General features: G+C 30.9%; 8 protein-coding genes across 17 annotated transcripts; 4 read left to right on the forward strand and 4 right to left on the reverse strand.

The window, feature by feature from the left end:
- The first annotated feature begins 2620 nt into the window (after positions 1 to 2620).
- Positions 2621 to 33596, forward strand: LOC142324826 (tubulin polyglutamylase TTLL5-like). The gene is made up of 6 exons (XM_075365840.1): positions 2621 to 2774; positions 6912 to 6999; positions 11650 to 11824; positions 17981 to 18150; positions 19065 to 19215; positions 33195 to 33596. The coding sequence occupies exons 1-6, from the start codon at positions 2621 to 2623 to the stop codon at positions 33306 to 33308; spliced, it is 852 nt and encodes a 283-aa protein (XP_075221955.1). The 3' UTR covers positions 33309 to 33596.
- A 50886-nt stretch (positions 33597 to 84482) lies between these two features.
- Cbs (Cystathionine beta-synthase) lies at positions 84483 to 124390 on the forward strand. Of its 5 annotated transcripts, none has more exons than XM_075365914.1 (8): positions 84483 to 84615; positions 96163 to 96346; positions 101865 to 101971; positions 105954 to 106088; positions 106188 to 106402; positions 107366 to 107645; positions 119513 to 119605; positions 124168 to 124390. In XM_075365914.1, exons 2-8 carry the CDS (start codon positions 96195 to 96197, stop codon positions 124323 to 124325), a joined length of 1140 nt encoding a protein of 379 aa, XP_075222029.1. In that variant the 5' UTR covers positions 84483 to 84615; positions 96163 to 96194; the 3' UTR covers positions 124326 to 124390. The 5 variants fall into 5 exon arrangements, with proteins under 5 accessions (XP_075222029.1, XP_075222032.1, XP_075222028.1 ...); XM_075365917.1 differs by lacking the exon at positions 84483 to 84615 and adding an exon at positions 84737 to 84833; XM_075365913.1 differs by lacking the exon at positions 84483 to 84615 and adding an exon at positions 89183 to 89439.
- Positions 124391 to 130920: 6530 nt separating this feature from the next.
- Positions 130921 to 131661, reverse strand: LOC142324831 (uncharacterized). Its single transcript, XM_075365848.1, has one exon. It carries the CDS (start codon positions 131659 to 131661, stop codon positions 130921 to 130923), a length of 741 nt encoding a protein of 246 aa, XP_075221963.1.
- Positions 131575 to 155895, reverse strand: LOC142324858 (retinol dehydrogenase 12-like). 5 transcript variants are annotated; one of them, XM_075365918.1, is made up of 8 exons: positions 155332 to 155889; positions 152667 to 152727; positions 141104 to 141222; positions 139857 to 140015; positions 139566 to 139670; positions 136347 to 136562; positions 133085 to 133286; positions 131575 to 131858 (listed from the first exon to the last, which is right to left on the reverse strand). In XM_075365918.1, the coding sequence occupies exons 2-8, from the start codon at positions 152720 to 152722 to the stop codon at positions 131723 to 131725; spliced, it is 993 nt and encodes a 330-aa protein (XP_075222033.1). In that variant the 5' UTR covers positions 152723 to 152727; positions 155332 to 155889; the 3' UTR covers positions 131575 to 131722. The 5 variants fall into 5 exon arrangements, with proteins under 5 accessions (XP_075222033.1, XP_075222034.1, XP_075222035.1 ...); XM_075365919.1 differs by lacking the exon at positions 155332 to 155889 and adding an exon at positions 154982 to 155072; XM_075365920.1 differs by lacking the exon at positions 155332 to 155889 and adding an exon at positions 154357 to 154872.
- A 7176-nt stretch (positions 155896 to 163071) lies between these two features.
- Positions 163072 to 203137, forward strand: Zpr1 (zinc finger protein Zpr1). The gene is made up of 7 exons (XM_075365923.1): positions 163072 to 163283; positions 165372 to 165624; positions 178115 to 178272; positions 186860 to 187151; positions 195165 to 195325; positions 201314 to 201577; positions 202918 to 203137. Exons 1-7 carry the CDS (start codon positions 163173 to 163175, stop codon positions 203038 to 203040), a joined length of 1362 nt encoding a protein of 453 aa, XP_075222038.1. The 5' UTR covers positions 163072 to 163172; the 3' UTR covers positions 203041 to 203137.
- Positions 203138 to 206382: 3245 nt separating this feature from the next.
- spn-E (tudor domain containing 9 protein spindle E) lies at positions 206383 to 325642 on the reverse strand. Of its 2 annotated transcripts, XM_075365925.1 has the most exons (26): positions 325494 to 325642; positions 309697 to 309898; positions 306111 to 306296; positions 302401 to 302622; positions 299676 to 299879; positions 297312 to 297467; positions 293132 to 293325; positions 288488 to 288639; positions 280065 to 280231; positions 278102 to 278269; positions 275690 to 275852; positions 272462 to 272589; positions 269167 to 269385; positions 268488 to 268723; positions 264415 to 264582; positions 260685 to 260808; positions 251642 to 251857; positions 242943 to 243188; positions 233944 to 234114; positions 230140 to 230271; positions 229756 to 229898; positions 227594 to 227728; positions 221583 to 221721; positions 218169 to 218290; positions 210380 to 210607; positions 206383 to 208415 (listed from the first exon to the last, which is right to left on the reverse strand). In XM_075365925.1, the coding sequence occupies exons 2-26, from the start codon at positions 309895 to 309897 to the stop codon at positions 208283 to 208285; spliced, it is 4353 nt and encodes a 1450-aa protein (XP_075222040.1). In that variant the 5' UTR covers position 309898; positions 325494 to 325642; the 3' UTR covers positions 206383 to 208282. The 2 variants fall into 2 exon arrangements, with proteins under 2 accessions (XP_075222040.1, XP_075222041.1); XM_075365926.1 differs by lacking the exon at positions 251642 to 251857.
- Positions 325643 to 354236: 28594 nt separating this feature from the next.
- Positions 354237 to 889664, reverse strand: pnt (ETS transcription factor pointed). The gene is made up of 10 exons (XM_075365927.1): positions 889427 to 889664; positions 796951 to 797065; positions 525943 to 526059; positions 478806 to 479006; positions 452946 to 453125; positions 370189 to 370326; positions 366944 to 367240; positions 359938 to 360219; positions 357749 to 358046; positions 354237 to 354736 (listed from the first exon to the last, which is right to left on the reverse strand). The coding sequence occupies exons 1-10, from the start codon at positions 889559 to 889561 to the stop codon at positions 354673 to 354675; spliced, it is 1827 nt and encodes a 608-aa protein (XP_075222042.1). The 5' UTR covers positions 889562 to 889664; the 3' UTR covers positions 354237 to 354672.
- A 119103-nt stretch (positions 889665 to 1008767) lies between these two features.
- On the forward strand, positions 1008768 to 1014186 carry LOC142324864 (ATP synthase-coupling factor 6, mitochondrial-like). The gene is made up of 4 exons (XM_075365928.1): positions 1008768 to 1008979; positions 1011451 to 1011606; positions 1012853 to 1012986; positions 1014010 to 1014186. Exons 2-4 carry the CDS (start codon positions 1011452 to 1011454, stop codon positions 1014045 to 1014047), a joined length of 327 nt encoding a protein of 108 aa, XP_075222043.1. The 5' UTR covers positions 1008768 to 1008979; position 1011451; the 3' UTR covers positions 1014048 to 1014186.
- The last annotated feature ends 32837 nt before the right edge of the window (positions 1014187 to 1047023 follow it).

The following is a 1047023-nucleotide window of genomic DNA, read 5'->3' on the forward strand; positions in this document are numbered from 1 at the left end:
AAAGCAGTCAATGCCTGTTATCTTAAAAAGAAAGAATAAGTAAAAAAAAAATGTTTATAACTAAACTAGAATAACTTTTTACTCTATTAAATGTTGGTCAATTTAGTTTTTCTTTTGCAAAAATGTTTACAGTTTTATTATTATGTCGATTCTCTGAAAATGCCATCCTATGTCTGGAAAGATTGATCCCATAGCTCTATATTCATTTTATACATTGATATCATTTATATTACGCACCATAAAAGAAGAGCACTTGCTTTATAAACCAATTGATAAAGAAAAATTTATTTTTTATTATGTTAAATGTTGTTTTTTTCTTAGCTGTAAGTTACAATTTATTTTAAGAAATCCTGTATCATGTGATGTGCAACTTCATCATTCAATAACTTTGTTAACAGTTCACATCTGGTTGTCGATTTAGAAAATTTTCCCCAGCTTGAAGCTGTTCTTAAAAGAAAAATGGTTCAGTTTGATGATCGTAGATTAAACAGCACCATACATTAACTTTTGGACTGTACTTGTTCTTTGAAAATATATACATGGAGACTCCCATATATGCACATTTTGCTTCATGATCTTACCATGTGCATAATAGGTTGTCCTGCCTGAATAAAACACTTTTTTTAAAGACTTAATATAAAGACTTGAATTCCTTGCTCAAAGAAGTGTTTCAATAAATTACTATCTGTTACTGTATTTTATGTAACCTCAATTAAAGTTTTGTACATAACCAGCTACCCGTCGCAGCTTTGCCTGTGCTATGTAGTTACTTGGCATTTCCTGTAGCGGTCAGTTTTTTATTTTATTTTTTTTTAGTCAAATAACCAGAGACAGGTGCTCCCAGTCACACATACAATAATAATGCAGTTCGTTGAACCACAGCACTGTATACCTTCACACCCCTTAACAAAATTGAAATTAAAAAAACCTGAAAATGGTTTTTAAGTATTTATCTGAAGAGTATTTGCAAGCACAAATTTACTGATAACTATAGTCAGGATTGGGAAAATTTATGATCATTGTTAAATTTTTTTTTTACTTTTCATCATCCCTTTTAAGGTTGAATTTCAAAAATCTAGAAATTGGTTTATTGACATACAAATTACACTAACCAAACATCAGGTTGATTTCTTAATTTATTACTGAGAAATTGAAAAAACAACAGGTTTAAAAAAAAACTTAAAAACCCATTTTAATCTTTGAAACTTATAATTTCAAAAAATCTAGAAATTGGTTTTTAGATATTCATAATCATTCAGTTCAAACCCAGCTCAAACAGTGATAGACACCCACTGTTCAAAATTCATTAAAGTCTGTGCTTCAACTGGGAAATCTCCATAAATACAAATATATATATTTTTAAAGATTTGTTGAAATGAGATATAGATAGATTAATTTATTTAATATAAATTTAATTCTATTATTATGTAATATTATTCATTCAATTGTTTTTTAATCATTCAGTTCAAATCCTGTATACAGTTCATTAATTCAGTTATTTAAAGTATTTGCTTCAACCGACAAACCTCCATTACTATGTGTATGTGTATTTATTTTTTTTGAGATTAAATATATCCAAAAACCTTCTCAGTTATGCCAAGAAACATGGGTAAAAATTTATTAGCGTTAGATCCACTAGGTTTTATGTTTATCCCGAACAAAAAACCCTCTTCGCGACTATGTAGAAAAATAGTTTATGATCGTCCCTTTCAAATGTATATAATAAAATTTATTTTTTTTAATTGGTTGGGTTTTATTTCAAAACATAAGTTACTTTCTGGACAGAAAGTAACCTCATAGTATAGATAGGTTACTTTATTTAAAGTAAATTTAATTCTATTATAATGTAATATTATTCATTCGATTGTTTCGAATCATTTAAACCTTGTTTACAGTTCATTAATTCAATTATTTAAAGTTTTTGCTTCAACTGGCAAAACTCCACTACTACATATGAAATATATATATATATATATATTTTTCCCCCTACATGAAATATATCAAACCTTCTCAGTTATGCCAAGAAACTTGGGTAAAAATTTAGTAGTGATAGATCGGGTAGTTTTTTTGTTATCCCCAAAAAAAACCCTCTTCCTCTTTAGCCCTCTTAGTATAGATAGGTTACTTTATTTAATGTAAATTTAATTCTATTATTATGTAACATTCTTCATTCATTTGTTTCGAATCATTCAGTTCAAACCCTGTTCACAGTTCATTAATTCATTTATTTGAAGTTTTTGTTTCAACCAGTCAGCCTCCACTGCTACATATTATACCAGGTGTATAAATATGAAATCGGAATTTGCCCATAGATGGCCCTAGCTGTCAATGTACTTACCATCAAACCGCATCATTGGCACCATTATCTTTCTTTGACAACTGACAGAGATTTTCAACTCAACAATACAAGTTTCATACAACAGCATAGTTTTAATTATCATTGAACATGAGTTTTGTATCTACAAACTACGATTTGCAGACAGCATTGATTTTCTGTTACCATTTAAAGAAAACTGCTTCAGAATTGCATTGAATGCTTGTTGAAGCTTATGGTGAGCATGCTCTTGGTAAATCACAGTACTTTGAGTGGTTTAAAAAATTCAAAAGTGGCGATTTTGACATGAGAAACAAAGAACATAGAAGACCACGGAAAAAGTTTGAAGACGGCGAATTGCAAGCATTGTTGGATGAGGATGATACTGAAACTCAACAACAATTTGTAGATCAATTAAGTGTAACATTAGAAGCTGTCTCCATACATTTGAAAGCGATGGGTAAGGTCCAGAAGATGGGAAAATGGGTTTCACATGAACTAAATGAAAGATAGCAAGAAAACCGAAAAACCACTTGTGAAACGCTGCTTGCCAGGTACAAAAGAAAGTCATTTCTCCATCCAATTGTGACAGGTGATAAAATGTGGATATATTTCAAGAATCCTACGCATAAAAGATAATCGGTAACTCCAGGTGAACCATTGACATCAATTTCAAGGCCAAATCACTATGGAAAGAAGATTACGCTCTGTGTTTGGTGGGATCAGAAGGGTGTGATCTATTATAAGCTGCTAAAACGTGTCGAAACCATTAATACTGAACGCTACCGACAACAAATGATTGATTTGAATCAAGCATTGCGTGAAAAACAACCAGAATATCAAAAAGGCAACACAAAGTGATTTTACTTCATAATAATACACCCTCTCACACACAGCAAAACTGGTCAAAGAAACAATTGAGGCATTCAGTTGGGAAATACTTTTGTATGCAGCTTGGCTCCATCTGACTACTATATATTTGTATTGATGGGACATGCATTTGCTGAGCAGCACTTCACTTCTTATGAAAATGTACAAAAGTGGCTAGGTGACTGGTTTGCCTCAAAAGAGCAGCAGTTTTTTTGGCATGGCATTCATAAATTGTCAGAGATATGTGGCAATGAACAGTAATTTGAATAAAATATTTTTTTATCATTTTCATACAATAAACATGTATTTGCTATACAAAAATTTCAGTTTCATATTTACTCAAGTGTATATATATATATATATATATATATATATATATATATATATATTAACATTTTTTCAACGTGATATATATTCAAAACCTTCTCAGTTATGCCAAGAAACCTGGCCAAATATTAAATAACAATAGATCAAGTAGTTTTTTTATTTATCCTGAACAAAACAAACCTTCTTCCACTTTATATAATAGTATAGATTTATAGATACCCTAATATTTAATAAATGTTTTTACTGTGTCCTTTTATGTAGAGTTTTTTATAAGTGACTAAAGTACTTGAGACTGCACTTTTTTACTACAGCCTTCTGTGGTTTTAATTATTGCTAGTTCTTTACTATGTGTTATAGATAACCTCTCAGGTCAGTGATTTAATATCTTAGCTTTGTTTACATTTATTATTTAGTTTTCTTATTCCTCATCCATCATATTTAACATTTTTGTTATTACCTGAAGTGCAGGTTACAATACTATGTTTCCTTCAGCTAGTTTTAATTAATTTATAACTTTTATTTAAAGTTAGTTTATAGTTTTTAAGTGATTGGAAGAGTATATTACAGTCAGTCATTATTTATATGATTCATATGAAATATTTTTATTTACCAATCACTTTGGTGGATATTATTACTGTAGGAATTACATTAGAAGTTGTTTGTTTACTTTTTTAATTTATATATAACACAGTTGTTAAACTCCCCTTTGCCGTTGGGTGCTGCTATCTAGCGAGGGCTCAAGTCCTAGCTTGGTCAGGCGATCTGATCACGCCATATCCTACGTCATAATGCCGCAGGGAGTGGTCATTATGATGTAGCGACCTGCATGCATTCAGCGCTCGAATCTGATCCAAGGCGGTCACATTATACTCTTAGCCCTGATGGACACCATTCTTTGTTCAGATGAACATTAACTTAATATTGTATTTAATTTTATATTTTTTTAATTTTTATATATCAAGTTAAATGTTATGTTTCAATTCATTTCATTAACTGTTAAGACAACAATTCATTAAACCATTATTTAACAAGCAACAAGGCGTTGTCTTCATTCATCACCTATGAACATACAGTTCAACCTCGCTCTAAAATCTACCACAACGTGTTAACAGTCTTCAGGCAAGATTGTTGATAACCTAATTTTATTTTACATCACAATAAACAAAAATCAAACTTGTCTCTTAATTTTAAAATACTGTTGTACTGTATCTAAATACTGTATTAACTACTTTTCTATTTTAATATATATGTCTATAAAACAGGTGACACATGGGAGACGAATGGTTTTGAACTGCATAGTACCGAGAGCACAGTGTTGGGGATAGTTCTTCTCCTCACAAGACGCCATTTCAGTAACAATGGAGCCCAACATTGAATGTTTGCATATGACAGTTTTGTTAAAAGTGATGAGTCTATTACAGTTACACAGCGACTCCTTCGTATTAAATTCAATCTCAGTCGGCATGGAGCTGTTCCGAGTCATAACACAATTCTCTAGGAGGAACATTTAAGATCAGCTGGAAATATTATGAATAAGAAGCATAAAGACCCAAGACACAGTGTTATGACATTGGAAAACATACTAAGGGGTAAGGGAAGCACTAGTCAGAAGCCCAGGATTGTCAGCTAGATGACAGTTTAGCAAAGCCCAAGATGGTTTTGCCAGTGAGTTAGCAATCAATCATGAATCTGTCAGACAAATTTTACATAAAGAATTCAGTTTCCTTTCCTACAAAATTATTTTTGTGCTACAGTTAAATTGCACACACAGTTATTGTGCTTACAGTTGTGCGAGGACTTTCCTTACAGAATGTAAGTGATTTTGGGATTAATTGAAAATTTATGATGAATGATGAAGCTTATTTTCATCTGAACAGGACTGTAAATAAGCAAAACCTGTGTTACTGGTCTCCTGAACATTCACACACCATTCATAAACATCTCTGCACTCTTGAGTGACAGTCTGGTGTGCTGTTGGCTCTTTTGGCATTATCGGATCATATTTTTGTGAGCAAAATGGTGTTAATTTGACTTTATATGCTCGCATGCTTCAAATATTCTTCAGGCCAGAATTGCGAAGACGAAGAATCGCTTTAAAAGATGTTTGGTTCCAGCAGGATGTTGCTACAGCACACACCACAAATGATGCAGTGGCATTTATTTGATGCATATTTCTTAGACACATCATCTCACATTTTGGCAATGTTCTGTGGCCTCCAAGATCTCCCGACTTATCAGTCTATGACTATTTTCTATGGGTGGTACCTCAAAATCTCTGCCTACAACCACAAACCCTGCAATTTGGACAAATTAAAGAATGCCATAATTCAAGAAATTGTTACCATTTCTCCAGAGATGTTGGCCCATGTGAAGGATATCAAGAAGAGACCTGAGAACTGCATTTAAATTAATGGACATCAGCTTGAGGATATTATTTTTCATAAATAAGGTGAACATTGCTTTCAAATGGCATGTATTGAGCTTTAATTATGTCAGTAAATATAATTTAATTAAAAAATTAACAGAGTATTGCTTATTTAGAAACCATCATCTCCTGTGTTTCACCAGTGTATGTATTTTTAATGATTTGTATTTATTATTCATTAAACTTATTTTGTTAAAATAAATTAATTTCAACAAACAATTTTTTTTTGGGGAGAGTTGTGTAAATAAACAGATCCTGATTATATGTTGGATAATAAGGGGTTAATAACAGAAACATACTGGTAGCTGCACTGTAAGATTTTGGGTGTTAATTTCTGAGAGTTAATACTTTATTAATTTAAAAATTATAGTATAATGCTATGAAGCTACTTTATTTGTAATATGTACTAGTATCTGATTTAAGAGACAAAAATATTTTAAATTATTAAAAGTGTCATTAATCTTTTAATTAACTGCCAGGTTACTTGCTGTCTTGATTATTTAAACCCCAACTGATTTTTGCCTCCCCACCACCATCTTCTTCCAAACACTCTTACATCCACTTTTATTCCCAATTTGTTTGTATTTTTTCAAAGCTGATTTGTTCATCTAGTAGAAGTAAGTACTGATCCCAACATCAGGTTTATTTTTCAAGGCCTCTTTCAAACTAGTAATATTCTCTTCATAAAGGTATTCCCTACTTACTTTTGTTTTCCCCTCTATATATAATAAATTTCAAATTCTTTAAACTTTATTCTCCCTGATTTTCCATATTTTATTGTTGTGAACAATACAAAACATTATTTGTGAACAAACACATTATTTTCAAATGCATTCGATCATCTCTCACTCTTCCTATTTGTTTCCTAGGTTTCTTCACCATAAATATGTTGAAACATTACTATATAAAATTAAGAGGTGTATTCCAGATTTTACTGTATAATTTTTAATTCATATATTTTGTTTATCTATGCAGAATCATGTGAAGATTTATCCACAAATGTTGATGCCAAAGTATTAAAACAGGAAGTTATCAAGTGCCTTGAGGATGGATTTAAACTAAGGTCAGTATACATTAATCTTCAGACAGTCAAAATTATGTATGAACTAACTTATATTACTTTTCCAGCTACATGTCTATTCTGTTCAGCTATACAATATAATAATAATGAATGGTATACTATTAAAAAGAAAGTATGCTAATCAAGTCAAACATTGCATGTCAGGGTTTTTGCAGATGTTTTATGACCCCTTCTAACTAAAAAACAATTTTAGCATCGAATAATAGAAGGATATTATGTATATAAATGTTTGTGTATGACGTTTTTTTTTGTATGGTCTCAATACTGGAAAGATAGATTTGGATGAAATTTGTCATAATGATTTCTCTGTATGTAGAATTGATGCCAGTGACAGTTTGTCAATGGGGTGAGGAAGATATAGACTTCATCAAAATTTTATTCAAAGGGTTATTAGATTTTTCTCATAAATAATGTATAGCTTAGGTAGTTAAGTTATTTTCTGATGATGTTTGGTCCTATTCAAACTCCCATAAAGATATGGGGCAAAAAACACTTTTCTATTTTTTTCAGAATGTATTAAATAATTTTTACATATATTATAAAATTTTCCTTATATATTGGCTTTGGTGTGTCATATGTTTAAAAAATATATGACTTTATTTTGAAGTCAACCGATTAGTGATAGTGGGAGTGCATAGTAGTCTATATTTAGAACTGTTACTGATAAATATTTTGGTAAAAGTTTTTCATGCAATTTGCACAGTGAATTAGGTGTCAAAAATATGACTTTATAAGTTTGTTAAACAGATGGGATAATTTATGTACACAGGACTAATTAATTGTATATCTCAGTAATGGATTATCATACAAATTTTAAATTATATAGTTAATGAGATGTGTTAAGTTGTAACAGTTGTAAACTTGTTGAGTTAAACAACAAAGAGGATTGGGTAATTTATTTACATAACTAGTTGTTTAGCTTAATGGTTTATCATTAAAATTTTAAAATTTGTGTAGTTAATTCTATTTTTCTCAGAAAATCCTTGCAGTTGTATTTCAGCACTCTTGAACAGTATTAATCTGAACTATGTTATAATTCCAATAGAATCGTAGATTGTAGTGCAGTGTGCTTTTGCAGTGAAATGCAACTTATCTTTTTTTTTTTATAAAAAAAAGTTTGTGATTTTTCAGTGCAGATTATGAAGATAGTTTGGAAAGATTTTGGTTCAAATTTTGAAGCTACTGGGCTATGCAGTAATATAGAGAGTTAGCAGTGTTAACAGAACATAGAGTGCCCATTAAAAAGAGTTCATACTGAACCATCATTTGGGCTGATTGTAGCCAGTATTTGATAGATTTTACATAAAATCTATACCACTTCCTTCTCTACAGAATTCATGGTACTTCGGTAACATTCAAGGTTTTACATGATCAAAATTACAAAAACCTTGCAAATTTTTTTATAGTTAATCAGTGAAAACCAAGAACTGACTGGTTTACTTGGCATTTCTCCCGCCACCATTTCGGTCGCCCTAAAGCATAAGACCGAATTTCTGTGCCACAAACATCAACTGAACCTCAAACAGTTTAGCAACCAGTATCCTAACATAACTCCTAGAGCTTATTAACAGCGGGAGCGGACTAAGAATGGTGCCATACACCAGCTTACGTGTCCCAATCACTCACTTGTCATATATTTGCTAAAATGGGTAGGCACACCCATCAGCTACTAAAAATATATATGACATCCATAATAAAATTTATTTCGTCTAGGCACCAATTCACTGCCACGCTTAGGTTGCTCAATGCCAGCAAATACCTGTCCACCATTTTATAGTACTTGGAGCCATAATAATTGGCTGGTGGTCATCCATACTGAGGGTTAGCTTCCCACAGCAATGTGGTAACAGTCTTTCCCGTAAGCAAACTACAGATGCCGGTTGAACAAAGCAACCACATCTAGGAACTCCCACACAGTCCAGTAATGCAGACTCGCCGCTTGTGAGTGGCCAATTTTCCCCTTGACCTCTAAGTTCCAGGGTGGCCTAGTCTCTGCCCCCCCCCCCCAGAGCAAGGCAGTCAAACATCAGGAGTTCATTTGACGGGACCTCCCCGCAGACGCACAGCTCATCAACTGCCAGACAGAACTGAAACAGATATGGTTCAAGTTAGTATGGTTGGTGAGGATCCAGGCATCATTGCCCTTAAAAATGAACTTGAGGCATCCCCCCCCAAATCCTGTGTAAACTTATACAAGGATCTTCTCTTAGTCCTGATGTCCCATTCTAGCTGCCATGCTCCACCTGCACTCGGGTCTTCTAGCTGTGATCGTGAATTACTACGAACTAAAAGGAGACAGTCATTGGCAAAAGCCTGGACCGTGACCCCTTCTAGAAATGTCAGTCCCTGAAATCCGTCGAATACCAGGTTCCACAGCAGGGGACCGAGAATGAAACCCTGCAGGCTTCCCCTGGTAACAGATTTTTCCGCAATTAGTTGCGCATCCTTAAAGAGACCCATACAGTTAGACAAATAGTCATGTACCACGGCCTGCAGGGCTACAGGAACATTGCGGCGTTCCAACTCATAGAGGACAGAACTCCAACACAAGGAAGGAAATGCTGCCTCTATGTCTATAAAAATTACCAAAACACATTTACAGTCAGTACTTTCCATTTCGGCAAGAACATTTAAGATGCAATCCTCGGTGCCAACCCCTTTCACGAAGCCATACTGGCCTTGATTTAGAAAACAGTTCACCTCAAAGCTTTCTCAGAGCTGTTCTACAACTAGCCTTTCAAGCAACTTGCTGATTACTGGCAATCGATAACTGCTGACCTCACTAGGATCGTTTCCTGGTTTTAAGAGCACCCTTACCAAAACCACTTTCCAACAAGTTGGGAAGCAGCCCCAGCTTTGGCACCTTGAGAACAGCGTGTGCTTGGCACGCTCTCTTATGACAGGCAGGAGGTGGAATATAATATATATATATATATCCGGGTTAAGTTGGTCAATCCCTGGTGCCTCTTTCAGTGCCATTCGAGAAACCACTCAATCTATATCAACAGGATTCACAACCTGTTCATCAGGAAAGGGCATAGCCCCCGCTCTAATGCTAACCTCTGCTTCACCCTCCAGAGCATCTGGAAACAGAGTATCCAGGAACGCCTGGTAAGTTGCCACAGATGTTAAAGTGTGGTCACACGTTGAACACTGGACAGCACATGCAATGGCTTTGGCCGGTAACATGATTTTATGAGCTGCCAGGTGTTGCGCTGCAACTTGTGCGTGGAGTCTTGCCATAACTTGAGTTTGGTTTCCTTGATGGCATGAACATACTCATTACGGGCGCGCCAGTAGATCTGCAGACCCTCAGCACACACGTCATCAATGATAATCCCTATTAGGAAGCGATGCTGGTATCTTTTTCTAGCCGACCTAACTCTTGCGTGCAGCATGCTGAGGTCAGAGAACCACCACTTTTTCCCAGGTTTCTGCCTGCATTAACAGATGGCTCCCTGGAACCAGCAGTCATGATGGTGCCAGGCACTAGCCGATCAGCGGACTGCCCACTACCTAAGGGTTAGTCCATTGGTCGAGGCCACCATAGGACCCTATTACAGCCAGTCTTGGTGGCTCAGCCGAATTGCTCAGCCATCAATTCCACCTCCTCTCTGTGCTTTATGTGCCATTCCAACTCCTAAAAGGCAGTTGCGCACTCACGCCGCAGCTTATCCTGATCCAGGCCCCCATAGGTTATAGCGACCTGAATCTGAAGCTCTTAGACCACCTCCATGTAAATCTCATAGGTTATAAACCTATGTTCGCTCCCACTGGCCTTGGGCCAAACAGTCCAACTACTTACTCCAACCAAGAACTGATAAACAACATTGTGAGTGATGAGGCTCATTTTCATTTATCAAGTGTGTTAAAAAGCAAAACTTCTGCTAATAATCTCCCAGAAAAGCCAAAGCATTTCATGAGAAACTACTTACTTTACAGTTCTGAAGTTATATGGTGTACAATCTCTTCCTTAGTTATTGAACTTATATGGTAAAGAGAGGTATTGTACAAAAATTAAAGATTGTATTATGTTCTCATGTTAGATACCCTTTTTAGTTACTGAACTCGTCATTCAGCAAATAAGGAATCATTTTTTTTTTTTCAATAAGATGGAAGTATGAGCTACATCCCACAAATTTATGGGTGAATTTTTTCCAAAAGAGATTTTGAAAACCTATTTTGTCATGTTATTTCTGATATGGGAACATCATGTAACCAGCCTGGTCACCTGATTTTTTTAGGTTTTTTTGCAGGGGATATTTGGAAAATCAAGTATTCAGTGCACCAGCACCTCACACAGTTTAGATTTAAATTGATTATTATGAAAAATGTGCATTGCACTTATCTACACATTTCATATGTAAACACTTAACATTATTTTCACTCAAAATATTTGAAAACAGAACTTTCCATTCTAACTCTGAACTATTGTACACCAGCTTTCCATAAATGCAGCTGGCAGGAATGATTAAACAATTGTTCTACTGAACATGTGTAACATAACTGGAGTTGTGCAAATGGTAATATTTTCAGCCCTGCTTAATTTTTAAGGTGTTACTTGTGCAGTGATTGATTAAAGATAAAAGCACGTTTTCCTTAAATGCAATGTTATGTTTTATTATGCTGCAGTCAAATCCAAGCAAGACAAGCATTTGGACAATACTTGCAGCGAGTTTTGATGCGTATGAGTGGACATGGATCACGTGCTGCTGGTAAGCAACGTATTGATGATGGTCATAGTGAACTTGTTCTGCGTTTCCTTCAAAGGGCAGGTCACAATCTTCGATCACCATTCCATCTTAAGGTATCATCAAATATTTTAAAATAGATTTTTCTTTAATGTTCAAATTTATTTTATGTTTTTATAAGAAGTTGGAATTTTCTTGTTTATAATTGAAGAATATATAATTAAATTTACATATTGCACCTCGCAAATTTTTTTTTTATAAATTTATGTTTTAGTCAAATACTACAAACATAAACTGAGAAGAGCCTTCATTTTAAGACCCAAAAATCTCTTAATGTTTACAGTAATTTTTCTGGTTAAAAGATGGCCAGACTATCAGAAAAAAATTTCCCAAGAACAGTTTATTGAGAGATGGTCATAAAGAAATAGATATTCCTCAGTCCATTACAACGTCAAAAGAAATTTATTCTCATTCCTAGTTATTGCAAAATAGAGGCCATGACTGAGAACTTTAGTTGCACTCGGTTAAATTATAAAGAAAACTTGTCAAAAATATTTATTCATAAGCATGGTGCTTACGATCTGGGTTAAGAAGATACTTTAATGAGTGGTGAATGACATTTTATAATTATAAAATATATTATCTATTTTTTAATCCTTTATGGGATATTGCAAATATGTGTGCCCTAGGAAGTCTAGCTTTATCTGATGGACCTCCTTTACCTTAACCACTGGTGTACAGCTCTCAGGTAGTCCCATATTATGCAGGGTCACCACTCCACAGTAGTAATCACATTACAGTGGATTACAAAGTTTAATGAAAGTATTTTCTAGCCAGTCTCATTACGTTATTGTCTGACCTTGTATATATTTTTAAAATTACAGTTAAAATTTTTTTTTACAAACATTTATTTTAGAATTATTTTGTAAAATGAAAGCAAAACAAATTTATTGTGTATGCTACATAATAAGATGTATACTATACATCTATTATGAATCTATAGCTAGTAATAATATTGTAATACAATTGTTTCTCGTAAACTGAGCACACATTTAACAAATAAATCTTATTTACTTGTATGTAAGGTTGTTCAACAGAAGTCATCGAGTAATACAGTTTCGTTCTTACGCAATTAACTAAACTGAACAGAAAACACTTAAAAAGGAAAGAAAATTCTTGCAAATGTGTATATAGAAAAAACAAAAAGAAAAAGTGGGAAATACGGTACTCCTGAAGTTTGCCTGTGTGGGAGTTATCAGCCCTTACAATTATAAAAAAAACCAAATAGAATTAATTAACTATTCATCTCTCTGTGCTTATATATGCTAAGATAGTGTTTTCCGTTTTCCCTAAATTGTAAACTATCAGGCTGTTAAACAGTTGCTGTTTGAGGCTTGACATGAGGTTTCTAAATGAGATGAAAATTAGATTACATTATTAATATTTAGTCTGTGATCGAGATCTTGTTTTTTCTTTCGAAATATTAGACACAACTAGAAGTAAAAATTCTGCATTTTTTTTTTAGTAGTCATTGCATTAATTCTTTTCTAAATTTACGGACCTTGCTAACAAAAATTTGATCTCAGCAGGTAGTACTCTGAGTATACAGAAAGCAACATAAAGGTAAAATCTACAATATACTTCTTTATGGGGTCTTGGGAGAAGTATTACACCCAATGAAAGCAAACTGTTCTTCCTATAGATGTTGGTGATCACTTTAATAAAAAAAATATTTCTAAAGTTTTGTAAAATATAGATACCTTAGTGGAAGAAAATTCCTTTCTCTGAACAAAGCAAATGAAGGTGAGTACAAGGTTTATGGGCCACTGTTTGAATTACAAATTTCTGTCCCTTTTATCAATGGTTTAATTTCTGTGAAATATCCTCAATTCCATAATCATAAATTATTAATAGTTCTCAGGTTATTAGTATTTTCAATTCTATATTATAGTCTACCAACACATGATATAGCATATTCATTACATAGGTTACATTGGGCACAAGTTACGCACAAAATATAATTTCATCATATTAACAGTTACCTTCTTAAATTTGCTATATGCTGATACCAACTCAAACATAGATCTCGTGTTTTGCCAAGGTACTAGGCATGGTTGGTTTCTTGAATCTCTCCACAACTACATGACACACTTCAGCAACCCACAATGTACATTTTTACAGTTAGTGGCTGATCAGTGTTGGTTCTTAACTTGTAACAAATTAATTTTGTTTTCCCTATATTTACACTGTGAACACATTCACTTGAAACCATAACCTAAGTATTTGGAGATCACTACATACTAGACTGAAAAGTAGAACTCTATTGTCAGCAGCATAACTTAGCACCGAATCATCAGCAAAAAATAAAAATCAGTGGTAAATTTCCTGTTTAATGCTTCCCTCACACAGATCATTAATAAATATTAAGAAAAGCTCTGTGGATAACCCTAAACCTTGGGGAACCCCACATTTTACTAATCTAGCCATACTTAAGTTGTCTGATATTCTTACTTATGTCTTGTTTGACAGGAAACTGGCAAACCAACAGTTTTACACTCCTTGTACACACCCACATTCATAAGATTATTTAACAAGATCTTACTTTGTTAAATACCTTCTTAATATCAAGGAAGAGGCTTGCAACTTTTCTGTTAGTGTTTATTTCCTCACGTATCATTTCTAAAAGATTTAAAATAGCACCTATTATCTTCAGCTCCTTCCTGAATCCAAACTGATTTTTACTTCAAAAATTAATTTTAAGTAGGTAGTTTGATACCTTAACTAATTAATTTTTCTAGAATATTGACAAAAACAGATAAAAGAGCAATAGGCCTATAATTGTTGGGACAGTCTTTGTTTTCTCCTTTACAAATCAGAACAATAACACCTTTTTTCAATTGCTGAGAGTAAACACCAGTGATCATGCTAAGATTGTAAATAAATGCTAAAACTTCCAAAATATTCTTGACTATAATTTTTATCAATTCAATTTTAGACCATCAACACACCAGGGTTTCATCTTTAAAGATCCAATTAGATATTCTTTTTCAGAATTTGAAAATAGGGAAAAAGAGCATTGAAGAAGAATAATTATTGCATTGCTGAAATAAAATATTATAATGAATGGATTGATTATTATCTAGATTTATACTGCTACATTGAGATTCATTAGATATATTTACAAAGGAATATTAAATTTATTGGCTATTTCTAGGTTATCAGTTATAATGTCACCATTTTCTGTAAAATTTTTATTTCTTTGACAACTTTCTTTTTTGCCAATAAGATTATCAGTCAACTTTCACCCTTCCCGATAATTCCTTTTTACATTGCTAAATGTTTCTTGGCAATGATTGGTTTTGACACACATATGTCCTGTTTTAGCTTATCGGGAAATTTATTTAATAATCATAAAATTTTTCATTATATGGGTGTTTTAAAACTTTTTTTCCTGAACACTTTAGCAAATTGTTGTTCACCAAGACATTGATTCTTGCCTGATATTTTCTTGCTTTTAACACTATATTTTGGTCGCTGTTACAACAGAATCTTTAAAGATATTTAAGATAGTATCATATACTATATCAACGTCTTTACAGGCGTATACTGTCCCAGCTTGTCTCAGATAGTACATTTGTAAGAACAGCATTATCAAACTTTATAATGCAATGATACTTTATTTACAGAAGTGAAGGAGAGTGTACATACAGCATGATCGCTGAACAATCCTTATGCTATAAAGTTCAACAGCGGATCTATGATAAATGTTTTCTGTTAATTTATTGTAACGAATATACAGATGATCAATGCATGAAACATTGGATCAACGGTCTCAGGTGGGTTCGTGCTAATAAGCGATTCCAAACTGAAGCTGGACTAGGAAAATTTATACTCTTCAATCAAAACATTGGTTTTCAATAAGTTAATGTTTATAACACCTGTGTATATAAGAATCTTGTCTTTTATAGAAGAGAGATAATCATAGAGTTCACTGATAAACACATTGGCTCGTAGATTATGGAGTCTGTGTTGAAAGTGTTGAGATAGAACTACAATTTCTGACTTCAAAGATAATTTTTATGCCATCTGCAGAAATTAGTATAATTTTATGAGACTGTGCACCGATTCCTGATTGTAGATAAATCATAATGCCCTCAACTCTACAATTATCATTACAGTCAGTATAACAGTAATAATTATCAATGTGATAATGATATATTTCAGCACTGTATATCCACATCGTAGTAAGTGTGATAAAAGTCAATAAATTATTTAATCTACCCAAGTTACAATAAATCAAAATTTTCTGTTTTCCCTTATACCGTGAATATTCCAAATTAAACATAGATTTGTATTCATTATCTGTTAAGACACAAATAATTTATATATAGAAGAGTAGAGGAAAAATCTACTTAAATGTAAACTAAAGCAAATCAATATCAAACCAAGAATGTGAAAGTAATATTTTGTACTTAATCCCAGCTTTTTTCACTTTGTATAGTAAATCAATTAGAGATAAGAATAAAACAAAAGAATTACTTACATAGAAAGTAAAGCAAATGAATATTGGACAAAAAAAAAGTTAAATTATATATATATCAAAAAATTTTACTTAGATCCTGAACTGTTTCCAAAATGGTCACCGGTTGACCATCAGTTTTCCTCATCAGAGTTTTTTTGTTCATATCCGCAAGTATTTACAGCCCTTATTCAATTTAACTTGCCTCATCATAGCCAGAACCCTTCTTCTCTCCAGCTAAAGTCTTATTCAGGTAGACGTCAGATGTGAGACCTAAATGTTAGGTCAAAAAATCTCACTTGACTCTTCATTTCCATAACTATTCCTCTGTTGCGGATTGGAAGGCGATGACAGTTGTCAATTTGCTCCTCTGAAATCAGATAACCCAAAGCATTGCCAATGGATTTCACTAAGCTTAGTAGATTTTCTTTTTTATCCTAGAGATAATTGTGGAGTTCTAAGCAACTGGCCTTACAATATCACTGTTAGTCAAAGGCTGTACGATGTAGAGTTTCATTTTCTTTTTTAAAGCAGTTATCTCCAAAGATTGATCTTCAATCTTTTTGAGGTACAGCTCTAGTTACTGTTCTTAAACCCTTAACATATTTAAAAATATATTCAAGGTAGCATCGTTCAATTGATTTCCCAAATCTTCTTTCATCTTTTCTCATTTCATTTAAAATCCTTCCCACCTCTACCAAGGTGATTTTCTCTTGATCCACAGACATTTCCATTGCCAGATTCTTTCTTTTTTCCTTCGTACATGAGTCACATCTCCATTTCTTCCCACTTTCAATGAGAAATTTAATTTCTTCTGTTTTTAGATTCACACAACTACCATGAAAGTGTAATGACAGTCAACACAGTTTAAGATTTCAAGTTTTCTAGCAGACCTGAGCAACTTATTATGTACATTGCAAGACATAATTAATACAGAAAACAAAGTGTTACATAACATAATTATTTCCAACAAGCACATTAGTTTGAATTTGAATACCGATTTCAGTATTACTCATTTACAGACTTCAATTAATTGTAGTACAGTTACCCTGTAATCAGAGAATTTTGAACTCTATAAGGCATAGTCAGTAGATGTTCGTTTGATTCAGCTGCTAGCATGATATTTCCATTAATTAAGTTTAATTAACAATAGTCTTGTTAACCCTTAGCACTTGAATGTCAAGTAAGCCCTCCAAAGACTGTTTTCTCTTCCATTTGAATTTTGGGATTCATCCACCATCATATTTAAGATATCATAATTTTAGCTACATGAGAATTCCAACATTCGTTATATTGATTTATGCTGCGGTAACCTTTTAGTAACAGTTAGAATTAACAATCAAAACTGAAAGAATCTGCATTTTGTAAAATTGTACTGTACCAGGCACATCTTTTAGATTATGTTTATCTTGCAACATCTTGTTTATAAGTTCCTATGCTTTCTAATTCTTGTAATTAACAGTAAAGTTCCCAATAGGAGAATAATGTGAAAACTGTCAAATCTCTAAAACTTCAAACAATTTGTTTTGAATTTTTAACAATTTGTTGAAATAAAAAAGGAAAATATGCTGAAGGTTACTAATATTAGAAGAATTTTTTTATTTTTAGAAAATAGGGAAATATTTTTTTTCATCATAAAGTGACTTAGTGGTTGTTTTAATGTTTGTGTACGTTTATATGTGATATTTCAGAAGTTATCAGAAAGAAAATTGATATTCATGAGGATTTATAAAATAATTTATTTTTTGTCTAGACTCCAAGCCGAAATCTTCAGGGTAAAGATAGAATAGCTGTTATTGCAAAACAATTAAGCGATTTTCTTTACCTCTATAACAGAGAGACAGATAGTCTACCTACTTGTAGTAATGAAAATCGACAATTCATCCCTAACAGATTGTTTACATTGTTCCTTCCAGTAGCCAAGTAAGTAGAAGTTTTTAATTTTTTAATTATTATAAAAAATTTAAAAACATACTTTAAAATTTAAAACATACAAATTTAAAAAAAAAAAGATTTTTTTTTTTTTAGAAAATATTTTACTGTAACATAAAATGTCTTATTTCACTTTGATGATTTAAAAGACTTTATTAACATAATGAATATTGAAAAGTCAGATTCTTTTACTTATTTGTTTAATAACCTTAAAATTATAAATCTAAGATAAATAACAGGATACAAATAAGCAGTATTTCATTGCTAGAACAGGGAAAATTTTTATTATTTTTATTAGTCTTGATATATCTTGTTACATTTATACTTCTTGTATAAACAAAAAGACTAAAAATATTATTTAAGAGGATTAAAGTAAATACATATGTAAATTAAATCATGCTAATACTATTGTTAAAACTAAACCACCATTCATTTATTTAGATTATGATTTAACAATTTGAAAATGTTAAGTACGTTAATCATAATATTTTATGAATTATACCATGTGAGTAACTTAAAACCAAATCACTTACAGACTAAAAACAGTTGTGATGTGATGTAACATTTTACGTATCAGAATAAAAAAGGAAAACGTAAATTAAATTTGTATTTACAGCAGTAAAATTTTATGGATTTACCATATTTTTAAGAAAGATGTTCAACTCTAGTTCAAAATGACTCACTCAACTAGGATGCAGGGATATCCCCCCTCCATCCACACTGCAGGTCTGTTTATTCTCTAGGTCTATAAATATTTTTAAAAGCAAAAATAAGTTTTTAAATTACGTTGCAAATACTTCGTGGCTATATACTAAGATATATATATATATATGTTATTGTTCTTCTGTTAAATTATTTTTATTTGTTCTTTGTATATATATTTATTTATTTATTTATTTTTTCAGGGAGAGTGATTTAGAAGAGGTCTTAACATTGAATACAAAGTTATATAAATGTGCACAAGTCTTCCTAGGTCGCTGTGGCCCTTCTCCTCATAAATTAAATTCTTTGGGATTGCTTCAGTCAATTGGTAAAGGTCACGGGCCTCAGGATAAGGTAGTTTGATAGCATGGGATTTTGTAATATAGCTTCATGAATAATAACCCTCATACCTCATTTCCTTTACCTACCTGCTTGTTTCATTAATCTGGTGGCAGATTAAGATCTAAAATCCATACACAAAGTCTTCAGATTATAGTTTACATTTTAAAAACGCCTGCCTAGGGGCATCCTTAGAACCACCTATGAAGCAATAACATGAGAGAGTAATAGAAATGTGTTAGATAGATGCAACAGAGTAGTATTTCAACCCCCACAACACAGAATTTTTTATCTGCTGGTTGAACAACACAATTGACCTCTCTTTGATTCCAGTACTGCAGGTTGAAAAGATTAGCCAAAAATAATGAAATGGGAATATAGCTGTATCTGGCAACAAATCAGGCTTGTTATTGCAGGTTTTATTTAACTAGGATCATACTCTTAAGCTACAGATTGTGCTTATATCTCAGGTTAACAAGTAGCACAAGACCAATAAAATTGCTTTGGGATAAATACAGGTCACTTAGAAGCCAGAAAACAAACATTATTGACTTTTGAAGTGTGATGTAGGAGATTGTTGAAAATGAGGTGTCCTGGGTTTATAAGGTATGAAATGAAGAGGTTTTAAGACAAATTAGAAAACCAAATTTGTGGCAAAATGGAGGATGATAACCATATTCAAAGGTTCCCAGGATTAATACATTTCTTTCTAGCAAGAAATGTAAAAGGTAAAACAAAGATTAAACAAAGTAATTAAGGATGTTGAATGTAAAAGATGTGCAAATTCAAAGAGATTATGTAGAATAGAAAGAAATGAAAAATCCACCTAACCAGTCAAATGAAAAAAGCCTAAAGAGGATCAAAATTAATTAAATTTTATCCGTCTTTGAAACACTCATATATGTTTAAGTTGGCTTAAAACCATATTTCCAACTACTATTTTTAAAATTACCAATTTCCTGGTAGAGGGTTATCCCAGTTTATTTAAAACTTTTGTACAGATTTATTTCTGATTTAATTCACTTATTTCAGCAAATTCTTCAAAAATATGCCCACAAATTTATTACAGATATACTATAACTTAGCAGAATATTGTGTCAGTTCTAACTAGGCTGCTTCCCAGTGTTATTATACATTTTAATGGAAATGGATGCCATTAGAACAGCATATCAATTCAATACTGGTTACTATATGTATCAGAAAAACCTTATACAGAACCATGAAATATGATATGAGATTTTCAAAGCAAAGCATTTTTGTGACAAAGATGGTAATAATAAAACAAATGGGGAAAATATTTAAATTAAATTACTAAGAAAACATTTAAAAAATTTTTTTAAGTCTGTAGTTTCGAGGCACTTTCAGAAATTGGTTAAATGAAGTGGCCAAATTAAACTGGATTGACTTCAAAGAAGTATAACTGCTTTGATTTTAATTTTGAAATTTGTTCTTTCACATATTACACACACGCTCGCGTACGCATAGTACAAAATGTTACCTACTGTAAGATCAGATGCAGTTTTTTTCTGTAAATTTCCGATGAGTAGATGTTATGTTTGCTGAATATGATAAAAGGGTGAACAAATGATTCTATGATATAAACACTTACACTTTGATTAAAAAAATAAACCAAACAATTAATGGTGTATATGCAGTTAGCATTAAATCTAAGATTGCAGGAAGTGAAAAATAAAAATGAAGATTTCATAAATGATGTTAAGTTACATGTATCAGAAGCAGTCAGAAAACATGATATTAATAAGAAAAAAGCAAAGTCGATTTGGGAGAAAATGAATGAGGAGAACGAGATTAGAAAGAAAACGAACGAGGAGAATTTAGAAGATTTCAGATACAAAAACTGAAGGTCTTGAGGCATTGTTGGTGATAATTTCTAAATATGGTTAACGAACAGCAGTTCACAACTAGGAAAAAGGTCATGAAATCGTGTCATTGTTAGGCAATGTTGTCGGCACTGTAGCAAATAGAGCTGCAGATTATCTACCGATAGAAGCTCACTTACCCAGTTATCAGTACTGTGGTCCTGGCACTAAGCTGAAAACTTATACTGGTGATCCCAGTATAAATAAGTTGGATCAGGCATGCAAATACCACAACATCGTCTATGCTAAATACAAAGAAAATGCATCCAGATGAAGAGTTGGCCGAAAGGGCTTGGCAGCAGTTGACGATGCCTGAACCAGCTTAACAGAAAAAGCAGCCGCTTCGGGATAATGAATGTGATGAAATTGAATTCGAAATCAAAGCTCCTTTGTTGGGTTTTTACCTAATGTTGTACACACATCTGAAAATCTTGTAAACAGCGCTTATAAATGTTATCCAAGTAAAGTGTAACATCATTAAAGGCAGTTACATCAACTGCAAACATGATGGCGTGTTGCAGAGTTCCCTCTGGTAGTAGACCCCAGATATGATAGAAGTCACAGTGGAATCAGATATATCTACCGGTTGATCAAAAAACAATAGATAAAATAATCTTACAACTGACTGATCAGGATGATAAATTGCTGAATCTTCACAGTGAAAGCGTCAGCCTTCATTTGGAATTAAGACTAAGGGCAGATGTCTCTTAATACGGTATTTGATCTTTTATATACATCTACATACATATAGCAAGATGTTGATTTTTGAGAGTAACAACGGGAAGAGAAAAGGGATTGTTAATGCTAAGTGGTGGCGATCGAGAACATCAAGTTCTAAAAATTGTTTGATGGTAGAGTGAAAAAGCTGGAGGGGGTAAAAAAGCAATAACCATAGCCAGTAGACTATTGCAGTATAGGTTTCTTTTATGTAGTTGGAATGATGGACCCACTTTCAGTTGATGATAAACTAATGCGAAACAAATCATTAGCGTATAAGTACTATCATACACATTTGCCATATGCTTCTGCTAATTTCAATCTTGGAGATGAGATCAGAATCCCTGTGAATCAACTTGTTGTATGCACATTGCCTTGTGAAAGTTTTCTGCATGTTGAAGTGGTGTTGAGGAATGTTGCGGACAACAGGAAAGTCACTAAAGCTAAGTTGGCAAGCAAACACGGTCGCTTTCCTCTTCAGTAAGATCCAATATGAATTGAACGGAATAGAGATCATGAGGGTTAAGAATTTAGGCGTGATCAGCACCGTAAAGAATAAGCTGTCAGTGAGGGACGGTCACAGAAAAGTGGTCAAAAATGCTAGCTAGTTGCTCAGTAATGACAGCATTTATCTACATGAAAACAGAAAGTTCATTCTCTATGTACCACTGCAGATGTTCATGGGTTTCAAACTAGAGTGAAACAGGAGTTGGTACTGATAAGAGTCAATAATGATGCAAATGCGGTATTTTTTTTTAAGTGAACCTTGGAGCCGAATTATCGATTACAAACGTCTCATGGGAAATTCCTTACTTGAGACCAGGACTAAGAGAGACCGCTGCCTTGGATAAACTGCTTGAGTCGAAGAAGCTGATGATTGGTTTCCACACTTGGGATACACATGAGTGGTCAGGTGTTATATAAAGCTATACCCAATACTTGGGTAGTGCAGACTATGCACAAGAGAAGAAACCAAGATATGTAATACTGTCTTTCTAAACGGATAGCAAAAATGAAATGACCATGTCAAAATTCAACTCTTGTAAGGTAAAGAACCTGAAAGTGGATCTCAGTTCAAATTACTAACTGCACGATAACTTGAAAGGCTACACCAGTAAGATTTACAGGATGTTCATAGATTTCCAGAGATCATATTACAGTCATATTACTTCATATTATTTCCAGAGGTCATATTACATAGATCATATTACCTAGAATTCAGAAAGGATGTACCTTTGTACGTGGTCGATTGCTTTCACCAGAACAAATCACTGAAATCAGTTGCTATCGATTTAAAGATCACCTTTGAAACTGATGGCACTGTACCTACAAATACTACAGGTTACTGTGTTTTGATCTATGATCTATGACTGGTGAGGTGCAGCCTATGAAATTGGGTCAGACCAGTATGACCTTAATGCTACACCTCGATATAACGTAATTTGTTTATTATATATGTATAAATAATACTTGTTGCATATTATGGACTATCGTAAGATGGATGTAATCACTGATCTAAAAGTGATAGATTTCTCTGGTGAGCTTACATAAATAAGACAAATATATTTTAGTTATAAACATTTATTATACACATACATACAATACAATGCAAACAAGTCATTTACTCTTACAATTCAATATCATGTCTTCCATTCTTCTTTCCTTTATATACTAGTTTTAGTTTTAAATCTGGTATCTTTTCCACCTGAGAATGAGTAAATCGAGCCATATATTGATTCGGTAAGAAGCAGTTGAATTCCTTTTCATCATCTGATAAGGTCGCTACGATAGTTGGGCCGAATATATTGTCAACGTTTCACATGTTGACTAGGCTGTATTTCTTATTAATTTACATTTCTTCTACCTTTAATGTCTGTCTAAGACTGGTGTTAACTAGCCGACAGATATATTTTGCACTTGCCATTATTATTAAGTCCAACTACTATCATCTTACATTTGCTTGTTAATGATGCCACTGTGTAAATCGTATTGCTTTTTTTTTACGGTAGGGTATCCCTTGCCAGCCAGCACCAAGCTGATACCACTACTGAGCTGCTACCCCTTGACAGGCAGCACCAAGCCAATGTTGCACAACTCGACCAGCTAAATTAACCAATGCCATCACTGCAGGAAGTGAAGCAGCAGGTTACCTCTCACAAGAGCAGTACCGCATACCGCTTCTTATTTGGTAATGTTTTAATGTAGTGGGTGACATGTATTGTTTATCATTTCACTGCCTGACAACTGATGCTGAACCGATACCCCTCTGATGTCCAGTACCTTGCTAGTGTTGCACAACTCAACCAGCGATGATGACAGACACCTGCTCTCAAAAGGCCTCCCTCACACATGCTCTGATACCCTGTTTCGAGCAATGCCCATCTTGTGGCTCAGTGGTGCCATTTGGCTGATCATCATTGACCTTTGTAGGTGTTCCATATGACAGGTTATCTGTAGAAATAGATGTGCGCTGGGTTATCGATACACTCAACGGGGTAGCTGTATTGATCATGTGGGAGTTAACTGGTAATGCACTTGAACAATACAAACATTTTTTGTATAACTTTATATAAGGTGAATGTATGTATATATGGATGGTCTGGTAGTGAATAATGGTCCTTGTTGGATGTTTCAGTAAGCCTAGATGCTATATCTACCTATTCCTTGACCAATGGGTCCTTTTCTATCCAGCACCAAATACCTGGACAATATCATGTATTAATTCACCAAACAACAGGATTGATCTTATCTCTGCTTCTGTGAAGGCTACTATGATGTTGGAATGATTGGTGATTAAATTTCTATGTTTTTATACACTATGACCAATTCGAAGCCATACCGTTTACAAAATGTATTTATCTGCTCCTTTGTAATTGGTCCGGCATTACTCTCCACTACTATATTGTCCAATTGGTCGCTGGATATATTTTTATTTATGCATGCATCCAGGGAAAGAATCCCATCCTCTTCCTGATCCCATTGTTATTCATTTTCATTTATAACTCCGTCAACGACTTCATGGTAGAGTTAGATTCTGTAATACCTAAAATTTTAACTCTCTGTCTATCAATCTATATTTTAACCAACATTTTAGTTTACAGACTATATACAGAGTTATCATAAAAGAATGGTGCAGTTTCAGTAATTCATAGGAAGATTGTAGGGAAATTTCTAGATGTTATATTGGTATCCCTGAAAGCCTCCAACCCAAAGTTTGTTTATCAGTAGTTGTAACCACAACATCAGATCTTGTATTGTTGTTGCGGTGAGTTTAGTGAGTTACTATGTTCTCGGATAAAGACAAAGCAAAGAGTGTTTTATTGATGGCTGAATTAAATTCCGTAATTTTAGTTGAACGTGCGTTTCGACGTGAATTCAGAAGAAATCCACCACACAAAAATAACATAACACGTTGGTTCAAACAATTCGAAGAAACTGGATCAGTTAAGATACAGAAATCAACCGGCAGACCAAGTGTACCAGACGAAACGGTTGAACTATTTAGACAGTCGGCAATTAGAAGTCCTGGGAAGTCCATCCCCCGTCGAAGTGTCAAATTAGGTATTCCAAAATCAACAGTTCACAAAGTTTTACATAAAAAACTGAAATTACACGCTTATAAAATCCAGATACTGCAGGAATTAAAACCCGATGATGGTGTAAAACGTTACAATTTCGCTGTTTAAATGTTGGACAGAATAAGTGAAAACGAATCATTTTTTGATGATATAATTTTTACAGACGAAGCTACATTCCATGTGAATGGATGTGTTAACAGACACAATTCACGAACATGGGGCTCTGAAAACCCACATGCAATTATTGAGAAACAACGCGATTCGCCTAAAGTTAATGTTTGGTGTGGTGTGGTGAAAAATCGTGTAATAGGGCCTTTCTTCTTTGCTGAAAAAACAATTAATGGAGTTGTGTATCTTGGCACGTTAACCAATTATTGCTTTCCTCAGCTGGATGAACTCGAAAACATTCATCAACTTCATTTCCAACAAGATGGTACTTCAATGCATCAATCACGGACACTTTGAATGAAAAATTTGGTGATCGATGGATAGGCCGGCAAGGACCCATACTTTGGCCTCCAAGGAGTCCAGACCTGATACCTTGCGATTTTTTCTTGTGGGGGTACATCAAAAGCGTTGTTTATACACAAAAAATTCGCGACCTAAACCACTTAAAAAACAGGATTAATGAAGCATTGACAACCATTAACAAAGAAATGTTAACTAATGTTTGGAGAGAAGTTGAGTATCGTTTGAACATTTGTCGAGCAACTAAGGGCGCACATATTGAAATTTATTAATTATGTAAAAAAATGTTTGAGACGACAAATTTGAAAAACAAAAAACATAAACTGTAAGTAATTCTGTTTTAATTTAAACCGTGTTCAAAACCGCACCATTCTTTTATGATAACCCTGTATAATTTAGGCCTGCATTTTCTTTGTATATAAGTTTATATGTACTAGATACCCCGTATGAAGCCGCAGCTGCAGGTATCAACTGCCCTGACATCATTTATTTACTAAATCATATTTTGTGCTATTACTATTTCAATTATTTTTTTCACAGTGCTGCCAATCTTTAAATTATTATTTAACTCTAACGACATTAGTTCCACTCTAACACGCCGGAGTGCTAGTATCTTCATCTAGTTTATATCTCACCTGCCAGCGCTAGTGTCACGAGCCCAAGCTGCAGGTGACAACTGCTCTGATGTCACATGCTCAAGGCCTCCTCCTGTGACATCACATGGTGGGTGTCAGTAACATCACATGGCGCCTGGGCCCCATGTATTCACGGGACCTTGAGCTGCTCTTCAACTGCCATATGTATCCTACTTTTTCATATAATCCAACCCTACATTGGGTTTCAAGAAAGAGCCTTGCTATGCTTTCATTACCATTTTTAATAAATTCCAAACCATTTGAAAAATCTTCCCACCACTTTAATTAAAATACAATAAAAAGAGTTTGTTTTAAGGAAACAATATTATTCTGTAGATGAATTTTTAAGAAATATTAATTTTAAAAAAACATCTCCAATTCAGTATACATAAATCTGTGCTGAAAATAATTTTCAGTAGTGGCCTCTAAATTGTGAATTAATTTTAATCATTTTTTTTTTCTGTATTTAAAGTATTTGTAACCTTAACATTGTTTCGCATCTTTTTCTTTAAATAATTAGTATGGATTTATATGTATATGGTCATTTAACCATCCTCAGGAAAAGTTATTCTTCAATTTCAGATCATTAAAATTAAATTATGTAAAATGTAAATTTATAAATGTTAAAATCACAACTGGTTGTCAGAGTATAAAGTTGGTCATGTCTGTTATGTAAGGTCAGAGTTGTTATGAATATTAGTGGTTGGAGAGAGACATTTCAGAGATCCTGATAATTATTTGTTTAATTCATTAATTATAATATAATTTGATTCATTAATTATTTGTTTAAATAAAATATTGTCCTCGAATCAGACTGTTTATTGATTAATTTATTGTTATAATAGTATATACTGAATTTTTCGAGGATACTGGTTTTATAAAAGTCGTTCGAAATATCTAATATTTTAATGAAATTATTAGGATTATAGTTGTGTTTATTTTGTAATTTGTGTCTCGCATAATTTGATTTATCAAAATATCCTTCCTTTATATATTGTTAATATGCTCTTTGGCTCTAATAGAAAAAGAACGGTTGGTCATACCTATATATTCTAAATGGCAGTCTTCACATTTCAGATTACAGACTCCTTGTTTGTCTAAGATATTTTGCTATTTTAGTATGATCGTTATTGTTAATAAAATTTATTATTTTATTGTTGGTGGTGTAAGTTGTTTTTCAATTATAGGTTTTACATATTTTATCAAAATATTTATAAAATGGATTAAGTTCTATTTTTATTTAAGATTTATCTAAGTCCTTATGTGATAATTTTACGTTGTCTTTTATTTTATTTTTAATTTTAGAGTATAATTTATTGATCAGTTGTTCATTGTAACCATTTAATACTGCTATATTCTTTATGTTTATTTCGGAATTTAGTTTTAAATTGTTGTGCCTGCGGTATTTAATAGCTCTATAGATTAGAGAATTAAAAGCTGCCATTCTTTGACTCATCTTTTCTTTGGATGAGATGAATCAGCTTGTATTATAGTGTTATGTTATGTTGGTTTTATATATATATATATATATATTGATTTCTAAAGTATTATTATTAAAAAATTTTTCAATGATCATATCTATATAATTAATACTATTATTTATTGTTAATTTCATGATTTATTGTGAAATTGATATTGTGATTTATTGCATTAATTTTACTAAAAATTATATTTATATCCTTATCTGTATTTTGATTATAAATAATTAAAATATCATCAACATATCTTTTATATAAAAGGATTTGGTGATCTTTAAAAATGTTAGGTAAAAATGTATTTTCAAACTCATCCATGTATCTGCCATGATGGCTGAGAGGGGTGATCCCATAATAAGTTCTTTTTCTTGCTGGTAGTATTTATTGTTGAATTTAATGTAGTTACAGTTAGAGCATAGTTTAAGTAAATCAGTTATTTCATTTATCCATTCAGTATGTAAATTTGATTTAGATAATCTGTTATATATAATGTTTATAATTTCTTTTGTATTAATATTAGTGTGCATATCTTTTATGTCCAGGGTTCTGAGTCTAGTTGATCTGTTTATTTTAATTTTATTGATGATATTTATTAAGTCATAATTTGTTAAGTTGTATTTATTATTTAAATTAATGTTTTCCTTCAGTTTTTTAGCTAGAAATTTGCTCAGTTGACATGTAGGCTAATTGATGAAATTTATGAGTAGACATATTGGGAAGCCTTCTTTATGTATTTTGGGTAAGGCTTTGAATATGGGAGCGTAAGCATTGGTTAGGTTAAATTTTGGTTTATCATCCAGTGGTCCCAGGTTCAAATCCCAGGCAGGCATGGCATTTTCACAGACGCTACAAATCATTCATCTCATCCTCTGAAACAATATCTAATAGCGGTCCAAAAGGTTAAACAAAACAAAAAAAAAAAATATTATGGGTATCCCTAAAACTGTTGCATTGTTAATTTTATATGATATGTTTTTTTTAATTTTTGGGGTAGGTTCGTTTATTTCTTTAAATTATTATCATTTTTGAACTGATTTACTTTTTCAATATATACCTCAACGTTAATTATGGTAGGGGTATTTGTTTTAACAGATTTTTTTTATGAAGGAATTGTTATTTTTTAGTTTAGTTTTTATATTTTTATTAATATTAAAATGATTATAATTATCGTGCTTATACTTACATCACAAATGTTTGTTATTTTTAATGTTATCTATGATTTGGATGAATTGATTCCTAATTTTATTTTTATCAGCTTTATTAATGATTTTTTTTTTTTTTGTTTGTGGGCAAAAAACGCATGGGCGTTATCATCGCCCGGTAGTTATTAGTAAAAGGGGAAAATAACTCCAAAATAATAAACTATACAAGGTGTAAACGTAATATTAATCGTATAATAAAAGTTTACTAAAACAAGCCAAGAAGGCAAAATAAAACTCAAAACTAATACCACAAACAAAGTTGATAAAATATAAAAGTTAAAATAATAGATTAAAGAATGTATATAAAACTTAACTAACTCCGATGGGTTGTGCAAAAATTCCCTTCTCAGATAGTAAAATTAAATACATAGAACCAAAAAATCAAATTGAAAATAAAGGTTAAAATTATTAAAAAAAGCTCCCCTTACAGAAAAACATATATGAGCATATTAAATCCTTTGCAGTAACCCGGTACTATGCAAAAAGAGAAACACCTGTTCCAAAATCCCGCTATCGTTGCACAAGATATCACAGATGTTTCTGGGTATATTAAACTGATGACGCAACGCAGCATAACATATGCAGTCCACGAGAATGTGGTGCACAGTCATGCAGCAGTTGCATCGTGTGCACAGGGGTGGGTCTTCTCCTGACATTAGGTATTCATGTGTGACCCCCGTATGTCCCAACCGTAACCGGCGGAGGACCACTTCCTCTCGACGAGAGTTTCTGCAAGAGGAGCCCCACGGCAACACTGAATCTTTAATCCGTCGGAGTTTATTATCGACGGTAGACGTCCAGTCACTTTCCCACCTTGCTCGCAGTGATTGTTTTATATGATTGATAAAATCAAAGGTAGTAACTCAGGTGGTGAAAAGAGTCTGAATACACGCTTCCTTGGCAGCAGAATCTGCTTTTTCGTTACCTAGAATTCCAACGTGGCTAGGGATCCAGCAAAAACCTTCCTCTGTTGCGTCTATCTAACTCAGCGATTTTATCATAAATGTCAATGACGACAGGATGTCTGGAATAAAGGTTTTCCAACGCCTGGAGAGCACTGTACGAGTCACTGCAAATAAGAATGCTCCTATATTTAGTGCCAACGATACTTAGAGCCCTATCCACAGCGAGTAGTTCCGCAGTAAACACACTTGTAACACCGGATAGGCCAAACATATAAGTCTGTTCATTGATAACAAAAGCACAACCAACGTTACCGTCATGCTTCGACCCATCAGTGTATATCACCACGCCTGGGTTCGACTTGGCAAGGAGAAACTGAAACATCTGCCGGAAAACAATAGGTGGCGTGGAACGTTTATCATACGTTGTAAGATCAAACGTAAAATTTACATGGTTTATTCTCCACGGGGGGTTCGAGCATGGACTTGATGGAAAGAACGAAGGAGTATCAACACTCATACTCCGCAGCAGACGTCGTGTACGGACACCCACAGCCGCAGTACAACGTGGACGGTCCTCATACTTCCTCAAATTAGGATTCTTAAGAACTGGGTCAAAAGCTGGGTGATTCGGCTGTTCGCTGAGACGGGCAAAATAAGACAACAAAAGCTGGTCTCGTCTATCCCAAAGTGATGGCTTGCCACTGTCTATAAGTAAGCTTGCGATAGGGCTCGATCTAAATGCACCTGTGGCAAGCCGAAGAAAAGCATGATGCACACCGTCCAGCATTTTAAGTATGGTTTGACGAGCTGAAGAATAGGCGACACAACCATAATCCAAACGGGAACGAACAAGGGAGTAGTAAAAACATAACATACATGACCGATCGGCCCCTCAGTTGGTGTTACTAAGGACCCGCATCATATCTAAAAGTTTGAAACATTTTGTCCTCAATTCCTTTATATGTTTGATCCAGGTAAGACGGCTATCAAAAAGCAAACCTAGAAACTTAACGTAAGGAGAGACAGCAATAAGCTCTCTGCCCAGAAAAACCCGCGGATTAGAAGGGTTCTGTAGCCGAGAAAAGACTACACATTTCGTCTTGTCGGGTGAAAATGTGAAACCAGTAGTTCTTGACCAAGCCTCAAGGTGAAATATAGTGTTCTGTATCAGTCTCTCCGCAGTGACGAAATGTAGTGTTCTGTATCAGTCTCTCCGCAGTGACGAAATATAGTGTTCTGTATCAGTCTCTTTTCGCATCAACAAAAAGAGAACAAGAGACAGGAGCCTTTACACAATTGGTAATGCTGTTTATGGCCGCAGAAAACAAGGTGGTACTTAATACACTACCTTGAGGTACACCATTTTCTGAGACGACACTATCTGAAAGTGAATCGTCCATACGAACAGTGATTTAAGAACCCCTGGATAAAAGCAAGCATATTGCCATTGATTCCCCACCTCCTAAGGGTGTCAAGAATGCCATGTCGCCAGGCCGTGTCGTACGCCTTTTTTATATCGAAGAAGACGAGGTGATGGCGGTTCAGGAAGGCGTTTTGTATGGCTGTCTCCATTGACACCAAATGGTCAATGGAAGATCTCCCTTGTCGGAAACCACACTGTTCCAAAGAAAGAAAGCCATGCTTCTATAAGTACCATGCAAGCCTGCGGTTCACCATTCTCTTCATTACTTTACACAACATGCTTGTTAAAGAAATAGGGCAGTAGCTTGAGGGATCGGTTTTGTCTTTACCAGGCTTTAGTACTGGTATAACAAACACTTCTGACCAGCCGGGCGGAAAGACTTGTTCGGAGAATAAACCATTGTAAATACTCAAAAGATGTTGTAGTGCTGAGTTAGGAAGGTGTGAAAGCATACAAAGGCGAACGTTGTCTGGTCCAGGGGAAGTGTCACATGAGTTCTTAAGTGCGTGCAACAATTCTTTAAGTAAGAACGGAGTGTTCAATTCACCAACCGAAACACCAATATTTAACGCCAACATTTCCATCTGTGCTTTGTATCTCTGAAAGTCGTTACTATATGATGAAGTGAGAGACACCGATCGGAAAGATTTTGCTAAAGTATTTGCTACACCCGAAGATGATGTAAGGAGCTCTCCTTCATCGATGAGACTGATTTTATTGATTTTGAAAATATTATTTTCAATGTCTATTATGGTTTGTTTGATGATTTTATCTTTATTTATAGTAGGCAGATTAAATTTATATGCATTTTTTATAACATTTAGTTCTTCATTGAAATTAATCTTTATTGTATTAATAACATTATCTCCAAAAGTATGCATTTGATTAGATGTAATGTGTATTTGTTTATTGTTAGTTTTAATCTGTTTGTCTGTCAAGTTACAAAGTTTCCTGTTCATTTTTGTATACTTACTGTTCATTATGTTATTAATGTTGAAATCAGTAATTCTAACAAAAAGTTACATAACACAATTCATGTACTGCCGCGCTTGCAAAATATACAATTTAGTATTAAAATTTTGTTTTTTATTATATAATATTTTAATTTCATTTTTTAACCAAAGTAGTTGGCTTTTATTTTTTGTAATTTGAGCTGCTTGGGTTTGAGATGTAATATTAACATTTGGGTATTATGTTGTATTTTAAACAGTTTTTATTATATTTTATGTTAACAATAGTTTTATGCAAATTTTAATTTCAAATTGAAGAACACAGACGAACTGTTGGTAAGGTTGAATTTCATTTATTTATATATAAATAATATTATATACCAACTGTCCATGTTTAGAAAACTTAAATTAATATGGACTTTAAACACATCTATCTTTTATATTATAATTTGTTTTTATTTTTATGATTTATGTTATATTGGTATGATATAATTTTATGTTTTATCAAAATAAAGATTTATTTCATTTTAAAAGTAATTATTGTTCTTTTCAAGAGTGTTATCCACTTCAACCATTTTGATTGATGTATGTAAAAAGTAACTTGCTTTATGAGACTGGTTCATGCCTGGTGTACTTAAATATTTGCTAAGTGACATTCTAGTATTATTTGCAATTAAAGATTAAAATAGATTAGTATTTACTATAATTAAATTAATATAATTAAAACAAAGCATGTGTATAAGATAATTTATATTTTTCAGGTCAGTGGCTGTGAATGTTCCGCTGTGAAAAAGTCATTACCACAGATACTCGGAAGTACAAGTCAAAAGGAATCTCATGCACCACAAAGAATGAAAGTTGCAAGGGCACTCTGAGAAAAAGAATCCAATTCCTAGGTCATATTGTATTCAGGATCATAAACATCTTATGAGGAAATTGATATGCAACTAATTAATTGAATGCAATGAACAAACTGTGATAAGTAATGAGTCTCAGCCATTTTATTATTAAATATAATTATTTTAATAATCAAATAATATTATTAAATAATGGTATGATTATTGTTATTATTATTATTATTATTTATAGAAATTCTGTAATATTAAGCGTAATTAATACTATACCAAAAATAAATCCAGTTACCTTCTATTATGATAAATGAATTAAAATTTATACTTCATAACATACCGTAATATAAATTGTATATTAGTTTTAATTATCTGATAAGTACTTAATTTTTTCCAATTTAAATAAAGAGAGCTATATAAATTTTTAATATTTTTAAATAATAAAGGCAGCAATATTTAAAATTCACAAATTGAATTTCAAGATTTACAAACAGGTTATCATTTGTGTGTTTCCTATCAAAAATAGCACTGTAATATTTAACTTATTTCATTTTCTCTCCATCGTTTTTTTTTTTTTCATTATTTAAATGACTCTTGTTATAAGACTTTAATTTTAGAATTTTATACAAAAGTTGACTTTTACAAAAACAAATGTAAGATGGACTTGTTTTTGTTTATATGGAAATGTGGTTCAAATTACATTTTTTTCAGAATGTCATTGATATAGCTCCTTTTTTTTATTTACAAAAGTATTAAACAGCAACTGAATCAAAATTTCATTATTCTTTGAAACAGGAGACGTGTGGCATGTTATTATTAGTTACAGCAAATTTTACACTTAGCACATATAATCTACCAGTACAACATACTTTAACATTATTGATTAAAACAGTGTATAAATACACTTATCAGTGTATGAGCTGACCACATGATTTATGGTATCCCATATATTTCAACATGGGTCCCAAAAACCACATAATGCATCTGCTTTGCTACCATGAATGAAAAAGAGGTGAATAATAGCTCAAAGAGATCTTTTAGATACACATTTTCATTTACTTAAAAATGGGTCAATTTCTTTATGTAAATAAGTATTATTTAAGGCTGGATTAGAAAATTAGTTTTTGTATTGTTGTCTTCTTTCTCTCATACTAGATTTTTTAAAACCAATGATCAGTTTTTTAATGCAAAGATCAGTTATTGTTTCTGATTTGAAGTTATTGATTTTTACTTTTCATTTATACTAAAAATATCACTACAGAAATAAATATTGTTTAACATGTTTAATGTAATGTGATTTAAGTTAAAAATCTGGTTATGTACCAAGAATAATATGAAATAGAACTATTCCAAGATTATTTTTAAATAATTAAATACCTATAAAGTAAAGTATAACAAATTTCCCCTGAATCTAAGAGGTATTAGCAATCTGTATCGATTTAAAAATGATCTGAAAATGTGGTTATATTATCTTGCAATTACATTAATTTACTTTTGACTATAATAACGAAGTTATAGAACAAAAGCTTTACTTTGATGGTCACAGATCATACGGATCCAATTATTTATTAATTATTTTCAGTTGTTAATTAGATGGAGGCAGAGTTACAATAAATACAGATGTTTACACATAATGAAAATACATTTTGAAAATTTATTATGTGAAATGCTCTTGCATGTTGATTCAAAAATTTGTTACGGAAAACCATAAACTGGGCCGCCTTTTGGTTACCTAAATTTTGTCACCAAATTTTTATTATTTTTATTTTGTTTATTTACTTACTTATTGTTACTTTTGTAAGTTATTAAAATTGTATAATTTTATTTTTATTTATATATTGTAGGTAAAACTTTTCTGTTATTTTTTCTTTGTAGTATAATAATTAATAATTTAATTAAAAATATAATCAATATTAATAAATATGATATAAATTAAACATATCGCTTTTTTTCAAATAGGTGGTGGACCATTGAAGTAATGCAGTTGAGGCGATAATGAGAAACTAGTTTCTCATTGTCGCCTCAACTGCATATATTAATAATAACATTAATAACGTTAATATTATTAACAATATTATTAATATTTTCACAACAATGAAGTTCTAATGAGAATGTGACATAAAATAATGCCATTATCGCCAGTTGAAACTGGAAAGTAGCTCTCATTTCACACCATAACCATGAGTGTGGCGTATCTGTATCAGGATCATCGATTCTGAGAAAATCTTTCCTGATACTATTTTTTTTTTTCTTCCTCCTTGAGGAAGACGACAGTGTATGCTGACCAGATGGAGGAGGCAACATTTGCCTCGGCACAAACAGCTGTTCAGTAATTCAGCAAGACATTTTTCATGTTCACTTAATTCTTGTTCTGATCCCAAATCTGATACCACTGACTGTCAGTAAACCAGACACTTTTTTTGTACTGACAATTTGCGTTGTTAATATAACTTTCTATTTATAATAGAAAGTTATACAACTTTTGTTTATAACTTTCTTTTTGTTTATATAATTTTCTATTTTTCTAAGACCACTATTTTTCTAGCGACATCCCTAACTGAAGCAGCAACATCAGGTGATACCGAGCCTCTTTGCAGCACAGATCTAACATTCTAAGTGTTTCGTGTTTACCTCTTAATGTGACTTATAATTCAGATTAATGCAATTCAAATTAATAGTATCCAGATAGTAATAGTATTCAGATAATAGTATATGGAACGATTTTCTTGGAATCTGTGATCCTGATGATCCTGATCCAGATAAGCTGCATTCATGGTTATGGCATGTAACGAGAGCCGCTTTACTGTTTCAAATGGTGATAATGGCATATTTTGTGTCGCTTTCTTGTTAGAACTTCATTGTTGTGAAAATATTAATAATTTCAGTTTCTCATTATTTCCTCAACTGCATTGCTTCAATAGAACACCACCCACCTAAAAAAAAAGTGATTATTTATTAAATTTATATTCCATTTATTATTATTAATATTGATTATATTTTTAATTGTTTATGTTATAAAGAAAAAATAACAGAAAAGTGTTTATTACAATATATAAATAAAAATAAAATTTTACAATTTTAATCCTTAAAGCATCAGGTGTTTTCAGCTAGTATCAGTCAGAAACCTCAACCCATTTTTCAGAAAAACGTAAACCTTTACTAAAATTGATGAAAAAATAGTAAGCATTTAAAAATAATGAAAAATTTCTCTCTTACTCAAAAAATCATGATGAGAATGGTAAACAGGCTTCCAATATACTATATTGGTCCAATAGAATACTAAAAAGGTCTGTTCACTAAAATTAGTTTACAAAATCTAAAATTTATAAATTTTCTCTTAAAATTAAAATGTAACTGATAAATTTATGCTTTTGCACTTATTTTTTCTTAAAAATATGATATTTTATGAATGAAATAAAAAAAAATTACTGATTTACATACAGTATTTACAAAGTTGCATGATTTTTACTAATTTTTGACACTTTCAACACTTATGCTTTGGAAAGCATTCACCATGTATTCCTTTATTGCAGCAGTTGCATATAGTTCTTGATGTTCTTTTCCTTCTGTCTTTGGTACAAACACAACACTTTGATTTCTTTCTTTCTGGCAGTTTTCTCAATCCAGGGGAATCATGAGGATTTTGTGGAACACCTTTCATTTGTAATCATTCGTTTCCCAATGTTTCAATGACACTTATTGTGAAAGCAAGCCGTGATTTAATCTTTATTCCAGCATTATGTTCTTTATACAAAATGTATGAGTTGAAAAGCATTCTACCCATAACATTAAATGTAACCTTTATCCAGTAACACATAGACTTTCTTTCAATCAAATATGTTATGCAACATCGTGTTGGATGTATCAATTCCATCCATGTATTATATATTGTTTTATAATTTCTGGTTTTGAAACAACTTCATGGCTTCATTGAACAGTTACATCTACATCTCTTGCTAGCATTTGTTAAATAAAAGTAGAACAGGGGCTGTTTGAGATGTTTTCTCTCTGTAAGCACAAGTAAACCACGGCCCAGAATTAAAATACTGTTTTTCACCAATAGCAAATTTTCTTTTGAACTGTTCTGATAAAAATTTTCTGTTTCTTCCAACAGTGCCTGTGATATAGGTATCAGACTCATATAGATATTGCAATAAAGTTACTGACATGAAAAAATTGTCAACAAATATATGGTAGCCTTTTTTTATATAATTGCAGATTGTTAGCAGTTTTTTTACTACAAAATAACCAAGACCAAGTTTACTAATTTCAGTTGTATCTTCATCCTTTATTGAACCTTTATAGGTGAAAAATCCTAAACAGTAATTACTAACAGAGTCACACAACATCCAAAGTTTAATCCCCCAATAAATAAAATTAAATAAAATAAAACACATAATCTTCATAGAAACAACTAGCACTCAGCATCCAAGCATCACGATTTGATATGTAACTGTAAAAGTATCAATATTTTTTCAGACAAAATATTGATAGATATACATACAAAACCTTTGCATTCACGGAGATGTAAGCTTTGCATGTACCTACAATCATCCCATCTAGCAGTTAAAAAATGGGCTATGTTGACCTCTAAAGAGAGTCCTGGTATGTCGGGATCTTGAGCTTTCTGACTTCATTACAGGGTTCTGATAGATCAGAACCTTGAGGCTTTAAGGGTTAATAACTTACAAATGTAACAGTAAGAAAATAAGTAAAATAAAAATAATAAAAATTTGGTGACAAAATTTAGGTACCAAAGGTAGACCAGTTTAGGGTTTACCATTCTGAATTTTTGAATCAATGCACAAGAGCATTTCACAAAATATATTTTCATGTACTAACAGTTGTATTTATTGTATTTGTGCCTCCAACTAATTAGCAACTGAAAATAATTTACAAATAATTGGATACATGTGAACTGCGACCATCAAAATAAAAATTTTGTTCCATAACTGTGTTGTTATAGTGAAAAATAAATTTTCAAGATGATAACCACATTTTTAACTCATTTTTAAATCAATATAGATTGCTAATACCATTTATGGTTTTAGGGGTAATTTGTTATAAATCAAGCTAAAAAAATAAGTAAATTCAGGGAATATTATCACTACAACAAACTGCTGCAATGATAATTTTAGAATACCTATAATGTGTTATACTAATTTATGTAGGGTTGTGCATGTGATATCTTTAATGATTTTTTTCTTATATTGTCTGAAAAGACAGAATGAAGTGTATATGTTCTTGAATAATTTGTAAGTGGATACTTTTATCAAGCTGCAGTAATTTAAAAAAATCTTTTACCATTATTTGATTTGTACTTTATTTCAATTTTATGTGCATTTTTTATATGTTACGTAATTATTTTATTAAAATTATTTATTTTAATTTTACTTCAGACATATGAATCAAAATAAGGGTTTTTCTAGTATAATGTGTAACAAAAGCAATTCTAATTATTTAATAGAAACACAATCATTTAGTAAGACAAAAAGTTAAAGAAATTTTTAGGGAAGATATCCTCTTTTGTTTTTTAGCATATCTTTATATTGTGCCATTACAGTTTCTTCAACCAATAAGTCTGTACTCTCTTTTAACCACAGGACAATAAATTTTCAAGTTTTATATATATATATATATATGTATATATATACATAATTGCTTTTGTTGATGTTTCTATCAAATTTTTTTGTTTTACTTTTTTTACTGTTTTCTCTTTTACTTTTTTAGGTATCTATTTATAGTATAATTATAATATTATTTTAGCCATTAAGTAAATTAATAAATTAAATTGTAATTGTTTGGCTAAAATTATTTCACTATTATCTTGCTATTTAAATATAATGGTCGTTAAGCCATGTAGACTTAACCCCTACGACATAGCCATTAGACTTTTATTTATATTTCACTTTTGAATTTTGTTATGTGAAAGTTCCACTTGCACAGGGACAAGTTATAACTATGTTGTCATAACTGGTAATTGTAATTAAAAAGTATTTTACAAATTTACATAACACAATTATGAAGCATTCACTTAATGTGGATTGAATTTTTTTATCTCTGTGTATTATTTATTATGTATTATTATTTTTTTATTCACTATGTGTTATGTATTGCATCTTATTGAGATTTCTCAACATTACCAGATGTTGAGAAATGTAGTACGAGATTTGTAATTTTATGTTGTAGAATTTTGTTATTTTAAAAATTATTTTAACATTTGTTTCTTAATTTGAATTAATATTATTATGTTATTAGAAATGCATGAAATTAACTTTTTAAAAGTCTCAGACCAATTTTTTGGTAGCTATTTATCTTATATATTGAAATTAATGAGAGAAGACATATTACATTTACGGTTCCTGTTTTTCAGCATTATTTTAAGTGAAATTTTATATTATTTTAGATTTTAAAAAAGTAACTTAATTTTTTTATTAGAACAAGATAAACTGGGATTCTTTGTTACTATTTTACTAGTCATTTTAATTTTTATTGGTATGAGTTATTTGTGGGAAAATATTTATTTAGTTTATTAAATGTTGATTAATTTTTTAACCGTATTTAATATAAGTAAGAAATAACCCTTTGATTTTTCTTTAGTTAGTTTAATTCTCCTTTATTTATGTTATCAGTGTAGCTCATGATTAGATTTTAATGATAATTTATAGTCATTGTTTATATGCAAGTAATTAATATCAGACTCATTTATAATTATTTTTAAATGATTAATCTTCTTTTTATGTATATTAAATTCTACTGTATTAAATAATATTTTTTGTTTATATATTTTATGCTTTTAAATTCTGACATTATACCTGTTTCATAGTTTCATATAATATTTTTATGTATTAAAAAAAAAAAGGAATATGAGCACTTTTAATGGTCTATTGTCCAGAAACTGGATGTTTACCATGTTTCACATGACATCATATGTTGCCTCATTCCTGCCCTCTTTCATTTTGGTTTGAATTTGACATTAGAGCATTGTAATCCAATATACATAAGCTTAGAAAGTTTTGAAAATTACCATTTTGCTGAGATAATAGTTATACTTTGAAGGAGTACAACAAAAAAAAGATAAATCATATTGTGCCTGTTTGAGAGAATCATATTATTTAGTCTCTTTAAGAGCAGTTCAAATGGTGTATGCATAAATTACTTGTTGGCCAGCATTCAGACTATACATTTTGCATATTCTAAATAAATTTCTTTATTGTATAATTTAATTTTTTTCATGGCAATGTATGTATCAAATTATATATATTTTTTTGCAGCTTCACTATAGACATGAATAAATTAGTGTAACTAAATTAAAACGTATTAAGTTTATGTACAATTGATGATGTCAAACAAGAAATACATATATATATATATATATATACATAGCTGAATTTTACTTTATGTTACTTTTCTAAAAAAATATTCATTTTTAGAATTTATAGTTTTATTTGTAGCACATATTAAAGGAAAAAATTTAGAATATCATTATATTTACATCATAGTAATAGTGTAATCTTCAATCAGATACATGTTTACTTTCATTTTATGTAAATATATGTAAAATAACTATAACAAAAGTGAATGTACTCGTATTTGCATATATATATATATATATATTTTTTTTTCTTTTCAAACATATATGCACTGTATTGAATAATATAAAATAATTAAATATCATATCAAAACCACCAAATATAGTCAAAAAATGGTAAGAACACTTACTAACTGGAGCTCTTTCGAAGTTAAATTACTTCATCTTCAGCAGTTAAAATTACAAGATTATACATAAAATATCAACATATGCTTTGCCATTAAAATAAAATTAATTCTCCTTCATAACTGATGATATAATAGTGAGTCACTTATACACTGTTACATATAATAACAGTGGCAGTGGTTGTGTTGGTTGAACCACAACGCTGTAGGTACACCATCACACAATTTAAAAAATTGAAATGAAAAAAAAATCCTGAAAATTGTTTTTATGTATTTGTCTGAAAAGTATTCGCAAGCCCAGACCTTCTGAATATCTCATTTAGTATATTCAGAAACGAGGAAATTTTGCAGTCATTGTCCAAAATGTTTTTTTACCTCTTTTCACCACTTTCAGAAAATCTAGAAATTCGTTTTTAGATATTCATATGAAGGTTACACACACCAAAAATCAAGCTGATATCTACATTTGTTACCAAGAAATTAAGAAAATTGTAAATTTTATTGTTACTCCATTTTAACCCTTTAAAATCAGAATTTCAAAAAAAATTTCTTGGTGTGCACTTGCATCATAAGGAGAATGTGTAAACAAATTTTCATCAATTTATTTTTAGTAGTTTTTGTTGTGCATTGATTAATGTGTGTTTGACACACGACATGTTATTTTATATATATAAAATAAGGTAAATACTTTATTAGTAAATTGTTAAATACAAAAAGTTTTTTTTAACTAATTAGTATTCTAAGACTGTAGTTCAGGGGTAATTAGAATTATTTTGATTTTAGTTTCTGTTCTTTTAAGTTAAAATGTTAGAATTTTTATTTTATTTTTCTTCTTGTTGAAAAGATATTAATCATTTCCTTGTTTTCAGATATATTGTGTAGTTATCTTATTTTCAGTATTAATAATAGTATTGTACATTTTGGTTTCTTATAAGTATTTAGCAAAATTTTAGAAGTTCTATTTATGTATAAAATTATTATTTTTCCTCTCAATACACTTCTAGATATTGAGAGATTTTGTGCACTAGTACCCTGATAATTCAAGAAAAACAGAACTAAGCCAAACTTAGACAAATGAAAAGTTGTGTAATTTATAATATTCATTTATTTCAGTTTGCAGACCATTCAGTAATCAAAGTGAAACTAATTTTCTTTAAAAAAATTGATGAAGATATATTCTGTAAATATTGAACAATATGTAAGTGGTTGCAAAATAACAGACAATATATTTATCTATATTGGTAAAAAAAAGAAGAAAAAAGCATTTCATACAGAGTAAGTGTATTTGTATGTAGAATACATAAATTTACAAAATTTATCGATAGGATAATTTAAAAAAAAAATGATGTAACAATATTAAAAGTTCATAAAAATTAGGTAGAAATTGTACTTCCAGAAATCTTTTTAGAATTGATAATGCAGCACTCTTACAAAGTGGCATTGTTTTAACATCTCTGATGATGATAACAACAAATTTTTTAGTTCTGATAAAGACAGTCCCTCTATAATTACAGTGTATTAAAAAAACTTTTTTCAATTTATATTTTCATGTTAAATTTTCATAACAGAAAAAAATTATCTCCAAAGATCTTGATATCAGTCTGCAATATCACCTGCTTAAAATTGTATCAACTTTAAATAAATAATGATTCAGTATTGTAAGGTTTGAAATAATAGGATACTTTTGCACTTTAATTTTTTATTTTAATGAGGTTTATTTATTATTTAAATACTTTTTATATTTCTACTTGTTTTTAATATTACTGTTTTCAAAGAATTTGATTATCGTATTATTTAATTTAAGAATTTGATTATCGTATTATTTAATTTATATTGTATATTTAAGCTTATGATATTTACCAATTTTTATCACCCGTTTATAGAAGATTGAAAACATTCCATTAGAAAATTAATCTCATCCTATTTAAAATAATGTACTTGTACATATAGCAGCAGCAGGTCTGTTCACATTGGACTGTTTATATGAGAGCAATTTCCTATAACATTTTCTTCTAATCATAGAGAAATTAATAAAATGCAGAGCTTGTATTTTGATGTTATAATTTAATGAATTTGATGCACAATAATAAAATTATGTAAATCCCGTAAAATGTTACAGTAATTGCTGAAACATTTTGTAAATTCCTAAATATTACCAGTCTTTAGAAAAAACAGAACTCAAGATGACAGTATGTTTTCATTGTAATGTTTTCATGCTGAGAAGATCCCCTGACACTAACATGTCCATGTTATATTCCTTAGCATTTATTCAGAAGTGTTTGATAATTACAACTCAATTTAGATCATTGATCATTGTTGTTCTGTCCTTCATCATCATCTCAAAATTGCTGACATAAATAGACATCCAAGTTTCTTCTGTGTTATGCTTAGTACTATTCGACTTGGTTATATTCTTTAATTTCTTAATTCTGTTTCCAAAGTTCCTGATTGTTTCTTTCCAAAATCTTGATTTTTCTCCCTGTATTCCATTACCCTTTAAAAACATTTACTGTACATTAACCTTTAAAAACATTTACTGTACTTCTCATTTCATCTACTAATATCTGTGTATCAGTATGTTACAGTTTGTTTTTCTATTGCCATAAGAATGTAAAAATTTAGTTAATTGATCTGTAATATTATGGCATGTGATGTTATATGTAGTGGATAAATATTAAACAGGAATATTGACAAATTAGATACAATGAATATTTATTTGTCAAAATAGTATTTTGCCTATGTGTTTTATGGTACATTTCCTTGTTTTGTTAAAAGATTTGTATGGTTTAATATTAATTATTAAATTTTCATTGTACATATATATATATATATATTTATCTTTAATCAATTAGTACAAACATTATCATATAAAAGTATGTAAACTGTATTTCTGAAAGTGTTGTCCACTTATTGAACTTGAAAAGTAATAAGCCGACTAAAGTACTAACTGAGTTATCCATTGATTACTTAGTGAATTTACAGTAAATGATAATGAATCAGAAAATTTATGTACTAATATAATGATTTTATAGATATATTCAGTTTATTGATAAAAATCCAGGCTAATTATTTTTATCATCTTTAACTATAATTTATTTTTCTCTTTAATTCTTGTTATTCTTAAAACAAAAACATTCCATGTATAAATATTTCTCTGTAGACTATCAGTCTACATCATAGTTCTTAAGAATCTTTAGTAATGTAATGAATAGTAATGATTAGTAATGTTTTGTTTGTTTTCTTTAAAAAAAATATCATTATTTATGGATAATTAATTTGTTGTATTAATTGTATGTATATGTATTAATATTTTAGATAAACCTGTGGAACCATAATACTTTGTCAATTTCCCTTTTTTCTGTTGTCAATTAATGCTCTATCAATTGTGCTTAAAAGTTATTTTCAGTAATGTCATTATTTTTACTATTTATCCTTGTTGTTTATCTATAATTCTATGTAGATTATTAAACTTTATCTGATTGTATTTAATTAATTTTAACATGAAGAAACTTGTTATGATATTCTAATATATGTTTTCTAGCTGTTTTTAATTATATTGAATATTAGATCATTATGTAAGTTCCTATAGATTTTAGTGAAATAGTAGCACTGTGGTGGTTCTTTAAGCAATTTACAATTTTTAAACAATGTATGATGCGTGCTGATAGTAATATATGAATGTTATAAGATTTAATTAAAAACCATAATTTATTTACAAATTTAAAAATTGTTTATCAAGAATTAAAAAATTCATTTATATGTTCACTTTTCCATGTTTTTAATTTTATTTTCAAATTTTATGTAGATATATTATACTACTCATACAACATATACCGTAACTCACACAACATATACCGTAGTGGTATATGTTACATCATAGAGAGCATTATGTAGAACCCATACCTCACTATTATGCATTTGAAAAGTTTGTTCATAGTGTTTCACACAAATATTTCCTGCAACTTTTCACATAAAAAAAAATTATCTCTGTCATACTGTAAATCTTTGAACGACATGAATAAAACAGTGTTAATAAAATACTATTTATGCAGCATAATTTAAAATAAACCTAACTGGATTGTGGAATAAAATTTTGTTCTCTATAAATGTATTATTAATTGTACATCTTATGCAGTCTAAAAAATGTATATGTTTACCAGTAAGTAGTAAACTTAATGTCAGTGACTTTAACTAGTAATTATTTGCTTTTTTATATGATAATAATTATAAATTTATAATATTAACATGGATTTTAGGTATTTATTTGGTAATATTTATTGTGAAAATAATTTAAAAAAATTAATAAAACATATATAAAAATACAAAACTCAATAAACATGTTGAGTTAACTTACAAACAATAGATTTAAGTGAAAGTCGAAAAAATAAATCATCTTCAATTGGGGCACACAGACAAATATTAAGATAGTTTTATTTTTTTCATTATATATTTCAATTGTATGGAACGTAAAATTTTAAATTGAAAAAATGGTAACCTATAAATTTTTTAAAATGTATTTTTAGTGCCAAAAGTTTATTTGTAATATCTACAGTTCAAACAGTAAATAAAATAATATTTAAGAACTAATTAATTAAAATAGGTTGAATACTTGTTTTATATATACATATATATATTTAAAAACTATACATATATCTATTTATAAATTATACATATATACATTTAAAAACTATTTAAAAATTTTATCATTAATAATGCATTAAATTGGAATACTTTAAAATTCAGTCACATGTAGTATTTTAAATATAACTGTTAAACTGATCTTGATTTGGTAAAATTGTCACTATTTTTTATAAGCTAGTTCATTGTTCTGTTGTATTTACTTAACAATAAATAATCATGGCTAGTAATGCGAATAATTAACAAACTACTTATACTAACAAGGAACGCAGCTACACCTACAAGTCCAAAAATCATAAAATTTGTAATAGATGCTGCCTGCAAACTTCCACAATATCAAACAGATCAATATATTAGTTATCTTAACTTTATTAAATTAAATTAGTCATGCATGAGATTCATGGCTGAAATATATGATTAATAATTATAATGTAATACTTAGCAATACTAATTTATATATGTATCAAGGCAGTACTTACAGTAGTGCCTTGCGTTCACCATTCTTATGTTTGGTTCTATTTAATGCATTCTGGCTCTGTGGAATTCTGGATATAACAGGTTACAATGTACTTTCTACACGAACAAGATAGGCAGATCTGTACCGGTCCCAATTCAGCAATACTACATGGTATTACCAGAATGATACATCTTCTTTATGCATGATGTTTTCTTTGTGAATTATCAGGAAGTCAGTGCAGTAGTCTATGTTAAGGCTTCTCACATTTTCATATTACACACAAAAATGTTACTCGTAGGAAACTATGTGGTAACATAAGAGGAGCCAAAGGTACTGTATAACAAGTTTCTTCATGTTACTCCTTTGAGTTTTAATATTTTATTTATGAAGTATTAAGCAGCTGTTAATAAAATATCTATAATTCTGTTTCTTTCAGTAATGTTTCCCTTCAATTAATTGATTTATATTAAATAGACTGATTTATGTGTTTTCATAAATAGAAAAATATACAGTTGTAATTAAAAATAATTTTTTATTGAGAATAGTTTGACATAATTAAAGTGGCTTTAAACTAAATTGTATAAATTAATATATTATTGCATTATTGAATACATAGTTAATGTGGCAGTAGTATTTAGTATTTGAAGAATAGTGTGTAATGGTTCCCTTAGTGATTAAAAAAATGTGCAATTTAATTACATTTTGAATTATGCTACTTAATAAAAATTATAAACATATTATTTATAATCTTTTTCTTATTACTATTATATCATGTAATATTAGGTGACTTATGTGCTAACAACAAATCTTTTTGAAAAATTTAAGTAATTATTAAAAATAATGTATAAGTGATAATTCCTTAATGATATTATTTAATAAAATTATGATTAAAGTAGTTATACGAGTGATATAGTTATTATAAATCTATTATTAAATTAAGATATAAATGCAGATTGGTATCTGATGATAACCTTCCTATAATGTTGCATTTAACACCATTAGTATTATTAAATTTTTATTTAAGCATATTTATTTATTTATTTGTTAAAAATATTACCAAGCAGATGATTTTGTTTTTTATTCTTTTTTGTAGTATACTTTTTTTATAATAAAGGTTGTTAGGCATATTATTATAATCAGAAATTGATCTAACCTGATCTCAAGCTCAGCAATTCTGAAGGGTCATTCTGTTAATTTAGCCCAATAATGTTGTGAATAATTTTATAGGAATATTTTTGGCTTTTCTTTTAAATATGTATGTTTATAATTATTTAATAAAGAGAATTGCTTACTTTTTTTTATGTTAGAATAAAAAACATTTCCTGATGATAATAATAATATTTCAGTATTGGAAATCAAATTCTACTATAAGCCTCGTTATTATGTATATGTGCCATATGGTATAGTACTTCTCAAGAATCCATGTATGCAATGCCATTAACAAAGTAGGGAGTTTGCTGCATTGCCGTGCTCTTTCAAAAGCTCGGTTTCTTCTCACATTTCCTTGTTTGTGAAAAAATTTGACCTGGATTCAAATCCAAGAACCCTTCAGTAAATATATTGTCTTTTTAAGTACTCAGGCTTAAATTTTGAAATACTGATGTACTGCAGGTTGAATAAGAGCCTTAGCCTTGTTAACATACCAAAATCAAGTTATATCAGATATGATAAATTAATAATTTGATTTCCATTTATATTATCATTCAGAACAATAATCCATACACTCATGTCAAATTTTCTAGATTTCTTTGTAAGCTACTTTTGATTAACATTAATTTTTACTTTTTATTTTTGTTGTTGTTTTTTTAACTTTCTGTCAAACAATGCTATTGAATAAATGTTTTAAAAATTAATTGCAATAAAAAACATTTTGTCTCAAAATAATTAATTATAATAGTTTTAAATTGCTTCCAGACCTTTGTTTATTTTTATCAGTTTCTTTTTCCTAGATTTGACCATTAGGTTTTTTAACTAATATTTTATTTTGTTCTTTTTTCACCTTAATTGGCTGACTAAGGTTTAATCCATATTATAGTTACCTATTTCAGATTTTTTGTAATTTGTTACCATCATCAGCTAATTTTTTCGTTTTTCTAATGAAAGATTATAAGTTATTTTTACTCATTAACCCACAAGAAATAAATGAATATATAAACAGCTTTTTTAGTATTGCTACAGCAATACTAAAAAATTATGTTTTGTATACCAATGTATATAAAACATTAATGATTATAATATTTTATCTGTTTGGTAATTATTGTAATATTTTGATTATATACACATTATTATTAAATAAACTTGTCCAATATTAATATAGATGATTTTTACTTATCTAATTAAATTTTGGTAATTTCATTACGCACAGATAAGTAATTATATTACGTAATCAATTTTTTTTAATTTAAGCACACTTAATGAATGTATTTTGAATTAGTTATATAAGTAAAATTATGTAAATAGAAAATGATGTACATTAAATTCTGTGCAATTGTTGTGTGATATGAGCTTTTATATTAAGCACATTATTGGCTGTCTTGCGTATTATTAATTCTTATTTTTTTAGCACAGGTTTTACTTTTATATTTTCTTTGTATTGTTATTTGATTGTATTAAGTTATTATTTATTTATTTATATTTTATGATATTTGTATATTATAATTTATTATATTCTGCAGCCTAACATTTTTAGTTAAGTGGTTATTTTATGTAATAACAATATGCAATTGTTTGAATAAAATATCTTCTTGTAATAGTAGTTACTGATTATATAAATTTAAGTTCAGCTCTCAAATTTTTCATTTCCTAGTTACATGGATGTGTATAATTATTGTCTTACATTTTTTTATCACCTTTTAGTGTAGAATTCTATCTGGACTTTTATTTGGGGTAGGTTTGTTTTGTGTGTGTGTGTGTGTGTGTATGTTTGTATTAATCGTTCCAATACTGGACAACAGAATTTGCATATTCATCCATAATAAATTTCAAAATTTATAAAACAATCACAATGTTAACAAATTCAAAATTATAAAAACAATTTATTTTAATGTAATTATAGAATTATATACCAACTAATTAGAATTAAATACCAAGTTGCAGGATCCTGTAAAAATCAGATCAATTCTTGGTATTAATATGGTAAGTTTAGCTAACTTATCCATTTATTGTGTTTTGGTGGTTTAAATTTTGTTAATTTTATATATATATACATATATTGTGTGTGTGTGTGTGTGTGTGTGTGTATATACACACAAGGCATATTTATAAAGTAAGAGCTGTTTGGTCATTAGAAAAACTCATGAGAAAAGGTTTTTACTTACAGTTTTAGTTTACTACATATCTACTTCACTTTTCCACATAATCGCCATTCAGTTCTAAGCACTTTTCATAACAATGCACCAGTTTTTTAACCCCTCTGCATAGAAGTTCGCTGTCTGGGAATTGAACCATTTGACAACAGCAGTCTTGAGTTCATCATTGTTCACCAAGCCACTTTTTCAAATGCAAGAAGAGGAAGTAGTCTCTTGGTACAAGGTCAAGACTACATAGAAAGTGGTCAGAAATTCCCAATGAAATTCTTGAATCTTCTTGGTTAAGGCAATGGTGTGAGGATGTGTGTTGTCATGAAGGAGGTTTTCACCGGACAACAGTTTCCCACGTCATTGATTTTTGGATAGCACGTCTTAGTTTTCATGAGTGTTTTGCAGTACACATCAGCTGTAATTGTTGATCCATGTTCCATGAAATCAAAACAAAATGATGCACTTTTCGTCCCAAAAAACAGTAGCCAACATTTTTAAAGTCTCGACACCGTGGTTTAACCTGTCCTTCACTCATTACTGTAGGTCCACACACTAAGCTCAACTCCCAATGAATTTCAGCAGTTGAAAATCCTTTTTCACACAAAAATCAAATCACAGCGCATTCTGGCAGGAGAACCAATTGTCTTGGACATTGGGATCTGCATTCACCAGCAGGCAAACAACTACTGTATCAGAAAAACTGCAGCGGCTTACTAAATAGCTGACAGATGGCTCTCCATGGATTAAATTGTTCAGACCCGCTAATATTTAAATATAAGCCTACGGCCCGTACTTTATGATGTGCCTCTTATATTCACATCACACACATAATTTTTTTGAGATAAGTATGAACTAATTTATCTATTTTGCTCTACAGGAGAATAATTAAATAATTTTCTCATCATAAACAGCACATCAAGCAAAAACAAATTGTATGTGAAGTAAAGATTAAATATCAGTGGTTGATTCTGTATTAAATAATTGAAAATTATTCATTACAGTTGCCAACTGGACCTATGCTATCAGCATGTTTTGGTTAATGAAAAAATAGATTAATTATGATACTATTAATATCCATGACCAACTGGTTTTTAAAAATGTATTCTAGAACTAATATACAATTCTCCAAAATTCAAAACATAGCATTATTAAAACAACATTTTTAAATGTAAGTAAAATTGTTTTATTTCTGCAATGACAAAGATGCCAAAAATATTAATGAATACACTAACACAAAGAGAAAATTTTGTATCGGCACATTCTACATCAAATTGTTTAAAATAATAATTTATGTGTTCATAAATGTGTTCATTTATGTGTTGCCTGTTTTTTCGGTCCTGTTTTATTTACTTTACAAATGGAGCATATTGTTAACTGCCTTACAAATGTCTGGTGGAGTGGTTAGCACCTTTGTCATTCATCTGGAAGAGTTTTGGTTTGAATTCTGGGCAAATAAAGGCATTTTCAGGTACTAAAAAATGTAATCATAAAAGAAAGCATAACTATTTGGCCATAATTCTGAAGTTGTTAAGTAAATAATAAATTTTCTGTGATTTCTCATTTGATCATAATATTATGAATTTGAATCATAATGAGTGAATTTTTTAATAATATTTTCTGTATACATTATAGCTTTTTCTTGAAGAAACATTCTTTAGAAAGTTTCAGAATATCAATTTTAATTGTCAGGAAGTCCAGATTAATAGGATTCTACTCTGTTAAAATGTGAAGAGGTTAGTTTTGTTAAAATAAATTACATTAGGCTTTGTGTTACTTTATTCTTGTGAATGATGACTGCTATTTTCTTCAGTATGGATGTATACAGAGTCATCTTGTGAAAAATAAATCTGTAAATATCAAGAGCCAAATAACCTGGTGAACTAAATTAGCTTTAAGCTAATGTGTTTCTCCCTGTCATTTGTAAAACAATTTATACATTTAATAGAAATGTTTAGTTACTTTTGTTCGTAATAATGGTTAATAAACATGAATATAAATAAATAGATTTTTATCTTTATATACGTATTATTATGTTTTTCAAATGCCATTTCACCTTCACTGCAAATATTTATTAGCGATTAGAAAAAAAAGTTAGATTAGTAATGAACATAAATACATGCATGAACATCAAATAATGTTTATACAGCTACCCGAACCCAGGGTTACTAGTTGAATTTCAGATGTGGTCATGTTAGATCTTAAGAATGGTAATGACAGATTTTTTAATTTCTTAAAAAATCATTAATACTTAGTAGTACAGATTGTTTCTAGATATTCTTTTCATGCACTGTCAGAACTGTAAAATAGTTAACTTTATTTTTGTGCAAGATGTTCAAATCAGTTGTAAGTGTATTTAGTCAGCAATAAATATGTTAAAATACTGTTCCTGTATTGTTACAGAAAACATATAAACAAAAAATATATTTAGATAAGATAACTCTGATTATATCCAAAATATTTATACAAGAAATAATCTTTTTTTTCTGTATTACTGTATTGTGTGTTTCAAACTGAATATCAGGGTTTTAAAGTTATGTAATATTTATTAGGTTTTACTTACATTGATAAATTATACATGTGATGAAAGAGCAATCAAACAGTTTTTTCTATAAGTGTTCAACATGAGCACCATTTGCCACACGGCACACATCCAGCTAGTAAAAGAGTTCATCCCTTACTTTAATCAGCAACTCTGGAGTAATTGATGTGACAGCTGCTTCAATCCTGTGTCTGAAGTTGGATAGGTCAGCTGGTAATAGTGGTACATACACTTGATCCTTTATAAATCCCCTAAGAAAAAAAATCGCACAGGGTCAGATCGGGCGAGCATGGAGGCCATGACAGAAAAGCCCTGTCATCTGGTCCCCGGTGACCAATCCAGCAGTCAGGGAGAATTTCATTTAACTAGTTACGTATAGTATTATGTCAGTGAGGAGATGCACCATTTTGTTGCCAAATAAAGTTCCACGGTTCGTATTGCAGTTGAGGAAAGAGCCATAGTTGTAGCATATCAAGATAGTTCATTCCAGACACACTTGATTCCACAAAAAAGATATGGCACAAAAAACATTCAGTTTTGTGGAGTCTCGTACACTGCAATATTTCTTGAGGATTTTCTGATTCCCAGATACATGCATTATGACTGTTGACTTTTCCATTAACATGAAATGTTGATTTGTCACTGAATACAACATTATAAAGAAAGTCTTCATCATCACACAGTGCATCATTTCATTTGCGAAGTTAGCATGCAAACCATAATTTGTAGGCTTTAGACCTGCAATAGCTGTAAACAATATGGACGTGGTTGTAAACATTTTCTTAAAACACTTACAATCCTAATAGATTTCCTAGGAGTACACACAAAAGACTCGTACATGTTTAACATTGTATTCAGATACACTTAGTCATCCTGTCCTCTTCCCTTTACAAATACAGCCAGTGGTTTCAAATTGTTATACCATCTACGAAGGTTATTGTCACTTGGGGATTATAACAAAATGCTTGTTGAAGAGTAATTACAGATTCTTACTTTCGAAACTGTAAAACGTACTTCCTGTTGGAGAGGTCGCTATATTAACTACTAGCACTTTCAAGTGAAAGGTACAAGAAACAGTTTATGAGCTTGCAAACAATTAAAATTGTTGTGAGTTGCTCTTTCATTCATGTATAATTAATCAATGTACATGAAACTTGAGAAATAACTTTAAAACCCTGATATTTATTTTGAAATGTGCTGTTTTGTTGGGAGCTAAAATACCATTTTTTTTTTAATTTTTATAAAAAAAAGAAGTATACAAATCTTGCAGTCTCCCTCAGAAAAATTAAATGATCTATCATACTTTACCAATTAAAGTATATTTTTTAAATAACCCACCTCTTTCTAGTCTGTTTGTTATATTAGAAACAAGAACAAAGTTACCCACTGCCTTATGTATTCGATTGTATTGATGGATTTATTTATAAGCAGTTTAAAAATAGTTGTAAATTAAATTTTGTAGGAAAGATTATTTATTAATTACATTTAATTTTTATTTCTTCACAGAATAATGTATTAACAAAATAACTTTATTTTTTCATGTAACATAATTTTCTAATCTGTATTTGCTAACATTTATTTGTATTTTTTTAAATTCATTTCTTAATATTGTGTGCAAATCACTGCGTAAAGAAGCAGTTATCAAATAACCTATATTAATATAATATAGTATTATATTAATATAATAATATATATTAATATCATTTAAATAACTGCTATTTCAAACTTTTGCTGTTATACAATGACTAGTTTTTTATCAAAGATAAGCATATTTTATTTAAATTAATTATTTAAGTTTAAAAATGTGTGTTTTTCATAAATTTTATTATTTTTGCTTTATTTGTGAATTTGTACCATTTTCTGGAAAAAATACCTATTGAATTTACTAAGCCTCTACAGAAAGTTTTTTTATGTGTAAGAATTGTCATATGAAAAATTTCAAAACATTATTTGAACTTTACGTAAGTGTTATGTATTGGTAAGTCATAATAACATAAATATCTCTGCCAACAACTGTTCTTCACAGAAATTAATTTATTGATTATTCTTAATCAAGTATAGATCTCAAAGGAGAATGGATCATCATGAAGTGGACAGTATTTCAGAGATGTAATTTTTAAGAGTAATTATTTTTCATTAGCAAGTAACATAATTGCATAATAATTGAATGAAAGTCCAGATGATATGTATTTTATTTCAAAGCAAATTAGATAGCACTTGTTGCATCTAAATGGATTGTTTTTAACACTGGAGGGCTAGGAGGATCTCTTGATTTGATCATGAGTGAACTTATTGAACACGTAAAAGGTGCTGTGAAGACTTATGATCAAAGAATGAGGTAATAGTTGGATAATTTTGTAGCTCATCTCAAGAGTATATCTAACAATTTTGAATTTGACATCTATGTAAACCAGTCAGTTTTAGGATCTTGCCTGAAAAAAAATCTGCGAGAGACTTAGACAGACAGGCCCCCCTGGACCATCGATGTGTTCATATCCTCATGTTTGTGAGAATATTAAAGTATTTTACAGATGTTCATTAAATAAAAAAATAGTACTTTTACTTAATTATATTTCTGTTGCCATGGTGACAAAATAAAAATGTGAGCACATATGTCAAAAAACCAATGCCTCATGCCTTTTTATTGGAGAGAGATACTTAGTTTTTCAAGTAAAATTATGAAAGAGATAGATAAATCTCTTTTTTTATCTTTCTGACTTGCACCACTTCTTTTTTAAACTAAATAATCCTTTCATAGTTAAAATTTGAGTTCTTTTGTACACTTATGAGTAATTAAATGAAATCTGTATTTATGTAGTTTAAAATGAAATATATATACAAATAATATTAATCTCTAAATTTTTTTATTGGGAATCGACTCAAACAAATAAAAACATTGCTTTGTAAACAAAGTTTTATTTTCATTAATCCTAGATTCTATTTACAATTTTTATGCAAATTCTCACCTGTAAACAAAGAAACGACATTTAAAGTTTATTCTTTGTTGTGTCAATTCCTTTATAACAATCTTTTTAAATTAATTTATTTTCACTTCATATCAGACATGATTACATTCAATCCACACGTGACGTTTTGCAACCTTAGTCCCTCTATCATGTAGCCTGTACTATAGCTGTCCAACATATTTTTCTCTCATTTTCATTTATTTTGCATATTATTTTGATAATGTTTGATTTAACCTTTCATTTAGTCCGTTTGAAAAAGGTGCATTCAATAAATACTATAATAATACTATTATATAAATAATAAATACTATTATATAAGCAGTAAATACTATTGCTGTCCTTCCAAAAAGTCTTTGAATTCTCATGAATTTATTTTCAAATGCTGGTCTATGAGAAGCATACCAATTTTAACCATTTCCAGTTTGTTGTTGACTATCTTAATGAAGTCACTAGCATTTTGATTTTTTGAGGTTAAAATAAATGCGTACCGTGTAAAGTGATCCACCAATAGATGCAAATACTTTTTCGTCGATCTTGAACCTCCAATTTTATCTATAGAAATTATTTCAAAAGGTGTGGCTGGGCCTTTAATTTGTTTTTTATACAAACATCCAAGATCCTACAGATTTTATTAAATTTTTGGTTGATCAGCGAACTGATCTTTTTCTGCATTTGTTTAATCCCTATGTGGCATAGGTTTTTATGAACACTTTTCATGAATTTGATACTAAATTCCTCTGATAAAACCATTTTCTCTCTTTTTCTGACCCTTTTGAAATAAATATTGTGTTGTAAGTTGTTTTTTCCCATCTGTACTTGTTCATTATTGAGTTGATCAGCTTGGATATCTTCTAGTCTAATCCAGTCTACAATCTTTAGTTGTTCCTCCCAATCCTCATCTGATTCTAATACTGGGTTTCTGCTAAAACAGTCTGCTTCTAAATTCATTCTCCCTGGAGCATATTTTATTTGTAAGTAATATTGTAATAGGTAGTATATTAAGTCACCCAGCTCTTCATCAGTTCTAGATTTTATATTTAAATTTTCTAGTGGTTTGTGGTCTGAATTTAAACTGTAAATGATTTACCTATTAACCAGTATTGCCAGTATCTTATTGCTTCTTTAATTGCTAAACATTCAAAGTATACTCCTTTCTTCTTTCTCTGGACTTCATTTAATTTTTTTGAGAAATATGCCAATGGTTTTTCTGTGTTGTCTGGTTGTGTCTGTTTTAGAATTGCTCCAATACCTTCCAAAGATGCATCTGTATAAATATTGATTGCCAAGTTTGGGTCAAAGAATTGGTTTTGAGCACAGTAGGCTTTTTATCATATCAAATGCCCTTTGACATTCTGCAGACCAAACAAATTTTTGATTTTTTCTTAGTAGATTATGCAGCGGATCCAGGATCATAGCACTCTTTGGTATGCATTCATGGTAGAAGTTGATTTTTCCTAAAAATTGCCTGATATTTTTCCAAGTCTTTGGAATAAGGAATTCCTTAACAGAAACTAGATTGTCTTTTAACAATCTCACTGTGATTTCTTGTATTATATGACCCAGATATTTCACTGAATCTGTTGCAAATGTGCATTTTGTAAATTTCACTCAGAAACCATCCTTTTTTTATTACTTCAAGCAATTGTGTTAGATGGTTAACATGTTCAGTGAAGGTTTTAGAAAAAAACAAGAATATCATCTGTATAGTTAACAGAAAAATTATTTAATTTGTACTTCCTCAATATGTTGCTTAGTATTCTTTGAAAAATTGCTGCTGCAGTTTTAAGTCCAAAAGGTAAACAAGTCCATAAGAAGTGTCCTTCTTGTGCTTTGAACGCTGTCTTCTGTCCATCCTCAATCTGCAAAAGGAGTGACTGAAAAGCAGAATTTATATTTAGTGATGAGAAAAATTTGCAGTTTCTTGTCTTTATAACTAAGTCCTCAATTAGTGGAAATGGTTGAGCCTGAGGTACTACAATTTTATTTAGCTCCCTAAAATCCACACATAATCTGGTCTTTCCTCCTTTTTTGGGTCTTTGGTCTTTCCTCCTTTATCCTCCTTTTTGAATGCCAAATTCACTGATGCAGAAAATGGGCTAAAGACTCTTCTATCAGTCCATTTTTTAATAATTTTGATATTTGTTTATTTCCCTTTTATCCTGTATGGCTGTTTAGCGCAATACTTTTTTACTGTTAAGTCGATTCGCACTTTAATTATATTTGTATTATTAGTTTTATCAATTTATTTGTATTTGTCAATTAGTTTATCGCAGATTTTCGATACTTCTCTAAATGAATTACATTTATTTTGAAGTTTTGCTCTCCTACATGTTCATTAAAATTTACTGTGTATGCTCTTATACTATTTTCTCCATTTGCCAAATTAGGAATCACGTTTTGTGTGTAGAATCCTCCTCTACTTTATTCCAATTCAATTTTTGACTTTCTGAGTTATTTTTAGATTCTAATCTTGGCTAAGTCTAAACTTTTTTATCATGCCAAGTCCGATCAAGAAGTCATACTTGAAGGTACTTTCATCTATTATGTATACATCAACATTTGCTTCTATTTCAAAAATTGTTATCCTTAGGTTTACTAAACCATTGGTTTTTTTAACACCTTAATTGTTGTTACTAGGTCTGCTTTATTAGAAGTGTTTCTATTTCTGTTTAGATTTAATAATCTAGACTTTATTAAAGAAACATTTAATCCCAAATCATACACTCCAACTATGTCCAATTCATCTTCCACAAGCAGTTTGACATAGATTAATGGTGTTGTTACTCTTGTTCATTCTCATTTAACTCGGTCTGAACAGTTGATATGTTTTATAAAATTTTTCTTAACCTTATCCTATATTGTTCTAAACCAGCAAGTAGCTTCAGGATGATAGCAAGTACCTTTATTCAACCCTTCACAAATCTTACATGGGTTTTTCTTTTCATTTCTCCTATCAGTCTTCAGATTTACTTTCTTTTTCTTGTCTATAAATTTCCTATTATTTACCATGTGTTCATATCTGCCAACTTCATTAAATAAATCCACCATATCTCTTATTATTTATCTATCTTAAGTATAAACTGTGGTAAACCAGCCGCAGCTATGTCTACCAAGGTACTCTTGTCAATTGATCACCTCATATCTTATAAAAGTTTTTCTTTGTTATTGCATAATCTAACAATGAACCCTCCTTGTGTCTATATGATAGTGCATAAGTAACTGGGTTTGAACCCTTGTATCTATATTATAGTGCATAAGTAACTGGGTTTGAACCCTTGTTTGTAAATGTCTCACGAACTTTCTTTTCCATATCAACCATTCTGCGTTCATCATCAGTTTTATAATCATTGAGCTGTACCAGTCTTCACAAGACATCCATGAATAATCTAAATAATTCAATTTTCCTTTCGTCTGATGTTATATCAAAGCATGTATATTCCTTTTCGAATATATCCATCCATTGGTGTGCATTAAATTTTTTTCTGGTGAATTTTTCAATCACAAATTTTTCTGCCGCATGCCTTAAACTGTGCTGACTATTTTCTTGCATATTTTCTACTAACTTTTGCAGAATTCTCTCCCACGTACTTTTGTCCTTTAATGCAGCAAAAGGAGTCTGTTGAATTTGATCTATTTCTTCCAAAAATTGATTTCCAAACTGTAAATTTCCATCATCATCAATGTATGTATTTACAAACTCCTGTGTCATCTGTACCCAAGTTCTTCTAACCTGGTACCTTTTCTTTAAACTATTTTTTACCTTACTATATGTTGCTGATTTTCATTAGTTCCTTGTGATGGCCAGCTGCTTGTAGCTCTTCTGGTATTGTATAAATTTTATTATCTCTTGTAGTAATTGAGTTTATGGAATAAACATTTTCCCTTCACTTCCTGACAATAATGTGAATTCAAAATAGAGTTTCCCCATTATGTAGACTGGATTTTTATGACTAAAAATGTGCTTTTATAAGATTAATCTCTAAATTTTTTTGTCAGGAATCAACTTAAACAAATAAACTCATTGCTTTGTAAACAAGTTTTATTTTCACTTTATATCACACATGATTACATTCAATCCACATGTGGTTTTTTCCAACCTTAGCCCCCTCTACCATGTAAACTGGTCACTACTCTCTCTATCCACATCACTGCAAATTCAATATTAAAGAAAGTTAGTTTCTTTACATATATAAGTGTGTGTGTGTGTTTATAAACTTAATGAGTAAACAAAACTGCCATAAAAATTATTTAAAATATTTTCTTTCCGTTTATTATTTATCTTCATTATTTCATCCTGTGAATGTTGAAAATAAAAGTACTTTTATAAATATTAATTAGTGGGAAAAATATTCTTTTGTAAAATGTGTTTTCCTTATTTAAACGATTGCATAATTTTTAAAAATTTCAGTGGTAGTATGATATTATTTTTTTACTGTCATTAATATTTTTGAGCTCAAATACATTTTTGTATTAATCCTTGTTAAAAAGTAGTTATTTTTGATTAATAAAAAAACTTGTTGTGTAATCATTTTTTATTAATAAATATTTTAAAACATAATTGACAAAAAATTATTTTTTCAAATTATTTTAGGATTGTTTTTGTTCTCAGTTATATAAATTAAGAAGAGAATGAGAATGTGTTGAAATTAATTGATCTTTTTACTTCATTAAAATTCACAATTTTGTTTTTAGCAAAAATAATTACTTAGGCAAAAAAAAAAGATTATCATGTTATTTTGGATAATACAGGAATAGCTGTAAGTATTCAGAAGCATTGTAGAATCCATTCCATTTTTAAGATCAACACATGAAAAATTTGGTAGACAATCATTCTACAGATATAAAATTTGTCCTCAGTGGAACCGATATGCTTATTTTTTAATTTCGATTTTAACTAGATTTTATTTTTCATGATATTTCTGTTGCAAAATAATTGTTTAAAACATTTATTATGTGTTTATTATTTTAATTTATTATATCATATTTGAAGAACATAATTTTGTTTATTATCTTTATAAAGCATACCAACTGTCATTAATATTAAAGCATACCATTATAAAGTGATTGTTTAATCATATTGCTATGTTGGTAGCAGATTTTCTCTTGGTCATAGATTTTCATGTAAAAATCAATATTAAGATTGGTCTACTAATGACCTATAAATAAAGCAGATTTATATTGAAAAGAAAATTAGTAGCTGTTATTACGGTTTGATTTAAATGATTTCCATTGCATTCTGTATGCTAATGTTGAGAGTAAATTTCAGAAACTTAACAATACTTCCTGTAGTAATTCAGACTGTGGATTTGATCTACATACCAAATAAACCATTTAAATTAATTCCACAGGAAAAGGTTTTATGATAAATGTCAAAAAACTGGATAGTCAAATCACATCTCCAGATCAAATGACATCTTCAAATAAGTTTTGATGTGCATTAGATACATGATTGTTTTTTTGGAATAGAAAACTTGTTTAATATGTATGTATAGCAATCAGTATTCATTGATACTGTATTCTCATCATGATCTTCAAACAGTTAAAGCCCAACTTTTCAGAATTATGACAAAACATATTTAAATTTGAACTATGTAAAGGCTGTTGACTAAACTCATGAAAATTTTCAGCTGATAAGTGACAGCAATTCTGCTTTTTAACTACATCATAAAGAAGAAATCCTTCATCAGGACTAACAAACTGTTCAGTATTTCAGGGCTATACTTGGAATTCTTTGTTTTGCAGTAGATTTGTACAGACTTTGTTTTTTTATGTACAGACTAAATTTTTTTGTATTAGATTTAGTAGGGCTGTATTCTTTCATCATCTTTTGTTATTTATTTGTTTAAGACTGATATTTAAATTTTGTATGACTAGTGATGTAGCAATTTAAGTATATTCCAAATACTTGACTAGTTCAGAGCCATAACATTTTTTGCAATGGTTCTCCTTGGTACTGCTTTTAAATCTGTAGTATTATATTCATATGTATAAATAAATCTAGTTTAATCTAGTGGTTTTATCTTGTAGTACCAGATGAGGTGCAGTCAGTGTGTAGTTTCAAAATTGTTCATTTTTTCTGAACCCCCATATAATTCACAAAATTATAATTAAAATTTTGATACATGCTTATGGTTATCATATTAAATTGCATAGGTGATTTTTTGAACAAAGGTTTGTTCTAAAGTTGGATATTATGATTTATTTTATGTATATTTTCATATTTTTTTTAAATTAAGATTTGCAGAAAAACATGAAAAATGAAGTAAAGGTAACATTTACGATGTTAAAATCCCATTTTAAGTATAATCTTGTGCTGTTATTTTAACATATCCTTCTGTCATAACTGAAATTTGGTCATTTTAATTTTGGTAATACTCAGAAATTGTCTAGTTGTTTATGTTGCTCATAATTCATCATACCTCCAGCTGATAACTGTAATAAAAGAGGCTGAAAAATTTTATGTTACTAATTTTTTTTAGTACCAAAAATGAGTATTGTACCATATCCAGAGGTATAAGATGGTAATAATCCTCCTCCAAGATAAAAAAAGGGTTTATTAAGTAAAATTATAATTAGCAGTAAAGTAATTACTTGTTACTTGTGGCCATTATATATTTGTAATTTTATTGAGCTGTTAAATTATTCGGAGAAGCTACAAAAAAAAAAAAAATATTAAGAATGACAATGTTTAATGTAGACCAAATATTTAAACGCTTTTGTATTTAGTGAGGCAGTTTTTTGATAAAATTCCATTTAGTTAATTCATGAAACGAAGCATAAAAAATTAAAATAGGTAGTTAATATGACAGAAAAAATGTATTAATAAATCTTTAAAAAAAGAGAAAAGATTAAGAAATAATCAAAATGTATGACTTTTTTCAGATTATGAACAATAGAAAATTAGATTACCATTCTTTTTAATTTATGTGCAGAGATTTCCCTTTTTTCTTTTTTTTAAATATTATCAAAAATAACCTAAATAATGTATGTTTTAACAAAAGTTTTCAAATGTTAATTGTGCCTTATTAAAAGTGAAATGAAATTTTATTTTTGGAGTTTACGAAGTATTTAGTAAATAGATAAACAAATATTTTATTTACATCGGAAGTAGTGTTACAAAATTTGAACACATTTTATGACTAATTATAGAATTTCTGCATTTTGCAAAAAGCCGTATTAAAGGAATCGCTTGTTAGTAAAATAAACTCATGAAACACATTTATATTGTGCTGCCCTTTATTTAATATATATTATAAAAACTTTAAAAAAAGTGCATCTCCTTATTTTCATGAATGCTTTTAAAATTTTGCTTTTCATGGTAAATTACTCAAATATGTTAATCCTGAAATGGCAAGGAATAAACTAATTATTTATTCATGAGTTATAAATTCACTTATTGACAACAAAAAATCAGCTCCCTCTTCTGAAAACTTTCTGTAGAGCTTAATCTAAATTTGTGTGTTGTTTTGTATAAATATTTAACGTTAGTTTATAAGTGGGATCAGCAGAATTTAATTCTTTATAAATATATATATATTTTTTTTTTTTTTAATCTTTCATGTATCACATTATGTGTGGTTATATATATATTTTTTACTTTTATGATTTCTTTTTTTCTCTTGTAAACAGATTTATTTTTCTTGTACTATATGAATTTCTTTACAAAAGGATTTTTTTTTTTAATTATTTCTGCCATGAGGAATTTATTTTTTATTTCATAGAAAAGTCTCATATTTCAAGTAATATTTAATTCATATATTAAAATTACATTTTTGCGTAGATATTTATTAAATTTAAAAATCTTTTTTAAGCTTTATAGATCATATAATTATGTGATTAGTACACGATTACATGTACATTAATATGCCAGCCATATTAATTAAATTTAGAACATACTTAATTCATTCTGTAATAAGTTATAAAATAATATAATTCTGTATTTATATAATAACTGCTGGACCTAATTCATTGTCATAATTATGGTTAGATGAAAATTTATATACAATAGGTTCATATAAATGCCAGGCAAACTGGGAATAATTATTATTTGAGAGAAAGCTTGCTATTAGTGTAACTTGCTTCTACTTTATCACTATTATTTAATCATATCCAAAAGTATCAGATGTCTTCAAATTTAGATTACAGTTATATTTAATATTTGCAATTATAATTCTTCAACTGATAGGTAGTATGTAACATCAATAGGAAATGGCCGTCCACATATAAAATAAGAGTAAGTTATGATGTTTGCATGTTATTTTTTTTTAATTTCCAAGTTGGGCTGTAGTTCTTTGTATTACCATTTCAGTCAATTTCTACTCATTCTAATGAGTTGCAGATTAGAATTAATTTAGATTCTACATAGTAAAGCTGAAGTTCAATATTTTATCATTAATATTCCACTATTGCTGTGGGAATTTTCATCTAAAAACTTAAAATTATAATGCCATTTTAGAATCAAACACAAAATCTAATATCTATCAACAGAATCCAATAGAAAATTTTGTGATATTCTTCAGAGATAAACAGTTTTACCTTTTAATTAACATGAATTATTTACAACACTTAACTGCTGATTAAATTTAGAATTTTTGTCAATATTTTCTATTTATCTAACTATAATCTTTGATGTTATCAAAATTAATTGAAATACTCATCTGTTGAAATTACTGATGATAACATTATAATTTTCTTCTCTTTTCCAATCCTTCCTACATTGCTTAAATTTTGAGAATTATGCATGTAATTTCTTATATGATCTACTATTTGGCCTTTCTAGTATATGACCTCTCCTTTATATTAAATATTAGAATGTTAAAACATGAAGAACAGTGTAACAATTTCTTTAAGTTTCTAGTATTTGAAATATATTTTATAAACTATTTCTCATAAAATAAAAGCTGTGCTAAAAGGGTTATTAAAATCAATTAGAAACCACATAAACGATGAACAATTTTTGAGAATTTTGTGTTTCTAATTTACTATTTAAATGATTTAAAATAGTCTAAATTTTAAAAATTAAATTCCTTAGTAGAACAGCATACAAAAAAAGAACATGTTTTATAATCAGGTTTAATTAAATATCTTTTGCTTTTGAATATGCTGAATTAATTAATGGACTTCTACTTTTATACATATATTTTTTTTTTAATTTTTCACCTGTAAGCATTTTTAGGTGTGCTCAGAGTGACTTGTTATTTAATGATTTTATTTTTATTAATGGACTTCTATTTTAAATTTTTTTGCTAAAATTTGTTTAAATGTTGTCATCACAAAAATGCTCATTAAATACTAAGTCGCCTTTAGCACTATAAATGCTTATAGGTAAAAAAAAAAAATTTTTTAATATAATTTATATTCACACAATATGGAAATAGTTTATGTGGCATTCAGGTGACATTTCAAATTCCTCACTGTTTTTATCAAAAAGATATGCTAAGTACAGTTTAATACAAATACCTGCACTTAAAAATGAAACTGTAGCTGTTCAATATCTAGCATCACATATGTTTGAGAGACTTATCTTGTGATAGAGATATTGTTGCTCTGTTATTCATTCTTTTTTTCCTTGTAATGACATGAATGTTACATTTTTTATCTAGAAATATCTTTATATATAATGTCAACATAACTAATTAACAACCTACCTTGAGATAAGTTTTCATCTTACCAATATACTCAATGTTTTCTTAGAAATCCATAAAAATATTGTAAATTGTAATTAAAAATGTATCAGCTATGTACTTCATTTATTAATCTATTGTAATATTGATAAGAAAAATGTTAAAAAATAATGGCATTAAAATTCAAACTTATTTATAATAGTACACAAAATTTAGATAAAGTATTGATTTACAATAGTTAAATTATTACTAATTTAAAAAATATGTATGTACATGGTAATAACAGTAAAGGTTAAAATTTAATGAGATGTAGTGAATAAATAGTTTACCAGCAGTTTAATTTTTCAAGCAATATTAACTCTAATATAATTTTAAACATATATTTAATGATATTCATTCCGAATATATAGAAGGCTGTGATGTATCCATTTACACAACGAATCTTGCTTGCTTTTTTCCTTTCTTTGATTTTCCTTCTATTTAATATATATATATATATATATTATATTATTTATGTATTGTTGTGTAATAGTATAATATAGTACCATAAGTTTTATTTAAGCCTTTATAATGCAATAAATGAAGATATATTAAAATTGATGTAGTTCATTTTCAATTTCTTTTGCCCGTTTTCCTTTATTAGCTTATGTTGTCGTTATGTGTACGTTATGTCATCATTATATTAACGTTATGTTAAAGTTATGTTAACGAGTAATATCATCATCATTATGTAGATGTAACAGACATTACGGTTTTCTTCATTTAACGTTACGTTAGGTTACGTAATGATAAACTCGTATTGGCGATGTTAACCTCTGCTTTTTCTGAAGGTAACGATGCTGTGATGTTGCTAACAGTGTCAGCAGACTTGTTTTTTTTGTTTTTTTAATGACGATACGGTAGTGTTGTAAAAAATGGGCACCGCATCCACCGTTGATGAATTACACCATGCGAATAGTCTCCCATTAATAGTTCGATGTTAAATACCTCCCGCATTACATAACCTTTTTCACTATTCCCGTAAGCGGAGTGTATGTGACGATGGTATCATTTATAATGAGACAGTAGGCGGTTGTGTGCCCTGGTATATTGTTTTTGGTCTCGAAATCGATACGTACATCTACGGTTCCTGTTTTAAGCGAATCGTTCTGACGGGAACAGTCGATTACTATTAACGGTACACTGGTCTTGAAATCTGCCAAACTGTAAGCGGGACACTCGTCCTCCGGTTTGTTGTAATAACCGGACCGAAAGCTGGAGAACATTTCATACATCATATTCACATCACCTGTAGATTGTCGTACGGATAGTATTGCGAATTCAAATGCAGACGAACGTTTACCAATCCGCACATATCGAAGAGTGTCAGTGATTTTGTAGCTTTATCTTTTCTGTCCGTCTGTAAACCGAATATCACGTATCTCGGTTTCTCCGTTTGCGCACATGTCTTTACCGTCCATGAATGTATGTTTGTTTGTGGTAGAGACGGATATTCGTGGATTTGCCATGAACGAAAAGCTATCGCTAACGGTCTATGTTGTTCTACTACCTTCAACAATTGCAATCGCATCGTATCGGCAACGTGAACATACGGAATTTTCCACGCTACCTTAGTCACTTTCAACTTCGAATCGGGTGCCTCTTTGGAAGACACTAGTGCGTTCACGTCGTTGGAAGATCTAAGCAAAACCAATTCTTGTTTGACGTTCAATATTACGAGTTTGTAGTCTTTGGCAAAACCCATCAGCATACGCAGCGTACGTAGAAACAAAATCTTCCCGTGGTTTCATCCAAATCGAATTTATTCGTCACATCGAACTTCCACCCGAAATTTTCCAAAATATTTTTTTCGCTTTTACGCAACGATAGGATATTCTTTATCGTTGTCGTTATTCCCAACTTCTGTATACGACACATCTCCGTTCCGTTTATCTCGTATTGTATCTCCTCGAAGAGAAATGGTATCCCGTTGTTTGTTAAACACGATTCTGCTGCCATTTTATCCCCTTCCTTAGTAGTTAGCAGCCCTTCGACCATCAAAAAGCTTTTATGCTGTAACGTGTACACATCCTGTTGGTGTATCGGTATCCGAATTTCATCGTTGTTGTTGAAAGTCGACAAAGCGTACGGTAGATGAGTATGATATTCGCACTGAGTGATGGTGTTGTCGAAAGAAACACTTTCACCAACGTCCAACATATTCGCCCCTATTGCTACCATTACGGTTCACCACAACTGTAAAACCAAGTTTTTGAAGAAACAACACGTTACGCGATGTTAACGCTTTGGTATTTGTACGTCGACTGACCAATCTGCGTATCGTTTCACTACTACTACTGCCATCGTTATTGTATATTATCCCCATCGGTCGGTCGGTTTTCCCTTTCTTTGCAAATGCAATCTCACCGTTACGGTTTCACCACGGAAATTGATCGGTTAACTTTATAGCGATCTCGACTAAGCTCTTTGTATTTACCGGTAGATATATTATATTTTTCGGCGATTCGATTATTTTCAAACAAGGTGGTACGCTTATCGTAAATTCATGCAACACATGTCCTTCTGATCCGTTCGTATAGGAGCCTCGTACAAGGTTGCATTCGACCGGCACGGTGTTCACGTTGTTAATGGCAACCGGCTTCGATGACTCGTGCCATATATTCGCCGCTAGATTAGTTTTATCAAACCCCAACAGCGGTGCCAAACTATATCTTGATGATAGATCGATCTCAGCACTGCATTTAAGTTCACATTTTAATTTATTGTTATTCGGTTGCATAAGTAAATCTATTTGGTGTTTGTCTTTCATTCATCGCTCAACCGTTTAGCGATATCATCCACTTCGTACGATCCGGTCGGTAGTGTCAGCTTAATCGTTTTTGGAAATTTATTTGAAACGACAATAATTGTGTTGTTGATTCCCTCTTCGACATTCGGAATCAAGTTATATGATGTTAGGTTTATCAACGCCAATTCCCATTCGCCATCAGACAAATCCAATGGTGGAAAGAATTTAGCGTGTAATAACGACCTATTTCCACTTATGCAGAACATGATGATGATGTTTACTTGTAGACTGACGAACCACGACTGAGAAATTCAAGACATAAATGTCCGCAGATAACCGTGTTTATATTCTGTCTGGCTTTGTAGTTGAAATTTATAATTGAATCGAATGGAAAATAACGCATCAATTAATAAGGTGGACGCAAATTATCAAAACTATCAAAATAGTCCACCATTCGTCCACGTTTTCTATAACATACCCAGTGTGTTCCACGACCGGTACTGTGATCTAGATTAACTATCGCAGACTCATTAGTCTTCGGTTTTTTGGGTAATGCGTCCAACATGGAGACTCCTCGAAAATCGGCTATATTTAGTTTTCTCCCGTACCACATCAGTTCTGTATTCGATAGCGGATGCACTGGTATTCCCTTTATTGGGGACGACGACGTTGTTTTTTTTTTTACCACCCATCCCCGATCCGGTCAAAGGGTAGGGCTTAAGATATAATCCCCGCCCTGCAGTGCCGGATTTTCTTTTCATCATTTCAACAAGACGTTTTATATTATTCCTTTTTGATTGTCTTCTGCTTCTTACTCTTCCACCGCCGATCTTTGCTTTCAACTTCATCGCGTTTGTAACCGCCAATGCAGTAAACTTTTCTGCGATACTCGAATCCTTAGCTTTAACTCTTTCCCAAGCGCTTTCGCTAATTTACGATCTGCAACCGCTCTGTTTTCGTTATCGTTGTACGTAGCGTATGCGATATTGTGTTCTTTACAAGCTGCATCCAACTTATTTATACCGGGATCGTTTCTCTTTAATCGTTTTTCTAAATTCGTTCCCGGTCCGCAGTACTGATATCCAGAAATATGTTACTCTACCGGCAGTAAATCGATTCCTTTGTTTACAATTTTACCCACCACCTTTTTGACACCTTTTAATGCTTTATCACCAATATAAGATCCTAACACCCCTGCAACTCTTGCTGTTAGACTTGTTAACATTCCACCGCCTCGTTTAAGACTGACATTTCGTTTACATCTTCTTACCTTACCCTTTCGAATAGGAGAACGGTTTGACCTCCTCACTCTTGCCATGTTGGATAGACAATGAACCTTTTTACAATCTTCCACCAACTTACATTAGGGGTCGTATCATATTTTCCTCCTTCGTTTTAGACGTAATTCTGTCATTGTTTAATAATTCCATTAGCTTGTTTTGATCAAAGTGTTTGTTACTTTTGACGTCAAAGTTTATTAGAAATCTGTAAAATTTAAATAGATGCTCATCGACATATCCCTTAGTAGCGAGATCGGTTGATTTTATAGGTGTTTTGGTGTTCATAATACTACTGATTAAGGTTCGTTGTTGCAATTCCATATCGTCTACGTAGGACTTTGAAGTGAGATCGGAGCTATTCTTAGGTATACTAGCGTTAGTGATAACGCATCCTCTAGCGTTAATTATCTTCTTTTCATCGAAAAGGTTTGTCCGTAAATAGTTGACAGTAACGACGTCTGTTTTTTTCAATTAGTTCACCGACATCGCATAATCGCTTCTTTGAAAAAAAGAGTGCGTTGTTGTCCATCGGTGAAACTGACGGTAAGTATCTATTATTCCAATCGCTTTGCTTTACATACATTTTGTTAACATAACCAATTGTTGTACCATCATCATCATCAACAGGCGTTCCAACTTTGCACAAACGCCGTTTTTTGATATCGAAATTCCCGTCATCGGTTTTGTCGAATGTTTTAACAATTCGGGTTGGTGGTTGGATGGTGACGTGTGCACCTCCGACGCGAGAACGTCCGAACTTGTCGATACTCATCTTCAGACTGTTCAAAATAAAACGTTTCCTCTACCACCCCCCTCCTTTATGTATCCATTTTCTTGCAGTTCTTCTATGATCGAAATTATTTCGTTATGACCAGTATGACCAGCGCGCCTTGAAACCACCAATAGACGCAGTCTATCGCAAAGTTCGTTCGGATCGTCCCAGTACACGTAATCTGTTAACAGTAGTACACTTTGTACTGACCGTATATCGTGTGTGTGTGTGTGTGTGTGTGTGTGTGTGTGTGTGTGTGTGAATAGGATAATTGTATTGTACTCATTGTGTTTGGATAGTAAGAAGAAGAAAAAAAGAATCTTTTTTTTTGTTGTCTACCCCCCTCACCATTCTTATATCCCGGTCATAGCACCGGCGTATAGATAAATCATTAACATATCTATAGATTTACATCATGATGTGTGCCATATGTAGAGGAGAGGCGACGGACTACCACCGCATTCGACGATGATGTATCAGTCATGTGAATAATTACAGATTTACGTTAGAGGTTTTTTAAAAAAGTAATACGGAAATTTAGTGTAAGTACAAGTGATTTTACTTTAAGAAGTTATTTATTAATTTTATTTTTTTAAACGAAATACTACACAACATTTTTTTTAACAATAAATACATTAATTTATTTTGTATTACATACGTAATTTTCTTTTCACTTAAAAAAAGTAATACGGAAAATTTAATGAAAATAAATTATTTTATATTACATACATAATTTATTGTAAGTACAAGTGATTTTACTTTAAGAAATTATTTATTAATTTTTTTTAACGAAATATTATACAATCTTTTTTTTCACTTAAAAAAAGTAATACAGAAATTTAATGAAAATAATATATTTTGTATTGTTACATACATAAATTTTTTTTAAATAATTTTTTCATTTAAAATAAAAGAAAGGCAATATATATCCGCATGATAAAAAAAAATTAACAATAGTTATGGTCGTGGGCTATTGGGATTTCGTTTACGGGCTTGGACTACAATAGTCATGGCCGTGGATTATGAGCACTTCTTGGTTCTTGGTCTCTTTTGGGGAGTGTTATCGTCATTCATGGGTGGGAGTTTACGTTTCTTTTTGTTTATACTGTAATGCCCGTATGGAACTGTGTTGATTTTATTTTCTAATATGTAACGTTTATCGTCGTAAGGTGAAAGTGATTTCTTTGACTTATTAATATAAAATATATTGTGTAAAGTGCTTATGATTCCATACGCACTTGTAAACGTAACGGAATCATAAAAAAGACTTTTTTTGTACAGATCGTGTCTAAGATCCTTTGCAATGGATACTCTAGGAATACCCTTTGCAACATTCTTCTCCTTCTTGTCGAAATCGAGAATGCTATACATCTTAGCACGAAGTCCGACAAATTCACGAATAGCTTTACCATTCATCTCGTCTTTGAATTTACCAAGTCGTTTCTTATTGGTATTACTAAAACATACGTGATCGCGGGGGTAATCTGAAGTATCGAACCGAGCGATATCGTAAGGAATATCGTTGTAAACGTTATCGGTCACGATATGATACATCAGACTGTCCGTACGGTCATTAGAAGATTTATATTATGACCGTACTTTTCCACCATGAAGTCAGTGAAATTAGTACATGATCATTTTGCTAATGTCCAATACGGGAAATCCAATGTAGATAGGACGATTGAGAAATATTTCCGTTTTCTTCAGACTTACCCCGACCACCACCGGGTTATGGATATACCAAGTCTTAACTCTCGGTTTTGCAATCACTTTGTCCAGTTTACGTTCGTTAGTGACTAGTTGGAAGTCTATTCTGTTTCGTACGTTTTCCAAGGACTTACCGTACACCGCGTTGTTCATCAACTTAAAAAAGTCCTTTTCAAAACTGTTTCGTGCTTGTGCACGTTTTTCAGTATTGAAGTTTATGTACGGTTTAAGCCAAGGCGATTGGAAGAATTCCAAAGCTCTGTGAACGTTTTTCACTTTCAGTCCGAGTAATGAACAACGTATCGTTCTTTGTGGTACAATGTTGCCAGTAATTTCTTTACGGGACATCTCTTTACACCCTTCAAATAGCGGGACAACATTTCATCGGTTGGTACTAATCGTACTGGTGCGAGAGGGTAACCCTTGTGACGATCGTGTAATTCTTGTGGATACTCAAGATCCACTTCCAAGATATAACCCTTTTCACCACGATCGTCAATACTGTTAATATCGAGATTCTTAATCTCTTCAGTACTCAACCACCTAAAATTAGAATGTGGTAAGGGCTCAACCATGGCTGTTCCGTAAAGGTTCTTGTAATCATAATATTGAACCCAGGATGTGGGTAAGGATGGGTTATACTGATCTGGAATGTTTGGATTGTTTGCCTTGCGTACCTGTTTGAAATCATGGCAACACCGCCACGTGTACCTTTTTCAACAAACAGATGCATATCTGTGTCGGACAACAGTTCCGACTGTTAACGGGTAAATTTCAACATGGCATTCCACGTGAAATGGGGGGTGGAGTAAAAGTGGCAGGAATCCAAACCGTAATATTGCATAGACGTATTACGAAAATTTTCAAAGACGTCTGCCAACAATAATACGTCGCTAAGAAGGTAAAGATCGTGGTAATCGCCTAACGTATTGCAGTCAAACGTTTCCCACACGTTTTGAGCATGGACGTAATCATCGTCCGTTATGTTCTCTCTTCTTAGCGTACTGTAGAATGCCGTCTTTGGTGGAAGTTGGGTTTCGAAAAACTTGTTTACATGTGTTATGTATTCGTACGGATAGACGTCTTTATGGATTAAACAATCCCTTTTCTCGGGTAGCGTGTAACAATTTGTGAGACGTTTAAATACGGCGTCTTTGTCCTGACAATCTTTTACTAGATTTTCAACAAGTTTTTCGAGAAATGACGAAAGAAATTGTAAAGAGTCCAAGAACCTCAATGGACCGATGGACAGTGACTGTAATCGCTCAGACGTGTTGGCGATACAGTTTCTTTTTACATCGTCCTTGTATTTTTTCAAAGCTTGAACTGTATGATGGCTATCGTAGCCCCGGAGGTTATGAAAAAATACCGGAATATGCTCGGTGCGCTTACAATTTAATTTGCACACATTATGACATGCACCAAGAAACTGACCTGTGGTATGTGAGTGATAACGTACACGATCGTCGTTCAACTCGCAATGACAAAGAAAACACTCGGTAGCCCTTTGAAATGTTTTCGTGTCTTCGGGCGTCATCACCATCGGTTTTTCGGTAATCATAATTTTGTGCAATCTATCGGCGTGATCAAGCAATTCATCCAGCATCTTTTCAACGATTTTCTCATCTCTAGTTCTCGCTCGGTAGACTACAGGACCTTCACAAACTTGCCCTTCCTCGTCGACGATCACGTATGCGTAACCGGACAGAAGATGATGGGCTACCTTATCGATAAAACTAGTGTTGGGTTTAGGGGTGGCAGTGTCCATCGGATGTATAAATGATTCAAAGTCTGCATACACCGAATACGGAACGCGTAGTGTGGACGAGTAGTCCCTGAACTTCATCACGCATTCCGTTTCTTTAGTGGGATCGGGTAACCTTATCCTTTGTGTACCGTGACGCTTACACTCGATCAAATGTTGGTTTAGGGTTTGTGTAGCGACAAGTGGGTTTGATGAACTGAAAAGGTGCAAACAGTAAGGGAAATATTGGCTGCTACAGCGATGTTTTGTAAGACCCGAAAGGAGACGAGATAGCCCATTTTTACCTGGTTTGGTATTTATAAGGCAATAGTGGAATTTATCTCTCGTCTCCCCTGTAAGCAGCAATAGGTGTATGCAGTGGGTACGATCGCGGTTTTTGGTAACACGTACCGGGTACACACGATCGTTATCTTCCTCATAGCCGTAGACATTGACGCTTATTGTGGGATTCAACACCTCGAAGTGATCAATGTCTTTTACTTCTACTGGATATGATATATATTCATTTTTTTTTATTTATAGCTAAAAAAGAGATTGTTAATAACAAATATCATCTTCGTATACATAATGAATAGTAAATTAAATATAGTTACCATTTTATGTTGCCGTTAAAACGTCTGCCTTCTTCCTTTAAACGGTTCAGGATGTTCGTTTGATACCGTAGAAGGGTTGAATGAACGTATAATTCATCAAAGTCAGACAGGTCCCATCGAAGACGGATCACATTGTTATTTATCGCACAGATAACCGCCAGTGATGCCATTTCTAATTATATCAGAAACAAATTAAAATATATTGTAAGGTTGCTTTTTTAACACAGAAAGATGTTTATTATTTTGTGTTTTGTGTGTTTCAGTTGGTAAAGAAAAATTGTAAACTTTTTAACAATTTTTTGTTTATTTTATACAATAATATTTTTTGTTTGAAAGTTATTTAAACTTACCTTGTTAATTAAGATGTAATCACACGTTATAATTTGCGAACAGAGATAATGATCTCACAGCAGACGATGTGATTCCATTAAATGACAGATTGCGAATGATGAAATCGCGCAAGGTTATTCCGCTTACTTATACCACCTGCTGAAAGAATGCGTAGTCGTTTCTTAGAATTACAATTTGTGTAACATGATATGCCATTTCCGGTTACATACGCTATTAAAAGTGCTGAGTATGCATGGTTGTTTCTTAGAATTAAACGATTAACACTGTTCAAGGTTACTCGTAAAATGACACGTGGCTTCATTTAACGTCGGTTTGGGTGTGACACTTTAGACGGTTGTGTTCCTATTGATTGTGACGTGTGTGTGTGTGTGTGTGTGTGTGTGTGTGTGTGTTTTGCGTGATGTCAAGGTTTTTTTCCTTCTTAGAATTATACGATAGTAGTCTTTTCTTAGTTTGTGTAACATGATATGCCGTTTCCGGTTACTTACGCTATTAAAAGTGCTGATTATGCATAATCGTTTCTTAGACTTTCACAATTTCACGATTAACACTGTTCAAGGTTACTCGTAAAATAACGCGTGGCTTCAACGTCGAAGGCCATGTATCTGTACTGCGCATGCACAACTGCTTTGAATCCTACGCTGTGATTGGTCGGAAGGGTGTAGCACTGTAACGGCTGTTAAAAATAGGATGTTCAACCTTAGGTCATGTTCGTCAGCTATTTTTCAGTCGCGCGCCACACTTCGAACTGTCAACAACTCGGTGTCACTATATCAACGCAGGTGGGTGGTGGGGGTGTTGGTGGGTGGTGGTGGTGCGGTGGGGGTGTAGATTAGGGAGGGGATGATGTGGGGGTATGTAGGTGGGGGGATGGGGGTGTAGCTGGGTGGTGGAGGTGGTGTAGGTGTATAGGTAGGTAGGTAGGTAAGTGTGTGTTGGTAGGTGGTATGTGTGTGTGTGTGTGTGTGTGTGTGTGTGTGTGTGTGTGTGTATGTATATGTGTGTGTGTGTGTGTTAGTGTACAGACTGATATGACGTTAAGATTCATAGCTTATGTAGAAAACTTTTCACTCTTTACATCAGGGAGTCACTGCAGCCGATTGGTTTAAGGCGTTAGTCAGTCGCGTCCCGTTATAACCGGGTTCGAGTCCTAGCCGACCAAGTTTTTTCTCACTTCGAATATTATTTATTTAATTCAAACCGACCGGTACACAACAGCTGATCAACAGCGGTACCAACCTTTGAATTAATTATTATAAATAATATTCAAAGCGAATATATTACTCAAGTTGGTATCCCTGCAGAATTTCAAATATATATATATATATATATAGATAATGTTTGGTGGGCAGTATGTTGAGATACGGCTCCGTACCATTCACACAGCTCCTGGTGGTTAACTCGGCTCCGTAAAATTCATCACAAAGGTCAGTATATTGAACAATGAAGAAAGAAACAGCGACTCAGCGAAAAACGTGGTTAGAGAAATATCTGGACAAAAAGAAGATAGATGAGAATAATGAAGCAAAGCGTACAAGACTAGATTCACATATCCAATACGAAGAGCTGCCGAAAAACCAAAACAGCGTGCAACCGAGTGGCACTAAAAAAACAACGCCAATCACATCCCGTGATTTTAAATAAATTCATTAGTAATTTACGATTAAAGAAATGTATTTAAAATTTCTTTGATCGTAAATTACTAATGAAATAAATATTGAAATCATACCGTTCTACTATAAATTTTCAAAATCCTACCCGTCTACAGCTTGGCAGTTTGCTAACCTCAAGTAATATCCGTTTCCGTTTATAACTTGTATCATGTTTGGTGGTACTCGAGCAGATTCGTCAATGTCTGCAGGTTATGTTTTGTAAACATTATGTTTCAGGTACCCCGAAAAGAAGTAATCCAGGCCATTCTATGGCTTCTCTACGACCTATTTAGCGATTTGGAAATAAATTTGCCGTGCCCTTAAATAATAATGAGGTAGTGCTCCATCTTGCAGAAACCATACTTATTATTTAATTCTTCCAACATTTTCCCGGATAATTGGTAAAATCCTAACGACTAATAAGTTGCAGTAAGCATCTTCTGTAAGATTGTCATCTAAAATAAAAGGCCCTACAATACTATTACCGACGATATTAACGTTCATGACCGCCCAAACGTTCACTTTCTGAGGGTGCTGTGTATGAGCTTCCAACATCATCTGGGATTATTATCGCTCCAATATCGACAGTTTTGCTTATTCACATGGCCATTTAACATAAAAGTCGCTTCAGCAGTAAATATTGAATTAGAAAAATTTGCGTCTACGTCTAATTTTTGCATTACAATATGACAATATTCAACTCGGCGGTCAAATTCATATTCCGAAAGTTCTTGCACTAGGTGAAGCTTATAAGCGTGAAATCTATTTGTTTTAAGAACTTTTTTAAACTGAAAAATAACTGATGTCATGCTGGACAACAGCTTTCGGAATCGATGAATTAGGGTCTTCAACAAAGGTTTGCAATACATTTACTGACTTTGCATCAGTTGTGACAGTTCTTGGCATACCGGTACATCAACAGAGTTATTCTTTTCGTTTCACTTAAAGAAGGCATTGTTATTTGAAGATTTAATACTTAATAAAACTAAATAAGTGAACGAGGAAACTAATAATAAAACTTTTACAAAAAGCAAATTGAACCGCTAGGCCTACAATTTAATTTTTACTAGCACTATCAAAATTTACAATTAAAGGTATGAAGTGAATCAGTTGAAATTAGGAGTTAATAGCACCATTGTTTCAACGTAATACAAATTGTATTATTGTAAACTGACAGCTGATTTACTCAACTAAATTTGTAATATGTTTCCAGCTTATTAGTTTCATTTACAATAAGTAAAAAATATCAGCTGAATTAATACTGGAAGTTAATTTTTTATTTAGTAAATAGTGTCAGTTGATACAGCCGTTTAATTTGTTAATTAATAGTTTTCTTTATTATTATCATCAATATTATAACACTGTTTAAAGTTCGTTATTGTATACATTATGAATGTAAAATGCAATAAAATAGTTCATGCAGCGCGTTTTACCTTGTTTTATTGTTAATACAACTTTTCCGTCATTGCAACGTTTAATGCTTATAACTCGATAACGAAGGCATTAACAACAAAACGGGTTTGACCATTGCTTTTCTTGCAAATTTTTAAATCTGTATCATGTGTAATATTGTACTTTCCTGTTTAAAAAACAAATTAAGTTTAATTCAATATGACGGAAAAAATAAAAAACCCACCATAACGAAAATTTTTTTTAACTATGTAGAACCCCATTTTTTTCTCCTCCAAATAACTCCCAGATATGCGGTATAAAGCTGTTTCCATAATTAAATATCACCCGGTATATCTATGATCTATTTCTGTGTATAGGTGATATATCTATCACTGATTAAGCTAGAGTATCGTATTTAATCTACAGAAATAAAAACTATTAAATAAAATTAAAAATTGAATTTGGAAATCTTAAATAAGCAAAAGGAAAATTGTATTTGCTTAGAATGGGCAGTACAAACTAAAATCACTAAAAGAGGGCGTATGTAAAACTTTAAATCTCCTTATCTTAATTGAAATCTAATCTGATAAACTGACCTATGAAATCCAACTACATTAACTCTTTTAGGACAAATAATTTTGGTTTAATCATCTGACTGATACTGTCAGAAGATTGCACCATTCAGTTAATTTTGTTTTTAATATGTTAAGACTACACTAAAATGCATGAAATTTCCAAAACTGCATGTGCTTATTTTTAATACACATAAAAAAATTGGTTTGTGCGGAACTACGTTTCACACGAGATTTGAGCGTGACAACGTCTTGCAACGACCGACAATGTCGCGGGCGCGAAGCGCCCGCGATATTCGTCGACCTTTGATTGTAATGTCGCAAAAAAAAAACTTGTTATCCTTATGAAGTAAACACATGTTTTTTGAGAAACTGGCGTTGGGCTAGATGAAAATACTAATTAATTAAATTCATCCATGATTTGGATGCTTTAAAAAATTATTTGTTTAAACAAACAAATTGAATCGAAGTGATTGTTTAATTAGCTAATGAAACACGTTAATATTCCATTTTTCATTTCATTTAATAATAATAATAATAATAATTAATATTAATAATTTTTGCAAGTTTAAATTGAATGATTTGTTCAAAAATAATTATGAACTATTTGTTATAGAAATAAACTTTAATCAAATCAATGTTGATAAAGTGTAAATTTTAAACGATGAAATTGAAATCTTAATCAAATTCTTGAAATTGCTGTTTTTGAAAAACCTGCTTTACACAAGATAGTATATTCCATTACACGACGGTTAGGCGGTTCAACTTGTCATTAAAACTTCTAAATATTTTTAAAACTCGTGTTAAGTAAATCGAAATTCTGGTTAAAAAACATTAATATTCAATTTTTAGATGTTATTTATAGTTTTTGCAAAATTAACTTAAATAATTTGCTTAAATATAATCATGAATAATTAATTATAGAAATAAACTGAAATCAAATCAATGACAATAAATCGAGAGGAAGAGAGATTGATGCGGCACAAACCAAACGCTTAGGCCGATCGTGCCTCTCTCTTGCTCGTGTCGCGTTCTCGCTCGTATGCTTGGCTCAGGCGGAACGGGACAATGAGTCGTGCTTTTTCGTGCGTGCTGCCGGCGTTCATCGATTTATAAGACGTTGTCACGTCAAAAGGAAGAAATTTTCAGTATGACATGTATGTTTTTATTTTAAATACTTCAAAATTTATTTTTTACCAATTGTGTTTAATTCAGCAATTTTTATTTTATAAGGAAATTCTTTCACTTGAAAGTAATTCTTTCCAGGTAAAAGATTTTTTTGAACAAAAATTTGGAAGATTTTTTTCATGCTTTTTTTAAAATTACAATTTTTCAACCGTGTCCTTAAATCTTGCAACCTTAATTAAAATCATTTCCTGATGTCATACAATGGTAAAATTTTACAGTGCAGCATAAGTCTGGTGACAATACAATATTCCATATTTAATTTTGTATATTTTTGTTTTTATCTATGGAACATTTATATATGAATTGTCAGAGATACAAAAATAATTTGAGGAAGGGAGCTGAATCGTTAAGATATAGCTACTGACCGATTGATTTTGACTACCATTTCAGTATGGATAGATCAGGTGGCTGTTGATGGAAGTGATCATTTTCCGATGCAAATTACAACTGATGCTAAAAGAAAATAAATATATCCCATCTCCAAAATACAGTTTTTGATAATGCAAATTGACTCAACATCAAGATATATTCCCAAAATACCCAGGAAACTCAAGAAGCTTTCCTGATGGAATGATGAAATAAGTGAAACTATAAAAAGAAAGAAAAAAGCATACAACCCTTTCAAGAAACATTCAGCACTAGAAAATCTGATTGCCTTTAAAAAAACAGGCATATTCAAAAATACTTATAACAGATTCTAAAAAAAAATCCTAGCAACAGTACATGTCATCCATTAATAAAAACACGATTTCATCAGACGTTTGGAAAAAAGTGAAGGCTATTTTTGTGGGCGTAACAACTTTACGCCTTTAATTACGTATAACTTGCCTTTAATATGAAGATGAACTTATAGATACTCCTAACAAAATTGCTGAATTACTAACCAATCAATTTGAAGAAGCCACTAAAATGGCTAATTTTGATGAATATTTTGGAAGTCAAAAAACAGAACTCAAGAGTCAACTAAATTTCAAAACTAAAATTAATTTTTCATATAATGTACCATTCAAAATAGAAGAACTTGTGAAAATGTTGGAGAAAACCGGCATACAGCTTCTGATCCAGATGAAATATATTACATCATGAGTAGACAGCTACGCACAAGCTCTGCAAATTATCAATTTAGAGAATATTATATACGATTATAACAGCTACATCAAATGGAAACACTGTGTCAGTCTTCTTTGACCTGCAGAAGGCTTTCAATATGACCAGGTGTCATGAAATAATGCTTCAACTACATGAACGGGGCATTCACAGTAATCTACGAGTATTACTTGGCAACTACACGAACAACCATACTTTTCAAGTACGCATTTACAATGAGTACTCATCATAAAAAAGATTGGAAAACGGCATACCACAAGGCTTGCTTTGAGCATCACCTTGTTCATGTTTACCATCAATAAACTGATATTAGCCATTCCAACAGAAACCAGCAAAAGTGTTTATGTTGACGATCTGGTAGTTGTACACACCAGCAACACTACAGTTATGGTAAAGTATAAATTGTAACGAATGCTAAACACTCTTAACAAAGTTACGAGAAACTTTCACCAGAGTTGATGTGTTGTGTACACTTCTATAGGAAGAGAACTCCTCCTCACCGTAGTTCTGTTTTGACCATCGATGATTACCCAATCCAATACAAGGACAATGTATGATTTTTATGTCTACTGTTATATAATTCTGTTACATGGGGAATACATATACAAGACTTGAGTGTTAGTTGCAAGAAAGCCCTAAATATTATTAAATGTTTATCAAACACCAATTGGGGCTCATATAAAGAAATAGTACTGAGCCTGTATAAAGCATTGGTTCAATTGAAGCTTGACTACAGGTGTAGTATATTTTTATCTGCTAGAAAGTCGTATCTACAAAAGTTAGACATAATACATAACAGCAGAATTAGATATGCTACAGGTGCTTTCCGAATAAGTCTGATGATGAGTTTAATGTCGGAAGCCAGAATAATGCCACTACATTATAGAAGAGATCCTATTGTTAAGACATGGGGCAAATATATGGGCCTTTCCTACTCTTATAACAATAAAATCTCTAACAACCATCCTTTGGCTGCATTATATGAACATCATGCTACCTATTCCAGACCAGCCGAAATATGATATGAATTAACAAGGAAATATGGAATATCTTTACCAAACACATCAACAATTTCTACAAAAGAAATCCTGGTATGGCCTTTACCAGTGGTAATCTCAAGACTGGATCTCTCTTATGGAAAAATAAAAGATCACTGGCAGTGATCATCCAACTAGAAGTTTTGTCAACCATCAATAGCTATGAAGTATTTTTTTTTTGTCTTCAGTCATTTGACTGGTTTGATGCAGCTCTCCAAGATTCCCTATCTAGTGCCAGTCGTTTCATTTCGGTATACTCCCTACATCCTACATTCCTAACAATTTGTTTTACTTACTCCAAATGATGCCTGCCTGTACAATTCTTTCCTTCTACCTGTCCCTCCAATATTAAAGCGACTATTCCAGGATGCCTTAATATGTGACCTGTAAGTCTGTCTCTTCTATTACCTATATTTTTCCAAATGCTTCTTTCTTCATCTATTTGTCGCAATACCTCTTCATTTGTCCACCCATCTGATTTTTAACATTCTCCTATAGCACCACATTTCAAAAGCTTCTAATCTTTTCTTCTCAGGTACTCCGACCGTCCAAGTTTCACTTCCATATAAAGCTACGCTCCAAACATATACTTTCAAAAATCTTTTCCTGACATTTAAATTAATTTTAGATGTAAACAAATTATATTTCTGACTGAAGGCTCGTTTCGTCTGTGCTATTCGGCATTTTATATCGTTCCTGCTTCATCCATCTTTAGTAATTCTTCTTCCTAAATAACTAAATTCTTCTACATCCGTAATCTTTTCTCTTCCTATTTTAGTCCATCTTCGTGGTCCATCTTCGTTATTTCTATTACATTTCATTACTTTCGTTTTGTTCTTGTTTATTTTTATGCAGTAGTTCTTGCATAGGACTTCATATCCATTCCGTTCATTGTTCCTTCTAAATCCTTTTTACTCTCAGCTAGAATTACTATATCATCAGCAAATCGTAGCATCTTTATCTTTTCATTTGTACTGTTACTCCGGATCTAAATTCTTCTTTAACATCATTAACTGCTTGTTCTATGTAAAAATTAAAAAGTAACGGGGATAGGGAACATCCTTGTTGGACTCACTTTCTTATTACGGCTTCTTTCTTATGTTCTTCAGTTATTACTGTTACTGTTTGGTTCCTGTAAATGTTAGCAATTGTTCTTTTATCTCTGTATTTAAATCCTAATTTTTTTTTAAATGCTGAACATTTTGTTCCAGTCTACGTTATCGAATGCCTTTTTTAGGTCTACAAATGCCAAGTGTGTTGATTTGTTTTTCTTTAATTTTCCTTCTACCATTAATCTGAGTGCTAAAATTGCTTCACTTGTCCTATACTTTTCCTGAAACCAAATTGGTCTTCTCCTAACACTTCTTCCACTCTCCTCTCAATTCTTCTGTACAGAATTCTAGTTAAAATTTTTGATGCATGGCTAGTTAAGCTAATTGTTCTGTATTCTCTATGAAGTATATAAAAAAAAATCTATACTGATGGTTCTAAAACTTAACATTGTGTAATACTCTATATATATTAATAGAGAAGCTCATTCATGAAGCCCATTACAAGTTACCACGCACCAAGCCAACAACATGTGACCATGTCTCCTGCAGGCCAGGTGTAGAAGAATAAGCCTGCAGTGTCCTGCTAACTGTAGTATGAGCCAACTAAAGCTGACGAATAAAACTATGATACCTTTTAAAAATGTGATTGAGCTAATCATAGCCATATCCAAATGTAGAAAAAACCCAGATGTGTATCAGATTGTGGTTAATGATTTACATGGTTTAATGGTTGTAATTTTTATTCTTACACTCTATGGATCTTTACACAGATTGAATAATTTTTGGAAAGGAATGCTGTTTAGAAGCAAGATCGATTATTTATTCTTCCAGATTATCTTACATTCTGACTGACTAAAAATTCAGACGGCAATCAGTGAAAGTGACATGACAGATACAGCAAGTTTCTGTAAGTTCTTTGTACTTTATTAGGTTTGTACCAAAACCCAAATAACTGTGTCTTACCATTTCTTGAGCAGTTCAATAAAATGTGGCTAGATGTGACAGAACTTTGGTGATGAGACATGGATTAAGTTTATGATTGTAGAGATCATGAAACAGTCAAAACTGTGAGCTGTTCAGTGAGTCAGTTTTAACCTTTCCCCTACAGCTCAGACTTGGCAAAGAAGTGACAACCATTTCTTCACTAGAATAAAGGTATGGCTAACCAGCATTTATTTTATTTAATTATTTATTTACTTATTATTTCTCCTCTCCTCTTTTTTACATAATTTCATTGCTACATTATATTTTCATACAAAAGAAATTCTTACATCAACTTAATTGTTAATTGCATTTAAAAACTAGTAACATTATTAAGGTTTCTAATATATCTAGTTCTGACACAATTTTGTTGTTACATTTTCCTATAAAGGTGAAAAGAAAGTAGGTACTCCTGAGAAAAAACCTGTATGGGAGTTACCATCACATATTTTAACTGCATTAAATGAATAAAAAAATGTTGTTATACTTAGCACAGTTGCTGAGTATAACAAAAGTAAATGAAATAATACTCAAACTTATTATTTACAATGAGAATTAACATCCAACCTATGCCAATAAAACTTGTTACCATCAGACTTTCATAATGATAGAAGAAGTTTCAAGTACTTTAATACTCCAAAATACCAAGATAAATTTCATTTATTTTATTTGTTCAGATGTTTGTAGATAAAAAAGAAGAATATATGTATAAAGACACGTCATGTCAGCCTAAAGAAATAAACATTCGACATTATCTTTTTCTAAAAGCCATTGTTTAATACTAGATTTAAATTTTGTGTAACTACAAATAACGTGAGAGTCATTACTCAAAGAATTTGCGTCTCTAACTTGCTGGGTCCTAACTGATAGAAAGCTACCAACCCAATATTCACAGATTCCTCTAACACTGGCATTGCTTAGTTTTTTTAGAAGGAATCTGTAATCGACAGAATCGAAAGCCTTTCTTATATCTAGAAACAATGTAGCAACATATTTTGAACACTTTGAGGTGCTTATTAACTGCAGGTTGGATTTCTTTCAAAAAGGTCTGCAAAAGTCAATGTCGCAGTATAATAAATGCTTGAGTGTGAGAATTAAATATGTAGGGTTTAGGGTTTTTGTAAACTTTTCAGAAGTCAGTTTTAGAATAACCCTCATTTGTTTATTTTCTCAAACAGAAAATAAATCCTTTATGTACACTTTCATTACATGATTCTATGTAGAAATGATATTGAATGAATATCCTCATCTTTATTTTTTTGAAATTTACAATTGACTTTTCCCATCTTTTTTTTAAAATACTTTCTGTTTTAAGTAATTTTCCTGAAATCAGTCTCTACCAATAGTTTTTTAATGTTTTAATTTTTGTATGTAATACATAAAATTATAGTTATAGATATAGTAAAACTTTAGTGAGTTGCATTTTTTTTTTTATTGCAAGATGACAGTATAAAGTGACTTTAAAAAGTGAATGATAGCATTTTTTATTAACTTCACTTTTAATTTTATTGAGATTTTGTTTATTTTTTTTTAAAGAGTATAAAATCAATGAGTTAAGTCATATAATTTTATATTAATGCTTTTTTAATCATTTTTGGGAAATTAACTAGTATTAAATTAACTACAAGCATTTAATTATAGAATTTATTTATTAATTATAGCATTTTTATTAATATTACAATAGTAATTTGTATGATGTAAAACAGTAGTCTGATCAGTGTTATCAGAAGGTCTTTTCTTATCTTAAATATACTATTAAAAATTTAATTACAATAATTACTCGTTTTTGTACTCCAAAATACTGACAGTTACAGTATAATTTAATTTCTACTCAGTTTTAATTCAATAAGACGAGGCTGGTATGTATAATTAATTAATGGTATTAATCATAATTTTGATTTTCCTCCAACAATTTTTTTTAATATAACACTTAAATTAATTCATTTTTGTGTTATGATTTTATCTTTATCAGAACAATTACAATAGTGGCAATGATTGTGATATGAATTGTGGCATGATTAATTATTTATTACAAATAATCTTTTTTTTTAAATTTGGTCTACCTGAAGAACTTGTTGTAAGTTGCTGAATATTTTTCATTTTAACAGAATTGTTTATTCACTAATTCTTAATCTTTAACATAATTAATTATTGTGAAAATTTTTTACATGTCTATTTTTTCTGTTTACATAATACTTTTTGTAGGATGTAAATGTTAACATAGAAATTGCATCATTTATACTTAATGTACCGTTATAATAATTTTAGTGTTTTATTTGAGTGTCAATACCTAACTCACTAAATATTCACCCTAGGCACTTGTTTTAATTTTTGTTAATTTTATATTATACCTTTTATCATATTTGATGAATAGATGTAAAATATTTAAAAATTTGATATTTTCAGAAATAACTAAAGTCCACTTAATGGAAATTAATTTGTTTCTCACATTTTTAAATTATCAGACATTTAATTCAGATATATATTTGGTTCAAAAAGAGTTAATCAACATTTGAGGTTATGAGGATAATAGTATTGTCTTCTGAATTTTTAAATACAACTTTTAATGATGTTTCAAATTTCTAACTTTTTTGTTGGGTTGGTATAGAGATTAAATCCTTGTATTTCCTTCTGAAATACGAGCACCTATTAACTCTGTTTAATAGTATTTCACTGGTATTCTGTTTATTCATTTAATATTTTGTTTTTTCAAATTAGTGTTTCTATAAATAATTTCATACAGTTCAAATGTAGTTTGCTCATGGTTTCTATCTGCTATCTGTAAAATTTGCATGTAATGGATTTATATATTATATTAATGTTTATCTGTATCTGAAACATCATGATCTCTCTTCTGTGGTTACAGGATGATGGTATTACGTATGAATGATTGTTGGCTTTTTTGAAAAAAAAAATTAAGTTGCACATGAGATGAAATACAACTTTTTTAAACCCCTATATTATTCACCTCCTACCAAACATATTGTACCTTAGGTTATCTTAATGTACACAATTTCTACCGTAATCATAGATATTCAGTAGGAGCTCAGTTGGATACAGTGGAGTGCACTTTGTTCCACTATTTTGCCCATGAATTACCTAATTAATTAATCTTCCAAACCCTTAAGTTTTATTCATGCATGAATTTCATAGACAAATTCTCCATTCTCTTCAAACATTTGTTTCAATATAAATGTAATAAAAATACATTTTACTCCCTTGTATATGTTTGGAGTGTCGCTTTATATGGAAGTGAAGCTTGGACAATCGGAGTATCTGAGAAGAAAAGATTAGAAGCTTTTGAAATGTGGTGCTATAGGAGAATGTTAAAAATCAGATGGGTGGATAAAGTGACAAATGAAGAGGTATTGCGGCAAATATATGAAGAAAGAAGCATTTGGAAAAATATAGTTAAAAGAAGAGACAGACTTATAGGCTACATACTAAGGCATCCTGGAATAGTCGCTTTAATATTGGAAGGACAGGTAGAAGGAAAAAATTGTGTAGGTAGGCCACGTTTGGAATATGTAAAACAAATTGTTAGGGATGTAGGATGTAGGGGGTATACTGAAATGAAATGACTAGCACTAGATAGGGAATCTTGGAGAGCTGCATCAAACCAGTCAAATGACTGAAGACAAAAAAAAAAAAAAAAAATTTACAGTCACCAGATCTCCCAGTGAATGGACCCTATGTACTTAAAAGAAACTTTTCTGGAAACTTTACACATCCATGAATAATTTCTCTCATATTTTACGAATTAATCAATTGCTGACTATAATTCTCTCTAACGCTTAAGATATGGGTTTACTTCAAAATGAGTTCATAATTTTCAATTCATTAAAGATGAGAGTTTATAGATAATAACAAGAAAGAAAGATAATATTAGAAACTTAAGAAATCAGCTTAGAGGAGAATGCAAAGCCCACCAGTTTTTGCATTTGAAAGGGAAAGAAAAATACTACCAACTGATAACTTTGCTTTTTAATTCTATTTACTTCTTGAAGGGCTATATAAAACTCTTCTTCCATCTTCTGGACAAAAACTGGTTACAGAGGTGTGAAAGCCTTACCAGTTTTAAGCCTAATGGTTAGAATCCTCTCACTGTGTCTTACATATGAAATAATTTTATTTTACTATTTCTGATTCACTAATAAGACTATCCCAGTTGCAGCCTGCTTTTCCTGGGTAATCCACTATAAATCAGGACTTGGCTCTAAATACAAAATTCAAAAACGTTTTTTAACTTAAGTCCCCCATTGTTTAATTATGGGAATTTTGTTGGATTTCTCAGTTATCTATTATTTATATTCTTTAGTAAGTAATATGTACTGAAATATAAATACTAAACTACATAGAAGATTAAGTGTATGTTGCTTATATTTGTTACATGTTATTTGGCAGGCTGGGGTTTCATATTAACAATAATAAAACGCTATCTGCATGCTGCCTCCACCATAGGTATTAAAATAAATATAAATCTAGTAATTGATGGAATGTTCCAATCTTTACTTGTTGTTTTCCTTTTGCGGATCCCCACATCGGCCCCACAGTTTGTGTTTGAGTACCGGTCATTGTATGTACTGGTCATTGGGAAGATAAACTGGATAATCTGTTAGGTGGATGAAATGAATATTTGGAATACTTTTATATGGCATCTGCAAATCAGAAATTATGGCTGTACCTGGCTCGAATGAATGAAGTTTCTGTCTATGATACATCACTATGTGCACGAAGCAGTCATACCTTTGCAACATATGACGCCAAATAACCAGTTTGATTGATGTAAGTGTCTACTGTTATTTTTTCCATCTGGAAAACTGCAACTCATCAATTTCCACAGTTTTCTATGGTCCTTCAATTTTCTGTTGGTTTTCCATCAGGTGGTGGCTTAAATAGGTTTTTTAATTAGTAATTGATGCTCATTTTAGTTGTACACAAAATTCCATTGTCATAAACTGCTTGCTTCAGCAGTATAACAACTAAATATAACTGTGGTTTCAAAAGGTAATCAATTGCCCTCAAATCAAGTGTCCTTCCTTTCTCACGCTTACAGGACCTAACGAGCATCTCCAACTGTCTGAACAGACAGTCAGAGATTGGATGGCCATTCTCACAATGTATTTGATGAAAAATTTTTTTTTCCTGTAGAAATTCATTGACTTTTTTGTTCGACTCAATATTCTAACTTAGTTCGAACTACGACATTTCCGCTATGAAATCCACAATCAACAGACATGGTATCGCGACTAGAGTGAACGTTGTTACTTTGGTTAAGTAATCTTCATTCAGTAAGGAAGTAATAAAATATCAGCTATCCTGATACGGCATTAGATACACAATACAGGGACAGTGATATCATTATAATGGTTAATTATCTTTTGTTTAATAAGTACTTTACAAGACCTCACAAGCATTAAGAGCGGCATTATTTACGGCATCAGTAATTGTATTACTATTTCATGACAACATAAATAGTAGATACCATATAACAGTAGTTTTTTTTTTAGCCTGTAGTAAGTAGTTGGAAAAATCAGGTGAATTAATATTTCAGTAAGACTACTTTGGAAGAAATAAGAAAAAATTTTACTAGCTTAGAGAAAGTACTAAATGAATGTAAGATTATAATCTTCCAATGATCAGTCATTGTTTAAGGGGTGGTAAAGTGCTCGTCTTAGGTACAGAGTGTGAAAAAAGGATGCAAAAAATAGGGTACGTTAGGGTGGCGTAGGCATATGAGAAAGTGTACAAGACTACACTTCATTTACACTCATACATATCATCCTCATTCATCCTCTGAAGAATTATCTAAACAGTAGTTACCGGAGGCTAAACAGGAAAAAGAGAGAGGCATATGAGAAAAGACCTCAAGTATAAAAACAAATATTATGTTTTATTATTTTATGGGTTATTCAGTGTTTATTGTCTAAACACTGAAAATACTTCTGGGTTTCTGTTAAAATACGTAGTTGTATCATGGAGTAATATTTCCTGAACGAATTTTTGTTCTTTTAAAGCCAGGCCTTGGCCACTCAGAACTGTTTAGAATTTTTCCATAAGGCATACTTTTGTGTTGAAAATTCCGGTACTTTACAATTCCGCTGAATGTGCGACAAACAATTTGCAAGTTTTGGTGATGGTTCACATCTCATTTTCTCCAAGCATGCAGATTGTTGTTTAACGTTGACTGTAGGCTATTCCACTATTAGGGAATTTGTACTTAGGAATTTCTTGATTGTTTCTGTCGTTACTTAGTCTTCAAGTTGGTGAAATAGGACATGAGTGCTAGATAACGTAGACAAATCTAACAGAACGACCCGACCCGTTTTCTGAATACTAATGATGAGGAAATAAAGCGCTCGGCAAATCCGTGAAGTAGCTTTCTCTTTGGTATTGGAAAGAAGTAAATGTAAGCTATTTTCAACATAGTTGAAAAAACTAATTAGAAATGGTGAAATTGTACATTAAGTTATGTTAAATATTTATCAGTTTGAGAAATGTACGTAAGTTATCTGCTGCGTAGGGGTTATGAAATTGAATTTTACGCTAATTTCATTTCAACATGGTGAACATTACTTAACCTCAAATTGAGTAGGGTCATGTGCGTTCCGGGTAGTCAGTTACCACTGTTGTAGGTGTTGTTAGTTGAATATTATTGCTATTAAATATCCAGCCCAGTTTGTGTAAGTTAGTAATTTCATAATTTACTGATAGTATTTTTGTTGATTAGTTTAATTTTTTCAGTTGTTTTTATGAATTTCTTTTCATTAACATAAGTTTCATGCTCTTAGGGTTAATAGTATGAATAAAACGATGAATTAAAATTTACCAAAAATTTATGGGGATCATAAAAGCATAAGCGGTATCATTCTATGAGTTCTCGAAAGTGAATGTTTGTATTAAATATAATTTCACTTATACGTTTCTTAAGTATATTGCTTAAAACTCAATTAAGTATAATTATACTTTAATTCTGTGTAATTATTGTTACTTGTTTGTTGGTTATCTGTTAAACAGTAAACTATAAAAATTAAGAACTTTAATTGTAAAATCTAATTTCTTCTTATGCGTACTGTTGTGCTTTATTCTAAACAAGTATAACTTTGTTTTTAAGTGTGCAGCCTGTTGGAAGTTTGAATACAGAAGGATTATTAACCTCCTGCTCAATCAGTTCATTATTTCTTAAGCTGTAACTACTAAATATTTACAAATTTTAGTGAAATGTTACAAAGTATATAGATCAGTATTTTATGGGTATAGATAGAAACTTAATTTTCCATTATGTCAGCTTATATCCAACCCAAAACAGGGTTATCATGGAATAATTTGTTAAGAACCCTACAGTGCCTACCATACTATATTATGTAGTGTTTAAACTTTAAAGTGTGATAAAAGATAATAGAGGTACTTTATATTCCTCCCACCATAAGTGTCTGTATAAAAGCAAGCTGCATCCTATTCAAAATAGCCATCTAATAATACACTGAAAATTCATTATCGATTATTTCTCAGTCAAGTTGTGATGTTTAGAAAGTACATACAAATTGTTAATGTGTAATTTTTGCTGTATTAGTTTGCTGTACAATATTGTCAGCTAACAAAACACAAACTAAAAATAAAATACAGAGAACACAGTCAGAATAAAACAACACACTCAGGTATTCACTAAGTAGAAACAATTAACGTTTACAGATTACCTTATAGAAACAGGACTTATACAAAGACATTAACCATTACTTATTAATTTTACTTAGTGCATGAACATAAATATCAAGATCTCAACACATTTTAGAATATGAAACTAACTTTACTAAAAGAAATTATTTAACGACACAATTTAGATTAAATATGTTTATTATTTGACTGCATTTAAGGTTGGTGTTAGTAAATCAGTGCGGCTTCTTTGAAGTAGATGCATAAGTAGCTTAAAAAACATCTTTCAGAAAAACATTGTAATTTAATTTGAAGTGAGCTTCAAAATTTTAAAAATGTAACTATGTATTATTTGTGAAATGTATTTCATCATTTAACAGATACATTACCCTATTATTTTATTGATGTAACTATGTTTCCCCTACTCTTACGCCATATTTGCTCAATAAATTTTTACTGGACTGATTAAATATGTTCAAAATAATTGTTTTGGTAATTCAACATATTGTAAAATAGTATAACAGTGTACTTTATTAGAATATCATTCAAATAAATAATTTTTTTTTTTATGATATGAAGGTAGGAAGTGTCTGTATAACCACCAGCTCAAGGCAAATACCTATAAATTTTTGTTTTAAAATTTGTTTACTTTAAAGATGAATTTTTTTTAACTGAAATGTTCAAAGAAGAAACTGGCAGAAACCCATCTTTGACTAAGCAATGATTGATGTATCCAGCATATTTTGCAGACAATAGAATAATTTAATTATATTATATAATATAATTTAATATAATATAATATATATAATTTAATTTAATTATATTAATTAAATTTTATTTATAGTGTTATATATATATATATATATATATATATATATATATACATATAGTTTTATAAAATTATATAAAACTTCTAAGTTCTGCATTGCCAAACTATATAACACTGGAAAAAATGCTGGATATATCAATCATTGCTAAGTCAAAGATGGGTTTCTGGCAATTTCTTCTTTGAACATTTCAGTTAAAAAAAATTCAACTTTAACGTAAAAAATGGGTACTTACGTATTAACGCCACCGCAGCTACAGCTTTATTTAAAAACAAAATCAATCGGATTTCAGTGGAAAATGAGCCGATATAGAGTTTAACATAGATTCAAAACAGTCTCTTTATTAATTTTAATAAATGATTTATATTTATTTATTTTATAAATGATTTATATTTATTTATTTTATAAATATAATTTAACCAAACTTAACCTACGCTCGCTAACCTTGACTAATTAACAGGAGTGTTTTGATTATTTAAATAATAAATAATTGCAATAATTACTGTATTTATTAAATAAATACTCAACAAATTACGGTGTTAATTAGTCGAGGTTATTGAGTGAAGCGAGCGTAGGTTAAGTTTGGTTAAATTATATTTATAAAATAAATAAATATAAATAACCATTTATTAAAATTAATAAAAAGACTGTTCATTTTCCACTGAAATCTGATTGACTACTTTGTTTTTAAATAAAGCTGTAGCTGCGGTGGCGTTAATACGTAAGTACCAAAAAATGTTTATATATATATATAAACATTATATAAACATATATATGTATAATGTTGTTTAATAATGTATATGATTGTTCAATAATGAAAGAGCCATTTGGCTGTTTAGTAGAAAAATTATTATGTCTTTAATGACAATGAAACTAATGCTACTTTTCAACTCTATTGCCAACTACATTTAGACATTTGCTCCTCCCATCTTTCTGTGAGCTTTCCTATTCCAATAGTAAAGAATTGTTCACCTCTTGTGTCTGAGCCATTCTTGACCATTGTTGCCAAACTCATTGCTACATAAAAACTTCGGAACATACAAAAAGTAGTGAATGAAACCTACTAAAGTAGACGGGGAAATACCTCCTAGTGTTGGTTTTGAATTTCTTCTCTAGTTTTAAAATGGTACAGTTTTGGGTATCATGGAGAATAATTATGCCTTTTGGGAGAGAACCAGGATGTTTCCGCCTTATTTTATGTTAACTTTATTTTCTAGCACACCACAGTAGTAATGGCTGTTGATTGTACTTTGTGAATAACTTGTCCTTTGTGATGCAAACTCATTTCTTTGAATTCATGGTAATCAATTCAAAGCTCCAGGGATAAAGGATAAAGAAAGAGGATGATTATCTGACGGAGTGAATACCTTAGAGATTAGGATTTTTTTTGTCTTGTCCAGGCTCAAAATCATTATTAGTAAATTGTGATATTGTTGAAGGACAAAATCATTTAAATTGTACCATATAACAGATAATTTGGTCGTGTGTTTATGAATGCCTTGTAAAATCTTCTACATATCCTTTTTCTTATCAAATTTTTTATAAATTCTAGTTACCATCTTTATAAATTATGAAATTTAATGACTTTACCAATACTTTAGTCTGAATTAAATTTAATTCCTCTATTGGTTGTATTAGCCATTTTTCAATCTAAATGTTGATAAAACAACTTTATATTTATCTAAGTATGCTCGTGGATGTATGCATTCACCTGTATATTTAATCCATTGCTTGTTATCAGTTCATTATACATGTTGATTTGCTTTTGCTGTATTAACTATTATTAAATTATTTACTTGCTACTTAAATACTGTTGTTTCTGTTAGCTAAAACCAAACAAGAATTAATAAATAACTCCATCTGTGATGAATGACTAAGTAAATACAATTCGGTGCAAAGTTATTTGGGTGTTTAACCGTAATACCCAAAGTCTGGGAAGATATTGTATGTGTAACAAAAGTTCCTATAAACATTAATCAGAAAACACTTAGTTTTATATTAGTCAGAGTCTGTTTTCTCTCTATTTCACAATTTTTGTGAAAATTCATTTCTCAGAAACACATTGGAGATACTATAGTACATAGTTCAAATAAAAACATCAAATTTGTATTTTAAGTTTTCAAAATGGCAACTACTCTACATTTCTAAATCAGTTTATCTGTAAATATTAATTTATCAATTATTGTTTTATTTGATAAAATCTTATTGAATATATTTGTTCAAATCAATCAACTTCAGTTTATCAAGTTAGTAAGCAAAAAAATACATTTTTTTTTCTTTCATTTAGGAAAAAAAAAAATTTTTTTACTCATTTGTATTTGGAATATTAAAAATACCTCAAAAAGATTGACTGAAAAAACAGTCGTTTATTTGTTGGAGCTTCATTCTTTTGTTGTATGAAGAATTAGTTTCCTAAACAAGTTTGGCTATTTTGAAACTGTATTTGTTCCAAGTTCCAAGAAAACGTACATCTTGAATTATTTTTATTAATAAAAAAAGTAATAAATGTTAAAAAACTGCTGCTGTGTGCTGTAGATCATTCTACAACAATGCACAATAATTATTCTGTGCTTAAGATAATATCATGAAGAATATTTTTTTCTGATTAGTAGACACCATATAAGATTTGTGTTAATCCTTACAGCAGCACTTTTATCATTTATTCTTAAGAATTGTAGCCAGACTGGCTGTCCCAGAAATCCAAAATTTGGTATGCAGTTATGCTGTTACAATTGGTGCATATTTAGTAAATATGTTCAATTTCAGAACTTCTCATGCTGAATTGTATGTAGGCTTAATTTAAACATTTGTTTTATTTTTAAAGTTAATTGTAATTTTACAATTTTTGGGTATTTTCTGTTTCTCCTCCACATTAATTTATTTAAGAATAACTATTTAAAATCATTAAGAAAATAATAACTTTTAATTTTTATTAACTTACCCACATATTCAAATATAATCTTTCCAAACTTATCCTACACTTGCTTCATTCGCTAGTCAAGGTTAATGAGTGTAGGTTAAGTTTGGGTAGATTTTGTTTATAATTATAAGTGTTAATTCTTATACTGGACCTCTCTCAGGTACATTTGGAAGACTGATGTTTGAATAAAATCAACAAGTAGAAATAAAAAAAATATGGAGAGCTTATTCGAAACTGATTGATTGTTTATGTGGAAAATTGGTCCTTTTTCAGTAAATATGTTGTTTGGTTAATATGAGCAATTAATAATATGTAAAACCATTGTGGGAGAAAAACAGAAAAGGCACAATTTTTATTTGTAGAATGTAAAAAATTAATTCTGCATATTACAAATTTGCTACAATTATGAATTTTCAGATTACTAAAATCAAAATGCCCATAAAAATGTTCCTTTTATTTTTGCATTATCATCCTAAGAGATATGAAAAAGTTCATATTATTTACTGTTACTTATTACAGCTATAGTACAGCAGGAATATTTAATCAGATTAGACTGAAGATAGACATTGTTATTTAGGTAAATGGCTGTTATGTTAGCTTCTGGATTGTTGTCTTACTATTATAGCTGTTAATGTTAGACTGAAACATCAGGATCCATTTACCTGAGAATTTGTAAAAACAGATATTCAAAGAGTTCATGAAACAAAATTAATATTGTACTTACATAAATATTCTGTTTTAAGTGAATAATGGGGTGAACTTGTACCTAATACTTTTTAAAGTAAGCCGACTGTTATTTAGTGGTTGATAATTTAATATAAAACCTACCATAGTAAAAGCAAAACTAAAAAGTAAAATTGCACGTAAAAGTTTTTTTTTTTAAATCGTTCTAACAAACTTACAACACATGTCTAGTATGTATTTTGCAAATGAAGGGTCATGTAATATTAGCCTTCATGAATGAAGGCATCTTGAAATTCAGATTATTTTGTAACATATGATTAGATTCTTTGTTATATAACCTTTGTTCCAGTGAAAGGCATTATGTGAATTTATATTATTAGTTTGCTATTGTGTTTGTCTGACAAAAGAGGCAACCATATTTATTATTTAGGAATACCATACTTATTATACATATTGCCTCTTATTATATATGTTGTTTTTTTTTTGTGATTATAATTACTGATTTCTATCTTTATGAAATGTCTAGAAATAGGTTTTTTTTTGTTATGAAAACATTACTCATCTTTATAAAAACATGTTTATAGTAGATTTGTTATGATGTATTTTTCTTGTATATTATTATTTGTGTTTATTCTTTTTTGTTTAGTTTCTTTTAATATTGTGTAGTTAATATGTCAATTATTTCTTCCTGTACCACAACAAAACTATGAAGTTTGTAAACAGACATGACTAAATTCTTTCTTTTAGAACATGGTGAAAAAATGAACAAATGAATTAAGAAAATACATATTTAATCATAATGATTTAATTTTATCTGCAGCCAATCATTATTTATACAATCTAGATTGTACAAGACGTAATTGTTCTTTGATGACAAATAAATTTTTGCTTGTAAATTTATAAATTTTTTCCTCGTTGCAATTTATTTTTTTACATATATATATTATCGAAGATGATAATTAATTACTGTTAATTATTAATTACTGAGTACTCCCTTAAAATTGTGGATTAAGATATTAAATTTATTTTTATTTTATTTATTGTTTGGTTGATGAAATTACACAGAAACTTTGAAGCTTGAACATGGAATATGAAAATGAAATTTTGTAGCATTTGAAAAATGCCTTATCTGAAGGATTCAAACCTGAGATCTCCAGATGAAAGGCCAAGATGCTATCACTCCATCATGGAGTTCACTGTCGAATCTCATGAGGCTCATACAATTGATTCTAATTTATTCTGTGTATGCAACTCTTGATGATTCAGCTAGTTAAGTATGAGTAAGTAATCTCGCATATAGTAGTTCATTTATTTTGTTTCAGCATTTTTGAATTTTATTTGAAAAAAAAAGAAAATGGCATTAAATGGAAATGAAGCTGTAGTTGATAATGAAGTTTGCCCATTTGTTTTTGAAAGAGACTTTATTTCTCCAGATCTTCCTCCTCGTTGCACCTGGGTACCTGGTCAAAAAGAAAATGTTAATAACCCTCACAAACATATTCCACTGTAAGTATTGTTATATACGTTTTTAAATATTAGATTTAATTAGCTAAATGAAAAAAATATTGATCGTATTGACTGATCATTCTTTATAATAAGTAATTATTTATAATAATCAAATTTATTGATTGACCATAGTATAATATAGATTAGAAAAAATTCCTTTCGACAACTGGAAGCCGGAGATAGATTTCACAGGTGCTAAGTAGGGGATAAAAAAAAATTTCCACCTTAAAGTTAAGAAAAATGTCAAATTTACTCAATATGACAATTGTTGCAAGTGAAAAAAAGTTTCACATGTTTAGCATACGACAAGCCTCATCTTCTTACAATTCCAGCAAAATTTTGGTCATACCTTGCCGTAAGGGTTGTTCATATCAAAAATTGTTTCAGTTAAAAGTTTTAGGTTATGTTTAGAGGACTAACGACCACTTTAAACCAGTTCGATCCTGTGCCTATTAAGGGAGGTATGATTTTTCTTCAAAACCCTATTTTTTCCACCTCCTATGCCAATGGTTGGTGACATCAAAAAGCTTTACTTAGGTAAGTTTTAGGCCCTTATTCAAAAAATGGTAGGAACTTATTTTACCTAATAAGAAAGTTATAGCAATATTTTGTTTTTTCTAAAAAGCCCCCCAATTTCCACTCCCATGGTTCGATTTTGCCGATCAATGAACTCGATTGAGATTTAATGACTGAGAGGGTCATTATATTTTATGTATCAATTTGAAAGTGATTGGCACAAAATTATGGCAGTTATTGTCTCCACAAGAAAATTAAATATATATATATATATATAAACTTTTGAACTGATGTGGTTTTTGGGGTCTGGGGTATGTGAAACATACTAACTGGTGGAGGAGGATGTTAACACCTCTAACATTTGTACATCAAATATTTATTTTTTATGTTTCCATGTATACTAGTATAATATTTTTACAAAAATGTTACATTTGTTACCACATATATGCCTAATTTAATATCGGCAGGCGAACACTGTAGCAATGATGTGAGCTGACATACAGTATACAGATGTGCTGATACAAGCATCACTACTGCCGTACAGATGACTGCACAGTTCTCCCACCATAGTGGCACTGCAGTCCCACCAGTCTTAGGCTCAAATAAAAGAGCGAGCATGAGAGTGGATTTGCAATTCATCGTCGACCACCACCTAGAGAAGACCAAGAAGAATGAGAAGAAGAAGACAGAAGAAATCCAACATCCCCACCGGAGCAGCAGGCCTGGCCGGCCGGCCGAGGGAGCCACTGGACGTGGTCACTACCTTCGGCATCAATCGCCCTGGCTGGCGGACTTGCCAGCAGTAGCCGGCCTCATGGGATTGCTCGGGAAGAATTGCCTTGGCTGCACCAGCGAAGGATGACCGACTCCAACCTGACACGGTGGGGCTTTGGGGGCCACGCTTAGTGGAGACCCAGCTGCTGCTGAGGGAAAGCCTGGTTGGACTTCAATGGACGAGCCGCAATTCCCGAACTTCACCAGAGACCAGCTTCTGGACCCAACAGCTCTTCTCAGAGCTAACGCTCTGAAAAACGGTCCTTTTCAGGGCCACCACAAGGTTGTGAATTACATGCCATCAAAGTTATTTGGTGACACATTATGTGCTTCTTTTAAAAAATTAACTTTTCTTGCTTTGGCATCTACAAATGTTTTAATAATGTTCTTATAATTTTATTAGCAGCTACTTCATGCTTAATGGATAATTTTGCTAAATAATTTAGTTGACTTTCACTCATAGCTCTCAAAAGTACATCTTAATTAGATCTAATTTTGAAAAACTCCTTTCACTACTTATGACTGTTACTGGAATGGTTAAAAGAATTCAGCTTAACAGAATTCCTGAGTTGTTAGCAGTTTGAAAATCGTTAGCTACTATTCTATAGATTTTGAAAAAACTATATTAAAATATGATTTTCTGCAAAAAGAAAGAAAGCATTTATTTGCTACTATAACTTCAAAATAAATAAAATAAATACTATTTAACATTTTAGTAAAAATGCTTCAAATTTGTTAGATTTTTGAATCACACTTGAAAAAAGAAAATCTTATATTAAAATGGAAATTTTTAACTAATTTGAAAAATTGCTTGCAAACAAAATGAAAATATTTTAGATTTTATTCTAAAGAAAGGAGTTTTTAAAGCCACGAGAATAAGTAATTTTTAGTTATAAACATCAAAAAAATAAATGGTAACATTTATGAATAATTGTAAATATAAATATAACTTTTTCACAAAAAGAAACATAATATTTACTAACTTTGCAATTACTTACATAAGATTTAATGCCGTAATTTATTTGATATCTAATGAACTTGTAGAATACTCATTAAGAACAATACCATTAAAACAAGAATCAATAATACTTTTAAGTTACAAAAGCATCGCACTCATCCAGGTCTGCTAATAAACTGACAAATGCAATAAATATACCTAGTGTTGTCACGCTCGCACTTGTTTACAAGTCCAAACATCCAACTCTGGCCAGAAAAATTGCAAATAGTAAATAGTCCATCTACGGTTTAAGAAACCAATAGTTTATGGGTGTGATGTCCCATCTGTCTACCTGTAGTGAAAAGAGCTTAGAGTATTTGGGTTTAGGTGCTGGATTGCTACATAAAGAACCCAGGTAATGTAAATTACCTGGGTTCTTTAGTAGCCCGTTAACAGTGAGTAAAAATAAAAAAGAGTCTTGGGGGTGCCTCGGTGACCCTCTTTAAAGCCAGCCCTGAGTGTGCTATTTACTTGAGTACTAGATCTCAGAGTACATATTCTTGATCTCAGACCATATTACATGTAATATGTAACCAGCAATATCAGAAATATATCTGATTTGACCATACCATTTTGAAGAAAGTATTATCAGCATTTCATTCCTTAACATGTTAGAAAAGTATTTTATTTTTCCCTTTCAATTGATCGGTATAGACTTAGCACAGCAAAATGAAACTTCAGCTCATTCTCTCTGTCAGTAAGGGACTTTTTAAATGATCATTTTGAAGAGCAGTAGATTAGTAGATCAGCTCTGCAATTCAGTGACTGCCTAGAAGTCGAGACTATCAACACCTGATAACTCTTTTTCAGGTATAATAAAAAAAATCTCCCATATGTGGCAACCCAAAATCTCTTGTCAGACTGTTTTTGACTTTGATCATTCAACATGGAAGGAAATATCTAAATGCACTTGGCTAATAATGAAACTGTGGATAATGTAGGAGCATGTACAAATGCAATCTAAAGTAAATTTTATATATGAAAATATTAAATGAGCTAATGACAGAACGATTTATCATTATTTCTTCAAATGAAAAGGGACTTTGTGGCCATTCTGTAAGTAAAGTATCATTACACCCTTAAATTGCATAGGATGAATCACAAAGTTTTCCTGGGGCTTTCACAACCTGTTCTACTCATGAAAATAATGGAAAAGTTCACATAAACATATATCCTAAAATGATTTGTGAGTTAACGGCTAATAAAAAATATTTTTCTCAGGTTTCAGCTACCCCGGTGAAATGAGATCGTACTAAAATTTTTAGGATGTTAATTAAGGGGCAGAATTAGTGATTTCTTATGATTTTTCAGAAAAAATAGGTCCCACAACTGTATCTTCAGTAGTTTTTGAGAATTACGTGATGAAAACCAATAGATTGGGGGTAAAAACCAAAGTTTTTTTTGTTTGATGTACAATAACTTTGTTAAATGGGCAATAAACAATAATCTGTCCAAAACTATTGGACTGATTTTGACCAAACTTGGTCAGATTACTTCTATATGTAATGGCATTTTAATGGCATTGATGCCATTAAAGTTTCATCTTTCAAGGTTAAGGGGGTGAGGCTTTAGAGCAAGGTCACCCTCAGTATCTCAAGATTTCACCTAATTAAGGTCATATTTTTCTTTGGCACTTTTGTTAACCATTAAACAATAACAATATTTATAAAAAAAATTTTTTGCAAAATCGCACCCCCACCCCAAAAAAAATTCTATTGTAATTGTCTGCTATGTTGTGACATCACAGATGAGTGATAGAATTAAATAAATGAATAATATTTAAAGTATAAAAAAGTAACTCAGTCAGACTGGGTCTCAAACTCACATACCTACATACCTGGTATGTTAAGCCTCATGGCTACACCAGTCTGCCGACCATACAAGCGAAATTTGTTCTGTGTAAGTTGTGAAATTTAGTTAGTGCCGACCTCGCTGCTAGTTCCACCACACTCGCATGAATTAAATACACTATGCGTACACAGTTTAGTTAGAATAATTGAATTAAATAAACAAAAAAATATTACAGCTGCATGACAGGTAAAGTCCTACAGCTGTGTTGTCACCTTTTTTCCATTATTTTTATGAGTAGAATAGGTTATGAAAGTCCCAGTAGAACTTCATGATATACACCATTTATATAATTAAGATTTGTTTGTATTTATTTTTTGAGTTCTATAGAATTTATATTTTTTGTTATTCATTTAGAAATAAATGCATTTTTGGCATAAATCTAGTCACTGCATATCTAAATATTAAACTTTTTAATAAACTGATGTAGAACTTTATTTTCTTAAAAATCTCACTAAAACAAAATTATTTTATCTAACATTTTTCCTAGCTCCAAACATTTCAAATTAGTTTCTTATTTTTAATATAAATTAAAAATAAGAAATTAATAATATTAGTTGGCTGATAAATAGAATTGTTAACATGCCAGCTTGTAAATCAACAGATTTGATTGTAATTTCAAGTATAAGTACCTGGAATTTTTATCATATAAAACATATAAAAACTCATTCTCATATAATTAATTACTCATCCATAAGCTCATCATCCTTGAGAAAAAAATTAAAGAAAATTAAGCATTCTTTTTCCACTCTTTCCATTCTTTTTCCATTCTTTTTTGTTTATTATAGATATGACTAATCTTTCTATACTTAGTTTATTAATTACCTTCATTACTAATATTATAGATATTATAGATATATATAATATTATAGATATAGATATTATAGATATGACAAATCTTTCTATACTTAGTTTATTAATTACCTTCATTACTAATAAAGTCTATTAATTTCATATTAATAACTATAATTTTAATTTATATATAAAAATTATTCCTAGAGTTAAATCATATCTATCAAAGTTTAAGTAATTTATTTTGTGGATTTTATTTATTTTAATAAAAATACTGTAGTTTTTAAATATATATCTGTATTTAAATTATACAACATACACACTCATACACATGTATTTTTTTTTTGTTCTGTATGAAATGTGCCAGAATTTTTAAAAATAAAAATTAATAGTGTATAAAAGATTCTTGTTATTTTTATGCTGTTATTAGTTTATAATTTCCTATTACTTTTTTAAACATAGGTATTTTATGAATACTTTAAAAAAAAAGTAAAACTTCTTAGTATTGTTTTGAAAAGAGTATAAAGTTCTTTGTTATTCTAGAATGTCAAAATTTGTTGTTGATTAAAAATTTTTATTAATTCTGTTCAGGAAAGAAAAACCTAAGATTTTGAACAACATAACTGAGGCAATTGGATTTACACCGCTCGTGAGATTAAATAATATTCCAAAAGCAGAAGGAATTCAATGTGAAATGTGTATGTGGCTAATTTAAAGTTTTGTTATTTTTATTTATCTATTAATTTCTTTTTTCTTACTAATAGAAGATTCTCATTAGACTTATTACAGGTTTGCTTGTTAACGAATTCCGTATGTATTTCAATTAAGTTTTATTGAGTATAAATAATTTTTATGTATATTTTTGTTTTATTTGTTTATTGGTTTTTTATTTTCAGATTGTTTATTTTTTTCATCGCATAATACTAAATATTTTGTTATATAGTTAAACCTACAGCAATGTAATGAATAAAATTAATGTAATTAAGTTATAAGTGATGAATTCTATTCAAATGGTCAGATTTGACATTAAACACTTTGACTTTGCTATTTCGATGAGATTATCAAGGCTTTGCATTGCCATTTCCTTTCTGAAATTTTTGTTTATAATTGTAAAGAATGTCATACAATCTTTAACATTTTTATTTATGATTCTAATCAAGGATTATTTTTACTGAGGAAGTATGATGCAAGATATTGGCTGGAATGGGCCACGTCTTTTTTTTTTGCTTTCTTCCTTTCCTATCCCCTTTGGTATCACACCATCAGAAAACCAGTCACTACCCTTTTTGGTATCACCATCCAACTTCTTACTTCCAGTCTAGACTATCCCCTTCCCCAACCAGATTTGAATTAATTCTGCTATCCCGCCCTTAGTTTTTCTCCTTTTTCTTGCTTACACCAACCACCTCATTTACTATCCTACTTTCATTTATTTTGACTGTATTTTCTCCATTTTCTGTTTTCTCATCTCATAATGTTTGTGTTTTTCTTGATCAACAAGTTACATAGTTTTTTCTCGCCAACTAGAGAAGCAAACCTCAGTATGTCATTGATGAATGCAGTTTAGTTGATCTTGTAGCTGTAGTTGTTCAGTTGTGATTGACTTCTAGTTTAGTTAGATTAGATAATGTCCATTTCCAGCAAGGTTCTGTCATTTTTCTACCTATCATTTCATCTTATTTCATTAAGTTACATGTAAATCATATCAGAGATAATAATACCAAAACTATGAAGTAAAAAAGATAAATCTGTGAAGGTTGGTTTTTTTTGGGCACACCAGTTAGCTTGTACTATTAATTAACAAAGTAGCAAACAAATTATAATTATTCCAAAATAATACTTTTATTATATTCATCATTGTATGACAAAATATATATTTTTTAAATAGTTAATATAATGGGTCTTAGTCACCAGCAATTACTTTGACATAACGACTGGGATAATTAGGATTCTGCTTAGAACACTAGGATTGACCTGACGTAACTCAGTCATTCTTTACTTATATAAGCTTAGTTTAATTGACTAATAGTAAAAAAGATGATAATTTAGAAAGTTAAACAAGCATAAATATAGTATAAAAGTGATTAAAAAGATCAAGTTGGTTCTTTTTCTATTTTAATAATGAAAAATTTTTATTATGATTATTCCATTCATGTATATTATGGAATCACCGAAAGAGTATTTGCATATTACAATATTGCTTTAAAAGGTGTACTAAAGTTATATTTCAAGGTATAAAAAGAGGAAAGGAGGGCAGAAAAAAATTGATTCATAGGAGGCGCGTTAGATTGGAAAAACCCCAGTTAAAAATTAAAATTGCTTAAATTATTCATAAAAGATGTTTGAATATTTTAAAGGTATTTACTGGTAATTTTATGAACTGTGCAGACCTTGGTTATTTTATATTCAATTTATCAAATTGCTTTACAACAAAATTGAATGAATGAGGTGAAGATTAAAATGAAGTAAAAACAGTATTGTTTAACATTATTCAATGTAGAAAGTTTAACAAATCTTGAAAACAATCTTATTATGTCATACAGCAATATTGTGAACAGTGTTTCCAGTAGTCATTAACTGATGATTTTCAAGGAGTACCTCTACCGTATCTCCATATTTTTAAAAATATTCTGTTTATTCTTTTCAATAATTTTTTTATGTCTGAGGAGAAAACAAAAATATGTTTATTGAAAATTAGTGTAAAGTTAAATTTTTATAATATATTGAGAAAGGCATGAAACCTTAACAGTGGTAGAAAATAATCTTAGAAACAAATGTTATGCTTAAAGGAGTAATACACTAAGAGTGAAGTATATCTAATGTGTAGCTGCTGAGAAATATTAGAATTGGTAGATGGTTTCAGTAGTAGAGGGAAAACTATGTGTTGGTGGAATGGCAAAGGAATTTTCCCCATTATTGCACCTTACCCCTTCTGTGTATGAAAAAAGGGTCACCATTTTGAAGTTGATAATTCTACAGAAAGTTGTGCTAGTCAATTCTTTTTAATAATAATAGCAAGGAACTTTATTGCTAAGTGTTGTAAAAACTTGTAAACATTTGTTGCTGTAATTATCAAAGACAAAAGGCCAGTATAAAGCAGGGGACCTTGCTTTACTCAGTCAATGTGTTCATTAATATGGTAAGGTTCACTGTGATAAATTGCTTCCAGCCTAGAACTACTTCTTGGTAAACTTTCTGAAATAAAAAAGTTCATTCCATACTTTCTCATGTTTTCACCAATGTTGATATTACCTCTTAGTTACTTATATAATTCTTGTTAAAGTATGGAAAAATATTAAATAGTTCTTTCAAACTTTATATTTATTTGAAGCTTTTTTCTTTCTGTATTTTTATAAGCTTTTTTTTTGTATTTAACCAGTTCTTCAACAATGATCCCTGAATAAAGTTTTCCATTAATATAGAAAGACAAATTTCGTGTTATTGTGTAACATAAGTATTGTCTATTATTTTTATTAACATTATATAATTTTAGAAATTTAATGTCTCACACGCTTGTAGATCATTGGGAGAAAAGCAGCAGTTAGTAGAAATGGCAAATTTTTTATTACAAAAAAAAAATAACCATTAATGCTTAAAATATATTTAAAGAATAAATAGATAATCAGAATAATTTTGATGAAGTATTTATTTTTAAAAAAGGGACCATTTAACAGTCTGTTTCATCAATGATATTTTTATATTTTACTTTTCATAATTTACTCCGACATAAAATTATTTAGTTTGCTAAACAACACTAATTATTCTTGGCAAGCAGTTTTGATATCTTAGAAAAAGAACATTGAAATATGTTTTAAAATAAAAAAGTGAAATAATATGAAAATAAAAGCGTACTTAAGGAATTTCTTGATTGCTTGATAAAATTTCCATTGTTTTTCTTTCATGATTAATTTTTTCATCATAATCACTTAATTGGTGTAATGTATTTTTCCAGTTCTGTACTGCCCTAACTGCAGGTTCTATGTAGGTCAAAAAGGGCTTAGATTTTTACATGATGCAAGCAATGTATAAAAGCAGTTCACTGTTACTACAGATTCCATTTTCATATACCACACTTCATTAACAAGCCACTTATGCACAGTATCAGCAACAACATTAAAATATGCGACATATTTTAGCAATTAGAATTATAACATAAAAACAACATTCTGAATGAAACAAAATATTTCAGATTACATAGTCAGGCACACACATAAATTTAAAACACTTTATGAACAACGAAGATCTTAAAAATTTGATTTAAACTTCAACAATATAATAACATTCAGCGACAGCCTGAAGCAGATTTTAAAGTAAAAGCTAGCTTAGATTCAGGTAAAGCGTTTATAACTTTCACCTTAAGTTTTATAGCACCCCTTAAAATAGGGTATACTAGAGTCAAATTAATACTTATTCTCTATTCTTTTGTTTTCTCCTACAGCTTATTCTATAGCTGTTTGTTAATTCATAATACTGTAACTATTTTTTTTCCAACCAGCATCTTGTAATATTTTATAGTCTGCTTTAAAAAAAGAAGAATTCTTAAGGTTTTGCAGGACAAAATGAAATAACATCAAGATTTGTTTTGAGTTATTTAAATTTATATATTTTGTTTTCTAGTTAAGTAAAATGATTTCTGTTAAATCTGATTAATTTCTATATCTTTGTGAAACTCTGTTTTAGTGGCCAAATGTGAGTTTTTGAATCCTGGTGGTAGTGTCAAAGATCGAATCGCAGTAAGAATGATAGAAGAAGCCGAAAGTGCTGGTTTAATTAAGCCTGGTTATACTTTAATTGAGCCAACTTCTGGAAATACAGGTGGTTTAATATGGTTTTTTATTTTATTTATTGTTCTTCCTAATGTATATTATGTGTTATAATATAAAATGTGTACAAATTATTTTAATGTTTATAAAGGTATTGGACTCGCTGTTGCTGCTGCTGTAAAAGGTTATAAATGTATAATTGTTATGCCTTGGAAGATGTCTAATGAAAAGGTTAATGTACTGAAAGCACTTGGTGCAAAAATTGTGAGAACTCCTACTGAAGCAGCATATAATACCCCTGAAAGTCTTATAGCTGTTGCTCAGAAACTACAAAAAGAGACACCAAATTCGATTGTTCTTGATCAGGTTTGTTTTACATATTTTAAGTTGAAAATCTTTAAAATAGTTAGTGAGTTAATTCTTTTAGGATTTATTATACGATGCCTCATAATCACAGCTGATAAGTTATATATAAGATCCAATTTCAATCTTAAAAAAGATATAGTTTATTTTATTTATTTCAATGTACATATTAATATATAGCTTGGTATAATAGAATGAACCAGGATTGATCAACAAGTGTTTGAACATCAACTACTGACTGGGTTTCATCATCTAACTGTGACTGGGTTTATAATTTATTGTGAGATGTTTCAATATCAGTAATCATCTAATAAATAAAATTAGTTTCTTATAAACTTGTATAACTAGTCCAGGGGAGATAATAATTATTCTGATCAGAAACAGTCCTGAGGGATCCATTCCGTACGTTTTATTTCCTTTTCCTTGGACAAGCGTCATGAGTTTGGTCAGCCACCCTGCTTCTACCTGTGGCTCCATATTGGCACCTTCTAGTAGCCAACATGGCAGCTGCTTTGCTGTAATGGGGTTGTAACCCTATGTGTCTGTGGTACTGTTCAAGGACTCTTTTTTTATATTTATAGGCTGGGCAAAGAGCCCATCTTATATGATCTAACATAAGATGTACAAAATTCCATAATGTTTCATATAAAAAATGTATTATTTATAAATTATTCAATAGGTGAAATTTTTTACCCACAGCTATAATTTTTTAGTCATGTTTCTTAGCATATACTTTTTTATATTTCAAATAAAGATAAAAATTTATTTTAATAAGTCTGTAATTTCTGGTTTTCTGACTTGCATGATAAAAATTATCTTTCAGGTTGCTGTAAAAATTTAAAAAAAGAATAAAGATCACAGCAATATGTTACGTGAAGTTTTAGGTGACATTAAGATATGTAGTCTTTATTGTTTAAATTATTGTCTATTTTTGTCTTTGAGTGTAAAAGTTGTTTTGTTTGACAGTATAGGAATGCTGGTAATACATTAGCTCATTATGATGGTACTGGTGCTGAAATTGTGGCTCAATGTGATGGAAAGCTGGATATGGTAGTTGTAGGAACTGGTACCGGTGGTACAATCACTGGTATTGGACGCTATATTAAAGATTATTGCCCTAATGTTACGGTTGTTGGTGTTGATCCATACGGCTCTATATTAGCACAGCCAGAATCAATTAATAAATCTGATGTCATGTTTTATGAAGTAGAAGGTGTTGGTTATGATTTTATTCCTACAGTTTTGGGTGAGTGCCATTATGATATTTTAGATTATATTTTTTATCCTGTCACTAAATGCTAACACCCTTCTCAAAATTGTTTAGAGAAAAAAGTTGAGCTTAATATAAAATCATTTATTTATTTTTTTTCATTATATAAATTATAGAAAAATAATAAATTTATTAAAATATACATTTATTACAATTAAACTAGTCTTTATTTTACTATCTAAAATTTATAATTTTATAAGAAATTAATGTGTATGTAAAGTGTATATAAAAAAGTCCTTTTTCTCCTAAAATAAAATAAAAATACACTAAGGACCAGGATGAAAATAGAAAATAAAATTCAATTTGAGTTTTATAATAGAAATTCAATAAATAAATCATTAGTCTCATTGGAACATAAAAATAAATTATGTAGAGCACATCAATCAGTATGAGGTAAATTGTAAGATAAAAAATACAAAATACATGTGTTAATGTCTGTACTAATTATTTAATTACAAACACCTAAAATAATGTGTATAATTAATATAAATAGGAAAATTACTATAAAAAAATTATGATTCAGAAGCTGCTGTTGAAAATTATTTTGAGCAGATATGTATGTACACATTGAACAAGATGATATCATGTTATTTTTTAATTAGCATTATCTAATAATTCATTAAGAGTAACATTATTTCTGTAAAATAAAATATTTTAATTGTATTTTAAATAAATTGGTGCAAAGATTTTTCAAATGGTTCAAAGATTTATTAAAAGTGGAAACTGAAGTAAAATTGGGCCCTTTCTTGTATTATGTTGAATATGAAAATAGTTCTGTTGTCTGTTTGGTAAAGGGTGGATATTGCAATTTTTTAGAAATATGTGACCATTCTTTTTGCTAAGATTGCACATTTGTAAATAGAAACACTAGGCTGAATTATGATGTTTAATTTTTTAAACATAGTTCTACAAAATTCATAGTTTTGGCCAACAAATAATGATCCAGTGGCAGTAATTTGACCTGGTATAGTCTTCAGGACAGTAAATTGTCAACAATTCGTGACTAGTAAATAAAAAGACCAGTATGTAAATTCATTTTTGAAGCTTCTGTTTTTTCTCTAATGTCTTAGTAAATGATGAAACTGATATAAATAATTTATTAAATTTTGTAATTAGTACAATTGTTATAGTTTTTTTTCTCATTTTCTTTATTATGAAAATAATTATTATTTTTACATTTATTAGTTTCAACTCGTATAACTAAAACTGTTGCTCAAGAATTTTCAGATGATTTTGGAATTTCTTTAAATTTTCATTACTTTTATTGATCCCTACCAAATGAATTATTCATTTCAAAATGTCTATTTTCAAATTGTTCCATTCCACGTCGAGCCATCCAGTGCTGCGATCTAATGGGCGCTAGCGCTCACTGGAAAGTTAAGCTCGTACTAGCATTCTACGTTAGAATCCCACATGTGGTTGCATTTTTCATTTCGTCTGGATGGACAATCAGTGTTACTCATAGTTACTAGCATTTGGCGCTCGAATCTGATCCAAGGCGGTCACGTCATACTCTTAGTCCGGATGGATTCCATTCTTTGTTCGGAGGAACATTAGCTTTAATGTTATATTTAATTTTATATTTTTTATTTTTGTATGTCAAGTTATACATTATTTTACAATTCATTAAACCATTATTCAACAAGCAACAAGGTGTTGTCTTCATTCATCACCTATGAATGTACAGTCCAACCTTGCTCTAAAATCTACCACACGTTTTTTGGCCCTCTGGGCCAGATAAAACAAGCAGATAGCCGGATAGTTAAGTGGACAGATCTACCACATCTCTTTATGGTCATTCATCTTCACATTCAAGAACCAGATGGTCAAGTCGCCATACCTACCGGATCAACTACTGCATCTGTTAATAGACATTTCATTGTCAGGTCGTTGTATTAACAACACAGACTTAGCCGCTCTACAGCATTCATCCATGGGTTTCGATAAGGTCAAACCAAGTCAACAACACAGTATTTATAATTTATTTATAAAAAGTGTATCAAAAAATTAAGATGTATGTTAAAATTGCAATTAAAAATTAACATTAGTAAAGCATTCAAGTTCATGAATATTTCAATGTTTTATAATACGGTTAATATTGTATCTGTGAGGCTAGCCAGGTATAAGAAACCAACCCTCAATTCCAGTTTGGACAAGTTTCACTTTATCGCTCTGTACAAAATACACATGCACATATCTCAGGCAATCTTACTGTTGTTCGCTGATCTGCAAACAGCAGATGTTAACAATATCGTATCATATTTACAACCAAGCCAGTTCATTCAACTTTATGTATAAGCTATACTTTAACATTATTGTTGTATATGATATTTACCTTTAACCTTATTTTATAATAACTTTATTTCATTCTAATTTAATATTGTTTTGTGTATGATTCCAATAAAAATGGAATTCCAAGGATTTAATTAGAAAACAAGGCATTATGAAGAATAGTATAACCAATTTAAAAACATTCATTAAAAACTTTGATCTTAATTCAGGTGATTACGATCTATTTACCATTAAGTTTGATAAACTGTTAGAATATAAACTATTTTTCGATGTTCAATCTGAAATCGAATTGCACCAAGATGCGACTGATAAGGACCTTGAAGTCAGAGACATTTATGATAACCTTTTCTACAAACTTAAATTAAAACATAAAAAATTAGAAAATCATTTCAAAATTTTATAGGTAACTGATGCAACTAAAGTGATTAACAAACCTAAACCAATTTCTTTAAAACCTATACAAATTGAGCCCTTTCACAATGATGTGAAGGCGTAGCATAAATTCTTTGATCTTTTTAATAGTTTAGTTCATAACCGAGAAGAATTTTCTAATGTTGAAAAGTTTCATTACCTTACAAATTTCTTAAGAGGCAATGCTCTTGACGTAATAAAAAATTTATCAGTAACGTCTGAAAATTATGAAACTGCAATAGAATTACATAAAGCTCCTTATGATAACAAAAGGCTAATAGCAGCTAAACATGCTTTACAAATTATTCATTTAAAACCATTAATAAAAGGAAAATTCTGAAAATTTATCTAAGTTCATTGACCAAGTTAATTCAAACATTAATGCATTAAAAAATCTAAATATTAACTATTTAGGATTTATTGTAATACAGTTAATTACACAAAACTTAAATTTAATTACTTCAAGAAATTGGGAACAATCATTAGAAGGTGATGAATTCCCTGATGTAAATTACTTGAATCCACAGACACGATTCAAAGTAATAAAAAACCGTAGCCGTCTAATGTAAGATTTAGCGGCAAAAAATATGATTATTCAAAACCTAGTTCTAGTAAAAATGTATTTTATGTAAATAATTCTATGTGTTCATTATGTAAAACTAGAAACCATCCATTGTATCTGTGTGATAAGTTTTCTAGTTTAATGTTAATGAAAGAAAAAATTTGTATTTCAAGAAAAATTGTCTTAATTGTTTAAGTAAACAACATGTTGTCAAAGATTGCCCAAGCAATCATAAATGTAAAAAATGCTTATTGAAGCATCATACACTAATTCATTTAGATAAGGCGCTGCAAGACGCAGCAAATAAATGTTCTAAGCAGAATCAAGCTCCTTTAGCAAATAGTTCATATTTCATCTTAAAATCAGAATCTAACAAGTCTGTTTTACTTGCAACAGGAATAGTTAACATTATGAATAAAAAAGGTAATTTCATCCAAGCTAGAGTCTTACTTGATTCCGCTTTGATGATTTCATTTTGTACTGAAAGGTTTGCCGCCAAACTTGGGCTTCAAAGCAAACCTGTTCTCATGCCAATCCAGGTATTAGTAATGTTGTTATTAAAATCTAAGCTGTTGATTTAAATATTAATTCTCATTTATGAAAACTTTAATTTTAATTTGAAATGTCATGTACTGTCATTTATTACAGATCTGTTACTTAATGGTTTTGTAAACGTAACTGACTGGGAAATTCCTTCTCAACTTTTCCTTGCCGATCCTAATTTTAATATTCCTGGGGAAATCGACATTCTCCTAGGAGTTCGATATCTTTCTCTACTTAAGCCTGTTCAATTAACTCATAATTCTAATCATAGAAACTCATAATTCTTCAAGAAACTCGTCCTTGTTTTATAGTCTCAAATCAAATCCCTACTAATTGTATTTAACGGAAAAACGATTCAGATTCAATATCGCTTTTTGTTAGCAATGAACAGCTTTCCTCTCAATTAGAGTCATTCTGGAGATCTGAAGAGATGATTGTTTACCAACCAAGGAGGAATCTTTCTGCGAAAAACATTTTGTGTAAAATACCTTTCATGATGACAAAGGTAGATTTGTTGTATCTCTTCCTCATAAGGAAAACTTTGCTTTAGGAGATTCTTATGAAAATGCAAGGCATCGTTTCAATTTGTTACATCGTAGATTTCAGAAAAACGCTAAACTTAAGGAAAATTACTTCCATTTCATGAAAGAATATCAAGAATTAGATCACATGCAACCTGTAGATTCATCTTGGTGTAAGGCTCCATCTAAAACCTTTTATTTGCCCTACCATGCAGTATTTCGTGAATCTTCCACCACTACCAAAACAAGAGTAGTATGTGGTAGTAGTGTGAAAACTTCAAATGGCCAATCATTCAATTCAATTCTTGTTCAGTAGTATAACAAGATTTATTTTCGATTATAATTCATTTTAGAACTCGCAACTACGTGCTATCAGGAGACATTCCTAAAATGTACAGACAAATTCGCATTAATCCTCGAGATTTTTCATTACAAAGAATTCTCTGGTATAATGATACCAACTCATCAATCATTCCATATAACTTACAGACAGTTACTTATGGTTTAGCACCTTCAAGTTCTCTAGCAACGAGATGTTTGATTGAAATTTCCAATCAAAATGAAGCCTCTTTTCCTCAAGCTTGCCAAATAATTAAGCAAGAGTTTTATGTCGATGAACTGCTTACTAGTTTTGATAACATCGATCAGTTGAAACAATTATAGAATGATGTTTCGTTATTGCTTAGCAAATATGGACTTTCCCTACATAAATGCCATTCCAACGTTCCAGATATGTTTGACAGTTCTGATTCTTTCATCAAATTAGATAAAGTTGAAAATATCAAGACACTTGGGTTATTTTGGAATCCTCAAGGTTATGATTTCATTTATCAATTCAAACCAGAAGATAATAATACTTCTTACAGCAAGCGTTCAGTTTTATCAGTTATTTCTTCATTGTTCGATCCTTTGGGTGTACTTGCTCCTGCAATCATTCCATTTAAAGTGTTCATACAAGAGTTATGGTGCGCTAACCTTCAATGGGATGAAGGTTCTTCCCTCTCCGCTAGCTGCAAAATGGAATTCTCTGTTTTCTTAGCTCATATCGTCAAGTAATTTTAAGATTCCTAGATTAGTTTAAGTAAGAATTATCAATTGCATGGCTTTCGTGATGCAAGTAGTAGCGCATATGGTACTTGTCTTTTCGTCAGATCTGTTGATAGCAATGAACACATTGAAACCCACTTATTGTGTTCAAAATCTAGAGTTGCTCCAGTCAAGCAAATCTCTATTCCTAGGTTAGAGGTGAATGCGGCTCTTTTATTATCTCATTTATTCAATAAGGTTAAGTGTATTTTAGGTATAAAATTTGATTCAATCCATTTTTGGTCGGATTCTAAAGTAGTATTTTACTGGTTGTCATCGCTTCCTAATCTATGGAAGGTATTCGTCACAAATAGAGTTTGCAAAATTCAAGAGGTAACTAAGGAATGCTTATGAAGCACATTCCTTCAAGGGATAACCCTGCAGACATCCTGTCACGTGGTTGCATGCCGAATGCATTAACCTCATCACAACTCTGGTGGAATGGTTCGTCTTTTCTGAAACAAGATGAGAACGCCTGGCCATCCAATCCGCCTATCATTTCTATGATTCTGCCAGATTTTCTCAAGGAAGAGAAGAAGTCTAGGAAAACTAATGTGTTTTCAGCTGCTCTTCAAACTACAGAAACGTTAGAACTTTCAAAGCCATTTTCCTTGTTTGTACGAACATTAAACATATTTTCATATTGTCGTTGCTTCATTTATAATTTAAAAAATAAAAATAATCATATATTGTCAGATATGTCACCAGAAGAAATCTATTCCACATTGGAAATTCTTATCCGTCATGGTGGGCGGCATACATCTGATCCTACTCCACTTACTCCTGGACATTTTCTTACCTTTGCTCCATTAACTTCCTTCCGTACCTGATCCTGATTTCTCAGGCATTAATGTAAATAAGGTTACTAGGTGGCAGCTTATACAAAGAATATTAAAAGACTTTTGGAAAGCATGGTCTATCGATTATTTACATTCCTTGCAGCAGAGGAACAAGTGTAAAATTTTAAATAATAAACATTTGTGTTGGCAGTGTAGTTATAATTAAAGAAAGTAATCTTCCTCCACTGATGTGGAAATTAGGAATAATTGTTGAAGTGTATCCAGGTAATTATAGACTAGTTAAATTAGTTAATGTGAAAATTAATAACATGATATTAAAAAGAACTATTAATAAATTGATTGTTCTTCCAAATTTACATACTTGCAATGACATAAGTCAATCCAGATGTAATCAATAAGATTTATTTAATGTCTTCCTAACGTATTTGTTTATTTAAATTTAAACAATTTAACATTTGTTTATGGCTTGATCTAATATCAGCACCCCACCCTTTTTTTTCATTCAAGCATAATTATTTCTATTGTCGATACATTTTAGCTTTCATAAATTTTTTCTAGAAGGAATTTCTTTGTTGCATTTCTTCTTTTTCAATTTGTTTGCCAATTTCTGTTCTTCATATTCTTTCTCTTATTCTGAAAGCTTCTCTTCTCATTACAATATGTATACCTATTTTGGTTTTTATTTTTATGTAATTTATTATTTATTTTCATTTTATTAAAATTAAAACTAATATTTTATTATAAGAGATTATTAATTTGTACAAGACCGTGATCTAATTATTTTAGTTAGAATAAACACACTTTTATTATTAGTATAGCATATTCATAACACTACTTACTGCCTTAATGTGTTTATGATAATAAATAATTTATTTTTATTGTGCTCAAGACTTTTTATTTTAGAACCGGTTGTAGGTGCTATTACAGCACCTGATTTTATATAAAATAAAATAATTTAAAAAATATAATAATATATAATTAAAATAAATAAATAATTAAAACAATATAATAATAAATACAAAATAATTATATGTAAAATTACTAAAAAGAGTATATATATATATATATATATATGTGTGTGTAAAAATGATGTTTAAAAAAATACGAGGGTAAATAAAATATAAACTGAAATTTTTGTTTTGTAATTTATTGAAGGATAATAAAAATATAAACAATATTATTTTTCTACATAATTTATTCTTTTGGAAAAACATTTTTCCCAGCGGATAGGTAGCTTTTTCATCCCACTATCGTAAAATGAAAGTGGGTGTGACATCAGCCAATTGCACACGAATGCTTCAACAGCAGCATCGTCTTCAAATTTCTGTCCTCCAAGTGCTTCTTTTAGTGGCCCAAACAAATGATAATCACAGGACTATAAGTCCAGATTGTATGGAGGGTGCTCCAGTGAAGTCCAGAATAAGGATACAATTTTTTCTTGAGTTTGAGCCGCATTATTGGGGCCAAGTGTTGTGATGCAGAATGACGTCTAAGATTGGAAATAGATGTCTTTTTTGACGTTATGTGAGTTTTGCTTTGTCTAAAAGTTGGCAGTAGTGCACAGAATTCACTTTACAATGTTCAAGGAGAAAATCAGCATGCAAAACTCCTTTGAAATCAAAAAATACTCTGGCCTTAATGGGTACAGTTTCTCCCTTTCTTCACCACTCCGTACTTGCCTGTTTTGATTCTGGGGTGTAAGGTGCACCCAAGTTTCATCACAGGTCATGATTTAATGCAAAAAGAATTCTCCTTCAGCTTGGTAATGACTCAACAATTGCTGGCACACCTCTAGCCAATAGAGCTTCTGACCTTCAATGAGAAGACAAGGGACCCATTGTGCTGCCACTTTTTTAAATCCAAGATCGCCAGTAATGATTACCTGAGCACTGCCATAGTTTATTCCGATTTCAGAAGCAATTTCTACAATTGTTAATCAACGGTCGTTCTCAATAAGGCGACAAACCATGAAAACGTTTTCAGTTGTAGCACTTGTCCTTGGGCGTCGTTGGTGACTTTCATTTTCAACTGGTTCTCATCCTTCTGAAAACTGCTTATGCCAATCATACCCTTGAGTCTTTTTAAGTGTATTGTCCTCGAACTGTACCTGAAGTCTTCTCACAATTTCAGATGGTTTCACACCCTTTGCCGAGAGAAATTTAATAATACATTACACAAAGTTGCAATGATACCTTCTGCTCTGACATTGTGATACTGACTAGAAAAAAATAGTGAGCTGGCTTTCTAAGAGTGGGATACTCTCCACCCATCCCTATGTACCATACTGAGAAGCCACGCCCCTCTCCATTAGCCCTGAGTCAACGACAACGAAAATTCTGGTTTATATTTGATTCACCCTCTTATGTTTATCTATTAATATTATTAAGAAGAAAGATTATAATTAACAAGCAGAAGCAGGTCAAATGTTTTAATAACAATCCCTTGTAAATAATTATTTAATCACTTGGTACATACAGGCTGTATCACAAAGTTCTCTCAGACTTTCATAACCTATTCTACTAGTGAAAATAATGGAAAACTTTTTTATAAATATAAGTTGATATATTTCTTAAACTGCTTCCTTTGGAAGTTATGGATAGTGAACGATTTTGCATGGATTTCAGCTACCCTGGTGAAATCAGGTCATACTGAAATTTGTAGGATATTAATTAAGGAGCAGAATTAGTGATTTCTTATGGTTGTTGACCTGAAAATTCAAATAAAATAAGTCTCAGAACTGTGTCTGCAGAAGTTTTTGAGAAATCTGGGGAGAAATCCAATAAATTGGGGTAAAAATCCTGCTTTTTATGTTTGATAACTTTGTTAAATGATTAATAATAAACACATAAAACTTTTAAACAAAACTTGTAGAAAATTTAATTCTGAATAAAATTGTATAAGATAAATTTAATAAAACATAAGGTAGTTAGAAAAATTTGAATTATATTTAAAAATAATGCAGTATTACATTTGTCAGAAAAATGTTTATTTAATGTAAACGAAAACCATATCTTTTTTGGTAATGTGAAAAAGATGCTCTTAAATGCTTTGATTTGTAAAATCAAAATTTAATGTTAAAATTCTTTTAAAAACTGAAAATTACAAAACAATTGTAAAATTAAAATATTTAAACAAATGAAAATTACGTAAATAACTTCTTTTATTAATGACAAATATAATAAATTATTTGGAAAATTATTATTTCAGATTTGGCAATAAAATAGCAACAGCTGATCAATGATGCGAAATACTGTATTGATGTTTAAATCATTCTGTTAAGTTCATTAAGTATATCAGGTACTATGAACTTGCTGTTATTGGTGAAGGTTTTCTGTGAATTTTAGTTTGAAGGTTTGCTATTATATATTACTACATAATAGTTTCAGTTTGCTATTGAAGTAATGCCATACTTATTTACAACAGAGGAATACGTTGATATGATATTTATTTTGGGTGTGTGTAATGATAATGCTTCAGCTGCTGAAGTAGAATATAAAACATGTTTTCCAAATCGCAGGGTTCCAGATCCGAAAACAATAAGCACGACTTTTCTCAATCTTCAGGAAACAGGTTCACTACCTAGTATTTTACCAGCTACGAACGATCTGTCCAACATGACACTGTTATTGATGAAATTATTATCAATGGAGTTTAATGCATTTCCTGTACATCAGTACAGGATGTCTTTTCATCTATTGGAGTTTTGGATTCGATGCAGGATAATTAACACAACAAATTTTATCCTTGTTATAAACAGCCAGTTAAACATCTACTCTCAGGAAACAGTCCCCTTCGCTTGGAGTTTTCCAACTGGTGAAATACAAATCAACAACTCTGCAAGTAAGTTTTGTTTACCGATGAGACAAATTTCACTCGAAATAATCTCAACAACTTATGCAGTGAGCATGCATGTGCAAAAGTAAATCCTTATGAAATGGTGGAAGGCAATTTTCAATGCCAATTTAGTGTTAATCTATGTTGCAGCCTTCTTCACAATCAGCTGTTTGAACCCTTCATGTTACTTTGCCACTTAAATGCTTAGGTCTACTTGCACTTTCTTCAGGAAGAATTGCCGCAGCTGCTTGAAGATATTCCTCTAACACTGAAATGCAAAGTATACTTCTACTGTGTAGGCGGGCTACCCTACTTCTCTTGTGCCATTTCCATTTGTTTAAATCATTATTTGCCTGAGAAATGGATCGATTTTGGAGATCCGCATTCCTGGCCAAGATTGCCTGATCTAACACTTGTAGAATTTTGCATCTGCGGATGGATGAAAAATATTGTATAGAATACAAAAATACATCCTCGTGAGGAATTAATTGTCTGCATTATGAATACGGCTGAGCAACTTAAGAACAGCCCTGAACAACTAAATAACACAACAAAAGTAGTACAGAAGCCTGCCAAGAAATGTGTTGAAAATGGCGAGCTCATTTTTTAACCTTTATACATATTTTGAACAACTTTATCTAAACAAAATTTGAAATTTTCTAACTTTTGTTTGTTTTATTCAACTTATCTTACATCATTTAAATTCTGTACAAGTTTTGTTTAAAAGTGTTTTGTGTTTATTATCCATTTAACAAAGTTATTGTATGTCAAACATAAAAAACGGGCTTTATTGGTTTTCATCCTAAATTTCTCAAAAACTACTGCAGATACAGTTCTGGGATCTATTTAATTCAATTTTTCACTTCTAAAACCATAAGAAATCATTAATTCTGCCCCTTAATTAATGTCTTAAAAATTTCAATACGATCTCATTTCACCAAGGTGACTGAAATTCAAGCAAAATGTTTCACTAGCCGTAACTAGCAAAGGAAACATTTTCAGACATACATTTATATGAATTTTCTCCATTATTTTCATGAATAGAATAGGTTATGAAAGTCCCAGGAGAACTTTGCGATGGACTCTGTATATTAATATTAATCATAATTTACTAATGTAACTTTTTAATAAACACGACACGTTAAACACAAACTTTTTAAGAGGAGAAAAATGGCATTATGCAAATAATAATTTGTAAACAGAAACTGAAACAAATTACATAAATTTTAGATTTATTACAAGTTTAATTTTATGTGACTGGAAAGCTTTTTTCTTAAAAATTACTTTTTATTTTTCGATTGATTAAATTTAACATGTATTATAGAATTGACAACCACTCCAATCACTCTTAAAAGTGTATTTTAAAGAATTATTTATATTAAAATATGAGAATTATTGTAGACCAAATTTTGAAGATAAGTTTATGTAATGATTTGCAGTTAATTACAAAAATAAATATATGTGTGTACTTTATTATAAGTAAATTTGTTATGCCAGAATCATAAAAGTGAATACTTAATTATGTCTAAAGAACTTAAAAACAATTATAAAAAAATATATTAAAACTAATTATAAAATTAGAATTATTTATAAAAAAGGTTTTATAAAGAAATGCTCTAACACTATTATTTAGTTGGTTTATTATTAAAAGAATGAAACCTGTTTTGAATCTTTCTTCATTTATTACTGATCAATAATATTTCATTACAGTTTAAATAATATTGCACTTTAGATTTTTATGGACTATAAATTAATTTTTCCTACTGGATTATGGGATGATTTATTTGTTTTCAGATCGTGGTGTAGTAGATAAATGGATAAAAACATTTGATAGTGAATCATTAACAATGGCTCGCCGATTAATTAGGGAGGAAGGGCTTCTTTGTGGTAAGCAATGTTAAGATAATACAATACTAATTGATCTTTGTTTTACATTTATAATTGTTTTTCAATCAAGAATAAAATTTTTAGTAGTTAAAAGGCTGTGAGTTAAGCATGAGGACTACCTATAAATTAACTTTCAGTTGAGTAATAAAAATAAAAATAAAAATTGGGAAAGATTACTTTTTAAAAAATTTATATACTACTTGGTGGATGATTACTTCTCGACAAAGTCATCACCCAAAAAAAATTCATGCCCTTGTTTTATCATGACACAGCTCGTCAAAAGACAAGGCAAAGAATCCATTCATTTGGTGTCTCCATCCATGTGTTCATTATTGCTTTTGAATTGTTGAGTAGCAAGTCAGTCCTTCAATTTTGTGAACAAATGAAAATCAGATGCTGCCAAATCAGGGCTGTAAATAGAAGGTAAAAAATCGTATCATTTAAATCTGTTTAGTATACCCATAATGCTTGCAAAAATGCGAGGTCGTCTAAAAATACAATCCCTTTAGCTAGCATTACTTGTCATTTATAATGTAACATTCTAATAAGCTTTTTCAACATTTCACCACAAATATCTGCGGTTACTTTCATACTCGGCTTCATAAATTCTGCCAAAAAAATTCCTTTACATTTCTAAAACACAGTAGCTGTCATTCTTTTTGTTCTTTATTAAAGTTTTTTGATATCACCAATCATTGGCCTAGGGGGTGAAAAAATGGGATTTCGAAGACAAAAAATATCATACCTTCCTTAATAGGCACAGTATCGAATCTGTTTAAAGTAGTCATTAGTCCTCTAAACATTACCTAAAACTTTTGTCTGAAATAATTTTTGATATGACCAACCCTTACAGCAAGGGATGGGCAAGATATTGCTGGAATTGTAAAAAGATGGGGTTTGTCGTATGCTAAACATGTGGAACTTTATTTCACATGCAATCATTGTTGTATTGAGTAAATTTGAAATTTTTCTTAAATTTAAGGTAGAAATTCGGAACATTTGTAAAAGAAAATATATATACTGTCTCTTTCTTCTTATTCATTTGTAACAGTAAATCTGTTTATATTCAACTGGCCTATGTTATCAGCTATTTTATAGTAACAATGTATCTAATTTATTATATTGTTCAGTCTTCATCTACACTTCATACTATATATATATCATCCACTTTTAGCATATTCAACAATGTCATATTTATAGTGTAAAATTTAGAGATTATATTAAATTATATTTATCATGGCTGAAAAATTTATTTGAATTATGAACCAGCGAAATTAAGATATAGAATTAGTTAACCTAACCGAGGAATTAAACCAAGGTGGTTATTGATTTGAACATTGTCTCCAACAACAGAATTGTCAATAAATTCACTTCCTTTATTCTGGTACTGCTGAAGAAAATTCAATGCCATTCCCATTCTTTTCATTCTATGGACAGCCGTGGGTTGTTTGGTAGTTTTGTGCACAGTATTTATGAAAACCCATTCTACCTGTAACAATTCCAGAAACAGTGTACCTTGAAATTTAAAGAAAATTTTCACAAGTTCAGTATTTGTAAAGCAATGTTTATCTTGAACAAGATGTTCAGTTTTTTCAACTAGTCCCTCACTCATAGTATAATACTGCCATATTCTTTCCTCTAGTGCACGCTTTGCTGAATTTCCCACACCATCACTCACACATTATTACCGTAAACTATACTTAGTCATCAGTGGATTTCAGCTGCAGATGTTTTTCCGCTTGCAAAAATATAAATACTACATATCTCACAAACATATCCCTTAGGGGGAGGAACCAAGGAAGGTTCAGTAAATAAAGGAAACCATAATCAAAGAACTTGAGAACTCCAAAACTCATCAGGGATGCTCCATGAAAATAGTAAGCTACAGCAAAGAAGAGATATTCTCTTTCGCTCTTAATATTTTAAAAACCAATATACTTCTTTGTAGTTGATATGCTACACTAAAATTTATCAGTATTTATTTCAAAGGTGCTCAGTGTAAAATATTTATTCAAAATTTAGAGATTTCATTAAACCACCCTTAAGAGGATTGACTGGGATCCCTAATCTCTCTGGTCTCCTTTGAGAAGATATATTCCTTAATCTCTGTATTTCTTTGGACCAGTTAATAAAGAAATTCAGCCAAAATTGTTTGAAAACATATATCAGAATTTCCCTTCAAACCACTTCTAAAGTGGTGACGCTGAATTAAAGAGTGAATCTCATAGTTACTAATTGTGTAGAAATTAGAATTTGACTTTAAAATAATTCAATAATTGTCCCAATAACTGAAATTATTGAGGCTTTCCTTTTCACAATCCTTAAAAGAGAGAAACAGATTAAATATGGATTTCCAAACGTCTATCTATATTTCTAACACTGCATATAAATTATGAATTTGTCAAGTTGCTGATTATAAATTATATGAAAGTGTACTGGGGCATTTCCATTTTAACCATCCTTAAGGGGGGTAAACTTTGTAAAGGACTTTCATATTCCAGTTTACTTTAGAAATGTACTGGAACCATTTAATAAATGCATTATGTGAAAACTAAACTTAACTTCAGATATTCATACATTCTGTTTTCAAGTTGCATTGATCTACAGTGTGTGTCAAACTGGTGGCTCGCAGTGACCAAAAATAAAATGTGAAAGTAAAAAATACCTTATGGGGGAAATAGTAAGTAGCATTCACAGTGGTAATTCTTCTGTATTGACATTATACTACTCTGCAATGAGTCATGCTTTCTCTTGCACAGGTCATGATGCTGCTATATCATGCAGTGCATCATAAGTTGCAAAAGCAGCAGCCATTCTTATAATTTTATCAAAAAGATAAAAAAACATATTCTAAAATAAAATTAACTTATACTTTGTCGCGATCTGTTGTGCTGTGTTTGTTATCTATATTTTAACAAATACATAAGTAACAGTTTTTTAAATTTTATAATTTGAATTTCTATCAAAAAGTTTTATGGAATATATTGCTTTCAATACCAGTCAAGAAAAGAAAAATTCATGACGAGGGAAGAAAATTTCAAGAAAAAAGGGAGTTGAATTATTTTTTTATGGAAGTGAACAATAAAATTATATGCTTAATTTGTGACAATTATTAGTTTTTCTAAAGAATACAATATTAAACTGTATTTTTACACTAACCACTAGGAACGTATTCTGGTTTCAAAGGAAAAATAAGAGAAGAAAGATTGAAAATGAAATCACTTCACAGTCAGCACAAATATTTGTAAAATTCATAAAAGTAATAAATCAGTAGTAAGAGCAAGTTATAAAATAAGCTATTTGTTGCCAAAATATTTAGAATCATTCTCAGATGGTTCATTAATCAAAGAATGTATGATAAAAGTGAATGGAATTATATGTCCAGAAAAAATGCTGTCACTTCACAATATTTCATTATAAAGAAATACAGTGATAGAGAAAATTAGTGAAATGAGTTAATATCAGTTTAAAACTTAAGAATATATCTACAAAAATCCTGTTCTCTTCAGTTGCAATTGATGAAAGAACAGGTACACAAGATGCTGCTCAAGATGTACGTTTTTGTGGTTGCGATAATAACATGAGGATCACCGAAGAATCATTTGAAGTTATCTTAGAACTACAACTAGCGAAAATATTTTTGATGCTCTGAGGAGCATTGTAGAAAAGTAAGCTTCCACTTGACAGACTTGTGTCTGTAAGAACCAGTAGTGCTAAATCAATACGAGTGAAAATCAAGGATTTATGTCAAGATTGAAAAAGAAATTACTAGTCGAGTACCCAGATAAACCAAAAACCATAACTTTCTACTGCCTTATTCATCAGCAAGTTCTGTGTTTAAAACTATTAAAAGTGTACAATATATTGAAAACCGTAACAAAAACAATCAACTTTATCTGAGCAAGAGCACTCTACTATCGGCAGTTTACTTAAGATTTAAAATCTGAATTCAAAGATCTTCCTTATTATATAGAAGTTTGATGGTTACCATGCCACAAAGTTTTAAAGATTCTATATGCTTTTGAAGGAAGTAACTGTTTTTCTTGAAATGAAAATGTATCAGTTATAAAAAATCCTTTGTGGGTTAAGGAAATAGCATGTTTAACTGACATTGCAAGTCACCTCAATAAATCTTAATATTACATTGCAAGTTAAAAATTAATTAATAATGATTATATACAGCAATTGCAAGTTTTTGTATAAAAAGTAATGTTTAAAAATTATTTTAATAAAGACATTTTTAACATTTTCATGTGTGAACAGTTAAAAACCCAGAATGAAAACTGCTCATTCTCAAGAGAGAAATGAGTTTGACACCCCTGATGTACAGATCAAAATATTTTTCCTTTAAGTTTAAAAGAGCAGACATACAAGTAGGAGCGGTAAAATTCAGTGTTTGTCCGTGGAAAGTATGGATACTTTAATTAACAAATAAAATAAACAAAAAAATGGTTTTTATTATTTGTAAATGGTTATATGAATGTTTCTCTTAAATACTTTATTTTTAATAACTTGGTGGCATAACTCATTATTTATGTTTTATATTTCTTATAATTTTATAGGTGGTAGCAGTGGTGGTATTATGGTGGGAGCGCTCAAGGCTGCAGCTCATTTAAAACCAGGTCAACGTTGTGTTGTTGTACTTGCAGACAATATCAGAAATTACATGAGCAAATTTGTTACTGATGAATGGATGAAAGAAAGAGGATTTCAGGTGTAATGTCAGTTTTACATTGTGGTGGAAACATTTATATGTTAATAAATATTTCAATATTGGCTTATATATTTCAGTTGTTTAAATGGGTTAACATATTTTTTACCTGATCAGAATTGATATTTCTTTTTTTTACGATCGGGTTTTCAGAAGTACTTATGTCGTTTTTTTAGTTTGATTGTGTAGTTTTAAGTAATATTATAATACTTGCAAAAGAACCACTTAATGCACTTTGTTGCTGCCATAACAACAAAACAAATCCTTTATATGAATCTGCAGCCAGTCAAAGTATTCTTATGTGCTATTGTGCCTGCATATGCTATGTACATAAGACATGTAAATAGTGAATTCTGCATTAGAAAATATTCAAATGAAGTGTATAGTTTTCATTATAGTTACATTCCTCTGTGATTAAATATCTTAATCATGCAAAACATTCTTTCATCAGTTATTTGTGATCTCCAAAATTCAAATTCTTACAAAGTATACAACATTTTTCAGTAAATTTCAAAAATGTTAAAATTAATGTATTTTAAGCACTTCTAGCTTTATGAATATTATGCTACTTTAAAGAACATAAGGATTCAAAGAACACAAGGAATTTTTTTTACTTGAAAATATAGAATTTTAATACTTACATTTACTTTTATCTCTCATACAGCATGGCATAAACCTCATATTAACTACGTTATGACTAATAACCTCACAGGGCTCTTGTATCTGACTGTCAATTGTGTTTCATATCTAAATAATATCCCATGATAATTTTTTATAAAAGGTTATGGTATGCAATCATCCATTTGATACACCTTGGTATTACCTCAAAAAGATACCTTACTGATATATACCTCAAAAATTTTCATTACTGATAAGTAATGAAAATTTAAGCAATACAAAATTCACCTGTTGACATATCGTATAACTATTCTATATGGAATTTTAAAGAAATATTCATTAATTTGAACATTTTCCATTAATGGACAGCATTTTTAAAACTTCATAAAAAGGGGCAAACATTCTTGTTTCATCTCACATTCACCAGCATAAGGGTACCTCACAAGTTTTTAATCATGATTTGCTATACATTTATTTTTAATTTCATTCTTCAGTCACAGTTTTCTTTTTTAAGAAATCGTGTATAAGTGCAATGGAGTACACTCATAATTGATTGATGAAATAATTTATGTATAAGGGTCAGTCAGATATAAATCGTACTTCTGTTTTTAATATTTATTAGTACAGAATAAAAATACAAAACTTATTTATAGCTAGCTAGCTGTTCTACATAGTCATAGATCTACACATTTTTCCCAACGTGAGGAGCTTGTGGATCCCTTTGCATAACAAATTTGAGAACATGTCGCAAGCTAAATTGTGCACTAATTTCTTGTTGCTCTGAAACTAATGTCCTCCCAGTGCCTCCTTCAATGATCCAAACAAAAAGAGGGATAAATCTTGGCTGTAAGGGGACATATTTACAATGTTATGAAAACTATCCATGTCATATAGAACCAATGGGTATTCATGCCTGGTGTTTACTGTACCTTTTAAATTTTGACACACCTATTTTCACAACCTATCCCTGTTTATATCCTCCATGGAGACTTGACCGAATAAATTTTAATTATGACCTCAACATATATAATATAAAATCAAAAATTCCTATCATCTGTCAGCAAATGTTTTACCAATTTCTATCTAAAACAAACCCAGATGTAGTTGTATACACAGATGGGTTGAAACAATGATACTGTTGTATGCGCTTTTGTTGTAAATGACATAACCTAAATGTTCAGTCTACCTGCTATTACAAGTGTCTACAATGCTGAACTGTATCCCATCATTAAGGTTTTGAAAATCTTTAACCCAAAATACTGTCTTATCCTTATTTATAGCGATTCATGTAGTGCACTCAAGCTTTAGCAGATTTGTATTTTAGTCATCCTATCATCACCAAAATTCATAATTCAATCACTAAGTTGAATCATCACAACATATAAGTGAGTTTCTACTGATCCCTAGCCATGTGGGAATCCCAGATAATGAATGTGTGGATTCCGCTGCTAAAGACGCATGTAGCCAATCGTCTTTCACCACTCATTACTATTGATTTTATTAATTCTATTAAACACATGCTTAGAGGAAGATGGCAGGGTGACTGGACTACTGTAGTAGATAATAAACTCCGATACATCAAGGATAGTGCGCTACCATGGAACTCTTCAAATCTGGAATAACCATAGACAGGCGGTTATTATTTGCCGTTTATAAATAAGGTAAACTAATCATACATAGACACCTAATGACTGATATCGTTTGAATTCACTACAGCTGCCAAGTAATGATACGTCACATCCTTGTGGATTATGTGCAACATAAATCTCCTAAATTAGGAGATAACATTCAAGATATTCTGGGAAACAATACGATGATGCTACCGATATTTTATTTCTTAAGACCATGACAATTTAATAATTATTGAAATATGTATTTCTTTTGTAATATTGTATTTTGTTTGTTCCGAGTGATGATAACAAAATGTGTAAAATAAGGTGTAAAATCCTTATTTTACACCTTCAAAGGGGACGTTCTAAGGTTTCCCAGTAAATTTCTTCCAGTTTATCCTGAGTGCTAATGGCTGTGTGAGGCCTGGCATTGTGAAGGAGAATCTCATCTCTGATTGGGTGGTGGTGCCCTTTGTTCCTATGCAGCTTTTACTTAGTCTAAGACCTGCAGTACTCCTTTACAGGGAATTGGATTGGCTCTTCATTCCATTGCCAATATGAATTGGCAATGGAATGGAGAAAATTGGTGAATATGGACTTGCCAATTTTAACTTAGGAGTGTAGTGATGGCGGCCCATATTTCATCTATGACTTTGATACAAAAATTTAAAAAAAACGTTTTTCCTCTTTGAAATCAATTCAGTAGCCTTTGGTAAATTTCCTGTTGGCTCCATTTCTGATTTTAGGTCAAAAGTCTTGTACTTTTGTAGAACCAAGTACTTTGTGATAATGAAATGTGCACTTTTGTGACATCCCCACATCCAAAGCAATTTTTATCAACCATAAAATGCTGATTTTCTTCAATGGTCACCGATCAGTTAAATGTTGTCATCTTTTACACTTGTCCTTGAACACCTATTTTACTCATTTTTTACTGTATTGTGCATCCTTTAAAACTGTTGGCCTAGTCGTAGACTTGGGTTTGTAATATCATATCCCCAAACTCCACAAAATCTAGTCAAAATTTCTGAGGGTTTGATGCCTTTATTTGTGAGAAACTTCATGATAAGTTGCACAACTGACAATGGAACCTCCTGCTCTGACCAGAGAGGTGAGAATGCTGAGGTGGCTAGAGCATTAATCCACTCTTCATGTCTCTGTTGCCACTAACCTCTGCACCATCCCACTCATATTTGTGTGATAGCCGTGAAGACAAAAATCCAGTTTATTTTACCTTCTTATCAACAATACAGTAATGCTGATTTTTTTTTTTTTTTTTATGTACAATGTTGTAGAATTCATGCCTCCTCAGTCTATGTGTCCCTATAAGTCAGAGCATTTAACAAAAGTGACTGCCAAGATGTTTATTTGTTTTTAAATATATTTTTTTTTAAAGAAAAGGTTACAACTCAAATCCTAAGAGAAAAGATGAAAAATTTTCAATAAAAGGGTTTATTTCTTTAAATGCAATGCTTTTTGAGAACTACACAAATAAATGTATACCATTTCTGTACTGAACGGGTGAAGCAGATAAAAAACACTTAAATTTTTATGGATTTTTTTATTTCATAACGTCCCTGATCATTGGTCAAGAGAAATAAAAACAAAGCACCATTTTAAAATGGGAGAGTTTGACTTTTGGTCTTGAAAATCAACTTAAGTTTTTAATTTCTTTATTAATTCAGGAAAAAACTTTTCAAAAATATAAAGCAAAGGAAGATCTTTTTATATCTAAAATATTCTCTTTCGAATGATCTATTTTTATTATTTTATTTTTTAAATATATAAGAAACTACTAATTATTTTTTAAATACTGTCAAAAAGACAGCACAATTAAAAAAATATTTCCAAGCCAGTGTACTTGCGTGTTACCACTATGCACTTGCATGTTACCAATATAGAGTACAGTAAGAGGCAGGTTGAATGCATGTCCTAGTAAAGTCAGTTATTTTTACACAAATTTGAATTCTAGATTGTGGATACCAGTGTTCTTTTGTGGTTGGGTTTCAATTAACCACACATCTCAGGAATGGTCGAACTGAGGAGACCATAACAAGACTACACTTCATTTACACTCATACACATTATCCTCTGAAGAATTATCTGAATGGTAATTACCGGAGGCTAAACAGGAAAAAGAAAGGTTGAATGCACAAAATTTCAAGTTAATGATGATTTACAGTTTTGTTTATGAAAACCAGGTTTTTACAGAATTTATTTAAGCTGGTGAATATAAAACTATTTCTCAATAATAATAATAAATTATATCCCATTTCTGATAAAGATACCCCAGCCAAATTGTGGACAAGATTAGCAACTCACAAATTTGTGTGTTATGTCCTTTAAAGGTGTCTGCTTGGGTAGGTTTTTATATGTTTTAATACCTTCTTGCTTCTTTCTCGCATCCTTCTTTGAGGGTTGTTCTGAAGGTTTTGGTTAGATGTAAATTGGGTTCGTGCTGATGATGTAAATTTGTCTACAGATTTACACAATGACAATCTGTATACAAAATGCACTTACTTGACTAAGCACATACTTGGTATTTGTTTGCAGTTACATAATAAATATATAAAAACCCAACCTGGAACTGAAATGTTTGCAGGTAAACCCTCTAAAACATATGTACATAAATTTGCTACTATATCCAATAATCCAGCTCAACATTTACAAATAACATGTTAAATTTTGATATAGGTTTTGTTATTACATGTTTTTCTTAATGTGTGTGTTGCAATCTGTTGAACTAGTGAAACCTCTCCCCACAGTCCAGTGAGGTGAGTATGATTTGTATGAGGTCTGTTCAGAAAATAACTGAACATTTTTAATTATATACCAACAGAGATATTTATTGACACGTGGTTGGCAGCTATTGTGTTCCGCATAACCTCCTCTGTAACCATATGTTCTTGGATTACTGGTATACCATTTTGTTTTCATGATATTGTCATTTGAGTGCAATGTATTTAAGTGTTAGTAGCGATTTTCAGGAGAAATGATATAAAATAAAAATTTGCACGTAACTAGGGAAAACTTTTACAGTAACATTTTACTGTAAAAATTAAGCTTTAGAAACAAGCTTATGGAGATGATCCTCTGGGTCATTGACAATATAAAGAATGGTTTTCATGATTTGATTTAAAAGTGGTCGTCAGTCAATTGAAGATGACCCTCAACCAGGAACCTTCAAATTACATTGGTGACACCCACATTCAGAAAATCAACGATGTGGTGCATGCAAATTGCTGACTGACTGTCAGAGAACTTGTAGAAGAGGTTAGCATCTCAATTAGATCATGGCAAAACATTTTGACTGAAAAACTGAACATGCATCGAGTTGCAGGGAAGTTGCTCCTCGCTTGATGACCAAACAGCAGAAACATTTGTCAGCAACTTCTTGAACAAGTCAGTGACAATGAAACATTCATACAAAGCATCATAACGCGAACCTGGGTGATGACATCGACACAGAAGTTCAATCATCACAGTGGATTGGTAAAGGATCTTGATGCCCCAAGAAAGCACTCAGTCTTGATCCAATGTCAAAAGTGATCCAATTTTTTTCAATAGCTGCTTTTTCAATTTTAATGTAATTGTGCATTTTGAATTCTTGCCCATGGTGAAACAATGAACTGTGCATACTATCAAGGCGTTTTAACATGGTTTTGTGAAAAAATCTGCAAAAATAGACCTGAGACAAGTTGTGGTGAGTCAACTCACCACAACTTGTGGTGAAGGAACCATGAGTTCACCACGACAATGGGCTCACACACTCAGCTTTGTCAGTTTTGTGCCAAAAATCAGATGACTGTCCTCCCTCAATCATCTTAAAAAAATAAAGTTCGGATATTTTCTGAACAGACCTCATATCATATAACATGTAAATGAGAGATGTCTTATATAGGCTCAGGCCAACATTCCTGATAGAAGTGCGGTTGGTTAATTGAACCCCAACCAACAAAGTACATCAGCATCCACTGTCTAGTATTCATTCAAATCCATATAAAACCAAGTGATTTGTGATGAGTTAACCACTAGACCAATCTGGTAGACATATTAAATTTATTGAATATAAGTTTTACCAGTTTAACAAGCAAACACTCAAGAAATAAAATGTTTAAAAATTATTTTTTTCAAAAATATTTTAGTAAATAATAATAATGAAATACAAAACTGAATACTGAATATATTTAGTTATAGACATCCATGTTTGTTCACAAACTATTTAATTATGACAAAAAAATTAATTCTTATAACAAGAAAAAAATAAATAAACTTTTCATACACTGTTTTAACAATAAAAATATTTAGGAAACATTTAAATATTTCTCTTGACTAAATTCAAATACAATGAATTGCATTTGATTTTTTATTCAGTCTTAAAATCGGAACATACTTTTAATAATATTATTATATCTTACTGTCTCTATAGCAAGTTTGTTTTCTAATTTAATGAGGCGTTCACGGGCAATATTATTTCTCGGTTCCAGTTCTTTTACTTTTCTTAAATCCATCACTGCATGTTCAGTATCCTGCAGCCAAACAAATGCTTCAGCTCTTCGCATTAATGCCTTTACATTATTAGGATTATTAGAAAGAACTTTGTTGCATAAAGTAAGTGCATGTGAAGCTTGACCACGGGATAGTTGACACCATGCCATATTATTACACAGTGTAAAATAAAGTGGTTCAACATCCTTATTTTCTATTCCCAATGTTATTAGAAATTTAACTGCTTTACTAAATCTAAGAAAAGAATCTTGAACTCGTCCTTGTTTAAACAGTTCACAACCTTTTTCTTTATGATGACGTGCTACTTCTAACTTCTTCTCTTTGCTCCATTCATAGCTTGGAGGAGAGGGTGTAAATTCAATAAGCGTAACATACACAGTGACAGTATACTGATTATTTTCTAACTTTACAGTTAACTTAGACTTTTCTTTTGTATCCATTAATGTAACACATTTATCAACAGCTCTATCAAATTCCCTGTCGGCTTCACCAACTGTTATGCTACCAGAGAAATCATCTTTCAAATACTCTGTTGGGAAAAATGGTGTATCATTATTCTGCATTTTTAATTTTATCTTACATTTGGAACCTTCTCTTGGCCTTTCCATTGTTGTAATTCCTGGTTTCAAACATTCTTTTGAGATAGATTTATCACGAGAAGTCCAGATCCTAAACTGTGGTTTCCTGAACATTTTTATTATCTACATTCAGCATTAAACCACACCACTTTAAACTATTATTAAATAAATTATTGGCTAGGTTTTTGTCGAGAGCTAAATCCGAAGGAGTCTTCACTTTACAATCACTGAAACAGAATAAATTTATGTTGAGTTATTAATTAGTATTTTAAAATAAATAGTGACTGTAATAAAGGATAACTTATGGCAGAACTATTATTTTCTTTTTTAATACAATGCAAAAACATCTTAATATAATTATGCAATTTCTGATATAACAATAATATAAAGCACAAATTTCTTATAAATTAAGTGAATATGATGTCTGTAAACTAACTGCATTCTTGGGGAACAGGTTACGGTTAGCAATCCTTATAGGTATTATATGTATAAAATGCATGAAGAAATTCTCTCTTATTCAGTTCAGGCTATAGTAAACTATGATCAATAAATAATATTTTGCAAGTCACGGACTTTTAAAAAATCATATTAAGAAAACATGTTAATGAAGCGTTTGGTAAATTATAGACATATGCTTACCCTGATATAAAAAGTACGTTATTTATTTAATTATATAAATAAAAATTCTGACAAACACTGAGGAAAAATAAAAACAGTAAATACAAAATTTTTATTTGATAAATAATGCATAAGATGTTACTGCAAAACAAATAATTTGCACAGTCTTTATATTATGATATGGTATCTCGTGAAAGTCAACTATTGGTATTAGCTTTTTCTCTTTGGTGGTTAAGTTGTTTTTTGAGTTTAATTGGCCAGCAGTGGTCAGTATGTCGAATTATTTAAATTTTCAGAAAGTGGTGTGTGCATGTGCATGCTTAAATTTTTTACATCAGAAACCATAAATACTCTGTATTTATTTATAAAGTTTATTTTTGAGTTCTCAATATTTTTTTCATTATTTAGTAAGACTTTTTTATACAGTTACATTATTTTTATTTATGGTGTTACCAGCAGTGATGATACAACTGATTACAATACAGTTGACTAAAATTACAATATTGTTTAACCAGTTTCATTTTTTAGAACTTTTAGAAAAAATTTACAACAGTGTAAATTAAAATTAAATTTGGAACTTAAAAATACTATAGAATTAATGTAAATTCATTTTGATTTTTTTTTCTATAAAAATTATTACTAGTTAAACTATTATCTAGTAAAAACTATTATTAACTAGTTTTATATCTTATAAGCTTGATTAAAAAATATTAATTTTATTATTTAATGAATAATTATGATTATCATTTAAAATTATAATTTTATAAAATTAATCTTTGTTATAAGAAAATATATTTTACACTAAATATAATAAAAAATTATATATATAAAATACCTAAAGTAACTTCCACTGTATTCAGAGCAGGATGAGCTACTAACTACATGAATTATAGTCTGTGCTCCTTGCACAGGAGTTTTAACTAAGAACCAGCGAATTGGCTTCTGAAGTGCAAATAGAAATTTATTATTCAAAAGTGGAAAATGCCTGTAAACATTTGTTTCTACATTTCCTGGATCAACATTAAACACTGCTATACCTGGAAAACAGAAAATAACACAACAAAATGTTTTATCAAAAAACATGTTATAGGTTTAGGTGGGTATGTCTGTATAGTGTAACTTTTCATCACTCGCTCAATTCATTTCATTACTTAAATACAATAAAAATGATAAATTAATAATCATAAAAAGATTTCTCATCTTCAGAGTCTGATAAAGTATTTTTTAAGCTGACCTATATTATTAGAAGAAGCCTTCTGGAATGTTTTCTATAGTTGTAAAGACAAAAAAGAAAAGCTGACAACACAGTTGTAGGACTTTCTATCAAGCGGCTAAAGGCGCAGTCCGGGAGTCTTACAACTGACGGTTGTTTCTGATGCACGGCTTACACTCGCAAAACTTAATTAAAAATATTTATCATTTTATTTAAATATAATATTTTTTAATTTATTTAATTTAATGATTCTAACTAAAGTGCATGCGCATACCATATTTCATTCGCGTAGGTGTGGCGGTACTAGTGGTAACAGTCAGCACTAACTAAACTAATGCAATTTCACAACTTGCATAGGACACATTTCACTTGTACGGTCAGCAGAATGGTATAGCCATTATAGCATATATAGGCTTAACACACCAGGTACTGAGTCGACCAAGTGATCAAGTTTGAGACCCGGCCAGACCGAGTTACTTTTTTACACTTTAAATATTACTTATTTATTTAATTCTACTGATGTCACAACGTAGTAGTTTAGAGCATTTTTTGGGTGGGGTTGAGATTTTGCAAAGTTTTTTTTTGCAAATATTTTTTTAATTGTTAACAAATGAACCTAAGAAAAATATGACCTTAATTAGGCAAAATCTTGAGATACTGAGAGTGACCTTGCTCTATAGCCTCATTCCCTTGACATTTTAATTTGAAAATTTAAATGGCATCAGTGCCCCATATATAGAAGTACTATGACCAAGTTTGGTCAAAATTGATCCAATAGTGATGGAGATATAAGGTGATTTAGAGGCCATCACCAAATACACATGTGCATATGAACACTAACATCCAGAAAATTTCCATCGTTTTTTGGGTTCCTTAGATGTCAAAACATCAAAATCTGATGAAAAGCACATATGCCCAGATTGGACAGATTACAATAATTTCCCTTCTAAAGCTATAGCGCTATCTAGATGGGTAAGTAACACATGCAATACCATGATCACATATACACTATAGTAAATATACAAGAGTTACAGTAAAATTATTAGTGCACTCCATTTTCTATGCTTAATCTTTCATATTACTTAATATTTATAAAAACAACTATTATTTAAAATATAGCATACATTATGTACAATAATAAACTCAAATATAATACACATACTGAATCCCACATCTTTCACATGTTATGATTTTCGGTAAAAATGCTATATTTCATTCAATAATACAACCAAAGCAAACCATCTAGTTCTCTGATTTATTAATTAACACTAATATCTTCTAAAAAAGATTAAACATTACAGTAATAAAAATTTTATTTGTTTTTTCTTATGCTAAGCACAAACTGTTAAAAAATTAATATAGTTACGTGGTATGTTCATGCATGGCACAATTCCCAAGAAAAATATGGATGACCTTTAAAAATTAAGTGCCTGCTCATAAAAGGCTTGGATGAAAAGAAAGCTTTTTGCAGCATGTATGTAAGTTGGTCAGTTCAAAACTGATCGTAGTAGCTTTCCACATTTAATGAAAAAAAAAAAAAAATGTTAATAAAAATACACTGCAGTTACAAAAATTATGAATCTTATCCTTAAATTGTGTTGTGCGGTTTATCTACTAGGATCCTTGTTATCCTATTAAAGATTAACAGGATACATACAAAAATTAGTAATCAGTTGAAATTTGATGAAATGAATATCCAGTGTATTAAATTTGGAATAATTTTATTTTAAATAATATATATAATTGAGAGGGAGTATACATTTTGAAAAGTTGCTTGAGACATTAAGCCTGATGAATAAAAAGCCACTTTTGCACTGAGGTTTTCAACTCTTCACTTTCTTCAAATTGTTGATTCAATTCAGTTTTTTAGGTGTAGGAAGAGGTGGTAGTCACTGAGTGCGAGATCAGGACTGTTAAGGGGATGATCAAAAATTTCCCATCTGAATTTTTGAATTGTTTCTATATGCATGCAGCTGTGTGTGGACATGCATTATAGAGAAGAACAGTTCCCCAGTGTCGGTTTTTAATGGCATGACACAGTTTAGAAAGTGTTTTAATAGACTTGTGATGTGATGGATGTTCCAGGATCCATGAAATCAATCAAAAGCGCACACCCTTTGATCCCAGAATACAGCTGCCATAATTTTATTCAAAACTAGGTTTATTTGAATTTGTTTAGTTTGAGTAAGCCAGAATGACACCACTGCATGGGTTGTTTTGTCTCAGCACTGATGTACAAAATCCACATTTTGTCACCAGTAATGATAAAGGAAAAAGATTATTCTACCTCATAGTTAAAGCAGTTGAGAAAGCACATGCACATGTCATTCTGTGAGCATTTGTCAACATTTTCAGCACCTATCGTGCACAAAGTTTACAATGGCCTAGAATGTCAGTCAAATACATAATATCAAAAATGTTGTCTTTGGAAATTCTAGAGAAAGATTTCTAATCGTAAAACAACAATTTTCTCTGACTTTTGCATTCACATGTTCAACAATCTGGTGCTGTCAAACTGCCTATAGACTTGCCTTGCTTTAGTCTGCCATATAGGATAATCAAAAATAAGCCTTATATGTGAATTGGATAAAGCATATGTAATCAATTCAAGTACGAGTGCCATTCAATAATTCACATACCTACACTAATAAATAATTATTTTAAAATTAAGTACTGTTAAGTATTAATTATTATCTTTTAAGCATTCTTCCTCTATTTACTACTCAATTCAACTTATAGTGCAAACAATATGTTTTGTAGATAGAAAATATCTATTTACTGATCAGAGCTTAATCTTGATATAATATCATGTACATCAATTCTAGAAACATTTCATATAACAGAAAATTGTATTATTCTAAAATTATTAACACTAAATTGTTACCTTTTAGGTGCGAGGCAAGTTTATTAGAGAATAACACAAGGCAAAGTTTTGATTCTCCGTATCTGATAAATTTATTGAGTTCAGGTCTAGGAAGACAAACTTCATCTACAACTAATTGTTTAGGAAAGCGATGAGCTTCTGATACAACATTAACTATCCTTGATTTATGTTTTAGTAAATTGATATTTATTAAAAGTATGGTCAAAAAAAATGGACCTGCAAATAATTCAAATGAAATAAATTTACACACTAACAATTATAAAAAAAAAGCTGACAAAACAGTTGTAGGACTTTCCCATCATGCACCTAAAGCTGTGTTTCAGGAAAGTCCTACAACTATGGGTTGTTTCTGATACATGGCTACACACACAATTTAATTTAAAATATTTATCATTTTATTTAAATATAATATTTTTTCATTTATTTAATTCAATGATTCTAATTAAAACACACAGGCATACCATATTTAATTTATGTAAGTGTGGCAATACTAGCGGCAACAGTCGGCACTAACTAAATAAATGTAATTTCACAACTTACATAGAATAAATTTTGCTCGTACAGTTGGTTGAGTGGTGTAGCCGCAAGGTTTAAGTTACCAAGACTAACAGGCCTATAATTGTCAGGCTGCTGTTTATCACTCTTTTTAAAAATTGGTATAACTCTAGAATGTTAAGTTATCAGGAAACATCCAATAAGAAAATGCATAATTTATAAAGTTGGTGGATTCAGAATCAAATGCAATATTCTTTTAATGAAACAGGAAAACCCATAAAAATCGCCACTTTTTGAGAGACATAACCACATTAATATATTCTGCAGCAACTAAACTCCAATCAAATTCATTATTTACATTCCTATTGAACTTAAAATTACCAATATTCAAAAGAAAACTACTTAATTCATCATTGTTTTGATTGAGAATAGCACTTCCTTTATTAATAATATTACTAATAGTGTTCATTTAAAATAACAAGGATCAAACCCACCTCTATTTATATTATCTTCTTTTTTAATTAACTCACTTACAGCCTTACACTTAGTTGATGATTTTATAATAAAATTTGTATAAATCTTCATTTCTAACAGTTTCCTGTAACACTTATTCAGGCTTCTGTATCTCTCCTTGAACAGTTCCAGACCAGATGTCTTAGCCAAATTACACATCAAAACCCAATCTTTAACTGTATTAAAATTATTGTTATACATTAAACTGTGACTGATTAAGCTCTTATTATTTACTTTTATGAGAAAAGAGACTTCAAATGCCTCACATAAAAATTAAAAAAAACATTCAAATCTTTCAGCTCACATGAATCAACCAGTCTTGGCAGGTCAAAACTTAAAAAAAAACTGAAAATTTCATAAACTCCTCATCTGAAAAATTAGAAAACAGTGTTTCTATTGGTTACGTTCTTTTGTTAACTTCAAAGTTTCAATAAAAACTAACAAAATAATCGCATCGAGGTCATTAAACTACAGACATATTTATAGGATTTCAACAATTCCCCAAACCTGCCATTCTTTTTGTTATTCATTGAGGCTTTGCATGATACAATATCATCAGAGCTCTCAAAATACTTCATTAAATAAAATTTTATTTGGCTATAACTCTGAAACGAATGAAAATATTTATTTTCACCACTTATGACATATCGTTGAAAGGCTCTCAATGAGAACTTATTCAGGCAGTTAAGAAAAAGTCCAAAATCCAAATTTTTTGGATTTTTTTTAAACACTTTTGGTCCAGTCAATTGCAATCAAAGGGGAAGTGCACAAGTAGATGATACAACAGTCCTAAATCCAAAATTTCACCATCCTATGCCTAATTATTTTTGAGTTATGCAAGATACATACGTACAGATGTCATGTTTGAAACTAGTCAAAATGAGTATTTCCATTGAAATCTGAAATTTTTCGCCTGTATAAGGAAGTAAAAAACTAACTTTTAAAAAAATATTTGATCTAAAACAAAATTAACAACTAAAACAAAAAAAAAATAAATTTACCAACTTAATATTTAAGTGATTGTGTAAATTTTAAGAATATTGCATTAGAAATAAATAAAAGAGCTGCCGTAAATTTTCAATACTTTATATTTAGCATTTACTTAAAACCGTTATAGTCACACCAGCAGTTAAACTGCTAAAAGTCCTACAAAAAAGTGAATTTTCATAAAAAATAAAATAAAATTGTAGAACTTGAGCGAAGTTATTACATGATTTTTTTTTTGTTATTGACAAAATACATATAAACGGTATGTTTACTAAAAACAGAGGTGGTGAGAAATTCTTGGTTTCTTAACTGATAGTTGTACATACAAATAAATACATATATTATTAAAAAAAAACAATATAATTAGTTAACTATGCTTAACAAGTTTTTAATTTTTCATTCCTCAACTACAAAATAATTTTTTTTTTAAATCTATTTTTCCAGCAGTGAACCCACAGCATTATCAAAATGTACTGTTTATTGTAAATACTGATGGGCTCAAAATTAAAACATTTTTTAAATCTGAAATTATATTATTATATCCTAAGTAAGACCTTTCATTTACTGGATATGAATTTTGGTCTTTTAATTAAATAATTTAAACGTATTACGACATGGAAGTAATTTATTATAACTTACTGGAAATATAAAGGATTTCATGTACAATTACTGAAATTATTTTAAAAATTAATTAAATTAATATAGACAGCTTAAATTTTGAACATTTTTCCAAGCAGAATGATGTCTAATTAACAAACATGTTTTTTCTATAAATTTACCCATTCTTGACACCGATGTAGCCACTTTGAATTTAAATTAAACTACAAACACTTTTAAAGGTGTGTTTTATGTTAAATCTGTTGCATACATAGTTTTTTAAGTTTTAACTGTAGGGTCTGTTTCAGAGTGTTTAATTATTATCAATTTTATACATAAGTTTTAAATGAAGGTGGCAGGTTTTCTTCTTCATTATATGAAATTAGTAAATTACTTTAAGATAAATATTTATGTACACACTCTAGTATCTACAACAATTTTATTATATCTTTGTATAAAAAAACGAAAATTTTAATTTTCTGTCAGGGAATACTTTTTTAAGAGGAAGAATAGCTTGTGGCCAGGCTTGGCCTTGTTTAAAACAATTCTTTTTAAGTTTATACTAAAGGTAAATATAAATATTAGCACAACATATAATCATACAAATAAAAATATTTAATTACATACCCAAATAATTTGTTTGAAATGTAATTTCAAAACCTCCTTCAGTCAATTTAAAAGGATGATAAAAAATTCCAGCATTATTAATTAAAGCATATACACTATGGATACCTGAATCAAAACAAATAAAATGCAAGGTTTTAATTAATTAATAGTAAGGCTTCATTAAATAATATTAATACTTAGTAACTAAAATTGCCTTTTGCAATGTTAAAGAGCCATAAGCTATCAATAACAGTTAAGTTCTGACCGAATACAGTACAAAACCTGAAGATGTAGTTTGTTAAAAAAACATACCAGATTTCTTCAGACGGTCAACAAACAATTGGATGCTTTCAAATGAAGTCAAATCCAAATATTCACATTTGATGAATGAATTTCCAGTTGAATAATAGATATCTTTAGCAACACGCTGACCTTCAACTTCGTTACGACAAGCAAGGATAACAGTAGCTCCTGTAAAAACAAACAATATTTGTTTAATAAATCAATATGTGAAGTAATAGATTGCTTAGTGTCATCATTTTTAATATACATTTAATAAATAGCTTTTACACCATTATTAATAATGACCAAATAGTTGTAAAATAGTTGTATTTTGTTTGTCTAGTCTCCAAATTTTCACTAATATAAAAAATATAAAATGATCTAACGACTATCCCAAACTATTTAACAGGTTTGTCCAGAGTTTGAGAATATTACATTTAGAAAAAATAGTTGTGAGATGTGCATAAATAAAATTTACAAGATTATCAAATTTTATTTTGATTTTCAATTAAAATAAAATTTTCAGTTTAAAAATATTTTTCATCTTGAGATACTGGTCATATTATCAATAACTGTTCAGTTTTTACTTCATAGAAGATTATAAATAAAAATTACAGGCAAAAAAAAACACTTTATAAAAAATCTTATGATAATTGCTAAGAATAAAAAAATTTTGAATATTAGTTTTCAATAAATGCAAAAAATTATTTTTCTTTTTATAAGTAAAATTTAGACTATGTGAGGAGGATCCACACATCCACAATGAAATAAGTAAAAAAAAAAAAAATAGTGATACAACACTACAAGAAAATTTAAAACAAAAATTACAACATAACTTTTCATTTGTGTAGCTTATTTGCAATATAAAAAATTATATTTGCATACCATAGAAATGTTTTTTAACATAGACGTTTCTTTTTTTTAGATACAGAATTACCCTCCCCACTAACCTATATAAATTAATAGTGGAGAGTCACTTCCTCCTAGTTCCACCAAATGAAAAAATCCTATACATACTGGCATCATGATTTTAATTACCTACACATGAATTTGAATCAATACCTTATAACCTTAACTTGGTTCATTTCTCCTCATTCATTAAAGTGTAATTATAACATAATCATGTTTCAAATGTTTATTAGCATCTAAATTGTTTTAAATTATAAGCATTTCTTGAATAAAACCCTTTCCTATAATTTACAATCCTTACACTGGGATTTTGTCCTTACAACCCACTAATTATATTATTAATTCCTTAATTTCCTAATTACTACTACCTTTTCTAGCAAGAATGAATGATGTCTCTTTTCCAATACCAGAATTAGCACCTGTAACAATCACTACTTTCCCATCCAGTCGTTCTTGACATGCACAAATTTCTCCTCTGAAATATCGTCTGTAAAAACACCAACATTTAGCTGCTTAAAATAAATAAACTAAATATTATACTTTATGAAAAAATAGAGCAGCTATGAATTTTTGTTGTTGATTTTTTAATAACATTAAATTACTACAAGAATTAATATTTATTTATTAGTAATTTAGTTACTATTTAATTAAATACTACTAAGTAATATTTAAAATTCATGTAATAGATAATTCTATTACATGAATTTATCGAATGCAGAAAGTGGAAATACACATATACAATCATTTATGACACGAACATGAGACCACTCAGTCTCACGCAATTTTTTTTTATACATATATATATATATATATATATATATATTACAGATTATGTAGCAATTGACAATTTTAACAACTCTGTATCTTGGTCTCAAAAGCTAAAGACTGATATTTTTTTCTTGTAAAATAGTCTCAAAGCTGAGATGTAATTTAACAACAAAATTATTAAAATTTGTCCCAGCAAACCATTGAAAATTAGAAATACAATGACATGCTACAAGACTGCTGTCAGTTAAATTCATTAAATTTAACTTATAAATATAAGAAATTACGTATTTTTGTATTAAAATGAGTATATTTAAAGCATGTAATTTTTTTCCAAGTCATGTCAATACATAATGATTACAATAAGAGCAATGTTAATAGAAACAATAACATAGCTTTTAATTCAATGTATATTTAATACACAATATTTAAAAAATTATAAATATATTCTTTAAAATAGCAGTTATCTATCCATGTAATGTGCCTGCACTTCTACTCAAAAACTATACCATCAATTTTCACAAAACAGAAATTAAAATATTATGAAAGTATTAATTTTTTGTTATTCAGCTATATCCCCATTAATATATAAGTAAGTGTAATGTAAATTAATTACATCAACAAGAAAAACTGCTTGAGAGATTCTAAAACAATGAGAGAGAAAATAATGTGTAGAAAGTGATGATAAAAATACTCTTGACAATATTTTTTTTGTTTTACTGTATGTTATTTTTTATTATTATAAATAACTTGTACATAGTAGTTCACTAAGAACGTGAAATAAATTTGAAGTTCCCCATTTCATATTATCTACACAATTAATTGTGTCATTTTAAGGCATTTAAATATATGGGTTAATACATTCCAAGTGGTTCAACACTAATTGCCACACCATCTCAGAAAAAATTCATATTTTGTAGGTGCATTCCCTTATATGTTTAGTAGTTCAAAACAATTTTTTTTTTTTTTTTTAATTTTTACTGTATCCGATTAAAAAATGGCAGCCATTTTTGTTTTAAGCCTCACACGGTTTTTCACATCACAGGCATTTTCTAAATTACTCCGTACTGGGTTGTCCTAGGCTTTTCAAATAAACTAAATTGTGTTAAGTACATTCTGGCCTACAAATCAAAACCCTACTTACCTACCTAATATAATAATTTTGTTCATGTATGCTTTGTAACTTGAAATTATTGAATGCGAATGAACAAAATTCTATTTTCATAGGGTAATTTCTCAAAGAAGGAATAGTCTCTCAACCTGTTTTTTTTTTTTTTTTTTTTTTTTTTTTTTATCTTTTATATAAAGATATAGTTACTTTATATAAAATATCAAAGATGAGTAGCTTACCCTCTAAAAATTACACCCTTTTAAAAGTTGATTTTTTTTCAATATTTCAGCTGGTAATATCTCAGTTATGGGACCAGATAAAAATCTGAAGATTGCACACATAAAAGGTCTCTATGGTATCAAACTTCAGAATAAATTTCAACTGAGATTCAACTCAAAGTAAGTATAAAAATTTGTTAATTCAAGCAAAATTGGTTGATTTCCACATATGGGATAAGTGGGCATAAGAGTATAATTCAATTACTTAAGTATACATCAAAACTAGATAACTATTTGGATAACAAAACAGGATATGCATTAAATTATGTGTAGTAAATATACTTGCATATTACGTAATGTTAAATTTAAAGCCAGTAATGAAACATAAAATCTTCAAAAATGGAATTAAAACAGCAGTGTGGTAAAATGTAATAAACTGTTTCCTTGAACTGCTTTAGCACTGAATTAATAAACTGACAACTATTGTCATTTTAACTGTCTTCTCACCTTTAATCAGTTTTACCTTAATGCTGATTTAACAGCTGTGAGATTACTTCACAACATTTGGGTGTGATGTTAAAAGTGCGCCCAGACATGGTGGTGAATTCCAAGGGAGTCAGATTCTTCAATATATTTTTTATTGACACCCAAACTTGGTTCTTTTCATTTTTTTTTTAATGTAGTTCTTGGTCCTGATGGATGATAAAATATAACAAGCTTATCTTTATTTCTATCATCTATGTTGTTACTTTTTCACCATTATACATGTTTATTAAATAAATTTTATAATGAAAATAGAAATAAGTATAACTTGTAAAACAGTCTATAGTAAAAAAATTAAATAAATAAATTAGAAAGTTTTTCTTGGTTTGTGAAAAATCTGTTCTGCATCATACCTTCTTTTAACAATAACCAATTCAATTAGATTTTTTTTAGGCACAACTGATAAATCTGTTTAAAATGGTAAAATGACAAGATTGTACAATGACATCCTGATTCCCCCCTCCCTCCCTTGTGACGATCCCAGTTGCCATACCACTAGATCCATTGCTAGTCCAGGTGGGCTTTACTAGAGGTCATCTTTTAGACCCTCTAAAGTTGATAACACAGTCACCAGTTTCGCCTCTGAAAGAATGCCACCAATGCAAATATGTTGGCAGATATTTCCATCAGTGTATTTACACAACCTATTATCGCCTTCATATGGCCTCTTCCATCCATAACTTACAACCCTAAAATATCAAATTAACCGATTTGAAAAAGCACAATCCCTGTGTCTTCCCTAACACCGAAGGTTTCACACAAAAATTCTTCTTATATCTAACTTCATTTAGACTATGCATTTAAATCATTACTTGAATGCGTCTTTAAACACCAAAAATACTATCCTCATACCAACAAAACAAGTATTGATCGCAACAACAATTTTGTCCTATTATTTAAATTATGGTTTTACATCACTGAATGGAAAGTCACGATGTGTTGTTTGCTTTCAAGTCCTCTCCAGTGAAAGCATAAAGCCATAAAAATTAATTCGATACTTACAAATTAAACAACCAGATCATAAAAGCAAACCCTTGGAATATTTTTTTTAAAAATTACATATTTCTATTAAACCACACTGATAAAAGCACACTTGAAGCATCTTGTTTCATTGCATTAAGAGAAGCTAAGATGTCCAAAGCCCATACAATCACAGAAAACCTCATACTGCCGGCTGCAATTGATATGGTCAGCGTTTTAATGAGCGTGGAAGAAACAATAAAATTGAAAAAAATTCCACTTTCAAATGACACAGTATCAAGGCAGATTTATGACATGGCTGCTGTTTGCAATCAGATAATTCGGAAGCGAGTTCAAATGAATTTTTTAGTATTCGAATTTGATGAGTGGCAAACATTTCTCAGTTCTCACATTTTGTGATATGTATGCAATAGGGACAGATCAATCAAAGAAAATATGTTGTTTTGGACATCAAAATGGTAGACTTTTAATTTCATTAAATTAAAAGTCGACCATTACAGAATGGGCTGTCTGCTAAACTATGTGATGAAATGGATGAAAAAAAAACTCTTTCTTTCAATCAGAAGTCAGATGGTTATCACAGGAGAAAGTGTTAACCCAGTTATTTGAACTGCAAGAATAATTAATATTTTTTCTGGATAAACAAACACCATTCTCAATGTTTGTTATTTTACAGAATAATGAGAATATGTTGCTTTTGGCATACTTAACTGACATATTTTCGCATCAAACAACTTGGATGTAAATTTACAAGGACATGATCAAAATATTTTATTAATGACAGACAAAGTCTACATTTTCATTAAGAAGCTTAATATCTGGATTATTCACCTTCAAAACAAAAATTTTGATATCTTTCCACTCACTTCAGATTATATTGAGAAAAATTTTGATGAAGAATACACTATTATTCAGCACAGTTGATAACATGAAGATGCACTTGCCTGAGCTAAAAAATTAATTGGAGAAGTATATCAAGAAGATAAAAATGATCACTGTTGCATCCGCTAAATCACCAGTTGAGATTCACAACCAGCTCACTGAAATTTCTGCCGATGAAATGCTACAACTACAACTCACAACTGAAGATTTACGTACATTTTGGCTTCCTTGTCGAAATGAATATGGAAATTTAGTGAGAAGCATTGAAAATTGTAATCCCTTTTGCCACCTCTTACATCTGTGAAAAAGGTTTTTCATTTATAATTAAGCTAAAAACTAAAAATAGAAATTGTCTTTTACCACTTGTAAACAATTTGCTTTTGTATGTTTCTAACATAAATCCAAGTATGGAGAAACTTTTGAATGAAAAACAAACAGAACCATCTCATTAATTTATGTTCTTTACATGTGTACTTATAAATGTAAGTTGTTTATAATAATTTTTTTTCTTCTATAAAATGATTTCATTATTGTTTACTTGTGAAAGGTGTAGGCTAATTTTGCACCCCCAGATTGAGAAACACTGCTCTTAGGCTTTGGAACTGAATTATTGGATTTCCTAAATTTCACAGAAACATACATAATTCCCTTTATATATTTGCAGAATTTAAACATTTCCTGAGCTGTCAAGATTTGATCCTTATAAGGCCACTATAAACTAGACTTTGTCACAGATCGCTTTGTACTACCCTCTGTGCCATCAAAGGCATTTTTCCCATGACACAAAGAAAAAAATGCCATTCTATGTCAAGTCCAAGATCTACTTTGTGATAGCCCATATTTATAAAATTCTTTTTACATTTATACTGGCTTGCAGCCCTATCAGAGAAATAGATTAATTTTTTTACAGAAGGATAATGTTCTTTAATGTAATTTGTTAATTGAAATCAAAATGCATGGACTGTTGTAGTATTATATTCTAGATAATCACTTATGACATAAACTCAAAGGTTCTTTACTTTCTCTTGATCTTTTTAATAAAACAGAAATGCTTGTTTACCCAGTGGTGTCTTTGTGCTTTGTCTTTTACAACAAAGGAATAATTTTCTGAAAAGTCAGCCAAAACAATATGCATTCATCACCTGACAAGATGTTTTTTGTCTTTAAAAAATTTTCCTTGTGATTTTGCAATAAAATTATGAATCTTTAGATTTTCAAGTTTAACAATCAATATTTCAAAGAATTCTTCTTATAATTTTACAATTGTCATCATTTCAGTTCTGCCTTGTGTCACTCATTGTTTGTATTCTATATTGTCTGGCATTGAGTCTTCAAAGATGTCATACAATCATAAGTTATCTGTTTTGAATACCAGAGGTTCCAAAACATCTTTATAATCAACTTTAAGATAGGCACAATCAATCATCAACTTTATGTTCTGGTGGAACAGACACAAACATTATGAATAATAGATGTCCCCCACAACAACACACCATTTTGGTCTTAAACTAACAGAATTTCAATCTTCCAATTTTAATGTCAGGGTTCTTATTTTAAACTCAGAAATAAGCTAATTTAAATTACAAAGTACTAACCATTTTTGTCTTTGAGCCTTAGTACCATTTCCTTCAATAAAACACAATCCTTTTTTCCTAAGCATCAAACAACATAGAAACTTTTAACTTTTTGTATTGTGTCTTCAGTTATTACGTTTGATGCTCTCCTTTCTTGTAATTTAGTAAAATACCCTGTTCTTTTACATTCTGACACTTTAAATTCATAACTAACTTTTGTTCAGCTCCAAGAATACACTAAGTAAACTAATAATTTTAATTTTATTCTCTTTGTTAGAAATATGACATACATTTAATTTTTAGATTTTCTATCAGATCACAAAATTTTGAGGATGTCACCTGGATTAGGAATAAGGAATTTTATTTTGAAGTGAGACTACCACAGATAATGGTGGAAATTTTTTCAATTTTTATTTTCAAGGCTACAAATTTTTCTTCACTTAATTAACTAATTTTATAATCACGCAATAAACCTAGAATAGTACAAGCTGAATCTAATTTTTTTTTAATAGTTTATGATGAGTCGTAAAATTCTTTATGTAAACTTTCATCATCCCTTTCTTTGTCCACAATAAATATTTTAGAGTAACATGTTGGCCACAATGATTTTCCTGGTGTAAGATTGACAGAAACACTTACATTTAAAGAATAATTTTCCAAAGTTATTTATCTTAAGACTTTTATTATAGGGTTTTTTATGATTTTTGAAAATATCAGAGCAAGAGATGAAACTTTTTCAAGTATTTTATTTCATGATTTTTTACAAGTTGAAGTGACCTCAAATTAAATTCTTAAAGAAAACAATACTTTTTCTTCTTCACAATAATTACTATAATTGATTCCATGTCTTTAGGAAAAACCCCATTCACAGTTTTATGGCAAGCTTCATTACTAAAAACACATACAGAAAACTGACACTACATTTTAAAAGGCTACGCAACTGTACATTTTAACAGCACAGAGTAAAGTAAGACAAATACTGGTAGAGAGGAAAGACAACACACAGTGCAAGCACAGCTTGCACTACTTCTAGATGCTTAAGTGAGACTGAACAATCCTGAACCTATCAATAGAGAATTGTGACTTATTACCACCATTAAATAAAACTAATTATTAACAGTATAAATTGTGTATATACAGAATGTATCACAAAGTTCTCCTAAGATTTTTATAACCTATTCTACTTGTGATAATAATGAAAAAACTTAATATAAAATTATGTCCTAAAATGCTTCAATTCAGCTAGTGAAAGACTTCACCCAGTATTCAGGTACCCTGAGAAATGAGATCGTGCTGAAATCTTTAGGACGTTAATTAAGGGGCAGAATTGGTGATTCCTTATGGTTTTTGACCTGAAAAATTGAATAAAATAGATCGCAGAACCATATCTCTAGTAGTTTTTGAGGGTGAAAACAAATAAACTGGGGTAAAAACCGTTTTTTGTTTGACGTACAATAACTTCGTTAAATGGGTAATAAGCACATAAAACTTTTAAATAATACTTGTAAAGAATTTAGTTCTGAACAAAATGGAATAAGATTAGTTGAATAAAACAAAGAAAAGTTTAAAAAATTCAAATTTTATTTAGAAACAGTATACTAGAACAAAAAGCATTACCAGTTTATAATAAACATTTTCAACATTTTTCTTGACATGCTTCTGTACTGCTTTTATTGCTCTTTTTAGTTCTTCAGGCTGTTCTGAAGTTGCTCAGCTAGATCCATAATACAGACAATTAATTCCTCAAGAGAATGAAATTTCATTTTGTGTAAAATATTTTTCATTCGCCCGACCCAAAAATCTAAACATGTTCATCAGGCAGTCTTGGAGTCCAGGAATGAGAACCACTATAACTGATCCATTTCTCAGGGAAATTATGATTTAAGTGAGTGGAAACAGCACAAGAGAAGTAGGGTGGTGCACCATTGCGCTGGAAGTATATATTGCATCCTAATGCTGGAGAAACATCTTAAAGCAGCTGCGGCAATTCTTCTTGAAGAAAGTGCAAGTAAACCTCAGCATTTAAGCAACCGGGTAATATGAACGGTTCAAACAACTGATTGTGTAGAAGGCCACACCATACATATACTAAATTGGTATTGAAAATTGCCTTCCATTGTTTCATGAGGATTTACTTCTGCCCATAAATGATCATTGCATACATTGTTGACATCATCTCGAATGAAAATTGCCTCACTGGTAAACAAAATGTACAGTCGTCGATTGTATTTCAACAGTTGCAGAACTCCAGTGAAGCGGATCTTCTCCTGGGTGTAGATGTTGAACTGCTGTTTACAATAAGGATAAAACTTAATCTGTTTAAGTGTCCTCCAAACCATCAAATGTGAAACTCTGATCTGTTTAGAAAAACATCATGTATTGATACCAGGAATGCATCGATAGATATTTCATGAATAACAGCATTGTGTTGGACAGATCGTTCGCAGCTAATATAAATAATACATAGTAAACTTGTTTCCCGAAGAATGCAAAAATCACGCCTATTGTTTTGGGATCTGGAATCCTGCGATTTGGAAAATGTATTTCATATTCTACTGCAGCAGCTGTAACATTACCACTACCCACCCAAACAGAATATCATATACTGTATTCTCTGTTGATAAGAACAGCATTACTTCAATGGCAAACTTATCACACTCCAACTAAAATTCACAGCAAACTTCCGCTAACAGCACAAGTCACAATACCCGATATACTTAATGTACCTTACAGAATGATTTAAACACCAATACAGTATTGTGCATTTTTTATTGTCATTATTTTATTGCGAACTTTGAAATGAAATAATAATTTTTTTTAAATTATTTACTGGAATTTCAGTATTAATAAAAAAAAGTTATTACCTAAACAATTTTAATTCATTTATTTTTATTTTACAATTTGTTGTATAATTTACAGGTTTTTTAATTTTTTAACAGTAAATTTTGTTTTTACAAATTTTTCACTTCACAATAAGAGGATTTACTTTTAGTTACATTAAATAAGTACTTTTCTGACAGATGTAGTAATGTACTGTTCTAAATAAAATTTGAATTTTTCTAACTTTTTTCAACTTACACCATTTTGTTTATAATTAATTTTTTTAAAAATTTTATATGTTTATTACCTATTTATTGATTTTCATCATAGATTTCTCAAAACTTACTGCAGATACAGTTCTGGGGCCTATTTTAATCGATTTTTCAGGTCAGAAACCATAAGAAATCACTAATTTTGCCTCTTAATTAACATCATAAAAATTTCATTACGACCTCATTTCACTGGGATAGTTGAAATCCAATCAAAATCTTTCACCAGCCATAACTTTCAAACAAAGCATTTTAAGAGCTAAGTTTATATTAACTTTTTCTATTTTTCTCAAAATTAGAATAGGTTATGAAAGTCACAGGAGAACATTATGATACACCAGTATATATATATATATATATATATTATTTTTCTAAAATCGATCCTTTCAGGAATCATATTCCTCTGCACTATACAAATTATATTAATCCGATCAACCCAAGTACAGAATTAATAAAATAAAATAAAATAGGATGATATCTACCTTATTCCATAATTCAAGCAAGAGCGCTTTTGTTTTACCTTACATCATCAGTTGCTCTATAATTTTTCAAATCTTTATTTGCAAATTACACATTAAAATTAAAATTGTTAAAAAGATCCTTTTCAAATTAAATCAAAACAGAAAATTGTTTTTTTTTTAAATTTAAAAGTTTTAAATTGTAAATTAAAATTAAAAATTGCATATATATAAAATATGATGCCATTAATAAAATTAAATAAAAAGTCAAAATTAATAATAATAACAAAAATAAACTAGAAATCCATGTAGACTAGCTAGCCAAAATTATGTGACTGTCATTGTGACTTTATTTTTATAAATCAATTAATTTCATTATTGACTTCATATTTTATATATATGCAATTTTTAATTTTAATTTACAATTTAAAATTTTTTAATTAAAAAAGAAAAAAAATTAGTTTTATTTGTTTTGATTTAATGAAAAAGGATCTTTTAACAGTTTTAAATCTCAATGTGCAATTTGCAATGAAAGACTTGAAATGCGAGGAACTCGCGAAATCGCTCTTACTTGGCTTATGGAATAAGGTAGATGTCATCCTATTTTATATATATATATATATATATATATATATATATATATATATATGGAGATAAGGACAACAAAAAATTTAATTTAAATAAATTAATATTTATAAACCATCAGACACATATATATTCAGCAAGAATGGTCTTACCCTTCAATCTAATAAGGGCTTTTCAAATCTAAAATAATTCAAAATTATACACTGGGCAGTACATGCATTTTTATATTAAGGTTCTTCATTTATTTTTAAGAAATTTGATTTATTAGTTCAATTCCTTAGAAATAGTATAATAATTCCTTATGCTGCCCACTTATCACAAATGTGGATATCAAGCACAATTTTGCTTGAATTCACAATTTTTTTATACTTACTTTGATTTTAATCTCAAAGTTTAAATTTATACTTAAGTTTGATACCATACAGACTTTTTATGTATGCAATTTTCAGATTTCTATCTGGTCCCACAAGAGATATTGCAGTAGAAAAATTGAACAAAATTTAAAAGGTTGTAATTTAATTTAATTTAAAGGGTAAGCAACTCACCATTGATATTTTATAAAAAAGAAACTATAATCTTATATATAAAAGCACAGAAAAAACCGAGTCTGAGAAACTGTTCCTTCTTTGAGAAATTACCTTAAGAAATTTAAATTTTGTTCACCCACATTCTATAACTTTAGGCCACAAAGCGTACATGAACAAAAGCGTTTTAGGTAGGACTTTGATTTGTAGGCCTTTGGGGTAGCACTTTGATTTGCATTGTGTACTGAATACAATGCAATTTATTTAAAAAGCCTAGGGTAACCCAGTGTCAAGTTATTTAGAAAATGCCTGCAAACTTGAAAAATAGTGTGAGGCTTAAAACAAAAATGGCCACCATTTTTAATCAGATACAATAAAAATTTAAAAAAAATTGTTTTGTACTATCAAAACCTAAGGAATGCATCTACAAAATATGAATTTTTTTTGACATGGTCAACCAACCAATTGTTTTTTTTCTGGACTACCTGTAATGGATTGACCCACATAAATAAGCAAACCTTTATGCTTCCACAAATGTAGTTTTAAGTTGAATTTAGCTGTATGAATTCTTAAACAATTCTTTTTTTGTTCCATTTATTTTTAACTTTGCCTGCAAAATTAATTACAGTTTGAGAATTATAGTTGCCAATCTTCATAGTGCAGTAGTAGCATCTCAGACTTTCATCTGGAGGTCCCAGATTTGAAGCCAACAGGCAGGAATTTTTCTTACACTAAAAATCTCCATTTTCATTTTCCTACGCAACAGCTTCTTTGTAAGTTTCTGTGGTGAATTTATCATCAGTAAAAAAATAATTGAATAACTTTGAGCTCTTTTTGTAATGAAATGGGTCCACAAGTTTTTACAAGCCCAGTATCCAAGTTTTAAGCATAGTAACCAAGGCACAATGTTAAAGCAGTGTAGAATGCATGCAACACCATATGCAATCTGACCAATTGTGTGTTCAGCCTACTCGATTCTCTGAATATATCTGTATCATGTTATGCAGGAGACAGAAGAATGTTTTAGAAGGAAATTTCAGAAGTGGCTTCAAATAAGTAAATGCAGTAATTAAGATATTTATACTTTTATCTGTAAGAAATTCTGAAACATCTGTTAAGTAACGATTTCATAAATGTTGTTTCATTAATTAAAAGGAACTCTAATAAATAATAAATTGTTCTAAGCTCTGAAAAAACTTACTTAAAAAAATATAATGCAGCAATAGAAAAACTACCGACTGATAGCCACTTCCACATATTAACTGAAACACATAGCAAGATAGGCATAGATGAAGGATATTTATCCTGAATTTAGCACAACTGTTAAAAATAATTCAATAAAATAAAGTCAAAATAAAATTCACAAAAGCATTCCTATTTATTCATATCACTCCATAAATAATAGAAACTGTAAAATTTGAAAAAGCTATGCCAAAATATAAACAACTATTAGTAAAAATAAGAGATGAATTTTTAAAATATATTGTTAAGTGTATTCCCAAACATACATACTTTTAACTCTTAAAACAATCCACTGATTTCAAGCTGCAATCTGGTATGATTTCATGGAATAAGAACTTTAAAACTTAAAGAAAATTTAAAGTAATAAAGAAATAAATTCATCAACCAGAGGTTTTTTATGAATGTTTTTTTCATTAACCTTCACCATACAGCAGTCCCATGTTAAGAGGAAGTTGACCACAGGCTGTTCATAAATGGTACACAAAATCAATGTAAAAGAATAAACAGGAATGTAAAATGAATGGATGTAGCACCACTTCCATGAGAATTATGGTGCTTACTTTATTGATGTTCAATTCATAAGTAAAAGACAATAGATTGCAATTCCGACAAGAAATTGAAGGGTTTTAGAATCAAATATTATTCCTTTCTATCCAAATAATGAAATAGGCTATAAACATTTTCTTATGAATTGCATAGTTTAAACATTTCTCAAATAAAAAAGTGTTAAGGCAAAAAATATTTTACTTATAACAATCTTAGAGTACTAATAAAAACTCAAATTATATCATTTTCCTGGGATGTAAAGAAATTTTTTATGCTTTAAGAGAACACATAGATGGTCCCTTAAAGCAACTGTAAGCAGTGGGGTTATGAATGCTTCCCTCTCATGTAAACAGAATGCATTAACATTATCGGGCAATCTTCATTATCCAATAATCCTTAATATCATTACTATTAATATCACTTAATTGTATTTTTTTTTTTAATTTCCAGAAAAAATTTAACTTTGTGACCTGGAACATGACTTGTTAACATTTTAGTCAAATCATGTTTTAGTTGAAGGTACAAGAATTTTGAAAAATTTCTTTTTTTAGCAATAATGCTAAATGTCAATTAAATATTTCACTATCCCATACCATTAAAAACCTCAACTACAAAGTAAACTAATTCAAATTGTTAAAAAAGTAGCTATTTAAATTATTAAATAAGCAATGGATTATTCTGTTAAAAAAAAAATGATACTATTATTTTAACATCACATCAAATGATTGAGTAGAGATTAAGGTTGGAAGACCACTCTCTAGATACACCCTAGAGCTGAAGACAAATTATAAGAAAGTTAATATTTTTCAAGGGTTGAAAAAATTCTTCAGCTAACTTAAAATTAAGAAATCATTTATTTCTTAATGAACATATATAGTTGATTCTACTCACTTTAATCCACAAAATAAAAATATATTTAAAAAAAAAATTTTTTTCAACACTATATCAAAAATACACTACTGCAATAGTTAACATTTATAAGGATTAATTATATAAACTTACAATTAATTAACCAACTAAAAATGTTCTTTGAACATTTATACAACATGGATATCAAGAACATCATGTATCATCAAGAAACTCATAAATTTAAAGTTTTCTACCTCAAAATTATGAAGTTTGAATCATAAATTTTAACCCAGCATGAATAACACTGCTTTAAAGAAAAAGATGTGTAATTATATTCAATAAAGTAATACTCTGCAGGATTTTTTAGAGGAAAACATACTTCTAAAACAAAATCTGTTCTCACTGATTACACATATCCCACTCAACAACTATGCTATATTTTCGGTACTTCTGTGTTAACGAGGTGCCATTCGATTTCAACTTTTTTTTCCTATTTATCACTTCTGTGCTGAAGACAGTCTTATACAATAATTGTATTTATTTTAAATATAATTCTTTTAATTAATAAGTTATGTATTTAATGTTAATTAGATGAGATTATTGAGCATTAGGTTAGATAACGAATAGTAACGTAACGATTCCGTGTACTGAACTTTGCAAGATACCAACATAACATAACCTAATGCTGGCTTACCTCGTCTAATAAAATTAAATATAATTTATTAACAACAAAAGTAATATTTAAATACAATAACTAACATACAAAATATCAACAGAGAACAGCGAAATCAAAAGCCAACCTTAACTCAGAAGACTTTACCTTTGTTATACGTACTATATACTTTTTAAAATTATGTAATTATAGTAGCCTATTCTTACATAATGGGGCTGCATAAGTGTTCAAATTATCTTTAGGCCTAAACTTATTTTAATTTAAGCCAAAAACCTTTTGTAATAATGAAGGCTCATTAAGTATTGCTAAGTAGGGGATACAGCCAGTTCCTTTACACATCAAAACACTATCAGATAGCTAAGAGTAGAAAACAATCGCACAGAGGCTTAAAACACAATATTGAAATATTTCTAAAACGGAAAACTGACATCTATAAATCGACCATGTACACTGTCAGAAGGCGATGTTAATTGTGTATGCTTAACTAGGTAACTGAACTCCTAACTTTAATAAAAACAGGTCTGATTAAATTAATTTAAATAATAAATTTACCGACCTTTAAATATGTTCAATTACGCACTTCTTCTGTAAAATAAAATAAGATCTATTAAAATATTAAATATGCGAAATAATTCGACTGACGTAAAAAAACAAGTAGCTTCCAAATAGTATACACCAGCATTTACCATAACCTAAACATTCTCAAAGCATGATAATGTGGTACCACATTCATAACATTAAGTTTTTTAAGCACTCGTTTAAATTTAAAATAATAAAGTTGACACGTAACCTTCGCAAAATCTTACATACGGCAGTAAGTTTGACACTGTGCCCTCAGTTACAACCATCTTCACATTTTAACAACTTCTGAAATTTTCCGAGTTCGTTTTATATATATGTGAGTGTGTGTGTGTGTACGTGTATAAAACAATGCTAACTCGAAAAATTCAGAGTTGGAAAATTTTTTTTCGATTTAATCTATGGAGCGCGTAAACAACTTTACGTATGATTTTTAATCCTTTTACTCCAGTAATTTTTCGTGAAGGGGGCTATTTTCTCTCTTCAGACCACGCCAAGTTGTTTACTTGTTTTGTTAGTTTTTGAAACATACTGAAATTCTTGATTTCGTTTCAACATCTGTTCCAATTTTGTGTTTCTTCATCGATGTTTATTTTTTGCATGTCTTTAAAGATATCATCGAGCCATCAATCGTTATTTGAGTTTTCTTAATGAGAATCCTCACGCATCCATGTTTTGTGAGCTAAATGCAAGAAATGTGGCCTTAGCACTGGATGTTGCATTTTTGGATTAAGTTATATCGGTGAGTTTTTCACAGTGTTATTGGTTTTTCTTGAGCCTAGGATTTTCATGAGAATCTTTCTTAATTTGGGTTCAACTACACGGGTGTCGCGTTTTGTTAGTGGTCCCAGGCAATACACAACATGTATACAAGAACCTGAGTTGGTTGACGGATCTCGATGGAGATGGATTACCTATCGCAGATGTTTCCGATGAGTCTTATGGATTACCAGTTCACTTACTCGTCGTTCATTACTTTTTCAGAGAAGTTGGGAGTGATTATTTCCCGATGTATACTCAATGACACATTAGTTGTGATTATGGAGTAACATAGACTTTCTTACGGGAGTTTATAACCACTATTCACAATAAAAAAAATTCTATTGAATTATCGGAGGCTCATCACACTACCGCCTAAGTAATCGATCATTTCAACATGTTTTTTATAACATATAATAAACGGCAATTTTCAAATGCTTACAATATAATAACGAAGTATAATACAAAGTGTAAAAATATCGATTAAGGGGGTTAAAATGTAAAGGTAAGAGTTCTGTATGAATCAGAACGTTATAATCAGTCATTAATCACAATTAATTGTCGAAATCTGTCAACTGATTTATTTATAAATACATACGCTTTTTGAATCCGAGATAAATTTGGTTGAGAAGATTCAGGTTAAAGTTCGATTTCTCATTCCTTGATGACTTGCACACTTCTCACGAATGCAATTGAGGCGAGGTGACAATCCAAAACTCTAACTGACACCAGCTTTTATTTCGAAGGATTTAGAGATTTCACTTCAGATGTGTTTGTTAGGTTTGTTTAATCAGATGAACGGTTTTGGAGTCGGTATCAAATTCTAGAATGATAGTGAAAAGTACACACACACACACACTTTTTTTCAAAATTTTAAAAATAGTAAAAATTAAATACAGATGTTTTTAGTTCAATAAATTTAGACCTTTGAAAAATTAAAATACTTATTACAAAATACAGACTGCGGTTTATACTGTATTAATTTACCATAATTGTCCAAAAATTCCACCATTGATATCAATGCACTTTTCAACTAATTTCCTTACATTTTCTGTCACCAACCTAATATCTTCGCATTACTCAAAGAGGGCAGCAGCATTGAGAATGCAAGTGATCAGTTCATCTCGTGTGTCTACTTTTTGCTTCTATACCTCACATTTCATCCATCCCAAAAATCAGTAAACTAAAAAGCAGTAAAATTCAGAGATCTAAGTCACCTGGCCCTCAATGTCCAATCCATTTACCAGTAAATTATTCATCTAATAATTGTCTTACTTATAATAGCATATATAAATAGTATATTTACAAGTTGATAGTATATTTCAGTACTTTTAGCCAATGAGAAATTTTCAACCACTGTAAGAATTTATTTTTTTTAAATTCCTGATAACTCCTCCCCATGATATGTTCTAGTATGAAAGGGCCTATTAATTGGTTGTCGATCATGCCAACCAAATGTTCACTGAAAATAGTTTCTGAAAATTTGATTACACTTAAGCATATGGGTTTTCTTCAAACCACTAATGTGAATTGTTTATGCCATTACAGGGGAAAATTAGAATCATCTGAAAATAGTAGAGTGGACCAAATAAACCCAGCCACGGAGAATAAAAATTAAAAAATGAAAAGTAAATTGTAATATTAAATTACTTATATTTATTGGTTCTCATTAACAGTGCTTTTGAAAAATAAATGTTTACAAAGTCTCTGTTCAAAATGCTTATCACCACCAGTTGCTATACAAAGTTCAGCGCACATGGCAAATCATATTCAGAAAAATCTTTTGCAATTCTCTAAATGTAATCCTGACAATCTCTTCTTGTACATTGTCGTTCAACTCTTCCAACATCCATGGATTTTTCTTGTAAACTATTCCTTTCAGTAAGCATAGAAGTAAAAATTGAATGGCAATAAGTCTGGAAATAGAAGTGTGGCAAGTAACTTCGTCTTGTTGGAAGTATCCATAAGAAAGTCCTTCTGGGGTCAAGTTAAATGTAAATTCTTTGTACGTCATAAGTAGAAGTTTGTATTAACAATCTCCTCAAAGAATATTGGTCCGATGATCTGGCTTCCAGAAATTGCACACCAAACATCAATTTTTAAATCATGGAGTGGTTTTTGATGGGTTTCATTTGAGTTTTGTTAAGCCCATTGCTGCATATTCTGAGAAATAGCATAGCCTGATAAATGGAAGAACCATGCTTCATATATTTAAATGAAGAGAAAAGGATCAAGGAATCCTTTGCTAATATTCTGCAAGTAAATTATTAATTTATCCTTATCATGTTTTAAGTCATGCACAACACTCTCACTATATCATTCATTTGTAAACTGTGAAATATATATTGACAAGATGTTCGAGAAGCTCCTGTTTGTTGGACCAATTAATTGTTGTGTTGACTTGTGAGGACTCCTTTCCAATACAAGTTGCTATATCAGCAACTACTTCCAGGGTTCAAACAGTTGGTTGTTTCATTCTCTTTGCATTGGTAACAGAGCCAGTTATTCTATACTTTTTTTACTAAATCTTGAATTGTTGATTTTCCAAGAACATTTCTTTCAGGATACATCCCTTGAAATCCTTCACAAACCAAATTTATTCAAATTATGTGAACATATTCCTCCAGAATGAAAATATGCTGAGTTGAATACACCATGATACACAATTACTACAGACTCGCTGAATAGGAGGATAAGGGTGAAAGCTTATGAATGAGTCAATGACCTTCAACAAATATTCATGCACAACAAACATACAACATATACTACTTATGTAAATGACACATACTGTGTCAGAAGATGGTATGTTTGTTGTACTGCAATTGACGGCTGGTTCCAGTTTTATATGGCCCACCTGGTATGAACAGAATTAAGTGATAATTATTGTCAACCCACTGACAAAACTGTAGTCATCTGCCATGGTCACCAAGTTGAAGGTCTTGAACTTTCTGAACATGATAAGGACACAATCCGTGAGAATTTAAAGTCCTCTATATTGTACTTTTTGGAATGTTGTCATGTGAAAATTTTTTGCATGCTTGTAGAACTAAGTTGTACCACCTGAAGAATGTTTTCCCTTTCATCATCATTTACCAGTTGATATTCTGGTGAAACATAACCGCTGGGAATTATACCATCCTCACAAAGTTTATTAAAGATTTTACAAAATACTTTACAGAATGGAACTACTCTTCCAGAATATCTATGTCGGTATTCTTCCACCATAGCTGGAGCATTTCCATCACAAATCCTGTACATAAAAATTATATTAGTTTGACTGAAGAAATGCAGCATTTTTCAGAACAAAGAATTCAAAACGAAATTTCATTTTTTTAAATCCAGATTCAATTGGAAAAAAGTAGGTGCAGTTTAGAGTACAATAAACACAGAAACACTAAACTTGATTTTCAAAATAATTTAAGACAATAAAAATTATATCAAAAACAACTAAGTCCCCTAACATTTATTCTTAACATGTGACCAAAATTTTATAATATTAATAAGTAGTTCATATTAATTTCAAAGCACACAGTTAGTGATGCCTTCCTAATTTTTCAAAAGTCTGAATTTATTGTACTACAGGCAGCTGTTTTTAATTTTTACAAATTCAAAACATTTTCTATTAAGTTCTGTTTTGTTTTTAATTATAAAAGTTTATTTATTTATTTTTTTTATTGACTTTATTACATCAATTTTCTTAGAATTAAATTCTCTACAAGGTTTAATAAAACATTAACACTTATTGTTTAAGAAAATTACTGTACTTCTAACCTTAACAACATGTGTTTCATCACAGAATTTTTCTGTTTTACATTGGATATCTTGAAAACTACAGGAGATACAGTTCTGGAGCCTATATTATTCAATTTTACCCCTTATATCCATCAAGTTTGCCCTTTATATAAAGCCTAAAAAGTTTTAGTATGATATCATTCCACCAGGAGAACTGAAATCTGGGCAAAATTTTTCTCTATCCACAACTTGATAATAAAGTGAGTTTTCAGACATATGTTTGTATAAACTTTTTACCTTGTTTCAAGCTCTACAATCAGTTTCCAAATTATTTCCTCTTGAATCACTCTGTATATGATTTTTGTGAATTTAATAAATTTATGGAACTGAACTGAATTGAATTTATTTTAAAATATAGGAAGAAATCGTATAATTAAGAAAATTTAGTTTCAAAAACCTTAAACAGTTGTGTTTGTTATACATTGAACAAATTTACAGAACTGAACAGAATTTATTTTAAAGTAAAGCGACAAATCTTATAATTCAGGAAATTTAGTCTCAAAAACCTTATACAGTTGTGTTTCTTATACAATTAATCAAAACTAGACTTGATACAACTATTATCAGGTGTAGTAAATAATTAATATATTGCGTGAATTTAATTTTGAGGCGGAATATATTATTTTGTTGCTTGAATTTCTTAAATTTTGAGGAAATGACTTGTAACTACAATCTTAGATTATTCAGTACATGTAGATGAAACAAAAGACCATCACATAGACTCAATGTTGTTATGCTGACTGGTTCCAGTGTGTGATTTGATAATGTAATGAATAAACTGTTTAAATGATTTTGATTATATAGTTAAGATCTAAGTTCCGGGTAAAATGATAAACTGTTCAGTTTATAAGTAGTCTTATTAATAACCAGTAGTTATAACTATTTATTGCACACTTATACCCAACTGGCCTATAACAAATTCAAATCTTGTAAAAGTAACTTATTAAAGGAAGTTACTTTTATATGGATTTGAATACTAGATCGTGGATGCCAGTGTTCTTTGGTGTAGGGTTTCAATTAACCACACATCTCAGGAATGATTGAACTGAGACTGTACAAGACTACACTTCATTTGCACTCATTCATCTTTCATCCTCATTCATCTTTGAAGTAATACCTGAATGGTAATTCCCAGTGGCTAAACAGGAAAAAGGAAGGACTATAACAGACGGTTTCAGAAGGTCTACCTTGCTAGCAGAGAGGTAGCTCTGTCTCTTCATCTTTAATCCAGGTAATTCTGTATTTGAATCTCACTCAAGCTTAGCAGTATCACAGTTTCATATGCAACAATATTAATTTCTTATTAAAAAAAATGCAAATAAAAGAAGGAGTAATACATGAAAGTGAAGGATTAAGAATAATTTCATCAGTTCATTTTATGTTTAATAAACTGGTTACCAGAGTTTAAACAATGTTTTTTTTTGGATGGATAGCTTTCACCCAAAGGGTACTCATGGTTATCAGGCTTTGCCAGGAGCTGGAAGCAACAGGCGATCTTAGCTACCGCCAGTTTGGCTTCCATAAGGGCAAGTAAAATGTAGATGCCATATTTACAACCACGACCACCGTTCGGGAGCCGGATCGGACTAAAAGCAAGGCATTTGATGCTGGTTGTGATTTTGTTTGACGTGTAAAATGCATTTAATAGTGTCTCGAGGGGCACAATTTTCTGGGCACTGAGGAGTCGTGGCGTCATTATGTGAGGAGGATTATCCATTATTACCTCTCCAAAAGGTCGGCGACGGATAGTTCCGCTGAGGAAGAGGTGTGAAGCAGGATAAATTACTGATGATAAGATACGGGATATTCCACAGAGCCTGTGGAACACAGACTTAGTGGAAAGTTGGAAAGCATGAGGCGATAAATATTATTGTAATATATATATATAAATTGTGTGGAAAAAAACACAGCAGGATCCAATGGGTTCGGAACGTGGGGGCAACAATGGGAGTGTGGATTATAACAAGACAGATTCAGAGGGGGGGGTGTGTGATACAGTAAGGTGGGTCCGGCATCCCAACCCACTGGGTTGGTCTAGTGGTTAACGCGTCATCTGATTTTAGGAGCTAAGAGTGTAGTCCCAAGTTTTGACCCAAGTTTTGAGCTCCCGTACGTCCTATACAGCGTCGAGGCAATATTTCATTTAGAAATCGACGAACTCGGTTGTACCGATCTAGCGGGGCCCCATATTGCTGGAAAATGAATTCTTCAGAATCATTATTAGGTGTGGAAAAGCCAGTCCTGCAGCATTTCAATATCCTTTTACTATGTTTCCTTTAAAAAAAATAAACAACGAACGTTGTAGAATTTTCTCTGAAGTGTGTAGCCGCGCTGTACTCTTCCTCTTACATGGGTACTCCAATTCTTTAAATTGTTTATACCAGCAAAGAATATTCTTAATCGATATTCCTGAAATGCTGTCGAAACGCGCGCTGAACCGTTACCATGAACTCTGGCAAAATTTTATAACACAAAACGCCTTTTGTTGTATAGGCGTCATGTTGTTTACGACAGAGCGTATGTATGAGCACTAGTATTACATTATGGCGCCGGTATTTGAAACTTTATGATGTGTATTTTCAAATGGTGCAAATTTTATTCACTGACCCACTGGGTTAGTCTAGTGGTGAACGCGTCTTCCCAAATCAGATGATTTGGAAGTCGATAGTTACAGCGTTCAAGTCCTAGTAAAGCCAGTTATTTTTACACGGATTTGAATATTAGATCATGGATACCGGTGTTCTTTGGTGGTTGGGTTTCAGTTAACCACACATCTCAGGAATGGTCGAACTGAGAATGTACAAGACTACACTTCAATGTACACTCATACATATCATACTCATTCATCCTCTGTATTATCTGAACGGTAGTTACCGGAGGCTAAACAGGAAAAAGAAGAAGGGTTCGGCATCCCACGTTGTAGATGGGGAAGGGTTTTAGTGGGTAGGCTCGCAAGGTAGAGTCCAACACTACCAGGGGTTTGAAATCGCAGACTATATTCCTAACCTATTCAGTACTAATATTTAACACACTTACTTAATACTATTCGTACTATTTCTGCTTAGTACTATTCAACACTTGTACAAAACTATTCAATATTTTGTTTAAAAGTGAACTGTTATGGGTTTTTATGAGTAGTTCGTTCACCACTTAAACAACGGAATTGCAGCCGCAGCGCATCGCTTGTAGGATCAGTGTGTTGGCTCCATATGAGAAGTAGGTTATGTTTTGCAGGATTTTCGTTTTTGGTTAACGATTTTTAAAAAAATGGGCGAAGAAGTAGAAAAACCAAAACCATTATTTAAGAATTTAAGTGCTGATGATCCAGAACCAGAGACTACAGAAATAGAAAGTTTATGCCTTAATTGTGGCGGAAATGTAAGTGCGTGAAATTTAATTTAGTAAACGCCATAAAATAGTACGCGTTTTGTACGGTTGAGTTACGTACCTTGTGTAAATCATTTAAACATTTAATAGTGTTTTTTTTTTTTTTTTTTTTTTTTTTTTTTTTTTATAGTAGCGAAGTACTTTTTTTAAGATGAAATAAACAATTCCTTTAGCAACTTTTGTTAACATATTTCATTTATAGTTTTTTTTTATTTTTATTTTTTATTAATGTTCATTTTCTATACATGTTATTCTGTCGGATATAGTTAATTAAAAATCTTTAATTATTTTATATCATCAAATTTAAACATTACGTTTTGAGTACATCAATCCTTTTTACACCTGACAATTCAATTTGATTTTTCCATTCCTTTTAAATCTCAGCATAATTTTAAAATTGTACGTCTTTAATTTACGCTTTTGCCATTACTGGTGTTACTGCCTACAGTTCTAATACTAAATTAACTCAACTTTATTACATTCATAGTTTTATATGTAAGAAGTTGCAAACACCTTTTTTGTCCTATTCAATTCTGTTTACTTACAGGCTTTTAAAAACTAATATAAGATTACAATTATAATCACAGCAAATCTTTTAATAACTTGCATATGTATAAAACATACTATCTTTAACTACCTTAAATGATTAGAATCACACTCCAGTGCTTATCCTTAAATGACAAAGCTAATTTTGTTTATATAACATGACATTTTCAGCTTAAAGCTAATTTTGTTTATATAACATGACATTTTCAGCTTAAAGTTTTGTTCACAACTGCACCCAAAAGTTTATGAACATCTGTGATTTATGCAAAAAATATTTTTTGAAATTTTATTACACTATTAGGTGCAAAATGAATGATATTGGTTTTAGTTTATTTTGGAAGTAAACCATCACTTGAAAACTAGTAATTAAGATAACCTAAATCAGTGTTGATAGAAATGTCATCAATAATCAGTATTACAGTTACCTAATAATGGCAGTTGTTATCAGTAGGAATTTGCGGTGATATGTCTCATAGTAAATTCTTATAAATATTGCTACTATAAATAATTATGCACATTTTAATTCTTTTATTACAGTTTTATGTAATTTAATTATATAGTGTAATAATTTTATAATTTAATTGTCTGTGTATTTTAATTTTAAATTTTATTAGAAAAGTGGGTTAAGAATGTAAGTTTATTGAAAGAGATTGGGTTCTTGTGAATTGTTTCTATTGAATAATTTATCAGGTAGTTTACAAACTAGTTTGTTAGTAACTGTAGTACTGCTTAGTTTGCTACTCAGATGTACTGTGCTCAGCGCTCTTCCCTGCAATTAATATGTTGCTGCTGATTTGAAAATTATGCAGTATTTTGTCCTAAGAAATAATTTCAGTACTAAAGATTGTTATCCCTGCTCTGAAGGGTACACAGGATTCATTTGCTCTCTTGTTTCAGTTATAAGCCGTTGCTGATATGAGGGGATGAGGTACATCCCGTCGTAGAGCAATGCTTTATTACGAGATACGTGTTTGATTTCAGCAGTGTTTAAGATAGACCGCATAGAGGTTAAAAGAAGACAATCAATGTAAATGTGTGTCGTCATTGCTGATTTCTTTGAGTAGTCTCCAATTAAATCTATTTGAAAATGAGTGACCAAAATTAATATAATTAACTTAAAAATACATGATAATATTAAAAAAAACAAAACACTTGAATATGAAACCATTTTGACCAACTTTTGTGACTGAAATATTGGATGGAGACATGGAAGAGCATTTTGCTGCTGCTGTTCTTTATTAACATGATTTCCAAAAGTGGTGTTTTTCATAAGATTGTTGTTTTCTATGATTGTGGTATTTATTGCAGTTTACGAATCAGGAATGTGTCTGGGTTAAGGAAAATCCTCATTTGGTATGTAAGTTTGTTATAATTTAGTACAATTAATTTCATGATCCTTGAATTCATTTCAGTAGCCTTTGCAACCATTTACTATTTCTTGCAATATTCATTCCTGATGATTTTATTGCTAAGTCAGTATTATTTATTTTATTATTGCTATTTTTATGGTTATTTTTAAAAAATTTGTTACAGGGAATAACTAGACTTCTTCTAACAAAAATACCTTTTTATAAAGAAGTTGTTTTGATGTCATTTGATTGTGAACACTGTGGTTTTCAAAATAATGAAATACAGCAAGGAGGTCAGTTTGAAGAAAAAGGCAAACGAATTACACTTAAAGTTAATTCACAGAGAGATTTGAATAGACAAGTCATTAAATCAGATTATACATCAGTTAAAATACCCGAATTGGATTTTGAAATTCCATCACTGTCACAGAAAGGAGGTATTTGTAAACTCTGCTTAATATTTGTAAAAAGTTAAAAAAGTATAGAAGTTTTTGCTTAATATAATTAATTGCTTATGAAAAGCTGTATTTGTGTGCGAATGGGAAAATATGTTAGTCATTAGGAGGCGCCAGTAAGTTATTGCTTATTTATTTCTAAGATTTGGATAGGGTTCTGGGTAAGACTAAATTTCCTTAAAATTCTGATGTTGTGTAACATCTTAATCTCAGGAAATACCATCCAGCAAATTGAATTGTGTGAATAAGATATAATTCCAGTGGCAAGCAGTAACCAGTTTAATAACCAGTTCTCTTAGATCTTCAAATCAAACAGTGTTGTGTGGAGTTTCACTACATAATTTTGGTTGTTAACCTCTGCAGGGCCTTCAATAACTTGTGGAGGCCCTCTGCCTTGTTTCAACTTCAGCAGAGTGGGTGCACACCAAATGAGATTAGAACTCTCTCGAGCTACTGCAGCGATAGAACCGTTGTCCTTCATGACGGTGGCTTGGCTCCAAAGGTTGTCCACATGGCAGTGTTCTAAATCCACTCATCTGGGTCACTGAGTTCGACTCTTTCATGCAATTGCGGATGCCCAGTAGCTACCGCATCGTGGCTTATGCCGATGATGGGTTGCTGCTGGTTGAGGGCAACTCGTGTGCCGAGATAGAGCTCAGAGGGACACAGGCATGTAAGGTTCTCAGGGTGTGGAGTCTTCAGCATAAGATGGTTTTCAGTGCGAAGAAAAACCACCACTATGATGTTACTTAAAGGTTGTCTAACCACAACCCATCACCCGTAGGCTGTAATTATGGCCTTCCGATTAGGTATGTTACCTTTCAGAAGTATCTGGGTATTATCCTTTATGAGAGGTTTCAATTCAAGGAGTATCTTCAGTTTGTTGCAAAGGCCAGTGATGCCTTCTTTGGTGTCTGTAAGTCATTCATCCCAATTAGGGGTTGAATTATTGTATTATGCGTATTCTTTACAAAGGTGCCTGTGAGGCCATTATGTTGTTCGCTGCGCCCATCTGGGCTTATCATCTACAATTCCAATCTTATAGGGATATTCTTTAGTGGGCCCAGCATCTTTTATTGTTAGCTGTTGTCTGTGGCTACAGTACTATCTCGAGAGAGGCATTCTCTGTAATTGCCGGCATTAAACCCCTTGATATTCTATCTATGGAACGTATCAAGCGATACATCTCCAAGAAGGAAGGCCTTCTCATTTCAGGACATATGCGAGAAATTGAAGACCAAGGTTTTAATTTTTGGTAACCTAGGTGGGATGATTTTTCTACAGGTCGATACATGCATGATATCTTTCCAATTGTTAGGGAGCTGCGATCAATAAGTTGGGCTTCCTCCAATCGGTATAAGTAGTAGGGAATTAAGAGTACGGGCGTCAAAATGACGTCACGAATTCAAGATGGCTGTGTTCGGCCATCTTGGATTGTGACGTCAGTGACGCTTGTAGCCCGTCAGTGTTGCAAACTTGATTTTTCTTTAGTGTCAGTGTTGCCAACCAGGTTATATATTTAAATTATTGAAGTACTATTTCAAAGGTTGGTAGCACTGTTGAACAGCTGTTGTGTAGCGGTTGGTTTGAATTAAATAAATAAATAAATACTATTTAAAGTGAAAAAAAAACCTGGTCGGCTAGGACTCGAACCGTGTTATGACGAAATGCGACTTAATGACGCATTAAACCAATCTGCTACAGCGGCTCCCTCTGCTACAGCGTTTGTGCGTTGACGTAGCGGCTCGGAGTTGTTGACAGTGCGAGGTGTGGCGCGCGACTGAACAACAGCTGACGAACATGGCCTAAGGTTGAGCGTCCTATTTTGAACGGCCGTTACAGTGGTACGCGCGAAAGCGCCATACCCTACCGACCAATCGCAGCGCCGGATTCAAAGCGCCCGCGCATGCGCAACACGTAGACCGTTACTGCTGCCGCCTAAAGTGCCACTCCCAAACCGAAGTTGAAGCCACGTGCCTAGTGAGTACAATAAAGTGGTATCAGTTACGAGCAACCTTGAACATCTCTGAACAGAAATTCAGAGAAATCAAAAAATTATCAATTTTTAAACATTGTGTATTCCCCGAAAAAGAACAAACTATAGTAGATAAATCTATTACCAGATCATGTAACGGGCCTTGGAACCACTACATATAGCAATTGTAAAAACTATAATTTTAAATAAAACAATAGTTCGTACACATTTGCTGTATGGGGATTTAAACTGTTTTTTGTTTTGTATCTAATAAATTGAATGTGTGTTGAAGTTTATGTTGTACGTGTAATGTGTTGTTGTTGCAGTCCTGAAAAGGACTGTTTATTTATTTAATTATTATAATATATTTATTTAATTATTGTTTAATTTATTTATTTATTTTATTATTTGATGTTGCGTTAATGAAATATCCTCCTCCTCCTCGATGAAAGTGAATGTACTTCACGTTTTAAATAGTCTTTGTACATTATGAAATAAATCGATTCTAAAAACCGTCTCCTTTCAAACCGATCACTCTCGTGGTAATTTATTTGAGAATCTTCCGTATCGTATGCAACAAGCAGCGGTTGTTTCTGTTGAGGTTGATATACATTATCGGTAACATAATCAGTTTCATCACAAGCAACTCTCCATCCATCGGTCGCAATACAAGAAGTGGTGAATCGTCTTCGCTCCTTTGCGGTTAACGGCGACAACATTATTTTTTAGACAAGACGTAGATAATCTGTTTAAAGTAATCGTATCCAACTGCATATTCAAGGAATTATTTAACTTGAAGGCCTTTACCCGTTTATTTTTTCACCGCCGTAGAAACCAGAAAATACTATTTCGTTGCTGCCGATGACCAGTCGAATTGTCCCCACATTCAAAGTCTCAATAAAATCTCTCTACATCATCATTCATCGGATCAAAGAACATCTTTATAATTACATTATCCCCATCTTTATCAAAAACATGACGGCTAAGATCAACAATGTATACATAACTGTATTTTAATTTGAAACACATCGGTGACGAATTTTGTTTATCAACCACAACATCTACCTTCTTAATTAGCTCCATAACACCACCGCTGCTGCTGTCACAACGATGTTAACACTTCAACGTCTTAACTAGTAATGAGGTAAATTCCAATCTTATAAACTTAATTTTAAATCTTCAGTGACACCACCTCCACCGTTGTCGTCTTGGTCATCTTTTACACCGTAATAAGTTAGCTTCATCGAATGACGTCGTACAACAGTTATTTCCTCTTCGGTAAATTTGTTTGTATAGCTCCTTGGTAATAATAGCTGTAAACAATACGATTCGTTATCAGAATAAGAAGAATCGGTGTCGTATAAGATGACACAAATGCGAGCCTCACCGTATGATGTATATATCTTTATCATGTAAAATAATATATAGTCAATACTGATATGAAGATCGGTCAACCTCTTCAATGGTAACCGTTTGAGAAAACAGTCTTGATCGTTGGAAATGTTAACAAACGATAAGCCATCCAACATCACAATGGCAGAGCTCGCGCACGAATGATCAACTGCAGTGTATATACTTGTCATCTACCTTTACCCCACCACCACCACTCGTTTCGGTAAATGTTTTAGAAAATAACCGGTAGAGTTCGTTTTCATCGATAACTCGGCAAGCTAACGACGACGTTGGGTTTTCCCATAGTAATTCAAATTTGTTTTTGCGTAACAGCGCTTTAACTTTCATCATTGTTTCACCAATTCGCAGGAGTACAGGTATTTGGGTAACTCTCGACCACAATAGTCGAATCTATAACACTCGATTGCATGACCGACAAATTTGTCATCATCACAGTGTTCGATAAGCATCATAAAACAATGTTTACACAAGTATCGTGTAACCGATTTCTATTCGTTAACCAATTCGGTAAACGTCTTCCCGATAATCATTACTATAAATCCGATAACTTTTTGCACAGAATCAATACTTCTTTGTAACCGTCCAACGTGCGATTCGTCTTTGCGATTCTATCCTCTAACTTGTTTAACTTTTTATTCAAAAACTTACGGATATCACACTCGCTCACAACAATCCAATCGATGATGCCCGGTACCTCGCATTCGATATCCTCCACGTGAGTCCTTATGGCAAACCTAATAGCAATGTATTTGGTAAAGTATCGGTCACCGTGATTATTGATGTCGGGAACAGTACGTCGAGAATATTCTTTATATGAGTTAGGTCAGCTATCGGTCCGCCTGGTAAGAAAGAGACCAACCATGTGGACACCTCCGTCATCTCGCCTTGAATGAAGGTCTGTTGCATAACCGTCTTTTAACATACCCTATCCCACCACCACCACCTCCACCACAACCAATACGACGTCTACACATACCATCAACAGTATCTATCTTCAAACTATCGAGATATTCTTGCAACCGAGTGTGAATTTCATCATAGGCCGCGTTATACGTGAACACCAATCTAACCGTATTGAAACGATCTAAATCAATAGTCGTACTCAAAGCGTGCGGGAACGCCGCGTCTACAATTTTAATCAGATGTCGCAACGTCCTTATACGACGATAGGAGAAATAACGAAATAACCACACCGATGCGGCTGTATCAACATCCATATTGAAACTGTACCTATTTACCAGTTGCATTTCCACACCACCCTGGAGGTAGCAACCGCGGCGCGTTGAGATTTTTTTACATGAGTGAAATCTCTTCCTTATAGGCCTACTGTAAAACACTCGAACCGGTTTTATATCTTTTTTTCTATTTTATACTTTTTTCTTGCGAATGATATGTGATCCACAAAGTAAGCAACACGAAATACGGTCAGTACAAAAATGAACGTCAAGGCGTCAATAGCTAAAGAGCTCCATCGTTAGGCGCGTCGAAACTACCCACAAGACGCGTTGAATTGAAAGGAATTTCAGACCTGTATCAAGCTGACCTTGTCGAGATGTTTCTGTATGCTAAATCCAACAAAGGTTATCGTTACATACTGACGGTGATAAATTGTTTTTCTAAACTGGCGATCGGGGTGGCGGTGAGAAACAAAACCGGTGCGGAAATCGCCAAGGTCCTTAAACCTATGTTGTACAAACATCCGATGCAACATTTTCAAACCGATTCGAGCAAGGAGTTTTACAATCCGCCGGTGAAAAAGTTATTGGCTTCGTACAATATAAAGCTTCGATCGTCGAACGCTTTAACCGAACTCTGAAAACAATGATGTAGAGAAAATTTACCGCACAGGGTACGTACAAGTGGTTGGATTTACTTCCTAAATTGATCGTTAAATATAACTGTACCCGCTATCGCACTATCGGTATGAAATCTAAAGATGTAAATAAGAGAAAGGATCCGTCGTTTTAAGATGACTCAACACAGTACTGTATCGAAAGTACATTACCGAAATTTAAAGTCGGCGATCGAATACGAATAAGCAAATTTAAAAAACCTTCGCCAAAGGATACTTGCCGATTGGACAAATGAAATATTTACCGTTCATAAAGTACACACCGAAACTCGCCTCTGTACCTATACGCTGATTGATATTAAGGGTGAGGTGGTGAGTAGTAAAATTTACTAATTGCGGAAAAACAAATGTTCTATTAAACTTGTTTTCACGCGACGGCTTAAGGTTCAGAAATATTAACGTGTTTTCTAAATCGCTGTACCAACCGAAATATAAATTTCTAGAAGAAGTGATGACTGGTATACTGGAGATCGGTTATTTTGCCTAATCTGAAAACAATCATGTGATGGCGCCCGACGAAGCGGAACCGAATTCGATAATTATTTTCGACGATGTAGCCTGCGAAAAGCAAAATAATATTCGCAAGTACTTTGCGATGGGACATCACAACAACATCGGTAACTTTTATCTCACACAGACATATTCCAACGCAGGCACCTCGTACGGGACAACGCCAACCTTCTTCTCGTGTTCAAACAGGACGATCTCAATTTACGTCACATCCATCAAGATCACGTAAATACCGATATGAAATTCGATGGTTTAAAAGTCTGTGCGGTGTAGCCTGAAAGAAACGACACGGATTTTTGGTTGTTGATAAGGAGAGCGACATCAACGCAGGACGCTATCGAGTAGGCTTCGATGTGTTTGTAAAAGAGATCAGTTGATAAATGGTGACGATGGCAAGCCTTTTTATACCGTCTATTTTGATCAGGGTGTGACGCAATATTACCGTGAATTGTGCAATACCAATCAACCTCCGGTGAGAATGAATGTTTCGGTTAATCGATGTTATACGTTTCTTACGCAGAACCAAAAAAAACATGCAGTGTTCTTTAGATCGGTCAAAGTAGGATGGTGATGTAATCGACCATTTTCCGATCATTCGTAACCGCGATGTCGAACAAGAATGAGGTCGATTCATCGTCGTCGTCTGCGAAGTTTGTAATGGAAATCGATAGAATACGAGAGATTCGATTTAAAGAAAACATCGCGCTATTACGCAAGGAATAACGTTATCGAAGCAAGTTATGGAAAAGCGTTTTAAGCTTATTATCGATCCGCGTCGCGATCTTAATAAGATGTTTAAACATAAATACGATGATATTAAAAAAGAAACAAAGGAGGAGGAGGAGGAGGAGGAGGCGATGGATATAAAGGAAGAGGGTGGCGTATCTTCACCAACGGTTATGAGAAGACTGTTTAGTTCTCCAAATAAAGAGATTGTCAAATCTGTAAACCCGCGGTCATCGAAATCACCTGGTATTCGTGCAAATCATTACTTGAATCTAGCCGTAACCGATAAAAGTGAGAGAATCGACAACGTGTACGGAGTGAAAAACGTTAACTATCGGTGGATGATTGAAAAAAAGGTTGTGTTCAAAGGAAATACAGTTTTTATCGATATAAAAAGTTATAATGGAACCGACGGCTAGTATCAGTTGATATTTTTTTAATGAACCTCACGATTATGCGGAAAAAGATATACACCACTATAAGAAAATTTTGGAATTTACGGAAGCGCATGAGTCGAAGTGCCGGTCGTATAATCTCCAGTAAATCTAACAAGTACAATACTATTAAAGAACTGTTTCCTCGGAAGCGATACGCGAGTCAAAACGACAACGAAAGTCCAATAACAGAAACAGGTCTGCTTATGAAGGCGAAGAAAACGGTTAGACCAGATTACGTGTACTGGGACGATCCGAACGAAGTTTGCGATAGACTGCGTCTGTTGTGGCTTCAAGGCGCGCTGTCATACTGGTCATAATAACGAAATAGTTTCGATCACAGAAGAACTGCAAGAAGGTGGATACATAAAGGAGAGGTGTGGTAGAGGAAATGTTTTATTTTAAACAGACTGAGGATGAGTATCGACAAGTTCGGACGTTCTCTCGTTGGAGGTGCACGCGTCACCACCCAACCACCAACCCGAATTGTTGAAACATTCGACAAAACCGATGACGGGAATTTCGATATCAAAAAACTGCGTTTGTGCAAAGTTGGAACGCCTGTTGATGATGATGATGGTACAACATTTGGTTATGTTAACAAAATTTACGTAAAGCAAAGCGATTTAAATAATACATACTTATCGTCCGTTTCACCGATGGACAACAACGCACTCTTCTTTTCAAAGAAGCGATTATGGGATATCGGTGAACCAATTGAAAAAACAGACGTCGTTACTGTCAACTATTTACGGACAAACCTTTTCTACGAAAAGAAGATAATTAACGCTAGAGGTTTCGTTATCACTAACGCTGGTATACCTAAGAATAGCTCCGATCTCGCTACAAAGTCCTACGTAGACGATATTGAATTGCATCAACGAAAATTAATGAGTATATTATGAACACCAAAACACCTATAAAATCGACCGATCTCGCGACTAAGGGATATGTCGATGAGCATCTATTTAAATTTTACAGATTTCTAATAAACGTTGACGTCAAAGGCAACAAACACTTTGATCAAAAAGTGCTAATGGAATTATTAAACATGACAGAATTACGACGACGAAGAAGAAGAAGGAGGAGGAGGAAAATATGGTACGACCACCGATCACGGATCCAATGTAAGTTCCAATGTCAAGATCTAAACGAATAGCCAGTCTTAAACGAGGCGGTGGACTGTTAACAACTCTAACAGCAGGAGCTGCAGGTGTGTTAGGATCTTATATTCGTGATAAAGCATTAATAGGTGTCAAAAAGGTGGTGGGTAAAATTGTAAACAAAGGAATCGATTTATTGCCGTTAGAGTTACATATTCCTGGATATCAGTACTGCGGACGGGGAACGAATTTAGAAAAACGATTAAAGAGAAACGATCCCGGTGTAAACAAGTTGGACGCAGCTTGTAAAGAAACACGATATCGCATACGCTACGTACAGCGATAACGAAAACAGAGCGGCTGCAGATCGTAAATTAGCCGATATCGCTTGGGACAGAGTTAAACCTAAGGATTCGAGTATCGCAGAAAAGGCTAGTGCATTGGCGGTTATAAACGCGATGAAGTTGAAAACAAAGTTCGGCGGTGGAAGAGTAAGAAGAAGACGATCAAAAAGTTATAATATAAAAGTTCTTGAAATGATGAAAAGAAAAACCGGCACTGCAGGGCAGGGATTATACCTTAAGCCCTACGCTTTGCCCGGATCGGGGATGGGTGGTAAAAAAAAAACGTCGTCGTCGTTTCCAATAAAGGGAATACAAGTGCGTCCGCTATCGAATATAGAACTGATGTGGTACGCTAGAAAACTAAATATAGCCAATTTTTGAGGAGTCTTCATGTTGGACGCATTACCCAAAAAACCGAAGACTAACCTAACTAGTTAGCGATAGTTAATCTTGATCGTAGTACCGGTCATGGAACACACTGGGTATGTTATAGAAAATGTGGACAGATGGTGGACTATTCTGATAGTTTTGATAATTTGCGCCCACCTAGCGAATTGATGCGTTATTTTCCATTCGATTCAATTTTAAATTTCAAATATAAAGCCAGACAGAGTATAAATACTCTGGGCATTTATAAGACTCTGTCTCTTAACAAAAGACAGAGTATAAGTTCTTCATCAGATGAAAATCCTTTTCTGCCTATATAACGTTTCGAAATCATGCAAATAAAAATTCATTTGGTGCCTGGTCAGCACTATGGGCAGGATGGTACAGAATATCCCAACAAAAAACTGTTGAGGAGATTGACCTTTTTGTGTGGAGTAAGGGGCCAAGTATTATCATGCAACAGATACACTCTCTTTGTCAATTATCCCCTTCTTTTGTTTTGACTGGCTCAGCAAAGCTTCCAGAGGGCCTGCAGTTTCTGTCGGCATTTATGGGTTGACCTGGAATGAAAAAATTGATAAGCAAAATTCCTTTTTGATCCCAGAATAATGTTATGATTTTTTTTCCAGACTTGCATTTTGAATTTTTTTGCTGACTGGGAGGGAACTAGTATGGTGCCATTGCATACGCACTGTTTTCAAAAATTCAAATGGTTGGTTACCGTTTCATGCAGCACAGTTCGACTGACTTCTGGACACATTTTATGAAGTTTGTTTACGGACATTTTTGAAAGTATATGTTTGGAGTGTTGCTTTATATGGAAGTGAAACTTGGACAATCGGAGTATCTGAGAAGAAAAGATTAGAAGGTTTTGAAATGTGGTGCTATAGGAGAATGTTAAAAATCGGGTGGATAAAGTGACAAATGAAGAGGTATTGCGACAAATAGATGAAGAAAGAAGCATTTGGAAAAATATAGTTAAAAGAAGACACAGACTTACAGGCCACATACTAAGACGTCTTGGAATAGTCGCTTTAATATTGGAAGGACAGGTAGAAGGAAAAAATGTGTAGGCAGGCCACGTTTGGAATATGTAAAACAAATTGTTAGGGATGTAGGATGTAGTAAGTATACTGAAATGAAACGACTAGCACTAGATAGGGAATCTTGGAGAGTTGCATCAAACCAGTCAAATGACTGAAGACAAAAAAAAACAAAAGTCTACGGACAAACGACGATCATTGTCACAGTCGATGGTCTTTCGCTTCTCTATTCATCATGAATGTTTGTTCTATCATCTTTAACTACTTAACACCACTTTGTTATTTTATCACTTGACATCACATGCTGAAACTGAAAAAATTTCATGGTGGATGTTGGCGAGCTTTTACTTTTAGCAACAGCAAGATAACAGATGAGGGCTTCACTTCATACATAGTAGGATCAGGAATTGTCAGGTTCATTTTGAGATATGATTCTGACATAACCAATCAAGTTACTGACTCCTACCTAGGGTTGGTTCTCTTCATTTAGACCTCCCTTTCATGGAGGAGTACCAACTTTGAAACAAAATTATACAGGGTTACTTAAAAGGTACCAAATTGTAATTTATGATTGGTATCTGTATTGTGAATGTTAAGTTATCAATATTAGCATTATTATTAGTTGTTTCTGTTACTAATCTTATGTACTGGAAGAATAAAATGCTGATTTAAAGTGTGAGGCAAACTGTCCTATCAGTTGGTGTGTGCCACATGATGAATGTGCTGACATTGAACATTTGTAGGGAAAACTGTAAGACTTCCTCTTTCTTTCTAAACATTACAGTATAATAAAAAGATTTTTTAAACTTTCCCTTTGATAATTTCAATTTATTTTCTCATTTGTTATCATTGGTTTGGGTTACTTTCTTTTCATGTGTTTTATTGCGATTAGTTTTTTAATTTTCTTTCCATTGTTAATTTGATTTTATGTTTTTTTCCCCATTATTCTGCATTAATTATATATTATATAGTTGTTTGTATTGTATTTTAAGTAGTATTTTTTACACTATATTTCTTTCAGAACGTAGTGGCTAAATATAGAATCAGTTTGTTAGTTGCTCAGTCAGAAATTTCAAATTTCAGTTCAATCTTAATTAGATGTGTGATCTTAATTTATGGTAGAGTGTCAATTATCACTTACTATATTGTCACTTTGTGTTTCATTCTAAAGATAAATTAAAAAATAATTCAAAGTGGAATTATTGATTTTAATTTAATTTTTAAAAGCAAATTGAAACTAACGGTGTAAAAAAAAGAATGTAGATTTTAATGGATGTTTTTGTAAAGTGAAGAGAATGCAGCAATTGAGGGTGACTGAAAATTTTGAACATGTCAGGTAGTCTTCCCTGCGTAGTCAAGGCTGGCCACAAACTAGCAGTGCTGGTGATAACAATTTGAAATGTTTTAAGGAAATGGTTACATATGTGTTTACCATTTATAGCTGTAAATTCTACCAACTAGTTGTGTGTGCTGACTTTGTAATCAAAATATTGTAGCATAAAGATGATGATTTTCTTGATCATAATTTGTTTGGTGAAAAATGTCAACATTTCATCTTGGTGCAAAAGTTAACACACATGATGTTCATATCTGGGGGTCATAAAATCTTTTTGAACACTTTCCAAAATTAAATATTTTCTCTGCAATTATCTGATGGCAAGCTTACATTATTTTTCACTGAAGCAAGTGTAACTGGAATTGTTGATTTGGAAGGAGTGTTATTTATGTAGTTGCGTACATGTCTCCCCAACTGCAAGATGGATAGAGATTTTTATTTGGCAACAAGATGATGTGCCTGCTCACTGGTATAACTCTCTATAGGATCAATTGAATATATTTTCCTTGACTGCGGGATTGGTTGGAATGGACCTGAAGACAGAGCTTATTTGTTTGGTCTCTGTCAGCTGATCTCTATGTGATTTTTTCCTTTGGGGTTTTATGAAGTATCTTCTGTATGCACCTCTGCTACCTACTGATCTACCTGATATGAGCATAGGATTGAAGCAGCTTGTTACTTCCATTAATTCAGATATCGTGATTAAAATATTGGGAAAACTCTCTTGTGGTTGGATGTGTGGTGCGTGATGAATGTGCTCAGATTGAACATGAGTAGAGAAAAACTGGTAAGAGTTACTGTTTCATTTTATTTCTGATTCATTACTGTAAGTCAGTGATAATAGTTTTAAAACATGTTATTCTTTTTTTTACACTCAGTATTTTTTTTTAACCAAAATATTTTTTTTTTTTTTTAAAATTGAAAGTCATATTGAATGGTGGTTAAATATATATGTTTACTTAAAGCATTGATTTTATAAATGAAGTAAAGAGTGATTGATGTGTTGACAGAAGTAGAAGGAAACAAAAAAAAAATAAAGAAAGGGAAATTCAAATTGTGATCTTTTTTTGCACACTATCATCGTACATACTTAACTTGTGGTTTTTAAAAATTCTGATGTACAATTCACAAATACAATCATACTTTGAAAGTTCAATTTTATTTACTATTTGAATTTTTTTTATATAAAATTGAAAGTTTGTTGCAAAACATTATGTGACTTTTAAAAGAGTAGTTTGTACTATTTACTCAAAAATATTGTAGAATCATCTTAACTAAATTATCTCTTGATATTGATAACATAATTTTGTTGTTTATTTTTTTTAAATATAATTTTTTTAATTTAATAGAAGTAACAACAGTAGAAGGTGTATTAGATCGTACTATAACTGGCCTTTCCCAAGATCAAGAATTCAGAAGAGTCGAGCATCCTGAAGCTGCTGAACAGCTAGATAAATTTATTGATAAAATTCAGCATCTGAAAGAGCTTTCATCTGATTTCACTATGGTAAATTTCTTTGTTGTCAGTTATTACATGTGAATCATTCTAATATATAATGAAATTGTATTATTATAATGTCTTATTGTAGCTGTTAACATTTTAAGATGTTTTGTTCCTCTTCCAATTTTGTCTCTCCTGTACATTCTGTTTATGATTCAGTTAAGCTTCTTAATCTGGATACCTCTCAGTGATTACTATTACTAAATATCTCTGCATGCTTTCCTTCAGTAATTTTTTCTTTTGTAATTCATCCCTTATTAAAAAAATTCCATGTCATGATATTTACAATTCGTTTTTATATATTTTAGTTATTTCGTGTATTACATATTTATTCCTTTGTAAATCCTGGATTTACATGGAGTGGTATTCCATCAAATATTTAATTAACTCCTTATTAAAAAAAAATTTATATTTAGGGACAAGATGAGAAAAATTAACGGAAAATATTTTATGTTAATTTATTAACTTTAATGTGTGGAATGGCATATTAATAAATGTGTATGTTTTTGAGTTTACTCTCAAACTCCAAGGGCGTTTTTCCATTATCAAATCTAAAGTTTTGAAAATTTATTTCCATTTTTATTCTTGTATTAGCATAAAAATTTACCAAATTTTTTAGCGATGGCAATAATTTTGAGATTACAATAAAGTTTATAATGTTATATTTTAATAATTTCTATTAATTATTCTGTTACTTCTGACAGTAAGTACATTGGGTTTAAAAATGTCAGTTCATAAAAATGGTTTTTGAAATAATATAAATAATACAACTATCTTGTAAATTACATAAAAGTTTATCTACACTTTTTGTGGTATTCAGAAGAAAGAGTTAAATTATTATAAGGTGTTTTTGAATATAAAAAAAAAAAAAAAAATGAAAAATATGAACAAATTTTATTATTTAATAATACTTTATCATTTAAAGTTTTATTATTTCTAAAATTACATTTATGTTTACCAGTGACTTAAAGCACACAGTAAGGTAATTTTTTAATTTGTTGTCATCATCAAACCTTTGTGATGCAAGTCACTGTTTAAGGTAAAGAAAAATCAAGTAATTGCTGGGAACTAAGTCAGGGCTATAGAGTGAGTGGGTGATTATTTTTCAATAAAATTTTCCCAGTCACATCACTCTAATTTTTGCTGTGAGTGGCCAGTAAATGTCATGGAAAAACAAAATCTAGTGGGATAGCATTTCACATTGTTAGTTTCTTATAGCCCTCTTAAGGTTTTTTAACATTTTACTATTTGTAGTAGTTTTACAATTACTAAATTTGACAAGCAAGACACTCTTTTTGTCCCAAAGAACAGTAGTCGTAAGTTTCTCTACCAAACATTCTTGTTTGAAATTCTTTGGTATAGGAGTTGATACCTTGTCATTGACTGCTGCATTGTCTTGATGTTTGAATAAAAAAATCCAGGTTTCATCTCTGGTAACAGAGTGATCAAACAGTTCATCACCTTCATTTTCTTAATGCTGGAAAAATTCATGTGCTGCAGCAAAACATTTTTCCTTGTGTGTCGGTTACTGGTTTTGGCATATAATTTTTTATAGCCCAATTTTTCAATCAAACCTTCAAAAATCAGGAAACATGAAAGACAGTTATGCCAATTTGAAGCGCCAGTTTTCTCAAACATTTTCATCAACTGTTTCTATCAAATAATCTCTTGTCACCGACAGTTGACCACTACATTTTTCAACATTGATGTTAGTTCCCCCCTTCTTGAAATGAATGCTAACGACTGTCTTACTGTAGCATCACTGATATATTTGGCTTGTAAATGTCAAAAATTTACCTGTTAATTTCAGCCATTCATTTGATGTCAAAATTATTTTTTTCCATCAAAAATCAGATTACTCCTCACATTTCACATTCAGCATGATAAAAAATTATGGTACTCATTGTAAAATGGATGTATAAGCAAGTAACATCAAAATAACTAAATTATTGTTGCTAACAGCCTTATTTATTGAAATAACCGAGCTACACAGGTATCATTTGTTTACATTGCTTGTGTAGGAGACAAATTTAAAGCGGACCTTACTTTAAAAACATGTCTTGTGTAAATTAAGGTTATATTTATGTCTATAGAATAATGATTTGATAAAATTGTAAGTAAGTGTATTACCAAGTTGTTACCCTAAACAATATTTTATTATTGATAACTATAAATAAAACTATTTAAAAAATACAATATTTCTCCAGTAAAAATCTCTTTTTATGAAAAGCCTTATTTTCTCATCTCTCCTAGCATTTCTATTTTCTGAATGATAAACCTATTAGAATCTTGTTGAAGTATGTCATCATAAATTAACCAAAACCGAAATATAAGTAACACAACAGAAACGTATTCGTAGTTAATATAAACCTGACTGTAATAATATAATATTGTGTGTAAAGTACTAGTGGGGTTTTAAATGGTTATAGCTTCAGAACAGAGCATAGTAGAGAGATGAAATGCACATTAAATGAAAGAGAAACACTCCAGGTTTATGTGTACAAAACCTAGTGAATGCCCGTTGTGTTTCCATTACATGCAAGCAACATGAGCATGTTAGTCATCATGTTTGCATTGCAGAGGAAGATACATTGTTTGTGACTTGCTATGTTTGAGTCAGTTACGTGTGTTAGGCGTCAATACCATGTGTTACATGTACATGTGTGTACAATGAGTACCCCTGCATGAAAATAACATTTGATGATGTGATAAGTAACTCAAAGAAACAGGCAGCCTACCGAAGCAAACACGTCCAGGATGGCCATCAGTGTCTGATGAAACAATTGAAGCAGTGCAAAGAAGTTTCTTGTGTAGCCCAAAGAAATCCATGTGGAAGTGTTCTAGACAATTGGGCATTCCTAAAACAACTGTTCACAATGTGTTAAAAAGATGGTAATGTTTCACGGTGTATAAAATTCAGGTGTTAGAACAACTCTATCCGCAGAACAAAGCGAAACGATTTGATTTTGCTGTTGACATTCTGGATAGGTTAGAGCTGAATGATGATTTCTTAAACAAGTTCATTTTCTGTGATCTTGAAATGTTTCATGTTTCTAAATGAGTACATTAGCATAATATTTATATATGAGGTGCTGAATCTCCACATGCCATTATTGAACATCAGTGTGACAGGGAAAAAAAAAATGTGTGAGGTGCTATTAGGTGAGATAGTTTTTGGCCCCTTCTCTTTTGCTGATAAAGACAGTAACAAGGAACATCTTTTTGGATATGTGGGTATGTAGTGTCCCAAATACCGGAAAACTCAATTTTCCAGTTAGATGGAGCTCCTTCACATTTTGCCGCAAACGTATGGAATTTTCTTAACGAAACATTTCTTCAGCAATGAATTGGGTGAGAAGGGCGGATTACCTGGCCCCCACGGTCTCTAGACCTTACTCATATGGATTTCTATTTTCGGGTTTATATTAAAACACAAGTGTATTCAATTTGAGTTCAAAATCTGGACCATTTAAAAGAAAGATCACGCTGGATGTTCTCTGCCAAGTATGGCAGGAGACTGAATATTTTCTTGATGTCTGCAGGGCAACTAAGGGAATACACATCGAAATCTATGGAATAGGTAAGAAACTTGGAGTTGTGTTACTCTTTAATTTAACGTATAGTTCATCTCTGTACACTGCTTTGTTCCAAAACTGTAGTCATTTAAAATTCCAGATTATTTTACAGACATACTGTATAATCAGTAAACAAAAAGACATGCAGGTTATATATATTCCAGAATTAACTATTAGGTAGCAATGTTACAAAATAAGAATATTTAAACTTTTTTGTGATGATAAAATGATTTAGAATTTTGAGGAAAGCTGACTTGTTGAGTTATGTCTGATAATTAAATTTAGTATGAAACATACAACTTTGATTTTTAACAGATCTGCATTATAGCAATTAATTTATACAATAATTATACTTGTTAAAAAAAAAAAAAAATAAGTGAAAACTTGAAACAACCAGTTTCTTTAATTTTCAGTTTTTATTTTGTCCAAAAATTATTAAACAATATGTGCATTGATCAAATTATAATTTTTCCAAGAGTTTTTTTTTTATGATACATTTTTAACTAAAAAATGTATTTTGATTTTTGAGTGGTTTATACTTGTTCATAAGAATGGTTTTCTAATTTAAGCCCTTTTGAATTTATGATGCATCAGAGCAAAAGCTTATATTCATCATTTTTTGTAAAAATTGATTTTGGTATATAAAAGTTTATATTTGTACTTACAGGAAAAAAATTAAATCAGTTTTTAAACGGAATTTTAAGTTATTAATTCAGTTGTCTAAAATACCAAATACAAATAAAAATATTGGGTTTTTAATTTGTTATAATATTTCTTGAATGAAGTTTATGGTGTTGATTGAAGCCTAAAATCAAAGGGTAAAGGATAATTTTAGTTGGTTGTGTGCATTGCTGTAGATTAACTCCCTATCTTTCTGTTTGATGATGCCACTAGCAAAGATTGCAACTCTGGAACAGAAGGCCTTCTGTCTGTTGCAGTTTGCTAAATGTGAATCTGTAGTTACAGGTCATCAAGCGTTCTGTAAAAAGTGTTATCATGTAGTTCTAAAAAAAGGCTGGCTATGAAATAGCAGTGCTAATGATCACAGTGTAGGATGTTTTAAAGAATTGCTTTCATGTGTTTCTTACTGTTTACAACTGTTACAAGTTTGAAGTTTACTAACTGTGCTGTGTATGTCAATTTTGTAATCAAAATGTTGCAGAATGAAGATGACTTTATTGATTATATTGTGTTTAGTTATGAATCTGCATTTCATTTTAGTTGAAAGGTAATACACATAATGTCTATATCTTGGTGTCAGAAAATCTCAATTACCTCTTACAATGTGAAAGGGACTTCCCAAAATTAAATGTTTTCTTTGCAATATCCCAGTGGGAAATTTACAGGCCATTACTCTTTGCCAAAGTGAGTGTAACAGGAGTTGCTTATTTGAATCTGCTGTATACATGGCACTTCCTAACTGCAAGATAGACCAGAGAGTTTTATTTGGCAACAAGATGGTGCACCTCCTTTCTGGCATAACTGTATGGGATCAGTTGAAAGACATATTCTCTGACTGCCATCATCATCATCGGTTAATGTGGAGCTGATGATAGAGCTTGTTTGCAGTGGCCTCCAAGGTCACCTGATCTGATCCCATGTTAGTTTTACCTTTGGGTGTTTTATAAAGGATCTTATGTATGTGCCTATTGAGTGCCCATTTCAGGCGCAGGATTAAAACAGCTATTGCTTCCATTACTCTAGATATGTTGCTTAAAGTATGGGATAAACTCTTTTATCAGTTGATTGGAAGAGCTACTCTTTAATTTTATTTATGATCATTATTAAGTCAAAGTTAAGGGATAATAACACCTATGTATTATTAATAGTAAATATTTTAATGTTATTTTAACTTTCTTTTTTCAATGTTATTTTATACTACACAAACGCGCACACAACACACAAATGTGTATGTGCATACACATGCACACACACACGCACACATGCACCCACCCACACACAATGCCTGTTCAGAAAATAACTGAACATCTTTAATCCCGCACCAATGGAGATATTCAGTGATGTGCGGTTGGCAGCATTGTGTTCCACAAAACTTCCTCTGTAATCACATGTTCTTGGATTGTTGATATCTCGTTTAGTTTTTGTGATATTGTTATTTGAGTGCAACATGTTTAAGTGTTAGTAGTGATTTTTGTAATGTGCCGGTTTGAAGTTAATGTGGATTTTATCATTGGAGCGATACTACGTAAACATCTGCGTGCAATTGCGGAAAACTTTCGCAGAAATGTTTCAGCTCTTAAAACAAGCTTACGGAGATGAAGTGTATGCAGTTATGAACGGTTTTCATGATTTAAAAGCAGTGATAAGTCAATTGAAGATAACCCTCAACTAGGAAGGCCTCTGACTTCAACTGATGATACCAATGTTAAGAAAATCAGTGATCTGGTGCGTACAAATCGACAATTAACTGTCAGAGAACTTGCAGAAGAGGTTAGCATCTCGGTTGGGTCATGCCATGACATTTTGACTGAAAAATGAACATGTATCGAGTTGCAGCAAAGTTTGCTCCTTGTTTGATGACTGAATAGCAAAAAGAACATTGAATGGATGTTGACAACGTCTTGAACAAGGTGATGATGTGATGAAACATTCATGCAAAGATCATAATGGGAGACAAAAGCTGGGTTTATGGTTATGACATTGAGGCAAAAATTCAATTTTCACAGTGGATTGGCAAAGGATTTCCATGCCCCAAGAAAGCATGTCAATCTTGATCTGATGTCAAACTGATGCTTACTTTCATGGTTCCATGATGTTCTCTCATGGTTCCTTCACCAGAACAATGCACCCGCACACTCAGCTTTGTCAATTTGTCAGTTTTGTGCCAAAAATCAGATGGCTGTCCTCCCTCAGCCTCCCTACTCACCAGATCTGGCTCCTTGCAGTTTTTTCTTATTTCCAAAATTAAAATATCAGTTATGAAAGGATATGGTTTTGAGACTATTAATTAACTGTTACTGAGATGGTTTGACACTATTAAGGATGCTGTTCTGTGACATTAAAGCAAATTGTCACAGACCTAAAGGCCATTTCAGAAGAAGCTATCCAGGATTGCTTTACGGAGTGGAAATACCGTTGGGAAAAGCTTGTGAATAGGGGAGGGAAGTATTTGAAGGGACAAGGACCAGTAATCTGTAAAATTAATAATAAAGATAAAAAAAAGTAAAGTTTGGTAATTTTCTGAACAGACATGTTTGTGTGTGCATGTGTGTGTGTGTGTGTGTGGGGGGGGGATATTATATATGTTGTGAACATATATATATAGGGTGTTTCTGAAATGGTGGCTGGCTATACTTTTTTGGATTCTGCTTGTAAAACTAAGCAAAAGATATCCTTAGGAAAAATGGCAATTTCTCCTTCGTTCTTTCCATCTGCCGTTTTGTTATTTTTATATAAAAATTTATAGCTCAAGTTTGAATAGAGGAATCACATCAATATTTGGTAAGCATCTTGATAATAAAGTTTTAAAATTAGCAAAAAACTCAGAACTTACTATCTTTGCAAATTACAAAATGGCAGCCATGTTTATTTTTCAATCCGATATATCACCATAAATATTTATTTTATCAAAATGTATGTTTATTGCTAAAATATTAAAGCCTTTTATTTTGATCAAAATGACATTTTAATTTTTAAAATTGGTTGACAAATAGTTGAGTTATGGCAGAAAATTGATGTAATATTATGTCTGTTTTCTTATCCTCCACTTTATGTTCAGTTTGATTAAATATTAATTGTTTTTATTTATTGTTAATTCTATTATTGTAGATTAGTATCAAATTAAGTAATAATTTTCCAATGCAGGAAATCTGATACCAACTGATTGAAATGTGCTGGAGCTCTATCGTGGTGAAACCACATATTAAATTCTCTTAATTGTAGAGGTAGGTCTTTCAACAAATGTGAAAGATTTTCGGACAAATGAGCAAGATTAGTTTTCTGCATAAATGATTTGGTAGAATAAAAGTACTCAAAAGATAGTCATTAAAAAATACTTGCCCATGTGTTCAGCAAAAATCTTTGTTGATTGCTACTTTGGAATATACTACAAGGACTCTTGTCGCTCCAGATATACTGGTTGTAATAGTTTTGAACACCATTCCTTTTGAAAGAAGCTTCATCTGTGAACAGAATCCTTGCCGAAAATAAATGTTTTTTGAAACCAGTTACAAAAAGCCAATCTACTTGGAAAAATCATCGGCAGTCAGCTCCTGTACGCGCTGCAAGAGTTAAGGGTAAAGACAGTTATCGTTTAAAATCTGTAACACAGTCATGTGGCTCACACCTTCTTGTAATGTCAGAGAACCTGTACTTTAACAGGGGATTCTTATGCAAAATTTAGAACACTTTCTTCTAATTCAGTAGTACTAGTACTCCTTCATCTACCATGGTCATGATTCCCTGATGTAAATGAATTTCTGTAAGCCGTATGTGAAGTCTTTTTAAAGTTTTTTCATTTGGCACACGTCTATTAGGAAACTTGTTTTCATACAGTCTTTTGGCTTTCTGCCCTGTTGCAGTTTGCTAAACCATACATTAAATGCATGTCACATGTTTCTGCAAAAGAATACACAAAATCAATAATGATAAAACAACAAAACTAAAAAAATAAACCAATGACATTGGATGTTAAACACTCGCAAGTAAACAATGAATTTAGATTACTTTAAAGTCATATGATATTATTTTTAAATACTGTGTGTTTTATTTTTAAATAATTTTTCATTGTTAACACGATCAACAGTAATAGTTGCTGTGTAAAATTAATTATTCAAAAGTGAAAAATTAATATCATTGTTTTATTATTATTTAATATTAGATTTTATTGTGAGGAAATTACCATTTTTTCTAAGGATATTTTTTTTTTAGTTTTACAAATAGAATCTGAAACAGTATAACCAGCCCCCCATTCTAGAAACGTGTATATATACATGTTGTGAATTATGCAGTATTTGGTTTTTAGTTGAAATTGTTTTATTGGGTGTGTTTTATTTTAGATATTTGAAGATATAAGTGGAAATTTATTTATAGAGAATCCTGATCATCCATTACGTGATAAAAGTTGTGAAACGGCTCTATTTGTTCGCAACAAAGAACATAACCATGCATTAGGTTTGTACACACATGAAGAAGTAGAGGGAAGTGGAATAGCTGAAAAAGAAACTACAATGCGTTCATTTCCTGCTTCAACAAAGTTTACATACGAAGATCTGCAAGGTGAAGTGCTTCAGTTTCAAACAAATTGTCCAGATTGTGCTGCTCCTTGTAAAACAAATATGAAGTTGACTAGTATCCTTTATGATTATATTAATAAGTTGTGTAGTCGCTTATCTTTTACATCACTGATGAATATATTATGGGAAAATTAAATGTGAAATTTAATACGTGAATGGTAATGCTTCATTTATTTGAAATTAAGTATTTCAGGATTGCTTTTATTTTGGTGTAATTACTGAGAATGTAATTTGAAATTGCATTATCTATTTGATCAGAATAGCTAAAAATAAATAAATAAATGAAAAAAATGGCTAAAGTATCTCAATAAAAAAAATGGTTACTGGTGTAACTTTGTTTTTTGTTTTTGTAGTGAGTTTTTCTTGATTAAATTCCTTTTATATTATTAATAAAATTCATTTTTATGGAAGCAATTTGCAGTTCTTAGATTGTTTGGCTGTTTTTGTTAATTAATGCCACTTTAACCTTTTCTGTAAATAAACTATTAAAAAAAAGTGAAAGCAGGACTTAGCAGAAAGTTTCTTTTTAACATCCACCACTTCAGTAACATAGGTTGCAGAAATTGACTATGTCCTTTTCAGTGTTATGTAACAAAGACTTTCCATTATCGTACACACATACATGCATGCACACACACACACACACACACACACACACACACACACGCATGCATGCATGCGCGCACACACACACAAAATAAACTGGTATTTTATTGAAGTAAAATAGTAGAAAAATAGACAGAAAATCATATTATTCTTTTTGTGTGCAAGAAACATTATTCTTTGTATAGAAAAACAAAGAATTAAAGTACATGATGCATAAAATGATAAATGGTAACAGAATAACAAACCTGTAATTGTTCAAAATTATTTTTAATTAATTTTCAAGAAATGAACATATGCATCTCTTGTAAGGTTTTTATTGAAAACAAATGGTCCCAGAATTTTGTCATAAATAATGCCACACCAAACATTAATGTGAAATTTATGTTGGAAACTAGTTTTCACAGTACCATATGGATTGTCTTTGCTCCATAAATGATTTTTTTTAGAATTGAGGACTCTGTTTCTCATAAAAGTGGCTTTTTCTTGTGAACACAATAAAATAAAAATTGAGTAAATAAAATTGTATTTACTTTATCAGCGTTGTGTAACAGCCAATGACAGAAGTTTAACCACTTTGGGTAATCAGCCACAAATTTTGAACCTGCTACAGGTGGAAAGGATAAAAATATTTTTCTGTAAGATGTGCCACATTTTGTTTTTTGACAATCACTGTGACATAAAGTTTGCTTTTACTAGTGCCTGGGCTATGTTGAATCGCACAGTATTCATCAGTAACATGATGACTATTTTGGCATTCAAGAGAAAATGAACATGTTGGAAATGACCCTTCCATTCTCGTAAATGCTGATGCACTGAAAAAAAGGTTTTTGTATTTGGAATCCTCCTTCCAGGAAATCTCTCCTGATATTCATGAACAGCTTCAGAATTTTTGTTACAAAATTTATAAACAGAAATTATTTCGCATATTCCTCCGGTACAAAATTGAACGGCATTTTTACACTACAATATGATAACAGTACAAACTATACAATAAAATTTATACATTATACAATAAATTTTTTTTAAATATTTCTCTTTAAATAGAAAATAACATAACATACGTTTATTTATTTATTTCTTTCTTAACATTAAAAATAAAAATAATTAAAATAAAATTAGGCTAAATTAATAAAAATGTAGAAATGTAAACTCACTGGGATAAAGAACTTTTTTGCACATGTGCAGAGAACCATCTTAAACAGATATTGAATACTAAACAATATGTATTTAAAAAAAGTTAATTTAGATAATTAAAAAAAAAAAAGAAAATTTTAAATTTAATTTTACTTAAAATTTATGTACTTTTCTTTAAGAACCATTTCTTGTTTATAAAAAAAAATCACTAAACTCTGTTAATTGTCCTCGCTAATTTTATTGTACTTTTCACAAATCATTATTGTTTTTAACTAAGTAACTTGTGATTTTTAATTGCTTGTGTTTTAATTAGTCTTCTTCAATCGTATTTTCTATATTTAGTACTTGCTGTTGCAAACTGGAGTCATTACCTTGACATCTAAAGTATTTGAAACAAGTCTAATAGTGCCCAAAGTTTGAAAGTTGGTGGCAGAATTAATGGCTCAGTTTATTCACTCCCTATACTACCTTTATTATCGCAATAGGATGCTTCTAGTGATATATAGTCAGTAAATTCGGCTGCTGTTGCTACCTTGTCATTAGCCTTTGGATATTCTTCAGTATCAGATAAATGTAGGTTCTCAATTATCAAAAATCATGATTTTGTTAAATTAAAAAAAAATGATTTTAAAATAAAATCATAATAAATTGCAAATTTTAAAATTATTTTATCATTTTCATATTCTGTTTTCTGTATTGTAACGCCGGCATGCTAAAATTAGTGTTTTATTGATTCATTTGTAACCAGAACCACTTTTTAAGAATGCAGATTACATAATACAGGTTAAATGTTATTTCATAATTTTCTCTTTTATTTAATGAAGCAAGGTAGCATTTTTCTTTTGTATGATCACTCTGGTCCATTGATTGCATTACACTACAGTGTTGGTGAAAAAAAAGACAATTTAATATGTGCTGTTTAATATGGATGTACTGTAGAATTTTCTTTTTTAATTCACTACCCCATTCTTGTATTTCTTCTTCAAAGATTGGAGCTGTGATCCGCACAGATTTATTGTTTTGGTTCTTCTCAGGTATTTAACATTAGCTTATATTATTTACCTACCATTAATATCTACAGTTCACTTTATTTATTACCTACACTTTATTTAAACTCAGTTCATTTGAAAGTGAGATACGATCCTCCAATTCTTTAATAAAATTGGACAGTTAAACAATTGCTAAAACATTAGTTTTTGTTAACATCAAATATTTATACAATTTTATTAATTCAACAATCTTACCTGAAGTATTAGGTTAGAGTAAAAGTCCCTTTATTACTCTTCAAATAAATGTAAGTCTTATATGTATCTAATACTATGTTTTTTTAAAATTATTATGATATAACCATCAACAAAATAAAAACGAAAACAAAGCTGGAGATGATGAATTTTATAGGGATATTTATTATCAAGTAAACTGAAACAAATAAAATACATAAATAAGAAAAATAAAAAATTCTAAATTATAATTTTTAATTAATATTAAATTAAGATGTTTCACCAAATCTGATGTGGACACCATATAACTTCCTTGTATGTCTATTAAATTACAAATACACATTTTTAAAAGTACATAAAATTTTATTTCACTAATAAGTTCTGATTTTCTTTAATTTTTTTTTTATTTTTTATTACTGAATTATTATTTATTGTACATTTTTTTTATAATCAGAATATATATATATTATATTTTAATAAATATAATATTAAAATATATTTTAATAAATCAATATAATTAAATTAAAAAAAAAAAATGTTAAAAATAAAAAAGGAAATGAAGTTGCATTTGAATCGATGTGCCTTCCCCTTATAAGATCCAATTATTTCATTAATTGAAATTTCATTTGGCTATAACTCTGGAGCCAATGAAAGTAAGTACCACTTAATGGTATATTATTGAAAAGCTCTCAATGAGGGTTGATTACTGCTGTTAAGAAAAATTCCAAAATCCAGATTTTTTGGATTTTGAATTTTTGGAAGTTTTTTTTTATTTTTCAGTCCTAAATCCAAAATTCTATGGTTAATCGTTTTTGAGTTGAGTGAGATACATATGCACATCCAGACATCATGTCAAAACTAGTCAAAATGGATATTTCCATCTGAAAACCAAAATTATTTTGCGATCAAAATACTTCCTTTACTTCGTACAAGGAAGTAAAAATAAATACAAAATTGACAAGTAATTATAACAATTAATTTTATATAAGCATTATTTGCTGCTAACATTTACAAAAAATAAAAAAGCTTAAAATAAGCTTACACTTCTATCAATGAATAATGTCCCTCCTGTTTGCTGTGTACTCACCAAACAGCTTCTCGAATTTAAATGCAGACTAAAATACTATACCATAACTGAATAGTCTAGTGAAGCACTCTTGCTCATATGCTCAACTGTTACTGCACACTCACTTTGAATGCTCTTGCACGCTTTCCTCACATTTATTGCAAAATGAGCGGAAGTTTTAAAAATCGCTGCTCCTCGGCAGTATTTATACTTCTGGGCCTAGAGCTTGATATTTAGTAGTAGGACCTGACTTATCATTTTGTTCATTCAAGACTGATAATTTCTGTGGTTTGAACTGTCTATACTATTCTAGAATCTTTTCTAGTAAGAATTTTGTTATTGCTTGTGAATATTTCTTTTTTAATCTGTTGATTTACATTCTTCATTTTCTCTCTCTTCCTTATTCTGGCACTTTCTATTGCTAGATGTTTGTAGCCATTTCAATGTAAATAAAAGAAAAAATAAATGGTAATGATAAAGTATTAACAAAAATTAATTAACAATACTTATAAAATGCTACAAAAAGAGTATTTCTACTTTTGTTAATAAAATAATTGAGTATCAACTGTGAAGTAATGTCTTATAGGCAATTCGATTCAGAAGATTTCTTTGTTTATTTTTTTTTATTTTGTCATTATTACTTGTTTTTTATTTCTATTAAGTGTCTGGTCTTTTAGACTACTCTGAATTATCTACTCATGATGATTATCTTACAGTTGAAATGATCATCTAGTTTTAGAGTAAATGTTTTGTAAATGGTTTTTGAGTGTTTTATCTAACAAATTTTGTTAGCAGGTTCTTCAATTTAATAAAAATTCAAATTAATGCTTTATTCAGTATTTAAAATTTTCACGTTTATGGTAAAAAAACTTCATTTTGAACACCTGAATTTAAACTAAAAGCTGAGCCAGATGAAACCTAATTTCATTTGATCAGCAAGCTTCCAGGATAAAAAAAAGTTGATGTGGACACTACATGACTTCCTTGTACTCCTAATTACGTAATTACACATTTTTAAAAATGAAACGTACATAAAAGTTTATTTCATTAATAACTAATGATATTTTATCGTAAAATTTTTTTTACAATCAGATGTTGGTTATTAATAAATCAATATATTTAAGTAAAAAAAAGGAGATGAAGTCTGATTCAAAGCGATGTGCCTTTCCCTTATAAGATCCAAATATTTCATTAATTAAAATTTCATTTGCCTATAACTCTGGAATCAATGAAAATAAGTACCACTTTTGATATATCGTTGAAAAGCTCTCAGTGATGGTTTATTACTACAGTTAAGAAAAAGTTCAAAATCAAATTTTTTTGGATTTTGGGCTTTTTTGACACTTGGTCAGTTGATTGCAGTCAAAACGATAAATGTGTTACTACATGTTACAGCAGTCCTAAATACAAAATTTCAAAATCCTATGGCTAATTGTTTTTGAGTTAGGCGATATATGCACATACATACAGACGTCATGCTGAAACTAGACAAAATGGATTCGGGGATGGTCAGAATGGATATTTCAGTTGAAATCTGAAAACCAAAATTTTTCACGATCACAATACTTCCTTTACTTTGTACAAGGAATTAATAACTATTCCACTTAAAGATGTCATATGATTCATATAATCAGCATAGCTAGACAGTTTCATTTTTAATAGTAGCTGCATCTTTGATCAAAAAATTTGTTTTTAGTAATAATACTTTGTGAATTTATTGCTTGTATTTAGAAGCTTTGTAAACAGAATCCAATTTTAATGTTGCCAGTTTTATTTGTTTACAAGGGTGAATAAAAAATTAACTACACTTTTTGTTCTACAGTTTATTTACTCAAAGGTAGGGGTTCAACATGTACGTCTCTTTTCTATATAGTCACCTCCCTTGTCAATGGACTTGGTCCAATGCTACAAGCTTGCATATTACTTCCAAGAAGAAGATTTTTAGTTGGTTGCAAAGCCACTTTTGCACCGTTTCCTGCACGTCTAAATTTGTGGAAAATCAATGACCTCACAAAGCATCCTTGAACTGCCCAAACAGATGAAAGTCAGAGAGCGCAAGATCTGGGCTGTAGGGAAGGTATTCAATTTGGTGTGGCAAGCTGTGTGCGGGCGGGCATTGTCAAGTAACATTAACAGCACTGTCGTGGTACCCATCGCATGCAGACTTTATGGAAGCTGAGCTTGTCATGAATGAAATTTTATTGGCAGAATCATGATTGATGTTCAAAGAAGATCCTACCTCATCGATGGTAACTCGCCTATTTGCCAGAACCATCTCAAGTTTGCTGAATATTGTGGAGGTTGACAAGTGTACTGCTCCCTCTTCATGTGTCAAACTCATCCAGCCATATTTAAACTTCTCAATCCATGAAAAAAAATTTAAATAATAAAGCGCTGTCCATATTTTGTGATAAAAATCTACAATGAATTTCAACCCCTCTCACATCCTCCGACCAGACAAATCGAATGACTGCTTATTGTTCCTCCTTGGTGCAAACTGCTAGCAGAACAAACATGTTTACACTGTAATAGTTAGAAGATAAATGACATGATTGGAATAAAATTTTACACATGACACTACAGTTATAACAACTCTTAAGTACACATGCACAGAGGCAGTATAACAAACTTGATGGTATATTATAGCAAAAGTGCAAATAATTTTTGACTTTCCTTGTAGTAACTTATATTTTAGCAGTTTTATTGTATTATTTGGATTTTTTTTTTAATTATTCTTTTTCTAGAAAAATTTTCATTTTAGGAATATAGCACTTTTGTATGTCTTTTAAATAATATTTTCACTAACATTTTATTACCACTTATTGTGTAACATTCTTATAAATGACAGTGATGGAATAAAATAATAAATGTTGATGAAAACCATCTCTTTTTCTTGTAGTTACTACACAGATTCCTGTAACACAACTGGTTGTACCTTTATCCATCCAGTATTGCTTTATTACAAGCTTACTGAGGAAGTAAGTTCTGTTATGGGATTAAATATAAAGACAACAAATTGTATTTTATCAATTTCTATAAACTGGCATTATTTGATATGTTTCCACTGTTAAGGGTCTGTTTTTTTTTTCAATTTAGGTGTGGTAGCATACCAAAGTCTCATCTTCTGACATAGTATTCCTCAACATTTATCTCTTTGCCAGTAACTTGTCAAAAATGCTTTTCTTTGGGCTTTTGGGCCTCCAGTATGTACATATTTCTGCAAGTGTTATATAGAGGACAAATATTATTGAACATCAGCCTTTAAAATTTTCATTTACTTACACTAAAGTCATCATTAACTGGTCACTCACTTCAGATTTCATTGTGAATTAAAAAACCCATCAAATTTTACTACATCTCATGTTCCTAATGTTCAAAAAATTAATTTTCAAGCTGATTTTACAACCACTGGTCTTTGCAGTTGTTTCTAACATACTTAATGCTAAGTAGTTATAGTAAAAATTTTCACACTTCAACATAAACATTGATAAATTTCATTTGTATCTATGCCTTGCCAATGAGTAAACTTAGATAGTGCATTAACAAAATGGCAATTGTCAGTGCTGTTGCTTCTGGATAACCCTCATGTCTTTAATAGGCAATTATATAATAAGTAATTTTGTGTGTATATATAATGATTATATAAGCTTGCATGTGAGACTATGGTATGGAGGTTTTTTGTAGCCTAAGAAAAAGGCCTTTTTGACCAGAATTCGAATTCAGGACTATGTGAGTGAAAGACTGAAATTCTGCCATGAGAGATTGTAAAATTAGAATCTATAGACTCTTTAATCTATTATTAATGGTTATTAAGTAAGTTTTCTATTTCTTATTGTCTTTGCAGTTACTAAATTGTTAGATTTGATTTCTTACTGTCTGTAAACATATGAAAGTGTATTATTTAATAGTATTATTTAACTGTATGAAAAACATATTTAAGTTATGAAATTGAGTAACTAGTGTATGTAAGTAATAATTATTGGTATGTATTTATAAATTTGAACACATTTAATTCAGTTTTTTTTCTTAATGAGATTATTAGAAATCCCATATTTTAAAGAAGTTGTAATAATGGCTACTAATTGTGAGGCTTGCAGTCATCGGAGTAATGAGGTGAAAGCTGGTGGAGGGATTGAACCACATGGTGTTCGTTTAGAAGTGAAAGTTATGTGTCCTGAAGATTTTACTAGAGATGTTCTTAAGGTAAGTGTAAAACTTATATTATATTGATCTTTAGAAAATTAAAAATTTTCGTATATAACATCATAATTTTTTTCTTTAATGAAATTATATGCAGTATAAAATTAAAATTATAACCGTCTATCGGCTATTTATGAAGGTGCTGCACATGTTGTTTTGATTCTCTAGTCGTTTGCCTGCCAGTGAATGCGGATTGTAATGTCCATGACAATCGTTTCTCCTGCCAGTTGTGAAGTACATGCTGTAATTTGATTTATGTGTGCTTCTTTAACTGCTGAAATTCATCGGGAGTTGTGCCTAGTATATGGATCTACAGTAATGAGTGAAGGAAAGGTTAGACAATGGTGTTGAGACTTTAAAATTGGCCGCACAAATGTGCATGACGAAGAGCGAAGTGGGAGGCCCAGTATTCAGACTGTTGAAATCGTTGAACATGTTAATTGAAAACTGTGATGTGATTGGCAATTGACGATTAGTGCTCTGGCTGACGAACTTATGCATGTTGGACGCACCTCCGTCTACACGATTGTAAAAGAAAAGCTTGGTGGGTACTGATAATGCTCACTGACCAACACAAAGAGCAAAGAATATGCAGTGGACAAGTGTTTTTGGACTGCTATCGACAAGATAGAGATGATTTGTTTTCCCACATTGTTATGGGTGACAAGATGTGGATATCTTATATCAGCAGAATCAAAACAACAGTCAGTGCAGTGGGACCATTCAAGTTACCCAAAACTAAAAAAGTTTAAGCAATCTTCATACTGCAGTCGAAAAATGTTAGCTACTGTTTTTTTGGTACAAAAAGGGCATCATTTATGTTGATTTCATGGAACTTGGATCAACAATTACAGCTGACATGTACTGTGAAATGCTCACCAAACTGAGATGTGCAGTCCAAAATTGATGACGCAGGAAACTGTCGTCTAGCGTAATCCTCCTACACAATGCACGTGCATTGTGTAGGAGGATTACGCGGTGTGAGGACGTCCTCACACCGCTGCCTTAACAAAGAAGAAGATTCAAAATTTTTGTCGGGAACTTTTTGACCACCCTCCATATAGTCCTGACCTTGCATCTGGTGACTACTTCCTCTTCTTGCATTTGAAAAAGTGGTGTGGTGGACAATGGTTTGAAAACTATGAGGAACTCAAGACTGCTGTTGTCAACTGGTTCAATTCCCAGGTGGCAAACTTCTATGCAGAGGGGGGTTAAAGAAACTGGTGCAACATTATGAAAAGTGAAGGAGATATGTAGTAAACTAAAGCTGTAAGTGTAAAAATCTTTTTTCACGAGTTAATTTTTTTTAATGACCAAACTTACTTTTACTTTATGAATATGCCTCATAGATTTTTTTTTGTTATTCAGCAAACAGTTATTAAGTATTTCCTTAATTCAGTCAACAAACAGAAATAATTTGTCCAACAGGAATTCTGGTATCCTCATTCTGGAGAAATCAAGTAGAGATTTATTAGTGAAATTGAATTGTACCTGAATAGTATAAACCTTGAAATAGTGAGACATGTACGCCTTAACCAGTTGTGTAGAATGTTCTTGTAAATAAAAAAAATTCAAGGTAATATGTGTAGATAGTTTATTTTCATTGTTACTTGTATAACTCTTTCATGACGCATGCTGTTTTTCATTCACAGCTTCAACGGTCTGAAATCTTGTTCCTTTAAATGCAGATTTGACCTTGGGAAATAGATAAAAGTTACATGGTGCCGGGTCAGGTGAATAAGATGGATGGTCTAACACTGGGATGTTATGTTTGACTAGAAACATCTTGACAGACAATGCAATGTGAGCTGGTGCGTTGTCCTGATGAAGAACCTATGACTTGTTCTTCCACAGTTTGGGTCGTTTTTTCTTACTTTTTCACGGAGTTGAGCAAGAAGCTCAATGTAGTAATGTTGGTTAATAGTTTGAAGGTACACAATCCCATGAATATGGAAAAAAACAATCATCATCGCTTTGAATTTTGATTTGCTCATTTAAGCTTTCTTAGCTCTCTGTGAAGTTGGGGCCTTCCAATGCATGGATTGACACTTAGTTTCTGGATCATAAGTGAAAAACCAAGATTCATTACATGTGATTACTCTTTCCAAGAAGTTTGGGTTATTTTCAGTGGCATTCAAAATGTCAAAGCAAACATTTTCACGAGCTTCTTCTTGTTTGATTTTGAGAATTTTAAGCACCATTTTCACGCACACTTTTTGCATGTTAAAATTGTTATGTAAAATTTGCCTTACGCATTATTTGTCAATTGCTACAGTTTCAGCAATCACATGAATAGTTAACCGATGGTCAGATTACCAATTTTTTCAAATTCTTATCCATTCTTGACATTGAAGGGTGACCCGAGTGAATTGGCCATCTTGGAAGTGTTTAAACCACTCAAAAACTTGAGCACATGATAAACATTCATTGCCATATACGTTTTTTAATAAAAGATAAGTTTCAGTAGCAGTCTTTCCAAGTTTCATATGAAATTTCACAATTCTTTGCTGTAATAAAACACTTATCATTTTTTCAGCAAAACAAAAAACAGATGTTATCCAAACAAAGGCCACGGCCAGAATAATATGTCTACAGAAACTGGAGTGGCAACAATCAAAAGAGAAGGTTTCACGCTACATAGCTGTCGGTTGTAAGAATTTGGCGCATGTACAGTTCCTCTGTAGCAGCATTAGACTTATTATTTAATAGCCACACCTTATTTATTATTATTTTTGATAACTTGCACTTATTATACATGTTGTAAGCTATTTATAGCGATTAGTATTTATTATGCCATTGAAGTTTGTTGAAATGTTCTCAAAATCAAGCTTTTCAGTATCAATGAATTAATAGAGCTAAAGCTGTTTCATGCTCTCCTCAAGATTTAATTCCACAAGACTTTTAAGCAGAGTATAATTGAAAAATATGTGTAAAATTGATTTACTGATGTTAGAGGATTACACCATTGAGTATCTGCTATACCTACTGTAATGGAACAAGTTTTCCAATTGTTATGTTTATCAACAATGGAATCCATATTTCCCAGTTTTAAAATCTTCGTTGGAATTGAATGGACATGTGGAAACATGAAAAAGCAAAACAATGATTTTGATTTTATTATAATCATCTGTTTTATATTAAAATATGAGTTTGTAGAAAAAATTGAAGAGAAAATAGTATTTTTGTCTTTACAGGTTTGACCTTTTATGTCTTAGTAGTGCTACTCTGTGTGTTCACAATACAACTAATAAATTCACAGTGCAACTATCAAATTGAAGGCCAAAAAACTGTATGTCAGTTCTGGGACGAGTGCAACTAACAAAGGTACAAAAAAAGAAACTATCAAATTTGATAGTTATCAAGTTATAAAAATTTGATAAAAATTTAAATTGCATATTAAATTTGATAGTTTAAATGACCTAACATTTATCTGATTTTCATGATTCAAATGGGGTATGTGCTATTCAACCAAATCTCAGTTATCTGAGAAATTAAATTTTTACTTGATCTTTTTTTTGTACCTTTGTTAGCTGCATTGTGGTTCTGGGACAAGTTTGAACTTTGACTTCTTGAGTTCGACATGGTACTGTATAAAACGTGTAAAAGAAAAACAAAGTACGGTTTGATCATGAAGTGTATTTTAATTTGATTGTTTACTTTTTGTATCTTTGTTAGTTGCACTGCAGTTCTAGGACAGGTTTGGACTTTTTACATTCGTTAGTTGCACTGTACGTGTTAGGCTGCATTTGTCTCACAACTGACATGGTTTTTTAGCCTTTGATTTGTTAGTTGCATTGTGATTGCATACCCCTTGCACAGGGGTATGTCTCATCTTTAATCCGGGTGAAACACAGTAAGAGCCCCTAAAATTTCCTGAAAAAATATTTGTTTTAGTATTGCTATCTTCTGTTTATTGTACTTATCTTATCTCTTATCTCTGTTTATTGTATCTTGCTTATTATACTTAGCTTTTTCAGTAAGACCCAAAAACCATAGAGAAGTATGTCTCCTAAGTATTCCTTATTTGCTAAGAAAATTGAGAATTATTTAAAGAAAAAAATATATAATTTTAAATTCAGCAAAAATACAATCTGTAAACTATGTGCTTATGTGTTTTAATTTAAAATAGAACAAAGTTAATTTTAAATTATTATTAATTTGTGTTTAACTATAATTGCATCAGTGATTTTGTGCATAACTAACATTGGAGTTTTTTACCTGTTCTGTTACAAAACCAATTTTTTCTGAATATTGTAATTTATTTTGATGGATATATCCATTTACAAAAGTATATTTTTTTATTTTCCCCGTTGACAATATGCTATGGATCTAATATGAACTTGAGCAAATCATGTGAAATTTAATGTGAAACTGTCGTAAACCGAACCAAATTGGCTTGAGCTGTGTTTATTTGATTGTCACCTTTAACACTGCTACTATTGGTTGCATAACTACTTTCTACTGTTGTCAGTTGTAAACTGTTCATAGTTTCAGTGAGGTAGAGTTTCTTTGTTTGAAGTTGTGTTTTTCTAAACTGCATATTTCTAAATTATTCAGTCAAGGTTAGAGTTGCTATAGTAGAAGCTTATGTATATTATGGATCGTTTCAAGAAGTATGTCAAATATTTGTGGAAAAATTTCAGAATCTCAGCAAAGAGTAGCATACTTGATTTGGTTTTAAAATGGTATATGACGGAATCAGTTTCAAACAAATCAAAATAACCAACCTTATGTTGGGACTTCAGAATCCATAGCCTATATTCAAAGAAGAATTTCTGCCAATCCAAAAAAATTAATATGTATATTATCACAAGGCAGTATAAAATACAGATCTTGTAAGATTCATGATTTAAATTTGAAACCATATCTTGCAACAACTTAAGAGACCAGATTAACCAAAATGTTCACCAAGAAATTAATAGCAATGACAGCATTTGTCAGTATGATCACTTTAACACAAAAATGCATTGCTGCGCCAGGAACTCACTGCTATCAGCCTGAACATTTAAGAGCAGGATTTTTTAAAATTTTTTATACTCTTTTTGGTTCTTTTAAAACATAAAACCTAAACTCTTGCTAATGTGTTTAATTTAATTCACATTTTTATTTCATTCATAAATTTTGATATGTTGCAACTGTGGTAGTCTGTAGCAGTTCAGTTTTAAATTTTCCAACCGAGTGCCCATTAAAAAAAAGTTAATTTTTGTTGTTTAGAAACAAAAAAAAAATCTAAAAAAAAAATCTCATGAATATATATAAATTTTATATTAAAATTATTATATTCCTCTGTACTAGTTTATACATTTAAAGAACTTGAGTGCAGAATGATAATTAAAGTAGGATGACACTTATTTTATCATATATACAAAAACGTTTTTGCGATTCTCATATCCTCAGTTTTTAATCTATTTGTTATATTTTTTTAAATTGTTCACATCAAATTACATATTACACATACATATCAAGAACAATAAAAAAAAAATTACAAGAATTAAACATTACATGGTTTATACAATTTGGGTGGAATTGATCAACCTACAGATTATGAGGATGACATGATTATAAAAGTTGCAGTAGATGGCAGCACTTGTTAATGTATAAAATTCAATCTTTTTCAAATCTATACAGTAATATAAGTCATCTTTAATTTTTGTTAAAAAATATTTAATTTCAATTTTCTACTTTAAATTACTGATTTTTATAATTTATATTTAAAAAAATAATTTAACAAAGATTTTGTTTTTTATAAAAACAAAAAATTATTATTCTTAATTTATGTGATGTAAATTTGAGATGAACAGTTTAAAAAAATGGATTACAACTGAGGATGCGAGAAATTTACAAACATGTTTTTGTATGTATGATAAAATAAGTTATGTGTCATCCTACTTTATTTATTATTCTGTACTTAGGTTGATCAAGTTCTTTAAATTTATATATACCTTTTTTTATTGATATGAAATATTCATTTAGTGATTATGAATTTTTTAGTCGGAAACATGCAGCATGGAAATACCAGAATTAGAACTAGAAGTTGGACCTGCAGCGCTTGGTGGACGTTTTACAACTGTAGAAGGTCTTTTGTGTGCGACAAAAGAACAGTTAGCTGGAAAAGGTACCATGTTTACAGATTCTAATGAAGGTGATTCTAAACAGAAAATGGACATTTTTATAAAGAAAATGGATCAAGCTATTAATGGGGAGATACCAGTGACAATTGTATTAGATGATCCAGCTGGCAACAGTTATGTTCAGGTATTAAAATTATGTTTTTTATGTTGTTTACCAGATTAAATTTAATTTTGTAAAATATTTAATAAAGCTGATTGGAAAGTAAACATGATTTTGTAAGAATCATTAACAAATAAGAATTACTAAAAAATAAGAATTATTATTTTTGAACTGCTGATAATCAACTGCCTATTACTGTTAAGTAAAGAAGCACTAACTTTTACTATAAACAACCACTTTGCATATCATCACTGACATCAACTTATTATCACTCAATGTATATGTTTATAGGTTATGTACACAGTAACCTATAAAAACTGTTATTTCAAAAAATTATTATTTATTGCAAAATAATACTAAACAAAAATATTGTTTGCAAGTACAAACCTATCTGACCATGTTGTCGGGAAAATTAAAAAAATTATTTTTAATACAAATTTTTATTTCAAAAGAATTAAAAAAATAATGAAAGAATAATTCAGAAGTTAGTAGTATTTATGTTATTACCAGTTAAAATGGGTATAGTTTCCTGTTAAATTTGATATGTAAAATGCAAGCTGAAAAGTGGAAAACACTTTTAGATTTTTTTTAAAATAGGGTGGCTTTATTCTGAAATCATGTGCCACTTGAATCAGTAATTCTAGGTTTAATCACTAGTGTAAAATTTCAGTTATACCTGAGGGGTTTCTTAAAATTTGAAACCTTGCTTTTGGAAATTCTTTATTTATAATGACTGTCTTTTCATCAGACTATGTTTGACATATAATAAATCAGTAGGAACATTAATAAACAAACATATAGACCAGGAACCAAACTTCAGAAGAGGTTGAAAAGAGATGACCAGGGAAAATCTGCTGGACACTGCAGGCAAGGAACATGATAGCATATTCTAAGTATTCAGATCTTCAGCTTAGATTAACAGATTTTATAAATTTAAAAATCAGGAAAACATTTTTAAAACTATATCTTTGTAAACTTGGACAATTGGAGTATGTGAGAAGAAAAGATTAGAAGCTTTTGAAATGTGCTACCGGAGATCAATCAGATGGCTGGTTCAAGTAACAAATGAAGAGGTGTTGCGGCAAATTGATAAAGAAAGAAGCATTTGGAAAAATATAGTTAAAAGAAGAGACAGACTTATAGGCCACATATTAAGGCATCCTCCTGGAAGTGTTGCTTTGATATTGGAGGGACAGATAGATGGAAAAAATTGTGCAGGCAGGCAACATTTGGAATATGTAAAACAATTGTTAGGGATGTAAGATGTAGGGGGTATACTGAAATGAAACAACTGGTTAAGGGGGTGGAGAGTCATAATTTTGTGTTAAACAAATTTTATTCAAGTACTTTTATTTTTTTTACAGAGTTTCACTGATCCTGAACCAGATCCTGCTTTAACTGTTACAAAATATACTAGATCATTTGAACAGAATGAAGATCTTGGATTAAATGATATGAAAACTGAAAATTATGGTACGAACTCATGATATTATGTAAAATATATGTGTGGTGTATATTAAAATAAATTCTAAGTAATTAAAAATGAATGAATTGTTTCAATAAAGATTTATTTAGTTTCTTTCATTTGTTCTTTTTATTTTTAACACTTTAGAACGGTCATGGTGTGGACGAGAAGTAGGAATAAAATCAGATGTTTATAACTTGCATACACTATTGAGAAAGAAAAATGAGGTGGTCATCAGAATTTTAGTACTACTAGGAAGTTATCATTAATGAATTATTATGAATGCTAAAGTTTTTAATTTCCTATTCAATTAAATAATTTATGTAGTCTAAAATATATTCAATATGTATTTATAAGTACAGGATGTTTTAAAAAAGAGATCTCCTATCACTCAGTAGTTTATAGGTTTATATGAATTTTGTTAAAATGCGTATATTGAACTGGTGTGGGAAGGGCTCTTTCACCTGCACATTTGAGTATTGCAGTCTGTCAAGCATTGGCATTTGTGTGGTGTTTGTTAAAGTGTGATTAATTTCTGGAAGAACTTCCATTCCAAGATTAATTGAAACTTATTTAGAGATGAAATACTATGTTCTGTCACTAAAAGTTCTGGAAGAATTAGAAAAGGAAGCACTTCTGATAAGTGTTATTCAGAAGTTAGTTAAAAAACTTCCTAAAAAAGTTTCAGTTTTAACATGATTCATTTCTTTGAATCTCTTGTATGGTGTGCAGTTTTTGGTGATAAATAATAGGATCCCTGTTTTTTTAAAAAACTGTGGATGCTATTTAGAAATAGTTCATAGTCTTATTGTAAGCGCCTCTTGCGATACAGCTCCCTCTACTATGGAGATGCCACAGAATTTTTTTGATGGAAGAATGAATTGTGCTTACCAAGATGTACTTACAGGTACATCTTGGTAAGATGTGCTTACCACGATCCCCTGATCAGACTAGTCCAGACTATCCTGACCCCATAGCGGAAGACACCCCCTCCATGTGGTAGTTTTGGTCACTGCACTACCCCCTCCATACCTAGCACTCATGGATTTTACCAGAGATCATCTTCAGAACCTCAGCAAAAGGGATCTGTCAGCCTTGATGCCATCAAGGTGTACTACAAGGAATGAACTCTAAAACTAAAACACCTATGTCAAGTCTTTAACAAGACTGAGTGACATGATGGAACTGAAATTAAAAACACAACTACCTACCTGATAGGTTAGAAGTTGAGTTTAACATGCAACCATAACACAAAAACGAAATAAAAATAAAACTAAATAAACAAAACACTACAAAAAAAAATCAAACCTTATTACACAAGAACAAAACCAAAACACAGGAAAGACCAGGCAGAACAATAAAAAACCTCGACAGGTATCTAATGAAATATTCAACGATTACCCATTCGGCCTGGTTTTTCCACTTCTTACATAGATCTAATACCAACCCGACAAATACTCTCCATTTGTAAATTATGTGGTATGCACAATGTAGTTGTCTGCAATGTGGATACACACCTGAATCCACCAGGCCAAATTGCTGGAGTCTCAGAAGGCACCATGACTAGAAAGGAATTACATCACATACTTGTTAGGGTGAACCCAAGGAGCACCCTGCAAACCAACAACATCTGAGAAGGGATTATGCGTATAACGCCCACCCTCTGCTTCATCCCATGTGGCCTGCCATAAAGCAACTAGTCCAGACCAGCGCCACTTGCCATATAGCTTGCTCTACTATGGAGATGCTACATGATTTTTTGGCTTAAGAATCATTTCTAAAGAATTGTGACCACCAAGATCCCCTGATTTCTGTGGGGCTACTTAGGAATTTACCAATAAACTTTCACTATACTAAGTGAAGGGGCCAAGTTGAACTCCTGTATATGCAATGTGCCCTGTTTTTGTTGCTTTTACAGGATTCCACTAGCATACAGGTTTCAATGAGAGGTTATCTCTAAAGTAAAGACGTAAAAAAATTCATTCTGAAAACTTTATAAACATTTTTTATTTCTCTTAAACTACATTATCATAGCGATACACCAGCTTCAATATACCTTTGTTCTATTCTTCTGCTGCCAGTCCAGTTAGCCATTGATTATCAGCATTTTTAAGTTCAGTAAATTGCTTACCAATCAAAAATTCTTTCAATTTTCTAAACAAATGGTAATCAGAAGAAGCTAAGTCCAGACTATATGGTGGGTGACTATATCGTAAATTTGCCATCCGAATGTTCTCTGTAATCACGTGTTAGACCCGCAACATGTGAACTTGCATTATTATGCAGCAAGATGAAGATGTTAGTCAGCCACCCATGTCGCCGATCTTGAATGGCACGCCATAACTTATGTAGAATTTCACAGTAGGCTTCTGCATTTATAGTTTCCACATGGCCCTAAAGACTTTGGCAACCAACTTGTGTCGTCTGCGGTTTATCAGTCTTGTTGGCGATTGAGGATGATGCCATTCACTTGACTGCAGTTTTCTGTCTGGCGTGTTATACAAAATCCATGTTTCCAGTATTAATTGAATTAAGGAACTCATCATCCCTTTTTTTTGTATAACACATCAAAAATTCAAAAGCAGATCCCATTTGGATTTTTTTGTGATGTTCCATTAAGACGTGCAGCTTCCAATGTTCGCAAACCTTTCTGAAGTCTAAATGATCATGAACAATGCGATCGATAACAACAGCTCTTGAAACATCATGAAAAAGAAGGACCAGGTCGAAAACCGTTAAGCGATGATCTTTTCTGATATTATAGACGTGTTTCAACACGTCCTCAATCCTCAATAATTATTGAGGGCCTTCCCGAACGTTCTTCATCACGCACATTAATTCTGTTATTTCTAAACCTTTCACACCATTTTTGGATGTTTCTTTCATTCATTACATTATCACTGTTCATAGCAACCAACTGCCTATGAATTTCTGCCAGCTTAACACTTTGATGGTTTAAGAAACATATGACTCCACGTATTTCAGTCAGCAGCAACGTCGATTTTCCTATTCATTTTATAACATAACAACTCACATGTAATGAAAGATATTACAACACAGCAACTAACATACAGCAGGGCAGTGTGTATATTACTGTGCGTGGCCATGAACAACACAGGTTTGCCAACCTTAAGGAGGAAATTTCTAAAACTAAAGTTTTTTTGTTTTGTCATAAGCAGCATTGTGGTAATGTACTAAAGGTATCTGAATCGATCATACTTGTGTAGTGTTAGTGTAATGTCATGCTTGTTTTTATTGGTTGAGCAAGTCATTTATCTTTTTTGTGCTGATATAAATGGTTCTCTTTTAAAATAAAGCTATATATGTACAACAGAAAAAAGGTAAGTAATTAAAAATTAATGAATTATTTCAGATAAGATTTATTTAAGTTCTTTCATTTATTCTTTTTAACACTTACTAAATACTTACTGCTAAATTTTACACAAAGTTTCATTATTTTACACACAATGATTCAAAGGAAATACAAGAGAAATAAAAATTAACATTACAAACTAAAAATAACACACTGTGGAACAATGGATTTTTTCCTCCTAAAAATCTACAACTGAAATAATTAAAACATTACTGCTAAATACCAGAAATCCTTTATTTTTTATTCCATCACCCTTAGTTTTCAAGAAATACATTTTCAAAAAATTTTTTTTTTTTGTAATTCATTTCTTAAATGCAAAATGATTCTTCACAAAAGAAAAAAAGTAAAAATATTTCTCTAAAACCTTGCGAGATAGAATATTTTTTAAAACAAATTCAAGAGATAAAAAAAGCAGAAAAATGTCGAAAATTTGTTCCATAATGTAATTAATCTAAACCAGAAAATATGTGTGCCTTTTTCAATAGATAATATCATCAGAATAAACACTTTTTATCATAATCTTTCTTTTTTTACTTTATGTTTTTGACTGCTTTTAGATTATCACACCAATTAACATTTAAAGGAATCATACCATCTAAAGGAACAATATAATTTGTTAATTCAGGATTTATTAGATGACCAAATATTATTAATAAACATTAAAACCAATAGTTGATATTGTAAAAAAAAGAAAATACAAAAGAAAAAAACAGGTAAAAACTACTTTTGTTTCTACATAAAAATACATAATATGTATAGTATATTATCAAAAAGTTTTTTATACATACCAATATAAGTCTCAATTTTAAATATATGGAAAAATTTATATTAAATTTTTATACATATATATTAATTTAGTAATATTTCATCATTACATTACTTTAAAATCATCATAAGTCTCAATTTTAAATATATGGAAAAATTTATATTACATTTTTATACATATATATTAATTTAGTAATATTTGATCATTACATTACTTTATTTCATCACTTTGTTTGTCATAAAAATTTGTTTGAAAAAAGTAAACAAATATAACAAAAGTAAACAAATGATAAAATAAAATCTTCTCACACCTGTTAGTGCTGATTTTGTAAATTATGATACACAAAGATTTCAACATCATTAAAAGCTCTATATAGCAGTTTTTCAGGTATTAGTTCCAGATAAATGGTTCTTTACTATTATAGAATCAATTTTTACAATACTGAATAGTATTGTACAATTATTATTATTATTATTATTATATTATTTACAATAATCAATAGATTATGTCAGTTATTTAATTTTTATGTTTAGATTTTAAGACTAAAAAGTTTGTAATTAAATTTATTTCTAATTTGTCATGCTCATAATATATACATAATTTAATTTTTCTGATATTTTTATTTTGAAAATCTAAAAATTTAAGTTAAAAAATATATCTACATTATATACATCCAAATTAACTATGATTAATTAGAATTTACTCCAGTTTAAGTATTGACCTCAGTTTCGTTAATTAATAAAAGGAAAAACTTAAAAAAAGACATCAGAGAGAAATACTTAATTATGCCAATCCAGTTAAAAAACATAAAAATGATAAAACAGAACAAAATACTTTAATTCTTCCTAAAATGATAAATAATGGGTTAAATTTTCAAAACTTTTTACTGGCTCTAATTAATCACAGTTAATTTGGATGTATATACTGTGGATATATTTTTTAACTTAAATTTTTAGATTTTGAAAATAAAAAAATATCAGAAAATTAACATAAGCATGACAAATAAGAAATAAGTTTAATTACAAACTTTTTAGTTTTCAAATCTAAACATAAAAATTAAATAAAGTCTACATAAACAATGAACCATTTTAGATAGAAATCATTTTTTAGATTTCTTTTGATATCTTACATATCACTTAAATTATATCTTAACACCAGTTCGTTATGTTGTGTTGATTGTAAATGTAATTTTAAACTACGAACATTGTCAAAAGTAATTTGGCATAAATCACACATTGCTCCTCTGATTGGTGCTCTTCTGTAAAAAAAAATAAATAATAAAATAAAAAATAAAATACCTATAAAATAAAATATTACTGCAGACATTGGTGGGGTTACTTTTTTGTGGCCCGCCTGTATTTATTTATGATGGAGCATTGGATGGATAGCTGAACAGCATGCATCCTGTAAAAATGGTAGTAGTTTTACAGTTTCATAATGATTGTTTCAAAGACACTTCAATATCCATCAGAATAATGAAATGTGTGAGCTCTAGGCAGAATTTTGAAGAAACTGACTCAATACTGAACAAGAAACCTTCCGCTAAACAAAGGAATATATTACACTTGTAAAAAAATAGATGCTTTTAAACAGTACTACACTGTGAACCTCTAATGACTTCAAGGTGTTGGTCTGTCTTTTCCAAGTAAAACACGAGCATATCATCCTGATAATGTAAAAAAAAACCGTAGCTATAATTTCTCTGGAGATTAAACCATTTTCACTTTCTTTGGGACTGTTTTAACTGTTCTCACCCACTTTTGTTCTCTAGTGTGTGATGATGTATCCATGCTTCATCTACTGTTATAAAAAGTCAAAGAGACTCTGTGGAATCACATTTTAATAAGCCATATTTTAATACAGTCAAATGAATTTTTGGTTGACTGTTAAAAAACACAGCACTCATTAAGTTGAAGCTTTTTCATACCTAAATCAATTTTCTTTCTTAAAAAGTACTGCAAGTTATTACACCCAAAAAAGATTGAAAATGGTACATATATATCAATCTGTCTTTTTACAACATTGGGTTATAATAGTGTAAGACAACAATCCATTTCTACAGGCCATAGAAATGGATAAGCTTTTGCTTTAATTTTTACAAGGAATTATTAAAAAAATCATGAATATCATTATTGCAATCAATAAAAACGGCTATTTAATAACATTTATGGTATGATATTCATGATAATTTAATTAATATTTCAATATAATTTAATTAATATTAATATATTTCAATTGCTTGACTGTACATTATTCTTGAATTTGTTATCATAATTCGCATAAAATGAATAAAATACTATTATTATTTATGGCTGACATATGAAAATGGCTGTTAGTTTGATGTACTAATATACAGAACATTTAAAAAATGATCTGAATTTGTTAACATTAATGACAATTTGGATTATCTATTTTAGCAACACTTCTCTTGCTCATTGTAGTGGGTACAAATGATTTGGCTCTTGTATAACTGAGAAAGATGCATATCAAAGATGCTGTCAAAATAGTTAAAATGACTAAACTGCATATGGGTGAAATGCAGTCACTTGCCTCACAATCGGGTATTCTGCCAAAAACAAAAAAAAGAAACATTCCTATAACTCTAAATTCACTGATTTGGTTCATATACTCATTTTGTTATTCACTGACAATGTACATTGTTTACATTTATAATTTGCAACTGTTAACTTAAATAATCATACTTTGCAAGACTCAAAATAAAAAAATAAAGCATATTAACTATAACAAATATATAAAATATTTTAAATGAAATAATAATAAAAATGTAACTGTTTATGTTTAGTTAATGATACATACTAACATTAGTAGTGGTTGTGGTAGTAGTGGGTTGAGCTTGCCACTACTATTAGCAAGTTTAGAAACAAGCGACAGATTTTCTAAGCAATATAATCAAGAAATTGTTTAAAACAAACTTTACAGTACGTCTGTCTAACTTTAATCATCCAGAACAACCATCAGATTGAATTTGGGATTTACAATACGATCAAATCAAATAAAATGTAATAAGTTGTTTCACCATAATTTTTATGTTTGAATGGGCACTTAAAATATCCCAATCCAGAAGTAGATTTTACAGTTGCAGATTCATTAATCATTCATGTGTAAAAAACTATAATCATAAACTTCTAAATAACAATTACTTCCTTCCAAATAATAATTTGAAATAAGCAAAAACTAAAATATAACTGATATTTAACTTACCCAGCTGCAATCTCTTTTAGTTCAACAAGATTTTTCTTGAATCTTTTATTAGGTACAATATCTTTTGGTGGATCTTCTAAATGAACACCATAATGTAACCTATAAACTAACCATGGACAGTCTACTCCAGGATGAAGTATCTTATCACTACTGAGTTGACCCCATTTATATGCTTCACAGTTGGATTCCACTCTTTCAGTCTTTTGCTGTCCTAATTGTTCAAGTAACCTGTAAAGTTAAGTATTTTTAAAACAGTTATTATAGTATTAGTAAAACATTAAATGCCACAGAATCTCTGTGATTAAAACATTAAGATACATCAAAATATTTAAAAGAATGTCTTTTGTTACACTAAATCAAAAAGCTGAGTACTAAATGTACAAAATAATGTTTATTAAGGAGATTAATTGACACAAATATGCACACAAAACCTAAGGAAATAAATTAACTCTTTAGTAACAGGTATGTAGAATGCATTTATGCACACGTTTACTTATTTTATTGTGTATATACATACATATCTTTAATACTATATGAAAATTGATTTGATTTTTAATTAAAATTCAATTCTTGTAAATTAACATGGCAAATAACTTGGTGGTTTATATTTCATATAATACTGCATTTTATTAACACAGTGGTCAATATGGAAATGAATATATATAAATATATATATATATCAGGAACATTGTAATAGTAACGTCCATTTTGAAATAAAACCAAACCGAAAAAATTTAAGCAAACTTTTTATAATTTAAGCATTGGAACTTCATTTATTTAATACTTTTTTATATAGCTGCCTTCAGTTTCAACATATTTTTCATAACACTTCACTAGCTCCTTTATTCCCACTTCCAAAAAATTCTGCTGCCAGAACTTAAACCATGCAGTAATAAAATTTTTCAATTCATCCATCAGAATCAAATATTTCTGATGCAAGCCACTGTTTAAGGTAATGGAAAATAAAATAATTGCTGGGAGCTAAGTAAAGAGTATATAGTTGACGACTGAAGATTTTTCCAACAAAATTCTTCAAATCGCCTCACTGTGATCTGCTGTAAATAACTGGGCATTATCATGAAAAAATGAAATCCTGCAGGAGAACTTTCCACTCATTTGTTTTCTATAGTTCTTCTAAGATTTGTTTAACGTTTCAAAATTTGTATCAGCATTCGCAGTAGTTCTTCAATGTTCGATTAAGAAAACTTTTCTTTCTTTTTCCTATTTAGCCTCCCGTAATTACCGTTCAGATAATACTTCAGAGGATGATATGTATGAAGTGTAGTCTTGTACAGTCCCAGTTCAACCATCACTGAGATGTGTGGTTAATTTAAACCCAACCACCAAAGAAGACCACGATCTAGTATTCAAATCTGTGCAAAAATAGCTGAATTTACTAGGACTTGAACCCTGGAACTCTCGACTTCCAAATCAGCTGATTTGGGAAGACATGCGATTAAGAAATCTAGATTTCATCATTGACACACAATTTTTTATAGTCCAATTTTCAGTCACAACTTCATAAATCAAAGACAATTATAGCTTAGTGAAGCAAAGATTTTGTTTACAAATTTTTAACCAAATTACGTTGTCACTGAAGGACAGCACGACCATGATAGATGTTCATTCACCCTTCTCAAAATGAATGACACCATTGTCTTAATTTAGTGTCATTCATATTATTTTGCTCTACGAAACGTACAGGCAAACGTTAGGCTTTTGGTGTAAAATACCGCAGCAGATCCGTACCGGTAATTTGTCTTTCGAAAGATTTAAGTTCTCAGAGATTTACTTTCAGACCAGTTTATGTCGTTCTACATCGTTGTGAAATAGGTTCTTGTTGTTGTCATCAGAGACCTGAATTTGTATGTCAACCAGACATTGATAGTATCGAAGAGGTGACGTTAGAAATTAACATCACAGAACCGTTTATTAATAACACTGAAAATGTTTCATAGAAAAATTGTAGTTTTAAATCATACAAAATGTAGTTGTCAGGATATCATACCTATAAGATGATTTTTTTTAATTCACCGCATTGTGGAGTGGGAAGACTGTGACGTTCTGATTGGTAGAGAGTAGGGCGTGGCAGTTGAGGTGGTGGTGGGGAGGAGCTTATAAATATAGTGTAACCGAGTGAAGTAGTTTATTCTTTGAGAAACGCTCGAAGTGTAAACATCATGATTTAAATTAGTGAAGAGGATGTGCGCGTATGTGTTGGTGACCAACGTCTGACGCCTGTGTTTTAAATTAAAACACAGCTTTTTTATATATTGTGGATTTATCTGAACACGATTTCGATAAAAACGGTGATATCCTGATTGTGAAGTTAGTTTTCAATGATGATGATTTCAGATATGAACGAAACTATTGTTGCAAATTTGAATGCGGTGGTAAAGCTATCCCACTTATTGATAGTAAAGAAGTACTATTTTCCGGATTCTCCGGTGACGACGGTAAAAAGATCACAAATACGTCTCATCGAAAAAACAACGTACTCGTAAACCTATACGCTGCGAATGAAAAACGAAGAGTAACTGCTCATGTGACGTTGGACGGAGGACGTTTCTTCAGGACACGCGATGAGGTAGATTGTTCTACCAACCGTTGTGATCATCTAATCGTTTAAATAAGTCCTTTTAAGGACTTACACAATCAACATAAAATTACTCACACACAAAACATAAACACTTTAAACCCCCATACAATAATGTAACTATTGTTTAAAAAAACTATATTAATTACATTTATTGAATGCAGTGGTTCCAAGGCCCACGACATGATCTGCTAATAGATTTATCTACTATCGGATTATGTTACAAGTGCTGAGGAGAGTGTTTAGCAAACTTTTGTTTTCCTATGTATGTAACGGAGTAACGCAGATTAGATTTGTGGCGTTTTAGGTTTTATTAAAAGGGTATGGTACATTAAACGTATGCATGCGGGTTATTATTTTTTTACTTGTAACACAGTTTATGTATGCGAAACATATTCTTCTTTTTCATGATACTTGTTTACAAGAATGCGATGTGATGAACAACAAACGCAGATGATGGGTAATGATAAACTTGAACGAAAAGACAAGTTTCGCATACATAAATGAGTTTACTTTTAAGTGAGATTTTTTTTCTTGTACAAGTTTATCATTACCAATCATCTGCGTTTGTTGTTCATAACATCCCGGTCTTGTAAATAAATATCATGAAGACGTTTTTATTTCTTAAGATATACAGTCGAGTGTTTTGTAGGTCTCTAGGGGAGAGATATCACTCGTTAAAAACAAATCTCAACGCGCCGCGGTTGCTACCTCCTGGGTGGTGTGGAAATGAAACTATTTATTTTTTCTTTATGTACATTTTTATACAGAGACTATGAGTTTCTCTTTTTTTTGTTCGGAGTAATTTTTATAGTAGCCAACTTAATTTTTAGCTTATATAGGGTTTTCATAAAAAAATTGTGCGCTTTTGAACATGGTTTAAATTAAAACAGAATTACTAATAGTTTATGTTTTTTATTTTTCAAATTTGTCGTCTCAAACATTTTTTTACATAATTAATAAATTTCAATATGTGCGCCGTTAGTCGCTCGACAAATGTCCAAACGATACTCAACGTCTCTCCAAACACTGGTTAACATTTCTTCGTTAATGGTTGTCATTGCTTCACTAATCCTGTTTTTTAAGTGGTTTAGGTCGTGAATTTTTTGTGTATAAACAACGCTTTTGATGTACCCCTACAAGAAAAAGTCGCGAGGTGTCAGGTCTGGACTCCTTGGAGGCGAAAGTATGGGTCCTTGCCGGGCTATCCATCGATCTCCAAATTTTTCGTTCAAAGCGTCCGTGACCAATGCATTGAAGTGCGAGGGAGCACCATCTTATTGGAAATGAAGTTGATGAATGTTTTCGAGGAAAGCAATAATCGGTTAACATGTCAAGACACATGACTCCATTAATTGTTTTTTCAGCAAAGAAAAAAGGCCCTATTACACAATTTTTCATCACACCACACCAAACATTAACTTTAGGCGAATCAGGTTGTTTCTCAATATTTGTGTGTGGGTTTACAGAGCCCCATATTCATGAATTGTGTCTGTTAACACATCCATTCACATGGAATGTAGCTTCGTCTGTAAAAATTATATCATCTAAAAATGATTCGTTTTCACTTATTCTGTCCAACATTTCAACATCGAAATTGTAACGTTTTACACCATCATCGGGTTTCAATTCCTACAGTATCTGGATTTTATAAGCGTGTAATTCCAGTTTTTTATGTTAAACTTTGTGAACTGTTGATTTTGGAATACCTAATTCGATGCTTCGACGGGAGATGGACTATTCCCAGGACTTCTAATTGTCGATTGTCTAATTAGTTCAACTGTTTTGTCTGGTACACTTGGTCTGCTGGTTGATTTCTGTTTCTTAACTGATCCAGTTTCTTCCAATTGCTTGAACCAACATGTTATGTTATTTTTGTGTGGTGGATCTCTTCCGAATTCACGTTGAAACGCACGTTGAACTAAAATTAAGGATTTTAATTCAGGTATCAATAAAACACACTTTGCTTTGTCTTTATCCGAGAACATACCGCAACAACAATACAAGAACGTTGTGGTTACAACTGCTGATAAATAAACATTTGGGTTGGAGGCTTTCAGGGATACCAATAAAACAGTTAGAAATTTCCCTACAATCTTCCTATGAATTACTGAAACCGCACCATTCTTTTATGATAACTCTGTATTTTAAATCATTTGCTTTTTTTGTACGAGTGTTTTGTAGGCCTACTGGGAAGAGATTTCACTCTAAAAAAAAATCTCAACGCGCCACGGCTGCTACCTCTTGGGTGGTGTGGAAACGGAACGACACTCAAAACCCCCATAAAGTAAATATAAGATTATTTTTTTTTTTAGAAAAAGTGCATTTATTTGGCTGTGGTAGTTTTTGCGCGTAAATTGTAACGGCTTTTTTCTTTTACAGAATGAATGAGGGAGTGCGCGCAACGTACACGCTGATTGGTTGACACTCCAATGCGCATGCGCCGATTCGAATTCCAACGCCGCGATTGGTAGCGACAGGGCGTGGCACTTTTGATGCGAAACGCCGCGCAGCCAGCCGCACGGTAAATATCCCGCGTCGCTCCGTCGACGCACGCACGCGAACACACGCGCAGACACCGCCTGATCTACGACGGGAACCTATCTATCTATCTATCTATTTCTCTCTCTATCTCTCTCCCTCCACGCTTCCCGGCGCGATCGCCTCGACGACCAGGATCATCCATGAGGTAGGTCTAAATTTTTATTCGCACACACACGCACTGATGTTACGTAAAAACTCAACGTCAGCGATCGCTGCGGCGGCAGTTACAGACACTAACAGTAAAATTAAAAAACATCATTTCACCGCTTATATAGAACAAATTTCACTCACTCTACCGACTGACTACCGTAGCTGAACGGTCTAAGGTGTCAGTCAACAACTCACACACACACAACCAACCGTCCACGGTTCGAAACCTAGCCGTTCCACATTTCTTTCACTTCAAATATTATTCACATTTATTTAATTCTACCACTCAACTCTGACGTCACAAAAAACAGCAGCTGTTCAACAGTGCTACCAACCTGTGAAATATTACTTCAATAATTAAATACAAAATATATAACCAGGTTGGCAACAGTGCTACCAACCTGTGAAATATTACTTCAATAATTAAATACAAAATATATAACCAGGTTGGCAACTTATACAAAAAAAAACAGGTTGGCAACATTGACGGGCTACGAGCGCCACTGTCGTCACAATCCAAGATGGTCAACCACCGCCATCTTGAATTCGTGACGTCATCCAACATGGCGGACGCCATATTGGATTTGGCGCCTGTACCCCTATTCCGTACTACTTATATTATCTACTAAAGATTCATTATAACCATTATATTTAGCAATTTGTTTTATAATATCTATTTCTTTATTTAATTTATTAATATTTTCATTATACTTTGTGTAATTGCTCTTATAACCATGTTTAAATATGTATTAACTTTATGTGACCATGGATGATTCAAATATCTATGTACGGTGGTTTTGCTGTTTGTTGATTTCCTATATACTGAAGTTATGAATTGATTATTTTTATTACTGATTTGGATACAAACATCTAGGTAATTTATTTTCCTATTTTTATCAATTTCAAAAGTAAATTTCAATTCACTGTGGTAAGAATTTAACTTTTTCAAAATTATTAGATGTTCATTATATATAAAACGGGAATATAGACGATAGAAATATTATCAACATACTAAATCCAAAGTAAAATATCATAAACATGAGTAATGATATAAGATAATTTTATTTTCAAAATTTTGTAAATAAATCTCAGATATGATGGCTGACAATGGAAAACCCATTGTTATGGTGTTCCCTTGAGTATAAAATTTATCATCAAACTTAAAATAATTCTCTTGGTAAACATTTATAACAACAACATTATCAATGAATAAAGGGTCTTTATGATTGTATATTAATTTATTTTATATTATGTTGATTGTTTCATATATGGGTATACAAGGGTACATCATATTACTAATATCATAACTAAACATACATCCTGGTGTTATCCCCAATTTTTAAGTCTTTTAATTTATTTACAAGTTCATATCCATTCTTTCTCCCTCTATGAATCATTAGACCTTGCCGTTGGTGAGGGGGCTTGAGTGCTCCATGATACACAGTAGCCGAACTGAAGGTGCAACCATATCGGAGAGGTATCTGTTGACAGCCAGACTAAGGAATGATTCCTTAGTCTGTAATCTAGCCAGCCAATGTTACATTATTGATTGGATTTGAAATTATTCATATACATTCTGATAATATCTATTTTTACCTAAAAACATGCTGTCATGGTTATATGGTAAAAAGGTTACACGGTATAAATATTGTAATTATTTTGTTTTTAAATTAAATTTTAATTCTTAATTGACATCATATAAAAATATAAATATATCTAGTTATTTTATGTAACAGACTTCATATTTTGTACATATGATGGTAATTTTAATTTTTATTCTAAAAAAAAATTGTTATGTTGATATGTAATTTTACATAATTTATATACAACTGATGATGTAGGATCTCGCAAAAGTGCTATTGTAATAAAAATAAAAAAAAAAATAAGGTAGTGTCACATTTCATTTGCTTTGTAATTCTGTACTTGGGTTGTTCAAGTTGGTTTTTTGATTATAAAAAAATACAATAATATATTAATTGTATACATATACGTAACAATGACATGAAATGGTACAAAAAGACACCACCTTTAAGCTTCCTTCAAAAGGAAACAATGTTGCTGTAAACATAAAAATGAATACTTAATAAACTAGGTATAGTTAATTATCAATAGTTATATTAAACCATATATTGTCTATATTTTTAAAAGCCATGGGTAATGGAAATTCATATTGGCAATGATCAGAAACCCATTATTTAATTATCATAAAAGATGATGTGAATGCACCTTAAATCACAATTTAATTAAAATTAATGCATTTATAATTAGGATAAATACACCTGGCTGCAGCAACTGATCATTAGTCAGCATTACATTTATAATTCAATCAAATAAAAAATAGAATTAGGGTCACAGGTAAAATAGAAAACTGCAACCTTATTACCTGATGATTCTACAACATCTAGAATGTCTCAAAGTTAAGCATCCTAGAAAATTTTGAAAGGAAATAAAGTTAGATTTAACGAATGGCATAATAAGAGTAAACAATGCAATACATACTCTAATATTAATTTTTCCACTTTCTTCTGGTGCTCTATAGTTTCACCACTAGTAAATTCTTTAGGATCATGATGGTCAGATGCTGACATAAAGATACTCATCCAATATCTCAACTTATTCACCTGAAAAAAAATCATATGTGCATATTAATAATAATCAAATGGGCTCAAAGGGATTAATAAGAATACAGAAGTCAGATGACACAAATTTTATACAGAATGTTAAGAACACAAATGAATATGAAGTAAGTAAAGATTGCTACAAAAGCAAGCAGAATCTGGTTGTAATAAATGGAAAGTTTCAGGGAATAGCATTCTGTAAAATACAGATAAAATGCAAACAGGGGAAGTAATTTAATACAACAGACTATAAATAACTTGCACAATTTCCTTACCAGTTGCTGACAATTATTAGTAGCTAACGAACACAATGGTAAACTCACTTATTCCTTCTGATTCTTACATAGAAAAACAATTTTTCTTTGTAAAGTATTCTGTCAAAAAAATTTTGGTTCAAAAATAGTTTTAAAAAAAAGAAGATTTTTTTTGTAATTTTATTCACATCACATTTTTTTCTGTTTGATTTTAAATAAAAACAAATCTCTACACTACTTTGATTATATTGCAAAATATAAGTGATAAGTTACACAGAATATTACTGCAACTTTTATCCTTGCCCAACTTTATTAGATGGAAGGTCAGGCAAATATAAACCAGACTTTTGTCTTGAAAGCTTGTGTATGAACATGAGTGGGATGACATGAAGGGATATGCATGATGGAGATGGGGGATGGACAGACTCTCCAGCCGCCTCAGGCATTGTATCTCTCTGGTCTGTAACATTGTCAGAACAAGAGATTCCATCACTGATTGTACAACATATAATGAAATTTCTAACAAAAGAGGGCAACAGATCCTCCAAAATTTTGTCTAGACTGCATGTGCATAGATGTATAGGTGTATAGATGTACAAAGACAAGTGTGATGGATGACAACATTTGATCAATCCGTTCCCTCAATGAAGACGATCAGCAACTGTGGTTGACAAAATTACATTGCAGAAGTGGGCATCAGTCATCAGAATGTGTGGTACCCATTCTATTACACAAAGCATCATGAATTCTGCTTTGATTCATTTGAAGCATCATGAATTCAAAGATTTTTCACCTGAAATCAGAAACAGTCCTGACAGGAAATTACTATAATAATTTGTTTCCATCAAATAGTCACATGTCATGAGTCCATTACTACATTCCTGAGTCAACATGGAGAGGAAAGCCTTGCCTTGTAAAGATGAAAAAGCATCTATCAGCTGAAAAACAATCACACTGTGAATCCCATGTATTACTGAAAAACTGCATTAAATGAAAGCTGACTACAGGTACAAAAGGTGCAATCAGTAATGCAATGTAATTCTTTTTTAAGAAGGACAACGCCAGATCTCACACAACTGTTAGGCCTCAGGATAAACTGGAAAAAATTTAATGGGAAACCTTAGAACATCCCTGTACAGTCCAAATTTATCAATCTTTTTTATTTGGGGCATTTAAGAACAGGCTGGGAGGAGGACATGATTCCAGAGCAACAATGAAATAAAGTAGTTTGCGCATAATTAGCTCATGATATCATCCTCAAACATTTTGTGAAGAAGGGATCCATATATTCCCCATACATTACGAAAAATGTATAGAACCTTAGGAAAAATACATAGAAAAGTAATAAATTTTTTTTTTGTGTTTACTATACATTATATAATGTATAATGACTAAACATTTATTTTTAAATGACTATAAATTTTTATATTACACACTAATAATTATTAACAATATATTAATTATAATAAAATTATTTCTTCAAAAAGTACTACCGTGAAAAAAAAAATAGTTTAGTGGACTACTAGCTTCCAATCCCAGTCTTCTTCAAAGTAGTCCCCTAGTACTACAATCCAGCAGTGGAAACGTTTTTGTAGTCATCTACTGAATAGCAACCTGCTGTGCTGTCATTTGTCATTATGTCTTTCTATCTGTCAAATCAGGACCCTTTCAATGGAGTTTCCAGTGTCTTTAACAACCAAAAATCAAAAGTGGCCTGGTATCCTTAAGAATTTCATACTTAATCGAGAAATCCTGGATTATAAAAATGGTTGGTGTGTTACTGTGATGAAACCTGCCACTTGCATGATTCCCTCAGGTTTGGTCTTCTGCATTAAACTGTAGCACAAACATAACACAAAAGCTCCAGATACTACTGTTTAATGATAATTTGACTTTCTAGTGCATATTTGGAATGCACAACTCTAAGTAGGAAAAAACAGTAAACATCACTTTTTTCTTTGGCTCTCACTTATCTTGCTTTCTCAGCTTTCGGGGTAATGGTGATTTCCATTGTAACAACTGAGATTCGGTTTCTGGGTTAAATCAGAGATTTTCTCCAGTTACCATTGTTTAAGGAATTTAAAATTACCATTGGTATTCTCTAGCAGTCCTGTGAAAATGTCAAAATAGATCTGTTTCTGCTCCAACAAAAGCAACTTTGGCACAAATTTTGTAGTCAATTTGTATATACCTAAACCATTGTTAATTTTTGACAGATGGTTTAGGCATGTAAATTTTGGTATACACAATTTTATTGTGTATACTAAATGATTACTAGTCTTAATGTAATTTGTAATTTTTCAGATAGTCAGCCAATAATTTTACATTATCATAATACATGTTACTTTGATTTGACTTGTAGGTGGTCAACCAGTACCCTGGTCACTCTCAACTGAAGTTTGGTCATTTTGATAAAGGTCAAATTACAAGGTCAAATTAAAGGTAACCATTGTTTAATTTCAGTGATTCCTACAGATTCACTGCCAATATTACAAATTGGTTTGCCTTTATTATCATTAAACTTTCAGCAAAACTTGATGTAGTAATGTTGTTCAATAAACTCAATCATTATGTGTAAAATAAATTTGTAAAAAGCTCCACTTACACCAAATCACAAAACAGCTTTCTAGGTAACTGATTTACTTTATGAGTTTACAAAAACTCATGCACGTGCTCTACTAAATTTTACTGCTTACATTCAAATATTTTTCAAGAAAAAGATATGGTCAATACTTTTTAAACAGACCACATTTTCTTGTACATAAATATATATCTTTCTAACATGCGCACTAACACCTTTATTTTTAACATAATATAAATACTCTTTTATGGCGTGGAGTTTGCATAAAATCTACTTTTTTGTATATTTGAATTAGAAATGGCCCATCATTATTGTTAAGTAATGAGTAGAAAAGGTATTATGCAAGAGATTTTTAAAATTGTAATAGATTGTGTTCTTCCCATCAGCAAAGTTATTTCAAGCGCTGATTCTATAAAAAAATTTGTAACTAGAGTACATTAGTAACTTGTTACATATTTACCACTTGAATATCTTCTAATGAAAAAGTGGTGTCAAAGCAAACTTCAAGATCATTTTCTGGGAAGTAAGGTTCATTCAGTTCAGGATTCCAGCCAAGTCCACAAAGTGCACCTGTTAAACGGGTCCCTGCTTCATTTACCCTAAAAAACAGCAAATAAAGCTTTGGAGCACTACAAGTATTTATTTATTCTAACCATACTTCCATTAAATAATTCTATGGAATTTTTTAAGATACAGATACTTTAAAAAAAGTTATTATATGTCCAAAGAACTTCTGCTGACAGGGAATTTTTTTTTACAAGTATAACAATATTTTATTGTATAAAGGTAGAAAACTTGCCTCACTTGTCTGTTACACATTTGCCATTAAGCAGAAATTCTTTTATGTAATCTGTGTGTCCATTGTCAAGAAAACACTTTTTCATTTTATTCAGATGTTAAAGTAATAAATCCACCAGATGGAAATTCATGTATAAATGACAAGCCCATCTTTTAGGATCTGTCTAGCAAACAATCCAAAATCAGGGTTAGATGGGCTAATTATCGAAGGAGAATTAATTACTTGTCAGATATCTTCTTTTATAGATATCTGAGTGTTAGCAAGAAATTACCATGAACAACAAATAGAGTCAAGCGAACAATATTGATGGCTGTAATAAGATGAGATGACAGGCCAAACAGCAAACTGAAAATTATGCAATTTTGTTTAGAAACAACTTATTTATCATCATTAATGTCCCTCTCAATCTTTGGAGACTGGTCTAGGCCTTTTTCCTGGTGATTTTCAAAGAAATTATTTATAATTCTCGTAAAAAATTAATACAGTAGGTTAATTATAAGAAGTAAATCTGATCATTTTCAAGTAAAAAGGCCTTTGTGAAGGCGTGTTACACCAACAAAATGGCCTTCTGGGTAGAAAATATTAGTTTGTGGTCATTCACTTTAATTTATAAAGAGGATTTTTAACCAGTGGATAGATCTTAAACAGTTCAATTAATTGAATTGAATTTTCTACATGTTGCAATAAAAAAGCAGATATCACATTTTACGTCTTATTAAAATAATAAAACTTCCAACTACTACACAGCAATTAGCATGAAGAGTCGATACACACTATAGTAAAAGAGATATCCGAGTACAAATGTTCAGCGTTAAGAAATAACAACACCTGGTCTAAAATTTCCTTACCATTGCCAAGGATTCGTCAAATGTTTCTGGGCAATTTATATTTTGGATGTAAGGCTGCATAACATACGCAAACTACAGGTTTTGGTACAAGTCAAGTGGCTGTCGCATCGTATGCATAATTTACTATTTTCTCCTGACATCAAAAATTCTCGTATGTCCCAACCACAATAGGCAGAGGGCCACTTCCTCTCAGTGAACTTTTCTGCATAAGGAATCCAATGGCAATACAGTATCTTTGACAAATCGAAGTTTGTTATTAACTGTAGCAGTCCAGTCACCTTGCCACTTTGCACGAATAGTGTGTTTTACAAACTTAATAAAGACAGATGTAGTAATATGAACAGTAAAGGATGGTTGACTACATGTATCTGTAGCAGCGGAATCTGCATGATCATTACCTGGAATTCCCACGTGGCTAGGAATCCAAAAGAAACTCACCTGTGTTGCGATGGTTCGACTCAGCAATTGCATTATAGATCTCAGTAACAAAAAGATGTTTAGAATACAAATCTTTAAAGCTTGGAGAACACTGCAAATAAGGATATGGCAATATTGTGAATTAACGATATTCAAAGCCTTATTGATAGAGCACAGTTCAGCAGTAAAAACACTTTTAATATTAGATAGACCAAACATATAGGTTCTGTTATTAACAACAAATACGCATCAAACGGTATCATTCCGTTTTGATCCTACTGCGTATACTATTACGTGTGGGTTTGTCTTGAGAGAATATGGTAAAACATTTGCTGAAAGACAATAGGTGGTGCTGATTCTTTATTGTAAAGGCAAAACTAAAATTTATGAGGTTGAGCCATGGAAGATTTGAACAGGGATATATTGAAAAAGGAGAAGGCAAGTCAATATTTATAGGTGCAATAAACGCTGGGTATGAACACCCACAGGTGTAATATAATGTGGATGGTCTTCATATCTTTGTAAATTAGGATTCGCAAGGACTGTGTTGAAAGCCAGGTGATTCGATTGCCTTTTAAAATGGGCAAAGTAAGATATTAAAAGTTGGTTTTATCTATCCCAAAGTGATGGTTCACCGCATTCAGCAAGTATGCTAGTGACAGGGCTTGATCTAAACGTACCTGTACAAAGACAAAGAAAATCATGATGTACGGCATCTAACATTACATGCTGAAGAGTAGGTGACACGACCATAATCTAAAAGTGAACAAACTAAGGAATAATAAAAATGCAAAATACATGACTGATCAACTCCCCAACTGGTGTTTTCAAGGACTCACAGTATATCAAGAAGTTTGGAATATTTTGTTTTTAATTGTTTTGTGTTTGACCCATGTAAGACGGCTATCAAAGAATAAACCTTTCTTTCTTTTTCCTGTTTAGCCTCTGGGAAATACTTCAGGTATTACTTCAGAGGATGATATGTATGAGTGTAGTCTTCTACAGTCCTAGTTCAACCATTCCTCAAATGTGTGGTTAATTGAAACTAAACCACCAAAGACTACCAAAAACATGAAAACCGTGCCTAGTCCATATTTGACTGCATATTTTATGACTGTAAATGCCTCAGAAAATGAACGAGTTTAAAGTTAAATCAGTGCTACACTCATACCAATCAAAATTATGATTTACGTAACATAGAATTTCAGACCTGTACCTAAATAAGTAGACTAATATAGATCACCTAACAAGGAGAATATAACTTCATTCCGGTCCACACAGGAGCTGGGAACAAATCCAACACCCCCCACATGGTCCCATATGGAATCTCACGCGGCATTCCCAAGTAACAACCAGGACTGGTGGAACAAAGCCATGCCCCTGGTAGCACAGACTACCATACCCTGGTAGCGTGGCCGCCCCCACCAATAGGAGCCTCAATATAACCATGGTCCTACCTCCAACCAACCCAATGCCTAGGCCAGAACCCTAGACACCCAGGATCCTACTACAATTGAGTACCTTGATTAAACTCCCTCTGCAGACCAACACATCGCAAGGACCATTCCACACCATAGACCATTCCTCGCGGATCATCCCGTTAATATGGAGATGCAGAAAGGAATGTATTCTCTCAAGTTCCCTAACAGCTTGTGAACTTTCGACCTCGTATCGGGGATTGACGTAGAGGACATGGTCCACTGTATCATTAGTCCCACAATCCGGACACTGACTCTAATCCACCAAACGAAACCTAGCTAAACTCACCCAAAAGACACCATGCTCAGAGAGAAACTGTGTGATATACAGACTGGGGGATACCCATCCAATCACACCTAAATCAGACACTATAGGAGACTCCACAGTCTGAGTGTCTCACAAGCATGAGCGGCTCAGAACTCTACCTCGTTACACAAATCCCCTTCAATCAGTGGCAGCACGTATCATTAGAGGAAGCTATATCCATCACCTTTAGTATGGCATCCTCGGTGCTCTTGCCCAGTCGAAAACCATACTTGTTGTCCATTAGCAAACGATCAGCGAGTAGCCAATCAAATATTAATACGCAAATATAGGACCTTCTCAAAAACCTTGCCAATCGCAGGCAAGAGCGTTAGTGAATGGTAAGAGAACTATCAGTAGGATCTCTGTCACCACCTTTGAACAACAACAACAAGTCTCCACGTTTCCAACACACCGGAAAGTGGCCGACAAAGAGCAACCTATTATTCTAGTTAGAGAACCAAGGACTACTGGAAGCGCTCAAATGAGGAACTCCACTGTGATACAATCATATCCAGAGCCTTGTGCCGTGCCATACTACAGCTCACCTGGTGCACCTCTGCCTTTGTGATCTCAGAAGATTGTAAGTCTGTTTAAAAAATTGCAACTTGCCACCTGACACGCCGGTGGTATGAAACCTCACTCACCATAGTGTCGTCCAGAAGCAAATCATTCAGCAAAATATTAAGGACACAGTCCTTATCAATTATCACACCTTAGCAGGTTGACAAAGTGAAAAAGATTGCCAGTGATTTACAGTTAAACGACAGAAAGCTGGGAGGCAAGGGACAGCTCTCAGTGAAGCCGTCTGCCCACACTTGTGTTTGGGTGGCAGTAATGAAGCTGTGGGACTCCTAAATCTCCCCACTTCTTCACTCCTTAGAGCTGAGTCTATGCTTAATTGCACGTACAGTGCCGGGGGAGGGGGGATCGTGATCGAGAAGTTTAGTCGGTATGTGCAGGTATACATACACTCATTAGTAACATCTAGCGGAACCTGTGCAAGTTCGACACTACCATATTTATGGGGGTATGTAAATGGCACTTCTCCAACTAAGTTTAAATACTGGTACAGACAAAGGCTTCTGTTCAAACCGGTGGGAAGACTTTTGCAAAGAATAAACAATTATAATTATACAATAGATGTTGTAATGCCCAATTAGGAAGGTGTGAGAGTATACTGAGATGAATGTCAGATCCAGGGGATGTCACGTGAATTTTTAAGAGTGTGTGACAACTCATTGAATGCAAATGGGGCATTTAACTCACTGACCGAATCACCAACGTTTAACAATAATACTTCCATCTGTAACCTGTACCTCTAAAATTCATTAGTGTATGTATGATGAGGTGAGAGACACAGAGCGAAAGCAATTGGCCAAGATGGTTGCCACTGCAGAAGATGAAAGGAGTTCTTTGTGAACAAGTCCTAGAATAGACTGTTTCAGTGATCCTAAAATTGTAATAAGCGTCTTCCATTCAGTAGTCATGGGAATAATGCGCAAGTAGGTATCCACATATTTTGTCTATGACTTGCTCTTAGCGGCTAAAAATACTTGACAACACACCGTTCTAGCCTTATAGTACAAATTTAGGCCTGTGGGCCTAAATTTGTATCCTCGGGCATAAATTTGTACCCATTTGTAGGCCTGTGGTTAAATTTGCGTAGTACCTGTGGTTGTTTCCAAATAGCATTTTGGCAGTCACCATTCCAATAAGGAATGGAGAGACAACTAGGGTTTGCTGATATTTGTAGAATACATCTATCGGCATTTTCAAGTAACAGGGACATAAAAGTAAGTTGATCGAGGGTGTCTGCACCAGCATCATATTTTAATGGGAAGGCTGTATGGTAACCGTTCCAATTTGTGTTTTCAACAATCCACCTCTGTGGCCTTTTGATAACCTCATGGTTGAAACCAAAAGCAATAATAATTGGCCTGTGGTATGAAATATGTCCATTTACTTTCTACTGCAGCATGACCATTTTATGATTTCTATTTAATTTGTTAATAATCTTATAATTCTTGGATTAAAACTTGTGCTCCTTTCCCCACTAATTCCTACAACTTAACATAACCATTTTTTCCATTTTTAAATTGTCATCTACAATTCTTACTTAAAATTCTGACGTTCCATATTGTGACTCAAAAATGTCACAATTCTTACATTTCTAATAATTTCCTTTTGAGTAATGCATACTTGGAAATCAAATTGGAGTACTATTTTAACTGGAGTATTTTACCCAAGAAGACATCATTACATTTTTTCTTCACTATTACATTGCTTTCAGCAGTATTGAAAACTTAGACAAGCAAACCTTTTTATTTCTTGTTTAGTCCATATGAACCAATATTGTTTAATAGTTAATGCTGTTAAATATTGAAACTGATGCTACCTTCTTTCAAGAAACTTGCTGTACTAGTTATCTGCTTCTAAAAGATAAACAAGCTCCCTCACCAATGACGAGGTCTTATTACTCCAAGGAGTCACATATATGTTACTCACATACAAATAAATGATTACATTACAAGTAACTTACATACAATTAGATCAAAACTTAAATAAAATATTCATTATTTAAAACATTACTAAACTATTCTCAAAAACATTTATTTTTGTTACCTGAATTCAGCAAATGGAGAAAACAAAAGACAAATAAGAGCAGACAAACCGTGAATATTTGGTAACATTGTAGTGTACCGAAGTGTCAATCTTTCACCAGTAACACTCTGACCGATACTTGCAGCAATCAACATCCTACAAGATAAATTCAGTAATTTATTGATAATTCTATAACAAAAAGTTAATTAAAAAAATTAAAACTAGAGTAAACAAAACGCAGCAGCTGCTAAAAAGCCAACTATTCTCATTAATTAGACTAAAGTACCCTTTGTTATAGTCAATTTACAAACAGTTTAAATACAGTCAATTACATAAATATAACAAATATGATCCATCAACTTTGATCACATGATTTTAGAAGGGGCCATACATGTACTCATGCACTACCAAAATTATAAGGTTTGTTTTTTAAAGGTCCATTTTGAAATAAAAACAAAACAAAAATATGAACAAACCTTATTTCTTAAGGAAAACTATATTTATTTACCACTGTTCTACCTTCAACGTCAACAAATTTTTCATAACATTTCACTAGTTTCTTTATTCCCTCTCACAGAAATTCAGGCATCAGTGTCTTAAACCATGCAGGAATGCCATTTTTCAATTTGTCATCATTGTCAAACATTTATGATGCAAATTTAAGGTGAAGAAAAATAAAGTAATTGCTGAGAGCTAAGTCAAGACTGTATAGAGTGGATGATTGAAGATTTTCCAACAAAGTTTTTCCAATCGCTTTCACTGTCTGATTTGCCTCACCTGTGACTGGATACTTTTTCTGTTGTTTAGCCTCCAGGAATCACCGTGAGTTATTACTTCAGAGGCTGAAAGAGGATGATATATATGATTCCAAGTAAAGTGCAGTCTTGTACAGTCTCAGGTCGACCATTTCTGAGATGTGTGGTTAATTAAAATGCAACCAACAAAAAACACTGGCATTCAAGATCTAGTATTCAAATCTGTATAAAAGTAACTGCCTTTACTAGAATTAGAATGTTGGAATTCTCAACTTTGAAATCAGCAAAGATGCAAAGATGCAAAGATGCACTCACCACTAGACCAACCCAGCTGGTAACCTGTGGCTGGATACTGTCATGCAAAAATCCCACAGGATAGCATCCCATGTCGTTTGTTTTTGTACTTCTAAAATTTTTTAAGATTTCACAAGCTATATCAGCATTCACAGCAGTTGGAAGATATCTCTTCTGTCCCAAAAAAACAACAATAAGCTTCTTCACCAAATTTCTTGTTTGAACTCCTTCATTTTAGGAAATGATGAATATCACAAACTCCACAAGCAGAAACCTTTTCTTTTTTTAAAGGTATGTTTACCATACCTCTGCAATTCTAATATTTTAAATTATGTTTTTAATGTAATTCTATATTAAATTTTCTGATGAAACAGAGATCTCTGTAAAAAGTAACCTTTTCCCTTTGGCTTTACTATAGTGTCAAGCTAAGAAAAAGTGTGTGAGTGCATGTATAAGTATACGTGTGCATGCATGTCACGTACTCAACCTGTATGCTAATTTTTGTAAAATTTGTATTACCTATAAATAAATATCTTCAACAATTATTAACAAAAACTAATAATACATTAACAGTGGTATAACTAAAGGTCCTTTAAACAAAAAAATTTAGAATATTTAACAGCTATAAAAATAAAAAGAGGATTTTCCATGTTGCTAATCACCACATTAAACATTACACAACAACAAATACAGAAATAAATAATGAATATGAATATTTAGAAAAAAAATATTACATAAAAATAAACCATATGCTTTATGAATAAATAGATAAATTTTGAAAAATATTAATTATTTAAATCAGTACATCTATTTTAATAGTAACTTAAATTAAATTAAATTAAGTATTTGTTATTGAACAACAAATACTTAATCACATTGAACATGATATAGAAATCTATACATCAGTTTTTACATGCAACAGAGGTCTAATATATCTAATATAGTATTTTAATAATAGGTAATGAATCTGTGGATTTAAAGACCTTTTTAATTGATAAGTCTATACACTTGTTGTTAGTTTGTGGGTTCAAGGATTTTTTTGTGTATATATATATATATATATATATATATATATATATATATATATATATATATTATTAAATCCAACTCTGCCAACTAAAAAAAAAATTTTACCTTTCATGAGGGTCATGAGGATGAGTATCTAATAAAATATTGTTGACAGAATCTTGTTCAATAGAAATTTGTTTCTTTACATTGGACTGAACACAACCATACAATGTCATTTCTAGAGGGCTATTTGGTCCTTTTAACCTTACCTAAAAAAAATTAAACAGCCAAATAATTTAAAAAACAGTATCCAATTTAATTATACATACATAATAAACTATTTACTGACACTATAGCAATATTATTATTTTAGTTAATTTGTTTAAATGAGCTTATAATTAATTTTGTAACAAAATGTTTTTTTAATTAGAAATAATTTTTTTTACAAATAAAACTTTTTAATTTATGAAAAATAAATTTAACAGATTAAAAAATTAAATTTGTACTTACTGGCTTACGAAAATACTTCTCTGGAAGTACAGGCACATCAACATCATCAAAAATATCATTCATCGTCCAGCTATCATTTGCACTTATAAATGTTTCAGAATTCTGTTGGCTCATTCTGAGATCATGATCAACCTGAATAAATAACATAAAATCAGTACAATAAAAATTATTATCAATAATCTTATAAATAGTTCAGTAAGTAAAAAAGAAACAAATTTCATAACAGCAAAAAAACAATCCATGATATTCTACATACAAAATGTAGTAGATACATTAAAACCTAATATGTATGTATGTATAATAGACTAAAATCTCGGTAAAAAAAAAAAATTGGAATCTCTACATTTGATATGGGATTTTCTCAGAATGTTATTTTCAGAGTAGGCCTAAATAATTTTTCAAATATAAAAAAAATAATAAATAAATATTAGAAATTTTCTACCAAATACTTGTTTTTTTTTGTTTTTTTTCAAAGCGTACGGAAATGGATGTGTTTATTTAAACTAAAATATCTATTAATCTGCCAAAAGCGTAATCAACAATTGATAATTATAACAATCATAGTTATAATTCCCAGGTCCCGGATTCAAATCCCGGTAAGGCATGGCATTTTTCATATGCTACAAAACTTACATCAGCACTATTTGTTTAACCTAGATATGCTGGATAATCTGATATCCTGTGATTATAAAATATTGGCATTCACTACTATTACTCACATGTATTTATTTAGTTTTATCTTACAGGTTAACTGCCCAATTACAGTTTTTAATTTTTTAATATTTGTAGCAAGAAACAATATTATATTCCAAAAGTCACTTTTACCCCTTCTTGGCTATTGGTGCTGCAGAAACATAGCTGTAAAGGGAAAGCAAAGTGATCAGTCAAAATTTTAGATGTCGAGGTTTTTTAAAATGCTGATATTTCAAGATCCCTTAGTTCAAAAAAACACAGAAAAGTTATAGAAATTCTTGTTAGATGTAAAAAACATATGCATGTTTCACTTGTTTTTCATGAATATTTCAGACTTCATCAATAATTCTTCATAAATGGCTTAAAAAATTTGTATATATGGAACACCGAGAGAATTACATTTCAGACAAATTTAAAAAAAGGAGGAGAGATAGTTTTTATTTTTTACTTTTTTGTATAGTATTCATAGGAAATTGAGAGTTTTAGTATGATGAAAATACTTAAATCATTTAAAATTCCAAACTTTTAAGTTGATTAGATTTAGGGGTGGGAAAGATTCACTATTATTCAAAACAGTTTTTACCTCATACATCAAAAAAATGTTGAAATTATCATTATAGTACAAATGAGCAACAAAAAGTTAAAATTATCATTAATGCCAAATAGTGGCTATAAATATACATTTATATATGTCTCACCTTTGGCCTGATTTTTGACCCCAATCGAACAAGGAGCATTGCAATATTTCATTTTAGCAACTGTCATTTTTTTAACCTTGTTGAATAACATTGCATCAGACCTAATTATTGAAATAAATAATTACTCAAATAAATTTTAAGCCCCAAAAATCAAGGACCTGAAGGGCCTCCCAACATAAAATATAAGTTTTTTTTTTAATTTAAATTTTCAAGATTAACAACCCAATGGTATAAATTCAGATAAGTTAAAAAAATTCCCAAATTATTTTTTAAGAAAAAGAGAATTCCATGGAGCAACAATATAAAAACATTTTTTGAATTTTTTATAATTTCTGATACTTTATCTTTTTTTCAAGTTGTGGTTGTGGCTGTTATTAAAAAAGTAATATGAGGTAGCAGTCTTGAGTAAAGGGGTCAAAAACAGGATCCAAACATTCACTAAAAATGATTTGATTTGAAAATTTGATTTTTTTTTGGAGGGATTTTTCTGGGTGAAAAACACTTTAGTGTTATCATTGCTCGGGCATGATATATTTATCACAGATAACAGATGTTAAAAACTTTTTTTTTCAAACATTTTCTTTTAACATAGTTAAAAGTGAAATAAAAACACAAAAATCACAGTGAAGACAACATTAAAAAAGTAAGTTAAAAGAATAAAAATTATATCTGGAATCTGCCAAATGGTATACACAGTCGAAAAGGATCGTATAAATAATTAAACTCTTGAATCAAGATGCACAGCCTTTATAAACTGTAAGTCAGTCTATAACATCATAGCATTGTTCCCAAACATATTTCACATGTCAGCCCTAGTTTTAACTTGCAACGCTATACCGCACAACAAATAAAATCCACAAGGATGTGGTGCACTGTTAGTTGGCAGTTGCAGCGTGCAGAAACATGTACCATCATCAGATATCCATGCGTAAGCCTAGTGTGTCTTATTCACAAACGGCAGATAATAATCTCTTCTCGACAGTTATTTCTGCATGAGAAGCTCTTCATTGACAGTTTGCTTAATTGGATGAAGTTTATTGTTAATATTAGCATCCCAGTCACATTGCCACTCACTGTGAACTACCTCTCTTCTGGAAACAAACAAGATTGTTAGAAGCAATGCGATTGGTAAAAGTAATCTGAAAACAAGCTTCTTTCGCCAAAATATCTGCATGTTCATTGTCTAAAATTCCTATATGATTCAAGACCAAGCAGAAACTCAGAGTTGTATTACGTCTAGTCATTTGTGAAATAACACACCGTCTTTCACAGACAACAGGGTGCCTGGAGTACATGTCACTAATCGCTTGTAACGCACTCATGGAATCCAAGCAAACAAGTACATATCGAAATGTTGGGCTAATTAAACTTAAGGCCTTATTAATAGCAAACAGTTCCACAACTAAAATGCTGGTGATGCTGGGAAGGCCACACACCCTATTGTCTATTGGCAACCACAAAAGCTCACCCAACAGAATTAATGATTTTAGAGCTATCTGTATATAAACTGTAGCATCAGAATCCAAGCTACTTACAATTTTATAAAATTTGTTTTGCAAAAAAACCAGATTTGTCGTTCTTTTTATTACACTGACAAAGATCAAAGCAGTAATTAACAAGGGAAGGCCCCCAAGGATGGTAATAACATGAAGCAAGGTTTTTTTTTTGCATTATACTTTTAGCACTGCATAATTTTTAAGGCAAAAACATCATTTGACCAAGGAAATTAGACCCAAATTTTTTAAACTAAAATTTTGATCTTTTTCATAATAATTTTATTCTGAATATTTGATAATTAAGTTATTAATATTTAAAAACCCTATGATGTATTTGAAATAAAAATCTGTCAAAGTAAAATGCCAGAACGTTTTACAACCCTTTTCCAGCTCTTTTTTTCAGATTACAATAGTAATTTATTACCTCAAACATTTCTAAGCATGTAATAACTTAGGTGAAATCTTTTACTTCAAATTACATAAATTTGATTGATTGTATATTCAAATTACATCGATTGATTACATAATAAATTCTATTTGTTTATATTAAACTTTACAGGTTCATTTTCTTATTCCAGCAAATTCTACAGTTCATAATCACTGACAACAGAATAGCTCATTATGCTATATGGATATAAATTACTTATACTTAATAGGTACATTAGGCATTAAAAAAATGTAATATATTATTTTATACAGCATAATTATAATAAAATTAACCATTATGTTTAAAACAATAAACATAGTAATCTGCAAAACAAGTTTTCATAAAAAGCTTTATTACACAGTTTTGAAAAAATAAACGCACCACCTTACCAATCCATTAAAAAATTTCTATTAGGCACATTTTCTCACTATTACATTTAACCTACAATAAAATTTAACTTACAGAAAAAAGTTCAATTAACTCATCTTACATTAGATAAATAGCTCTCTTCATTCCATTCAGCTAATTTTTTATCGACTAGGTATTCGTTAATTGTAATCAATGTTCTAGCATCTTCATCATAATGTCTTGATTTTGAGTGGTTTGTCATATCTTGAATATAAACCTCAAGTGCAACAACATTATCTACTACTGAGTAAACCTGTTATAAACAAATACAGCAAATATTATATCCAATCTAATAAATTAAAATATCCAGGGTCTCAAGAAAAATGGTTAATTATATCTTTTATAAACTTAGTTACTTTTATAAAGTTATAAATGTAAGTTATAAAAGTTAGTTAGTTAATATGCTGCATCAGTAAACAAAAAGTCATATTATAAGGGTAAAATGCAAACACCTGAAGCTGCAATAAACAAGCCATTTTAATCAATTTTTTTTGGGGAGAGGTTTCGACCAGGGAGGTTAATATCACCCAAAACAAAATGCCTTAACTAAAAGAAAATTAAGAAATGTTTTTGTTATTTTGATGAATAGTTAAGAAACTAGGTAACATTAGATTAAATTTAAAAAAAACAATTTAAATAAAATGCAAACACACAATAATGTAAATAAGGAGTTGAAAAGATACCCTATAAATGTTAATAAAGGCAAATCTAGGATGTAAAAATTATCACTCATAAAAATAATTAAAAAGAAAGTCAAAAATAAATATAAAAACTTAGCAGGAAAGTATTTTAGACATCTCCATATATGTTAACTATGAGTAATTGAGATGTTAATACCTCTCCTACTGAAAATGAAAAGCAACTGAAAATATTAATATTTAAAGAAAAGAAAAATAGATTTAAAAAATTTTAAGAAGTTAATTTTGGCCACACTACATAGAAGACTGTCAATTCCATATATTAATTTCTTTGATACAATGCTGCATAATGTACATTATCATGGATAATAAAGTGAATAATTATAAGGCAGTAAAATCCAAGGGGTATAAGAGTATCACCAGATGACATGAACAACTTAAGCATTAAAACTTATAAGCTCCAAATACAATGCAACAAAGGTGATCTGTTTACTGCAATTGTACCTCAGTGATGATCTCTTATCCAATTCCTATCAAGCTTTTAGACCATAAATAATGAAACTCCTGAGAATATTCAACAAAATTAGCCTTTATCAAAGCTGTACAAATAGATAAATGCTTAAATGTTGCTGTACATCATTTATAGATTGATGTGAAAATGTCCACAATAATGCTATGTAAATATGCTATAATATAACGTAAATAATGTTATTTCTACAATTCCCAATTTTGTGATAAAAGACCAACCATCATCATTTTAGTACAGAATAAATTTTACATGCTAAGCACTAGAATTGAGTGGGATGCTTTAGTAATGGAACAATTCTAACAGGTCACCATCTTTATTCTTAATGGGCGCAAATTCACTTAGAATTTTCTAAGAAATATGAATGAATTAAACTCAAATGTATGTAGAACTGTGCGTAAAAAAAAAAGAAAAAAGAAACAGACTTACTGCTTGAATGAATTGAGACTAGTGATGAAATACAGGTCCATTATTCAAATTCCTAAACAAAATGTATTAAATATGGTTAGAAAACAATTCATGGAAATTCATTTAAAAACTGTCTTTTTGAACCGTCATAGGGTTTTACAATCAAATCATCAACCACTGACCAAACGTTTGAAATTTATTACAGATTAATATGCCAATTCTGCTGTCCAGTACTGGAATGATAAATTTCATAATAAATTTCAAAATTTTCAAAAACAATTTCGACAAATTAACAAATATATTTTGGTATAGTTATAAAATTTAATAAAAACTGAAAATGCGGGATCTCATGAAAATCGATTTTTGGAATAAATATGGTAAGTTTAACTTATCTATTTACTTTGTTTTGGTGGTTTATTTTTAATTTATATTACATTTTATTAGCACAGTGGTCAATATGTTAATGAATTATTTGAATTTTCAAAAAAAAATAAGATCTATTATATATAGTATTTCATTTTAATCATCCCAGGCAATTTTCTCGTAAACTACCCACAGTACAAAAAAAATGACCTAAACAAAGATACTCAGATTAGAGGGGGAACACCGCATGGTGATCCTGAATTTGACCTTGACTGTTACTTCAAGGTTAACATAATTTTTTTCAAATGGACGCATCCTATTTTTGACTCCACCAATGAAAAGAGAAGAAAATTGAAATATGTGTTCACACATATGACCTTGGATCTTTTTTGAAGGTCATGCAGCTAATCATCAGAGATAATGTAATATGGGTAACAGTGTTATAAAAGTTACATGTTTTTGAAGGTCATACAATAATATTCCAGGTCATTTATTTCAAAAACTACAGGAAAGAACATAAAAATGACCTATATTACAACACTACCTCTGATGGTTAGTCATATGACCATCAAAAAAAGATCCACTATATGTGTGAACATATATATTTTAATGTAAACTTTTCTTCTCTTTTTCTTCTCATTGGTGGGATCAAAAATAGGTCATTCCATCTGAAACAATTATTACCTTGATATAAAGGTCAAGGTCAAATCCAAGGTCACCATGAGATAACCCCCTCTAATCTGAGCAATTTTAGTTTAGGCAATTTTTTTGTGTTGTGCGTAGTTTGCGAGAAAATTTCCTGGTGCGATTAAAATTAAGTAATTGCTTTACTACTACTATGCCTAGGAAGACATTAAAAAATATACAATAAATAAAAAGATAGCTTTCTTCAATTTTTTGTAAACAGGGAAATTTTGGGGCAATTTTGTAAAAAAAATGACAGAATAAGCATGCATGTACTGAGACTTAATATACAGTTGGGATATATTTGCACATTTTGAGAAAAACTGACTCTCAAAAATGTACATACATAAAACATTACTCCCAACTTTGTTTTGTTTTTTGGAGTCCCAGTATCATGAAACTCCAAGAATGCAAAAAAACCCATACCCCATTTATTGACTGATTACCATACTTTCCTTTTTGCAGCATAGCTATCAGGAAAGTAAAAATATAACAGACTAGATGTTAAAATCTAGATTTACCAGACAATAAAAAATAAATGAGCAATAATAGAATGGAAGCATATGTAGATTACTGATTTTTGTTGATATATAACTGAAAATAATGCTAAAAGAAAAAAGTGGAATATCAGAAAGCAAGTAAAATCACATCCAAAGATGCATTTAAAGTAGATTCATTGATAGACCGTGCTTCCAAGAATACAAAACTGTAGAATAAATTTTACAAATACAAAAATAAAGAATAATGCATGATAGCAGTAGTAATAAAATATTTTTATTTATAACATTTATAAACATCCCTTTAAATTTTACCTATTGAACATTTTAGATAACTTGCTGAAAAGGGAAAAAATTAGGAATAAATAAATTTCTAACATAAATGAAAAACTACTATTTTTACTAAAAATGTTCTTAGAGTTGTACATCTGTGACCTACTTTTATAAATTATTTTATGAGTATTTTAACCCTCCATCGGACGCTAAGCAGAGGTTTCCTCCAGGTAAAATTGGTTTTGTTTGGGGTTGGGAGCACTGTCCATTAGTAACATTGTCGACTCTCTCTCCAGGAACAGCTGACAGGCCCCTCCACCCCCAATCATCGTTCAAAGTGAGGTAGTAAGAGGCTGGACGAAACCTCCGCGAGCGTCTGTTTGTGTTTTGGAAACGTGGATGAAACCTCCGCAAGCGTCTATTTGTGTTTTGTAAACCTGGACGAAACCTCGGTGTGCGAGAGTTTTTTTTTAGGTCACTTATATTTTCAAGTTATGCAGTGAATTTTTGTTAGTTTTTGTTTTTGAAAATGGAAAAAGAGGAAGAAAGACTTGCCAGACTTTTAGTTAGCGTAGAAAGAGAAGAACATTTTGCAATTGTATCTAGGTCCACTGGGAGTTTTACTCGTGAATTATTTCCTGAAGAACATGTAGAAGGTACGGCTTTGGACACCTGTGATGAAAACGAAGAGGTAAATGAAGTAGTACATGAATTACCAAGTGAGCAAGACGACTTTGTCAATATCAATAACGGTATTACATATGAAGATGATTTTGATGACATAGAATGTATTCCGTTAAAAGAATGGCAATCTGCAATTATTGTAACTACGCAAAATGGTAAAGCAGTTTACATGAGCAAAAGTAGGAAAATGCTCTGGGACTTGCACCCAAATCAAAGTGCGCAGGCTCAAACGCCCAATAGAAATATTTTGCGGATGAGGATGGGATGTGTGGCCCAAAGTGCAGAAGAAGCCAAGTCTCCTGTTAAGGCATGGAACCTTTTTTCCCTGATGAAACAATCAAAGACATAACGGGCTACACAAGTATTTATATAAACCCAAACAAACAAAAGTTTACTAGAGAACGAGACTGCAAAACAACTAATCCAATTGAGATAAGAGTTGTTATTGGTATCCTGTATATGGCAGGGGTAATGCATAGCAGGAATCTAATTCTAGAAGACCTATGGGCCACTGATGAGACTGGTGTAGAATTTTTCAGATGCGTCATGTCACTAAGCCGATTCAAATTTTTATTGAGATGTATCAGGTTTGACGACATACAATGCGAGAAGATAGAAAGTCAATCGATAAATTGGCTCCTACTAGAGATTTGATTGATGACTTTGTCGAGTTATGTAAGAAACATTTCATTGTAAGTGAATTTGTAACTGTCAATGAAATGCTGGAATCGTTTCACGGTCAATGCTCTTTCAGGCAGTATATGAGAAACAAGCCCGCCAAGTACGGGATCAAAGTTTATGCAATGGCTTGTACAAAAACATTTTATACTGCCAATTTGAGGTATATGTAGGGAAACAACCTGAAGGACCTTTTGTTGTAGATAACTGAGGCAAAGAAGTTGTTCTGAGAATGACTGAACCGGTTTCTCGTTCAGGTAGAAATGTGACTGTTGACAACTTTTTTACATCCATACCTCTTTGTGAAGAACTTTTGAAAGATCATCGCTTGACACTCGTTGGAACAGTAAGGAAAAACAAACATGAAATACCAATTGCTTTCATCAATACCAAACAACGTCCTGTAGGAAGTTCATGTTTTGCTTTTACGAAAGACTACACAATGGATTCATTTAAAGTAAAGAAGAACAAAGATGTAATCCTGCTGTCATCAATGCATAACACCGATACTGTAGACTCAACTGAGAATTCTCGCTCTTATGGAAAGCCAGAAATTAAATTGTTCTACAATTCAAGCAAAGGAGTGGACACAGTCGACAAATATAAGGAAAGCTATTCAACTGCCAGAGTCTGTAATCGATGGTCGATGAGGCTGTTTTACACCCTTCTCGATATTGGATGTTTGAACAGTTACATCGTTCTGAAAAAGAATGTAAACTAGATTATCTTTAGAAGAAAGTTTATTCAAGAGCTAGCTTTCGCCTTGTGCAAAGATTACGGTGAACAGAGAATTTCTTACAGAAATATACCTAAGCTGATGAAAGTACGGATGTGTGAGATTCTGGGTATCAACAAACAAGTAGATCAACAACGTGAACCACCACAGATGTAGTCACTTCGGGGCAGCTATAAGAAAAATCGGCCGTCGAAGACAAGGTGTGTTCAGTGCAAACTTTTCATATGCCGAGAGCATTCTGCAGTACAGTGTACCAAGTGTGCTAATTCTAGCGATGAAGATGAAGAAATACTGGTAGATAGTGATTCATCTGTCTAAGCCTTTGTAAGGCTTTGCTTTTGGCCAACCATGAATGACAATCAAAACAATTAATTAATGGCTGGCTTTATACATGTTTTTAAGTATTTTCCTTTTACAACATATTTTATCTGTAGTTTTTCCACAATGATAGTTTTCATGTATAAGCAATGTTCTTGAATGTACGCCTTTATGTTTTTTTCATATAAAGTATATTTCAACTTTTAGCAACATTTACAATTACAAATTTTAAATTTCCTGATAATTATTATTTTTGAATAATTGTTTTAAAACATATATTTTACACTTGCATTTGTAATAAATAAGATTTCTTATACTATTTTCGTACTTAGTTTTTACATACTTTTGTATAAAATATTATTACTTCATATAATAATTGTAAACGTAATTTTTCACAATAACTAAATAATATATACATTTTATAATATAAAAAACCTTTTTTTATATTATACTATTTGTGTTAAACATATATCTGGATTTTTAAAAAAGTTTGATTATAAAAATAAACATTTTCTTTACATTTTGTATATTATTGCATAACCCGGATGAAACCTCCGCTGAGCGAGTCGGCAATTCAAATTTTAAGCAACCGATGGAGGGTTAAGGAGAAACAAATTCAATCATTAAATGAAAAGAAAGATCAATTTAGACTATTAATGAGATTAAGTGTATGAATATTCAGTAATTAAGTAAAAAAGGTTATCCAGTTATCTACAATACTGGTTCAACTGGTATGACTGGACTGGTATGAGACTGTGAAACCTGCTATAGAGCTAACAACTTCAAATTATACTTTTATAATTGCTGTAAATGAGCAAATGCAGAGAGCTTTTTTGTTGTTTTTAATTTTCAATCTTTTAAACTTAAAACTTTAACAACATATTCACATTTACATTTTGTAAATTAATGTACAGATTTAAATTTAAGACTAATTATAGAATATATCATATCTGATTTTATTAATTATTTATTTAATTTCTCAAACATGGTACCGCTGATATGTTAAATGAATAAATTAACAATTAATATAATCCACCTTACCAGCAACATTGATATATATTCTAGATCTTTCAGCTTACTTGGAAGCCATCATCAGGAATTAAAATTGATATATTTGAAGTCAAAAATTTTTTTGAAATCATAGATAAAATTTAAAAACAGTCATGGCTGTCGCGGTCCCAATAGTACACTGCTAATAGGATGTGGACAGTCATGATGGTTTTTAAATTTTAACTATGATTTTTTAAACTTTTGACTTTAAATGTATTAATTTTAACTCCTGACAATGGCTACCAAGTAAGCTGAAAGATCTAGAGTACAAATCAACGTGTTGGTAAAGTGGATTATATTAATTACTAATTTATTAATTATTTATTTCTTTTAAATATTAAAATATAAGTTTGTTTACAAACATGTCTATATATTATGTTATACAATGAACCACAATGTAAAATGATACACAAGGTCTGTTCATAAAATAAACGAACATTTTTAATTACGCGCCAATCTCTATTGGCCTGTAATTTAAAATATCTCTACATTTACTGATGTGTGGTTGACAGCAATGTGTTTTGCATAACCTCTGTAATTGTTATTTAAGTGCAACATGTTTAAGTGTTAGTGGAGATTTTTCCAATGTGCTTGGGAGCAACGATACAATGTAAAATTTTCCATGGGGAAAACTTTCACAGAAATTTTTTTTACTTTTGAAACAAGCTTAGAGATGATGCTCCGGGCTATATGCAATGTTTTGGTTTTCATAATTTAAAGTGGTCGTCAATCAACTGAAGCTGACCCTCGACCAGGAAAGCCTTTGACTTCAACTGATGACACCTGCATTCAGAAAATCAATGATTTGGTATATGTAAACTGTTGACTGACTAGTCAGAGAACTTGCAGAAGAGGTTAGAATCTCAATTGAATCATGCCATGACATTTTGACTGAAAAATTGAACACGCACTGTGTTACAGCAAAGTTTGTTCCTCTTTTGATGAGTGAACAGCAGAAAGAACATCAAGTGGACGTTTGTCAACTTCTTGCACAAGCCAATAAAAATGAAACATTCATGCAAAGGATTATAATGGGAGATGAAAGCTGGGTTTACGACCACAAAATTGAAACAAAAGTTCAATAGTCAAAATGGATCGGCAAAGGATCTCCACTCACAAGAAAAAAAAAAAAAAAAAAAGTATACTCAAGTATACTCAGCTCATAAGTGAGCTGAGTATACTATCAAGGAATTTTACAACAGTTATGTGAAAAAATCCTCAAAAAGAAGTCACAGTTGTGTGAAAAAATCCTCAAAAATAAGTCACAGTTGTGTGAAAAAATCCTGAAAAATAAGTCACAGTTGTGGTGGGGCAACTCATGGTTCCTTCACCGCAACAATGCAACGCACAGTCAGCTTTGTCAATTCGTCATTGTGCCAAAATCAGATGATGCCCTTCCGCAGCCTCCCTCCCTATTCACCAGACCTGGCTCCTTGCAATTTTTTTCTTATTTCTGAAATTAAAATCAGTGATGAAAGGACACTGTTTTGAGGCTGTTGATGACATGAAAGCAAATTGTCATGGATCTTAAAGGCCATTTCAAATGAAACTATACAGGACTATAAGAGGAAACACTGATGGGGAAAGTGTGTGAAAAGGGGAGGGAAGTACTTTGAAGGGGACAAGAACTAATAATGTATAAAAATAATAATAAAGATTAAAAAAAATAAAGTTCGGTTTTTTTCTTAACAAACCTCATAGACGATGATTTAGCATATTTATTTGCTTGCTATAGAAATTTTGGTTTTCATTTATTATTCAGTATTTAAGTAGTTTGTTTATATTCGATGTGGTAATTTGGTTGATTATTCTAAACATTTTTTTTCTTTTTTTTACTAACTATTACTATTTTAAATTAATTATATTTTTTATTTAAAATAAAATCTATCTTTATGCATTACGATGCATTTTGTACATCATTTTAATCTGTTATCTTTGAATTCTGCCTAAATAAATAATTCCTATAGGATAAAGCTAGTTAAGAACAATATTTCAGGTTTGTGTCTATTACTATAATACATTACAGAAAGTGATAAATTTCAATATGTTTTACAACTTAAAAAAAGAAACAACAAGGAACAAGTTTAATGCACATATAAATTCAAAGTATTTTTATACAGAAGAATATTTATCCTTTCTTTTTTGTTAATATAAAATCAATTAAAAAAAACAGTTTAACGGTTTTTAGAATTTACACTAACATTTGTTTTTAAAATGAGCTCTTACCCTTGCCAACACATTTCTTTCACAGCAAAGTCGTTTAAATTCACAATTTGCTTCATTTGACCACTGTGCACGATGATCTTTAATTACAGACGGTTGGATAAGTGCTAATGTACAATTGAATGCTAGATGTGGTTCATTGTCAAGATTAATTTCTTCTCCATTCAAAGGAACAATCTGCTTGGGGTCAAAAGTGCGTAACTCTGTTACTGCCACCAATTCAATATTTCCATAATCAACGAACAAAACCTGGATTCACATAAATGATATGAAATATATAAATACATGATTAATTAAGTAACTAAGAATATAAATTTCAGTAAATGTAAAGATTTATATAAATTAGAATATACTAGTAGCTGTTCATCTATCCAGCAGTAGGGTGGCCATATTATCAGTAGATTTCACTTCTTTAAAAAGTTTATAAGCGGGGGCATAGGACCTACTGGAACCCATCATAAAACTTCATTTCCCTTTTACCAGATGTTTGGACAATAATATTTTAGTTTGACAAATGACAATATGATTTATTTATTCATTTTAAACCTTAGAACTCTGAAAGATTTGACCTTTTTAGTTTTAGTAAAATACTCCCTGAAACACATTATATAATTCAGTAAAAATTCTTGATAATAGAAGTTAAAGCCTGAGTAACAAACTGAGAGTGAAAAAAAGTTGAGAACTTAAAAAGTTTTAAAAAAAAATCTTAGTACCTACTGCCTAAGAGGAACTCCACAAGATTTAATTTCTTAAGCGATCAGGGGTTTTGGAGACACTATCAAGGAAGAATGCGTGAAGTATATATAAAATTATGTAAATAATTACAGTCACCATAATGCATAATGTTTTACACCAAACAACAATAATTACTCTCAGCAGAGTAATTATTGATGTATCACCCAGCAGTAAAATACAAAATGTGCTGTATACTCAAGAAAAATTGATCATAAAAGTCATAAATTAATTACCTTTAAATAAAAAAATTATTCAGGATAGATCAGATGTTGAGTACGAGTTTGAAAATTCTTTATAAATGAATGGATTTTCAAAAACAACCCAAGTTAATGCATATTCATCCCTGCTGGAACATACTAATAATTATTTTGTCAACTGTCAAAAACCAAACACAAGAGAAAGTATTTTCTAAAGTCTGACCTTAACAAGTTACTAAACAATCATAAATACTTAAATCAGCACATAAATGTGTACTGCAACTAATAAATCAGACACAACAAAACTCCATAGTGAATCTTGCTTAGTAGATTTCCTTATTTAAGGGGGTTCATTTTTTTTCTATACTGTGAATTTTAATGAAAAAGTGTTTCTACAGCATTATTTAATGTGTTAGTAATGAAGTAGTAATAGATTTTCAGGTTACCTATTCAACTGGTTTTGCAGGTTAATGAGGTCCATCCAATCATCTTGTATTAATATGATTGCACTAACTATTAGTACTTATTAAACTATAATAAGTACAATCATAAAAAATAATTATACTACAATAAACAATAATATTATAAAAACTAATTTAACTACAGCATCCATTGAGTTGATCAATTAGATTATTTATTTCTATAAAGTTAAGATGACATAATACGGGGTTATCATAAAAGAATGGTGCGGTTTCAGTAATTCATAGGAAGATTGTAGGGAAATTTCTAGATGTTATATTGGTATCCCTGAAAGCCTCCAACCCAAAAGTTTGTTTATCAGCAGTTTTAACCAAAACGTCAGTTCTTGTATTGTTGTTGCGGTGAGTTTAGCGAGTTACTATGTTCTTGGATAAAGACAAAGCAAAGTGTGTTTTATTGATGGCTGAATTAAAATCCGTAATTTTAGTTGAACGTGCGTTTCGATGTGAATTTGGAAGAGATCCACCACACAAAACTGAAATTACACGCTTATAAAATCCAGATACTGCAGGAATTGAAACCCGATGATGGTGTAAAACGTTACAATTTCGCTGTTGAAATGTTGGACAGAATAAGTGAAAACGAATCATTTTTAGATGATATAATTTTTACAGAGGAAGCTACGTTCCATGTGAATGGATGTGTTAACAGACACAAATCACGAATATGGGGCTCTGTAAACCCACACGCAAATATTGAGAAACAACCTGATTCGCCTAAAGTTAATGTTTGGTGTGGTGTGATGAAAAATCGTGCAATAGGGGCTTTTTTCTTTGCTGAAAAAAACAATTAATGTAGTTGTGTATCTTGACATGTTAACTGATTATTGCTTCATTTCCAACAAGATGGTGCTCCCCCGCACTTCAATGCATTGGTCACGGACGCTTTGAATGAAAAATTTGGAGATCGATGGATAGGCCGGCAAGGACCCATACTTTCACCTCCAAGGAGTCCAGACCTGACACCTTGCGATTTTTTCTTGTGGGGGTACATCAAAAGCGTTGTTTATACACAAAAAATTCGCGACCTAAACCACTTAAAAAACAGGATTAATGAAGCAATGACAACCATTAACGAAGAAATGTTAACTAATGTTTGGAGAGAAGTTGAGTATCGTTTGGACATTCATCGAGCGACTAACGGCGCACATATTGAAATTATTTAATTATGTAAAAAAATGTTTGAGATGACAAATTTAAAAAATAAAAAACAAACTGTAAGTAATTCTGTTTTAATTTAAACCATGTTCAAAACCGCACCATTCTTTTATGATAACTCTGTATAACATATAATAAAACCGTAGTACAGAATGAAATTTCAACTTCAAAAATTATCAAACGCTGGGAAAAAAAAGCAAACAATAACAGAAAAGTAAAGATTTCAGCAGTATTGTAGAACAGAAAATCCGGGGTGAAAAAATTTGAAATTAAGATTTGCTAAATGATTTCACAGAAACATGTGGAATTGTTTATTGCATCACATATACATGTCATGCAATAAAATGGGTTGATGGAAAATGATATTATTAACAATGAAAAAATTACTAAATTAATAATAATAATAATAATAATAAATATTAATATATATATTAATTTCAAAAAAGAGTAAAAAATAGGGAATCTAAAGCAGCAGAAATGGCAAATAAATTATTAGAGGCAAAAAATATTTTTGACATAATAATGAAAGATACTTTCATTATCAAACAAGCCTAATGGATCACGCTATACACATCCTAAAATTTAAAAAAATGAGAAGTAATCAGCAAGACAAAGTGTTTCAGTGGCAAAATTTGGCAAAACAAATATCACATATTTAATTAATTTGCTATTGGTGTGAATACAAAATGAGGGCAGCTGAAGTGTAACGCACACTAGAATGAAACAGGAGAATAAAATGTTGCACAAAGCAACAGATACAGCTATCTTATAGTTTCATTCTCCTATTACTAACATTTCCAAACCGTTGACGCATGCCCTGTCAAGTCACCGTTGTAACAATTTAGTTAGCCAACTATATTAATGCATCTAAAACAGTGCAGTAATTTTTTAACAGCAGAAAAAATACATGATATGTCATTCATGACACTAAAAAAATTGCACCCAAACTCAATCGGAAGATTGCTAATCATAAAGCAATTATTTTCTCTCACTTTTGCATTAACATGTTCAACAAGATTGTCAGTCCAGACACCAGGCCTGCCACTCCTCTGTTTGTCATGAACATTTGAATGGCCTTCCTTAAATTCACGACACCATTGCCTCACTTTTCCTTCACTCATTATGGTAGGGCCATATGTTTCACATAATTGATGGTGAATTTCAGCAGCATTGTGTCATTTCGTTTAGAAATTCAATTGCTGTTCGAACTTCACAATTAGCAGGATTTGTTAATACTACTCTCATTTTAACACAGTCTCACAAAGGCAAACAACAATGAATTGATGGCGATGTGGTGAATACATGTTCAGTAGACTGCTTAAAGCTACTGTAAATGCACGAACTAATTGCTATTGCTGCCAATTGCTATTCATAACTCACCAGCCCTTACTTTTGAACTGCACTTTTATATATATATAAAATATTAATTAATTGGTACTCAAATCATTGCCGTCATCTCACCAGTATTACTTTAGTAATAGTTATTCACAAGAAAATAATTATCCAGTCTAACAGACCTTTTTACTGAACTTACAAGTTTTTTTCAATATTGATCTTGATTGAGTCCTTAAAAGAGGTCTACTCCTTTTCACACTGTTGAAGTTGGTAATTTGTCAGTTCACTCCATATTTATTCCACTCATTTGAAAACCAAATTTGGATAATAAAAAACATTACATTTCTAAAATAAATATTTACATGAAATTAGATTAAAATGAGTAGAATCTGCACACCCATTATCAGTTATACAGCACATAATTTAGACTTATTTTTTTCATATATCCAGTACTTTTTACAAATAAAAGCAGTCCCGGTTTGTACAAATACAACTCCTGACCTGTTTATATGTTAGTAAACTACAACCTGTTTAACGGTAACCTATTACGACCTGTTTTCATGCAGTAAACTACAGAAGTGTGCAAATTAATTCGAAAACAGGAATGAAATCTTTTGTTTATTTCTATGTTGTGGCAACACAGCTTAACCAAATCCATTCTTTAAGTTGTTCGTATAGTACGAGATTATTGTTCTTTGGTTAATTAGAAATTTTTATGTTATAATAGTGTTTTGTGAAAATTTATTTTATTTTTATTACAAAATTATATTTTTGTATTTTTTGTTCAGTCATGAATATATAATAATGGATAGTACTCCAAGAAAATTGTTTATCTTTCTACACCTACCAGTATGATTAAAGGACAAACATCTTCTGAATGTGGCATTGAACAGGGCCAGTGAATCCCATTTTAACTCACCGGGTTGGTCTAGTGGTTAACGCGTCTTCCCAAATCAGCTGATTTAGAAGTCGAGAGTTAAAGCATGTTCAAGTCCTTGTAAAGCCAGTTATTTTTACATGGATTTGAATACTAGATCATGGATACCAGTGTTCTTTGGTGGTTGGGTTTCAATTAACCACACATCTCAGGAATGGTCGAACTGAGAATGTACAAGACTACACTTCATTTACACTCATACATATCATCCTCATTCATCCTCTGAAGCATTATCTTAACGGTAGTTACCGGAGGCTAAACAGGAAAAAGAAAAGTGAATCCCATTTCAAAACAATTCAAAGAAACTGGTACCTTTTCACATCAAAGCGAAGGAAAATGTGGACATGAAAGAAAAACTACTTTAACACACGATCAGTTATTAGTGAGAAAAAGTACATTTGATCTAAAATTATCTGCTGTAGACCTAAATAGAGAACTAGCAGCCAGTGGAACAGGATTTGCACATACAACTGTTAGACACATACTTCTCGCAGCTGGACAGAAAGCTTATCAGTCAGCTAAAAAGCAGCTTTTAAACTGGAACAAAGAAGACTGAAAAGTTGTTTTCTGACGAGTCACATTTTTATGTTCAGGGGCAAAGGGTTCCATACCTTAGAAAAGCATCAAATGAAAATACATTACCAGCCCACATCCAACAATCAATTAAACATTCCCAGAAAAAAATTTTTTGAGGTTGTTTCACATTTGAAGACCCTTGTTCATTACTTCCAGTAGATGGTTTGTTGAAAAGTAATATAATATATCCAGATTCTAAAGGAAAGGGTTGTGACACAACTTAAAATGAATTCACGCAAGGCAACAGAATGTTCCAACAAGATTTAGCACCGTGCCTTACTGCCAGAAAAGTGAAAAAAATGTTCAAAGAACAAAACAAAGTGCTTTCATGGCCAGGCAACTCCCCAGACTTAAACGAAATTGAAAATCTTTGGTCAATGGACAAAAAACAACTCAAAATGAATTGTACCACAAAAATCATTAAAGTAATCATATGGGTATGGTTCAGATTAATTTGAAAACTAATATATACTGAAAATTATGTAAATATGCAATTATTCATTTTAAGTAGATTAACTTTTTCATTAATTCATTCTAAACTGATGTATCAAGTTATGATTATAATAAATAGGTTCTTAAGATTAGAATGATAAAACTTGTGTTAAACAATCATTTACTCACCAGTTAATATTTAACTGAAACTAAAAAGCTTTTTTCCTCATACACCCACACACACACACACACACATATATATATATATATATACATAGGTGTGTGAATTTGCATAAGGTTGTCCAGAAATTACACTTTTTACTATATATAACTTAAAACTATAATTTTATTGAATTTTTCTACAAAATCTATGGCACCTACTAAAGCATTTCATTTTTAGCTTTTAACTTCATTCTTTGTAAAATTCTTCTATCATAATAGTCACTTTCCATACTGAATTGCAACTTGTCATTACTAAAATGCTGATATGCAACTTGTCCCTACATGTTCATGACCAGTTGGTAATACATAGGTGTTGACCCAGACTATAAGAAGAATGATCAAGCACTTCCTATTTGAACTGTTACGGCATTTGATAAAATGTATGCAGGCATTATTGGGCAAGAAAATAATATCAGAGCTAAACTATCACAACTTTTATTTTGAACAACCCTTCTTTACTTTTTTTAATGTCACAATAAATCTCTCTAAATTGATTGTATCACGTTCTACAAACTCTATCAACATGTCCCTCATCTATCCTAAAAGAAAATCATCATGATTTTACAAGCAGAAAAAATTTATGAAAGCTTATTTGATTTTTTGGTGATTAAGTTTGGGCACGGTTCCACTGACTGATTATTTTAACTCATTTTTTACATTTGAAGTCTCATCACATGTAACAATCCTATTTCCTTCAATAATAGATATTAAGCTCAAGAAAGGTTAATGCAAACATCGCTCACTCTTTCTTATGTTAATAAGAGACACATTAATGAGAGATGTTAATAAGTTAAATTAGTTAACACGTTAATTTAAAGAAATATAGGATTCAACAGGCAAAAAACAAAAATAAGCTTAACATCACTGTGATCATTTTATAACAAACTGAATAAGAGATTTGAGAAACTGAAGAAAGCTGAAGATGTACTGGTTATCATAAACAATTTTGTCAATCTTCTTAACCTTTACCCATCACAATGATCTGTGGTTGATTAGCGCTCCGTGAAAATATGTTGGTATCTGATTGCCTCCCTTCAGAGTCTTATGCTACCCTCTTGTGAATAAAATTTCAAAAAAATTACAAAATATTAGAGATTTAACAGATTTTGACAAAAAAAAACCCATTATGATTGGATATTTTTTATGCCTGTAACAAAAAAAAAAAAATTGAAACAGTACAAAAATTACGATAATTTAATTGCAGAATTTTTTTTGCGCATTTCTACCGCGTTTTTTATTAGCGAAATTTTTTTTTGTTTGTGTTAATGAAACATAGTTTGCTGATTTTAAAAATAATACTTTCAAGCAAATCGGTTGGAAATTGGGCAAAATATGATGCAAAACCCGTGTCATAAATCACAGATTAGTAACATATGTTAGTATAAATGAAGGAGATTCAGAAAACTACGTTTTACAAAAATTCCCACCACTCAAAAGGCTATTCAAATCGACAAAAAACAATTTTTACTGTATAGTGTTATTCATTACGAATCGTTATGTGTTACATGTTTACCAAAATCATTTGTCAGAAAAGATATTTATAGACCTCAAGTAAAAGTGACGTATTTATGACCACAAATACCTTCTTTTTTTTTGTATGCCGTATATCATAACTTATTATGTCTTTCTATACATCGATATGTTGCTAGTAAGATAAGCTATTTTTGTAAATAATAAATAAATTTGTAACCTTCATAGCAATTATAATACACAAGTCACACACACACACACACATAAGCACATTTCTGAGAAAAAAATGGTCATATTCTTTCTAGTCTAAATAAAACATTTTACATAGTATAAACATCGTTCAAATTGTATAATAAAACTGATTCCTTTGTGAATACAAAACAAAATAAGCGACTTAGATGCCATATAAAATGATTTTGTAACAGCGTTCGCCGTACATAGCCAGTTTAGTGGCTACATGATCTGAAAAGGTTAAGTAATTCATCAATTACAAAGTCACTCACTTCTCTCTTCGTCATGAAAATTGGTCTGCCCATTTCTAAACTTGTCACATATTGTTTCACATCACACTAATTCACCCACCATAAATTTTTCAAATCTGATTTTGGATTCCATCTGATTCTTTATTGCTTCTAGCTTATATAAATCTGATTACAGAGCATACTTTACAGCTGGCAGGATTTTCACTTGCAGCACATACTTTCTGTTGTTAAAAAAAAAAAAAATTGTTAATATGTAACATGTCGTTAAACATGTAACAGCATGTAGACCTCTTACTGCTGATGATAGATGCATAAAAACTCCCACTGTCCCACTAGACTTCAATAAGATGATGTCATTATCTTCACTCTTCATGAATGACATTCAAAGCAAGAACTTTCTGAGTAATCATTAATCTTAAATAGTTTTTTAAATTTAAAGTCACTGAGATTAGCATAAAACATTTTATGAAGGATAATTGTGAGGTCGAAATCCTTCACATCTGAAAAAAGTGATCCTTTAAATCATTATTCTATGACTTTCCGTTTCTGTGTATTTTTCTTTCATCTCAATAAAAATAAACTAGTAAAGGATAACCGTTTTATAATCTTGTAAGTTCAGAAGAACTGATTTTAAGCAAAAAAACATTTACAAATCAAAACCTACAATTATAATCCATACCTTTGCAATCCGTAAATCACAATCAACAACTTTAGCTCTGTAGAATTCTGTAGTACCATCTTTATCTTCAAATGGTGCTGCATATAACTTATTTAGTTGCAATGATCCTTTACCCACTGGTCGCAATATCCCTTTTCTGTTTAAAAGTTGATGAATCTGCAGCAGTTTTGAATGTTGTTCAGTATACTGAGCACAGAAATTACTGGCGTCGATCATCTAGGAAAAAATTAAAAGGTGCATTAAGAAATTTCAGATTAAATCTAAATAATCCAAACATATTTTTAAAAATGCAAATAATAAAAAACACAGCTATACTGCCTAAAAATCAAATAGGCAAAGGAAAGAGAAAATCAATATTTTATAAAGAAAAAAGGAATATTTATCACTGCGAAAACAAGTGAAATTTAGATAACAGTTTAAGCCTACATGTATCTATACGTACATCTGTTATATTAAGATTGAATATACTGTTCTCTCACTGTATGATTTTTTTCTGTTTTATGCTCAGTATCTTTAAAACTACTGAGATTTTATTTCAGCAGAACTAAGAGTATATTTGCATTCAACAATTTTTTTTTTTTTTTGGTCTTCAGTCATTTGACTGGTTTGATGCAGCTCTCCAAGATTCCCTATTTAGTGCTAGTCGTTTCATTTCAGTATACCCTCTACATCCTACATCCCTAACAATTTGTTTTACATATTCCAAACGTGGCCTGCCTACACAATTTTTTCCTTCTACCTGTCCTTCCAATATTAAAGCGACTATTCCAGGATGCCTTAGTATGTGGCCTATAAGTCTGTCTCTTCTTTTAACTATATTTTTCCAAATGCTTCTTTCTTCATCTATTTGCCGCAATACCTCTTCATTTGTCACTTTATCCACCCATCTGATTTTTAACATTCTCCTATAGCACCACATTTCAAAAGCTTCTAATCTTTTCTTCTCAGATACTCCGATTGTCCAAGTTTCACTTACATATAAAGCGACACTCCAAACATACACTTTCAAAAATCTTTTCCTGACATTTAAATTAATTTTTGATGTAAACAAATTATATTTCTTACTGAAGGCTCGTTTAGCTTGTGCTATTCGGCATTTTATATCGCTCCTGCTTCATCCATCTTTAGTAATTCTACTTCCCAAATAACAAAATTCTTCTACCTCCATAATCTTTTCTCCTATTTTCACATTCAGTGGTCCATCTTTGTTATTTCTACTACATTTCATTACTTTTGTTTTGTTCTTGTTTATTTTCATGCGATAGTTCTTGCGTAGGACTTCATCTATGCCATTCATTGTTTCTTCTAAATCCTTTTTACTCTCGGCTAGAATTACTATATCATCAGCAAATCGTAGCATCTTTATCTTTTCACCTTGTACTGTTACTCCGAATCTAAATTGTTCTTTAACATCATTAACTGCTAGTTCCATGTAAAGATTAAAAAGTAACGGAGATAGGGAACATCCTTGTCGGACTCCCTTTCTTATTACGGCTTCTTTCTTATGTTATTCAATTGTTATTGTTGCTGTTTGGTTCCTGTACATGTTAGCAATTGTTCTTCTATCTCTGTATTTGAACCCTAATTTTTTTAAAATGCTGAACATTTTATTCCAGTCTACGTTATCGAATGCCTTTTCTAGGTCTATAAACGCCAAGTATGTTGGTTTGTTTTTCTTTAATCTTCCTTCTACTATTAATCTGAGGCATAAAATTGCTTCCCTTGTCCCTATACTTTTCCTGAAACCAAATTGGTCTTCTCCTAACACTTCTTCCACTCTCCTCTCAATTCTTCTGTATAGAATTCTAGTTAAGATTTTTGATGCATGATTCCTGTTTATAGCATTTCTTAATTGCCGATAGTTCCTTTTACTTTCTTCATCACTAGCATTCTTATATTTTCTACGTTCATCCATCAGCTGCAATATATCGTCTGAACCCAAGGTTTTCTACAAATTCTCTTTATTCGGCCTAAGTTTGCTTCTGCTTATTTAAGAATTTCCTTTTTAACATTCTCCTATTCTTCTTTTACATTTTCTACCTTATCTTTTTTACTCAGACCTCTTGCGATGTACTCCTCAAAAATCTTCTTTACCTCCTCTTCCTCAAGCATCTCTAAATTCCACCGATTCATCTGACACCTTTTCTTCAGGTTTTTAAACCCCAATCTACATTTCATTACCACCAAATTATGGTCGCTATCAATGTCTGCTTCAGGGTAAGTTTTGCAGTCAACGAGTTGGTTAAGCTAATCTTTCCTTAACCATGATATAATCTATCTGATACCTTGCAGTATTGCCTGACTTTTTCCATGTGTATATTCTTTTATTATAATTTTTAAACTGGGTGTTGGCAATCACTAAATTATACTTCGTGCAAAACTCTATAAGTCAGTCCCCTCTTTCATTCCTTTTGCCCAGTCCGTATTCACCCACTATTTTCTTCCTTGTCTTTTCCATTGCTTGCATTCCAATCTCAACTATTATTAAATTTTCATCTCCTTTTATGTGTTTAATTGCTTCATTAATTTCTTTGTATACACACTCTACCTCATCATCATCATGGGGGCTTGTAAGCATATAGACGTTAACAATTGTTGTCGGTTTAGGTTTTGATTTTATCCTTATTACAATGATTCTATTGCTATGCATTTTGAAATACTCTACTCTCTTCAATATCTTCTTGTTCATTACAAAACCTACTCCTGCCTGCCCATTATTTGAAGCTGAGTTAATTAATTATTCTAAAATCACCTGACCAAAAGTAGTTTTCCTCTTCCCACCGAAACTCACTAATTCCCACTACATCTACAGTTATCCTAACCATTTCTCTCTTTAAATTTTCTAACCTACCAACCTTTTTAAAACTTCTAACATTCCACGCTCCAACTTGTAGAATGTTATTTTTGAATTTTCTGGTGACCCCTTCCTTAGTAGTCCCCACCCGGAGATCCGAACGGGGGACTAGTTTACCTCCAGAATATTTTACCAAGGAAGGCGCCTCCATTATTGCTATGTGAAAATGCAGAGAGCCACATTTTCTTGGAAAAAAAAGCAGCTGTAGTTTCCCATTGCTTTCAGTTGCGCAGTACTCAGAGGACTGAGTGATGTTGATATAGCCGTTTAAGTCATTGTGACTCACGCCCCTAACAACTACTGAAAGAGCTGCTGCCCTCTTTCAGGAATCATTCCTTAGTCTGGCTCTCAACAGATACCTCTCCGATATGGTTGCACCTTCGGTCCAGCTACTCTGTATCCCTGAGCACTCAAGCCCCCTCACCAACAGCAAGGTCTCATGATTCATAGACGAGGCATTCAACCATAAATATAAGAATGTGACAAAATTAATTTCATTCAGCTTTCTGAATGCTGAATGACACCTTTGTCAAAGGAAGGAGTAAATGAAACATTTTGCCCAAATTACAATCACAAGAAACACTACAGACTTTCTTTTCATTACAATTAAACTATTATGAAGCCCTCTGTATCAAAAGATTTACATTAAGATTTGTGGTAATAAAGTCAAATAATGAGTGCTACCGTGTATGAAATATTAGAAGAATGTACTTTCTATGTAAAAAAATAATTGATAATAAATTAATAATTTTCCCTGATTGTATGAAAATTCGATGAAAAAAAATAGAAATTAAACAATCAAATGTTAGTTAATGCATTATAGAAATTAATAAAAATTCAATCTTGATAAAAAAAAAATAGTTCAACAATTAATAAGTATGTAAATTTTTACTTTAAAAAAACAATAATAAACAGTAGTACATTTGTTTAATATGTTTATTAAGGAATACAAAGTTCAGAATCAATCAGCTTTGTGTAAAAACTTTCCCATCTACAAGGTCATTCAATAATTAAGACACTACAATAGCTATTCAATAGCTATGGAGACAAAACAGTTGGCAAGAGGGTGATGATACTTTCAGAACAGTAAGTTTATAATCCTGTGATGACTTTTGGTCACCTGTTTTGGTCACCAAACAGAACAGATAAAACTTTATAATCACAGAAATTTTTATAAACAGGTAGAAAAATTTAAAGACAACTGAACTTCAGTGACTGTCAACAAGCACCAGTTTCCAGATGTTCAAGTGAAGTTTCAACTCCAGCCCTTGAAACTCACATAGACTCTATCATTCAAGAAGACCAACAGATTACAGTTCACATGTGCAAAGAACTGACATAATGGTATCAGCAAGAAGGTGAAGCTTTTTTGGACAATATTCTAACCTCTAATGGGACTTGGATTCACTGATATGAACTGGAATCTAGAAGACAGAGCATGAAGTGGAAGCATACAAAAAGAAAAACCTGTCAAGAAAAAATTCTGAACCCACCAATCATCAAGAAAAATCAATCTTTTGAGATGCAAAGGGTCCGGTTTTTGTTGATTTTCTACAAGATCACCAAACAATAAATAGTGCACATTCTGTGACATGCTTATCAACAAAGTGAGGCCAGTAGTGTTGTAAAAACATCTGGATCTCAGCACAAAAGTCTCATTCTACTTCAAAATAATGACTAGCCCCCACATGGATCAGGTAACTCAAGAAACCACTGACAAATTGCATCAGGAAGTACTACCTCAACCCCACACAGTCCTGACTTGGCCCCAATTAGATTTCCATTTATTTGTTTGGTCTGCTTAAGGAAATGCTACATTATAAGAAGTTTAATGGTAACAATAATAAATATGCTAACTTGACACTGACATAAAGACAAAAATTTCTTTGCAGAGGGCATAAGCTGAATCAGAGAAAGGATAAATAAATTCATGTTGTTGGAGATAATGTTGAAAAGTGAACAAAATCTCACATAGATTAAATAAATCATTTTAAAACGTAAATAAATAAAATATATGAAATGTTATCCTGGAAATTGGATAAATCATTATCTCGGTTGACCTCATGAAGCACAAATGATTGTTGGAAACCCATTATAGAACTTTCCTATGAATGGCAATCATTAGACAGAGTGAAATTTATTCTTTATAAGTTAAATTAAAAAAAAGTCAAAAAAATATCTATTTTTATTAAAATATAAAAGTGTGAATATGAGTTATTTTTAAATTTTTTTTATTAAATTTTTTAACACTTTCAAGAGACCACTAACATGAAATATAAATATTTAACAATTTGAATCAGAACTTTTAACTAATATAGCATGTTCAGTAACTCATTAAGAGTTTTGACATCACTGTAAAATTTGTTTACAAACTGACAGTGAGTTGGCACCATTGTTAACAGTGGTATTTCTTAAGTACCAGTTTTATATCTTTTTAAAATTCATCATTTAAAAAATAACTGCAAACTACAGCTTAACAATCAAACACATCATAATAACAAAAATAATATATATAAATAATTTTGTCAGGCATATCGTACTATAAAACAGCATACCATGATAGCCTTCAACTCTTACACGCACAGTTGGTTAGCTTTTATTTTTTCTACTCAATGAATGCACTACAGTTTGCTTCACTGTATTTTTCCTATTCATGTATTTTTACTTCTTAAAATGTTTAACAAGAGTGCAATGAATGGAATTAAAACAGCTGATCACAATCCTGCTGCAATTTAATTATATCATTATTGTTGTTTATAAAAGATGTTGTTATTCTATATAATATGTTAACAGTTTTTTAAAGATCAGAAAATTATTTTCAATTTGATAGTTGATTCTTATGTATTTTTAGGCACTGAATCCAAATATGACCTCAATTTTTTTCCCAATCACACAAGGATTTTTTACAAAAGGTTTCAACAATTTAAAAAAAAATATAAAACCAACTTTAAATTTAATTACAAGTGATATGAAAAACAAACCTACTTTAAAATATCATTAAATCTAATGAAAACACAGTAAAGTATTATTTATGTCCTAAAAACTCCTTAAATTTTTTTTTTGTTTCAAAGTTTCTCTTGGTTCTTCATCTATGGTATCACAGCAGATTGTCCCCTTTTAACACCCAACAATAGTCAGTTAGCATAGTATATCCCTTGGAATCTCCTCTCTATTTCTTTGATGTCTTGGTGGAATCTTTCCTCCGACTTATCACTTACTGCACAAAGATTTTCAGGAAAGTATTTGAGGTGCAAATCTAGAACATGTTCCTTAGGCTCATTTTACAGTCTAAATCTTTGAATTTTTGAAACATATTTTGTACAATATTTTTATAATCATCTTTTTTGTTGCCAAGGAATTTTGTAATTAGATCCTTGAAGACTTTTCAAGCTTGTTTTTCTTCTTCTTCCATTTTAGATTCAAATATTTCACCTTTCATAAGCTTCCTTATATCCAGTCCAACAAAAACACCCTCCTTTATTTTTTATTTTTGATAAATCTGGAAACTGTCTGCAAAGATACTTGAAACACTCTCCACCTTTTCTAATGCCTTAACAAACTGTTTCATTAACCCTAGTTTAATATGTAATGGAGAAAGCAATTTTTCTTGGTTTTACTAAACTTTCTCTTTCAATGTTTTTCAAATCCAACTTTTAAGGTTTGTCTTGAAGGCCATTCTTTTTTATTACCTTCCTTTTTCTGTTTAGCCTCTGCAACCACCGTAAAGTATTACTTCAGAGGATGAATGAGAATGATATGTATGAATGTAAATAAAGTGTAGTCTTGTATGGTCTCAGGTTGACCATTCCTGAGATGTGCGATTTATTGAAATCCCACCACCAAAGAACCACTGGTATCCATGATCTAGAATTCAAATCCATATAAAAAAGTAACTACCTTTACTAGAATTTGAACCTTAGAACTCTCAACTTTATTTAAAGTCAGCTGATTTGCAATGACAAGTTCACCACCAGACTAATCCAGTGCGTTATTCTCTTTTATTATAGTGCTGCTTTCTAACATGACTATTCCACTTGCACAAAAATTATGGATATATATTGTCATAAATTATCCAACCTTGATTCTTCTACCAAAGTTTAATTAAAAGTAACTCGAGATTTTTGTAACACTCTTTCAAATGAACAGAATGCCCTGCTGGTAAAGAAGTGAGCTTACTTTCATTGTGCAGAACTGCCTTAAGACTTCTTTTCAACAAATTAATGAAATGTCTCCATTCAGAAACCTTGCAGTCAACATGGAATTGTTCCTCGAGTCTAGGTAGACCATTACAGTAAACTAATGCATTTTCTTTAGAAAAATATTGATTATCTCTTTTTCTCTGTTCCTAAACCAGTAAAAAAAGTGCCAGAGCTGATAAAATTTTTCCTTCAACTTTAAACCTAAAATTTCAATGGAATCCTCCTGGTGAGTTCTTCAACACACACTGAACAAGCATTATGAAAAGCTTAAGACTGGTCTTTGTTACCTAAATTCACACCAAAATATGCAATATATATATATATTTACAAATTCTGTAATGTTTCTTTGTTTTTGACAGTATTATTTATACAATTATAGCAAAAAAAGTCAGGCACATTGACACAGCCTCTTGATGCTACTGGAATTTAATTTAATAAAAACTTGTAAAATGTAAGTATAGTTACTTGGAAAGTATAAGAACATAAAAAAAAAATTATAGACAAAAATAAAAATATAAATTAAAATATGTATTAAAATAAATAAATATATATATATATATATTATTAATATTTAAATAAAAAAAATATATATTATATTTAATTAAAATATATATTAAAATGAATGAAGTTGTCACAAAGTATTAGCACAAATGCACACCACAGTTGTAAAAAAGGTACAGACCCTAACTTTTTGTACAAACTGCACATGGTGGTGAGGCAGACACAAAGTAACAGGAAAATGATCAGACATGTAGTAATAAAAAAGTGGCTGTACGTATATTTATGTTATAGATTTATTACTTTTGCTTTTACCTTCTTTTTCATTAAACCACTATAATTTTATTCAGAATATTAACTTCTGTGCATTTTCATACATGAAAAAGTTATGATTGTTTCCTATTTAAACAACAGTTTTACAAAATGATCCTTTATATGTTAATATCTGTAGATAGAAAAAAAAGACAAATTTCTTTTGTAATGGAATTTTTAAAATATTTTTCCCATTTTCACTGCCAAAAAATTTACTGAAACCACTAGACAGATTTCAGACAATTTTAACATCACCACCCTGAGTCTGTGATATTTGGTTTGAATCGATAAGAAAGGAAGCTTGCTGCTGAACAAGATATTTCAAGATGTCAGTTCCAAAACTTCAACACCAGGAAAAATTTTTAATGTTTCACACTAAATAAATAATGAGATAAGTGATTCTAGTAGCAAGTTGCAGTTTTTGGAATGTTGTTGAATTAAATCAAATAAGGAAATCATAACCTACTTTTTAATATTTTTTTAAATGACAAAGCATCCTTTTAATTATTTGTCTATAAAGACAGCACAATTGTATCAGTGGCATCCAGAAAACAAAATTTGTCTTGGAACTCTGTTGAACCAGCCTGGTGAAACAATTTGGAATAGATTATGCCAAGAAATGCTAGGACCATAAATTTTAGTAAATTTAATGATAAGAGAGAGGTATCTGCTTACCTTCACTGTTTAATGGCTGCAAGTGAATTTCAATAATTTTGAAATTCTGTACTTTCAGTATGATGATGCAACACTGCAATATGCTACTATCAATTAGTTACTGCGGAGTCTTATGCAAAGAGATCAGAAGACAAGATTTCAAGATAATGGTATAAAGATCACAAGATCTCATGCCTATAGAAATTTTCCTTTTGTAAGTTGAAAGGCCACGAAACCAATCACATTTGAGGAACTAAATGAAGCAATTGTACTTACTTTCAAAGAAAAAACTCTGTAGACTATATATAACCATTTTCCACAATTTCACAAGGTCTACAGCAATGTGTTAAGAGGAAAAACAGATGAGCACAAATGTTACTCAAGGTAAAATATACATTACTTAAATTCATCAAGCATTGAATTTTCTTAAATTCAGTAAAATATCAATAAATGCATACTGCCGCATTCAGGTCCTACTTCATTTGTGTTAATATCCTGCTATATTTTCCATTACAGAAATACTTACATGACTGACACGGATCTCAATAAAATTTGTCACAATTGAAGGCAAAAGTGATGCTTTATCTTCTTGTTTCTTCTTCAAGTTAGCTTCCATAATTTTTTCCATTTGCTGTTTAGCTTCTTGTGGTCTACAAAAATAATAATACATATTCAATCCTATCAAAATATTAACATGTTAATAATCTTCCTAATGTAAATTGTATCCATCATAAACAGAAAACAATGCAAAATAAAACACAGCTTTGAATTTATGGAGGCCATATTTTTAAGTCTACTATCGAATTGCAATCATATATTTTGTAGAATCTATCTTGCAATGTTTTTTAAACAGATTGTATCTCATGTGTTTTATTATTAGTTTATAAACACACATTATGAACATCTGTGATTATAACAAAACTAGAATTAATTAGAATTTAAAAAATACTATATTTACAAATTTAAACATAAAATGATAAACCAATAAGTAGTTTAAGTCAACACAATATCAAGAGAAAACTCACAACTGTTATGCTGGTTACATTGATGTTACATTCTCAATCCCATTCTATAAAGCATTTGATCTCAATCCATAAGACAGATACATTTTTTTCAGAAAAATAGTGTTACTGCATTAAAACTTATTTAAATTGATCAAGACTGAATGTGATCAAAGGACTGAAAAATGCCTCTTACTTAAAAAATATTGTTCAATTACTTTATTTGGTAGTTTGTTTAATATTGATGATATTGGTACTCAAGGAAGTAAAAGGTGTCTACTATATATATATAATTGTGGGTAATAATTCACTTACCCTCATATATATATATATATATATATATATATAAATTCTATTCCTAGTGCAGAATATTGAGATAAGATAGATCTTGCCTTAATTTTTTCATGAAAGTACTTAAGCAAGACCCTGCATCCTCAGCCATGATTAAAATAATTCCATTATTGCATAATAAAAATTTTAAAATAAAAATACTAAAATAATGAAATCTGCATATTAATTTACATGTGTGCTGCTATCTGTTACAGTTTTTATAAGACCATCTGCCTCAAACATTGTCTGGTGGTTTGTCAAATTGAAATTTGTTTGTAATTATATATATGTAATATTTTCTAATAAATTTAATTTTATTTCATCTTTATTAATTTCTAAATCTGAATTAATATCAGAAGTAGAATGTTTATCGTTTATTACATGGTCTGCCACATTAGATAAACCTTATTATTTTTGTAATTTATATAATGTTCAAGAAATCTAGTTTTAAAGGATTTATTTGTTTTTACATGACCAATACATCATTACATTTACTTTTATAAATTCCACACAGATTGTTTATTTCATGGGATTTCCATATACCAGCAATTACATCAGAAATATATTTACAGGATTTTAAGAGTAAATTAGTAATAGCATCACTCATATACATAGTTTTAATATGGACACTATATGTTGATTATATTCTCATTTTATATAACCAGGTAAATAAACAATGAACATCTAATAATTTTAAACAAATTAAATTCGTATAATGAAAATTTAAAATTCACATTTGAAATACATAATAATAGAATGTTAAATTATTTAAATATCAGTATCAAAATAAACAATGGCAGCAAACTGAAAAATCAGTATATTAGAAAACCTACATCTCAAAATAAATTCATAAAAAATTCAATCACCCTTGATCTTATAAAATTAACACTCATATGAATATGATTAATAGAGCTATCAAATACATACTTAATAACAAAGAAAAGTTAAATAATGAAATAAAAAAATCTTTAAATTAAAAAAAAAAATTGTTAAATATTTAACGCTTTATGATAAACATCATAAAAAATATTGAGATTGAAAATGGATATGTTACTACTTTAATAATATTTATAAAAAAACAACTATTTTATATTTCAAAACATAATTACAAAATAACTACCATACAAACAAAATACAAAAAGATACAAAAGAGTACAAAAATGTACATAAAATATTTATACACTAATAACATCATTGAAAACATTATTAAAACTTACAGTAAAGAAATACTTAAACCAGTATACAAACCTATTAACCACATAATAAAATATTTAAAACAAAAATAATAGTATAAACAATCCGTGTAGAATTTATAAAATTAATTCAAAAATTTTTCATGTTTTACCCTGTTTTTCTTAAAACCTAAGTGAGTGATCTAGGACCTCTTTTAATCAATCTCTTAGATCAAAAACCATAAGGAAGTTCCAAATTTACCCCTCAATTTCTACCCCAAAATTTTAGTAAGATTTAACTTCACAGAGGGAGAAGAAAGGTGAACTAAATGTTTCATGAGCCAAAACTTGCTAATTTTTTTCTTATTTTTGGCTATAGAATCATTTCCTGAGAGATTACCATGCAATTTGGAATGCTCTGTATAATGAGAATATCTACAAAATACCGTTTTCAAACCTAAAATTTATGTGTTTTTAAAATACATAAATTTATCTGATGCGTCATGCACTACTTTATTCTAAAAATCCTGTGTTTACAGGATTTTAAGAATACATACTTCTGACAGAATTACTGTTAGAGGAATTCCCACAGGTAAGGTATATTTTTGCATATAGTATGTTTCAAAATTCACAATAGTTCTGTTGATATGTATTAAAAAAAAAATAATTAATAATTAAAAATAAGTCCTAACCTTTAACCTTTAAAAAGGTCCTTAACCTTTAAAAATGTTTTTAAATTTTTTAAATTTATTTGTTAATTCGTAATCATTTTCTATATTAAATACGAGGGCTATTCAGAAAGTAAGGAACGTTTCCACCTGATGCCGCCAGGTGCACACTAATTGCATATATATTGGTGTGCTCGTGCTCGGCACCTCAGTCAGCGTCCAGCCGTGACAACGGGAACATCTCCGCACTGCCCGTATTTTTAATATACAAATTTGAAATGTGTGCTGCAATCAAAAATCTAGCCAATTGTGAGGTGCGATCTGTGATTCGTTTTTTGTTGATAAAAAACTTAAAACCAATAGAAATTCATTGGGAACTGTGTGAAGTGTACGGGAACAACGTAATGAGTGAAAGTTCTGTCAGGAAGTGGTGCATTCAGTTTAAAAATGGCCGAACAAACGTTCACGATAAAGAGAAGAGTGGACGTCCGAGCATTGTGACTGACGATCTGGTCTCCAAAGTTGACGAAAAGATTCGTGAAAATCACCGTTTCACAATAACTGAGCTTTCTCTATGTTCCCCACAAGTTTCACGGACTTTATTGTTTGAAATTGTTTCACAGAAGCTAGGCTACCACAAATTTTGTGCAAGATGGGTGCGTCACTGAGTGGTTGAGATCACAGGCGGCAAAATTCTATGACACAGGAATTTCAAAGCTTGTCTACCGCTATGATAAGTGCCTAAATTTGTATGGTGATTATGTTGAAAAGTAGTATTTTAGTCCCTCTTTCACATGTATATAATAAAAAGTTTTTCTTGTACTTGGTTTTTTAAAATTCCAAAACGTTCCTTACTTTCTGAATAGCCCTCGTATATCAAGTAAATTAATTTTTTCCCCTAAAAATTTTATGTATTATTTTGGAAATAATATTACAGGGAGCAGATTTAAATTTGATCAAAGGTCGCATTGGGATGTTTAATTTATGCATTTTTAATAGTCCAGTTAACTTGGGGCAATTGGTTCAAAAGGATATAATCCAGACTGGTAATTTAAATTAATATTTATTAAAAACGAAATACTTACGGTAAAACTAATATATTCACTGAAGAACTGTTATAATGTCTCATTTTTAAAGCTCGATAAACTGCCATGGATATTTTACCAGGTATAGCATAAGTAAACTTTCTGTCATCACTGCCTTCTGCTTGTTTATTTTCTATTGCTGAACCTTTAAACTCAATATAAACTTTACTAAAACAAAGAAATAAAGGAAAAACATAAGAATAATAAATTATTGAACAAAAATATACAGAACCTTCAAGCATCCTAATAAAATAAAAGCTCCTATATTTTGTATTTATATCAACTTATCACTAAAAAGATTAATTCTATATTTTTATACTTCCGATTCACTACATTGCAATGAACACAATAGCTCTTAAGTAAGAGCACAATTATCAAACAAAAATTTGGCAAAAAAATAGCTCCTGATGTATCTGTCATGATTGAGAAAGTATGAACCGGATAGGTAAGTTACATTATGAGAAGGTACCATAATTCTCCCCACACAATAATATATCTTATATAATTACAGTTCTTGCACCAGAAATTGAACATCTTTATACCAAAGTTTTTATTCTACAAACAGATCTTAACCATCTTGCAAAATCAGTAAAGGTTTTTGCCATGGAAGAAATTTCTCAATGAAATGGCATTCAATTAACCTGGAAGGTGTTTCTGTGGATGATCTATTAGCCCTAGGTTACTGTCTGCCCTATCATATTTTTCATTTACCAATCAATAAATTATCTTTAAAATCTAAATAATCCGTTTTATATTTCAGAAATGTGTAAATTACAAAATAATTACATATACAGCATTAAATAATGTATGTAACATTCAGTACAACCTTTTAAAAAGATTTACATACTATTAACAACAGTTTTTCTAGTAAATATGGTTGAATAATTTAGTCTTAATCTACACTACCCATAAATCATAAATTTGTTGCAATCAAAATCTAATTCTGGATTTGATTCCACGCTAATATCTTGTTACACCACTGTTAACTGCTACTGGAACAAGAAGAAATCAGAGGTATATCTGTCATGCTATTTCATTAGCATCACCTTACTTTACTTTATGTAATGTGACATACTTTATGTAATGTGAATAACTACTTTTTAGGATTTTTCTTCTAGAAAGACTGAGAAATTCCTATCCTAAGATTCAGCAAGCTTGAGAGATAGTTCTGATAAATAGGTGAGTTACCATCGATGAGGAAGTGTCTTTTTTGAATATCAGTCATTGTTCTGCCCATCAAATCATATATGACAATCTCGGTTTCCATAAAGTCTATTGTGAAGAAAGTGTTGTTGCATGATAACGCCTGCCTCTCTCTTTTTCTGTTTAGCCTTCAGAACCACTGTAAGGTATTACTTCAGAGAATGAATGAGAATGATATGTATGTGAATGTAAATGAAGTCTAGTCTTGTACAGTCTCAGGTCAACCATTCCTGAGATGTATGGTTAATTGAAACCCAACTACCAAAGAACACCGGTATCCATGATCTAGTATTTAAATCCATATAGAAGTAACTGTCTTTACTAGGATTTGAACCTTATCCTCTTTGAAATCAGCTGATTTGCGATGATGAGTTTAACCACTGGACCATCCCGGTGACTGACAACACGTGCCACTACCCACAGCTTACCTCACCATTCTAACTATAAAGTTGAATTTTGAGGTACTGGAACACCCTTCCTAAACTCCAGATCTTGCTCCCTCTGACTTCCATCTGTTTGGGCTACTCAAGGATGCTTTGCGAGGTTGTTGATTTTCCACAGGCTTAGATGTGCAGGAAGCAGTGCAAAAGTGGCTTCTTGACCAATCGAAAACCTTCTTCTTAGAAGGAATAAGCAAGCTTGTGGACCACTGAACCAAGTGCATGAACAAGGGAGGTGGTGACTATATAGAAAATTTATGTACACATTCAACCCCAACCTTTATGTAAATAAATTCTAGAACAAGTTTAGATAATTTTTGACTCGCCCTCGCAAGTACAATTAGTCCACACTGGATGATTAGATAGATATTTTTGATGATGCAGTTTAACACCATACTTGAGTAGCTAATTCATTAATTATTAAATAATAATGGGTATTTCTAAAAGGAGACAACTCTAAGATTAAAGGTAGAAATCATGCCTAGGTAAATTTTATTTCTCTCTACATGTAAGTTGGCAACACTGTACCCAAGATTAGCAACTTGTAACAGTTGAGATGTCCTTCTTATGCACTATTGCTACAACAATATAAATTTGTCTCTATTGTGTTAACTACGTTGTTTTCCAAGGACAAATGTGTGTTTATTATTGAGATTTATTGCGTGTATAAATCTTACAAACGAGTGAAAGATGAGTTTCGGATAAAATTTCCCTATTCTTCAGTTCCTAATAAAACAGCATATCCCGTTTGATTAATAAATTTCACGTGAATGGAAGTGTACATGATCAGAAAAGCACAGGTCGACTATCACTGTTAATGGTAGAAGTTCTGGAAGATGTGAAAGAACATTTGACTTGCTCACCCAGAAAATCACTCAGAAAGTTATCTTCACAGGCTGGGCTTTCACTGCCTACAGATTTTACAGCTATTAAAAAATTACAAGAACTGAAAAAGTAGATCATGGAAAATGTTTACAGTATTGTCGTCAGTTTTGTTCTTTTGTTGATAACAATGGTACTGAAATTTTGGATAGTCTTTATTTCAGCAACGGGGCATAGTTTCACTTGGATGGATACATTAACAGCCAAAACTGCCAAATATGGAATGCTGAAAATCCTCATGTATTTCATGAACGACCATTACACGCACATAAAATTGGTGTTTGTTGTGTGATCTCCCAATATCGTGTAATAGGGCCTTTATTTCTTGACAAATCTGTAGATGGTGTGTGGTTTATGAGTGATCTCCCTGTATCGTGTAATTAGGGCCTTTATTTTTTAACTAATTTATAGATGGTGTGGTTTATCGCAACTTAATCAAACAGTTTATTGCCATGTTAGATTTACACAATCAAAAATGTTGGTTCCAGCAGGATAACGCAATGTGTCATACTGCTAATGAAATGCTGGATATGTTACGGGAATTTTTTGGCCATCGTTTGATATCAAAAGGGTTGTGGTCTCCAAGATCCCCAGATCTTACACCAGCAGACTTTTTCCTTTGGGAGTACTTAAAAAGTGTAGTTTTTAAAAACAATCCTCATACACATGACAAATTGAAGACACATTAAAAGTGAGATTTCACACATTGCTGAGCAAACTTTACAAAAAGTGGCTGCAAATGTTATGAAACATACAAACCTGCATAGGGATCACAGGAAACATGTGTTGTTAAGTTAAGTTAAGTTATTAAGATATTTTTATAATAAATTCATGTCAACACAAAGGGGTTGGATCCTCTTTGAAACACCCTTACAAAGCAAATTATATAAAGCATACTCAGATAATAAAAGTAAAATTGTGAACTTCGAAGCATTTTAGTCAGCATTTAATCCATGCACACAACTTCCGTCATGTTTCATCAAACCACCTACGCCAATACAAGAACACATCATGTTTATATCTCTCTTATTAAAAAAATCAGTATATGTAGCTTCTTGTCAAAAATAGATTGCCTTCTCTACAAGTTATCAATGTCACACTTTAGTGAAGATGCTGCATGTTCACTACAGATCCAGTATAGTCTGATTAGTGAACAAATAGATCAACTTATATCACTTTTATTTTGATGGATTTGGCAAGATTGTGTGTTGCAAGAAATACACAACAGGAAACCATTGTACATTACTCCTCACTTTCCCTATTGTTTTGTTATGTTAGACCATCATTTACAACCTTAGTTATGTCATCAAACGTGTATTTTATTCATTCATGATTTAATACATTTCAACCAATAGTTTAATAACTAAATAGTACATTATAAGGTATGTAGTAATAAATTTAACATAGTTCAAAAATAATAATCTGAAATAAATATACAAATATAAGAAAATTGAATTGCAAGAGCAAGAGAATACTTAAAAAAACAAAATCAAACTTTTTTTTTTACAAATTTAAACCAATGGATGCTAGCAGGTAGAGTTTATTTACCTGCTACAATCAAATGAAATTTTAATATTAGATGGATGAACTCCACACTCCAAAAAATGTTTTCGAATAGCATCAGCATACAGAGGACCAGGCTGGTTTGGAGGAAAGTTTGTTAAATACACAGTACTGAATGGATCTCTTCCTCCTAAAACTTTCACTGCATCACTTTCATTAACCTGACCTCCTGACTGACTCCGTACAAAATAGTGTGGATAAAATGCTCCAGCAAGTACGATCTACAAAACACATTTTACAAAATCCTTAAAAATGATGAAACATATTAAAAATATAGCCACAAGCAAAAAAAACTGTCGTTAATTTAATTCTCCAACCTAATTTATCTTTTTTCTGAGAATTATATAATAAATTTTAAATTAGTATATCTAAAATTTTCATTCTATTTATGTTTATTAATATCAACTACCATAGAATCAGCATACTAGCCACAATAACAAAACTTTTGCAACCCTACATTTAAAAATTACTCTCTCCACCTTGAGAATATATTTTATGATATAAGATATTCATTATAAATCCAGTTCAATTAAACATTAATAATAATAGAAGATATATTAACAAAAAAAAAAAAAAAATCACCTACATTTTTAACATAAATTGAATTAAAAACACACAAAAAAATTAACATGAATTTATATTGCAATAACATAATACTGCTTACCTTCATGATAAGAGGTCTGGTGAATTTATCCCATTTAACCCGATTATGACCTCTAGATTCTTCTATACCAAAGTGTTTCAATCTCTGAGTTACTTCCTCTTGTAATCGTGCAATTTCATTCATTGCATTAAGCTGTATAAAAAACCGTCTTGCCCAGCTTTTGGCACCACCTCCAGCAGAAGTATCAAATTTTCCAGATGTTTTTGAGAACCTCCAAAGCTATGATTTAATAACATGAAAAAAGTACATACACATTTTTTTAATCTATTCAAAAATTACTAAATAGTAAATCTAAACATAAAAATCTAGCGAACAAAAAATATTAAGCGTTGCTAACTATCAACATCTATAAACATCGAATAATCTATTAATATTACTATTATTTCTCATTTTAATCAAATTTACCATTCTTAACAGCAGATTATATACCATTATTAACAACAAAATTCAAACAACTCAACTGAATTTATATTCACAAAAATGTATATTATGCTACTATCTATTTTTTAAGTAACTCCAATTGGCTGTAGCTATGTAAATTTTGTGAGGCTGTCAAAATGTGGATGCACCCTGGCTCCTGGCATGCCTTGCACAAATGCAGACACCATTTGCAGTCATAGTGTCACTGTGTACAGTTTATATTGTGAAGTTGCAATGTTTCAAATAATTGAGCAGCCGACCGATTGTGAAATACAGTCTGCGATTCAATTTTTTACTACAAGGAATGTATCAGCAGCAGACATTCACTGCCAGATTTGAGAGCTTTAGGGCCTAATTCAATGAGTGACAGTGCATAAATGGGTAAGACTGTTCAAGGATGAGCAGGACAATGTCCATGATGAACCTGATTGGGCCGACCTTCTGTAATCACAAACGATTTGGTGCACATAGTTGATGCATAAATTCATGAAGACCAGCGATTAACAATTTCCACTTTGTCACGGATATTCCCACAAGTTGGAAGGTCTATACAAAGGAGTTGGAGTGCTACACAAAATTGTTTCTGAAATATTGCAGTTCAAAAACTGTGCTTGTGATGGGTTCCCAGACTGCTTTCTGAAGAACACCAAAAAAGGAGAACACCTAAATCCTTCTTTTACAGTTAGTAAAAGAAGGATTTACTAACTGTAAATAGTGCTTTAACATTTTTAACCTGATACAGTGAGAAAGAAGATGAACTTTTGGATTACACTGTCACAGTAGATGAAACATGGGTCTCTCACATCTCTACAGCATCAAAATAGTAGTCAATGGAATGATGACACACAACATGACCAATCAAAGTGGAAGCCAAACAGTGACTATCAACACACAAGATTATGGGCAACTGTGTTTTGGGATATACATGGTACGCTGTAAGTCAATTTTATGCCCAAAAGGACAAAAACTCAACTGCACACTTTGAGACCTTGATGAAGCTTTGGTGTACCATATAGAATAAGCGATATGACCTACTGTCATCTAGAGTTTTATTGCTGCATGACAATGCATGATCTCATCCTGCTGCTCTTAGGAGTTAATCAGTTCTTTTGGATACGAGCAAATGGACCACCCTCCATACAGCCCAGACCTTGCACCAAGCGATTACCACCTGTTGTGCAACCTGAAGGAGTTTCTCAGCAGTCAGTGGTTTGATATCGTTTAAAAAAATGAAAACAATGGATGAAGATGGTTGTCTTCACAGCTGGCTGATTTCTATGATGTGGGCATAAACAATTTAGTAAAACACTATGGTAAATGTTTAAACAAACAAGGTAACTTTGTAGAAAAGTCGCATAAAGTGTAAAAAGTAAAGTAAAAAAAAGGTTTTTGACAATATCTTCACTAGTATTATATGTATTAAACAAACCTTACTTAAAAAAAAAAAAATAGTCCTCGTAAAACTAAAAACAAATCAACATTATTATAATAACTAAAGGAAGATGCACGTCATATATATATATATATAAAGGAAGATGTATGTCATATACAGTAAAGAATGGTTAATATACAAAGTATTAATTCAAAAACTTAGTTAAAAAGAATTATTTACATTTTGAACAATTAAGTAAATTTACCATGCATTTGATTTATTTTTCTATAATACAAGAAACTTGAACAATTTATTTTTAAAAAAATCAGTAGTGGAAAAATTAAATTACTGTAAATAAAAACAAAAATTACTTTAGTTAAATAAGGTTATAAGTCATAAAATAATAAATTGTAGTTTTTTAATAGGAAACCCTTCTTATTCATAGTTCCATCTATTGAAATTAGCACGAACAAATCATAATGCTCTCATGATATGGTTGTCTGTACATAAACAATCATACAATACAGTCCAAAGTTAATATTTATAAAATGTTGAAAAACATAATTTTAAATTTATTTACTGTTTTCAGTTGTTATTAGCGAACATTTATGATTAGAACATTTTCTGAGTAATAGTAATTTTTCTTTCTACTTGTAGCATTTATCATTTTTTGTAGAATTTCATTTTACCTTATATTCATGCTGATTTTCAGGAGTGATCTGTATCCTACATCAGGTCACCCAACATTTGATTATGTCAATTAACATTGGTGTTATTTCACTCTCATAATGTATCATACCAATTTACTTCCAACAATTAACATCAGATGAAATTTACAAATAATAAATGGAAACAAGTACTGATCACATTTTAACACTGTAATTATTAATCACTTACATTGTTAAGTAAAAAAACTAATATTATACCAGGATAAATTACAGTAGGTAATAAAATTCTGTCATTTATGAAATTACTACATTTCTCTAGATTTATTTTGTTTTTACACTTTTGTTATTCTTTTTTAAATATAAGTATAAAAAAACAGATTTACTTTTTTCTCTCCATGATTATTATTTTTTTCTAACAGAAATATTAAATACAAAAGCATATAGCTAGCTCTATTGTAGCAAAATAACTTGTTAAAAAAAAAACTGTTCCAGTTGTTTGATCAACAAATTCTGAAAACAAATACTTAAAAGTAAGGAGAGAAATTACTAAAATATTTGTTAGCACATAATATTTGAGTCATATACAAGACCTCCTCTTACGACCTGATGGTTACATAACAAGTGGGACAACCACCCTGAAAAATAATAGGATGTGCACTAGGAATGGATGTTCCCATGGTCAATTCCATGCTTAATAAACGAGTATCTATTGTAACAACAGTTACTGAAGTTGCTCCAGGACAGATAACTACATATGCTGTTGCCATTTAATTATAACTAATGATGATAAAAGTCAGTGACAATCTAAAGAAAAAAAATCTATATGCATACGTACTTGATAAGCATTTAAACAAGCTATAGAATCGCTACATGTTGAATCGGCCCAAGTTAATTTTGAAATATATGCTTGTAGATCTTTCTTGAACGGTTTACTGAACATACTCTTTACAGTCATAGAACAAGCTTAGAAAAAATAAAACAAAACAAGAAAATATATTAAAAAAAAGTAACTATAAAACTAATACTATTTGTATGGATTTATTAAAATGTGGTACCAACTAACAGATAAAACTTGTCTAGATTATAAAAACAGAACTGGAACTTTTAATGATAATAAAAGCTGCTTGTGTTGAATAACTATCTTGGCCAGTTGTCATTTAGATGGCCAGTAAAACAAGTCCAGTTTTGGACTTGTTTTGTATGTCCCCATTCCACATGCACAAAAAATAATAATTTTCAACAATATTTTGAGATTTATATTTAATGATAATTAAGTTTCTTATATAGTATTACTTCTTATCTAACAATTTAACACTGTTACACTAGTTACACTGAAACCATAATGCTTCAATGCATCGTAAATTCAAAAGATTTTATTTCCATTTTATTTATATCACTGTCTAATTCTGATATAATTCTGCCTATACCTGATGATAAATAAAACAAAGCTGCATATTGGAATATATAACTTGCCTAATTTTTTTAAATTACCAGGAAAATACACACATACTTATTGTTTCTATTTTCAGTTTCGTTTAGTTACATAAACTATACAAAGTAAATAAAATACTTAGTCATTTGAATAAATATTATAGTAAATATGAAATTGGAATTTGCCCAGTTCTCCTAACTCTCATGTAGTTACTGTCAAACCGCATCATTGGCGCAATTTTCTTTCTTTGACAACTAACAAAGATTTTCAACTCACAACAATACAAGTTTCATAGAACAGTATAGTTTTAATTAATGTTGAACATGTCGAGTTTTGTACTTACAAACTACAATTTGCAGACAGCATTGATTTTCTGTTACCATTTAAAGAAAACTGCTGCACAATTGCATTGAATGCTTGTCGAAGCTTACGGTGAGCATTCTCTTGGTAAATCACAGTGCTTTGAGTGGTTTAATAAATTCAAAAGTGGCAATTTTGATGTGAGAAACGAAGAATGTGGAAGACCACCAAAAAAGTTTGAAAACAGTTGAATTGCAAGCATTGTTGGATGAGGATGATGCTCTAATGCAACAACAACTCGTAAATCAATTAAATGAAACACAAGAAGCAATCTCTATATGTTTGAAAGCCATGGGAAACATCCAGAAGATGGGAAAATGGATTCCACAACTGAATGAAAGAAGCAAGAAAACAGAAAAACCACTAGTGAAATGCTGCTCGTAGGAAAGAAAATCATTTCTCCATCGAATTGTGACAGGTGATGAAAAGTGGATATATTTACAGCTAGCAATGGACAATATTTCAAATGAAATATTTTTTATCATTTTCATACAATAAATGTGTATTTTCTATACAAAAATTCTAGTTTCATATTTACACATCTGGTATAGTATTAAAGAATTATGGATTATATCTGGTGTGTCAATAAGTCATTCTACCACTACCATCCACTACTACTGATGTGAATTGTCATAAAGCAAATATGTAAATCCTAAATATTCAAAATTATTTCTACATTTTTATTATTTATAAATAGGAATTAATCATTAGCGTTACATGAAATGCTCTTTAATTTCTTTATTAAACTTAAAATTAAATTAAAAGAAAAACCTAAACTCTAGAAAACTAAAACCTGACACCAAAATTAAAATCCCTGACAAAAAAAGAACCAAATAACTAATTAATATTATTGTCACTTTAGTTTAGTAATAGGAAAAAATAAAAAGAATAACAATTAGGCTGCAATGCTACACAAAAATTATAAAAGAAATATAAGCAGCACAGCCACCAAATTCTGGTATGCAATTTACATTTTTTCACTAATCTGAATTTATTTATGAGAATCAGCTGAAATGTAATGTACACTGGAACATAACAAGAGAACAAAATTTTGCTTAAAGTAACAGTTGCTGTCACCTTGTAGTTACATTCTTCTACTACTAACATTCCAAAACTCGTTCATCCAAACTATCTTATTTTCTGCTTGTTATGTCAACACGTCTAAAACAAGAAGCAGTGATAAAATTTTTAACAGCAGAAAAAATTGACATTAGTGACACTCTTCACCTTCTAAGAGCCATTTAAGGTGATGAAAGTGTTGATTGAAGTACTGTGATAGGCAATAGAATTTTGTGTATCTGAAACTAGTAAAGCAAATATTGGGAATGAACCTAGCTGCGGTCGACTAGTTTCTGTGACTGATGAGAAGCACCAAAAGAAGGTGGATCAATCAATTCAAAATGACCACTGCATCAAACAATGTATTGCCACCCAAATAGGCATATTGAAAGAAGTAAAACCTTTATTGCCTGACTAGGTTACCATAAAATATGTTTGTAGTGGATGCTATGCAAATTCACAGAAAAGAAGAAAGAACAAAGAAATATGATGTAAACAGCTTCTGTAATGTTATTGTGACTAGGTAACAATATTATAACGGACCAAGAAGAAAAATGGTAGAGCATGGAATAGAGACACTACAGTTTGCCACAATCAAAAAAATTCAAAACAACCCTCTGTAAAACAAAATCTAGATTTTCTGGGATTCTGAACATGTGTACATGACTTCTTACACATGTAAAGACTTCCTTTACCGTGAAGATGGGTGAACTGAAAATTCTGTGCAATACATAAAAATGTTAAAATACCATAAGGCATGTGTGTATGTGGTGTTCAACAATTCACAGAGCTGATAATTCTGTAACACATTAATATTCAGCCATACACATCATGTACAACCACAGAAGTTCTTGTGAAGTTCAAATTTGAACCTATTCCACACCCTCCCAAGATTTAGCACCCTGCGATTTTTGGTTCTTTCAATAATTAAAGAGCATTATTAAAGGTATTCAAAAAAGATTAAAACAAAAAGATACGTTATTTTTAATTTTCTGATTAAAAACAATATTTTGCACAATTAGAAAATTCTATGATTATTTTATTAAAAAAACCATATGTACAGAAACAATACATCATTTTCTGATTTTGTCTTGCTTGAAATATAATCTTACGCATAAAAAATTTGTTCTAGCACAGAGCAGAACAATTTACCAAAAAATAGAACAATAAAATCCTATTTTAACTATGCTAAAAGTGTGAACACAAAATTACCCATAATTATTGTGTCTTCCAAAATGCTAAATATGTGCCCAAGCACAATAAATTTTGAAATTTTAATATCTAATGGAAGAGCTGCCATAACTTGGCCCAACACAGTTATATCTCCATCAAATCGATGATAATTACCATTTACAGTTAACAAAAGTGCTCCTACCTAAAAAAAAAGAAAAGAGAACAATAAAATATATTGTTGTAGAATGAAAAACTAAATCTGTATGTTTATAAAATATATGAAATGTGTTTCATCCATCTATCCATCTGACTGTCTGAAGCAGATTTAGAGTGGACTAATTTCCTTGCAATTTTCATCAATAAATAATCAAATTTACCAGTGATGGTTTTATACCATATACTTTTATATATAAATATACATTCATAACTAAATTGCACTAACTTACCTACAAAATGTATGTTTAGGTTAATGTTATGAAATTAACGTCACACATGTGGATAGTAAAGGAAATGAGTTGATTATAAAGTAAGAAATCATTTTCATAATGTTTGCTTGCTTTCAACATTGCATAAATGGAAAAGATGTGAACAAAATGATAAACAAGGTTAAAAAAATTGACTTTCTACATCTCCAAAAATGAATGTGACTGACTGGATATCTAAGTCAATTTGTTAGGCACGAATACAGCCTTTCACAGACACTGTTCAACATTTACATAGAAGATATGATATGGAATTTATAAGAAGAGAAGAAGGAAAAGTATAATAGACCAAAAAATAAGATTCATAAAATTTGTTGATGATGTGATAATTCTATCTGACTGTTAACACCCTTAGAAGAAGGAAAAAAAATAAATACTGGAAAAACTAAAGTAATGGAAATAAACAACAACAAAAATTTAGTGAGAAGGGCAAGAGAAGAAAAAAGTTAAAAAATATAGAAAGTTGCGGACTGTGGTGATAATGGACTGGAACAGTGCAATGGAAATAAAAGGAAGGATAGCAATGGCAAAGGAAGCTGCTATATAAGCTGCTTCCAGAGGAAACAAGAAACTACTATATAGTAAAAGTTTTAACTTAATGTTAAAAGATGAGGTCTGACAAACATTACAGTATATGGAGTATCTTGCTTGTATGGAAATGAAGCATAGGTAATGAGGAAGAAAGAAGGTCTGGACTGAGGCTTTTGAGATGAGGATATAGAGAGGGATGAAAAAGTAAGGTGGACGAATAAAGTGAGAAATGAGGAAATAATGAACAGGGTTAAAAAAAAGAGCACTTTTGCAGGAACTAAACAAAAGGAAAGGAAACAGTTAGGAAATGTGGTTAGAATAAGTGGAATATTGACAACTGCAATGGAAGGATCTGTAAAAGAAGAATGTAAGCGAGGGAAAAGAAGGATGTGAAGTTAACAGGCAAGGTGAAGATTAGAAATTGCAAGGGAATGAAAGAAAGGACTTGGAACAGAAATAAATGGAAACAGCAGAGACATAACCTCTGCCACCAGGCAGAACACCAGATGATGATGATGATGATGATGATGATGAACAAAAAAGTTAATTTTCCGGGTTTCATGTGGATTGAAAAAATTCCATATGAAATCCTTATTCCATAATTATTATTCCTTAATCCTTAATTCCACACACTAAATCCTTATTTTTAAATAAATTAATATAAAATAACTTACATATGTCAATGAAAATTTTTTTTTAAGAGAAATTTCACACTGCAAAATTTATTACTGCAATCCAGAACTTTAATATATTTAAATGTTTTCTCTATATCTTGACTAAGACTGAAATGCATTAGCCTAGGTAAGGAGTAACATTTAAGGCAGATATGAAAAATCACCTTGTGATACATTGAGTAATATTATTTATCCATTCTAAGTACTCTGTTGCAAGAACCTTAACACAAATATCAGTGACACACAAATATAAGGACATTAGGCTTTTCTGTACTATTATGAAGAGTATGTTTACTATTTTATCAATTTTAGAAAGCAGATCTTTTTATCAAATTTCTAAGAATTTATGTAATTATTTTTTATACTCATTATAAATTTTATTATTTTTAATACCTTCTTTATTGATGTAATTGTTTTGAGATATAAAGCTAACTTAACTATTAAAAACTTTTAAGTTTTCCAATAATAACATACTGGGTATGGAGTATAATTTACAAAATCTAGACAATAACCCACAACAAACCAGATCCAAATTTATAGTAAAACAAGAAATATTACACTAGTCCCTTTTTGTAATTTTCATGACCAAAGATGTTGTTTTAATAAACAAGCCATGACAAAATAAACATGTTGATGTTACTCACCTTTGTAACTGAAATAAAAAACTCTTTTTTATAAACTTTATAAATAAAACTAAAGAGAAAAAAAAATTATAAAATAAACTTGAAATGCATCTAAAAATATATTATAATTCTTTCAATTACCTCTTTCAATAAAAGGATTGTCTGTTCAATACTATTCAAATCAGGAGGATCCATGGCCAATGCCAATATCTCTATTGGTTCACCCATTTCAAGTAACTTAGACTTCAAAACAACTCTTTCTAAAGGGCAACGGAGTATCTCTGGTTTAGTTTCATCTTCCATACCATACTGTAACACCAATTAATAATCAAGTGCAGCTTTTTTTATTTATTTTTTAAGAATCAACATCAGAAAATACTTTGTAGAATGCAGAACTTCTAACAAAAATGTGTAAAGACACATTGTAGTACAATGTGTTAAGGAGATGTACAAATAAAGAGACCTTTTCAAACATACACACACAAACATATATATATATTATCCATTAATAATATGAAAAAAAAAATGACTAAGTATTTAATGTGCTTATTTTGCTCTTTAATAAAAAGGAAATTATCAGCAAAACCATCTGCTGTGAATGAGATGAATGAATTTAATTATGCAAAAAAATCAACATTAAATTAAACATGGTTCTTTGTTAAAATAAACAAAGAACCATTATTAAAACTGTTAGATTGATAAATACAACAGATAATGATAATTTGTTTATATATACGACCCAAACAGTTTAAAGAAATTTTGTTGATTACAGAGATTTGTTTAACTGCTTATAAGTAAACTGCTTCTCCTTGCACTCACTGCTTTACACGACATGGAACAACTAAAGGAGTAGCATATGGACAATTGAAGAGTGTTAATTAAGGAGACATAGTGCCAATATCTGAATCCACATTTAATAAATCAGTTCTTATAGATCATTAAATTTAAACAATGTTTGTTGCTATTTTTCTTCACGCATTATTACTGGCTAATGACAACCAATCTATCCATTTTGATAAATAAATCTTTTAATTTTATAGATTTGTCATGTATTGAGTATCAAAATTTCTAGTCAGATTATGTATACAAATTTCACTGATAAGTTAGAAAAAAACTTAAAAAATAGATGACAACGAAACAAAAATCAGATGGAAATAAACAAAACAGTTAATAGTAAGCACTTATAAATTACAATGCTGTACAAAAACAAAAAAACAAAAAAATCATAAAAAAACACAAAACAGATTATGAAGAAAAAGAATAAAATTATTAAAAAAATAAATAAAGATAATTATTACTATAATTACAATGATAATACTAATTACAGTGAAATGATTGTAATATAGTCACAGTTTTTCTGATCGCCAACTTTTCTGAAATTAAAAGGATGTAAATACTGTTTATATAACTGCTTTTATGTTACTTTATAACAAAAATAAAGTGAACTGCATTATCACAAATAGATAAACCAACAGCAATAAGTTCAAAACAACAGTATAAAACTGTTAAGTTTATTTCTAAACAGGCAGAACACAAAATTTAATAATTATTATTCAATAAAGGTTATTTTATAAGCTTCAGTCAATTATCATTACTATCATCATCAAAAACCCAGTTACACAATTATAAATAACTTGTCATGATCATGCTCAGGGAATTAGCAGATTAAAGGATTCTTCAGGCAGTAAGTCTGGGTCCATCACAAATTCTCTATTAATTTAAGATATACATCACATGTTTACAAAAAATACAAAACCCAAATCAAACATATTTACAAAAAATAAATGTTTGATTTGGGTTTACAAAAATACATAAATTAAAATGTTTATTATTTCCATTAAGAAACCCCTAGCAACTTTAAAAACTTTCATTACATTTTTTTTTAATAATTTCATAGAAAGATTTGTAGAAATAAGTTAAATAAAACATAATTACAAAAAAAAATAACGGTCAACTAACTTATCAAAAAGCATTTCAAAATATGCTAGGTGCATGTTTAAAATAAGTTATAAATTTATACAGCCAAAGAAAGTTAAAATATAACTACATTCACAATTCTAAAGCTATAAACAACTAAAAAAATAACAACAACAAAATTCCATACGTCATAAAAATTTTTGGAAACCAAACGATAAACACGTCCAGCCATTACACGCCCAACACGGCCAGCTCTTTGTTCACACTGATTCTTGCTGGCCCAAGCTAAATGTAAACTTGACAAATTTGTATCAGGATCAGCAAACATAATCTTTGTAAGGCAAAAATCAATAACTGAAACAAAATCATAACAAATTATTATGAGTTTATATCAGAATTGGAGCACTAATAACAACACAATCATAGTTGATTAATAATCAAGAAAAACAAAAAGATATAAAAATCAAAAGCTCTTCTTTAGCATCAGAAAAGCAATTTTTTTCTCCTGGGCACATGAGGTGTCGTTATCAATGCCCAGACACAAAATTACTATAGTAAATAATTAAAATTTACCTTAAAAATTAAAGAGATGTAAAACACCTATATGGCATGCTAAATGAAAAATTTAACATAAAACAACAAAATCAAGGTGATAATCATACAGAAAATATAAAATGCTCATTTTATGATAACAGTTGATGTAATTACTGTACCACTTTCAATCAAAATGGTTCCAAGCTCTAAATACAACTGATATTAATACAAAATAAAATAATTATAATAGGTCATTCATTAGCCCACAAATATATATAAATAAAACACACACACACATTTGATCAAAAAATATGCGGAATTTTTAAATTTTCCATGCTGTATGTCAAATTGTCTCAATTATTTTTATTTGTTGTGTTGGTACACTTGTCCCTAATGTATAATTAGATTGGTAGCCATAATGGATGCTTAGTTTACTGTTGGATTTTAAAAAGTCTATACATGTTTTCGTATGGTCAGCGAATTTTAAACTTATGAAAAAATGTAACAAAGGATTTGCATTAAATTTTGCTTTAAGAATGGAATAAAGTGCATCACTGCATTGGAAATATTGAATACTGCTTTTGATAATTCTAAGAATAAAACAAGCATTTACAAGTGGTACAAATATTTCCAAGAGGAAACATGAAGTCATTGAAGGTGACGAGTGTCCTGGACACCCCAGTACATCAAAAACCGATGACAATGTCAAAAAAGTGAAGGAAGAGATTATGGATCATTGTCGAATCACAATCAGACAGGTTGCTCATGATGTTGACATATAATTTTGCTCATGCCAAGCAATTTTTTTTAGATGTTTGGACATGAAACATGTGTCAGCAAAATTTGTTCAAAAATTGTTGAATTTCGACTAAAAGCAATGCCAAATGAGCACTGCTGAACGATGTGAACGATGATTCAAAAGTACTCAAATGGGTCATAACTGGTGATGAAACATGGGTGGTATATGGTATGCCTTCAAACTAAGGCCCAGTTGTCCCAATGGAAGTTTCCTGAAGAGCCAACACTGAAAAAAGCTTGTCAAGTTCTATCGAAAGTGAAGGTTCCGATCACTGTGTTCTTAGATTTCAATGGCTTACAGTACCACCAGTCTAGACTTCATGGCTTAGAGTTCTTGTCACCAAGTCTATGGTCAATAAGGAGTACTACTTGAAAGTTCTATGCTGCTTGCATGAAGCAATCCAAAGAAAACGCCCACATTTGTGGTAAAACAATTCATGGCAATCACACCATGATAATGCACCTGCTCACACTTCACTGTTGTTCATGAATTTTTGGCCAAAAACAACATTGTTATAATGCCTCAGCCTCTGTAATCATCAAACATGATCCCTTGTGACTTCTTCTTTTCCCCAAGCTGAAAAGAACCAACAAAGGATGACATTTTGCCAACATTGAAGAGATAAAGACAAAATCGTTGAAGGAACAAAGCGCCATATCAAAAATTGCATTGTAGAGGTACTATGAAGATTGAAAAATGTGCTAGCACAAATGAATTATATCTCAGGGGGAGTAATGTGAAGGTAACAAAATCAATATTGATGAAATAATGATTTTTTGAAAAAACTAAAATACCACATATTTTTTTTAACAAACATATATGATGTAATTATTATACCACTGTCATTCAAAATGGTTCTGAGCTCTACATACAACTAATATTTCATCAGATTAGAATTACTACAAAATAAAACAATTATAATAGGTCATCAGTCCATAATAATATAAACATACACACATGATATGTTTGATAAAAAAATATGTGGAATTCTGACATGTTTTAATCAGACAACTATGTACTGCTCAATTAAAATCCAATAACAAAGCAGTGGCCAAGAGATAATAGTATCATGGTGCTAGTAGCATTAAAATATAATGTTGTCCAACCAGTCCTCAAATTACCATCCATACAGCTGGAAAATCTATAGTTAGCGCCACTGTGCCACCCTAACACATACCAATTTGGATATAATCCCTTTAGAGGATTTCAGAGGCAGAGAATTTGATAGTTCTACAGTAAACAGTTTTCTCAAAAACAGACTTTTATTATTTATTCATTATTAATTACACTACAACAAAAGGTATCAAAGATAAATGAAATCAGGAAAGAAGAAAATGATAAAGGATCTAACTAATATGGAACCTCAATCACACAGAAAAAAATAAGGATTTTAATAGAGAAAGAATTTATTAGTTCCTGAAATTACCAGGAATAAACTGACTTTAACTTACATTTATAGAAGTAGAGTCCTATTAAAAAATAATAATACAAGACTAATAATAAAACAGCAGTGTTTCACACTTCTAGCATGCTCTATTATACTAAGGATTTCAATATACTGTAGGTAAATTATTATCTTTTATATAGATTATTTGTTCTAAGAGAAAATCTCTTCTTGTTATAAGACTTAGTTTAGTGTAATTACATAGGAAAACGTTAAGAGATCTAATTCAAAAACCCTTATAAATTTTGCCAGATAAAGAGGAACCAGACTTGCTTTTTCTAGGAGTAATAACATTCACTATACAGCTAGTCCTTGCAATGTACATAATGTAAGCATCACTTATGCAGCTGAAAATCACCTGCATTTTGGTGGGCTTTTTTTTCCCTACATCCCTGGGCCGGACATCCAGTTAAGTATACTCGGCCCAGGGACGTGTCTTTGACTCTAAGGCTGTCTTCCCACCTGCCGGTTTTACACCCGGTGCGGCAGGTCAACCGCCCCGGTACAGATCTTTTGTTTGCCTGCCTCTAATTCCCACCAAGGGGGGCCAAGTCGTTTCCAAACCCCCCCCCCCCCCGACAGGAACCGGGCCTCGGTCTTTATGCCTTTTCGCCTCTAACCGGCGTGACCAGCACAGGGGGCGCACGCACCCCCAGAACCAGCCCTGCCGGCCGGGTCTAGGTCTTTTCTTTCCCCACGATTTCTCCCCTGGAGTCCCCGTCCCCTCATTGAAACCCGCACACCAAGGCATGCAGGCTCTCAGAGACGGGGCTGTCCACCCTTCCCTATCAACGAATACGCCCACGGTTACCCCATCTTGACTCCTCTTTTTTGGTTCGAAGAACTGTGCTAGCAAAGTTTTTGAAAACATTCCAATTTTGCTCGTTGACTAGCGCCCACTCAATTATATTGTTAGCATTCAAATTGTTGTCTACAATAAATTGTCTATATTGTCCTCACCTCCAGCAGTCAAACACTGTGTGATTCACATCGTCCACCTCCTGGCAGTAGTCGCAATAAGGCGTATCTCTTCTGCCAAATCTTTTAAGGTAGTGTCCAAAACACCCATGACCGGACATAAGTTGTGTAATATAAAAATTTACTTCACCATGTTGGCGGTCCAACCAAGCATCCAGATTGTGTATGAGCCTTCTGGTCCAGGCCGCCACACTGGCCCCATCCCACGCCTCCTTCCACCACTGTCTGGTCATTGCTTCAGCCTCAGCCCTACTGCGCCCTTCCACTCTTAGTTTCCTACTTCTGACCTGCAGGTCTATCGGCGGAACCGACGCCAAAACACACGATGCCTCATATGACAATGTTCTATAGCCAGCCACCACTCCTAGTAATGCCGTTCGATGCATACTTCTTAGCTTCTCTTTGTTCCTTTGCACTCTAATTGCCTCTGCCCAGACAGGTGCCGCGTACAGCGCTGCAGACACCACTGCAGATGTTATCAGCCTCCTTTTAGATGCCCCCGGTACTGTATGCTCTGTAAATAACCTTCTTATAGCTTTTATAGTAGGTACAACTCTCTTGCACACCTTATCGATGTGCCCACCAAACTTGAGGCTCTGATCTATGGTTACTCCAACATATTTAGTGCTGCTGATCTCTGTTATATCCTCTCCACGGATCGCAACTCGAACGCTACGAAGTCTTCTTCTGCCCGTGAAGAGGATACACCTACTTTTGGCAGGAGACACCTCCATGTATCTCATGCATGGCTAGTAAGCCATGCATCTATAAGCTGTAGAGAGCGGTTTGCCTTGTTCTCCACATCATCCAACTCTTTGTCTTTCACAAGTATTGCAATATCATCGGCGTAGGTAACCACGTCAACTCCTCCCGGCTACGGTAACCGTAGCACTTGATCATAGAAAATGTTCCACAACAGAGGCCCTAAAACGGACCCCTGCGTTTTAGCTTGAATCCTAACCGCAACTAGTCTTTCATCAGCCTTGCCCATGTTATTTAGAAGACTAATAGGGTGGTACTTTAAGGTACCAATGTTTGTGCCAGGTTTTGGCAGGAATACTGTTCTAGCCTCTATCCGACATTGGGGGAATGTGAGGTGCTGTATTCCGTGACTCAGAAAGTCCGTAGTCTCCCATGGGACCCTTCGAGGCCTTTGATGACCGCAGCCGGGATCCCATCTGGGCCCGGACTCTTCTTGTTATTAAGTTTATCAATAGCAGCCATCACTTCGTCCTGTGCGAACCTGCCACGTTCGAACAGTACTAACTCCTGTCTCATCACCTCCTCTCTACTCAGCACAGGTACTCTTCTCCCCAGCCGTTTCATTATGATTTGAAAGGCTCGCCCCCACGGATAAGCGTCAAGCTCACCACACAATTCCCTCCACTTTGACCTCTTGGCGTATTTGATCAAAAAAATTCAGCCTTTTCCGAGCCTCCCTATAGGCTTCCATGACCAGTTCACGATGGGTCTCGAGTCCTGGTCTTGCCCTCAGTCGCTGAGCCGTTCGCTTGCATCGTTGTAGTGTTGTTCTTTGTTCAGCTATTTCCTGGCTCCACCAGTACACAGGGTGGTGTCTATGTGTTACTTCCGGTATTTCAGAAATTTCGTGCTTAACTATTTCCTGGAAAACCTCCGGATCTAGTCTCCTGCCATCTGATATTTTCCTTGCCGCTCGCTCCACCACAATTTCCACCTGTCTGTCGGTGAGTCTCCTTATCAGTTGCGACGCAGCAGAGGGCACCAAACGACCTTGTATTTCCAAGGAGACCGCAAGATGGTCACTCCCTGTCTCATCTTCCAATACGTGCAGCACAACTCTGTTAGTGTCCACCCTTCCATCCATAATTGCTAGGTCCAATATGGATTCGTGGCCCCTTGCTCGATAGGTCGGGGTCCCTTCGTTTATACATGTAGTGCCGGTAGCCGCCAGGACCCTTCCTCTGGCATTCATGGTTCCTGCCCCCGCTACCATGGTCCTACAGTTAAAGTCCCCCAAAATAAGAACTCTTTTGGGGGACTGCATCACTAGTCGCTGTAACTGCATGATACTATGCTGATATTCCTCTATTGACACATTGGGGCTAATATATACTCCATATATTATATAATCTTCAAGTTCGACGGCTACCACATCCTCTGCTCTGTGATATAGGTAATAGTCACGACTGCCGGTAGGCCGCTTTACTGCTACTTTCCCTGCCATGTCAGGTACCCATTGTGAGTGAGCGGCCGCGCACACGTCCGGCTCGGTGGCCACTACGAAGTCGTATCTTCCGCGACTAGCTATCTCCTCTACTAGGTCATTGCTGAGAAGGCTCCGATTATTATTTGTTAGTAGAATTCTTAACGTGTCTTTATACATTCAGTGCTCCCGGTCCTGTGTGTTGAGCTTTTACAGTCAAGACATTTCGTGGCCTCTCTACATTCTCGGATGAGGTGCCCCGATCCACCACAATTATAACACAGGTTACTCCGGTCAGGGCCCCTGCAATTCCTACTACCATGTCCCGTAGCCCAGCATCTGTAACATCGTTCGTTCTCCGTCCGGATGTAGGCCCGACAGTTGACCCATCCTACCCGGAGCCTGGAAGCCACCAGCTTAGTCGCCCCTCTGTGGGTAGTAATTACCGTGGCATTTTTCGTGTCACCGTATGCTCCTCTAATAGATGTAATCTTATAATCTTCATCTTTTCCAAGGACTCTGTCTAAAGCCTTTTTGATCTCGTCTTCTGTGGTGTCATAATCAAGATCCTTGATATGCACCATGGTCCTTCTATCACCTCTTGTTTTTAAATCCACCTGGAGGTCTGCCGCTTGGTCCCTTAACATGCTGGTGAATTCGCCAGCCCTCTGTGTTCTCTGAATTTGGACCTCCAACTCTTGATTGCGGCCTTTCCTTATTGAAAGGACTTCGCCAGCCTCCTCCTTAGTGACTTTGTTTTTGACCGCCCTTAGGAGGTCCGCATAGGTTTTCCCCGGCGCCCTCACCACCACTGTCTTGCTATCATTGACCGGTGGGGTGGCCCTCCGTGCTGAAGCCGAACAGGACCTAGCACGTGCTTGATCCCCCGTACTGGGTATAATCATTTTCGGAGGCACCTGTTTTGCACGGGACAGATAAATAATTATCTTCCTTATTATCACACCCTCTGGTCTGGATGGAATGACAAACACAACCTCCTTGCTGACGACTCTTCGCATGGCTCTAATTATCTGCGCCGCAGCTGCTTTTTCTCCCTCCTCCGTACTGTACACAACCGTGAATCTCATGCCTCTTGTTGTGACTCTATTGTCCTCCAACACAGTAGAGTCCTGAATCATCATGGCCCCAGGCTTGGTGCCAAGGAATTGACTACCGGGTCTAGATTTAGTTAGATTTACGTAATGACAACTGTCCTCCCCGTGCTCTAAATTGGTTATCTGGGTGATCCTGTTCATTGCCCAAGATGACCATCTTGTTGGCAGTCTTTCTAACAATTGATCGTCAGTCAAGTGTATATCCAGTATGTCATCCTCCCTACGAGACTTGTCCGTTTGGGTCGCTTGGGTTTTGGTATCCATCTCTGATGTTTCTTCCTCTACCGATTGGAGCTCCCTATAGATATCTGTTAGCTCCCGCTCGTGAGCCTTTATGAATGCCAGGCTGGATTTGCCCAAGCCCAGTCGCAGCTGAAGTAAGGCGAGTCCCAACCTGTATGTAACACATTTAAGAGTGAGCGGGGCATCTTCCTCCTCAGATGATCCCGCCCTAGCCCTTTTAGCACCTTTGGTCTCCACAATCTTCCAGGTCTTTTTTTCTTGAGTCTTAGATGACTCAGGGCTGCTTGTCTCCATCCCCTCCTCCATAGGGTTGAAGTAAATCGATTACTTTAGTATTTCTGGGTACTCTGCCCAATTCCTATTAATTTGATACCCCACAAGGGGGGGTTCAAAATTTTTGGGTTCGGGGCTCCAAAAGATGCGTAATCTTCTGATTCGTACAGAACCGGGAGGATTTTCTTCTAGGTCCACCCGTTCAAGAGTTATAAGAGATCAAAATTCCCAAAATTACTACGGATACAACGAAAAATTTTTTAAGTGGTTGTTTAACACTTTTGGCAGGCCTATATTGTCCTGCCAATCGACTTTTTTACACAGAATATTTTACACTGAATAACTTACAGCAATACACTATATGTATAACCAAAAAACAATTAAAAATTTATCCGTTGGTCAATACTCATGAAATGTTACATACTACTTTATGACACCTTCCTTTTGTAGTCCTGTCTACTTCCGAAGCCTGACACCAAGCATTTCCTGTCCAAAAAAACACTTTATTCCGACACCTGTTGTTTCTATAAGCCAAATGACTTAAAAATCGAAAAAACGTTATAAAAAAGTAATCCGTGAACCAAAAATCTTAAAATTTTAAACAATTGTCCAGTAACCTTAACACAATAAACCGTTCTACTTTTCCAATGAAAAAACCTTAATAACCCGTATAAAAAAACAATTTTCCGCGGAGCTAGTCTACTTCAACCTCTCGGTCTGAGTATCCACACTTTGGTGGGCTTGGCATGATGATATGTAACTGTATAATTTGGCTCATTAAAGGCAGAGAGAAACAAATTCATTATTCGCTTTCTCTAGAAAGACTATTATTCTTAAGGATGTGGCTAATCCTCAAAATAATCAATTAAACCGATTATTTTTGATTAACTGTAGTTATAATAGTTTTCTAGTTCCTCTTATTTCATAATAAAAATTTTATCCTCAATTGGTGCAATGCTGATTCTAAAGTAAACCAAATGAAACATTTATATTTATTTATTTATTTTAAACTTGAAAATAATAATAAATTCATACATACCATACTTGATATCAGGTACTGTAATAGAACTCTCAGCAATATTTGTGGATAATATAACCTTACGAAATCCTGCAGGAGGAGCCCTAAATGCTTTTATTTGCTCATCAGCAGTGATTGTTGAGTGAAGTGGACATATCCACCACAATCTTTTTCTGAAATAGAATTTAAAAATAGTTACTATTTAGAAAAATTAAATTCCTTCCTTTATTTCACAATAATTATGACCTAAATCATACAAATAGTGTGTAGGTTAATCAGTTTCAGTAGTAAATCAGCCGTTTTTTCAACAGTTTTTTTAGGTACGTAAGGAACACTTTTACAATATAAAAAAAGGATGAAGCTTCACAACATAACTTCTAAGCAATAAAATTTTCACAAGAAGAGTTATTCTAAGAGATACAATTAATTCATTAACTTTTATTTAAATCGGTATTGTTTTTCAAAAATAATTTAAATGGACCAGATAAATAAATTAAAAAATACAATAAATCGAAATACACGTTTGAAATAATGTAATTCCATAAAAGCAATTCTTTGGAAAAAATGTCATGCATGTATTTTCATGGAATGTGCAAATCACAATACAATGAGTAAAGGAACTGAAGTTGCAATAAAAATAAAAAGATTATACAATATGAAAATGGATAATTCAAATGATATAAAATTTTATATTTATTTTATCTGGTGCCCATAAATATGAATCGTGCAGACTTATATAAAAAAAATTTGGAAATTAAGCACATTAAGTTCTCCCTGTGATTACAAATTTATAAATGCATATTTATGAAAGGATTAAGAAAAGAATGATAATAAATTTCTGAAAAGATTTAGTTAAATACCATATAATCTGTATAAATATTAAGATAATATAAAACATCAATTGACAAAAAACAAAATAATATGTTAAAATTATCCATTCTCACAACACAAACTGAATGTAATGTAAATGAAAAACCAAATATATTTCTGAAGTGAGTAAGAGCTCACATAAATATAATATAATAGAAACAAACACATATTCTGTTTATTGATAAAAATTATATAACAGTTGAAAATTTTTAGTATATAGCACATTTAACATACAACATAAGTGATCACACAAATATAGAGTACTCTGAATATTAGAAAATATATCAGTATAAACTATAACAATAATCCACTACAGAATAACCCACTTGATGCCATGAAAAAATACAAACTGAAAGTACTTTACACCAACCAAAAATGGATAAAAATTCATTTTTATTAGTATTCTTATCTGTGCAACTATTTCCTTTGTCTAATTCCTTTGTTAACAAATTATTCAAAGATACATCAGCTTCAGAAAAAAATGTATAGAATGTACTTCTTTTAGTTATGGTTGGTCAGATTACAAACATATTTTCAGATTCAAATATTTTTTGTACTTTCAATTGTTTCATTTAATGTTTCCAGTCCTTATGTTTTTCATGATCAATCTAAAAACAAGGTAAGTCACCATAACATGACTGTATGGCATCGGTTCAGCAGTTCAAATTGATATCTTGAAGGATTGTTCTGTTGGCTGTATGAGGTGTGGCATTATCCTGAAGCAATCTTTTGAAATTTTAGTATGCCTTTTGGACTTGATTTGTTATTAATAACTGCAACAGCTCACAGTAGTTTTTACAATTCATCTGGTGAATTATCTGTAACTGTCCACAGTAACTTTCCACAGTAACTCCACTGTAACTTTCCACAGTTCATCACACAGTGAAAGCTTACTTTTTTTGATGTGATCAATCCATTCATAGACCTTGCTTCCACTCAAAAAGCAGCTCCCTGTATTGTCGCTACTACATAAATAATTTCTGCTGTTTCCTCACTTTTGAATCAAAAAAGTGTTTCAGTGCTCGTATTTCTTCACTGGTTCAACTGGACAAAGGAGCACTAATTTTAAATTGACTTTTGAATACAACCACAAAAGTTAACAATGAAAAAATACTTCCAATAAACAGATGGTATTAGGTTATGATTTACAGCGCATTATGGTGTGCAAGCGTACTGCCGGGTTAATTGTCTGTAATAACTCGATTGAGTGTCAACAGGTTTTTACAAATGAGGTGTCATTTTGTTCACATTAAAATGCTTAATAAATTCTGTGAAACTACAAATTTGATCAAACAAATAATTACAAAGATATTGAAAATTAAAAAATTAAGAGGACTGCCATTTTGAAATTTTTGAAGGTGACATTTTCAAAATTTTTTATTTTGTAGAACAAGAACCTAGTCTTAGATTTGCCAAATTTAATTACAGTAAGTTTACCCATTCCTGAGAAATAATTTTTTTGTTGAAACTCACAAAATGGCATCCAGAAGGAAAACAAAGCAAAATAGGATTTATATTGATATGAACTTTTTTGCTAATTTTGGTGTTCTGAATCAGTTCCTGAAGTTTGGCTAATATGTCCCAGAACAGTCCGAATATGAATTGTTTTTTCAAACATATTATATCTGCTGTTATAAATAATAAAAAATAATTAAATATAACATCAAAGCCACCAAATACAGTCAAAAAATGGCAAGAACACCAGTCAAAAAATGGAGAACTTTCAAAGTTAAATTACTTAATCTTCAGCAGTTAAAATTACAAGAATATACATAAAATATCAATAAAAATGCTTTGTCATTAAAGTAAAATAAATTCTTCTTTATGTACCATAGCAAAATAGAGAATTTATTTTATTTTTATATATATATATATATATATATATATATATATATATTGCCACATGTTCATGGCTCGATCAGGATACTGAGAGACTGGCAAATAAAAATGTTTATATAATTACAGTTTATTGGTTTAAACACATAAGTAAAACAAGCCAAATCAATAAATGATAATGGTAATAAACAATAATAAAACAATTAATGAAAAATAGTAAATAAACAATTATTAATCATAGTAAACATACAACCAATAATAAATAATAATAATAATAGACAATAAAAAACATCTCACAATAATAATTAGAATGATGACAATAATGGCAACAGTAAACAATAATAATGTGACATGTCAATAATAACAAATAATCATAAGTGTCAATAGTAATAATAAACAGAGATGATTACATACAAAACAGAATTTAATGTAATAAACGATTAAGGTAAAGATACCACACAAACCATCCTTTAGCATGATTAAGGTATTTTATGGAATTATATTTCTTACTTTTTCTAATGAAAAACAGCTTGGTTTATGCATAAAGACGTGGATATTACCACCAAATGTTGTATAGCAAGAAAATTATCAGTTCAAAATAATAAATACAATTTTTTGGGGGTAAAACATATGTATCCCAATAAAAATATTTATTCATTCAAATGGCACACTAAAAAATATCCAATAAATACTTATGGGACTTTAACTAATGCAACTGTAAACTGTGAATTCATGTAAGATATGAAGGGCATAGGAAATAAAGATGATAAGTCCATTTCTTTTTTTTTTTTTGTCTTAGCACTAAAATGTACAATGAAGTACAAGATTTTGAATGTTATTATCAAATTTTTAATCAATTGGGGAGTGAAAGAGTTCAGTCAATTTAAAAATGATTTTAAAAGCTATAGCCAGGAGAATAAAGGAAATCAGTCCAGTATATTAGGACACAGTAGGAAAGAAGACAAGGCACAGTATTCATCTACTTCAGTCCATGCATCTGGTGACAACTGTTCTCAAATAATAAAAAATAAATCTTCTTAAATAAAAAACACCATGAATCGATTTAAAAAAAAAAAACATGCATCACATAAAACTAAATGTTAAATTTTGTTTTTTTAAAAACGTGTTTTCTAAAGATTTGGCATGGTTGTTTCAGGTCCATTATCAACAAAGTGGCAAGTTTGCTGACTTAAAAATTCTTTCCCAGTTTTGTTGAAAGCAAAGGATGTCAAGTCAACATCCTTTTATTAAAAATCTAAATCACAAATGAAAAATTACTAAGATTTTTAAAGAATTTTTATTTCCTTGTATGAAGTAAAAGAAGTATTATGATAGCAAAAAATTTCGGTTTTCAGATTTCAATGGAAATATCCATTTTGACTAGTTTCGATATGAAGTATATACGTACGTATGTATGCATGTATCTCGCATAACTCAAAAATAATTAGCTGTAGGATGTTGAAATTTTGGATCTAGGACTGTTGTAATATCTAGTTGTGCACCCCCCCCCCCTTTTGATTGCAATTCATTGGACCAAAAGTGTCCCAAAAAAGCCCAAAATACAAAACAAGTGGTACTTATTTCCATTGGTTCCAGAGTTATAGCCAAATAAAATTTTAATTAAAGTATCTGGATCTAAAAAGGTGAAGGCACATTGATTCAAATCACACTTCATCTTATCTTTTTTTTTAACTTTTTTTTAATTTAAATACATTGTAATTATTAATAATTATTAACCTTCGAATAAATAATAACTACAATAAATAATAATTCAATAATAACAATAAAAAAAAGTTATTAATGAAATAAAATTTTATGTAATTTTCATTTTAAAAAAATGTGTATGTAATTTAATAGGTGTACATATGGTATCCACATCAGATTTTTTTAAAGGATTTTTTGCATAGTTAAATAGTCTTAAAAGTAAACAATATTAAATAATGTTCACCATTTCCTTACTTTAAATTCATCTGTTCAGTTTCCAATTCTTCGTAAAGTAACTCAATTTCATGTATTCCAGGCAGAAATATAAGAACCGATCCTTTTCTGTCTGATTCGGCTTCATCAATAAAATCAAAAGCCTTAATAATACTGACAACATAGTTATATGCCTTTTCTTCTATCTTGGGGATATTTTCATCTATTTCTGAAAACTTAAAATTAAACAAGTATAAAGTATATTCACATTATATTAATGTCAGCCACCTTAATTATCAGGCTAAAGTGATCACCTTTCATTATTATGGCGAAAATTATATACATTTTAAAAATAATAAAAATCACCAAAAAACAAACCAAATTAGCATGCTAATGATATTTTATGATATTTCAAAAAGTTGTACATATAATGAATATTTATTAAATGTAATGAATATAAATATACATTTTTATACATTACATATACATACATACGTATACATTACGTATACATACACATGTATACAATATGTCTATACATATATATTATTTACTCATTGCTTTATATTTATTTAGAGTTAAGTTAATATTCAACTTTTTTATCAATCTGAAACCTGTATTTTTTTTGATAATTTTGTGTAAACATTATTAAATTTTTTTTTTTTAATAATTCTGAACCGTTTTCACATTATTATTGCAATTGCTCATATCATTGAAAATAAAAAGTCAAATACTAATAGATGACTAGATATTGACTAGAAAAACTGACTGATATGAACTACATCAGAATTAATTTAATTTTTACTGCAGTGAAGAAAATAAATTTTCATTCATGAAGATCAAGTGCTTTATTGATGAAAATTTTGAAGTTGTTTTTTCATAAAAATAAGAAGAATCTTATTATTAATAGATGACTAGTTATTGACCAGACTTGATATATCATTTAAAATTTCAGAAAATTCAATGAATGAAAAGAAACTAAAAAACAGATGATATCAAACGTCCCAAAACAATAAAATTGTTACGAAAGTTTGCCATCAATTGAAAACATCAAAAATCAATCATTTATTTATTTATAAGTTCTTCAAAAAGACATTGTCCAAATTAAAAAAGTACAGATATGTATGAAAGATGAGATAATAATTGTTATATATTTTTCCTACTTCATTTTCTCAAACACAAAAATATACAACATTAAAAATATTTTTTCCTGCTCTACTAATATTGTAACTAAGTGATAGAACTTTTGTTAATATAAAACAAACACAAAATCATTGAAAAATAATTGGAGATAAACAATTTTTTTATATACTTGTATGTATACTTAATAGCACAATCATAGAATAAAAAATTTGTCAAATTTTCTGAAATATGTTGATAAAAAAACATATAACAATTATTATCTTACCTTTCACACATATCTGTACTTTTTTGGTTCGGATAATGTCTTTTTGAAGAACTATAAATAAATAAATTATTCAATTTTGTTTTTTTAATTTTTGATGTTTTCAACCGATGACAAACTCTCGCTGAAACCTTAACAATTTTATTCTTTCAGGAGTTTCAAAATTACATTGGCAAATAAGTATTTCCAATCGTATTCTCAGTTTCTTATTTTTACTTGTTAAAAATCAATATATTGTGCTATGTAAGATAATTTTAAATCTTCATATCTGTATTATTTACTTTTTTATATTAACCATTATAAAGTTGATAGGTGGGTGGAATATACTGAAGAGTTATACGGAGGAAATGAATTAGAAAATGGTGTTATAGAGGAAGAAGTTGAAGTAGAAGAGGATGAAATGGTAGAAACAATACTGAGATCTGAATTTAAGAGAGCATTAAAAGATTTGAATGGCAGAAAGGCTGCTGGAATAGACGGAATACCTATAGAATTACTGTGCAGTGCAGGTGAGGAAGCGATTGATAGATTATACAAACTGGTGTGTAATATTTATGAAAAAGGGGGAAGTTCCGTCAGACTAGTTCAGTCATGATACCAAAGAAAGCAGGAGCAGATAAATGTGATGAATACAGAACAATTAATTTAACTAGTCATGCATCAAAAATCTTAACTAGAATTCTATACAGAAGAATTGAGAGGAGAGTGGAAGAAGTGTTAGGAGAAGACCAATTTTTTCAGGAAAAGTATAGGGATAAGGGAAGCAATTTTAGGCCTCTAATAGTAGAAGGAAGATTTAAAAAAACAAACCAACATACTTGGCGTTTATAGACCTAGAAAAGGCTTTCGATAACGTAGACTGGAATAAAATGTTCAGCATTTTAAAAAAATTAGGGTTCAAATACAGAGATAGACGAACAATTGCTAACATTTACAGGAACCAAACGTCAACAATAATAATTGAAGAACATAAGAAAGAAGCCCTAATAAGAAAGAGAGTCTGACAAGGATGTTCCCTATCACCGTTACTTTTTAATCTTTACATAGAACTAGCAGTTAATGATGTTAAAGAACAATTTATATTCAGAGTAACAGTACAAGGTGAAAAGATAAAGATGCTACGATTTGCTGATGATATAATAATTCTACCTGAGAGTAAACAGGATTTAGAAGAAACAACGAATGGCATGGATGAAGTCCTACGCACGAACTACTGCATGAAAATAAACAAGAACAAAACGAAAGTAATGAAATGTAGTAGAAATAACAAAGATGAACCAATGAATGTGAAAATAGGAGGAGAAAAGATTATGGAGGTAGAAGAATTTTGTAATTTAGGAAGTAGAATTACTAAAGATGGACGAAGCAGGAGCTATATAAAATGCCGAATAGCACAGGCGAAACGAGCCTTCAGTCAGAAATATAATTTGTTTACATCAAAAATTAATTTACATGTCAGGAAAAGATTTTTGAAAGTATATGTTTGGAGTGTCACTTTATATGGAAGTGAAACTTGGACGATCGGAGTATCTGAGAAGAAAAGATTAGAAGCTTTTAAAATGTGGTGCTGTAGGAGAATGCTAAAAATCAGATGGGTGGATAAAGTGACATGAAGAGGTGTTGCGACAAATAGATGAAGAAAGAAGCATTCGGAAAAATATAGCTAAAAGAAGAGACAGACTTATAGGCAACATATTAAGGCATCCTGGAATATTTAATATTGGAGGGACAGGTAGAAGGATAAAATTGTGTAGGCAGACAACGTTTGGAATATGTAAAACAAATTGTTAGGGATGTAGTAGGGATGTAGGGTATATACCGAAACGAAACAAGTAGCACTAGATAGGGAATCTTGGAGAGTTGCATCAAACCAGTCAAATGACTGAAGACAAAAAAATATATTAACCATTACTACTGTAACTGCATTAATATTATTAATAAATTTTAAAAATCAATTGAGTTTCAAGTAACGAAAACATTTTGGTTCTTTAAAACAGTACAGTCAAATAGTACATTCTGTTTTATAAATACAATCAGATTAATTTATTAATAATAATACTTACAATTAATAAAATAATATAAATAAATACATATAAAACAAAAGTGGTATAATAATCATTTATTTTTCACAAGGCACTAAAGTAATGGCATTCATCTCACAATACTGCTTTCACTGTTTACTGCTTTCAGGGTCATCAGTTTTATTATTAAAATACACATAAAATAAGAAAAAATCTGATGAATTTCTAAAACTGTCCTCAACTATGTATGGTTAATCACAGAAATATATATTTAATCATCACACACACACATGGATACGTGCGTACGCACATCAACTAATATCATTAAAATCTAATATATACAAACATATACAAAAACACAAAATCAAACTTTCCGATTAATTCCCCAGCAAGGAATAATTCTTACAGTATGCACAAAAAATGAATTCATTTAAAGATGCTACTTTGGTTTTTATACCTCATAGCAGGTCGTCATGAGTTTTGAAAGAAAAATTAGAAAAAAAGTGATTTGAACAGACCTTTCTCATTTGCTTAAAAAACCCTACTTTAATTTAGTTGGAGTTTTGAAAATTCATTTCAGAATTGGATGAGGCACTAGTGACATTACCTGCAAACCAATTGTAAATGTACAGCCTGATAAAGTAACAAAATCAATTGGATCTCTTGTTGGTATTCTATATTTTGAAAAGATGTTAACAGCTACGAGTCTATGAGTTATTGTAATTAATTTTATTGTAGAGTACTACTCAAAATTATACTTTAATATAAAAATTATTTCTTTTCTTTATTAGCTTACCGGCCCCAACTTCTCTTCAAGTCTATCCAAATAATATACAGATATAGGAAAGTTAGTTTTTTTCCCAATTTCCAAAACTGGAGCTTCATTAACAACAGACGAAGAAAAATACTGAGTAAAAGCAGATGTATTGATGGTTGCTGACATGAGTATTATCTGTAATAGCATTCAAATTTAAAAAGATATTAATTGATAATTGATAATTAATTAACTAATTTTAACATATTAACTGATTTATATAATGAATCCCTACAACTATTTCATCAATCAATAATTTACAAATATTTCCCAATTTTAGTTATGTTGAGGTTATTAATAAATTTCTTTGTTATTTTAACACATTTTTTAAAGGATTCTTCTTTTGCAGAATGAATCCATAAAACAATCATAAAAAAACTAAAATTACATTGTATATTACAATAATCTACATTATAATGAGCAGTGAAAGACAACTCATAAGAAGAGAAATGAATATTCTCATTATACTATCATTGTCTGTTACTGTCATCATCATAATTATTATTTCTAATGGCTAATTATTTTTTACAGACTTTTCACAGAAAAGTACAGTATGACTTTTGGTTGCACAGTGGGATTGAGGGGTCAACTTGAATTTTCTTTACGTTTTGAAGTAAAATAAAATCTGTGGTTTGAAAATCTCCAAAATTACTAGATCAATCATGAAATTTAAATATGCTGTAATAGTATATCTTAAGTTGGGCATGGGAAAATTTGATGAAGATTGGAAACCTCAATTTGGTGTTATGCTGATTTTGTACTGGTGTATTTTTCATATGCAGTGAGTCACAGTGGTGAACATAAACTTGATGCTTGTGCTTAGGGTCTACTTGTTATTTTTAATTATTTCATCAAATTACAATTATTAATAATTTAATTTTCTTATAAGCAAAATATAAACTTTAATATTAAATTAAAAAAATTATACCTCTTTTGGTTTCTTATCATTTAATTATGTATATCTCTTGATCAAAAACTTATACAAAAAATATGATACAAAACAAAATAACAAAAAGTCAGGTCTTCTTGCGTAGAACTGTACAAGAATTTTTTCAAATTACGAAGTAAGAGTAAGGTAAAGTAAACATAAAAAGTATTATATTTTTTACATTAAAAACAAGACATTCATTTTAACTTAATATTTTAACTTTAATATTCATTACAGAAAATCCTTTTTTATAAAAAACCTCTGAATAATTCCATAAGTAATATACAATATTAATAAAATGAATACCTTAAAATTAATTTATTTTATGCACACTGACTGGATACTTGAAAGTGAATTTTTTATTAAGAAACCCTAAAATCCAATCAGTTCGTAAGAGCTTTTTTACCATAACTGACATAATAATAAAAAAACACACTTACTTTCTGATTGAAACTTATTTTTAAAAAATGTATAAATTTTTTCCCAAGATATAAAAAACATAACTTAGGTTATCAATTTCGTAAATAGTGGTGAGTCTAAGGTAAACCAACCAATCCATCTTTTAAGCAGATCAGTTTACCTTCTTAGAAATTTCAAGTATTTTCATGAAGTCTGAAAGTACACAAAATCTTCTGCTTTAACAATTTTTTTTGTAAACTTTACATATTGACTATAATAAGTCAACTATTTCTATCGGAATATTATGTGGTACATTAACAGCTTTCAGCTTTGCAGTTGCAAGTTGCTTGTACAGCGAACTGTTAAAAACAGAAGCTGGATTCAGAAGAATCTATCCAATAACAAAATAATACCAAGTTCATGAATTCCATTCAAGAATTTAAAGTTAATTTTCTCTGTAGTATTAAATTATGTCAATGTCAAATATTTTAAGTAATTTTGTTTTACTTGGTTTCATATATACATGTTTATGTATTTTGGTGACTACTGTACAAAATTTATAATTAAGTACCTAACAACACGAATAATTTCTACATGAAAAGAAAATGTATCCGTACAGAAGCAGTGAATTGTTCTTTGTACTGAGTGAATTACATATTAATAACTTTGTGTCTGGTCAAGTACCACTGAAATCAAAATGACAATAACAGAAACTTCCATAATACAGTAATAGTAATGATACTGCATTAGAAGTGAGTAAGTAAAGTAAACCCTTTAGTGTAGCTTTTTCCACCAAACTAAGGAGAAACATACATAAGCAAAAAATAGTTTGAAATTATTTATTAATCATTTCTGAATCCAGAATTTCATCTTAACTCATGAGGAGCAATCTGGTAGAATATTATTCAATACTCCTTTTGTAGTACATAAAATATAATTGATTTGCCTACCTCACTTTATAAATTTCTGTAACAGAGAAGAAGCTTTAATCAATTTTAATTGAAAAAAAAATCTTGTACCTTAACTTGAGGAGAAACAGTCCGCTGAAATTTTCGTACAATTAACATAAGGAAATCCATATCTTGATCACGTTCATGAACTTCATCTAATATCACATGAGTGTAATCATTCAAATTTTTTGTACTGATTAACTTTTGTAAAAGAACACCAGTTGTACAATATGTCAATCTTGTATCAGCACTTACTTTTTTCTCCAGCCCAACCTACAAATATATTAATATTATGAATCAGATACAAAATAAAATATGCTGTAATAGCATAACTGAAGTTGTGCATGTGAAAATATAATTAAGATTGGTAACCTCAATTTGAGGTTATGTTGATTTTGTACTGTGTATTTTTCATATACAGTGAGTCACAGTGGTGAATGTAAAATTGATGCCTGTGCTTTGACACACTAAATTAAAATAATTTTTAATTTAAAAAAATTTAAACTATGCTTTTTGAAAGAAAGAAAAATATGTACACTAATGTAAAATAATATCAATGTAGACAACACATTTAAACAATGACAAATGTCAATTTAAATAAAAATTAATTACAGCTAAAAATTTATAATAAATATAGTAATTAAAGAATTTTTTCTAATTAAACCATAAAAACCAGGAATACATAGAAATACTATTATAATGAATGCTGACAATGGTTCAATAAATTTTCACAGCAATGAATTTTCATTATTACAAGATTTTATGTCAAACAAAGTAGAACGTAACGCATGCATTACAATGTAAAACTAATATACAATCAGAAGAAATTAACAATGAAAAGTATCTACATATAAAAAAACTAAAGAAATTAAATATGGAAAAAAAGATCTCGATTAGGACCCCTTGACTTGTTTTAAAATCCAATGTTCAGCTGGTTTACCAATTAAGATCAAATACTGTAAAAAACATACCAATGAAACTGACAGATAATCTTTTGTACTAATGAATAACTAACTGACCACTTTAAAAAACAAAAATATTATTGTATAAATGAAATTAGTGGTTAAACATTATCCACTGACCAAACAGTTGTTCAGATTGTCAGATAAAACTATCTGAACACTGGATGCTATTACAATGTAGATGAAAACTGCTTTTTTTTATAATTTATCTCCCAACAAAATATTAAAATTTTAATATAACAGATTTTAAAGAAGTAAACATAAGAATAAAGCTTATATTTTAATTTAGCTCAATATAATGGATACTGACAAGCAAAAGCTTCTTCTAACTGGAGTTACCAAAGCCCAGGGGTCTAAAAAACACAATAAGTTTTTGAGTACTTATTTATGAAATGAAAAAGTATGGATGCAATAGAAATTTTTCAAATTGAAAAATTTATAATAAAAAAAAAATTTGTTTCTGACTGATAAAACTACCTTACCCTTCCAAACTTCTGGTGTAAAACAAGAGAGAGAAATTATCAATAAAATTTCTACCTATAAATCAAAAGAACTGGGATTGCAATGATTATGGAAACACTGCAACCGAAATTGTTAATGAAAAAAAAACTTTACATTGAATGAAGCTGCTGAAAAAGTACTGGCAATGTAAACCATATTTTGCATGTTAAAATTTGTATAAAGTAAAGTTAATTGAATTTACATTAATCAATATTGAATGGTTAGACAAAAACGCACACAAAAGGTTTGTAGTAGTAGACATTTTTTTTACCATTATCAATCTACAGCAGACTTTCATTGTATTTCCCATTGCTAAACAAAACATTAACATTAAACATTAAACACTGCTACTCAAAACATTACAATGACAAAATCACATAAGATATATACTTCATTTTATTATAATTAATATAATACTTTAAAAAAATTTTTTTTCTAACATGTTAACATGTTGCAATTAACAAGTCATTTCAAGTTTTCATTTTATACCTTGCAGTTCCACACTTAAAGACAGATGTAACTACTCTCTCTCTCAGGTTTAGAGATAATTTTCAAATAGACATGAATTAAATATTTATTTTTGTGAACAGATACACAAGAAACACTGGAAGAATAACCCGGAATGTGGTTTTCTGGATTAAGGAGAATCCTCAATTTGTGTGAGGGGTCGTAAAGGACTACCCACATGTCACAAAATGGACCAGAATGACATTGTGATACTATATTGGATGACATTGGACAATATTTTCTTGAAGAGTATGTGAACAGTGATCCTTGTTTGCAAAGGTTGAAAAGATGGTTAATACCTCAACTTCAAGAGAAGGGTACAATCTCTTATTTCCAGACATAAAATATGTCTGGATTCAGCAAGATGGAGCTTCAACTCATTCTGCTCTTCGAGTACACAATTTCCTAAATGAATAATTTATAGGTTTTACCACAACCAACTCATTGTGGTAAATAATCTAGCACTATTTATCTCAGCCTAACAGTGTGGGAGAAGCCTTTCAAACCGTAATTCCAGAAATGCTCAGCAATATGACAAGGATGTAGTGACTCACAGCTCTGTGCCATCAGGATGATGGTGCACACCTCAGATCTAATGGATGAATATTTTCTAATAAATGTTCAAAATATGTGCTAAGTTCCCATACATCTGTATAGAGATAAGATATAAAGATATTTGTCTAGAGATAAGGGACTGAGAAGTCCCTTATCTCTACACATATTTAAGAAGCTATTACGTTTTATAAATATGTAATCAACCTATTAATCAAAAATGTAAGAGTTGCTAATTTTTTCTTAAAAATATATGAAGTAAATTTATTTACCTGATGTCCAACAATACTTCCAATGGGCCAATTACGTTCTTCACTGACTCTCTTAGCAACAGAAATGGCTGCAATACGTCTAGGCTGAGTAACAACAATATTGCAATGTTTTTTTTCAGCAACATGAGAATCAAGAATCATCTGCGGTATCTGTGTAGTTTTTCCACATCCTGTATTACCCTTGATCACACACACACGATAAGTGCGTACCATATTTAAAATCTAAAAAACCAATAGTAGTTGCAATTAAAGAACTACTTTTAAAAATAAAAAATGTTTGATTACTTTTAGTTTGGTTTTGTCATATCTAAATGCCAAAAATTTATACTGTATAACTCTTTTAATATTTTGGAAATTTTAACTTTTTTCAAGGTCTTCTTTTACATTTGCTTTTTCATTTCTTCAAAATCTAAATTATATGAAAAGTAAGTCACAAAATACAAAACTTCTTCAATCTACTTTTCAATTTTACTACTACTTTAGGTTACTTTTCAATCTACTTTTCCTTTTTATTTTTGGCTAATTCAATTTACTTGTTTTTAACCAAAATTGATAAGAGTTCTAATCCAAAATACTAAAATAATTGTAGTATTTAATAACACTACTTTATGAAGCATTAAAAATGAATGCAACCAAAACAATGCACAAAACTGTTCTTGCAGTTTATAGTAGACAATCAAACAAATCAACACAAATTAAATATAACTAAAGAACAAAAGAAACTTTTTTAGTAGAAAAGGTTTTATATAAAATCTGTAATAAACTGTAAGTCTTCATTCAACGTACTACGCATTAAACATTTTATACTAATTTTCCAGATTAATAATTTTACTGGTAAAAAGGGAAGTGTTGTACCAATTATATCACTTAGAATGTATGATACACCCATTTTAACAACTTAAAATGTACTTTTTTAAACAGCAAAATACAGGAAATTTTAACTTTTTTTTTTAGATATATTTTTAAGTAGAATACAAAGATAAATGATTCTATCAATATGGTATTTTTTTATTATTTACATTTCAATTTATTCATTTTAATTACAATTACTCCTTTTTCTACATTTGTTGATTTAACTTAAATAGTTTGTTCAGAAATGTTAAAATTGAAGCTTGTTATGTTCCTTTTATTCTTTTTGTTTGTATTTTCTGAAGTAAATTAATGTAAACTGAGAACATTTTTTACTATTGTCTAAAACTTATCATATTTTTATACAAAACATAAAGGTTTTAATTTATGTTAAGTATAAATAATTTATACTTCATATTGAATATTTTATATACAAGGTGTGGCTACTAAATAACAAGACTAATGTTGCTACAGAAGAACTGCGCATGCGCCAAATTCGTACGACTGACAGCCCGTATAGCGTGAAGGCTTTCGATAGTTGCCACCCCAGTTTCTGTAGACATATTAGTCTGGCCATGGCCTTCATTTGGATAACTTTTTTTTTGTTTTGCTGAAAAAATAAGTGTTTTATGAGAGCAAAGAACTGTCGTGAAATTTCATATGAAACTTGGAAAAACCACTACTGAAACTTATCTTTTATAAAAAAAAAAGTATATGGCAATGAATGTTTATCACATGCGTGGATTTTTGAGTGGTTTAAGCATTTCCAAGATGGCTGAGAAGACGTTGAAGATGATGTTTACATGGGTTCCCCATCCATGACAAACACAGATAAAAATATTGAAAAGATTGGTAATCTGATCCGACCTGACCGTCGGTTGACTATTCGTGCGATTGCTGAAACTGTAGGAATTGACAAAAAAAAAATAGATAAAACAACCCAAATTGTGGAAGAACAAGTCATGGGTTCTTCATCAGGACAACGCACAGACTCACACTCCATTGTCTGTCAAGATGTTTCTAGCCAAGTATAACATCCCAGTGTTAGACCATCCACCTTAATCACCTGAGTTGGCACCATGTGACTTTTATCTGTTCCCCAAGGCCAAATCTACATTAAAAGGAACAAGATTTCAGACCGTTGAAGCTGTGAAAGAAAATACAGAACACATCAAGAATTAGCTTACAGAAGACTTCCAGCACTGTTTCAAACAATGGAAAATTCAGATGGAGCATTGTAGGAATAGAGGAGTATAGTATATTGAAGGGGATAATAATTAAAAATGTATAAATTTAAAATAAAATATTTTACACCATTAGTCTCATTATTTAATAGCCACACCTTGTACTTGAAAAAATTTGTTACATAGGCCTATATATAAATATAAGGAAACATCAATTTAAGCAAATGGTACTTTCATACCCCTCAAAACTGAAAACTTTAAAAAAATCAATTTTCACTCCCACTATGTGACCACAACTAATATCACAGTACTTTTTTCAAAAAGTCTGTAAAAATCAGTCTACTTCTTCCATATAATAAAAATTTTTGTAAAAAAATTCCATTTTCAGCCCTCTCCCTAATTAATCCCAATTTTTAAGATGGACTTGTAGACTCACTGAATTCTCAAGAATAAGAACTTCTGAAATCAATTATTGCAATAATTTTTTTTTTAATTTATGGCAATTTTTTGTTAATATGGAAAATTACAACTAGAAAAAATTCTACATCAACAACAGATCATCTTCAGGTATTTCACTTTAACAAAAGAAGTTAACACAGAACATTAACTTTTTCCGTAATACATGAAGTTTTTATTGAATAGTAATTTTGTTAATTCAAATTACTCACCTTTGACAACAGTTTTGTCATTTCCCTTAGGTATACACTAGAACTGTTATTCTCAACCTTTTTAGCTCCATGATCTCCAAAACGTAAAAAAATATATATAATGAATATTTCACAACCTCTCAACCCAACCCAATAAAGCCTAGTTAAAACCACTTAGCTGGGTTGATAGCGACAAGTATGAACATGCTTGTATGATGAAGTGTATGAACATGAGCAATTTACAGATTCCAACTTGATACACATCAAGAACATTATATGCTCTTTGTAATTTGATCTGCATGCATAATATTTCCAGCGAGCATTATGTTTGAATATGCATATGATACGTTTAAACACGTCAGGCTCTCAGCAGTATAAAAGAGGCTTAAGGGATTGCAGAACAGTAGTTTAGTTTAAAATGTGAAGCTTGTGTCTGGTGCCTTTATTTAAGTTTTTAAAAGCATAGTTTCATTGAAAATAATAATAATAATTAAGGTTTTGGTTTTTTAGTGTGCAGTCAAATGCTTCAAAAGTTGTTTCTTTTTTTCAATTAGATTATTATGCAAAATGGATAAATTTGTGAAAAGAGAAAGTCAGCCATCTACATCCAGTAAATCAATTGGTAAAAAGAAAAGATTGAACAATGATAGTTATTTAAATTATGGTTTTACAAATTGGATGGAAAGCCACAGTCCATTCTTTGCTTTCATGCCTTCTCTGATGAAAGCATGAAGCCATCAAGATTAATTTAACATTTGGAAACTAAACAATCGAATCATAAAAGCAAATCCTTGGAATTTTTTGAAAGAAAATTACATGCTATGAGAACTCAACAAGCTTCTATTAGTAAATCTAGCCATACTGATAAAAGTACACTTGAAGCATATTATCTTGCATCTTAGCATTAAGAGTAGCTAAGATGTCCAAAACTCTATATTCAATGACAGTTTATTCAAAACTGTTGAATTTATGGAAATTAACTGTAACATGTACAATGAAAAAGTAAAAAAATTAATAAAAAAACTATTACCGCTTCTTTGTGACAATAAACTCCAAGTTTTGTAGCATCACTTATCTTTTTACTATCAAAATCATAACTTTCATAAACTTGTGTTAGTTCTTCACGATCTAATTCACCCACATTTGGTATAGTCCCCATGGATGTGAGATCATCAACAATGTGCATAGGATCCATACAGAGTTCTTCTTGTTCTTTCTATTATAAAAAAAAGTAATTAAAAATTATATATAACAAATTGGTAATAAAAAGTATTTTTCCCTTAAGAGATTACTTATTCTATTTACTTTCTCCCTGTTCGATGCAGAAAACAAGAACTCTGGGAACTATAACACTACAAAGTTTCTAAAACGCTGATAGAATACTAAAAAATAAGTTAACAATACCTTGCAGAATGAACACTAAGATAAATACTTTCACAAGGTATAAAAATAAATCCAAAAAGAACTGTTAGATTAACTGTTAGATTAATCCAAAAAGAACTGTTTTATTATTGTTTATATACATATAGTGACAGTCAAGAATTTTATAAATTACTTATGGAACGCAATTGTAATAGAATGAGTAGTGATGTACTATTAATGTTTGCTGATGACCAAGCAAGAGTTTCAGACAAAGGGAACAATAATAAATAATACGCTCTGATAAAATTTTGAAATACCTCTTGGTAAAACACAGTTGGTGATGTTTTGCAGTTCATTCCATCTAGGCAGTAAGTTAGTTCTAAATAATAATTAAATGATAACCATAAAGATTGTTAAGTTATACTCTTGAAATACTGTAACAATTATAATACTGCTACACAATATGTCAAAAAAGAACTTAGCTTTGCTGAGATCTTCAGTGGTAATTAATAATATCTTTAACATTAACTAACAAATTGAGAACAATAAATAAGAGTCCACTGTTACTCTTGAAGAACTCAATTTTATCATCTATGATAAATCACAGCAAGCCAGGTTGGATTGCTCAACAAGACACTCCACTCCATCCAAAATGACATATCAAATCCTGCTGACTTAAAGCTACCAAAAATAGTATTTATTTGAATAGTACTACTTAATTACAAGGAAAAAATTTGGCACCTACTTTAAACATGGGGATGTCCTCATATCTCCAATTAATGTGACTACAACCCTTCTATCGAACTCTGGGCCACAATTGTATTTGTACATTGCAACATTCCATAACTAATTTTCATGGTGGCAGATACTACCATTTATTTTACTAATGACAAAATCACAGCTCTGCTATGTATACTTGATGTAGAGATTTAACTTAACAATTACATAATCTCCCATTTTCCACAAACTACTAATACACATCTCCATAAACTATAAGAGCTGTAGCTCTTATAAACATGCTGAACAGTGGTGGCTCGCACATAGGCACTGTGAAACTGCAGCACCCCCAATTTCCACTTTATATAATCGATAAAATTTAATGTAATGAGTCCTTTTTTCTTTAATTCTTTCTTTATACTTGTACAATATATAATAAACTTAATGTCAGTAGCCATCTCCCAGTTTATGAAAAAAATACAAAAACCTTTATATGAAACTATGTGCTTCACAGTTCAAGCGGTGTGGTGTTTGGCTGTTGTGTGCATGCACACATAGGAAGCTGCACACAAGGCTGCGAGGGAGAGAGAGCACTGTTGCTCCCACAGTGCCAACCTTGGTGTGTTGGTGGAAGGTAATTTTGCTACTTCCCGTGTGTATGAAACCTTTTTTTTTTATGGTTCCCTTTTCTAATTTAGTTGGTGGAAGGAATATGAAAGTGGTTTAGTTGTTTTTTCAGTAGTGATCAGAAGACGGCAGAAAGCAAGGACTCTTTGATTGCTAAATTTGTTCAAAAGCATGCTGGAAAGAGAAGGTAATTAGTAAAAACTAATTATGTATTTGATGTACATAGAAATTTAAATTAAGCAATATTAGACTATAGTGTTTTTAAGCCAACATTTTATTACGTTATTATCTAATAATAATAAAAAATATTATCTGTATTGACATTTTATTCAGTTAAACCAAATATGGTTTTTAAGCACATTGTACTTAAAAACTGTGTGTCATATACTTGAATGTGATAAAGGCAGAATGAGATTATCATCCTGCTTCCAGCTATTCTAATACATTAATTTTTTTCCAGTTCTTTTATTTTTATAGAAAACTTTAACCACGACCTTGAAAGGGACCAGGAAAAAACTTTCTGGAGCAGCACCCCCCTACCTAATTTTAGCTCCAAACCGCCACTGATACTGAAGAACTTCAACTTGTTTACCTAATAACAAGATAAGACAATTTAAATAAATATACATGAAATGAAAATCTCTAGGTAATTTTTACAGATAATAATTATCTATAAAAATAAAACAATGTAAATACATTAATAAGGCATTAATACTTTTAATGAAGTACAACAAAAATAAATTTTTAAAAGCTAATTCACTCAAACATACAAACATTATTATTATGCATTTTTCTGTAACATTTACATTAGAATTTTAGCCACGCAATAACTAAAACAAAAAAATCCCTTTCAGCACACCGGAAGGCGAAGGTAGATTTCACCGATGCAAAGTAGGGGATATAAAAGATTTTCAACTTAAAAGTTAAGAAAAACTTCAAATTTACTCAATACAACAATGGTTGCATGTAAAAAAAATTTCACATGTTTAGCATATGACAAGCCCCAACTTATTATAATTCCAGCAACATTTTTGTCATCCCTTGCCATAGGGGTTGATCATATCAAAAATTGTTTCAGACAAAAGTTTTAAGTAATGTTTAGAGGACAACCACTTTAAACAGATTCGATACTTTGCCTATCAAGGGAGGTATGATTTTTTTTTGTCTTCAAAACCCCATTTTTTTCTACCCCCTGGGCCAATGGTCGGTGATATCAAAAATCTTTACTTATGTAAGTTTTAGGTCCTTATCCAAAGAATAGTAGGAAATTTAAAATTACTTTGATATTTTATTAAATAAAAAAGTTGTGATATTTTGTTTTTTTTTTTAAAAGCCGACCCCTCCCCCTTCAATCCCCTTGGTCTGATTAACATCCATGGCTGGAAACGAACTCAATTGAGATTTTGGGAAAAGTTATTTTTAAAGAACAATTTGGAAGTGGAAATTTTCCAGAAGTAGAATCATGGTACCTATTACAAGAGGTAGCTTTCTTGTGAGATCTACCTAAAACATAAATACTAAGATTTGTCTAACTTACTTCTACCTAAATTTTATTTTCTAAATCATAAATCTTTTTTATCTAAATCTTATTTTTTAATCTATGTTATTTTTGTCTAATATCTGCTGCATGTTTCTAACAGCATTACAAATCAGTCTTCTTCAAAATATAAATGTTTACTTTTATACCATATTTAATTATTAACAATTCAGTACAATGATATCAATTTTCTATTACACTAGACTAACCATTTATTTGATAATTCAGAAATGATGGTTAACGAACAAGATTTTCTCCTAATGAGAATAAATTTTAAATATGAAGTTAAAAAAAACCAGATAAATAAAATAACTATTACATCAGATAATACTGACTAACCCCTCATCAACTAGACTAGTTTTACATTTATTACCAATTTTCTCTGCTCTTCTTCCTCTTCTCTTTGTCGAAATAAATGAGCATACTCAGCCCCGCTACAATCTTTCTTCCGTACCCCAAACTGTACTGGAGATGAGTCATTAGGAACATCGACAAACCCTTGGGTCTGACCACCAGATATTGTAACTCGTTCAAAGGGTTCATCAATATCAAGGAGTTCACTTATGACATTCATACTGAAATTTCAACAAAAAAAAATCCAATAAGTTTTAATATCGGGTTCGATAATAATTAACTAAAAGGTTATTTAGAGACTGTGGAACTAATGATGAATAATGAAGCATATCTGTTAACAGACCTGCTAACAAAGGGTTTATTTGCTAATGATTATATATAATCTGAAGAAAGAAAATGAAAACAGAGTTTGAACATAGACAGACAAAATAATCACACATTCAAATAATAAACAAGATTTAATGAAATTGTACAAGTGATTTTTGATACATCAAAACTGTTAAGCTACCTCTATAAATTTTGGATCTTCTTGGTTACTCTTTAATTTATCTTTTTTATTATTTTTATGGCATAATCTATAGGTATGCTAGGATACATGTTGGTTATGTCATATAATATAAAGATACTAGAATGGTTAATTATGATACAACTAACATGTATCCTTCCATACCTATAATACACTACACCATAAAAATAATAAAAAATAAATTAAAGAGTAACCTAGAAGATCCAAAATTTATTAAAGATATCATCACTATTAGAAGATATATATGTCAACAAAACTATTTAAAATTGAATTTAATAAATATTATACAAAAAAAAAAAAATACCTTACCTACAGGATTTCCACTACCAACTATAACATCAGAAATATATTTATAGGATTTTGAGAGTAAATCAGTAACATGTTATTTATTATTCATACGAATGAAGTTTTAATATGGACATGGTGTATTGATGATATTCTAAATATATATGAGGGCGGTCTAGAAAGTAACTTACATTTGTGCCTAGCATGGATATGGGAGGGGATAGAGCCGCCATCTTGGCATCAAAATGTTTTTATACTCAGTACTCATAAAGCTATCATAGCACATGGACTGTGATTTTTCTACTTTGTTCATTGTAAATTATTGAAATGTGCACTTCAATAGAAAATCCCTGAGTTGTGAGATGTGTTCAGTGATTAGGTTTTTACTGGCAAAAATCCTCAGCCCAATTGAAATTCCTCGGCATCTTTGTGAGGTGTACGGAGATGGAATAATGAATGAAGGTAGAGTGAGGCAGTAGTTTAAAAATGGCCGCACCAATGTTCATGATGAGGAGCGTAGTAGACTGTGATGAACTGACGATGAAAATCAACGATAGAATTCGTGAAAATCACCGCATTACAATTACAGAACTCACTTCATTTCCACCCCCAAATTTCACAAAGTTCACTGCATGAAATTGTATCAGGGAAGCTTGGTTATCACAAGTTTTGTGCAGATGGGTGCCGAAAATCTAAGGCAGCAAAAATTTCTAAAGATAAAGAATTGAAAAGCTTGTGCATCATTGTGATAAGTGCCTCAATTTAAATGGTGACTATGTAGAAAAATAGTTTGTCCGTTTCAAAGATTGTGCCTTTCAAATGTATATAATAAAATTTATTTTTTTATTTCAAAATGTAAGTTACATTCTCGGCAGCCCTCATATAATCTGGTAAAAAACAATGAACATCTAATAATTTTAAAGAAATTAAATTCTTATAATGAAAATTTAAAATTCAATTTTAAATAAATAATAATAGAATTATTTGGATATCAATATCAAAATAAAAAAGGGCACCAAACTGAAACATCAGTATGTAAAAACCTACATTTAATAATATAACAATTCATAAAAAACCAAATCACTCTTTGTCTCAAAAAATTTAACACACAAATATGATTAATAGAACAATCAAATACACACAAAACAAAGAAAAGTTAAATAATGAAATAAACACCATAAAACACACAGTTGAAAGTGGATATAATACTACTTTAATTAATAATGTTTATAAAAAAACAACTATCACAAAACATAATAACAAAACTACAGTAATGTACAATATACAACTTTCAGCGCGCATCAAGGTCATGTGAATGAATTTTGTCTGTCAAGAAAATGAGCAACGGGAGGTTTTAGTGTTAGATCTGCAATGATGTCAGAGGCACATGCCTGAGGAGTTAGTAATCTTTATTGCAGGAAAGGGGTGCTATTAAACTGTAACATGGACTTGAACTGCGATAACATCGGTGTGAGTTGAAGCGGTTACAACATTCTCCACAAACTTGCTGAATACAGAGTTGATTATCAGTTTCTAAAAGTCTTTTCGAAATCATTTGAAGCAGTTTTCCTCAGTTCAGTGTTGAGGTCGATGCAGCATTTAACCCAATCACTCTAATGGAACAATACACTGTGTACTTTTGTAATGGTTAAGTTGTTTCTAATCGCTTGTTTTAGTGATGTAATGGCAGACGTAGTGTTTCTTCTGTTTCAATGTAGTCAGCAACTTTTTGCAGATGGAACCGAGCAGCTTTTCGTTTATAGGCAGGAACGGTAACTCATTCTGTATGGTAAGCAAATGTGATTGATAGTAATACTGACTCACAGAATGTAACCGATCTTATCCTAATTGGGATGTGACATTAGTCAGTCAATTATATTTAGTTTGTTGATAACATTTTATACCCACTTTGAAACCTGATCAAGGGAGATATCAATTCATACCCCAGCCATGGAGGTTGTTGGCGTCAACATATGTGATGTATTTATGCGGTTTTGCTCCGATATAGCTGTTTTTGTGGTACGGTTTTGTGTTAAGCGTGTTTCTTAACACAAGTTGCTATTCCGCCTCTTATGCCTAATTTGATGAAGTTGTACATATCAGAATCAGTAAACAGCTGTAACTAGACTTGTGTCTTGTACAGCATAGTGTCAAATGCCAACCTGAGGGCTGACATGAATGTGCCGCCTTCAGGCTACAAGTTCTTAAGCATAGTAAATGGAAGTTTTTTAAGACGTCAGCCAGTAACAGGACGTCGCATTTCAGTGTCGTCCTAATGTATGACAGTTTGAAGTGATTCCATACAGGTTTTGCATGATTGTAATCATCATCGGATATGTGTGAATCGGTATGACAACTGTAGAAGCACTCTTTCGATGGCAATGCAGTTTCATCAAATCCAGATCAGGAATCTGTATCTTCATTGGAATATACCCCTTTTCTCGTGAGCAACGGAATATCTTCATCACGGAAGTACCATCAAGTATGGGCAAATGCGTCTTTCGGTAAGTTCGAGACTAGTTTTTCCAGACTAGACGCTATGAACTGTAAGTTTCCACGTAATTTATCGACAAGTTGTTGAAACGCCTCTACTGAAAGTTATGCACTTTTCCGTAAATTTCGGAATCATATCGATCTTACTGCCGCTATCACAGTCAAGTTCCCTGATGAAGTGTGCATCATAACCGGTTAAGTTGTGGATGAACACAGGGAGGCAGCTCTGTGTGGTTCTCAAGTTACAACTGTTGCAAAGCGCTGCTCTGTATCTACCGGTAAGCTGACAGTGGTCTCTCACCTTTTTAGCTTTGTAACATTCGTTAAGCAACTCGGTAAGTAGATTTATAACACTTTGTTTTAGATTGAGTAGAAATCTGTATATATATTTTCGCCATTCGTTTTATTGCTGTAATAGTACATAACCAGGTCGCCATAGAATTCGCTTTCGATTATACTGAATAGTGACGGTTCGCACAATTCTAACGTATCACGTTTTGTTTTTGATTCCAGAGGGCTGTTATCGAGGTCTGATCCTACTTTATCCTTATCATCCGGTAACCGCACCCTTTTACAGTTTATGGTTATACAGAGCAAGAAGCCATCAACGCTAACCAAATGTCGACTGTTATCCGCATTGGTAAGTTTGCGAAACGGTTTTTCGATCGTCTCTTCTATATCAACTATACCGCTTACCCTAGTACCACCACTGGAGATTTCTATATCGTCTTTACTCCATATAACATTCGTCTTCTGTAAAAAATCTTCACATTCCAGAATGAAGCTGAACGTAATAAAACCCGTCTTTTTAATTGATTTTGTAAGCAGACTATATATCTCCGTCGATATTGTTCAGAAATTCGATATAGTTGCTTTATCATCGGAAAGTTTTTTGTACTGGTATAATTCCAGGTTACAGTTTTGGGCGGCTGTAGCCCAGAAATTAAATACATTTGATTCGCAGAGATTATCCTGGCCCGTTTCGATAGGATTAATTCAATATCGTTCGGTAATTGCACTCTCTTAAAGGATGCCATGATGAATGACCAACTCCCATCATCCTACCACTGCTTGCTAATGATTCCGCCGCGTAAACGGTATTGCTTTTGTATTAGTCTAGGATACACCTTGCCGGCCGCTACCGAGCCGACACCCGCTAACAGCTGATACCACAGCCGAACAGTCTAATGTTGCGCAACTCAACAGACACCCGCCATCATACCCTATCCTAGTAGATAGCTCCTGATAGCCAGTACCAAGCTACTATACAGACTCTGATGACGTCGCAATTTATAGCATCTCGGCGGTAGGAGAGTTCAAGGTCGTGTGACATCACAACAGCGACTATCTGTTTGGTATTGTACAGAGTCATTCACGGGAACCGGATGTTTTTGAAGTGGGTTGTACTCGGGCGTTCGTGGTGGAAGGGGCACGTGGCTGGTGTCTGAAGTTTCCTTTGTTCATAGCATTTACATTTTAGTCGTTGAGATGGAGCCGTGGATGCTAGACCAACGCCTGTACGCGTATGACAGTTTTGTGAGAAATGACGAATCCGTAACTGCTGTTCAGCGAGATTTCCGCCGTCAGTTTAATATCCATCGTAATGCAAGTGTCCCTTCTCGTAACACAATATTGCGATGGGTAAACAACCTTCGAAAAAGCGGTTCAATATTGAAGAAAAACCCGCCGGGTCCCCGACGAACTGCTAGCACTTCAGAGAACATCGAACGAGTAAGGAAAGCCATTGTCAGAAGCCCACGCCGCTCTATTCAGAGGCATTCAGCAGCGCTTCAAATGAACACAAGTACGGTAAGACGAATTCTGCATACAGACCTGCATTTCCATCCTTACAAGATAGCCGCCGTGCAGCAGTTAAACGAGCAATATTTCACGCAGCGATTACAATTTTGTCGACAAATGCTTACCCCGTTTTTGAAGAAAATAAAAATTTGTTATTGTTAATGAGTGACGAAGCCCATTTTCATCTGAATGGCTTCGTCAACAAACAGAATTGCCGATATTGGGCAGAAAGAAACCCACATCAGCTTCACGAGAGACCACTTCATAGCCCAAAGGTGACTGACAGTCTGGTGTGCAATAGGAAAGGTCGGTGTTATTGGACCATATTTTTTTTAAAGAAAATGACGCTGCCGTAACTGTAACAGCTGATCGTTACATTGCGATGTTGAATACGTTTTTCATCCCGGAGTTACGAAACAGGGGAATCGATTTTCAAAATGTGCTATTCCAGCAGGATGGAGCTACAGCGAGGGCAACGATGGCTGTTCTCCGTAACTTGTTTCCGGTCGGATCGTTTCCAGATTCGGCGACATTCCTTGGCCCCTTCGGTCCCCCGACTTGAGTAGTTGTGATTTTTTTCTGTGGGGGTTTCTGAAATCGCGTGTGTACGGCAATAAACCGCGTACATTGGAGGACCTAAAGATCGCAATTCGTCATCACGTCACCGAGACTGATGTAGACATTCTGCAAAGAATTGAGGCCAGTTACAGTGAAAGGCTACAACAATATATTGCCCAAAATAGATATCACTTGCCGGACATAATTTTTCGTTCATGAGTAAGTAACAAATGCTTTGATTTAACAAGTGTTTCAGTGCCAATAAAACTTTTTTAAAGTAAATATTCAATTTTTTATGATTATTTTAAAAACATCCGGTTCCCGTGAATGACCCTGTATAGTCTGATACCGCTACATATCCAGCACTAAAATCTCCCGTCACTCATTTTCTTCACAGGCAAAATTCACATGACCTTGATCTGCGCCGAAACCAGCATACTGTATACTACTAACTACCATACAAACAATATATAAAAGTATACTAGAGTAAAAAAATACATAAGTATTTATAAAACACTAATAATATCATTGAAAACATTACTAAAGCTTACAATAAAGAAATATTTAAACCAGTATGCAAAACTATAACCACATAATAAGATATTTAAAAAACAAAAATAATAATAAAATAAATTTATGCGGAATTTATAAAATTAAATGTATTGATTGTGATGCTATTTAAGTAGGAAAAAACAAATAGATCCTTTGAAACTAGATTTCTTGAACATTACATAAATTACAAAAATAATAAATTAAGATTTGTCTAATATTGCAAACCATTTAATGAACAACAAACATTCTATTTCTGATATTATAACAAATTTAGAAATTAATAAAGATGATATAAAATTAAATATATAGATAAATATTACAATATTCTGTACTAGGTAATTTGCTGCACTTCATTTAAACCTATTTCATTTGAAAGTGAGATACGATCCTCCAATTCTTTAACAAAGTGGATAATTACACAACTGCTGAAATATTAGTTTTTATTAACATCAAATATTTATGCAATTATTAATTCAACAATCTTACATGAAAAATTAGGATAGAGTAAAAGTCCCTTTATTACTCGTATTACTAGATCAGTATTATTCGTATTTTTGTGAATTGCTGATTAACAAAAGGTCTATATTTCTGATGTGTCGTATAAATAAAACTTAATAATAATTAAGAAACTTAAAAATAATGGCAGAAAGGCTCCTGGAATAGACGGAATACCTGTAGAATTACTGCGCAGTGCAGGTGAGCAAGCGATTGATAGATTATACAAACTGGTGTGTAATATTTATGAAAATGGGGAATTTCCATCAGACTTCAAAAAAAGTGTTATAATTATGATACCAAAGAAAGCAGGGGCAGATAAATGTGAAGAATACAGAACAATTAGTTTAACTAGTCATGCATCAAAAATCTTAACTAGAATTTTATACAGAAGAATTGAGAGGAGAGTGGAAGTGTTAGGAGAAGACCAATTTGGTTTCAGGAAAAGTATAGGGACAAGGGAAGCAATTTTAGGTCTCAGATTAATAGTAGAAGGAAGATTAAAGAAAAACAAACCAACATACTTGGCGTTTATAGACCTAGAAAAGGCTTTCGATAACGTAGACTGGAATAAAATGTTCAGCATTTTAAAAAAATTAGGGTTCAAATACAGAGATAGAAGAACAATTGCTAACATGTACAGGAACCAAACAGCAACAATAACAATTGAAGAACATAAGAAAGAAGCCCTAATAAGAAAGGGAGTCCGACAAGGATGTTCCCTATCGCCGTTACTTTTTAATCATTACATGGAACTAGCAGTTAATGATGTTAAAGAACAATTTAGATTCGGAGTAACAGTACAAGGTGAAAAGATAAAGATGCTACGATTTGCTGATGATATAGTAATTCTAGCCGAGAGTAAAAGGGATTTAGAAGAAACAATGAACGGCATAGATGAAGTCCTACGCAAAAACTATCGCATGAAAATAAACAAGAACAAAACAAAAGTAATGAAATGTAGTAGAAATAACAAAGATGGACCACTGAATGTGAAAATAGGAGGAGAAAAGATTATGGAGGTAGAAGAATTTTGTTATTTGGGAAGTAAAATTACTAAAGATGGACGAAGCAGGAGCGATATAAAATGCCGAATAGCACAAGCTAAACGAGCCTTCAGTAAGAAATATAATTAGTTTACATCAAAAATGAATTTAAATGTCAGGAAAAGATTTTTGAAAGTGTATGTTTGGAGTGCCGCTTTATATGGAAGTGAAACTTGGACAATCGGAGTATCTGAGAAGAAAAGATTAGAAGCTTTTGAAATGTGGTGCTATAGGAGAATGTTAAAAATCAGATGGGTGGATAAAGTGACAAATGAAGAGGTATTGCGGCAAATAGATGAAGAAAGTAGCATTTGGAAAAATATAGTTAAAAGAAGAGACAGACTTATAGGCCACATACTAAGGCATCCTGGAATAGTCGCTTTAATATTGGAAGGACAGGTAGAAGGGAAAAATTGTGTAGGCAGGCCACGTTTGGAGTTTGTAAAACAAATTGTTGGGGATGTAGGATGTAGAGGGTATACTGAAATGAAACGACTAGCACTAGATAGGGAATCTTGGAGAGCTGCATCAAACCAGTCAAATGACTGAAGACAAAAAAAAAAAAAATAATTAAACTATTAATGTTATAAATGTTAATTTCGACCTTACGGTGTACAATATAGTTTTTATTATTGGATTATTTGGTGAATAATCAAAAATGAAAAAGAAACAATCATACAGGAAAAAGAAAGATAACATGAAGAAATATATCTAAAAAAAACAACAAGAAAATAAATATGAAGGGGAAGAAAATGTTGCAAACAAAGAAAAAATAAAAACATTAAGAAAAGATGATAAATATAAAGAGGAAGAAAATGTTACAACCAAGGAAAAAATAAAGAGACTGAGAGGATGATGAATATAAAGAGAGAAAATTTAAGAGAAAATTGCCGGAGTTCAAGGGTCTAAGAAGGCAACAGCTAGTAAAATAAAAAGCAAAAATTATGTTTTTCTGATATTTCAAACTAAAATTAAATACTACTATAATAAAATAGTTTAAAAAATTAAATGAACATCTATATTCTACGATAAAAAAATGACTGCATTCAAACTACCTTAACTTTGCAACCAAGAGACTTAAGAGACGAATAAAAAAAAATTAAAGCTAGAATACTCTAAAATCAGTGAGAAGAGAAATTTAAAAAATTTTTCTATGTTTTTAAGAGCGATTCTTAAAAATAGCAATTGCAATTATTATTTTTAACACATGGTAAGTTTAAAAATTTTGTGGCACTCCTCTACATAGGCTTCTCTCAACTTGTTCGTCTTGCAGTTGGCACACCAGCCTGCGTTCCGTTAGATATGATTGTACCAGACGGAATCCAATGCTCTTCTAAAGATCTCATTATGGCAATGTGAGAAATGCAATTTAATGCGTTTCTCACGTCTAAGGTAACGATGAGGACACACATTCCTCGTCGATTATGCCTCGTGGCCCTTCTCACCGCGTCACAAGCAGCAACTACAGCATCTAAGGTGAACCATCCCTTTCGGAAAACATAATGACTTTGAGAAAGCCCGCCTGCCTCTTCAACAGCCTCAGTTATCCTGTGCTGAAGCATACGCTCCAGCAACTTGGCAAGCACATCTGTCATATCCAGCGACCGGTATGAAGAGAGAAGGGCCGGATCCCTCCCCGGTTTAAGTGCAAGTACCAGCCGCTGGCATCTATAGGTCTCGGGGAAGACCCCCTCCGTAAAACAGGTATTGTAAACATCAAGGAAGTTCTCTGGCTCCACCCGGACTGCCATTTTTATCATCATATTCGGCAACAGGTGTGAGCGTGGCGCCTTCTTCGAAGGCATGCACACTGCTGCATCCATCAATTCACCTTGTGTGAAGAGGGTGGAGGCTCATCATTACCCCTTTTATCCATGGCTAAACCTTGTCTGCAAAGAGAAGAGTCCGTCTACTATACCCCGGACTTTCTGGGCGTCCTGTGTAATAGGGACTCTAGGTCTCACATTCTTCTTACCAGAACGCTATACGACCTCACCAATGGGTCTGATTCAACTTCTGTAATTAGGTTCTTTCAAGAAGTTCTCTTTACCTCCCGAATGTATTTAACCAAGTTCTTGGCTTCCTTACATTCACACATATGTCTCTCAGGGAGGGAGGTGAGCCCTCGTTATCTGCCTTCTGACCTTATGACATTCTCTTCTCTTTTGTGCCTCCTCACTTGTCCACCAATATGTGGGTAGTTGCTCCTTTCTAGCATATCTCCGAGGGAGACTTCCAACCCGAGGTGCTCCAACCCTGAAATGTGGACCATCCTTCGCCGCTACATCCCTCCTCTTTTAGCGTAGTGATAATCGGCTGATGGATACTCCCAGATAGACCCTCCTACACCCGCCAGTTGCTAATGCATGAGGCCAGTTCCGAATTGGCAAATGTTATGTCAACTATAGGCCTGGTTGCACCCCTCCTGAAATTAAATGTATTGCCTAAAGGCAATACCCTCATTCAAAGGTCCATTGCTGCTGCTGCTGCCGCTATAAGTAGTCTCCCACGTATGTCCGTCCTAACGGATTCCCATCCATGGACCACGAATTAAAATCACCCGCTGGAAATGCAGGGCAATGCATCAGTAGATCATCCGTAGTGGAGTCCAGTATTTCCTCAAATCTCTCTATTGCAGGTCAAGCACCTAGGCGCCTCTCTACAATGATAGTCTTGAAATGATGATCTTGACTCACGTCTTTTCTTGTTCTGGTGAGAAGATGCAACCAATGCTGTATCATCCATTTGAATTCAACTAGCGATGGCTCTTCATCAAGCAGCCTAGCAGTGAGGTTGGTCAAAGTTTGTTTGTTTTTGTCTATTGAAAGCCAGAAGTTATAACACTTAGAGGGCAGTGTAACAAGTACTAAATTAAAATGGTAGCATCACTGATTAATTCATCAATCTTTGATTTGCAGAGCAAGATTTTCAACTTTAGTAATATGTTGTATTATGGTATCATTATTATTTATTTTTAAGTGGTGAAATCTGTCTAATAATAAAACCTTACTACAATTCATTTTTTGTTTGAAGATAAGTCTAATCTATTAAGTATTTCCTTAGAAGAGTTGCAATTTTCCACAAGACTAATTTAAGATAGCTCCATGGCAGCAGTAATTGTAAATATGGCAACGGCATAATATTTATTCTATTTATCCATTGGCTGACTTTATTCTTTGAGTTTAGTTTAGTTTAAATGCCTTCCACTTTTCAAGAACATTGTACTTGAAATCTACATTGAGAGAAATGTATACCATTAAATGTACAAATAGATGAGGGCTCTAATCCTGTCACATCTTAACTTTTAAAGGTTAATTACGTTGCTGATCAACACAATATATTTTTAATGTGGAACACAACTATGACCAACCCCTTTTTTGCTATCAAATTACTCGTTAAAAACATTTCCTGGACCATAACCTATTGACCAGATTAACAACAAATTCAGAATTATATGAAAATAAAAATCAAGGATTTATTTTCTTCATGAATACACCATATATAACATACAAAAGCATATTTCTATCAATCTATAACCACAAATAATATTTTGAGATAAAAAGAAATAAATAATTTTGAAATTCAATCAATATGAATTTTTGGTATAATTTTTTGTTTTTGGTGTAACCACAGTAGTGCCTATTGTGGTTCATTTTTCAAGTAAAAAAAAATTAAATAATCCTACTCAAATAGGTTTTTCCTATAAGACTAACAAAAACCGGGATACAACTCACATTCTAGTAGGCTAACCTTCAATGGTGGGGGGAAGGACAGTAAGATTAATAAAACAGATATTCTAAGGAAACTTCTCCACAAATACACATCAAAGAGGGAACTCATTAACCAAAACATGCACACAACATAATTCTGGCCAACATTGATATATATGATCCAATTTGATTATCTTACATTTCTAAATTTAAAATAACTTTTCAAGGAATTTTAAAGATCCACAAAGAGTAATCAATAAAAATAAGGAAGGAAAATGTATACAGCCAGTAAGCTGTAACGGAAAGGGAGGCTATCTCCTGGTTGAAGCTGTCTCCTACAATGGACATCTCCCCCTCAAAGTTATAGGTAGACTTACATAAAAATTATCAATGGATAAAAAAAGATTTTTTTTTTAATATCAATGGGGTTCTCAACCCTTATTTCAGAAAGATATTTATAAAATTACTTGCTCAGGATGAAGTTTATTATATGACATATACGCAGGTCCACTCAGATTGTGATCAGCTTTACTTTTAAAAATGATAAATATTATTCACACAAACACAATTTAACAGATACAACAGACAAAGTAAAGTTTTGATTAACATCCTTTACGCATAAGAATCATTTGGTCAAAGATTATAAAAAATCTCCCTACATGTTTTTATTTCCTTTTTTTCTATTGGCACCTCTGTAAAATGAGTTTTGGGCAAGTAATTGTGAAAAACTGTTTTGCTAAGCAGTGATAAGTAGCTAATTTGAGATTTAAAAAGATAATTCTATCCATGTTACAAACTTTACTTACTTTGTTTTTAGAATTTTCATTGTTTTGTATAAAGGCATCCTGAATGATCGCCCAACAAATCAACTTAATCCTAACTACACATCAGAAAAATAAAACTGCACAATTCTTTTCATAAATTTAAATTATAATAATCAGCAAACCTAAAAAAGTTATGAATTTTCTTAATACAAAATAAATAATTAAATATACATAAAGCATAAGTACTTCTAAGAAAATACAGTTGCCAAAGTAAAAAACATAATGAAATCAAAATCTAATCTAAGCCATGGTCAGGTGTTGTAAAAAGCAGAAACACAATTAAAGAGAATGTATAGTTTCATTCTTACTTAATTATGACGAATTGACATCAAAAAATAATTTTTAAACTTTAGTTTACAGAGCTTTTCTTAATAGGTAATTTTTCAAAAAAAAAGTTACTCGTCTGGACTTAAGTATAAAGATTTCATAGGTACTGAAATGCCTGTAAAAAAAATAAAATTTAATTTTTAAATAGATTTACTTACTAACAAATAAATAAATTGTCAACTACCAAACTTGTAAAAAAAATTTACTCATATGAAACTATATTACAGTATTAATCTCTCGAACATGGTACCACTGATATGTTAATTAATTAAATAATATTAACGATTATTAAAATCCACCTTACCAGCACACTGAAATATCCTCTAGATCGTTCAGTTTATTTGAAAGCCATCATCGGGAGTTAAAATATTAAATCGAAGTCAAAAATTAAAAATCAAAGTTAAAATGAGTAAACAGTCATGACTGTCCATTGCTATCAGTATATTAAAGTAAAATATATGTACTCGGGTGGATTAAAATGAAATCAAATGGAACTATGTTATCAAGGAGATACTTATTAGAATAAATTATTATTTCTTTATATTTATATTTAGTTTGTTTTTAAATAATATATCATCTTTAAACATTTTTTGTTCATTAATTAAATTTTTATTACTACAGTAAATATGACACTTTTCTAAATTAGAAATATTATCATATTTATAAGAAATATTTAAGATTTTCATGAAATTATGATTGTAAGTACGATCATAATCTATTATATGTTTGGCAAAGTTGGAGTTTTCTGGTTTATTATTTTTAATCCTATTTATGTGCTCTTTGCATGTATGAAGAATTTGCAATTGATCATACCCACGTATACAATGTCGCAATCCTAACAAACAAGACTGTATACTCCTTGTTTATCAAATTTGGTATCATTATTACATGATTTTTTATTATAATTATTATTATATTTATGTTTAATTAATTTATTAATAGTTGGTACTATAAACAGATTAAGTAATAAAATTAATATAAATAATATAAAACTACTACCAGATAAAAAGTAAAAAATATTCATAAAAAATGAAAATATATCTTTTAGTCAAAAAACTGAAAAAATACATAAAAAAGAATGGCATAACACCTGCATATTCTACTAATAATAAATTAATTAAATGTATTAATAATAATTATAATAAAAAAATCATATAACAATGATACCAAATTTGATAAACGAGTATACAGTCTTATTTGTGAGAATTGTGACATGATATACGTATGACCAATTGCAAATTTTCCATACATGCAAAAGAGCACAATAAATAGCATTAAAAATAACACGTCAGAAAACTCCAACTTTGCCAAACATATGATAGAATACGGTCATACATACAATCATAATAATTTCATGAAAATCTAGACATTTCTTGTAAATATTATAATACTTCTAATTTAGAAAACTATCATATTTACTTTAATAATAGAAATTTAATTAATGAACAAAAAATAAATTTATTAAACATGGCCCGTTGGTATGATTATACAATAATAATAATTTATAAAAACCACTTATAGACAACTTTTTTTATATGTGTTCAAGTACTTTCATATACCAAATCCATCTACAGGACCTCAAAAAACTTTTACATTATTCTTAAAATAAAAGAAAGAAAACTAAAACTCATTCATCGTATGTAAGTCATTATGTAAAATGTTAAAATGTACAACTGTGGTTGTCGTCTTCTAAAGCTTCCACCATTATGGTGGAAACATTTATTGCGACTGGATGCTAAGTCGACATAATTTTTTAAAACCTACGACCACTGCTGTATATTTTAACATTTTACATAACAATAACTTACATACAATGAATGAGTTTTAGTTTTTTTATTTTAGGAATAGTATAAAAGTTTTTTTAGTTCCTGAAAATGGATTTGGTATCCGAGAGTACTTGAACACATATAAAAAAAGATGTTTGTAAGTGATTTTTATAAATTATTATTATTGAACAAAAAATGTTTAAAGATGATATATTATTTAAAAACATCATAAATATAAAAAAATTATAATTTAATAATTTTCTCCTTGATAACATGGTTCCCTTTGATTTAATTTTAACCCAACAGAGTACACATATTTTCCTTCAGTATACTATTAGGACCAGACAGTCATGCTGTTTACATATTTTAAGTTATGATTTTTAATTTTTGACTTTGATTTAATATTTTAATTCCTAATGATGGTTTTAAAGTACGACAAAAGATCTAGAAGATATTTCAATGTGCTGGTAAGGTGGATTTTAATAATTGTTAATATTATTTAATTATATTACAGTAACTATAGAAAACAAAAGCTGAAATCCTAATGCAATAAGAAAAATATTTAAACTGTTTTAAGTTCTAAAGTAATCTAATGAACTGCTTCAGATTACTGCAAGATCATTTCTCGTGACCGAATGACCTTTCTAGCAAGAAACAATGATCTCTTAAAAATTATAATCTAAGATAGCAAATTATATTTAGACATTTTCAGAGTTGCTAATACAATAATTTGGCAGTCTTAGACTACAAAGCATAATACCTTTTCAATTAGTATGTTTTTGTCCACAAGTCAGCATGGAAATTATTCAAACCTTTCTCCCAGCTAACAGAACCAAATTTTAGAAACATAAATTTTTGTTATTTAAAACATTTAAGCTCGTTAAATGGACAGTAAGAGATGTAACGGGGGAGTTTAAAAATATTCTGAAGTTGTTGGAAAGGTTAACGGGGGAGTTTAAAAATATTCTGAAGTTGTTGGAAAGGTTTTATTTACGTAACATGATTCGGTTAGTATTTTAAAAAGTTTACATTTTCACATAACTCGTTCACAGTTTTCTTTCTATTAAGAGAGGATTTTTACAAGAACTTCACGATCTATCATGCTTCCTAAACCTAACCTGCTTTCAGACTATTTTAGTGATTACAAAACAAATATATTAAACTCAATGGTAAACAGATTTATACCGGTGAATCAAACCTTTATGTTAATTTCTCACGTTTACATTCTACTTTCCAGATTAATTTCCATTATCAAACTAAATTTTTTAACAATATGAAATGTGCAAATTCAGAGGAATGATATTATTTTATATAACAATTTACAGGACAATAGTAATATAAGTATCATACCAACAATGGCAAATTCATGAATTTGTAAATAATCAGTAAGTTTGCGTAAAAACTAGTAGTACGAAATTAATTTAAGATACATACTTATAGTGTAATCATCGCCTGGTAAATTGCACAATATAAAACGTCTAATTTGATTGTAACAGATTTCCTAAATTGACTATAACTTCGAATTAGATTACACCACAGAACACCCGTGCAAACAATACTATCTCACAACATAACCTGTAAAATAAGACACCATCATCAGTGTGACCAACTTCAAATCAGCGAATAGTATACATAAGGGTGGCCAACTTTAGTATATAAGATCGACTTTTTATCTTAAAAGTGTGTCGCGATCGACTTGTCATAGGCGTAGTCTATATAAGGTCCATTCCAGCGAGGTATGGGTAAATCGCTCATTAATTTTTCGAGATATAGGCTCATGAAGAAAATAAATTTCCAGACCCAACCTTTGATAGCAGCATTCCGTACATGCGGTACTTAAAAAATTCGACTTTAAAATGCAATTTAATGTTTTTATTATCAACCGCAATGTATAAGTTGTACTATTTGTTCGTAAATATGAAAAAGTTGTCATAAAAATGCACAGTACCGCTGATAATTTGATTTCAATATTTCACTTTCGCATTTTTGGGCCAGGAAAATTTATAATGAAAGAATAATATTACTTACATTTTGCTAATCTATCAGTAGCTCGCTGAGTACACCTCGTACTGATATATAGATATACGGCTTATCTATCTACGTAAAAAACAACAATAATTATTTAAAGGGCCAAAAAACTCACGTCCAGGGAAATTAAAAGAACATTGATAATTATTAATAATATTTATTAATTCAAAGTAGTAACAGATAAAGACAGATTTAGAATTTACTTTGTTGCCTTAACATTAATGGGAAGCCTGAGTTTGCATGTCTCTAACCAAGGATTCATAATTAGGTGTATATCCTGACGGAGATAATAATAATGAGTCTTCAGTATGGGAATCAATCAACAGAGCGTTGTTTCAAGTTAGAGCGTGTCTGCGTTAGCTTCAAGTATGAAAATGCCGATTCGCATAAGTATGTAGATCCGAAACAAGAATAAATATATTCGCTACATTTGGTGATACTGGGATATTTTTCTCGGTTGACATATTTCCAAAAATCTTCTTCAGATTTTCTGGCTTGTAAGATTAAGTCAGTTTGTAAAATTATAATTTCATTTTCTAATGCCCTTTCATCCATATGAAATATGTCTGAATTTTTTTTGCTAATGCTTTTCACACTTAAATATTTTTTAGAAGGAAAAGATATAAATTCCACAATTTCTTTAATTTTTTAAAAATCCCGGAATCTTACCTCAAAATCTTCAATTCCTTTTTGGATTTCCGCGACGTATTAGTTGATCGATCTTGTAATTAATATTTTTATGTTTTTGTAGGTTATCTGCTATATTTGGAAAATGATTCAAATTATTTTGTTGCAGATCTTCTATTAGCAAAATAAATTTTGTTTTATATGCGTCTATACAGCTGATGATATCAATTACTGTTTTATTTTTACCTTGTAATTCTAAATTTAAACGACTTAATATTGATGTAAAATCGGTAAGAAGTGCTAAGTCGCTAAGCCAAGTTTCATCATTTAAATTTTCACAGTTTCCATCATGTTCGTGAAGAAAATCTATAATTTCAGACAATAAATCACGAAATCGCTACAGAAATTTACCTCTGCTTAGCCATCTGACATCGGTAATACAGGTTGGCCTTCATCGAGCTGCAGTTGGAAGAGACGCCATTTGAAGAAATTTCCTCGAATTGAATTAACAATTTTAAATGCTATGTCCATGACCTCTTTTGTGTTTAATCTCTTGCTAGCTTACACTTGCTGGTGAATTATGCAGTGATAGCTCAAAAAGGCTGGGAATTCATCTTCATTTTGACATAGGACTATAAATCCAATTCTGCAACCTATCATTGCAGCTGCGCCATCCGTTGTTATTGAGACTAATTTTAAAAGTGGTACTTTCAAATCATTGAGCAAATTTTTTAAGGCTTTGAATATGTCTACACCTCTAGTCCTTTCCTTCAAAGAAATCATGCCCAACAATTCTTCTTTAGATGTAAAATCCTTAAAACCATAAGAACGAAAACAAGTACTTGTGCTGTATCACTTATATCTGTCGATTCATCACACTGAAGGGAAAAACAAGAACATCTATTAATATCATTATATAACCGCTCTTTTACATTCCCACTCATCTTTTCAATTCGTCTCATCACTGTGTTTCGAGACAATTGTAGATCTTGAATTGCAGCAACAATTTCACTCTTGTTCTTAAAATTGTTAAAAAGTGAATTTGACATTTCAAAAAAAATTTCCTTTACAAATTCACCGTCGGAAAATGGCTTACATTTTTTTGCTAAGAGATAGCTTACTTTGAATTATGCAGTAGTTACTGCTTGTGACTTCAACCTTGGCTTTTAAAAACGCTTTGTTGATTTGTTAATTGAGTTTTAAGATCCTTAACTTTATGTTTTCTCAGTTCAATATTTTGTGGAAAATCTGTTTAATACTTGTTATGTAAAGCTATAAAATGTTTTTCCAGATTACCCTTTTTAGCAATGGCTACCGAGGTAAGGCATATTAAACAATAACATTTATCACTCACCATTGTAAAAAAGTAATCGTGTTCCCATTCGTCATTGAAGTGGTAAGTTCGATTTTTTCCGTTTACTACTCATGTCCATGGGTATACTAGAATGCAAAGAAATATGACAATTTAAAAAATAAACATTGAATTAAATATTTTCCTACAAAATTCAAAAACTGATGAACTGCGCCAATTATGTCCGTTACATTGAGAGAAATAATAACAATACTGCATATTACGATCGGGGACAGCAATACAAGTATATTAAAATCTAATATTGATATATTCAAATTTACAAGAAGTATGTTAATTTACAATATATTTCTTACGGTTTACAATACCGACTTCTTAATTTAAATAGAATTATTGTTATTCCTAATATATTTGTAATACTGTCCCTTATTTTTCTCAGTGTAATGACCGCAGTTTAGTGATCTGTTGCCGAGAATGCTCACTTATCAAGTAAATAGATAGGTAAGAAAATCAATTTAATTTAAAACAAAGTTTCACATTTTAATCAGAAGAAAAATTGAAACTCAACGTGGTCACCGAGGATAAATAATATTGATTAATAATAATACTGTTAATACAAAAGAAAAGAAGCTACCGTATGACACTAGCAAATATTCAAGCTAACCGACTGTGTTCTTCGACGAGTACGACTGTGAACGTAACTGTTGCGTTCACGCGTTGCGTCCGGTGACAAGTGTAACGCATAAGTCAAAATGTATTGTGCTGGGTGGGCGGAGATCACAGATTTTTTGGGACCAATTTTGCACAAACTTTTTTCAGTACAATTCGTTTGTCAACATTTGATGGACTGTGGTATGGTTCAAATTCAGTTGTTCTGCAATCATTCTGACTCTTAATCGCCGATCATACCATATCAAGTGTCTGATTCGCTTAATATTGTCGTCACTTTTTGACGTTAACGGTCTTCTAGAGCATGGATCGTCCGCAACTGATTCCCGGCCATCTGAAAATGCTTTAAACCACCTAAAAACTTGGGCTTGTGTCAGAGTGTCATTTCCATACGCCCTTTTCAATTTTGAAAAAGTTTCAGTAGCATTCTCGCCGAGTTTAACACAAAACTTGATTTCACAACTTTACTCATAATTAGTATCACTCATTTTTGTAACGCATAAAAAAAACTTGTTTCACGAAAGGTTCGTTTACGTCTCACGTGGCAACAGTAGACTAAAAATACGGGGGACATTAAATAATTAAAGAGACAAATTGATGTAGAAATGAAACAGTTTGTAGGAGTTTTATACTTTCATGACTATAGGTTGGCATCACTGGGGTGAGCTGAGAACAGCTTACGGATAAATTTTTTTTTGTTTATAATCTCAATATTGCATTTAACGATGGCGTGTCCGCTTGAAGTTTCCATATTAGTTGAACAACATTCAGTGATCCATTTTTTACTTTCTGAAGGTAAAAAACCGGCTAAAATCTTTTCTCGAATGATTTTACAGTATGGTGAAAGTTGAATGAACCGCGGAAATTTTTATAAGTGGGTAGAACAGTTCAAAACAGTCGAACCAGTGACTGACGAGCAATGTCCTGGCCGACCAGTTGAAGTGTCAACTCCTTCGCTTGAAACCCGCATTGACGAAATTATTAGTGAAGATCGAACATTGAACATATCATGGAACATATAGCAAAAACAGCTGCATTAAGTGTTGGCACAGTTCATAACCTTATCAGTAACAAGCTCAAGTACAGCAAAACAAGTGCAAGGTGGGTCCCAAAAGAGTTAATGCAACAACACAAGGAAACAAGACTCAAATGTGTACAAACTTGAAAGAACGCTATGAAAGGGAAGGCAACCTTTTCTAGACAAGATTTTAACGTATGATGAAACTTAGGCTCACCATTTTGAATCAGAGTTTAAAGATAAAGCATGGAATGGAAGCACACCAGTTCATCTGTCCGAAAAAAATTCAGAACGCAACCATCAGCGGGAAAAGTCATGTTGACCGTCTTTTGGGATGCCCAAGGTGTCTTTTGTGATTATTTGGAAAATCAGCGTACAATAAACAGTATCTACTAGTCAGACATGGTGATGAAAAAAGTGAAGCCAGCAATGGGAGAAAAACGTCGCGGATCTAAAAGAAAAGGCGTGATTTTGCTTCACGACAATGCTTGCCCTCACACCGCCCAATTGACCCAAAAAACCATTGGAAAAATGTGTTGGGGGATACTACCACATCCTCCCTACAATCCAGATTTGGCTCCGTTGGATTTTTATTTGTTTGGTTCGCTCAAGGAGGCATAACGTGGAAAAAAGTTCAGCAACAACGAGGAGGTCAAAGAATTTGTGGGAAAGTGGTTCAAACAACAAGACAAAGACTTCTTTGCATCAGCTATAAAAAAAAAACTAGATCATCGTTGGGACAAGTATATAAATATTGATGGGAAAGTCTTATTTGTAAAAATGCACAGTTTTTCTACATCAATTTGTCTCTTTAATTATTGAATGACCCTCGTATTAATACCTGATATAAATCAGTTGTTCATATAACCATATGTTTACTAGTAATTTTACAGGGTTGCCACTTTGGCAGCCCAAAAAAAAAAGTCAGTCTCATTACTTTATCTACAGACCTCGTATATTACCCTTAACATGATTTATAAGACGACCTAAGTCAGTAGCGGACTCCTTAAGTACTGCAGGCGTCAAAAATAAGGCCTTGATATGTTCTTGAATAATAATTTGAGGGTTGTTATAACGCGAGTAAATTAAATCCCAAGCGACACGAAAATTATCAGCCGTTGGTGATGTATTTGATGTTAATACCTTAGTTTCATCGGTTAAACATGAATTTAAATAATGCATACGCTGTATGTCCGACAAATAGCTATTATTTATAATTAAGCTTTCGAATAGACCTCGAAAATTTATCAATTCGGTATAGACACCACTAAAATTTGGTAAATTAATTATATTTAATTAACAGCGGGTTAATTATTGAAAAGAATCAACGTATTTATTCCAATTTTCGTTTAAATATTCTAATCGCCTTCTAATTTCATGCTCATTATCACTTTCAAAATTAAAGTTATTAATAAAGGTTTCTTGTCTAGTAATAAATGTCTTAATGATTACACTGTTTTTGCAATATAACTCTTTTTTCTTCTTCGTAACTAAATTTGAATTTCAAGTGTGCGAATAAAATAATAAATAAAAATATCAATATTGTTACGTAGAACTAAGAATGACACAATAAAATGGGAAAAATAAAGTGAAAAAACATGATTTGATAATTGATTTGAAATTATTAATTAAATTTTTAAGACGATAATTGATAAATGATAAGGGGCTAAGGTGAAAAAGACCTCTATTCACTATTGTACTAATAGCACTATTGTGCTAATAGTAAACATAGAAGTAACTGACCTTACGCATGTTGATAAGATTGTTCTATCAACATGCGGTAAACATGCGATGACATAATGCGGTAAATCAGTCGATCTCTCTTTGTCTCTCTCGTCGCAAATCGCACTCTCTCGGCCATAACGAATTGGTGATAATATTTGTAGTGCTTTAACTTCACAAAACAAGTACTTAAATATTAAACAACTGCTAACTAAATTCTTGCATAAGCGAAAAATTAAACCACTATACGTTATTAGTTCATTATGCAAGCAATAAGTTGTATAATTTATTAATCGTCCGAATATTTATTATAGCTCATATATCCGGCCCAAATGGAGAACCAGTGTTTAATGCGTAAAACAATTTGATAATTTGTGGACTCTATAGATAAAATAAAACAGGTACTAAGTTCAATCCCTGGGTATCATAATCACCAAATCCAAATCCAAATCATAATCCCCAAATCCAAATCAGAATCAAAATCATAATCCCCAAATCCAAATCCAAATCATAATCTTAAAATCCAAATCACCAAATCCAAATCCTTAAATCGAAGAGTAATTCCCAAATCCAATTCACTATCCCCAAACCCCCAAATCCAAATCCATATCTAATATCCAAATCCAAATCTCCGAATCCAAATCCAAATCTCCGAATCCAAATCCCAATCTCCGAATCAGAATCTCCGAATCCGAATTTTCAAATCCAAATCTCCGAATCAGAATCTCCAAATCCAAATCTCCGAATCCGAATCTCCCTATCCGATTCTCCAAATCCAAATCTCCGGATCCAAATCCGAACCCAAATCTCCAAATCCAAAATCTCCGAATTGGAATCACCGAATCAGAATTTCCGAATCGGAATCTCCGAATCAGAATCTATTAATCCAAATTTAAATCTCCGAATCAGAATCTGCGAATCAGAATCGGAATCTCCTAATCAGAATCTCCGAATCCAAATCTCCGAATCAGAATCTCCGAATCCAAATCCAAGTGCAAATCCAAATCGGAATCTCCAAATCTAAATCCGAATCCAAATCTTCAAATCCAAATCCGATCCTAATCCCAAATCCAAATCCCCAAATCCAAATCGAAATCCAAATCATAATTCCAAAATCCAAATCCAAATCATAATCCCAAGATCCAAATCCAAATCATAATCCCCAAATCAAAATAAAAATCATAATCCCCAAATCCAAATCGTAATCCCCAATTCTGATTCGAGATTTGGATTTGAAAAATATGATTTGGATTTGGGGATTATGATTTGGATTTCGATTTTGGGTTTATGATTTGGATTTGGGGATTTGGATCCCCAAATCCCAAATCATAATCCCCAAATTCAAATCCCAATCATAACCCCCAAATCCAAATCCCAAAATCCAAATCTCAATCCCCAAATCCAAATCATATCTCCAAATCCCCAAAATCGAAATCATAAACCCCAAATCCAAATCCAAATCATAATCCCCAAATCGAAATCCAAATCATAATCCCCAAATCAAAATCATATTTTTCAAATCCAAATCTACGAATCCAAAGCCAAATTTCCGAATCAGAATCTCCAAATGTCAATTTTTCAATCAGAAAGAGAGCCTGTGTTTAACCTCCGTACCAAAGAAAGACACTTATGTTCTTGAAAATGGCTTTTTCTCTGACAGTTTTTTTAAAATTTTTTAGTTTTTTTTAAACATTTAGTAAGTAATGCTGTTTACAATAATCTAACGAAACCCTACTTTTTCTATAAGCTAAATCTAAGATTGAGAGTTCTATTAAGTAGATACAACAGTAGAGATTAGTTTCTGTATAATTAATTCTTGCCAGCTATAAAAACCAAGCCGGCGGTGTTTTCACTCAAGAGAGTTAATGCAGCTAATTACCTGCAACAAAACTCTAATATCTGCTTATTATCTGAAGGAGATACTTCCAGATTTACCTTCACTTATACCTATCTAATACAGGATCATTCACGGGAACCGGATGTTTTTTGAAGTGGGTTTTGTACTAGGGCGTTCGTGGTGGGAGGGGCACGTGGCTGGTGTCTGAAGTTTCCTTTGTTCATAACATTTACATTTTAGTCGTTGAGATGGAGCCGTCGACGCTAGACCAACGCCTGTACGCGTATGGCAGTTCTGTGCGAAATGACGAAACCGTAACTGCTGTTCAACGAGATTTCCGCCGTCAGTTTAATATCCATCGTAATGCAAGTGTCCCTTCTCGTAACACAATATTGCGACGGGTAAACAATTTTCGAACAAGCGGTTCAATATTGAAGACAAAACCACCTGGGTCCACGACGAACTGCTAGCACTCCGGAGAACATCGAACGAGTAAGGGAAGCCATTGTCAGAAGCCCACGCCGCTCTATTCAGGGGCATTCAGCAGCGCTTCAAATTAGCACAAATACGGTAAGACGAATTCTGCATACAGACCTGCATTTCCATTCTTACAAGATAGCCGTCGTGCAGCAGTTAAACGAGCAAGATTTCACGCAGCAATTACAATTTTGTCGAAAAATGCTTACCGTTTTTGAAGAAAATGAAAATTTGTTATTGTTAATGAGTGACGAAGCCCATTTTCATCTGAATGGCTTTGTCAACAAACAGAATTGCCGGTATCGGGCAGAAAGAAACCCACATCAGCTTCACGAGAGACCACTTCATAGCCCAAAGGTGACTGTCTGGTGCGCAATAGGAAAGGTCGGTGTTATTTGACCATATTTTTTTGAAGAAAATGACAGCTGCCGTTACATTGCGATGTTGAATACGTTTTTCATCCCTGAGTTACGCCTGGTTAAGCCTGGTCAGGGGGCTTCGTCTGCTATGACGAAGCTAACCCTAAAGAAGATCCTGGACCCGCGGAAAGAAAGGTTCCAAGTTTCCCGGGTCACTAAAACCACGGATCATGGCATCGTACTGGAGGTCGTTAACGAGCAGCAGGCAAGACAACTGCTGGAGGCCGATGTTCTGGCCAAGAACGGGCTGAAGGCTCAGCTGCTAGCCGAGCGTAAGCCTCAGATATTGGTTTATGATATGCCGAGGGCAACGCGGGTAGAGGAGCCCGAAATCCTCAAAGCGATCCATGGCCAAACTCCTGTGTTGGATATGGCCGTCGAGGACTTCCTTAGGGGAACTAAGGTGATTCGACAGTTGGGCAGGAAGGAATCCCTAAAGAGTCACTGGTTTCTCGAGACCTCGCCAAAGATCCGGCAGGTCTTAGTAGCCGGGGGAAGATTGTTCTTTGGGTGGACGGCCTGTAGGGTTGTCGACCATATTCAGGTAGCCCGGTGCTTTAAATGTCAAGGCTTTGGGCACACCGCTCTCCGATGCAGAGCGCAGAAGGAGATATGTGGCCACTGTGCCGCTCCGGGGCACAGGGCAACCAACTGCCCTGCCAAGTCGTCGCCACCAAAGTGTGCCGCCTGCTGCCAGGTGAAAGGTAGCAATACTGGATACAGGCTAGGGGGTAGGCAATGTAAGGCGTACGATATAGCCCGGGCGAGAGCTGTTAACAACACAGCTTATGGCGACGCCTGAACGGTCAGAAGCCCTTGGGGACATCTTTCACCAGTTCGAACGCCTGCGCCTGGGGCAGATTAATCTGCAAAATTCCCGGGCGGCCACGAGTGAGGCCATGAGGCTCCTTGAGGAGTACAACCTCGACGTCCTCTTGGTCCAGGAGCCGTACGCGGTCGCGGATAGAGTGGTCGGCTTCCACGGGGTGAAAGTTATTAATACTCGTGGGGGACGGCCGCTCTCTGCGGTCGTGGTGAGCTCTGACTCTTTGGGTGTCTTCTGGATGCCTCAGTGGTCTGATGAGCAATTCACCGTCGTGCGGATCACGAGGGCTACGCTCGATGTCGTACTTGTGTCGGAATACTTCCAGCTTGGATGGAGTATCGATGACTTGCTGGCGAAGTTGGGGAGGATTCTGGACGGTCTCCCGGGCACCAGAGTGTTGGTTGCGCTGGACGCAAACGCCAAGTCTACCGCCTGGGGTTCACCACTCACAAACCCCAGAGGCGCTGGTCTCGAACAGTTCGCAGGAACCTCTACCTGATTAATGATGCGGAGCAGCCGCCAACTTTCTCCAGCGAACTGGGAGAGAGTTATATAGACGTCACTTTGGTGACGGGTGACTTGCTTCGGGATACAGGTAGATGGACTGTCTGGCCCGAGGCCAGTGTGAGCGATCATAGGCTTATAACCTATGATATTGCTTGCGGAGGCGGTCCTAGGGCACCAAATCCAGGTGGCTACAACCTAAGGGGCCTGGATCAACGCAGGCTGAGGCGTGTGTGCGATACTGCCCTGCAGGGATTGCAGTGGCGCATGGAGTGTAGGGAGGAGGTGGAATTGATGGCGGAGCTAATCGGCCGGGCCATCAAGACTGGCTGTGACGAGGTCCTACGGCGGCCTAGGCCAATGGACGGACCCGTCATAAGCAGCCAGTCCGCTGATCTGAGCGTGCCTGGAGCCGTCATGACCCCATTTTCCGGGGGGTCGTCTGTGGAAGGCACGAGTTGCAACGCGATCCCTGGCAGCTCGCAAAGACTTGTTACAAGCCAAGACCATTGCACGTGTTGTCCAGCGTCCGGTGCGGGTTAGGTGGTCGTGACCACACTTTAACATCTGTGGCGACTTACCGGGCGTTCCTGGATACTCTGTTTCCAGATGATCCGGAGGGTGAAGCGGAAATCGGCGTTAGGGCGGGTGAAACACCATTCCCTGGCGTTCGGACCGTGGAACCTGATGATATAGACCGAGTGGTTTCTCGAATGGCACTGAAGAAGGCACCGGGGATTGACCAACTTGACCCGGATATTTTTTACCATCTATTGCCTGTCATAAGAGAGCCGCTTGGCAGACTGTTCACGGGATGCCTAAGCTGGGGCTGCTTTCCGGCTTGCTGGAAGGTGGCCTTGGTAAGGGTACTCCTGAAACCTGGAAAGGATCCTGGTGAGGTCGGCAGTTATCGACCCATCAGCCTCTTGCCGGTTCTCGGCAAGTTGCTTGAAAGGCTGGTTGTGGAACGGCTCGAGGAAAGCATTGATATGAGCTGTATTCTAAATCGAGGCCAATATGGCTTCATGAAAGGGATTGGCACCGAGGATTGCATCTTAAATGCTCTTACCGAGGTGGAAAGCGCCGACTGCAAATATGTTTTGGCTATTTTTATTGATATAGAGGCAGCATTTCCTTCCTTGTGTTGGAGTTCTGTCCTCTATGCTTTGGAACGCCGCAATGTTCCCAGAGCCCTGCAGGCCGTGGTAAGAGACTATTTGTCTAACCGTACGGCACTGTTTAAAGATGCGCGCCTAGTTGTGGAAAATTCCGTCACCAGGGGAAGCCCGCAGGGTTCCGCTCTCGGTCCCCTGCTGTGGAACCTGGTGTTTGATGGATTTCTGGGGTTGACATTCCCAGAAGGGGTCACGGCCCAGGCTTTCGCCGATGACTGTCTCCTTTTAGTTCGTGGTAATTCACTACCGCAGCTAGAAAGTAGAGCGCAGGCGCCTTTGTCAACCGCCGAGGGCTGGATGGACATGCAAAATTTAAAGATTTCTGTGCCCAAGACGAAGTTTATGCTTCTGAAGGGTGCAGACAAATTATCAACCAGTCGAAACCCCCACATTAAATATAAAGGCTGTTTAATCAGCCGAGTAAAGGTTCATAAGTACCTAGGTGTTTTGTTTGATGATAAGTTGCTTTTTAGCAACCACATTAAGCAAGTTGCGGCGGATGCTGTCTCTGTGATGCACAAACTTAGAAGGATTGCTCGGAAAGACTACGGGCTGTCGGGTCGCCAAATTTACTTGGTGTACCGAGGTGTCTTCGAGAGTATGATCGCATACGCGGCACCAGTCTGGGCGCATAGGTTGGATAGAAATAGAGCACTGCTTCAAAATTTAAGGAGTGCCCAGCGCAGAGCCTTAATAGTATGCACTGGTGTTTTTAAAACAACCTCCTACGAGGCTACCACCGTATTGGGAAAGGCTCTCCCAATCGATTTAGTGGTGAAAGTTCGAGCAGCCATGTAGAAGTTGCGAAGAGGTCGGGAAACCGAGGTATTTGGGATGCGGTTTCGGGCCGGGCTAGAACCGGAGCGGAACGACTATCACAATGCACCGGGTCCAAATTTCGTTCACCTGCCCATTTCCCGCCTGCGGAAGAGACTATGGAGCCTCGCGATGGATGCATGGCAGCATGGCACACCACGAATAAGGGAAGATCCCTGTATATATTTATACAGGATCTGGGGGGATGGTATGCCTCGAATTCATTTTTAAGGGCGTCGGGTGCCCAAGTGCTCACCAACCATGTGAATTTGATGCAATATCTGTTTAGGTTTCGCCTAGCGGCTGATGAGTTGTGTGTCTGCGGGGAGGTCCAGTCGAACGAACATCTTATGTTCGACTGCCCTGCTCTGGGGGGGGGGGGTCAGAGACCGGGCCACCCTGGAACTTAGAGGTCAGGGGGAAAACTGGCCGCTCATAAACGGCGAGTCGATGTGGCGAGAGCCGCATTGTCGGACCGTGTGGGGGTTCCTCGATGAGGTTGCGATGTTCAACCGTCATCGTTAGATTTTAAATTTAAATGGGATTTATTGATTCCTTTAGCGGAGCTGTGGGAAGTCCTTATCCGAAATAATGGCTGGCCACCAGCCAGTAAAAGCTCCAAGCGCTTTAAATGGTGGACAGGCACTAGCTGGCTGACAGCGACCGAGGCGTGGCGTCTTAAATTGCCGTCTTTTTAACTTGTAACTTTTTTAGTTTTAATTTGTAACAAGGGGTGCGCCTTCCCGATCTAGTTTTAATTTGACAAGTGAGCGGTAGGGACACGTAAGCGGGTGCTATACGGCACCCAGCTTAACCGCTCACGCAAGATAGGAGCCCACTAGGAGCATTAGGAATAACGAGGTTGCAAATCTGTTTTGAGGCACAGTAGCCGTTTTTTGGCACGAAACATTTGGTCTATGCTCTAGGGCGACCGAATGGGGTGGTGGCGGGAGAGATGCCAACTAACCAAATCCCTGAGTTACGAAACCGGGGAATCGATTTTCAAAATGTGTTATTCTAGCAGGATGGAGCTACAGCGCACACAGCGAGGGCAACGATGGCTGTTCTCCGTAACTTGTTTCCGGGACGGATCGTTTCCAGATTCGTCGACATTCCTTGGCCCCCTCGGTCCCCCGACTTGAGTAGTTGTGATTTTTTTCTGTGGGAGTTTCTGAAATCGCGTGTGTACGGCAAAAAACCGCGTATATTGGAGGACCTAAAGATCGCAATTCGTCATCACGTCACCCAGATTGATGTAGACATGCTACAAAGAATTGAGGCCAGTTACCGTGAAAGGCTACAACAATGTATTGCCCAAAATGGACATCACTTGCCGGACATAATTTTTCGTTCATGAGTAAGTAACAAATGTTTTGATTTAACAAGTGTTTCAGTACCAATAAGACTTTTTTAAAGTAAATATTCAATTTTTTATGATTATTTTAAAAACATCCGGTTCCCGTGAATGAACCTGTATATCTAGTTGAAAGGCTGATTTTATGAATAGTTTATACAAAGAGTTATGCGGCTAATTGTCGCCGCTGTTTACAGTAAATTACTGTAAGCCTTTGTAATTACTGAATTTATATTGGTATAAATACCTGTTGTAAATGATCAATTTTTTTAAATCCTTTTTAAAATACTCAAGCAAGTTTCGATATACATTGTAAACATTTATTCTCAAGGAAATAATTGTTATAGTTTCCAAATTTCAAAATGGCGGCTAAACTATCACAATTTTCTAATTATTCATATCTCGATAACTGTCAGTTACATCAAATTATGTTTTTATAAGATAATATCGGGAAAAAAATAACACTTCACTTAATTACAGTTTCAAATAATCATTGTTGTATATTGACGTTTCAGAATTTCGAGACTGAGAAATTATCAGATTACATTTGGCGTCATTTTTTTTCTCTCGTATAAAAAAGAAGATATTATTTATTAATAAATCAGACTGTAAATATTATTTTTACGAAATTGTATTTGTTTTACTAGCTCCAATACTTTTTTTCTAATCAACCAACAGATTAAAATGTTTCTGACGTAATAATATACAAGAGCTGAATCTATAATATCACTTCAAATTGTCAGTTATCAGGAATCAATTGGTCAGTTGTTTGGCAAATCCACTCGACTTTAACTCGCATATTTATTTCATCAGTTATAGGCTAACCGCACGATTAAATTTTTTCTGCTATATAAAACTTATTTTAACTAAATAAAAAAATTACTTTTCTCAACGTTTATATTCCTATCTTTTTTCTTTATTTAATTTTATACAAATTGTTTTGTAAAAAGAATTATATATCCTTGTTTATTAAATTTTATACTTTTATAACGATAATCTTAGAATAAACATAGAAATTTACAAAATTATGTAATCTATTCTGATCGGTTAGAGATAAAAATCAACATATATATATATATATATATATTTCTGGGTTTTGCAACAAAAAAAAAAAAAAACGCAGATAAATTATTTTTCCATTATAAATATATCAAAAAATTATTGTGTTTTAATGAGCAAAGATCGTTTACCATGCTTAATTTACAAAATATTTGAACAAAATTGTGCCTTTCATACGAATAATGTAAACGAAGAAATCAATTTCAACTTTAGATGAGGGAGATAACATTTATTGAATCAATCTTTTTTTTTAACTGATATTTCTTCTGCTACTTCTATAGAGTATCTAATGATGGCATATAAACCCGCAGTCTGGTCTTTGGAACTCCTGCTAACTGTAATCTTAGCAGTCATTATACTGTTAAAACTGAATATTTAAACCTTATATTTAGGTATAAAATAAATAATATAGGATGGACTCAAGCAGAAATAGCAGTTATCTGTATGGTTTGTAGGCTCCCACCAAACCAAAGGCACAGCAAAAGTCATAGATCGTTTTTTTATTTTTCAGCCATTCTCATAATATAACTGAACAAGAGTTGGAACATATATGTGGACCCCATGACTTATCCTGGTCTCCTACCTTCATACCAAAATAATATTGATAGGCATTCTTCACAAGAGGTGTCAGATTGCGTTTCTGTGATGAAATGTTATTTCACCATAACAAAAAAAATTATTCACTGAATTTACACATTTTCATGGCATTTTGATTTAACAAATTTTTCACTTCAAAAGCACTTTTCAACAGAAATTCTTCACTAATTACAACACAAACAATATGAAAGTCTTAATCACAGTAACAGCAATAATGTTTATAACCTACAAACAGTTGGAGAACATTGTGTTTTGTCATTTAACAGGTGTGACAACTCCAAAAACAAACTTACCCCCAAACTAAAAATGTAGATCGGGTAAAAAATGATATGTTATTGTATCTCCCAACCAAGAGCTGTCGGTCATTTTTATACTGATTTTTTAATTTAGCAGATAGAAATACATAAGAATAAGCTATTTTTGATCCTGAAAAATTTTCATTGTTGGACAGTGTAATAGATGAACAAAAATTGACTAGGATAACCATCTTAAGTGTGATCTTAGTGTGTGTGAAGTTAATAACAAAATCTTGAAAGACAGATTCTTTCAAGGATTATATAACTATATATATAACTCCATATCAAAAACTACTAACATTCCAAAACTCATAGACCTACACCCTCTCATTTTCTGTTAAGTTACCATTTCTGTACAATTGATAAACCTGCTATGTCAACATCTCTAAAACAATGTGCAGTGATTGAATTTTTAACTGGAAAAAGTGAACGCTAATAACATTCATCATTGTCTAAAAGCTTTTTATGATTATGAGATTGTTGAATGAAGTACTGTAAATTTGGGAACAATAACATTTTGTGCATCAGAAGCTAGTAACAGTATTGAGGATGAACCTTATAATGGTTGACTGGTTTCTGTGACCGATGAGAAGTATCAAAAGTATATGAAACCACCTCCTTTTGATGCTGCTAAAAACCTTAGGAAATATGTGTATCATGTTCGATAATCCAGGAAGCTGATAATTTTGCTGCAAGATAATGGTTTGCCACACTCATTGTCTGCAACCCCCGAGGCTTTTGTGAAGTTGAAATTTTAAACCTATTACCAGATTTAGCACCCTCTGATTTTCACTTCTTTCTACAATTAAAAAGAAAGTTATTAAGGACACTGAAAAAAATAAACATTATTTAAAAAATAAATGTAGCTTGAGCAAATAAAATGTATTTTTATAATAATTTTTTTCATTTGATTATTTTTTTCCATTTGCGATTTATGATCAACTGTTTATTACATTTCAGGAGTTCCTTGTGTATTGTAAACAGTAAAAATGTAACGCACCGTATAATACTAATAATGAAATGTGTTTGATAAGTAATTTAAATAACAAAGTTAGACTTGGGCCAATATTAATTTTAAACAGCTGATTCTTTTTGTAATTGATTTAATCTTATTTTTTGTTGTTATAAGATAACTTTACCATGTCAAATTGACTGAGATACATTTTGATAATCAAGATCAGTTTTATTTCTACTACATTTATGTTTACTTTAAGTTAGAATGGATACATAATCTATCCTAATTACCAGGATCACACATAGAAATTTTTTAATAATTTAAAGAAGTATCTTTGACCCAGAACAAAAAATGAAGAATGATGGTAATGTTAGATCATAAACAATAATGTGCTCATTTAGTCTTCTTATTTGTGTTCCAATTTTTTTTTTTTCAGTAAACGTCTGTATGATAATGAGTTTATATCAGATGTGTTAGACATGATTATTATTTATTACTGAACTGTTTAAATTAATGTAATGTAGAATTACTGAACAAAGAGAATCACCACCATTCATTTAACAATTTTTCACCTGCTATTTAACCTACATTATGTTTGTAAATTTTATCTTAATGAATTAACTAAAATTGGAATGATTTTAAATTGATATGGTTACTCATAATTTAACACTTAAAAACAGTTTTACAGAATTCAGGATTCTTTAAAGCTGCCAATAAACTATTTATTGTTGTTTAACATAACTTAAGACAGAACTTCATTAAATATTAGATCAAATTTCAAGCGATTATTAACAGGACAAATAAATAAGATAAACATAAGTTAATTTTTAAAAAAATTTTTATAAAAGAAAAACATTGCATTTGTTTAATATCTACATATGTTCAATGAGAAAAAAATACATGTAAACAAAATTATCTGTAATTCAATAAAAGTAATATAGTAATCATAACAATAATAATAATAATAATTATCACTCAAACATAATTATTGTTAAATGATATAATTATGTAAGAATTTAATATTAAAATAATAAAAAATGATAATAATAATAATTACAATAATAATATTCATAATAAATTTACAATAACACATATAGTTAACATTTTCTTCCCTTTGGTGTCAAATATAAAACATTTCCAAATAAGAGTAATTTGGAGATATTCACATTCACATGATCAGTTAGCAATAATAACTAAAATCATAACCGCAATAATAATCATCCATTTCTGGAGTTCTCAAACTTTTTCAATACCCTGCACATTATATTAGCAATTAAAAACAACATTAACCAAATTAATTACTCATCCTCTGCTGCAGTTAAATATTTTTATGGTTTTATAAAAACAATAATTATAAATAAGGAATATTTTTATTCGTCAAAAAAAGCAATGGTACCCTTTTTCTTTTTACTTTTCCCTATTTTCCATGCCAGTATTTTTCTTTGGTTTTCCTATCTTATAACATGAAAAATAAAAAAATTGATAATAAAATTTATACATTTTTAATAAATATAAATAAACAAGGGGCGTCTAGAAGTTTTATAGATTTATCACAATCAGCAAAAAGGGAACTGTAGCCATAAAGATACCAATATTACTGTGTCAAATTCAGTTGCATTTTGATAATCAAATCATTCTCATTTTTACAACATTTATGTTTACTTTAACTTAGAATGGCTCTATCCTAATCTATCATAGATTAGTCTATATAAATCTATCCAATTACCAAGATCATATATAGAATTTTTTTAATAATTTAAAGCAGTAACTTTGACCCAGAACAACAAATGAACGATAGTGATGTTAAGTCATGAACAATAAGTGCGCTCATTTAGTGTTCTTATTGATTTGTCTTGACAATTTATTTTTTTTAAATTAAACATCTGTATGATAATATTTGATGAGTTTATATCAGTTGTGCTCAAATACAGTCAGCTGGTAGTAATTAATTTTTTTAAATATTATACATCAATATTTGAGCTACCCAATACAATTTTTTTATAGTTATGAGGCATTCCAGGTTATTCCACCTTAAGGCGTTTAAACTACTTATCTTAACCACTGCCTTAGTAGAGTAAATGATTTACTTTATCACAAATTTAATTATTATCATAAAAAGTAATATAATATATATTAAAGATAATTATATGCATAATGGTCATTTGTTGGTAAGATGTTACACATAATATAAAATGTTTAATACAAACGCCAGTACATCCAACTGATTTTATCAGAAATAGTAAACCGTTTAACAAAATCCAAACCAGCTAAAACAAAAATGAATATAACTTCAGATAAATTGCTTTGAACAACTAAAGACTTAATAATCTGAAAGGCCTCGTAAAAAAAAACATGATAAGTACGTGTCATTACATCTACGTAGATGTCACATCAGTAACGTTTGCATAGATCTGGGAAAGGATAATCCATCTGTTTTACCCTGATAATAATGTTCCCTGATAAATAATGTTTGTGTGTATGTATGTATGTGTTCAGGTGCTTGTGTGAATTTAAATTAATTAGATGTTGTAAAAAATATTTTTAATTAATTTAAACAAAAAATTATTTTTATATTTTATTTAATTTTTTGCCAAAATTCAATATGATTAATTATTTAAGAAAAAAATATTAAATAAAGGAAATTCATGTCACTAGCAATCGTATAGGTTTCGACTTAAAAATAAAAAATATTGTTTTTACTTGTAAAAAAAAAAATTATTATAACAAAAATAATAATTTTAAAGATTATTTGTTATTTTACTAGCAAACATCTATTAATAATTACAATTAATTAATAACACAAGTTTGAGAACTACCAGTACATTTCATTACATTTCTTATTTATAATAAAAGTATAAAAAAACTGTGAGCATTCCTTAAAATATCAGTTCTTTAAGATATAAAATGTTTGGAATAACATAATGAATATTATGTTCATTTTGCTTTATATAACTAGTAAAATCATGAAACAGAATAAGGAATAAAAATTAATATTGGAACTATTTTTCTATCAAATTTACACAGAAATTTTTTATACATACATTTTTTAAAATTATTTCTGAGGTTTGTAACCCAGACAATAATTCTTTTAACTAAACCACTTTTTTCTAAAATGAGTTACAGTTATGATAAATAACTGTACAAAAATAATAAAAAATAGACAAGATAAAAAAATATTTACATTAAATTTTAATTAAAGGCATAACAACTAGGAAAACCTTGTAATGATATTCATTATATATAAACAAATTACAAAACCTTGTAATAATATTTATTATATATATAAACAAATTACATCAGTTTTAATAACTGTACATATGAAAAATTGTACATATCCTATAAAGTAGTCAATAAAAGTATTTATTTAATGCTAACGAAGGAATTTTTTAAATAAATAGATAATTTTATTATAATAAAATAAATGTTATTTGTTATGTCAAAAAGTAGCAAAAAATAAATATTATAAAAAATTTACTCAGTAATAAATGTTGTAAGAACAAATCCAACCTTCCAGTTGATGTACTGTAGGGCAATCAATGATCCTCTTTCGGTGGGGAAGGCAAGCATGTGTGTTAACAGTGTTGATGACAGCATAACACATTGTACTAATTTATTGTCTTAGCTATTAAGTGAGCAGTCAATAGTAGAATCATACTGATTTCAAAAAAACCTCATTTAGGCATTATCGAGTTTAAGTTAATAAATAAATTTTACTAAAAAAAAAAAATTTATTTCATTCCCTTTTAGTATTCATTATCAATATTTTAATAATTTAAATATTAAAAAATAATAATAAAAAACTAAAATACAATCTTTTTTCTTGACAAAAAAAAATTCATCAAGATGATTTTATACTTCACTTGTAATTAACTACAAAATATGGAATCCTATAATTTAAAATTAAGAAACGCTCCTAATTAAAGTACAGTTGTTTTCTTAATGCTTATTGGCTGTAAAGTACTAGTAATGGTTACGATTTTTTCAAAACAAACCATACAAAAATTCTGTAGTATGAATTTTTCTTTGACATTTTATGCTTTTTGCAGATTATACTCAGTCATTTGATCAAGTAAAAGGAACTACATTGAAAGTATGGCATCAGGCTTTAAAATTAATCTGATTAATATCATTTCAATCATGTATCTCTTTAAATCTATTCTTTACCTTTTTTAAAGGAGTTTTTTGATGTGATGAAATAAAAATTATCTAAATAATATTGTCATGGGTATTTCAAGAACTAAATATATATTTAATAATACACAAGATTAATTTTTAAGTTAATCACAAAATGTGTGTATGATATTCATGATTAATAAGTTACAATGTACATCAATATTTTTACATAATTTGATAAATATTACAACATAAAAATATATATTAGGCCAGAAAATTTTATGTTTATATATTTTTATTCTTTTCAAACATTCTAACTGTATCAAGTGGTTATAATATTATAATTTTTTAAATAATTATTATATCATAAATAAACTAATGCTTATAAAAAACTTTTTAATATTTAATCATAATACCTAGACTATCATTTTTAACAAAATTTTAATGCGATTATGAACTCGCATCTAAAAAGCAAACAATTAAAAGCAAATTAACATAAAAATGTAGAAACTACCAAATAAAATAATCAGAGAATAAAAATTACTCATTGCACACATTGAAGAGAATGTATGATTATGAAACAGAAACACATATAGAGGAAAACCTATGCAGCATAAAATATTACAGAAATAATTTGTCAGATTATGGTAAAACCCAAATAAATTAATTTAATCTAAAGAGAAGAAGAGTAATAATCATGAGTATTGTGACATAGATAATATAAATAAGTTCTCGCTATTAATTAAGAATAATTTAATGATGTTCCAAACACTTTTAAGTATTAGTGTACAAGTATTTGGAATGGAAAGAGCACGTATGTATATAGCCTTAAACCCAGATAGTTTACGTGTTTCAGTTTAAAAATTTACTGAGTGCAGGTATAAAATGAATACACAATCGAAAGAGGAATAAATGTAACTAAATACAAAATAAATTAGCTTTTCACAATAAATTAAGTGATTAAACATTTTAAAATTTTGACAAATATTCATGATTGTTTCCTTTAGTAATCTCACTGCTGGTTTACTATGTATGTGTTATTCTGTATGAATTCTATCAAAATTATGTATTAGTAAAATTGTTAAACGTATAAATTTAATTTGTTACATTTGTTTAACATGTTACAACAATATTTTTATTTTTCTTCTGACACTCAGCAGCAATATTTTTTCATTGTAACTACTTACATTTTATTATTGATTTTTACTTTAAAAAAGTAGCATAAAAAAGAAAGGTTTTAGTCATTTTAAACATTCAAATTTATTAAAATATACATAATTATAATAATAATAATAATACTAAGTATTAACAAATAACAAATTAAAGTTTATAAAATATAACATATTAGTAATTAATAATGATATATAAAAACAATGAAATAAATTATTTTTTTTTAATAGAAAATTCTACTTTTCTAAAACATGGATCATAATTTTGACATAGTAAATATTCTCAGGATATATAATTTTTACTTAACTACACAAGTTGATTGAATAAGAAACATTTAAAAAGTTATAAAAAAACTACATCAGAGTAACTTTTATATTAAGAATTTAAAATAAAGTGACAGATATACTAGAATACACAATAATGGTTTTTTCTTCACACAAAAGTTTTTATTTTGTATGGAATTTTTACAGTGACTGAATCTTATTTTTGTTAATAATTTATTTTATCCATAAAAAGAGAAAAAATTGTAATACATAATATTAAAAACAATTATTTTATTTAAACAAGTTTTACAGTTATTATATATTACATAAACTGGTCCCTTTTTAAAAAAACAAACCTCTTAATTTTATGAATATATAAAAAAGAACATAACACACAATAACAATTGATCAACAAAACTCATTACAATTAACTGTAACAATAAAAACTTTGGAAGACTAGATTATGGGGAAAATTAAAGAAATTTGAAGCATAACAAAAATTAATAATTAAAAATAAGCATAAGTTATATTCAATAACCATAAAAATAATATTTATTAAAAATCATTCAATGATTTATTTATTTGTATTTAGATTAATCAATAAATTAATCACCATATTGGTTTTACTATAAAAAAAATAAAAGTAATACACTATAAAAGTACATTAACATTTATAAAAAATGCTGAAAATAGTTATGTCATGGTTTAACTTTTCTAAAAAAAAAAAATTGAAATATATTTAATAAACATGATAATAAAGATGTGGCTACAAGTACTTTTGAAAATTAAGAAATCTGTAATTTTGAAGAGACATGAAAAAGAATGAACAAAAAGTGAACTTTATAGAATATTATTTATCTTTAAAAAACACACTTTTTCAACAATATTTATAAGTAAAAAGTTGTAAAACTTATGATGGAAAATAAAATAAAAGTGAACTTTTGTTTTCAACATGATGGGCCATTATCCCATAAATCATATCCAGTGTTTGGCGATTTAATGCAGTCTAAAAACTAAATACTCATTACAATTTCTGTAACTTTTGTGGTTCAAAGGCATTGAATATAGAAAATTTAAAACATTATCGTTTAGCAATGAAGTGATAATTAACAATTTGTTAAAAATATGAAGAAAATTAAAATAATATAACATAATTTTATAATATTAAGAAACACCAAACTTTTTAATAATTAAAAAACAAATTTATTTAAGTGAAAGAAAAAGTTTAGTTAAAAATAAAAACACTTAAATATTACCATTTTCAGAGCATGAAAGTGATGATGTACTGCATCAATAAGTGATGCTTTATTCTATAATCAATTTAAGATACAAATACATTCTTTACAATATAAAAACAGATAGCAATATAAACTACATTTGCAGAATTAAAATCAAATGCAAAAACATATTTGAAGGTAATATTAGATAGATCTAAATTGATTATGTGTTTTTCTAACAATTTAAATGGTAGATTAAATCTCCAATTGTCTCATAAATAAAACAATTGGAGAGTTGCTTTGATAATGATTACTAAAAATTTTTTTAAAATGAAGCTATTTTAGGTAGAAAACATAAATATATTATCAACTTATATAAAAAGAAAAAGAATTTATAGCATTATAAAAATTCATAGTTTCAAACATAAACGTGGATGATTAAACAATGCTTTTATAGAGTTCAGGAATGGTAGATGGTCAATATATCTATATTCCTTAAACTCCAACTATTGACAATTTTTTAATTTTTAATTTAAGGTTATACTCAATAACAATTGTGTCTGGCATATAAACCTAACGATGCTTATGTACATGAAAAAAAATTATCATCTGTCCCCTAACTCACTTGTGAGATTCATGAGAAAAAAATAAAACAAACAGCATATAACTCATGATTATTTACACTGTAATGAGATTAATAGTGTAGAAATTTCTCCAATAAAAAAACATAGTGTGTTGGTTTGTTTGCTTGTTGTATTTGCTCACATTTTAATTGAATGAAATGCTACCATCTAACAGAAAAAGATTGAACTAACAACTGTACAATAAATTGTATTGCGTACTATAAACCGTATGTTGTTTACATTAACATTTATTTATTATACTTATTATTTTTTACATTTTGTTAAAAAAAACTAATGTAGATATAAGTTTTTTGAAATTTTATAAAATAAATAAGTATAGAAGCACCTTGCTTTTTGATACAAATGATGTATATGTTATGTATTAATCCTTTTACTTCATTATATTTCTGTCACCATGACTACAGAAATATAATTAAGTAAAAATACTAATTTTTTTTCTTTAATGAATGTCTGTAAAATACTTAATATTCTTACAAACATAAGGATACAGAGGGTCCAGAGGACAGAATCCCCTGACTAGATAGTAGGGCAAGCGAAGCAAGCCCTGACTGGCTAGTACTAAAAATAAGTTAAATTAAATAAAAATAAAAGAACTATTAATAAAGTTTTCTTCAAAACTGAAACATTTTTTCTTTTAAAATAAATCTGTAAGTTTTTTAGAAGCAAATTCAAAATAATTATTAAAATTAAATCGGTTATTGTACATTAATATTTATCATATAAAATGTATTTTTATAAATAAATTTTACCTAGTTATTAAAATCTATAAACTATAACAAAATGTAACTCTAAAATAGTCAAACTTCAAAAGTAGAATATCAACATTAAGTATTATTCAAGTTACACAAAGTAAATAAAGGGAAGCTTATAGCCACATCTATAATAACTTATGGTATTAATACACTTATTGTTATTGTAATAATGGGTAAAAAACACACCTTAAAAGAAAAAAGTGGCAGCTCAAGTTTAAAATAGAATATAGATAATGATTTGGTATAATACCAAATCATTCCTAAATATTTACAATATCTTTTCCGTTTTATATCATTAATAACAATCAGTATATTTATCAAGTATTATTAAATACGGTTAATTTTATTTTAATAACTTAAAAAAAAGAAGAATTATAGCTAATATTAACCGGATAAGAACATCTATTCTTACAATAAATTTTAAATAATTAAAATAAATTACAAAATCTAAAAACTAATTATCAATAAATTATAAAAAAAAATAAAATAAATTGAATTTTTTTAATCATTTGAAAAATGTAATATTCGTCCAAAACAATTCCTATAATAAAAGGAAATTTAAAGAAAAAGGTATTAATGAAAAAAATGTAATCTTCTTCTGATAGACTTCAGTAAAATAAAAAAAACCAACCTTACCCAAATCATTTTTCTTGGGATGTTTGAAACACCAGTATCATTTTCGACTCTTCCTTTTAGAAATGTCAATATTTTAAAGAAAATTATAAATTATGTATAATATATTTTCTACAGAATAATATCCTTGCTTTTTCATACAGAGTTAGTTACCTCTTCTACATAAAATTATTTCATATTACAAAATTTAACTTCTTTATTCAGTTTATGTAATTAAAAATTTTTTTAATATAAAATTTATAATTTAGTTTCTTAATAAAAAATTTATAAAATCATGTGAATAGTTTATAAATATTCAGTTCTGATTTTATGTATAAAATTAAACAGTAAAAGAGAGTAAGTACTACACATGTAAAATATTGTTAATTTCCTTCTAACGATGAGATAACAGATTATTTAAACACCATGACATTAAGTAAATGGCATACTAAATCAGAATTTCATGGAAAAATATAAAAAAGACCCAATTTGAAACTATTTGAAAGAAGTGCTTAGAAATTATGTTGAGTATAGAGGAAAGTCAGTAAACAAAATCTTTTATGCTAGCACAAGCTAATATTTAATTCTGATTAAATTTTAATCAAAAGCTAATACTTAATTTTTAATTTTAATTAATTAAAAGACACACTAAGAGAACCAGATTTATGAGTAACTCTAATGTTACAGTGGATGGATATCAACGAAACAGTTTGTTAAATAATAACTGACAAAGAAATATTAGATGCAGTTCAAGAAAACAAGAACAAAGATATCAGTGATGATGAAAACAATAAAATAATTAATTGTTTCTTCAGTCTAAGAACTCATTTGATAAAGTAAAAATGGACAATGTAGTGGTTTGAAGTATAGAAAACCATTACTAAAGTGAAACTTAATTTAATCAGGAGTCATTTTTTGTACAAGAATAAAATATACAAATAATCAATTAAAAAAAAAAGGAATTAATCTAGCTTTACCAATAATTAAACAATCTACACTTAAAATGATATTTTTTTTTTAATTTCTAGTCAATTATTATATACAATTTTGAATTATTTTTAGGTATAAAAATATTTCTAATTTATAAGCAATTTTCTCCATAATTTTCCCATAAACAAATACAGCAGGAAAGGTAACTCTGATACACTGCTAATATGCTTACAATGCAGGTTTCATCATGTCTCCTTTTAGATGCGTTATAAACATGAAGCAAATCAGGAATTTCAATCTTCCTGATTAAGATTTTCTTTCCGATATTTTGAAGTTAATTAACAGTACCTTACATAAATACCAAGTCTTATAATATTAAAGTGCTGAAAAATTAGATTTTAAAAGAATACATGTTCTTTGTTTCAAAAAGCATCCATAACATAATCCGAAATTTATGAAAGAAGTATTTAGGAATTATATAATTTAAGATTAACTGCTTTAAAATCATTACTAACATTTAGTTTATAAATAAAGTTACAAAAGTATACTATAAAAAATGAATATTAATTAACTATTTTTACATCTTACGTATTTAAAGATTGTTATTCATCTGGCAGATTCATTTAATTTGGATGAATACTATTTTATTAACTTGAAACAGTAAAATTCTAGGAAGAATTAGAAACTAATGTACTGCTAAAACACCTACTACTTTTTTATTTAAGAATCTAATCTATTAATGAAGAAAGGAATATAAATTTAAAAACTTGTAGAATTACTAATTAATTCTGAACAAGAAAAAAAATTAACAGCTATGAACATGAAAAAAATCACCACTGCATTTAAACAATCAATGAAGTCACAAATAATTTAAATTAATTTACAAGATTCTGTTAAATGGGTAATAACCAACAATCTACAAAGACATTATTAAAAAATTAATCTAAAATCAATGAATTAAGGTGCATCCTAGCCAGAGAAGCAAGTTAATAAATATATATATATAATAATTTTTCATATATTTCATTTGTTGTTTCATGAACACTTTCTTAGAAATTACTAGAACTTCAACAGACAATAAAGATAGACTGTAGACAAGATTGAGAGAACACAATTGCAGTTTCTACAAATTATTTAAAAAAGAGAAAAAGGACTTTATTTTACCTAAATGTTATTATAAATTGTCTAGTGAAGAATTAGTAATAATTTCAAAAGATTTCATATAACAAGAAATAAAATACCAGTGGAATGAAAGGAATATAACTTATGTAAAATCGTAAAATTAAAAAAAATCGTTTTTTTGTGATGCTTAAGTTTTTAATTATTATTTATTTAAGTTATATCAATATTATTATGATTAATGATAAACAAAGACATCTATATAAAACACTTATTATTAAAATATCAATAATTTTCATGTAATTTAATTTGATTAGAGATGAGTTTGACATTTTTTTTAAAAATGTATACTTATGATGGAATAAATTTATTTACAAAATATTTAAGGGTAGTGAAATCAAGAAAAAAGCTACAAAGAACTAACTGTGTTGTTATTAGATCTATAATAAGAAGTGTCAAAGTAAAAATGCATTTGCATTAAAAATTTATATATTAAATGATTTTTTTTAAATTTAAAAAATAATCTTCTAAGTACTTTCTCTTAATTTCATTCATGTTTACTATTAATAATTAATTAGTTAGGCAACTTTTTAACACTATTTTTATTATTATTTAGAAATGCATCATCCCTGATAGAAGGCTTTGGCAGTTAATATTTTAACTGCTTATAACTTTAGTAGCGATTAATTGAGAGGATAAGCAGCTATTCATAATGGTAACAATTACTTTAGTCTATCACAAGAATATAACACATTAAGTATCTAAAATTCTTGAAATTAATTTTTAGTTATCATAAAATTCAAATTTAGTTCTAGTTATTTATTTATTTGAGAGTTAAAGACTTGAATATAAAAACAAAAATTGATTGGTGGTATATTTTCATTCGTAAATCTTTACTTCATTTATTGTGTGTGATATAACAAAAGGAAAATATAAATAAACTCATCAAAAGATTCAGTAATTAAATAATAATAATAAATATATTATTAGTAAATTCATACCCCCTTTTTTATAATACATTTATAAAATTTACAAACTTCTCGATGACATGACTTGAATGTAAATGTTAATTTTTACATAAATGACAACTGTAAAAAAATAAAATAATAATATAACTAATTTCTTAAAAAAATATCTTAACACTTCTAATAAAAAGGAATATTTTTAGACTAGAGTAACATTTTTCAAATAAATTAAAAAGAAATTTTATATAAAAAAAATTGACTAATTTTTTCTAAATGTTATGAAACTTTCAAAACTGTAACTTGAAAAAAGTATTGCCAAAAAAAAAACATAAAGAAAGTAAAATATATCGCAAAAATCATATGAAGCTTTAAAAATATAACATACATACATCAGTAACAAAAAAGAAAAAAGTCAATGCTAAAATATTCAATACAAATCTGGAATATATTACTTAACCTTGTTAAAAAATTACATTGCAAAATAATTTATTTATTATTTATATAATATCTCAAAACAATTAACATGAAAATTACACTTTTAACTTAAAAATATTTATTTACTTTTAAATATAATAAATTTTTTTTAACGGATTTTCAATATATTTATACAATAATATTAATATAAAATCACAAAATATATCTTAATTAGTTTTAAGTCAAAATGTACCTTAAAACTGCCTATATTTATTATATATATTTATATATATATATATATTTTTTTTATTATACACATTATATTTACATTTCACAAGGCACTTCATTATAATTAACAATAATATTTTTAAATCTCAACATTGTTCATCTTGTTCATTCAAGCACTGCTTTTTATTATTTCTAGCATTATCACTTCAGTATGAAATATATGTAGATTGTTTTTTATAATCATAAAATGAATTATCGATATTCTTCACCGAACGATGGTGGATAAAACGAATAAATAATTATACAGGTATATAAAAATTGAACTATCAAGCGACCTAATCCATCAAACAATTGTGATCGATTTGCTATCATTACATTCTACAACAGAGAGCAACAGAATTAATGCAGAAGATCACAGAGTTTACGGCAGGTAAAATTACACGCTTAGTAGTTTTGATTTTCTGAATGAACGATACTGCTTTACGGTATTTAAAATGATCAGTCCTCTTCTTTTTTATCTGGTTTCAAGTCGACCATCGCATGCAACTCCTCTGGACTGTACCTACGCAAAACAGCCTTCTGATAATTCCATAATAACAACAACAGAAAAAACCAATAACATATCATTTAAAATTATTTTATGTTTATAAACAAACAAATGGTTATGAGAAATTATTTAATAAAGAAACTATTAAAATTGTCTTCTCAGATGTAAAAACAACTGATGCTTAAAACAAATTTGGTATATAAAATTACAGATAACCCTCTTCCATGGTATTCCTATACTCTCATAACATAGAAATACACAACACATTCCAGTAATATTATTTTATTTTTAACAAGAGTATACAATTGAGAAAATTCCCATATAACTCAGCATTCTTGCAAAATGATTTTGCTTTAACATTGCCAAAACTGAGGAAAATCTACACAAGATTATACTATTTTAATAGCTACTTATTAATGTCATGTAAACATTCTACAGAATGTATGCTGACTATTGTATTACAAGGGGAGAATTATCTGCAATATGCTAAATTTGTTAATCAATTAAAAGTTTATACAAGATTATAAGATATAAAATTTAAAACACAATGTAATGTGATTTTAGTTCAATATCTTGAGTCACTAAGAATTATTAGTGACTCAAGATATTGAGTCACTAATAATAGTAACTTCCTCTTGGCTAGAAGCCTTTTAAATTTTAAACAGATTATTGAGGGTTAGAACCTATGAATGAGGATTAAAATCTGATTAGTTTGGATGTACCAGGGTTGTTTGGAAAGTTCACAGTCTCACACAGAGATGGTGCTTAGAGATTCACTTTAAAAGTTAAGTGAAAGCTGAGACAACCACTTATTTTGCAGAGTTGGACAAATCACAATATAATGAGGATATTAAAAATTTTAAAAGTCATTCTAAATGCAATTAAAAACAAGGTAACATGATGAATAATAAAAGAAATTTCTGAAAACTTGTGTGTTGTCTTTGCCAGATCGAAAATTTCTGAATGATCTTAAATAAACAACAGTAGGAAAATAAAAAAGAATAATGGAAATTAAGTAAATTACAACAAAAACTAAAACTTTTTCAGGCCAACACATGACTTTTAAAATAATCGTTCAAACTGAAATTATTAATCCATTAAATCCTTATGAAATTAAGTATAAATGACCATTAAAAAAAAAGTAGAACTAAATATATGTCAGTTTGAAAAATAATTTTAGGATTCTTTCCATTAACAAAATTAAATTTAAAAAATCTAAATACACTTGCCAGTATCACGTAGTCATCAGTGTGAGGTACACACTTATACATGTTTTACTGTAAGTTAATTTTTACTCAACTGTGCTATTCATTGAGACTAAAATAAACAAAATTGACTGATAGTTGAATTTACTGTGAAACCAGTGATATAAAAATTTTATTATTTTTTCTTGTTTTATAAAATAATAAAAAAATTTATAAAACTGAATTCTCTACAAATTTATACATACTGGAATATGTGTGTATATTCTACATAGAATTCTAAAAGAATATATTGCCTTAAGTAAATTAATTACAAGAACAATATAATATTATAATTAAAAAAATAATTTGAATATTAACATATATTTAAAAAGGGTTAATGTTAGTAAACTAAAGAATTAATGAAATTAAGACATTAATATTAACAACAATAAAAGATATAAATGAAATAAGAAAAAAAAAAATTAAATAATACTAAAGCTAGCAACTGCCCAGTTGACAATGTATAATTCTAATAATTCCAATTAAAGGTACACACTTGTTGTCAATGAGTGGCTATTAATGCAAAGAATTCTAATTTTAGATTCTGCATCTAACTTTCCTGTAATACTCATACATTACTATTTAAAAATGTTTATTAAAAAATAATAATGTATAATGTCAGAATTAGTAAATAATTCTGATGACAATGATCACATATCTGTAGACAATATAATTTATAAAAACATTATGAATGTGACATTGCTGTAGAGATAAGTAAAAAATTACCAGTTTTCCTATAAATTAAACATAATCATAAATGATAATTTAATAAATGCAAGAAAAAAACAAATTTTTTTTCCTATTTATTTACTCATAAATATAGTAGTGTGAATGCATTCAGAAAGTTGGGTGAAGTCATCCTCATGTTTTCCCATTTGAAATATTAGTAGAATTTAGCATCAGAATGCAAACAGTTTCAGTACTGTCTATAATATGGAAAAATGATTTTTTTATTTAGCAATTACAATTTTGGAATTCAGTCTGATTATACAATAGAAGTCTTAATTTTTTAATACAAAAATTTACAAACATACTTATGTAAGTAAATATAGACAAAAATGTAAAATTTATGAAAACATTTTAATTTAAATCTATTTACTGATGATTTACTGCAATACAGGCTTAATGTGAGTAGCATCAACCTACACATAAAGATTCCTTGTAAACATACTGATGTTACACCTATACTTTTAAATAACTCTGAACCATCATTTTTTCTTTACATAATTTGATCAAAAGATTTTCTATAATCAGCAAATGCCTATTTTCTAAACTGCCAATTTACAGAAATATCTTTATTACTGGTCTACAGATGAAACTTACAATGGCGAGGAATCATATTTCTTTAAGTTATTACACACACATCAGGAAACTGAATGCAGGATTCATATGGAACAGCCAACAATGCCACTGATTAGACAATAAAAAATTTGCTTTTCTTGATCAGATAAAATAAACATTTTACTTGTTATATTTTTTGAAAAATTTTAATAGGTAAAATAAGTATAGACTAATAATAATTAGAATAAAATAAAAGTGGTATTGTTTACCTATAAAGAACAAATCATAGTACAGTATGACCGGTTTTATTCTCATAAATCAATAAAAGAACACAGCTCAATTTCTGATTATCATATTACCTTATTTTATTACTGGCGTCATACCTGTTGTGATAACATATAAATTGTCATATAATGTTACAAACAGTACTATAAAATTATTTTTTAAATATATCAAACAGATAACATTTGTAATCAAGAGAAAAAAATATTTTGAAACATACCCAAGTAAATTTTGAAGATCACAGACAAAGCGGTAAACATAACGCTTGCCAGCAGTTTTGTGTATAATATTTTTATCATAATAATAACGAAGGCCACGACTTAATTTTTCATAATTCATTTTTGGTTTGTTTTTTCTTATACCCCAACGACGTGCAACCTCATCAGGATCAGTCAGTTTAAACTCCCAACCATCACCCGTCCATGAGATGAACGCTTGACAGGTTTTATCTGTTAATAATTCTAATAAAAATTGCCATAACTGTATCGGACCTGAACCTGTAAAACATGGGCCAGCACCTGAAAAACAAAGAAGGAATTGCACCATTAATTTCATGAGGAAAAGGAAATGTAAAGATATGAAGCAGCACAACCTACATCTGCTTTAATAGCACATTACATTATGACTCACAAATACATAGAACACAAAATAAAATAAATTATCTCAAGTTCAGAACATAACACTTTCTGTTATGTTGGTTTTTTAAGTCAAGAGCGTAAATTATGAATATGATTCATTCTATTACGCTTTTTCAAATTAAGCCTTACTTTAGAATAAATGTAAAAAAATCTGTTTTATAAGAATTAAAGAATTACGGTCCTTTAATAAACAATAAATGAATCAAGGTATACAATAAATATCAAGTTTCTCCAGAATAGAAAAAAGGGTCTAGTCTAAAAGCATTTATGAAAAGTACTGTTTTAACCAGGTAATATTTACTCTAGTTAAAAGGAAGACAAAACAAAAATAACCCAGCTTTAAAAGCTAGAAATTATGATATAATGTAATCGCAACAAGACACCTACATTTTAGGTTAGCAATCTGAAAAAGTATTCCTAAAATTACATATACATTACATCAATGATCAATTATGCGAGGTGTGTGAGAAAAGTAATGAGATATGTAACACTGCGAGTGATCTGGCAACGCTGTATCTACCGGTCTGTGCTAGACCAGCTTATTCATCCCTTCCACATGCTCAGTACGAGTTTCAATTCCGCTCAACCAACACATTATTTTTGACAGCGCCGTCAGTGAAGTTGTGTTTTTGTTGTGTTACAAAAATGGAGCATCGGAATTTAGAGTAACGTTGTGCTATCATGTTTTGTGTTAAACTTGGGGAATCCACAAGTATGACCTTTGAAAAGTTGAAACAGGCCTATGGGGAACATTGCTTATCAAGATCACAAGTTTTCCACTGGCACAAATCATTTTTTGAAGGCCAAAAACATGTTGAAGATCAACCTTGCTCAGGCAGACCTTCAACTTCAAAATCTGACGAAAAGGTTGAGCATGTGAGGGTTCTTGTGAGATCAGACCATCATTTAACAATAAGGACGATGAGTGAACAGTTAAATTTAAACATTTTCACCATACATCAAATTTTGACAGACGATTTGGACATGCGAAAGGTTTGTGCAAAATTGGTGTCGAAAAACCTCACAATGGAACAGAAGGCAATCTAAGAAACATGTGCGTTGATCTTCTTGAGAGGATTGACAATGACCAAGAATTCTTCAATCGTGTAATCAGAGGTGGTAAATCCTGGATATTTGAGTACGATCCTGAAACAAAGCGGCAAAGCGAAGAGTGGCACACTCTGTCATCTCCTCGACCGAAAAAATGTAGAATGAGCAAATCAAAGATCAAAACCGTGCTGATTTGCTTTTTTGACAGTAGGGGTATCATGCATAAAGAATTTGTTCCTACAGGACAAACTATTAACCAAATGCTTTACAAAGGTGTCCTTGAAAGGCTCAGGAAAAGAGTGATTCGCATGAGACCAGACATGCGGACAAGTGGATGCTTCATCATGACAATGCCCTGTGTTACAAGGCATTTCTATCAGGGAATTTTTGACCTCAAAACGCATTACTACAGTTCCTCAACCCCCTATTCACCTGATTTCAGTCCTTGTGACTTTTTCCTTTTCCCGAAATTGAAACATGTCTTAAAAGGACGTCATTTTGGAACTCTGGAGAACATTCAAAAGACTGTGACCGACCAGTTAAAAGTCTTCCAGCTCTGCTACCAGGAGTGGGAACAACGACTCCACCGGTGTATAGCTGCCCAAGGGAACTATTTTTAAGGGGATAATATTGTTGTTTGAAAAAAATTTGGTAAGTAAAATGTCTGTCTCAATACTTTTCTCCCATACTTCGTATTGTTACAAAGAAGGGTAATATTTACCGGAGTATCCAGATAGCATTCCTGATTGTAGAAGGTTTTTAGAATCACCATTTGCAGCAGCAGAAGAATGATATGAATGAGCTTGTAATGCATCACGTGATGTCGAATGGAGAAATGCAGGATGTGCCATGTGTGTTGGTGCTGACCCACCACCCACAGTCATATCACTGGCTGCTGTATTTCCCCAACCTTCATTCGAACTGTTTGGCACAGTTTGGAAAGGGGATGTATCATATGGTGAACTGTACGGCTCACTGAACACTTCATGGTGTGTATATCGACCTGGTAAAATAAGTAAAGAGACACTTAATAAAAATATACAAATAAAATAATAAAAGCTGCAATTCAATAAACAAACAGATATGTCATCTTACTAGTGATTGGATGAATAATAGTTTTCTTAAATTCTAAAATTAGCTAGATCTTGAATATTTGAATATCTTGAAAAGTTGAATATACATATAATAAAGCCATCTATCCTGTAAGACAGGAATTGCAGCAATCAATCCTTTCATTTTGTTTTATTACATTTATAATTATACATTTTAAATGGAAGGTTCAAATCCTGGTTAGACCAGGCATTCATATGATACAAAAATAATTTTTCATAAGTAACTGTAATCGATCGGTCAGCCAGTAGTGGTAAAGTAAATAAAAAGAAATATATAAACATCATAAATAACAGATGATGATTAACTGTCTCTGACAAATTAATGTTCATCGTGCTGAAAGCAGTTCTGTACATTTGACTATCTCGAATTTATTGGAATTATGTTTTAGATCTCAAATCTTGAATACTTTCTAGTACTTGAGGAATTCATCCATAACTAAATGTTATATAACTACTACCAATTACAACTATTTTGATAATTCTCATGATGAATTTTTTTGGTGATTTTAAAGAATTTTTTTTAAGAGAATAATTTTCAGTTGTTTAGAAGTAATGCTTTTACAAATACTTTGTTGTCTTTATTTAAGGCCCAACTGTTAAGTAATTTTCAATAGATCTAAAAAAAAAATAATTAAATAAGAAAAATTACATGACAAAGAATGATACAAAAATATATTTATCACAATCAAATTCAGCAGCTACTCTTATGTGAATGTTATATCAAGTTAATTACAGAATTTATTTTAAATATAATTAAAAAAAAACATTATACAAACACCAATACAGTCTACATTAAAATTTGCGAGTATACTGATAATTACAGTAATAAGAATAAAAAAGGCAGTATGACACAATTCCATTTAATTGGTCATTAAAAACATAGATACAGATATATACAACCTGGTTGCATACAAACAATGAAATATGTATATATATTTTCAACTTTCTCTTCCTTTCTATAAACATTTATTATATTTAACTTCAAGCAATAATGTAATAACTGGCCACGATTAAATTTAACTCAACTGATCTATGTACATGGTAACAATAGTATAAAACAATTTATTCATAATAAATATTTATAAGATATTAAAATTATTTAACCTACCGTTTTATGATTTTTTAATCACACACAAAAAATTAGAAATAAGATCACCAAAGTATAGAAAGTGGGATTTAAAATTTTTCAAAAATACATAGTTTACATTGGATGTATGTTTTTAACATTAAGCTAACTAATCGCTTTTTTTACTTCATTGTTATTTAATTTTTGTCAATTAATAACATGGATATGTTAACTCCATTAACATAGAAAACCTAACATCAGACACTGGTAATTTCTGAAAATATTAACCCATTCCCATGAATAACAAAAACTCAAGGCCGGACTTAAAAAAAACTTAGAAAAATCAGAAATGAAATGATCTCCCAAAATGGAGATATTTATCTCTATAAATGACACCTTCATTATGTTCACAGAGAAAATAATTAATTAAAAAAAAAGCAATTTCTTATTGTCAATTGTTCTTCAGATTTCCTGCATGTTTCACAGTTATAACAAAAAAATATTCAGAAACATAATGAAAAGTAACAAATTAATTTATCTTTTTCTGCAGTAAACAATACATTATATATATTGTAAGTGCTCAGTAGGGTAATTTTAATAAAATAAACAAATAAAAATACAAGAATCAAATAAAAAATTGCATTTCATATTCAGAAGCTTTACAATTAAGATGAATTGAAAAAACAATACAAAATACTGAATTACCGAAATTACAATTACTAAAATACTGAAAATGTAGCATTTGGCAGTATATTTTTAAAAAAGTGAGCACAATACAGGAATCAGATAAATATTAAACATCGTTTCTAAAGTCACATTTTTTTCAATAGAGTTATTTATTTATTTACTTTTTATAAAATTTAAATAGTATCACATGCATCAATAAATATTTGTTCTGATTAGTCCATAAAAAGACATTATATAAATTTTGTCAATATAAGATAAATTATTAATATAAAAACAAATTATGGGGTAAAAAATAGATGTGCTTAAAAAGTTTGCATTAATTATTTAAAAACAAACACAAGAAATAATGCTTACCTTAACGCATTAAATATAAAAATTACTACAAAATAATTCACAATTCAGAAGCTGCTACTGAAATTTGTTTTGAGAATGTATTTGTGTACACGTTGAATGGAGGGCAGACAAATCATGTCTTTTTATTTAGCATATTTAAAAATTCAACAGAATAACACTCTTCCTGTAAAACTAAATCTTTTAACTGTATTTTAAATAAATTGAAGGTTATAAGAGCATGAATCAAGAAGCTTAGAGTTAAATATCTATGATTTTGTAAAATTTGGTACTAAAAATGAATCTCCGTCGACAATCATTAAGCTTTTACAGAAGATTTAGTAATCTTTACAAACAACTCAGAAGAAGGAAAACTAGAGAAGTAGAAAAATGTGCAAGTAAAATAAGATTACTAACATCATACGAAAAAACATAATGGGATTTCCAACACAAAAAGCTCAATCAATGTAATTAAACTATCACCTAATAAAAAAATTAAAAGAACATCTAAGTTAAAATACCTTGGAGAAGTAATCACTCCTAATGTTCTAAAGTAGAACGCGTGAAAGCAAGAAAATAAAAAATTGAAAAGCCTACCATGTAACAACACAAATTTATAATAAAGCATCAATAACAAGAAATGTTAAACTTGGGCACTACATAACAGTAAGTTTACTTGCAGCTTTATATGGATCTGAATGCTTGAATATCTTTACAAGAAAAAAAAATTGGAAAAGTGGAAAGAAAGATACTAAAAATGGTCTACTCATGGTCTAATTCTAGAGGAAGGAATCTATAAATTTTGAAAAATCTTTACAAAAACATACCTCCAATTTCCAATACTCCAGGCAAGAGCATAGGCAGCTTTAAAAGTTCATATATCTTAAAATATTACTGTATATACTCATATACATTTTAAACATCATAAATCTTAGGTCACTAATCTCATGTAATAGAATCTCTCATACACTGAACCAGTCAGTAATGTCACTCAATACACCAAAGGAAATACCGGATTTCCAAACTCCAGCCAAATTTAACAAAAGTTGTGGGCAATTTTTTTTCATCATGTGTATGGTTACATGTTCAAGTTCTATCAGCAGCAAAATTATTTTTTTGATCTTTTTTTGTATTTTTTTTAACCTTTTTGAGGTTTTTTTTCTTCCAATTTTAAGGTGATTTTGACCTTAGTTTGTAATCTATGTGGCACTTCTCACTTATGATTGAAGAGGAGTAATGACTTTTATTTACTAGCTCAAGTATCATGAATAATCAGACATAAATATTGAATGTAATGGTTATATGAAATTTGAATTTTTGCCTCAGCTGTAGAAAAAATACTTTCATTCAATTGAATGAAATATCATCAATTGAAATGACAATATCACAAACACGGATAATTCTTTCACTAAGAAAAATGCATGTAAACGAGTTTGCATAAGTTCAAGGGGCATCTTTTTTCACTTTATTAAGGGGCATTTTTTTCACTAATTAATGCATCTTAGTGACTTGAAAATGTTGCTAAAACGTGTTGTCATCAGGAGCAAACCTGTATGCAAAATTTTAGAGTGAATGGATAAGCGAAGTGGTTCAAAATTCAACTGAAAGGATCCATACCATGAATCTCACATATATAGTCCAAGAGCATGTTAATATAAGAGTGGTAAAAAAAAAACTATAAGGAAGATTTTTCAAATGGATTGGGAGTTTATTGAAAATGGCAACATAAACATAATATGGCTCTTTCTTGTAAGCCAAAGTATTAAGAGTTATTATAACAGTTCTGTTTTGGGAGAGGTGAATAATGTTGTTTAAGAATAAGTGACCATTCTTTTTAGCAAAAACTGCATTTATATATATATATATTAACTGAAACTTAATATACATACACAAAACACAGTAAACAGAAAAGTAAACTCAGTAAATTAACACCAATAATAGATTTTCGCAGGATCCCACATCAACAATTGGTATTTATATCTACATAAAAATCAATAGAATTGAATAGCAACTGATTTTTTTTTTTACCTTCAGCACCATCATTAAGTACTGCTTCAAAAGAAAAGATGAATGACAATTATTGTAGCACTTGAAAATGCCATAATTGACTGCGATTCAAACCTGGGAACCTGGGATAAAAGGCCAAGACACTATCACTTGTGCCACAGGGACTGGCATCAACTGATGATACAGGATCTCATAAAAATCAAATACTAATGTTAATTTGGTAAGTTTACTTATCTGTTTACTGTATTTGGTGCTTAAGTTTCAGTTAATATTGAATTTAATTAGCAAAATGGCCAACATGATGAATTATAATTATGAATTATTATTAAAAAAAAAATATATATATATATATATATAAATTCCAATAGAAAAAAAATTATTCAAACTATCATATATTGGTTTCCATAAATCATTGAGATTAAAGAATCCTGGAAGCTGTTTCAACGCACACTGTTGGCATTTATTATCGGCTAAAGTAAAATAGCTTTACCCATGAGGAGGGAGGAATAAGGCATCTAAGTAACAATTTAGTTTTTTAAGTAACAAAGTAAATCAGTTCAACAGTTTTATTTTTTAAATATAGAACAGATAATTGCTTAACAAAATGTTGAATGCAATCATAAAAGTTAGGTATCATATTTATGTCATATTCGTTAAGAATTTTAAAAAGTTTTGAATAAATATAACTGGTTTATTACAATACTTGCATATTTAATGAATACACTTGAAATATTAAACTTTGTATAGTGATGATGAACATATAATGGCTGGTAACAAGTGGAAGGGGAGAACAAGGGTACAAGATGGCGGGGAATTATACAAGTATGGTATATAGTTAGTTGAAATACTCAGCCAACCGAAAAATAATGGTCTAGTAGAGTGAACAAAGAGTTTAGTTTCCCACGCAGTTCTGTATTTTAAAGCAACAAATGCTGACTTTATTTGAACTGATAATACACATATCATGCTGACAATAACTAAAAATTCTTTATCGATATCGGATAAAATTTATTTTTTTTAAGTTAAGAGATATAACTTTATGAAATGTATTTTAAATACTAATATAAAGTAAGAAGAATAAATACAAAATTTGTGATTTTAATAAAAAATCACCTGTCATGTTATTCTATTAATTAAATATAAATAAATGTTTATTAATCTTCTAGTGTTAGTCTATTTTTACTTATTTAACATCATAAAATAAAGTTATTACAAATTATATATAATTATATATAATAATTATATAAATATTTGCAGAAAACTGTGAAAAATTAAATAAAATTTTTGTTAGTTCTCAAATTACAATTTAGAATACAAAAGAAAATTTTTTTTACATAAAATATTTGGTTTTTAATTATTATAATTCAGTTATTTCAGAAATACACAATGTAAAGTGTTTTCTGACACAGAAAAATATGCTCTACTTTAGAGAATAATGATATCTATCTATCTTAGAAAATGATAAGAAAAAATTACAGCACAAGGGTGATTTTATTGTTACAAACAAATATATTTAATTTAATTTTTTGTAAACAAAAGTGAAATAACCTATACACAAATCAGATCCACTAGAATCATCACTTGTTTTTTAAGTATACATTAAAAAAAATATGTTAATTCATCTAGCAGATAAAATTTTACACGAACACCAAAAACAAGCAAAAAGACATGTCATTTTTCAATTACTTTATTTAATTATCTCTAAAAACCATCAGTTTTTATTTTGATATAAAATGTAATATCTGATTACATCATGATTAATAGGAATTTACATATGTTAAACCATCACATTATCTTATATTTTATTGTTAGACTACTTTTCTGATAATTTTTCAATTTATATGTAAAAGCTAGGTTTGAGGACCTAAAAAGCCACTTCAAACCTATAGCTGAATATGGACTGACTTCGGAGGACTATATTGTGTATGTTGACAGCACATTAACCTTAATGGCTGATGTGCTAATCAGATAAGATGAAGGCAGGCTTCTTGATTCCAAAAGAATAAAGAGTGTCAGATTTAACTGTCTGTAACTTTTCGTTACGAGGCTGCTTGAAGAAAAACGTAAACACCCACAATCTAAATACTTATGAGGACAGGATTATCAAAGAAAAAATCCATCAAATCCAGACGACTACTTTAAACCTGCATATTTTATCATATAATTTTTATGAAATTCAACGTATGTGTAATTGTAGCTATACTTCAGTTCGAATAATTTTATTTGTGTTGCTGAAAAAAATATTTAATTATTGAGAATTGTAGTTTTATCTTGAAAGATACTTATTTTATTTGTATATAATAAAAACCAACTAACATTTTATGACTAGTTTTGGTGTCAAAATTTCAGCCAAATCTGTTAGTAAATGAAACACCTTTATCCAATCAATCAGACACACTTTTTTGTGAATCTCATTTTTATAAGAAACTATAAAACTGAGCATAATAACAGAAAAAACAGTCATTCATATAAATGTCAATACAAGATAACTTCAATGGTGGTAATAGTACATGTATCAAATTTACCTGTTCGTGGGTATGTTTTTGAGTACTGAACCGGGGGAGGATATTTAATATCTATCATCTGATGTGAAGGGTGAGGTACAGTAGAATAAAATTCAGGTGAACTTTCGAGGTAGCCAGATTGGTGGTGATTACTATCAAGAGAATGGTATTCGGCTTCGGCATCATAAGTATGTGTAGGTGTAACATATGAAGAAGTATCATCTGCACTTCCTCCCCCTCCTCCTCCTCCTCCGCCACCACCTCCTCCATCGCCACCACCGCTAAGTGATGATTCTCCTAACTGTGGTGAATATCCACCTATAAACAACGTAAATAACATCTTGAATAACTGAATAAATTTCAATTTTATTAATATATTTACAGAAAAATTTAAGGAAATAGATCATTAATGGGAAATGTTATTAGAGTAAATAAAAGGGATGAACCGATCACACATGATACAAAGGCTTGACTTCCACAACTCCAATTAAATTTCATACATTACAGCTGTAAAATATATATACACGCCAAATAAAAGAGTCCCTTGTTATTTAATGAACCCTTTTCTATTATGAAATAATCATCTATTTCTTGATACCTAGTTTTGTAACAATGAATTAGATTTCATAGCATAATTATTTAAAATGAGGCACTTTATTACAACTAAAATGTAAATTAATATAGTTGGGCAGTTTGATAATTCATCGTTTTCTGTAATCACATAAATCAATTCAATCAATCCCTAAATTCCCCAGAGATCTCTTTCAACATTGCAAATAATCAAATCACACCTTTATGAAAAATTGGATTTCATACTGATTTGTAAGTATATATATATATATATATACACACACACACACACACACACACACACACACACACACACACAGAAGGTTTCTGTCACCTAAAAGGTTTTAGGCTTGACTGGGATAAAAGTCGTTTCTGGATACAGTATTCCAATTCTCAAGATAACAAGTATCCCAAGTCACAGTTAATAAGAAATAATGAGGACTGAAAATGATTTTCCTCTACCTTTTTATATCCAATATAATACTCTTCCAAATTGGTTGGCATACCATGCTCTCTAAAATGCCATGTCCTGTTACGCAAATAACATATTCATTCTGTTTTTCAATGGGACTGGCCATATAATAAACATTATTACTTTCAGACAAAACAATAATTGACTGGTACTTCTTATACTTCAGCTTTCTATGATTCAAAGCTGTAAGGAAGATCAGGACAGATAAAATAATGAAACACGTAAATTATGTACCTCGACACACATGATTTTAATTGTAATTTTTTCATAACATTACACATTCCCATAATGTCTTGTTTTGGAATTCACATCTTAAAGAATATAAGAAAAATGATTCACTGTGATCAATCTGTCACCTCTATCTATTAATCTCTTTCTATTTTGAACCACAGATTGATTCTATTTTTTTTTGAGAAAATCATTAAAATAAGAAAGTATTTTCTTATTTTAGATGAAACATGATCCACCAAAAAAGTTGCATACCCACAAAAAAATTATTATATTACCTGTTTATCCAAATTAAATATTTTTTAAACATAGATTTTTATTTTTATATGACATACGCATGGATATGATAACCCAGCCCCTTCTAGAGTTTGATGTTTCAAAAATCTTAAATATTATATAAAAAACATTATAAAAATGAAGAAATACAATTAAAAAACAATGCAAAATGTCAAAACATGAGTACTACCATTTATTAGAAACAAAATTAAATGAATGTTGTGAAACTAGGTTTTTCATAGGGAAAGTTATAAAGATGTGAGAAAAGCAAGAAGAGATCATGAGAGAAATGAAATGATAAGCCATATATTAGAAACAAGACTGATGAAAAAACAGTTGAGGTAAAATAGATTAAAACCTGGTTTTCCTTTTTAACGCTGCATCTAAAAGCTATGTGTATCATTTATAATTAGGATGCTCGAATACAAGTACAGGACAAATACACGAAAATGAAGCAGATCCTGTTTCTATAAAGGAAATCAAAAGGTTCTAGTATCAAAATAATGTATGAAGCTTGGAGAAGCAATTATTTATTCCAACTAAAATTATTGGTAATTCCAGGCATCTGTTACAAAACTGAGTAGTCACTTTGTATTATTAGAGAAATAACACAAATGTTAAAGAGACAACTATGAGGCCTGTAATGTATTCTACAGTTTTGTGAAACAACAGTACATCTAATGCGATACCTTTTTTTAAGATTCCAATAAGATTTGATGGAAATTCAATGTTGCTTCACAAATATTTTCCAATTTTCTCATTGCTTAAAATAATGAAAATATGTACATTTTATGCGTCTCAAAACCGTAAGGTTCAATATAACATTGCATGTTTTCACTGAGAAATGAATTAGCACTTTTTTCTAAATGAACATTATATTAAAACTAAATATAAAACAAAAAAAAAAAACAAAAAAAAACTTAAAACAAAAGGAAAACTATATTCTTGAATACACTTTAATTTTTTTTGTGCAATATTTTACTTTCTTTAAATAAGTTAAAATCACATTAATGAGAAGAGATAAAAAATGAGGTACTTTTTATAAGCAATTTCCCATAATTCCTTCAACTTTATTGAAAGAAACTGAAACTCACAACAATAGCACAAAAAATAATAAATTTATAAAATCCAATTTTTCTCTTCAAGAGCTCATTAAGATGTAAATATTCAAATATATAAATATTCAAAAAAAATAACAACCAAGAAAACAAAGTAACATAAAATCCCTCCCCCCTCAAAAAAAAAAAAAAACTAATACCAATAGTCAACCTTCGCGGGATCCCGCATCATCAGTCAGTACATAATTATATAATTACATCAACAAATAACAAAAAAAGAAATAAAAAAGTTTTTATTGGTATTAGTGTTTTGGTTTTTCTGTTACTGTGCTTTGGTCGTTAAATTGTTACTCTTTGAATTTAATTAGCACAATAGTCAATATTGAATTATTTGAATTTTCAAAAAATTATACATATTTCCCCCCATTCTGGTCACTACAGAATATGTTCTTTTTCAATTTATTTTTCTTCAACATCTCCTGAACATTTCTTCAACATCTCCCGATGTATTTCTCCAACCAGGTATACTTGCATTATTTGAAGGACCTATCAGGTAAATCTAAACTCAACTATCTATATCTAATCTAAATCTAATATACTTAACATGAAATTATCTTTTAACCACCCCAACACACAAACTTCAAACTTTATATCGGACTTACTTTCTTTAAGGTGATGGTATATTGAATGATGACTACGCAATGGTATAAAAGGAGGTGGGGGCGGCGCCCCAGTAGATGGGGGTGGTGATGACTCGTCACGTCCGTCACATACGGGGCTCCTTAACTGATTATATCCTCCTGAAAAAAAAAATCTTAATTAAATGTTTAAAAAGTAAAACCTTTAATATTATAACGGCTAGACGGCCAGGTGCAAGTTGATACAAAATCTTTTTTTATATACATGTAATAGATTTGAAACGAATCGATATCTTTAATGAAAATTCTGTTTAGATAGAAGCTAATTTTTTTTAACGATTAAGTTGGGTTTTACATAGAAATATTCAACTAATAAATTATGAAAAAAAACCAAAATTGGCCGGAATTCCAAGCTAGAACATTTTTAATGAAAAAAAGGCATAAAACCCTACCGTTCCGATACCGATATCATAAGATATTAAAGAGAAATTTGAGTTAAATTTTTCATATAATGTTAATAATGACAATACAAGTACACATAATGATCTACACGAAAGAAGAGACCGATAAAAAATTAGATATAGACATCATTTAAAAATTATTTTATTAAAATACAAGCAAAATTAAAAAGCTGAACGATAAAGCTGCCTTTCGGTTACGTAAAAAGTGCATTAATTTAAATAAACAGAGTTGTGTTAAACTTATAATTTTATACTTATTTTAAAAGTAAATTTGAAGATAAATATCGCAAGTCCTACATCATCAAAACAAGATCGAAGGTTGAAGTGGGTTACATTTTAATTAAAACTCTAATTAAACTGTTTATATAATTAATTGCCAATAAAAACAATAATTACAAAATAAACAGGTTTAGTCATCTACAACATCATATGTTGAAATTATACATTAGTCAACGCCACAAAAAAAAATATTTGAATTAAAAAAAAATAATTATCATATAGATAACATATTTATTAGATTTAAAGATTAATTTATTTATAGTACGCAGTTAAAAAATATGAAAAATAAATTACTGAGCATAAAATTTCAATGTAATTTCATATCGGAAACATTACACTCATATAGTCCTTAACACTTTCAGTTTCGCGGAGACAGGAAGCGCGGGCGCAGCAGAACAGTCAGTAGCGGATATCCGGTGTGGTATGATAACAAACACACAAAAAAAACCAACCTCACTTAACATAACACAACACAAATCTAATAACACAATTGTTGGTTCATAAGCCATCAGAAGAGCAACAAGCTGGTCAGCCGTCTCTTGTATTAATTTATAGATGTTAAAATACGGTTCAGAATGTAACCATTCGACGAAAATATTTCTTAAGCTATTATAACACATTTTACTATTCCATCGCTGTATAATATACAGTGCCTGTGTACGATTACAGTTATAAAAATTTAATATAATTTATGCTATGTTACGGCGTAATATGTTAAACTTCTGACCCGTGACGCAGAAATAAGTAAATATAATGAAATGCTTTTTGGTAAGTATAATTTAATCTATAATGTACGGGTGAAAACATAACTTTTTTCAGAAAATAAAAACATTATTATTTTTCAGCAACTATTATTTTTATAAATTATTATTATTAATAATAATAATAATAATAGCAAAATAATTTTTGTTACTGGGCTTTCTCTCCTTCAAATCGACTGTAAAATTCAGTACAACTTTGTATTGAATGTTCCGGGGAAGCACATTTTAGATGTTTGTATATAAAAATAAGAAAACAATCCTATTCGAAGCGGTTTGTTTCTAATGTACAGTTAAATAACGTTAAAAAGGGGGAAATGAAAATATATCAAAGGGTTACAAGAGAAGAAGGTACAAAACAGTATATCTAAAATTGATTACGATATTTGTCAATTATCCATAATATGAAACAGAGAAAAATGTTAAATTAATAATAATAATCCATGCCTTTAAAATTTAATGAAACATTCTTTTAATTATAATTCCAATTCATCCTTCTGCATTCCCCAGAGACATATTCATTTTGAAAAATACATCAGCTCAAAAGTTTATTAATTTTGTAAAGCCTATTCACGGATTACAACCCTATTTTCTCAGTAAATAACAAATAAATGAAATTCAAAAAAAGGGAGTAAATTTCGTTGGTTCGTGTATATATATGTATCTCTCTGTGTTTGTGTGTGTGTGTGTGTGTGTGTGTGTGTATTGTGTCTATTTTGGTTGTAATTTGGACCAAAAAATTTTAGTTGTACCAAAAAACTCTTCAAAATTTTCTGGCATGGTATCAGCAAACTCTATACATTATTACGGTTTTTTGGGAAAGATTTTCCCTCCCGTATTTAATCATACAAGAAAATGCAAAATTAAAAGCGCAAAATACCATTCTCCTTTTTCATAAGGTAATTCAAATGTTTATTAAGTTCGTAAGGCTCTAAAATAATACGAAAAAATACGCTAAACAGTCAATGAATAAATTCATGAATAGAGAATACACACCCACATATACAAACGTTTTACAAACATATATACACTTTTTAAGCGTTTTCTTTTTAAAAATTTAGGTCCACATACAAACTGAATATAGGGTTTATTCAACGTCAAATGAGAAAAATAGTTAAAACGATTAGTCTTGATTTAAATAAGAAAACAGATTAAAAAATAAAGCAGCAAGTTCATTATATTTTTATTGAACTTTCAGACATTACTGAATATTTCAACTTATCTATCGTAAAACGCAAACTTTAGATACAAAAAACTATTATTAAAACCTGAAATATATTGTGTTGGCAATACTGTTTAGCCAAGTATATTCCATATCTAATCAAAACTTTAACTTCGTAGAATAAACACGTGATATTAAAAAATCCTTTAAATAATTTCAGGCTAACCAGGACAGTATACTACCATATAATTGGCAAGAAAGAATTTACGAATGTAAAAAATCATTTAAAACTTCAGGATAAAACATTTTAAAAATGTTCATCTTTACAATGAGGAAGATAAACGCAAAAATACTACTGAGCAATTATAATTTAATACAAAATAGTAAAAAAAAAAAAACAAAATTAAATAAAAAATAATCCATAAAATAAATAAAAATAATGTAAATTTATAAGTCTATTTATAACAAAATTTTGGGGAGAAACGTACGAAACCAAAAAGGGTTAAGAGGGAGATGAAGCGCCTGCAAGTTGCGCAATAGACGACTCCGCCCCACAAGCAGGTATACAGGAAGTGCTGGCCTGCGTACTGCAGGCGTTTACCCAAAATTATCTTCCTACCATCAAATACCACTACAAGATAAAAACGCAAACATTTATAGAAATTATACTTGAAATCACGAAATTTTACTTAAAACATTTTATAATAAAAATCCTATTTTATAATCGATCAAAAAAATAACGCTGCCGAATTATATAATATAAAATCTAACCGAAGTTTTTATAGATAGCTATTAATAAAACACAAATAACCTTGCCAACATTTCGTTTAAATTCCTGTACACGCCGCATACAGTGTAATAATAAACTTATGCAGTCTATTGCAATAAAACCTTAATAACAAAATATTTGAACGTTTTACAGTAGGCACCAAAATTTACTTAAAGAAATAAGAAAAGAATATCGCGATGTAATGTGTTACGACTTTCATTAAAAAAGATATACAATTTAAAAATTATATATAATTAGAAGAAAACGATACAACACGTAAACAATGATGAAATTTATTATTATACTCACCTCTAGTATTAGAGGAAGAGAACAAGGGTTAATACTGTTATACCTCTATTATTATTTCTTTAACAAAGTACATAAAATGAAACTACATTCTGGAAATACTGTAAGTTTCAGTTTTAATTTTAAGTGAACTTCCTTCACGAGCTTTTCATTTACTTTTCAGTACTCAGTTGATCTCAAACTTGTAAACGAGTCACATTCCTTTCCTTTTTTTTTTAAATACCTTTTGATTAAAAATAAAGTTTTCAAACGAAAAAAACTTTGTTCATTTACAGTTCCGAAAAATTAAAAGTTGTGTCAGAAGCTGAAATTATCAATTACCGAGAAGCCGGTAAAAAATATGACATCGATGAATCATGTATTCGACAATGGCGAAAGAAAATTATTAATTGCTCGGTGCATCTTTAAAAAGACGGTCGTTTTGTGGACCGACTGCAGAAAATTCCCCGGATTAGAACAAGAACTACTTTTTTTATTAAAGAAAAAAAAGGAAAAATTTTTTGCATTTCTACAGAGATGCGCATTAAAGACGAATCAATTAGCTTCAGTAAGTAATATTGAAAATTTTACAGCTAACGGAGGATGGTTTCAAAAATTTATATATAATCTGGTTTTGTTTATAAGAAGATGGACCATTATTTGTTAAATATTGTCAAATGCATATGAAGAAAACCTTATAGAATTTCAACGGCTTACGCAAAAATTCAACTTCGAATTATCACAAATAGGCAACGCTGATGAAACGCCTGTTTATTTTGAAATGCTACAGAATTCTTCTATAACATTGATCGATGAAAGAAATGTTTCTATTCAAACTGGTGGTTGTGAAAAAACAAAGATGTTAGAGTTATGCTTCCCATTTTAGCAGATGGATCAAAACTTTCAACTTTTGCTATTTTCAAGCTGAAGACTTTGCACAAAGAAAATTTCCGAAGGGAATACGGTAACTGTTGGATGTAATGAAAACGGACGGGTGATTATTCACTTTACGGATGAATGGTTGAAACTGTTCAGGTTTCGTAGGTCCAAAAGCTTGCAAAAGGTAAAATACATACTCGTCCTTGATAGCTTTCGGCGATATTAAACTGAAAATGTGAAAAATTCATTACCGAAAAAAATTCTGTATTAGTAATTATTCCAGCAGGATTAACTTCTCTCCTTCAACCTTTATACGTATACGTATGTAAGCCTCTTAAAAACAAATTGGAAGAATTTTATTCTTCTTGCATGGCAAGCAATGATCATTCCATTTACACTCGCTAGCTGAATCAATAGAGATTTTAACCTCGAAAAAATTTACTGCAGCAAATATACTATTGAAATGAGTTCGGAAAAATATATCCGAATAAAAGTACGCTCTAGTAATTTAATTTATTAATTAACAAATTAAGAAAAAATGTTTACTTTTCGCTAATAGCGGCTTTACTTTTAATCGCATATAAAAATAAAAACCACCAATAGATAGCTGAGAAAGTTTCGCATAAAAAACCTGCCGGGTACTATTTTCTACGAGCAAAACTGTGGGCGCTAGCGAATTTTGTAATAAACTCAAAATAGCACTGTAGCTACGAGTATCATACATAGATAGCGTAACTCGAGGGCGCCCAGTAAATAAACTTAACTCCGTTCCTATTGATAATTCAAAAATGTACAGATTCATAAAACCCAAGCCTATAAATCAGTCAAATTTTCGAAGTATTTTTAATTTCTGACTGACCGGATCTACTATTAAAATTTTCAAATTGTTGATAAACGCCTATAACAATAAACAAATAGCAAAAAATGAAAATCAATACAGCATTCTGTTCTTGAGTACCTACTCATTCCACACGGGATATCTCCATATCTTATTTAATTGTTTATTTATCAACACTTGAAAATTGCATTTTTTTGTAGAAAAAGCGTGTTTTGATTCCTTGGCTACCGCTCAAAACCATTCATTATTAATTCTGCTTTTTCAAATATACAAATATTTAAACTGGTATTTGTAAGGTAAAACATGTACTTTAAGATGGAAAAGATAGTTTTTCAAAAACGTTAATTTTTCAATAAGTTTTAGGAAGTACCAGTAAATGATGCTATAAATAAATTGTTATAAAAAAAGAATGAAAACAGATATTTTTATGCAACTTTGTAGATTTACGTAAAAATATGTCATTTAGCAATATTTAACTTTAGATTTGATTGATTTTGAAACATTTTTGCACATTTTTTGTTGTTTGAAAAAATATCTAGTTTTTCGTTAATATTTTGTTTATTTTTATTAGTCTTATGTAAAAATAAATACCACCGGTAGAAAACTAAGACATTTTGGATAAAACATCTCCCGAACACATTTTTCCACGAGCAAAATTAAAAAATTATGAATAAATTATTAATTTATCCATTTAGTCTTATTGTATACGAGAAGGTACCCAGTTTCCAAGATAACATTAATAAGTAGATTTATGAAACCGAGCGCTGTTTATTTTTTATTAATACCAAATCTTCCGTTTATTGAAGTATATCCATTTAATGGTACGGTATTAAAATACGTATTTAAAAAAGTAGTTAACATGATATTAAGTAAGGTACAGTATTAAACAAAAGTATTTAATATATTGAAATTCATAGTTTATCATCCGCATACAAATTGGTATCATCAAATAAGGATAAACAACTCTACACAGAGCTACACATTTATTTTTATTATAAATTTACAGCAAAAAATGAAAAAAATATATAAATAATAAAACTTGTAGACCTAAAATTAATAAACTAATTCTGCGATTAAAAATAGACATTTTTTAAATAAAAATAATTCGATACTTCCGGCTGGCGTGATTCTATATTTACCAAAGACCTACGCGAATTAAGAGTTTATTCTTGATGTGACGTAATAATTAATCTTATAAACGGGTTAAACATATAACATATACAAAGATATGTTTTCTGTACTTATGATGAATATTTCATTGCAACTTTTTTTTTTTTTTGAAATGAAACTACATTAGATTTATTGTATACATTCACTAGATAATATAATTTGATATAACAATTGAATGAATGATCCTCGCGTGGCATTCGGGTGAAAGGTTTATAGTTCACCATAATACCTTACACGCCAAACAATTCAGATGACTGATTTTCATTGAAGTTTTCATTGGAAAGTTTGAGACTGCTATCGAGTGATTCTTTAATATCTTCATAGAATGCAGTAAGTTGCAACATATACTTTACTTGACAGACGCAAAACGTTCCATTTGCATTTTGGTGTTCTAATCCACTTTGAAGTTAACCTGTTCTTTCGATCAAGAACGGGCACCTTTTATCGAGAGAGAGAGAGAGAGAGAGAGAGAGAGAGAGAGAGAGAGAGAGAGATAGTGCCGATTTAAGCAAGCCTTTTGGTGAGTTTTTCATCTAGTTTTACGGTCCCTCTGCGTATAAATAGTTTTTTTCTTTCACTAACTATCCGTTTCTATATCCTTCATTACAACTTCTCTGTGTTGAGTTTCTGATTTCCAGTTTGTGAATTTCGATTGAAACCTAGTAGATTGGTATTAAAGATGTTGGAATCTTTAGAGTACTGAAATCTTGGTAATGATGTTTTGGTCGAGGAGAATATTCCGTACTGACGGGTCAGAAGACTTTTTTTTAACCCGAGGCAGTAAAAAGCCCAACCTGTGGCTGAAGTCCTTCTCTTCTAAAATCAGGCCTTCTGATCTATCCTAATTAGTATGTACAACAGTATAATACTTAATTAAAAGTAAATATTAATAGTTAAATCAAGCGAAGTAATAAAAATAACAATAATATAATAAATTCTAGTGAAACCTATATTATTATTCGCGATATAAAACCTTTTTCTCCTTTTCTACGGCTTTCTAGCTGACGAAAAGCACAATAAAAAAAGTAGAAGATCATATCATAGGAAAATATTCAAAAGCAGATCGGTCAAAAAAATTTCAGCAGATTTATTTTAAGGTAAAATGGAAAAAAGCTGATGACAGCTGTATTGTGAAAGTCCTACAAGTGTGGCTTGTTTCTGATGCACGGTTTACACACAAAAATAAATTTAATAAAATATTTACCATTTTTTTTAAATATAATATTTTTTAGATTCTGATTCTGATTCTATTTTTTAGATTCAATGATTCTAACTAAATCGCGCGCGCATAACGTATGTAATTCGCGTTCGCGTGTAGCAGCGTAGCGTCGACGGTCGGCATTAACTGAACTAATGTAATTTCACAACTTACATAGAACAAATTTCGCTTTTACGATCGGCAGAACGGTGAAGCCGCGAGGCTTAACGCACTAGGTACCAAGTAATCCGAGCGATCGAGTTTAAGACCCAACCAGACCGAGTTACTTTTTTATACCTTAAATATTATCCATTTATTTAATTCTACCGTTCACCTGTGACGTCACAACATAGCAGTAGTATAGAGAGTTTTTTGAGGTGGAGGTGCGATTTTGCAAAAAATGTTTTTTGCAACTACTGTTATTTTTTAAATTGTTAATAAATGAACATAAGAAAGATGCGACCTTACTCAGCCGAAATCTCGAGATATCGAGGGTGACCTTGCTCTACAGCCTCGTCCCCTTGACCTTTTAAATTGAAAATTTAATGGCGTCAATGCCTCATATATAAACGTAATCTGATTTAATCAAATCTATCCACTAATTCTGGAAATATAAAGTGATTTAGAGGCCAACATCAAATACTTAAATACGAACACTAGCATCCGGAAAATTTCTAACCGAGTTTTGTGTTCCTTAGGTGTTAAAACGTTGAGATCCGGTGAAAAACGCATATGGTCGTATTGGACCGATTACAATACTTTCCCTTCTAGAGCTGTAGTTATCTAGACGGGAAAGTAAACAAATATTGTTTTTTAAAAAATAAATAAATTATAGAAGTACAATCAAAATAATAATTAAAAAAGGGATGCCTGCTTGAAAAAAAATTATAGGACGAAGTTAACTACTTTATTATTATGCTTGTGATGAATACATAGACTATAGTAATGCGTGCCTAGAGAATGAAACTGAATTAGCTGAAATAAAAAACAATGGATATACGCAAGTGCAATGACACTAAATGACTAACACAAACCACCTTGGTAAATGTCATTCACTCACTATAAAATATGAAAAATTAAACTTTTTTTACATAGTTTTTTTTTTAATAGTCAAATATTAAACTAAATAATTACAATTTGGGTTGTAAACAAGCAATAGTTAAAGTATTGGCTAAAACAGTCAAAAAATAAAATTTATTTTAGAATATTACTGTTTTGAATATTTAAATATTTTTTTAAGAAAAGAAAAAATTAACAAACAAAACAAAGCAATCGAAATATATTCAAAGAAACATTTAAATTCGTTCTTTAAAAATTTTAAATCTGAATACGAAAACGATTTAAAAGAATACAACCAAAATAATTGCTAAAAAAAGGAGAGATTTTTAGTTATAAAAACAACTTCGATACAAACACTCAATTACTAAACTGGCAAAACCAATACTTTGTTCTTATAATAAATAAAAATCAAATCTACCTTCACTAATGAAAAAGAATAAATCAGCCTAAAAAGGAAGAAGTTTTTTATACATTAAAAAAAAAATGTACTCCGAGAACAAATACAAATAATCTAATTAGGTGAGTAAAATACAAATAAATCTAGACATTAAAAAAACTTCATGTTAAGAAGTTAAAAAAAGAAGTTATATCGTTGGGCTAAAAACTTTTTCATCAGTATATACTGTTGTGTACACGTATTTTTAACGCATGTGTTCTTTGAGACTTCAATTAAAATCTTCGAGCTTTTAAACAATATATGACAAAATGAAACGTTTGTCATGAAATTAAATTAGCAGCAACAAGTTTACACATGTTTAATTATATTTACCAAGTTTTATACACTTTGATTTATTTATATAATCTATTACTAAATTATATTAACTTAGTAAATTTAGATTACTTTTTCTTTTAAGAAATAGTTTAATTTATCACGTAAGCATAAAATTACGCGAGGGAATACGATATAAAATATTTGTAGCGCATGATGTTGTCTAACCTGACTTGGATTTAACATTCGAATGAAAGATGAATCTGCCACAGCGGTTAGCGACATTTTACAACAGCAATAATTTATTTATCTAAAACAGAATTCACTTAATTTAAATATAATACTGACTACTAATTTTTTGTCATCTATATATGATACTGATGAGAACTAAATATAGAAATAACAGAATAATTATAAAATTTCTACAGCTTAAAAAAAGTAATTTAATTAAAAGTCAAATAAAACGGGAAATACAGCAGTCTATTTCTAAATTAAAACTTGTAAATATAAATAACTCGCTATAAAAAAATCTCTATTACCACAAGTATGTTAATATAATTAAAATTAGTAAAAGTAATGACCCTTTCGTATTAAATGCCTATTAAATTTTAATTAAAGGCTCCTAAAATTAATATATACCGCTAACTGCATTTATCACACTCACAACTAATGAATTAATTGTAAAGGCCAAGGATAATAATTTATTAAAAAATATACATAATTTCACTCAAACTTCCAATTTATCGTTTACTTTTATTTTAATAAAAAATAATAATTATAAAAATTATTGAAAGTAAATTTACATTAAAATATTATCTTGGACTACTAAGTGAACGAAATATTAAATAAAAGATTTGCTAAAATAAATAACTGTCTTTTTTTAATTTAGAATTACTAAAAATAAATAAATATTACATGATTAAAATATTTCAAAATAATAATAAAGAATTTGTCGCCAATTAAAATAAATATATATATATACATTTTTATTATAAGTAATTAAAAAAAATAAAAAAGATATTAAAAGAAAGAAAAAAGGAGATTAAAAATAAAACGAATGACAACCAAACCAGAATGCAGAATAGAAGGAAAAAATAGATACGGTATAAGAGGCGCTAAAGTGGGAGAAAAGTACGTATCTATTATTGGTTGAAAATCGCTCCGCCTCTTTCCCCTCACACCCTTCTACTTCTATAACAATCTCCATTACAACACCAAACCATCAACAACACACTTTTATATTAACACAACTTCGAGGTTACAATAATAAAACAACACACAAAATATAAATGTAGCTATATTTTACTTTACAATCTTTAAATGAAATCCTATGCAAATGAATAACTGCTGAACGTAAATGAATAGGAAAAACAACAATGAAACCTATCTATTGAGAATGTTATACCGTACTCTCAACAAATAACCTCATTTTAATACTCAATAGATTATAACAAAGTAATAAAAAAATAATAAGTCATGAATAACGGAAAATTATGACAATAGTATTTTTCAGAAGAACGACCGATGTGATGCTTTTAAAATTAAAAAAGACGACTCTTGTAAAAAGAAAAAAGTTAATTTAAAATCTTTTTCAAAGCTAATTATTTTACGATTTACTATAAGAAAAGTTAACGGTTAATAAATAAAAGATTGAAACAATGGCAAAAATAAAACAAAGAAAAACACTAATTTTAATTTATGTCTACAGTTAGAACCATCAGTTTATAACAATCTAAGAATAAACTATCAACAATACAATAAAAGAAGCTTATTAAACTAATCGGTATCATAATTATATGAAAATAATACTCGACAAAAATAATTAGCCTCTTCTTTTTCTGTGTAGTCTCCGGAGCCACCAAAAGGTATAACTTCAGACGATGATATGTATCAATGTAAATGAAGTGTAAGTCTTGTACAGTCTCAGGTCGACCATTCCTGACCAACCTAGGTCTAGTGGTTAACTCGTCATCGCAAATCAGCTGATTTCGAAGTCAACAGTTCTAAGGTTCAATCCCTAGTAAAGGCAGTTTTTTTATAATAGGAATGGTTGACCTGAGACTGTACAAGACTACACTTTATTTATATTCATATATATCATCCTCTGAAGTAGGAATACCTTACGGTGGCTCCGGAGTCTAAACAGAAAACGAGAGAGAGAAGAGAGGTCAGCCACTCCTAAGAAGTGTTGTTAATTGACACTCAACCACAAAAAGACACCGGTATCTACGAGCTAGAAATTTAAATCCATATAAAAACTGCCTTTACTAGGATTTAAACGTTTGAACTCTCGACTTCGAAATCAGCTGATTTTGCGATGACGAGTTCACTACTAGACCAACCCGGTGGATTAAACAAATAGCATAATTTTATCAGACTTATCAGGTTAACAATTGTAATTTTATGTACGAGAATATATATAATACATATTTTAACACAGAATTTTCCAGATCGAAATCACTCATAACTTAATAAGAATTACTATTATTTTTTCTTAAATACCTTATTACAATCGTCCAGAAGGGAGCGAATTTTAATTTTAAACTCAGATACAATATTTTATTTTAGTTGCAAGTTGTTCAAGTTGAAACTTCGAATAATGTAACCAAACAATAAGACATCCGAAAACTTTCGTATCGTGACTAAATCTAATAGTTAACTGATGTATCTTTATTTTGTTTTTTTTTCAATCAAAAACCTCCATATAGCTGAATGATAAAAGAAAAACACCCGAAATATTAATTTTACTAAAGTATATATTCATTAAATTGAAATACCTATCTACGTCAAACTTTTGCAAAACTTAATTTAACTTTTTAGTTAATTTTACATTTAAATTCATCGCAGAATTAAGTTATTTATACTTACGATTTTTGTTTCATATTCCGCCAATTTAGAATTCATAACGATTATTTATTAAAAGAATTAATTATTCAGACGCGCCTACTAATTTGCATACAATTAATTGCTTTTAAATTTTACGACATAATTTTAAATTATGTTATAATTTACAATAAACAAACATAAAGAAACCTGAATTTATTATTTTTTAATTAGGTTAAAAATATAGGCCCGATTATTAGGTATATTATTAAGTTGTATTAATCAATAGTGAGCCTATGAATAAATTTAATGACGTCAGCGATATATTTTTAATAAGTTTCTATTACAACATTAATAGATGCAAGATGAATCGGCGAAGATTGGGTTTAGCGTAATATTATCTCTATAAAAATTATCGTTTAATAAATATTAATAATAAATAAATATAAATTCAAAAAACTTTTGTAAATAAGCCACGAAACCCGTATGAACATCACTTGACCAAGATAATATAAAAAAATTAATCTTGTCAAATTTAAAATACAGCAGATGCATAAGTAAGTAAAAACTATTATTATAAAAAAAAATTATGGAGTCAGATGAAACCATTACGTGTTCATTAGAATTTACACTTCAGTCCATATGACCAGTATCCGGTCGGTTGTATGCGTGTAGTGAATGTATAAAAGAGATTAAAATACCAGTTTTTATTTGAATAAGTACCTCGACTCCATTTCGGACTTAATTCATTTTTAGACAGATCCCTAAGCAGAGTGTTACCACCAAATCACATAATACCGACGATACAATAATTATACAAGGGCTTAATTTACTTAACACAGATTCAATGAATATCTAACCAAAACCCACAGAACAACCACGAATAGAAGCGATTACAGATAAAAGAAACGGATAAATATTAAGAAAGAGAAGATCAATCGATGAGAAAGACTGTGAAAGGAAACAAACAAACCCATCCAAAAGGTGTTTTAAGTCGCCCTTCGGACAATGGGTGACCACAAATGGGTCATCCACAAACTCACAAGAGATCCTCATCTTGACGAAAGCAAGACAATATCCAGCAAAAATTTTCTATTAACCGGCATAAATATATTCTACAAAAATTACTTTCTTTTCAAACATTATTTTTCTCAAGATCTTAAAGAACTAATAAAGGCTTTCTTAAGGAAAGTAGTTCAGTTTTTTTACGTAACTATAAAACATTCACCGAAACTCCCGTAGACTTTTTTCTACCAGAAACTGCTTCTTCACTTCATCAACATCTTTTTTGCCCGTACAGGAAAATATATTTAAATTATCATAAAAAAATCAATCGCTTTTTCTTCTATTCGATTATCGATCTCTACGCATATTAAGACTATTTTCTAAATTTTATTTCCCCTTCACGGCATTTAAAAAAAAAATGGGTAGCTTGGATTTTGGAGCTCTTCCTCTTCGTTTGGCACAACCTTTAGTTTCTTTCGACTTCTTTACCATAAATGTCTTCGTTTTTTCCGTAAGATTATTTCTTAAAGCACTTTCATTTTATCAGACAGTATCCTATCCTTTGCAGATGAATAGTCTAATAATAAAAATATCAACGGTGAACGAAAATATTTATATAACAAAACGATATCAGATATCAAGTAGTGAAAAATATTACGCAAGATATAAAAGCGAAATTGGTGAGTAAGGTATACGAAAAAATTAGCTTCAGGGTACGTCTTAAACTTCCCGTTTTTATATATTTAATACGTACATGCCAAAACAGTTAAAGTAATTACTGAAGCGCTGCAGCTAGCAATATACTTGTTTTCAGTTTGCCTTAAGAACGTAAAATTATAATAATCAGATTTCCCAGATATCAAGGAAAAGTATACAAATCAAAGCGTAAGGAAAACAAAAACATAATCTGTGTGAAAACAAAAACATTTTCTCCCTGTATTGATTTCTTTTCAGTTTCTTAAAAAAAAAAAGAAGATATACTAAGTTGAATAAAAAAAAACACAAACAATTGTTAATAAAAAAGCTGTGAATAAAGATTGGAAATTTCATGACAAACAACGTAACAATTAAAATGTTAATAACACTAATTTAATGTTTAAAAATGTTAAAAAAAATTTATATTTTAAGAAATAAGGTCGCTCAGTCAATATGGAACAACGCACAATTCGTCGCATTGTATAATTTATTTCGCTTGAAATACAGTGGAATCGTATAATATCCAACATTAAACAGATTGTAATAGCTAATAGTAGACAAAATTTCTTAACATATTTTGTCATAATAGACGTCACGATAACAATAATACTTATACTCCTCACATACAGATACACTTACATGTCCACAAACACGAGCGTATTACATAGTCTATACGAAAATTACAACCTATTCATTCGCAGAAGTAAGCAAAACTCCCAAACAGTTGCGTGCGGATAATTTGCAAGTCGTTAATAACAAATGCGGGTTACTGAATAATAATTTAAAAAACATATGGTATAAGTTAACATATTTTACTACTAACTCATGCTTGAAATAAAAAATAAAATATCATGCGTTTAAGGTATTTTTCAATTCGAATAATGACAAAAACTAAATATTTTTGTCATGAAAAAAACCAAATTAGAAACAAAAATTAAATTTTTATCTATAGAAAATTTTTTTTTTTTTAATTTTATGATTTTCACTTTCGATCGTCACGGATAATAAAGTATTTGAATTAAATGTAAACAAATTATAGTAATAATTCATTCTTAAATTTCTTGTTTATCTCTCCAATAAAAAAGCATGGTGGTCTTTTCCGTACAGATAATATATTTTTACATTTAATTTACATAAATATTTTAACAATAAAAAAATTAATATTAATATTGTCAAAAAAATTTAATATGTTATATTTTAAATCTACCGCGCTCAAAAACTCATCATGTTTATCCAGTTATGTGGACATAAAATTAGTAAATTTAATGTGCTGAACAACAAATGCGTGATCAAAAGATATCATACCACAGCTAATATAAAAGTAATTATATAACAATAAAGAAAGTATTTTAAATTATTGAATAATCCGTGAAAAAATGTGAAAAAGATATCTGAATAACTGTAGCGTAAAAATCACACACACACACATATATATATATATATATATACATTAAGCTGTTTAAAATCATAATTAATTAAAAATCTATTACTCTCTAATAAATAGGGTGCAGCTTATTGCATTTTGTGGTTGTTAATTTCATAATACGAGGGTAATCCGGAAAGTCTGCCTGACAAAACAACACGATTTTTCAGAACTTTTTAATACCCTCAATAAAATACGAAATGTCAGACTTGAAATATAAGCGGTTTGACTCGGCTATGACTTTATCATTTGAAGTGAATCCGGCGAGCCATTTCTTCAGGTTTGAGCCAAATCTGGTGAATGCGACGCATATCAAAGCACTTGGAAATGCAGACCATGGAGTTTTGCAGTAATAATTCGAGTGTGTGTGAAGTCGCATTATCGTTGTGAAAGAGCACTTTATTTTTCTCCAGATGTGGACTTAAGCCTAAATAAGACCGTTCAGTCGGTCTTATACATTTTATTATGCTTCATTAGTGAAGCATAATAATACCCGGTGAGGGCCCTGTCTTTTTCTAGGTAGTCTATGAGCATTACACCACGAGAATTCCAAAAAATCGTGACTTTTTCTGTAGATGAACTCATTTTTACTTTCTTTGTGGCACTTTCATCTGATTCCATCCAATGTTTGATGTTTGACATGTAATTTTATCTACTGTTATAAAATTTCAAAGAAACATAGCGGAATAGCATTTAAATAATTTTAAACAAGTGTTCACTGGCGCTTTTGATCGATGTTTACAAACCCAGAATCCATCGACCGGAAAGTGTTTTCATATCCAAAATATCGAGTAAAATGTAGTGGACCGATCAATAGAGAGATGTCTGAAACGTCAGCAAACCCGGGTACCTTCAGTTGTTGTGGATATAACATCATTTAATACGTCATTGTGGATTTTTGTGGAGATTTCGTGGAGGTGTTTGGTCATGCTGAGCGTTCATCATCTTGAATATGTACAACCACTTTTAAATTCAGTAGCCTACTTTTTTACCGTTGAAAACAAAGAGGAAGAATCATTTAAAACGTTTTTGTATGTTCAACAGAGTTAAATCTTTTAAAACAAAGCACTTTTTAACAGCTCCAATTCAATTTTATCTATTCTTTTTCCGGAAAATAACAAAACTTGTTTGCTTTACTCGATCGCTACAAACAAGCGACTAAATATATGCATCTGAAATTTGGCAGTACTATATCTAAAAAATCATAGTTAAATATCATAGCCACTAGGTCATACTTGCGTCATCTCTGTGTCAGTCCGACAACTCTTCGAACTGCGCTCACTCTTTTTTCTATTTAGCCTCCGGAACCACCGTAAGATATTAACTTCAGAGGATGAATGAGGATGATATGTATAAATTAAATGAAGTGTAGTCTTGTTCAGAGTTTGGTTGACCATTCCTGAGATATGTGGTTATTTGAAAAACCAAACACAAAAGAACAACGGTATCCACGATCTAGTATTCAAATCCGTATAAAAGTAACTGCCTTTACTATGATTTGAACCTTAGAACTCCTGACTTCGAAATCAGCTGATTTGCGATGACGAGTTAACCACTAGACCAGCCCGGTGGGCTTTTCGAACTACCCTGGTATGTACAAATATAACCTAATAAACGAAGTGATTAAAAAAGGACATCACAACTTAAAAAAATATAAAAATTTATTGAGATAACTTACAGATTGAGGTCTCATTTCACAGAAAAACATATCAAGTTTTAACTCGCATAGTTCATTAGTACTGAATTCGGCAACCAACGCTGGGACCAGTGTTGTTAAAAACGGATACATTTAGTGGTGCGCTGGTGTTTTGGTTTCCCGATTTACACTCAGCAACTTCAACGTAATTTTCTTGGAAACTACGATAAGAAGCCTCCTAATAGGCAAAAAATTGCTCTTTGCTCCAAACCTTCGTTGAGACAGATTCTTCCAGAGAGAATGACCAGTTCTTCTTCCTAGAAGAAACCGTAAATGGTATCGTTTATCTGGATATGATTCAAAATTTTCTAATTCCTAGATGATGATGACCAAGATGAATAGCAATACTACTAATTAAGATGGAGTATCACTTCACTACCGCCTGAAATTCCGAGATTTTCTTCTTATTCGATTCCCAGGTCGGTGAATAGGTCGTGAAGATTCAATTGCATGGCCACCTCGCTTCCCAGATTTGAACTCGTTAGATTTTTTTCTTGTAGGGTTTCATTAAAGATCCAATTTAAAAATAATAATAACAATAATAAACAATTATAACAAACTAAAATTATTTTATTTATTGATTAATTAGAAATGAATCTAAAATTAATTAAAATTCTATAGTTCACTGTGACAATTATCGAAAACAAAGCCTAACCGGGATTCAAACCGGGATCTCCAGATTAATGGCCGTGACGCTATCTCTTCTTCGCCATGGAAATCGGCTTTATTTCTGATATACATTTAATCTAATATAACATCATATTTAACAATTTTTACAGTTTATATTTAGCATTATTTAGCCCTTTATGTTACAGTGTAAGAATCAGAACGACAATAGTTATTAGTCTAAATTATATCAAAGCTGGGTATAACACGGTTATAAAATAAAAAATAGCAATTATTATTAGAACAGATTATTAAATCATTATACTATTTTATAATTTATTTAATAAAAACTATTGAAGTTCACAGCTCATCCCCCCACCAAAAGGTAAAATTCCTGAACGAACAATTGAATTGTTTCATGTTGCGTGCATGCTAACGATGATGCATGGTGTGTTCTTTGGAATAACTTAACCTGTTTGATCTACTTTGACCAACTAACTATTACGGTGTACTGAATACAAGTATACCTTAAAACAATTCAGATTAAAATTAATTTGTCATATATTTTTTTCTAAAGGGTTTTATATTATAAATATGCAAATTTACTGTAATAAGATTGAACTGCAGGTTTAAATTTGAAAAACTAAAACGTAAAATAAGTGAATTAAAATATTATTGTTATTAACGTTACTATTCATATACATTTAAACCTTATATAAAATAAAAATTGGAATTAAATGACAAGTTCAAGAAATTAAATGGACTTAAAGTTCATAGTAATTTATTTTGAATGAATTAATAAAGTTAAGTTCGAAATTTAACCGTCTGCCAGAATTAATAATGTTTTGTAAACAATAAATATTATTCTACACTGTTATTACTAACCTTTAAACGAAGTTAATAAAGTAATTTTATTGACACACATGTCTAATAAAAAATATTATTTCAATTGTGTGGGGTTTTTAAGGAAACCTAATTTATTAATACTTATAAAAAATAAAATATAAATATAAGTAAACTATTCAAGGTATACAAAATTTAACTTCGTTAAATGGTACACGAACAGAAGTGTGGCAAGAGCGGCACTTTTACTAAAAACATAATCAAAAGCCACGGGCCGTTCAACGAACAGCAAGCACGAGGCAAAGCTAACATAAGGAAGAAGGCAGCTGATCAGAGCACCTGTCTAGCAGAAACAGCAGCTCGCACAGCACCTGTCTACAGCCGTTGATACTTTAGTCTACTGGTACATATATATTCATCTAAATATATATATATATAAAGGAAAGTCATGTAACAAAATCTATAGAATACTTAGGGTTATTCAGTTCATAGTTATAACCCAAGTTATGTAAGTATTACGACGATGAAAAAACAACTTCAAATAGTAAAATATAATCGAAAAAAAGCAATTATCTAATCTAATCTGTACTAATTCTTGTAGTATAATAATTAAAGATAAGAAGTAATCAAAAATAAATTTTTGTAAGCCCATCTCAGTACTAAAATGGTTAACTGCTCCTATACTTCTTTAAGAAAAATAATAAATAATTTTTTTTTTAATATTGTTGTGGTCTAAACCCAGGCAAAGTTGACCAAAAAGTCTAATCAAATCATTGTTTTTAATATAACGAATTTTTAATCGAAATATACTTGCGTCCGCAAACGAATAGTTAAAATAAATTCAAGGAAAATAAAAAAAAAATTTTCAAAATCATTCAATCAAAACCTATAATTATATCATTAAGAAGTCAATAAAAAATTAAGTAATACTTTCTTTCTTAACAGGAGATTATAAAAGGAGATTACCGGCCTCCGTGGCGCGAGTGGTAGCGTCTGGGCCTTTCATCCGGAGGTCACGGGTTCGAATCCCGGTCAGGCATGGCATTTTTACATACGCTACAAATCATTCATTTCATTCTCTGAAGCAATTCCTAACGGTGGTCCCGGAAGTTAAAAAAAATTTAACATCGGGTAAAATTATCATATGAGATTCAGCCTCCTGGAATTTTTATGTTACATAGTTCGCTCGTTGTAATTATGTATTTTGTGTAAAATGGAAAAAAATTAATACTTTTATATAACGACTAGGTTTTAGTAATAGGTTATCTTAGATATGACCTACGTATAATCGCACTTAATCCTTATTCCATAAAAATAAATAAATAAACAATAAATATTAAAAATACTTAAAAAATCTTTAAAAAATCAATCACGCTGTGAAAAGGATATGTTTGGGAAACGAGATGAATGTATAATGTACGATTGAAAGCGCACCGAACAAATCTTATTGCTTCTAAGTAACTTCTTTTCTAAAATGATAAATATTGCTTCATACAAATATATATAACTAGATAACAATAGCCTAAAAAATTGGTTCTGATTAAAAAAAATTTAAATTCCAGCTTCACATCTTGCTTTTAAAATAATAAATAAATAAAAAAAATTTTTTTCAGTAAACTGCATTAAAATTGTTTAAAAGCCTAAGACTTTACCTTTAAATTCCTTTTTTTGTATGTCTACGATTTTTCTTAATCGAAATATTCCACTTTAAAGAGAAACGGACACTTCGGTCTTTAAAAACAATAATTGCAATTGCTGTTTTTACGAGTGCATCTTAAAAACAGCAATTGAAATTATTACTATTATTTTAACATATGGTAAGATTAAAAAATTTGGGGGGTGCTAGAAAATGTTTGATTCTCAATATGGGCGGTGGGCGAAAAGGTTTGAGAATCAATGAATTAACCATACATTACAGGACTGGTCGGTCTAAGTCTGTCAGTACGGAGAAAACCACTATGGTGTTTCTGAAAGGTCGTCTAGCCGCGACCCGTCACCCGAGGGTCGTGATGGACGTCCTTCCGATTAGGTATGTTACCGTTCAGGAATATCTGGGTGTCATCCAAGAGGCTTCAATTCAGGAAGTACCTTCAGTTTGTCGCAAGGAACGCTATAGATGCCTTCTTTGGTGTTCGTAGAGTTATCCATCCCGATTGGGGGTTGAATTACCGTATCAGGCGTATTCTTTACAAAAGTGTCTGCGAGGCCATAATGTTGTACGTTGCGCCCGTCTGGGCTCATCGTCTACAATTCCAATCTTAAAGGAATATTTTATTGCGAGCCCACCGTCTTCTATTGTTAGCTGTTGTTTGAGGCTACAGAACTGTCTCGAGAGAGGCAGTCTCTGTGATCGCCGGCGTAAAACCCATTGACTTTTAGCTACAGAACGTAGCAAGCGGTATGTTTCTAAGAAAGGAGGCCTATTTACATCTAGGCGTATGCGAGAAATTGAAGACCAAGGTTCTGACTCTTGGCAAGTTAGGTGGAACGATTCTTCTACTGGTTGATACACGCATGGTACATTCCCAAATGTTAGGGAGTTGCGAGCAATTAGGTGGATCTACCCCAATCGGTACACAACTCAATTCCTTTCAGGACAAGGTGCTTTTAGGAATAGTTCGGCTAGCTTCGGTTTGACTGATTTGGGCTTGTGCCCGGACGGTAGAGTCAACGACACTGTGGACCATGTCCTTTATGTATGTCCCCGGTACGAGGATGAACGTACCAGAGTTGTTAGGGAGTTCGAGACAGTAAATCCCTTTCTTGATCTGCGAGTCAGCTGGAAGACTCGCAAAGAATGGACTATCATGGCTGAAGAGGTGGCTGGCGACTGGAGAGATATAAGTAGAGTAGCCACCCCGGGTGGCTAGGGACCGCCTGGACAGTTGATTGGCCGGAGATAGGCGTGTTGGCATCGAGCCACGGTTAGTCAATAAAAGTAATGGTGATTATTGTTGAAATGTTAGCTGTCGGTGGAACGGCGACTGCACTGCTGAGGGAATGGGTGACAATGCAGTCGTGAAGTGTAGCGTCGTTTTGACGAGGGCAGTTTTTGAATGAGCACGCATCACTGTCGGCGGGATGACGACTGCATTGCCGAGGGCATAGATTCCCATGCAGCCGTGAGGCGTAGCGGCATCTTGACGATAGTAGTAGTGAAAGTAAATGTCACACGAGACACTGCGATGGACCTGAGTGGGAGTAGGAGGTCTGTCCGACTCTCCCTGGTAGACCAGACTGAAGTCCATAATGAAACTAAGTCAGGGGTATGAGCTGAAGTTGAGTTCACTAAGGGAACTAGGAATAAATTTCGATGTTGCGAATAACATTTTTGGTGGTCTATGTCTGTACAAGACGTTACACCCCATCTCATTGGGATATTGCTTACTATTCATGAGTTAAACAGATTACCCATTAGGAAAATAAAAATAATATGTATTTTTTACAGTAATATATTTTATGTAATTAATTACCAAAGGGCTCAATTTTAACTTAAGTACACCTACGTACAATAATCGTATTATAAAATCATTGATAAATTATACGCATGATGGGAAATCACATTATCGAATCTAAAAAAGTGATTCAAACACAAATTTCATTAAAAAAGAAAAGTAAAATATTAGAAGTTGAATTGGTCTCGTAGTTCTCATATTTGTTCACATGAAGATACATAATATTTATAAATTATTCTTTGATATAGTCATCATATAATATAATTTTTAATGAACTATACCTTTAAAGCTATGATAACGTTCCTAAACACTCATATGAATGGATGCATATTTACTCGGTATATAAAAATCCAGTAAAAAACGGATGCACTGATGTACCTTGCGTATAAATGTTTTTCTATCGATTTTTTAAAAATACGTCAATGAATTTTCCAACATTTTTTTTCATAAAATAAAACATGTTAAAATTATAAATTAACTTAATCTTGAAACCCTTTTTTCCAATATTCGATAGAAAACTTTTCACCGAATAATTCACCTTGGAACACGTTAGATCATTTATTTATTTGCGGTTTTATTTTCTGTTTTTCTATCTGCCCAGTACCTCTTCATTCTTTCTGAAACCACTTTAATTCGTTCTTCAGAAAGTTCAGTTCTGTTGTTCTTGCGTTTTGGTGCTTCTTGAAACCTTTTATTTTCATCTTTAAATATTCTCTTTAAAATTTCTCTTTCTCTTCTAATTTTGTCAGGTATCTTCACTTCTTTAAAAGTTTTCTTCGACTTGTGTGAACAATTTGCTTTTAGTTTTTTTTTTACTTTGGAAGAAATCAAAAATTTGTTTAGTCGATTTATTGTTATTCATTCTGAATAAGTGGAAGTAAAATTCTTTTACTTATTGTGTCTGACAGTTTTTCAATTTTAATATAAAGTTTGTTATTTGGAATTAATTTTACCTGATTATTTTGAAATTTACGACCTAAAAGTTTTCTTATAATTTTCCTTTCTTTTTTTTCTAGATTTTCTAGTAAACCTTTGTTGCACAATCTTTCTGCCGCATAGAGTGCTTCCGGCACAGTTTTATAGGGTCGAAATTTTGAGTTTCATGATAAAGACTGTTTTCTGTATTGTTTTTCTTAGCTGTAAAGCTAATTCCATCAATTAGCTCTAAAAATTATTATTAATTCAACTATTTAAAATATTAATTTTCTTATGTTGGCAAAACATTATAACCATACATACTCGTAGTGTTTAAAATTTAGTTAGAAATTTTTTTTTTTGTTACATAGATAAATACACCAAAATTTCGTTCTAATTAGTCAGATCGTACACAAATACTTCTAGATTTATAAATTTATTAACAACAAATATAAAAAGTGTGATTTTAATAATTGATATTGATATAAGAATGCTAAAAAGAAATAACTTTTTTACAAAAATGTTCGTAATTATAATTCATTAATGTAACATCTAAAATAGAGATTAAAAATACTTTTCTTCATCTTTTTAGGCATATTTTACTTTAAGATACAATCTCACAAAAAAAAAATGACTTGTTTATATGTTTAACTCAAATAAATAAAGGACAGAGACTAAAGTAATTACTTTTTAATAAATATTAATAAAAAGGTGAGTTTAAGGGAAACAACAGTGATGAATTTGATTGTTAGGTAACAAACTTTAGGTCATAAGCTAAATAAAAATCTTAAAAGAATAATATATCCTATAAAAGCTATTAAATGTTAATATGCAATTTTGTTTCATTGGTTTTCCCTTACGGAGTCGAGAATATGTAATTCCAATATTTCACAACAGTGTCTTTTAAGTCCACGCTTTTTAACACATAATATACAATTATGTAAAAACATTACAAGTTATAAATGATAACAATCAGATATATATTTCTTTGAGAGTAACAATATAATTATTTTAAAGGTAGCGAATAGAATAATAGAATAATCCATAAAGCGCTTGTAGAGTTAAATAAAATCTACATTTTGGAATGCTGCTATGCAAAATTTATATTTGGTTTAAAGAAGAAAAGAATAAAATAACTTCACACTTAACTTTTTTCCGTGTGAGCCCTGGTATAGGATGCTTGTTATTATTGGGGAATGGCTATTTCACATTCGTAAGCGACTTGTATTTTATGATAAGTTTAACCATTAAAGTTTCAGAACCCTAATATTAAACACAGTAAAATATATGAAATCAATTCTTTTTTAACAAATTATAAATTAGATGCAAAATTAAGAATTATTTTGAAAAAAAAATAGAAGTAATATCTTTTGTAAAAGATGGAACATGACTCTGCCCAAGTTTTATTGTATTTTAAGAAAAAAAAAATTGTAAAATAAAAAGGGAAAGTGAGTAAAGAAAAAATCATTAAGAGTGAAAGTAAAAAAAAAACATTACATTTTTTATTTTACTTTTATTCTAGTCCTTAAACAACAAAACAGGTCACTTTACTGTAGACTGTGTTATTTTAACGATTAAAATAAAATTTTTTATTATTGAAAATATTAAACTTTTTATTTAATTCAACAATTTTCGATGAACAAAGGAATCCAGTTTTTTAACAACACGTGACACTTATTTTTTTATTACACATGTAAGTCGTGTCCCTTCTTATTAAAGACCTAACATTTCGTAGATTTTGATATAGTGGTGGTCGATCAAAACGACTTACGTCGACGACGGCGTCAGTTGCGCTGCGAGCCAGGTGGTAAGCAGGCATAGCATGCTAAGTCGGACCGCAGCTAAGAACAGAGAGAACATCGTAGTGTATAGTAGGCTATATGTACGGCAAGACGGCACGCTCCGCATCATCTGGTCTCCACCTGTTTCAGTATTAAACCACCTGCCTGTACCTAACTACTATTTCTACCTAGTGTAGCACAATCTACAGTAGACGAGACGGTGTCTCTTATATATAGGCTTAAATATGTTAACGTAACCCTCTACTAACGTACTAACTGTCTCTCTACCCACATCTCACCTGCACTATGACACGACTGTTGACCGTTGGCAGTCAACGGCCTTATTAGCGTAGTTTTACTTCTATGCAACCAAATATTTATGAACAAAATTTCATACAGATAACCTGAAATAACTTTTTAATAATTACTTAGAATTAATAGATTAGTTCTTAATCGTTCAAAGATCGCTCTATTTACATTTGATAATAAAATTCCACTTGTCAAAATACGTTTTGAAAGATAATAGATTTTCAACTAATTCTATCAGCGGTTGCTAATTATTAAAACAAAACAAAAATATATATATGTAGATTTACCTAAAAACACACAAATTTCGTTAAACATCTGGAAACCTTTCTCTTTAAATTATTGGCTGTTGTATTCTCCATTCAATTCCATTCTATATCCATCTTTTAACCGCAATATTCCTCTTACATTCTAAATTATACGTTTTATGTATTCTAATCTCTTTACCGACATTTCAAAGAAAAATATGATATTACTCTTTCGGTCGCCTGGTGGGAGGGGAGATGAAAATTAATTTTTTTTGCGTTTTGAGTTAGGAGTACGAAAATAACATTCACTTAGATTGAGGTTAACTCATCTACATCTATACTGTTATACAAAGATGAAAAGGGTTTTTGTTTTTCGAGATAAATGAAAAACTACTCGCATCTACAAATCTTTACTCATATTTCTTGGCATAACCGAAAAGGTTTTTAGATGTATTTCATCTCGAAAAATCTCAAAGAACCAAACGATGATTGCTTTCAAATTTTCAGGATGCGTTCGTACGATACCGTGTAAGGTTTTAAGTCACAGATCGAGGGAACCTAGCTCCCTTAAAAGTTAAAATATTAAAAATATTCATTATTTTTTAGCCTACAGGAGGATCAAGTTATGAATTTAAGATATTCATTAAGGAAAACATAGATTAATCCTTTTACTTCATTATTATATTTTTGCATCCTAGGCAAAGAAATGAGTTTGAATTTTTCGTCATCAAATATGTCTGTATTTTATTACAACAGCTGCTATTATTCTATCTTTTGTAATTTAATTTCTTTTTCAGGTTTCTATAAAACCTAAATGCTTTGTTATTTATCAGTACTATTCTCACAATCGTGAGGATAACGAACAGTGCAAGGATCCAGGGAACACAGCGCTCTGGGAATACGGGAATGGCTAACGAAGCGGTCATGGGGTAGGTTCCACGGCCTCGAGAAGCCCTTAAGCTGGCTTCGGAGTTTGCCAGAGCGACCAGGGCCCTGAGGGTCCAGCTTTTGGCTATATTTATATATATATATACAAACTAGCCAAAATTACAACTATGCCCGTCTAGTTACTTATATATAGTAATATATATATTTTTTTAATTTTACTTATTTCTAAGCTATGTATAAAATTCTGTGACTTGAAAGTCTACAATACTTGAAGAGTTGTACGCGTGAAAATTTGATGAAGATTGGTCTAGTTGATCTTGAGATACACTCAATTTACGATCGGAAGGAAATTTGAGCGGGGCAAATTAGAAGCGTGATTTGTTACGATGCTGCAAGATGGAACGTTTACGTTTGTTTACCTGGGGGTATCTATTTAGCAATATTGTTCGGCGCATTCAGGTAGCGTTACTAACCCACCAGATTAGTCTACCGGTGAACTCGTCATCGCAAATCAGCTGATTTCGAAGTCAAGAATTCTAAGGTTCAAATCCTAGTAAAGACAGTTACTTTTAAACGAATTTGAATACTAGATCGTGGATACCGGTGTTTTTTGGTGGTTGGGTTTCAATTAACCAGAAATCTTGTACAGAGAACTGTACACGACTATACTTCATTCATACATATCATCCTCACTCATCCTTTGAAGTAATACCTTACGATGGTTCCGGATTATCAAACAGAAAAATAATAATAATAATAATTCTTTATTCCATAATACATATACAAAAAGGAAAGGTAGCATTCTTAGTTTTGAAGATCATGAGGACTGGGTATATGTATTTTATCTGCGGGTAATGTTGACCGTGTAGTTGTATATTTTTCATAAGCGCTTATGAATCGACATAAGCTCAACTCATCAATGAGTTGCATTGATGAGAGAGCTGAAACTTTATGCTCGTGTGTAAGATTCAAAGATTTTGTGTTTTTTTTTTTAATTTTTGATTAGAATGAGTAGATACTATTTCAGAAAAAAATAAAACTAAATAACGAAAAGTCGGACTTCTTGCATAGAACTGCGTAAATTTTTTTTTGTTTACCATTTTATACCCTTTTAAAAATCACTTTTACAAAAAATTCAGTAATTCTGGTTGTGTTATAATACACGACCCACCGCCTTGTCAGTTTAAAAAGCTTCTGATACAAACTTATTCTTTAATTCGTCTACAATGGACTGTACTTCATCTCGTATTGTATCAACCCGTGTAATTTTTAAAATTTCCTTTATAATACCACATTTTGCTACACAATTTTTAGTATACAGTGGGAAAAACGATAATTTTTAACATAAAAATTTTTTTCGACAAAAATTATTCCTCCAAACTTTATCTATAATTTTCCTCTAATAAATGTTATAATATATTCATATAATTAAAAAAAAAAATTGATAAAATTAGAAAGAAAATCAGATAAACCCCAGATTTTTTGGGGGGAGGGTAAAATTTTAATATGTAATCGAATTTTAAAATAACAAACTGACAGGAAGAAATACCCGTTTAGAGACTAAATGTAATTTTAATTAAAATAAATTAACTATAATATAGAATAATTTATAAAGAATAAGAGACAGATAATAAAAGGTTACTCTAATAAATAATGTTTAATCGAGCTTTAATATTCAAATACTGTTCTTCGAATAATATAAATAAATAGTGACCACATCCTGATGCAAAGATGCGGTTAGGAAATTAAACCGCTGATAGGAATAATAAAAAAAAAAAAATTAACTTGCTTAACGGTTTTAAACATGAAGAAAATAGTTTTCATATATTTAATAAAAAAAAAGTGTACATGTAAAATAAAACATGTTACTTTTTTTCAGGAATAAAGTATTTAAAATATTGTTTTACGCAGGCTGAAGTATTAGAACAAAATACTTTCTATATAATGATAGTTACGAATAAACACGTCGAGTGCAATTTATTTACTATAATTATGTACTTTACGTTGTGTGATAATCATAGAAACCCAACCGACATACTTTATTCGATTAAATTAAATCAAATGAAAATGTGATTAAAATATATACCTAATAAATCTCGAGACAAGTTTAATTTAGATACTAAAGTTAAACAAAGAGTTTGTTCTATAACTTTAAAAAACAGACTAATTTCGGGAGATTTCAGTAAATTACCGTTTAAAACAGTGGTTCCCAAACTTTTCGGAGTCGCGGCGTCGTTATTCAATTAAAATTTTTCCAGGACGTCCTACCCTAAGCAAAAGTATAACTACTCGTAAGTAAAAGATAAAAATAAATAAAACTCTTGTATCTTCATTATTTTTTTACTTTATTAACATTAAATTAATAATTATAAATGTCTTGGTTCAATTAATTATGAAGCTTTTACAATAATTCGCGGTTCACAAGAGCGTCACGGCGCACAGTTTGGGAATCACTGCTTTAAAATAGTGTCCAACAAAGAAACGGAGAAACTTTCAGGACATGTTCTACTGGTGAAAATAATGAAAAAAGTTCATACAAAGATAGGTCTGGAAATGCTTTGTTTTCCAGTTACGGCTAAATCAAGATTTCGCCCGGATTTCAGCTCTTCTAATAAAAAGAAACCCTATTGTAATTTTTGGGGCCGAAATTGAGGAGTAAAGTTGGTGGTTTCTTATGTAATTTGAACTGATAAATAAGATAAACAAGTTCCAGAACTCTAATTCCAGTAGTTTTTAAGATATCCGATTTAAAACACAAAATTCAGTATCGAAGGTTTTTTTAGGTTTGTAGTACACATCCCAACCCGGTAGGGGGAAGACACCCACCCTGTGACGTTACCGATCGCCACAACACCCCCACCGTTCCAAGCCCTGAGGGGCTTTCCGGAGGTCTCTTTAGACCCTCTAACTGATTGCATCTCTCAGTCATCAACCAGGCCTCGGTCGGGATGCCGCCGATGGAAACGCCTCGACAGACATTTCCATCAGTAAAATACAAATCAAATTTTGCCTTCACGTAGGCCTCAAACAGACACCTTCACATCCAACCTAACATTATTTCCTCAAACTAACTAACCGAAACCGCGGACCCCGCTCCTAGTCAAAATTTGACAGCACTTTTCGTGACTGTGAATGACTCAGAAAACGAACGAGTAGAAAGTTAAACCAGTGCTACACTCGTACCAATGAAAATTATGTTTTACGCAACATAGAAATTCAGACCTACACCCAAATAAGTCGACCAAATTAAGTCACCTAACAAGAGGAACGTAACCTTATTCCGGTCTGCGCAGAAGCCGGGGACAAACCCCTCACCGCCATCTGGTCCCATCATGGAGTCTCGCGCGGCATTACCAAGTTACAATCAGGACCGCAACCGGCGGTTTGTAGTGAAATAGCTTTGTTAAATAACTAATAAATGAGGAATATTTAGTAAAAAACATTTACAAAGAATTCAATTCTGAGAAAATGTAAATGAAGTCAATAAAAAGTTAATAAAAACTTTTAAAAATCGGTTGTTATTGAAACAAAACAGACGAAAAGTAGACATAAAATCGTATTATTCTTTCTTTACCTACTAAACATTATTCTTAATATAGCAAAACAAAAAAGGTAAAATACATGTATTAGTTTTTTGCCAGAAATAAACGATAACGGTAGGGAAAAACGACATAAAATGATAAAGCGTGAAGGAAAACGAAAAAATAATTTAAAAATTAAATCAAATCAAAATAAATAGATATGTAATTATCAGGGGGATAAAACTACATAGTCTATACAAAAGATAAAGTTCTGATTTCTCTGAAAATTTCGACAAAATCAATTTAAAATAAGCAATACATTAAATTTAAAAAGAAATTTCTCCGCTCACAAAATTGTTTTAATAAATACCAACCGATAAAATAAAATATATTTTATAATTTTCATAAAAAAATCATACAAGAACACATCGAAAAAAATATTTAGCTCAAATTTATGTTAACTAAGAAGAAATAATCTTATAAGTTATAAAATAGATTCACAATCTGAAAAAAATTCCTTATGAATTTTACTTAATTCTATGCGCGCGCACACACAAACACAGCTAAAACCAGATATGCAATAATGATGAAGTCTAATTGAATAAATAAGTAAAAATGTAACAAACGTGAAGAATAGATTTAATATTAATGTAACGTAAAAACTTGTATTAGAATTATTTTTTTCTTAAGTAAATAATACCACTGTAGGCCCACTATAGTATAACCAATTACGAACAGACAGCATCAATTTAATCTGTATGTTGATCCAATAGCCATGACCTCTAGAAAAAAAAAGTAATCGTGAGAAATAACTTACGTCATACATAACCTGATTCTTTTTTTCCATACACGTACAGAAATACACACGTTTAAGAGTTTCAGCATATATGTACTATACATTTGCAAAAATAAAAATAAAAATTTTCGTAATAAATATCCAAAAATATTACAACGATATAAAATTGTTACAACATATGATTGAAATTTATCAAATTGATATAACCAAAGTTATCGTGCGGTGTATAATAAATACACCGCATAGAAGAATAGTGTATGCGCTCCATAATAACACTAAGTTACTTTGTATCTTTGTAGATATTAAAATTAAATTAAATTTATTAAACTATATTATATATTATATTATAATTTTAAATATATTATATTAAATTATATTAAAACTTATTAAATTTCAAACTCATATTAGATGAGTTGGAAATTTAATAAACAAAATTCACAATGTATCTTCAAAAAACTTTAGAAATACTTCAGTTAACTTATATGTAATGCCGGCCTCCTTGGCGCGAGTAGTAGCGTCTCGGCCTTTCATCCGAAGGTCTTGTGCTCGAATTCCGATCAGCATGGCATTTTATTACGCTACAAAATTGTCATTTCATTTCATCCTTTGAAGCAATAATACCTAACGGTGGTCCCGGAGGCTTAAAAATAAATTTATATAAAATGTCCGATAACCGAAAATAACAAAACTAATATCTAAACATTTATTCGAGAACAATGTCAAACAAATTATCTGCATATTAATACGGGACATACTTTTTTCTTCTTTTTACAGGTACGAGTTAGATTAATATATAATAAAAAATCTGATGTGGACTTCCTTGTACGCCTATTGAATTATATATACCCGTTTTTAAAAGTACGTAAAATTTTATTTCACTAATAACTTCTGATTTTTTTAATACTTCTTTTATTGTTATTAGGTTATTATTTTTTTGTAAAATATTTTTACAACCAAAGGTTGATAATTATTAATAAATCAATACATTTAAATTATAAAAAAAGTTACAAAAAGAAAATGAAGTCCGATTTGAACCGATGTGCCTTCCCCTTGTAAGCTGAAAATGTTTCTTAATTAAACTTTTATTTGGGTATAACTCTGGAACCAATAAAACTAAGTACTGATATATCGTTGAAAAGCTTCAATGAGGGCTTACTGCAGTTAAGAAAAAGTTCAAGATCCAATTTTTTTTGGATTTTGGACTTTTTTGGAAACTTTTGTTCCAGTCGATTGTAATCAAAAGGGGAGTTGCACAACTAGATATGTTACAACAGTCCTAAATCAAAAATTTCAACATTGTACGGCTATTCGTTTTTGAGTTATGCGAGATACATACGTATAGACGTCACGCCGAAACTAGTCAAAATTGAGTCAGGGATAGTCAAAATGGGTATTACCGCTGAAATCTGAAAACCGATATTTCGCGATTACAATACACATACAAGGAAGTAAAAAAGAATCCAACCAAAAAATTTTACTATAAAAAGTACAAGCAAAACTGAGCTACTGTGATATTGAAGTCACACCAGTGATCTTATTCGGAATTGAAATACCATAGGAAATCTCCTTGATCGAAAGGAAAATCCTAAAGAGAATTTACGGTGCCAGAAAAACAGATAAAGGATACAGGCTAAAAAAGCAGTGTTCCATTTGAAACGCCCTATTTTTATTTAACTATATCTGTCAATATTATACACATCAACATGAAACAAAATTAAATTAAAGCCTGTCTTATCAAGTTAAAACAAAAAAATCACATCACTTCCACACCAGTCACCACGAAGAATATCAAGCCGACCGCGATTTCTTGCCGAGTTCGTTGAAGCATTTCTGGTGCGATGGTTGAAACAGCATTCCGAACGCTCTCATGCAGCTCTTGGATGTTTACTACTTTTATCGTGTACACCCTGACTTTGACATAATCCCAGAAGAAGAAGAAGAATTCCAGAGGGGTTATTTCTGGCGATCTGGGTGGCCAGGGAATTGAACCACCTCTTCCAATCCACCTACCAGAAAACGTCTAATGCAGCCTTTACCTTACCTCAAGGGGCCGGTGCGGAGGCGCTTCATCTTGCTGAAAGTGGATATTTGGATGCTTATGCTCAATTTGTGAGAACGCAAACTGTTCCAACATGTCAAGATTCCTTCGTGTTACTGGTGGGGAACATGTGGAAGTGGTGTGATGTGATTTTTTGTCATAACTTGATAAGACAGGCTTTAATTTAATTTTTGTTTCACGTCGATATGTGTAATATTTTGGGAAATGTAGTAAAATTAAAATAGAATATTTCAAATGGGACACCATGATAAAAGCAAATGTATAAAATCCAAGAAAATTTCGAAACCACAAATTGTAAAAAAAAATTAAAATTTCTCGGGTACATGATCTAAATAAAAATACATAAATGAATTTATGAAAGAAAATTTGGAGCCTAAAAAGCCAAGAAAGATACCTAAAAAAGATAAAACAGGAATACAAAACCTAAGGATAAAAAAGGACTGAGGACTGTTTGCATAGAATGAAGTTTAAAGAAATAATTTGTAAATCAAAGATTCTGGTGGAGGAAGGAAGAAAAAGAACAAAAAGAAAATGGAGAGAAGAAAAACGGGTAAATCCGAGAAAATGAAGGAAATATGGAAAAGACAAAAAAAAAACAATATTAGCGAAATACCTAGTAGCAGTCATGACTATCAATCAGTCATGACTGCTAAAAATTTTAATTTTTTAACTTTATTTTATGTTTTAATCTCCTGACGATAGTCTAGGATTGAAATATCTTGTGAAATTCAAAATTAATTGCCGACAAGGTGGATTTGTACTTTTTAATAATATTTAATAAATTTTAAAAAATTGGTACGAATTCTACTTACCTAAAATTTTACTTATTTAAAATAAAAATTCCAATAATAAGACAGAACGATGTGGTAAGGGAAACGTTTGGGAATAATATAAAAATCTCCTTGATTTATAACCATTTTTTTTTCTATAGTTATTAAGCTTGAAATTAGACAAAGGTATAATGCGACGGATATATTAATTGTAATCAACAAGTGAACAACAGACTAACCTAATAATTAAAATTCGTTGTATTTTTATTTATTGTGTTTTTTTTTATAAGAAAATATTGCAACATTTATGCGCCATATATATAATAAATGTTCAATTATTTCCACTAGCATAAAACAAACACAAAACATAAGAGCAATAATTTAAAATAAAATGATTTATAAACAATAGAGAATAAAGAGGAAAAAATTGTGTAAAGATAAAACATTAAAATTTTGATAAAGGCAATAAGAAAAATACAATTCCTTTACTACTAACGAATGAAATAACACTTCATACGTACGCTACTAACAGATATTATGTAAACAGTACAAGGTATGTTTTTACTTACTAAGATTGCTGATCAAATCTTTCCTAAGTAGATGCATATGCAATTTAAATTAGCAGTAAGGCTAAATGCACAAATAGAACACATTATTGTAATGAGTTTTATCAGTTATATTTAAAGAGTGGGTTAAGTTTAAAGAAAAAAAAGAACAGTAAAAATAATAATAATAATAAACGATAAAAAGAGAGAGGCTTTTCTTTATATAATGGTTTAATGAGTTATTGAAACAACCACGCTAAGCCAAGCCAAGCAATTCACAAAGATTACAAAGTAAAATAACAGTAAAGTTTATGTGCACAACGCAATCATTACGTAAATAATTGTTGCAACAAGCAAACACTACACGAAATGATGCTAACAAGAGAAAATTTGAAGGGTCCAAGACACCAGTTTAATACTCGTATTATGATTGACGAGCGGTTTAAATCCGTTCACCGTGTTCATTGTATCTTAAAGTTAAATTTCAGATAATCAATTAATGTTCAAACGGTCAAATAATGCATTAAATGTTCAAATTCAATTGAACTGTAAAAAATATTGCGTAATATTATTCGCTTTACAAACATCTGCGTAATTAGCAGTGGCGGCTCGCGTATAGGTTCTGTGGAACTGCAGCACCCCTATATCCATTTGATATTATCAATAATATTTAATATAATAAATTATTTTTTCTTTAATTCTTTCTTTATATTTATACAATATCCTTAAGCTTAATGTTAGTAGTCATCCTCCATTTTATGAAAAACATACAAAAATCTTTGTATGGAACTGTGGACTTCACGGTTCCAGCGGCATGGTGTTTGGCTGATGTGCGGATGCGTACATAGGAGGCTGCAGGCAAGGCTGTGAGGGAGAAAGAGAACTGTCCCTCCCGCAGTACCGACCCTCGTACTGGTGAACATAGTTTTTTTTACTCCGAGTGTATATGAAAGGTTCCTTGTTCGTTCCCTTTTTTAGATTAGTCGGCGGAAGGAATATAAAAGCGGTTTAGTTATTTTTTCAGTGGCTATCAGAAGATGGCGAAAAGCAAGGGCTCTTTGATTGCCAAATCTGTTCAAAAAACCGCTGGAAGGGCGAAAGAGAAGGTAATTAGCAAAAACTAATTATGTATTTGTTCCTGTGTACATACAAATTTAAATTAAGCACCGTTGGACTGCAGTGTTTTTAAGCGGCATTTTATTAAGTTATCTAATAATACTAAAAAAAAATTATTTGTATTGATATTTTATTATTCATTCGGTTAAAGCGAATACGGTTTTTAAGCACAATGTGCTTAAAACCCATATTCTTTAATCTGATAAAGTGTAGAATTAGATTATTATTCAGCTTCCAGCTATTCTAACCGATTCATTTTTTTCGGTTTTTTTTATTTTACAGAAAAATTTAACCCATGGCCTTGAAAAAGCACAGAAAAAATTACTGAAGCAGCACATCACTAATTTTAGCTACAAGCCGCCACTGGTAATTAGTAAATTTTGTTTAATTAAGAAAAACTTATATTTACATTATTATCATTTACATATTAAACTGTATGCGCTTGGATAACGCAAATATTTAAAGTTTGACATTCCGTGGTTAAAATGGGTAAACCGAAATACAACCGAAACAATTATATTTTAAAGCATCTCGATACTGTATCCCGCCGCAATCTGTTAAGTTATGAAATTACATTATTTCCTAACGAATCTAGGACATAAGAAAAAAAAATATTATGACACAGCACTTTAAAATCGATGGATGCAGATACTTCCAAGATATATTATTAATAAAATTGCACCATTTTTTCACGAAATATTCAAATTATCAAACGAGACACATTCGTTTTTTTATTATATTTTCTTACAACACCATATTTTTATCGAGAGGTATAGGTATTGATAGATATGTTAGAAGTTAAAACTCAGACCTATCCTAAACCCACAACTAGCTAGAAAACATGACCGATAAAATTTACCTGAAAAGTTAATAAGTATAATAATGAAAAGGGTTATAATATGAAATACAACTAAAACCAGCACTGTGATTTTTAAAATATCGAAAACTCTATGTCGGGAGTACTAAGAAAAGAATGACCCGATTTGCTGGTTACCTTCTTTACCGAGTCGAATATACCGTGAGTTTCAAAATGAATATCGGGTTTTAAAGGTATGTAATATTTATTAAATAAACAACCATCCAGTTAAGATATAATATTGCTCATAAAATAATAAAAAATACAACCTTTCTTAATAATGTAAAAATATGTTTGAAAACATTTATTTGCTCTTTTTTCTACAGAATTAATACTCGTATTTTCAACACGAATTGAAATGTTCTACAAAGTTTGGTTATAAAAAAATATTTAATCTGACATTTTTCACAAAATGAATAATAATAGAATTTAAAACTTTTGTATCATTAATATCATTTTGACGAGTTGCGCAGTCAAAATTATATTAAGCAAAACAAGAGTTTTCTTTTTTATTTTATAAAAAAAATTAAACCAAATAAATTTAAGAACATGATAATAATAACAGAATTACAGTAAAAATTGTGTTTTAGAAGCTCCAGATTTAAAACAGATAATAAACAAAAATATATTAACACAGGATTATTGTTAAAATATATATTTTTAGTAAAAGAACACCCACCTAATGGTCTAGTGGTAAAAATGTAAGTGCAAATCTATATAACAATTGATTATTTAAGTCAAATGTTTCGAGGTTCAAATCCTGGTAAAAGTAAGTTACTTTTCTACAGATTTAAATACTAGATAATACATGGCTGTACTGTAGTGGTAGGTTTAATTAACCGCATATCTTAGGAATGGTCGGCCTGAGTCAGTACAAAAGACTACACCTCATTTACATGTTAAACATACCATCTCATCTCGTTGGACCATACGGTTGCTAATTTTCCACAAATTGAGCAGGATGCAACGTACATATCAGGAATAGAAAAAAGAAATTAAATAAAGTTTTAATAAGGAACTGTCTTTAAGTTCTTTAAAAGATTACAAAAATGTACATTTCCTTAATCTTGCCCTGTATTCAAATTTTATACTCTCTTCTGGAGGATAATACGTATTTTATTAAAATGACGATCCCAATACAGTATTAAGTATTGTTTTAGGAGTGCATGATCATTTCTCATATTACGCCTATAAGTATTTAATTAAGTTTTAATTTACGTCGTCAGTCAGTCTCTTGTACTGATTCAGGCTGACTATTCCTGAAATATGTGGTTAAATGAACCTCGACCACCAAAGTATACCTATACGGTCTAGTATTCAAATCTTAATAAAAGTAACTTAAATTTACTAAGATTTACAGATATATTTTACAATCCATTCACAAAAACCTTCTTTAATTAAAAAATATCATTATTAATATATAGTAATAAAAAATTTTATTTTACAACAAATTAATTCATTTAAAATATCTTATCTAAATTAATTAAAAAAAAAAAATTTAATTCATAAATCTTTTAATACGCACGTAACTGAATCAAAGAAGTGAGATTTAAGCTCGACTTAAGACGGATGAGTTGTAATGGGTTTGGGTGGTTAAAGTACATTTTCAATAATATTGGAACGGTTAAAATTTTTTTAATAAATGAGGTAATGAGGTTTTTTAATAAATAAGGCAAGATTGTTAAAAGAATTGTGAATGTCAGTTTTCCCCACGTAGAAAATTGATCTAGCGGTTAAGTCTCTACATTACAAAATACAGTTATAAACTTCGACACAAATTTTTTTTTTTTCTTACATTCGTTATCGTTCAATTTGAAAAAACCAACAACACAGTCGTAGGACTTTCCCGTTCCACTAAGGTCCTACAACTGTAGCTTGTTTACGATGCACGGCTTACTCACACAACTTAAGTTAAAATATTATTTATTTAATATAATATTTTTCCGTTTATCTAATTCAATGATTCTAACCAAAGCGCGCGCGCATACCGTATTTAATTCGCGCGGGTGTGGCGGTACTAGCGGCGACGGTCGGTACTAAATAAACTAATATAATTTTTCGCCACTTATATAGAACAAATTTCGCTTTTACGGTTGGCAGACTGGTGTAGTCGTGAGGCTTAACCCGCAAGCTTTAACATACGAGGTATATCAACCGGGCGATCGAGTTCTACGCAAACTGAGTAACATTCTACACTTTAAATATTATTCATTTATTTAATTCTACCGCACACCTGTGAATCGAAACGTAGCATCATTTTTTGGGGTGAGGGTGCGATTTTACAAAAAAACTTTTTTCTGCAAATATTGTTATTTTTTTAAACGTTAATTAATGTGTCTAAGAAAAATATGACCTTAATTAGGCGAAATCTCGTGATACTCAGGGTTACCTAGCTCTACAGCCTTATCCTCTTGACCTTTTAAGTTGCAAATTTAATGTTTAAAGTTTCATCAAAATTGGTCCAGTAGTTCTGGAGATATAAAATGATTTAGAGAACAACACCGAACATACGAACATCAACATCCGGAAAATTTCCATTCGGTTTTTTGGATTCCTTAGGTGTCAAAACGTGAAGATCCAGTGAAAACCGCATATGCCCAAATTGGATCGACAACAATACTTTCTATCTAATCTAAACGGGTAAGTTAAAAAAAAGAACTATCTTTCAAAGATGGTTTATAAGCTAAATTCATCTTATACTAAATGTATGAAATACAATTTTCATTATATAAGTTAAAAAACGCGATAAAAAAACAACTAACATTATATAAGTTAAAATTAACAGATAAATATAACAACAAAATTACAAATTTGTTTAAATTATTATAATTTATAAAAAATTAAATAATTAACAGCATTATCTTACGGATGAGTTTTAGTAAGCTAGCCTCATCAAGTACAAAGTACTAGGGTTTCCATCTTAATTATTAAAATAAGTAAATTCATTTATAATGAAACGAATGTGACGGTTGAATAAATTACAAACCTATTTTACACAGATTTTACGAAAAATTCATGAATCATGATCGTTTAATATAATTTTCATAATGTCAAATTTAAAAACATTAAAACTAATCAGTGAGTAAGATCCAAACTGGGTATATTATAAATATCATTTAACTCATTCTTTGTGGTTTTAATCTTTTCAGTCCAAAATAATATCACTTACTTTTAAGATTTACCAACATATTAACTCATACTTAATGAGATAATACTATATTAGAGCACTAAATTATATGTCTAGCCAAACACGTAAGTTGACAAAAATATAAATTATACAGGACATCAAAAAGGTTGCAGCAATTAAAAAAAATCGTATCTCAGAAACTACTGAAGATAATCAAACGAGTATTTTTTTTTAAATTCACCAACTCAAAAAGTTTTTTTATATACTTAAACCTACGGATCGTTCTAAACGTGTTGAATTCGCAAGTAAAATTCTTAATAAAATTGACGATGACGAAACATTTTTAAAACGAGTTATGTTTACGGATGAAGCTACTTTCCATGTCAGAGGTTGTGTCCACCGGTATAATTGTTAGGATATGAGAATCTCATATCTCCGATCGTCTGATCGAACCATTTTTTTTTTTTTTCATAAGCCTACTATCACAGGGAATGTTTATTTAGACACGCTACAACAGTAAATTTTTGACCAAATTGAAGAAGAAAGTAACGTTGCTGTATCTCAGAATGTCTTTAACAACAAGCTTAGGTGGTTATATGTAAGATTATGTGAAAGTTACAGCTTCAAATTAAAAATTTAATGTTTTTAATTTGACGTTACAAGTTTCACATACATATCACTATCAAAGCTTGTTTTCAATTCCATTCTGAGATACCATCTTAAAATTATTTTTTACTTTTAGTACGTTTTAAGTGTGGTGTTTTAAACATTTTTTTAGATACTTTTCATTTTCTACTTTTTAGTCTTCATAAGTTTACACTTTACAGCTACGCTAGCGCACAGGTTTGAGACGGCGCCCCGGGGGCACTTGAAAATATTATCATCCGACGGGTACCACTGTGAGCAAATGTAGTGTCGTTCAGGGGGGGGGGCGGTCGAAAAAATTTTTCAGAGCGCTAGGACCGACCGCTTTCAAAATATTTGCGATTTTCGTCAGAAAATTCGGATCCGGTTAAAAAGTACTAAATTTTCCCAAAACTTCGGCGCTGCTATACAGAACTCCTAGTAGTAACTGTGTACCCTAATATATATATCGCTGGTTTATAAAACTAATAGCGTGTTATCATTTAGCTCCACTATAGTAAATAGAGCCCTACGTTTTGGTAAAATTATGTATTTCAAACTTTTGTGAATTTTAGATTCAAACTTACCGAAACAAGCTAGGTTATCTTTCGCTATGAAAATATGCGCGTAAACGAGGTTGCTTAAGTTCAAGGGGCATTTTTTTCACCTTGCAACTTAGGGGCATCTTAGCGACTTGAAAATATTGCTAAAATGTATTGTCATCAGGAAAAAACTTGTACGCAAAATTTCAGAGCTAATGGATAAGCGGAAGTGATTCAAAATTCGACTGAAAGGTTCCGTACAGTGAATCTCACATACATAGTCCACGAACGAGTTAATAAAATAGTGATAAAAAATCAAGGATGTACAGCATTTAAGACAACGTATCACTGTTGCAGTTACGCCAACGATGATCCAGCGGACCTGGGCAGAAGTCGATTATCGGCTGGATGTTTGCAGAGCGACCAACATGTTGAAACATTCTAAGGTATGTGGTAAATTTAAAAAAATACTCGGTTGATTATCTCTAGTAGTTTCTGAAATACGATTTTTTTAAATTGCTGCAACCTTTTTCGATAAGCCTGTATACTTTACGTTGAAAAATATACGTTTAAATTTTATCAATACAAATAAAATTCTTTACAATTCCATACGATTAATTAAAACAGAATTTAACAAAATTAAGAAATATTTTCTTTTTTCTCTTTATTACTAATTACTAAACAAATAACCGAGCAAATAATTATAACAATACGATAAACAGGTATTAATTAAAAACTTTACCTTCTCAATATTATATGATTTAATAATAAAGAAAAAAACTTTAATTAACATTAATATTATTACAAAAAAGGATACTTACAATAAAGGAATTTAAATAATAAACAAGAAAATTAACATTTTTAAACAACCATTTTTTAAATAAATAAAAAAGCTATTACAAATAGAAGGTCATTTAACATAAAAATTAAATAAATATAATATAATGAGCATTATTTTTCTTGTGCTAATCACATATATTTCGATTAATAAATTAATCATATAAATAAATATCAATATTTGCGTATAAACCTATACTATTTTTTTTTCTGTTATACGACCAGTTATTTAACCAAATTAATAAAAAGACAAAAAGTAATTAAAAATATGCAATAAAGGATATATTAAAATTATATCAATTTCTTAGTTGAAATATTTTATTATAAATGTAATATTAAAAACAGCTTACCAATATATTATTTGATCTTCTCAAACGTTTTCGGCTATTCCGCCATCTTCAGGAGGAATTTATAATAATTTGGAATTAAAATATATAAAAAATATAAAATTTACATGATAAAAAATCGAGCCAACTGATTGTCATAAGGTAAATTTTGTAAATGTTAAAGTCGTAAGTTAAATTAAAATAATTACGTCCGTTTTGTACAATTGTTCTGCGGTTACAATTATTTATCTTATGACGATCAATTGTTATGTCACTAATTTTATCATGTGAATTTTATATTTTTCATATATTTTAAATTTAAATTATTATAAATTCCTCCTGAAGATGGCAGAATAGCCGACAACGTTTGAAGAAATCAAATAATATATTGGTAAGCTGTTTTTAATATTATTATTATAAGTCGAGAACTTCCCAATGGAAGACGTTAAGCATTCATGATTCATATTTCTTTCGCTTGACATTCTTCTTTTCCCTCCAAAATTATTTCATTCTTTCGGAAAAGGCCTTTTTCCGAACTTCAGACCATTTTGGACGATGATGTTTAGGCTTCGGCGCTTCTGGTTTAACTTCCCATCCATCTATTTTGTTTCTGTCTATGATCCCCTCCAGCACAATTCCGGCGTATTCTAAATCATTTCCTGTTTCTGCGAGCCAGGGGATTGCAACTTTTAATGATGTTGAGTATTGGATTATTCTTTTGGTCAGTCGGTTTACCGGCAGCCTGCAAAGGAGTCCGAAGAATTTCATTCATCTTTTCCTTATGTCAGTTTCGATGTTAGATTATATTTTAACATTTTCGTTCGGTTGTAATCTGTATCCTTCATCAGTTCGTCTCGGTCCCAATAATTTTCCTTATAATTTTTTTTTCTTGTAGTATTTGAGTAATGAAATAAAATTGTATAGATTAAAAGAAAAGTGGTTTGGGGAATAAAATTGCATAACCCAAGAACTTTTACCGTTTTACGACGCATGTTTAAAATTCTAACTCAACGCGCACACCTGTTACAGATTACTTTTTTTAATTCAGAATAAATATATCAACGTCAACAGTAGATTAAGATTTGTAACGATATGATTCCAGATCATTTAAGTGTTTTGGGTACACGTTAAAAAATAAAATGATGTTTAGAATAAATGATAGCGATCGGAGTCAGGCTTTATAAATTAGTATTCGTAATACGTAATTTATACTACTAGTATACTTATTACTTAAAACACTGTGATAGAATTTGATATAAATATTTCCAAGAATCTTAAAATGTTTAATTTTGGAGGCCATACGATACTAATAGTTTTTAAAAAAGTCAATTGATATGACTAAACTGTTTCATCCTTAAGTTTTGGTTGCTCATTACGTCCATTTCGTTCAAATTTACTACGTGCTACCAATGGAAACTCTCTGCTCTATTGTATTAATTTTACGATTCTACACAAATCTTTCAGACCTGAAATGGTAAATGATAAATATTTTTTTTTTAAATCCATATATAATTAAAAATGCAAACCAAAGGATTTTTTTAAATTTGTCCAATATTTTAAGTATTTTTTTTTAAACCGATCTTTTTTAATTTCGCATTTTAGTATTTAAATTTGAACAACATATTACTTTTCTATTTATATATATATATATATATATATATACAAAGATTATTATAATTTATCGCGATTTTTATTCATATAAACAAACATTAAGTGATTTAGAGTTGTTGAATATTTATTTCACATAAAACTAAAATAATGAAGAAGAAAAAAAGAAGACTTTATTATAAGTTATCAAATTAATTAACTAACAATACGTTAAAAATACGTTGAGCTGTCTTTAGAATACGAACTAAGCAACATAAAATTTCCATATTACGACGTAACTAATTACCAAGGTTACATCTAATAAGTTATGAGAAAAGTGAAATATATAAATATTTCACAAGAAAAATACGGAATATCAAAGAAAAAATTCATCTAATTTTTTTTATTATTAACAAATATTTGTTAATTTTAGATGAAAATAATTCATCTACAAAAAGACATCGTCAGAAAATAAAAATCTTTGAGAAAAATATTTATTGGAGTGTGGAAAAATTATTATTATTAAATATTCAGAATTTTAACATAGATTTTTTAAAAATCCAGCAAATATAACTATCGACCAGATTCAAAAACATTTATTTAAAAAATAATTAAATAAACGGAAAACGAACAAAAATTTAATAATATTACCAAAAAATTATTAACAGATGCTTACAAGAAGCCAATGTGGAATGTCACAGAAAAGACGATTATAAAAATGATACTTTAACAAATGCAAACTCCGATGTCTAACATCTTGTAGAATATTTCGTTTAATGTAAGGGCAACTATAGGATTAAACAAAACCTGATCATGAACAGATCGAATTATTTTTTTTACATCCAACTAATCAAAACTAAATTTAAAACAATGGTGCCGAACGAATATTATTATACAAAGAGGAACAGGGTTTTTGTTTGTTCGCAATAAACAAAAAAACTACTCGATTAATCGCAACCAAATTTTTACCCATGTTTCTTACCGTAACTGAGAAGGTTTCTGGATATATCTCATCTCGAAAAATCACTAAATATATATATATATATATATATATATATATATGTGTGTGTAGTAGTGGAGATTTGCCGGCCGAAGCACAAACTTTAATGAATTGTGAACTGTGAGTGTCTATCATTGTATAAGCTGGGTTTTAACTAAATGTTGTGAATATCTAAATACCAGTTTCTAGATTTTTTGAAATTCCGAGTTCCAGAGGTTAAAATGAAGTTTTGATTTTTTTGAATCCCTGTTACTTTATCAATTTCTCGGTAACAAATGAAGATATCAACCTGAATTTTAGTGAGTGTAATCTTCACATCAATAAAGCAATTTCTAAATTTTTGAAATTCGACCTTGAAAGGGGATGAAGAAAGGTAAAAAAATGTATAACAACGATTGTAAATTTTCCCAATCCCGGCTATAGTAAACGAGGTATTGAGTAGATTTGGGTATGCAAATACTCTTAAGATAAATATTTCAAACCATTTTCGGTTTTTTTATCCCGATTTTTTAAGGGGTGCGAAGATAACTGATGCTGGGGCTCAACCAACACAGCCAGTGCCACCGTTACTGTATGTGTGACGCGACTGGTTGCACCAGCCTCTGGTTACTTGATTAAAAAACATTAAAAAAAAAATTTACCGCTACCATGGGAAACGCAAGTAACCATATAGCGTAGACGAAGCTGCGATGGGGAGCCAGTATATATATATAATACCTTATTTAAAAAAAATTAATTTATTTGTGATTAAAAATAAATAAATTAATAAGAAGGGAATAATTAAAAAACTAAAATATAGAACAGCACATTACGGGAGCTAAATTAATACGAAATTATTTAAAATAGAAGACTCCAATCACAAACAGAAAAATTACGAATTTACAGTTTTATTTAAAAAAGTAAAACCACATAACAAACAAATGTAACATAATATTATTAATATTACAAACTATCCGAAATAATAATATTCCCGATTTTTTGATAATTCATATTTTAGACAAAAAATAATATATATATATATATATATATTTTTTTTTTTTTTTTTTTTTTTTTTAATTTTAACAGTAAAAGGATGATTAATAAACTCATTTACTTAAAAAAAATAAAAAATTCTGTAAACACCGAAATTCATGAGACATTAATTGGTAATCAAAAGTAAAAACGTTGTAGTTTAAGTACACACAATTTTCGATTTAATTTTTTTTTTTTAAATGCTTTTAAATTTTTATACACTACAAAATTCAGTGAGAAACGATTGATAAAACTACAATAAATAATTGTAATGTAATATTAATCAGAAGTCTGCAATTTTCAATTCAATTACACCGTCAGATTTCGCTCAGTCATTATAAATCAAACATTTTCACACATTCTTTTACCGACACATAATTATAGTAATTATAACAGTAAATGAATGTACATTTCAACGAAAAATACAGACGACACGACTAAGTGCGTAAATAAGACTGCGAACTCAACGTAATTCGTAATTATATATTTTATTGAAATGTTTTGTTTTTCAACTACAATACTTAAATAAACACGCTATATATAAATTGTTAAATAAAAATTAATATAGATTAAAAAGTGAAATGTTATAATAACTTGGTTTTCCAATTAAAGCGGAATCTATTGCATCGTATATAAAACCTAACAACCAATAAAAAAACTATGACGCAGCAGTCCTATACCGTACAAATTACATAAATTGAAATTATTAACGGTAAGTTTAAAGTAAAATATTTTATAAAACGTAAGACATATATTTAACTAATATGAAACACAGTCAGATTATAAATCATAACGAATGTAAAAAAAAAAATTATCATTCGATTAGAAGTTATTAGAGTTATCCCATTTCAAAGATAATAATAATTTACATAGTTATAAAAATGCTATGTAACAGCTTATGCCACCGATTCTTAACAAAAAAATATAAGGGAATTCATTTCTAAGAATCGTACAATATATGCTGTAGGTAAATTTATAATATCGACAATTTTGTTTATAATATATCCAAACATCTACTTCCTGCGTTAATAAACGATAAAAATGTACTCTAGAATATGCTAAACATATAATATTTTTTATTTAACATTGAATTTACAACCACTAAGCTTTATTTATTTTTTATTAAAAGTTAGCATAATACACAATCTTTAACGATTAGAATAAATAAATAAAAACCACAATAAAAAAACAAAACAATTATTGATGCTTAAACTAAATTATGAGACTACTCTTTTAATAGTTAAAAAACAAAGTAGCAAACAAAAGAAATATGTTTAGTGTTTTTATGATTAATTCTTTATCAAAATGAATTCAAAGTAATAAAAAATGCAAATCAACTGAAATTAAACGAGATAAATGTATAACATTTTAGATAGAAAAAAATTATTATCTGTAAATTTAGGAGGAACAGCGGAAATGATTGCATACGTTCTATTTTTTATACAACTGACTGGGGTGAGTTGGCATTCGTTGAGTATATCAATAACCCAAATAATGTAATTCATGGAAATATAAATAAATAAAAAATATGCTTTTTTATATACAAAAGTACTTTTTAAGTATTAAATACTTTAAGGACTTTTTGGAAAACAATCGATTACAATAATAATTTTAAAATACCATAAGCAGACTAATTAATGAAAAATTACTAATAATAAAAGATTAATTACGTAAAAAAAATTAATCACACATTAAAAATTAAATGGACCGCATCATACGATAATAAACCAATAAATAGAAAGTTCAATTTTAAGCAGGAGCGTTAAACCTTTTTCATTACAGGAATTAATTAACGGTTAAATTCATGTAAAAGTTTTATCATAGATGCAATAAATTTTTAATTAATTGGTTGTTTAGGTTGTTAATAAAACTTTAAACAAATTTATTGCAAAATCAACGCGTAGGTTATTCGAATAAGGTTACCGGTAAATGTTCACAAAAATAGCGATATTTACACAAAATATATATATAAAAAAAAAAAAAAAAATCAATTAGATATATATTTTAGATAAATAAAAGAAGTCAAAAGACACATACAAACTTTTGATTATATCGGTTATACTTAAAACCTATCAAAATATACAAATTTAAAACTATACACGGTTTACAGACACAAACAATATTTTTATATCGTCCTTATTAAAAAAAAAAAAAAAAATACCTGTTATATAAGACGCTGAATTATCAGTAAACATGAGAGATCCAGTGGAAGGACAATCAGCAGCATAAAAGGCCTCATGGGCCGAATTCACTAGCTCCAAGACCTGTAGCACCATAGCTCAAAACCGCACCGCGCTTCTAACTACACTAAACCGTATGACGAACGTTATAGTTCCCTAGCTTACCGCTAGATGCGCTCACAGAGGCCAGTTCTGCTACCTTATCCCCACCAATAAAATATATATAATCTCCCACCTGAAGCTGAAGCGAACCGTGTCGCTTAAAACAGGCCTCGATCTCAAGGTCATAAAGAAATAAAGAGAAAAAAGAAGAAGCGTAAATCGGCTCTCGCGAACCACTGCTATATAAGTTTTTGTTTAAATACATAATAAATAACAAATTTAAATGGACTTAATCTTCTTAAAAATAAAACATAAAACAGATTATATTAATAAGTTATATAAAGTATAAATTCACATACGTTACATATGCTAATAAAGAGATACGATTTTTATATTCAAGTTAACGAGTCAATTAATTAAATTTATACATTCATTTATGACGTCAGAATATTAACATTTTAATATAACACCGTTCAACTAGTTTTACAACCATTGTCTAATAATTTACAGAATTTATGTGAATCTTAATAATAAAATTACAAATTTATTGCTATGTTGACCAGAAGTTTGTTGTTATAAAACATATATATAACAGTATTTCTATTTTGAATTTTTCTCGTCATTTATCAATACAATTTAAGAACATGAATATTACATTTTCAAACCCTTACGCAATCGCTTTCTTAATAAATACAGTCGAAGAGATTTTTTCGATATTTTTATGATAATATTACAATTAATAGAGTCGTGAGATTACATACATTCTCTCAATAATGTCTGATTAAAGAATGATTACTTTTAAAAAAAAACTGAATCACAAATAATAGTTCGAATCAAAAACGGAATAAAAATTTAAACAAAACCAGTGGAATAAGATTGGGAACTAAAGATTAACTGTTTAGGTTTCGCTGATGATATGGCATTAGCTGAAAACTGGAATCAATCTGAACAACAAGTTAAAGAATTAGAAAAACAAGCTGCTAAAAATGGGACTAAAAATCACGTTTGATAAAACAAAACTTTTGACTAATGATAAAAACTGCCCGAATTTTCTTAGTATAAATAATAATAAAAAAAAAAAAAAATAGAGAAAATAGATAATTTCAAATTCACGGAAAATGGATTAGTTTGAATTATTTAGATAAAAAAACGTTTTCGAGCTAACAGAATGGATTAATTAGTTTTACAGCTTACGAAACAGTCGTATAACAAACAGTCTTTATCTTGGAACTCAAAATTTCGATACTATAAAACAGTGACAAAGCCGGAAGCACTCTATGCGGAAGAAACCCTAAGCTTGTGTAACAAAGATCTACTAGAAAATCTAGAAAAAAAGGAAAATTATAAGAAAGGTTTTAGATCCTATATTTCAAAATAATCAGGTAAAATTAATTTCCAAATAACAAACTTTATATTAAAATTGAAAACGTCAGACATGATAAGGAAAAGACTAGCTGCATTTTACTTCCGTTCATTTAGAATGAATAACAGTATCTCGACTAAAAATTTTGACTTTTTCCAAAGAAAAAAAAACTAAAGGTAAATGGCTCACAAAAGTCCAACAAGACCTAAAAGAACTGATGATAACTGAAGAAATTGTAAGAGAAATTTGAAAGAGAATATTAAAAGATGAAAATCGAAGATTAAACGCCAAAACGCAAGAACAACTGAACTTTATGAAAAACGAAGGAAAGACATATCAGAAAGAATGGAGATATACTGGTCAGATAGAAAAACAGAAAAAAATAAACAACTGCAAATAAATAAATGATTTAACATGTTCCAAGTTGAACTACTCGGGGGAAAAAATAATTGGAATCATGATTTTTTTTATCTATTATCTTTCAATTTAATTTGTAATAATTTTGTGTGAAAGAAAAAATATATATTCTAGTAAAAAAATTGTAGGGATGTGGGAGATTAATTGATTTAAATGTATTTATCACTTATATAAATACAGCTATATACGAATAAGTCAAGCAAATCTTTTTAAAAACCGTTTAACAACGAAAACAGTATACGAAGAAATTTACCCTATGATGGATAACCTGATAGAAAAAAGGGAAATTTAGGTAGTACAATACAATTCAAGAAAGACTTGAACTGATATCAAAGCGCTGTTTAAAAACAGGCAGAAATAATTGTGATGATGTATATAATATCTGGTGCAATAACCATACTCCCTAATGATTGCAGGCGATCAGAGAAGAATTAAAAGTCATTACTGAAAATGATATCCCTATTCACAAATACAAAAGCATTCCGTGGCAGGGTTACAGTGAAATGAAGTTGTTTCTAAGGAGAGAAGTTGTTTCATATCGCCTTCTATAATAAACCAAATATATAGACTACAAGTTAGTATTTCAAGATAATTGAAATGCGAACGAAATTCAGCAAAAATTTTACTTTTAATCTCATTATTCTCATAAAATGCGTTTCTAATTACTAATATCTCGTGTACGCGAGGTGTTTTAAATGCGCCACAGCCATCAAGAATGGATAGTGTAAAATAACCAAATAATGAACCCTTTTGTTGAGAAAAGATGAATTTTATACATCATTTCTCTTAGTATAGGATAATGATAGATACGGCAGTAGTATAATTAATAATACAACTTCTACGAAAAAGCTTTCTGATCTACTTAACGGCTTTATAATCCAATTACATTTTATGTATCTAAAGCTGGACAATCCATTTACGTAAAAAAAAGTTGATAAATAAGAAAAAGAACAATAAGACGACAATAAGTTGTTGAAGGTAGGTCGTAAGGGTCGTTCTGGACCATATACCATAATAAAGAAGCGAGGGAGGGAACTAGACAACCAAATTTGATCTAGCGATGTTCTGTTGTGTTATGCATGAAGACAATCGATCTGTGCAACAATGCCGGAGAGAGCTAGCGAGCCAGGCTCTGAATGGGCCACCGGAAGTTCCCCCTCCATAACTGTTTCCGGTCAAAAACGCCCTAAAACCACTGCAGCACCAAATATCTGTACATCTAGTATTCACTTAATTTATTATGCTTTAATTTTTACACATATTAAATCTGTCCTTCACTCTCTCTTTCCTTTATTAACTCTCTCTTGCTTTCTCTCTATTGCGCGCGCACACGCAAGAAATTCATCATTTTCATAGACAGTACTGTTTTTGCTGTGTTCAGCAGAAAAAAAATTACTTCCTATAAACCATCAATAAAACTCTGGCATATATTAGTCATGCATATTAATTAATATTTGAATATAATGAATTTGCGGGTCTGCAAACAGTATATAACATCTATTGTGACGTACATGTATATAAAAATAACCAAGGCTATCGGCATATAGCTTCGTATATGATTATCAGACCCGTTACAAGCGATGTTTACAAACGAAGTTTTCATTAAAAGTTAATTATTATTTAATAAGTAAAAAAAAACCTAAGAAAACTTCAAATCTCTACAGTATATAGGCTCTAATAGGTTTACCGCCAATTTAATTGAGTATGATAATTTGAGGATGAATCCAATATAATTTAGCGGCTTATTCTTTGATCCCTGTAAAAAAAAGAATCGTCGAAAAACAAATTTACTGAAGAAAAATATATTTATCACAATAAAAGAAGTACAAGTTGTTTACGATTTAATTTTTTGTAATATCTAATTTCCTATTCAATATTTAAATAATAATTAAAAATATCACATATCGAAATAATTAATTTATTACGGACAAAATAATTTTATGAATATATACATTTTATACTCATTACATCCTACAAACTAGAAAAAAAAAAATAGGTAAAAATTTTCAAACACATTTTGAAAAAATTCTGATTCACGAAAAAGCTTTTTTTTTCGTTTAAGGAAGTATTGTAATGGCGAAAAATTTCGGTTTTCAGATTTCAACGGAAATATCTGTTTGGATTATCCCTGATTCTATTTTGACTAGTTTCGGCGTGACGTCTGTACGTATATATGTATGTCGAATAACTCAAAAACGATTAGCCGTAGAATGTTAAAATTTTGGATTTCGGACTTTTTCCTAATTGCAGTGATAAGTCCTTATTGAGAGGGTTTGAACGATATATCATAAGTGGTACTTAGTTTCACTGGTTCCACAGTTATAGCCAAATAAAATTTCAATTAATGAAATATCTGGATCTTACAAGCGAAGGCACATCGGTTCGAATCAGACTTCATTTCATTTTTTTTTTTTTTAATTTAAATATATTGATTTATTAATAATTAACATCTGATTGTAAAAAAATTACAATAAGTAATGACAAAAAAAAGAATTGAAAAAATCAGAAGTTATTAGTGAAATAAAATTTTATATACTTTTAAAAACGTGTATATGTAATTTAATAGGCGTACAAGGAAGTCATGTGGTGTCCACATCAGATTTTGTAATATATATATATATATCTTAAAAAGTATTGGCTGAGTGGTTTTACCGATTAGAAATAGTTCACCAGTTAGGTTTAATACACAGCCACCGGACAGGAAGTATCAAGGATCGGTCGACAGACAGTTCCCTATCGTCACATTGACGATGGACTGGCACTACTAGATCTGGCATCCTCGACACAGATGGATCGAGACTGAGAATACAAAACGGGAAAGAAGAGAAAATAATAAGGAAAAAGAAAAAGGTGACAAAAAAGATGATGAAAGATCTTTGGAACGAGACGAACAACTCCAGTCAAAGGAAAGTTTAAGACCACCAACAGGAGTGGATGATCATCCTCACCTACAAATCTGATCGGCACGTTTTCACGCGGGACATTATGTAGCACGTTGCTGATTAACGAATTTTCGTTGACCGGTTTAAAAACAAAAAGATGTTTCTCTAAAAATAAAAGTAAAGAACTCCAGAACGGATATAAAAATAGTACAGAAGTTGCGAAGCGATTCCTAAACGAACAATATCGTCCGTTTCCTAAATTCTACACCACAAGAAAATATCAAACAGAATTATAAAACAATCAAACGTGTTCTGCCCATTTGAGGTAGTACAGAAAGCAATTACTCAACTGAATCGTATTAAAGCTAATGTATTACCGTACAAGTGGTCACTGCTGGACAACGGCCTTGAAGATTTAACCTGTGTTGTTTGATTTTGGGTCATAGCTAATTAACGGTAGCTTCTACTAATGGAATTATCAAACTAATGGTGCCCTCGATACATTTTTAATTTCTACAGAAACTACTAAATTTTTGTACAAAATCTTAATAAATTATGTTCGTCACACTTTATTTTACCGTTTCGTTTCTCTTTTTATACGTGTTTTATTACTTTCTTATATAAAATGTTAAATTGAAGTTACTATTATTATTAATATAACATGTTATTTATATACATAAATATATGGGTTTCTTTTGTAATTACTTTTTTTTACTTCCTTGTACGAAGTAAGGGAGGTATTGTGATCGCATAAAATTTTGGTTTACTGATTTCAACGGAAATATCCATTTTGACCATCCCTGAATCCAGTTTGACTAGGGTTTCGGCGTGACGTACGCATGTGCGTATGTATCTCGCATAACTCAAAAAGTATTAGCCATAGAATGTTGAAATTTTGGATTTAGGACTGTTGTAACATCTATTTGAGCACCTCCCTTTTTTATTGTAATCTACTGGACCAAATTATCCAAAAAAAAAAGTTCAAATCAAAAAAACTGGATTTTAGACATTTTCTTAACTGCAATAATAAGCCCTCACTGAGAGTGATTCAACGATATACCAGGTATCATAAGTGGTACTTACTTTCATTGGTTCTAGAATTAATAAAATATTTGGATCTTACAAGAGGAAGGCACATCGATTCAATTAGACTTTATCTCTTTTTTTTTTAATTTAAATATACTGATTTATTTATTATACTGATTTATTAACCTCCAATTGCAAAAACATTTTTACGATAAATAATAATTCAATAATAACAATTTAAAAAAAAAATAATTATGAAAAAATAACTTCTGATATTTTTTCATAAGAAAAGTCTGTGGTGTGCACATCAAATTTGTTATATTTTCTTTTGTGTACACTTTTGTTTATAAAATGTCTTTTTTTATTATTATGCTGATTTCTTTTCGAATTTTTACGTAAATTACTTATCGATAATAATTTTTAATTATTGATTACAATTGCTGGGAATTTATTGCTCATGTTTTTTTTTTCGGTCAATATTAACCACTCTGACTATTATCCCATAAAAAAATCGTTGGGTATTAGAAGTATGTGATCTGTTAAATCTATTCGGCAGTATTGTAAAATCCTTAAAAAATCTTCATCTTAAGTTTACTGATAAACTATTTTCATGGAAAATAATACTGTTAATAAATGCGACCGTTAAACCATATTTCTTTCATAGTATTTTACATCGGGTAGTGTGAGAGGGAAGGTAAACGAGTTAATGATAAATAGGGAACTTCAGTTTAGAATTGGTTAAAAATAACTTAACTAGAAAAAAACGAGAAATCTATTACTTATCGATTAATAAAACTTCGTTGTATTTGTAAAAATATAACAAATTTAAAATACAATTATTATATTTTATGAAATGAATTTTATTATGAATAATTCAGGTCCAGAGATGTGTAAGGATAGATAATTATACCAACAGGAAAAACATGTTTAAAACATAATGAGTTTTAAAGCCTGACATAAAAGATACCCTCTGCTCTAGGTATAACTACAAATACTAGACTTATTGAACAGCAGGCGTAATATACTCCGATCACCACAATCGACCTCTACTTATCTTAAAGGAGTACCGTACAGAAGAGGTCCTCCTTAGCTAAGGACAACAAACAGGAAGAAGAACAATACGCACGTGCGACGTATTGTATACCGCACAAGCCCTCTCTCAGTTTTCAATTCAAAACTAAACATCTTACCGGATGTTCCTGGCCATTTTTTCGCGCTCCGATCGAAACCGTTTATCTCGGAGGGTATTCTATATGCAGACCTACCCCACCGTTTAAAAATAAGAAAAAGATGGAGGCGGCGTCCATATTTTTTAATCTTAATACGTGAGGGGTAGGTAATATTTTTTTTCTTATTCTCTTACAATATTAACGAACGGTACTATAATATATATATACTTTCGAGTAAGCACACGACTGTTCTTAGTTCAGGAAACCAAAATGACAAAGATAAAAGAGAAAAAAAGAACCCCTTCTTTTGTTCTACAAGGAAAGAAAATATAGCAAAATTCTTTAAAGGAAAACGCCAAAAAAGCGTAACATCAGTTTAACAATAATATTTAATAAGAGCTACAAAATAATATATGAAATACAGAAGAGTTAGGTTACATATGTTTTATCATATTAACAATTCTGAGAATATCAACATCCTGTGCACGTGTTTAATAAACACAAGCCTACATGTCAAATCGTACACCAAAGATAACTTTGGCTTAACTAATTATAACCGTTGTCATTCACAATTAGAAATAAGACCGATTTAAAAATGTATAAAAATTATCTTACACTTATATACCGTTATAATGAATAAATATATTTATAAAAAGATAAACCTAAAGATCGGTAAACCGCTACTTCAGATTGAGGCCGACCTATATCCTGGCAAATTCTGTAAGGTGCATAAGTACTTCCTTCCTAATACGACAAATGTTACCACAAAATTTTTATTTTTTATCAATTAAAGACTTGAAAGTTTAATATCATCAGGGAAACAGGTATACACGTTAAATTAAAAATAACTAAGTTCTCAGAAAGATCTCTTTTAACTAAGTAGGCTTAACGTTATCGTGGGGGGAGGGATTCCTATTTTTGCTTAACTGATCAATTCGATGAATATTATAAAAGGTTAAAACGATCTACAACCTGAATGCGATTATTTAGCTTACGGGAAAAAAGCGTAAAATACGTACGAAAATTTTTTATGGATGAAATTACGCCAATAGTTTTCTTTTGTGACCCAACAATTTAGCAATTTTTTTTCGTTTAATTTACTTTTTAATGCAATTAATTCATACGTTTCCAGAAATAAAAATTCCACTAATTTTGTGTAATTACTTTCGTAAATATTAATTTATACTATTATATACAGATGCAAAGGGTTTTTGTGTGTTCGGGATAAACGAAAAAAAATTACTCGATCAATTGAAACCAAATTTTTACCCGTGCTTCTTGACATAACTGAAATTTTTTTTACATATATTTCGTCTCGAAAAATCTTGAAAATAAGATATTCATTAACGAAAAGATTAATCCTTTTACTTCATTATTATATTTTTGCTTCCATGGAAAATAAAAGTTATGAATTTTTCGTCGTTAATGGTGTATGTACTTTAGTTACAATAGTTACTACTATTCTGTCTTTTGTAATTATTTTCTTTTTCAGGTTTCTGAAAAGCCTGAATACTTTAATTGTTATTTATCAGAATTATTCTCACGATCATGAGGATAATGCACACTGCGAGGGTCCATGGGGCGGAGCCTTTTCGGTAGACGGGATTAACGTCCGAAGCGAACTCTGAGGCCCTGGGGTAGGCCCCGTGGCCCCGAGGAGTCCCTGAGTTGGCTCCGGGGGTCACCTGGGCCTTGAAGGCCGAAGTTCTGGCTAGACGGGTGGGCTAGTACAAAATATAAAGGGAATTCGATCATTCTTTTTTATCGAGGTCCTCTTTGCAGTATGTACTTCCCTTGCACTAGCCGGAATAAACATAATCGGATCAGCGAGATCCTGTATTATGAAATATGTAGGTAATATTGTTTCTAATACTTATCCTAAAGTAGAATATCTCTGAAAATAGATAATCTATCTATGTCTTCACTCGACTAAAATTATAGGAAATAAATATGAAGAAAGGAGATACTTAGATTTATCGAAAACTTAAGAACCGTTACCCTGAATAAAAATCTTCTAAATTCTTTTACAATATCGATGTTAAAATATAATCTGAAAATACTATTAAAGTCGACGGAAGACGAATTTAAAAAAATTATAATCATAGAAAAAACAGTTGTCCGTGCTAAAGGAAAATGATGTATTATTATTACTATTATTATCAACATAACCGGCCGAGCAACCCTCTTTTAAGAAAGATAGATATAAAAAAAAGATCAGCCGACCGGCTCGTGGCGAACCCTCTTTAGTCTCCATTATAATGAAAGAAGGGTGATATTCAGCCACTCCTTCATCTTTTTTAAGCTTATACTTAGAACTTCTGCAAAACTCTCCCCCTACAAGTTTTTCTTTTTTAATTTCATAAACTTTAACATACAGGCAGCTTCTTAAATGCTACTCATCCATACTTTCTCGTCACGAATTTTACCCTCTTTTATACTTCTTGTAGGCCGCCATGTTTTTTATTAACCGGTTATATTGAACAGACCGGTTACCATTTTTTCTGTTAATTCTTTTGTTTACAGAGTAAAAACGATAAAGATCAGTGAAATTAAAATTTTTTCAATTTAAATAAATTTAATTTATTCCATTTACACTTAACAAAATAAACAAAAATAAAATAAAATAAATAAATAAAAATAAATAGTTAAATAATGTACAATCCGAAAAATAGTTGATCTCATCATAACAACAACGAAAAAAACCGCAAATGGATAAGATTTAGTTGACAGGACATCACAATACGCTAATTTTAATTGCAGAACAAAGATTTTTTTTCTTCGCAGGATAATAGCCTTTAATAAAATATCAAAGCCTCAAATCAAATATCGTACAGCCTTTAATATTAAAGAGGGTTTCATAAATTTTCTTATTAGATTTCATATGAGATATTATAATACAATTAATACTTTAGAAGTAAAATTAATAAATACTGTTTTAATTAACTGTAATACTGGTAATTTTACAATCACCCTCTTCTAAACGGAAAAAAAACGATTTTCAACATTCCCAAATTTGCTTTAAAAATAAAAATCGAATCAATAAACGTAAAATTAATATAAAATAATGAAACCGAGAATATAAAAAAATAATATGGAAGTAAACTAAATAAAAAAAAATACTTAACACCTTTGTATCTATGCTGGAGAGAAATATGTAAGGGAATGATTGGTGCAAGATCATCAACGTATATCATTTTCTGGAATATTAAGATATAAATGCTTTTAAATATGATAGAATTAACGTATTAACAAAAAAAGAAATATACATTTTCCATTCGCAGAAAAAAACATTAGTCTACTAAGTAGGGACTACAGAATAAACCCACCTTCCCCCCAAAAAATAAATAATACTTAGTAAATAATTAAACAGTTTAATTATTAAAGATTATTATTAAATCTTTAAATTATTAAAGATTATTATTAAATATACTAAATTAAGTAACATACTACAGAAAACGTTGATCTTTTTTAATGTGAAACGTCTTTAAAATCACACCGAAATATACGGGTAACAGAACAGAAATTTGTAGCGTAACGAATAGGTGTATATAGTTCTGCCTTAATAACTTCCTAATAGTCTCAAAGACGTAAATGCGGTGTCAATTTATAACTTACACGATCAACTCGCCGATACGACTTTGAGTTTGCGTCACTGGTGAGCGGGTTGTCGGAGAGGGGGTACAACGCAGATCGGCCAAAACTGGCGCTCTCGCTCATTTCCATTCAGTGTAGCTCACTACTTAGACAAGACAGCGCAATGATTCGTGTCTTTGTATTTAGATTTTGTCGAGATAGATCGGTTTAAGTAATAATAAGTGTGTTTTGGGCAATATTTATGTATAAAAAATGAAAGTTATCGTGTAAAAAAGTATAAAAATTCAATGTCACCTTAAGCCCGCGCAAAAGGCAGCCGGAAATATAAATTACGCATATCGTTGGAAAGGGTAAGTTATGGACTTCGCACAGGTACCCCAATGACAGATGCCGAGCGAGCGAGACTGTTCTGGGCGCGTCGTAAAACTGGCACGGCACGCTTAGCTTATATCTTATGTCTCTTACTTCTCATATCACAAACCGATGTTGAACAAAATTGTCGTCAAATATTAGTCGAAATAAATATCATGTACCATTTAGTGTCTGTTTTATGTTAAAATTAAATTTAGTACGCAGTCAATGTTTCGTTTTTATTCCAATCCAATACAATAAAAATGACTCGCTGACGTACAGACCGAACAATTTATATCTGTGTAGTTGGTGAAATGAAGGAACTAAAATTTTCCATTGGACACGTTCAGTTTTGTTCAAAAAATACGATGGTGGCTCTCCCATTTAATTCTATAGATAAGTTGGTCGGTCTGTGGCTCGGAGAAACTTCATCCAAGGCCTGTAACGTTTCACGTTAAACCAACGGTCGTGCGCCCCGACACAGCCCCACCCGATTTTTTTAATAATTTAAAAGTTTCTGAGTATTAAATCATACACAGTTTCCAAACTTTAACGATTGGAAACTTAACTTGAATCCAGATTATGTATTCCATATTTGAAAAGCAATACTCTGTAAATTTTTAAACTAAAACCACAAATAGATAAAAACAGTGCGTCTAGCACAGATTTTTATAATCCAAAATATTAATTTTCAAAATCAAAACATTACATAGATAACAAAAAAGAAAACATTATGTCACATAATTTTTTTTTTCATTCTTACTTATACAATTAATCAAGCTATAAGTTAGGTAATCATCAATCAATTTAATATTTATAATTATATTTCATACAATTTAACAAATTGATGAACGACATAGATTATTTATAGTGTAATACATTAAAAAAGACGGTTCAGAAATTTATTTATCGGATTTGATTAATTTATCAAATAAATAACCTTGTTTATTGACAAACCCAAAGCGAATAAAATTATAAAATAAATATGACAACTACCAGGCTATGAACGTCTTACGTTATGTAAAATTAGTGTTGTTATAACATCCGTTCTAAATATGTTCCACATAAGCTCAAGGCGCGCGTGCACACAAAGGTAAAAACTTGCTTAGTTTTCTTACGTAGTCGGTAAGATTCAATTCTATATAATCATTGATTGGAATGATTGCAAACACTTAAACGTTAAAAAAAGAATAACAACTAAAAAAAATATATATATATTTAAATATTCTACTTGCAAGAAAAAATAAACAAATGCATTAAAGTGTTTGAGCGTAATTATAATTGTTAAGCAACTATCATCCAATAAAAAACAAAGAGGCTTAACTAAAATTCCAATAAAGAATAATTTGGTAACATTTATTACGTAATCACTAATTTGTAGGAATTTCAAATGTCTCGTCATCGTAAATAAGCTGATTTCGAAGTCGAGATCTCTAAGGTTCAAACCATAGAAAAATTAAACGGATTTGAACACTAGATCGTTGATACCGGTGTTCTTTGGTGGTTGGGTTTCAGTGGCGACTCGCGTATAGGCACTGAGAAACTGCAGCACCCCTATCTCCACTTGATATCATTTATAACATTTAATATAATGAGTCCTTTTATCTTTAATTCTTTTTTTATACTTGTACAATATAAATCTCTGTGGGACTGTGCGCTTCCAAGTACCAGCAGTGTGGTGTTTGACTGTTGTGTGCATACGTACATACGTAGCTGCACGCGAGGCTGTGAAGAAGAGAGAGAACTGTCGCTCCCGCAGTACCGACCCTGACATGCTGGTTGAAGATAGTTTTTTTTTTATTCCACGTGTGTATAGAAGGTTCCTTGTTCGTTCTCTTTTCTAGATTAGTCGGCGAAAGGAATATGAAAGCGGTTTAGTTATTTTTTCAATAGCTATCAGAAGATGGCGAAAAGCAAGGGCTCTTTTGATTGCCAAAACTGTCCATAAATACGTTGGAAGGGCGAAAAAGAAGGTAATTAGCAAAAACTAATTATGTATTTGTTTCTGTGTACACAGAAATTTAAATTAAGCACCGTTGGACTGTAGTATTTTTAAGCGTACATTTTATTAAGTTATTATCTAATAATACTAAAAAATATTATCTGTATTGACATATTATTATTTATTCGCTTAAACCAAATACGTGTGCAATATTCTTGAATGTGATAAACTGCGGAATTAGATTATTACCCTGCTTCCAGCTATTCTATTTGATTCATTATTTCGGTTTTTTTATTTTACAGAAACTTTAACCGTGGCCTTGAAAAGGCCCAGAAAAAAATTTTCTATGGCAGCATCCCAACTAGTTTTAGCTACGAGCCGCCACAGACCGTTCATCAGTCATAATACGAGTATTAAACTGGTATCTTGGGCTTTTCAAATTTTTTCTTGTTAGCATCATTTCGTGCAGTTTTTGCTTGTTGCAGCAATTATTTGCGCAATGATTGCATTATGCACATAAACTTCACTGTTATTTTACTTTATAATCTTTGTGAATTGCTTGGCTGGGCTTAGCGTGGTTGTTTCAATAACTCATTAAACCATTACATAAAGAAAAACCTCTCTCTTTTATGTCGTTTATTACTATTAATTTTACGGGTTTTTTTTCTTTTAACTTAACCCGCAGTTTAAATACAATTGATAAAACTCATTACGATAATGTGTTCTATTTGTATTATTTTAGCTACGAGCCGCCACTGTTGGGTTTCAATTAACTAAACATCTCAGGAATGGTCGACCTGAGATTATACAAGACTATACTTAATTTACATTCACACATATCATCCTCATTCATCCTCTGAAGTAATACCTTACGATGGTTCCGGAGGCTAAACAGAAAAAGAAAAGACATTGTTTTGACAGAAAGAAACCAAACTATTCCTGCAGATAAGAAACAAAAAAAATTAGACGATCAAAAATAATCCTGACCAATTCAAATGAATTCTAATATTTGAACAAAGAAATCAAAAAAGTAAATAATCGCGAAATTAATTTTCCTAGAAGCAAACCGTTATAATCTTCTTTTTGAGTATAAAAATGACCACAAACCTGATTATTTTTACAAATAATAAGACATAATTATACACTTTATAGCTGCATTGAAGTTAAACTAATCTAAATAGATTTTTAGTGCACTCCTTTTAGTGAAACATCAATATTTACTCTAAATTGCAATTATTATTCTGGTAATTTTGTTACCCTGTTTTAATACTCTTAGAGAATACGAAATGAAAAAAAGAAATGCTAGACGGATTTTTTTTTCATTATTTCATTCATTTTTAAAAAAATAAAACAATTTCATATCAACGATCAATTACGCTACAAAGTTAATGGTAAAGAGAATTTAATATCATAAAGGACATAGAAAAATGTTTATTCTTTTTTTAATATCAGTAAACCCATTATTTTATGAATCTGGCAGACAACAAGGCTGTTAGTAGTTAAAAACAGATATTTATATATATCCACAACGAGAGGAGAGCGCAACAGACATATAGATTTAATACGGTCAGGTGAAAAGAAGCAATGGAGGAACTGGGCGGAGTACACAGCTCATCTCCGATTGGTCAGATCTATACCGTCCCCACCACGTTATAAATCCCAACATCTCTCGCTTCCATCCAGCCGCTCCTATTTACAAACGATACCTGGAACTAGAATGATTCATCGAAAATATATACACACAAAATCATTAACACCTTCCATACATCGATGAGATATCGACGAATAAGTATTTTCAATCACAGATAAAACGTTCAAGTATCTCATTTAAAAAAAAAATTATTTAAATTTATAAAGAAAGTAATACTCAAGTAGATCCATCAAGTTAGTCATAATCTGAAGAAATAAGCCTAATTATCTGACGGGATGATAATTGTGGTATACAGGAAGAAAGGGAGGTTAATCACATTTTGCCAATTTTATAGAAGTCCTTTTTTTCTTATAAAATTTATACTAATTGTTAAAAAATTATTTTTTACACATAGTAATCTGTTAAAAAATATTTTGTAAAACTATCAATCCTAACAGAAATATAAACCAATCTCCCAAATGTAAAAATTTTTTCGTTAGTTTACAAAATTGGTAAATTCAAAAATTGGTTACGTTAATGCAAAAAAAGGGAATAAATTGCGGAATAATACCCTTTTCCCATTGACAGCATTATAATAAATGAACATATAGGTTATGAAATAAAAATAATAGTTTAATTATCGTATTTTTAATATCAGTGAAAAGTTTTATTAATATAATTAAATTATTAAAATAAATTAAAACAAGACGAGTTAGTTTAGTGGTTAAACTTGTCATCGCAAAATCAACTGATTATCGAAGTCGTTATTCGAGTCCTTGTAAAAGTAGTTATATGGATTTGAATACTATACTGTGGATACCGGAGTTCTTTGGCGGTTGGGATTTAATTAACGTCTCAGGAGTGTGGTCGACCGGAATCCGATTCATACTACAATTTTACCAGTACATTTTCACTTACATAGAATCTACATCGGCTTGGAAAGCAGGTAGTGGTACTTGCATTTGTCTACACGCGCGCGCGCGCACACACACACACACACACACACAGACCCGGCTGCAGCTGAAAAACTTCTTTCTTTCTTTTTACTTCTAAGTAAAGGAAGTATTGTGATCGGGAAAAATTTAGGTTTTCAGATTTCAACGGAAATATCATTTTTGACTATTTTCGGCGTGGTCTGTACGTACGTATGTATGTATATTACGGCCTATGTATGTATGTATCTCGCATAACTCAAAATTGTTTAGCTATACGATGTTGTAATTTTGGATTTAGGATTGTTGTAACATCTAGTTGTGCACCTCCGTTTTTGATTGCAATCGACTTGATCAAAAATGTCCTAAAAAGCTCAATATTTAAAAAATTTGGATTTTGGACTTTTTCTTAACTGCAGTAATAAGCCCTCATTGAGACCTTTCAACGGTATATTATAAGTGATACTTATTTTCATCGGTTCCAGATTTATAGCCAAATAAAATTTTAATTAACGAAATATTTAAATCTTACAAAGGGAAGCCACATCGGTTCGAATCAGACTTCTCTTTTTTTTAACTTTTTTAATTATAAATATATTGATTTATTAATAATTATTAACCTCTGATTGTACAAAAAGTTTTACGATAAATAATAATTCAATAATAACAATAAAAAAAAGAAAAATATCAGAAGTTATTAATGAAATACAATTTTATGTACTTTTCATTAAAAAAAAAAAATGTATATATATATGTATAATTTAATATGCGTAAAAGGAAGTCATGTGATGTCCACATCAGATGTTTTTCTGTTTGGCCTCCGAAACCACCGTAAGATATTACTTCAGAAGATGAATGAGGATGATATGTATGAATGTAAATGAAGTGTATAGTCTTGTACGGTTTCAGGTCGACTATTCCTGGAATGCGTATTTAATTGAAACCCAACCACCAAAGAACACCGGTATCCCAGGATGTAGTATTGAAATCCATATAAAAGTAATTAACTGTCTTTACTAGGATTTGAACCTTAGAACTCTCGACTTCGAAATCGACAGCTGATTTGCAATGACGAGTTCACCACTAGACCAATCCGACAGGTTTGTAGCTGGAAAACTAGTTGAAGAAAACTAATCTTAATACAGTACAATAAAAGATGAAGCTAAAATTAGAAAAAGTATGAAAAAATAATATTTAACATACTTAAACATCCGATCTTAAAATGATGTGTATAATAAGCAATACTGTTCGGTTAATAGAGAGTGCGGCCTATTTTTGTGTTTACCTATTTTTCCTTTAGGAAATATACAGAAAAATGTAATGGAATTTTGTAAGAATTCAATTTTTCCATGGTTAGAAATAAACGCTTATCTGCAGACTTTAATTTCTTTAACTATTTTGTGAATGTTAAATCTCACTTTATAACGAAAGTTTGTTAATTTAAAATTTGCTTCATTTTACATTGCCGAATATGTTTCAGGTGGAGCACTCAACTTAAGATACTAATTACTTTCTTTGCCTGAACAAGGTTTAACGATATGACTATTTACTTGTTAATGAGCTCGTTTTCACAACAATAAATGAACGAACACGATGCGGATCATCATTCAGACATGATGCAATAAAATAAAAATCAGAAAAAATAGAGTAAACCCTTTTATCGCTGTATTCTAAACACGCGTAAAAAATTAAACAACCCTGTACCTAAAAAACCTAACAAACAATTGCATTTTATCATTTATTGCTGCCAATTAGATCGTTCACAAATTTAACAATGTACTGATAATCATATATCACCATCAACAACCTTTTTATCTATGAATGATTCATAAAAAAAAAATACGAGGTCTGTTCAGAAAATAATCGAACATTTTTAATTATGCGCCAACGGAGATATTTAGTGACGTGCGGTTGGCAGCAATGTGTTCCGCATAACCTCCTCTGTAACCACATGTTTTTGTATTGTTGATATCTCGTTTAGTTTTCGTGTTATTGTTATTTGAGTGTAACATATTTAAGTGTTATTAGCGATTTTTATAATGTGCAATTTTTTGATGATTGAACTTTTGTCTCAATGTCGTAGCCGTTTTTCATCTTCCTTTAGGATCATTTGCATGAATGTTTCATAGTCATCGGCTTGATCAAGGAGTTGCCGGTAAGTGTCCACTCGATGTTCTTTCTGCTGTTCAGTCACCAAACGAGAAACAAACTTTGCTGCAACTCGATGCACGTTCAATTTTTCAGTCAAAATGTCATGGCATGATCCAATCGAGATCCTAACCTCTTCTGCAAGTTCTCTGTCCGTCAATCGGCGATTTGCACGCACCAGATCATTAATTTTCTGAACCTGGATGTCATCAGTTGAAGTCGAAGGCTTTCCTGAACGAGGGTAATTTTCAATTGACTGGCAACCACTTTTAAATCATATGTACCGTTCGTAATTTTGCGTACGACCCGGAGGATCATCCGGGTCAAGCTTGTCTCAAAAATTGAGATGTTTCTGTGAAAGAATTCCCCAGTTTCACGCAAAATTTGAGGTTGTATAGTTGCTGCCGAAAATCGCACATTACAAAAATCGCTATCAACACTGGGATTGCTATCATCGCTGGGATGCGTAGTTAATTGAAACCCAACCACCAAAGAAAACCGGTATCCCAGGATCTAGTATTGAAATCCGTATAAGAGTAACTAACTGTCTTTACTAGGATTCGAAACTTAGAACTCTCGACTTCGAAATCGACAGGTGATTTGCAGTGACGAGTTCACCACTAAACCAATCCGATAGGTCTGTAGCTGGAAAACTGGTTGGAGAACACTAATCTTAATACAGTACAATAAAAGATGAAACTAAAATTAGAAAAAGTTTGAAAAACTTTTATAGTTTTTCCCTATAGTATTATTATAGTATCCCCTATAGTTATAGTATTCTTCCCCTTCCTCAAAAATTGAAAAAAGCTACGTTTTATTTTTTGCATATTTTATACCAAACTTTTCTGTCTTCGTAAGCATATAAGTAATGCAAATGGAAAAAAAAAAATATATTTTGGAGGCAATATTGAAGGAGGGGGAGCCAATCAAAGTTTACGTTGCACTTAAATAACAATAACACGAAATATAAACGAGATATCAACAATCCAAGTACATATGGTTACAGAGGAGATTATGCGGAATACAATGTTGTCAACATGTATTATTCGCACATCACTAAATATCTCCGTTGAATCGTAATTAAAATTGTTCGGTTATTTTCTGAATAAACTTCGTATACAATACATATAACTTCGTATATATATATAAAACCAGGAAGTAAATATTATATATTAAAAAAAAAAACTAATTATCCACAATCCACTTTTCGCTCGAGGAAATCGAATATCAAAGTAGTAATAAACAAACAAGTAGAATCATAAAGTATTAACCGGCTAGCACAATAAGTTGTACTAAAATAAAGCTTATTAATAAAATAATATTCGTTGGTAGTCTTTTTCCATTTTAAAAATATATATTCTAATATTACTGGATCTTAAATTTTTTTTTTGTTTGTTATGAAAGAGCGGGTATCAACAACTATGGTCATTAGTACGGTGAAAATTGATAGCGTATGAAAATATTCCATGACTGACCAGGGTTCGAACTCGGGACCTCCACACGAAAATATACTAGAAACATTATCTTTATATACAAAAATAAAATTTAACGATGAGAAATTTCATAACAAAAAATACCCGCTATATGAAATTCTCCATCATTAACAAAATAAAATCTATCACAATTATCTCTGTAGCTTTATATTATCAAGTTTGAAAATCAAAAAAAATTAACAATCGACGAACTTAAACGGAGAAATTAACTTTACACGCTGAATGTCAGAAATACGTTCAGGCTATGGACGTAGATATGATTTCTGGATAAAAAAACTTTTTGATAGTATTTTACGGGATGGGCATGAATTCTACAGATTTTGATTAATAAAAATCATTTAATGGTTTTAGATATTAAAATATCTTATATTAAATATTAAAATATTAGTGAAAATCATACGTTTGATCTTCTTCATTTTAATATTTCCTTAACAGATAATCTATGATATACGCTTTTTGATTAATAAGAAACCTGGCTTGGATTTCACTCCATTTATATAACATTAGCAGTTCTATAAACCCCATCCCATTTTTAAAAATTAGCATACAATTTATAATTTGGAAAAAAAGTTTAAATGTATTTAATCTGGAGCAATATTTTTTTTTTCATATCAATTTGAAAATCATTAATAATATAAAATTAGAAAATAAAATAATCCTAAAAAACCATTTACAAATTATTTTTACTTAAGATCTAAAAATTAGATGGACATTTCGGATTTTTAAACAATCATCATCAGTTATATACTGAAGAAATAACAGAATATCTCCGTGGCGAAGTGGTAGCGTCTCGGCCTTTCATCCGGAGGTCCTGGGTTCGAATCCCCGTCAGGCACGGCATTTTTCATACGCTACAATATTCCATTTCCATATCCCACGCAAAAGCTTCAAGCTTATGTGGCGATATCATCAATGAAAAAAAAAAAAATCAATTTACATTATTTATCTTCACTTTCCTGACATCACAGCTGTAGAGCAGCTATCTCCAAACCTTTTAGTTAGCGTAACCCTAAGATGAAAATAATTATAAATTGTACCCAATGTAATATATATATATATATATATATATATATATATATATATATATATATATATATATAATAATTACGTGTGTGTGTGTGTAAGCGCGTGCGCGTGTGTGTAGTCAAAACTCAAATTATTTATTATTTAGACTACTTCTTTGGCTTATCCCCAAGTATCGCTTTACTTACCCCCCTGGGGTACGCGTACCCCACTTTCAAGACCACTACTTTAGAGCTGTATTGCAAGAAGGAAAGTATGATAATCTGTCAAGAAATAGGGTACGGGTTGTTTTGCATTTCTCGATGTTTCCTGAACATTATAAAAAACGTACAGGAGGTAATTTTCTTACGTACGTACGTCTGACTTATTTGAAGCTTAATAACTTTTGACTGGGAGAAACGATTTTGATGAAATTTTTGATCAAAATCGTTGAGAAACGATTTTGATGACACAGATATTAGGAGTAGTTTATATAATGCAATTTGCTGTTAAAAGTTTAGGGTCAGTTTTCTCAAAATTTTACAAACATAACCTCCTCTCCCCCCCGCTTTATAACAAGTTCAAAACTTATATTACCATTTTAAAACAAAATTTTCCCCAAAATTCTTCCCCTTCCTCAAAAATCGAAAAAAGCTACGTTTTATTTATTGCATATTTTTTACCAAACTTTTCTGTCTTTGTAAGCATATTAGTAGTGCAAATGGCCCAAAAAAAAAGAAAAAAAAATACTTTGAAGGCAATATTGGTGGAGCCAATCAAAGTTTAAAAATATCGTTTTTTGAGTTTTTAATACTTTTTTCACGTATCCATTATCTTTTTACTATATAAGAATAAATAACTAATGCCAGATGAAATTATAACAACCCTGTTATCAGCTTTTTTCATTTATTTATTTATTATTCCACAGTAGTAATCAGTAACGTTGATCGTTTAACAATAGAAATGGCAACATAGTTTCGATTTTAAGTTTTTTTTTAACTGTTCGAAAACTATAAACTATAAAAAAATAAACCTGATATTAGATATAAGTAAAGTAATAATTAATTTATTTGCATAATACTTCAACCAGAAAAAGAAAATTACACAAAAACTTAAGTAAATATTAATTTAATCATCGTTACTAAGTATCAACTTTGTAATTATAGATATCGTTTTTTTATTTTTATTTATGCGCAAATAAACCAGTTTTTTCCAATAATTTAAATATTACTTAATTTCAGATAAGTATCTAAAACAAAAGTGTAGAAGGTTTAAAATTGAATATCCTTCTTTCTTTTAGCTATTACAGTCAATTAATCTACCAGTTTAAATAACTAGTCTACTTTAAAAGTAACCCGACCAAGGAATTATAGCAAGATAAGTTTTAATTTAATGAAATATTATAAATGATTATACCTTAGTATAATAAATTTCAACTATATAATAAATTAATCATACATACGCTTATTTTAAAATTTATTATCGTGATTAAGTTATTCCGATGTAATTTATGAATGAATAATAATATAATTATTACTCAGGTTAACTAGAAAACTTGAAAAAATTGCTTAAAGGAATAAATCAGTAATATAAGCAGATAAAACTCTTAAAAAGTAACTGCAAATAAACGGTTAGAAAATGCTATAAAATATTCTAAAACACAAATTGTATATTTTTATTACGTGTACAATTATTCAAATGGTTAATGGAAGATTATGATGAACTTCTTCCTTTTATGAAATATCATCACGCCATAAAAATACACGGAATACATTTTTCTTATTATAAATAATTCTCCAAATGCAATGTACCGAGTGTATCATATATATAATTAAAACGAACTACCATACATAGAAAGTGATAAACACAAAAAAATCCATGGCAAAATGAGAAGAAACCAGAACACAACTTTCATAGTAATTTGATGATTCATCTGAACTAATCATACGGAATAACTGATTTATAAACTTATTTATCGGCCAAAACTAAACGTTGTTAATAATTTTTTTATCTGTGCATCATAAAATAAAACAATAATGAGTTACATATAAATAAATTTCATCTAAACCTTGATAGAAACGCAATTGAGGTGAATTATAATTTTAGTAAAAAATATTTTTTTGCTTCTTATATTACATTCTTATAAAACAATTGCGTTTTTAAAAATATTTAATGAACAAAATAGACATGAAATAAATCGATCAATAAATTTCCTTTTACATAAAGTCTTCTTTAAATTATTATTGCTCATCGGGCTGGTCTAGTAATTAACTCGCCGTCGCAAATCAGTTTTTTAACAGCTGATTTTCGAAGTTAAAGGTTCTGAGGTTCAAATCATAGTAAAAATTAGTTTGCTTTTATACGGATTTGAATAACAAATATTAAATACCGGTATACTTTGGTGATTGGGGTTCAATTAACCACCATATCTTTCAGGAATGGTCAGCCTGAGTCTGTGCAAGATTACGTTTCATTTATATGCCATAAATATTCTCCTCCTCTCATTGGCCCATGGCGGGAGGAAGGGGAGATTGCTTACTGTTTACTAGTTGAACAGAATAACGGAAAATAGAGCAAGTGATTCTAAATTGCACGGAAATTTCTAGGGAGATAATTATATAGCCAAAAATAAGAAAAAGGTACATACAAACATAGGTCAGAAAACAATTTTGCATCGATGAAAATTGTTCTGTTTAAAATCTTATCGCTTTTTCCGATCCATTTTGTGTGTTTTCTTTCAATAAAAAGTAGGAAAAAAAAGATTATTACTTTAAAATTTATATATTTAGATTAAAGAAGTGAGACATTTTATTGATAAAAAAAAATTGGGTAGTCATTTTAATTGAATCAATGTAATTCAGATTTCAGAGCTAACAGATTTCTTAAATTAAAACATACATCTTTAAAACGATAATATAAAATCTATTCAAAAGATATCATGTTTCATCAAGTCTGACGCCAGAATAATACAAATTTTCAAAATATATTTTGTTTTTTTTATATCATATACCTCTATTCTGAATACTTTAAGATATTAAAAAATGCCCTTTTCTTCTTAATTTTAAGATTAATTTTTAAGATTAATTTTAAGATTGTTTTTGAATATATTAAAAACAGATAAAAGTACACTAAAACAAAACAAATCATGAAACAGTTCAATATTCCAGAAAAAAAGGTTCTCATATTTTTAACAGCGATTCATTTTAAATATCGACCCACTGATTTTCATATATCATACAACTCAACCAAAATTGGAATATATTTTTAATTTAATTACTAATTTCTCGCCAAGATATGCGTTATTAATGTAAAATTTAGATTACATGATAGTGATAAAAACATTGAAGGAATAAACAAACAAATGAGATTTCGATTTTCATAATCGAACGCGTAATTATTTTAATTAAAATAATAATATCGATTAATCGATATTCTTTGATATAATTTTTTTAACATTAAATCAATAAGAAAAAAAAATTTAATACTGTATTTCAGAGAACGATTTTTAATTTTCTATATTTAGATTTTTATCATTAATATATCCTGAATAAAAAAATGTTTTATTTATCGCGAATGAACGCAATATAAGCAGATAATTTGTTTATTTGCTATATTTTTTATTTAATTAACAGGATCGATCTAACAAAGATATCACGAATTGAACTTAATACACGCCGTAAAAAAAATTGAATACTCTAATGTAAAACAATTACCAAAAACCGTTCTTGAAGGCTCCAGCTTGACACAAATTCAATACACAAAACCGCAAAATGGTATTAAAGAAATTGATGTATAGATTAAATGAAATTCTTCATTATACACGAAAATTATTACAGAAATTAATAAATCACAGACAGATCAGTTATATTGATTTACAACAGATCACAACGGAGTAAAAAAAAAAACACTTCGATGTCTAATAACGTATGAAAGCTTCCAAAAACAAATAAATAAAAATATAAGAGCAGATGCTAAATTATAAAATCGACGAAATTTTTATCTTATCACTTCTGTTTATAAAATCATAAACGAATAAGAATTAACAGGTAAGGATGTCACCGTACCTTTCCAAATCATATTATCCAGATCATGTAAGAGAGGACGTTCGAAATGAAGAAAGAGAGACGCACGAGGATGCGGACAACGGACACCAGATCAGAGGATCTCGCGGACTGGCGACAAGATAGGCACCCAAGAATGGCCCCCACCCGTTGCTCCACACCGGCCGTACGATTGCGGCGTCAGCGGCACCGTACCTTGCTGTAGCTCGACGGACCGAGACCAACAACAACGCTTTCCCTGCTTAGTTCGGCCATCTTAGCTTTGTTTTTGACTTCCTGATACGCCGAGTCAAGAAAACAATGAACCTGCTACGGAGTTTTGTTCTTTTAATCGATAGAAAGAAAATAAACTGGATGAATTGAGGAGTGAAATCTTACTTACATTCATGAATAGATAAACGGAGCATCTCGAAAAAGTACCGTCGGAAAAAAATATGGAAAAAGTAAAAAAAAAAGTGTAACTTTTCGTTGAAAATTAAACGAAACATATAAAACAGGGGTTACCATTACAATAACCTCGACACTAGAGGACTACTCTCTAGCAACATTAATAAGGAATATGAACCGCATTGTATTTCCTAAACCTAAAAATAGCGGAAGTCAGTCGGTTGTTGAAGGAAGTAAACGATTTATTTTACATAATAAAAGTTTTCCGGTAGTAAGGTAAGCGGTTTAGTAAGCAATTCTATCTTACAGAGTGCACACTGCACTAGAATTAAAATAAACTGTTCTTGTTTATATCTAAACTTAACCGCTTCCGACAAAACATTCTATTTTGTCTGTCCAGTAGATGCAGTTTTTACCATGTGTATCATTAACACCTAATTTTATAACATAAACAGGTTAATTCTATGTGAATGGAATAAATTTTATAAACGTAAGTAAAGAAAAAGTAAAACCCAAAACAAGAAATACTGGTGTAACAAATCGATAAATTAAAGAGAAATAATTGATACTTTTTCGTTTTAGGGCCTCCACTTTTTTCCAATTTTCACATAAATGTTACTTAATACAGCATACTTTATAATAATTGATGAATAAAACACGAGAGAAATGCCGTAGTAACCCTATAACTCAATAAAAACAATATTACTTTGTGTTATTAGATTAGTGTAAATAGACGTCATGAAATTATCACACACCTTTATTTCTCTTATTCGCGATATCAGTTACGAAAATAGTGCTGCGATTTTTTTGTAAATAAAAAAAATGATATATACTACAAGAATTTAAAAAAAATTAAATTGAAATTTCATTTAAAACATTCGCGTCGGATGTGTAAGAAAATATCATGCAGAGAAGAATTTGGTTTGAGAAAAAACATGTGGCTCGCTGATAGTAAACTATCGCGACAAAACATTGTGCTGTTTACATTGTACTGTCAGGCTCATGAATATACAACGACGAAGTTTTGTTAGAGAAAATTTCAAATGTCAAGTGAAGCGATAACGGATTGGAAAATGGACCCGAAAGATATTTGTGTTAATAATTTATTAAAAAAACCTAAAAAAGATAGACGGTCCAGGAATGACGGTAGAAATAGACGAGAGTCCCCATTTTCAATTGAAGCAGAATTCTTCCAAATCTATTTTTGTGTATTTGGAGGTATTTTGCAGAAATACACGTGATTGTTTCCTGTACGCTATTCGGAATCTTACCAAAGATACATTAATTGAGAAAGTAACAGCATGCACTGAAAAAGAATCAACAATAATGTCTGACAAATTGAAAGCCTATGGACATCTCATTTGGATAGATATAATTTAAAAAATGATACTGTAAATCACTCAGAAAATTTTATCGATCTCATCACCAAAGCTCGTACACAAAATATCGAAAATGTCTGGGTTTGTTCCCAAAAACTAAAGAGAAAGTGGAACCGCTCGACAAATGTTGGATTCACATTTGTGCGAATTTTTATGGCATAAAAAAAATTATTTAATATTATATTACAACAAATCAGTGAATTCTATCCAGTGAAATGAAATTTTTTTATTGTACATAGATTATTTATATTTTGATTTACAAAATAGTGTGTTTATTATGTCCAAACATGTTTGGTTTGGTTATATTTATATACGTACGATTCGTCAGTATACGGAATCAATATAATCCATCCAAACTTAACCAACGCTAGCTTCGCTCACTAACCTTGAGTAGTTAACAGTAATGTTTTGATTATTTAAATAATGAATTCAGTAATTATCGCTTACAATCGAATTGTTTTTTTTTTAATATATAAAATATGTTAATATGGAGAATGAAAATGACCGGTATAAAACAGCATGTCTAAATTTTCTCTAATGTTTAATTAGTCAGTTATTATAAAACATGCTGTATTAAGTAATTTTTATGTGAAAAATCTGATGTGGAGACCAAATTACTTCCTTGTACGCCTATTAAATTGCATATAAACATTTTTTAAAACGAAAAGTACATACAATTTTATTTTATTAATAACTTCTGATATTTTTTTATTATTATTGAATTATAATTTATCGTAAATTTTTTTACAATCAGAGGTTAATAATTATTAATAAATCAATATATTTAAATTTAAAAAAAAAGGTAAAAAAATAAAAAGGGAATGAAGTCGGATTCGAACCGATGTGCCTTTCCCTTGTACGATTCAAATATTTCATTAATTTAAATTTTATTTGGCTATAACTCTGGAACTAATGAAAATAAGTACCACTTATGTTATATAGTTGAAAAGCTCTCAATGAGAACTGATTACTGCAGTTAATAAAAAGTCCAAAATCCAAAAACAAATTTGATATTGGGCTTTTTTGGACACTTTTGGTCGAGTCGATTGGAATCAAAAGGGAAGGTGCACAAGTAGATGTTACAACAGTCCTAAATCCAAAATTTCAACATCCTTCGACTAATCGTTTTTGTTACGCGAGATATATACGCACATCACACCGAAATTGGTCAAAATGATTCAGGGATGATCAGAATGGATATTTCCGTTGAAATCTGAAAACCGAAATTTTTCGCGATCACAGTATTTCCCCTTTACTTCATACAAGGAAGTAAATATGCGAAAAAAATTTGGACGAAATCGAAAAAGCACCAAACAATGTATGTAAAATAAGAAAATTAATTTGCAACTTTAATCAATAAAAAAAAAGAGGGTAAAACATTTTGATAGTAAAACGTCATGTACTCGAAAAGTAAGCTAGTGTTCACTTTTCACAGTAATATTTTTTTTTTGTTAATATAAAAATATTCTAGTAAGAGGAAATTAAATTAAAAAAATAATTTTACGTCAAAATCGATTTATTATCCTTAAAAATTAACATCATATACATATACGCAACAATAATAAATTTAAAGTGAGATAATAAAGCTAAATTCAAATGGAGAGGAATTGCAAAATAGGTCAATTAAATGAAACACTTCGGTTACGATACCCAAACGTTCAATAATTTTATACCAAAAATTTTGTAAATACATTGCCATTACTAAGAATATTTAGTATATCATTTCTAGCTGATATTAACATAAATATTTATTTTCAAGGAATATCTAAAATATGACTAAATATGGCATTAGATAACTAAATATCACGAGGAAAATAATTCAGTCTACGTGCTTTAGTTAACGTAACCTAAAATAATACAAATGTGAACAATGATTCAAAAAAGGAAAAGATCGAAATTAAAATAAATAATGTAATTTCTCGAGATGACGACATAAGGGAACAGATAGTCTAATATCAGACGATCTGCTAGAGTAGGAGGAGCATTCGATTCAAAACATGAAATATAGAAGCAAACTTTTCCTATCGATCAGGTAGAAAAGGTCACTAAACATGCCTCAATAAACATACTAAAAGTACAGAGCCTCATTACCAAAAATTACATCCGGGTGGATCTAGTAAAATGGTCCACTACAATTACAATTGTTGTAAAGGGTCGTAGTCCCGTTTTTCGGTTGTAACTGGTTAAATATTGAATTTATCGAAAAATGATTCAAACAAAAACGTTGTAGAATGGAACATTTTAAACAAAAAACTTCTAGTAACATTTTCATAAGATCATAAACAAACGAGAGAATGATTTGTCACATCAAAAACAAAACAAACTCGTTTTTTATCTTGAACGTTTTGAAATTAAAAAAAAAAATGAAATCGAAGGTTAATACTCAATAAAGTACATACTTCTGGATAACTTTACCAAGTTTAACATAAAATTTTGCTTTTGTTAACTTTCTACAAACATTTACTTAATTGCAATTTTCACTGTTTGGTGCGCACTGACGCGTTCTACAAACATTACGCTCACAAAATTCAATCAAAAATTAAAATTTACATAAAAAAATGACATTACAATCTAAAAGTAAATATTTTTCCCTAACTATTGCTATTGTTTAATATTTAATTTCGTAAAATTTTAGTAAGTTATAGTCGGTTTTTTGTACTTGGGGAAGTTCCAAAATACGTTTTTTTTAAAATATAATGATTCTAAAATTAATACTATTTAAAACAGGGAAAAAATGATTGAACTATAGAAATAAATCGAAACTACATAGATTTATAAGAAAGAAACTATATATCCTACGATTAGTAACATCAATTAGTTAGCATCACAACACTAGTAACGATTAAGATTCATTGATAACGTTTTTTGGCTAAAACAAAAAATGAGTTAAGAAAAAATCTTAAATTAAATGGATTTATTTACGAGGAGAAAAATTAAGTTTGGCAATAGATAACAGTAAAGGGGAAAGTTATAAAATGTAACAGAAAGAAGATAAAAAGTTATTTAAAACAGATAGACTAAAAAGTATTGAGCCTTTTGCGCACGAGTAGCGTTTGCTTATTCTAGCAAATGTCGAGGAAGAACGCATGTAAGCAATTACGACATCACCAATGAACTAAACATCCATCAACAAACAGCGTTAAACCATTTGGAGAAAACTGGATACAAAAAGAACCTCGACATTTGGGTGCCACACGATCTGACTCAGAAAAATTTACTCGAAACAAGTCTCTATTGAAACCTAACGAAAATGAGCTATTTCTGAATCGGTTGATCACGAATGATGAAAAGTGTATAACCTACGAAAACAAGGAGCGAAAGAGATCGTGATCGAAGCGACGAGAAATTCCACAGTCTGTAGCGAAGCCCACACTGAGGCCCAGGAAGGTTATGCTGTGCGTTTGGTGGGATCGGAAAGGCATCGTGCATCATGAACTGCTACCGCCTGGCAGAACGATAAATTCAGACCTGTACTGTCAACAGTTAGCATTATTGCACCTAGTAATTCGAAAGAACTGGTCTGAAATGGTCAACAAAGAGGATGTCGTATACCACTCCGACAACAATAGACCGCAAATATCGTTAAGAACCCATCAGAAATTGAGACAACTTGACTGGGAGATGTATTCACCGTACAGCCTGGATCTGGCACCGTCAGACTACGTTTCGATCTTTGCAGAACTCCCTGAATGGTATTAAATTAGTTTCAAAAGAGGCCTGTGAAAACCACGTGTCACAATATTTTGACCAGAAACCACAGACGTTCTACAGCAATGAGATTATGGTGTTGCCGGAAAAATGGCAGAAGGTAACCGAAAAAATGGTGGATGTGTAGTCTCATAATGTTATTTACCAAAAACAATAAACATATTCTCAATTTTGCCTCCAAAGGCTCAATACGTTTAGACAACTTGATACTTTTCTTTCCTGTTTAACCTCCGGGAATCACCGTCAGGTATTACTTCAGAGAATGAATAAGGACGATATGTGTAAGTGAAGTGTAGTATTGTACAGTTTCAGATCGACCATTTCTGAGATGTGTGGTTAATTGAAACACAAGCGCTAAAGAACACCGGTATCTGCGATCTAGTATTCAAATCCGTATAAAAGTAACTGTCATTACTAGGACTTGAACATTGGAACTCTCGACTTCGACATCAGCTGATTTGCGAAGACGCAATCACCACTAGACCAACCCGTTGGGTTAGACAACTTGATACTAAGATCAGTGAACATAATACATACGTTGTTATAGAATTTAAAGAAAAAACTAAGGATGCATGAAGTAAGGCCAAAGATCGAAAAAAGTAAAGAGAGCTTTAACACACAAAAGAAGTCTACTAAAACCTATTTTACAGAGCTTAAAATTCGAAACATTTTGTTAAAAACATTTGTGTGGTATACAGAACTTCATGGTGACAAAAACAACAATAGGAAAAACAGTAAAAAAAGTATAAAACCTTTGAACTATATTGTAATAAAAAAGATGTTGAAAATTAGGAGATTTGATAAAATAGGAAAAGGAGAAGACTTAAAACGAAGAGATTTACTAATCTCGGCGACAGAATCGCCAAGGATAAATAGAGGGTTAAAACTGCACTAATAAGGAATGAGTAGAGTAAAACAATCGATTACGGACTGAAATTAAAAGATTAGCACAAAATAGGAAATAATGTAGAATATTTTTTATCATAAAGCTCTCTTTGCTTTGTCCGATCTCTGCCTTACTTCGTCTCTAATTTTTTCTTTAAATTCTATAATAACTGGTAAATTTAGAGTAAGTAATAAATTTTATTATAATTTTCCTACAATCTAAAACAATACGAGTGTATAAAAAAAAGTCTATGTAAATAATAAGCGATAAACTAAAATGATTTTTTTTAGAAAATAAATATATCAACGAAAATGATAAAGTTTACAAAAATATGAATAATATAAAATAAAATTCAATGATAACATTATATTTACTGTTTCATTTTAATTTATTTAACATAAAATATGAAATCATGAAAATAAGAATACCAGAAATAAAAAAGAATATTAATTAAGAGTATTTACTGGAAATCCACGCTCAGTTCCTCATACGTTTTTACTAGTCAAAGGAAAAAAGAGAGAAGATTAAAATAAAAGTCACAAATTAAAATATTAATGATGATGAAATAAATCCGGAAAAATATACCGGAACTATTTTTTTACCTTTATATATATATATATATATATATATATTATTTCAAATAAATTAAATAGAGAAGCTAGTAACAATAAGCGATGAAGAAAATCACGTATTTTTAAGAATAAAAATAAAATTATAGCATAAAATGCATAGACCATACTATTTGCAATGTGTTACATAATTCTTTTATAACAAAAGTTACAGTATGCTATCAGTACAGCCATAAAGACAAGCAAGAAAGAGAGAGACTTTCCCCTATGCTCACTGACTGGAAGTCATCAACATAACAAACAAACAACTAAATAAATTATAAATCAGCAAACACACATATATAAGAAAGAAACCACACTAACACACACACACACACACACACACACACACACACACACACACACACACACACACACACACACACACACACACACACAAAAGACACAGTTGCCTTTATAGTAAAATGGTTAAAATTAAATATGTGCCAAAGTAAAAGTGTGATGTGTGAGAGTAAACATTATTTCTGATAGACAGTAATGCTCATGCCGAGTGATTATTACGAAATTTAACAATTATTAAAGATTAACGCTCTGATACACACTTGCGCGCTTTATAATCATTGGTGTTGCTGTGTATGTTGTACTGTAGTGTACTATCACTGGACCGATGCTAGTGCGAGAGTTACCTCAAGTTAATAATTTATCGCTTCCCCCTAGTAACCATCGGAGCGAACCAAAGTTACGCAATTTATCAGGCTAAGTGTGTTAACCGACACACATATTGTATGTTATTACCAAACACATATAAAATCATTTCATAAAAATAACAGACTTGTTTTTACAATAATTTTTCTTTTTTTTAGATCTTATAAAGAAATGTTTAATTTAGTCAGAAATTTATAAAAATCTACTACATCTCGGTTATCGAATGGGAAACGCTAGACTATGAGACATTAAATAAATCCATAATTATAAGGACGCGAGAGGCAAATGTAACTTTTAAACAGAAACTAAATTTTTTTCGAATATTTTCAAAGGTTCCATATTTATGTTAAATTTTACGATCATCAATCAAACGTAAAAACAGTACGAAGAATGCATATCTACATATAACTGCATTAACTTTACTGCATGAGTTCCAAAAAAATAAATTCTGACGTTAAACCTTCCTTGTATGCCTGTTAAATTACATATACATACTTTTTGCTTTGCACTTCGTTTAAAATTATTTCATTTGAAAGTGAGATATGATCCTTCAATTCTTTAATAAAGTTGACTGTTACACAATTGCGTTGTGGTGGACACCACATTGTATCACATTATTTTGTGGTGTCCGTATCAGCATTTTATATAAATTTTGTATCACGTCGCTGAAGTAATTATATAATGTAAGTGAGAACGAGTCGGATACGTATCCATGCACACATCGGTTCGAATCCGACTTTTCATATACATATATATTTTTTTAATTTAAATATATTGATTTGTTAATAATTATTAACCTCTGTAAAAATTTTAGAATTAAAATGAAAAGTATATAAAATTTTATTTCACTAATAACTTTTGATTTTATTCAATTTTTTTTTCAATCGGAGGTTAATTAATTACACACAATAATTATAGACTTAAATTAAATAAAGGAAATGAAATTGGATTCTAACCGATGTGCCTTCCCCTTGTAAGATCCAAATATTTAATTAATTAAAATTTTATTAACTCTGGAACTAATGAAAATAAGTACCACTTATGATATATCGTTGAAAAGCTCTCAATATTGCAGTTAAGTAAACGTCAAAACTCCAATTTTTTTTGGAATTTGTGCTTTTTTGGACACTTTTAGTTCAGTCGATTGCAATCAAAAAAGAAGGTGCACAAATAAATGTTACAACAGTCCTAAATCCAAAATTTCAACATGCTTCGGTTAATCGTTTTTGAGTAATGTGAGATACATAAGTACGTACAGACGTCACGCCAAAACTAGTCAAAATGGATACAGGGATGGTCAAAATGAATAATTCCGTTGAAATCTGAAAACCGAAATTTTTCGCGATTGTAATATTTTACTTCGTACAAGAACGTAAAAACCCGCAAAGGATTGCAATTTTTTTCCGGCGCTGGCCTCTATATTAAACAAAATTTTTAAATGTTAATAAATACAATAAAATTAATTAAGCAAAAATCTGTTTATCTCATTTTAAATAAAAATCGTAAATATTATTATTTGGTTTTATACAAATGCAAATATCAAATATCAATTTTTTTTCCCACTACCAGTATATACACAATCAAATCCTTAAGTGGAACCGCAAGTAAATCATTTGATAATAAGCACATGATAGGGAGTTCTTAAAGAACTCCTACAATATATTAAGTCCATAATAATAGTTACCAGTAAGTAGTAATCTTAAAGTTCATTAGTAAAAAATATATATCTCCCAACACTTCATAGTCCATAAAAACAAACAATTAACAAATAAAAACCAATAAACAAATAAATAGTCAATAAAAGAAACAAATAAATAATGAAGCGATAGCTAGTCGAACAAAGAACAAAACGACTACTAGATATAAACAAAAAAAAGTAAAAAAAAAATAATATCACTAGATTTGGCGATAGTAACTCAAACTGTCGTTCAGTAGCTTCTAAGTCAAGTACATGGAGACGTTTCAACCTTCGCACGTCCCCAGATTGATCGTTAAGTGGTTGACGTGATTTTCTAAACATTGGTGGCATTTAACACTGTGCTGTCTCACAACCTCACGAACCATCGAAAGCACCAGATATTCGTCAATCTCTTTATTTCGCGTGAACCATGGCGCTTCTGCTATAGTTCTTGTTACCTTCTTTTGGAAGTATTGTATGATATCTACGTAACTACTATTTGTTGTACCCCACAACTCCACGTCATGTCCAGATTGGTGGTAGGATAGCTTTTTGTAAATCAGAACTTTATTGGACAACGTAAGGTGTGAGATTCTTCGCAGCAGCCAATGTGGTTTCCTATACTTCGTGTCGTGTGCAGTTGTTTTCTTCTCATCCTCACCATATACTTCCAGGTCAAATGCCTTTCTAAAAGAAGTCTTACTTACTACACTCTCTCTGTTTCTTGGAATAAGTTATTAATGATTATAATTATTATTATTATTAATAATAATAATGAAAATAAAGTTTTTATTGGTGTAGCTGACCGATTTGATGGAAACAGATTTGATCGACAATTGCGAAGAAAATCAAAAATTCAGTAGAAAAATTTCTCAGATTTGATCCCCTTGATCAAATGACGTTCGATTTTAAAAATTATGCAATGCTAGAAGATAATTAACAAAAAATCAAAAGTTCTTAGTAAAACATTTTGGTTTCAGCTAGCCACCCTTGATCAGATGATATTTTTTTAATGAAAATTATATTTTATTTAGATTATAATTTTTAAGAAAAAAAAAATTTAATAAAAAAACTTGGGTTCATTTGAACTGCTTGATATCTTGGTATCTCATACAAAATTTGTAATAAAATGCTACAACTTGAAAATCAAATAAACTGTCAGAAATTGTAAAAAAAAGTCCCAATAAGTAAATATGTCGGTCTTTCACCGACATATTTGGTATATGTGAACATTTATCGGAAAAAATATCGATATTTGCCAGATATCGGTCTTTCCCTGTAAAATATAGACTACATCGATAATGTCCTACAATACAAATTGTTTGTCTATTAAACGATGAAATAATAAAGCGAGTGTTTTTTATTCAACATATTCAACACTGAGGATCGTTATAAAGTTTCCTATTTTTTTTAATTTTATTTACGATCAAATTATAAGCTCAGTCATAAGTAAAAAATACAAAAAAAACTTACAAAAATATATTTGATTACATATAAAAACTTATTTTTTAAAAAAAGCTTTTATTTAACTAATATTAATATTAACATTAATAAATAAAAAAAACTACTTAGAAAAGCCCTCTAAAAAGTAAAAAATAAGAATTAAATCAAATTGAGAATTTTAAACAAATATAAAAATGCACTGAAAATTAAAAAATAAATTATATAAATAACCAATAAATAAAAAATAAATACATGTAATAATTATTAAATTTTAAAATTAAAAGTAATGAAAATATTTAGTTAAATAAAAGCGTGGCGCAGTTTTTATAATTTATTTAAAATAGCACAACATTTATTTAGCGTAGGGATAGCGCGTGGGGGCATGCGGATGGGTCATATCAAATTCCGACACCGTAATGCTGTATTGTCATCGAAGTTACATACGTGTACCAAATTTCATTGATTTTCATACGATATATATAGATATATGATTTTCATACGTAAGATAGAGCAGTTGCATGATTTGATTATTCCTAAAGCGAGTTAAATAAAAGCTTTTAAAAAGTGTATTAAAAAATATTTTTTAAGATTAATAATTAGCTAATAACTAGGATGAAGGTAAAACAATAATATTAAAATGCAGTTACGACACAAAGTGTATTAAAGTACATCATACTCAAGCAAACAGAATTTATGAATCAAAACAAAATTAACTTTAAAAATATTTTTAATTAAAATATAATAATAAAAAAATAAACAACTTACCTTCGTTGATATAACCAGGCGGTGTCGGTGTGGCGGGATGACTTGAAGGGGGTTGTTGTTGTTGCTGCTGCTGCTGTTTATTATTATAGCTGCCCAGGTATTCGGAGAGATCTGGTACACAAACGGTATCGTATAACGTATCGGAAGCGTGTTCAAGACTAATTCTTTCTTTTTCTACTTCTGAAATAAAATAAAACAAAACGTAAATGGATTTTTTAAAAAATCTATAATATATCAAACTTACAAAGAAATTGATATAAACAAACGTATTAATTAAATGCGACAAAATAGTTAAGAAGGGAAATAAAACAACAAACAAAGTCAAAAAGTTTTATTATTTATTACGTATAAAGTAACAAAAAGATTGGAACAAACAATGAAAGCTTTCATTTTCATACGGAAAAGAAGTATGCCAATTTAAAACAAATTGATTTCAGAATGTAAAAAAATAAAATATTTCAACGTATTGAAGCTTTTTCTAACGCGAGGTATGAACATATAAACAAAAAATCTGATGTGGACACTACGTGACTTCCTTGTACGCCTATTAAATTACATACACACATAAAATTTTATTTCGCTAATAACTTCTGATTATTTTCCTTTTTTTTTATCGTTATTGAATTATTTCTTGTAAAACGTTTTTTACAATCACAGGATAATTATTAATAAATCAATATATTTAAATTAAAAAAAAAAAAATGAAGTCGGATTCGAACCCCTTGTAAGATCAAAATATTTCATTAATTAAAATTTCATTTGGGTATAACTCTGGAACCAATGAAAATAAGTACCACTTATGACTATCGTTGAAAAACTCTCAATGAGGAGGATTTATTAATGCAGTTAAGAAAAAGTCAAAAATCCGAATCTTTTGGATTTTGGGCTTTTTTAGACACTTTTGGTCCAATTTTACTTCCTTTTACTCTTACATTTTACTTCCTTTACTTCGTACAAAGAAGTAAAAAAGAATTAGAAAGCTTCCTTTTTCTGTTTAGCCTCCAGAACTACCGTAAGGTATTCCTTCAGAGAATAAATGTAAATGAAGTGTAGTCTTATACAGTCTCAGGTCGACCATTCCTAAAATGTGTGGTTAATTGAAACCCAACCACTAAAGAAAACCGGTATCAACGATTTGCTATCAAATCCATATAAAAGTAACTTTATTAGGATTTGAATCTTAGAACTCTCGATTTCGAAATCAGCTGAGACCAAACCGGTGGATTCATTCAATTAAAACCTACACTACCGTAACGAAATATTTTTCAAAATTTAGATTATTATCAATAATTGGTTAAAATTGCACGATACAAATTATAAAAAATCTATCAGAAACATATAACTAATTATGTCATAGGATTTAAAGTGATAATTACGATAAATAAACGATAAAAATTTAAATGATTGGATAAGTGATAAAAATAAAATGGTTATTTCCTAAACAATTATAATTTTTTAACCACTTCCACGTAAAAATCACAGGTATAATATAAAATATCCAAATTAATAAGTTACTATCCATTCAACCATGAGATTTTCCTCAGAATTCATTTTATTTTATAATTATCAATAGTAAAATATTTAGTTGTGGTAAATAAAATTAAATATGGTTGTCAGTTACCGATAAAAATGGAAAAATGAAAACCACCGCTCACCAAGGAAATTATGGAAAAAGGTGACTGATATACATATTATAACAGAAAATAGAAATAAAAAAAATAATTTTCTTGTAATTAAATGAATTATATAAAACGTATTCAAATACAAAGAGGAACAAATAAGTAAATATTATATATATATTGAATATATAAAACTTAACAAGACATGTTAAACCACAGGGAAAACCAAATTATTTCATTAACAACATAATAATACTGTACTGTTTCTTTTTTATTCTATAAATGAAACCAACAATAAAATATCCTATAAGTTATCTATTTTATCTTACATTACAGGAAACAATAATTGATAAAATATATATATATATATAAAAACAAAAAGAGAAAAAAAATGATTATTTTAACTCACAACAAACCACAAGTTTTATTTTTATCTACTATTTCATTAGTAATATTAGCATATTTTTAATAAATACTTCTTTTTAAATCAGAATTATAAAAGGAATATTAGTTTAAAAAAATATATTTTTTTCTACAATTAAATCGATTTAACATTCATATGTTTAAATCTTGTACTTTTTATACATATTTTCTAGTTTTATTAGAATCGTACCAATAAAGTAAGATTTTGTGTAACCTATAAAAATCTCACAACGAAGTTGTTATACTTACATGGCAGTGGTTATTAATTCTTAAGTAGTGGGAAAAATTATAATCAAAAAATTGATTTATATTTTACCTTTTTAAAAGGTAAAAAAATCAACTCCCAAGAAAGTGTTTTTGATTTTTCTACGTTTACTACGTTGAAAGAATTTTTTTAAAAATCCACTGAAAAATATACAACCAATAAAAAGTAACCAATTTTTATTTTTTGGTAAAGAGGATGAATTATGATGAAATTCTATTGCAATAATATTATTATTATTATCATCAAAAATTTAAATAAATCAAGAAGAGTTCAAATTCAATAAATCGATAATTTTAAACTTCGATCTCCCACCAACAACATATTTTTTTAGTGCCATTTGCACTGCTACTATGCTTTGGAAGGCATAAAAAAAGTTTTTGTTAAGAAAATATGCAATAAATAAATAGGTAGATTGTTTTTATCCGATTTCTGGGAAAGGAGGAAAATTTGAGGGAATTTTTTTTTTAAATCCTACGATAAATGTTGGCAAAATTATGATAAAATTAACCCCAAAAACCCCTGCAGATATTGATCCTAAACTTTTGCCAACAAATTACCTCCTCATACCTGTACGCTAAATTTCATCAAAATCCGTTTATCCAGTCAAATGTTATACACGCCAACACCATGTACCTACATACGAAAATTATCCCTAATTTTTTTTTTTTGGGGATCCCAGGGAGATGAAACTTCGAGAATAAAAGTAAGAAATACCACGTTTTTTGACTGATTACCATATTTTCCTTCTGGCAGAATAACTGTAGAACTATGATATCAGGAAAGTAAAATTATATACACATTGATTTTGTACAATTTATTCTTTTAGAAACATGAATTATTTTAATTAGCTTTTATACAGAACCAGCGGACCCGGCAATGCTATTACTACATTTGAGTGTCTGAATTAAATAAATTTTGTATTATATTTGACAAATTATATATTAGTCAAGACAATATTCATTTTTGCGTGCCTCATATTAACTGCGTATTATGAAAAATTACTCTAAGTAATCGATTTTTATTATTTTTTTCCCGGTAGTTTAATTATTCATTTCGATTTCTCATCCGATTCATACTACAATTTTACCAGTACATTTTCACTTACATAGAATCTACATCGGCTTGGAAAGCAGGTAGTGGTACTTGCATATGTCTACACGCGCGCGCGCGCGCGCACACACACACACAGACCCGGCTGCAGCTGAAAAACTTCTTTCCTTCTTTTTACTTCCTTATACTAAGTAAAGGAAGTATTGTGATCGGGAAAAATTTAGGTTTTCAGATTTCAACGGAAATATCATTTTTGACTATTTTCGGCGTGGTCTGTACGTACGTATGTATGTATATTACGGCCTATGTATGTATGTATCTCGCATAACTCAAAATTTTTTAGCTATACGATGTTGTAATTTTGGATTTAGGACTGCTGTAACATCTAGTTTTGCACCTCCCCTTTTGATTGCAATTGACTGAACCAAAAGTGTCCAAAAAAGCCCAAGTCAAAAATTGGATTTTTGACTTTTTCTTATTAACTGCAGTAATAAGCCCTCATTGATAGATTTTCAACGATATATCGTAAGTGGTACTTAATTTCATTGGTTTCAGAGTTATAGCCAAATAAAAGTTTAATTAATAAAATATTTGGATCTTATGAGGGGAAGGCATATCGGTTCAAACCCAACTTCATCACCATTTTTTTTATTTAAATATATTGATTTATTAATAATTATTAACCTCTGATTGTAAAAAAAATTTCTATACAAAATCCTTTAATAATAACAGTAAAAAAAATATCCAAACTTATTAATGAAATAAAATTTTAAGTACTTCTCATTAAAAAAAAAAAAAATTGTATATGTAATTTAATAGGCGTACAAGGAAGTAATGTGGTGTCTACATCAGTTTTTTTTACATTTTTGTAACTTACGAAAACAATGTAAAGAACAATATTACGAAAATAATAAATTGTACAATATTAATTTTCTTTGTTTCTTCTTACGATCCGCGGAATGTTTACCAAAGTTCAAACCTCACTAAACTCATTACTAGATAAATAATTAAAAAAAAAAAAAAACGTATAAATAAATAACCTAAAACCACTTTTAGTAAATGTAACGTCTTGTATTTATCGAGAGATATCATCTAAATCGATTCAATTTATATAGAACTTGATTGATAATAATGATATGTAATAAACGGTTTTCAACATACAGACTAATATAACATGTCTCTCGGGACAAATAATAATAATAATAATAATAAATTGTGAAATTTTTAGCGAAATCAATTACGTAGTTTTTGAGTTATTAGGGAAAACACTAAACGAATACTGTCTTTTTTTATGTAGATTATAAAAATGTTCAGTAAACTAATGATACAAAGACCTGCCTACATGAATTTATTTATTTCATTCTAACTACGTATCTGTGGACTATTAAACACTTCAAATATTCTTTAAATAATTACAGGAGGAGGTATCGTAAAAAATACCGCCATATTTCAGGCCTAACTGTGACATTCTAAGCTCGTTACAGATTGTCCTGTATTTTTCAAAATTCATTGCAGCAATGATGCTTTACCTCATAAGTAACGATTAACACGATCATGTAGTGTCTGCCGTATAGACACGTCTTCATATGAGTTATTTCTGTTATGCACTTCCCTTTTCGTTCTATATTTTCACTTGTATACTTATTATAGCAATAAATGAAATCTCATACTCCCCATCATTACTTTGAATTAAATTTTTTTAGAATCCACAGAATGCATTTACTTGTTATTCAGTAACTTTACGGTTATCTTTTTTCATAAGCTTTAGTACACAGTTTTATCCTGTGTATTCTTGCCTGCTTAAACTTTGCTCTATTCCTCAAACTTTTCTTTTTCAGTTTCCTCCACGACCCCATCTCATATATTTCCTATTTTTCTCATATTTACTGCTATCTTCCCCATTTTTTAAATACTTTGTTCAGGATCATCAACAAAAGAAACCTTTTTTTAGGTCAATTTTATCCTAGTTTTAACACTAAGGATGTTAAAGATTACTACAATAAATAGTTTATTTCTCAGTAGTAAGAGATAATATCAAAACTAGAGTAGCCTAATAATTAAATTACTATTGATTAGTTCAAATCAAAACAATAATACTAATAAATTTTACGCGAACAAATTTACTTAAATTTCCGTAAAATTTACGATATAAAACTGATATCAAAACGTTTATTATTTGTAAATATATTTCATGATCGGAATAAGAATTTAAAGTTAATAATAAATAAATATAAAGAGACTCAGGTTTTACACGGAACATAGCCCGTAAATAAGCATTTTGTATAGACACCGAGGATAAGGAATTCCCGTACAGGTCCATAGACGTAATCGCACTTTACCAAACCGTACAAATACCAAGAACAAAATTCCTCTAAAGGTCTCAACATCTTTATCACGGATCCAATAAACGTCTAACAAAAACCTAGAGAAAAGATAAGAAAAAATGGAAAAAAGTGAACGAACTACACACAGAAAGACCGTGAGACAAGAAAAATAAACCTTTCTAAAACAAAAATCAGAAGACCTCACCAGATAGCAAGTGACCATTCTTTCTCGAGTACAGGTTATCTTTATCCAGCATGACAAAAGTACATTACATGTCAACGACGTTATTTAAGCTCGTATATGTAACATGTCGAATCAGAATTTAAAGATGTATCTTTCGGCAGCTAAATTTATTGATAGGTAGTCGGTAATTTTTTTTTAACATGCTATGTGTTCCATTATAATAAATCGATCAGCAATATTTGTAATGTTCATTTAATAAAGATTTCAAATGAATTTTTTTCACAGGAATAGTTATTATTTTACATTATTATCTGCAACGAATTCTTAGTACGTACGCGATAACTATCTCCGAATTTGTGTCAAATAAATCGATTATAAAACGTGATCGGTTACGTACAAAAATTTGAGGATAACGTCACTGAAGATGGAAGAAGTTAACAGATATCAAAAACTGACTTAGATAAAGGATCGTCTCGGATAAAACTTCCTAAAAAGTCTTATGAACAAACTCTTAAAAGTTTCTTGTAAAATCAGTTTTGTTCAAAAACTTTGTGAAACTTGAATAATACAGATAAATTACAACAAGCGGTTTCTTATTGTTTAATAAAAGTACGCGTATAATATTAAATGATGTTTATATGAATAATGAAGCGTGGTTCTATCTAAATGGCATTATTAACATTGTGAATAACAGAATTTAAAGCAGTGTAAATTCATAAATGTTTTAAGAATCTCCGTATAGTAATTAAAAAAATTGGTGTACGTATCCCTAGAAAACAATTGTTAAAACCATTTTTTAAAGTATTTAAAAAAATATGTTTACCGAAAGAATAGAATTAAATCTATTGCTTTTTTGATAACTGATGGCAGTACGATTATCTACAAAAAGATATTACATACCGGTTGATTCAAAAGGAACTTCACAGCATTAAAAGCAAATAAAAATGTATTAAGATAAATTACACATTCGGTTGAGGTCTCATTTCATGGCAAAACACATCAAGTTTTGACTCACGAAATTCATTAGTATCGAATTCGGCCACCCTGTTATCAATGTTGTTAAAATTTAATACATTACTGGTGCGGAACGTGCTCGCTGCGATTTGGTTTCACGATTTGCAGTAAGAAAATACAGTTCAACGTAATTTTCGTACAGAGTACGATAAGGAGTCTCCTAGGAGGCATACAATTTACTCTTGGCACAAAACCTTTGTTGAGACAGGTTGTTCTTTTAAATATACAAAATCACCAGGACGCTCACCCGTCCCTGAAGCTGCTGTATAGATTAATTCAGAGAAGTCTTCACGGTGTCCGAAGAAATCAACTCGACGTGTGTCACATAAGACTGGGGTTCCACAAAAGACTGTTTGGCGCATATTACGTAAACGATTACACTTGAAACCATATAAACTGACTATGGTGCAACACAATACAAATGAGGATAAAGTTTACAGATAACCGGGCATCTGCAGTTTTGTGAGGAAACAATGGCTACAAGAAGTGCAAACTGCATACCTGTCAAACATTTTTAGACAAGGTAATTTTTAGTGATAAGTCAAAGTTTCACATAAGTGGCAAGGTGAACAGCCATAACTGCCGAATATGGGGAAGCGAAACCCCTTATGACAACCCTTAGGGCTATCACTGTTTTTTATTCCATAAGCAAACAAAGATTATAGGCCAGTTCTTTACATGAAGCAACCGTAAATGGTATTGTTTAACTCGATGTGCTTCAAAATTTTCTAATTAGTCAGTTAGACGATGATGAACAAGATGGACGCCTTACTATCAGCAAGACGTGGTACCACCTTACTACATCCTAGAAGTCCGAGATTTTCTTTATAATAGATTCACAGGTCTGTGGATTGGTCGTGAAAAACCAACCGCAAGGCCACCTCGCTCCTCAGATTTGATCCCGCTAGATTCTTTCTTGTGGGGTTTCATTAAAGATTAGGTTTATATACAACCTTTACCTACTGATTTTGATGAGCTAAGGCTTCGAATTAATGCCGCAGCTGCGAAGGTAACGCCCGATTTGTTGGCTACAGTCTGGAATTAAATCGACTTCAGATGGGATATATATATATCGTATTACAAATGAAAGTAATGTTGAAGCAAAGTGAATGTTGAGTGATAAACTTGATGTGTTTTGATATAAAATGAGACCTCAACCGAATCTTTATCTCAATAAGTTTTTATATGTTTTTAAAACTATTAAGTCCTTTTGAATCACCTGTATAAACAGAAGCCGAAACCATGGATTTATTGATGATGGTCAGTTTTAATAGGATTATCATCCTTCCAGGTCTAACAACATAGGATTTTTTCTTGGGGGCTTTTGACAAAGAGTGGAATAATAATTATTATACTTTTGAAAAACTGGAAACAAACATCAAAAAAAAATTAATTAAAAAATATTCGTCTCGATTTTTAGACGATCGGAATAGAAAAATATTGTGTGACGTGTGGAAGAGCTTTATTTTGGATAATAAACCATATAACAAAATTCTTATTATACAGTTTAATAATTCATTAATCATTACGCATATTAAAAAGAACGATAAAGTATAGTACTCATATATAAAAATGGAAAGTTGCATAGTTAATGAAAACTGCACAATGTGGGAAAAAAAATTAAAAAATATTTTCCCAACATTTTAATTATTATTTCTATTTCCAAAATAATGTTACATGGAAAGAAATTTTTTTTAAAACCAATTGTAAAAGTAGATATAAAAACTTATAATAAAAAAGCCTACCCTAAAATACAGCAAAAAAATTATAATAAGAAGTCTTAATTAAAGTAAAATAAAAATGAATAACCTGTCAAAAAGAGATATCAGACAGCGCAAAGAGCAATTATTCGTCACTTTAATTAGAACAAGTAATTAATATAAAAATAAATAATGCCAGTTTTTTTTTTTTTTAAATATATAAACGGTCGTTTGCAAAGAATATTAGTCATAGTAAAAACATAGCATACTCGTATACGTAAAGACTGTAACGTAGCTAAAAATTTTCTTCACTATGAAACCACGTGATGAAAAAAGTGACAAGCAACAGTTCATTGTTTTTAAATCTCCCACGTCCTTGGCTGAACAAGAGCAAAGTTACCAACCTTGTTTGTTCATTTTAACTTTGAAATATACGTACCTCTTGCTATAAATGTGATGTATTATTTTATTTCACAATATTTATTTTTTTAGTTTTCAAAAATATATGTTTTTAAGCTAGCTGTTTATTAATATATAAAATATTCATTACGACTACGAAATGACCTTGTATTAAAAAAAAAATTATTCTATATTATACTCAATAGATTTTGGTTTTACAATATTTTATAAACTTGATAAAAAAAGAATAAACTAAAAATATTTTTTTTTATTATCTCTTACAATATATTAAAAAATTATTTAATACCAAACTCTAAAAATAAATCTTTATGTAATAGTAAAATAAAACAATTTTTCGCAAATTAAATAAACTATGTAATCCGATGAAACCAAAATACAATCAAATTTAGATTCTGTTAATATTTAAATTTTCTGAACAAATTTTTACATTCAGTTTTTTAACTGAATGTTTGAAAAAAAATGACTTAAAAAATATTTAAATAAATCGATAGCTGGCTTCAAAACAATATCTTTTAACCTAATATGACAAAAAATAAGAATTTAGGTACTTGCATAGTAATGAACAATATTCATAATTTATTATCAACACCACTCTAACTTGTACGGATGTTTTTTTTCCTTTTTTTCTCCCTGTGCCTCAATGTTCTTATGTTGGGTGCTAAAACTGTAACGGTTGTAAGCGACCTGATATGGGACATTTAACAATCATAAAAACAGCATAGTTATTCTCAAGAATAATAAACATTTCATATCAGGCTTATTATAGAAAATGACGAGTGAAGTAGTTTCCTTTGGCCCATATTACTGCATAACGAAATATATTTCAACTACACATGAAATTTAGTTCTACAAGAGCTGAATAGTTTTATTCTGTTTAACAGAGGGACACAGAAAAATAAATTTTACTTATGTTATATCTCAGCTGTACCACAAGCATTCTTTTTTTTTTAAAGAAATGCCTTAAAAGAGAGAATAAACAAAAAAATTAATGTACCTTATTATTTTTATAAAATAATACATCAGAAAAATTGCATTTACTCGTAGGAAAAATCTTTAATATAAAGAACAGTCTAATAAAACTGATTAGAAATTTTATTTTCTAAATTACAAAAAAACAAGATTTGTTCTTGAAAAGTGTAAATTGTATGATAGGAATTTTAAGTTAATATACGAATATAAGAGAACACTATATTAAGTTGTTGCGCCCAGTCTTTGTTATAATTACAATGCATCTGCGTCTTATAAGAATGACGCTACTCAGAATTGCCATTTCTAAAAAAAAATAATGTTTAATTACCAAATTCCGGTAGTAAACATCTCATCCCCCCTCCGAGGGAGAAGAAAGCTCGCCTTGTGACATTGTCGGTCAACACACCACCCCCTTCGACAATAGCCATGATTGGCTTAATCGGAGTCCCGGTGGTGAACAGTGGAGGTATCAGTTAGGAGCTGACAACCCCAACCGCTTTGCTCGATTTGACATGTCAACGTGGTGCAACGGTATATTTGACTCGGCGAAGAAACCACTTCACTCTTCACTTTTTTTTTATACTTGGCATGACACGTTTGATATATTGAGAATAATTACGCAGATTTTCGGGACTGTCTTGTATGTTATGTAAGGCCAACTTAACCTTTTAGTTAATGAAATCTAACAATTAAAATCACACATCACATACAGAAATACGTGTTACCAAAGTATCGTACTTCTGACTTACAATTTTTTAGCAGTCTTAGCGTAAATATAAAAAATTTATGCCTTTTAGTTAATTACCTATATTATCAATAAAATAATCCATTAGATTATTATTATTATTATTATAATTGCCAAGTTATGTAGTATAAAAGCACACCTTCGTATTTGCAACAGATTAATCTTGGTAGATACAAGTACATTTATGAAAAATAAACAGAACAGTTAACGAGATGTATTAAAAAAAAGTCAATCACCGTATCACTCATTCATCGTTAAGTTTACGTTATTAATTCTACTACATTCATACACTAAGAAAATAGGGCGTAAAAGGAAATGCGATAAAGGTGGAGAAGGAAGAGGGAAGTGGGAGGCAAAGTCAAGCAAGGTCGATCTATGTCGGTTACAATGGCCAGACACTTCCTGGTTCCTGGACACAATAAGGGCCACCAGGTACGTTGTGTGAGTTTGTGTACAGGCTATATATATATATATATATATATATATACTATGGTTTTGTGCTTGCCAGGATTTCCTGTAGGTCCCGGCCCGGGGGCTGTTGTTTCCCGGACATCCCTTTCCTGGTTTTGCAATCGACGGGACTCAGTCAAGTCCTCGCATTCGAACGTCTAACACCTCGACTACCCTGAACCGTTAAGATTAACGCAGTACTACATTAAGAAGAGACGGTTATTTAATATTAAAATGTGTCTAAAATGTTTAAGATCACGACGTAATCTTCAAAACAAAGTGATTTAGTGAAGTGAAGTATAACTTATTCATTGTTACATGTTTTATGGTTGTGACAAAGTTTTTTTGGGAAGTTATAATTTTTTTTGTTATAAATAATTTAAAAATATTAAAAAGGTATTTTTCTTTTTTCAAAAAGTGTTCTTAGTGAAAAGTGTGTTTTAACTATAAATGGAGTGTATACGTTTACATCACAAATCTTCAAATAACAGTCTACACAGATTTTTATACAAGTAATAATGACTATAGGCCTATTTAGCCAACAAAAAAAAAAAACTATTAAAATAGAAACACATTATTACAAAAAATCATCGATAAAATCAAAAATAATCGTAAGTAAAAGTAAATTTGTTCATGTCATACATTTTAAAACTACAAAAATGTAAACATGTTGTACTATTTTAAAAAAATTCATTAAATAAATACCTAAAATTAAAAATGCCAATTATTAAAAATTTAAAAAAATAGCATATTCAAGATTCAGTTCCAATCGGAGACTACATTATAAATTTAAAAAAAAACTTACAAAAAAAGAATAGAAAAATATCAAACACAAAATATACGTAGATACATGAATAATTTTTAAAAAAATCTTAACAATACTGCTACAATCTAACAACTGCTATTTATTAACTTCTTCCAATTTTATAAAAGAAAATAAAAATATGAAAAACTTTGATTACGAAGACTAAATCATCAGATTTGTAATTAGATCAACCTTAAAATATATTATTCTATTTGTTTATTGCCCTCTTACATAAATTTAAAAAAAATATTTTTAAGATTAACAATATTTTTTTCATAATATTTATTTTTTCAATAACTTTGGTAAATAAACATAATAGTGAAATCATCGTTATTTCAATTTGTTTTTCATCTTAGTAATTTTGTGGTTTTAAAGTAAAAAAAGGGGGAAAAATTGTTTTCCTCGTAAATCTGATAAAATTTATTTTTATAAAAAATTTCGGATTTTATTAACTGAAATACAGTACAGTACTACAAAATTAATTTTAATACATTAAAAATATGTTAAGTAATACCTCATACGGTTTTGAAAATAAAATTAATTAAATAAATAATTTATTAATTTCGAGGAAATGTTTTTTCATATAAACTTTGAAGAATATTTTTTTTAAATCGATTACATTTAAAAATCGTAAACAATAGGTTTTATCATTTCACCATCGACCTATAAAAATTATTACCTTTTTATCTTTATTAACTATTATCATCATTATTTTCCATATCGCAAGTTTAACCAATAAGTATAATCCATAAAAGTTTTGAAATCCGCAGGCTGACAACATAAGAAATAGAAACACCACGATAACAACACAAGTTATAGAGTTAATAAAAACGGTAAAGTTAAAAAGAGGCATAAAAATGAACACTGTAATTTATGCTTAAATATAAAATTCTTCAAGAAAACGTAACAATTACATTAAATTTTACACTTATAATCTATTTAAAAAAATGTACCGTTAGAAAAAGGACCACACGAAAAACAAATAATAAAACAGATTTTCCAAAATTCAAGAAATGAAATATCTTCAGCTAAAAAATAATTTTAATAGTGTTCATAATATCATAAAATGCGGAAAACTTTAATTTATTACAATAAAAAATAATTTTTATTTAAATACATCATCAAAAATTATTATTTCCCCAATCCTTTTTATAGAAATCATTTAATAGTGCTACTCCGGTCCAATTCATATTAAATATACTATGGAAAAAATTATTCTGAAATTAGGAAAATATCTGTAACATTAAATAATCAAATAATTTTTAATTAAGAAATGTTACTCATTTTTAAATATTAAACTAAATTAAAAACTTTTTTGAAAGATATATATAAAGATTTTACAGGGAATTAATGGAAAACACTTTATTATTCCAGTTAATAATAATCACTTTAATAAATTATCAAAAAAAGATTATATTATTTCAAATAATATGAGGGCCCTAAAACACAATTCCTAAATTAATGTAATAAAATAAACCCAAATATTAAATAACAATTTATCTTATAATAAAATTAATTAAAATTTAGCAATAACTTGATTTTATAAGATAAATTGAAACAAAATCAATTTAAAATAAATAATTTTTAATAAAGTTGGAATAAAATTTCGATACAACATTAATACTATAAATGCAAGCTGGAATGTAAACTCCGTTATTATAATAATTTAAACCGTCAAAAACTTACAGAATAAATATAAAAATTACATTAATTTTTAAAAATTCTTAAAATTATAATTTCGTATTTATTAAATATTTAAGCAAATACATGCAAAAAACTGTTTACACAAACAGGTAAAAGTGCGCAATTTTTTTTTTTTAAATGGATAACGATAAGATCGACCGTTTAAAGGAAACCGAATTTATGAATGAAGCTTGAATGAAACACTTAGGTTATATACAGACACGCGCCTGCGCGCACATGCACACATACAAAGTAAGATGATAGAAGCGCAGACATGTTGGTATTGACTACCGATACTTACTATTCGATACAAAGCTGTGGAAGTCCATCATAATGGATAAAAGCATGCCATATAACATCAGGCCTAGAGGCCTATAACTATGATGATGAGTCTATACGATAAATAGGTGGACACAGAATACGATTGCAGCGCGCCCTCAGCGGACAACAGGTAAACCATACGACAGCAAAATACACTACAACACAAGCACACGTACACAAACACAATATACGTCACACACACACACACGAAATCATTTCCGGCCTTCTATTCAAATTGTTATTAAATAGCATTCGATCCATTCCGTTGCTTCTGTACTGTTCTTAGTAATTAGCTTCAATCTAAATAAAATTTACAAATTCCGGTTAACTTGTCCAGTATTCGTATCAACATTACAAGTCGAACGTTTTGTTTTAAATTCCAATAATTGTAATTTAATGAAATATATGTATAAATTTAGATAATACATTAGCGGAAATTACAAAACTATTTTAGATTTTAAACAGTATTTTGAAATAAATGGTTTAATTAATAGAAACCGATGAAGATTAATTATTATTATTATTTACAATTAAAATTATTATTTTTAACAATTATGGTTCTTAATCAAGAATAAATATTAATCACATTATACGAAAAAATAAATTAAATTAAAAAAAATTTCGCTACTGAGAAATTCTAGAAACAAATCTTTTACCGTGCTTATTATAAAAAAAATAACCGATCTCTGCTCTTTTTTTTCCGGGACTACCCAACAAGGAATGTAATGTATTTAGGGTGTATGTATGGTATGTTTTTTCTACCGCAGCAGCTCAACGGCTAAACCGATTTAGATGTATGACCCCGCGTTGGAATCCTTACGTTATCGGGAGAGTCATATATATATATATATATACACATGTATATACAGATTTTTATCTTTTATATATACAGTTGTAGGACGTTCCCGTCATGTAGCTTAAACACACAACTTAATTTAGCACATCAGTGATACACTAGCGCTGCATGTGGTGACAAGAGGAACTATTGACACAGGTAATTTTAGTAACATCGGGAGTGAAACCGATATCTACTTGCGTCAGAAAGGCAACAGCATTATATTGCCAAGAAGTTAGGTGAGTCAACTTCTGAACAAATTCCGGAAATTGAACACCGCGGCAATGCTTTGTGGCAGGTCAGATGGGATGAGGCAGTGAGCGGACGTTATACGCATGGTCCCTTGCCTGATGTGGTTAGTTTGCAGGGCCCCTCTTGGGTAAACCCGAACAAGTACGGGACGCAATATCTTTATGGGTACGGCGCTTTTAGGGACACGCTGCAGAGGTTCGGCCTGGTGGACTCAGGAATGTGTCCGCAATGCGGACAGTTGGATGACATTCATCATATTCTGTATGAATTCCCAAGAACGAGTTGATGCGCTCGGAGAGTTTTCGTCGGCTTGATTTTTATCGGGTAGGCGTTAGATCTCCGTTTTAATTGGCAAAACCGGGCCAATTTGTTATAGTGGAGAGATTCATAACTTACTTACCTTTTACTTGGCGAAAGAAAGGATTGCTGAGGGGGTCTAGGGTGCCGCTTGGCTTTCCCGCTTTCTGTTTCGGTTTTTGTTGTTGTTTTGTGTTCATGGTTTACGTTTGTTGTTCTCGTATTCTTTGTTATTGCGTGTTGAACTCAACTCTTTACCTTTCGGTTAGGTAGTGGATTTCGGTTCTTATTTTTGTTATTAGGTCTTGTTTGAAACTGAGTTCATATGTGTTTTGTTATCTTTTCTTGAGGGTTCTTAATGATAACAGTACACCGATGGGAATGTAACACGTGGCATTCGCATCGGTGGCATCCTAACTGAGGAAAGAATAAAGTTGGGAAATGCCCTTTGCCGAGGTTCTGAAGATAACCTCCGGTGAAGCTCAGAAGGGCTAGCTACGGAGGGGGTGGTGTAGTGACCGAAACTGCCACATGGAGGGTGTCTTCCCCTTTGGAATCAGGAGTATACTCATTAGTTTAGAGCATTTTTGGAGTAGGGGTGCGATTTTGCAAAAATACGTTTTTGTAACTATTAATTTTTAATTGTTAAAAAATGTGCCTAAAAAAAAAATGACCTTAATTAGGCGAAATTTCGAAATACTGAGGGTGATCTTACTCTACAGCCTCATTCCCTCGACCTTTTAAGTTAAAACTTTAATGGCATCAATGCCCCATGTATAGTAGTGGTATATGCCCCATATATAAGTACTTTGAACCAAGTTTGGTCAAACTCGGTCTAGTACTTTTGGAGATATAAGGTGATTTAGAGCGCGACACCGAACACACATGTAGATAAGAACATGCGGAAAATTTACATCTGATTTTTTGGGTTTCTTAGGTGTTAAAACGTAAAGATCCGGTGAAAACCGCATATGTCCAAATTTGATCAATTATAATACTTTGCCTTCAAAAATTATATCTCTGCTGTAGCGCTAGACGGGAAAGTAATATATATATTTATGTTTAAATAAATTTTAAAAAAATTTGAAAAAATATACTTTATACAAAATTGTATAAAATACAATTTTAAATGATTTTTTTAGAAAATGAAAAGAACATAAAATTTAATTTCATTAAAACCTTCTGATATTTTTTATTATTATTGAATTATTATTTTGCGTAAATTTCTTTTTACAATCAGAATATAATAATTATTAATAAATCAATATATTTAAATTTAAAAAATGGAGATGAAGTCTGATTCAAACCTGATTCAAAATCCAATTTTTTGGGGAGATTTTCGGCTTTTTTGGATACTTTTGGTACAATCGATTGCAATAAAAAAGGGAGGCGCACAACTAGATGTTACAACAATCCTAAATCCAAAATGTCAACGTTCTACGGCTAATCGTTTTTGAGTAATGCGAGATAAATACATGCGTACGTACAAATGTCACGCCGAAACTAATCAAAATGGATTCAGGGATGGTCAAATGGATATTTCCGTTGAAATCTGAAAACCGAAATTTTTGGCGATCACAATACTTCCATTACTTTGTTCATGAAAGTAAAAAATAAACGAAGCAAGACTCTCCTTACAATAAGAGTTGTTTGTTGTTTGTTGTTGTTCCAATAAGTTCTGCGTTTCATTAAAAACTAATCAAATATTATCTTCAGACGCAAACATAAAAAAAATTCGGAAATATAATGATAAATCGTCACTGAGAAATCATTTCGCTTGATGAAAATATTTGACTTTATACATTTAAATAAAAAACTGTATGACATACAGATAAAGAAATGAAATATCAAAATGACTTTGTAATGTATACATATAAATTATTTAAAACATAAGAGCTCTAATACTAATGACGAAGCTAAACAGATAAAGGTTGTAACTGTTTTCCTTGAAGGAAGTTAGATGCAAAAGGAATTTCGTTTATACAGTATAGATACTATTTTAAAAAATAATATGAAAATGATAAAATATAGTCGGTAGATTCGGTGACGTCGGATTAAAAAATTAAATCCTTTCAACTTTGTAAACTTTTTCGATTTAACCAGATTTTAGTTAAAATGTACCACCTATAAAGGAATAAGTAGATAAGTATTCAGAATGCATTTTATATTAATGTAAATTTAACCTATTCTAAGAATCGGTCGCTTACAATATAAGTGCAATAATAAAAAAGAAAACAAGAGGGTGGATGGCAGAAATTAGAGAGAATTACGTGAAAGAAAGAGACAGAAAAAAATGGGGAGTCAATAGTCGACGATTCCGTTCAACAGTCCATTGTGTTTCCGGTGTACGGTTTTATTGAAACAAAATTATCCTCTCCCTCTTCTTTATTGGTTCCCCCACCTTAAATTTTGCCTAGCGCCCAAGGACAACATGAGCGCTTATACAGAATAACAGGTAAGTGTGCAAGTACATATATACAGGAATGTTTATTATAAAACTGACGAAGATAACTAAATAATTTAGCTGTGAAATAATTAATTAATAAGGAAACAAAAAGTATTAGCGATAATATACAGAGTAATTGTTGTTATTTATTACAATCAATTAAACCAATTATATTGTAAAAATATTTACGTAAAATTTTAACAATAATAGGCAACAAGTTTTACGCGTAAAGTATTAGATGACTGAAAACAAATTATCCGAAGAAACTATCAAAAAGAAACAAATAATAAAGAAGTTTAATTTCAGATTGGCTATATCGTTCTACTTATTACGTTCACTAATACAGTAAAAAGATTATACGGTCATAAACAATTAATAACGATAACTTTTTTTAAATAAAAGCTGAAATTGTATGAAAGGGAAATTTCCCGTACATTTTACGCATATAATACCGCCTTTTTAAAATTAATATCAGGGTTTTAATGCTATAGAATATTTCTCCAGTTTCACGTACATCGATTAATTATACATGAAATGAAGGAGCAATTCAAACAGTTTTAGCTGTGCGCAAGCTCTAATGTCTTTTTATAATATAAATTTTCGTGCTAGCTTTGCAAATGAAATGTTGCACCGGTGACGATTACGATTTTTCTTTTATCGTTTCGTATTCAGCGATGAATCAACACTTCATGAGTTAATAGAAAAGTAAACAGTCATAATATGCGTATCTGGGGATCAGAAAATCCTCACGAAATATTGCAATGTAAATAAGACTCCTCAAAACTGAATGTATTTTGTGCCGTATCCCGACGGCAAGTTTACGGGCCTTTTTTCACGGAAGCAAATGTGTCAGGAATTAACTATCTTGATATGCAACAACTATGGCTCTTTCCTCAACTATAACACGAACCACAGAACGTTTATTTGGCTATAAAATGGTGCGCCTACTCTCTGGCATAACGCTGTACGTGATCGGTTGAATGAAATATTCTCCCCGACCGCTGGAACGGTCGCCGAGGACCAGTGACGGCTTTTTTTGCCGTGGCCTCCACATTCCCCCGATCTAACCCCGGGCGTTCTTTTTCGTTGGAGGTTTATAAAGGATCAAGTGTATGTGCCACTGTTACCGGCTGACTTATCGGATTTGAGACGGAGAATAAAGGCAACTATCACATCAACTACTCCAGACTTGCTGATTAAAGTATGGGATGAACTCTTCTATTGGTTGGATGTGTGACAAATGGTCCTCACATTGAAAAGTTACAAAAAAGATTGTTTGAGTTTTTCATTTCAGTAAAATTTATCAATGAAAGCCCGATATTCATTTTGATTAATTTTCCAGAGTTTGTTTTTATGTAAACAAATCCCATAGAAAAAATATGAGTTACAAACAGCCAGGAATTTACATGGGTATAGGGGATATAAGCACAAAAATGTATGATAAGTGGGAAAAAAACACAAATAAGAATTATAGGTCAAAAGCACATATTACTCACCACGAGTATAAGATTGCACGATCACATTAAAAAAAAATCTGGTGCGGACACTACATGACTTCCTTGTACACCTACTAAATTACATATACACATTTTTTGCTGCACTTCATTTAAATTTATTTCATTTGAAAGTGAGATACGATCCTCCAATTCTTTAATAAAATGGATAAGTACACAACTGCTGAAATATTAGTTTTTATTAACATCAAATATTTATACAATTATTAATCCAACAATCTTATATAAAATATTAGGATAGAGTAAAAGTCCCTTTATTACTCGTATTACTAGATCAGTATTATTCGTATCTTCGTGAGTTGCTGATCGACAAGAGTTTTAGATCTCTGGTGTATAGTATAAATAAAAGTTAAAAATAAACTATTCCGTTTAGTGAACTCCTGTATACTGGTTACAAATGTTAATTTCAACCTTACGGTGTAAAATAAACGTTTTTATTATTGGGTTATTTGGTGAATAATCAAAAATGAAAAAGAAACAATCATACAAGAAGAAGAAAGATAACATGAAGAATTATATCTCAAAAAAACGACAAGAAGATGAATATGATGAGAAAGAAAATGTGAGTTTTCACATTTTATAATAAAGTACACGATAAGTACACAACTGCTGAAATATTAGTTTTTATTAACATCAAATATTTATATAATTATTAATTCAACAATCTTACATGAAATATTAGGATAGAGTAAAAGTCCCTTTATTACTCGTATTACTAGATCAGTATTATTCGTATCTTCGTGAGTTGCTGATTAACAAGAGTTTTAGATCTCTGGTGTATCGTATAAATAAAAGTTAAAAATAAACTATTCCGTTTAGTGAACTCCTGTATACTGGTTACAGATGTTAATTTCAACCTTACGGTGTAAAATAAACGTTTTTATTATTGGGTTATTTGGTGAATAATCAAAAATGAAAAAGAAACAATCATACAAGAAGAAGAAAGATAACATGAAGAATTATATCTCAAAAAAACGACAAGAAGATGAATATGATGAGAAAGAAAATGTTAAGAACAAGGAAAGAATAAAAAGATTAAGAGAAGATGATGAATATAAAGAGAAAGAAAATTAAAAACTGGAGAACGTGTACATAAATTAAGATCAGAAAAATTATATCAAACCAAAAAGCTATTAAATGATTGGCAACAAAAAACAAACGAAATGATGTTCAACTCCGACTTACGGAGAATATCGTCCGACAATATCAGAGGAGTAATGAACTAAAAGATAATTTTTGGCAATTTATTAAAGATCGGGCATGTATGTCTCCGTGGATATGTTGTTCTTGTGAGGGTTTGTTTTTCAATCACTCTGTAGTTAACTTTAATGTAGATAAAATTAAACAGAAATTAAACTAGAAAATCCAAAAATAATACTACTCTAAATTACAATTTTAAATTGATATTAAATAAACAAATGTTTCACTAAATCTATTATATACACAAATATGTAATAATCCCGATTAAATTACACACACACGTTTTTAAAGGTACATAAAATTGTATTATACTAATAACTTCTGATTTGTTTATATGTGTATATATTTATTTATTATTATTATTGAATTATTATTTACTGTAAATTTGTTTTTACAATCACGGGTAATAATTATTTAATCAATATATTTAAATTAAAAAAAAAGTTAAAAAAAGGAGATGAAGTCTGATTCGAACCGATGTGCCTTCCCTTGTAAGATCCAAATATTTAATTAATTAAAGTTTTATTTGGCTATAACTCTGGAACCAATGAAAATAAGTACAACTTATGATATATCGTTGGAAAGCTCTCAATGAGAGCTTATTACTGCAATTAAGAAAAAGTCCAAAATCCAAATGTTTTTGGATTTTGGGCTTTTTGATTTTGGTTCAGTCAATTGCAATCAAAATGGGAGGTGCACAACTAGATGTTACAACAGTCCTAAATCCAAAATTTCAACATCCTACGGCTAATCGTTTTTTAGTTATGCGAGACACATACGTATGTGCAGACGTTACACCGAAACTAGTCAAAATGTATATTTCAGTTGAAATCTGAAAACCGAAATTGTTCGCGATCACAATACTTCCTTTACTTCGTACAAGGAAATAAAAAATTTAAAGAAATTATATTTCTCTTGGAGTGGTTTTACGGCCGATGATTATAATATATCGTAGTCGGGAAATCCTTCTGTTTGTGTAATCGTAATAATTTTGCTTCAGTTTCGCCAGTTTCCGCTTTTCTTTTGGAATCAATGATTTCATTCCACTATTAATTTTTACATAAATTTCCCTCTGCAACTTTCAAATATTCACGAAGTATAAAAATAGATGGGTTTTTTAAGTGGAATAATGATTTGAAAAGCCGTTGAAGGTTTCAGCTCAGATTGTTCTCGGTAACGCCTCATCGGCAGGCTCTGTGGCCCATACATAAGGGGGAAATTTGGAGGGGGTCAATATAAGTGTCTACAATGTAATCCGAGAAATCGGTAATGCATTTGCCATTTTATGGGGCTATACTACTCAGTTCTGAAAAGTATGCTCCTACCCGTTATGGGTGCAGGTGATAGGAATGTAATACAAAGATAAATTTCAACCAGTCACTCGTTTCGTTACTGTGATATTAATACACATCGCGGCAAACCTAGATTTACAACTTTTTGTACCACGACTGTCCCAAATGATATTTTCACCCGTGAAGTTGGGATGTCGGGAAAAGAGATTAACCGAAAGATGCGCAATGCACTAAAAATCTAAAATCACTGGATTAGGATTTAATTGATTATTACAAAGATTATTAATAAGTGACCACATATTTTCGTAACTCTCGCGGGCTTTAGACGGTAAAAGGATCTCTTCGGCTTTTGTAACTGTACCTAATTGATGAAATAGTCTTGATCAAATGAGAAAGGTACCATGGGCTAAAATTAGTTGCTGATTGTACGCAGAAATTTTATGTTAAATTATATTAATTACGTTGTACTTTAGGAAAACATGAAATATTTTATTTACGGCGTTGCCAAATTTCTATCTCTCTTCATGTTCCTTGTCATCCTGATTTAAATATGTCCAAAAGTACAAATAGTTCGTGCATTTACCCTTTTACATTACTGACAGAATTTGAGCTTATGTCCATCACCGTTTATAGCTGCTATGCACGATAAATTTTAAATCATCAGTTAAAACTCACTACCTAATTTGTGTAAGGTTGAGGGAACAATTCTGCAATCAAACGTTATCTTCAGTTACAAGCTTAAAAAAATCTGGAAATATAACGAAGAGTCGTCATTCAGAACTCATTTCGCTTGATATAGATATACGACTTTATGCGGTTAAATAAACTGAAAACAAAAGAAAAATAATGTTTTATCTCGAAAAAAAATTGCAAATAGTTTCCAAAAGTGCACCGATTAGAATTCCGAAGTGCAAAATAAATAAGAAAGGAGACTAGAGAAAAATAGAAAAAAAGATCTAATGAAATAAGTACATTCATAATTTTATAAATTGAATAAAAGTGCAAACAGACAATTTAAATAAAATAAAAAAACAGAAACTAAAACATGACTAAAAATTGAAGGTACACTTAAAAAAGCTATAAGCTAAATTTACACATAAAAATAAGGGGGGGGGGAAATAATAAAACACCACAAAAATTATGTGCTTCTGTTACATCATAATTAAAATAATCTAAGAACATTACGCAAACAAAAAAATTATTTAAAAAAGAGGAAAATATCACACAAAAGAAAGCAAATAAAATATTTTTATTTCATATAAAATCTTTTTCTACATAAATTTTTGTATACGAATACTAACTACAAACAATTGTAAGAAAAAATCGGGGAGAATGGGTTGAGAAAACAAACGAAAAGGAAAACTGAATTTGAAACTTTTATACCTCAGTAAATGTAGGCCAAAAATTTAACCTTCTTTGAATATCTCTCTGCTCCTAAAACAAGTACACAGTTGAAAATGAAATTACGGAATGAATAAAATATCAAGAACTGAAAATCAACATATTAGCTCGTTAGAATACAATAGAAATATATTTTTAAAAATACGTATTACATTGCAATGAATTAAATAATGAAAATTTAAGGTATATGTTAAAATTTACTTTGAATGATAATAAAAAGAAAAGAAAAAACTATATATATAGCAGAGAGTGTTTAAGGAAGAGCGAAATGAGTTCTCTGCAACAAGTAGAGAAATTTCGAATTTCAGAAAAAAAAGTTGACAACACAGTTGTAGGACTTTCTCGGAAGGCGGCTGTAGTCGCGTTCCGGGAAAGTCCTACAACTGTGGGTTGTTTCTGATGCACGGCTTACACACACAACTTAATTAAAAATATTTATAATTTTATTTAAAAATAATTTTTTCGTTTATTTAATTCAATGATTCTAACTACAGCGCGCGCAAATACCCTATTTAATTTGTGTGGGTCTGGCGGTACTAGCGGCGACGGTCGGCTTTAACTAAATTAATGTAATTTTACAATTTACATAGAACAGATTTCGCTTGTACGGTCGGCAGACTGGTGTATGCCGCGAGGCCTAACGCACCAGGTACTGAGTCAACCAGCCGATCGAGTTCGTTACCCAGCTAACCCGAGTTACTTTTTAACACTAAATATTATTCACTTATTTAATACTACCGCTCACCTGTGATGTCACAATGTAGTAGACGATTAAAATAGCATTTTTTGGGGTAGGGGTGCGATTTAGCAAACATTTGTTTTGCAAATATTATTATTTTTTTAATTGTTAACAAATGTGCCTAAGAAAAATAAGACCTTAATTAGGTGAAAACTCGAGATACTAAGGGTAACCTAGCCCCTTGACCTTTTTAAATAGAAAATTTAATGACATCAATGCCCCACATATACAAGTAATCTGACCAAGTTTGGTCAAAATCGGTTCAGTATTTCTGGAAACGTAAGATGAAAACCGCATATGCCCAAATTGGACCGATTACAATACTTTCCCTTCTAGAGTTATAGCTATCTAGAAGTTATATCATAAAAAAGTTTTGTCATAACCCAGACTTTTAAAATCGTCTTGCTGTAAATTTAATTTTTATTTATCCCAGATATGCATTGAATAATGGAGAAATTTTAAATTTTTACTAATAAAATATTTTGATTTTACAACAAAATTGTTCTCCTTGATTAGCATAATAAGTAACCATAATTGAAGCATATTACCTTACTACATAACTAATATTTGAAAATTAGTCTTTTTTTTTTTAATTTACAATTTAAATATTTATTAACAGAAAAAATCTAATGTGGCCAACAAATGACTTCCTTGTACGCCTATTAAATTACATATATAATTTTTTTTAAATAAAAAGTAGATAAAATTTTACTTCATTGTTATTATTGAACTTTTATTTATTGTACTTTTATTGTTATTATTGAATTATTATATATCGTAAAAGTTTTTATACAATCAGAGATTAATAATTATAAATAAATCAATGTGTTTAAATTTAAAAAAGGAGATGAAGTCGGATTTGAACCTTTGATGTCCCTTCCTCTTGTAAAATCCAAATATTTCATTAATTAAAATTTTATTTGGCTGTAACTCTGGAATCAATGAAAATAAGTACTACTTATGATCTCGTTGAAAAGCTCTCAATGAGGCTTATTAATGTAGCTAAGATATCCAAAATACAAAAGTTTTTTGAATTTGGGCTTTTTTGGACACTTTTGGTTGTGTCAATTGCAATCAAAAGAGAGGTGCACAACTAGATGCCACAACAGTCCTACATCCAAAATTTCAACATTCTACGGCTAATCGTTTTTGAGTTATACGAGATACATACGTACGTGTACAGACGTCACACCGTAACTATTCAAAATGGATTCAGGGATGGTGAAAATGGATATTTCAGTTGAAATCTGAAAACCGAAATTTTTCGCGATCACAGTACTTCCTTTACATCATACAAGGAAGTAAAAATACAATCTACTTAAACTTACAATAAATTAAATACGTATAATGTGTGCATCACAAATTATTCGTGACTGAATTCTTCCGTGGTTTTCAGTGGCGCCGACAATTGCAATTCGACGAACCGTAAAGGAAAAGTTCTAAGTCATTCTTTCTTTCTACTTTGTTATATAAAAAAAACAAAATAAAATAATTTATAGTTCCAACACAAAAATTTAACATTTTCAACAAGAAAAAGAAGAAAATCCAAATTCACATATTGAATTGTGAAGTAGATAAAGAAATGTAAGCTAATAATATAGAAAATTAAGTTTTATTTAAAAGAAAACCATCAAATTTAATTATAAAATTAAACTTTATGTAACATATTAACAAATATTCTTGAAATCAATATTTATACCAAAATTCATAAAGTATTTTAATCCTCAAGAAATTTAAATTAAAAAAAAATTACATTAAAGACATAAAATTTTCATTAAATTTAAAACGGCGATTAATTTTTTTGAACATTAAAAAAAATAATAATGAAAAACTAATGCAAAAAGAAATAAACGGATAATATTAAATGAAATATTAAGCAATACTAAAAAATAAGTATTATAAATTAATTTACCTTTTTGTAAAATCTCGAGATGCTCCCATAGAATATCACCCGTAAATGGAGGCGCTCTGGCAAGAAAAGCTTCTTTACCCATAGCGCAAATATCTTTACCTCTCATATAAAATTGATGAACCGAAACGCCTTCTAACGAAAACTCTCTTGTCGCCCAACTCAACCAATGAGCAACTTGAGTTTCACTCCACTGACGAGGATCTGTAAAAAAAAATAAAATAACTTAATTTTATCTATAAACTTTAATATATATATATTTTTTTTTTACTTTCCTGGCAAGAAGGAAAACATGGTAATCAGTCAAAAAATTGAGTATATGCTTTTTTACATTTCACAACGTTTAATGACTCAGGAATCCCAAAAAAAGAGGTGGGAAAAGTTCGTACTTGTGCTGGTGAATTTGAAGTTTAATAGCTTTTGAACTGCACACACCGATTTTAAAGAAATTTGGCAAAGAGACTAGTGTATATGGGGCAACTTATTGGTAAAAGTATGGAGTCAATATCTCCAGAGGTGGAGTTAATAATTTCTTAAAGGATAATGTTCTCAAAATTTTGCAAACATTTAATATAAATTAAAACTAACTACATAATTACATGATCATCTAATCCTATAAAAAAAAAAATTGCCCCCAAATTCTCTCTCCCCTTTTCCAAAAATCAAATAAAAGCTATCTTTTTATTTATTGTATATTTTTAACCGAATTTTTTTTTATGTCTCTAGAGCAAAGTACCGTGCACTTCAAAATGATATCGGGTTTTAAAGCTATGAAATATTTTTCAAGTTTCACGTACATTGATTAAATATGTATGAAATAAAGCGCAGATCAGTTTTAGCCAAGCGCAAGCTCATAAACAATTTCCTGTACCTTCCGTTTGAAAGCGCTAGTAGCTAAGATGGTGCGATCCTCCAACAGAAAGCGTTCTGTGTTTTGCAATTTGCAGCGTGAATCTATAATTACCGTTCAACGCGCGTTTCGTTTGTGATCCCCCGAGTGACAATGACATTAGTAGATGGTATAAACAATTTGAAACCACGGGCTGTATTTGTTTAGGGAAAAGTACAGGTCGACAGAGTGTGTCCGAAGACAATGTTGAACGTGTAAGAGTCTTTAGTGCGTAGTCCTAGGAAATTTTGATATGGTACAACTTTCCTCTACCACAATACAAACCATAGAACGTTATTTGGCAACAAGATGGTGCGCCTGCTCACTGGCATAACGCTGTACGTGATCGGTTGAATGAAATTCTCCCCCATCGGTCGCCGGGAACCAAATGACAGGGTTGTTTGCCGTGGCCTCTACGTTCGCCAATCTGACTCCGTGCGATTTTTTCTTTGGGGGTTTATAAAGGATCAAATGTATGTGCCACCGTTACCTACCCGACTTGAGACACAAAATTGAGGCAGCTGTCGCATCAATTACTCCAAACTTGCTGACTAAAGTATGGGATGAACTCTCCTATCGGCTGGATGTCGAATGGTGCTCACATTGAAATCTTATAGGAAAAACTGTATCAGTTGCTCTTTCGTTTCATGTATAATTTATCAGTGTAAATGAAACTTAATACATATTACTTAACTTTAAAACACCGATACTCATTTTGAAACACACGGTTGTAACGCAAGTAGCTAAAAAAATACTTTGGTGGGGGGGGGGACAGATCATAGTTTAAAAATATCGATTTTTTTGAATTAAAAAAAAAATATAATTTATTTAAATTTATAATAATAATATTATAGTATAATTCCATCATAATTCACCCCTCACCGAAGAAATAGATCCTAGGCAACGTTTTATTAATTGTACATTTGTAATGGGATTTTTTTTAGTTTTTTCCATTTAACAAAGTAAACGTAGATAAATCCAAAAAATTTCTTGGAAGGTAATTTTGGGTGTGGGTAGGAGAAAAAAGTAAAATAATATAGATTTTTTTAATTTTTTCATGTAGCATTTTTTTACTATATAAGATTACATAGCCAATGCCAGTTGAAAGTAACAACTTTGTCATCTTTTTTTTTTAAAGAAAAAATATTAACTAGTTGAAAATAAATTCTTCCATTAAAATTCAATAAAAAGTAATCATATAGGTCAATAATGCCAAGAAATATTTTTTATTTCACGGAGAATTTTATAATTATTTTTAATAAAAACGTTTTACGTAACGTCCATTATTCGATAGTATCGTTGACATTTCATCAGCGCAAGACATTGCCTATTAGTTCACTAATGTTAGAGAATATTAAGGATTAATTATTATATTAAAGATTAAAAGCGATTTTTAAATGATTTTCCGTTGTTTACTATTTTAAAAGGAAAATTAAAACTAAATTATTTTTTTCCATAAACTTCATGAAATTCTAAAGAGAAATTTTATTCAACGGTTGAGTTTCCCCTACGGAATAGAGATAATGAATATAATGCATATCGTTTCCAACAGAAATAAATGTTGCATTACACTATCTCTATCAGACTCAGGAAAAGTACAAAAATATTTGAAATACAGATGGCACAATTCAGAGCTGTATTCTCTAAAAAAAAATTATGTTCATTATACAAATGGTAAACAGCGTGATGTCATTGGTACGGCTGAAGAATATCAACCTTACTTATTTCAGTGAACTTCACCTACCGATACACAACAGTACATTTGACTCTATAAGGAAGGCAAAAAGGGGAAACCACTTCATTCCTCACTCTCTTAGCTTGGGATCGATTGTTGTTATTCTTAAAAAAATGAATATGCCATTTTTGATGTGTTTTTGACTTGCGTTAGATGGCCTACATGCGTCACGGTTTAGCACCTAACAAATAAATACATACATACATACTAGTATAATGATCCCTTCTATAGATTAAATTCAAAGATCCTGCTCAGCTTCTTTTTGTTTCCCGAAAAAAATGTAATGGTGATCAAATCAAAAAATAATTTTAAAAATGTACTAACGTCGCTTTGATTTCAGAAGTTCATTCATCAAAGGGGTATAGTTCAGTGGTACAGCATTAGACTGCAGTTCATTCATCAATCACTCTGGTTTTAAACTCGAACAGCCCTTATATGAACTTACAAACATTTTGTGCTCGGCCAGAAATTACGAAATACATAAGAAAAACCTACTTTTACTGTATGATTTTTTTTAAAGAGAGATTGCTAAACTGTACGAAAACGAATTTTATAAAAAAATAAAAAAAAGGAGTAACAAGGTTTTTACTTTACCTTAAATTACTTCATCACATTGCCACAAAGTTGGTATAAGATATAAAATGTTGAATAAAATATTCCGTTTTTATAAGTTAAAATATAAGATTTTACTGATTATTATAAAAAACGCTTTGAGAGAGCTTGTATTTTTACGAACATGTATCGATAAAAACTTAGCCAAATATGATGGAAAAATTATTTATTTAGGAAATGCCTAGAACCTGTCTTAAAACAAAATAAAACAACAGAAAAACCTTAAATACTTTTATTTTACTATAAAAACATACTATTTCTGAACTACTATCTATACATTACGAAAGTATCAATATATTACAATATTAAATAAGTTACTATTAACTTTAATAGAATTTTAATGAAACAAACCAAAAAGATTAACTTTTTGGTTAATTTGTGTTTCCTTCACAATTGAAAATAATTTTTAAACAAATCTAATATTAATAATATTAACAAAAGAAAATAGACAAATAAAAATTATTTGTTATTATATGCTATTTGTTTATTTTATTTTCTTAATACGGATTTTTATCATGCAACGGCTTCATCCATCGATTATTTAATAATAATATTTGGAAAGGTTCCTGTGGTGCTCTGAATCAATATTAGCTTCATACTGTCAGGCACCCTGAAATCCAATCTCTCAACTTTGCCTTCTTCAGAGCAATTAATTTCGTAAGAAGCCATAATCCATGATATTAATGTTTTTGGTAGTTGGACAGAATCCAGTGTAGTACAACAAAGGTTGTAAGCCCTAGAATCATGAAAAAAATTTAAAAAATAATCACTCGACTGCAAAAATAGGAACAAAGGATCAGAACGTTAAGACTGAAGTCTATCTTTTGCGACAACGTAGCACTCACTCTTTACAGGGTCAGAAGAAGCGATCGACAAAATTAATTAACTGAAAGCAGTAACTGAAAAAAAGGATTTCGGATTTTCTTTTCAAAAAACAGAAAGGATAAAACGTGCTAATAAATATAAAAAAAGACAATAGAAAAAAGGATGACAAAATTAAGATCTCGGGCCATTTTAAATATTTTGGAGAAATATATATTAGATATAGAACAGATAAACTAGCGGAACGTGATAAACACAAATCAGAACAACTTTTAAAAATAATTTTATAAAAAGAACCTTTCTGTAAATGCAAAATTAAGGCATTATAACACAGCTGTAAGACCAGTCATCTTGTACGGTAAGGAAACTAGAAATATAACTGGAACAGAAAATCTGCTCAAGATAGAAGAATTTATGGTCCAAGAAGAGCACAAGAAGGCAACAAACTACGATAAAATAAAGAGATATACCATAAAATTGAAGAACTGGTAGTATCAATAAGAAAACGTAGACTAAAATTCTATGAACAAATGGTCCGAATGAACCAACTACGGCTAAACAAACGGATTTTTAAAAACTCTGGAACTTCAAACATCAAAGGGCTATGTTTAACAAATGAAAGAAGAGCTCAAAAAGTTCAACTTTATAGAAAAAAAAAGGCTGTCTAGATCGAAAAGAATAAAGATTAAAATTTTTAAATTAAAGATTCTTGTAGGTGAAAATAAAATATCTGACGTGGACACTACATGACTTCCTTGTACGCCTATTAAATTACATATACACATTTTTTTTTGAAAATGAAAAGTACAAAAATATTTATTTCATTAATTACTTCGGATACTTTTTCATATGTTTTTTTTACTGTTGTTATTGAATTATTATTTATCGTAAAAGCTTTTTTACAACAGAGGTTATTAATAAATCAACATATTTAAATTTAAAAAGATAAGTTAAAAAAAGGAGATGAAGGCGGATTTGAACCGATGTCCTTTCCTCTTGTAAGATCCAAATATTTCATTAATTAATATTTTATTTGGCTCTAACTCTGGAGCCAATGAAAATCCAAATGTTTTTTTTTAATTCTTGACTTTTTTTGAAACTTTTGGTTTAGTCGACTGCAGTCAAAAGGGGTGGATAATAACTAGATGTTACGACAGTCCTAAATCCAAAATTTCAATATCGTACGGCTAATCGTTTTTCAGTTAGGCGAGATACATACGTACGTACAAACGTCACACCGATGCTAGTTAAAATAGATTCAGGGATAATCAAAATGAATATTTCCGTTAAAATCTGAAAACCAAAATTTTTCGCGATCACAATACTTCCTTTCCTTCGTACAAGGAAGTAAAAACTCAACAGAGGAAAATTCCAAAAATTTTCCACTGAAGAATTTTTGGAAGAAAACGAAAGAAATTACATAAAGTGACATTTTCGTGGTCCTTGAAAGCTTATCCGCGAAGAAAAAAAAGAAGACAATCACGGGTATTCAACTGTTGTACAATAACATAAATTATAATCATTATAAAAAAAGGATACCAAAAAATTTGAAACTAAAAAAAGACGACACTTTCTCAATACGATTTTATGAACCCGTGTCATCAATTATTTGAATTTACATCATTAGTGAACAGAGAAAGAAAATTTTATTTAAAAAATCAATTGAATAACAATTGTTCTGCTCTCATTCATTTACAAAACAAAAATTAATGATTATTAACAATAACAATGATAATAAAAAAAAAAAAAACATTAAAGGAACAAATATAACAGTATGAACCTTAATTTTATTTAAATTATGAAAAAAAATATTTTAATAAAAAAAAAAAGAACGAGTCAATAAATAAATAAGGAATGAATTAAAACGGAACGTTGTGCATAGTTAACTGGGCCACAACCAACAATTGAATAGACGAAGAAAAAAAAAATAAGGAAAAAAACAGCGATAATATTAATTGGCTTTGAAGTTTCCGGAGGGAGACTACTCAGCTCAGTGATTTCGGTCCGTAATTCACGCGTGCGCAAAACATAGGCCTACAATAAAAGAAGTAACTTATTCTTTCTTACTGTCGCTTTAAAACAACAGCATTTCCTTCTAAAATGAAATTTATGACACTTCACGGTTCAAAAATATAAAATTATTTCAACATTCTAAAATATTCAAAATTTTCAGATGAAATTTATAAATATATTTATCATTTCGATATCGTATCTACACATCAGGTTCATTGTATAAACGAATTATTTTTACATTTTTTAACCGTATGATAACTTCAAATTAGATGCTAATTTTCCTTCACTTTTTTCTTTATTGCTTTCTCTGTTCCTAGTATCTTTACATTCTCTACAGATTTATTTTCGTTTATATCATTTTCGGATTTTCTTTCCAGATCTTTTGCATTCGAAACTCTTTTAAATCATAATTTTAGTTTTAAAGGTGATTTTTTTTTTAAATATCTTTTTCTGTTATATGTTTTAAATTTAAGTATTTTTTTAAATTCTTTAATCCAGTTTGTTTCTGTTTTCCTATTACAGAAGAAATCAAAGATTTGCTTGATTCATCTGTTTTTCTCTTTACATTTTCATTATGTTTATTATTTTTTCTATATTTTGATATATATTATTGTTGTTTTTAAGTTTAAATGTCTATCTACCCTTTACGGGATTTAATTTGTCTAACTATTTTCCTTTCCTTTATTATTTTATTATTATTATTTTTCATCATTCTGTAAACTTTAATGTTAATTTATTTTGAGGTAATTTTTTATTAATTAACATTTGAAGGAGTGAATTATATTTTTAAAAATAAAAAAAAAACGAAGAAAAGAAAAATTTAGAATAAATGATTTAATTTTCTACAATCGTGTGTCATTTGTCTAAGAAAAAATTAACCTCACGGAGGGTAGAAAAATCATTCCTGTGTATAAAAAATTTTAATAACAGTATTCATTTTATAATTTGTCTTAATTGCGGTAAAGTACGAAAATTAAATGCTATAATTTTATACAAACATTTTTTTTAAATACTATACTTTTTTTCTCCATTAAAGTTTATTAAAGTTAATCGTTAAAAAAGTTATTCGGAAACATAAAAAAAAACTGATTTAATTAAAAAGTATGGTTTTGTGTACGATTATTAACGTTATGAAGGTTTTTCATCTAAATCGAAGGATAGTAACAAGGAACGATTAAAATACAAAAGAAACATAAAAAAAAAAGTATTATTAAGTTCAAGATGATTCTGAAAATAAATTACTCGAAAAACGAAATGAAATAAGTCTTAAAGAATACAGAGTGCTCAAAAAGTGGCTCAACGTTATGAGAAAAGTTACAATAATCGTTGAAAATGATCTCCAATATGCGATTCACATAATTGAATACGACGTTGCATGCTATTAAACTCATGTTCTAACATTTGTTGAGGAATTATAGCGACACATCTTTCACTGTACAATTCGGGAATAGTGTGAAGATGAGTTTTGTAAGCAACTTCCTTAAGGTATCCTTACAAGAAAAATTCAGGAGGAGTCCAAGAAAAAATTAGGAAAACGAGGGGTCCACACTTGAGATCACTTGTCCATGAAAACAATGATTCAAGAAAATCATAGTATTTTGTTGGTTGTAAGAACCGTAGCATTGTCGTGCAGAAACCACAGGTATCAACCGGTCTGCAGACCGGCTATAGCCTTTACAATTTATGGCACCGTCTGTATGTAGCGCTCACTGTTCACTGGTCGATCAAAGAATGCCATGAAGATTCGCCTACGTGAAATTGCACACCAAACACCCACTTTTTGTCGGTGCTGCTCATGTGGATTTTCCGTACACCAAATACGTGAATTCTGTACATTCACGTATCCATCAAGATAGATCCGGCCTCGTCAGATCGGAAACAATCATCGAGTTCTTCCCAATCTGGCATTACAGATGACATTAACCGCTGTCAGAAAACTACACGCTTTACAATGTCTCAAGGTAACAGCTCGTAAATACACGAATTCTGTACGGATGCATCTTTAAACGTTTGCGCAATGCCGTATGGATACTTCTAACGGAGAAATCAGACTGGTTAGATAACCGTCAAACAGACTTCTTGGGAGTAACAGAATGTGCAGCTTGCACGTTGATCAACTTTTTTGCTTTCAGAACTTTCAGTCGACCACTTTTGGCAGCATCTGCCACATCCTCTGTTTCTTGGAACTTGTGATACAGCCGTTTGATGAAGGACTTGTTTGGTGCATCCACACCGTACCTTTCTGTGAAGGCATTCTGGGTCTGGGCGAAACTGACATATCTAATGTATTGGGAGACAATGTATATTCTCTGCTGCATCGTGTAACCCCTTTTTCCTCAATTAAATCAACAACAAAAAAAGGAAACATTTTTCCATAAGGCTGCGTCATTTTTAGAACACTCTTTTGAATATATAGTATACAAATTGAATACTAAAATCCAGTAAAATGTCATAATAACATGTCCTCCTTTGCAAGGCAAAGGAGGACATGTTAAAATATTCAGTTAAAATATTAATTACATGATTTAGAAAAAACAATACTACTTTTTAAATTAAATAAAAAATTTATACCTAACAATTACATCACGCTTTAATTGATATCAGAATTACACATAAAAAATTTTAACTGTAATCTGGAAAAGTTTTCAAAAAAGAGATAAGTATTTACTTTTAAATATATATATAGTTTTATATATAGAGGAATGTTTTTAATTTTCCTTTCTTATTTGATCTTTGGTTGTTTATAATACCATGTATATTTTTACTATTTTATTATAAAGTTTCATAAAAAGGTTCAACTGACGCATAGATAATGATTAAACTTAAATCCTCACCCAAAATGTTTTTAATCGTTTATCTCAGGCGATTTATCTAGTTTTTCGGGTATTTTTTTCATTTTTATTATTTATTATAAAAACAGAAAAATTTGTTTAATAAATCATGTTTATTTTGTATCATGCTTATTTTATCACGCTTATCATGTTTATTTTGTAGAATATATACGATAAATATTGAAAATAAATAGGACAAATAAAAACAAATATTTTCGCACGAATAAAGAAATTATTAATTTCTTTTTAATTTTATTCTTACTTATACTCAAGATTTCAATAAATAAGGAAAGTTTAATATTTAAATTTTAAACGCGTGGGCCTACTACATACACAACAAAAACAGATGACAAAATCATTGTTAAATCGTATTAATTGAAAATAAATACAGTAAAATCCCAATCATAAATCTATCTCGTAGCATAGCTTTTATATTTCACAATCGGTCACTATTGTTGTATTTGTAGCTAACGTCGTAGTAAATAAATGTATTGTTATACTCGTCCCCTTTTGATTACAGCAAAAACCAACATAACAATATAACAGTAGAAACAGACACCACCCACCTGTAATTGGAAGCAGAGAGAGGTAGATAGATATACCGGGCATGTCATCTCATTAAGGGAATATCGCTATGGCGACATTACATTACGGTTACTTGGTCTGAACACAAGTATATCTTAACTCCGATTCGACGACGACTATTATTATTATTATTACATAAACCGTACCTTGCCCGATAAATCTATATAACTTCTGTAATACACCAAATATACATTAAGCTGTAAATATATACACCTATACGATAAGAATAATAATAGATGAAATAGAAGTAATATTATACCACATGTAAAATTTTTACTTTTTTCTACTAACTGGCCATAAAACTAAAAATATTTTAGAATAAAAATAAAATTCTGTGGGAAAAAATAAAGAAAAGTAATAAATAAAAGAAAGTAACAAGACCGATTTAGAATAAAGTTGTCTATAATATTTTTCTGTTACATAATAAGTTATGGAAAATTACTTTTGAAAAATGTTTTGTATCATATTCATTTTAATATTACACATAATCAAAATATGATAAAGAAAAACTGATGAAAGAAGGATCAAGGTTTAAGGAAAGAACCAGTCTGGAGGAAAAAAATAAAAAATGAAAGCTAACAAAAAAAAATTTTGCAAGGTATAAGAAAATGAACGAACAATATTACAATATAATAGCCGTAATGAAACGCTTAGTAAGATATGCAATAAAATGAATTATTAAAGAAGAAAGTAGGAGAGGAAGGAAAAGTTTAAGATGACTTCAAGATCGTAGGATATAAACACAAAGTAACTGAGAAGGAAAGGGAAAAGATAATTCTTGGAAGAGAACAACAGCATGAACAAGCCAGCATACATAACAGGGATCACAATCTTAGTATGTGAAGTTTTTTAAAAATTACATACACAGAGAGAGAAAGGGAGGAAGTTTGTGCGTGTGTTAGAAAGAAATAAATAGAATATTTCTTTGTCTCTCTAAATTCATTTTTCCCATTATTTTAGAGATAGGGGGCAGGATTTGGCACGATTTTTGATGCTCGGATTTCCTTCCAAATGCTAAGCTAAAAGACAAAATATAAACTAGAAAGAAGATATAAAAAATTGCCATGTCTGTCAGAGAATCGAACTGCAGAACGTTCCAAATGAAACACGGATATGGTATCGCTATTATTACTACAGATTAAAAAAAAATAATAATATGCATAGTCAATTATTATGAAATGTGTAAGTACGTACAATCAACAGAAAGTACGGTAGAAATTAACTACAGAAACTCATTTAATAGTAGATACAATTAATTTACCGATTGTTTTATAGAAATGAAAATACTGACATTCTAAACACTACAGTACACTGTACTTTAGAAAATAATGACTCCACAAAATCTGGATTATCTGAAGAACCAACAGCTTCTTAAAGTATATGATAGTAAAATGAAGATTCCGACAGTTGACATCACATCTAACAAACCAATTCCCGTAAACTACTTCACCTGAAACTAGTTTATATTATATATATATTTATACCATAATACTATATATACAGACTGCTACTGATGGCCATAAAAAAGCGATCATAAAGCTCAATGCATTGTTAGAGAAAATATGTTTTTACAAGACGAAAATGTTTTTTTCTTGAGTTGTACGATCGCGTGACGTTACCGTGATAAACTAGCACCTAACAAGACATCAGTTTTGAGGTTAATCGCTAAATTTAAAGAGAAAGGTTCTGTTAATAACAATGAAAACAAAAGATCGATGACAGTGGTAAATGCAGACACAGTCATTGAAATCAAAGACCGATTAAGTGCCTTGCCAAAAAATCAATTAGACGCTTGTCAGCTGAAATTAATTTACCAAAATCAACCGTACATCGGGCGACAAAAGAATTAAACTTAAGACCGTATCAAATTCAAACAGTTCATCACCTTCTTGACCCAGACAAAGAAAAAGTTTCTTTGTCTGAAACTGCTAGTGCTAGAATATTGTCATCGGTTTCACCGAGTGGTACGTGAGGGTATTAATGTTATGGACTCGATTTTTTTAACAGACGAGACGTAGTTTCAATTGGTTTCAATAAACAGCCATAACAGTAGGATTTGGAGTGCTGAAAATGCCCACGCGTAACAAGAAAAAAAATTGCACCTGCAGAATATGGACGTATGGTGTTCGATATCACGAAAAAAAATACTAGTCCTCTTTTCTTCGAGTACACCATTATTGCAGATCGATATCAGAATAATTTATCGCAATTCATTGCACTCTTGAACAGGAATTGATGACGGTACTACATCATTCTACGCACATTCAACTTCAGATTTCGTTAACTAATTCTTTGGTGATCGCGTTATTGGTCGCTGCTTTTGGCCACCACGATCTCCAGATCTCATTGCGCCAGATTGTTTTCTTTGAGGTTACCTTAAAGAAAAAGCCTACAGCAAAATATTACGAACACTTGAACAACTGAAAGTCGATATTGAACAAGCTGTTTTAAATATCAAGCAACAAAATCTGAAAACAGTTGTAAGAAATACAATGAAAAGGATGGAAGCGTGTATTCATGAAGATTGCGACCACTTCCAGCATTTATTCTAGAATTTAAGGTATTCGAAAATTTGGACAAAAAAATGTAATTTGATGACATTCAGATGCCCTTTTTATTAAAATATACCTACTGATGGGCTACGACATGGGACACCATATTTTCATTTTCTTAAGAAAATAAAAGTTAAATGAGAATCACGATAATTACCATGTGATTTAAGAGGGTCTTTTCCATTTATACTTCCTTGAACGACGTAATGCAAGGTAGAAAGAAGGAAGGTAAAACCTTCGGTTTCCAGATTTCAACGGAAATATCCATTTTGACCAGTTTCAGCGTAACGTTGTATGTATCGCGCATAACTCAAAAACGATTAACCATAGGATGTTGAAATTTTGGATTTAGGACTGTTATAACATCTAGTTGTGCACCTTCCATTTTGATCGCAATCGACTAAACCAAAAGGTTCCAAAAACGTCCAAAATCAAAAAAATTGGATTTTGGACTTTTTCTTAACTGCATTAATAAGCCATCATTTCAGAGCATTTCAGCGATATATCGTAAGTGGTACTTATTATCATTGATTCCGGAGTTATAGCCAAATGAAATTTTAATTAATGAAATGCTTTGATCTTACAAGGGGAAGGCACATCGGTTCAAATCCGACTTCATCACCTTTTTTTTTAATTTAAATATATTGATTTATTAATAATTATTAACCTCTGATTGTAAAAAAAAAAAATTACTATAAATAATAATTCAATAATAACAATATAAAAATAAAATAAAAAAATATCAGAAGTTATTAATGAAATAAAGTTTTATGTACTTTTCATTCTAAAAAAATGTGTATATGTAACTTAATAGGGTACAAAGAAGTCATGTAGTGTCCACATCAGAGTTTTTCTCCTTGTAAATTCAATAACTCAAAATTTAAAAGTATATTTTTTTGAAATGAAGTAAATTTATCCTTATTTACAACATTATTAAACATTTACTAAAGGAGCTGTTCGGACAAACGATTCTATAAAAGAAAACATACTTTAATTCATGATAAAAGAATTTTACGTTTTTTAAACGAATACGTATTTTTTATATTTAATATTTTCAAACATTTATATGTTTAATCAATCGTTCAATTAGTATGAATAACAAGCTATTATAAAGTACTTATCAAATTTAGTCGCTAACATTTATAATCCGTGTATTAAAAACCTGTAAATTAAACATCTAAATCCTAATATGGTAATTATTAACATTAAAACGACGGCAGCAAAAAAATATACATTTAGTAGGGAAACTATTTTTTTAAAAATAACTAATTGATACACCAAATCAATGATTAATTTCACGTGAATATAAGGTTATTTACTCTTAAAGGATTAATTGTTTCTTATAAATAACGCAGAATTTAATATTAAACGTATATTAAAATAATATTATTTAATTCGATTAACATTAAATTTTGTCTAAGATTGGAGAAAAACATAATGATAACTGATATTTTCAATTTTTATTATAATATTACGCAATATAAACCATGTTAGTTTTATATTAAATGGCACATTTTGTGGTTAATCAGCCTATTTCTTTTCCGGAATGACTACATATTATCAGTTCAACACATCCTGTTTTATATAAATTGTGAGAGAATATAAATTCACACATATGTAAAAAAAAAAATCAACAAAACTTATTTATAAAATACATTTATTTAATTTTATTTAGCATGGCCCGTTGGTATATAAAATATACAAAAGGATTTTTATAAATTATAATTTCCCCTTACCAACAACGATTAGTAGTGATTATGTTCTAGCGCTTTCGGGAAATATTATTTCCATCTTCAGGAACTTATGTTAATTAAATATATATTATAAATTCACATATTAAACCGAGTTAGATTAAAATAAAAATAAAATTTATATAAAAAATAACAATTGATCGTCAAGTAAGTAAAATCAAGTCATACGTATATGCATGTTATCATTAAAGGAGTTTCAAGAGTTATGCTAAAACATAACAGTTATGAAACGTAACAGTTGAGACTCCTTTAATGGCAAGACGCATATATATATGTATGACTTGATTTTACTTACTAACAACAAAGTCCTCTTGATTTACTTAAAAATCAAGAAACAGATTCACAAACTTATTAAGCCTCTAATGAAAATATATCCTATTTATCTCTGCTTTGGTTCGCTTTCGGAGTCAACGATTACACCCTTCTGCATCGCAGCTCCATCACAGAGTTCTCCATTCAAACTAACGGAAAATATCTCAGATAATCGGAGCTCGATGCCTAAACATCTATCTTGGCGAAGTAAGCACCTAGGTGTACTCCTAGCCACCCGGATTGCTATTTTATCTATAACAGTATCAGACACCCTCAGCCACCCTCCGCAGGGTTAATTACGAAAGTAATACCGAAACTTTCATCGAAAAATCGGTAAAAAAAAAACACTGGTATCGTCTCAGCCTTTCATCCGGAGGTCCCGGGTTCGAATATCGATCAGCAGGCATGGCAATTTTCACATGCTACAAATGCCATTAGAGCTAAATTATCATAGTAGTCAATGCCCGTAATCTCATTAAAAAAAAATACAAAACACATCCCTAGCAATTTAAACCTTCAGAAAATAAAAGATAAATAATTCCTTTACCCAAAATACTAGTACTACTCTTTCTGTAATAAATAAACTTAATAATAAACGGTAAATGTCTTGGGTTGAACGCAAATTTAATGTCGAGATCCATTTTGTTTTAAGAAATCTAAAATAATGGTAAATAGCACCCACAACATGGTTTTTTTTTTAGTATATAATATATATTTAAAAATATCTAATGTTATAATCGGCCGAGTATAAAACAAAAAAATAACCATCTTAAACTGTTGTATAATTGTAAAAACTTAATAGTGACACAAACAACGATAATTAAAAATAATAACAATAATAAGAAAACTATCTAATAACAAAAACCTTGTAATAAACTTTCTCAAACGTTATTGCACAACAGCCTAAAGAACAAATTAAAACTAAATTTAAGTAATACAGAATAAAGTAAAATATATTAAAAAAAAAATTGTAATTACAATTATAATTATTGCTGTTGTAATAGTTTTACTAATAATTACCAGAATAAAGAATCAAATTTATTAGAATAAAATAATTACTAAAGTCAATTTATTTTACATTTTAATGAATATTATGAACCGAAAGGAATGATATATATATATATATATTTAAAAACTACTTGGTGTCGTTTTTACATTTTAATTAATATATTGGAATTGTTGATTTTTATTTTTTTTTTAAATTAAATTAATTAAATTAGATTGTTTCGTTGTTATCTCAGGATGTATAAATTTTGTTGCCTTGCTTAACCCGTCTTGTCTTTATTTATTCGTATTGGAAGAGAGGACTTCATTTTTGTTCAAAAATATAAAAAAAAGACTTGTCCCTTTTATGTATATAATTTAGTAATATTCATTTTGATTTATTTGAACAATTTACTATATAATATAAAAAAAATAATAATAATAACAGAAAAGTTAAAAAGTTAATTAAATATAATTCTTATCTACAACAAAATGTATTTGCTTAAAATGAATAATAACGTTTATTAAATTGAAAAGGAACAGAGATTTGATTTTTTGAAAGTTTTCTTCGCAGAGATTACGAATTAAAATAAAGCAATAACAAAAGTATCAATTTTCTTAAACTTCTAGATAAATTAAAAAAACAGGAAGCGATTAAAAAAATGTTAATAAAATAAGACGAGGTAATATGCAAATTACGATATTTATGAATAAAAAGCTACTCAAGTAATAAAAATACCATAAATTACTGGAGATGAAGAAAAACCTTTTTATTTATCAAATTTACAATTAAATTATTAAAGCAGCTTAAAATTATTTATGTATTCGGTTTTCTAATTCGTTTAGTATTTAATAGAGATAAAGAAGTTATAAGTCTAAATAGTCAAAGAATCACTATTTTTATTATGGAAAGGATTTACGTATCCGAAATGTATATCGGTTAATAAAGCTGTTCTACATCCTGACTTCATAGGGGAAGACACCCTCCATGTGGTAGTTTCGGTCACCACGCCACCCCCACCGTACCTAGCCCTTATGGGATTTACCGGAGGTCATCTTCAGAACCTCGAAAAAAGACAACAACCATAGGCAGCGTCACGGTTATCAGTGAAAATGGGTTCTATAAACCTTGACATTCTCAGCATAGACAAAAAAAATAACCGCGTAACCAAAAATTGTGAAGTAAAAACAGAAAATAAGGTGGACGGTAAATAAAAATGATTTCTCCACGGAGGAATCTCTCACAATACGACAACTTCGGAGTTTTTGCACTTTGTATAAATGCAAAACAGAAATACCTCAAGGCAACGGGCATATGTCCCGCTTACAATCCTTCCGGTGATCGAGGAATTTTCTACTCTAGATGAGTAAAGGGGATAATTGAACGACGTATTGCACTGAAAAGCTTAAATATACGCGACAAAAAAAAAATTCTTCAAGAAATTAAGAACCACACTAAAATAGGCAAAGAAACCCAAAGGAAAATCCTATCCATCTCCGAAATTATGAGATGATATAATACCTAACGACTTTAAACGAATTGACATGAATCAACAATATTCACTCCTGATATTAATGCATTTATTATTAGGAATAACAAGCATCCCGTTCAAAGTTTAAACGGGAAATTAAACGTTAAATGGTTTTTCTTACCTTCTTCAACGAGCTAATTATACGGTCGCTTATCAGCACGCTAAGCCTACCGAAATGCAGTTGATATTCAGTCGCATAAATAACACTTTCATTCACGTGTTAACCATAGGAAATGGTTGTAAAAAGAACAACATTACTCTCATTGAAATCAACGCTCACTGCTGTCTTTTATACATAATGCTTCACATATAACACAACAGTTAAGGAAAACCGGGATATAATGTAAAACAAGGGACTAATTTATCCTTTTCTGTAGTGAAACAACGCGTTATATACACTGACACAGTTTAGCAATGGAAGGAATTATTAAGACTTTAAACAAAGCATATTGGAGCTATTATAAACTACACAGAACTATTTATTAATTATAACAGAACTAATTGACAATTATGTGTCTAACCAAGTATAATAACTTATTATTTAGCCTTTGCAAGTTTGTTCTTTTTATTTACACGGGCAATCAGTGTTTATCAGTGAAAAAAAGATCCGTGTTAAAAGACCTTTAACAACAGTACAAAATATTAATCGTGATACCATGTTGAAAATGACAACCCATGGCATTCATCAAGCTTACTATTATGTTTTCCCATTTATTTTATGATATAAATGAAAAAACAAAAACTTACAAGGAGATCGACTTTTCGTTATTTTATTTTGTTTCCTTTTAAAAATGTATCAACTCATTCTAATTTAAAACTTTACAAAGAATACGAAATTAGGACAGAAAAAAGTAAACAATCATGAAGAAGATTAAAATAGAATAAAAACTATACACAAATATAAATAATAATAAAAAAATAATCTTATATAATGTAACAAGAATATCAGTGTAGAAATAAAAAATTCCGACGCCCTTACTATTTTGCAGGCAGAAACGCACTAACTTTTCAAGTACAATGCACTATATACGTTCGATAAACTATTGGACTATACATTCAAGTATCAACCTTCAACTCACCATTGACTCACTGCATTAGCGAGTATAAAAAATACACCACTAAACGGTCAAAATAACCCTTAGATAAACAACACACATACACACACGCGCGTGCGCGCGCGCACTCTCGCACACACAGTCATGACTCTCAAAGTAGGTAACGCTACCTGAATACGCCGAAGAATATTGCTAACAACAGATACCGTAGATAAAGAAACGTCAACGTTCAAACTTGCAACATCATAACCAACCACGCTTCTAACTTGCCCCGCTCAAATATTTTCAACCTTAAATTGAGAGTAACTCAAGAAAGACTTGACAAATCTTCATAAAATTTTCCCAAGCGCAACTTCGTATATACTACGACAGCATATTTAAATTTCAATGATATTGATCGAGAAGTTTTGGAAATTTTCGAGCCACAGAATTTTCAAATGTTTTGGACACAAAATTGAGATTAACTCAAGAACAACTAGACCAATTTTATCAAATTTTCACATGCAAACTTCAGATAAAACTACTACAGGATATTTAAATTCCAATGTAACTGATGTAGCAGTTCTGGAGATTTTTGAGCTACAAAATTTTTAAAATAGGCCCATAAATAAATATATAATGAACCCCTAATTTAAGTGAATGGTATTTTCCTATTCATACCTCGAAACGTAAAGAAAATTTATTTTCACCCTCCACTCACCCATGCGGTCGTAATTAATACTTTACTTTACTTTTCTTCGAAAAATTGGTAAAAAATTTAATAAATTCGTGGTAAATAACTATAATTACTGTTAACCTCACACGTAGACTACTATAGTATGCAATCAATGTAATAACAATAATTTGTTTATATTTTGTATAAAGATATTTTTTTATTAGAAATTAGAGTTCATAATTACAGTTCGGAAATGGATTTTATCTAACGAAAGGTCGTCAATTGGTGCTGAAATAATGCAATTTATCGAATTCCAACGAGCCAAAAGTATGAAAGCATCGAAACATATTTTATCTACAAACATTTTAAAAAAATAAATCATTTTTTGATTAAGAACAAAGTTTTATCAATTACTGACCGATTTGTTTTTCTAAATATTTTTTTGTACAATGTAACTTAATCATTTTATAAACTACTTTTCAAAATAATTTTAATAACGATATAAAACAGTATTTATCTTATCTGAAAAACAACAGGAAATGTTTTTTTTTCCTAAAGGGAAATAATATAAAAATTATATAATTATAATAAACATTAAGTTTTATAAAAATATTTCAATAAAGTCTCGTTTGAGAAAATAATTATCATATTTGTACATTAAAAAAAAAACATTTCTTATTTTTCTACTAATGAATAACAATAATGAAACAACTGACCACAAATTTATCGCTTTTTATTTTTCATTTCTCTTGTATAAAAATAGAATTCATTTATCTTTCCCTCACTGATAACATCCTTTATAGAAAAGTCTAGGTTTGATGAGGGTCTAGTGAAATGTACAAAGCCAATCTACGGAAAGGACAGTGACAGACAAGTCCTTCCCCATTTTTAGAAACACATGATTACAAAAACAATAACATATCTACAACAAATATTAACGATATAATAATCAATAAGGCCTAACAATGATACAATTTAAGAAAATAAAAATCTGGCCTATAAATAAACGATTAAAATTGTAATTCTGTTAAAAAAAAAGTAAAATTATTCATAGGAGTTTACTAATTTTTACCCCGATAGAAATCTGTTTATTAATTTCCATAATCGTAAAGGCTAAAATCAATCACAGTTATTATCGGAACGGTAAAAAGATCTTCAGCCATTCCGTGGTAGGCATATAAAGAAAATGTTGAGGAATGAAGAAGCCCCGATATTCTTTTTCGTTAAAATCCGATTTCACTGTTGCAAATCAGCAAGGAACCTAAAGAAAGAAATCAGTACTTCAGGTTATACCTTCGCTTTGTTTGATACAAGAACTGGTTATAAAGTGAATATTATTTCTCTAAATAAAAGCAAATCTGACAAATGCTGATCTGATAGTGTTTAGAAACAAATTAATAAACCGATTTTATTTTTTATATAGTGTGTGAAAGAATGTAACTTATTAGGGTTTAAAATATTGTTTCTACTAAGTACAGTAACGGAAATAGGTACAATTTATTTAGGCATAAGGTATTTTACACATCCCCAAATGGACATTTCTTAAGAGCAAAATGAATTAAGAGTCTAATCGAACGATTTGTCCAAGCACACCTGTATAATTTCAGTATAAAGCTTGTACACAATAGATCTAGATCTAGATCACAATAGATCTTGTACACAATAAATTCACGTTCAATTTGATTTTCCGACTGATAATTACGCGTGACGCAAAGTAAAGAAAATGAAATTTGGTTAAAAATTTCCATAAAAGAGGGAAAATAAACTTTTTTTATAAATCATTTTTATAGAAAAATGATTATAAATTAAATATCCTAAGAAATAAAAACTCAGCCAAGGATTTCTTTTTTTCTCTTTTTTTATTTAGCCTTCGGAACCACCTAACGTATTACTTCAGAGGATATGTATGAATGCAAATGAATTGTAGTCTTGTACAAGTCTCAGGTCGACCATTCCTGAGCTGTGTGGTTAATTGAAACCAAACCATAAAAAAACACCGGTATCCACGATCTAGTACAGCCAAGGATTTGGGATGAAATATTTAACACAAACATTAAATACCTACGAACAGATTTTTCCTCTAACCGACGTCACTTCCGATAGAGATTTAAATGACAAAATAAAACTTCATTAAAATCCGCCGAAACATCAGAAGGGAAAAAAGGAGGAAGTAAAAAAGGTGAAATATAAAGATGATTAAATTATCACGGCTTCGTTAGAACTTCGTCGGCAAGACGCGACGAAGTCAACGAACTACGTTTACAATTCTAAACATGACCTAACCCAACAGTGAAATGAAAATGGAGAAAAATAAGCGTGAAAATATTATATTTCAGTTCAATTAGATTAGTAATAAAGAATACTTTCAAAAAATATCTCGAATTTTGTTAGACAACGTTTTTTTCCCCTTTGATGAACCGCGAGACTCAAATATGTCATTTTATTCATTTTTTAATGTACCTTACGAATCGTGCCGTTAGATAGCAGTACTCGATAGTACAAGGTAGCGTACAAAAACTTGATAATGTACTTGAAATAATAAAATATAAAAGAAAATATACTACAGCTTGTTTTAATAGTAAATGCTGTTGTGTAAATGAAAAACCTGAGGTGAAACAATTACTTTAATTCCCATCACTTCTTTAAAAAAAAATAACTCTATTAGTTTTATTAAAATAAAGGGATAAATATAACAGAAATAGATTCTATTGGTAAAATCGAATTTAACGGTAAAAATCGAGTGTTACACTTACAAATAAGTGCAATATTACATCACGGATTTTCGATTCGTAAAGGTGATTATACTAGTTTTATTAAAAATGTAAAAATATGGTATGAAGTGAATGATATGACTATCACCAAAAAAAAATTTGGCCGTGAAATTCAATTTGTTTGTTCTAAGGCAATAAATTTTAATAATAAATTCATAAGATAACAATCAGTAATTCACAAAAAATAAAAATAAAAGAATAATCTAACAAAACGCAGTAATATAAAAAAAAATTACAATGAAATTGTAAACCGTACGATAAGAGTCTCACAGATATCATTTCTTCCGCTCAAAACAAAACTTTCTGTAATATAAATAAATCTGATTTTAACAAAACGATACTGTATCAAAAAAGGTAAAGACACTACATTTCTATTACCAAAATCTGTTATTAAAATAAAAATTTGTTACAAAACTCTTACCGGGCCGATTTCATTTATATGCAATACATTTCACATTTACAGAAATAATACAATTCTTACGATTATTCTTTGTTTAATAAATTAAATCGGGCTAGTAAGAGTTTTGTAACAAATTCTTATTTTTAATAACAGATTTTGATAATAGAAATGTAGTCTTACCTTTTTTGATACAGCATCGTTTTGTTAAAAACAGTTTTAATTGTATTACACAAATGTTTGTTTTTTGAGCGGAAGAAATAATATATATGAGACTCTTACAATACGGTTTACAATTTCATTGTAATCTTTTTGGATATATATATATATAATAGCAATCTCCTAACAAAAAATATGAAAAATCTTTAATTATAAATTATTGATAAAAATATTTTTTTAGAATAAACGAACCGGTAATTAATGCGGCGTATATCTTAGTAGTACTAATAAATGCACTATTCAAAAAGTCGCGCAACCTTATGGAAGAATATTTTCATCTTTTTTTTACATGTTTAATTGAGGTAAAATGGGTTAAACTCTACAGCAGAGAATATCCATTGTCTCCCAATACATTAAATGTGCCAGTTATGCCCAGACTCTTGTCTTCACAGAAAAGTATACACAAAATTTGTTTTTTTAGCTTCTTTCAAGCGAAAAAATTAATTGCCGGCTTTTTGTGAAAATAAAATTAATAGTAAAAAAAAAAAAAGTATAAACTTACTTTTATTAACCAAATAAAGATATCAAAACAGTTTAACTGCAGTAACACTTGTTAATTTGGGCTCAGTTGAACTTTGGAAATAACTACCTCAAAAAAAATATATATATATAAAATTAAATACACACTTTTAATATTCAGTAGCATAAAAATTATTAATATTAGATATAACGTATTTAGAGGAATAATACGTAAACCATAAATAATGGTAATAAATCAACGTCATAGTAATAAAATGCAACAAATTTAATGTGTATTTCATTAATGGATGAAGACAACTAAAATAATAATTTTAAAAAAAACATACAAAAAAAGAAAAAAAGAAAGAAATAAAGGAGGTGAAGATCTGATATTATGAAATATAAATATAGTACTTCCCTATACTAACTACAACACAGATGTTTTATGCACATGTGTAGCAAATTTAAAACTTTCCCTAGCCTGAGCAATACCGGTTGGCCACGCTAGCTTGGTTTCTTTATCATCCATCCTAAACAACTTGCATCATTTTAATTATTATAGCCTACATATTTACGAAACATTTCAAATTCTCTCCTAGTTACAGAATCTTTGGTTGGCAATAACACAATAAAAATATCCAATCAAAGGTGTAACTTCAAATAAAGAAAAATAAAACGTAAATAACTCAGCAGAAGATAAAACTAAATTTTTTTTTTATTTTTTATTTTTTTAAAGTGCTAATTATCAGTACATTAATAAATATTGATATAAGTTACAAAATCACATTGTTGGCAAAATGATAACTATAGCAAATAAGGATGTTAAAAAATCGCTAAAAGCTAGGTAACTAAATAAACAATTATTTTATGAAAAATATAATTAATAAAATACATAAAAGTAAGTTATAAAAGCATTTAAAAAAATCGAATAAAACATTGGGGGAGGGAGAAAGAATTAAACTGTTACGTTAAGTGATATGTTTTAATAATTAATAAAATAATTTCAATAAAAATAATAATAATAACAGAAATATCATCATCGAAGTAAAGAAGGAAACAGAATAGATTATCATCATTGTCTAATAATTAAAAGATACTAAGGAGAGAAAAAAATCAATTATAAATATAATTTAAAAAAAAGTAATTTAAAGAATAAAGAAAAATGTACGTTGATTCGATATAATACAAGTAAAAAAACATTAAAGAAAAATATATATATGAAAAGAATTTGATAAGAAAAGAATTTAATAATAAAAGTACACTGTCTAGATGGAAGAAATGATCCCTAGAATAGCAGAAAATACTGCTTTTAAAATATCTAATGTTAAAAATTTATGCTTAAAAGCCATCGATAAAACAGGCTAAAGGAATGCATAACCTGTATAAAACACGTAAAGGATACTGTGGAACCAAATTATTGGGAACTGAATATTATATACGTAGAAAAGAAATATTGAACTTCCGCTGCTGAATATTGACTTAATACTGACAGCAATGAGCTGCTATGCTGCTCTTAATACTGACAGCACTACGTATTTCTCGCTATCAGATGACGAAAACAGAATAAAATTTATTATTTATTACTTTCCTGATTAGCGCTATAGCAGAGCCATAGTTTTAAAAGGGAAAGTATTGTAATCGGTCCAATTTAGGTATATGCGATTTTCACCGAATTGACGTTTTGACACCTACGGAACCCCCCTCCAAAAAAAAAAACCGGATACAAATTTTCCGGATGTTCGTATGTACACGCGCGCGCGCGCGTGTGTGTTCACTGTTGGCCTCTAAATTACCTTATATCTCCAGAACTACTGAACCGATTTTGAAAAAAACTTTGTCAGATAATTTCTATAAATATAGCATTGATGCCATTAAATTTTCAACTTAAAATATCAAGGGAGTGAGGCTGTACAGCACGGTCACCATCATTATCTTGAGATTTCGTCAATTTTTTATAATATTTCGTCTTTTTTTCTTAGGCATACTTGTTAACAATTAAAAAACAATAATAACTCCAAAAACATTTTTTTTTGCAAAATCGCACCCCCACCCCAAAAATTCTCTAAATAAACTAGTGGCTAAGTGGGTATACTGCGTCAACAGTACCTCCTCTCACCACAAAGAACTCTAATGTAGCACTGAAGTACAGCTCTTATATTATATTTAAATAAAATGATAAATATTTCAAATTAAGTTGTGTGTGTATGTGTGGGTAGTAAGCCGCGCATTAGAAAAAAGTCGCGTGAAGGGAAAATTTCACAACTGTCAACTGTGTTGTCAAGTTTTTTTGCTTATTATCATATAAATTTAATCTAAGATATTAGCAAAATTGTATTGTTTTTGGACAAGTATTTTTTCATAACTCTTAAAGAAAAGTCGTAATTAATTTAGTTTTAAAATATATATTAATTTAAAATCTAATAACGTTTTTGTTTTTAACCTCCGATACCACCGTTAGGTATTGCTTCAGAGGATGAGATGAATGATATGTAGCGCGTGAAAATGCCATGCCTGACCGGGATTCGAACCCGGGACCTCCGGATGAAAGGAGGATCTACAACTGACTAAGTGAATGCTGATGTACCTGCTCAGGTACTACTAAACTTGGACTCAGATATAATTATAGTATGTTAAAATAAACATAATGAGTTCTGATCGGTTACCAAAAGTTCTATTGTGCTTTTATTTGTCTATTTACATAATAACAAGCAACATGAATGATAAATGAATTTTGTAGCGTGTGAAAAATGGTATGCCTGACCGGTATTCGAACCCGAGACCTTCGGATGAAAGGCCGAGACTGCGTTTACACTCCGCCACTGCGTGACAACATCGATATTTATGGTGCAAAAACATCTAAATCAAATGTACTGTAAATTGATCTATTAGTGTATACTGACTACTTAACGTCTTCAGCGTAATTTATTAAGTAATTATTATTAATAATTTATTATGATGTTAATAAAATTATCAGTAAACCCAAAATGACAAAGGTGATCCATCATAATTTTCGATAGATCTGTTTACATCAAATATAAATTTATTTGGGTTTTATTACATCCCAACTCCGTAAGGGAAGACACCCGCTCTGTGACGCTTCCGGTTGCCACATCACCCCCGTCCCGTTCATAGCCCTGATGGGCTTTAACGGGATGGGTTTTATTACAACAAAGATAGGATTATGCTTATGTTATATACAAGACTGCTTATGAAAGAGATCCTAGTAGCAAGCGACACAAAAATATAACGACCAACAGATGAAAGGAAAACAAAAAAAAGAGCTTCATTTGTTTAATATCAGAATCAAAATCAGGATGAAAGTTCATACAAACATAGGTCAGAAAACAATTTTACATTGATGAAAATTCTCTGTTTAAAATCGTTATCATCTTTCCAATCCGGTTAGTTTTTCCAAATAAGTTGAACTTCTCAAATTTGTGTTTAATTTTTATAAGCGTAATTTACATCAAATTTTTCAAAATTAAATTCTCTACATAATTAATTAGAAATTTTTATTTCTTTATCAGTAAATTAACAAAATTATTTATTCCACACCTAAAAAAGTGTATTTTCCGAGAAAAGATTTTTGCGTTTTACCCCGTTTATCTTAAGTGAGATAAAGGTCTGAGATCACTTATATTCAATTTATTAGATCAGAAACCAAAAGTAAGCACCAAATTTACCCCTCGATTTGTACTCCAAGAATTTTATTACGATTTAATTTCACACAGAAGAAAACTGGACTAAATGTATCACGACCCAAAACTCTCTAATGAACCGTTTTCTGAACTATGTTTATATGAAATTCTTTACTTATTTTTGGCATAGAATAATCTCCTAAGAAACTGTCGTACAATTTGTAATCATCCTGTCTACTAGTGATTCACATAGGTTACCGGCGCTTTCTGAGCTCTGTCTAGCAGAAATAATAATAAAGTTCATATAAACATGGGTCCAAAAGCGCTCCGTTACCGAAAGATTTCGCTTTGATTCCTGGGCAAAGAATGGAATAAAATCAAATTAAAATTCTAGACAACCAACAAATTAAGGGGTTAACTTGATGGTTTCTTATGATTTCTGGCCTGACACATTAAATGAACCATATCTCCAGCAGATTTAATAACAAAAAACATAATATAGAAAATGTTCTTATCTAAAAACACGCCTTTTTTACGTTTTTAATCCAAAAACTTTATTAAATGACTAATAAATATGTAAAATTTTGGGAACAGTTTCTTCTGAGGATGGGAGAACACAGTTAAAGAAATAAATACAAGAGTACAGAAGGCAAGTGAATTTTATCGGAATATAAGACCTGTGGTCTGAAACAAGGAGGTACTTTTGCAATTAACACAGTTATGTATAAAGCCAAGTTTTTGAAAATTCTTCCCTATGCGGTAGAAACCTGGACAAGGGGTAAATAGATGGAGGGTCGAGTACGGACAACAGAAATAAAATTCAAGAGAGCATGCTAGGGTTGAGAAGAAGGGATAGGGTATTGAGCAATATGATTAGGAGGAACTGAAATTTTATGAAGTCTGCCAGTCAATCGAAAAATCAAAGATTAGGTAGTTTCGGGATATTGAAAGGCTGGATGAGGAAAGATTACCACCAAACAAAATGCTGTATGCAGATAAAATAGGTAGAAGTCCAAGGGTCTTCGCAAAGTGCGCAAAAGAGGGAAGTGGTGAGAATAATGGAAGAGAGATGGTTCATGGATCAAGGCAGAGTGAGAAATTTTGTAAAAGGCACAACCCGGGAAACCTGGATTAAAGGAAACTGAAAATGATGATGAAATGAGTCAAATTTATTATCAAAACTTGTAGAGAATCTAATTCTGAGAAAATTAATGTAAAATAACCTAATAAAAAACAAATACATATTCAAGAAATTTTATTTTATTACTAACACTTACCGTACTGAATAGCTCTGTACAAAAAAACAGGTTACGCGGTTTAGTTCAACTAAACAAGAGTGATATGTACGTAATATATGGAAACATTATTTAAGAATAATCTGTTGTTTTTTTTTTTTGTTTGCTTTTACAATCAATCACTTTTAACTTTGGTACTAATCTTCTTACGAATATTAGGAATTTAATCTATCTAAAACTATAATGAATATTTGAGTACCATGTCTTCTTCGAGCTCAAAATCGGAGAATCGATTTTAAGTAATACTATCTCACTCACTTAACTTGCATGACAGTACGTAAAAAAAAAAAATATTGTTAAAAAACTTAATCTTTTATAATACTTCCATTTTGTTTCAAACATCCTATCCTATTAAAGCGCATTTGTATGTGGGTCTGTGTGGTTGTCCGTCCTCCTTAGCTTAGAACCGGATTGTACCGATCACTATCGAAATATCCCGATTTGTTAGTACATATCTCGTGGTGGTGAAGTGTATACTTGCTAACCCACCGGGTTGGTCTAGCGGTGAACTCGTCAACGCAAATCAGCCGATTACGAAGTCCGGAGTTCTAAGGTTCAAATCCTAGTAAAGACAGTTACTTACTTTCATACAGATTTGAATACTAGATCGTGAATACCGGTGTTCTTTGGTGGTTGGGTTTCAATTAACCACACATCTTTAGGAATGGTCGACCTTAGAATGAACAAGACTACATTTCATTCATACATATCATCCTCTAGAATAGGCATTAATTATGGTGGTTCCGGAGGCTAGAACAGAATAAAAGAGAGAGAGAGAGAGAGAGAGAGAGAGTGTAAGAGAGGTATACTTGTTATTATATATCGATATATGCAAAATATATATTAATAATATATTGTTTTATTTATGCGATTGTTTTTCTTTATAAAATAATGAACAAAAACCAAAAAGTAGGCACCGAAATGTACCGATCACTAGCGGAAAATCTGATTCCGTTAGTATCAATTTCTAGAGTTTTTTTAATTTAAATTTCGTTATATCAATTTTCATCATTCAAAAAAAATATTTTTACACAAGAAGTAATCAATTTTGGACACCTAATAATCCCATTCCGAGACGCCGTCCACCAGGGCAACTCGCCCGGACGGCGGCCGTAGGCACACCCTCCACAAAAGAGAATATTTTTTGTTTCATGTTTTTATTAATTAATTACCAATACTTTTTAGCACTTTCAAAAAAAGAAGAGTTTCTAAATTCGACCCGTATTACTTTATTTTTTTATTTATAATCCACTTTACTTTTTACTAATTGCACTTTTTCGATGATTTATTTCTTTTTTTACTTTGTAGGGCTAATCAAGTTTCTTTAAAATAAAAGTTAAGTTTCCTCCAGATAACTGAAGTGGGCATGTTTTTAAATCATAAATTATAGTCTATATAGGCAATAAAACCTTCATATATAGTTTTTCTAATTTTTTTTTCAAAACGAACTTTTCTCGTCTGTGTAAAATGAACGTGTCGGCTGCATTTTTTCTAAACCAACTCATACTTTAATTACTTGTAATTAAATTTTTAAAAAAATGCAAACAACTAAATTTTTAAAAAGTTTAATAATATAAATAAATGAAATCGACTTCAAAAAACTTACTTAAAAGTAAAAAAATAATACTTTTTCAATTCTTCCTTTAAATTCTGTCTGCAATATCATATTATCAACTACACAGTTATTTGTTTTTAATTTAGTACCGGTTTCAAAAAGTAGAACAATTTTTTTTTAGCAATTTTTTGAGAAAGTTTTTTAATTTTAATTTATTTATTAGATAACCAATATTTATGTAAACAATACATTTTATAAAATGTCCCGCTTCAAACCCGAATAAGAAATTTTTTAAATCAAAATAAGAAACGTGTATTTACAGTATAACCAATAATAGAATACAAAATAAATTCTTAATGTGAATTAAAGAAAAAGTATCAGAAAGTCTTCGTGCAGTTGCAAGACAAAGAAAACGTTATCGAGTTAAATTGTAGAAGTACAAGTACGTACTACTTAGTCAAGTACTTGTAATACCTTTTAATGTAGCGCTATTAAATGTATTATATACATAAAAGAAAGAAAAAGAAAAGAAAAAGCTAGTAATAGTGACAGGTTGGAGAGACAAGACAGGCGGAGCAACGAGCGAGTTACTGCTGAGAGGTGAACCATGACTGACTAAAAGGGACTAGAGGACTGGAGGAAAGACTTGTGTCTTGCCTCCCACTGGACAACCAACGCAAAGATTCACCCGACCGTGACATAGACAGACATAACCAGCACACAACCACCATCTTAACTATATATATAGAATGTGCATGTATTTTGTGTGGAAGACAACGCCCATCGACCATAAAATAAGAGTAATAAAAAAATCCCATAATAATAAATAAAACAAGAATCAAGCTGAGCGAACACCATGATGAATTTAAAAAAGATATTTCATTCAAACGTAGATAATACAAAGATAATACGACCGAAAAACAACCACAATGATTTTATACAAACACAAAATATTAAAGAAAGAAAAAAGCAAACGATTCCGGGTAAAAGGGCCTAAAGAAACCGTTCCTTTATTAATAATAAGTTATTAGAGTAGAACAAATACGAGTTTGTAAATGTTTACTAAATTCCAACGATACTAAAACATTAAGTCCATTAAGAAAAATAATTGTGGAATTGTTTAATCTAGGTAAATTCTGTTCAGTAGAACACTATAGTGAGTTATTTACTTTCAGACGACACATGCTTTCACTGTGCGCGTTAATTATTATAGTAATCTGGGTAATAATGAAATGGATGTGCAGCTTTTAATCAAATCGTTTGAAGAAGAATTAGGGCTTTGAAACAAAAGTTTGAGGTCCTTCAGGACGAAACAGCAATTGCATGGGAAAAGGTTTCAACTCGAATGAATTCTTAAATGTAGTGTGTAGTAGTCGAATAGTACTATCAAATCCCCGTCCTATAACTACTTTAAGTAATAAAATTATATAAAACCAATAAAATTTTATTTTACATATATTTTTAAGATGGATAATACCTTACTTATTTATTTAAATTTATTCAAATTATTACTTAAATTGAGAAGTTAATTCCATCTGAAATACTATAGTATCGTGTACTTTACAATATTATTTATTAAGAAACGTTATAAATTTTTTACTGCGGTAGACATGAAGGAATATTACAAATTACTTTCATTCTGGTACTTCGTCTTCAGAATTTCTTTTGTTTTGTTAAACGATCATCAAAAAAAAGAGTAAAAAAAATTACTTTTTTCTCTATCCAAATCATTGAGATAAAATATCAGCAACAAATTGTTGACTTTTTAAAGTACGAATCCTATATTTTCCCCTGTTCCCTCATTTTTACTTTCTTGTACGAAGTAAAAGAAGTATTGTGATGCCGAAAAATTTCGGTTTTCAGATTTCAATGGAAATATCCATTTTGATCATACCTGAAACCGTTTTGACTAGTTTCGGCGTGACGTCGGTACGTACGTATGTAACTCGCATAACTCAAAAACGATCAGCTGTAGAATGTTGAAATTTTGGATTTGAGACTGCTGTAATATCTAATTGTGTACCTTCCCTTTTGATTGCAATCGACTGGACCAAAAGTGTCCAAAAAACCCCAAAATAAAAAAAAAAATAGGATTTTGGACTTTTTCTTAACTACAGTGATCAGTCCTCATTGAGAGCTTTTCAACGATATATCATACGTGGTACGTATATTCACTTATTCCAGAGTTATAGCCCAATAAAATTTTAATTAATCAAATATTTGGTTCATAGGGGAAGGCACATCGGTTCGAATCCGACTTCATTTCCTTTTTTTTTTAATTTAAATATATTGATCTATTAATAATTATTAACCTCAGATTGTAAAAAAATTTGTATGTGTAATTTAATAAGCGTATAACGAAGTCACGTGGTTTCCACATCGGAATTTTTAGTAACGAATTCAGCAAGTACATCAAAATTTTACGATAACAAATTGATAACACTGTAAACAAAGCCGAAACAATATCCCTGTTATGTTTGTAAACACAAGCAAGAAAACCTTTCCCGATTACCTGAAGAGATAAATTATTAAACTGGATTCAACTTTGCTTCAAAAATATTGTTATGTTATTTCTAAACCTTTCACACCATTTTTGGACGTTTCTTTCATTCATTACAATATCACCGAACACAGCAACCAACTGTATATGAATTTCAGCCGGCTTAATGTTTTGATGGTTTAAGAAACGTATGACTTCAGGTATTTCACAGTCGGCGGCAACATTCTTATCCATTTTATAACGTAATAACTCACACGTAATCAAAGATACTACAAGACAACTTACAGATAAGAATGCAGTGTGTACATTACTAGCGTGGACATGAAAAACACAGGTTCGCCAACCTTAAGGAGAGAAAATTCCCAGAGGTCTTTACTTTAGAAATATCCGTCTTAAGTTTGTTGGTGTGTTTGAAGCTTAATAGTTTTTGACTATATAACGATTTTGATGAAATTTGGAACAAAGATTCCTGTATGTAAGGCAATTTATTGGTGAAGGTTCTGGGTCAACTACTCCAGGGGGTGGGGTAGTTAGTTTCACAGGAGTCAATTTTCTCAAAATTTTGTAAAAATAACAGAACTTTATATTAAGCTCAGTACATATGTAAATGCTGATTTTAATATTTAAAAAAAAAATTGCCGCCAAATTCTCCCTTTTCCCAAAAATCAATAAAAAAAAGAGTTATCTTTTTATTGATTGTATATTTTTTAACCGAATTTTTTGAATTACCGATTAAAATATCGATTTTTTGAGTTTTTTAAATCCTTTTCATATATATTTTTTTCCATTGTATGAGAATAATAACCGATGCCCGGAAAGTACAAATTCGTAGTCAGTTTTTTATCTTGTAGTTTGATTTGTACTTTTGATTTACCTTATATAATCCTATCTGAATAATGTATTATTATGTACGGATCAAGAAAAAAAATGATTTATTTATTTTGTAATACTGCTTCAATTTCTTTCAAATGCCTGAATTTAACAAAGGATAATCTACATTCAATAAAAGAGAGAAATAGTGAGTGAGGAGATCTAAACATAATAAAAAAAAAAAAACACTTGCCAAAAAAATTTCAAATCTTTTTATACGAAATTTACAAGATTGCTGTTCTAACATTAAACATTTTTTAAATATCGTATTCAAAATGAGTTAAAAATTTACTGAAAAAATTATGCAAATAATATTCTACTTTAAGAATAGTTTTTTTCCAATTTAAAAGGTTAAATTTGTTCACAGATGAGATATTAATCTAGAGCAGATTCATTAGAGAAACTTAATATTTCTAATCGAAAATAAAAGTTAAGAAGAAAACCATTTGCATAGCTACTTTTAATATATTAACACTAAAGTTTTATAAAATAAAAAAAAGAAATAAGAATAACTAAATTAGTAGTTCTATTTTATTTAGCCATGAGATTTAAATAAATATATTACATCCGATCAGGTTTTTAATTAATTTAGTTTGTTCATCGACTAAAGTGAATGACCACACGGTTATTATACAGAAAATAGTTGAACCGTAAATTTATGACTAAAATTCTTTAGTTCACATCGTATCGACAATCTATAAAATCGTTTATTGCTCAATTAATTTCATCTGACTGCTGATTTATTAAAACCAATCAGGAAATAAATAATCACTTTTTATTAAATACGCCTTTTTAATGCCTAAATATTAGGTCTATACTCTCTATTAAATTAAATAAAATAATTACAAAGGTAATTTAAGTAAAGACAAATAAACCGAATCTTTTTGATAATAATTAATCTATCAACTTAACAAAAGAAGTTATATAAAACTCTTATGTAATGGCTAATTTTTTACCGACTTTTCAAAGAAAAGTACGGTATTACTTTCAGTCGCAAGATGTGATGGGGGGGAGGTGAAATAGAATATTTTTTTAAGTTTTGACGTATGAGGATTACGAAAATACCATTATGTATAAATTTTTATGACTATAATATCTCTAAAACTATTACATCAATTTCTTTGACATTCATATATGCTACAGTAATGTATGTGAGGTTGTGCATGTGAAAATTATATGCAAATTGGTTAAATCGTTCTTCAGTTACGGTCAATTTAAGGTCGATACAGACAAAAAACCTCATTTTGAAGTTATGTTGGCTTTATATTGGTGTATTTTTCATACACGCTTATGCAGTAACTACCACGTGACTCGCTGCAGAGTTAATTGGGAAAGGAAAAGAAGGAGGTATGTGTAATGATATACGAGGTGATTGGAATACTGCGGTAGGAAAATATGGTGTAGGAATTAGAAATTACTGAGGAAAAAGACTGGTTAGATTCTTCATGGAGCATGAATTAGTGTTTGCAAACACCATGTCAGAAAATTATTAAAGAAGAAGATATACACGAATGAACAGAAAAAAAATCAAATTGATTATATATATATATATATATATATATATATATATAATATATAATATAACATAACGAAGATCTAGAAATTATTTAAAGAATTCTAATGCTAATCCAGCAGCAGATATAAATTCACAGTTTAGTTGTGGCATTAGGCTCAAGAATTTTTGAAGTGGCAGGAGAAAAGATTACTATGATTTGGAGAAGTTAAGGGAACAGGAAACAATACAGGGAATGGAAAGTGATAATGGAAAAAATGAGAATGGGAGATAAACTAAGTAATGCAGATAAGTGAATGAAAATTAATAAGAGTTTAAACGAAACAGCAAAAGAGATACAAAGTTTGGAAACAGGAACAGAATACGAAAAAGTAGGTTACAAGCAGAGACGGATCCAGCGGAGCATGGGGGGGCCATGGACCCACAAAGGCCCGAACCCTTTGCATTTTGAAAACCCAGTTGAAAAGAACTGAAATATTTTACCAATATTGTATTGTCAAAATATCCAGCTGCAAGTTGCAACTCTGTAATTAACGTGAATATATCTTTCTTCTTAATAAGCAATTACAGAGGGAGACGTCACTTGCTCTAATGCGTATTCATAATGACACGGATACTGATAGAAATCGCGTTATGGATCGATATGCTAAAGATGCGTGCGTAATCATCGGATTTATTTTGTAAATAAATTATTGTATGAAATAAAATGTGTAAAATTTTGGATTGTAATTGATTACTTATAAATATTGAAATGAATGACAAATAAAAATCAAATTAATTTACATCTTTATCTCATTATTTTTTATCCTATTTTATATTATCAGTCGTATATAATTTTGATTGTTTGTGTGGCAGTTTTCATTAAAGTTGTTAGGACTACACAGTCCGAGTTAAAAGTTAATTTAGTTTTTGGGGTCCCCGTGAGGGTGACTTCGAGTAACATACACTTTTTGGTTTTTCCAAAACCGTCCTTTTTTGCCTCTTTTAAAGCAATACTAATGTTCGGTTAAACGATTTTTCGTGACTAAAAGTTGTTCAGAATATAGTAGGTATCCAGTAAAGTGTATAAAATATTACATACCCAATCCAATTAGAACAGAGTAGGAAAATGTGACACCTTACCCACAATGGCCCCCCCCCAAATTCAGTAATTGGTTTCGCCCCTGGTTTCAAGTGCAATAGTAGACAAGATGAATGAAAGGAGAAAGTGGAAAAATGTACAAACAGAAGAAGGTAGAAGGAAATATAAAAGGTTGAATGATTAACTAAGAAAGAAAACTGAGAAAGCTCAGGAGAAGTAGCTCAAGGAAAAATGTACAGTGATAGAAAATTTGGAAAAAGAAGGGAGATATGAGCTAATGTATAAAGAAGCTTCAGAAATAGTTTTTAAAGAAAAACGAGGAAGAAAACTTACCAGAGAGGCAAAGGATAAGGAGAATTAATGAAAGAGAAAATAAGAAGGAGATGGGAAGAATACAATGCGGATACGTTAGGAGAAAAGCCAAGAGAAATAGATGTGGAAGTGGAAGAAGAGTAAATAATTCATGAAGATCAAAAAGGGTAAAGTATATTAAAAAGTGAAATAAATGAGGCGATTAAAATGATGAGAAAATGAAAAGGCGAGAGATATGATGAGATACCAATCGAACTATTCAAAGCATTAGGAAAGACAGGAAAGTTATTATTACTAGAGCCATGCAATGAAATACCTGAAGAAGGAAAGTGGTCGAAAGATTTCTGGGATACAATAACGTTACCAATAGAAAAGAAAAGAAATACAAAGTGTGAAGAACAGAGAACGACTAACCTAATATCACATGCAGCTAAGGTACCAGGATAAACCTGGCTAAGGTGCCAGTAAATCAGATGGCAGTATCAAAGAAGAACAGTATGAGTTTAGAAGATGTGCTGGAACAAGGGACGCTACTAAGAGTAATAGATGAGAGATATATGGAAAAGAGGCGGAGAGTGTATGTTGCATTTGTCCACCTAGAAAAGGCGTTTAACAGTCAGATAGGATAAATTATATTAATTTTGAAAATGAGGACGTTGAATGGAAACAGGTGTCTATTAAAAGTATGAGTTTAGAAGATGTGCTGGAACAAGGGACGCTACTAAGAGTAATAGATGAGAGATATATGGAAAAGAGGCGGAGAGTGTATGTTGCATTTGTCCACCTAGAAAAGGCGTTTAACAGTCAGATAGGATAAATTATATTAATTTTGAAAATGAGGACGTTGAATGGAAACAGGTGTCTATTAAAAGTATGAGTTTAGAAGATGTGCTGGAACAAGGGACGCTACTAAGAGTAATAGATGAGAGATATATGGAAAAGAGGCGGAGAGTGTATGTTGCATTTGTCCACCTAGAAAAGGCGTTTAACAGTCAGATAGGATAAATTATATTAATTTTGAAAATGAGGACGTTGAATGGAAACAGGTGTCTATTAAAAGTATGAGTTTAGAAGATGTGCTGGAACAAGGGACGCTACTAAGAGTAATAGATGAGAGATATATGGAAAAGAGGCGGAGAGTGTATGTTGCATTTGTCCACCTAGAAAAGGCGTTTAACAGTCAGATAGGATAAATTATATTAATTTTGAAAATGAGGACGTTGAATGGAAACAGGTGTCTATTAAAAGTATGAGTTTAGAAGATGTGCTGGAACAAGGGACGCTACTAAGAGTAATAGATGAGAGATATATGGAAAAGAGGCGGAGAGTGTATGTTGCATTTATCCACCTAGAAAAGGCGTTTAACAGTCAGATAGGATAAATTATATTAATTTTGAAAAATGATGACGTTGAATGGAAACAGGTGTCTATTAAAAGTGCTGTACTACAACCAGAGAATAAAAGTGAGGGTAGAAGACAAAATGACAGAAAGAATAGAGACTGGGTGGTAAGTGAGCCAGGGATGTTGCATGTCACCAACACTGTTTAGTATATGTCTGGAAGAAGTAATTAAATGCTGTCTGAATGGGGAAAAAAGGAATGAGGATCGAGAGAAGAAGAATAGAATATATAGGTTTTGCTGATGATGTGGCGATACTGCGGATAGCCCGAGTAAATTAAATTAAATGCTTGATGATTTAAATACAGCTTGAGAAAGTCAGTGTTTGAGGATCAACAAAAAGACAAAATTACGGTATTAGCTGGAAAAGAGGAGAAGCTTGAGATTAAGATAGGAAAACGGAAGTTTTAGAGCAGGTGAACAAAATTTCAGTACTTGGAAGCTTTATTACTGATGACCTGACGTGCACAGTAGAAATTAAAACAAAAATATCAAGTAGTAAGCAAGCATTTAATAAGAAAATAACACTGCTGTGTGGAAAGCTGAATTTAGCGTTAACGAAAATTCAATAGTAATTTAGCCCTACAAGTGATATCATTCTAACCAACAAAAAATTGTTTGTATACTGAATAACATTACTATCAGAATATTCAGAATTCTGAATAGTACCTTGTGACACCAAGGTAATTTTTACATGCTCTACAAACTAATTTACTAATTATTAATGTTACAATTTATATAATTAAAATTTATAAAATATACCAATTAATGAAAATCTTATATTACCACTAATTTTATGATTTAAAAGTTTTTATTATTTTATAAATAAAAACTTCCATATATTACAAAAATATAAGAAACTACATTATTGGTACAAGTTTAATTTTTACGAAGAAAATATTTTGTTATTTATCCACAAAAAAAAAAAAAATAGATTACAGAATGCTAATAAATTACGGGATCAATAAAAAAAGGCCTACTTTTGGATCAGTTTAACCTATTTTTCTTAATTTCTAAACCATATGTGGCTGGCCTTAAGCCAGCGTATAGTCGTTATATAAAGCTTATTTTAAGAGAGTTTTATGCATATATTATTGACAAAACAACAAAAAACGCATAAATTATCGTACTTATAATTTACGAATTAAAATATAACAAATACAAAATAATAAAAAAGTATACTAATAATCGAATAACCAGCACATATAGGAAAAAGAAAAATAAATTGCCGATTTACATAATAAGTAATTAAGTAAGGAAAATTACATAAAATTATTGAAAATTAACGTAAAATACGAGTAATAATTAATTAATTAATACAAATATGTTATAACATTAAATTACAAATTATATAAATTACTGGCATACGTACTACGTAAAACTGCTACTATTTATTCAAAGTTTGACGTTATTTCCGTCCAGCAAGCAGATGGGAATCGTATTTGTTTATATAAATGTGACGTTATACGCTAAGTCGGTCGTTGATGTCATAATTTAGAAGACTACAACATTAACTGGAATTTAATGCTTTATTCAAAAATATCTTAAAAACTGTATGCAATATTAAATCAATAATATTACTTTTTTCTGTGTAGTACAGTTACTCATCGCTTAAAATTTGATTTCGGTTGAATATTCAAGATTTATTTTACACTGTATATTGTACAAGTACATTAGTTTAGATAAGCCCTTATTTTTTATCACCGAATAAAAATTTATATTAAAGATTTCATTGATAAATAAAAATCGCAGCGCCTTTTAAATATTTCTTAATTTACCGAAGGAAAAATTTTTGAACGGTTTGTTTATGTGCATGTATGTTAGATCCCATTAACCTGATAAAAACTAGAATCAATGCTGAACGAATACAAGCACTCTTCAAGATAACAAGCGTACAACGGAAAGTAAAGAGTGAAGTGGTTTCCCAGGATTCTTCAGTAAACCAAAATACCTGGTGATTTAAAAAGGACTTCACAACTTTAAAAAATATTTAGATAACTCACAGACAGTGGCGGCTCACGTATAGGCACTGTGGAACTGCAGCATCCGCTATTTCCACATATCTTATCGATAACATCAATTTAATTTTTTCAGAAATCCGCAGTTCTATCCTTTACATCACTACATACTGCACATATTTTGTCTAATCCAGTGGCGGCTCGCGTATATGCACTGTGGAACTGCTGCACCCTCTACTTCCACTTGATATTATCGATAACATTTAATATAATGAGTCCTTTTTTATTTAATTATTTCTTTACATTTGTACAATATATAATCCTTAAGCTTAATGACAGTAGCCGTCCCCCAGTTTATGGGAAAGATACAAAAAAAATCTTTGCGTGGAACTGTGCACTTTACAGTTCCAGCGACGTTGTGTTTGGCTGTTGTGCGCATGCGCACATACGAAGCTGCAGCGAGGCTACGAGGGGCAGAAAGCACTGTTGCACCTGCAGTTCCGACGCTGGGTGCTGGTGGAAGGTAGTTGTTTTTTTACTCCGCGTGTGTTGTGCTTAAAAACCGTGTACCATATTCTTGAATTTGATAAGTGTAGAATTAGAAGATTATTATCCTGCTTTCAGCTATTCTATTTGATTCATTTTTTCCGGTTCTTTTGTTTTATAGAAAAGTTTTACCGTGGCCTTGAAAAGGCTCAGAAAAGAATTTTCTGGAGCAGCACCACCTCTCCGCCATTAATTTTAGCTACGAGCCGCTACTGCTTACAGATTCGGTTGAGGCCTCATTTCATGGCAAACATATAAGTTTTAACTCGTAGTTCATTAGTACCGAATTCGGCCACCAGTGTTGTTAGAAATGGATAATTTATTGGTGGGGAACATGCTCACTTTTTTTTTTTTGGTTTCACGACATGCAGTCAGCAACTACAATTCAACGTAATTTTCGTACGGTAGGGAGCCTCCTAGAAGGCATACAATTTACTTTTGGCACCAAATCTTCGTCGAGACAGTTCAGTTAAACATACAAAATCAGCAGGACGCCCATGTGCTGTAGAGCAACTCAGAAAAAGCTTTGCACGTAGTCCGAAGAAATCAAGACGACGCGCGTCACGTGAGACTGACATTCCACAGACGAATGTTTGGCGCGTATTACGTAAATTATTACACCTGAAGCCGTTCAAATTGCCTGTGGTTGAACGCATTACAGGTGATGACAAAGATGACGATAGCTGCAGTTTCGTGTGGAAATGATGGATAGAATAGTAGACAATGATACATTTCTACACTATGTAATTTTTAATAATGAGTCAACTTTTCACATCAGTGGCAAGGTGAAAACACGTAACTGCCGAATATGGGGTAACGAAAACTCTCATTAAACTTTGCAGTACATTCGTGATACCCCTAAGATCAATGTTTCGTGTGTCCTAAGCAAACAAAAGCTGTTCTTCTTCCAGCAGGTAACCGTAAATGGTACCGTTTATCTGAACGTGCTTTAGAATGTTGTAATTAATTAGACGATGATGATCAAGATGGACGCCATTACTATGAGCGAAACGGGGCACCACCTCACTACCGCCTAGAAGTCCGAGATTTTCTTGATACTCGATTCCCAGGTCGGAGGAATAGTCGTGAAGGTACAATCACATGGCCACCGGGCTCCTCAGATTTGATTCCGCTTTCTTGTTGAGGTTTTTCATTAAAAATCGGGTTTATGTGCTACCGCCACCTACTAATCTTCTTGAGCTAACACTTCGAATTAACGCCGCAGCTGCAGAGATAACGTCCGACTTGCCGGCTACATTCTAAAATGGAATCGACTTCAAATGGGATGAATGACGCATTACAAATGGAAGCCATATCAAACCAAAGTGAATGTTGGATGACAAACTTGATGTGTTTTTCTATGAAATGAGACCTAAACGGAATTTGTAAATTATCTCAATAAATTTTTTTATGCTTTTAAATTTGAGAAGTACTTTCTGAATCATCCGTATTATTTCACATCTCTACATCAAGACCTTCAAAATACAGAAAATATTCAGTTCTGTAACTGATATTTTCATCTGTTTACCACTGGGCCAGATTTATACTGAAATCATCATTACCATTAGAAAAAGCAAATCCAAATAAAACCTCAGATGCTTTATTTCAACCATAAGAAAGATTATCAGATTTTAACAAAGCTTAGCATTATTAATTCCTAAACTCTGAAAAATCAGCGATAACATAATAAGTGATCAGGGTAGAGGTAAACATAATGAAAAATCGGGGTTCACGTCCCCTAAACTTTTTCCTTGGAATTATTTATTTCTATTTAATTGTACTATAAGAGGTTTTCATATAAAAGTAAACCATAAATCCATTAAAAACATTCCCAAGAAATTTTCAATGTAAAGGATAGGTTTAAAGGGTGTAAAAAGATTTATTTAACTTATAATCATATATAATATTTTTAATCATTACAAATATAAAACATGATATACTATCCACGAAATTGAATTTAAAACTATAAATCAAGGAAAAGATTTATTAGAAAAATATGAATACTAGGTGTAAAACATGTAATAATTATAAATATACCATTATTGTAATATATAATATGTAATAATAACGTTACATAAATTCACACTCAGAAGAAATTATAATTTTGTTTTTTATCTTCAACACAAACGTTATTAATAGTGTATATAATACATAACCTCTTCACACGGTCATCATTATTTTTCTATAAAATAATATTTATGAGGAAGAATTTAGCTTTCAATTAATGAGCAAATTCGTAAAATTTTTACTAGAATATTTAATTATTAAAGATTTATTTTTTCCGAAAGTAAAAAAAATTATCATTTTGTGTGTGTGTATATATAATATATATATATACATATATATATATATATTGTATACAGAAATCAATTTTTTGTGTACTGAAAGAGCAATCAGGAAAAAAGAAATTGAAAGCGAAAATAAAACTTTATAAATGAATGTTCTGATTCCTACGCGAAGCTTGTTAAACTTCATTTTCTTAAAAAAGTGTTCGCAAACAACAACCTGTCTTTCTTTTTGAAAGACTGACACAACTATAATCATGATGCCATAAGTTCTGAATATTTTACGATAAAGAAGGCATATAAAAATATCGGGCTCTTCTTCTTTCCTTATAAGTTTTAAGACAGGTAAAATGTCTGTAACGAACGATATTTTCCTACTGCAGTTTGTGTCGTTTAATAAAGCTTTTGTACTACTAGTAACTATTTATTTTAAGGATTGTAACGGACGTGTAATATGTTAACCTTCAGGAAGGGTCTGGCGGAAAAATTTAAAGTTATTTGAGTAACTTCACACGTTACTCGATTTCGAGAAATCCACGAAGTTCTTTCAAGATAATAAAAAACCGTTTTTTTAAGGTCTTTAATTACCGGAATTAAAGCAATTTTTGTTAAACTTGTATTTAAGTTTTCGACATAAAATCTTGATCAGTAACATACTCTCCTATCAATTTACAATTTCCCTGATCTATTGAGGCGATATGGCTACCCATTGGCTGAAGTCGGCCTTAACCTTTTCTAACCTTTGCGAGGTTGTAAGTTGTCCCTCTCGCATAGCGGTTCCTCTGAGAATAGATTGCTCTTTCTCCTTCTACGCCTAATAATTAATCTACGGCTTCTCATTTTTCCATTTTTTGTTAGACTAGATGTAAACTGGACTAGACACAATCTATACCGATAACAATTTGGGGGGGGGGGGACGCCGGGATTTATGCAGCCAATTCATCCTTAGTTTCATACGGTAGAAGGAGACTGTGGGTCGACTACGAAGTAATTTTCCTTTCTGCTCGACAGGAAACGAGTAATTCTAAGAGCTGAAGTCCATATATTAGTTCTCTTCACAAATACAAAAAGTTTAATCATAACAAAAGTACCCCATAGAAAGTTTATCCATTTTTTTTTTTTACAACTTAACAAATCTTCAAAAATTATGTCGGTGCGTGAACAACTACGCGAAGCTTTTTACGCAATATTACATGGATTATTAATGGTGAAAATAACGTATACGCAATATACACATGAAAAAATATGTTAATAAGAAATGTAAAATAACAATGATGTAAACATAGAAAAATTTAAACATAACATCGAAGAGATTAATCATCATAAGTTAGAGCACGTGTTTTCTATATTATATGGTTAGGTATATTGCATCAGACGCGGTAGGCATAGTGAGGGAATCAGCTGGCGCGTGACGCTTATTCGTGACGCTCCGTTTTTTCTCACCTGTTTCCCCATCACGAAGCCTGCGTTAAGAAGCTTCGCTTCAATATGATATTAATCGCACATCTCATTTATAAATACGGCTGTTATAAGCTTATATAATTATCTGTTCTTTAATTGACATAAAATGGAAGGTTATTCGAACAAATTTCCCACATATGCTTTCAGTTTTTAACTAAATAGAAAAAACCCTGTGGTTAAATAGAAAATTGATACATTTATATATTTAGTCTGATCTTAAAAAGTAGTAAGTACTTGGAAATAATTCTAACACAACCGATTAATAATTTATTAAAAACTTAGTATGAGCTGATCGATAGTAGAATCGTAAATTGTTTTTCGAAATATAAGGTTATGGTTTAACGCTTATATTAAACCGCGCAGACAAAATAATTAAGAACCACTAAATTAATTTTACAAACAAAAATACTGAAACACAGATGCATTAATAAAACCAATTAAAAGTTCAACTAATTACATTATTTAATTAAATAAGAGATATATTATCATATAAAACTGAAAGATCATACAGTTAAATTTAACTGCATCTCTTAATAAGTTTTAATTAATACGTTTTGTAATAAATAAAATAAGAGTATATATATATATATATATATATATATATATATATAAATGATTTGTTTAATATAATCATATTTTACTTTTATTATAAAACCGTTATATGTAACAGTAACTAATACAATTTTTCCACGCTTGTATAAATACTAATAAATTACTTAAAAATACGATAAATATACGAGTGCGCGCGCACAAACGCACACACGAACAAACAATATTTATAGATTCTTATAATAAAATAAAAAGGGTTCTATTTTCATTTAGTTTAATTACCCATAAACAAATAGACTCATTACAGCTAACCAAGCATAAATTATTACTATTTTTTAATGATTTATAGCAGTGTATAAGGCATTATAATTGAAAATTTACGAAGTAATTATATTTAACAATAAACAGTAAATCAATATACATCTCCAGCTACAAGAAAAAACATACTGTAAAGGAAAAAAGAACAAAAAAAATTAGTATTTTGATTTTGAAAAATAAAATCTTAATCCGGAGACAATGATTGAAGAATTTACCACCAAATCAGGAACTTATTTTTTTTAAATCCATCATATTTGACATATAAAAAGGATATAGGAAAGTCATTAAAAAACATTACTGAGGAAAAAAAGAATGGCCTAATAAGATATAAAATATAAAGGATGATAGGTATAATACTAGTCACGTTATATCTTAGCCGATGTTTTATGAATCTTTTAACTAATTTTATAGTAATAGAAAAAACCTAGGGAGGTCGTATTTTCATTCCCGATTACTTTTCTGTTAAAAAATTTAAACAAGTATCCCTGGTAAAACTTACTTTAACAGAATATCCCTTTCGGCACGACGGAAAGCGGAGGTAGATTTTACCGGTGCTAAGCACGGGATAAAAAATATTTCCACCTTAAAGTTAAGAAAAACTTCAAATTTACTCAATACGACAATGGTTGCATATGAAAAAAGTTTCACTTGTTTAGTATACGACAAGCCCCATCTTCTTAAAATTCAGCAACATCCTGGTTATCCGTTGCCGTAAGGGTTGGTCATATCAAAAATTATTTCAGACAAACGTTTCAATTAAAAAGGTAATTTTTTGAAAAATAACACTTTAAACCGATTCGATACTGTGACTATTAAGGGAGGTATGATTTTGTTTTGTCTTCGAAACCCCATTTTTTACCACCCCCTGGGCCAATGATTGGTGATATAAACAAACTTTACTTACATAAGTTTTAGGCCCTTATCCAAAAAATAGTAGGTACTTTTAACGAATTAAATATTTTATTTAATAAGAAAGTTATAGCGATATTTTGTTTTTTTTTGAAAAAGCCCCCCATTTTCACCCCCATGGTTCGATTTTGGCCGTTAACGAACTAGACCGAGATTTTGGGACGAGTTATTTTTAAGGGACAATTTGTAAGTGATTGGCACAAAATTACGGCAGTTATCGTGTCCACAAGAAAGTGAAATATATATAAACTTTTGAGCTGACGGTAGTTTTGGAATGGGAGATGTGAAACGCAAAGGTATGTCGAAATTTTCCGGAAATAGGTAGCTTTCTTATGAAATCTACCTAAAATGAAGAAAAACTAAACAACGGTACCATTTTAATAATTATTTAACATAACCATCCCTCTTTACTAGTATGAAACGCTCAAAAATATTTCTAAAACTTTTCTTTGGGGGGGGGGGGGGGGAAGCGAAAAAAGCTTTCGCGTTATCATCGCCCGGAACATAATAGATATATTATATAATTAAAAAAAAAAAAAAAACAATAATTATTAAATATTCGAATACAAATGCGCGGCCTTAAGATACAAGATATTCAATAGCGTCATAATATTGTTTCCCAGAATAACTTGCATGCAAGTTGTATTCTATAATTTACCTCTATTCTAAAAGTAATATTATCTCTATTCAGTAATATTACGATAATCTTTATTTCAAAAAACATTTCGCAACTCCTTTAAATAATGATACACATTTTTTAATCAACAGAAAACTATTATATCCGTAAGAAAAAAAACGCAAAGGATAAAGTTAGACTAATTTTTATCGTTGTAAGGGCAAGGATTACGGGACTGCGGCCACGTTCAGCGGCCGATCATGGCCGCATTGTATACGGCCGAACAAGCGGCCAGCAATGTGGTGCCCGGGTCTCGGCTGTCCAGTCACAAGATCGATGTCACCGAGATAGCTGCAATTGTACATTAATATAATAGTTTGAAACGGCAAAGGAAAAAGTAGTGGATAAATTCCATTTTACGGAGTCGTTTTTCAAAAGGCACGTTTTATAACTTGTTTTGTGATGTTCGTGAACGTGAAAAAAATGCTCAATTTCTCAAGAATGTAGTGAAGAGTTTTGATGACAATAAAATTTCACACAACATAAGAGGTGTATATTCATCAATGCGTCTGTGCATAGAAAAGTTTTGATGGAATTTTCATCGGAAGACAGATTCCAAAACTTAGTGTTTCTTTAGCTTCAGATATTAATTTTTTTGTATCGAAATCAATTTCCGACATTATATTAATATTTTTAAAAAAGAGTCAAGAGAAATAGACTTGATAGAATTTGAAAAATATATGTTAGCGTAAAACTGAACACGTCGCTATCTGATCGCATACTGGCCATCTGGTGTGCGCGTTGTCCTATTACAATCCAAATTTTGGCCGCAAAATTACGGTTGGTCGTGGCGGCCAGAACACAAACCACTGGCCGCACCGGCCAGGTGCGCGTTCATTCATACGAGTTCCATAAAAATTGACCGCTACTTTCCTGTCCGTGCCGTGTAACTACGCGTTTTAAATAGAATTATAAACTTCAAATATTTTATAAAAGATATTTATTTATTTACAATCGCATCTTCAAGTTAACATCCAATTAGAGCGGCCTTATTTTTTATTTATTTTTTTTGATGTAACGAATAAAAAATGCTAAACTAAACCGCTATTCGAACCTTGGAACTTCTGAATGAAACGTAGAGACGCTATTATTCCTCCGTTAACGCGACTAATACCGATAATTCATAACGAACATTTATGAATTAATTTAAAGTCTTATTCAAATTCTGACAATAAGCTGTGTAAAAATACTAATTGAGAAAATAATTTTAAAAAACCATTGAAAATAAAATTATTATAAAAAGACTGCCAAAGCACATTAAAAAAATTCAATCGAGAGATTAACTTTTTGTGAATTTTCTGATATTTTTATGAACCGTAACAAGGATACTTGTAAAAGGAAAAAAAATAAAATAAAATTTATCATCTAGACAGCGTGGAACATATCAGTTACTGTATGACAAATTACTGACTCATCCATACAGCGTTGACTTATTATCACAAACAAACACTATAATCCAACGATAAATAAATAATTTCATTGTTAAAATGATAAGCTGAAATTTATGATAAAGTATAGCAATAGAAATTGCACTTAAGCTTTAAGTAACTATTAATTTATCTTCAAGTGTCATAAATTAAGGTTATATAACTTATCGGCTACGGTACATGTAATATTTATATTGTTTATTTAAATAAAATTGTTTGCTATTAAGAAAATATAAAAATCTAATAATTAAATAAATTTATTTAAACATAAATATATATTTAAACAGAATGTATAAAATGCTGTTAAATGTATAACCCGCAGAATCTTCAACGAAACTTACAACTATTACACAACCGAATTTACAAACAATATATGAAAATCCGTTCATATTTTACTTTCTCGCAGACAGAAATCTTCTTCCAGGAATACCGTTAGTTATTGCTTAAGCGGATGAGACGAAATGGCAATTTTGTAGCGTGTGAAAATGCCTGACCGGGATTGAAAACCCGGGACCTTCGGATGAAAGGCCGAGACGCTACCACTCGCGTCACGGAGGCCAGCTATTGTATTATATTTACAAGATGGGCAAAATAATATTATTTATACGATACGCTGTAATTATAAAAGAAGAAATTAAGTAAATCAAGTAAGACTAAGAGTTTTTTTTTTTTACCTTTTAAAATATTAAGTCGTAATTGTTCTTTTTCCCATGAAGCGAATGAGGCCTTAAGGGCCTCAGTCATCTTCTTGTTGGTTCCGGGTGTTAATGGCGGAACCTGTGTCGGTATATCTGTAACAAAAATTTGAATCGATTAAAAATATTACGCATAAAATTAACAAAATATCAATAATACACGAAAAAAGTATTCAACATATACGAGGTATGTCTATTAAATAACGAGACTAATGCTACTACAGAAGAACTGCTCATGCGCCAAATTCGTACGATCGACAGCTGTGTAGCGTAAAGCCTTCTCTCTTTCAATTGTTACCACTTCAGTTTCTGTAGACATATAAGTCTACAGAAACACAGTGGCCGTGGCCATCGTTTGGAGAACATCTGTTTTTTTTTGTTTTGCCGAAAAAATTGTAACTGTTTTATTAAAGCAAAGAAATGTCGTGAAATTTCATATGAAATTTGGAAAATCCGCTACTGAAACTTATAATTTACTAAAATAAGTATATGGCAATGAATGTTTATCACGTGCATGGGTTTTTGTGTGATTTAAGCGTTTCCAAGATGGCCGAGAAGACGCTGAATATGATGTTCGCCCGGGTCGCCTTTCCACATCAAAAACGTATAAAAATATTGGTAATCTGATTCGATCTGACCGTCGGTTAACTATTCCTGTCTTTATTCAAGATCCTTGTTCAACTCCGTGAAAAAGTAAGAAAAAAACGACCCAAACTGTGGAAGAACAAGTAATAGGTTCTTCATCAGGACAACGCACCAGCTCACACTGCATTGTCTGCCAAGACGTTTCTAGCCAAGTATAACATCCCAGTATTAGACCATCTGCCTTATTTTCCTGAGCTGGCATGATGTGACTTTTATCTGTTCCCCAAGGTCAAATCTGCATTTAAAGGAACAAGATTTCAGACCATTGAAGATGTAAAAATAAAAGCGGCACAGGTCATGAAAGAATTCACAGAAGAAGACTTCCAGCACTTTTTCGCACAATGGAAAATTCTCGTGGAGCGTTGTACGGATAGAGGAGAGGTGTATATTGAAGAGGATAATAATTAAATATGTATAAATTTAAAATAAATTTAAATATGCATAAATAAAATTAAAATAAATTATTTAACAACATTAGCCTCGTTACTTACAATCCACACCTCGTATATATACATATTCTCTTTTTTCGTGAAAATGTTTTTGCGTTTCATCGCCCGGATCAAAAACTTAAAAAAAATCCCTTCTCGGCTATTAAAATATGAATGAAGTAAGGTTAAAACTAGGATAATAATAGGATTACAACTAAAATAATAAAAAAAAGGTAACCATTAGGATAAAATATGTAACACGAATTACAAAATAAAATTTATGGTTCGTTATGATTAAATCATATTAAATATATTGATTCTTAGAAGTAAAAATACCCGGTCTATTATTATCATTTCCTAGGATGCGCCGAATGTCCCTCGGTAATTTAAATTTGCCAGGAAAGACCACATTAAGATATGCAATCCACAAGGATGTGGCGCACAGTCAAGCGGTATTCGCATCGTACAGCGGTATTCGCATCAAACGCACAGTGGTGCGTCGTTTTCTGCTGAAATCTAGTATCCGTGAGTACCCCTGGTATGTCCTAATCGAAATCGGCACAGAACTACTTACTCTCGGCGAATTTTTCTGCAAGAAAAGACCCATGGAAACACAGTCTCTTTGATGTGTCGGAGTTTATTATCTGCTGTAGCAGCCAGTCCTTGCCACCTTCTTCGAAGTGTATGTTTAAAGGAATTAGCGGTAGTAGTAACTCGAATGGTGAAAGACGGTTGGTTTCATGCATCTTTAGCAGCGGAATCAGCTTTCGTTACCCAGAATTCTCAAATGGCTAGTAATCCAGCAGAAATTCACTTGTAAACCCACCGGGTTGGTCTAGTGGTGAACGCGACTTCCCAAATCAGCTGATTTGGAAGTCGAAAGTTCCAGCGTTCAAGTCCTAGTAAAGGCAGTAGTTATTTTTATACGGATTTGATTACTAGATCCTGGATACCGGTGTTTTTTGGTGGTTGGGTTTCAATTAACCAACCATCTCAGGAATGGTCGAACTGAGACTGTGCAAGACTTACACTTCATTTACACTCATACATGTCATCCTAATTTATCCTCTGAAGTATTATCTGAAAGGTAATTACCGGAGGCTAAACAGGAAAAAGAAAGAAATTCACTTGGAAGTGACGATTCAATTCAACGATTTTATTATGAATTTCGGTGTCTAGAATACAAATCCTCTAAAACTTGAAGAACACCAAGCGAATCGCTACAGATAAGGATGTGACGATATTTTGATTTAATGATATTCAAAGCCATATTGATGACATATAGTTCAGCATAGTAGACACTTGTTATGCCTGGTAAACCAAACACATAAGTTGTGTCGTTTACAACAAAAGCGAATCCAACGGTATCATTCTGCTTCAACCCATCTGCGTATACTGCTGCGTCTGGGTTTGTCTCGGATAGAAAATGGTAAAATGTTTGCTGAAAGACGAGAGGAATTGTTAATTTTTTATTATATACGGTGAGTCGTAATTAAAATTTATTGGGTCAAGTCTCCACGGAGAATATGAACAGGTACAGGTTGAAAAAATAGGTGTGTCAAAATTTAAAATATGATTTTAAATATATATATAAATAAAAGTATAAAATATAATATAACATAAGTAATTACAATTTTTTTAATTGTAAATAACACATTACATAATTTTCGTTTCTTAGTCAAGTGTAACATTTCCTAAATTATATAAATTAAATGTTAAATTGTGTTATTATTTTCTTAATTTTTAGTCTAAAATAAATATTTAGAATTTTCGTTCAGTCTCATTAAAAACTTTAATCTTATATTCCAATCAATTTTTGTTTAATCTACAAAGGCATGAAGTATTCAATAACAACAAGGAAAGAAGGAAAATTCAGTAAAATAACTTTATACGACATGAGGAATAACCATAGTCCAAGCCTTGTATTATTATTAAGTATTTTACGCCTTTATAATAGAATTAATTATCGATTTTACTCATAATAATAATTTATAGGACATCTATGACTCCGGAATTTTCATAATAATAATCCCGTCTAAACGCAATCCCTGATAAAAAATTAACAGAAAAATAAATAATCGTACAACCTTTTGTAATTTTTCGTAAATACGTTATCAAATATGTATTAAACTAATTATTATTTTTCATTGTTTACGAAATGACGATTATGTACCCGTAAACATGCGCGCGCGCGCACACACAAACAAACACAAAATTTCCGACTTATGGATACCCTCCTGTCATATATCAAAGTGGAAATACTTGAAAATACAAATAAAGTTCTTAATAATTAAAAGATAACAACGATAAACTATAATATAAAAACGAAAAAGGAAAAAATGAATTTGTAGATCCAGGAAAAATGACGTAGCTTTGATGCTGGGAGAGATTTTAAGAGAAAAATTATTGAAATAGTTAATTATTGTTTGTAGAAGTTAATATCAGAGTTACTTGCACTAACTGTGACATATTTACCTATTTATCCAGAGGTCCATTCTCTTACGAGTAACACGAAAGGAATACACACACACACACAAATATATATATATACATACATACGAGTATATGTATTCGAAGCCCTACTGATAGAAAGTTACAATGTTAGAAGAAACAATGTTAGAAGGAAAGCCTCGTTGCGCGAGAGCCGTTATTTGATTTGAGAGAAATTGGGAAGAGCAACTGGTCCGAATATAATTAGATATTCAAAACTTAATTTTTCTTTTTTTTTAATTTTTAATTTTTTTTTCAAAAGTATAAATTTTTATAAAAGCGTTTGATTTTATTAGCGTCTTAAGCGATTCAGTAATCAACCTAAAAGCATTTTACAAATTTATTATACGAGACATAGGATAAACTTTACAGTATATAGGAGATTAATTAGAAAAGCAAAAAAAAAAAAAAAACGGTCTTAGATATTCAAGTGAGAGACCAATAAAAACTGTCGAGTTTTACTTTTAATTTTTACGATTATATTAGTATAACGACACATTATTTTATAAATTCAGACTACAAACGATACAACAAACAAACGCACGTACAAACACACAACAACGGTCAATAAGTTTTTACACCCAACTCATTCATGAAAGAGACCACCCATGTAGGTTGACGTTTAACGAATAGGTCAACATACAGTCAGGTTCTATCAAAGATAGTACACCTACACTAATATCAATTTTCTTATGTTAGCTGAATTGTTTCACATGTATTTAACAATGCAGCCGTTGCATTACCAGGCAGAGGCAGCAGGTGTCACACGGCAGATGCAATGTGTCTGACTCCTCTATACGTATGTTCTTACCACATGTCTCTGCTCTAAAAACTACCTATAATAAATTCCATTCAACCAGCTACTAGCGCGCGCGCGCACACACACATATATATATATATGTTTGTATGTGTGTGAGTGTATTACTTCGAATACAACCCTCATCGCATTTGAATTTTACCACACAGGATCACTATAAGGATGGATATACTAACATATATTTAATTGAAACTATCTTAACATTAAGTCTAAAGTGAAAAATGTTTTTATATTTAAAAAAAAAATCAACATTCTAAACAAAGCTAAAAAATATTTAAATAAGCTATTTTTCTTAATTTAAAATGAAGGTGACGTTCTATTGACATGAATTAATAACAGAAAAGTTGAGGATGAACCTCTTCTAGTATTCTTCAAAGCCAATTAAGGTGGTATGCAAGGTTGAATTAATTCGATGAAATTAATATACAACATATTTTTTGACTACCTAATTTTTTCGATATGTAGATTTTAGTGTCACAGACACTCAGAAATTTTTAATAATTTCGGCTTTACGTAAAAATACATCTCTTTTTAAGAATTTAACAGTGGCATCTCGCGTATAGGCACTGTGAAACTGCAGCTCTCCCTATTTTCACTTCATATTATCGATAACATTTAATATAATGAGTCCTTTTTTCTTTAATTCTCTCTTTATACTTGTACAATATATAATCCTTAAGCTTAATTTCAGTAGCCATCCCCCAGAATACGAAAGAGATACAAAAATCTTTATATATAACTGTGCGCTTAACAGTTCCAGCGGCGTGGTGTTTGGCTGTTGTGCGCATCCCCACATAGGAAGCTGGACGAAGAAGGAGAGTACAAAGAAGAGAGAGCACTATCGCTCCCACAATGTCGACCCTGGCGTGCTGGTGGAAGGTAGTTTTTTCTTTCGGTTTCAGTTAAAGATGGCACATTGTTATTTGAAGATTTAAAATAATAAAAAAATTTATATAGTTAATTTATTTAGTTTTATTAAAACAAATTAACGAGAAAACAAATAATAAAATTTTCACCAAAAAACAAATCTGTACCACAAGGCTTACGACTTAATTTTTACAATCACAATAAAATTTTATCATTATAAGTACGTTGACGTAAAAACGTAAAATGAAAAATTAATAAGTTGCATTGTTTTAACAAACAAACTGCATAAACTCCATTACTGCGTAATAAAAACTGCATTGTTGTAAATTAACAGCTGATTTACTCAACAAAAATTTGTAATACATTTTTTACTTCCTTCTACGAAGTAAAGGAAGTATTGTAATAGCCAAAAATTTCGGTTTTCAGATTTTTACGGAAATATCCATTTTCACCACCCCTGAATCCATTTTGACCGGTATCGATGTGACGTCTTTACGTAAGTCTGTATCTCGCATAACTCAAACAAGATTACCGTAGGATGCTGAAATTTTGGATTTAGCACTGTTGTAACATTTAGTTTGTGCACCTCCCCTTTTGATTGTAATCGATTGAACCATAAGTGTTCAAAAAAGCCTTTGGACTTTTTCTTATCTGCAGTAATAAGCCCTCATTTACAGCTTTTCAACGATTATAATAAGTGGTATTTATTTTCATTAGTTCCAGAGTTATAACCACATAAAATTTTATTTAATGAAATATTTGGATCTTACAAGGGGAAGGCACATCGGTTCAAATCGGACTTCTTTTCTTTCTTCTTTTGTTTTAACTTTTTTTTTTCTAATTTAAATATATTGATTTATTAATAATTATTAACCACCGATTGTAAAAAAAATTACAATAAATAATACATCAACAAAAAAAAAGAAAAAAATCGAAAGTTATTAATAAAATAAAATTTTATGTACTTCTCATTTTTAAAAAAAATGTGTATACGCAATTTAATAGCGTACAAGGAAGTCATGTGGTGTCTACATCAAATTTTTTACTAAGTATTTCCAGCTGATTTTTTTCATTTACGATAAGTAACAAATATCAGCTGATATTAACACTAGAGGTTAATTTTTATTTATAAAATACACAATATCAGTAGATATAGTCGTTTAATTTGTCGTATTGTTAATTATTAGTTTATTCTTTATTATCAATATTAAACCACTGTTTAAAATTCGTTATTGTATGAATTATGAATGTAAAATGCAATAAAATTACTCATGCAGCGGTTTTTTACCGCGTTTTATTGTTAACAAGATTTTTCCGTCACTACAACTTATAATTCGATAACAAGGCAATAATAGAAAAACTAGTTTCACCACTGTTTTTCTTGCAAAATTTTAAAATGAAATCATGTGTAATATGTCTGTCTACCTTTTGTCTAAAAAAATTACATTTGATTTAATATGGCGGACAAAAATTAAAAACCAACCATAATGCAGATTTTTTTTAAACTATGTAGAACCCCATTATTTTCTGCCAATAAATACCTCCCAGATATAAAACTGTTTCCATTCTTAAATAATATCCTGTAAAAGCTTCATCCTTAATAGTTTCAGTACCATGAATGTACTAATTACGTTATTAAAAATTAGAAATTAAGTCGATGGAATATACAGGTGCGGGGGAGAATATTCAATATTAATACTACACAGTACTTCAGATAATTCAAAAAAAGAATTCTTCGTCAGAATTCTTGTCACTGATTCTGACAAAAATTCAGTGCTAACTTATGCACTGAATTCTGTCAGTGTTTTTCATTAATTTGAAAAACATCAACGTGACTTTCATACTAATAATTAATTCTTTATTATCCACAACAGGTTTATCGTTTCCCTACAGCCAATATATTACAAATCGGTAAAAAAATAAAAATGGGCTTGAATTTAACACATAACTGGAACAATATTCTAGATGAAAAGAGCTACCTTAACAGATATTAAGAATTTCCATATTCTATATTAATAATTACATTATTCTACACGTATTTAATTTACAGCATTTTAAAACGATGCTGTTCAAGTAATGATACGTTTAAGGTTTCTCGATCATAATTACAACGTAGATTGCAGTAAAATTAACTGAACTAAAATTAAATAATAACTTTTAATTTATATAAAAATAAAGTCGTATCACGAAATAATATATGCGATTAAATTAATCGATTCAAAATAAAAACAACAATAAACATCGTCGTTGAAAAAAAAAATTAGTCGAAATTATATAAAAATAAAAATAAATGTATGCATTATATAAATCGATGTAGAAATAAAGACGTATTTTTATGATTACATAGTTAACTGCTTGTAACTGTATAACTGAATATTCAAAGAAACAAGATTATCATACGGAATTTTATTATCAGATCGTAAACGAAAAGAAAATTATTCAGACCGGTAACTTCGCGAATTCATTTAATACAACCGCTCATTTAATTCAATAGGCCTTCTCTATCTTCCATGAATAAAAATGAATGCCACTAATTTAAAAAAACCAGAAAAAAAAAATTTAAAAAAAATCGAAAAAAAAATTATTATGATTATGCCTTGGCATTTTTTTTTTACATTCTTAACTTTTTTTTAAAACAATCAACGAAGCTTGACGTTTATCTTCAATCACATACAAAAATATCAAAGCCAAAGGCGGTTAGTTATTTTTAAATGGAAATTATTCATAAGTGAATTCATTATAACTGAACGTCTTATTATTATTATACCTACATGGAAGAGTATTAATCAGTTCAATTTATTCTACTGATTACAAGATATAAAAATGATCGACAGACTATTTAAAAAAAAATTCACTACAAGTAAATGACAAAGTAGAATTACTGATAAAAAAAAATCAACGTAAGAAAAATAATTAAGCGGGTAATAAACATTTTTTTTTTTATTGTGTATTATCATAAGTAATTTTATAAGCATGTAATGAATATGGAAAAACTGCGTATATGTACACATATGTACAAATAAAAATGTAAATGTTCGTTTGTTAAAAATTTTAAATCTCCGAAAGTCTTCACCGATTGCTTTAAAATTTTGACACAACGTTGCATTCGAATACACGCGTGTTTTTATATACCTACTATTTATATACCTACGATGTCACACCTGTGACAGGTAAAAACATGCATCTTTTGAAAAACGGCTATCTGTTGTAAAAGCAACACACTATACTAAATATTTTACGATTCCATTTCAGTGTTTCCGATATACGTATCCTTATAGACTATAAAACTACTGGACAGATTTACGCGCGGGGGAAAAGAGAGAAAGATAAAAATAGGAAAGGTAAAAAAAAAGAAGGGGAAAATAAAAAAAATATAAAACGGGAAAACGGGAAAAAGGAAATTTAAAGGGGCAATAGAAATATGGAAGGAAAGAAAAGGGGTGGAAATGAGGTAATGTGGAAAGTGAAAGGGGGGAAATGGGGAAAGGGAAAATGGTAAAATGAAAATGAGAAAAGGAAAATGGGGAAAAAGAAAAGAGGGAAAGTGAAAAGGATAAAAGGAAAATGTTAAATTATGTGAAATTCCGTAATCTTCATTTTGTTAATTTATTATCAAACTTTCAATTGTGTTTATTTAATATATATATATATATATACACTCAAATCTAGCTACATCGAAGCTTTGCCGGGTCTGCTAGTACAAAATAAAATAAAATAAAAACTTGTAATCCAGAACTATTAAAAAGGAAGTATGAATAAATTTTCAAATTGATCAAATTCTAGATAAATACAATAAAAAAGTGTAACAGGTATTCAATCATTACAAATCTAATGAATTTAATGGAATTAAAACGAGAGAAAGTTTTATTAAATTATCGCCCTTTAAAAAAAAAAAAGTAGAATGCCTAAAAATGATTGTTCTTTTGTTGTTATTGAAACAATTACCATAATCTTTTCTGTTAGATCACTATAGTTTCTATGTTGAGTACTGCTTACCTTTCTTAGCTTCATTCTACTATATATCGACGCGTTTCGGAACCACTCCACTGTCAATATTTATTGTACTGGTACTTATAAATTTCTGTTAATCTTTATATGGAATTTACTCAACGCCCCTCCCTCCATTTGACGTCACGCCTTAAATATATTAACTCAACCCCTCCTTATATTTGACGTGATGCCTGAAATATAGGGAGGGGTGTTGACTAAACGCTATATAAAGATTAACAGAAATCTAAAACTGTCAGTAAAAAAAGTTTTGACAATGGGATGGTTCCGAAACGCATCAACAAGTGATAAGATAATGAAGCTAAGAATGGTAAACAACAATAGTCAACGTAGATTGTTGTTTTGTTTAAAATTTATATTGAAAGAGTTCAGTTATACTGAAATTCTAGAATAACAAAAATTGGGCGAAAGTTTTAAAAATCAACCACCGTTTATGTCGATGATTTACATCAATTTACATTTTTCAAATACAATTGAAAAATTTTATTAAAATTTTGTAAATTTGTTTGAAGAAAATAAATTATTTTTTTAAATTAATTCTAGTAAAAAGATATATGTAGATATTTCTACATATAAAAAAATAAAAAAAATTTTTTATCAGAAACTGGTAAACCTAATTTAATTAAATTTGGCAAATCAAAAACTAGTGTCTAATTCAATAAAATAAAAAAATTTAAAAAGTCAATTTCAAAAATTTCAAAATGGCGACCATCTTAATTTGTTAGTTAAACTTCAATATCTTTGTAATTATTTGTTTGATCAAATTTTTATTTATTGGAAGATTTATTAAGCATTTTATTTTTAACATAATGATACCTCATTTGTAAAAATCCGTTGACAAAAAATCAAGTTATTCAAACAATTAACCCGGCAGTACACTTGTTCGCCGTAATGTAAGCTAATTTCTGGCCTGTTTTTATTTCCTCCACTAAATGTAATAAACATTTTCAATGATAAATAATAATAGAAAATTAATAAAAATTATCAGCTGGCATTACGGTGCGCAATTCCATTATCCTTCAAGGTATACGAAGAGAGTACATGCGAAATTGCATTCCTTTTTCGCGGCAAGTTTATAAGTAATTACGGTCAAAACAAAAAAAACATTTTTAATAATATCAAATCTTTTCAATAATTTTATAGCCATTAGACTAACATTAAAATTTACTGAACTAAAACCGATCTCCGTGGCGGAGTGGTAGCGTCTCAGTATTTCATCCGGATATCCCGCGATCAAATCCCGGTAATTTTTGACGCACTAAAAAATTTAATTTCTATATTCAGAGGTACAACATCAAACTGATTTTTTAAAAAGTTAAGAAACAAATTTTCAACCAGACAAGATGTTTAGAGATAAATTACTATGTCTTAAATTTAAAAAAAAAACTTACAACAAATTTATATACTTTCCTGGTATTGATTATTTATTCTTATATAGTGGAAAAACCCACTGGGTTGGTCTAGTGATGGAACGCGTCTTCCCAAATCAGCTGATTTGGAAGTCGAGAGTTCCAGCGTTCAAGTCCCAGTAAAGTGAGTTATTTTTACAAGGATTTGAATACTATATCGTGGATACCGGTGTTCTTTGTTGGTTGGGTTTCAATTAACCACACATCTCACGAATGATCGAACTGAGACTGTACTTCACTTATTATCTGAACGGTAATTACCGGAGGCTAAACAGGAAAAAAAAGTATATAGTGGAAAAATAATGATACGTGTAAAAAGTTTAAAATATTCAAAAAATCGACATTTTTTACTTTTTTCTCCCCCTCCCACCATAAAAAATCACCTCCCAAGAAAATATTTTGATTTTTCTTGGTTTACTATGTTAAATGAAAAAAAAACTAATAAAAATGTTTTAATGAAAAATGTAGAACCACTAAAAAGTTACATAAGATTTCGTTTTTGGGGGTGGAGGTGAATTATGATGAAATTTTATTGTAATATTAATAAGAGTTTAAATATACCAAAAAATTTTAACAAGTCGATATTTTTAAACTTTAATCGGCTCCCCCTTCCCCAAAATTGCTCCCGAAGTATTGTTTTGGGCCCTGCACTACTACTGTACTTAGAAAGACATAAAAAAGACTCAGTAAAAAGATATGCAATAAATAAAAAATTTTCTTCGACTTTTGGGGAAGAGGGAGAATTTTGGGCAATTTCTTTTTTTAATAACAAATTAACATATACGCATTTACTGAGCTTAATACAAATGTTTAAAAACTTTTGAGAAAATTTACACCAAAAAAACTATCGACCCTAACCCCGTGAAGATACTGACCCAAAACATTTGCCAACAAATTGCCCGATTTACACGAGTCTTTGTACCAAATTTCATCAAAATCGGTTAATCCAATCAAACTTTATTATATTTCAAACACGGCAAAAAACCTACATATCTATGCATGAACATTTCCTCCAACCTTTATTGGGTCCCAAACATATTAAACATCGAGAAATGCAAAAATCGAATACAACATTTTTTGATTGCATCCATACTTTCCTTCTTGTATCACAGCTCTATAAGATGCCAGGAAAACAATAATGCAGAGGAGGAAGCTGTTACAAAAATAGTTTGCCAAATAATACTTTGCTTAACTGCCTGCAACTCTCTTTTATTGAAAAAGAAAAATCAGATATGTATTTTCAGACCAGCCGATTACTTTAAATAATCTGACCGGATTAAGACGTACCATTAGGAGATACAAATCCAAAAATATTTTTTCATACCACCAACTACTAGCAAATAAACTTAAGAAGCTTTGCAAATTAACCACTGTTATGTACATAAATAAGTAACTTCGCTATATAATTTAATCCGTCTTTTTAACCGAAATCAGTAATTCTCCGTTACTTTATTTTTATTAAAGCGAATAGAATAAGATATAAAAAATTTTTCTACGCCAATTTGTTAAGTTTTATTACAATGCTATATACATAAAAAAAACACAAGTTTATTTAAAAAGACAGATGTTCATGCCCTGTAATTCAACGTAGATAACAATTATTTTCAGAACACCAGTTGTATATACTGCAATCTAATAGTTACATAATCATGATAAAATAATAAAGAAAAACAATAGAAACACTGGTGTGATCTTATATAAATATAATTAAGTTAAATCGACTATTTTGTAACAATGAAGTTTTGTAACATCGGAGTACATATTAATGCTGATTAATTTCCAGAACAATCTCCAATATTAGATTTTCTGTTCACCCAACTGGTGTCATAGTGATGCAGGAATATATCTATTACGCTAAAATTACTAACTGCAACTGCCAATTAAATACGTGATTATTTAAGACGGAAAACATCGAAGTAGAATTTTTTTTGTCTTCAGTCATTTGACTAGTTTGAAGCAGCTCTCCAAGATTCCCTATCTATTGCCAGTCGTTTCATTTCGGTATACCACCGACGTCATAAATCCCTAAAAATTTGTTTTACACATTCCAAACGTTGCCTGCCTGCACAATTTTTCCCAGTGACATGTCCCTCCAATATTAATGCGACTAATCCAGGATGCCTTAATAGGTGGCATATAAGTCTGTCTCTTCTTTTAACTACATTTTTTCAAATGCTTCTTTCATCAATTTACCGCAATACCTCTTCATTTGTCACTTTATCCAACCTCTTGATTTTTAACATTCTCCTATAGCACCACATTTCAAAGCTTCTATAACCGTTTTTTGTCAGGTACTCCGATCGTACAAGTTTCATTACTTCCATACAAAGCTACGCTCCAAACATATACGTCCAAAAATGTTTTCCTGACGTCTAAATTAATTTTTGATGTAAGCAAATTATATTTCTGACCGAAAGCTCGTTTCGCCTGTGCTATTCGGAATTTTATATCGCTCATGTTTCGTCCATCTTTAGTTATTCTACTTCCTAAATAACAGAATTCTTCTACCTTCGTAATCTTTTCTCTTCCTATTTTTATATTCAGTGTCCATCTACATTATTTCTACTACATGTCATCACTCTCGTATTGTTCTTGTTTATTTTCATAGTTCTTTCGTAGGACTTCATCCACGCCGTTATTGTTTCTTCTACATCTTTTTTACTCTCAGCTAGAATTACTATATCATCAGCAAATCGTAGCATCTTTAACTTTTTACCTTGCACTGTTACTCCGAACCTAAATTGTTCTTCAACAGCATTTATTCTTCTATGTAAATATTAAAAAGTAACTCCCTTTTTTATTACGGCTACATTCTTATGTTCATCGATTATTACTGTGCAGTTTGTTTCCTGTAAATGTTAGCAATTGTTCTTCTATCTCTATGCTTGAACCCTAAATTTTTTTAAATGCTTACAATTTTATTCAGCATTAGAAATTACTATTTAAGTGTGTGTGTATACATACACTGTTACTTTGACAGCGAATGAGTTTACTACCTGAGAAGAAATGGAACAGCTCTGATATTACAGGAAATTGTTCCACAACCTTAGTTAGTCGTTAAGAAGATTAAAAAAAACTACGCAATAGTGTTACACAACTATAATATTCTAATTAAACAAAAAGAAATTACATGAAATTTTGAATAAAAATGTATTACGATGAATACATTTGAAAATTATTTATTTAACAAAATAAAATTAACTAATATGCTTACAACATTCACCGAGTATTTTGGCGGTAACAATACGACTGTGATAAAAATATTTCAGTTAATTTATATTTGTTTATTACTTTACAGTGTAGGAAGATTATAATTTAAGTAGGTTGACTGACAAATTAAAATACACGAACTACATACAATCAGTGGACATATGTTATGAATGATACGTGTGTGTATGTATGAACGTATGATATTAATGTGTGCGTCATAAAAGACGATGGCATGTCTATGACAAGTAATTTTAATCCCTTGACTTCATCTTTTATTGGTGGACATCTCAGATTAATGGCCGTTAAATAAGGCTGCAAGCCAGCGCTATTGTAGTAAATACGTACTAATATAACGCTCCATTCTTTTACACACGTCTATAATACTTATAAACACTACCCACACATCATTCATCACTTTATCTTTTCAATTTCTATTATTATTTGTTCTCTTTCATTTTTCTTCAGCATTATTTCTTTGTATGTCAATTTAGATAAAATTCCTCTCCGATAAGTTCTCTTTCACTTTTTTCTTTTAGAAAATGAATTTTTATAATTACACCGTCGTTAATTTATTTATATTAAACTATAACCGGAAGCAAATAATTTATGTTAAGTTAAATTTTTGAAGTACTTTACATATAATTAATTCTATATGAAGCCATCAACTTAAATAATACTTCGTCAAAACATATTAATAATCGAAAACAAATAAAAAAAACAAAAGAAGGATAAGAAATAAAGTGATATGTAGGACGAAAGATAACTACTTTGCCGATTGACACACTTATCGTAATACTGATTCGCAACTAAGAACTTTGCAATAACTTCCTTCATTTCTACATGTAATAATCTATTCTAGTTATAAAGCTACAACATCCCGATTAAATTACAGATTAAACAGTATTTTTTATTGATCTGTACCGTGTAAAAAAAAAATCGCGTGGGGCTGTATCGGAGCGCACGGCCGTTGGTTTAACGTGAACATTACAGATCTCGGATGAAGTTCCTCCGAGCTACAGACCGACCAACTTAGATGGGAGAGCCACCATCGTATTTTTTGAACAAAACTGAACGTCTCCAATCGAAAATTTTAGTTCCTTCATTTGACCAACCCTACAGAAAAATTGGTCGGTCTATATGTCAGCGAGTCACTTTTAATGTATCAGATTGAAATAAAAAGAGGGATGTTGCGAGCTTTCGCCTGTTTTAAATCTCTGTCGAACCAAAGTCGATCACAAACGCTTCAAGATAGACCAAACGGATTGTTTTCAAATACCGTTTTGAACCGTTCATCCGCTGCACGCCAATGTTCCTGCTGCATCCCATCAATTCGACTGATGTTGATATTCATTAGCCCAGGGACGTTTTCTACAGATGTATGGATATTATGTTCATTAGTTCAGGTACATCAGCGGTAGAGGTGCTCGCGCCGTCGGCGTCGTTCACTGAGCGCGCCGTGCCAGCTTTGCAACGCTCCTGAAACAGTCTCGCTCGCTCGGCATCGGACATTGGGGTACCTGTGAGTAGGCCATAAGCTCCCCTTTCCAACATTATGAGTGATTTATATTACCAGCTGGCTTTTGCGCGGGCTGATGCTGACATATTGAATTTTTATACTTTGTTACACGTTTACTTTAATTTTTACACATAATTATTGAACAAAATACACCTATTATTATTTAAATCGATCTACCCCGAAAAATTCTAACACAAACACATGAATTACCACGCTATCACGTCTAAGTCGTGAGCTACACTGAATGGAGAAATGAGCGAGGGCGCCAGTTTTTGGCCGAGGGTGCTGTGCCCCCTCCCCGCCAACCCGCTAACGAGTGACGTAAATTCAAAGTCGTATCGGCGAGTTGACCATGTAAGTTATAAAATGACACCGGATTTACGTCTCTGAGACTAATAGTTAGATATATGTTAAGGCAGAACGATATAGACCTTTTTGTTACGCTATAAATTTCTGTTCTGGTACCCGCACGTTTCGGTATGATTTTATTATAGCGATTTATAAACTGTATTTTTACAGTTCATCTTTATTTTAGAATTTAATAACTCAGCAAATGATACCGAATATGGTAATACTAATAACAGTATTAACAGGCAAATAGTACTTTAATACCTTAAAAAAGGAAAGCTTCAACAACATAAGGCGTGTTTTTTAAGTACGGGTTGTTTTCAATTTGCCGCCATTAGATGGCGACAGATGAATCTAATAAAAATGTGAATGTAAAAATCCATGAAAACAGAAAGCTTACGGTTTCTCAATTATAAATTGGATTTCCTTTTGTTCCGCGTTCAGTAATTTACACTATTTTAACTGAAAAACTGGGTTATAGAAAGTTGTGTTCCAGATGGGTACCAAACATTTTGACAGAAATACACAAAAAAAAACAACTTGCTGCAGTTCAAACATTTTTGAGACGCTACGAAAATGAATGTGATGATTTATGGAAATACGTTCTGACCGGTGATGAAACGTAGATATCTTATTCAAATGTTGAGACAAAGCAAGAATCGATGCGATGGCGGCATTCATCAACTCCGAAGCCCAAAACGTTTAAGCGAGAAAGTTCAATGAAAAAGCTTACGGATACGGTTTTTTGGGACGCCGAAGGGATATTGCTGATTGAATTTCTTGAAGGTGGAAGAACTGCTACTACCGATAAGTACTGTGAAACGCTTACAAAACTTAGACGTTCGATTCGATACAAAAAGCGCTGGAAGCTAAACGATAGGATTTTGTTTCTCCACGGTAACGCACGACCCTACCACGGCAATCAAAACCACTGAATAACTGCGACTATTTAGTTGGGAAATCTTCAAACGCCCGCTTTACAGCCCGGATTTTGCACCGAGTGATTATTACCTTTTTTCCATTTAAAATAATGGATTGCATCGTAAAAGTTTGAAGATTATGAGGAATTGCAAAACAGAGAATTGGTTTAAGTCACAGGCGAGAGGATTCTTCAGTAACGGAAAATGAAGCTGGTAAGCCGATATCAAAAAAGGAATTACAGTGAATGGCGAGTATGCAGAAAAATAGTATGTATGTATATATATATATATATATATATATATGTGCAAGTTTATTTTGATATAATAAAATTTTTTTCTATTTTGCTTATTTCAATTTTTAGATCAAAACGGTCCTTACTTAAAAAAAAGTTAAAATATTAATGTAGACGATGTAAAGAAAAATGACAGTATTCAAAATACATTACGTAGTATTGTAATAATTTATTATGGGATCGAACGAAAAGACTACCACAAAAAAAAAATGTAACCTATAATATTCTTAAATAAATTAATTTAATATTCAATATAGTAATTTATTAATATATTACATAACTAATAAATCTTAACAGTTATGATTTACTGAATTAAAAAAGAAGTATTATTTATTCAACTTATCATCAACTACAAAAGAATACTGAACTGAAAGACATCACAGATAAGAATTTTTAAATACTATACTTATAAAAATAATATTAAATAAAAGTGAAATATGTTAACCTAGAATTATTTATTAGTATAGTTGACACAAATGTGGACTCTAAACTATACAGAGCTTCTTTTATCTATACAAAACAGTCAACATGAAATAACACGGTAGCAACGACAACTATATGTTCAATCAAGAACCTAATAGATTTTTGATGAAATATAACACTACAGAAAAAGCCCTCCCAACGAAAAAACTCGTATATGGGAAAAATGAAAGGAAGACCTCCCCAAGCTCAAATATTCTCTACATCTCATAAATAATAAACCCTAATGAAGTAACATCCCTTTATTCGTCAGTATATATATATAAAATCTCCTGTTTACTACCAACCCTTGAGGGATACAATAATAAATTATTAACCATTATAAATAATAGTTATAAAATAAGACAGAATTATATCACTTTTTTTTAAAGAATTTAGTAAATAAAAACAAACTCACTTCAACTTAACCTTCAACATAGTTCGTATGACAATACTGAATTTACTAACAAAAAAAAATTCGTTAATATGCTATATATATTTGTTTGATTATATTTTCAAAATTAAAATTATTGTTGTAAAACTAGTGGTAAAACTCGTCGTCATAAATCAGCTGATTTCGAACTCGACGGTTCTAATCCTTAAGTCGATGGTTCAAATCCTAGTAAAGGTACTTGCTTTTATTCGGACTGGAATACTTACTTTCTCTGTTTAGCCTCCGGAACCATCGCAAGGTTCAGAGGATGAATGAGGATGATATTATTGCGTGTTCGCGGTTCGAACAGGATATTGAGAGGTTGATAATTGAAAATGTTTGTGTAATTACTATTTATTACTTCAAGAACATAAATAAAATAAAACAAATCAATAATAAAGATGCCAATAAGAATAATAAACGACAATAATAATAAACTCACAATAACAATAATAATAATAATAAATGTCAATAATAATAATAATAATAATAATGAACAGTGATTACATACAAAACAGAATTCAAAGTAATTGTCAGGATTTAATTACAGGTAGTTCAATACTGAAAAGCAGAATTCAGTCCCATTGATAAAAGACATTAACATGACCACTAGTCTTAACACTTTTAACCACTAGTCTTGTATTAACAACAATAGTACAATAGATAAGACTATAAAATTCTTTCACTGCAAATACATTTGCTGTTCACAAATAAAAAGTAAGTATGTGTGTGTGTGTGTGTGTGTATGTGTGCGCTCGCGCGCATTCATTTCTAATGATAAATAAAAGAGTGAATAATCAACTGATGTTGATCAAGTAACGAAACATATGTTACATGCTCATTTTAAAAATACTGTTCTCCTTTACGGTGCCTGTGATTTCGGAAAAAGTGTAATCTGAATTATACAAAATTTGGAACCGAGAACAATAATGTACGTTTTCAAATTTTATTAAAAAAAAATCAACCAGATATCTGAATCTGGAATAAATAAGGAAATGAAATTAATAAACTAAGAAAATAAAGAGCACGTAGTTTCAACTTCAAAAAAAAAAAGTACAATGAAGAGAAACAAAAACAAACATGTATGTATATATATATATATATATATATATATATATATATATATATATATATATATACAACGAATGGCACGGTATAAGATTTACGCTCCAATAAGCTTATATTACAGCAATAATATAAAATAGAAATGAATGGAAAAGTCCATTGAACATGTCAAAAGAATTTAACAAAACCAACGAGGGAATAAATCTTTAATCATCCAACAATTAATTCTACTCAAATGCTATGACACCAAAAATTTCTAAGGGTATATGTAATTATAAATTAATCGATAGGTACAGGAAACAAGCTTGAGTTACACAACAAATGTTAACACGTAAACCAACACCGAGAGGATACAAACAAATAATTTACATTCCAAAAGTGATAGGCTAATAAATAAAATTCCAATACATACAACAAATAGCAGCCATAAAGTAAAAAAAAAATTAATTAAAAATGAAAATCAGAAAAATACCAATTTCAATCTTAAACCTAACCTTGTAACAAAAAATCAACGGTTTCCCTTACAAGAGAAAAGTTTTTAGCACGAGGTTATAAATATCATACAACGAATTTATGTTATCGAGCCTATAAATAATTAATGAAATAAATATTAAAAATTCAACATAAATTAAACATAAAATATCATAATCATTTGACTTATCAATGTTTACTTGGAAATAAACTATCTAATTTAAAAATCTCTCCTAACTACATATTTTTTTTTTCGTTTTACGGTCGTTTCTCTAGTATTTTTAATGTTATAAATGCCGGTGTATAGCTTACACAATTAAAAAAAAAAAATTTCTAAATTTGATTATTTTATTTACATTTCAATAAAAGACAAGAAACGAATGAAAAAATAAAATTCAAGATTTTATTTTAACGATTTTATATATACGATTCACGTTATATAACGTGGTAATTGTTCAGCCGCAGGACCTTCTGGTTCTAATTATACAGCTTCTTCATCAATAGAGTTACCACTGGCAATTATCTCCGAAAGGTCCTTGAAAGAATAATTTCCATATAATATAAAATGAGTCATTTGTAATTTTAAATACCTTTAAACTTTATCACGGTTTGTCATGTTGGTTAACGAACAAAAAAAAACTGATGTGTACACCACATGACTTCCTTGTACGCCTATTAAATTACATATAACATTTTTAAAAGTACATAATATTTTATTTCACTAATAACTTCTGCTTTTTTCATACTTTTTTTTTTTACTGTTATTACTGAATTAATATTTATTTATTTTTTATTTTTTTTACAATCACGGGTTAATAATTATTAATAAATCAATATATTTAAATTTAGGAATAAAAAAGTTAAAAAAAAAGGAAATGAAGTCTAATTCGAACCGATGTGCCTACCCCTTGTAAGATCCAAATATTTCATTAATTAAATTTTCTTTGGAATCAATGAAAATAGGTACCACTTATAATATACCGTTGAAAAGCTCTCAATGAGAGCTTATTACTGTAGTTAAGGAAAAGTTCAAAATCCAATTCTTTGGATTTAAAAAAATCCAAAAAAATTTGGATTTAAAAAAAGTTCAAAATCCAATTCTTTGGATTTTGGGCTTTTTTGGACAAGTCGATTCTAACCAAAAGGGAAGATGCACAACTAGATGTTACAGCAATCCTGAATCCAAAATTTCAACATCCTACGGCTAATCGTTTTTGAGTTATGCGAAATACATACGTACGTACAGACGTCACGCCGAGACGAGTCAAAATGAATTCAGGGACGGTCAAAATGGATATTTCCATTTAAATCTGAAAAGCGAAATTCTTCGCGATCACAATACTTCCTTTACTTCGCACAAAGAAGTAAAAATAAATAAATAAATAAAAATGTGTTATTAATACATTGGGATTGAAAAAAAAATTTCTTCGTACTCTCCCGATAAATGGATTTAGTTTCGCATAACTGTGGTAATATTAATTAAATCTGGTAACACTTTAGTAACTCACCGAATTGGTCTAATAGTGAACGAGTCTTCACAAATCAGCTGATTTGGAATTCGGGAGTTCCAGAGTTCAAGTCCTAGTAAAGGCAGTTACTTTTATACGGATTTGAATACTAGATTGTGGATACCGGTGTTCATTGGTGGTTGGGTTTCAATTAACCTCACATCTCAGGAACGGTCGAACTGAGACTGTACAAGACTTACACTTCATTTACACTCATCCTCTGAAGTAATACCTGAATAGTAATTCCCGGAGACTAAAGGAATTGAAACCCAATCACCAAAACACACCGGTATCCACAATCTAGTATTCAAATCCGTATAATAGTAACTGCCTTTACTAGGACTTGGACGCTGGAGCTCTCGGCTTCCAAATCAGCTGATTTGGGAAGACGCGTTCATCACTTGACCAACCCGGTAAATTCAAAACAGACTTGTTAAAATCAATTATCACAATTTTTCATACAGAAAATACAAAGTTCTACAGTGATGGTATTATGATTTTACCTCAAAAATGGTAAAGGTGGTCGAAAAAACAACTCATACTTGGTTTAATAAACTATTAGAAATATAAAAAAAAAACCTTGTTTTACTTTTCTAATAAAATGTGAAAAATCGTTCTCCCTAGCCCCATATAATAATCCTAACTTTATATCAACTTTTAAATGAAAAATTCTGTAAGAAATTACGTTACAAATTATTAAATTATACATAATAATAAGATAAATCTAATAATCTGTACAATATTCTGTATTTCGATTACGTTAATGAGGAACGTTAAACGTCTAAATATTAAATGAAAATTAATTATTTGCCTATAACTACAACAAATATTCACTACTTAACAAGATAGAATTAATAATAGGCTTAAAAAAAAGAAGGAAAAACAAGGTATTAGGAAAAGTGGAAAATTACTTTATTTAGTCAATGAATTATTGAACAGAACACCATGGCAAACTCATGCAACAGAATTCTCTCTGATAAATACCTCTTCTATCTTATTTGATTTACATATGGCACAACCATAATAAAATCTTGGAGGAATAGCAGAATTAACAAATTAACTCTTTCTCCCTTGAAATAATTGCTTCCTAGGAGAAACCTTAACATATACAACGGATATCTCTAATGTACAGATCGCTGGGAAATTGCTCCCCTTAAGGTTGGCGAACCTGTGTCGTTCATGGCGGCGCTAGTAATGTACACGCTGCATTGTTGCCTGTAAGTGGTCGCGTTGTAATATCTTTGATTACGTATGAGTTATTACGTTATAAAATGAATAGGAAAATCATGTTACCGCCGACTGTGAAATACGTAGCGTCATACGTTTTTTAAAACATCAAAACGTTAAGCCGGCTGATATTCATAGACAGTTGGTTGCTGAGTACGGATAATGTAATGACTGAAAGAAATGTCCGAAAATAGTGTCAAAGGTTTACAAATAACAGAATTAATGTGGACGATGAAGAACGTTCGGGGTGGCTATTGATAACCACCGAGGACTACTTGAAACACGTCGATGATGAAATCAGAAAAGACCGTCGCTCAATGATTTCCGACCTGGCCCTTCTGTTTCCTGCTGTTTCAAAAGCTGTTATTGGTAGCATTGTTCATGACCATTTTGGCTTCAGAAAAATTTGTGCAGGTTGGGTGCCACACGTCTTAACAGAACGTCAAATCCCCAAACATACAAATGGGATCTGCTTTGGAATTTAAGATGCGCTACAGAGAATAAGGTGATTAGTACCTTAATTCAATTGTTATCGGCGATGAAACATGTATTTTGTATTATACGCCAGACAGAAAACGTAGTCAAGTGAATGACGTCATCCTCAATCACCAACCAGACCAACAAAGGTCAAGCCACAGCCGTTTGGACGCAAACTGATGACTACAGTCTTTTGGAATCGGTTTGGCATACTGCTGATTGATTTCATTCCACGTGAAACGACTAAAATACAGAATCCTACTGCGAAACTCTACGTAAGTTACAGCGCGCAATTCAAAATCGGCGATGTTGGCGGCTGACCGACAGCGTCGTTCTGCTTCACGATAATGCATGTCCACATATTACGGGTCCTACACGTGATTTACTGAGAACATTTGGATGGGAAATTTGCGATCACCCACCATATCGTCTGGACTTAGCTCCTTCTGATTACCATTTGTTTGGAAAATTGAAAGAAGTTTTGAGCGGTAAGCAATTCGCGGATGACGATGTCCTCCGCTGTTAACCAGTGCTGTTAACCAACAGCAAAACCAATGGTTAAAAATGCTGTTAACCAGTGGCTAAATGTACTGGCGGCAGAAGAATACGACGAGGCTGGTGTATCGCTACGATAATATCTTAATTGATGTGGTGATTATATAGAGAAGTAGTATAAGGTATGTAGTTTAAGAGAAATAAAAAATATTTATAAAGTTTCCAGAATAAATATTTTTACAATGAAACGGTCTTTACTTTACAGATACCTGTCGTATAAAATCATTTTTTTTTTAATGTACTAAATACTTATTTTCAGGATTACTTTTTATTTTTTAAAGGGAAATACTCAAGTAATTCTGTTGCGAGTTATTTTCCATATAAATTAGGATTTTTTAAACAAAACATTAAGTTATCTTAGATTGGAAATATTTTTAATTTTTTTATCTTCATGATGCGTAGTGTGTAGGGACTTTTAATAGCATAATGATGTAAAGCCTAATGTCATTCGGATATTAATGTATTTTCACGAGAAAATTCATATTACTCAGATAACTTAGGGAATAATACGTATTTCCACTTCCTATAATGCCTCTCAAGTCTCATCAGCATTTTCTTATTTTTAACAAAACGTACCTTGTCTTTATATAATTTGTAAATTGTTTGTTTTTTTTCATAGGAGCCTTACTTTTTTTGTAGACGAATCCCGTAATTTACATAAAAATTAGAATAATAAACTTTTTTTTTATTTTGGCGTCGATTCTCAAGATAAACTTAAAAGATGAACTCAAAAATGATTATTTCTAATTTTTATTATCTTTTTACAAAAGTCAGTTTTATTTTTCAGTTATATTTTATGTTTTTAGCTAGGAGGTTCCAATTAAACTACCTCAATGAGTATTCTTCAATTTTTTTTTAATTTTACTTAATTTTTCAAACGACGTGCTTTTCAACAGTCAAACATATAAACCAAATAAATAATTTTTTGAAATAATGTTGCAGACAGGTAAGGCTTTATCACGATTGTACAAAAAAGTCTAAAACGAGTGTATAAACGAACGAGAAATTCTATTACCTCAGTCCTGTACAAACATTAGCCGCATAGACAAAAAAAAAATTACATCGAGCACACAAATAAGGGGAAGGGAGTGAGTGCGAAGAGAGAGTTAAACTACACAGTACGAAGCATTAGGGAGGGGAAAACAGATTGAAGTGACAGTCTAGGCGAGGCGGCCGCGGTGCGCCGGAAGGACCAATCAGAGTTGCCCCCTCCCAGCATCACCCCTCTGACTGTTACAACACAACAGCAGAGATAAAACAATGCCGTGATGTGCCCTATGCTCGCTTCGACTAACTCAAGCCGTCATACCATCAACTAGGCATAAATACAATACGATGAAACCGAACGAAAATTCAATAGCGACGCAAAACAATCTTTCCTTTTTTTTAATTTTTATAACAATCGCGTAAATTATTAATAGTTTAGGTTCAGACCTCAATTTAAATTCATAATCCCATTTATAACTATACGAATAGGCTTAAATAAATGTTACTAATATCAGCGAAATTTGGATTCCCTAAAAAATAAAATCATAAAAATACAAAATAAAATTCTTAAATTCTATGTTAATTAAAGTACGATATCGGCCAATACTGAAATATTTCTACAGTTTATCAATCTGTATTATAACAACAAATAAGGTTAAATTGGCAAAAATGAAGAATCCATGAATTTTAGCCGAATATGCTCTATAATTTAATAATTTTTTCTGGAAGAATTTATGAAAAAAATGTCACAAAAAATTACGTTAATCTATTGAACCATTCGTTGTTGATAAGTTACATTTATTTTTAAAAAATTGAAATTTTAAATTGTATCGAATTACAATCTAATCAATTATGTACATATTTAAAAATTATTTACACATTTTATCAATTATGTAAAACGCACTGATTTTGAATTTTATACATTTTATTAGTGTAAAGAATAAAGTACAATATTTTTTTTTTTTAGATTGTAACTTGATTAATATTTATTTAATAGAGATGACGATATTATCATTAGACGAAGATAATAGGAAATTTATTATGAATTATCGTTCGATGTGGGTAGCCCTGATGGATATCACCGGACTTAATCACGAATAATTGCGAATCTTTTCCTTTCCGTTTTAGGGTGGACTGAATCCTTTAACACGGCTCTCACTCTCTCTCTCTCTCTTTATGTTTTTTGTAGAAGAATAAAAATAAATAGTTGTCACTATCAAAGTAAAACTATCTTACTATTAAAAAGATTTCTAGTGAACAAAAATCGTATTTGTGAAGAATACTTGTTATAATTATGAAAATTCTTAGGGACATAGAACATTTTATTATTTAAGAAAAGTTTTATTATTATTTGGGAACTCTTGATTTTCAGACTAGTCTGTTATAAAATGGCAATGTAACCGGTGGAAAAGGCAATGTAACCGGTGGAAAAGTTTCTTCGGCCCAGGTCGCAAAGAAAGTTGTTATCTATTACATTTGTATCTTTTCAGAGCAACTTATCATTAACCAATGAAATTATCTATCGCCATTAATATAATCTTTAAATGTGATAATTTAATAAATAATATTTAAATTATCCCATTAACGAATATATCTGAAAATATTTCACTGAAAAAAAAAAAAGATGTACGTTCATTTGTCCATTAAAAAAGTATTATTTTCAATAATTTTTACGATAAACTTGGTTTTATTTAAATATATTTGTTAAAACACTAATTTTCTTTTCCAGGCCGGAAGCAAGCAAATATTAGAGTACAAAGTTTTATATAAAAACTTTTTTAATAATTTCTCAGAAAATATAAACTAAGAGATTTCTTATCAATAAACTAGATAACAAAATATAATGATTTTTTTTTTTTAATTCCAATTAAATCTACAGATAAACATATGTTGTAAATTAAATTAAAAATATCTAACTGCAGGTTCTAGGCAGAAATATTAATGTAATATACTGGGTTATTCCAAAAGAAGGAGCAGATTTTAGACACATATATGATATATCACTAAAGAGGAAAGTTCAAAGTTTTAAGTACTAGTTCCATTCATTGCCTACAGTGGCGCTGTGGTTTGTTTACGAAAAAATGGCGACGTTACAGGAAAAATCGCTTTGTGTGCTGCAATATGCAAAGAGTGAATCCATTGTTTCAGTGCAGCGCGCATTTTATTATAAGTTCAACAAGAAGCCGCCTCGTCGTAAACAGATTCATAATTGCTACCAAAAATTAGTAGAAAGTGGTTGAATATGAAAAGTGAAAAGCACTGATCGTCCTCGCACGTCAAATAAAATGTTGAGCGTATCCGAAGTGCTTTCGAACGTAGCTCTAGGAAATCCAAAAGCAGAAGAAGCAGAAAACTTGGAATTTCGCAACCGACGGTATGGCGTGTTCTTAAAAACTGTCTGAAACTGAAGCCGTACAAGTTGCAATTACTTCAGGCATTGCATTCTGGCGATTCTGAAAAGAAATTGAAATTTTGCACTGCAATTTTTCAAGATTTACTTTTTCAAGATGACACTTTTTCTGAAAGGCTAATTTTTCCGCTAAATCAACATTTCATATATCTCTGGTAAAGTGAATCGCCACAATTTCAAAATTTGGGGGACTAAAAATCCCGGCGTAATCATCGAACATGAAAGAGACTCTCCAAAGCTGAATGTCTTTTGCGCGACTGCAGTCAACAAAGTTTACGACCCTTTCTTTTTTATCGAGGGAACTATGACTGGAATTATAAATCTGGATGTGCTCCAAAACTGGTTGTTTCCACAACTTCTACAACATCGGAATGATTTTATGTTCAAGCAAGACGGCGCTCCACCTCACTTCCACCACGAGGTACGGCAGTATCTGATTGATACAATCCAGAATGACTGATTGTAAGAGATGGGCAATATGAACTTATTCATCTTAAGTGACCTCCAAGGTCACTAGATATTACCCGTTGCGATTTTTATCTCTGGGGGTACATAAAAGACAGCGTTAATGTACCACCTATGTTTGCTACTCTTCAACATCTGCGAAATCGAATCGTTACAGCAGTGAATTCAGTAACCAGAGACCGGTTAATTCGTGTGTGGCAAAAAATGGACTACCGATTCGACGTTTGTCCCTTAACAAATGGTGCACATGTTGAATGCATAAGATAAAACTGAACTTTCCTCTATTCAGTGATGTACCATATACGTGTAATTCTTATCAGACCAGTACGAAACTGATTTTCTTCGGATTTTTTTTCATTTCTGGGAAAATTGCATAACACAATTTATTAAACAATGCTACTATATTTATATAAAAGTCTTAATTTTTTTTTTTTTTAGTTCCATTAATAATTACATAATTAAAGTTAATAAAAAGAAATAAATCTTCCATAGTAAAAATTACGCAGGTAATAATTTAATAACCCACATGAAATAGACTGTTCACAAAATATTTTTCACTAAATTTTTTCAGTGAAAATAGATTATACTAACCCCTATAAAATAGTTAATAGGCGTGTTTGGAAAAAAAAACTTTTACATATTTTGAAGAAAAAATGTTTTTTTTTTCATAAAACTCACGCAACAATATATAGATAGATATGTGTGCACATCTGAAAACCTTTTCGTAATTATGCATTAACTCCGCTTTAATAATACATTTTGATCATAAGTTAATTGTAGCGTACGAACTAGAATAACCTTAACATGTTTAATAATAATTATAATAAGCAATATATGTTAAGTAAAGTAATCCTTTCAGATAAAGGGGGTATAAAATTTTTACACAAATAATAAACATAATAACAGGGTAATAATAATAATAAAACTAGCAAACTCTTCAGCTATTAAGTTGATAAGTCGTCCAGGAATAAATTTAATATCCAACAAATTAAAGCAGCGTGTTCTAAACTGGATCATTTTTTTTTTTTGCTTGTTATTTTAACTACGAGTTTAACAAGAAATAAATATTATATTACACACTGCTAACTTAACTGAAGCAATAATACAAGTATAAAATGGTACAAGATGTTACAACATATGTTTTTAATGGTTTCATTACAGGGAGAAGCACTACGAGAGATGAGAATTAAAAAAAAAAAAGAAGATGAAGAAAAAGAAGATATGTTAAAAACCGGTGAGACAAGTCAAATTTGCAGCGAAGCGGAAAGAAAATTATGAACGGTAGTAAATGGTGTTTATGCAGAGAGCCTTATTCCGAGAAAGATCTCTAGTTGGAAGAGAAGAGTTGAGAGGAAAAGTAACCCGTGTAAAATGTAAATGTAAAATAATATTAACGTCGAAAAGTGTAAGACATTATAATATTAATTATCATGAAAAAAAGCTGTATTGAATACACATAAAATTTTAAGATCACGCGATTATTTAAGAACAAAGAACGTTTAGAAGAGAAATTATATGAAATTAAACAATAAAAAAATATATATACCCAGTCACTTCCACAACAAAAAGTAGATTATCTAATGACACCTACCAGATGGTAAGTAGTCACATTTAATAAGTCGATAAAGCTATCGATAATAAATAAATAATTAAATAACCTAAATTTTTATTATTATATAATTTCAAATTAGACTGAAGGATATTTAGGATTCGTCCGATATGAGGAAATGAACGGAGATGGAATTTGGGGTCTTTTCTGTTTTCCCCCACAATTGTGTTTTTTTTTCGTTACGTATTTTATTTTATATTTTTTCTTCCAAATCAGTGGGTATTTGCAGAGAAATTACAAATATAATCTTATCAAACTTAGCCTACGCTCGCCTCGCTCGTTAATATATTTTGTTATTTCTAATCGTCGATTTTTTTCAAATATGGGTCTTCCAACCGTAGGTCAACCTACACTTGCTTCGCTCGCTACCCTTGACTAGCGAGCATAGGTAAGTTTGGTTAGATTATATTAATAATTTTCCAAATACCCACCGATTTGGAATAAAGAATATAATCATTGTGAGGGTAAAAACAGAAAAGACCCGAAATATGTTCGACGTTTTTTCACGTTAGTGATGTTTAAATAACATATAACTGACGAATCTTTATATTTTTGTTTTTATCAGTATATTCAAAATTGATTAATATTCTACAACCTCGAATCGCTAGCGTAACCAAAAGCTGCCACCGCTCTTTCAAAATTATATTTTTCGATACATTCTTTCAGGTTAATTTTACAGTAAAAAGAAATTACATCCATTATTACGTAAAACAAGGAAAGAAACTTTCTAATAAGCATTAATGGTACTGACGTAGTTAAAATGAGTTTATACTAATTTACTATGTGTAGAAAATTAGCTGCTTTAGAACATTTACTCATGACAACATGAAAATTATTTATACAGCAAATGAAACTAACTCAAGGGTTTAAATAGATTACACTGGTCAACATGATTTTTGTCTTACGAGTACCAATAGGTGAACTTAATGCAGTTTTTTATCGTGTTTTCAAATATGTATTCGGAATTTCTCCATTACCCACAGTTTTTTTTTGTTATTTTAATTTTTTTAATATTTTAAAAATTAAAGCCGAGAGTAAAAAGGATTTAGAAGAAACAATGAACGGCATAGATGAAGTCCTACGCAAAAACTATCGCATGAAAATTAACAAGAACAAAACAAAAGTAATAAAATGTAGTAGAAATAACAAAGATGGAACACTGAATGTGAAAATAGGAGGAGAAAAGATTATGGAGGTAGAACAATTTTGTTATTTGGGAAGTAGAATTACTAAAGATGGACGAAGCAGGAGCGATATAAAATGCCGAATAGCACAAGCGAAATGAGCCTTCAGTAAGAAATATAATTTGTTTACATCAAAAATTAATTTAAATGCCAATTTGAAAGTATATGTTTGGAGTGTCGCTTTATATGGAAGTGAAACTTGGACAATCGGAGTATCTGAGAAGAAAAGATTAGAAGCTTTTGAAATGCGGTGCTATAGGAGAAAGTTAAAAATCAGATGGGTGGATAAAGTGACAAATGAAGAGGTATTGCGGCAAGTAGATGAAGAAAGAAGCATTTGGAAAAATATAGTTAAAAGAAGAGACAGACTTATAGGCCACATACTAAGGCATCCTGGAATAGTCGCTTTAATATTGGAAGGACAGGTAGAAGGAAAAAATTGTGTAGGCAGGCCACGTTTGGAATATGTAAAACAAATTGTTAGGGATGTAGGATGTAGAGGGTATACTGAAATGAAACGACTAGCACTAGATAGGGAATCTAAAAAATATATTTTAAAAGGTTTTTTCGTACATGTGTCCATTGTTAAGTAAAAACTCCTAGGGCACTGTAAATATGATGAAACCAAATAAGCTAACTCAAAGGGTATAGTTGCTACTGTTGTGCACGTTCAGAAGTGTATAGGCATATACAAAGGTGATCTAATGTAGTACATATTCATCAGAATGACACCAGTTGTGAGACAGTAGACACCAACTACACTAATGTAATTTCACAACTTTCATACAACAAACTTAGCTTGTACGGTCGGCAAACTGGTGTAGCCGCGAGGCTTAACGTACCAGTACCGTGTCGACCGGGCGATCGAATTCTAGACCCAGCCCAACCGAGTTACTTTTTAACACTTTAAATATTATTCATTTATTTAATTCTACCGCTCACCAATGAACTTCACAAGAGAGCAACAAACTACAACAGCATTTTTTGGAGTGGGGGTGCAATTTTGCGGAAAGGTTTTTTGCAAAGATTGTTATTTTTTAATTGTTAAAGTGTACCTAAGAAAAATATGACCTAAATTACACGAAATCTAGAGATAAGGGTGAACTTGCTCTACATCATCACTCCCTTGACCTTTTAAGTTGAAAATTTAATTGCATCAATGTCCCATATATAGCAGTAATTTGACCAAGTTTGGTCACAATCGGTCCAGTAGTTCAGGAGATATAATTTTTTTTTCTCTCAGCTCCCCTGGGCCGGACCGACTTGTTGGTATTACGCCGCCCAGGGGAGTGCCTCACTCCCCTGGGCGGCGTACTCAAATAGGCCTCCCCACCTACCGGCTATATACCGGCATGGCAGGTCGGCCTACCGGTTAGCTCTTTTTGAGAGTTCTTTATTAATATTGTCCTTTTGGACACCACGCCAGACCCAGTTCGCTGCGACGCGGCGCCGGGTCCCTTCAGTATTCAGTGTGCTGTTACCTGACTGTTACCCGTGGAGTCCTTGGTGGCTCATCAGTGCCAACACACCGCAACATGCTGGACCTCACCAGCAAGGCTGTCCACCCAGTCCTATTCTAGCCAACACCTTGTCTTCTCTCATCGGAGTATTTCTGTAGAACAACTTGTCTAACAAAACTAACAAAATTATTCCAGTTTGACTCGCTTCTTAGCATGTAGTCTATTGTTGTCTCTGGAGTTATACCTGTGAGTGCCTTACTATGTCTAAGTGTGTCCCACCTATTGCACTCAAAAAAGGTGTGCTCAGCATCATCTATCTCGTTGCAGTAGTTGCAAATTGGCTCTTCTCTCTCGGCTATTTTGTGCAGGTAGTTATTGAAGGAACCATGTCCTGTAAAAAACTGCGATAGGTGATGATCAACCTCACCAAATCTTCTCGACAACCATGGCTTGATGTTGGGGATGAGGGTTCTCGTCCATCGACCCACAGCTTCCCGCGACGGAGATATAATCTGTACGACACTAAACACACACACACACGTACATGCGAACATTAACATCCGGAAAATTTCCATCCAGTTTTTTGGGTTCCTTAGGTGTCAAAACATCAAGATCTGGTGAATTCAAACTGGATATATTACCAAACTGGACCAATTACAATAGTTTCCCTTGCAGATCTATAGCTGTGCTACAGCGCTATCTAGACGACAAAGTAAAAAAAAAAAAATTTAGCATTTCAACTGTTATATCGGAATAGCATGAGACTTTTACTCAATCCGTCGAAGGATGCTGTAGTTGATCTTCATACGAAAGTATAAATTTAAAAAAACAATATTTTTGTCTTCAATCATTTGACTGGTTTGATGCAGATCTCCAAGATTTCCTATCTAGTGCTAGTCGTTTCATTTAGGTATACCCCTACATCCTACATCCCTAATAATTTGTTTTACATATTCCAAACGTTGCCTGCCTGCACAAAGTTTCCCATCTACCTTTCCCTGCAATATCAAAGCGACTATTCCAGGATGCCTTAATATGTGGCCTATAAGTTTGCCTTTTCTTTTAACTATATTTTTCCAATTGCTTCTTTCTTCATCGATTTGCCGCAACACCTCTTCATTTGTCACTTTATCCACCCTGATTTTTAACTTTCTCCTATAGCACCACATTTCAAAAGCTTCTAATCTTTTCTTCTCAGGTACTCCGATCGTCCAAGTTTCACTTCCACATAAAGCAACGGGTCCAAACATATACTTTCAAAAATCTTTTGCTGACATTTAAATTAATTTTTGATGAAAACAAATTAGATTTCTGACTGAAAGCTTGTTTCGCCTGTGCTATTCGGCATTTTATATCGCTCCTGCTTCATCCATCTTTAGTAATTCTACTTCCCAAATAACAAAATTCTTCTACCTCCATAATCTTTTCTCTTCCTATCTTCACATTCAGTGGAAATAGGAAGTACTTCATTATTTCTACTAAATTCCATCCTTACTTTCGTTTTGCTCTTGTTTATTTTCATGCGGTAGTTCTTGCGTAGGACTTCATCCATGCCGTTCATTGTTTCTTCTAAATCCTTTCTAGCAATCCTCAGCTACAATTACTATATCATCAGCAAATCTTAGCATTTTTATCGTTTTACCTTCTACTATTACTCCAGATCTAAATTGTTCTTTAACATCATTAACTGCTAGTTCTATGAAATAGTTAGTTCTTTCTATAAAAATAAATTAAATATGCGTAATTGCTATACGAATTTTAGACTGAGACAGGGTTTATTGAACTACTTTGCATCAGTTTAAAATCGAAAATACAACCTTTTTTAGTAGTAAAACTCTTATTAGTAAACTTAACTTAGTAAAATCATAACTTAATTAGTAAACTTAAACTCTTACTAGTAAAACTTATTACGATAAGAATGAACGTAATAAGAACATTTTCAATTTATACAAGGAAATTCGTTGAAAAATTATACCTTAAGAAGCTTCATAAATTAAACAGAGGTAAAAAAAAAAGTAATAGCAGGTGTGTCAAAGTGCAGCATCAAAAAAATTATCTTCGTTAATGCATACTATTAAAACGGATAATGCTTGTTTGGGAGGTGACCTTTTTATAACAATTTATACGCAAACAGTAGTACAACAGTTAATCAAGTGGATTATGGTAGGTAACTCCTGAGGAGTTTTGGTGCGTATATACCATTTTATATATATATATATATATATATATATATATATGGGTGTGTGTATTTCGAGTGTTAGTGTATGTAACTATGAATACGGTTGAAAGGGTGGGAGTTATATAGGATGACAGGTGTTGCAACATGTGGTGTAACAGCACAAGGGCGCGCACATCATCAACCTCCTTTCCAACCCCTTTTATTAAAACAAAAAAAAAGAAAAATTCCCGCCAAATAATTATTTATTGCACTTTCCGTTACTGTTCTATTATCGCTAATTCTGCTATGACCATTATTCGTAAATCACGATATTTAACAACCAGATCGATCCCCAAGAAAAATTGTAAAAATTAAAGCGCTATTTAATCAGACAGATTAACAAAAAAATGTTTAACAAAATCTTGTTTTTTATGTAGATTACACCTAATAAAATCATTTTTTTAAATTTCTTAAACTTAGAATCTTAATAATAAGTCAAAATAATGATTATTTTTTATGATAAATAAAATTAGAACTTCTGCTGGCTGTCTTTTAACATTTTTACGAAAAATAAAAGCTTATAGATTATTATTTTTTTTAAATAATATGACTGGCTTTTATCTCCATCACAGATCCAAACTACCAATAACAAGGAGATAATTTGAACCGTATCACGTAAAATGATTGGTTACCAAGCATTATTACCGATCAATCAGACTAAGTTACTCGAACAAATATTACATTACTTTCCCGTCTAGATAGCGCTGCAGCAGAGCTACAGCTCTATAAGAGAAGAAAGTATTGTAATCGGTCCAATTTTGGCAAATGCGGTTTTTACCGGATCTTGACGTTTTAAAACCGAAGGAACCCAAAAAACCGGATGGAAATTTTCTTTTCAGATGTTAATGTTCGTAATTACGTGTATGTGTGTGTACGGTGTTTGCCTCTAAATCATCTTATAACCCCAGAACTACTGGACCGATTTTGAGTAATCTTGGTCAGATTACTGCTACATATGGAGCATTGATGCCATTAAATTCTCATCTTAAAAGGTCAAAAGGGTGAGGCTGTAGAGCAAGGTCACCCTCAGTATCTCCAGATTTCGCCTAATTAAGGTCATATTTTTCTTAGGAATATTTCTTAGCAATTTAAAAATTAAAATATTTGTAAAAAACGCTTTGAAAAATCACACCCCAAAAAAATACTCCAAACTACTGCAATGTTGTGATATCACACGTGAGCGGTAGAATTAAGTAAATGAATAATATTTAAAGAGTAAGTAAATAAGTAAGGTCTGCCTAAGTTTCGAACTCGATCGCCCGGTTGATTCGGTACATGGTGCGTTAACCCTCACAGCTACACCAGTCTGCCGACCGTACAGGCGAAATTTGTTCTATGAAAATTGCGAAATAATATTACTTTTTTAGTGCCGATCGTCGCCACTAGTACCGCCACAACCGCGCGAATTAAATACGATATGCGCGCGCGCGCTTTAGTTAGAATCATTGAATTAATCGAAAAAATATTAGATTTAAATAAATGATAACATTTTAAATTACGTTGTGTGTGTGTGTGTGTGTGTGTGTGTGTGTAAGCCGCGTGCCGGGAAAGTGTTGTCAGGTTTTATAATTAGTCAGTTTGAACTACATACTTTTTGTTTATTAAGCCGTAAATTTTGAGACGAACTTATGTATTTACAAATTTAATCACAAAAAAACAATATATATATATATATATATATATATATACTTCTAAAAAAATCCATATTAAAACAACATCCTACGTCTCAAGGTAGTAACAAAAAGTATTAAAAAAAAAAAATAATAAACATTAAGATTATTCCATCCCAATTTAGGCTATCAGAAATCTCATTACATTAAGAATAATTTCTCACAATTAAGTACGATATTTTTTTATTCAATTACCATATAATTAACAACAATAAAAAATGTTAACTTTATGTAAATTTTAATGTCTATTTAGTATTAAAAATAAAACACTGGATTGACAAAAATAGATATCAAGGAAAATATTAAAATTAATGCAAATTAAACGTCTCTTTGTGTTTAAAATAATTTTCTTATATTATCAAAAATAAACGCAATAAATTTTCCTACGTTATGAAATATGAGCAATTATGAAAATTAAAATGAGGGTAATTAATTAATTTGAACTATTTAATTACATACGAAAAGCATTGTAAAAAACTGTACAGTTTATACTCGTAAAAAAAATTACAGTTTACATCCCAGACAAATATTTTTTCAAATGTTCTTCAATAAACTCGTTCGATTTTGAATATACACAAACAATTATATTTAAAAACGATCAATCGAAACCGGTGTATTCTTTACAATATAATTTATTAATATTACAATTAATTTTAAGGGTAAAAAATGTTAAAGTCGAAAACTTTTAAATAAAGAAGTTCCGTAAAAGTGAGCTTTTAACTATTTTTTTTATTCTTTCATATGACACAGATAAGACATCCTCATAAACAAAAGTAGAACAAAGCCGACTATATAATAAATATTAGGAAAATCCCGAAGAATAAAGCCAAAATATATACAGAGTAAAATTTTATAAAAAATGGATCTTCTAACTGTTTTATATGTAAATCCAGCGCTTTAAAAACTAAAAATTTGAGTTCTATACAAGCAATAAAGAGATTTATTTACGTGACGTAAAACGTGTTATAATATTTAATTGAATTTGACGAGAGATTTTGGAATTTTTTCTAATCATGTTAAAAATGTCGAATTTTTAATGTCTTATTATACAACGGAGAAATGGTCTGACCAGTTGATGAGAATACCTGAAAAAATACGTAAAAACAGACGGAATATAATTCCATTCCAATTAAATTAAGGAAATTAATTGAAACTCAACCACCAAAGAACACAGGTGTTCACGATTTAGTATTAAAATCCGTATAAAATTAACTACCTTTACTAGGACTTGGAACACTGGAACTCTCGACTTCCAAATCAGCTAATTTGGGAGACGCGTTCACCACTAGACCAATCCGGTGGTTGAATTTTACTAACCCAGCCGAGCATAAAAAGTACTTTTAATTTTAAAAAATATAACAACTGTTTTGCAGGAGATACAGAGTTAATTAAAATCGACGATGAACATATTTATGACTTTATTATAAATAGTCAACATAAAACATACATATAGGGTCAATATAAAACCGGACCCATAACGTAACCGCTGCAGAATCGGTAGGTTATGTTGGAATGGAATTTTATGAATAATACTTTTAAATAAAATAAGAAAAACATAAAACGTAATTTAAACGTTGCATTTATTTACCTAATTGTTACAAAAGATGTTCAAAATGACCACCCTGGGCATCGATGTACTTTTGTACTAGACTGATCATATTGAGAATCGTCTGGCACAAAAAGGTTATTGTCAATTGAGTTGATTTCTCGTTGAATTTTCATTTTCAGTTCATCAATATTGTGGGGATTAGATGCAAAAACTCTCTCCTTTCAGTAGCCTCAAAGGAAAAAATAGCTAGTAGGCAACTCTGGTGAACGTGGAGGCCACCGTCCTCTGCTGACAGCTCGTTCATTTGTGAAACCTGCATGAACGCGGTTCAGTTAAACGTTTGATGTGCGACACGTTGATCCGTCCTGTTGCAAGAAGCTGTATTCTCTTTCATTATCAGTAACTGCGCATAGAATTCTTCGAAAATGTCATCTTCTGGCCTGGCAGTAATTCTCCTTTCAGTATCAGTAATGGCCTGTGGAGTCCTAACGGAAGGTTGCCTATTTCGTTTTGCATTTGAAACTGAACCTTTTGTACGCCATTTTTTTATATGTATGCTACTCTTCGCTGGGATATAAACATTCGGAAATTTTTCTAGAATATTTGACGTAGTTATTCAAACGATCCATAACGAATGTAGGCCTAAACTATAATTATCCTCTCCTGGACTGAATAAGGTATTTTACACAAACACAACTGCACTCACAATACTCCACTGCAATAAAACGTATACTGCACTGACACGTAACCACCACCTGGGAAACTGCAGCAACAATCAGTAATAACATATACATCCACGAGTCGCGTAAGTTATGTGAGAGTCTTTCATAAGTAGTTTTGGGTAGCGGTTTCATTATGGATTCGGTTTTATGTTGCTCACCCTGTATTTTTTTTAAATGAAGAGTTTATATATCTTAATCAAGATACAATCTTTATAACTGAATTAACAAATTAATCATCTCAAATAATAACTTTTTATTTAGTTTTCTCATTTCTTTTATATATATTTACATACTTGCATACTCAAAAATGTTTATAATATAAAATTGGGGCATTTTATTCTTTCAGTTAATTTATAAACGTGGAAGCACTAAAACGAAGTAAAAAATATGATTTATTGTAATTAAATGATTAATTACTAACTTATTACAGACTGGCGGTTTTAGATAATAAATTAATTTTTTTTCTAGAAAAACACCGTGGAAAGTCGGATCATCTTTCTGATTTTTTTTTCTTTTTTCTTTCCAAGTAGGCTACCAAACCATCTGTTCAATAGGTAGGTAACAAGTACACCTGCATAATAAGATGTAAAACCGTTTAATTTATACAGTATTAAAAACGACTGACTGAACATTTTATACTCAAGGAATTTGTCATATAACATTATAATGGCCGCAATTATTTCAGCTATTTGAAAACTAATTAATATTATACCGTGAAAGAGAAATAATTGAATTTAATAAAGATGTTCAATTATTTTTTTAAATTTAAACGATTAACTAATAAAAGAAGCGATCAAAAATGGTGATTATATAATTGTTAGCTACACAGGCTATAAAACAGCTTTTAAACAAAATTAAACGTTTTGTTTATCATCGTCAGCTGCGCTTTTTTTTTATTAAGCGAACATTTAACCTATTTTCCATGTTGAAAAGCTACTTTGTAAAAAAAAAAAAAAGAAAGTAATTTCTTTATCCAAAACGTTTAGCGTAATGAAAGGATGCGAAAATTAATTGTCGTACGTAATAATAACACAAATATTTGTGTTTTAACAGCTAATCTTACAGCTATTCAAGCAAAATTTTTTACCAAAAATAGATGTTGAACGATGTTTTATATGTAAATAATTTGATAAAAAATTTTCTTTTGCCTTAAAATGAAAGTTTTCGATCAATTCGTAGCGCCAGTGGTAGCGCCTCGGCCTTTCATTCTGAGGTCCTGGGTTGGAATCCCGGTGAGACAGGGCATTTTTCGAACGCTACATTTCCATTTCCATTTCCCACACACAAGCTTATGTGGCGATATCATGAAGCGAAAAAAAGATGCATACTGCCAGTCCTTACCTATGAAACCGAAACATGAAGATTAATCGTTCATTACCTACATTACCTACCTGCACAATATTTCCCATCTACCTGTCACTGCAATATCAAAGTGCCTATTCCAGGATGCCTTAATATGTAGCCTATAAGTCTCTTCTTTTAAATATATTTTTCCAAATGCTTCTTTCTTCATCAATTTACCGCAACACCTCTTCATTTGTCACTTTATCCACCCAACTGATTTTTAACATTCTCCTATAGCACCGCATTTCAAAAGCTTCTAATATTTTCTTCTCAGGTACTTCGATCGTCCAAGTTTCACTTCCATATAAAGCTACGCTCCAAACACGTGCTTTAAAAAATGTTTTCCTGAAGTTTAAATTAACTTTTAATGTAAACAAATTGCATTTCTGACTGAAAGCTCGTTTCGCTTGTGCTATTCGACATTTTATATCGCTCCTGCCTCGTCTATTTTTAGTAAATTCTACTTCCTAAATAACAAAATTCTTCTACCTCCATAACCTTTTCATTTCCTATTTTTATATTCAATGATTTACCTACATTATTTCTACTACATTTCTACATTAATTTATGAACTTAAATAAAAAAATAAGCTTAATTAGAAACTCTGAATAATTTAAAGGCAGATAACAGGAAAATCACTGAAGTATAATAAAATTTGAAGATTTATATTTATTTTGCTTAAATTTACGGAAAGAAACGGGTTTCTGTTGTTATATAAAATAAGAAGATACCAAAAAATGTTCTCTAATAAAAATGAGATAATTATTAAATTATTATTATTATTGTAATTATTAAATTATAATAATCATACACGAAAATAAATATCTTAAAATAAAAAACTATTTAAATATACCTTTTTAAAGATACAAATGCAGTATTATAAAAATGAAAATATTGACGTCTAAAAATTATTACGTAAAAAAAAAAAAAAATGTATATTATGACTTTTGTTTGGTAAATCAAATACTATGAATAGTGCTGATGATTTGAGGAAGTGTTTATAGGAAGGAATACTGACAAGTCGCAAGTTACGAGGATGGGGAAGAGAAGACTACAAGCTAGGGCGATTCCGGACATGACAAAAGGCCAATCAAAGGCAATTGAGGATACAAAAGAAACATTATGACGCGATGTGACAGCTTATGAAGAGAGTAAAGTACATTATGCTAGCAACCCGTAGCATTGTACCATACACTGAATCAAATACTATCGCATCATTTTAACCGAGCACCTAAATCTAATCACTCTTAGAATCGCAAGTAGTAATTTAATTTTTTAAATCATAAGGAAAATAGAAGAAAGGAACAGAAAGATTAATTTAAAAAAAAATATAAGAAAGAGAAACAAATAATCACTGATCGTTATTTCTGTGAATAGCTATTGGCAAAATTAATAAAAAACAACTCTCTATGCTTTATAACTAATGACGTTTTCGCACTTTATTACGTTATTTCATATCGAATCAGAAAAGGCGAACGTTAGTTTCTCCGGACACTTCCAGTGAGTATCTGGCTATACCAGTTTATAGCACAATTAGATACTTCCAAAAGCTACATAATTCAAGGAATGGGCGAAATTTTAACTATAAAAACTATGCACATGTTCTCGAATAGCATTTTTCAGGGTGATTCAATAATTAAAGAGATAAATGACAAAAGGAGAAAACTGTTTAATAGACAATTAAACTGAAACCGTTCAATTTTTCGCCTCTGATATGCAAAATATCAACTGTTCGAAAAGATTTTCACGTTATTAAAACCTCTTTTGTTTATTTCAAAATGTTGTCTCCGCTTGAATCGTGTACCGTAGAAGAACAGCGTGCCAAGATAAAAAAAATCGTTATTTTCAGAATATATAAAACCAACCAAAATTCACTCGCGGATGTTAAAACAGTATGATAAAATGTATATTAGTAGTGCAAATTTTGATAAGTGTATCGAACAGTTTAAATCCGGCAGAACAAGTGCCACTGATTTTCATCATTGAGGAAGACCTATGGAAATTTTGACTTACGCTTTGCAAAATCGCATTAATGATCTTATTCGCAATAACAGACGCATAAAGATTTAGGATAACTGCTGAAATTTGTAATACGAGTACCGTATTCCATCATCCATGATAACGTGTAATACCGAAAAATGAGTTCAAGATGGGTTCTGAGACCATCGACTCAAATCACTAAGGACCTGACTTCACATTTGTACAGAACTTAAACGACGGTTTTTAGCGGAAAGTAATGCTTTTTTAGATCGTATAATAAGTTGTGTTGAAACCTGGATTTTTCATTCTGATCCAGAATCCAAACATCAGAATACGAAATGGAAACAACCGCGTTGCCGCCAAGGAAAAATTCAAAACCCATCATCAGTCGGTAAAGTGACGCTAATGGCGACTGTAGAAGAACAATGTACAATCAACAGAAAATACTACTAATTGACATGCTAGAAAATGGAATGAAACCCGCAATAAGGAGTTAAAAGTTAACTTAATAAGGAGTTAAAATACTAGTAGTCTTTCAAAAGTTGTAATCTTCCTGCAAGATAACGCCTTCTTTTATACAGCTTAAAAGATACGAGAAGATATTCAAAAGTTGGGTCGGGAGATGATTTCACATCCACCTTACAGTTCGTACTCGCACAATCAAGTTTATTGTTTGTTTGGTCCTCTCAAAAAGAATTTACAAGACCAAATTCGTCAAAAATAAGATATTAAAGAGTGGCCCAGATACTGAAGTGAAGAATCCTTTACTACTACTGGTATAAGGAATCTGACAAAAATTATGAGATAAGTGCCTAAATATAGCCGGGAAATCTTACCGCACTGCTGTGTGAAGCTAAGCTAGAGATATATATGGCTGACCACCAGCTAATTAAGGCTCCAAGCGCTTTAATATGGTGGACAGGTACTTGCTGTCATTCAGGGACCTAGGCGTGGCAGCGAATTGCTCTCTAGACGAAGTAAATTTTAATTTATGGATGTCATATATATTTTTAGTATTTGAACGGGGTACGCCTACCCATTTTAGTTATATATGACAAGTGAGCGGTTGGGACACGTAAGCCGGTGGTGTATGACACTGCGCTTAGTCGGCTCACGCTCTTAAGTAAGCTCAAGGAGCTATTTAGGACACTGGTCGCTAAACTGTTTCGAGGCTCAGTAGCCGTTTGTGATATAGTCATTCGGTCTTGTGTTTTAGAGCGACCGAATTGGGGTGTTGGCGGGAGAAATGCCAAACAAACCAAATGTAGCCGGGAATTTTGTTGAAAAGTAGTGTTAATTTCATTGTCACTGAATAAATAATAATTTTTCTAGTCATTTTTCTCTAATTATTGAATGACCCCCGTAATTTATAGAGGAAACAAATTTTGTTGCAACATATATTAGATTTGCTCGAAGCAAAATCGTTGATCAATAATGTGTTAGTTTCATCTTGTTAAAAAAACCCTAATCTTCCTAGGGATGCGTCCACTACCAAATTGCATCCTTGACCTTTCCTCTAGGTGAACTTGTTTCGTACTGAACTTTTCCGAGGATAGGTAGTCTCTGTATTACCAGCCACTCTCTCTTCTTATCCCTGATACCTTCCTCCTCGTTTTTAGTTTTGGAGATATAGGTCTGATCCTGATTCATAATACCAAGAATGCAGACAGGGCTTTTCTAAATGCAAGTACATTCTTTCTGTAATCTAATGAAGAGAAGCTGATGGTAGACCGGTCCCAGGATTCTGCTTGTTATCCGATGAATTAACACTTTGGCTAAAATACCAATCGAAAAGTCAGAGTAATTAATATACAAGGAATACTTTACATAAAACGATACATTTTATAAAAAATTAAATAAATTGAAAAAAAAATTGATTTCGTTTATAATCAATGAGAAGAAAATGTTGAGTCAAGTAATTAACTGTTTCTAGCCTTAAATATATAGCTAAATTGCCCTTTTAAAACTGGTAAAAAAGAGTTTAAAAAATTACGTTAAAAAACCTTTAAAAATCCCCGGTTATCAAAACAAGTAGTAATAATCGGATAATGTTCTCGGATATTCAAATAAAAAAAATTTGAGACTTTACTTTTTTATCATCATTCATGTCAAAGGAGTGAAGGATAAATTTAAAAGATGCATCTATTAAAGAAACATCAAGGTTGAAGAACTTTCGTCGACATACACTTCGAATTCATCAAATGATAGCTACCATACAACATCGATACTTAGCCTTCAACACGAAATAAAAATTATCGCGCACATAGAAAATTCTAAATAAGGAAACAAAAAGCCGTAATATGTGTCAGAAATCACAATTATTAAATTTAGAATACAATAAATAATTGTTATAAAGAAAATTTGAAGCGACCATTAGCTTTGTGTGGAGTATACTAATAACCTATGCAGTAAAAAACCGATTTAAAAAAAAACAACCTACATTACATTTATTCGGAGAAAACGATAACTTAAGTAATAAAATTTAAAGTAAAAGTATAAAAATGGAATAATAAAATAAAAGTCAAAAATAAAAATGTTCAACTTACGTAAAAGAAAATTATTTAAATCCTATTTATACCAGGGGTGATTCAAAAAGAACTTCACAACTTTAAAAGCATATAAAAATTTAGATAACTTATAAATTCGATTGAGGTCTCATTTCATAGTTTTGACTTACGTAATCATTAATACTGAATTAGGCCACCAGCGCTGTCACCAGTGTTGTTAAAAATGGATACATTTACTGGTGCGAAACGTGCTCGCTGTGTATTTTGGTTTCAAGATTTGCAGTCAGAAACTGCAGTTGAACATAATTTTCGTAGAGTACGGTAGGAAGCCACCTAAAAGGCAAACAATTAACTTTTGGCATAAAATCTTCGTGGAGACAGATTGATTGTTTTGTTAAATATAATAAAATAATACTTTAGTATCCGTGCCTTAATGAAAAAATAAAATGAAAACATCAATTAAATAATATTTTATTCATTTTATGAGAAAACAAATAAAGGAAAAGGTCATAAATACGACGCAATCCAAAGACAGTAATAATATAGGGAGAAGGAATTGTGGAATAATTAGTTATTCCTCTAATCTAACATAAATTAATCTATAATAACCCCTATTTATAATAAAAATAATTCTAAAGTAAATAATTTGATGTATTTATTTTTTTGAAATTATACTGTCACAACAATAGACCAAACCAATCTTACACTCTTATAATAGATATTAACCAGTTTTCAACTGAAAAAGTTTTAAATCAGCAGTAAATTTAACACAACGATCGACACGGTTATTTAAATAAAACTAAAAACGGTAATACATACACAGTACAACATTCAAATATTGCAATATTACAACAAAACTATTCGACTTATTTCTAATTTTTAATGCAATAAGATTATATTTAAAAGAGAATTTACAAGAAATATACAATCTTTTCAATAAACTGACTACCATATTACAGTTGACTTATTTTTATCCGTGTGTGTGATCTTCGATTTCATATCCTCTTTTATAAAGCAGGATGTTACATTTATCGGAATGTTTATACTTTATACGCGTAGCAGCAGCAAGTGTAGAAGGTTTAACTTACAATCCCCTTGCCTCATATATGTGTGTGTATATATATATATATATATATATATATATATATATATATATATATATATATATACAGTACTTTTAAGCTTACTGTTCTTCTGTATATAAGTAAAACACCACACCTGATAATGTTAATAACATTTAATTCTTCTTTTAGTTAATATATATAAACTGTAAAACATTCTTTTTTTGACTTCAAATGACGGAGAAATATTAACAACAAGTAAAAGCATTTTAAGTAATATACATAAATATTTTCCATGTTTGTCGGAAATAACTTATCTATAACCTGTTCTAAGATAATCACTTTTCTTCCATTACTTAGTATAAGAAAAAATTTCCTTCCTTATACATTAACTGTTTCATAACACCTGTTCGGCAAATTGTATTTACATGTTTGCCTAGTTCAAAAATCCAAAAATAAAACAAAAGAAAAAAAATCAAGAACGAATGAATATCTTATCAAAAACAAAACTCAAAGCATAAGTTAACAGTTTCATTTTTTCCCTATAACTTTACGGATTTACCCCCAATCTTTGAGATCCAAGGACTTGGATCGCAAAGGGTGGGGGTTAAATCCTACAAGAATAGAAAATATAATCATATAAAAGTACAAACAAAAGAAAAATTTAATTTTTCAATTCAATATGATTTAACATGCCAATATATTTCTCTCAGAAAAATATCTGATGTAGACACCATGCGACTTCCTTGTACGCCTATCAAATTACATATACACATTTGTAAAAGAACATAAAATTTTATTTCACTAATAACTTCTGAGTTTTTCATTATATTTTTTTATTTATTGTTATTATTGAATTATTATAATTAGGTTAATAATTATTAATAAATCAATATATTTAAATTTAAAAAAAAAAGATAAGTCTGATTTGAACCGATGTGCCTTCCCCTTGTAAGATCCAAATATTTCATTAATTAAAATTTTATTTGGCTATAACTCTGGAACCAATGAACATAAGCACCACATATGATATATCGTTGAAAAGCTCTCAATGAGAACTTATTACTGCAGTTAAGAAAAAGTCTAGAATCCAAATCTTTTGGATTTTGGGCAATTTTGGACACGTTTCATCCAGTCGATTGTAAATCAATAAGGGAGGTGTAAAATTAAATATTACTAAAGCCCTAAATCCAAAATTTCAACCTCCTACGGCTAATCGTTTTTGAGTTATGCGAGATACATATATATGTACGTACGTACAGATGTCACGCCGAAACTAGTCACAACGGATCAGGGATGGCTAAAATGGATATTTCCGTTGAAATCTGAAAACCCAGATTTTTCGCGATTACAATACTAAGTATAAGGAAGTATAAAGAATTAGAAATTTAACATTTTTCTAGGATTTATGAGGTGCAGTAAATTAAAAAAATGTAATAAAAATTCACATCCAAAAAAAAAGGTCAAAAAATTAAGACTGAGACTATTTAATAAATACTATTAAAAATGCTAATAACTTCTACAACTGTGATTTGTTGGATGCACGGCTTACACACGTACACACAACTTAATTATATATTTTATTTAAATATAATTTTTTTCGTTTATTATATCAACGATTCTAATTAAAGCGCGCGCGTTACCGTATCTAATTTGCGCGGGTGTGGAGTTATAGCGGCGAAGGTCGGAACTAACTAAACTAATGTAGTTTCACAACTTACATAGAAGAAATTTTGCTTTTACGGTCGGCAGACTGGTGTAGCCGCGAGGTAATACACCAGGTACAGAGTCAACCGGGCGAAAGAGTTCGAGACCCAACCAGACCGATTTACTTTTTTATACTGTATATATTATTTATTTATTTAATTCTACTGCTTACCTGTGACTCACAACGTAACAGTAGTTTAGAGAATTTTTTGAGTGGAAGTGCGATTTTACAAAAATATTTTTTGGCAATTATTATTATTTTTTAATTGTTAACAAATGTTCCTAAGAAAAATATGACCTTAATCAGGCGAAATCTCCAAATACTGAGGGAACCTAGCTCTACAACCTCACCTCCTTGACCTTTTAAGATGAAAATTTAATGGGACCCATATACAGAAGTAATCTGACCAAGTTTGATCAAAATAGGCCTACTATTTCTGGAGATTTAAGGCCAACACCGAGCACATACATATATATATGAACATTAACATTCGGAAAATTTTCATCCGGTTTTTTGGGTTCCTTAGGTGTTCAAACGTCAAGATGCGGTAAAAACCGTACATACCCGAATTGGAACGATTATAATACTTTTCCTTCTAGAGCTGTAGCTCTGCTATAACGCTATCTACATAGGAAAGTAAAAATAAAAAAAGCTGACAATTTTTAAAATTCTTCCCGGGTATTTAATTCTGAGACATGAATGTTTAAAAACTTGCAAGCTGTAAACACATTTTTTTCTAGTTTTTATTCGAGGTGAAACATGCATTATGAAAAAACAATCAAGTAATATATATATATATATATATATATATATATATATATATATATATATATAAAATACCTAACATTATTTCATTTTTTTTTTTTTCATTGAGCGCTGTCTCTGAGATCTCTGCTTCGTCAGAACATATGAAAAACATCATCACTGATACAACATTTTTTTTAAATCAGTGGATAAACTGATAAACATAAAACTCGCTATATTTTTCATTTTTTAAATTTCATTTTATCAAATATATATATATATATATATATATATATATATATATAGAGAGAGATTATTATAAAGTTCTGATGAAACAGAGATACTGTGAAAGCACTAAAAGTAAAAAAAGGAGAAAGTTATAACAAAATTAAGCAGTAAGTAGACGGCAATTAATTTTTTAAAATAATTATGTTGTCCTGCTGGGATGCAATTTGCTAGTCCATTTAATAAAGTAATTAATGTAAATCTAGATACAATAACAATGACAGTCTAAAATATTCCATAAAAAGTCAAAAATTGAGAAAAATTCTTTCGTGTAACTGTTTGATTGCTTTTTGTTTAGGTTACCTCAATTTACTTTTATTAAACATCAAATAGGCAATTAAAAAAATAATTAAATTAAAAAAATAAAAAAATAATTAGCAAATTGTTTTGGAAAACTCATACTGTATAGTTTACTTTAATACAAAGTGATTAATTTTGATTTTAACCATATTAAGCAGATAGGGAAGATATCATCAATAACAACAGAAGGATTTTTGGAAGAACTTATTAACTGTTAAAAAAAAACCAAAAAAAAAAAACTTGTAATAAAAACAAACAATATCAACTCGTCAATTAAGCTATTAAATATAAATTAAACAGCCATCACCAGGTGTTTAACTGAATTCTTTCAAAACCGCCCGCATCAATTACATTTAAGTAGCGCCTGCCAAGCTTTAAACGAGCCGAAAACCTACATTTTAAATTAAAAATGAAAATGTACATGTATTGAAAACAAAAAAAAAAAAACTAACTAATAAGGGGAAGAAATTTAATATTAAAAAAAAATTACCTTTAAATACGCAGAAAAAAAAGAGGAAATATGTGTAAAATATAAACACTTGTGTAATATTTATGAAATTTGAAATAATTTAAAATAATTATAATCATAAAAATGACATTAATGATGAAAAAATAAATAAATTCCAATAATTTTTAGAACAAAATTAAACTGTCATATCTTATTTAACTTCAAAATAATCATCTTGAGCAGCATTTTTATTCGCAATTATAAGTGTATATCGCACAGGTAACAAAACCAACGTAGCATACAAAAAAAAAAAAAAAGAATAGTATTTACACTCTTATATTATTAAGTTTAAATTTAGTCATGTCTAGTTTATGAAAACGAAAATTATATCTATTAGTAGAAACGTTTGTACTATACATAAAACGCACAGAACAAAAAATACAGTATATACGCCAATTAATCTGTTTGACATAATAAAGTTTAAAAAATTACAAATTAAATTTAAACTCGTTCATATAGATAAACGTAAAGGGGAAAAAAAATATAATATTAACCTATAAGTGTGTAAATAGAAATACGTACTCAGACGAATGACAAATTGGTGTAGATGTAAATACCTACAATATAAAGCGATACACAAGCTTATATGCGCGTGCGCGCGCACACACAACCGATATACCGTTTCATATGCAAATACTTAAGGGCAGTATCCTCATAAAAGAAACAATATAGATAAAAAGACTAAAAGCTATTTGCGGTTTTAACGTTAAAATTTATCAGTCAAAACATTCATTCTAAGAAAAAAAATTTGTTATTTAAACTTTTTGCCTAACCGTACTACGAAAAAAAATGTTTTTCTCGTAGAAGAAAAATGTTTTTCTCGTAGTACGAGAACAATTGGGGAAAAATTTGGTAATTTCATTATTACTTATATATACATATTTAATTATTGTATTTTGTATTATAATTTCCTGAGACGTGTGGTTAATTGAACCCAAACCATCAAAGTACGCAGACCTCCGTGGCGCGAGTGGTAGCATCTTGGCGTTTCATTTGGAAGTCCCGGGTTCGAATCCCAGTCAGGCATGGCATTTTCACACACGCTATAAATCATTCATCTCATCCTCTGAAGCAATACCTAACGGTACACCCGGAGGTTAAAAAAAAAAACATCAAAGTATACCGATTTCAACTTCGAAAATCAGCTGTTACGCAACTGATTTGCGACGAGTTATAACCGGCCCGGTGGGTTATTCTTGTTAATATGCTTTACAAAAATTATTTCTACACGTCAAATCCATTTTTACGAAGTTAGTCTTTGATATAATGAATTAATTGCAATTTAAAACAAAAAATCGGGGCTTTCACAGAATATTAAGTTTTTTGTACAGCAATTTTATCAGTTAAAAATATTTTTGTTTTTAAGGTTTCGGTATGCATGAATTTATTCAGGAATTGGTATACCAATAAATATAAAGGTGGCTATCAAACCCATACTAATTTATATATTATAAATTTTATTAAATCACGTAAAAATATTGCAGTAACATTTTCACAAATTTTCTTTACGAATAAAAAATTATTCAACAAGTTTTCTTAAGAAAAAAACAATATTTTTTTAGATGTATCATTTAATAATTTCAGTTTGTCCCATTCATTCTTACAGCTATAAAACTTCTAAGGTAAAGAAACATAAATCAGCGTTGCTTACTTTTAAAGTAATAACACACAAAGTTCCTGTACCGAACAGAATGAAGATGTCATCACTTGTAGATCTGAATATCATCTGAATTTCGGATGACAAGAATAGATTCAGTTCAGTGAAATCAACATCAGAAAACCACTTTATTCCTAGTTTCCTAATTAAATCCTGGTTCTGAATATTTTTGAGAAAAAAATAAATTTTTCAGGACCGATTAATATTTTATGTCAAGTTGCCAACAAATGTATGGATGACACCTAATATATATATATATATATACTGTGCATTCGGAGGAACTGAGAGAATATCAATATAATTTAAATAAAAATTAATAAATATGAACAAAAAAAATAAAACCTGAAAATTAATAAAATGTCAATATACTATAAAATAAGAAAATTCTCATTTTTGAACTTCAATAATTAATCAAATTAATAATTTTTATAAATCATGTACGATACTCAGGAAGAGTAGTGAAAAATTACCATAAAATAAGGGAAGTCAGCAAATGTCACATACATTGTATTATATTTTACACATCGGCTGTAATAGATCAGCCGAAAATTGTTCGTTATCTGAAAATTGGTTTTATTTGAAGCCGGATTTTATACATTTTGAACTAAACTAAAATAAACTTTTTTCATTACTCGATCCTTTTAAATTTTAAATAATCGTAAAATGAATTCTTAACTGTTAGCAACTAAATAACTATTTTAGCGACGGTAATAATTTGGGAACAATTAACATAAATAATCGTATCACTAGTGTCGGTATTGCTCTTAAATTGTACAATTTCATCGGTCGATATTTTAATGATATTACTAAAACATTTGAGTTTCGATCGAAAAACATGTTGTAGGAAATCGGTATAAACTGAGAATAATCTCGGATAATTTCCTTCCGCGATCAGATCGATCATCATATTTTTACTTCCTTGTTCGAAGTAAAGGAAATATGATCGCGAAAAATTTCATTTTTCAGATTTCGACGGATATGATCATAATCAATATCGATTATGACCAGTTTCGGCGTGACGTCTGTACGTACATAAGTATCTCGCATAACTCAAAAACGATTAGCAGTAGGATGTTGAAATTTCGGATTTAGGATTGTTGTAAAATCTAGTTATGCACCTCCCCTTTTAATTGCAATCGACTGAACCAAAAGTGTACAAAAAAGCCCAAATGTTTTGGATTTTGGACTTTTTTTTAACTGCAGTAATAAGCCCTCATCGATAGCGTTTCAACCTTATATCAAAGTGGTACTTATTTTCACTGGATACAGAATTATAGCCAAATAAAATTGTAATTAATAAAATATTTGGATGATACAAGAGAAAGGCACATCGGTTCAAATCCGACTTCATCTCCTTTTTTTTAATTTAAATATATTGATTTATTAATAATTGTTAACCTCTGATTGTAAAACCCTTTTTACAATAAACAATAATTCAATAATAACAATAAAAATATATATATATATATATGGGAAGTTATTAATGAAGTAAAATTTTATGTACGTTTCATTTTAAAAAAAATATACATATGTAATTAATTAGGCGTACAAGGAAGTCATGTGGTCCACATGAGATTCTTATCATTATCTTGTAAATCAAATATGAATCGATATCCAGATTAATTTGATGATATATAATACATTTCTTTACAGTTAACGAATTATAAAACTTACGATTAAATAATTTCATAACCATAAAAAAAAAGATTACGAGAAAAATTATCAAACGGAAAAAAGTTTAAGAATAAAAAAATATAAAATTAAAATTGACTGTACACAGTATAATATGCGGTTTGTTTGAACAGAGTGTACCTAAGTTTTGTATTCAAAAAGAGTAAGCAGTGTGCCACAGTGTGATGTGTCGTGCGTCCTAAACAGTTACTGTACGTATAAAAGAGTAGTGACTATAGTGACCAAAGAGTAAAAACTGAGCTAGCTTGTAGACTATATAGTTTTGAGATTTCTGGCTATCATATTATTTAAAAATAAACCGACTTATAATCCAGTCGACATAGTGAGCATCTTTTGTTCTTTCGAATCATATATAATATTATTATACGACTTCTATAAAGTATTCACTAAGTTCCCGCCAATGACATCCTTGGCGACTCAACAGTAAATAACATAACAATAGAAATGATTGCCAAAAGGAGCGGAGAAGATATTTTACGTTTTGGTTTTTTCTTTTTTTTTCTTTTGATACATTACTAACGCTGAATAATTATATATAATATTTCTACCTTCAAAAGAAATTTCTAATTTATGATGTTGAATTATGACAAAATACAACTAAGTAAAGTCTTACACATTTTTGTTTCCATACACCAACAAAATTAATTAAAATTACTATTTTATATTGTAAACGATATAAAACAATAATTTTCGTTTTTGATAAATTAATAGTAGTTACATTAATAATGTTACCGTACCGGAATACAAAAATGAAGTTAGTACGCTCAACGGTATTTAATTAAGCCATCGGTAAAAATAAACATCTTTTACCAGGTAAATGAAATTAGAAACGATCAAGTAAAATTAAAGTTTCATCCATTCTAACCAAGATCTGAAAATATAATAATTTTATCTAAAAAAACAAAACGTATAAAATCGAGTTATTCTTTAACGTTATTATTTAAACATTACTAATAGATAAGAAAAGAATTTAGTGATATTATGATCACGTAAATAGTAAAAAATGCAAAATTTTACCAAAAAAAAAAGTCATTTTGGTACATCGAAACCCTCTTTTGTGTTATGTACACGAGTCCAAATTTCATAGGATGTATTTTATGATTGTATCGATTCATTCAAAAATTATTTCTTTGATTTTAATAATTTTTTTTTTTAAATACTGATTTTTTTTAAGTTGTAAAAAATTACAGCGACATAAAATAATAGGCCAAATTTTTTATATCCAGGAATAATTTGTTTCGAATAACATATACAGAGTGTCCCACGAAGAAACTTCACGACAAGTTTTACTCTTAAAAATAATGAAAAAATTTTTCCTATAAACATAGGTCTTGAAACGCTTTATTTTCGAATTACGACTTGCGAACGGATTTCAGCTTTTCTAATAAAAAGAAGCCCTACTATAATTTTTGGAATCCAAATTAAGGAATAATGATGATGTTTGTTATGCAATTTGAGCTGGGAATAGGATAAAATAGGTCTCCGAACTGTAACTCCAGTATTTTTTAAGATATCTGAAGCAAAATACAAAATTCGTTGTTCAAAATCAAGTTTTTTTTTAAGTTTGAAACAACTTAAAATACACTAGCTTTGTTAAATGATTAACAAATGCAGAAGATTTAATAAAAAAAAACTTGTAGAGAATTTAATTCTGAGAAAATTAATGTAAATACAGCCAACAAAAAGTAAATAAAACTTTTAAAATATTAGTTTTTTATTGAAACAAAACGGTCGAAAAATTCCTAAAAGCAAAAACATAGAAAGTTTTTCTGTTTCTTTGTGGGACATCTGTATATAAGGAAAAAAATAATGTCATTAAATTAGTTGAAATTAAAAAAAAATTAGATTGTGAAATCAAGGAAAAACTGGAAGTTAAGTTAATACTGGAAGGAAGTTAGAGCATGAAAGTCGCTGTTTATCTTGATTCCTGACTGCCTATATTACATTATTTTAAACTTGTGCAAAACTTTACTCTAAATTTTTACATGTTAACAACATTCCATTATTTAACACGCGCGCGCGCACACGCAAACACACACAGGGAGAGAGTTATGATGTACGATTACGAGATTTAAAAATGTTAATTGATGTACAGATGCACGGTAATTATTTATTTCAGATAAAAGATAATAAAATAAAAAACTTTTTATTAATTATATTCCATTTGTTTCTAATAAAACAAATTATGAATTTATTTAATTTTTACTCCATAATAAGGTGAGAAATTGTAGAATCCAGGAATATAAGTAGATAAGACGATTAACAGCGATTTCTAAAAGGTTGTATTGTGTAATTTTACATAGCTACAAAAAGATAACAAAACTGCAAGCTTTCATATTCTGTTTATCCTGGTTTCTATAAGGAAAATTAGCGTACTAAATGTTACAATAAGTTTCATATTTACACCTAAAATTTATGCGTCAGAAACCTTGACGTTTATAAAACAAAACTTTTGTGAAATTCCACTCGTCGATCGAGAAGAAAAATGAGGACGAATCGGATCAACTTAGTACGAAATTTGAAAAAAATAAAAACAAAGAAGATTTAAACTCTTTAAAAGTATTACCATTTATATATGATGAAGAAATACGTAGACATTAAAGGATAAATCCTGCAAACGAATCGGTATATTAACGATGAAATGGAGACTTTACACGTTAAAGTGATAAAACACCGCTAAGAAAGATTCTGATTTAAGTAATAGACTACAAATCATAAGATCAAATTATAACTAACACTGATCAGAAAATTTTATAAGGCCAGTCATTTCTCTGATTGTTTGACCTTTTTTAATCCAAAGAAAACAACTCAACTTTTTCACCGACCAAATAATATGGCTTTCTAAACGTCTTCCAGATTACCCAGTTGTAAAAAAAGTACAGCATAGATGTTCGATTAATAAACAAATTAATTAGTAGACCGCAGAACTAGCCGCATTATTGTGTAGCAATAATAGTAAAATATTTAATCACAAAGGTTGTACAACTTTCAAGGAAACACACGGTAAAAAAAATTTTTCTTTCCGAAGCAACCTTTTCAAAGACCGAAAGAATTAACAGATCAAAATACTTTAAGAAAATGGAAAAGTATTCGAAAATTATACAAATATTTTTTTCAAAGAATTACATAATTATATACTAACATTAAGACAACATTAAGAAAACAGATATATATATCAGAAAAGAAAAATATTATTTTTTCCTTAAAATAAAAGAAGAAATATCTAAAAATAGAAATAACAAGCTATTAAAAAATAATTTAAAAATAAGGTATAAATCGGATAATTTTTAAGATAAATACAAGCTAAAAGTAAACAGATAAGAAATATGTTTACCGAACAAAAATTCTTCTTCAACCTCTTTTACACCTTTATGAATCGAACCTTGTCCTAATCCCCGGCCTACATAATATACTTTACCAACCTACCCCTAATACATACGATTTCTCTTTCAGTGAAAGAAAAACTACGACCCTCGTCGTCATTCATACTTCGAATCTACCACAAACAATTCTTTCTATTTTTAGTCCATTACCTATATATATGATGAACGCTTTACTACTAAACATACACAGACACACATAAAAACCTCTCTTTCATTCTTATACGAACCGACAGATCTGGTTGTAGGTCTACAGGTGGGTAATGAATAATGTTTATAAAGAAGTAGTTTCAGCCTAACCTTCCTCATACTAAACATGTATATACGCTTCCATTAAAATACAGAATACTAAAATTTTGCTACCTAAACCTTCTAAATTTACTTTAACTGCTGTAACAAGTATATGCGAGCGCTCGAAATAGAGATAATGCATAAAACAGATTTTTTTTTATTGTATAAAATAAAAATTTAATTTCGAAGTTCTATAAAAATTTCAGGGAAAAAGGTTCTAAAATAATAACATCTTATTATAATACTACAAACAGGGAATCCCTACAAATATTCTAAGACACCTCGGACTACATACCAAATTAATAAACATGATAAAATTGACCTTCCCAAAAAATAAGTCGAAGGTAAAATTCAGACGCGAACTCTCGGAACCATTTGAGATCAAAACAGGGTTACTCTATGGCGATGGGCTCTCGCCACTATCATTCAACTGTGCTCTAGAAATGGAACTGAGAGAATAGCTCAAAAGATGTCTGACAAAACCTAAAAAATAGGCCAAAGAATCAAAACAAACTGTTTTGGTTTCGCCGACAACTTGGCACGCCTAGCAAAACACATCGACGAAACTAAATCACAGACATCACAACTTCAAAACATTGCAAATAAAACTGACCTCAAAATATCATTCCAAAGCACAGAAATTATGCCTCAAAAAACCAACACGATTAAAAGAAGTAATCTAAACGATTAAAAGAAGTAAACGTAAACGATAGCAAAATCAATATAAACTCGGTTTAAAATACCTAAGAGAAATAATGTAAAACAACCTAAACGAAAAGAAAAAACGTCGATCTAAATAAGAACAAATTAGCTAAAGCTCAAAAATTAACCTGATATCAGGGTTTTTTTTAAATGTCTTCGGTAAACGCAAAAATAAGATATTATAACACAGTTATAAAACCACTCATGCAGAAGAAACACTTTTCCACCTAAACGAACAATCAGACAGATAGACCGACTCCAGGAAACTGAAAGAAGAATTGGTAAAATCTGCATCAATAAAAATTATCAGATAGACAGGCATTGATGGATTGTGCCCAAAAAAGTCGTGTACAAACAGTTAGAATCAATCATTGATACCATGCGTAAGAGAAGACTAGAATTCTTTGAACGTATCATGAGGATGCAAGATTTAAGTCTTCTCAAGTAGCTAGTACAGTACAATTTCGATTTGAAATACACCAAGAAAGGATGCAGTTGGATCAGACAAATAAGAGAGGATCTGAAGGAAATTGGCCTTACAACAGAACACACCACAGATAAGATAAAATTAAACAAGAAAATCAAGAACACTAACTTCACTTAGAAGAAAAACTCGCAACACGAACATTTTTAACACTAGAAAAGGTAAAAGATCGGAAAATATGAAAAAATACTGGGAGGACCGCAAGGCACAAAGAGTACCATGGAAGAGACTTGGATAATGCACTGACTAAAGTGATCCTAAAAGATAATAATAATACAACGATATGTATATTTATATATAATAAAGACACAAATCAAGAATAGATGATCTTATATCACAAGTCAACAGATTCCTTTTAATAAATTTTGACCACATTTACAGTAGAATTTATATGGATTGGTAAAAACTGTATAAAAAGAGGAAATTCAAATTTAAAAAAAACCAAAAGTTATGAGAATTATTTATCTGACGTATGTAGTTGTTAAAGAATAATAATAATAATAAAATGAAAAGTTACAAGAGAAATTAAAATTTTTTCTTTGTATTGATACAATAATAATTATCTTCGCACATTACTTCATTATAATTTCATATATTAATTATTTTAAAATATAAAAATAAATTTTAAATGAATTTTTATTTTTTTATTGTATATTTTGGATCGCTGATCTGATCATGACTATTTCCTTTTATCTGCCCGAGAAAATACTGAGATATTTCCTTTTGATATCCATGAATTTAATTTACCTAATTAAATTTCTAATTTATAACTCTTACTCTACTGAGCATCACTCTGCTATTAATTCATAACTGTAAATTATTAAAAATCAAACAATCTAGCAGTAAACAAACCAAGATGCCGGTAAAAATGAATAAAATAGGTCATACTGAATATAACAAAAAAAAAATGTATATTCTTTTTCGGAATCCGATAACCACTTTATTTCAGTTTTCTCTTCCAAATCAGTGAGAGATATTTGCAGATAAATTATAAATATAATCTAACAAAACTTAACCTACGCTCGCTTTGCTTGCTAACCTATTTTTTAAATTTACTCGTCGATTTTATTTAAACATGGATCTTCCAAATGTACCTAAGAGAGGTTCAATATAAGCATTATGCTTATAATCGTAAATATAATCTAACGCTCGTTAACCTTGATTAGCGAGCGTAAGTTAAGTTTGGTTAGATTATATTTACAATTTCCCTGCAGATACCCACTGATTTGGAAGAAAAAAATTGAAAAAAATGGCTGTCAGAATCCGAAAAAGTAGCAAAATGGAAAATTAAAATGAGCAAATTATTTTCGAAAAAGTATTCGGGTAATAATGGATGATAATTTTATTAATTGGTGATGATAATAATACTAATAAGCAATAAGACTATACAGGTTTTTGGATAACTTATTGAATTTGATATAATATCTTAAAAAGAAATAATTGAGATTATACAAAAGGTTATATAACAATTACGGGATAAAGCAAATTATAACGATTAATTTTTTTTAAATTATATACTTAATTTCACTTACACGTAATTCTTCTAAATTATGTAATACTTTATTACTAGAGTGTGACAACGAATTTAACAGACGGTATTCCACTAAAAAAGATTCGCAGTTATGCACAAACTCAAAAAATGTAATTTTGAACAAATACAATCTTAATTACAAGAATCAACAATTTTCTATTTTATTTTATTTTTCAAATTAAAAAGAAATAAATTCAAATACAGTTATAATGAAAGAGGAAATTTTGAATTAGATCCATCTAAATTTTCCAAGATAATTTATTTTTTTGGCTACATATGGAAAACATGGATAATTTGTAATCTTAAAAAGATTATAAATAAATTATCCCGTGTTATTTATAACAATTAAATTAAACTTTCATAAACACTAATAATAAATAGAAGCCGAATATTACTAGTCTTACCTATAACAAGAAAACATACAGGTTATAGGTTACTTTTAAAAATATAAAATTAATAAGATGTAAAAAATTTATAAATAAATTGGCCTTAAGTTAAAACAAACGTAGATTTATATTCACAAAACAAAAACATTTTTTAATTGACAATAATATGCACTTCCTTATGTAGGCCATTTAAATGAATGCGGTCGGTTGTACTCGTTGAGCAATTATTAGGTTTATGTGTGTATACGCAGTATAAGTACAAAAAAAATTCTGTAATTTACACTTACCAAAATATTTGTTACAAAATCATAAAAGTTATTTCCCTATAAATTACTTTCAGTTTGAAAATTAGACGAATTAAAAAATTATAATACATCAGTTATAAAAATTACACTGATTTTTTAATATTTTTCAAATAAATTTAACTATTTAATAAAAATATTAAAAAAAAAGAAATATTTAATCGACCATGAATTTTAACCTAAATAAAACGAATGTAGGACAACATATGTGCGAATCAGGTTTTGTAACTATATGCATACAAAACGAGTTGGTAAACAGAAATAAAATATAAATAACACAGACCCGAAAAATAACTAAAAAAATAATATTTTAATTAAAAACTTCACTAATTGTTTTCATTTTTATAATGTACATCGGTAAAGTGTTACAGAAATCGGGGAGTGCGTGTTGGAAATATGATAAAAATGTTCATAAAGGCAAATAATAAAAAAATAATGACATGTGACTCTCCAAAATAATAATTCTATTTAATTAAAACTATAAAAACAAATTTTATTATTAAATTAGCAAGTAATAAATAAATTTCCAACATAAAATATTAATTAGTTTTGAATTTATCGTATATTTTCAATTCAAAATTTACATCTAATAAAAATTATTAATTAACTAAAAATAAAATGTTTATATATATATATATATATATATATATATATATATATATATATATAATCAAAATTTAAAGGAACAAAGATAAAATGATTGATATTCCACACAAAAAGTAATTTATTTAACAGATAAAATAAGATTTACAATAAAACTTAGTTTAATTTTAGTTTTATACTTGGTTGCCTAATCAATCTTTAATGCTTAAGAAAAAAAATCTAGATTTTACTTATTAAAAAAAAGTTTAATAAAAAGAAATCCATGATAAAGTTACTGCATTATATGCCTTTTTTACTTTAATTTTATTATCTTTTTATTTTATATTAGCATTATTATTTCTTTTAAGTTAATATAAGTGATGGCCTAACGAATTTTAACAATGAGTATGTTTAAATAAATAATTAATTGGTATTGTAATATTATTTTTTTGTAATGTTGTCTGTACACCGCCTAAAAAAATGTAATAAATACTAAAAAAAACAGGATTATGAATAATTATTGTAAATTCATCTCTTAACAATAAACTTAAAGTTACTAAAATTAAAATCATAATAATAACGTCTAACATATGATAAAACAAAAGTTCAATAAACAATTTCTTTTAAAAAATGTATACTAAGTCAATGTTAGGAATAATATTAAAATAATAGTATACATTCTGACCGTATTTTAATGGCTGGTTATTGTTTATTATCGACCAATAAGAACGATCTGTTTTTATGGCGTCATATCAGTAGGCAGTTTACAATTCAAATCACTCGACAATGTACGTATGTATGTATGTATTGATGGACAGACATTGAAAACGGACATTGCACTTCCGTTTTAAGTAAATGAGAGAGGGGGGGGGTTCGATCGGCGGCTAGACTCTTATCATCGTTTTACTTTATATTAAAATTACATAAACAAAAAAAAAATACAAAACAAATTATAAATACACTCACACTAACACATAGTGATTAATTTTATTACCTCGAGGCCTGGCGAAAGCTTTCATTGTTTTTATTCCCATCACTAGATATTACGCGGAACGTCACGAACGGACACAAGGGATGTAAAAACGTTACGGAGGAACACATGAGAAGAGGACATGGGATTACTAACGACGACGGCAACGAAAGGAGTCGAGACGACGATGCAATCCCAAGGCAGGTGTGGGGCCCACTGCAGGCCGAAGCAAAGCGACGGACTAGCCTCTCACCCCCCTCTCCGAACAGTCAAGCCGTTTCATCAATGGATACTCTCGCACAGGTCCCACTACGTCGGGTTCATTCATAACTTCGTGGGGATCTCAACCACCCCGACAAGTTTTTACACCCCACCCTGTCGTCGTCTGAATTCTGCTTTATACCAGACACCAGAAAACTGCTCGCTTCCTATTATACAAGCTTTGCACATCCGCTCTACGAATATTATGAAATACACTTGACTTATTTTAAAATCAAAACTAAAATCAAAACAAACGATAACAATGATGACTTTCTCACAATATCTATATTATGTGATGCAATTAAACTGCGATTAAGGTACTCAATGTTAAATTCATTACGATATTATATAATTATAAATATACAGGCCACTAATACCAGATGAAACGAAAATCGCAATGAATTATTCGCATTTAAATAAGAATTGCTAAAAATATAACGTTTTAATGTGTCCACATCACAACACGCTCGCTTTCTTCAGCCGATAGGTCTACTCTGTTAGTGAATCGATGCATTTGACAGTCTGAATCAACGCCTTGAGAAGTATTAACAAAAAATAATCTTCCGGTATAAACCAAATGATTTTCTTCTTATTGATCTCATGCTAAATTAGAGAGGAACACAGGAAATATAGCTGTAATCTAACTTTTAACAAACTTTAATTTAATCCCCGATCATAATGATTAAATATATGAGAATTTAATAAGAATTAAATATATGGTTTATACGTTTTAATTAATAATTTAATTTAATACAAATATCTTTATTTCTTAACACTTGAAAATTCCTAAACATGTACAGCGAAAGAAGGGTGTGTGTGTGCCCCCCCTCCACCGACCGGTTCGAGCTACAGATCATGGATTTCCTCTTAACTTTGTCTCTTTCTCCTCGAAAACTTTCTCAATCTCCCTTCCTTGAGACAGTATGACTATCTCTTTCTTGGTCTTCCACCAGGTCTTCTTCTTATTAAATTTAAGATAAAATTTCTTTTGATACTCTTCTACCTCGTATTTTTTGTAAGCATCTAACATATCTTATTGTTTATGTTGCTTTATTTTTCTCTTGAAGCACTGAACAGATTAACAGACATAAATTATCTTCCGATTAAAATATACCGATCAGCCGAGTCCAGACCGAGGAATATCAGCAACTAAAATACGAAAACGATTTAGGGACTAAACCTGATACAGTTTTTTTTTTTATAATAACCCCAAAAAACAGACTAAAACTTAAAACAGACTATTTACAAAAAGTACAAAAATAGACTATTTACTTAAAGATCTTTTTACTGTAAAATTTTCCAAAAATTCTTAAGGAAGGAAAAAGCCGAGACTTCTATGAAATTGATCCTTTCTTCGTAACTAATTTGAATTGTTTAAATCATAATATTTTATAAAAGTTTTAGTAATCTATTATGAAAAAATAGGTCAACACGTAAATTTTCCTTAGGCAAATCTAGTAATTTCCATTCACCGAGTTCAAGGTGAGTACTAGTTATTCTTAATCATACATACCACATGAAATGTTAACATATCTAGCTACAAAGCGTTTCCCAATAGATCTAGACAAGCTACACAAAGGTGTTCTAAACATATATTGGAAAACATAATCACAAAAACCCATATTAAGTATGTAAAGAACAGATAAATATAATAATAACTGAGGTTAACAGAACAGAATTTTAAACAAATAAAATTAAATATGGTGATTTTTTAAAATCATTAATTCATTTTTCCTCTTTAAAAAAGTTTAATGATTAAAGAAATAAGTATATTTTTTCTGAAATAGATAATAACTGCACACGAGTTTCTGGAGAAAAAACAGAAGTTGTAAGAACTATTATATATATACCTCGATCATCCTGACTTAAGGGTATAAGAAAAAAAAATTAAACAGAGGGCTAACATTCAAATAAATAAATGCGCAAAATTATGATTTTGCGCATTTATTTATTTGAATGTAAATTTATTTATTCAAATGTAAAAACAGATTAATCAGTACTTATTTAAAATTGTCCTTTTTACTTTCTTGTTCGAAGTAAAGGAAGTATTGTAATCGTGAAAAATTTCGGTTATCAGATTTCAACGAAAATATCCAATTTGAACATCCCTGAATTCATTTTGATTAGTTTCGGCGTGACGTCTGTACGTACGTATATTATCCCTCAAAAACGATTAGCCGTAAGATGTTGAAATTTTGGATTTAGGACTGCTGTAACATCTAACTGTGCACCTCCCTATTTGGACTGAAACAGTCAACTGAAACAATCGGCTGAAATAGAAATGTTCATAAAATTACAAAATCCAAAAAAAAAAAATGGATTTTGGGCTTTTTAATAACTGCAGTAAGAAGCCCTCATTGACAGCGTTTCAACGATATATCATAACTGGTACTTATTTTCATTGGTTCCAGAGTTTTATCCAAACAAAATTTTAATTAATGAAATATTTGGATATTACAAGAGGAAGGCAATATCGGTTCGAATCCGACTTCATCTCCTTTTTTATTTATTTATTTTTTTTTAATTTAAATATATTGATTTATTAATAATTATTAACCTCAGATTGTAAAACGTTTTTACAATAAATAATTCAATAGTAACAAAAAACAAAAAAAAAAAAATTGAAAAATATCAGAAGTTATTAATGAAATAAAATTTTATTTATTTTTCATTTAAAAAAAACGTGTACAAGTAATTTAATACGCGTTCAAGGAAGTCACATGATGTCCACTTTAGATTTTTTAAAAAAGCGTCTCCACAAATTCATATAAAAATTAATGGAATTTTATTAAAAACAATTTGATTTGAACTATGTTTTCAGTGATATTTTCATTACTCAACACTTTCAATTTTGGTACTTAAGATGCCAGAGATACTCTCTGGCAATTAATAGTGACATCAAATTCGGATATTTAATCCACTTCAACTTGAATAACCGTTTAGGCAGGCTATCGTACAATATAATTAATGGAATTAATGAATAAAAGAAGCTAAAAATAATTAAAAGCCAAATTTAAATCAAAGAGGGAAAGAGACAAATATAAAATTACTAGTAAAATGAAAGTCGGCCGCGAAGTTACGGTACTGAATTATTTTAAATAATTTTTCAAAAATATCAGTATTTTTATTTTAGAAGTTTTAATACGTCAGAATATATCTGATAAAGATTTCAGCCATTAAATTTCATGCGGAGCAACTCAATAACGAACTGTTTTTAAGCAGGTTCACAAAAAGATGCTAGCAACAGATCACCACCAAAGATGCTCTGGATTAATAAATCCTGTTGCACACAGTATTTAGATCTTACTAACTTTTCCTGTATAGCCTTCGGAAATTACTGTTTAGGTATTACTTCAGAGGATGAATGAGAATAATATGTATGAGTGTAAATGAAGTGTAGTCTTGTACAATCTCAGATCGACCATTCCTGAGATGTGTGGTTAATTGAAACCCATTCACCAAAGAAAACCGGTACCCACGATCCAGTATTCAAATTTGTATAAAAATAAATGACTTTACTAAGACTTGAACGCTGGAACTCTCGATTTCCAAATCACTTGATTTGCGAAGACGCGTTCATTGCTAGACGAAACCGGTGGGTTTACAGTATTTAGTCCATCTTAGTTTTCTCTTCGGCCTCCGGAACTACTGTAAGATATTACTTCAGAGGATGATATTATGAATGTAAATGATGTGTAGTCATTCTTGTATAGTCTCCGGTCGAACATTCCTTAGATGTGTGGTTAATTGAAACTCGGCTACCAATGAACACTGGTATCCACAATCCAGTATTCAAATCCGTACAAAAGTAACTGGCTTTATTACAATTTGAACCTTAGAACTCTCGACTTCGAGAAAAACAGCTGTTCGAATCAGTTGATTTGCGATAAGTTCACCACTAGACCAACCCATGGGTTACAGTATTAAGACCTAGTAGGACCTACCATACACGTACATATGAGAATTTCTTCTACATAAAAACTTTTTTTTTCATCAGAAATTAGCGTCAATCAACTACAAATTTGGACTTTCTAAAAAAAAAAGGCAAATACCATTAATCCACGGAATTATGTACAGTGAAGATGAAACGAAATATTAAACTAACTAAATAAATAATAATGCCACTAATAATTTATTTGTAGGAAAACTACTAATTGGAAAACATAAAAATTATTTTGATTTTTCCAAAAAATCAAATTAATTTTTTAAATTAAGTAAGTTAAAATCAAAGTCTGACAATACAACAGACCTTTGGTAATACAATGTTAAAAGGCATCTATAAATTTTCTAATTAGAATTTTTTGTTTTACCTCGAAAATAATATAATAATTTTTTTCTAAATTTTAACAATTAAAAAATAATCACGTATGTAAATGTAAAAATACAAAAATTCAATCTATATATTAGCAGGTAGAATTAATTGCTGAGAAAAAATTACCTAAATATAAACTATCACTGTTTTATTAATAATAAAGAAGTATAAAGCGGGTTACTTAAAATAAGATCTCACCGATAAGAAAAACAAATATTAAATTTCTGTAGAAAAATAAAGAAACCCATTATTATCTCTGAAGACGTTAATAATTTACAAAGCCATCCTTAAATCAATTTGGACCTATTGCATCCAGTTATAGAGAACTTCAGCAAAATCAAACATAAGTACATTACAACGTTTTAATCCAAAATTTTATACGATTACAGATTCACGGTACGTTATAAATAACATTATACAACGAGCCCTTACCATACCTACAGTCGAAGAAGAGAACTCAAGATCTGCTTCAACGCACAATTCAAGACTCAATGACTATCCAAATGTTTTGGTTATTAACTTTTGAGACAATGATGACGATTCTTTGCAATTACGGCGTCTATATCCTACTGTAATTTTTTTATAAATTAAAAAGTAAATGCTCATATGTAGGAGTTAATTGTTATTGAGGTTTTCTCCTTCAAGACACTTATGATCATTCTATTCGTTGTTCCGTTGGAACAGATTATATATACCTACTTGTATAACAAAAAAAATAAATAAAAATTTCGTCAGCAATTTCTTTTTGGATGATTAAGTAACCATATAAGTTTTCGAAACGTGTGTATGGGAATATAAAATGTAAATTTGTCATATGAAAAATTCCATGCCAAATCGGGACCTCGAGATGAAAGGCCGAGACGCTACCACGCCGCCATGGAATCGGCAATTATATAATATGTATTCTTTCTTAAGAAAAAAAATTAGATTAAACTTCTAAGACTAGAAAAATTAAATTATCGACAGAATAGTATTTGTATAAGCCAGGTAGTTAAAAAAGGTGACAAGGTAGCTCAAATCTAAAAAAGTAGAAGCTGGAAAAGTTAGTAAGCACTATACCGTATGTTTCAAAATGAATATAGGGGGTTTAAAACTAGGTAATATTTTTCAAGTTTCACGCACATTGATTAATTATACATGAAATGAAACATCAACTCAAATAGATTTAGCTGTGCGCAAGCGCTAAAGTGTAAAGATTATGGTTTGAGTGTTAACTTCGCAAATGAAATGATGCACCGTGACGATGAAGATTTTCTATATCGTGTCGTAGTCAGAGACGAATCAACCTTTCATGTTAATGGAAAAATAAACACTCATAATGTGCGTATCTGGAGATTAGAAAATCCTCACGAAATATTGCAGTTTGAACGAGACTCCGTTAAACTGAACGTTTTTTGTGTCGTATTCCGACGGTAAGTTTATGGGCCGTTCTTTTTCGCGGAAGTAACTTAAAGCAATGTGGAAGTATACTTAACAGCATGTGTCTGGAATGAACCATCTCGATATGCTATAACTATGGCTCTTTCCTCAACTGCAATACGAACCATAGAACTTTATTTGGCAACAAGATGGTACGCCTCCTCATTGGCATAACACTGTACGTGATCGGATGAATGAAATTTTCCCCCTACGGTCGCCAGGAACCAAATGACAGGGCTTGTTTGCCGTGGCCTCCACGTTCGTCAATCTGACTCCGTGTGATTTTTTCCAAAATGTATGTGGCACCGTTACCAGCCGAATTACCCAACTTGAGACACAAGACTGAAACAGCTGTTGCATCAATTATTCCAGACTTGCTGATTAAATTACGGGATGAACTCTCCTATCGACTGGATGTGTGCCGTGTGACGAATGGTGCTTATATTGAACATTTATAGTAAAATGTAAGTAAAACCTAATAAATATTACATAACTTTAAAATCACGATATTCAATTTGAGGCAGATGGTATATACCTCTTTAAAAGTTAATTTCTGATGAAGTACTAAAAGAATTGAAAGCCTACATCACCAAAATGTATACAGTATTATCCTTAAACATACAAAATAAAAATGTTTATTATTTATACAGGTTTTTCTTTAAAAACGTAGCAACTGAATTCTATCCATCTACTTGAAGAAAAAAAATGAAAAAAAAGAAAAAAAAACAGGAAGTAATTTAGAAGAATATGAATGAAAACCTTTGTATAGTAATAAAACCTTCCCAAAAGAAAACTAAGTAGAGGAAACACAAAAAATACTAATACCCGAATAATAATTAAAAATCAATGTAAGCTAAATAAATATTGTAAGTTGTTACGATTGTTTTCACTTTTTGTTTAATAAAAGAAAGGTAAAAAAGAGAAAAATGAATATAACAAAACAACAACCAACAAAAATAGGTAATGGGACAAAGTTTGTAACCTACTTAAAAAAGAAAATAATAATAATAAGACCCGTAGTTATGAAAAAAAGTATATATGGTGTAGTACTACGCATTTAATGATGAGTTTGCCACATCTTGCGAGTGAGTGAATGACATCATTAGAGGGCCCATTCATAAATCTGTGCGTAAGTGTGTGTGTGTGTGTGTGTGTGTGTTTTTAGACAGGATGCTGGCTTGCTAGGCAGTGTTGGTTGTAGTACAACGTTTTGAACCGGGCCTGGATCGATGTAAAACCTTATGCGTTCATTGTATCAAAGTGGCAGTGCGGTAGAAACGTAGTAAGGGAGAAGAAAGATAAAGATAGAACGAGAGAGAACGTAAAGAACTGATGAGAAGAGGGTAGTGGATCCTGAGAACATGAATGGGCCACCTGCGACACCGCAACGTCCTGTCCAAGACATAGAGTAGAACATGGATAGTTCCTGTCGACAATAATACTGCGTAAAACACTGTCCTACCTGATATATTTGAAACTAACTAAATTTTATAAATATAAGGTACATGTACGTTCGCGTTCATTATTGTGCGCGCGCGTTTTGAAAGCATCAAAAAGAAAGATCATAACCTTCTCTTATACGAAACTACAGTTCAAAATCCTCTTTCCGTTTGACCATCCGATCTGATGTCCGGATGCAACTAATCTTCAGTACTTCTTATTAAATTGACAAAATCACATTCCTATTTGTTTTTTTTTTTAATGCTAAAATTTATAATTTCCTTTTCTGTCGTATTTTATTCATATTCTCTCACTCTAAGCTTCCTTTTTCTTCTTCTTCTTTTTTCCTCTAGTTAGCGTTTAATTTATTTAACTTTCATAGAACGGATACATTTAATAAATAAAAAAATATTTATATACAATTAAAAATTTAATTAAAATATTTACTTAAAAATAATAACGGAAATTAATTTATATATATACGCCTACGTATCATTCCACTTTTATTTAACCTATATTATTTTTATAATTTAATTTACAGAATATTTTCCGTACAACTAATTTCATTAAATTATTGATTGTAAAGTGCAATTCCACCGCAGAAATTAGTTTTAAACAAAAAAAATATATAACACCCGGGCGACAATTAACTAATGATTAATTTGCACTGAAAGTTTTGTGGTACTGATTTGTATTTTTTCTGTTTCATTTTAGGTGAAGATAAGGATCAACATTTTCGAAAGTTAGTGTGGTAACATTGAAAGGTGGAGTGCACAACAACGAGCAGCAATAGTGGACTTTTGTTTTGCTAGCAATTATTCAGTGATCACTGCTCAAAGGCGTACATGTCCTCCGCAAAATCAATTCTGCGATATGTTGAATCCCATAGAAAAAGAGGGGATGCAATTGATGCTAAACGTACGGGTAGACGTAGATCTGTACGCGATGAAGAAACCGTTGAAAAAGTGAGACCTGCAATCACAAACAGCCCAAAGAAATCTGCAAGAACTTGTCACAAGAAATTGGTGTCAATAGAAAAACAGTGCGCAACATCCTGAAAAAGATCTGAACTTCTTTCTTTATAAATTTTAGGTATCCACAAGTTGAAACCGGCTGATTTTCAAAGTAGTTTGGCACTATGCGACACTATGATTGAATTTAACTTAGCCATCAGAATTTTGGAGAGAGCGTCATAATGAATGATGAAGTACGCTTCCATTTATCCGGTTACGTTAATAAACAGAATATGAGAAAATATGGACTGGATAAAATCCATGAGATTCATGAACGCCCTTTACATAACGCAAAAGTTACTACTGCATGGTGCGCAATATCAAGATGGATAATAGGCCCGTATTTTTTTTAAAACGAAAATGGTGTTACTGTAACTGTAAACGGCGATCGTTACAGACAAATGCTTAGAGGATTTTTTATTACTTAGTTTACAGCTTCGGAATCCCAATTTTGGGGACTTGTTCTTTCACAAGCCACACAAGTCTTGAAACAAGACAATTGTTGTAACAGACATTTCACATCATGCGATTTTAAGGTTTGGTGACATTGAATAATCTTCCCGTTCCCCAGACTTAACTGCTTCAGATTTTTTTTTTATGGAGTTATTTAAAGTCTAAAGCAGTCATAAGAAATGAAATTCAATCGACATCACGTGAAACACTTGCAAAAATTATGGCTCAAGTGTTAGTTCGTAGTCAGTAATGCATACGATTCAATGGAGGTTACCTAGTCAGTAATTTTCAAAAAATAGGCAATGTTTCTTATTTTCCGGTATCATACTACTTACTTCTTCAATTTTGTAACTGAAAGTTTAACACGAATTAAATTACACTAAATATAAATGTGGTCATTAATTAATTGTCACCTATATTAAGATTCACACTATGTACAGCAAGATTACAATAATGATAAACAAAGAACTAAAAAGAGCCAAAAAAATATGGACATATCAAAAAGTAATTTAAAAATCAACTTAAAATAACTTAATATCTAAACATCTTAATCCATAAATCCAAAAAGAGAAACTTTATTCTGATAATAAATAACTAAACAATAAGAGACTAAACCGATCCATTCAGCCTAACAATAAACAAATCAAATAAGGCGTTAAAATAAAACAACACCATTCTTAAGATAAGTAGAAAAACCAAAAAATAAAAACAAACAAATTTAAATCACCCATTATATAACCCAATCTATACACCTAATTTTTTTTTAACACAAATATAATTTTAAATGAATTAAATAAACAGAAATTTAAACAACGCATATAGTTTATGCGTTCATCTTTGTTTAATATTTTTATAACATGATTTTTTTTTAAATATACGAAGCAACTCGATATAAACAAGAAACGTTTAACGAATTGCGATTAACCATATATATATATGTATATATTTGGTTCAACATAAAAGAGAACTGGATAATAATCTCTTTATCTGTTTTATCTTAATTATACACACATAAATAAAACACAGGCAGTACAATTGTGGTATCGACCAGAAAATCTCAACTTTGTGTTTCAGTGCAAAAATTGATCTGAAAAAGCAAATTTTCTGAAACGGAAAAACTGACTGCTGATGATGGCTGATTTTTCTGTTTTTATTTTTATTTTTTTATGAATTATTCTGTTATAGTAACTTAGTCATTACGGAGTTTATAGTTTCTTATATGATTACGACAAATTAGTGTGAACTTCTTTTACCCAACCTTTCTTTTTTTCTTTAAAGAACTTTTATGTACGCATAGTTACCAAATCCTCCCACCGGACTGGTCTAGTGGTGAACTCGTCATCGCAGATCAGCTGATTTCGAAGTGGAGAGTTGTAAGATTCAAATTATAGTAAAAGCAGTTACTTTTAAACAGATTTGAATACTAGTTCGTGAGTACCGGTGTTCTTTGGTGATTGGGTTTCAATTAAGCGTACACCTCAGGAATGATCGACCTTGAGGCTGTACAAGACTACACCTCATTTATATTCATAATATCATCCTCATTCATCCTCTGAAGTAATACCTTACGGTGGTTCCGGAGGCTAAACAGAAAGAGAAAGAGAGAGAGAGAGTAAACAAATCCTGATTTACAGTTTTTGATTCTGTTTAGAATTTTGACAATTTTGGATATAAAGAAAACTGATCATAAATACTCAAACAACTTTTGCCCAAACCATAAATATCCCTGTTTTACATTCAAAGAGTGTTCGTGCTTGACTAACAATAAACTTTATTTGAAACCGCACGAATATATGTCATTCTAAAATATTTAAAATTTTTGGTTTTTTCAGAGACCTTTTAATTTTTTGGGCCAAACCGATTCTCGTGCCATCAGTTTTAGCTTAAAAAATATTTTTTTTCTTTTTTAAAAAACTAGATTTCTATTTAAATTAATCAAATATTTACTCGTAAAGGTTCTTCTTCAGCCTATACAAAAAGTACCTTCCTTTTTTTCACTTCATAAGATACGAAGTCTAAATTTATAGCATTACATTAATTAACTACATGAAGAAGATACAACTTAAAATTATATCTCCACCGTTCTCCATGGCGCAGTGGTAGCGCCTCGGCTTTTCATCCAGGGGTCCCTGTGTTCGAATCCTGGTGACACATCGCAATTTTCATAAGCTAAAAAATTTTATTTTATTTTACCACGTAAATGTTACTCTGTAAGCTTCTATGGTGAATAATTCATCGACCCAATTCGATCGTCACGTAATTTTTATTTTAACTTAATCACTATACATCAATATATGTTTTATTAAATTATCCCTGATCCAACCGTACCTTCTTCGATAAGGGAGTTTTGTTTTAAGCGGGGATTTATAAATATATAGGAATGTAACAGTTTTCATTCAAAACCATTATCATGTAGTACAATGAAAATTCCAATTAAAACATCAAATTAATGTTGCAATTCATTTTTAAAAAATGTAAAAAAGTAATATCACTGAGCAGTTTTTATCAATATTATCATTTTTACAAACCACTTAACCGGTTGTTTCATTGATTTCTTCAATATCACAAAGCAGCAAACCGAGTTGGTATAGTGGTGAACGCAAATCACCTGATTTCGAAGTCAAGAGTTCTAAGATTCAAATCCTAGTAAAGGCAGTTACTTTTATACGGATTTGAATACTATATCATGGACACAGGTGTTCTTTGGTGGTTGAGTTTCAATTAACCACACATCTCAGGAACGGTCGACCTGAGACGTTTAAAGACATTCATACATATAATTCTCATTCATCCTTTGAAATAATATCTTACGGTGGTTCCGAATGCTAAACAGAAAAAGAATATATCTCAATGCAGATATTAGAGAAAAAATAAAAGAGATGTATAAAAGCAAAACGATTAGTTTTAAAAAATCTATTATCAATTTTTTTTTATAAAATTAGATATCCTATTGGATGTATTTAAAAAACATCAAATTTTTTAACTAATATTCTATTATTTAAAAAAATATCTTTTTTTTTGATAATATCAAAAATAAAAACGAATCTGAAAATATTTTTTTTAATAATTATTCAATGAAATTCTTTTAAAAAAATCTGATGTGGTTACCACATGACTTTCTTGTACACCTGTTAAATTACATATACACATTTTTATAAAATGAAAAGTACGTAAAATTTGATTTCATTAATAACCTCTGATATTTTTTCATATAATTTTTTTTTATTGTTATCATTGAATTATTATTTTCCGTAAAACGTTTTTTGCAATCAGGAGTTAATAATTATTAATAAATCAATATATTTAAATTTAAAAAAAAAGAAAAGTATATGAAGTTTGATTTGAACCGATGTGCCTTTTCCTTCTAAGATCCAAATAGTTCATTAATTAAAATTTCATTTGGCTTAAACTCTGAAACCACTAACATTAAGTACCACTATATATATCGTTGAAAAGCTCTCACTGAGAGCTTATTATTACTGCAGTCAAGAAAAATTCCGCAATCCAAGTTCTTTTGCATTTTGGGTTTTTAGGACATTTTTTGTTTAGTCGATTGCAATCAAAAAGGGAGTTGCACAATTAAATGTTACAACAGTCCTAAATCGAAAAATGTCAACATCCTACGGCTAATCGTATTTTTAGTTATGCGAAATACATAAGTAAGTACGTACAGACGTCAGGCCGAAACTAGTCAAAATGGATTCAGGGATGGTCAAAATGAATATTTTCGTTGAAAACCGAAATTTTTCTCGATCATAATACTCCCTTTACTTTGTACAAGGAAGTAAAAACATGAAACAAAAAAAAAAATTGGCCCAACAAAATTAAAATTACAAATTTTCTTCTAGAAGTAGTATTTTAACGAATTCAAATGTCTTCTCTTCATTAAAGTATAAATATTTCATAAAAATTTGAAAATGAAACGAAAAAAATTAGTTTAATACACGTTAAAAAGACTCTAATTATTATTAAACTCAAACATGAATAAGTAAACAAAAAGAACAAAAGTTACAGTAATTAATTATGTAAAAGAGTCAGCTGATGATGACGGCAATACATAGCCTAATAGTAATACGCAAATTACACGACCTAAGGGGTCAACACATCAAGGTTAACTGCTCTGTCCACAATAAACTTTGTTCACAGGTATTAACACGCGAACAATGCTTAAAAAAAAATATATGAAGCAACTCGTTTTAAACAAGAAACATTTAACAACTTGCGATACAACATACATGTATGGTTCAACGTAGAAGAAAATTGGTTAGTAATCTTTAATCTTTACCTGTTTTATCTTAACTATACCAACATAAATAAAATACAAGTAGTACAATTGTAGTATCGATCAGAATACCTCAAGTCCGTTTTTCAGATCGAGAAATTGAATTATCATATAATTTAATTAATAATTCTTACAAAGCAAAATCTATATAACTAAAACACAATCTTCATATATTGTTTGTCATAATAGTTCAAAAACTTCTTAACCGATTTCGCTTAAAATTTCACAATCTATTAATATGTGTCCCGGAAGTGTTTACTAAAAAGGATTTTTTTTTAAATTCCGAATTTAAAGGATTAAAATGGAGTAACAATGAAATTTACTGCTTTACTTCCTTGTACAAAGTAAAGAAAGTATTGTGATCGCGAAAAATTTCGTTTTCACATTTCAACGGAAATATCCATTTTGACTAGTTTCGGCATGACGTCTGTACGTACGTATGTATGTACGTACGTACGTACGAATGTATCTCGCATAACTCAGAAACGATTAGCCGTAGGATGTTGAAATATTGGACTTAGGTCTGTCGTAACAGCTAGTTGTGCACCTCCCCTTTCGATTGCAATCGACTGAACCAAAAGTGTCCAAAAAAAATCCAAAAAACATTCGGATTTTGAACTTTTCCTTAACTGCAGTAATAAGCCCTCATTGAGAGCTTATCATAGTGGTACTTATTTTCATTGGTTCCAGAGTTACAGTCAAATAAAATTTTAATTAATGAAATATTTTGATCTTATAAGGGGAAGGCACACCAGTTCGAGTCAGGCTTCATTTCCTCGTTTTTAAGTTTTTTTTTTTTTAATTTAAATATACTCATTTAATAACCTCTGATTGTAAAAAAAATTATGATAAATAATAATTCAATAACAATAAAAGAAAAAGAAAAAAAAATTACAAGTTATTAATGAAATAAAATGTTATGTACTTTTCATTTAAAAAAATGTGTATATGTAATTTAATAGGCGTACAAATAAGTCATGCCACATCAGATCTGATGAAATATCTGATAATTCATTTATGTTTTATTTTTGTTGATGGTTACTCCATAATAATTTAAAAAAAAAACATAATATTAGACAGAAATAAGCCGTACATTTATTTAAAGATTAATAAAGGGAATTTTACTCTATCCTAATATTTTAAGTAGATTGTTGAATTAATAATTGTGTAAGTATTTGATGTTAATAAAAACTAATATTTCAGCAATGTGTAACTGTCTACTTTATTAAAGAATTGGAGTATCGTATCTCACTTTAAAATCAAATCAGTTTAAATGAAGTGCAGGAAAAAATTGTATATGTAATTTAATAGGCGTTCAAGAAAGTCATATGGTCCCAAATCAGATTTTTTTTTTAATTTCTCGATAACAAATGAAGATATCAATTTGATTTTTGGTGTATTTAAACTTCATGTGAATATCTAAAAACTAATCTCTAGATTTTTTGAAATTCCGAGTTTAAAGGATTAAAATGAGGTTTTTTTGGAAAGCCGGCTTTTTTTAATCTCTACGTAACAATGGAATATATCAATTTGGTTTTTGTTGTGTGTAATTTTCATCTAAATATTTAATAACAAATTTCTAGGTTTTTCTTATGTCGACCTTGAAGAAAGAAAGATGAATAAAGTGAATAAAGTTTTTGAAAAAAATGTTGAACAATGATTGCAAATTTTCTCAATTTCCGAACTAAACGAGATATTTCATAGATTTGGGCTTGCAAATACTTTGCAAGATAAATATCTAAAGAAACATTTTCGGGTTTTTATAGGAGGGGGCGTTAGTGTACGGCGAGGCGGGTCAATCAGCACAGCTAATGTCACTGTTACTGTACGTACGTACGATGCGACTGGCTTGTCCCCCCATTACTTGAATAAAAAACATAAAACAAAAATTGACCGCGATGGGATGTTAGTTTAATGAAATTTGACCTTTTTAATTCTTCAGATTTTATTAATAGATGAATAGTAATTTTTAATCAGTTCATTTAAAGAACGTAGCATCTAATTCGTTATTTGGTTAATTTTTCAATCATTAATAATTAACTATTTAATTTACTATTAACTTCTTACTTATTTCTAACGAGCAAAGAAACGAGTCATTTATTTATAAAATATACTCCCGAGATTTAAAATTACTGATAACGGTAAAAAAAAAAAATTATACGATAACGGCTACAAGAATATTAAATTATAATGATCAAGTAGCACAACTCATTATAACCAGAAATAAAGCTCAGATTTAATTATTATTATACCTTAGGTGAAATAAAATAACAAATTGTAAAATAATAAAAGATTTCAATAATTTAAATGTCTGAAATTAAAGTTAATTTGGTAAAATTCGTAAACTGTAATGCCGAATAATTTGGTAAATTCAAACTTAATTTGGTAATAATATTTCCAATAAGTCAACCGTCAGATATAAGGAAAATCTCCAGTTTAAATCTCGAGTTTTTTTATTTGTTAGTCTAAAGTCAGTCTCTTTTGATAATATATTAAATTTTCGACCGAATCCGAATAAGAAGTAAAGCTAAATTTTTAACGCTAATTAATAAAACAGAATAGATGAGGTGTAATCATTTCTACTTTCCTATCCACTCCCCCCCCCCCCAAAAAAAAAGAATCAAGCATTGTAATTCTGTATGTATAAAATACGTTGTATTAAACAAATTCATACTGGCAGAAAAAAAATTATATGATTAATTCAACAAAATGTTTAACCGGTTCGATTTAATAATTACTACGAAATTTCATTTATGTATTAGAAGATCTCGAAAGGATAAAATGCAATCAAAAAATTTGAATTAAATATTCTAATACGCCTACAATATAATAAAGATAAAATTTCCACCATGAAATAACAATTATTTTTTATCGGAGAGGTTTTAATATTAATTTAAAAAAAGTATTCAGTAATATGATATGATTCCCTAATTAAAACGACATTTAGATCGTAATTTAAAACCCTAGTACTACTCGATCATTAAATAGCAATGTACACTGCATCTATATAAATTATAACGCCGACAATTTCAATTAACACGATACTGATGCAAGTCATGCTACAAGAGTAATAAACATATTGCAATTTACGCTTACTGCATACAAGCGTAGTAGACAAATTTTATGAAATTATGAGAACCTAGACAGTAAACGAATCAAACTGGTTCGGTACAGCCTACTGTGCGATAAAAAAGCTCAAATATCATAATACATATATCCAACAAGGATCGTTTTAATTTTTTAAAAACCAAGGCGTTTTTAGAAATATACAGTTAAACCAACACACGTTTTAAAAAACTACTCAAAGACCCATTAATTATATAAATATTGAATTGTGCAATGAGCCATATATTTTGAATACCCTCTTGATCATAGGTCAATGAAAACACACCCTTAAAATAGAGAATTCAAAAAAAATCTATAAACAAGCACTTAATAGTATAAATGATGGTAAAAAAAAAAATATTATCAAAACACGACAAGGAATTTTTTAGAATAAAAACTCTCTCTATTGGCACAAGTGGATGTTTTAAGAAGTTTAACGAAGCGAAAAAGTGACGCAAATAAAGCTTCATCTTCATCCACTTAGACAGTTATACAAATCGAATACAAACGTCAACCGAACAATTAATTTCTACCTGCTACCTCTTTTCGACTACAGTAGATATTATAAAAAAAAACGTTGAGATACAGAAAGCCAAACAATAGAAAGTATGTAGAAAAAAGGATATATTATAATTTTAAGATATTCTTTCAAATCCTTAGGATGATAGGAATTATAGCCGGATCTTTAAACTAAGAAAAATAATTCATTCAACCAGTTTACTATATAGTTACCCATAATAACTAGGGAAAAAATCAATCTCTTTCGACTTATCAGTAAAGTTCTCTTTATTTTTTTTCTGAGTTGTGCGCACAAAAATCAACTGTGTCCAAAAAAAAATTATTCCAAAATCAATTTGTGCAAAACTTTTTATTTTTATTATATACAAATGTATCAATTACACAATATATTCATATATATATTTAAACGAAAAAATTAAGTAGCTTGTTTTATTCTATGTTAAAATTTTTCTTAACTTTCTCAACTTTTTGTTTTCTGTCTTTCATATAAATCCATACTTTGTAAACTTCATATGTATTTACAACTTGACCGTTGGCTAAACGTAAATTAATTCTCATAAGGTCACCCAAGTGTTCATTTTCGAGTCTGTTTCAGTATTATGTTTTTATGGAATTCATAACAGAAAATCGAGGTTTGCAGTCTGCGCTGAATGCTTAAAAAGTTCCTATAATGTTATATAGAAAAGAAAGGTTAGGTAGATAATACAGGGTTAGTTTGGACAAAAGTTAATGTATCGCTAAAAGTCTTGAACAATCCTAGTTTACTTTTCCCCAGAATTATAAATTTCAATTCTGAATATTCGTTCCATATTTTATCTATATTAACGTTTTTATTTGCCATAGATTTTGAATATTTTTTTGGAAAGCTATATTATATTTTGCTTTCCGAAATCAAAATTGTTTCCTGAATTTATAATAATTTTATTATCAAATGCTTGGTAATCTTTTAATTCTTCATCTGAAAATCCGCTCTCTAAATGAACATACACGTTCAATAAATCGAATTGGAGTTGAACTATCGATATCATTTTGACGTTCCAATATATTTCTCTTACAGTGTCAGTCCAAAAGATTTCGTGTACCAGATATTGAGGTTTTAGTTTGTTTTTTGTAATTTTTACCTACTATGAGCATCAATAATTATTAAATCACTTTATTGTAGAAATTTGCATAATCTAGTCTAATACATCACTCAGAGCAAATATTGCTACCCGATATTGTGAATTAGTCAGAATTTGTACGCAATGAAACATTGCGTACACAATTCTAATCAAATTTTCTATATCCTGGATAATAGATACATTTTTCCATGCATCATCTAATTCTAAACCTTCCCTATGCGCTACACAATATGTTGTTCAATTAAATGTGACATTTCTCTTTTGAAAATTGCTGCTACCCCAGTTTTGTTCCCGAGCATAACACGGACTTCATCACTCGTAAACATTACACTTTTTGTGATGTACTGCCGATAACGGAATAGAATGTTTTTGTTGTAAATACTAGTTATAAACTCCCGTAAGAAAATCCCGGTGTATGCTACTAAACTGTGTACTCAACTAAACATGTCATTGAGTTTACCTTACAGATTTAAAATAGCTGATTGTAGATTCACGAGAAATAATTTTCTTTGTGCACTTTACAGTAATAACTCTAAAATTATTGCGCGGCCGCACACCCTCGCAGCTTAGAAGCTATGCTTATCAGTAATAAAAATGAAAATGTGAATTTACGATCATAAACGGTAAACGGTAAATGTTAAAAATATTTATTTTTACTTTCTAACAACAAATACGAACTTCATTTTTTTTTTCAGTCTCGCAATTATTCCTACAAAGGTGTATATCTCGCAAAAATTCGCCAACAAATTTTCGTCATAAACTAAAAATATAATTGAAAACTTCTTCATTCATGCTCTAAAGGAAATAAATAATACGATGATAAATTAGTATTTCCGGGATTCAAAGCAGATGAAAATCAAAGGTTTTATTTTAACAGATGAATTTTTTTATTTCACTCGTAATATATTTAAATTTTAATATTTTTGATTGTATTGAAAATCTTATTTACTACAACGGTTCACAACAGATAAAGAGATTATTAATTTACTGTTTTATATTACCGGTACCAGTTTTTCTTACAGCAATAACCTAAGAGAATCTGACCTACAAAAGACACCGATCAAAATTATTTTTTCGGACAGTAATGATATCCATAATACGACTAGTCTCTAAATCACTGTTCTCAAACTTTTTCGCCCACCGTCCACATTGAGAATCAAGCATTTTCTAATGCCTTCCAGAATTTTTAAACATATCATCTGTTAAAAACAATAATCCCAATAGGTGTTTTTAAGATGTGCTCTTAAAAACAGCAATTGCAATTATTGTTTTTAAACGTGGCATATCCTATTTACGAATTGTAACTTACATCTTAAATGAGAGCAATTAAAACGAAAATTTAATCATATCTGGAAGTATTTTTCGAATTATTTTTCATATATTTGGAATATTTCGGTTCAGAAAAATTGTAGACAGAAAAAAAAGAAATAAAAGTTAAAGTATGAAGCTTTTAAACGATTTTAATCCAGTTTACTGAAAAAAAAATAGTTTCCCCATGCGCTCGATCAAACACGAAAAAACACTTTCAAATTTTTAAAACTTTTCTTCTCCCTGATTTTTTTAATTTGATGATTTTTGAAATCTGAAGTATACTATCAAAAAAGTAGACTATTCAAGCTTTAATCTTTTTTTTTATTCGTCTCTCTAAACCTCTTGGTTGCAAAGTTAAAGAACTTTGAATACAATAATTTTTTATCATAAAATATTGGTGTCCCTTTAATTTGTTATACTAATGCAGTAGGTATTTAATTTTTTTTTAAATATCAGTAAAACATAATTTTTGCCTATTTTTATAAATCAGCCATCGCCTTACTAGACCGCCTGAACGCCGCCAATTTTCTGGACCTTCCACCGCCCTTCCTGAAGGCCTCCAGCGCCCACAAGGGAGCGTTATCGCCCACTTTGAGAACGAGTGTCTAAATGAACCGAATGAAAAAGGCACTTGTAGGGTTAAATACAGGAAACCACTTCACATTTATTTTTCCCCAGTAAGCCGAACAAGAATGTTTTTCATTCTTAAGAACATATCATTTTTCAAGATTGTTATGAATCATGTAACAAAAAACACAAAAACCGTTACGTTTGTCGTAACGAATAAAAAAACTAATGATCTTCCTATAAAAAAAACTAAACAAAACATAGCATCCTTTAATCAATACTTAAAAAGTAAGCGCGACAGATAAACTAAACATGCTAGCTTCAAGTGCGCGATTCATTAAATAGAAGGCGAAAAGTTTAATCCTGAAGAAAAAAACCGATTTGTTAAAAAGTATCAAATTTTAAAAAGGAAGCTGTGGAATCAAAGAAAATTTCTTAAATATCAGCCAAAAAAAAGGTATTATCCTACATTAATTTTAATTAGAAGCACCTATAAAAATATCTCTGCTCTTACAAAACATAAAAATTAAGACTTTATATAGGAAAAACCCATCTATTACAGACATAACTGTATCAGTTAAACTATGAAAGAATGTTACAAATATATAATTCAATTAGTTAAAAAATGCAGTCAGGGTACTTATATAATAAACAGAGGGTTATTCGTCAAATAATTTGTCTACACGAAGAATTGATAATAAATAAGACATTATGATAGTTTGTTATAATTATTTAAGTGTACGAGGGTTAAAAACAGTTCTTGTTAAAATAAAGGGAGAGTAACAGAATCATGAAATAATAAATATAAGCAACCCCCTCGCCGACGATATCACTTTACTCTAATCATTAAGTAAAGGACAAGGGAGGGGTAAAGAAGTTGGATAAGCTAATCGCCTTTGTTTGAGGCCGGATTAACCTTGGTAGGTCATTATCATATTCAATGGTCACAAGACGAAAGTAGAGGGGGCAATTTTAAGATTGAAATATACCGAGACAAACTAACCTACTATTCTAGCTAAATATATATGCCTCCCACTCGTAAAAAAAATTATTTTCAGTTAAAATTAATTGCTATCCTTATAAATATAAAATATTTAAGAAAATTCAAAATATTTATGTAAAATAAAAGAAAAACGATAGAACACTAAAATGAACATAATTTTCTTATTCGGTTAAGAGTATTTTTATTTTTATTTTTAATTATTAATTTGTTAATCTTTTTACTCGTGTTCTTTTCAGAAATGTAACAGAAAGCTGCTTTTTTTCGAAGATACTAAAATATATCTTTGAAGGATTTTGTTGAAGAACCTTTACGGAGAAACCGGTCTATCGAGTTCTTCAAGGAAAATGTTGAATGAGCCGTTCAAACTAATTAAAAAGCGCAAGAAATAAAATTTGATTCAATAATATTTATATTTTCAACAAACCTATTATTAATTTAAAACTAAAATTTTACTACTGGTAAATTCTGCAGGTGGTATATCAGATGAATAAAAAAAAATATTCTACAAATTATAATTATATTGCATGTTATACAGTTAATTGTATATTTTTAGGCTTCCAGCAATACAACTAGCTGTACTTGCTACATTTTCGATAGTAAAAACTCAAAAATAAAAAAATAACTCTAATTTTCCGATGATAATAAACAAAAATATTAAAAAAGAAATGTTGATACAATACAGTTGTTTCTGATGCACGGCTTACACAAATATACAAACACGCACAACTTAATTTATAATTTTATTTAAATATAATTGTTTTTTTCTTTATTTAATTCAATGATTCTAACTAAAGCGCGTACGCATACCGCGTATTTCATTCACGCAAATGCGACGGTACTAACGGCGACGGCTGGCACTACCTAAAATAATGTTATTTCACAACTTACATAGAATAAATTTCGCTTGTACAGTCGGCAGACCGGTGTAGCCACGAGACTTAACGCACTAGGTACCGTGTCAATCAGGCGATCGAGTTCAGATTGAGATCGACCCAGCCAGGCCCAGTTACTTTTTTAAACTTTAAATATTATTTATTTATTTAATTCTAATGCTCACCTTTGACGCCAACATAACAGACAACGATAATAGCATTGTTTGGGATACAGGTGCTATTTTGCAAAAAATATTTTTGCAAATCGTTTACAAATGTACGTAAGAAAAATATGACCTTAATTAGACGAAATCTCGAAATACTGAGAGTGACCTTGCCCTACAGCCTCAACCGCTTGACCTTTCAACTTGAAAATTTAACGGCATCAATGCCCCATATATAGAAGTAATCTGACTAGACGTCTGGTCAAAATCGGTTCAGTAGTTCTGGAGATGTAAGGTGATTTAGATGCCAACATCGTACGCACAAGTACATACAAACATTGACATCAGGGAATTTCTATCCAGTTTTTTGGGTTTCTTAGAACGCCAAAATATCAAAAAACTGCATATACCCAAATTGGACCGATTTCAATATTTCCCTAGAAATAAGGTTTCAAAATATAAGATTCTAGATTTCAATATTTCTAGGAAAATATTGAAATCTAGAGCTGCAGCTCTGCTATAGTACTATCTAGACGGGAAAGTAAAAATATTTAATTAGAAAGATATAAATAATTTTTTATTTATTTACAAATTAAAGATTTCATTTAGTCTTTAACGTTTGTCTTTTTTTAAATCTTCTAAATCAGATATTTACTCGTAGTAACCGATTAAAGATTTATGTTACGACTGTCACTTCCTCAGTCATTGAATGGGAGAGGAGACATGAGTTTAAATAATTAAAAGTTTAATTCACAAATTATTGTATTCATTAAAGCAGCGCCTTAAAAAGTAAACTTCATTGGCTATAAGAGAAGGCATAACTTACCCTTGTATTTCCATCAGTGCTTTTACGCTTTTTATCACACACAGCTAACCACGCTATTTCTAACTATTCTAAATATTCATTAATGAAAAAATTAAAACGGATATAAGCTGTTATTATTATAAGGAAAATATTTATTTTTAAACTGTCAACATTTTTACAGGCTTCTGCATATTAATAAATATTTATAAATCAATTTTTTTTTAATACTTTTAATCTAGATAGCAGTGTATATAAATGTAATGAATTTAAGAGTTTAGAATAGATATATACGCGTATACATAAAATACATGACAGGATGTAAGAAGTGGCATCATTATTTAGCCATGCGGAACACATTATGTTTTTAATGATAGCCTTGCCCCTTTACTACACAAGACTAGAAAACTACGTTGACGGCGTTCAATTTATTATGGGCCTAATATATATTGTGCTATACAGCTATGCATATATATATATTTATCAGGGCAGGGATACACCCATACAAAATACAATACATATATGAGTACGCATAGTAATAATTAACATTAGCATCAGACTTTCATTTATCGATGTGGATAAAAATAACAAAAAGTAATTATAATTATAATTATAATTACAAAAAGAAAGAAAAAGTAGCTGTAAGTAGCTGCATAAAATCGTATTGCTTCATTAATTTTTATTAAAGAAATTAATATTTCAATAAAAAGTGTACCAAAAAATTCTATTAAAGGTTCCATAAACGTATTTAACAATTTTTTAAAAAATAAACACATATATCGGGTATATTTAACAGAAGTAAATTACGGTTACGTACAATGATCGTAAATTATGATCAAGAATAATAATATACTCGTACATCAAATTTAAAAATCCAGGGTGAACGAATAAATAAAGAAAAAGTTATCACGTCGTTTATTTATACCGGTAACTGATGATGGCAATTCTTATGTTCATAATAGACGAAATGATAATTTTAAAAAATTACTAATTTAAATAACAAAATTATCTAAAAAGAATAATCTTCCAGTAAATTATAAATACGATTCAATTTTAAGTTTATTAAGCATTCCGAATCACATTAACAGTAATAATATACTGAGTCATCGAAAAAGGCTGCAGCAATTAATGAAAATCGTATTTCAGAAACGATTAGAAATAATCAAATGAGTATTTTTACTTGTTTTTCTTAAACTCACAATGTTTTTTTTTCATGATTATCTTCAAAACCTTAATTTAACATACTTCCTGACATTGCCGATCGATGAAATTTTGCACTTTACTAAGATCGGGTGCAAATACAATATTCCACCATTACTTTCGCAAAGATCCCCCCGTACGGAGGTAAATTAAAGCTGCGGGTGTAAAAGACTGTAAAAATTTGAAAAACGGGTTTTCGGGGTCGCTCATGACAAATCCGATAGCCATTTGACATAAAAAAATTTACAAAAACTTGGCAGGGATTTTTTGTAGTTTCGAAATGCCATTTCATCATCACTCAATTATATAGCAAGTTTTTAAACGCTTTGAAAAATTTTTGTAATATTATTTTATTAAATTTATCAATTGAAAAAACTGTTTCAATGTTGGTTACTCTACAAATAATAATCTACTTCTGCTCAGGTCCGCTGGATCATCGCAAGCGTAACTGTGGCAATAACAGCGTGACTGTTATCTTAAATGTTTCGACATAATTGTAGGACATGGAAATCTCAACATTCAAAAAATTATCGAGAATGTCAGAGATTCCCTAAAAATAAACGTGCGGTGCGGTTTAATGTCCGATCGGTGCGATTGGCCCATTCTTTTTTCATGAGCCTACTATCACAGGGAATGTTTATTAAGACGTGCTACAACTGCAAATTTTCCCGAAAGTTGGCCAAATTGAACAAGAAAGTAACGTTGCTGTAATGTTTCAACAATATGGTGCGCCCCCGCACTTTAGCCTAGGCGTTCCACGCGCTCTCAATGATAGTTTATCTAATCGTTGGATTGATAGGGCCGATCTTGTGCTTTGGCCTCCGATAAGCCCATATTTTGACACCCTTAGACCTTTTAGAGATAAGTTAAAAACAACTACAGTGAAAAAATTAGGGATGTACAACATTTAAGACAACGTATTACTGCTGCTATTGCCATAGTTACCGCCTGTGATGATCCAGCAGACCTGGGCAGAAGTCGATTATCGGCTGGATCCTTGCACAGCGACCAACGGAGCTTATATTGAAACATTCTAAGGTAAGGTAAAATAACTTTTTGAATTTGTGAATTTAAAAAAAAAAATACTCGTTTGATTACTCTAGTAGTTTCTGAGATACGATTTTTTAAATTGCTGCAACCTTTTTCGATGACTCTTTTGATCAATGGTAGTTGCAAGTGTTTTTTTAATCTTTACAATAAAACACGCAATGAAGTGCCAAAGTTTTTTTTTTTTTTTATAATTTGAAAACTTAACTTTGTAAGTTTTTAAATTACAGAGTTAATATACTCTGTAGAGAGATTATCTGTAAGATTATTATTATTATGTAAGATTATCTGTATTAATCTGTAAAGAGATTATTTATCTGATAAATAATCTATCTTATCTCTATAATCACAAAATAATAAAAAATTTTCAGATAGTCCATGGATTACATGGAATTATTTCCGTATATTTCCATATGGAATTATTTCCATATTACATGGAATTTATTTCCTCCCGGTCGGAACGTATCGGAATATAATTGATTAATATAATAATAAGTTTTATATGTACAATTAATAAATTCATTGAAAACTGTAAACAAATAAGTGTTTACACGTTTAAATTCATATCTCAGCCGATTGGAATGAAAACAGACAAAAGGATCGAATACTATTGAACGGTTGGAACAGGAAACCTGAAGTGCGCTACACAAACGAACACTTTCTAATCCAAAAAATAAAAAATCATCCCTAAAATACAATTAAATGAAATAAGTATAGGCCAGGACTAAGGAATTCAAGACAATAAGTAGTGAAAATAACAAACTGAAGCCGACAAAAATGAAAACCAACTAAAAGCGATTTTTTTTTTATTCCTTCGTAATTTAGTACATGTTATGCTAAACTTTATTAAAAAACTGTAATTTAATATTATTATAAAAAAATTAAAATAAATCGACATTAAAGTATTAATTAGAAAGAAGAGACATCAAACTGTACATGCAACATACAGTTCTGAATACGTCATTCATCTAGCGTGATCTCGATAAACGTTGTTTTTATTTCCATACTCATATTGCACGACACTTGGTAACCACTAAACGAAACAAACATTTGCGAAAAAAATCATTACCATTAGAAAAAAACACGGTTTTTTTTTAAAGGTATTTGAATGTAAATTCTTAGCAAAAAAAATAAAAATGAAAAATTTAAAATGACATCTATACATTTTTTGTACGTTTATTTTATGTTTATATGTTTTATTGGACCTGGTACCCATGATGTGGACAACTAAACTATCAGTTTCCGGTAGCAGCGAACTAAATAGGCATGTGTATACAACCAACATTGAAAAGGGACGCGTGCCTGCAGTCGGTTAGACAACCACAATGACAATAATACAACAGCAGCGCCCTAAAAGTGAACTCAATCTAACAAATAAGATGTTTTGATTGGAATGTCCAAGGACATATTATTTCAACTAGTATGATTTGTAGTATTTATTATACAATATAGTTTATTGGATAAAAGAACCCTCCGGTTTACATCGTTTATAGAGTATAAAGAGAAGTACTCTCCAAAACATCCCTTATACCACTTCACCTTCGTTAAACTATTTACAACGAATCCGTAACGTTCTTATGTTATGGACAAATCATACCAACAAAGATAAATCTAATTCTTTATGATTTATACAAGCATTTACTATTTTTTTTTTACATAGTAAAAAACTGCCAACTTAAGAATGAATTAAAGCAAATAATAAAAGGAACCTTTATAAAAAGAACAAATGAAAAATCTATAAACTGTCACTACCTAATAAAAAAATCACTATTATGCAATGAAATGCAAATTTTATCTCTTTAAAAATCATACAACCATAAAATTGTCACCAGTATACTTAACATATGATCTTAGAAAACAAATTAATTTATTTTCCTTCAATATAATAAATAACCTAATGTATTTTTAAACATCTGCTTGAATTCATTTTTTTTTAATAAAAAGAAGGAGACAGAGATAGTAAATAATGATTAAACTTATAAGACAGAAATATATACTGAAAATTACAACACAAAAGAGAAAAAAAATTTTAAGTTACACGACATAAAGGCGAGGATAATTTGTCAATTTGTCATTATCATACCGGTAGAAAATTACTAATTGCTACTGAAAGAACTTTATAAGAAGAATATACTTATATATTATACAATTTTTTTAAACAAATTATTAATTTGTATACAGAGTGTTCCAGGACGCATTAACCGAAATTCAGGAACTGATTCAGAACACTAAAATGAGCAAAAAAAAAGTTCATATCGACGTTAAGTTCTATTTTATTTTATTCTCCTGCTGAACGCCGTTTTATGATTTTCAACAAAAACATTATTTGTCAGAAACTGGTAAACCTACATTAATCAAATTTGACAAATCTAAGACTCATTCTACAAAATAAAAAATTTTGAAACCGTCACCTTATAAAATTTCAAAATGATGGCCATCTTAATTTTTTAATTTCTAATACCTTTGTAATTATTGGTTGATCAAATTTTTACTTATTACGAAATTTATTAAGCATTTTATTTTGAACAAAACGACACCTCATTTGTTAAAGTCTGTTAATAAACAATCGAGTTATTACAGAAAACTAAGCCGGTAAAACTCTTGCGCACCGTAATGCAAGGTGATAATTTTTATTAATTTACTATTGATTGTTATTTATTAATTTATTACATTTAGTGGGAGAATTAAAAACAGAAAAAAATTACAGGAGTTACACTTCAGGGATCATATTTTCCAGCTCAAATTACATAAGGAGCAACCAATTTTACTCCTTAATTTGGGTCCCAAAAATTACAGTAGGACTACTTTTTATTAGAAGTCCGGATGAATTCTTTCGCTAGCCATATCTCGATAACAAAGCGTTTGCAAACCTATATTTATAAGTACTTTTTTCATTATTTTCACAAGTAGAACACGTCCTGAAAGTTTCTCCTTTTTTTCATGGGACACCTGTATATGTACATATAATTAAGTTGTACATAAATATGATATTCCTACAATCATTAATTTACTTAATCAGATTAGCAATCGGAATCTACCTCTGCCAGATTTAAAAAAAAATATAGAATACAAAAAAATGCGTTGATTTTGATAGAGATTGAAAGTCTAATCGTTAATTTGATAAAGAAATTTATCCATAGTTTTAATACTTGAATAATACCTAACATAGATGTTCTAACCTGTGATTTCACACGTAAGCTTTTTTTAAGATTAAAAAATTAAAAAGGTAACAAAAAATTAATACATTTCATAAAAAAACGTTGTATAACATCTGAATATACATCGGATTCCTTCATTAAATTGAATCAATTAAAAAAAAAAAATTGTTAACAGGAAATCAAGATTTCCAAATCATCTAAACGACATCACTTTAAACACTAATGAAGAATTTTGAGTGAGGATTAATAACAGAAATATAATTTAGTGTTAAACAAAAAACCAATTAAATTATATGTTAGCTTGTCCAATCAAATTTTTAACGGCTTCAGTAACTTATAACTAACTACTCGATGAAAAATTAACACACCAATAAAAACTTACAAAATAAAATTAAAATGAGTTGTACTTCGTCTTTTAAACACCTTGTTTACTAATTTATGAAGTTACTTCTTCTTCAGTATAAAGATCAAATGAAAATAACGATTAATTTATGGTTTATTATAACTGCTAAAAACCTGAAATTTGGTTTTATAAGCTCATTATAAATAAAAGCGTTTTCATTTCATTTTGTTAAAATAAATGTGTTTTACAAGCGAAGAATAAAAAGCCATTTAATTACAGAATCATATCATGACGTAAAAATGAAAATTATTTTGAAATTAATTAATTACTGGTATCGTGTATTCGTTTGAAAACTTTTCTGGAAGGTAATCTGATAAAACTAAAAATCTGTAAAAGACGACATGAGTTCCTTAGCGACATGAGTTCAACGTTACATTGTTTACGTCCTGATTGTAACCGTGTAGGCTTACAAATTCTTACTAACGTCGAATGAAACAGATAATTTATAAAATCTGATTAAATGGAACATAAATATCTTCTAGAACTAACTTATAAAATATGAACGGAGATTATATGATTTCTATTTCCTAATTTAATAACTTCGAAGTCATGATAATTTTAATCGATTTGAGATATTTAAATGGTTATGTATTTAATAAATATAAACAAATAAATGAACCCCAAATGATGTAAAAGAAATTTACGTCAAGTAATAATTTATCTCATTTAAAAAATTAAAAACCCTGGCATCTGATCTTATCATTAAGGGCACCTGGTACCTTGTATTTTTTTTAAAATTCGTTTTTTTGCATTTTTGCTTATTTCAAATGTTATTTTATCCATATAAAACAATAAAATAAGCAAAAATAATATCTTTAATGACAAAATGGATTTTTTTATTAAGCATTACTCATTGAAAAATCCGAAGTTTGAACATTTTTAATGATCATTTGTTTTGTTTTTTTTTGGACTGTATGGTTATTATGAAAGGGAAATTTTGTGTTTATATAGGGAAATTTTGTCAATTTTGGTTAAATTTGAAATTTTGGTCGTATTAAAAAGTGGATGGGCTCATGATTGCAAAATCTCCGCGGAGACTTGAAGAATGTTTTGTTAGAAAATAACAAAAAAATTTCAAGAAAGGGTCAACTGACAGACAAACTTATCAATGAAATTCAGGGCTACTATTATATTGCTATAAGAAAAAACCCACAGTATAAAAGACATGAAGCGTACAATATGGACTACTTTTTTTTCATAAAATTCGACAGATGAGAATCCTTCACATAGGCTTTGTCCGTGGACATCATGGACTATTATTAAGATGATGGACTACCATCGAATAAAAAGTGGCTGATAAGAAAGCAAAATTAGTTTATTAACACGAAACTAAGAAAAACAGAAAATGTACTCAACCAGAATATAGGGATAATGAGGAAGAAAACCCAGACAATGCAGAATATGGTACTAGGATGCATTGACCTGCAGTAAATTTTGTTTTTAATCGTTTACCGAACATCGCATGATTTTTAAATAAAATACCCGTTATCTCATGAAATGCTTAAAGTAGAAAAACGAAATTTTTACAGTATTTTGGTATATGCAAGACACAGCTACTGAGGGTTTTTTAAAACCTGATGATTTATATTTTCTAACATACATAACTTTTTGTGCAAAAAGTAGGAAAATTGAATAAAAATTGTGAAAACGTTTTGTAGTAAAAATATGAAAATCCTCAGTATCTAAAAGAAAGACCTGAAAACAACTATGCTGAATTCCTATTATGTCTTGCGATAATGGGTCTTACGGTTAGAAAAAATAACGTTACCGTGATACAAGGTACCAGGTGCCCTTAGAGTTTATACAGAAATGTTTTTTTTTCAACGAAAATTCAGATGTAAAGTTTACTTTAAAATTTTTATTACGTCATATATACTAGTTATTTAAATAATTAGAAAATGAAAATCATGAGGACATCTCTAAAACCGGTGAAACGATTTTAAAAGAAACAGCGTTCTAGCAATAAAAAAGCCGAATTAAAATTTAGAACAATTTTATTTAATAAAATGTGTGTCTTTTTCAAAAGGATATAAATTTCAAAAGGACATACCTTATACTATGATGTACGGACTAGGCAGAAATATAAAAGCAATACCTTAATAATTTTTCACTTTAAAGGTAGCAAATAATGAATTATAGACTCCTCCATAAATTACATAACACCATTTTTACCAGATATTTATATCCTCCCCATATTTTTTATAACACTATAGTGCTCCTATAGTATCGGGACAATTTAATTTTCCCCTTATGGAAATAAATAAAAAAATCCATTAATATTCAAATAATATACGTATAACATTAAAATTAATTTAAAATGAGTTAATTAATAAGAAATTGAGTATAAGATATGCACAATTCAATAATTAATACATATTTTATTTTATTTAATGAAGTTAATTCAACTTGAATCTGTTTTTACATTAGCAAAAAAAAACTGAATTAAATTTACAAAAGCTTTAAAATCGTAATTTATAATAATGTAATACTTCATAAAATGTACTTGCTGACGTCAATGTATATAACCTGGAACTAAATTCTGTATTTTTCATGAACCTTAATGTAATCGAATAACCCAACAAGTTGGTTTAGTGGTGAACAAGTCATCGCTAATCAGCTGATTTCGAAGTCGAGAGTTCTAAGGTTCAAATCCAAATAAATACAGTTACTTTTACAGGAATTTTAATACTAGATCCGGTATTTTTTGGTGGTTGAGTTTCAATTAACAGTACATATTAGGAACGGTCGACCTGAAACTGTACAAGACTACGCTTCATTTACAATCATAATACCATCCTCTGATGTAATACCTTACGGTGGTTCCGGAGGCTAAACAGAAAAAGTAGAATGCAATTGAATACTCATTTAATTTTGAGAATCCATTTGGTCAAATAGTTATCAAAATTTGTAATTTATAAAATTTTGTTATTTTCAAGGGATCTTTTAAAGTATATACAATTGCAGAACTTATTTCAAGACATTTAAAGCCTTATTTATATACCTATTATAGATAAGACGTGATAAGAAGAATGAAGGGATTAGAAAGTTGAGTGTTAAATTAAATAAATTCTAAACGAAAAAAATGTACAAAAATGCATTATATATATCATGTCATTATAAAATAAATGATGACAATAAAATCCAAAATTATAAGATAAAAAATAGTAATACAAAAAAATTGAGAATTGTATTTAGCACATATTTTTATGTACGCTCTGAATGGGATACAGATAAATCATGTATTTTTTTATTTAATATTTTCTTTTAATTCAATGACAAATAATAATAATCTTTCCGTTCAAGAAATCTTTCAATTGTATTTTAAATGGATTGATGGTACAATTTTTCAAATGGTTCGGAAATTTGATATAAATGACAACGGAATCATAATAAGTCCCTTCTCATACGTCGAAGTATTGTGTTGAGTTATGAGAAAACAATTCTATTCCCTTGTTTGATAGGTTAAATTATTGTTATTTTTTAAGAATAAGTGAACAATTTAATTTCAAAATAAAGATCTACACAATTCTTTCATATTTATGGGCGCCAGATAATCATTCGACAGCCCATATTCGTATCTTAAAATTCATTGTGACTTTTGAGGGAGTTCTCAAAGAGTTGACATTGTATGTCATATGAGAATATACGTAGGCATAATAATAAAAAATATTTAATAATAATAACGAACTTAGCGTTTTATTAAGGCGCTTTAGAGCAAAATAATGCGGTTTCGATTTTGTTACAAACGAAATCAATTTGGTCATCCCACGAGAACTTATCATCTAATAAAACAACTAGAGATTTCGTTTTGTGGACAAAGAAATACTATCGTTAGGATTAATGAAAATTCTATTAAAGCGCTTAACAATCTTACATTTACCTAAGAAGCACAGTTCAGTGGTTTTATCCATATTTAATGTTGGATATTTACAATCCATCCCGTGAATAATATTTTCAGTAGATATGGTAGAATTTTCAATTCCTTTTAATTATCTTCAGATATAGATTTCTTGTGTCGTCTATTGAAAGAATTACAAAAATGGAAAATATGAATATATTGAAAACAGATTGCTTTCAGAAAATAAAAATAGAGGGGAAAAAATGAAAATAAAAAGATTATTATGATGAGAAGGAGGCATATTCAGCTAAAGGATGTGCAGAATAGTGAGATACTGGTACTTATTTTAGAAGGTGTCCAAAAAGTCTCGCACCATAAGGATTTTACTCATTTTGCTCTGTTTTCTAATTGCAGGACTGAAAGATGTTGACCACTGAAGAGCGGGTAGAGATTATCCTCCTTGGTGGTAGAAAAGGATTCTCTCGTAGACAAGTTGCAGATGAATTTAATGTGAGGCATCCTCAACGAGAGCCAGTGTCGCAAACAACGGTTAGCTGACCTAGAAAAGTTCAAGGTCACAGGAAGTATTGCTGATGCTAAAAGATCTGGACGTCCGAGCACTTCATAAGAGATAGTGGAACGGGTTTTGGCGAAGGTATCGGCAAGTCCGAAAAAATCAATTTGCCAAACAACCTTGGAAGTGGGTGTTTCTCGGTCATCCCAACCCCGAAGACACCCGTCTAGTGACGTTCCGGTCGCCACCCCCCACCGCTCGTTCCTTGTCCTGTTGGGCTTTAACGGGAGTCGTCTATCGCCCTCTGACTTTTTACATCTCATAGTAATAAGCCTGGCCTCGTTGGAATGCCACCGATGTAAATGCCTCGGTAGACATTTGCATCGGTGATTTAATAACTAAGCTTATTGCCTTCGCTGTAGGCCTAGTCCGAACATCTTGAATATCCTACATCGTATCCCTCTGAACAAGCTAACCGAGGTCGCGGAAGCGCGAATCCTGCGCCTACTTCTACTTATTATGAACCAATTACGTGAATGTCTCGAAATTCGAGGCAAAATAAACACAACATACCACCAAACATGTTAATCGCAACAACGAAATTTAGTCCTAGTTCCCTAATGAAACTCGGCTTCGTTTGTCGGTCAACAGCATGCTGGATCTTGCACAAAAACAATTATCATCCGAACACGTTACAAATGTTACACCACATGGCAGAAGACGATCCTGATCGCCGTATGGAAATGTAAAATTGGTTTTTGACCCGGTTCGAGGAGGACCCAGAGTTTTTGTCTAAAGTTATGTTCTTTGACGAAGCCGACTTTTATGTAAATAATGAGAAGAACCTATATAAGGTATTGTCCGACAGTTACCCTCACAGGTTTATTGAGAGTACGGAGCAAGGAGCTGATCGCGTCATGGATTGATGTGGTTTGTGGAAAGACTGGATAATTGGCCCCTACTTCTTTGACGGAACTTCTTTGTAGATAACAGCGAAACTTACTTGGCAATGTTAGAAAACTGAATTACTGCCTGATTTGGATTTGTTGAGTTCTGGAAAACCAGAACGGTGCACCCCCGCACTATGGTACACAAGTTCCTGATTGACTAGATGAACACTTCCTCCGGGGGACCGGTCGAAGAGGACGAATGGAATGGGCTCCACGATACACGGATTTAAACTTAATTGTGTCGTTGGGGTATTGTAAAAGTTTATATAGTCAAGATCAGGAAAAAACACCATCTGCGAGAGAGTATCACAACTGTGTGTCAATCTGTAACGTCTGACTAGGTGTTCAACACAGAAGACCGTTTTCAATTATGTTTTGACTTGTACGGAAATCATATTGAACAGATATTGTATATATATATATATATGTTGTATATAAGCCTGTGCGGGACTTTTGGGACGGCTTGTAGGATAGTTTTACTAAAGAAGAACAACATCAGATGAAAATGGTTGTAAACGGCGTAAAAACTCATTAACACATCACAGCATTCGATAAAATCTACGAGGGTGTCAACTAAATTTAATGGAAGCTGATCTATAACAAGAAATAAGCTTACGAAATAGCCCAGTTCGACGCGAAGTAATATAGTGAGTGAATCAAAACATATATACATTAAAAAGAAATAATTGACTCTTGATATACTTTTCACAAACGCACTCATAAAAAAACAAAGAGTAACGAATACTATTTCTAAAGAAAATAGAACAATAAATCACTAGCCAAAATTATGAGTAAAGATACAGAAATGATATTTTAATAATATACGCTAGCTGTATATTTGGAAATGTTTTACCAGGGGTGGGTTGTAGGGTACAAGAGACACAAGAAGGTGCACAGGCTATAGCGGTAAACGTAGAACCCAGTCTGCGTGTTAATGAGCCTCGCTCTTTTTCTCTCTTTTTTTCTCATCGTTCTTTCTTTATTTCTTCCCCATCATCACTGTTGTCTCTACTTACTTTGTCTGTAGCAGGACCGGAAACTATCATTGTGACCGTTCCCCCATAACAACGCATCCCTCCTTTGCTTTTAAAAGTAAAATTCCCGTCGAGAATAATCAAATTTTTATTAATTTATTCTGTATGACGAGAGCCTCAAACTTCCAAAGATTTCAAAAAATGCAGGAACGAGTTTATATAGGAACAGGAATTCTTAAATAAGAACTGGAATCTGGGACCATCATGTAACTGATTAATAAACCAAAAACATTAATAAACATCAATGAAAATTTTTATAAAATTTAATTTAAATACTATTTTCAATAAAACTGCTGCAATTGTTATATTATTTTAAGTAGTCTGTCGCGGTTAATGAAGATTTTTCTTATCATTAATTTTTGTTAATATGCTATAAATCGTTTTTTTTAAATATATTTTTATTAATAGTCGCATCATTAATTAAAGTCATTAGCGAATGGAGTGTAACAGTAAAAGTACCGGAAACGTATAGTCCTGAACAGACTCAGGCCGACCATTCCTGATACGTGTGATTAATTGAACTCTAACCACCAAAGAACACCGGTATCCACAACCTAATATTCAAATCTGAATAGAAACAACTACCTTTACCAGGATTTTAACTAAAGAACCCTCGAATTCGAAATCAGCTGATTTATGATGAGAGTTTTACCACTAGACCAACCGGGTGGTTATAAGCCATTTTTGTTTTTTCGTTTAACATAGCCCTTTGGTATAATGTAGAATTATAATAAATATATAAACCTCTTACCAACAATTATACATATAACACGTCCAATATTAGCGATGGTTTTGTAAAGTTTTAATTTTATACAACTTTAAAGCCATACTTTTTTGGTTATAATTCAGACTGATTTTGTTTAACATGGCCCGTAGGTATAATATAGAATTATAATAAATGTATAAACCGCTTACCTGAAAGCGCTGGGACCTGTTACATATAAATTTGTTGGTAAGCGGTTTATATATTTATTATAAAAAATTATTCTACCCAAAATTCTCAAGGAAATATTAATATTCTTATTAAACGCTAACTCCAATGAGGGCTATAGAATTCCGTTAATTGTGTGACTGGGGTACAAAAGTCAGTGATTTAATAAAAGATGTAGTTACTAAAAAATTCATACTTAAAAACACAGCTTCTTTTAAGCTTGAGCTTAAAGAAATTATACTTTTAATGAATTACGAATTTTTTTCTTCATTTAAACTTTTTTCCTGATAAAACTGAAGTTAATTGAAAGCAAATTAAAAAAAGAATAAAATGATGAAAACATATGTAAATTGAAATTTTAAATAACAATGATTTACAGAACGCATCAATTTTTCTATAAATTCCATAAATATTTTTCCTCCAATGTTCTACAACCATCCACTTCCTTTTTTTAAGTCTAAACTTTTTTTAAATTTTTGCAACATTCGATTTAATCGGAAACCAACTTATCCGTTTTTTTAATCAAGTAAATTTCACAATATGTATTCAGTAAATGAAAAATCATTTTATTTTTGTTGTATTTACGATTAATTTATCGATTTAAACCTGAAACCTGTGCATAAGAGTAAGTAATGGAAGTTCTGTAGCGTTTGAAAAAACTTAAAATTGGTCGTGTTTTGAACCGAAGATAGTTTCGAAACTTCAAGTCATATCAAATACTTAACAATACAAAGATTTTAAAAAAATATCATTAAAAACAATCTATTTTCAGCAATTTTTTTATACTGAATGCCTTTTATCGTACTAACTTCTTAAATTATTGTAACTAATAGTTAAATTAATTAATATTGAACTAATAAATAGTTAAACTAATTCTGTTTAAAAATTTTTACGAAGAAAACTTAACTCTGTATAAATAATGTAATACTGAACTTTACGGCGATAAAAAACCTTTCAATGGGAGTTCGTTTGAACAGTTTCTAGTTCACTTGGCGAGGATTCTTGAGAAAACTTACTGAAAATTTTTCCTTTCTAAAAGGAAAACAAATTTTTTGGCGAGATATATTTAATTTGGTAAACTAAAAATCGTGTTTTAGCCACACAATACTCTCATTTTGGGTAAAAATGCTTCGATTTTCTAGGTGAGGTTGTCTATCTTCTGATGAGGATTCCCTGACTATAAATAGTTCTTCCTCGAAACCACCCCCCTTTTCCTAATCCTTGACTAACCAGAAAGTATCTATCCCGTTTTTACGATCTTGGCTTTAGGTTAGAACAGTATTAGTTGCGTTCCATTACACGCTACGTAAGATGTGTTGAGGAGCGGACACCCAGCGACTCTTTGTCTATTAACTAAATGCTATACAATAAAACTATTAAAGTGTCTATGACAAATTCTTGCCGTTAAAAGGATTCGATAAACTTAAGTTGTTTTTCGATAAAGCAAAATCCAGTTTCAAATCTACCTAAAAGTATAACCTAGTATCTACAATCAAAGCTATTATAACCGATATAAATTAGTCGTTAGAGTTCAGTTATCGGAACTACTTCATAATTTATCGGCCCGAGACCGTTAACACCGTAAATAATAAATTGAAACTGGGCTTAAACATGTTAAAAGAAGGTAGAATATAGAATTAAATATATCATACTGAGTTCACAATCTGATTTTTACTTGACGTAGAAAGGAAAGTAAGTACGTACATATATATCTCATATAACACAAAAATGATTAGCCATAGGATAGGAATTTTGGATTTAGGACTGTTGTAAAATTTAGTTGCGCACCTCCCTTTTTGATTGCAGTCGACTAAACGAAAAGTGTCCAAAAAGCCCAAAATCCTAAACAATTTGCATATTGGGCTTTTTCTTAACTGCAGCAATAAACCCTCATTGAGGGTTTATATCAACTATATATCACAAGCGGTACGTATTTTCATTGGAGACCATTATTTTCAGAGTTATACCACAATTTTAATTAAAATTGAATTATACCAAAATTTTAATTAAAGAAAAATTGGATCTAACAAGGGGAAGGTACATCACCTTTCAAATCAGACTTCATCTCCTTTTTTTAATTTAAATATATTGATTTATTAATAATTATTAACCTCTGAAGGTAAAAAAAATTTACGATAAATAATAATTCAATAATTATAAAAAAAAAAAAAAATATGAAAAGATACCAGAAGTTATTAATGAAATAAACTTTATGCACTTTTCATTTTAAAACAATGTGTATATGTAATTTAATAGGCGTACAAGGAAGTCATGTGGGGTCCACATCATTTTTTTTTAGATTTAGGCCAACCTATTAAAGGCCTTAAGCTACGCCTTAATTTGTAAAAAAACACCTGGTATTCTAAGTAAATTATATAAAAATTCTACTTAGTTTTTCTTTGAAGTTAAAACTAAATTTATAACAGATAATCTTTAATAAACTGCGTAACACAGATCCAACGAGCTTTAAAAAAACACAAAAAAATTAAATTTTATTTAATAATAATTTTAATCTATTATTTTGGCTATAATAATAGTAAAAAAGGCAAAAATGAGATATGAAGGCACGTAAAAATTAAGATAACTACGTAAATTTTATGAATGAAATTACATGAAGTTGTGCCAGAAGATGCGGGTGTGTCGTAGACACACCTTTGTATACAGATGGATCACAAGACTGACTGACAGACTGGCCGACCATACAATACAAACAAAATTTTACGCGCGCATAAACATTACACTGCCTATACACACAATTTGTCACCTAAAAACTAACTCATCGACTAAAAGATCTTCCTTTCACGTCATGGGGATTTCAACAGTAATATTAAAAAAAAAGAATTGTATAACGTCATTATGTCAAGTATTTCCTGGATATCCTACTGGAAATTTATAATCTTTAATATTATCATACAACATAAAGTTTAATTTTCAAAAGTTATCGTATGTTTTTATATTATTTGTCAAGGAAATTTATTTACTAACAAAAAACTGCGACAATTTAATCGAACTTTATTGATTTATAAAAAAAAAATCAGAAAAACTTAAATCAAAAGGTTAAACTAAACCAGCAATAGCATTTACATAATACTTATTCGGTCAAGGGCGATCACATTTAACAAATTACAATTACATTTACGAAAAATTTCAAGGTCAAAATATTAAAATTATTTAAACTACTTTAATACAAATTAGAATAAAAATATTAGCAGAGTAAATACTTTGAACATAAAACTAATTACTTTTTCTTACTTCAAATCTGATAATGGTATCTTGGAAAAAATCGTACCATAATAAAACAAACATCACTACACGTACCTAATTTTGGTTAATTAAGATAAAGAAGAAATTAAAAAAAGAAAAAATGAAATTACGAAATTCAGTGTATTAAAAACAGAATGGGAATAAGAAATCACGTAGTGTTTTAATATTACTGAAAAGGTGTAGAGAAAATATCCTGGAAAAGGACATGGAAAAATTCTGTTCAGGGTATTTTAACAAAAAAAAAACTCCTTTCGGCACGTCGGAAGGCGGAGTTAGATTTCACCGGTGCTAAGTAGGGGATAAAAAAAGATTTCCACCTCAAAATTATGAAAACTTCAAATTTACTCAATACGACAATGGTTGCATGCGAAAAAAAGTTTCATATGTTTAGCATACAACAAGCCCCATCTTCTTACAATTCCAGCAACAATTTGGTCATCCCATGCTGTAAGGGTTGGCCATATCAAAAATTGTTAAAGGCAAAAGTTTTAGGTAATGTTTAGAGGACTAACGACCACTGGTTGGTGATAACAAAAAAGCTAAGCTAAGCTTTAGGCCCTTATCCAAAAAATAGAAGGATCGTTAAACGAATTCGACATTTTAATTAACAAGAAAGTTATAGCGATATTTTGCGTTTTCGTAAAAGCCCCTCCAATTCCACCCACATGGTCCAATTTTGCCCCTTAATGAACTCCGAGATTTTGGGTCGTTATATTTTATGTATCAATTTGAAAGTGATTAGCGATTGACAAGAAAATGATATATATATATATCACTTAAACTGACGGTGGTTTTGGGGTCTCGGGTACGTGAAACGCGAAGATATGTCGAAATTTTCCGGAAGTCGAATCATGATACCCTAAACAATAGGTAGCTTTCTCATGAAATCTACCTAAAACCGGTACTAAATCCACTGAGATCATATCACCATTACCTAATGCTTAGTTAAATATGGCTATTACTGAGGCCATCGGAAAAATGTCCAAGTTAGTCATCATAAGATAGCCTTTGCCAGAAAAAAAACGCTCGGTGAGAGTGTCTCGGTAAAAATAAATTTTCAAATATTCAACGCTGCAAGACGATTCTTCACGTGTAAATATATGATCTACCGTTAAAACACGCTAGAGATTCCATTTCAAAGGCTGGGATTTATGGGAGACAAGTGGATGGAGGAAGTAAAAATTTGTAGTGAAAACTGGAGGTGGTTTGTAAATTTAAAACGTGATTTCTAAAAATATAACCGATCAACCCAACGATAAAATGGGAAAACCAGCGGAGAAATAACCATCCGTATAATCACATAACTACTCGTAGATACCGAATAATTATCCTCCAATAACTGGAGACAGTGTCTATAATAATTTTTCTCCGCTGAAATGGATAAATTAATTTGTTGTTTACCCTAATTGTTCCAGGCTTTCTTATAGTTGCAAAAGACATAAAATCAACGGAGATACAAAAGACACAACTTTGAATTCAATTTTCGGAAGGAAATAGGTATACTGGACAGCTGGTTACCATGGAGAAATTGACGCTTGTAGATCTGAACATCAAAATGAATAGCGGTGTTTCAAAATTAATATCGGGGTTTTAATGCTATGGAATATTTCTCAAATTTCAGGAACATGATTAGTTATACATGAAATGAATGAATAACACAAACAGTTTTAGCTAGGCTAAAGCTCATAAACAGTTTCATGTACTTTCCGCTTGAAAGCGCTAGTAGCTACAGAAAGCATTACCCCCCCAACAGAAAGCGTTCTTTGTTTTGCAGTTTGCAAATTGTGAATCTATAATTACCGTTCAACGCGCGTTTCGTTTGAAGTTCCGTTGTGATCCCCCGAGTGACAATAACATTTGTAGATGGTATAAACAATCTGAAACCATTAAAGGGAGAGTACAGGACGATTGAGTTTGTCCGAAGACAATGTTGAACGTATAAGAGTCTTTTGTGTGTATTCCTAGGAAATCTGTTTGGAAGGCTAGCCGCGGCGAATTAGCAATTCAGTGACTTTGGAAAGTTTTAAGGAAACTGTTACAACTGCATCCATATCGTCTAGAGCTGTTACAAGCTCTACACCCTGAGTATTATGGTTTGCATACTAGCTTCGCAAATGAAATGATGCACCGTGTCAATGAAGACTTTCTTAATCGTGTGGTAATCAGTGACCAATCAACACTTCATGTTAATGAAAAAGTAAACACTCATAATGTTTGTATCTGGAGATCAGAAAATCCTCACAAAATATTGCAGACTTCCCAAAACTAAATTATTTTTGTGCCGTATCCCGATGGTAAGTTTACGGACCATTCTTTTTCGTGGAAGCATGTGTGTCTGGGATGAACTATCTTGATATGCTACAACTATGGATCTTTCCTCAATTGCAATACGAACCGCAGAACTTTATTTGGCAACAAGATGGTGCGCCTCCTCACTGGCATAACGCGGTACATTATTGGCTGAATGAAATTTCTGGATCGGTCGCCGGGCACCAGATGACAGGGCTTGTTTGCCGTGTCCTTCACGGTCGTCCGATCTGATCCCATACGATGTTTTTCTTTGGGGTTTTATAAAGGATCAAGTGAATGTGCCACCATTACCAGTTGAATTACCCGATTTGAGACACAGGATTGAAGCAGCTGTCGATCAGTTATTCTAGATTGCAGATTAAAGTATGGGATTAACTGTCCAATCGGCTGGATGTGTGCTGTGTGACGAATCGGGCTCATATTGAATACTTATAGGAAATACTATTTGAGTTGCTCTTTCATTTCACGAATAATTTATGCGTTAAGTAAAAGTTAATAAATATTAAACTTTAAAACGCAGATATTCATTTTTGAGACACACGGTACAACCGGAAATCCTGAATTGTTCAGGATTAAATATCTGCAGCAGTAAATTCCTTATGAAATAAGTAATAGAAAACCACTTAATTCCTCAATTTCCCTATTAGGGGTCTGACATGAAATATTTGTTATTCTTAATAATGGCTGTGTAATTTTTAAGTTTTTTGTTTCTCGTATCAGGTCGACTTTAACCGTTATGGTACTTAAAATAAGTACTCACAATACAGTTAATTCTATTTCAGCTTTTAAAACTTGTTAGTTTTAAGAATAGGAAAGATAACAGTAATGTATCGGTTTTTAAAAAAATAATTTATAAAAAGCTATTTATATATAAAATATGATTTTAAAATATGTATACGTAAAATTTATACTGAACGCGAAACGAAAATACTTCATTAAAAAAAAAATTTTACATTTTAACCCTGTTTTCTGTCTGATACTGGGAAAGTTAGAGATGTTTCTGGAGAACGGTTTTCAAGTACTGGAGCATCTGGAGTAATAAATACTATTTAAACAAGGCAGAAACCGACGCCCAAATTATCCACATTCAATACGCCTATTATACTTTTTTCTACAAAAAAGTTTCCAAATAATCTTCTTACGCGATAAAAAAAGTAACACTTAAACTAGTTTACGTAAGCTAGTACAAAGTATAAATAATAATAACAACAAAAATAACAAATAAAAATATATTACTTTAGAAATGGCTTAATTAAATAAAATTGGATTACATTAAAAAAATAAGCTAGTGAAAACATTAGGGTCGTTTTAAATTACGAAAGAGCATAAAAGTTAAGTAGTGAGCGTCTGGACCACTAATTGTATGTTTTATCTCGCACTAATTAATAATAAAAAAGTACACATGAATGTGTTAGTGTTCGTTTCATTCTATCTGATGTTTAGTCCAACAACTTTTAATTAGGTGTGTATATATATATATATATATATATATGATAACCGTATTACAACACAGCGGCCACAATAACAAGACCACACTACACATTAAAACATCAAGGACAATTAAAACACGGTAAAACTATTATAAGCAGAAAACAATTAATTTTTTTAGCATAAAAATGTCCAAAATAATAAGTAAAAATGAAATACAATTACCGAAACTATTTAGGAGCACAGTGGTTTAAATCGCAACAATTAATATTAGCAAGGTTGCGAACAACATTATTGCTTTAATTAACAGCAGATTACTAGGTTGTACGAATAACGCAAGAATTCTTCAGATTTCCTGAAGCGCTGCAGCCTAACTAAAATGTTAGTTGTTTAGAATAAAAGAATAAGCAGATTTATAGCAACGAGCCCACTGGGCTAGCCTAGTGGTTAACTCGTCATCGCAAATCAGTTGATTTCGAAGTCGACAGTTCCAACGTTCAAATGCTAATAAGGCAGTTACTTTTATACGGATTTGAAATACTAGATCGTGGATACCGGTGTTCTCTGGTGGTCTACCTGAGACTGTACAAGACACTTCATTTACATTCATACATATTATCCTCTGAAGTAATACCTTATGGTGGTTTCGGAGGCTAAACAGAAAAAAAAAGAAAAATTTATAGCAATGGTTACGAATGGAAACGAGGTGTTTTACAAGCTAAGCCAGTAATAAACCTTTTGCATCAATCTTTTCTCAAAGAAAGAAACGGTTGTTTCGCATGAGATCTAATCAAACGGCAAGTTTGAAGCTCTCTAATTAATACAAATTAATTATCGATAAAATATACGTTTGTTATATAAAAATTTTATCATCGATTGTCCTTTTACTTTAATACGAATCCATCTCCCGATTAAAAATTAATGGTAATCCTTTCATCAAAACCTACAGTAAAATAAAACTATTTTTTATCTGATGAGTAATTAGTTAAAAGGAAATAAATTTAAACAAGCGTAAAATACGAGTAAACAAATAGTATATCAAGATTTTCGTTTTTAAACATAAAAAAAAAGCGAGAAAAAATATCTAAACCCAACCTCTGACCACTGATATACTAGCTGGTTGAAAAATATATTACGCCTTATGAAAATCTGTACTTAGAAATTAACTAACAAATTTTATAAAACTCAAATTTTAAAAGCAACATCGCCGAAGTATGTTTCTATACAGAAGTAGTTGAAACCACGTTTCGTAACTTATCATATAAGAATTTTTACTAATATCATTAGATTTCTGGCCTTCCAGTACAATGTCCCAACAGAAACATGTTTCTACAACCAATCAGAGTTCATTACATACTCTTAAATGTTCCCAAACAATAACAGATCCTTCGCTTATCCAGATAACATACACAGGATATGCGAGGATTTTCATCCTGAAAAGATGTTCTGCAAGGTAGTCACGACCTGTAGTCATCCTGAAGACTGCCCACAGATTCCCGTCAAGGATTGTTAAGAAATATATTCTCTCTATTAATTAGAACTATAAACTGTTTACCTTTCATCTAAGTTTTTAAATAATTCAGAAACTTTCATTTAAACCTTCGATTAATAAACTTTTTAATGGAGTAGTAAAACAAGTTACATGCTTTAGTCATCATCTATTTGTGTTCCTCGCTTCGCTAATGAGTCAGTCTTTTCATTCCTTCAATTCTAACATCCACTGAAAGATAACATCACTTAATCTACAAACAGATTGCCTAATTTCAAATATTCTTCATTGGGAGAAGAAACGACGAGATCTCTTAGGAGGGCAAATTTATAAATCATAAAACAGTACTGTTTTCTTGGAAATTTCATATCTGGCCAACAGCTGTTTTAGAGCGATGTTAATCGCCTCCAGCAGGCGATTAACATCGCTACTGATAGCTGGTATCAGTCAAAATAAGTCTGATGTCGCCCTATAGATAAATAAAAACTAAAAAGAGATCTATAAATACAAACTCCAACGCATCCTCCGTCAAAGAGAAATCGGTATAAATGAGACAGTTTTGTTTCGTGATAGTGATCTAAAACGTTTGCGCGATGACCTTCAATAGTAATACATATATATAATAAAAAAATGAATTAAAAATATATTACAGTTTAACTAAACTTAACTAAAAACCCAAAAAGATATGTAATAAGTTACCCAGAACGCTCGACGATCTACATTTCCATTTCAATTCATTTCCAAAATCCAAAAATTTCGTTTTAATTTAACAAATATTCAGTAAATAAAATTAAAAAAATGAATATTAAACGTTTGAAACGGCAAACATTTTGACAAGCATAAATAAAAAGAAAATTATACATAAGATAGCCACCCGGAACCCAGTTTCACATGCAAAGAAACATTTATTAAAGCGTCAGAGATTACCAATAATTACAAAAATACCTATGAAACTTAAGGTTCACCGCAAGATTTCTTATAGATACTTTCACATGCTGGCAAAGGGAGAAGGTTTTTCTAAAGGAGATCTTAGCCTGTTCTGTAATATCTTGATGGAAAGCAATTTCTTATCGTATATGTGTATATTTTACAAGTACAATGAAAAAATCTTTTTCAGCGATGTACTGTTCTGAGTAATAATAACTGGATCTGTGAATAAATTTTGATTGGGACGGATGTACATTGGATAAAAGGGATTTTGGAATATGATTTTTTTTGTCTTGTTTAGCGTTTCTTACTGGCTTTTCTTTAACTAACAATGGTTTTTTCATGTTTGTTCTCAAATCTTGCATCCTTAATTTAACATACATCCTGACATTGCCGATTGATGAAAATTTGCACAGTTACTAAGGTCGGATGACAATACAATATGCACAATATGCAATTACTTTTGCAAACAACCTCCTGCACGGGAGTTAATTAAGGGTGCGGGTCTAAAAAATTGCAAACCGACTATGCTAGATTTTTGAAGTCGCAGATGACTAATCCGATAGCCGTTTGACATACAAAAAATGACAAAAACTTGGTACGGGAGTTTTTGTAGTTAAGAATTTGAAATTTCGTTATCACTAATACGTATACGAGTATGTAAATATATATATATATATATACAAATACAGATAATTTTCGGCAGGCAGTATGTTGAGAAGCAGCGCCTTAATTAATAATTTAATTAAAAGGTAAATGAAATAAAAACTTCACTAAGTTTTTATTCACCAACTTTCAAATACTCGATTTCCTCTTCCAGATGTCCTTTCAAGACTGCCTCTAGAACCACAGTAAGGACTCGCAGATTGTGAATATTTGAGTCACTGTGTTCGAAGAAAAAATATGTTTGTGGTTATACGGTGATGGTTCTGGATTAGACATCAGCATGAAGTCTTCGATTTCTATTCGGTAGTTAGAAAAAAGCCCAACTAGAAATTTGTATGGTTAACGGTAAACCCATGCTTCCGTGCTATTTCTATTAGATATATGTTAAAAATCATTTACTTTATAAAATAAGAGTAAAAATTATGTATACACACACACACTGCAAACCGGATAAACCAAACAAAATAGCAGAATGTGACCTACCTCCTAAACATCCTCGGTGTGTATATAAATGAACTTCCTCGGTCCTAAATCGACCGTTTAACCCTAGCTTTTTTAAAGCTCCTGCCAAATCTGTAATTATAAACAAACCAACAATTTATTAGATTTTCAAAAAATCTAACTAAAAAGTAATCACCATTCGAATTAATTCAGATCGAGGATAAATAAACAATTACTTTTAATAGTTTACAATTTTTCCCAAAATTTTATAACTAATATCTTTTTACAGCTTAGTTTTTAAGAAGCATTCCGTTAAGCTGGAATTGTAAACACCCATTTTTAAATATTTAAATACTGTTATGACCAAATCTTAAGTAGTAAAAGACATATAAATCATATCATCAGTACGTAACTGCTACGTAGAGCTTATAAAACAAATTAAAAGACTCAACAGGTGGTTGAATTCACTTCTGATCCTCAATTATATAAGAAAAATAGTACGAATGGCATTTATTTATTTTGTCTTTGGTTAATTAAACATTTCACACATAAATAAATATTTTTTTTTAAAAATTAATTATACATGCATTTTTGCAAAGAATTGGGGGTAATTGTTTTTTTTTAAATAAATATTAACTTTTTGTTTTTAATTAGAAACATTTTTAAATCTTTCAAAAATTAATATTATATTTAAAGAGAAATTTTTTAATTTTGCTTTTAAAAATTTGGATTCGAATGCGAATCTAAAATAATTTCCATTGCAAATAGATGAATTCCATTATATTTACAGAAAACCAAAATGAATTTAAATAATGTTTACTTTTTTATGATAAATAAAATCATTATTTTTACATAATATTAACAATTCACACTAAAATATCTGTTGAAAATGATGAAAATCGTTAAAGAATCTTTGAAAATTCTGATCCCTCGGCGAAATAAACTTTATATTACTCTGATAAGGTCAGATCGTACAGAATTTCATAACTCTAGGAATTTGAAACTAATTAATGTGGAATTGTTAAACGAAAGTCAATCAACCTAAAAAAAATAGTATATTATGAAGATAATTTATAAAAAAATTATTATGGTATATTTTCGGTAAATTAGTGAAAAAATAAAATATCCCTGTCAGTTACTTACTTGAGTCAACATAGACTACAAAAGGGCCTTACCTCGAAAAAATTCACAGCAGAAAATAAATTATTGGAAGGGTTCGGAAAAATATGTAGAATAAAGGGCACACCTTTATTCTACATAGAAGTGTCATATTCTAGCGGATATGAGAGAATAACTATTTAATTAACGTATTAAAAAATTAAGGAAAGTTTTTTTAGTTTTTTTTTTTTTAGCTTTATTTTGAATCGCATGTAAGAATAAAAAGCATCAATCGATAGCTAAGGAAATTCCGCATAAAAAACCTCCCGTGTTCCTTTTTCTACGAGGAAAACTAAGGACGCTAGCGAATTTTGCAATAAACTCCAAAAGAGTAGCGTTACTCGAGGAGCGTAATAAATAAACTTCCATAACTCTGTTCCTATTAGAGATAATTAAAAAATTCAAAAATATAGGTTTCATAAAACCCAAGGCTATAAATGAGTCAAATTTTCCAAGGATTTTTAATTTCTGATTGCCCGTTAATCCGAATCTACTGTGAAAATTTACAAGTCGTTGATAAAACGTCTATAACAAAAAACAAATTGCAAAAAAATAAAGTCAGTATAACAAAGTTATTATTTTTTTAAAAGGTCATAGTAAAAATATATCGCCATAAAGCTTTGTAGAATATATTTGTAGACTATTATAGAATATATTTAGTTCCATAAGTCAAAATTACGGAACAATTTTTTTTTTTCATTTCCAGTGCTAAAACAGATTCTGAATAATAAGTTAGAACAATTTATCAAAAATGATAAAGGCAAACATGTTTAATAATGATGAAACTAGATAACGTCGTTATCATTTAAAAATTAAAAACAAAAAAACAAAACTAAAAATTCTCGTTATTTCCCTACAAAGAGGTTTACGATAAAACAAATGTAAAAATATATTAAACAAGTACGTCAGTTAAAAGAAGGTTACATCAGCCATACAGTAGATTAGAATAAACCATTGAAATTAGATGACAACAGATACAAAGGACTTGTAATGTAATGGAAAATAAAAATGAATAACAAAAGATAAGAACGTGTCAGAGATAACGAGACCCACACATCAGAGTTAAAAGTGATAATGAATACATACGAAACCCTTTCTATATTGATAAAAACATCATAGCTAAGAAAAGATAGTTGAGATTTAAAAACATAACAAAAACAACCCTTAACAGATATTAGAACCATTAACTTTAGTTAAACGATAATCGAACGGATAACTGCGGTAATTTTAGGAGTAAAAACCGGTCTTTCATCCGGTGACCCGACTAGAATGCCTATCTTTTATTTTATAGAACTTGTGAAACAGAAGCCAGAAAAAGGCAAGGACATCCAGATCACAATTATTGTCCGTTAATATTCTTATTACTTGCTTTATTAACAAAATTAGAAGATCTCTATCTAATTCAACAATATAAATGTTAATTCCTTAAAAAAAAAAAAAAGCTGTTGAAGTTAGAGGAAAAAATATAAGACAATATTCAAATTAGTTGTCTCACCTTGTGTATTTAAATAAAACAAAAAAAGAACTGTAATTTAGTTACTTAAAAGAATTTATAATGTTTAAAGAAGGTAGATTAATCATAATGATTTGTGTTCGTTATAGAATATATTTCCATGGACCATGCTCCACTATACTAATCTTGATTACTCACACTATAATAAAAGTAACATTTATTTACTATTATTGTTTTATATATAATTATATTTCACACTCAAATTTCTTTGATAAAAAAATTTCATTACATGAAATTTTTACAAATTTTTAATCAAACTCGACAAAAAAGTCTAACTAGACGCTCTATTAATCACCTGATAAATAATATTTCTTATTCATCATAGCCTATTTTTGCTCAATTTGGATGTAACACAAAAGGTTTTCCAGAAACCAGTAATTTAAGAAAAAAAAGTGATGCAAAAGGGAAAATGAGTAAGTTACAATTTTTGTGGTAAGTGGCCTCCAATACGAATCACATAATTGGATAAGAGCCAATTAAATGCTCTTAAATGTGTTTAAGAACAAGCGTTGGATGCTCTTATGAAAATCTGTTACTGTACCATTTAAGGGCATGCGTTGCATGCTCCTTAACATATTTTGTAATCTTTGTTGAGGAATTGCGGCGACACATCATTCAATTTCGTTCTGCAATTCGGGAACGGTGTGAAGATAATTTTTATAAGTGATATCCTTAAGGTATCCCCACAAGAGGGAGGGGATAAATCAGGAGACTGAGGGACCCACAACCCCTTCGAAATCATTGTCCATGAAAACAGGGATCCAAGATAATCACAGTGTTGTTGGCTATATAAGCCGTAGCACTGTCCTGCTGAAACCATGTGTATTCTATCCGGTCTACAGACATAGTGTTTACAAATTGTTGCACCGTTTGTACAAAACGTTCACTGTTCACTGTACCATGAAAGAATGACATGAAGATTTCCCTACATGAAATTGCACACTAAGCACCCACGTTTTGTCTGTGCAGAAGAGACTCGTGCAGCTAATATGGATTTTCCGTACACCAAATGCGTGAATCCTGTCCATTCACGTATCTATCAAGGTGGATCCGTGCCTCGTCAGACCGAAATCAATCATCGAGTTCTTACAGTCTGGCGTTACAGATGACAGGAACCGCTGACAGAAAGCTTCACGTTTTCCAGTGTCTGCAGGTAACAAGTACTGAACAACACGAATTCTGTACGGATGCATCTTTAAACGCTTGCACGATGCCGTGTGCGCATTACTAACGGAGAGACCAGACTGGCTTGATAGGCGCCGCACAGACCTGTTGAGATAAACAGAATGTGCAGCTTACACACCGATGTAGCTTTCTTGTGTTAGCACTTTCGATTGACCAACTTTGGCTGCAACTGCCCCATTCCCTGACTCTTGGAACTTGTCGTACAGCCGCATACTTTTCTGTGAAGGAATTCTGGGGCTTGGCATAACCGGCACATTTAATTTATTGAGAGACAATGAATATTCTTTGCTGCGTTGTGAAACACACCATTATACTACATCATTACATTAGACAACATCGATACATTGTTGCCTAAGATATTTCGTATGTTAGCCCCTGGTTTAAACTTTCGAGGCAATGCCTCATAACAGAAACAGTCCACAAGTATGCGGTGTACCGTCAGTTAGCAGTCGCAGTGAACACAAACGGGTATATCAATCAGTCATCAGATATCAATGAGCGGGCCTGGTGTACCCTATTCGCAAACAGCAAATAACAACTTTAATTAATAATAACTCACGACGGTTATTCCTAAATGAAGAGCTCCAGGGTGACAAAGTGTCCTTAATTGTTCGAAGTTTATTCCGTTCACTCTGCCACTAATCACGAACCAGACTCTTCAAAAAACCGACACGAACATTTGAAATAACATGATTAGTAAACGGAGGCTGCGAACAAGTCTCTTTTGCCGCACGATCATGCTCTCATTGCATGAAATTCCAATATGGCTGAGGATCCAGCAGAAGCTCACTGTCGTATTACGCTGAGCCATTTCAGAGATGATAGACTGTATATCACAGACATCAGGGTGTCTGAAGTACATATCACTAATGGCCTGCAAAGCACTCATGGAATCGATAGGCTTTACCCTATAATAAAAATATATTTTCATCATATTTAGTCACATATACAAATCATATATATCATTCTCATCTCATTGGGCCGTTGGAGGTACACTAGTTCAACAGATTACAACGTACACATTAGGAAAATAAATAAGTATTTAGCCAGCCCACCGGACTGATCTAGTGGTAAACTCGTACTCTTACATAAGATGATTTTCAAAGTCGAAGGTTCTGAAGTTTAAATCCTAGTAAAATGTAGATGCTTTTAAACGGATTTGAATACTAGACAATGGATACCGGTATACTTCGGTGGTTAGGGTTCTTCAAGTAACCAAACATCTCAGGAACGGTCGCCCTGAGGTTGCTTATTGTTTGCTAATTGAACAGATTACAACGTAAACGCTAGGAAAAAACCAAATTTATCGGTTTTATACTACTTTACAATATAATTTTCTAAATACAACGATCACAATTTGAAATTTTATTTTTTATAAAATTTTATAACGGCAAAAGTGTTTATAGACCTAAAGATATTCAAATTTATATAAATTTTTAGTTACATAATTTCCTTTAAAAAAACGTCGGCCACCTTCATTTAAAAATAAACTTTAGTAGTTGAAGTAACATTAATATTACGAACCGCTTCTTCTATAAACGCGAAACATTTGCTAACAAATCTTTTCATACGAGTAAAAATAATTATTAATATCAAAATTCAGCTTCAGTAGCTAAATACAAGTGGAAATTTACGGTTTCATTAAAAGTTTTTGTAATTTTTATAATAGATTTCACTTTTTCCAACAAAAATGAATTTACGCACGAAAAATCCGATTTTTTTTTCAAATATAAAAATAATTTATAAGACAACAATAAATGAAGTACTTTTTTTATATAAAATCACAATCCTTTTACTAATGTACGAGTTGTTTTGGTTTTTTTTTTTTATAGTGTACAAAATCATTTATTTTTATTATCTGTTTAAATGTAAATTTTGAGAAGTAGAAGTGAGAAGATGGTAATTATTATTATTATTATTATTATTACATAGGTTTATTATAGAATAATTTTATTGTATTATGGAAAAGACAGAAGCGACTTCATGCAGTCCAGTGAGGAATGTGTAAGCACTCAACCGTACTTCCCCCTTCAGTTTTTATGACTGTACTAACGCGAATAAAAATTTAAATTTCATAATAAATAAACAACCATCTCGCTCGTTCTCATATTAAATTTGTATATCATTGTCTTCGTTCATTTCATTTATCTTATTTATCTATCTAATTATTCTGTCAACATCAAGGTCACATGCAGTATGAAACAATCTAATTCATGCATACGATCCTAGCTAAACAGTGGTATTTTAAGTATTAAAACAAAACAAAATTTACTCAAATAAAAATAACAAAGTATGACGCCTCAACACAATACAATTAAAATAAATATAAAAGTAAACTGGAGACGGTTTTAATAAGAATTCAAACAAAATTCAACGGAAAAAATCTGGCTTAAAATAGCCTACAATTACATTTCATCGTAAAAGACGTAATTATTAAAACATATTTAGTTAAATGTCTAAAATTTTAATAAATAGTAATAACATAAACTCATAAAAAATTTACCTGATAAGACATACTTAGGAACTGATTTAAAATCTGTTTTTTCTGCGTGTCCATAGAAAAGTAAATTTATTGTAATAATTAAAAAAAACCTAATCCTCAAATAAAAGAGAACAAAATTTACAAATAAAAATGTTGAATGTCAATATGAAACGAAAGATCTAAAACATTTTTTATACAGTTAGTTGAACATCGTTGCCAGCACCCAAAAATTAAAATTCATTATTTAATGATTAATTTTATTTTTCTATTACATTAAAAGATTTGTACTATTTACGGCGAATTAAAAGTTTTCACAAATGTTTATCTAGAATATTCCATGTATGAATTTTAAACTGGAAATGGCAGCAGAAGATCTATCATGAAAAAGCCGTATAGTAGTTTCCAAAAATTATAAACATTCTATGAAAATTAGGAATAAAGCAGTTTCTTCCCCGATTCGAATATACTACGTCTATTTTCGTGGTACGAAAACACACCGCGAAAGGTTTATCAGAGATCTTCAGTCTTATAATTAACATCTTCAATTACTTCACCATAGAGATTGGATGTGTATTGAACATCATTATTTCAGAAAGAGAAAATCTGACTAGTATCTCTTAAGATGGTTTACACGCGATACAGCAAAAAAAAGACTGAAAATATGAATTGACGCAAAAATTTTAACATACCATTTTTAATCTCCCATCTAGATAGCGCTATAGTAAAGCGTAGCTCTAGAAGGTATGTAATCAGTCCAATTCGGGCGTATGCGGTTTTCACCGGATTTGACTTTCTAACACCTAAGAACCCAAAAAACGGGATGGAAATTTTCCGAAAATGTTCTTAGGTACGTGTATGTGTTCGGTGTTGGTCTCTAAATCAGCTTATATCTCTAGAACTGATGGACCGATTTTGACCAAACTTGCTCAGATTATTTCTTTATATGGAGGATTGATGCCATTAAATTTTCAGCATAAAAGGTCAAGGGAATGAGGCTGTACAGCAAGGTCATTCTCAGTATCTCGAGGTTTCGCCCAATTAAAGTCATATTTTTCTTAGGCGCATTTATTAACAATTAAAAAATAATATTTGCAAAAGTTTTTTTTTAAAATCGTTTCCCCACTCCAAAAAATGAGAAATGAATATATAATATTAATCATACGTATGTATTATTTATATAATATTTAAAGTGTAAAAAAGTAACTCGATCTGGCTAGGTCCCGAAATAAAAAAATAAATATTTTTAATTAAGTTGTGTGTAAGCCGTAGTTGTACGAATTTCCCGGAACGCGGCTTTAGCTGCGTGACAGGACAGACTGCAACTATGTTAACAGCTTTTTTTTTATTATGAAAAAATGCACAATTTTTGTACTTCCGACTGAGGATGGGAATCAATAAGATACCGCTAAATAGAAGGAAAAGTACAGAAAAAGACAAATGGTTTTTCGGTTACTGTCAGAAACACAGTATAAAAATTTTATTCAGTACCTTCAATATGTAAATAAAATCAATTGAATTTCAATCAAAACAACATTTTATGGGATGTTTTCTTTTTAATAATGGAGTAATAACTCATTCTTAAGTTAATAAACTGTATATCGATACAATCTGTTATAAATTTATAATTATAATTTGCGTTTTATCATTGTTATCGTTTTTATATTTGGGCATCTTTTTTTTGTATTTTAAATTACAATTTCACATAATAAAGATGATAAAATTAAAAAAAAGACAATGAAATAAGTAACCTTTTTCCAAAATACTTAGCCTCATCTATATAATCCAAATTTTAACTTTCTAATCAATACACTCTTGGTCTAAACATAACATATTACATTTCTTAAAGATTAAGGTTCATTTTTATTTAATTAAACGAATAATTTTAAGAAAATCGTGTAATTAAAAAAAATGAATTCTGCATTTAAGAATAAAATCGATCAATAAAAACTAATATAAATTAAACGCATTTATTTTTGAAAATTTTCAGCTTAATTTTTTTAAAAATCCGTTTAAAATTTCAGAATCAGCAAAGATTACGTTATGAGTAGACTCGTTGACTGGGCCGCGCTACACAGGAACGGAGAACTACGTATCCATCGGTACAGAGTACCGTGGTCCCATAGCCGGGGTGAAACCCTAGAACACGGCACAACTGGCTCACCGGAAGTACCTCTACTCTCCTCCTCGTTATACCTTCACTACAACTTCACCGCCCCTCGGATCCCTCTCTTACATCGACCGGAAACCAGCGCACACTCTACTCCAATAAAACATCCCTTATCATCCTAATAACACCTTTCACCTGAGAGAAGTGCGTATTGAATAGACCAAAAGAGAGCTGTTACAAATACGTGTATTGTAATTCGGTCACCGCCTTACGCCAGTCCGGTTCTTTATATTGTTCGGTACGTACGCTATTCTCGCGAATAAAAAGAATACTCGAAGCTGTTCGTTTGCCGACATGTCTTGACGAGTATTGGTAGACAAGTAAGAAGGCGAGCAAAGACATCTGTCGTCGACAAATATACGGCAATGTCGTCGTAGTAGACGCCATCGAACAGCTGTGGGGGTTCAAGAAGCATTATAACAGCGATACAGAACAAGAAGAAGGAGAGTCAAAGACCGGTCCTCTCCCTTCAGTAATGTACAACAACAAATTTATTATTTAGAAAAATATAACTTCGAATTAATAAAAATTCAATTCAAATTACATAAAATTTGAATACAGTTAATAATATTCTTAACCAAAGTTATCAGAAGTTGTAACTGTAAAAAAATTAAATACACTGTATTAAATAAAAAATACATAAAATAAACTTACATGAGACTTCTGTACCTGATTAGGAGTAATTTTAATCGACTAGAAACAAAACATACATTGGCGTTTAAAATAATAAACCCCGATTGTACATTTTTTTTAACGTTAATAGAATCAAAATACTAACAACGTTATGAAAATCTGAATATAAAACATGTCTAAATATTGCGTAATAATTTTAATTTTTTAAAGCTTCAAAACTGAAAAGAAATATAAAATCAGACGACCCAATTAATCAAATTTTGAAAATAATTTATAAATAAAACATACATAAACCAGATTAAAAAAAGAAACAAATACACTAAAATTCCTTCTAAAAAAACTAAGAAATGCCGGTGTCAAAAGAATCTGCGAGGACTGGTTTACTAACTGTTTGTCAGCTACGACCCAGTAAGTTAGAGTGGGAAATTCTTTGAGTGTATTTAAAATACAAAAAACTTACCAACAATTGAATTCGACGCGTTCAAGCGCTTTCGGAATTAATTTCCATCTTCAAGAACTTTCATATTCCTCCTATTTATAACTTTAATTACAACTTCACAGGTAAATTGTATGAAAATCGTGATATTTGCGTAAAACATGATAACAGTTGGTCTTCATATGTTTTAATATTATGCCAACGTAAACGTCCTGTCAATTTATTTGATGGTGTCAATTGTTATCAAGTTTTAATTAATGTTATAAATCGGACAAATATGAGAGTTCCTAAAGATGGAAGTTAATTCCTAAAATTCTTGAACGCGACGAATTCAATCGTTGGTAAGAGGTTTTTGTATGTTAACTATAATTTTATACTTATACCAACGGGCCATGCTTAACAAAATTATTATAAATTCTCTGAGTAACGAATCAACGAATCACGCGTTATCTGTGGTGTCCCTCAGGATGGTGCTTTCAGCAGAGCTCTTTTTTGAATGCGTTAACGATCTATGGAGGTATTCTTAACAGAGCTATTGCAGATGATACAGCTTAAAGTTATATAGGGCAAATGACAGAAGTGAGTTTTGTAAAATTATCTCAGGCGGCTTAGCTTGTGGTTTGAGCAACTCTTTGCGGCTTAATATACAAAACACTAAGTTAATCGCTTTTAAATTAAGTCAAATATGGAGAAACCATTGGCCCTATAAATGCGTACAAATACTTGTAAAGCTTGCGGTTCCAATTGTAATCGGATCGATGAAACTAGCCGCGTAGATAACCGGAGATCCTGGACTTACATGGATAGTTCATATACAAAAATTAAAGAAAAACTTGTACATGCGTTTCGAACACTTCTTCCCCGCAACAGTCATCCCTTGATCGTGGGACAAAAATATACAACCTGGACGATCTTTAAGAAACCTCGTCTTTGTATTCGTTACAAATTTTTCGAAAATGAGATTTATTACCCTTAACATACCTACATTTTTACGAGGTCTTAAAAATATTCTTTATCAAAAGTGGAAAAAAACAAAATTACTGTTGGTGAGTACACAAGCTACGATCACTGAGGAACTTCATACCACCAAAACCAAATAATGGGATATTTTGTAGGTTTTATCTTTACATAGCTCCTCGACTTTACAAAACTATAACCGGCGAAAAAAAGAGCTTTACTTGTACAAAATTTAAATCTAGTACACTATTAAACATGGCTTTTAGGAAAAGATAATTTCGAACGTATATTTCTTTAAGTTGATATGATGTGTCTTCTCAATACAGACATATATTCTTCTTTTCTACCTATAAACATTTGAACAAATAAAATAAATGAAATTTATGTTGATATTTTGGAGTGTTAAAAGACTCGAAACTTCTTCTATTGTTATTCTATTCTGACGATATGACGGTTTATTGGCATAGGTCAGATGTTAATTCGTATTGTAAATACGTATAATAAGTATGCGTATTATTTCATTTACCTTTGTTATAGGTAGTACAGTGCCTTTATGATATTTTTTTTTTATTCATTTAACGAAATTAAAATATGTGATGGTAACTCCCGTAGAGGTTTTTTCTCGGGAGCACCTAATTTCTCTTCACCTTTAAAAGAAAGTGTAACGACAAATTGTGTCAGAACTAGATATATTAGAAACTTTAGTAATGTTACTAGTTTTTAAGTACAATTAATAATTAAGTTGATATAAGATTTCTTTGTATGAATAAATAATGTAGCTATGTAATTATGAAAAAAAGAGGAGAGAAATAATGAATAAATAAAATGTAACTAGATTACAGCAAGCAGTTTATTATATGAAATCTAGGTAGGAATGTCATTACTAATTAAATTGCATCAATATAAGGAAGAAGTGAAACGAAGTTTTTTTCATTTATTACCTCAAAGGACATAAAACAGTTTACACTTCAACAATGTATGAGAATGGAAAATAGTGTAAAATATCTACGATATAGGACTCTGTCCGAATAATATACTCATATCCCTAAAGTATATTCTTCATGAATCAAAATGAGTAAATACGGACTGAGCAGGTTACGTCCATGGAATAACAAGTCTTGATTAACCACCGGCTGGAAATAGCCTGCTTGGAAGATCTCGAAAAAGGTTTTTTGGATAATGTCAAAACGAACTGAAGAGGCAAGAGAAGAAATTTTAGGAGACCTGAAAAAATAAATAAAGACTAGTATGAGAACCCAAAACTCTGCACAGGCTGTTTGTTTCTTTACAATTCTTTATAAGTGATTTTACCGCAGTCCAATGAATTTAATCTAAATAAAGAAGTTCGGGAACAGAATGTTTTCCAGTAATTATCACATAAGACTTGTACGCTAAGTTTCTTAAATGTAAAACGGTTGTAAGGGACTAACAGATCTCAAGTTTCTCCAGAAAATATCATAACTGTTTTAAAAATAACAAACATCCCATACCTGACTTACTAAGGAAATTGAGAAATGAAATCGTTTGCTGATACCGTCTTTACATAGTAGAAAACAGGTTTGCATATCGGCACCTTGATACAAATAAAATTAAGGTGATATTTAGCAGTACAAGTAATACCTTCACTCTGTTCATCACAAGGACTGTATAGCGAATATTATTGCTCCTAGAGAAAGGCTCTTGTGCCTGCCTTACATGGTTTACACAAATCACAATTATAAGAAAGACCAGGACAGATGAGTAAAGCAAATTCACCGGGTTGGTCTAGTGGTAAACTTGTCATCTCAAATCAGCTGATTTCGAAGTTGACAGTTTCAAATCCTAGTAAAGGCAGTTACTTTTATACGGATTTGAATACTAGATCGTGGATACCGGTGTTCTTTGGTGGTTGGGTTTCAATTAACCACACATCTCAGGAACAGTCGACCTGAGACTGCACAAGACTACACTTCATTTACATTCATACATATCATCCTCTGAAGATTAACCTTACGGTAGTTCCAAAGGCTAAACAGAAAAGAAAAAAGATGAGTAAAGCAAAATTTTTAACCTTTTTTTTTCAAACAACGCATTATATGTTTGACGTTTCTTCCAAGAATTTGACCAGAAGTAATACTTTATAGAACATAGTTTCTTATTATCTCTATTAGTTACCGCATTCATTATAACACCACGGATGAATCAAATGGCTTCTGCTGTAAATATAATCTACAGTAAGGGTTGAAGTTATCCGGCGTATACTCAACACGATTTCTTAATTTAAAAATTGTACACATCACAAAAACTGTTATATTAAATTGTCTTTATTGAAATTTAATTACATTATTATAATATAAACTTAACATATATGAAAACCTTCATACTTCTAATAATAACAACGTCAGGAGCGAATTATATGTTCAAAATTGATTTGTAACAGCAAATAGACATTTGTTTGAAACTTAATTTACGAGAATATCAAAGGTCGTCAATGGAATAAAAAATTTTACTCGAAAACTATTTATTATGTTTTATTTTCTCTTTATTAATCATGAAACTGATTATAACTACATCTAGTTAAAATGTAAATGTAAACTAACTAAAGTAGGTATTAACAGATTTATTTTAAGTTGGAAAACATCAACTTTTAGATAACAAAAAGAATTTTTCTGTTATAGTTTTGATAAGAATCGCTTAATAACAAACACGAGTTAATAAAAAAAAGTACAAAGAAGTATCACGTTGAAGATATTTAATTTTAGTTATATCAACGCACTTTCTTATTTCTAGTTCGTCTGTCTGCTTCAAATCTTCAACTTTACCGTAACAATAGAAATCAACATTATCTAGTCAAATGTATATTTAAAAAACATGTATCACTAAGACAATGTTTAAGTACTATACCGCTAATGTAACACTGAAGTACAATACAGCTTGTTCAACACAGACACAAATAAATAAATATATATATATATATATATACTGAGGAATACAACTACCACTAAACAGAATTGTGTTGTGGAGAGCGCAATGCAGTTCCCACGCAAGCAACAATGGGGGCCAGAAACAAAGGTAAAGTGGCTCGCTCGGGACACCTGCAAATTGTAATTATATACACCACTAGCCAGACATAAATAATGTATGAGGAGTTAGCTGCTTTACTATTGTTTCTTAATGTATTTAACTCCACAATATAGATATGTTATGTACGTAAATAAAAAAAAGTAATACACCGAATTATGATTATAAACTAAACTCACTATAATCAGTAACTTGAAACAAAATTTTAATTCTATACTACTAATAAAAAGCTTAAGAAACATAAGTCTGTTATTTAATCCTTTAATTTTTAAAAACAGTAACAATTTGTGATCTTTCAAAAGTGATAGTAATAATAATAACTACGATATTTCTCCTATATTTGTAATAAAATCACAATTTTTAAAAAAACGTACAATTGTAACACCATAATATGTTTTTAAGAAATAAAAAAATAAATATTTAAATTCGAAATTATATTACACTTCTAGTTTGAAAATTATTACATCACTAATATATCAGAAATTGAAACTAACAGTGATATATTATTAACACTTGCTTAAGAAAATACTGTTCGAAAAAAGTAAAAAAAAAAACATTGATAATTAATAATTTCAGTAGTCGAATCACGCTAATAATTCTTTAAATAGATTTTGTATCACTCTATAAAAAAGGGTGATGGTGGTGTGTTTGATGTCTGTGCTCATATTTTTATTTTGGCTGCTACTAGCTGCAGAGGTATGCCGTAGGTCCGTCCTCGAAGCTAGTAGAATGGGATTATTACGTGTCCAAAATTGATTATCTCTTGTATAGAAATATTTTTTTTTAATGAGAAAATTGATATAACGAAATTTAAATTAAAAATTTAACTCTAGAAATTGATACTAATGAATCGAGATTTTCCGCTAGTGATCGGGAAATTCCGGTGCATACTTCTTGGTTACAGTTCATTATTTATTAAGAGAAACAATCACATAAATAAATAAAATATATATATATATATATATATATGCGATACATCAATGTATAACATAAGTATACACCTGACCACCACGAGACTGTAACGAATCGGAATTTTCCTAGTCGGTACATTCCGGTGCTAAGCTAAGGGGACGGACACACACACACACACACACACATGCCCTTAGTAGGTATGATAGCGCAGAGCGGACCACGTGGTGCGCCAGGCAGCTGGGCAGCTACGCGCAGCGAACGAGCGATTCATTCATTCGAACGGTTTATCTAAAATTACAGTTTTGTTTTGGGGGATAAAAAAGAAAAACACTGGGGTTAGAGCTATGTTAAAAAATTACAACAGTTAAAATGTTCAGGATTTTGAAGCTTTACGTTGTAAAAATATTTTATTGTTAGTACGCTAAATTCATGACGTTATTTAGTTACAGCTGGCAAAAAAATTCAACAAAATCATGTGTAATGAAGCATAAACCATGTAACATTTTCTCTTTTTCGCCTTTTTTCTAGTACTCAGAATAAAAAAATAGATTTCACTGATAAAAATATTTTGTCTTATCACAAACAAATTTAAACTAATCACTAGCTAGTTACATGATCCTTCCGTATTTTTTGTAAAAAAAAATACGGCAGTGATGAAGAAATTAGGTCTTCACAAGCCAATATGATATCAATACAATTAAAATTTGAATTTCAATAAGTTCAGAGAATTATGATAGTAAATTCAGAATTTTGCTTATTGTGTAACCACCCGAAGAGGAAACAACCCCGCGATCGGGGTATAAAAGAACATCTCCTCAAAAATATCAAACCAAGGATATTTTTAGGGGAGGGCAAAAAACGCTGCGCGTTATCAAACATAATATATTTTTGAACAAATATAATACAATATTACAAAAAAAAAACAAACATATTAAAATAATTTTTAAATAGTTGAATACAGATGTACAGTCTTAAAAAACAAGATGTTCGATATCCTAGAATATCTTGGATGTTAGCTCCTAATTTAAATTTACGAGGCAATGCCGCGTAACACACACAGTCCATAAGGATTTGGTGTATCGTTAGTTAGCAGTAGCAGCGAACACAAATGGGTGCATCGGTCTGGTTCGTTAGGTGTCCATGAGTACTTTTTGAAAGTATATAAAAGAAATAAAGAGAAAAAAATAACATTACACACTTATTTATAATACCTGGTAATGATCTATTAATTTCAAATTTCATAATATCATACTTTATTTCGGCAAATTAATAAATTCATCCGATATTAATTAATTTTAAACGCCCGAATGAACAACAAACGTTTAAACTACAAAATATACTAAATGAAAAGGTTACCAATCTACTACTACGCAATACTTCTAAAATTCTCTAAAATATTGACTATGTTTTAATTTTAAAAGCAAATATCCAACTGTTAAGCGTTTTATATAAAACCTTACATTAAATTATAATAATTAAAACCAGTTACTAACGGAACCTTCATTAAACAGAATACTGTTTGTTAAATGAATTTTTCACGGCTTCCTTAAATTTACCTGGCAAATGTATATTTAGAACCAATTAATGGAACTTCTCATGCGGAAACAAAAATAAAAATTATAAACAACGGAAATTCAATGGCCTTCCGATGTCTAACCCGTAGGATACGGGCCCACAAAGGAGCCATCACAGGCATCTCTGTGAGAATTTTGATACGTTGAAAATATGTTTTGTTTAATTTATAAATAATCAAAAATTACTGGACCATAAAACCAACGAAAATATTGTTCGACTTGTTCAAAAAGAAAAAAAATATTCAAATTTATCAGAAAAACTTTCAAAAATATTATTCAACAGCAACTAAAACAAGATTAATAAAATAGTATTACACGACAAATGTGGCACTAAAAGTATTATATAAGCGATAGATCAAAGATATATGAAGAAGAATAGTCTGTTAGGGTGCATGTACAAAAACATAACACGCACATACAAACGTACACACACACGAACGCGCACACACATATAAAAAGAACACCATGACCTTTGGGACCCTTTAAATATCACACCACTTCCTGTGCATTATAAAAACACCTGCAAGGGAAAAAATATTAAAACGAAAATATTAAAGCATACGTGTTAAATAAATTGATAATTATTTCAAATTTAATTTTATCACAAAAAAGAGTACTACTAATTAACGGTATATTCGTATATATTTCTACAGAAAGATTTCAATTTATAAAAATGTAATACTTTAGTTCCAATATTAAATTATTCAAAAATTAAATTTATCTGATGTTGAAAACCCCTTTTATAGAAATATAATTAGGGGATTTCCTCTTTACATATGTGTACTGCAATCACTATAAAAAAGTAATTTATTACCATAATTACAAAACTTTTCCGTAACCATTAACTAAATTTATGTTTTAACACAACAATTATAACCTACAACAATTGTTGACGTTAAGTGAATTATTATTAATACTCGACGTAAAAATCTCAATAATTAAGTTCTTTCACTTATTTATTCAACATAAAAACAATATATAACGGTTAAGTAAACCGGGTTAAACAAAAGAGGAAAAAAGAAACATCTAAATAAGAATTACTAATCTCGAAAATCGGCAAGTTTGTTTCAGTGATTTGTTTTTCCAATAATACGATTTTAAAAAACATTTATCGTTATCATTTAAATGGGAAAACTGACCGACGGTTTTATTATCACACAAAAAGATTGGACCAAAAACCTATACATTTTACAAAATTAAAACTAACTTATAAAAAAAAAATGTTTAAAATATTTTTGTTTTCAACAAAATAATATGTATAAAGTTGTCTATTTTCGCAAGACCACAATGAAAAGCATGGGGCACGACCTAAATTCTATTTCGCACCTTAATTTCATCGATAGATTTATTAGATATTGTATATTGAACCCATCATTTCTATTACGCATCAAAACCTTTGTCATAATTAAAGAATTTATGTAGATATTGAATATGAAAGCGCGCCCTATGTTTTCATTGTGGTCTCGCGAAAATAGACCACTTAATACATATTATTTCGTAAAAACAAGAAAGTTTAAAAACATGTTTAAATTTTTTTTCATATCTTTCACGCCTTTTCTGTAAGCTAACCTCATGCTGCTCAGATATTTTGTTCGCCGTACGTTTGAGATAGTCGCTGACGTTCAGTTTCCAATCGAGCCTCGCGCACTACGGTTGATTCAGCTGCACGAATTTGCAAATAACACTGACGTCTAAGCGCCAATCGAAATTCTCGCTCTTGTGGTGTTTTGTTAGCTTTACGCTTTAAATAGCGCTGGCGTTGACTTTCAAATCGAGCCTAGTGCCCTTTAGTTGACTCTGTTGCATGAATTTTAGCTTTACGCTTTAAACAGGGATGGCATTCACTTTCAAATCGAGCCTCGCGCTGGAAAGTATTTAAAAAATGGGAAAGTATTTTAAAACAATCTTTTTTTATTATTCCCAAAACAAAAATACAGTTTTAGATAATTGTTCGAGAAGTATAAATTGTTCGTGCATGTGTACTACACCAAATTATACGGCGCATGTGTATTACACCAATGAACGAAAACGTTAACCGTGGAATGAGAATGAGTTAAAAAAGAAGCATGAAACAAGGCGAAACAATTAAAATTTCGGCAAGAACTGATCTATTTTTCTAGTAATTTAGAATATGAAAAAAAGTTAAAAAAAAAACCATCTTATAAAATAGAAAATGTATTGACCGAAATTTTTATGTAACAATTAAAAAGGGATATATTGAAACAACTCACTTCACCAAATTGGTTTCTCATACACAACCTAAACTTTATTTGAAATGTAGAAAAAAATCTTGTTTCGAAAGAAAGCTCATCATAGATTCCCGACACAATAAATTAAATTTAAATATAACTGCATAAAAAATGCGGTTGTAATCTTATGCATTATATATTATTTCCCCATAGAAATGGAGATGATTTTTGTGAAATTTATAATTTTGTCAATATGCTTTCTCTAAGCTCATTTTAAAACTTTAGTCGCATCAACGATAATAGTCATTAGCGACTTAAATAAAAAAAACATTACCACAAATAATTAAACAATAAACACCAAAGATTTGATAAACTGGAACATGAATAACAAATGGGTAATATTATATTGGAACATTTAGTCTATTTTACTATGTAGACTATGCTAGTCTATTTTCACTGCGCATACAGTATTCAATGATCTCACGTAAGTAAAACCGCTAAATTAAGTTCTTCATCACGCTATCATAGAGAAACCGCAGCAAACTTTTGTTGCAATTCTTCCAATTGAATAAGCCGCTCACATCTGAACACAGGTTTAATTGTCGTCGAATAGACCAGAAAATCGGGGAATCTATAAGTGGTTAACGGACCATTTTATTTAAGAGAGGTTATATCTAAAGTAAAGACCGTTTTTTTGTAAAAAAAACTTATTCTGAAAACTTTATAAATATATTTTATTTCTCTTAAACTACATACCTTATTCTACTATTCTATATAATCGCCACATGAACTAAAGCATTTATCGTAGCGATACACCAGCCTCGTCGTATTCTTCTGCCGCCAGTCCATTTAGCCACTGATTAACAGCATTTTTAAGTTCACCGTCACCCGCGAATTGCTTATCACTCAAAACTTCTTTCAATTTTCCAAACAAATGATAATCAGAAGAAGCTAAGTCCAGACTATATGGAGGGTGATCGCAAATTTCCCATCCAAATGTTCTCAGTAAATCACGTGTAGGACCCGTAACGTGTGGACATACATTATCGTGCAGCAGGACGACGCCGTCGGTCAGCCGCCAACATCGCCGATTTTGAATGGCGCGCTGTAACTTACGTAGAGTTTCGCAGTAGGATTCTGTATTTATTAGTCGTTTCACGTTGAATGAAATCAATCTCCGTATTTGTCTGGCGTGTAATACGAAATCCATGTTTCATCGCCGGTAACGATTGAATTAAGGAACTCATCACCTTTTTCTGTGTAGGTCATCAAAAATTCCAAAGCATATCCCGTTCGGATTTTTTTTGTGACGTTCCGTTAAGACGTGCGGCACTCCACGTGCACAAACATTTCTGAAGCCTAAACGGTTATGAACAATGGACCGATGAACAATGGGACCAATAACAGCTTTTGAAACATCAGGAAAAAGAATGGCCAGATCGGAAATCGATGAGCGACGATCTTTTCTGATTTCATCATCGACGCGTTTCAACAAGTCCTCGGTGATTATTGAGACCCTCCCCGATTGTTCTTCATCGTGCACATTAATTCTGATATTTCTAAACCTTTCACACTATTTTCTGACGTTTCTTTCATTCATTACATTAACACCGTACACAGCAACCAACTGCCTATCAGTTTAAGCCGGTTTAATGTTTTGATGGTTTGAAAAACATATGATCCCACGTATTTCACAGTCGGCGGCAACATCGATTTTCCTATTCATTTTATAACGAAATAACTCACACGCTATCAAACATACTACAACGCGACCACTTACAGATAACAAGGCAAAGCGTACATTACTAGCGTGGGCATGAAAGACACAGGTTCGGCAACCTTAAGGAGAAAAATTTTCAGCAGTCTTTACTTTAGAGATATACCTCGTCATTTTACGCCTCACATTTCTGCTGAGGACAGCTAAATAGATGGGCGTGGGTTAGCTTTGTGTGTCCAATCCTCAGCCGCGTTAGGATGACTTATCTCTTCTGTTGTTTGGGTTAAAAGGTTTCTCTCGGATGCCATGTAAGGCCGTAAGAGGACTCAGCAAGCAGAACATAGAACATAATCTATTGAGTATGTAGTTTGACAAGGACTGTCTTTCAGGAAGTCGCTTTCACATGTTAATTCTAATCGGACGCTATTTGTTGCCGCTCTTTTGATAGCCTAATCAGCCCGTTCGTTCCCGAGGATGCCGCAACGGTGACCTATACAAATACTGCTGTCTTGTTTACTCTTGAGAGTGTATCACACATTATATGAACGACGGGTTCAGATCGTCTGCTGCTCAAGCTCTCAAGTACACTCATAGTCAGTTATTATCACGAAGCTGTCGTCACTACGGGTCTCAATTACTCTCAAGGCAGATTAAATTGCGTAAGCCTCGCAAAAGAACACAGAGGAATAGGCACTAAGCTTATATATTATCTCGTTATCCGGGGGTATAATTGAACAGCTACATCCATCAACCGAAAAAGAGCCGTCTGTATAAATGCGTTGAACTTCTTAATTACCTCGCTAAATTGGTCCCTAGCAGATCGCTAATGTGGGTTCCGTTAAAGTCCTTCAGAAGGTAAATAATCAATCTTTAGAGATGCGCGCAACCCAGGAGCGCCGCATTCTATTACCTTTCCCAGAATCCTCGGGACAGGCCTAGTTCCTGGAGATAGCGAAGCAGTCTGAGGTCGAAAGGTTTGGGTAAGGACTAAAACTTATTTATCACAAAGTGAAACATTATATCAATTGAAAAAAAAAAAAAATACTAACTATATAACAAATAAAATTTTTTTAATAATTTTAAAAAATATTAAAATTATTTTTGTTCCATTAGCGAAAACTACACGAGATCTTCAATTCACGAATAACCATAATATCTAAACTAGTCTCATTTAATGTATTAACCATCAGTAATTTATGATAATAATTGATTACAAATAAATAAAATATATTTAAAATACGCTTAAAATTGATCACAAGCTGTGCGTTAGTAAATTTACCTCGCACTTCCTCTCCCATCGTTCTTTCCCTTTTTATTCCTTTTTTTCTTAATTCCCCTAACATTAAGTCACTTTTTCACTACGATTGTTTGTTTTTCTATCATCACTCCAGTTTAACTAACACACACCTTTTCCCATCCATCCGACTAAAAATAACCCCGACAACTTTGCTGCCTACCTGTTCAAAGGAACGTCAACGCACTCATATACACTCATTAAAGGTGCAATCGCTGGCACACGCTAGCACAAAGAAAGAACTTGATTGAATATTTATGTCGAGTTAATTCCACAAGGTTTCTTTTTAAATTAATAAATAAATAAGCTTTTATTTATTTACTGATTTACTTACATTTTGTTTGTTTTTTTAATTTTAAATAAAATAAAAAGAAAAATAACACGCACACGAGATAAATTTTAAACTTGAAAAAGAGACAGAATTAAACCACAGGCTACCTTTTATTAAAAGACGAACAAATTAGTTATACTTGTTAAAGTAAAACATCTGTATAAAACAGATTTCTTATGTCAATAAGGCAATTCTTTCAGTAAAATATCATCCAGTATATTTTAAATACTATTAAAAATCGAACGTGTTATCAAAAAATCTGATGTGAACACCACACGACTGCCTTATACGCCTATTAAATTACATATACACATTTTTTTTAAATGAAAAGTACGAAAACATTTATTTCGTTAATATCTTCTATTTTTTTATTTTTTTGTTTGTTATTGAATTATTTATTATTTATCGTATTTTTTTTAATAATAAATAAATCAATGAATTAAAATTAAAATAAAACGTAAAAAAGAAAAAAAAAGCAGATCTGGTTCGAACCGTTGTTTGTCCCTTCCCCTAGATGCAAATATTTTATTAATTAAAAGTTTAATTGGCTATAAATCTGGAACCAACGAAAATAAGTACCACTTACGATATTTAATTGAAAAGCTCTCGATAGTAAAGTTAAGAAAAAGTAAAAAATTTTAATTTGTTCGGATTTTGGTATTTTTTGAACACTTTTGGCCCAGTCGATTGCAATCAAAAGGGGAGGTGCACAACTAGATATTACAACAGTCGTACATCCAAAATTTCAACATTCTACGGCTAACTGTTTTCGAGTTATGCAAGATACGTACATAGTGCGTACGTACAGACGTCACGACGAAACTAGTCAAAATGGATTCAGGAATAGTCAAAATGGTTATTTCCGTTGAAATCTGAAAATCGAAATTTTTCGCGATCACAATACTTCCTTTACTTAGTACAAGGAAGTAAAAAGCTAAAATGCTTTCAAATATAATTATTATTTTTTTTTGTCTTCAGTCATTTGACTGGTTTGATGCAGCTCTCCAAGATTCCCTTATCTAGTGCTTTTCGTTTCATTTCAGTATACCCTCTACATTCTACATCCCTAACAATTTGTTTTATATATTCCAAATGTGGCCTGCCTAAACAATTTTTTCCTTCTACCTGTCCTTCCAATATTAAAGCGACTATTCCAGGATGCCTTAGTATGTGGCCTATAAGTCTGTCTCTTCTTTTAACTATATTTTTCCAAATGCTTCTTTCTTCATCTATTTGCCGCAATACCTCTTCATTTGTCACTTTATCCACCCATCTGATTTTTAACATTCTCCTATAGCACCACATTTCAAAAGCTTCTAATCTTTTCTTCTCAGATACTCCGATTGTCCAAGTTTCACTTCCATATAAAGCGACACTCCAAACATATACTTTCAAAAATCTTTTCCTGGCATTTAAATTAATTTTTGATGTAAACAAATTATATCTCTTACTGAAGGCTCGTTTCGCTTGTGCTATTCGACATTTTATATCGCTCCTGCTTCGTCAATCTTTAGTAATTCTACTTCCCAAATAACAAAATTGTTCTACCTCCATAATATTTTCTCCTCCTATTTTCACATTCAGTGTTCCATCTTTGTTATTTCTACTACATTTTATTACTTTTGTTTTGTTCTTGTTTATTTTCATGCGATAGTTGTTGCGTAGGACTTCATCTATGCCGTTCATTGTTTCTTCTAAGTCCTTTTTATTCTCGGCTAGAATTATTATATCATCAATATATAAATAAAGAACAAGAAATCAACCATATTTTATACAGTTTTGCTCGTTTATTAAGGAGTGCAAAATTCAATTAAAACATAAATTAATTTATAATTTTTGATATGTACATAAAGTAAATTTCTGATATAACGTAAAATTAAAAGTCAAACAACATTATCGTATTGGCATATACAGAAATGCGAGATCACAACAATACCGAAAAAATTTAAAAAATGAAATTTTAAAAAAGATGTAAGGTTATAAAACAATAGTTATGATGATAATTTGTTATCAATTAGAACCTAATGAAAGAATAATTGTGGTTGGCAGACAAAATATGTGGCGCCTAACCAAAACGTAGCTCCTCGTAGTAAGACACACGCCATGTTAAATTTTAATGTAAATAAAAAATCAATACAAAGATTTCCACCTTAAAGTTAAGAACAATTTCAAATTTACTCAATACGACAATGGTTGCATGCGAAAAATGTTTCACATGTTTAGCATAGACAAGCCCCACCTTCTTACAATTCAGCAACATTTTGGTCATCCGTGGCCATAAGGGTTGGTCATATCAAAAATTGTTTAAGACAAAAGTTTTAGGTAATATTTAGAGTACTAACGACCACTTTAAACCGACTCGATACTGTGCCTATTAAGGGAGGTATGATTTTTTTGTCTTTGAAACCCCATTTTTTCCACCTGGGTCAATGGTTGATGATATCAAAAAACTTTACATACATAAGCTTTAGGTCCTTATCCAAAGAATAGTAGGAACTTTAAATGAATCCGATATTTTACTTAATAAGAAAGTTATAGAAAGATTTTTTTTTTTTCGAAAAAGCCTCCCCAATTCCATTCCCATGGTCCGATTTTGGCCGTTAACGAATATTCGACCGAGATTTTGAGACGAGTTATTTTAAGGAACAATTTAAAAGTGATCGACGCAAAATTACGGCAGTTATCGTGTCCACAAGAAAGTGAAATATATATATATATATAAATGTATATAATATATAAACTTTTGAACTGACGATGGTTTTGGATGTGGAAGATGTGAAACGCTAATATATGTCGAAATTTTGCGGAAGTAGAATCATTGTGCCAATTACAATAGGTAGCTTTCTTATGAAATTACTTAATACATACATTCCTTCTGAACCACTTCTAAAAATTGATTCCGTAATACCCAAATCGTATTAACGTTACCAGTAAGTTTGTCAAATGATTTTACTATTATACCATAATTCCTCAAGACAAAAAGTCACAGACTTACAAATAAGGATTTATCAATATTTTTTTATTTTTGTAATTGTTACCTATTCTCAGCAATAAATACTTATTCTCGCATTATATGTCCTAAGTATATCATATTTTCTTCTTTTAATTGAAGGTAGGACCAATTATAAAATATTTATAAAAAAATTTATTGTATTATAATAATTTTCTCAGAGACGACGCAAGATAGAACAAATTTTAATGTCGTCGATGTTTTTAATGTTATTTTGCTTTAAGGTCGATAAAGGCAGACAGAAAACAAATTGAGGCTTTTGAGATATGGGTGTGACTCAGAATGTTATGTCAGATGGCCAGACCATGTAACAAATAAAGAAATATTAAGAAAAATCGGAGAAAACGGGAAAATGCTAAGATTGACTGAATATAGAAAAAGCAACTGGCTAGGACATTGTATGAGAAGGTATTTATTATTGGATGCGATAGAAGACGTGATTTATGGAAGGAAAAGAAGAGATTTTAAATGATGAATGAGGTTATGGAAAAGGAAAATATGCGGAAACAAAAAGCTTAGCAAAGGATAGAACAAGGTGGAGAACAGCAGCCGCGACAGGACCTACCCTAATGGCAGAACACTATGAATGAATGCTTTAAAATCCATGCTCCAACAACATACTTAAGATAAAACGCATAATAATATGAAATATCGAACCTAGATACCAACGTCGCTGATACTATCGTTACAAAGCATTCCTAATTTTAATTACCGTACTGTTCCTTTTTTTTTCTGAGAGAGAAAAATAGATTCATAACTACTCTCTTTCAGTCAAATACCTAATAGTTATACAATTTTTACTCTCCCAATTAGCAAAATTCCGATAATCAAAATTAAGTATATGAAGTAAAATTATTCGTATATTTTTTTTTTATACGGCAACATATACATATTACACAACATATTACACAAATGAATAAGATTAACATCTTATTCATTTAAAGAACTTTACACAAATGAATAAGATTAACATCTTATTCATTTGTGTAAAGTTCTTTAAAAATTTCTTGTTAAGGAAAAAATTAGAACCTAAAACAGTACTTATTGTTGGCCATCTTGGTTCAAAATTCGTGATTAACCAATTTGAAAGGTGTATTTTATTTGAAATGCGTAGTTCAAAAAAGCTCTTTACTTTGCAAAAGTAAGTATATTAAATAATAAAAAAAGGAGAACAGAATTTACATTTTAAGGTCAAAAATTAGGGTCAACATTTTTTTTATATAAAAATACACTTCGTTACATCATGCATTTTTTTTTTACATCGATTACTTCTTTTTATTATTACGTTTTTTAATATTTTGTTCACTTTAAGTACTCTCCTACAGAATCAACTGTAAACATTAGGTATACCGTTACAGCTGGATCTCTAATACTAAATCTCAAGCGATAATGAGTTATTTAAGATCTTGGAAACAGCCAGTTACTTAGCATAATAAAATTATATAGCAACAAATAATATTAGAAGTTATTCATAACCTGTGGCCTACATAAAAAAAATAACTTGATTAAATTTACGATCCTAGGATGTCTTAGTATAGTAAATCAGTAAAGGGTTCATCCTTTTTAACGTATATTCAACATTATAAAACGTAGAAGAGGGAGACTGAACAAAGCGGAAGCTTGGCTGATTGGACTTCCGGTAAAAAGGCGAGTTCACCTGTTGTACTTTTCTTGTTCTTCTAATGGTACCGATTTACATGTCGTCTTACCCCCGTCTTTCCGAAGAAGAACAACAAGAAGTGTCAGTCTTTACACTACTAAACAAGTTATGTACGTCCGAAGTTAAGTTATGCAAACCGTAATTTGAAGGCCCATCGACAAAAAAACAATTGATGTTTTCAACTTTATATACGACATCGCAGTAATAAATATTTAAATTTGTTAACGCTTAATAAAAATACGCTTACCGCTAGATGTAAGTATCATAAAATATGTCTCGCAAATGAATAATACAATTATCTCTTAATAAAATTATTACTGCAATGAAAAAATATACGTCACCACCTTACCTGAAAAATAAAAACAAAGCGCACGTTAATAAGTATAAAAAAAGCATTTAAAATTAAATTATAATTAACGAAACAAGAAATAAAGTTATTTTCAAAAAAATTCATAAAAAAGTCTAATTAGCACGTAATTATAGATATTACAATTAAACTGCCAAGTATTAAGAGCAATAAGAAGGCTGACCAATGCTGTACAAGCACCTTAGCTTACCTTTTTTATTTTTCTATTTCGCCTCCGGAACTACCTTAAGGTATTACTTCAGAGGATGAATGAGAATGAAATATATGAATTGTAAATGAAATATAGTCTTGTACAATCTCAAGTCGACCATTCCTGAGATGTGTAGTTAATTGAAACCCAACCACCAAAGAACACCGGTATCCGCGATCTAGTATTCAAATTCGTATAAAATTGACTGCCTTTACGAGGACTAGAACGCTGGAGAATTTGGAAAACAACATATTTTCTTTGACTGATCTGTCCTTATCGCATTCATATCTCATAAAACATAAGAACTGAAAAATATTTGTACCTAATCGGCTGATTCAGCAAATTGAAAACTAAAAAAATTCACTTGAACTCACTTATTGAATTATCTGATCGCGAACATCCGCAGCCATGTCATTGATTCGCATTGATATTGTGTCGTTAGAAAGCGTATTTTTTTCAAATTTTTTTCTTCATCAGTAGTTATGAAAATACTGACCATATCAATTGCAGCAAGCAATACGAGGTTTCCTGCGATTGTATGGGGTTTGAACATCTTAATGCTACGAGATAAGATGCTTCAACTATACTTTTATCAGTACGGCTTAATTTATAAATAGAAGCGTGCTGATTTCTTAAGCTACGTAATTTTCTTTCGAAAAATTCCAAGGATTTGCTTTTACGATCTTGATGTTTAGTTTCCAAGCGTCAAATTAATTTTGACGGCTTCATGCTTTCATCGGAGAGAACGTGAAAGCAAACAACGCACTGTGGATTTCCATCCAATGAGCTAAAATCGTAGTTTTAAATAACTATCATTGTACAATCTTGACTTTTCATCAATTGATTTACTGGATGTATATAGCTCACTGCGTTTTTTCACAAATTTATCAATTTTGCATGAGAATCTAATTAAAAAAAAAAAAAAGTTTCACCGTTTAACCGCACGCTAAAAAAACCAAATCCTCAATTATTATTTTCAATGAAACAACGTTTCTAAAAACAAATAAAAGCACCAAACGCACGCTTCGTATTCGGAATTAAACTGAGTTTCTATAACATCTCTTTTATACTGCTGAGAGAACGATGTGTTCTAACGTATAATATGCATGTTCGAACATGACTGTCTCACAGCGAATATTATACAAGCAGACCAAATTACAAGGAGCTAGTATACGTCATGTTAGAACCTGTAAATTGCTCATGTTTGTACACTTCATACATGCATGCTCATACCCATCGCTATCAATGCAGCTAAATAATTTTAACTAGGTTTCAATGGGTTGGTAATATTGGGTAATAAACTAGTAGAGGGGAGTTGCTAAATTATTCTATATATATATGTTTTTTTTTACTTTTGGGGGATCATGAAGCTAAAAAGGTTGAGAATGACTGTTCTAGACACCCGTATGAAAACTGAATTGGGTTTCCTTAACAAAAACTCAAGCATATTCACGTAACTCTGTGACGTATAGAAAGAAATAATCAATGATAACAACCATTCAGCAAAACCCTAAAAGAGGTTATTACCGCCTTAATCCAACAATTTTGAGTTTCGTAGAAAGAAAGATTGTCAAATTCTTTACCTGAAGATCGAATCTAGATTATTTATTTTATTATTTTTTTTTGCGAATAAAATAGTTCAATACACAAATACCATTTCATTCGGTACATATTTCTAAATCAAACAACGTAAATAGGCTGCCTACTATATGAATCATCATTATGAATTCTGAATAAAGTTATCCGGTAGTAATACAAATAATTATAATATATAATTATATAACTAAAATAAATAAATATCTTAATTTAAATATTAAGAAAATAATTATCTGATAAAATAAATAAATCTTTAAATAAATAAATATTCTTCTTCGCGAATAGAAAAATAGAAAATAAATTAAGGAAGGGATAAAGAAAAATAATTGAGAAAAAAAACAAATAAATAACGATATAACCAGATAATTTGTGAAAAATACATGAACAAGGTCATGTTGAGAAATATATTAAAACATGTAATAAGAAAAAAATAGTTTATTATTACAAACATAATTGCATAAAATGAGTCATTTTTAAAGTAGCAATAAACACAGACACACACACTCACACACAATAACTCTCTCTCTCACTCTCTCTCTGTCTCATGGTCTATCTCAAGTATACAATGTAAATTTAATATATACAGTATTATATCAGTACATAACAGATAGTTACAATAAAGTGAAGGAAAAACGGATGCAATATACATTATATGCAACAGTTAATTATAATTATACACAGTAACCACAATATATACTACTTCATGAACCTTAACATTTTATGGTAAATATTGCATATAAGTTTATACGATTATACGCTTTCCTTTTAAACATTAAATGATGTTGAAATTAAAATGAATCACCTTATATCGACTATCACAAAATTTAAATATTAAATAATTGTATTATTATTCACGTTGGTATTTAAAATCATCGTAACTTCCAAACACTGTACTTTTAAACATAAAAATTTAACAAACGCAAGACTTTTCTAGACTGTAAAAATTCATTAAGAATGGAGAAGAATGTTTTTTTTCCTGTAAAGTAGGAAATAACTATAGGATACTTAAAAATAAAAAAAACATGGTAGAATTCAAGCACCGGCGAAATTTATATTTATTCTTTTATTATAATTATAACTTTTCTTTATCTAGTCCGAAGTATGTTACGTAACAAGACCTCACATAAGACAATTTTTTTATGACAAAAGTCATAACAAAAAAATAGCAAAGGCTAGAATAAGAACAGCAGAAACGAACATATTTTAAGACAGACATAAAATTGCTGATCGGTTGGACAGAGTTCCCATTAAAGATAAACATAGAATTTCTGTAGCTCATAAAAACGAAATTTCTAGGCGTTTTATTAGATGATAAGTATCTTGGGATGATTAAACAGATTTAGTTTTATTTGTAACTGAATGAAGTTGTACAGTTTTACTTTGAAGCGCCTTAATAAAACACTAAGCTTGTAATTATTATCAAATATTTATTACGCCTACATATATTATCATATAAAGTATAATGTTATAAAATAGGGCTGCCACAAAAAAATCATAACTGGTTTTTAAAATACAAAAATAGACTTTCGAATGATTATCTGCCGTGCATAAGTAAGAGTCGTGAAGACCGACATTTATAAAATTAAAAATGTTAACTTATCCTTATATTTGTACTCATGAATGTACAATCATTGCTAAAAAAGCGGAGAACACAGTTGTTTCCGATGCACGGCTTACACATACAACTTAATTTAAAATATTTATCGTTATATTTGAATACACGAGGGATATCTCTAAAGTAAAGACCGCTGGGAAATTTCTCTCCTTGAGGTTGGCGAACCTGTGTCGTTCATGGCCACGCCAGTGTGCACACTGCATTATTGTCTGTAAGTTGCGCGTTGTAGTATCTTTGATTATGTGTGAGTTAATACGTTATAGAATGAATAAGAAAATCGATGTTGCTGCCGACAGTCATATGTTTTTTAAACCATCAAACCGTTAAGCCGGCTAAAATTCATAAGCACTTGGTTTCTGTGTACGGTGAAAATGTAATGATTGAAAGAAACGTCCGAAAATGGTGTGAAAGGTTTAAAAATAACAGAATTAATATGCATGATGAAGAACGTTCCGGGAGATTTTATTCTGAAGCACTCAATAGTGTTTTATGCCAAATCATGAAGCGACAAATATTAAGTTTTAGTTTAAATATTCTTTGACAGGTAGTAGCTGTGTTAGAATGCTGCATAGACCAAGCTGTCATGAGCTCGGGCATAAGTATCATGGCGTTACAGAAAGTACAGTGCGTCTACCGGTTCGCAGGAACAAAGTCAGCGACTGTCGTATAAACCAAACTCGTACGAAAGTGAATGTCTACTCTAATATCATGCATAATCGAATTTTTTTTTCCAGGAGAAGAAAAATTACTGTTACAGGTATACTGGTGAACGGTGGATTATCAGTTTGACGTATACAGGGGTGTAAACGGTTCTCATATTGAGTTATATAAAGAAGTAAAAAAAAACTTTAGACTTTATACTTTCATGTAATAGAACATATACATTTGTAATTTTAAATATAATACGGTAAATTTAATTTAAAACTCCGGAGTGCTTTTCCAAACATCCGGTATAATCTGGCCGATTGTGACCGTTAAAAACTCTACATAAAGACCCTGCCACAATTCTAGTTTCTCATATAAAGGAAAACGACAGAATCAAGCCGACTGAAACGATATCATATCATTTCGCAGACATTCGTTCAGTTAGTGGTATCTAATATAATTCTTTAATCGATCACTATGAAAATTCGACCGCTGTACGAAAATAAACATGGTCAGAAACTAAGGAATTAATCATCCACCAATCAATAGCTAAATGTTGAGAATTTTCTCAACGCTTTTGAATTTATAATCTCTTTCAAAAATGGTTAGTCAATAATTTAGAAGAAGAAATATTATTATTCATATCAATAACAAAATGAATAAGCATTTTTATAGCATCATATTAACATAATAATAGATTTATTGAGCGTAAGCGTAATTTTCTAGGGCCTTATACAATTTTCTGAAACGGGAGAAACTGTTTTACTTAACTTTCTCTTTTCAATCTAATCACTACCATGAATTTTCTATTGCTTCTAATATTGATAAAATCTGTAAGTAAAACATAGGAAATATACATCAAAAATCTAGATAAGAAAATTATTTTTTTAACTTCCCATTAAATAATCATATACCATCCTAATACAAACATTTATGAAGTTATCTTAACAGTTTTAACCATAATCAACCATAGATAACCGTAAAAAAGAAAAAACCATAAAAATATTAAAGATAGAAAATTCGGATTACTGATAAAATACGTTCATTTCTACAAAATATTACTGGAAAGTAATGAAAAAAAATATTATTACCTAATTAAAAATATAATTAACTTGTGTAATAAATTTAAAACATATAAGTGATAAGTAAATTAAATAAATAGTTCAAATAAATTATGAGTGCTCTATCAACCCAGCTGTCATAAAAGCATTTATAGCACGGTTGGAGAGTCAAATAAGTAAGAATTCTTCGACGCTAAATCATAAAGGAACAGAAGTACAATAATTGTACGTTGAAGAATAGACTAAGAATAAGAAATAAAGAATGAAAGAGCTAGAAAAGGAGCAGAAAAATAAAAGAAGCATTGTTTCAGTTTCCGGTAAACACACGTGGCTGCTAACACCGGACACGTGTCTTATCTAGGGGGTGAAATCGGCAACTGCCTTCAAACTATTGTACGAAAACCCCTTTGCCTTTTTTTAATAGCTTATTATGCAAATATTTTATAATGTAGCCGGTTTCGGAAAAGGTATAAGCTAATACGTACGATCGTCAGAAATAATATTAAGTATACGTGTACTTAAAACGTGCCTAAACGTTTGATCAATCTAGGTTTATAATTTATCAGCCTGCAACAATTCCTCTTCCGAAGTACCGCATACATCCTGGTATCAGGAGCACCATTTTGTCAAGAATGGTGGTTGCAATAATAGCCGTATACATGAACCTTAATCCACTAAAATAAAATGGTTTGGATAAAACAAAAAAGAAAAGCTATGAGTAATAACCGGTTTAGAAAACTAATTTGTTTATCTACTCGTATCGCCAGACTTATCGGAATCTATCCTTTCCATTTTTCTTACACATACGCTACTCTTTTTTTTTATACGAAAACATTTTTATCATTGATAATTTTGTAGCCATTTTACGATTAGTTTTTGCTGTGACGACCGCTCAGTACGTAAAGGTTTCGTGTTCTGTAAAACAACACAATGGGTGAAAAAAAGCGGCGTTTATTCACTGTTGCAGAAACGTTTATTGCTTTCTTAAAGGAGCATGGAAATCTTGTTACAGAAAGAAAATGTGATATAGTAGAAACCTATATTCGTGACTGGCGAAAGAAAAAAACAGATTTCTCGGAATCAATAAAAACAAGAGAACATTACGCCAAAATATCGGAAAAGTTTCTTAAACATGGTTTCCGCTGATAATTTCTTTAATAAAATAAAAATAACAAAAACTTTGTATCTACCTTACCAAACCATGCAGTATACTTTCGACATTCGAACAGTCATGATTATATAAACCCACCGGTTGGTCTAGGGTGAACGCGTCTTCCCAAATCAGCTGATTTGGAAGTCGAGAGTTCCAGCGTTCAAGTCCTAGTAGAGTCAGTTATTTTTACACGGATTTGAATACTAGATCGTGGATCCCGGTGTTCTTTGGTGGTTGGGTTTCAATTAACCACACATCTCAGGAATGGTCAAACTGTGACTGTACAAGACTACACTTCATTTACACTCATACATATCATCCTCTGAAGTAATACCTGAACGGTAATTTCCGAAGGCTAAACAGGAAAAAGAAAGTCATTACTATATAATTACTTTAATTATTGACTTATTATATTATTTATATCTCCTGATGATGGTTTGAAATAAACCGAAAGATCTCGAGTAAAAACGTTTTGCTGGATAAAATTTGTTTAATTATTTTTTATTATATTAAAATATGGGAAATAGAATAAAAACGTCCAGCGCCTACATTGAATGTACGTCGATTTGGTTACGCAATTTCTACATCACGACCCCGTAAGGAAAGACATCCGCCTTGAGACGATCCCAGTCGCCACACCACCCGCTCCTTTCCTAGCCTTGATGGGTTTTACAGGAGGTCATCTTTTGCGCCCTATAAATTTGACAACACACCACATTCATCAGTTTGGTGTCTATCAGAACACCACCGAAGCAAATGCTTTGGGGCAGACATTTCCATCAGTGTATTTACATAACCTACTATCAAGTTCGTATTGCCTCTTCCGACCACGACCACTTACCTACCATAACTTACAACCCTCAACGCAATCTCTAAACAAATAAGTCAGAAATGAAAGCCTTGGAAATTGCGATGAATTACATATCGGTCGGGATGAAATAAAACTAGTCTTAATAGAGTACACCAATTTCTTTGCCGACATAGTTTTTCTATTTGAAGAATGAAAACATTAACACAGCGGCTACCAGAAGAATACGAAGATAAACTGAAAAAATTTCAAAAATAAATAAAAAATCTACAAAAAAAGAAGATAATTATTCCTCCATATTTAATCGGTAACGGACCAGACACTGGTGACTTTCGAAATGTACACTTAAAACTGTAAGTGTTCAGTTACGATAAACAACTTCGTTTGATGATGCTGACAACACTTTCAAATGGAAAAAATTACCCGCCTCCCCGAAACTAATTTTTAAAAGCAAACATTTACCGAAATGGAAAACATTTTCACCCGATATTGTCGTACCAGCAAAGAAAAGGGACAGATGAATAACGAATTAGTAGCAAACCTGATTAAATGCGTCTGGGAACGTGGACCAGGCGTTTTATTACGAAAACCAATTTTTAACGGACAATTTTTGGATTCATACGGCCTATAATGTAATGCATGTGATGAATTGCTGGAAAGTTCGAACAGGTTATTTATGCTGGTGGATGACATCTATTCTTCAACTCTAGATTTCTGCGTAAACCGACTGCTGTTCAATAATATTACAAACATTTTTAAAAGCTTGCTTTATACTTACTTTTTAGTGATAGTTTAATCAAATCATTATCATACATTGCATGAGTTTAATTAGTAAGTTATATATACTCAGTAGTAGGTTATATATATAAAACTCGTATGTATGACTGATAACGAAATGTCAAATTCGAAACCACAAAAACTCCCGTACCAAGTTTTTGTCATTTTTTTAATGTCAAACGGCTATCGGATTTGTCATTTGTGATCCCAAAAGCCCCGCATAGCCGTTCTGTAGATTTTGAAACTTTTACACCCACACCTTTAATTCCTCCCCCCCCCCGTACGGGGGAATGTTTGCAAAAGTAATGGTGAAATATTGAATTATCACCCGATCTTAGTAACTATGGAAAATTTCATCAATCGGCAATGTCAGGAAATATGCTAAATTAAGGATGCAAGATTTGAGGGCAAATATGAAAATAAACATTGTGAGTTAAAGAAAAGGTAAATAAAAACATACTCCCTTAATGCTATACAAACCGGTTAGCTCACACGATAGTATATCGTCTGCTAAAACTAAGAAACCGTCTTTGAAATAAATTGAAGCTCGGTAGAAATATCGGATGATTTGATTAACAATCGTTCAAGAATCCTGTATTTCAAACGCTCTCGACTACAATTCTACGGTTGACGAAATTTTGAGCACTGATACCAGCAATTAAAGTAAATACCTACTATAATTTTTAACCTTTTACTGAAGAATTTACAATGCAGACTGATTTACTGACATTATGTATGTAACAATAAATGTTACTCGTTTACTCTTCTGCTGTGAGTTTGTTAATGAAATGTAAAAAAGTAACATTTTTTTCAATTTTCCAAACCTGGGAGGGCAAGGTACATGGGACGCACACGTTAAATTTTTTTCTCGAAGTTGAAAAAAGAATCGAGGAAATTTTCGCTTCAATCTCAAATAATCAATCTTTTTATTTATTATATTAAAAGTTAAGATTATGTAACGTTATAATGTTAAGTTCGCAACATACCTATGACTCAGTCTTACGGAAACAAAAATAATCACTTATAAATATTAAAATCATTTATATACGTTCAACATACGTAAATATCTTTTTTCCTTAAGAAATGTTATCCCACAATCACACCGTTGTAAAACTAATTATAACACCGACTTAACGACCGTTGGGATTTTGCCAAGATATTTTCTTTTATTTGACATACATCTGTACATTAAGAAAATAATTATACGGTAGGCATAAAAAAACCTGTTTCTAACAATTATTTAGATTATATAAAAGATATTCATATCTCTTTTACAGTAAAATAAGATTTAAAACAGATTCAAAATATTTTCTAAAATAATATATCTTTATGCAAAGAAATCCTCAAAGCTCACTTTGAAATAATCAAAACAGAGACAAATAAAATTAAAATCAAGTAAAAGAAAAAATGTAGAAAATCAGATAAAAACTCATGAATATTTAACATAAGTTTAATTATAAATAGTTTTTTTTTATTATTAATTAATCTATTACTTTAAAACGATTTTATTTTTATACAGTCTAGACAAATTTATTTATTTTTGTATTAAGATCTTTCATTAAATTACAATACTTCTTTTGATACAAATAAAATAAATTATTTTAGAAGATAAAAAAACCGTTGGAATGAACTTTACAAATAGTCTATCATGTATTAGCACCAAATTCAAGGTAAACAACGACAAAAATTCTACAGACTTTTTAATGGACTTATAAATAACGGATCCAAAAATGGTACTTCCACATAATTGACAAAACCGATTTTCATGAAAATCCTACCCTACTAAAGGGCATTTGTATGTATGTCTGTTTGTGTGTCCGTCCCCCTTAGCTTAGCACCGGAATGTACAAATCACTAGCGAAAAATCCCAATTCGTTAGTACGTCTCGTGGTGGTCAGGTGTATGTATACTTGTTACATATATTTACTTCTTTAATCGATCGATATACATGCAAAATATATTTTTTTTATTTATGTGATTGTTTTTCTTCATAAAATAATGAACTATAACCAATATAATTACTCTAACCATGACACAACTGGAAAACTGTTTCTTTTGACCATCCTTCATCATCCTTTTCCGATTTAATTTAATTTTTATATTCATTATTCGTTGAATATTTATTTTAATTTAAAAAAGGAACTGTAAAAAAAATTTTTTATTATTACTGATGATGTTTTAATCACCTTAAAAATTCATGTTTTCTATTATTATTTAATATTGAATTTTTATTCATTTTAATTATATTTTTAGAGTTCTATTTAGAGCCCATTACAGAGTACTCTGATTGATTATGTATAGTTTTTCTTTTAAGGGAATTCTTATTCTGATATCGTTAAAAATCATCTTTTCATTAAGAAGTAATAATGTACTTCAATACGTATGAAATCAGAAATAATTATTATTATCTCCGAAATTAACCAGAAGAATCAGTAGGTTGAAAAATGACCAATGACCAATAGGTTGGGAATTCGATGATACAAATTGTCCACACTGGGCAATAAGAACCAGTAAAGTGCATTTTAGTTCTTGGGATGAAGAGGTAATCTCAATTTTGGATACCTAATAATCCCATTCCGAGACGACGCCCGCCCGGAGAACCTAGCTGCAGGGGGCGTGCCCACGGCACACCTTCCGCAGCTAGCAGAAACTAGTTACAAATAAAGGAATTATTGGCCCGATTATTTTTTACAAATACTTTCTTGAAACCGAAGGGAACGTGTTTAACTTCTTTCACGAAACATAAGATAATTCAGAATTGTAGGATTAGTTTATGTCACTTGTAAAAGTATTAAATGAATAATAAGCACTTTGAACGCAACAGGATTCAACATTTATTTTCTTTTTTTTTTTAACTTTTTTCTACAAATATTGATCTATATAATTTCAAAAGTTTTTCAAAACTGTAAGTGCTTTTTATAAATAATTAAATAAATTTTTTAAGCTGATCGCTCGATAATATTAAAATCTGACAACACAGTTGTAGGACTTTCACGTCACACGGCTGAAGCCGCGATCCGAGGAAGTCCTGCAACTGTGGGTTGTTTCTTATATACACAATCTTAATTTAAAATATTTATAATTTTATTTAAATACACCAAATAAAGCGCGTGTGTATGATGGTACTAGAGGTGACAGTCAGCACTAACTAAACTAATGTAAATTCGCAACTTTATTATTTGTCAGGAGCCGGTGTAGCCGCGAGGCTTAACGCACGAGGTACCGGGTCAACCGTGCGATCGAGTTCGAGACCCGGCCAGACCGAGTTACTTTTTTACACTTTAAATATTATTCATTTATTTAATTCTACCGCTCACCTGTTACGTCACAATATAACAGTAGTTTAGAGAATTTATTGGGGTGGGGATGCGATTTTGTAAAAAAAGTTTTTTTTCAAATATTGTTATTTTTTAAGTACTAACAAATGCGCCTAACAAATGATTTAGAGGCACACACACGTACGTAAGAACATTAACATCCGGAAAATTTCCATCCGGTTTTATGGGTTCCTTAGGTGTCAAAACGACAAGATCCGGTGAAAACCGCATATTGCCTTCTCTTCTAGAGCTATTCTACTATAGAGCTATCTAGAGGGGAAATTAATTAAGAAGGCAAGAATTTAAGAACAGAATGCCTTAAGCAGTAGTTAAGGTAATTCATTTACTTCATATTATCTACATCTTAATTTTGTAGAATTTGAAAGCAGTTTATCTGAACCGTCGACTTGCATATGAAACAATAATATTTAAACCTATCATTTCACGAAGTATTAGTATCGCAACTGATAAAGAATTTGTACAAATGCAAAGCGGTATGGATTAAGCCACTAAACACATACAAACTTCCGTTGACTCGCGTCAATGAAACGCACAGAGATGAAATCGTTTTATAAATTAAATCGCATAAAACTAAAAATATTATCATTGTTGGTACAGAGAACGACAACGTTCTACAACGAAACTAATAAATTCTCATAAACGCAAAATTGGCTAAGGGAAATGATTAATTTTGGATCAGTGCATTAGAGCGTTCACACAATACCTGTGGGTTGACAACAAGTGATTTGTTTACGGTGGTGACTTTGTAATATAACTGATACCCTCGTGCCGTAGAATAGCACAGTATTGTGGTATAACAAAAATGACGCACAGAGTTCTTTTAATGTTACGATACTGGGGCACCTGTCCTCATCTAATAATACGCCCTTTTTTACTTTATCCCTTTACAATATATAACAGCGGGACAACACTTAAAATTAAATAAAACTATCCCTCAATACAATTTTATAATAATAATTGACCCTTATTTCTCCTTTTTTTATTATAATAGTTCTTTATTTCTTTTATCCCTTATATTTTTGTCATGCATATTATACCTTACTACCTGTACGTAATAAAATGAATGAAGTTTTTACGTATTATATATTTTTACAATAAAGGTGCTGTTACTGAGATGTAATTGTTTGTCTTCGTGATGTGACGAGAATTTCATCTATTTTCTCATGAAAGTTAGCGATTAACAAAATTTAAAAAAAAATTAATTTTCTCCCAATGAACGATATTTATCTTCTATTTTCATTTTAGTCCTAAACATCAAAATTAATGTAATACTTTGAGAAAGAGAAAAATTCGAAACTGTATAATCACCATCATCTAACGCCTTTAATATGTTATAAATCTCCTTTTAAGCATCAGTTCAGAAAAGTAAATTCTTAGAAGTAGCACTCCCAAAATTTCCTTTGATAGTAATAAGCTTCCAACAACCATACACGTCGTCTATCTCCAAAATTATTTACCTTAATGGGTCACTCGGTTTTCTGTAGTACAGTACAGGGAATAAAATTGTTCCTTAAGATAAGGAGTACAAAAGTGTAATCGTACATTGTATGTTTTGACCTGTTTATATCTTCCTAATTGTCTTAATCTCTCTAGGTAGTTTTTTTGGATATAATGTTTATTAGTACGGTTATCAAGATCTGGATTTTTGTTAATCCAAAACAACTTTTTACAATTTGGAGACATTAGTTCAGGAATATGATATTTGCGAATAAGATTTCTTTGCGCTATTAAGTTCTTTAGAATTTGAACATTTCTGTTTTTTATAATGTAACGGGAATGTTTCCGAAATATGTTTATTATTTAATTCTGGAAGAATAAATGATAAATAGTTCTATAGAATAACATGGAAACAAATTTAAATCTAAAAAGCAAATAAATAAATAAACTCCTTCATTAGGAGAACAATTCTGGTTAATACATTTAATTTTGTTTATTTAATTGTTTGTGAAAAACCTAAGAATGGATGCAAATTTCATCAGCCTTTTCGAAAATATCAACTGGACATTGCAATTGTATTTTAGGAAGAATTAGAAACTCAGTTATACCAGAGAAGCACTTAAGCCATTAAACGTATACTGCAGTCAACAAACACCAGACAAAGGTCCAGACATAGCGTCCCTATCAGTAACATCAAAAGTCTTTAAAGTTCCTGGCATATCATTATCATTGAGGAGATAATATTTCAGAACCAAACAAGAGGAGGAAAGAAATGATGAATAATGAAAAAGGATGATCTACACTTGAAGAAATCGAAGTACGAGATAAACGAATCAACTTAGAAGAAAGCTCGAGGATCCACTAGTTAGTAGGGACCTGCTCTCAGTCCCTTAAGAGATCGGGGACATTTTTACTTAGACAAGAGCAGCAAATTATAGGCAAACCGTTTTCCATTGATGAGCTTTAAAGTAACAGGTATTAATCATCTAAATTTGTATGATTTATAACTTTCTTTAGCGTGTACGTAATACCTAAGTAATACTTATGTGTACGTAATAATTGTGAACTGATTTTATTTATTAATTAAAAATAAAATAATCACGCACGTATGTATGTATGTACCTCGCATAACTCAAAAACAATTAACCGTAGGATGTTGAAATTTTGGATTTAGGACTGTTGTAACATCTAGCTGTGCTCCTCCCCTTATTTATTACAATTTACTGAACCAAAAGTGTCCAAAAAAATTTATTTTTCTTAACAGCAGTAATAGATCCTCATTGAGAAATTTTCAACAATATATAATAAGTGGTACTTATTTTCATTGGTTCCCGAGTTATAGTCAAATAAAATTTTAATTAATGAAATATTTGGTCTTACAATGGAAAGGTACATCGATTCAAATCCGACGTCATTTCTTTTTTTAACTTAAATAAAAAAAAAAAAAAAAATTATGTACTTTTCATTTTTTTTAAAATGTGTATAAGTAATTTAATAACCGTACAAGGAAGTTCATTTGGTGTCCAAATCAGAATTTTATTTATAATTTTATATATTATAAAGAAGCTTTGGTCAAGGTTTTCCAACAATTTCCTTTCATTTTTCCAGACAAACGCAGAGCAGTTCCCTGTTATTTTAAATATAATAGCAAACAATCCTGATGTTATGTATATAATATATATATTGCAGCATAAGCTGATCAAATAAATAAATACTTTATTTACACGTAACAAGATCTATTTTCTTTCAGGAATTAAAAATACATTAAAAAAAGTTAAGATAAAAAATGGGTTCCAGATCGTTACCTGGAGCCCATACGTAAGATGAATCGTATAAAATTATATTTAGAAAATTAAATATTTTAACTTATCTTTGTGTTTATATTTATTTACGAATATGCAATCTTTGCTAAAGAACGGTACTTATTCTTTAAAAAATAACCACCTTTTCCAAATCAGACAACGGAACTCTCACTCTTTTTTCTCTTTAGACTCCGGAACCACCCGAAAGTATTACTTCAGAGGATTAATGAGGATGATATGTATGAGTGTAAATGAAGTGTAGTTTTGTCCATTCTCAGATCGGCCGTTCCTGAAATGTGTGGTTAATTGAAACCCAACCACCAAAGAATACCGGTATCCTTTGATCTAATTATCAAATTCGTGTAAAAGTAATTGCCTTTACTAAGATTTAAACCTTAGAATTTTTGACTTCGAAATCAGATGATTTGTGATGACGACTTTACCACAAGACCAACCAGGTGGGTACTCTATGAAACTGTTTTCGTATAAATCAACACGATTTTCGGCTTACAGTTAAGGGCCTTATAATGGTATCGTTGCTTTTAATAAATTACTGAACAATTTGAATAATCCTTCCACCAATTTATTTAAAATACAATTAAAAGATTTTCTGGTACTTATTATTGATTATCTACCCACCACGTATAATCGTTGTTTAAATCAACGTTTTAAAGTTTAAAACAATACCTAACAATGACCTAACCTAACTTAAACTCAATAAAGAAGTGCACGGCGTTCTGTTCCGTATTAGGTAATTGCAAAATGTTCATTTCGTGTAATGTAAATTACAAGCACAAAACTCCGAACCGATTTCATTGAAGTGAAATACTAACTAGAATAAAATCAAGAGGTGTTCAAAAGATATTAACTGAATGATAAGCGTTGCTGTCAATAGAAACAGTGAAACAGTTGTTTCACTAATTTTAACATATAGTGACATTAAAGAAAATAATACATAGCTAACATGTAATTGATTATTACTTACTGTTTGAACCCGTTGGAACGGAAAAGTACGTGGCGGCAGATAACCAATTTTCTTTTACGGGAACACCATTATTCTGTTACTAATTAAAAAAACACAAAAATGATTTATCTGTATCCCTTTTAACGTACGAACAAAATGACACCGACAAAATCTCCTGCAAGATTAGAAATTTTGTACGTATTAGTCGGTGTTTTAAATGTTCTGGGCTTGGTCACTTGGCGCGGGATTGTACAGGGAAGGAGATCTGCACGTATTGTGCTGGCGAGGGGCATAACACTCGTAACTGCCCGATTAAGAAGGATGGGGGTCCGTCTGCGTTAATTGCTCCCGTTATGGGAGGCCTGCACGGCATGATTGTAGGTCGGCCGACTATCCCGCGTATACGGTGGTATTGGATAGATTACGCCGGCGGAGAGATATTCAGTTAAGGACAGCTGTGGTGGGGGGGTCCATTGGAATCGTTCATCCTGTTAAAACTCTTGGGGACTCCGTTCAACGTTGGTTATCCCACAGGTTTCTCATTTGTTTCTTTGGATCGGGTGGTTGTTTTGGGTCTGTAGGAGTTGTATCGGGACATACAGCAACGGGTGGTTTAGGAGTGTATAGGACTATACGAGGCCATATTGATAGCGATTTCGGTCAAACAGACGACTGGGTCGACATTCTTGTGTCGGCCCAATACGCTACCCGATGAGGCGTGAGGCTTAGGACTAGGACGGCTGAGGGGGGAGCATCTTAGCCCGGTAAGTTCCATAGCACTAAGAGTCCAAGGGCGTGTTGAGGAATGCAGGTAAAGGCTTAGGCCTGGGAATTGCAGGGGTGGAAGGGTACCGGAATAGTCCAGGGTGGAAGCCTTAAATAAATATTAAAGATTAAAGAGATTCCGATTAACATGTACATAAATATTCGCTGAAAATATTTTCAATAATGCCTTTTGAATTTTGAATTATTTAGTATTAATTTAATGTATTTAGCTAACTTTTTATCACGTGTTCTTATTTAAATATTAATTAATATGAACTTTAAACACATCCATTTTTTTTATCTTATTATTTCTTTTTATATTTATAATTTATCTTACATTGACGAAATCGATATAACGTATTTTTATGTACCGATTAGAATAAAGATTTATTTACTTCTTTGTCGCAGGGTTCCTAAAAAAATAATAATTTCACCCTACCTACAACTTTATAAAATGTAGAAGCACGCAATACTTCTTAACTAGAGATAATAATCTCTCTTAATATTTACATATATAAGAATACATAAATGTACTATATCAGTTTGGAAGTAGATAGACTCGAAATTGTTTATTTTATATTTTCAGTAAACAATAATTTGCATTAACCGAGTATCAAATATGAGCACAATTATTTTTTATATTTTAGTTATTCTTTTTTAAATTATAACTTAAGGCTAATATGAAAACGTCAATAACAAATTTCGATAAACGAAAAATGATTTTTCCTTAAAAAATAAAAATACCGAAAAAGAAGTAAATCAAAGTAAAACGAATAAAAAATTAAATAGATTCCCCAGGGAACTAAAAGAACATTAACGATCAAATTAACCTATAAGGAAAAGAGACAAGGTATTTCAATTAGTGAAACGACATTCTGTATCGTATCCTACTTTTGACAATACAACGTTCCTCAGTTAATAATGTCGAGTTGAACGCTAAGGGTACAATGCTGTGTTGACTGTTTACCAAGTTTGAGCAGTCACTATTACAATTACTTGTCCGGGGGCTTAATACGCTTTGATCTTTGAACGCAGAAACCCCTCTTATCCCCTATATATTCTATGTAACGTCGTCTTACTCGACTTTAATTTAATTGCCCTTCTGTTCTCTTCTACCGCAATGAATCAATGAATAAATGAATGAATGAACTTTTTGTTGTTTGAGTCGCCCTTTATGCCCTTCTTCACCCTTATAACACTCATCTTAATAAACAACTCATTTAAAAAATTATATATATTTCTTTATTAGACTATTTTTCTTCCTTCAATTTACAAAACAAAAAGAAATCATCAAATGGAAACAAATAAATTCTTTCTTTTTTTTAATGTAAAAGAACAGAACCTCAAGGTATAATTTACTTATTATATACATTAAACGTCGAAAATAATCTAAAAGTAAAATTATATAAACTTTGCATCATTACACAGAGCAACCCTTGTTCAATTCCAAATTTATACGAGTTAATTTAAATCATAAAACATTTTTTATCGGCCATTCGACCGGTTTAAGAATTCAATCCGTTCCTTTTTGTTGCGGGTTAATAATTAAAACTATATCCATAGAGAATACATTGTATAGAAAGTAGAAGGAAAGTCTATTATAAAATTATAGAATAAAAAATTGAAAAATAAATTTTATTATGTAAGCAAAAAATTAATTTAAGTATTCAGGATCAATCGTGCAGAAGAATAGACGGGTAGAAGTTAAATAAAGCGTATTGAATAGAAAGGTAAATAAGATGGAGGCACCTGAGACTATACAAGACTACACATCATTTCACATTCATACATATCACCCTCTGAAGTAATAGCTTACAGTAGTTCCGGAGGTTAAAGAAAAAGAAAAAGCAGTACAACGCGTGATTAAAAAAAAAAGCGGAAAACAAATGAAAACCAAACTATAAAACTGTGGTGATCGTGTATAAGTATCGATGAGTCCTTCCTTTTGTCCAAATATCAGGGTGCTAAATATTTGCCGCTAAGAACAGCTCGGGAGGCGGGATTGGTTGTACTCCTCCTGTCACGGCTTTGAACTCCGCTAATCTTCTTTTTGCGCCCATTTGACGTTTTGGATGGCTGACAACTCGTTTTCTATCCCTAGCCTTGACTATGAACAATACCTACGTTCGGATCTCTTTCTATTCTCGGCTGTGCGAACATTCGGAGGTTGTCGGTAGCAGTTAGATGCGTGTTTTAGAACCGGCTGTTCTGTGACCGACACTTCGACTCACATAATTCAAAGTTGTCATCGCACTTAACGGCGGTCGCGAACTTCGAAATGATGCGGCGGCCATGGTCATCACTTCTGCTCTGTAAAAGAACTACAGTCACAAGGGAGCTGTTGTTCAATAAACAGCATGGGGGGAGAAGGAAACCGTTCGATGTTTAGGTTGTCAGTAGAGTTGTCCATTTAACGATTGTAAGAGCAGTGCTTTCATGCTAAGTACTATAGGGCGATGTTTGGACGGTACTTTTTACAACTGAAACGTTGTCGTTGGATGAGATATGGTCTAACTTTGACTAGAAGTTTGTTTCGAGGGATTACGCAGAGAGTACTACAGAAATATTTCTACAGATGGTTTGCAATGATCATCGCTATGACAAAGGGTGACGCGTCATTCCCAAAACTGAAAAATCTGTGATGTTATTTTCTTCCTGTTCTCTAACTGTACAAAGTAAACCCGCCGGCTGCTGTATTTTTTAATTTTTTTTGTTCATCTGTTTCCTTCTTCTGATCGTCTTTTATTCTGTTGGCCAACGGTTAAAAAATAAATAAAAAAATGAAAATGAGAGTGCCGAGATGGTTAGGTAGAGTAATGAGAATTATCAACGTAAAAAAAAAGGAGATCCGACAAGCAGAAAGCTGCAAGAATGTGGGCTGACCTGGTTTGAACATGTGCGGCAAAGTGAGGAATATGTAGAAAGTAAAATTCAGAAGCGAGGAAAAGAATGAGTAGAAGAACTGAGAAGGAACAGGAAGATATCAAGAGGATGTATGATAAAGATAATTTGGAGAAGGGAGAATCTCCAGAATGGAAAGAAATGGCGACGAACAGAATTAAAAATTAAAAAGCTCAACTAGTAACGGATAAGCTAAGATCTTTTTCTTGCTTTACGCCTAATGAACTGATATGAACTTTAATCTTACAACATTTTTGATTATGAGTTAAAGAAACGTATTAAGGCAAAATAAAACCCATTATCTACTATCAACATTCTCGATCATCAACTCCCAAATTTTCTAATGTTTACTTCCTTTACAGTTTTTACATAAAGTATTTTCTACTACTAACAAATTATTAAAATTTTAAATTTTAAGAATTAGGTCAATAAATATAATTCTCTTTTAAAAAATTCTTACATGAACTGCTTTTTTAATTAAATTTGCTATCCCAGGAAAATATCCATATGAAACCATTTCGAAAGTCAAAATAATGCCTGCAATTGAAAAATGTTAAAAACACAATATTTAACAACTAAAATTATCAAATAGATGAGCGAATGTGTTATAAACACGAAAAAATTTCTGAAGTCATAAAAAATATAATTTATTTTAAAAATTTGTGAACCAAAATGAATAAAGAAGTTCTAATAATTAGTAAGCGGACTAAAATGAGAAATTTCTAGAAAAAAATGTTCTTTCGTCCGATAACATAAATGTTACTATCCGAAATTACTATTCTTCAGTTAATTTTTAATAAACTTATATGTAATTTTCAGTAATTAGTAATGTAGTAATATACATCAGTTTTATTTATTTCAAAAACTGTTTTACTAGTTCAATAAACTTAATTATAAATTATGAATAAAGTACAAATTATAAACAGATTACAATACAAATGAAAGTGCTACGCTAAAAGGTTATTGACATAAATTGGAAAACATGATTATGCTCCAAAGTTTACAAAAAAAATATACCCACCTTAAAAATTTTATTCATTATCGGGATATCTCTTTAGATGGTTTAAAGTTGATAGGCTGTCTTAATCTTTCTTGAGATAGGTTTTAACGAGCCATTCTATAAAAGATGCGTACCACAGCCGGTGAGGTATCTGGATTGAAGGTTTAATAATATAATTGGACATTTTTAAACTATATTTACACTTTCTACTGGGACTGCCTAAAAACCCGTTATTTATATTTTATTATTTATTCTTATTCTAAAATCATGACAAAAAATTTGTTTTTAATGAATCTTTATCAATCGAAATGGGGATGTAGGTTTTACTTTAAGAAAACCTTTTGGGAAACAGTTTTTCCAGATTATAATAAATCCCAAAATAAATAATATAAATTACTCGTAATTTTATTATTATAATTATTATTAAGAGATGTATAGTATTTATATATTATTTACATGAGCAATATGAAAAAATATGTGTCATACTGTAAAGCACAAATGAAAGATAATACTGCACACCGGATCCAGACGGTCTGTTATGAATTTTAGAGGTTTCTCACTCGACTGGACAGAATAGGTTGGCTGCATAAGGTCGGTATTATGAAACACTCGTTACCCAACGTTCGGTACCATACTTCACAGGATGCTATAATTTATTCATAAATAAACTTATAAACATATCTTTTAAAGTACAGGATGTAACATTAAGAAATTAAAAGATCTAAATTGTTTATTTTTTATTATCTTCAATTAGTTTACCACAGAGAACCGTACAATTATAACACAAAAACTAAAATGTAATCATTCTAACGGAAAGTACCAACATAATAATAAGAAACATAAATAAACTCATTTATTTCATTAATTTTATAAATTGTTGGACATATCTTTTAACACAAAATTAAAGATGAAAAACTTATACATGTATTTGCAAAATGTGCTAAGTTCGAGCTTTAATGATAATCATATTTTCATTTCCAATCTTCTAAGCATCAAAATCTAATTAATAAAAAAATGTAAAAAAGAATATCTTCTTTTCAAAGAGTTTTCGAAAAAAGTACCGTATTTATTTTTTTCGGTCGCATGAACGAAAATAATAAATACCGTAATATTGTTAGTGGGATTGGAGCGGGTGAAATTGAATTTTCTTTACTTTTTGAGACATGAGGTGTACGAAAATATCATTCACTTGTAATCTACTTATATATATATATATATATTATTTATTTATTTTAATATTTAATTATTTATTTAAATTAAAAAAATAAAATTAATAATTAATAAATTTTAATAAAGTTTAGATTTACTTTAATAAAATTTGTTAAATCTATTTATTTAATATTTGATATATATATATATATATATATATATATATACACACACACACACACACACACCTTGTGTCCCACGACAGGTGTATACTTCTGATCTACTATCATTCGCTCATTCCCCCCCAACGATTCCACTGAAACTTTACAGACAGAAACTTTTAACCAAAGTTCAGAATGTTCTGTGAAAATTTCAACCTTCTAGAATTAATAAAAACAAAATGGCGGCTTTCAAATAAAAATATGAATTTCAGATAAACCACATTTTATATTTATTAAAAAATAGCTGGTAAAAGTGATTAAAAACAGCTGAATTACAAAATGGAAACAAAAGTATGAGAAATTTTTTTATGAATTAATAAAGAAAATACTTTAATCAAACTGAAATCCATCAGCATCGATACACTGGTAACATCGTTTAATAAATTCGTAAAAAATATTGTTTCTATACATCCTAGAAGGTTGAAATTTTTGTAGAACATTTTTTAAAGCCTTCATTAAAAGGTCTGTTTCAACAGAATTGGTGGGGGAAACGGCAAGTGATAAAAAATCAAAAGCGTATAACTCTTCGTGGGACGTACGATATATGATTACGAATAAAATTTGTGAAAATTTACAAAAAAGTTTATTGAAATTTATATAAGCTAAAGTTCCTTATAAGTTGGGCATGTGAAAATTTGATGATTGGTTGAGTCGTTCTTCATGTAACGCTCAATTTAAGGTCGACAACAATGTTAAGACTCAGGTTTCATTTGCTCCTTTTTTATTAGAAGGAGGAACTTTAGATTTTGTTAAAGGAGGACTTTTAAATTAAAAAAAAAACAGTTTTTCCTTTTTTCTTACTCTTTATAAATTCTCACTTTTTTGTTACTCTTATTATTTGAATGTGTCTAATGCTCTATTATTTTTAGTCAGTCTTCTTCCATCCTTCAAAGACTCTACATATTCTTTATTACGAATGTATAATTAATTGATATAATAATGATATTTGATTTGATTTTCATAGCATTTCTCCGGCCACCACTCCATTCGGTCGCCCTAAAGCATAAGACCGAACGTTTGCGCCACAAACAGCTACAGTAGAAGTCCGATAATCCGGCACGTTCGGGACCGGGTCGGTGCCGGACTACCGAAAATTCCGGTCTATCGGGCGGTAATTATAAGAACAATTAGGTTAATAATTAAACTACAAATACAGTATGCAAATACATACAACAAAGTTTATTTTACATTTCATATAATGTATGTACACGTACTGTAAAACATATTTCACTTAGATTTAAAAAAGTCACGAATGTCTTTTTGTTTTCTTGACTTTTGGCGTTTAGTATAAAATTTATTTCTAATGATATGGAAATCAATAATTTCTGAAGCACTGTAGCTAGTTTCTCAAATTACATCAAGTCTTCGAATTCCATGCCGAAACTTAAAGTTTCTGAGCCAACCATCAGAATAATTACATTCACTTTCAGCAACTCTTAAATCTTAGCCGAATTTCTTTGCCTTTTCAACAATCATTGGCCCTGTTACCGTCTTTCCTTCAGAACGTACTGCACTAAACCATTTGAACAATACACTATCTAGCTGTTCCAGTTTTGGTTTTTTTAATGTTTGTCTAGAAGCCAATTTTTCAGTTGTTACCGATTGAGAAGCAAACTTCATTAGTTCATCTTTTTGTTTTTTAATGTCATAAATAGTTGATGAGCCAATATTAAACTCATTCATTAAAAAATTTCTATTCTCGCATTTTTCTAGCCGTTTGATGATTTCTAGTTTCTGATTGAGAGTCAGTGTTACGTGATTTCGTTTCTCTCCTTTTGAACTCGAAGGCTTAGGTTTTGAAAACACGGTCACTGTACAGTTAGAACGAAAATCACTTTTTTTTATAAACAGTTTCAAAAGTTACTTTTACTGCGATGTGAAAGGACACAAAACAACAACGCACAAAAAAACGGCGAAGACGCTTCGTGATTGATTAACGGAGCTGCACTGCACCTGAATTTGTTGTGACAGCTGTGACTAGCCGGCCGCTAATTGTTTCCGAACAATACCGAACGCTTCCGGATGATCCCGAACTACCCCGAAAACTTCCGAATAGCTCTCAAGCGTTTTTATTTGCTTTACAGACATACTTTTGGAGAAAACCAAAATTTTTACAATTTTCCGGAGTGATCCCGGACTATCGGGCATTCCGGACTGTTGTATGCCGGACTAATGGACTTCTACTGTACTGAGCCTCGAATCAGTTTAGCGACCAGTGTCCTAAATAGCTCCTAGAGCTAACCCAATTGCGTGAGCGAACTAAGCATGGTGCCACACACCACTTGCTTCGTGTCCTACCGCTCGCTTGTCATATATTCTATAATGGGTAGGCGCACCCTGTCAACTATTAATATATATACGAGTATAATGATATGAATTGCAAGTTCAAAGATTATAATAAAAATAATCTATACACGAAATAAAGACTTTTATTTATTTGAATGAGCTAGCGAATAATAAAATATTTAGAATAGTTAAACCTAACCGAGATATTGAACCAAGGCGGCATTTTATTCGACAAACAGATGACATAACCTCAATTTGTTTTGTGTATTTTTCATACGCGCTAATGCAGTGAATCACAGTGATGAGCGAGTTTAAACTTGATGCTTGAGTGTAGGGTCTATTCGTTAATTGTATGTAGTGCGTTGTACTCTAAAAAATCAGTGCGTTTCTAACTGCGAAATAGCGAGGGCGCCGGAAACGAAAAGTCGGTTTTCTTGCGCGAAACTGCGAAACAGTTTTTTTATTTAAATAAAATTTATATTATTAATTATCTCTTTAAATATTTAATCAAGGTCGCATCACATTAGCTATCTACTAAATTAAAAAACAAAGAAGGAATAACACCTACCGTACATTAAGCGAAAATATATTTGAAGATGCTCAACTGTACAACCTATTATGTAAACGGTGAAAATTATTCATAAAATATGCAAGATTACAAATTAAATTGCTAAGGTTATATGTTAATAATAATGCTGCAATATAATGAGTAGTTTACACAAAATTATTATGTCATTTAAACAATACATACAAGGCATGATGCCAAATAGATAACAATACAATGTAAAAGCCATTCATTACAGTAAATAAATGAAAAAATACTACGAAGTAAATAATTAATTAATTAACGTTTCATTCATTCTCATTCAAAATAATAGGTTTTAATATTAGGAGTAATTGTATGGACAATAAGTTTTCTCCTCTTCTCTTGCATCGAATTAATAAATTAGTATTCACGCGGGCGCAAACATATATGTACTAACATCTCATTCAACCCACTACATACTTTTGCCAAATAAATTTACAAATAACGTTACAAGTTCAAGCGTAACATTTACTATGAACCAAGAAAATTATTCTCAAAGATGGAGTTTTTTTTTTTTTTTAATAATACCTGTAGTAAAAATCAAATAAACTTATAAATATATAATTACTGGTATTTTCGAATAACTTGTTTGTAAAAATTACAATGAATTATAATTTTTAACAAAAATTTATTAATAGATATATAAATGAATATAAAATTAGAATCATACACCATTAAAACTGAAATATAAAAATTTCGTATTACGGAGTGATATCTCCAATAATAGTGATTTCATTAATATTTTTGACCGATTTAAAAAAATATTAAACAACCACCCCCAAAGTAAGCGTTCTTAAACAAAACTATGCCTATTGTTAATAAAAGAAACAGCAGTTTTTTATCTGAAGTTATGTTCCTATATAAGCTTATACAGAAATAGGAAAACTTTTATTAAGCAGTATAATACGAATACAAAAAAGCTACTATAATGTTCTATAATAGACAAAATTTTCTATTTTTAGATATTAAAACATTCTATTATAAATAAACTACAATAAAGAAATTAATCTTCTATGTTTAATAACAACTGTATTATACATTTTAAGAAAGCCTACGAGCCATCAACAGGAAATCTCTGCTTAAAATTCTTGAAGAATTTAATACAGATACCAAGACAACAATCATTATAAAAGAAACATTAACAAAAGCAAAATCAAAAGTGAGATTCTTAGGAGAACTTTCAGAACCATTGGAGATTAAAACTCATGTAAGGCAAGGAGATGCTCTCTCCGATCATCTTTAGCCTCCGATAATTACCTTTCAGATTAAACTTCAGAGGATAAATGAGGATGATATGTATGAGTGTAAATGAAGTGTAGTCTTGTACAGTCTCCGTTCAACCATTCCTGAGATGTGTGGTTAATTGAAACCCAACCACCAAATAACACCGGTATCCACGACCTAGTATTCAAATCCGTGTAAAAATAACTCACTTTACTAGGGCTTGAACGCTGGAACTCTCGACTTGGGAAGACGAGATTTGAAAAATCAGCCGATTTAGGAAGACGCCTTCACCACTGGACCAACCCGGTGGGTTGACTTCAGAATACTGTGCGAATAGGTCGATCTGTCAAAGACGAACCCGAGTCTGGAAGATCATTTATCCTGACAAAAAAAAAAGTCGAATGATGTCTCTCAACGCATATCTCAAAGACAAAAAAAAATTATCAGAAAAATGGCCCGACAAACCAAAATCTGAGAGAAATCGTACGCAAAGAGCATCGTCTAAACTTTTAAAAAATGTATTTAAAACCATTTAAACTGGAGAGCATTACTCAATACTGATTTTCCTAAACTTGTTGGATTTTGCCAGTAGTTTTAGGATTTTATAAATGAAAACGGAGAAAATATTCAAGATGTAATTTTTTTTCAAATGAAACGTGGCTTCATTTATCAGGCGTCAATAATCAGAACAGCCTGGTCTTGTCTGTAAATAATCCTCAGGAGATCTTGAAACAATCACTATATAACGAAAAGAATTTAGCGTTCTATATCTACGTAAGCGTATTTTATTCAGTTTTTCAAGAACACAGTAAACTCAGTATAGTGAAATCCTTATGACGAACCATTTCATTCCTCCCTTTCATTGGTAACCCTTCTGTTTTCAGAATTTACGCGTCAAGTAGACTTTAATCGTTTCTTATAGCGCCGAATAAACAACAATAATTTTTTTATTCTACATTAATATTCAGAAATTAAAAACTTAAGCTTTTAATTCTTACGATTTTGGTAAAACTTTTAAAACGCCTACTGCTGCGTGGAATTCTAAATTTTTCAATTTTTTTTTACCTAAAGGAGAATATTTTCAAAAAATTGTTGAAAAAATAAAATAATTATTTTATTTTACATTATCGATCATAGTTTTTTTTATATCTTAATGGAAAGGGATTCATACTGATGACCTGCCGAGTTCAAACAACACCATTACATTAAAAAAAAAACCTTACTAAGAAATGATATAGGACGGTTTAAAAACAATCCTAAAAAGAAATAAACATATAAACTCACTCCTTGTATGGTACCCAAGAAAGTTTGAATTATCAAAAACGATTAAAACGTCATTTTCAAAAATATTAATTTTTTTCGTTATTTAAAGTTTATGAGGAACTCCTCATGGTAACTGTTAAAAGAAGTAGCCAATAAATTAAAAAAAAAAAAAAATGAAAGTATTCGCCGAACTGTAGATCCTACACGATGAGATAAAGGGGTGAAACGAGGATATCTATCTCATATTTCATAACCGATGACCATCTTTGACAAATATCCAGTACAATCTTGGTTGAACCGGTAATCATCCATTAAATTATAAATTTTACCGGTTATAAAGGGATTATAAATTAGTGGTCGCTGTACTAGAAAATACATCCCTCTATCTATCGATTAACTAATCTTAGTCACAAAGTTTCCTTTAACAGAAGAATTATTCTCATACTAAAATATTGTTAAAAAAATTTCAATGGCCTCAATTTAATAGATAAAGTAAGAAACATAAAGTTTATTGTCTAATTATTTATGAACACTTAGTTTAATTTAAGTCGCCAATGACTTTTATCGTTTATGCGATTATATACAGAATGTCACACGAAGAAAGGGAGAAAATTTCAGAAATATTCTACTGTTGAAAATTGTACTTTTTACAATAAAAAAAAAGTACAATAAACATACGTCTGGAAACGCTTTTTTTTCGAGTTACGGTTAGAGAAAGATTTCACCATTTATACTTTTTATTAGCTGTATTTACATTAATTTTCTAACAATTAAATTATCTACAAAATTTTCCTCATATATTAGTCATTTAACAAAGCTGTTGAACTATAAACCTAAAAACAAGATTTGTTTTTCGACACCGAATTTTGCTATTTACGTCGGATATCTTTAAAACTACTGGAGTTACAGTTCTGAGATCTGTTTTATCTTATTTTCCAGCAAAAGTTACAAAAGAAGCCACCGATATTAATTCTTAATTTGTAATTAATCCAAAAATTACAGTAGGGCTTCTTTTTCTTTGAAGAGCTGAAAATACAGGCGAAATCTTTAGCTAGCCGTAACTAGAAAATAAAGCGTTTTCAGACCTATGTTCATATGAGCTTTTTTCATTATATTCACCAGAAGAACATGTCTTGAACGTTTCTCCATTTTTTCGTGGAACACTCTGTATATATATATATATACACACACACACGACTGAACTGCATGCAGTATATATATATATATATACAACATTTCAGAAATTCTTCATAGAATATAAAACTACTAAACAGAACAATACAAGTTTTACTTCCTTGTAAGAAGAAAAGGAAGTATTGTGATAGAAGTTTTCAAATTTCAATGGAAATATCCATTTTGACCATCCCTGAATCCTTTTTGACTAGTTTCGGCGTAACGACTGTACGTACGTACTTATGTATTTCGCATAACCCAAAAACTATTAGCCGTAGGTTGTTTATATTTTGGGTTTAGGAATATTGTAACTTCAAGGGAGGTGCACACTCCCCTTTTGATTGCAATCGACTGAACCAAAAGTGTCAAAAAAGGCCAAAATTAAAAAGAAATTGGATTTTGGAAATTTTCTTAACTGCAGTAATAAGCCCTCTTTGAGAGCTTTTCAACGATATATCATAAGTGGTATTTATCTTCGTTTGTTCTAGAGTTATAGCCAAATAAAATTTTAATTAATGAAATATTTGGATCTTACTACGGGAAGGGACACCGATTCGAATCAGACTTCAACTCCTTTTTTCTTTTTAATATATTTATTTATTAATAATTATTAACCTCTGATTGTAAAAAAATTGTACAGTCGGTAATAAGAATTCAATAATAACAATAAAAAAAAATATATATGAAAAAATATCAGAATTTATTAATGAAATAAAATTTTATGTACTTTTAAAATGTATATATGTAATTTAATAGGCGTACAAGGAAGTCATGTGGTGCCCACATCAGATTTTTCTCTTGAATATTAAAACAAAGAATGATAATGTATATATTTACCAAACGTCGGTACGATGAACGATTACTACCAATCCGCTGATTGTCTATGGAAGTTCTACAATGCTGTTCTTCGACTTTTATATTTAGTCAGATTTGAATAACTTAAGCATAAGTACATATTATGGTAGAGAGTAATAGCGTTTTGGACTTTCATCCGAGGAGGTTCGGGGTTCGAATCCCGGTGAGGCATAGCATTTTCAAACACGCTACAAATCATTCATCTCATAAAAAAGGTGCAAACAGTCGTTGGGGAACTATTAACATTACTTTTTCGAGACTGACATACACGAAAATATAAAAGAAGTATCAAATAATATTTAAAGGCTCAGAATTATCTTGTAAATAAAAAAAAGCTCAACCCATAATAATTAACAGAACAGTTACACGAATTAAAATTAAAATTTACTAAATAGAACAAGTAAGTTTACTAATAAAGATATTAATACCAATTTGTGGTGATCTTGTGATACAATAAATTGATGAATGTGTTAAAAGGGTTGAAGTTCAATTAACCCCAAGAGAGACCAGATCAAACAAATAAGGATAGAAAGGGAGCAAGCAAAAGTTGCGTGCGACTAAACAAGTGGTTGGTTAGCTGCTCGGTTTATTAGGGTGAAAATTAATTGTGTCGTGATTTACCCTACAGCGCCGGAGCGCAGCAGGTTACAAATACGGTATTAACACAGCATGTAATAAGGCGGCTTACCGGTTTTTTCTTCTATTTTTATTATATTCTTCAGTATTAATAAAACTGATGTCATCACCGTTTTACTATGCACAGGGTATTTATTCCTTAAATATAAGGGTGTAGTATATAAATCATAGAACACGTGTAAAGGATCGGTTGGAGTCTCCATAAAAATTTAATTATTCTGATAAATGAAAAACACGGAAAGTTTAACATAAAATTAATTTCAAATAAAATTATTTTAAAGATTAAATATCCGATTACTGCGCAACAACAAATATTAAAAAAAAAATAATGTATTTAATTTTTAACATTATTTATTTCAATATGTGAATTAATTTCAAATAATTTTATTTTAAAAATTCAATACCCGATAACTACAACACCAAATATTAAAAAAGGTATTTAATTTTTAAAACCTTAACATTATTTATTTCAATATATTTATAAATATATATGAATTTATATTTATATATACATGAACACATACAGATTCAATAAATGTATTCAATATGTGTACAATTGAATTAAATTGTGTATATGTACACACATTTAATTCAATTATTAAAAGGTAACCGAGAAAAACCGGGATTATATTTCAGTATATTCCAAGCACGATTTGTATAAAACATTTTTTTTTCTTTCCAGACATCATATAGCTATGCAGCATGAAAGAAAGTATAGTATAAAAAAATTTGATGTGGGCACTACATGACTTCCTTGTACGACTATTAAATTATATATACAGAATTTTTTTTTACATGAAAAGTACATCTTTTTTTAAATTATTATTGAATTAATATTAATCGGTAAAATTTTTTTACAATCAGAAGTTATTAATTATTAACAAATCAATATTTTAATTGAAAAAAGTGATGACGTCTGATTCGAACCGATGTGCCTTCCTTCCCCTTCTAAGAACCAAATATTTCATTAATTAAAATGTAATTTGGCTATAACTCTGGAACCAATGAAAATAAGTACCACGTATGATACATCGTTGAAAAACTCTAAATGAGGGCTTATTACTGCAGTTAAGAAAAAGTCCAAAATCCAAATGGTTTTGGATTTTGGGCTTTTTTGACACTTTTGGTTCAATCGATTGCAATCAAAAGGGGAGGTCCACAAATAGATGTTACAACATCTTATAAGTTATGCGAGAACGTCATGCAAAACTAGTCAATAGTTTTGGGGAAAAAATAGTTTCAGGGATGGTCAAAATAGATATTACCGTTGAAATTTGAAAACGGAATTTTTCGCGATCACAATACTTCCTTTACTTCGTACAAGAAAGTAAAAATGAGGTATTGGGATTTTGCATTTCTCGACGTTTTTTAACCCAGGGACCTCCCAAAAAACAAGTTAGTGGTAATATTTGTACGTATGTACGTGTGTTGGCGAGTTTGAAGCTTAATAACTTTTGACTGGATAAGTCGATATGGATAAAATTTGGTACAGAGATTTATGTATAAGGTGCAATTTGTCGGTAAATTTTTGGGGGTCATAATCTCCAGGGTATAGGATAGACAGCCTCTTTGGTGCTCAATTTTCTCAATATCTTGCAAATATAACCCCAGTTTATATTAAGCTCAGTACATGCCATCTCTCCATTTAAAAAAAATTTGTTCCCAAATCTCCCCTTTCCGCCAAAATCGAAAAAAGCTAACTTTTTATTTACTGCACATTTTTAACGGCTCGTGACTGTTGCTGGATCAGCCATCTTTGGCGATGAAGTATGTTCAGAAACTTTGACTGGAGGTTACTGGGGAAATAAAATACCCAAGGTGGATAAAAACCAGTGAGGATAGCCAACGGCACTGAAGGAGAAAAGGAAGGAAGATTTCCCTACGTCGGAAGGGGCGGATAAAAATAGGGAGATAACTCAAATAAAATCCAGAGTAGAAGAGAATTCTGTAAGCTAAAGCAGAAGCAGTCTATCTACGAGAATGGAACTCTTAGAAGAAAATCCACTGGTCCTCCAAGTTGGTGGATGGGCGTGATAGCAGGAACTCCGTCCTTGAAAAGAAAAGTCCTACGAAACCAAACTATAAGCTTCGGATCAGGATTGGAATTACGGATAACAAAAACGGACATGTCTGAAAGAAACGAGAATGGAAAGTAGATGGAGAGAGGCGGCAAGAAATATGGAAGATTGGAAGCGAATTGTGAAGGAGGCTACAGCCCACGCCGGGTTGTAGCGCCAAATAAGAAGAAGAAGAATATATTTAACAGAATCTTTTTTAATGTCTTCCTAACTATTGTAGTAGTGCAAAAGGCTCAAAAAAAAAATTTTGGAAGCAATATTGGGAGTGAGGGAGCCTATTAAAATTAAAAATATATATTTAAAAAAATTTTTTAAACTTCTTTTCATGCATCATTATTTTTTCAATATATAAGAATAAGTAACCAGTGTCAGGAAAGTGTAACTACGTTTTTTTACAAATACTAACCCTATCAAAAGATGATTTAAATAAAAACAAAAAATGTTTATTTGAAAATTAAGTCAATTTTTTTTTTCTATTACTTATTTCAGATTCATCCACAACTCAAAAATTAAAACTGTGAATTACAAAGAAAACAATATCAAATCGATATTTTGCAGATCCAGACAAAAGAATGAAACTTGTGACTGTTATTTAAAAACTACTTTTTTTCAATCAGTATTAAAAAGATCTTAATTATTTATTTTAATACAGGATGAGGTAATTAAAAGTTACAGGCAGAAAACTATTCCATTCCCTCCCCCCTGACAAACCCTCTGTATAAACATTACCGCATTGATTAGGTTATGTTAATTTTATTTTTTTATTTTTATTAAAGAACACACAAAAATCAGAAAAAAATTTATCGATTAAAAAATGAATAAAATACGTTAAATGCCCAATTAAGAACGTAATTTCAAAAATAATTTCTTTTATTTATTTGTAGCCGTTCATTTCACTACACAAAACTATGTAGAAACATAAATGCCTTAGACAACACTTTTCCTACTACTCTCTCTCTTCCACATATACTTTTTATGTTTATCTATCTACGTATTTCAACTAGTATTCTCTAGTGACAGACTTGCTGCTGACTCGGTCAGCAAACATTCCTATATGGTAACACAGTATAAATATTAATTATTTCATATAAATTCAAATCATATATAAATGGGCACGTGGATTGATTTCTGTTCTTCAATTCAACAAACTGCACTTAAACACATATTAAAAAAAAAAAAAATGGCGCCAATACATAAGCTTTATTAGGAATTAGGTGTGACAAACGTGTGCACGCACACTCATGTTCACATATGAATAGTTCATTCCCGTTCACGGTCACTTAAAAAAAAAATAATGCTCGTACGACTAATAAATTTTTACTTAATAAAGTCACGCGATACAATTAAATTAAAGATACTATTCACTATAACCCCAATATATTTAAAAGAATTAATCAGAAATAACTAACTAGCAGTTTGTAATAATTTTCGAGGTATAGAATACAAAAATTTTGAACTAATGCTGGCAAGATTAAAAAGAAGTTATGATCAAGTAAGTAAACTCTGTAATGCGTATCATAATTTGAATTAGTAGAAAAATAAAATTATTTAAATTTTTAATTAACGAGCAGGAGTTAGTTAATTTTTAATAATATTTTAAGTAATTTAAACAAGGAAATTCCCAAAAGAATCGATTGACGAACGGTTACAAAATAAATAATATAACCTACCAATAACTTTACAAACAATCAAAAATCCTTACACGAAAAAACCGGAAATTATAAGTTATGAATTTCACACAGAATTTTATGAACGGCTATCGTTATCAAACCATCTTAATTTGGCCGGCCGATGTTACTTACAATAGTATTTTTCTTTAAGATACACAATTAGAAAATTTTCTCATTTTTTGTTAAGTTACAAAGAGGCACACTTTTTAAGCAAAGAAGATAATTAATTACTGATTAGCAAAAATACCAATATCGAAACCAGGATTTGTTCCACTATCCGCTTTATATTGATATATTGATTAAAAAATAAAGTGAATCATGATTTTTTTTTTGGTTTTTCTGGGCGAAAAACGTTTTCGTTTACAAATATATCTCCCGGACAAAATATATTTGTTGCAAAAAATAAATGTTAAAAAAATGGGCAATTAAAAATTATTTAAAAACAAAAAACCCAGAAACGCAAAAAAATCTTCAAAGTAAAAAGCCTGTAATTCATGAAATATGGATTTGGAGGAGGATGGAAAAGATACCTTGAGTGTACAGGAATTACTTGATAATTAAATAGAAAGAGTAATATATGGTAAAAAAACTACATGAGGGAAGTATCTTTGATAGACCTTAAGTATAGATAAGTCCCGTTGCACGGGAAGAAATGCTAATAGCCTGGCAGGAACGATGGGACACGTCTGGAAAGGGAGCTGGTCTCACAAACTGATCACAGAGATCGGACCGTGGGTCGGAAGGGGGTTTGGTAAACTGAACCTTTGGCTCGCGCAATTCCTAACCGACCACGGGGTGTTCCGCACTTATCTGTTTGGAAGGAGAAGGGTGGATGCTCCGAACTGCCCTTATTACGGGGAGCCTGTTCCAGAATATGTCATTTTCACTTCTACATGTGGGAGGAGAATATACTAAACTGCAGACCTGCTACAGGACAAATCGATCCCGATAATGTTATCTGTTGCAATTGACTAATACCTACAACTTTACTGCAGTCTCAGAGTTCCTAACCGCAGTCCTGGGACAGAAAGATCGGGAGCGAGGGAGTGACGGACAGCCTCCTGCGGAGTCGTCGTTCGTCCGGGCTTGCCTGGATGATCGTCGATGATGAGGCACCTCCTGCTGTACTGTGAAGATCGATACCCGGTAGGGTCCCTCTCGGGGAACCTGATTAGAGGCGGGCAGTTAAGACCGAGTTCCGGATTCTGGGATGGGGGAACCAGGGACGGCGTAGCTGGGCTGGCAACCCCGCTCTGGAGGTTAGAGGCACGGCACAAAAGCAAGATCCAACTGGCGAGCCGAGCTGTCATGTTTGAAGCCACCTCCCCGTACTCTGTTATGCTTAATTGCGGGTGCGCACCCCGGGAGGGGTGTTGGTGAGGTGGAGGAGGTTTAGATGTTAGGGCGCAAGTATACACACGCACATTAACAAGATCTTGCGGAACATGTTAGCGAGTCCAACACTATCCGTAAATGGAATTCCTCCCCTCACCAGGAAAATAAAAGTATAGATAAGGCAAATTTATCGATACCATTTAGGAGGAAATGTTATAATAAGAAAATAGAAGTGTCGGGCGATCAGAAATGGACTACATCATAAGAAGTTCGATAGTCGGAATAATTACAAAGAACAACACATAATGACGGAAGACGGTGCTAAATAATCTTCATAATTTGCTTCGTTAAAAGAAAACGCCACTGATACAAAAAAGCTTCTTACCTGTTAATCTTGGTGTATTTTTTTATTTTCTATTACACGTTTAACTACTTATCTTAATCATGTAAATGTTTAATGTAATTTCAGAAACACCAGTCCACAAATAAGATGACTGTTTCCAGAGTTTTTTTTAGTTTTTAGTTTTGATTCTGTAAGGTCATTTCCTTTATCCACGCCCAACACCTCTCGAATGTGTAACTATCTCGACCGGTTGATTTATAATACTTCGTTCAGGCAAATAATACTTTTTTAGTCGTTTTATTTTAACACACAATGTTTTTTTCAATTTTCAATTTTTTTTCATGTTTGTTCTCAAATACTGCATCCTTAATTTAACATACTTCCTGACATTGCCTATTGATGAAATTTTGCACATTACTAAGGTCGGGTAACAATACAATATTCCACCATTACGTTTGCAAACATCCCCTTGTACGGAAGTAAATTAAGGGTGCGTGTGTAAAAAATTTCAAAATCTGTAAAACGGCTACGTGTAGTTTATAACCAAATTAAACTCATACAATGTATGATAATAATTTGATTAATGTATGTCTTAAAAGTATAAAGCAAGTTTTAAATTTTTTTTAAATTATAGAACTATAGATAAGTAAATCGTTTTGTAATATATTCCAATAGGTAACGGAAATATAACCATAATTTAAACATAATTCTAAGGTAATTTAGACTGGAAAAATGTTCGCGTATAACAACATTTTTCCATCATCAAAAGGAGGTCATTTATTTATTGTCATCCTACAATCGAATAACTTATACGGTAATTGCTCATTCGTGAGACTATTTTTTTAATATAATTTAATGAAATAACTTCGAAAAAAGATAGTACTAAATATTCTTTACGACAAAACAAGAAAAAACATTTGGCCCCACCCACTCGACCCGACCGAATACTCTTTAACCTAAAGAATAGAAACATCGGAAAAGAAAGACAAGAAAACACATTGTACCACTCAAATGGTGAATGCGGTGAACATGTCGCTACATAATTACTGCACGCATAGACTAGAGCACAAATAACACAAACATAACATACTCGCATAGTCCTATGAGAAAGCAGAAAAACAGTGGCGTGGGAATACAGACAGGTGCGTCGGGGTCGTTCGTTTGTAACAGTAATTGTTTCAGTCTGACTGTGACCTTCAAATGTAAGTAATAATGCTTAACATAACTATAAACTTAAAACTGGAAAAAATATAATATACGAATAAGTAAAAAAATAAAAACATTACTTTAAACATCGGTAATAATAAGGAAACTATCGGGTGGTCCATTATACAGTACTGAAAGAAACGAATTGTCACTGTAAAAATGTCACCAATAAACACTCAGCCAAAAATTATGGTAATAAAATATTCAATAACCGTAAATTTTCTTCCGAAAAAAAACCTTTTTTATACTCTTCTTACTCACACGACAGATCTACTTTATGCTAATGATTTTATAATAGTTAGTCCTTACAAAATGATTTAGTTTAATATAGAATTTACTCAAAAGGCACTTAAAAATAACCTACAAAATATATTTTCATTACTGCCAATAACATAAATTAATTAATTAATGTTTTAATATGATTTTTAATTAAGATTGATATCAATACGATTAACTAAGATTGATAAATGTAGCCGTCTGTTTAATTGTGTTATGAAATTATATTTGATATTCATAATGTTTTACAAGCTATAACTTAGTGCTCCGCAATTTAGTACAATTAAATGATAGTATGATTTAAGCAACCGGGCAATCTTAATTAAAGTTTGTTTTACTTGATTAATTCCAAGTACAATTTAAACTTAAGAAAAAAAAGATCTGGCAACGATGTAACTGAATTTTTTCTAAATTTTTACATGTAGCTTAAAATGTAATCCCGTTTTCAGTAATAAAAAACGAAATATCTTAAATAAATTTGTTATTTATTTATTTACTTATCTAAAAAAAATAAAATTAATTGACAGTAAAAAATTATAAATGAATTTTATACCGATAAAACGTTATAAAAATTTGTACCTTCTCGGAAAGAATTTTGTACTCGTATAAAAAAAAGAAATTAATGCACTAAAAATCGATACACTTAGATATTTTTGCTAAATTTAAATTAAAAAATCTGATGTGGACATCACATTATTTCCTTGTACGCCTATTAAAAATTATATATACAAATTTTTTTCAAATGAAAAGTACACAAAATTTTATTTTACTAATATCTTCTGATAATGTTTTCATGGTTTTTTTTAAATTGTTATTATTGAATTATTATTTATCGTAAATTTTTTTCATAATCAGAGGTTAACAAATCAATATATTTAAATTTAAAATAAAAAAGAAGGAGATAAACTCTTGATTCGAACCGATGTGCCTTCCCCGTGTAAAATCCAAATATTTCATTAATTAAAGTTTTATTTGACTATAGCTCTGAAATCAAAGAAAATAAGTACCACTTATGATATATCGTTGAAAAGCTCTTAATACTGCAGTTAAGAAAGTTCAAAATCCAATTTTTTTTAAATTTGGGATTTTTTTGACACTTTTGGTCCAGTCGATTGCAGTCAAAAAAGGAGGTGCACAACTAGATGTTACAACAGTCCTAAATCCAAAATTTCAATATTGTAAGGCTAATCGTTTTTGAGTTATGCGAGATATATACGTACGTACAGATGTCACGCTGCAACTAATCAAAATGGATTCAGGGACGGTGAAAATGGATATTTCCGTTGAAATGTGAAAAACGAAATTTTTCGCGATCACAAAAATAACAAAAGAAAAAAAATCATAAAAATTAAGGTTATAATCTCAACTTTTGATAACCTGTCATTTAGAGAAAAATTAATAAAGTTCAGGGACTATACGCAGCAACAATAAAAATCATGAGGATCTATAAAACTAATTTTTACAATTTTTTAAAAATTCTATTTTCATAAATTTCTTAATAGTATTATTTTATTTTTCTTCCTAAGATACAAGTACAAATTTTAAGTCTAACTCCTTTAAGCAAACATCGCCTACTTAATCGATCGATATCTTCCAGATCTCACATCCAACTTCTAAAACATTAACAGGGATCGATTACCCAAACATACTACACCGTATTTTACTGGCTATCTTAAATAAAACAGTTCCTTAAAGCAAAGTCGACGTCAACAAATGTCAATATATAAACTTATACGTACGTAACATAATTTCTTATGTCACTGAAATCTATTGTATCTTTGTACTTAAAAGCCATAAAAACTTCCCAAAATATTACTGAACGGTTATGCTAAGCAATTCCGTCCATTTGGATTACAAATGACATAAATGTTCTAAGACTAACTTTGTGACCAGTAGACTAGAGACGGTAGGGTGGTCATGAGTATTCTCCCCTACAGCGGACGTCTACCTCACCGGATTATATGTAATTACAAAAACTAAATAACATTTCCTTGCGTGATTATTTGTAATTGTGCTAACACATTTATGTGCAATTTTCATTATAATCTAAGTGTACCATACAAAGAAAATGGTACTTATGTTTTACTAAAACATTTCATTTATTTATTAAACCAAATAAACGTACAAATTTTTTTTTATTGTCGACAATTTCACGACCGAACAACACAGTTGTGATTCGAAGAAATTTTTTTTATGAGCTCAACTTCTATGGTCAATAGCTCAGATGGAAATTTGTAGCGTATGAAAAATGCCTTACCTAACCGGGATTCGAACCCAGAACTTCCAAATGAAATGGCGAGACACTACCACTCCGTCACGGAGATCGGCGAATGGAAGAAAAAAATAAAGACAAGTATGCTTATGGTCATATTATCAAAACTGGAAGACTATTATCTTACAAATCGACAATAACATCCGATAGGATGTTTGGAAGAAAGAATGAAATACTATTTCTGCAATTTTAAGGTCAAAAGAATCGTTAAAATAAGAAAACGAATAAATACTATCCATACATAACAACAAAAAAAAGCAGACAAAAAAGTTGTTATACTTTCTGGCATTGGTTATTTTTTCTTATATAGAAGAAAAATACACGATACATAAAAAAAATTTTTAAATTCAAAATATCGATATTAATTTACTTTTTCTGCTCTCCCCACCCCTAAAATCACCTCCCCAAACGTTTTTAGATTTGTCAACGTTTATTATGTTAAATGGAAGAAATTCAAAAAAACATTACACCAAAAAAAGGTTACCAAAGATTTATTTTTTGGGTAAGGGGGTGAATTTGATGAAATTCTATTGCAATATTATTAAAAAAAAGTTTAAATTAAGTAAAAATAATTTTAAAAAATTAAAAAAAACGATAATTTTAATTTTTGATCGGCTACCCTTTCTTTTTCTATTTACTCTCCGGAACCACCGTAAGGTATTACTGCAGGGGATGATATGTATGAATATAAATGAAGTAGTCTGGTACCAGTCTCAGGTCGACTATTACTGAGATGTATAGTTAATTGAAACCCAACCACCAAAGAAACCGGTATCCATGATCTAGTATTCAAATCATAGTATATTCAAATACGTATAAAATTAACTCTCTACTAGGATTTGAACCTTAGAACTCTGCACTTCGTAATCAGCTAATTTACGATGACCAGTGTTCCACTAGACAAGCTCGGTGGGCTTTGATCGGCTACCCTAACCCCAGTATTGCTCACAAAGTATTTTTATTTTTTTTGGAATCACTTCCAGTACTACTATGCTTAGGAAGACATTGAAAAATCAATTAAAAAATATTCAATAAACAAAATAAAAACTTGTTTAGAGTTTTGGGAAAGGGAGAGAATTTGGGAGGGAAACATTTTTAAATGGTAAGATGGCAAGCACATATGCTGGGCTTAATATAAAGTGGTATTATGTTTGCAATATTTTCAGAAAATTGACCCCAAGAAACTATCTACCCCACTTCCTGGAGATGTTGACTCCAAATGTTTATCAACAAATTTCCCCGTATACACGAGTCTCTGTGCCAAATTTAAAAAAATCGGTTAATCCAATAAAAAATAATTAAGTTTCAAACACGTCAACACACGTATATGTATGTACGAACATTGCCTTCCACTATTTTTGGGTGGGTCCCTAGGACATGAAACGTCGAGAAATGAAAAAATTCCATACACCATTTTTTGACCGATTACCAAACTTTCTTTCCTGCGAAAAATCTCTAGAACTATGATACCAGGAATGTAAAAGGCGGAATAAATAAGTAACTGCAAAGTATCTGTGAAGTTTTTAGCGTCTAAATAAAATAAATAAAATGTAGATGATGTATATTAAAAATTTTACGAACATAAATGTTAAAGAAAGCTTATAAAAACCATTACGTTAAGTTTAAATAATATTTGTTTTTAATAAACTATGGAAAGATATATTATAAACCCCGTTAACATATTTCTTTTCTTTTTCTGTTTAGTCTCTGAAACCACCTTAAGGTATTACTTCAGAGGATGATATGTATGAATGTAAATGAAGTGTAGCTTGTACAGTCTCAGGTCGACCATTCCTGATATGTCTGGTTAATTGAAACCCAACCGCTAAAAAACACCGGTATCCTACTTCTAGTATTAAAATTCGTATGAAAGTAAATAAGGATTTGAACCTTAGAACTCTCGACTTCGAATCAGGTGATAAATGATTTGCGACAGTACATCAGTAGTCCAACCCGGTGAGTCCCGTTAACATATTAAGCAAAAATTAACTATCATGTTGAGTAATCAAATGATTTTTACCCGACGCCCAAAAGTTGTAAGGTGAACATTTTTGTGTAAACAAACCGACATATAAATATGATTTGTAAGCGACTTAAATAGTAAATTAGATAATTTAATAAGTAGAATGAAGTAATTTTTTTCTGGGTCACATCATAGCGGTATCATTAAGATATAGCAAGAATTAATAATACTAACACCGGTTGTAATAGTAATAATAAAAAATTCAACAAACAAATCTAATCTGGCTTCACATCTTTACAAGTTTTATCGATAAATAAATACTTTAAGTTAAATTTCAACTGCTTGAAATAAACGAGTACAAAATAAAAAATGAAAATAAAATGATTATCACCAAAAAAACCATCGAGTTAAGCTAACAAGAAAAAACGTACGCTATTATCAAAAACATACGCAAATTAGTCCACTCGACTCGTAAACTTAATATAATGAACACCATATATAAATTGCATACGTACTTCAAATTATCGAATTAAAAAAAACTCATTAGGAAAATAAGAATAATACACTTCGAAATTATTTAACTCTTATATGATTGCAAACAACAGCTGGCCGAGGTAGCAAACTATCGCTATAGTTCTGTTGAACGTATGTCGTGGTGGGAACTAAACAACAGGTGTGTCCATACCATTAAATTACATTACATTTAAACGATTAATCAAGCCGTTCCGTCATCAAAAATGATCAACCCATGATATATATTATAAGATAAAGTAATAAACAGCCTACTGCATAAATATAGGCTGACATACGTTATATGATTAGTTTATATATTCATATAACTGCAAATTTTCCCACGAAACATTTATATTCATTTATGAATACATTAATTTTTTTATTATTATTATGAATAAAAAGTTGATCCATTTATAGGATAAACAGTAATTTTATAATAAACTTGAAAGTAAATGCATAATTTAATGTCTACCCACTGTTTTATAATATAGATAATTTGAAATTTTTTCAGTTTTATATATTCATAGATTAACACATAACGGAAATTTTTTAACCTTTTATAGATAATTTATATAAATTTACATGGTACTGAATGCAGTACTTTTTTATTTATACTATTTTTCATTTCCTTTATAACACATTTTAAAAATGTTAAAAATCTATCGTATTATTTTTTTATTATATTTCTGTAAAATAATTATGTGTAAAAATCCGCGAAGCATTACACAGAGGCCAGACGACTATATAATAATTCAAAACTTAAACAAGGATGAACTGCCAAACGACATAATCTTTTTTTCCTAAATTAAAAAAAAAAATAATAATAATGAAGTGGAAATTTTCTCGTTAACTATTTATTTAAGTAGTAATGGAAAAATATTACGGAACAAATTGGTTGAGAAACAGACTAAAAAATTTAATGGAAAAAAGTAAGATTTACTGCCCGGCAAAGGATTTCATAATTTTACCGGCTTGTCCTTGACAAATTTTTATATGAATACGCTGTAGCGCTTTTAAATATAATTTTATTTATTTAGCCAACACTCGTGTTCGACCCTTGACGATTCCATAGGCGTTGACATTGGAATTTTCGCGGCAGGTTTTACGAATGTTTTGCCATTGCCTTCCCAACATATATATATAAATATATGTACAGGTAAATCTGTAATCTTGAACAGACTACGGTCGACCAGTCCTGAGACGTGTGTTTAATTGAAACCTAATCACTAAAGAACACCGGAACGCAGTCTAGCATTCAAATCCATATAAAAGCAACTCGAACCTTAGAAATCTCGAATTCGAAAATCAGCTGATTTGCTATTTCGATTTTAACCGCTATCCTAACCGGGGATTAACAAATTAGTTATCCAGTATGTAAAGGTGAGAAAAAATCAAAATTTTCCTTAAAACAACTTTGGGTCCGATTTGACCCCATTACCTTGCCTCAAATTCCGGTCTTTAATTAATGCATTATTAAAAGTGTAATTGAGAAAAAATATCGAAAGTGGCAATAAAATATAAAAAATGTGGCTTTCATTCGATCTCCCCTGTTCGACAGCTATCATATTTAATTGTGTAAAAACAGCCATAATTTGAAAAATAAAAAAATATCAGAAATTATAAAAGAATCAAAAAAGTCTTTTGGGAACCAAGACTTCCATTTTTACTTCCTTGTACGAAATAAAGAAAGCATTGTGATCGCGAAAAATTTCAGATTTCAACGAAAATATCCATTTTGACCATCCCTGAATCCATTTTGACTAGTTTCCGCGTAACTTCAGTACGTACGTATGTATCTTGCATAACTCAAAAACGGTTAGCCGTAGGATGTGGAATTCTGGATTTAAGTCTGTTGTAACATCTAGCTGTGCATCATTCCTTTTGATTACAATCGACTTGACCAAGTGTCCAAAAAAAACCCATAATCAAAAATATTTAGATTTTGGACTTTTCCTTAACTGCAGTAATAAATCCTCATTGAGAGTTTTTCAACGATAAATCATAAGTGGTAATTATGTTCATTGGTTCCAGAGTTATAGCCAAATAAAATTTTAATTAATGAAATGTTTTGATCTTTCAAGTGGAAGGCACATCGGTTCGAATTCGACTTGATTTCCTTTTTTTAAACTTTTTTTTAAATTTAAATATATTAATTTATTAATAATTGTTAATCTGATTGTAAAAAAGTTTTACAATAAATAATAATTCAATAACAATAAAAAAAATATATAGAAAAATATCAGAAGTTAATGAAATAAAATTTTATGTAAGTTTCATTTAAAAAAAAAAAGTTTATATGTAATTTAATAAGCGTCCGAGAAAGTCATGTGATGTCCACATCAGATTTTTTAAAAAGTTCCCAGGTCATCATCTTTTTCTTTCTTTTTCCTGTTTAGCCTCCGGTAACTACCGTTTAGATAATTCTTCAGAGGATGAATGAGGATGATATGTATGAGTGTAAATGAAGTGATAGTCTTGTACATTCTCAGTTCGGCCATTCCTGAGATGTGTGGTTAATTGAAACCCAACCACCAAAGAACACCGGTATCTACGATCTAGTATTCAAATCCATGTAAAAATATCTGGCTTTACTAGGACTTGAACGCTGTAACTCTCGACTTCCAAATCAGCTGATTTGGGAAGACGCGTTAACCACTAGACCAACCCGGTGGGTTCCCATGTCATCATCTACATAAAATTAGACTTATGATGCTGAAAAAAAAAAAAAAAAATTTAAATGCAGGTTCCTTGGCGCATCGCAATTCAACAAGACAAACAACAAAAATTATAGAATTTCCGTCAACTCCTAAATCTAATCGACTTAAAACTTTGGATTAACTTAATAAATATTTTCATTGTACTAAACCTCAATTTTCTACGGCCAACAGAAAAAATCAAAATAGCGAAAACTATACTCCTTCCATTTTTTAATTTTGTAAAAAAATTACAGCCATCAATCTGCTACACATAGAAATTTTATGAGCCATTTTGAAGAATTTATGTTAAATCAGTCTGGAAATACTAATCAAAATACAGACCAACAGGTCTGTATTTTGATTAGTATCATGTATTAGCAATTAGTATAGTATTAGCAACATGTGTTATATCCACATACATCTCCCGGAAATTTACTTTTTTTTTGGTGGTTTTAAGGGGTTCTTAAAACGTCAAAAACAAAAAACTCCTATGACCAATATTTTGACCGATTACCACTTCCTTTTACAGCTCCTGCAGAAGCAACAGTATTACAACCGGGAAAATAGAAACAGGGAAATACAAAAATTTTACATTTTATTAAAATTAATAAGGCATTACATCTGACTATGCCAAAAGATGTTAATAAAGAAAAATAGTCTTTAGCGTATTTTGTGACGTTCTTTATGTCAAAAACATCAATTAAAAAAAAAAAAACGATTATAAAATCGTTCATACGTCATCAGATAACCATCTATATTGCCTTCGCTGCTGAGAGCCAAAGCAATATTATACTTATGTACCTAATATAGCGTCGCTTTTTATCGTTGGTTTTTTTTTTAGACGGTTTGACCAATAACATGTATTTAACAGAGTTAGTAAATAAACAAATATTTTACAATTTTAATCAAAAATTTAGTAAAATAAGGTCATAATACCGATTGACGTCAACCTTTTAATTATTATTAGTTTGTCTATCCTAGTAAAGTTGCAAAAAAGCTAGAATAGTACAGAAATATAATAAATTACGCAAAAAAGGTGATAAAAATCGAATAATACATAATCTTTTAAACAAATAAGGCCGTAATAGCAACAAACTTTAGGAAAATTCTTCACAAAATACAACAAAAATTAAAAAAAAAAAAAGATAAAGCATTTAAATAAAATATAAAGGAATAAAAATATTGAAAAAAGGTATTCAACGATTTTTAACCGAAAGCAAATTAAAAATATTTAGTATACCGTTTTAAGCAACAGTAAGACCCTTTTTACATCGCCGAAATAAAATATAGAAAATAATCTATGAAAAACAGTAATATTTTGTATATTTAAAAAATTTCCCATAGCTTTGAAACCAACCGGATTGCCTTCAATAAAAATACGGCTCCTTATTCAGTATTTTAAATTAAAAATTAATAATCTTACAATATAATAATCCCACAGTAACTTTTTACATGCTAAATAGTTTCAAACTATATTTTTTTTTAATTTTTTTTTACGTCAAATACGTAATTTCATATAAGTATAAAGAATTATTACGTCAATAAAAATATTTAATTAGAATAAATTTGATAAATAACATTTATAATCTGGTTTTGCATAATAATGAACCTTCGAAGACGTACTAAAGTAACATAGCCTTTAGTTCGTCAATACCGTCAAGAATAAAATCTAAAAAAAATGCAGCGTACTGCATTTTATTTATTGTTTCTTTTTTCTTTTTCTTTAATAACTAATACGTAAGCATATCTTAATGAAGAGGGAAAACGAGAATTTTATATAATTTCCATAATAAGGTAATTTAGTGCAATGTTGAAAAATATTTGATTTGATTTGATTTGATCTGGACACCGAACAGGTTTAGTTTCGACATTATTTATTTATATTTATTTTTTATTTTATTTTTATATCTCGTTTGTCTTTTTAATTAAAAAAAGGACAGACGCTGCTGCTGTTTTTATTATAATATACCGTGTGAACGTGATTGCCTCTATTCTCAATAAAATGAGAAGACCAGTTGTTGTTTCGGCCAAATTTGGTCTGGCGACAACTTAAATCTAGAGATCTACGTTATGCCGAGCGGCCAAGATTTGTGTTTGTTTTTGATAAATCGAATTCGTCGTCCGTCCGAAGTCTACCGCGAAAGTTTATAAAGCTTTATAGAACCAGTTCGTCCGCGTCGTTGCGTCTAATCCACGTTTGATGACCATCACTTCGTATTTTTATCCTTCTTTTTTCATCGCCGCCACCCGCTCCTCCTTCGTCTTTACTTTTTCATTCTAATTCTGGTTTCCCGTGGGAATATTAATGAACAGATGAGGTTTTAGTATTTTAACAATCATCACCGTCATCGTCACTAAAACAATGAATGACCAGCCGGACATCCCCACCCGTACCTTAACACGACTCCCGGTTAATCTAAAGAACAACCTAATATATAACAACAAACGAGACGCTATAAATAACTAAAGTGCATATAATTATATAAGCGTATAAAATGTTGTACAAATATACACACAGCTAATATAAAACGTCTCTTAGAACAAAATACAGCGGTTTTTAACGATAAAAGGAAGTTCGATTGCAAGATCAAAGTTATAAAGTTAATTGCAAACTTATATCAAAGTTTACGATTTAACAGCCTTGAAAAACTCTTACCGAAATCACAAGAAAACGGATTTATATTCCGAGTATTACGGTATATACATATTCAGACCAAATAATGGAAATCCATATAATGAATATTCAAATAATAAATAACAAATTTTACGTCGAAAAAATATCATTGGGTTTATTAACAAAAAAAAATACTTAAAACTGTTTTGTTTTCTAAGGCGGTCGTGTACACAAAAACCTGCAGAATAAAATATCTATGATTAATTAGGCAACAAAGTTATTTATAATTTGTTAATACTAAACATCAGACAAATAAAATCAAAAATGGCAAAAATCAAAAAATAGATTTATTAGAAAAGTACTAGCATTCCCGTCGCTGCTTCGCCCGTAATATATGGTTACATATGATTAAGTGTGTGTCGACCAATATGTTTTCGTTTTGGACAAATATGAGCCAAATCGGCCCATAAATACAATTTTTCGAAATATCTCGACCCCTGCGTCACCTAGTGGGTCCAAAGAAATTCAGAAACCTTAGCGGGCATTCGCAAAACAACTCAAAAACTTTTAATAAAATCTTATCTTAATTATACAACCATATACAAGTTTGTTAAACACTTTTTTTATTTATTTCTATTTTTTAAACTTTATTCACTAATGTTATTCACTGTTTTTTTTTCTGGCCACTTTAGAAAAAGTGTCAGAGCTTAGATACTTTTGCCTGAGAGATCTTCAGGTTTTTTCTTTTTGCTTAGGTACTTTTTTGCTAGCGAGATCTTTCGGACGAATTTAAAAAATGTAAAATTTTGTAATATATATCATGTCCGCACGGATAATCTATCTTCTGTGCATATAAAGAAGAATGTCTGTTTATATATTTGTTTGTTTCGTAAATATCTAGACACCGACGTCACCTCATCTCGATACCGTTGACCGGCGTCACTAGCGGGTATAGTTTTGGCAAACATTTTTTTTTTTTCACGTAACTAATATTTATTCTGAATACATATATGGGCCAAATCGGCCCATAAATACAATTTTTCTAAATGTTTCAACCCAGCGCCATGTAGCTGATCCATCTTTCGGAAAAATATTTCTTTTCATGTAACTAATATATCTTCTGAATTTCAGCCAAATCGGATCATAAACGGAATTTTTCAAAATATCTCAACCCCAACGCCATCTAGCGGGCCCATTTTTTGCAGAGATATTTCTTTCTACGTAAATAACACATATTTTGAATATGAGCCATATCGGATCATAAATACAACCATCTCGCTACATCACTACCACCTAGAAGTCCGAGATTTTCTTCATATTCGATTGCCAGGTCGGTGATACGTCATTAAGGTCTAATTACATGGCCACCTCGCTCCCCAGATTTGACCCCGCTATATTTTTTCTTGTGGGGTTTCAATAGAGATCAGGTTTATGTAACGCCTTTGCCGGCTGATCTTGTTGAGCTAAGAATTTGAATTAACGCCGCAGCTGCAGAAGTAACGTTCGACTTGGGCTACATTCTGGAATGAAATCGACTTCAGGTGGGATGTATATCGTGTTACAAATGGAAGCCATATCGAACTGAAGTGAATGCTGGTTTGAATATTTGATATGTTTTTTTATGAAATGAGATCTCAAAGGAATCCGTAAGTTATCTCAATAAGTTTTTATATGTTTAAAATTTGGGAAGTCCTTTTTGAATCAGCCGGTATTATGCTATGAAAATCTCACTGGTTAACAAGAATAAAAAAGGTCTTAATTCGCTGAAAATTATATCTTCAAAATTTACCTGTAACTGATTAAAACGTAAAACTGATAACAAAAACCGGTTTCTAAGTCATATCATTACATCAAAGTGCTTATAGGGTAAGGATGAAGGACTCCTACAGTCCACTAATAAATTTTACACAGCCTAATAATTGAGCTTTCTTTCTAAGTATGAATAAAAATTACTTTAAGAAAATTTTCGTAAAATATTTATACAGAATACGATAAAAAAATCAGGATATTAATTATTCATTTTTAAATTTGGGTCATAATTAAATCCAACAGAAATATTAATGATAAAACATCGTATAAAAAAAATTCCTTTCGGCACGCCGGAAGACGGAGGTAAATTTCACCGGGGCAAAATAGGGTTAGGCGATTCGGATTGTACGAGCTCGTATCAAACATTACTCTCTATATTTTACGGACACTACGTTTTCTCATTAGACTACAAGCTATCGTTAAATTTATCAAGACTTCCTTATGATTCCTGTGCCTATTACGGGAGCTATGATTTTTTGTCCTTGAAACTCCACTTTCTTAATAAGAAAGTTATAGCAGTATTTTGTATTTTCGAAAAAAAAACCCATTTCCACCCCCATGATCCGATTTTATCCATTAACGAACTGGACCGAGATTTCTGGTCGTTATATTTTATATATCAATTTGGAAGTGATTGGCCCAAAATTACGGCAGTTATCGTGTTCACAAAAAAGTGAAATACATAAATGTTTTTTATATATATAAATGTATATATAAATTTTTGAACTGACGGTAGTTTTGAGGTCTGGGGGATGTGAAATGCGAAGATTTGTCGAAATTTTCCGGAAATCGAATCATGGTATCCATTACAATAGGGTAGCTTTCTTATGAAATCTACCTAAAATTGTACGTAGTACATATGAGGTTTTCCGGAATTAACAGGAAGAACGATTTTATAGTATAATTTTTTTTTTCTTTTTTGAGTTCTCAAAAAGTTACGAGTAATAAACTTTTAGTTTCAATAACTGAACTTATAATTAAAAGAAAAATATTATTTAATTTATAAAATTAGAATGTATTTTAAATTTTAAATCGAGTTCGAGTAAAACTAATAAATATGTAAATGAAGATTTTTAAACCGTTCAATAACAAATCTTGTCTTTTAAAAATTAAATTTATTCAAATGCTTTTTCTGTGTAATTCCTAATGAATAACTTATAAAAACATTGATTTTACGAAAATATATTTAAAAAATTCATTATCATCCATTACAGTAACTGTTAGACGTTAACCAGTCGTAGTTGTACGAATAAATTAATTAAGCTTTTTATATTGTGTTTCTTTAGATTATTCATCTTGTTTATTTTAAATATAATTATTCTTGAAAATATATTTAAATAAATCACACTTCTGATAATCTGAAATACTTCCGAAACCGATGAAATGTTTTTAAAAAAATCAATAAGGTTAGCGCTATTATAAAACTAGAAAGTCATGGAAAATTATAATTTCCTAAAAATAAGTAATAGTACTACATAAATTGACTCATAGGGAAGTAAAAAATTTTAGGAATATGAATATAAGATCTTTTTTGTAATTTATGTAAGTACAAGATGCAGTCGTTATTATGGGTTACATTGATTTTTTTTATCTTATTTTTTATTTTCATTAATATTTGCTAATGAATTTAATATTTTTTTGACCGTAATCTTATTACTTTCTCGTCTACGTAGTGCTATAGCAGAGCTATAGCTCTAGAAGGAAAAGTACTCTAATCAGGCCAATTTTGGCATATACGGTTTTCACAGGATTTTGACGTTTTGACGCCTAAGGAACCCAAAAAACCGGATGGAATTTTCCGGATGTTGATGTTTGTATGTACGTGTGTGTGTGTGTGTGTGTGTGTGTGTTCGATGTCGCACTCAAAATTCCCTTATATCTCCAGAACTACGATTTTGACCAACGTTGGTCAGATTTCTTCTACATACGGGGCATGAATGTTATTAAATTTTCAACTTAAAAGATCAAGGGGATGAGGCTAAACAGCAGGTCACCCTCAGTATCTCGAGATTTCGTCTAACTGAGGCCATATTTTTCTTAGACACATTTGTTAGCTTTTAAAGAATAACAATATATGCAAAATCGCATCCCCACCCCAAAAAACGCTCTTGTAGTCGTCAGCTATGTTGTGACGTCACAGGTGAACGGTAGAATTAAGTAAATGAACAATATTTAAAGTGTAAAAAAGTAAATAGGTCTGGCTGGGTCTCAAACTTAATTTAAGTTGAGACCCAGACACGATAGCTGGTGCACTAAGTCTCGTGCTTATAACTCTGTGAAACTTTGAATCAATTAAAACAAAATCATAATAAATCATATATAGTTGCAAATAAAATATTAATTAAATTATATTATAAAATAATTACATACACATATATGCACATCCACACACGTACGCTCTCTCACTCTCTCACTCTCTCTATCTCTCTCTCTCTCTCACTCTCTCTCTCACACACACACACACACATATATTAATTCTTCATAAGCAATTAGAATTTCTAAACTAAAACTCGATTTTTTATCACAGATAAAAATACAAAGATGGTCTAAAGAAAAATTTAAAACAAAACATCTTGGAAATAGATTTAAATAAAGAAAAACAAGAAGGAAATTAAATCTGGTTGTTTTTATTTAATAAGTACCTTTTTTCCCCTCCACAAATTTTAGTTAGAATTATAAACAGACCATATTAAGGTTTTTTATTTTTATTTTATTGGACTGAAATACCGTATTTACATGTCCAGATTTTGTGAACGTAAATTAATCCGACACAATTTAATCAGAAAACAAAATTAGTATTCAGTAAACGTAGCATACAAAAGGTAACCTAGGAAAACAGGATGTGTTAACAACAATAATAAAAAGCAAATCAAAATAAAATAAATACAGCAGCCTAATCAGTAAAGGGTTAAAATGTAACGGGTCAATAAGATATGATAATAAGTTTATGGAGTAAATAAAACGCATTATTCACTATCATTTACAAAGAATATGCTACAATGTAATAAACACTAGCTGCATTCAGACTAAACTGTAAAGGGCATCACACACAATGTTCTTTTGTGCTTGATAATGTTTACCTTAACTAAACATCCTTAAAAGAAAGAGGAAAAAAAGAAGAAAACTGCCTAGCCTGTTTACCTGCTCATCAACTTAAACTGTATCCCCTCTCTAATAAAACACAGGCTTCTTCTTCTTCTTTTTACAGGATACGTACTCAATATTCTAAAGTGATATATGTGTGTGTATATATATATACATATATATATATACACACACACACACACACACAAAATGTTATTTTGTAATGGACAAAATAATAACAACCTTTCATCTTGTTAAACATAACAGGTGTTAATGTCATGTTATTAGCTTCAATATACGATTAATATCATCCAAAAATATCTTACATAAAAAAACCTTTTACCTTAAAAATCCAGATATGAGTAAGAGAAAAAAAAAATTATATAAGCTTTATTTTTGTTATTGTTCTTCCATACAAGAGAAGAATTAGATGTAATGTTACACAGTAAATTTGTAATATCAACTTCAGAAGTGTTTTAATTTTTTATACACTTGAAAACTTTTCAACCTCCAAATAAATTTCAAAAATAAAAATCTTAGTCATTAAACTTGTTATTGAACAAAACGAAGGTTTTAATTTTACGTTGTAAACATTTTTGCCATTCAGCAGGAATCGAATTAAAAGGTATAATGAGAGTAGAAATTATTTCCCGTCACTAAAGCCATAAAATCCATCAATTTTTTATTACACTTGTGGAATGGTCTAAGTGTATTCAATATATACTTTCTGATACATGTAAACTAATAATCAAAGAATGGATCATACAAAATATATTGTACGTTTTGTTATGTAAACGATACGATCAATTCCCTTTAAAAATGAGCCGGGCAAATTATAAATCGTTTAAATACTAATCTTTAAATTAGTGGAGTATACAACTATCGACTTAAGCGGGTAGTTAACCCAATTTTTTTTGGGGGGGGATTCCTTCGCTGTTCTGGTCTGAAAATGAACTAGTACCTAAATGGAAATTATGTTACAGACAAAAAATCATATTCATATTTGATTTAAAAACCCTAAAATTGATGGTGAAGGTAAATAATCGGAATTTACGAGAAACGTTATATTTCAGATATGATTTATCCTAAAAACCTAATTTTTTATCCAAAATAAACATAAAGTTTTATTCTGTGATCTGTAGAGACAGTTTTTGTTAGCCGGTTTTCACTGTAAAAAAAACTTTTATGCGAAAATTAACAAAAATGATAACGTTTCCTTAATATTTTATTTTTTATTTAATTTCATGCGAATTATTTTAAGATAACCTCTTTACAGATCATATCAAGGATTTATGTACAATTTTTTAAAAAAATACATCTAAATACCATGAATACAAGTTTATTTATAACGTTTCTACAGTTTTAAAATCCTGGAAAAAAGTTTTTTTGGAAAATGTAAAAAACATTTATAATACATAATTAATTGATATATTGAGCTCCAACATCATGAATTTCTGTTATTTGAAAACCAGACAGCCGCAGACTAACATTCTCTAAGCTGATGTCGTCACCTGTACTTACATGAGAGAAGCCAGCCTTCGGTTCATTATTTTAAATCTCAGGAACTACCAGAGCAGTTAGATTTTTTGCCTAACGTTTTTCGTTCGTAATTTGAATTTTTTATTTTCCTTCTCTTACATTTTGTTTTTGTGAAGCGCGTTGTTTTGTCGGTCCCATATTGTAATTTACTTTATACATTGATCAACTATTCAAATAAAAATTATAACAAATAAAAACAAAAAAAAAGAAAAGAAAAGCAAATGGCATTATCTAAAATTAATGCATAACTTATGGAAAAATACATAACCTAAATAGTACAATCATATATGAACAATATTTTAAAAACGGCACCTTATTTATCCCAAATAGCTACACAAAGTGGAATAAATAACAGTAATTAAACAATGTAGATAATTTACGTCAAAAAATCCAAAAATCAAAAATTATTGGTCAAAATATCACACAGTAAACAAAATTGCACTACATAAACAAATGAACTACAGTATATATTAAGTGTAGTACTACTATCAGGTAATTAACCACACATCTCAGGAATAGTCGATCTGAGTACAAGACTACACTTCATTTACATTTATACACATCACATCCTCATTCATTGTCTGGAGTAGGCATTACTTCAGAAGATGTCATTAATTACGGTGGTTCGGGAGGCTAAAACAGAAAAACAGAGTGCTATTATCAGGTGGAAAAAACTTGTACTAAACGAAGACAAAATAAGCTTTAAAATGAGTTCTAAATGAATTACCTATTACTATTGCAACCCCAGAAATAAAATATAAATTTTTTTTTTTTAATATTTAGAATTAAAATAATGAAAAAATTATTGTATCACGTTAAAAAGCAGAATTTAAAGAATAAATTAAAAAAATAATTATTTTTTATTTTTTTTTTTTAGTCGAAATTTGGGTTGACTACTCCCTTGAAGAATGTAATAAATTTTTGTTCGGCTAATATACGAATGAACTAGACATTTATAATTCTAAGAGAAAGGGACTGATAATTACCATATAAATAACGATTCAAATTTAATAACCATATTAAAAACTCTAATAAAACTAAAGATATTTAAAAAAAATACTTTTTATACTTTTATGCTGAAAACTCAAAATGATATTTAAAATGAACCCGATAACAATTATAATATAAACAATTAAAAAGAAATCAATACCTAAACAAGAGAGGGTCAATGAATTTTATCACGCGTTGCTTTTTATAATAAAGCGAAGGAACTTCCTGTATAGAATAAAATAATTATTTTGAATTAACTTAAAAAAACCAGTCGATAATGGTGGGTAGTTGACTTTAAAACGTTTAACACGGTAAATTCCGTTTAAATACTTTTTTATAATGTCGTTATTATTATTGCGATGGTAATAATTATTTGTATTTAATAGCATCCTTTAAATTGCTTCAAAGAAAAATTATTAAATAATTTATCTGTTTTATCTCATTGATTAATTCAAAAACTTATATAGTTATATAAATAGATACAACAGCATTCTACTGGATTTTTAATCTACTAATAACAATAAAAATATAAGTTAAACTGTAGTCAACTAGTCGTTTTCTGCAGTTATGCTGCAGCAGGCTGCATGCCGAGAAGGTATTATATATTAAAAACATACGATTTCATCCGTTTTTATTTCTCGATTTGAAGCCTTGAAGGATAAAGATTGAGACTGGAAACCGAAGTAGCTTTAGGATGGAACGTGGACAACCTGTCTATTCATCCTGTTTGTCTGTATGTCTGGTTGTACCGGTATAATGTAATCGATCTGCTCCTATAAGTGGTGTTATTTCCTGAGTACAAACAGTTCGGTCACCGTCGCACCGCCGTCGTTTCATTCATACAGTTTCCGGTGCTCCAGGACGGCTCTTCTACGTCCTCATCTACAGCCGGCTATGCCCATTTACGTTCAATATCATCCAGTACAGCTTTCATTCATAACTTTGGTTGCGATAGCAGCAGCAGTAATACTACTACTATTATTATTATTACTACTACTATGAAACCCGACCTTCTTTCGTTTCATTCATTTACTCAGCCATTCGATTCACGTCACTTTGTTATAAAAATGTTGACAGTTGTATGAACTACTACGGATTGTAACGACGTAGTCGTAATCTCGATACATGTGACATAACTACAATTAATTTTTATTGTTGTTTTTTCCGTTATTTCATTTTAAGATGTAACTTTCAATTCTCTCTCAAAATCTGTAATCTATCCTTACCTACCCTGAATTTCTTCAATATTACATCTTAACATCTGAATTTCTGACATTCATTTATAAACTTAATTATTATACAAAAAAAGTCTGATGTGGGCACCACATGACTTTCTTGTACGCCTATTAAATTACATATACACATTTTTTTCAAAACGAAACGTACATAGAATTTTATTTCATTAATAACTTCTGATATTTTTTCCATATTTTTTTTATTGTTATTATTGAATTATTATTTATTATAAAACGTTTTTTACAATCACAGGTTAACAATTATTAATAAATGGATATAACTAAATTAAAAAAAAAGTTAAATAAATAAGGAAATCAAACCTAATTCGAACCAACTTTCCCGCCTTTCCCTTGAAAGATCAAAATATTTAAGTAAAATTTTATTTGGCTATTACCCTGGAACCAATAAAATAAGTACCACTTATGATATATCGTTGAAAACCTCACATTGAGGGCCTATTACTGTAGTTAAGAAAAAGTCCAAAATTCAATTTTTTGGATTTTAGGCTTTTTTGGACATTTTTGGTCAAGTCGATGCAATCAAAAGGGAGGAGGTGCATAACTAGATGTTACAACAGTCTTAAATCCAAAATTTCAACATCCTACGAATCTACTACTTGAAAACCGAAGCGATCATAATACTTCCTTTACTTCGAAAAGGAAGTAAAGAAAGTAAAAAACTAATCTGATTTTATTTTTCAGTATAGCCGTTTATTTTACAACGGTTACATTTTTGTTTTAAAGAAAAAAAACATAAGATAATAACATGTAAACCTTTATATTTTTAATTAAATATATACTTTCAACGTATTAAATTTAACAGAACTCAAATATATTCAAATAAATTTTTAATTAATTTCGATTTATTAATTCAAAACGAAAACAATTTTTGTATTAACTAATATTATTTTCTAATCACGATACTATTTCATTCTTAACATTAACAGCTATCAATAGTAAGAAAAAAATATACATTCCAAATAGGGATCTTCAATTCGTGTTAGCAAAACTGTAGGCTATACAATCATTTATGTACAGGTCGATGTTATTCTTTTTTATAGTTTATTAAAATTTATGTGTGTACATACATTGTATGAATACGCTAACAGAATAACAAATATATATATACACACACATATACTACATTCAACAAAAATATTTATTCTTTGTTGACTGTTTAGAATTTTCAGGGTCATATACTTATTTTATAACATAAATTCGGCCATTTCGATCATACAACGGAAATCAAGCTTATATAAAAAAAATAAAAAAGAACACAACCATAACAATAACAAAACCAAACACTTTTTTTTCACTATAAATATATAACTGTATTTAGTAACGAATTAATAAATTTCCCAAAAATAAAGCAATCGATTTTATTAAGTAAGCCCAACATTTATTCATAAATTCAATCAGGAAGATTTATGATCAATAAAAAAAAAAATAAGATTCGGACAGTTTTTGGACGGACAAAAGATGGCGTGCTGCGAATTCCCAGACGCGTGCGTTACAATGCTTGTTTGTAGCGATCGATTAAAGCAAAGAAGTTTCGACATTTTCTGAAAAATGTAAAAATTTGAAATTCTAGCTGTTATAAAGTAGTTTATTTTTAAAGGATTTAACCTCGACGAACATAGAAAAAGAGTTAAATTCCACTTTAAAGGATTCTTCCCTTCTTTTTCGAAGGTAAAAAAGTGTCTGCTAAATTTAAACGTGGTCGTACATATATTCAAGATGATGAACGCTCGGGACGACCAGAAATCGCTACCACCGACGAAATGGTTACAAAAATTTACAATGTCATGTTAAGTGATCGCCGATTCAAGATATTGAAGGACTGAAGGCGTTGACATCGCAAACCACCTCGACAGATGGTGTCCAGTACATTCTGGATAATGTTTTTGGGTTCCCGAAAGTGGATCAGAACAGAGAGAGAAAGAGAGAGAGAGAGAGAGAGAGAGAGAGAGAGAGAGAGAGAGAGAGAGAGAGAGAGAGAAAGGATATGTTTTTATTACAGGCTTATTAGATTTTTGTATTTGTTTCTTGATTTTTAAATAAATCAAGAAAACTGAATTTGAGTAAATTGAATTTGTCGTTGTTGAGATCAACACTTGTTTTGTTGGTATGAGGATTGTATTTTTGTTGTTTAAAAGACAACCAAATAATGATTTGAGCGCACAGTCTAATTGAAGTAAGATATAGGAAGAATTTTCGTTTGAAATTTTCGTTGTTAGAGGAAGTCGCAGAGAAGGCGCTTCCGCGAATGGGTTAACTTGATAGTTTAAAGTTGTAAGTTGTGGTAGGTACTCGTGGTTGGAAGAGACCATACGAAGCCAATAGTAGGTTGTGTAAATACACTGATGGAAATATCGGTCGAGGTATTTGCATCGGTGACAAACTGTCAGTGTTGTGTTATCAGGTTTAGAGGTTCTAAAAGACCAGGACTAGAAACGGAGGAGGCGGTGTGCGATCAAGATCGTCACAAAGTCTCACCCCTACTGGGGTCAGGATGATGTTTTTGGATATGAAAAACCTTTCCCCTCAATGATGCCGCGTTTGTTAACAATCGACTGAACATTTCTCGAGTGTATTTAAGACTTAAACGCGATTCCACTAAGTTTTTTCGACGCTTTACAACAGAAGATGAAAAGTGGATTCACAATTACAAGCCGGAGATAGAACATCAGTCCAAACAGTGGGTAAGAGTAAATGAAAGTGGATCAGAGAAAGGAAAAACGGTTTCATCTGCAAGAAAAGTCATGGTTATGGTTTTTTTGGGATTCTCAAGGTGTGGTGCTCACAGATTATCCAGAAGAAGGCAAGAACATCACCGGGAAGTATTACGCTTCAACACTGGAACAACTGAAGGGTTCTATTCTGATCAGACGTCCACATCTAGTAAAAAAGAAAGTGTTTTTTTCATCACGATAATCCACCTGCATACACGTCTTGGGTTGTTGCTGCAAAACTTCATGACTTATTTTCGAAGTGCACCAACATATTCACCGGATTTGCTCCTAGACCTGATTACTTTCTTTTTAAAAACCTGAAAGAATGACTCGGTGGATAAACAATCACATCAAATTTCAAAGCTGAGAAAACCGCTTATTTTGCAGAATAGGACAAACCGCATTATATGAGGAATTAAAAAAGTTGGAAAGTCGTTGGTCTAAATGTATTAAATTGCAAGTTTGTTATGCTGAAAAAAAAACATTTTTCTTTAAAAAAAATATTGTTTTTCTTTGTCAGGCCGAGAATTTTTACCGTCGTAAATAAACATACAAATATGGTTACTTAAACCATAAAAGATTAAGATTCCGATTTACTAACAAAGGAGATCTAAATTTAAAAAAAAAATTAAGTATACCACGCTTGATGACTAATGAAGTTAACTGTTTGGGGAAAAATCACAAAAGAAAAGTTGACATGAAAAGGAAGTACAAGCATTCCTTCACAAAATTCTGGGACCAACTACGAAAAAAAAACCTGCAGTAGTAATTTGTTTGCTTTTGTAAGCAGGATAAAAACCATTAGGACAACAATATAAAGAACAATATAAAAATTTAGGTAATAATATCTACTAGATGGTGGATACCGGTGTTCTTTGGTGGTTGGGTTTTAATTAACCACACATCTCAGGAATGGTCGAACTGAGAATGTACAAGACTACACTTCATTTACACTCATACATATCATCCTCATTCATCCTCTGAAGAATTATCGAAACGGTAGTTACCGGAGGCTAAACAGGAAAAAGAGAGGTAATATAACACTGACGTTCAGAACTCGTACTGTATGAATTTAGTGCTTTAGTATAAAGGAAAATAACCACGTCTAAAATAAATCAAACAAGAAATAAATAAATTTTTATTCTAATCGAAAGATAAAAATACACTATAGAGATCACGTCATTATAAGATAAATTATAAACATAAATTATAATATACGTGATTAAGTGCAAATTAATTATTTAAATACAAAAACATGAAATCATGTTGATGATTTAATGTAAATGCATTAAATACGTAAAATTACTATAAAATAATTAACTATTCATATGCCGCTATTAAATATTATTTTGAGCACATATTTATTACACGTTAAATAGAACACAAACAAATCGTGATTTCTTCTATTGTTTTTCAATTAGTATTATTTAAAAATTCATCAACGGAATAATACTGTTTCAGGAGAAGACATTTTTTTCACTGTGCTCTAAACTGATGCGAAGAGTTTTTCAAACGGTTTGTCACTTTATTGAAAATGGCAAGGAAGCATATATGGATGGCCCTTTCTCGTAAATCGAGGTATTATGTTGAGTTTATGAAAAAAGCGTTCCGTTATCTGATTTGGTAAAGGTCGATAATGTTTTTTTTTTCTTTTAAAGATAAGTGTCCATTCTTTATAACAAAGATTTAATATGTTCATAAAAAATGATAAGTGCAAGGATAAGATAACGTATTTAATTTTCTAAATATTGGTTTCTTTAGTTCATCCAGGGTAAAAGGATTAGACTTGAAAACAGATCCTTTCATTCCTCCCTATAAATAGAGCCTATCAGCCTAGCCTAATATAGCCTATAAACTAGCCTTTTCTTTCTTCTTTTTTTACCTTTTTTTTACCTGTTTAGCCTCGAGGAATTACCGTTCAGGTATTACTTCAGAGGATGATATGTATGAGTGTAAATGAAGTGTAGTCTTGTAAAGCCTCAGTTCGACCATTCCTGAGATGTGTGGTTAATTGAAACCCGACCACCAAAGAACACCGGTATCCACGATCTAGTATTCAAATCCGTGTAAACGTAACTGCCTTTACTAGGACTTGAAGGCTGGAACTCTCGACTTCCAAAGCGGCTGATTTGGGAAGACGCGTTCACCAATAGACCAACCCGGTGGGTCAAAAAACCAACGAGCCTATCCCCCAAAAACTTCACGCAGTATGGATATGTAATTCAACCGGCTACAATACATTGTAACAAGACCGGTATAACAGACCTGAGTAACGGATTCCTGCCAATTAAGAAAAAAGTAGTAGAAACTATAATAATTAAAGGAACCCAGAAAGGGGCTAAAAGAAACCCTTTTAACAGGGGGTAACAGGTCCGTTTAACAATCGTCTTTTGTAATATTACCCACTGACACATTAAACATTATGTTCGTTCTGTGAGAAGAGTTACCGGACCAAGGTTAGGAATGCATGGGAACGAAGAGACTCGGTCGATCGTTCTCACACTTAGAGTTGGGTCCGATCCGGCAGATAAAGAGGCTAAGATTATATATATTATCCGGGGAAGACCAATTGAAAATCAGTTCCGCGAGGAGAGTGTGCGAATCAGTCTGCGAGAGTATTCTGCGAGGAGATCAGTGAAGGAGCAAACTTCGAGTGCAGGTTCGATGCAACTAAAGTAACGTCACAACCAATGGTTCGGTGAGTTGTAAGATTATAAGTGAAAGAGATAGATAATGTACTAAATTTAATTCATAAACTGTTAGGGTAGTTTTATTTGTGCACAGCAATTGTATTTGCAGTGTAAGAACTTTATACTTGTCTTATCTACTGTACTATCGTTGTTAATACAAAACTAGTGGTTAAAAGTGTTAAGACTAGCGGCCATGCTATGTTTTTGTCAATGGGACTGAATTCTGCTTTTCCATTCTATTTATCTACCTGTGAATAAATCTTGATGAGTACCTTAAATTCTGTTTTGTATGTAATCTCTGTTTATCATTATTATTGGCATTTATGACTGTTTGTTATTGACAATTAATATTATTATTGTTTACTGGTGCCATTATTGTTATTATTCTAAACAATATTGAGAATTTTTTTTATTGTCATGAGTGTTATTATTATTAATCCTATTATTATTGTGGTTGGGATTACTATACTTTTTTTTTATTATTTGTTTTATGATTGTCGTTTACTATCATTATTATTGATTTGTCTTATTTTAATTATACTTTTAAACCAATAAATGTAATTATATTAATATTCTCAATTGTCAATCTCTTAATATCTTAATCGAACAAAGCATTAGCTCGATCTATTATATTTTTATGCTTTAAAAAACCACATTAACCATCTAAAAACAGGTTCAAGGTTCTTTATATATTCCTGCAAATGTGTGACCAGCGGAATAAACCTTAGTTATGATTACTACGGCAATGAAGTCCTAAACCTTTTTTTTTTATTTGACAATTACATTTTTATCGATGCCCTCAATCAAAGTCGAATTACATTCGTTATTAATTAATTCCGGTAGCCGAAGTTGTACTCTGTATATACAAGTGCACGAATATCTCTAATCTCAATATGCAACGCACTGCACGTACAAATTACAATAAAAACTACGTAGTCCAACTTAACTGTAGGATTTGACGTGATAATAAAAAGTAAAAAAAACAAATCAGAAATTGATATCTAAGAATTGGGATACGTGATTAATCGACAGAAATGTAAAGAGAGAGTGAATAGGAGAAAAAAATAAAATACAGAAAAGAAAGATAAATAGAAAAAGAGGAGAGACTGACCGGTTCTGACCGGAAGTATGGGCGGATATCCGCAAGCGCCTCGCGCCACGAGAACCGTTAACTTGCAGCTCGCTTTGCCCCCCGGTGACATGCAATTACAAGGGTGATCAAAAGTTATCCACCCTCAAGACAATCAAGAAATTATTCTATATACAGAAACTTAATCTTCGCTCCGTTACTTGCATGCATACAAACATACATACATACAACTTTTACCGTTACATTAATAAATCATCGGTCAGCCTCAATCTCAAAAAGTAGAAAACAAAATCCTTCAAAACAACTAAACCGATATAACAAAGATCATATCATCGTAAATACAAGTTTAACCTCGGCTATATATAATTGATGTATTCAGCAAATCAACTTACTCCTCAACTCACATCTATACAACTGTAAAACTTATTCAAATTAGGAATTAAATTTAAATTACGTTACTTTTTAATTTAAATGTAAATTAGGGTTATTTAAATTTAATTTAAACTGCTCACTAATTTAAAAAAAAATTAATTAATAGAAAAAATCCGATGTAGACACCACATAACTTCCTTGTGCGCCTATTACATTTCATGCACACAATTTTTTTTAATGAAAAGTACAAAAAATTTTATTTCATTAATAACATCTGATACTTTTTCATATATTTTTTTTTATTGTTATTACTGAGTTATTATTTATTGTAAAACGTTTTTTACAATCACAGGTTAATAATTATTAACAAATACATATATTTAAATTAAAAAAAGTTAAAAAAACAAACAAAGGTAGGATTCGCACCGATGTGCCTTTCCATAGTAAGATCCAAATACATCGTTAATTAAAATTTTATTTGGGTCGAACTCTGGAACCAATGAAAATAAGTACCACTTATGATATATATATATATATCGTTGAAAAGCGCTCAATGAGGGTTTATTACTTCAGTTAAGAAAAAGTCCAAAATTAAAAAAAAATTAGATTTTGGGTTTGTTTGGACACTTTTGGTCCAGTCGATTGAATCAAAAAAGGACATGCACAACTAGATTTTACAACAATTCTAAATCTGAAGTTTGAACATCCTATGATTAATCGTTTTTGCGTTATGCGAGATGCGTACATACATACGTATTAGACGTCACGCTGAAATGGATTCAGAAATGGTCAAAATGGATATTTCCGTTGAAATATAAAAACCGAAATTTTTCGCGATCACAATACTTCCTTTACTTCGTACAAGGAAATAAAAAAAATAACGATAAATAATGGAAGTAAATTGACATTACTTGAACCCACCTGTGAAAAACATTCTAATAGCATAATAAACACCTAGAAGAATAAAGTCAAGTTATCAATGAATAACAGGCAATAAATTAGCTTAATACAACTTAATACGTACAATAGAAATAAAGATTAAAAAACTTAAAAGGCATATTTCTTTCTGAAAATATTAGTGTTTTATTATAATCTTCGGGGTTCATTTAATGGTAAAGTCTAATAATTAGTCATACTGAGAATCGATAAAAAACTAAATCCTGAAACATAATTAATTCTAAACTTAATATAACAAAGAATTTTGCTAATCGGATGTTAAAATCGAAACTGTTGTAGACGACCTGAAATGAAACGAGACGAAAAGTTACGCCTAAAAATGGCATAACCAGTTTTAAGAAAACAAAAATATTATCAGTTTAAGAAGGAATGAAGCGGAAAGGAAGAATGAGTTACATCACAGGTTTATTAAAATCTGTAATAGATTCTTTAAAGCAATATATTTACAATTTAATCAATTAGAACCATTTAATGATTCAAGATAAACAAACTACATTGAAGGGTTCTACTTTATATGATACGTAACGGTACCCATATAAACGTACAAAGTTTTCGATCAAGATACAAAATATACATTTGATTATAAAAAGCTCGTCAAGATAAGGAAAAAGCTTATTAAAATTTCCTATTATCCTATACCTAAACGTGTAATAACGTATACGTTTTACTGAAACTATTATAAACCTTTGGGATAATTCCTTTACTTTTTAATTTCATTCATAATAATATACTGTTAATAAATAAAACTTGCTATTGGTCATGATAGAACTTACTGTTTAGATCTTGTGTGCTCCATTCCATGCATTAAAAATTTACATCACAATATTCTTAATTGTGAAGCAAAAACGTCAATCGTATGAATATTATAAAACACAATCGTTAAATTTTCTACAAAATGAATAAAATAATACTTAAATCGACGAAGTACAACTCTGTTCACTTAAAAAAAAACTGAGTCACTAGTTTTCAATAAATACAATTTATATGAAAGGTTTATAATGTGAAAGCAAAAAATTGATTAATAATGAAATCTAAATACATTTTAAATTACTAAATAGAAATCTTATTGATATCCGCTGTATATTTTATGCCAAAGTAATCTATAGAAGGTAAAAAGAATGAATGAATGAATAAGTTGTTATTCAAAAAGAGGATGATAGGCGCCAAGTATTAATGTTACATTAAAAAAAAGAACCTGACTGGACAACTTACAACGAGAAAATAAGAAGAACAAGGAGTAATAAGCTTACTAGAAGTGGTAACTCTTAATTGGCATCCTGTGTGTAATGGGCAACAGTCTTAAAACTAAACTGGACCTGATGTAACAGTTTTATTGAAACACGGCAGGAAATACCTTATTTAACTCGTTTGACATTAAATTTTTAGTAGCAGTACGTAGATAAGTTTATATATCTATATACAAAAGCGTAATGGCAAAACTCGCTAGGATCAGGTAATATCTAATTATGGTGCGGGTGGAGGTGAGTGGTGCGCACACAGGATATGAGCCTGTAAGCCTGTACCATAATGGTTACGAGTATAATGATTATATTAGCAAAACGGTAAGAAGTTTAACTATCTATTCGATTCGTTATTAGAAAAGGAATAAATTTTTAAATAAAATATCTGAACTGATAAACTTAATAATATTAAATTGTATAAAAAAGGACAACACGGACTAAACAATTTTTCAATAAAAGTTTTTTTTTTTTTGTAAATTTCGTTTTAATTATATAAAAAATAATACTAATAAATGCCAAATAAATAATATGACAATAATATTCGTTTTTACTACTGTGAAACTAACATCTGGATAAATTATTAATTCCTCAAGTAACGGACAATGAATATCAATGAAAAAAATTTTTTTTTTTGTTTTGTTTTGATATGACTAAATACAGCAAAGTCGTCTCGTGAAGTCGTTAAACAATAACAAATAAAATAAAGGCATTATAAATAAAAGACATGATTATATTTAATATTAATTTTATAATTAGTAAGCTGATCATAAACTACAAATAGAATTCACAAACCGAAAGCGCAGGACAATAAAAACTAAAGAATATAATACAATAAAGAAATAATATGGATATATTCCATCTTACTGTTGATAAAATTATTCTAGGTGATTCATCCTCATAATAAAATAAAGAAAAAAATAATGACTAAACACGATTGAAGTAAAATAACCTAGAGACACATTATACCGAGTGTCCGAAAAAAACTCTGGGATAGCAAGAGCGAATATACGAGGGATATCTCTAAAGTAAAAACCGGTGAGAAATTTCTCTCCATAAGATTGGCGAACCTGTGTCGCTCATGGCCACACTAGTAATGTACACGCTGCATTGTTGTCTGTAAGTTGTCGCGTTGTAAAATCTTACGTGTGAATTATTACGTTATAAAATGAATAGGAAAATCGATGTTGCCGCCGACTGTGAAATACGTGGAGTCATACGTTCTTTAAACCATCAAAACGTTAATCCGGCTGAAATTCATAGGCAGTTGGTTGCTGTGTACAGTGATAAATGTTCATGACCATTTAAGCTTCAGAAAAGTTTGTGAACATTGGGTGCCGCACGACTTAACGGAACGTCACAAAAAAATCCGAATGGGATCTGCTTTGGAATTTTTGTAACAATTATCGAGGTCTTTTGGTTGCAAATGTGTCGTACAATCCTATCTAATATTTTACTTTCAAGATTAATACTTATTGTCGACAAAATTATCATCAATATCAAACAAATTTTGAAAAAATATGACTATAATCAGAAGATTCACTACCTATTTATGGATTTGAAAACATCTTACGATTCCGTTAGAAAAGATATTTATTCAATTTGGTATTCCAGGAGGTTAGTTAGGATTACTCAAGTTTGTATGGATGTATTTAAGGGTAAGAGTCCGTGTGTGTAATCAATTATCGGATGATTTTGATATTTGTGATTGCCTGAAGTAGGAAGACGTGCTTTTTCCTTTTTTATTTAATTTTGTGTCGGATTATGTCATCAGCAAAATAGAAACGACAGCAAAAGGGTTAACTTTTAACAGAAACATTCATGAAATAAGTAGAAATATATTTAAAACAATATCAAAATCATTATTAGGTACGAGGAAAAAATCGGTGTGAGTGAAGAGAAATCTAAGTGTATGTTGAATATAGAAGCTCAAATGATGGGATTAACCTTTACTCGAATGGGAGGTCTTTCGAAAGAGTTTATGAATTTAAACAAGGGACGATTCTAACGAGCCTAAATGAAATCGGTAATGGAAATCAGAAAAGCTTGCATTCAAGAAACGGATGTTTTTATTCCATAATTAAATTATTGAACTCTTGATTGCTACCAAAACGGGTCAAAATGAGGATACATAAAACAATCATTTAACCGGTTGTCTTGTATAATAGTGAGACGTGGTCATTGAAACCAGTGGATAAAAAGAAGTTTAGAATTTTTGAGAATAAAATACTGAGAAAAATATTTGGTCCTGTAATTGACGAAAGCATTAGGCAGTGAAAGAAGCGCTACAACTTTGAGCTGCATAGATTACACGATCTGTCCTGAATGTAAGAAAACTGAGTATAGAAAACACAAAACTTATTTGACAAAATCTTTCAATACTCCTAGTATTATTCAAAATAAGAACCTTGGGCATCGACACAGCTAGCCTAATGAGTTTCCCAATGTTTGTAGGCGACTTGGAAATCCTTTTCTAGAATTTCGTTGAACAACTTTGTCGTACCCCATTGGACGTCTTCCACGGTGTCGTATCGGTGTTCTTTCGACCTTTAATCCTCGGAAACAGGAATAAGTCACATGGAGAGTGGTCGGTGAGATCAATATGGATCCCGTATATCGGAAGGGTTCCTTTTGATGGAGTCATTTCGTCTGGGAGTTGGATAGCTTTCTTATCTTTATTAATCCCTTTCCATTATCCTTTATAGCTTCTTCTCCATAATGATGTGCAGAGGTTATATAACATCCCTTGGATCGATGAAAAAGATGTGGGTACTTACAGTAACCTTGATATTTACAGGTTTGGAGAAAGTAGCTTTTCCAATGGATGTATCGAGAATAATTAATCACCAGTAAAAGCGTAGTGGGATTAAGGTAGTTATCGCTGAAGTCTACAATCGAAATAATCACCACTGAGTCGTCCACTTTTCACAAAAAAATATATTTTTGGTATTTACTATTTAAAAAAAGGCAAACAAATTTCACATAAAGCCTTTTTGAAATTTCAAGGGAGAGCTTCTTCCCCCATCTTATGTGCACAGTTTTATGTTTTACAAGCTATAGATGAATTTTAGTAAAAATTTAAGGGAACAGAAGAATTGAAAAATATAACATTAGGAACAATTTATGTGGGAAATATTATTTTTTAAGAATTTTACCGGTTCACTTCCAAGTACTAAAAAAATATGACGTGTTTCCCAGTAGTTCGCTATCACTAAAATTATGTATATGTAATTAATTTAAATAAAAGGTTATAAAAAAAAGATACTGAACCGTTTCGTCAAGAAAAATCGTCAATTTTGTTAACTTTTTTAAACAGTTTTAGATTAAAAAATAAATAAAATAAATTTTTTTCTAAAAAAGGAATCTATATAGAAAAGAATACGATATTACTTTCCTATCTAGATAGCACTATAGCTCTAGAAGGAAAATTATTGTAATCAGTCGAATTTGAGCATGTGCGGGTTTCACCGAATCTTGACGTTTTAACACTTAAGGAACCCAAAAAACCGGATGGAAATTTTCCGGTTGTTAACGTTCGTATGTACGTGTGTGTTCCGTGTCGGCCTCTAAATCACCTTATATCACCAGAACAACTGTACCCATTTTGACCAAACTTGGTCAGATTTCTTATACATATGGGACATGGATGCATTAAATTTTCAACTTATAAGGTCAAGGAAATGAGACTGTAGAGCAAGGCTACTTTTTTCTTAGGAAAATTTGTTAAAAATTTAAAAAATAGCAATATACAAAAAAGGAAGTTTGCAAAATCGCACCCCACCCCCACCCCAAAAAATGTTCTAACTACTGATATGTAGATACGTCACAGGTGAGCAGTAGAATTAAATAAATGAATACTGTTTAAAGTGTAAAAAAGTAACTAGATTTAGCTGGTCTTGAAGTCGATCTTGACTGGTATTGAAGTCTATCTTGACTAAGTACTTGGTGCGTTAAGCCTCGCGGCCCACCAGTATGCCCACCGAACGAGCGAAATTTGTTTTATGCAAGTTGCGAAATTACAATAGTTTAGTTAGTGCCGACCGTCGCCGCTAGTACCGCCACACCCGATTGAATTAAATAAAGAAAAATATTACATTTAAATAAATGATGAATATTTTAAATTAAGTTGTGTGTGTAAGCCGTGCATCAGAAACAACCCACAGTTATAGGACTTTTTCGGAACGCCGCTTTGGCCGCGTGACAGGAAAGTCCAACTGTGTTGTTAGTTTTTTTCAGAATATTAGAGAGTTGAAAAATGTAATACTTAATTATTTTCGTTTAACCGACACAACATAGATGTGTTTATTTTTGTTTGCTGCTCAATACAACCAAATAAATCGTTGAAAAATTATATTTATTTTCAATTTCATCGATCAAAATTAAATATCTGTAATTAATATTTGTTGCAACGTTAGAGAATACTCTACACAATTAAAATGAAAAATATAACGCAAATTCTACAATATTTATACGCCAATAGAGGGTTTACTTTTAGCGAATCGATCTCAGCGTGGGACAATATAAAGCTGTTTGGGATACAGTTTATTTATAAATTGTATATAGCAAAGAAAGCCTAAGGCCTATACTATATCATCAGCTGGTCCGGTAGTTGTAGAAGAAATATAATAATAATAATAATAATAAATAGTCGTGCTAAGTCAAGAACTAGATGAGAAAGAAAAGGAAACAAGACCGGTTTGGTTTTTACGGTGTTACTGTGCGCTCAGTGTCGATGATGCAGTACAGCGATGATAGGAGGTAAGGATAAGACAGGATACGTTGGTCTTCCTGGGCCCCAGGGCGAACTCGGCCTCGTGAATGAAAGCGCCGTTCATTCACGTACAGTCAATACTAAAAGAACATCAAGACCGGATTCGAAGTACCGGGTCTATAAAGTAGGCGCCGTCCAATAAACATTTAAAATAATATATATTTGAAATAAAATAAAATTTTTTTAAAAATCATCAAATTTGTAATAAAATTACAACAATTTGTATATATGTAAATTTTATCCTGAATAAAAGCAGGTAAATTAAGTAATAATATAAAACTTATCATATTAAACGTATACTACATAAAGAAGACTAATTTATTTTATAAATACAGACCACACAGGAAGAAAAATTAATTTTAACCTATTCCCGTACGTTAGTTGTATCTGAATACAACAAAAAACTGTTGTAGTATGGTTTTGGAAAGAATATTAGCAACTTTTTTTTAAGGGTTAATATTTTGTTTTTTTTCTTTAGGGAAATGAGAAGACAACATTAATCTGAAAATAAAATATATGCCACAACACGTCATTAAAAAAAAACTATACATTAAAATAAACTCGTATTTTGACTAATACAAAAGATTATATGAGACAAACAACATAAATGTTTAATTCAACAGCTTAAAGAATAAACCTGATAAAAATTTCAGGAAAACACTGATTTATTTAGCCTATTTTAATTCGAACAAAAGTCTTTCAATCAATCTCCCAATTTACATCTAAAAAACAGATGAAGAATGTCACAGTAAAAAATACAATTTACTTTACATACATAATAAATGAGAGAATTAAGATTCATTCATTCCTTTGGATATCAATTTTCAGTTATTAACCAAATAGTAAACCCCAATCAAATAAAAAATAAAAAAAGTTTATTATAAAAGTTATTTAAGTTGATTTCTTAAAAATCCTTATAATCAAGAAATACTAAAGATTTTAAATTAAACAATAGTTTCTTTTACTTTTTATTAAACTTTTTACAATATGTATCCGAAGCGAGTCAATTATAAAAACAAAATTGCTCTTCAAACTTTGAATGGGGATCGAAACGCATTCGAAAAAATACTAGTTCATATCAAAATTATTTAAAGCTATATTATTTTATCTTTTTATAAAAATATTTTACTAAAACCCAGATCGTGAAATAAAAAAGGATCCTGTTTGCATTCCATAATTGTCTGGGTATTTAAAATTTGATTATTTTTAACAATCTTTCCTAGATGTTCTGTTTTGGTGTAGCGCATTGTCAGTGAATAAAAAAAGGTTGCCTAAGGAAGAGGGTTTTCTAAAACTGCCTATTCAAAATAAAGAAAATTATTTCTTTAACTGTAATAAATTGTATTTATGATATCAGGGAATAAATCCCCCCTCCAAAAAAAAATATTTTCATTATAAATCGCCCAATAAATGTATATGTAGTTAAGACTAAATTTTAAATTACGATAATTTTATTACAATCGGTTTCGAATTTTTATGAGCTGTAAAAAGCAAAAGATAAAGCAAAATTTTTATTTTAATTTGTATGAAACACAAATGTATCAGGGAAAAAATTATTCAAAGCAATGTAAACACATAAACCAATCTTTACATAAAATTTCACTTTTTTAAAGGGTTGGGTTTGATGCACGTAAAACAACTGAAATACAAGAAATACCATTTACAATTGCTTTAAAAAAAGAAAAAAGTGTTCATTACACAAACACTTCCTTGCTTTGAACAGAGTGCAAGTATTGCTTGACAGGATTAAATTTTGCTGTATTTCATACGGCTTGGCATGGCATACTGTTGTAAATAGTTAAGTAAAAAAAAGGAAAACAAATTCTTATTTCATATTTCCATGTAAGTATGGGCATGCGACTTGTTATCCTTGAACGATATGAACGTCCTGACCCCGTAGAGGAAGACACCCACATATAACAGCTGCGGTCGCCACGCCACCCCCACCGTACCTAGCCCTTATTGGCTTTAACAGAGATCTTCAAAACCTCGACAAAAGCATCTCTCAGCCTTGTTCTTGCCTCAGTCAGGATACCTCTGTCAGGCGAATGCCACTTGTGATATTCCTATCGGTGTAATACTTACTACTCCTAAAAAAAACAAAACTGAGTGAACAAAATACGGAAAGGAACTGAAATCCACTACCTACCCGAAGGTAAAAGAAGTGAGTTAAACACGCAATTACAATAAAACAAACCAACAAGAAAAACTTACTTTCAGATTAGGTTATGATAATCAGTTTATATATTAGTCACTGGTTAGAAAGCGTAAAGACAAAGAAGCGCGGTAGTTCTACCTGTTCTAAAGTTCAAATGCTAGTAAAGACAGTTACTTTTATACGAATTTGAGTACTAGATCGTGGATAGCGGTGTTCTTTGGTGGTTGGGTTTCAATTAACCACACAACTTAGGAACGGTCGACCTGATACTGTACAAGACTAAACTTCATTTACATTCATACATATCATTCTCTGAAGTAATACCTTACAATGGTTCCGGAGGCTAACCAGAAAAAAAAAGAGAGTAGTTCTACCTGGGGTGTCTGAAGTGGTGTTGGCACAGCTAATATGTACCGAGACAGGACGTGACAGGTAGTAAGAAGCCAGTCGTCGATCCAGCAGTCTATCCCCACCCTGTGTGTCAATTGAGCTTCTCAAATCTTGATGAATAATACGTGCGTAGACATCATTTAAAAGTTTCCTCTAATTATGCTTGTGGTTGATAAATAAAGAACTCTAATCGGCACGTGCCGACTTGAAGACTTAAATAATTGAACACTTGAAAGATAATTAGTTATATAAATTATTACAATGAATGAACCTACGCTTTTTTTATCGAATTCATGGATTACATCAGAATAAATAATTTCTCAGAATTTTATAGTCTTAGTAAATTTAATCGTATCAAATTTTTAATTTAAAGTTTCCTTTCTTTAGAGCAATATTATTGGTTAGAAACCGTTTATCTTAATTTGTTATTAAGAAACTCTAAAAATCCTGAATAAATGAACTACTGACTAAACTGCAACTCGTCATTATTAATTGCACGGTTTAATAATGATACTCATGAATCACAAAAAATACATTAAAATTTTTTATAGATTTTTTCTTGTGTTCATATTTATGGGTAATATACTCGTACGAGTGAAAAACAATAAAGTCATAAAATCAGAGAGATTGTTTTTTACTTAATTTTATGTATACACTACGTATTTTATTATTAGTATTTTTTTTTCTAAAAAAAAACTCATTAAAATACAATATATATTTTTACAGCATTATATAATGTTCATATCCAATCTTCCCAAGAATATTAAAATTATATATTTTTACTTAATTAAGAAAGAAATTGCGCCGCTTATATTTATTTTTTTTTCTCTACATGAATATGTACAATACAAATTAATAATTTTATATTGTTAATATAAAAAATATTCAGATAAATATTACTACTCTATAATTTAAAAACTTACAGTATTGTAAAAAAATAATTCGTTCGTTGTGGTTTTTAAAATAGTACATTAATAACCAATTATTTTTAAAAATCAAAAATAAGTGGTAACAAAAATTTAAGGGATGAGATAAAGCTAAAAAAATGTTTCCTTTTTCAATTAAATTTTTATAAAATTTCAAAATAACGTTAAGAAAAAAATCTGTTACACAACCTATAACAGTAAAATAACCACATAACTAATAATAAAACAGTTATATACCCGAAAACCTTTACAGGTCTTCCGAGAACTCTTTTGCCTTGAGAATAATACACTAAGGTCAACGACTATGGTAAACTATTATTCTTTATTCGGTCTTGGTGTACCTTTTATTATTCTACACTTTGCTAAGTAACCGGTTCCTAATCCTCAGCAATCAGATCGCCCCACTTCTTATCCTGCCGTTTCTAGAGAATTATCTTATAGACAGTACAAATCTCTTGAATGAAGATTAAAAAAATCAAAATTTTAACTAAAATCATCAAGCAATAGCAATTTAATTTTTAAAAATACAATTTTTTTACTTCTTTATATTTAGAATGCAGCTTATATATATATATATATATATATATATATATATATATATATATATATCCTTTTAAAACATAAAGATTATTTTTAATCTGACTGAAGAACACACAAAAGCTTATACTATACTACTTTGGAAATATTATTTTTTATATTAGAATAATTAAGTTATCTATATACGGCATTAAAACACGTACGTTACAAATAGTAAAGGAAAAATTCAATTTATATTTTGCTTACTGTTGTGAGTATATTAAAGCGAATAAACTCCGTAAAAACACTTAGAATGCTCATAAATTGATACACTCTAATATAAAGAAAAATAAGTAAATGGAAAGACTGAGTGGGTGAGCGTACGCGGGGTAAAATTAAGGGACAGTAAATTTGATTTTTCATTCTTGAGTAGTAGGTATACGGCGGTGAAATTGATTTACGAACAATATAATTAGGGAGAATAATACGAGCAGATAGATGACTAAAGATAAAACAAGGAGAAATACGATGAAAGATAGAACGTTGATATTAATGTAACATGATGCTTCTTTGTTGCCGTCTTTATAACAAAAACAACCGGCTAAAACAAAAGTTTTCTTTGCTTTAAACAAATTGAATTTACATATTAATTTTAGGTTCACTCAGGAAAATTACATTTTGTTTTATTTACAAGAACTACCCGAGTTAAAATTCACTTTGTTTTTAATGTAAATATTGAATTTATTCAGACGAAAAAATAAATAATAATGTAAAAAATAATACGTAAAAAAAGCTTACATTTATTAACGAAAATATCATTAAAAATAAAAATCACCAAATTTTCGTTTTGTACTCGATTTTTCATAAATATTAAAGATAATAATTAATGAATTTTATTTTATTTTTCCCATGATTGTGTCGATATAAATTAGACGACCATGAAAAAAAATAATAAAATTAAAAAAAGCAAAGTAATTAAAGAATCTTCAATTTTGTTTACTTTTATTTATAATAAATTTTTTTAAAGTATTAAATTCCATAATATTCTTGAAATAGTTAAAATAAAAATTAATAAATAAACAAATGTTTTATTCTGATCGGAACATAATACATTGTACAGATCACGCCATTAAAAGATAAAAAATAAATGTGATTGAAGTCCGTATTATTTAAATTTCTTAAACATGGTTTCCCGTTGATATGAATTAACAAAACAATTAAAAAGTGATAAACACCTTACCAGCAATTAAAATAGACACTCTCTACATTTTTCGGATCTTAAACCATCGTTAGGAGAATAAAATATTATAAAATAAAGTTAAACATTAAAATGAATAAACAGTCATGACTGTGTGCTTATCAACAGAATACTAAAGTTTGCTTGCCGAGTACACTGTTGACAAGCACACAGAACAAACATGACTTGACATGAATAAACATGACTGGTTATTCATTTTAATGTTTGACTTTATTTTATAATATTTTACTCTCCTGACGATGGTTTATGAACCGAAAGATCTATAGAGTGTCTATTTTAATCGCTGGTAAGGTGAATTTATCACTTTTTAATTATTCCGCATTATTTATTTAAAATATAAATAAATGAAATAAATGAATTAAATTACTATATAATAATTTACAAGGCATTATAGAAAATTATTTTGGCAGAAAAATCAGTTTCTTAAATGTTTTAATAATAATTATTATTATAAGTTGTTTTTACCGACCACTTATCACTCTTAAAAAATCAGAACAAGAAGTAATCAACCAAATTAATCAACTGAAAGAACTGAATAAAAGAGGCTTGCAGATCTCCTTTTCGAAGATAAAAATGACAAAAAGTGGCAGTAAATATAAAAAAAAGACAATAGAAACAAAGTACGACAAAATTACGTTCACGGACCATTTTAAATACCTTAGAAAAATAATTCATAGAAACAGAACAGATAAACTAGTGATTAAGACCAAAAAAACACAAATTAGAACTAGATTTTACACAAAAAATATTTAAATGAAAAGAACCTTTCAATAAATGCAAAATTAAGTCATTACAGCGCAGTTGTAAGACCAGTCATCTGGAAACTACAAATATAACTGGAACAGAAAATCTGCTCAAGATAAAAGAATTTATGGTCCAAGAAGAACACAATAAGGCCACAGACTGAGAGAAAATAAAGAGATAAACGACAAAATTGAAGACCTGGAAGTAACAATAAGAAAACAATAACGAAAATTCCATGGACACATGATTCAAATGAACCAATCAAGGCTAAAGAAATAAATTTTCAATAAACACTGGAACTACAAACATAAAAGAAGCTCTCTAAGAGTACTACGTTAAAGAAAATGGCTGCCTAAATCGATAAGAATAGAGGAAGAAAATTTTTCAATTAAAGTTTCCTTAAGTGAAAAGAAAAATTCATCAGAGGAAAATGTACTGAAAAACTTTGGGAAGAAAAAGAAAAAACTACATGAAATGATAGTTGCGTGTCCTTGCACGCCTATCCGCGGAGAAATAAAAATTTGTTAAAACTGAATTTTTAACAATAGTTCTGTTTATGTAAAAGAATAATCTAATTGTATTTTGAATAAATTTAGGTAGGAAGATTTCTTTAAATTGTTCGGAAATTTACTAAAAATGGCTACGAGAGGCCTCTTTCCCGTAAGCCGAAGTATTGTGTTGAGTAAAATGAAACAGTTTAATTGTTTAGTTTGCTAAAGGGTGGATATGGTTATTTTTTTAAAAATAAATGACCATTCATTTTAGCAAAGATTGTACATTCATAAATACAGTAACAAATTAATCCGAACAAAGGGAATTTTTGTTTGTTGTAGTAATTATAATTTTGTGGCAGACTGCTTGCTGTTTGGTGTTTCAAGTTATGTTGTTAGTTCATATACAAATAGAATTAATGGTTTTTGAGCTTTTATAATTCATTGTCAATTAGGTTTTGGACGTCTTGTGAGTTTCTGTTATAAGTTTGTTATTCGTTTCTAGTTAATACACTGGATATAACCCAACGAAAGCGGTCAAAAATTGTTGCACTGTTCCGACACACGCAAATGACTCAAAGAGAGATTGCCAGTGAGTGCAGTGTGGGGTTATAAATGAAATCGTAAAAAGTTTTAGGAAAACAGGTTCCGTCTCTCCAAAGAGAAAAGGAAAACGTGGGCGGAAAAAGTAAACCACGCCTACACAGGATCGATTACTAATAAGAAAAAACAAAATTAATCCACGAATGTCAGCTGCTGATTTTAATAGGAACTTGAGAACCAGTGGGACTAATATTTCTGACATAACAGTTCGTAGAATATTATTGGCAATCAGAAGGATTGCTCGGAAACTTAAAAAGAAGCAGTTACTGACACAGGTTATGAAGGCAAAAATATTTCAATGGGCAAAAGAACATAAAGAATGGACTATTGAGATGTGGAAAAAAGTTATTTTTTCAGACTCATTTCTTTGTCCAAGGGTAAGAGTAGCCTACACTCGTAAGTCAGCAGATAAGAAGACTAATACAGCAAGCTATCAAACACCCAGCCAAAAAGATGTTTTGGGGATGTTTTATACATGAAGAGCAAGGAGCACTTATGCCTCAGGATGGGATGATGAAATTGAACCGATACATTAACAAATTCCAAAGAAAATAGTCCCGCTTATGCAGAAGAACCCAGAACTCATTTTCCAACAGGATTTTGCAACATGTCACACGTCAAAGAAAGCAAAAAGGTTCTTCAAAAATCAAAAAATTCCAGCGCTCTCGTGGACAGGGAACTCCCCCGGCCTGAATCCCATTGAGAATTTATGGGCCATACTAAAAAGAAGACTTGGGAAAATGGATTGTAGCACAAAAACTGACCTTATTAGTTCAGTGATACCGGTTTGGTTTCGAGATGAAGAAATCAAAAATGATTGATCTACGTTATTAGAATCAATGCCAAAGAGAATTAATGAGATAATCGAAAACAAAATAGGAAATAAACTATTAAATTTGAGTAAATTTGACTATTAAACATTTCTTCTTTTAAAAATAAAATTTTCTGTTAAAGTTACTGGGTTCGGATAAATTTGTTCGCCACTGTATAAACAGAAGGATAAGTTTATTTATTTAATTTTCTAAATATAGGTCTATACGATACATACTTATGGATGCCAGATAATTATCTGACAGTCCATTTTTGTATCTTAAAAACTTGTTCCGAATTTTTTCGGGAGCTATGAATAATGTTATTACACTTCAGACGGTAATATACGTCCAAATAATTAAATATTATTCTGAATGTATATATGTTTCTCCGACCAGTTTTCTAGATACTGCCGGGTCTGAATGTGTTATAGACAATTGAAATTACCGTTACCGGCTTGCCAGGCCTGATTTAGCTGCAGATATATTCCAATGTAAGTGTAAATGTACCGGTAAACATCTAATCGAGAACAAATTCAGGTCGACCACTACTAAGTGGTATGGTAATGTGAAACCCAACACCAAAGAACACCAGTCTAGCATTCTGAATAATATAATAAACATTCAATTAACATTAGAGAAGCTTTGGCATTTTTGCTTCAGAGCAAAACAATACGTTTCCATTTTGTTGCAAACGGAGATCAATTTCATCATCCCAAGAGAAAGTGTCATTTAATAAAACATTCAGAAATTTAGCTTTACGACCAACAAAAATTACTGTCGTTATCATTTTTTGAAATACTCATGCAATCGGCTATTTTAGGTCTATTTAAGTACAAGGAAATGGTTTTAGCTATATATTAAGTTAAATCGTTAAAATCCATCCATTTTTATTTTATTTTAAATAATTATCTTCAGATATTGATACAATTATGTCATCTGCAAAGAAGGCGACAACGAATGGTTTAAAATTTGAGGGCAGGTCGTTAATAAAAAAACAAGAAAAGCAAGGGACCGAAAATAATTCCCTGAGGCATTCCGTGTTCTACATCATGAAGCTAGGAACTTTAAGTTTTACCTGTGTATTTTTATCAAAATATGAAATTTTAATTATGTTTATGGTTTATAACGTATAACTTTAATCAGCTTACCCGTTGTAACCAGTTTCTCTGATACCCATAGCTACTAAGTTTTTTATCATTAAAAAGTATGGAACTGATCGAATGCTTTACCAAGGATCACAAAAAAATGAAAATAAATCTTTCTGTAACCTAAGCAATTTAATTTAAAAAGAATGCATACCCCATTTATGCGTAAAAGAATGAACTGTATAACAACACTTCTGGAAATAAATTTATAGCATTTAAATTATTATAGACATTAAATAAATATAAGAAAAAATAAGTTAATTGTTATTAAAATTATGTTATTTGTTTATGTTACTATATATATATATATATATATATATATATATATATATATATATATATATATATATATATATATATATATATATATGTACTACATTTAACATTTTTATAAGCCTGTTACTCTCCTGCTAGTACTTTCAGAAAAAGCCTTTCACTGGCCTTTTTCCTGATTTTTCATCCGTTACTACTTTTCTTTTTGGAGACTTCTTCTTCAGTAGAGTACCAACCTTTACGAGATTTCTTTTTTATTTCATTATTCAAACCTTCTTTTTGTTTGGAAATAATTATAAATTTATATATCTGCTGTAAAATATGTTATAAATTTAAAAATGATATCCTAAAAAAAGAGGATTTTCTGCTTATCTAGATGATTTGTACTCCAAGATAAATTCAAGTACTGAAGTTAATGTAGAAGATATAAAATCAAAATTACATAGGCATTAATAAATATTCTCAGTAAACCCCTTTATAAGCTAAAAACAAATTATTTTTTTTTTAAAGATAAAATATGAAATTTGAAACCGTTTTTAAAATAATAATTTATAAAAATAAATTTTAGCATAAGAAATTATGTGTAAAATATCGATTACTTTATTGAAGTTTTCTTATGTTTTTTAAGCTCTTTCTGTACTAATACTTAAATTAATTCTCGTTTTATTCTCTCCATAATAAAAAAAAAAATGTTTACGCAACGAAATATTGTTTCCTGATTTTTCACATTTAAAAGAAAGACAAGTTTAAATTTCAACTTTCACTGTATAATTTTATACTTTTTTTTATTACGAATTCATAATCTACTAACTTAAAAGTAAGTGAAAGTAAAGGAAAAGATTATACAATATATTAAGTTTTCATAAAAACTTAAAATATAAAAAATGTTACATATACAATTTGAAAAGATTCATTCATTAAAATAAACCTTCAGATTTCAAGAAAGAAGAGAATTAATGATTCCATATTATTACAAGAAAATTAACTTTATAAAAAAATGATAGAAAAAAAAATTATTTCAAACATAATCTACGTAGCATACGAATTAACGTAGTTTTTTCCTTCAGTAAAAGAAACAGCGTGTATAATAACCATAAAGTAGCTTTAAAGTTACTAGAGGTTAACACCCAAGAGTAGTTGTCGATGATGACTAGAAAGCATATATAATTTTTGTATACGACTGTACAGCCACGCGACTCCGTGAGAACCAAGCTGACCTGGCGACCAGCTACTGCCTGAAGCGATGCTTTATAAAAACCAGTTCTGCGAAATTAATTATCTCCATATTTGATGGACACTGCTGTTCTTCTTCTTCTTCTTCTTCTTCCTTGCCGGTGCAACCATACAATTCAGATCGTCTATAAGATAAATTCATCGCATCATCATAACAAACTACTAACGATCCATTCGATCTCGATCGGTTTATTTTTTGACAACAGATTTAAACCTCCCTACACGTTACTTAAAACCTTTCACAGAAAGCTTTTGTTAAAATTAAAAATAAATAATAATAATAATAATAATATCATATTTGTATAAATATTTAATTAGAATCTATTTTTTTCACGATATGGATGTCAGAAACATATCCTAATAAAGTAAAACCGGTCACCTGTCAAACAGTATAATAAACTTATTACGTAGGATATTACGTAGCCAGTATATATAGGTAGATAAATAAATGTATTTCTATATTAAAATATATACAAAATGAAACTTAACATTTTACATGTGAAAAGGTTAAGATATAAATATTACAAAAGGTTACATTTTCAACAGGAAGACACTGTCTAATATTTCATAAATAATGTTTTCAACTAAATAAATTGTTAATTTAGTTACGTATGTAAAAACATATATACATTGACAACTTGATCAGAAATGATAGAAAATTAAAAGATGGATATTTACCAACATATCATATCTAAAAAGTGCATTAAGATGATAGTGCACACACACACACACACACACACACACACACACACACACTACTACTACTATTCCAACTTTCAAAAAGTATTATTAATTACTATTTGATTTAGCCTACAGGTTATTTCATAACCTATTAAAAAAACTGGAATAGCAGTAAACACCGGATAGATATATTTATTTTTATGACAGTTCATACAAATTACTACTTTCTTGCATTCTACACACGTAAATGCATTCAACACGTTGGGCTGGAGGCAATAAACGTAGAAAGAAGAAAATACAAATAATTACAGAACCTTCCTGTATTGCACTCAACGAACGTAAGCAAAACGCTATTAGTTTGGATTCTAACCGTTCTACCAACACCTCTGAGTCCATTCCAATTACGTCTGGAACCGAAGTAAACAAATGATCTATACGGTTAACAATTGAACTACACGGTTACTATCGGACTTAGTCCTTAAGCATTTTGAAAACGCCCCGACATTAAACTATACATATAATAAAAAGTTATCGATGTATAAGTTGTATACCATTATCTTCCTTATCGCTGTTACGGTAGAGTTTTTGTGTGAAACCTTCGATGTTAGAGTAAGCGCGGGGACAGCACTTCCGCGAATCTGTTAATTTGTTAGTTGAGGGTTGTAAATTGTGTTTGGAAGAGGCCATACGAAGGCGATTAGTAAGTGGTTATCAAGTTTAGAAAGTATAGAAACGACGACCTCCGGTAATGCCCATCAGGACAAGGAACAGAGGAGGGTAGTGTGGCGTCCCGGATTACATAAGGAGGGGGGTCAGGATGCTGATGATATGGTACCCGATTAGCTGGAAATACATACAACAAGGAACACCCACGGTAGACATTTTTTTTCTAAACCGAACACGGGTTTGTTTACATTACTTTAAAGTACAGGCGAAACTGATTATACTAGAAAGTACTGACGAAAGTGCTTAAAAAAAAGACAGTTATATCACAGATTAAAAAATATTATTGAGATTGACGAAATTTTTAATTAGAACAAAAATTTAACTATATGTTATTATATAATCTTTTAATTTAGCAGAAGTCAATGTAATTTATCTATCAAAAATTTTAATTTGGCATACAATAAAATCGGTATAATATATTAGCAGTCAATATGACGAACTTGAGTTTGAATCTCGATCACGTATGTTATTTTTTGCAATACACATACATCAGTACTACTACATTCGATCAAATAGGTTTGCTTCAGGAAGGGCAACCGAACATAAAAATACCGCTAATACCTGCTCGCCAAACTTCGGGAAAAACCTGGGAAAATAAACTAAAAAAATTCACGAAGGCAGAATTCCTTCTCGACAACGATGATGAATGTCAGTTATTTTGAAAGAAGAGATCTATGAATGATTAGCTGCACATAACAAAAGAACAAACTAACGGATTGACTATTATAAAAAAAATAAGTAAAAACAAAGAAATGAACTAATACACAGAAACAAAAACTCAAAAAGAGAGCTGGCAAATATAAAAAAAACCTATGATAAATGTAGGTTTCAAAATAAAATATACACCTAACCAAATACAAATACAATGTAAATACCCTAAAATGTATAAAATATACCAATTCGAGTGAAAAATATTTAATACTGGACAAACGAGATGCAAATTCAAACAAAGATAAAAGATGCCTCCACAGCAATAAAGAGAATATTTACTTGCCACCCATCATGTAGATGTTAATCACAAATCCACTAACAGTAACAACCACCCGGACATTCTGTATACATAAAATAATTTTAAAAATAAAAACCTACTTCAAAAAATAATGGTACTGAAATGTTACAAATAATTATATTTTTATTTATTAACTAGAGTAAAAGTATTTACAACTATTTTTAAGTCGGTGCCAGCCAACGGAAGTTAAACAAAAAAAGAACCTATGATCTATATAATTGAAATACTACTTTAAACAATGCAAAATTTATAATAGAAATTTTTACTACAATAAAATGAGATCTACAAAAATGTAAGTATAAAATGCGACATAAAAAAATATGATATAAAAGAACTTTTTAGATGTGTAGGTAGATGTATTATGAGTTAAGTATATATGCCTTAGCGAAGTCAAGATGAGGTATGCGTGAGATGCACTCGCTTATATGCTCTTGAGAACCCATTTTACATGTGGGAATCCTGTTTAGCCGCCTAGCGGTCGGTTGAGGTACTAACTTTATGTTTAATTGGTATTGAAGTAGGTTTTTATTTTTTAAATTATTTTTTTCACAGTTTTTAGTGGTATCTAGTACCTATATATATATATATATATAAAACGCCTAACCAGCCTTTGACGGAATATTCCGACATGCCCGATGTGCATGATTAGGACCTTTGTCACAATATTCCGACGTCAACGTTTTGTCCGAATTTAATTCGTTCTATGTCATAATATTCCGTCGTTTTACGGTTTTTTTTTTTTTTTTTGGTAGTACTCTGCAGAGTTAGATAACGCTAGATTTAGTTCTAAGACAATATAGTGAGGGATTTTCATGTGTATTTGATCGTAATCAGTTGACCTGGCTATATATTTATTAATAGTTCTTTAATTTTGCAAAAATAGTTATGTTATAAATACTTTAATTGTTAAATAAAAAGTATAATCATTTGTAACTTTTTAGTAGTATTATTTGTTGAAGTCGGTTTTTATTTTTATTAATTATTTTATAAAACCTCCTTCTTTTATACTGTGCGAGATGTCAGCGACTAAGGGTGTCGAGCCGTTCGGTTTTCTTGGTATTTTTCTCTTTAGATTAAAAAAAATTTATCTAAATCGGTTTACTAATGTCGGAGTTATTACGTAACATACATTGACAAAAAAAAACTGTCGAATTGATAACCTCCTATTTTTATGTCGGTTTTTTTTTTTTTGAAGTCGGTTGAAAATAAAGTAGCATACCATAACACAGATGAAAATTACGAAATACACTAAAACAGAACAAAGATATATTAAAATGAAGAGCACAATATTAATTAAACTGACTTTCCGATCACAATCTAAACTCGTCTCTTTCAAACTTACAAAAAAGAAGCATTAATATCAGCTAATGCCAAGGTGTAAACAGCATTAATTATATTGAAGGTAGCCGCGAAAACGACTAAAAGCGTGATCACGTGACTTTTCAAACCATTATTTTTTTTTAGATCAGATTTTTTTTGTTTAATAATTTATAATTTATGTAACGAAAAAAGTTGAAATCAAATTAAATTTCTATTTTTAAAAACAGATAATCTCTAATCACACGAAAAATTTATCCACATCTGCGTTGGTGTTACACAGCACACAAGTAGAAAAAAAATCTGATGCGGATACCACATGACCTCTTTCTTCGCCTATTTAATTATATATACACTTTTTTTTAGAATCACAGATTAATAATTATTAATAAATCAATATATTTAAATAAATAAAAAGTTAAAAAAAGGAGATGAAGTCGGATTCGAACCGATGTGGCTTCCCCTTGTAAGATCCAAATATTTCAGTAATTAAAATTTTGTTTGGCTATTACTCTGGAATCGATGAAAATAAGTACCATTTATAAAATCATTTAAAAGTTCTAAATGAGGGCTGATTACGGCAGTTAAGAAAAAGTCCAAAATTCAATTATTTTGGATTTTGGGCTTTTTTAGATACTTTTGATCCAGTCGATTGTAGTAGGTGCACAACTAGATGTTACAACAGTCCTAAATCCAAAATTTCAACATTCTACGGCTAATCGTTTTTGAGTTATGAGAGATACATACAAACGCACAGACGTCATGCCGAAACTAGTCAAAATATATTCAGGGATGGTCAAAATAGATACTACCATTCAAATCTGAAAATCGTAATTTTTCGCGATCACAATACTTCCTTTTACTTCGTAGAAGAAAACAAAAAAGAGGGAAGTTGTGATGTTCACAAAACAACCAATCAAAACATTGACTTAATTCCACCCGCTATCTAATCGCTTAATAATGCTACACCCAATAACATATCCTGAATATAAAATAAACTAATATCGTAGCATCATCTCCTCTGTTTTCCAGATTTACAGTAACAACAGATAACACATGACGAAGAATATTAAAACTAGATTTCTGGATCTATTTCCATAGACAAACATAATAACCGAATAATATATTCTTTCCGGAAATCGAAAAATAGCGTAATTAAATTTTAAAGGAAAATAAAGCAGAATTTATAAAACTAGATGATATATTTAACTTTACGTAAAACGTCACTCTTACCATTCATAAATATAAATGAAGCGCGTAATCTTTTGAATAAAATCTCAAGCATCATTCATAATCACACGAAATAGTATATTTAAGAAGAAAGCGACTGAATATTCAATGTAAATTAACTATAATCAATTACTAATAGAATCAAAATGACGGAGGTTAATTTTCATTAATTATTATTTCCTTTGAAACCGGTTTTGATTATTAAATACTACCACTTTTTGTTACATAATTATTATTATAAAAACATTACATTGCACTTGCTAATATTAGTTAGTTGATGCAACCGACATACGAGTTAAAAATGGCAACATCAAGCGAAAACCGGTTTTCCATCGGTTCTCTTATGATAATAATAAATAATAATAATAATAAAATAATCCCAAAAAATATCCCGACGTAAACTTTAATACCCATGTAATTTAAGAAAAATTATTATTATGACGTGAGAAAGAAAAAGATTACGTGTCACATTAGCGTACTATTGCATAGTGTAAGGTATTAAGATTTTTTTTAATTTATTAAAATGATGACTTTATGAATAAAGGCTTGATTTTATCTACATTACCCTAAAAAAAAGGAAAGAATTTTTTTATAATAAAATAATAGATATACTTACTATCTTTCCCGTCTAATATTTTTTAAAACATCCCATTTTATTTTATGCCGATAAGAGTTAACGATTACAAATAATTTATGATATCGATAAATTAATTTTTCTGATCCAACAACCAAAATCCTATATTGAAAGAAAAACATCTGGAATTGGTTTTTTTAGATGTTTCAACTTTATTAAACAAATATAAGCAGCTCTTTAATTTAATTCAAAATTTACTAAAAGAATTTATCAAAATCTATTGATTGACATAACATCTAACTGAAGAATAACTCTTAAAACGGAAGCCTAATTTTGCTAACTATATAAGATGAAAAACTATGACCCATATCATCTACCTCTAACAGCCTCTTCTAATCCTTCTTTCTTACGCAACCATTACGTACATTAGAACACAAGAGTAAGCAAAAATTATGCTATACTACTTCTTTTCTGTTTAGTCTTCGGTATCGGCGTAAATTATTACTTCGGAGGATGATATATATGAATATAAATGAAGTGTAGTCTAGTACAGTCTCAGGTCGACTAGTCCTAGTCCACCGGGCTGGTCTAATGTTAACCAATCATTGCAAATCAGCTGATTTTGAAATCGAAAGTTCTAAAGTTCAGGAACTAGTAAAATGCAACCTTTTTTATATAGATATGAATACGAGATTGTGGATACCTGTGTCCTTTAGTGGTTGGGTTCCAATTAACCACACATCTCAGGAACGTCGACCTAGACTGTATAAGACTAAACTTCATTTACATTCACACTTATCATCCTCATTAATTCTCTGAAGAAATACCTTACGGCGATTTGGGAGGCTAAACAAAAAAGAGAAGTCAATCATTCCTGAGACGATGGTTAAATTGAACCCCAACTATGAAATAAAACCGGTTTTAAAACGTAGATATTTGCTACACCTCGATATTCAAAACTTTGACCAATCACTTTCACTTTATAGCTATGCTACTGCAGACAATAGTGCAGCAGCAATAGTGTTGTCTCCGGGAAAGTAAGAAATTTAAAAAGGAAACCGGAAATTATAGAATTTTAAATAATAAAAATTAAACTATGAATAAAATTTAAAATCGAAGAGATTTGAGACAAATACAATCATATGTCTTCTAAAATTCGGTTTAAAAAATGAATAATTATAATAAAAAAATAAATTTACGATATTAATAAATCATAAAAATGTTCAACAAAAGTTAAAAATTCTTCGTAACTAATTTTTTAAAGTTTCAATAAAACTGAAACTAAATTAATGCGTAAAATCCAGATTCATATAACATCAAATCTAGCTCATCTAATAGGAATACGCTACAAAAATTTCATCTCAATTATTTTCATCTCCCACACACAAGCTTCACGCTTACATAGGGGAAATCATCAAACAAACGAGGCGCATGTGGTAGAGTCTCGCCCTTTCATCCGGAGGTCCCGGGTTCGAATCCCGGTCAGGCGTGGCCATTTTTCATACGCCACAAAATTACATTTTCTATATACCATGCACAATTTTCAAGCATATGTGGCGATATCATCAAGCAAAAATAAAAGACAGAGTAATATTAAATAAGTGAAAATATTATATATTAAAAGACAGAGTAATATTAAATAAGTGAAAATATTATATATTAAATTTATTATACCTACAAAATTATAATTAATTTTTAATAATAATAATTATAATTAATTTCTCCCAGAATTGGCTAAGCCGCTCTCAAGAAAAACAAGTATCTCATGACAGGTCTGCAAGTTACATTGAGGGAGCGATTGATTTTTAAATCGAATCAAATACGCTATTATACAATAAGCTAGAGAGATGCAAATGAAATTGGGCCCCCGCAAGACTTTTTCATTGTAAATCACTATAATGAAAATATAACACCTAGAGAAAGTAATTCTTATTATTTGTTAATTCTACCACAACAGAGCTAAAAAATTGAGAGAGTTAATGTATACCGACAGAAAGACAGAGTATATATCAAACAATACGGAGGTATAACTAATCTCATTAAATTTTTATGTAATAATTATATATGTTAATATTATTCGATGAAATCTAATGCTATTATTAATTACATTCATCTTAATAAAATTTCAGTAAGATTTACTTTTCCGGCGATAAACAGAGCGAAGAAAACAGAAAAACACGCATGCGCGCGCAACAGGTACGCATATAAACAAAAAGGTAATAGGTACACGTTGTTGATTACGCAATATTTGGAGAGGAGAGCGGTATCGAAGATTTTTGTCCGTGACGGAGGACGTTACACTATTTTAACAACAATAATAAAGAATTAGGACAACAATGTAATCTTAACTAATTACTTGATGTTAAAAGTTACATAATATAAATAGATACTATACACAAATATTAATGATAATCTTATAAGATAAATAACATTACCTGTTCAAATAATTTTCTTACCAAGTACGATACTATATTAAAAAAAAAAAACAATTAAGATAAACTCCACATTGCAGACATTCTTTAATAAGTTATGTGAAAGCGTCTATTATATTTTATACGTATTTTCGTGATTATTCAATTAAATTAGTTGTTTTAAAATGTTCTTACTTAGCTGAATGTCTAACGCTACTACGAAACACATCTTTCAAATCTTTAAAGAGTTTACAAATAATTTTCGTTAATCAATGTAGACAAAAATGTAACGTCTTAGTTTTTCAAACTAATTTGGGTCCTAATTGCATCTCTTGCTCGACAGCTACCTCACCTCATATGACAATTCTACAAATATCCACAACTTCAAAAACAGATAAAGTATCAGAAATTATACAAAATTAAAAAAAATTTAATTTTTAAGTCAGGTCCCATGGGACCTTCCTTTTACTTCCTTGTACGAAGTAAAGGAAGTACTGTGATCGAGAAAAATTTTGGTTTTCAGATTTCAACGGAAATATCCATTTTCACCATCCCTGAATCCATTCTGGCTAGTTTCGGCGTGACATCTGTACGTACGTATGTATGTATGTACGTATTTCGCATAACGCAAAAATAATTAGTCGTAGGATGTTGAAATTTTGGATTCAGGACTGTTGTAACTTCTAGTTGTGTACCTCTCCTTTTGATTGCAATCTACTAGACCAGAAGTGTCCAAAACAGCCCAAAACTCAAAATATCTGAATTTTGGACTTTTTCTTAACTGCAGTAATAAGCCCTGATTAAGAACTTTTCAATGATATATCATAAGTGGTACTTATTTTCATTGGTTTCAGAGTTATAGCCAAATAAAACTTAAATTAATGAAGTATTTGGATCTTACAAGGGGAAGGCACATCGGTTCGAATCCGACTTCATCTCCTTTTTTTAACTTTTTTTTTTTTATTTAAATATATTGATTTATTAATAATTATTAATTTCTAATTATAAAAAAAAAATTAAAATAAATAATAATTTAATAATAACAATAAAAAAAAAGAAAAAATATCACAAGTTATTAATGAAGTAAAATTTTATGTACTATTCATTTAAAAAAATCTGTATATGTAATTTAATAGGCATATAAGGAAGTCATGTGGTGTCCACATCAGGTTTTTTTAAAAAGAACTCATGTCATCTACATCAATACTAGATACAGTTCGAATTTAAATCTTGATATTTAATTTTTTTTTACTTAATTATTAAGATTGTTGAAAATTAAATATCAATTCTTTTTACAATTGATATTTTAAATAAGAATCGCATTGTTCAGCTCCCTTGATTGATGGGGGTGTAAAAGTTTATTTATTGGAATAATGTTTTACTACAATAAGTCGATCCGACTGGGTTTAATGTCATTCAATATGGCTACGAAAAAAGGATGGGTACCGCGATATCCTCATGGGGTTGAAAATCAGACCAAAGCCAGGATATATATATATATATATATATATATATATATATATGTGTGTGTGTGTGTGTGTGTGTGTATATATATATATATTCCTGATATACCATATAGGCTGTATTACGAAGTTCTCCCGGGACTTTCATAACCTACTCTACTCGTGAAAATAATGTAATAAATTGAAATAAACATGTCCTAAAATGCTTTGTTTACAAGCTACGGCTAGTCAAAAATTTCGCTCGGATTTCAGCTATCCCGGTGAAATGAGGTCGTACTGAAATTTTTTTAAGACGTTAATTAGGGAGCAGAATTAGTAATTTGTTTTGGTTTTTGACCTGAAAAATCGAATAGAATAGGTCCCAGAACCGTATCTACAGTAGGTTTTAAAAAATCTGGAATGAAATTGGAGTAAAAAACCCTGTTTTTTTTAATGATTTTTGTTTTTGTAACTTTATTAAATGGGTAATAAACACATAAAATGTTTACACAAAACTTGTAGGGAATTTAATTCTGAGCAAAACGTGTAAGATAAGTTTACTAAAACAAAGAAAAGTTAGAAAATTTCGAATAGATTAATTTGTTAATAAGAAAGAAAATTTTATACGACCTCATAACCCGGGGTAGCTGAAATCCGAAACGAAATCTTTCACTAGCCGCAGCTCGCAAACAAAGCATTTTAGGACATATTTTTATATGAACCTTTTCCATTATTTTCACGCGTAGAATAGGTTATGAAAGTCCAATTTTTTTTGAACTGAGGGGGTCTTGAAACTTCGACGTTTCAAAAAGTCCCGATACCAAAATTATGGCCGATTCCTATTATTTTAAACGTATAACAATATTACTTAAAAATCAGTAACTTTTAAACTCAAAAATCTCCATTTTTCTTGATTTAAATCCACTTACAGCCTACTCCTTTTAGTTTTTGACGAACCCATTTAATTCAACATGTATTAAATGTAATCAGGAAGAGACTCAGATCGACCACTAGATTGATGTGGTTAATTCAAAGCGAACTACCAAACAACACCGATATCCACAGTTAAGCATTCAATCCATATAAAAGCAAATGACTTTACAAGGACTCGAACCTTAGAACTTTCGACTTCGAAAATCTGCTATGAACATAACGTCAGTAATAACATAAAAGTTTGACTTTATTTATACAATACGTTAAAAAAGAATCCATTTATATAAAACAAAAAAAATCACTTTCGGCACGTCGGAAGGCGGAGAAGATTTTTACCGGTGCTAAGTAGGGGATAAAAAAGATTTCAATGTTAATAAAAACTTCAAATTTACTCAATACATTAGTTGTATGTGAAAAAAGTTCCACATGTTTAGCATACGATAAGCCCCATCATCTTACAATTCCACTAACATTTTGATCGTCCCATGCCGAAAGGGTTGGTCATATCAAAAACTGTTTCAGACAAAAGTTATAGGTAATGTTTAGAGGACTACAACCACTTTAAACCGATCGGATACTGTGCCTATTAAGGGAGGTATGATGTTTTTGTCTTTGAAACCCCATTTTTTCCGTCCCCTGAGCCAATGGTTGGTAATATCTAACAAATTTACTTAGATAAGTTTTAGGCCCCTATCCAAAGAATAATAGGAACTTTAAATAAACTCGATATTTCACTTAATAAGAAAGTTATAGCGATATTTTGTTTTTTCGAAAAAGCCATCCATTTCCACCCCATGGTCTGATTTTGACCGTTAACGAACTCGACCGAGATTTTAGGATGAGTTATTTTTAAGAAACAATTTGAAAGTGATTGGCACAAACTTACAGCAGTGATCGTGTCCACAAGAAAGTGAAATATTTACGTATATATATATATATATATATATATAAACTTTTGAACTGACGGTGGTTTTGGTATCTGGGGGATGTGAAACGCAAAGATATGTCAAAATTTTCCGGAAGTCGAATGTAATGGTACCCATTACAATAGGTAGCTTTCATATGAAATCTACCTAAAAAATACGCTCATCAATATTCAAAACAAAATATAAGTAGTACCATTCATTTCGTTTCACGGCCTGGTAATCCGATGTTGCCAGTAGTCTATTACTATTTATATACATACGCGTTTGATATGTTAACCTAATTAAAGTTGTGGTAGTTGAAAGAAATAGAGGGGAAAATGGTCGATGTTCAACGAAGGATGGAGAATGAGAAATACAGGGGAAGGAGAAATGCGGGGGAACAGAAACAGAAGAGGGTGAATTTGGGAACAGCTGCGGACGGTACCGGTGAGAAAAACCAGCAGACCATTACAAAATACACTAACATCCACTTAACCGGCACGCACACTCACGTAAGTTCATACGTACAAACCTGTAAAACGCGTAAGCATTTCTAAAAGAGAGAGAAAACGTTGAAAAAATGATTCAAAAAGGGGCTTAATTTAAGATAATTATGTTACGAAATTCTATTTAAAAAGTTTTTAAAAAAGGAAACTTAATATAAATCTTTGAATTAATTAAACACAAAATTATTAATATCATCAAATTTATATTTTTAAAAGAACTAATAGAAGAATACAATACAAATCCTGTTACTGCAATAAAAGTAGGAAATGCAGAAACATACTATCGGCAATTCATAACAACGGTTACTGAAATTTGCAGTCGAGTAAAAATTCGATCAACTTTCCTCAATTATTTACAAATCTAGGCATAAAAATCTAAACACATCAAAATAATTAAAACAAGAAAATAATTCCCCCGTTAACGCTGCATATAAATTAAGTATATAGATTTAATTGCTAGTTAGAACAAAATTGATGTGTATATGTATTTATCTGAAAATCGGATTACGTCAAGTACCGACACGAAACAATATACAAATCACATCCAGACGAAATACTATTCTTCTATCAATTTTTTTTTTATATCTAATCAGAATTTGAGTTCGATAGGCATTTACTAATATTAGTTTACAAATTTTAACTAATGTAAAAATTAGTCAATCTTGTTCATAAAAAAAGACTTTTATCAATACAGTATCCATAAAAAAATTCAGTTCCGTATATTCTTCTTCTTCTTTTGATACCTAGCTGTTGTTTCGATTGGATGGACTCCTAAGCTCGTACACGGTGCTGTGGGTGCCAACGGTTGTCTGATTTCACTAACAAGACCAATTCGACTGTGGATTTCTGGCGTAGCTGCTACTTTCTTCTCCTGGATCAGTGAGCCCAAATATATGAATTCTTGCACTTGTTCAATCTGCACATCATCCAGTTGGACGATGGGGCGGTGAACCGTCTGTTGTTAGTACATGTGTCTTATCCGCATTTATTTTTAGGCTGTAAGATTGGGCAACGCGGGAGATATCATAGAGAATATCAATGACCTCAGCAATAGTATCGGTGAACACGCCACTGTCATCGGCAAACATCGTCAGTCAGAAAGCTATCCTCTCCAAATTGAATTCCTCTCTGCCCTGGAAACCTCGTCGCATTGTGGACTCAACTATGATGTTAAAGAGAAGTGGGGAGGCAAAGTTTTCCTAGCGGAGTCCTGTCCGGTTGGAAAACTCCTGAGATAGCTCATTTCGAATGCGTATCTAGCTCGCGATTCATTGTAGCTCTCCTGGAGAAGCTTGATAACGTTTGGAGGGATGGCTCTGTCTCCAATGCCTTCCAAAATGCCGGCCAGTGGTTTCGCTCAAAGGTATATAGAAAGTCGATGAAGAAGATGACTGTTCGTTTTCCAAATCGAATTCTTTCTTCCATTAATTGGCGAATGGCAAATACCTGGTTTAGCAAACATCCTCGGTTTGGTCGAAAGCCGGCTTGTTTGCTCACGAAATTTCTGCAGGCAGACTGGATGACTTCGTCTTCGCAAATCAGCTGATTTCGAAGTCGAGAGTTGTAAGGTTCAGATCTTAGTAACGGGAGTTACTTTTATACGGATTTGAATACTAGATCGTAGATACCGGTGTTCTTTGGTTTGGGTTTCAATTAACCACACATCTCAGGAACGGTCGACCTGAGACTGTACAAGACTACATTTCATTTATACTCATACATATCATCCTCATTCATCCTCTGAAGTAATACCTTAGGTGGTTCCGGAGGCTAAACAGGAAAACAAAGAAGACTGGATGACTTTCATGAAAACTGCCAACAATTCATAGAATACTTATGCCACGGTAGTTTTGGCAGTCATGACTATCACCCTTCTTCCGGATTGAAATGATGATAGCCTTTTTCCAGATAGCTGATACTTTTTCCATCCGCCAGATGGTTTGAAGGAGACGTATATTATATATTAAGGAGTCCTTAAATTACTTATCCGGCTGTAGCGATATATTCTATTATAATAGCTGTAGCTATAACGGGAAAGTATATATTTAGATTGGTAAAGGAAATTCAAAAAATTGTTAGGTTTTTTACTCTTAGTGCCTTAATGAGACATTAAATTTATTTTACAAAAAATAAACAGATTTATATAAATCTGATTTAAATAAATTTTAAATAATCTGAAAGAAACATTTTATTCCAATGCTCCGAAGTTCAAAAAGTTTGTTTTGTATGTAAGTACAGCTTGTTCTTTCAGTGGCGGCGGATAGAAATTGATTGCGACGTAGCATCGCAGCAATAGTTTGTGGTGAGGTTAAACAACTTATCAGTTGAGATCAGAACTCCGAGCGAAAAACAACGTGTTTACATACTTTCTGAAAATACTGTTACGTTTTTTAAAACCAATAACTGGAATTATACTTATATAATCGACCACTGTTGTTCGCAGCTGTTATGTGTTAATAAGTTAATGTCGTTAAAGAAAACTTATTTTTTAGTTGCTTTATTTTAAGTGTTCGTAAATTTAATTTCTTATATTATAAACATAAACCCATAACGTCGGCAAAAACCGGTAAAATTGAGAGAAAGAAGGTAATCAAAAGTCAGACTCGAGAAGTTATTCTCAACATTTATAATTTTATAAGAAAGAAGCCGAAGAAGGACAAGCAAAAAATTAAAAAAAAAAAATCTGAATTTAAAAAATTCAGATTTGTGTATTGAAAGCGACCGGTTTATCGGCTAGATCCCTTCAACGCATTTTAAAGTAACAAAAACAACACGAAACTAATGGAAGTGAATTCAGTATTCCTCATCAAAGGGGCAAGCAAGAGGTTGAAGAAGACTGACCTGGACATTTCAACAAACGTGTTATTCGGAAGACGGTGAGTGAGTTTCACTTACGATATGGAGAACGCCCCTCTGGTAAAACCTTTGCTTCAGTAAAATAGCAAGTAACGTTTGAAGGAGGCATTTGGACTCTTCGTATAGTAATAAAATAATTAGGCTTCCGGTGGAAAAAAGCTGAAAACAACAGAAAAAGTTTGATTGTGAATGACGATAAACGAAATAAAATCTTACATTATCTGCGCGCCATAATGCGGTAAAGAGAAGAAAATCGTCCAATTATATACGCAGATGAAACCTATACATAGCCGAGCAGTTGTAGGAAGACGTTTGCGGAGGGAAGTAGATGTACGCCTGTAAGTAGAGAGGAAACGCCTTGCTAGAACGGCTGCGCTGTACATTCTTCCCGCACGAAGGGTCAAGCATGGACTTCTTCAGAAGTGCTAAAAGCTCCCGTTTCTAAAAGGAATCAAGCGATAATAGTTAATGCGGGAAGAGAAAACGGTTTTTTCAAAAATGCTCTCTTTATATAAGGGGGACAAAATCGGGCGATTACCATGACGATTTGTATCTTAATTAATTTTTAAAAATTGGTTGTATCAATTGCTATAGAATCTGTCGCCGAGATCTGTAATAATCATGGACAACCATGATTGGACAACCATGTACCGCAATGTTTAACTAAATTCAGCCCCTAATTCGAATTCAACAAATAAGACATGATCGACTTGCTCATTAAAAATAAGATACCACATTCACATAAAATGTTCAAACCTGAATTGCATACGCTGATAAAACTACATAAACCGCGATTTAAAGCGTACAAAATAAATTCTTTGTTTGCTGAAAAAGGATGAACTGTTGTCAGATTATCATCTTATTATCCCGACTTAAATGCTATTGAGAATTTTTGGGCATGTGTTTTAAAAACCACATCGCCAAAAAGAATCTAACATTCAATGTAGAAGACACAATAGAAATGGCGAAAAAATTTTTAGAGAAATAGAGTTCTGGAAGACAGTTTGCGACCTGTGGAAAATTGTGAGACAAATTATTTAAACTCGAACCGATGTTCACAAGTATAAAAATAATCAATTCTCTTTCATTTATTTAACTACATATCAAAAAATTTAAAATACTTTATATAAAAATGTGAAAAAAAAGTCTCCATAATTTTGGTTATGCTCTCCAATAAAAATGAATTGTTTTGTCATAAGATACAAATAGAGTTTAAAATGACTGAATTGAAAAAATGAATTGCATATCTTCTTTCCCGGATACCCAGTCAAGTTATTTACTTCATGGCTGGCTTTTTTTTTACTAGTAATGGCGGATGCACAAGAACTGGCTTCTATATCATCTGGTGTCGAAATCGATTCCCGAAAAAGGTTTTCGCCGATCATTTCATTCACTATATTTTCCTCATTAAAAACTCTCAATAGGTGAGAAACAGTCCTTTGGTTAGCGAAAGATCTGAAATTTGCCATGTCAACAGGTCTTTCTATGTAAAATGAAATGACGTAAGTAGTCCTGATACCGATTCAAATTTCATTAACTAAAGTCAATACGGAGTTTAAACAAATTATGAAAACATTAAATTGAGAAGTTTTATATATATATATATATATATATATATTAATCGCTTATATACTTACATTTTTACATTGTCTTATAAATGTTTTGCTCATTATTCACCAACAAAGTACACATTTTTTTGGATTTTATTCCGTTTTTTGTTGTACAGTATTTTGGTATATCTGACGTTTCCTGTACCCGACCGTTATTTCGATAATCGTCTGTTTACTTATATGAAAGCAGTTTTAAGTTAAAATACTAATCGTATTTGCTAAAATATAAAGAAATTAAACAAAATAACTCTCTTAAAAATGAATGAAACTTTAACCCATTAACTAATCTTTATTTTCAGCGCTCTCAACTCGGCAGTAACTTGTAGCAAACAGTCTACAACACAGAAGGGGAAATGAGTCATCCACCGTTGGTCTCTAGCGATCGCGATGGTGATGATCATGGTAACGGGCTGTCATTATCAAGAACGTGCTCATAGTCCGGAAGCCCCCTCCATCAAATCCCCGCGTGACCTGCAAGCAGAGTGCAGCTCAATCTACATTACCGACTGATCACCCGCCAAAACAGCCAAGTTATTATTAGTTATATAATTTACTACCAGATGCCAGCACTTAACTAAGTACTATTATTCAAACCGTTTTAGTTTTATTTCAAAACGCAAATCTATTCTCTTAACTTCAACGCACTTAACATTAAAATGTATTAGAAATAATTATCTATAAGAGAATATCACTATATCATTAAATCTAACGGTTATTTAACGTCTAAGGGTGTAACTGGGCAAACAAAAGTTCAGACAATTTCGGTAACAAAATTCGTCGCATTAAAAATATAAAATTCACAATAGGCAAATGAAAAATACGTAAAGTTATCACACTAAAAGCAGTAACTTCATGAATTTAATAACATCCTTTAATTGATGTGAAACGTAATACGATTTTTAAATCGAGTTGTCGAAGGAAATAGTAATAAAGAATGTAAAATAATTCTTGATATAAAAAAAAATGATATATATATATATATATTAAGAACCGTTCGTTAAATGCAAGCTTATACAAAACATAATCAACTTTCAAAACGTAAGCAAAGTTTGATAAAAAATTGATAATTTCTAATACCATTTATACGATTTCAAGCCGATTTGTTTCGAATAAATTTCGCTCTTTACTTTTTAAAATCTGTGGATCAAACTGATAATGTGGGAATATTTCGCGGGTTACAGCATAATATGAAGGTTTAATTCTTACATATTAGCAGACATTGGTAGTCTTCATTTAGTCCAGCTACAAAAAATTATTACAAAAAAATATTTCTTTTCTAAAGAAAAACGTCAAGGAAGAACAATTTGTTTTTCACACTTAAATGTTTTACCGCATTTTTTTTTTTTTTTTTTATTAGTTTTCTCATAAGATAATAAATTATTTGTGCAGAACCAAACAAAAAACACTATTATACTGTATAATTTTTTATTAATTAAAAATGCAATAATTTATTTTCCGTCGAAAATATTTTATAATAAATCCAAATATATAGAACTAACCTTACAAATCAAGTATTTTTAAGCTAATTAATAACGTTTATTATTAACTAAGAAAATGAAATCAATTTCAAAAATACATTTAAAAAAATATAAAAACAATGGAATAAGTTAATCTTTTTTTTATCCTTATTTTATCAATTATTTTAGTACACCACCAAAAGTTATTGTGGTAATAAAAAAAAAAAACAATTTTTCACAAAAATTAGCTTTAATGGATCACAACTGCAGGAAATAGATTGATCATCCAGCGTATTTAATCTGAAAGCCTACGTACTTAGGCCAAATAGTACGAAAATAAATTTAGCCTATCTAAAAAAACATCAAAAAATATTGAAGAATTAACATTCCTAAATTAATTATGATTGAAAAACTGTAATAAAATTTATACATAAATTAACAAAAATAATTTTAATAATTAAAATAATAACGAAAAATCATACTATTTCTGGAATGAAAAAAAAATTTGGCGGATATTTTCTTCATTTAATTAATAAAATTTTAACTTTTCGATTCCATACATCGACAATATATTCTGATTAAATATATAACAAAAAAGCTGATAACACAGTTGTTTCTGATGCACGGCTTACACTCACGCACACACACACCCTCCCACACAAACAACTTGTTTTAAAATATTTATAATTTTACTTAAATATATATTATTTTTTTCATCTATTTAATTCAATGATTCTAACTTCAGCGCGCGCGCATACCGTATTTAATTCGCGCGAGTGTGGCGGTTCTAGCGGCGACGGTCGGCGCTAACTAAACTAATGTAATTTCACAACTTACAAAGAACAAATTTCGCTTTTACGGTGGGCCGTAAAAGCACTGGTGTAGCCGCGAGACTTAACGCACCAGATACAGAGTCAACCGGGCGATCGAGTTCGAAACCCAGCCAGACCCGAATAACTTTTCTACACTTTAAATATTATTCATTTATTTAATAAGACCGCTCACCTGTGACGTCACAAGATAGCAGACGTCTACAACAGCATTTTTTGGAGGTGGGAGTGCGATTTCCAAAAAAATTTTTCAAATATTGTTAATTTTTAACTGTTAACAAATGTGCCTAAGAAACATACGACCTTAATTAGGCGAGATACTGAGGATACCTTGTTCTACAACTTTACCCCCTTGATCTTTTAAGTTGAAATTTTAACGGCACCAATACCCCATATATAGAAGTAATCTGACCAACTTTGGTCAAAATCGGTCCAGTAGTTCTGGAGATATAAGTTGATTTAGAGGCCGACACCGAACACACACGTACATACGAACATTAATATACGGAAAATTTCCATTCAGTTTTTTGAGTTCCTTATGTCGAAATGTCAAGATCCAGTAAAAACCGCATATGCCCAAATTGCACCGATTACAACACTTTTCCTTCCAGAACTATAGCTCTGTTATAGCGCTATCTAGACGAGAAAGTAAACATGGTTTTCCAAAAAATAATTTATTAGCTTGTTAAAATTAACTATTTAAATTTTAAACCAAAACTTTATGAAAAACCATATAAATTACAGGACATATTATATTCGAATTATTTGTTTATTTACACAGCTACTATAATCTTATAATTATTATACTTTTTTTTTTAAGTGATGAATTAATTCACCAAAGAAGCTTGAATGTGGAAATATGAAAAGGGAAATTTGTAGCGTATGAAAAATACCATGCCTAATTCGGGATTCGAACCCGGGACCTCCAAGTGAAAGGTGGAGACACTACCGCTTTACCAAAGAGATTGACAATTTAAGATGCATTAGACTATAAATCGTTTATGCTGATCGATGGATAATAATAAATTATATGGATCACATCACAGATAATTGGGTATGCTATTCCACCGATAAAGAAAGCAACTCTCCTAACATTTTCCTGAATGGATCAAGGGAAATTACGGTAAAACCTTGATTAGAGAAGTATCACAAAAAAAATTATTCGAATGAATTCGGGACGAGAAAATCGTATCGAATCAAATAATAATTAGGCTGACCGCGTAACAAACACAATAATTTGTTAATTTAAATTTTGAATGAAAACTCTTAGAAGAGTATTTATTTACACTTAATTCCTTCTGTGGATAATTTAGTATAAAACTCGTGCTCTGAAATTTCTAATTTCGTTTACACAGTTAACCGAAGCTAAATGAACTACGTAAAAAAATACAATAAAATCATACAACATCTTACAAAATTGAACGGTCACGATTACATAGACTAAAACTATTTTAACAGGTAAAATTAAATACATAAGAATAATAATATAAACATTTCAACGGGTATTTAAAAAGTATTTATGCGAATATGTTTGCGTACAGTTAAAGAATGGTTATTTTAAAATACGTGTGGAGGTGTTTTTTCAGTGGGTAATGGAAAAAAAGAAAAAAAAATTAAGACAAAAAAGAAAAAAATTGTAGATGTTCAATGAAGTGACAACAGAAGAAGTGCATCAAGAAAAGGCGACATATCAACAGAAGAAGAAAAAAAGAAGTATAAAGCAGAATAAGAGCTATAATAATCAACTGCCACACATCAGTATTGAAGATGGAAGATGGTGTGTTCTCACGTCATCTTATAATAGCCCCATTCTCATGCAGATCTTGCCAGTCTTATGAAGAGAAGGAGGGAAGAGAAAAAGAGAAGAACAAAAAGAAGAAGAATCTTCATTCATAAATTCGTTATTTGAACGTTACGTCACGCGCGCATGCGTATGCACAAGCACACACGCCTCCCTCCTTTTGTTTGTTGCCATCTTGCTGTAGTAGCTTTTTTTTGCATTAATATTACTGTACTTATTACTGAAATTTCACAATTTATCTTCTCATTAATTTAAACCCCCTACGCCTGGTTCATCGGCCAACGCCTGATTATACCGATTCATAAATTACAGAATAAATCATGCATAACGTCTACGTAATACAACATAATTTAGGATTACGTCTACAGAAAAAAAATTAGAATTCTTCTCTTCGCAATACACGAAATAATATATATTTTTAAGTAAATATTTACGCTTAATTAAAAAAACTATTATTAATTTAACATAATTAAATATTAAAACAATATTATACGATAAGTGAAGGCTGGAGGAACTAAAAAACAGCAAAAAAAATTAGATTATAAATTGTACGGCTAATTGGAAACGTGTTTGGATGAAAGAAATTCTATCACATTGTCACATCATCTTTAATTTAAAACCATTTTTTTAGAATCGGTATTTAAATAGTTCAAAATACAAAATATTTAAAAAATTTATTCACAAAACAAAACTTCTTGTTGTTTGTCTTTTTTCAATTAAAATCCGTTTCGCCTATCGGTCTATCGATATTAATTAAAATTATTTGTGACGTTTTGAAGATACCGACAAGTAATTCTGAATTCTTAGGGAGAAACCCTTGTTTTAACATGTAACCTAACGTAAAAGTGTTTTAATTTAGTAAACGAAACAATATAAATTATCGGAAGAAACTTTGATTAACACAAGGTCTGACTTCCGGTACATTTATAATATAGTACAGACTTTTTTTAGTTACATGTTGCCGGTTCGAATCCGACTTGTGAAAAGATTAATAACTACGTATAATCTAATACTTTCAAATCGATCGGCCGTCACGAGTATTCAGTGATACGAGATTTATAGAAAAATGTTAAGATTTGATTAAACATATCATCTCCTAGCGAATCGGTAATTATAAACTCGAGTAACACAATCCCGAAAATACCGGGTGATTCAAAAAGGACTTGACAACGTTAAAAGCATATAAAAATTTATTAAGTAAATTTATAGATTTGTTGAGATCTTATTTCATAGCAAACACATCAAGTTTTGACTCACGTAGTTCATTAGTACCGAATTCGGCCACCAGCGCTGTCAACAGTGTTATTAAAAATGAATACATTTACTGGTGCGGAATGTGCTCGCTGTATGTTTTGGTTTTACGATTTGCAGTCATCAATTTCAGTTCAAGCCAAAACCATCAAATATTTCATTATGATGAAATAATTTCATCATGATGTAATATTTCATTATGATGTAATTTTCATATAGAATACGGTAAGGAGCCACACCTACTAGGCATACAATTTATTCTTTGCACAAAATTTGACAAGTTGTTCTTCTTCCACACAGAACGGCCCGTTCTTCTTCCAGAAGGCAACCGTAAATGGTATCATTTATCTGGACGTGTTCAAATTTTTTTAATTCCAGAGTTAGACGATGATGAACAAGGTAGTCTTACTCTCAGCATGAGGGGACACCACCTCGATACCGAGATTATCTTGATACTCGATTCCCAGGTCGGTGGATTGATCGTGAACATCCAATTGCAGGGCCACCTCGTTCCCCAGATTTGACCCCGCTAAAAGTTTTCTTCTGGAGTTTCGTTAAAGATCGGGGTTGACCTTTACCTGCTGATCTTGTTGGGCTAAGACTTCGAATTAACGCCGCAGTTGCTGAGGTAATTTCCGACTTGGTGACTACAGTCTGGAATGGAAATCGACTTCAGGTAGGATATATGTCGCATTACAAATGAAAGCCATATCGAACCAAAGTGAATAATATTGGGTGACAAACTTAATATGTTTTCTACGAAATGAGACTTCAACCGAATCTGTTAACTCAATAAATTCTTACATCCTTTTAATGTTATGAAATCCTTTTCGAATCACCCGGTACTATATTGTTATGGCAAAACTAGCTAAACGAATAAATCTGAATGCCACGTTGAAGATATTTACACTTCAATAAATTTAATTAGTTTTAATATAAAAACGGCTATTACATTATCAAAACCTTCATTCGGCTGAATGATTTTCAGTCATGATTTTTATTTATTTTTTATTTTTTTGGGTGTGAGGTATGGCTACCGAAACATATTTATAGTTTATATTAAATAAAAAATAATTTAAACGTAAAAGTTAATTTTAACTTTCCAGTTACAGTTGAAATTTTAAAAAGTTTGGGTACATGTAAAAATAAAATGTACCAAACCTCGTACTTATTTTGGTTTATTTCACTTTTATTCAGCATTTTATTTCTTCAAGTGCCATAACTATATTGTTTATAGACAACATTAAACGAATCTTTCCGAAAAATTGCACAGCTGCTCTTAAAGTAGCAAACGGCAGGATTATTAGGAAAAAATTAGTTATGTCCGGTTGTTTTTTACCTAGTAAATACACTGTTACATATCAGCATACTAGACATCAAAATGCGGTTTTATATATATATACGTTCTACAATGAACAATTTTTTTTTTTTTTATTTTTAACCTCCGAGTCCACAGTTAAGCATTACTTCAGAGGATGAGATGAATGATTTGTAGCGTGTGTGAAAAATGCCATGCCTGACCGGGATTCGAACCCCGGTCAGGCATGCCTCCTATATCTCAGAAGCTTTACAAGGGAGAAGAAAAGACCGAACATATTATCATTTATTTATTATAATTTATTATCATTTATTAACATATGTATCTATATTTCATATAAATAAAATTCTATTTATTTTTTTTTTTTTACATAATAATATCCAAAATATCAATATAATAATCAATTCCGTACATAGGTGAAGATGAATAATATATATACACAAAACTAATTTCAAAGTGATACAAACAAATAATAAAAGTATGAATAAACGTTTACAAATTGCTTAAATTACAATAAAAGATGTCTAAACAGATCGTTCATTCATTTTTATTTTTTAAATCCATAGTTTATCTTAATAATTAAGGTTAACGTATTTCATTACATAGAAATATTTAAATATTATCCATTATTAATTTAATTCTCCTCCTATTATAACAACGAAATCAATTTTAGAGGAGGCAGTGAAAATTTTTCAAAATACCTATATTTTAATCAAAGTTTGGAAATTTAGATTTAAGAAAAAAATATTTATGAACATAATGTCGGCTTACAGTAATGAAATATATATATTAATTATAACGGCCAAGTTAGTCTAGTAGTTAAACTCGTCATTATAAGATTACCTGATTTTCGAAGTCGAGAGTTCTAAGATTCGACACCTTGTAAAGGCTTTTATATGGATTTGAAAGTTAGGCTGTGGATACCGGATGATCTATGGCGGTTGGGTTTCAATTAACCACAAGTTTCAAGAGTGGTCGATCTCAGTCTGTTCCAGACTACTTGTTTACCGGCAAATTTTACACTTACCTTCCAGCTACGTCGGATCGGGTAAGTCGATAGCGGTAATTGCATTTGCCTATACACACAAACCCAGACCCAGCAGCAGTTCGAAAACCGGTTTTAAGAAAACAAATATTTATAAATTATATCTACAAATATGTAAAAATACTTAATATTACTTTACATTAACAAAAAGAATGTAAGAAAATTACTTATTACTGACAAATTTAGAACTTAATAAAATGTTACTACATAATTTCATCTCGGTTATAAATTCAAATTTGTCAGTTACAATAGGTATATTTAATTAAAAACAAAAAATAATAACACTTGAAAAGTAGGTCGGCTACAAACCAAACGGGATCATGGACAATATTGGACGTTACATAGACATTGTTGTAGACCCTCCACTTATAATAAAGCATAGTAGTATAATATTAATATTAAAATATTACAAACATGTTACTTTGAATTTAAAAAGGAAATAATAATTCGTATATAAATACCATTACGTAATTGTAATAATTATAGGGTATATTCTCACGATCATACGTAGGACAACTTCAGTTAAATATAACTTCAAAATTATGTATAAAAGGAATAATAATATTTTAACATGCGGTATTCAGTATTCAAGAAAAACAAAGTTTTTTTATTAAACATAAATTGTAACTTCATAAATATGTAACTTAAGTAACTGAATATACATCAACTGCATTTTTTTTTAAATACACGCGTAGCACACTAATCAAGATTTTATTCAGCAGACTAAATATAGCGTATAAACTTAACAAAAAAAAATAATACATTTGTAAGATATACTGACGAAAAATACTTGAAGTAAATAAAAAATGATTTTCCAAAAATAATAATTTCTATTTAAAAATACAGAAATCTAAATACAATTTATGTAATAGAATGAAATTATCTGCTTATAAATTACATTATCTGCTTATACTTATTTAATCAAACAAGGGATCCGGCTAAATCAAAGATACCGTGAATGAAGAAGAAAAAAGAATGTACTCTACTTTTTTATCATTACCGGGTGATTCAAAAAAGACTTCACAACTTTAAAAGCAAAATAAAAATTTATTTAGATAACTTACAGATTCGGTTGAGGTCTCATTTCATCGATAAAAATAAAGTTTTGACTTGAAGAAGCGCTATTAAACCGAAGTGAATGCTGGGTTACAAACTTGATGTGTTTTCAATAAAATAAGACCGCAATCGAATCAGTAAGTTATCTCAATTAATTGTTATTTGCTTTTAAAGCTGTGAACTGTTCTTATCGAATCACACGGTATAATAATAAATATTAATCACATAAATTTATGGAATAAATAATAAATAAATATATAAAGTTACCTTCCTCCCCTTAATCGTATGTTGTACTAATTAGAGGGTATAAATAAAAACAATATAAAATAAATAATTTTATAGATAAAAGTAACAAAGTGTGTAATATGGTTGTCAACCTATTACATACGTAAGGGGATTTAGCCGTAAGATTAAAAATTCTAACAGGTTTATTCAAAATTGCAATGGTAGATCATAAAGTGTATTACTTCAAAAATTTATTAGCGATACGCAAAACATAACAAACAGCATTTTTACAGTCCCGCCTATAGCTCTGTTGCTGCTACAGCACCATACTTGCGTAGATAAAGTACAAAGATCGGTTAATATTTTGGGTACCAAGATTTTTACAAATTCGATGTTTCCTTAGTCTAAAGAAACATAAAAGTTATAAAAATCTTTGGAAGATGTATCATACGTACGAATGTTGGCCTGAATTTTTATTAATAACTAGGTACTAACTACATAAATTCTTTAAAAATGGCTAAAAAAAAATTCTATATATTTGACACTGTTAAATGTTGACAAAATAAAATAAAAAATGGAAGGGTAATTTTCGTAATTTTTAATTTTTTCCTTTTTTATAGTGGTCTTAGAAAATTGAGCTTTGGTACGATGAAAGTACTTAATAAAGTTATTTAAAATTAGAAAGTTTTAATCCGACCAGATTTACACGTGGAAAGATATTTAACATTATTTTTAAACAGTTTTTGACTTGTATTTTGAAAACACGTTGACCAAAAAATTTGAAATTAGGTTAGAAATATATATCACAGTTTCGTCCTACTGGCCTAATTTTCGATCTCGTCGGACAACAGAGCAACTCGGTACCCATATTTTTTTAGTAAACTATTTTTTTTATCACGAGATATACAAAGCAGAGACTGGTTCAATTACTAAGTCTTCCAGTAGTCATTTACGGCGTTGAGACCTGGACCATCAAGGTGGATGACCTAAGGAGAATTGATGCATTCGAAATATGAGCCTACAGAAGAATGCTCCGCGTCGCATGGACGTTAAAAAGGACGAACAACTCGATTATAAACAAGTTGGGAGGTTGTCCGCAATATGCTTCCAGGAGACCCACCGCTTTTTCGGCCGTATAGTCTGTGGACCCGACAAAAATCTTGAATAAGTCTAAAATCTTAATTAGAGGGAAAAATCGAGAGCAACAGGTCACGTGGAAGACCGCCGAGAAAATGGCTCGATCAAATTGAAGAGGCGCCTGGAGAAACTTAGGCGCACTGATTCGAATGGCAGAGGACCGTGAGCTATGGCGGGAAATTGTCAGCGGGATATTAATCGGGTCATCAGCTATCAGACATGAGAGGAAGGATCACCGATACTGAATATTTTTTTTTATTCTTGCTTAAGGCTAATTGCAACAAATCGGGCCTTATTGAAGTAAATAATTGCTCCCACAAATAAATTTGTATGCCCCAAAGATCAAGGAATTAAATGGGACCCGTACTCAAAATATATTTTTGTTCAAAACTGAAAATCAACTGTATCTATTATTAATGTAGACGACTTGGGAAAATGGACTTATTTAAAAATTTTACTTATAATTTCTGATACTTTATCTGTTTTTCAAGTTGTGGCTGTTATTAACAATGTTATATGAGGTAGCTGTCGAGCAAGGGAGTCAGGTCAAATGGGACCCAATTTTTTTTACTAATTCTTTTCTTAAGGAATTATACACTAAATAAAGAATAAATTCTGATGATAAAAACAATAGGTCGCGAGATGGTCAACTGGGATTCAACATTTTTTACTTACAATTTTTATTTTTTTCTATTATACTTACAATACTGTATAATTTTTTTAAGTTGAAAATATTATTTTGATGAAGGGGTCAAATCGGATCAAATTTTTTTACTTATATTTTCCTCAACTGTAATCTAAATAATACATAATTAAATTATTAATATTTTAAAATATCCCTTATAGGGTATTTGAAATAATATGTCGACAACGCCGGAAAATTTATGCAAATATTTGTCGGTTTTTTCTTTATTTTAAACCTTTATTTGAAATGTATTATAAATTTATAACAATTCTGAAATTTTATCATTCCAAGACAAGATTGATCGATTCCTGTTTAACTGCTCGATCATATTATACACCTTCTAAATATTTTTGTTAATCTATAGAAATATTTTAATTAAAACATCCAGTTAAAAAAAATCATGAATGAAAGTCTAAGAATTATAATAAAAAAAAATAAAAAAAATATTATTATATATTCATGACAGGTAAAGCCAGAAATATCTTGGGACGATGCCAATAAACTGACTGAATATCATTCAATACGAATTGATTAAATAAACATGTCCGTGGCTACATGTATAACTTACATAATTAACGTATTACCCAGTTACCTTACATAGAAAAAAATATTCATTTTTTTTCTTGACAAGTATAACTGCCTGTATGATTACAATGAAAAAAAAAAAAATTAACTTATTTATATAATAATACAGGATGAAGAGAGATGCATTACAACCATAAATAATTTTACATACAGGCTTGTAGAAAACAAAACGTGTAAATTTTAGCTATTTAAAAAATCACGTAAATAACTAAATCAATAGAGATTTTAACTTCGAAAAAATTTACTACAGCAAATAAATTATTGTAATGGGTTTGGAAAATATGTAGAATAAAGGTATACCCTAGCAGACGTGAGCGATTAACGTTTCCTTAATTTAATAAATTAAGGAAACGTTTTTAGTTTTTCTCCGGTAACGGGTTTTTTTATCGCATATAGAAACAAACAGCATCAATAGCTGAGGAAATTTTGCATAATAAATTTACCGGGTAGTTTTTCTACCAGTAAAACTAAGAGAGCTAGCGAATTTTACAATAAGCACCAAAATCATGCTATAGCTTTCACAAATAGGTAGCGTAACTCGAGGACGCGCAATAAATAATCTTCCATAACCGTTTCTAATAGAGGCAATTAAAAAATTCAAAAAGATACGAATTCATAAGACCCAATGCTATAAATCAGTCAAATTTTCGAAGTATTTTTAATTTCTGATAGTTCGTTTTCCGGACCTACTGTGAACATCTGCAAGTTGTTGATGAAGCGCCTAAAACAATAAAATAATTGCAGAAAATGAAAGTCAATATAGCGTTCTGTTCTTGAGCTTACTACCTACTCGGTCCATAAGGGATATCACTATATCTTATTTAATTGTTTATTTATCAATATTTAAAAATTGTATTGTTTAGAAAAAGCGTTGTTTTAGTACCTTGACTAACGTTAAAAAAACCTATCATTATTAATAATGTTTTTTCAAATATAAAAATATTTTAATTGTTATTTGTAAGTTAAAATATGTGTAGTTTAAGATGGCGGAGATGGTTTTTTTAAAAACATTATTTCTCAATGGGCTTCGATAAGCTTCGAACAGTCGCAAAGATTAAATGTAAATTCAATATTTAATAAGATACAATATTCGTAACTCGAGTTACAACTGTTATGTAGGTAACTCTAATATTTGTTATCCAAATTAGGTAAAAAAATTAGAAAGTTAATTCCGCATAAACGTATCCTACGTATTAGCAAATATTGTAATAACGTTTATTTATACGAATAAAATATGATTCACGGAGAGATAAAAGATAAGTAGACGTTCAGACATCAACAGACGAACGGTGAAATAAGAAAGAAATTAATCAAATGAACGAAGCAAAGATGTCGACTATCAACACGCTGTTCATGTTTAATTGAATTGGCCGTGAAAGATTTATGAATAAAGAATATAATAATAATAATAGTGGAAAAAAGAAGCAGCAGTAGCAAAGAAGGCTAAGAAGAATAAGAAGAGTAGAATCAAGTAGCAATCCCCGAACAACATCTCATTCGTCGGGTTGAATCGCGCAGCTCGCTAGGCGTTCTTCATTAATCAGGCCAATGAACCTCTGAATGGACCGACTGCCGTTTCACGTGGGAAAACACCATCGAATACGGCCGCAAAAACTGGCCCAGCTCCTTATAAGTTATATATATAATATATTATAAATCACACAGGATCGGTAATAAGTAATCGATAATTGCCGGTCGGTAACGTAATCAAATATATTAAGTCTTTGCCAAAAACGCGTAATAATTGGCAAAAACGAATGTGTCAACCTTGTTCCTTCGACTAACCATTAGTCTACATTAGCATACAAAAAGAAAACCGTATCATCGGAATTCTACCATTATAAAACACATAAATATTTCAACACGTCTAGATTCACTTTTAATATATAGATATATATAAGTATCCACTTTTATAATGTATACATTATTTTTTTTTTGTTTTATTATTTTTTCATTGTAAAAAAATATCGGTACCTTATTAATAAAATCAATCGGTACAGCTTTAATCAAATATTCTTGATTCGCAATGTATTTATGATAGTGTTATTGTATTTGAATGTTTAAAGAAATAAGGAAACTTAGCTTTATCCGAGAAGGAATAATGAAGCAGTTGTGTAAAAAAACCTACAGTCCTGGTAAAAATCTACAAACAATCGCCCGTAAACAGATTAAATTATTAAAGAAAACGGCTCCAAATCCTCAGGATAGTGACGGTTAAATCCACGTCCTACAAAAACTAAACATACAGAAAATGTAAGAATGAAAAATCTTCACTTAAGGTTGAATCTAGGATAAAGAAAAGGATTGAATTATTAAAACTGTTCTAAAAAGCGACGAAAATCGTAATTATTATAAACTACGATAACAGTAAAAAACAGTATTTATTCTTTGACGAACATGAAAGTTACATTTTTTATGGATATACAAGCAATAAACAAATATATTTTCATTAGACTGCATTTTAAAATACATAAAAAAAATAAATGAGGATGATGTGTACAGCAATATAGTTTGTTTATATATTTTAAATTTATACATAGAAATTCAAAAAGGAAATCAATACGTACAAAAAGTAAACAACATTAATTCAGTGAACAGTAGAGTACTATTAATCAGCATATGAAAGCAGAAGGAAAAGAAAACAAAACATATATGTATAGATGACTTCAAAGATTATTAAAGGTTTTCAATGAGGGAATATTTTCTGTGGATTATCTAAAAAAAGGCTATCAGGAATATTAAAGGGATTATCTAAAAGGCTAATTAATACTTGAATTCTGCACAAATAACAAAATAAAAAAGAAGCATGACGTTTACATAAAACTTTAGCTATTCCAATTAGGTTTTCTCTTATGTGCAATAATTAAAAGAAATAATAAAATTACGTATTTAGATAGGAAAATATATATGACGATGCAAGACAAAAATTCTGAAACACACTAAATTTTTAAAACAAAAACTAGCGGTCGATGTTAATCATAATGAATGGTTAAAGATTAATGCCGAAAATTTTAATTATAAATACATTGTATTCCATCTTTTCCGTGAACGTAGAGCAGTTTTCAAATCTAACAAAATAGCTTAAAGAATCTAGGAAAAAATTGAACACTAAAACTGAATATTTTACTAATTAGAAAATATCCAGTCATTTTTCACGATGAGAGGATCGTTATAAAACAAATCGAAAATGTAAAATGAACGGATGGCTTACTTTACAAACGTCTATCAATGCAGGCTTACCTAAAAAGTATACAACTATTTTTCAGCTTGGGTTAAACGTAGAAAAAATTATAATAAAAATAATCAATCCCATATTTATTCAAGTCAACAAGAGACAAAGGAAAATTATCAAAACTTTCAGCGAGGGAAAAAATCCATAGACATCGCTTTGTTGGTTAATAAACAAAAAAATACGAAGTAATTATATAAAAATCACGATGCAAATTTATAAGCGATGAAAAACAAAATTATTTACCAGCTATCGCAGGTAAAATTTGTTATTACAATATTAAATATCACAACATTAAACTTTACACGTTGAATTATTTTTTTTATAAAACCAAAGTGAACAAAACTATGGTAAAATATTTTCCATTAAATTGTACTACAATATCAACGACATAAAAAGTTGAGTATTTAAAAACGGCTCAAATTTTGCGTAAATAGAAATTTCATTATATAAATAAATTTACCGAGAGAAAATTATATTCGAAAAGTAAAGTACACCTAAATTTAAAAATAATTAAAAATCTGCAGGATCGAATAAAATATATTTGTAAATAGTACAACACATCATAAAAAAAAAAAATCTACAATATGTACCCGACTGTAGAGTTATATTCATTTAACAAGGGATAGGTTGTAGAAAAATAAATACTAAACGGACGGCTAGTGCGAGCGAGATGTTTCAAGGACAGCAGCACTATTCAAATAAAACGAACCTAATATAACGGCCATAAGAATATGAATGAAAGACTATAGCGCTATCTATCTACCAAACCTTACACTACTATAGCTTAATTCAGAATTGTGGTGCTACCTATCGATAAAAATAAAAGCCACAACAGTACGCTGGTTAGTGTTTCCGACATAAATGTGAATAGTGCTGCTCTCTTTCCGAAACCTTCTAAAGCAAGTTTAACTGCTATATAAAGTACAAAGAAAATATACTACTATAAACAGTACCAATTTAAATATTATTTGAAGTAAACGGTAACTTTAAAATGCGTTTTAAATAATCAATAAATTGAACTAAATAAATTTTTATTTTTAACTGAGTTTTAATCTAAAATTTGTTGTTTAATTAAACATTAACTTTAACGCTGATTTCTAACTTTCCAAACTGCAACAAAATAAAATTATTGATTTTACGGATAAAACTGCTCACATTAAAATGAAAACAATGTTCAGAGTACCAAAACGGATAGCAATATTTTAAAAGATGTTTTTAGATATCTGGTGAAAGAGATACACCATATAGTCGCTTTACATTTTACTAAAGATTTTAAAGCTTAACAACTTGTTTTATAATAAGGGTAAAAAATTAAGTTGGTGCAATTTTAATTTTATCCTTCCGTTCTTTTTTCAGTTAATCTAAATAATTTTACTTTATGATACTAAAATTTGTCTTAAAAAATCTGATTTGGACAATACAGTACTTGCTTGTACGTTGATTAAAATTATATGTACACATTTTTAAAAGTACATAAAATTTTATTTCACTAATAACTTCTGATTTTATTTTCATATTTTTTTTTTATTTTTTATTGAATTATTATTTATTCAAAAAGTTTTTTTACGATCACAGGTTAATAATTATTAATAAATCAATATATTCATATTGAAAGAAAAAGAGAAAAAAAAGGAAATGAAGTCGAATTCGAACCGATGTGCCTTCCCCTTGTAGGATCAAAATATTTCATTAATTAAAGTTTTATTTGGCAATAACTCTGGAACCAATGAGAATAAGTACTACTTATGATATATCGTTGAAAAGCTTTCAATAAAGGCTATTACTGCATTTCAGAAAAAGTTCAAGGTTCAAATTTTTAGAATTTTGAGTTTTTTGAACATTTTTTATCAAGTCAGTTGGAATCAAAAGTGAACACGCTGAACTAGATGTTAAACAGTCCTAAATACAAAATTACAATATCCTACGGATAATCGTTTTTGAGTTATGCGACGTATATACGTATGTACATACATACATACAGACGTCACGCCGAAACTAGTGAAAATGGATTCAGGAATGCTCGAAATGGATATTTCAGTTGAAATCTGAAACCGAAATTTTTCGCGATCACAATACTTCCTTTGCTTCGTACAGGGAAGTAAAAAGCCGAAGAAATTTTTTATTTTTAACCTAATTAGATTTTAACATCTAGGTGAAATTTATAAAAAAAATTCTAAAAATTTGCACCACCAACGGCTTAATAACAAAAGTTTTCTCATTTTCCTGAGAATTTGCTGTTTCTTAACTAATAGTATTCCGGTTAACAATAATGTTTGTATGTTTAATATAAAGTATGTTTTTTTTTTTAAAGAAGAAACGAAAGATAAATAAAAATGGAAAACTACTATTACGTCACGGATGAAGTAGGTCTACCTGCTTATAAAAACGTGAATACACAATTTGAATAGTCGATGTACAATAACATACGCGAGATTAACCGGCGCTGACATACGAATATTCGTAACAGATAATAGTCACTGAATATATTCTCTGCAAATAAATAGACAATTATTTAATATATTTATATTATAAAGATGGATAGTACAGTACTGTAAGAAAATAAATCCTTATTTAATAAAATTTATTAATTAAAATTAACAAATTTCCGTGTAAAAAAATAATTTAATGTATTTTATATGTTAAAAAAACGGGACGAACCACAGCAGTCAACTTAGTCAAATCAACTTAACATATTTAAATAAATGAAAAAAATAATTCACATTTATTTTTAAATACAAAAAAAGCTACAGTATGTACAATAAAAAATACACAAAAATGAATTAAGCGACGCGATAAGATGTAACGTTACACAAAACAAACAATTCATACAATCATTATTAATATATTTATTTTAAAAAGTATTTTTTTACGCCGAAAATGTTTTTAAAATATTTGTTTAAATATTATCTACTCTTATTATACTTTTTCGTTTTTTCTGTTTACCCTCCGGAACCACCGTAAGATATTAAATTCAGAGATGACATGTGTGAATGTAAAAAGAGTGTAGCCTTCTACAGTCTCAGATCAACCATTCCTGAGACGTGTGGTTAATTGAAACCAACCCACCAAAGAACACCAGTATCCACGATCTAGTATTCAAATCCGTAAAAAAATAACTGCCTTTAATAGGATTTGAACCTTAGAATTCTCGACTTCAAAATCAGCTGATTTGGGAAGACGCTTTCACCACTAGACCAACCCGTTGGGTTTATCTATTAGACTAGATCAGATATAAAACCGCAGACAAGATTATCTTTATAATAAAAGTAAATTTAATAATTAATATATATGTTGTGTTAATTTATATAATGAAACACCAGGTAGTTCAATAACTAGATTTTTTAGTACTTAGATACTTTTTCAGTATCTAGATTTTTTAGACTTAATATGGTATCACGTTCGAATAATTTACTTACGTTCTTGGATACTAATAATAAACAGTAAAATTAAGCGACAATCGCGTAATTTTATAAAATTAGTGAATTGCGTTAAATGCATGTTTGATTTATTTTTTAAAATAATAATATAACTTTTCGAAAACAGGAAGACAAAACAAAATGATTTCAAAAGGCAGAAAAGGATCTCTTAAAATTTTAAAAGTTGATAAAAAAAACAAATTTTGAACACAAATGAGTTCAGGAAAACATTAATTAAAAGGGAGTTTCCAGAAAAATAAAAATAAACTTAAATGTTCTTTAACTAAGGAGAGAAAACAACAATTCAATCAAAAGGATGAAAACATTTTGGAAGAGAGAAAAAAGTCTAACGCTCTTTAACGTGATCTCAATTAGGCTACACGAAAAATAGTATTCTAACTTTAAAACGATTCTTTCTAACACAAATTAGTTTAAGAATTTTAATGACAGAGAAGAACATTTTGAATTATTAAAAAACTTCAAAAAGGAAGATCTTACGTATACGATTCATACGTATTGCAATTGTGTATTTATTACTTAAGCCTTATTTTTAATTAAATCGAACGATAGCTACGATTTTTTTTAAAATTCTTTACAAGCTTCTCTGGTGATCACAGAGTAAGATTCTTTTAGTTAACAAGTTTTTTTTTTTGCTAAAATGAAAAATTACATGGCATTCACAAACGATTTGAAAATGTATATTCTACTTTTATATTTTTCATTACAAACATCATTATCTATATAATTAACAAAAACCTTGACAAAGTACCTCAGACGCAACCATAGGACCGAATACATCAAATCTTTTTTTGAAATGAAAATTTGTAACTCCTAGATAAGTCATGCATGGTCGCCTGCCCCCGTCCGCCATGATTAATCGTAACGCTGCTAACTATTTAAAAAAATTATTAAAACTGATTTCAGCACCTTCAGTAAAATTGAGCCAGACTGTAATTGATGAGACTCAAATTAAGGGATAAATTTAATGGTTTTATATGAAATCTGGGCTGAAAAGTTTGAGATGAAAAAAAGATCCCAGAACTGTATTTTTCGTAGTTTTCAAGAAATCTGGGGTGAAAGATAAAAGATAGGGGTCGATAAACAGACTATTTTATGTTTGGCGTAAAATAACTACGTTAAATGGGTGATAAGCACATTCATTAAACGTTTAAATAAAAAGAATAGGGAATTTATTTCTAAGGAAAATGATACGAATAAAGTTCCCAGAAACTTATTACAAACGTAAAAATTTTGAAATTTGTTAAAAACAAAACATATCAAACTACGGCAGTTTTAACTATGTATTAAATTAAATAAAAATAATTACGTATTAAACAAAATAAAAATTTTCAATATTACAAAACAAAATAATTAATTTTTTTAGAAAATTAACTATCAAATTAAAAAAAAAGCAATGAATTATTAGTACTGCTTTACTCAGAATCGAATTCTCTGCAAGTTTTATTTTAAAACTTTTTGTATTTGTTACATATTAAGCAAAAATTATATTAAGCATAAAATAGCGCTTTTTTCCACCCTAATTGTTTTGTCTTTTACAAAACAATTACAAAAATATAAGGAAAATTACAAAATATAAAGATGAAAACTACTATTTCAATTTTAGAGGTCAGATTTCACATAAAACCGCTAAATTTAACCCTTTTCGTTCCTAAGAATTACAATGGTTTAATTTTACCGAAGGCGAAAAAATCAGGACGAAATCTATCGCCAGCCGACACTCGCTAAAGAAGCGTTTCAAACCTATGTTTATATGAACGTTTTTCTTTATTTTCACCAGTAGAACAGGTCCGGAAAGTCTGTTACATTCTTCATGAATTACTGTGTTGCTGTTTGTATCAAGAAGCATAGTGCGTTGGTTTGTTTGCTGTATTTGCTCACATTTTTATTTTTAAGAGCTACCATCTAGTAAAAAATTAACTAACAACTTTATAATAAATTATATTGTGTACTACAAATAGTACGATGTTTACATTAATATTTATTGTACTTATTATTTTTTTTATATTTTGTTAAAAAAAAAATGTATTGCAGACATACGTTTTTCTGTAATTTTATAAAAATAAATAATTATAGAAGCACGATACGAACCATGTGTATATATATATATATATATATATATGTGTGTGTAAATGTATTAATTCCTTTAACTTCATTATATCTCTCACCATGGCAACAGAAATACAATTAGTAATTACTAATAGTTTTTTTTCTTAAATGAATATCTGTAAAATACTTAATATTCTCACAAACATGAGAATAGAAATGCTAGACAGTCGGGCAAGCGAAGCGAGCCCTGACCGGCTAGTATATACTACTTCCCACATCTATAATAGATATTATCAGTTAGGGATAAAACCATAAATACAATCCAGTCTTTATTAAATTACACAAAAAAATAAAACAATTTATAACGAAAATCCACTCATTATGTACGCACTGTATTATTACATTCTGAAAAAAATCTTCGCAGGCGAAAATTACCATTAATTCCGAAATTTAATAAGTTGATCTTTTGAATTTCGAAAGTGACCATACATAACTATACTGAAGAAATATTCCTGTTGCGCTACTTACTTTAGAGATGGTTTATTTGTTCGAGCCCGGGATTTATTATCGATAATCCTACCTACCACATTATCTGCTAATACCGTAAGTTAATTTACTTTTGCGACAGCCATCAAAAATCTTAAAATACCTCGGACAACGGTAGGACCAAAAAAAGATTCCTATTATTCACACATTACCATCTAAAAAACATACCAACGAGTTTAAGAATGAAAAAAAAACCAGAAAATACGACATACAGAATTTTCAAAATAAATATTAATGTTCTTAAAGATATACGATTAGATTATTAGATATTATTCAGAATTTTAATTAAGAAAAATTCAAGGCTGATATCACGATAAAATTATAAGTATAATAACAACACGGTAAGTTCGACTTTTTTATTACCAGAATACAAAGAGATTTCTGGAAAACGTCCAATTCGTTTTTAAATGTTATGAACAGTATTTGTGATTAAAATTTTAAAAAAATTAAAGAAAAACGTCTCGCAAACAGAAGTTAAGCGTTTGATGAAGATTATTCTTCAACATTACCCGGAAATTACTGATTCATATAAACTAACGCCACCGCCAGCAGTTAATTCAAATAAATAATAATTTAATAACAATAACGAAATACCTGCTAAGTTGCTATGTGGTACGCATACTCAAATACAAAAAAAGATGTTCTGATCCACAGAATTAATAATACTATTATTTACTTCAAAGAAATAAACACTAACGATCAAACAGTATGATTAATATAAATTAAACAAATTATCGTATTTATAGAAGAAAATTGTAATTCTACTCGGGTACTAGTTCCGATTGTATTTCCATACAATACTAAGACTAATGAACGTGCGATAAAATTTAATTTCAACTCAGGTAATTCGCTGAAACTCATTACTTCTGTGTTTTTAAAACTGTTACGCACGACTTCCAAACAGGGCACGTAACGATAAAATTATTGTGAATAATTTTTATATCAACTATAAATTAGAAAAACTTATATTTAGAACTAATGGAAAAAGGTAGAATTTTTTATACCTCAATTCTTTTATACAATTTTAATTTCTAATGTTAATTCCAAATCAAAAACTACCAACAACATAATTACATTAATTGAGCGCCGACTTCAAAACATTGAAATTTAAAAAGAACAATTCCAAAAATATTAATTTTAACATTTTTAAATCTAATTAATTTTTTTTTTTTTAGTTTATTTTCGAATAAATCCTTTAGCTTTATTTTCAAAAAGTGGTAATCATTTATAAGTAATGTAAAAGAATTTGTAATGACCTATTTTTTAAAAATCTTCTAGTTAAGTTATTTAAATAAGTTACAAAAATATTATTTTATCGTACCCATCACAGAAATCTGTTTTAAATAAAATCGATTTACTAAAACACCCTTAAAAAAATACGATTTTTTTAAGCCTGCGCTTAATTAAAATTTAATAAAAACTATTTACTAACTTTGAATTTTAGTGCCAAATTTAAAACGTCTAAAAAATTTTTTAAAAATTTATTGAAACAGAATTTTTTCCTGTCGTCACCGGCCATTACAGTACAACGATTAATAGTTAATTCCTGATCTATTTTCTTCACTTCCAACTCTCCTTCGTTTTTAAACTACGTTGTTCTTTCCTTTCATGCGACCAATTTTTACTGCTTCACTCTCACTCTCTGTGCAGCAGAAAACTTTCTGAAAAACTTTCACATTTGGATCTTCTTCCTAAATGTATCTGTCCTTATACCTGTTGGATTTATCCCTGCAATCACGAGATCTTCTTTCAACTTTGTGAACCGATTGATGTTCGTTTTGGCTCTATGCTTCTATCGAAAACCTTCTTCGTCGATCTCTTTTCATCCTTTCTAGCCAAGTGCGCGTAGAAGGCAGATCTTTTTTTTCGAATTGCAACTGTAAATCTGTCTATAAGGGGGTAGAGTTCTTCGTTCTTCCGTAACTTCCAACTGTCATCAGTTTACCGTGGTCCGAATATGATTCTTAGTATTAAACAGTATTACTTTACATTTTTTATATATTTTTTTAAAACTAATTTTATTATTTTTAAATCTATCCTACAAAAATTTAAGCCCGTATGAGAGAAAAAAATTAGGAAGAAAACAATGAGAAACCGGCATATTGAGGAAAAAGATAATAAGAAAATTATTTTTCCTGCTACCTGAATTGCGGAAAAAAATACATTTTTATTGATTAACCAAAGTATTCCTAGTAGTTTTCTTGAAATTTCGCGTGTAAATGTTTTGAAAATTATAATAGCATTATGTTATCGTTACAAACAACTACGTAAAAAAAAAATTAATTTCATAAACAAAAATAATCTGATTTTAGTATAAAAATACTTTCATTGATTTCAAACAGAATAAAGAATATGATCAACGGAGAAACATCCGTAGAAAATAAAAATCATTAAAAAAATCACAAATTAAAAATTAATAATTTATTTTTTTGATGTCTGATAAAAATATAAGATAATCACTGAAATCGGATTTGGAGAAAAGCGAAGCATGATCATTCACAGAAAAAATACATTTTTCCGGTATTTTTTCGGTAAGCGGATACCACTTTTTTCTTTTTCTCAAATAAAAACGCGCATTTTTACATTTACATAACAATAACAAAATAACAATTTTACCGAAAAAGGACCAATTTTCCATATTAACAATCAATCTTTGATTATTCTTCTACATTTTTTTTATTTCTACTTGTCGATATTATTCAAACACTGGTCTTCCAAATGTAGCTCAGAGAAGTCCAATATGAACATTATTGCTTATAATTATAAGTATAATTAACCAAACTTAACCTATGCTCGCTAACCTTGACTAGCGAGCGAAAGTTAACGAGCGAAGCGAGCCTAGGTTAAGTTTGGTTAGATTAGATTTATAATATCTCTCCAAATACCCACTGATTTGGAAAAGAAAAGAAAAAAAAGTGCTACTCGCTTACCGAAAAAGGTCCATATTTCGAACTGAGAACATCCTTACTTACCTTTTATTTAACTCCGTTAAGAATTTGATACTTAGCCAGGAAATATTACCCATCGGTTTGGTCTAGTGGTTAACGCGTCTTCCCAAATCAGCTGATTTGGAAAGTCGAGAGTTACAGGCTTCAAGTCCTAGTAAAGCCAGTTATTTTTACACGGATTTGAATACTAGATCGTGGATACCGGTGTTCTTTGGTGGTTGGGTTTCAATTAACCACACATCTCAGGAACGGTCGAACTGAGAATGTACAAGACTACACTTCATTTACACTCATACATATCATCCTCATTCATCCTCTGAAGAATTATCTAAACGGTAGTTACCGGAGGTTAAACAGGAAAAAGAGAGAGAGAGAGAGCGCCAGGAAATATTAACTGAAATTCTTATTTTAAGTTCTCCAACACGACAAAGTAATATAAGTTGATAAAAAGTTTACGTTGAATTATTTACTTCATATAATTTTTATCAAAATAACATTCAACGAACCTACATGGAAACACAAGCGGTTCAATGACAATAACCGAAGGGAAGTTGGTTTAGTTTAACAAAAAAATCAAATCATTAGCATGAAAATTAGCTGTTAACCATTATTAATAATTAAACCATTAGATAAATTAAAATCACTCGAGAAATATTATACAGATTCATTCATACCTATATTATTATCGTCTTTAATAAAATAAACGTAAAATATAACCACGACTAAAAATATATTAGTTTAAAAAAAAAGTCATATACCTCCTACTAATTAAAAAAAAAAAATTAACATTTTACAGAAGTAGAATAGTATTTCTTACATAAGTTAATGCTGTTCTAACATTAACGTAAACCAGAAGAGTTACTAAATTTATCTTCCCTTGCCTCATTCATAACAAGATATCCTTTCTTATTCTTCTTCTTCTTCTCTTTTTTCCTTCTTCTATAACATTGCATCAGTTACTAAAGAATTCCATTTAAAACTTTAAATAGCAATAGGCCTCGAATGTTAAAGAGAAACGATTTCATAAAACGGAAGTACTGTAAATATTCTATTCTATAGTAATTTACTATAAACTTTTGTAAATAAAGACATTCAATCACAAAACTTAATGTACCGCAAAGTTTCTTCATTAAAATAAACATTAAATTTTTAAAAAAATTTCAAAGAAACTACTTTTAATTAAAATATTTTTTCTATCTTTTCAATAAAATTTAATTTAAAGTAAAAGACAACATATAATAACATTGTTAAATTAAAAACAGTAATATCGATAAAAAAGACAGTAGTTAACGAACATCATAATTCAATAAAACGAATACCTAACAGTAAGAAAAGGATAATATTACTTAATCAGAATAACATATTAAAAAAGGATGTAAAAGATCTACGAAGTTATCAGAAGAATGACAATTAGGATAATATGATTTCAAACGGGGAGATAAGAAAACTAAATCGTAAATAAATCCCAGGAAAAAAAGTGATACACATGAAGACAAAGGAAAAGAGAAAGTGTTTAGCAGCAAAGCGCTTAAAAAAAAATTCTAAAAATTGTCTAAATTTTTATGTCGTATGATAATACTGAAGACGATGTTAGAATTAAATGTTGAAAAGCGCTTTCGTTTACTTGAGAAAAAAGAAATGTCCTTCTTTAAAGGTTTAAATCAAAAAAAATCTTCGAAACCGTAAAATGAATTCATACAGCAGTAATTCATTTGTAAAATCTTAAGATTTTGATGTCTAAAAATTATTCTAACAAAAAAAAAATTTCTAAGGGAAATAAATAAGCATAAAACGACATTTAAATTATTTTACAGGAAAAGAAAAAGGAATTGTCAAATATATAACAAAAGGAGGCGATACACGGAAAATATAACAGAAATTGTGGACTGTAATCTACAGTTTGAAAGACAAAAATAGAAAGATCACGCAATACATTACGACGAAAGTGCGGTACTAAAACGACCGGACGTAGATGAAATGGGGTAAATAATGCGAGAAGGAATGAATTACGAAGAAGAGTAATAGGTATAATATAAAAGACATGACGAGGATTAAATAAGGAAATTGTAAAATTTGAGATTTACTGTACAAGGTATGTATTGAAAATACCTTACGTTATATATGATACAGTAGTAAATAGATCTGAAAAACAGGAAATGATGGAGGAACGGCAGGAAACGTGGTACATTACTCTTAACAGGTAGGTTTACGCATCGCCTCCTTCCATGCACTTCTCAGGTAATATCTAAAACATGTGGCTATTCGTTGATACAGGTGTTAGACAGGCAGTAGGAAATTCAATCGCTGGCTGGAAGAATGAAAGCTGTCAATGATATTTCATGAGGGTTATTTGAATCGGTAAGTGTAGGGTTTGCGGAGGAGATTGCGTTTTGGGATAATTCAGCGGCTACAAACAACGTTCAATAGTAAAAAATATCACCTATCGAAGCTGTAGACATATAGTTTATTACTTTTTGTCACAAACATTTCCAGGTCTACGTTTACGCGGAGCATCTAATTAAAATTAGGCTCTGGACGTAATATAATTATCAGAAAGTAATAAATTTACTATTTCAATTTCTTTTAGAACTAGGAATCGACTGGAACCACATCTCCTTACCGGAACCATTCTTGTTCTTTTTGCCTCGTTACAATGGATTTCAGGTGTACGCCCAAACCTAGACACACGTGGGTCTAGAAGAAAGTGATAAACGTTTGTGTTTTAGGTTGATAGATTTGAATATTGCAATCGCTGTTATCCTCACGTACGAGCAGGATTTAATATTAAGAATTATATTTTTCTACATTATTTAATACAAATTCCTTATTCCTTAAAAATGAAAAAATAGAAGATTGAGAAGAAAACAAGATGTAATCATCTGACAAGATAGAAGAAAATGCACTCTCCGTAGCGAGTCCCTTTTCAGAGCGCACAAGACTATGGTTATCGGTTATATAACAACTAACAAACACGGAGAATTAATTGAAAAAAAATAAACTAACACATTTTTAGGACTTTCCCGTCAAGTGGCTTTTTTCTGATACGCAGCTTACACAAACATACTCACAAAACTTAATTAAAAATATTTATCATATTATTTAAATATAATAATTTCTACAACAGCTATACGTTAGTACAACACTAGCGCTCCTTGTGGTAACAGGAGGTACTATTGACGCAGTATACCCGCTGAGCCACTAGTTTACAGCCTTTTTTAGGGTGGGGTGCGATTTAAAAAAAAAAAACGTTTTTTTGCAAATATTATTATTTTTTAATTGTTAACAAATTAACAAATGTGCCTAAGAAAAATATGACCTTAATTAAGCAAAATCTCGACATACTGCGGCTGACCTTGCTCTACAGCCTCACCGTCTCGACCTTTTAAGTTAAAAATGTAATGGCATCGATGCCGCATATACAGAAATAATCTGACCAAGTTTGGTCAAAATCGGTCCAGTAGTTCTGGAAATTTAACGTAAGAGACACCGAACACACGAACATCCGGAAAATTTCCATCCGGGTTTTTAGTTTTTTGGGTTCCTTAGGTGTCAAAACGTCAAGATCCGGTGAAAATCGCATATTCCCAAATTGGACCGATTACAATACTTTCTCTTCTAGAGATATAGTTCTGCTATATAGCTACCTAGAGGGGAAAGTAAAAAGGACCAAAACGCAATCCTAAACGTCTCTACTTAAAGAAACACAACCTAATCTATACCAGTCAGTAAAACAAAAAATACCTCTCATTTAAGTAGAAAGATCCAGCAGCATGGGAAGAATGTCCAGATTCTGCGATAAACTCGGGGATAAAACTTCCCCCAACACGCGTTCCGTTGCAGGTATACAATCAGGTTACGAGAGGTCTACCTATAACCGGCCTAGACAACTAAAAATCGAAGATAAAAGATATTTCAATAACGAATATGAATACTGTAAGATAAATACGCTATTTACGGTAGCACAAGCCTGCAACAGTTGTGTTTTTTAGTTTACGATAATTGATGCTTGTGTATTTTTTAGCGTTGAATCCGAAAATAACCTATTTTTTCCATCACGTCAGGATTTTTCGCAAATCGCAAATTTCAAAGTTTGTAAAAAGTTGAAAAATTGCAAAAATATGATACAATAAAATAGGTGTAAAACGAATTTTTATAATAAATTAATACAATATATTCACTTTTTTGGCTTATACTATGCATTTTTATTGCTAAACAGTTGAGTGGTCTACGGTGGGCGGCGGAGGGGGGAGTCATTGACCTCTTAATTTCTAATGAAAATTGCCACAAAAAAGCCTAATTATTATTACAGTGCATGTTTAAATTAATCCATTTTTATTTAATTAATTTTTATGAGGTACGTCATGCCTTTGGAAATCACTCCTACTCTTCCACCATCCTTAATTACGAAGAATGTAAAATAATTACAATTTTATTCCGTGTGTCGAAGTTTCTTTGACGGTTTATACTCTGTTTCCCGCTTTTTCGTCTATGTTATCTACAGGGGTCATCTCGGTGTAACATCCAACAATAGTCTGCCATCATCGTAGTAGTCCATTTTCCTTGATACCTTCTTTCCATTTCTTTCATGTCCTGATAAAAATCTCTCGCCCATCTCTTCGCTAACGGCACTCAGATTTTCAGGTAAACAGTCTCCATGTAAATTTAGTACGTGAACCTTCAAGCTCATGGAAGAGCCTAAATGTTTGTACTTCTGCAGCATGTTCTCAACGATTGATATGAAGTTCGGATCCTTCTTATAGCCCAGAAACTTGGTTACTACGTCTTTAAAGGCTCCCCAGGTTTCTTTTTCTGCAAGTTCGATTTATTTCTCAAAATTACCATCTTTGAGAAGTTTTCTAATGTCAGGACCGGTAAAGACAACCTCTTTTAGTTTGGCGGTTGATAAGACTGGAAATTTGTCAAAGATATATTTAAAACATTTACCTTCTTTTGGTAAGACTTTGACAAATTGCTTCATCAAGCCTAACTTGATATGCAGAGGTCAAAGGAGAACTTTATTCGGATCTATGAAAGCTTTTCGGAGCACATTTTTTATTTCAGTTTCTAATGAAGCCAATCTTTAGATTTGACCAATCCTTCCTTATCCAATGATTTCCTCTGTCTCTGCTATCCTATTCGCACAAAAAAACAAGGAAATTTTGTGTATCCTCCTTGCTGTCCTAGGAACACTGATATACTATCGATAATTTATTATATAATTTTGAGATCGCCGCATGTAATCCACTTATGACTGTCGTATTTAATTTTATCACGAACGAACTCCAAATTATCTAAACCTTCTTTTAAATGGGCAGAATGTTCAATGGGTATTGACGGATGCGTATTTCCATTGTGAAGAAGAACACCTTTGAGGCTTCTTTTGGACGAATCTATGAACATTCTCCAATCAGTACTTTCGTACAGAATGTTAAATCGAGTCAAAAGTCCACGTACATCAGTGCAGTAATTCTCCTTCTTCCAAAAAATATGGAAGAAAATCCTTTTTTCTGTGCCTGAATCAGGAAAATGAGGTGCTAGCTGCTAGCAGATTCTTCTCCTTAAACCTCGAATCAAGCAAGCAATTCTAAATTTTCTTTGGTCAGGTGTAAATCTCGAACCAAATCGTTCAGTTCAGACTGTAAATAAAGCCTAACGCACAACTGTCTCCGGGTTCGTACTCCTCGATTTTATTTTCATTTAAGTCACTTGGAACCGTTTATTTCTGGTAAATTTGTTGGTGAAATCGGCACTGATACGTCTGGACCATGAGGATCCGGCCGTAAAGCGGATGGCGTATTTGGATAAACGATTCCTTTTTTATTCTTCAAACTGAAACCGTGAACACCAGTCGAACAAAAGTAACAATCATTGTTATGATTTCATAGCTCTCGCCATACCACTGGAACTCCAAAACAGAAGCTTCTTGTTCATCCTTTGAGCACCGTCTAAGTCCTTCAACACATGTGTAGCAAACGTAGAGGGGTGCCCAAGTTTTGTCTTGATCTTCTATTTTCAAACCGAAATACGTGAAGTACACTGTTGTGATGAAATGAAACTTGTTATATTTCTTTTTTATCTTTCCACCATTAACTTACCAAAAATGTAACAAAAAGAATCTGCAGAATTTTTGCAGCTTCTTGAAGCTATTTTGAAAACGAAAGTTTGTTTTATGGCCTGAAAATATATTTTTCACCGACAGAAACGCGTTTGATCATGAAAGACGAAAAAAACTCAATTTTTCACACGGTGATGGTTGAAACAGCACTGATAGTTACACCGTGCATGAATGGCGCGGATAACTGCCAATAAACACGTTATATTTTGTTAAGACTTGTCAAAACATGTCGGCTAAGCTCTCCCATCGTCTGGTCACCTTCAATACAACCCCCCCCCCCCCCACCAACCTCTTCAGATCACTCAGTGTTTAGCCGTAAAAATGCACACTATAAGCCAAAAAAGTGAACATATTATATTAATTTATTATTAAAAAAACCGTTTTATTTCCATTTTATAGTATCACAATTTCGCAATTTTTCAACTTTTTACAAATTTTAAAATTTGCGATTTGCGAATAGTCCTAACGGAATGGAAAAAAATGAAGGCTATTTTCGGATTCAGCGCTAAAAAATACACACGAATCAATTATCAAAAGTTAAAAAACACACTAAAACCCAAATTTTGCAGGCTTGTTTAGTAGATGTTGGAGTTTTCCCGTACGGTGAGCATCTTCCCCTCGGAATAACAGATAGATTAACAGATAGTTAATACCACATAGCTCTCGCCAGTGGTATGGCGAGAGCTATGAAATCATAACAATGATTGTTACTTTTGTTCGACTGGTGTTCACGGTTTCAGTTTGAAGAATAAAAAAGGAATCGTCTATCCAAATACGCCATCCGCTTTACGGCCGGATCCTCATGGTCCAGACGTATCAGTGCCGATTTCACCAGAAAATTTACCAGAAATAGACGGTTCCAAGTGACTTAAATGAAAATAAAATCCAACTTAATCCAGTGGGACTTCTCTTTTACATTCATTCCCATTCTTCCGTTACTTATGTTAAGATAAAAGAGGTGTGCATCTAGTATCACTATAAATAATTACCCAGAGTGGTTTTACGTGACAATGAAAAACGAGTTTCCAAAGAAGAGTGAAACGGCCAGAGGTTAGATGCGAAACAAATGGTCGGACTATAGTTGAACTATCCCACGTGAATAAGGGGGCATCAACCCCTTTCCGGATTATAGATAGATAACTATAACGTCTTTCTATGCTTTGTTTTGCACTTATCAATGTAAGAATTTTGAAATAAATTTACTTAAAAGATGAAACAAAGAGAAATTAATCGATAAAAATCTGTTTCAAGGAGCTATCTTATGAATTTTTGCTCGCAAAGAATCGAAATAATTTAAAAAATTGTGACAAATATAAATACTCTCTCACTCTCTTTCTCTCTTATATATGTAAATATATAGTCAATGTAGAACTTAAAAATAGTTTTAACACTCCAATGCAACAACAACACAGCAAAACAAGTTCTTAATAACAATTTAGTAACGTAAAATGATACGGCAAAGTTTATATTATTATTAAGGACTGGTTTCAAAACTGCCGAGGAAGATCTAGATCAAGGTTTATATTCTATTCTACTTAATCGGTAGCAATCAAATATAGAGCCAGGATAAATCTAGTTCAATCAAAAAAGAATTTAGAGCACAGGATTAAACACGACTTAATAATTATACTGTTCTTTCAAAAATACGAGTATAAACAGTAGTATAGTCGATTTTTAAAACATTAATTCAATTACAGGTTTTATGTATAAACATATTTTATTGTAATATGGCAACATCTAAAGTATTTAAAATCTGACGAATCAGGAAATTTTATTATATTTTTAAAGTATCTATAAAGATCTAAAATCATTTTATAATTTAAGGTATCTCATTACTTAATGAAAGTTTAATCTTAAAGGCTGTATTGATATCCAAAATTAAAAATATATTAAAAGAATTCTTTTTTTTTAATATTTTTATTTTTAACATTTTAATATCTAAAATCTTTAACAAATTTCTTCCATTAAAATTACTACCAAAAAATAAAAATATTATTACTAGTGATATTAATTAAAAAATTGTCTTATATTGAAAAAAAATATATATATACGAAAAATTGTTAGCTTGATATAAACGTTAAATAAAATTGTTAAAAACTACCCAGATAATATTAACAAAGCTAAAAATTAAAATGTTTAATTAAGAAAGCGGCGTAACAATGTTGTTGAATTTTCCTAGCATTCGTATAGAGCTTAAAAATTAATTAACTTTTCTTCTGATACACTTAAAAAATGTTATTATTATTATTCTCATGACATTACTTACAATGCAAATAGTATGGGCAATCTCAACAACAAAAGTTAAAAGTATATATATATATATATATATATATATATATATATATATATATATATATATATATATATATATGACGTGTAGATGAGGTGTAGTCTCGTATACTCAGGCCGACATTACTGAAACGTGTGATTAATTGAATCCCCAACCATCAAACTACACTAATATCCACTGTGTAGTATTCAAATCCGTACAAAAGCAATCTATTAGAAAAAAAAATACACAACTTTAAAAACATTCGATTCATTTTTTGATTATTAATGACTTAATAATGGAATATTTAGTGTAACTGCCAAAAATACCATACGTTCAATAAATAAACTTTGGATCTAATTTACCCCTATTATCAAATGACATTTTTACGTTAAAAATTATACAGTATCAAAAATATAATTGAGAAAAAAAAAATTCTTGGTGAAAAATCTTGGATTCTATCTGATCACCTTGCTTATCAACTAATTCATATAACATTTTTAATAAGTCACAATTTGAAAAACAGATAAACCAGAAATTATACAAAGAAATTTAAATTCTTATCGAGTCCCATTACCCCTTTTTACTTCCTTGTACGAAGTAAAGGAAATATTGTGATCGTGAAAAATTTCGGTTTTCAGATTTCAACGGAAATATCCATTTTGACTACTTTCGGCGTGACGTCTGTATGCACGTATGTATCTCGCATAATTGAAAAACGATTAGTCATAGGATGTTGAAATTTTGGATTTACGACTGTTGTAACATCTAGTTGTACCCTCCACTTTTGATTGCAATTGACTGAACCAAAAGTCTCCAAAAAAAAGCCCCAAAATATTTGGATTTCAGATCAAATACCATGATTTGACTTCCGGAAAGTTTTTTTTTCACGTTTCTTTTCAAATCTTGCATCTTTAATCTAAGATACTTCTTGAAATTGCCGATTGATGAAATTTTGCACAGTTATACTAAGGTCGGGTGACAATACCATATTCAACCATTACATTTGCAAACACCCCCCCCCCCACAGGGGGCAAATTAAGGGTACGGGTGTAAAAAAAATTGCAAAATGTACAAAACTATGACTATGACTATGCGGGGTTTTTTAGGGTCGCAGTTGACAAATCCGATAGCCGTTTAACATAAAAAAAAGACAAAAACTTGGTATGGGAATTTTTGTTGTTTCGAATTTGACATTTCGTCATCACTCATACATACGAGTTTTATATACGAGCTCATACATATACATACAAAAGTAAAAAACAATGGCTATGCAAAAATTTCACTTTTTCGTTACTTTGTATAGTAAATGTTTAATTGAAAAATTTGTTTGATATTTTATAAATATATTAGAAATTTCAATATATGATGTTATCTTTTGAAATCCAAATTAACCTACTAATTACCAATGTATGATAATAATTTGATTAAAGTATGACTAAAAAGTATAAAGCAAGTCTTTAAAAATTTTGAAAACGTTTGTAATATTATTATCGATAGCAATACCTTCCCTCTGTTATACAGGATTATTAAAACGCCTTTAACGAAAATAAATATTAATTACCAAGCAAGAATAATAAAATAAATGACGAGGTAAAATTTATTTAAAACACACAAAGGCGTACAAAAATTTAATGTGTGGTCGAAACGAAGTGTAAACATTAATTAAAGTTTTTACGCGTTATGTGTGACGTTGTAATTAATTAAAAAGACAGTTTCACTTAAAACAAATAACATAACAAACACGTACACACAAACACTGTAGATTACATCGAGGGGCTGGTTTACTGAGCTGAGGCCTAAGAGGAGGCGGGTTGGATGGATAAATTGGTAATGGGTAGCTTCCTCATTAGCAGCATCACGTCGTTCTAGTATAGCCTGTAAAGTATGTTGGATAGAATGACCTGGCAAGCGCAACAGCTCCTCTCCCCCTATGCAATAGCAGATTAACGACAACCCCCTTTTTATCATTTTTAATACCAGAATAATCCCGTTATTCTAATAACCGAGTCTTAATATTAACATTTATAATGTTGCAAAATGCATTAACTACTTAAAACAATATTTTGTTCAATTGCATGCGACCATTATACACCTACATAAATCAACACTAAATATTGGACAAACAGCGAGAAGATAACCTAAGCTAAAACTCCACATCTTAAGGCCGGTCAACATTAGACGAACCGATGCAAACAGGATTTACCTTAAATTCCTTGAATCCTGTTAATGGAACATCCATAATTATATAAAAACAAACTCATTCGAGTTCTCGTTCTTCAAATATAAACCGGGCTTCGAATAACCTATCAAATCTTAACCGTTAAAAAAAATTATTTTCCCGATCAAGTATATCAAAATATTAACTCGCTAAAAAATGACTGCTAATAAGAAAGGATTTCCTGTTCGAAATCTGATCCTCAAACTATGATAATCAACATGTAGCGATATAAAAAAAAATTAGGAAAATCTCTCAAGATTTTTTTAAAAACCATATTATTTTTTTCAAAAATTATGTTAAAAATATCTTGTCAATAAATGAGACGTTTATATAAATATTATAAAGAAAAACGAAAATCGAAGAAAAAGGAAATTTAAAATGCATAATAATTTGCGTTACCATTTTCTAAAGAAGATACTAATCAGACTAAATTTTTCCTTCTATTATTTGGATATGGCATGTTCATTAAAAAAAAAACTTATAAAAAATTATAATTCCGTTAAAAAAGTAAATTATATAAAAATGCTGTAACGGTGTTCCTCCCGATAATGTGTGTATACAAAAAATCAAATTTTGAAAAAGAAACATTTATTTATAAATTGTGAATCATTTAGGGAAAATTTTTATCAAAGATCTTTGTAAAAAATTTCAAAATTCATACTAACAAAATGTTTATGAAGTTCAGTCCCAGGTAAGATATGAACGCTGATCTCTTTCTATTTACCCATACCTTTGTGATACGCTTCATAAGTAATATTCCAAATGTAGGATTTATCGTGCCAAATTTGATGATCTTTACTTCAGCCAATTCCTATATGCCAACATATCAACAGAATTATTTTTCATTAACTTGGGAATCTAAAAAAATATCAGGAAAGAAAATTTTACGATTACAATTCTTATTATAAGTGTACTTTATGTACTTATATATGTACTTTCAAACGGTAAACACCAATGAGCACAAGAGGAACAAGTTAAAAGTTTTTTTTTAATGAACTTCAAAAGATTCCTTTCAGTTTTCTTTTAAGATATGAAAAACAAAAAAACTTATTAAAATATTTTCTTAAAATTAAACGGAAAAATTTTATATTATATTATACCTGTAAAATAACCCACAAGTTTAAAATCAATCTGACTCCTTCACGAAAATTACATTACGAGATACAATGTAATAAAGAAAATGAGGTTATGATTTAATTAAAAAATAATAATTTTTATATATTCATAAAAAGTGAATAATGCCAATTATACAATCCGCAAAATAAAACTAATTTGATATTATAATTAGTAGGATATTAGTATGGCTAAGTAACACACAATAAATTAATAAGCATTATATTTTATTTACTTGATTTACCAAATACGGATCTTATTATTATCTTTATTAAGGTCTGAAAACCATTACGCATAAAAAAAAAGAATACAAACTCATGTTTTTACAATAAAAAATTTTAATCTTTTAGCCTACATACATTAAAAGAGAATAAAATAAACGATACAAAAAAATAAGACCGACTTGAAAGAAAAGGCTAAAATAAATTAAACATTTTTTAAACTTTCACTTTATAACATCAATTACAAAATTAACAACTACCAACAACTTAAATTATAAACTCTTACTTTGGTTCTGATTTCAAAACATTGACAACTGAAGAAATTTGAAAAAAGTACTCTGTTTTTTGTAGATATTCACGTCTTTATTTTATTTTTATGTTAAATATGAACAGGTAAAAAAAAATATCTTTATTAAAAATAAAAAATGCCGTTAGGAAGAAACGTAAGTGAGAGTAAAACTTGTAAAAAATAGCAAAATAAATGCAAGCATATTCCTTTCGAGCGTGAGTTACTAAACTGTCTGGTATGCAAGAATATGATTTTTATTAACCCTAAGTTAATACTTAATAAAATACTTAAAATAATAATTTCCATCAATTTTAGCGCTTAAATATATAAAAATGACATTACGCTATTATACAGATTCAATGATAAACGAACTTCATAGAACTAAATTTAATTGACAAAAACTTATTTTTTTTTATAAAAATTCAAGGGAACTTTTATAATCCTTGCAAAGATTTTGCAAAAAAACCACATAAATATGGGAAAATTCAGCATACTATAAGATATAACCTAAGTCCAATATACGAGAGGGATATCTATAAAGTAAAGACCACTGGGAAATTTCTCTCCTTAAGGCTAGCGAACCTGTGTTCATGGCCACGCTAATAATGTACACACTGCATTGTTGTCTGTAAGTTGCCACGTTATAATACCTTTCATTACGTATGAGTTATTACGTTATAAAATGAATAGAAAATCGATGTTGCCGCCGATTGTAAAATACGTGGTCATACTTTTTTAAACCCATATAATGTTAAGCCGGCTGAAATTCGTAGGAAGTTGGTTGCTGTGTACAGAGATAATGTAATAAATAAAAGAAACGTCCGAAAATGGTGTGAAAGATTTAGAAATTACAGAATTAATGTGCACGATGAAGAACGTTCGGGGAGGTCCCCGATAATCACCAAGGACTTGTTGAAACGCGTTGATGATGAAATCAGAAATCGTCGCTCAACGATTTCCGACCTGACCCTTCTTTTTCCTGATGTTTAATTGCTGTTATCGATCATAATGTATATGATCATTTAGGCTTCAGAAAGGTTTGTGCACGTTGGATGCCGCACGTCTTAACGGAACGTCACAAAAAAGATCTGAATGGGATCTGCTTTGGAATTCTTGATGCGTACACAGAAAAACATGAATTTCGTATTACACGCCAGAGAGAAAACGGCAGTCAAGCGAATGGCGTTATCCTCAATCACTAACCAGACCAACAAAGATCAAGCAAGAGCCATTTGGACGCAGACTGATGACTACAATCTTTTGGGATCGCTATGGCATTCCGCTGATTGATTTCATGCCAAGTGGAACGACTATAAATGCAGAAGTCTACTACGAAACTCTACGTAAGTTACGGCGTGCCATTCGAAATCGGCGATGTGAGCGGCTGATCGACGGCGTAGTCCTTCCACACGATAATGTACGTCCACATGTTGCGGGTCTGACATCTTTACTGAGAACATTTGGATGGAAAATTTACGATCATCCTCCATATAGTCCGGATTTAGCTCCTTCTGATTACCATTTATTTGGGAAACAGAAAGAAATTTTGACTGGTAAGCAATTCGCGGGTGACGATGAACTTAAAAATGCTGTTAATCAGTCGCTAAATGGACTGGCGGCAGTAGAATGCGACGAGGATATATTGAAGCTGGTGTATCGCTACGATAAATGTCTTAATTCATGTGGCGATTATATAGAGAAGTAGCATAAGGTATGTAGTTTAAGAAATAAAAAATATTTATAGATTTTTCAGAATAAATTATTTTACAATGAAACGGTCTTTACTTTAGAGATAACCTCTCATAGTTTATAAATAATCCGGAAACCTCTCATAGTTTATAAATAATCCGGAATTGAGTATCAAATTGAAAACAGAAAACTCAGCAGAAATTGCTAATATATATATATACACAGTTTTCCCTACAAGTTTTCAATGTGAGCACCTTAAATCACACGGCACACATCCGACCGATAGAAGAGTTCATCCCGTACTTTAACCAGCGTATTGGAGTAACGAAAATGACAGTTACTTCAATCCAATGATTATAGATCGGATAGGTAGGTAGCGGGGGCACATAGACACAATATCCTTTAGAAAACCCCAAAGGATAAAATAGATGGGGTCGGATCGGATGACCTTGGAGGTCACAGCAAACAAGCTCTATCATGTTGATCGATCCAGCTATTTGAAAAAAACGTCATTCAACTGATCCATCCCGTAGATAGTTATACTAGTGAGAAAGCGCACCGTCTAAATAAAATTTTCTGGTCATCTCGCAGTTGAAAAAGAAGCCGCGTATGCAACATATCCAAATAAGCAACTCCTGTTAAGCTTGCTTCAACGAAAAAGAACGCCCCGTAAACTTGCCGTTGGGATATCGCACAGAAAACATTTAATTTTGAGAAGTCCCTTTCGAATTTTAATAGTTCAGGGGATTTTTTGATCCTCCAGACACGGAGATTATGATGTTAACTTCCATTAGAATGTTGGCTCATCACTAAAAAGGATACGATCAAGAAAGTCCGCACCTTCAAACTGCAAACACTTCGATCGCGAAGTCAGCACGCGCAGCGTAGTCGGTAGACTTCAAAGCCTGTATCAATTTTTAAAGGTATGGCGGTATATATAAGCGATTTCTTAAAAAGATTCCATACTGACATCACCGGTATTGCTAATTCGCTGCCGGCCTTTTTAAGAGATGATTAGGACTACGCAGGAAAGACTCCTTGATACGTTCACCTTCATTTTCATTCACCATCGGTCGTCCCGTATTCTTCCCTTTACCCAGATATTCGGTCGTTTCAAACCGACCGATTATGCCGTCGACCAATGTCACTCAGAGGATCACGATTGAACTTTCTACGGTGCAACTACAGATTCACATTTAGGAGACTACAAAACACGGAAGGCTTTGTTTTCAGAAGTCGCCATCTTTGCTAGTGGCACTGTCAAGCTGAAAGATAGGGAATCAATCTACGGCCGCAACTAAAACAGCCCTTTTTGCTCTTTGATTCTAGCCTTAAACCGATAACGTACGCCTCATTTAAGAGATACCCCGGTATTATTATTTTTTTTTTTAAATATTTTGAAAATAGAGGATCAAGTTTTAGATAGTTTATCCTCGAATTTCATAAAGAAATTCCACCGTGAAAAAATGTAGCGATGCAACAAATAAAATCGTAATCTATTTTAATAGAGATGGTTATACTATTGGATTGCAAGCGTCTTTAAACCTTTTACCATACAGCTTAACGATCTCGTTTAACCCTTTAGTGAAGTGGTTATCTAACTTTTCCGAGTCGCGGCGCCCTTTTTCAATTAAAATCCTTCTATGGCGCCCTACCCTAAGTAAAACTACGACTATTCGTAAGTAAGAGATAAAAATAAATAAAACTCGTGTATCTTCATTATTTTTTTTATTTTATTAACGTAAAATTAATAATTATAAAAGTCTGGTTCAATTAATTATAAGCTTTTACAATATTTCGCAGCGCCCCTGAGAAGAGGCCGCGGCTCCCCGGGGTCCCGCGCCGCACAGTTTGGAAATCACGCTTTAATGTTTATCTTTCATGTCTATTACGCCCCTACCATTTTACAGAAGCAGTCGTCATCTACATAGAATTTCTTTGACTGACAATAGCGCTTATTTTACATCACAAATGGGTATGTATATCATTTTATTCAATACAAAAAAGCTGACAACACAGTAGTAAGACCTTTCCCGCCCCGCGGGTTTTAGCCGGTGAAAACCGCATAAGCCCAAACCTGACCGATTACAATACTTGACCCTTCTAAAGCTGTAGCGCTAGTCGGTAAAATAAAAATTAATTTTTGGGAACGGATAAAATAAAAATGTAAACAACAATCGTATTTTTCATAGTTTTTTGTTGTAATTTTAATTTTAAAATTCAATTTACACCACGAATTTGAAAATAAATTTAGTAAAAAGTGTAAAAACGGTGTAATGATTATTTTAGTTTCTTTAAAATAGCAAAACTAAATAATATAATATAAATATAGACACTAATTATTAACATACTGTCATTAATGGCGCATATGAAGATTGTAACAAAAAATACTAGACTTACATTATCGTTATTTAATTTTGATGAGTAGACTAATCAATACTAATTACGATAAACAATGTATTACACATCGTTTTGTACTTATTACGACACACCAGTTTCTATTTCTAGTTAATCTACAGCAGGATTTATTCCTTCTCTCTGTACAACTCTTACTTTTCGGTAATGCTTTTTAAATTAAAAATTATATTCCCAACTCTCTCGTTAGGAGGAATTATGTGACAATGACGAGATACTCTAAGAAAAACTAAAAATCGTTTTTTTCTTACTGGAAAAATATACCGTACTAAAATTTAAATTAATTAAATAAGCACGAAGGAAGGAAGATTTAATAAAACATTACTTCATATTACTAAGAGGGAAAGATTTAAAATACCCATATGCAAAATCCCTGAGAAATTTGTAAATTTCGTGGGTAAAAAATAAATAAAAACTAATGGAGTTGTGATTTAGTAGAAAAGTACTGAAAAATTAAAAAACATAGAAAGAAGGTAAAAATTCGTTAAAAAATCCTTTTATTTGATTTAATTTTTAGTTAAAAAATATGAATAAACCATTCACTTTCTACCAGGATTCTAAAAACGTATGCATAACACTGCAAAATTAAAAAAAAATCCAACAATAAATTAAAAAACTATATCTATTTAAAAACAAATCTCCGATATTCAAGAATTCCCCATTTTAATTAATAAAATTAAACAAAGATAATATTACGGGATATAAAAAAAATCATAACCAATATTATAGCACGCAGCTACCTTAACTTTTTCTAACAAATAGAAAAAGGAAGATAATTTTCCTTATGAAATTCTTAATTGCTTCTAAAAAGAAATCAGTAAGAAAAATTAATTAATATAAATGTTTAAAATTTAACTCATTAAAAAAAATAAAAAACAGTTAATCTACGTAATATTTACCATGTAGTAAAGCAATAAATATTGGAAATCTGAAACCCACTCGATTTTTTTAGCCTTAAGAATTGTTTCTTATTTATTTTCTTATTTTTTAATGAAATGCAACATAAAATTTCTGGGAAGAAATATTTAAATATTCTTGTCTGGGAAGACAAGAATATTTAAAAGATTTGAAGAAATATCACGTAGTGGGAGGGAATACAAAAAAAAAAAACATTATTTTATGGTAAGTATTTTATGAAATAAAACAACTAATAAGCTCAAATTCAAAAAAAAAAATAATTGATAAAGTATTTTTCTTTAGTTTTGAATATTTTACATTTTGTATTTTTTATTCTTTATAAAATTAATGTACAATAACTTGAGGATCATCATTGCTCTTTCAAAAAAAAATGTATATTACAGAAATATTAATTTTATTGAAACAAAAAATAACTTCTTGTTTAAAATATTAAGGTTAACGATTATTGGTCTTGTTAAACTAGTTTTGTGAAAATCCTTGATAGAAATTTGTTGATTTCGTGGGTAAATATAATAAATAAATTTAAAAAATTTGATGTGTACACTACATGACTTCCTTGTACGCCTATTAAATTACATAAACATATTTTTAAAAGTACATAAAATTTTATTTCACTAACAACTTCTGAATTTTTTTTTTTGTTTATCACACGTTAATAATTATTAATAAATCAACATATTTAAATTAAAAAAAAGAAGTTAAAAAAAATATATAGATGAAGTCGAATTCGAACCGATTTGCTTTGTAAGATCCAAACATTTCAATAATTCAAATTTTATTTAGCTATAACTCTGGAACCAATGAAAAAAGTACCACTTATATAATTATTCATCCTCATTCATCCTCTGAAGTATTATCTGAAGGTAATTACCGGAGGCTAAACTGGAAAAAAAGAAAGACAATGTGGAAGTAAAAAGGTCCCCTGGACGGCCCAAAACGAGTGACGAAGCAGTTGAGCGTATACGCTAAAATTGTTTAAGAAGCTCTAGAAAATAAATTTCTAGGTGAAGTTTACAGTTAGGAATTCCAAAGACATCTATTCAAAATGTGTTCACAAGCGTTTACGCCTTCACGCTCATAAAATTCAGTTTAAATATCAAATTACACCTACGGATCGTCCTAAACGTGTTGAATTCGCAATTAAAATGCTTAATAACGGGACGATAACGAAAAATTTTAAAAACGAGTTAAGTATTCAGAAGAAGCGATCTTCCATGTCAGTGGTTGTGTCAACCGGGATAATTGTAGGATATGGGGATCTAAGCAACCCGATGAAATTATTGAGTTTATCAGAGATACGGAGCTCATATTGAAACATTGAAGGTATTTAAAAAAACTTTTTGAGTCGGTGAATTTTTAAAAAAATACTCGTTTGATTATCTGTATTAGTTTCTGAAATACAATTTTTTTAAATTGCTGCAACGTTTTTCGATGACCGTATTTATTTAATTCAAGTAACTTAAGCGAATAACCTTTTCGGAAATGAAACCGACTAATTAAATTAATAATTACGTTCAATTACGATGACTAAGACAATTCATTAAACAAATACGATTAATTGATAGGTAGAATTAATTATTAGTAACAATAGAAGTAGTACAATACGTTTCGTTCATTACAGTCATGAATAAATGAAAACAAATGTGTGTTTATGTATACATGGGTGAATGCACGAACGCTTTGTTTACTTGTACAGGTCGGTAAATATGAAATAATAATGTAGTATTATACAATTCGATATGACTCACCTAACGAACTCTCTGGGTCGGAAAGATCGCTTAAAGAAGGCACTTTTTGCATACCGCCACAGGCTTCCTCGTCCATTCTTTCTTGCTTGATATGCATTTCCTCTACGCAGAATTTCTGAAAAATAAACGTAAATATTCTTTAATTATATGTCAAAAAAAAAATTAACGAATATATTATTTTATTTATTATTTAAGCGCATGCAATGTTCAAATAAATCGTGATGTGAAATACGTGAATCGCTCAAGAAATAGCATAATTTTTTCTGTTAAAAATCACGCTAACCTTACAAATAAAAATTATGAGTAGACCGGTCCCGTTGCTTTTTTAACCGAGGCTAATTTACTGTCGAATAATATATTTGAATTTTGTTTTAAAAACGCATTCCAATAATCTCTAGTATTATACTTGATTTAAAAAATTCAAAACTTAAAAAGATAGGAATAAATAATACAGATAACAAATCAATCCATCAGTTTCTATCAAGAAATTAAAATTCATTATAAAAATTCTCTTCGTTAAAAACAAAAGTAATTGCAATAAAAAAAAAAATAGCATTATTGTGAAAATTATTTAAAAAAAGAGTCATAAATTACAACCTAAAATCGATAACATAATTTCAGTAAGACGGTCTACGATGAAATGTAACACCCCTTTAATCGGGATTAAAAAAATCTTATGTGGACACCACATGACTTCTTGTACGCCTATTAAACTACATATTCACATTTTTAATAATACATAAAATTTTATTTCACTAATAATTTCTGATTTTTTTCATATATATATTTTTTTTTTATTGTTATTATTGAATTATTATTTACTGTAAATTTTTTAAAAATATTTAAATTTATTATTAATAAGTCAACATATTTAAATTAAAAAAAAAGAAGTTGAAAAAAAAGAGATGAAGTCGAATTCGAACCGATATACCTTCCCCTTGTAAGACCCAAATATTTCATAAATTAAAATTTTATTTGGCTATAACTCTGGCACCAAAGAAAATAAGTACCACTTATATCGTTGAAAAGCTCGCAATGAGGTCAGTACAGTTAAGAAAAAATCCAAAATCCAAATTTTTTGAACTAGATTTTACAACAATCCTAAATCCAGGATTTCAACATTATACGGCTAATCGTTTTTGAGTTATGCGAGATACGATACATACGTACGTACACACGTCACACACCAAAACTACTCAAAATGGTTTCAGGATGGACAAAATGGATATTTCCGTTGAAATTTGAAAACCGTAATTTTTCGTGATTACAATACTTGCTTTATTTCGTACAAAGAAGTAAAAATGATATTAAAACGAAGAAATTTTTATAATCTATTTCTTTCTTATCTCATTCGTCTTAATACAAATTAAAAATATTTTTTAATTAAAGTTTTTTCTTAACATAATCATCTTTTATAAAAAAAGAAAAAATATTACGCCATCCATTCTTATTCGGTTCGCATTAATCGCTACAAATAACAGCCACATAAGAATTAAAAATAAATAAAAAAATCTCTGGCACAAATGTTTACAAATTAATTTTTTTTTAATACAGTATAGTATTGCTAATTTCGAACAGATCAGAATTCAGAAGCATTTTAATCAATCAAAGCAAACTGCAAATGCAGAAATGATTAGAATCGGAGTTTATCAACTAATTAAATCCAAACTAAAACCCAAGTAAAATTATAAATTATATACTTATGTATTAATTGGGATTAAAAGGTCAAGCAGTATCCAATATGAACTTCAATCTGCATTGGGGTTTCAGTTTTTCCGCCTGACACTGAAACCGTCTCAAGGCAGGTATATAAGCTAAGTTGTCCTCATTTCTAAACACATAAATTCAAAGGATATACGGACAAGATAACGAACCAGCGGGAGTCTACCCAAAAGCCACAGAATAATCCGACTAAAGTTAAAGATAAGAAAAAAGTACATTGTAAGAAAAAAAGAGATCAAGATCACTCTTAGAGGAACCGCATAACGAGATAACACCGCTAAATGTATAGTGTTCATCTAACTTAAAATTTTTAGGAATATTTTTAACCCAGACGGGAAAAGAATATTATAATCAAGAATTTTGCGTTAACCAGCTTAAATATGTACTATGATTCGATTAAGATCAATAACGAACTCAACATTAAAAAAACAGAAAAACTTATTTTGAATTTGCATATAATTCACTAATAAAAAAGACCTTGAAAAACATCTACTGACTAATTCGTCATGAAAATTGAGATGTTATCAAGAATTTTATTCGCGCAATCTTTTGCGCGAATCTTTTTTAAGGTAGCTAACAAGACGACCAGGGTTTGAAATTAAGCAATTCAAATAACTGCTTCATTTGGATATCAATTTTTATTTAAAAGACTCATTTAAAACACTAACTAACACTTCAATATGTCAGAACATCGTATTTTTGATCTATCAGTCGAATGCAACCTTTGAAACGAATTTATTAAAAAATAGAATTAAACAGAAAAACCCCTTGAATCTTGAAACGAAGTAAATACCATTGGGAAAATCTTTAAGCAGTTATACTAAAATCGGCATAGTTCTTCACAAATACGGTAAATTAAATAATGAAAATAGAAGCACTTTAAAATCAAGAACATTTTTCACGTGATTTTACACGCGTAAATTCAATACTACAAGCATTTGCCAATATAAAAAAGAAATGTATTATATAAGGCTTTGTAATCGTACACAAAAATGCAAGTAAGTCCACCGTTCTACCATTATACAATGACACAAACGTATACATAAATATATCTCGACTGTATAATTCAGGGAGAAAATAAGGTCAAAAGTGCACTTCATACAAATAAAAATACATTTATTTGAGGCGAATAATAAAATATAATTCTTTTTCTGTCATTGAAGCGCTTGTTTATAAATTTAAATTATTTTTTTTTTTAATTCTAAAATTAATTTATAAATATATTATAAATGAAGATTTAAAAACGATAGATATTAAATAGAAAAAGGGCAGCAGTTAAACAATCCTGTGAGAAGCAGGGGCGTCAGGACTGGCTGGGCAAGTATACTAGCATTTGTAGGCGCGTAGACGAGGTCACTTCTTTTTCTACCCACCTTTTTAGATCTTTTCTCTTTCTTTATATAAGTTACAGTACATATATTTAAATTCTATAACGTTTACTTATCTGATTAGATTATCTATTTGATTAAACTACATGTACATCCATTTTGGAATAAGAAAATTACATTTAATGCCGCCTTTAAAATTTAACATAACCTAACTTTTACAAAATAAATACACATAAATTAGTCTCATCTGTCGATTTCAGAAGTTAAATAATGAATAACAAAATAAAATGCGAACAAAAAACTGTACAAATATTTTTAATTCGTATATCAACATTTCTGGTTATTGATCTATATTTTTAAACAACAAATACGTTTCAAAATGGGATTTTGATCAAAGGATCAAAGTTGAACAAATATGACAGAAGATTGTACATCAAGGTACGAGTATTTACATAATTTCAGTGTTGTGTGTGTGTGTGTGTGTGTGTGCGTGCGTGCGCGCGCGCACGCGCACACACACACACACACACACATATATATATATATATATATATATATATATATATATATATATGTATATATAAGAAAATTTACATGGCTAAAGTCAGTTAGTTGGCATGTTCTGATTTGTTCCGATACAAAGTTGCATGATAGAACAAAGGAGTATTAGCAACAAAACAAAGCTACAGTGAATGGACTGTTAAAGTTTAAATTGTAAATTAGGCAAAACATTACACTAGGCTAATCCCTCGCTATATATACGTAATGTTAACAATACGTAAATGTATCTAGCTAGCTCTCTCTCCCTCTCAATCACTCTCTCTCTCTCTCTCTTTCTGTTTAACCTACAAAACCACCATAAGGTATTACTTCAGAGGATGAATGAGTGAATCAAAACATTCAGTGTTTCGATACACTGTTTAGTATGTGTAAACAGTGTATCGAAACTACACTGGTTACTGTACACTGTACTGTAAACAATGTATTTTATAGTGAACTACTGTAGTTTACTACAGTATACTGTAAACTGTAGTAAGTTTACAATGTAGTCTACAGTGTAGACTACACTATAAATGAAGTGTAGTCTATAAAGTCTCAAGTCGACCATTCCTGAGATTTGAGGTTAATTGAAACCCAACCAACAAAGAACAACGGTATTCACGATCTAGTATTGAAATACGTAACTGCATTTACTAGAATTTTAACCTTACAAGTCTCGACTTTGATATCAGCTGATTTGCGGTGATGAATTCACCACTAGATCAACCCGGTGGATTAAGTAACAAATTCTAAAGTTAATTTAAATGTAATCAGAAGAAAAGCTTTTTATAGAAAAAGCAAATCTGCAAGTTGTATAATATGGTCCACATAGAACATTGATTCCCAAACGTTTTCGCTCTCCAGCCACACTGAGAATCAAACCTTTCTAGCGCCCCAAAATTTTTAAACTTAACTCTGTTAAAAACAATAATTGCAATTACGGTTTGTAAGACGCGCTCTTAAAAACAGAAATTGCAATTATTGTTTTTAAAAGTGGCATATCCTATTTCTGAGTTTAAACATACATTTTAAATGAGAGCAATTAAAACAGATATTTAATCATAATTGGAAGTATTATTATTAAAATTCCTTTCAAAAAAAATTACAATTATCTGTATAGTTATATAATAACAACTGTGATAGCATATTCAACATATAAAAATACAGCAATTAAAACAAAGCTTTCAATTGAAAAATTACACTTACATTAATGTAAAGGATGAATGTGATGTGCTTTAACGAGTTTGTTAATATCAGGCACGAATTCACTTAAAACCAGCCGAAAGTCGCCGCGTTCGGTAACGTGCAGCCGATTTCTCTTTTTGGTTAGCAACGTTGCTACAGCACTAAATCAACATTCGGATAAATACGACGATGGGAATGCTACCAAAAATCGTTCAACATAATCCAACCATACTGATTTTCAAATCCAAGTGATCCATAATCACTTATCCATAATCCAGGGTAATCCTTTTTTATCATAAAATATAGGAGTACTTTAATTTTTTGTACCAGTGTAGTCGGTATTTAATTTTAATTTGAAATATCAGAAAAACAAAATTTTTTGCCTTTTTTTAATCAGGTTTAACCTTCCTAGACCGCCTGAACGCCCCCAGTTTTCTATGGACCTTCTAACGCCTCCCCCTGAAGGCCCTCCAGCGCCCACAAGGGAGCGTTATAGCTCACTTTGAGAACGAATTATGTAGAGTATAGATTACTATAAATTTATTTACGAGTAAATAAGTGTGGAGGAAAAAAACCCTTTTTTTTTAATTGCTCACTTAGTAGGGTAGTGGTATTAAAAATTAATTTGACAATAGATACCAATGTTTTGGTTGTTTCATTTTTGTACTAGACGTTTTAAATACGTTAAAATGAACAGGAAAGAAAATAACGGTAAAATTACCAGTTTTAAAAAATCGCTGTAAACCCGGAAAAAAACTATTTTTGCGTGTTTTTTTATATATAATAAAACAAAAAAAATAATTCTTATTCAATTTTTTACCGAATTTCCGAGGAAAAATACAGGATTACCTTTGGTTGCATCGTGTGAATGGGAGAGTAAACAATGAATTTTCTTTACGTTTTGAGGTATGAGGAGTACGAAAATAAAACCCACTTAAAATTGGGTTTCTGTGTATAAAATAAGCATATGTATTAGGCCTATTGTGTGTGTGTATGTGTGTATATATATATCAATTTTATATAATACACACATTTTTTTTTATACATACATTTAATACATACATTTTTTTAATATAATTTTACATCAATTTTATTGAAATTTATATTTGCTGTATTAGTGTATCCGAAATTGTGCATGTGAAAATTTGATGAAGATTAAATGAGTTAATCAATCTTCATCAAATTTTAACTCGAGGACGACTCCAGCGTAACTCGACGAATAATTTTACGACGAGCGTAACTCGAGAACGACCGAGTTACGCTCAATTTAAGATTGAAAAAAATGTGAAATTATGTTGACTGTATAGTGGTGTATATTTCATACGCACTTATGCAATGAGTTTAAACTCGTGGTGTGGTGAATGAATTTAAACTTGTTTTTTTCTTCTTATTTCTAATTTTTATTTATTTTTTACTTCCTTGTACGAAGTAAATGAAGCATTGTGATCGCGAAAAATTTCGGTTTTCAAATTTTAACTGAAATATTCATTTTGAATAGTTTCGGCGTGACGTCTGTACGTACTTATGTATGTAACTCGCATAACTCAAAAACGATTTGCCATAGAATGTTGAAATTTTGGATTTAAGACTTTTTAATACCTAATTGTACACGTCCCCTTTTGATTGCAATCGACTGAACCAAAAGTGTCCAAAAAGCACAAAATCCAAATCAATTTGGATTTTTTATTTTTTCAACTGCAGTAATCAACACTCATTGAGAGCATTTCAACGATATAACATGTGGTACTTATTTTCATTGATTCCAGAGTTATAGCTAAACAAAAGTTTAATTAATGAAATATTTGGATCTTACAAGGGGAAGGCACATCGGTTCGAATGCAACTTCATTTCCTTTTTTTAACTTTTTTTTTTTAATTTAAATATATTGATTTATTAATAATTATTAACTTCCGATTGTAAAAAAATTTACAATAAATAATAATGCAATAATAACAATTAAAAAAAAGTATGAAAAAAATCAGAACTTATTAGTGAAATAAAATTTTATGTACTTTTAAAAATGTGTAAATGCAATTTAATAGGCCTACGAGGAAGTTAGTTATGTGGTGTACACATCAGAGTTTTTAATTTCGACTTTTAGAAGTACAGAGAAAAATACCAATGAACTCCTAAATTTGACGCCGATTTAAATAAAAAAAATCTTTAAATCGAAATTTAAAGAAAAATAAAAAAAATATTTAAGGTTTTAGAGAGGTTTTCTCTGATTTTTATTCTTTTTTTATTTTAAGTTTATTTCATTTTATATTATTTAGTTACATCTATGACATGGGTAGATAAACAAAAATACGCTCGCATGAAAAAAGGCCTCCACAAGAAATTAAAACCAAGCGTTTTAATAAAGGTAAAAAACGAATTATAAGGAAGTGTGTATTTATTTACCTGCAGTTTTTCAACTAATGTTTATCTATACACACAATATTTGTTTGAAATATCTTTCACTTAAGTTATTATGGGAAAGAAATTAACAATGGACCACAAGAAAACTTCCTATCTAAAATTAAAAAACATCATAGAAAAGCCGATTCATTTGATGAAGAATAGATTTCAAATTGGATTTTTTAAAAATGCATTCGATCAAAATGAAATTTTTTAATGGAATCGGTTAAAAACTAGAAAGAAATGCAAAAGGATTTGGTCTATTAAAATTCTCTTGAATTGTGGATCTGGTGATATCGTGGTCCAAACAGATTAGCTATCTATCATTTAACTACGCGAATATAACATCTAAAAATATTGCACAATCCTTAATATTAACAGTAATGAAAATTACTTAACATTTACACTTATATGTAACCTTTTTCTTACAGAAGTATATATTTAAGAAACCCGCATTAGATAATACTTACGCCTACTACTCCCTGTTCGGTAGGTTAATATCGCTTTTATAGTTCATGAATGATTTAACAAAGAATAATCCAATCCCGTAAGGGTGTAGAGACATAAAGAAAAACGTTAAGCAATCGCTTCAATATGATAGATACCCAACACCTCGATTGCTTATGTCTTCAAAAAAAAAATCTTCCTTTTAAAGCTCAAGAGACAACACCAAAAAAATCCCCATCGTCGAATTAAAACAAAAAGAAACGTGCAATACTTTCACGTTTGAAATACCGTGTATTTCAAAATGAATATCGGAGTTTTAAAGCTATATAATGGTTCTCAAATTTCACGTACGTTGATTAATTATACATGAAATGAAAGCAAACAGTTTTAGCTATGCGCAAGCTCGAAATTTTACAGATTATGTTTTGCGTGCTCTCTTCGTAAATGAAATGATGCACCCTGACGATGAAGACTTTCTTTATCGTATCGTATTCAGTGACGAACATTTCATGTTAATGGAAAAGTAAACATTCATAATGTGCGTATCTGGTGATCAGAAAATCCTCATGAGATATAACAGTGTAAACGAGACTCCCCAAAACGAATGTTTTTTGCTCAGCATACCAACGGCAAGTTTTTGGGCCTGTGTCTGGAATGAACTATCTTGATATGCTACGACTATGGCTCTTTCCTCAACTGCAATACGAACCACAGAATTTTATTTGACAACAAGATAGTGCACCTCGTAACTGGCATAACGCTATACCTAATCGGTTGAATGAAATTTTTCCCCATCGGTCGCCGGGAACCAGATGACGACAGGGGCTTGTTTACCATGGCCTCCACCTTCACCCGATATGACCGAGTAAGATTTTTTCTTTGGGGATTTATAAAGGATGAAGTTTATGTGCCACCGTTATCGGTTGACCTATCCGACTTGAGATACAGGATTGAAGCAACTGTCACATCAATTATTCCAGATTTGCTGATTAAAGTATGGGATGAACTCTCCTGTCGGCTGGATGTGTGTCATGTGATGAATGGTGCTTATATTGAACACTCTTTGAGTTGCTCTTTTGTTTCATCCACAATTTATCCATGTAAGTAAAACTTAATAAATACTTAATTTTAAAACCCCGCTATTCATTTTGAAACACACGGTACTTTCAACTGGTTGTATATTCGATTTTAATTTAAATGATTATCAAATTTTAATTTCAATGGAATTATATTTATAAATGATCAACTTACAATAAACTTTCAGAAAATAGGTATAAATTTGTGATGATTATCAAATTGGTTTCACGAGTATATATTTTTATAGGTTATGAAAATATTCCAATTTCATTAGAAATATTAAATAATCGTTGTACCTCACTCAATTCAACGACCAACTGCTGCTGAACCTTTAACTTTCAATAATCTTTCAAAATTGAATGATGGTTTCAATAGCAGTTTGTCGTGTTTCAAAACACGAAAGAGGAATATAATTTAGGCCAACTTGAAACTCGTTATCTCCGATATTATTCCACGAACAGAAAACTTTGATGGCTTCCATTTACAATGTGTCACATAAAACAATGAATTGCTGATGCATAATAAAGCGTGAACAATAGATACACTAATAAAACTGTAGTTTCCTTAAATCTTCTTCAAATCTGTCTGGGGTGTTTTGATCGTGGATAATGCGATCGACTTTGCGTTTTTCGTTATATCCCTTATTTTGTGTTGCAAAATTTTGTCGTTGCTGTATCATTCGTCTTTGGTCGTCGTTAAACAATAATAACTACGATCTTCGTTTGCCAGGCATACTGATTAATTAATTATTCTTACTTGTAATCTAAGATTAAAAATTCAAATTGTTTTTGGAATTTCTTCTTTTCTTAAAAATAAATCTAACTTATTTTATTTTGACGCACCTTTCCTCATGTTTATCATTGTAACACAATTTACTGTTTCAAACTAATTTGAACATATTCTAAAGGGTTTGTTTAATTATACATCATTTACATAACAACAGATCAAATGAAATTGAAAAATCTAATTGAAATCATAAATTCGATTTCACAAATCGAATTGAAAAATTATCACCAAAAATTGAAACAAATTTGTTTAAAAAAAATCGTAATCAGAGTGACCTTTAAAATCTAAATAATCTACCTTCGAATCGATTCAAAAAGAATAAAACGATTATTTTAAAAAAAAGTCAATATAACTCTGGAACCAGTATTCTTTTTTCTGTTTAGCCTCCGCAACCACCGTAAGGTATTACTTCAGAGGACGAATGAGAATGATATGTATGAATGTAAATGAAGTGTAGTCTTACGGTCTCAGGTCGACCGTTCCTGAGATGTATGGTTAATTGGAACCAACCACCAAAGAACACCGGTATCCACGCTATCTAGTTTTTCACCAATATATTTAGAAGTACCAAAATTGATTGCGCACCCTCTGACTAGTACAAAACAGAAAAATCTCACAACATTGGTCAAATAGTTTCAGAGAGTTTGCGAACAATATTTTGCACAAAGTCAGCCCAAAATGGTTACGCCAGTTGTCGTAATACTTTTCCCAACTAATCTTTTTCTAATTTTATTTGTTTTTTAATTCTTTCTTACCTTAATACATATGGGTATATATGTACACTAATTTTAAAACGATTTTTTTTTTCAAAAACAACTTCATTTTTTATTTATTATTTTAATATCATTTTTTTAATACCATTCTAGTGTAACTAAATAACTACATAAAAACATTATTGTAATGGGATATAACATAAAAAGATATTATGCACACAAGACAATGGACTTCATAAACATTACGATCGTTACCATCATACATTAAAACCGGTTTACCTTTTTGTTTTTTAAACCAGTTGTTTTACGGTCCATTCTAGGTGCTATATAATATACTACACTAAACTCTACAACTTTTTTTGTCTTAATGAATTTTTTTTAATGATTTACATAGTTTGTGGTACATATTAAGTGTCATATTACAACGTTTTTTTTTTTTTTTTTTTTTTTAAAGCGATGTATTACATCATAGGCTACATACATAAACGATAACCTTCTTCATTTTTATCTATTCTATACATAATTTTTATATCTTATTACCTTATTTTACCTTATTTTGATTTCACTAAATGTAATATTATAGATACGTTTATTATTTGTTAAACTATTACATAGCTTGCTGTTTAACAAACAAACAATAAATTATCTTCATGAATGAATACTATCATTCAGAAATATTATAAATACAAACATTGTGTTATATCTGAATTCCTTTTTATATGTTGATACGCGCGAAGGTTACTTATGTATATATTTTTAGCAATATTATTAATATTCATCAGTATTTTTTACAACTTTATTAAAGAACAATGAAATATGTTATTGTCAGTAGTCTGTGGGTTGACGATCAGTTTAATTATAATTATCCTGATGTGCTGCATAAAACTTAATTATTATTATTATACAATATAATTAATTTATTTTGTCAGTACGGCAACACTGGTTATAATAAAACGATTTTGTTTATCCGTGTATTTAAATTAGATTTAGTCATTATAGGCTTTTATTATCAAATCATTAAAGAAGGATAGACAATACGTGTTTGTTCATTTCACTATGCTAAGTAGTCTGGATAATATATGAAGAAATTACAATATTTGTTTATGTTAAAGAGATTATACATTAAGTGTAAAAAAAAAAAAATTATTTATTTATTATTATTACTAGCTGCAAATGAGTGCTGTATGCACGCCATCCGTAGCTAGGCCCTCCAGGCGGCGTCTCAGAATGGAATTAATAGGGTCCAAAATTGATTACCCCTTGTGTAAAAATATTTTTTTTTTTTTAATGAAGAAAATTGATAAAACGTAAGTTTAATTAGAAATTTAACTCTTACAAACTGATATTAACGAATCGGGATTTTCCGTTAGTGATCGGTACATTCCGGTGCCTACCTTTTTGGCTACAGTTCATTATTTTATAAAGAAAAACAATCACATAAATATTATTAATATATATTTCGCATATATGTGGATATAACGATATATAATAATATAACAAGTATACATCTGACCACCACGAGACATTTACTAATGAATCGGGATTTTCCGCTAGTGATCGGTGCATTCCGGTGCTCAGCTAAGCGGGACGGATAAACACAAGCAGACAAGACACACATACAAATGTCCTTTGGTAAGGTAGGATTATTATATGTAATGGAGAAATTCCAACTAAAAATAAATAATAAAATAAAAGTAATTAAATATGAACTGAAAGAAGGATGATGAAGAATTAAACGTCAAGATTTAAGTACGTGAACTATAAGTTAACAGAAATTTGTTACTTCTTGACTAATAAAGGATGAATGGCCGGACGAAATAATGCACAGACATCTAAAGCATATTGGCATAAGCCAATGAAGCCAATGAATATGCTAACGAAGAGCATTACTGCAACAATTCAGTATTTTGGTAAGTCCAGGAGTATCATGAATTGGAATGGATGTAAAGAGGTTTAACGCAGACTTTTTTTTAATACTCCGTAATATTTTTAGAAACTACTGGAAGGGTACAGGCAGGTAAAAATTAGAGGAAAAATGTTATGACAACAAACTATGGAAAAAGAAAGTGAAAACGCGCATTTTTTTGGAAATATCTTGAAAAATATTGTATTAATCACCATATTTAAACGGACAAATTGTTTTAATTTAACTTCTTACAACGTAGTAATTTGAAATCGAAAGCATAATCCTTTATATTGGTTCAACTAAAAATGATTGGGTGAACACAAATCGCCACAATAAATTTCTCCAAATTGGGCAAAATAGTTTTAGTATAACGGATTAGTAATTAAGGGTGTATTGTAATTATACTTAATTTCGTAAACGTTCTCAGCAACAATCGGAGTCTTTAAGCAGCGCGAATTTTTTGTTTATATACTGACTAAAATTCAAGAGCCATTGTTATATTGGTAATTTTTTATATTTACCAATACTTCTAATTTTAAACCTTATTTTTATTTTTCGTTTCTTCCAAATTTTAAATATTAATCTGAGCATTCATTTCGTAGATAAAACGCTCGAATAAGTAGCAAACATGATAGTGAAATATGGTAGTGATACAGAATGTCTCACTAAAAAAGGGAGAAACTTTCCTGACATGTTCTTCTGGTAAAAATAATGGATAAACTTCATATAAACATAGGCCTGGAAATACTTTGTTTTCAAGTTACGGCTAGCGAAAGATTTCGCCCGGATTTCAACTCTTCTAATAAATAGAAGCCCTACTGTAATTTATGGAAACCAAATTGAGGAGTAAAGTTCGTGATTTTTATGTAATTTGAACTGGGAAATAGGATAAAACAAGTCCCAGAAATTTAACTCTAATAGTTTTTAAGATATCCGACGTAAACTCAATATTCGGTAGGTTTGAAGTAAACCAAGTTTACTTCAAACAAAAACAAGTTTTTGTAGGTTTGAAGTAAAATAGCTTTGTTAAATGACTAATAAATGCAGAAGACTTAGTAAAAAACACTTGTAAAGAATTTAATTCTGAGAAAATGAATGTAAATTCACCCAATAAAAAATAAATAAAAATTCTTAAAAATCGGTTTTATATTGTAGCAAAACAGACGAAAAATAAGATAGAAAATCGTATTATTATACTTTTTGTACCTAATAAACATTAATTTTAAAAATATAAACGCTAATTACTAAAAATAATTTAAAAAGAAATAAAAATTTATAAAACAATATTTTATCAAATATTTTAACAATATTTTTACAGATAAAACGACATGATTACGTTAAAAACTAAAATTGAATGTATGTTACTTTAGAAATATTTTTAAAAAATTTATCGTATAGGATGATAATGCTAACAGCTGGTGAACAATGAAAGTTGTATTCTTTGAATCTGTTACCATAAATTATCATTCAGATAAAAGAATGATGTAGAATGTGTAGTAGTTATATCGTAGGAAAAAAACCGTTTCAGTTTCCTAATGAGGAATATGCCGATATAATCTTATATTTATGGATTCTGTAACAAACATTCTGATGCTGCTCGACGTGAATATCAGGAGAAATTTCCTGGAAGGCGGATTCCAAATATGAAAACATTTTCTTCGGTATATCATCAGCATTTACGAATGAAAAAGGTAATTTCTAACGTGTTCGTTTTCTGTTGAACGACAAGTAAATCATCGAATTAATATTGAACATCGTATTATTCAGCAAAAGCAGCGTAGTTCAGGCACTAGTACAAGGCGAATTTTATGCGCACTGGTTTGTCAAAAAACAAAGTGTGGCGCATCCTCCAGAAAGAAAATCTTTATCTTTCGTCTGCAGAAGGTTCGAAATTTGCAGCCAACAGAATACCCCCCAGCGGTTAAACTTCTATCATTGGCTTCTAGATAACCGCTGATAAGTTATATTCAATTTTATTTACTGATGAAGTCACTTTTACGAGAAACTGAGTCTTCAATTCTAAAAATAGTCGTTTATTGAACAAACACAATCCAGATGGTACTGGGTAGTTTTCAACGTAGATTTCACATTAATGTTTGATGTGCCATTATTTATGACAAAATTCTAGGATCGTTTGCTGTCAGTGAAAACCTTAAGGAAGATGCATACGTTCATTTCTTGAAAAATATTTTGCCGGCTTTTTTAGAGGATGTACCTTTACAGACTAGAAATGATTTTAGACTCGAAAACAAACAGTTTCCAGACCTATGTTCAAATGAATTTTTTTCATTATTTTCACCAACAGAACATGTCCGGAAAGTTTGTTTCTCCGTGGAACACCCTTTATATATATATATTTGTGTGGAGTGTAAGATTTTATAGTATTGAAACATAGACAAAAGGATAAACAGAAAGGAAAAAAAGGTCTTTCAAATGTATTGTTGTAGGAAGATATCAAAATTATGTAGGTCGATAAAATTTTTAATGAAAATGGTCAAAAAACCAGATTTACTGGCCCATTTATTGAAACATCAAATCTTTTGTTAATTTGGTGATAGAAGTGTAGAAGAAGATAAAAACTATAAAGAAAAGCAAAACAATACAGCAACTATACAAGAAAATATTTAAATATATATATAACATATAATTAAGGATGCAGTATATAGTTAATATGTAAAGGTTGAAAGTTTATCAAAGAACAGACAGGAATGGAGAATAACATCAAACCGGTCGAGTGCTGAATATAAATCTTAGTGATACCCCTAAAATTAACGAATATTTAATCGCTATGCCCCTCTTTTACTGATTTATAAATTACATACAAGTATATAATTATCTCAACAGAATGGATTATTTATAAAGAGCTTAAAACTAATTAATACAAGGACTAAACAAATTTAAGAAACATTTACGCAGGTCTATTATAACTGGTTATATATGTTTTTATTCGTACCGTTAAGCTTCACACTTTTTTCAACTGTTCGTCTACATTCGTAATGAGTTAAGACATCAGTTATCCAAATGTCTTAAAACAACACCCCCAGTTATCAGAATATTCAGGATAAAAAGGTTTTTTTTTACTACAATAATTAATCAATTTATCGTTAAATATCAGTGACATTTATTAAAAATGGAATACGAGGTTTGTTCAAAAAAAGACCGAAATTTTCTAATTATGTGCCAACGGAGATATTTAGTGACTTGCGGTCGGCACTATTGTGGTCCGCATAACCTCCTCTGTAATCACATGTTCTTGGATTGTTGATATCTCGTTTAATTTTCGAGTTATTGTTATTTGAGTGTAACATGTTTAAGTGTTTGTAGCGATTTTTGTAATGTGCAATTTTTTGACGATTGAACCTTTGTCTCAATGTCGTAACCGTAAATCCAGCTTTCGTCTTACTTTACAATCCTTTGCATGAATGTTTCATCGTTATTGGCTTGATCAAGGAGTTGCCAGTTAACTGTCCACTTGATGTTCTTTCTCCTGTTCGGTCACCAAACGAAAAACAAACTGCTGCAACTCGATGCACGATCAATTTTCCAGTCAAAATGTCACGGCATGATCCAATCGAGATGTAACCCTTTCCGCAAGTTCTCTTACAGTCAACCGGCGATTTTCACGCACCAGATCGTTGATTTTCTGAACGTCTGTATCATCAGTTGAAGTCGAAGGCCTTTTTGGTCGAGGGTCATCTTCAATTGCCTGACGACCACTTTTTAAATCGTGAAAACCATTTGCAGCACTGCGTACGACCCAGAGCATCATCTCCGTAAGCTTGTTTCAAAATTTGAAAGGTTTCTATGAAATTTTTCCCGTTTCACGCAAACTATTACGTTGCATCGTTACACCTGAAAAAAGCACATTACAAAAATCGCTACTAACACTTAAATACGTTATACTCAAATAACAATAACACGAAAACTAAACGAGATATCAACAATCCAAGAACATGTGGTTACTGAAGTGGTTATGCGGAACACAATGCCGCCAACTGCACGTCACTAAATATATCCGTTGGCGCGTAATAAAAAGGTTCGGTCCTTTTTGAACAAACCACGTATATTAGAGTATACTCTTTACCTGTGATGCGTTTAATGCTATAGGCTATGTCAGGCCAGTAAAGCTTCATAAATGAACTGACTCGATCGTTAAAATAATTTACCACAAATAATAAAGTACGACAATTTGTTTTCCTTAGCCCAAAACAGATTTATTTTCTGAATTAAGTGTTTAGGTTGCAAGTTAATAGTTTTATTCTTACAGTCTGAAAATCGATTGCCATTATAAGAAATATATCTCTTATACTAATTTACATAGATTTTCAAGCTGAAGATGACTTCATAAATTTGCTTCTTAAAAATCGTCAAAAGATTGATAATTTTTCTAATTACATTTTAATAAAAGTAAATTATAATAATAGAATGCATTTGTAATTTTTGTCACGAATCTTGTCCATCTTCTCTAAGAACGGGTTAATAACAACTGTCGTATCATTATGGCTAAAAAGAAAAATATAATCACGCAATCAGTGATGAGATTCGAACCTGTATCGTTTATTATTACTTATAACGGATACAATATGTACGAGTAGATAACTGATACAGATATACATGCGGTGCATGGCATTTACCAAATCTCAAATCCGATTTAAATCGATTAGATTTAAACTGATTTTAACAATAAAGCTAAAAATATGATGTAATACTATTTTTCATTGATCTGAACGCTCATAATATTTAGATTACGTACGACATGAATATGGACAGTTGATACGGATTTAAAAATAAGTACTACAGTTTGATTTTCTTTTTTTTATCTCTAACAACGGAAAAATGATAAACTGATATGGATATATATTGATGGCAAGTTTAAAAGTAAGTAAAGGAATCGAATCTAGTACTATATAATAATATAATAAATTTAGATTCTATAACAGACTACAATACGGTACATTTAATATATAACTGATGCGTATTACATAAAACATAATTAAAACAGTGACCTGTTTGTTATAATGACGTCAAAATGCCCCTTTTTTTCAACATTTCTTTTTCTCGAGATAAAAATATTTGATAAACAAAACAACGAGTACAGTCTACCCTAAGAACACAAACATTGAGACTCTAGAATCAGAGATGCGAGCATCAGATTTTACAATGTTGAATAGCGTTAACAATATAAGAAACAATACTTTATTCAAACATTCTGACAACACTGTACACAAACGTCAAGTTGATAAAAAAAGAAAACGAATAATTTATTTGAAATTAAAATTATTATATTGTACCTGTCTCCATTTTTCTTTACATCTTCCACTTCACCAGCCAACATATATAGTCTATGCGCGCGTGTTAAACACACAAACAAACACTTGATGGGCAAGAAGCCAGTATTATTTATTATTCAATGTATACAGCACAGTAAAGAGACACTGCTTTAAGAGATAGTTATGTACATAAAGGCTACTGTTCTTACAAAGTAGTTGCCAAATAATAATTTAATTATGTTTCGACCAAAGAAAATTATAAAAAGATTTATCAGTAAAAAAATTACATTAAAATAAATCCTGTTAAATTGCAATAAGAAACTGTATTATAACGAAAGAACTTTCTAACACCCAACAAGGTGCGGGTGTTAGAAAAAATAAATACACCCATGTAAGGTGCGGAATCGGGTTTTGAAAAATTTGAAAAAAACAAAAAAAAATATTGTTAATTTTTTCATTATGTTAACAAAATCACAAAAGAAGATTCAGCGCATAACAAAACTAGATGTTATTTTCATAACGTCAGTAAATCATTCTGTACTGTAAATATTTAATTAAAAGTGTAGCAATTATACAAGATATTTTACTTAACTACTGTCATCAATTCTCGAGTTTCATCAATTGCAATTATTTACGTGCTCAAATAATCATCGTCAGTTCCATCGGTAGCATTGGAGGATCAAGGATGTTGATTCTTAAGGAGGAACAAACGTCTTTACTTAGGATAGGAGTAGCACACTGCTAATTAAGATTTGAAAACACAGTGTATATATATATATATATATATATATATATATATATATACACACACAACTCATCTTTTTCTTCACAGGTATTTTACTAGAGCTACGTAAGGTGAAATTCAATCTTTCTTAAGGAAAATCCAAGTCCATCATCATAATTGTCTGGGGTGTAAAAATATTCAACTGAACAAAGTAAACAGTTGAAAAAATTTAAGGATTATTTTTAACATCGAACCTGTATTTAAATCTACTTCGACTTACTAAATCGTTAAGGATATTTTCATACAAGATTAAAAGAAAATTAGGTTAAACTAAAATCGATAGAAAATAGATTTATATAAATAGGGAAAATTACGTATAAAGGGCCATAAATTATTAATCAAAAACATTACGTGAGAATTTATACGATGACTATGATAATTAATGGAAGTCGTTAATTACTCATAATATCATTTAAAAAAAAAAATGTAATTGTAATTATCGTGTATTATAACACGAAATAATTAAATACATTAATGCTTTATAAGTACTTAAAATCGTACACAAACATCAAACTAAACAGATAATATTTGTGGATATAAAAATATAGACAGTATGACTACACAAGAGTGTTAGTGTATCGTATAAAAATTTAATTTCTTAGAATAAAAAGACAAATCAATCATACAGGAAGTTTATATTAAATAACCGATGAAAAGGAAAGGTGTATATTTTTATCTTTTAAAATAGCAATATGTAAGTTACACTGATAACAAGCATAAAAATAAAATATTAAATCGATCGCTACTATTTTAAACGTGTTAAGTGATACGGGAAATGACAACAATGACAGTGTACATGAATGAACTTACGAGACTAAACAAACTATTACAAGAATTTGAAACACAAATATACATTAAAAAAAAATAACACACCAAAAAGAAAAAAAAAAACCTGATATTATCTTTTAATAGGGCGTTAAACTGTCTAAACAAAACAATAAATATATAAGTTAATCATACACTGTTTTGTGTAAAAATTCATTCATGCAAATTTGTTTAAACGTGGAGAGAAATAACCACATCAAGTGTGTTACATTATATTATACGGAGCATTAAATTCGTAAATGCGTTTCAACAATGCTCATATGTATATTACGTTCACGACAATGATATTTAATGGATTCCGTGACGCTACATAATTATATTATTATAGTAATCGTTATTCGATTTTACACTCAACATAGCTAAGTGAAGTTTTAACACCTCATATGTACATTTTATTATTATTTTTTTTTTTAATAACTACGTGATATATGAGTATAAACGAGCAATTATTCCTTTGTTCAAATCGTTTGCCAGAATATCTGACATCCTTAAATTTAGTTTTAAAATTTTAGAACTGTTTCCTAGTTTAGTAATCTATACTATTATACAAAGACGTAGAGGTTTCTGTTTGTTCGGGATAAACAAAAAAAAAAACTACACGATCAATCGTAACCAAATTTTTATCGATATATCATGGCATAACTAGAAAATTTTTAGATATATTTAATTTCGAAAAATCTCTATGAACCAACTGATCGATTGCTTTCAAATTTTCAGAATACATTCGTAATATACCATGGAAGGTTTTAAGCCGCAGACCGAGGTTCTAGTCCCTTGAAAAAAAAAAATTAAAAATATTCATTATTTGTTCACCCCCAAGGAGGGTGAAGTTGTAAATTAAAGATATTCATTACGGAAAAAGAAAAGATTAATCTTTTATTATATTTCTACCTCCCTGGCAAAGAAATAAGTTACGAATTTTTCGTTATCAAAGGTGTGTGTACTTCAGTTATTGCAGCTACTATTACTCTAACCCGCCGGGTAGGTCCAGTGGTGAACGCGTCTTCCCAAATCAGCTGATTTGGAAGTCGAGAGTTCCAGCGTTCAAGTCCTAATAAAGTCAGTTACTTTATCCAGATTAGAATATAAGATCGTGGATACCGGTGTTCTTTGGGGGTTGGATTTTCATTTTCAATTAACCACACATCTGAGGAATGAACGAACTGAGACTGTAAAAGACTACGCTTCATTTATACACATACATTCATCCTCGGAAGTAATACCTGAACGGTAATTCCTGGAGGCTAAACAGGAAAAAAGAAAAGGAAAGCTACTATTATTCTGTCTTCTTTTTCTATAACGTCTGAATACTTTAATTGTTATTTATCAATATTATTCCCATAATCATGAGGATAATGTACATGGCAGGGGGTCCAGAGGAGGGAGCCCTCTTAGTAGATGGGAATGGAGACCGAAGCAAGCCCTGCGAATGTTCAAGGCGCCGTTTCCCTGCAATACAGGAAAGGCGAGCGAAGCGAGCTCTGCGGCCTTGGGGTAGACCCCGTGGTCTCGGTAGGCTCCGAGAAGGCTCTGTGTTGGCTCTAGGGTTCGCTTGGGCCGACCTGGGCCCTGAGGTTCTGGCTAGACGGGCCGGCTAGTCAATAAATATAACAAAAATATACAATATTCTTTTATCTATTGTGTAAAATCTAAATAGATATCATAATATACAAATATCATACAATTTAGAAGAAAAATTGAGGTTTTTAGAACTCTGAAAAAAATTTGACCGATACTCACAAAGACTATATTCGTAAAATCAACATATAAATTACCCAAATGTGCAAAATTCTTAGCTCATAACATTCCAAATATCCCCAAACCGGTTTCATAAGTGTTGGAAATCACACCTTTTCATTTAATCTGTACTTTTCTATCATATAACATCGAAGAAATGTTAAAAGTTACCGGTAGAATTTTATATTTAAAAAAAAAAACGTATATAAACATATAATGAAGGGTTTTGATTTTTGGACAAAATGTGAACGGAATACGGAGTAGACAGAACACAATTTTTTATTTTTTTTTACTCTCAGCAGCCTGATAATAACATATACATATATAGATGGTGTGTTACGAAATATGTGTATGTAAATGATGGCTTTTCATTTGACATCACTCAGAATTTTCTAATATTTAATTTTTTGAAAATAACATTAAGGCGCTAATAGGAATATTTTTTCCAAGTATTTTTATGTACATGCCTAAAAATGTTTAGAACAAAGAACTGTGTAAAATAGATCATGCCGATAGTAAAAAAAAACCTTTTTTCCTTGCAGGTAGCCTACGGCAATGCTTGGGAAGAAAGACCGAGCTCGTATCACAAAACAAAGTATAATAAAATAATCAGGCATACTAGGTACATAAACACATTTTTAAGGAAAAAAGGCTATTTACTAAACAATATAACTCCAAACAAGTAGTTTTATTTATACAAGAAATTTAAATTAACTATACACCTAAACAATGCAATTTACCAACCTGTTGTTATTGAATAACATATAGTTTTATCACATCAATAAATAACATATATAAAATCTGTATACAATATACGTAAGATAAATATTTACATACCCGTCATCTTTGAATTGCGAATAATAATTTTTTTTTAACCGCGACTGATCCTAACGACTGAAATTAAATTAGATTTTAACTTTTTTTTCTCTTACATATGGTCCTTTAAATGCTCTTATCAACGTTTTTCAACGGTTATCCTTGAGCCATCTAAGCAAATGTTGAAGTATTTTCTGTTTATTATGTGTGTTACAAACAACCGTCGTTCCTGATACGATCTATATAATGTACAATTATGTCCTTATACGATTAAATTATTTATTTATTTATTCATTAAACAAAAATAAAAAATTATTACTACTATAACGGAATAAAATTACAATACATAAACATTAATAATAGTGTACAGAATAAAAATCAAAAATAAATATTTTACTAATAAACATTATTAAAAAAACAAACTCAAAAATAAATAACAGGTGTCAATAAATACATACATATAAAAAAAACCAAGATGAAACAAAATATACCAAGAATACACGGTTAAGAGGCAGGCACCGGGGGGATTCGTCGAACATCTGTTGTGTTTACAAGGCATTATAAACAAAACTGGCAACATTGTGTCTACTGATGTCCCATATAACGCCTACCCGAAATGAATCGATGTATAATATATCGGATTAAAACTTTAATATTTTTAACAAAAATAAAAAAAGTTTATTGAATTAAAACTAGCCTATCCAAAATGGTCATATAATATAAACAAATGATTAAAAAATATTAATTACATGTAATTAAAAAAAAAAATCAAAACCGGATAAAACTCACTAAAATCAATCTTTTATTAATGATTTAATAGGGTTTGATTTGAATAGAAAAGTAAACAAATAAAATTATGTCCAAATAAAATTAAGTGCAAACCTCTAATTTTAACAAATATTTAAACCGAAAGTTTTTCTAATAACTCAATTTATACTTTTACAGCGTATAATTTTATCTTGTGATCAACTGAGAAAATATAATTTTTTTAGTTTCTTTCCATAAAAACCATCAATTTGCATTTAAAATTAAAAAGGTTTATTTAAAATAGAGAGAAATTTTGTAAATATGCCCTTTATCCAGTATAATTTTAACCGATACTTTTTATGAACTGAAAAACACTATCCCATCCCTTCAAAGTATCTCTGCATCTCCAAGTGTAGTTTTCCTACCCGTTTGTGCGGGTAAGAAATATAATATACATTTTTACCGCTCTGAAAACATTTTTTTCATTTGGATTTAGTCGTACTTAATTTCTTCAAAAAAATTTACCCCATAATATTTAGGGAAAAGTTCGTAAAATTAAGGGTACTTTCATTTCACCAAAACAAGTACGGGGGGGAAATTTTCTCAAATTTTACCGTTCCTTTCCACCGTATTAAAATACAGTGACATGGCTAAATTTAAAGTTATTTCATGAACCGAATTAATTGGACAAGTAAAACAGAAAACAGAACTACAGGTACTTAAGAGTACCACTTTAACAAGACTTCAAAAGTGAAAATGAAATATAAAAGCCGAGTGGGATGTTTCTGATAAACGGCTTACACAAACATACACACACAACTTAATTAAAAATATTTATCATTTTATTTAAATATAATATTTTTTTCGTTTATTTAATTCAATGATTCCAACTAAAGCGCACGCGCATACCGTATATAATTCACGCGCGTGTGGCGGTACTAGCGGTGACGGTCGGCACTAACTAAACTATTATAATTTGACAACTTACAAAAAACAAAAAATGTTTTTGCAAATATTGTTAGTTTTTAATTGTTAACAAATGAGCCTAAGAAAAATACGACCTTAATTAGGCGAAATCTCAAGATACTGAGGTTGACCTTGCTCTACATCCTCATCCCCTTGACCTTTTAAGTTGAAATTTTAATGGCGTCAATGTCCCATAAATATAGAAGTAATCTCTTCTATAAAAAAAAGAAGAGATTAAAAATAATTGGTCAAAATTACCAAATTTTAATTACGGTTAAAATTAATTGGTTTTAATTGTGGTTAAAATTAATTAAATTAATTAGTAACTAAATTACTGGTCAAAATCGGTCCAGTAAGTCTGGAGATATAAGGTAATTTAGAGGCCGACACGAACACACACACACACATTAACATCCAGAAAAATTTCCATCCGGTTTTTTGGGCTTCTTAGGTGTCAAAACGTCAAGATCCAATGAAAACCGCATATGTCCAAATTGGACAGATTACAATACTTTCCCTTCTAGAGGTAAAGTAAAAATTAAATTACTGCTATAACATTTAAAAGTAATTTTGTCGAAAAAACGTGTTTTAAATTTCTATCCTGGGCTCTATCAATTCCTATAATGAAACAAAATTTGTCCTTTTTCTCTTAAAAAAAAAAACTTCATAAGAACAAAAACAATTCTCCATATAATTTTCAACAAATTTTCATAAAACATTATTTGACATTTAGAGGTAGGGAGGCTCTAAAACCCGTGACAAACTGTTTTTAAATGGTTTCTAACTTACACAACATTCTATTACTTGGAAAAGATGAATTTTCAACAAAGCAAATTTGTTCAAATATCATGAGTTTTAACTCTGTTTTTAACATATACCAATATCATATCAATATCAATAAAATTAATTTTCGTTTCTCAATGCTTTTAATATAATAATTAAATTTAAATATTGCCATTAAACTATCATCCTATTCGACTTTTCCTTTTTATTTATCTTTTATAATTGATTTTTTCCTAAATATTTTCCAATACTAAAATGATTCTTGTTTGATTTTAAGTTATAATACTAAAACTTTTCCTCCACGTTTCGGTACATCGGCTTATTTGATTATATGTTTTGTCCATTCTTTCTATCTCATATAGTTCTTCTCTCTTTTTCTGTTTGGCCTCCGGAACCACGGTAAAAAGTACTACTTTAGAGGATGAATGAGGACGATATGTATGAATGTAGGTGAAGTGCAGTTTTGTACAGTATCAGGTCGACCGTTCCTGAGAAATGTGATTTATTGAAACCGACCACCAAGAACACCGGTATCCACGATCTAGTATTCTAATTTGGATAAAGTAACTGCCTTTACTAGGATTTAAACCTTAGAAATCTCGACATTGAAATCCGTTCATTTGCGATGACGAATTATACGTTTCTTCTGTTGGTATCAATCTGTAATGACTCATTTCATTGATTTCAGGGTCCCAGAATTGTCCTTATTATTCTCTTCTCCACATTCTTAATACTTTGAATACGTCCAACGCCGTAAAGAGATGACTTCTATTGCGTACAATACTTCTGGTCTCAAAACTATGCGATAATGTCTTATTTTTGCCTCGATCGAAATGGATCGGACAATGCTAAAACCATTCTCTGTTTATTGTTACGTAGTGATTTTTTTCTTGGTCAATTAGTCGGAGTCATTCCCCCGAATGAAATTCAAGTAGTACTTGAATTTTTTTCTTTGCTGTATTGTTTCATATAGTCATTGTTATAAATTTTAAAAATAATTTTTTTAATAAAATGAACTATATTATTGATCGTAACGTGATTTTTATTTAATCCGATTAATTTTACATATTTTTTAAACTTAAATGTATTAGAAAACTAAGGTTTATAAACGGCTAATTTCTTTCAGTCAATTTTTACTTCCTTGTACGAAGTAAAGGAAGTATTTTGATCGCAAAAAAGTTCGGTTTTCATATTTTAATATGTCTTTTTATTTAACGGAAATATCCATTTTGACTAGTTTCGGTGTGACGACTGTACTATGTGCGTATGTATCTCGCATAACTCTAAAACAGTTAGCCCTAGGATGTTGAAATTTTGGATTTAGGACTGTCGTAACATCTAGTAGTTTACCTCCCCTTTTGATTGCAATCAAGTGGAACAAAAGTGTCCAAAAAAGCCCAAAATCCAAACGATTTGGATTTTTGACTTTTTCTTAACTGCAGCAACAGGCCCTCATTGAGAGCTTTTCAACGCTATATCATAAGTGGTTCTTATTTTCATTCGTTCCAGAGTTATAGCCAAATAAAATTTTAATTAATGGAATATTTGGATCTTACAATAAGAAGTTACATCGGTTACAATTTACAATAAATAATAATTCATAATAACAATAAATAAAAAATTGAAAATTGTTAGAAGTTAATGAAATAAAATTATATGTACTTTTCAGTTTAAAAAAATGTATGTGTAATTTAATAGGCGTACAAGGAAGTTATGTGGTGTCCACTTAAGATTTTTATATTTCTTGTACATTTTCGAATAAAATTTCAGTGTTATTCCCGTATTTTCTCATCGTTTTTGAAACAATCAAATTTAATCGAGATCGGTTATAACATATATAATAAAAATTATGTAAAAATATAATGCAGAACTATATTTATTATGTCAGATGCACTCTTGTAAGTTACTGAATAATCATACAGTCTACTACTATCTGTAATATAATGTACTATCAAATTTCTATTTCCTGTTATACAGCTACACAGTTAACTGACATATCATGCAGTTCCTCTTTTAGAAACAATAAAAAATGAATCTGAACATAATTTGAATGTTAGTAAGAACCTTAACAAAATGATATCTTATGAACAAAAATATATAATGATAAAATAAAAATTATACCACTTCTAAATACTTGACAAATATTATTTTAAATTTAATGAATAGATTCTTTCCCTACAAAATAAAAATCTGATGTAGACAACACATGACTTCCTTGTATGCCTATTAAATTACAGTATACATTTTTTTAAAATGAAAAGTACATAACATTTTATTTCATTAACAACTTCTGATAATTTTCATATATATATATATTTTTATTGTTTTTATTGAATTATTATTATTATTATAAATTGTAATCGATGTGCCTTCCCCTTGTAAGATCCAAATATTTCATTAATTAAAATTTTATCTGGCTATAACTCTGGAACCAATGAAAATAAATACCACTTATGTAATATATCGTTGAAAATATCTCAATGAGGGCTTATTACTGCAGTTATTAAAAAATCCAAAATTCAAAAATTTGGATTTTGGATTTTTTTGGTCCAGTCGATTGCAATAAAAAGGGAAGGTACACAACTAGATGTTACAACAGCCCTAAATCCAAAATCGGATCACAACAATCCTACGGCTAACTGTTCTTGAGTTATGCGAGTAACACACCTACGTATGTACAGACGTCACGCCGAAACTAGTCAAAATGGATTCAGGGATGGTCAAAATGGATATTTCCATTGAAATCTGGAAACCGAAATTTTTCTCGATCACAATCCTCCTTTACTTCGTACCATAAAGTAATTTTATATATATATATATAAAAAATACAATTCATAATATTTCATTTTACTCACTCACGAAAGTAAAACTATGTCAATATCAAGTTCTAAGAAAACCGACATAACACCACTTACAATAATAAGTACTTAACATTTTCTTGGAATAGAAAACTACTTATTTTTTTACAGCCCCGTTTCTTAAAAAAACTTTTCTTATCAGGCTACTAACAATCTGTTTCAAATGAATAAAAACATTAAAAAAATATATAATAAATTTAATTTGTATCTGTAAATCGATATTTAATTACAAATTATTGATAAGTTTATTGTAATAAAGAGTAATTAAAATAATAATAAAGCCACACCTATCAAATAAAAACAAAAAAAATATCAATCAAATTCATAAGAACAACACACACCTTACAATAAATAAAATAAGGAAGTAAAATTAAATTAAAAGGTAATTCAAATCTCAATATTAGTTATAACTAGAAAAAAGGAGGAAAATATTACATGTTTTATGTTTCATTACACATGATTTTGTTACATGTTTTTATCAACTGTAACAAAATAACGTTCATTAATTTAGTGTACTAACAACAATAAAAACTTTTACAACGAACTATTGAGAACAGGGAGTTGGCTTGAAGACGCCGTCTTTTTCGTTCAGTCTTGTGTATGTTCGTGTGAGGTTGTATTAGTTGTCGGGCCAGCTGCTGCTTCTTCCTCTGCTGCTATTGGAGCAGAGCGAACCACGTGTGCGCCGGGCGGCTTCGCGCAGTCGAATCTCTCGGTGTGCTCTCTTAGTTTTTCTTTCCCGCAGTCCGTTGTAACGTACTTTTAAATAATTTAAATAAAGAATCCTTTTTACAGCTAAATATTAATTAATTAATCTTTTTCTTTTATTAATAAGTTTGAATAATATTTATATATATAATTAATTTAAATTTTAATAAAAATTGTTGATCTTGTATTAAAACATAATAATAGATCCTACATTTCCAGGTACTTCTCTCCAGTAAATATTGCATCAAAACATTAAGGCCCACTTATTCCACGACGTTAGATATCACAACAAACGGTAACACCCCAGGTTAATTTAGCTGCCTTTCAAAAGCAATTCTACGGTTCTCTGAATCCCAATAAGAATAGTTATGTCTGTTGACGTGACCTGTTAATTTGAAAGTCGCTTCACCAGTCCAAATTTTCTTAGAAAACAACACATTATCACCTTCTCTTACTTCATATAACTTTGACTCGTAAAAATTGAAGCCTACAATCAGGATCGTCTTCTAATAGGCCACCTACGGGACGAGGTATGTAATGTTTGAATTTACCCTTATGTAAAATTCTCCGAACAAAGTTCTAGAAATATTCTGTTCAGTGGTGAAAGGATTATTTCAATCGTTTATTAAAATCATAACCACCTTTTCCAGATTTTTAAAGCAAAAACTCTTTCTTCATTAGTAAACATCTTCAAAATAAATAAGAATCAACAATGCCCAATGAACATAACAGCTGTATACAATAGATATTTGATTGAATAGCAATGCACTCTGGTGTTTGTGTCAATAACTAACTGATGAAAAGAAAATGTGGTAATTTAAAATAGACGGGAAAATCACAAAAAAATATTATCTTAATGGGTAGCGACTTCTGGCCCATCTGGTATAATCTGAAGGAATTTTACACAGTATAATTTTTACGAATAAATAAACGGCGTTTATATTCTAAATTTATTGATTTAAAATATTTTTTTATAAATATATCCAAAAAATTTATCGATTATACTTCAGCTTAGAATAAACATTTTCTCTTACGTATTTTATAACTCGACATGCCCCACTCCCTTTTTAATATAGATATATAAAAACTACTTATCAGCGGTTAAAATTACACATAGAATAATTTCTTTTCCTTTTATTTTAATTGAATATAATCAAAACCACAATTTAATGATTTTAAAATGGGAAATGTACGACTTCTAATAATCAGAATAATAAAATAAAATTATATTTTAAATTATAACAGATGTTTTTTTTACAATTATAAACTTTACGAATGCATTTCAGAAGAGAAAACTAATATAATGAATAAACCTATTTCAACCGGCTGCGTTAATATAATTTGTGGGTAATGTCAGTAAGGAAGGAATATCAGCGCGTGACCTTCACCCGCCGATTCTCTTCAAATAGATTATAAATAGATAAACTCCAGAAATATAATTAAGTGTAAATAAAACCGTACTAATTGGGAAAAATTGGTATTAAAAAAAAATTAAGGCCATATACAAGTAATATTCTTAAACTGACTTTTAAACGACTCATAAACGCGCTAATAACAGAAGAAAAATGCATGATGTGAAGCATTAATATAGTTTAAGTTATAAGATTATTACGGTCATAAAATAAAATAATTTACCGATGGTTAAATTGAGTGGGTAAAGCATAATAGAACGACCGGCTGAGTACTTCAATACTACACTTTAATAGTATAAAAGCTTATAATTCTGCATTACCATAAACAATGCGACAGCAATAACGAACAAGATGTTAATGCTAACCGTATTCGTTCAGTTATTTACTTTTTAATATAGTCTTTATTTTAAATACACGTACATTTAAACATGAACACCAAATTAATTATACTATCAAATACAAATTGGTATTTAAAACGGCTGCTAGAAGAAAATACACGATTAATTCAAGTTAAGATTATCTCTGCTAATAATCAGCCGACAGTGTTACGCAAGAGTTATTAATCAGATAATATTTACAAGTATAATTTAATAATTTATTTAAAAGAGAGAAGAAAAAATTCCACTATTATGATGAGAACAAAATTACAATAAATTAAAAATAAATATTTTAAAATATTTAGTTCATTAAATGCAGCAGAAAAGGAAATAATGTTAACACTTTAATAATAACACTAAAACTGATACTGGCAATTCTTTTACCGTGGAGACTGCCTTCGTTTTTACAAACTTACACTAGACGGTGCTACTGAGATGTGACATTACTATTACTGTAAAATTTAACTTTTTTGTTGTTACAACAGAGGCAGCTCAGAAATCAACCGTGTAATTTATTTACAGTGAGCGTTTAAAAAAATAGTTTTGTGAAAAAAAATGGAAATTTCCCGTGAAGGTTTTCATCGGATGATTTTTTACGTTTTTAATAAGAGCCTAACTCAACAAAAATGCCTAGAATCGCTTCGTTCAACTTTCGGTAATGAATTCCTATCAGAAAAGACTAATTTACAATTGGTTTGCAGAATTTCGTCGTGGTTGTGCTTCCGTCAGCAATGAATTTCGTGAAAGTCGACCATAATCGATTGTTGTTTCAGAAAACATCGATGCTGTGCGCAACACGATTGAAGAGGATCGGCATGTAATTTACAGTGATTTAGTGGCATCCCTGGCATATCGAAGACTACAGTACAATAGATTTTGCATGAATAATTAGCTATGAAAAATATCTGTTCTTGATGGATTTCGCATAATTTGACCGATGTTGAAAAATAGGCTTATGTCAATCGGTGTAAGGAAACGCAAAATCCTTACACCATCGCATAATACATCATAACAGGAGATCAAACTTGTATATATTCCGTACGAACCGGAAACTAAGCAACAACGAACTGTTTGGGTGTTCCAAGATGAACCGAATCCAACAAGAGTGGTTCGTTCACGAAGCACTTCCAAGAAAATGATCGCTTGTTTCTTCAGTTATATTAGATGTGTAGCAACCATCGCTTTAGAGGATCGAAGAACAGTTAATGCTGAATGACGTACAACAATTTGTTTGCCAAAAGTCATCAATGAAATCAGGAAAAACACCCGAAAACGTCGCATTATTCTTCATCATGACAAAGGCAGCTCTCATATGGCACGTCAAACAATTTATTTTTTGATGGAGAAAAAAGTGAATTAACGCCTCACTGCTCATATTCCCCTTTTTTTCGCCTAATGACTTCTTTTTGTTCCCGACTGTCAAACAAAAAATGCGTGGACAGCGATTTTCATCACCTGAATAAGCTATTGAATCCTTCCAAAACCATGTTTTTGAGGTAGCAACTTCAGAGTGGAAAAAATGTTTCGAGAATTGGTTCGAACGCACGAAAAAATGAGTAAATCTTAAAAGGCGAATATTTTGAGAAATTATAAAACGATTTGTACGAAAAGAGTTTTTTTCTTTCATTTTTTTTTGTAAAAACTTAAAATGCGGCCCCACGAAAGAGGAGGCACAGGTTGGCTAATCATTGGTTTTTTCAAGAATTACTATATATTCCCTCTTTTGAAGCGAGACATGCATACCTTGTTTGCCAGAAGCCATCAATAAAATCAGGAAAAACAACCGAAAACGTCGCATTATTCTTCATCATGACAAAGGCAGCTCTCATACGGCACGTCAAACAATTGATTATTTGATGGAGAAAAACACTGAATTAATGCGAAACAGTTATTTAACAGTTATTTATAAAATACTATCAAATATTTTTGCCGTTTTTATGAAGCGAGTTATTTAACCTAAAATTAAATCGAAAAGATATATTATATATTGTATACAGCCAAATAGGACGACGATCCTATGCAAGTAAGTTTGTTTTACGGAGTTCCTGATGAAGCAGATTAAGAATAAACTGAACAATGAGACAAAACGATTTAAGTTCACGACTTGTCATCCCTCGAACTGTGCCAATAATTTCGCAGCAATAAAACTAACTCGAGGGTTTCAGAAGAGGGTTTTTGTTTATTTTTTTTTGTGTTCTGCTTTTTTATCCATTGTTTTTTTTGGTAATCAGGATATTCGTTATATAGGAGATATTATTAAGCAGTCTCCTTATATAAGTATTTATTTTTACAAATGTCACTTTAACAAAGTCGTAATAATTGTATTTAATTAGATTCACGTTTTTCTACCCAACTTGTTTGATCAAACATATGATTTTCTTAATTTTTAAAAATAAATATTCCAAAATGGTTAAAAAATTTTATTATTTTTTAAAAATTAACTAATACGTTAATTAAACTGTGATTATTGTTATTTTATTTATCTTATCTAAACATACCAGAAAAAGAAATTCACGGTTATTCTGATTGAAAGAGTTGTTAATTAAACAAAAAAACAACACGCTAACTTAAAAAATAAAAATTTAAAAACGGGAAAATGAGAAAAGATTAATTATTAAGACAATTCAGAAAATACATTTTCTTTTACGTATTTCTTCATATCGAAGTAGAATTAAATTAAAATTACAGATTTCGTAGTCTTGCTTGAAACGAAGTGCGAAGTTGCTGGTTATATTAACATGATGCTACACACCACACTAACGATTATGGAGTTTTTACGTGAATTTTTCGATGAACGTGTAATTTCTCGCAGATTATGGCTTTCACGATCTACGGATCTTTCATTAGTTGAGTTTTATTTATCGGATCATCTAAATGGTACTAAAAAGAAAATATCAAAGATCGCTGTTAACATCAGTGAGACAACTCTAGCTGTAACTAAAATTACATTGAACACGAATGAATGAGTTGATTTCTGTATCAAAACTCAAGGTGGACATCTTGGAACATTTATTGTGACACGTAAGTGGAAAAAAACTGAAAATATAGTCTGCGTAATTTCTTGTATCATGTAATTAAATTACTCTTGTAATTATATTACTAGCCGGTCAGGGCTCGCTTTGCTTGCCCTTTGCGTCTAGCCAGAAAAATACTGATAAATAACAATTGAAGTATACAGACTTTACAATACCAGAAAAAAAATTACAAAGTACAGAATAGAAGAAACTACAGTAACTAAATTTTACAGATGAACTAAGTAGTTTTAAAGAATTAAGAATACAGACTTTTGACGAGGAAAGTTTCACAACTTCATCCCTAAGTTCTCGGTCTATGGCTTAAAACTTTCCCTGGGATAGCACGAATGTATCTTGTAAATCTGAAAGCAATCGGTCGGTTGGTTCTGTCGTGATGCTGTTGCAAGAGGACAGACGGATCCCGCCACAAACATTCGCATTTATATATTATGTCATACGTATTACTTACATATATATTATTTCGTATGTCTTAACTATAATAAAACAATTTAATATTAATAAATCATTTATATAATAACTTAATATTTAAAATGGGTACGCTATATTCACAAATTATTCTAATGAGTGATGTGACTAAGGCAGAAATTAACTAAATAATTATTATAACTTAAAACTTGTATATCTCAGAACTTAATTCTTTTTATAGTTAATAAAATGCAATCTATCACTACGGAAAAGGAAGATTTCTAGAAAAGTATTACTTATTTAGTTTTACATCGCTAACCTATGCATTTTTATCCTGATACTTTTTTAATGTGAATATCGTACTTACAAAACAATATTCCACTACAAAATAAATAAATTTTAGGAAAATTTGTTACAATCAATCATTTTTTATTACAAATTTAGATAAATATTAAGAAAGTAAATAAATATTAAGAATACAAACAATTAACTATTACACGAGAAAAAACTGATATGTATGTTTACACGCGCTCACATTACTTTCTCATCTCGCTGTTACCCTGTTATGTACCTCTTTTATCCAACAAACTGCGCACGCACTTGTTCGCACGAATTCGTATGAACTATTACATCCATCTTCAGACATTGCATTAATGTGTGACTGTTAAAGTGTGAAATTCTGTCAATTCATTGGATAAAACGTTATTATAAAATAATTATTCATATCCAGTACTGACGTGACGCGGTCACATGTCCGACTTTCATTTATTATACCGAACCGGGAACACACGGATTAAATTCTGTAGTCAAGGTCAGAATTAAACGCGGTTAACAGAAAATAATAAGCACTCCGTATCAAAATCTCGTTTTACTTATCAATCAATCACTAGTCAAATGCTGGCGTCAGCGAGTCATCGTTCATTTTTTAACGGCAACGTCTACGACCATCGGCTAGACGTCGCTGTATAATTTTTTTCCACTACATCGATGAAAGATGTCGTGTACGTTCCAGAACACACTTCACAACCGACCGAATACGGATACGATCGATTTGAAAAACAGCGGATTACGAATTCTGAGAATATTTAACGCTTTAGAACCGCCTGATGCGATGAAAATTTTATCTGAAATAAATCCTTTCGATCGGTTAAGATTGAATCTACAATCTGCAACTATATAGGAGATAGAAATAACAACACGTATTAGATGTTAACTGCAACGTAATGTGTTTCTACATAATAAAGTAAATAAAGTAATAAATATTCTTAATTCAATACTCATCTTGTTGTGTGTATGCATATATATATATATATATATATAAAATTCTATTTTTAGCCATAATTATTTGGTAATGTTTATTCTTTTTTCTAATACAATCTTTTAAATAAATACTCTTTAACACATCGCTCATCAAATATGCCTAAGTAGAATTAACTTTCAAAAAAATAAAAAATTAAAATGACTTTTAACTATTTTTTTCAAGCTTAAATTTTTTAAAAAATTTATCGTTTTCTTAAAAAAAAATTATAAAATTGAAATGATTAAAAATACGTATTAAATTCATATTAAGTTGTATATTGGAATGTGTTCAAAATTTCATTTATTCTACATTTTCAGACGACAGAGTATATTATAAGGTAACATTAAATCTCAACTACCATGGAAACATTCGCAGAGAATATGTAAGACATCAAGAGAAACAAAATAATAATTAATATTTTATACGTAGGGTAATGTGAACAAATCGTATTCAATTTCGTAAATACGACAATTAAAATAAAAGCGATTTGCTGTTTTAAAAAATTGTTTGGGGTATATATGCATATTTTTTTATAGGTAAAAATTTTTAATAATTTATGCGTAACTTTATTAAGTAAAATGTCGAAGTTAAATTTATATTATTTAACATTAATAAATAATTAATTTTTGTTCTGCTCGATTTTCACGTTCGGTTAAAATAGTCTTAATGCTGCAGCTGCATAGCTATAATGGGAAAGTATAACGATCAGCCAAATTCTGGATATCAAGACTTTTGCTAATGTAAAAGATCCATTTAGTCTCAAAAAAAAAAATATATATATATATCGATATTTCTGGAAGATGTCTACGCACGCATTCATCAAAAATGTTTACATTTGGCAATGGACGAGATTTAATTTTGGACAAAGGGGGATGCGTTTTCGTCACTTTCAATTTTTCACTTTATGTATTGTGGACGTAAGAAATTGAAATTAAGTATGATGAAAGTACTTATTAAGTTATTTAAAATTCCAAAGTTTTAAGTCGATCGTATTTAGGAGTGGGAGAATGGATATTCTACATTATTTGCAAACAATTTTTTGTCTCATATCTCGAAAACCGGTTGATCAAATAAGTTGAAAAGTGCGGAAAATACGTATACTCCAGGTTCGACATGATTTTCGATCCCATCGACCAAAGGGGCATTATCATCACGATTTTCCAGTAAATATATATATATATATATATATTTTTTTTAGCCTAGACGAATAACATTGCACCAAATCGGCCCGATAAATTCCAATAAACAAATTTTTATGTCCTCCCAAAAAAACAAACAACGGGGCTGAGTGAAGCTCGTACTTAAAATAACGATTTATTTTAAAGTTTAATTTTCAAAACTGCAAACCCAACTGTATCTAGTATTAATGTAAATAACTTGGGAGCTTCTTAAAAAATGAGGTCCTGTGGACACGAGACTTAAGAATTAAAAAAAAATTTGAATTTTATAAATTTTAGATAGTTTTTCTGTTTTTTTAAGTTATGGCTCTTATTAAAAATATTCTATGAGGTAGCTGTCAAGAAAGGGGGTCAAATGGTATCCAAACCTTTTTACGAAATTTTCTTTATATACCATTATACTCTAAATACAGTACAAATTTGATGAAAAAAACCATCGTTTGATCGAGAGTGTCAAATGGAATCCAAATTTTTTAACTACACAATTTTTTTTTCGCATCTGTATTCTAAAAATTGGATAATTAAGTGATTAATATTTAAAAATCATAAGGCGTATTTGAAATAAAAACTTTTCAAGGGTAAAGCCCGGAAAGTAATGTAACTCTTGCCGGTTGAATTGTTTCCAAGACTTTCTAAATCCGTTTAACTAAGAAACTGTTCCAAATTTGGCAAATCCTTATAGTATTCAAATGTACTTCGTAATCAAAAATCTCAAAATATAATGTAGCAACAGTAATTATTAAAGAATATTAATTTTAAAGAATAAGGTAAAATTTTCCTGTTCTAGCTCTCTTTATAACGGAATCTCACTGTAGCAGAAATATCTGTTACTCCCTTCAGATTGCTGTACTAAAATATAGTTCGTTATTAAAATAGAAAAATATGAAATGAAGGCTGACATTACTGCAGCAGTAGGAGTGTCTATTTAATATTGAACGTAATTTTAACAACGGCGTCGGTTGAAGATGAAGTTGTTAATCAGTTGCCAAATATTATAGCTTTCATTGATAATTTAATTCGGAAGAAATACATAAACAAACAAACTTTAAAATATAAAATATATAAAAGAAAAAAGATAAGAAATTTTTACTTTTTTTTAACAATTGCCTAATAAAACACTATTTTTCATTACCTACCACAATTTTTTAAAAAATATCTACTTTATCCCTTGCTCTTATTATATATATATATTTTTTTTAAATCGAGTCAATTCTAACTACGAAATTGAATTCGGCCGGTGGTCTACACGTTGTTAGGCAGGTTAATCTGGAATAAAATGTACGGTAAAATTGCTTCAAAAAAAAAAAATGACTGATGTTAAAAAAATAAATACTGCGTGAAACATTACTATCATAATGTTACATACAATAAATATAATACCAGTCACAATAAAATATCATAACTCATCGGAAAAAAATATTATTACAAGAATATTTATTATTAACTTCATCGTAACAGTTCAGTTTAAGAAAATATTAATCGATCAATACAGAAATATCTTATAAAGTTTCATATTAAATCAATATGGAAAGTTGAGATAAATCTCATATTCTATATTTCTCATCGAACAGTGTTGTCTTGAGTGTGTGTGTGTGTGCATAAAATTGACCTGTAATGAAATTATCACAGATCGCATCATAAAAAAAAATCAAAAATGAATGGAATATTCAAGCAAACGAAATTAAGAACTCATTAAAAAAAATAAATTAAAAAGTAATATAATAAAAGTAGGAATTAGAAAAGAAGTAAAACATAACTAAAACTTTTAAAATTTCGGTTTTTTTATAATCGACATTAAATTAAAAATAAGTTTAACCCTTAATTTGGTGGCGATTTCTGAAATCAATTAAGGTTTAATGAAGAATTGCAATTTATTATTATTTTACTGTTAAACCCTTAATTTTTAGATCTTTACATTATCGGATGATATTTTGCACAATTATATTAGGCAAAGAGACATCATATTAACCTAACGAATAGATTTTAAAGTAAAAAAAAAACCCTGTAAACAAAGTTGTAATACTTTTCTGAAATTGGTTATTTATTCTTACATAGCGGAAAAATAATAATTATACAATAAAAAAATTACCAAAAATTTATTTTTTCGGGTGAGAGTAATTTATGAAGTTTTATTATAAAATTATCATTATATGTTAAAATAAACCAAAAAACGTTTTAAAAATTCAAAAATCGGTATTTTTTTTCATTCTTTTTTTTGTAACCACTTCCAACAAACGTTTCTTATTTTTCTATGTCTATTGTTAAATGAAAGGAACTAAAAAAAATCCACTAAAATATGTACAACCAAAACTTTCACTAAAATTTATCTAAGATTCCTTTATGAGGATGAGGGATGAATTATAATGAATTTAACTGAATATTATTACTAAAAAATTATTATTTAAAATTGTTAATATTATTAACAATTTTAAATAAGCCCAAAAAGGTTTAAAAAATTCAAAACATTAAGATTTTTAACTTTGATCGGCTCCCCTACCCAAATATAGCTCCCAAAATATTTTTTTTTTGGGTCGCTTGCAGCACTACTGTGCTTAGAAAGATATTTAAAAAAAATCTGTTTTTAATATATTTTTTTTAAATGATAAGATAAGCAAACACGCAGGTACAACTTATATAAAGTGAGTTTAGTATATATAACGTGAGGTTTGTTTGCAAAATTTTGAGATAATTGACCTCCAAATCCCTCACCACCACTTCTTGATGTTGACCCCTTAACTTTATCAACAAATTGCCCCATAAACCTAAGTCGTATCTGTACAAGATTTCATCAAGATCGGTTAATCCAGCCAAAAGTTATTAAACGTCAAACACGCCAAAGTAAGTACATACGAACGTACGTACGAATACTACCCACCACTACTTTTTTTGTTTTTAGGGATTTCCTAGGTTATGAAACGTCGATGAACGCAAAATAAACCCATACCCCATTTTTTGACTGATTAACATACTTTCCTTCATGCAGCGTAGCTCTAGAGGATTGATTCTAAAAACCGCCCACCGCCTACCGCCCACATTGAGAATCAAAAATTTTTTGCGCCCCCCAAAATTTTTAAACTTACCATCTGTTAAAAAATAATAATCGCAATTGCTGTTTTTAAGATGCGCTCTTAAAAACAGCAATTGCAATTCCTTTTCTCTTTAAAGTGGATTATTTCGGGTTCAGAAAAATCGTAAAGAGACATATAAAAAAAAAGAAGAAATTAAACCAAAAGTCTTAAGCTTTTTAACGATTTTAATGCAGTTTCTTGAAAAAATTTCGTTTCCCCCATGCGCTCGATCAAGCACGAAGAAAACTTTCAAATTTTTAAAACTTTTCTTCTCAGAGATTCTATTTTTTAATTTGATGATTTTTTGAAATCTGAAGTATATTGTCAAAAAGTAGATTCAAGTTTTAATTTTTTTTTTTATTCGTCTCTCTAAGCTTCTTGGTTGCAAAGTTAAAGTAGTCTGAATACAATAATTTTTTATCATAAAATATAGGTGTACCTATAATTTTTTCTACTTGTATAGTAGGTATTTAATATTAATTTTAAATATCGGAAAAACATAATTTTTAACTTTTTTTTTATCAGCCATCGCTTTCCTAGACCGCCTGAAAGCCCCCAGTTTCTATGGGTTTCTACCGCCCCCCTCAAGGCCTCCAGCGCCCACTTTGAGAAGGAATGCTCTAGAGCTATGTGCTAGGAAAGTAAAGAGAACTTTATATAAATTGGTTCATACATTCACACACGGACATTTAATCCATGGACATCTAATATTCCACGGATTCACCATTAAATACCAAAGAAAATACAAATACATCGTAGTTATTTTTTAAATGATTATTTTAAATTCTGAAAATTTAAATTCACCTTCTTTTTTTGTTGACCGCAACATTATAACGCACTATTATCACAACTATGTTTAACAAAACAAAGTCTGTTACGCAAACTTAGTTCAGAGCATGCAATTTGAGTAGCAGGTCTATGTATATCGAAGAAAGTGTGCAATGAGTAAATTAAATTAGCGTACAAAACTTCCCTAGATTGTTTATTAAAAATTTCACTTTTTAGAAACATAAATTCAGACGATCTCGGAATTTCAGGAATACAGTTGAAGAGTTAATATCCTAAAAACATTTAACTTCATCAGAATCTTTATTTTTAAAATTGTAATTTTTTGTCATCTCAAACTGTCCAGATTACTAATTGTACGACTGTACTGAAGGTATATATTTATCCTTCTTTCTTTATACCTTTCTAGGCATTTCTCCTCATTAAATCTGGCGATCAATTCTTTCACTTAGTCTAAACGGGCAAAAAGCCAACATTCTATACAGTTCTGCTTTTTGTAATGCTGCAATTTATAATAATTTAAATAAACTTGTCTTGCCATTTATTATTCAGTTATTACAGTCTAATTTTATCGCCATCTTGCCTACACGCCTACCCTTTTTTTCTTATTATTTTCGTAGCTTTCTGATAATAAATATATATGAAGTTGAAGAACAACATAAGATCCCGAGTCACGAAATAATGAAATCTAATACGATATAAATATAGAGCCAACACGACATTAGTTCGACAGGTGCCTGCAGTTAAAAGGGAATATAGAAGCTGTTGAAACAAAGAGTTCACGGGATATCACGTAACGTATACTATAACACCTACACGACAATATTAGCATACGTAACGACAGGAGGCATCAAAAGTTGTTTGGAACCTGAAAGGCAATCCCTAAAATTCTAAGATTTCCATCTGTCCCGAAGTAAGAAATAACTTATTTTCTTTTTAGGCGTTAAAACTCAATATAATTTATCATTTGATGATACATTATTCGACAGAGGAGAAGGAAAAGGCTGCAGATTATTCTATAAACTTCACTCGGTGAATTTTTCCTAAGGTATGATTACCTAAACCTTGAACTAATAGCAACAGCAGTATTATAAACAGGTGAAATAGCCTTCAAGCGAAAACAATATGAGCTTAAACACGCACGCGCACAGACAGACATACGAGTTTATACATACCTAAGTTTTTAAACATAATAATTTTGTTTCCTTTCAATTTAATACTAAAAAAGATGAAATTAAAGCTAAAGCAGCAGATACATTTCGGTTTGTTACTATTACGTATCAGATATAATCCATTATACGAAAAATTCACTTAAAATTGTTTCAACTGAAACAAAATACGCTTCGACTTTCATAAATTATTTTTAAAAATAAGATCTAAGTGAAGACAAGCAAAAAAACTAAAATCAGCTTATCGAAGGAACCATCATCAAGCAAGGTAAACCTCCCTCTTTTTTATGTTTAACCTCCAGAACCACTGTAAGGTGGATCCGGAGGATGAATGAGGATGATTCATTCTTTAGAGGATGAATGAGGATTACATGTATGAATGTAAATGAAATGTAATCTTCTACAGTCTTAGGTCGAGCGTTCCTGAGATGTGTGGTTAATTGAAACCCAACCGCCAAAGAACACCGGTATTCACGATCTAGTATTCAAATCCGTATAAAAATAATTGCCTTTACGAGGATTTGAAGCGTAACACTCTCTACTTCGAAAACAGCTGATTTACGATAACGAAATGTATTTTCTTTAAAAGTTCTATGAAAATTCACCAGTAAAATGTCTAATCTTAATTCATCCGTAGACAAATATTCCGTTAAAGGAAGTAATATCGTAAACTTTGCAACTCGGATCAAAATCACTAAAAAGAAATTACAAATATATTTTATTTAATAAAATATAAAAATTAAGAATTATAAACTATTAAAAGTATAAATCAAACAATAAATACAATAATTGGTGATCTAATGTTATATATGCATTTTTATTTCTATCATGTATCGTTATCGATTTCCTGTTGCAAGGGATGAGACAAAAATTTCCAACTAGACAACTACAAGTATCATTACGACTACACGGAAAAGAATTGTACGATGTTAAGAAACAATCGGTATCCATATAAAGGCTAAGACTGAAAGGACTCGGTTAATACAGATGTAAATATGAACCGACCTCGTTATAGATACCTTAGGAATGTAATAATAATAATCAATCCATTGCATCGATTTAGTAATCTATGTTGATTTGAAATTTTCGAATTGTAATTTAAAATGCAACAAATTATAAAATCAAATTATTTAGCTAATAACAGATCGAATAGATATCAATGGATAAAAGTAATCACATATTATACGTTTATTAAAACAATTAAACGTTTCTAAATTTATTAATAACAAAAAATACTTACACCTTTGTATTTTAACCTTTAAGAACTCTAAATATAATTTTAAACTGTCCGTTATCAACGTCATAAGAAATTCCAAATTACACATCTTCAACGGGACATTAAATTAATGCATACCTAACAATAGGGTTATCAACAGCGATGTACAAGACAAAAGAAGGTCTTCATAAATCGTACAACTTTCATACTTACTTATGACACCTACTTCATAGAATCGTTTTGAAGCTGTTTCAACTTTTTCAGATAACACCAACGATCATTCTATGCAGATGCCCGATTTTGTTCGGTTAAAAGCCGCGTCACGGGAAAGTTCTACAACTGTGGGTTATTTGTGATGTACGGATTACACACATATACAAACACAACGTAATTAAAATAATAAGATTTTTTTTTTTTTACTTTTAAGACCATAATGGATCACTTTAGTTCATTTTTTAGGCAAGTTATTTCTTTTCTTGCTGATTTGTTGTTTTTCAGCTTTTCTTTTTTGCCAGTAATTTCTAAGGGTTTCAGATATTCTTGCCCTTTCTTGTTCAGAGTACACCCGGCTTATTGTTTTCTTGGGTTTTGATAGGAATCTTGTTTCTTTATTTTTTTATTTTTCGTAGTTTCCGGTTTTCGTTTTTAGGTTTTCACGGATTATGTCTAATTCCTCCATGTTTTTCTGTACTTTGTATAACCAGTTCGGTCTGCTTTTCTTGTTCCAGAAATGTTCGATTATCCGTCTGATAAGTCTGGTCTCTTCCATTCTGAAAATACGTCCTAGAAAGGAAATTCTCTTCTTTCTAAATTTATTAGTTATCGAGATCGTTTTGTAAATCTCTTCGTTTGGAATAAGTCTCCAAATCCGTCTTTTTTAATGTTTTTCCCGATGCATCGTCGTAGAATCTGTTTTTCAATCTTTTCCAGTTTGTCGGTAAACCTTGTCTGGTACGGTCCAAATATGGTTTAGCATCCGTAAAGTATTTCTGGTTGGATAACTGAGTTATAATGTCTTATTTTTGTGTTTATGGACATGCATTTTTTGTTATAGATGTTTTGTGTTTTTATTGTGGCTTTGATGAGGTTATTTATTCTTTCATTCCAGTTTGGGTTTTCTTGGAGGTTGTGTTATTTTATTTATATATAATAATTTTTCGTTTATATAATTCAATGATTCTAACTAAAGCGTGCGCGCATACCGTATTTAATTTGCGCAGGTGTGGCGGTACTACCGGCTCTACCTAAACTAATGTAATTTCACAACTTATATAGAAAAAATTTCGCTTGTACAGTCGGCAGACTGGTGTAGCCGCGAGGCTTAAAGCACCAGGTACTGAGTCAATCGGGCGATCGAGTTCGATACCCAGCCTGAGCGAGTTTAAATATTATTCATTTATTTAATTCTACCGCTCACCTGTAACGTCACAATATAGCATTAATTTAGAGCATTTTCTGCAAATATTGTTAATTTTAATTGTTTACAAATGTGCCTAAGAAAAATACCACCTTAACTAAGCGAAATCTCGAGATACTGAGGATCTCATGGTCTATAGCCTCACCCTTTGGCTTTTTAAGTTGAAGATTTAATGGCATCAACGGCCCCATATGTAGAAGTAATCAGACGAAGTTTGGTTGCACAAAATCAGTGCAGTATTGCTGGAGATATAAGATGATTAAGAGGCAAACACCGAACACACACACGTACATACGAACATTAACATCCGGAAAATTTCCATCCGGTTTTTCGGGGTTCCTTAGCTCTGCTACAGCGCAACCAAGACGGGAAAGTAAAATATTACGAATATGCAGTCGGGAAACAACGTTTTCGACAAACCCAACTGTTATTCCTCGTTCAACTCTGAAAAATAGAAAAGTATAGATTTTTTTTGTTTCTTTAGTTAAAAAACCGTCCGTTTTGCCGATGGAATACTCTTTGCAGGTATTACAATATAATTTATATACTCCTGGGTCGTGCTTAAGAGTAAGATTATATCAATTTGTGACATATCTTCACGATTTTTATCACGTGTACTACTAGCGTACGTTACACACAGTTATTCTACAAAAATGCAACTGACTGATGTTTCTTCTTGAGTTTACATGTGTTAGAATAACTAAGACAATATAAAGCAACAAATAAATTAACACGTTTTTTTTTTTCGCGTAACAAAATATTATTTATGTCCCTTACTTAGCGGGAAAATATTATATAAACAAAAATATGCCTCCAGTTCAGATAAATGTGTATGAAAAATACTCCAAGATTTACTAATAATTTCACGGGCAAACCCGCCAGTTTGTTAAACTAAAAATATGTCGCCAGTAGATACTACGACAACTGTTCTGAGATACCCCACGTCCTAAGATAAAAAGATAAGATACGAATAGTTACTTTTAACAGAATCTGAGAGCAAATTAAATACAAAAACAATATTCCATGCTTAATATTTTTAAACAAAAATGAAAATATTGGTTTTATTTTAAAACTCTCTCTGTGTGTATGTGGGGGGCGTGTGTGTTGGATTACTCGTATAATTAGACACAAGGGTTCTTATAATACACATATATAAATACATTACACAAGTAATGTAAATGTAAAGTATTTATGTATAAGCATGTGTGTGTATTTTATTACAAAGTTTAATTCAAATTAACCAGCACTTAGAACCAATACTAATTATGGATTAATTATTTAAACATAACAAAACGTTTTAAAAATGCCACAGAGATGAAAGAAAATGATCAGCACGTATAAAAATGAACGACGGCCAGTTTATACCTATTAAAAGAAACATCTTCAGATGATTCTTGATCATCTATGATCAAGATTTAAAACGTAAAAATTTCTATAATTCCGAATTTTTTCTCACCGTTTTGAAATGTGAATTATCTGAAAGGTTTCATTAATATAATTACGCGTTGCATTATACAGTCTGTAAACATAAAACCCCTATAAGATGGCTGAAATAAAATTAAATGCATTCAAAGCAATTTTAAAGGGTACTTCGTAGACAATGACTCCATAGAAGACAGTAAAACGTGACACATACGAAAAAAGTTATGCGTTAGTCGGTAATAAAAACAGTGTCACACACAGAGAGAAACCGATGAACGAGTGAGTAAAGAATAAAAAAAAGATGGAAAAAAGGGATAGAGAAAAAAGAGGGACGGATAGAAAGATTTGGGACAGGAATAGATTTAATTCTAGTAAAGCTGCCAAGTCTGCACACAGTAGAATCGCCGGGAGAACGAAACGTAAAGCCAACTTGTACACTTCAAACAGTATACTGTACTAATAATCTACAATTTTAAGTATGCACCGGATAGTAAAATACATTAATGAAACAATAAACCATAAGAAATAAAAGAACTCCGTTTGCAGTTTATAAACTTAAAACAATGTATTCATTAATCAAACAATGTATCTACTAATTACATCAATAATTTAAATAATTTTGAAATAATTTCTAGCCGTTTAAAAAAATTACTATCGCATTAACAACAATTTAGTATAAATAAAACAAAAAATGCTGAAAATTCGTACTCCATGCGTTATACAATTATCTAATGTTAGTAATTATATTCTAAAAATAATAACGTTTATAAATTTTTTCTGAAAATTATGTAATAAATAAATTCAAGGTTACGCAAACAACGGAAACAGTAAAAGTATCAACTAAAATACTATTTGCCAAAAAAGAGATAATTACTTTTTTCTTGGATAATAAACACTTTCGCGTTATCATCGCCCGAACATGATATATTTGTTATAATAAAAAAAGGATACATCGCATATTTTATATATATATATTTTTTTTTTCTGTTTAGCCTCCGTAAGGTATTACTTCAGAGGATGAATGACGATGATATGTATGAATGTAAATGAAGTGTAGTCTTTTACAGTCTCAGGTCGAACATTCCTCAGATGTGTTGTTAATTGAAACCCAACCACAAAAGAACACCGGTATCCACGATCTAGTATTCAAATCCGTATAAAAGTAATTGTCTTTACTAGGATTTGAACCTTAGTCTCTCGACATTATATATTTAAATTAAAATAATAAGATTATCATCTGCTTTATTACAACTTGTATGAACTGCTGAAACATTCTATAGCAATTCAAATACTTGAAATTAAATGGACTGCCCTACGAAATCGTAAAAGATAAGATAGCAACATTTCATTATCCCCGAGAATAGTACGCATGTTAGCCCTTAGAAACGGAACGCAAGAATGGCGGGAATTTCAATATTTCTCCCATTGCAGAGCCTGGATAATGTCCCTTGTTGCTGTACCATTCTATAATCGGGCGTGTTTCAAGGTTTTTTTTAGCCCTTAGGTTAAATTTGCGACAAAAGCCGCATAACAGATATAATCCACAAGGATGTGGTGCACTTGGCAGTTGCAGCGAAAACAAAGGGATGCATCTGTTTGCGTCAACAGATAGTCACGAGTGAGCCTAGTGTGTCCTATTCGTAATCGGCAGATTATAAACTACTCCTTTCGACGATTATTTCTGCATAAAGAGCTCCATGGTGACATAGCTCAATCGGATAAAGTTCATGGTAGCACTCCATTCATTTTGCCACTCATCATGAACAATCCTTTTCAGGAAATAGACAAGATAGTTCGAAGCGATGCGATTGGTGAAAGGAGGCTGAAAACAAGCCTCCTTTGCCACACCATCAGCGCGCTCGTTGCCTAAAATCTCAATATGGCTGCGGATCCAGCAAAAGGTTACTGACGTATTACGGTGATTGAATTGCGGGGATTCATGATATATTTAATCTCAAGACAACAGGTTGCCTGGAGTACACGTCACTAATAGGGCACTTATGGAAGTGCCTTAAGTAGGGCACTTATGGAATCTAAGCAAACACGAACATCTCGAAATTTTGGGTTAATCATATGTAAGGCCTTATTAATGGCAAACAGTTCTGCAACGAAAATAATGGTGTTTTTGTGAAGACCAAACATGTATGTTTTGTTGCCAACCATAAAACCACAACCAACAAAATTAACGTTTCTAGAGCCGTCTGTATAAACTGTAAAATCAGGATTTATGCTGTTTATAATATTATAAAATTTGTTTTGTAAGATACCGGATTTGTATTCTTTTAATTATACTGACAAGATCAAATATAATTAAATAAACAGATACTCTGATTAATTTTATTAGCGTGGATCAAAGCGTGAATATCTTTTACTCTGTTACTAGTACGCTATTTAAAAACTTTCATTTTGAACTTATAAATTTAAACCTCTAAATTAGTCTGGCTAAAATTCTTACAAGAACCTGTGAAATGAAAGGAATTGATGCCAATATTTCCGTCACTAGATTTTGCCAATTGTTACAGTCAAATGACCCATTTAAATATGCAGATGATCCAGTACTATCAACAAATCCTTCTTCCATGAGTCCTTGAGAATTTTATGAATCTTTTGATCTAAGGGTACGATAGTGGTATATGGATTATTGTTACATAATAGGATGGAAACGGATGAAAGTAAAATTTCCGGTACCTTAAAATGGAGAATTTTCAACTGCAATATGGAATTCCTATAAAAGTCTGTAACTAGTCTTACTACTCAAGAATTGGACATAGAGTTACCGATTTGACACTGTAAAAACATCATTATTGTGAAACCAAAGCGACATTGCCAAATGGGAAAATATTTACTGGCCATACTGTAGAGGAACTTGTATCTCGCGCATGTCCCGCTACCAGAACGCGAGAGATTAAATGAATGAAAGAGAAATTACGGAAGACAGGAATTGTAGAGAAAAAACGGAAAATTGAAAGAAATAAACAAATGAGTACAGGGATTTTTCTGTAACTGATAAAAGGAGAGACGGTGCTGACGAAATCTTACATCTCAAGTTAACAATGCCGGGATGGATGATAGCATTAGAAGTAACAAATTTGAAGAAAATCGGAAACAGAAAGGCCTAGAGGATGTTCGCTGATTAAAAAATTCGTATTATCATTCCTTCATAACTTTGCTTACAAAAGCACATCTACCTTCTGTTAACTATTTATTGTTATATGGCTAATATTATTATTTCATAGCATTATTACACGGCTCTGTTCTCATAACCATTTTTATACAAATAAATCTATGATTGGCATATGAGGGAAAATATGATTTATCTTCATTAGGATGAAACATACACATTAATAACATAGGAATGTTTACCACTGTTTGTTGTCAAAAAATAGTCTACGCTTTACTAATAGTAAGATATCCCTATACGTGTGACCATAAAATAACTAACAAAGCACTCAAAATATGTTTTAATAATTTTTTTAAAGAAGTTAAGGAAAGCGGAAAAATAATTCTAGTTATAGTTCAATTTTAACGATTTTAGATATGTCTATTTTGAATGAAGAACTTCAGAAAATTTTAATACAGTACGTATTTTATTGTATTTTAGGATGGATTTTCAGGCTTGACTTTTAACGAATACACTTCAGCCATTAATAAACGCATCGTTCGGCCACTTAACAACCTGATCTGGAGACGGTCTCCAGGTCTATCAACAGGGTCCTTCCTTACCAGATCACATCCAGCATACTAGCATTGCAGGTCCCGGCAACTTCAACGTGGTCCCAGCTGGATAAGAATCAATAGATTCGAACATGGAAAAGAAAATATTAAAGAAAAGGAATAAATAATGAAGAAAGCCCGAGAAACCGCGGTACAAAACACAAACTCTTCGACGATCTGGACATTATTATCCAATAGAAGCAGAATAATACTGATTAACAATTTTGACCTGCTAAAATACATGCTGCAACAAAATCTATACAAAACAATAAAAATGACTTTTCCTTCGGGGGAAATAATGAGTCATCCGAAAATAGAACACGATTCCTAAAAAAAGGAACTCGCCCACCCGGCAATTCAATGGCTTGTGGAATCAACCAACTCAGCTATAAATAGAGAGCATATAACACGCACATAATATTGCAACAGTTTTTCGCCAATGGTGAACAACCATTCCGACAAAACTTAAACCACACGACTGAAATAAAATTGGATCCGGTGGTTAGAAATACCACAAGTAACTGATAATGGTCTAAAACGTAAAAAATACCAAAATAAATATCAAATCGCTTAATTTTAAAACTGACTTAACTTCATAACCTCTATCACTTGCTTGTTTTTAACTGTATTTAATTAGTTACTTATAACTTTTATATAATAATTGAATAAAAATCATATTTAATTTAAAACTACAGGAAACGAAATACCGATAAGAAGTATGTCTCTGGTTTGCACCAAATGACGTACACGTTATCGTTGAAGACAACTTTGAAATGAACATTTAAAACTTGTCCTTTTAAAAATAAACACAATTGTAATTTATTTAACTAAAATTAAGATATACTTCACCCTTTCTATGTGTAGGCGCGCCTAGAAGAAATGAGAAAATTTCTGTTTTGTTAAAAACTTCTTACTAAATGAAATAATTTAATTAAGAAATAAGCCGATCGCCGCATCTCCCTCTCGCGAACGCGAAACATTTTTATACAAATTTTAAGAACCAACCATCCTATTTTTCTTAGCTAAGAAGATGAAGAAAACTGCCGATGGACCGGGAAAATTGCGGAAGAAAAAGCTCAGCAGCCGCAAGACGGAAGAGAGAACTGGCCTGCACTTTTCCCCTTGTCGTCCTTTTCAGGGCTACGGGACAATTCAAGGTGGTTTATAAATTATTTACTGCCAGTTTTACGAAAAGGCAGGCTAAAGAAGACAAGAAGAAAAAACAATGATGATCGACCTGCTACCAAGGACTGGAAACCGACCTGTCGTGAATCCAGCCGAGATGCAGTAGTGAAGACAGCCCCAGTGAAATGTTTCCTAAATTTTCTCACCGACCACTACCCTCTTTCCTTAATCTTACAATTACGTAATCGCCAGCACATGCGAATCTCTACGGAAAAAGAAACGCATTGAATCCTGAAAACACTAGGACCCTTGAAAGGCGTATTCCTGCTAGGCGAGAAGGCTGTAGCGTCGGAAGGACTTCGTGGGACTTCCACAGGAGAGACTTCGGGGGACTTCCACACGCAGGTAGTCTCCCGAGGTCAGTCCCGGTCAAACAATTTCTTCCCGGTCTAAAGGATCGGAACGCAGCAAATACTTCCGTCCATAAATAAAACTAAATAAATATAACCGCCATTAAATAAATAATCGCCCACCCTATAAACGAAACATACACAGTAAGGGACTTCTGTCCAGGTTCTGAGATTAGTAGGAAGATACATAAATCTCCCGCTATCCTTGCGTTCCGTTCCGAGATACTTCAAAGTACATTATTTAAATGGCTTGAACATCTGATATTGGCTGACGAAATAAAATTTTTCACGGATTCGAATTTTTTTTCTATAATATCAGATTTGATTAAATTTTACTACAAATTCTACGGAATTCAGAGAATTGCCTCTTCCTAAATTAAAATAAAACTCCTAAAAATTTGTAAAGTAAAATAAAAATCCTGTTCCTAAAATTTATAAAATAAATAACAGTACTTTATTAAGCACGGTGTGTGGTAGCGATCTACCAAAAATTTATTGCAACATTTACCGCAAACATGAAAGGGTACCTTCTGTTACTGTGGCGGACGCATAATTATCGATGAAACCAAGATTTCACTGGAATAAGTCTTACTTATAAAAGACTTCGTTTTTTCTTTTTAAGATAATTTTATTCTTTTCAAGAATGATCCTAATTGCCAAGAAATATTTTCAAGGAAGTAATTCATAAAATTAGCGCTGTAGCTGGGATTTCCTTCCCAGGGGAAAACAGGGAAAAAGGTAATGAAATTTTGAAGATCTCGAAAAATTATGAAATTTGATAAATCAAACCACTCTCCCCTTTGATTATTAGATGCGTAAAAGGAAAATGGAACCTGATATCACTGTTTCCATTATTTTTGTTATAATTTTCCTGTTATCAGACATTCATCATAGGCAATCACTAACGGGTACGATAGAAAAGTGAGGAGTGCTTTTATTCGCTTTAGATATAAATAAGTATTATTGAAATGATGATAAAAAAACTGAGAATAAAATTATAGAATTAAAAAAATAAATCTGTAAATCAATAATAACTTCATTTTAACAAATATAAGACTGATAGATAAAGTTTTCATTTCGTTTTTGTCAGATCTGTTTAACTTGCAGATTTATTCACATCTCAGCAAAAAAGTAAACATATATATAAAAGAAGAAAAAAATTAAATGAAAATTTAACTAGAGTAAAATGAAAGATTCATTCAAAAGAGAAATCAAAGAGTAAAATACAAACTAAAGCTAAACCTTGGCCATCGGCCAGCAAATACAACAGTGAAGAGACTTACAGTGTTGACTTGAAAAGTTCATAACATTTGTTGAAATATCGATATAATTACTCTGTCAAAATAATTCATTCAGTGAAATTTCATTAACAATAAACAGATAATAAAATTACTGTTAAAGTAACGTATATTCAAATATATTCAAACCATGATATGTATATTATTAAACAATTCCAGAATTAGTAACCGTAACTTGATTTATATTAAAAATTACTCTACTAATGAAAAAAGGATATACTTTGTTTTTTATAAATAATATACATTAAAAAAATAATTATTTAAATAAACGTTTTAGAGAAAAATTTAAAGTAAATACGTATATACAGAATAAAAATAATTTAAATCTACTAATCCAATTTTGGTAATACCAACTGTAAGTGAAAAAATCGTTCGTATAAGCAAATAAGGTTATATATGTTCTATGATTACGTGAATCTGAAGTACTCTTTTCAGCAGTTTAAACAGAAATTTTTCTTTCCTTTATAACCCTTTTTACTATTCGTTGTTAATTGAAATCATAAAAATATATAAAAACCGCATAATTAATATGTAAAAAATACCACATAATTTTAAGTGATTTTTACAGAGACGAAATGAATATTTTTTTAAATCCACCATATTGAAAAAAAATTTTAAAAACCGTTTTTTAAGTATTTAAAACACTGGTAAAAATTGGTTTATATATACGTACATGAAGATGTCGGCCAAATTTAAGTGACCGATTCATGACATCAAAATAAATAAAAAAGTTTATCTGGATAAATAGTCTAGCTCGCTTCATTTTCTCTTTATCCCCAATTGTGTTTTTTTCAATAAAAATCTATACTTTCTTCGTTTAGTGCTTACCTTTCTTAGCTTCATTCTTTATTTCTCGTTGAAGCGTTTCGAAACCATTCTATTGTCAAAACTTATAGTACTGTTTTGACAATGGAGTGATTCCGAAACGCGATAACAAGAAATAAAAGAATGAAGTTAAGAACGGTAAGCAGTAGTAAACATATAGTGATCTTAGCAGAAAAGATAATAGTAACTATTATTTTAACAACAAAAATTTATTCCTTTAGAATGAATTTATATTTTAACGAAATTTGGTGTACAAGTATCCAAATTAAATAAATTTTATAAATTAAATAAATAAAGAATTAGAATAAATTAAATTGTAGGAAAAAATTGTGTTTGTTGCGATCAACACTTTGCTTGTTGGTATGAGGATAGTATTTTTTTAGTGTTTAAATACTTAATCAAGTAATGATTTGAGTGTATAGTCGTCCAATTGAAGTTAAATACAAGAACAGTTTTTGTGTGAAACCTTCAGTTTTAGAGAAAGGCGCGGGAAACGCGCTTCCGTGAATCATTTAATTTGATAGTTGAGGATTGTAAATTATGCTACGTGGTTGTGGTTGGAAGAGGCCATACAAAGGCGATAATAGGTTGTGTAAATACACTGATGGAAAGTCTGCCGAGACATTTGCATCGATGGCATCCTGACAGAGGACAAACTGATTACTGCGTTGTGTTATCAAGTTTAGATGGTCTAAAAGACGACCTCCGGTAAAATCTATCAGGGCTAGGAACGAAGTAGGTGGTTTGGTCTCCGACTAAGGGGTCAGAACGTACATGTACCCAAAAAAAAAACCAACAAAATAAATAAATTTTAAAATTTTGCTATTTAACAATTTTTTAACTGTTTTCACAAATAATTTTTACGATCCACTTCAACAACTTCAGCTATTTAACCAGTTTGAAGAAATGACGTATCATTTTGTTCACAATAAAAAAGTTAAAATTTTATCTAACAAGGAATGTAATTCGAAAAAACTAATAATTAAAAAACTTTAATGGCCATAATTTTTTTTTTTTAATTTTGCACACTAGCGTGCTACACGGAGACAAAAGGTACTATCGAGCTGGGCGTGGCAGCACATGATAGCTAAAATCCCCCTCTACAAAATTGCGATAATGCGTTGAAATCCGTTTACAGTAGCAATTAAAATGGAGTCGAATACGGCCAATACGTCAACACGATTAAAACAGCGCGCAGTGATCTAATTTTAGCAGCAGAAAATGTTAGTCCTACGGACATTTTTCATCGTTTAAAAGCGGATTATGGTAAACTGTTGACAGGAGTTGAATAAGTGGGCGTTGAAATTTCGGGAATGTGAAGCTGGTAAAGCGGCAATTGAGGACGCACCTCGCAGCGGACGACCAGTTTCTGCGACTGACGAGAAACATCGAAAGGAGGTTGACTATTTGCTTCAAAGTGACCGTCGAATCACCCAGCAACACATCGTTACTCAGTTAGACATATCTAAAGAACGAACAGGCCACATTATCGAATAATTGGTGTACAGTAAAATCTGTGCACGATGGGTACCGCGCAAACTCTCTGATGGCTCTCCGCAAGCTGAAGTTTGAGCCTATTCCGCATCCGCCATACTTGCCGGATTTGGCTTCCACTTCTTCCCTCATTTCAAGAATGATCTCAAAGGTAATCATTACATTACCGACGATGAGGTGAAGGAAGCTGTGGCCACTTGGATTCAAGAAAGGCCGCCAGAAGTTTTCTGTGATGAATGCAAAAACTTGTCACACGTTGGGAAACGTGTATCAGTGTAACGGGGATTATATTGAAAAATAAATACTGAAATTTGTAGGTAAGGTATTTTACGTTTACTCATTTTTTTATTTCATTCCAATATCTCTTCATTCCCATGCTACGCATATATATGCAAAATTTATCAGCCGAGCCTCGTATATATGTGGTATAATATTATGTTACCTTATAATCTAACTTTAATACGTTTCTTATTAATAATTATTTGTTTTAATATCTATTATTTGTATTATATGTATTATATGTTTATGTTTCAATAAAGGTCATTTTTTTTTAACTATGTATTGTCAAAGATATAATCAATTACTAATTCCTGAAAATTTCCAATATCCTATTAAAAATAAAACTATGAAAAATAAAAATAAATACTAGTGATAAATTTTAATTGAATATAACTAGCTAACAATAAAACAAAAGATATTTAAATATAATATATAATATAATATAATATATTTTAATTAAAACATAGGTTTTACGCAATAAAAATTTGATACATATTTTTTCTACTGTAACACATTTCATAGCAAAATTAAACCAGAATTGAGATTCAAAGTAAAAAAAAAAAAGTAGTAAAGCTATTTTGCTTTCGTAAAGTTGTCAAAGATTTACTTAAAATTCCCAAACTTTGCAAAGTTTGGGAAAGAAAAAATTTAAGTAAACATTACATCGATCGATTTCTTAATATTAGGATATGATATTTCTCAAAACAAATGAACAACCCATGAAATGATACGTATCTCGACCGTTAAAGATGAATTCTACATAATCAACTTTCCAATTTGATTATATACTAAACTTCCTCAATAATGTATAAATATCTACATCGTACAAATATAATTATACTAGGAAGAATAAGTGACTTAATAATAAAAATAAAGACAGGTTACCTGAGACATGATATATATTTTTAAACAGGAAATTTAAAAATTAAAAAATCAAGTTATCTTAACACGAGAAGCTTGTTTTACAATATATTATTAAAACGGCAACTTTCACCAAACCTATATAGAAATTTTTATCTATATATGTATAATATACAGATTAAATATACACGTACGAGTACACACATACATACGATATAAATGGATTATATATAAGTAATTTTTATGAATGAATAAATGTATGAATGAACGAATGGTAAAAAACAAGTTTATTATTATTGTTAATTTTTTTTATAAAAAACCTGCTTGTCAGCCCTCTGGCATATCAAGGTAGAGTTAACATTAAAATGTAGCTGTACTAAATACAAGGTTTCTGCTAAGTAACATGAAAAACGTTTATCTCATCCTACCAACGGTTATTATACTCTTATATTTATCATGTATATAATAGTGATACGGTTAAAAATAGAAATAAGTAAATAAAATAAATACAGAAACTGTCAATTAGAAATCAAAAAAAGTTATACAAACGAAAAAAACAACAAAAAAGCGCAAATTTCATTCCAGGAGTACGTCATTGAATATATTAGGTATCCCAAATGCAGCCGACCATTAAACAAACTCTTTCGGATCAATCAATAAAATACTATTTAACTTGTTTTTTTTACTTCCTTGTACGAAGTAAAACAAGTGTTGTGATCACGAAAAATTTCAGTTATCAGATTTCAACGGAAATATACATTTTGACTAGTTTCGACGTGACGTCTATACGTACGTAGGTATCTGGCATAACTCAAAAACGATTAGCGGTAGAATGTTGAAATTTTGGGTGTAGGACTGCTGTAACATCTAGTTGTGCACCTCTTCTTTTGATTATAATTGACTGGACCAAAAAAGCGTAAGCTCCAAAAAAATTTGGATTTTGGACTTTTTCTTAACTGCAGAAATCAGCCCTCATTGAGAGCTTTTCAACGATATCATAAGTGGTACTTATTTTCATTGATTACAGTGTTATAGCCAAATAAAATTTTTGATTGTAAAAGAATGTGTATATATAATTTAACAGGCGTACATGGAAGTCATATGGTGTCCACGTCAAATTTTTTTTACTTTCCCGTCTAGAGAACGCGCTGTAGCAGAGCTATAGCAATAGAAGGGAAAGTATTGTAATCGGTCCAATTTGGGCATATGCGGTTTTCACCGGATGTTTACGTTTTGACACTTAAGGAACCCAAAAAAGCGGATGAAAATTTTCCCGATATTTAATGTTCGTAAGTGTGCGAGTTCGTTGTTTACCTGTAAATCACCTTATATCTCCTGAACTACTGAACCTATTTTGACCAAACTTGGTCAGATTTCTTCTTCTATATATGGGACATTAATGCCATTAAATTTTCAACTTAAAAGGTCAAGGGGGTATAGAGCAAGGTTACCTTGAGTATCTCGAGATTTCACCTAATTAAGATCATATTTTTCTTAGGCACATTTGTTAACAATTAAAAAAATAACAAAATTTTTGCAAAATCGCACCTCCAACCCAAAAAGTTGTAATCGTATGAAAAGTTAGTACTGTAGTCGTCTGCTACGTTTTGGCCTCTTAGGTGAACGGTATAATTAAATAAATGAATAATATTTAAAATGTAAAGAAGTAACTCGGTATGGCTAAGTCTCGAACTCGATCGCCCGGTGCGTTAAGCCTCGCAGCTACATCAGTCTACCGAACGTACAAGCGAGATTTATGATTAATGATCATTAAGCAAGCTAAATTAATGATTATGTCTCGACAAGATTTTACCAGAAACTTCTTTCTTTTCCTAATCATCATAAGCAGTCATTATTTCAAATTTTATCGAACTAGTTCATTTTTAACACTTTTTACAACACATTCGAAAGATCTCTTCTTTTCTTATATATATATTAGATAAACATACATATTAGATACATTTTTACATATATATCAGATTCTAACATAGTTCATTTCTGCATAAATGCTCTCCTTGCTTGTACTAGTCTGCTTTTGATCTCCATTACTTCATCGATTCTTTATAATTTTACTCCTCAAATATTCAAATTTCGTATCTTATGCTAAATTTGGTTCCAATTAATTTATTTAATTCCTTATCCTACTTTTTCTCAACTTACAAAATCTTTTGTCTCACATTTACTTTAGAACTGAATTTCTCTCTGTAAGCAATTCAGTATTCTTCGATCATATTTTAGGTTTCTGCGAAGGGAATGTCATCAGGGAATCTGAAAACTTTATTTTCTCACAATCGATAGCTATATCAAAGTTTTCTTTCGATTTCTCTATCGTTTTTTTTTTTCTACCTTCAGCTCGAAAAGCAACGGGAACAGATCGTAAGATAAAAACGAATCGGAAAGGATCATGTTCTTTCTGAGTCACAGCTTGCTTTTCTTCATCTTCTATTCTTAAAATTACTTCCCGATTCTTGTAAGATTATAAATAAATACTTCTCCTTATATTAGGGTCGGAAGTTTATTATTATGTCTTACTGCAGATAAATTTAAGTTACTTCGTTACGATAGATCAAAATTACCAAAAAATGCAAACCGCAAAAAAATTTTCTCAAAGAAAAAATGTAACTTCAAAAATTCATAAGAATTTTTCTAATTAGATGACAATAATTGTAGTCATAATAATAATAAAAATAATAGTTAAGAAATATTCAGTCGGTCTATCGAACGTAAATTGTCTCGTAATAACAAAGATCAAATAACAAGATTATCAGGTAATAGAATAAAAGTTTAGAAAAATAGGTAATATAAGTACAGTAAAGTTTAACATTCCCACGGAGGATAATGTAGACTCACTCACCTGGTTAGCCATAATTGGTTACAAACATCTCATCTTACCGCTGTACTCTTAACATAACCACTACCTTAATAAGCTTATATATATATATATATATATATACATCGACTAACCTTACAACATGTTAAACTCTTATTTAATATATTAAATCATAGAATTTAATAAGAAACAATGAAAATGCTTTTGACAACAATTAATGAATTTTATAGGTAATCCTCAAAAATGTTGTTAACAAATTAGCACTTATTTTATTTTGGAATAATGTATGACTCACCAGTATTATAACTGGAACCAATGTCAACAACAGATCTGAAGTAACATGAATGATGTACTTGAAGTTAGAGGAAACATTACAACGAAAATTTCATAAAAAAATTTCTCTGGTAGAAATCATTAAGAAATGTATTTATATTTCTCCAACCAGTTTTCAAGATAGGGCCTACTACCGTGTGTGTGTGTGTGTGTAAGTGTGTGTGTGTGTGTGTGTGTGTGTAAACAAATGCATTACCGCTACCGGCTTGCCAGGCCTGATGTAGCTGCATATGTAGTGCAATGAAGGGTAAATGTACCGATAAACGTGCAGTGTGGAACAGACTCAGGTCGACCATTTCTGAGACGTATGGTTAATTGAAACCCAAGCATTTATATATAAATATATACACCCACACTAAGCAACTAAAACCATATTAACGTGTAAAACAAATAGACAAATTTAAAAAAAGAATTTCCAAATAGAGAAAAACATTAGTGTAATATATATATATATCCCTCACCTCATATTAAAACTTTGAATACCTACATTTTTAAAAAGATTTTTTTCCTTTTAACTAAATATACTCTTCTAGTGGAGAGAAACAATATTTATAATGAATTGTCTCACAACACAAAAGAGAATGTTAATTTGTTTAACGAAATTATTTCCATTCTTTCTTAGAGCTGTGACGCTTGTAAAAGACCAGAAGTAAAAACATCACTAACCAGCGTTGCTTTTTTAAAAATGCGTTCTCCAGCAATAAATAAAATTCAAATATGTTTGGAATTGCATATCATCTACATTTCGCTAGTTTTTGCAAGCTGATATGCAACAGTTCATTTTAAAATTTATTATTAAAAAACAATAATAATAATGGAAATCCATTTCATTCTACATTATACTTAGAATGACTATCTATAGAGATGATAATTTTTGATACTTTTATTTTTAGAAGCGACACTTCTTTTGTCTGAAAGTTTTTAACCGTTTCGCTTCCAATACCGAATTTCATCTTAATAAGTAATTAAGATCTTTTAAATAAAAAGAGAAGAAAAATATAAAATCTACAATAAAGTTTCAAATGTTACATTAATAATGAAAGGACAAATATTGATAAAACTCGCATTAAAAAACGTTCATTCTGTTTCAAATTAAATACCCCACTAGTTTTTTATTACTACCTTAAGAAATATTAACATATTATTCCTAAATGTTCTTAACAAAAAAACTACTGCAAAATCAACAACCCCAAATACCCGTAAAAAGATGTACGAAGTGTAGAGAAAAATTCAGAGCCCGCTGGGGAAAATCTCCTAAATAATTTACAAACACTGAAATCTGTTCACTTAAAAGACAAAGAAATATTTTCTGTCCCTAAAAATTACGTTTTAGATAGAAAAAGACAATACTAAGTGAACCAATTACACGCACTCACATACATCCGTGACGATTGTGCATTATCTAAAATTCAAAAATAAAGATCGAGTAAAGTAACCTGCTCATATTACAATGCAGGGATCGAAACAAATAAGGCTACTAATGTAGTCAGATAGTGAGAAAAAATCACACCTAATTTGGTTATAGATACACTCAATAAATGATCGGTAGCCAGTAAATTATGAGATACTGAATATGAACTCCAAATCTGACAAAATTTAGATGTTATTACATAAAAAAATCAACGGTGATAAAATTTACTGTCTAAATATTCACAAAATAAACTTTACGGCTGTCAGTTGTTTTATTTACTATTCAAAATAATTTAATACTAGTTCAAAACAGGCCCAAATATGTGTATGTATAAGAGAGAATTAGAAGACTAAATTTTTTAGTTAATTACTTTAATCCTAATCAGGTTTTACGAACAGCTATTGGAAAAAACAAAGAAGCAAAACCAAATATACCGAACCACATATTAAGGACGTACTAAATTTACAAATGTCCAAATCCTTAATTCGGATTAAATGGACGTCTAATCAAAATCACAACTAAAGAGTATCAATGATATACCCTTACCGGTAACGTTAAGGGTATCGAATATCCTTAGTAAGTAAGGGTTTCGATGATAAAGGAAAGGTAAACTGTTGGTAAAAAAAAGAACGATCGTATAAAGGGACCGCGAAATCACACAAATTTAGCTGGAATGCTTCAAGGTCTCCACCAGGAGATGGGATTTCATCTCTCACAATCGTTCTGGAGATCTAGGTATTTTTACTCGAGTTGGGACAGCATATATGAGTTAAGATTGACCGATTTAAATAAAAGCTGAACTAAATTTTTTCTCTTAAAAGAGCTACCTCAACCCAAATAGATTCAGTCTTCCCGAAGGACAATCCTCAGAATTGTATGAAATGTGTACAACCAATATTTAAACCAAAGAATAAACAATTTTATCGAATTTTCAAAATTTTGTTAACAATTTTCAAACCCTTTCAAAATATTACTTTTAAACGTAATAAAATAACAAACAGTAAAAAGTACATTTTGCTTAGAAAATAAATTTTAGTATAAAACAAAAATTCGTATCATCAATGTTTCATATAACTTTTAGTAGGAAGATCCTTCCACAGCTGCACGCGGGGTAAAAAAAAAGATCAGACTAAATTATGATGAAATGTGTACATCCAAGGATAGAGTACGATATCGACATTTCCTGTCATAAGTAACGCTATTTAGACTGATATATAAACAAGGTTAAATTTATTTAAAAATAATAATAATCGTCTCAGTAATGAAATAATATAATCATAAATATTGTCGTTATTATTATAATAAGAATAAGATTACAATTATAGTAAAACAGAGTCCTTAAATTTATTATCTTAAAATTAACATTTTTAAAAGAATTTAAGTAGATAATAAGATTGCATTACTTTTAAACAGACCTTTAGATAAAAACATAATAAAATAACATAGCCAAGTACTATAAAATGTTGTGCGAGATACGGATCAAGTAACTTTTAACCGATTCAAGCTAAACAAAGGTGAAAGATCATTAGAAAAAAAACACAACGTAATAGTATTAAAGAGAAATAATCTAGAAAAAAAAAATAAAAGAAATTTAATAAATTTCTAATATATAAAAACAATACGGATTATACATAAAATTAAATGTCAGAAAATCACATTTAGCTATTACATTGTTAATTTAAAATTTAAAAACTACATAATTATTTAAAATACCAGTCTAATTACTTTAATTGTTCTATAATTAAATCATATCTAATTTTATAATTCTTTTTTTACCATTACAGATTTATTTAAACCGTTCTATGACAATATTTCTATCGATGATCGTAAACCTTATCAAAAAAGACTATTCAGAACACTCGACTGAATGACAACCGTGTTTATTAGAACAGAAGTATTTATAAAAATCCTTGGATCTTTTCTGTTATTCCCCCACCACTTTTTTTATCCAATTCACTCATATTTTGATAATTATCATTATCTCTTATAATTATAGGTATAAATTAACCCAATTTAACCTATGCTCGCTAACCTCGACTAATTAACAGTAATGTTTTGATTATTTAAATAATAAATTATTATTTAAATAATAAAAGTACTAATATAATTTAACCAAACTTTACCTACGCTAGCTAACCTTGACTAATTAACACAGTAAAGTTATGAGTATTTAAATAATAAATTTAACGGCATGTTTATGAAAATTCATGCAAAAAATGATCGATGGGTATGTAAAAAATGGAAATTCCGTGAAGAAAAACCGATCAGAAAGGGAACTTGGCTGGAAGGTAGCAAATTGTCGTAAGAGAATATTTTATTCATTCATGCTTGATCTCAGGAATACGCTACGATCCGGTTTTCTGAACGAGAATTTGAAATGAACTGTGATGCAATTACAGATTGGAAGACCCTTTTCTGTTATAAATATTCACCAATCTGTCAGCATTTTCGGAATGAGATGAAAAATGTAAAAAATGGTTTCTCCATTTCTAAGTGAAGTGAATATCATATTTTAAGCATTTTCGCAACGATTCATAATGAACAATATTATAAAAATTAGGAGGGGAATAAAAGAAAATTACCAAATCCTTTTACTGACACTTCTGACTAACTCAACAAACAAAGAACGCGCGGGCGACCTGGTTATTTTATATGTTAAACAGAAAAACCTGTCTCAATGAAGGTTTATTGCCAAGAATATATCATATGCCTACTAGGAGGCTTCCTATTGTACTATTTACGAAAATTGAACTGCAGTCGGTGACTGCAAATCGTGAAACTAAAACACAGTGAGCACGATCCGCACCAGTAAATGCATCCATTTTTAACAACACTGTTGACAGCGCTGATGGCCGAATTCGGTACTAATGAACTACGTGAGTCAAAACTAGATGTGGTTTGCTATGAAATGAAACCTCAACCGAATCTGAAAGCTATCTAAATAAATTTTTACATGCTATTAAAGTTGTGAAATCTTTTTTGAATCACCCGGGATATATGTATGCTCTACATACATGATAATGTTTAATCAGCTCGATCAATTTGTCTTCTAGATAAAATTCAGGTTAACTAATTAGGGAGAATATAAAATCTGGGTTAATAGACATTCTGTGATGCTGTATTTTCATCAGTTAATCTAAATCCATTCTATAGAATAATTTAAATAAATTATTGGATATTCAACGAAATTTTACTTACTGTGGGACATTCAGAATTAACATTGTTTTCGGGAAATACACAAATAATTAATACAATAAATATTAAATAAACGTAAGAAAGAAAGCAAAAAATATTACATCGCTAAAATAAAGAAAATGATGTTAAGTTAAATATAGTTTTAAGTGAATCTACAAAATACTCGTACAATAAATTTCAACTTGATTCTATTAATAAAATTTAATTACGTATTTTTATTAAAAAAAAAAACTGGTTCCACACATTTAGAATCCAAAGAAGTCTAATCTCTTTAAATTTACCATCCATAATTAGATATTCCATAAATTACAATCAACTGATGTAAACGAGTTTTTTTAAATCAAATAGAAATTTAAACATCTAAAAATCCTTCAATTTAATATATATATATATATAAAAAATACAATAAAAGATTAAAATCACGATTTTTATTATAGTTATAATACAAAAATTATTATGGATTCCATAAATTTATTATTATTGTAATTGATTATAAATAAACCTGTTTGGCAATAAATACTGTAAATCTTTCTGTCTTAACCATTTCTTCAATTATTAACTAGTTGTATATATTTATGTGCGCGCGCTGTGTGTATATATATATATATATATATATATATATATGTGTGTGTGTGTGTGTGTGTGTGTGGGTGTGTGTGCGCGCGCGCGCGCGCGCGTGAATGTACATAATTCAAACTACGCCTGTTCTTAATTAATTATCAACATTTAATAATGTATAAACTAATTACGAATTCAATATTTTTCCGATCAAAAGAAATAAATAAATAAAAAATTTAAATACAATTCAAAAATTAAACTAGTTCATAACTATCTCATATAATGTAACGTAAATGACATAACCTACGGTAGATCGTTTATACATCTTAAGCTTACTGAACCAGGATTAAGTAGGTGAAGGTCAAATTATAGTAAAACAACTTTCATGAATGAGTGAATGAATGAATGAATCTTTCGTATATGTTGCTCGTACACCAGTCATTACGTTAATTTCAATTTTATAAATTAAATTTGACATACGACTGAATAGAAAGATCGAATAATAATAAAAACCGATCCGTCTATCAAACATTAATTTTTGACGTAAATGTCACCTTCCCATTGGACAATTTACAATAAATTGTAATTATCCCCGTCCAAAGACCATGATGCGATATTGAAAACTCCAGTATTTTCTTTGTTATCTTCCTTCCCAAGTAAAGAAATCATAGGAAAACATAACTATTCTATTTTCAGTTTGTGTATCACAGCAAAACTATTTGTATTTTTATTAAGTACCGTGTGTCTCAAAATGAATATCGGGGTTTTAAAACTACGTAATATTTCTCAAGTTTCACATAAATTGATTAATTATACATGAACGAAAGAACACAAACAGTTTTAAGTGTGTGCAAGGTCATTAACTATTTCCTCTACCTTCCGCTTGAAAGTAGCAAACTAGTAGCAAAGATGGCAATCCCTCCCCCCAAACAGAAAGCGTTTTGTGTTTTGCAAAGTGTGAATCTGTAATTATCGTTCAACGAACGTTCCGTTATAAGAGTGAAAATAACATTCGTAGATGGTATAAACAATCTGAAACCACTGACTGTATTTATAAAGACCAGTGTATCCGAAGACAATGCTGAACGTGTAAGAGAGTCTTTTGTGCGTAGTCCTAGGAAATCCGTTAGAAAGGCAAGCCGCGAATTAGCCATTGACGTCTGTGTGGAAGGTTTTAAGTATATTCTTACAATTGCATCCATATCGTTTACAACTGTTACAACCTGTAAAGTCTACAGATTATGGTTTGCATGCTAGCTTCGCAAATGAAATGAACCGATTTGACGATGAAAACCTTTTTATCGTACCGTATTCAGTAACGAATCAACAATTCATGTCAATGAAAAAGAACCTGGGGATGTGCGTATCTGGGATCAGAAAATCCTCACGAAATATTGCAATGTGAACGAGACTCCCCAAAATGTTTTTATGCCGTATCCCGACGGCAAGTTTACGGAACGTTCTTTTTCGCGAAAGCAAGTGTGCCTGTAATGAACTATCTTGATATGCTACACCTATGGCTCTTTCATCATTGCAATACGAACTACAGCACTTTCTTTCGCAACAAAACAGTGCGCCTCCTCGTTGGCATAATTCTGGACGTGATCAAATGAATGAAATTCTCCCCGATCGCTGCATCGGTCGCCGGGGACCAGATGACAGGGTTTGTTTGCCGTGGCCTTTACGTTCGCCCGATGTGACTCCGTACGATTTTTTTCTTTAGGGTTTATGAAGGAAGTGTATGGTAACACAGTTGTCAGCTGATCTACCTGACTTGAGACACAGGATTGAAGCAGCTGTCACATAAATTACTCCAGACATGCTGATTAATTACATATAAACATTTTAAAAAAAATTAAAAGTACATAAAATTTTATTTCACTAATATCTTCTGATTTTCCTTTTTTTTATTGAATTATTATTTATTGTAAACATTTTTTTACAATCAGAGGTTAATAACTATTAATAATCAATATATTTAAATTAAAAAGAAAGGAGATGAAATCGGATTTGAACCGATTTCCCCTTGTAAGATCAAAATACTTCATTAATTACAATTTTATTTGGTTATAACACTGGAACCACTGAAAATAAATACCACTTATGATATATCATTAAAAACTCTCAATGAGGGCTTATTACTGCAGTTAAGAAAAAGTCCAAAAAGCAAATTATTTAATTTTTGGCTTTTTTGGACATTTTTGTTCAAGTCGATTGCAATCAAAAAGGGAAGGGTTGTGACTTGATGTCACAACAGTCTTAAATTCAAAATTTGAACATTCTAAGGCTAATCGTTTTTGAATTATGCGAAATACATACAGATGTCACACCGAAACTAGTCAAAATGGATTCAGGGATGGTTAAAATAGATATTTCTTTTGAAATCTGAAAATCGAAATTTTTCGCGATTAAAATACTTTCTTTACTTTGTACAAGGAAGTAAAAAAGGAAGTATAATCAAATTTACCCAAAAAGATCATACAAAGAAAGAGCTATTACGCTAATCAGTAATTAAAATAAATTAGAAAATTATAAAACACTTGAAAAATCATCTACAGATAACTGTTTAAAATGTACATACACATTACATGATGATCATTTCAACAGTCAATCATTATCAGATTATCATTCCAAGCAATTAGTAGTCTAAATAAACATAAAAATACAGTAATATTTTAAAAAATATTTACATATCGTGTATTTTTTCCTGTCTGCGTAATAAAAATAACTATTGACGAAATATGAAATATAGATTACACAATCATAATTAAAGAGTAAAACTTATTTTAAAACAGCCCAAACCCAGAACTATTAAAACTTTCAAATCGTATTAATCGAATGATAATCAATCAGAGGAGGTAATCATTTAGGCTGTTTTTATTCTGATTTTACATTTTCAACTGTGTCTGTCTTAAATGATAATATTTTATCATAAATTATTTTTATTTTACAAACTGAAAGAATAATAAATTTATAGTGTTTAGTAAAACGTATACTTTGAAAAATCTTTCTTTGAAACATTACGTCGATAAAAATTGTATGGAGTTAAATTTGTCTGATTATGATAAAACATGCAAGATCATGTATAATTTTAAATATAAATTTCGCTAATACACATCCTCCTTTCAAAATTAAACAAAAGAATTTGGAAAATGTATGAACATAAATTTATTTCGAATGATGTTTATGATAGAATGAAAATTATCAATAAAATGAGTGAATCATTTATCATAAAATAAAACGACTTTTGAGGTCCGGGTCAACGAATTAAAAAATTATTTTAGACAAAAGTAATTGAAAATTAAGTACTCTTAGTTGTTCCTATAAAGTTTTTAATAAAACGTGTAATATACGAGAAAATAGCAGAAAACCATTTTCCCCTCCTAAGAAAATCCCTAAGACTACAATACTAATAAAAGTTTTCCATCTGTAACAATAATAATAATTAATTTTAATCTAATAATTAGGTTTTCCATTTGTGAGTATTTCATTAAAATCAGATCGTTATTTCTTAAGCACAAAATAACAGACAGTCTAAAAGAAAGTTATTAAAAGAGTAGAAAACATACCTATGTGATTTACTAGCATTTCTACCACCACCATCCCATTTGGTCACCCTAACGCATCAGACTGAAGGTCCGTGCCTCGAAGGGCTACTGTACCTTAAAACAGTTTAAGCGAACTAGTTCCTAATAGGTCCTGAAGCTAACCTAATTGCGTGAACGGTATAAGCACGGCCAATTACAACAATTGCTTGTGTGTCCAGCCGTTCACAGTCACATATTTTCTGAATGGGTAAGCGCACCCCGTCTTATAATAAAATATATGAGCATCATAAATTAAAAATTTATCTCGACAATTTAATTAAATAAAGACAGCAATTCGCTGCCATCACAGGCTATCGCATACCTACGAGATAGCATTATTAAATAAAACATTTAGCAGTATTTAAAAGAAATATAATAAACAAATATACTTCCGCTTTATTGTAATTACTAGAATAATCCGCATACATCACGGAGTTCGTTAGAACTTCGTCGGTAAGAGGCGACGAAGTCAACGAACTACGTTTACAGTAATAAATATGACCTAACCTAACCGTGAAATGAAAAAAAGGTAAAAAATAAGCGTGAAAGCATTATATTTCAGTTCAATTAGATTAATAATAAAGAATACTTTCAAAAAATACCTCGAATTTCGTTAGACAACTTTTTCCCATTTGATGAACCGCGGGACCTGAATATGTCATTTTATTTATTTATTAATGTAGTTTTACAAATCGCGCCACTAGATAGCAGTACTTGAGAGTACGAGGTAGCGTGCAAAAACTTGATAATGTACTTGAAATAATAAAATTTAAAAGAAAATATACTACAGCTTGTTTTAATAGTAAATGTTCTTATGTATATGAAAGTACTGAAAAAACAATTTTTTTTAATTCTCATTACTTCTTTAAAAAAAAACATAAATAAAAGTATTAATTTACAAGAGGTTATACTAAATTATTAAAAAAGGAATAAATAAAACAGAAATAAATTTGATTGGTAAACTCGAATTTAACGATAAAAATCGAGGATTACACTTACAAAGTAATAAGTGAAATATTACATTACGGATTTTCGATTCGTAAATGTCATTATACTTGTTTTATTAAAAACGGAAATATGTGGTATGAACTTAATGATATAACTATCAACAAAAAAAGTTGGCCGTGAAATTTAATTTGTTTGTTCTAAGACAATAAATTAAAATAATTAATCCAAAAGATAACAATCAGTAATTCAAAAAAAAAATAATAAAAGAATAATCTAACAAAACGCTGTGATATCAAAAAAACATTATAATGGAATTGTAAACCGTACGGTAAGTCTCTCGCAGATATCATTTCTTCCGCTCAAAAATGAAAATTTCTGTAATATAAATAATACTGTTAACAAAATATGATACCGATTTCAAAAAAGGTAGACACTACATTTCTATTATCAAAATCTGTTAATAATTTAGAATTTTGTTTAAAAAAAAATTACATGTTAAATATATTTAATAGACAATAGATATACAATAACAGATAATAAATAATGTTTAAGCGTTCCATATAATAAGTAAACAAAAATAAAAATTTGTTACAAAACTCTTACCAGCCCGATTTCAAGTATACGTAATATTATCACATTTACAGAAATAATACAATTCTTATAAATGAATTTTTAATAAAAGAGATCAGGCCGGTACGAGTTTTGTAACAAATTTCCTTTTTTCTTATCATATGGAACGCTTAAACATTGTTTATTATCTATTATTGTACATCTGTTGTCTATTACATATATTTAACATAAATTTTAGGAAAATTCTAAATTAACAACAGATTTTGATAATAATTATATAGTGTCTTACCTTTTTTGATATTAGTATCATTTTGTTAAAAACAGTTTTATTTATACTACAGGAATTTTTGTTTTTTGAGCGGAAGAAATGATATCTGCGAGACTCTTACCGTACAGTTAACAATTTCATTGTAATTCTTTTGGATACATTTTTCTTAATAGACTTAAAAATTAGTTCGGCGTAGTAAAAATTTTCCTAATTAAATTTTTTAATATTATTGCAAAATAATTTTAATTTTAACAATAATATTTCAATCCAATAATTTTTACTGATAATTTTTACTGAAATCATAGACAAATGGAAAAAAAAATAGTGAATCTATTCTACAAGGAATATAAATATAGGAAAAAGTTTTCTTGAAAAACTAGTTTAGAACTGCGTAAAATACGACTGAGTATTTCAGCGAAATATTAAAATGCTATTTAACAATAGTTCTTTTAATAATCTGACCGAAGACGTAATAAGCCAATTAATAGTTAACTGTGACAAAGTTATAGAGCGTACGGGAGTAACATCAATCTTACAGCCATTTGGTATATATAGAAACCAACCATTTCAAAGAAAAATGAAAAATTTTCAAAGAAAAATATGCACTAAAACAATTCTTTTTAGTAAAAAACAAACATTTCAAATCCTTCAAATGGTATTAAGAACATGTTATTTCTTAACTACAGGTAAAAGAATACAGTATGGTTCCGGGCCTTTGCGGCATCCTCGAGAACGAACGCGATGATGAAGCTACCAAGATAGCGGCAACAAACGGCCTCCAATTAGAATTAACATGTGAGAACGACTTCACGAAGACAGTCCGTATCAACCTACGTACTCAATGGAATAATTTTTGGCTGCTGAGTCCTCCCACGGCCTTACATGGCGTCCCGGAGAACGTCTTCATGAAACCTTTTATCCCAAACAACAGAAAGAAGAAGTCATCCCAACTCGGCTGAGGATCGGCGCGCAAAGCTAACCCACGCCTATTTATATGGCTCGCCTCAGCGGAACTGTGAGGCGTGCAATGTAAAATGGTCTGTATAAACAACATACTCATAGATTGCTCAATGTTCAGTTCTAATCGTCGACGATTAAACCTGGATTCAAATGAACCTTATTTTCTTCCCTTCCCCTCAAGGCCAAAACCCACGATCCCGTATAACACAGCCTTGAGGGTGCCAGTTGCCACTACTCCCCTGAGAGGCCATGCCAGACCCGGCTATGCTGTTCCTGACAGCACCCCCCAGTGGCTGGGTCTCGGTCTTTTAATAAGCGCCTGCCTCTAATCCGGGGTCCCCAGACCGGGTCTCGGTCATTCTTTTCCCCAACTAAGGACCCCAGGAATCCCCGTTCAATTGTTGGAGGTGGGACGCCGGAACATCCCACCCCTCCTGAACGGGGCTGTCCTCCCTACCCTAACGCTAACACCCCTCAGCCATCTTCCACTTCTTCCAGTGTCTTCTTTCGTATAATGTTCCCTATTACCTTATTGACTATAGACCAGTTCCGATCATCATGAAGCATCACCTCCACTATATTAACTGCGATAACCTCTCCCAGCCACGTCAGCATCATCATCCTATCTTCCTCCCACCTTGAGCACTGGAAGACAGTATGTTCCGCAGTATCACACTCCCCACAATACTGGCAGCTTTCAGACGACCGTCTCTTCCTGCCGTATAGTTAGCTATTAAAGCTACCATGCCAGATAAAAATTGGGTTAGCTCAAACGTGAATTCCCCGTGCTCATGTCTGAGCAAAGCCCTGTTATTTGGTATTAGCTTCTTCGTCCAGACCCGCCGCCTCTGATCCAGTCCATCTCTCCTGCCAGCGCTCTGTCGTCTCCTTCCTGACCATGCTCTTTGTCATTCCTTCTCTTCTTAGCACCCGTTCTTCCGCCAAGAGCTCCATAGGGCGGAGCGAGGCAATCACCAGAACCGCTTCTGTAGAGACCGTTCGGTAAGCCCTAGCAACGCTGATTGCCAGTCGACGCTGCAGCCCCGCAAGCTTACGAACGGCCACTTTCGTGCACAACGTCCTCTTCCACACTGTCACGGCATACAAAACAACGGACCGAGCCACCGCCGCCAGCATCCTCATCTTTGATGAGCTCGGCTCGTCAACCTTGCTCGTGAGCCTGGAGACAGCCGACACTGTTCTACCTACCTTGTCGACTGCTTCCCTGACATGATATTAAAAGACTCTCCGGCTGTCAAGCCAAACCCCTAGGTATTTGGTTCTACTAACCGGCTCGATAAAGACCCCCCTTACCTGTAGCCTGATGGGGGAGAGTCGCCTTCAAATGAACCTAAATGGGGGTTTAAATGAACCTAGGTTTACTCAACCGAAACCACCGGATTGATCTAACGGTGAACTGGTCATCGCAATTCAGCTGATTTCGAAGTCGAGAGTTTTAAGGTTCAAATCCTGGTAAAGGCAGTTACTTTTATGCAGATTTGAATATTAAATCGTGGACACCGGGGTTCTTTGGTGGTTGGGTTTCAACTAACCACTCATCTCAGGAATGGTTGACCTGAGATTGTACAAGACTACATTTCATTTACATTCATCATATCATCCTCTTAAGTAATACCTGACGGTGGTTCCGGATGCTAAACAGAAAAAGAAGAGGTTTACTCAACCGAAATAAATACATCAAAAGACTGATGCGGTTTCTCTCTGATAGTGGAATGGAGAACTTAATCTAGCGGTTTTGCTTGCATCAGATCACAAAGTACTTCGTACTGTGTGCATAGCGAAAATAGTCTAGTGTTCGTGTTCCTGTTTTGATATCAGTTATTCCAACGTTAGGTGTTTATTGTGTAATTATTTATGAACACTTACTTTTATTTAAGTCAGTAATGACTGTTAACATTAATGCGATTATAAACAATTAAATAAAAAAATAAAAATCGAAATTATTATTTTTTAAACAAAAATACCATTTCAGTGACAATTTTAACATTTCAAAGTTTCATCATTTTTCACCCTAGTTTCCTAGTCTTAAAAACATAGAAAGTGTATCGTATCATAATAAACAAGGTATTAAAATGTAAATGGACAAATGTTTTTAAAAGAGCTCTTGCTCGATAGTACATTCAAAAACAATATCTACATTAATGTTATTTATTATTATTAATGCGGGCAAAATCAGCATTTTTAACCCAGTTTTTACCGCGACATTTATTGACCTAAAGTTTCTATGACCTAAGGCTTCTATTCCACACGTCAATGTATCGACTTTTGCCTATTTCTTTTTACCTTTAGTAAATCTTTACTGTAATATAATTAAAATTTTCTAGGAAACAATTTCAGTATTTCTGTAATGTTTACTAGCTCGGATTTATCAGCTTAAAATTAAAAGACTTTTTTAACCAAAACCATTAATTTCGTTTGACATACCTTTTTATATAGACAAAACATTAAGCATAACAGGGTCGTTTAAAAAAAAAAAATAAAAATTTACGTAACTAATAATAACATTACGTAATATTGCTACTAATATTTTTGTAACATTATAAAAACAAAACGACACCAGAGCAACGGATTAAATTTGTAATTCAAACAGCAGTTACCAGAAACACATTGCAAACGATATGTTAATCCTTCCCCTCTGAACGAACAACAGACTGTATTACAACATATAATACATACATACATACATAGATATACCAGCAGCAGACCCGCAGTGCTTGCCAGAGCAATTGAATCAATTACGAGAAGTGCCAATTAAGATGCATTTTAAGAAGAGAGAGGAAACCGGGGGAGAAAATATACGAGTATTATGATATAACAACCAGCGTGAACTTAGTCACTGAATTTGCTTAACACGTCGTCAATATGGCAAATTAACAACGACGAAAATTGTTTTTAAAGTTCAACAATTGACGTAAAAAATTCAAATAAATGTAAAAACGTAATCTACATATTTTAACAAAACTGAATCTATTTGTTTAAACATCACACAATAAAAGCATAGAAAGAACCGTTTAAAGAAATTAATAAATAAACTCTTTATAACATCGTGATATATAATTTTCCGAAAGCAAAGTGTAGTTGAATTTACAACTTGTAATCGCCCGTACAATTGATATTATGATTGAAATCGACAATAGGTACAATACCATATGCAAACAAAATCAAGTTTTCCTTACGAAAAGGGAAGTAGATTTAATTTTTTTAAATTACTTTAATCATTTTTTAATTCGATCGATGTACAATGGTTGAAATAATTTCATAAAACTCGGGAAGTAAATTACGTACAGAGTGATATTACTATTAGCTATTATGTATTAGTATTAGTGTTATTTATTATTCTGAAGGGTGTTGTTATTATTAGTGTTTGGGCCATTAATTCCATTAATCGTTTAAAGTTTATTACTGCATATAAATCTGAAGGTAATACGAATAAAAAAAGTTATTTCGGTGCGTTTTACCTCGTTTTATTACAACCACGATTTTTCCGTTTTTGCAAATTTTTAATAACCCGAAAACGAAGACATTTATCGAGAAACGATATTGGACATCGTTTTTCATAAAATTTTATATTAAAATCATTATACATGTCCACCTTCATATTTAAAAAAAAGTGTTGACTCAATGTGGCAGATCCCTGTTGGCGGAGAAAGATTTCAAACATATCATAAAGTAATAATTTTTTAAACATGTACTATACAAACGGGAAGTCCCTTTACACTGTAAAGGATATATTACACTGTAATATATCCAGTTTAATCGAGCTCGACTGCTGCCAATTCTCACCCCTGATATCGCTCACTGCTGCTGGACTAAAGTCGGAAGGATAAGCCGCGGTGGGGATCGTCCAATGTGTTCATTCGCGATGTGATGACCTTAGTTGTAGTCGAGTATGAAACGACGGCGGATACGATTGCGTTCACGATCGAAGAGCGTTGTTAGCTTGTGTATAGGTCCACTAACCTTCACACACTGGTAAAACATTGGAGAACATTATGAATGACTTCTTTGGGCGTTTTGGGAATCGTCACCATTATGACAAACGTTACTGACATGGGAAAAAAAGGCTTTTGCATGGGAAGTGTTATTGATGCGTCAAGAACTAGGAGGCCGAGTACTCGAATTGACATGTGTGCTGTTGTGGAGACATCGACACAACCATCACCTATGAAACCAACGCGCAAACGTTCTGCAGAGTTAGGCATTCCAAGACAGACAATGCGAGACCATATGCAGAACTTGAAAGTTAAATGTCGCCCGGCTATAGTTAATGAGTAGAGTGTCAATGACCTTGCTCGACGCGCTTATACGTGTCAGTTATTGCTTGATCGCTTTCCGAGAGTAAATGATAGAAAGAACGTCATGTTCTCAGATGAGTGTGCGATTTATTAAAGCTGTCGTAATAGAAAAATTTTTTTCTGGGCGAAAGACAATCCTCATTTTTTTTAGGAAATCATATTAAAAAGGTTTTGATATGATTTAGGCTGGGATGACAGCTAAATATCTCTTTGATCCTTATTTTTTCAATTGCACAGTTAATCAGAACAGTTATCTGAGAATGATCGACTAGAGGTTGCTTCCAGAATTAACGGCAAAAGTGATCGCTGGCATTACTACCTTTCGGCAAGACGGTGCTCCAGTGCACTTTGCTTTGAATGTCCGCAGACGCCTCAATCAAATTTTTCCGAATCGCTGGATCGGAAGCGGTTGAGAAGATTTATCGACTCCATTGTCTTGGCCAGCAAGAAGCCCTGACCTCACCACATCTGACAATGGACTCTAATGTTTTCTAAAAGAAGAGATCCGAAAACGTAGCTACGTCAACAATGAACAGCTCTTAACTCTTTTAGGCCAGCATTTGAAATGATCACCCCTAATATGGTGTTGCGGTTGAACAACCGGACATGGAAGCACATACAGACTATTTTCCTAGCAAAAAACTTAAAAAAATTATTTTGACGATCGAAAATTTCGCCTGAGAATTAATCCGTATAAGTAATTAATATCGTAAATAAATTGCATGCGTTTGCTTGTATGTCATTCACTGCTGAATATATATCTCTGAAGTTAGACCAACATCTAATTAGATTGAAAATAAAAAAATTCTTAAAATGCACCGTTAAATTAACTTTTATAACCAGAATATAAGGTAAGGGTTTTATATTCTGAACTTAAGAACAGCTATACTTTTTAGAGAACATATTGTCTCGCCGACAAATTTTAATTTAAGCCCATTTAAAAGTTCAAAAGATAGTTTCTCCCTATCTCAATCCTACCACACATCTGGTACGACGAAGATTACAAAATCAGAAAACAGAGCTGATAAGCGTCAGAAACCAATAAGTTAAAAGGACTAGAAAAAACTACGATCGGCTTACCCGCCCACCAATATTGCCCCCCAAGTATGTTTTTTGGCCACTTGAACTACTACTATGATTAAGACGACAATTCGGTTAAATTATATGCAATACGTAAAAAGATAGCGTTTTTCGATTTTTGGGGAAGGGGTAGAATTTGGGGGAAATTTTTTTTTTAAATGGTAAGATAAATATGTATTCATGTACTGAGCTGGGGTTACATTTGCAAAATTTTGAGAGAACTGACCGCACTGAAACTATCTACCCCACTCTCAGATGATAACAAATGGAATTCTAGGAAGCTTTATAATGACCAGTTTCAATAGTTTTCAGAACTTAATTCAGTCATAATCATTTTAATGTTAAGTATGAGTGCAATATTTTTGTAGGTTATTTATAATAGTGGTCAAAGTTTTTAACCTTAATCACGGAGGCAGAAGTTAAAACATTAAAAACAATTTTTAATTATAAAAATTAAACGTCAGTTTGTACCGAGTGGTAGTATACAGTAGTAGACGCCTAGTTCGACAATTAATTTAATTAAAAAAAGTTATTATACTTTCCTGAGATTGGTTATTTATTCTTATAAAGTGGAAAAATAATAATACATGAAAAAAGTCTAAAGAAAACATTGATATTTCTTTACTTTTTTCTGCTCCCCCCAAAATCACCTTCCAAGAAAATTTTCTGATTTGTCTACGTTTACTATGTTTAATAGAAGAAACTAAAAAAAATCCCGCTGAAAAATATACAACCAACAGAACATTACGTAACATTCTTTTTTGCGGGTAAGAGGTGAATTATGATAAATTTTTTTAGTAATATTATAACTAAAAGTTTATTATTTAACTTTTAATACTTTAAAAGCTTAAATAAACCAAAAAATGTTTTAAAAAATTCCAAAAATCTATGTTTTTTAACTTTGTCCGGCTCTCCCACCACTAATGTTACACCCAAAGTATATATATATTTTTTTTTGGATCGTTTACAATACTACTATGCCCTGGAAAACAAAAAAAAAATAGATTAAATAAAAAGGTAACTTTTTTGATTTTGGAAGGGAAGAAATTAGGGTTAACATTTTTTTTTTAACGATAAGATAATCATGTAAGCAGATACTAAGCATAATATAAAATGGGGTTACGGTCGAAAAATTTAAGAAAATTGACCCCAAAGAAATTATCTAACCCACCCTTTGGAGATATTGACCCGAAAATTTTATCAACAACAATTCCCCCGTATACACAAATTCTGTACAAAATTTCATCAAAATCGGTTAATCCAGTCAGTAGGTACGCACGTACATACGAAATTACTCCCCCCCCCCACTTTTTTTTGTATTTTGCGGTCCCTGAATCAAGAAAGGTACAGATGTGCAAAAAAATCCATACCCCATTTTTTGACTGATTACCATACTTTCCTTCCTTCAAAAAAGCTCTAGATATATGATGTCAGGAAAGTAAAAATACAATATTATAATTAAATAAATAACAAAATCAAACACTTTGCATTCACTACAAACAGCATAATGAAGAAAGAAAAAACACGTAATATAAAATGAAATGTAATAACTATAATATGAACATATATTTAACGAATGATACACGAAGAAAAAACAAAAAAAAAGTTCATAGGTTGGCTATTGTGGTCATAAGAATAATACAGATGAAGATTATAGTTCAGCGACTAATAGTTGCAGAAAACATTCGACGTAAGAACGAAATGAAGAAAAAAAACATGAAAGACGTGTTCTGCGCTACCAAAGCAAAACAGTAATGCCTCATCATCATCATCAACTTCGACTTCATCAACCGCAGCACGAGCAGGTAAAACACAGCACAATATAAACCATGGTCTGTTAGAAAAAGGATGGGCAATCCGCTGTTTCTTTAATAACATCACCCTTCTCGGTAATGAACTTGACAGTAGTAGTCTCTACACGTCTCTACTTAAAAAGAAAACAAAACAGACTAACATAATACAACGAAGAAACAAACTGGCGAGAGAGTGAATGAATTTTATTTGTCGAGATGTTCAGTGTAATCAAAATTTGCTTTTAATAAAATACAGCAGTAAGTTATTGAAATAATTAGTAATAAACAATTTTAATTAAGGCATTTCAAGTATGTTAATAATGAAAAAAATTATACGAACGGTGATAATTTCATAATGCAATTATAACAATCTATATTACGCCGATGAGGTAAACGAATACTGTTTACTTGAAAACAATGAAACCTCTGTTATTAATAATTCCCTTTAATTCAACATTTTTTTATCAGTGTTAAGTTTAAATTTTTTAATTTGAAACTTAAAAATGAAAATAGTGATCTAATTTTATTTCTCCAGGTTTTTCCAAAACCTTTTCTAACACAAAATTTAAGAAATTAAGTTAAGTAAAATAATGTATCAGATTCATTCAAAAATTATATATTTATTAAATCTATTCCAGGAATTTCTTGACTACAAGTTTACATCGTTTTTCAATTTTCTTTAAATAAATTACGATTAGACTCAATAAAATTTTGAATTATTTCCGGAAAAGTTTCTTTAGAACAGTTTAGCAAAGTTTACATATAAACAGTATTCTCGACAGATCCCCCATTGAAGATCCAATGATAGAGGTATAATTCCATTCTTAGTTTATAATTCCATCTTGAAAAGTAATATTAATTGATATCAACGGTCAAATTAAGCTTCTCCCCAACATCCTAATAATTAAATAAAAGAAATGCCATACAAATCTAATACATGTAGATAGTACAGCTCCATGAAATGAGACTCCGACTTAATAACAGATTCAACGTCTGTTATTGAGTTCTGGGTTAAAGTATAATAATAAAAATTAACACAAAATAATTCAGTAAACATAAAAATTTGTTAAAAGTTCATTCCACTTACGTTTGGAACTGATGTAAACAAACGCACTGCTCTGTTATGGGCAGGCTGTGTCCTTGAGATAATTGAATACGTGTAGCATGCGCGGGATCTACCAATATCATTAAACCGTACATATAATATTAAACTTTCCAAAAGTTTATCTTCAACTGATGATGACAATCGGTTTTATTGTGAGAGGCAGGTGTGAAAGAGAGGGCCATTAATTTAAAAACTAACTAAATATATTTATGTAAATTCAAATTTGTTAAAAACTAAAATGATAGAACAATCTTTCATCTGTTTAAATTTTAATCAAATGATATTATTTCACACAGAGTAGAAGCATCAAAACAAGAATATAGGGGCAAAATTTTCCTGTCGATCAGAGCAGTTGAAAAAGGTCCCTAAGCATGCTTCAATTAACGTACTTAAATTGGAAAGCCTCACTATCATTCTGACATTTGTTAATAATAAAATAATTTTAAGAACCATGTTTTTTCATTATTTTGGCTGTAGGTCGTTAAATATTGATTTTACAGAAAAAATCATTCTTGTCAAAAATGTTCTACACAAAAGAATCTATGAACACATTCTGATCAGATAAAAAATAAAAAAGCTAGCGCAATAAACAGTAGCGCTCTATATACTTCCTATGCGGTGAGGTAGCCGGCAGCACAGTTTCAACACGTGTGCGTGATAAACAAATACCTATAACTTTTGATCTACGACAGATAAACTAAAAAATCAAAATGTAATCGATAAATGATACCTTAAGGAATAACCTTTGGTAAATTAAAAAGCATTTGCTGCAGTTAGAAATATCATTTACAGTATAATGTTGTCAGGTCGAAGTATTTTCAAATTTATCAAAGGTCTGCATATGAAAAATAAATTCAAAACCTCGAAAAAGAAATATGCGAATACATTCATAAGATGATTATTTATGGATGTAATATTTTCGTAGCAAAATATAGTGTCGTTTTTTTTTAATATTAATAATTTTAAAATAATTATATTTAAAAAAAACGTATTTTGGGACTTCCCTAAGAACAAAAATCAGATCGTAACTTATTAAAATTTTACGAAATTAAACATTAAACAATAGCAATAGTTAGGGGAAATATATACGTTTATTGGTAATATCAGTTTTACGTTAAATTTTAATTTTTGTCTGAGGATTGCGATCGTAATTTTTGTAAAATGCGTTAGTGCGCACCAAACAGAGACATTATCAATATAACTAAATGTAAAACCAGATTTTTATGTTAAATTTGGTAAAGTTATCCAGAAATATGTAATTTATCGAGTGTTAACCTTTGTTTTCATTATTATTTTAATTTTTTTTTTAGAAATAAAAATGAGTTTTATTTTATTTTTTATGTAAGCAATAGATCATTCTCACTCACGTTTATTTATGATCTTATAAAAATGTAACTAGAAGTTTTTTATGTAAAATTTTCCGTTCCAAACTTTTGTTTGCAATATTTTTCGATAAATTCAATATTTAACTAGTTATAACCGAAAACCAGAACTACGACACGTTTACATCGATATAGAATGGCGCATTTTACTTTATCAACCTGACTATACAGATTCCGCATAGGCAATATATAGAGTGCTACTGTTTATTGCACTACCTTGTTTATTTTTGATCTGATCGAAACACGGCCATAGAGCTTTTTGTGTAGAATTTTTCGCTCTACATTTTTGATAAGAATGATATTATTCTGTAAAATCAATATTTAACGACCTAAAACCAAAATAGTGAAAAAAAATTGGTGCTTAAATTTTATTTTGTTTATAAACAAATGTCGGAATTATAGTGAGAGATTCCACTTCTAGTATGTTGTTTATTGAGCCATGCTTGGGATCTTTTCCACCTAGTCTGATCGACAGGAAAATTTTGCCTCTATATTCATGTTTTAAATTTAATGCTTCTACTCTTAACATGCGCAACCGGCCTTTCAATTCATTTAATTACATAATTTATTACAATAATAATAACGTTAACGTATTTTTTTTTTGTAGATAAATTCGGAATTACATATTCATATATTTCGTAGTGAGTTTACAGGACCCCCTGCACAATTATTTCGTAAACTAGCTTTCTTCTGCACTTAAGTAGAAGCATTTGATTATTTTAGATTTTTATATATTTATATAGTTACCTCATTATTTTTGGTACAAGTTACTCATTCCTGTTTTTATTAAGCGTTTCTAATTAAAAGTAGAGTCCCGTATAACTTAATTTCACAACATACCGATTCCTTTAAATTTATCTTTCTCTTTCAACAATGTTCTTCCGAAAAACAATCTAGCTCAAAAAATATCATCAATCTATTAATAATATCTTTTAACGTACTTATTTAAATTTCATGAGAACTTTAGTCGCCGTAACCAAATGTTTTTAGACAAGGCATGACATGACATGATATACAAGTCAGCCTTGAAACCGCACAGCCACCTCAAGAAAAAAACAAGATTCCACGCCAAGATTACAAAAGAAATGGAGTGAAGTGATTTTATATTGCTTTCTTAATTTAGCCGAAATACTGCTGCACATCAGAACAGAAAGCCTATTAAACTGCGGGTATACACATCCCTACATGTTTTAACTATAAGGCATGGTATATAATGATAATTATTATTATAATAGTAGCAAATTTGATTAGTGTCTTTACTACCTCTCTTACTTTAAATGCATTTCAGCTTCTAAAAATGCTGAAAAAATAGAGTAAAATAACAAATTAATGTATTATTTTTTTTATCAAAAATCCATAATGTAAAATGCTTCGGTAGAGAGATTTTAAGTTTCAAATTATTTTTAAATAGACATTAAAAATTCAGATCGACACGGTACGCTCGTAGATATTATCCTTCGTGTAGTCGAAGAGTATCGTGGCATGATAGACGAAGGACGAATCATCGAAATTATTGAAGATTTATTGAGCAGAGAAAACGACGCTCATAAAGTATCTAAAGAAAATGTAAAATCTGAAATAAAAATGTTTTCTGTAATCGGATTCTTTTATTTCATGGAGTATTACTCTTAACTCAAGTAATTCATGCATCTATGGTTATTTAAAATTAAAAATTAGCGGTTGTCTTAAGTAAGCTTAAAGTTTACTAGGAAACTGAAAAAAGTTTTCATTTTTCTAGTAATCGGAAAATTAAAAACTGAGAAAAGTAATTACTGTTATAAAAACTAGTAAATACGGTAAACTACACATAAATACTGGGAAATGCTACATGAAGAATGTTTAATTTTCAGTTAAGTATAAATGTTTATTCACTCTAATTGTAGTATTTACTGAACAACTAATACTTTTTTTTATTTACAATTTTTTATCCACCCATTTTCGAATTTCTAATTACGTCCATTTCATTAATTATTCAAAAATATCCAATTAAATTCTATATTTAAGTGTAAATTATAAAAAATACGTCTATAATAAGATTATAGTTGTTTCACAGTTACCATACCATTCTCAAATTTTATACTCATCATATAAAAACAGAGAAGACAAGCCTGATAAACATCACTAGCATCGGAGAGAAGAAAAAAACAAAATAAAAAAAAAACAAACATTATTTTCGGCGAAGATGACTGGTTTTTATTATTAATAATACATTAACACGATAACAAGTTATGCAAACAACCATGGATGTTTCTCTTATTTTATATCCAGCAATGTGATCCATTCAATAGACTCGGTTCTCAGTGATGAATGAATGGAAACATTTATCCATTCATTCCGTCATTAATTTAATCAATGAATAGCTACGTACAACAACAACAAGCCTGAGACTGTCTGGCGACTGTTGTATATTATAACAATATATATACAACAGTAGTGTATCGGCTACTGTGTTTAGTACTGTAGGTGTGGTAGTGGTTTTTTTACGTACAGTCTCTACTGAAACTATATTATAATGTATTTCAAGCGTGACACAGGAGTAAAACAACATGTTTAACGCATGTACTACTGTATTTTACGGTTAACGTGTTTTAACTATTATGTCCTTTTGCTTATTATTTGGTTTAACAAAAAAGAGATTATTGATTTTTTTTGTTTTCTTTTTTTAGGAAAAACGTTTTTAACAGTAAAATTTACATTCTTTCACTCCATCATAATTTCCATAATATGTATGTGTATAGATATATTAGACAAGCAAAGACACCACAACATAAGTATGAATGTACTTATTTGCTACATGGCATTGCATATTTACACGCGAACATAACAACTCAATTAAAATTTTTTATGGTCAAGGTTAGGTTTACCGCATATCTGTAGACAGGCATTGAAATCAATTTTAGTTGTAGCCGTAAATGAAAAGAAAAAAAGATTTAGATAGGTAAATCCCCCCCCCCCCCCCCAACCAGCAAAAAAAGTATTATCAGACCTCAAGAAAAAAGGTCTTCCATTGTCCTCAAATAGAAGTAATAAATTTAATCGACTAATCCAAGTTACAAAAACTAAAAATTAGTTGATCATACGCTCATATCATTATAATCTTACAGTTAATAACATTAAAACTGTATTTTTGTTTTATAATTACGATATTAGTTCATAGTAATAAAGAAAGTAAATGTTTCTTAATCGTCCACCCACCGCGAAATAAACTAATCGAAGTCCTGATTTAATTTTTCAAAAAAAAAATCATTATACAAATTCATAAGATTATATTTTTATCCTAATACTATTACTTTTTACCATTTTCGAAACGTAAATACAAAAATAAATAATATTTTCTATGAAGAGGCTGATCGGGTCCCTTATTTTATTTATTGTTTAACTTTTAATCAAAATTGAAATAATTTAACATAAATGTTTAGTTAAAATCGGTACGGAGGAATCTGCAACATATACAAACGTTAAGACAAATAACAGTTTCGCATCACAATAATTAAAATAATCGATTCATTTGATTATTATTTTCTTGAAATATAAGTATGACACTTTTACGAATAAACAGACAAAATCATAATTTTATAACTTTATACATCTATATCCATATAAATAAAAGACAATCTTAGTTTTGTGTGTGCCCTAATAACTCAAAAACTACTGAACCGATTACACTAAAAATTTCGTAATTTATTATTATTTGTCCCGGGAATGTTTACATGTTATTTAATCGCATAATAACTGTTTGAGGAAGTCGATATTGACATAGATAACAATCGATATAGACGATATCTCTCGATACATACGGCGACATTAAATTTATTATAAGAAGTTTTAAGTTATTTATTTAAACTTTTTCTATGATTTATATACGAGTTGTAGTGTGATACTGATGAGGTTTGAACCAAGGTAAACATTACGAGGGGTCATAAGAAGAAAGAAAAAATTATTGTGAATTAATATTGTACAATTAATTTATTATTTTCATAATAATGTAAGTTTAATTGTTTTCGTAAGTTACAATAAACTAAAAAATTTGAGTCATGTGGACACCACATGACTTGCTTGTTCGCCTATTAAATTACATACATACATTTTTAAAAGTACATAAAATTTTATTTCATTAATAACTTCTGATATTTTTTCATAATTTTTTTTTATTGTTATTAATGAATAATTATTTATCGAAATTTTTTTTTTTTACAATCAAAGGTAAATAATTATTAATAAATCAATTTAAAAAAAAGGAGATTAAGTTTGATTCTAACCGATGTGCCTTCCACTTGTAAGATAAAATATTTCATTAATTAAAATTTTATTTGGCTATAACTCTGGAACCAATGAAATATGTACCACTTATGATATATCGTTGAAATGCTCTCAATGAGGGCTTATTACTGCTGTTAAAAAAAAGTCCAAAATGCAATTTTTTTGGATTTTGTGCTTATTTTGACACTTTTGGTCCAGGTGATTGCAATGCCAAAAGAAGGTTTACAAATTTATATTAAAACAATTCTAAATCCAAAATTTAAACATCCTACGGCTAATCGTTTTTGAGTTATGCGAGATACATACGTACGTACGTAGATACATATGTACAGACGTCACGCCGATACTAGTCAAAATGGATTCAGATGGTCAAAATGGATATTTCTGTTGTAATCTGAAAACCGAAATTTTTCGCGATCACAATACTTCCTTTACTTCGTACAAAGAAGTAAAAAACGTAAATAATAATAATATTAATATTTATAAAGAAGATAAAACTTTTATAATTTAAAAATAACAATGCGTCCAGAACGACAAAATATTGGTCGATACACAATTCGAGCCAAGAAAGTGAGAGAATACAGAAGAAACAAAACAGAGAAAGAAACAGCACAACGAAATAGATTACATATGTCAAATATAATACATAGTTATTTAATTCATACACTAAAATTTAGCAATAGCGAAGCATTGCCGGGTCCACAACTGTAATTATAAAAAATAAATAACTAATCTCCGGTTAAAGAGATAGGAAATCTCCCATGACGGAGTGGTACAGTCTGTGTTTCATACGGAGATCCCTGTCAGATATTGCATTTTTCATACGGTAAAAAATTTAATTTGTTATTCTCAAAACACAAGTTTCGATCTTATGAGGTTAAGCTGAAAATAAAAAAATTTTTTTAACCCACCGGGTCGGTCTAGTGGTGAACGCGTCTTCGCAAATCGGCTGATATCGAAGTCGAAGGTTCCAACGTTCAAATCCTAGTAAAGGCAATTTTATACGGATTTGAATACTACATCGCGTACCGGTGTCATTTTGCATCTTTAGTGGTCGGGTTTCAATTAACCACACATCTCAGAAACGGTTGACCTGAGACTGTACAAGACTTACACTTCACTTACACTCATACATATCATCCTCTGAAGTAATACTTACGGTGATTCTTGGAGGCTAAACAGGAAAAAAAGACGACTTTTCATTGATAACTTAAAATAATAGAAAACAGGTTATTTTCGTTCTCACAAAGTAAAAAAAAAAAAAAAATACGTATACCATATTTAGAAACAATAATTATTACGATACAGTCGAAACGGTACTAATATAATTTTTTTTTTTAAAATGTAAGCGAATATAGCATTATACCGATCAGCTAATAAACAGATTAAAGTGCTGCTATTGTTAACCGTTGCTTGTAAAGGGACATGAAATCTAAGTGTTTATTTATTTATAAATACCAATTCATCCACAAAATAATAACAGTTATTTCATTATAATACACATTTTCAATATACTTATGGAGATGAACAAACCGATTTGTTTTAATTTTTAAAAATAACCTCCATTAAAAATCTATTTTGCTACTTGAAATAAGGCCAATACTGATAACCGTTAATTCAAAATAAACATCGAAAAAATGAAATATACGTTATTAGACAGCCGGTTAACAGGTCATACTTTTAGAATCTGGGCGTTACACATAGATGTAAATTCAAGATAAGTGGAAAAACAGCAAAAAATAGTAATCTTCATCAGTTTTTTTAAAATAAGACCACTCTAAATCTATTATTATAATTATTAGTACATAACGCGAATGTATAGGCTTTAAGAAATAACCGAGCTTAAAAAAAATGTTGAAAGTTTATTTATTTGTTTATACGGATACGTCTCTAGATCTGAAAATATATTGCAGGAGAGAAAAAATTTAAATCCCAACCACGAACAGATATAATATGACAGATGTCAGACATGTTGAAAAATTACTTTCAAGTCACGAGCTGATAAATCATAACTATTTTTAATTATATCGAAATTAAAAATATAAATATACATACATATTCATCAGGATGTAATATAAGCTACATTTGTGCTCTTCTTGTGATTCAGTTATCACGCCTTTACCCCTCTTGTAACAGTAAATAACGAGAGTGATCGTAGTATATTCACCACCACTATTTGTTTAACTGCTTATTAAACAACTCTTTTATTTCACTGTTGAAATTTTTCAACTAAAAATTGAAGAATAACAAAAAAAATAGAAGAAACTTTTTACAACTTGTTTTTTAACTGTTTTAGATTCGTACCCGAGTCAGATCAGGAAAGAAGAAATTCTGTAAGTAATTGCAATAAATTATCTAATTAAATTTCTAATTAATTAATTATTTATCTAATTAAATTTCGTTTAATTTGAACATTTTTGGACGAACGATACTTGTTATATTATTGTGTATCTATATACCGTATATATCGACATATATGCGAAATTTATATCGATATATATATATCGAAGTTTTGGAAAAATGTAGTACTTTTTAACCGGATCCGAATTTTCGGACGAAATTTGCAAATATCTCGAAAACGGTCGGTCCTAGCGCTCTGAAAAATTCTTTCGGGTGGGGTACCGGGGAGCCGCGGCACTCTTTCGGCCATTCATCACGCATATGGAAAAATCGGCAAAAATTTAATTTTTAATTTTAAGCTATGACTTTCACATAATCTTACATATCGCCATCAAATTTTTAAAGAGCATCTAATGTTAAAATTGGAAAAAAATGATTAATAACATAAAACAATATATAATATATATATATATATTATAATAGTTTAAAAAGAAACAGATAATAAATGCAATCTTATCTTGGATTATAAATAACGTTTTTAACTTATATTAAAGATTTAAATATAAATTCGATGTTACCATAACACTCCTGCTTCTTTCAGAACCTAAGTGTGAAAAACGCCTAAAATACCATTTTCCTTCAATAAAATACTATAAATTAATCTGGAAAAACTATGAAATGTTTTTAATTTTCATTCGAATACATACAGGAACAATTTTACTTCTTAGAACAGAAAAATCCCTAAATATATTTTGTGAGATGCTTAACCTGCCTCACAACATTTTATATCTGGGATTATATATCCAGCAGTTTCTTTTGTACGGTCACAGATCATCAGCGAGTATAAAATTAATTAAACGACAATGAACAACGGTAAAGAAGAAATCGGGTAGCTGAAATCAATTAAATGTATATCTGAATTATATTTAGTTTTAATCTTGGGTCAAGAAGCACCAAAGAAAGGCGATAATAGCTGAACAAAAACGATAAATACCATTCGTTCAACCAGCAGGTTATAAAAAACATTCCTGAGTAGCAAATGTTATATAATGATGTACAAATAAACAAAAAATGTCATATGCTCAACACACTTTTGTTATTTAATTCAACGTATACATATAAAACTGGTGAAATTCCTACAGACGTTAAATAACACAAATTAATTAATTCATAGTGGACATTATTAGTTAAAAGAGTTATTGCGTTTTACATATAACAAGAACTAATCTAAGAATAATTTCAATATGCCTGCCTCTTGTTATTTTCCATTTTTTTCCCCTTTTGACTATTCGAGACGCACTTAAAAACTCATAACTGTTTGCCATTCCCAGTAAGATGCCAGCTGTCTAACTAAAAGATATATATCGATCGACCTTCACCCTACGCCCTCAAACAAAACTTCCATCTTTTCTCGACATCTATCTCGCAGCAAAAAATAACCCAGAAACTTATCAATGATGAAACCTATTTAACGTTGTAGTTTACTTTTTTAAAATTCCCTCCTTTTTCGTCAACGTTGTAGTTAACATTTTTAAAATTCCCTCCTTTTTAGTTTCTGTAGATATTAATAATTATAAATCGAACAAAATTCTACGATACATGAAATAAATGCATCAGTGTTTTTTTTATTTTTCCTGAATTAAAAAATTAACTCGACGCAATTATAAACAATTTAACCATTCAATTTTTAGGTAATTTTACATATAAATTCTTAAATGAAACACTACTTTGAATGGCCTACATTTTGATTACATTTTTGATTTTTTCATGGAATACTGAAACAAATCACCCACATCTTATTTATGTGTATCGATTTATAGAGTGAACAAATACATAGATAATAGATTTGTTTTAGCTATCATCAAATAAGAACACCCAAATAAGTTTTTAGGAAGTTTACTTTAATTTTATCCTGATAAAAATCTTACCACAGCCGAATTATAAAATGTTTACCTCTCTTACCCAAATTTCTAAGGTGTTCACTTTGGTTTTAACTGAAGATGCACTTAAAAAAAAGATAACTACCTGCTCTACATCTTTTGCATGATTTTTACTTCCTAGTACGAAGTAAACAAAGTATTATGATCGCGAAAAACTTCGGTTTTAAGATTTCAACGGAAATATTCATTTTGACTAGTTTCGGCGTGACGTCTGTGCGTACGTAAGTATCTCGCATAACTCCAAAACGATTAGCCGTAGGATGTTGAAATTTTGGATTTAGGACTGCTGTAACATCTAGTTGTGCAACTCTCCTTTTTGATTGCAATCGACCGGATCAAAAGTGTCAAAAAAAGCCAATAATCAAAAAAACTTAGATTTTGGACTTTTTTTTTAACCGAAGTAATAAGCCCTCATTGAGAGATTTCAACGATATATCATAAGTGGTACTTATTTTCATTGGTTTCACGGTTGTAACCAAATAAAGTTTTAATTAATAAAATATTTGGATCGTACAAGGGAAACGTACATCGGTTCAAATCCGACTTCATCTCCTTTCTTTTTCATTTAAATATATTGATTAAAATTATTAACCTATGAATGTAAAAATTTTTACAATAAATAATAATTCAATAACAATAAAAAAAATATGAAAAAGATCAGAAGGTAGTTAAATAAAATTTTATGTACTTTTAAAAATGTGTATATATAATTTAATAGGCGTAAAAGAATGTAATGTGGTGTCTACATCACATTTTTTTAAACGTAAACTCTGCAAATACGTCTTGCAAAGACTGATATATGTACCTCTTCTATATACGCTCAGAATACATTTCACCCTTCAGTAAAACATTTCAACACACAAAAATAATTCACAAATTCAGTTTAAAACAATTTTGAAAAAAAGGTTTTTTAACAATTCTAACTATGGATTCATAAACCTGAGAACAAAACTGATTTTACTAATAAGTAGAATCAGTTTTGATTATTCCTTGAAATTTTTAGCGAAAAATTTTAAAGAATAATAGAATTTTAGGACTTTTTATTAGAATATTCCTGCCAATTTAGAAATTACATAAAGAATTATGATGCTGTTTTGTCCCTATACGAAAAATCTCATCAGTAAATCCAATAAAAAAGAACGTGCCAAACGAAAATCGTACTACCCATTTATTACTAGATTACAGAATATATTACAAAAAATAAGATCTTTATGTTTGAGGTTTGAATAAATGCGGTCACATTAATTGGGAATTTTATATAACGGGCATCAAATGCGAATCCGATTCAAATAGATTCGGTTTAAATAGACGAGTTGTTTTCACGATAGAAATTAACTAATCATGCTACGCAAATCGAAAAATAATATAGACAAAGTATGCGATGAGTTTCGTTGGTGTTTGCAGAGAAACAAAGAAGTGTATTTTGCATGCGATGCCAAATCCAAACCCCTGACAAAGTAAACGAAAAAATAACTAAGAGCATAATTCCAGACATCATTCCATGGCTGAAAAACATACGACACATCTAACCGTAAACCGCTCAGAAACTATTATTTCTGCTACCCATATATAAACACAACGTGAGCGACTGAAAAATGCAGGAATAAAACCGAATGCGTTTCTATTCAACCAGCGCTTCAACGAGAGGCAGTGGCTCACATTGTAATGAAGATGATGAGATTATATTTATCAATTGCCGATATAATTTTTCTATAGATTATATATATACATGCGATTTCTCAGTATTATGTTATTGTCTTTCCCATCCCATTCTCCAAGCCTCCATATCCAATCCTCGTCTATTCATTGATTCTATCACGCCCTTCATCCAAGATCTCAGCGAAAGTCTAAGCCTCCGTCTCCCCTCGGAAACCCACTCCAACAATTTTTGAGGCCACCTGCACGGCTCCATTCTACGTACATGTCCGTACCATCACAGTACTCGTCACTGGAGCCCTCTGTATGATTTCTTCATTCCGAATATGTTGTACCCAGAAACTCCTGCACTTCTTCGCAAAACATCCATCTACACCACCGTCATTTTCTCCTCATCTCTCTTCCTCAACTCCCAGGTTTTCGTACCGTGCAGGATTATACTCGTACAACTAAAGAGTTGTAAATCCGTACCTTTTATCTTTCCCCAAAGCAGCAGACCACCGTATCGAGTTGCACTTCAGCAAGGTCAAATTAGCCTGAGCCACTCTGCCGTGTTTATCAGCCTTACCTGTTCCATCCTTGGACGGAATAGCTCCCAGGTATTTAAAATCTTCAACTGCCGCTGACATTTAAATCTTACACTTCTTCCCCGCAACCAAGACCCCGGGGTTTTGTTCTTGCTCAAACCCCATTTCTCATATATTTTCACCGGCTTCGTCATCGAGTATTCAATGTCATAGTAATCTGAACCTATAATCACCTGATAGTCCGCAAACAATACCGAATGTATATGATCATCGTCCATCTCCATCCCCATATATCTACAGTTTGTTTGCCACGAAATGGCAAACAACCCCAACCGGGTAGGACGCCTCCCCAGGTGACGGATTGGGAAATGATAACACCAGATATAACAGATACCGATAAAATAAGATAATCGGGGTGAAGCAAAAGATACTCGGGGTGGACCAAAACTAGCAACTGCTGCATTGCAGTTAGAAGTCGGTTTTTTTAAGGCTAGGGGAAGAAAACCAACAAAAATGTGAATGTTGGTCTTCCAGTTTGGGGGGTTAAGGCGATAGGTTAACAATCTATCACTTGGAAAAATATTGAATCGCTTTCAAACTAGAAGTCAAGCCTCAGTATATTGTGCGTAAAGTCATAAAAAATTTGAAGTGTCAACAAAACAACATTCAAGAAATAAAGATTTTAAACAACATTCGCATGAATATATATTTTTTTAAATTCAAATGGGTTTTCTAACTCGCTGAAAACCGATTGAATATTACGTATTCAATCGATAAATGATTTCAGGAAAAAAATTACAACAGAATTTTAAATCTGAGAGAATAAAATTAAGCAATAATAGATTTCAGTAAACCAGTGTTGATATTGTAGAAATAATTTTCACAAAAAAAAGCATCAAGAAAAGACTTATTTCTAAATTAAACAAAAATATTCAGAAAACATAACCTCCACTTGTATATGAATAAATATAAACTATTCAATAAAATATCAAACGACAAATAGCCTACAAAAAAATCTGCTTAGTAAACTGCTATTAAAACTGCAATGTAATAACATCGTTCGTAAAATGTTTACACTAGTTTTAGATTTCATAATTACTTTGCATGTATATAATATAACTCTACACGCCATGTGTCTCTAAACTAATCTTGAAATTAAGAAACTTTTCTGATATCTATTAAATATATCAATTAAAAATAGTCATCGGAAAAGCCATCTATCTCCTTTATCTTATGTAATTGGAGAATAGGACTTTTATTTCAAAGTACAAGTTCCTGTACTTAATTATGATTGGCACTTGAACACGAGATATAGTTTTCATTGAATAAAGACTAAATTAATTAACAGATATTCTTTGTTCAATGGGCTAGCATTAATATTTGCAATCGTAGGATATGCTTTCAAATTGTTTTCGAATAATGAAAAAAAAATCTTATTTAGTTTTAGTTTCGAATTTTGATCTCACGGCAAATAAAAAATAAAAAAAAAGATACAAAGAACAAACACTGTTACAGGCGGCGATCAGAATCACTCTCTCTACGAGTTAATTATATCCCCCTTATTAACTCTGCGGTGAATTGAACGAAGGTTTCATTTACATAAGGGCCTGATATAACCTGAATTTTGGTGGATTCTGCTTAGAGAAAATCACTTCAAGTATAATTTTTATAGTAAACCTGGCATGGAATGCTTTTTAAATTGATAGGTAATTTTCTGGAGTGAATAAATCGTGTGATGGTTGGCTAACAGATATTTTTTCAAATTATATTTTTACCAAACGATATTTTAAATAAACAATTCAAAATCCTATCGGCTATGTTCAATAAAAACTTAACTAAAGAGAGACTATTTTAAATTTACCTAGATAAAATTATTTAAAAAATAACGAACGTGTCCACATAATTGTAACTATCCTAGCAATTGTATATTAAGACTATATCCTTTTTTTAACTTGATAGGTTCCGTACATCTCGAAAAATATTAGTTATACTGAGGTGTACCTGAATCTGATTTCAAATAAACAAAATGATATGCTGAGATATGTAAATATTATATTATTTATCTAACGATAATTATTTAGATTTATGATTTTTAGTATATTATGGTTAATATCGGTCACAAAAAAAGGTGTACGTCACTGGTTATAAATAAAAATTTCCAGAACAATGCGTAAAACATTAAAATCTTACATTTTAACGACGAAAATTTTAAAACGTATTACAAATAACGTGTATATACATTGGTCTACCTATTCCATTAGGACTAATATGCAATTAGTAAGATTTAACAGACGATGTCCTTGAGATTTATACTAGTTAAACTCAAATATCTTTTCTTAAATAAACTAAAAAAGATTAGATTTAACCTTTAACAAACTGATTTTCACTTATTAAGCAAGTACTTTTTAATATTATTTACCGCACAGACTTTGTTAAAAATTAAATAAAATCAAACAAAGTCATATTAATAAAGCAAAATGGATTACAAAACAGAATATCTTTAGTTATTAATATTTATTTAATTCGTGTATATATATATTTGTAGCCCAATTGGTATCTAACTAACTAGAATGCATAAAAAAATAACACGCATAGCAAAAAAATATATAACCAAAAGAATAAAAATGATTCTTTAAAATAAAAAATTATAATTAATTACGAAATTGAACCGTTGTTTTGCTAGAAAATTATAATTTATTACTACAGCATTAAAGTTATTGCAGATATAAAATCACGCACGTATGATTTAAAAAAAAAATATTTAGGCCTTCTTTAATCACTAAATAACAGGCGTTATAACGAGGGTTATAACTCATCATTATAATTATAAGTAGTTATAATTATAATACAAAGAAAATAACAAAGAATTAACTCACAAACAATGCTCTAGATCGAACGTTGTTTGAATTTTGAAGCGGTACGGCCGTTGAAATTTTAAAAACTAACGTGCGTTTTAAAGCACTAGATTTATCCAATAGAAAAGTAAACACTGTCACAAGATAAAAGTATGCTGAAGATTACGGGAACTGACCAGAACTTTTGATTTCTTCACGTTACTGCTGTTATTCGACTGTTGATTTTGTCCCGGTCCTTGAGGCTTAACGGACAGGTCCAAAAGACGTGGCGGATCGAGATGAGGCTGCATCATTATAATTACACAACACATGTCATTTCACACCAAAATAACAAAATTAATTTACACACAAAAAGTATAACCGAATATCGTTACACATGACAACACATTTTATAAAGGAACGCACGCACTAGTTATCGCGTCAGTCGCTCACTTATGAATGGAAATCTGGGCACAGTGTAGACACCGAGGGATAGAGAAGTGTGAAAAAGATAGAACGATAGCGAGCGAGAGAGATAGACGGCGTACGAGTGGGAAAGGAGAGGGAGAGAGAGACGCTATGAATGAAACCTGGCCTTCCCCCACCAAGCATTAAACCGCCCGCGCTGCAACATGTGGCCAAGATACATCCACCGTACAGTCCGCGTCAAAAACAAACCGTCTATTCTATAAACACAGCAACACAACACTCTCTTGTCTACGTTGTGATAACGCCTACATATGCCCGTGTTGTACCGACCGACAGATACACCACGAGCAGACAAGAGATCTCGGAACACGGCTCCTTTGTCAGTCAGTCGCATAGGTAGTCTAGCAAAGCGATCGCTTAGAAACCTCAGAAATAAACCGTAACGGTCTGTCGTCACCGATTCAATATCGTTATTATCATTCAAATTTTAATGTACTATCGCATACCATTACGATGAAAACATATTTCTTTTAATCTCGAATAACTGTCACAGAATCGTGTGACTACTTATCCTCCTACAAGCATATCTATTGCAAAATTCCATAATACGCAATTAAACAACCATTACTTTTCCCTTTCTACGTAAATAATTACATAAAAGTTTTCTCACGGAAATTATATTTTTGCATTTCAATCTGCATACATCGCTACTTTATACGTACACAGAAAATTTGAATTTTATTATTTAAATTCTCAAGGCCATTACAACAGTCGACGGCCGTTGATGTGTCTCCAAGACTTTTAAATAACTAATTCTTTTCTGAAAACAAAACAGAACCGGCTATTTTATTTCCATTGTAGCTTACATTTGAATTTTTTTAATGATATGAATCTTGCTGGTTTAAATAGAGTCGGTGTGATGCAATTTTACCCAGAAACGATATACGGATAATCTTGTACGAGTATTTAGCATTATTTAAATAGACTAAAGATTCCAAGTAAAAAAATATTTTTAGCGAACAAGAAAAGTAAACGGTAAATCAACTCGCATGAAACACACAGTTATAAATACATCAACTCGTAAAACTCTAGCAGTCGGATTCGGTTTTGTAAAATATTCACTATAACATAAAAACGTCAGTCACGCATGACGTCACACACATAAAAAATATGTACAATTTTTTAATTTTCAGTTTTAAATTTATGAATGAATCAATATCACCAAACACGTGATAATGAAGTCAGAAGAGGTCATCCGCACAATCTATTGAACCTTTTCAATACTGTAAAATACACATCTTTACAGATTCACTTTTCATTTCATTCTTTTTGTTTTTCAGCCGGTTCTAAATAAAATTATCAGATTACTGATTGACCAGTAAATAAGAATACAGTTTTAATCAATTTTGCTTTAAAAATAATTTTAAATACCAGAAACGGAATTAATTTTTAACAAAAGAAAAAAATATATTTCCCAATGTCAAAGTCTCAACCAGAAAATTTATCTCTCGAATTCTTGTTTTTTCCTTTTTTTAAATTTGCCTAAAATAACAAAATTCTTCTTCAAACGTTTGTAGAACTGTTCGTATAACTTCGAAAAAATGAATCAATTGGCGGAAAATGACACTAAACTAGAAAACCATAGAAAAGTCCCATCAACGAATTAACTAATTTTTCTAACCAATAGAAGAAACTGCTCATATTTAATACTTGATAATAACTTTTTATGTCTTCATTCCCTTAAATTTTTATACAATAATGGTATAAAAATTTAATTTTAATGATAAAACCTGCCCGGATTTCCTTAGTATAAATAATAAAAAAATAAAGAAAGTGGATAATTTTAAATATCTCGGAGAATCGATCAGTTGGAATTCTTTAGATAAAACAGTTAGAGCTAATAACATGGAATTAGTTTTCCAGCTAACGAAAAACACAAAACAAATGTCTTTATCATGGAATTCAAAATCTCGACACCATAAAACTGTGATAAAGTCAGAAACACTATATTCGGCAGAAACCCTAAGACTGTGTAACAAAAGTCAAATAGAATATCTAGGAAAAAAATGAAAGGAAAATTATAAGAAAATTTTAGATCCAAATTTCAAAATAATCAGGTAAAATTAATTCCAAACAAGAAACTTTATATTAAAATTGAAAAAATGTAAGGCACGATAAGGAAAAGACGAATTGTATTTTACTCCCATTTATTTTGAATAAATAAAAATAGACTAAAAAAATGTTTGATCTCTTCCAAAGTAAAAAGACTAAAAGAAAACGGTTAACTGAAAGAAAGTCCGAGAAGGCCTTTCTTTTTCTGTTTAGTCTCTGGGACCACCGTAAGGTGGTTCCTGTGGTAAGGAGTCTAAACTCCTTCTACTTCCGGAGGTACTTCAGAGGATGAATGAGGATGAATATGAGTGTAAATAAAGAGTAGTCTTGTACAGTCTCAGGTCGACCGTTCCTGAGATGTGTGCTTAATTGAAACCCAACCACCAAAGAACACCGGTATCCACGATCTAGTATTCAAATCCTTATAAAAATAACTGACTTTACTAGGACTTGAACGCTGGAACTCTCGACTTCCAAATCATATGATTCGGGAAGACGCGTTCACCACTACACCAACAACCCGCTGGTTCCCAAGACGACCTAAAAGAAGCGAAGATAACTGAAGATATTATAAGAAAAAGAGAAATTTTGAAGAGAATATTAAAAGATGGAAATAAAAGGTTTCAAGAAGCACCAAAACGCAAGAACAACAGAGATAAACTTTCTGAAGAACGAAGTAAAGAGATATCAGAAAGAATGAAGAGGTACTGGGCAGACAGAAAAAAGAAACAATCGCAAATAAATAAACTAACTTACTTTCTTTCTTTTCCTGTTTAGCCTCCGGTAATTACCGTTCAGATAATACTTCAGAGAATGAATGAGGATGATATGTATGAGTGTAAATGAAGTCCAGTCTTGTACAGTCTCAGTTCGACCATTCCTGAGATGTGTGGTTAATTGAAACCCAACCACCAAAGAATATCGGTATCCACGATCTAGTATTCAAATACGTGTAAAAATAATTGACTTTACTAGAACTTGAACGCTGGAACTCTCGACAAATAAATGATCTGACGTGTTCCAAAGTGAACTATTCCGATAAAAAAAAAGATGGTAATCAGAATTATTTTTGTCGTAATGCAGTTGTTTAAACATTATAACGAGATGAAAGATAGATATTAAGAAAATTTATATATTAGATCAAAATCTATTTAAAGTACATCCGGGACTTCTCCGATTAAGAATACACTTTTATTCTAAAATATACATATAGATTTTATTTAAAAAAATTATATATTTAAATTAGAAAATTAACTAAAGTAACTTAAAAAAAAAAATCGAACGTAAGTTGGCTCCAATATCTCATCAAACTTATGGCGATTTCCTTGTTCGCCACTTGACTGCCCAAAGTGGTGTAGATTTTCAACAAGTTATCACCCTCCCATCCCACATTTACCTACCCGCATCGGATCACATCTTTGTCAAACTCTCTCATCATAAATTCAACCGGCCCTTCTTGGTAGTTCTAACAGTTTTTTTCTTCTTTTTTTTAAACAAGATACATCTTATAGGGGAAAGAGAAAAAGAGTACTTAAATTGAGACAAGCGAAGAACAATGAAAAAATAGATTAACTATCTCCATTCATTAATCACACTTGATTTCAAGAATATAAATGGATTTTGAAAAATAAGGATTAGTATTTAATATTGTAGCGATATTGCTAAATACGAGTAAATTCATTTTATTTATTTAAATGAAATATCAAATCCTTGCCTAACCGAGAAATAATTTTTTAGAAGATATGAATTTTAATAAGGTATACGAACTGAATTTAACAATAAGCATTACATGAAAGTGTTATTTTAAATTCATTTGGTTTATGATTTGAACGGTAAAATAGCATCTGGTAATGCGGTAATCTGGAATACGGTTAAAAGAAATAACTGTTAGATCGAACAATACAGCATCGATTCAATACAGCAGTTTATCACACCGCATATTAGATATAGAATTGTTTTGAAGGAGATACTTATTACCAGAAGATATTCATGATCACTCTGTGATACTATAATGGCAAGTCTGCCTTTCATCCATAAGATTCTGAGCTTAAATTACGGTCAGACATGGAAGATTTTTATAAAAAAAACAAAAAAAAACCAATAATAATAAACAATTAAATCAGTAGAGTATAATTACTTTAAAATAATAAATAAAAACAAATTATAGAAACCAAAAGGATAATGTTCACACTAAATAACATAAATTCACAATTATTCTCAAAATTTTAAGACAATTTTAAAGTTATTTTAAAAGACTTATCATATACAGAGTGTCCCATGAAGAAACTTTCAGGATATGTTCTAATAGTGAAAATAATGTTAAATTTTCAATAAACATAGGTTTGGAAACGCTTTGATTTCGAGTTACGGCTAACGAAAACTTTCGCCCGGATTTCAGCTCTTCTATTAAAAAGAACCCTACTGTAATTTTTAGGAGCCAAATTAATGGGTAAAGTTGGTGGTTTCTTATGTAATTTGAGCTTAGAAATAGGGTAAAATAGATCCCAGAACTGTAGCTATTATTTTTCAAGATATACGACGTAAAACACAAAATTCAGTGTCAAAAAACAATTTTTTTTTTAGGTTTGTAGTGCAATAGCTTTGTTAAATTCGGAAGATTTAGTAATAGAACTTGTACAGAATTTATTTATGAGAGAATTATTGTAAATACAGCTTATAAAATGGAAATAATAACTTTTAAAAATCGTTTTTTTATTGAAGCGAAACAGACGAAAAACATACAAAAAATCGTACTATTCTTTCTGTACCTAATAAACAAACTTCTTAAAGATACTTTTTAAACATTCTTCGGTGTATCAGTATTTACGAACGAAACTGTTATTTCCAACGTGTTCGTTTTCTGTTGAACGCCAAGTAAATCATCGTGTGATTCAGCATATCCAGTATAGCCCAACTATTTGGAAGTTGAGAGTTCCAGCGTTCAAGTCCTAGTAAAGTCAGTTATTTTTATAAGGATTTGAATACTAGATCGTGGATACCGGTGTTCTTTGGTGGTTGGGTTTCAATTAAGCACACATCTCAGGAACGGTCGACCTGAGACTGTACAAGACTAGTTATCATTTACATTCATACATATCATCCTCATTCATCCTCTGAAATAATACCTGAACGGTAATTCCCGGAGGCTAAACGGGAAAAAAGTATAGCCCAAGCACTAATACAGGGCGAAATTCATGTCGCACTGGTTTGTCAAAAAACAAAGTGCGACCCGTAACTACGAAAAGAAAAGCTTTATCCTTTCCGCTTGCAGAAAGTTAAAAATTAACTGCCAACAGATTACTACCAGCGATTAAATTTGTAACACTGCCTTCTAGACAACGCTGATAAGTTAAATCGTTTGACCACCACGATTACCTGATAACGCCACTAGATTATTTCATTTGGGGCCGTATGAAAACGACAAAAAATTAATATTAAGGAAGAGTTACTCATTAAAATACGAAATACAACTGAATTTATACGAAACGATCCTGAAATGATACGGAAAGCCACCGGAAATATTTTACGTCGGACAGAGTGCTGTGTACATTGTGAAGGAGGGAATTTCGAACAATTACTGTAACTGAGGTTTGTCATTCTGTTACCATTTATCATTTCACATATTTAATTTTTTTGTTTTGCTATATTAAGAATAATGTTTATTAGGTACAGAAAATAAGATTTTCTATCTATTTTGCTTCAATAAAAAATATATTTTTAATGTTTTTATTCATTTTTTATTACATTAATTTTCTCATAATTAAAATTCTCTACAACTTTTGTTATTAAACTTTCCGTACTTATTTGTCATTTAACAAAGCTATTGTACTGCAAACCTAAAAAAAACGTTTTTTGAAATCGAATTTTTTGTTTTACGTCCGATATCTTAAAAACTGCAGGAGTTACAGTTCTGGGACCTGTTTTATCCTACTTCACATGTCAAATTACATAAAAAAACCCCAACTTTGTTCCTTAATTTGAATCCAAAAAATTACAGTAGGGCTTCTTTTTATTAGAAGAGCTGAAATCCAATCGAAATCTTTCGCTAGCCGTAACTCGAAAACAAGGCGTTTCCAGAACTACCTTTATATGAACGTTTTCCATTATTTCCACCAGTAGAACATGTCCTGAAAATTTTTTCGTGGGTCACCTGATATGGAAACTAAATTAATACAAAAGTTTTAAACGGAGATTATAAAGATTAAAAACTATTCAAAAGTTCATTAAAACATTTTTTTTTAATCGATAGCAATTTTTAATTATAATTACCTTGTAACTTATTGAAAAATTAATATTTATTAAGTTATTAATTAAATTAATTAATAACTTTTTTGAAAAATAACTGTACAAAATTACTTTACAAACTGAATCAGAAAATTATATTAAGCGATCCTCTTAACGGTTTTTGTTTTTTACAGATGATTAATTTAATTGTTTTATAAACTTAATATTACATTCACTTTTCATTGTCATTTTCAAATTTTAATGTTTTTAATCTTTGAATCGGTTATCGATGCCTAGACGATAAACTAATGGTGTTATTTCTAGAAACATTTCTCCCTAACAGAAAATAAATAAACATAGGCAGCAAAAAAAAGAAAGAAAAAAAGAGAGAGTTCTTATACGTAAACGCGAAACATTTGTATGCCTTTCGATGAAATTGAAAATTAATAGACTTTGAAATCAATAGATTAAGTATTGTTTATTATAAAATATAAATTTAAGTATTATTTCGTAATTTAGATTTTCCATGAAAAATAAAATTTTATAAAATACAGATAATTCGGAATTTTTTCTACCTTGTTTTACTTTACTATTTCATAAACTAAGAAATTATTACACAAAATATATTTTGTGAGCGGTTAAAAATAACCTTTCAGTATTTTTCTAAAATCAAACGGTTACCTTTTACTAAGTTTCAAAAGAAACGTCGATTTATTACGACGTACATATTTCGTCCAAAATCATTCAAATATTACTTTTATTTAAGGATAACCAATTTCAAACACGCAAAACTCTTGAAAAAATCAATACAATTCTTCATAAACGTTTGTCTTTTTTTTTAATATTGCACTTTTTTATCTCGAGATATAACTGTAATCACGCTGATTTTGCATAGATAAAATGACAACGATGAAAGACGAATAACTCTTCAGAATTTCTTTAACATGATCGGTTGACCGTAGACAAACTTTTTGCTGAAGGTAAAACAAAAAAAAACCACTCCAGTGAAGCATCGTTAGAAAATCAATAAATGCACTGACCACAACAGGTAGAATTAGTTTCATATAGAATTACTAGTTACGTGCTGAATATCACGTTATGTTAGGTAAAAATAATTTAGGAAAATACAGAAGAAGATAAAAAGGAGGTAAACGGTTTATATAATATTTAACGAAATATGAAAAAATTATTTACCAATTAAAGAAGAGCAAATCGTCCTGAGTGTGACACTTAACTGAATCCTTATACGCGAGGAATTTTTTAACGTAAGATTTAAACGATGAAAACTTCCAAAATGTAGAAGGAATTAACCGGAAAATGTCATCTGACGCGGAAATTGATGTAGTATGGTCCAAAAATTTAAGCGTACGACCAAATAGCCAGATTAAGTTGTGATCCTAGACGTGTACAAGTGAATGACTTAACCCACCGGGTTGGTCTAGTGCTGAAATCGTCATCGCAAATCAGCTGATTTCAAAGTTGAGAGTTCAAAGATTGAAATCCTATTAAGGCAGTTACATTTATACGGGTTTGAATACTAGATCGTGGATACTGGTGTTCTTACGTGGTTACTTACTTTATTTTTCTGTTTAGCCTCCGGAACCACTGTAAGGTAATACTTCAGAGGATGATTGAGGATGACATGTATGAATGTAAATGATAACAAGTTCTGTACAGTCTCAGGTCGACCATTCCTGAGATGTGTGGTTAATTGAAACCCAGCCACCAAATAAAACCGGTATCCACCATCTAGTAATCAAATCCGCCTTTCGTGGTTGGGTTTCAATTAACCACACATCTCAGGAATGGTCGACCTGAGACTGTACTAGACTACCTTGATCCGTCCTCTGAAGTAATATCTTCCCTGATGTAATACGTGGTTCCGGAGGCTACAAAAAAAAGTAAACGGCTTGGGTACAACGCGAGTGAGAAAGAAGACATTCCAAGAAATATTTCAGCTCTCAAAGAAAGAGAAATCTTTTCTAACTTTAAGATCTGCAGGGAAGACACTGTAACTCAAATGCCAGTTAAATCGGCATTTGGCCAATTAAAGGACAGTAAGCTCTATGGAATGCCAGTTCTATGATAATATTAAAATAAAGAGATCTACATCTCTTTATTCAACAACAAGCTCCAAAGCTTGATAGTTCACCCTGCCCCTACCTGAGTCCATAGGTGATTTTTTTATCTATGCCGTCAGTCCGATCATGTGAAGTATCATGTGGAAATCATAAAGTGAAGTGACCATGATAGATTCATGGACCTCACATGCAGAAAATCTCCTCGCAGCTAAAAACAAGACAGTAAAACTACTACCCAATTAATTTAAAAGAAATTGTGTGTATATATATATATATATATATAGTCTGTATATATATATATATATATATATATACAGACTTTTTTTTTATAATGAGGAAACACTTGATTATTTATAAACGGAACCAAAATATTCTCAAAGAATCAAATCACCGCATATGAATTAAGAGGACGTGATCGGGTATTTTTTCAAATTCTCGTCAAATTAATACGATTAAAAAACTAGCAAAAGTTTTTATTCTAAGGCAAAATTATTATTATTATTATAGATACTGTACTTATAAAAATTGTTAGCATTAATTAACACAAAGAGAAAAATGGTAAAATCATAAAATCACTTACATAGACGATAAAACTAGCAACTGAAGTGAACCCCTTTCAACTTACCTCCTGCAACAAGAAAAAGTTATTTAGTAAATTGGAGTAAAAAAATCATAACACATAAAATTATACATGATTCAATACATAAAATTCTTGTGAAAATTCACCTGGAAATGTTAATATCAGGTTCAGTATGTTCATCCCAGATATACCATACCATACATCCCATATATTGCACTACAACATCTTTTGTGTATCTAATAGAATATTCTCTCACCAGACGTTTCCAGATTCTTGGTCAGACTGGTGAAAATTCATGGTAAAAATAAATCATGCTGCACAAGTTATCGTACTATCTCCTTGACCAGTACTCTGTGCAAGGTAATGGAGCGAATGATAAACCGTCATCTAGTGTGGTACCTTGAGAGAAACGTCCTAATTACCCCAGAAAAATGCGGTTTCCCCATTGATCACGTAGATTTTCTATTGATAAAGTAGTTTCACTGGAAGCTTCTATTCAAAACGCCTTTTTACTTCGCCAACCCCTGATTGCTGTATTTTTCGATTTGCAAAAGCCGTACGACACGGCAAGGAAGAGACTAATCCTAAATACACTTCATGAGTTAGGTATACAAGGTAATCTCCTTGCATATACCAGAGGTTTCCTCAGTAGTGGTCCTTTCGAGTTTGAGTTTGACGGTATTTCTGAAAGTTTCACACTGGAAAACGGAGTACCTTAGGGAAGTGTCTCCTTAGTGTTACTCTGACGTAGCCATAAATAGTATAACAAACTGCGTGCGAAAACACGTTGTGTTCTTTATTTGTAATTGATTTTTCTATTTACATTGCATGTAGAACTTTGGCTACTACCGAGAGGGGGCTTCAAAACACAATAACCCGCTTAGAATCGTGGTGTAAATCGACTGGATTCACATTTTTTTCGGAAAAACGAAGTGCATTTGATTTTTCCTGTTGAGGGAACATGTTGAACCCCAAGTGTTATTATACGATGAACCAGTTGAAGGATGCATGCGGGTTAGCTTGCTAGGTATGCGGTGCGACCAACAACTAATAAGGGTAACTAATTTGAAGGAGCTGAAGGTTAAATGTCTAAAAATGTTAGACATTGAGAGTTCTACCTAATACTCGTTGTGGACTTGACCGTGTATGCATGTTGCGCTTCTACCGAGTTCTGGTCCGTTCCTCCTTAGACTAAGACTGCGTAGCTTATTCGTCGTTGCGGGCAATCGCTTTAAAGATGCTCGATGCGGTTCATCATTCATTCATCCATCTTGCGTTTCGGTCAAGCCCCGTGATAAGTCTGTTGGTGGTCAATGGTGAGCCATCTCTTTGTAATAGACGAAAGCAAATGATATGCTCCTATGTAGCTTGCGTTACAGCGCAACCAAATCATCCAACCTTTGATGTGTTATTCTCCAACCAGCATGTTAATCGTTACCAGGAACAGCCTAAATCTATTGCTCCGCTAGCATCAGATCTGAACGCCTTTTCTCAGCTCTAAATATAGAATTACCTCCACTCCTTACTGTTGCTCCATGCTATTACCCCCCTTGGCGGTCTTCTTTCATTAATTACTGCTTTGATCCTTGTCAACATAATAAAATGAACTCAAATCCGGTTTTTTCGAAACAAATTTTAAAATATTTTAAATAGCCTGAATCCTGATGCTACAGTTTATACGCATGGAACTAAAAACGTTAATTCTGTTGGTTATACTTTTGCGGTTGGCAGCAGACAATACATGTTTGACCTCCTCAGCATCACCAATGTTTTCGTTGCGGAGCAGTTTGCCATTAATAAGGCCTTAAGTATAATTGGCCAAACATTTCGACATGTACGTTTTTCTCGGATTCCACGAATTCCTACAGGCGATTAGTGACGTGTACTCCAGACACCCTGTTTGTGAGATTCAGTGTGTTATTTCGCAAATATGACTAGACGTAATACAAATGTGAGCTTCTGCTGGATCCTGAGCCATATAGGAATTTCAGGGAATGAGTGAGCAGATAGTCCGGCAAAAGAAGTTTTTTCAGTCTACGTTTACTAAGCGCGTTGCTTATAACGATCTTGTCTGTTTTCTGATGAGGGCTGTTCACGATGAGTGGCAAAGTGAATTGGATGATACTAACAATAAACTTCATCGAATTTAAGCACACTGTAACCGTTGAGATCCTCATGCAGAAATAACTGTCGAGGAGAAGTTATTATTTGTCTTTTGGGAATAGGGCACACTAGACTCGCTCATGGGTATCTGATGACGCAAATAGATGCACCCGTTTGTGCACGCTGCAACTGCTAACTAACAGTGCACCATATCCTTGTAAATTGTATCTGTTATATGGTATTGTGTAGCAAATTTAAACAACGGACTGACATGAGAAATACGTTGGGAAATAATGGAATGATGTTGTTGACTATCTTGCGATTTATAAAGGCCGTGCATCTTGATTCAAATATTTAATTATTTATACGGTCCATGTCGACTGTGTTGGTATACAGTTTGGTGTATGCCGGATGGTAACTTTTATTCTTTTAAGTTACTTTTTTAATGTTGTATCACTATGGTTTTATTTTCAGTTTTAGCATACGTTAAAGGATTTTTCGTTTTAAGATGTATTTTCATGTACCTAGGTTTTAGTTTTAAATTAATTTTGAATTGCCAATTGTAAAATCTATTTATCTACAAGATATATATCGTGTCCGGGCGATGATAATCCAAAAGAGTTTTTCGTCCAAAAACCAAAAAAAAGAAGGTTTTTTTGGACTTTTTACACCAATTTTCTCACAATTAAATTCTCTACACGTTTTAATAATAAATTTTACGCATTTATTACTCATTTAACATTTTTTTGTATTACAAACGTAAAAAACCCTGTTTTTAGACAACAAATTTTTTTTACGTTAGAAATTATGAAAACTGGAGATATGGTTCTGGAACCTGTTTTACTCAATTTGTCAGGTCAAAAACAATAGGAAACCATCAAGTTTACCCGCTTAGTTTGCGTTGCTAGAATTTCAGTATGGGAAAAGAATGAAATAAAAATTTCACTCTTTGCTCCCGAATCAGGGCGAAATATTTCGCTAGCCGTAACTCGCTAACGGAGCGTTTTCGAACCATGTTTAAAGGGATATTTTTCTATTATTTTCGCAAGCAGAATCAGCTCAGAAATCACCGGTAATACGTGAATCATCCTGTGTGTATGTGCGAGTGCGTGCATATTAATTTTTTTATATATAAAATTATTAATTTATTAATTATTGAAAAATTACAAAAACCTTCAGAGTTACGATTTTAAAAACCTTATCAAAAATCCATGACTGTACAAAAATCTCTTCGATTGTTCCACAAAAGATTAATAAACTTATTTTTCATGTTATATTGTTAACAAATAGTAAGTTATAAACAATGTTACACACTATGAACACTACTCATCAAACTCATTAATCCTTCGAACGTGCGTTGATTCTGAACTGATGTCAGCAGTATTAAATTCTTTCACATAAAACTCAGGCTGCAGTCGAACACGTACAGCTCAGTATAGTTAAGTTTCTTTTTCAAATAAGTAATAATAATTTCCAGAAAATATATAAAAACACGTGCGCGCGCGTGTGAAAATTAGTACAATTTTCATTAAGATTTATTCCAATCTACATATATGTAATTGTATAACTTTACCCTATAATCCATTCAACAGCTTAATGAAAAAATTTGAAAAAGAAAAAATATATATATAAATAGCATTTTGTAAGAAGAAAAATTCTTCATCGACTGATTTTTGTAATCAGTTTATTATTAATAAAATATATAAAAGTATATGTTCTAGTTCATATTGAAACGTAATGTTAAATATAAATTCGTTGTAGAAAATTAATTAAAATCTTTCGAAGACAGATAAAAAAACATTTGAAATATCAAAGTAATTTTAAAGAAAAAAAATATTTTTAAAGTATTAAATAAAACGGATTGTATCGTGTTAGGTCATGGCAATAGACCAGTCAAATCATCGAATAAATCTCCTCCCATAAAACCATCAGATACGCTGGGGAAAAAAAAATCTTTTGAAGTTTTTTTAATTTTATTTTATTTAGAGTGTGAATGCGTAACATAATGTTAGATGATGAGTTCTTTTCTGACATATTATGAAAAAGTGATTTGTGTGAGTGCTGAGCAACCCTTCTGTAACTGTTTCGTATGTAACCCAGGTTTTTATTTATAACAAAAGTCATGTGTTCTTCAACAGTATGCATATAGCATCGATAAGACATCTGACAACTGTTGCGGCTTCTGTGTTCTTCTTAACGCACCTGGATCTCAGAACAACAATGACATAAATAAAATTAAAAAAAAAATTCTGTTTATCTGTATCATATTTAAAGTCCCCGTACTCAAAACAACCAAAAAAATAAAAGTGTTCAGTGTGTTGATGACTACAAGTACTATTAAAAAAAACCCGTAGCCAGTCATATATTTACTATACATATAATAAATAACATTTAATATAGGAATAGTAAAATGTACGATTTTGATAAGTTAGAAATATTTTAATAATACCATAGAAAATGCAAATAGAAAAACCGTACTACGTTCCTACATTATCATTAAAAAAATCATTTCTCATACAGGATTTTTTATTTTATTATTATTTTCCCGGTGTAAAGCTATAAAAATCGGGTAAATTTTGCTTGTCGAGGCTTTTCCAGATCTTGATGCTCCATGATCACCTCTAACAAAATAACACAATTTAAGTATTGAAAAATTCCGGAAAGAAAGTATTTACGTACGTACAAATTCACAGTAATGAGTTTTAAGTGAATCGATTTTAATGAAATTCTACATTATGAGATTTCAGTATATTTTAAGATGCAGACCTTACGGGTCCAGTATCTCAAAATTCTACTCAAAGGGTAGGAAGCTTTTCTCATAAAATTTAATACTTCTTAAGTACTTATGATAATTTCTTATTCATAAATACGTGGGAACGAAAAATCATTTTCCTCTTTTGTCGTTTCTGGACTCAAATTACATTTTTGTGTGTATTAGATGATTACATTAAATTATGTCACTCTGGTTATGTTTATTTGGCAATTTATTCAGGAGTACACAGGCCTATTTTTTTTTTTTTTTTTTTTTTTGTTTAATACCTTCGGACTAGATAAACTGATTTTTATTAAATTTTGAACGATGGTTTCAGAATTAGAGTTACTGATGCCATTTAATTTTGATTACAATTGATCAAGGGGATAGGGAGAATCCATGGGTTTCGTGTAACTAAAAATTTTAAAAGTAGAAAACATTTTTACTTGGATACTTATATACTTAAATGATACACCTAATTGCCCTCCTAAGTAGTAATCCGTCGAGAACGAAGACCACGGGAACTCTCTATTCCAGCTTTTTATAGTTTTTCAAATAACTAAAAATAAAAGTTAAGAAATAATACAGAGTGCACCCAATAGATACGCGCCAAATAATTAATATTCTTAAAATTCTTTAAGAAATAACATAATACTCTACTGTATTTTGTAGGTGAACAAAAAATATTTATATCTATTTATTTTTCTCACAATAGATGCTAGAAATGTCCTCCATCTGCTTCTACACATGCCTCAACACGTTTCTTCATGTTAGTTGCTACTTTTCGGATGGTTGCTGCACTTATACGAGATATTGGATATTTCGTCTTCGATGTTGTGCTTAAGTCGGTCGATTGTGTGAGGAATGTTTTTAGAGACATTATCCTTCAGATGTCCCCAAAGAAAAAAGTCAGGGGTAGTTCAATCTAGCGATCTAGGCGGCCACAGTCCACGAGAAATGATGTGTTTCTCAAAGAACTCACGCAACATTATCACTGGGCAATTTGCTGTGTGCGCCGTTTCACCGTCTTACTGCAGCCATCAGTCTCGTTTATCAGCCTTTAACAGTGCCACGAATTGTATGATGTTCTGGTAACGTTTAGCTGTTATCGTTTCCATGAAATCGCACGCCAAACTCCAACCTTCTGTGAATGTAACGGGGTCTCAAGGAAAATGTGAAGGTTGTCTGAACTCCAGTATCTGTCTTACTGGCTGTTTACGTAGCCACTTGCAGTCTTTTTCCCCTATCACGTTCTCAAAGCTCATGCACAACGTAAATGCCATAGGGACGGAGTTTCAGCTTCTTCGTGGCTCTCCGAACACTCCTGTAAGACATTCCGGTTTGTTGACGCAGTTTCGTAACGACTTTTCTGATGAACATAACAAGGATACGCGGATACATTCCAGGACGCATCACTTAAAACCGTAGGTAGGCCGGACCGTTTACATTCATCCAAATTACCGGTTTCTCTAAAACGAGTGACTACGAGTAAAATCGTTGAATTATTAGGCACCCGCTATTCAGGAAAAAACTACCCTAACGTCTTCCTGACATTTTAAGAATGAGTGCGATTTAAAGTAACCTTCAACAATGAACGCACGATGAGCCTCGGAGAATCGCATGTTTGTCCGCTTACAGCTTACTCACCATTGCCATCAAAAAGAAGAGAAACTATCTATCTACCTATTGTGTGCCACTCTTCTACCACAAGGTCACCCGTTGCCAAACACACACATTCGCGCCGGCAAAAAACTAAATTATTTCCTCAATATGTTTTCGATTTAAGGTTGCGTATCTTTTGACTCACTCTGTATATTAACATAATTACTCTTTAAAAGAGATTAATATACAGTTAGGGAAAAACAATTTACAATAGGTTTTAAGAATTAATAAATTATAAAGGTGCTACTGGTTCAAATAAAGTTAATATCAGTACTGTAATATATTCAATATACTTCAGCGACCTACGTCGCGAAGTGATTTCGTCTCTTCTTTTCATCCAGAAGGTTCTGGGTTCGAATCCACGTTAAGTTTGGTTTTATTAACACACTGCAAAACGTTTTCTCTCTTCAAAGGTTGTAGATTGGGCGGTTAGCCCAGTAACAATAGTAATTTTTATTGCTAAAACAAAAAAATACCTAAAATAAATATTCATTTTTACGCTCTTACAATGGTTTTTTTTTCTGGAAGCTGATCCAATTATTTCGCTTTTAATCTTTATTTGAAGCTGTTCATACTATTGTTGGATTTTTAACCCTCACGTAGCGGTTTCCTTTTCTGCAAGTAACAATTCCGAGTGAAAAAAACAACAAAGTTAATACACAGTGTTCAAAAAGTGACGCAACCTTATGGAAGAATGTTTCTTTCTTTTGTTGCATGTTTAATTGAGGGAGAATGGGTTCACAATGCAGCAAAGGATATTCAAGTTCTCCCAGTACATTGAACGTGCAAGTTATGTCCAAACCCAGAATGCCTTCACAGAAAAGTATGGTGTGAATGAACCAAACATGTCCTCCAAGCGGCTGTACGAAAAGTTGAGACAGGGAATGTGGCAGATACTGCCAAAAATGGTCGGCCGAAACTGCTAACACCAGAAACATTGATCAACGTTCAAGCTGCATATTCTGTTAGTCCTGGTTTGTGCGACGCCTATCTAGCCATTTTCTCCGTTTGTAGTGCCCACAAAATTACGTGTAAGTGTTTAAAGATGCATCCGTACAGAATTCGTGTTACTGACACTGTGTTCCAGACACTGGAAAACGTGTAGTGTTCTGTAAGTGGTTCATGTCATCTGTAAAGTCAGATGAAAAAGAACAATGACTGGTTTTACGACACGGTTCCACCTTGATGGATACGTGAATGCAAGAATTCACGCATTTTGTGAAAGGAAAATCCACATCAGCTGCACGGACAAAAAGTGGGTGTTTGATGTGCAATGTCACGTAGGCGATTCTTCGTGACATTATTTCATGGCACGGTGAACAGTTACCGCTACATACAGATGGTGCAATAATTTGTAAACACTATACCTGAAGACCGGCTGCAGTACACGTGGCTTCAACAGGACAGTGCTACGGCTCATACAACCAACAAAACACTATGACTTTCTGGATCAGTGTTTTCATGGACAAGTGATTTCGAAGAGGTGCGATCTCCTGATTAATTCGATCTCCTCGATCTCCTGATTAATTCCTTCCTGACATTTTTTTGTGGGGATACCTTAAGGATGCTGCTTACGAAACTCATCATCGCATCATTCCCGAATTGCAGAACGAAATTGGACGATGTGTCGCTGAAATTCCTCAACAAACGTTACAACATATATTTAAGAGCATGCAACGTCGTATTCAATAATGTGAATCGCATAATGGAGGCCACTTTCAGCAACTATTGCAACTTATTAATTTGCCACACAAGGTTGCGTCACTTTTTGAATATCCTGCATAAGTCGCTGGATTATTCTACGTAAGACTGTTTGTAACAAAAAGCATCAGATATTAGAGGTAGTAAACCACTAATAATATTATATATAATATTATAGAATATTAGTGGTTTACTATTACCTTTGAAAACAAATCAAAAATACATCCCTGGCTGAAAAGCATTCTTCTGAATATACCGTTCTGTATATTCCTAACAGCGGATAGTGGATGTAAAAAAAAGCTACAATGAAAGCCGACTTTACAAGTGAGATTCTCAGAACGATTTTTTTTTCTACAATTAAATAAAAGTTATGAAGTAGAAAAGAATAAGTATTTCGTGATTAGTCAAACCTCATATAAATTTTGTTATTTCCAAAAGTTAATTTCAATTATATTATCTTAATAGATACGTAAATACAAATTTCAATTACCTCTTACTAAAAATATTCAAAAGTATTTCATTTTTAAACGATCCTGCCATATAATATGAAAATATTAATAGATTTACATCAAATTAAAAAAATCATAATTGTAAACATTATAACTGATCAAGTTACGAAGGTCTATGCGCAAATCACATATATATCTTCAGTCTGCGCATAAATATACAACACAAAGAACGGAAGCCGTTAAAAAACTCAAATCAAAAAGTGTATCTACTGTATAAAAAATATATATATTTATACTAAACAAACGCACTGCACGTAATTTTATTCACATTAAGCCCCTATTGTTCACAACCATCTCTTTCATAATAACTTGATTCCGCCTCGTTCTCCACTGCAAACAAATCGATTATGGGTCAGGTGAAGTATAGAAACCTGCAATATTGTCGGCCTCCAGGACATAAATTACAGTCGTATCCCGATCCGATCGTTAACACTGTTAGTCGGTCTCAATAATTCAGTAAGCGATATTACTGTATAGAAAAAATATATATAACTAAATAATAAATATGTAATACTGCATAAAAAAAATAATTTATGATAAAAAATATAACTTTTTTAAAACTAAAGATAATTATTTATGTTTTGAAAAATAAATTAATAAATCGAATTAATAAGAAACAAATTAGAAATTAAATATGTCTGCCGATAAATTATTCTTACATAGATTTATGTAAAAACACATACACATACAAAACATTCGCGCGCTCTCTCTCTATTTATCAATGAATCATTGAAACTGACAATGTCGGTCATTCATCAATTTTAAATTCATTCATACAATTAAAATTGGAGCGGTTTTTTTTAAATTTATACTTTCATTTAATGATAACTGTTTTACAGTTATTAGAGTTTTTGTGAATTTAAATTCATGTTAAACAATAAATAAGATAAGATATAAACAACATTCACACAACACAATTAAGAGAGAAAAAAAGATATCGATTAATTTAAAACTAACATAACAAGTCAACAAAAAAAAAAAATCTATAAACAGTTGGTATACGATTACAATTTGTTCAAGGGCTTCTGGATTTTTTGGTGGAATGTTGAACCATTTAAATTCCAGCGGTTTTAAAACTAATGATAAAATTGAGGTTATATAAGCATAGCAGATTCACTTGATTAATGACGTATATGAATTTCTTCTTCCATTCACTAAAAAAAAAAAAAAAAATACTACTAACCATCGCTTACAAAATTAATTCCCATCAATTAATTACAATATTAGTAAATTATTTCTAATTTTACAAAGCACATTAACATTTTAATTTTATTCACTATATAATAAAAGTTTTAAAACATGTATAAATTCTATTTTTATGTTCTTTCAAATATAGAATAAAACATGCAACTCACCACTGTAAAGTGCATTCAAAGAAATATTTTTTGATAATTAAATCAGAAAACAGATTTAAATAATTATCCACGCTCATTAGTAAATTGACTTTTTATAAAATAAATAAAATCATGTAACGATATTCGTTATAATTTTTAACTGACGAACATCTTAAAAATAAAGATTTAATATTTTATAATTAACTCTTAATTAAATTAACATAAAATATCATAATCATGATGAGGCAAATACATTTTTTTTTCTCTTTAAGAATAATAATATTATATCAAATTGATATTTTTTTACATTATTTTCTTCTTTCTGAAATATGTCTATCTTTTTAATTTAACAATAGTGAAAAGCATTAAACACCTATCATTAAAAAAAATCGTTAACGTCAACTAAAAAACATTTTAAATTTATTATTGAAAAATTAATAGATTATATTGAAGCAACATTATTATATTAAATTACGGTATATATAAATAAATAAAATAAAAAAAATAAAAATATATATATACAGAGTGTTTCTAAAATAGCGGGTTGGCTATACTTTTGCATTCTGCCTGTAAAACTAAACACCCTCTGTCCGCCATTTTCTTATTTTTATATAAAAATTGATATCTCAAGTTCGGATAGAGGAATCATATTAATATATTGTAAGCATCTTTGTAATAGAGTTTTAAAATTAGCAAAAAATCAGGACTTAAATACCTTAGCAAATTACAAAATGGCGGCATTTTAATTTTCAATCCGTTATATTTCCATAAGTATAAGTTTTATCAAAACGTATGTTATTACTAAAATATTAAGCCTTTTACTTTGAACAAAATGACCTTTTATTTTTTTTAAATCGGTTAAATAGCCGAGGTATGGCAGAAAATTGATGTTGTAATTTTGTATCCGTTTTCATGACTTCCACTTTACGTTCAGTTCGATTAAATATTAATTGTTTTTATTTATTGTTAATTCTAATAATGTAAATTAGTATAATTGCACATAGAACCTCAGAGATACCTTAATACAATACAAAAAAAAACCATCAAGATTATTCAAACACCGTTTCAAAAAATTGTTAATCAGCTGATATTGCAAACCTATGAAAAAAATTAATTCATTCTGATAAAAATAAGTAAATAAATGATCAGCTGTTATTTCCAAACTATGGACAAAATTGGTTACTTCATGCTTTTAAAATCTTTTTTCACAATTCAGTATGTTTTGTTTTATAATAAAGTTAAATTTAAGTAACCTGTATTCATTTTTTTCTTAAGTAATTTATATGAATCTTTTTAAAATTAGATTTTCTACATATCTAACTTTAAAAAAATACAACTTAATGAAACATTTAACAAAGTTTTCTTACGTTAAACCTAAAATTGTGTTATTTTTTACCCCCAAGTTTAGTGTTTTACCTCAGATATCTTTTAAACTAATGGAGGTACAGTTCTACGGCCCATTATTTTAATATTTTCAGGTCAAAAATCAAAAGAAACAACTAAATTCGTCCCCTTAATTTACCTTCCCAGAATTTAAGGATGTCTTCATTTCCCCGGGGGAACCGAAATCCGAGCGAAATATTTCGCTAACCATAACTTGCTAATGAAGCGTTTTCGGGAGTATGTTTATATGAACTTTTTTTCTGTTTTTAGCTATAGAATCAACTCCCGAGAGATTATCGTATGGTTTTATATATATATACAGAGTGTATTACGAAATTCTCCCAGAACATAACATATACTACTCTTGAAAATAATGGAAAAGGTTCATATAAACATTTGTCCTAAAATGCTTCGTTTGCGAGATACGGCTAATGAAAGATTACCGCTCGGATTTCAGCAGGAAATGGTATCTCGGTGAAATGAGGTCATACTGAAATTTTTAGGTCAGGAACTTTAATTAAGGCGCAGAATTAAAAGACTTCTTATCATTTTTGACCTGCAAAATCGAATAAAGTAGGTCCCTGAAGCGTATGTGAGGTAGTTTTTGAGAAATCTAAGGTGAAATCCAATAATGAGGTAAAAAACCAACCCTATTTTTTATGTTTGACGTACACAATAGCTTTCTTAAATGACTAATAAAATCATAAAATTTGATTATCAAAACTTACAAAGAATTTTTTAATGGTGAGAATATGTTTAATAAGATCAAGGAAAAACCAATAAACTAACTTTTATTATTACAAACAACAAAAAAATGTTATGAATGGTGTTTTTAATCTTAACAATTTATAAATATCAGTGTGTGTGCGCGCGCACACACACACCCAGACTATATTTTACGCGCGCGCGCGTAAAATAACGTTTAAAGCAAATAAGCTCATGTTCTCGTTAACGATTCTAAAAGGATGAACATACACAGTACAATAGTATAAAACGAAATCTACCTAATTTGTTACGTAATTTGTAACTCGTCTTTTTTCTTTATACATATGTATACAAGAGTGATGTGAACTGAACTATAAAAGAAAAAAATATACGTGTAAGATTACATTATTAGAAGACATCAAGAATAACCACTAACGAGGATTCACATCAGGAATTGAATAATGATGATGATAGAGATTGAACAAAAAAAAAAAAAAATTCACAGAAAAGATAAAATTCAACTAATATAGAAAATATTATTAATACGACGATGAAATATAAATGATACATTAAAATTACATTAAATTACCGAAGTATAAAAAAATATTAATTATAAAAACACTATTCGAGAATTTAATAAAATTTACAAATTGAAAATTGTTATATTTGTAAAATAAACAAGGATTTATTTTTTACTTTTAAATATAATATTATGACAAGATATAGAAAACAGTCCGGTCCGGTGTTACTCACAAAGTATGTCTTCGATATTCCCAAACTACTAACGTATTCAAGAAATTGTCATTTTAAACCTGTCTGACTACTTCATTCATTCCGTGTTTGGATTTTTAGTTATAACAGGTAAATTATATTTAAACAGCCATTTAAATAAAACGAGATTTTTCAACACTATATAAAACAAGTACGCTTAACAAACTACCTTAAGTTTTTTAAAAAAGAAATATTTTCTCACAGCCTACTTCCTTACATACTTGGCACTCTGTTTCATTATGAACCGTTATTGGATTCTTTTTCCGTTAAGGGTACCTGATAATGAAAGGAACCCTTTACCACGATAAACCAAGCTTTCCTGTAGAAATTATATTTTTTATTTTTATCCACATTAGATATCGAAGTCAGGCCTTCTACATGCAAGTCAACTTAACCCTAGATTTGGCTTCTTGTACAGCCACAGGAATCTCGGACAAGAGTATCAATCTCCACAAGAATACCAAAGACACAATAGCGTTAAATATTACCGCATTTGTAGTGCGGAGCAGTGGATATCTGGCCAAAACCATAATGACCGTAACGTAGAAAAGCATCAAGGATAAGAGAAAAGATTAGGTAGTAACAAAGAAACGATTTAACCACAAAAGGAATAGCGAAACAGGTCGAAAAAGACCAAAAGGAGTGCTTCAAGGCTCATCTAGACAGTAGCATCCATACCACAGACATGGCCTCTGGAGATCGAGTTCTCTCCACCTACGATTGGCTCAGCAGATAACCGGTCACTGATTTTGCGCTGGCTTTCAGAGATATATACTGCAAAAAATAAATACTTTTCTCCACATATAAAAAATTATAACAGTACCAATATAACGGACCAGGATAACGGATTTCTTCCAATTAAGAAGAAAGAGAAAATAATAATGAAAAGAAGAATCCAGAAGAAACTAAAAGAGATCCTTTCCTTAGAGTAACGGGTCGGTTTAGTTCTTTGTAAACAATGATAATGGCACCTCCGAAAGATCTTGTTCGACCAGAAGGGTTAATTATAATCCGATAGCTGTTGTGGAAAGACAAACGTTTTCAAAGATATTTGAATCAAAGCCGAAGATATAAACAGAGTAAGACCGAATAATAAAAATGGCATTCATTAGCACATCAGATAATTCAGCGAACTTTCATAAAAATTTTTATTCAACATTATTAATAAATGAAAAAAAAACATTTCAATCTATATCGAAATTAATAAGGCATAAAACAATACTATGAACAATTACTCTTATATGACAATAAGTGCTTAGAAAAGGTTAATGTAATAAGAATCTTGAAAATAAGGATGAATGTGACACCAAACTCGTTATAACACGTAGTATATACTGCATACTCTCTTACACACACACACACGACCGCGCGCTCCAAGTTACCAGCTCGCCTAACTGATCGTATGACTGACTGACTTTATATACGCATACCATGCCAAATTACCGCCAAGCAATCAAGCGACATACTATTTCATGTACAGACGAGATCAAATAATCATTCCGAATAACTTAAATTACATAGCAAACGATAAAATAAATTCAGCAGGCCGTTTTTAAACTTAATTACATCTTCGTTTTACGGACATTACAAAATATAGCTATTTTTATATGAATTTTTCAATTTCTTAAGGTATTAGTTTATTTACATAGAGTAAAAAAAGATGTTACATATATTTTACAATATTATACAGACTGAAATAATTTTTCCAACCTGCGTGGCTGAATAGGTAGTGTCTAGGTAATTCGTGCGGAAGTCCCGGGTTCGAATCCCCGTCAAGCATGGCTTCTTTTCATAAACGGTACCAATTCCCATTGGACTAATGACGGTAGCTGTTGATGCCCACTTTCTCATAAAAATGAAAGGATCACGAAATAAGGATCACGAAAAAATTCGGTTATCAGATTTCAACGGATATATCCATTTTGACCACCCTGAATCCATTTTGACTAGTTTCGGCGTGACGTCTGTACGTACATAAGTATCTCGCATAACTCAAAAATAATTAGCCGTAGGATGTTGAAATTTTGGATTTAGGACTGTTTTAACGTCTAGGTGTGTACCTACCCTTTTGATTACAATTGACTGGACCAAATGTGTTCAAAAAGCCCATGATCAAACAAAAAATTGGATTTTGGACTTTTCTTAGCTGCAGTACTAAGCCCCCATTAAGAGCTTTTCAACGATATACTTATTTCATTGGTTCTACACTTATAGTCAAATAAAATTTTAATTAATAAAATATTTGGATCTTACAAGGGTAAGGCACATCGGTTCGAATCCGACTTAATCTCCTTTTTTTTTAAATTTAAATGTATTGATTTAAATTTTTATATATAAATTATTCCACATATAATTTTAAGACAAACTGCTTTGTTTTGACTACGAACTTATAGTGAAATAAAATGATTTGAATAAAACGAAAAACTTGGCTACGAGTAATTACCGATATCAGAAAATTGAAATGATCTATGACATGGCGCCAAACTTATTGGAAGCTGCATTTTTCTCATACATAGGTTATTCTTACTTTAACGAAAAGATTTTTATCGATCATTTTGTAGTTTTACGATCAGTCTTCATTATGACAACGACCGTTCAGCACGTACAGGTTTCGTGTACAGAGAACTACAGAATGAGTCAAAAAATAGTCTGCGGTTATTTATTGTTGCAGAAAAGATACGTGTTATCGCTTACCAGATGAGCATGGAAATCGTGTTACAGACAGAAAATTTAATATACAGCAGAGTTCTGCATTCGTGAGTGGCGAAAGAAAGAAAACGAATTTCTCGAAACCTATAAAAACAAAAGAGTATTTCAGCGGAACACGCGAAATATCAGAAAATAGAAGACAACTTTGGCAGCGCCTACATGGAAAGTACGTTGTTAGTTTGGATATGCATTTTCTACTGAAACGTATCAGATGAAAGCCCAGAAATCACCGATGAATAAAATATCGGTAGGGGTGAATTTAAAGCTACTGATGACGCCGATTTCTTTGCCGACATAGTTTTTCTATTCGATGAATGGCAATAGCATTGAGGCTACCACAAGTATACGAAGATAAACTGACAAAGTTTCAAAAATGCATCATAAATTTACGAAATCGGAATAATTATTCCCTACATAAAATCGGAAATACGAACCGGATACTGGTTACCTTCTAAATGCCAACAACAATTTAAAAACGTAACTGCGGTGTGTTTAGATATGAACTGACGGTTAGGAAAAACAACTTTGCTCGGTGATGCTGTCAATAGTTTCCGACGGGAAATAATTACCCCTAACGCAATTTGTAAAAAAAAAACAATAACAGAAAGGTGAAAAATTTATCCAAAAAAATAGGCAAATAATGAGATAACACTGAACCGGATTAAATGCATCTTCTTGGAGCGTCGACCAGGGGGCTTTATTACGAAAACCAACCGTACTTGAAACGGAAACTTTTAGAGGGTCATACGACCGATGATAAAAACGAAGACTGATTGCTTGAATGTGTGATCAGGTTTAATTATCGCGAGTGGAATGACATCTATTCGTAAACCTCTACATATCTGCGTAAACAGACCGTTTAAAAACTCCATAAATATTAGAAAAACGGAGAACCAACATGACACTACATCTTGTGGATAAAATTAAGAAAGTGTCTTTAATACAGATTGATTATCAAGTGGATTATTGCGGTAGTGATACCGGATGATTTTATTAAAAATATCTTTCAAGAAATGTTGTACTTCTAATACTCGCGATGGAAATGAGGACGATTATTTATGGTTAAACGATTGCCAAGGTAACTGCAATTCTACGGAAGACACCAAACTTGGGTACCGATGACAGTATTCAGTTAAGTACCTATTATAATTTCTATGTTTTTAATTAAATGTTTACAGCATATACTGATTTAGCTAAATTATGTAAATAACTAATACTTTTATAAATTCAATTAGCCGGCCCGTCTAGCCAGAATCTGGGTCCTCAGAGCCCAGGCAACCCCGGAGCCAACTCAGGGGCTCCACGGGGCCTACCTTAGGGCCGCAGAACTTGCTTAGCTCACCATTCCTGTATTGCAGGAAGAGATCAATATTACTACGGACACCTTGGACACCCGTAGAGCTCGCTTCGGTCGCCATTCCCGTCTACCCAGAGGGCTCAGCCCCCGAACCCCCTAATCGTTCATTATCCACATGTTTGTGAGAATAATACATAACAATTAAAGTATTCAGACTTTATAGATATATGTAAAAGAAACTAAATTACAAAAAAAAAAAAAAAAACAGAATAATAGTACCTATGGTAACTAAAGTTAAAAGGTTTAAAGGTTAAAAGGATTAATCTTTTTTTACTTAACGAATATCTTAAATTTACAAATTCACCCACCTTGGGGGTGAAGAAATAATGAATATTTTTAATATTTTAAACTTCAAAGAAGCTAGGGCGTCGGTCTTGGCTTAAAACCTTCCACGGTATAATACAAATGTATCCAGAAAATTTGAAAGCAATCGATCGGTAGGTACTTCGAGATTTTTCGAAATTAAATATATCTAAATACCTTCACAGTTATGCCAAGAAACATGAGTAAATATTTAGCTACGATTGATCGAGTAATCTTTTTGTTTATTTCGAACAAACAAAAACCCTATTCGTCTTTATATAGTATAGATCTTCTACGGTGATTTTATTAATAAAATGGAAAAAGAATAACAATATTATTTTTAGTTTTTTCAATTTCTCAAACATGGGTGTATACAGTAATTCATTCAACATTTAATAACTATTTTATTAAAAACTGATTTGAAAAACAATAAAATTTACAGAAAATATTTCATACACAAAATTAGCATTTATCATTACGGTCTTTTTATTTTAAAAAATAAAAATATAAGTGTTAAAGATACATTACTATAAATGATATAAATTCTAAATCAATATCGATCTACAAATAAAGGAATAAATACTGATAAGTAAGTTATGTTGGTCATGGTTGAAATCGATCTGAGTTTTGATTTGCTTATTTTAAATATCCTTGATAAAACGACCACAAACGTTTTAAAATAAATAATATCTATAGAATGATTAAATATATAAATTTAAAAAAAATACATACATCACATAAATATTACTATTATTAATATTACAATTACAGGCTGACCGTTCTTTTACATCTACGTCCCGCAAATAATATATGAAAAATTAATAAGTGAAAGATAAATTTATCTTATAGTGTCCCACTAAGAAACAGAGAAACATTCAGGACATCTACTGGTGAAAATAATGAACTAAGTTCATATAAATATAAGACTGGAAAAGCTCTGTTTTCATATTAGGTACAGAAAGAATAACACGATTTCCTGTCTATTTTTCATCTGTTTTGGTTCAATAAAAAACCGATTTTTAATAATTTTGTGTACTTTTATAAGCTGTATTTACATTAATTTTCTCAGAATTAAATTCTCTACGATTTTTCTTATTGATTCTTCCGCGTTTATTAGTCATTTACTAACTTATTAGTCATATAATAACGGAAATAAAAACTACTTCACCCAATCTCAATGAATAACAAAAAATAAAAATTATATTTAATATTTTCAAAACTAAATCCATGCGTCTCCGATCACGAGTCCAGTTTTTCGACAGTATTTGATGCCGCTTAAAACATAGATATTTATAACGACTGTAAATATATCTATAAATTTATTAAGGCGCTTTGAAGCGCTTGATAAATCACTGTTTGGTGCTCATATGTGTATTAATCGTATAAACCTACATTTAAAAAATGTTAATTTATAATTGCGTTTACGAATGTGCAATCTTTTCTAACGAAAAAACTAACAACACAGTTGTAGAACTTTACAGTCATGCCGCTGAAGCCGCGTTCGGAAAAGTAATACAACTGTGGGTCGTTTCTGACGCACAGCTTACACACACATACAAACACAAGTTAATTTAGAATATTTATCATTTTATTTAAATAAAATATTTTTTTCGTTTATTTAATTCAATCATTCTAAATACGCGCGCATACCGTATTTAATTCGCGCGAGTGTATCGGTACTAGCGGCGACGGTCGGCACTAACTATACTAATGTAATTTCACAACTTACATAGAACAAATTTCTCTTGTTCGCTCGGCAGACTGGTGTAACCGCGAGGCTTAACGCACCCAGTACCGAGTCGACCGGACGATCGAGTTTGAGACCCACCGAGTTACTTTTTTCACTTTAAATATTATTCATTTATTTAATTATACCGCTCACCTCTGACATCACAACATAGCAGACGACTACAACAGCTGTACGTCAGTGCTACCAACTTTTGAAATATTAACTAAATAAAATAAAATAAATAATTGAAATTTAAAGTTTAAAAAATAATTTGGTTAGCAATCCTGTATAGTTTTAAATTTCTCAGTCCGAGAGGATGAGGGAAAAGGGAATTTCCCCCGGGGAAAATTTCCTTTTAAGGAAAACTTCAAGATGGTGGACTGAGACATTAGCACTTCTAGTTAGTGGTGACAGGAGAGGTTACTAGTGACGCAATATGCCTACTTAGACACTTGTTTACACCATTTTTGGGGGTGGGGTACGATTTTTCAAATATTGCTACCTTCTTTATATCGCTAACAAATATGCCTAAGAAAAATATGACCTCAATTAGACGAAATCTCGAGATACTTAGGGTGACCTTGCTCTACAGTCTCACCTCCTTGACCTCTTAAGTTGAAAATTTAATGGCATCAATGCCACATATACAGAAGTAATCTGACCAAATTTGGTCAAAATCGGTTCAGTAGTTCTGGAGGTATATGATGATTTAGAGGCCAACATCGAAAACACCCGCACACACGTACATACGAACATTAACATTCGGAAAATTTCCATCCGGTTTTTTGGGTTCCGTAGGTGTCAAAACGTCAAGATCCGGTGAAAACCGCATATGCCCAAATTGGACCGATTACAATACTTTCCCTTCTAGAGCTACAGCTATGCTGAATCGATATCTAGACGGGAAAGTAAAAATTAGTCGCTTATTAAAAATTAACAATATCTACCTTTACCAAACAGAACTGTTTTTGTGTAATTCAACACAATACTTCAGCTTATGAAAAAGGAGCTTATTAAACTTCAGTTGTCATTTTCAATAAAGAACCGAACTATTAACAAAATCTACTCAAGTATTTATTTAAAATATAACTTATTATTTATTTATTTATTGAATGCCAAAAAAAGTTTTAATACAAATACAAAGACTGCAATAATAATATACGAAAGATACAATAATAATACAAAGTAAATACATTCATACATAAATAGTTAAATAAATACTAACATAAATATACTCGTAAATAATATAATTATACTGATAATTGGCACCGACCGACAAAAGGACAAAACAACCCTCTTTCGCTGGTGGAAGTAATCAGTCATTATATGTTTCGCTAATACTATATATATAATACATTATAAAACAATAGAAATAATAAAAAACAAAATATACGAATGCACTGATCACAACTGTTAGAAATTAAAAAAATTTCTTTTAAAAAACATTAGCCTACCGATGAATTTTTAAATACTAATTAAAAATTAAAAACCCTGAATTTTCTGCATAATATGTGATCAAAAGATTTTCAATAACGACTTCAGAACTGTGAATTATATTTTTATATTTAGTAACATCATTACATAACAAATTTCAAATCAATGTTACATTATTTAGCAACATTATTTCATGTATTTATATTTTAAATAATCAATATGGATTTTAATCACATCTATTTTTTATTTTATTATTAATTGTGTATTCTGTGACGCTATTCTAATGAAGATCTTACCGCGGTTTCCCTTGATTAATCCAAGAAAGAGCTATGACACCTCCTTTTTCTTATCAGTGAAGCAGAATATCTACCCACTTCTGACAGGATTTCTAGAATATATCGTTATATATAGATCAGAATAGTAAGATTTATTTATAATAAAACTGTAACATACATTTGACTAATTGATGACGAAGTAAAAGGGTTGGTTAATTATTAGTAAACCAAATTTTGATCACAGCTCGAGTAATTATTTGAAATTAAACATAATAAAAATGTATCAACACTGTTCCATAAATCAAGTAAAAAAGTAAAAATAATTTTGAAATAGTGTGATGAATTTTGCTCAAATCAATTTACATAAAAACTTAACAGAATAAACAATTACTACTAATTCTAACCCTGCTATTTGTTTCCATTAAGATGCTTTCCGAGACCTGAAGAAACAGCGAGGATTGATATACGGTCCGATGATAATGTACAATGAGAGAAATATTAAATTGCAATTCAAAAGCTATTAACAAAATATAAAAAAAAAAATAAATCTCCGACGTATAATTCTATTTGATCGATAATCTTTTAATTTATTACACAGCGGAAATATTAGCATTAATTTTAAAAGTTAACAAAATAAATGTTTTCCTGCTAAAACGTCAATCATTATTGGGTAATGTATGATATGAGAGAAAAAGGATCTGACAGAGACAGTAAAACTATTGCTTTGATATATTTATAAAATGGTACCATAATTGTGAACGATGAGACGAAATACCTCTCAAATACATAAGTACATTATGAATGTCAAACGTGCCTTTGGGGAAAAAACTAATGATTATGGAAATAGTTCTCAACGGGGAAAAATACTACAGATGAAGGAAAACACTGGCTTCTTGTAGCTAAATTATACGGCAAAAAATACGAGTAATTTACACATCCCTCCTCTAAAAATCAATTATTAACGGTCTTTGTCATTTTAACTGTAAAATAAACGGGGAAAATACATTTAAAAAGAATTGAATTTAGCAAAGGGGTTGAGTCCCCGTTATTCAAATAGCGTTCAAACCGTCTGCGTAAAAGGTTAAAAAAAAAATGCATCGTAAATTTGTTGAAAACACCTGTTCAGACGTTCGATGGGAAATGCAAATAAAATATACAAAAACTATCATCAGGTAGTTACAGAGATCTCATCGCGTTCAGTAAATTAATAAAATTCATCAAAGCGAATAAAAGAGTAAATCATTAATTTATTGTATACATTGCAATAGACAGAACAAGTATTATATCTGAACTCTTTACAATAGATAGCATATTATACAAAGACCTTTTCTGATCGAGTAAATACAATATTTATATCGAAGTAGGGGTTGTAAAAAAATTACTTAAAAATAAAATGTTACTGATAAATCACATTAGTCAAACGCTACACCCAGTTTAAGATCGTACAAGTACTGTATATTCTAATGAAAAAAGTAAGAAGGCAGAATAAGGACTTCAGGTAGGAGTTAAAGAAGCCTAGAAGGATACATCAACAAGCAAGCAACCTACGCTTGATTTACAACGTGTGGACAGAAAACACATTATGCATGTTAATAAAATCAAGCAAGGAGCAGCAGGATATTTGTGCATGCGTGCGTGCGTGCGTTTGCGTGTATGTAATAGCTTACTACTCTTGTTCATCCCGTTTGGTAATCTAACTTGCATCTAGAGTTGGGACTACAGACGTATAAAACGATACATAAAACATTATATAACATCAGATTAAAATGCCACTGCTACCTAAACGAAAAAAACAACAACAAAAAAACCCATAAAACTGTTGAAAAAAACAGGTAGTGGCAATAAAGCTCTGAGCAAGCAAAGAAGAGAATAGTGATTATGATGGAACGACAGGATAGTGTTAGAACAAAAGAATAAAAGATACATTATGATACACGACTTTATATTGACTGTTGACCAATGACAAAACTCAGAGCGAATTTAAATATCGCACCGAGGCCGACTTATTTATCTTATATATATGCTTATAAACGAGGTGTTTGACGTAGATTTGAAAGATGTAACATTTGTACTCAAACCACCTTAATAGGATCGTACGGTCATCTGCCTATAATTATATTGGATACTAACTGGTATATTATACTACATCATAACAGGGCGATCTTCGATTTATTACTTAGCTAAATTCGTAACGTCATTATCCAGATGTAGTATCTTCGATATTAAAGAGTACGTTTAAAAAAATTTGTTAGCATAATTTTTTCATCAGATAAAAAAATCCCTTTCGGCACACCGGAAGGCGGAGGTACATTTCACGGGTGCTAAGTAGGGGATAAAAAAATCTCCACCTTAAAGTTAAGAAAAACTCCAAATTTACTCAATACAATGGTTGGATATGAAAAAAAGTTTCACATGTTTAGCATACGACAAGCCTCATTTTCTTACAATTCCAGTAGCATTTTAGTCATCCCTTGCTGTAAGGGTTGGTCATATAAAAAATTGTTACACACAAAAGATTAGAGGTAATGTTTAGAGGACTAACGATCACTTTAAATCAACTCGATATACTTTAGCTATTAAGGAAGGTATGATTTTTTTGTCTTCGAAACCCCATTTTTGCATCCCTTTATCTAAAAACTTTACTTAGATAAGTTTTAGGCTCTTACCCAAAGAATAGTAGGAACTAAACGAATTCGATATTTTACTTAATACGAAAGTTATAGCGATATTTTGTTTTTTTCGAAAAAGGCCCCTCATTTCCACCCCCATGAGTCGATTTTACCCATTAACTAACTCGACCGAGATTTTGGGTCGTTATATTTTATGTATCAATTTGAAAGTGATTGGCGCAAAATTACGGGAGTTATCGTGTCACAAGAAAGTGAATATATATATAAACTTCTGAACTGATGGTGGTATTGGGGTCTGAGGGATGTGAAACGTGAAGATATGTCGGAATTTTCCGGAAGTCAAATCATGGTACCCATTACAATAGGTACCTTTCTTATGAAATCTACCAAAAAATATTCAGCTCGTATACAGCGTTCATAAAATGCTAACAAAATAGAAAATTACAAACAACATTAAGGTAACTTCTGATATTACCAAAGGAGTAAATCGACGTGATATTATTTTTCTTCGTGTATTTTTTTTGCGCTAAATCTACCTATCAGATAAAAATATAATAAATTAATTAAAAATTTTATATTTATATTAATATTAACGATAAATGAATAGAAACTGTAAACTGAAGTTCAATGAAACTGCTAACTGATACAAATAGATTTACTTATTCGGTGGGCCGACTTTTCAGTATATCTCAGTACTACAATCCCGGTCAGGGCTTTTTGTGGCGCAACTGGATAGAAAATAAGAGATTCCAGATAGAACCACAGGTACAATCGTCCCTACCACAACATAAAAACAAAAAGAATGAGTAACTCCTATTAGCACGGATGATTTTATTGATATCTAACAAAACCCAAAAAATATTACCAGAAGGAAGGAAACGGACGGATAATGAAAAACTATTGTAATGAAAGGAATCTATAATAGGAACGGAAAACTAAACAAACTTATCCAAAGGATTGCTTTAAGGGCATCTTTACCTTGGACAGATGGAAACAGTGTATTTCGGATTAATGATTTTGCAACAAGTAATTCAAATATGTGCTGAAAGCAAATCGTTTTCAATCATACACTACAAAGCTCTTTGACAACACACGTTCAAATACTTCAGGAAAACCCACATCAATTGTTTGTAATGTGAAAGTATCCGATATATTATAAGATGTACGACTGACAAACAGAAATAGAAGCTTAGCTTTACTCTCCTTGGGCATTTCAGTTAATAATTTGGCTTTTTGTGCAACTTCCGGATAGAAATCATCCACAGGGAATGTTCCACTAAGCTCTAATAAACAACAACCAAAATTTTCCAGCATGGAAAGTATTGAATAAGAATCAGGGCAGACCAAACATCTGTGGTTTTTGCCTAAGTAAGAAAAAAGTAAGGAAAGAGACTCTATTGCTGATGTTTGGGTTCTAGTCACGCCTAATTCTGACTAAGTAGTTAGATCTCAAATAAAGGATAAGAACATTATTCACTGGTAGCTCTCTACAATGTGTCCTAATGAGACTAAACCTCAAGACATCCGCAAAACTACAATAAAGGAAAATTGTTGAAAAAATGTTCTAAGAACAGTGATAAAATATTACTTTTCTATTTTTTATGGCCTTTCATACCAAATACTTCAAAACGAAACATTTCTACTGTAATCATACCATTTGTAAGGAATTCTGTAAAGATCCATTAGTATTCAACATAAAATTACGTTATAATTATTGCTGTTAGACGATAAAAATCATCATTACTGGCATCAGACGCTGAGGTGTTAGTTATAAAAACTCTTTCGATTTTAATAAAACTATTCCAACATTTCTTTATCATCTTTGGATGCAAATATTGTGATCAGAAGTTTCAATTTTACTGATGAACTTAAGTAAAATAGATTAAATTCTTAATTATTTATTGTGAGAGTCTTAAAATATTTTTAGAAATCTGAACCCAAATATTGTCTAACATTAGCGTATTACGGTACAAAATACAGAGTTGAATTCTGTGTAAGCATTTCATTCTCATTATCCAAAAAGAAAAAACAGTTTTTACTTATAAAAGACACTTTTCTTGATGTATAAACGCCTGTTTTATATAAATAATAGCTAAAAACTGCCTTTTCAACTTCATCCATAAACCATCCATGGAGGTACACTAAAGAACGATCCGTATGAGAGCAAACGTGCACTATGTGACAGCGGCCACAGCCAGCGGCCGGTTCTGGCCACATTGAATACGGCCGAACAAACGGCCAGCGAGGTGGTGGCCGCGCCTTCGCCGTCCAACCACAAGAAGGATGTCACCGAGGCAGCTGCAGTTGTGTATTTATATAATATTTTGAAACGGCAAAAAAAAAAAGTATTGGAACATCCAATTTTACAAAGTTGTTTTTCAAAAGCGATGTTTTATATTTTTGTGATTTGCATCAACGTGAAAAAAGATTTTCCAATTTCACAAGAATGTCAGTCAAGAGTTTTGATGATTTATGAAATAAAATTGCAGACAACATAAGAGGTATAGAAATATCATTATATGTGGACAGAAAAGTTTTGTTGGAATATTCAACAAAACGGAATTCTAACGGATATGTTTCCAACGGAAGACAGATCCATAAACCTGGTCTTTCTTTAATTTCAGAAATTAATTTTTCTGTATTGAAATCAATTTCCGACATTAAATCAATATTTTTAAAAAAAGGTCAAGAGAAAACAACAAATTTGAAAAATATACATTTACACTTTTTTGCTAAATTACAATTTAATATAATTTTGCATACATTTGCACAAAACTGAACACGATCGCTGTCTGATGGCATACTGGCCCCCCGTCTGGCGTGCGCGTTGTCCCATTACAGTTAATACACATTTTGGTCGCAAGATTTCGGTTGATCGTGGCGACCAGAACGACAAATCTCTGGCCGCACCGGCCAAGGGCGCGTTCATTCACACGAGTTCCGAACAAATTGGGCGCTTGCAGCACTGCTTTCCTGGCCGTGCAAGTGTACGTTTACCGTGAGATGGTAACATACAGATTCGTATGTGGAGATTGTTATGGTGATCTCGTCAGTCATTTTTAGGATACGGTACTTTAAATGTGTTGTAATTTTATCAATTATACTGATTTAATTTCTAACAGCCAAAAGGTTCTAATTACATTACGTCATCTTTAGTTAATTATTTCAACATAAGTACATTAGCAATCTTATAAAGGAATATATATATAGTTTTTCTATTACTTTCATAGATCTATTAATTCTTCCCTGCATACCCAATAAGTGTTCACAGATAAGCAAAACTAAAATTTAATTAATATACAATTTAAAAAGATACTAAAATAAATGAATAAACATAAAACGAACAGCAGCGTCATATAATTAACACAAAGAAGTAGATATCCCTACCCCATTAACTACAAATAATAAACAACTTATGAAATAAATTACTATCTTTCTGATATCAGTATTATCTTAGACTAAATACTGTATTTTAACCAATCCCTACGAATTTTACATTTTTTTCAAATAAATAAGATAACCCCAGATGGCCTTGACCAGTAGTATATAAATTAATGTAATTTATTTATAATTAGAATTATTGTTAAATAGGAAGCACAAATATACAGTTATAGAATATTATTTATACAATAGTTAGTGTCTCATGATCTCCCATGTTATTCATAACCAATACTGTAACATGTTTAATGGCTTATATGAATAAGTTACATCTTTAAAGACTATCTAAATAAATTTGTTCCTAAAAGATTATTACATAATATAAATTTTTACAAGATAAAGTTTTGATCATTTATTCTAATTAAAAATTAAAGAGCTTTATAACGAAACTATTTCCACGAAATTTAACTAAAATATTCAAAAACACGATTTATTATAATGAATCAAACAAAAAATAATATAAATGTAGAAAATTAAAAAAAAGAGCCTAAATCTACAATACATTCGAAGAAAGGAGACCTCTATATATTATAATAATACCACGCGATCAGGAGAATCTGTTTAATCTGAATCCTCCTGGTTTGCCATACACGAATGAGATGTGTTTGAAGAACGTGACATCTCAGAAGTTCTTTTTTTTTGTGTACGTTTTTTCTAAGCATTTAATTAAATGACATTCCTTATCATGAATTTATAACTTCTTTCTTTTCCTGTTTAGCCTCCGGGAATTACCGTTCAGGTATTACATCAGAGGATGAATGAGGATGATATGTATGAGTGTAAATGAAGTGTAGTCTTGTACAGTTCTAGGAGTACCACGTACCTTTAGTTTTAAGCAAAACTAAAATTTAATTAATATACAATTTAAAAAGATACAAAAATAAATGAATACACATAAAACGAACAGCAGCGTCATGTAATTGACACAAAGAAATAGATATCCCCACCCCATTAACTACAAATAGTAAACAACTTATGCAATAAATTACTATTTTTCTGATATCAGTATAATCTTAGACTAAACACTGTATTTTAACCAATCCCTACGAATTTAGTCTTGTACAAGTCTTTTATTTAAAAGTAGTCTTGGACTTTTACTAGGACTTGAACGCTGGAACTCGCGACTTCCAAATCAGCTGATTTGGGAAGACGTGTTCACCACTAGGCCAAGCAGGTGATGACATTTATAATTTAAATACCTCCCTTATACACTGACGGTAGATTTTGTTTCGTCATGAATTTAGTTTAAGTCACAGTAACTAAGATTTAATTAAGAATTTATTTTTAAGATTCAAGTCAAGCAACACCTGATGGACTGTATCACTACTACTACTACTACTACTACTATTATTATTATTATAGTTATAGTAGTACAGTGTTCAAAACGTGATGCAACCTTATGGGAAAATGAGGAAGTTTTAATAGCTGTTGAAGTGGCCTCCATCATGCTACACACATAATTGAATACGACGTTGCATGCACTTAAACATATGTACTTTTGTTGAGGAATTGCAGCGATACATCGTTCAATTTCGCTCTGCAATTCGTATACGGTAGGATAAAAATCAGGAGGGGGTAAATCGGGAGACCGAGGGGGACACAACCCCTTCGAAATCACGTGTACATGAAAACACTGATCCAAGAAAGTCATAGTGTATTGTTGGTTGCATGAGCCGTAGCATTGTCCTGCTGAAGCCACGAGTACCCTAGATGGTTTGCAAGTATACTGTTTACAAATTGTTGCACAATCTGTATGTAGCGTTCGTTATTCATTTTCCCATGAAAGAATGACATAAAAATTCGCATACGTGAATTGCACACCAAACAGCCACTTTTTGTCCGTGCAGAGGAGACTCGTGGCAGCTGATGATTTGCGTGAACTTTCATCACTTTTCAAAGAGGACAGATTTATAAAAAATTACCCACCGGGTTGGTCTAGTGGTGACTCTTCATCGCAAATCAGCTTATTTCGAAGTCCAGAATTCTAAGGTTCAAATCCTGGTAAAGGCTGTTACTTTTTTACGGATTTTAATGTTAGATCGTGGATACCGGTATTCTTCAGTGGTTGGATTTCAATTAACCACAGGTCTCAGGAATGGTCGACCTCTCTCTTTTTCTGATTAGCCTCCGGAACCACCTTAAAGTACTACTTCAGAGGATGATATGTATGAATGTAAATGAAGTATAGTTTTGTACAATCTCAGGTCGACCGTTCCTCACATGTGTGGTTAATTGAAAGCCAACCACCAAAGAATACCGGTATCCACGATCTAGTATTCAAATCGTGAGAATGTACAAGACTACATACACTTCATTAACATTGATACATATCATCTTCATTCATTCTCTGAAGTAATATCATACGGTGTTTCTGGAGACTAAACAGAAAGAGAGAGAGAGAGAGGCTAACTTTGTCTCTTATAAACAGATTAATAATTACATGTAATTCACAACTATAATACCAACAATTTATACACGTATTTATTTTTTGAATTAAAACTTCTTTTCGCTATTTTCGAAAAAGCTCGTATTCGGAAAGAGATACTTATGTAAAAGGTCGCGGGTACATCTAGCAGGAAATTTATTTGAGTAGTCTGGAAAACATAATCTATTTTAACGACTGGATAACAAATCATACGGACAATTTCTTCTCGGAATTCTAATATGTTATTTACTGGAAGCTGAGACAGGCATAAATATTTCGCGCATACAAAAAATATAGTGTTATATCTCTATTAACAGTAGCCGAATTCCAATAATTGCTTATTTGACAAACAAGAATATTTCTTTCTTTCATAAGTGATAGAGCAGCAAGATTTATTTTTAAATTAATAAAAATACTTTTACAAAAGATAAAAATCTAATATAACCGTTAGATACTAACACCTATTTTCTAGGTGTAATAAGCAAAAGGTTGTACGCAAATCACCGAACCACAAGTCACACTTCAAAAAAAGTTTGTACTCGCATTTTCAATAAAAAAAACTATAGTGAACTACTTAAAACCGAACTGAGCCCCAGCTCCACTGCAGTTAACTTAAAGTAACATTTTACGCTGACTCGTCGCTGCTAGTATCGATTATATGTTCTTACTCTCGTCTACTGTTGTCAAGTTATAAACCTTTCATGGTTCAGTGCAATATAATTTCGTTTTTTGCAGTTGTGTTTTTCTAAAATGCCTAATTCGATCAAGGGAAGGGTTGTTATAGTGGAAGCTTATGTGAGATCCGGATTCTTTCAAGAAACGCGTCAAATTTTCCGAAAGAAAAAAAATTAATGGAATATTTTCATCTTACAAAGGGAAGGTATAAAGGTTCGAATCCGACTTCATACACATTCTTTTTTAATTTAAATATATTGATTTATTAATAATTATTAACCTTTGATTGTAAAAACATTTTTACAATAAATAGTAATTCAATAATAACAATAACAAAAAAAAAAAAAAAAAAAAAAAATGAAAAAATCAGAAGTTAGTGAAATAAAATGTTATGTACTTTTCATTTTAATTCGAACATTTTTACAGATCTTAATAATTATTAATAAATCAATATAATTTAAAAATAAGTTAAAAAAAAAAATGTGTATATTAAGTCGGATTCGAATCGATATGTGCATGCTTACGGTTGCGACACGTTCTCACTTACATGTACTTAACTACTTCAGCGACGTGAAACAAAATTAATATTTAAACTAGTATAAAAAGCTGATACGGACACCACAAAAAAAGTGATGCAATGTGACCAATGTCGACTTTATTAACGAATTGGAGAATCGTATCTCACTTTCAAATGAAATTAATTTAAATGAAGTGCAGAAAAAAATATGCAAATGTAATTTAATAGGTGTACAAGGAAGTCATGTGATGTCTACATCAGATTTTTTGTGATATTTTGCAGTAAGGTTACTACGTAGTAGGCAAGATATGTTGACCCACCGGGTTGGTCTAGTGGTGAACGCGTCTTCCCAAATCAGCTGATTTGGAAGTCGAGAGTTCCAGCGTTCAAGTCCTAGTAAAGCCAGTTATTTTTACTCGGATTTGAATACTCGATCGTGGATACCGGTGTTCTTTGGTGGGGTTGGGTTTCAATTAACCACACATCTCAGGAATGGTCGGACTGAGAATGTACAAGACTACACTTCATTTACACTCATACATATCATCCCCTGAAGTAATACCTGAACGATAATTCCCGGAGGCTAAACAGAAAAAAGAAAAAGGCAAGACGTATTGCCGGCCTCCGTCAAGCGAGTGGTAGCGTCTCAGGCCTTTCAACCGGGATCCTGGGATCGAATCCCGATCAGGCATGGCATTTTCACACACGCTACAAATCATTAATCTCATCCTCTGAAGTAATACCTAACGGTGGTCCCGAAGGTTAAAACAAAGAAAATAGGGCACGATGTATTAGCTCTATTAAAAGGACGCATGAGTAACAATTTTTAATACAATTTTCCTTCTCAAAATTGTAAACAACAGATCAACTATAAGAAGTGATCAGACTACCAAGACTCAGTCGCTGAGTCACCCCTCAGAGAGTGCTCTTTTAATGCTACTTTTGATGTATGTAATAGAGTAACAAAAGAAATTTGAAACAAAAAAAAAAAGCAGAAGAGCACAACGATATATTGGAAGTACAGTTATCAGTCACTGATGTCCGGTGTCCCTGGGAAAAAGCTTACTGCTAATAGAGTAACATTATTTTTAGCACTCGCTAAACCTTCTACGATCAATTACGATCGACGATTACGTTTTGTACTTTAATTTTATTAATTTCAATTTAGTATACGTCACAATCTGTTTTAATTCCATACAAAAAGAACAGATCTCCTCTTCAAAAAAGTAAACGTAGTTTTCATATGTTACATATGTATAAAAAAACCGTCGATAAAAATAAAACAAAGAATTTCATAAGAAATTAATCTGTAATAAATAAAATGTGTTCAATAAAATCCGCATTTTAACCTTAACTAGGGAACTTGTCATTAAAATAGCATTTTAAATTTTAAATACTATTTTTATTTCATTCCGAATAAAAATTATTTTAAAATCCTACACACATTCCCTAATCAGGGAAAGGGGTGGAAATAAAGTACTTATTTTTAGGTATCATAATACCTGATCGTGGATACCGGCAGTGGCGGCTCGCGTATAGGCACAGTAGAACTGCAGCCCCCACACCCCCCTATTTTCACTTATATTAACGTAACATTTAATATGAGTCCTATTTTTCTTTAATTCTTTCTTTACGCTTGCACAATATATAATGATCCTTAAGCATAATGTCAGCAGCCATCCCCCAGTTTATGAAAAAGATACAAACATCTTTCAATGGCACTGTGCACTTCACAGTTCCAGCGGCGTGGTGTTTGGTTGTTGTGCGCATGCGCACAACTGCACGCGAGGCTGCGAGGGAGAGAGATCATTGTCGCTCCCGCAGTGCCGACCCTGGCGTCCTAGTGGAAGGTAGTTTTTTTTTTTTTTTTTTTTTTTACTTCGCGTGTGTATGGAACGTACATGAAAGCGGTTTAGTTGTTTTTTTCAGTAGTGATGAGAAGATGGTGGAAACCAAGGGCTCTTTGATTGTCAAATTATGTATTATAAAAACTAATTATGTATTTGTTTCTGTGCACGTAGAAATTTAAATTAACCACCGTTGGACTATAGCGTTTTTAAGCGGACATTTTAAGTTATCTAATAATACTAAAAAATATTACCTGTTTGACATTTTATTATTTATTCGGTTAAACCGCATAAGGTTTTCAAGCACAACGGCCTTAAAACCGTGTACCATATTCTTGAATGTGATAAGTGTAGAATTAGATTATTATCCTGCTTGCAGCTATTCTATTTGATTCATTTTTTTCGGTTCTTTTATTTTACAGAAAACTTTAACCATGATCTTGTCCCAGAAAAAAATTTTCTGGAACAGCATCCCCACTAATTTTAGCTACGAGCCGTCACTGGATAACAGTGTTCTTTGGTGGTTGGGTTTCAATTAACCACAGATTTCAGGAACGGTTGACGTGAGACTGTACAACACTACTCTTCATTTGCATCCATTCATTCATCCTCTGAACTAATACCTTACGGTAGTTCCGGAGGTTAAACAGAAAAAGTAAAGAAAGATATCATAATAATAGAACAAAGTACAACCGTACTTGGTTTAATTTAAAATAATGCAACAATTCCTACAATTCAAATTTTCGAACAATCTTTTAAAAAAACAGTGTAAATTAACATAAAATATCGAAATTGAAAGCAGGAACGTTTTATTTAGGTTCAATACATCAAAAAGTACGATTCCTGATAAACGTTATATATATATAATTTTTTTTTTTAAGCGTGAAATAGGATAATAATAACATATTATTTTACTTACTAAATATAGTCGTAGGGCAGCACAGAATTCTCTTAACGTACCTAAACACACCATTTTCTTTTTTCCTTTTTCTATCTTTCAACTGTTTGAAGAATTAATTTTTCATCAAATTTTCTTTCGTTCCTTGTACCATGCTGAACGGAAATCATCTTGTGTTTTCTTCTGTATTCTGTTTCCTCGTCAATTCCATACTTATAATTCCTACAGAAACTCGTTTACTCTTCATGGAATACACAAAGATCGATTTTAAATTGTATTCAGTTACCGATTCAGCCATTGCAGGCTTTATGATACTCTTTGAAGCATTTTTGCATCAACTAATTTTCTCAGTCTTTTCTTTCTTTTCATAATTTTCTTAAATCAAAATGCAATTACGTTTTAATCCCGCATTTTATATTTGGCCTTTAAAAAACACTTTTTTCAGGAAGTCTTTGGTACACTGCAGCAATGTTCTTTTAAACTCCGTTTTAATAAATAAAAAACCTCCATTAGAATATTTCTATTCTTAATGAGTTATTATTGTTTGAAAATCGAAATTTTTCGTGAAAAAAAAATTTACATATAGCTACTTACAACATTACTTACTTCCATTTATTTTCTAATCCAAAACTACAAATGAAATAAATATACTATTCTGTGAAACAGAATTATCCGTATAAAAGTAAAAAGGTTTTTTCACAATTTTTGAGTAGGCTCTCCTGTTAAAGGATCACTAAATAAATGTTAGGGACATAAAGGGGCTTCAGAAAAGAGGGAGTTCTAGTCTGAACGGCTTAGCTACATACTTCAATATAACAAAAATTTAAAGGATTGGTGAGTGTGTTTCTTTACAATGTCTCTCCGTACTTGTTCTTGCACTACTAATTAATATTTAAAAAGAAAAACAATTTTTGTTACAAAAAACATTTAAGCCGATCAAAAAAGTGCTGCACTAAAAAAAAAAACCACGATCTCCCGAGGGATTGCAGACGAGATGGGATCGTACCCGCTGCCAACAAGGGATTATTATCCCTTGGATTATTTATCTCGGTGGGATTATTTATTTCGTATTGCGGTTCAACCTTGCATCTATATCATTCTTTCTCATAGTAATCCCTTTTCCTTATGCTAATCCCATATTACCGATTTTTGATTTCCGCAGGTATAAGTCTAACCTTATAAGGTCCATACTTACTACATCGGAACCTGAAGAGGTATAAACATGATAGTGATCCGGTGGGGAGGGGTTGTGAGTTGTGGGCCGATCCCGGAGGCTATGTTTCTGCGGTGGCTGCAAAATAAACCTGTAGGCAGAAGATATGCATATCAGGTAAAACCAGACCTCCAATCTCGTTTAAAATACAATACCGTTCAACAAATACAAAAATTATTATTCTAAATTATATTCTTTACTAAGAAAGTAGTTTTTACAAGGAATAAAATACGTAGAACGTCGTCTCCTAAACGGTATATTCTTTACTACAATCGTAAATGGTAACCCAAGAAAATTCATCACTCAAATCACCAATAATTTAAATATACCATAACAGTGCACGAGTATGTATCTCATAGTAAACACGATCTTATATAAATTATTCCACGAATATGATTTAACAACGTTAAGAAAAAATATCTCTTATGAATGAAATGAGGCAAACATTAATGGAAGAAGTTATTATATGCAGCGACGCAACAAACCGTACAGAAATGCATTCTATAATATAAGGAATACAAAATATTATAAAACGTGGTTTAATGCCAGGAGAGAGTGTACATGAATGGCGGGTTGCCAGTGACCGCCAGCTCATTGAGAAGCACTAAAATAACGACACGAAAGAGAGATAAAGATAGAGAGAGAAAATGATATACACAGCGTGCGACAGAGAAAGTAAATAGTATTAGATGATGAAAAAAAGAAAGACAGATGCTAAAGAAGGAATGAGACACATACTCGGATGAGATACCACAACTTATCTTGCGATACAGAATAAATAAAAAACAACTAGTTTGCATTCGCGCCAAGCCGATCTAATTCATTTATTCAGAGAAATAAAATATTATTGTACGTAAAATATTTTACTGCACTATTCTTTAAATAATGTAATAATAGAAGGGTAGCCATACCAATAAAAGATGAAAAAACAACATCATTCTCTATTAATAAGCAATTTGTATGTTTTATTCTCTTTTATTAAAATTTTTCAGATTTAAACATGAAGTATCGATTTTTACACTCTACTTGAACAATTGTTGAGAGTCGTAACTAAAAAAACTATTAGAAATTACGTAGCATCTCGAAGCATATTATAACACGATAAGTACCGATAATATTATTGATAAACAGTACGCTTATCAATAATGGTTTTTAACCATTATTCCGTTAATTGAACCCTAATAGGGTTCAACTATTTCAAAACCAGTTAGTAGAAGATTGGATAAGAATAACTGGAACAAAAATACAGCTGAGCTTACAGCCCGTAGAGAATTATAAACTCAGGGAGAAAGAGAATGGCAACTGGGTAGAGAGAGGGGTATATGAATGGGGGTATGAGAGAGTAATAAGTTGAGTGAGAGGGAAGGAAAAGAGAAGGAAAACACCATTAAAGCCACTTGTTAACTTTTCCTGTAATTTTTATATGAAAAATTACAGGAAAATATACCACTCGTTTTTTTTTTCAGTTTAATAAATAAACAAAAACTTTTCTTTGTAATCCGATATCAAATCTTTACCCGTAACAATGTTTATGATTCCAGTTACAGTTTCAGAATTATATAAATAAAGTTCAATTTGATAAAGTATCAATTTCTCTTAAATAGAATGATAATTTTAACCCAAAATCAATAGGTCTCAAACCTACAAGAATATATATATATATATATATATATATTTTCTTTTTAAATGCATGAGGAAATGTTTCTCCATTCAAAGATCTATTTCTAAAAAAAAATATATCAATGAATGAATACAAATAATTAGGTGTCATGATTGTACTATATACGACACAAAGTCACTCAAGATAAAGGTATAACAATTACAAAAAATATCACGAATCCTCGTGCCACACTAACAAGGGAAAATTGAGAGTGAAGTGGTTACCTGTTGCTTCTTCATATCCCTCTTGGTACTTCACTGTATTACACATACAACACCACTGTCGGTCGGTTATTAGAAAACCGGACTCACCAAAAATAAACGACCAACAGCTCTGTAAGCGACACCTTCACCAAAGGGTTTAATTGTAATATGATAGACACCACTAATATCAGAGAAAGTAACTCGACTGGTGCCACTTGCGTTTGAGATATCTTACATGCATCACAGCTGTAAAAACGACGTGTAAAAATCGTGTAAAGCAACTAATTAATGTAAATATTTCTCCGTAAGTGATGCTTTACTTTAATATTTAAGCATGCTAATTATTCAAGGTGTATAAAAAACATTCAAAAGGCTTTAACTCCGCAACCGTTCACCGCTAACGAACGAAGCACGTAGTATACAAGAGGGGAATTCAATAGTTTTATTTGATTACCGGCAAGTGCCTCCTTTGGAAATTGCTGCCTTCAGTCTGCGTGAAGTTGTCTTCATCCTGCAAGAGAAAGTATTCTGCGATCTCCGCTTGTGAAGCAGTGACCACTGTGCACCCTGATTTTCGTCGACAATACCCCCGGTACTGCATCTCTTACTACTACTCACATGTTGACAACAACAATTTCAAGAAACATGATGTTTGTGTAAAGAGAAATCCCCAGGTCGACCCCGTGTGACGGGCGAAGACACTGGGGACATCCGATAGAGTTTCGTACGTAGATCACTAAAATACATTCGTCGTGCCAGCCGAGCTAACCGTTCCTTATAAGAGTTTTGCGGCGATATTTGTTACTGAAATCATACAGGATTCAAACGGTACAAGCCCTCCGCACAGATGATAAACAACGACCTGTGAGGGTTTCGTGAATTCATTCTTTGTGAAAAAGATAACAATTTTATTTTACGCTTAAGTGTTCAATAACGAGACCGAGTTCAACCTAAATGAAAAGCTGAACCGCCACACCGTAAGGATATGAGGATTACAGCCTCATATGCAACAATCGAGCATGAGAAAGACACTCTAAAGTCAATTTCTTTTGTGATATTTATCGAGAAAAGGTTTATGGTCTGTTTCTTTTTTTTTATGAAAAACAGTGTTGCAAGAAACTTATCATTAGGAATGCTGCAGAACTAGTTTTTTCCGTAATTACAACCCAGATTCTGATGAATTCATTTTCCACAAATGATTATCACTGTACTGGCATTTGCACTTTGGAGTATATATTAAAATCATCTTCCACAACGATGCATCGACTGTAAGAGGCCTGCTGATTTGATATTTTATTACCGGCCACCAATCTCGCCCTATTTAACTTTTTGTGATTTTATTCTAAAAGGGGTTTGTGAAAGGCTCCGTTTACGTGTCATCTCTTCTAGCAGCTGTAGATGAACTTTCTTTTTCCTGTTTAGCCTCCGGTAATTACCTTTCAGATAATGAATGAGGATGATATGTATGAGTGTAAATGAAGTGCAGTCTTGTACAGTCTCAGTTCGACCATTCCTGAGATGTGTGGTTAATTGAAACCTAACCACCAAAGAACAGTGGTATTCACGATCTAGTATTCAAATCCGTGTAAAAATAACTGACTTTACTAGGACTTAAACGCTGGAACTCTCGACTTCTAAATCAGCTGATTTGGGAAGACGCGTTAACCACAAGCCGGTGAGTTAGCTGTAGATGAACTGCAAAATCGCATAACAGCAGTGGCTGTAATAACACGAGACATGATCGCAAGTATGGAGCGAGTTTAACTATCGTTAGATGTAAGCCGAATATCCGGAGGGTATCATATTGAGGATTTGTGAAAATTGTGAGTAGAATTTCATATTCAAATATATTTTATAATTCATCGCAAGGTTATATGTTCATTTATTTAAAAACTAGATCCTTTTGAAATAGGATGAATTTGTTTGATAAAGTGTATTTCTTTACAACTATCAGATATGAATTTTTGACACCGTCTCAATAATTTCAATTCCATATATTCTGTGTTATGAGAAACGTCTAAAGAATTTATCTATGTCGTTAAACATATTTAAACTAAACTTACTGAAAAATTAACAAAAATAATAGCTGAAGAAATGGGTAAGGCTAAATTAGTAATAAAAATGGAGGCTGCAGTATTTCAATTAGCATCTTCTAATGGCTGACGTAACGGTTGACAAGAAATAATACATAATAAATTTAAAATAATTGATTACATTAAATAAACAAGTTTTCATTATTTTAATCGAACATAACATATTCCCTAGCAAAAGATTAATAGAAACTAAGCTCTCATTCGGTTCACAAAAGGTATATATGTACATAAAATTAAATCATATGTCTAGTTATAAGCTATAAATACATACCCAGCGAATTTAGATTTTGTTTTGAAACAGTTTTATAATTATGCTATCTGGACAAATTACGCTACTTAAATATGATAGTCTATCGATCGTGACTGAACTTAATCAAGATAAGAGAGTTAGTAAAAATGTTTAGACCGATAATATTAAATGTTTAGTAAAATACAACCGCCATAATAGATATTTACCGATTACTTAAAATTAAATGTTACGCATACAAACACCGTTATATTACAGTTTACAAATTATATAAAAAAACCAACCACTAACGGAATGAAAAAAATCTTTAATTCATTATATATTTCGTGATACAATCATCGATTATTAAAACACGTCAAATAAAATAAAATTATTTAATTACAAAATTTCAAAATAATAATTGAAAAAATCGGGGTCTATAAAATGGAATCAAGTTTTGCAGCCGGCCTGTATTAACAGCCTTAAATGTTAATGATGCATACAGAACCTGTATTATAAATAACTATTAATATGTAAAACTGAATGATTTCCAACACACCTGGTTTCATTAAGTATAATAATAAAATTAATGCAACTACTACTTCCAATAACAACAGAAATAATAGTGAGTAACTGACATACAACAATAAAGAGTTAATGTTTTTATATTTTCAAGCCAAAAATTATAATGGAATTGTTAAAAAAAGGACGGAATCATTATTTACGACACTTTAAACTTCAAAGTTTTCCTATTCTTTTATTTGGCATCTACCAGCCGCATTTAGATTTTTAACCAGCAGTAATTTTTAAAGTTAAATTTTGTTTTTATTTATTTATTTTTAATTGTTCGTTGCTGTAATAAAAATTAAAAAAAAAAAATATATTGTTAGGCAAAACAACCAAACAGTAATGAAAACAGGATGTAATCTTTCTTTACTTTTTAATTTACATATGGATACATTTTCTGAAAAATGGATAAAATGAAGTGTGAGTTGTAAAGTACTTTTTTTTAAATGGTTTAATCCTGATAGACATAATCGTACCATAAGGGTTTAATCCTATAGGATTCCCCCCCTTCGTTTTTGCCGGTAAAAAAATCGGATGCTGAATTTAAAAGTGGCCGTACGTCCAAAACAAGATTATGAACACTCGAGACGCCCAGAAACTGCTACCACCCTCGAAATCGTCACAAAAATCCACAATGCCGTATAAAATGATTGCCGACTGAAGGTACACGAGCTCATACTGCTGAAGTTTCAAACATCTAAACAGATCGTGTCCATTACATTTTACACGATGTTTTAGGTATGAAAAAGCTTTCCGCTCGACGGATACCGTGTTTATTAACAGTCGACCGAAAACGAATTCCACTTAACACTTCTCAAGAGTATTTAGACCCATCTGTCTGAGCGACTCATCTGTCACGGCTGAGTGGAATTCTATTCCACTCAGCCGTTTTACAACAGTAAATAAATCATGGATTCATCATTAACCCCAGAAATCACAGTGGGTAAGAACAGGTGAAAGTGCGCCAAAGAAACTGAAAACCACCACAGAAAAGTCACGGTTACGGTTTTTTGTATTCTCGTGATATGGCGCTTATAGACTACCTGAAAAAAAGGGATCATCAGATCCTGCCTTTTTTTAGACCGATTGAAGGGTCCTATTTAAGCTAAATTTTCACATCTGCCCAAAAACAAAGTTCTCTCTCACAACCAACTGCGCTTCGTGTATAGGCAGTGTAGAACTGCAGTACGATAACATTTAACAGAATAAGTCCTTTTTCTTTAATTCTGTCTTTATACTTGTACAATATATATAATCCTTAAGCTTAATGTTAATAACCAACCCCCAGTTAATGAAAAAATACAAAATATTTGTATGGAACTGTGCGATTCACAGTTCCAGCAACGTGGTTGGTTGTTGTGCGCATGCGAATGCGCACATAGGAAGATGCACGCGAGGCTACGAGGGAGAGAGAGAGAGAGAGAGAGCATTGTCGCTTCCCCCGTGCTGGTGGAAGGTAGTTTTTTTTTCGCCACGCATGTGTATGGAACGTTCCTTGTTCGTTTCCTTTTCTAGTTTAGTCGGTGAAAGGAAGATGAAAGCGATTTAGGTGTTTTATCAGTGGTGATCAGAAGATGGCGAAAAGCAAGAGCTCTTTGTTTGCCAAATGTGTCCAAAAACACGCTGGAAGGGCGAAAGAGAAGGTCAATAGTAAAGACTAATTATGTATTTGTTTCTGTGTACATACAAACTTAAATTAAGCACCGTTGGACTATAGTGTTTTTAAGTGGACATTTTATTAAGTTATCTAATAATACTAAAAAATATTACCATTATCGACGTTTTATTGTTTATTTGGTTAATCCGAATACGGTTTTTAAGCATAATGTGATCAAAAACTGTGTACCATATTCTTGAAAGTGATAAAGTGTAGAATTAGATTACTATCCTGCTTCCAGCTATTCTATTTGATTCATTTTTTTCGGTTCTTTTACTTTACAGTAAAATGTTACCATGACCTTGAAACGGTCCAGAAAAAAAAATGTTTTGGAGCAGCATCCCCATTAATTTTAGCTACAAACCGCCACTGTTCACAACGATAATGCACCTGCACACATGTCTCGATTTTTTGTTGCAAAACTCCATAACCTACGTTTATAATGTTTACCCATGCGCCTTATTCACCAGATTTGGTTTTCACCCGTTACTTCCGCTTCCCAAACCTGAAGATATGGCTCGATGACGAAAATTCACTTTAAATGATGAAGTCATAGCTGAGACAAACCGCTTATATTTCAAAGTCGGACACATTTCGTATTGTATTGAGGGTATTAAAAAGTTGGAAAGTCGTTAGTCTAACTGAATCGAATTTGCAAAGTGATTACGTTCAAAAATTCTAAAATTCTTGTTTTCTTTGTGAGGCAAAGTATTTCCAAACGACCCTCGTACCTGATGCTAGTCTTTCTTATTACTGTGATGCACGTAAAGTACTTGAGAAACAGTATGCAGCAGTCAGATTTCCTTTCCATTGAAGTAATGATGCTTACTGTACAATCAATCTCTTTAGTAAATGGAACGATTGTAGATTTTGAACATCATCAAAATTTCGGTGAGTTTAGCATACTGATAAGCAATCGACTAATATCTAAGTTAATAAAGAAAACAACAGGAAACTACTTTACTCTTAACTTTCCAAGAACCCCGACATAGAACGCTAGTTATTCTTGGTTAAATCATTTTCTAGATGACTTTAGATACTTAAGTTAGCTCACCAACAACCATCATGGTTATGGGCTTACATAATACACATGATGGGAAAAATTTACAAAATTAAACGGTGAATTAACAGCTGGAGGGGAGATTTTTACAGTACTTTTTACAGAAGAGGGAAAACTTTTTATATTTTGTCACAATCGCTAACGGGGTGGATTTTATAGATTTTTATGAAAGTATTTTTTACTTCCTTTTATGCGGTAAAGGAAGTATTGTGAACGCGAAAAATTTCGGTTTTCAGATTTCAACAGAAATATCCATTTTCACCAGCCTCAATCCACAATGATTAGTTTCGGCGTGACGTCAGTACGTACGTATGTATCTCGCATAACTCAAAAACGATTAGCCATAGAATGTTGAAATTTTGGATTTAGGACTGTTGTAACATCTAGTTGTGCACCTTCCCTCTTGATTGCAATCAACTGGACCAAATGTGTCCAAAAAAGCCCAAATTTGGATTTACGACTTTTTCTGAACCGCATACGATACTTATTTTCATTGGTTCCAGAGTAATAGCGAAATAAAATTTTAATTAAATATTTGGATCTTTCAAGGGTAGGAACATCGGTGAATTAGCCGTTAGCGAAGGAGGGGAATAAAATGTAGACGCTGGAGGCCTTCAAAGGAGGCGATAGAAGGCCCACAGAAAATTGGAGGCGGACTAGGAAGGCGATGGCTGATTAAAAATTAAGATTTCCTGATATTACAAACTAAAATTAAGTACCTACTACAGTAGTACAAAAAATTAAAGGGACACTTATGTTATATGATAAAAAATTATTATATTCAAACATCTTTAACTCTGCAATCAAGAGGCTTAGAGACGAATAAAAAAAAAGTTCAAGAATATTAAAAAAAAGAATATTAAAAAATATTATAAATAAAAGTTCAAGTTAAGAATATTCTACTTTTTGACAGTATACTTCAGATTTCAAAAAAAAAATCAGTAAGAAAAGTTTTTTAAAAATTTGAAAGTTTTTATTCGTGTTTGATCGAACGCATGGGTGAAACGAAATTTTTTCAATGAACTGCATTAAAGTAGTTTAAAAGCTTAAGACTTTGGGTTTAATTTCTTTTTTGTATGTGTCTACGATTTTTCTGAACAAAATATTTCAATTTAAAGAAAAAAGGCCATAAAAGTGGCCTTTTTTCTTTAATGCTGCATATATCCTGATCTGATGTTTTAATTACTGTATTGTTATATTGAATATGTAATCACTATTGTTGTTATATAACTATATAGATGCAATTGTAATTTTCTGAAAGCAATTTTAATAATAATACTTCCAAGTACGATTAAATATGCGATTTAATTGCTCTCATTTAAAATGTAAGTTTCAACTCAGAAATAGGATATCCCACTTTTAAAAACAATAACTGCAATTGCTGTTTTTAAGAGCGCATCTTAAAAACAGCAATGCAATTATTATTTTTAACAGATGATAAGTTTAAAAATTTTAGAGGGCGCTAGAAAATTTTTGATTCTCAATGTGGGCGGTGGGCGAGAAAGTTTGAGAATCAATGCTTTATACGAACATTAGCGAATGTCGAATGCTAACCGAGGCAACTATGAAGATATCCTTATTAACAGTTTGGCGTTCATTCCTGTAGTGCGAACCGGCCTTAAAGAATATTGTCTACTTTTCCAGGAATTGGAAACATTGTCTGTTTACAGTCAGTTTGCTGCTGATTCTATCAAGTAATCGTTAGGTATATATCAATAAAGTTTTCATGTAATTAAGGCGAACCTTTAAAAAACTGGTTTTCATGTAATTAAGGCAAACCTTTAAAAAAATGGTTTTCAAAATTAAGTCCAACTTATACGTTGTGAACTGTATCTTTTTATTTTCAGAATGTTAAAATTCATTCATTGTTTTTAACAAATTTGATATATTAAATCCCCGCCAATTTTATCCTATGAGCTTCACTTAAAAAAAAGAAGAAAAGAAGCTAATAACATAACCGATCGAACGTAAAATCACTGTAAATTTTAAATGGATTTTTTTAGGAAGAACTAATAGTAAAAGAAAACCAAGAAACTAATAATAATAAAAGTAAACAGAGAAAGTGAAATAAAACAGAGAGAGAGCGTGTGAGAAGGCAACAAGTTCATGAAAAGGGTGAAGGACGTAATAAACAAACGAGAGTAAGCTGCGCGCGCAACTATTAACAAAACTAACAAGAAAGAAACAAACAAATCTTGAAGCGAGAGCTGCTCAGTTCAGTACCCACGTGCAGTCAATACGTCGCCTAAGAACATCAGACAGCTGTTAGATAGGAGAACGTTCGTTCAGTGCAGTCGATATTGCTGTAGTCAAAGGTCTTGTGTATAACCGCAACTGTTTTAAGTATCTTGCTCCATCAGGCTCAACACTCTGTGTTCCATTCATATACGTACTACACTACATGGCTGACTCACGCACTCTTCTTTTTATTCTCTAGATCTAACGCTCACATACATATATACATCTGGAAAGAAAACCATTGGCTCAACTGTTGTTTTATTCTCGCCTCGCTAAGCTAGATTACTTATAAGATTATAACCTCGAATTACATTAACATTACGCAGCTGATATTAGCACTAAAAAAAAAACAAAATCAACCACAATGTTAAGCATATTTTAAATGTACATCAGCTAGTAGATCTAACTGTCTAAGATATACTGCGATCACAGTAGAAGATCGAGAGGATAAAATTAAAATCTTACTTATTACTGGCTTTTCTTTAACTTAGTTTTTTTCTTTTTTCCTCAAATCTTGCATCCTTAATACTTCCTGAAATTGCCAACTGATGAAATTTTGCACAGTTACTAAGGTAGGGTGACAATACCATATTCCACCATTACGTTTGCAAACATCCCCCCGTACGGGAGTAAATTAAGGGTGCAGGTGTAATAAATAACAAACGTTGCTAACCTACTAATTAAACTCATGCAATGTACGATAATAATTTCCTTAAAGTATTACTAAAAAGTATAAAGCAAGTTTGTAAAAATCTTGAAAAATTTTTGTAATATTATTTTACAACACGGCTTGAATAGTTTTATTTCAAGTTTTATCATATACAGTGCTGAACACTTGCAGGCGCGTGGTCTGAGCGTTGTTCTGATCACGCACATAGGCGTGGTAATACAGCGGCTTTTCCATCTCTACTGACGGGGTCAGCATGTTATTGATGTCTCGGTATCGTAGGTAAGCGGACCAGAAATGCTTCTATTTTATTACTGTGCAGTTCGTTTGTAGTTTCATTTAATTGGCTTTTTTTTGATGAAATTTTTAATTTGCGTGAACTTTCGTCACTTTTCAAAGAGGACAAATTTATAACAAATTACCCACCGGGTTGGTCTAGTGGGGACTCGTCATCGCAAATCAGCCGATTTCGAAAGTTTTAAGGTTCAAATCCTAGTAAAGGCAGTTACTTTTATACGGATTTGAATACTAGAGCGTGGATACCGGTGTTCTTTGGTAGTTTGGGTTTCAATTAACCAAAAATCTCAAGAATGTTCGATCTGAGATTGTACAAGACTACACACTACACATCATTCATACATACATCCTTTGATGGAGGTTCCACAGACTAAACAGAAGAAAAGAGAGATTTATAATAAATAAATTTATTTTATAAATAATTTGTATTTCAGTTCGTATAAATTGGGCAATTATGTTTTATTTTATAATTATATATCGATACTATTATTTTCATTTTAACTTAGTATTTTTGGAAATTATTATAATAATAAAGTGTACGTTACATAAATATTTTTAATTTTATTATTGTTCTTTTAAATAAAAAGGGTTAAAACATACAATTTATTATTTCTTTATTTATTAAACGTTTAAAACATAAATAGTACAGTTACTTTACTTGTTTATCAAATCTATTCTAAAACGTTCAGAGGAATTTACGTAAAAACTAATTTTCAGGTCGTAAACAAATGAGATGATAGATGAAAATACACTGTAAACTAGTCAAACTGATACATAAGTAAAATAGAAGATTCTAAATCAATTAACTGATATAAGGAATAAATTGAAAATTTATTGCACGTAAATTTAACACAAACTTTTTTTATATGTAAAATTCATTAAAAAATCTTCTTTTTTATAAAACAAAGAAATAAATTATTTTTATTTAATTAAGAGACTACAAAATTAGTTAGCATTAATCGCCAGCATGAACAAGTAAGAAATTTACGAATACGCTCAACGACGCGCGAGTGAGTGTTCAGCATGGACGATATAAATCCAGTGATTTTCGCTTCCCGTGCGTACCACGCGCTAGCGCGTGGTCGATTTTTTCGGGGTTTTCAAACATTTAATATTCAAAAACATAAAGGAAATGGTGATAACCAGTATACTTAAGCGATTTAAAAACAAAAAAAAAAATTCAGCAAGAAGTGTTAATAACACCGATGAAAAGCAGACACGTGTTTATTAATTTAAAAAAAAAAAAATACTGTCCATTTTCCTTTGTTATTTTGATAATTATATCTCTATACTGCAGTCAAGAAAAATCTTTTTTGGAGGAAAAACCTCCAAAAAAGATTTTTCTTGACTGCAGTAATAAATCCTCACTGAGAGCTTTTCAACGATATATCATAAGTGGTACTTATTTTCATTGGTTCCAGAGTTATTGCCAAATAGAATATTAATTAATGAAATATTTGGATCCTACAAGGGGAATGCCACATCGGTTCGAATCAGACTTCATCTCCTTTTTTCTTTTTAACTTTTTTTAAATTTAAATATATTGATTTATTAATAATTATTAACCTCTAATTGTAATTTTTTTTTACAATAAATAATAATTCAATAACAATAAAAAAAATATCAGAAGTTATTAATAAATAAAATTTTATGTACTTATCAATCATATGGTGTTTACATCAGATTTTTATATATGAAAGCCTACAAGCCGTCGATTGCAAAATGTAATTTGCTGGTATACTAACCACCATTATATTTAAGAGAGAGAAAAGAACAAGATGTACGTTTAAAGTTTAAAGCGTGATGTAATTCTTTACAAGCACACAATATACTTAAAATTTCTTCTATTAATTACTAAAGTTGTTTTACAAGATACCAAAATTCCTCGACTTTAATTATCAATAAATTTTTAAATTTATGCATAATCGTAATTACAATTTACATTTGCAATTATTATGATTTCTTTTGATCTGAATTGATAGATTGTCAAGACTTTTCTCTACAAAGCTTAACATTTTCTACATAATGCTGCATCGATATTATCATTATTATGATGAATTTGTTAAAATTATTATCATTAGCGGAGAAGGACGTCAATCATTTTTACTTTCCATAGCTCTACGTATAAGCTATAAAGGGAAAATAAATAAATAGGTCCAAAATTTCAATGTCGGGTTTTCTTTGGGTTTTTTAAAGTGGAAGTTTCACGACACTCTTAACTCAAAAAAGAAAATCATAAACTTTTCGAAAGATGTATATGTGTTGGTCTGAAATTTGATTAATATCTACAAACTGGTTCAACATAAATTCTTTAAAAAATAGTTCAACCCATTTACTATACTACGCTATATATTTCTATATTTGAGGCATTAAATTTTAGACAAAATTAAAAAAAAGAGTAGGGATTTTGTTTTCGGGTTTTGAATTTTTTACTTTTTGTATTATAATCGTAGAAAATTGAGCTGTTTCGATCAAAATACTTATTTAATTATTTAAATTTCAATTTTAAATCAATCATTTACGAGTGGGCAATATTTAATATTATTTCTAAACAGTTTTTGCATCATATCCCGAAAACGCGTAGACCAAAAAAGTTGAAATTTGGCTGTATATATATATATATATATATATATATATATATATATATATATATATATATATATATATATACAGCCAAATATATATATATACATATTATATAAATTTGACTGTATATATTTGGTTGTATATTGGCTGAATATTGGTCTGTAATTCAGTTGGACAAATGCCTTATCTTGTCAGTTTTTCCCATTCTGTGTTTTATCAGATTTATATGTTAGGAACGGATGCAGATAATGTAATGAAATTTAATACTGCATAATTTTTAAGGTAAAAACGTCATTTTTCAAAGGGTTAAATCGGACCCAAATTTTTTCCTCAATTATAATCTTTTACGTAATTTTACTCTAAATATTGCATAATTAAATCATTAACATTTAAATACCCTACAGCTTATTAGAAATAAAAATCTATCAACAGCAAAGGTAAGAAAGTTATGCAATCCCTTAAAAAAAAAACTTTTGTTTAAGCAGGATTAGTAAATGCAATAATAAACGTCCATAAAACAACTAATGCATGTAAAAAATATGAAAATAATTGAATGATTCAGTCAACTGGCCATCACAACAGTTAAAAACAATTCATTGGACTCAATTAAAATTAGAGTTAACCAACTGTACTCGTTGCCCGGGATAACCAATTAATATATGCAATGCGGTAATTAAAATTTAAAAAAAAATAAAAATACATTTACCCCCATTCACACATCAAACAGCACGAACTGACACTACCACTTCCTAAAGTGAATTTTTTTCACAAGTCGATAAAAACTGGGGAAAAAATAAATGCATATATATATATATATATATTAAGTTGATTTAATCGAGAATTTCTTTAAGTTGATTTATTTTTTTTTCATTTTGAAATTTTAAATTAAGGTGGATAAGCTCTTTTTTTCATATAATTTGTTTTTTTGTTGGATTAGAATCTTTCATCATTTTAAATTCGTTGTAGATTAATTATATATATAATTAATATTTTACTCTTTAATCTTGGCTCACTCTGTATATATATATATATATATATATATATATTATTATATATATTATATATTATTGAGTATATTATATATATTATTGAGTTCTTTGTATATATATATATATATATATATACAAAGAACTCAATAATTAATATCCTTAAAAGATGTTTATTAACATAATACAATCTACTGTATTTTGAACATGAACAAAAAGTATTAATATTTATTTTTCTCACAACAGATGCTGGAAACGTCCTCCATCTGCTGCTACACGTGCCTCAACACGATTCTTCATGTTAATTGCTACTTTTCGGATGATCGCTACACTTATGTGTGAGATATTTCGCTTTCGATGTGCTTGGTTCGGTCGATTATGTGAGGGTTCTTATACATATTATGCTTCAGATGTATCCAAAGAAAAAGGTCGGGAGGACTTAAATATGGCGATCTAGGCGGTCACAGTGCATTAGAAATAATGTATTCCCAAAAGAACTCCTGTTTTTCCTGTTTAGTTTAGCCTCCGGTAACTACCGTTTAGATAATTCTTCAGAGGATGATATGTATGAGTGTAAATGAAGTGTAGTCTTGTACATTCTCAATTCGACCATTCCTGAGATGTGTGGTTACTTGAAACCCAACCACCAAAGAACATCGGTATCCACGATCTAGTATTCAAATCCGTGTAAAAATAATTGGCTTTACTAGGACTTTAACGCTGTAACTCTCGACTTCCAAATCACCTGATTTGGGAAGACGCGTTAATCCAATAGACCAACCCGGTGGGTTACACCAAACTCCTACCTTCGGTGAATGTAACGGGTTCTCGTAGAAAATGTGAGCGTTTTCTGAATTCAAGTATCTGTCATCCTGGCTGTTTACGTAGCCATTTTGGCTAAACTGTGCTTCATGAGAGTAGAAAATATAATCTAACACCCGAACACTGCTGCGAATAAAACCCAAAACCACTGACAGTTATGAAGTTTTTTTTTTTCGCCTAACAGGTTCTCGAAGCTCATGCATAACGCAAATGCGATAACGTAAGATAGTTCGGTTTGCTGACACAGTTTTGGTAATGACTTTCTTGGTTAGCAAGGATACGCGAATACTTTCCAAGGACGCATCGCTTAAAACCGTAGGTCGACCAGACCGTTTACATTCATCCAAACTACCGGTTTTTTTCTAAAACGAGCGGCTACGAGTAAAATCGTTGATTTATTAGCCACCCGCAATTCAGGAAAAGCTACCCTAATCTTCCTGACATTTTAATAATGACTGCGATTTTAAGTAACATTCAACAATGAACGCACGTTGAGCCTGATAGAATCGCATGTTTGTCTGTTCACAGCTAACTCACCGCTGTCATAAAAAAGGAGGGAAACTGCTTGGCTATCGTGTGCTACTCTTCTACCACAAGGTCACCCATGGCAACACACAAACACACATTCTCGCCGATAAAAAAACAAATCCTCTCCACAAAAATAAGAAACTAATCTTTTCTTTTTTTTTGTTTTCGAATTTAGGGTTGCGTATCTTTTGGCTCATTCTGAATTGTCATGATACATGAATGTATCAATCATTCTGTGCACAAAAAATAAATAAAAAAATATATACATTATACAGGATGATATTAAACCGGAACATTTAAGTTTAACTTCGAAATTGTAAATTAATTGTATAAGTTAAAGAGAAAAAACGATCCCAATGATCAGAACCATAATACGAGCTTTATTACATATGGAAAAGAAAGATAAGATAAATGATAACGTTTGTGAACCTATAGCAGTTAAAACAATCAGAGTGATCATTTTAATTGTTGGGTCTTTGGAACCCACCGGGTTGGTCTAGTGGTGAACTCGTTATCGCAAATCAATTGATTTCGAACTCGAGAGCTCTAAGTATCAAATCCTAGTAAAGACTACTTTTATACGGATTTGAATACTACATCCTGGATACCGGTGTTCTTTGGTGGTTGAGTTTTAATTAATCATACATCTCAGGAACGGCCAAACTGAGATTGTACAAGACTACACTTTATTTACATTGATACATATTCATCCTTATTCATCCTCTGAAGTAATATACCTTACCGTGGTTCCGGAGGCTAAACAGAAAAAGAAAGATCATTACCAGTTATAAGTTCTCTGGATTTATTTTTGTGGGGACATAAGAGAGAGTTAGTGTATAAGCTAAAAATCACAGAATGTGCGTGAACTTTAACAAAGAATTATGTTTGTTGCCGAAGAAATCACGAATAAATGCAAGAATGTTGGGGAATGCAATTTTATCTTTTACTCGTCGAGTCGATGAACAACTCGAACGGTCGACGTAAAAATTTTATTTTATGAAGCAGTTAAATAATTCACCGAATAATAATATTTCTTGTTTGATCAAATTATTTTATTATGTATATGCACACACTAGTAACAGATATTTGAAAAAAAAAATTGTATTCAACATAATTTTTCAGATACTTTGATGAGATTGCCGTTAATCTTTTCACAATTTCTTCAGAACTAAATATCTTAAAAGGTTTGTAGCAAAATATTTCTTATTTTTCTACATTTTTTGTAACTTTTCACCAATAATGTAAAAAATATGTTTTTTTGATATTTTTTACGGCATTTCATACGGATTTGGGAAAAAACGTATTCAGTACAGACAACTTATTCTATAGATTGAATAATGCAAAAACATCAAACGAGTATGTTTTCCCTACATTGAATCTCACGAAATTATAAAAATTCTCTTTTTACCGATCAGTGGTCACTCGCAAACAATAAAAAATTGATAAACATCCTTTCGTTCATTCGTATTATTAAAATCTGATTGAAAGTAAAAAAAACCCCCTTTTAGTTAATATTAAAAAAGAAACAATGAACATTTTAACGTATAAATCGTACACATCCGTCGTCCACTGTCATTCATGTCAGATATGATACATATAACTTTTTGTTCCACCCCTTGAACATCTCTATTATAACGAAAGTAGAAGAAATAGGGAGTGTATATATACGTAACTATACAATGATTAACAACCATTATTTCCACTGAAATTACGGAAGGGTAAAAAATGTTTCACATCCTGTCTGAGAAGTTAGAAAAAAAACAATAATAATAATAACCAAGTAATCAAAGAACTATATCTAGCAAAGATGTTTACTTAAAATAACGAATTTATTCTGTATAAAAATACAGTGTTTAAAAAAGATCATGCAAACTTCCACAGATGGCTATCTACAAGAAATTTAAGGAAAAAATTTCGAACCAACAAGATCTAAAAAGGCATCAGTTTCCGCCTATTTGTATTTCTTAAGAAGAAAAAAATCTGATGTGGACACCACATGACTTCCTTGTACACCTATTAAATTACATATACACATTTTTAAAATGAAAAGTACATTAAGTTTTATTTCATTAAAAACTTTTGCTATTTTTTCATATACATATTTTTTTGAATTATCAGAGGTTAATAATTATTAATAAATTTATATATTTAAACTAAAAAAAAAGTTAAAAAAAGATGGCTTATTACTGCAGTTTAGAAAAGGTCCAAAATACAATTTTTTTTTGGATTTCGGGCTTTTTTGGACACTTTTGGTTCAGTCGATTGCAATCCAAAAGGGAAGATGCACAACTAGATGTTACAACAGTCCTAAATGCAAAATTTCAACATTCTACGGCTAATCGTTTTTGAGTTATGTGTGATAAATACGTAAGAAGTCACGCCAAAACTAGTCAAAATGGATATTTCCGTTGAAATCTGAAAACAGAAATGTTTCGCGATCACAATACTTCCTTTATTTCGTACAAGGAAGTTAAAACCTATACATCTAGAAAGAATATCGAAGCCATATAACGACACAAATTTTGTGTGTAACCTTAAAATAGTATACAGGCTTACTAAAAATTGGGAAAAAGGAAACGATTTTCCAAAATATCGAACATACGAATATTTAATATAAAAATTCTAACAAACTAACTATTATTATAGACAAATAATTTTTTTTTTTAATTTAATGCTTTAGAAAATCAAATCTTTTTTTATTAAGTTAAGTCAAAAAATATCTGGGAGAATAATTTTCAGAGAATAAAAGACCTTCAAATGAACAATTACATCGGTTGCAAGATTTATTTCATTATTTATAAATACTTGAAAATAATATTATTTTTCCTTTACCAAAGGCAAACAATAATCATTATTCTAGGTCAAAGAAAACCCTTTTGTTATCTTCTTCATTTGAACAAACAAAACAATTAAGGCATAATTTTTGTTAACATTTAATTATTTTTACTTTCCTGGCAACATAGCTCTAGACAGAGCAATGAAAATAAGAAAAAAATATGGTAATCAATAAAATACGGGGTACTGGTTTCTTTTGCATTTCTCGACGTTTCATGATACACGGACCTTCAAAAAAAAAAAAAAGAAAAGAGTAATATTCTTATGAACGAGTATTGGCCTGTTTTAAGCTTAACAACCTTCGACTGTATAACCCGATCTTGATGAAATTTGGCACAGAGAATCGTGTATACGGAGCAATTTGTTGGCTAATGTTTGGAGTCAATATCTCCAAAAGGTGGGTAGACAGTTTCTTTGGGATCAATTTTCTAAACACCATTTTATACTAAGCTCAGTACATGCATATCTTACCACGTTTTTAAAAAAATGTTGTCCCCCTAAATTTTCCCCCTCCCCAAAATAAAAAAAAAGCTATCTTTTAACCTAATTTTACTTTACTTCTAGAGAGCGCTATAGCATAGCTGTAGCTCTAGAAGGGAATGTATTGTAATCGGTCCAATTTGGGCATATGTGGTTTTCACCGGATCTTGACGTTCTGACACCTAAGGAAACAAAAAACCGGATGGAAATTTTGCGGATGTACATATGTACGTGTGTGTGTTCGGTGTTGGCCTCTAAATCACTTTGTATCTCCAGAACTATCAGAACTATTTTGACCAAACTTGGTCTAATTACTTCTGTGTATGGGGCATTAATGCTACTAAATTTTCAACTTAAAAGGTGAAGGAAGTGAGGCGGCAGGCAAGGTCACCTTCAGTATCTCGAAATCTCGCTTAATACAGTCTTTCTTTTCTAATGCACATTTGTTAACAGTTAAAAAAATAACATCATTTTGTGGAGGGTAAAAATGTTTTTTACAAAATCGCAGCCGCACCCCAAAAAATGCGGTTGTAGTTGTTTGTTATGTTGTGACGTCACAGGTGAGGAGGTAGAATTAAATAAATGATTAATACTTTTTTTCTTTTTTTTTCTGTTCAGCCTTCGGAAATCATCGTCAGGTAATTACTTCAGAGGATGAATGAGGATGATATGTATGAGTATAAGTAAAGTGTAGAATTGCACACTCTCAGGTCGACCATTTCTGAGACGTGTGGTTAATTGAAACCCAATCATCAAAGAACACCGTTATCCCCGATCTAGTGTTCAAATCCTTATAAAAGTAACTGCCTTTACTAAGATTTGAACGTTGGAATTCTCGACTTCGAAATTAGCTGATTTGCGATGACGCTTTCACCACTAGACCAAACCGGTGGGTGAAATGAATAATACTTAAAGTGTAAAAATGAAACTCCGTTTGGCTGGGTCTCGTACTCGATCGCCCGGTTGACTCAGTACCTACTACATAAAGTCTCGCGGCTACACAGTCTGCCGAATGTACGAGCGAAGTTTGTTCTATGTAAGTTGTGAAATATTATTAGTTTAGTTAGTGCCGACCGTCGCTGCTAGTACCGCCACACCCGCGCGAATTAAATACGGTATGCGCGGGCGCTTTAGTTAGAATCATCGAATTAAATAAACAAAATTTATTATACTTAAATAAATTAATAAATATTTTAAATTAAGGTGTGTATGTGTGTGAGTGTTTCTGATGCACGTGATAGCCGTGCATCAGAAACGCGGCTTTAGCCGCATGATTGGAAAGTCCTACAAATATGTTGTTAGTTTATTCTTTATGTATTCCTAGGTAGTACATTAATAGTGCAAACGACCGAAAAAAATACTTTGGGCCCAATATTAGCGTTGCGGAGATGTTAAAAGTTTAAAAATATACATTTTTGAACTTTTTAAAACTTTTTTTGGTTTATCTAAACTTTTAAAAATAATATTACAATAAAATTTCATCAAAATTCACCCCACCCCAAAAAAAGGAAACCTTAGTCAAGCTTTTATTGGTTGTATAATTTAAGTGGAATTTCATTTTAGTTTCTTCCATTAAAAACAGTAAACGAAGACAAATCAGAGAATTTTTTTTTAGAACTGATTTTGAGGATGGGGAGCAGAAAAAGTAAATAAATTATAGATTATTTCAACTTATTAAACTTTATTCATGTATCATTATTTTTCCACTATATAAAACTAAGTAGCCAATGCTAGGAAAGTATAACAACTTTGCTTGTCAGGTTTTTTTTTTATAGAATAAAAAACAAATAGCTGTAAAATGGAAACACTTTCACATTAACATTCCATGAAAGTTTTTTCTTCGATTTGATGATATAAATGGATTTTAATAATTTCCTCACTGGCATGAAATTTTTTAAACAATATATATGACAAAGAATATAACGCTGTTTTAAATAATTTGTTTAAAAATAATAATTAGAACAACAAGCGTATTTAATGTATATATATATATATACATATAGAATCACAGAATAACAAAAATACAAAGAGTCATGAGATGATAACACCCTTGAACTTTTTATTATTATCATAAATCCAAGCTATTAACGGTTATTATACATTGTATTTATCATTAATACAAATTTGATATCTAACTATTATATTAAGAATAAATCATGTACAGATAGTCTAATAATTAATAAAATAATTTGTAAATAATCCACGATGACAACTTATTAAGGAAATTATTAATCAATATACAGAGAATATTAAAAAAAGAAAAAGTATCTAATATTATAAATAGCATTAATAGATTTATGGACATATATTTTATATTATTAATAGGCTAATAAATGTCAAAAAACATAAAATTTATAACTTATTGATTTTATTCGAAAATAGTTTTGAAGATCCAAAATTTAGTTTAATTTAATTTTGAAGGACATATTCCAAAATGAAGGGTGAACATAAATTATTCAGCGCACTTTCGGGGTTAATAAAAAATGAACAAAGCAATGTAGCGCACGCTGATTTTTTCAAACATTAGTGTAAGTACTAGTATTACTGCGTAGGTACCTTGAATTAATACGCCGGCGCGATGTAACGACAGGGGGATCGTCAATTGAGCAACGGCTATCGTGCAAGCGAAAGCAATGCGCGTACTATGGTTTAATGAAAAGGTCCGCACCTTTTATTACTGTTGGTAGACATTTTCGTTTAGTATGCGACCGTGATAGTCACGATAAAAACTCTGTTCATAAATGTTGGTATAAACAGGCAGTTGATGCTGGCCAAACCTCCCGTCTTCAAGGAAGTTATGGATCGAGAAAGAGAAACTTTTCAAATAAGCCTGGGTAAATCGACTCGCGAATTTATAGTCGGGAATACCTCAATCGACAATCGTGAAGATTCTGTACAAGCCGTAAAACTTCACGCATACAAAATTCAGTCAGTGCATGTCAACTGAAGATGACGATAAACAATATTACCGTGGACATTCTTGATCAAGTGAACGAAGATAATGCGTTTTTAGAACAAATAATCTTCTGTGACGACGTTAAATTTCATGTTTCCGGTCACGTTAACAGTCATAATTATTGGATTTGTAGTAGCGAGAACCCTCATGCCGTTCGACAAACACGACGTGATAGCCCGAAAATTAATGGTTGGTCTGCTCATGAAGTTATCAGACCGTTCTTTTTCGCCGAGCCAACGGTTATTAACGTTAGTTATCTAGACGTGTTATAGGACTATGCAGTACAACGAATTAAACACCGGTAACCTAACGGTTACTTCCAACAAAATGGCGCACCACCGCACTGGAGTTTACATGTTCAGGAGTAGATTAACAATTTCCTTTAACGTTGGATTGACCGTGATGGGCCGATCCCCTGACGTTACCTCACCAGATTTCTTTCTTTCGGGGTTTATCAAAGACAGGATGTTTCGCAACAAAGACTGTCAAATCAATGAACTAAAAAGAAGACTGGAAGGTGTAATTAATGGATTAATTTCACATATTCTTTGTAATATGTAGCGTGAAACTGAATATCGTCTAGACATTTTACGAGCTACAAAAGGTGCTCATATGGAACTTGTTTGAAGTTAATAAGTGCTGTAAACAAAAGTGTTTGAAATGCCCTATTCGATAATAAAACATACATGCACGTACATTGCTTTGTTAGTTTTTTATTAACACGTAAAATGCGATGAATAATTTACGGTCACCGTTTACTTTACATTAGTTTACCCTTAAATATTAAAAGTAATTAAATTCCTTTACGAAACTTATCAAAAAAATATGCTTGTAATAGAGAATAGCAGCTACGCACGTATAACAATTTTATAATTTTTTATAATTCTATTGCAGCAAAAATTATAAAAAAAGAAGAAAAAAACAACGATTAAATCCTCAACAAACAGTTAGTTTTAATATTTTTTCGTATGATAGATAGTTTAGACGTTATGATGTACAAAGTGTAGTTTAGTTTACTTTGGAAAGTACACGAAGGTACAGTTACTCCATCGATAACCATATTATACTATACTTTTACCGCTATATTAGAGAAAAAAATTTCAAAGAATTAATTTTAAGAGGAGATGTATGTCTTGGAAGATATCCCCAGCAATTACCTGGACTGTAGACATGCAAACACAGCAGGTAAATATACGAACTTGATTGACTAACATTTAACTTGCGTGCAACTAAGATATTTAAAAAAAATATCAGCGGCACAGCTCTTTGGCAAGAACGCAATCCGACAAAATCTATCAATTTTTTTCTTTAATTAATAATATCTGTTATTATGGCTTAGGGTCACTAAAAAATGTCTTTCGCATGAAATGAACTACACTTAGAGTTCTTTACTTCAGTGACTTGTGTAACCGATTTACTGAGCGTGATATTCGACGTTGGCATTTTAATTCACATCCTACAATTTTCAGATTGATAATTTTTGAGACATTCATACATTCCAGTAATTGTGGAAAAACCGGTGATAAGGATGCAGTTTACCGTTCTACACAAGAGTTATCAGAACTGTGTTAAACGGAGTGCTAATGTAGTTTAATAAAAGGACCAATAATCGACCTTAGAAAACAAAAAGCTTGATAAAAACGTAATCATCTCAATATTTCAAATAGTATGAATTTCAAGAAAACATTACCCCATTTTTCTTGATGGAAAAAAAATTGGCCGAGGTCACCCAAAATCAATTAACCTGTTTTAATTATCAACTAATAAAGTGTTTATTATTTTTTTAAAAAATAAAGTGGAAAGTGTAATCAAAATATATACAAACGGTACTAGGCATTTTATTAATTAGGTAATTCAAAAGTTATCCATATTTCTTTTTCTAATTAGTATACAAACGACTGGTCCAATCGATAAGTCCAAGAATTACTTTCACGGTAAATAAACGCTGGTAATTGAACCAACGATCAATTAATGAAAACTTCCACCTTCATCTTCTACTAGCCGAACGGTGACGCCGTATTTGACAGAAGAAAAAAATTAACCATACTTCTGCGTAAAATTTGCTGTTTTGTAATGCACATTCCATACATTTAAACATCAATCCTTTTACCAAAGAAAAATACCAAAAAACTTTTACCAAAGAAAAATGAGGAATTTTAAACGTACTGTAGCCGCGAATTTGCGAATTCCAGTAAAATGAAAAATCTATATGATTTTGCATCAAGAAAAAGAAGATTCAGAAAATTGTAGCTTATAATATGTATTTTTTACGGTAATAATGTACTAATTAAAATGTCACTTTCACACGGGTAGGCATATATACAATTTAACGTATTAGTAATCATTTACCATCTTAAATCGTAACCGAATAGTACTAAGTTTCGCATTTACTACTAGGGTGAATAGAAAATCATTCTTAATGCTTTTATTTAGGGGTGAATCTTCAATTAATTAAATTTCCACAAGAAAATTAATATATAACAAGTATTTCGTCGTCGTTAGACGGGCACGTACTGTAACCGTACTTGCATACAAATAACAATAACAATAAAAAAAAATTTATATAGCAATGTTATGTAACCGACAATCTGTAATTACACGAATTTCTCAACGTAAATTACTGTAATCTTATATCATTATACGTAAACACAAAATAGTTGGTCGGTTAGTCGCTGAAAGAATCGCTTCCGGCGGAAAAGAAAACAAGTCGGCGATGATATGATATGTAACTCGCCTGTCTTTTGTCGTCGGTGATGGAGTGTATCCAGCCGACAGGTGCACAAGAGCAAAGCCTAGTTCCGGCGGTCGGCTTAACAGGGAACATTTCTAAATCTAAAAATACAAATAACTTATAACCTTAACCTTTACCAGAAACGAATACGTCAGACCTACTGTACTTTTATTTTAATATTGTTTATTACAACCTGGGTGTTCCATCGACGAATCAAAAACATGAAGTGAATAATACTACACACGATGTAGTCTGTACATGTTAAACAACAAAATATCACGTGACTTAAGATGAAAGGAATTTTTTTTTATTTCTTAAAAATAACAACGAATCAAAATTAACAAGCAGCATGAGAGGAGTTCAATAATAAAATATGTATAAGAACGCTTCCCGTACACGCACTGAATAAACATAAGTTAGTTGGAGACGTACCGATAATATTTGCTTTTCAATGATATAAATTTTAAATCACCCACATTTTTTGTACAATTATTTTCATTTCTTATGAATCGTATTTAAAAAATAGAATTAACAGAAAAGAGATACAGATACGAAAAGGCCGTCCTTGTGTTTGCTACCCAAAAACAAGGACGGCTCCAACTTCGATAAAATCGTTTAGAGTAACGAATAAATTAACATTAAAATTATATATAAATATGAATTTAAAAATGAATCAACGCAGCCTCTTTTTTTCACTCGTACTGTAGTTGTTACTGTACACTTTTATGGGTTTTTTTTTTGGGGGGGGGGGCGAAAAACATTTTTACGTTATCATCGCCCAGAAAACAAAAATATAAAATATATAATAAAAGAAGAAAGGAAATTAAAACAAAATAAAAACTTAAAGCAAGAATTTAAAAACATAATTAAACCTCAAAATAAAGTATTAAAAACAAAGACAAAATAAAAACTTAAACACAAATGTAAAACACAAAAATATACAACTACTGTAAAAAAAAATTAACAACACTATTAAAAAGTATGTAAAATACTAACACTGAGAAATAAAAACAGCCGGTCCTAACTTCTTTATTATTGCCCAGGATTTGACGAAAATTTCTGGGCAATTTAAATTTACAACACAAGGCCGCATAACATATGCAATCCACAAGGATGTAGCGCACAGTCAACCGGCAGTTGCATCGTACGCATAGTGGTGCATTTTCTGCTGATATCAGGTACCCGTGAGTAGCTCTCCGTACGTCCTACCCGCAATCGACAGAGGACCACTTCCTCCCGGCGAATTATCCTATGGGATGAATCCCATGGCAACACAGTATTTTTGGAATGTCGAAGTTTGTTACTTACTGTGGAAATCCAGTCATCTTGCCACTTTGTGCGAAGTGTGAATTTTGCATAGTTAATAAAGTCGGATGTAGTAACACGGGTGGTAAAGGATGGTCGACTGTATGCGTCTTTAGCAGCGGAATCTGCACGTTCATTACCCGAAATCCCCACTTGGCTAAGAATCCATCAGAAACTCACTTGTGTGTTGCGATGGTCCAACTAGGCGATTGTACATTCGATGATGATAGGATGTCTTGCATAAAAGTTTTCTAAAGCTTGGAGAGTACTGCACGAGTCGCTACAAAAAAGGATATGACAATATGAATATCGATCAATATGATATCGTTATCACCATGAAAACTGACCGTAAAATGATTACAAAAATTTTTACGTATGAAATAAGAATAGCCTATGTATAAGAAAAATGCAAAGGACGGCTTCCGTTATGTCTGGCGCCAGGTCGTAGATAAGAATTTTAAATTCTACTAACGGTAATTACTCGTAGCCAAATATTTTGTTTCATCTAATCGTTTTATTTCACTGGCTGTAGGGGTTCGTAGTCCAAACAAAACAGTTTGTATTACAATTCCGTATGAATTTATTAATATATAATAAGCTTAATGTTTACATCACCATCATATAACCAATGTGAAATCTTAAAATCCATGTCTGACGCGCAGACTAATTTTGCAGCCGTCATTTTGGACAAAATGGTGCGCATGGTACATGGATGCATACGGTACTTTGGAAAGAAATCAGCAATTTGAAATTAAAGAATTAAATAGGTAGTATAACTCATCAAAGTTTCTCTCTTTTTCCTGTTTAGCCTCCGGTAAGTACCGTTTAGATAATACTTCAGAGGATGAATGAGGATGATGATATGTATGAGTGTAAATGAAGTGTAGTCTTGTACATTCTCAGTTCGACTATTCCTGAGATGTGTGGTTAATTGAAACCCAACCACCAAAGAACACCGGTATCCATGATCTAGTATTCAAATCCGTGTAAAAATAACTGGCTTTACTAGGACTTCAACGCTGGAACTCTCGGCTTCCAAATCAGCTGATTTTGGGAAGACGCGTACACCACTAGACCAACCCGGTGGGTTAACTCATCAAAGTTTAGGAAGCTTAAAACACACAGACGTACAATACTTCTACTTGAGCTGTATGAAGTAAGATTGGTATCGATAATAGTATATTGGTGAGCATAGTGTACAGCGACAGGATGTCGTAAGTAGCAAGAAGCCGATCGAGCAATTCATCCCTAACCTGGAGGTCAACTGAGCTTTCTGAATTTTGATGAGTAATACGGTAACTGTATCAAATCAATCCAATATGATTGAAGAAAAAACGGAAGTCAATTTTTCTATCATTTAACTTATGAAATTAAGTTTTCTTAATACATTCTAACACATTTATATAGAAGTTAGCGTTTCAATTTCCCTTTAAAGAAAAAAAAATGATTCACCAAACTGATACTAACTTCTGGTTAAATAAAACAAACAAACTTTAATTTTAAAATTTCAATGCAATTTATGAAATTAACTAAATGGTATTTATTTTTATGGTAGTTAATTTCAACATGATAAATATGATTTATTTTAACAAAGAAATAATCTTCAAAATATTATGATAACTTCATAAGATATGCAGTTGTTTTTCGAGTAAATACTTATCACAGTTCTATAGAAAAGTATTATCTAAAATTTCGCAGAATTATAACTTAAAAAGCATATACGACCTTCAAATTAAAAAAAAAGCTGACAAAAGTACGTGAAAACTGTCACACATCCTTGATAACAACCCACATAATTATTAATTGTAAATTATAATTCGTAATTAAAGTAATATAGCCTATATCACATACTCTAATTATAGTCGGTAACCGAAATTTATTTACTAACTTAAAAATTGAAGAAAAAAATTTAATTTTTTTGTACTTTTATAGCCTAATTGATATATTATTCACTTAGTTAAATGAGTTACATGAAGGTAAATTTTATGATTGAAGCTTATCTATTAAGCATTATGAATTCAAGCACAATAAAAGTTTATCAAGTTAAGATAAACGTTAAAAGTGTAGAAATGGGAAGTCAAATAGCGTAACATTATTTAAAAATCTATACTATTATATAAAGAAGAAGAAGGTTTTTGTTTGTTCGGGATAAGCAAAAAAATAATCAATCGCAACCAAATTTTTACCCGTGTTTCTTGGAATAACTGAGACGATTTTTATATTTCATCTCGAAAAAAAATATATACATGTATGTAGTAGTGGAGATTTTCCGACTAAAGCACAAACTTTAATGAATTGAATTATTGAACTGTGAGTCTCTATCATTGTGTTAGTTGGGTTTGAACTGAATGATTCTAATCAATCGAATGAATAATATTACAAAAATAATAGAATTAAATCTACTTTAAATAAAATAATATAAAATAAATTTTTAAAAAAATTCTGTTTAACAATAATGGGTTTCCCGTGGGGACTCTGTGAGGCTAAAGTGGTGAGTCATGCGATCACCTCGTGGGCGGCTAGAATAATCTTCACAATCAGCTAATAACAAGTGGGGTATCCTTGGGGCGCTATTTGGGAGGTGCAATGGGGTACTCTTATAATACCTCTGCAAACAATCGTCCGATTTTCAAAATTAAATCGGAGTATTTGTTAGTAGGTTGAAGGCTAACTTTTGCATGCATCAGGTACATTCTCGATCTAACAAATCAATGTTATTCGGAAATGTATATATATATATATATATATATATATACATATATACACAGTTTGTCTGTTTGCTGTCGCATCACGCGAGAACCAACCGACCATTACTTTCAAATTGGCAGGATACATTCGTGTTGTCCCAGAGAAGGTTTTAACCATCGACCGAGGCCGTAGCTCCCTTGAAGGTTAAGATATTAAAAATATTCATTATCTCTTAGCTCCCCCCTCCCCCGAAGGGAGGGTGAAATTGTGAATTAAAGATATTCATTAAGGAAAAAATGAATTAATCCTTTATTTAATTATTATATTTCTGCCACCATGGCAAAGAAATAAGTTATATAGTAAAAATTATAATTATTATTTATCAGTATTATTCTCACAACAATGACAATAACTTACAGTGCGGGGGTCCAGGGAGTGGAGTCCTCTGGGTAGATGGGAATGGCGACCGAAGCAAGTTCTGCGGGAGTTCAGGACGCCGGTTCCTCGGAAAAATTAGGAATGGTGAGCGAAGCGAGCTCTGCGGCCATGAGGTAGACCCCGAGGAGCCGCTGAATTGGCTCCGGGACTTGCCTCAGCTGACCTGAGCTTCGAAAGTCAAGGTTCTGGGGCTAGACGGGTCGGCAAGTATAGTATAATTTAAATTATTAATAAATATCTTACCTTATATCGACCGTATTGTTTACGATATTCCATGTAAAAGTCTTCAGGATCTTCGAATCCTAAATCGTAAATGGACTCCGGGTCCATGGCTCTTATTCTGTAAAAATAAGACAACAAATTAATTACTACTTTTTTCTAATTAATTTTTTTTCAATAATAAGTTGAAAATATCATATTACCCCCAGTATAATAAGTTCAAAATTAAAAATTTCCACAACGGAATTTATTTTTACATCACAAGTATTATAGAAATATGGTTATAAAATTAAATATATTTAAATAAAAATAATTTTGGGCATATTACAAATAAAATATTTGTGCTTAACTACAAAGGTAAGTATCGTTAAAAAACATAATATCTACTCCGTATGAAACATGGATTTTGGACATTTTTAGGAATTTCGGGAAAACTTACAAAAAAAAAATTCCTCTAAATCCGTGTTTAGGTTTAGTATTGTTAATTTTCTTCAAGATATACATACCCACTGTTTAACAATTATATCTATATTAAAACAAAACAAAAACATATACTTTTAACTGAATAAGCTTATCAGTGAAGTGATTTACAATAAAAAAATTTCTCATAACCAAACAGTACGTTTTTTTTAATCTCTGGTCTCACAATTTTTTTAACGAAACTAAGAAAAAAAAAATTAAGTAATAGAAAACCTGATATTAATTTTTAAAAACTTATAAATGCAGTACAAACAATTTTATAAATAACACTGGTCAACATAAAATTTGGGACTGAAAAGGAGTAGGTGTTCTATATGGTATTTTATATACTGAATCTGAATATCTATTCCAAAACAACCCATCACGTAACGTTCTTAAGTTATAACCCCTTAAATTTATTTTTTCTACTTCTTCGTCTGTTTCTTCTTCTTAAGTTGGTAAAAAAAAATTTAGGATTAATTACCGATCAAAACGTAAATTGGAGAAACAATCGTAAATTAAAGTTGCGTAAAAACTTAAAAAAAGCTTTACGTTCTGCAATCTTATTTCCCAAAATCTGTTCAAAAATCTCATTTATTTCCCGCTGATCCATTCTAAATCACGATATGGAATTTCTTGTTATGGTAGTTACTTTAGAAAGTAACATTAAGCTACTGAGTACCATACAAAAAAAAATCGGGTAGAGCTGTGTCGGGGCGCACGGCCGTTGGTTTAACGTGAAACGTTACAGACCTTGGATGAAGTTCCTCCGAGCTACAGACCGACCAATTTATCTGTAGAGTTAAATGGGAGAGCCACCATTATATTTCATTTCAACGAAACTGAAAGTTTCCAATGGAAAATTTTAGTTCCTTCATTTGGCCAACTCCACAGATAAATTGTTCGGTCTGTACGTCAGCGAGTCAGTTTTAGTGTATGGATTGAAATAAAAACGAGAGACTGACTGCGTACTAAATTTAATTTTAACATAAAACATACACCAAATGGTACAAGGTATAATAAGCAGCAGTAAAGGTGCTCGCGCCGTCGGCGCCGTTCGCCGAGGGTGCCGTGCCAGCTTTGCGACGCTCTCGAAACAATCTCGCTCGCTTGGCACCAGTCATATGGACCACTTGTGCGTGGTCCATAAGGGCTCGTCCACATGATAGCGTTTGCAACCGCGCGTTAGCAAACGTTATCATGTGAACGAGCCCTAACCTCCCTTTCCAAATATATGCGTAATTTATATTTCCGGCTGGCTTTTTCGCGGGCTGAGGCAGACATATTGAATTTGTATACTTTTTTATATGTTTACTTAATTTTTTAAACATTAATATTGTCCAAAATAAACTTAATATTACTTAAATCGATATATCTCGACAAACTCTAAACACAAAACGCACGAATCACCGCGCTATCACTTCTAAGTAGTGAGCTACACTGAATGGAAATAAGCGAGAGCGCCAGTTTTGGCCAATCTGCGCTGTGCATCCTCCCCGTCAACCAGTTCATCAGTGACACAAACTCAAAGTCGTATCGGCGAGCTGACCGTGTAAGTTATAAAATGACACCGCATTTACGTCTCTGATATTAATAGTTAGGAAGTTAATAAAAGGCAGGACGACATAGACCTTTCCGTTACGCTAAAAATTACTGTTCTGCTACCCGTATGTTTCTGTGTGATTTTAAAGACGTTTCATGTTAAAAAGATAAATCATTTAGTAATTAACAAGGAGCGTTTTTATTTTTATCCCTTGATGAAGTTCACTACAGAAACTCGAAGCCTGTGAAAAGAAATATGAAATGTAATTTTTGTAACGTATGAAAAATGCTATGCCTGACCGGGATTCGAATCCAGGATGAAAAGCCGCGACGCTACCAGTTGTGCCACGGAGGCCAGAACATACTTTCTCTTTATTTTTTAAACTTATTTACAAAATTATTATTTCACTTACTTATAAAGTTAAAATTTTTTTTTTTTTAATAGAAACGGAAACGATAATAATGGCAAGTTCTATCAAAGAAGATTAAATTTAAGGTTAGCAAATGATATCATCATTTATCCAAACCCAGAAGCGACACATTCAAAAGGAATTTTTTGTTATTTAGCGCTTAAAATCTATATCAAGTCGCCATAGTTTTATTAAGGTAAGTAAAAGGATGAGAAAATCTCTGAATATTTCACGAGAACGGTTACTTCAGTTGTTGAAATCTTTTTTTGAACTCAATTGTGAATAAATTCTTTCTTTATGATTATCTACAATAATGTAACCATTTTTTCTTCGAAGTTATAAATAAATAAATAAGTGAATCAAAATATAACCTTAATAAGTTAGGATTAGTAATTAGAAGGCAATATCCACAGGCTATAGATTCAAGTTATGGAATGTTTGTTACTGTTAACACAGTTTTTTTGAGATTTTTTAAAATTATTTTATTTTTATTATTATTATTTTTGTTTAAGTAATGATAAACAAAGCTCTAGGTTTGTCCTTGAAGTACCTAATTCTATAAGGAGTAAATATTTTGTGCTGATTATTAACATTTTGTATAACACATGTATAATTTTTTTTGTGTAATTTTTACTAATATGAATTGTAACATATAATTTTTGCTGGTAATTTTATGGAAAATAAAAATATAGATGGGACATTTTACGAACTTTTAAATCATTATTTTTATTAATATATAGCTTTTATTTCCCATAGTGATTACAAGCAAGGTATGTAACGTTTTTCGACAAAAAATAAATAAATAAATCTACTGATTTACACTACTTGTCTCGTACTTAATTGTGTATAATAAGCACGGAAAACAAATGAAACATATCACGCACAAATCATAACTACTTTCTCTAAAAATAATTATGTTTACTGTACACCAAAGATGTTCTAAACAAGTGGCTAAGTATGCATAATGCGTCACTAGTACTTTCCCGTCTCCACAAGAAGTGCTAGTGTCGTATTCAGCCATCTTAGAATTTTCCTTTTCCCCCGTGGGAAATTCCCTTTTCCCTCGTCCTCTTGGACTGGGAAATTTTAAATTATGCTGGGTTTCCGACCAAATTATTTTTTTCATTTTAAATGTTAATTATTTATTTAATTTAATTTAGTTAATATTTCAAAGGTCGGTAACCCTAACGTACAGCTGTTGTAGTCGTCTACACGTGGTGACGTCACAGAATTAAATTGGTGACGTCAAGTGGTGAGCGGTATAATTAAACAAATTAATAATATTTAAAGTGTAAAACGTAACTCGGTCTGGCTGGGTCTGGAACTCGATCGCCGGGTTGGTGTGTTAAGCCTCGCGGCTACATCAGTCTGCCGACCGAACAAGCAAAATTTGTTCAATGTAAGTTGTGAAATTACATTAGTTTAGTTAGTGCCGACCATCTCCACTAGTACCGCCACACCCGCGCGAATTAAATGCGGTATGCGCGCGCGCGCTTTAGCTAGAATCACTGAATTAAATAAAATAAAAAAATATTATATTTAAATTAAATGATAAATATTTTTAATTAAGTTGTATGTGTAAGTGTATGTAAGCCGTGCATCACAAACAAACCACATTTGTCAGCTTTTTTTATGTCTAATAATTTTTGTTATCCTTGGAACATATTTCATGAGAAAAAAGACAAAAAGAAAGTCTAGCACACTTAAATTTTGTTAAGATTAAGTTAAAAATAGTAATTATGTAATGTTAAAACGCTTTAAAAAAAGAATATATTCCACAATAATATGGAAATTCTATTCTTCAAGATGATGGAAACGAAAAATTATCACCGGATTTGTTTTTTTCCATTAACCACTGATCGCAGATAAAAAATATATAGTGTTATATCACCATCGAGATTTCTATTAATATTTATACTAATAAATAAAAAAAAAAATTAAATATGTTAAGATGAGAACTAGAGGGTAACGAATTAATCAATTCGCATACATAAATAACATATTAAACATATTTTCTTTAGCATACCGCTTACTGCGGCACACTAAAGATAAACCGCAAAGCGTATAGTATTTCAACCGCAAAAAGCGGTTGTTTCATTTTTACGCAGCTACCTATTAAAAACGGAAATAAATGAAAATAATTGACTTACAGATGATAAAATTTTACTGCAACACAGTACAAGAAAATCAACAGGGAACAATAAAAAAATAAGTACATCAGAAGAGTAATCTACTAATAAAGTTTAACTCAAAATATTTAAATGAATGTATAAACGATAAATTTCGTAAGGTTAATAATAATAGTAATAATAAAAAGCAATATTGGTTAAATCCAACAAAACATTTATGCAGGAATAAATAAAATAATATTATTCAGACAAAAGGCTACAAAACAGGTAGAGCAAGCTAATTTAATAGATCGCGCGCAAGCATACATGCGTGCTTGATTATGCAGTCGAGTTATTTCTGTACGCCACCTACACGAAGTATTGTGTTAAAAACATTTACTTTAAAGAGTAGACATATATACATACATAAAATAGAGCAACGGGAAAAAGAGCGGAGTAGTTATAAGAACAATGGATTCAATAAATATAGATAACTCAGTAATAATAAACAATAGTGGCATTGAAAATTCGTAGCATGTAACGAACGGCATTCCTTCTGGTAACGACATTTTTTACGTTAAATTACATTCGTATATATGAACTTTTTACAACAGTCTTACATATACAGAGTGTTTCTAAAATGGTGGGCTGGCTATACTTTTTCGAATTACTTAAATACTTGTAAATATTGTATTGTATTGAAATACTTGTAAAATTAAACGAAAAATGCTATTACGAAAAATGGCAATTTCTCCGTCTCTCTCTGCCGTTTTGTTATTCTTATATAAAAATTTATATCTCAAGTTCGGATACAGGAGTCAAGTTAATATTTAATAAGCGTCTTAATAATAAAGTTTTAAAATTAGCAAAAAAAATCAGGCTTAAATACCTTTGCAAGTTACAAATGGCGGCCATGTTTATTTTTCAATCTGTTATATCTCCATAAATATTAGTTTCAACAAAATGTATGTTTTTGCTAAAAAGTTAAGTCTTTTATTTTGAACAAAATGACATTTTATTTTTTTTAAATCGGTTAACATTTTTAGCCGAGTTATGGTAGAAAATTTATGTAATTTTGTGTCTGTTTTCATACCTCCACTTCATGTTCAATTCGATTAAATATTAATTGTATTTATTTATTGTTAATTCTATTATTGTAAATTAATATCAAATTAAGTAATAATTTTCTCACAATAATAGACTTAATAATTAATAAAATAAAACAACTACCTGTGATAGCACATTTTTCTACAAGAGATTGGTAGGTAAAGAAGTTGAAAACTTAAGAAATCGTGCCTACCCAGAGATTTTCTTCCCAGAGGAAGAATTATACTCATTTTTTTTAATTAAAAAAATAAAAAGTATTATGCCTATTTCAGCGTATTGGTACACTACACGTTACTACATTTTTAAAAACTGTAAAATGTTACAAGATTTTTAAACAATGTAAGTTGCTTTTTAAAGATGGTAAGCAAATAGTGCTCATACAGACGCACAAACCCAAAACGGGGACGATCCTAAACTTGCAAGTTTGTTTCAGGGTTCTTGGCGAGGCAGATATTCGTTGAAACTATACTATACAAGGTCAAACCGCATAGATTACGTGACTCATCACCAATACGTATGCGTCAGTAGTTTCATAGCAATACAACAAACGAGCCGTTTCCACAAGCTCAGCGTATATTTATTGAGGAATATTATTTAAATCACTCGGTTTTATTCTGAATACCAGAATGTTTCACGGCTTTCCTCAGAAGTGCAGTACCAAATAAACTGACTGTTTTTCGTTTATTATCTAGATTTCTTGAAACTGATGGAAAACGTAATAGCTAGCAGTCAGCATTTTATAATCACCTGCACGAAATTCAACAGTTCCGCTATTCCGTTATCTAGAAAAGTCACTCGGGAAACTTTCTCGACCGACTGGACAACTTTAATCGGGGTTCCTAAGATTACAAAAAACTAAAGTTACGTGAAAATAGAATTCGAGTAATAAAAGATCTGGAGAAACAAACGACTTCAGCACAGTGGATGGTTCAAACGTTTCATTCGAGTGGGGTTTTTGTTTTGGAAAGTTTTATTACTCAGATTAAACGCGGTTTTATCTTTCTAGTTACATTAATAGCTAAAACAGTAGAGTATGAATTCTGAGAATCTTCACATTAATTATGAAAGTCCTTGTTTTCTCAAAACGTTGGTGTTTGATGCACGGTTCCGCGACGAAGAATAGTCGGACCCATTTTTTTCATAGTAAAATTAATTAGAGAACGTTATTTAGAAATTATTACAACTTTTGTAGCCTTATTTGAACTAAATAAAAAAACTGCTGGTTACAGCAGTTTTTTACAACAGTAACCAGCTGTGTCATGATACACGACACAGCTGGTCATGACATGCTACATGACCATTTTGAAGGTGGTTAGTTACTTGTAAATAAAATAAAAAAATACAGGCTGCTTAGTTACTTGTACCATAAAATTAAATTACTCTTGTCTTTAAAAGAATATCCTTTATTTTACAAACTATAGGTCTCTACACGTAGGCATATAACAGTATATATATATATATATATATATATATAAATGTAAATGTCCATATATATATGGACATATATATATACTGTTATATGCCTACGTAAATGTAGATTAAAATATTCGTAAATGTCTATCTGAACGTAAATGAAGATGTAGTATAAATTAGCGAGGTTCGGTGGGAAGAGAACGACTTTTGGTCAGGTGATTTTTAGAATAATTATCTCAGCATCAAATAAAGGGCAGGCAGGAATAGGTTTCGTAATGAACAAGATAGAGAAGAGAGTAGAGTATTTCAAAACGCTTAGCGATACAATCATTGTAATCAGGATAAAATCAAAACCTAAGCCGACAACGGTTGTTAACGTTTATATGCCTACAAGTGCCCACGATGACGAGGAAGTAGAGTGTGTATACGAAGAAATTGATGTCAATTAAACACATAAAAGGGGATGAAAATTTAATAATAGTTTGAGATTGGAATGCAAGCATTGGAAAAGGCAAGGTAGGAAATATTGTGGATGAATACAGGCTAGGCAAAAGGAATGAAAGACGAGAACGAATTATTGAGTTTTGCACGAAGTATTATTTAGAAATAGTCAACACCTAGTTTAAAAGTCATAATAGAAGAAAAAGCCGAGCGTTACTGCAAGGTATCAGATAGATTATATCATGGTTAAGCAAATATTTAGAAATCAACTCGTCAACTGCAAAGCATATCCAGGAGCAGATATTGATAGCGACCATAATTTAGTTATAATGAAATGAAGATTGGGGTTTAGAAACCTAAAAAAAAAAGGCGTCCGATGAATCGTTGGAATTTAGAGAAACTTGAAGAAGAGGAGGTAAAGAAGATTTTTGAGGAGGATATCGCTCAGAAACGTTAAAGTACTTTAGAAGATGTTTGTATTGTGTTCGACAATCCACGGAGCCGATAATCCTGCAACACGATAATGCTCGATCATACATTCGCGTACAACCACCAAGGCCTTTGTGAAGTTGTAATTTGAATCTAATGCGCACCTTCTGTACTCACCAGTTTCAGAGTCTTGCAATTTTAATTTTTTTCCGCAATTAAAGAGGGATAACGGGAATTCATGTCAGCACAGTAGATTAAATAAAGGGAAGTAGTGAGGTCGTGGATCGAGGAAAGATCGCCAACAATTTTTATTGAGAAAACTGGTTCGCGTTTTTGGGAAATGTGTAAATGTAAATGAGAAATAAATGTATGTTTTTGAACCAAACTAAATATACTTTTATCCCATATTTGTTTCATTTGATTATCACTTTTTAAATGTTGTTATTAGCGACTGTATATGGCATTTCAACTAACCCTCATATATATCTGAAAAATTGATTTTTAAAGCACCATATTATTAATAAAAGGAACAAAAAATTACAACAATTTACTTATTTATAAGAATTAAAACCATTAATATTTTATCATCAAGCATGTATCCAAGGAATGCTAAACTGTAATATAAGAAAACATTAATAAGCAAGTACGCTATTTCTTATCATTTACACGTCAACAATCCATTTAAAAAGCACTCGACAATAAATTTCAAATAAGACTCATTAAGAGTAATTTAATCAAATATTTAATTATTTGTTTTACATTTTAAACAAAATGTATACTGTTTATCACAATTAAGTAAATATTTATTAAATCAATATCACACAATAATTTCCAAGACATCAACAAAGTGAACATTCGTTAAGCCGTCTCAGGGTGATGTTTTTTTTAATCAAATTGTTAACACTAATAAAATACACATAAAAATTCTAATTTTGACTTGTGTAGAAGTTTATGTCTTTAAAATATTTAAATGAATAATATAAAACTGGAACTCCACTTTAATCGTTTTCGTTGGATAAAACCAAAATAATTCTACAACGTCTCAATTTATTCATCAAAGTCGTTTAAGAAAATAAATGTTAATACTACTATATAGTCAGTACTATTTAAGGAAAGCCCAGCTTTTCCGATAAGATCTTCAAGCCGATGTGGATTTCTTTGTTCAGCCGTAAGTTTAAAAACATAATCCTACATAGGTCCGTAGGAAAAACACCGACATCCATACCACACAAGTAGTAAAGGACTTGAAATCTTAACCACTTATAAGCGTTTAATGAAAATCTACAGAACACGATCACGAAGAAAATATCTAAGATAAGCGGAAACTGTTACTACAGAGAAAAAAACGATCTAATTAATAATATCCCACCCTTTGTGCTGTACAAATCGATCATGAAACGAGACAATCGACCTATCTAAAGAGTATTTCTAGACCACCTCCAAACAGTATTTATCACGCCTACGTTTCTAAAGAGATCTACAAAGTTTGTGTTTATTTAGGATCGGTTTATGGATTACCACAATACCGACCAGCGATTTTGCATTGATTTACAGTTCAATGTAAACGAACACAAATTAAATTTCATCCAAATAAAAAAAGAGTCATTTAATGGCAGTTTAAGATTCTTCAGCAAAACCTATGACGACAGTCTTTAGAATTGTGGCGTGGAGATGTATTTGCATTCAAATTCTAGCACATAGGATAAATTATACGTATAGAAGAGAAGATAATGCTTTAAAAACTCTAGCGGCAAACTTATTTACAAATAAGATAACTAAATATATATACACACATATATTTGTATTGTTTATATGTACTAGTGCAATCGATCAAATCTGTCTGAAAGGGGAAAAATTATAAACAATTTTTTTAAAATCCGAATATTCAAAAAAGGGTTAAATAAAACATTATATATGTTACAATAAAAAGTTGACAAAAAATTATTAGTGTTAAGAGTACATATGGATATGCGTGGTGTGGGGGAGAATGACTAATAAAAGAACCCCACACCCTGAATATAAAATTATTACATACACGCAAACCATATTGTATAAGTGACAAAAAAGGTAAAAATTAATTTAAATAATTAAAGATGAAAAAAAATACACAAATCATTTATGTAGAAACAGTTTTTAAATTGATCCATTCGTTAAAGAGTTACAGGGAGTAGATAAATAGATTAAAGAGAAAACATGTAAATTGCTACAAGTCGTTGGGCTATTAAAAGGCTGCAGTTGTCACCGGCCATTCCATAATGATACTTCAAAAAAGTGAAGTTGAAACGTGGAACTGTTGATCAAGTTTAACGTAGACATACATGTACCACATATACCATTTTATCTAGAATAACGGTTGCAAAAATAGACGGTCCGTCGTACAGCGATTCCAAAATTTCACATTTATGATGTAATCGTTAACCTTATGTACAGAGTGAGCAACATAAAACCGAACCCATAATGAAATCGCTACCCAATACTATTTATGAAAAACTCTCACACAACTAGCGCGACTAGTGGATATGTGTGTTACTACTGATTGTTGCTGCCGTTTGTCAGGTGGTTACTTGTCAGTGCAGTATACGTTTTGTTGCAGTGCAGTTGTTTGTGTAAAATGCCTTATTCAATCCAGGCGAGCATAGCTTTAGTTCGAGGCCTATATTCGTTCTGGATCGTTTGAAAAACCACCTGGGTATTCGTAGAAAAATTTCCGAATGCCTGTATCAGGGAAGAGTTTGCTACTCTTCCCCGATTTAGTTAAAAAAATTGCGTTATAACAGATTGGGTTTCAAATGCAAAACGAAATAGGCAACCTCCCGTTAGGACTCCACAGGCCATTTGCGATATTGAAAGGAGAATTACTGCCAGTCCAAATGCCATTTTCGAAGAATTCTATGCTCAATTAACTGATAATGAAAAAGAATACACAGCTTCTTCCAATAAGACGGAGCAACGTGTCACATATCAAACGTTTCGCTGAATCGCATTCATACAGCTTTCACAAATGAACGAGCTGTCAGCAGAGGACGGTGGCCTCCACATTCCCCAGAGTTATCTACTTCCGATTTTTTCCTTTAGGGCTACTTAAAGAAGAGAGTTTATGCATGTAATCCCCACAATATTGATGAAATGAAGATGAACATTCAATGAGAAATCAACGCAATTGACAACGTCAATTTGCGTCAGACGATTCTCAATATGATCAAGCGAGCAAAAAAGTGCATCGATGCCCAGGGTGATCAGTTTAAACATCTTTTGTAACAATAACGTAAATAAATGCAAAATTTAAATTACGTTTTATGTTTTTCTTATTTAATTTATCCGTATTATTCGTAAAATTTCATTCCAACATAACCTACTGATTTTGCAGCGGTTACGTTACGGATTCGGTTTTATGTTGCTCACCCTGTATATAATAATCAATCCATACAAAATTAAAAAACAAACTGTCTTTATACGATTACGAACATACATTCACCGAAATAAAATGATTTAAATAAAACGAAAATAATTGTTTATGAATAATTACCGGTATTAAAAAATTAAACTTTCAGAGGGGAAAAAAATTACCCAGTAAGTAATTTTAAAAGAAAACATTACCGAAAAGTGAAAAATTTCCATTTGATATTATTTATTGTACGAGAACAAGAAAAGGAACGGATGAATAATGATTAGCATAGTACAGGACGAATTTAAGATGTCGACTAAGCGCTTTATTAAGAAAACCTTCCATACTTGTAACGGACAGTTTTAGGGGGTTATACAAGAGATGATTTAAAGCGAAGACTGATTGGTGGAAAATGTTATCAGGTTTAATTATCTTTGGTCTAATGATATCTATTCTTCAACCTTTTAAGAACAAACTCTGTAAACATACTATACTACGGAGTTCAGTTAGCTTATAGAGTGAAGAATAAACAAATGTTTATGCTTACGTTGCGGTTATTGAGTTCACCATGATTCTATTGAATCACGTTTAGTATATCAGTGTCGATTCACAACGCGGCCATATCTATATATAACACTACTTACGATTAGTCATACAGTAATCATGTAATCAAACGTTTATATAGTGTTTTGCTTTCACAGTCTTATTAAAACCCTGGATCTTTTCATATGATGATTCTTTTGTTCTCGTGTTCAATTTTTGTGTTTTTCTGTTATTTATTTACTCTAATGTTATTTAAAGTTAATACAATACAATTTTTTTAAGTTTACTAGAACGTGAGTGTAGTGTATTCCTAGATTTGTGCCTGTACTACTTGAGTTATACCATTACTTTGACATCATGTCTGATACCGATTCAGCCGATAATAATGTATGATTATTGACATCCCCTCCGAAAAAACGGCTGCGAAAAAAGCCCTTATGTCGTGCAAAAAAACACATCATTCTAATTGCTTAAAAAAGCGAATTACAGAGTAATCCAACGGCGAATGTTGTTAATGTTTTATTAAATACTGATTCAGTGTACAAAGTGATTCGCGAGTATAAATCTACTAATGAATAACGTTCTCCTAAGAAAAAAACCACGCAGGTCAATCGAAGAAAAAGTTGACGATTTCAATAAAAACCCGATTTGTAAAAAAGTACACGAATCTTATTTTCTGAACGGACTGCCTACAACAGATAAAGTATTACGAGTTGTAAATTATGATAATCATCTACCAGATTTCTGAAGAACAACGTTTTATAAACTGTAAAAAAAAATTTAATTCTAAAGGATAAACGGGGCCGGGAAAGTGCTTTAATTGACAAGGATGAACTCATTACATGGCGAAAACATTACCACACTGAAATAAAACGAAGAAATAAAAAGAAAACGAAGCAAGAAGACCGTAGAATATAATATACGGATGAAACTTGGGTTAACGAAGGCCACACGAAAAGTTTCTTTAGGAAAGATAAAGCTGTGAATTCGTCAAAAGAAGCCTTTCTGTGTGGTTTATCAACCAGTAATAAGACTCCATCGGATAAAAGCAGGCGTCTCATAATTACGCTTATCGACAGTGATACCGGGTTTGTCAATGGAGTGTTTAATAAAACACTCGATTGACAAATTAAAACTAAATTAATTTTAAATTAGATAAGTTTTAAATTAATTTTAAAACTTATCTCGATTTTTTAATCTTAATCTATAGGCGACTTTCATAACGAGATAAACGTCTTTTGAGAAATGGTTTAGCGATTTTTTCACTTCTTCTGGTAGATAATTCGGTTATTGATTTAGACAACGCCACTTATCATTTATTAAAAAGGAAAAACTTCCAGCCGTGTCTTGGAAAAATAATTGTATCAAAATGTGGCTTAATTCAAAAGAAGTGATATTTGAAAAGGATGAATCTAAGGTGCAATTATCGCAAAGATTTTCGCTTATTAAAAGTAATTTTAATGTGTATATAAATTATGAGTGAGCAAGATCCAATGGTAAAACCGTGCTTCGATTACTTCTATATCATTGTGAACGCGATCCAATTCAGTTAATTTGGGGACAAATCAAACGTTACATAGCGTCAGAAATAGTACTTTTAAAATATTTGATATAAATATTTATGCTAAACAGTCATCGATAAAATGGAGTGCAAAAGCTATACAAACATGTAACGGATATTGTTGAAGCAAATTACTGGGAATTTGATAATATAATAGAAAACAAAATTGAGCCTCTCATCGTACCTCTTAATACTGACAGCACTACGAGTTTATCGCAATTAGATGACGAAAACTTAATTGAATTTTTTATGTTTATTATCGCAGAAATATAATGTAAAATATTAGTGAACTTTTAATGTTAGCGAACAACTGACAATTTCATAACTCTTAAACTTCGTTAACAATAAATAATTTTCATGAATAAAAGTCTCAGAGTTATCAGATGTGCCGAACAATGTAACAAATATTTACTGATCACTTAACATGTCTTAATTTATTTAAATTTAAAATATATGTATAATTTTGTAAAATATAATAGCACATGATTACTGAAAATTAACGTGCGTAGTTTCTTTAATATGCATCAGAAGCAGGTGCTTGTGAATCGCCCGCCTGAACATTCGAACGCGCAATGTTTACTTCAACTCTGCAAGCTAACTGAATTAAGTATATGTAATTGGATGGCCAACACGACACACGAGATTATATAATCTGGAAAAATTAAGAAACAGTCTTTGATACAGATTTGTGAACGGATTACTGCGGCTTGGTCAGAAATACCGGATGATTTGATTAAAAAATCGTTCAAGAGATATACTTCGAACGACTTCGATAATTGTTAATTCTCCAAATGATGGAAACTTGAGCATTGATAAAAATAATTAAGATAAATACTATGTTTTAAGTAAATTATTCTGTCATTATACAATAACAAATACTGTTATACGTTCAATAATTTTCTAGGGATGAGTTAATAAAATGCAAAAATCTGATGTGGACACCACATGACTTCCTTGTACGCCTATTACATTACATATACATATTTTTTTTTAATGAAAATTACATAAAATTTTATTTCATTATTAACTTCTTATATTTTTTCATATTTTTTTTTTGCGATTGAATTATTATTCATCGTAAAATATTTTAACAACAGTGATTAATAATTATTAAAAATAATTATATTTAAATTAAAAAAAAAGAGACCAAGTCTGATTCGAACCGATGTGCCTTCCCCTTTGTAAGATCCGAATATTTCATTAATTAAAATTTTATTTGGCTATAACTCTAGAACCAATGAAAATAAGTACCATTTGTGATACATCGTAGAAAAGCTCTCAATGAGGGCTTATTACTGCAGTTAAGAAAAAGTTGTTTTTTTTTGGGTTCCTTAGGTGTCAAAACGTGAAGATCCTGTGAAAATCGCAAATGCCCAAATTGGACCGATTACAATACTTTTCCTTCTAAAGCTATAACTCTGCTGCTGTAGCGCTAGACGGGGAAGTAACAAAAAATCTATATGAAAATGAGGGCTTTATTATTCTTTAACAAAGGTCTAAGCTGTCTGCAGTTTTCTATTTTCCTTCATAAGAAATTTTTTTATATGTTGTTATAAATTAGTGCAAAACAGTTTTTATTTAGAACTGAAATAACAATAGAAAAAATGTTAATATGTACTTAAATTAACATTTTTTTACCTCTTAACGAAGTTACGAAACGTTGAAACTGAAGTACCGGAAAAACCACAAAAAAAGAATATTTTTTATGGATAATTTTCTATAATATCTGTAGATTTTCTACTTGAAATAACGCAGTATACAATAAATTTTATTAAATAAGGTTTAAAATCCATTTTTTCCATCAAGTAGTATAAGATAAAACTTATCAAAGACAAGCTTTTTCTGTCATGATACTACGTGTACAACTCCACAATAATTTTATATAACTGTTGACAGAGTGCTCGTAAAAAAATACAATATAAAGTCTACTTACATCGAACACAATAAAAAGATGGCGCTAAAAATTTATCTAAACCGTACTAAAAATAAATGTAACTAAAATTATACGTAAACGTTCCACCGAAAATAAAATAAATATTAAATTATTCTAATCAAATACTCATTCATCACGTATAAATGAAATGAATTTATAAATTAACGAATAATTAAATCAGACTCTTAATTAATGATTACTATTTTATTAAAATAAAAGATTACAAGGGTGTCAAGATAATGAATAAGAGGGATAAAAAGGGCGTTAGATTAATGAAGACGATCTTTCTATTTAACACCATAAAAATACACGAGTAATATTATAATAACATCTAACAGCAACTCAATTATCCACCCCTTCAACAATATCAAATAGACCAGTATGATGACATGAGGGTCACTGACCTATTGTATAATAAAAGGGGTAAATCAAATGAGTACAAAAGAAGAAAAAAGAAGGTTAAATAAAGATAATAGAAGAACCTTTTGAACTAATAAAAGCATATCCACCTAAGTATCTATTAATTAACAAGTTATACAAAATAAAAAAAATCTGGTGTAGACACCACATAACTTTCTTGTACGCCTATTAAATAAATATAGTATATAAAATTTTATTTCACCAATAACTTTTGACTTTTATCATATTTTTTTATTGTTATTATTATTATTATTAATTATTGTAAAATGTTTTTTACAATTACAAGTTAAAAATTATTAATAAATCAATATATTTAAAGTAAAGAAAAGGCGAATTCGAACCGATATGCCTTCCCTTTCAAATATTAAAATATTGCATTAATTAAAATTTTATTTGGCTATAACTCTGGAACCAATGAAAATAAATAACACTTACGATATATCGTTGAAAAGCTCTCAATGAGAGCTTATTACAGCAGTTAAGAAAAAGGCCAAAATCCAAAAACCGCATTTTTGGTCAAGTCCATTGCAATCAAAAGGGGGCTGCACAACTAGATGTTTCAACAGTCGTAAATCTAAAATTTCAACATCCTACGGCTAATAAATTGTGAGTTATGCGAGAGCTACACACGTACAGACGTCACGCCGAAAATAGTCAAAATGGATTCAGGGATGGTCAAAATGGATATTTCCGTTGAAATCTGAAGACCGAAATTTTTCGCTATCATAATACTTTCTTTACTTCGTACGAGGAATGAAAAGGAACCTTACCGCAAAATTTCATAAAAATTAAAAACGTATTTGAACGTAACTAACTATACCTCAAACAAACGAAATACCAAAAGTCGAATTAAATCAGAACGAACCGCTTTCCTCGATCAATTAATAATATTTAGAACGGGCGCAGTTTTTCCTAAAGTGCTGTGGGTGAAATCAAAAACGTAATAAGTTAAACCACTGGACTATAAGACGACAGATTAAAACTCATTTAACTCAACTGCTAAATTTTATTTTCTTTATAGAAAAGAAAAGATATGTATAAAAATCATATTACAGAAATAAACATGAATCGAAATAATTACAAAAATTTTTATACATCAAAATTGACAATTTTAAAAACGATACTAATTACGAAATTTTCATGAATTATAGCAATAAAAAAAATCGTGACAATATTATTTAAAAAAATAAAAATTAAATTCTACGATTTAGACGGCACAGTCAGCTATAAAAGAGTAAAAATTATGTGAAACGCATAAGGCAGGTTGCCCTGGCGGGCGGCGTCTCGAAATGAGATTATTAGGTATTCAAAATTGATTACCTCTAGTCTAAAAATATTTTTTTTTTGAATGATTAAAATTGATATAATGAAAGTTAAATTAGAAATTTAACTCTAGAAATTGATACTAACGAATCAGGATTTTCCGCTAGTGATCGGTGCATTTCGGTGCCTACTTTTTGGTTGTAGTTCATTATTTTATGAAGAAAAAGAATCACATAATAAAAAAATATATTAGTAAAATATACTACTCATATATATCGATATATAATTATATAACAGTATATTACTGACCACCACGAGATATGTACTAACGAATCGGGATTTTCCGCTAGTGATCGGTACATTCCGCTGCTTATCTAAGGAGGATGGAGACACACACGCACACACAAACATACAAATGCCCTTTCGTAGAGTTGGAGAATATATATATAAATAAATAAATATATATATATATATAAGAACATGTCCTGACTGACTAATAATTAACGCCGAGCAAAATCTATTGAAGATAAATTGATGGAAATTTACATACACGTTCTTCTTACGGTGTAACTGCACACTAACAAAGGATTTTTGAGGCGATAAAGTGAGGTGGGGAGGAGGGCCCCCACCTCTAAAAATTTACAATAATTCAGAAATAAAGAAGTGAAGAGGAAACAGAAATGGATGAACAACATGGTTATTCTGGGGTGGTGATAAAGTGAGGTGGGGAGGAGGGCCCCCACCTCTAAAAATTTACAATAATTCAGAAATAAAGAAGTAAAGAGGAAACAGAAATGGATGAACAACATGGTTATTCTGGGGTGGTGATAAAGTGAGGTGGGGAGGAGGGCCCCCACCTCTAAAAATTTACAATAATTCAGAAATAAAGAAGTGAAGAGGAAACAGAAATGGATGAACAACATGGTTATTCTGGGGTGGTGATAAAGTGAGGTGGGGAGGAGGGCCCCCACCTCTAAAAATTTACAATAATTCAGAAATAAAGAAGTAAAGAGGAAACAGAAATGGATGAACAACATGGTTATTCTGGGGTGGTGATAAAGTGAGGTGGGGAGGAGGGCCCCCACCTCTAAAAATTTACAATAATTCAGAAATAAAGAAGTGAAGAGGAAACAGAAATGGATGAACAACATGGTTATTCTGGGGTGGTGATAAAGTGAGGTGGGGAGGAGGGCCCCCACCTCTAAAAATTTACAATAATTCAGAAATAAAGAAGTGAAGAGGAAACAGAAATGGATGAACAACATGGTTATTCTGGGGTGGTGATAAAGTGAGGTGGGGAGGAGGGCCCCCACCTCTAAAAATTTACAATAATTCAGAAATAAAGAAGTAAAGAGGAAACAGAAATGGATGAACAACATGGTTATTCTGGGGTGGTGATAAAGTGAGGTGGGGAGGAGGGCCCCCACCTCTAAAAATTTACAATAATTCAGAAATAAAGAAGTAAAGAGGAAACAGAAATGGATGAACAACATGGTTATTCTGGGGTGGTGATAAAGTGAGGTGGGGAGGAGGGCTCCCACCTCTAAAAAATTACAATAATTCAGAAATAAAGAAGTAAAGAGGAAACAGAAATGGATGAACAACATGGTTATTCTGGGGTGGTGATAAAGTGAGGTGGGGAGGAGGGCCCCCACCTCTAAAAATTTACAATAATTCAGAAATAAGGACGTAAAGAGGAAACAGAAATGGATGAACAACATGGTTATTCTGGGGTGGGGATAAAGTGTGGTGGGGAGGAGGACCCCCACCTCTAAAAATTTACAATAATTCAGAAATAAAGAAGTGAAGAGGAAACAGAAATGGATGAACAACATGGTTATTCTGGGGTGGTGATAAAGTGAGGTGGCGAGGAGGGCCCCCACCTCTAAAAATTTACAATAATTCAGAAACAAAGAAGTGAAGAGGATGCTTCCACCTCTAAAAATAAACAATAATTCAGAAACTAAAAAGTGAATAGTGAAACAGAATTGGAAGAACAATATGGTAATTGTTGGGGTTTGTTAAAGTGTGGTGTGGTGGAGGGCCCCAACTCAAAATTTACCTACAATTATTTAGAAATAAACAAGTTAAGAGTAAAACAGAAAAGGAAGAACAATATCGTTATTGTTGAGGGTGAGATAAAGTGTGGTGGGGTGGAAAGCCCCCACCTAAAAAAATACCTAGAGATGGAAGAACAATATAGAACTAATGCAAAAAAACTTAGAGACTAAAACCCAAAGGAAAAAATTATTAAACGGAAACAAACCAGTTAACACTAATAAGTTAAGAAGAAAGCTATTTAAGTAATAAATAAAAAATTAACAGAAATAAAACCATAATGACAGTGGAGGGCCACTGTGACGAAAATTCAAGATTTAATGAATTATTTTTTAATGAAAGTAACTAATGAAATTGAAGACGTTTATTCGAAGCTGTGAGATTATTTGTATTGAAAATATTTTACTTTTTAATAAAATTTTTAATATCTTAATTTTTGTACTAAATTTTTAAGTAAATAATTTTGCAATTCAGTTAATTTACCTTTATAAGTCCAATATATTTAATAAAGAGAAAAATATTTATAGAAGTTTGATTATTCTTAATTTTAAAAAATATAACCTCTTAAATGTTGAACCAAACGTTTAAACTTCAGGGTTTAATTTCTTAAGATTTTTATTTTGTTGGTACGTCATTAATCTTCGAAAGGCTGATAGTTTTCAAACTAATTTCACTAAACTTTCATCCATTTTTCTTCCATATCTTGTTTTTAAATGCGTAAATATCGTTTCCGTTATTTTATATTTTAAGTATTTGGAGTCTCCCCGAGATCCGTTTTTAAGTACTACTTTTAAGTGAATAATACACTGTAGTTATAAACAAAATATTTACACAGAAACAAGACTAATCGAAAAAGGTAGAATCAGCTAATTAGCAACACTTTAGAAAAAAACATTTCTATACTGTTCTAAGAAACACTTTTTATTGTTCAAAAGAAAGGTTTTAAAACCTAGAGAAACAAGAAATCAAACTTGTAAATTGTAAATACATTTAAAGAATTAAAGAAATAAAAAACCAAACAATAAATTAATGTAAAATTTATTGCCTGTATTTCTTTATCAATATTGAAAAATTACTTTGATTCATTTAAATAATATATTTATTCCTTAAAAACACTGACATCTAAGATTTTTTAGGATTTTTTGTAAGTGTAACAGGGATGAAGGGTAGATATGAAATGGAGTTGGTCATTCATCTTGGTCTTAGTCTATTGTGGGTTCTATATTTTTGTAGAGATTAAAATTATTTAGATATAATAAATTACTATAAATTAATAAATTATAATTGATCTTAATTTTAAATAATTTATATCATTATTATAATTATATTATTATTATAATAATAATAATATTTTACATACGAGGTCGCTAAATAAAGTAATGAGACTGATTCAAAAATCTTTTTTAAACAATCCAATTATACGTGGATTCTATCACCTTCGAAATAGTTCCCATTGGTAGCAACGCAACCCCTCTTCATAGCAGTGTTGGAACTCAGAAACCGGAATGTCCTTCACGTGGTCGCTTACATTTTAAAAAAATTATCTAATTTTCCAAAATTGTGTCCTTCAAGTCAGGTGATTAAGGTGGTTGAGGAATTACAGAAATGTTTTTCTGTGCCAAAAATTAATTACTTGAGACTGCAGTGTGTCAAGGTCTGCATTTTCTTGATGCAGCATCCAGTTATCTTTGACGGCTGGTCTCACGCGGGCAACTCTTTTCCGCAGTCTTTGAAGAATTTCTCAGTAAACATACTGAGTTACAGTCTGTCCTGTAGGCAAAAACTCCTTATAGACAATGACATTACTATCAAAGAAAGAAATTAGCATGGTTTTGATTTGATCATTTTTGCTTTTTTGGGATGTGGTGAGTTTGAGGGTGCCACTCCTTCTTCTGGCGTTTTGATTTCTGGGTCGTACTCAAATATTCAAGATTCATCACCAGTAATAACATTTTTTTAGAAAATCAGGATCAGTTTCAATTCGCCCTAGAACACTTTCACTCTGTTGTTTATCTGCTCAACAGTGTGGTTTTTTGGGATCAATTTTGCCCAAATTTTTTTCATGTCGAATTCGTTGTCAAAATTTGGTGGACTGTGGTACGGTTAAAATTCAATTTTCCTGCAACCATTCTGACAGTTAATCGCCGATCGTACCGTATCAAGTCTCGTGATTCGCTCAACATTGTCGTCACTTTCTGAAGTTAACGGTTTTCCAGAGCGTGAATCGTCCGCAACTGATTCCCGGCCATCTGAAAATGCTTTAAACCATCTAAAAACTTGGGCTCGTGACAGAGCGTCAACTTCATACACCCTTTTCATTTTTTGAAAAGGTTTCAGTAGCATTCTCACCGATTTTAACACAAAACTTGATTGCACAACGTTGCTCATAATTAGTTTCACTCATTTTTGCAACGGACAACAAAAACTCGTTTCACGAAAAGTTTGTTTACGTCTCACGTAAACAACAATAGACTAAAAATATTAATACCTAATATAAATCAGCTGTTCATATATCCATATGTTTACCAGTAACTTTACGGTGTTGTCACATTGGCTGCCAAAAAAAAGAAAAGAAAATAGTTTCGTTACTTTATTTACAGACTTTGTATCTATATATCTATAATATAATTTATTAATAATAACCGGTACTTACATATTAGCCCGTCAACCGTAACCATAATGATCCCGTTACTTTGAAAATACTTCAAAGTTACCGGATCATTAACATATTTTACATATTAAAAATTTAAGCATCATTGCTTATACTTATAGATATAATTAACCAAAGTTAACCTACGCTCGCTTCGTTCGCTAATCTCGACTAATTAACAGTAGTGTTTTGATTATTTAAATAATAAATAATTGCAATAATTATTGAATGTATTTAAATGTTCAAAACTTTACTGTCTTAATTAGTCAAAGTTAGCGAGCGTAAATTAAATTTGGTTAAATTATATTTTTAAAATAAACATAAATGGTTATAAAAATGGTAATATAATGGTTATATCGGGTGATATTAACAATCACCCAAAAGAGTTTGCAATTCAACGGTCGATACGCTAATACGTAAAAACCTACTAATGTTATCTTAATAATTTATTATAAATTATTTAGATTTTAATTAAATAGAGATTAAATTATTCCTAAGATCCTCGAATTGATTGAATCCAAGGTATACGACACGTTCACAGAACAGAAAGTTAATTGTGTTTGTACTGCTTTATATTCACTTTTAAGTATGTATATTAAGTGTACAGTACATTGTTTACATTAACATTTATTATACTTATTTTTTTTATAAAAATAAGTATAGAAGCATCATGCTTCTTGATACAAACGATGTATGCATATATATAATATGCAAATTTATTAATCCTTTTACTTCATTACAGTTCTGTCACCATGGCAAAAGAAATATAATTAATTTTAATTACTTATCTTTTTTTCTTTAATGAATATTTGAAAAATACTTAATATCTCACAAGCATGAGGACACGAACGCGTCGAAGTTCCAGAGGGCTCCGTGTCCTGGATAAACGGTCGGGCAAACGAAGCGAACCCTGACCGGGAGATTCATAATGAAAACGGACGATTTTTAAGGAATTTGTGCATGAAAAATACAATTTCATACTATCAGGTCGTTTTGTTTGTATGCAACGAAAAAGGTTGTTATTTACGGTATTTGGCTGTTTGTGTGTGTGTGTGTGTACTTTGTTGGCGTCCGAGAGAAATTTCAGCCAAATTAGTCAAATAAATTTTATTTACTACCAATCAAAACTGCAAACATTTTCAACATACTGTATATGTAACAAGTGATTAATCAATTAATCCGTATAATATATATATATATATATATATATATATATATATATACACCGTGTATCCCACGAAGAGGTATTCCCCCACGGTAACAAATGATGTATTGTTAAACAGCTGTTTAAACTGAATAAAATAAGTTAATAATTAGTTATAACCATAAATAATTATCTAAATATGTTTAATTATTCTACTTCTAATTATAATCTGTTTTAATCATTTTTACAAGTTATTTTGTAATGAATAAAAAATGTGGTTTATCTGAAATTGATGTTTTTATTTGAAAACCGCCATTTTGTTTTTTTAAATCCTGGAAGGTTGAAATTTTCACAGAACTATTTTTGAACCTTCGTTAAAAGGAATGAATCGGTGGGGGAACGGGGGAGTGATAGTAAATCAAAAGCATATACCTCTTGCGGGATACACGATATTTAAACACAACAAAGAAAAAAAATAGTTTTAATAGTATAATAACACAATACTGTGATGAAAGGAAAGAAAAAAAGTCGACAAAAACAAATCTTGCAGATAAGGTACTTAACTGTGTAACATTACTTGACGTTAAGGTGGTTGAGAAATAGTTAAAGAATAAACAAATACGGAATTATTTCGCTATTAAAGACGTAAAAACATCTTTCGCATGTCGACACAACCAATAATAAAAAGAAATTAAAATGTTGTGGCATAATAATGCTGTCTTTTTTGCATTCACGAGTAATTTGTGGGATAAAACTAAAAATGTTACTAATTTTTCACACATTTTTTTACAGAATTGAAAGGCGGTGGAAGATTACTGAAAAAATGTTTAAGGAGTGGTAAAGAGAGTTTAAAGTTTGAACGGACTATGAGAAAGACCGGTTACTGTAATTAGGTGTACGTAATGAGAACCAGTTTGCTGAACAGACAGAACTAAAGAAAAAAAAAGAACTAAGGTACTGACCGATCAAACGAACAGGCAGGGGAGCAACCTTGTTTACTTCAATTCAGCCTTAGCTGTCTTTGACCGAAAGACCAGACAGACATGTTTCATTTACCCTTGTTAATACTCATAAACAATAAGTGAGCTGGAAGGATTAAAACGTATATATACTACTATACTAGTCGAGTTTTATATATATATATATATATATATATATATATGTGTCGATGAGTTTAAAGAACTTAATAATTCGCTTCACAATAAAGATAAAAGAATTAACGAGGTGGTTTATTTATCCTCTACTTATATTATTTGTTAAACTACTCATCTTTATTTCTGAAATTTTTTTTGGTCAAAAATACTGAATAAAAACTAAAGAAAGGTTCACTCACTTATTTTCACTAATTTTTAACCCATTCGATTTTACGAGCAAGCGAAACATGAATAAGTATTCTGTAAAATATTCCCAGTAGTCATATTTTCAAATTACTCTAATCTAATACGAGAAGATTTTTGGATCAACCGTTCTCCGGTTACAGATTACTTTTCAAGTAACGAATACTTCAGTTATGAAAATGTCCAAAAAGATTGGCAACATTGTGGCCAGATATTGGACTTCCAGGAAAAAATGTAAAAATTTCAAAGACTAAATATTTTATTTTAATTAACTAAAAAAAAGCTGCGTTCCAAGAAAGTTCTACTACATTTAAAATATTACCATTTTATTTAAAAATAATATTTTTTTCATTTAGATCAATGATTGTAACTAAAGCGAGCGCGCACACTGTATTTAATCCCCGCGGGTTTGGGAGTTCTAGCGGCGACGCTCAGCGCTAACTAAACAAATGTAATTTCACAACTTACACGGAACAAATTTCGCTTGTACGGTCGGCAGACTGATGTAGCCGCGAGGTTTAACGAACCAAGTACCGAGTCGACCGGGCGATCGAGTTCAAGACCCAGCCAAACCGAGTTACTTTTTAAACTTTAAATATTATTCATTCATTCAATTCTATCGCTCACCTATCACGTCACAACAGAATTTTTTGGGGTGAGGGTACGATTTTGTAAAAGTTTTTTATGCAGATATTGTTATTTCTTAATTGCTAACAAATTTTCCTACGAAAAATAAGACCTTAATTAGGCGAAATCTCGAGACACTGAGGATGACCGTGCGCAACAGCCTCATCCCCTTGACATTTTCAGTTGAACATTTAATGGCATCAATGAAGTAAGCCCTATATAAAGTAAGTATGTATAAAAGTTTGGACAAAATCGGTTCATTAGTTCTGGAGATATAAGGTGATTTAGAGGCCAACACTGACCACACGTACATACAATATTAACATCCGAAAAATTTTCCAACCGGTTTTTTGGGTTTCTTAGGTGTCAAGATCGGGTGAAAACCACACATGCCCAAATTGGACCGATTACAATAGTTTCCCTTCTAGAGATATAGCGTTATATAGACGGGAGAGTAAAAATTTGCGGTATATGTATGTACGTGTGTTGGCCAGTATTTTGATTAATATCTCCGGGCTCAACAAATTTCTATACATGGGGCTTTGGTGACATCTTGGAAAAATTTTTAAAAATTTAATATAAAGTTTAAAGGTTTTTTTCAGTTTGAATTTTTGACATTTTTTCTAGTGGTAGTAGAAAATTAAACTTTCGTACGATGAAAGTACTTAAGTTACTTAAAATTTCAACATTTTAAGCCAACTGGATTTAGAGATGGGAGGGTATTCGACATTATTTCCCAACATTATTAACCCTTCATTATCATTACCGTAAAGCCAAACTTAAAGAAAATGATTCAGGACATCAAAGTAAACTAAAAGGTCATGAGGGCACCCTACTTCGCTTCATGTTCGCTATGTCCGCCATTCCCTCTCACCCGGCAACAACTATACCGTGTATCCTGGGAGGAGTCGGCCAAACTTAAAGGACCGACTGATTTAGGACATCAAAAAAAACAAACATCTTCATGTAGATAAATGCACATACCTTGCTTTATTTTACTTCTGTTCGCCATTTTTTATTTTTACATTAAAAATGTACGTCATCAGAATAGATTGGGATATTTTAATAAAATTTGGTATCATCTACAAATTAAAAAAATTTAGCGTTATAAATTAAAAAATGGCAACCGTTAACAAGTTCTAATCGTAAATAGTTCCGTAGATATTAGTTTTAGCGAATAATATTTTATTAGATAAATCGTTAATCCTTTTATTCTGAACAAAATTACACATCATTTAATCAAATTAATTAATAAAAACAGCTGCGATACGACTGAAACTTTTAAAGTGAAACGCAAAACTTATGCGTGTAAATAGGCGTAATATTTTCAGACAGCATAATTTTCTGTTTGTACTCCTACAGAAAAGCGTGTAATATGGTACCGGTTTTTCACATTTATTGGTTTTCTTTTAATATAATTGAAAAGATTTTATATTAACGAGCTAGATTTAATTAAAATTTTCCTTATAAGGAAAATATAAAAAAGATTATTAATTTTTACATGAGGTAAATTACTACATTCGGCACCAGCTAGTGAAATATCTCCAGCATCTCTATAAACAATTTATAAAATTTATCTACAATAGATTTCCAAAATCGTTTATTAATTGTATTTCATAATTTTTTTTTATAAATTTTAAGAAGAAATATAAGCAAAAAGGTCGTCAATATCATTCTTTCATGAATATAAGCGTGCCTCAAAAACAATTTGAATTATTTACATTTTGCAAAATACTGAATATAAAAATTTAAGACTAATTTTGTATTAAAGGATTATTCATGAAGTCTTTTTACATACCAAGTCATACGTGCTTAATATGCCCCCCTTGGGAAGCACGGTATATGTCCACACACGATAGTGGAATTCGTACCACACCTTATTTCTCTATTCACTGCCGCCACGACTGCTGTTATGTGGTATCACTGCAGCTGGAAGGGGAGGCACATAGACGGAAATATTTTACAAAACCCCACAAGTAAAAATCGCACATAGTGAGGTCTGGTGATTTTGGAGGCCAAAGACGTAAAGCTGAATCGTTAGGTTCCGTACGGCCAATCCACCGTTGAGGTATCCTATCGTTCAAAAATTCTCGAAAGTACAGACTCCAATGAGGTAATGCTACGTTCTGCTGGAAAATGAAATTGTGTTGAGATCCGAATCTGCCTCTGAGGGAAAAGCCAGTTTTCAAGCGTATCGAGATACGTTTTTCCCGGAATAGTTTATTCTAAGAAAAAAAAGGGTCCGTACACCTTTTCCTGAGGAATTGCACAAAAAACATTATGTTTGGAGAGAGGCTCATACTATAAAAATTCATGTGGCTTCTACGTATCCCATATTCTAACAATGAGGCGGTTTATTACCTTCCCGCTTAAATGATAAGCAGCCTCGTCACTAAATATTAAAGCGTGTTACAAAAATTGTCATCTTCTGTTACCTTGTTAAGGACGAATTTACAAAACTCCACACGTCGTTGTCTGTCATCTTCATAAAGAGCTTGCAGTAACTGAATCATGTTCAGTTTCATAAGCAAACGTTGACGTAAATCACGCCAGGTAGGCATTTTAGGAATGTTTAGTTCTCTACAGACACGGCGAGTTGATTTTCGGGAGCAACCTGAGAAATTCTGACGGATGCGCTCTACATCTTCGTCTGACACACAGGGTCGACCGCTTGATTTCTCCTTACACGGATAACCCAAGTCTTTAAACTGTCTATACCATCGCCTAGTGCTCAAAAGCGGTAGGAGGTTCAGCACAGTATTAACAAAAGAAATCACGCTGATCAGTAAATTACGGACTCACACTACACGAAGCGTAGAACACAAAATGATTTCTGTGGAGAATCTTTTTTCTCTAACATGATGCGAAAGAAGTTCTAATGCTACCTAGCGGCAACCGCATAAAACTCGAGAGTTCCCTCTTTCTAGCAGTACTTCGCTCGATAAACACGGACAAAAAGGTGGATAGTTATGAAATTTTTAAATTGGATGATTTTTTTTAGGGAGACGCCGTATTATCCTATTTCATTAGTATTGTCAATAAAGTAGATCTCGTTCACTTTGTACTGCAATTAAAAAATTGAGCTTTAGAATGAAATTCGATTAAGTGAAAAATTAAAATAAATTTCAAGCAGAATCATCGATCTAATTGATTGCGAAAGGTTTAAACGTAACCAAAGAAATAATCTTACTGTATAACGATATGATAAGCACTGTTTCCAGGAACTAAGAGTATCGCTAACTAATGACTGTGGAAGAGATAATCTACTATATACCCCATTTTAACCCTTTTATTTTTGTAAATAAGGTATCCGAGGGGAAAAGGACAAAAAATTAGTTGATCCAAAACCAAAGTAAAATTGCCTAAAAGTTTTGTGATAAAGAAAAGATGCTATTCATTAAAATGAAAACAAGAGGCAAACGATAGGCTTAAGGATTATAAAATGTGAATAAATGAATTATCTAACGCGTAACCGCTAAGAGGCAGACTGAAAAATGTGTCAGAAGTAGATAAATTGTGGAATGACGGAGTGATCGGTCAGTCTGTGCAAACAACGGCTTGGCGAGAGAAACCACCCTTTGACGTCACCTCTCCTTTATCACTGATAATAAACTTACTAGTCGCCATTTTTGAAACTGAAAATTTAATGAAAAATTGTTAAACAAAAACGTAGTTTGTATAAAAAGCAAAAACTATATACTGGAAAATTTCATAAAAATCGAATAAAACCTTTGGCGTTACTGCAAAGAAAAATTTTCTTCGTTCATTCTGTCAGTTAATGGAGTTTTTTAAAATCCAGATAAATATGTTTTGTTGTCCAGTGTACTACAATAAATAGATTTCAGGAAAGAGTAAGAAAACACAGCCTATATTTGCTTCGCACGACTGGAACGGAACTTCCATAAAATATTTGTGGTAAAGAAGTATTTTATTTAAATATATCAATTAATCATCTGTTTTAAATTTAATTATCATTCACAAAATTTCTTCTTAGCGCGAAAGGAAAAAATTACTTTGTACTGAAAATGTTTGGTTTTGACAATTTACGAATAAAAGAGAATCAGTAACACAAACACTAAACATCTATACTATTAGAATATTTTTGCTGCTGAAATATTCTTGGGCAATATAACTAGTGGAGGTTCTGTTATCTATTTATCACATGTTGACGCGTTTCAGATATATTCCATTTTCAAAACTCACTATACTCACAGAGTACAGTAAGTATCGAAAACTCGTCAACATGTGATTTAGTTATGAAGAAGAATAAATGTATTCAATATAAAAAAGTTACGACGATCTTAACAGGAATAATATACATTTTAATAACTTCTGTTATCTATAATTATTTGAAGATTAAATTGTGCATGTTTTCCACGGTAATCAATCAAAGAAGATACACACACGATTATAAATCAAAAAAGGTATACGGGAAGCGATCGTGCGCGCATCTTATCTCTAAATTTTTAAGGAAAACAATCAAGAAATTAGAAGATTAAATCAAAATAAAATTATAGGTGAAAGTCTTTTAGTTATTTTTAAACAGGTTTACATAACTGGAGTTTCGAATGTTAACACATTTTGTCTGTATAAAAAAAAAACTGTTTCCTCCACACAAATATATTTTTTAATTAATCAAAAAAAAACCAATAAAAACAATAAAAATATTATTTCGCTATAAATATATAATTTAGAAACTACATGCATACATTACTTTAACAAGTATTAAGTTTCATAAATTATACTTTCATTCATCAATGAAACAATTCTTTTTGTCATATGGAAAAAAAATTTTACAAATACTATAATAAAATTTAAAAAATGTATTGCATAATGTAATAAATAAAGAGAACATTGAGATCGTAACCGATAATTGCGAACTATTATCTAAGTTTTATGCTATGCGCTTTCCTAACAGCATAAGTCAAATATTTTTATGCGATTTTCTCTTAAACATATGAACGATGAAAAATAACAATTCTTATGAGTTTTTTATTTCAACACTTTTTTTTATATCTAATCAATGTAATATTGTTATAGAAAAATATGGAAGAGATATCTTTGTTTAATAAAACACGAGTTCGCTTAGTATTGGACCGGGTCAACCGTACTGTTCAGTTGATTATATTTTTTATTGCAAAATTTTAATACGCCCAATTAATCTGTTTTTATATTTGTAATTTTGCAGGAGTAATATTTAAAATATAATTTTTAAAAAACAGAAAGTTAAAATTATTATTTTTTATTTCCTTGTGAAAAGTAAAGGAAGTATTGTGATCGCGAAAAATTTCGGTTTTCAGGTTTCAACGGAAATATCCATTTTGACCAACTGAATCCATTTTGTTGGGCGTGACGTCTGTACGTATGTGTATGTACGTACGTACGTATCTCACATAACTCAAAAACGATTAGCCGTAGGATGTTGAAATTTTGGATTTAGGATTTTGTAACACCTAGTTGTGCACCTCCCCTTTTGATTGCAATCGACTGGACCAAAAGTGTCCAAAAAAGACCAAAATCCAAAATAACTTTTGAATTTTTCTTAACTGCAGTAATAAGCTCTAATCGAGAGCTTCTCAACGAAATATCATAAGCGGTAGGCGGCTACTTATTTTCACTGATTCCAAAGTTATAACCAAATAAAATTTTAATTAATGAAATATTTGGTTCTTACAAGAGAAAGGCACATCGGTTCGAATCCGACTTCATCTCCTGTTTTTTTTTTTTTTTTTAACTTCTCTTTTTAATTTAAATATATTAATTTATTAATAATTATTAACCTCTGATTGTAAAAAAAAAAAATACAATAAATAATAATAATTTAATAATAACAATAAAAAAAGGTGAAATAAAATTTTATGTACTTTTAAAAATGCGTATATAAGTAATTTAATAGGCGTACAAGGAAGTCATGTGGTATCCACATTAGACTTTTTCATTCACGAATAATCAGAAAAGAAAGATTACGTAAAGTAAGTTGAGTTACGACTTAGCTAAGTCGAAGAGAATACAATACTTGAACATTTATCTTCTTTTGAATCGACCGATATATTTTATCGTAATTATTGCACGAAATAAAATATTAAACGACCTAACGCAATTCATAATTAATAAATAAATAAATTTCAAACTATTAACAGCTCGTAAGAAAAGTAACGTGAAATGTTCAACAGTTGTAACATAAGGGCGATATGGATACAAACTTTATACGACGATTTAGGGCACTTGTCATCCGACAAAATTTACTATAGAAAGAGAAAGGATGAGAAATGAAGGGGGCAAAAAAGATCATATTTCAGGGCGAAACTAGAGATATGCAGTGTTGCCGAGATTTACCTGTTTAGAACCGTGGGACCTTCCGACCACATGATGTGAAACGTGAAAGACAACCCTGTCGTCCTATCTTTTTAAACCGACAACCTGCACGCCTATTGACCTCATTGTGTTTCTATTAACAAGAGACACTCATGATTATTTTATAAACCTATCGTGTAACATCATTAAAACAAAGCAGACTACCTAATAATTAACAAAATTACGTAGACTTATATTACTGGAAAGTATAAATAAATTGTATGCGCATAAACCATTTGCGGATAAAGAATATTGTAAATGAACCAATTAAATTATTATCTACTGAAAACATGATTATTAATAAACAAACTCTCATACAAAAGTTAATGACATAACTACTATGTTTATTAAGCGCTTTATAATCAACGGCTTCGGTAAATTAATAACAGCAATATTAATTCAGATAACAATAGACTGAATTAATTTAACTACAACTATTAGAAAAATAATAGCGATCTACAAATCTACATACATTTTACATATTTATCATATTTGGCTAAATGTTGTTGACGGATTAATTTTTATCGACAAAATGTTTTCTCTACTTTTAACCGCAAGACATTTTGTAAAAGTAGCAATACAACTACTGGCTTAAATGTAATGTATTGGGATCAGTAAGAAAGTAATTCGAAAGTAATCTTTTAGTGAAAAGTTTTATTACTACAGTTGACGGTGTTAAAAGGTATTCTTAAATATGAATGGAACTTTAAATAAGAAATTCATTACATAGGTATTCCATTAATTTAAACTCTTTTCTGCAGCAATCGAATAATAATCACAGCATAAATACAACATGTAAAATAATTAGGTTTTCTCTACATACCGATTCGTTTTTATAATATTACAGTTCAACGAATGCGGTTATGTAAAAACCACAGAAATATGAATGAAATTATTATTTCCCTAAATTAACAAACTTTATACTCGTTTACGGAAAAATACAACAGAAAGATAAAAAAATTAAAAATAAACATATTTAAAAAGTATTTAAATATTTCAGGAATATTCACTACATAGTTTTCCTTGACATTATACTGTTTTAACAGGTTGTAAATCCAATTACGGTTTGGTATTTTTTTTACCACTGTTAGGCGTTTGATACTGTCCAGTCTGACGCTGATTATTTCTCAGATGCCGTTGATTTTAATTTGACTACAATGGTAATGTGAGAATTAAGATCTAATTAAAAGCGAGTACATCCACCACTAAATTTGATATTTTTTCACGATGCTAAGAAAAACGTTTTTTTGTTCCTTTATCTTCCAGTCTGTTCAGTATGTCAAAGAAAATTCTGTTGAAAATACCAGGGAGCAAAATATAGAGGTATTGTTACTAACAAAGGCAAGCCGTGGCGGGTCGCGTGTAGGCTCTGTGGAAATGCAGCACTCCCTATTTCCACTTGATATTACCGATAACATTTAATTTAATGAGTTCTTTTTTCTTTTGTCTTCAGTCATTTGACTGGTTTGATGCAGCTCTCCAAGATTCCCTATCTAGTGCTAGTCGTTTCATTTCAGTATCCCCTGTACATCCTACATCCCTAACAATTTGTTTTACATATTCCAAACGTGGCCTGCCTACACAATTTTTTCCTTCTACCTGTCCTTCCAATATTAAAGCGACTATTCCAGGATGCCTTAGTATGTGGCCTATAAGTCTGTCTCTTCTTTTAACTATATTTTTCCAAATGCTTCTTTCTTCATCTATTTGCCGCAATACCTCTTCATTTGTCACTTTATCCACCCATCTGATTTTTAACTTTTCTCCTATAGCACCACATTTCAAAAGCTTTTAATCTTTCCTTCTCATATACTCCGATCGTCCAAGTTTCACTTCCATATAAAGCGACACTCCAAACATATACTTTCAAAAATCTTTTCCTGACATTTAAATTAATTTTTGATGTAAACAAATTATATTTCTTACAGAAGGCTCGTTTTGCTTGTGGTATTCGGCATTTTATATCGCTCCTGCTTCGTCCATCTTTAGTAATTCTACTTCCCAAATAACAAAATTCTTCTACCTCCATAATCTTTTCTCCTCCTATTTTCACATTCAGTGGTCCATCTTTGTTATTTCTACTACATTTCATTACTTTTGTTTTGTTCTTGTTTATTTTCATGCGATAGTTCTTGCGTAGGACTTAATCTATGCCGTTCATTGTTTCTTCTAAATCCTTTTTACACTCGGCTAGAATTACTATATCATCACCAAATCGTAGCATCTTTATCTTTTCACCTTGTACTGTTACTCCGAATCTAAATTGTTCTTTAACATCATTAACTGCTAGTTCCATGTAAAGATTAAAAAGTAACGGAGACAGGGAACATCCTTGTCGGACTCTCTTTCTTATTACGGCTTCTTTCTTATGTTCAATTATTACTGTTGCTGTTTGGTTCCTGTACATGTTAGCAATTGTTCTTCTATCTCTGTATTTGAACCCTAATTTTCTTAAAATGCTGAACATTTTATTCCAGTCTACGTTATCGAATGCCTTTTCTAGGTCTATAAACGCCAAGTATGTTGGTTTGTTTTTATTTAATCTTCCTTCTACTATTAATCTGAGGCCTAAAATTGCTTCCCTTGTCCCTTTTTTCTTTAAATTTTTCTTTATACTTTGTACACCATATAATCCTTAAGCTTAATGTAAGTAGCAATCCCCCAGTTTATGAAAAAGATACAAAAATCTTTGTATGGAACTGTGCGCTTCACAGTTCCAGCGACGTAGTGTTTGGCGGTTGTGCGAATGCACACATAGGAAGCTGCACGCGAACTGTGAAAGAGAGTACTGTCGCTCCCGCAGTGCCGACTCTGGCATGCTGGTGGAAGATAGTTTTGTTTTTTACCCCACGTGTGTATGGAACGTTCCTTGTTCGTTCCCTTTTCCAGTTTAGTCGGTGGAAGGAATATGAAAGCGTTTTAGTTATTTTTTCAGTAGTGAACAGAAGATGGCGGAAAGCAAGGCTCTTTGATTGCCAAATCTGTTCAAAAACACTCTGGAGGGGCAAAGAGAAGGCAATTAGTAAAAACTAATTAAGTAATTGTTTTTTTGTACATAGAAATTTAAATTAAGCATCGTTGGACTATACTGTTTTTAAGCGGACATTTTATTAAGTTATTATCTAATAACAATAATAAAAAAAATATTATCTGTATTGAAATTTTATTATTTATTCGGTTAAACCGAATACGGTTTTTAAGCACAAGTTCTTAAAAGCCGTGTACCTTATTCTTGAATGTGAAAAAGTGTAGAAATAGATTATTATCCTAACTCACCGGGTTGATCTAATGTATTCCCAAATCAGCTAATTTGGAAGTCGAGAGGTCCAGCGTTCAAGTCCTAGTAAAGGCAGTTACTTTTATATACGGATTTGAATACTAGATCATAGATACCGGTACTTTTTGATGGTTGGGTTTCAATTAACTACACATCTCAGGAACGGTCGAAGTGAGACTGTACAAGACTAAACTTCATTTACACTCATATATATCATCCTCTGAAGTAATACATGAACAGTATTTCTCGGAGGCTAAACAGGAAAAAGAAAGATTATTATTCTGCTTCCAGCTATTCCATTTGATTCATTTTTTCGGTTCTTTTATTTTATATAAAAATTTAACCATGGACTTGAAAAGGCCCAGAAAAATCTTTCTGGAGCAGCACTAATTTTAGCTATGAGCCGCCACTGAAGGCAAGTGAAAACGTAAGGACGATTTATATATTGTTTAATATAGACACTCATGATAACATAGTAGACTTTTTGGAAAGATTTCCATCTACAAGGGAATGTCTAAAGTACAGACCGCTGGGAAATTTCTCTCATTAAGGTTGGCGAACCTGTGTCGTTCATGGCCACGCTAGTAATGTACATACTGAATTGTAATCTGTAAGCTGTCGTGTTGTAGTATCCGATTACGTGTGAGTCACATTACGTTACAAAATGAATAGCAAAATCGATGTTGCCACCGACTGTGAAATACGTGGAGTCATACGTTTTTTTAACCACCAAAACGTTAAGCCGGTTGCAATTCATATGCAGTTGGTTGCTGTGTTCTGTGATAGTGTAATGAATGAAAGAAATGTCCGAAAATGGTGTGAAAGGTTTAAAAATAACAGAATAAATGTCAATGATGAAGAACGTTTTAGGAGGCCCTCGATAATCACCGAGGACTCGTTGAAACGTGTCGATGATGAAATCGGAAAAGACCGTCGCTCAACGATTTTCGACCTGGCCCTTCTTTTTCCTGATGTTTCAAGAGTTGTTATCGGTCGCATTGTTCATGATCATTTAGGCTTCAGAAAGGTTTGTGCACATTGCGTGCCGCATATCTTAACGGAACGTCACAAAAAATCCGAAAGGTTTCTGCTTTGGAATTTTTGATGCGATACACAAAAAAAGGTGATGAGTTCCTTAATTCAATCGTTACCGGCGTTGAATCATGGAGTTCGTATTACACGTCAAGTGAATGGTGCCATCCTCAATCACCAGCAAAGGTGAAGCCACAGCCATTTGGACGCAAACTGATGGCCACAATCTTTTGGGATGGGTTTGGGATACTGCTGATCGATTTCATGCCACGTGGAACGACTATAAATGCAGAAGCCTACTGCGAAACTCTTCGTAAGTACGGCGCGCCATTCAAAATCGGCGATATGGGTGGCTGACCGACATCACAATAATGCACGTCCACATGTTGCGGGTCCGACACATGATTTACTGAGAACGTTTGGATGGAAAATTTACGATCATCCACCATATAGCCCGGACTTAGCTCCTATTGATTACCACTTGTTTGGGAAATTGAAAGAATTTTTGAGTGGTAAGCAATTCGCGGGTGACGATGAACTTAAAAATGCTGTTAATCAGTGGCTAAATGGACTGGCGGCAAAAGAATAAGAAGAGGGTATATTGAAGTTAGTGTGTCGCTACGAAAAATGTTTTAATTCATATGGCGATTGATTATATATAGTAGTATAAGATATGTAGTTTAAGGGAAATAAAAAATATTTATAAATTTTTTTACAATGAAACGGTCTTTACTTTAGAGATAACCTCTCGTATATTCCTTTAAGATTAGGAGCATAGATCAACTAGATGAGGCTTTAACCTCAGGACCAGGTCAAGCGTTTTCATAACTTGGATGCAAACAAGCTGCTCCGTATACTATCGTAGATCAAGTAGTTTAGTTAAAATCCTCCAAACACTATGGAAGAAAGTAATCAAGGACAAGAAAAAGGAACGGTATCAATTAATTATAAGTAAACGAGACCGAAACCTCACCCCAAAAAAGTGATCTAAGAATCCCTAAGAGACGTACGCATCATCCTATCTACAGTTCATTTAAAAGATCAAGTAGCTTATCCAACATAGAAATCAGCTACTGGTCAACAATCATGCATCGGCCAGTTTTATATATATATATATATATATATATATATATATATATATACATATAACAAAAAATGCCTTTCTGCTAAAACAAAACTTAAACATTATAAAACTGTAGTACAGCCAGAAGTCACCTACGGAAGCGAGACCCTTTTCAAAATCACTCAGAAAAACCGAATTGAAAAAATTCTGAAAATAGAGAGGAGAATTGTCAGAACGTGTATCAATAAAAAACACCAAAAAGAAGGCCAATGGTGGATTGTGCCAAATGAGGTGGTGTATCGAGAAATAGAGCCTGTTACTGATACAATGCGGAAAAAAAGAATCTCTTTCTTCGGTCATCTCATAAGGACACCGCAAACAAGACTGTCAAGAAATATCATTGAAAAGCTCTGGTTCCAAAAGCTAGAAGTAGGATGGATCAAAGAAATTAGAGAAGATATGAAAGAATTGGGAATTTCCCTAACCGACCTAAGAATAAAACTGGAAAAATTACAAAGCTAAAAGATAAAAGCATTAGATTTAAACAAAAGACAGACAAACGACAAAATACAACGAAGAGGATGTTTACGGATGAAGAAAAGAAAGCAAGATCTGAACGGATGAAGAAATACTGGGCAGCTCGAAAGAGTAAAATAACACGCTTTTCTCAGAAAAGATCCAACTAAAATTGACTTAAGTGGTCCCATGTTGGCCGTAAAAGCATAATAATAATAATAATAATATACATATATATTAGAGAAAATTGCTTTTCTACAAAATTCTGAAGAAACCATCAACTTTACTCTTTAATTTGGGTCTAGAAAATTATAGTAGGGCTTCTTTTTATTAGAAGAGCTGAAATCCGGGCGAAATCTTTCGCCCGATGTTTAATATGAACTTTTTTCATTATTTTCACCAGTAGAACAGTCCTGAAAGTTTCTCCGTTTCTTCGTGGGACGTCTGCATAAGGGAAAGAAAATAATAAAAAAAGGGTCCGGTTATCGTTTTCCGATAAGGATCTTAAACTCTTTACTCAAATTCTACTAATAAATTTTGTTTTTCTAAAAGGTTGAAGGTAAAGCGAGAAAAATTTCCTTACTCACGTATTCGAAATTTACGTGAAAATGTATGAATAAACAGAAACGTCGAATTGACCAAGCAACCCAGAAACTTGGTTAATCATAAGCGGTGTCTAACAACAGCATAAAAAAAAGAATGTTTAATTAAAAAATGCAGATCTAAAATTACAATTAATTGATTAACAATTATAAAATATATATACATCTGAAACAAAAACAAAAAAAAAAAAAAAAATGTTTTTTGTACAAGTAAATAAATGATTGACCTCTGAAACATTTACAAACATTTTTTTTTAAATATTTTTTATATACTTTCTTATATTCGATATTACCAACACTCCTATCGTTCAGCGTATCAACAAAGTACATAACATGAATTAATCATCTGTGGAATACATGACGTCCTGCATAGTAGTATACCGTGTACAACATGTTAATGGCAATAAAAATACACACAATAAGCGATTCAAAGACACAAAGCACACCCGTAACAAAATGAAAAAAAAAACAACATTGTTATTGAATTGATAATTTCTTTTTAACTAATAGCAATACTCTAAAAAAAATACTAATTATTTGGATGTATTTTTTAATCGGCGGATAACAAGAGTAATGAACTTTCACAAAAAAAAAAATTAATTATTTAAATTTACCTAGAAAAGAGAATATAAATTAAAATATCCAATTACGTATATTGAAGCGTTTGTATATTATGGCTAGCGTCACCAGATCACATTATTGCAAACGTGGCAATTAATATTCATTTATTAATTATTATTAATAATAAAAAATATTAACTTTTATTTTGTAACATACAAAATACGAGAGGTTATCTCTAAAGTAAAGACCGTTTCGTGGTAAAATAATTTATCCTGAAAATTTTATAAATATTTTTTATTTTTCTTAAACTACATACCTTATACTTCTTCTCTACATAATCGCCCCGTAAATTAAGACATTTATCGTAGCGATACAACACCTTCAATATACCCTTGTCTTATTCTTCTGCCGCCAGTCCATTTAGCCACTGAATAACAGCATTTTTAAGTTCATCGTTACCCGCAAATTGCTTACCATTCAAAATATCTTTCAATTTCCCAAACAAATGGTAATGATAAGGAGTTAAGTCCGGACTATATACTGGGTGATCGTAAATATCCATCCAAACGTTCTCAGTAAATCACGTGTCGGATCCGCAACATGTCGACGTGCATTATTGTGCAGCAGGAAGACGCCGTCGTTCAGCCGCCCATATCGCCGATTTTGAATGGCGCACCGTAACTTACGTAGAATTTCGCAGTAGACTTCTGCATTTATAGTCGTTCCACGAGGCATGAAATCGATCAGCAGTATGGCAAATCGATCCCAATAGACTGTGGCTATCAGTATGCGTTCAAATAGCTGTGGCTTGATCTTTGCGGTCTGGTTGGTGTCTAAGGAAGACGCCATTCACTTAACTGCTGTTTTCTCTCTGGCGTGTAATACGAAATCCACGTTTCATCGCCGGTAACAATCTAATTAAGGAACTCATCATCTGTTTCTGTGTAACGCATCAAAAATTCCAAAGCAGATCCCATTCGGATGTTTTGTGACTTTCCGGTAAGACGTGCGGCACCCGGCGTGCACAAACCTTTCTGAAGCCTAAATGATTAAGAACAACGGGCCGATATCAGCTCTTGAAACATCAGGAAAAAGAAGAGCCAGGTCGGAAGTCGTTGAACGACGATTTTTCTTATTTCATCATCGACGCGTTTTTACCAGTCCTCGGTGATTATCGAGGGCCTCCCCGAACGTTCTTCATCGTGCACATTAATTCTGTTATTTCTAAACCTTTTACACCATTTTTGGTTTCATTCATTACATTATAACCGTACACAGCAACTAACTGTCTATCAATTTCAGCCGGCTTAACGTTTTGATGGTTTAAAAACCGTGTAACACCACGTATTTTACAGTCGGCGGCAACATCGATTTTCCTATTTATTTTATAACGTAATAATTCACACGTAATCAAAGATACTACAACACGATAACTTGCAGACAACAATGCAATATGTACATTACTAGCATGGCCATGAACGACACAGGTTCGCCAACCTTAAGGAGAGAAATTTCACGGCGATCTTTACTTTAGAGATATCCCTCGTAAATACTATTGTGTAATGTAATGCTACTTAAGAGTGGTGATGATGACAACACTTTGTCGGGGAAAAATTACCTCGCCCCACCGTATGTAGTTACAAAAAATAAAATATTACCAAAAAGCGAAAAAATTCCAATCGATACTTTCAAACAAGCACAAATAAAGGAATTAATGAATAATGGACTAGCATCGAACGGATTAAATTCGTTTGGAAGCGTCGACCAGGCGCTTTATTTCGAAAATTTTCCACACTTGTAACGGACAGTTTGAAGGGGGGGGGGTTATTCGACAGATGATATAAAACGAAGACTGACTGCTGGAAAGTGTGATCAGGCTTTCATTCCCAGTGGAATGACATCTATTCTTTAACCTATAGTTATCTGCGTAAACAAACAATTTAAAAACAAATCCGTAAACACTAGACAAACTGGATGGCCAACAGTAAACAGTCTATGATAAAGATTTGTGAACGGATGATGATTTGATTTTAAAAAATCGTTCAATCTTTTATGGTGACTTTATTAAAAAAATGCAAATAATTATTTTTTTTCTTTTTTCAATCTTCCAAAGCTGGTTGCGCGTGGTTCGTAGGTAAATTCGGTACTGCGCATTAGTATAGTTCTGCGCATAGTATGATCATCAAAATTATACCGAGATTCAGAAACAATTCTTTGATTTTGTTTACCACAAATGGCTTTATGATGAACATCAATAATTTCAGTCAAAAAACTTTATAGTATTTTTTATTATTTCATGTGCTTTACATGCCACGAAAACCAAACAATTAATCGGGCTCTTTCTTGTTGAAATATATAGTTACCCGAAGAAAATATCTTGACTTTGACGATTCCGCAGAACGGAAAAAACGCAAAGCATCGAATCACATAAATACGGCGGCCATTTAACGTTTCTCAGCGTCTTATCCGTTCCGGAAAACGTTTGACCAAGGTAATCTCTAACGTGAAGATCGTAATGAGGAACTGCTGACAAACACAGGGACGGCCAATATTATACATGGGGTTATTTATTTGCTCATCTCTAACGCCAGATGGGGAACAACTCTATGATTGGTTTTGGTCTGACAAGGCGTGAAAATCCACATTTTGTTCTACACAAACAAAATGTAGGCGTTTGATGTGTAATGTCACGTAGGCGAATCTTCGTGATATTCTTTCGTGGCACAGTGAACAGTGAGCGCTAAATTACATATAATGGTGTAACAATTTTTTAACGCTATACCTGCAGACCGGCTAGAGTACACGTGGTTTCAGCAGGACAGTGCTACAACTCATACAGCCAACAACACCATAACTTTCTTGGATCAGTGTTTTCATGGACATGTGATTTCGAAGGGGTTGTAATTCCTCGGTCTCCTGATTTATCCCTTCCTGACTTTTTCTTGTGGGGATACCTTAAGAATGCCGGTTGCAAAACTCATCCTCACACCATTCCCGGACTGCAGAGCGAAATTGAACGATGTGCCGCAGCAATTCAACAAACTTATAACAAGTGTTTAAGAGCATACAATATCGTATTGGATTACGACTCGCATAATGGAGGCCGCTTTCAACAACTATTGTAACTTACTCATTTTTCCATAAGGTCGCGTCACTTTTTGAACATTCTGTATTTCATGTTAACCTAAGAGGATTATTACATTTTGCATGAAATCGTTCACGGAAGACACCAGCATCCTTTGTCATTTTCCAATCGACATCGGAACATAAAAATTCGCTCTTGTTTAATGCGCTTAAACTTCATTATTTTCAATACAGATTTAAAAATGAAATGAAAAACAATTAAATAGTAATTAAATTAGCCGATTACTGTCTACCAACTTCAAAACCAAAACTTTCCCACCAGTTATAGGCTGATTTAAATTTCCATGCAGGGGAAACTGACTTTTTAGCCCACTGTGTAAATATAACGCGAATTAAAAATTAAAATATTCTTAATACCTTCTAAATAATAATTGATATCTTTAAATAAAGGAAGGGTTAACTTATTGCTTAGGAAATTTAGACTTTTTTTATTCGGCTGAATTAATAATATATTTATATTTGCTCGCTACTAGGGAAAACTAATTCTAAATCAAGAAAACCCCAAATGTCACTAAAATTGACTAAAATAAGTTTAATCATTCATTATTTTACACACCGTTTCGTAAATCAGCTTCGTTAGAAAGAAATGGGTAACATATACATTAGTTAAAATTTAAAAATATCGAAATACGTTAATTACTTGAAGAAAATTTATTTTCTTAATAAAATATAAATAAACAGACCAAGAGAGATATAATAATTTAAATATATGAATAAAAGATTTAAATTATTAATTTGAAGAATCATATTAACACTATATAGTACAAATACGTACAATGAAACCTGGTAAAAGATTATAAAATACAAAAAAGGCAGTGTAAAATTATATTTAACAAAAACCGGTATTATTTCTCACCGCTTCAAGTAAATAAATTACAAAGGAGAAAAGAAGAAAACATGACAGAATCAATTTTGTCCATAAAATAAAAAAGAAAGTTTAATAAATTTTACTTTACGATAAAATAATTTTACATACTAAATTAATCACCGACGAAAAACTTAATATTTTAAACGGATTCATCCGAAAAAATTGTTTAATGATAAGTAAGCTATAAACAAAGTAAATCTCTTTAAATTCCATTCACATTAAAAAATTACATTTTACGTATATCATTTTTATTTAACTTAAATCAGAACGAGTAAAAATAATAATTAAAAATGTTTGTCTGTAATATGTGACCAAATATAATAAATATCAATAGTAAAAAAAATTCTAAAAAGATTCATTAACTTCATTAATTTAATGAATTAAATAAATTTAATGAACTGTGAACTGGAAGACTCTATTACTAGGTGTTGACTGAATGATTCAAATCAATCAAATGAATAATATTACAAAAATAATAAAATTAAATTTACGTTAAATAAAATAACATTAAATAAATTTAAAAAAAAATTAATAAAATGGATTTCCCATGGGGACTGCATGTGAGGTTGGATTGGCGAGCACGTCGTGCGAGGCTAGCTAGGCCAATCATCACCAAAAAATGGTAACAACCATGTTGCTCCTGGAGCGCTGTTTTGGAAGGTGTAATTGGGTTCTTATAATATATCCGCAAACAATCGTCCGATTTACAATATTCAAACGGGGTATTTGCTAGTATAATAAAAAATCAAGATGAAACAAACCAGAACAAAAATTAATTAATTAATTTTCTGTTACATCACAAAAAGGTATATTAATATACTTAGCGCAGGTTAATATACCTGCGTTACGTTGAGACCAGCTTGAGTCCGGCGAGCTCCTATAAACGGTCTTTGTAGAGTTTCTTGACAGAACGATTAAAGGTAATGCTGTCAACATCGGATTGACGATCGAGTCCACTTCTGTCGAATTTGATGCTTTAGGGGGGGCATGGCAAAGCGAAACGGCGTATTCTGCCACTAATATTGTGCTGGGCTGAGACGGTGCATAAACTACAAGGGACTACCATAGATATAATAGAGCAGTCGTAGATCTGAGTACTCGCATCTTTCTAAGGACCAGACCTACTTAGCACTGAGTCGCGTGAGACAGTTGCAGAGTTTAGCCATAACTTGTTTGGATCCCAGAAAACTGCTGTGAGATCCGTACAATAAAAAGTCTCTCGAGGAACTCAATCGCTTGAGAAATCTGTAAGTTTACATTGGCATACGCCAATTAAATATATAAATTGATATGTTTACAGTTTCCTCATTTGCCTCAGTACGTTAAATACGTTACATCCGTAAGTTTTCGAATCGCGTGACATTTTCTCAATGATCACTAAAAAGTATTAAATAACAAAATAAAAAACACGACTGCCAAAAAATAAATAAATTGAACTAAAAAAACGACAATAAACTGAACTAAAAGCAAGGAAAAATAGTAATTTATCTGAATAGTAATTGTCCTATCTTAAAGAGCTCTGAATAGAAATTATTCTATATTAAGCAGCTCCGCGACAGCGTTTAATAATTATTAACCTGATTGTAAACAAATTTTTTAAATAAATCATAATTCAATAATAATAAAAAATATGACAAAAAATGTGTAATAAAAAATATATGTAATTTAATAGGCGTACAAGGAAATCGTGGTGTCCACAACAGATTTTTTTAGTTTGATTTAGTGTCGTTTTTTTGTTTACATTTATTTATTTAATTTTTGGCAATCGTGTTGTTTATTTATTTATTTTTTTTATTGTATATTTTGTACTGGAGAATCTTGAAACATTCTGATATTTCCAAAAACACACACAAAAATTTTGACCGATCGTTATATTTTCCTTTTACGGCTTTACTTTACCAGAAAAGTAAAAATTATTATTTATCTTCAAAATATAAACAGACAATACAAGGAAATAAACAAGGAACAAAGCGATTACCTGCGAGGAAATAATTGGTTTTTGTAACTGTGAAAATATTTTCCTTGGATTATACACAAAAATGAATATTATTAATGAGTAGAGGCAGCTGCAACACGAAAGAAATCATACTTTTCGGCTTAAGTTTCTTGTCGAAAACTTGAAAAAAGTAACATTTGTACTTCACAAAATAATCAACAATCACTGCATCGTAAATACGTCTGTATTTACAGCAGAAAAACTAGCGGGAGCGACGATGAAGTAAAAAATTAGGTTTGCTGTCATTTGGAAGTTTACAAAACTTTTTCCTGTTTTTATAATTATAAATAATATAACTGAAAGATAATCTTCAATGCAGATGTCATTACCTACAATTTGGGCCCAAATAACTATCCATTTTTTCATTTATTTGCTCATAAAGGTACTAAAAACGAAGTAACATATTTATGAAAATAAAAAACAAAACAACAATCTGAAACAAGTTAAAAATGTTATTTCTCTGCACATTCAGTATATCGGTCACCTCTATTTTAATTATCAACGTGAGTATGATCTGATTACTAAGGAAATTAAATTGAAATATCCACAAACACATACATTGGTATTTTTCACATGCTAAATCTTCATCTCTTCATCAGCGGATGTAATTAAACAATTAGCCACAGTTTCTTAAGGAAATAAATAACTGATTTTAAGAAAATAAATCAGTAAGTAACAACAGACGGACACACAAATCCCTAACAAGAAAAAATACGTTATAAATCACAAAGTTCTTTCAAATACATTATAAATTAAAAAAAAAAAAAAAATCTCTATAAAATACTCGAAAATGCTGATAACATGATAGATATTATCAACTTAAAAATAAAGTAAAACAATATTCACGTATCGTAAAATTCGACAAAATTTGAAGTTTCTATACAAGTATACTCAATACAATAATTTATCTTTTTTTATTACATAGCAGACATAAACGTCATTGATCGTCAGCAATTTTTTTTTCAGTTGGGCTAGGTTCAATTGCAAAGACGACACAGACTAAAAGTAATTATTATTCAATAGCTAGATTCTGTAATAATCTCATTAAAAATTAGATTCAAGGTCGCGATAATGTTTTCGAATAAAAATGAAAGAATCTTTATACAGATGGTTTATTTAATCTATAAATAGACGATTTAACTCTTACAGACAAGATTAAACTTCACATTCATAAAACAAAACCCCAAAAACAAGCATACCAACGAAAAATTAAACACACTTTACAGAAGACTGCTAACATTACAAAACAAACGATTTAGCCATTTAGTTAACATCAATAATTTAAACTTACAATTTAAAAGTCTAAACAATCACTAAAAATATTAAAAAAGTAACATAAATGTTTAATAAAAAATTAAATAATTTCGATCTACTAGGTTGTCAAATTAATCTTATCTTTATGTATTAAGAGGCCATTTAATTTTATCTTAGGGCTTTCTCAAAGATAAAGTTAAAGTGGAGCGTATTTAAAATGATGTAAAGTAAACGAGTAATTTTGCAAACTGAATCAACAGGTGCATAACCTACAATGTACACGGATGTATAATCAGTAAATTCTAAATCTTAATCCATCTTCCACACAAATTATATTCATGAAATACATATGAGCATAATACATTTATATATATTATACATTCTCATTAGAAATAAAATTAATAAATTTAGATGCTAGTCAAATATGAACTGGTTCTGGTTTAGGGTAGTATTAAACTTAACCTACAAATATTTCAGTTGATGAAAGTACAAAGTACATGAATGTGGTAAACAATCAAAACAAACTCAAGCAATGAGCTATGTGAATGTGTTTATCAGTCACATTTCACTGCTTGTCAACTATGAAAAAGAATTTTCTATTTGAATTAAACTTAGCGTTTGTGAACTTGACAAACAAATAAAAAACTCACCTCGTATTCATCAAAGTATATACAAAATGGAAACAAAACACTAAATTTGTTGATTAAAGTGTCATCAGAAACGAGAAGAATTAATTAACTTTAGAATAACAACACGGTTAATACAAGAACACATTTACAAGATCCACTATCGGACAGTGACAACTACGAAAGCACACGTTTAATATAAATCATAAGATTACATCACAACATCTACACAAGCGATTCGATGAATGAAAACAAGTTTTAAATAACAGTCTTTAGATAGCGACACGAGAAAGAAGAAAAACTTCTGCTCATGCGCAGAACAAAGTGAACTTAGGAAGACGAACTAGACAACTTCTAATCAGCTGAGGTATGATTGGCCAAATTGTTATTCAAATTAAAGTTTAATTTGTTTATAAAAGTATAATTTTTCGATAAAAATTTCTATAAACCGTATTAAAAAGTAAATAAAAAATTATAGTTGAAAGTAATATACTGATCACGTATTTGATTGTTTAAAGCTGATAGGAATTGATACGTACTTGACCATCTGTTCTGGGGTTGTCGTGAGGCAGCAAGTCGTAGGAAGAACGTAAGTTGAATTTAGTTAATATTATTTTGTTACTAATTTTTAAAACGATTGTATAAGTGATTATAGAGAATTTTTGAATATAGTAGAAACATTTTTAATTTAGTGAATTAAATACTTTTTGGGTATTGCTTTTAAATGAATGCCCTTTTGCCCTTGATAACCTAACCTGTCGATATTGATATGGATTTTCGTAAGTCAACTATTTATTCGTCTCCATTTAGTCATTTTTAATGGAAATTAAGTGCAGTAAGCAATTTTGTGCTGTATATCTTTAGAAAAGCTTTGAATACAAAACTATATTTGTCAATTCATCATAAGAGATTATCTATAACCTATATTACGAATAATTCTTTAATTTTTGCTTATGATTATTGGAATTTAATAATTCATTAAAATATTAGACAATTTGTAAATTTTTACGGGTTTGAGTGGAGGTTTTAAAAATGTAACATTTAGAAAGATTAACTTAGATTAACGTTTTATCATTCTAAGGCCTAGCAATAATGTATAGGCTGATGTATGTCTACTACCGATCCATCCATGGAAGAAGGGATGATATCTAAGGTAAAGAATAAGGAACGATTAACCCATAGTGAGGGTAAGTTTTTCCAAAAATTTATTCCAAAATAGTTTAAAAGATATGTTTTCTGCAGCATTGTTGAATAGTTAGGAAATAAGTGTTAAGAAATTGTATTAACAAGTGTAATGTAGAGTAGATGTACCTTGTTAATCTGCTGTTTGCTTTGACTTTTTTTCCAGTTTATTAACTTATACTTAAATTTAATGTATAATTGTTCTGGATTTGATTTTTAATGTTGAATAGAATTTTGCAAATATGTTTATAAAATTATCATTTTATTTAAGGCTTGTGCAATGTAATTATAGTAGACTACTGTTAATTATAATTATTATAGCGAATGTACCCCGGGATATTTTAGTTCGTAAATGATGAAAATAATATTAACTAGAATGTAAGGAAGGAAATTCTGTAATAATGAATAAGTATAATCTGTTATAAATGCTGCTGAATGAAATGTAATAGAGTATACTTGAATTTTCATGTACTTATACATTTTTGCGTTTGTGTGTTTGAGGCTAACTAATTTAATGATAAGGGGTGGTTTTGTGCAAATTAATTTTTGTTTTTTCATGTTATAAAATCATATATATACTGTATATATATATACTGTATTTTATTTTTAAATTTCGGTACTTCTGAACAATTATTTGATCACATTCAATTTTTTTCATACTTTAAGATGCCATAGTAGGTATGCTTAGGATCAGGAAAATATGAGATCTGAATTCAGGAAAGCAGGTTTGGGCAGCAGGTGACTCGTGCTACATTATCTATACACTAGTCAATTAGCTGTCAGTTGAGATACTAATCAGTTTTGTAGAGAGAGGTTAAGGTTAGATTTTCGTGGACAGAGGAATAAATAACTTAATATTCATAAGTCAGCCATTAAAGATGACTGACGGCGACTCTTCATATGGCGATTATTCATCATACACATGACTAATTGTATGGTACATGTGGTGCTATATTTCTGTTTAAACATAAACTGTCAATTGCCCTGTGATAATTGATGCCTAACCTAACTCCTCAAAAGTTTAACCTTAATCGTAACCTCTCTCCATAGAACAGATTAGCATCTAAACAGATCTCAATAACTCACATAACTGGCTAATTTATTACAATATTAATAGGCTTTGACCTTGCACAGGTTACTTGCTTTCTGACTTTCAGATCTTGTGTTTTCCTGATTTTAAGTATGTCTACTATGGTATACTACAGCTTGAACAAAATTGAAGTCGATCATGTAATTGCTCAGAATTACCCTTATTTTGATACAATTTGTAACATTGATGTAATTTACGTAAATATATTTTATGGTGGGTATTAATTATGCACTATTGCTGGTAGTGTTTTTTACTCATGAATTAGTAATAATTAATTGAATGTAGTGATACTAAACCCAAGGTTGTTTAACTAATATGATCTGCAACAACTGAATCTGGCTTCAGCCACATTTTACATATCTTCCATTCACTCTCATAAACTTCAAAGATAATACTTTGCAAAATATCCCAGATGTGAGGAACTGATGATTGTAAGAGATGTAATGGTTATTAAGAAATTTTGTTTTTGGTAATTTTTATTTATGCTTTTATGTAGTGATTTATTTATCATCTTTTGAATCATGGAATATTGTGATCAAAAGTCTTTTTCCATATCTATGCTCATCGGTGATGATACTAATTACTTCCACTGTCAGTAAGTAATAAATATATGGTTTAAAAAATGTTAAAAGATAATTTGTGTATTGTGTATCTAGAAATCATTCTGAATCTATTTGAAATAAACTTTTTAGAGTTGCTACTTCCCTGAATCATAATATTAGACAATTAATATCTAGATAGAAACTTTTGTTGATTGTAATAATAACAATGTTACTCACTTGTTACAGAATGTTGGCTTCACAGTTGTTAACTAGGGCAAGAACAAGCCTAAATGTTTCATTCAGACGGAATATTGGTGCAACATCAGTTGCATTACAGCAGACAACTGACCCAATCCAGAAACTGTTTATTGAAAAAATTCGTGAATATAAATCAAAAAGCGAGTAAGATATGATTAATTTATTTTTTATATATTTAATTAATATTGTGTTTGTCCTGTGAAATTGATAAAACGGTTAAATTTAAATTTAGAGATTTCATTTGAATTTTTTTGAATTCACAGTGTGAATTCACAGATTACATCTCATGAACATGTTTTTTAATGATTTCTTGGTTTTTTATGATAGCAAATGTTTGGCAGAATTAATTTATTCTTACAAACCATTTCAAAATCTTATTTAATTTATAACACTATTTTCTGAAAAATTTAATAATTTTTAGTATATTGTAAAATTAAAATATAAACATTTCAGAACAATCAGTTTAATTTATTTATGAATTGTTTTAATGCAATTTAAAAAAATGAAATCAGCAAAAAAGTCACTATTTTAATTTTCAGGTATGGCTTCTGTACATCTAAAAATTACAGTAGAATTTATCATTTAAGTATACTTTTCTTACCGAGAAGGAAAAAATATATAATTCTTATGAACGCTTGGATTAAAATGTTACCAGAAATCTATTATAATGAAGTCACATTGGCTTTCTTTTACAAAATTGTACCTTTTTAAAACTTTTAAATAGTAATTTTAGACTACAGTGTTTTAAAAGTCAAAAAGATGCATAATGCTATTTCATATAAGAAGGTCAATTTAAAGCTGACTTAGAAAATGAAGAACTTTAATTAAAATAAGCAACTTCTTTGATAAGTAGTACATACATGATCATGTACATGTTGTTTGTATAAGACAGTACAGAATTAAAAATGATAAAAATGAATTGCGCCATATCAGATATATATATAAATACACAAAAGTGAATTTATTAGATGTGTTAGATTAGCTGCTGAAATTATCAGCTATTTTTAGGCGCAGTCTTACCTTTTCTTCCCATTCATATTTATTTGGTGTCTTTTCTAAAGAAACAAGATTTAATATCACAGAATTATTGATTATTGATTATTGATATTTATCATTTATACTTTATTTTTTAACAAGTTCCATCAATAATTATTTAAATTAATATTAACAGTGGTAGTGCTTGTTTGTAGGAAAACCCTTTTTTCTGTTATTGGGATTTTGAATTGACAGAGCAGTAACAATCTTATTTCCTTGTTAGAATATAAATTAAATGTATTTACTTAAATTTTTTGCTTTTTTAATAAACTAGATGATATAGTCTTACTATAAATCTTATAAGAATATTTATTTATTTAAAGAGTAATTATTTGTACTTATAATGTTGCTTAAGTGGTGGAAGGAAGCTTGTTGATCCTTCTCCAGAAATCCAAAGGGAGCTGAAATCTGAATTACGTAGGCTTTTGGTTCAGTTTGGAGGCCAAGATGGTGAAGATATGACTAAATTTCCAACCTTTCAATTTCCTGGTAAGTTTCTTTTGTCTACTTAATAATAATGCTTAATTATTATTAAGCATTAATGTATACATATATACATTTTCCTTAAACCGGATTAGTTGCAATAATCTTGACCGACTTGCTTCCTCTTTCCTATTGACTGACTACCTTTCCTAACAAAACAGAAATTTTTATTATTTTTTAAGAAGAAAGTGTTCAGAATAACTTTACTATTTATAAGCAACATTAACCAAAATTATTATCAGTTTATAAAAAAGAAGATGAATAATTATAACGTTTTTGTAGGTTATATAAACAAATGTTGAAGCTTAGTTATAAAAAGAAAAATAGTCAACAGCTACTGAAAAAAAAATTTAACATGAATTTTCACACTAATGCTGTGCATAGGAAATAGTCTTGTTAGTAACCACAACTATGCTTGTAGGACAGCCACATAGGAATTGTTGGTAATGAATGGACAAATTTATTAATTAGACAAGTTCGACCAGTTTTCATAGACCATATGGTCAATTCTAATTGCATGTGTTTTCTGAAAGTAGTCAGGCTATTGTCAATTATAAGCTTTGTTGACAATGCATTCTACTAGAAATTATTTTGAGTTTGAAGTCATCTATTGCTATTGCATTTTGGCTCACGTGGATTAGTGATGTTCCAATATGCTACTTTGTAACATCTTAGTTGCTATCTGTCTTTCAGGACTTTGCAGTTATCTGGCTGTTTATTATCCCTTCTTTCCATATTCCCCTTGCTTATCCTTGATTGTTTTCTTTAGAGAAGTAGTAACTATTGAGTAGGAAGTGCTGCCACTCATTGGTTCTATCTACAATGCTAAGGAGCAGTTGCTTCCTTGCTGATGTGAGATTTTTTGTGCGTTTAGGAATCCCAGTTTCTATTCAGTTTTTGCATGAAAGTAACTCGACAGCCAAAGATAAGTTTCATACTCTTATTTTCAGTCTAAAACTTATCTTTTTGAACTTAATTCTTGTACTTGCAGATTAACCTTCACTTTTTTATTTATTCTTTATGTTACAGAAGCAGCCATTGATCCTGTTACAGAACCAAAAGAATGAAACACAAATTTATCATTATAGAAAAAGAACTGATTCTTAAGCTTTTTGTCATTTTGGTTTGTTTTAAATAGATGATAATTTTTGTGTCATTGAACGTTATATGTATTATTAAAAACTAATATCTTACATGTTAATTAAATTTGTTTTAAAATTATTTGTATTATTTCCTTTCACTCATTTGCTTTTAAATTCGAGTACAAGAGGGGTGGGCCATCCGATTTTTCCTAAATTGACATGGATGGTCGTTGTTGCTGTGTAATCAGACACCAAAATGACTCAATAGCTTGAAGTATAGCTTAGAAACAGTCGCAACTTTGCTCTATACCATACTGGGCCGCATGAATTCTGCCAAGTACAACTCCAAATAATCTCATTTGGACAATCATTACATCATAACAATCATATCATGATTGTTATTTCACTATGTCGAACTGCCATAATACATGTAGTCGTTTGAATATTGGCCCCAGTCCTGGGCTAACAGAATTATACATATGATTGACTTAAAAAAAAAGCAAATCCTGCTTCTGCTTCATATTGTGCAATATGCTTTATAGCAGTCTTATATTTTTGTTCCCTTGGCAATGCTATTTTTTACCTTTCCTCAAAAAGCCCTCATCTTGATGATTTTATCAACCTCTTCGATTTTAACAACAGGTTACTTGCTATAGTGTCATCTGCACACCCACTTCCTGCACATTTAAGTTCCAATCTTTTGCTGTTTTATTGCACATTTTTAATTCATACCATTTAATAGACAGGTCTTCAAACCAGCAGTAGATGAAGTACACAATCGTTGAAATTAGAATGCAGGTGTCTCCTAACCAGTTACCATAGCAAAAATTAACCTTCAGTATTTGCGCAAGTTACTGCACCATTTACACATTCGCCGAAGCGAAGGCTACATTTCGTGACCAATTTTACAGCAGCAGGTAGAATTCTGTGTTCTGTAGGAAAACACAGCAAAAAAGGTTTGCAAATGGTAAATATTCTGTAATAAAAATTTAAAGAAAAAGAGGGAAAATCAAATTTGTTTCCCTTTGTAACAACTTTTTGTTACAATAAATATGAATTTCATGATAAATGTTTTAATATTTTACATACTGCATATTTTGAAATGATCAAAAACCATTATTAAGAGGAAGTTCTGCTCTATGTAAGTTATTATAGATTCTATTCTAACCACTTGAATTTTAAAAAAATTGTGTAGTTCAAATAGAACTTAAGTTATGAAATTTTTAGTGATTGAAAATACCTCAAAATGAAATTTTCAGGAAATAGACAAAAATATAACTTATAGTTTTTATTCATTCCTAGAATTCCCCCCATTTTTAGAGATTGAAATTTTGGCAACATTGTGGAAAACTAATAATTTTAATGTAAGTTGAATATACTGATAAAAAATACACAAATAATGTTTATGAATGTTCCAAAATAAATAATATTAATACTTACATAATATAAGCACTAAAATACAGCTTTTTACCAGACATGCACATAACCTTAAATGAGACAAAAAATCCCTTAACATAAGAAATAATTAAAATTAATTTACTAAACACAGAAATTCAAAACATGCAAAGATTATTATAAACTGTCAAAATGAGCTGCAAGAGATGTAAATTTGCAAAGATGTACTGATATATAAAATCAACATACATCGTTTAAATAGTTTATCAAGATCACGACAATGCTAAATTAATCAAGGTTGTACAAGGGATATAAAAATTATTAATTTTTTAATCTACACTACAAATTTTAGATATTTCAAAACTGTCAAGATTAAATTGTAAATGACTGTTAAAAGCGTATAGTTTTCTATGACCACTATTAAAAATAAAACATGTCATCATGCTTCATATATAGGAATTTTTTGAGCTATTTTTGAAGAATTTATATTGAACCAATCCAAAGATATGGCCTTCTCGTGGAGATTGCATGTTAGGCTAGATTGGTGAGATGATATGAGCACCTCATGCAAGGCTAGGCCAATCATCACCAACTGGTAGCAAACTGAGTGCCCATGGGGCACTGTCTTAGGAGGTGTAATAGGGTGATCTTATAATATCTCTGCAAACAATCATCAGATTTTTAAAATTCAAACTTGTAATTTGTTAGTAGATTAAAGGCTAACTTTTGCATGCATCACGTACACTCTCGATCTAACAGAACATGATTATTCAGAAATATTATCAAAACTGAAAAATTTATTAAAATGCGTAAATATTAAATAATCAATTGTGGTGCTGCACTTCTCATTCGAGCTGCTAAATTCTTATGCCCCTTTTTACAGTGAGCCATAAAGATATTTTCAATAGATGTCTTATTGAAATTGAAAACATCATGATTTATTCTTCATCAACACCAAGCAAAAACTACGAAAGAGAAATGGGTGAAACTTTGTAAAAATGTTCTTATGGTGTAACTGCACACTAGAAAAAATTTTTTTAAATTCAAAGTTTCAAGAGTTAAAGTGGATTTTTTACTTTGTTTTTTGAAACCATGCTACGCTTTTAATTTCTCAATAACAAATGAAGAAATCAACCTAATTTTTTGGTGAGTGTAATTGTCATGAATAAACCAATTTCTAGATTTTTGAAAGAGGGGAAGAAAGGGTAAAAAAAATTTTAACAATGATTGTAAATTTTTCCAATCCCGACTATACTAAACAAGATATTCAGTCGATTTGGGCTTACAAATATTCTTCAGATAAATATTTAAAAACCATTTTTGAATTCCAATTTCCTTAAGGGGTGTGATGGTATACGGCACTGTGGCTCAACGAACAACAGTTTGTCCAATTCATGATTATTTCTGAATAATCATGATCTGTTAGATCATGACCTCCTCTATGAATCATGAGAGCTTGCCGTTGGTGAGGGGGCTTGAGTGCTCAGGGATACAGAGTAGCTGGACCGAAGGTGCAACCATATCGGAGAGGTATCTGTTGAGAGCCAGACTAAGGAATGATTCCTGAAAGAGGGCAGCAGCTCTTTCAGTAGTTGTTAAGGGCGTGAGTCAGAATGACTTAAACGGCCATATCAACATCACTCAGTCCTCTGAGTACTGCGCAGCTGAAAGCAATGGAAAACTACCGCTGCTTTTTTTCCAAGAAAATGTGGCTCTCTGCATTTTCATATAGCAATGATGAAGGCGCCTTCCTTGGTAAAATATTCCGGAGGTAAACTAGTCCCCCGTTCGGATCTCCGGGTGGAGACTACTAAGGAAGGGGTCACCAGAAAATTAAAAAATAACATTCTACGAGTCGGAGCGTGGAATGTTAGAAGTTTAAAAAAGGTTGGTAGGATAGAAAATTTAAAAAGGGAAATGGATAGGATAAATGTGGATGTAGTAGGAATTAGTGAGGTTCGGTGGGAAGAGGAAGACGACTTTTGGTCAGATGATTTTAGAGTAATAAACTCAGCTTCAAATAATGGGCAGGCAGGAGTAGGTTTCATATTGAACAAGAAGATAGGGAAGAGAATAGAGTATTTCAAAACCATAGCGATAGAATCATTGTAATAAGGATAAAATCAAAACCTAAATCAACAACGATTGTTAACGTCTATATTCCTACAAGCGCCCATGATGATGATGAGGTAGAGTGTGTATACGAAGAGATTGATGAAGCAATTAAACACGCAAAACGAGATGAAAATTTAATAATAGCTGGAGATTGGAATGCAAGCATTGGAAAAGGCAAGGAAGGAAATATAGTGGGTGAATACGGGCTGGGCAAAAGGAATGAAAGAGGGGACCGACTTACAGAGTTTTGCACGAAGTATAATTTAGTAATTGCCAACACCCAATTTAAAAATCATAATAGAAGAATATACACTTGCAAAAAGCCAGGCGATACTGCAAGGTATCAGATAGATTATATCATGGTTAAGCAAAGATTTAGAAATCAACTCGTTGACTGCAAAACTTACCCTGGAGCAGACATTGATAGCGACCATAATTTGGTGATAATGAAATGTAGATTGGGGTTTAAAAGCCTGAAGAAAAGGTGTCAGATGAATCGGTGGAATTTAGAGAAGCTTGAGGAAGAGGAGGTAAAGAAGATTTTTGAGGAGGACATCGCAAGAGGTATGAGTAAAAAAGATAAGGTAGAAAATGTAGAAGAAGAATGAGAGAATGTTAAAAAGGAAATTCTTAAATCAGCAGAAGCAAACTTAGGCGGAATAAAGAGAACTGGCAGAAAACCTTGGGTCTCAGACGACATATTGTAGTTGATGGATGAACGTAGAAAATATAAGAATGCTAGTGATGAAGAAAGTAAAAGGAACTATCGGAAATTAAGAAATGCTATAAACAGGAATTGCAAACTGGCGAAAGAAGAGTGGATTAAAGAAAAGTGTTCAGAAGTGGAAAGAGAAATGAACATTGGTAAAATAGACGAATCATACAGGAAAGTTAAGGAAAATTTTTGGGTACATAAATTAAAATCTAATAATGTGTTAAACAAAGATGGTACACCAATATATAATACGAAAGGTAAAGTCGATAGATGGGTGGAATATATTGAAGAGTTATATGGAGGAAATGAATTAGAAAATTGTGTTATAGATGAAGAAGAGGAAGTTGAGGAGGGTGAAATGGGAGAAACAATACTGAGATCTGAATTTAAGAGAGCATTAAAAGATTTAAATGGCAGAAAGGCTCCTGGAATAGACGGAATACCTGTAGAATTACTGCGCACTGCAGGTGAGGAAGCGATTGATAGATTTTACAAACTGGTGTGTAATATTTATGAAAAAGGGGAAGTACCGTCAAACTTCAAAAAAAGTGTTATAGTCATGATACCAAAGAAAGCAGGGGCAGATAAATGTGAAGAATACAGAACAATTAGTTTAACTAGTCATGCATCAAAAATCTTTACTAGAATTATATACAGAAGAATTGAGAGGAGAGTAGAAGAAGTGTTAGGAGAAGACCAATTTGGTTTCAGGAAAAGTATAGGGACAAAGGAAGCAATTTTAGGCCTCAGATTAATAGTAGAAGAAAGATTAAAGAAAAACAAACCAACATACTTGGCGTTTATAGACCTAGAAAAGGCATTCGATAACGTAGACTGGAATAAAATGTTCAGCATGTTAAAAAAATTAGGGTTCAAATACAGATATAGAAGAACAATTGCTAACATGTACAGGAACCAAACAGCAACAGTAATAATTGAAGATTATAAGAAAGGGAGTCCGACAAGGATGTTCCCTATCTCCGTTACTTTTTAATCTTTACATGGAACTAGCAGTTAATGATGTTAAAGAACAATTTAGATTCGGAGTAACAGTACAAGGTGGAAAGATAAAGGTGCTACGATTTGCTGATGATATAGTAATTCTAGCCGAGAGTAAAAAGGATTTAGAAGAAACAATGAACGGCATAGATGAAGTCCTACGCAAGAACTATCGCATGAGGAAAATAAACAAGAACAATACGAGAGTAATGAAATGTAGTTGGTAGAAATAACAAAGATGGACCACTGAATGTGAAAATAGGAGGAGAAAAGATTATGGAGGTAGAACAATTTTGTTATTTGGGAAGTAGAATTACTAAAGATGGACGAAGCAGGAGCGATATAAAATGCCGAATAGCACAAGCAAAACGAGCCTTCTGTAAGAAATATAATTTGTTTACATCAAAAATTAATTTAAATGTCAGGAAAAGATTTTTGAAAGTATATGTTTGGAGTGTCGCTTTATATGGAAGTGAAACTTGGACAATCGGAGTATCTGAGAAGAAAAGATTAGAAGCTTTTGAAATGTGGTGCTATAGGAGAATGTTAAAAATCAGATGGGTGGATAAAGTGACAAATGAAGAGGCATTGCGGCAAATAGATGAAGAAAGAAGCATTTGGAAAAATATAATTAAAAGAAGAGACAGACTTATAGGCCACATACTAAGGCATCCTGGAATAGTCGCTTTAATATTGGAAGGACAGGTAGAAGGGAAAAATTGTGTAGGCAGGCCACGTTTGGAATATGTAAAACAAATTGTTAGGGATGTAGGATGTAGAGGGTATACTGAAATGAAACGACTAGCACTAGATCGGGAAAAGTGGAGAGCTGCATCAAACCATCAAATGACTGAAGATAAAAAAAAAAAATATTTTAAAAATATTTCTTAATATAAATTTAACACACATCAAAATCAGAAAGAAATTAACCAAATAAATATAAAAAAATATTTACTTAATATAAAACAAAGTATTATATAATCTTAATGAAAAATTTCTCCACAATATTTCCAAATAAGGATTTAAAACATTACAATACATTTAATAATGAAACAAAACATAAATTAGGATTTTTTTTCATTGTACTTGAAACGCTGATTTTCTGTATTAATTTTAATATAATTTACTAATAATTTTATATTTAAAAAATTAACTAATGGTTTTCCATACGATTATGTTAGGTCATAAGGAATGAAGCGGTATAAGAATTCAAGCAGATAGAAGAGTTAAAAAACAAAAATACAGACGATCATGAATTATATATTTACAATATCTAATCAATAAAATAGTTTTACATCCCGATGCTCCTGGTTTCTTGTGCAAAGATGACGAAACCAGGAGTTTCTTTTCATTTATATAGAAAAAAGGTGCTTTATTGAAATTCTTGATGGTATCTCACCAGAATCATCTTACACAGCCAACATGGGTCTCACATCTTTTGCCTGTACAACATAGTTTCTGTGATTGTACATTTCAGTTCTTGCTCCTTGTTCAAGTCTTTCGATGCTTATCAAATTTTATTATTTCAAAATCGGTTCATTTCCTCTATCAGGACTATAACTTTACACGCTGTATAGTCATTCGCTATATTTCTAATACTTATTAGATCTCTCTTCCAACTTAAAAGCTATCGTATGCACTTTTGCTACTTCATTTTAACTTTATTTTCTCTCAAATTTTCCCTTACTTTTGCTTGTAAAACAAATTGTTAGGGATGTAGGATGTAGAGGGTATACTGAAATGAAACGACTAGCACTAGATAGGAAATCTTGGAAAGCTGCATCAAACCAGTCAAATGACTGAAGACAAAAAAAAAACTTTTGCTTACTACCGTTTCCTTTAATTATTGTCATTCTTATATCTCAGCACCTTTCAATCTTCTTTAGCCGGTTTTCATTGAATGTATCATTGAACTTGATACCATTTACTGCATCGTTTGTCTTCTACTTTCGTAATAATATTAAACTATAAATAATATTTAAAAATTGAATAGTAATGTTTTTTAACCAGAATTTCGATTTACTTAAAACACGAGTTTTAAAAATATTTAGAAGTTTTAATGACAAGTTGAACCGCCTAACCGTTGTGCAATGGAATATACTATCATGTCAAGCAGGTTTTGGCGGGCTTTTTTTGCGACATTACAATCAAAGGTCGACGAATATCGCGGGCGCTTCGCGCCCGCAATATTGTCGGTCTTTGCAAGACGTCACGCTCAAATCTCGTGCGAAACGTAGTTCCACACAAACCAATTTTTTTTTTTTTTTTAAGTTATTGTTGTCGATGTGCTGTTAATTAAGGATGACCCTGGCACTCTCATTGTTTGAATGTTGCTGTTTTCTCAGAAAGTTATGACAATAATTATTGTCAACAACAATAATATTTTATTCAATTAATATATGATTTTTTTAAATCAAATGTTTTATGGTACTTGACACTTTTAATTTTTAAAGTTTGTTAGTTGACTTCACAGTCGTAATCGATCAATATAATGGCACAACCATCATCAAATATAACTATCTAATGCAATCGACCCAACCTCCTCTGCACAGTCATAAAAAAACATCCATAATTGAGAATTTGAATAATAACAGTAACTATTGGATGAAAGAATTATATAGCCGATGGTCGATTATGAAATCAGTTTGATTGTATATTCTTCTACAACTTCAAAATGTTCAACTTTGTTCAAAGTTTATGTGTAATCATGATCTCAGTAAGACATAAAACATAAAGATAATAGCACGGTGATCAATGGGTACATCTCTCCCAACAGCGGAATGGATCGACATGAAGAATTCATCGGAGACCTGGAGGGATGCATACGGAGGGCTGGGTTCCCGGTACTTTTGACCGGGGACTTCAACTCCGAATGCACTGAACTCGGAGGGTGCCGGTCCACGCGGAGAGGCTACACCCTAGCTACAATGCTTGGGGCCGCGGGACTGGTGGTCATGAACACGCCTAGGATGCCTACATACGACGCAAGAGGTGATGGATCGGTGTTGGATCTGACAGCGGCCTCGGATAGGGTGGCAAGAAGGATACTGGGCTGGCAGGTAGTAGAAGATGATTTTGCCAGCGACCACAAAGCCATAATTTTTTAAATACAAGGAGGCGGAAGGGGTCTAGCGGAACAGGCCGTCGGAACAGCAGGCTGCGACGGTAGCGGATAGGACGGCGGCAGAGGTGGTCCGTAGGCGTGTTCATACCTCCGAGGAATTCATGGCCATCCTACAGGGGGAATGTGTGAAACAGCGGCCACAGCCTGGGAGACGCGTAAAGAATCTTTATTGGTGGAACAGGGACATTGCGAGACTGCGTGGTGAAGTCAAAACAGCAAGGCGGAGGATGCAGCGCGCACGACGAAGGGACTCTAAGCGCCTACAGGAGGAAACGGAGGTGTTCCACGCGGCACGAAGAAGCCTTTGTAGAGCCATTAAGGCTGCCAAACAAGAGGCGTGGCAAGACCTGCAGCAAGATCCGTGGGGCAGGGCCTACCAGAGCGTCACCAAGAAGTTTGGTAGGCGCCTGACCCCATTGACAAGGGAACAGTCTCTCACAGCGATAACGGAGCTCTTCCACGTCGAAGAGGAGGAATGGGAACCGATAGCTGGTGATCAACAAAGGCGCTTCACTGTAGAAGAACTTCAGTGGGCGTCCAAGAAGATGAGCCTGGGGAAGAGGCCGGGCCCAGATAACATCCCTGGGTCCATCGTGAAGGTGTTGGTGGATAGGCACAAGTGGACGGTGTTAGACATGTTCAATGGGGCATTGTCCACGGGGAGTTTTCCCGGCTGTTGGAAGGAGGCCAGGTTGGTCCTCCTCCCGAAACCAGGAGCCGAAGAAACCAGGAAATACCGGCCGATCTGCCATCAACACGATGGGAAAGCTGTATGAGAGACTGATCGCTGAAAGACTGCGGTCGGAGATTGAGGCGGAGGTCTTTCCCCAAACCAGTACGGCTTCGTTCGGGGAAGATCGACCGTCGACGCCGTCCGACGGGTGCTAGAGTGGACCAGAGTCCAGTCGGCAGGCACGTGGCGACGAAGGAAGATCCCATTGATCATTCTCCTAGACATCAGGAATGCATTTAACAGCGTGCCATGGGGAGTGATCATGGGAATACTCCGGGAGAGAGGGATCAGCGGCTACTTGCTCGCCGTAATAAATGACTACCTGCATGATAGATCTCTGCGGGTACGCACAGAGGAAGGAGAAGATGACTTCAACATGTTTGGAGGCCTGTTGTAGACTTCAACATTTGTCACCGACAGGGGTCGGTGCTTGGGCCTCTTCTTTGGAACATCGCGTACAACGGGCTTCTGCGGGAAGAACTCCCGGAAGGATGCCAGTCGGTCGCGTACGCAGATGACCTCGCGCTTATGGTGTCGGGACGGACGGAGGAGGAGGTAGAAGATAAGGCAAACTTGGCGGTGGCAGTCGTCAGCAGATGGCTGGAGGAGAGAGGACTACAACTGGCACCGCACAAGACGGCGGCTGTCCCGATCACCGGCAGAAGAAGACTGAGGGGAATGTCCTTCATGGTGGACGACGTACGGGTCCACACGTCCGGTTTCGCTAAGTACCTGGGCGTGTGGATTGACAAGAATGGGCTGTCTAACACCCACCTCAGAGAGGTCACGAAGAGGGCCGAGCAGATACAATACGCTCTACAAAAACTAATGGGCAACAACAGCGGACCACGGGCGAGCAAGCGACGGGTGATCCTTTCAGTGGTTTCCTCCGTCTTGCTGTACGCGGTCCCGGCCTGGAAGGACGCACTTTCGAGAAAGAAGAACGTACGGATGCTATTTTATTGACTTGTTTTGTGTTTTGCTGCTGGTTGAGGAGTACAATCGCAGCCAACGTGATAGTGGTGGCTGACTGCGACGAGAGCTGCCGCAGCAGCGGGAAGTTACTGTGTTTACCGAATTTTATTTTATTGTAGTGTGTATTTCATTTCTTTTGTTTATGTTTTTGTGTTTATATTGCTGGTGGGATGGCATACACGATCACTGCGACCGTGTGTAGGAAGGCTACGACCAGCGGTGACGAAGCCGAAGAATGAGACGGATGGGAAGAGTAGACTTTTATTAATTATGTATTCTGTATGGGTGTGTTACTAGGCTTAACTGCGTTTTCCTGATGGCGGCTAAGTGGTGGTGTGAGTGTGTTTTATTACTTGTGTTGTGTCCTGCGGATGGGTGTGAAAAAAAAATGCAGGGGGGGAGCGAATCGTGGTCGCCGTGCAGGGCCAGGGAGGCAGCCTGGATGCAGAGGACGCTTTGGCTCCTTCATATGCAAGAATGAAGGTCAGTTGGGGTGCTCCGATGCATTTGGGACCCTCAGGTGTGAGAGGGGGGACGCGGCGGTTTGCCGGCTTCGCGCAAGGCGTAGCCAGCAACGTAGTGTAGTGACGGGAAGGGTAGCCCCTCAGTGGAGGGATGTAGTGGTCGTCCAAAAGGGAGGGCTACTGCATCTTGATGAAACTGAGAGGACCCCGATGGGACGCCAAAGAAAAGGCAAGACAGGGGGGCAGTCGACTGCCACGACACTCCGACATTCCTGCGGAGGGCGGCGATGTTGGGGGTGTTTAACAAAAAAAAAAAAAAAAAAAAAAAAAAAAAAAAAAAAAAAAAAAAAAATAGCACAGCCTATTATTGGAATAAAAATTCATTTAACTTGATGTATGGAACCTTTTTACAATGGTAAATGAGCTTTTAGTAATTTCACGAGCTGAATAAATATTTTAAAAAGTGGTGAATCTGCTGCATTTTTAAAATGTCCAATTGATAGAATTTTGAATGTAGACTATTCCAGCAAGTCTTTAAGTCTGTCTCATCAATTTCAGTGGATTTGAACATCCATCAAATCTAAGGAAGTAATTTTCAATACATCAACAACATCTTCAATATTCAAAAGAATCAAAATTTAAATATAAATAAATATTATTGTAACACGACACATGAATTTACACTGTATTCTTAAATTAATGCATCTTCTTAAGTTAGTTAATTTGTCAGTGGTTTTTACATTAAATACCTTGTAAACTGCTATTTAGTTAATCATTAAGACCTTTGATATTTACAAATCAATGAAGGTAACAAAAAAAATTATAATTTGATGTAGTTTATGACTGTCATATGAAACAACTGAACAGATCTTATTTGACGATTTGGCTCCTTAATTTCTGAACCCGAAGATCATTTGATTAGATCTTAAATTATAAGTGCTGTACTCCCTCTGACTTGATGATCCTACATTTGATGAAATCTGCAAATATATATAAATAAGCATTTAAATAGTTTAGTTAAAAAAAAATTGATAAAATAAATAAACCAAATGGATAATGTATCCATCATTTCCCTGAGAAATGGATCGGTCGTGGAGGTCCTCCTTTCTGGCTATTTAGATTAATCGAATTATGCTAAACACATTTTATAACAAACATAATTATAGCCCTGATATTTTTATTAAAAAAATAAATTTTTGCAACGATTTTTATGAAACCAGCAATCACGAAAACTATATATATGTATTTATATAAATTGTTGGTAAGGCTGATTTTTATTTTTGTTACAATAAATTATTTAATCTACCTTTCTACTTTATAAATAAATGTTTTTTTCTGATCGGAACAGATTATAAAATTTTAAAAAAATAATAGATGTATTTAAAGTTCATATTAATTATTTAATCAAACCCATGAAATGGCGTTTATGGTAAATTAATTAATTATGAAATATTACTACAAAATAATTAACAGTAAAGAAATCACTACTGAAAATAATTTTGAGCATTTACTAATATCTGTACATGTAGAAGTGGTCGCAGATAAATCATATAATTATCTTTTTTTTAATTCATCAGCAGAACAATATTGTTTCTGTAAAACTAAATATTTTAATTGTAAAATAAATTTATAAGCAACTGATTATACAGTAACCTTTTCATAAACTATGCATCAGTAATGATCTGAAAGCCCATTTTTTTTCTCTTAAAAGGTTATGTTTTTAAGAAGCCAATGTGTAATTGGACATTACACATTTTATGAGAAATATTTAGGCATAATAAATTTGATACAATGTAATTTAGTTAACATTCATAAGCTTCAATGTAGAGCTAAGCCTTTAAATATTATTATAAAATAAATAAGGATTTGTAGAATCAAGAAGCGATGAGATAATCCCAAGTTTTCTTAATCCTTTTAAATGTTTTCTCTGAATTTAAAATAACCTATGGAATTTATTTTTTTTTAGTTAAGCCCTTGTAATCTTTTATTACAACTCTTTTCCCCTGCCTAAGATTTGCTGGAGACTCTTAAATGTACACTTTTAATGGTTTTTACTTATTGTATTGCACATTTTACGTATTGTAATAATTAAATTAAAAATTCACCAATTACCATTTCTCTCCAACATAATTTGATGAAAATGAAGATTTTATTTATGATTAAATTCTGGGATAAAAGTCCTCCGTAACAGTACCCCTTCTGACATTGCTGAAAAAGAAAACTTACCAGTTAGTTATTATTAAGTTATTACAAATAAATATCAAACAAGTCTCTAAGTTGTAGTAGTGAATTTTTTTTTTAATAATATACTGTTGATACATAATTCAATCTACAAATAAATTATAAAATTTATCTTATGCTTTTTTGTTATAAAGAAATTTTATGGATTAAATTATAAGAAGTGTAAATTAATTTATCAAGACATCTAAGTTTAGTATGTTGTGCTTTTAACTTAATAATTTGCTTGGGAAATAAGTCACATAAACAGACAGAAATAGCTCTATGAAGGGGCCATTAAGAAAGTAGCTATTGCCTCAGCCTAAGAGAGAAATCCAGAATTTTTTCAAAGACAGCACTTAAAAATGTAATCGTTATTTTTGGAATCTATTTGAGGATAAGGGATTTCAATCGACTCAAGGAGTCTAGTTCACAATAATAATGATATTTAATATTTTTATGTCTCTGAAGGATTCATAACTCAACAGATAACCTGACATGACATATATCTATTCCCAAAAAAACGCTGAGCCAATCTTAATAAAAATTCAACAACACAAGCTAGGCTTACCAAAGAAAATGAGTATTTTGAGTGTTTTTTTGATGCGTTGTATGCAAAAATTATTGCACATCAGCACGTGAAACCCACCAAACTTTAGCTGATATTCAGCCCTGAAATTGGTCCCTTTACTCTGTTCATCACATTAACTGGTTATATATTGTCATCGTAATTTTAAAGAAATCAACTTTATATGGTATCACTTATATGTCGCATGACATATGTAGCACAGAAGTCACAGATCAGGAATTTACCATCTAATCTCGCATTCATCCACCAATTCATTCTGTTTAGTACTGGTAAAGAGCAATTGATGAAGGACGTGATGATATTGCTATTTCCAACTGAGAGATATTTTCTAATTCATTTTTTGTGAGCAAGCATACAGTGAATCTGAATTTTGTAGATGATAATCTCATGTTTATACTAATATTATGAGGGACATAGTCATGATGCCAGAAAATCAGACCGAAGCGTGCCATGCTGATTCAAAGCATGGCACTGGTATTGTTGAAAAATGATTGTCACAACATTTTAGGAAGAAAAGAATTTACTAGCAGAATTCATAGGACTTGGGATTGCAGCGATATCAGAATCTTATTATGAATCGTAGGAGGTTAAACAAATCAAACGGTGCAGGCTGCTCGCAATGGCTATTATTCTTCTGAATGAAAATGCATAACCTTACCCTGTAGGCCATTCAAAGACTTTAGTTGTCTGTTCAAGTTGGAGATTTTTATTGTTGCTCCGAAAGAATGGACTCGGCTCTATTACCATCTCTTTATTAAGATAAAGATTTGTCTGTTAATCAGTATAATAAAACTAACACGGGGTTTGGTGATGGATTTCTCAAATCATTAGTATGTTTTCAGACCTTCCTAACTCAGCACTACAACATCTTTTGAATATTAACAATGGTTTATTCTCCAAACAAGTATTTCCGCCTGGCTGGTCAGAAGCATTTATTATAACAGTGAATCTGAATTTTGTAGATGATAATCTCATGTTTATACTAATATTATGAGGGACATAGTCATGATGCCAGAAAATCAGACCGAAGCGTGCCATGCTGATTCAAAGCATGGCACTGGTATTGTTGAAAAATGATTGTCACAACATTTTAGGAAGAAAAGAATTTACTAGCAGAATTCATAGGACTTGGGATTGCAGCGATATCAGAATCTTATTATGAATCGTAGGAGGTTAAACAAATCAAACGGTGCAGGCTGCTCGCAATGGCTATTATTCTTCTGAATGAAAATGCATAACCTTACCCTGTAGGCCATTCAAAGACTTTAGTTGTCTGTTCAAGTTGGAGATTTTTATTGTTGCTCCGAAAGAATGGACTCGGCTCTATTACCATCTCTTTATTAAGATAAAGATTTGTCTGTTAATCAGTATAATAAAACTAACACGGGGTTTGGTGATGGATTTCTCAAATCATTAGTATGTTTTCAGACCTTCCTAACTCAGCACTACAACATCTTTTGAATATTAACAATGGTTTATTCTCCAAACAAGTATTTCCGCCTGGCTGGTCAGAAGCATTTATTATAACAGTACTAAAGCCTGGTAAAGACAAAACCGATCCCTCAAGCTACCGCCCTATTTCTTTAGCAAGCGTGTTGTGTAAAATAATGGAGAGGATGGTAAACCGCAAGCTTACATAGTACTTGGAGAAACATGGCTTTCTGTCTTCAGAACAGTGTGGTTTCCGACAAGGACGATCTTCCATTGAATATTTAGTGTCAATGGAAACAGCCATACAAAACGCCTTCCTAAACCACCAGCACCTCGTTGCTATCTTCTTCGATATAAAAAAGGCGTACGACACGGCCTGGCGACGTGGTATTCTTAACACCCTCAAGGGATGGGGAATCAATATGCTTGCTTTTATCCGGGGATTCTTAAATCACCGAACGTTTCATGTTCGTGTAGACGATTGACTTTCTGATGGTGTCGTCTTTGGAGTACCTCAAGGTAGTGTATTAAGTGCCACCTTATTTTCTGTGGCCATAAACAGTAATACCAATTGTGTACAGGCTCCTGTCTCATGTTCTCTATTTGTTGATGATTTTGCTATTTACATTGCGAGCCGTTCAACGCCCACAGCAGAGTGACTACTACAGAACACTATATTTTGCCTTGAGGCTTGGTCCAGGACTACTGGTTTCACATTTTCATCCGACAAAACGAAATGTGTAGTCTTTTCTCGGTTACGAAACCCTTCTATTCCGCAAGTTTTTCTAAACAGAGAGCTTATTGCTATCTCTCCTTACGTCAAGTTTCTAGGTTTGATTTTTGATAGCCGTCTTACTTGGGTCAAACATATAAAGGAATTAAGGACAAAATGTTCCAAACTTTTAGATATGATGCGGGTCCTTAGTAACACCAATTGGGAGCCGATCGGTTATGTATGTTACGTTTTTACTATTCCCTTGTTCGTTCCCGTTTAGATTATGATAGTATCGCGTCGCCTACTCTTCAGCTCGTCAAACCGTGCTTAAAATGCTGGATGGTGTACATCATGCTTTTCTTCGGCTTGCCACAGGTGCATTTAGATCAAGCCCTGTCGCAAGCTTACTTGTAGACTGTGGTGAGCCATCAATTTGGGGTAGACGAGACCAGTTTTTGTTATCTTATTTTGCGCGTCTCAAAGGACAGCCAAATCACCCGGCTTTTGACTCAGCTCTTAGAAATCCTAATTTAAGAAAGTATGAGGACCGTCCACGCTGTACTGCAGCTTTAGGTGTCAGTACCCGACGTCTGGTGCAGCATATAAGTGTTGACATTCCGTCGTTCTTCCAATCATATCCGTGCTCATATCCTCCGTGGATAATAAACCTTGTAAATTTTACTTTTGACCTTGCGATATACGATAAACAATCAACACTACCTACTGTTTTCCGGCAAATGTTTCAGTGTGTCTTCACCAAGACGCGGTGATATACATTGATGGATCGAAACAACACGATACCGTTGGTTGTGCTTTTGTTGTCAATGAAAGAATTTGTATGTTTGGCTTACCCGGTATTACGAGTGTGTTCACCGCTGAACTACTCGCTATAAAAAAGGCTCTAAATATCATTAACCCTAAATATAGAAACATTCTTATTTGCAGTGACTCGTGTAGTGCTCTCCAGGAGTTAGAAAACTTTTATTCCAAACGTCCTGTCGTCATTGAAATTAACAATGCAATCGCCGAGTTGAATAATCGCAACACAGAAGTAATTTTTTGCCGGGTCCCTAGCCACGTAGAGATTCCAGGTAATGAACAAGCAGATTATGCTGCCAAAGAAGCGAGTATTCAACCTCCTTTCACTACCCGAGTTACTACCTCCGATTTTATTAATCGTGTAAAACAATCACTGAGAGCAAGGTGGCAAAGTGACTGGACGACTACCGTCGATAATAAACTCCGACGAATTAAAGATTTTGTTTTACCATGGTGTTCCTCTTGCAGAAAAACTCGACTTGAAGAAGTAGTTCTCTGCCGAGTGCGGATAGGACATATGAGGATCACACACGAGAACCTAATGTCAGGAGGACAAGCCACCCATATGGAGACGATGCAACTGCCGCATGACTGTGCACCACATTCTCATAGACTGCATATGTTAAGCGGCGTTGCGTTGTAAATGTAATCTACCCGGAAACATCCGTGGTATCTTGTACAATGATAATGAAATTTTGAACCGGATGTTTGTGTTTTTGTGTAATACTACTAGGTTACTGCAGAAAATTTAATATTGTCATAAATATTTTTTATACTAGAAGAGTTTTTATCAATTTTTTCCCTTACTTTCAATTTTGATTTTTTTTTTGGTTCTACGTCTTGAATTTTATTATCCGAGTAGGGAGCCTTTTGCACTCCCTATCGGAATTAGTTAAGTTTTATATGGTTTCCATTTTCTATTATTTTAGCTTTTATATTTTAAAGACTCCGTCTGCGATATTAGTTTCGAGTTTTATTTCACTTTATTAACTTTTGTTTAAAATTTTAATTATATAATTTATATTAGTTTTAAATCTTATTTAGTTTTATTATTTTACCTTTTTATTAAAGAAAATTCCGGGCGATGATAACGCACAGGCGTTTTTAGCCCCCCAAAAAAACCAAAAAGAAAACCTGCTCTCCCAGCTAGACTTTTTTACCTAAAATTTGGGCTCTCTCAGTATTGAGCAGTGAGAGCGTTTCCGTCAGGATATCCTGACCGTAAAGCATCAGTACCAAAGAAAATGGGATCGTGGAATGATGGGCGACTATTGTTGGTTTTTTATTTAGAGAAACTGATCAAACATCGTACAAGCGAAAACATTTATCAACATTTTTGAAAAATTCAATTCCAGTGATTTGAACTTTTAAAAATTGTAATAATGTATTTCAATTTATCTGTATCTGAATAAACAAATAAATGAATTGATTTAAACAAATTATAAATGCATACACATAATAATAACTTTTTTGAAATATTGATATCACACTAATTATGCATTTATTGGTAAATAAATCGTGTGTATCTACAAATGCAATGTATTACACAAAATTTTATAAATTTTGAATTCAGCACCCAAAATTTGTTAAAATAACCATGCACGATTGTAGATATACATTTTTTTTTTGTTCTGCAAAATTCTATTAGTCATTTACGATACTCACTTTTTATTCAATCCAGATTTGAAACTACGGTTATGGTCATTTTAACTAAAATTTTCTTTAGCGTCCATAATCATTTTCCACTTCAACGTTACATTTGAGTAATCAGCAACCATTTTTTGTTGTCACAGCTTCCATGAATTTAAAAGTACTCCCAGTACAGCACCTACAACTCAAAATCACTTGGCAAAAAGATTAGTAATGTACATAATATGAACTGTTAATTTTTTTTTTTTTTTTTTTTTTTTTTGTTTTGCGTAGGAGGAGGAAAAAGCTCTCACAGCCACCGTCTGCGCCCGCAACAGACGGTAGTGTCGGGCTCGCACCGATTAAAAAACCTCCCCCTTTATGACATAGGAACTGGACCTAACTAAAAAGCATGAACATGGTTCCCATGCGACACAAAAACATTAAAAAAATCATATCCTATCAATGGGGAAACCTACTGGGACCCTATTAGGGATTGGGATCGCGGACGCGACTTAACTATGTAATAAGAAAATAATATCTACGTTGAACCTGAAAAAACATACACAAGATATATAAAATTTTACATCTATTTTCATACAACTTAATTTACACTGCTTATCTAATTAATTCTAATGTACAATTTATGATGAACCTGAAACAGAAAGACAAAAGTACACATAAAAAAATACCTACGGGAAAGTTCCTATCAGTGGACCCTACTGGGACTTTTTGGTACCTACCGCGATTTAATATGAATATTATACTATCAACTTAAACACTACACAACTTAATTACTAACATGTAAATTTATAATATTAAACAACAATAACAAAATGTAAAATTTATGTTGAACCTGAAACAGAAACATACACAAAAGTACACATAAAAAAATACCTACAGGAAAGTTCTATCAGTGAACCCTACTGGGATTTGGGACCTACCGCGATTTTATCTGAATATTATACTATCAACTTAAAAACTACACAACTTAATTACTAACATGCAAATTTATAATATTAAACAATAATAACAAAAGAAAGTACCTTAGTAAAAAATTATCCTATAGTAAAAGGGAGTACCACAATGTAAGGAGGGCCACTTACACGGCAGCTCTCCCTTAGATTATTAAATGAACCATTGCGTTACCTGAAACAAAAGAAAATAACATAAATTGCATTAGCGGTTGTGAAATTAATAGTTTTTTTTTTTTTTTAGTTTTAAAATTCATTTCATTTATGATACCATTGAACTTTTTCTAATAAAAATATTTATTAGGAATGATTAAGCGGTCCATTTTTACTTGCTAAACACTGATGTAGGTGGTAACAGATCTACATCGCATCCAGGAATGAGTGATATATGAACCTACTTGGCTGAGCTAAAATTTTCAGCTAAGAATAATGTTGAATGGTAACTAAAATCAATACAGGATATCAGTACACCACCTGATCTTCCTTTTACTAATATTCTATATTCTTTGTTTTTTTACATTAGACTTAAGTTTTATACAGTTGAACTGCATCATGTATTTTATTATTTTTACAATTTTATATAGGCTTCCACTTGCTTTGCTTGCCCTGGTATTTAAAATTCATGAAATATTTATTACCATCTACTTTGTAAGTATACGCCACAACAATTTTTGACAGAGGTGCGAGCATGGTTTCATTATATTTTCAAAACTCTTTATCAGGCAAGAGATTCATAGCCAAAGCAAGCATAACAATAAAGGATTAAACAAAATTTCCACATCAAAGAAGAAAAACCTTGTGAAACCACTTCTAAATTTTGACACAGTATATCTTCTATTAATAATATGTTAAATGAAGATATCACTTTTTTTCATTTATCAAAACCCATTCTCTATCTGTAAACGTACATAAAAATTGATTTTTATTATAATTAAAAAAATTTGGGGGTATCTAGGTGAAAAGATGACTGTCAGGCCCATAATTTGATTATTTCATTTATTTTACATGATGAAATCTCACAAAATCAGTTGCTTTTCATGTCTATTCTTTACATTATAAACGAATAATTGTTGTCTACAAAAAGAATAATTGAGGTAAATTATAAGTACATGTTGCATTTCAATTTTATTAACAATGATGAAAAAAAAATCAAGTGATGTACTGTTAACTGATAGTGTTAACTGATAAATACTCAAAATATTATTAGAAAGGCTAAAAATATGAATAACAGTCTTCTTGAAATATCATAAGCCAAGAAATATACATTATTAGCTTATGAAGTTTCATTGCTGTAACTGACAAATACATAAAAGTTTGTGTATATATATAAAATTTAACATAATGTGAAATATATAAACCACATAAACACAGTAATTAGATTAGTTATGTACCTTATTTCCAATAACCGGTTTGTGTAATATCTTGCAGCTTAGTTTGTATTAAATTATAATTTATTCTTTTTAATTGATTTATATTATTTTAAATTATAATATTTTCGCAACTACATTTATGTTCAATAATCTCATTTAAAATTTCACAATACGTAACGTTATAATTTATGATAAAAAGAGAAATCATTAAAAAGAAAAAGTTTTAATGTAATAAGATTAGAATTTAATACAGAATGAAGATGAAGGATACTGTGAAAAACAGTCAGTGGAAATAAATATGGCAAGTTTAACTTGTCTAATTACTGTGTTTTGGTGGTTTATATTTCAAATAAAATATATTTATCAGAGACAAATTAGGCATTGACCAGATACTGGCATATCTTTATATGTAACACTATAAAATTTCTTCTCTTTATTATACTGATGTTTCCTTTATTGCATTTATATTGGTAATTTTCCACACAAAATTTGTGTCCCACATGACATTTAATATCAGATCTGTCTAAATTTTTTTTTAAAAGTTACAAATAAAAGTAACTGTAGTATCACTAATGTCCTGACCCTCTCTTTTTCTGTTTAGCCTCTGGAACCGTTGTGAGATATTACTTCAGAGAATGATATGTATGAATTTAAATCAAGTGCAATCTTGTTCAGTCTCAAGTCGACTATTCCTGAGATGTGTACTTAATTGAAATCCAATCTAGTATTCAAATCCATATAAAAGTCTTTACTAGGATTTGAACCTTAGAACTCTCGACTTTGAAATCATTTGATTTGCAATGACGAGTTGACCACTAGATTAGTAAGGTGGGCTAATGCCCTAACCTTGGTCCCTGGTACAAGCTAAGTGATAATGGCTGGTTGAAGCCACAGAATGAGTAGCTCCATTACTTGGAAGATGTAACGGAAGGTAAACATTACATAAATGAATCGAGTCGTTTAATAAATACTATTATCATGAAATTATATAATGTAGTAAAGAATTAGTAGTACCTTAAAATTTTACCATTTGGCTACACAGCATTACATTTATCACCACGACTAATCCATCGAGCAGCTGACAGAATCGGGAGATCTGGTACTCTGAAGAAATAGGATGCAGCATCAAGTGAAAAGTTGATGAGACGTGGAATGTAATCTGGTAATCCGTATTATTTCAAAAGTCTCATTTTTATTTATAGTTTGTATATTTTTGTAGTGAGGAAGATAACGTTAATTTCACACTTTGATCATGTCGCACTTGAATTTCACACTTTATTTACACCAATCACTTTATTTCCCCCACAATTTCAAAATATAAAAAGACAAAATTACACACTAAAAACCAGGGTCAGTTCATGCCTTTTTAATATGCAAGGCAAATATATTACATATAAACATGATTAAATTATGTAGTACTTTGGATTACTGTTATGCTAGATAAATTTTGTCAAATAATCATTCTACTTAGGATTTTATCACAAAAAAAGTGCTAAATGTTGCAAGTAAGTTAATTTAAAAAAAAAATAAATTTAGCGAATAAAATGAGAATATATTATGGCACCTCTAAAATCAGCTGACCCTGGTTTGAAAAAATTAAACTAACATGCAAGCATGCATCTTCTTTGAAGCCACGGTGGCTGAACGCTGATTGGGGAAAGCAAAGGGGTATTCAAAATTTAAAATACTTCAAATAAAACAAAAAATTCTTAAAATTGTAATTAGATATAAATATGCTCTTACCTTCAATTTGATTAACACCAAGCAAAAAAATTTAAGAAAAGCTTATGTAATATAATAAATATAAAATATATATATAAATATATATTATATCCTACATGAACCAGATTTAAAAGCTACAGTTAATTAAGAAATTGCCTCTACATCTTTACTTATTTTTTAAATTTCTTGAACTTATCTAAATGATAAATTCTGTCAATGAAATGAATAAAATTTAAATAATTTAAAAAAGGGTAATTTTAAAAATCTACTCATTAATATTTCAAATAAAATTTTATAAAGCAATTTAAACTACAAAAGGAATTTTTACGTGATGTAATATTAAGTAAATTGATTTATAAGGAGGAGGACTTCAGCCACTGGTAGTGAAGTGATGAGCTGAAAAGACAAAGAAACATAATAAACATAGAATAACTATTTCTAACATTAACATATTTATATATCACCCCCCAATATATAGACACATTTATATACACAGCACCCCCAACCGAACCATGAACGATATCGGGATGATGAAATACGGTCGCGACGCGGTTGACGCGGTACTAATACTTTATGTATCCGCACTCGCGGGAACTATTCATTGCATACAACATAGATATTTACAAGGCAATATGTAATCAAGAATTATAATTAAAAAATAATTGTGTATCATATTAGATACCTGATAAGCTGAGATGGAGGCTAAGGAGCATATCAACTCTCCTACCCGTTAAGGAAAAAAGAATCTAAAATAATACACCCTGAACTGTTTCAGAGCATATCAGATTTGCTATCTGTTTAGCAAAACTATAAAATAATACACCCTGAACTGTGTCAGAGCGTATCAGATTTGCTATCTGTTGAGCAAAACTCTAAAAACTCTAAACCAAAGCATATCAGATTCTACCTGCTAAGCAAGAATCTAAAATAATACAACCTGAACTATGTCAGAGCATATCAAATTTGCTATCTGTATAATACACTCTAATGTGTGTGTTTCTACAATTTGTAACTCTATTCCTAAAAATGAAACCAAATTAGAAGATTGAACTAGGGAAATACATGAATTAACCAGAAGATTTTTGTTTTATAATTTCAACAAAAATATGTTATGGATATGAAGATATTTAACTTCAGGGATTTTTGTATTCTTTTTGATATTGGAAATAGAAGATTTTTTAATGGAATTAATTGCTGAGAGAGTTTTCACTCGTAATTAATTTACTTCTGTTTTCCATACTTCTTTTTTTCCTTTTGTACTTTTGCAGATGCATGCATTACTATCCAGAACTCTTAATAGAACTCTTTAATATCTTTTACGATAATCTTAAGAATGCATTTTCACAGAATAATGTAGCCAATCCAAATTGGAATTAAAACCAAAAAAAGCTCTATAAATTATACTATGGAAACGAAGATAAAGAAAAGTATGGTTGATGAAAATGATTTAAAATTATTAAATGGAAATATTGTAAATTGCAAGTTACTGATGAATAGCAAATGGAATCAAGTTGTGATCGATGACAATCCAAGTGAAAATGGGGTATTAAATAATACAAATACTAAATGTAACAATGAAGTTATCTTTATCTGTAGGATTATAGAAAAAAATTATATCTTATTCTGTAATCGATAAAGATTTTATAAATCTGTAATTTATAAAAATATAAATCGATAAATTCATTGATATGAAATATAATTATAAAGAAATTACATATACAACATATACAATGTTTATAAAAACAATGATGGGAAAATGATTTATATAACATATACATTTATAGAAATAAACTAATTACAGTGGGTAACCAGCAGGCAAGCTAGAACATATATCCTAGAAGAATAAAACCAGGGGGTTTATATCTATAGTTTGTTCATACAAAATGTTTAATGTAGTGTATTTTTAGGTTTAATATTTCTGTAAAAGTTATCAATGGTAATAGTGATGAGCCTTTTAAATAGAACCAAAATGATTACTGACGGATATACTGTAATAGTTCCTTGATGTTTCTGGGCAGAAGACCAGTATATGTTCAAATACTGTGTAATGGTGTCAAGAACAGATTTATGTAACGTTAGATGGTTATGGTGAGATAAAAGATCTTTTTAAATGAAAGCTAAAAAAATCTGATGATGTGTTGTAACCTTAAATTTGTTTATATGTAGATAATCAAAGGAACATTTTGGATATAATTTTGTTGTTAAACATGGTTATTTATTTAAGAAATTACTTCATATAGTTATAAAAATAAAAGCAAATCCACAAAGAAAAATAAGACGAGAGGCTGTTTTACATAAACAGATCAAATACGATTGAAAAAACAAATGTTAGTTATTAACAAATCACAAATTTCTATTTATTTAAAAAAAAATTGCAAGAAAAGTGATGAAATTGTATAAACAGCCTGTTAATTAGTTTATATACCCCCTTGCTTAAAATCAATTATATTTTAATTTAACCTCTTTGAAGACACGTTTCTAATTTAATACATGTTATCGATTTATATTACATTTAAATATAGATATTTAACTCAAATACAGCAGAATGAATGATATACATAAAATACCAGTCAACTAATCTTAAATTAGTAATAAATGTTAGTAAACCAATTTTTTATGATAAAACAGTTATTTCTAAGCTACATAAAGAGAACATGCAATTACAAACTACCCAATTATTCTATGTATATTAAAATTACTGTATATGAGCCAACAAAAGCATGTAAATAAAATTTGTATATGAAACATATATAGTAAAAAGGTTTGTGTCTCTCCAAAGAGGTTAAAGTTAAATATTTAATTAAAAGGTCAGGAAAATTACATTAAAAAATGAGAATTACACAAACAACAAAATTACAGTGTAATACTCATGATCTATTACCCTTTGTTGTTATGAAAATGAATTGAACCTTTACAGTATATGGTCATTTGACTACTTGCTTAAAGCTATAAACTGGAATTGTATGTTTCTTGCTGTATAAAGTTTTATCAACGGTTATACATAATCAAATAAATTCAATAAAATAATTGTTACTGAAAAGACAAAGGGGAGCGAAAAATTGTGAACGATTTCAATGAAGAAATTATTTGAAATAATTGGCTAACTTCTTGGTATGAATGTAGTATCAAGGGAGGTATAGGACATCAGTACCTTAACCACCAAAGTACCTAACCTAAGAGAGTTAAGAATTACATAAAAAATACATTAAAGCGTAGACAAAAATTCATTTAGAAGAAAAATGAGTAATTAAAAAAATTATGCACTTAGTTTTTCTATCTACCTTGTCACCTGTATAAACAGAAAAATAAAAAATTTGCACCTCCTTGAAAATAATTAAAGAATACGATTAAACTTTTTTGATTGTATTACAGTATTCAGAAATTTGTGTGCCTGTTGGCAATTCACTAAACATGGTAATAGATCAAATAAAAATATTGAAAATGGATTAGAACAAGTTTTATTTGGATTAGAGTATTCTGTTGGTACTTATTAGTGAACTGAAGGAATTAAAATAAATTTAGGCAAAAAGTCTGAAACAGGATCGATTGATTACACAATAATACAGCTTTACAAAAGATTTCTTTATCAGGTCACAATTGAGAGACCCAGAAATGAATGCAGTTAACTACAACTGACGTCCATGAAAAAATTTAGAAATATAGGAAACAAAAATAAATTTAAAATTACCTTTAATTAAAATCAAAGTTAATTTCTTATTATTATGAACTCTTGAGAAAAAATGAAGGAAGAATATATTTTCAATAATGGAAAATATTTGTAGAAGTGATAATTGGCTTTTATTTCTAGAATTTTTTACAGAATTACAGAAAAAAGAAATTGAACAACACAGATGTGAAAATGTGTGGGTGTCCAATAATATTTGTTTCAATGATTTTGTATGAAAGAAGATTCAGATTGTTCTAGTGCGGAGATAGCACAATTATTATGATCTGAAAAACCTAAAAAAGAATAAGTGCATTTTAAATATGGTATAAAACTGCACACTATTGTTATCCTAATTCAAAATTCAAACTTTTCCTTTAATACAGTTTCTAAAAACTTTTTCCTGTTTCAGCAATAATAATTAAAGTATCTGATACATCAAAGAATAAAATTTGATAGTTCTTGTACGGTATTCATTGACCTAAGGTATTTGTACTTATTTTCGGTAGATAAAAGGTAGCAAAGCGCAAGATAAAACATGTTTATTCAATACATATAAATTACATTTACTACACAAATAATGCACTTAGATGTAATATAAATATTACGAAATTCCTATAAAATTATTGAAAATATTACATATTAAGACGTTTTATACTTTTTTCCGGAATAAAATTAATTTTAGTTCATACATAAAATTCATCAGTAATTAATTTTATAAAAATTTTGCCATATTGATGTATCAATTTCAAAAAAAGCTAACATTACCCCTCTTTTTTGAATAAAACAAATTTTGTAAAATGGAAGATTATTATTTATCTAGAATAGATTTTAAAATTAAAAAAAATAAATTCATGTAAAAAAGATCATATAAACTCCAGCAACGTGCTTTAAAAACCACGTTAAACTTTAATTTTCATTAAACTATAAATTTAAAAAAAAAGTTTAGTAAACTTATAAATAAAAAAAAAATCTATGTTGTATACAATAAAATAATAAGTCCCTCACTTTAAAATAATGTCCTAAATTGTATGGTTTTCCTTTCTAGAAGATAGTTCAAGATACCACACAAACGACTTGCACACAGCAACGGTTAACGACGAACTGAGAGATGTATGACGTTACAAGATCGACTACATTGCTTTTCCGCGTTTCTGATTGGTATACCAAGTTGTTTACCCGAGCGACTACCTCGTGACGTATATTACTCCGTCTAACGTTAAAAAAAATTGACAAACAACTTTGTTTGTCTAGTTTGCCTTGTTTGAAAAGTTAATTACTTTTCTGTGTTTCTGATTGGTCAATGGTATTACAGTTTAATCGTTCTAATGAATCTCTCCTGACGTAACATAATAATTTTCAATATATAATAGCTTTAAAATATATATTTGAATTTAAAATAAAAAGAACTAATTTCAAAATGATTTTTTTGCTTTAACCTGTATTAAAATGTTATTTAATAAAAACAAATTACGTCATCAGAATTGCCGATCTAGTTGAAAATTAACAGAAATTTTTTTGAATAATAATTTACAGAACTTTTGCTTTTTGCACCGGTATGTATTTTTTCAGTTATGAAAAGTAAGAATAAAAATTTTATAATATTATATTCTGTAAGGTAGAAGAAGGTAATTAACTTGTTAATTAATATCAGTTAAAATTGTTAAATATAAATTCCATAAATTATCCTTGAAATTTGGTAAATGTAAAATGAATTTGGTCATACATTAATTTCCAGACATAATTTTTTTTAGTAAAGGGGGTATATTAGGTCCGCGTCTTCCCTAACACCGAAGGTTTCACACAAAAATTCTCCCTATATCTAACTTCAATTAGACTATGCACTCAAATCATTTTTGATTGTGTCTTTAATCGCCAAAATTATTATCCTCCTGCCAACAAAACAAGTGTTGACAGCAACAACGACTATTTTGCCCTACAATTCAATTTACTCAAAGCCCCCTTGATTTACTTAAAAATCAAGAAACAGATTTACAAATTTAATAAGCCTCTAATAAAAACATACCCTTCTCTCTTTGCTTTCGGGAGCGAGGTCAATCCCTCATCATAGACAATGACTCGAGGCCTCCTTTTACGTTTCTGATGTCGTCCAGCGTTTTACTAACGACAGATTCTGAAATGACTCTGTCTCTTTGCCATCCGCTACGACAACCAGACTTTTCCTACTATACTTTATGTTCCTAATTTTCAAATTGCCCTAAAAGGTGACCAGAAATTCCTTTCTAATTTCCTTAGCTGTTTTTGTGGAGTTTTCTTTCCTGTTTATGAATATGACTTCTGGCTGTTACAAACCGACCTCTTCGCCGATGCTTCCCTAAGTAAATTTTGTAAGCTAAACTAATCTATCTACTTACTCTCTGACTACTACTTTGTCGTGAAAGGCACAAATGTGACAACTGTCCGCAGCGAGATACGAGCAGCCAGAGGCCTGATTATCCTTATGTCACATTTTTTACCTGTTAGCCGCTGTTGGATAGTTTACGCAAGTGCAAGCAATTACGAAAACACCGATTTCGGTTTCCGCTCTGAAATGAGCGTATGCAGGACTATTCGCTTTACTCCTTCTAAGGCGATTAGTTATTAGGGTAAGCCTAGGTACAACTCGCCGCCCCACCTTGGTGAACCATCGCTCGTTGCGGGTAATTACACCAGCCGTCGTTACCACTTCTTCGCCACGTGCCTTGTAAAATAAAAACTCGACCTCTTTACTAGGCCCTCTCTGAAGTAGATGTATTAATAAATCAAACACCAGATACCAAGAAGGAACTCGGCGAAAACGGACAAATAATGAACGAAAAAATGTGTATATGTAATTTAGTAGGCGCACAAGGAAGTCATGTGGTGTCCACATCATTTTTTTATTATTTTTATTTAGAAAATATCACTTGACACAATTTGTTGTTAATAATCACTTATTGTTTATTATTACCAATATTATAGCATTGATATTTTCTGCGTTATGAATGGAAAATGCAATAAAATTGATCATGCAGCGCGTTTTATTGTTAACACGATTTTTCCATTGTTCCAAATTTGATAGCTTATAACTCAGGCGTTAACAGATCAACGGCGTTGGTCTGTTAACTCCGTTTTTTCAATACGAAGGTGGAGGTCTTCACGTCCACCTTCGAAATTAAAAAAATTAATTTTTTTTTCATTATGGCGGAAAAAATAAAAACCCACCATAATGGAGATTTTTTAACTGTGATGAACCCCATTTCTTGCTCACTCCAAAGACCTCTCAGGTATGCAGCGTAAATTGTTTCCATACTTAAATATCACTCTGTATATAACACTTATAACTGCATTTCAAATGCTCTTTCAATCTTGTACAAGAACCGTAATAATGATCCACAATGTGTGCGTGCGCGCTTTTTTTCGAACTATAATTTTTTTTTTAAGGACTCGATGATTATAATTTCTCTTTGCTTCCGTCGCTCCAGTTTAGCGAATGTACTAGCTACAGAGTCGTGCCTATGGCACGTCCTCCAAACGGGTTACGTCTCGGAATTGGATTATTAGGTGTCAAAAATTGACTACCTCTTGTGTAAATATATATTTTTTTGAATAATGAAAGTTAAATAAGAAATTTAACTCTAGAAATTGATACTAACGAATCGCGATTTTCCGGTAGTGATCAGTAGATTCCCGGTGCCTACGTTTTGGGTTATTACTTTATGAACAAAAACAATCACATAAATAAATAAAAAATTGTAAAAAAATATTTAAAACCACCACTCATAAATTAAACGTACTAAAATATAAAAAAATAATTTTAGGACGGTATCTAAGAATGGATTTGACAAGACTAAATTTAATTTTGTTGTCAATTTTTTCTTATGCGTGTTTGAATCCCACTCTTTAGGCCAATCATCACGCATAAGAAAAAATGGTCAAAAACATCAAATTTTGAATCTGAAGGTATGACTCACATAATTTTATATATCACCATTAAAGGTTGTCAAATTCATTCTGAGATACCGTCCTAAAATTATTTTTTACATTTTAGTGCGTTTAATTTAAGAGTGGTATTTTAAAATATTTATTATTTTCTACTTCTTAGTCTTTATAAGTTTATACTTTACAGCTTCGCTAGCGCACAGGTTTGAGCGTATTTAGCGAAAGATCGGATTTTTACTATTACGTCGGATGAGTGCAATCAAAACATAGGGCTAAACGAATTAATTTCCGGATAACCAAGATGCGGTCGATCAAGAGTGTACCCGATGAGTAAACAGTTAGCGCTTGACCTGCTGATACTTACGCCGTTTGAATCGTAAAAATCGGACGAGCGGTTGCCGAGATATTACGGTGGCACCCATCGCACCCCCTCCCCAATTTCCGAACGGCGCTTGAAAATATTATCATCTGACGGGAACCACTGAGAACGAATAGGGTTGAGACAATTTTTCAGAGCGCTAGGACTGACCGTTTTCGAGATATTTGCGATTTTCTTCCGAAAATTCAGATCTGGTAAAAAAGTACTAAATTTTTCCAAAACTTCTTCTATATATATGCGATTTATAATAATATAACAAGTATACACCTGACCACCACGAGACATGTACTAACGATTCGAGATTTTCCGCTAGTGATCGGTATTTCCGGGTAAGATAAGCGGGACACACAGACTCACATACAAATGCTTTTTACTATGATAGCAGAGATTAAACAATAAATGTTATTGTTTGATCTTTAATCGATTAAAGATACTCTGTTCCTAATTGAGTACATATAATAACGATTTAAATAAACTTTCATTTATCTAAAACATCGACCTAGATGAGCTCGATTATAGATTGTTTGTACAGATCATAGTACTTGATAATAGTTAAAGCACTCAACATAACCAAAAAAATCCCAAAAGCAAAATAATCATGGCTCAGCAGACATTTTAAGCGATTGGGTAGTGATAGCCTCCTCCCTCTTGTAAAACTGTAAGACCGATGATTAATCATATAAAATTGTTCATCATAACAAAAATTATACATTTAACTAAAAAATTATTTTGTGGGCAAAACAATTCTGTACTGTGTTGTAACAAAATAAATTTTTATTTTTCAACTTGTCTGAGGTTTTTGGAATTATTAAGGCCTCCAGTTGTCTTGAAAATAAGTACTGAAAGCAGTTTAATTTTTGTAACAAATTTGAAAATTAAAGGGTAGAAATGCCAACCTCCATCACAGAGGAATATTGTCTCGACCTCTCATCTGAAAGTTTCCACTGAAAGAATCCTGATCAGTTCTTATATGCTACAAAAACTTTCACCACATTCCCAAGCTTTGGCTTTGAGCATATGCAGAGAATTAATTTTATGGAAAAAATTGAAAATCTAGAAATTAGCTTAAGTTTTATTAAAATATTATCTTAATTTTATCAAGTTGTGTTCATATTAATCTGAAGCATGATGAGGAATTCGTACATGTACAAATTCATTTCATGAATTCCAGTTTGTAGAATTTAGGGTTGTAAAAAATGTCTCAAAAACAGCAGATACGTTACTCATCAGATCCAATGTTTTTTAAAATAAAATGTTTTAATCCAATCATTATATGAGAGGTGAATCAAAAAATAAGTTACACCCTTGCTGTGTTCTTGAACTTAAGTTGTTGTGGAGTTAGAATTTGCCGACAACCACAAACATCAACATTTTATGTCTGCTCTTTCTTTTCTTCAATGTTACTCCAGGACTAGTGCACAGCTTTTGAAACAAATTATCACAGGGGATGAGAATTGGGTGCTTCATTACACTCAGAGACTAATTGAGTATCACATGAATAGAGTCACAAAAATTCACAGCAGCCAACAAAAGTGAAAACATCCCCACTTGTTCGATAGGTTATTGCTGACAGACTTTTTTGATTTTAAGGGAGTTGTTTACAGTGAATTTATGTTCCGTGGAACAACAATCGATGCCGAATCTTACTCTGAGATTTAAAAAAAATTGCGTAAAGCCATTAATGATCAAAGACCTGGAAGATTGAGCGATGGAGTCGTTTTTCTTCACAACACTACTCCTCCCTCATTAAGCTCATGTGAAAAAGGAGTTACTGCAAAAGTTCAAGTGGGAAGTGTAGTTTCATCCGCCTTTCAGCCCTGACCTAGCACCCTGCGACTACCAACTATTTGGTCCTCTCAAGTGAGACCTGGGAGGAGAGCATTTTGCTAAAGATGATGAACTGAAGGAAGCGGTCCTTAACTGATTGAAGGAAATTGGATGAAATTTTTGAGAGTGGAATTGAAAAACTTGTCACAAGGTATGAAAAGTGTTTAGAAAAACTAGGTGGTTATTTAAAAAAATAAATAAAAATATGCAGTTTTTTGTTCAATAAAAAAAAAATTGTCTTATAAATATGTTTCATAAAGGGGGTGTAACTTACGTTCTGACATCCCTTGTAGTTACGTGCCATATAAAATGCAAGATTACATAATACAAAAGAATGAAGTACATTAAACAGATTATAAAATCAAAATGTATCAACAAAGAGATCGATGCTGCCATCTTGTAGCTTCATTCTTCTACTACTATCATTCCAAAATTTGCTGACCTGTACTTTCTCATTTTCTGTCAGTGACCATTGTTCAGGAGTTGAGAATACCTGCTATAGTAATGAGTCTAAAATAATATCCAGTGGTTGAATCTTTAACAGTAGAAAGGATAAAAGATCTTAGAGAACAAACTGTTGATCAAATTACACTGTAAATGGACAATAAAATTTTGTGCATCAGAAGCTGGTAAAGCGAATGTTGAGGATGAATCTCACAGTGGATGACCAGTTTCTGGGACTGATGAGAAGCACCATAAGAAGGTGGATGAATGAATTCAAAACGATGAATCAAAAATTCAATGCAAAAAAATTCTTGACAGTGTTCTGGGATTTCAAAGATCTGGACAACTTGAAAGCTGGGTCGGCTAAATTGTTGTGCAATACTAAAAATAATGTGCAATATTAAAATAGTTTAAGAGAAGTGTGTGTTCCACAATCCACAAAGTTGATAATTCTGAAACACATAATGCACAACCTTAAACATATGCAACCGCCGACCCCCTTGTGAAGTTGAAATTTGATCCTTTTCAACACCTTCCAAACTCATTAGATTCAGCACCTTGCAATCTTTACTTCTTTCCACAATTAAAGAGAAATATTAAGGGTATTAATTTCACCATAGATGATAAACTGGTTGCAATGTGGTCATGGATCAAGAAAAGACAATCAGCATTCTTCAATGACGGAATGAGAAAACCTTCACTGTTGGAATAAATGTGTAGCTATAAATTGTGACTACATA

This window comes from Lycorma delicatula, chromosome 5, assembly GCF_047948215.1.
Source record: "Lycorma delicatula isolate Av1 chromosome 5, ASM4794821v1, whole genome shotgun sequence".
Classification (NCBI taxonomy): Eukaryota; Metazoa; Arthropoda; class Insecta; order Hemiptera; family Fulgoridae; genus Lycorma; species Lycorma delicatula.

Excerpts from the sequence above, each read along its gene's own strand:
- pnt (XM_075365927.1), bottom strand. The coding sequence starts at position 889,561 with ATGTGTTGTGTAATTATAATGATGCAGCCTCATCTCGATCCGCCACGT. Across the intron at positions 479,007-525,942 it reads ACGACTTAATATTTTAAAAG|ATCCTCGTCAGTGGAGTGAA; the intron begins GTAAAAAAAAAA and ends TTTTTTTTACAG. Across the intron at positions 370,327-452,945 it reads GCCTGGTTATATCAACGAAG|GAGGATATAATCAGTTAAGG; the intron begins GTAAGTTGTTTA and ends TTTTTTTTTCAG.
- LOC142324826 (XM_075365840.1), top strand. The coding sequence starts at position 2,621 with ATGAGAAACAAAGAACATAGAAGACCACGGAAAAAGTTTGAAGACGGC. Across the intron at positions 2,775-6,911 it reads CATACATTTGAAAGCGATGG|AATCATGTGAAGATTTATCC; the intron begins GTAAGGTCCAGA and ends TTATCTATGCAG. Across the intron at positions 7,000-11,649 it reads GAGGATGGATTTAAACTAAG|TCAAATCCAAGCAAGACAAG; the intron begins GTCAGTATACAT and ends ATTATGCTGCAG.
- Zpr1 (XM_075365923.1), top strand. The coding sequence starts at position 163,173 with ATGGGCGAAGAAGTAGAAAAACCAAAACCATTATTTAAGAATTTAAGT. Across the intron at positions 163,284-165,371 it reads GCCTTAATTGTGGCGGAAAT|GGAATAACTAGACTTCTTCT; the intron begins GTAAGTGCGTGA and ends AATTTGTTACAG. Across the intron at positions 195,326-201,313 it reads TTACTAGAGATGTTCTTAAG|TCGGAAACATGCAGCATGGA; the intron begins GTAAGTGTAAAA and ends TGAATTTTTTAG.
- spn-E (XM_075365925.1), bottom strand. The coding sequence starts at position 309,897 with ATGAATGTCATAAGTGAACTCCTTGATATTGATGAACCCTTTGAACGA. Across the intron at positions 275,853-278,101 it reads CAATCCTTTTATTGAAAGAG|GTAGGAGCACTTTTGTTAAC; the intron begins GTAATTGAAAGA and ends CTTTTTTTTTAG. Across the intron at positions 269,386-272,461 it reads CTTGTTTAAATGCTTATCAA|CTTTGGAGGTTCTCAAAAAC; the intron begins GTACGTATGCAT and ends ATTAAATCATAG.
- Cbs (XM_075365914.1), top strand. The coding sequence starts at position 96,195 with ATGGCATTAAATGGAAATGAAGCTGTAGTTGATAATGAAGTTTGCCCA. Across the intron at positions 96,347-101,864 it reads CCTCACAAACATATTCCACT|GAAAGAAAAACCTAAGATTT; the intron begins GTAAGTATTGTT and ends AATTCTGTTCAG. Across the intron at positions 119,606-124,167 it reads GGAGGAAGGGCTTCTTTGTG|GTGGTAGCAGTGGTGGTATT; the intron begins GTAAGCAATGTT and ends ATAATTTTATAG.
- LOC142324858 (XM_075365918.1), bottom strand. The coding sequence starts at position 152,722 with ATGTGGAAGTGGCTATCAGTCGGTAGTTTTTCTATTGCTGCATTATAT. Across the intron at positions 133,287-136,346 it reads ACTTGCCTCGCACCTAAAAG|GTATAGCAGTGTTTAATGTT; the intron begins GTAACAATTTAG and ends TCTGTTTTCCAG. Across the intron at positions 131,859-133,084 it reads TACAGTGGAAGTTACTTTAG|TGATTGTAAAGTGAAGACTC; the intron begins GTATTTTATATA and ends ATTCTGTTTCAG.
- LOC142324831 (XM_075365848.1), bottom strand. The coding sequence starts at position 131,661 with ATGGAAAGGCCAAGAGAAGGTTCCAAATGTAAGATAAAATTAAAAATG.
- LOC142324864 (XM_075365928.1), top strand. The coding sequence starts at position 1,011,452 with ATGTTGGCTTCACAGTTGTTAACTAGGGCAAGAACAAGCCTAAATGTT. Across the intron at positions 1,011,607-1,012,852 it reads GAATATAAATCAAAAAGCGA|TGGTGGAAGGAAGCTTGTTG; the intron begins GTAAGATATGAT and ends ATGTTGCTTAAG. Across the intron at positions 1,012,987-1,014,009 it reads TCCAACCTTTCAATTTCCTG|AAGCAGCCATTGATCCTGTT; the intron begins GTAAGTTTCTTT and ends TTTATGTTACAG.